General features: G+C 38.9%; 2 protein-coding genes, 3 long non-coding RNA genes, 2 other non-coding genes and 3 pseudogenes across 13 annotated transcripts; 5 read left to right on the top strand and 5 right to left on the bottom strand.

The window, feature by feature from the left end:
• Positions 1–4,632: 4,632 nt before the first annotated feature.
• LOC138831556 (large ribosomal subunit protein uL24-like) lies at positions 4,633–5,159 on the top strand (annotated as a pseudogene).
• A 10,119-nt stretch (positions 5,160–15,278) lies between these two features.
• On the bottom strand, positions 15,279–15,371 carry LOC138832700 (small nucleolar RNA SNORA40; annotated as a pseudogene).
• Positions 15,372–188,738: 173,367 nt separating this feature from the next.
• Positions 188,739–840,140, bottom strand: LOC138831951 (uncharacterized). Its single transcript, XR_011373464.1, has 8 exons — positions 839,846–840,140; positions 839,502–839,674; positions 777,387–777,545; positions 773,066–773,166; positions 565,833–565,918; positions 435,411–435,533; positions 408,211–408,286; positions 188,739–189,129 (listed from the first exon to the last, which is right to left on the bottom strand). It is a non-coding gene; the product is annotated as an uncharacterized lncRNA (long non-coding RNA).
• On the bottom strand, positions 232,128–232,598 carry LOC138831555 (POU domain, class 5, transcription factor 1-like; annotated as a pseudogene).
• LOC138832639 (U6 spliceosomal RNA) lies at positions 292,882–292,984 on the top strand. The gene has a single exon (XR_011373594.1). It is a non-coding gene; the product is annotated as a U6 spliceosomal RNA (small nuclear RNA).
• LOC138831554 (uncharacterized) lies at positions 456,220–462,764 on the top strand. The gene is made up of 3 exons (XR_011373371.1): positions 456,220–456,350; positions 461,387–461,644; positions 462,675–462,764. It is a non-coding gene; the product is annotated as an uncharacterized lncRNA (long non-coding RNA).
• Positions 470,886–512,631, bottom strand: LOC138831952 (uncharacterized). The gene is made up of 6 exons (XR_011373465.1): positions 512,399–512,631; positions 507,726–507,808; positions 489,023–489,139; positions 485,864–485,976; positions 482,229–482,382; positions 470,886–471,056 (listed from the first exon to the last, which is right to left on the bottom strand). It is a non-coding gene; the product is annotated as an uncharacterized lncRNA (long non-coding RNA).
• Cdh20 (cadherin 20) lies at positions 584,461–766,981 on the top strand. 2 transcript variants are annotated; one of them, XM_070029017.1, is made up of 12 exons: positions 584,461–584,554; positions 726,838–727,242; positions 734,220–734,514; positions 735,038–735,157; positions 737,765–737,932; positions 740,914–741,101; positions 743,865–744,118; positions 751,376–751,512; positions 754,322–754,443; positions 755,767–755,884; positions 760,901–761,152; positions 764,933–766,981. In XM_070029017.1, exons 2-12 carry the CDS (start codon positions 727,000–727,002, stop codon positions 765,430–765,432), a joined length of 2,397 nt encoding a protein of 798 aa, XP_069885118.1. In that variant the 5' UTR covers positions 584,461–584,554; positions 726,838–726,999; the 3' UTR covers positions 765,433–766,981. The 2 variants fall into 2 exon arrangements, with proteins under 2 accessions (XP_069885118.1, XP_069885119.1); XM_070029018.1 differs by lacking the exon at positions 584,461–584,554 and adding an exon at positions 617,596–617,662.
• On the top strand, positions 699,942–700,069 carry LOC138832678 (small nucleolar RNA SNORA44). Its single transcript, XR_011373624.1, has one exon. It is a non-coding gene; the product is annotated as a small nucleolar RNA SNORA44 (small nucleolar RNA).
• A 104,326-nt stretch (positions 840,141–944,466) lies between the features above and the next one.
• Rnf152 (ring finger protein 152) lies at positions 944,467–1,107,652 on the bottom strand. 6 transcript variants are annotated; one of them, XM_070029012.1, is made up of 4 exons: positions 1,017,023–1,017,179; positions 1,015,732–1,015,833; positions 955,439–955,582; positions 944,467–952,847 (listed from the first exon to the last, which is right to left on the bottom strand). In XM_070029012.1, exon 4 carries the CDS (start codon positions 952,702–952,704, stop codon positions 952,093–952,095), a length of 612 nt encoding a protein of 203 aa, XP_069885113.1. In that variant the 5' UTR covers positions 952,705–952,847; positions 955,439–955,582; positions 1,015,732–1,015,833; positions 1,017,023–1,017,179; the 3' UTR covers positions 944,467–952,092. The 6 variants fall into 6 exon arrangements, with proteins under 6 accessions (XP_069885113.1, XP_069885112.1, XP_069885111.1 ...); XM_070029011.1 differs by lacking the exons at positions 955,439–955,582; positions 1,017,023–1,017,179 and adding an exon at positions 1,018,282–1,018,311; XM_070029010.1 differs by lacking the exon at positions 955,439–955,582.
• Between the last annotated feature and the right edge of the window lie 17,215 nt (positions 1,107,653–1,124,867).

Raw genomic sequence — 1,124,867 nt, 5'->3', positions numbered from 1 at the left:
AAGGAGTACAGAAAATAGATGCACAAATGGGATTCTGCTTTGTAAATGTGCCTTGCTTAGGCCTTAGGCTGGAAAAGGACTTTGACCTGACCGTGAGATAAAGGTTCTTTGTCTTTGGGACTGAGGTGGCACATCTAAGGCTAGCAGAAGCTGGCAATAGGGTGACATGCTCACAAATCACCATGGTAGTCAAGAGAAATAGAAGAAAGAGATGGGATTTCACTGAAGAAAGAGAATTTTTAAATAACAGACACCAAAATATTTGAATGGGAATTTGTTGTGAGTACTGTCACACAAACTTTTTTATTTAAAAGAAAGGATAGGATTAGAAACACTCATTTCATTCAAAGTGGACAATGGTGGTTTAAATAACTGCATCAAAACTCAGTGTTATGGCCTGGGTGCCAGTGGCTCATGACTGTAATCCTAGTTATTCTTGAGAGTCAGATCTGAGGACTGTGGTTCGAAGCCAGCCTGGATAGACAAATACCTGATACTCCTAAGTCCAATTAACCAGCAAAAAGCTGGAAGTAGAGGTGTGGCTCAATTAGAAATTCTATTAGACATTAGACAGGAAAATGAATTTAAAATAGTTATTATGCAGTATTTTAACTATAGCTAATAAAATGTGTTATATTCTTTTTTTATTGTGATAATACTACAGAGGAGTTACAATTACATGGGCAAGATAACGAGTACATTTCTTAACAAGCATTGTTGCCTCCTCTTTGTTTCTCCTTCCCATCCCTTCCCATACTCCCCCTCCCCCACCCGATCCTCCCCTCACCCCCCACCAAAGTTGTAAAGTTCATTTTTCAACATAACGACTTGTACATCTCATTGCTGCAATGGGTCCACCTGTATCCCTAGTTAAACAATTTGTTTTTCCCTTCCCCTCCACAAACTATACCAACATCAAATACAGTGAAAGCATGGGTTATACCGTAGGGGAATGTTATATTCTTTAAAATGATGAAAGTATATTTTGAGTTTTATTTCAGCAAAGTAATTCTATAAATGATTTCACTGTTAAAAATCCCTATATAAGTGACATATTAAATTGTTTTTAATATAAAGGTAATATATGAATACAATACTAGCATACTAAACTACAACATACTGTCACAGAAAAGACTTTTTAAATATGAAATATTTTCTTTTCTTGTCTATTATACGGAGACACAGAACCTGTTAATTCCTTGAGTTTCATGATTTTATCATCCACAAGCTTCCTGGCTCAGATTATAGGTGCAATGCTGCCCTCTATGCCTCATTCTGTGTGGCAAAGGAATTTGTGTTTAAAAAGGAGATATTGTCCAAAAAGAAATGTACTCATTCATTACCTGACTTATGAAACAGTAGCCCCATCTGTACAACAGATAAGAATAACAAAAAAATCAAAACAAGAAAAGAGGAAATGTTCTCAGATTTACAACTGATGTCCTTTAAGGAAGTTGTACTGAGAAAAATCTATGTCACATATATTGTAATTGAAAGACACATAATTTTGAATATTCTCTACTTTAAAAATAGCTATATCTTCTAGTTTTCTAGTCAAGTAGCATTGGGAAATAGACCTCTAAGGAAGAATTTAAAGTTTATACATAGTTTTAAAATATTGATCATAATCTATCAAAAGCTACATTTGAATTATCAGAAAATCTGGGATTCTTTTCTGAAAAAGTATATCCAATTTTTAAAGAATATAATCTCGGGGCTGGGAAGGTGGCTCAGTGGTAGAGCGCTTGCCTTGCATGCTCAAGGCCCTGGATTCGATTCCTCAGCACCACATAAGTAAAAAGAAAAAAGCCAGAAGTGGCGCTGTGGCTCAAGTGGTAGAGCGCTAGCCTTGAGCTGAAGAGCTGAGGAACAGCACCCAGACCCAGAGTTCAGCCCCACAACCAGACCCCCCCCCCAAAAAAAAGAATATAATCTCTTAAATGTGTCACTTCCTGGTATCAGTGAAATTAAGTGGTTGTTCCTTTTTGAAAGGCTTGAACTCTGGGCCTGGGCACTGTCCTTCAGCTCTTTAGCTCAAGGCTAGCGCTGTCCACTGGAGCCACAGCGTCCACTTGAAAGTCTTTTTAAGAGTTTGTATTTCAGATCAATTAACTTTCTATCGCCAAGTGTTAACTGTACTATTTTTTTATTTACTATCTTTATGTATATAGAGATAACACCCTGTGTAAATAATTTTTCATTTTCATTTTATAATCATTTTTATTGTCATATAGAAATATATACATATATATGAATGCAGCTATATATATATATATATATATATATATATATATATATATATATATATATATATTCTTTTTGTGCCAGTAATGGGGCTTGAACTCAGGACGTGGAAGCTGTTGTTCAGCGTTTTTGTTCAAGGCTTGAACTCATCCACTGGAACCATTGTTCTACTTCTGCTTTTTATTGGTTAATTGGAGATAAGAAACTTAGTCTCAAGGGCTGGGAAGTTGGCTCAGTGGTAGAGTGCTTGCCTCACGTGCATGAGGCCCTGGGTTCTATTCCTCAGCACCACATAAGCAGAAAAAAGCTGGAAGTGGCGCTGTGACTCAAGTGTTAGAGTGCTAGTCTTGAGCTGAAGAGCTGAGGGACAGTGCCCAGCTCAGAGTTCAGCTACCCCCTCTGGGTAGCTAGGATAACAGGTGTGACCTATGGGTGCTTAGCTCTCATTTTCATTTTTAAGCACTTAATATATGATAAAGGGAGATGTTAAGTAAGACCCATGCAATTTGTTTTGGATTTGCTGCATTTCATTGTGGCGATAGGAACAAAGTTGCCTTCAGATGAGCATAGAGGCCCTGGTTTCATTAGCAAACCAGTGAATCCAACAGGAGCACTGCAAGAATGTAATGTTTTAAGAATAAAACAAATAATTGATTATTCCAGGTAGTTAATCCATGTCAGCCTCTCTCGATACTGTGTGTACATGTGAATAAGCTCCCTTAGGAAGGGGAAAGGAAGGTTATTTAATTGATACAATGAATCACCATTCCATCATAAAATATATCTACTTACAGACATAGCAAGAAGGATGAATCTCACGTTGTATGAATGAAAGTCATGACCAGGTTCAAAATATTAAAAAATGGGAAGTGGTGCTGTGACTTAAAGTGATAGAGTGCTAGTCTTGAGCAAAAATTGCTCAGAGACAGTGCCTCGGCATTGAATTCAAGCCCCATGACCAGCAAATAAAAGTGTGTGGGTGTGTAAATTAAAACATTAAAATTTTATTGATGATTTATCTGTAAGAACTAAGTAAATATGTGTGCACAAAGAATTTAAAGTTCTCTATCCAAACAATGTATTTTGAAGATTGGAATTAGAATACAGTATTTTAACAGCATTCTAGTTATAACTTTGGTGTAAATGAAGTAAATTCCTAACTAGACTATTGGAATGATTAACATTGAATTCTTTGATTAGTATTCAATTAGTTAAGTAAAATTTGACAGTACAGTGTAGATAAAGCTAGGTAAATTTAGATAATCTAAGTTAAAAGCAGAATTTGTAATATGTACTCATCTTGATGAGAACCTAATATTTATGCTTAACTGTAAAGTACTGATGCTCTTAAAATTAGTGTTTGACAGTAAAGAAACAAGTGGAGATAATATATAGTACCACAGGTACTAGGTGTATGACCGTGAAGATTCTGTTGCCATATATAGTTTGATGTTTGATGTTAGCAAGGATTCTAAGTGAAGGAAAATGACATTTTCCTAACTTAAATCTCTAAACTTCTAGTACAATATGTTTTTTTTACATTAAACCCCAACATTGTTTATATGTAGAGAAATTGAAGGCTTACAAGATAAATTTGCAATCTTTTTTTAGCTAAATAATAATTTATATTTTTATAATAATTTTATATTTATATATTATATATATTTTATAGTAATTTTATATTTTTCTAAGCTACTAATGACATGTAGCTACTTCCAAAAATAATCACAAACCAAGCATTTTCATTTCTACAGAGACAGTAATGTTACTTGGATACAAGAGAAACTAAGGAAAAGGAGATTTTTCTTTGGTGAAAGATTGAGCTATTATTTGATGTCAATATTTTAAAGAAGGTGCTCTAACTTTGAAAGAATAATTAAAGAGATTCAATATTACAACATTTTCCCTAACTGTATATTAAAGGTGATCATATACAGTTTACATAAATAAACATGCTAATTTGGTATAAGTAACTCATTCAAACTATTGTTTAAGTTCATTCCTTTTTTTTTTTTTTTTTTTTTTTTTTGCCTTTCTATGATTTTTTCTTTTTGGAGACCAACTTCTAAGGATATTATAAAGTAATAACCTAGTATAAGGATGATTATAATTAGAGAAGAACTATGCCAATTATATCTTTAACTAGAAGACACACTCTACTCTCCTTTAATTTGTTACACTTTTCAAAAGAACAAACAACACATCAAAGAACAGTAATTGCATTTCATGCACCATCAGCTAGTCAAGTTTAAGAATACTCCCAATTACTGTCACAGAACACAAAACATGGATTTTTAAAAATTATATTCAACATAAAATAATGTCTCAGCTTGAAAACCCTGAATGAGAACAAATACTTTTCAAATAAGCAAACCTTCGGATGTGCTCTTCCCCCTTTTCGGCCATTGCTGGAGCAGCAGCGGCCAAAATGAAGTTCAATCCCTTTGTCACTTCTGACCGAAGCAAGAACCGGAAAAGGCATTTCAATGCACCTTCCCACATTCGCAGGAAGATTATGTCTTCTCCTCTTTCCAAAGAGCTGAGACAAAAGTACAATGTGCGGTCTATGCCCATCCGGAAGGATGATGAGGTGCAGGTTGTACGAGGAACTATAAAGGCCAGCAGATTGGCAAAGTGGTCCAGGTTTACAGAAAGAAGTATGTCATCTACATTGAACGGGTACAGCGGGAAAAGGCCAATGGCACCACTGTCCACGTGGGCATTCACCCCAGCAAGGTGGTAATCACCAGGCTGAAACTGGACAAAGACCGCAAAAAGATCCTGGAACGGAAAGCCAAATCCCGCCAAGTAGGAAAGGAAAAGGGCAAATACAAGGAAGAAACAATTGAGAAGATGCAGGAGTAAAATAATCTTATATACAACTTTTGATTTAAAAAAAAAACTTCTTAAATGAATATCGTTTGTTGTATATATGGTGTTTTGGGATGTTGGTGCTTTTCAGTGGCTTAACTGTCATTGGATCTGGAAGAGGAAGTTGGCATATATTTTGAGCAGGCCGCCCTTTAGTGTAGTGCCCTCCAGTACCTTGATTCTAGAAACTGAAACTGTTGAAAATCAAATGGTCATCTACATTTGCCCATCAGTTTACATGGCATATACTTTGGTCATATTGCCTCCTCTATTACCTTTTACTCTCCATCACTCCACTCTCCTTTTTACTTAGTCTTGTACATTTACTTAAATAGGTTTCAATATGAACAATTCACAAAAGTGTGGAATTCTTGGTTGAGTGCTGACTTAGCATTCCTTCAAGTGTGCTCAAGAGTAGTATAGTAGAATCTAGTGGTAATTGTAGGGTTTTATTTTTGTTTTGTGTGGATACTGGGTTTGAACTCAGTGTCTAGGTGTTGCCTGTTAGTTTTTTTGTTCAAGGCTGTTCTCTACCACTTGAGCCACAGCTCCACTTATTTATCTACCTAGGCTGGCTTCAAACTGATCCTCATCTTAAGTCTGGGTAGCTAGAAAGTGTAAGCCCCTGTACCCAGCTTTAATTCTAGTTTTTTTTTTTTGAGGAACAACAACACTGATTACCATAATAGCTGCACTAATTGAAATTGCCACCAGCAGTGTAGTAAGAATACTGCCTTCAGAATACACTAAGTGTGAATGTAAAAAAAAAAAAAAAAAAAAAAAACCTTCAGATGTTCCATCTAACAAACATCGCTGGTGGAATGACAGCCCTTCCTAACACATCCTCCACAAGTGAACACATATTTCTAGCAACAACAGTCACATATTGGTAAGGTATTATTGTTTCAGTTCAACTCTTGATCTTCCAGCTTTTCCTCTTCCTCTCCCTTCTCCACCTGTGTGCGCATGTGTAGGCCATGTCATACTTAATTGTCTTCTCCTATTGTCCCCCTAGTAGGGAAGTGACTACCTAAGCTCTGATGGAACAGCGTGCTATGTGATCCCAGGCAACAACAGGAAGAAGCAAGTCAAAGTGGAAGGTACATCCTGGCACTGGGGGCTCAGCCTACAATTGTAGGAGGCTGAGATGGAAGACAGACTCAAAGCTAGCCCAGGCAGGAAAGTCCATGAGACTCTGGTCTCTCATTATCTGCCACAAAGCCAGAGGTAAGGGTATGCCTCACAGGGTAGCCAAGGGAGAACCTGGGGTCCTGAATTCGAGCTCTATACCTCTCTCACTCTCTCTCCCCTCTCTCTCCCCTCTTTCTGTGTATTTCTCTCTCTTTCTCTCTTTCTTTGTCACACACACACACACAGACACACACACACACAGACACACACACACAGACACACACACACACAGAGGGAAGTAAAGACTCAGGATGTGGAATGCATTAACCAGGACTGAGGCTAGATCTGTGCAAATAAGATGGAATGGATGAAATGTCTGTGGCCCAAAGGGGCCTTATGAATGACCTTCCTTCTGCTCACCTTAAGGTCTCTATCTAAATATCTGTAAGACTCCGGGCACAATGCATTTGTTTAGGTAAGATGAATGCAGAGCGCTCTGAAACACATCTACACTAGCTCATCGCCAACACACATCTCCAGCGGCCCCATCTTCCTTTCCTCAGACCACCAGCCAGCATGGCCACTTGTAGAACTACAGTCTCCTTCACTTGGGAAACATTTCCACTCTTCCTCACAAGTTACCTTTAACATCTACATAAATAATATTCATACTTAGGAAAGCTCTCCTAACAAGTAAGAGTTATCATTCCCTCTCTGAGCTCCCATGTTTATCTCTTACCTCATACTTTGGCTATCTCAACAAATTTTGTTTCATTATTGACTCATCTCCCTACTGCCTGACTGAAGTGCATTCCTGCTTTGAGCAATCTGGTAGTTTGGTCTCTTAGTTCCTGTGCCAGCACTCTTTACTTGATCCACAGTAGACAGTGTTTGTTCATTGCAGTAGCATTTTAAGACGTATTTTCACATCTGTTATTTAATTTGACATTCACAAAGCTGTGTGCTTTTCTGAATAAAGGAGAGGAAAGCGGTATTACTGACTAAAAAGTGAACTGTTGAAAGAATTGTAATTTGGGGCTGATTCCTGGAGGTTTATTCAAATATTATTCAAATGTAAAATATTAAGCACCATGATAGGTTATTTCAGCCTATTTCCTTCATTTTTTCCAGAAATAGCCAGTAATAGAAATATATATATTATTATTATTTTTGTCAGTAATGGGGCCTGAACTCTGGGCCTGGGCGCTGTCCCTCAGCTATTCAGCTCAATGCTAGTGCTCTACCACTTGAGCCACAGCACCACTTCTGGCTTTTTCTGTTTATGTGGTGCTGAGGATTCGAACCCAGGGCCTCATGCATGCAAGGCAAGTACTCCACCACTGAGCCACCTTCCCAGACCCCATTTTTGGTCTTTCTACTTTGTGTTTGTGTTTGATATATATATCAGTGAAAGTATATATATATATATCAGTGAAAGTATACATATATTTATATATATTTATATGCATACTTTGGGGGAGGGGGGGTACTAGAGTTGGAACTCAGGCCCATATACCCAGCTTACTTGGCTGCACACTACAACTTGAGCCACATCACCATCCCTGCTTTGGATTGATTATTTTGAAGAAAAAGTCTTACAGACTTTCTTCATGGTTGGATTACAATGTCAGTCATCCAGATCTTAGCCTCCTGAGTAGCTTAGATTACAGGCAGGAGTTACCAGTGTCTAGTTTATTATTATTTCTTAATAGCAGTTGGATTTCTAAACCTTTATTTGTGCTTCACAATATGAAGACAAATAAGTGTTGAGCTTCAGACTCAATGACCTCTGTATGTCTACAGATTTGGTTCTTGCTTGCAATGAGGTCTACCTATATAGCATGGCTCTATTTGTAAGCAACATGCAACCAACTGGTGTGCGTATGGCACTAAGTGAAGTAAGCAAATGCAGGTAGACATACTGGATGATTGCAGTCACTTAGGAAATGTGAAGCAGTCATAGAAAGGTAGTAATAATGATGGCTATCAGGGGGAAAGGCCGGATAGGAAGATGTTGGTCAATGGGCACAAAATTTACTATGCAAGATAAATCCTGGAGACTGAATTTACAACAATGTCTCTAGAGTTACCAATATCTATGATGTATTTGTAATTGGCTAAAAAGGCAAATATTAGCAAGAGAAGTAATAGTTCAAAAAAAAAGAGTAAGAAAAGGGCAGTGTGATGTCATAGATTTATTGAAGTAAGTATTTCACAGCGGATGTATATCAAATCAATCTGAAAACCTTAAGTACACATAAAAACACACATCCACATATTTAAATGCCAACCACACCTCAAGAATGTTAAAAATATGAAAACCAGATGTATAGATATGGGAAATCCAACTTTTATAATTGTTTTCTCTTTTGTTTACCAAACTAATGGTATTATGACCAAGATGGCTCTAGTATTCCCCTCAATTTAGAACTCTTTATGATTTAAGGTCCTAACTTGCCTCTTCTTGGAGCATTTACCTTAGAAACTTTTCTGTCTCTTGAGATGTAAATCTTCTCAGATTAGAGCCCAGGAGTGTCTCTTAAGGTCTTGAGAGCCACACTTGGGAGTTGAAGGAAGACAGAGCTCCTGTCTCTGTAAGAGCATAAGAGGCTAAGTTTAGTAAAGCCAATTATTGCACACAGGAAGCCTGTGATTCTCTCCCTCTTATCCCAATTGGTGAAAATGTCTTATACTCTTGGGATAGAGTTGAGAGTTCTGATCTCTGCTAATGCAGTAGCCTGAATAAAGCATTCCTTTCCTGTTGAATTGGTGCAGCCAAATATTTGCCTTGGAAATACAAAACTCATATTGAGATAGTTTAAAAAAGAAATATATTCTCATACAAACAATTTGTCTGAATTAGCTGTGTATATAAGATACATTGACCTTTCTATAAATAAAAAAATAAAAACAAGATTTTAAATTTACTCTCTGAACTCTCAAAGAGTTTGCAAAAAACAAACAAAAAAACCTTGAAACAAACAAAAACCAAGTCTTAGTAGTTTAAATTCTCCATGTATCCACATAACCTTACAATTATGCAGCATTTATGTTACTCTGTTGAATGCTTTTGGCCCAGATTTATCATTCTGTCTTGATATTCTCTCCCTCAGCAGTTGGGAATATTTTGCTACTATGCCTATGATATTTATCTTTGGTGTGTGTTTTGCTGTTCTTAAACACCTTTGGCTAAGTAAATGTATTTATTTTATTTGGTGTCCTTTGCTTTGTAAAATATTTTCTCACAGATATCACTGACTTTCTGTAGCTCTGAATTCTTTTAATATTTTTAAAGGTAGCTACCTTTGTTACCTTTGAAAATCCCACTTTTGTAATGAATATACCTCTGTTTAAGAAGAAAAGATTTTTGAGGTCAAAGAGTTTTTGAAAATTATGAGGAGAACACAATATAAATGTTTCAAAACATTATTAAAGTGAATGCTATATCCTGAGGTTTATTTTTATCGTCTAATCATTTTGGGGAAAAGACAGACATTTCAACTAAGGAAATTTATCAAAACTTCACATTTATTTTTTCCTGGTTTTTCAATTAGAATTTTAGTACATTTAAGTATAGCAGCAAGTACACACATTGTTGATCTGTTACTTATTATTAGGAGAGAATTCCTTTTCAGAGATGATGGAAATTGAGGCAAATTGTAACAGTGTTCACAGACAAGACCTACAAAACAGGATGGCAAGAGGAAGTCATGATATGTTCACCATTTCAACACCCAGAGTGGGGGGGGGGCAGATGATCATGGGTTTCAGGGGTGTCATGGGTGTCAGGGGATACATAGTTAAACCCTATCGCAAACGTGAATGAATGAATAGATAAGTATAAACATAAATAAAAGAATTGTAAGCATTTATCCAGTTCCTCCACTGCAGGTGTAACTTGGTTTTCAGCTATTATTGAACACACTCTCCGTGGAAGCTCATTGCTATCCTTCAACAGGACAATTTCTGCGCTCTGATTTGTGTCCTTCAGGGAAAGTATGGGGGTTGGGTGCTTTGCTCAGTCTCATCACTGAGAGCTTGGAATGTTTTCCTGGCCAAGGAGCTGCCACTGCTTGAAATGGTTCAGAGGCTCTAATCTGTTAGAGCCACCCTTCTCCCTCCACTGCCAATCACCATGATAGTTTTCTTCCCCCCCTTTTTTTAAAATAAAAGGACAATATCTCGGTATGCATTTTGCCTTGATGTATTCTAGGATCCTTCCAAAGGACTTTAATAATGCTTAGAAAGCTACTGAGGAGCAACAAAACCACCAAGACTAACTTTACTATCTGCACCTTCTCTCTTATGCTAGAGCTACATTATGAGGGTGAGAGATTTCCAGCTGCAAAGTCTTATCTCTTTAATAACATTACAAGTGATCTACAATGTAAAGACATATCATTTGGTTATTATTTAGATGAATGTTGACTAATTTATTTTCCCATTTTTGTGGTTTTTAGAGAAAGAACATGAAGACGTAAGCTAAAAGAGAAGGTATGTAGCGATAAACTTCATAAAATATATCTCTTTCAAAATGATGTCATAAGAAATTTTATACATTGTAGTAAATGGAATCCTGAGCAATAGAATTCTTTTAGACCCCCCCCACGTAATCTTTTTACCTAGAGCTCTATCATCTATCTATTTAGCCTATCCATCATTTCTTAAATTCACTGCATTAGTACAATAATTAGTTGAAATAGCTGTCGTGTATTTCTCATTTGGGAGGATCCCAATTTCCTCTCATGAAGTATCTGATTACAGTCTTTTTTAAAATTCTAATTACATTCTTTAATCAGTATATATTGATTGTATTTTGAACCCATGATGTGTCTTTGCATGGCCATATATTTATTTCAGTGTAGATTTCTCAACAAATAATAAATAATAAACCATTCACAATGTATCCAAAACCCAAGCTTAAAGGCCATATCCACGTCAACTGATTTCTGCTGGAAAATTCCTTTTATTTCAGAAAAAAACAACAAATAACCAAAATGTAAATGTCAGGATATATGAAAGGAGTGCCTACATTTATCTGTAGTACTTTTTCTTTTAATCTAAAGTATTTCTTATTCTTTATATATCTATTTCTATAGGATAAAGATTCTATACCCTGTCATTTCAAACTTCTATTGGCTGCAGAAAAATTCATTTACAGCTCAGAGTATGAAGCTTGAAATAAGTCACCATGGTAATGTCTAAGAATATTAGAGTTCAAAATGCACCCTCTAGCTATTGACAGCAGCAGCTGCTAAAGACTAAAAACCAATATTGTCAAGCTGAAATCTGTGGACGTACATATGAACAGATGTGGTCCTAGGACTCCACCAGACCTAGAAGGGAACAAAAACACAGTGACCAAGATTTGAAAAAGTAACATGTAATCACTCATAAGCTAATGCACATCAAGACCAAATTTAAAAAGAAATGTCCTAGATCGAAGGATTTTAGAGAGACCTGAGAATCTGGGGCTACAAGGGAATGATGCCTGCAACTTTATTTCAAATGGTCCATAAAATACTAATATGAATAATATGTGTAAAATGATTTATCATATACATATATATTCAGCCTGGTATGTGAGCATTTTATACCAAGCCAAACACATTAAATACAAAGTAACATTTAGGAAATCAGGATGGAAGGTATAGGGAAGTATTCATAATGGTTCTGAACTTTTCTGTATGTCTAAATTATTCCACAAGAAAATCTTTCAAAAGTAGAAAATTTATCAACCATACATATTTCTTGAAAGTATCTTTATTATTGATTTCAAGGATGTCAAAGAAAATTTTGTATGAAGATGTACCAAATACCAACTTACACAGCACTGTTTCAAAAGTTTAGTATCTTCAATTCTACCTCCTTAAAACACATTGAAAATCAAGAAAAATGAGCTTTATGGGAAGCTGGGCACTGGTGGCTCACGCCTATAATCCTAGCTACTCAGGCAGCTGAAGTCTGAGTATGATGGTTTGAAGCCAGCCTGTGCAGAAACGTCATTGAGACTCTCATCTCTAATTAGCTTGTAAAAAAAAAAGCCGGAAGTGGAAGTGTGGTTCAGGTGGTAGGGCTGGTAAGAACAGGAAGCTCTGATTTCAAGTCCCAGTACAGAACAAAAAAAAAAGACACTTAGGAATAAAAATTTAAAACTTTCATTTAAGATGAAAGCAACATGAATGGATACTAAGAAAATGGTACTCAATCACAAAATTGCTATTCTAATTGGATATTAAAGAGTTATTTGTCTTAACTAGTTTTGTAAAATAAAAGCTGTCTTTTAAAGACTGTATTAAACTTGCATTAATTTACTAAATTAAAGGAAACAATTTTGAAGACTGTATCTCAAAGATTGCCTGCAAACATTTTACTGATAGAACAATCCTCCATTTTTTGGAGTTCTTCAATTAATTCTGTAAAGAAAGATATGAGACATAAAAGAAAAAAGGCACAAGATTTAACAGCTGTAAATTAATTACTTATTCTAATACTTTTATGAATTTAATACTGTGCTGAACCAGAAATAAAAATTAAAAATGGAAATAGTAATAATGGGTGAAAAGATTTGCTGCCTGCCTTGAATTCATCATTAGGAAAGGGCAAGAAAGGTGCACATGTGCAGTTACAGCAGACAGCTTCATAGCACAAATCAGCCTTGTAATGTGATGGGATAATGTGCTTTGCTGGCAGCCTTGGGAAGACTGGCTGTTAGGAGACACACATGGGAACCCAGACACTGTCTTTTGAGAGGCATCAGGTGAGGGACTAAGGAGGGAACACGTGTTCTACAAACAAGGAGGCAAATATGTGCACGCGCGCGCGCACACACACACACACACACACACACACACACACACTAATTGGACCACCATTGTGGGCAAAAGTTGGATGAGAAAGGAGAGAGCCTTTGGGTAGCTTCTTATCAGAAAGCTAATATGGAGTACTATCTTCTCTTCTGAAGACACATCTTTAAAAGTAAAAACTGAAGTAGTGTTTTAAAATCTTACAAATTAACTCTGAGGTGAACAGACGACGACTATCATTTCTGAATTGACATGGTGTGTGTGTGTGTGTGTGTGTGTGTGTGTGTGTGTGTGTGTGTGTGTGTGTGTGTGTGTGTGTGTGTGTGTGTGTGTGTGTGATGTGTGTGTGATACTTCTGGGACTTGAACTCAGGGCTGGTGCATTGTCCCTGAGCTTTTTTTTTTTTTTCTCTTAAGGCTAGCCACAGCTCTACTTTTGTTTTTTTGGTGGTTAATTGGAGATAAGATTCTCAGATTTTCCTGGCTTTGAATGGCAATCCTCAGATCTCAGTTTCCTGAGGAGCTAGGATTACTGGGATGAGCCACTAGTGCCTGGCATCTTGTTTCTATATTAGATCTTGTTTCACCATTCATTGTCATGAGCAAAGGAGTCAGGAAAACACTGTTTTCTTCCTGATACCACTCAGGAAATGACTCTGGAGTCTCAAACTTTGGTGGAAAAGAGAAAAATCAGAATTAAGGCTTCACTAATGTATGTGCTGGCAACTTACAAGGGATAATCAGTCCCTTAAAAAGTTACTGATAGGGCTGGGAAGGTGGCTCAGTGGTAGAGCGCTTGCCTTGCATGCATGAGGCCCTGGGTTCGATTCCTCAGCACCACATAAGCAAAAAGAAAAAAAAAGCCGGAAGTGGCGCTGTGGCTCAAGTGGTAGAGCGCTAGCCTTGAGCTGAACAGCTGAGGGACAGCGCTTAGGCCCAGAGTTCAGGCCTCACGACTGGACCCCAAAAAAAAAAAAGTTACTGATAAACAAATTTAAGATAGAAAAGGGGCTGTCAAAAGCATATTTCTAGGTAAAGTAATTCATAACTTAAAAAATAAAATAGTTTGTAAGATTTAATATTTCTAATATTTTATCTTTAATGTATGACCAACTTCTAAGTAAGTTAATATTCATTACAGCAATAGCTTCAACATTTCAACAGACAGAAACTTCTCTTACATTGTATCTTGTAAAGTTAGCATTATACCATTCAATAATACAACTCATAATTACCTTTCCATGAAACTCAATATATTTTCTCCTTGGAACTCAGTATCTGTGAATTAGTTTCTGCACCTGTTGGATGGATTTCCAGAAATGCTTCATGATTTTTTAGTCAAATACACAAGGCACTTAACTTTGAGGCAAGATATTGGAAGAATTGGATTCTTGTTATGTGATTGCCAAAAACCAACCCAACAAGATATCCTCAGCTGAACCCAGAGACCAACCAACTGCACTTAATTAGAAGAGGAAAATAATCCTGAAAGAAAATCATTGATAATTTGAGGAGTTGTATTTGTGTAAGGTAGATCGAATTCTGAAGATACAAAAAGGGATGAAGTGTTTGTAAATAAAAGAAAAAAAGTCTTCTCCACTCCATACTCAAAGAACAAATTGTGCTTGGAAGGAACAGGTGGATCCAGTTGGTTGCAGCTGAACACTACCATGGTTAACCAAGTTCTAAGTTCTTCCCACTTATGGGACACACGGTGCAATCGTACTGTTACAGACAAACCACCATGTTTTCTTTAGCTTTCCTATACTTTAACTTTTCAATTATTATTATTATTTTCTATCAATTTTCTTCAAGCTTTTAGTCACAATAAAATTTGAAATATGACTAAGAGGTGACACTTAAGACAGAAATTAGTTTAAGATAGAGAGACTGACTTTTAAAACAAGAATAGTACTTTCTGGAGATTACAAGTAAATTTTTATGTTACAGTTTAGAAAATCTCTCTGATTATTTTGATTACCTATGGAAATTTATTACAAAAGATTTTTGTAAAAAGAAAGAATTTGGTAAAACCCTGTGTTTGGGTTAAAAACAAATTATAATCTTCCCTCCTTTCCAAGTGAAGAAACTATATATATATATATATATATGTATATGTATATATGTGTGTATATATATGCATATATATGCTTTTATATCAACTTTATTTCCAGAGCAAACCTACATGAATAACAATTCCCTCATCAATTCAAACTATTGTAGGAATCATATTTCTTTTTGCATTTACCAAAACTCATATCAACAATGAGTTCTGGGTTGCAAAAAATGATTTATTATTTGCACCTGTCTCTAAGTTGCAGCGTAGTTTTTGATAAATTAGGTTGACCTTTATTCACATCCAGACTAATTCAATTAGTTTGAATTATTTAGTATTTAAAGACCCTGAAAAGATTATGAGAAGGAACAACAAATGAGACAAAAGTGTAGACTGGAAGTTTGATGGACATGTTAATGTATTATATGCCTGAAAATTGTCTAAGACTTTTCCAATGCACTTTTGCATTTATTATCTTTTATAATAATTATTCTACAAAATATTATTGTTCTAGGCTGGACACTGGTGGCTCATGCCTATAATCCTAGCTACTCAGGAGCTGAGATCTGAGGATCACGGTTCACAGCCAGCTCAGGCAGGAAAGTCCATGAGACTCTTATCTCCAATAAACCACCAGAAAACTGGAAGTGGCACTGTGTCTCAAGTGGTAGAGCGCTCACCTTGAGCTGAAGAACTGAGGGACAGCACCCAGGCCCAGAGTTCAAGCCCCATGACTAACCAATAAATAAATAAATAAAGGTTTTATATATATATATATATATATATATATATATATATATATATATATATATATATATATAATTGTTCTAAATGGACACAGGAGAAACCTGAGCTACAGTGTTAATCTTCAGTGTTCATCTATGGATTTTCAAAAGTGTGTATAAGATTTGAATCCAAATCAGTCTTGATCCTTTCACCTTTGCCTTATGGGTTACCACTTTGAGCAGAGGGGAAGTAGAAAGATGGTCAAAGAAAACTCATCTGAATAAAAATAGAATGACATAATAATCTCTCCAACTACTTGTTTAGATAGCAGAGATCTTTATGTTAGGATTTCAATTCTAAGACTAAAATAATTATTCTATTTATTTTTAAAGACTTAACATATATTATTTGACAGGCATCTTCTTAGGCTGCGGATACAAAACAAAATAATTGCTGTTCTTAATCCTAAAAAATGTAATTTTCTGGCTGTAGAAGTCATTACTTGATTTCTACTTATTGACAACCAGAGTCATGAATATAATTGTTGAAAGGTTGCTATGGAGGAGTAAGAAAACTTTTAAAATATGAAGTTATAGGTGATTTTGAGCAACAACTGAACTGTCTAGTTATGAAGAGGAGGAAAAAGTACTTGAGACAGAATAAGATGAACCAAGACATCCATGGAGATGTTTAATTGTTTAAGTATGATTCACCTCTCTTCTGCATAGGGAAGGTTAGAGCTCATGGTTTTTCATTCAAAAGAAATAACTAACATTAGGTGGCATTTTTTTTTTCACAAATTGAAAGATGTCCTAAAAATGGCTCTGTATTAAAGTATTAAAGAGCAGGAAGAAAATCTGATAGGGACTCCACTAGATTAGAAGAGCCAAAGCACGAGCTTCATGTGTGTCTGAAGTGTACTGCCTAGCAGGCACAGACGGTGAGTTCAAAAGCCAGTGCCACCAAAAAAATCGAATTGATGACTTTTCTGCTGGAAAGAGTTATTATTTTTATTCTACATGTGTATAAAATACAATCTATACATGGAAATTTCCCTCTTCTAAAAAGAATGGGAAATGTTTTCTAATTCATTTATAGCATAGCACAGTCACCCCCAAATATATTTATTTTAATTGCATGTTTTAAAATGTGTATATTTTAAAATAAAGCTGGCTACAAAAAGTCACAATTGATCTAAAGGCAATGCTTGGGATGTACTTCTAGATTAGATAGGTGCACAACAAAATAATCAAAGGAAAAGCAGAGTAAATGAAAACTTTTCCATTTCACTGATGGCAGTGTTACTGGTTTATAGCAACTGCAGCAAGGAATCCTACATATTCTGTGTTATGTACTTTAAGATTTTGAAAAATAAATTACACACATTTTGTAAATCTGCAACTTGTCAGGAGGAATAAAAGCGAGCTTGATTTCTCTTTTGAAATGACAATTGCTACTTTCGAAGAAAGTGGAAATTGGTACAGGAAGTCTGACAGATTTGTCAGGCTAGGAATCCTTTCCATTAGTAATGTGGAAACCCTCCGTCTAAAAGATGGAAACCACAAAGAGTGGTTAAAAAAATAAAATGTGTATTTTGGTACCTAACAAATCTTCCTACTAGCAATTATGGTATAATCAGAGAGTTCTCAGGAGAGCTTCAAGATGGAATGAAAGAAACAGGAAAATTATTTCCATCTTAAAATTTTAAGAATAATGATAAATAATTCTTCAAAAACTTACAGAAGAAAATAACTCATTTGTCCATATTTTATTTCCTTTAACACATTCTTGACAGTGGACTTACAAATTATTACCTCCATGAATTTCTTGTCTTCCCATCCTGTAATATACCTGATAATTGAAGACTTTTTTCTGTTTAATTTTATTATTGTAGATCATCTCAGGTTAACATAATATCATCCTCAGTAACCAGAAAAAATTCCATTATTACATATGAGGCACAACAACACTAAGAAGAAGGAAATACTTCATAGATAGGAAAGCCTCTGATAAGTGGAAGTAAACATCCATAGATATAGTCAGTAGATAAAATTAGCATTTTGCTTCTTTCTGTTGCTTCTCCCCTCCTTCTCTCTTGCCTATCTTTTAAAGCAACTAATTGAAACTTTTTTCTTTTACATCAAAGAACAGAGGTTTGTAATATAGTCAAAATATTCTATTTGACCACTTTTCAGTTTTCTTTTACATCTCATTTTCATTCTATATTACTGAGTCCATAATCTCTCTACATGAATGAACTTTCAAATTACTGCCACATTTTCAAATCATTTTCTCATTATTAAGGAAATTAAATTTTCTAGGAGAAGAAACTATAATTAATCATGATTGCCTTTTATCCAGAACATAAAAGTAAATAGCACAGAATTATTTTGTAGGCTAACTTATTAAATAATGTTCACAGTTTGCTGAAGTAAGTAAAAATATGTATACCTTTGCTTCTATATAGCTTTTGTGCTGGTCCTGGGGGCTTGAATTTAGGGTGTGGGTGCTGTCTCTTAACTTTTTTTCCTCAAGGTTAGTGCTTTACCACTTTAGCCACAGTTCCACTTCTGGCTTTTTGCTAGTTCATTGGAGGTAAGAGTCTCACAGATTTTCCTGACTGGGCTGGCTTTGAACCCCACTCCTCAGATCTCAGCATCCTGAATAGCTAGGAAGAGAGGCATGAGCCACTGGTGATGGCTTATATTACTTTTACAAACATTAAAATGACTTTCATTTTATTAGATTTTTGGTGTGCATTGATTCATTTCATAAATAATTATATCTTCTATTCTATTCTGTACAAAATATTTAAATATCCTATTATATATTCCCTTTGTATGCCAAATACATACTTGCATGTACCAGACTGTCCACACAACCTGTTATCAGCCATTCAGGAATTTTTAATGGAATGACCACAACAATGAAAAGATTTACATGTTGGTTGAGGACAGATGATATACAAGTAAGTATACAAAAATTTCAGTACATGACAACTTGTACTTCTCATTGTTGCAACAGGTCCACCTGTATCCTTAAACAACTGGTTTTTCCCCATCTCCTCCACAAGTTATACTGACATCAAATATAGTGAAAGCAGGGGTTATACTGTGCGGGAGGGACATACAAAGCAACAAAGAGATAATCTTATAAATGCGTTAGAAACACATGCATGAAAGAAAAAAACATTAAAATACACATCTAAGGGTTCATTTTCCTGACATCACATTATCTGACCTTTTCCGCTTGACTCATACATATACTAGATATTACAAATAAGGGAAACCATGGGACGTATGTTTCCTTGGGCCTGGCTTACTTCACTTAATATAATTTTTTCCAAGTTTTTCCATTTCCTAACAAATGGGGCAATGTCATTCTTTCTGATGGAGGCATAGAATTCCATTGTGTATATATACCACATTTTCTTGATCCATTCATCTACTGAGGGGCATCTGGGTTGGTTCCATATCTTAGCTATGGTAAATAATGCTGCAATAAACATAGTTGTGCGAGCTTTACAACGTCAGTGCGGGGGCGGGGGGGGAGGGGGAAGGAGAAGGATTGGGATTGGGTGGGAGGGGGGAGGCTGGGAAGGGATGTGAAGGGTAAACAAATGAGGAGGGTGCAATGCTTGGTAAGAAATGTAAGCATTATCCTGCCCATGTAATTGTAACTCCTCTGTACAGTATGTTCACCAAATAAAACAAAATTAAATTAAAAAAAATTTCAGTACAATGATCTTCAGGGATAACAAAGAGGAGAAAGTTATAAGCCTGCTACAGTGTAAGCATTATCCTGCCCATGTAATTGTAACTCCTCTGTACAGTATGTTCACCAGATAAAACAAAATTAAATTAAAAAAAATTTCAATACAATGATCTTCAGGGATAACAAAGAGGAGAAAGTTATAAGCCTGCTACAGTGTAAAAAACCACAATGGGCACTTAGACAATCTTAGAAGGTTGCCCAGTATCCTCTGCAGGTGTACTGTTTGATTCATCTTCAGGGATTCTGCAATGCAGCCTAAAGCATGCCTAAAAGTAAGTTATTGTGGAGTCCCACAAGAACCATACCCAGGTGTTGGCTGGATCTAGAACTTGCTCTCTGCTTCTCTTGATTTTCTCTCATCATCAGCCTCAGTCATTTGGCTGATCATGAGGCAGGTCACCCAGAGACCCAGCATCTGTGGCAACACACAGCTCAGTGAAGCACGAAGGTGTTCAGTACTTGTTCTAACTAAAAATTCCCAGAGCAGTTCTCTGCCTGCTCCAGATTGAGTTACATACCTTACCTTGGCTGAATGACCATGGCAACAGGGCCTATTATTGGGCAGGACTGGATTAGTTGCTCTGGGATCTATCTGTTTGACACACCCTAGGTACCAATAAATAGTCATCAAAAAATCAGTGTATGAAAGTGGATAATCACTTCTTTGTGTATTGTAGAATTAGGAGAAACATAAGATCAGGAAGGAATTCTGTGACCACTTGTCAGATGCATGATGCAGATACTGATACATTTCATTTCTTATTCCCTTGGTCTTCAGTGGAGTTCACCTACAAGATAGAGGACACTTCTTGTCTATGCAGAAGGTGGTTCAAGTGTGGCATACTCTGCTTCTCCACAGCCAAGTCTGTAGAGAACGGATCATCTTTTCATAGAAGGTCATTGTTTTACCTGATGGATTAGGAAGATTGTAAGGAAATCCTATGGCAGTGAATAGAATTTAAACAATAAAGAGAATTTTCAGGAGTCATGTACAACTAAACAAATGGGAAAACAAATGTAAACTAATTTGTTTTAGTTTACTCAAGTAAACTTTCACAAAGAAATGTCTTTTGAGGATGTAAGCTTACCATGTTGCATGTGTAGATTATATAGGAATCTAAGTGAATGAAAGTTCCCTCATAAAAGCTAGAAGGACAAGAGATAAATATGTCATTCTCTTTTCTCTAATCATCATCTTTGACAATTTTGACATTTCCCAGTAGATAAACAAGACTCATATACTGCTTTAAATAGTGTCATTATGCAAATCAGCACTCATTTATATTAATTAACATAGAAATGCTCAGTAATTATGAAGAAATGGGATTAAAAACTATTTGTCACTTATGTATATAGTTTTTTGTGCATAATACCCCTTCTATCATCTTCAAAAGACAAAACATAATTTCAGGAATATTTATGAGTTTATTCATTTATTTTACAAGTCTTGCAAGTAGGGAAATTAATGTTCAAATTAAATATTCATGGACCAATTTGTGCTATTGGTTTATATCTTGATATCCATATGTTATTTTTCTTCTCTCTGTATTCTATAAGAGAACCAAATGTAAACATAAGGCCTTGTTGTGTCCGTATATCACTAAAAAGTGAATTATAAACTCACTCAGGAAAAGCATTTAACTTATCCTCTCCTGTGAAGACAGGATTTCTCTAGGATTCCTAATTGCTCTATTAGAATTTTATATCTTCTATACTTATTGTATGAAGGAAGCTATTAGTAATGCAGTGGGTTTAAAATCTTTTTAGTTTTAGAATCCATGTACTTAAAAGTTATTGAAGAGATGGGTGTCCATGGTTCAGGCTTATAATACTAGTTATTCAGGAAGCTGAGATCCAAAAGATTGTTTTTTGAGGCCAGCATGAACATAAAAGACCTTAGGGCATAGTGTGTAAAATTACCAGGAAAAAGCAAAACTGAAGATGTACATCATCGTGTTGTATGTAAGCCAAATGAGCATGAGGCCCTGAGTTCAAATCCCAGTACCCCTTCCCAATTATATATATATATATATATATATATATATATATATAGAGAGAGAGAGAGAGAGAGAGAGAGAGAGAGAGAGAGAGAGAGAGAGGCAGATCTCTCTCTCTCTCTATATATATATATATATATTTATGTGAATTGTATCTAAGAAAATCTAGGCTATATTATAAAATTTAAAAATAGCAATTAGAAGTATGTCATGGGCTGATGATTATAAGTACTGTACATATAAACTTAAGATTGTTTCCAAAATTAAATCTAAAACCCAAATTAAAATTTTGAGAAGGGTAATATGACTTACATTGTCATATCTATGGCTTAATAGATTTCTGTTTGGTAGATTTAGCTTCATAAAAATCAGCTGGATTCTCATAGCTGCTACTGCAGTCACGATGTCAAAATGTCATTTTGATTGAAAAATCCATCTGAAGAAAATCTGGTTCAAAGCAGCTTCTTAGTTGGAAAACACATGTATTTTAATAGTTTTTTTTCAAAAAATTGTGGTTATTTTTCTTGAATAATATAAAAATTCAAGGATGCATTTTCAGCATAGAATTTAAAGCTGTATGAACAAGTGATGTATGAAATATAATTTTAATGGACATTATATTCCATATTAAACTTGACTGGCCCATGTTGCAGTCTGAAGTTTCCCAGAGACCAATATATGGCTGGAAAAGACAGGTGCTCTATGGTCTTAACGATGACATTCAAGCCTATATGTGTGTATTGTTTCATCTTTTGCTTACTATGTTTTCCAAAAATTTAAATGTGATCTTTGGTGTTCTAACTATATAACCAATCTGTATGTTGCATTTGAAATGCTAATTTAAAATGATGTTCACACATTAAAAATATGCTCTCCATACACACACACACTTTGTTATATATATATTATGTATAAATGAATATATGTGTATGTTTACAGATGCATTTATATGTATATAAGTGTATATAAATAAATATATATATTATCTACACATTTTATCCATAAATCTATGGAGAAGTAATGTAAAATTTAATTTTATTGGGGGATTTAAGATACATTGTTTACAAAGAACATGAGTGATTCTGCCAGTAGAAAGACATAAATGATTCTTCCATCAGTATTACAAGGGATCATTCAGATATTCCCCCTTATTAATAGATGGCCAATTGTGTTGTATCTGAGTAGCTGTGCTTTGGGTTGCTAGTCAGAAAGCAAGGCATTAGGCTCCAAATGTCTTTTCTGTTGATTATTATGGCCTATCCCCATCCTAGCCTGGCATTTGAGAACACACCACTCATACACATTTTAAGCCTACGCTCTTGTCTACCAGCAGCCTCGTGGTCATATAAAGCTTGAGGTTAAGTTCCTTAAGATATTTCTTCTTTCAGATACTTGTGGTATCTTTCAGATACCAGCTTACCATATACTGTTCACTTCTTTCTATCAACTGATAAACTCTTAAGTGATTATCTACAATGTGAAGTACTGTTCCCCCCGCCAACAGTATAAATAACTTTGCACAGAACTGTTAAACCTATTTAAAAGCATATCTCTAATGTTTCCTGCTCTTTTGTATGACATTTTCAAATCTGTAAGACACTGATCTAGCTCAAAACCCAATATCCACAACCCTATTCTGACTCATTGTCTCCTTTTGTTTTAGGTAATGCAACATGAAGTCATGCTTTAACTGTGTATCCCAACACAAGAAAAGTTGATCTCCTGGATGGAGGTGGCAAGGAACAGGAGACGTAGTAGGTTTTCTCTGATAACAAGCCTCTGCTTGTTAATGTCCTTTCTGTTTGGGACATTATTTGTGCTGGATTGTGATCTGTTCCCAAACTGTCTGCTTGCTTCCCTTTGATTATGATAATGAAGGTAGAAAACTAAATTTTTAATGTTTCTGGGTATGAGAGTTCATTAATAAGAGGCAGTACCAACCCTGCAAGACTTTTTACTAGACTTATGCCATTGTACAGCAAGTAAACTCTTCTTTGTTGAAAGGATTATTATTGCATATGATCTGTTACTTGTAGCCCAATACCATGTAAGGGGAAATGCCTGCTCTTGTGTTTGTTTGTATCCTCTTTTCTCTTTTCATTCTCATCTGAGTTGCTTGAAATTTACTGCTTGCTTCTTCCACGGAAGTAAGTTTTCATTCTTTTGAAAATATTTTTCTTATTGATTTCAGCAAAAATAGATGAAGGAAATATTTAAGAAACAACCAACACCTATGTTGAAAAACACAGAGCAAAGGCAATTACCTGGATGTCTACGCTCAAGATTCTTGTGCCCGTGGTGGTGTTTCTAGTATTTCTACAACCTGAATTTCCTGGTAATTGGCAAAGCTCAGTATACTCAGCCTACTTTTTGAGTGTGCAGACTGAAAGTCTAATGCTAAAACTGGTATTGTGCCAACACTACCCTCAAACAGTGCTCAGCACATGGAAGTCTGGCATACACGTGCATGCAAAAAGTTACCTGCACAAAACTCAAAACCTTGATCCTACTTGAAGGTAAACAAAGTAAACTTTTAAAAAAAACCCTGAAATTCAACTTCAATGTGATTCCTCTAAAATACTGGCCATTGCCATAGCAAAAATTTTTGGCCCTAAGAAAATGACATGTGTTGCTGCAGAGTTTTGAAGTGCAGTTGATTTTAGGGCAATTATTTTTCAATGTCAAAAGCAATAGGGAAGTGATTGGAAACCAAATTGGAAAGAACAGTCCGTGTCTGATGGTAATAGAATTTAACCATCTATCAGAGGAAATAGCTGGTAGAAATTCAAACTTTAAAACCAATAACTAAACATTTATGAGGATAGACGATTTTGCTAGTGGAAAAACTGAGGCTTAGTTTAACTGCTCAGTTATTGTTGAGATTTTAATGAAGACGGCAAATTAGCATTTTATAGATATCAAATAAAATCAAAAAAGGCCTAGATAGCTTATTGCTATTTTTAATTTTTACTGCTTGAAAGTGGTATTTTATTAATCTGTGCAGACCAATGCTTAAAAGTGGTCTTTTCAGAAAATATGATCTACTTCGTTATGCCAATTATTATATAAAGTAGTTTATTAAAATATTGCATTGCTTGGAGTTCAAGTCTTATGAAGCAATCATGCCCTATATGAAGAAAATAAAGATTCTTGGTTTAACGTGGGAATCAGTGGAAAGGACAGGTGAAGGATTCCAAGAGCAGAAGAACCTTGAGATTTTTTTTTTTTTGTCAGTCATGGGGGCTGAACATTGGGCCTGAGTGCTGTCCCTGAGCTCTTCAGCTCAAGGTTAATGCCCTACCACTTGAGCCACAGTACCACTTCTGGCTTTTTTGCTTATGTGTTGCTGAGGAATAGAACCCAAGGCTTCATGCATGTGAGGCAAGCACTCTACCATGGAGCCACCTTCCCAGCCCTTGAGATTTGTTTTTGATGGAGGGTAGTACTGAGGCTTGAACTCAGGACCTTGTGCTTGATAAGCAGGTGCTCTGTCCAGCTTTTTTTTTTTTTGCTTCAGTTATATTTCAAATAAGGTCTCACAGAGCAGGACTAAACCACAGCTTAAAAGTAAGCTTTCCATGGAGGGAGAAATGACAAGTAGAAACCACCACACCCAGCTATTGGTTGTGATGGAGTTTGAACCCCAAGCCTTTCCAATCCCCACCTCTCAAGCAGTTAGGATTACAAGCAGAACCCACTGCACTACATCTAGAGATCTTTTTTACTTTCCAAGGTTTTGTATTCGGTAATGAATTATTTCTCATCATAATTTGAAGACAGTGGGAGAATCTATGAGACGCAATTAATAGATCTACATTCCATTCTTATTTCTACCACTCTATGGTGCGGTAAAATTTAGTGAGACTCCATTGTGTGAAAATAGTAATACCTATTCCATAGGCTTGCAATAGGATTCAAAATAGAATTTGAGTGGAAGCAGTAGATTCTGAACATCTAGCAGACATCAATCCCCTTGAAGCTGAAGAGTGTAAGGCTTGCTTCTTGCTTTGCTCCTCTAATTTCGATCATCAACAGCTTTTTGTAGTCTATGTCTCAGAGCTGGAAGCAATGTTTTTAGGTAGGGCTATGTGGGGGAACAAGTTGGGTGGGAGAGGTGGGAGTCAGAAAGGGAACAGGGACATGTTGGGGTATTGTAGATGTGGTTGCCACTTGATATTTGTACGAGTAAGTGCTTGTTCCTTAGTGCAGTGCCCTCCATACATGAAGGTTCCCAGAACAATACATCTGTAGGGAGCAAGGAGGATTAATTCCTACAACCAAAGGATAGCACAATGACCTATCTGCTTCCCCAGGCCCAATGGCTGGGCCTTCCCGGAGTCCCTAGCCAACTTCCTGTTTTGTCACCTGGGAGGGGGTAAGCGGCCCTGTGGGAAAGCCACTCTGTGCTGGATGACACATGTGTCTGAGTGAGAGAGTCCACAGCCGCATTTGGCCTGGATAATGTCAAAACTTAAAAGCCAAGCAAGGTGAGAGTTTCTGAAGCAGCACAGAGAGGGCGCCTAACATCGCATCTGAGAATATGTTGTTAAATGTTCAAGGACAAGGAAAGATTCTTTTATGTTAAAAATTGTGTATTCAAGGCATAAACCATGGTATTACAGGATACATCTATGCAGCAAAATGTCTACTACTACAGAACAAATTAATCTCTCATCTTACATGTTTGCCTGTTCCCTACATAGCAAGAGCAGCTGAGGTCTATGTGTCAAGCCAACTCTTGAATACAATATATCCTAATAAACTACGGCCCCCATGTTGTATGTCATGCTTTATTATATAGAAAATAACTGTACCTCCTCCCCCAATAGATTTTAGTACCTATTCTAAATACTTCATTGTTTCCTGTACATAGTACCTACAGAGAAGACATCATCTTTTCAATCACCATATTTTCTTTCAGAGGAGCTGACTCCAGTGTCACATTGTGAGTTCATTCTCATTGTGATCTGAATTGTCTTCTATGAGTTGCCTGTTGGTTTGGCTTATGCCATTGTCTTGCTTTCCATCTTTCCCTTTATAGACTAAGAAAATAATAGTTCATAGTCCTTTTCAGATATAGTGTCACAAAGTACAATCTTAAAGTAGAGAATGTTTACCAATTTCTAGAAAAGGCTTTGTGTGCCTCTTTCATGTTCTACTAAACATTATCTATAGCTTTCTTTGTTCCGCAGAAAATGTATTCTCTCACAAGTAGTTATTTGTTGTTCCAAGTGGTATTATATTTGTGTTGAGGGGATGGAGGTGGATTTAAAAATTACTTCTGGTGGAAAGGCATCCTTATTTACTTCACAAAACAATGGAATTCAAGATGTCTTTTAAAGTGAAACTACTTGAGGGACAAATTAGAGCATACTAAATTTAAGTGTTTCCTGCATTGAAGAAGTTTTTTAACTTGTATAATCTATCTAGCTGATGACTGCATGATTCTTTTACTTGAAATGTAATTCACGGGTGGATTTCTGCATACAGGTTATGGATTCACATATTAAACATGATTTTCTCTACAAAGGAAAATTGCTCCTCCTCTTTTGATGTGTGGGCAGCAGCCACTGGGTAATTGAAGTGCCACAAAATCAAATAAGTAAAGTTGACAGGTCAATGTGGGGATCAACCTGGCATGAGATCTATGGAAATCTGCAGAACACCTGACAACTCATCAAAAGCAAGACTCATTCTAAGTGTTGATTTGTATTGTATAAACAATACAAATGTATTGGTGACATGAAATACTTTCTGCTTTATATGTTCATATGTATGATTATCAAAGTAAATATGATATTACATAAAGAGTGAAGTTCATGATCTTCTCCAACAAGAAATAAAATTATAAAGTTCCACTTGACTATTGTATTTCACTTATCACTATGGGAGCACTATGCTTGTTCATAAACATCTGGAAAGGTTTAGAATTAAGTATAAGTTGAGTTACTATTAACAGACCGAACTCGCACTTCTGCCTTATTTTTATTTTTAATGGCTACTTCGTGTCTGGTTCAAGGACCATCTTTATTCTGTCTGAACCTTGGCCAGGTTTCCATAACCTTTCAGACTGGAACTATCAACTCTTTATCAACTTCTGTTCCGTTGGTAATAGTAACTTCCCTTCCAGCTTCTCTTGGCTGATCTTTCCTGGGCTCCTAATGTTGGTGGAACCCAGAGATAATAGCTTTAGCTGCATTGTTTTTCTTTGAGAAACTTCGGAGTTTGTCTGGATTTACCTCCTGAAATCTGAATTTTCAGATTTCAGAAATCAGTCTAGAGCTCAAATACAAATGCCAGCACTTTTCCCTGATTTTGTTATGTCAGCATTGGGTCTTGAACTCAGGGTCTGATAGCTACTCCTGAGCATGTTTTGCTCAAGGCTAGTGATCTACCATTTGAGCCATAGCTCCAATTCTGGATTTTGGTGGTTTAATTGGAGAAGAGAGTCACAGACTTTCCTGCTCAGGCTGGCTTTGAACTGTAATACTCAGATCTCAGCTTCCTGAGTAGCTAGGATTACAGGTGTGAGCCACCGGTGCCTGGCTCTTCCCTGGTTTCTTAACCTTCAATAAATAAACTGCAATGTTTGGTCCTGGCTGACTCCCCACTCCCACCCCCAACCCCTATGAGGCATGCTTGTCTTTCTGTTCTGGGGTCTAGATGTAATACCTCACTTCTGTTATTTCATTTGTCTTTTTGAGCTGCTGCTTCTGTGACTTCTGATCAATCAGGACTGAATTTCCCTCCTACTTAGGGCCTCTTCTACACACTGGTCATCTTGGTAGGAATCAAGTGGATACAGGCCAAATGAGAACCACATAGGGTCTCCCACTATAGATATGTTTTCTTTTTTTTTTTTTTTTTTTTTTTTTTTGGGTCCGGTTATGGGGTCTGAACTCTGGGCCTGGGCACTGTCCCTCAACTCTTCAGCTCAAGGCTAGCGCTCTACCACTTGAGCCATAGCACCATTTCCGGCTTTTTTTTCTTTTTGCTTATATGGTGCTGAGGAATCGAACCCAGGGCCTCTGGCATGCAAGGCATGCACTCTACCACTGAGCCACCTTCCCAGCCCTATAGATATGTTTTCTGTGAGAGGAATGCTTAGTTATGAATTTGACTCCTAGACATCAGGCCACCCACCAGAACAAAGAGGTCCTAGGAACAGCTTGCTATAAGCCTCCATGGATAGCCATTGTCTAGAGGCACTCCAAGGTCAAATTAGAAGTCATCTTCATTGTGTTGAAGACAACATTTTCTGTAATTATGTTGCTTAAAAATAAATTTTATGGCTGTTTCGGTTAATGTATTGGTAAATTATTAATGCTAGGTATAGGGAGACAGAAATGTTACTGAAATAGTGCAACACAAAATCTGGATTATAATTAATTAATAAGATTCTATTTTAAGAGCTTGCAACTAATCCTTTTCAGGACAGAAAAAGTAAGCTTTTCTCCCTAATTTCATAGAACTGGTTATTTAAAGGAGCTTCTACATTTGTTGCCTTGACAAAAATGCAGAAGAAAGCCAACCAAGAAGTGGAAATAAAGTATTAACTACGTTAGAAACTATATTAGAAACCCCATTCATATTCAATAGTACGGTATTGATAACAAAAACAATGATGCAGTATATTCATCTGTAAGATACTATTTCAGTTGTTTTCCCAACTATTGCATCAAGCTCTTGAGAATACTTTGCCCTTGATTTAAGGATCATAATAGGGTGGCATTTCTTCAAATAACATCAATTCCTACAATGTTGTGTTTTGGTGAAGCTACAATGGTGTCCAAAACATAAGTATTTCATAATTTTCCCAAAGCATGATGTTCTGCACCATATGAGAAAATTCATGAGTAACAGACTTATGGAAATAATAGTCTGAGTTATGACTCCATTCCTTGTGTGTGTATCAATAATGAAGATATTTATTATATATAATTATTTGTTTATTATTACAGCCATCATAAAATTATCAATGCTAAGATATATGGAGACAAATACATCATTTGAAGTTTCTGAAATAAAAATGAGTCACAAAAATTTGGGATATATCGCTGTCTAACAGGATTCCATTTTATGGACTGATTCTTCTCAGATCAGAAATAGTAGGAAAAAAAATCATATCCTTCTCTCCTAATTTCAAATTACTGGTCATTCATGGGAGGGGGATCTATCATATTTGTTGTTCCTAATGTTGGTTCTGATGACTTTTATCTAGAAAACTTTTTCCCCAAATGATATTATCCTTTTAACAATGTTACTTTTTTATATTTAGCTTAATGAGGAGTTTTTTCAACGATGAGACTTTTCTCAGGAATTCCATTTTTCAAATGGGACCAATGACATGTGTTGAAAACATAATCAATATGTGTCTACTAGTTGATAGTAGTGAATACATTACACTGAAATGATGTGTTTGGGAATCTGGCTTTCTCATTAGATGGTAACCTCATCTGGGCCAAGGATGACATCTAATGCTATTTCTCACAAATAATGGCATTGCAGTGATGACTAGCCTGTATCATCACACAGATCTATAACGGTAAGGCTTCAAGGTTTTTCAAATATATATTTTATTTGCCGCTTCAAGGTTTTGATAACTACAATTTAGAATTATTCACTACCTATCTTTATATAACATTTCCTATTGCTTGTTCATAGCAAAGGAAGAGAAAAGAAATATAAAGTAGCCAAATACAAAAAAACATATACAGTAAAAATATACTTGTATAAAATTACTGACAACCAGCAGGAAGTTGTTCTTTTCATAATTGGAAACGACACGAAGCAAGTCAGGAGATAAAATGAATTCCAAGGTGGCAATCATATTCAGAAGCAAAAGCAGAAATTTATAATGCTGTGTTTAATTACTTTTAACACATTATCTTATCTAGTTTTTATGGCATTCTCTGTCATCATATGCTTTCCTCCATACTCTGTTACAGAAAGAGTACTTGGCTGAGTTGGTTTTGGAGGGATTCAGACCTTGTTTCCTTTAGAACTCTTTTATGTTGCTCTAATTGAATGTTTTTGCTTTGTTTTGGTACAAGGTTTGTGAAAAAGAATATGGACTTATCCAAGACAAATTAAACCAACATCTCAATAGCATAGTTAGAATAAATTACTTAAAAATATTCCTAGTTGTTTTTAACTGACAAATGCACATAAAGATAAATCGCTGGCTTATGTGTTATTTCAGTTACCTAAAAAAGCCTGGCCTCACTGTTATATCCCCACAGTAGCCATGAAAAATTGGCTGGTATTTTGGAGAGGATAAATGTAGTCATTTAGATGTAAATAAGTAGAAATCTTTAAGTATTTAGTATGCTTGACTTAATATATGTTTTAAATAAGTCTGCTCTCTATTAAGTTTTATAAAGACTGAAATATTTAGAGATAAATTTTAAGCTATCTCAACAATTCCCTGTTACCTTTTGTACATGAATGAATACAAACTAAACTAGTTGGACATAGATATAACTCAGAGATGAAAATGTTAATGCATACTAGATAACAGCTAAATATTTTCATACAACGTAGGTTAGGTCAAAAATGGTCATCATAATTTAAGTTTACCGTGTTCACCATTTTGCTCTATCACAACATTCGCTGAAGAATTATTTACTCATCCCAAAATAACACATTCAAGTGACCCCAAAAGCTCATTATGATCTATGGTGTTTGGATATAGGTCTAAGTAGAAAAATGTATACCATTGCAGGACATGAGATGTCAAAAGAAGTAATTATTCAACCTGAACTAGAACTAGCAGAATCTATTTTAATCCTATCATTCCCTAGTGAAAAAGATTCATGTAATTTGAAACTGTAAATGGAAACAAAAATCATTTTAAGAATTCCTAAAAATCGAATGTAAATGACTTCTATTTCAGCTAAAAGGATTACAGAGTGTATTTTATCTCTCCATAATCTACTAATGGTATCAACTAAGTTGAAAAAAAACTTAAAATCAGTCATGTAAAAGCCATAAATGCACACTGATTAATTTGAGTGCACAGAAAAGAAAGTTAGCAGAAACCTCCTCCTTTTCTCTAGTCATCAGGTGAGGTTAACTCCCTTTTCTTGGACCAGGTGAATCATTAAAGAATTAATGATCTGGTCAGGTGTGGGTAGCTCATGTCTTTAATCTTAGCTACTCAGGAGGCAGAAATAGAGAGGACTGTGGCCAAATAGCTCCCCAGACCCCATCTCCACTGCTGATATGGTGGTGTGCACACACTTGTCATCTTAGAAGAGTCATGGCCCAGGCCACCATAGACAAAGAGTAGACCACATTTCAAAAATAACAACAACTGAGAGAGGGGGGCTGGGGGGATGAGGCTGGAGGAGTGTGGTTCTAGTGGTATAACACTTGCCTAGCAAGCATAACACCCTGAGTCCAAACAAGTGTCACCAAAAGAAAAATAAAACCAAAGTTAGTGGATCAGAGTCGAGGAAAGCAGTTTCTTGTCATGAATAGTTGAGAAAATGGTGTGGGATTTCCTGGAATTAGCTACAGAAAACATGTAATCATTACCCACAGCAGCTGCTATTTTAATTAAGACTTTTCTTTAATGGTTCTCACCCCCATTGCTCTTCTTACAAACAAGAGCAGCTTTGTACTTATGGACATATTTTATCTACTAACTAGGTAGATGTGAGAAGGTGGGAGTAACAGCTCTTTCAGGAAATTAGATTACTTATTAATGCCTATTTTAATCCATGTAAATGAATTTCATTTTCTAAATACTTTGAGTCAAAAGAAATACAACATCCTAATGTAAATACTTTCATTTGATTAAATTTTCACTATTTACTTGTTAACCTTAAAGCTCCTCATCTTTCCATCTTCCATGGCTTATAGTTGTGCGAATAAGCAGGTACATCAATACATTCTTAAGTTAGTAAACATTTGTTAATAAAATCAATTTCTTTATTAATAAGAAATATCCAACATAAAGCCTGTTTTCACATTGTGTTGAATATCGCAGGTGGATGACTGCTGCTCTGTATCTCAAGGGAGTTTCACACTGCCTGGTAGTAGCCTGGAAAGACCAAAACACAAAATTCAAGGCATTTCCTCCTGACAGTGTATCATTTTCACATCATTATGAAGTGAGTAAATTGTAAGCCAAAGCATCCCAAGTAGGAGACTCTATGTGTACTACTTTCAACATTAACAGTCTCATTCCTGGAAGGAGAAAGCATAATGAGATGGTAAATAATTCATATGGCTTTTCAACAGAAGGTACAATGTTGTGCTTTAGTAATATTAAGATAATATGAGAAAATATTGAAGCTTACCTGAATGGTGGGTGAATGGGTTACTTGTCAAACTATCTTCTTTATGATTAAAAAATGCTTCACAACATAAAATAAGTGAATGCTCATTTTGATTTACTGACCAGTAAAAAGTACTTCAGCCTTTAAGGATCTCTAACGTAACTGTCTAAACTATCGCATTTCTCATGTATGAAATGAAGACAAGCTGTATTGTATCCTTAGCTGACAAATCTTTCACTCATATACTTCCAAAGAATTTCAATGTGCTTTGAAGTTTAGCTTAATTCATCAGTCAGTCTTTGTTTGTCAAATAAGTTACTAGACTTCTAAATCCTCTTGTTTATTCCCCTGAGGAGCAGACGATAATGTTGATGTCATGAGTATAATACATTAAGTGGTCCTTCCTGGTTACCAATTTGCAAGCCCATCCTCACTTAATTATGGTGTTATGTCCATGAATTCAAGTGCTCCTGCCGTAACATGGTAGGTACACCCCGGGCTCTGACCAAAGAACGCACCTAGAGTCTGGCTGAACTCCATTTTGGGTTAGTTAGGTCCGAAGCCATGCCGATGCCCAACTAAGCTCTCACACTTTCTGTACAGATGAAGCAGATGTAATCAGAGTATTTTACTTTATTCATATAAGTGGCATTAGTGTTTGAACTCAGGGCCTTCTACTTGCTAGGAAGAGTTTCTACCCCTGAGCCACACCTCTAACCTCTACACTGATGTAGTCAGACATTATCTTGTATTGCCCTCTTGGGTCAGCCTGCTCTTAGCATCCAGAATGTCTGCTGTACCCACTGACCAGACAGGACAGTTCAAAGAGATTCCCATTTCAACCATTTTTTAAAAGAATAATTCCCTCTTGCGGCTCTCCAGGCAATTTTAAAAGTTGTCATTTAGCCTGCTCAATTAAAATTTGGGAGAAGACCATCTAAGTCAATATCCTGTAAAGACATAAAGACAACATAGTCATTCTTTGCTACATTCATCTCAGTCTTGCATTTTAGCCAAGAAGCCAAGACTTCCAGCTCACCGCCTAAGTCATACTTCCCACCTTCACCTTAATCATTGAATTCAGCATCGTTATTTCCTATCAGAGCTGAACTCCATCATAATTTCCCAAAGAACACCACTGCTTGACCCCCATTCTTGGCAGAACTAGTAGTCTGGATATCATTCTCTGGTCTTTTCACCGAAACTGTTTGGACCTTCACCAGTTGAACATTGGATGAGCTAGCTGATCATGGATTCACAGTCTTCCACAGATCCTGTTGCTTTAAATGTGAGGATATAATCAGTTCTGGCTAGAGTTTTTCTTATTTGAGACACAATCCTCCAGAATGCATTTGAAACTTCAAGGGGCTTCTATACCTTGGGGCATAAGGAGATGGATAATGTCACTTGGGTTGTAAGTGGTTGGTATCAGACATAACTTAATCCTAGGCATAACATCAACCCTAGGGCATTCTTGACCTCCAACTTTTAAGAGGTCAGCCTTTGATCCTTCATCTTAAAGGTGTGCCCCAGGTGCCCAGAAGCTTCTCCATGCTGTCCAGAATGGAAATCCCATTCAGCCTTATTCCTGCCCTCCACCAAACCTTCCAGGGTCTCCTCCTGTGCACACGCAACCTCCCCAGCGGTCCGTCCTGAGGCCAGAGCCTCTCTCTACACAGCTTGGCTTCTGGGATGCACCACTAGAAAACTCCTATCCTGAGACTTCTCCGAGTAACAAGCGCCTGTCCCGCTGGGCCGAATAATCTGGCACTGCTTCCTGAACAATCCATAGGCCGGGCACAGACAGATGAGGCTCGAGCAGCACCAGCCCTCAGGGAACACTGAGGGCTGCACAGCCCTCATGCTTCACATGTTATTGTCTACAGTCTCTTATGACTGTAGGGAAAACACAGTGTCAATTACTCTTTCTGAGAGTGGATGCATGAGCACCTCTCCAGAGCCATGGGCAGTAGCTTCATTTTCAGCATGTGTTCATGAAGACACCAGCAGATGTCAGCAAAGGGCAAGGAAGTAATGATAGATGTGTATAAGGATGTTAACTAATCACTGGTCAGAGTTCAAACACCATCATTTTCTCAGTGTAATGATTCTACCTGAAACTCCCTTTTGGGGGTGGATCGCTGGAGGTAAGAAGGGGAACCCCATTTTCTAGGGCCAGTGATAGACTTCACACCACTAAGGTGGCCCCATGAGGTCAGAGAGCGCCAAGTCCACCACTGGTTTTCTTAGTCCCACCTTGAAAAGGATCTGACCAAGGTCAGATGGCCTTAGATTGACTACACCTTCTTGTCTTTCACCTGACCTTCTTTTTCTTGGATTACTTCAAGAAACATGTAAATTATATTTCTGCTCCTTTTGAGCTGAAAATGTTTTTTTAATTTTGTTGACAAATAATATTTGTATATAATATTTGAACCTCAAATATTTATGTATGTATTGGGTAGTGATCACCTTATGGTAATTGACATGTACATTATTTTATCATTAAGTCAGCATTAACCAGAAACCTTATTAATAGTAGTTGCAGAAGACATCAGTGGATACTCAAATCAGTGGACGAACGTATGATGACAGGTAGAAGACTTCTATCACCTCAACCATTTTTCCACCTGATACTTTACAGTGAAGAAACCTAAGACCCAAATCATCTGACATATCAAAAACATACTATGCCACATGGAGAGACACATCATCTTTCTGCAATATTCTTGTCAAATACTAATGTTTTCTCATTAGGAGAAAACATTAAAGATGCCAGATTGAAGAGGAGAATAGCTGAGAAGTATTCTTCAGATGTGTCAGTGGAAAGGGCATGGAAATAGGAAGACAGAGCTGCTGTCAGGGTTGCTGGAGACCAAAGACACATGGCACCAAAGGCACTGCACAAAACTGGACTGCCCATGAACAGGACATTGAAAGAGAGTGCTAAACAGGTAACAAGATTGACAAGAAAAGTACTTATTACCTTGCTTATGCAACAGTAACCCCTCTGTGCATTACCTTGACCATAAAAATATAACTATAAGAAAATAGAATAAAATAAAATATAGAAATAAAAAAGATTTTAATCAATAATTTTCACATCCATGTTAATTACATAATGTTTACTTTGAAGTTTGAGAAAATATGTAGGAATCCTATGGACTAGTTTTGCAGGTATTGTCTTAATTTAAGATCAGATTTTTAAAATAAAATACATTTTTTTCCTAAATTAAAACCATAGATGTCACAGGATATACAGGCAAGCAATCTGTTAATAAAATCTTTACTGCTTGCAATTGGAACCATCTTATATTCTAGGATTCTAAACCAAAGGTCAGTAAACAGTTTTTGATAAAAGCTAGACAATAAATATTTTAGGCTTCCAGAATTCTAAGATAGCTGTATTAAGTACCCCACTATGTGAGGATTGGATGGAAGGTGGGGGGAGGATGGGAAGGGATGGGAAGGGGAAACAAAAGAAGAAGCTACAATGCTTGATAAGAAATGCACTCATTATCTTGCCTCTGTACAGTATTTTCACAATAAAAATAAATAAATACACATGCAATAAGGAAAAAACTACATGCAATGTATAAACAATAGGATGGTTATTTTCTAGTAAAACCATCTTGGCAAAAGATTGAAAGCTGAGTTTGGGCCAAGGGTTATCGAATGCCTAGGACTTAGGGCAGGATATACCATGAGAGTAACAGATTTTTAGAGTTGTCCCAATGTGGTATGAACATTCCTCCCCTATACCCAGGGGCTCTTACTAGTAAACTATCACACTTGATGATTTTAAATGTTTTAAAAATGAAGCCGTGCCAGTGGCTCATGTCTGTAATCCTGGCTTCTCAGGAGGCTGAAATCTGTGCATCACAGTTCAAAGCCAGCCCAGGCACGAAAGTTCCTGAGAGTCTTATCTCCAATTAACAACCAGAAAACTGGAAGTGGCGGTGTGGCTCAAAGTGGTAGAGAGCTACACTTGAGCAAACAAAGTTCAGGGAAAGTGTACAGGCCTTGAGTTCAAGCCCTACAACCAACAAAAAAGGTTAATTATTTCTTTCCAACTGTTTAGCTATTTCACGCTTCATATTATTTATACTCTATTTGCCTTATTTAAATCACACTGCTCAATACTGTAATCCTTGTGTTCTCCTTTCATTATATTAAATTATAGCTAAAGATATAAAGTGTTTTAGTTGTTTATTCTTGGTAAAAATAATATAACATTACACTCTTAATCATGTCTTTATATTGTAATGACAAAAATCTATTTGGCTTGAGTTGCTTTTCCTTCCAAGCAATGAAAGTAGAGAGTATCAATTATTTATATGAAAAAATTTATTTAGGCTATCTAAAGGGACTATCATAAGGATATTTAATTTATATTTTATTAACTGCTTTTTGAAAAATGGTTTAAAGATCTGAGAAGATTCATGTTTGTAGCACACTGCCATAAATATTTTTAAACAATTTGCATGGAACTACAGAGCATATAAATGATGTTTCTCCAAAAAATATATATTCTGTAAGCACAATATTTAGATATACATGAGATTGAAGATATAAAAAGCTTTGGGGAATTGTGATGAAATAAAAGAACTACAGGGCTGGGAAGGTGGCTCCGTGGTAGAGCGCTTGCCTTGCATGCATGAGGCCCTGAGTTCGATTCCTCAGCACCACATAAGAAAAAAGACAAAAGCCGGAAGTGCCGTTGTGGCTCAAGTGGTAGAGCACTAGCCTTGAGCTGAAGAGCTGAGGGACAGCGCCCAGGCCCAGAGTTCGGGGCCCACAACCGGACCAAAAAAAAAAAAAAGAACTACAAAGGAGGTAGAGTTAGGATCATGGTTTGAGGGCAGCCACAGCAAAAGCACAAGACCCTGTCAAAAACAAATGAAAACCAAAAGGTCTGGGAGAATGCTCCAGTGGTAGAGCCTTCCTAAAGGCCCTGAGTTCAAGTCCCAGTACTTCCCACTTCCCAAAGGAAGATCAGACTGCTGATCGATGACAGCTTTATGGAAATTGAAAATAGCGTAACGAACCCCATTAAAAAGTGCTACCGGGGGCTGGGAAGGTGGCTCAGTGGTAGAGCGCTTGCCTTGCATGCATGAGGCCCTGGGTTCGATTCCTCAGCACCATATAAGCAAAAAGAAAAAAATCCGGAAGTGGTGCTGTGGCTCAAGTGGTAGAGCGCTAGCCTTGAGCTGAAGAGCTGAGGGACAGTGCCCAGGCCCAGAGTTCAGGCCCCACGACCGGACCCACCCCCCAAAAAAAAGTGCTACAGGAGTGGGAGGTTTAAGAAACACTAAGATAGAAACACTAATACGAATCAAAATTCTAAAAAGCCATTGAAATAGATACATTTTCATATTTAAGTGAGTATTTCACAAGAAACAGAAGACAATGGTGTTTAGACAAATTCTAATCAATGAAATAGTATTCGAAAGGTTGATTGATAAACTGAAGGTATAACAAGCACAAAGTGACCTGTTTGTTTCCAGACAAAGGATTTGCTATCTAAGAATTTTAGCATATTCCTGCAGTGTTTTCTTGTGAAAATTAACTGTTATTGCATTTTCAAATTCGTTGAGGCTCAGAGAAATTAAGCAGTTTTCTTACATTTATCCTGAATATAGGACAGAGGAGGGACCTAGTATTATAATTATAAGCAGACCCTGTTGGATGTGTGTGGGAAGATGTGTAGCATGGCTCTGATGAAATGGTATTTTGTATAGGTTCTACTGTACATTACTTTACTGTGACTTGACACAAGAAGATTTACCATGATCCTTGTAATTATATCTTTCTTAAATGCAAAACACATACACCCCCACATACTTAAAAGCCTGCTTGCATTTTCTAATCATGTCCAGCAGATGGCATCATGAGCCCACAGGCTGTCAGATACACTTGGAATCTTGCAAAACGGAATAGTTTAAACCTGCAGGTAAGTAAGGTGGCATGTTCTTATGTTTCCTGATAATCCTTTATCCATTCTCAAATAAAATGTGAGTGAAAACTCCAATATGTCAGCTGGTTTTAATGACATTGTCTTGTATGAAGTATGGTGAGGCCAGAATTAGAGCTAGAAACCCCAAATCTGATTAACCCATGGTTACTCAGAAGCAAAGTATGCGCATCTTGTGTGTGTGTGTGTGTGTGTGTGTGTGTGTGTGTGTGTGTGTGTATGTCCTTTTCCATTCTTGCACTGACTTCTTTATTTTACTTTTTAATGTCTGTCTTATTTTTTATATTTTATTATATATTATTATTTTGTATGTTTTTTATTGTAAAAGTGCTGTACAGAGGGGTTTGTCTGCCTTTGAATTATTTTAGCTGTGTAGCTGTATTCTTTTTCAGCTCATTTGGGAATTTGCATTTGCTTGGTATTCATTTAGTTTTTTTTTAAAAATTATTTTATTGTAAAGATGCTGTACAGAGGAATTATGGTTACATGAGTAAGGCAACGAGTACGTTTCTTGCTGAGCATTGTTTTTTATATATTTTCTCATTGGACACCTTTTGGTTTGTGTCTTCTTGGATTTCAGAGAATAGTTTGTAAATGCTTTCTTTCACTCCAGTGAATTTTTTTTTATTTATTTATATTTATTTATTTATTTTTCTCGGTCACGGGGCTTGAACTCTGGGCTTGGGCGCTATCTCTGCACTCTTTAGCTCAAGGCAAGCGCTCTACTGCTTGAGCCACAGTACCACTTCCAGTTTTCTAGTGGTTAATTGGAGATGAGTCTCATGGACTTTTCTTCCTTGGCTGGCTTTGAACCGTGATCCTCCGATCGCAGCCTCCTCAGTAGCTAGAATTACAGGCGTGAACCACTGGTGCCTGGTCCAGTCAATATTGTTATCATTACATCTTAGTCAGTGTGTAGACTTTACTCTACTTTGATGTCATTTTTATTTAGAGGGGATGCATGTCTTACAGTTTCCCCCCATATTTCTCACATTTCTGGAATGGGATTTGCTCATTTGATGCCATTTTGGGTGTTAGGCCATTAGAAATATTCTGAGCTCCCAATGCTAGTCTATCTTCTCACAGGACTGTGGCTTGCTGGGCTGCTTATTTATTGTGGGGTGTATCTCAACAATAGTAGATTTACCAACTTAAACCGCAACATGATTTCACTGAACAGAAAATATAGTTGCTGACAATGGCTACATAACCAGTCTTGTATTTTTTTCCAGGATAGAGGGCATTTGTGTGATACTGTTGGCAGGTTAGGAGGCTAATAATAGGATGTGTAGAGGTTAGAATTTAGCTCTTGAGTGACCAAGAGAATGAGTGGGAAAGTCTGTAGAGTATGGAGGACGAGGGAAAGCAGAGTGCTATGTGATCCTCAGAGTTCCATAATACCCTGACACATAATTCAGATGGGGTGGAGGAAGTAGCTGTCAGAAGTTGGCAGCCAGACAGCAAAGTGTGGTAGCACAGAGAGAGAGGCAGGTAGAAGTATAGGAAATGCAGTGGACTGCAAGAGGAACACCCAGAGGGAAAGAGAATAATATTTTTTAATTGCAATAAAAATAGCCAATACAATCTGCTTTACTCTGTGGTAGAGGAAGCAACTAGCAAGTTGGTTCTTGAACCAGCTTCAGCAGGAATGAAAGGTGCAGCCACACGTCCTGTAGCTGCGAGCTCAGGAGGTTCACTGGGCTGGACCAGGAGGAGTCCCCACCGGGGATTCACTGGTGATGAGCTCCCGCCTGACACGGCTTCATTTGGACACAGGGGACTCCCTTTTGTAGGATCGCAGGGGCTGGATACCTCATCCCCCTGCTCAAGTGGGTCACTCAGGTTGAGCACGTGGGTCGAAGGCCCAGCGGATCCTCCAGGGAGACAGTATTTCCCCTCCGGGCTACTTCTGGCTGCAAGCAATCTCTTGCTTGTTTCACATACAGATGTGAAAACTAAAAATTGGTTTCCCCTTAGTCCCTATCTCTATAGCTACACTTTCCCTGGCTTTCTGCATAGACTAGCCTTTCTTTTAAAGTGTATGCCTGGTGTTGCCTCTTGGGGGAAAAGAAAAGTAGCTGGCACCCATAGGCCGACTTGGCCCTTCATGCTCAGTATTTCATTCTTCATTCAATTTATCCCCAGTGTCTGTGGGTTTTTTTTTTCATTTCTTGTGAATTTGGATATTCTTATTCCAGTGGATCTTTGCTCCAATCCCTTCACAGTCGTTCAAACCGTAAGTGCCCTTTTAAAAAGACAATACTTCTTGGGCTGCGGTGTAATTACTTCTCCAAGTTCCACAGTAAATTTTCTTTGAAAACACTATCTATAGTGTGAAATTGAGTAGACATCTGATGGAACTCAACTCATTTATTTCTCCTTTCCAAAAAAAAATCATTAAATTTGAGTCACATTGAAAGGTGTACTGACATTAAGTAATGCATTCTATGGCTTTAAATTGCTTTTCTAATGACACATTATCCATGTACAAAAACATCTCAGAATTTTCACATTTTGAGCTAGTTCCCCAAGGTACACACATACATGCCCCCATATCGGAGCCCACTTTATTATTAATAAAAAAACAGCAAAAAGAAGAGCGTAATTGTGACTGTAGCTTTGCTGTCTTAGGTTACAATAAGCAATTTTTCTGACTAGGAATGCTACAGGCAATTGTGTTTTTTGACTATACTTCAATTTGGTACTAATTTTCTAACAAAAGTGCTTGCTACATCAAAATTTACTTTGCCTTATCAAATTATCTCAATTATGCAGAATATGTTAACACTATGGTTGACTTCTAATTAGCATATTCCAATAAGAGAATTTAATCCAAGCATGGATCTAAAGGTATTGACAATCTGCCAGCTATGCCATAGGGTCAAGTATAATGTGGATGCTATTTGTATTAATATAATTTCCTAGCAATAGCATTGAAATCTGTCACTTTATTGATTTCTGTTTTAAAGCCATGCCTATTGATTTGAGCAGAGAAAATTACTGGGATGGATTTAGCACTAGCTTGCCATGACTGGAGGTCAATATCTGACCTATTGAACAGATATTCATAATATTGCACTCTCTGCATACTTATCAAAATACACAGTGTGCAAAAAGATAAAGTGAATGGGTGTTTTAGAAATGCCCTATCAACCACCTATCTCTGGTAGTTAATTGTTGATGGATTGCCAGAGGGTGGAGGGAAATTTTACAGAGAAGCAGAAATGTGTTTTTTCAGGTATTAGGCAGAAGCTGTGAGGTGAAGTATTATTATGGAGATGTGTGGAATTCCTAGAAAATGTCAAGGACATTAAAGGTGTTCAAATCTAAGGGACTTTCTAATTCCTCCAGACTACCATAAAAGTAATGATTTCATTATAAGTGAGCTCTTAAAATAGGGTTAATTTCGAACTTTAAAAGAATATCACAGAATAATTGCAGTTTGGGGCCTAGATAAATACCAGTATTTTTCAGTACATCCCTATTTTCTGTTGTTGATGCTTTACTCTTTCTTCTTATGGCTTGTCCAATGCCCAACTGATTTTACAACTTCCTATTATTCTGCACAAGGGAAAGAACACATGTATGCCATTTTCAAGAAAAGCACTTAGGAAAATTAATCTTGATTGTGAAATTAGGTAAATTGAAGATGCCTAGGTAATTAGTGAAGAACGTTTCTGAGTGTCTGAGGGTATTTCCAGTGGCACGTGGGACAGCAAGCACTATGTATTTCAATGTAATTCATTCTTAATCATGTATTTTCTTTTCTTCGTTCCCTCCCTGCTGTTCTCACAAATGATCCCACAATTAACAATGCCCATTCTCTCTCTCTCTCTCTGAACTATCTTTTCAATTCATTTGTCTATTTATTAATTGGAATATTTTTCTTCTCTGTATATATTCTATTAGTATTCCTTTTCTTGTTAAGTAGCTGATAAAAAGCATTTCTTCCCTGCTCTCCTATGTGTTGGTTATGGTTATTGTTTCTTTTCCCAACTTTTCAGTTTGTTGCTGTGGTGTAGTCCTATCCTGCCAATTCTTCTTCTTTTCCCCCCATACTTATAGATTGGCAGAATTAGTATATATTGAGAATGTTCATACTACAGATTCAATGAATGCAAGCCTATCAAAATCTCAGTATCATTCTTTGCAGAAATAGAAATTGAATAAAAAATTCATATTCATGAAAAAGTGTATATAGCAAAAGTCATCCTGATCAAAACAAGCTATGTGGGAAGCATAACAATATAGACTTTAAATTATACTACACACATAGTAACAAAAATAATAAAACTGCACAAAAACATGATGTTGTCAAATAAACACACATGGACACCAATGGAACAAAAGACTCAGAAATCAAACCACATGACTATAGTCATCTAATTTTTATTTTTATTTATTTATTTTTTTTGCAAAAGAGTCAAAAAATACCCGGGAGAAAAGACAGCTTTTTCAGCAAATGGTGCTGGGGAAACAGTCTATCTACATGTTGGAGACAAACCGAATCTCTCTCTTTCACCACGTACAAAAATCACCTCCAAATGAATCAAAGAGCTAAATGTCAGACTGTAACCTTTGACGTTACTGTACGAAAACAGAGAGAAACTTATGGAAGATGTAGGCACAGGTAATTTTCTAAGTATACTCCAATCGACAACACACACAAATATGCCACTATTTTTAATGAAACAAAAATGTCAGGCACAAAAGCGAAATATCTGCCGTGTATAATGGCTCTTTTGGAAATTTTATCTATCCAGATGACCCTAAAGAACAACAGCTGGTAGAAGGCCCTGTGTGAGATCTTACGCATGTATTTGTCTACTCTGAGCTAGCACCTGTATGTCTTGGGGCTATCCAAAAGAAAGTATTGAGCCTTTACTAACATGTCTTATGTGTGCCGGAGTGGGAACTCTGGGAGGGCCTGGACAAAAGCTCAATGTTGTTTCCAGTCCAATTGGCCCTCAGATGTTGTAGTTAGATATATCTAGAAACAATGTATTTGTATGATACCTTTAGAAATGATAGCTCCATGCTCTGCTTAGTCATTCTTGTTGTATATAAGCAGAATTTAGGTTTCATACACATACTGACTAGGGAAATATCCATATTCTAATACGTCATTCTAAGATGTAATTGGATTACATAAACAACTAATTAGACAGATGGGTAAGATATCATAGTCCAGATTTGATCCTGGGTTAATTAGATCATTCTTGTTGTGCCACTGAAAAAAATGGGCATTTTCTCTTCCCATTTCTGCTTGACACTCAGTTCCATCAAGGCAATATAAATCCCCTCTGTGGCTTAACCAAATGCAAGAAGCGGCCTGTGTAGTTTCGTATCTCCTCCCATCTGGGCCTCAATGTAATTGGGTAATTGTTCTTTTTTTTTTCTTTCTGGAAATGCTAGCTCTCTGGAGCCATTTTTAAAATGGTTATTGTAGAGTTGATGGACAGAGGGTCACGGTTACATGAATCAGGTCATGAGTAATGAGTACAATTCTTTCTGAACCTGTCTCCCCTTCCCTCACTCTCCCAGTCTTTCCCTCCCCATCTCCACCCACAAGATTTCCAGTTCATTTTTCTACATAGTGCCTAGTGAGTATCACTGTTGGGTTTGTTCCTCCTTGTTTTACCTTTTCTGTGCCCTCTCTTCCCCTCCAAATACAAACTAAGGAACAAGACAAAAGGGAAAGAAAATAAAACAACAACAATGGCAACGAAAGAATGTCTCTTGTTTCCTTATCTTGGAGTTCATTTCATAAAATGTTACTTTCTGGGATCCTCTGATCCTTTGTCCTCTTACACATAGCCTTCTTTGGCCTCTGTATGTTAAGTGCAAGGGTCCTACATATTTTTTATCATGTCCCAGTGTTACTTATTTCTTTTAGTCATTCAGTGTGTTTACTTGTAGATTTATAAGCATATTCTAGCGGCCACAATGAGGGAAACCACACAGTCGTATGTTTCTTTGGCTCTGGCTTACCATTTGCAAGAAAGTGGAAAGTTCTTTTTCTTTTGGAGAGAGAAAGGCATTTCATGGCACCATGGACAGGGAAGCCGTGCAGACATGTTTGGATGCCAGTCATTGCAGCCTTTTATTCCCAGGCTATGTGAGTACCAGGATGCTCATTATTATGGGTTGTCCAAATTGCATCACATTGCTAAATGCAAAAGTTTCAGGTAAGATATGGGGTCAAAAATGTCCCTTTCTTGTGCTTCCTTAGCTTTATTTGTTTAAGAACATTCACATCCTGAGAAGTTATTTCAAAGCAGCATTTTAAAGGAAAGCATAGTGAATGCATTGCAAACAATACTTACTTTAGGAGAACAATCGTTCAAAAATGGTGATTATCTAAAACTGCGGAAAGGCCCTCCACAGTCATTCAATAGTTCTGTCTTTTGGTATTAAAAGATGGGTAATTTCAGAAATAATAAAAATAAAACTTTCATCGTCACTTAACATTTTTGGTTGTATCAATATTTCAAAATTCCACAAAAGAATACAAAATCAAAACAATACATTTATGAGCACTTAAGCCTGAGAAATATGAAAATAATTATTACATGCTCACAATACTAGGAACTGAAGTCCTGCCTAAATCGTTCTTATCCATTACTTGATTCCAGCCTCACAGGATTACTGTGTGAGCTGAAAAAAACCCCAATATCCATGAAGCTCAAAACATAGTACCTCCTACTCTATCTTTCTTCACCAGGAAAGAGTCAAATCACCTCTCTCTAGAGTTGTATGACATGGAATTGAGGCCATGGTTGAGGCATCTTTTGAAAAGTACAAGTCAAATAGGAAAAACTAAAAATTGAAGTAAAATGAAGGCAGCTATGGTGCTGTAAATTAGACACTATTTCTCCAAACGTGACTACTTGGTGACTACTGCCCAATCATCCCTACATCAGACAAGAAAACAGAGGAAAGCATGGAGCATTCTAGATTGAAATATGTAAACCTTGCAAACATAACTATTGCTGCCAGCATCTGAGGAAAAACTTTGCCATCAACTTCAAAATGTTCGACGAGCGTGAGTCTCTAAAGACATGTGCACAAGTGGAAGCGGACAGGCAGCTCCTTGCGTGACTTGGGCTCCTTTTTTAGTAATAATCTGGTAATTATTACAGAAACAAACTGAATTCTAGAAAGAAAAGGAGTTCACACCAAGATCATATATAATCCATAGCTAGAATTAATCCAAGAAGGATAGTCTTGTTTGGTTTTTCCATTTACTCCAAAAAAATATTTTTTTTGAGGGGAGAAGGCAAATCTCTTAGCAAGGTAATTTCTTTCACTATATTTTTTTCTAAAATGTTTCCTAATTTCTTAGTGAAACGGTCTTCATTTATTGTTATAGAATACAACTAATACTCAAAGTATATCTCAGTGATCTAATGCCCACAAGCAAGAGACTTGGACACTTATTTCTAGGTCCATGGAAGTTTTTGGTCCTTCTTGCCACTAAATTAAGCTGTACCATTTCTGAAAATAATACTTCTATACTCCTACATTCCATGATTAACCTAAATTTTGCTATAGTGCAAATCTAATCACAAAGCTAAACATTTAAAAAAAAGTTGTATACTTTGTCCCTTGGAAGGGACCATTATTTCTTATATTTCTTTGGTAACCCCCAAATTTAAGTGCTAACTCCTCTCTTGGGATTTTATTTGAAGCGTTTAGAGCATAAAACAGATTTGCTCAATGTTTCTCAATTGGCCAACAAGACACTTTCCTAGGTCAACAAAAGAATATTTTATATGATGTGCTTAGTGGAGAATTATGGTGGTCTGAATTTATTTAACTACAATAATAGAGGAGTAGTCAGTAGTCTGTTTATAGATGTTAACTAACATTTGGAAAGATGTATGTAAATGGAAAGCTCCAATTGCATTGGTCATGCAAAATGGCCCCACAGTGAATTACTGAATTATAAATCTCATATTTCCACCAACTTGAATCTTACATAAACAGTCCAGTCATCTTCTGAGAAAGCTTGGCCTGCAGGAACTTACCTGTTGAATTGGAATGCCTTACAGACACTACACAATACAAAACATGTTTGTTCTAAAAATAGTTAAGTATCATTAGTCTTTCAAATCAATGTTTCCACTCATCAGGATGACAAACTAACTTGTTAAATAGCACACTTAATTTACATATCCAACAAAAGCTTCATCTACTATTTATTTGATTACATACTTTCAGGAGAAAGAAAAACAGGCCATTGGCTACCTTCCATTCCCTGAAATGTAAGAGGTAATTACATTCATAAGGTTGTCATGTTTTTACAGCAAAGCACAATCTGCTTTCAGAGAAAATAAGCTACCTTATCTATGGATCCTTTATTATAATTATTATGATTCTAATGCTTATGGATAAATGCTTATGAGTCCTTAACTCTTTTATTCTATATGGAAAACAGGAAATATTTCTCTCCTTTTCTGTCATCTCTACTTTAACTCAGTTATATAAAGACAAATCCTTGCCAGGCACTGGTAGCTCACACCTGTAATCCTAGCTACTCAGTAGGCTCAGATCTGAGGATCGTGGTTCAAAGCCAGCCTGGGCAGAAAGGTCCATGAGACTCTTATCTCCAATAAACCACTAGAAAACTGGAAGTGGTGCTGTGGCTCAAGTGGTAGAGCGCTCATCTTGAGCTGAAGAGCTGAGGGACAGCTCCCAGGCTCAGAGTTCAAGCCCCACGACTGACCAAAAAGAAAAAAAAAGATAAATCCTTGATAAAACTTAAAAATACTTTAAAAAACAAATAAATTTAAAATGGATCTCATAAATAATACCCTGCAATTAACAAAATGTTTTAAAATGAAAATATTACATATACAAATATAAATCCTTTACTTTTTGTCTGGTAACAGACACAGATAAATGCTATTTTTAAACACAATTAATGCCACCAACATCAATTTAAGTAATAGCTTTCAAATGATATGAAAACAAACTAAACAGTTTGCTTATAATAAATGAGATTTTTTTGGCATTTAGAAGAATTATAATCAGAATTGTGGACTTAATTCTATTTAACAATTATGTTTAAGATCAATAACTAGACGGGAAATGCATTTACACTGTCATACTGTATTTCAAATACTGTGCTAAGAACAGACAAGTAAGAAAAAAAGGTCACTTTGCTCAAAAAGCTTACGTTTTAACAAGGCCGAGGGAGATCAAAAGTTCACTTACCTTTCACTCTGGGAGACAAGAGGTTTCCTGATCTAGCTATAGAATGAGCAGGGCTTATCGAGGGCTGCTGAATTTTCCATGAGGATGTTAAATATAAGCTAAAACCTGAAGGGTAAATAAGAGTTTAAGAAAGATTTTTGTTGTATTCTTGCTCTCCTTGGTTTAAAAATGTGTTACTTGATATTTCCATTAAATTACCATTCAGCTTATTACTAGTATGAATCTAATCGCTTGAGTAATTTAAATTCATGTGATTAAATGGCCTTAGTATCTGACATTTGATATTCTAAATAAAATGTATATTGCCACAAATTCTCAAATACTACAAGTAGTCAGAGAGACCGGTCAAGATATCAAAATATTTAAGTGTATTAATACTACTGAAGCCTGTGCTAGATCCATAAACATCTAGATAAAATAGCACAATAACTAAAATCATTACTATTATGAACATGCATGCACATAGAATATATTTATGTATCATGATATAGATCTTAAGTTCTATATTATAATATTATACCAATTATAAATTTAGAATACAATAGGTGACACAAATATTCCTCCCATTTTATGAGAACAAGGAAATTCAAATCACTTTTCATATATCATATGTAGCAAGAAATTGGCTCAAGTACATAGACTCAAGAAAATGAAGAGCAATTATCCACTTCTATTTAAATGCTAATCTCCACACATGAATTTTCACTACGTGTATGGCTTTGTATTGTTTGATAAGAAATTGGAGAATGAGTGGTAGAGCATTAGTAATTGCTTACAAATATATTACTCTATTATTCTATTTATTTTTAGTTTAGACCTTGTATTACAAATATTTAGCTTCCTTTTTTATCAACAATTAGAAAGTATCTACTACATATACAAAGTAACCTAAAAGCTGATGGGGCTGGGTGCGGGTGGCTCACGCCTGTAATCCTAGCTACTCAGGAGGCTGAGATCTGAGGATCGAGGTTCAAAGCCAGCTCAGGCAGGAAAGTCCATGAAACTCTTATCTCCAATAAAACCACAGAAAACTGGAAGTGGCGCTGTAGCTCAAGTGGTAGAGCGCTAGCCTTGAGCTGAAGAGCTGAGGAACAGCGCCCAGGCCCAGAGTTCAAGCCCCACCACCACCGACAAAAAAAAAGCTGATGGGGTCCACAGAAGCCCACAATTTAGAGAAAGAGAGAGAGTCAGATACAGAATGAAGATGTACAGAGTTAAGGAGTGAGTAAAAAGTTTTGTATTTACAATCTCATTTGATCCTGTAAAAAGAAGCTAAAGAGGCATTGGAGTAAGAGTACATATTTTGTGAATCATAGAAAACATCTATGTATTCACAGGTTATAGGAAAATAACTAAATGCAAAACCCTTGAAATAGGTCCAGAATGCATAATTAACTGTAATTTTGAGTTAACAAACGGAATAGTTGAGATACCTAAAATACACCAAGATAAGGATTCCTAATGTAACTTTTTCCAACTCCCCACTAAAGAAACAACAAAGGAAAACGAATAAAGATTTATATAAATCTAAGAGTAACAATTAGCTGCCACTAATATTTGAGGCCAGGAGAGAAATTCATTAATATAAAGATGTGTGGATCCCAATGAACAATTATAATAAATATAGTATATCTATAATTATGAGTAAGTATAAAGAGTGTAAAACCACACCTATTTGTAACCTTTGTCAAGGCGAAAGTGAATATGGTCATTTTAAACTTTCCAGAGAGTGCTATTAGCTGAAGACAGAAGGGCAAATACTGTGTGTGTCCAGATGCCTCATGGGGAAACAGAAGGAATGAGCACCAGTCCCGCATGGAAGTTGTAATGCCAGAAATAAGGAAAGTGGACAGTGGGTGGGGCTTTCTTTTGCCTGTTAGTTTTCTTCACTATTTCCTATCAGCACAACAAGCAAGTAAATAAGAGCCTGGAGGCAGGGACCACGAATTCCTGAAGACAGCAACGAAATTCAAACCCAAATCAACTCCTGATTCCAATCAATTCAAATTCATCTCTGTAATGTATTTTTGGCTGACTTAAATACCTGCTATCTATCTTTGATTTCCATCAGTTTAGCTGTAATATGGCACGGTGTTTTTCTTTTTCTTTAATTCTCCTTATGATTTGCTCAGTCTTGAATGCACGGACCATCATCTTGATTCAGTTCACCATTAACATCATTTTGATTCAGTTCACCATTAACTTCACATATTTTGAGTCGACTGGAAAGTTTCCTATCAGCAGGTGTGTTTATCAGTTTATTCCCATCCTTCTGACAAAATACTTGAGAAAAATCAGAGTCAACACAGAAAAGGCCTACTTTGTCCCTGGTTTTTGAGGTTCCAGTGCATGGTTCTCAGGGCCACGTTGCTCTGTGGTGCAGCAGAGCCTCATGAGGGTGATGGCTGGTGGAGAAAAGATGCCTGTCGCCCGGTGACCCGGAAGCAGATATGGAGTAAAGGGCTGGAACTCTACTACCCCTTCAAGGGAATTCCCCCAATGCAAAACTTCCTTCCCCTGGTTCCCACCTCTCAAAGGTTCTACCCGCTTCCTATAGCACCATCAGTGGAGGACACATGAGCTTTTGGGGTACAAACCATAATGGCAGGATGTATAAAAACTGGCTACACCAGAAATTGGCCTATGCTTCCAAACTGAGCCTCTTAGATTGTGTGTGTGTGTGTGTTTAATTGTTGTTGTGTTGCTATTTCCCCAGGATTTTTTTTTGCACAAACTGAGCTACTTAATTTGAGACCTTTGTTTTCTTCTAAAATAGATGTTAAGCACTCACATCATGGCAAATATAAATGTCAACAACATGACACTGTTTATACCTATTACATTCTTTTATTTTGCTCTGTGGTGGCCAGTCAGTGGCAAACAGTTCTCAACCACTGCTGTTACCCATGCATGAAGCCCCCTCCCAGAAAATTGGGCAAAATAATTCAAAATCCAAAAAAAATGAAGTCTTTTCTGACCTAGTAATAACACACTAGAATCTTTTCTAAAGAAATTATCATGCAGATGTCCAAAGATATGTGTAAATAGTACTTATGAACTATTATTTGTAAAATTTTAGAATGGGAAGCAACTTTAGTCTGAACATTTTGGTACTTTTTTAATTGGACTATTACACAGACAAATAGCAGTGAGTTAGATTAATATTCACTGATATTAAAAGATGTTTACAATTTTCTGCTAATTCTAAAATGCCAAATACAGAGGAGTATTTGTAATAAGCACATCCTCATTTGTCAACAAAAGACAGAAGATGAACATAAAGATCCAAAGCAGTTTTTTTTCTCAATGATTGTTCATATTTATAGTTACTTTTATAATGAAAATACAGGAGACAAGTACTTAGCACTCTGGAAAAGAGCTTTACAGATCCTTCACTCACAGATCTACTGCTTCAGCTTTTAATTTCTTTTCATCTTATTTTTAGAATCTCTATGCATTCAATAGAAAGACAAGAAAAGAATGTGGAGCATGAATGTACTCACAGTAGAGATATACCAGAGGTGTGGTAGTGTTTGTGTTTGTTTGGAGACAACAAAAGAAATCTTTGTTTGAAGTCCAATATATAAGTAAGATTTATTTTATTTGAATTTACATTATTTGAATTTACATTATGTTGAATCGACATACAACAAAGATTTGATCAGTCTCCATACTAATTTCCAAAAAGGCTAGTTGCCACTCCAAGCACAATGTAGGAAGATCCTCTTTCCTCATAACCTTGCCCGCATTTGTTCTTGTTTGATGTCTGAATGGAGAGAATACACAAACAACTCTGGCTGGAGTGAGATGGAATCTTTTGTGTGGTTTTGCTTTGCATTTCCTTTATGGCTAAGAATGTTAAATATTTTCCCACATATCAAATTAGCCATTTGTATTTCTTTCTGTGAGAACTATCTGTTCAGTTTGCCTGTGCATTTGTCCATAAGACTGCTGTTTGATTTGGTTGTTTTTCAATTTCTCTGGATATTCTGAAAATTCATCCTTTATTTGCTGAGTAGCTAGTGACAATTTTCTCCCTTTTATGAAGTGTCTCTTTTATTCTGGTGATTGTTTCACGCATCTGAAATATATACAATAAATATCTTTATATTTATAATATATGTATGTATGTATGTATGTTTGATGACACATTGTATGATGTTGACCCTATTGTCTGGAGTAATGGTGATTGGGGAAATTCACCTGATTCTTCTTGTCCAGAGATCTCTAATGGGTTTTGGTCAGATGGCTGCATGTAACAGGAATGACCTCAGTTTTAGCCCCTCTAAAGGCCTAGCTGAAGCCACAGGACCTTAGGCTCCATCCCAGAATAGCCCACCACTCCAGGTGCACAGACTTTCCCTTCTGATGTGTATTTCATGGGCTTCCAGTTACTCCCAGGACATGGGTCACATACGCGATCTTTCTTTAGGCTGGGTTAATCTTTTATTGTACAAATACATTTAGGCATTTGTTCATCTAGGTTACATACATTAAGTGTGCACCACACAGATACACATCTTTAATTTCTCATCTTTCTATTCATAAGGATTCAGTAATATAAAATAAATCAAAGGGGAAAAAGGAAAGAACAATATAAACCAAGAGAAAACCTCTCATTGCACAAATATGAAAGGTTGCTACTTGACTTCCTCATCTTAGGAATAATTTATTATCTAATTCCCTTTTCATTTTCATTTTTCTGCAATGGCTAGAAGCTTTCAATTAAATAGCATTATATGATAATCAACATTTCAGGGAAATTTTGCAGATCAAATAATAACAAATGATGCTTGGAATTCATTTAGATATAGGTTTCTTCTCTGAAGAGTCAAGCAAAGATATTAATTATCTTTACTGCTTTTCCCATTTGCACTCAAACAATTATTCATGGCAATGAGATAAGAATACGTTTTAAATATGAAAAAATAATAGAAAACATAATCAAATATTTTATATTGATGTCATTGCCATTTAAATTTCCTGATATGGTTATATGCAAAATTATTGGCAATCACCTTGGAATTTTGTATCTAATTTATCAGTTATGAAGCACATTTAAAACTGTAAGCATATTTCTTTTTTTGCATTTTATTTTGTACACTTTGTGAAACTGCTGAAATGAGAAGAAATCTGATGTACAGATATAATATTTTATCCAACTTAAAGATGAGGTTAGGATACAAAAAATCTGATTTCATTCTAAGCTATTTTGGTGCAATTGTACAAGAGCTTTTTTAATATATAGTATCATTCATCTAGATAACTTTTTGCTCACACTGGCTTTTAACTATAATCCTCCTACTTTTTAAAAAATTATTTTTATTTATTTATTTACTTATTTTTATTGTGAAAATGCTGTACAGAGGAGTTACAATTACAAGGGCAAGATAATGAGTACCTTTCTTATCAAGCATTGAAGCCTCCTCCTTTGTTTCCCCTTCCCATCCTCTCCCCACCCCCACCCAATCCTCCCGGCCCCCCCACCCACGAAAGTTGTAAAGTTCATTTTGGACATAATGACTTGTACATCTCATTGTTGCAATGGGTCCACCTGTATCCCTATTTCAACGATTTGTTTTTCCCCTTCCCCTCCACAAATTTTATCGACATCAAATACAGTGAAAGCAGGGGTTATACTGTGGGGGAAGGACATACAAAGCAACAAAGAAATAATCTTATAAATATGTTAGAAACAATCGCATGAAAGAAAAAAACATTTGAATACATATCTTAGGGTTCATTTCCCTGACATCACCTTATCTGACCTTTTCTGCTTGACTCAGACATATAATAGATATTGCAAATAAGGGAAACGATGGGACCTATTTTGGGGGGGGCGTGGCTTACTTCACTTAATATAATTTTTTCCAAGCCTTTCCATTTCCTAACAAATGGGGCAATGTCATTCTTTCTGATGGAGGCATAGAATTCCATTGTGTATATATACCACATTTTCTCGATCCATTCATCTACTGAGGGGCATCTGGGTTGGTTCCATATCTTAGCTATGGTAAATAATGCTGCAATAAACATAGTTGTGCTGGTAGCTTTAGTGTGGTCTTGTTTGTAAACATTTGGGTAAATGCCCAAAAGTGGGATTGCTGGGTCATAGGGGAGCTCTATGTGGAGTCTCTTGAGGAACCTCCATACTACTTTCCAAAGAGGTTGAACAAGTTTACACTCCCATCAACAATGCAGTAAGGTTCCCTTCTGTCCACATCCTCTCCAGCATCTGTTATTAGAATTCTTGATTTTAGCCATTCTAACTGGAGTGAGGTGGTATCTCAATGTTGTTTTGATTTGCATAATCCTCCTACTTTTTGTCTCCCAAATAGGTGGGAGCTACTGTGCCCAACACCCTTAGTGATTGTGAAAGATACATCTGGGCTGGTCCTCTTCATTATCTCCTCAGCTGAGGGTAATATCCAGGATCCTCTGATTTATTCCTGACTCTAAAGCTGAAAGCAATTTCCAGTTAGGAAACTCTAGTAATGATGAGGCTCATTTTACTTGTCTCTTTTTTCCTCATTGTTCACTGCCTTTTGCTCTGCAGACTTCACTGTTTTGAAATACCATTTTAAAATACTTTGTCTTATATATTTGTTGTGCATGGATTTGCATACACATTTCCAATCACTTCAATATAGACTATGGAAGAAGTTCCTGTCAATCATTTTAAATGTAAACTTTATAGAGGGCATGGCATTGAATCCTATGGCAATTTTGTTGTTGGTTGTAGGGCTTGAACTCAGGGCCTGGGCGCTGTCCCTGAGCCTCTTTGTGCTCAAAGCTAGTGTTCTACCACCTGAGCCACAGTGCACTTCTGGTTTTCTGGTGGTTAATTGAGATAAGAGTCTCATGGGGACTTTTCTGCCTGGGCTGGCTTCAAATCTCTACCCTCAGATCTCAGCCTTCTGAGTAGTTAGGATTACAGGCCTGAGCCTGAGTAGAAATTTACCTATTTTTGACATTAAAGAAAGAATTGCCTTTTAGGGAATTTAAAGATGAAAACTAGCATATTTATTCATGTCTTCAACATTTTTAATGCTTTTAATTTATTCTTACAGACACATGTTTTTATCATGTGTTATTTCCTGTCAGCCTGGAAGACTTTGACATTTTTATAATGCAGTTCTGCAATAAATTCTCTCAACATTTAATTTACCAAAAGTCTTTGATTTCCTCTTACTTTTGAAAAGAATATTCATTTTATTATGGTTCTACTACCATTTCTTTCAATACCAATCTGAAAATGAGGCAGAAAAGGAGCAAAACATCAAAGAAAATAGAACAGAGATTAAACAAATAGCAACAAGGCAGTATAAAACTTAATCACGTTACTAATTACATGAAATACAAATTCTCACTGGTTCAATTTCAATGTTAAAATTTTCAAATCTTCTTCAGAAGACTGTGCTATCTTCAGAAATCTTCCTATATATGTAAAAAATAGATTAAATATGAATGGTGGGGAAGGATATTCCATGGTAAAGTTAATCAAAATCTAGGGTAACTACATCATTCCCAGATAAAAGAGATCTTAGAGAAGAATTTCATAGGAATATAAAGGAACCATTTTACAATGATTAACAATAATATGATATGATAAATAATAGTTAAATTTAAGCGAATATCACAGTGAAAAACACTTGATCATATACTTACAGAGTCACAGAATGAAACAAATGACTCATAAAGATTCCAATACTCCTCTTTCTAAAGTTCTCAGAACAATTAGACACAAAATCAATCAGCATGCAAAGACTTTGAACAGTCCTGAAGGCCAAAGCACCCTAAATGACAATTACTGAGCATTCCCCACTGACAGCAGAATGCACATTCCTTTCAAGTACACAAGAAATGTTTACAAAGATTTGCCATATGCTGCGAATAAAACAAGGCTCAATAAGCATAAATTGATTCAAATAATACAAAGCCTGTTCTCTATTTAAAAAGAATTAAGTTAGAAATCAGTTATATATCTAGCAAACAATTGCATATTTGGCAGCTACCTAGCCTGCTTCATGCAAACATGAAGAACTCAGAAAAGAAGTCTGACACTTAAATTGGAAGAAAATGAAAATATACCACGTCAAAATTTGTGGGATGCCACTAGTCAGAGAGAATTTCAAAGCATATAACGCTTATATTCAAGAGAAATAGGGTCTAAAATAACCTTCTTCTATTGGACCTTTAGGATATTAGGAAAAAGAGTGTCAAGAAGGAAAATGTCACACAACCTGAATAAAGGAGACAGTAAACATTTAGTGTGCCAAAAACCATCATGAAAGAAGTTGGTTGAAAATATTATTGAATTGATTGAAAAGGTCATTACAATTGAGAAACTTTTCTTTCTCCTATTTTCTTCTTTATTTGAATATATTCATAGTACAAATAATTTTCCTTATGTTAATTCTATACCCAAATTGGCATGGAGAGAGGTAAAAATCACTATAAATTCTTGGATACCAAAATAACAATAGTACATACTGTAAATGACTTCATGCAAAATTAGGCAAAATGGATAAATTTCTTGAGATGCAAAAACATGCAGATCATTGTAAAAGTATTATTGAAAGGGAGGAAAAAGAAAGGCCTTGAAAAATTCCACGTTTTAATGACAATAATGAGAGCTCTGGGTAAAATTATCAAAATATACTTTTACAAAGCCCTGGAAATTAACCAAAGGCTTGCAGCAGTCGGACATGCATATATTATAGAAGATTGTTGAGTTAATTGGCTAATTATGGGCTTGATTAGTACTAAGTAAGAACATCTATTACACAAAGTTTTGCTTTATGCTTTTTAGTATGAATATGAAGGATTCCACTATAATTTATTACCAAAGTGGAATATAACAAGCAAGAGTGTGTTTGTTCCAACAGACTACACTAAATGCTTTATCATCAGAATCTAATTATAATAACACAACAATGGCTGAAATAATAATTGAGAGCCATAAATAATAAGTAAAGCTATACATTACTGTTGGTAATTCCAGTGCAAATAAACCAACACAGTTATTGAAATTGTATAGTAGACCATGATAATATGTCACTTGAAGTATAAATATGTAAATGTAAATTATACTATTGAGTTGAACCAGTGAGATCCTTAGATAGGAGGCATACTAAGTGAATTAAAAAAAAAACCTTTTCAAATAGAGCTTAAAAGTATTTTATGAATAAATAAAAGTGGAGTAAGGTTAAGTGAACAAAATATCTGAGATAAGTTTTATTCATCTTTAATTCTGTAGTTTTGGCAAGCAACATTTATATAAAATGCTATTTATAGAAGAATCAATTATTTATGTCTTATGGGAAGACGAGTTTTAAAAATTCTCTGGCAATACCTACTTCAGAGAAAATGACATACTTAGATTTGGAGAATAAGCTTTGAAAATGTAATTCAAACATTTGCAAATTTTTCTCAAAAAAGTGAATTTGAAGCTTGTCATTTTTAAAAAAAAATCAAACAAGATCTAAGAAAAATAAGAACTCTAAAGGTGCAGGAGAAAATTGAAGTGCGACCTATGAAAAAACTATTAATCACCAATAGACTCAGCTTTTGTCTAACAAAATAAAACTGTAAAACTTTCATTGTTCTCTTGTTCATATGATCAAATTTATATTGATAACGTAATTCTAAAGTCATCCAGGGAGTTGTCAAAATGAGGTGTGCATATTGTGAAGTTATAAAATGTGAACTATAAAAATAGAGAGAGAAATAAATCATTATAGTCAAAAGTAAATTTGAAGATACTTTGCTTACTTAAAGAATCACATAGAACACTTCATGAAGCTCTTGAAAGTCTATTTTGTTCTTGCTGTTTTAAAGAAAAGATACTATTTTTGCATGACAAACTCCACTGTAAAAGTGTTTAAGACTTCTGGTTCCAAGAAGGTTTTTCCATATCATGTATGTAGGTAAAAAGCATGTTTTAGACCTAACTTTTCATCAGGATATAATAAACAGGTTAAATGAAATTATGTTCATAAGACATCAAACCTTATCTGTTGTTAAAATACAATCACTCTTACATTGCAACGTTTTAAAAAAACTCTTCAAAAGAACTGCTTCATTAAGTACTATGCAGTAGGAAATAACAGCAAAATATTTCATTTCAAATATCCTAATACATTGGGAAGCAGGAAACTGAAGAAATTAACTTTGCATATTCTTACTTAATTTAATACATTAAAAGTATGCTCTCATCAGTGAGTAGTGATATACAAATTATTTTGACATTGTACGTTTTTCATCAAAGGTTTTGAACCCTGGTGTCAACTTGAATCTGTTTCCTCCCAGTCCTGAACAATGAGGTCACCCTCTGCTCACTATATGCATTCATTGAGAGTCAAGTTATGTACAATAATTTGATATCACTGGAAAACTGAGTAGAAAACAATACATACAAGTTTTTTGCCATCATCATCCTTACCCTCTATATTGTATCATTTCAGTTTTTTCCATTCATGAGGGTCAGAAAGCCATTATTACTGATACTGTAATAATGACTGTATTTTATGCAATAGCAGAAACATGTTCAGGGGCCAATGTCCAGCAGTTGTGTTGCCCTCTAGTATTTGGCCAGTAGTCAGTAGAACTGGTGAAAGGAAGGAAAGATGGGATAATCTGAGGTACAGCAGGGAAATCGATGACCTACAAAGAAAACTTGGAATCCTGACATCGAGTTGTCTTTGCTGAGATCAGTCTTGATGCTGAAGGTGATAGACAAGCTGGTGCCACTCACCACAGAGCAGCTCAGAACACCTTTACCCAAGCCTCTGAGGCTCTAACACACAGCAATCGATTTGTTGGGCCATGGCTCAAGGTGAGTAAGATTGTGAGTGACAGCCCGTGCAGCTCTACAGCAATCTTTTGAGGCACACACAAAGCTGCTTTAACAACCATGCTTCCAATAAGCACACAGACGCCCCTTAGGACCAGCTTCTGTGCCCAACCCTAAAGGGATGGGAATACTATTAAGAAAGTTTCAACCTCATCGTTTGACTATGTATAAATCTATATTTTCTTACTTTCTTGTGATGAAATAGAGATCGATCGATCGATCGATCGATAGATAAGATAGTTGGCTATTTAGTTACATATGGATGGTTGGATGAATGAATGCTGGATAGAGGGAGGATAGATAGATAGATGATCATGATGAAGAAAAGGATAAATCCTAGGATAGATATAGATATAGATATAATAGATAGATGACCACAGTAGATAAGTAGATGGGTATAGATAGGAAAATGATAGATAATGAATGACTCTCTGTATAAAGATGATGATGAAAAAGATAGCTAGATGATAGATGGGAGAGAAGAAAAGATAGAGGGTGTGCAAAAATAAAGGTAAATGTGGAAGAGAGAGAGAGGGGAAGCGAGAGAGAGTGACAGAGAGAGAGAGAGAGAGAGAGAGAGAGAGAGAGAGAGAGAGAGAGAGAGAGAGAGAGAGAGAGAGAGAGAGAGAGAGAGAGAGAGAGAGAGAGAGAAACTGTGCTCAGGAGGTAGACCATGGGCCACACACGACAGAGTGATAGATACAGAAAGGGTCTAAAGAGACATGCCAGCGTCTCAATAAGTGCACTGCAGGATCCAAGACTGATCAATTTGTTAAAATGGCAGATTTGAATGAAGTATGTGAATGAAAGGAATTTAGAATTTATGAAAGGTTTTAATAATTTCAAAACTTTTTTAAATTCTAAGAACTTTATATTTTACACAGGACAAATAAACCTTGTAAATTGAATATTATAATTTTAAATAGGCCAATATATCCAACTTAGTGTATTTTAAAATATAGTTTTTCATTTTACTATGTAATTACATGTTCTAATTATACAACTAATTCCTTTAAGCATACTTATATAATTAAATGATATAATTACATAGAGTAATTGCATAATTATTGCAACTACATAATTATAGTAACTACTCAATTGCCAAACATTCAATGTACAAGTAAAACAGCCAGATTAATTGCTTTAATAAAATATCTCCCTAAAGCCATCTTGAGTTTTAAGTAAAGATTTAATTTAGAGTTTAACTTTAGCATACTTTTAAAGTTGTAAAATATAAAATTTGAATATATTTTCATATTTTTCCACCATTTAAAAATATAGAACCTTTGAAAATATTATTATTAAATATTATTAAATATTTAAATATCAATTATTTCCTATAACTTAAAACATATAAGCAGCTAATTATTCTCATTTTGTTTTCTTTGCTTCTTTTTGTGGAGATACTGAGGTTTGAACTTAGAAATTTTGTTTGCACAACTTGCTTGCTTTGTTGGTACTCTACTACTTGACCCATGCTGCTGCCAGTCTTTTGCTGGACTGATTTCAAACTGTGATCCTTAGTTCATAGCTGAGTAGCTAAGATTACAGGTATGAGTTTCTGGCAGCATTGCCATTTTCATAATTTTAATTTTGACAGTCCAGGAGTAAGGCAGATCTTTCCACTTTCTTACGTTGTCTTTATTTCCTTCTTTAAGTTTTTATAGTTTTCACTGTACAAGGCCTTCATATCCTTGGTTAGGTTAATTCCTAGGTACTTTATTTCTTTTAAGACTTTTGCAGATGGAGTTGCTTTCCTGATTTCAGTCACAGTATTCTCATTGTTGGTGTACAGGAAAATGACTGATTTTTGTGGGTCGATTTTTATACCTTGCTATTTTACCAAATGGTTCAATCCATTTAGCAGCTTGGGAAAGGAGTCTATAGAGTCCTTTAACAAAGGATCTGTAAATCGGGATAGTTTTCTTCCTTTCCTGTTTGAATCTACTTTATGTCTTAGTCTTGCCTTATTGCAAGGATGAATGTTTTCCCTTATATACAGAAGCTGAATTTAGCTCCTAAATTTATAAGTAAATGTGTCGGATGGTAAGCAAGTATATACAAATATAGCTTAGAAAATATTGGGAAAGCCCTCCGGTGGCTCATGCCTGTAATCCTAGCTACTCAGGAAGCTGAGATCTGAGGATCATGGTTCAAAGCAAGCCCAGGCAGGAAAGTCCATGAGACATTAACCACCAGAAAATGGGAAGTGGCTCTATGGCTCAAGTAGTAGAGCCCTAACCTTGAGCTGAAGAGCAGAGGGACAGCGCCCAGGCGGAGTCCAAAGCCCCACAACTGACCAAAAAAAAAAAAAAAAAAAAAAAAGAAAGAAAGAAAGAAAGAAAGAAAGAAACTACTGGGATAAAAAGAACAAGAAAACACTTTTACTTGACTGACCTAGACTAGGCTGTTCTAGACTTTAAATTTCTGTTTTGGTGTAAAAAAAATGAATATTTGTGTGACCATAAACTGTTTCTTATTTTACTTGTGATAGCATCGTATTGTTTAGTCTGTCATTGTCTTTCTTTAGGAAACACTGTCTGATAACAGTAGCTACTACTGTGACAATAATCTCAGGTCCTATTTATTTATTTGTTTGTTTCTTTATTTATCTTTATAAGTTTGTATTATTGTCTTTTCCTAGATGCTATGTTTTTCATCTAGTATTTGTCACTACTGGGACAATAATCATAGCTCCTACTTTTTAATTTGTTCATCTATAGAAGTTTGTGTCATTGTCTTTTCCTGGATGCTATGTTTTTCACCTAATATTTGTTTACTTTTAAGGAAAGATACTTTTGGTATCTTAAATTCACATCACATCATTTTGATGTGAATTTAAGACATCAGAAGGAAATGACAAATTCAAAGGGCAATGTTCAGAGATATTTTTATTATTCTTTTCAACTTTAAATATTAAAAAATTTTAATAAGAAATGTTTTAATAGAAACAGAGAACAGAGATCACAGACATTTTCTTGGACAGTATTTGCCTTTAGGCATTGTAGAAAGTTAATGGCACCCACACTCCATTCATGGTGTGCCTTGGGCTTCCAAGCAATGATAATGTCCTCACTCAGGTTTCAATTTCTGAAGGAGTAATTGCTTCTGCACATAAACCAGTTTTAAACATTTCTCCCTAAATGTTTGTCATAATCAAAATGGTAACTTAGGTTCAATTAGTTGCCAAAATTAAGTTAACTACTTGAAGGTGAACTGAACCACTTTAAGGTGAACGATTTGTGTTTAATATATTGAAGACATTGTGCAATCACTGCTTCTATTTTAAAATCATGCAGACCTAAACGTCCAGTATCCATTAGGCAATCACTCTTCAGCTCTCTGCAACCACTCTCCCTCTTTTTGCCTCTACCGTGCATTGTCTATGGATGGAATCAAACAACATGTAACTTTTTATGCCAGCTTTATTACTTTAGCATCATATTATTAATTCACCCTAAACTACAGTGGGTTCCTTCCCCCTGTAGCCTGTTTTATTATTTGTCTGATTTTAAAATTTAGATTTGAATCACTGACTTCTTATTTAACATACAGTTCCCTGACTTTATCACTCACATATTGAATCATAAGCTTAATTAATGGACTCCCAGGAATCCCCCTTAAAAATGTGATAATAACAAAGCCAAACAAAAATTCCATAAGACTTTTAAGTAAAAGACATACTGAAAAACATTTATTTAGATGGAATCATTGTGTGAGTGTTCCCTAGTAAAGCCTACCTATAGATATTTGCTATAGTTATTCCATGAAAAAAATATAGGGAGGCTAACAGAACCCCCGTTCTCATACATGTACAACGTGCAACCATTATCTTTATGCCAAAAACCAAATTATTCTGCAAGGAGGAAAAGGATACAGTAGAGATCACTAAATCCCTCCTCTTAACTCTTTTCCCTGCCCACTAAAAGGACTAAGCAACTATAGAGCTGAAAGCTGCTATCTGGGTATTCGGGTATATTGCTAAATGAATACATAAACGAATGCACTGAAATTATTGGACCAATTTTTATAAAAAAGCATCAAAGTGTGCTAGTGAACATCTTTGTGCCATGTCATGGAATTGTTTAGCACTTGGAAAAAGAATAGATAAAACCTGACAACTGTCATCATGACAATAAATTTTAGAAGCAAATACGCAAGCATGCCAATGATGCTTTTAATAACTGTTCATGATACAACACAGCATCTGAAATTATTATGAAGTAAGTACTCCATTTACATTTAACCAGGCATGAATTGTATACTAATTAAACCATCACAGTGAAAGACACTTCATCATGTGTTAACAATACATAGACGAACAGTTCCTAATTGAAATTCTTGGGCTGTATTTTAAAAGAGAAATGAAAATTGCATTTCAATTTGGAATTGTTTTGTCAAGATGCATGGTAAAAGGCAAACCTGAGGTCACATGTTAAGAAGCTACAATCTTCTCAGTACAAATAAAGCTTTTTCCGAACAAACCCATACCTGTTTGTTTATACATTGTCTTTGGCTTCTTTTATACTATGAGAGCATTAGGAATACTTCTGAGACATTAATCTTCAAACATATAATTGATTTACTTTTTTTCTCAATCATTTTAGCTTTTCTGGTTGTCTGATCTTTCAGTATAAATTTAGAGACAGTATGTTTATTTTTTCAAGAAAATTCATGCTAGGATTTTAAGAATAAGATAAATACATATAGAACAATTTTAGAAGAATTGACACCATAATAATAATGCATCTTCCAACCCATTAAAATGATGGTGTATCTTCATTTATTTAATCTATAATTAATTACTCGAGTTTTGTAGCATTTATCCTACATATCCTACTATTGCATTTTCTGCCTTTGGGGGTCATTTTTAATTTTGGTACACATTAAAACTGTACTAATCTATTTGTTTCAATTTTGAGTTCAATGTTACTAGTATATTTTGCATACTGATTGTATACCCTACAACCTTGATCAACTTTATTGTTTGTGACAGCAGGGGGCTCTTTTGCAGAAGTTCTGGAATCTCCCACCTAATCAGATCATCTGCAAATAGTAACTGCCATTCTTCACTCCCCACCTGAATGCATCTTACTTGTCTGTCTTGCTCTTTTGCAGAGAGAGTAATATCAAATAGGACTGGTAGGTTTCTGTATCTTTTCCCAAATGTTATTGGAAAGCATTCAGTCTATTAACAAGAAGTATGATAGAAAATGCCATTTTTATGGACACTGTAGTTAAAGAGGTTTATTTCTACTTATATCTATGAGTAGATAACTTTTAATTATATATTGAAATGGCCACTTTTTTCCCTTAGCTGTAGCTATGGTAGGTTACATCCTCAAATTTTGAATTCTGAACTCACTATATATTTTATACTTTTCAGTTTCTAAACTGCTCTGACAGGGTTTGTGACAATGGTAGTGAAAGATGTGGTCTGCAATTTTTCTTTCCAGGTATAATGTGCTTGTGTAGGGACAGGGAAGCATTGATGCAGTCTATTTTGATAAATAGTTCATGTACAGTTGAAAATACTGTGATTCTCTATGGTTTGGTTTAGTTTTATACACATTTCATATAGATAAACTTGGTTTTCAGTGGTTTTAGATTTCCTACTTCATTATTATTTTATGTCTATGTGTTCTCTCAACTTCGAGAGTTGGATATTAAGACATTCAGTTATTGTGGGTTGGTCTATTTCTCTTTTCAGTTATGTCCGTTTTTACCCTATAAGGCAAAATGTAAATGATGTTCAAAGCTAAGTTTTAACATCTCAGAATCTTAAATGAATGTGTCATAAAAACTTATCTCTAGCCGGGTGTCTGTGGCTCACGGCTGCAATCCTAACTATTCAGGATGCTAAGTTCTGAGGATCCCGATTCAAAGCCAGCCCCAGCAAGATTCTTATGTCCAATTAGTCACTAGAACACAAGAATAGCTCTATGGCTCAGGTTGGTAGGGTGCTAGATTTGAGCAAAAAGAGCTCAGGCACAGTGCCCAGGCCCTGAGTTCAAGCAAAACAAAAAGAAACCTATCTATATATTATGTGTTTTAAAATAAGTGTTTAGGAACTTAGCTACGGAACAGCATACATTTTCTTGATGTAGTTATTAAATGATGGTGAAATTCCAAATTAGCTTCCAGTTGATAGGTAGCATGAAGTTTTAGAGCTGTGCCTTCTGTGAATATGGACATGTAATGGAAGAGTCCAACAATGCAGGCTTGTGTCTTCCTACCAGTTCCTTTGATTTTTGTCCATTGCTGCGTCTGACCTGCACAATCTAAAAAAGGCATTGCCAGTTTCAAAACATTAGGTGAAAATAAATTAACCACTGAGGAAAATTTCAAAATGCCACAGAGGGAGGGAGCCAAAATAAAACCAAAAACAAATCCCCAAACTTAGTAGCTTTGTTTAGAAAGACAGCAATATATGTGGACACAAAATATCTTTATAAACATTTTTCAGAGAAACCAACATTAAAACATCTGGCATCCAAAAATATTTTTGATTTTACAATACATTATGGCAGACCTTATTTTATTTAATCTCAGACCATAAAAATTATGAAAATGAGAGCTTTTAAAATTTAATTTGACATGAAAATGAAGTTATATATATTTTGTAAATTTCTTCATTGTATTACATATGTAAGAAAAAAGACTACTGGATAGCTAAAATATATTATGCAGCTATCTTCTGCATAATTCTGTCATAAATAAGGTTATAAAATATGAAATATTTCATTAGTGGTATCATCTATTGAACATTACCATGTATGTTAGGTTCTTTTCAGTGTGTGATTGCACACACTGATCAGTTATTGTGTTTAGCACTTATTATTATTATTATTATTTTGGGTCCGGTCATGGGGCCTGAACTCTGGGCCTGGGTGCTGTCCCTCAGCTCTTCAGCTCAAGGCTAGGGCTCTACCACTTGAGCCACAGCGCCATTTCCGGCTTTTATCTTTTTGCTTATATGGGGCTGAGGAATCGAACCCAGGGCCTCTGGCATGCAAGGCAAGCGCTCTACCACTGAGCCACCTTCCCAGCCCAGCACTTATTATTTACTCCATATTTCAGCAGGTTTATTAAGCATCATCTTAAATAAATAAATGGCAGTCTTAGTCTAATTAACTGCTATAAAATGATTGAGAATTCATAGAAAACAAAGACTTATCTTTCAGTTCTGGAGTTCGGGAGTGTAATATCAAATGGCTTTCAGGACCTGTGTACAGGAGATGGAGTCTGGTTGCTGCATCCCACAGAGAGCTATGCTGTGTCCTCACATGGAGAAGATGGAGTAAAGGTTCCCTTCAGCCTTGAGCTCTTTGATGACAATGCTGCTCTCGTTCTTAAAGGCAGCACTCTTTTTTTTTTTTTTTTTGCTTTTATGAAATGGTTTTCTTTTTTCCTTAAAAAATTTTTATTGTAAAGATACTGTACAGAGGGGTTACAGCTACATGAGTAAGGTAATGAGTGCATTTCCTATGGAGCATTGTTGCCTCCTCCTTTGTTTTCCCCTACCATCCCTTCCCTCCCCACCTCCCCAACTTCTCCCTCCCCCCCTCCCAAAGTTGTAAAGTTCATTTTCAACATAGTGTCTGTACATCTCATTGTTACAATAGGTCAGCCTGTATCCTTATTTCAGCATTTTGTTATTTCCTTTCCCCTCCCCAAATTAGAAGAATGTACATACAAGATGCAGGGGACCTGAATCAAATACAGTGACAACAGGGGTTACACCAGGGGGAAGAACATACAAAAGAAACAAAAAATATCATATGGTATATTATAAATACATTAAAAACAACAGCAAGAAAGATAAAACCTCTTGTGTCCCTATCTTGGGGTTCATTTCACTTAGCATCATCTTGTATGGTCATTTGTGTATAGCTTTTGACCTTTTCTGCTTGTCCTAGACTTATACTAGTTGTTGAAAATAAGGGAAACCATGGGACCTATGTTTCTTTGGGCCTGGCTTACTTCACTTAATATAATTTTTTCCAAGTCTTTCCATTTCCTAACAAATGGGGCGGTGTCATTCTTTCTCATGGAGGCATAGAATTCACACACACACACACACACACACACACACACACACACACACACACACACACACACACACACACACACTACATTTTCTTGATCCATTCATCTACTGAGGGGCATATGGGTTGGTTCCATATCTTAGCTATGGTAAATAATGCTGCGATAAATACAGTTGTGCTGGTAGCTTTAGTATGGCCTTGTTTGTGATTTTTTGGGTAAATGTCCCAAAGTGGGATTGCTGGGTTGTAGGGGAGCTCTATGAAAGGCAGCACTCTTATGATTTAATCACTACCAAGGACCACACTATACATGTTTATGTACATGCATATGCATATGTATATTCAAATGTGTGTGCATATACACACGTGGTACTGGGAATTGAACTCAGGCCCTTGTGCTTACGACAAAAGTGCTGTACCACTTGAGCTACACCCCATCTCTGGCCACACCTGCTAATATGCTGTATTGAAGATTAAATGCCATCATGAATTAAGGAGGGAGCGCCATCATTCAAACTAGAGAAAGGAGGAACCCAAAGTTCACAGATGTGAAGCCAACCGTCTGACATCATTCAGATGGAACCCGGATGACTCCAGTCTCATTCTTATCACATTTTTTCCTCTGATGTAAAAACAAAATGATCTTCTGAAAATAATTGCAGGAGGACCATTATTTATCACAAGCTTATGTTTTGATGACACCAGAGTTTTTGAAATATTAGAAGCCCATAACCTCAATATGAATTTGCCATCTAATGCTAACAACTGCTGGAGATGACCATGGTTTCCTCTTTAAGTTTTATGTGGAGCTATGACTGTCCCATCATATAGGATCCGGGGTTACTGTGATGCCTGCCAAAGACCTAGGACGTAAGTGTTAATTGCAGAGAATGGACAGGGGTGACCTCATTACTGAACAGTCTCCTTCATGTCTGTATTTTTGGCATTTCAGGTGTAAATGTTCAATCTTATAACAATCACATAACTATCTTCAGAATCTTTATGTTCTTTAAAATGTTTTTATTTTAAATTGCTCCACATTTCAAATTAAGGTTCATCTATATATAAAATGCACGTGTAAGTTACCAGCAGGGTAAACCTCTTAAACATTTCAGAATTAAGATCATCTATTTACCTTTGTGATGAAATGCGATGTCAATTTTATCATGGGAAAATCAGCACCCACCCATACTTCCATAAACAGAGTTGATAAAAGCAAATAACTCATGCAGGAGATTTCCAGTGAAATATACCTCTGATATCTGACTTTTAAGTACAAAACCTATAACATTATGCATATATTATATTAGACATTTCTATACTGTCTAAAGTACTAGGACTTTTACTAGTGAAGTTTCTTGCACCATTTTCTTTTTTAAAGACTCTCTTTGGAAGTACTGAGGTTTGAACTTAGGACCTTGTGGTTACTGGGCAGGTCCTTTATGGTTAAGCCACATTCTTCTTTGCTATTTTCAATTAAGTAAGAGCTATACCAATGTGAGGGAATGGCATGAAATAATAATAAGATAATTTAAGATTATACAATCAAGTCACTAAACAAATACATTGATAAAAGTAACATTTATGAACTCTGAAAGACTATAAAGAATATGGGAATGTGAGCAAGGGCCAAAAGTATAATTGTGTAAATTTCTGATCTATATAGGGGAATGAAATTGTGGGTACTATCTTTCTATCTGATATCTACTTCCTCTATCTCTAGGCTGATATTCTCCACTATTTGCAGGTTAGGGTAAGTGCACTTCAAATCCCAAATCTTTATCTCAAATTTCATGATGTTCAGTAAGTTTTATTAAATAATGACTTTAATAATTATACATGTGTTCTAAGTTTTAGGAATCTTAGATAAAAAATGAAATGAAATACCACCTTGATTCCCAGTTTATGGATTTAAATATATGTAAAGGCTGTAAACAGGTGCAAACCAGCACATAGTACTAGCACAGAAGCTCTTGTGGGTAAAGGTTTTATAGTGTAAAATCAAGAAAACTGTCACCAGACTGTCAGATATACATTATTCAGTATCAATTAGCATGCTCTCTATCATGCTGTCTAATACCACTTAGTGTTCATGTATAATGAAGAACATCAGCCATGACCACACACGTGCCTTTAATGTATGCATATGTTACATATTCCATATGCTAAAAGTAAATGGTGAATAAATCATGAATTCATAATCAGGGTGGGGTAAGCATCAAGTCCTTTCTTGATATTATGACATAGATATTATACATGAAATTCCCTGAGTTCCTTTCATATTGTGTCCCAAACCTAAAGAAAAGTTCTTTTTTTATTTTTAAAAATTGTTATAATAACAGTGATAGACTTATGAGTTACAATTACACAATTCAGGTAAAGAGTACATTTCTTTTTTGACAATGTTATCCCTTCCCTTGCTCTCTTCCAGTTTTTCCCTCCCATCCCCACACATAAGTTGTATAATTTATTTTCAACATAGTGTCTAGTGAGTACAACTGCTGCATTTGTTCACCATTTATCCCTCCATTTCTTCCCACCCTTCCCCCCCCCCCATATCCCAAAGACAGATAAATGAAAAAAGAAGACAAAACGAAAAGGAAAAAAACCCAGCAATTTCCATTTCCTGGAGTTTATTTCAATAAATATTTGAACCTTTGTGTTCCTCTCCTAAAAATATCTTCTGTGGTCTCTCACTGTGTGTGAATGCCTAGAGTCCTGCATAATTTATCAGATTCTAGTGTATATTAGATCTAGCTTCCGCATATGAGTGGAAATGTGTACCTTTAGAAAAGTTCTTAATAGGTTAGGGACCTCCTTCAGAGAAACACACACACACACATACACACACACACACACACACACACACACACACACACACACACACACACACACACCCCTTAGTGCCTGTGATCTGTATGTAGAAATGATTCCATCATTCATGACAACTGTGTTTTTAGAAAGTCATCGTATAAGTTAATCAATACTAAACCATAGCTCCTAAGCTTTAAGTTCCTGAGAGTTTCCATGGTCTTCTTCAGTTAATGAAAACACATTTTTCATGTTTGTTTCTGCTTAAAGGTAGTTTATACAATACATAATGATAACATGGAGCTTGTGACTAACAGCACTGTACTTCTGCCTGAATGAAGCTTAAGACACACCATGGCATTTGGAACTGAGGAATAGTAGACACCATTTTTGTTTTTTGCTCTAAAGTTACTTTCATCAGCAACAGAAGAAACAAAGGTACAAAACGAGGGGAAATTGGCCACACTATATGGAACATGAATAAAATGCTTATTCAGAGTGTGAGAGTTAGAATAAGAAAGCCGAATGTTACCGTATTTGATTCAGCCGGGAACACGGGGATCAGGAAACTCACTTTGGTTGCTTCAAGCTTGGTCAGGACAAATAGCATGTGGGTTAATGAGGGGGTACAAATAAGTTTTGGCAAGTTGGCACATTCATAGATACCGAATCTGCAATAATGAAGGTCAAGTGTATATATTCCCGTGTAAGCCATTGTCACGTTAATGTATTCTGCATTGAGATCACTGCTGACAGTCCTCAAAGACAGCAGGAAAATGCCAAGCCCTCCAAATCAGCAGAGAAAAGTCATCTAATTAGAAGAAAGAACCATATTGGATCACCCAAAGTTACTGATCATAAACATAGATGTTTTCAAACCAGCAGTCAAGAAAACAAAATTGAAGAGAGCCTAGAAGTAGAAGAGAAGCAGCCTGCGCAGCTCACTCTCTCAGCCTTGAGTAGAATCAGGACGAGAAAGCAGAAATCCCTTTTCCAAGGTCTTTTAATTGTTTTTAATTGTTTTTCTTGTTCCTAAATTGATATATTTCCAAATGAATGGTCTTTGAGTCACTAGGATTTCTTTTTTTTGCCAGTCTGGAGGCTTGAATTCAGACCTGGGCACTGCCTTTCAGCTTTTGTGTTCAAGCCCAGTGCCCTACCACTTGAGCCACAGCTCCACCTGTGGCTTTTGGTGATCAATAGGAGATAAAGAACTCATGGACTTTCCTGCCCAGGCTGGCTTTGAACTACAATCCTTAGATCTCAGCCTCTTGAGTAACTAGGATTCCAGGCATGAACCACCAGCACGCTGCATCACTGGGATTTTTATGCCATCAATTTAATGCTCTGACATATATATATATATATATATATATATATATATATATATATATATATGTATATATATATATGCCATATATAAAATATACACACACACATACACATACACATACACACACACACCCCTTTGGTATTACTGCCAGATACATGGTTCATTTAAAAATCTGTACAATCAATAACAATGATATGTAAGCACTATTTGACTAGCTTAGTTTTCTAACCTGGTATTTACTAGCAAATACAATAATCTGCTACTAAAATTGGTTAACAACAAGTTTTTTGAGGCTGTTGTGCAGTATTAAAGCATAAGGATTATATTTTGCATACTTACCAAGTGAATGAATTAAATATTTTTTACACTAACAAATCATTATCATATGAGGACAAAAGAAGCAGAAGCCTTCATGACCTTATCCTTGGTTTTGTTTCACTCCCGAAATGAGTTCTTTGTGACTTTCACAAGAATTATTTGGAGAACATATTTTTGATGAGTATAAATAGTCAAGATTAATCGACCATAGGAAGCAAGATCAGTAATAAATTATACACCATCAAATCATGGACAAATATTCCCCTTCAGACTTTGCTTCTCATTTGAACTAAAACATAAACTATTTCCTTTTCCTGTCTTACCCTCCTTGAGAACAAATATTAATAACCCATTAAAGAAATTGGAGGCACAGATTCTTCCATTCCAAAAGAATATGGCAAATCATGACCACCTGACAGCTCCTCTCAGCACGTTTCTGAGCTGTGTCCTTTAGTGTTCAGAGGACATGACAATAGACAAAGCTGACTTGGCCTGGCCTTGTATCTGTATCTTTTTATGTGTGTATGTGTGTGTTTGTGTCAGTTCTGGGGCTTGAACTCAGGGTCTGGGCACTGTCCCTGCACTACTTTTGCTCAAGGCTAGCACTCTACCACTTGAGCCACAATGCCACTTCTGGCTTTCCTCTGTGCATGTGGTACTAAGGATTCAAACCCAGGGCTTCATGCATGCTAGGCGAACACTCTACCATTCAGCCACATTCCTAGCCACGTGTATCTGTATCTTGATGCCGGCAGCCCAGACAAAAGTAATATGGAATCATTTATTTTATATTCCATGTCTCTCTGAGGACAAAACATTTGTGGCTTTAAAAATTATCTATGCAGGGGCTGGGAAGATGGCTCAGTGATAGAGCGCTTGCCTTGCATGCATGAGGCCCTGGGTTTGATTCCTCAGCACCACAAAAGCAAAAAGAAAAAAGCTGTAAGTGGCGTTGTGGCTCCAGTGGTAGAGTGCTAGCCTTGAGCTGAAGAGCTGAGGGACAGTGCCCAGGCTGAGTTCAAGCCCCACGACCAGACCCCCCCCCCACTCCCGCAGAAAAAATATATATCTATGCATTCAAGTTGCATGCTAACAGGAAGCTCTGTGCTTCCAGCTTTCAAAATGCTACAACTTAATAATCGGGCAACTCCATGTTTTGGAGCATTTGGATAGCATTCCATAAACTACCATGCAATTATACCTCCTCCTTTCGATAATTTCCCTAGTTCACTTATTCACATAGCTTCTTCTTCCTACATAACAGACAGTAAAAGCCAGCAGAATCTTACTGGAAAGGTACCATAGGAGGCTCTTCTGTTTCTTTCTCTCTGTCTTATTATCATGTTGTTCCTACCAAATAGGAGGTTAAACTCCACATTTCTAAGTTATTCCATTTTCATTTACTCCTGTCTTTCCATAGTCAAAATGTAAACCTTGTAATCACTGTCCTATATCTTAGGATTTCAAAACTGTTGCTTTCAAAACTGTTCTTTTCCCCAAAACAAATAACCTTTATCAGATTTGTGAGGTGAAACTTGGCAATTACAACCTTAATCTGGATGGTAGAGTTGGTTAACTTAATTTACATCCTACTTTTGATGAAAAATGATAAACAAACAAAACAACTCATACCAACTAGAATTCTTATATTTTCATGAAGCTTTAAGAAAGTAATTTTCATCTAGTAAAAGAGCTTTAAAATCTTTTCTATCAAATAATATTAGTTCCTTTTTTAAACTCATATTTTAAGTAAATCTCTCAAATTTTTAGTTAGGTAATATTTATAGACGATACTGTGATATAAGTATAATCACATATTTTTCTTAAATTGGTTCTTTTATTTTCTTGAAGAGAAAGCAGAGATTAGAAGAAATCAACACAGAAACAGTTGGGCAGAACTTTAGTCACTTCCAGAAGGGAAGAGTAGGAGAAGATATTCTCCAGATTATAGGTCCAATATAGGTGATTTTATGGAAATTCTTACAAGGTAGAGAACTGGTTGAATTTTGTCAGAGTTTTAATACAATGTCTTTGAGTTTCAATCACAGAAAGTACGCACTATGCAGTCAGATGTTTGCCTTGAAAAAGTTATTGTAACTGATATATAGTCTTTTCTTCCTAAATTATGTATTTCCTGGGGTGCATACCTCTGTTGTTTTCACTGACCACAATATGGTGCATCATAATCATAAAAAGATGCTCTGTCTCAGGATTATTTAGCTCTCAGAAGCGACAAAGTATGTCAGTTCTCAGAACTGCTATGCTAACTCTTTTTCCTATTCTACCTATAAAATGCTTACCATTTGGTAAAGATAATACCCATTAAACAGATTTAAAAGTATCAGCAATAAGAGCTTGATGTCCTGCTGACAATTTGACTAATTTGCACACATCAAAAGTCGTATCCCTGAGTCATACTTCCTACTTCCCAGAGTTCTTTCTATTACTTGTACACAGAAAAAAAAGCCTTTTATTTTATCTTTAATTAAAAGGCTAATCTAGTAGTACTCAAAGTATGGATGGCAACGAAAAAACCCAGGCTACAAAGTAAGCATCCACTTTATCATCCAGAGACACTTTGCTGAGACAATTTCTCACATTGGATATTTGTTAGAAAGAGTGTAAGTATTATTGTAAAGGATTTCAGGAAAGTCTTAGAGTCTCAAATAAAAAGTAAAGTTATTGTCTGGTATGTTGACTAAAGCCTATAATCCTAGCTACTTGGGAGGCAGAGATTGGGAGATCACAGTTCAAGGCTAATCCGGGCACGGTGGCACACATTTGTTATCCCCAGTGACAAAGGAAAACACAAACAGGATTGCAGCCAGGTTGGTCTGGATGTAAAACAAAACCCCCGCCTCGTAAATAACCAATTTAGGAGCAGCTGGAAATGCATCTTGAGTCATAGGGCATCTGTCCAGGAAGCAAGAGGCTCTGGATTAATCCACAGTAATACAAAAAAAACAACAAACAAACAGATAAACAAACTAAAAGTGTGTCTTTGAAACCACAGAAACACCTATAAAAGAAGTAACAGAAGAAAGAATGTAACTGGAAAGATAGTGGTTCATACTGAATCTAGAAAATAAAACTGTTCTACACTATATCCAAACTCACCATTGGTTGATAGGGCCTGTGTGGGCATGCCTCGGTTGGGAAGGTGGGACAGTGGGACAGTGGGACAGTGGGACAGTGCTTGCCTTGCATGCATGAAGCCCTGGGTTCGATTCTTCAGCACCACATAAGCAGAAGAAAAAGATGGAAGTGGTGCTGTGGCTCAAGTGGTAGAGCGCTAGCCTTGAGCTGAAGCGCTCAGGGATAGTGCCCAGGCTGAGTTCAAAGCCCACAGCTGACAGAAAAAGAAAAAGTAAAAAAGAAATATATGCCTCCACTGCGAAGACTCAGCCTACTGAGGCTCCCAGTTATAAAGCACCAGCTGAAATTGAATATCGTTTATCACTTCAGCCATCCTGGTACAGCATAAAGTAGATTCGGTAGAAGACATGCTTGTATGTTATAGCCCTACTGAAATCACAGAGGATTCTCAGCTCTCTAAAGCTGTTCAGTACAAACAATACAAAGCTGAAGAGAACATCAAAATGGAATTATATATAACATGATGTAATTACCTGAGCTGTTATAGTATGTTTTTTATTTTTATTCATTAACATAGTAAAGAGCCTTTGTAAGAAGAGCTTTGTATCAATTCTTGTTTTATGTATTTAAATGGGTTTGCTAATATATCATAACATACCATCCTAGATTCTCGAGACTGTCAATCATGGTTGTCCTATTGGATTTCCAGTTGATGGTCTCATGCAAGTTCTATTATGGAGCCATATGAAAAATGAGCATTCAGAGGAAAAACTGCCAAAGTGAAAGCGGCTAATATGCATTTGTTGGTATGGTTGGACAAAAGATGTCATAGAAACATCTGACACACCTGGTGTTAGTCATTTGAATTTTATGAGGTACTCAAAGCTCAAGATTCCATACTCCTAAAACCTGATCCCCTTAATTTGTCTTTATTACAACTGGAAACATGTTATAAGTGAATTCTTCTAGAATGTACCAGGCTTGGTTATTATTTGATTATTATCACTGTAAAGATCATCTTCCAATAGGTCATCTATCCATCCATGCAGTATCAAACATATTTAAATGGCATCTTGTCCAGCAATTAAAGCACTTGCATTTTCCTGGAGAGCAAAAAAAAAAACACAAAAAACAATTGTGATTCTTTGCTTCTACAGCATTATGTAGAATTAATTCTATGGCTACAGCGAATTCAGATATGGTTTGGGAAGAACTATTTACTATTCTGTAACAAAGTGTTCAGATGTATCATTTATTCAGTTTCTCCTTTTTTACCTAACAATCTGATTGTCCATCAACCAGTATCAAAACATTATCATTACCTTTCAATTTGCCTGTAAAGTGAATTGCAGCTCAGATTGTATGACCTAAATATATTGATGCTTGACTCTAGTCTGTGGAATTGCATGCTAAATAACATTTCAGCAGGAGGCTCTTCACCCCAAGTATATAGTTTGTCATTTCAATGGTTATTTGATTTCAGAGAATAGGATTGAGAAATCTATGGAATCTAATTTAAGATATTTAACAAGGAAGCCCTGAATGATAGTCAAAGTGCCCAGGCTTCTCAGAGCTTTTTGATTTAAAGCTGTTGCCAGCTCTTTTTTCTTTATGAATGAGCAAATTCTCACTTTCTTCTCCATAACTTGTCAAAAGAAACTGGGGGAAGATTAATGCAGTTTCTAGGTAGAATAAAGTACACTTTTATTCCAGAAGCAAACACATACATTTGTATGCTGAGATAACACATAAAAAGTATATGATGAGCAAAATAAGATGGAATATGATATTTTATTTTACTTATACTGCTAGTCAGAAAAAAGAAGTCCAATAGGATATACATAAAAGACCTATTAAGGGATTGGATTCTGAAATTAGTCAAGAGAGATTGACAATTACCTCAGACCTTTAATTGTAATTTAGAGAGCTCTATGAGATTATTACTTGTTTCCTCTACATCCTCATCTAGTAATTAGCATTGACCAAGAGAAAAAGAACAAGACAAAACAAAATTTAAAAAGCATAAAATAAAATGAAAGCACTATACACAAAGGAGCAGGGAAGTTGCTCAGTAGATACCTTCTCCTCTTCTGTCTATTCATGTGAGAAACACCATACACAAATTAGATCTGTCTTCCATCCTGAATGAACTGAATTAATGGAATTGTTTTCTGCTTTCCTATCCCGATTTAGTGGTCAAGTCACAAGATCATGGAACTTTGATGTCCATTCCCTTTATATAACAAGATAGGTGCCTCTTTCCTCTAGGATCTGTAGACTGAAGGATCAATTTCACTTTCTTCTGTAACACAGGCATTACTTACTAGTGGAACCTCTGAAAAAAATCGCCACATCCAAAGTTCATTGTGGAGGAGACTGCAGAATGAAATCCTGCTGACTGAGACACACAATTGAGCAGATTGTAAGAGCAGGAAACAGCTTTTTGTAAACGAACTCAACAAGTGAATAGTAAGTCCACACAAATGAACCAGCTTCTCAATAGAAAGTTGATTATTTGATAAAACAACATTTATATAGGAACCGGACTTTCAATATTATAACCCAAATGTGCATGGTACTGTTCAAAACTACTCATCAGATATGAACAAGAAAATTCCAGATAAATGAGAAAGCGACTGTAATTAAAGATGGCCAAAGGTAAAATCATATAAATTTTGAATTTCCAAACAAGGATTCTAAAACAGCTTTTAGAAGAATGCTATAATAAACAACTATAAACAATCTTGAAACACAAATGAAAAATCAAAAAATTACAGAAAAGGAATAGACGATGTAAACAAAAACTAAATAGACATTTAGTACTGGGGAATAAACAACACAAGTTTTAAAATGAACAATATAAAAGAAATGAATAAAAAACAATTAAGTGGATCACTGAGTTATATTAGTTGCAGAATACTATGACAGGAAAGAGAGAACTGAACTCAGAGCTTAAAAATATATGAATGATCTAGGCTGGGAAAGTGGCTCAGTAGTAGAGTGCTTCCCTTGCATATATGAGGCCCTGGGTTTGATTCTTCAGCACCACATAAGCAGAAAAAGCCAGATATGGTGCTGTGGCTCAAGTGGTAGAGCACTAGGCTTGAGCTGAAGAGCTGAGGGACAGTACCCAGGCCCAGAGTTCAAGCCCCACGACTGACAAAAATAAATAAACAAATAAACAAACAAATAAAGAAAATATTTGAATGATCTAAAGTGAATAAAAGAAAGAATACATTTTAAAAAATTACAAAAAGACCCAACTAGTTGAGCATTGGTGGTTCATGCTTGTAATCCTAGCTCCTGAGAAGTCTGAGAAGTGAGGATCAGGGTTCAAAGCCAATCCAGACAGAAAATATCCTGTGAGACTCATTTCCAATTAGCCACTAAAAAGGCAGAAATAGAGGTATGACTCAGGTCGTATAGCACCAGCCTTGAAAGAAAAAGCTAAGGGACAGCACTTAGGTCCTGAGATCAAGACCTGTGTGTGAGGATCCAATTATATTTGCTTACACATAAAGCTAGTTAATCTGTAGGCATATGAATTGCCTGAAACTGAAAGAATATAAGATAGTCTGCCAAATGGAATCAAAGGAGAGTGAAAGTAAATGAGCAGGTGGGATAGAGAGAGAAGCAAGAGACCTAATACTTACTATTTATATTAGATAAGGAGATTTTAAAATGAAAAACAGGATGAGACAAGAATGTCATTAGTAAGCTAATTACAACAAGAACAAATGGTAGTGCCAAATATAAATGTACCTAATGTCAGAGCACCAAAATATATGAGGAAAATATTAACAGACACAAAAGGAGAAACCAGTTTGCATACAATAGGAGCAGAGCACTTCAGCACTCCATTTTAATCAGGCAGACAGAAAAATAAAAAATAAACAGCAGAGTTAAATTGCACCTCAGACAACATGGGCTAAACATTTGTCTACCAACATCTGCAGAATGTACATTCTTCTTAGTAGCACCTGAAATGGACCATACCATAAGACACAAAATCAGCTTCTTCAAATTTTTTATAAAGTGAAATCATATTGAGTAGTTTTGGCCACAATACAATAGAATTAGAAGCCACTAGCAACACCATTGAAAACTAAAAATACATGGAAATGAAATAACTGATCTGGAACAACCAGTATATCAAAGAATAACTCAATGAGTAATTTTTAAAATATCTTGAAACAAATGAAAATGGGAACAAGGTTTATCCAAAAATTTTTTCTAAGAAAAAACATGTATAACAATGAGTGCTTGCATTAAAAAAGTAGAAAGTTTCCAAATAAAGAATCATTCACTGCCCATGGCTTCCCTTATTTGCAATATCTAGTATATGTCTGAGTCAAGCAGAAAAGGTCAGATAAGTTAATGTTAGGGAAATGAACCCTAAGATATGTATTCAAATTTTTTTTCTTTCATGTGATTGTTTCTAACACATTTATAAGATTATTTCTTTGTTGCTTTGTATGTCCCTCCCCCACAGTATAACCCCTGCTTTCACTGTATTTGATGTCGGTATGATTTGTGGAGGGGAAGGGGAAAAACAAATCATTTAAATAGGGATACAGGTGGACCCATTGCAACAATGAGATGTACAAGTCATTAGGTCAAAAGCGGACTTTACAACTTTGGTGGGGGGAAGGGGGTGGGAGCCGGGGGAGGATGGGAAGGGAGGGAAGGGGAAACAAAGGAGAGGCTACAATGCTTGATAAGAAATGTACTCATTATCTTGCCCATGTAATTGTAACCCCTCTGTACAGTATTTTCACAATTAAAAAAAAAAGAATCATTCACTGTATTTTGAGGAACTAGAAAAGCATGACCAACTGTAATTTAAAATTAGAAGAAACAAAACAAGAAAAATTTTAGTATAAATAAATGAAACAAAACATTAAGAACAATTTTAAAATGGTATGAAAGTCTAGAAAAAGGTACAAGTAACAGAGGTTTAGATAGATTAGGAAAGAAATGAGTCAACTAAATAAAGGCGAAGAAGAGAATAAGAAATTACAACCAATGCCATGGAATACAAAAGGCCATTAGAAAATGCTAGAAGCAATAATATACCAAAAATTGATAACCTAGAAGGAATTGTCAAAATCCCTTATAGAGATTGATTCAAAAGACAGAATAATTGAGCAACCCTAATTTGAGGTGTAAAAATTGAAATAGTTAAACTTCTCCAATTAATGAAGGAGAGAATTCTGCACTCTTTCTATGAGGCCAGTAGCATCATTATACCAGAATCACTCAAAGAAAAAAATGTAGGTTGGGATAAAATTCCATTCTAATTTATTATAGCCACAAAACTCCAAAATGTAATGAAAATTAAACTGCAAGACTCTAAGCTACTGAAGAACACACAAGGCACTGTTTGAGGCCATCGGAATGAGTTGATGTTGTTTTAGACAAGATCCTTATGACGCCGGAACAAAAACAAATATAAACAATGGGATTATAGAAAACCAAAAACTTCTCTACAACAAAGGTAAAGATCAAGAGGCATTCAGAATATAGAGAGGGAGGAAATATCTACAAACTGCATATTTGACAAGGCATCATTGTCAAGAAGACATAGCCTACTCTAAAATCTCAATAGCAAAAAAAATCAAGTCACCTAATTTAAGATAGGCAACACATCTAAGCATATCTTTCCTTTTTTACTTTTTTATTGTAAAGATACTGTACAGAGGGGTTACAGTTACATGAGTAAGGTAATGAGTCCATTTCCTATTGAGCATTGCTACACCCTCCTTTGTTTTTCCCCTACCATCCCTTACCTCCCCATCTTCCCAACTCCTCCCTCCCCACCCTCCAGAAGTTGTAAAGTTCATTTTCAACATAGTGTCTTGTACAACTCATTGTTACAATGGGTCAACCAATATTCTTGTTTCAGCATTTTGTTATTTCCCTTCCTCTCCCCAAATTAGAAAAATGTATATACAAGATGCAGAGCACTGGAATCAAATATGGTGAAAACAGGGGTTATACCATGGGGGAAGAACATACAAAGAAACATAAAATCACATAGTGCATTATAAGTACATTAAGAACAACCACAAGAAAGATAAAACCTCTTGTGTCCCTAGCTTGGGGTTCATTTCGCTTAGCATCATCTTTTATGGTCATATGTACACAGCTTTTGACCTTTTCTGCTTGTCTTAGGCTTAAACTAGTTAATGCAAATAAGGGAAACCATGGGATCTATTTCTTTGGATCTGACTTACATCACTTAATATAATTTTTTCCAAGTCTTTCCATTTCCTAACAAATGGAGTGGTGTCATTCTTTTTTTTTGTTCATTTTTTATTGTAAAAATGCTGAAGAGAGGGGTTACAGTTATATGAGAAAGATAATGAGTACATTTCCTATCCAGCATTGTTGCCTCCTCCTTTACTATATATATATATATATATATATATATATATATATATATATATATATATATATCACATTTTCTTGCTAAGCAGATCTTTCTTAAAGGAAAACAAACATACATACATATAGCCAACAGCTAGATAAAAGAATTTCAGCATCAATAATCAATAGGGAATTCAAATAAAAACCACAAAGAGATATTTATCCCCTCACACAAGTAACAATGGATATCATTTTTTAATACAAATAAAAGTTCTGGTGAGCATGTGGAGAAAGGTAACCCTGCACATTATTGACTGGTATGAAAGTAAATTAGTTCAACTGATAGAAAGCTGTGATAATTCCTCAAAAATTAAAAATAGAACCATCTTATGATCCAAATAAACCTAACTCAGCTTATATATCCAAAGGAACATAAACCTGTCTGTTGAAGGGATAGCTTTCCTCTCTTCCTTGGGGCATTATTCACAGTAATAGCCAAGATGCAGGGAAAAAAGAAGGAAATCTTGCTATTGTGACAATGTGGTTGAGTCTATTAAACAAATCAGTCCAGATCTCCCTTAAGTATTCCCAGTCTCACTAATTGATTTCTTTTATATCTAGAAAGCAAAATATTGAAGACATGGGAAAAAGGAGAATTTTTCTTTTTGGTCAGGGAAGAGGTGGAAAGAAAGTTTAAACTTTCTACAAAATGATCCAAGTGCTGGTGGCTCATATCTGTAATTCTAGCTACTCAAGATGATGAGATTTGGGTATTGTGCTTCAAAGCCAGCTGGGGCAGGAAAGTCCATGAGACTTTTACCTATCTCCATCTAATCACCAGAAAACTGGAAGTGGAATGGTAGCTCAAAGTGGTAGAGTGCTCGCCTTGAACAAAAAAAAGCTTAGGGAGAGTGCCCAGATCCTGAGTTCAAGCCCCACAACAGACAAAGAAAAAAAATTCTACAAAATGAGTAAGTTCTGGATATCTACTAGGTAGCATTACCATAGTTAATAAAAATATACTGTGTGCTTGAAAACTGCTTAAGCATTCTTATCACATGCACATACACACAAAGGAAATTGTGTGCGGTAAAGCATGCTATTTAGTGCGATTGTGGTAATCATTTCACAATGTATACATGTATCAAAAGAACCCAATGTATATTCTAACAAACAATTTTATTGACCAATTTTATCTTAATAAAGCTGAAGCAAATTACATTGTCGCTTGTGAAATATCCGTTGCCTTTTACTATCAATGTAAATTTTTATGATATCACATATTTATTTGAATATTTGAACTTATTTTAAACTATTCAACATGTACAGATTAATGTTACATCCTGATTAATGATTGCATCTTTCTTGACTCTCATAAACTGAGTACATTTGAGAAATGGTAAAAAAAAATACACTTCAAGACCTACAAAGTTTTGTTTTGAAAAAGTTTAAGCTGATACAAAATAACCTGGACATATGTGAAATATGGTAGCGTCAGAGTATTTACCATATCCCACCCTTGGTGTGTTTACATTCGGATTTAACTGAAAGCTTAAATGCGATTCTGGAAATAGTTTAATTTTTTTTCTGAAAGATTGTTGTTATTGTAGGTTCTGCTGTCACACCAAGGATGTCTGTGTCCCTCAGACTCACTCAAATTTCCCTCTAACATTACTCCTTGTTCTTTTGCTTTAAAAATGTACTAGTTTTTTTTAAATCAGAAATAGATTTATTTAATTTAGCTCCTTCACTTCCAATTTCAAACATCATCTATTATTTCCAGGAAGATAAAAACCCCATTTAAAGGCAAACTGGTATTTAGAAAGAAAGTAACTTACCTTCTTCTTTCCTTCTACTTGGAATATTCTTATTTTAATTCATAAGATTTTGTTGATACCATAATGATTGCATATGTATATGTGTGTGTGTGTTGCTAAATGTCTGTAAATAAGCAGAATTATCTAATATCAGAATGCATTATTAATAATATTTTAGAATACAGGACTCGTGATAATAACAGATACTTTATTTTATTTCAGTAACATGCAGCACAAAATAATTTATAAAGTTAAGGTCCCATGTGAGAGATCCAATACCCAAAAGCCAATGGGCAGGTTGCATGTTAAACTAGCAGCCTCACCTACAACTGCAGCAACTAGCCCAGGAAAGCAAACCAGAACCTCTGTAGCACTTGACCAGAGTCAGGATATAATAACCTACAGCTTCTATAATTCTTACCTCTGCTTCCAAACAAATACCAACCTGACAAGGCCAAATTCAATACTTAATCACATGGGATCCTCACTTCTTATTAGCCTACATGCAGCTTTCTTGCGTTCACCATGTGCAAGGACATGCCTAAATTCTTCTTCTGCTGCTACAAAATACTATGCACCTGTAATGGTTTGAACATGAAATGTGCCCCCAAAGGCTCATGTGTTGACAGTTTGGTCTCCACAGTAGTCTTATTTTAGGTGTTGGAACCTAGAGGAGGTGGGATCTAGCAAAAGGAAGTGGGTCACTGACAGTGTGCTTTTGAAGGTTACTCCTGTTTCCCTGTTTCTTCCTGTTTCTCTGCTTCCTGTCTGCCATGAAGTGAGAAGACTCTGCCATACACTCCCACTGCCATGGACACATCCAAGAACTATGGAACCTCTGAAACTCTGAGCAAAAATTAATCTTTCCTCCCTTAAGTTATTTGTGTCTAGGATTGTGTTGCAGCAATGTGAAATCTAATATAACCGTAGCAAACTTCGATGAATAGATTTTCTAGCGTACTTTCACCCATATTTTTATTAGCATCAATTAGTGATATATGAGGTTTCATTCACACAAATCTGTATGCACATAGGGTGTACTCTGATCATACTTATCCCCTTCATCATTCTTCCTCATGGACCAAGTAAGCTCCACTGTTCCAGTTTTGGGTGGCCTTCATTTATTTCCACAAATGTATTATCCTAATTGCTGCTTCTCACCATTTTCCTGGTCCCTTTTTGGTGGCCTCTGATATATCAGTATCATATCTAGTGATTTAAAAGAGGTCTTTCCTTATGTGATTTTATATAAGATGATTTAATTAAAATGCATTCTTTTATTCAAGTAATATATTCCACTGAGGAAGTAATATTAATACTTTTTAAACCAGAAGAAAAATATCATAATTATATAGGTACAATGGCTCATAATTAAAATGCCACCTATTTGGGAGATAGAAATCAGAAGGATTGTGGTTAAGGCTACCCCAAACCAAGAGTCAGCAGGAAGCCATCTCGACAAAAATGACATGGCTAAATGGGAAGCATAGATAGGAGGATTGTGACCTAAGATAGGCCTGGGACAGTGATTCAAGATCCTATTTAAAAATAAGTGTGGCTTAAATGGTAGCATGCTACCTTACAAGTGCAAGACCCTGAGACCAAACTCAAGTACTGCCAAATAAAAGATCATTATTAACTATTATTTGTGTAAACTTTAGGTGCTTTTCTTCTTTGGTCAGTATCAGGTTTTTCACTTTATAGGGCTTGAATATATTTTGAATATGTGAACAAACAAATCCACACATTTCTCAACAAAATGAATCAATAGATTTAAATTGATATCAAAAATATACAGTGAGATGCTTTTAAAAACAAATAACAAATAGGTCTTCAGATAAATTTATTCAAAATATTACTTCATCAATCTAATATTTCCAATTCACATATCAAATATTCTAAGAAGTTCTATATGAAGGAAACCTGCTTACTCATGAATTCTGAATTTCCCAATGTTATTTAACCACAGAATATCTTTTTGGAAAATAAGCTTTTCCTGTAAATATCAATCATCAGCTACATTCTCACATTCCTGTAATAAAATTCTCTTCCTACCAATGACCTTAAAATAGGCAATCTGTTGTTCCATTGGCGCCTTATTTCCTGCAGCCCATGTTTATTTGCACTCCGTATAGACTTCTGATCTAAGATGGGCAAATCTATTAATGTTCAAAGATATTAGGAATCATTCTTAGGCACTCATTTGTGAATTTAAAAAAATGATGCCAAATAACTTTGACACCAAAGCAAAGCCATGATCAGCATACAAATAGGTCAATGACTGAAAAATCTTATTAGAAAGTGTGAATAAAAGGCAGATGCATGATGACAAGCAAAGTAAAAGGGAGAATTGACTATTGGAAGAGAGAGGTGCTACATGGATTAACACTTCTCAGCTTGCTACTACACTTAAGGTTTATTTTCCCCCCTTAGATTACTGGTATTGGGTCTTGAACTCAGATCTTCACACTCTCCCTCAGTTTTGTTTTGTTTTGTTTTGGTACAATGGTAGCTCTCTGAGGCTGAGCCATACTTCTATTTTGGCTTTTTGCTAATTCACTGGAGACAAGAATATTGGATTGGTTTGTGTGGGTTGGCTTTGAATGACAACCCTCAGATCTCAGCCTTCTGAGCAACAAGGATTATAGGTGTGAGCTACTGGTGCCTGATCTTTCTTACATATTTATTTTAAATAAAGTTTTAATTCAGCTTATTTCTTACAAATCTACACAATGACTGTACTCATTTTTAATAAGTACATGATTCTGGGCCTGTAATTATCATGTCATTTAAGGTACTTTTTTAAACTTTACATAGAATTTAATATATTGCCTTATTAAGTTAGAAAGAGTCAAACCATCTGTGCGCCTCTGAAATCAAGATGGAATAGTTTTGAACTTGGCTGTTTTCTAAGTTGCCATTCTTCCTACCTTATACAATCCTCAAATACTTGTTGTCATGAGGAAAGATAATCTCATGTGTATTTGTGGATATACTTGTCTTATCTGAGATGGCTAGGCTTAGCTCCAATATGTTAAAGAATTTAGAAAATCTGTACTCTCTTGACAAAGCCAGCGTTTCAAGCTTATTTCTTATTGCCAATTTAAACCAACCAACAAACCAAACATCTCATTTGACAGTCAAAGCTGAAAATGACTTCCTTGTTTTAGAGAACACTCACTGAAAAACAGAAAGCCACTTCTTCAAAGGTGATAGAGAATCGGGAAAGGGAAGTCGCTAACACCAAAGTATTTATAGGTTATGAAAATAAATGTAGCTAAAATATTTTAATGTATTTGCTGTAGCTAGGAAGCAATATATTAGACAGAAAGCAAAATAATATAAAAATGAAAAGAATTGGAAAATATTAAATATGAAGGACAAGAGACAAACTAAAATAAGGTTATCTTCAAAATGGAATAATAACCTGTATTCAAAATAAAATAAACTTTTCAGGAGAAATAATATGAAGTGGTTTATCTTGTTAGCAGGATTTGAGTATTTCAAATACATAGACATTGAGCTTTACTGTGGAAATTCAAAGTGTTTTCTAAATACAAAAAAAAAAGAATTAATGAAACTTGATATTCTTCACAGCAAGATAACCAAAGAGCAATTCCTTTGTTAGCTTGAACATTTTCCCAGATAGTTGATAAGAAAGGTTCTTAAAATAAGGAACATGACTCCAGGTGACAGTTACATTGTCTTCTAGTAAAACATGCCTACATGTTTTGTAGAGCAACATTTTATTCTCTACCATCATGGAAACCATTCTTTAAAGACACAGAGCCTCTGGTAGGCACAAGAATGAAAACCTTGAAGGCCCACACCACTACTGTATCTTTTTCTCTTTTAACCTTTCATGTGCACATCCAAGAGGGTATTTGTCAGTATTTTATGACCTGTTTTTATTATTATCATGAACTAGAAACTCTTCCACGTAATAATGGTAGATTCAAAATAAATTTACCTTATCCATCCCATTGATGCTGAAGCTCAATGGTGAATTTGCTAGTTCTTTCTTGTTATTTAGGTCTTCAAAAATATAGTGGTACATGAATTCCCACATCTGTTGGGAGTAACAAATTATCCCATGTCATGTTTGCCTGATTGTATGAAGCATTGTGTTGAAACACATTGGAAGTTAAAGAGTAACCACTAGGCTTACATGGTGCTTTGTTTTATTATTGATACATGAGGCAGCTGTAGGTGTTTTAGCTCATTCATTCAGTTATTCATTTATTTGTCCAGTGAATGCCTCAATTACTTATTTTACTTTAGTTTTTTAGTTCAGTTGAAATATATCCTAAGCATCTTTCTGAGCCAAACTTTTAAGCCAAATAAAGGTATTTAGCACCATAGATGATCAGAGATGACATATTTCTGATTCTGAAATTTGGAGCTGAAAATGTATCCTCTATTTTTTTGCTTATGAACTAAAGTGGCAAAGAGCTTCCCTGCCCTTCATTAAAGCCTATAATTTCTTTATAAAAGAAAGATTTTAACATTTTCATGACGTTAACTCATATTAGTTTTAATTCTGGAATGACATTTTGTATAATGCCATATAAATATCAACTACTCACATTTTTAAAAGACCTGGCACAGCATCTAACATATATACTATAATCAAGGTTTAAAGAAAGAATGAATGGCCTTACTGGATTAGAAGGCAAGAACAATTTAAATCTGAAATTTTCAAGGGATATCTTTATTGAAAAGCTGGTGAAATTATAAAAACTCAAAATAATAAAAAAGTTCTCATTTCACATAATTAAATCATCATAAATTCCAATCTGAGAATAATTCAATTTCTAAACTTCCTGAATTGGACTCTAAAGAAACAAAACAGCCAGAGGTCAATAAAAGACCTAGACTTCTTGATGATGCAGAATGTTTGCCAAAAACACAAAATGCTGGAGGAATGATAGACTGGCTTTGACTAGTCTAATTCCAATAATTTGTGCTAGAGATACAAAGTAACTAGCAACTTGAGGGAGTTGTATGAAATTTGAAAAATAGATTTTAAGGACCTCTAAATTCCTTTATAACGCCTAAGATGGGTGACAGTTTTATTCTTGCAGTTTTGACCCAGAATATGAGTTATATCAACATAACCATTAACATTTATGGTGTGAGTGGAGGCTAAATGTGGAAATGAAATAATGCAAATGCAATATTAAAGTAAAGTAAAAATCATAGTTCACTCTTTCAAATGCAAGTTTAATTAAGAGAATAATTCAGACTAATGGATGAAACTTCACCTTGGTAGCTCACTTTCAATATGGCTTAATTTTTGAATTTATCTGAAGAATTAGATGCCAAAAATACTAATGGATTGACCTTCTACTTTTCAAGTAAAATATGTTTCTATAGTTTAAAAAGATAAAAGGATACCTTTGAGTTTCAGAATCTTTGTTTAAGAAATGTGATTATCTGGGCTGGGAAGGTGGCTCAGTGGTAGAGTGCTTGCCTCGCATGCATGAGGCCCTGGGTTCAATTCCTCAGCACCACATAAGCAGAAAAAAGCTGGAAGTGGTGCTATGGCTCAAGTGGTAGAGCATTAGCCTTGAGGTGAAGAGCTGAGGGACAGCGCCCAGGCCCAGAGTTCAGGACCCATGACCGACAAATCAAAACAAAAAAAAATGTGGTTATCTTACATGTCTTTTATTTTTTTGTTATCCCACAACTAGACCTACTTGTTCACAATATAATGTCAAGGACAAAATGATTTCAATTTAAATTGAATGTGAGAAACACATTTGACTCAACTAATGTGCAAAATAGTGTTACTATATTAATTGAAGCAGCTAAAGTATGGTCTTTTAATTCAGAAACCCACCGGGTTTATATTTGACCTCAACTTCTCCCTTCCTGATTTATCATTTTTGTGATGAACCTAAGAAAAACTTGTCGAAAGCTCTAAGGATATTTCTGGTAAGTACAGAATACATACATACAGAGTATATTTTATTATCATCATGATTGTTAAACTTTCTTTATAATAAAATTAGGAAATCTTTGGAAATATTCCTTTATAAGATGTTCTTGGAGGGTCTGGGGAAGGGAAAAGAATAAGTTTGATATAGTCAATATTAGCCAATTGGTAAGAAACCGGCCACATGCCTAGAAAAGGGAGGAATTGTTTTCCACAGCCATGCAAATGTACAATGAATCACAGAATCTTTGAAGCCATAAATCCTGACAATAAGAGATTCTACTGAGGAATTAAGGGCTCAGATGAGTAGGTAGCAATGCCAATAGTATGATTCAGTTGTTGGCTCTAAATATTCAAACACTTTCTCATTTCTTACTATTTTTATGTACCTTGTCTCGTATTTTCTTTTGCTCACCATTTTGTTTCTACTTCTCCTGTTCATACACTAAATGCAACATTTTCTCTTCTGTATTACCTGGCATTCAATGAGTTTACTTGGACTTTCATGAATGGGTTTTAGCAATATTTCCATCATCACAGCCTCCAGGACCTAATTCATGGGGAGCTTATTCTGAAGGCCAAGTATCTGTAACAGCAAACTTTATACTTCACCAACTAGCAAGGAAGGCTGTGTATCATTGAAGATGGTATAATGAGATAAATAGCTCCCTGAGGTTAAGGGAGTGTGTTTTTAATTTTTTCCTATAAGAAAAACGTGCATATATGTTCCTTCAAATTTTACAGTTATTTTCATTTCAAACCTGGTTTTTATCTGCCTACTAGTTTCAAAATTATTTTTAATATAGTCTTATATTGGCATCTATGTTCATAGATGATTTGTTCTTATTGGAGTTTAATCTATTCCAAATTCAATTTTTGTAGTATTTCCCTCAAATATCACAATACAAATATCTTCTGTTAATACTAGCTGATTGTCCTATGAAATTAATTCTTTCAGCATCTAAGAGAGTCTATTTTGCTCTATAATTTCAACTCTAGTCAAAACTTCATATTGAAGATGAATTTTTGAACATTTCAAAGAACATTTTTACCAGAGTTACCCAACTTTTATCAAATTACCAATATGAAGTAGAGAAAGGATTCTTGCATAGAAAGTTAATTATTTGGAGGAATAGAAGAAAAGCAAGGAGACCATTGAAGTAGCTGGAGTCTCACAAAAGTGTATAGATGAGAGCTTAACATTGCAGGAAAAGATGAAAACTAATCAAATAAGATAGTGCATTGATGCACTTGAACCAAGGAGGAAACATGTAAGGAAAAACTTAGTCATTCAGATAGAAGTTTATGTATTGAATTTCAATTCAAAATATATTTCACTTCCTCTTAACTCCATGACATTCAACATTTTCTCACATTGATAAGTTAAGTATGTTTCAAACAGAAATACTAGCACTTGTTCAGATACTATAGTTAATAAGAGAGAAGAAACTTATTAGAACAAATACAATAACAATAAAATTGTCATACAATTAGGGCAATAGATACCCTATATACACTGTGTTTGAATAAGCAGACACAATAAGAGATACAGAAAAATGTAAAGTAAGAAAGTAATTGGAAAGGTCATTTAAAAAAGTTTTTCCCCTGAATTTCCTGAACAAACAAGGATAAACAGGATGGTGTTGATAATGGATACATCTGTCTGAACAATGCTTTGATGTGGAGATAGTGTCATACTTTGTAAGACATTCCTCAGAACCCAATCTCTGCCCTCTATAATCATCCTACTCCCTGAGTAGTGATAGCATAATATTCCCAGACATTTTCAAATGTTCCTTCAGTGGGGTAAAAGACAAACTAGCTTAACTTTTGCTCTAATGATAAACTCAGATTCTTTAGCATTGCCTTCACTAAAGCAAACAAATATACAAATATACATGAGTCAAATATACCTAATCCACGCCAAGGCTGAGGCCAGAGGAGGATGACAAGTTCAAAGGCAGTCTGGGATACATGTTGAGAACCGGTTCATAAAACAGAGATGCCACTGATAAGCCAGATATCACCGATAATATTAAAGCTTTTTGGAAAATACTATTAGCTTTTATTTTGGCACATATATATCAATGTCAACGTATTGGCTATTCAGTTCATACTTTTAAAGGTGAGAGTTGATAGCTTTGCTAGCATGTCCTATACAATCTTCAGTCTTGTCCTGCACTAGCTGAGCCACAGAGCTGTTGGAAACATTTAACACATTATAGCTAACCAGGGTTTGCTCTGTATTATTTCTGACATTTTTCTCCAAATTATCTGACTGAAACAAAAGCACTGGTTTGGTTAGGTTTTTAGCTATTTTTTAAAAAAATTAGTCATGTACCATTATAAACTATTGAGGTTTTTATTTATCTCATATATGAAAATTTATTTATAAATAAGTAGCAGTGTTAGCTTGCCAGTATAATAATACTAAAACAAATAAGGACTAAAATTAATATAGTATACATCTATTAATGGTATAATGTTTTGTTGCAAGAAAGTTCATTTTGATCAATGAAATGACTAAAGATGTTGCACAGAAGAGTGATGCCTACATAAGTCAGATGAATAGTAAATTTCTTTTTGAACAAGGTTACCTCTTTCCTTACTCTCTCCTGCTTTTTCCCTCCCATGTCCACCACAAGTTGTAGAGTTCATTGTAGTGAGTTCCACTGCTGCATTTTGTTCACCTTTTGTCCCTCCATTTCTGTCCCCCCTTACTCTCCCCAAAACATAAACAAAACAAAAGGAAAGCAAATACAGCAACAAAGAAAAAAATATTTTTATTGTGAAAATACTGTACAGAGGGGTTACAATTACATGGGCAAGGTAATGAATACATTTCTTATCAAGCATTGTTGCCTCTTCCTTTGTTTCCCCTTCCCATCCCATATCCCACCCCCCTCACCACCACTACCCCCCTGCCAAAGTTGTAAAGTTCGATTTTCAACCTAACATCTTATACATCTCATTGTTGCAATGGGTCCACCTGTATCCCTTTTTAAACAATTTGTTTTTTCCCTTCCTCTCCACAAAGTATACCAACATCAAATACAAAGTGTGATTCATCCTATCTAGTGAAACCAACACAATTGAACTGTTTTCTTTGGAAATCCAGTTTAAACACTTTGAGATATAGTATTTCAAGAATCCTGTTTGAAGCTCACCTTATTTTGATGTATGGTACACAATTATCATTGCAAATGTGTATCTCAGGGTTCCAATTATTAAATAGAAAATATTCTAGGGACATGTTTGATATTATCAGCAGGGGATATAAATCTGTGCTGGAAATAACATTTCTCATATTTTGAATCTTTGGCTAATTTCCTCAAATCTGATTCCTTCTTGATTATTATTATCTAATAATAGATAAGAAGGAGAATTTGTACTGGAATAAGAATGGAATCACACCATCAATACTATAGGAAATTCTTATGCCTTCAGTAATTTTTCCGAACCATTTCTTATTCTGAATATTTTGTTCTAATTAAACTGGACAATGAAATCCTCAAATCCCCTGGCCTGGTAATAAACACATTGCATGCTTTGCAGAACTTGGAAAGTATATGAGGACATTATTCTTTTTATCTCTCAATTGTGGAACTTACGATTTTCCCTGAAGAGCTCGTACATACTTCATATGGGAAGACGTGAAAATCACTATCTATAATAAATATTAGTAAAATACTTATTAGTATCTTAGATTGTTTGTCATATTTTAGATTGAATTAATCAGAAATGGAAGTGAGCTACATTCTTCCTACTTCCTAGTAGGTAGGTTAGGATCTTCTGTAGGGATCTGTATTTCCTTTGGAGATCACAGATACGGATTTGTTCCTCTTCCTACAGCTTCCACATCTAGCTTTACTCCTTTGAAAAAATAAACTATCCTCCAATTCTGTAAGCAGTTAAATCGACCTGTTATTCCCACTTAGTAACATCTCCTGTGACCTATTTGCTAAACAGAAAACATAAAAAGACAGACAAGACTCTGTAAAAGCAGCATTTTGACTATTAATTGGTCACTAAGAAGACAAGGAAAATAATGTCCTTTTGCTATGAATGAATCCAGAGTTTGTCAAGGCTCTTAGGGAGCATAAAGTGAAGAGCACAATTATTTTATTGATAAACAATATAAGTATTTTTAAAAGCTCAATTAACGGTAATTATATGCCAGAGCAGTTCAGAACAACATGACATAAATTACGCAATTTTATCTCCTCTACAAATGGCAAAATCTATGAGCCCTGCTAAATCCTCCTTTCTGTGTTCTAACATCACAGTGAATGACCAACTCAGTCTGAAGGCACTTGTTCGTGTATTTACAGGCCCAAAATTTGGATAAAGTTAAATCCCAGAGACAAATAAACCCAATGCATACATGTCTCACATTTCTCAGAGAAACAGAAATAAGAAATTTGGTGTCTGTTGGGATAAAGTGGTTACAAATGGAGCAAAACATTATTATCCAGGTTTAAAATGGACCCACACACATGATGGCAAGTTGCATAGCTTGTAACTCATTAAAAAACTCATAAAAAGCTGTGCAATTTAGGTCATCTGGATATTGAAATATAAGGATACAACTGAATGTGTCCAGGTGACTTTTAATTGAAATTGGAATTTTAACACATAAAAATTGCACATATTAATATGGGATAGCATATGATGTTTGAACTTATGTGCACATAATATAATATTTAAATCAGGTCAAATATATGTGCTTCATGCAACACTCGCCATTTCTTTATGGTAAAAGGCTTTTTAAAGAGCCCTTTCCTTAACTTTTGGAAAGCACAGTTTGTTGTTTTTATCAATAGCCTCCTGGTGTGTGCGCCAGAGCTTCTCACTCCTATGTGTCTGTTGATCATTGATCAACGTTGTGCCATGCTTTGCTTCTTTGTTTTTCCAACTAACATGAGCTTCAGTTGAAAAATCAGAGGTTCCAGTTAAGAGATTGTAAATATGTTCTGGGAGTGAATTGGTATTTCCATAGTTTTTATACCTTTCCTTAGAGCTCATTTATATGACATGGCACATTTACTGAAATTTGTTTTTCTATTTCAAGACTTTCTTTCTAGAGCAACCACACTAAAGCCCCGAATCATTGGGTTTCTAGAAGCATCTCTACTGAATTCTGCTGTTCTGTACAATGTCATCTCCAACTCCTTCTCAAAGCTTTCGTGTTTCTCTGGGAGAACTTTCGAGGTTGTACCTGGCCCTTACTAAGCAAAGTTCAGTGCTCTTTCTTTTGGACCCTATGTAGTGCCTGTGTCTTCCTCAGCAATGCATCATGCCTGGTCTGTTAGCACTGCAGACAAAGGGAGAATCAGCTATACCAATCCTGTTTTTATGTGAAATTCTGCTATTTTCTTCATTGCATAAGTTTTGTACCTACTTTAATTTTTTAAAGTATTGTACCAAAATATGACAATTGTTATGGGGCGTTTTCTTTCACCTTTGCCATCCTCTTCAAGTTTAGACCTACCTTTAGAATTGCTTGTCATGCCTGGCTCTAATCGCTGTATAGGCCTGCTCCCGTGTTTAGCTGCGAACTTCCTAAAAGCAACAGCCAAATCTTTCCATCTGTGAATAACCCACCCAGAAGAAAAGTGTTTTGTAAGTGTCTAATAAGTACTCAATTCAGTATACATACACCCTTGTAATATTATAAATATTATACCTACATATATAGGTAAATTTAAATTTGCTATGAAAACTATCAACTCATCTGGATTTCCCTGTGTTAGAGAAAATTGTGAACTTTTCCCTAATTGATCTTTCATAAGCTATATTTTTTTTCAGTTTTTGTTAGCCTTTTGTCTGATTTAATTGACTTTCTTTTAAATGAGCTGCTGCCAAGTATCCTGATAGCTTGATCTGCATCTTAATAAGGCATGCACAGGGCATACAGTTGGGTCACAGACTTGAGGAGGAGTCTTGGTAGAGAGCAGCAGAGGTTACTAGCTAATAGTATGCTTATGTAATGGCAGGGTTATGTTGAAGGGAAATAAAAGGAAATGGCTAAAACTGGAACCTTAAAATGAGGAGATCAGTAGCATAAATTGCAATAAAATAGATGTGCTTGTAATTAGAATTTGTATTTTATTATTTTAAGCTCTCAAAGTAAGAAGGCTTAATAGTTGACTTGGAAGGCTTCTCTGTCTTTGCACATAGATAACAATATAAGCTATGAAAGTCACACACACACATGTGAACAAGAGTGGCCACTCTTATGCCTTAAATTAGATGATTTGGTTAAACTTTGGTTGAATATATCCCTACTGGCACATTACCTTCCTCCTCTGTTTTAGTAAAGGATAGTTTATACTCCCAATGGTCATTCTTCTGATCTTACTTAAGTAATAGAGCTTCTTCGTGGTATAGTGTTTGCGTATGGCTTGTGTATATGAAATTAAACTGTGGAAGTTTACAGCTATAGACTAAATCTTTTACTTCAAAGAATTAATGACTGTCATTGTTTCTGAGTACCCTCCTGATGTTATTTCTGTCCTGTAAACTATTGCCTAAGCACCTCAGACCATCTCTGTCACCATGGTACTATTGATATAATTAACATGTTTGTGCTAAAGCATAAAATATATTAAACATGAAATCATCATAGATAAAAATAGATTAAAGATGGCAGATAGTCACGATATGGATAACTTGTGTAGGACACACCTGGGATTCAGATCCACGGTGATTAAAATATGACACCTTCCTATCAATATGCCTCATTTCTCTAGAAATGGATTTGCTTCACCAACTAATTAGAGTAGAGATGAACTCTTTCTTCTAAAATGCCTAACCAATGGTCATTTGTTCTCTGAGGAATGTTTTTATTGGAAAGAAGTCAATTATCTTCCAAAGATGGTAATTGTTTCATCATTGAAGTGGGTACAAAACCTTCTTCTTTCATAGTTTTTATGTTCAGCCGGTGTCAAATGTAATTTCATTGATCACTGGGACACATATGACAGAGATTTACCTTGACTCTAGTGGACTCTCACGCCATTCACATAGTGTCGGCTCTGTATGAGACTTCTACATCATGTCTCTAGTGAATGATGCTACTGTTATTGTTGTTGTTATTGTAATTATTATTATCTTTAAGTGGTTGTAGAAATGAATTGACATTTTTTTTCGGTCGTGGGTCTTGAACTCTGGGCTTAGGGGCTGTCCCTATACTCTTCAGCTCAAGGCGAGTGCTCTACTGCTTGAGCCACAGCGCCACTTCCGGTTTTCTAGTGGTTTATTGGAGATAAGAGTCTCATGGACTTTTCTTGCCTGGGCTGGCTTTGAACCGAGATCCTTAGATCTCAGCCTCCTGAGTAGCTAGGATCACAGGCATGAGCCACCAGCACCCAGCATGAATTGACATTTAACAAAGCAGTGTTCGAATGAAGTATATCTTGATCAATGTCACTACTTCTGATATATTGACCAGTCTATGCTCTTTAGGAACCGTGATACTAAAAAAAAACTGAATGTTTTTTCTACTATACATGTGAAGGCTAATTTTAATTTGCTCCATATTCCTTTCATACTAACTTAGAGTTTTAGAAAGGAAAACTCATTCCTGAGGGAGCAGAAAGTGAAAATGTCTTGATGCTGGGATGAACCTGCTATGTTGATGGAAAAGCACACAATCAACTGTGACAACCTGCTAGACAAAGGGAGCCCTGTTCTGATCTTACTTAAGTAATAGAGCTTCTTCGTGGTATAGTGTTTGCGTATGGCTTGTGTATATGAAATTAAACTGTGGAAGTTTACAGCTATAGACTAAATCTTTTACTTCAAAGAATTAATGACTGCCATTGTTTCTGAGTACCCTCCTGATGTTATTTCTGTCCTGTAAACTATTTCTTGTTTGGTTGGTCATGGAACTTGAACTCTGGGCCTGGGCGCTGTCCCTCAGCTCTTCAGCTCAAGGCTAGCACTCTACCACTTGAGCCACAACACCACTTCTGGTTTTCTGAGTGGTTTATTGGATGAGTCTCACAGACTTTCCTGTCCAGGCTGGCTTTGAACCTCGATCCTCAGATCTCAGCCTCCTGAGTTGCTAGGATTACAGGCATGAGTCACCTGTGCCTGGCTATTCTCTCACTTTTTATTTTATTTCTTTGTCCCAGTCCTGGAAACTTGAACTCAGGGTCTGGGTCCTGTCCCTGAGATTTGTTACTCAGAGTAGTGCTCTACCACTTAAGCCACAGTACCACTTCCAGTTTTTTGTTTGTTTGTTTCATATTATTTAGTTATTTTTTGGTGGTGATAGTTAATTGGAGTCACAGTTTTCCTGCCTGAGCTGGCTTCAAACCATGATCATGAGATGGCAGCCTCCTGAGTGTAGGATTACAGTGCCTTGCTCCTTCACTTGCTGGTGTATGGAACTCCCTCTCCACCTTGCATATTACATCTTCGGAATGAGAGTATGTTGACATTTTGTTTCACATTCTCATTGCCTTACTTATTTTAGTTATACACTCACTTACTTATAGACAGGGAAAGTATCATGCTTTACTTATTTGGGATCCTCTTAGCCTAATGAAATCCAAGTAAGACAAGCCTTGGTATATTAAAACACACCATTTTCTTATTATGAAGAAGAAAGTTTTTTAAAAGACAATTTCAGCCTTAACAATGAAGAAAAGTCTTTCCAGGAAACTCCTCTCCAAATCAGATTGACTAAGAATCAGATTGAGATTTTAAAAAACTGTTCTGCTCTTACAGGGCATCCATATTCTCTAGAATGGATTGACATTTTGGCCACTTTCAGTGGATTAAGACTTGACTGTTAGTTTTCCATTAATCCAGTAATAATCCCCCCTAATTTCCTACTGTTTATACATAGACAGTGGATCAAATAATCCAGCGTTTTATAGATCAACACAGGTAAAGGAGGCAACCAACATAATTCCTTCAGATTAATTAATCTGCACATCTTTCAATGAAAGATATATACTGCACGAAATCCAATCCTGGATTGCACCTATCCACCACCACCTGCTCTGAGAGACTGACAGACTTTCATCTAAAACAGTAGATTATTGTGATTGTATTCATTGCTCTTATTTTCCCTCTTTTGAAGCAAAAAGTCACATTTGTACTAGAAAGAAGATAGAAGTTGCCAAGGAGTGAAAGAATAATGGTATAATTTCATCCATTCGTTTCTGATACTTTACAGAACGATATTTCTCACTGAATATTACAAAGAAGAGGTCAGATAGTTTATCTTTGATATAAGAGACCATTTTAAAATTCTAATTAGGTGAGATAGAATTATGGTTTTCAAAATTAAATTCTGCAATCACTTCAGTTTGAAATTTCCCTTTCTGCCAAATTATAAAAGAAAGGGAAAAAAAAACCCCAAAACCAAACCCATCTGCAATGTGCTAATACTGATATTTCCCTTTTCTATTAGGTTCCGAACAACTGCTGATTAAAAGAATGAAATCTCATTATAAGAGGGAAATTTAATGGGTTCTCATGAACAATTAGAAAGATTATTTGCATATTTTAGCCTATTGGAAGAAAAAAAATCTACCAAGCAGGAAAGATTTAGCAGTAATCACATGCTGAGAAGGAGAGGGAAGGGAAACATTAAGTGCTCTTGTTCCTCTTAAACCACGGATAGCATTTCAGAGGCTTCACAGCATGCCTTGGGCTGACCTGGATTAGTCCTTTGTACTCAGGCAATATTTACTACAGGTGCTCCCTCGTTGGTGTTTTTATGCCAGTACAGAGTACTAAGAAGACCTATGCCTTATCATCCTTATGGTAGTAGATAATACAACTATGGGAAGAGGGAAATTCAACCCAAAGCAAGACTGAGAAATAGTTAATCAGCTTTCTTTGGAATCCTTTCTGTGGCACTTACTGTTCATTGTCAAGTCTCTGACCTACTGGACTTATCCAAAGCACCTGTCAGTGAGAAGAGAAGATTAAAAAGCTTTAAAAATATCATTGTTTTCCATTAAGATGTGATCAGTCACTTACTACCAGATGATTTCAAATAAGCAATAATTTGGTTACATATCCAGAGATTATAGGTTGGCTTGAAGAACATCTACATTTTAGATATAAAATTTCCCGTCTATAGAAAGTACTTGGCTTTGCAGCTAGAGATATAATACATTTAAATAAAAATATGCATGATTAGCAGTCTTGCGGTGCATTATTAATGGGGAAAACAATGAAATTTCCCATTTTTTCACAATATTGTTATCTAAGCTGCCTGCTGGTTAATAGACTCGTAGAGTTTATTTCTTCTACCTGTTTTTTAACTTACACAACCATTGCTTAACAGTTCTTGCTGGTATCTTCCCTCATCAAATGTTCCAGTCTTTTGTCTTTTATTTTAAACTACTCTTTTTATAGAGGGAAATAACACTGTCTTTTCATATGCGTCTTGGTCATTCTTATTTATCTGTTATTTTTGTCCATTTTAATTATATTTGTCAATTTGCTAATGAATTGTTAAGGTCTTTTATGTATTCTTGATTCAAGGCCTTTTGGAGATATCTGTATTATAAAATTTGCTACTCAGTATGTGGTTTGCCTATTCATTTTCTTTAAAAAAATTCTCCTTTTTTGAAAAGCAAATGTGTTAAAACTTGGTAATGTTCAAGGTATTGTTTTTCTTCAATGAATAAGATTATGTCTAATATTTGAAAAACTATTGCTTTTTCTTAGCACCAAATATATTTTCACATATCTTTTACAGAAGTTTTATAATCTCACCTTTCATATTGAACTTGTGAGGTCTTAAATATTTTTGTATATACTGTGAAATAATATTCACAGATCTCATATATATGCATATATATATGTTTCTGCAAGAAACATTCATTGAAAATATTACTCTTTTTCCTACTGAACTCTTTGCATTGAGAAACTGGCAATTGTTTGGATATGTGTGCTTTGTGCATCTATGTTTGTACTCCTTGTTACATAGATTTTAGTTATCTACAAAATAAAGCTTTACTTAGACTGTATCTATTGACAATATTTAAGCAGTTTTGACCACTTTTGATTTATATTAATTTGTAGAATCAGATTATTTAGTTTCTCACATTTTCTCATTTTTTGGTGGGTTTTAGTCCATACCTATTTTGGGGGGTATTTTTCTGTTTACATGTTAATATTGTTTATAGAATTAGATTTTATCAAAATTTGATTAGGATTTCAGTTAATATGTATAGGCCAATTTAGATAGAATTAATGTCTTGATCTCAATACCAACTCTCTGTGACAATGAACATAAAATATCACTTTTTTAGATTTTGTTTCATTCATCTCAACAACATTTTTAAACTTTTAATTGTATGTCTTTTATTATGCTCCACTTTAAATACTTAATATTTGTTATTAATGAATATTTTTAGTCATTTTCTAATTACTTGCCTCTTGTGTATAGAACTACGATTTGTGTTCAGTTTATGTACCACGACCTTGCAAAATTCACTATGAGTTTCACTTATAGGTTGCTTTTCTCATTTTTTATGAATATCTTAAGATTTTTCCTATATAAAATGTATATAAAATTTTCATTGATCTCTGATGCTATTATATAAACAGAGATGACTTACATTACTGATTTATCCTTGTTAAGTGATTGACCAATGCAGAGCTCCATTTTTAATAGGCTTTCCTTTTTCTCTTCACGAGTAGTGTCAGATATTAAGTATAGATTAACAAATACTGCTCCAGTGCTATTTGACACTAAGTAAATACCTAACTCAATTATTTGGAGTAGCATTTTCATATTTTTTATTTTAAATTTTATCCCCTGGTGAATGCATAGGAGTATTACTTCTTTTAAAGCCAAGAAAACTTGTCAAACTCTAACAAGAGGAGGATCTTTCCAACAGTTGCAGCTGTCAATAATGACCACAGAGTTTCTGTGCTAACGTGAATAAAGTAGCCGATGTGAAATCTTCAACATCTGTCAGAGAAAGTTTCTTAGGAGTTGTCAATTCACATAAATATTAGAAAAAGGAAAATTGGTCCTGTGGAGATTATATAATTTCTCCTTGCAAGATTTTGGATGATGTTGATATGAACTGCCTTGAGCTTGTCATAAATCTCAGCTCTCAAATCTTAAGTCAAAAATATGCACCCTCCCTCCATCATCATTCAGGTCAAATGGTTTCTTGGAAAGCACATGTCCAGATAAATCTTCCTGGTGTCAAGTATTCTCTTTATTTAAAAACAACCAAGTCACAATGTGTCCTGTATAACCAATGGCCTTGCAAAAAGCAGACATGATGTTCACTATTAATCTTCCTGTCATTGGAAAAAATGACATTGACAGAGCATGGAGGAATTGGGCTCCACAAAGGAAAATAGAAAACATTTCAAATTGTTCTGAATTTCATTTGCTTGGCAAATTTTTTTGAACATTTCCTAATTTGCAAGCACTCACAAGGGAGAGATGTATTTAAGACTTGTGCTAAATAATAAATGACATGCACTGTATCTGCTGCCTACCTGATTGGAAAGATGTGTGAGCAATTAATTTCTACATGTGAGAAAGAAAAGTATGTTTTTATTTCAGTACTGGAAGTAAGGGGGAACTTTTGCACACTATTCTTTAAAATATTTTTACAAGTACCATCATCAATAACAATAAAGGAAACAAAGGAACAATGAAATGTTTTCTTTTGCTCAGGAAAAACACCTTTTGTGTTACATGAAATAAACAATTAATGTGTGATTAATGAAAGAAGTGATTAATGGCTGGGCTAATATACAAGAGACAGAGCCTGGCCCAAATGTTTATTTCTTCTATTGCAGAGACGAGGTTTATCTAAGTTTTGAAGGCTAAGAATGAAACAAACACTCATATACATATACTCAGCTTAACAAGTAGAACATTAGGAATAATTTATGAGTTTTGTGTGAGTTCTTCATGTTTCCATTATTACCTTATCTTTCCTCTTGAATTGAAGCTTATACTTGTTTTGTAGACCGGCTCATCTGTTACTAAAATGTACTTCAGTTTTGAAGTGTGTTTGAACTTTATAGAAATAATGGTCATTCTGCAAGTCATTCAGCATGATTTTTACAGAAATGTTGCAGAGTTTGTCTTGGTACATTCTGCTATATTTGATTTGTTACTACTGTTACAAAGTGCTTCATCACTTGAACATATGACAATTTATTTCCTCTTCATTGGACATTTTAATTGTTTCCTGTTTTCTTAGTACCATAAAGGACAGAAAACACACTCTGATATATTGCTCCTGTAGAACATGTGTAAAAAATGCTCTTATAAGTAGAATAATTTGGGTCATATAAGTGACTAATCACATACGTTTTCAATGTGGTGGCTTCATTTGACATTCTTATTATTTGAAAACAATGATTTCCTTGTACTCTCTACTCAGTCATTGTCACACTTTAAAATTTTTGCCTACCATACATATAAGAAACAATGTATTATTTCACTGTTTTTCACTTCACTGGTAGCCAATTTACACATCTTTAATAAATATTTACTGGCGAATAATACTTCTATGAAGATATTTGTGTCCATAATATCTTTGTCCATTTTGAACAATATCTTTCTCACGTGTTATTCTTGTTCCCAAAGTTTAATTGAGATGGTTCACAACATGATCCTCTCTGAGTTTCTTCCTGTTTGGTTTTGCTGAATACTGGGTGCTGTAAGGAGAAAGGACATCCGGGACAAACCAGGAGGAGGAGCCAAAGCAGCCTATTTATAGTGCAGGCCAGGAATGTGAAGGACTTGCTGGGTCACCGCTACTTTACTTAATGATGTCATGTTTTTGGCATTCAGCTATGAGCCTTGGCTTTGCCATAACCCTAGGGAAACTGTCCTCAAGCAGAGAACATGCCCCTTGATTAAGAGAAGTGAGTCAGATGTGCATGATAATAGATGATTTTCTTCTAATGAGGTCAAGGCCAGAGGAAGGACAAAATAGCTTCAAGAGGCTTGCTACAATTGTACACGCAGAACTTGAATTGTGATAATTTTTCTAATTCATCAAGGAAATGAATCTTTCCTTCAATGGTAATGAAAATAGAATTGATAATACTTGCTTGCTGTGCTCCAACTTAAGTCTTTCCGAACTGTTTGTAGAAAATGATGCAGCGTGCATATTATTTCGGGAGCAAGAGAGGTTGAATTTAATCAGTGCCTTTTGTTTTCTTGCTATTTGCTTTGATTGTTGCAGTTTAGCTGCTTGGTTCTCTTGAGTCATTATCTTCTCCTCCCTCCTCCTTACTTCGTTTTGTTTCATTAGCATCTTTATTTTATAATTTCTTATATTGTTTGAGCTGTGGTGCTTTGTGTTTAAATTATTGTTTGTTTTTTTTTTTTTGAGCATCCTTTTCATGAGAAACTTATTTCATGCTAAAATAGTTTGAAGAAATTTGACATAAAGGTTCAAATTATATTTTCATATACATACATGTATGTGAGTTAGTAGCATATTATTGAATGTGATCAATACATAAAATAATGTCATTTAGGTAGGGTGTCCTTCATTGATTACCTAGTTTTTAGTCTCAATTCATACATACTCATGATGGTGTGGCTACCTCCAATGTGGAGGTCTATGCCTTTAATCACAGCATTTGAGATTGGGCCAAGAGAGAGAAATGAAGGCCCAGTCATACCCTGCTTTAATAAAAACAAGAAGTAAAAAGAAACAGAAATTATTTCCATACTGTTTGAAATGGCATTGGACATTCAAGTTACATTGTCCAACTGAATGAAGCTTTACTAGGCATTTGTTAGTACTACAGTTAGGAATTTTGGTGGATGCCTACATCATCTAAGAGAGTAGCCTGGTCCAGCCCAAAGAGGCTGAGAGTTCCACCACTGAGGAGAGACGTTTGCTTAGCTGAGGGCAGCCCACCTCAGCAAGCGCCCAAGCAGTCAGCACAGTACACCAAAGTTACCATCACACATCCTTGTCTGGGTCAGCAGAGTAAAGATAAATTAAATGTGTGTGTCCTATTGCTGAGGTATTGTTGCTTTCACAGACTGTTAGGATATTAAATGACTGATATGTAACTTTCTTTTCCTTTTTTGCATGCAATTTCTTCCAACTAATTATTTTGAGCATCTTTTGGGTTCTATGGTACCTTCCTGATGTACTGACAAAGATATTAGTTATTTTGAGACACACAAAAATGACGTCAGTGGCACATCTTTCAAATGGCACAAACAGAAGGGAAGCAGGGAGGAGCTTTAGAACACAGGGTGATGCTTTATATCAAACACAGGGGCACCGGCCTGCATGAGGCATCAAACTGTCTTCATGGAATGACACATGTAGGAATCTTGAATTAGGTTGAATATAAACAAAACATGCTTAAAAAGCTATAATACAAAAACTTTCTAGGAAGAGGGACGTTTTCTGTGAGTTATAAGATAGCCAAGGCTATTGAAAAAAATGGTCTGCAATGGAAAAATAATGAAACATGCATGTTTGGCAAAAAATACAAGCCCACAAAGAAAACAAAATAGATTAGAGCATAAATAGCCTTGTGTTTCAAGAATGAGATCTCTATCCTGAATGTTATAGAAAAAAAACCTGGAAGTGTTTTCTTTTTTTTATCTTGTGGTCATTATAAGCATTTGGGTTCTTAATAGCAGTCACTGTGTTAAAACTGGTGTTCAGAAATCAGTGGTACACAGTGGCTGGCTGATTAGTAATTCTAATAATGAAGGAAGAGGCAATGGTACACTTGAATCCATATTGACAAAGTAAAGAAAACAAAAAAGAAAAAGGATAGACACTTACGCGTTACTGTTTGTCAAGGAGCTATCTCATTCAAACCTAATGAGATGTTGCTTAATAGAAAGAAAAGGACAGACAAAAAGAAATTGTATTCATTTACCTGACTTATGTACCTGCAACCCCTTTGTAACCTTCCTAATAATAAAAATTAAAATCACAAAAGAAATGAAAGCAACTACCACTTACCAACAAAAAAGTAAAACCAGAAAGCAAGTTCATAAGGGGTATCAATTTCACAACTTGGCATTTCCTAGAATTTTTAAAATATTCTGACTGAGTAGCTAAGTCACAACAGAGAGACGAAAATAGCGGCATAAACTATAAGCTCAATAATGTTTGGAGATTCAATTCATGCCATAAACTTATGACATATAAATTTTATCCGCTTCTCTGTGCTTTCATTGTTAAGAGTTTTTCAAAGGCAGTGCACTAGATGCCAAAACATGCCCACAAGTATTGCAGGTATATGCTAGGACTTGAACCTCAATAGCCCACATGATTTCATTTGACCAAATGAAATCATGGTATCTGTTAAAAAGTAACAGTGGATACCATGAACATTCTGGGCCCGGGCTTGTACCACCTTCTTTTCAAAGTTGGTATCCTAAGCAATGTGTTCATGACTGAGCTGGTCTACCAGAAGCTCAGAAACTCCATAGAGTAAATAAGACATCACAGCAAATGCTTTCTTTGATTGACTAGTCTCTAGCCAATCAGGGAGCTGGTCATAAGTACATAAGTGAGTGGAGCTGAAATCAGGTAGAAGATGTACCTCTCCTAGAGCTCTCAAATGTGGAGTTTCATAAAGTTCTGAACTACATATATGGCTATTGTTTACAGCTGTTTTGGCTTTTTAAAATGATAAATGAAAAAGAGGAGGCAACAATGCTTGATAAGAAATGTACTCATTACCTTGCTCATGTATGGTATTTTCACACACAAAAAAGGAAAAGAAATAATAAATGAAAACCAAATGGATAAAGTGTTCCTAAGAACATGGTACCAGAATACCATGGCTTAGAGTTGGAAAAATTGCATTTCTATTCATGTTCTACAAGCCGCAATAGCATCAGAATATTGAATTCGTGACATATGAATATAAACCAAAGAAATCAAAGTAGGGTAAAAAGAAAATGAAGACTTTCTACTTAACAAAACGAGGTAAAGATAAAATTGATAACCTCCATGATTTGCATTCATAAGCCCATTTAACCCTCAATTTAGTTTTATGTCTTCGAAAGCTTCTGTCCAAAGTTAAGATTTCATAAAAGAAATAATTTTCCTTGGAAATTTTATAATTGCTTTTTTAACCCAATTAAATCTTGATTCTAGAGCAACTGAAGCCGTTACCAGTTGACAGTCTTGCATATTTTGGCTAAGTACATTTACTCTGCATTTTTCCTTTATCTGCCTTGGATGAATTATTCATTGATTGAACTCATAGTTCCAGTAATACAGATGGGAAATGGATTTTTAAAATTGCCCTTTAATAGAGTACACCATTTTTATTTCCTCATTAAATAACTTCATGGAGTCAACCATCGCCTCTAACCAACCAAGGTATGTTCACATGGCTCATTATCAACCTGAGTTCTTCCACTCTCCAGTCATATCCTTTTCTCTACACATGAGCTTGCTGTTCTAGAAATACATTTCAGTCCTTACACATGAAGGCTCTTCATACTTTTTCCTCTGCCAAATGAAAACCAATACCTAGAGAGATATGCACAATTTATTTTCTTTCTTTCCAACTAGTTTTTGCCCCTCCCTTCTTCCCTCCTTTCTTCTCTTCTTTCATTATCAGAATGTTCAACCAGTTGTTGTTTGTGCATTTTTATTAGCATTTTTGTATACTACTGATTTATGTACTCTCACCACTTTGAAATGTTTCATGTTGTCTGTTCCTAATAAGTTATACTAAGTCAATTTTGCATTTTGTATTTAATATAGACTGCACCATGTTCTTGCTGATTTGTTTAGTAGCATGAAGGGTCCCCAATAGGCAAATAATTCTATTTTACAAGAGTGTTGTGAGAATCTAATTGTGCATGTATAGAAAAATATATTTGTGATCTAAAGGGCATGTTTTCTTCTTCTTTTAATATCATTTTGTTTTTGAACTAGCATACATTTGCAGTAAGAGGGGTTTTTGCTGTGATGTTCCCATCCATACACCCAGTGCTGAATAGTAATTTAAAGTATCATCAAATTATGTGGGGATGTTAAGAGAGCAAGACAAAGAGTAAGTTCTTAAAATGAAATATAGAAAGGATTTACTTGGACTTCAAATTTTAAGATTATACTTGATAAAAAAAAATCAATATTTTGAAGAAAAAAAAACTTTTCCAGGAAGGAAGACTTCAGATATCAAGATTCCCAACGCCAAGTTCTGGGAGTCTTCTGAATTCTTTTCTGTGCTCCTTGGGAATCTAAAGAAGAAAGTACCACTCATTCTTTCGTGACAGTACATGACATCCTTCTCGTGGCTTCAGTCCTGTCTGGTGATTGTCATAACTCATATGACACTTTCTAGTATTAACTGCTGTTTATTTTTCGGGCATAAGGTTAAAAGATTGACTCAACAGATTTGTATTCTCTTCGTGGGCTCCAGAGGGCAGCATTTGTTCTTCAATATTCAAGAAGATTAATAATAGCTATCTATCTATCTTAGCTTTGAGTTAATATTTGTGTTTCTAGGCAGGGACTAGAAAACTTCCAATAACATTGAAAGCTTATGAGAAATATAAAACTTTATCATGGTTTTAAAAAGTTGCTAGGTACTTTTCTTGCCTTTCTGAAACAGCAATGCAAGGTAGCCAACTAGTACTAAATAGCAACTGAAATAATTTTACTTTCCTTCATAATAAAACAAGAATCCATTTGTTTTGCCAATAAAATGGCAACCAAAAAGATAGTGGAAATTGTCCTATTCCCTACAAAATCAGGAAAAGAAGCCTAAAAAATTAAAAAGACTCACCATCCATTCTCTCAAAAATAAAGACTACCAGGCTGGCAAATCCTGGGCAGCACTGTGTCTCCTAACACATGGTGAGGAGAGCCTAGATACGCCTGTGTAAAAAGCTTTCTGGTTCACTGACTACCTTTGATTTTTCACTATCAAGACCAATAGGTAGCCATATACATAATGACATATACAAGCTACTGGTATTATCCAAACTATAGGACATGATGACAGATAACTTCTCCGCCTTGGGGAGATAGCCTGTGTTATTGAACTAATAAAATGTTTAATGACTTCCAACAATGTGCTCAGTGGACAATTCAGGGAGAAGGCAAAAAGAGTTTTATTCCTTCCTAAGTACATTTTTTTCTGTTTATCTTTAATCAAGAAAAAAATGGATGGATCACAATGGCCATTTCACAGTTTTATGGAGCAGTTTGGTTAGGGGAAGAAGGAAGACCGTCAATTCTGAATTGAACATTGAAAACCTGCACTGAAGAAGTGAAGGCAAAGAGAAAACAGATAATGAATAAGGAAAAGGAGTGAGAAGGTAAGCATGGTTGCACCTAAAATTCAGTGGCTACATTTACTTCCCAGGAAATTAAACTAAAACTTGTCTCTAATGTTTAAAAAAATACAATATTTTAAGTCTTTATTTCCCATTTCCTGCATGGGGAGTAGGAACTATTTCTCATTTTCTTTTTGTCTCTACTCTAACCCTGTCATGGTAAAATAAATCCTTGCTGAAACTTTTTGATTTAATATACTTGCCTACTCTCATTTGTCTTTGATTATTTATAGGACCTAGCAATATAAACTTTTACAATGACATAGTATTTTTTTTAGTGTAGGGGAAGTCAAGTTTCTAAAATCGACTTACATGGAAATTAACATTTGAAGAAAAGTATAGAATGCTTAGAAGATATTCATGACATTTCTCTCATCACTCTTAATAAGCTAGAATGAAGCTACCTCTATTGGAGTCTTCTTTAACATGAGCACTGTAATTAACATGCAAAATAAATTCAGGAGGAGCTATTTGAAGAGCTAGGTATAACAGGATCACCATTTGTCAGAGATTATTACTCTAGAGAGCTCCCTGGGAGAGGCATAAATTTGTCCTGAAATAACACATTGCATAACAACAGCAGGAACCTGTCTCTGCACTCCTCACTGGCTGCACACCTGCTTGGAGGGAGCTTCCTACTGGGCCTAGCAAGCCAACCTGCTCATTCATGTGGCAATCCCAGCACTTAGTTAGGAACTACTGGAGCAATCACAGAACCATCACTTCAGCTACTAACAGGTTTTCCTTGAAGTATAGAGAAGATAGATCTGTTTCGTTGAAAAGCCTAAGTAGTTTTTAAAGGCTGGAATAGCTTAATTGGTAGATATCCAACACTGGAGCCAATAGTACCAGATAGAAATGGTAATAGTCAAGCCAATTTATCAACTGTGAACATCAGTGTCCTGATCTAAATTGGGAATAATAAAATGCCCAGTAGGGCTATTATGAAGATCATAATTGCTTTAGACAAAGAGTGTGCTATAGCATCAGACATGTATGGAGAATTCCCTATTACATCGGAATTAGGAGGCCTTTTATGGCACAGCTACTGATATTGTCCTTTATGCAAGATGACAAAGAACCAACCAGCAGCAGAAGCCCAAGTTCTGAGCAGTGGCACAGACCTATTCCTGTTATGTGTCCCTCCCACACTTAACTTACACATTCTGGTTGTTAAAGTCTGGGTGATATATAGGGTGATTCTGGCCATTGGATTGTAAAGGGCTAAGTGGCCATAAATGGGCTCACTCCTTGTGCTCATTCAGCACCAATTTCCAAACAGCATTTTCTCACCTAACTTCTTCTTGAGCTATTTGTACGGGAGATTTAATGAAAAGGTACCCTTTGGGAAGTGGGAGCAAACCTCCTTGTTATGGAGTGCTGTTTTAGTTAAGTGCATTGTTAAGCCCTTGTGCCTTCCCCCATGTATAGTTCCACTGTCATTTTGTCACTCCGAAAGAGTGATATGAGGGAGCACACTCATTTACCAAGTCTACACTAATAGTTGGTAAATGTAGTTTTGCTAACATTTAAATGAAAAGCTAAACTCAGCAATTTAATCCAAATAATGAGCTACCAATTATTTTAAGGATCTTACAGCCCCTTTTGGTTATAAATTGCTGTTTGCAGATAGTAACTAGTCAATCACATTCACCTCAAAGCTTCTTATTATGCAAAATTGTTTTAATCATTGAAAGTGTTTGGAATTCAGAAAGTCAGACAGCACAAAATTACCTAACAAAATACACTGTATGACAGTGTATTTCAACAGAATTTCAACTTTATCTGGATCCAAAAAGAAAAGAGGACTGCAATATTTTTAAGGAATATGTATTGGTGTTTCTACACTGCACACATTATTACTACTAGGAACAAGTATATATGTTTAAGAAAAACATACAATTGACATAATTATTAAAAAATGTTTTATTTTCAAAGAAAAACAACACAAAGACATCAAATAGAGAAAAACAACAAGAATCTTCAAGAAATTATCATTTGTATGGTATATCTATTATTTATAGTAATATATGCATAGTTTATATTGTGTTATATATAGTATCATATGAAAGAATAATTACTAATATTATAAAATATTTTAACTCTTCCTTAAATAATTGTTCTGTTAAAAATACTACTTTTTTTGGCTGGTGCTGGTGGTTTACACCTTAATCATAGCTACTCAGGAGGCTGAGATCTGAGGATCACAGTTCAAAGCCAGCCTAGGCAAGAACGTCTGAGAGCCTCTTATCTCCAATGAGCCACCAGAAAACTGGAAATGTGTAGCCTAGAATATGAAAGCTCAGGGACATTGCCCAGGCCCTGAGTTCAAGCCCCATGACCTACCAAAATTTTTCTTTTTTATTATTACCTAAAAAGGTCAAATCATCAAGAAGCTAGTTTTTTTTTTATCATAAACATAATTTTAAAAAGAAGAGTACAAGACACAATACTTCACATTTGTAATCTCAGACAATTGGGAAGTAGAAGTAGGAAGATACTAGTTCAAGGCTAGTAATGTTAGCATAAGGCCCCAGCTGAAAGTCTAAAATATAACTATGACTCAAATGACAAATTAGTAGCTTAATAAACAATCCTTAGTATTGCCGAATGTGAATGAATTGAATGAAGTATATGAAATACAAAAAGGAAATATTGCAGAAAATGCCTTTCTCCCTTCTTTTTTTCTTTTTCTTTTTCTTTTTTTTGTCAGTCATGGGGCTTGAACTCTGGGGCTGGGCGCTGTCCCTCAGCTCTTCAGCCCAAGGCTAGTGCTCTACCACTTGAGCCACTGAGCCACTTCTGGTTTTCTGAGCAGTTCATTGGAGATTAGAGTCTCACAGAGTTTCCTGTCCAGGCTGGCTTTGAACCACAATCTTCAGATCTCAGCCTCCTGTAGCTAGGATTACAGACATGAGCCATCAGCACCTGTTTGAGTAGATTCATTTTCTAGGATTAGTTTTAGTTTATATAAAAATTTCTTAGTCTACTATGAGAGAAGACTCAAAGATGATTTATTATATCTGTATATTCTACATATTTTGCTGTACTTGAGTCCAAATTTATCTATATGCATGACAACAGACTGTTATATTTTATGCTATTAACTTTTAAGCCTATGAAAAGGTATATTCCACAAAGTCTGGTATGGAACAGCAAAAACTTTTTTCTTAAAGAGAGAAGGAAGTCAAATACAAAGCATAAAAATGTCAGAGAATGTTAGCATACACCTTCATAAGTAATTTTTCTAGGTTTGATCCTAATCTAGTGAAAACCCACACAAAAAGTTCAATCCATTAAATAAATGTTTCTTGATCTAACCAAGAGTCAGTCTTCTAGTTGTTCAATATACAACAGTGAGCAGGTAGTATCTACAGAGAATTTCTCTAAAGATATGCTGGTGGCTCATGCTTGTAATCCTAGCTACTCAGGAAGCTAAGATTTGAGGATGGAAGATCAAAACCAGCCCAGGCAAGAAACTCCCCAAAAGCTGGAAGAAGAGCTGTGGCTCAAGTAGTAGAGAGCTGCTCTTCAGCAAACAAACTCAGGGATAGCATCCAGGCCCTAAATTCAAGACCCTAGATCAACACACACACACACACACACACACACACACACACACACACACACACACACACACACACACACACACACACACACACACACACACACACACAAATACAACAGGCAATGGACAAAGAATTAATCCTGTAATAATTAGTAAATAATGGTATTATGAAGCAAAAAAAAATAAAACAACATTAAGGGCAAAGAGATTAGTGTAGCAAAGTTGCTGTTTTAGAAGGAACAGAAGGAAAAAATCATTTGGTAAACTGAAACTAAACAACTGGAGAAAGTGAGAGAAACAATTTAGGAAATGGCCAGAAGTGACACTCCAAGTCTATTTTGACAAAGTCAGGGGTCCTAGCGAAGAAATTACCTTGCCATTTCCACAGAACCACTAGTGTAGTTAGACATACACAATCACACACATGCATGCACACACACGTCTATATATAGACATATATAGACACACACATATGCATCTATTGTGTTAGCATCTTTCCTATGTCTCCTTTGATTTTTCCATTATTTTCATGTTTATGATCATCTTTTGTATGCAGAATTCCTTGGAATATATTTTGTAGTGTTTATTTAGCCCTTAAAAATTGCTTTAGTTTTTGTTGACCATAAAATGTTTTGATCTGTTCTTCTATTACAAATGCTAGTTTTGCTGACTCGAGTTTTCTGGGTTGTCAGTTATTAACTTTCAGTGCTCGAAATACATTATCCCAAGTCCTCCTCGCTTTTGAAGTTTCTATTGAAAAATACGCCTTTATTCTAATGAGCTTTCCATTGTACCTGACATGACCAGCTTCCAGCATTTTTCCTGTGGTCTTTACAGAATGTTCAACTAGAAAATATTATGAAGAAGTTCTATTTTTGTTTAGACTGTTGGATGTTCTAAAAGCCTCCTAGACTTGTATGGGCTTCTCTTTGTCAGGAATTGAGAATTTTTCTTGTATTTCCTATGTCTTTAGCTAGTATCTCTTCTTCCTCTACGTCTGACTTGTAAGTTTAATTTTTTAAAGGATAGAATCCTGTAGTTCTTGCAAATGTCTCTTGTATTTCTTTAACTTTATCCTCCTCTACTTTTGCTGCTATATCTAGTTTATCTTTAAGCCCTAATATTCTGTCTTTCATTCATTCTACTCTGCTAGCGGGGTTTTTTCTAATGTCTGCATTTTTCATCTCTAGGTCTTCAGTTTGATCATTTTTAAGGATCTCTACATTTTGAGCTGTGGTTCAAGCAGTAGAGAGCTAATCTTTAGCAACCAAGCTCAGGGACAGCATCCAGGCTCTGAGTTTAAGCCCCAGGATCAGTACACACAGGGGGGGTGGGGGGGGGAAAAATACTTTGACTGATTTCATTTAAAAGAATACGTTGACTTACATCATTTAACTGTGTATATGTATCTCCTTTGAGATCATTTCACTGTATTCTTTTAGTTCATTTAGCTGTTTATTTCCACTTACTATGATTTCATTTTGCTTTCAACTTGAATTTTCTTTGGATTCATTTAGTTGTTTGCTTGTGTTCTCTGTGATTTTATTGAGGTGTTATGCATGTCCTTTTTCACTTCACTGACCATTCTGATTACCATGACTTTGAATTTAGTATCTGGGATTTCCTTTATTTCACTGCCATTCAGATCCTTCTTGTATAATTGCTGACTTTTGAGGGGTCCTATTTCCTTTCTTTTTCATATCTGGGTTCTGATTTATCATTTTGATTCTATTTGTGGCTTAGAGGTTACTTGTACAAGGTATCTCCATTGGATCATTTTCTATAGTCTCACAGGGTAGGCCATTAACTGTGCTGATATGCTTTAAAAATTATTTTATTGTAAAGGTGCAGTACAGAAGAGTTACAGTTACATGATATGCTTTTTAAAACTACTTATCTGGTACATAATCTCAGAAATATCAAATTCACCAAATTTAAAACCATATCAAATATTTACAAAAAGCATGACATCTGTGGTGGCATTATCTACACAACTGATCACATTGTATACACAAGGGATTAGTGCTCTGAAATAGTAAAGGGAATAGAAGAATAGAAGTAAAGGGGCGGTTTGAGGGATGAGTGAGAATGTTGAAAGTGTTAACATTGATCAGGATGCACTGTATTCATAAACTGCTTTGTTAAATGGCAATTGCTTTATACAACTACTTAAAGATAATAAAACATTAAGAATGAATAAAGAAGTAAACCTAAAAATATAATTTATGTAAAAGTAATTAGGAATAAGGAGTATGACAGAAAAAAAACGAGGAAGAAGGAAGATAGAAAGAAGGGGAAAGAGTATGAAGGTTGGAGGTGCTCAGAATAGCATTGTGTAATAGAGATGTTATGGAGACATATTATCAAAGATTACAAAATAATATGAAAGCTAAAATAAACTTTGAATAAGGAAATTGAAGAATACTTGAAACTATTGAGATACCTCCCATGATCAGGGATTAACAGAATTAACATTTTGAAAATGTCTATACTACCAAAAGCATCAATGCAGTTCCCAACAAAATCCCAATTTCATTATTTACAGAAATGGAATAATTAACCCACAAATTCACATAGAAGCACAAAATACCTTGAGTAGCCAAAGCAATCTTGAGCAAATAAAATTAATGCCGTACGAATCACAATACCGGACTTCATATTATATTATAGAGTCATAGAAACAAAAATCTCATGCTAGAAGAAAAAAACCACAATACAAACAAAAAAACAGACATGGAAACAAGAGGACAGAACAAAAAACCAAGCAGTAAAATAGTACTTCTACACCTATGTGGTTTTTTTGCCAAAGGAGCTCAAGGTATATTGAAGTTCAATTCAAAAATGAATCAAGGATTATAATAGGGGACTTGAAACTTTGAAACTACTGAAGAGTAGAATAAGGAAAACCATAATGACAAAGGTAGTATTTCTTGAATAGAACATCTATAAGCTCAGCTGATAGGAATAAGAATTGACAAATCAAACTACCAAACTAAAAAGCTTCTTCATGGCCAATCTATTGCAAATATCTATGAAACTGTACTGGTTGCTGAGTAGATGTAAGTTCATAGGCAGCACGTGGCATTAGCATTCTAGTGATGGACTCAGAATCACTTCTCCTTTAGCCCCTTTGCTTAGAAACAATGACATGTAGTTTATTACTAATACTGTCTGTTTTTTGTTCCAAATAAACTTACAACTATAAATGGCACAATGGGACATTTTCCCAGGCAAAGATGACCTCAACAGGAACAGATAAACTTTATAGGTAAACTCTCTTCCAAATTTGAGGATACATGTGAGATAGATACCTATCGATAGATACCTGCAAAAATTATTAGGTTAAAGTATATTAGCATTATTTAATGTGTAACTATTACTAAAATGGAGAGAACTTTAATTTTTGTGTTATGCAGATAAGGAAAAAATAGAAGGGAGAATACAAACTAGCATTCACAAAATTAGTACCTTAATATATAATTTTAAGTTGGTGGTAATGTATGTTAGTGCAGCCACTATGGAAATAAATAAATAGTTTTCTTAAGAAAAATAAATACTAAAAATAGAAGCATCATATTATCATGCTATTCTACTTCTGGGCACATAGCCAAAGGATTGTGAATCTTCATACAATACAACAATACATATACTAAAAATCTATGTTTATAGTGGCACTATTCACAATAGACAAACAATGTAGTCAGCTTAGATGCCAATCAACTACTCAATCAATAGAAAGAAATTATAAACCTATGAAACACAGAACAGTCATGGTGGCTCATATCTGTAATCCTCACTATGTGAGACTAAGATTGGGAGAATCTTAGTTTACTAAGAGCTTAACTAAATATGGTAGTATGTGTCTATTATCTTAGCTAGAGGGAGTGAGAATTGTGAGAATCATAGTCTAGGCTGTCTCAAGCAAAACATGAGAACCTTTCTCAGAAATAATCAGAGTAAAAAAGGCAGTGACATGACTCAAGTAGTAAAATGTACAAGTCCCAATAACACTAAAATAGCATGATAATAATAGTAATAATTATAGTATCTAGTTGTTGAATAATATCAGTGACATATTAAGAGGCCCAAACCAAATATAAGGACAGCTGAAGACAAGCAGCATTCATAGTAAGGAGGAGTAATTCAAATTATTTTTGGAAAAGATGATGTCCATGAAGAACTTTGAAATGAGAGTAAAATAAAAATAGAGTCCAGAGTAGAGAAAATGTGCTGATACTTAAATCTCCAACCATGGAGAACTGATGCTGACTTAAACATAAATATGATCCCTTGCTAATTATAATTAAACATAACCCAGACACATAAGCTAGACTGTAGACTGGTTGGCAAATAATTATTTGATGTTATTACATCAGGCTAACTATTAATTTCATTTATTTTATTAGAGAATAATTTTACTACTTAAGATGGTAATGTGTAAACTTCTGTAAAATGATATTTTGACCTCTTATAAAAATGATTACTGGTGACTCAGATAATATCACATCTTTTTTCTTCTCTTTTCATGAAAATTTTTAGGCCAGGGCTAAAAATAGTGTAGAAGCAACATCTTAGAAAAGTCTGCTATCAGCAGAAAACACCAGGGAGTTCTGGGGACTAGTTCTGGGCTGCAGTTTCGCTCACCTTTCTCCTGGCATTACCAACATTTTCTCATTAGGAATATAATCATTGAAGTTCAGCCAATGAAGAATGTGGACATTTGAAAATGATGGTTGTCATAAATAAATCCTTAGAAGGTTATTTCTTTAATTATACAATTCACTACATCCAGGTGTATAATAGAATAAACCCAAGGTTACAGAAAAGTTCAATGGTTCACATTAATTTTTTATTCTCTGTTAGTAGATGTTCTCTTTCTGAAAATTACTTTCCCTCCCATCTATGGGAAATGGTGAGCGTTAACCCTCACTTTCACTAGGAGAAGTCTCCATGAAGCATCAATGAAGCATCTACTGGCCACACAATGTGATGATAACTATGGATGTCCAGCAAAAACCTTGGAAAATACCCGTATTTAAATAAGTCTCCCTTAGGCTTTGGTTTTGTTTCAAAGGTTTTCTAGATTCGTCTAAACAGACAAAAATAAAGGAAAATGTCCAGTTGCAATAACCTTCTGTGTGACAAATACAGACTCTATTCAGGGAAAAAAACTGATGACAAATATTTCTTGAATTCTACATCAAACACTGTGCTTGATAAATAATATAGAATTCCTTCCTTCAGGAAGTTCAATGCTATCACCCTGCTATGACCTAAATCTAGAATCACCGTATTTCACAATACAATGGGAATGTCATCTTTTAAGTATCAAGCAGTACTGACCACATGCATAGACTTCTATAACCAAAAGTAAATAGATTAAAGTATTATTTGAGGTGCTAGCATTGTTAGCTAGAAAAATCTAAATTTTAGAGTGTATATGTAAGTGAAAAGTCACATATATCATTGCAACCAATAGTATGATAGTATATATACATGGTATGTATACACACAAATATATATGCCATACATATGTTCATCTGTTTTGAAAATATAGTGACAAATTAATATCAGATGAAAATGATGCTATTCAGATTCCACAGCCAATTTGTGATCCATTTTCTTGAAAACAGGACCTGAAAGAGTTTGAATCAGCTAAGTCCTCAAAATCATTTTCCTTCACTAGTATTATAATCTTTAATAAAAAGATGACAGCCAAGCACTTAGAAAATATTTCTCTTAATGATTACTTACTTGCAGAAATCTTAGCATCATGAAGTGTATAATTGCTCAACTTCCTTACTAAAATTGCCTAACTTCACTTCTGTATAAACATAATACACCTATGGTTTCAAAAAAAAGTATCACTAATTACAGACTTATTCTCATCTTGCCTGCTAAGATAATGAAAGAAATTGTACACAGATCAGTCTTAAATTATATATTGGTGAGTAATACATTTTCTTTCTATCAATCATGTTTTTCCCCATTGCATTACATAATGTGTGGCTCCATTTATTCCTCTGAATTGCCTTTGTTATCAATGGCATTTGAAAATTTGCTGTCAATGGGGCTGGGAAGGTGGCCCAGTGGTGGAGTGCTTGCCTTGCATGCATGAGGCCCTGGGTTCGATTCCTCAGCACCACATAAACAGAAAAGGCCAGAAGTGGCGCTGTGGCTCAAGTAGTAGAGTGCTTGCCTTGAGCTGAAGAGCTGAGAGACAGTGCCCAGGCCCAGAGTTCAGGCTGGATGATGGACAAAAAAAAAAAAAAAAAAGAATGCCATTAAGAATTGTTTTGGTGAGGGAGAAAACGTAACATTTCATATACTTAGTGTGTTGTAATAACAATGTATTGGAAAAAGCATTATTAATTAATTAAGAATATTCAAAAGCAGGGAGATGCAACATTATCAGTCAAAAAGGTAGCATGATCACTGGATGAAAATAAAATATACCAGGTAATTTCTACTATATAGAAATTTCACATAACACTTTTATCTAGATACCTGAAGCATAAAATCATCTTTTGGGATCATTTTCTGGAGGATTATCATACTTTCCTTAGCTCATACTTCATCTTCCTCTCAAAATAAAATGAGGGAATTGGAAACTTACAGGCTACACGACTCTCTTCTGCTGCAAAAGTTTTGATCACATTGAATTAATAAGTAGCCTAATGAACAAAAAAGAAACAATAATAGGTTTTAAATATTCTACTACATAATGGTAAGTGTTATATCTTCCTGTATTCTTTCCAGGCTCTTCAACAGGATTTTGGGCCATTCCATTTCCCCTCAGAGGCCCTTAGCAATTCTTAAAAGCAAAATGTGCTTTAGTCATTCTTGTAATCTCACCGATGTGCACAAGGCTAGGTGTTAAAAATGCTGTCCCCTTTCTCTGCTCACTGAGATTCCGCTGTCTCTGCTGATGTGGTTTTTCTCCTGTAGCCTGTGTACTCTGTGGTGAGCCTGCCTTCTACATGGAATCTTTCAGTCTTAAGGAAGTTCACGCATTAATGGACTTTTAACATCGCAGTGGTTTCTTTCCTCCCTGAGAACTACAGTAATAACACACATGCTTATTTCCTGGCAGGTTCCCATGGCAGAATGCTCAGCTCTAGCCTGCCTCTGCTCTGAGGCCTATGTTTTTGCTAGGGGTCTCAGAGATAAGAGCCACCTCTAGAATATGGACACAGAACACTTTACAGCACACTGAACGCAAAGCACTGTTCTTCAAGTGACTATTTTGTTGCAGTTTGGTTTCTTCCAAGCAGATTTGGAGTAAAGAATTCAAATGCATGAAAGGAGTGTGAGACTGATCAAGACACATTGTACTCACAATTAATATACGGAATTGAAGCCCCTCCGTGAAACTAACTACTTATGGATAATAAAATCTTCACTACCATACCTATGTAACTCTAACCCCTCTGTACATGACCTTGCCAATAAAATTAAAATAAAAAGTTAACAATAATGAAGAAATTCATATGCAAGTAGTTTCTGGGGGAGGTAATCTCTTCAGAGAAAGAAGAATGGGGATATAAGATAGGACAGAGAAGTCAGCCAGTAAAGGTTTCTGAGCAAGCTAGTGACCATGTAGAGAAGAATTTAACTCCATGAGACTCTCTGAGCCAGTGTAGAGCACACAGTGATTTTTCATCTGAATGGCAAGTAGACTAGGCTAAATACTTACACAACAACCAGTGAGGCCAGAGGCCACATACATAGGTGGCTGGGGCAAGTCACAGGGCAAAAGCTACAAAAGCAACATTGTATCATCACCTAAGTGAAGATCCCATACTCAGTAATTATCTTGCAACAACCTTGAGAGTCAAATTTGGTTATATTAATTTTGAAGATTTGGAAAACTGTGGCTCAAAAGCATGGTCTGTTGAAGCTCAATTTTCTCTAATTCTAAAGCCTGTATGGAAATAAAGCAGCACAACTTCACATAATGGAGACAGACACGGTGGAAAGGATAAGAAACTGCTATTGGCATGCCATAAATGTATAACGCTGGGAAAGGTATGAAAAAGCAATTTAGTGTACCAATAATATATTTGCGGTCTCTCAAAGGAAGTTTGATAATTACAGTGAGGATTAGGTATGGAAAAATTAATCTTCAGGTTCCTGTGGTCTTAATCATTCACATTTCTTCTCTTTATATGCAGTCTTCTTATTCCCAAAAGGAGAATTAAAAAAAAAACAAAAATTAATTGTGACATGTTATCTAATTGGGGGTATTGAAGGTTGAGTTCATATTGGGATATTACGGGTTGAATAATACCCCTATATCGAAGTTCACCTGGGACCTCAGAATGTGACCTAATATGGACATAAATTCCTTTTAGAAATATATTGATTTGTTATTATCCTTAATAAGTTGCACAAAGAGTTTTAAATGAAGATGTCAGTGTGTGAGTACAATGCATCTCAATCCATGTCACCCCCTTCATCACTATCACCTAGTTTGGTGTTCTCAAACAATTCGCTGATCTGAAGTCAGGCTGGATTAAGGTATTTTTAAGCCACTCAAGAATGAACTCGTTACTAACACAGAACAGAAAGCCAAGGACTGCAGAAGCCAGGAAGAATCATGGAAGGATTTCTCCGTGCATCCTCAGAGGAAGCACGATCCTTGGCTTCAGGTTTGTAGACCCCAGATCTGTGAGAGAATAAATCTATGTTGTTTTAAGCTATCTAGCTTAGAGTGATTCATTAAAAACAATCCCAAGGAGCTAAAATAAGGTGTTATAAGCTAAACTGTGACCCCAGATCCATCTTCTATTGAAATGGGACCTTCAACGCCATAAAGAAGATAAAATGAGGTCAGATGTAAGGCCCTAATCCTTCCAATGGGCAAGAGACTTAACACAAAAATCTCACAGGGCAGGCAATGACCACAGCAGGACTCAGTCAGAACTGGCGATCTGCATGTCAACGGCAGAGTTGCTAGGGCCTGCTGACACCTGGGTTGTCTAATTCTACACCTGGGTTATTTCATTCTTAGCCTTTATAAGGTAAACTCTGTTACTAAATAGAAGATAAAGTTTTTTTTTCTTTTAAACCATGCACACTGTATTTTCATTGTTTGCACTGGCAAACTCACACAAGGGATTGGGTAAGAAAGAAAAGACCCATACCTTTTTTCAAATAGTATATGCCTATCTATCTACTTTAAAGGAAGAAAATACTTCTGTACAAGGCCCAGGGATCTTCTGAAGAAAAGGAAGATGAGACTGAAACATGGGCAGGCTCAGTGGGTATTTGTACATCATCAGAAGATAAAAGTCAAATTCATATTGGGTGTCTTGGGATGAAAAATATTCATACACCCCTCAAATCCAAGTTGTCTGGAATCTCAGAATCTGACTTTTCTTGAAAATAGGGTTGAGATGAGGTCAGGTGGGATTAGCATTTCTGTGTTGTTAGCCATCTCCCCTCCCCTTCCCCACAACCATTGCCATCTCCAAGATGTTTGTATTTCCTTGGATGCTTTATCTGGCTTTCCTTGGAGATTTCAGAGCTGAGGACTGGTAAAATAATTAGTTGAAAGTGGAGAGGGGGATGAGCAGAGAATTATCAAGATGATACTGAAGGAGACAGTGGTAGGCTAAAAGAAGGGTTATTATGCCCAAGACAGAATGACCTGCACATTTCCTACCTTGGTGTGAACTATACTGGATCCGCTGTCTCCATTTTGTGGGCTTTCTTGATTGTTGTTCTTTGGATCACAGTTTTCTGTTTCCTGAAGGAACATCTCCTTTGCACGGCACTTACTTCCTCATTCCACCTGGTCTGCGGTATTTTGCTGGATCCAAGTCTCCTTAAATTGGGAGGGGCCTTCTCCACATTTTCCACCAATGCTTTCATTTGCCTTTTTCTGGGAGCCTCCTTTATATATGATGCAACACTGACTTTTCAGAAAAAGAGCAGCAGGGATGGAACTGAAGGTGGAATTGATGCAGATGTGGGGATTCATGTGTTCAAGAGGGCTTGAAGTTCTTTCAGTTCAGCCTATTACATTTTGAGATGGCAGACAGACACCTTCAAAACACACTTGGTCTGGTAATAAGCAAAGTAAATTTGATTTATGCTTCCCTGGTAAGATAAATTTCATTATCTAAACTTCACAGAACAAAAGTTTCAAGTTTCCCCCAAACCACCAATGTTTTTTAAGATAAAAATTATTGTGCCAAACAGCAATAGTACAATGTTCTTTGTTTTCTATTGGGGGAGAAGGGAGTATGTTTTGTGTATTTATTTCAAAAGGAAAATCCAGTACATGGTGGAAAGCTATCATTATTAAATGATGGTCAAGTTTCCTATATGATATATATTTTAAAAATGAAATGTGTTCATAAGTTTATGGCCAAAGAAATACGATTATTTAGTGATTTTTTTTAAAAATAAAAGCTCACTTCTGTTTCAAGCACTGCATAACATCTTCATACTTCAGTACATATGTGAGTTTTATTTGTTACACAAGGAGCTACATACTGAGGAAGAAAATAAGATTTCTCAAATTCTTTCCAATGGAAGAAATAAATTAGCGTGGCTTCCGTAGCATGGAAAATATTGAGGTAAGAAAGTTTTAATTTAGAAGAAACCATTGAACACTTGCTTCTTTCTAAAGAAAGGTATAAAAAGAGAAAAGAGCTAAATTTGATTTTGTTTGTCTGCTGTCTTTTTTGTTTTGCTGTGGTGTTTTTTGTTTTTGTTTTTTTGCCTTTTCCCTACATGTAGATATATTCCCTACCTTTAGTTACGTGGAATTTAAAAATTCCTCAGCAGAGCATCTCTTTCATTATAGCATTTCTCCTAAGCAACACTCCGCCTTATATGGGCATAAAATCAAAGTAAAGGTAATTTATTGTCCACTAAAAGTTTCATCTTCTGTCAGCATCCAAAATATGATCTCATATATACAAGCCCATCTACAACTTACAAAGATTAATTGTATTAAAATACATCAGCAAGCAGAATTTTCCCCAATACAATAAATCTTTCAGACGGATTAGAGACCTGGAATTTAAACTTGCTATGTTATCTTGCCCTCTTAAGCGTGATCATAAAATCTATAGTTAATGGAGTTGTTCATAGACATTTTCATTCCTTCCTTCTAAAACATGACATGCTTTCTTCATAGCCTGAGGGGTTTAAGAGTATGAAATAAATGACTAAAAGAAACTAGTAATTAGAATGATGGGGTTGGTTTGTTTTAGCACACTGTCTTGGTGTCTTATACAATGCTATCATGAAGGAAGTAAGGATGGGATACTTACCAAAGAAGTGTTTTTGGCTCACCATTCTAGAAGTCCAAAAGCACTAAACTTTCTTGGTTTCTAAGGAGGACACGATGTTTTCCCATGTAATTACAGAGATGCAGGAAGGGGAAATGGATGCAAATGGAAGGAGGTCAAGTATTGGGGGGATATCATGCTTTCTTTATAATAACACATCCCTGTGAGAACCAATTCCACAAAGATTAACCCATACTTGAGAGAAGTGACCCCACCTATACTGAAGAACATTAATCTATTCATGAAAGCAGTGCCTCTCCACAAATTATACCATCATCAAATACAATGACTGGGGAAGGGCAAAAACAAATCGTTTAAATAGGGATACAGGTGGACCCATTGCAACAATGAGATGTACAAGTTGTTCTGTCGAAAAATGAACTTTACAACTTTGGCCAGGGGGGTGGGGGTGGGGGTGGAGGTGGGGGGGGGCGGGGGAGGATGGGAAGGGATGGGAAGGGGAATCAAAGGAGGAGGCAACAATGCTTGATAAGAAATGTACTCATTACTTTGCCCATGTAATTGTAACCCCTCTGTACAGTATTTTCACAATAAAAAAAAAGAAAGTAGTGCCTCTCCATGACCCAATCATCTTTCAGAGACCCTACCTCTCTTCTCAACACTGTTCCATTGCAATCAGGCCCCAGCATGAGTCTAGTGGAGACAAGCCATATTGAAACCATAGTATATGTATATGGGTTTACAAGTAGACTAACAAGATTGTATGTTTTTCAAGTAAAATTGCATGCAGGCTATTGAAACCATTAGAAAACATACACACACCAATTTCCTGGGCACTCTGGGATCAGATCAAGTTCTACCAGGTTTGTGAGAGCAAACATATTGACTTCATTTTGTTCTCCAGTCATACTTACTGGCAATTTTAGAAAATATGATCTCTTTGGTTTTTGACCCTGTCTTTCATAATGGATATAAAACTTTTATTCTTTGCACCAACAGCATTTCCAGCTACTTAAACTTTTGCATACCAAATTTTCTAGAGTTCTGATTTTCTCCTCTACTGTTTGGTGAATTTTACCCAATATCTTTTTCATGATATGTTGAGAAAATTTTAGTCACCAATCCTAATTGAGCCTTTATATGACTCTTTTGAGAGCAAGTTGCCTGAATTGTTTGTAAATTCTTCCTTTACTAGTCAAGATAGGGTTTTCATTTTTGAAATTTTCTAGTAGTCAATACTGTATACTACTAGCTACATTAGCTAGAAGACTATTTCAATCTTTCAAACATCTGTTATAGTAGGAAAGCTTGAGTTTCATTATGAAAAGTGGAGGAATATAGAATTGTAGGCATGGCATGTTTACTGACACAGAGTGACGCTAATGTCTGTAGGCACATTCATATCTGTAAAATGGGAATAAAACAGCACTGCCTTTTATAAACTGATACAAGGCTCAATAGAGTCAGGTGCCAGTGACTCATACCTAGCAATTTAGGATGCATAGTTCTCAGGATCACCACTCATTCAAAGTCAGCCCAGGCCAAAAATTAAAAAAAAAAAATGCACGCGATTCTTATCTCCAATTAACCAGCAAAACACTGGAAGTGGAGGTTTGGCTCAAGTGATAGACTGCTAAGTTTGAGCAAAAACTGACAAGCAAGAGCTGAATTCAAGCCCCAATACCAGCACAGCATAACACATGCGCGCGCGCACACACACACACACACACACACACACACACACACACACACACACACACACAGAGGCACTAAAAAGATTCACATAATTCTGGCTATTCTCATGCTAATTCTGGTTAGTGTCCACCATGCTGTCAATCCTTCCAGGGGTAATCCTGGACCCAGTGTAATAACGCCTATCCAGATCGCTGTAGCCTTCTATTCCCACGGCCACCAACAACATCTTCAATAGTATCCTCTGTATTATTAAATCCGAGTGGATCTCTGATTTAAAGATGTATTATTAAACATTTGAACTAAGTAAAACTGGCATAGAATGATGATGGGAATAAAACTACTGCCACCTTGGTCTGTGACTACAATTTGGAACAGACATTTTTTGAATTACTCACATTCTTAGCCACTGAAAGCTGAGAAGTAGACCAGAACAGATTCTCTGTTGCACGTCATATATATTATTTCTCTTTATTTGTGCAAAAATTACTTTTGTGAATATTCTTGTAATGGTCTATTAACATAATACAAATAAATATTTGATTCAGCACAAGGAGCAAATAATGCTTACAGAATATAAGAAACATTTTTTTAAATTTTTATTGTAAAGATGCTGTGCAGAGGATATAAGGAACACTTGACCCAAAGTACCTTAATTTCCTTTTAGATTTCCATAGGTTAAGGTAGATTTCTTCCTGACTACAAACAATAATGTTCCTTATCATAAAGAACTTAACATTAGAATTATTTGTAATTTTAAATTATTTCTTCTTTGGGATGAAAATCTTTAAAAAATCAAAAATGTGCTTTACAACTTAAGCCACACATCAAGTCAGTACTTTGCTGGTTAAATGAAGATGGAATATGATAGTATTTTCTGTCCAGGATGATTTTGAGCAGCTAGGATTTTCATCATGAGTCACTATCCTCCAAATATTCTTTATAAGCAATTCTTTTTGCAACTACACAAGTTTGAATACAGGATTCCCAAACTCTTGACTTGTTTACTGGTGCTCTACCAGTTTAGCCATGCCTCCATCCTTATCTTTGTGTTGGAAAGTTGAGACAATTAACATTCAGTTTAGTATTGAAAGGTGTATAGTGTATATTATTCCTTTTCATATTGTTGTTCTCTAATGTTTGTTTCTTTTCTAATCTTCATTTTTTTCATTTATTTTTCTTGTTGGACTTAATTCTTTTCAGCATTTTCTTTGATCTTTCCTTCTCTGTATAGATTCCTTTAAGTATTTCTGTATTCCTGGTTTGGTAGCCCTACATTTTTATGATCTTTTTTGTTTGTTGTGGAATTTTTTTATTTCTCTTAAAATTATAAAGTATAGCTTTGCTGGGTGCATTAATCTAGATTATAGAATTATAGATTATGGAATATAGAATTCTATGACCTCCTTGCTTTTACAGCTTTTCTTGAAAATCTGCTGTTATTCTTATGGTTTTCCTTCATATGTAACTTTTCACTTCCCTCTTACAGTTTTCAATATTCTTTCATTAATAGGCATATTTAATCTTTAAATATAATTTATAGTGACATTTCTTTACTAATTCAATCTATTTGGTGTTCTAAAGGTTTTCATCTAGAGGACTCTTTCTCAATATTTGACAAGTTTTCTGTTAATACTTTGTTGAAACTTTTCTATGCCTTAATCTGTACCTCTTCTTCCATACCCATGTTTCACTGGTATGGTAGTGAAATGTTTCTTTTATACATTTGCTATTTTCTCTTTATCTTTGTCTGATTGATCTAATTTCTCTATTTTATCTTCAACCAAGGATTTTCATCTTGTCTCATTCTGTTCATAAGTCCTCTGACTTTATTTTTCACTTGGATGATTTAAATTTCCATTTCAAGATTACAAATTTTTTCATTATTTCTATTTTTATTGAATTCTTCCCTCATATCCTGAATTTTATTCCTTGTTCCATTCAGCTACTTATTTGAATTCTCTTTGAATTCATTAAAATACTTATACATGCCCTCTTTAATTTAATTAATCATTCCTAACACTCTTCTGAGACCATTGTTTTACATTTTATCTACTTCACTATCATTCAATTCCTTTTAAGGGATTTTTTTTTGGAGGAAACACATTACTTTTGTTTTTCCTATTACCTTTGTTTCTAAATTGATATTCATGTATCTAAGATCAAGTCACTATTTGGAATTTTAATTGCCGGTATTCTTTCAGCATAGATATTCTCACTATTCAGGTAGGGCAGTGTGGAGACTTGGTTGAGTGATTATTTCTCACCCCTGCACAATGAGTGTATGGCTCAGTAGTCAAGCATTCATTCAGTGGTCAGAGCACCATTCCTGATCATCAGCACCGCTCACATAAGTTTTTATGGAGGAGTAAATGCTCCACTTCTGGGATGTGTGTATTATACAGGCTTCCTGTCTTTGTGTACTTGCTGCTGCTTTAGGCTTCAGGGAGCTTAAAAACCAACCAACAGCCTCGGTAGGTTGCCACTTACTCCACACACGTCCCAGTTTGTGTCCACAGCGCCAGCAAGCATCCATGTCTTGGGTTAACTTAAATGTGTCAGAGTGGGAGGAGCAAGCGGTCGTGGGATCTGCCCTGGCTGATGAGAACGGAGGAAGCTGTTCACTCTGCCCACTACCCTCAATGTTTCCAGATCCTGTCTGACAATTTACCTCCCCTGTGGAGGCTGTGGACATTCCATGATCCAGAGAGGCTGGAAGTGGCTGCTCAGGTCAGACGGGCAGAAACACATGGAAGGATGCAGTTCCGAGGGTCAAGTCTCAGTGTTTTAAGACCCTACAACTGTTTACCTCCCTGTGCATGGGGATGGAGGCTTTAGGTATCACGTGATTTGGAAGGCCTGGGCTCCAGATTCTGATATCATTCCCTCACCCCTGCCACAACAGTCAACATATACAGCCAGCAAGTAGGTCTTAGTGCATGAATATTCAGCTAATCATTGACTCCGTGTTTCCATTCTAATCTCCTGTAATGGCCAGGGAGGGTGCAGGCTAGATGAACAAAGGGTATTCACAGAACAAATGGAATGTGTACATCCTGACGGGCTTTTGTACTAGGTCAAATATATGAGCATTGACTCATAGTCAAAGACTAAAATTCTCTAATATGCTTCCAGGTTAAAAACAAACAAACAATAAACGTTGACCATAACATGATAGTGTTTGGTTCCCTGCTTTCTCACAATGTTCTCCTCAAACAAGTGTGATGAAGATTTGCGCTTTGGTGGGAGAAGGAGTTAGAAGACTGTCCTATGACCATAGGTGGCTTTCTCCATTTATGGTATGGTCAGTATAAAAAGTACAATTGTCACTGTCTTTCTGTGCTTTTATTTTAGCAAAAATTTAGGGGGAAAAAAACTTTATAAGTAACCATACATCTTACATGATCAGATTATTCCACATTTAATTTACCAAGTTATAAAGTGTGTTTTTCTGTATTCCTATAGGAATTCTGTTACAGTTGTCGGAAGATTTTTAGTTAGGACTCATCTGATGTCATCAGACATACCAGTTTAATCAGACGTTAGTAGCACACAGAGATTGTGTCTGTAGCAGGATTATTTGTAGTTTCCCAGAACTCACTTTCAGAGCAAAGGTTCAAAGCCATAAATTAACAGGCTTGTTAATCTACATGCAATGCCTCAGAAATATTGGGAAGCAGAGGCATAAAGAGAGATAACAAACTCAAACTCTTCTTTTTCTAAAGACAATACAATTAAAACTTTTAAAAGGCAAGCTCTATGCCAAATGATAACTGATATTATCCACAAGTTCATTAGCAAATTCCTGATTTCATATAAAAGTACTTTATTGAAACTCCTTTTAGGAGAACTGATTATGATATTTATTTTCTTTAAATATGTAGTTATAGTAGGATGTCATGCATGAAGTTTATTATGCATAAATAATTTTCTATCAATTCTAGGAATCCAAGATTAGCCTTGTGCAGCTCATAAATGGCATTACAAAAAGATAAAATGACACTTAGAAAAGTGAGAAACACTTTGTTCCTTAAAAATTAAAACAATATGAGATGTAAAATAGCACAGTAAAGTTAAAAGCAAAAGCTAGCCACATTCCCAGAATCAATCAGCCAAACATAATTGTGTTATTAAGAAGCCATTTGACGACGTATGGATGAAAAGTCGTATTTGTTCAATCTGCAAAAGCTTTGCAGTATATCTGAAACATCTACATTACTTTTATTAATATATATAAAATGCATAATTTTTGGTAGTATGCTGGATTAATTGCCTCACAAAGCAAATGAGTGCTATGAGAATGTTATGCAAATCACTTTGTGAAAGGTCATTTTTATTAGCAACAATGATCAAATCAAATATGCAATTTCTGAAATAATGTGGCACATAATGTGCTGATACATTCCAATACTATGGATATTAAACCCACCAAAGCCTATTTAGGAAGCTAAGTAGATGTTAAATGAAACTGAGTTACTTGTGACTTACTCAGCATCCATTTCACAAATGACAACTGGTGATCTTCTGAAAGCACTGGAAAGGGTACACCTCCATTATAACTGCAGTGCTGTAGCTCCAGATACTTGAGAATCCAGACACACAGAAGGTGTGCTGTTCTTAAGTGTTCATATGCTTAAAGAAGTATTTGTGGAACAATCTAGGCACATGACACTGGCACTGAGGAACTCAGTAGGTATACAATGGTAAACACAGTGGACAAAGGTCTGCCTGTCATGGGAATCACTGAATATAATCCATAGCAGTAATCCAGACCATAAATCAACACCCAAATAATAGAATCACAGCAGACACATGAAATTGCTTTGTAGGAAGGAAATAAGGTAGAGTGATCTTTGTTTCAGTGTAGTTTAATTCAGTTTTTTTGCCCCATATCATAATTGTCTTTGATTCCAGTTACAACAGCTGTAAGTAACACTTTCTTCACATGGCTGGGCACAACATTTGATAGAAAAAGTTAGAAAGACTTGGAGTTGTAAACTGAATGAAAGAAGGAATCTGCCAAACAAAAATTAGAGAAAGGGCCTTTTAAGCACAAGTTTCTGATGTAATATCTTCATGCCATGAGGCCATTTTAAATATAAATGACTTCTGTATGTACAGCAGGAGTCTTAAGACTCCAGTTATTTCTTACTCTTTATTAAATAAGCAGATCTATCCCTGTAGACAATGAGTGAAATGTAGCCAGAAACCCTTCTTTATTTTGCCAGTACAATTTTTAATTATTCTTTTAAGTTTTAGGCACCAGTGAATACTTATGAACTTTTGAGTTAAAATCTTTGGTGACTGTATACACAAGCTTTACAATAACAGTTAGGAAATTTAACAACAATCCTTTGCTGGCTTCTTATTAGAAAATGAAGCTATGGAGTCAGGACCCAAATTTCAACACTGTGGGTGCCAGGTGGAACTCAACTATTTCATTCATAGCTGCATTCTGCCAAGTGAGCCAGGGCTCCAGGTATGGCACCTTCTTGGTTAATAAAGGTCTCTTGGATTTGTCTGCCTATTCTGGCCTGCAAACAAGATCCTTGTATCTCACCTTCTGAGTAGCTAGAGTTATAGACATTAGACACCAGCACCCAATGAGCTATAGTCAGTTTCTTAAATTTACCTTACATATGAGCCAGGCACATTACCTATCTCTAATTTTCTACTTGAAAAATAGCATTTCCTGTATCTACCACCAGGCTCTCTACTATCAGCTTTCTATTAAAAATGCTGAGAATAAGAATCATTACATGTAACAGGAGATCTACTAACCATTATAATCACCAATATACGGGGCTATGCATTTTAGACACAAAGGTAAATGAGACTAGATCTCTTTCATTTTCATTTTTAAGGTAAAATAACATATAAGTTTTAAATATTCAAGCATTTTACTTCCTATGTCTAATATGGAAAAATATATTTCTTGACATAGCACAATGATATTACACATTAAATATTCAATACAAGTTTCTAGTTGAGAATTAGGTAACAAACGTCAAACACTTAGCGTGGTTCCTAGAACTCAGTAAGTGGTAGAAATCAATAAGTATCTTTTCAAGTCAAACAAGAAAATGTGACTAACAATGAAAATGAGGGCCAGTCATTGCACAACCCTTTCATAGCTCATACAAGTTTTAAAATGATTATGTAGTCTTTCTAGGCAGAGGATCAGATACAAAGGAAGACTTCAGACTGTCCTAAGAAGAATGGATGTCTCATCCTGATCAGAACACACAGATTCTGGACTAATTCCAGAATAATGTTAAGAGTCCAAACTATGCACTGTATGCATCAAGAGCTTTGTTGAATGGCAACTTCTCTGCACAACTACTTAAGAATCCAAACTAGGCTAGTGTGTGTAGCAGCAGAGAGCAGAGACCTAGAGTTCATGAGTACAACCACATGGAAGAGACACAGGTTAGCCACAGCCAGTGTATACAAAAGCTACTCATTGGCCCAGGAATCTGTATAACTCATAGTAAAGGGAATCATATATTCATCAAGACAGTTTATATTTTTAATTTTTCTTGTTTCATTCTGACCATGTTTTGACTCTCTCTCTCTCTCTCTCTCTCTCTCTCTCTCTCTCTCTCTCTCTCTCTCTCTCTCTCTCTCTCTCTCTCTCTCTCTCTCTCTCTCTCTGTGTGTGTGTGTGTGTGTGTGCATGCTTGGGGTGCTGAGTATTAAAATTAGGGTCTTGAATGTACCAGGCAAGGATTCTAGGTATACTTTAAGATCTGGTTGTTTTTTTTTTTAATTTCACTTTGCTTGCCAGTAGCCATAAAATGAGTAAAACAAGATAATAGCAAAGTTATTTCAGTTTTATTATGTGATGATGTATATCTTATTAGTATATTACTGAATAAATTGGAATATAAAGGTGCATTTAAATTATCTGAAAGGCATTAGTAGGTCAACAATTAGGAGAATATTTTTAACTCAATATTGCTTTCTAAAGTAGTCACACAACTTAGGGTTCCATCAGTATATAAATAGTAGTCAGATTTAGTCTAGATTGTTTAATAATACTTTTAACATTTTCTTCATTTAATTTTAATATTTCCCATTATAATATGAGTATTTTTTATTTCCTTTGGTTTGAAATGTGATCTCTTTTTTGTGAATTGTTTGTTCATATGCCACTCTATATCAGTTTGTAGGATCTTAGTGATTACTTATTTGTGTACTGTTTTTATATTAAAAGACCATATTTGTCCTAAGCAGTCATTTATTTTTTTATGCAATAAAGAATATTTCTCTTTTTGAAGCAACATTACACATAAATTTGAAATGTTTGTGACCAATTGTCCTCATTTGCATTATATGCCTATAGCTTCTGTTAAATTAAGGACGTCCACTATCTAGAGATTTAACACATTTTTTACTTACTAATGTATCACTCAAGTTCTTCATGGTTTAAGTTTTTGACTCCTTAATGTATTGGAAATCGATTTTAAGTGTAGTATATACTTGAAATTCATTTTTTCTTCCTTCCTTCCTCCCTCCCTTTCTTGCTTTCCTTTCCTTCCTTCCTTTCCTTCCTTCCCTTCCTTCCTTTCCTTCCTTCCTTCCTTCCTTCCTTCCTTCCTTCCTTCCTTCCTTCCTTCCTTCCTTCCTTCCTTCCTTCTTTCCTTCCTTCCTTCCTTCCCTCTTTCTTTTTTTCTTTATTTCCAGTTCTGGTGATTGAACTCAGAGCATGGTCACTGTCTCTGGGTCTCTTAGTGCTCAAGGCTAGTGCTCTACCACTTGAGTCAGAGCTACTTCTGGCTTTTTTGAGTAGTTCATTGGAGATATGAGTGTTACCGAGACTTTTCTGCCCTGACTAGCTTCAAATTGCAATCCTCAGTCTCCTGAGTAGCTAAAAGATTACAGGTGTGAGGAACTGGCATTGGGCTTGAAATTTCTATTTTTGACATTCCTTGAATGTCTTTACTTCCTGGCTGATAATTTTGCTTGCTTGCATCTAATTGTAATGCAGAAATGACTTAGGTAGATCAGAAAAAAATCCCTAAAATATTTATAATAAAGTAAATCTATTAAATGCACATACAAATCTGACTTTTAGATTATTAGACAAACTGTAAATACAGAGATGTTTTAAGGAAACTGTGACTAGGTTCGGAGAGAAAGGTCTGTATCTGCACGGGTCTAGGGCCCCTGCTTGTGAGACAGAGCAGTAAGTGATTCGGCCAGAAGAGTTTTAGTGTGAGCTAAGCCAAGCCACAGAAAAGGCATTGCTATTCCTCCACTTTGGAGAGTGAGGAGATTATGGTTTTAGGCAGAACAACCCATCATAACTAATAAGTGAAGACGCATATAAAGTGTATACATAGAAAATGGTCTCACATGATTTAGAGTTATAGGAAAAAGGCTAGGGGCCTGTCAGTGCCCTTGTCCATAAACCATATTAAATCCCTTAAGCTCTTCCTCTGGAAGCATCTGCTTGTATTTTGTGACAGAATAGTAAGAACTGAGAAAAGAGAAAGACATGTGCAGTGCTATACCATCCCAAGGCAGACAGTTGAAGGACAAGATTTCTGTCTAGGAAAACATTAATCTTTAATTGACATACAACAATTATATATAGTTGGATGCTGCCATGTGCTTTTTGATGCATTTTTACAAGTAATGTTTAAATTTATGAAAACATAAGTATTTCCTCAAACTTTTACCTTTACCTTAGTTTCAAAATCCTTCTTTCTAGTTTTTACGAAACATATAAAACATGACTATTACTATCACTAGTCCTATTTTGCTTACAAATGCTCACTTTTGTTTTTTTTCTTAGCAGCTTATATATGTGTTTATGTGAACCAAGAATTCTGTTCAGAATCAAAGATAAATAGGCCCACATATCCTGAAAATATACCCAGCCACCCTGTGGTCATTGAGAGTCTACTACTGGTTCTCACCTTTTCAGGTTTTGAGACATACACTGGGAACAAAGATGATATGGTTTTCGTCTTTGTGTAAATTCAACTTATCTCTTTTTAAGACAAGGAATATAGAAACTATAACATATATCCAATTTTATATATTTATTGAAAACTTCTATTAAAATACAATCTCAGCTATAGTTAGAGCTGGTTTGAATTATTTTCAACATAATTTCCTTTCCACTCATCTTACAATGAGCTTTCCTGAAGCTGTTATTCTTCCGTTACCATTCATAGACATAGTTTTTCATGGAAAATTCATAGCATAAATAAAAAAGAAATAATGTTAAATAAAATGTTAATTTACTTTAAAATACATTACTTTTGCTATACTCCTATTTATACATTACTTTTGATATAACTCATATTTTAAACTATCACAAGCACTACTTTGTTAGAACCAAACATTCAAAAATTTCTGTCCTTGTATCCTGGTAGAGTATATGGAAAATAAAAAATCCAAATAAACAACTTATGCTGGTGTTGTGAACCAAAGTTTGTGCTTTCAAATTCTGCTGTTAAAACCATAACCCTCAACTTGACATATTTAGAGATAGGTCTTTCTAGGTCATGAGAATAGAGCTTTAAGCTCCTATGGATGGTGTCCTTTAACATATAGAGGAAGAGATATTACCTAACTCTCTGGGAATGAGAGATCAAATGGAGATACAAAGATGGTGGCCATGTGTAAGCCAGGAAGACAACTTTCACCTAAAACCAAACCTACCTTAAGCAAGGATTCCCATTTTACAGAACTGCACCTTTTGGAAACACACAGTCCTTCAGAGTCAGAAAAAGAAGACATACAAGAGATAAAGGAGATTTCATCAAGGCATTTTACTTCTGCAAGGAAGGATGTGTGGCTAGACTCTCCCCAGAGCTAGGCAGGTACAGTAGCTGGGGTGTTCGGCTTGGTGTTATCCTAACCCAAAGGAGTGATATTGTCCCTTCTTGTTAGTTACCATGATGAAGAGGTAATATGAGGAAGTTAGAAAGGATTCCAACTGTCAGTCAGATGTTCCCACTCCAAACGGCTCTATCTCATCACAGCTGGCTGGGAACAGGACTGGGAACTGGTCCACTGATGGTTACAGTTGGAGGAAGTTGGTAAAGTCAATGGGAAGTTCCCACTCACTAGGGGTCTATTATTTAACTCCACTGGCAGGACTTATACCCTTGACATACTTGACTAGTTACAAACAACAAAGATGACAGGCACAATAGAAGCCAAGAAATATCAGTACGAAGAAATATCTGTATACATGGTGATTGGTTAGAAGATGGAACATATTAATTTGACAGAAATGATTTTTCTCACATAAGGAAATAAATTTATGCTCTTTAATTCACCCAGTCTGTGGTAGTTTGTTATGACAGCTGAAGAATCATGTAGCTTCTTTATAGTTGATAAGTGCTGACAAGTAAAATAAAGTAGAAAATGATGATGAAATAATGAATTCAATAAAGTCAAACTAGACATTGAAATGGGATTTTTTACTGAGGCCTTAACCAATAAGCTAATCCTAAGAAAAGAGTTAAAAGAAAATGAAGGAGCTCATCTTTTGGCTAGTTGATGAAACCAATAGCTACAAGTTTAATGACTGAAGTAGGAGTATCTATCTATGTGTAGGCAAGAAGTCAGGATGTCTAGAGTAGAGCTAGAGAGGAGCAGAGTAGGAGAGAAGAAGGCTGGAGGTGGAACTTCATAGTTATCAGTTCATGCTAATGAGGATAACAAACATGGGAAATACCATGAAGGAATAAATATGGACAGAAATAAGAAGTTTAAGACAGAAACAAGAGCTTCTATAGAAGACTAGCACCCAGCAAAGGAGATAGAACTTGCCAGAAATTTAGTAAGAAAATATAGTGCAATTGCTGGATATTAAATGAAGAGAAAGTTTCAATAAAAAGTCATCAAATAAATAAAAATGTTTAGGACTGATATAGGTATGTCAAAGGTATCAATTCATTTTTACATTATTTTCTGTTGCAAAAATATATTTTTATTTAGTATTGATAGCTATTTGGATTATTTATGTTATTTCATTTTATCATTAAGGTGATGATGATTAGCTATGTCAACAAATAATAGTAGTTCTAAGGTATTCCTGAGTAAAACAGATATAGTAAAACAGTATAGACTACTCATCTTCAACTTTTCTTGATATTTTCCAATTGCTTGATAGGGTGATTGTGTCAATTGTTTAAAAGTTCACATTCTTGCTCACATCTGTACAGTATTGTTTAACTTATTTTTGACTGATGGATGGTAATTCTTTTAACTTAAAAAAGTTTACAATACATCATTAAGGTATAATTGATATAAAAAGAACAATTTGGCAAGTTTGAACAACTGATACCAACACCATAATTAATAACACCACCATAATCAAAGGTGATAAACATATCCATTAGTTGCCAGAATTTTCTCATGCTCCTTTGTGTGTGTGTGTGTTTTGTTTTACCTGTGTGTTAAGAAGATTTAACATGAAATCTATTCTCTTAACATTTTGAAGCATACAAGACATTCTTTTTAACTACAGGCACTGTGCTGTACAGCAAAGCCCTAGAACTAATCTTGTATAACTAAAACCTCATGCCCATTATACAACAGCTCTCTAAGTTACTCACTCCTTATACCCAGCTTATCTTCTCTCCTTTGGTGAGTTTGTCCACTTTCGATAGCTTATATAAGAGCGATTGCACAGTAGTTGGCCTTCTGTGACTGGCTGATTTCATTTAGCACAATGTGCCCTAGGCTCGTCTGTGTTTACACAACTAGCCCTCATAGCAAAGAAAAGAATCATTAAGGCAAGAAATAAACCTATTGGATAGGAGAAAAAAAATTGCCAACTATATACTGATAAAGATGTCTATTTCCGAAAACTATAAGAAACTCCTACAATTTCATAGAAAAAAACTTAGGCAAATGGACTTCATTAGACACTTTTCCAAGAAAATGTATAAAAGTCCAATGATATATGAAAATAAGCTAGCTCATCATAGAAAAGTAACTGAGAAATCCAAACCAATGCAACAAGATATAATGACCTTGAACCTCTTAGACTAATGGAAACAACAATTGTCAAGTGTTGATAAGAATGTGGGAAAGTGGAAAGCTTTATATGTTGTTGGTATGCATGTAAAATGATGGCATACCTATAAAAATTGTGTGGAAGCATACAGTTAAAAATAAAACTACCATAAGATCCAACAATCCCACTTTGTAGAATATACTCAAATTGAAATCACCATATAGAAGAAATATGTGTATTTCCCTATTCATCAAACTATTATTCACAATAGCTAAGCTATGGAAACAACCTGTGTCCATTGATAAAGAGAATGTGGCACATTCATACAGTGGAATATTATTCTTTCTTAAAAGTAAAGCATCAAAATTCTTGTTGTTTTTGTGGTACTGGGAATTGAACAAAAAATTGCTGCCTTACTTTAAAGATGAATAATGTTCACCTTCTAAAGGCACCACCACATTCCAATATCACCAACCTGGGACTATACCTTTGATAAAATGTCCTTTGTGACATGCTCTTTACAAGAGTAACAATAGGCTTGGTCCATTTTTCAACTCAAATTTTTTTTCTGCTTATTACTCTTCAGAGGTTCCTATGTACAATGCATACTAATGCATTAACATGAATGTTTATTCCATTATATAATTTATTCTTAAAATTTGCTTATAATATATTTAGTTGCAGTCTTAAAAGAAATTAGCAATCTATGCAGCATTATTGGGAGAAGTAAGTTTTAAAAGAGAAAATAAGATTTTTTCAGGTCAGATTTGGATGATAGGATGTAGAATTCTCAGGTCAAGCAATTAGTCAATTAATCCATGCAAATAATCAATTAACTTATCAATGAAAAGATAAAACAGATTCTGAAATTGGAAGGTAGATAGGAGAGAGAGAGAGAGAGAGAGAGAGAGAGAGAGAGAGAGAGAGAGAGAGAGAGAGAGAGAGAGAGAGAGAGTGTGTGTGTGTGTAGAATGGAAAACCAACTACTTTCAAGAAAAACTGAAGGAACTCAGAAACACAGAGAGTCGATGTGGTGGTAGCATTTGATTTTATAGTAGTTCTCTTTTTTTATTTTCTAAAGCTGGATTCAGCATCCCCAGAGAACCCTTGCAAACAACACTAAAATCCAGTTCTTCCTTAGCATTGAGGTTTCAGAATGACATAGCCTCCACAAGAACAAAGTCTCCATGGGCAATGAAGTTTACAAGGGGATGGGAACCTATGGCTCATGCTTGTATTCCTAGCTACCCTAACTGGAGATTGGGAGGAGCAGCTCAAGTCCAGCCTGGGTAATAAGTTCTTGAGACCCTATCTCAACAAGATAATATCAGTGTGGTAGTATGTGTCTGTCACTCACCCATGGCAGAAAGCACAAATGGGAGGGTCACAGTCCTGGCTAGATCATCCAAAAAGTGAGGTTCTCTATCACAAGGAAAACCAATTAGGAGACACGATTCAAAAAGCAGAATTTTTGCCTGGAAAAATGAAAAGTCCCGAGTTCAACATCCCAGCACAACTTGTCATCCACCCCCAAGACAGTGTGCAGTCACATAAATGATGCCACTACTCCCATTAGAAAGAAGTCTTCTCTCACAAATTCATATGTTGAAGCACTAACTCCCAAGGCAGATATAAATAATGTATAATGAAGTCACAAAGGTACGGGGCCCTTACTATAAACTCAAAGTCCTTATGAGAAGAAGAAAAGATACTAGTGACTGCTCACTCCTTCACTACTTCTCTCTAATGGAAGGAGAGAACCTTCACTACAGACCGACCCTCCTGGATCTGCATCTTGGACTTCCATTCTGCAGAGTTGTGAGAAAAGAAATGTCTGTGATTGAAGCCACTCAGTCCTTGACGTTTTATAAGGCAGCCAGAGTAGACTAAGACACAAGGAAAGGGAAAATGAGGCTCCTCCATCTGAGAGGCCTCAGCAAGAAGCTTATTTCAAAGGAAGAGCAAGATTTCTGTACAGGTGAAGGGAGGGATTTTTCTATAAGAAGCTAAAGATGTAGCAGAGATTGCTTCCCAGGAAGCTGGAACTCAAATGGACAGAGTTTCTTTTACTCCAAAATGATCTCCCACAACGGCTGAAAATACTTTTATTTTGGGTTGAACTCTGTATTATTAAGAAGGAGACGTTAATATTTAAAATAGCATTAAAAGAACCGGTTTAATGTTTTAGAGGTTTGTACTTAAAAAATATTCTTTGTGTTATCCACTGGTTTATTTTTATGATTTTTACTTTGTGTTTCTGAATGTCCAGATATGAATTTGTGAATGTTCTTTGCATATCTATAACATTGTGAATAAGTAAATTCCAATAAAAGAAAATTCAAATTCAACAAAAATTTCATCATATTTTATTTTGACATGGAAGAGTTTCTTACTGTGGTACACTGTGATTGGAAAAAGTTCATTTAAATCATTTCTTTACCTTTCATTTTTACCATAATTATTTCTGTCAGTTTCTCTTTAAGTTATGACATAGGAACAAAAGTAAATGTGTATCTAATAATAAAAATTCAATTCAAAATAATAACTAGCAGATTAGCTATAAGGAATCCAGGAAGTGATAAAACTAAGTTATGAATATGTTGTTCAAGCTGCCAAGAATGTTAATTCATTACATTCTTAGTGCTTCTGCAGTGTAAAACAGAAATCATTGTACACATTAATTTTTATAAAAACATGCATGGAAACGGATGATTATTACTATCTTAATGAGAAACAAATCTGAGAATAAACCTTCACTATTCTAAGCTCACAAGTCAGACTTATTTATACATACATTGATTTAAATGTTGATTAGCATACTTAACTATTCCTGTTCTAACACATGAATCTTCCCAGGACCAAAGAAAGGTAGGTCCCATGGTTTCCCTTATTTGCAATAAGTAGTATAAGTCGAGGACAAGCAGAAAAGGTCAAAAGCTATCTATATACATATGACCAGATAAGATGATGCTAAGTGAAATGAGCCCCAAGGCAAGGACGCAGTGTTTTTGTTCTTCCTTGCTATTGTTTTTAACTTATCTAAAATGCGATTGTTTTTATTTTTTTGTATGCTCTTCCCCATGGTGCAACCCCTGCTGTCACTGCATTGGATGCCGGTGCCCTGCATCTTATCGGGGGAGAAAAAAACAAAAAGCTGAAATACGGATACAGGTTGACCATTGTAACAATGAGATGTGCAGACACCATGATGAAACGAGCTTTACAGCTTCGGGGCTGGGGAGGAGCTGGGGAGCTGGGAGGGGGACGGTAGGGGAAAACAACGGAGGAGGCAGCAATGCTCCATAGGCTTAATGCTGCTCCATCTGGTTAAATCTGGTTCAGTCTGGCTTGATCTGGCTCAATCGGGTTCAATCCGGGTCAACACAACTCCATCTGGCTCAATCCTGCTTGTTTGCGCACAATCCGGTTTAATCCTGCTCTATCTGGCTCAATCCGGTTCCAACTGGCTCAATCCGGTTCCAACTGGCTCAATTCAGCTCAATCTGGTTCATTCCAGTTCAGTCCGGTTCAATGTGGATCAGTCCGGCTCGATCCAGTTCAATCCAGCTCGAACCTGTTTGATCCGGTTCAATCAAGTTCAATCCGGATCTATCCGGTTTGATCTAGCTCAATCTGGTTCAATCCGGCCATTTTGATCTGGCTTCATCAGGTTCAATATGAAAGAAACCGGTTCGATCTGGCTAGATCCGGTTCAATCTGGCGCGATCTGGTTCGATCAGGTTCAACCTTGCTCAATCTGACTTGATCTGGATTGATCCAGCAGCTTCCGGTTCATACTGGTTCAATCTGACCTGATCAAACTGCTTTTAACCAGATTTAAAAGATCAAACCGGTTTGAACCGAATTAAATTGGTTTGAACCTGACTGATCCTGTTCAAACCCTGAACAGGGTCAAACCAGTTTGCTCTGGATCAAGCCAGTTTGAACCAGATGGAACTGGTTTGAGCCAGATAGAGCAGGTCTGAAAAGGATTGAGCAGGCTCAAACTGGTTCGATCTAGTTCAAACCAGATTAATCTGGTTCAAATCCGTTTTATCCAGTTCAAAAAGGTTCAATCTGGTTAAAACCGGCTCGATTCATTTCAAATCTGTTCGTTCCAGTTCAATCCGATTCAAACCGGTATAATCCAGCTCAATCCTGTTCAATTTAGCTCGATCTGTTTCAAACTGGCTTAATCCGGTTCAGTTCGATCAGGTCCAAAGCAGTTTAATCTGGCTAAATCCGGTTCAAAGTGGTTTAATCCGGTTCAAAACTGGTTTAATCGGGTTCCATCAGGTTCAAACGATTTAATCCGGATTAAACGGTTCAATTCTGCTTGACCTGGTTCAAACGGGTTCAATCCAGTTGGATCTTGCTCAATCTGGCTCTGTCCGGCTCAATCCGGTTGAAACCTGTTCAGCTCTATCCCATTCAAATCGGTTCAATCCGGCTCGATCGGGTTCAAACCGGTTCAACACTCACTTTACGATACAATGGGCCTCGTCCACATCCTTTTCCATGTATAATTGCGATGTGATTGTGCTCATGGCTCTTTATCAGCAACACAGATCCCTTTAGCTCGTTTTGTTTGAGTTGCCTGTCTCGGGTCCCAGCAAAGCCCTCCGGCTCTGTGTAATAGGCTTTCAGAGCCAAGAGGGCAACGGGAACCTGCCGGTCAGTCCGGAGACCGGGCCAGGGTTGTTAATGGAACGCGTTGTCTGTCTGAGTGAAGGCCCATGAGGGCTGCAGCTCGGAACCTCAGCGCGCAGAGCAGCTGCGCTCTCACAGCCCTCACAGACCACACCTCCCACCGCTCAGAGGACGACGGGAATGTCAGGACACAGGCCTAGCAAATGTTCAGACTTCTTCCTTTGCCTTTCCCCACAGCTTAAGTTACAGTACGCAGCCCCCAGGATGCTCTTTTATTGCAGCACCCCTGCAGAAATGACATAAATGTAGCTACATGAAACCAACTTTAAAGTGCAATCATTCTTTCCTGTCAGTAATTGTTACCTGAAGGGAAGTCCTTTGAGTTAAGAAAGAGCAAACACTAATTTCAATTTTATGTGTGTCAACCCCCCCTTCCCCCCAGGGCCTGGTCACTGTCCCTGAGCTCCCTGTGCTCAAGGCTAGCACGCTGCCACTTGAGACACAGCACTACTTCCAGCATTTTCTGTTGGTGTGGTACTGAAGAATTGAACCCTGGCCTTCACACATTCTAGGAAATCACTCTATCACTAAGCCACACCACAGACCCCTCATTTCAATTTCAAAATTGGCAATTATCTTCCAGTGAATATTATTAACACATAAAAATAGGAGTTATATACCTCTGCAGTACTCAATTAGAAGTAATTTGTCTATTGTTAGTGTAACTTTCTAGGCCATAGTAAAATGATCTACCATTTTTACAAAATTGAGAACAATTTCATACTGGGTTTCAAATAAATGTTTTTCAGAATTTTCATATTTTGAATGTCACTTAATATTTTAAGTGATGATATGTGTAACTTAAAATATATTTGAAGCAGGGTATTTCTTGAAATTCCGTATGTATCTCATTTTTACTTTTAAGCAATATTTTATTATTCTAACAAAAATAAGTCTTAAGCTATTTGCTTTAACATGTATCAAGGCCAGCAAAGAAAGGACAATTGTCCCACATCCCAATAATATATAAGAAAATGTAACTCCCCATGATCAGCTTTCCCTAGGTATTAGTCAATAAATAAAACCTATCCAGTTTGTAAATAAAAGTGCTCACAGGCTCCCTGACTGAGAGATTTGTTACACTGAAAACAACATCCCTGAAAGGATGCCAGAGTATTTTGTGTGTTTTCCCAAGTATTTCAGAGAAGTCTCCCAGGTACTGAAAAAAATCATAGCGTAAAGTGAGAAATTTCTTCAAATCTCATAAATACAGTCTTTTTTGCCAAGACTATTTATTTAAAATAAAAGGTTAACAAAGTCAGACAAAATACACTAAGAAAAACTATGTATGTTTTCGAAACCCTTTCTCCCCGCTCTTTTAATTGTGCTTAAATGGGTCACTTTCTGACAGTTTAAAAGAGAAAGTTGGGCTTAGCAGGGAATATTTTAACTAAGAACAATGGGAGTATTTTGTGTACTTTATAATAAATGCAAATAGTATCACTAAACTGTTATTTTTCTTATCATTTAGAACTTCCCTGCTAAATTTTCTCAGCTCAGCTATTATTACCCAGACAAAACAACCGGCAAAGCAATGGAAGTGATCGTCTCCTTTCTATTACTGCCAAGACTTTGGGGCTTGTTCAGTGTTCCCCATGTGACTCCTTTTGCAGGAACTACTGTCCCATGTTGCCACCAATCTTGCTGACCTTCAAGACCTCAGCAGAAAAATGAAGACTCAGATTTGGTCTAGGTGGGTACAGCTATTTCTCTATATCTTCTTGGACATTTCTTTCTATGGTCAGTTGAAGACCATACTTTCTAGAGATCAATTTCTATAGAGAGAATATTAGCCAGGGCATTGGCACATTGTATTCCAAGAAGGGTATGTACACAACGAGTGTTGGTGATGATGGCAGTAGGAAGAGTTTTGAGATGCTGCCCTCCTGGATGACTCCTAACTTGAATAGCTGGTCAAACTTGTGCAAAGGACTTTTCAAACAGCACTGAAATGTGTAGACAATGAGATTATAGTCCAACCACCTGCTTTGTTCACTGGCAATAGCTCAGTCTTGACAAAATAAAGTACCATTTAAAGATGAGAAAACAAATCAGCCAAGGGACCTATGTAAAGACATTCAGAATAAAAAAGGATGGAAATCTTAAAAGTTGGGAAGATAACACCCAAGGGCATAAATTCTTATGAAAAAAGGAAATGACGATTGTGTTCAGACTTTTTAGAGAATGTAAAAAGAACACACAAATCTCTGCACCTACACGTAGGCTGAAGTGAACATGACACAAGATGTAATAACACAACAGGTGGAAGAGAAAAAAAATGACTGGTAGACAAACACAAATAGAGTGAAATTCAGAGTTATATTGGAAGCAATGGAGAGTAAAAACAATTAAAAATCGAAATGTAAAATAAAAACCTCAATGATTTTTCCAGAATATAATAAAATACCCAATAGATTAAAAAGAAGGCAAGAGAAAGAGGTAAAATGATGAGAAAATTGAGGAAGAATAAAGGAAATTGCTGGGAGGTTATGGAGGAAGAATAATTTTAAGCATCTGGAAGGAAATATAATTTGAATGCAATTAAAATCTAAAAAGAAAACCTACACAAACAAAACCTGACAATGACAAATGAAAAGTCTTATCTGTTACACATGAATGCAACATCTCATACCTAGACATGCTTGCTGAAATTTAAATTTCATGATTAAAAAAAAATTGAAAGAACACTCAGAAGAACTGGCTGCATTTGGAAGTGGCGCTGTAGCTCAAGTGGTAGAGCGCTCGCCTTGAGCTGAAGAGCTGAGGAACAGCGCCCAGGCCCAGAGTTCAAGCCCCACGACCGACAAAAAAAAAAAACAAAAAACCAACTGGCTGCATTTGAGTAGTTCCTTTAAATTAGTAAGTACCAGATGACATTGTCTACAATGTTTTTATTTTTGGATCATCTTTTAAGAAGTTGTACAAAGAGGTTTCCACACAAAATATCATCTATGGGTGTATGCATCTTGACCTAGGGCACCCCTTCCTCACTCTCCCCCATCTTGCTCAACTAACCATCCCCTCAACTTTCCTACTTCCATTTACATATAAATGTATGTATGTATGTATGTATGTATGTATGTATGTATGTATGTATGTATGTATAGATACATTGTACATTATGACTGCGTCCTCCTACCCTTCCTTTCTTCATCTGTCTACTCTCTCATCCAGATGTCACCTGGCCCCTCACTAACACCTCGATTTCCAGCTTTGTCGCATTTGTTACACTGTGTAAGTTAATGATTTTAAAGGAAAAGGTTGTACCTAAAGAAATTTTTTAACTAGCAGAATTGTCTTTCATTCACTAAACCAACAAAGACATTGTCTTATAAGCTAAATTGGTCAAAAACATTACTTAGTCATATTGGAAAGAAATGATATAAACTTATATTTTGGATAAGAATGATATCAGAATTGAGAATTGAGGAAAACAGAAATAGTAGAAACAAGGTTATCTTTATGTCCCTTTTGTAAGAAATACTCTAAGAAGAGCTCATTTAAACCATGAAAAAAATATTTTTTCACAAATAAATATGTTATAGTACTATTGTACTAGGACCTCTTAAACATCCAGAAATAGGATACTAGGTAATGTGCTCACTGTATGATTAATTTTAAGGATATGTTAATTTTATGATCAAATATTTAATAAGAAGTGCATGAAATGCTGACAAATCCATAAATCATCAATTTAAAGAAAACCCACAAGTAACTTTATAACATTTTATATATTAAAAAGGAGATCTGAATCAAATATGAGACAGGCACCTTTTTTAAACATTGGATAATAGGTGCATAAATCTTTTTCTCTTTAATTTGCTGTATATTAGTTTTTCTCCAAATTTTTTCCCATAGAAAATACACTGCAAGAAATATTTACCCAACCCTATTACCTTGGGACACTAATAATCTGATTCTTTTTCACCCACTATTTTATCGTTTTTATTAGTTTTTCCAGAGTCCCTACAGAAAGAAATACATTGGACCAGCCAAAAGGGAAGCATCTATCAGTGTGTAGTGAATACAATACAGTCTTTAGAAACAAAAACTTTACAAAAAATTAACACCTACTAATTATTATTTAAATAAAAAGATCTCCCTATCAATTTCCTCATCCATATAAGAATGAACACATCTATTTGTTATAAGAATTAATAAAGTGCTTTCAAGCACTGTCTTTCTATAGGGATGATTTTTGAATCATCTTTTCTTGGTTCGAGCTAGCTGCAACTGTGAATAGATTGGGTTGGTCTGTGGCTCAGAGGCATAGCCATTGTTCTTTCAGTTATAATAGGGGGTGAGCTGCTGAAAGAGCTCTTTTTAACAGGGAGCATTGCTCATTTTCCAGGGAAGACAAGGCGAAACAACATCAATGTCAGTCTGCGACTTTGACGACATTAAAGAGAACAACAGGGCAATAGCAGAAAATTTGCAGGACAAGATGAAGCCCCTATCTATTCAGTAAGGTACAACAGGGCCAAGTACAGAAAATTCAATATAAAAGAGTGGGCAGTGAGGCGTTGTAACTCACCGGAGACTCTTCCTCCTCAAAACATAATCGGATTATATTTGCCAGACTTTCTTGCATTTAGGTTTACCTTTGGGATTAGGCTCTAGCCAATAAAATCTAAATAAAAGTAATGTGTGCTTCAAACTATGTGTCCAATCTCAAAAATCTCTTAGTATAATTCCCATCCCCCATCGTCCTTCTGCTCATAGGATGTAGAAATCAGTGGCAATCACTGACAGCACATTTTAAGAAGGGAGAACCATCAGATAGATGGAGCCTCTTCCTCCATTTGTTCAGACAAGATGTTTCTACCAGTCAGAAGCACTCACTGGATGTTCTATGATCTCTAACTAAACTCTGAAATAGTACAGCAGTGAAAATTGCCCTACTGTCATGTCAGGAAGCAGCTACGTTAGCTTACAAAGAAAGTAAGGGACAAAAATGTGATGGTAGAGAATGTAGTAATGAACCATAACAAGAGACCTCAGAAAGAGCTGCAGAAACACATAAGTTTTTGTTTGTAACAATTTGTTGCACAAGGAGTTTCACTTTAACGTGTCCATTTACAAAAAAATATGTAGTGCATCCTGATCATCACCATGCCTCCATTCTTCTCCCTCCTCCTCTCTTCCTTTTCCCAAAACAATCTCATCAAGTCTCCTTGTTCCATTTTTAACCAAGTATTCTGGCTATATTTTCCCTCTCTATTAGTCTACCTAACCACACCCCAGACCCCAAACACAGGTGTTTTGTGACAAGGTGGCAAGCTATGAGGGAGATCCTGATTCTCAGCAGGCACGAAGTTCTGTTTATTTCATTGCCTTGCATCAACAGCAGCAAGAGTGAATTTGTGTGGAGCTAAAGATCAGATCAAATGCTGCACAGCATCTTATTCCATTCACGTGCACATATGTCCTAGTGAGTCTCATTATTTGAAAATTGAAAAAAACTACAAAACACTTCCCTTTTTCATATCGCTCTTGCAATTATAACTCAATTGTACTTCTTTTTTATTTTTTTGCTTCAGTCAAACTTTAGGATAGAGGAAATTGTCTATAAATGCTCTACCACCGGTTCTCAACAAGTCTTCATCATAATGGCACATCTTCCCTCACAATTCCAGTTCAATCATCCCAAAAAGGTGACGAGTTGTTGTTATAAAGGCTACCCCATGGGAATGGTTCAGTTCTCAGACTAAAATTCTCACCAGCTTTCAGCAGAAGTAGCCACTCCTTGTCTACTAAAACTATTCATTTCTTTTTACGGAACTTAGTAAAATGTCAATCTTTAGTAAGGCCTCCCTCTCCGACAGGTAAGTAATACAGTAGGCTCCCATGTGCAATAGTTTATACCACAGAAACTCTTGCATTCAATAGGCCTAGCTCTGGTATGTTTCAACTTTGACGCCTACACGTTACTTCCTTTCTCTATACTTCAGTTGCTTCTACTTGTAAAAGTGAAGAAAATTATAGTAATTTTCTTACATATTTGTTGTGAAGGTCAAATAAGGCAGTAAGAAGTGGTGAGAAGCATGTCAGGTGCATATAGCAAAGGCTCCATTACCAGCTTATATTTTCCTGCCTTTATTGCATGAATATCCTCTCATTACATAGATTTCTCTCTGTCCTTGATTGTTTATTTCCCTATCTGATGTTGCCCACAGGTCCTTTCCAGCCAGAAATGCTTAATCCCCTCTTTGCTTTCTCTGTCCCTTCTCTTTAAAGAGGTATTTTTATGGTAGTATATCTAAGCCCAGTTCTCAATATAATTTTATAGGTGCTTTTCCCACCTGGTCCATGAGATAATTTGTATTTGCTATGAAACAGACATACTGACAGTAGATACTCCTTGCTATTCTCTTTCCTTAGCTGTAGTTTTCATGGTGTTAATAACCACAGGCTTCATTCCTCTAATGCTTATCACTATGTCCATGTTTAGGCTATTAGTTAATATTGAGTAAATGAATAATTGGACAAATGGACATGCTTTCATACAAGCTTACAATTGAAAGAAGCAGATGCTCTTAAATACTGGTTGATTAACTGTCTTTTCAATTGGTAGGCAGAAATACAACATAATGGGAAGATATTTAGATTTAGAACTATAAAAATGCAATGATAGTAACAGGGCTTTAATATATTCTATGCATGGTTCCAGTCTCTTCTTAAGCATTAACTGATTTGATCTTCATAACCAATCTGTAAGGAAGATACTATTTTTTTTAAGTTTTCAAATATAAGAAACTGGGACAGAGAGAAAAAAAGTGAGAAAGATGGAAAGATGAAAAGCAGAGAAAAAGGCAGTCACTGATGAAGACAGAGGAGGAGGCAGTAGAAGGGTAGCTATTCATCTGAAACATTAGAGTATAAGCATCATATCTAGCTAGATTTGATTATCTTCGTAGTAATGAAGAACTACTTCTTGTTTAGATAATAATTACAACAATTTTATATAGCATAAAGTCTATGTATACAGACCAAAGTTAGCTCACAAATCATCACAGAATCTGTTGAATCTAGACATGGTTTGTTTCAAATGGATGTAAATTAATTCCAGGCAAATCTTAAATGGTACCTAGGCAAAAATGGAAAATAAAGTAGATACTCAATAAATACTGATTAATTAATTAGTTAGCAGTTCTCTTGAAGTGCTTGGGTAGCTGTAATTGGTGTGATTCTAAATGCCTTGCCTCTAATTCCACATTTTGATGTAAGGAACCTTGCCAAGTGAAATTGGCTGTGATTCCTGGCTAAGCTCAGCTTACTTTAATATTTTTGGCTTTTTCCCAGAATATTTATAGTTTTCTTTTCACCTTCAGTGATTTACTATTCAACCATGGTTGAAAAAGGTTAAAAGCACCAACCTTAGTAATGTACAGGGCTGCTGCCAGTGCTTCAAACAAAATTTTGTCATTCCAAGGGCGTGACAAAGACATGTCGAGCATTAATTATATGCCATCTTCTACTTTCTTTCAAAATATGTTTCACCGAGGGCTTATCACATCCGGTTAGATATCACCTTCAGTGGTGATGAGGAGAGATTAGAAGTGTATGTCCTTAGGGTGTAAGGAACTCACTCTTTCTGTTGATGGTTTGCAAGCTGTAGTGGTCTCCAACCTGCTTCTGGAAGTCATTGAGTCTACAGTGCTGACAGAGAGAAAAGACCAGAATGTTCCTGGTATATAACATGATATTAACTCACAGTTTTATTAGCATTAGTGACTCATGTTGTGTTAGAACATCCTTTCCTAGAAGTTGTACATCCATTTTGAAGAGAGGTGTGGGACCTGGAGGTTTGAGACTCACCTAACAGGCGAGGGCTAATAATACTCCATCTATGTGCAATGCTGACATGATTGGTTCTTCTAGGGACATGCGCCCTTAAAACAAAGGCTGATGATGTCTGTCTTTGATGTATTTCCTTCTTGTAGACTCCTCTGGCAATTTTATTCAACTTACTTTTTTTTTCACCCAGCTAGGTACCCAGGGCCTGGGGGCTGCTCTCTCCTCATCAAGAGTTTGAGCAATGTACCTGGAAGACCCTAAAACGTCTCTCCTTCTGTGTTTCTCCCCATGAATTGCTCTCCAGTATTTTGTGAAAAGTAACAACTTTAGAGCCTTTTTCTACTTTATCCACATGGGTCCCACAGAAGCAATTTACCCTTTCTCTTTTTAGAAATGGGTTAGAAATTTATAATTTTCTATTCAATTATTTCTACTCTATGCTCAAAATAAATGTAATCTATTCATTACTTATAATCTGTTCATTAGTTACCTGTCTATTAATTTCTATTTAATTTCTACTTATCCACATCTTATCTGTCCTTCAAACTAGACTGTCTAGTTTATTTTTAATAGTTGAATATTTCTTTCCATTCACTCAATTACTGAATAAACATTGGGTATTGATGTATCAGAACCCAGGCATGATCCTGCAGGGTGATAACATGAGCATTACCAGAAGAGAAGAGAAGGTAAGCATCAGCTTGGTTTGAGATTGGTTTAACTCCAAGTACACAGACTGTGTTTTTAAACTTAAAAGAAGCATGCAGATATTTGGCCATTTTCCATATCAGTGACGTGATACCAGGAAACTGCTATATAATCTTATTTTTTAGTTCTCTTGCTATCACTAATATATACTAGGGAGCAAAAGAAAACCACAAATAGGATTTTCTGCGGACAGAAAGTGTAAGATCCAGGATCTTACACTAACAGAGGCTTGCTGGACCTAAGTTTAGAATTCCACATAAAATATCTCTTCATTGGTACTTTTAGGACTTAGACTCAACAGTAGATGTGAGTTCCCACTGTCCCGGGAGGAGTGTGGAAACTCTCCTAGAGCCCTAGAGAGCGATGGAGAACACGGATCCACAGTCTTGGGCCATATCATGCCTCCTCTCCTGCTGACAGCCACAGCATGCCTCTGGGAACCGCAAGACTACCTCTTTAGAAGAAGCCAGGGACTCATTGTGAGGGTCAAGGCCAGCAAGCTCACAGGAGCTATTGAAGAGCATGGTAGGAAATAATTGCAAGTTGATGGTGAGTGCGCTTTTCCAGGCATGGAGAAGGGCTTTAGTACTGCAGGTGCAATTACCACTTAGCAAAGAATCAGCACCCTCTTACTGAAATTAGAACACAAAATGAGCCGGGCTGGTGGACAAATTGCAGTATATGGTCCCGCTGTGTTAGTGACCTATATTCACTTTTCAGACTTAGTATGAAGCTCTATTTCTCAGGCTAGCAATTTGGTGGAGGTTGGCAAGGAAGATAATACATTCAAGGGAAGAACAGGGAGCATTCAGCTCTATGATATCTTTTCAGGTATCAAAAAAGTCAGCTTGGGATACACTGCAATCAACCCCCATCTTTGAGTTATCCCACCAGGGATAGCCAAGTGCCCAAATTGACTGGGTTGTGGATAAGGCCCTGGTAATACGCAGGACACAAGCAGGAGCTTGAGTGCCATTTAAATGGATAGAGTAGAACATCTAAATATTCAGCATAGAAGAAAGGAATGTCAGACTTCAAAGATGCTTTTTATGGAAGATGCAATTTTAAGATCTTAATAATCAAGAATTAACTGAGTCTAATGGACACTACGGGTTTCAGATTTCTATTTGTTTAAGAGTAGTCTTTATCCAACTCACTATATACATGGAAATAAGCAATTAATTCTAAAAAGTATGATAAATTTAGCCAGGAAGAATGATGAAAATGCCAAGACTTGCTTAGGTTGACCTTCCTGTATCATTTTGCTTCTTTCGTTTTTAATTTAGTAGGATAGTGGTGTTGCAAGTAATATGAACATGTAACAATAATAAATGTAAAACTAAAGAGAGAGCACTGAAAAATCTTGACACTCAAGTTCATACCAATTGGAATCAAGTTTTAAAATTGTACCACCCTAGAAAATACTATGATATAAATTTCATCTCATTAAAAGTACCTGATATTAAGAGACTGATATTAATCTGCTGTAGTCTAATTTTCAGTGTGGAATTTGATTAAATTTTATTTACTACACTCATTCCATTGAACTTAATACTTAATAAGCACCATTAAAAGCTTTTAAAAACAAAAAAACTTCAGTCTTTTCTCATCCCCCCACACATTAAAATATGCTTTAAGAACAAAACATATTTAAACATGTGAAAAAAGAAGCATATTTAGGGGTTATGTCAGCCAGTAAAAAAATTCATTTTTATAACAGGTTTTCTATGAGCAAGTACTGAGTTTTGACTTTATACATCTAGACATAAAGACATCCATATATACCAAGTATGTAAAGTTTATGAGAAAAAAAGTTTGTGAGATGGAATGAAGACATACTTCTGAAGACACACCACAGATTGAGAAATAGCAGAAGGTTTGGGTATGTTTTGAGCTTACTTGTTTTGATCTAATTTCAAAGTCATTCATTAGTTACCTTCTTAAATACATCTTACCCTATTCAACCAATCCTGAGCAGATTGTGAGCCTGACGTCAACCAATTTGTGTCGAAGGGCGGGGCCTGCTGCATTAGGGATAAACAGCAGAGCAGTCTGCGGGCTCTGGGTGCTCACTTGCCAGATTTCTGCACCTTTCTGCAGAAGTACATTTTGCCTTGCTGAGACAATTCCTTATTTTCGTGTCTATCATTGTGACTCAAGTGGTTCTTGGAGAGTGTTATTTATAACAAGTTAGAAGAAATAAAACATGGCAAATACTGCAAAATCCTCCAAACTTTAAAGAGCAGGGGAATTGAGAAAATATATATCCAATTTGGCTATTAGAGGATCAGTTGCAAAACTGGCAGCCAATTTTAGAGATTTTAAAGAGAGCAAACTCCATGAGAAAATTGAAGAAACAGTTAACTCTTTGTGGCAAGTAGTGAGAGAAAAGATGTAGCACAGGACAGAAACTTGAATGAGTGTGTATGTCCCTGTGCACATGTGCACATATGCAATGCACATGTGTGTAGTGATGTTTCTTTCTGCTGTTCAAATTACTCAATTTAAAGTTGGTGTTTGAACATGTGTCTTCATAGAAAAGGTAGAGAAGTTTGAGTAGGAGAAATTGAAAATAAAAGTAAAAATACAAGTAACTAAATTCATAACTTCAAGTCAAATAACTAAGGTCCTGGAAGAGCAAAGATGCTATCAGATAGAAATAGCCAATTTGTTTTGAAGTAGAACAGTGCTTCCTCAGTGTGTGGAGAGAGATTTCTTCTCCAAGAGGGGATTAGTCCTTCTTTCACTCCCAAGGAGAAATAATTGGATTAGGGAATAAAGGTAGGGCCAGAATCTGGAGGGAATCAGAGACCAGATCTTGAGATGTAGTCTAGAGAATGACTGACTATGCAGGGTAATCTGGATTTACTTTTGAACTAGGAGAGCAGGATGTTGAAACCAAAGTGTTCTAGATCTAGGCTAGAATAAATGAACAATTTTAGTTTAACACACTCAATGACAATTTAGGTGATTTTATGATAATACCATAATTATTTGTGGATTTTTAAATTTGGGAGTGGGGGTCGGCTGTGAGGTTTGAACTCAGGGCATAGGAGCTGTCCCTGGGCTCTTTTGCTCAAGGCTAGTACTCTCTACCACTTTGAGCCACAGTGCCACTTCTGGTTTTGGAGTGGTTAATTGAAGGCAAGCGTTGCACAGAGACTTTTCTGCTTTGGCTGGCTTCAAACCATGATCCTCAGATCTCAGCCTTTTGAGAAGATAAGATTACAGGTGTGAGCTATTGGAACCCCACCAATTATAATTTTTAAGTCTAATTCTTTTTTTAGATGTTTCCCAAGTCATATTGGGTTATATTGTGTTTCCTGTACATTTTAATATCTTTCATAGACTATTTTGTAGATATTCAAGAATTGGATGAAATTGGAAGAAGTTGACATGTCTTGTCTACTCTGAATAGGTGAGAGGAGGCTCAGGAACAAATCAAAAAGAGAAAAGACAGCAACAAAAGAATTAATTTTATTGTTATAGAATCCCGTTTTTAAATTGGATATTTTGATAGGCAGAATAGGATTTCTGAAGTGAATATTGTTCTATTAATTAAAAATGTTCTACTTATAAAAATTTTGTTTACCATGAAGTATAGTTTGCTAAGTAATAAGCATCAAAGTTTATAGTATTCATATAGAACTAACATCTGACCAAGTAATATTATTTATTTTTGATAAAATTGTATGTCTACTTAAAATAATTCCAAATAATGGGATTACTTCCAAGCCAAAAAAATCTAATGTTTTTATGAATAATAAACTCATCTATCAAAAAATGTATAGTGGATATTAAACTATTCAAATGTCAAATGTTTACTCTTGGGAAGTTTCGAGACAGAAAATTCTATTATTCTAATGTAATCAATAACTAAGTAAGGAAATAAGGAAAGAAATTCTATTATAGCTCATTAGTTTTCCATAATTTTTCCAAATAGACAAAAATGGGTAAACTTTTTCAACAATTTAATTCTATAGCCATCTTTTCACACTATCCTTCTTCCATAATTATCTTTTTTTTTTTTTTTTGTCGGTCATGGGGCTTGAACTCTGGACCTGGGTGCTGTCCCTCAGCTCTTCAGCTCAAGGCGAGCGCTCTACCACTTGAGCTACAGCACCACTTCCCGTAATTATCTTAATTGCTTTGAAATAAGAGTGATTCTTCCTCTAGGAAATGTCTCTAAGGAGGGAGTGAGGATCTACCACACTCAGCTGCTCCTTGGCTGACTGAAACACATGACCTGATATGTGGAAGGTGGGGCTAGGTGTGGTGACAAATGAAATTGGGAATGACTGTCTGTGCTCTCACACTTAGTGAATGCAAGTGTGTATATCTGTATGTAAATTGTACTTAGATGTCCTAATCTTTTAAGCTATTTTAAATGAAATCTGTTGCCTTGAACATATTTTAGAGACTTGCTATAAAAGCAAAACAATATTCCACTGAAGCAGGATTGGTGGAGTTTCCAAGACCAACTGACTGGTAGCCTCCATGAATCGTTTCCTAGCAGCATCGATACTTAGAGTTGGAGTGTGCTGTCAAGAAGCCCTTGGCAGTGTGTGTGTAATAGTTTAAACAGCTACCACAAATCGAGTGGTTCCCAAAAGATAATGCACTACCGCCTGCTGTAGAAGCTATAAGTTTTCAATGCAGGCATTCACAGCCTGTCTTCTGACGGCTACGGGGAAAGAGCCTGTCTGGGTCTTGTCTTCTTTGTGGATAGTTCTGTCTCTTCACATCACTATATATTTCTGTTTCTGTCTCTGCATTCAATTTCCAGTTTTTAGAATCAAAAAGGATTAGGACCTCATTTACTTTGATTCCTGAATTCAAATAAGATCACAATCAGAACAAAGGACAATGCATACATGTGAAGGGTCAGGTATACAATTCAATAACAATAACTAATAACTTGATAATGTAAGAAATACTGGTTGCTCCCTCACTGTGTTGCTCTCTCAATGTGATGAATGGATGGATGGAGAGATAGATGGGACATGCTGAGGAAGACTTGGAGATAAATCCATACACATTCATCTATTCTGAAGCACTTACAAAAGAAAATAAATTAAGGAATGACAATAAAGTATCTTATGTAGAAATATAAAGGTAACTAAAAGAAGAAACAAACCAGGAAGTATTAAAGGTTTTCTTTAAGGTCTTGGAACAGGGATAGAAATCAATTATTTTCTTCATAGTCATTTTTTTTGTTGTGTTATTTCACTTTCTGATTCTATGTTTTTGTATTTTCATCATTATTTTAATAGAATATTAAACTATGACCCATCTATCCCACTTTTGGGCATTTACCCAAATGATCACAAACAAGACCACACTAAAGCTACCAGCACAACTATGTTTATTGCAGCATTATTTACCAGAGCTAAGATATAGAACCAACCCAGATGCCCCTCTGTAGATGAATGGATCAAGAAAATGCCTCCATCAGAAAGAATGACATTGTCCCATTTGTTAGGAAATGGAAAGACTTGGAAAAAATTATATTAAGTGAAGTAAGCCAGGCCCAAAGAAACATAGGTCCCATGGTTTCCCTTATTTGCAATAACTAGTATATGTCTGAGACAAAGGTGAAATGAACCCCAAGATAAGGATTCAAATGTTTTTTTTCTTTCTTGTGATTGTTTCCAACATATTTATAAGATGATTTCTTTGTTGCTTTGCATGTACATCCCCCAGGGTATAAGTCCTGCTTTCACTGTATTTGATGCTGATATAATTTGTGAAGAGAAAAGGAAAAAACAAACTGTTTCAATAGGGTTACAGGTGGACCCATTACAACAATGAGATGTACAAGACATTATGTTGAAAAACAAATTTTACAACTTTGGCAGGGTGGTGGGTGGGGAGGTGTGGTGGAGGTAGCGGGGTTGGGGTTGGGGGGTGGAGAGTGTAAGGGATGGTATGGGGAAATAAAGAGGATGCAAGAATGCTTGAAATGTACTCACTATCTTGCCTATGTAATTGTAACCCCTCTGTATGGTATTTTTACAATAATAAAAAAAGTTGCAAAGATAATGGAAAAAAAGAATATTAAACTAAAGGTTTAAATTCATGATCATCTTGAGATCAACTGGCAATCTATCTCTTTAAAATAATTCCAAATAGTATTGTCTCTTCCCAAACTTTCTTTGTTAAGGTGGACAAAGCATAGCCTGGTCTGATCCAATAAATGACTTCACCTGATAAAGATGTGCATGTTCTCCCTGACAATTGCTGACAATTGCTACTAAAAGTTGGGATATCATGAGAGGAGGGAGAAAGCTGTCTTTCTCTGTAACAAAAGCCACGTCCAAAGGGAAAGTAGTATTGTGAGTCAAATATAAAGTTGAAAATACAGTTTGGGGGCTGGGAAGGTGGTTCAGTGGTAGAGCACTTGCCTTGCATGCATGAGGCCCTGGGTTCAATTCCTCAGCACCACATAAGCAGAAAAAAAAAGCCAGAAGTGGCACTGGGGCTCAAGTGGTAGAGCACAAGCCTTGAGCTGAAGAGCTGAGGGACAGCACCCAGGCCCAGAGATCAGGCCCCACGACCGGACCCCCCCCCCAAAAAAAAAAGTAAAAAAAAAAAAAAAAGAAAATACAGTTTGGGATTATAGCATAGAGAATGAAGCTGGAAGTGTCCAAGGTTTTATTTAGACACATCATTCATTTGTTCTATGGTTTTTGAACAGGGCACTTATTCTATCTCACTGAAATTTTTTTAAAATTATCTGTATAATGGGACAATTACTCCCAATTCCTTTGATTTAGAATTTGTTTTTCCAGTAGTACCTTTATAGTTAAAGGCTTTTATTCTTTATCTACCTGAATATACATAAAAAGCCCATATATACATATATGGTATATATGTGCACATATATACATGTACTTATTTTATAACGAAATGTAAAAAGGTATATAGTTTGTCATCTTACTGTGCTAAACAAATCTTCCTTCAAAAGACTTCTAAATATAAGAAAAACTCACTCTACAGACTCTTCACAGTGAGGTTCCTGTTTTCTGAGTTGCAAATAAAAGGTGAAAAGCTAGGGCTCACGAGCAGGAATTAGAAGCAATCTATTGGTCCTGGATATTAAAGCGTTGCTAATAGAATAATTTACAATGACCCTTTCTCTAACTGCTTAATCAGTGTGAGCTCCATGTTGACTATGAAGGAAAACAAACAAACAAACAAATGTGTCTATGCTCAATGAGATTCTACAAAGTCTATTCCTGCAGAGAAGCCAGAAATTGAATTCCAAGAAGCTCTTTTCAAGTTTTAATGAGCCACCTGCCTCCAGCTATAAAACCCGAAGAGAAAGGAAAGGAAATATGGTGAACAGCAAGAAGCAATTTCTAGCATTGTGCAGCAGGAACTCTCTCGCGCAGCCATCTTTTGTATCATGTCACCAGACCTCCAGGGAACATGAAATAGACCCTGGCTTAGCATTTGATTACTGTTTTAAGTGTTAAGAACTTTTTTGCACATCTGCAACTTAAATAGATTAAAAAAGAGGGTGTAAATTTTAGTTCTATGAAGCCTCCATTAAGTATTTATTAATTGTATCACCATTGCAAATATTACAGACCCCAAACTAATTTATAAAGCGACCCACCAAGACAAGAAAGTGTTCTGGAGGCAGAGAAACCATCACTAGATCATTGAGAAAAATAAACTGTGTTCAAATATACTGTCTACTTGGTGTACAGATTGAAATTTTTGGTTTGTCTTTGTTTTGTCTTATCAAGTGGTGATTTTCTGAGAAAACGTTCTCAAGTCCTTGAAAACAAGGTTAATGTCCAGGATGATTTTTCAATACAGGGATCTTTTTGCTATCTTGATTTTTTAAAAATATGATTGAGCCTTACAGATGGTCTCCATTCTCAGCATGTATTGCTAAGCATGTCTACAGAAAGGCTATTATGTAGAAACAATACGAAAAGAGAACAAAAGTGATATTGTTCTAAACCACGGTTTTTCCTTTGGGTTTATGACTTCTAAGTAGTCATGGTAAAAAATTGCTCATTCTTTCCCTTGAAACAGAGCAACCATCAGTGCTATGAGAAATACTTGCCAGTTTAGGGAGAAAATTATCTCAGGATTTTTTTCATGTTATTTTGTGGGTTTTGATTATGATTTTTGATTCATTTTTTAAAAATGTAACAGTGACATGATATGGCTAATTTTTGGATAAGATAGCTGTGGTAATGACAAACTAAAGACAGTGACACTGATAATTAGGTATAGAAGCATTTTGAGGTAGGGATGAAATCACAGACTTGATGACACCAGAGCATAGAATACTGATTTTAGGGAAAAGTCAACAGAACATGTTTTATTTCTACTATTCCATGATCTAAACTCCCTGAGCAAACGATCCTATACTTAGAAGTTTTACTAAGAGGAGCTGGTTGAGTAAACAGATGCAAACTCATGAAAGACAGAAGACCTTCATTCATGAGTAATAAATACATTACCATATTTGGCTGTGAGGAGTGAACAATTGTGAGATAATGATCGACTAAAGGAAGTTTACAGCATGAGTGCTACTGATATAAAGGCTGATGTTAGCTCAAAGAAACTATACATTGTGAAGCCTGCTCTCATCAATTTTACCATTATTGATCATCCTGGTAAAAGATCTAGTCTGAGAGGATTATAGTATATGAAAAGCCGCTGCATAGCTAAGATATCTGAAGGATGTAGCTATTTAAATTTGATATCATATAGGCCCAATCCTGAAAATTTTGGGGGAAAAGAATGTAGACAGAAGAGATATAAGAGACAGAAGTCTGAAAAAGAATGTCCCTCATGGGTTGGAGTTAGGTGATTCTCTGGTGGTAGAGACAGATATTGTTAGAAACTTTTTTCTTGTTTAGCTACAACTGTTTGAACTAATCAGATGTGATCATTGTAAAGGTAAATATGAGAGACATTAGGAATGAAATCCTAACTATAATTAAAATGATTTTTAAAAAATCTAAACCAGAATATACTTTTCATTAAATTATACACTGTAATGTTACTTGCTGTAAAAAAGGAATACTTATTTTCTTATACATTATGCTAGAATTTGAATTTTAAACTATTAGTGGTAATACAAATCTGAGATCCCTCAAAAAACCTGACCCAGGCTGAGATCCTGAGGACTGCAGTTCTAAGCCAAGGCAGAAAATCTGTGAGACTCTATCTTTAAAAAAGCAGTCAAAACCTGGTGTGTGGGAAATACATAATTTGAGTCTAGCAAAACATTGAGGTTATGCTATCCTGTATGGCAGTTATACTCTTCAATAGTATATGAATTAAAGTTGTGATCTTATGAAGAAAACAATAAGCTGCATTAATACACAGTTCTCCTGATTTCATTTTCCCTTGTGTTTAGAAAGACTGGTTACTAACATGCAAGTTAGGTCAAATGGAAAGATAGTTTCAAGGAATTTATTATTAAAAGGTAATATCCTTTGGAAAAGTGAAGTGCTGTTACTATATTAAAGGCCACCAGTTGTTGAGTGGTATGATCTATCTATCTTTATTTAGATATGATAAATACCTGTAGGAAAGCTAGTCCAATTTGTTACCAAGGCATGTAACTGTAATACTAAAAGGAGCCAGGGCTCTGTCTCTTTTAGTTGATTCCTGAAATTGTGAACCCGGCTTGTTCACTCTGCTATGTATGTTTCTGGTATGTTTCTATGTAAAAAGGCACCTTTTAAAATGATAAACCAGCAGTTTATTTTGACTGATACAACTGTGTATCGACTGCCTCATTTAGGTCGTCTAGGGACATGAGTAAAATTGAAAAGGAAGAGATATGATGGGGAAGCTAGTCTATGTCACTCTGCATACAAACAAAACAAAGCTACGCAGGAATCTTACTACATTTGAACACACATTTGAGAGACAGATAACAGACACTTACCTCCACATTTCTGCCAACAGATTTCTGTAGCTGAGTTTCAGAAAGGTAACGAGGCTTGCAATTGTCACTATGCTACTTCAGAGCGACAACAACTTGATAGGCTTTCTTTGTGTATATTTACTGGAGTCAGTGAGAGAATGGAAGAAATAGAAGATACGAAGCATCATTTACTTTAAAAAAATGAAAGACAATTCAAATGCTACTCCTTGTCTGCAATACTTCCAGTCATTGTCTGAAGTACTTCCAGTCTTAATTTTTAAGCAAGCTCACTACTGCATCACCTGAATTGGATTACTCAGAAAATACTAATATAATCAAAGGATATTCATTCCTGTGAGGTTTATAATCCTGTTTCATTATTAGAATTCTAAACTGTAGAAAACACGTGCACACACACATACACACACACACACTCACATGACATTGTCTATTTGTAGTACCCAAAGTATTTGTAAAAGAAGAATAATGTATATACTTTATTCATTTACTTCTCCCTTTTTTGTGGTTTCCTTTGGTGTAAGAAAACTCAGGAGAGATAGGGTCATATTCTCCATGACCATTGTGCATTTGCATATGGAGGGAGGCAATTTGGGGCAGGAGAAAAGCATTGGGAACAAATAAGCCATTAGCACACAAGGATCCCATTTTCAGGTAAAGGACCTTGCTAATGAAAAGGACACTGGAGTGCCAACATTGACTTAACTAGAATCCTCCCCAAAAATCCACCCTAAATTTAACTTCTATTTAAAGCCTTCTTAGAATTTTTCTATAACCTATTAAAACATCTTAATGAATATCATATTAAAATGGAAGGAGGCCATTACATTGTGTAGGAAATTTGCATTAATAGCTAAAGAGGTACTAGGTCTCTTGCTCTGTAACAAGAAATTTCCTTTAAGATGACTTTGTTCGTTTCCTCCCTAAATTATAGTCCCTAAAGGATGGACAGTTCAGAAAAATTGCGACATAAAGTAACAGTTGGTAAATGTAGCTGTCACACTAAAATGCAGAAGGAGGTAAATTCCTGTCATTCTGTAGATAGTTGTAAATGGGGATGAATTTGGTTTGGGAATATTACCCTGTTTTGACCAAAACTACATTTCTAAGATCTGTTGAGGGTTTACAGTGTGCCAGACACTGTTGTCAATAGTAGTTGTAATTAACCTATTTACAACTTAACAACACAACCATACATGATCAATGCTGGTAATCTTCCAAACATAATAAGTGCAAAGTGAGGCAGAGGTTAACTCTCATGGCCAAGGTCATGATAAGTGGTTTTAAAATTAGATAGTATTAAAGTTGAGGCAATCTGATGGTTCTTCACCTACGTTCACTATCTCTCTTACTGACACAAAATGTGATCCCATTGTCAAAGTTGGTCTTTTCTCCCAGGTAGTTGTGACATAGAGACCAGCATGGAATCTAGAAGTTTGTGAATTCTCAACTTAGTTCAAATTGCTCTAGAATTTATGTATTCAGAGGTCCTATGAAAGAACTAAAAATTGTGCATACATCTGAAAGTTGTACTCACATTTCCTCAACATTTCAATTATTTCCATTGACCCTACATTGAATTGGAGCACTTTGAGAGAGTGTTGTCAACATTCTTTTTTTTGGGGGGGGACAGTCGTGGGGCCTGAACTCTGGGCCTGGGTGCTGTCCCTCAGCTCTTCAGCTCAAGGCTAGCACTCTACCACTGAGCCACAGTGCCACTGCCAGCTTTTTTTTTTCTGCTTATGTGGTGCTGAGGAATCGAACCCAGGGCCTCATGCGCACAAGGCGAGCGCTCTACCACTGAGCCACCTTCCCAGCCACGCTGTCCACATTCTTATGTTATATCTAAATAAAAATTGTGTCAGTCTTAACTCATTTGTACTGACGCAAACAATTTACTTGAATGTTAGGTACTGCATACCGGAATTTGTTAAGAATTTTTAGATATGATCTCTAACGTATTATCATTGCTAAACCTTTTCATAAGTGAGAAATCCCATGACTTAAATGCAACAGAATGGTTTCTGATCTGCTTTAATTCAGAGGCTGAAATTTCTGTTTCTCAGCAACACACTGCAATGATTCTAATATTGCCCACTGAGATCCTCAAGACAAAGTCTTACTTTTCTACTTCGGTCCTCTGAGAACAGGCCAAGATAGTGCTATGACAAGAGTAACTTTCTGTTGCCCTGTTTTCCAGTCATATTTTTTGTCCTTTGATTCACTTGGGTGAATCCACAGGTCTGAATCCCAGAATTCCGCCTGGTAAATCTTTTATTTGCATCTGAGTCTACTTTTAAGAGAATGATGAATGACATTTAATTATGAGCTTCTTTAGAATGAAGTCATTCTTTGCAGGTCAATTTACAGTAAACACACATTTGAGATAAACACAAATATGAACACACACGCGCACATATAAGTACAAATATAAATAAATGAGAGAGGGGGAAAAACCCTACCATTTATTTCACTAATTACTCATCCCTGACCCCTAGGAAGCATATGTTCATAGTCTTTGATTTGTTCCTTGGAATGGAGGTGCAAGGCAAAAGCATTTCAGGTTCATTGGTTTGAGATGAGAATTGGGCATTGCTGGGTCCCTGTGACCTAATAGCGCAGTTGTTTTCTCAATGGAAGTTGGACGGGAGAAAAGAGTTCTGTGTGAGACATCATGCAATGTGTATTAATTTTTGCAGATTGTAACAACAGCACACTATAAACTGTGTGACTGGAAACAACAGAAATTTATTCACTCAGAGTCCCAGGGGCTAAAAGCCTGAAACTAAGACATCCTGCTCCCTTTGAAGGCTCAGGGGGCATTGCTTCAGGGTCAGCAGCTCCAGATGTTCCGTGGCTTCAGGCAGTAGAATTCCCATCTCTGCCTCCATCTTTGCATGGCCTTCTTCTTTGCATATTTTCAGTGTCCTTTCCATGTCTTATAGGGATTTAGCAATCACTGCAAATTCAGGGTGGGTTCATCTTGATAGTCTTACTAATAATGCTGTAAAAACCTGATTCCTAAAGAAGGCTGACTTCTGAGGTCTAGAGTTGACATACAATTGAGAGAACACAATTTAGTAAACAGGTCTATGTAACACCGTTTTGGGTCTAGCCTCCATTTTGTGCCTAGACTCCATTTTGTGCAAGCTCCAGCCTAATCTTGCGTATCTTTTTGCAAACCAGTTGGTAACTTCTCTGTCCCAGTCTGAGAAAACTTCAGTACCCTGAAATAGTACTGGCATGACTCAAGTCAAATAGCACCCTAGTCAGTGTCTGGTCTAGTCGGGAATATGTAGCTATCATCTGATTAAAAGGTCAAAAACCGCCCGTCTATATCTTCCAACCTACATCTTACAACTCTTGCCTTATAGAAGCTCATAAAATCTTCACTACAAGTATTCCAAGGGATCAACAGTACCTATGGTATCTCCCCCCCCCACACACTTTCTTTTCTTACAAAATGAAGTAATATTTTTCACATTACCAAGTATGGGCCAATGTCTCCGAGACCTAACACCTGTGGTGGTCTAGATGGGGAGAACTTCTCTTATTGTTCAGGTTCACTAATTCTTGGCTGTAAATCTCCCAATAATTCAGTACCTTATTTTTCATTTTAGATTTCTTAAGGCTTAAGACTTGAAACCACCAACGTCAGTCCACTAATTGGCCTCTAGATGAGGTCTGGTGGGGAGACATGCTCTTTCTTTAACAAGTCCTTTCTAGCTTCAGATCAGGCATTCTCCACGGTTCTCAGGATGCCAAAACCCAAGCAGTCCCACTGAGAAACTAAGATGAGGATGTATCCTCTAAACGCTGGGCCAAAATCTCTCCTTTTTCTAAATTTGCTTCCCCTCTTTTTCTTCTAGGTATCATTACAGACAACACTGAATTAACTGGTGCTCCTGAAGGACTCCCCTCTTGGGTTGAAAAACTGGTCAGGATGAGCTACACCAAGAGGCCCCTGGCCATCTACCAAAAAGTCACTTGGCCAAATACAAACTGGGTGACTGCAAATCTGGCCTCTCCACTTCAATACTATCCTTCAACTTGACCTTCACTGTTAGGACCTTAGACGTTGGTCAGAAATGCCTTGTGCTCTCACTTTCTTGACATGTTCCAGGCTTCTGACTCCACTCCTGTTTAGTGTATCTTCTTACCACCTCCCCACTTCCTTTTTCTCCACTCTACATAAACGAGGACGCCCCTCTGGATCTGGACCTTCCAACTATTTCTCCCAGTCAAATTCTTCCTTAATCACTCTTTTGCCATCTTCATTTTACTCTTCCCTTCAAAAGCACCTGGAAATCCCTTGGACCTACCGTGTAAACCTTCAGCCACACCTGTATCTCAAGACCCCATTTCTTCCCCTCTTCACCCATCCTCTCTTCTCCCTTCCCCTCTCGTTCCCACTCAGGACTTCCCTTTTGGCTGGACTGGGACACCTGTACTTGTCCTCTTAGATATTTGGCAGGTGTAGAACGACTTGAGTTTGCATCCCCTTCTTTTAAACAGATCTCTCCCAAGCTGAAGCTAAAGTAGTTAATTTTTCTGAAGACTCCTCTTGACTCCCTAAGGAATGTGGGAATCTTTTCCTTGTATTTCTCATGATAAGGCATCATGTCCTCTTAATGCCTTTTATAAATGGGTAGACATCAAATTCATATCAAGCTTAGGGAATATGCTGACTACTGAAACCAACACCAGCCCGATGAAAATAGACCAGGGCGGATCTCACCCCTGATATTGGGACAGTAGCCCTGAAATGGGGACAGCCATACCTTAACGGCTCCAACTATTCCAGCAGATCAGCCTGCCCATCTCCCTTACTGACAGCAGGAAAAGAGCCACCAGTAGGCCTCCCAATTTCAGTAACATTAAGAAAAAGATTCAAGGCCTTAACTAAATAAAATTGCTCCGATCCTTTCCTATCTGATAACCTGCGCCTCACTAATCTTGAACTTCACCCTGTGGAAGGGAAACCTACTGTAGCCACAAACTCGATCTCCCAGTTGGTCCCTGATATTCAGCATAGACTCCAAAAGTTTATTCCCATTTCAAAATTGGTAGATACAGCCTTTCACATTTTTCAGAAACAGGAATAAGAACCAGAGGGAGGTGGAAATCAAAAGAGAGACACTTTAAAAAAAAAAAAGGGACTGTCTGAGTTTATCCACTTGAGGGCTGCTGTAATCAACAATGCCATTAGGGGGCAGAGCAGAGACAGTCCAGACAAACAGCCTAATTCTTCCGGTAGGGCCTCAGTGGTGAGACCTGCTTCAACTGGGAGCAAACTGGCCACCAAAGCAGGAAGGCACCCTCCCCCCGCCCCCGTGGCTACCTGTGCCAGGTTCCAAACTTCACCACTTACACGGCTACCTCTTAGGTAATTCAATTACCGGTAATACAATGAATCCTATCAAACCTACATCTACTTACTCTGACCTCTCTAAATTCACAGGCCTTCTCTTCTCATTATTTTCTACCAGAATTGGTGTGGGAAGACATCTTCTACAGGCTCTCTAAACACCCATACTAATTTACACCCTAGGAGAACAAGTCTTTACCTATGCTTACTCCCCAGTCGCCTGGGTAAGGACATTATGACTAAACTAGGTTCCCATGCATCCCTGACTAATAAATCTCCCACCTAACTTACCTTCCTGTACCCTCCCTACCAATTACTGCTGCCAAACTTCATTATTTAGCAATTTCTCCCTGATCGATGGGGCACAAAATTTCCAGAAATAGCTGTTCATCTCAAACCTTTATCTATTAATCTAAAGGACCCTTTAACCTCGCTTATAAAACCCTAAACCAGATCGAACTAATATCTCTCCAGACACTCTTGGAACTCCTAGATAAGCTTCCCTTAAAATCAAGTCAGGGACACCGAAATTATCCATCAGAGGTATGAAATAAAATTGTGTTAGAAACAAAAGCACCAGAGTGTAATGATTCAGGTTCTCAATATTTCTACATATGTATATTTCACATTTTAACAATGAACATACAATACTTCAACAGGTTTTCGCAAGAGAATATATTAACAAATTCCAGCCTACTGTAGAGTATCTTTCATGGTCGGGCAGCTTTTGAAGCAAATTAAAGTGGACTCTTGTCAGCTTGGACATATTTTCATAACTCTTACCTTGTGCCCATTGTTCCTTCTTAATCTCTACAGTTCTAAAATCTGACAGCAGTTACCTGAATAATCATATTAATTATTATCACAAGGAATATTTAATATAATTGCTTAGCATTATAATTCTGTATGAAAGCAATGGGATTTCAAATGATCACAGGAGTGAGTTATAGAATTAGAAATAGCTCCCAAATTTCCTACTGTTCTCTAGTCTGCAAAATCATAACTAATTTTGATATTTTAAATTGGGTCCTATTGATAAACAGTCAAATATAGCTACAAATATTTGATCATTTTCACCTTCCTGACATGTTTCAACATTGTGTGTGGTTCTTTTTTATTTCCCCTGAAGGCTCATACCCTGGCTCGCCAAAGTGCTAGCTTCAGCTGCGCCACCACAACAGGATAATTTTGCATAGGAATGTAGATGCGGATTGTAATCATTTGCAACAAATTCAGAAGAAAAGCACAAGGCTTATCTGAGTGAATAGTATCTGCAAAGACAAGAGATGATTTTGCATAAGCTATCTGAATAATAAGGAATTCGGTACATTTGTCATGGATTGAATTATATCCCTTCCAATCCATAGTGAACTTGGAATTGGGACTTTACAATCACTAACTGACCTGAGTACTGATCAAGGATTACACCTGTAAGCCTTGCTATTTAGGAGCTGGAGAATAGAGATCCTGATTCAAGGCCAGCTCAGGCAAAAAGTTCACAAGTGCCCACTTGGTCTAATAGCTGGGTGGACTGATGCAGTCCTGTCATTCCTGCTAGGTCAGGAATCGAGATAGGAAGGATCATGGTTTCAGGTCAGTCGGGGCAAAAATGTCCTGAAGAACCTATCTCCCTAGAAAAAGCTGACATGGCCATATCTGTCATCCCAGCTACGGTGAAAAGTATAAATAGGAGGATTACTGTTCACACTTTGCCAAGCCAAAAATAAGCTTCTTAAGAGCAATCTGAGAAGTAAGTGCTATAGGTGTGGCTCCTACCTAACAAGTGCAAATTCTGAGTTCAAACCTCACTAGTACTACAAAAACGTTAATTAAAATCTAAGTATGGGAAAATAATCAAAGTATGCTTTGAGGGTGGTGTCCTCAACTCAAAGCAACCAGTATCCTACAGCGAGGAAGAGGCTCCAGTGATACATATGGTACCCAAACTGGGTTCCCCTGGACTCCCAATGGACAATTCCTAAATAATAAGAGAAGGATTTTGGACAAAAGGAAATAACGTTTATTGTTATTATTATTCACTAGAAAAATGAGGAGGACAGTGCAATTCAATCTTAAAACTGTCATCTTATTCATGAAGGAAAATCCTGGGGGTTTGCTCTGATGGAGCATGACAGGTGCGTGCCCCAAGGCTAGAGGGCAGCCGGCTCGCTTCTTATCTGGCACCACTTCTCTGAAGTTGTGTGTCTTATTTGACAGAGGTTACCCCTACCTGTGGTCAGAAAGAGATAAAGTAGGGGGCAACTGCTCAGCTTGTTTGAAGGAGTGTTAATCTTGGGTTTCCCAGCATGAGTAGAGGAAGAAAGATAGGAAAAATTATGTCAGTTTGAATCCCTGAATGAGAGACACAGTGAACTGACTCGCAGTGCAGGCTGGCTACAACTGATAGATTTGTTTTCAAGTATTCCATTATATGGATGCACACACATATGAGGTCCATGTCACATGCATGTGCCCACACATGTGATCCCTTTTATGGTGTGCATGGGTGTCATCCTGTTTCATGCAAACATGCATTGCACTGTCCTAGTTTACATGGAAGGGTGAATATGCATTTCATATGTTCTCTGTGTGCATATGTGCCAATCATGTTGCACACACTTGCACACACATGCACATCCTGTTACACACATGCACACAAATGTGTAGCCTGTTGCATGCACACACATACACTGCACATGGCCAATGCAACATGCCAATGTGCATGCACATAGTCCCTTACCTACATATTGTACACACAGACATGCATGTTGTCCATATCACACAGTGCACATAGATGTGAGGTCCTTGTTACATGTATGATTCCTGCTACATATGGGGGCAGGCATGTGTGCATGTGTCGCATGCTGGAAAACATACATGTGACTCCTGTTACATATTCATTTAGTCCTGTTACATGTATATGCAAACAAAAGGCCATGTAGGGACAAAGACAGAAGGAAGCTGACTATAAGCCCAGAAGAAAGGCTTCAGAAGGCAGTAGGCTGAAAGGATGAAATGCAGAATGTATATGGAAAGTGTCTACATTAGGGCTGGAGGTTAAGACTAGTAGCTCAGTGAATCAGTCCTACGTACTTGGACTCTGTGCTCCTCGACCATAATTTCTAAACTAAATTAGCACTTGGTGAGCATCTCTTTTCTCTCCTATATTTGAATTAGTATTCATCATTCTACCTTGGAGATGAGCACATGGAGCAGGAATGTATCAGACCCAACATCTTCTCCTACAGCAGCTGCAACCAAAGTGTGTGCCAATCTCAGGCAGATGCCTCTGGCAAAATGGCTTCAGTTCATGGGGCTGAGTTGGTTTGCACCAACTTACGGGGAAATGCTGTATGAGTGAACTGGGTGCTCTGTAGAAATTTATATTAGAAACTCCTAAGGGATTAGGATGAACCTCATAACTATTTAAAGTTATAATTGGTTGGCGTTATAGGAAGAACAAAGAGCTCTGACTCCTGGGCTCATGGTGTGTATCTTGGAGAAGTCACTGAATCTCCTCTGAGACTCAGCTTGCTCACATGAGGATAATGATTTCATTCAGGTTGTCTTGAAGTTTTTTCAAAGCTCTGATAAGCTATGATTTATTTAAGTCTGTGAATGAATTCTCAAAACACATTAACCTGTGTAGATCTAGAAGCAAGAAAAAACTGCTGACTCAGAGTCAAAGGGTAGAACAACTATGAAGGAAAATGAAAGTGCTAACTTGCAACTCTGAAGTTTGGTTTTTAAAGAACTCCCACAGCCAGGAGGCTCATATTTCTATGTAAGTAATGTATTCTAGATTAGGGTCCTTATCGTTTGAGGTAGTGATTTTTAACAGCAGTGCAATCTAGAGCCTGAGCCCTCTGCTTGAACTGAATCAATTGCAAGGAGCCTGAGAGCTGTGGAGAAAGGGGCAATATGCAACAATACAAACTATGATCTGTTGTACGAATTATTTGACCAAAAAAATCAATAGACTGCTCTTTTTCGTGTTTGTGCATGAAAATACAAAAGTGAAACTGACTTGAAATCAAAATGAAACATAATCACCCATTTCTGTTGACCAAGATAATTAAAGGGCAGAATTGACCCAAGAAGATACAAGATGAGAAGTAAATGGGTTTTTAAAGATTTTTTTTCCCCCAACATTTGAAGGCACCACTTGTCTGTACTTTATAGGATCCCCTTTCTCAGTGCAAGGGTCCAAGACTTCATTCTGCTCATCCAGACTTGAAGCCTTAGCTCACACTGGGCCAACTCTGAACCTCCACGGCATATATGGACCTAAGATGAAAGGAATAATAAGTGGTGTGGGCACACAGACGCCCTGAACCCCAGCAACAAGCTTGATACATTTCACCCACAACTGGCATGCTTTTCCCTCCTGTTCAGCACATTCTGCTTATTTGGTTTAACCTTTCTATGCAGATATATCCAGTTACCTAAGTTGCTGTCTACTGACTCTTCCCCCACCCCCTCCATAAACCCTTTCTTCCTTTCCTCTCTGTTTCACAGAAGTCACTTTAATTAGTCCACATCTGTCTCCCGGACTTCTGCAAAATGCTCATATAAGGAGTTCGGTTTGCTTGTAATTTTTCTTCTTCGGTCAGTCTAAGGATGCATCATCATATTAGTGTTTAAGCAACATTCCAGTCCTCGGTTCACTCAGAACTGCAGACGACCTTTGCATCTCTCACAGGAAATACACAGACTTGTTCCTGGAGTCATATGACCTAGAAGGAAATGGCCTCCAGGCCCTCTTGATAGGGCACCATTCAATCAAATTAGCCTTTCTTCTGGGAACAGAGTTTCTCATCCTTCTTGTTGGCCCGTATTACTGGACTCTGCTGCGTCAGCTCTTTGGTGTTTTGCTCTTCAGGTCCTCTGTGTTTTACTCCCCCCAGTCTCCAACACCCAACCACAGCCTTCATCTTCTGATCAGTTTTTCCTTCCTAACAAAGCAGCAAACGAGAGCTCCTTATGTGAGCGTCTTTGCCGTATGGCACCACTATTAGTCACAATGAACAGCAAATATTCACCACACGTTACAGAGTATTCTAAATTTTCTATGTGGTACATGAATTATATAGTAATTCTGACACCAGGGATTTCGTTGTATTCTCAGGCAAAAGAAGAACTTTAATGTTAAACATTTCTAAATCTAGCTAAATACTTACATTCTAAGCATTTCCAGGCACAAATGGATGGAAAGACTAGTCACTTCACAGATTTTTGTTATCTAAGTATATAGCTCACTAGACTTATATACTATTAATATATAATTTTAAATATGGAGTGTTTTGAAAGTCATTTGTTTAATGTAATTGTTTAGAGATTTAGAAATTCTACTTCTTCTATGAATAAATGCACATGAAATGCACTTTGCATTTGAAATCACAGATGTGTGTTTGTTTTTTAGCTGTTATAAATGAAACTCAGGTCCTGTGTATACTATACAGGAGTTTTCCCACTGAGCTGGAACCTCAGTGGAATCTGGTGGGTTTTTTTAATAAGTAAATCTGTTATATTATTTTGGGTGTTCGGATGTTTTAAATTTTCTTATACCATGACCATATGACTAGAATTACTAAAAATTAAAATATTGTATGGTATCTAAATTATACCTTTATGTAGCTGTTAAATTGTATCTCGATTACCACAATATGGTAATTTCTTAAGGATGCATGCTTAGATCAATCAACAAATCTATCATTCAGCACTATTCACCCAACTTTCATTTCACCATTATGTTTTTGTGCTTTGCCTGTTTTCATTTACACTTCAGAATATTTTATGCAAATCACCATGTATTATCATATTTCCTGCTATGGGCATACTAAAAGAAACTATAAAGGATATTAGACCAAATTCATATACACATTTATATATACCCTCTGGCCACATACACACTCACATGCATACATGGACACACAAAATTCAATACCAAGGTGACATTTGCTTAACCAAGTTTTCATTTAAATCCACGTGAAGAGACCATGGAAATTGCAGTCAGCACAAGGACAAGTCTAAGCCAAAGTCTTCCCTTAACAAACAGCTGAATTGCCTAGCAGGCTCATTCAGAATGCCACCCAATTAACACTGAATATTTCCCTCAGTCAATACATCATTAACTTAATTCCTTTTGAATTAAACTTCCCCTATTCCAATATTGGCACATTAGGAGTTATTATCACTCTGTCTCTGCAGAAGGGTTCTGGTGCAAGGTTGTTCAAAACATCTCCTACCTCTCTTATACCCAAAATACAGTGCCGCGCTGTCAGGGTGTCCTGAACCTGAGGACTTAGCACTATATTTTAAAAGAGAACAGTGTGTCTCCGGACTGACTGTGAAAATTTACTGAAAGTAAACCTTTGAATTGATCTAAATGAAACAAAAGTGTCTCCATACACAGATGGAGTTTTTATTCACATGCCACACGATGAGTGCCTGTCTTCCCCCAGTCAAGCATTGCCGTTGGTTTTGGAATCCTTACCCATGCTTGCATGCTTGTGATCTGCAGTCTTTCTATGTCATCATGACTCCTTTATCCTTTTCTCTCTTTGTAATATTTTAGTTTTCAGTGTCTGCGTGAAAGAGGTGCAATGAAATGCCAGAGCGGAGCTCAGAAGTTTAGAGGTTCAGGGGTTGAGTGTGCAGCTCTATGGTAGAGCATGTACTTAAATATACAAGCCTCTGGGTTCAATCCCTCCTTCAGCCAAAAAGTAAAAAGTTTAAAAAAGTTTATTTTCTTCTGTAATAACCCAGGCGTGGATCCTCTGACTCTTGACTTTTGACTCTGTTCTCACCTATACAATCTGATTAGCTCCCTCTGCTTCTATAGAGGGAGTTTACAGGGGAAATTCTCATGGCCCTGATTGTGGAGTTCATACAGAAGGAATAAGGAAAGGAGAAGGAAGTCCAAAAGAAAATGCAGACCTGTGTTACTCTTCCTGTTCACATGCTTTTCCTCTCCTCTGACAGCTAGAGTAGGTCTTCCTATGAGAGCAGGGAAATTATGACTTCAGTTTACTAAACAGAGGTGTGAAGGTATGATCAAAGATGGCCATCTTGGAGCTCACAGGGAGGGATTTTTTCCCCCAAACTGTAGCCAGACCAGAGGATTATTTGTGTATAATTTTAAAAAAAAACTGATCACAGGTGCATGATCATACTCCGGATAAGAAATGGTATTTCATAGTTTAAATTCATATGCATTTTAATGAAATGCTTTAAAAAATCTCAACAGGAGCTATAAACTTGCCTCTGAGTACTGAACAGATAAGATGATGTGAAGTGAAATGAACCCCAAGATAGGGACACAAGTGGTATTTTTCTTTTTGCTATTGTTTCTAACATAGTTATAAGGTACCATGTGATTTTTGTTGTTGTTGTTGTTGCTTTATATGTTCCTCCCCCTCGCTGGGTAACTCCTGTTTTCACTGTATTTGATGTCAGTATAATTTGGGGAGAGGAAGGGGAAAAAAACAAAATATTTAAATAGGGATACAGGCTGACTCTTTGTGACAATGAGTTATACAAGACACTATGTTGAAAACGAACTTTACAATTTAGGAGGTGGGTGGTGATGAGCGTAGTTGAGGAGGAGGGAGTGAAGGGATGGTAGGAGAAAAACAAAGGAGGAGGCAACAATGCTTGATAGTTACCTTGCTCATGTAACTGGAACCCTTCTGTACAGTGTTTTTACAATAAAAAACTTATTTAAAAAATCTCAACAGGAAAAACTATGCAGGATAAACAGTATAACATTTCTAACACCTATAACATCAAAGTAGCATTATAGATTCTATGCCTAACAGTTTGGTAATATGGCCTGTCATTTTTTACATGACAATAATACTAAGGATGCACAGTTACTCTTTTAAAATGATGAAGATAAGTTGAAGACTTTTTCTGTTCACTTATAATAAGGAAGAAATATTTTGGACCACTGTCTTATTGAAATTTGTTACTGCTTTTTTTAACTCTGTAAATTGGTATGTTTTTCACATAGAAAAATCAGTGAAAATTGCACAGTTTGATTGTCTAAAGAAATCAAGCACAGATGATAAAATGAATACACTTGTATTTAATTGGAATACTGTGAAGGTTAATGAAATCAAACAACCTTGAAGGGATGTAGGTAATGGTTAATATAGCACAATGAATTTTTGGATTAGTATTAAAAGAAATGACCTGACTCAGTTCTGTTTATTCCAATATTCAAACCAAGCAAAACTCCTGGGAATTATTAGAAAGACAAATTAAAACAACAGATGGACTTGCAGTTGCAGAATGTCTTTTCATAAGGCCTCCTGACAATTTCAGAGATTCTAAGGTGTTCTATTTAATTTCAAATGAAGAATGTTACATTCTCCCTCTGTTACTGAGCTGTCAATCTCTGAGGGCCCCAAAGAAAATGATTTGAAAACATCATGAAAGTATGTTCTCAGGCATTTGTGAGACACAGCTTGTAAGATAGTCTAAGACTATTTTTTAATGACAGAAAGAAGAAAAATATGTAGGCAATTTCTAGCTCCCCAAGTATGAATCTTCATTCTGAGTATTATGAGAATAATCATTTTTATGGAATACAATCTTAACATGGGCTTTAAAGAGAAAAATAATACAATTTCTATCATATCTTCCTTCCACACAATTAACAGATTTTGTTCCATAATTTATGGATCATTGAGTTAAATTCAAATTATTGCTGTCTTAACACCTGCATCTCTATAGAGTGTCAGATGGATAATTTCATGTTTTTGAAGGTATTTTTATAAATAAATACTCTGGGTACTCTGAAAATTTTATAAGAAAATATCTCTTATTTGAGAGTCAGGTATACACCCAAAATTAATGTTGACGGGTGCTGGTAGGGAAAATGTTTAATTTCCAAGCATTGAAAGTGTACTAATTGAGCTAATGACAGAAGAAAAGGAACCTATATGCTTATAAAATAAATTGTCCAAACAGGTCACAGGGATTTCTGCTTCAGCAATCAAAAGGTAGAGTTTGTAGATAAGTCTCTTTCTGAAAACCAGGAAGTCTAGAATTTTAAATACTTTCTCTGAAATAATCTAAGTAGTAAAAGAAAGCTTAAGAATCACACCCCAATTATGGAAAAAAGTATCCAAAGAAATGTATCTAATATCCATCACCAGTTTACTCTGAATCACTCGCTGATTCTTAACAGACAGCAGACTTTGAGAAGCAACACAAAGCTTCTGTCAGTATCATGTTACCAGGAACAAGCAAATGTTTGAATATATGGCCTGACCAAACACAAGAGAATCATGCCAGATGTGCATGCGAACACCTATAATCCCAGCTACCCAGGAAGCAGGGGCAAGGGCACAACAATCACAGCAAAAGATTCTGGGCAAAAAGCATGAGACCCAATATGAAAAATTACTAGAGCAATAAAGGGCTAGAGGCATAGCTCAAATGACAGAGCACAGACCTAACAAATGGAGCTCTGAATTCAAAACCATTACTAACCCCCAATAAACCACAAAGAAAAACAAAACAAAACAACAAACAAAAACCTGAAGGATTCTGCTCAACTGTTTAGATACTTACATTCGATTGACTTAGGGAATAACATGACCTCAGATAACTCGATAAGCCTTCCTAGATATAGCAATTCAGTTTGAAATCATCTTTTTATTGAATTAATGAAATCTGTTCTTAATCCAAAACCTTTCCAGTGAGTTTGCCTCAAGAAACATATAACATCTCTACCTCAATATGGTTTTCCATACATTTTAGGGAGTACTCAGTAAAAATTCACAATGGAGTCACAAGGGAAGACAAAATGACAAGAAGAATTCAAATAGCAAGCATAAATATACAAAATACATTCATGTCATTAAACATGAATTTAACTATAACTATTATCAGCATGCTAAAATATTTTTTAAAAAACCTGAAGGAATTATTTTATTGGAGAACTGGAAATGGCAAGAAGAATCAAATGCATATGTGATAAGTGAAAAATTTAACAACCTAAATGAAAAATTAGTAGTTGGGTTTAGCAACAGATACTAGTTGAACCAGATACAGAAGACAGGTCCATTAAAAGGGGAATTGAATCAAAGTTGAAAAAAGTAAGCCATAAAGCAAACATTGAGAAAAATAATCCATAAAGAGCACAGTAAAAAGCTTACCACATGCATGCAGTTGAAGTTAGGAAAGAGAATAGGGAAGAAGCCATATGTAGAGAGATAACGACAAAATTTCCTTACACTGATGAAAGACACACATTGACCTAAGTGGTGCTAATGTAGACTTACACAAAATACTGCAATTAATCTCTAATTCTAGAAATGAACACAGGAATTGCTTTCGTCGAGAGTTTACTTGAAGGAAAATATGAAGAAGGTTGAGTTTTGTCAAGTTCTCTTTCTTGATTCAGGTGCTTTATCTGGACACAAAAGGATATTGAGTTTGCCCAAGTTAAATGTTCTGCACATTAATGGTATGTATATTTTTCTTTAGGAGTTCTACACTTCAATTTAAATTCTTAAAAATGTATACTAATAATAATGGTAAAAATAAGAGGGAAGAAGGAAGTAAGGAAGGAGGCAGGGAAGGAAGGAGAGAAGGAAGGAGAGAGGAAAGGAAATAAGGAGGGAAGGAGGAAAGGCAGGAAAACAGGAAGGCAAGAAGGTAGGCAAGCAGGCAGGCAGGCAGGCAGGAAGGAAGGAAGGAAGGATGGAAGGCAGGCAGGAAGGAAGGAAGGAAGGAAGGCAGGAAGGAAGGAACGAAGGAAGGAAAAGAGGGAGGGAGGGAGGGAAGAAAGGCAAGAAGGCAGGCAGGCAGGAAGGAAGGAAGGAAAAAGGACTGAAGAAAGGAAGGTAAACAGGAAGGAAGGAAAGAGGTTGTTTTTTCTGGTCTACATATTTCCAAGCAGAATGAGTACAATGAAAAGCACCCCTGGGAAACTGTTATTAAATTCTTAAAAACAAAACTCAGGTCTAGGTTGCTTATAAGACAGATATATATTTCTAATGAAAGGACAAAATGACTTGATTGTAAAAGGGCTGAATAAAATAAATCTGCCCAAGATTCCTTAAAAGAATGTTTATGTCAATATAATAATATCCTATACAGAAGGCATCAAGACACAAGGCAACACTAGATATGAAGAAGGACATTTCATAAAGGTCAAGGAACCAATTCACTAAGAAGATAAAACTACAAATGTCTATTCTTCCTAACAAACAGCTTGAATATTGAGAAGAGCTATTTTAACATCTCTCCTTATGATGGATAAAACAAGCAAACCAAAATTAAGTTATCGTTTTTAATCCAAGCAACTGTACATTCAAATTAAATGCCAATTATGGCATGCAAAATAAGATAGAAAATACTACTCTCAAGTAGTCATAAAATATTTACCAAAATGAACATAGTCTAAATGTATCTAGCCAGTTCATAATTGGGAAACTTGACCTGATTATCTGAGAGTTAGAGAAATAAAGCAATTGGCTCAAGGTCAGAATGAGTGCAGGGCTTGTATCAGAATGCAGATCGGGTCAGCTCCACAGTGCTGCAGCTGCCTCACCTTAAATAAGGAAGACCAGAAGTAATTCTAATAAAGTTCTTGCAACTTGACATCTGGCTGCCTACACAGGGAGAATCTGCTCTGAATCTTGTGCCATATCCATAAGGAAACAGCAATGTTGACCGCAGGCAAATTCAGTGCCATCATTACAGCTAGGGAGACTTACAAATTCTATTGATCACATGGTTAGAGGAGGATGACCTCAGAAAGCAGCTTATAATAAGTAATGGTTCATTGGTCCTGTAAAATCTCACAGACAGCATATGGGAAGCAAGAATCTCTACCTCCTAGAACACACTCAGGGAGAATCAGGTATCGATAGATACCTTTACGGTATACATAATATATGAATGCCACCCCTGTGTGAATTTTGTGCAAATGAGGGACACAGACCCAAAGTCTACATTTTTGATCTACATTATGTTCTCTGTATAAAATATTAAATCAGTATCCTCTAGGAGCAAGATTGATGATTCTTTGTGATTTTTTTGAATTTCCTAACTTTTCGTTGAGTCCTATAATGTGCCAAAGACTGTAATGTATAATTTGCATATGGTTCTATAAATCTTTATAAGAATAAAGATTCAAAGTATCATTCGCCCTTTTAACTGATGAAGACCCTAGAATTCTCCCAGCCACATCATGTCCCTATTCACAAAGTCTTCAGAATCTATTTCTACACCAAAATCTGACACAGAAAGAGAACTTTTCCAGGGAGCAATGCTGTAAACTAGGGAAGTAAGTGAAATTCCAACGAGAAATGGTAGATGAGATGGAACCAGGGTATACAAATGAAAGATTCTAATGTCGGAGTAGACAAAGATACGTGAGGAACTGAGTATTCGAAAAATACAAGCTGCATTGTTAATAGTTTGAAGTAAATGCATGTATGTGCATTGCGTGGAGACTGATGTATGTAAGTATATGTGTGAGAACACTCATGAACATTTAGAAAACTGTAATTCTCAAACTTTAGGACTCATCACAATTATCTAGGGACATTTTCTTTATTTAATGTTTCACCATCCACAGAGGAAGAGACAGGGAACTTCTTAAAATGGATTTGTGGCTCCTATAATCAGTTTCTGACACATATGTCTGGGTTATATTCAAACTTTTGTATTTCCAACAAGTTTCTAGGTGAGGTTGATGATCCTAGTCTAGGGTTATTCTTCTTTATGTTTTGAGAATCACAATTTGAGGAATGTCTTTTGGGCAAATGGAAATTTTCCCATAGGGATAAATTATGAGGCAAATGATTAGTAAAAACAAGCTCTAATATTTACTGAGCAATTTTTATTTTCAAGTACTTTGCTGAACACTTTAGTTGCATTATTTAACATCCACAAAATAACCTCTACAACATGCTTTGAGGAAGCACTCTTGTTTTACCATTCTATAAAGGAGGAAAGGATTAAAAAAGGTAGATAACTTGTCTTAGGTTGTGATTAGAACCATTTGAAATCAATTGGTTTGTGTCCAAAAGTGGTCTCAAAGCCACACTTGTATGCTTCTAAAATATGAGTGTGCAAAAAGGTGTATTTAATGTTCTATAAATATCCAAGCCAGGCAAGAGTGGCTCACACCTGCAATCATAACTACTCAGGAGACTGAGATCTGAGGATTTCAGATCAAATCCAGCCCAGGCAGGAAAGTCTATGAGAGTTTTGTCTCCTATAAACTACTCAAAAAATGCCAGACATGGAGCTGTGTCTCAAGTGGTTGAACACTAGCCTGGAACAAAAAAGCTCAGAGACAGAGTATAGGCCCTGAGTTCAAGCCCCAAGATCAGCACTAAAAAAGTTGTATAAACATTCAAATTATTGGACTCCATGATGAAAAAAATCTCACTGAATACCATTATAACAAATCCCAGAAGTATCTATTCTTACTAGCAGCTCATATTTAGATCTTGAGTTAAGCAATACAATTTTCTGATCCCAAAACAGGTCGGCCAGGGAAGTGGTAGACTGTATTTCATTATGTTGTGCTTTGAAACTCTATTTTTATTTGTGGCTGTTAAACAGATTCCACTGAATTTTCCATCACTATACAGTATAAAATAAAACTTGATATTTTAGCTTATTGCTTAACTATTGATCTAACCATTCCATACAAGTTTAAAATATATGGGCCATTATTTTTGTGTCTTACTGGTCATACATAGCTCCACCGTTGTCAGCCTGTTTCAGCCTAGCAGAGAACCCCCAATGTTGACATATGGAAGAGTTCTTCCAGAGTTGTGCAGGCAGGTATATGCTAGTTTTAATGAACTCTGGCAGTTCTAATTTGGGTGGGATTCGGTGATGCAACACCCTCCAGTATGGATCCAAGGTGACTGATCAGTTTCTGATTCGTGTTGTTTCTAATTGGAAAGAGCTGAGCTACAGAGATCAAAGTGTGCCAGGCGTGAGCTGTTTGGAGTGTATTCTGCTTCCATTCCTTCAAGATTGCCTGGAGGACCACAGATGGCAGTCCTGCCAGTCATGTGTGTTACTGTGGCCAAAGATGAGATGCGGAGCTGAGAGGGAGGGAGCTGAGCAGCAGAGGCAGTGAGCTCACTTCTCTGACCCCTGATCTGATGCTCTGTTGGAAAAGTCACAAGTTATTACTCCACTGATTTTCTCAGGCAAGTAATTTTAAGAAGAAAATCAACCCAACTGTTCTGCGTAAGAGCAGTGGGAAGAGTGTGAAGATGGAAACAAAGGCCTTCTGTGCATTCACCTAACCTATTCTACACAGCTTCAGAGGACCAGGCTGGTGCCTACCCTGGTGAGCTGCAGGAAACCAGCGGGCAAAGCCTCTAGCCTCTTGTTAGCTTAAGCGGGCTGGGAGGAGATCAGCAGTAAACAAGAAATGAATAAGCAATGGATGGGCATTCCACAGACAATACACCAGAACAATCTAATAGAAATGAATGAGAAGGAGCAGGAGCGTGTCCCGCACACAAGAAGGTGGTAGGAAAACACATTGATGAGGTGTCATTTGAACAAGACCTTAAATAATAAAAAGGAACTTGTCATGTGAAAAGAAAAAAAAGAAGACAAAGGAAAAGACACCTGTCTTTCTGAGCCTGCAGCAGCATGACATATCCCAGGAACAGGCAGACAGACAAGTGAAAAGGAAAGTTGAGGCAGGTCATGTGATGTGAGGTCACATGCATATACGAAGACCGGACTAAATTTAAAAGTGACTCAGTCATATTCTTAGATAACTGGGCAAATAAATCATATAGATGATACTTCCTCCCCAATAAATACATTTTATATCATTTGATAAAGCAATTCTACCAGTGATAGGGGAAAATAGAAAGCATAAAATTAAAAGATTAATGCCAGAACTAGCCCTTCTCTTGATTAAAATAGAAAGCTTCAATGATTTGCAAAGCATGGTAGTGAACTACAATTCACTTTTCGTTTATCATATTCTGCTATCAATGGAGCAGAATAAGCATTCAAGAAATCAATGCAAATAGATATAGAGTTTTAGAAGACGATAACAATGGCATTTCAAATCAGCAGGGAGCAGATGTGCATCAAGAAATAAGGACAGAACAAGTGGGTGACCATCTGGAAGACAAAAGTTGGATCAGACCTGATCTGTAAGCTAGAAGAAATTAATTTCAAATAAAACTATTTGTCATATGCTAATATGGAAATGCAAAATGGTATGATTTCTTTAGGAACAGTTTGGCAGTTTCTTATAAAGATAAACATGCACTAACCATATGACCAAGCTATTCCATTTCTATTTTCAAGAGAAGGAAAACATATGTCTGTACAAAAACCCATGAATTTCTATATTGGTTTTATTTATAGTCAAAGTGGGAATCACCAAAATGCCCTTCAACTGGTGAATGGATAAACAAACTGTAATGTGGCTATACTATGAAGCACTATGTAACAACAAAGAGAGACAAATTATATCACATGTTACAGTACAGACACATTTCAAAGTCAGGTTCATAAGACTTTTTCCTATGATTCTACTTATGAACAATACTAGGGAACTAAACCATAAAGACAGAAAACAGGTAAGAGGTTTTGAAGGTAAGAAATAGAGGGGACTATAACTTCTTGTAGTACAAAAATTCATAGCATTTCAGTCAAACTTTGAGAATTTAACTGTATGGAAATTATACCTTACTAAAAGGATATAAAATGTTATTATTGTTTATTATACCATAAATACTAGAAGAAAATGTGGAAATTTTATTTTATGATCTGATGTAAAAATCTAAGAGTTTTGAAAAGTCATTGATTCACTTCATTACCTAAAACATTAACAAAAACTTATGTAAGGAAGAAACATCATTAAAAAGCCAGAAGAAAATCAACACATTTGAAAAGATATTTACAACTCACATCACAGAAAAAATGTTATTTTACTTTATATAGAACATATCTTACAAACCATTAAGAAAAGCAACTTATTAGGAAATATTTAGTAAATAATCTTAGGATATTTCAGAGAAAATGAATCACGAGTAAGCAACTGAAAATATATTCAAGCAAAATACAAAAACTGTAGTTGTCTTATTAATGTACTGAAACTTGATTCTAATTGAAGCATTCGTTTACACCAAAGAAAAGAAAAACAGCCTATGAGTGAAAGTATGATGTATGAGTTTACAACTTCCTTGTAAGAGAAAATGTGTATACAATTCTATAGGAAGTAATTTGTAATACAACAGAATTACAAATCAAAATTTATACACACCCTATACCTTGGCAATTGTACTTACCTCTCAGGATTCTTTTCCACAATTTCACATGGGACATGAAATATGTACATGATCAATCAGGCACTGTGAACAACTCAAACTGACAACCACTAACACTTCTTTGAGGAAGTGGGTTCTCAAAAAGGATGGAGTAGGGTCAAGAGGAGGGTCTCGAGGAAAGAGGTAAGCGAAGGAAGAGGAGAAGAGGGGGAAATCCAGACAAGAACCTGATGTCTATCCTACAAATTTAAAAAGAGTAAAGGAAGAGGTGGGTAAGGGAGGGATGGGTGAGAATGTTGAAAAGGATGACATTGATCAAGATACATTGCATCCATAAACTGCTTTGTTCAATGGGAACAGTTTTGTATAACTACCTAAATATAAGAAAAACATAAAAGGGAGAAAAAGCAAAACCCACTTCTTCATTACTCATTGTGTGATGGCACCCTTCTAAATACCTCAGATGTAGTCAATCACTTCTTGTAAATTAAGTCGATTCTGCTACTGCATTTTACAACAGAAACAGAAAGATTGTCAGTTTGTTTTAGGGTTAATTAATGGTTGCTTGAGACTGATAACCAAGGATTCTAGTTCTAGTGCCCATTATCTAACAATTACACCACAGTATAAAACAACCAGAAATCACAATAGTAAAAAAGACTGGTTAATCAGATATGGTGTACTTTTCTAATGGAGTAACATTTAAAAGAAGAAGGTTTATGTATAAAGATGAGAAGACAGTGAAAATATACCTGACAGAGATAAAGGAAAGATAAAAATCCAAGGGAGAGATGACCAGTATATCTATGTTTCCTTTGATGTTCATTAAAGGATTATTCAAGGCAATCTAATGCACTCATAACAGTGGTTATTCTGGAGTGAAGTAGAAGGAAGGGGTGTGAATGGGTAGACTGGGTTGTTGAACCTAGCTTGAAGATTTTCATCTCCTTAGCATGTTCTTCAGTTCGGTAAAACAATATACAAATAGTATGTGAGTTGGCTCAGCGGTACAGCGCTTGCCTTGCATGCATGAGGCCCTAGGTTCGATTCCTCAGCAACACATAAGCAAAGAAAAGAAAAGAAAAGAAAAAAGCCAGAAGTGGCACTGTGGCTCAACTGGTAGAGCACTAGCCTTGAGCTGAAGAGCTAAGGGACAGCTCCCAGGCCCAGAGTTCGGCCCCACGATTGGACCCCCTCCCCCCCAAAAAATTAAATAAATGAAAGATAGAAGAATTTATTAATTCTCATCATGAAAATCATGTATGAAGAGCACAAATGTTTAACAGCCAAAATAACAAACATTCTATTAACAAACTGACAAATGAATTCTACAGTTTCAGAAGAAGAGGTACAAATGGATATTAAGAATATGAATATATGTTCAACATCTTTAGCCATAAGGAAAATATAAATCCAAACTACAATATGATAACACTATCAACTCAGGAAGAATGGCAGCCATTAAAAAAAAAGCAACAACAAATGTTGGAGAGGATATAAGGATATGAAGCTAAACACCACTAGTGGGAATGCAAACTAGTGCAACCACTATATAATTTAGTATGGATGTTAAACAAAAATTGAACACCATTTATTTCCCTGCAATGCCACTCTTGGGCATATATCCCAAGGATTGCATAAGTCAACATATAAGAGATATATTTGCAAATTCATGTTTATTGCAACACTATTCACAATAGTCAAGCTGTGGAATGAGTGCAGGAATGAACACATAGATACATACTGGCTTATTATTCAACCACAAAGAAAAATTAAATTATGAAATTTGCAAAAAACTGAATAGAACTGTAGATTATAATGTTGAAATAAGTGCTGATTGAGATAAGTTCAAAAATATTAAATGCTTAAAGTCAAATGTGAAATTTAAACTGATGATGATGATGATGATGATGATGATGATGATGATGATAACAGCATATGAGTGTTAAATGTGGACCATCTCTAAAATGGAATGGTGGGAAGAGAAAGCAGAAGGTATGGAGAGAGGGAAAGCAAATTAAAACACAGTACATATATATGTATTGTACTTCAGTATATGTTAGCAAAAATTTTTTTTTGGGTCCAGTCGTGGGCCCTGAACTATGGGCCTGGGCACTGTCTCTCAGCTCTTCAGCTCAAGGCTAGCGCTCTACCACTTGAGCCACAGAACCACTTCTGGCTTTTTTCTTTTTGCTTATGTGGTGCTGAGGAATCAAACCCAGGGCCTCATGCATGCAAGGCAAGCGCTCTACCACTGAGCCACCTTCCCAGCCCAGTGTTAGCAAGTTTAAATATGTATTTAAATGTATCTCACTGGGCATTTATATAGGAATATGCTTACATAGATAAACAAGGACACACTAAAAATGGACACAGTAGGGTTCTTTATAACTTTGAAAGCTCTAATGTAAATCTAGGAGAGATGAATAACTTATGGCATATACATCCAACCGAGTACTATATAATTGCTAAAAAATTAATAGCTATATGTATCAAAATACATCAATATCACCTGTAATACTGAGCCAAAATGTTCTTTGCAGCAGGATACAGAGTATGTGATGCATAAATATTAAATTATGAGTATCAGCCTTATATATTTTTAAAGATATGTACATATGTGTAAACCCTAAATTTAGATTATTGTCTATCTCTACTTTTAAAATACGAATATAATTAGGGTAAAATACTTGAAAAGTCCCAACTCTATTAATACTATTTTCTTAATTGGAAGGTAAGTACATGAACATGAATGTTTGTTATATTACCACTTATGTTTTTTCCATATCTTAAATAATATATAAAGGAATAAAAATGTAACTTTCTTCAGAGGGGTTCTTACTTCAGAATATAAATGGGATATGAATCACCTCAGCCCAGAGGCATATTCTCCAGATTAAATTGATCAAGAAACAAAATTTTCCTAGCAGAGATTCTAGTACATTTTAACTGCACATAGTATACAAACATTGTAAAGACTCACTAAATGTTGTCATTATTCTTATTATTATATTCATAATTAGCACTGAAATAAGTGTCATATAAACAGAAAGTACGGTTTCCACAAAGTTTGATTACTCTATGAGCCTAGATAAAAACAGTTCATATGCATTTTAACAAAAGTTGTTATGTTATTTGTTAGTCAGACACTCTATCCAGTGAATTCCTCCACCAACCCCTTCTTATGTTATTTATAAGAAAAATGTGATTAAAAACAAAGGTACCCTGAATAGCAAAAACAATCCTTGGAAGAGAAAGAACAGAGCTGGAGGAATATCAATATCAAACTTCAAATTCTATTATAGAGCCATAGTTATAAAAAGAGCTTGGTACCGGGCCAAGAATAGGCCTGAGGACGAATGGAATAGAAGACCTGGAAATGAGCCCACAGACCTACAGTCAACTAAGATTTGATAAAGGAGCCAAAAACACAGGATGGAAGAAAGACAGCCTCTTCAACAAATGGTACTCGCAGAATTGGCTATACACATGCAGAAAACTGAAGCTAGAGCCTTATATATCACCTTGTACCAGAAGCAATTCCAAATGGATCAAAGACCTCAATGTAAGACCAGATACCTTGAAAATATTAAAGGAAAGGATAGGGGAAACTCTAGGGTTCTTTGGCACAAGTCAAAACTTTCTAAGTAAAGATCCAGAAACACGACAAATCAATGAAAATCTGGATAAACGGAACTATATCAAACAGAAGAGTTTCTGCATGGCAAAGGGCATAGCTAGCAAAGTAAATAGAAAGCCCATATAATGGGAGATCTTTACTAGCTTTGCATCTGACCAGGGCCTTAAATATACTTAGAGCTAAAAAAAGTAAACCTCTGAAATTAAACCTCAAAGAAACAATAACCCCATTAAAAATGGGCTAAAGATTTAGAGACTTCTCTGAAAAAGTTAAGAATGGCCAATAGACACCTGAAGAGATGTCCGACATCTTGGCCATAAAAGAAATGTAAATCAGGGGATGGGAAGGTGGCTCAGTGGTAGAGTGCTTGCCTTGCATGCATGAGGTCCTGGGTTCTATTCCTCAGCACCACATAAGCAGAAAAGGCCAGAAGTGGCATTGTGGCTCAAGCTGTAGAATACTAGCCTGGAGCTGAAGAGCTCAGGGACAGCACCCAGGCCCAGAGTTCAGGCTCCACACTGACAAAGAAAAAAAAAAATGTAAATCCAAACAGCATTGAGATTCTACCTCACTCCAGTTAGAAGAGCCATTATCAAGAAAAGTAATAACAACAGATGCTGGCAGGGATGTGGCCAAAAGGGAATGCTACTACCCTGTTGGTGGGAATGTAAACTTGTTCAATCCACTCTGGAAAGCAGTATGAAGGTTCCTCAAAAGACTAAACATAGAGCTTCCTTATGACTCAGAAATCCCACTCCTGGGCATTTATCCAATTGACCACAAACCTGGCCACAATAAAGACACCAGCACATCCATGTTTAATGCAGCACTATTTATCATAGCTAAGATATGGAATCAACCTAGATGCCCTGCATTGGATTAATGGATCAAGAAAATGTGGTATATATACACAATGAATTCTATGCTTCCATCAGAAATAATGGCGTTACCCCATTCATAAGGAAATGGAAAGATGTGGAGAAAAGTATATTAAATAAAGTAAGCCAAACTCAAGAAGCATAGGCTCCATGTTTTTCCTCATTTGTAATAATTAGAATGTGCTTATAAATTACAAGTAAACCCAATGTATAGTAAAGACAAAAAATTATACTTGAACATGAAAACTTAAACAGGATTCTAAACATTCATACAGTGAGACCAAAGGAGAATATTAGGAGAGGATCACAAGGGCTCAATAGCTATGTGCACATGATCATATAAAATGAATTCTACAAAATAGAAAGAAGAGGTTTTTTTTTAAATTTTACTTTTGTTTTTTCTTCCAGCAGTGATACTTACTAGACACTATGTTGGAAAATGAACTATACAACTTTGGGGTAGTGAGGTCAGGAGGGAAAAACTGGGAGAATATGAGGGAAGGGGTGACACTGTTCAAAAGGAAATATACTCAGTGCTGACTTCTGTAACTGTAACCCCTCTGCACATCACCCTTACCATAAAAATTTTAATAAATTAATTTTAAAATAAAAATTTAAAAAATTGCAAAGGTAATACACTGTAAAACCTAAAAAAAAAACAACAACCAACCTACTTACTGTTGTTTCACTGACTGCCAACACAAAGCTCTTCCTCCAAGGGAGGGAATCTGAATGATCCAAGTGTGGCTCCTTGAAAGTGAAAACAATCAGAACCTTCCTCTTCGCATGTTGGCATCAGTGGTGGCCATGTGAACAAAGCAAACCCAGCTCAGAATCTTTCACTTAGGACTTTGAAACTTGAGTGAATAAATTGAGAGGAAGAAGGAACTCACAGGACTAGAGGCTAATACTCAGAATGAAATGAGCACATGCATTGAAAAGGTAATATACTTTACACCAGTTTCAAAATGAGGTCTAATAATTATTGTTGATCAGCAGTGGACTCATTCACTTATTATGTAACTACTAGAAAGGCAAAGAGTCATTAGATAACCATGCTACCACAAAGGAGTAATGTCACAAATAAAATAAGGTCATATAAACATAAGAACAATCACCATAAAATGCAGCATGGTGTATGGCATGTTATATGCTATAAGACAGGCATATATCAGAGTTGTGCAGAAGCACAAAGGGAAAATTGAGTCCGTCTAGTCATGAGGGAAAAGGTGAGGAGAGAAGAAGACTTCAAGACAGCACTGAAAATTGGGTAGGAATTCCCTACACAGTGAAAAACAGAAAGTCATTTCAAAAAGAAAAATATGGGATACAGAAACATGTAGCTGTGAAAGAAAAAGATCCAACACATTAAAAAAGAGAGAGACTTTCCCCAAAGTCTGCAGAGTGCTTTTACATGGAAATTATTCAAATGTTAGGTTAATATATGATTGAATGAATGCATCAATAAAAGAAGCTTTGGGCAAAATTTTGGCAACAGTATTAGGCAATAAGTTCTGACCTGATTTGTTAGCCTATGAGTGTCAATGAATCTAATTTATTTAGCTCAGTTTTGAGAGAATTTGTAACTAATACTTTTAGCTGTTCAGGGAATTTGCTCACAATATTCTTTTATATGAAGGTTTTATTACCAATTAAAATATAGAATCATAATCCTAAGGCTTAAAAATAATTTTCATAAAATTAATAGAAAATAAGATTAACTACCACAAATACTAGATTAACTTATTTGGTATCTTTTAAAAACTTGGGTAATTAATACTATGTAATTAATACTATAAAATAATTTCAAGAAACTTATAAATATTATTCAGATATACAGTTTTTCATATTTCTTGGCAAATTGGGATAGGAACAACAAGGGAAGATTCCAGAAATGTATCAAATGCCTTCATGATTTTTCTTTTATTAATAAAAATCTTTTTTAAAAAGTAAAAAGAATAAAATTAGGGTATACTACCTTACACTGGAGTAAAATTTGTAATGAGTTGCTACACTGGTTATTTCATGATATTAAGTCTTTGTAATTCTTCAACTCTGTTGAGACTGATGTAAACTTTAAATTTTTACCTTATTGCCGGGCGCTGGTGGCTCATGCCTGTAATCCTAGCTACTCAGGAGGCTGAGATCTAAGGATCGCAGTTCAAAGCCAGCCCAGGCTTTGATATAAACCACTCGAAAACTGGAAGTTATGCTGTGGCTCAAGCAGTAGAGCGCTCGCCTTGAGCTGAAGAGCTGAGGGACAGCATTCAGGCCCAGAGTTCAAGCCCCATGACTGACAAAAAAAATTACCTTATTGATTCTAAAAATTGACTTATTACTAAAGTATTCCCAATTTCTTCTTCTTTTTTTAATTATAATGTTATTGCTAAATACTAAGCATGTGCATGTTCCTCTTTTGCTTGCTATTAAACCTATTTTACTTCAAGAATCCAGAAGGTACAATATTGTCTTACCAATAAGCCTGGGTATAATAGTTCAGTAAGTTTTAAAATATTCACAGGCATTTGCATCATCATCAAATGAAGTAAATATTGTATAACTGCACTTATTATCCTCACATCTGAATTCTGAGTCTTTTCTTACTGTTGAAGTGTTTACCTCACTTGAAGACATATTCTACTTTTCTAATCAACTCAGCTCTTTCATATCAAAATAGAAACAAGGGTATTTGAATGTCTTCTCTACCTAGGCTAGGCAAAACTATTTTTTTTTAATTGTGAAAATACCATATAGAGGGGTTACAATTACATGGACAAGATAATGAGTACATTTCTTTTCTTTTTTAATTTTTTATTGTGAAAATACCGTACAGAGGGAGTTACAATTACATGGGCAAGGTAATGAGTACATTTCTTATCAAGCATTGCTGCCTCCTCCTTTGTTTCCCCTTCCCATCCCTTACCATCTCCCATCTCCCCCAGCCCCCCAGCCAAAGTTGTAAAGTTCGTTTTTCGACATAATGACTTGTACATCTCATTGTTGCAATGGGTCCGCCTGTATCCCTATTTAAGCGATTTGTTTCTTCCCTTCCCCTCCACAAGGTATACCATGGGGGAGGGTTTTTACTGGTCTATCTTTTCGTTGATGGTAGGCTTCTGAGAAACTCAGTTTTATATCTGTGGTTAACAATGACAACTTCCCACTTTGACTGTAGCAGAGACTAGGTTTCCTCCGTTCACCTGGCTAGGAACCTCACCTCAAGAGCAGCAATCTTCAGCAATCCCCTGGGGCAGCTGTGACTCCTTGGGATAGCCTTGGGTTTCAGATGCTCCCTATGATTCTGTCTCCTAACTCAGCAAGGTATCTAAGAAGAAAGATTGGGATATTTTTATCCAGTGTTCTTACATTTAATTTGCTTTCCAAAGAAATGTCAAGATTGTTTAGCTTACCATATTTTGTGTTCTTTTATTAGAATAAAATACATTCACACAAGGGTGAGTGTTAAATGTGGTCATTTTTAACATTTACTGCCCATTTTCATGTAAAATATTTAAACCCAAATGAAGCTTTAAGTACAGAGGATATAGCCTAAAGTCAGCCCCATTTACAACAACACCTACTATTTATGGGCATTTTTATCTAACAGCTTAAGCTGTGTTACAGTAGATTCTTCAGAGCTCAATAGTAGTATAACTAATTGGTTACAGAGCTAATGCACCAACCCATTCACAGGATGATTAGCTAAGATTTATGGCAGCCACCAAGCAGCAAGAACATACTGATCTACTTAGACATTTCTAACACACAGAAATGTGACAGGTTTCCATAGGAGACCATTGCTATTGTCTTCATTTCTTGCCATTTTGCATGACAATATATAACTGATCAGTGCCCATTTTCTCATCTGTTTAAAAAAACAACAGCTTTTCAATTTTTGTTAGTAATGCACTCTCCCATTTTCTTTTTTGATTTCTGAATATACCACAGAATTACAGAATTTCAAAAGCACAGTGTTGTCTTCCCAGTCTGATTCTTTTAAGTATTCTACACAGACTAGTCATATTGAAGATAGATGAAAGTAAGCAGAAATTGGAGTTTAATTGATAGAATCTAACATTAGCAGAAGTGTTACTAGGACAGAACCATCAAGCTGTGAATTAGGGCATAGTTTTAACTGTTGGATTGTAAACCCACAGTCAAAATGTAACTTCATTCCTGGCTGATAGCCAAGTTCCATTTCTGCATAAGGTTCTGGTAAATATGTGTGATATCATTCAAGAAACTGTTTTGATCATTAGAGAAAAGATAGTTATTATTGTATCCTTAGATCTCATGAAGATGAAATTAGCAATATAAACTGTAGGAATGCAATCATGTGAGTCCATTATATTAGATTATACACACAGGTAAATATATGTGTGTATGAAACTTACAGTCAGTTTTTCATAGTCCTAGGCTCTGATGGTATGGATGCTACAGGTCAAAGACTAATCTCAGAGGAAGAAATCGCATTGGTGAGGTTGAAGAAGCAAGTGATGTCTGGGCTCGCCTTCTGGCCCGGAGACCAAAACCACATGCAGCATAGGAGATTTATGGCAGGTGAGAATCTGGTAGCACTGCCTCTCTATCTTACGCAATTAGTTCTTTGACCTGATATATACAGGGTGGCTCCAAGGGAAACAATTTAATTCCCTAAGCATCTAATCAGAGTTGGCTAGGGCAAGCAAAAAGCAAGTGGTAGAAAGTCAGTTCTTTTATCTCTCTGCTCTAATGACAGAATTGCATGACTAAATAAAGCCAACCTGCATTCCAAGACTGTATACTTTCAGATTTCTCTAGTGGCAGCTTTTGTGATGAACTTGGCTTTCATATAAATTACCAATGCTGGACTACCCGCCCAAATATAATTAAAGTTAAAAATCAAACTTTGATCCGTTAGCATTTAGTGCTTTTTGCAAAACCTGATTTTCAGGCCTCAGTGTTAAACTAAAATGTGCTGTTAATTACGGGGATATTACATGGTTGAAAGGGATCACTGCTTTAATCACGGAGGGCCTATTTGACACTCAGATGAAAGAGTGATAAGTAATCCTCCAGGTGCGTTCAAAACTGATATTCTAATCCTGCCTCTTTGAACACTCAGTCTACATGTACTTCCTGCTTGGTTGCTTTTGTATGTGTGTGTGTGTGCACTATTTTCATACTGAGCTACCTGCGTAATGTTTTGGTTGTTCCAGTTTTTAAGGCATTAACTCAAGTAAAAATGATACTTTTGTCACCATGTCACCAAAAATCCAAGAATTACATTCTTATTGTTGTGTATAAAACTCAACCTTTAAAATTCTATATGGAAGAATTACATGAACACAAAGAAGTGCAAAGAAGTGCAAAGAAGTGGTTAGGACAGAATTTGAGATCTGTTAACGTCAAATTAGAGAAGAAGACAATGACCCATTGCTAAGCAAAGGTCACGGTAGTGTGTACACACAGGTGCGTGCAAGTGATCAGACTCTGGTGTTTATTTTTGAAATAATACCCCAAGGAAACACAAGAGCACTCCAATTAGATACAATTATTGCTCTAAATTAGACTAATAAAGGGATATTACTGAGATGGAGGAACACTTCCACATCATGGAATGTTTCTAATGAAGGAACTGTCAATCAGAAAAGGCAATGACCACTTCCTGTGAAAAATAAGTTACATTTAATTTAGAAAGATGAACGTTAAGATGAACATTGAGATGAACTTTAAAATAACACCTATATGTTCTTACTATCATAGATTTATTCTATGTCATATCATTCTTATTTTTATTTGTTCAGTAAACAAGCCAAAATTGATTAAACTATAAGGTTCCAGAATCTTTCATCATCATTATTAATCAATGCAATGTTCCATGTAGCTTAGACTTTACTGCCGAACCCACTTGTACGAGATAGCTGACAACTTGCGCGTGCAGCTGACCGCATTAAAGCACAACAGTAAAGATGCTGGCGTCATGATCTTAAATTGACATCTGGATATGATTTTTATGTATCTTCAATTGTTTAAATTTAGAATTACTATTAGATTTGCCTCTGTTGTTTGACATGAATAATTTAGAATGACTATATATATATGTATAATATAGATATAATGTCTCATATGAGAAACGGAACATTTGTGTAACTTCTTAACATGCTTACAATTTACTCAGTTCTATTGGCCCAGTTTTACATAGCAACACTTTTCTTGGCACATAGCAAAGGTTCAGAAAATAACATTGGGGTGGGGGTGATTTATTAACTGAAGGATGTATTAAAAAAAAAAAAAGAAGAAAACCAACACAGAGTCAACTAGACTTGGCCTCCTATGGTTTAATTACATGACTGTAGGCAATGTATGTAACCTCTCTGGGCTTCCACATCCATCCTCTATAAATAATGCCTACTGACAGGCCTTCTATGAAGATGAAATGAGACAACACAAGCAAAGCATGCAGGACATTGCCTTGACCTAGCCAGGGGCAGTAGCGTGGGTGAGTAGTCATTCCTTTCCTTGGTGTCCCACATACTGGTAAGGAGTAGCCGCATCTCTCCAGAATGGTGCTTCTGGAATGGTTCAACTTCACTTAGTTAATTAATACATATACAAACGTGTCATCAAATAATCATCATTTCATGTTATGGTAAAAATGGTATGTATGTATACATTTTTAAAAAATTGGAGGGTCTGGGAAGGTGGTCAGTGGTAAAGCAGTTGCCTGGCATGCCTGAGGCCCTGGGTTTGATTCCTCGGCACCACATAAGCAAAAAGAAAAAAGCCGGAAGTGGTGCTGTGGCTCAAGTGGTAGAGCGTTAGCCTTGAGCTGAAGAGTTGAGGGACAGTGCCCAGGCCCAGAGTTCAGGCCCCACGACCGGACCTCCCCGCCCCCCCCAAAATTGGAGCTGGGTGCTGGTGGCTCACGCCTGTAATCCTAGCTACTCAGGAGGCTGAGTTCTGATGATCGCGGTTCAAAGCCAGCTCAGTCAGGAAAGTCCTTGAGACTCTTATCTCCAACAAACCACTAGAAAACCAGAAGTGGCGCTGTGGCTCAAGTGGTAGAGCACTCGCCATGGGCTGAAGAGCTGAGGGACAGCACCCAGGCCCAGAGTTCAAGTCCCAGAACTGACAAAAAAAAAAAAGGTTAACCCAAACACCAGAGTTAAGAACTTAACTTGCTTGATCCAGAATGTGAAAATAGAACCTGAGGGATGGTGTGAGGTTGGGAGATCTAGGAAGATGGGAAGTGATGAGTTGTACTCATACAATGATGCGTTGAATGAAAACCCCTTCACACAACTACTTAAAGATAATTAAAACTGTTCTGGAAAAGAAATCAGGAAGTTTGAGGCTTTGGTTCTTGTTCATTTTGGGCTATTTTCTCCAGGGCAGTGACACAAGGCAAAATTGGTTGGTAGCACATAACTGACTCAAGCTGTATAAAGCAAAGATGTTTTGTAAAATTGTGGCACTCTTATGAAACGTGTATGAAGTTCAGATGAGATTTAGATAGCTTGGACTTGTCCTTTTCTCTTGTCTCCTTTTCCTCCACAGTTATCTAACTCAGCCTCCCCTTGCTCATTCCTCAAATATGGCGGCTCCCATCAAAACCACCCTGACTCCCTTTTCCAGAGATCCAACAGTGACTGCCTTGTTAATCTGTTTCATTTCTAGGGGAACCAACTTGATTGGTTCAACAGAACTTGATGAGACTCTGTCTTGAGTTTAGCTAATCATTCAAGTTCATATGAAAACTGTAAAGCCCAGGATTAAATTAAACATGACAGGCTGATTGAAGAGGAATAGCTTAAGTCATGGTAACCACAAGAATTAATTAAGAACATGTAATAATTTTACACACTGTTTTAGAATTTATTGTGTCTAATAAATTTTAATTCAGTAATGATGTGAGGCAAAGAGTATTGGTATCTTTGTTTCCTAAAACAGGCAATGAACTATGAAGCAATGTTCCCCCAACCACAGAGCCAGGACTTGGCAGAGCTGGGACTCTAACTCTGGAATAGTTTTGCTTCAGATCTGTCCTGGGTACACCCATGCAATCTTACTTTTTCACGGTGTTGAGATGTTTTTAAATGTCAAGTAAGTTTGACTCTAGGGCTCTGAAAGCTGTTAACGAAAAACAAAATGTCTTGAATCATCTGGCTTAGGAGAATCTCAAAGACGGAGGTTATGAGAGCCCAGATCCTGGTGAATAAAAGTCACTAAGTCAAGTACCTGGCTGAAGCTCCATGGAGAGAGATACGACCCGAGCAATGCTGACAGCGAGGTAGAATGGGGGAGAAATGCATTCTTTTACTCATGCATTCATTAGGAAGTTTACATCACCGAAAGGAAGATGAAGTTTTCTTTATAAAGCTGGAATGGATCCCAAGCATTACTTTTATGAAAAAAGATGAAAAGTAATATCATCTATCTACATGTTAAAAATTGTAAGTCAAAGGCTAGGTGCTGGTGGATCACATCTGTAATCCCAGCTACTCAGGTATCTGAGATTTGATGATCAAGGTTCAAAGCCTGTCCAGGCAGGAAAGTCCATGAGATTCTTTTTTTTTGGGGGGGGGTGTGGTCCAGTTGTGGGGCCTGAACTCTGGGCCTGGGTGCTGTCCCTCAGCTCTTCAGCTCAAGGCTAGCGCTCTACCACTTGAGCCACAGCACCACTTCTGGCTTTTTTTTTTTTTTTTTTTTTTTTTTGCTTATGTGGTGCTGGGAAATTGAACCCAGGGCCTCATGCATGCAAGGCAAGTGCTCTACCACTGAGCAACCTTCCCAGCCCCCATGAGATTCTTATCACCATCTAAACACCAAAAAAAACAGAAGTGGAACTGTGGCTCTAGTGGTAGTGCGCTAGCTTTGAGTAAAAATTGTCCAAGGCCAGTCAGTGTCCAGGCCCTACGTTGAAGCTGCAAGACATACAAAAAAAATTATGAGTCAAATACCCACTATCAGGAGATGTACCCTGCAGTTTGACACAATTTTCAGGGCTAGTGTTCATACAGGGTGAAACTGTCATTATATGGAACAGATAGTTTGTTTACTTTCTCTCTTCCAAAATGTATTCATCACTATGACTACTTGAAATAGTGTTTTTTTTTAATTGTCAAGGTGATGTACAGAGGGTTTACAGTTACATAATTAAGGTAAAAAGTACATTTCTTGTTGAACTTGTCTCCTACTTCCCTCCCAACCCCCACAAATTGTACAGATCATTTCCAATAGATTGTCTTGTGAAGATAGCTGTTGCATTAGTTCCCCCTTGAAATAGTGTTTTTAAATTAAAAATAATGTCCAGAACATGGTAAATGAGTAAAGGATATGCCTCTCTTGATATATGTGACATTGATGACCTCCACCTTCAAGTAGGGCCATTTGGCTAGGATTTCCCAACGTATAGCAAGCTGTTCAGATTGTTTTCAGAGGGGCAATCCTTCATATGGCAAGGCTGAAAACAAGCCTTGATCACAGGATCCTGCTAATTGGGCCAGAATGACCCCAAATAAACAAGATGTTAGAAATAATCCATGTCTTTCTGTTGCTAGCATGTACACCTTCACTCTATATATCTAGAGATGCCGCTAGAATTTACTTCCCTATTCTAGATATCCATTTGCCCTGCCATTACATCATACATTTATTCTTTTCTGCCTAAAAGAATTATAAAACCATCATCCCTCATCTTTATTCAATTGCAAAGATACCCATGCACATTAATCAAAAAAAGTTTATCCTTTCTCTGTCAATCAGCTTCTGTATTAATTAGGATTTTAAATCCAGCCAAATAGTCTATCAAAGAATTATTGGTGTTTGGAGGATATCTCTCCTATAATAGCAAACTCTAAATCAATTTTACTAGAATTTGTAATATAATTTTAGTGTTGTAGAAAATTAACTTGATAGACTATTATTAGAACAAATCCTCTATGTAGAATAGGGGGAGGATGGAGGGGATGTTTATAGCTACTAATGATTTCTCTGTAAGCTATGGGTGGAAAAATACTTTTTAAAGACATGGTTAAGTGTGAATCTTAGCAATCTTGGAGACACATATTATGAAACTGCCATCGAACAGATGTGCCCTTGAAAATAAAAGAAAAATAAACTTTCAAATATTCATGGGCATGTTTGCCCAACATCCAGCCCAGAGTGCAATTACTTTGTGTGAAAATCAAGCATCTGCAAAGTAGAATAATTGATTGACTTTGACTAAAAGATGTGCCAATATGTTTGAAGCCTTCTTAAGGTTCCATAACAAAACACATATAACAATGGTTGGTCACAGGATGAACACTGACAATTAAGCTTCATGACCTAACTGAGAGTTGCCACCTTCTGCTCTCAATTTTACAGTTCAGTTCTACCAGATGGAGTAGAGATAAAATAACATACATAATTAAAATCAATGAAGTTATATCAACCCCAAACACCAAAAAAAAAAGCAGTCAAGCAAAACCAAAAACAAATCCTAATCATGTTTTCCACATGTGTAGCCAAAATTTAAAACCCACAAACCAGAACACGGACGCTTGCAAATATAAATCTCAGCTGTGATACAAAAAAGGAGCTTTAAATAAATCACTTAGACAAGGGTAACACATAAGAATATAGACAATTAGTAGTGTAAGAGTCATTTGTATCTGGATGAAGGAAGAGGGCAAAATTGTCATTTTGGTGTTCAAAATAACGAGAGAACTTGGAGTGATAAACTCAAGTACGTGAATATGTGTTACCTTAACATAGGCATGTTGATCAAAACAAAGAGACTATGAGTAGTATAGCCTAATAGCTGCTGTACAGTAGCCCTTACTGATCTGTAGTTTATGCATTATGTCCCCCATGAAAGACCTTACTATGTGTCCACATGTAATGACTGACAAGACATCACAACTAGACATTTATTGGGGGAATGGGAGGCAGTAACATACCGTTTCTTAATTCAAAACAAATTAAGCATGAGATGAGAGAAAGAAATAAACTTGTAATATGATCATATAAAATAATATTTATTGAAATGAACACCAGGAAATGGAAACAAGCAATTTTTGTTGCTGTTGCTATTTATGTGGTCTTTTCCTTTTGTCTGGTTTCCTAGTTCATTTGTCTCTGGGAGGGTAAGGAGGACACAGAAAATATGGGAAGAAGGGTGAACAAATATAGCAGCAGTACTATAGACACCATGTAGAAAATGTACTATGCAACTTGTAAGTGGAGATGGGAGGGAAAAGTGGAGAGGAAGTGGATGACACCGTTCAAAAAGAAAAGTACTCATTACCCGACTCACATAACTATAACCCCTCTGAACGTCACCTTTACAGTAACAATAAAATATTTTTAAAGAAACAGAACAAATATAAACAGAACTTAACCTTTAGATGAAATAGGACTTATTTTGACTTGAAAAGTCAAAATTTATTTTACTTCCATCAATTTCTTAAATTGAAATGCATCTTACTTGGCCTGCTGATTGCCAATATATTTTAGGCTTCTCCCTGAAATTACAAAATAAATCTATTGAAAAAAAATTAAAATTAGACAATTGTCCATTGCTGATGAAAATGACAGTGGATTTGTACAGTATTCATCTGTATTTATATTTATATCTTTATCTACTGATAGATATCAATCAATCTGTCTATATTTATATTGATCACTATTGATACTTATCTGTATCTCTTTCTCTATCACTAAAACTCTATAACTAAAAATGCCAGGCACTGATGGTTCAGGTCTATAAATACTAACAACTCAGGAGGTTGAGGTCTGAAGATTGTCGCTTAAAACAGGCCCTAGCAGAAAAATCTGCCAGACTCTTATCACCAAGAAACCAAAAAGAAAGCTGGAACTGGAGTCATGGTTCAAGTAGTAAAGTAGAAAACACTTTAGAGTATGAGGACTTTAGTTCAAGCCCCAATATCTACAGAAAAATTTAAAAAAGAAATATAAGAAACAAATGAGCTATCAACAAGTGCTAAGAAAAATCTTAAAACCATTGAATGTGAAAGCAGCCTGAGGAATAATCACAAAATAGAAAGAATGTGCTATATTTGATTGTGAACATTAAAGAGAAGGAAAACATCGAGGGAAAAGATACCACTAGAAAGGAGAAATCACAAGCTAAATAAAACAAAACCAATATACTAGGATTAAGACATGAAGCATATAATGAATAACTTTTAGATAACGAACAACTTTAGTAAGAGTCAAGAAACTATATATACACATACTTCTAAATGTAAACATAAACATCTATCTGACTACTTACATAATGCAACTAATAATATTTGGTATAATTGAAAATATTTAATTAAATGATTTTGAAAGCTTGAATTCCTAATTAGAATCAACAAAATATTCCAATCTAATGAGATAAAAGATTTTTCTAGGGAATTATTTCATAACACATCGCCCCAATATAGATACAGAAATATTTGTAAAGCTTTCCAAAGGAGACACAGTAAGAAATGAAACTTCAAGGCAGTAACAAAAACATCTCTTGCTGGCTTGCAGAATAGCGAAAGTGCAGAGACAGAAAACGCTCATCAAGTAAGATAAATACAAAGAAAAATTCACACTCCCCTCAAGCAGTAAGGGATGGCTAGATTGTATAGCTCTAATAATAAATAATTAGTGACTTGAAACAATTTAGGTTTTGCTCAGACCATATGTTCACAAAACGTGGGAGTTGGGGGTAGAATGTTCTTCCTTCACAGAGAGACTCTCCCTAGAGCATGGGGACGGGTTAAGCACTGTTAAACACTGTTAAGTGCTGTTAGTCACTGTTAAATGGAATTCAGAGTGCTCTTTTTGTGTTGAGCTTCAAGTCTTTTTCATAAGGGCCCCACTTGTTTGTCTTTATGGACAGATGAAGCCTTCTGGAGCAGGTCTTTAGTCTTAGCATCAGCAGACAGCACTTCCCTTATACCAATAACCTAGAGCAAGGGACTGTCAACCAAGTAATTACTTCTTTGATAATCTGCCAACTTGGCCTCATGGGCGCATGGGTGTTTATGACACTTTGTGATCACTATCAGAACATGTTAGATACAAGTACAACTCCAAAAGAAACCATGCTACCTACTTTAGGAGGCCTTGGTCCAGTTATAACCATTGTAGACATCCTACCTGATTTTGGAAGGTGTCACTCCAGACAAGACAATCCTGAGCCAACTACAGATGTATTGAAGCTATTCTAAAACAAGAGGGGAGGGAAAGAGCCTCCTTAGGAACTCAGTAGGCAATTAGTGATAGGTGCAAATTGGGATTTTTGTGATTTTTTTGGAAGACTTATGATTGGTCCCCATGGAACCTGTGTTTGGGGTAATAGGGGCTTTGATTTACATATGTGTCACATCCATATCACATACCCTCAGCTATGTAAAACCAAGTGGCTATCACATAGATTTGTCAGATATATTTGTAATCTTGATAGTCAGCATAATCCATTTTTTCTTCTGGAAATTTTTCCATAAGAACAGTTTGATAATACCCTTAAAATAATCTTTAAGTTTCCCATAGAGCAGTCTATAATGTACACACACACATACATACATACATACATACATATTTATTCTTATAGAGAAGTGGTCTTCCTGTTTAGACTGTGAAATGCCACAGAGGATCCTACACTAAAGCAATTTCTAAGATGAAGTAGTAGTTTGGTAGTTAGAACCGAAATTCATGTTCAGTACGTGCAGTAGTTTGTGCAGAATCATGTACAAGACTCATATACCTTCATCAAAATCTCCTTTTCAAATACTTTTGTAGCTTGTCATTAATAGTTCACACTTAAAATCCTAGCTATTCAAGAGGCTGAGATCCAGACTATGTTAGCTTAAGGAAGCCTTGACAGAAAAGTCTGTGATGCTTTATTTTCCAGGTAACCAACAAAAAGCTAGAGTGTAGGCATGGCTCAAGTGGTAGAGTAATCATGAGACCCTGAGTTCAAATCCTGCTATTAGCAAAAACAAATTATAATAATTTTATTATGAGAAAATATAAGTATTTCCTAGTATATTTTAAAAAACTAGTATAAAAAAAAGAACAATCCAGATGGGCGCCGGTGGCTCATACATGCAATCCTAGCTACTCAGGTGGCTGAGATCTGAGGATCATGGCTTCAAGCCAGCCCAGGCAGAAAAGTCCCTATAAGACTCTTATTTCCAACTAACCAATCAAAAAATTTAAAAAGCCTGGAAGTGTAGCTGTGGCTCAAAGTGGTAGATTGTTAGCAGAAGAGATCAGGGACAGAGCTCAGGCCCTTACTTCAAGCCTCATGACTGAAAAACAAAAACAAAAACAAAAACAAACCAACACAAAATATCCCAGGCTGTCGCTGGTGGCTCACACCTATAATCCTAGCTACTCAAGAGGCTGAGATCTGAGGATCACAGTTCAAAGCCACCCTGGGGAGGAACATCCATGAAACCCTTAACTCCTATTAACCATCAGAAAACTGGAAGTGGCACTGTGGCACAAGTGGTAGAGTGCTAGCCTTGAGCTGAAGAGCTCAGGGACAGCATGCAGGCCCAGAGTTCAAGGCCCATGAGCGACCTCCCTCCCCACAAAATAAATCCTAATCCAACAGCAGTGTGACAATTTCTAGCTTAGGAAATAAAACGAGATTCACTGTGTATACATTCCTCTTACCCTCATTAACTGAGAAAACTGTTCTGAGATTATATTTTGATTTCCATATTTATTTTACATTTTATATTTCTCTGTAGCATAGTTTTTACATGTTCTAAAACTTTATAGAAATGGTATAGTGTCCTTCTTTCTTTTAATAAGTTGTTAGTAATATTTGTATTAATATGAAATTGAACTTCCTTTCCATTTCATAGTTATACATTACATAATGGGCCACAGCTTTTACATACTCTCCAATGGGTAGACACAGATATTCCTGTTTTGATGGTATTATATTCTTATATATTAAAACCTGGCTATGTGAGTGGAATAGAAGTTATAGTTTTATTCATCAGTTGCTACGAAATATGTCTGAGTTGATTTATAATTGCACCAGTGGCATATTAGAGGTTTGAATTCTCCATAGTTTGTCAGCTTTCGCTATATTGAGAGGATTAATTGATACCTTTTTGCTACTAAGATATGTAACTCTGGACCAACCCGGTTTTGTTCTGTTTTGATCTATACTGTTCCTCCATGAAGTTTTGTTATTTATCTTCAGATTGATGCTAGCTGTCATATCTTAAACATTCTTTATACCGTTTGAAAAAAATCTTTCTGATACTTGAGATCATCATAATTTTGTTGTCCAAACCATGTAACAATGGACTGGTGAGAGTCTTTCAATCTTGATGGTGGATTCTACCCTTTTGCCCTGCATTCTTTACCCTCCTTTCATTGAGCTGAAAAACGTATCTCCTCTAGTTTATCTTGTAGATGCTGAGTCAAGATATAGAAACCAATATTTCTCCAAAAATGACTAAATCAATACATTAAAATTAGATATTAAAAAACAATTTGGAAGCAAGCTGAGCTCAAGGCACCTGGAAAATTTCAGCAGCCATGGCTAAATATGCATGGTTTTGTTCAGTTCCTCCCAATTCAAATCCAACATAATAGAGTCATTATGTTTTCCTATGTCTCCTCAAATGTCTTTAATCCTTTGCTTTTCTCTATAATTCCAACAGAATGAATTGAGATTTACTGTATTAACACCACTAATAGCAATAATCATAGTAAGTGAAGTTAAAGGTACCCATGTAAGTTTTGTTAGTATTGGTGATTATTGTTACAATACTATCATCTCAAGGGATTCTATTGTGTTCAAATGCCACTTGAAATAACTGGATTTCTATATGATAATGTGAATATTCTGTTATACCTTTTGCCTATTTTAATTGAGTTTTAATTTTATCTTTTTTCTGCTAATTATGAGCTTCATCCCTTTTCTTTAATATATGTAACAAATGATTATTCCAAGATAATTTTTGCCAATATATAACTTTTAAAACTGTTTACATCTTTCTCTTTCTCCTTAGCTGTTCCTAATCCCTTAAATAAGTACCTTCTTACATTAGAGATTTTTTAAGGTAAAGAATAATTGTATTTTCAGTACCAAAGATAGATTTATAAAAGCTAAGTTAAAACACTAGTGAAGAGCCAAGTAAAGATGATAAATTATGAGTGTTACGAAGCCACAGAAAGACAGGTCAAAATTTGTGGCTGAATTTAGAATTCTATTAGACCTTTATACTTCCTGACTTCAGATCTGTATCTAAACTACTATGTTTTTAATTTTCCTTCCCTCAAATGAGGAAAACTATTGACAAGAGGCAAGATTAAAAAGAGATTTAAATGACCCAGGTAGATGCAAACAATGCCCTGAGGAAGTAATAGGAATAAACATTAATGATATAAAAACTTCATCCTGTTTTGTAATACAAATTAAATTTGGACTTAAAATTGTAAACCAAAGAAAGATAAAAATATGCTTTAGGTACTTATAAAGAGTAAAGTAGAATACAAATAACAGCTAAAGCAAAGGTAGATTTATCCTCTGAGTAAGTTCAAAATTGAATGAGGAGCTGTTAAAAAATTAAAATGTAAAATTACCAACTGGAAGATATCCAGATTGCGGTAGATGATTTCTGAAAGTCTTAAAAAGTGAACCAGTTAGAAATCAACACAACTTGAGTCTTTCAATCAACTAATTCAAAGCCTCTATCTGTAAAAGTTCCTTGAATATTGCAAAGTAAAGAGTCACAGGAAGAATTAAATTCTCATAGTGTGTAAGGAAATGTCAAAAAAAACCAAAAACCTTCCACAAATCTGTCAAAGATGCCACTGTGAAGAAGCTGTTGATACTGAAATGTATCCTGTCCTTTCTTTGCTTCTAAGTATAAAAGTGTAAATGGACAGTGTTACAGAATTATTAATGGTTTCATTGGCATGATACCCACTATTTAGCCCATAACCAAGAGAGAGCATCAGTCTCATCCAACCAGAAATTAAAGATACTTGAAAAATGTAAAGGCAATCAAATTAGCTTGTAATTAAAGCATGAGAAGAGATAGTAGGCGATAATGGGGGTGAAAGAAATTGTATCCTAAAATAAAAATGACTGGTTATGCCAGATTGAAAAAAAAGATTTAAAAAAGATGATCTCGATAAGCAGACAACTATAAAAAGCTTAAGGTCTAATGGATGTTATTTGTTCATTTTACTAGAGTAGTAGGAATCTCTAGTGACTGTTAATTTCATTTCCAAATCCTGATCTAGGAGTTTTGGGTTAGTATGTTTATTACAATGCGTCTTTCCACTGTGACACAGTTTCTATAGATTCAAAAGAATTGAATTCCAAATGGAACTTGAAGATAAAACATATTGCATAGTGATTATTTTGATTTTATAAAATTTTCTACCCATATCTGGAGTATAACTGATCACACTGCAGTTGATACATAATTTGTGAATCAAGAAACTACTCATGAGTTAGAGATGATCAGATAATTATAGAAAAAAAGAATCTGTAAATATGTCACTGATGTTCCATAGACAATCATTTTAATAGATTAAATACTGTTCCATCTGAGAATTAAAGTGGTGACTTTATTTAGAAATTGGAGATGTGGTTAAGTGACCTGTTTATATGAAAAGGATTGCTTTGAGAAAGCAGGACTTTGGGACATAAAAATTTCAGAAGCCTTCAGGAATAGGGTAGGTCTTAAATCTAATGACTGACTCCCTATAAGAAGAGAAGATGGCTTTACAATAAAAGAATAAAAAATTTTAAAAAAAGAAGAGAAAATGGAACAGAAGATAAGCAGTGGCAAACTAAGGAAATTCGAGGATTGTCTGCAACCACCCAAAGCTAGTTAACAGGCATCTGACTATCTGTTGGATCCTCTAGTAGGATCCATCGGTGCCAATACTAGACTTCCAGCCTCAAGAAGTATGAGAGAATAATGCCTTTGTTTCAGCCTTCATGTATGTAGTGTTTAGTTGCAAGAACCCTATGAAACTAATACAATCATAAATCATTCTCTTTGGATGTGTGAAGTTTTTTTAGTTAGCTCAATGACAGGCCAAGGCTGTGACTCAACTCAGCCTCAGAGCAATTACAGCCTTCAAATAAATTAGTCAAACCATGTTCACATTTTGTACAAGGGTCATTAAATTTCATGTTACTACACGAAGGAAATACCTATTGCTAAAGAAAACTACCAGGATTTTGCTCCCAGTGAATTAAGTTATTATGAATTACTATTACATTATCCTTGTCATTACTCCATTCACTGTGTAACACTCTATGATTTACCTGGAAAAGAGAAGCACGGTTTTTTAGTTCATGTCTCTTCTGGGTACAGCCATAAATTGTAACCTTGGTACTTTCATACCAAATCCTGCCTTAATATTTTTTGTTCATGGGTCTACTATTAATCATAAAAAAGATACTGGGCAGGTATGCAATGTCTGCCCTATTGAATGTCCATTTGATTTTTTTTTTACCACAAGCCAAATAAATTCAAATGATAAATGCCATTGCTACAGAATTCTTAATTACTAAAGTAAAATATTAAAATATAACTCAGCCAGGTGTCGTGTCACTCACCTGCAATCCCGGCTACTTAGTATGGTAACGTTAGGATAACCTATCTCAAAACCAAAGTAAAATCAGAAGTCCTAGGGCATACCTCAGGTCATAGAGCAGTTATGTCTGGCACAGGTCCAATTACTCATACCGCAAAAAGCATGTATATATGCATGTGTATGCATATAATGGTAATGGCCAATATGCTTTTTGAAGTTTAACAGGTCACAGAAACAAAGAGGTCTCAACCTCCACAGACACTCCTCTTTAAAAAGGGAAAATAAATTTAAGTGTTCAATGCTAGTTAAAATCATTTGAATCTGAGGTTAAAAGTCACAAGACAAATGAAATGAAAGATAACATTCCATTAGAGTTACTATAAACATATTGTTAAATAAATTGTAATGCTCTAGTAAAATGTATAGACATAATAGTTCCAATTTTAGGATTTCTATAGTAGACACTCATTCCTATAATCTAAAGAGCTCTGGTTTCCACACAGGCTCACCAACATTTGTTTTTTTTTTAATTAAGTTTTTTATCGTGAAAATACTGTACAGAGGGTTACAGTTACATGGGCAAGGTAATAAGTACATTTCCTATCAAGCATTGTTGTCTCCTCCTTTGTTTCCCCTTCCCATCCCTTCCCATCTTCCACCCCGTCCCCACCCCCCTCCACCCCGGCCAAAGTTGTTAAGTTCGTTTTTCGACATAACAACTTGTACATCTCATTTTTGCAATGGATCCACCTGTATCCCTATTTAAATGATTTGTTTTTCCCCTTCTCCTCCACAAATTATACCGACATCAAATACAGTGAAAGCAGGGGTTATACCATGGGGGAGGGACATACAAAGTAACAAAGAAATCATTTTATAAATGTTAGAAACAATCGCAAGAAAGAAAAAAAAACATTTGAATACTTATCTTGGGGTTAATTTCACCTAACATCAACTTATCTGACCGCTTCTGCTTGTCTCAGACATATACTAGTTATTGCAAATAAGGGAAACCATGGGACCTAAGTTTCTTTGGGCTTACTTCACTTAAGATAATTTTTTCCAAGCCTTTCCATTTTCTAACAAATGGGGCAATGCCATTCTTTCTGATGGAGGCATAGAATTCCATTGTGTATATATACCACATTTTCTTGATCCATTCATCTACTGAGGGGCATCTGGGTTGGTTCCATATCTTAGCTATGGTAAATAATGCTGCAACAAACATAGTTGTGCTGGTAGCTTTAGTGTGGTCTTGTTTGTGATCATTTGGGTAAATGCCCAAAAGTGGGATTGCTGGGTCATAGGGGAGCTCTATGTGGAGTCTTTTGAGGAACCTCCATACTGCTTTCCAAAGTGGTTGAACAAGTTTACACTCCACTCTCCACACCAAGTGAAGAGGAGGTCCCCAGGGTGCTGGAAGCCGGGCTGGTCCCGGAGTCCTGGCTGGGACCACTTCCCTCCACCATGGGGAAACTTCTAGAGCTCTGCCAGCAGTCACTGGGGCTTGTCTGCTTTGTGCTGTGCAGATGTGTCTGGATCCTACAGTGACCCGAGAGCCTCAGGGTGAGCCGAGCCCTCAGCCTGGGCGGGGCTAGTGGGCCCTGACAGCCTTGGCTCTGGTCTCCTCCTTTGTTTTTCCCCCACCATCCCTTCCCTCCCAGCTCCTCAGCTACACGCCCCCTCCCCACCACCCCTGCCTGAATTGTGAAGCTCATTTTTGACATAGCATCTTGTACATCTCATTTTGTGTTTGAAAGTCATTCTGACTGAAACAATTTGGAATTTTTATGATGCTTCCATTTGCATTTGTTTCTCTGGTAGCCAAAGATGTTAAACACCTTCAATGTGTTTACTGTCCATTTGTACATTCTTCATTTGGAAACTTTCCATTCATTTACTAATTGATTAGATTACTTGCTATTCTTGTGGTTCAATTCTTTTTATATGAATATAAATTATTTTGTTGTCTGAAAATAGCCAACAAAGACTAGCTCCAGTTCTGTAAGCTACCTCTTGTCTTTGTTGAATATGTTGCTCTACAGAAGTTTTCAAATTTGACACAATCTCATTTGTCGTTATTACTTCCGGATAGTTCTGAGCTACTGGAGTCCTAGTCACATCACTTGCTGTGCTTGTGTCTTTTAGTTTTCCTCCTGTACTTTCAAAGTTTTGAGCCTGAAGTGTTTTTTAGTGAGGAATATGAGAAGTTGACATATAAGTAACCTTAGAGCTACTGAGGAGAATGGCAATGCTCTGCTATAGAATGTGACCACATAGGATCATAATTATTCTGGGAATATTTAGAGTATTGTGTGAGTCCTTAGAACATGTTTTTACCAAGGGAAGATGATATTGCATTTAAAATATGATTTTAAACTGGTAAGATAAACTCTGAAAAAGTCATCTCTTCAGAAGAGTTATTAAGCTCTCCATCTCTGCAGGCTACTTGCGTCATCGTGTTAATGCCAAACAATCTGAGTTTTTATCAAATTACTCTGAAATGCATACCTTAAGCTGTAGTTCACGCTATTGATCTGAGTGGAAAGTGAATGATATACACCAAACCAAATCCCCCCTTCTCTCTTTCTCCCCTTCCCTCCCTCTCTCATCTCTGTCCCTCTTATTTGTAGGGAAGAAAACTAAGAGCCTTTGTAAACCTTGGTGTCAGCAGCACCTCGCTCAGGGGCATCAGCAGTGACTTCAACTCTTAGAAACAAGCAGCCCAGCAGGGGGTCTTGCTGGCTTTGGACTATTTGATAATATTGATGCCATCCAGGGGAGTTTGAGGGAAATGTCTGACCCTGGAAAATTGAGTCATGTCCCTTTTGCTCTGCAGGGGACCCAAGGGTCCTTAAAATGTTCCCTCAGAATTGACCGACTACAAAGTAGGCTAGTTAAAACAAGGAGCAACTTGCTCATCAGAAGACAAATATTGTTCTTTTAGAAAGAAATTGGAATGCAGATGTAACTGGGAAATACCATCATCTAAGTAAAAATCTACTGGCAAAGACCCAAATGCAATAAAGACACATATTAAAGACACACGCACACACACACACACACACACACACACACACGCACACACACACACACACACACACACACACACACACACACACACACACACACACACACACACACACACACACACACACACACACTTGGAAACCTGATTTTGCAAAGTTCCATTAGAAGGTATTTCACACAACTATGATTAAAAAGAATAGGAGAAGGAATTGTTACTTCCTCATTTGGCAAACTAATGAACTTTGGGAAATGTACTTCCTTCTTCAATTCTGAAACAGCTGCAATAAAGAACTGGATCCAAACAGACATATTGATCATCTATTCCAGAACTGACGCTCAGGAAGCTGCCCTGAGCGCCACTGGTGTGAATCACAATGAGGTACTTAACACGCAGCAGTTCATTGGGATTTAGTTTTATAAAAGTAACAGTGAAGATGAGTAAGAATTACTGCTCCAATCTGAAAAATAAGTCCTTGTCAGCCAAAGCATAGCAACAGTACATTTATTTTTTTGGAAAAAAATCCATCTCAAGTATGTAATTTTCCATCCAAAATGTGACAGATGGCTTTATTTAAATAAATGATTGCATGATGGAAGATCATAGTTGGAGTGTTATTTCTTCTGGTGCAGCTCCACAGATCAAAGGAGTTCACCTTCACAAGACATGCGGATGAATTGACTACCAGTCATTACGTTTCTGAGATATACACAGTACTGCTAAAGGCCTCATAAGGATGCATAAAGCCATTAAGATGAAGGTTTATGGAAGTCACAAATGGAGACATTTCTAGGTCAGGCCCAGATTTCGATCATCAAGACTTACTGTGTACTAACTACATGAAGCTGTAAGAACAATATGCCCATAGGGAAAGACAAGCTGAAGATTTTATTTTAGTTCATTTCTCCCTTGCTCCCTCCTCTTCCTTTTCTTCCCTCCTATCTTCTTTCTTCCTCTCTGTTTCTGCCTCTGTCTCTATAGCTCTGTGTCTGTCTGTCTATCTCTCTGTGTCTGTGTCTCTGCCTCTGTTCTTTTCTGTAAGTTCAGTTCCTTATCAGCTTGGGACGATTTGTAGCAGAGTCTTTGCTGCAGGCTCTGAACTGCAGGGGTGGAGCCGGCAGTAGAATAACCTAAAGGATTGAGCAAATAAAAGATAATATAGATCATCTCCTGTTGTGTCTGTTTTCAAATGACTGTGCTTAAATGAACTTCTTTTTCAGCAAACTGTTTGTAGGCTTTTTCTCCCTGGCCTCCGGTGACCTTTCACTGATTCTGTACTTCCTTGATGGCTCAAAGCACCTGGAACTTTATCTTTCCATCAAAAGGTGCATTGGGTAGCTACCACATAGGACCTTTGGGATAGGTGGTTGGATCAGAATTTGTGGACGTTTCAGACAACCAAATGTAATTTTACATTGTGTCCTTATTTGGCACATTCATTTAATTAAGAAAATAACTATTATAAGTCACCAAAAATCTAGTATCTGTAATAAGGCCAGATTTAGGCATGAAGTGGCTAGAATAACAAAGGCTTCTTATGTGTCCTGTAGTATCAGTCTCAGTTAGCTAGCACCAGTTTTGAAAGTAATATGATCTTCCTCACCTCCCACTTGTTTGGAAATGTGAAGAGAAAACCAGCACCCAAGAACAAGTAAAATGAAACAAATGCAATCACAGATATGGTGCCATCCTGATCAACTAAAAATGGCAATTGATGTGGCACAACCTAAAAGGAGCCTATGAAAGAATAAGTAAACAAACATAACCAACCTGTTACCCCGTGGCTTTGGTAGGTGCTACTTCCTGCCTTTATATAAACTGTCTTTTACCTGGATGGTCAATAAAATAGCTGTAATGATTATTTTTTAAATATATGCTTTCTATTGTAAATATACTGTAAATATACTATACAGAGGGATTACAGTTACATGAGCAAGGTAATGAGTCCATTTCCTATTGAGCATCATTACCCCCTCCTTTGTTTTTCCCTACAAACCCTTCCCTCCCCACCTCACCCCCACTTCCCCAGCTCCTCCCTTCCCCCCTCCCACAAGGTTATAAAGTTCATTTTCAACACAGTGTCTTGTACATCTCATTGTTACAATGGGTTATCCTATATCATTATTTTAGCATTTTGTTATTTCCCTTCCCCTCCCCAAATTAGAAAAATGTATATACAAGATGCAGGGCACCAGAATCAAATACAGTGACAACAGGGGTTATACTGTTGGGGAGGAACATACAAAGAAACAAAAGAAAATCACATGGTACATTATAAGTACATTAAAAAGAACAAGAAAGGTAAAATCTCGTGTCCCTATCTTGGGGTTCATGTCACTTAGCATCAGGTTATATGGTCATATGTACATAGCTTTTGACCTCTTCTGCTTGTCCTAGACATAGACTAGTTATTGCAGATAAGGGAAACCATGGGACCTATATTTCTTCGAGTCTGGCTTACTTAATATATTTTTTTCCAGGTCTTTCAATTTCCTAACAAATGGGGCAGTGTCATTCTTTCTGATGGAGGCATAAAATTCTGTTGTGCATATATACCACATTTTGTTGATCCATTTCTCTACTGAGGGGCATCTGGGTTGGTTCCATATCTTAGCTATGGTAAATAATACTGCGATAAACATAGTTGTGCTGGTAGCATTAGTATGGTCTTGTTTGTGATTATATGGGTAAATGCCCAAAAGTGGGATTGCTGGGTTATAGGGAAGCCTATGTGGAGTCTTTTGAGGAACCTCCATACTACTTTCCAAAGTGGTTGAACAAGTTTACACTCCCACCAACAATGCAGTAAGGTTCTCTTTTGGCCACATCCCCTCCAGCATCTGTTGTTACTGGAATTCTTGATTATAGCTATTCTAACTGGGGTAAGGTGGAATCTTAATATTGTTTTGATTTGCATTTCTTTTATGGCTAGAGAAGTTGAGCATTTCTATTGGCCATTCTTATTTTCTCTTCAGAGAAATTTCTCTTTAAGTCTTTAGCCCACTTATTTATTTAGACAGTTGTTTCTTTAAGGATTTGTTGTTGGGGGATTTAATTTTTGAGTTCCAAGTGTATTTTAGATATGAGACCCTTGTTCATTATATGGCTAATGAAGATCTTCTCCCGATTAGAAGATTTGTGGGCTTTCTATTGATCTTGCTTGCTATGTCCTTTGCCATGCAGAAGCTCTGCAGTTTCATGCAATCCCATTTGTCCAACCTTTCTTTGATTTGTTGTGTTTCTGGGTCTTTGTTAAGAAAATTTCAGCCTGTGCCAAGGAGCCCTAGAGTTTCCCCTATTCCTTCCTGTAATGTTTTCAGGGTGTCTGGTTTTACTTCGAGGTCTTTGATTCATTTGGAGTTGATTCTGATGCAGGATGATATATGGTGATCTAGCTTTAGTTTTCTACAGGTGTTTAACCAGTTTTGTTAGCACCATTTACTGAAGAGGCTGTCTTTCTTCCATTCTATTGTTTTAGCTCTCTTATCAAAGCTTAGATGGCTATAGGTCTTGGGTTCATTTCTGGGTTTTCAATTCTATTCCATTGGTCCTGAGGTCTGTTCTTGTGCCAGTACCAAGGAGTTTTGATTACTATGCCTTTGTACTGGAGTTTGAAGTTTGGTATTGATCGTTCTCCAGCATTGTTCTTTCTGCTAAGGATGGTTTTTGCTATTTGGGGTCTTTTATTGTTCCATATGAATTTTTTTTGATTTTTTTATTGTGAAAATACTGTACAGAGTGGTTACAATTACATGGGCAAGATAATGAGTACATTTCTTATCAAGCATTGTTTCCCCATCCCTTCCCATCCTCCCCCAGAAGTCTCCCCACCGAATCCTCTTCCCTCTCTTCCCCCCTCACCAAAGTTGTAAAGTCTGTTTTTTGACATAACAACTTGTACATCTCATGGTTGCAATGGGTCTACCTGTATCCCTGTTTTAACGATTTGTTTTTCCCTTCTCCTCCACAAATTATACCAACATCAAATACAGTGAAAGTAGGGGTTATACCGTGGGAGAGGGACATACAAAGCAACAAAGAAATAATCTTGTAAATGTGTTAGAAACAATAGCATGAAAGAAAAAAACATTTGAATACACATCTTAGGGTTCATTTCCCTAACATCAACTTATCGGACCTTTTCTGCTTGACTCAGAATTATACTAGTTGTTGCAAATAAGGGAAACCATAGGACCTATGTTTCTTTGGACCTGGCTTACTTCACTTAATTTTTTCCAAGCCTTTCAATTTCCTAACAAATGGGACAATGTCATTCTTTCTGATGGAGGCATAAAATTCTGTTGTGCATATATACCACATTTTGTTGATCCATTTCTCTACTGAGGGGCATCTGGGTTGGTTCCATATCTTAGCTATGGTAAATAATGCTGTAATAAGCATAGTTGTGCTGGTAGCTTTAGTGTGGTCTTGTTTGTAAACATTTGGGTAAATGCCCAAAAGTGGGATTGCTGGGTCATAGGGGAGCTCTATGTGGAGTCTTTTGAGGAACCTCCATACTGCTTTCCAAAGTGGTTGAACAAGTTTACACTCCCCCCACAGTGCAGTAGGGTTCCCTTCTGTCCACATCCCCTCCAGCATCTGTTGTTATTAGAGTTCTTGATTATAGCCATTCTAACTAGGGTGAGGTGGTATCTCAATGTTGTTTTGATTTGCATTTCTTTTATGGCTAGAGAGGTTGAGCATTTCTTCATGTGTCTATTGGGCATCCTTCTTTCCTCTTCAGAGAAGTTTCTCTTTAAGTCTTTAGCCCACTTATTTATTAGGCAGTTGTTTTTTTTTTTAAGATTTGTTGTTGGGGGATTTAATTTTTTGAGGTCCAAGTATATTTTAGATATGAGACCCTTGTCTATTGTATGGCTAGTGAAGATCTTCTCCCAATCCGTAGGCTTTCTATTGATCTTGCTAGCTATGTCCTTTGCCATGCAGAAGCTCTGCAATTTCATACAATCCTATTTGTCCAACCTTTCTTTGATTTGTTGTTTCTGGGTCTGTATTAAGAAAATTTCGGATTGTGCCAAGGAGACCTAGGGTTTCTCGTATTGCATCCTGTAATGTTTTCAGAGTGTCTGCTTTGACTCCGAGGTCTTTGATCCATTTGGAGTTGATTCTGGTGCAGGGTGATATATAAGGTTCTAGTTTTAGTTTTCTACAAGTTATTAACAAATTTTGTCAGCACCACTTACTGAAGAGGCTGTCTTTCTTCCATTTTATTTTTTTAGCTCCCTTTTTGAAGATTAGATGGCTGTAGGTCTGTGGGTTCATTTCTGGTTTTCAATTCTATTCCATTGGTCCTGAGGTCTGTTCTTGTGCCAGTACCAAGCTGTTTTGATTACTATGGCTTTGTAGTAGAGTTTGAAATTTGGTATTGATATTCCTCCGGCACTGTTCTTTCTGTTGAGGATCATTTTTGCTATTTGGGGTCTTTTATTGTTCCATATGAATTTTTGGATTGCCTCTTCTATTTCCTTGAAGAATGAGGTTGGGATATTGATAGGTATCGCCCATATAAATTTTTTTATTGCTTCTTCTATTTCCTTGAAGAATGAGGTTGGGATACTGATAGGTATTGCATTGAATTTGTAGCCTTTGGCAGTATTGCCATTTAGCAGTGATGATTATTAAGCACTGAGGCTGAGTATCTATGCTTACCTTTGAGGCCCTTACGTTAAGACTTGCATTTCTGCATCTGTACGCTGACTCATCATATTAGTGATTATGACTAAAATATCTCAAGCAGAAATGTGTACAAACTAAAAATCATTTAGTATTAACTGAATAATTAACTGAATAAAATATATTTATTTAATCTTATTATCAGCTATAGAATAGTAGATATACCCTCTCCACTCTCTTCTTGACCTTTATCCTTACCTCTATTTTCTACCTTTACCACAAAAACGTAACTGGTATGTATTTCTTCAATCATTCATTCAAATATACAATTTTACACACATATACAAAGATATTATTTTCTGCATCATGATAACTTTCGTGTAATCTATTATGATTGGCTAATTAGCCAATGGAAGGAAGGGATAGTAGGAAAAAAGAAAAAAAATCAAAGGAGGTGGTAACAATGGTCGACAAGAAATGCATCTTTGTACCGCACCTTTACAATAAGATAAAATTTTAAAAAAGAAAAGAAAATGTTCACAGAAAATGAGTTGTTTCCACTGCTGTGATCTCAGGGCAGGCCAGGACATAAAAGGCCTCAGTGTGACATTTTTAATGCTACTTCTTTGGTCTCCTTCCCTTGTATTTCCTCCCTTCTCACTGGGATGCTATGTTAGCCTCTTGGCTGTAATATTTTTTCATTCTCTTCTCTGTCATACTTTTTTGTATAAAAGGCATGTGATAGTAGACATGTGATAGTAAGCTGATGGATATTGTGAACCAAACTAACATTTCACCATGTTACAGAGATACCACTTTTCTTTTCTGTGGTACAAGATCAACGAAAATTTGCATGGGATGCTTTTAAACAGATCCATAGCATTTTGCTCTACTAATTATATGTTGATGAGTGATTTGTTTTGTCTGACTGGTTGATGATATCCTCACAGGAATTTATCCCAAGAAGCATGGAAAAATCTTGGTTCATTCTAGATAGATAATAAATCTAGAGCAATGCCTGGCTCCCTAAGTTGGAATGAATATGTATATGTATGTTCCAATAAATAAATAGGTGCTTTGAATCTAGTGCTGGTGGCTCACATCTGCAATCCTAGTTACTCAGGAGGCTGAGATCTGAGGATTGTGTTCGAAGCCAGCCCAGGCAAGAAACTCCATGAGACTCTTTTCTCTAATTAAACACCAAAATGCCAGAAGTGGGGCTTTGGAGCAAAGTGATAAAGTGCTAACCTTGAGCAAAAAAGCTCAGGGCCAGTGCATATGCCCTGAGTTCAAGTTCCACAACTGCCAAAAAGTCAAAAACTAAAAATAAATAGATATTTTAACATTTACATATGTTGTATTTATTTATTGATTATGCTTCTAGGGACCATTATATTGATACTGATTCTAATATTTTGCTATTATAAACAAGAGTAACATGAACACATGCGTTTTGTATATGTGAAATAATATACAAGGTATTTGGCTAGCCAGATACCAGTGGCTCACACCTGCAATCCTAGATACTCAGGAGGCTGAGATCTGAGGATCATAGTTTAAAACCAGCCCAGATAGGAAACTCTATGAGACTCTTATCTCCAATAAACTACTCAAAAAAGCTGGAAGTATCACTGTGGTAGAACACTAGCCATAAGCAAAAGAAGCTCAGGGACAATTCCCAGGTCCTGAGTTCAAGGACTGGCAAAAAAAAATGATATTGGGCTAGAAACAGAACTTTTGTAGGTTTATTCAGTAGACCTGCTTGGACCAGGCCAGGTTGGCATTCCACATGGCTGGGAAAGGCCTGGGAAAGACCTGAGAAAGAGAGAGTTCTGGGAAAAGAGGTGGGAAAGAGAGAGAGCTGGGAAAGAAAGCTGGGAAAGAGAGAGAGCTGGGAAAAAGAGCTAAAAGAGCTGGGAAGGAGCTGAGAAGGAAAGAGCTGAGGAAAAGCAGCCAGTCATTTTTTTCACTACTTATTAAATTTATTACTGGTTCTTAGACACTAATTTATCTCCACATTGATGTAGATAAGATTATTTTTAAGTTTCAGTGTCTTATCATTGATTATATTTCTCCATTTGTGCATGCAGCTTATATTTTAGTAGTTTTGCTCAGTATTTGAAAGGGTAACATCTCTTCACCAATTTACACAACCCTGATTTTTCCAGAAAAACTATTTCAATCTTTCTATCTCCTTACTAGAAGGCTTATAAAAAATTATAGTTGTGTTACACGTATGGAACAACTATAGAACAATAACATATCAAAGGTCACTGATCAATGAATTAATAAACAGGGTTTGTCGTTCTAGAAATGTGCTGTTTAAGTTTAAATTTTCCCACCAGACTGATATCCTTTGGCTACGGTGACAAACTCTACAGCGTAAAATGACAGAACTAAAACTATATTATCTCACCATTCTGAATGAAGGTCAAAAGTGCAGAGTCAAAATATCTGTAAGTTTGCCCTACCTATCATGGTTCTAGGGGAAAGTCTTTGACTTCCTTGACCCTTAGCTTTAGGTTGCTGCAGGAATCCCTTGATTTTAGCCCTGTGGCTGCATTCATCCAATCTGGACACACACTTCTATCAATACAGGACCATTCCCTCATCCTAAGATGCTCACCTGCAGCCATGAAGAAAGGCTCCTTCTGCAAATAAGGCAGCACCTGTGGATCCTGAAGATTTGACATTGATTTTGGATAGCTAGTTCAGAGGGCTTGGGCATATTTTATTAGATTTTGTCCCTAGTCAGGGTATACATTTGATTTCTACTGTGAATGGTATCTTTTGTTTTTGCTTCTATTGGTAACTGCTCACAAAAAGAATGATGTTTATCTGCTAATTTTGTCAAATGTTTTCATTAGTTTTATTAATAAAACTAATAACTGCTCTCAGACTTCTTCAAAATCAGAATTCAGTTAAATATAAGTAAATTTTATATACATATAAATTTATGTAAATATACTTATTTACTTGAAGTAAATAAAATGTACTTAATAATTATATTTATTTATAAATCTATATGTAAAAATATTGCATATGTATGCATAAAACTTTTTCATAATTCACAGATAGGAAGTGAATCTTCCCATCATTAACTCCAGCTGTGTGCCATTTGGCTCTTGCCTAAAATCCTAGCCACTGAAGAGGTTGAGATCTAAGAGTCATGGTTATAGGTCAGCACAGGCAGACAAAACCTCAAGACTCTTATCTCCAATTAACCAGCAAAAAGCCAGAAGTAGAGACATGTGTCTTGAGTAAATATGTGTGTGTGTGTGTGTGTGTGTGTGTGTGTAAGAGAGAGAGAGACAGAGAGACAGACAGACAGACAGACAGACAGAGAAAGACAGAGAGAGAGAGAAAGACAGAGAGAGAACAAGGCTTATAGTTTAAGACCCAGTCTTTCTTGCCCCTACAGACCTCCACATATGCCCACTATTCTTAGTCAAAGATCTTGCTGTTTTTCAAAAAATAATATTTTTTGAAATATTTTTGTCTACCTTTGGTCAATTTCCAGTGTCTTGAAATGACTATTTTAAAATACATTTTAATTACATTTTTATTATGTGTAAATATTTGCACAAAAGAAAAGCATAGTATAGTTTGCATGTGGGAATATGCAAAACCTTGTGGGTGGGTGTATGCTCATTTGTGTGCATGTGTGTTTGGTGGCAAGCCTCGTGATTGCTGTCGATAGACATTTACAAGGCTTCACGGCTGTGGCCATTGAACTGTGCTGTCCGACACCAGTAAAACTGAAAAAGTATTAATAAAGCTATGAAAACTGGGGGCAGGGGTGGGGGGAGGGAAGGAATCACATTTAATAAATCAGTTGAACGCATTCCAATGAATGGAAATGACTGCCTTTGAGGAGTCTGTCAACTTTACTTTTTTGTTTTCCTTTGTTTTTGTCAGTTTTGGGCCTAGGCGCTGTCCCTCAGCTCCTCAGCTGAAGGTGAGCGCTCTACCACTTGCGCCATAGCTCCACTTCCAGTTTTCTGGTAGCTAATTGGAGATAAGAGTCTCATGGACTTTCCTGACTGGGTGGCTTTGAACTGCGATCCTCAGATCTCAGCCTCCTGAGTAGCTAGGATTACAGGTGTGAGCCACCGGAGCCCAGCCAAACTTATGTTTTTTTTTGAAGGAATCAATTTCTTGTCTTTCATATACCATACCAAGTAGTCATATTTTGATAATATGCATAATATAATTAATATGATGATATATTATTGGTTTTATACACACATATATAATTATTTAATATATCAGAAGATGAGCTTGGAAAATGTCTATTCTATGCTACATTTGACTCAATTAATTTAGGTTTTCTGAATAGAAAAATCACTCTTTTTCCAGTACATGTTACATTTCAATTACAATGCCAGAGGCATACCTCCAGCTCATGCATTAGTAATGATGATGCAGTTGGGTAGAAAGAGAGAAGCTACCATTCTTGCTTCTTGTATTTCTAACTTGACTGCTGTGATGTAAGGCAGTCGCTCCCTTTTCATCATGACTGGCTGATCCATTCTGCATTACACTGCACATCAGTCTCCTCCTGCCTGCTTCTCCCAGACTTAAAACAAAATCAGAGCTATAAGTAAATTAAAATCCGGACCTCTATGAGAAAATATTCGTTATTAAATGAGGAGAAAAGGAAATATAGATATATAGTCTCCAGGGATAATTAATGAACATGAACATGAGCTTGCCAATGAATTCCAGAGTTCAATCAAAATAGGTAAACAGATAAATAGTCAGACAAACTGATAGGCTGATGATAGAGAGAGACAAAGTTATTAGCCATCTTCTTCATTTTGTGTATATGTGTGTGTGTATGTGTGTGCTTTTAAATTCAAGGCCTGAGTTGTATGTCTGAGTTTAGCATTTATTTTCTGATTATCTAAATTATGGAGCACTTAATATTTCCTTAAATATTTGAGAATATTGAATTGTGTTGTCTGCAAGTTCTATGCACCTAGATTTTAGTGGTTAAATACATTTCTAAGCATAGGGATTATCTTTTACTTAGAAAATTATTTAGTTCTTTTATTAATCAATGGTGTTTTCATCAGTTATCAAAGTAAAATAAGAATGACTCAGTTATTTTACCTAAGTGTATGTTTCTGTATATGAGCATCATGTAATAAATGTAAAAAATTTAAAACAATATAATATTGAGTAGATATAGGTACTTGGGCTTTTCCAATGAATATAGTAACACAAATGTGTGCATTTTTAAAAGAGCAAGCAGGTTTTAGATATGTTTTAATCTTGGGAAAACTGCACAAAGGAATCCCCCAGGAAATACTAGTTTTAGTTGTGGCAAAGAGGAATATGAATTTATAGAATACTCTCCAGGATGAAAATGTGAAACTTTAGACTTCTGAAGATTTAAGTATTTTTTAATTTAGAAATTCTATTGGTAATAAACCATTTTTTAAAAAATACTGTCAGTAACAGTAGAAATAGCATACATTAAGAAGTTCCTCAAAACAATCTTTTCTATGTATTTTGGCAAAGGTTGAAATTATCCTCAAGTAAGTTAACTCATGAATGGATAAAATAATTCAAAGTCCATGAACTGGAAATAACAATTTCATAATACCATCCTAATCGAAAGGACATGTTTTTAACCATCTTTTAAAGAAGAACAATTTTTAGTAGACAAAAAAATAAGGATCTGGTTTCAATCCTTAGTCCTACACAAAATAAACAAGCAAAATAAAAAGTAAGAACAACAACAGAAACAGTCTGCAAGCATTCCTTCCTTTAAAAACAGGGTGGTAGCTTATTTCTCTGTTGTCCTTCTTTCCGTCATTTATCCACTGAATCATTTGCATATTCATTTATTTGAATAGACACTAGTTGTGGTAATGTATTTCACCAATATTCATCAGGTGCCTACAATCTTAGGCACTAAAGAGTCAGAAGTCACAGTCTGCCCCTGGAGCCTATAATTAGAAGAAAATATAGTATTAAGTGTGCTATTACAACTCCAGATTGAAATGCAGTAATATTAGCAGTAAAAATAAAATAATAGTATGCATATAATATATTTTCAAATGAGCTCTGGCGGGAGTAGATAAGAGTGGGTGGCTAGCACTCTTCCTTACTACTAACTCTACTTATGGGTCACCATTCCTTTCCAAGAAGTCATTAGAGAAGGTAAAACTAACCTTGTGAATCTGAAGAGATCATTTATCTTCTCCAAACTCCAGTTTCCACATTAGTAAAGTGTCAAAATCACACAGGCTCTCTGAGATTTATTCCTAAATCTTATCATTTCAGAACAGCAGGTAAACAGAAAAATACCAGGTTCCTATCCACTCCTGACTATCTTCAAGTTGTCACATACAGTTTTGCAGCCCTGGGTGGCTAGAAAAGTCTCCCTGTAGAGCTTGAGTCCTCAAGCTATTCGGGAAAATTTAAAGGGTAGCACACTGAACAAACACTTGTAAAAGACAATTATAACAACAAGCAGAGCCAAATACAAATGAAGAAGCTTGGAAATAATCAAAATGTTCACAAAGGGAACACTTGCACAGAGTGTAAAGGTTATCCTGTCAGCCAGGGTGTCTCTCATGGTGTGGGAGAAAGAGCTGAGCCAAGCATCTGCAGGTGCACACGGTGGGAGCCAGTGGGGATGAAAGCAGGAGGAGGTGAGATGTCAGTGCAGAGTCAGTGCGAGGCTCTCCTGGAGCAAGCTTCTCCATCTGCCAGGCTGCCATAGACCCGCTTTGTTTGTGCCACTTCAGAGCACAACAATACAAGCAAGATTAACAGATAAATATAACAAGGCATATGGTCCTTGCAGTAGAATCTCTTCAAGGACCATATTAAGGGCCATTTTCTCCAATTAATAATGTTGATTTAATATCTGCGCAATAATTCTATGTGTCTGTGATGAATCATCTCTCTCTCTCTCTCTCTCTCTCTCTCTCTCTCTCTCTCTCTCTCTCTCTCTCTCTCTCTCTCTCTCTCTCTCTCTCCCTAATCTTTTTAAAATCTTATGGGAAATGGAAAAATACAAAACCAGATTTATTTCCAAACTTGTGGGATTTTTTTAATCAGTAGTATTTTTAAAAGCACTCATTTGGTACGGTACTGAAATGATTTTAATTGGCTCTAAATCAGGTGGCAAGACGAGCTAATTTAATATCTGTAAGCTAATATTGCGGGGCAACATAAATCAGGGTGATGTCACATAGCTCATTTTAATAAAGCAACTCGGGGCAAAGTAAGGGGAGTGAGTCATAGAGCTCATCAATACTGTTCCTTTCTGGAATTCTAGAAACTACAGAAATACATTTGTATTTTGAACATGAGAATGATCAACTTTTAAGTAGAATTACAAGAGAGGGCAGAGTGGAGGTGGGTGAACTGTCAGGAGAGCTAATACCTATGAACCCTATGTAGATGACTGGATTGCAACCTGAATTAAAAATAAAGGAAAAGACTCATTAAAAGACTAAAAGCAAAAGACTCATTAAAAAACTAAAAGCCATGTTCATTTTCCTGTTGGTGCTAAATTTAAAAAGTGCCAATCATTCATAGACACCCAGATCTTCCACCTTAGTGATAATAATAAAACCCTTTTGCAATTCTGTCCTATCTGTAATATCTTCAATTTTTCATTTGTTCATTCATTCACTCACCCATCGGTCCATTCATCTAACAAATGATTACTGGAGGGCTTCTATGGTTTAGGCATCACTTAATCCATTGTGTACTCAAATGTAAAGACAATTTGCTTGCTTCAGGAAAATGGATGCCTTTTCAGATCATTACATTACAATCTGATAAATTCTAAAGCAGAGATATGCTAAAGTTGCAAAAATCAGAGAGGAAGAACCTCCCAGGAATATGTGGAGGGGACAGAAGAGAAAGTAAAGGTCAGCAGGGCATGTCACTTGGAATGACCCCTCAAAGGAATCTTGCATTACTGTTTCCAGGTGGTTGCATTTCAGAAGTGAGGCTCACCTCCTCCCATACCAACATGTGCAAAGCAATGGCAGAATGAGAGCATGCAAGATGTTGGAGAACTTCACGTTGTTTGGCATAAATAAGAGGGTGAGGGCAAAGAGACAGAGAAACACTGAGAGAGTCTAAGGGGAGCAGAGACTGATTTGATAGGTAGAACACAAAGAGTGCACTTACTTGTCTTTCCAGAGTTCACATTTATATTATTGACTATTAATTTCTGAGGGCAAAGACTTGCCATTTTCTTTGGAAAGAGAACTATGTTCATTTCCTAGGATAGCTGTAATGAAATGCCATGAATTTAGTGGGTTGAAACAACAGAAATGTATTTGCTAACACTTCTGGATGCCAGAAATCTAAAATCAAGAGCTGGTTCCTTCTGGAAGCTTCAGAGGGAGTTCAATGCTTCTCTCCTAGTTTCCTGTAGATGCCGGCAATCCTTGTCCTTCTTTGGTTTAGGTCAAGTGGACACAATTGGTAATGGAGAACAGCCTTTTCCAAGGCCACCATTCCACCTCCACTATCATTATGGAAACTTTCTGGGTGTCTTTGGGTCTGTGTTCAAATTTCCTTCTTTATATAAAGACAGCAGTCATTGTAGATTATGGACCGTTCCAATCCATTTTAATTTAATTATATTCATGTTTTCATTTCCAAATAGTAACACTCATGGATATTGAGTTTAGGACTTGAATGTATCTTTGGAGAGGACACCATTTTTTTTAATCCACAACCTCTGCTGTAGCAAACCAGAAGAAGGAGAAAGGGCTGGGAACCAAGTCACTAATAAAGGAGGTGGTATGATTGCAGCCACCTGACAAGAGTTATTGAGAGAAGACGTATTGAAGGTAGAAACCATAAGAAGGCTAATAATACATAATTTGTAATCATAAATATTTGATGAAAAAGCTTATTTGCAGAATATATAAGGGCATAAGAGATCACAATGCTCTCAGGTATACTAGAGCCAAAAATAAAACTTTCTCTATGAAAATCTATTATAAAAAGTCCTCTATATTAAAATTCTACATTAAGCTGGGCACTAGAGGCTCATGCCTATAATTCCAGCTCCTCGGGCCACTGAGAGCTCTCAGAGGCTGACAGGGCAGACAAATCCTTAACATTTATCTCCAATTCATCAGCAAAAAGCCAGCACTGGAGACATAGTTCAAGTGAGAGAGCACCATCTGTAATCAGTGTTCAAGTTCTGGGCCCTGAGTTCAAGCTCCCGTCCTGGAACACATAAACACAAAGTCCACTTTAGTGTGTTTGAAGTTCTCTTGATTGAATGATTGACACATATCCTCAGCCCCATACCTTTCATAAAATGTACCTCTTCATTTCAGCTCTTTCTCCTTTTCTATTATCCCTTCCACCCTATGGTATTTCTTCTCAAAGCACGAAATCCAGAATGTTACGCGGGACATGTGTTAAAATGTGTATGTTGTCTGTGGGGGTGTTTCTGGGGGAGATTGTTGTGATTTGGTAAGCTAAGTAAGACCGATCTCACCAACTGAGCAGGCATCATAAGATCTTCTGAGGTCCTGAATAGATTAGAACGACAGACAGGAGGAAATGACTTCTGTTGGAGCTGGCATGTCTATCTCCCTGTCCTCGGGCTTTGGCACTTGGGGCTTCTGGGTTTGCCTTGGCTTAGACTAAGAAAAGTTTTCTAACTTGCACATGCAGATAGCATATGGCAGAATTTCTTGGCCTCCATAATCACAATTCCAATGTTAATAGGTTCTCGGAAGAACCCTAACTAATCAAACTTAATGTATTATTCTGCCATTGCTGAAATAATTCTGCCATTGCTGAGCAACAAAACCCCAGGAAACCAAATTTTTCTCTCATGGCTCTTAAGTCTGTGGTAAACCAGGATTTCTCTGTTGGGGCTGTATTCATTTCAGATGTGCTCTACACTCCCATTTTTCAGCCAGTGGCTCTTCAGAACATGCTTTCCTCCTGGCAGAAAAGAGGCACCAAATGCCAAGTTCAACCACAAGTGAAACCTTTGCATCATGCTCCCTCATACCATTGGCCAACGCATTTCTCATGGTTAAGCAGACTCAGTGAGGGCTGGAGGGGCTTTCCCATTCTAGGTGTGATACACCATTACACAGACAGTACATGTAAGAGTTGAAAGCAATCTACTACTGTAGACACTAGAAAATATTTAAACACATTTCTCTCCTCAGAATTCCATCCACTTTTTCAGCCAGCATTCCTTAAGAATATTTACTACCTAACCTTCTCTGTTTCATGCTACAAAAACCACAATGCCCAATATAATAGGTGTTAATCCAACACTTTGAAACTCTCCTTTAACTCTGTCTCATCAGGATACAGTATACTCTTAAAGCTATTTAAGTAACATTTACCTATCTAAGTCATGAGAAATTACATGTCTTGTCACTCAAGTGTACCCTGATGGATTTCGTCAAACATGAGCCTAGTCCTAGAACTTCATCCTGCAGTACCCAGCATTTGGTATGAACTGAACTGTGTCTCCCTCTTCATTCAAGTTCTCATATTAAAGCCCTACATCCTACTGTAATTATGTTTGGAGATAAGCCTTCTAAAGAGGTAAATTGGGATTAAATGAGTTTCTAAGATTGGGGTCCTAATAAACTTGGCATCCACATAAGGAGAGACCGAGTACATTCTTTTGTTGATTCTTCCTCTCTCTCCCCATGTGTGCACCCAACCCACTACTTAGGAAAGGCCATGTGAGGACACAGCAAGAAGGTTGCCAACTTTAAGCCATGAAACTCTCATCAGAAACCACATTAGTCAATACCTTGACCATGAATTTTCTGCCTCTAGAAATGAAAAAAAATTCAATTTCTGCTCTATGCACCCAGGGTCTGGTGATAGTAGTCTGAGCTGATTAGTATAACATTGGATTTTCATCATTTTCCTGGCTTTGTAAGTTTCCCCAGAATGACCACAACTTTTGTGATCCACTTTCTATCTAAATCTATCTACTTGTTCTTCATAGCTGCCTTTGCTCTCCAATTCTAGAAAAAACTACAATTGCTCTGTAGGTAGCACAAATTGGAGCCCATAGTCTAAATGTGTGTGAGTATGACCATTGTATTGCGTGCATCTGTAAGTCCAGATGCAGTGCTTCAGTCTGTCTGTGCTGCTATAACAAAAATACTTTAGATTGGAAAATGTATAAGCAACATACATTCATTTCTAATACGTTTGGAATCTGAGGATCTCAAGATGAGGGCACTGGCATGTCTGATAGGGATGACTAGCATCTTCTCTGAGGGAGGCTTCCCGTGGCAGGGAGTTGAACACGCCCCCTTAGACTCTACTGTAACGGCAATAATCCCATCAAGATGCTGAATTCCTTAATGCAGAATTCCATTCCCAAATCACTACCACAGGTTTAACGTGTGCATTTTTGGAGAGACATAAACAATCAGAATGCAATGTACAATCATTGCTATATAGATTTCAAACTTTTCTGAAGTTCAACAATAAAGATAAGTAACTATTTCTCTTACTAGTTTGTACGCTTTTTCTTATTTTATCTTTATCTTCACAACCAACTTGGAAATAAATTTCTTTGTATTATACACATGAAAATTGCAGATAGTATCTTCTGCTGGTTATAATCTCTGCCTAGAGTAAGAATTTGAGTATAATTCCTGTTTGTAAAATTATTTTTCGAAATCTACTTGATTATTTTGATTTGCAAAGTTAAGTGTCATAATTGCCTAAAGACCAATATTCAATTTTTAGTATGGAAGCTGAATGCACACATGTTCTTATTCATTTCTGAATGATAGAGATTATTGCCCCCAAAGAGTCAATCAGCCAGCAATACATTCTCAAGGTTTAATTGAAGATTTAAAACAATGCAACGTATGTATGTTTCAATCTTGTATTTGCAAAGTTCCCCAATCTCCTATGGCTATACTAATATGGAATTGTAATTACTTTATTGTCACAAATAAAAATATCAATGAACTTCATGTATTATAACAATATATTTTATGATACCTGAATATTGAATTCCTTGTTCCTATTTGACAATGACCTTAAGGTTGACTGATAGCTGCCCTCAAGCATTACATGGGTCTGTTAAAACTGGCATTTAAAGAACAGATTTATTGTTTGCTGATGAGATATTTCCTTTTATATGAGCACAGTACCAAGTTGTTCATTTTTGCTTTTTTGTCTAAGGTCAAATGCAGGATCAATTTAAAATTTTATAAGTTGCTGTCTAAAATTCTGCCCTACCATAAGCATGATGATCTACAAGGCTGCCTCCATCTCTCATTTCAATACGTGAAACTTCTATTAGAATTTTAGGTGACAAATTGCTTGCAGCATGAACCTGCAAAAAACAAATTAGAGAACTGCAGAGCAGTGTTGTTAGGGCATTCTTGCTACCTATCAAATGGCAGAGTTTAGAATCAATTGGATTATATAAAATGTGTTTTTCAGCTCCTGCTCATGTTTCTCCTTTCCATGAAAAATAAGGAAATTGAATGAAACATGAGTATGCAACAAGACTAGAAATCAAAAGTTGTTACAGTCCTGAACAATTGAAATTTCCATCTTTAAGATCCGGCATGTTGAAAATTTTTCCTGTGGCATAGGTGCTCCAGCTGTTACAATGAAAGGGGAATGGCTTCTTTGTGGAAAGGGATGAAAAATGATGGAAACATACTGTCTGGGCGCTATCAATAAGTAATACAGTTTCACAGCAACATTAACTCTTCATAAGTAAAAAAAAAAGTTTTCTTTGCCGGGCACAGGAAGCTCACGCCTGTAATCCTAGCTACTCAGGAGGCTGAGATCTGCAAATCACAGTTCAAAGCCAGCCCACACAGGAATATCCATGAGACTCTTATCTCCTATTAACCACCAGAAAAGTGGAAGTAGTGTTGTGGTTCAAGTAGTAGAGTGCTAGCCTTGAGCTGAAGAGTTCAGGAACAGCATCCAGGCCCAGAGTTCAAGCCCTATGACTGACGAAAAAAAAAAAGTTTTCTTTCTTCTATTTATTCCACCTTCATTTTTTCTCTTAGAATATCTAACCATTTATGCATAACATTTATTTTCAGCATCCTGATATATATAGTAAAGGTGAGGTACAGATGTACCATTATATAAGTCGAGAAATTAGTACAATGTTTTATGAGCAGTATCACTTTCTCCCTCATTCTCTTCTTGGTTTTTCCCTCCTGACTTCCCTCCCTTCAAGTTGTATAGTTTATTTCTAAAATAACATCTAATGAGTATCACTGCTGAATTAGTTCTCCCTTTGGCAGACCATTTCTGTGCTTCCCTTTCCCCTCCCCAAATCAGATAAACTTACATACAAGACAAAGAATACAGAAAGCAAAAACAGCAACAAAAGGGAAAAAAGCATCAGAAGAAAAAGAACCACAAATAGTATAATATAAAAATCTCATTTCCATGTTTCGGAGTTCATTTCAATAAGGACTATTTTATGTGATTATATACACATAGTTATTGAGCCCTTGTGATCCTCTACTAAGAATACCCTCCTCTTTGGCCTCATGGTGTGAATGTTTGGAGTCCTGTTTAATTTTTCACATTCAAGTGTAAGTTTTTATCTTTTACTATCCATTGGGTTTACTTGTAGATTTATAGGAACATTCTAATTATTACAAATGAGGGAAATCATGCAGTTTATGTTTCTTTGGATCTGGCTTACTTTGCTTAATATAATTTTTCCTGGTCTTCCCATTTCCTTACAAATAGGGCACTGGCATTCTTTCTGCTGGAAGCAAAGAATTCCATTGTGTGTGTATGTTGTGTTTTATATATATATATATATATATATATATATATATATATGTATATCACATATATACATATATATGTGATATATAAATATGTGTGTGTATATATATATATATATATATATATATCACATTTTCTTGATCCTTTCATCCAGTGAGGGGCATATGGGTTGATTCCATATGGGTGGTGGTAGAGTGGTAGAGCAGGTGGGTCAGTGGTAGAGCACTTGCCTTGCATGCCTGAGGCCCTGGATTCGATTCCTCAGCACCACATAAGCAGAAAAAAAAGACAGAAGTGGCACTGTGGCTCAAGTGGTAGAGTGCTAGCCTTGAGCTGAAGAGCTGAGGGACAGTGCCCAGGCCCAGAGTTCAGGCCCCACGACCAAACCCTGCCCCCCAAAAAAGAAATTTTGCAATAAACATGTTTGTGTTGGTGGCTTTAGTGTGGTCATTTGGATAAATGCTCAGGAGTGGGATTGCTGGGTCATAGGGAAGTTCTATGTTTAGTCTTTCTGAATTGCTTTCCAGATGTTCCATGCTCTTACTTCCTGAAGACCATGTGCCTAACCTAAGACCCACCCAACCCATCACTGCCCTAGTGCACTTACAAAACTTCAGCTCATAGATTCTCAGAGTCTCTAAAGTGCATCCACACAAATTTTTCACCCAACTCAATCTCAATCTCATTATCCTTCTTATTTCCTGGATGGTCTTTATTCAGATTCCATGTATCTGTCACTAGCATCACACTGTACATGATGAGTCTTCCTTCAAGATGTCCAGTGTTAGACTGTTCTACCACCCTGCTGCCTGCCTTTTTGTACTTCTGAGAGCCACCCTTGGCTCCATTGTTTTATATTCCCCCCCAACATTACTTTGCAAGCTGCCTTTTTCCATTTCCAATGTCATCACCGTTTTCAGAATTTCAACACATTTTATACAGAGCAATACTATTCATTTTTCCTTATGTCTATCCCAACAAATTAATCCTCCATTAATATTACTACAAAATATTACATTGTTCTCATTGCTTTCATGCTCCCAAGTTATGATTGCCATTTCAACTCTTGAGATGATTAAAGTGTATTCTAATTCTTTGGTCTACAAGGCTGTTAAAAACATATTTCTGAGTTTCCTTTTTGACCTTTCCTCTCACTACTTTATTAAACAACTATTTAGTGGATTCATGCCCCGCTGGGAATTCTGTACAGATTATGACCTCATTGGACTATTTCTGCTTCTTTGAATACATTTTCTTTATTTTCCATATGGCTTCAGCTTCTTCAGCCCTTTGTGATGACCCTGTGTAAGTCTCTCTGAGAGTGACTCCTCGTTAGTCGTTTGTAAACTACTTTAATTTGTCCTTGTTTTTGTTTTTTTCTTTTTTTCTGAACTGTGGTTTGACCTTACAGTCTTACTCTTGCTACACTTGCATTCTACCACTCAAATTATGCTTCTGGTCCTTTCCTGATTTAGTTAATTTTCAGATATAGTCCTATGTTTCACCCTGGGTTAAACTTGGCTGAATCCCTTTATCTATGCCTCTCTTGGATACCCCACTATTCCTAGATTGTATGCTGAAAACAAGCCTCACTAGCTTTTTGCTCTGATCCTCCCAATTTCTGTTTCTTAAAGTATGGGGATTACAGGTATGAATCATCACTTCTAGCCCCATTTCTTACTATTTTAAGGCAGAATTCAAACTTCTGCCCAAGTATAGCCTCAGGTATAGCTTGTTTTGTAGATTTCATATATACAAATATTCCATTGTGAGTCTGAAGTCAAGGTAGTTTGTTTTACCCTGAAATCTAACATGAGGGCTTAAAACAATGACTCCCAGACCCATAAGACTCAGAAAGTTTAATTATATTACAGGTAAAGTAGTATCACTAATGTTCCAGTGAATTAAATGTCTGATGATATAGAAAGACTTTTTATATGATATCATCATCATAAGCTCCCAATAAGTGGTGGCTATTATATCTGCCAAATAGTGTGCAACACATTCTGAGTACATTACCTCCTTCACCCCTCACAGCTGTGCTCTAAGTTTGATAATACAATCTATATTTTAACTATGAAGTAGCTGAGGTTGAAAAGTCAATAATATTCTCATTAACATGAATAGCATGTGGCAGAGCCAGTGTTTAGAACAGATCTGTCTGAGCGCAATGCTTGTGTCCTGTTAATTATTGCACACTATTGTGTCGAGATACTTGGAAATTAAAATAAATGTGAATGGAAGGACTTTGGGAGTAAGTACTGGAACAATAGTAGTTTATATTTCTTTCCCACCTTTGCCCTTTGCACTGAAAGAAATATGAAGGGAAACTTCCACTATATTTATATAATGGAGAGATACACTGTTAATGTATAAAAGTTTTTTAAAAAGAAACTTAACCACCATAGACCTTTACTGAAGGAAAATTTAAAGGGTGAACTTGAGAAAATTAACACTGAAGGAAATTTTTAAAAAGTGAACTTTAGAAAGATGCAACAGCTCTACAGGGGAAGATGGGAGACTTCCTGGGGATTGGGGAAGAGGCAGCAAACAGAACAGTATTCCAAATGTAAGCAAATATTTAAAAAGCACTCATCAGATAAACAAATGACAATTATGTTGAATTCGGGGATGAAAATAAAAGACAAAATTCTGCACCTGTATGTTGGGATAGTGAGATTTAAAATATTCCATCATTTACAATATTGTTTAAAAGGTGGCGTCTGTTTCATATTATTAAATATGTAAAGAGTTATAATTGAAGGGGATGATCTAAAATAATGTATTAATAGCACATAAATTTGAAAGTAAAAGGAGAGAACAGTTACAAAAAAGGAAAGGGGAAAGTGTTTCAGAAGAACAAGGTAAGTAGCACAAAATGAGAGAGCAGATAGATATAAAGTCAAAGACGTAATAAATGTAAATGGATTAAAATTGCTAATCCAAAGATTATCACTATGCCAATGAATGTTAAATACTCAGTAGGGTCTATTTTCTTAATTTTGAGAATCAGAATATCTCCAGAATCCAGATTCCTCAAGTATCTGCTGTTGATTATATTCTATAAACAAAACGTGAACTTGCAAGCCTTCCCCGTGGAGACCTGCCCAACCCTCGATCCTCTGCATTCTTTCATCTTCCATTGCTGCACATTTCACGTATGAGATTTACACACATTATTCATATACACTCTACAGATATATACATACATATATGAACCATACTGAAATTAATCTATGAACAAGAATGATTTTAAAGCATATTTAAAATCCTATTAATAACAATTTCTCACACTAAAAGATCAAAAGACACAAAAATAAATAACGGGATAAGGCTGAATTAATGTCTTCTATAAAGGAAAGAAAGGAAAATCAACTGAGTAAAGAGACCAACTACAGAAGGAAAGAAACTATTTGCAAATCATATATGAGATGAGAGATTCATATCCCAAACTTATAAGGTATTCAGTTATCTCCATAAAAAACCTGATTAACAAAATCAAGAAATCATCTGAGTTGATATGTCTCAGAAAGTTATCCAAATGATAAATAGCTATTTAAAAAGGCTCAAAATCTCTAATCATCAGGAAAATTTAAATGAGATATCATCTTGTACCTTTTAGTTTGGCTAATATTAAAAAGACAAATGGTGACCAGTATTAGACAGAAAGTGCAAAAATGGGAACTCTTGTACACTGTTGGTGGAGATGTACATTGCTATCTCCACTATGGAAAATAATATGCATTTTCCTCAAAGCAAGTAAGAATTATGATTCAATAATCTTTTTCCAGATACACACACACACACATACACACACACACACACACACACACACACACACACATACACACACACACACATACACACACAGGAAATGAAATCAAGAACCTGAAGATCTGCACTTCTGGCTCATTGCAGCATTAGTCACAATAGCCAAGATTTCGAATCGAAGTGTCCATCAGCAGAGAAAATATGGTGTACATACACAGTGGAGTATTATTCTACTTTCAAAACAAGTGAAATGTTGTTTCTCATTTGAGACAACAGAGATACCTGGAAGCCATTTTCTGATGCAAAATGAGCCAGACACAGAAAGACAAAAAGCAAATGATTTCACTTTTGTGTGAAATGTTTCACAAGTCCAACAGCCAGAAGGCTGGTTTTCAGGAACTTGGAACAGAATGTGAGTGACAGGTGGAAGGAGACGGGGTGTGGGAGTTGGTCACAAAACACAAACTTTCAGTTGGATCAAAAAATATGTGTAAGAACTTATTGTATACATGGGGAGTATAGTTAATAATGGGTATTAGGATTTTGCAAATTTCTTATTGATTGGAAGTGCTTCTGATACTGAAAAACGGTAACAGCTGGACCTGTCCCTTGTCTCAATGATCCTGAAGAATGAGCCCATAGAAGCAGAAGTAAAACAACCAAGATTTACTGAAGATAAGCAGAGCCCCTACTGGGTGACAGGGGTTATAAGAGAGTGGAACCACAGTGTGTGTGTGTGTGTGTGTGTGTGTGTGTGTGTGTGTGTGTGTGTAGTGTGTGTGTATGTGTGTGTGTGTGTGTGTGTGTGTGTGTAGGCTGGGATTAACAAAGTGTTTAATTCTCAAGATCATTGGACATGCACCAGCCATATCAGTGCCCAGATCAAACAGTAGCTCCATGAAGTTTGCACAGTCTAGGCCCTCTGAATACATGCCCCTCTGCTGATAATTCTCTAGGATCCACCCAGTCTGCTATTCATGTGCAAGTCTTCCGGGGACAATGGGTCCTGGCATGTCGCCCAGCAGGCCCCATGCTTGAGTGCTCAGGGCCATGACTTGACATATGCAGCACTCTATGGGAGGCAGCCCTCTGCTCTGATTGTCTAGCCAGGCTCTTTCTCTTGCTCTCCTTTCCACCAGAAAAAAGAAACAATGTCAGATAATGTATACATTACCTTTTGAAGACTATCGCAATGTATACACATTGAGAACATTATGTTACTCATAATAAATATGTGCAAACTTTGTCACTTTCAATAAAATTTAGAAGATCAAAAACTAAAGACTGTTTCATGACAATGTAGATTTTTTTTTCTGTGTCCCAGGCTTTTTTAATTCAAGAACAAAGTTGAATAACATGGGGATTAAAACCAAGAGCATCCTTGAACTTCACTATCCCCCTAACCCCCCACCCCAAGGCCACCCCCCGCCTTGTGCTTCCATTTCCTTCCTTAGTGAATGAAGAACTTAATCCCAAAAGCCCTGGCACAGACTCCAGGTTCTCCTTCCCCAGCTTCTCCCATTTTCTCTGTTCGCCCATCTCTAGGAAGGGCGGGCATCTCAGCTTGAATGCATGGGAAAGCCCAGAGTGGTGACAGGGACAGGGGGAAAGGCTTCTGACTCGGAGAAAGGGACGGAGTACAGTGTGGCAACGTAAGGGGTCCCATAGCCTGGGGTTCCAAAATGGGGCCCTGGGGCCAGAGGAAAGGCTACAGGTCCCCCTGGGAAAGGAGGCCCTGCTGCCTCAAAATCCTCTCGTTGGGAATAGTCACTGCTTGATCATTTGCCCTTCTGGCGCCGGTTACAGAACCACACTCAAGACCACAGCTCATATAATGTGGATCTGCTGCAGCGTGGGTTTGGGGCACCGCAGGAACATGCTCTCCAGGTTGCCTCTCACACATTCTCAATACTTGTTCGCTTTCTCTCACGGGCCTGCACAAGGATCTCTGCTTTGCGTATCTCCTGAAGGTTCTCATTGTTATCAGCTTCCTCCACCCACTTCTGCAGCAGGGGCCTCGGCTTACCCATGTTCTTGAAACTAAGCTGCAGAGCCTCAAAGCAGCAGATGGTCGTTTGACTGAACACCTTTCCGAAGAGAACCCCCAGGTGAGCCCCACGACAGCCTGGGTATATCCCAGAGTGAGCCTCTTCTGCCTCAGCAGCTTGGCAAATTGCTCTCAAGTTCTTGCTGCAGATCCTTGCTGTCCTCAGGGTTTTGCTCCTGCTTCTCCTTCTCCAGCGTCATTGCACCAGGGTGGGCAGTGCAGGGCCCAAGGGAAGCCCCCTCAGAGTGGCTCTCCACCCCGGCTCCCAGCTCACCCTCAGGATGAAAGGACTCCACTCCGACTTGGGGCACTAGGCCCACTCCAACCTGAGGTCCACAGCGCGCCACTCCTCCTCGGAACTCAAATGGCTGAGGGCAAGGAGCAATCCCCCATACCTCCGAACCTGGTCCAATGCCAGGCCAGATTCCAGGCCCACCAGGAAGGCCTTGGAAGCTCAGTCAAGTACAAGGGTCCACCCAGCCCTCCAGGCCCGTCGCCCCCGAGAAGGGGAAGCCAGAAGTCAGGTGGCGGGCCATGGGGGAAGAAGGGCACCAACAATGTATATTTTGACAAGCAATCTCCATAATGCTGAGTGAAGTAATAAACTTCCAAATCTAAACAATAACATATTACACATAAGCAAATCCTTGGTTAAATATTTGAAAGATTCCTTTCAAAATCTGAACTGGAGTTATAAGTTCCCTGCATCTGTATCTATCGAACGCTAAACAGAATAACCCATATAATGAATTGAGACAAAAATATTGTTAATATGGGGAAAAACTTTTCAGATTCAGTATTGTCTCATGAAGGAAAGTGGAAAAGAAATTTAAAAATTTTAATAAAAAGTTAAACTTTTGTGCAAAAGTCATACATATTTTTGTGCCCTAGAAATTCAGTTTACAACTATACAAATCAGGCTCGTTACCAGTGTCTCTCACAAGTAATGCTAGCTACTCAGGAGGCTGACATCTGAGGATCACAGTTCAAAGCCAGCCCAGGCAGGAAAGTCTGTGAGACTCTTATCTCCAATTAACCACCAGAAAACCAGAAGTGGCTCCAAGTGGTAGAGCACTAGCCTTGAGCAAAAAAGCTCAGGGACAGTGCCTAGCCCTGAGTTCAAGCTCCAGGATTGGCATACACACACAGACACTGACACAGACACAGACACACAGACACACAGACACGCACACACACACACACACACACACACACACACACACACACACACACAGTGTATAAATCAGAATCTGCAATCTCAATTTTTGAAAGTATGTAAGAATAAATTTATGAAGAGATTTGCAAGAACTTTATAGAAGGTATCATTAGCATTTGGGGGGGGGGAATAAAAACAGCACAAAGACATGAGGCACCAATGAAGAAAAACTAAGCTGATGACAATACATTTCTTCATTAGTTACAGCTACCATTCTCAACCAAGTGCAGAAAACCTCTAAAACAACTGCAATGGCCATATAGGAATGAAGGAATGAAGGAAAAGGGAGCCAAACATGAAGACAGACCCAAAAGCAGGGATGACTTTGGAGCATTTCAGTTCTATTTATCACCTCAAATGTGACCTTTGCCCTGCTACAGAACAGTCTCCAAATCACCAGGAGAAAACCATTTCATTCTATCCTGACAAGAAAGACAAATACCATCCTGCAAACTGAAGGGGTGGGAAGACTCCTTGTCATTTTAATGTTTAGTTTTTTCTTTTCTTCTCCCCGCCCTATCTTGAACGCTTGCTCCCATTTGGGGAGTTGTACAGGGAGGAGCTGAGATGGAGGGGAGATTCCTAGGAGGGAACCTGCTCTCATAGCTGGAAGAGTATGGGGGTTCCCCCATTGCTTTCTCCACTCTCTTGTGTCACTGATTTATCCTGAGCACGAGCTGCTGGTCACAATTGGAAAGGAAACATCACTTTCTCTAGGCTTGGAGAATGTGGGGGATCCCACTGAACTGAGAAAGAGAAGAAGATTCCTAGAGATGAACTAAACTACAAAGGTTCTGCCTTCAGCTGCTCATGCGCAGGAGAGACGTGAAAAGCAGCATGCTTAAAGCCATGCTTAAAGCCATTCAAATACAGTTATTATGTAAGGCTTTAATTCCAGATTAATCCATAAATGGCATATAAATGGGACATGCCATACTATTCCTAGTTGTTACTGTTTTGATCATAAAGGTAAGTGACTTTTGTGGAGCACATTTGTATTCAAGGAGGTAACTTTTCCTTTATTCTATTGATATGGCATATTACACTTACTGATAGCTGTATGTGAAAAACCCCTTGCATTCCTAGGATAAATCTTCTGATCATGGTGTCTATAAATTTTAATATGCTACAGAGGTCAGGGTTGATAGTTCTTTGCTGAAGACTGTTTGCAACTGTGTTTACAAGAGATACTAACTTACACTTTTTTTTTCTTTCTTGTGGCATATTTGTTTGTCTTTGGCATTAAGGTAATTAATGCGGGCTTCATAAACTGAATTAAGGAGGGCTATCTAATCTTGGTTGGTGGTTTTAAAAGTTTAAGAAGGATTGCATCAATTCTACTATAAATTATTGGTGTCAACCTCCAGGCCATCTAGTGTTAAGCTTATCTGTACTGATAAGTTCATAAGTAGTCATTTGATATTTTTATTTGTTAGAGATTTGTTTAAATTTCCTACTTTTTCCTGAATCAACTTTTGTATTTGCATATTTTTAGGATGTTATCCCATTTCTACCAAGTTACTTAGTGCGTTGGCATATTATTGTGCGTAGTAATCTCTGATATACTTTTGCATTTCTATAAAATTGTAGGAATAATTTTTTTATTAAAGTTAGTTGACTCTCCTTTATTTCTCAATCCAGCTAAAGTTGCCAATTTTATTGACATTTTCAAAGAACCAACTCTTGATGACTTTTTCTTTTTGTTCATTGTATTAAATCTTCACACTCTGATTTTTATTACTTTTTTTTCTGCTGACTGTATGTTTAGTTTACCATTAATTTTTTAGTTCCTAAACTAAAGATAAAAAAAATCATACTCTTGATTGGAGATTTTTGTTTATATTATAGATTTTCCTAACTATAAATTTCTCTTCACTTAGGATTTTGCCATATACTATAAGACTTGGTAAGTTGTATTTTTATTTTCATTCATGTAAAATGCTTTCAATTTATCTTTTTATTTCTCCTTTGACCCATTGCTTAACTAAAAGTAATTTTTGTATCTGGGTGAGTTTATCAGTTTTCATTGTTATTAATTTCTGGTTTTGTTCCATTATGTCTGGAAAAGATATATTGATTTTAGTCTTTTAAGATACATTAAGACATTCATAGTAATCTAATGTATATCTTATACTGGAATATTTGTGCATATGAAAATTTATATACATTAAAAGGAATCTCTTGCAGACAGCATACAAATGAATCTTATTGTTTTTTTTGTTGGCTCTCTCTAGAGGTTTTTTAAATTTTATTTTATTGTAAAGATGCTGTACAGAGGGGTTACAGTTACATGAGTAAGGTAATGAGTACATTTCTTGTTGAGTGTCGTTTAAGGACAGAGTTAAATTGTCAAAATGTATATTATGTGCTTTAGGGTAGTATGTTCTCTATATGTCTATCAGATATAGAAAGGTAATTAACTGCTTTGCTACAAGAGTGAGAAGCAGGATATATAGGAAATAACATAAACTAGAAAAACAAAGACCTAGTTTCTAGATATAGATCAGAGATTAATTATCTGTGTGCCTCTAATTTAGCCTTCTGTTTCATAGATGCTTCATCTGAAAAATAAAATGACTGGATTAGTTTATCTGAGAAGTCCTAGGGGCTCTGAATTTCCATTATGAGTATCAGAGGGAGAGTGTAATTCACAGATGCTGCACATCTGGCTCTTTAAAGTGAAGATTGAACATTGTTACTTTTAAAATACAAAACAGGAATTTGGGAAGAGTCTTCTAAGCCTGCTTTGGATACTGGGACACATTGTCTTGTGTCTACTCAATATATTTGCTCAGAGTTGTCAATGAGTGATTAATTTGTGAAATATCAGTATGAATTAAACCAGGAAAAACTCCACATTTGTAAGTTAGAGAATACATAAATGGCAAGTATTAAAAGATTTGGAGACTTTTTTAAGAGAGAGAAAGCACTGAATCACACAAAAAGTAGTCCAATCAAAGTGTATTGATAGTCAATTAAAAATAATGATGTAATTGCTTTCAATTACTTTTTCTTAATTGAAGAACATTTTATTCAGTTTTAGAAATCTCAAAATGATTTTGCTCAAGCTTATATAGATCTATAAAATTCCATGTTTTGGAGGCATTTATGACACCAAATATACAGCAATCTTATTCTACAAAATTCTACAAAAAATGTGATCTACAAGCTTAACAATAACCCACGAAACAATTATTTAAATTGTACAATTTAGTAAAGAATAATGTAGATGGTTCTGGCATGTTTTCTGAGAAAACACGGCTAAGTATTGGTAAACTTAAAGAGATTTTATTCAAGGAAAAACAAAATGCAAGAACTTGTATTTCACATCAATTTTGCTACCAACTCATATAGAAAATAAATAGCACCCAATTATCTCCATTAGTTATTATTCTAGTTTAAAATGCATAATCAATTGGCCACATTTATCCAAATATAAAGTATTCTGAAAACATAAAATGATTTGTAGCTTATTTAGATAATATGATTATACATAAAAGGTAAGACAGAACAACTAGGCTTTTGAGAATTTCTACTATTGGTGGACATTATAATACTTCCTTTTGATTTATTTTATTTTAACCTCTTAGGACCCATATGAAGGGTTTACAAATGAAGAGACAGTAAGTAGTCCTATGAAACAAATGCATTGCATTTAATTAATTAACCCACAGTTTAATAGGAGTCCAAGGACCAAATGCAAGGTGGACCAGGTTGTGACCTGGGCAGCTCTGGGAGCTTTACTTTACAAAATTGCTGTTTTGCTTTGAACCTCAGTTCATTTTTCCTTTCTTTCAAAGGAGAACAGAACCAGGATTCACAGTGCAGAGTTGTTCTTTAAATTAACTGAAAATTTCACATTTCCTGACATAGGTACTCAGTATATGTGTATAGTTATTACAATAGCAGAAAGCATTCAATGCAAGAGCTACTTGCCTGCACAGTAAATCACACCTAAATGCACACCTAATATGCCTCCCTTCCTGCACACAGGGTGACATGGGTGGGGGAGGTCACTGTGGCCGTCACTGGGATGCGCACACTTTCTCTTACACATGAAGGCTGAGAAGAACTGAGTCTACTTGGGGAAGTCACTTAACATCTCCAAGCCTGTCAACCCATGAAACTCTATTGGCTCCAATTCTATTTTCTAAAGTTACTCCTGATGTCCTACTGCATAGTAGGGTGGCTAGAGATAACCATAAGGTACTGTATATATAGTTTAAATCTATAAGAACAGACTTTAAAGGGCTGGGATATAGTAGTACAGTGGCAAAGCACTTGCCTAGCAAGTGCAGCATCCTGGGTTAGATCCCCCGTACAGAAAGAGGGGTAGGGGAGAAAAAGAGAGAGAGAGAGAGAGAGAGAGAGAGAGAGAGAGAGAGAGAGACAGAGACAGAGACAGAGACAGAGACAGAGACAGAGACAGAGACAGAGACACAGAGACAGAGAGACAGAGAGACAGAGAGATAGAGAGAGACAGAGACAGAGAGACAGAGAGACAGAGACAGAGACAGACAGAGACAGACAGAGAGAGACAGAGACAGAGACAGAGAGACAGAGAGAGACAGAGAGAGGGAGGGGGAGAGAGGGAGGGAGGGAGGGAGAGAGAGAACACAAAGAATAGATTTTGAATGTTTCACCATGAAGAAGTGGTAAAATGTCTGAGGATACAAATATGTTTCCTAGATTTGAACATTGCACAGTACACATATATTGAAAGATCATGTACTTGTTTACTATAGAAGATAAATTCTAACAGAGCTTCTTATTCACTGACATCATTATTGTAGGTGTAAAATAAGTTTAGAAAATCTTCATGTATAAGGGTATATTATAAAATTATAATATGTGGTATTATATGATATAATTTGATTGTTATCAGATAATTGTGCTGTAAGTTCTTTGCAGCTTCACATGTTCAACATATAAGGCAACATATAAGGCCTGAGTTTGACTCTGTAAAAACAAAATAATGCAAACACCATACAAAAAATTATATTTTCACTTAAAGTTGGACTGGCTAAATATACACTAAATAAGAGCACCAAAATGGAAAGTATTGATTCCATTATGTGATCATTTTTAAGTGTGGCCAATTAATGACCACAGCCACAATGATTAAATATGTACAAATCCAAGTCAAATCTAAATATTTAGTGTGTATTTGTTTCACCGATAGGTGTACTGCCCTCTTGAAAAATCTAAGTATTCCCTTTTTGTCTAACAAAATACTGAAGGAACTTGGTAAGAATGGTCTATTGTAGCATTCAGTGCCACATCGTACTGAAGTTGGCAATACTTAGGATGGAGGTGGTCTTGATTTATTGGCCATAGTGAGGCTGCTGGATAATTTGACTTGCAAGGGGGCACCTTTCCTCATATGCGCCAAGGCCCTTGTCACTTCGTTCTAGTCTGTCAAGATGGATGATGATAGGTCAGGAGAGGTTTCCCACATACGCAGAGAATCAACTGAATAGCTCTGCCAACTTCTCCATTCTCAATTTATTTTAATGACAGCACTCTGGCTGAGCATCCGGGAACATCTAATCATAGCTATTTCTGTCTTTAGGATAACCGCCATAGGCTTACAAATTGGGGCCACTTTAACCACATTTATTTCCCCAATTTTACCAAAAACTTAGATAGTCAGACCTAGGGTTCTATCTTGGCTATCCAATACAATGTTTACATAGTCTAAAATAGTTCAGAAAAATTTCTCTAAATATAATTCCACTGAAATACTAATTCATATTTATACCATCCTTCAGGATCAGTGAAATCATCTTGCCAACTTTATGACAACATAGAGCCTTTTAACCCAATTGTTTGGGAAGTCACGACCAAGATTTAATCTACTATAGCCCAAGGATACGTTGTGAGGATTGACATCTTAGGGTCTTGAGCATAACAGAAATTCAGAACATGAAGGAAGCAATGAATATGTGAAGAAAATAAATGGACATTAGGAAGCAATATGGGGATACAGTATTAAACTTTTTTATATTATCATTAAATAGGTATGAAAAGATTTTGAGTCAACATGTCCACTTATGTATAATGACTTTTGATCAGTGCCACTCCTCCTTTACCCTCTCTCCAATCTCACCTATCCCAACCCCATAATCCCTGAAGTTACCTGCATATACAATGAATATGACCATTTTCATATATATTGATTATTAGGACTATATACTCCCTGTGTTTCCTCTCATCAGTTGTCAACCCCCTCCTCCTAAGTCCCTCCCTTTCTTAGGCAAGACATATTTCAACTTCCTGGTATTCATTTTGTTAAAAGGAGTGTTGTTCTGATTGGCCCAGTAAGAAAAGCATTTCCAAGGTGTCATTAGTCTTTCAGTTTACTTCTGTTTAAACATGTTATTGTTGTGAATGGCCACCTCATAATTGTGTGTGTTTGTGGTGTGCTCCCTTGTGTTTCAATATTTACTTCATTGAAGGTACCTTTGTTTCAAGGCACTGCTAGACACATATGGACAAAAGAATGATTTGTTCAGTACTTGCTGTAAATAGACACATGCATTATAGAATGTGTGTGTTCTCATGAAGCTGATTCCATGATCTTGTGCTCCTTAGCTCTACATGGATTGAGAATGAATTCTGCTGGGTGAGTTGGCAATTCATTTCATTTTATCCTTCATAACCAGTGTGTAAAAACCCAAGATTCCTGAACCTAAACCACTGCCCAACATCTTGAATTCCAGAGGAAACTCATGAAACAACATTGGGTTTATCTGACCCACCAACCAATATTTTATTCTAAAGGCTACATGTGAAAGTCGTAGGCATGGCTAAGTAGTAGAGCTCCTTCCCACCAAGTACAAGGCCCTGAATTCAAACCTCAGTACCACCAACTACACCCCTCCTCATTCTCCCAAACTTTCTTTGTATATAAGATTTGTCTAGGATGAATCAGGCTCCAGAGAATTGGTGTCTTTTGTGTACAAGGAGAAAAATGAAAACCAAAAGAAGGAACAACATGCAAGTGCTATCTGGGTAGCTGTGAATATCTCTACTTTATGAGTCCTAGACTTGTTATTACCCTGTTTATCAGTTTACTGCAAGCACTTTCTTGGAGCCTTTTCTAGAGAGCTTTATGTTGAATCTTTCTTCGCATTTATTTTTTAATTTTTTGTCAAAGGGAGGCTTTGAATTCAGAGGCTTGTGCCTTAGAGCAGGCATTCTACCACTTGAATACCTCCTCTAGCCTACCTTTTTGCTGGTAATCTGCAGATAAACTCCCATGGCCTTTCCTGGGCTTTCTTTGAACTGCTATCTCCAGATTTCAGCTTCCTGAATAGCTGGGATTACAGGCATCAGCCTCCTGTAGCCAGCCCTTCTTCCTTTTAATGAACATCACGTGTCTGAACTTTGGAATTCTATCCACATGCCATGTATTCCAGCTGGAATTTTAAGCCATGAGAGATTCAAGCTGTCCATTGTGTTGAAAAAAATAATGGAGATAATCTTTTTATAAAGCGGGAAAAGTTTATTTTGGCTCATGGTTTTGGAGGTTTCAGATACACTGGCCCCGTTGTTGTGGGCCTGGAGGAAAATCCCAAATGGTGGCAAGGAGCACAGAGTCAAAACAAAGCTACTAAGCCAAGAAAGAAGAGAGAACAAGTACAGGCTGGGGGGGGGTCAACAATCATACGCAAGGACATTCTCTCAATGACGTTACAGCTTCTCACTAGACTCTACATCTTCAAAGTCTCCACCATCTTTCAGTAATACCATCCTGGAGGCCAATCTTCAAATGCATGAGTTTTGGGGGGGACAAGTTCCAAGCTATAGCAATGACATCAGAACAAGCTCACATTTTCCTTCTTAATTTTCCTTATCTGAGGAGTTTTGACTTTCTTCTATATTGACATCTATGTGACCTTCAGAAATGTAGCCAGAAGAGCTTCCATGAATAAGAACTATTTCTATAAAACTTAATTTCAAGCAATTTCAAGGATATTTTTTCTCATTTAAATGGTAAGAGTAATTAAGTTGCAGGGAATTATGGGGTCATATATCTTGTTCACGTTTGACAAGTATTTTTCTCAACGATTATAGAGCCCTCACTTTTAAAGAATCGAAATAGAGTTTTTGAGAAGCATTGCAATGCCCAACATGGATAGAAATAACAGGAAACAATTCAGTGTGATTTCTTAGCACATAACAACACAAAGAGAAAGAAAACTTACAAAGGACATGGTCACAATACTCATGTGTATGCTTTAAAGAAAGACAAGCAGTTTAAATGAGCTAAGGAGATACAAAGTTGCAGCAAGAAATTAGCAGTCATCTAGTATGTATTACCGTATCCCCTTATCCTCTGAAGTCTAACCTTCATCCCTTTCAGGTTACTGGTTTTCTTCTTCTTTAAATAGAACTTGCAATGAATGACAATACAACAACACAGGGCCCAATGTGAATAGCCAATAAGAGAGCCATCCAAACAAATGGATTTGTAAAACACAATTGTTTTAAGCCTGTCTGTGTCAGAACTGCAATTTGAATTAAACATAAGGTGATTTCTTCCACTGAATCAATAAGTGCAAATAACATTGCTTGCAACCATGCTTTATTTTTTCACAAACAAAAATGCTTCTTAGCAGCTTTCTAAAGGCTATGCTTCAGCCACCTGCTGTTACAAGTTGTTTGCTTTCTTGCGAAATTTGTTCTTTTGCAACATTAAAACAGGCAGGCTTGAAGTCGGTTAGTTTGGGACTAGAGCTTTGGGATGTTTGAAAGGTACTTTTCTTGATGAACACTGTGACTTCCTGCATCCACACTACTAGAAAATCAGAGCAATAGGGATGCATTGCCTAAAGACAGGAGTTTTGTTTTGCTTTGTTGTCCCTCAGTTCTCACTAGTGTAGCTGACTTGCAAGAAAATGCAATGCCTACTACTCTGGTAAAGGGAGCTTTCAGGTAGTCAATATGTTTTTGACTTGTAAAGAGTTGGGTCTGGATTGAGGACATGGCTCATGTGGTAGACCAATTGTCTAGCAAGCCAGAGGCCCTGAGCTCCATCCTTAGTACAGCAAGTAAGCAAACAAACAACCAGAAAGGTAAATGTGAGTAAATAAGTCCTGGTTCTTGATAAATTAAGAACAGAATTAATATCTGCTCTGTCTTTCTATTTAAGAAAAATACGATGGAGAACATTAGGATACATTTTTAAAAATTCAGGCAGTTGTTCAATTTCCTAAATAGATTTTTTTCCAAGTCTTTTCATTTCCTAGCAAATGGAAGGCACAGAATTCAGATAGGTAGATATCTATCTATCTATCTATCTATCTATCTATCTATCTATCTATCTATCTATCTATCTATCTATCTATCTATCTATCTATCTACCACATTTTCTTGATCCATTCATCTACCGAGGGGCATCTGAGTTTGTTCCCTATCTTAGCTGTGGGAAATAATGCTGCAATAAACGTAGTAGTGCTGGTAGCTTTAGTATGGTCTTGCTTGTGATCATTTGGGGAAATGCCCAAAAGTGAGATTGCTGGGTCATAGAGGAGCTCTATGTGGAGTCTTTTTTTTTTTTTTTAATTTAATTTTATTTTATTTGTGAACATACTGTACAGAGGAGTTACAATTACATGGGCAGGATAATGCGTACATTTCTTACCAAGCATTGCAGCCTCCTCCTTTGTTTACCCTTCATATCCCTTCCCAGCCTCCCCCCCCCCAATCCCAATCCTTCTCCTTCCCCCCTCTTCCCCCCCCCCCCAGCACCGACATTGTAAAGCTCGTTTTGGACATGACAACTTGTACTTCTCATTGTTGCAACAGGTTATGTGGAGTCTTTTGAGGAACCTCCATACTGCTTTCCAAAGTGGTTGAACAGGTTTACACTCCCACCAACAATGCAGTAGGGGTCCCTTCTGGACACCTCCCCTCCAGCATCTGTTGTTATTAGAGTTCTTGATTATAGCCATTCTAACTAGGGTGAGATGGTATCTCAATGTTGTTTTGATTTGCATTTCTTTCATGGCTAGAGAAGTTGAGCATTTCTTCATGTGTCTATTGGCCATTCTTATTTCCTCTTCAGAGAAGTTCCTCTTTAAGTCTTTAGCCCACTTATTTATCGGGAATTTGTTCCTTTGAGGATTTGTTGTTGGGGTATTTAGTTTTTTGAGTTCCAAGTATATATTATATATGAGACCCTTGTCTGTTGTATGGCTAGTGAAGATCTTCTCCCAATCTGTGGGCTTTCTATTGATCTTGCTAGCCATGTCTCTTGCCATGTAGAAGCTCTGCAATTTCATGCAATCTCATTTGTCCAACCTTTCTTTGATTTGTTGTGTTTCTGGGTTTTTATTAAGAAAATTTTGGTTTGTGCCAAGGAGACCTAGGGTTTCTCCTAAAAAAGTATCCTCACCTTATATTAAATGGTTCTCAAAACAAAATCTGGTAAAAGAAGCACAAAGTTATATTTTTAAAAGTCATCATTTATCATCTACCCTGCTGTTTGACAAAATTCATGGAAACCACTATTACTGATTCCTGTATCTTATCCTAATATGCCTTCACTGTCTCATTTCTCAAAATCCCAAATGAATACCAAAGTCACTGAAGTCAATGACCCAAGAAATTTAACAGATGAAAGCAAACAAAAGCAAGTAACACAAGAAAAAATAACCCAACAGACTTGGAAAAATTCTTAGAAATTAATGCATATTCACAATGGATCATTGTTTTAAGGAACTTTACAATTTTGGTGGGGGATGGGGGCCCACATGGAGGAGGAGAAGGGATGGGAAGGGCTGGGAAGGGGAAACAAAGGAGGAGGCAACAATGCTTGATAAGAAATGTACTCATGGGGCTGGGGGTTTAGCCCAGCGGAAGGGCGCCCGCCTGGCGCGCCCAAGGCCCTGGGTTCCGTTCTCAGCCCTAGTTTAAAAAAAAAAAAAAGAAATGTACTCATTACTTTGCCCATGTAATTGTTACCCCTCTGTATGGTATTTTCACAAGAAAAAAATAAAAAATAAAATAATAATAATAAAAAAGAAAGTAATATGTATTTGGCATAGCATGTAAGTGAAATACTTGGAATTTAATCTGAAAAAATTAGGAAGATAATGGAACTGGCAACATAGTCAAGAAACAAAACTACTATTTACTTCATAAATAGCTCATGATGTTTGAGTAACTTTTTAATAAAAGGGTCTAATTTAAAAGGTAAGCAAAACTTTTAGAAGTATCTAAAACTATAATCATTTTCTAAAACTAAGCTTATCTCTTCCTCTAAAATAGTAAATAGACCTAATGTTTAATGTAAAATCAAATTTATTTTATTTTTTGGAGGGGTTTGGTCATGGGGCCTGAACTCTGGGCCTGGGCGCTGTCCCTCAGCTCTTCAGCTCAAGGCTAGCGCTCTACCACTTGAGCCACAGCGCCACTTCCAGCTTTTTTCTTTTTGCTTATGTGGTGCTGAGGAATCGAACCCAGGGCCTCAGGCATGCAAGGCAAGCGCTCTACCACTGAGCCAACTTCCCAGCCCATCAAATTTATTTTAGATACATGAAAATGTGTACATATGAATGATAAACATATTGAGGGGCAATGTGTGTACTGATGGGGTAAGACAAACTGTCAGATGAGCTCCTCAGTTTTCTTTCTCCTGGAATTCTTGTTTCAAGTATGTTTTGAGTTATTCTTCTCTTTGAGTAGGAATAGGACTTGTGAATTCATATTGGCCAATAGGGAAAACAAAAACAAAAACCTAACTAGAAACATAATCTATTACAAGAAACATCAGGAAAAACTGAAGCCATAGTACTGATGAAATGTGTGAAAATAACCTTCAAGAGCATCATTATGAAGAACAAATGTTAGCTGGGCACTAGTGGGTCATGCCTATAATCCTAGCTACTCAGGAGGCTGAGATCTGAGGATCAAGGTTCAAAGACAACCCACTCAGAAAAATCTGTGAGAGAGAATCTAATCTCATTAACCAGTAGAAGCCAAAAGTAAAGGCATGGCTCTAATAGCAGAGCACCAGCCTTGAGTACAAAAACAATTTCACAAAATATTTGAGATTTTAATAGTTCAGGTTAGTATCACAATAAAAATGTATGAAGGAATTGTTGGTGTTAAGGAAAAAGAAATGAGAAAAGTGGATCATAAAATACATAACAGAAGAGAATGTTCCTACATGAGGACTTTATACAAGTTGAAAGGGTACATCATGTTCTATAAACTTCTAGTGGTACACAGTTCAAGTTACTAACCAGAGGAGAAATTCTTACCTCATCTCAGACTTCTTTATAACACAAAATCTCAGTAATGGTCTGCAATCTACAGGAGAAATATTGTTGCCACGATTCCAGGCTAAGCTAACCTGTGGTTCACATAACTTTGCACCTAGGGGAGATTATCACTTACAAATTTTCTTGTTAGAATTTACCAACTATTCATTACTAAATTACTCAGAAATATATTAATTAAAGGAGATTCGTTGAAGAGTACAAAAAGATGGTATGTTACAATGTAAAGTGAATGGGGGAAAGCACAGAAATTATTAAAGCACAGTAAAGCATGTTTAATGTGTTTAATGTAGAAATGTGGTGATCAAACATAATCCAAGAGTTGTAAATATATCTTTAAGGAAATAAGGTAGACAGTATCCTTTAACAATAATAATGCACAATAAATTTTAAATTCAATCAATGAAACAAAAAGTCAAAGAGCTGAACTATGCTACTAGTATTATTTTGAAAAAGGTAAATCCATATATGTGTTTAACACTGGAATTTAAATATCAGATCTTATTAATTGCATCAATTTTTAATAAAAGCAATAAATGAGAAAATTAAACAGATGATGAAATAGTTCCAAATAATTAGATGCACTTCAGTGAAGAAAACAGTTTATATAACCTATTATACAAATCTAAGACTTCATTATGGATTTCTATGTCTACATCTATCTATATATTTCCTAAAAAGATAAAATAACAGAATAGAATGAAATTAATTGTGACAGTTAATTTGACTAGCCACATTGGTAAACTTACTTAACAAAACAGAATCGTGACATTAAGATAAAAAATGTAATAATATCCAACTGTATAGGATCTAAAATGACAAGTCAAAATTACAACAATGTAGATGGCTTAAAAATAAAATGTAGACAAAATAATCAAATAAAAATAAAGTCAAAGTTCCAACAAATAGAAATAGAGGTCCAGATTATTTACTAGTATATTCTGCCAAACATTTAAGGATGAAATAATCTGGTTCTACACCAAGTATTATAGAAAATGTGAGAAAAGGGAATCCTTTCCAGCTCGTTTTATGAGGCCAAAATTGCTTTGATAACAACAAATGCTTTGTAAGAAAATAAAACTACAGACAAATATTCCTCATGATTCTTACCATAAAATTCTCACAAAATGTCAGCCAACTGAATTTAATATAAGATTCTGGAATAAAAAAAGTATAAGGAATGCAAAAAGAAAAAAAGAAAATTCCACAAAAGTAACTGTATTAACTTTTTAAAACTTGAGAACCAGGGAGGGGATATCTGCCTATACTCCTAGTACTTCTGAGTCTAAGGCAGAAGGACTTAGAGTTTAGGTCAATCTGGGTAATACAGTGTGTTTCAGGACAGCTTAGGCTACATAGCAAGACTCTACATTAAAAAAGAAAGAAAGAAAAAAAACCAAAAACGGTAGTTACCAAGAATTCAATATGCTAAAAATATTGTTCTTTAGAGGATCTGGCAGCCTGGGCCACTTACAGCAAGACTCTATGTCAAATAATCTTAAATTTTAGAGCCCTTTTATCTTATCAGATGTGCTACATTCTCAAAGAAAAAAAGGCCAATTAGAGTTTAACATATATTTTTACAACCTATGAGACAAATTGCAAATTGGTGCTCTTTCAAATGAAGAGAAAGGAGGTGTGAATCCCAATGGTGGGAAAACACTTGGCAAAACACATTGATAGGAAATTCACAAAAGAAGACATACAGATTTTAAATTAATATTTGAAAACATTTACACTCAGTAGCATTCCAAGTGATGCAAGATCAGACAGATCCTGGCATATTTATTAAAGTAATCATTCTGCACCTGGCTACTATCCTATTGCTGTTTGCACATTTGCCTGTGACTAAATAATATATGTAGGTAGGATATTTGCATATGGCTTTTTGAAAATCAGAAACATTATCTAATGTATATTTCTTTATAAATGCATTTCTCCCTTGTGTACCTTTTTTCTGAAAATTTTGTGCAATCCAGTTCAGACATATCTTGAGATATATACTTTGATATTTACTTTAAAGTATGTCCTTTTGTACTTTTTTACTTATATCATACACTAAAATAAATTTCTAACTGAAACATTACCAAGGCCGTATGATAGCAGGATCACATGAAACAAACTGAGAAATATTTCGTCGGTGTTCTTAAAAAAATAAGCCTTATTAAATACCAGCCCCAAATTTATAACAAATCAGTAATTTTGCATGCCATAACTATGTTGTATGTGTAATTTATTTTACATGTTGATTCAAAAAATTCAAGGCATATGTTCCAATTGAAAGAGGAATAAAAGCTATGGCTCAAACAAAACTGCTTCCTGTGTTCACAGGAACCAAGCAGAAGACCTAGTTATTAAAACTGTTGCCGAACATTTTTATCAGATCTTCTCATGCTCTTATGCTTGATCTGAGACCATCAGCCAACATGGGGAGGTTTTCTGTACCTAGTCATTCATTAGGAGACAGCTGCTGGAGTATTAACATGCAGAAGAAATAGAGTGATCCAAGAAAATAATTAAGTTATTGTTTTCAAAGTACATTTCTACCATCTGGACATATTTCTTCTGTGTCTACCAGTCTGAAGTAGCCCATCAGGAAAATATTCTAAATTTATATTATTTTTATTATTATTTATTGTCTATTTTACTAAAGTGAGTAGCAGCTCCAAGAAGGAAGAATAAACCATCTGCTTAATACTGGACAGCACTTGTCACGTGACCGGCACCTGGAATTGGCCCCATTCTGTAGAAGTATGCTTTTAAAATTTGAACAAAGTGAAGGTTGATCAACTAGGATATAAGATGCCAGAATAAAAGGAATGATGATCAACCGAAAACAATGGTTGTCTTTGTTTAGATACTTATACTCAAAGCCTTATTGTAAGTTTCCCGATAAATGTGGGTGATTTTCAAAATGCGAGTGTGGGCAAGGGAGGATGAGGAAGGTTTGGTCCTACAGTATAGTACAGTATGGTAATTCAGAGAAGGGTAAGTTCTAATGCTCTATGGTACAGTAAGGTGAATGTGATTAATGACAATGCATTCTATTTTACACAGCAATTAGAAGACAGCATTTGGAATATACTATGAAGAAATGATCAAAATTAAGGGGATGAATACAGTAATTACCTGGAGTTGATCAATATAGTCCTGAAGCAAAGCATCATATTGTACTTCACTGTTCAAATATGATGTAGTTAAACTATTTTTTAATACAAGTAAGAAGCCAGTCGTCAATAGCTCACATACATCTGCAACTTTAGTTGTTTGGGAGGCTGAGAATGGGAAAATCTGAATTTGAGTTCATCCTAAACATCAAAGGTTTTTGGTTTTTTTTTTTTGTAAAAATACTGTACAGAGGGGTTACAATTACATGGGCAAGATAATGAGTACATTTCTTATCAAGCATTGTAGCCTCCTCCTTTGTTTCCCTTCCCATCCCATCCTCCCCCTACACTCCCACCCAACCCTCCTCCCTCCCCCACCAAAGTTGTAAAGTTCATTTTTGACATAATGACTTGTATGTCTCATTGTTGCAATGGGTCCACCTGTATCCCTAGTTAAATGATTTGTTACAAATCACATCAAAGGTTTTGAGACTCCACTTCAACAGAGGGAACCTGATGTACATCTATCATCCAACTACAGAGAGCCTAAAGTAGGTGGATCACAGTTCAGGTATAGGCCAGACAAGCCAGGCAGGAAGTGAGAACATATCTGAAAATAAACCAATGAAAATCACAATTGGAGACATGGCTTAGCATTAGAGCAATTTTTTTAGCAAATGAAAATCCTTCAGTTCAAATGCCAGTATCACCTAAAAATAGATGAGTGCTGGTGGCTCACGTCTGTAATCCTAGGTACTCCAGAGGTTTAAATCTGAGGATCATGGTTCAAAGTAAGCCCAGGCAGAAAAGTCCTCAGAAGACTCTTATCTCCACTCAACAACCTAGACATGGCTCAAAGTGGTAGAGTGCCAACCTTGAGCAAAAGAACTCAAGGACAGTACCTAGGTCTTGAGTTCAAGCTCCACAACCAACAAAAATAAAAATTTCCAAATTAAAAATAAAAATGTGAGCGCTACAAGTGGAAGCGACTAATTAAAAAAAAACTATAAGCACTAATACTTATTCAAACTAATAAACTTATGCAGAATTTAGTGACTTTAACCACACCACACCAATATGTTAGCTCACAAAACAAAGCAAGAAACATAGGATAGAAACAATGTGAGAACAGTTATACTGTTGGAATTAGTGACTCCCTCATTAAAAGGTCAGATGTTCAGCTGGATATGGTGATACACATCTCTAATCCCAGTTACGTGGGGGGTATAGGCAACAGAAAGCGCAAGTGTAAACTTGACCAGGGCAAGACCTTGTTTCAGACAACACAAAAGGCTGGGCTATTTATAGCTCAAGTGATAGAGTGCTTTCCTAGCACATGTGAAGCCCTGGGTTCAATTTCCACTACTAAAATAAACAAACAAATAAATAAATATCATTTAGAATAATCAGATGTTACCTCCAGGCTTCCTTCCTTCAACATGATTTCCTTATTTTCCCAGACTGCTAAACTCACTCTCCATGTTCTCTAGTCAGTGTCTATTTGGGCACTTATCACAACCCTGATATGTGTGTGTCACACACTGTCCACTGAAGTCATTGTCTTATTTTATTCTGTCTCCTTGGAATCTGCCATAAGGACTAGCTCACTGTAATGATTCAAAAAATAATCAATTCATTCATTCACTCATTCATTCACAAGCCCCTTTAGAAATATTTGGGTTTGGGGAGAGGGTCTTGAACTCTTGCCCTGGACGATATCCCTGAGCTTTTGTACTCAAGGCCAGTGCTCTACCACTTCAGCCAAAGCCCCAATTCCAGTTTTCTGGTGGTCAATTGGAGATAAAAGTCTCATGGACTTTCCCTCCTGGGCTGGTTTCAAACCACACTCCTCAGATCTCAGCCTCCTGAGTAGTTAAGATTACAGGCTTGAGTCACTGGTGTCTAGCAAAATAATATTTATATAGTTATTTATTTATGACTTTAATATATATTTTTATTGTAAAGATACTGTACAGAGGGCTTACAGTTACATGAGCAAGGTAATGAGTCCATTTCCTTTCCAGCATTGTTACACCATCCTTTTCCTCCCCACCTCCCTAACACCTCCCACCCCTCCCCCGCCGCAAAGTTGTGAAGTTCATTTTAAACCTACTGTCTTGTACATCTAATTGTTTCAATGGGTCATCCTGTATCCTCATTTCAGCATTTTTAAATTTCCCTTCCCTTACCCAAATTAGAAAAATGTATATACAAGATGCAGGACACCGGAATCAAATACAGTGACAACAGGGGTTATACCATGGGGGAAGAACATACAAAGAAACAAACATAGTACAATATAAATACATTGAAAAGAACAGCAACAAAGATAAAACCTCTTGTGTCCCTATCTTGGGGAGTATTTTGCTTAGCATCAGGTTATATGGTCATATGTACATAGCTTTTGACTTCTACTGCTTGTCCTAGACAAATGCCAGTTATTGCAGATAAGGGAAACCATGGGACCTATGTTTCTTTGAGTCTGTGTATATATATACATACATATATATATGTATATATACACATATATATGTATATACACACATATATATACATATATATACCACATTTATTTTTAAAAGCTTTACTTAGATAGAATTTAGAGACAAAACCTGCATATATTTGAAGTGCATAATTTGATGAATTTGGAATATACAAATATATATGAGATGCCATCACTACAATCAAGGTAATACTAGCCACTCTTCAGACACTGCTTTGTGTTTTCTGTTACTTTTTGGTGATAAGAACATCTATACGGGCTCTAACAAATTCCAAAATGTATTATAGTACCATGTGGTTAACTACAAGAACTGTGCTGCACAATAAACCTCCAGAATATATTCATCTACCCTAAGAGAGATGCCTTAGCCATTAAACAATTCCTTGTTCCCCCATCCCAGTCTTGGCAATCACTATTCTGTTCTCTGCTTCTGTGAGTTTGGCTACTGTAGATACCTCATTTAAATGGAATCATGTGATATTTGACCTTCTATGATGAGCTGATTTCACTTCCCATAATGTCCTCCAGGTTTGTCCAGGCCATCTGTGACAACAAATGTCTTCTGAATTTTGAATTTTCTAATGAAGACCACAATCACAATCCTCCATCCATATATCCCTAGGTAGCTGTCCTGCATCCAAAGCCTTGGGAATCAGCTAGTTCTTTGTTCCAAATATTCGTGCTGAAGTCAGAAAGCCTGAAAGAAGTATAGGCATTAGGCTAGTGAAGCTCAAAACCATTTGGGGAAGGATGTCCAGCAGAGTTCCAGAAGGACTGGAAGAACATCACAGCAATAGCAATGTGCCCATTGTGTAAAAAGGGGAAAGGCCCAGTTTACCTTACTGTCAACCACCCCTAGTGTAGCCCCTTCAGAGCTGGAGATACAGCTCTGTTGGAAGAGCACCTGTCTAGCTAGTGAAAAACCTTGAATTCATAACCTAGTACAACCACCACAAAAAGTTAGGGGCCATGCATCTATAGGTAACAGAGGAGACTTAGAAGTAATCCCTCAAGATTGATTATGTCTGTCTGGGCAGCCAGAGGGTTTTCCTTACTGCATAACTAGCACTCCTTCAAAAATAAAGCACTTGCTCTCTAAGTGTGGGGAAGATGGACATCTCCAAAAGTCGTATCTGCCCTCCCAAGAAAGGAACTTCTGAGGAAGTAAACACCACAATGGTAACATAACATACACTCTCAGTTACTATTCTCTGTAGCCCAACAATGGGAAATAATGTATGGAAATGAACTGCCTATGTGGTACACAGATTGAAGATGCGTTATAGAGAATGTCATTTATCCATTACATTTTCTCATCCAAATGGTCCAATGTCCTTCCTAACTAGGAATGCTCTAATCTTAAGATAGCTTCATATGACTTGTTAGGAAGAAGGAAAAAAAAACTGTAAGAAATGTCCTTTCCAAAGTGCCACTCAAAGCTGGCACTTAGCCCAATGACTCACCATTATCTGGAATGGAAGGAATGTAGGATAGCCATCAATCTTGAAAGTACAGAGCTATTGGAGCTACTCAGCAAGCTGATGTCAGGTTCTGAACAAAATAGCATTTCTACAAAGATTTAGTTGAGGCTTCCAGGCCATTCCTTCCATCTTCCCTCTGTTCTCCAATTCCTGTCAGTGTCTCAGTGTATCATCAGAAAGCAAATATGTATGTGTGTGTGTGTGTGTGTGTGTGTGTGTGTGTTTGAATACATATACATATGTTTTGAATATGTATGTGTGTATATATATATATATATAATTATATATATATATATATTCCAAATGATTCCTGAGTTAGGTGGGGTTTTTTTGTTTTGTGTTTTTGTTTTGTTTTTGTTTTTTGTTGGTCATGGGGCCTGAACTCTGGGCCTGGGCACTGTCCCTCAGCTCTTCAGCTCAAGGCTAGCACTCTACCACTTGAGCCACAACACTACTTCCTGCTTTTTTTTCTGCTTATGTGGTGCTGAGGAATTGAACCCAGGGCCTCGTGCATGCAAGGCTAGCACTCTACCACTGAGCCACCTTCCCAGCTCCAGGTGTTTAAATTTTGAAGGAAACAAAAGTAACATTACATATGTATCTGAACAGTTATAGTACTGACATGAAAAAGATACTAAATATTTGTTGAATTAGTATTAATTTGTTGTGCAATCAGCTGAGTCTGAAAGTCAGCTCAAATGAATTTCTCTAACCTTGCCTGATATTTAAATGATATATTGGTTTGTTTGTATGAAAACAAAGTAGATAATGACTGTGATATTTGTCATCTGAACTAACCCTGACTTATAGGGCAGTTTACCTAGTGAGGACATTTCATCTGGAAAATCAGTCTATGTACTTGCCACCAGGAGGCATCGCTGAGAGCAGCGTATAAATATAATGGCCCAATCCTTTCCCCATAGGAAGTTAACTTGTATAGAGAATATACACACAGTACACACAGTATATACACTTAGATATGACAACTAGCAAAATATCATTTAAAGTAAAACCAGGACAAAACTAAACATTCCTTTTGAATAAAAATAAACTTCCTTTTGAAATGTATATGAGAGGTTCAAAGCTGGAGGCAAGAGTATTGTAAAAGTATGAATACCATGGGCTTCTGAGTCACACAAACTCTCCTTTCTACTAGCTGCAGAAAACTCTCATCCATGCCTAGACCCACACTAGTTCTATTTTTAGAATTGCTCCCAGGGTGATTTACCAGTCTTGCTAAATTTCTGAGTTTAGGATTCCATTCACCCAATCAGGCCCCAATGCAAGTCTTGCTTGGGATTTTTCCTAATTACACAAAGGCATTGACAACTGCCAAGCTCCTGCTGGCTGGTCTCAGGTGGTTGGGGATTTCTTAATACCCTGAGAATAAAAATTATTCTCTACTTTGAATTTCATCTTACAAAAGCTCAACAAGGGATCTGTAACCAGACTGCCAAACACTGTCCCTTTCCTTGGGACCTTTGCTTCATCCCGGCTCAGAAGAGTAGACTCAGAGAGTTCTCACGTTTGATTACCCTTTGCTTCTCTACTTTTCATTAACCTCTACTGCCTGATCAGGGCAACCACTTGATTACTCAACAAACATCCAGAGAACATCATACATTCATTGCTTTCTTACTCTACACCTTCTAAATGTTTGATCACTGAACATTTAACATTTTGACATTTTAACAACAAAGCATCCCATAGTGCTTTGCAAACGGTTTTCTCGCTGAGGGAGAAGGCTTCATCTGACAGACAAGTGAAAAAGTTCATTTTCAAACCACATACTGCTTATATTGTGTTTTTGTCTGATTTGAGCTGCTATAACAGACATGAGGTTGGGAAATTATCTCAAATTCTGCAAGCCGAGAAGTCCAAATTCCAGTAACAGTATCTAGAATAACTTTTTCACTATATTATTCTATCGTGAATATCTACAGAATAAGACAGAAAGCTCCAAAAGGTAGCCAGACTTGTCTTTCATGGGGGTACTATTTCAGTAGCAGGGATCAAGTTTCTAACATACATAGACTTTGAGGGACACATGCAAACCATACCATTCTTCCATAAGAAAAGTACTTGAGTTATGTCAAAAAATGAACTTTACAACTTTGGCCTGGGGTGGGGGTGGGGAGATGGAAAGATTGGTAAGGGGATGTGGGGGAAATCTGTGGGGAACACAGGTAGCAAAGATGGCCCTGAGAGGAGTTGAGTGGGCAGAGCTGGATTTGTTTAGGTTCAGTGTGTAAACATCTCATGGAAGCTTGGGTGCATGATAAGGTATGGCCTTTCAGTGATTGGTTGATCCCATTTCCTCTCCTCCCACGCAGTCTTTTGCTTTAAAAAGGGGATGCTCCCTGTTAATAAACGAGTTCCTGCTTGACTTGACTCCCCGCTACCTCTGATTGTCTCCTGGGCTAAGGGAGGCTGGGGAATGGGCTAGCGGCTGCACTTGACTTCGCACTTACCTCTCCTCGGACCCGTCCATCCAAAGACGGACGAAGACCCAACAAGGGGAAACAAAGGAGGAGGCACCAATGCTTGATAAAAAATGTACTCATTACCTTGCCCATGTAATTGTAACCCCTCTGTATGGTATTTCCACAATTTTTTTTAAAAGCTCATTTTTAAAAAAAAAAAGAAAAAAGGGCTTGGGAAGGTGGCTCAGTGGTAGAGCGCTTGCCTTGCATACATGAGGCCCTGAGTTCGATTCCCCAGCACCACATAAGCAAAAAGCAAAAAAGCCAGAAGTGGCGCTGTGGCTCAAGTGGTAGAGCGCTAGCCTTGAGCTGAAGAGCTGAGGGACAGCACCCAGGGCCTAGAGTTCAGGCCCCACGACCGGACCCCCCCCCCCAAAAAAAAAAGTTCTTGAAACTTATTTACAAAGTTCAAAGTCTTGGTCAATATGTTTTACTCCAAATCAAACATTAAGTTTCCTCTTCCACTTTCCTAGTTCTGTGACCTATCTACTATACAAGGCTTTATTTCTCCATAGTTTCTTCATTAGATTTTGCTTAAAGAAAAAATGTTTTATGCTAACTGGTAGAAGAGTTCATCTATCTTGAAATTGCATTGTTTTCAGGTTAGCAAAGTACAGAAAGTGTAATAAGAAGAACATTTGCTACCTAACTCTAAAACATGAGAATTACTGTCCAGATTTTGTAACTCCCTATATTGTGGAATGACTTTGCTGATAGGAAATCTCCTAACCTTGGTCCTGTTTTCTGGCTAAAATATCAGATGGGGTTATCTCTATGGATTTCTACTAAATCACATATACTTTTGCTATCAGAAAGCTATTTGTTATACATTAACTGTTCATTTTGATAAGATTTTGAATTTCTGCTTTGTTTTTCAATACTAACATTTAATACAGTGATGGAATTGGGACTTAGTCCATAATCCTTTGCCTCACATTGTAAGATTCTCTTTGGCACATTAATAAATACAGGTATTATTCATCCAATTTTCACGTTATATATACAGAACACATATACTATTTAATAATAAACTCATATATGCATATTATATATGTGTGTATATAAGAGATACCTGTATACTTTAATATGTTATATTGTATAATAACATGCATATACATGTATGTATGCATAATTATGTAGACAAATATTTCATAATATACATGTGTATTGTGTGTTTTATAATATATACATATGTACTATGGAATATTACATATGTTATACATGCGTATGCATATAGGTCTATGTTAATCCAAGAAAAAGGAACAGAGAGGAGGGAGCAAACACTGGAGGAAAGTAGCCAAGCTAGTAGAATTTATCTATAAATTGAGAAGATCTACTCATCTGAATTGTAAGAAGCAGGCTGAATTACGATCTGTCCCTGAAAACTCACAACCTTTACAAGCTGTTTTCATTGGCACAGAATAGGCCCCCTCACTCTTCATTTTAGTCTTTCTTTTCTCTCTTTAAATTACGGGAGAAATGTTTTCCCTCTAATACTGGTTCTCTTCTGTGCTCAAAGGCCCTGCAGTTACTCAGTATAATTGACTGCGTGACAACCTGAGATAGAAGTAATGTCAGGTCAGCAATCTGAGTCACATATCAAGTTAGAAGGTATTATGGGACAAATCACATTTTAATCAGTTGGAGCTCAGATAAATGCAGGAATATTGATGGCGTTTATGGTTTACATAACAGCCTGTGGTGTGAAAGAGCAATAACACTTTGAAATATAGGCAGTGGATGTTAATTAACGGTAAATCATAATGGAACTCCTGTGGTATTACATGATGTCCATGTGAAATCTCTAATAATTTATAATGCTTGGTGTGATCCGGCAGCATGTGACAAGGAGTGTGATTATTTGTAGCCCAGCTTGATTTGCAGCATAAAATTTATTTTAAGGACAGTGGGCAACGTTAGCAACACACACTTTCTTGTTGCTAACATCAGAGTACTCCCTTTGAAAAGCATTTCGGCTCTTCCTGAATCATGATGTGGTTTCAAGTACACAACTGAAACTTAATTGTACAGTACATAAACATTATCTACAGGAAATACATAAATATATTTTTCCAGGAAATAGTAAGCGGAAAGTGTTTCTGTAATTACTAGTTCGTAGCTGCCTGGTCTCAGATGTCATGAATTTGAGTCCTTAATGCTCTAATCTTAGACTAATTGCATCCCTGACATGTAATTGTTCTACTCCAACCCTGACAGCCACATGCTTCCTGGGGAAGTACAAGGGGTGGTGGGGAAGGGAAAGAAGAGATTTTTAATAGCAGATTAGAAAGTTTAAGAATATTTAGCCCCACTCCCAAAATTTCTTAAAGCCTTTACATTTCAAGAGGCAAAGAAGCATGCCACATGCTAATGATATGTTTCCTCCACATTATTAAAGCATTCCTACCAGTGTTATGTTAGGTGAGTGACAAATGAGTCAAAAAAATGCTAAGTGGATTCGACTGGCCTTCCCCCCCTAATTTGTACCCACAAATTAGCTCTTGTGAACTGACTTGTAAATATCAGTTGCAAAAATATGAGAAGCAAATGAACAGTCCTTAAGCAAATGATGCATACTTTCTCCAGAACCATCTTTCCATTTCGCTGCCCACTTATCCTTACATTGCAATTGGAGCTTGAGAATGAGGGGCAGGGCATTTCAGCTGGAATGAAGGGCTTCATTTGCCTCTTTCTATGCAAAACCAACAGACCCTTAGCCTGTAAAGCCAAATACAAATTTCTTCCTTTTGAAAATATCACAGGAGCAGCTGCTCCTCGTCTATTTTGAGTGGATTTTCTGAGAACAGCTTGTATCTGCAATATTGTATATGGTGGATGGTTGGCAAGAATCTGGCTGTGGGAGGGGAGTAAGTAAAACCTAACAACCAGTGCAAGCTAAAGGAACTGAGAGACAGAAGCCAGGGATGGGTAGACCCAGGGTAGGCCCTGTCCTGAAACAGAAAGAGACGGATGACAAGGGAAACTAGGACCTCCCCCCACCAGACACACAGGGCCAAAAGTATTTTCCATTTTTTGTCTAGGTTCAGCCTAAGACTTCTTTTTTTATGATCAAGGTGGTGCACAGAGGGGTCACAGTTACACAGGTGAGGTAATGAGTACATTTCTTGTCCAATCTAATACTGTTACCCCCTCCCTTGGTTTTTCTCCCACTTAAAACTTCTAGTTTGACAACACAATTTTAAGTGATTTCCATCACCCTTAGCCGAGTGCTAAGGGTAAAGGAAAGAACCACAAAAAATAAAGGAACAGAATTAACTTCAAACATAAAGTGTGCAGCAAAGTAGAGACAGACAGAGCAATGCAGCAGGCAATCAAATCCGTGTCTTCCCACAGGGGTTAGTCACAGCTAGCAGCATCAGCTTCTGAAGTCATGCCGAGGCCACAGGCTCTGGAACCCATGCTTCTGGCACCACCAGAGGTTCATAGCAGCCATGGGATAGGCTCCACAGGACCCCCACTCCACTGCTCACTTGGAGCATCCACGTTCCCCACCACACAGTCATCTCAATTTTTTTGAGGAAAATGAATTGGTTTTACTTTCATTTTCCTCAAAAAATTTGAAATAAATAACTTCCAATTCCTGACTGCATTCTAGCTGTTTCTCAAATTAACTATACCTTTACCTGCAACAGTAGCCACATATAAGTTTATGTTTAAGAAAAAAAGATGGGTGAGTTTTATAAAGCCATAGAGCATTCTAGTTTGCTGAAAGTACTAGAATGATTCCATTTCTGAAAAGTTCTGTGGTAAGTTACTCCAACCAATAGATCTACAAATAATAGAGGATCTGTTCTTCATGGCTCCTTTAGTGACGTCTGGTGCTTGGAAAGTGTGGAAATGGGTTATATTGATGGTTGGGGTCACTTCTGAAATTGAATTGACAAAGATGAGAAATATTGAAATGCATTTGAAGTCCTGGCCAGTTGAAAAATTGCTTTTCCTTCAACAGGTCATTTGATATTCTGCAGAAATTCTTGGAGAAAAGTGACTTAAAAATAAACACATTTACATAGTCTTAATAAACATTGGCTGCCCTATGAAAGCAACAACTCTGTAAATAGTAGAAAACTTTTACTTCTGAACCTTTAGCAGGATTGAGTTGCCATTTCATACAACCACGACACCCACGTAACACCACTCAAGAAGGCGAGTTGCAATGTCAAACATTTACATTCTACTCCATTCCCAGCAATCACACTCAGAGTGAGGCTACATTTAGGGGAAAACAGGTGACTGGTAAAATTCTTTTCTCAATATAGAGACGCTTGAGAATCTACATCTTGCAAATACAAATTTGCTACCACAAATTACTTTGATTTATTCTTCATATTGTAGTTAGAGAAATAGAGGTAGAGCACTATGTGAGTCTAATGTATAATTAGGTTATGCCACCTATAAATTCTGTAACAGGATTAATGAAGATAACATGAAATAAAATTTCTGTAGAGGAAAAAGAGCAACTGTATCTGAAAAGGTTGAGAATCACACCAGGAGACTAATCTAAACAAACTTATAAATCATGGGTATGGTTACATTTGCTGCTGGAAATATCATTTTCTCTCTATAATCTGTATTTAACCATTCCACATGTTGTATCACTATCATTTGCTGACATTTGGTAAGCTTCTCCTATGCAACCTTCCAGGAAATGGTAAGTCAAAGGAGGCCACTCCAGGAAAGCGAATATCTTGGCTGCTCTACACAGGGAAGTAAGCCTTTACTTCTCAGTTGTTGCCCTTGGCTTATTCTTTCCATCTCCAATAGTAAATGAAAGGGCTGTTAGTACCACTTGAATCTCATGTTCCATCATTAACAGTGGGATAGGGAGCCAGGTATCTGTGGTCCACAACTATAATCCTAGCTTCTCCGGAGGCTGAGATCTAAGGGTCACATTTTGAAGCTCACTCAGGCAGAAAAGTCTGTGAGACTGGGGACAGCACTCAGGTCCTGTTCAAGACTCCCCCTCAAAAAGAAGAGTGGGCTAGGAGACAAAGATGTAGCTCAGTGATAGGCAGTGGTAGAGTGCTTACCTAGTATATGAGTGAAACACATTTCAATCCCCAGTGTGATCTCCTGCCACCCCACCCCACCCTCCAAAGAGGGAAAGTAGAAAGGAAGTGATGGAATGGGCAGCATAGAGAAAATAAGTAGGTCAACAGTGTCACACACATCTCTCCCTCTTCAGCTCCCAAGGATATAGAATCCTACTAACCCTTCCTTGGCTTGGATTATTGGTTTGCAATGCAAATATATCCCTCTGGCCTGCCTGGACTTTATCCTTGAAGAGAGCCCTGCTAGACCAATTACAGATTTATCACTCACTGCTGTCTAATTCATTTGCATGAGTCATTTCTTATTACTATGTAACTGCCACAGGCAGAGAGCCTATTTCCTGGTCCTCCAGCAATAGAACAAACTCCTTGCATCTTTCATCAGAGGCCTTACTGTGCTCAGCCCAGTGCCTTCTGCATTCCTTGCCACTGCCTATTGTAACCTTTTCCCCTCTATGTTTCACTTGTCCCTCCTTAAGGTCTGACTAGCCTGGACAATTTTTCCAGAATCCAATAATTTACCTCTAAGTGCAATAATTAAGTTTAAAGCTCTTCCCTTCCTCCTATGCTGAGATTCCTCAGCATATACATAATCGGAGCATTTTGATTGTAAAAGAACCTAAATCAAAAGAAAACAATTTCCTTTCCCTTTAGTAGTATGCATCCATTGTCACAGAGACTCAAACCTCTGATCCTTCTATCAAATAAGTTCATAGTTCTTCAAATGAATTAATTGCCTTCGCAATCTCAAACTCAATTGCTTCTAAGCAACTTATTCAAATTGGCTTCTTTGATAATATTCCATACACAGGTGAAGTGAATTGGTCAATTGGCATAAATTTGGTGCACTTTTCACTCATATTAATTATTATATATTAATAAATTGACATTCATATTTCTATGTTGATATGTGGAGAGTTTAATTGCCCTTTTCCATTTCCTGAATCCAATTAATTCTGGATACACTAGGAAAATAAAATTCATGAATTAGTAAAAGTGAGAGCCAGGACATAGCTCAAGGTATTCACCTTCAAAACTGTGTAAACAACTAATTTCCCAAGGAAGATCAACCAACTCTATGTAGAAAATAGGTGGAATGAAGGAAACTCTAAGCACAAACTTTGGGGTCAGAAATATCTGGAATTCAGTCCATGCTTCCACATTTATTAGTGGGTGGCACTGAAGAATTAAATGTTATTGAGGGTTCCTAAGACCTACTTTAAATGCCTATTATACATGTACATGCTCTTATACACATTGACAAGGTATTTGCTACTTTAAATTCTTTGTTGACACAAGCACCCTGAGGCTGCTCCAATAAGACTAGGCTATGTTACGGAGGATGTAGTCCTTAAATCTAACAGAATGTCTAAGTAAAGAATGTGTGTATGTGTGTGTGTGTGTGTGTGTGTGTGTGTGTGTGTGTGTGGTGTGTGTGCACGCACATGTGCCTGTGTAAGGGTTTATTCTTCCTATATTACTCCACTAGATCCTCTGCTCTCTTGAGACAGCAACTCTTATTGTGATAGAAAAAACTAATCTCAGACCTTTCCTGGCATTTTAAGTATAGTCGGCGACTAAATCCATCACATCACCCTTCCTTCTGCACTTTAGAAATTAGAATGAGAGTTATAGGATACATTAGGATTTTTCTACCTGTTTGTGGGTTTAAAAAAATGACACCATAGTCAGTGCCCACAGGTGATGCTGGAACGGCAGCCCCCGTCCTCACCCAGCTCAGCAGAAATTATAAATGTGACCCATAGCAAAACATCCACCATAACAATAGACAACACCAGCACTAGGGATTAGTGCTCTATAAATCACCTGACTGCCATGCACTTGAGTCTTTGTTATCATGTTCTAGAGAGCATTTCACAGACCTGCTGCTGCCCTCTGAATGGCGAAGGTAAAAAGAGGACCATGCCAAGAAACATCCAGCGCTTAAGAAACCACAAGCTAGGATAAGCCTCTGCTTGAAAGTATGTCATATTTTAAGTTAAAAGTAATATAGCTTTCTTCTTGCTTCAGCAATAGAGTATTGGGATTACTATTTGCTATTTGAAAAATCTCTAGTTCTTGAGATGGAAGGAATTGAACTAAGTACTATCAATTTTGGTGGGCTTGTAGTTCTTAGAGAAATTCCCTGTATACTTGCGTTAAGGCAGGTATGGTACCTTACCACGTTGTTGTCAAAGTTAGACAAAAAGTGAATAAATAGGCATGACAGAAATGAAAGACATGATCATTTAAAATATTTATTATAAATCAGAAATAGCCACAATATTCTAACCTAGTCTTGGAATTTGGGGATGATGACTCATCTCAAGAACCTCTTACTTATGATAATACTTCCTGCCAAATTTTCATTGTGAGAACATTTTATAGGCTAGGTAAATCATAAATTATAGGCAAGGTAAATCATAACATATGAAACATAATGTTCACATTAAGAAATTCAGCCTAATCTGTGAGATTGGAGAATACTTTGAAGGAACTGATGATCAGTGAGGTCCAAATGCAAATGCGAGTAGTATAAGTGGACTTCATGATTTCTGCTATAATACTAGTGCTAAGCTATTTGAGTGGTATTTATATGGTACATCCTTCAATAGGTCTGAGAGACTGTGAGGATATTGCAGGAAATATGCATGGAACCATGTAACTTTAACCAATGTGTGGAATAAGAGACATTCACAAGGGTTTATGTGAATGTTCATACTTCCTCAGAAAATATAGAAAAGCAGAATAAACAAATGTTATGCATATATATGTATATACATATATGTGTATTATATATATGTGTGTGAATACATGTATATATATACACATACACACACATGTACAGAGATATATGTACCAACATAGCTACATCCCACAGAAAAGAATAAGCTGTTGTTTGGTTACAATGGTTGCATTAAGACAAGCTGACAGTAGACAATGGGGTCAGGAACTATTCTACAATGGGAATTCTTGAAGAAACATCATTAACTTTACCCAGGAAGGTAATACTGTCTTTCATTAAAATTTGATTGTAAATAACAATAAAAAAATCCCTGGAAAGAAAAATTTTCAAGATAACACATTTTCTCAGAAATCAAGTAGAAGAGTACTCATCTCAGAGTATATACATAGCTTTTTATAAAAATAAAAAATCAGAAACAAACTAGTATTTTCTCCAGCTACATCAATCCATGCAGTTATTTTTCATTTTCAGTTATGTTGGAAATCTGACAGCCTATCAGGTATAATGAAAGACATCTCAAACTATGAAGGGAGATAACAGGTTAATACTGACAATATCAGTTTAAGCACCACAGCATGCACTTGGAGGTAACAGGGAAATCTTGCTACAGGATAGAGTAACAAAAACTCTCTCACTGCCCAGGAAAGGTAATACTGTTGTTTAAGATGAGCAGAGAAGTTTATTCCTATACAAGCACATTAAAATATCCTCCCATGTTTGGGGTGAACAAAACTGGATAAAAGCTCCATAATGAATAAAAATGATCCCTTGTAACACTGAAGCTGCTCGCTCAGATGGCACTCAATGGCCAGGGTTTGCAAACAGATCCTGTGCCCGACTCAATGGCCCAGAAGCCATAGGTTGATCATAACGAGATCAAAAACAATAGCCTGTCCGCATTTAAAAGTCCGATGTTTGTTTTTTCATTGATTTCTCCTTTTTTAAAAAATATTGAATGCAAATAGCATTTTGATGACTGAGAACATTAAGGGCAAAAAAAATGTTCTCTGTCTATGAGTATTCAAACCACTGTGGAAGCGGACCAACTTTTTGAGAAAATCAATCAATCAATCAAACTAAAGCTATACCTAATTAAGAAATTTAATTTGTAGTTATGTGTAAAAACAATAATAAAAATAATTAAAATGCTTCAGGGGCTGATGACTTTATTTATGAATTCTACCAAAGAGTAAATAAAGAGGTAATACCAATTCCATATAATCCCGTAGGGAAAATAGAGGATGAGGGACTTTGGTACCAACTAAAAAGATATTAAATGACAGGAAAACAACAGACAAATAACCCTCACCAGAATAATTAAATCCCTCAAATTTTTCACTAAAAAAAAATCTGACAGTAGATGGAAAGAATAACATACTATGCATTATTCTGAGATGTTTTTAATGAGTCACTAAAATTATTCATGAGGAAAAACTAAAAAAAATATGAATAGAAGAAAATACCTTTTAGGTGACAGAATGCATACATAAAGTTAAAATCATCACATGCAATGATACATTTCACCCTTTTGCTTTATAAAGACACCATTGAGGAATGTAAGTTCAAAGTAGGGGCTGGGAAGGTGGCTCAGTGTAGAGCGCTTGCCTTGCATGCATGAGGCCCTGGGTGTGATTCCTCAGAACCACATAAGCAAAAAGAAAAAAGCCCGAAGCGGCGCTGTGGCTCAAGTGGTAGAGCACTAGCCTTGAGCTGAAAAGCTGAGGGACAGCGCCCAGGCCCAGAGTTCAGGCCCCACGACCAGACCCCCCACCCCCCAAAAAAAGTTCAAAGTACAAATACTGAAAGAAATCTTTGCAAATAATATATCTAAGAAGGGAGTTGTATTAAGATTACATAAACTTTCAAAACAGCAATAAAACACCATTAAGAATGAAGAAATGAGCATAGGAAAAATGGCAAAATACAGACAATCAACACTTTCCAGTGTTTACCATATGAATCAGAAGGTCAGGTGTATGGCTCTAGGGAGAGGAGGGAGGTACAAAGGCTATGAAGGTGCAAGTAAACAGTGGACCCTAAAGAAATGAAAAACAAACAAAACCCCTAACAGGTAACATAGTCAAGTGGTGAGCATAGAATTCCCTCCCCCACCCAAAGTAGGAACATAAACAGTACAGGAAAGGAAAGCCCAGGCAAGCTCTCCAAACCGACTGGCACTCTGCAAAGAATAGAGTTTAAGACAGGAAATCCATGCCCAAGGCAGCAAGCAGATGCTACAGAAGGGGCCACCTGAACTTCTTAGCTTGCTTCCTGGTGCCAGAGAAAGTGGAAGTCCTTGAATTTTTATATCTATTGTTCTATCGATAGATCTATCTATCTATCTATCTATCTATCTATCTATCTATCTATCTATCTATCTATCTATCTATCTATCTATCTATATTTGTCTGTCTGTCTATTTATCCTTCCTTCCAAAGGTCTCACCTTTTCCCCTGGCTAATAACAAACTGCCTTGAGAATCAAAGTAGACCCAGGAAGCTATTTATGCTGGGGCTGAAGAATGAAACTGAAGACACAACAGTATGGAAAAATTTACTCCTGGGCATCACTGAACAGAACTGATAGTGCTAATATGGCAATATTATGTTAAAAAAAACTCTACAGATTTTTCTGTGAAAATTTAAATATTTTTCAGAGAAACAGAAAAATTAGCCTTAAAATATATATGGGTATAAAACAGATCTTGAATTAAAGCAATCTTGAGCAAAAAGGGCCTTACTGGTACTGCCCAACTTTAAACTCAGAGCTATTGCAAAAAAACAACAACACAGTAATGGCACAAGAAACAGAAATATAAACCAAAGGACTCATGGAGAAACCCAGAGGTAAGCCCAGACAATTACAGGTATCTCATTTTTAACAAAAAGGCCAAAATACACTGGTTATAAACAACAGCAAACTTCTTTCATAAGTGGTGCTGGAAAAATTAGATAGCCACACATAAAAGACTGAAATTAGGTCCCTATCTTTTGCCCTGTACAAAAATCAATTCAAAAATGGGTCAAAGATCTTAATGTAAGACCTGGAACTTCAAACAATTGGAGGAAAACATGAAGGAAAGAAGTCTGAGCATAGATGGTGACTTTCTGAACAGGGCTCAATAGTTTAGAGATTACTAGAATGAATTGATAAATGGGATAACATCAAATTAAAAGTTTCTGCTCAGCAAAACCACAAAACAAACATTGAATTAAGAAGCAGCCTACAGAATGGATAAAGATATGTTATATATTCTTCCAAAAAGGGTTTAATGTGCACAGAATATAAATAACTCAAATATTAGTCACCAAGAGAGCAAACAATCCAATCAACAAATAAAAAAATAAACTAAAGAGACATTTTTAAAAGAAATATAAATGGCTGGCCAATAAATACATGAATAATGTTTTCAATATTTTAGCCACCTGAAAATACAAATAAATTTTTTATGGAGATTGCAAAAAAAAAAAAAGAGAGAATGTGAGTCAAAAGTATATGGAGGGCATGGCAAAGCACAGAGGAACACATCTGTAATTCAGGTATTCAGAAAGTAGAGACAGAAGGATAGTAGTTCAAGGCCAGCCTTCAGAGAATAGTTCATGAGTTCCCATCTTAACCAATAGCTGGACATGGTAGTTCACACCTATCATGACAGCTACATGGCAGGCTGAGATTGTGAAAATTTTACTTCTAGGCCAGACCTGAGCAGGAAAGCACATGAGATACCCTCTCAAAGGAGAAGCAGTGTATTGTGGAGTATACTTGCCACCCCAGCTATGACACAAAGACTGAAACTTGTGGATCACAATCTTGGCCTGTACTTGAGCAGGAAGTGAAACCTATCTCAAAAATAACCAGTACAAAAAGGGCTACAGGTATTTCTCAGTGGTAGTGTCTGCCTAATAAACACGAGGCCGAGTTCAAACCCCAGTACCACAAGAAAGAAAAAAAAAATACCAAAAGAATAAAACTAGAAATAATCTGATATACTCCTTAATCTTATAAATGGATAAACTGTCCATTATCCATGCAATAAACTACTACTTAGTAATGAAAGTAAACAAACAACTGAGATTTACAAATAGGTGGTTCTCAAATGCATTTTGCAACAGAAAAGGATCCATATGTCAAAGAAGACATACAGGGGGCTGGGAAGGTGGCTCAGTGGTAGAGCGCTTGCCTTGCATGCCTGAGGCCCTGGGTTCGATTCCTCAGCACCACATAAGCAAAAAGAAAAAAAGCCGGAAGTGGCGCTATGGCTCAAGTGTGGCTCAAGCGCTAGCCTTGAGCTGAAGAGCTGAGGGACAGCGCCCAGGCCTAGAGTTCAGGCTCCACGACTGGACCCCTCCCCCCAAAAAAGAAAACATATAATATAATTCCTATTCCATCACATTCACAGAAGACAAAACCTGTAAGATTGGTAAATATAACAGTTGTTGAAAGAAGTATGGTTAGGGTTTGAAAGAATCAAATCAACCACACTGAATAATAGTACAAGAAACAGAATATTTTAGTATCATATGTGTTGGTGCAAATATGACTATGTATTTGACTAAACCTATGGATTATATGCCACAAGGTATACTTCCACTATTAACTACCTTGTCACTTTTTATTGTGTATTAATGGTCAAATTATAGGATTTACTATGGTATTTTCATACATACATAGACTTTTTTTTATCACATTCACTCCCTTACCATACCCTTTCTTATCATTCCCCATACTGTTACTTTTTACAGAACAAAAATTAATTTTACAATACAAATTTATGGCCTGCTGAGGATTTATACAGAGCTGGAAAGACACAGGCAAGTCCAAGAAAGTTTGTTGAAGAGAATGAATGCCACTTCAATGGTGTAAATTTTATCCTGAAATCAATGAACTAGAGACACCATATTTATTTTTTGACTCTCAAGAAGTTAGAAAATTCTTTCTGAAGAAAAGAATAAAGTCAGTGGAGACAAAATCCTAGAAAACATCAGTGACAAGAAAAAAAGTATATGACTTGCATAGTACTATTTGATATTCCATCTCAAAAATACAGAAAAAATGGAACCATTTAAAGGGCATATAAGTCCCCTATAAACAGCTTGCTTTTATAAAGTAAATCTCATATTTAATGACTGTTTTCTTAAAGAATTATGTATCTATCAAGCCAGAAAAATAGCATGATATATTCTTGAGCCTGTTAACCTATTTCATGCAGACCCTTAGAATATTTACCTTTAGATCCTGTACATAATAGTTTAAAAACACTTTTCATTATTAAAATATAGGTTCTTTTCTAAACAAAATACCAATATTTCACAGTAGGTAATATAACATTTTATTTCATAAAGATGATAGTAACTGCAGCAAGATATGGTGATAGTACATGTTTATTGTACAAAAGTTGATGGGGAAATAATTTATAAAGAGTAATAACGAGAGGTGATATTGAATATGAAAATAATGGAGACACGCATCATGTCATTCGACAGTAACAGATCTGGTTAGAAGTGTGGAAGACACAGTAGCCCTCATCACAGCAAAACCTCTTCATCTGCATACACAGCTCTCTCCACATGTTTGCTTATGTACCTGTGACCACTGACACAGCATCAGTGGTTTCCTAATACATAAGATGTGAATGGATAACATTTCTTCAAATAGATGCTTATGTTCATTAACTAAACATGTCAAAAATCCAGTAATACTATTTTTGCTTTAACAGTAGCTTCTATTAAGTTTGAAATTTTTACTTAAAAGTAAAATAATTCATTTGAAATTATTACTTAAAAGTAAATTAATTTTAATTTGAGTGTTATTGACTGTAATCCTAGTTACACAGAAGGCTGGGACTTGAAGGATCAAGGTCTGAGGCCATCTTTTCAGGAAAAGAAAGTGTGTTTCCATCTCCAAAATTGCTAGCAAAAAGCTGGGCTGGAAGTGTAGTTCAACTGGCAGAGCACCAGGCAAGCAAGCTGAGCAAGCACATCAAGCAAGCATTAGACCATCAGTTCAAGCACTGATATCAACAAAATTAGTTATCATTTTTATTTTGACAGTCTAGATTTTCCTCTTGTTAAATTTCCTAAAATAAGAATATTGTTGAATTACTACTGTCATGGCCAAAAAAATATTTGATGTGTATCTTATTCCATTCTTACATTCATTGTGTGAATTAAATATTAGTTTCTTCATTTATAAATTAGTATATTGAGATACAATCAAAGCTTTGGCTTTGTTACATATTTAGTATGTGGCCAAATGAGATTTAAAATATGGATCTTTGAACACTAAGTCCACTATTCAATACAATTTCATTTTGTTTCTTCTACTTTATTTAAAAGGAGAAAAGGTCATTAACATATGAAGTTATCCATGAATATAGAAAAGATAATTTGCAAAAACAATGGGAGAAAGTTGGTAGCTGAGCAATTTTGTCATCACAAACACTATACACTGAGCCAGACTTTTAAGTACTCTAACATCCATGCAGCCTTTTTACAATGTTGTTTACCCTTTTTATTAACCTATATTGGAAATGGTGATATCAACTTTATTCACAAAGACTAAGGTATTCAGGTAAAAATGCCTAATTCTTACACAGAAAGTACCCAATGAGGTTTATACTCTCACGGATTTAAAATAAAGACTATCTTTTAACCAGTTAAAATCTGATCTAGTCACTCTTCTTATTCCAGAAAGTGCTCTGAGTGAGACAGGATAAATAGGCCAGACATGGTGTGGTGTGATACTAGGCCAGACATGGTGTGGTGTGGCAGACAGTAAGGGTTACCCAAAGCCAAAAGAATGTCTCCTATGTATGCTTAGATTTTGATTATACCTAAGAGTGTGTTGCTTCAAAGGGTCTTCCATTAGAATGCATTTGGTACTAATTAAATCCAGAAAACTACTAGAAGAGAATATCAATTTTCAGTTGGGTTTCTCACTCAGGCTGCCCTACAGGTAAACTTTAAAATGCTTCACAGCTCTCAGAACATGTTTCAATGACGAAAATTCAGATCAAATACTTTCTTTATTCTACTTTCTCAGTCAATCCTGACCTAACCCTAGCACAACCTCTATAAAGCATGGTTTGAGAAAATACAGAATTTTTATAATTTTACTTTAATTAAAGTATTATTTAACCAATCAGTTATCTTTGAAAGAAAATTTAAAATCAGACAATAGTACTTTCAAAGTTCTTTGTAAATATGTCTCCATTTGATCTTCCTTTCTTCCTTTTCTTCTTTTCTTTCTTTTCATGTAGAAAAGTGTATAATTGATATTTTAGTCTTCTCAGTGTACCATAACCGCATTCATTGTAGCATTCGTTTGCCTCTTATTGGGACTTTTAATTCTGATCTTTTATTTAACTTAGTTTCTTAGATCACTATATCTTCTTTATGCAATTGAGAAGTAACATGGTACAATTGTAAATATTGTAGAAGTTTTCCCTTAGTCATGACATATTTGACTATTCTTATACAACTTAATTTTTATAATATTTTAAAATAGTGATTTTCTAACTCCATTACTAGGTTCACATTTATTAGTTGACATACTGTCTTTAAGAAAGTGCTTTTTCTTCTCGTTAGTCTTATACTAGCTGAATTATTCCATTGTATAGGCTAACAATTCTTATTTTGTTAAATTGGTCATTAATCTGTCATTCTATTGTTATTTGGATATTTGAGCTTTCCCAATCATTTAGGTGAGGACAAAAGAAAAGTATTTCCTGTATTTTCCTTCAGTGTAGCTTGGAACATATTCTGACTTTCTGGCATGGAATAGACAGTCCTCTGCTCTAGCCATAGAGTCCAGAGTTTCTCTAAGGAACTTGAGCTGGAGAATGACATTTGGAATCCAGATGTGGTAGTAGGTGCACTGACTCATGATGAGTCTTCCATGTTTCTAGAGCAAAAGGGAGTTTTATAGAGAGAGGAAGTACTGGCAGTTTTGAAACTTGGGTTACAGCAAAATTCCAGGCAGTCTAATAAAAGGAAGGAATCTCAGAATAAAGCAACGGTATTTTCTAGAGTCTTGATATCTGAAGGGAATTAAAGAATATAATGAAATATGCCTTGACTTTGCCATTCATTCATTCGAAAAGACATTTTGTCCTCAGATGTTTACTCTTGTCATATCTGAAAATAAAAAAATACAAACAACACACCACGAATTATGGAGGAACCTATTTGACAGAAGAATGATTTTTATGCTAACACAATGATTAAAACATTTGTTGTATGAACCACATTTGAGATTTGGCTCACAGTCATTATGTTAAGAAAGTACATATTTCATCAAATAAGCACACAGAGTTTCTTCAATAAAAGAAAACAAACATGTACATAGAAAGCTGGGACAATAAAGTCAAGAACACTTAAAAACAGAATAAAAAATGTTGCCCAAAATTTTCTCACTCTTATCCTGAAGTTTTGCAATCAACTAACGCTAGTTGTGCATGGTAAGAGCAGGTTCTGAGTGTAGAGGAAGGAACTGGAAGTAATGGGAAGACCATGATTTTCAAAGTCACTCAGGATTTGGTGCCTGTTTTTTCAATGACATTTCTTAGTGATTTTTGGAAAATTATTTATCCACACTGAGTCACAATTTTGTCATGTTTGTCATGTGAATTTAGTATGATTTAGCAATTATGAATTTAAAAGGCTTGTAATCAGAACATACGCTGTGAATAGTGCTACTATTGAAAGAAAGATATGCCTAGTAAGGAAACATTTCTTTGTAGCTGTGATTTTAACACTAGAAAAAGTTAGGGATCCAATGAAAGACATCTTTAGGTATGACACTGGAATATTGATGGTCTATCTCAATAAGACTTCCAAAGGAGAAACGAAACTGATATCTCTGTAGTAATGATAAAAAGTGTGACTAAACGTGAGTGAAGAGTTGGTCCCATAGAGACACCAGTATGTCAGTGTGTAAATATTCCCAATGACTACATATGTTCTGAGATCAAGTTCTATTTCTATGAAAAATTGGGTAACACAGAAAATATGAAGCACAAAACAGAAACTGATGAATTGCAATTGTTGTTCATAAAATAATTAAAAAGTTATATAAAGATATGATAATGGTCAGAATCAGAGTAATCTACCTATTTTAATTCAAGAAATATTAGCATAAACACAACAAAAAAGATACAGAAATTCCAACAATGAAGGAATACTTCTGATCTTTAGGACAGTTGTCACACCATCTTACACAAAAGTCACCTTACTCAGACACAAAGAAGTAATTTTAGAGGGAAAAAAAAAATGTTGCAATGCCAGTTGAAAAGGCCATAGAATTAAGGAAATTACCATTTGTTGAAAATATTCCTACAATCTTCACATCATTTTCATCAGCATAGTCCAAATATTGGAGCAAGATCGTTATTTATTTTTCAGTCAAAATCCGTTTAAACTTGGTGGTCAGTAATGTGTAAGTCCTATCAACTGGCTATCAGCAGTACTGACCGAACCAAGACGGTGATAGTGTAAAGCTCTGCGGTCAGGCAGTGAGTGTAAAAGGCAGCATCCTCAGAGGCAGTTTCATAACCCAAGCTTTTCCAGTGTTACCCATGTACACTGGGAAGTAGCTGTGAGATTTACCAGGAGGGAAGACTGAGGTAGAACATTTCCAAGTAAAACAATGACTCACGGGGCATCCCAGGCACATTGAACACTGCAATGATTTACCCATACGATATTTATAGCTATTCTAAGGTGTCCCTTGTTCATACACTGCACTGGGAACATTTATAGGATAAACTATGGCATTTTACAAAGGATGTATGATGCAATGGAGGAGGTGGGAACTTTTTATTCAGATGAATATTCATTAGTTAAGGAGTTTTTTTTAAAGCTTGCGACTAAAATGTAGCTAGTTTCTCCAAACTTCATCTTTGCTTTGAAGTAATGACAAATGAAATCAGGCTGACTCATCCTTCATAATGCTTCTCCATCTGTCGTTTTTCTTTAGAGTTGACGCTTATTGCCTAGGCTCATACCTTCAAGCTTACAAGCCTGGAGAAATAGTCCCCAGGAGTAATTAACACATGATTTTTGTTTACAAGAACACTGATGAATTGCTTAAGGTAAATGAGAATGAGTGCCATGGGAAGAGAGTGAAAACCTGGAAATGAGCTCACTACAAACATTCCTGGTGGAGATGATCATGTTGACCAAGGGACCTGTGAAGAAGCAACCAAAAAGTAGCAAGAAAGCCAAGAATGAGGTGTAAAAAGGACTAGTACCTCAAAAAGACTTTTGAGAAATATTCGTAGGAGTTGAAAGCATACAAATCATTGGCTACATTTGCAAGAAGAGGTAAAGGGTTGGAGATAGAAATCAGATGGAAAGATTTGAAGATGGATTGCTGGTAAGAAGATGAAGAACAGAAATGTGCACAATTCCATCATGGAGATTTCATGGAAGGAGAGGCCCATGAGACTGGGAGTGGTATGTCAGAGAGGAAACCCCGTTTCATTGGTGAGGGGCAGTGCAGTGCTAGAGGAAGAGTAAAGATCTGAGGAAGGAGAAAACACATAGAGGATTCAATTAAGGGCAACTTCAGTTGGGGTTTTGAGTATACATGAAAACATTTTCCTTTGGTAGGAAGCAATTTCTATCAATCACAACAGGAAATAAGGAATAGAAAAAGATGTAGCTAAACATAAACTTTGTGAAGGTTTTTGAGTTGAGTTCAAAACCTCTTGCTCTATCAATAATCATTGAAGATTCACTTCCAAGATTCACATACACATATCATGTTTTAACACTAAAGATTGTATTTTATGTAGATATATAAACTTGCTGGAAAAAAGTTTTCATATACCTAAAATACCAATTGTCATATTATTTCTATTTCCTTTCAGTATCTCTTCCCTTATAAATTTGTTCCATTCTGCAACTCCAAGACCAACAGTTTTCCCTCAAAAAAGCCCCCATTTTCTGGACAGAAGTCTGCACACAAAAGTGGAAAACTATGACAAGCATTCATGGGTTGTTCTGAGAAGTGCTCATACTCACTGCTGGTGAGCCCAGGTATGATGTTGCTCATTTAATTTTAAAAATCTGCTGCTGTGTTTAAGAACATGAAGAGAGGAGGAAGGAAGTCAAAAAGGACACTAAAGATATAAAAATAAGCTGGGATATAGCACAATATTCCAGACAGAAAGCACTGTGTGAGCTAAGGCAAAGAGAATCGAAAAAGTGGTTGGACTAAAGAGGTACTCACCGATCATTTTCAACTTTGCCATATTTCCTTATTAAGAATTGATTGGGGGGGATGAGAAAGAAGGAATAATAATCATGCTCAGACTTGTACTTTGTAATGTAAATAACCAGTTATTAATTATTATCTTTTATATGAAGAGTTAGGGAAGATTTATGATGTATGGTAACTTGTGGCTCCTATGATACATGTCCAGGAAGAAAAACTGAAAGCTGGAGGTACGGGTACAAGGATTGTAATGATCTCCCATCTACTTATTTTACATTTGAGGAGTTGAGTATGTTCACTCAAGAAGAGAATATGAATTAAGTGGAGAGCTGAACTTAGACAAGTTAGCTCAGACAAATGAAAATGAACTTTAGAAGAAAAATATGAATAAAAACTCTAGGTATGAAAGGAGAAAGAGGAATAATGTCATAAAATTAAGACCATTTTGAGAAGAATAATTAATCAATATTGGTATTATTGCCAATTGGACAAAAATGACCAAAATATTATACAGCTGATTATCATGGCAGATCAGTAGAGAGTTGAGGGTAGATATGATGTTTTTATGTATTAAAGAAAAAAAAGGTTAACCCATATGTTAGGAGCTAAACGTTTGTACCCTCCACCCAACTCATATGCATAGAAGCCTTGGTCCAGGAGTAGTCCCTTGATATTAAGTGACACAGAGCTTGATTCATTGATTTCTGTTCTTTGCCTTATGAGGGAATAACAAGAAAGCCACATTACAACAGATAATGACTGTCACCAGAACACAAGTGTGCTGTCTCCTCAGAGAGGAGACCTCTTGACTTTCCAGACTCTGGGACTGTGAGCAATACATGTCTGTTGTTTGTCACCCTGTGTGTGTGCATAGGTACATGAACTAAGACATTACCAGAAAGAGAAAATTCCTGGAATTGGATGGGAAGTTGTCAAAATGGAATGGGAAGGAAGGACAGGAAGCTCTAAGATAGATTTGAGATGGAAGGACCACCATTACCACAAAGGACTGACTTCCCCTGTTAGTTAGACTAAAGAGAGCAAGACGACTTGGAGCAAGTCAGAGGCCATCAGACTGATGTTATAAATCCCAAGCTCTGCTTCCCACATCCTATGGAAATGGAAGAGAAGACATGGCTCAATTGAGGTCTAGGTAGGTGACTCTGAAAGTAGCTTTACATGTCTGCATTTGTGTAACAGCAGTGATCCAAGCACCAGAATGTGCTTATTCTTGAGATAATACACACATTTTCCAATAGTTTTTGAAATCATATTTTAAGTGATATTAATTGCTAGATGTGCAGCTTTCAAATATATCCCATCCACAACCTGTTTTGACTAAAACCTACCTCTTCTCTTTTTTTTTTTTTAACCACAGTGATCTATTGTACAAAATAAGAAAACATTCTCTTGGTGGAGGGGAGAGAGAAGTAGAGGAGGTGGGGAGGAAAGGGATAGTAGAGGAAAAACAAAGGAGGGAGGGACAATGTTCAACAGGAAATGTACCCGTTACCTTACTTATGTAACTGGAACCCCTCTGTATAGTATCTTTACAATAAAGAAATATTTTAAAAAATATTTTTTAAAAAGACAGATGGTGAGAATGAAAAAAGAAGAAAACATTCCATTCATCCAGATGAACCAAAATACATTAGTGAGAATCTAGGAGACACAATGAAGAGATCGTTTGAATTACTGGCATTCCTGCTCAAACAATGAATGCCTCTATCAATTAAGAGTTAAACATTTCTTTTATAAATTGGTCATCCAGTATATATGTGAGATAGTTTAGGTATGATTTATAGAGTTGTCTACCAATAAATAACATTTTAAATAAATGGATAAATTTGGCATACAACTGGGAAATGTATCAAAAAAGCTGAATAATATGATATAGTAATACCATTGCTGTTCCCATCACCTTAAGCATGTATACAAGATTTTTGAATATTTACATGTATAAATATTTTTAGGTAAATGGAATTTATTATATTTTTATTTTACTCAATTAAGTATAATATTCATCTATGCATTCTCAAAACAACTAAAACACATTTCATCTCATTATAGGTTAAATTTTAAATTAACTTTTACTTTTTAAAGATAAATACACATCATATCTTAGAATATATTGAGGATTCTTTTGATTAGTTATAGCAATAGAATGAATAAACATATAGAAAACACCTTTTTAACATGTAGAAGTTACAGTCACAGAAACCAAAAATAATTCTTATTCCATAATAAAGTGTGATAGTGAATCTGATTTTATACAAAAGTTAATTCTGCATAAAAGTACAACACAAATCTCAGTATTGGAGCAATAAGCCACTGTTTGTTCATCTGTCTATTTGTGGCAGCTGGAGTTTGGCGTGGTGATGCTGCTTATCTTGGCCAGTCTCACTCACACATCTGTGTTGGTTGGATGCTGACTGAGCTAGACTAGGTTGACTGGGGACACCCAGCTCTGCTTCTGGTGTCTTTGGTCTTTTACAAGAATATCTCCGGCAGATATGTGAAAGGGCAAGCGCAAACTTCACAGGCCCCTGCTATCACATTTGTGAACAGCAGGCTCGCCAACACAAGTCAAAATATAATGGCAGAATCCAATGGGAAGGTAGTACAGTTACATGACATAACACGGGTGAGGCACCGGTGCCATTTCTTCCATCTATCCAAGGTAAATGCCAGTGACTCACACCTGTGATCCCAGCTGCTCAGCAGGCTGAGATCTGAAAATCAAGGATCAGGGGCAGTCAGAGAAGAAAAATCTGACAGATTGTATCTTCAATTAACCAGAAAAATGCAAGACTGGAGGTACAGCTCAAATGGTACAATGTCAACTTTGAGCAAAAGAGTGACGGTTCAAGTCTGAGTTCAAGTTCCAATCCTAGCATAAGAGGAAAAGGAAGGAAAGAGGAAGAGAGCAAGAAAGGAAGGAAGGAAGGAAGGAAGGAAGGAAGGAAGGAGGGAGGGAAGGAAGGAAGGAAGGAAGGAAGAAATGAAGGAAGGAAGAAGGGAAGACTTCCCAACACATAATACATAAGAATAAATCTTGTAGGGAAAAGTGAAGGGCAATTATCAATTCAGGAGAAAAAAGACCAAGATAGAATTTATGGCTTTTATAGATGAGCTTACTCATTGTTTTTAATATGGATGATAGTGGGTACCAAATCCTTATGAATTTAGATTGCATTGGATATATTTTTAAAAGTGATATAGCAGCTCTATTTTAAAATATCAATATTTTCAACTTGCTAAATTATATCCTTTGAAACTATTAAAACTATGATGAAGCTAAACTTTTTAAGAAGTGAGTAGTGTATAACTCTAAAATTATTTTATGTGGATTTCTGAGCAAAGTAATTTGGACTCCATTGATTCGGAATTTCCAGAATGCAAGGAAAGTGTGACATTTCTGAAAGACTGGCAAATTGGAGGAGAGGTCTGGGTCAGGTCAAAGCTCATCGGATTAAAGAATCTCACAAATGAAATCAACAAGGCCTTATATGCCCTACCACTTTCATGTAGAAACTTGGACACAAGATGCTAGCATCCTTTGGCAAGTTCTAATATTAAGCCAAAAATTTCTAGGCTTTATGATATACCTAGAAAGTCATTTCTGAATTCTATTACTCTTTGGGGATTACAGAATTAGAGATTGAGAGGCATGGGCTGGGGACACAGGAAGGCTGAATATACACAAGGCTTATTATGGAGTCATGTCCTCTGAAGATGAAGAATTGCAACTGTATCATCTGCCAAACCATGTACCAAAGTTTAGGCCATTTTACTTCGGCTAAGCAGTTCCGGATATGTGGGTAACAAAGAGGACTAAAGTCAATCGCCAGAAACAGCAAGGAAAACATTTCCTGAGAAGGATAGCATTAAGCCAGAGACATAGCAATCTGAGAGACTTCACTGGATTCTCTTTGCACCCAGACCATGTCTTAGAATGGAAGAAGGAAGGGAGATTCTTTGGGTTATAAAAAGGCTAAGATTAGTTTCTGATAGGCCAAAAATGTGTGCTTATGAACAAAACATAAGCTGAAATAGGAAATGTCATGTTTTATTTTGTACTTATAGTATATTCTTACAGTGACTCTACTAGAAATGAAAATAAAATTTATGGATATAAAACTCTTAAGAAAAATTTAAATAGTATATATTTTTAAAATTTCATATGTTTGTTGTATTTTAGTAGAAACATGTAAAAAGATGAAATAATATTCTTAAATAGTATATCTTAAATGGTAGTTTTTCAGATATGAAGATGAGGTTTACAGTGTTTTCTTCCACTCTTTTTGTGGAAGGCTCAATGTACAGGGATATAAAGAGTGATGTTTTTGTTAGAGGACAAAAATCATCCATGTGATGAGAAATTTCTAAACAAGTCATTATCATCTATAATCTAGATTGTGGAAGTCTTTCATCTGCCCATTTTATGAATGTCTAGTGCCTAGCTTTGATGGAAAAACTAAATTACATAAGTATCAAGATTTAGTCCTGCCTAGAGCAAGCAAATTAACTAAATGATTTCTCAATTTTCCTTCCAAGTTCTATGATTTAATGAGCTTGTGCAAAAAGATGGCTAAACACAAAATGTGTGGAAATGCTGTCAACACTGAGTGTTTTCCTTTAGACATGTAGCTTTGAGCACTGACGGTAAGGGAAGTGTGACCTTTTCCTCTGAAGGACTGGGACTCATTACATGTATTCATGAGGCATTTACCAAAGCCCATTAGAGCAACTGCTTAGGTCTCTGTACAGTTCACAAAAAACAAAACAGAATGGAAAAGAGTTTGGAGTATCTTTCTGGGACTGGTTTGCAGCAGAGTCCCAGGGATGGCTGCCCCAAGGTAAATGAGGAAAGGGTTATTCTCACAGTCTAGTCAAGAGCAGATATCATAACAGCTCTTTGAAAACAGAAATTTGAATATACAGAATTAAGTAGGTGTAAGAAATTACTAGCTAGATCAAATGGATAGTTAACATAGTAGCAAAAGCATCAAGGTATGTTGTAGGTAGACCCCCTTTAAGAAACAAACAGCTGCTAGCCTTGAAGGAGGGCTGCAAAAAACCAACAATCAGACTTTTCAGAATGGGACGAAATGTGAGGTAAATTTCAAATAGGGGTAAATTGCTGCTTCTGTGGAGTGGTACTGACAGGGTGAGCGTGTAAGACAGTAGTAGTATAGCAGTAAAGGAAGCAGGAAATCAACAGGAAGAATAAAGTCACGTCCTCCTCCTCCTCCAGTTTGTCTATCCCATGTAGTGCACCCTATCGGTGAAATAATGCAATGCAGAAAAATGATTTGAAGAATACTAGATCCCATAAATGCCAAGTTCAGTAGGGATAGGTGAGTTTGAAGAAGAAAAAAAGAGAGAGAGAGAAATTAAAACAAAAAACTCCAAACAAGCTGAGTATCAGTGGCACACATCTGTAATCCTAGCTACTCAGAAGACTAAGATCTGAGGATTGCAGTTTGAAGCCAATCTAGGCAGGAAAGTCTGTGAGACTCCAATTAACCATCTCCAATTAACTACAAAAACAAAAACAAAACAACAACAAAAACAGAAAACAAAACAAAAATCCTTGAAGAATAGCTGTGCCTCAAGTGGTAGTGCAGTAGGACTTGGGCAAACAAGCTCAACAACAGCATCTCGGCCCTGAGATCAAACCTCAGGACCCTCACAAAAGTTCATCCAAAAGATAAACACAAAAAGAAGATTATTGAATGGTAAATACCTCACATTCAGCTGAAGTTATTTTTGAAAATAATTTGAAATTCTGACTTTAACGAAGTATAAGTTATATACTGCTGATCAAATGCAGTATCTTTATATTTAATCACAAAATGATATTTACTTGAGGTCTGAAATTGTTTCTTGCACTGGTCTTTTTTATTTGAGTGCTTGGATTCATACTTCCAGAAGGGAGATGTGGAATTCTGTTCAATATCCACATAGACCTGGGCTTTCTGGGATTGTCCAGCTCCAGAGATACTCGTTTGGAATGCAATGGAAGTACAATCTGAGATTCATTCTGATTGTTCAAGCAAGGTCTAATGAGCCAAGTTACCACCAAGTGTTTCAGAAGTTGATGACCCAGCCCAACGACTTAAACCTAGGATAACCATGACTCTGGAAGAAATGTGCTTGCTCCTTTTTACAGTGACCTGCTAACTATCTGGAGAATACAAGGAGACATGTGCCCTTGATTTAGTGCTGGAAATACTTTCTTTTCTTATCCAGCTAATAATTCCTTTCCACTGATCTCTATTGTTTATACCACAAGCTGTAGGCTAAATAAGATTACTCAAATAAATACCCAAGAATGAATAAAAAATACACTCTAAGAATATTCAACGACATTCTTCCCAGCTAAGGATTTAGATTATTGGTCAGGCATTTGCTTAGCTTAAACTAGGCTCTGGGTTCTATTCTGAACAATGTTTTCTTCCACCTAGACTTCTGAGGACAATGAAAGTTAAATATCTAAGACTTTTTCCCCTAAAAATCATAAACTTTAAAGTATGACAAAATAGTAATTTTCAAAATGATAGTAATTTACTATATAATATTATCCCACTAATAGCAATGTAAAGAACTTTTGGTGATACTATAAGGCATGATGGATATAATATATATATATATATATATATATATATATATATATATATTATATATATATATATATATATATATATAAATTGTTCCATATAAATAATCTCAAATAAATGGTATGTCACCATGACATGGGTCATTCCATTTCTATTTAGCTCCATATACTTGAGCTGTAGAAACTAAGAAAGTCAGTGGTTGCTGTTTCCAGAACCAGTGGCTTCATTCTGATTCAGTTAATAAAAATAGACTTAAATATATGTTATCAAATGCCATTTTCAGAGTTCAAAAAGAGCAAGATCACTTTTAACTAATTTCACTAATTTAACTCCCATCTTGGCTCTTAAGTGCAAGGCACATGGTAAGTGGTTGATTAACAAGATGAAATGGACATGGTCCCTATTAGAGAACTTCACATGGTAACAGAGTAAACACCACAGTGGACAAATATAGCCTGAAAATGATGAAGCTCTTACATAAAGAGGGGCACACAATGCCATGTGAGGAGGATCACACAGGGATTTGCTGTACCTTTCTCATTTCCAGTTGCAAGGCCTAGTAAAAATCTATTGATAGTTGTATCCATTGATTATTCATTTATTCCACACATCACCACCAGAAAACAACTTCTTAACATGTTAAGAACATCTTCTTCAAGTTGACAATGCCTAATATGATTTCCACAAAAGGAGTAGACTTCCACAGGTAGATTAGGTTCCACACATAAATCCTGGAATGGATCTAGGGTGAACCACTTACATTAGAGATGCTCTCTAACATTGTCTTTTCTCACAGTATTTAGTGGAACAAATCACTCTACAGCTATGTCAGTAGGTCAGTGACTTTCTGTGAAAGAAGGATCAATGTGGGTTTCTAAGACCCTGACAAAATTCAATGAAGTAACAGGCTAGGTTAAAAAAAAAAAGAAAAAAGAAAAGGAAAGAAAGAAAAGGAAAGGAAAGGAAAAAAGAAGCCCAAAGAAAATAGGAAGAAGTGATCTGTTCAAAGAATTAGAACAAATGTAGTACATTAGGGCCCAGGGGACCTCAATAAATGCTATAGAGGAGATTTAACCCAGAACAATGCAGGATTTGTTAGTTGAATCAACCAACACATACCACATAAAATCTCTGTGCCAGTCTCCAGAAAAAGGCCTTAAAATTATTACTAACCTAGGGATATTCACAACACATGAGGCTAAACCCTTGGCAATTGACGTGTTATTTCTGCTATCAATGACTTGTTTATTACTTGAGCCATTTGGTGATAAATGAGGTTCGTTCAGTGTGTCCTCTAATTAGTGAGTTTGCTTTCTGTGCTATTTACAGAAGCCAGATGCATTTCCATTAGCCCGTTGGGAATCCTCTTGTATAATATGGCCTGTGGAAAACTATGTTTCACAGGTCTGTAAGGTGCTGGCTCCTGGAAGTGCCACTTTATATGCAAAGGAAGTAGATGATCTTTCCAGGAAGTCAGGTTTTCCTCTAGCCCCAAAGGGAAAATTAATATCCACTGAATTTGAGTCTATTGATATCTGTATCTGAAGTATCACTGAAATTTCCATCTAAAGTCGCATGCATTTTGTCAGCCTATGGTTCAGCCATTAGGTTGCTAATTAAGTTAACAAGTGCAGTGTGCAACTTAATTTGGCAACAGCAATCTTGCAGGCCGTTCAATGAGAATAGCAGTATTTCTGTAATGACTGTGTTTTTACGTTTGGAATTAAACTAAAACCCATAATGATGCCAATGATGGGAAGTCTGATACATGTGTTCAAAATGAAGGAGATGAGAACACATACTATTTTACACTTTGCTACCCAGACCTCTCATTTACAGGTTTACTATACAATGTAATTGAGATGGGAGTAATTACCTGTATACATTTTATTTTACTATAATTCACACAAAATGGGTTCCTGCCCAACTTTTTTCTTGCAATTATCATTTTGTACAAGTGCAAACTGACTTTTAATTATGAATTCCCCTTGCAGTTGGCTAGTTGTGGGTGTAATTCATCCTCTTATTAACTCCTTCAACTGATTTGTCTCTTTCACTTTTTATAGAGCTAAAAAAAAGGATTCATTGGTTCTTGTCTCCAATTTAAAAAAAAATGACTGAGGAAGTACTGTTGTGCCAAGCACTGTGCTAGGCTCTTGGGAATCAGAGGAAAAAAGTTTCATACAATGGACTCTTCATAGAGGTTACAAAAGGATGAATTTAATGCATTTAAAGATGATGTTAAGTGAAGTGAACCCCAAGGTAAGGACACAAGTGGTTTTTTCTTTCTTGCTATTGCTTCTAACGTATTTATAAGGTATGTCCTTCCTCCACGGTATAACCCATTTTCACTGTATTTGATGTTGGTATAATTTGGGGAGGGGAAGGGAAAAAACAAATTGTTTAAACAGGGATACAGGTTGACCCATTGTAACAATAAGATGTACGTTATGTCGAAAAACAAACTTTACAATTTAGATGGGGGGGGGAGTGTAGTTGTGGAGATGGGAGGGAAGGGATGATAGGGGAAAAACAAAGGAGACAACAATGCTTGATAAGAAATGTACTCATTACCTTGCTCATGTAACTGTAACCCCTCCTCTGTACAATACTCTCACAATAAAAAACTTATTTTTAAAAAAAGTAGCTTGGGAAGGAGTGTGTCTATGTCTGGAGATCGATACTTAGGTGTAAGATGTATAAATATTCCTCAACTTTAGTAACCAAAGACAAAAAATTAAAAAACAAACAGCTAATCTCTCTGGTCTTCATTAGTTCCTCTGTAAAGTAAAAAGCATGTCCTGTTAACTAAAGTTCTTTTCAGCAGATTTATGATATAATCCAAGTTCCCTTATTATCTACCTTAACCAGAGTGTATTCCTCCACATGAAGTGTCTGTTTCTTTAGAGCATTTCCCCCAGGTCTGAATACTAAAAGACATTCAATACAGTATGTAGTCTAGTTAACGGTACTTCATGAATAGCCATTTCTGGTTTCCACGATGTACTGTAGTTACCCATTGGAAGAAAGCCAGGTGAAGTATGACCATACTCTCTTTGGAGCTTCTTAATGAGCTTTTAGTGATTTCAAAATTAAAAAAAAATAAATAAACACAGTACCAAAACTTCACAGCTGGCCTCAAAACTGCAATCCATTCTTCCCTTCTCTGTGGTGCAGCATTCTGACTACATCATAGTTTCAAACTTGCCTGCTTCTCTTGATTTGAAGCTCTCGGAGTGAGAGCTGTGTTGTATCTCTGTGTCCTTGGCAGACCTTAAAATAGTTGATTTTCTAACCTGGGCTCATTCAATTAAATACAACAAGCAAGGTTCAAAGCACTGGTTAACACTTCCCTGGCATCTCCTATCTCATTAAGGAAGCTCTGCCTTACATCCCTGTTTCCCTTTGATGGCATTCAGTAAGATCTGTATGCAGAACAGATGGAGGGGCAGTGTTCACATACCATTTCCTCCAGGTGCCTACCTGCAACTGTGATTGGTGGTAACACTTAACCTGGTTACCAAGGACCAAAAGTGTGAATTAACCAGAGATGGAAGAATACAGTGCCCAAATAATGGGGCATTTTATAAGTTATGACCTATGAATATTCAAAGCCTGCAATATCTTGTTCTGGGTTTGGTTTGCAAATGGACCACTATTAAAATAAAGAATATGTTTTTGGTCCTGAAGACGCTTTTTCTGAAGCTTTCTGAGCCCCTGAGCTTCCATCATAAAAGTGTACATACACAATGTAGAGATGGACAGGACAAAGAGGCCTCAAAAGGATGGGACAAAAGGTCGGGAATCCTCACCTACGACTTGTATTTGGTGGTAGCAAATCATAGCAAATGAGATTGAAAAGTTAAAGATCACTATGTCTACACACATAATCCTTACAAATTACTAAAATACAAATCCAAATCCAAATACAAATACAAATAAAATCCACTAAAACTGTGACTAGACATTTTAACTTAGTAGCTACCATCATTTGTGAACACAACTAAGCTATTGAAAGAAAAGAAATACCGTGGACAAAAAATGAAAAAGCTAACAATAATTTTAACTGCGTATATTGTATGATTTATATATGAGCATGTGTGTGCATGTGTGTGTTTGTTTGCAGAGACTCAGGGACTTGTGTTCTCTCTCAGCTTTTTCCCAGGTAGCTGTTATTCTAACATGTAAGCCATGCCCTCCAATCTGTGTAATTTTGCTGTGTAATTATAGATGGAGTCTTTAGGACTTTTTTTTTACCCAGGCTGTCTTTGAACTGTGATCCTCAGATCGCAGCCAACTGAGTTGTTAGGACTGTAGACATGAGCCCTGAGCATATAGCATATTCTGTATGGGTTAAAAGGTATTCATAGTTGGTTTTCTTTCTAGAAATAATTGACAATATCTTACAACATTCTAGCAATAGAGAAATAGGATATAAATTATGGTTATTCATTTTTAAAAGCCTTAATTTGTGTACACTTTCAGACCTTGTATTTACAATTAATTCAAATTAATTTTAATGTGTAGTGTAAGAATCCAGTTTAATATTATGTTATTGAGTCAATAAATTGTTTAGATTTTGATTGGAAATATGTTCATTCAGGCGAGAATTTATATCTACATCTTCAGTGTTCAGGATTTAGGTGGCGCTCTAAAATTTTAGTATTTCAAATTTGATAACTTCCTTATATTTTTGCATTTCTTTTGTTACATTTATTGCTAACAGTGTTTGGAAGTCCCTAATATAATGCTAAATTGTATCTTTTCTTTAATTGAGGGTTTTAAATATGTCTTTGCTTGTATACAGAAATTCCATTCACTCTTAAATTTTATTTCTATCTAATGCTCTTGATTAAAAAGTTTTTAGTAATTTCTAATGATTTGAGCATAGAATTTTTTGTATCTTCATAAAAAGCCAATGCTGTGAAGACAGTGTATTAATTTCCTTCATTCATGTTTTGGTACTTTTATGCTTGTCATCAATAACAGTTCTGGATTTTTCTCATGGAAACTATTCCAGTATGCCTGGTGCATGTTAACATATCATAGTGTGCTATCATTTTCTATCTGTATCTGCCTTCATCTTGCAATTCTATTAAAGAATTATGTTCTTTGTGAATTCGTTTGGGTGCCATTTTTATTAATAAGTAAGATGGGCCTAGAGTTTCTTTCTTTTTTAAAATCGTTTTCCTATTTTGAGTTGCCAGTTGTACTACTTTGAATGTAGTAGGGATGGTATCTCTTTTATTTTTGTTATGAAAAGATGGAAGAAAAACACACATTTATATGTGCATTTTCATTTCTAGAATTGCACAGGAAGTCTATTACATTGGTTGCCATGGGGAAGCGGCATAAAGATTTAGGTATGGGAAGTGATGATAAGGACAAGGGAGACTTCTCATTCCATTGTAATCTCAGGCGGTCTGGCTTATTTGTCAGGTACACATTTCACCTTATTTTTATGGACAATGTTGACAAATTAAGTCTTCTCATGACTATAAACCTAAAGTAAACTCATTCCATTAATCTCTTCATAATCATATCAAAGGGAGCCACTAGGGTGCCCACAGGAATGCAGGTGCTGGTGCTGATGGGTCTGCTCTGACTGTCGCTGTACCACTTCTCCTGTGGTCAGCCTTCTACAGGGATGTTCCATGCCTTGTCGTCCAGCATCCTAAGCTTGCACTTAGGGCTCTCCACCCTCTTTTAGACCAGCCCTTGATTCCAGGCCATCTATTACATCCCATACACAAAGCCAAATCATACCCTTGGCTGACCCAGTTACAGGATGTCTCAATACTCTTTTTTAAAAATTATTGTGAAAATACCATGCAGAGGGGTTACAATTATATGGGCAAGGTAATGAGTACATTTCTTACCAAGCATTGTTGCCTTCTCCTTTGTTTCCCCTTCCCATCCCTTCCCAACCTCCCCCCACCTCCCCGCCAAAGTTGTAAAGTTCGTTTTTTGACATAACATCTTGTACATCTCATTGTTGCAATGGGTCTACCTGTATCCCTATTTAAACAATTTGTCCTTTCCCTTTTCCTCCCCAAATTATACCAACATCAAATACAGTGAAAACAGGGGTTATACCGTGGGAGAGGAACATACAAAGCAACCAAGAAATCATCTTATAAACATGTTATAAACAATCGCAAGAAAGAAAAAAAACATTTGAATACTTATCTTGGGGTTCATTTCATCTAACATCAACTTAATTCTATGCCTCCATCAGAAAGAATGACATTGCCCCGTTTGTTAGGAAATGGAAAGACTTGGAAAAAATTATATTAAGTGAAGTAAGCCAGGCCCAAAGATACATAGGTCCCATGATTTCCCTTATTTGCAATTACTAGTATATGTCTGAGACCAGCAGAAACAGTCAATACTCTTTTATATACAACATTTTATTTTAGGCTAATTCTTTCCTATTGTTATTATAAGGTGATAGACAGTGGGGTTACAGTTACCTGAGTCAGGTAGTCAGTACAATTCTTTTTGAGCCATGTCTCTCTTCCCTCACTCTCTCCCAGTTTTTCGCTCCCATCCCACCCATAAGATGTACAGCTCATTTTCCACATGGTGCCTCATGAGTTTCACTGTTATATTTGTTCACCATTTGTTCCACTTTTTCTGTGCTCCCTTTACTTTCCTAAAGACAAACAAACAAACAAATATGATACAAGGCAAAGAAAAGGGCAACAAGAAAGGAAGGCTCAGAGCTTCTGTTCTGTCACAGGATAGCACACTTAAGGGTACATTCAGAAAGACCAGAGATATGCAAAAAGTGGGCCTCTGGTGATAGTACTAAAGACTCTTTATTAAACCACTCTGAAATTCCAAACCTTCCAGTGACTATTCTATTACCTGAACACCACAAGTCTATTTTCTGTATAAATCAGTGTGAATTGAGTTTTAGCTTGCCTGCTGTTCAGGCAGGGGAGGGGCGGGCCACGGCTCCATATCTGGAAGACAGAAAAGCAGATGCTAAATAGAAATACTTATTACAAATTAGTAAGAATGATTGCCTCTTCCAGTTAACTGTATGACTTTTAATAATCAGCTCTACATTTAAATTCATGAGGTAACTAGTCTTCTGCCTAGAAGAGGTAGCAGAGCCAGACAGATATAATCTTAACACCTTCACTGCTGGGGATTCATTTAATTTTTTTTGGAGCTCAGTTTCCTCAACTCTGCAATGGGCATAATCATGTTTCCCAGCAGGGGTTTTGCAAAGGTTTCATGAAATAAGTGATAGGGAATAAATACTCAATAACTCACACAGTACATTATAGTACTTGTATTAACAGAACTATTGTGTTTTCCTTCAAAATCATGATGAGAACTGAACTGGGCCAAGTATCTAGCCTAAAGTATATTGCATTACAAACTCGACTTTATTATTTTCTTTCCCATATTTCCCATTTCTCTTCCAGAACAGAGATCCTGAAGTTGTGCTTGAAATGTACTTCCCAGTCCTTGGGCCCTGGCTGTGTCCTCTGCCTCCTGTCTCTATGGCCCAAGCTCCGGGCCTCAGTGAGGATTGATTCTGCTTTCAAAACTCTCACCAGCCTACTCAGAGCTGACTCTGGTGGTGGCAAGCAGGCTGGTTTCTGCTCCTAGATCAGTACTGTCATTCTATTGCCATTTGGTCAGACTGTCTTAGATCAATATTGCCATTCACTTGCCATGTGGTCAGACTGTTGGATCTGGAGACTGCTGGACCTCGCTGTGGTGGGTGATGCTGGGATCATTGTTGTTGATGTCTCACGTCTGCCAAATGTCGCATCTGTTTCCAGCTCCTACGCCTTGGCTCCATAGACAGAAAGCCCTGGCCTGCCCCTCCTTCCCACCCCATGAAGATTATTCCCCTCCACTTTGCTAGATGATACACATGGCGCATTCCCTCTAAACCTCTACTCTTAGTTTCAATTCATTGAACTACCAGTATGTAATTTTAATGTAAGAAGCTCACTATAGTCTCAGTCACTCAAACAACTCCAGGAAATATTTCTCTATTTGTATACTTCCCTTATATATTACTGCCTTCTCCTCTAATATGGTATGTGTCTATAAAGTAGTGGGTATAAATGTGGTCCAATTTATTTTTCATGCAATAAATATGGATTTAATGTTTTATTATAAATTGCTCCTAGTACAAAAATTTACCTCTGATAATAGCATACTTTATTATTTTTGAAGTTGCCAAGGTGATCTTTTTTGTTTTATATAGTTGATAACTTTATTTTGCAATTGATGGAAATAATTTCAAACTAGGGTATGCTTTCCACAAAGCAAATAAATAGTATTTTTCATGTGAGTTCAGAAAATGAATAGGCCTCAAATAAAAGTGGAATAATACAAAGGATCATGTTTCAATTTTATAGTCTTTCTGTCTATGATACAACATTTGACTTGTAACCTTCTTTTTACATTCACCATCTGCATACTGCCTGCACACAGGAAATGTGAGATGAGTGCAGGTTGTTCGGATCTGTAATATTAAGTATGAACATAACACTGAAATAGAATGAATCTGGTCTGGAGCAGTGGACTAGAAGTCATATAATGTCTGTCTCTCAGCCACCATTCATTTGTTATGTCCTTGAACAAAAATCATTTAACCTTTCCACGCCTCAGACTCTGCAGTGAAATAGGGTGATGCCAGCTCCCATCACAGGTATTTGGAGAACAAAATAAAAATTAAAACTGTATGCTATTTTCCACGAGAGGGCTTTGGACAATGTAATTCATAGGCAGTAATTTTCCAACACTTGTATGCCATCTTTATATGTGCAGATTCCTTGTTAATCTCAAAGGAGGGAGACATGCAAACATATAACTTTCGCTGGAAAACTAGACCAATAAAATAATAATAACAGTATTTATCAGCCACTTATTACATCTCAGGTACCTCTCCAAGTGCTTTAGATACTCAATCCTCTCACTGACTGTATGGGGTGGTGTTCTCTTTGGGCCACTGAGGTTAAATAGGTGGGTCAAGGTTATCCAGGGGAAATAAAGTGGAGACACATTTAACCCTAGTGGTCTCATCTAACAGTCTAGGATTACCAAAAAGAGCTCATCTGCTCCCAATTCTACTATAATGGCTCCAAAGACCAGAAACACCTGTGTTCACCTAGGACAGACATCTGGATGGGCTCTGCTCTGTTCATCCCAATGGAAAAGATAGATAAGAGCACAGATTTGGATCAATACTGACAATATTGGAAGATGGGTGATTTTTCCTCTACAGCCTGATGTCATGTGGTATCTGGTACATTCAGTGCAAAGGCCAGAAACTCAATTAGCCCATGAGTGGCTGTTGAGTGCCAACTATATTCCTGGTCCTATTGTTGTCACTGGAAATTTATCAGTGAAAAGAAAGATCAACCTCGTATTCAAATCAACTCCTGTTGGAAGGTCTGGTGACAGGGGGGAGAGTTGGGAGGTTGGATGGTGTAAGAAGAAAATGCACAAATCATCAACCATCATTTCAGATGCTAAAATTTTCTATGACAAAGACAAAGGAAGGACTTGTTCCTGAGTCTTATAGAGAAAAATAAAATAAAAGACAAAGTAGCTATTTTTAAGAAAACCACAAATTGCAGGTGGAAATACACTGTTATTTTGGGGTCCCTCACCCTCCTCATTTTCTTGTTTGAGAGGAAAACAAATTAGCTGGATTAGCCTTCACATTTTCATCTACATAGTGGGAGAGAGACAGACTCTTACCCCAACAGAACAAGAAGCAGAGGATAAGAATAGAGAATTCAACAAAGGAATGAAATATAATAGCAAACATGAAACAATAAATAGGAAAAGAAGTTCAATCTCACTGTAACGCATCACAATGTAATTTTTTTCCTATTTCAAACGTAATGGCCAATGTTGAGAAGTATGAAAAGATAAATTACTCTACTGGATAATAATGATTGAGCATCAACTGTTTCCAAGGCATTTTGTTAGGAAATAGGGATAAATGCATTTATCCAACAAATACTACTGGAACATATAGTGTTTACAGAGTGGTTTGCTGAGAATTGGGGGTTCCTAGTGCACAAGACAGATATGGTTCCCATCTTCCCATGTAAACTTCCAAGCTAGAAAAAGAGATAGACATTAAAAATAAGCATAGAACAAAATTACACTTAGTAGTGAATAGAGAATGTTAGAGAACGAACAATATCTGGACCTGTCTCATGTGTAAATGGAGATAGCAGAACAAAAGTCACTGGAAGGTGAATAATAGGGGTCAGAGAGATGGTTTAATTAAGAGGACAGGATACACACATGTGAAATGCCATGCAGTAGTCAGTTTAAGCAATTAACATATACTTAGAAAAAGAAAACTAATATACACTTAGAAAAAGAAAAACAGTTCCTGACCTGGATAGGGGTATTAATGGGAGGGAGAGGGGGAATAGAGGGAGGAAATGAGAGTGAATATGGTTGTATGCAAATGTATATACAAAATGAAATGATGATGGCTGTTGAGATTGGTTTTGGAAGGGGTGAGAGATAGGGGAGATAGAGAGGATGAGTCTGATCAAAGAATGTTGTGTGCATACATGAACAAGTCAAGGTAAAAATCCCTTATACCACTAATGGATGCTAGGAAAGTAGAAAAATATACTGAAAAGTGACAAAGTGACAATGTCTCCCCGAGAAATTAATCACTATCTGAGCTCTTAACAGTTAATATCAGAATTATTTTAGTTAAGGCAAAGGAAGTTTCTTTTTAAAAATTAACATTTCATGTGAATCCTAAAAGATTCGTAGAAATTAATGGGCAAATAGAAAGTACTTTGCAAACAAATGCCACAAAATAAATGAAAATATGAGGCAAAATATGGGTGATAAAACTAACGCATGAGGAATACAGGCAAACTCCTGGAGGAGGGGAGGAGACAGGATATAGAGTGATTAGAAACTATGAAGTGACTTAATAGACAAAGCACGTGACTGAAAATAGTGATAAAAAATAAAGTAAGCCAACCTGTAATCCTGGCTACTTAAGAAGCCAATATGAGGATTAGAGTTCAAAGCCAGTCAAGGCAGGAAAGTACATGAGACTCTTATCTCCAATTAACTACTAAAGGGGAAAAAAAGCTGCAAGTAGAGCTGTGGCTCATGTATACAGCATTAGCCTTGAACACAAAAACTTAGGGACAGTGCCCAGGCCCTGAGTTTAAGATCCAGGACTGGCATAAAATTAAAAATTTCTGTAGGCAATAAATCTAAATTTAAAACACATTTATATCCACCCACCAACACATTATAATCCAAAGAAATCCTTGAGTATGTGCAATGATGTTAATATTATGGAAAATTAGTTCAGTCTAATGCCTATGAAAAGGATATAAAAGATACAATATAATATACAGTGAAATATTATGCATTCATCTAAAGAGAATGGCATGTGCCCACATATATTATCCCATAAAGAAAATTTTAAAATAAAATAGCATAGTTCATTCATATAGCTTTATTCTGATTTTCTTAAGATAAACCAATATAAGTGAACTCTTTGGCAGAACATATGCTAAAATTTAAATGATTCAGAGAAGATCATCATGGCTCCTGTGCAAAGATGACATGCAAATTCATGAGAATTCCACATTTTTCAAAGTTATCTTTTAATATCAAAGGAATAAATATATTCCAAGATAAACAGAAACTAAAGCAATTCAGGTCCAGTAAGCCATCATGACAGAAGACACTTAAAATATCTAACCCCCTAGAAGAAGTCACAAATGTAAGACCTGAAGAAACAATAGGTTTCATAAGAGAAATAGGTATGTGCATGAGAATCAGAAAAGAATCAAGTCTAACTCAATAAGCCATGGAGCTTCAAAAATGAGTAAGAAAATGTTGGGGAATTGAGGAATTTAGTAGTGTAACTAGTGTGGCTTAAGGTATGAAATCATTTCAAGTATATTAATCTAATAAAAAGATCACTAAAACTTGAATAAGAGGGAAAGAAAAGAACAAGTAGTAATAGACAAAAAATAACAGAATTACAGCAACATAAAAACCCCTCTCTAATAACTCTAAATGTAAATATTCTAAACACTCCAATTAAAATATTCAAGATGTCTCATTAGATTAAAAACTAAGATTCAACTATTTGTTATCTATAGAATTTGCTGGCTGAAAGTGAAAGGATAGAAAATAAAGAGTATCAAAAAAAGGAAAAGAAAATAAAAAAATATTTTGGTGGGGATGTAAATAAATACAGCTACTAAAAATTTAGTGTGACAGTTTCTTAAATGATCAGCTATATCACTATTACGCATGTATCTTAAGGAATATAAGACACTATACAATCAGGGCACAGGTGCATCTGCATTCATGGCAGTACAAGGAGCACCTTGCATCGGTAAGGTGTGGTTAACCAGGGTGCCCATGAATGGATAAATGGATAAGGAAAATGTGTGGGTCAGATGGAGAGGGAGAAGGTGGAGGGAGTGACTCTCATAAAGATGAATTGTACACAGATACTGAAATAGTGGGCGCTGGGAAGGTGGCTCAGTGGTAGAGCACTTGCCTTGCATGCCAGAGACCCTGGGTTCGATTCCTCAGCACCACATAAGCAAAAGAAAAAAAGCCGGAAGTGGCACTGTGGCTCAAGTGGTAGACCGTTAGCCTTGAGCTGAAGAGCTGAGGGACAGCGCCCAGGTCCAGAGTTCAGGCCCCAAAACTGGACCCTCCCCCCCAAAAAAAGAAAGAAATTGAAATAGTGAATTGAAACATTTTTGTATGACTAATTGAAGAAAATAATTAAAGATATGTTATCTACACATGATGGAAGTCATAAAGAAAAATGAAATCCTGTCATGGAACTGGAGATCAACATGTTAAATGAAATAAGCCAAATTCACAAGGACAGATACTGTATGTTTCTATCACATGTAGCTGTATAAAGAAGCAAGCAAACAATCATAAACCTAAATGGAGGACTAGTGATGGGGGATGGGTTTGGGAAGAGAAACAAGGTGATGTGATAATAATATCCAAGTACAGTATGTATGTGTATGGAAATAACATAACAAACATAACAAAGTCCATTTTTTTGTACAATAGAAAAACAAACCTATAGATACATACATACACATGAAATATTCTTATTTTGTGACATCTGATTACATCAATTACTAATTAAAAGACGCCATTTATCAGAGAAAACATTCAAATACATAAATAATCAAATAAATCAATAAAAGATAATTTTGAGAGAGACAATTTTTATGATGAAAGGACAAATATATAACAAAACAGATGGATAGATAAGCAAAAATAAATGGCACTCAGTATACAAGATGATCCCATCCTGATAGCTCTCATAAGGGTTATGTTTTACTTTATTGATACTTATTAGCAATATAGTATGAACTACTTGCATGTAGCAATATTTCTATTAGACTCATTAAGCCTTAGAATGAGAATGATTTATTGTTAACATTCAATGAATAAATGCTGAATTACAGGACTATCTTGAAAGTTAACTTTTGATCTCTTTATTTCTTTTTAAGTTTTATTGTAAGGATTAAGTACAGAGGGGTTACAGTTACATCAGTAAGCAATGAGTACATTTCTTGTTGAACACTATTATCCCCTCCCTTGTTTTCTCCTACTTTCCCTTTCTCTGACTCCACTCTCCTCCAAGTTATAAAGTTTATTTCCAACACAATGAAAATCACTGTTGCCCTGGTTTATCCTTTGCTCTTTGTCACCATTTTGTGATTCCCCTTCCCTTCCCTAAATCAGATAAACATACATACAAAACACAAGGCACCAAAATTAAAAACAGTGACAAGGAATAAACCAAAGGTGGAGGAGGGGGGGAACAAAAATTGAAGAAAGAAAGAATTAACTAATCCCTTTAAATGCAGAAAATGAGCTTAGGGAACTGAGGCCATTATAATACATCCAATCCTAAGATTTGCCATCTAAGGGAATTGAGTGTTAACCAAAGGGCTCATCCTTGCAACTCTGAAATGGTGTTTCTTCAGACATCGTGACTTCTCTTAGGGATAACGTTACAGATGACTACGATCTCATCAAGGACCCCTAATGTTCCTTAGAAATCATCTTAAATGCTCTCAGTTGAAGCCAGCAAAGCATCGTCTAATTATGCAGGATTTCTGATTGCTCATCCTCAGCCCTGTTCTCATTCAGATCTTCACCGCTTGTGTGCCTCCTTGACTGTGGAGAGTTTCCATCAATCTGAACAGAGGTTTTTTTTGTCAAGGAACAGGTGTGTGGACACCATGAATGGAAATGGATCGGAGGGAACACAGGAGACAGTGAGCCAGTCTGTTCTCTGAAATTCCTATAATACTGCCTTAAACTTTCTTATCTCATAGCTATTTTACAAATTTTGAATCTCAATTATTTTTACACTAAAATCAATGTTAATACACTTCAGATGCATGAGATGCATAGAATAGCTGTTTTTTGGCATAAGAGGAAATGTTCTATTGACCCCAAATTAAATGGAATTTAAAGATATACTTAAAAAAAATTAACAGTCTTCCTTGCATAGAATAAAATGACAAGTTGTTTTATCAAGTTCTAGGAAATGTGTCCTAAGTTTGATGGTGAACAATGTCAAAAGAAAAGCATCAAGTTAATACTCATCTACTCTGGATTTAGTATTTCAGGTTCTATGAGGATTCTAAATTTCAACAGTAGTATTTTATTGAGATTAAATAATTAAGTAGGATGGAAACACATATATAAGTTATTCCTTTAAAAATTGTCCTTCCCCCCAATTTTTTCCCTTAGATTGGAAAAAATACACATAACTCCTCATTATTTTGTTTCTGTAAGGTACAATATGCCCTCTCCTATAAAATGATTAAAGATAACTATGGACAAACTAAGACGACATTTTAAGACAATGACATTGATTCTATTTTCAGTAGCATTTCATTGGAAGTCATTGGCAGTTGATATTTGACAACCCCAAAGCATTTCCAGACGTGGAGCAGGTGCAGGTTCTGTTAGGCACACTCCTCTGACAGAACAACAAAGCCTGCTTGATGTAATTATACTTATTATTCTGCGATTGCTCCTTCCTGATCATGGATACATCATTCATAAAAAGTGCTGCAGAATTAACCATGGATTATGTATGAATTGGGGGGTGGCTAGGGGACAACCTCAAATATTTTGTTTGTTGATGCAGGCTGAGTGACAGCTCCAGGTGGAATTCTGCAAAACACAGGCCAGTGATTAATATATTGTGCTTGCTCAAAAGAAAACAGGGTCATGGAGTATAGTAACGTATTTCTGAAGACATGGTTTGTGGAAACAATAAATTGGAATGATATAGAAGACTCTCATTATTTGAATATGCATTGTTTAAGGAATGAGATGCTGATAGAGAGGGCTCCAATAAGGGTCACTGGATGTAGTAGTTCAATGTCTCTGTCTTTCTGTCTCTCTCTCTCTCTCTGTCTCTCTCTCTCTCTCTCTCTCTGTCTCTCTCTCTCTGTGTCTCTCTCTCTCTCTCTCGTGTGTGTGTGTGTGTGTGTGTGTGTGTGTGTGAGAGAGAGAGAGAGAGAGAGAGAGAGAGAGAGAGAGAGAGAGAGAGAGAGAGAGAGAGAGAGTGAAGTTCTCTTTCAAGCACATATTTTTCAACTACTATACTTCCTGCCTCAGCCAGGTGGAGAAGATTCGGCTTCAAGGTCAGTGTCAGATTCAGGTAATCCTAGCTGCTCAGGAGGCTGAAGATCATGGTTCAAAGCCAGCCTGGGCAGGAAAGTCTGTGAAACTTTTAACCTCAATAAACTACCAGAAAACTGCAAGTGGCTCTGTGGCTCAAGTAGAGCACTAGCCTTGAGCTGAAGAGTTGAGAGACAGCGCCCAGGCCCAGAAAAAAAGAGAGAGAGAAAGAGAGAAAGAGGGAGAGAAAGAGAGGGAGAGAAAGAGTGAGAGAGAGAGAGGGAGGGAAGGAAGGAGGGAAGGAAGGAAGGAAGGAAGGAAGGAAGGAAGGAAGGAAGGAAGGAAGGAAGGAAGGAAGGAAGGGAATTCAAGGTAATGGGTAAGAATTTAAATACCTAGCAATAGATAGTTTGTGTGATAGACAAACAAATATATACTTTAGGAGAAAAGTTGAGGTATTCGACCAGGATGAGATCATTAGGTAACTGAATAATACATACAAAATTTGAAAAGATGTCAAGCCCCTAGGACCCAGAGAGGACTCATGGGATAATGCAAGAATACTCTATGTCCAGAATCATTTTCCTGGACAAAGGCAATGCCCCGTGGGTTTCTTTCCTAAGCCTTGAATCTGCACCTCATGGGAACTCTCATTTTTGTGACAGAAACGACATCCTGTGTCCAGCATTTACGTCAATAAATCCTGTGTGGTAGAATCATGTCGAGGTTCAGTCTTCCTACTTTGATTTGAGATTCAGCGGGCCAAGAACAAGGATGTAAATCTTCATCTTCTAAGGTGTTTGCAGCTACAAGTGAGAAAGACCCACTTATATTTGGATGCTTTGGAAAAATTACCTTTAATTAAATGTGTTTACATGTTAGCCTATAGTTATAAATAAATATATGATCTGCATAAACAATTTTTAATGCTCTGAAAAATATGCATAAAATAAAAATGCAGAACAGTTATGGTGGGACACACTATAATCACAGAAACTCAAAAGGAAAAGACTGAAGAGGATTACAGTTCAAAGACAGGCCGGGTCAAACATTAGTGATACTCCACTTAAAGTAATGAGCTGAGTAGTACAGTGGTACATGCACTGTAACTCCAGCCACACAGAGGCACAGGTAGGAAGATCACAGTTTGAAGTCAAAAGAACAAGACCCAATGCAAAAAAATAAAGCATAAAAATGCTGTGTCAATCAAATGGAAGAAGGCTATCTAGCAAATGTTGAGGCCTTGATTTCAAGCCCCATTGTTATTTAAAATTAAATAAAAAATAAACAAACATACTGCAAAACGTGTAACTTAAATTGCTTCAGTTATTTACAAACAGTTAAAAGCAAGTACAGGGTTAAAATGCACTGATAAAATGGATGATCATAGCAATATAAGTTAAATTTGTCAGAATTAAACTAATAAGATCACATGGCAAGAATTGTAAAAGGAAACAATAATTAAAACTATAGAGAAATATGGACATGAACTTTTTTTGTCAGTTGTGGGACTTGAACTCTGGGCCTGGGCACTGTCCCTCAGCTCTTCAGCTCAACGCTAGCACTCTACCACTTAAGCCAAAGCGCCACTTTCAGTTTCCTGGTTATCTGGAGATAAGAGTTTCATGGACTTTCCTGCCTGGGCTGGCTTTGAACCGGGATCCTCAGATCTCAGCCTCCTGAGTAGGTAGCATGACAGTCGTAGGCCACCTGTGCAGGGCAATGAATGATGTTTTTAAGGTTTGATCTCTTTGAGAAAGCCTCTGGATCAAACATGTGAATGGTAGAACATGTGGAGCTAATTGTGGTACAGTTTTCTTTCAAGTAACTACATTGACTATGCTTGTTTGGCACTTAGACTACACTTCGTTTTGAATATTTTTATTATCTTAAGTACTTGTACAAAGGACTTTCCATTCACCAAGGCAACTTATAAATACAGGGCATCTTGATCACTGTCACCCATTTTTAACATTCTCACCCACTCTTCCCATCCCATCCCTTCCCTCAATCATCTTAATTTCATGTTATTTATTTATTTTGCCTTTTAACAAAGCAGTTTATGTGTATAATGAATCTTGAGCTGTGTCATCTCTTCAAAATCTTCAGCCTCCTTTGACCCATTCCTTCCCCATATTTCTCAACACTGTGATATATACAGTGAATTCTTGCCTGCATTCCCTCCATCTCCCCTTCATTCTTCTACTCCTGTCCCTTTTGGCCCTACCCTACCCTACCCTCTTGTAAGTACCCATTTCCTGGTGTTTATTTTGTTGGGCTTTGACTTCAGGTGATGTGTGCTCTCCATAGAGTCTATTACTCTTCAGTTCATTCATTTATAACCCTTTGCTAAACACCACCCAGGGTGTTCAGTTGTAGATTTATAGGTATATTCTACCTACCACAAATGAGGGAAAGCATGTAACCTGTGTTTCTCTGGGTCTGGCTTATTTTGCTCAATATAATTTTTCCAAATCTTTCCATATGAATGGTACAATATCATTCTTTCTGATGGATGAGTAGAATTCCTGTGTGTATATATGCCACATTTTCAAAACTTTTTGTTGTTGGTGGTGGTCATCGTGGGGCCTGGGCATGGGTGCTGTCCCTCAGCTCTTCAGCTCAAAGCTAGCACTATACCATTTGAGCCACAGCACCACTTCCGGCTTTTTCTGCTTATGGGGTGCTGAGAAATCAAACCCAGGGCCTCATACATGCAAGGCAAGCACTCTACCACTGAGCCAGCTTCCCAGCCCTTCTAAATTCTTTAAAACAAAAATGTACCACTCTGATTGAGGAGTGGTACCTTTGTGATGGCAGGAGGTATAAGGGACTCTGTATTTTCTATTCAACTTTGTTAAAAACCCAAGATGACTTTAAAATATCTTCTTGAAAAAAAACAATAAGATAAAGATGAGACGAGGAAATATGAGGGGTAATGGAGAAGGGTAACAAGATGATCAAGATACAATATTACCATATCCTCACTTCGCTCACTGAAACCCCATTTGCACAACTCCTTTAAAAAATAATTCACTTGCATTTCTCTAACACAATAAATAAAAATAAAGAATAAGAAATACAGGTGTTGGTGGATCATGCTATCATCTTAACTAGTCAGAAGGCTAAGATCTGAGGATCCCACTTTGAAGCTAGCTGAGGCAGAGAAATCTCTTATCTCCAATTAACCAGCAAAAAGCCAGAAGTGGAGATGTGACTCAAGTGACAGAACAGCAGTCATGAGTGAAAAAGCCAATACTGATGTATTAGAGTGAAATAAATGGTACCCAAAAGTTTGAAGTCAATTTATAAAACAGGAAGTGCTATGTGCCTCTATCATCTTTATTAACTGGATAGCAGCTACAAAATGTAGAACGCTATGTGTTCTTTCTCTCTCTTTTCCCAGGCTTTCCTTTCTTGCTCCCCACTACTTTTCCACCATGACTAAACCAAGACAGTAAGCACTGAATTGTTTCTGAGTTGTTTCATTTATTCCTTTCTCATGTCCAAGATCAAAGGAATCGAAAAAAGTTCAAGAAAGTTTGTGGAAAGGATAAATGGCAAGTCAATAAGTACAGAGCAGCTCATTTCTTTTATTTGTGTAGCATTATCTGACATAGCAATTTATTTTGCACAGGTCCATTAGATAAATGGCATGCATTTGCAAAATGATGTCGCGTCAGGATTTAGAGAGCGGTGTTGTTAGTCACAACCTGTACTAAACAGTGAGGTCTGGATTATTCTCCTTCTCTTCAGCTAATGGTATATCTACAACAGCTTCGTTTTTTGCAAATGGATTCTTCCTTTCTCAGGTATAGGCATAACACAAGCCAAACTATCCCATGGCTCTCTGGGAACCACACTTGAGTATTTGTCCATGGAGTTGCCCTGTGACTTGCAGAGAGACTTGAATACAGCCAGCTCATCTAGTGAATTGAGGAATTTTGTCATTTCCTTTCAAGTTTTATTTCATTTTTCATTTGGTCTATATGGCATCAAGTTACCTAAGTAAACATTCCATTTTCCATGTCATAATTCCCTGATATTCAGAACATCTCAAATGCCTACCACAGGAATGATCAACCAATAAATCTGAATGAATGTTGCCAACAGCACTGACAGCTTTCCCAGACCATACCTGCAAGATTTCCCCCACTCCTACACTTCTCCATTTCCAAAGGGCAGAATATTATTATTAATAAGTTAGCAGACCACATTGTATACGATCACAAACTATCTTACAGAAAAGATAGATGGATTTGTTTGTATGTGGTGGCGGTGCTGGGATTGGACCAGAGGCCTCTCGTATGCTAGGCAAGCACTCTACGACTGGGCTAACGCATAGTTCATTTGCAGCATTAAGATTTCTGTCATACTTGGAAAAAATTATATTAACTGAAGTAAGCCAGATCCAAAGAAAAGCAGGTCACAGGATCTCCCTCATTTGTAAGAACTAGAATATGTAGAAAATAGTCTTAAAAGGGGATCTCAAGAACCCAAATGCTTAGTGCGAAAGATTATACGTAATGAAGCATATTAATATGAACTCCAACTCAGGGAAACAAGAGGCTGTCATTAGACCCGGTATATAGCTGTTCTTTCTTTCTCTATTGTTTTTTTTCTTTCTTCATTTCTCTTAGTTTTTTGTACCTCGTGTTTTTCATAATAGACAATGCAATACGTGGAAGGGAAAGGGAATCACAGAAACAGCAGAACAACAGATGAACCACAGCAACATTGATACTCACTTGACACTACGTGGGATATGAACATTACAACTTGCGGGGGACAGGGAGGGGTAAGTGGGAGATAAAGATGGATGGAGAAATGATGATTAAAAACAAATGTACTTATTGTCTTACCTAGGTAACTGTAACCCCTAAAATTAAAAATAAAATAAAGACTTCTGTCATAGTTTCTATCTCATTACTATCAAGGAAGATCTGCAGCGTTCCTTCCCATTCAAATACTCCACTGCCCCATAGTTAAATCTCACTGCCCTTGCAAATCAAACCCCCACATTTTTTGCGTGACTTGCTTCATGGGCAACCTCTTATTGAGAATCTTTTAGTCCTCTTTGTCAAATGTTGAGTGAAATCCTCTAAAGACAATAAACATGAATCTAAGCCTTGATAGTAACTCCTAAAAACGAGTCATTTAACTTTCCCAAACCCAAGATGTTATCAAAATTAAAGACAAACACTAGGCTAAGAATATTCTGGGCTATCACATCTCCAAAACTATATATCAAATCTTTGAAAGAAAAAAACGATGCATCAAATCTTAGAAAAAGATAGAGTAGTTCTAGATCTCCAACTACTTCTATTAGAGATATGTGTAACTTTGAGTATTTAAGCCACCCCCCTCCAAGTTGACCTTACAGATTAAATGCATGCCTCATTTTCCTTTGCAAGAAAAAAATGTAGGTCAAGAGATTTTCAGCAAGTGTATCTATCTAGATATTTAATTTGGAATTTCCCATTATCTGTAGAGGAGAGTTAATGAAGAATCAGGAAGCAATTTCATAACTCTACCCTTAAGAGGCTATCTATTAAATATACACAGTGAGTCTGCATTATTCTGCAATCACTTAGAGGGTCAACTGATTTAAATAAAGCCCAATTAAGTACTTCTGTGTTTTTTTTAACTTTTGCTAGGAGATCAATTGAATTATATTTTGTGATGTTTATTAAATTGAGAAATCTAAAAAAAGTAGTAGCTATGATATTTGAGAATTATACCCATTTCAAGAACAGATATTGAAATATAATTAAATGGATTATGTAACTATGGATTTTCTATTAAAAATACTAGCAAAGATTGGTATTTTCTTTGATGAATGGCTTATTTGCTCCTTGAAATGAACTGTGTGTATTTATAAATATATACCACAAACATGCAAATATACAGGTTTGGTCTCAGCTTACAATTTTTTGTATAATCTTTCCTACCTGGGTATTTTCCATGTCTATAACCAGAAGAGATCAATGTAGATTTCAGCCTTTTCTTTCCCATCTCTAACAACAACAACCACCAGAATACATAGTAAGCCTTTAACTCTCTGCTTGTCCCTCTTTCAAGTTCATTGCATTCTACAGTTTTCTATTCAATTAGTAGAGATTGTATACTTATTTGGTATAATTCTTGTTTTCCTTTCTTGCTATTGTTTCTAACATATTTATAAGATGATTTCTTTGTTGCTTTGTATGTCCCTCCCCCATGGTATAACTCCTGTTTTCACTGTATTTGATGTTGGTATAATTTGTAGAGGGGAAGGGATAAAACAAATTGTTTAAATAGGGATACAGGTTGACCCATTGCAACAATGAGATGTACAAGTCATTATGTGGAAAAATGAATTTTACAACTTTGGCCAGGGGTGGAGGGGTGGGGGGGATGGGTGAGATTGGGGGGGCAGGGAGGAGCGTGGGAGATGGGAAGGGATGGGAAGGGGAAACAAAAGAGTAGGCAACAATGCTTGACAAGAAATGTCAAGCATTGTAATTGTAGCGCCTCTGTATGCTATTTTCACAGTAAAAAATAAATTTTTTTTTAAAAAAGAAAGAAAAATGAACTTTACAACTTTGGCAGAGAGGGAATGGGAGGGCAGGGATGGGAAGGGGAAACAAAGGAAGAGGCAACAATGCTTGGTAACGTTACCTTGCTCGTGTTATTGTAACCCCTCTGTACAGTATTTTTACAATAAAAATCTTTTTTTAAAAAGATAGTAATGAGCACTCATTTAGTAAAGATAGTAATAATATTGAGCATTATCTCTGTGCTACCCACTATTCCAAGATTTATGCATTTTTACATCTTTTTATTCACCTCATTCTTGCATTAATTTTCCATGCTACAGATGAGAAAATAGAGATTCAGTCTAAGTGAATCACCTAGAAAGACTTAAGATACTCTTTGATGCCTACAGAAAATTCATAAGGTTTCTTTAGAGACCTACTTAGTCTACTTCTAGCTGCTGATAGGTAGGAATTCTGAGCAGGATGTGGTAGAACTTAATCACTTTATCCAGGACAAAATTCATACTCGTCTTACTAACCCATCCTGCTCCTAGCTCTCATTAGTTCTTGGCATCAGGGTTCAACTTTGCACAAATGATATGTAATGGTCCTGAGGAAACTCAAGGAGCTAATCCTTTCATGCTCTCCACTGATTGCCATCCTTAGTCAAACATTTACCCATTATGCATGCAGACTGCATGAGTTGTTTACATTTTTCTCCAACTCCATTGTTGGTGGTACTTTTTTAGCTTAGGATAAAAATGTCCAGGATATTACAACATACAAATTATTTTTTTTCTGAGAGCAATTGTGCCTTCCCTAAATTCACACTTGTATTCTCAAACTCATAGCAGAACAATGATGGCTGTTTTCATTTTAAGACAAAAAATAAGATACACTGGAAACAGTGTACTTGAAAGAACTCAGTATATAAGAAGGGTAGAAAGGAGGGAATCAATGTAAATTCAAGGATAAAGCATGGTTGATTTCAGAATACCAACAATATCTTTCACCCGTGTCTTAAGATTCATATTCCTAAATTCTGGAAAGGTAATTTTACTCTAATGACTAACAACTTCCTCAGAGTTAACATACTCAAACTTTCCAGTTTTCATTTTTTATTGTGAAAATACCATACAGAGGGGTTACAATTGCATGAGCAAGGAAATGAGTACATTTCTTATCAAGCATTGTTGCCTCCTCCTTTGTCCAGTTTTCCTTGTTAATGACCTTTATTCTTGGTATAACTAAACATAACTCTATGTTCTATTCAGCTACCTAAGCAACCCTTGCTTCTCTCTCTTTCTCCTCGTTGCTCATCTGCTCTAAGCTCTAAGGACTCTCTTAAGTAACTCATATTCCAGCTTCAAAGACACCATCAAAAGTGAGGTGATCCTCTCTGATCCATCACAAGGGACTTCCAACAAACCTTCCTGCAAGCAGCCTTTCTACAGTTATGCTCTAGAACCTTCTGACCTGAAGCTCAATTCATCTTCCCATGAAAAAGCCAGGAATGGCGGACTAATGCCTTCAGAATAGAGCTCCTACTTCATAAGTCTAATTTCTCTAAGATGTTTGGTTTTACCACATTCTTCTTACCTTCTACTCTACAACCTAGACATAAGAGAACCTATCAGACTGTTGCTTGTTGTTGTTACTGTTTTATTTTAATTTTTTGTTTTTATTGACAATCTAAAACTATTAGCTTTCAGGTCATATTCTACAGTTGAATGTATTATCTTTGTGAGTAGGAAGCAAAAGAGGAAGTAAAAATTTGAACAGTATTTACACTTTTTCTCTAACCAGTTGAGTAAACTGAGGTGTAATTCATAAACTATAATAATCTCCCTTTCCCAGTATGACATTTAATGAACTTTAGCATTTCAAAGTCATGCAGTCATTACCACATCCTAATTGTAAAGAATTTTGTCCTCTATAAAACAAAACTACCTTTGGTAATTACTTCCTACTCTCCCTGCCCCTAGTTCACTTTTTAACTCTATAAATTTGTCCCTTTTGGACATAAAATACACATAATCATATACATCACATTTTTGCTTGAATAATATTAATTTATAAGGATATACCACATTTTGTTATTCATTCATCCATTAATGGACAGACCATGGGTATTTGTAATTTGGCCATTATAAACAATGCAGCCTTAAGGATCTATCAGAATTTTCTGTGTATACATTTTTTTAGTACTTTGGTATATAAATGAAGTATAATTGCTGGTCCATATATTAACTCTATGGTCAAACTTTCAAAGAACTGTCAAAATATTTTCAAAAGTAGAACACTTTTATATTCTTACCAGCAAAAGATTCTTATTTCTTTTATTTTAGCCATTCTAACGGACTTCAAAGTTAGTTTAATGACTAAATATATTGGGCATATTTTCATGTGCTTTTGGGTTATTTGTATATCTTCATTGGAAAAATGTTTATTTACATCCTCTGTCCATTATTTTAATTGGGTTATTCTTTTTTTCTTCATGCCAGTACTGAAGTTTCAACTTCATAGGGCAGGGTGCGCTCCATTAGCCTTTTTGTTCAAGGCTGGCACTTTACCACTTGAGTCACAGATCCACTTTCCACTTTTTGTGAGTTTCTTGGAGAATTTTTCCTGGGCTGGTTGTGAAGTATGATCCTGAGATCTCAGAATCCTGAGTAGCTGGAATTACAGGTATGACCCACTGGTGCTTTTTATTAATTTATTTGTACTGTTGATATCATAATGTCTGTCAAGTCCCTTCTTCCTTTTCACTAACCAGCAAAGTCTTTCTGTTGAACACACAGCAAGCTGCATATGTGTAAGATTTTCTACGCATAAGAACAACTACAATTACTTTTTTTTTTTTTTTGACTAGTCATGGGACATGAACTCAGGGCCTGGGCACCGTCCCTGAGCTTCTTTGGCTCAGGGCTAACACTCTACCACTTGAGCTACAGTGCCACTTCTGGCTTTTTCTTGAGGAATTGAGCCCAGGGCTTCATGCGCGCTAGGCAAGCACTCTACCATTGAGCCACATCCCAGCCCTTATGATTGCTTTTGAACTTACACACTGCTTTTTTTTTTTTAGTTTTTATGTTTATGCAGTTGATGACAACCTGGTAGCTCATGCCAATTTGGAGTAGGCTACAAATTCCATCTCTAAGTCTCAGCAGCTATGTGTCAGATACTTAAACTCTCAAAGTTCCTTATCTATAAAGGAGACTTAATGAAGACAGCACAAGAAGTTCCAGGTGAAAATATATTTACTTCATGGGGCTGGGAAGGTGGCTCAGTGGTAGAGCGCTTGTGTTGCATGCCTGAGGCCCTGGGTTCGATTCCTCAGCACCACATAAGCAAAAAGAAAAAAGCTGGAAGTGGCACTGTGGCTCAAGTGGTAGAGCGCTAGCCTTGAGCTGAAGAGCTGAGGGACAGCGCCCAGGCCCAGAGTTCAGGCCCCATGACTGGACCAAAAAAACAAAACAAACAAAAAAAAAAAAAACAAGAAAATGTGTTTACTTCATTCCTTGACAATAGCAAGTGTTCACTCTATTTGTTTATTAGTGCAGGGCCTCCATGACACAGATACCAGGGTGGGATTGGGGGAAGATCCTGTAAATAACAAAAGAGAAAGAGCAGGAGAAGGTAGGGAGGCTCTTTAGATGGAAGCGCAGATTTAGCATTTATGAAGGGGGAAGAAAGGCCAGAGAGGAAAGTCCTATACTAATCAAGTCTATGAACGTTTGGTCCAGATCCATGAATGAGGAACCTCTGATCCCAGTCCTGCCAGTGGGAGAACTCCCAGCTCCTGCTCACTTGGGCCTGCTGGACGCCTGCTGGACTCAGCCATGGGTGGACAGCAGCCAGAGTCACGGTCTCACAATATGGTGGATGTGAAGGCAGGGTCGGAACTGGTACCATCACCAATTATGCTGCCAATAGCCCACCTGAGGGGAGCATTTTCATGACACTGTGTATCTAATTGTATTGTAAATAAACATAATACAATATTTGTTATTACAGAAATCACACAGTGTACTAAACATATAATTTTAGTATTTTAAAAAAAACAGCTTTTCAATGATGGAGAGTTTGTCTTCTCATTTTCATATTCAAGATACCCAAAGATAGCATAACATTTAGTGAACATGTGCTAAATAAGGAAATTGCCCATATATGTGTGTATGAACACACACACACACACACACACACACACACACACACACGAGTATACGTAGAAATGTACGTGCAGAAGCACACAAATGGCAAGTGTCAAAATTCCAAATGCAAACTCAGTTTTCTCATGTCTGGATTAGGAAATGATGAAAAAAAAGCCACACAATTGTCACCACTGATGGAAACAAGCTTTTTAGAGGAAAATTACCCATTTCTCACTTTTCCTGGGATCACTGTCCTTTTCTTCTAACTATGGGAAAGGCTTTTCATGTATATACCATGAAGAGGAAGTCTGTGGGAAAGAGTAGATGCCAAATCATTTCTGTTATGAACAGTCAATCTCAAGTGGTGCATAGCTTTAAGTTTTAATACACACAGATGCTTTTTAGAAAAAAAAAAATTTGGTCCAGGTGGATTTCTTCCAGCTCTCATTAGTTTGAAAGGAAAAGGGAGAGGGGAGGGCATGATTTCACTGAGAAATTCCCTACCAACAATTCCTATCCAATGAATAAATACTGAAAAGAACACAGAGCTAACTTATAAAGATCTTTTTCACTGAAAAAAATTCATAGCAATCTGAAGACAATTGGTGATTGTGTAAGTGACCTCTTCAGATAACAGAGCAATCCTCTGGGAATTCAGTTAGTGGCTGACTGACATCTGAAGATATCCTCAGTCTGTGCTAATTGTGTGAGGGTATGTCCCCCAAGAAAATGGAGGGCCTTCACTCATTTATAATATTTTCCATAATTTACTTGTTTCATACTGACACTTACTTTTTTTTCACTTGATTATAGAATGTGAAATTGGCAAGTTCATACCCACAGAGTGTTTGGCGAGATCCTCTACGATTCACAACTGTATACAGCGGAGAGAAAGCGAAACTCCACTCTTGCGCTCATGTTCTTTTCTCAGTGAATAAGGTCATCCAATTAATACAGAAATGTTGAGACAGAGGGAAGTCAGACAAAGGAAGGTATGTACACCTCGAGAGCATACGAACAATTACATTATTCTAACTCAAACAGATCCTTTTGTTTACACGATCTTGTCATTTTTTTTGAATCAGTGCGTTGTTCACAGCTCATTAATCAGTATGAATGTATCATTATGTCATAGTAATTGAAGCAAATCTAAACACTATAATTTCAAAGATTTGACTCACTCGACACTGTTTCTATAACTGGATCACTGATACTAAAAAGTGTAGACTTGGTTGTTTTATGATTACAAACTACATTAATTGAAATGTTGCCTTATTTATCATGAATTAGGTGACTGTTTTATATAGCTCTGTATTTCACTCTGAAACTTTACACAGAAAATAAGCACATTGGTAGAAAAATTCTTCAATTGTTACTTTTTAAGTAAAAGAACAAAAACTAGTAGCTGGGAATGGTTCATGCCAGTAATCCTAGCCACTCAGAAGACTGAGATCTGAGGATCATCACAGTGCAGATTCAGCTCAGGCAGGAAAAGTCTGTGAAACTTATCTCCAATTAAGCACTCTTCCTCCCCTCCCTAAAAAAAAAAGCTGGAAGTGGTGGTGTTAGTCAAGTGCTAAACTTGAGCACACAAAACTTGGGGACTGTGCAACAGCCCTAAGTTCTAAGTTCAAGCCCCAGGACCAGCACAAAAACAAAAAGGGAAAGAAAGGCATAAAACATAAATAAATGGTTATCTGACTCAGAGTCTATAAGCCTTCAAAGTAATTTATATTTTACATAGATAAAAAGAAGTCTCAATCAATATAAAGGCAAGTAGTAAAATTTCTATTGTGAAATACATCAAATGCATAACCTGGTTGTAGCAAAAATTTTCCTTTATTTTTGACAGTGCTGGAGCTTGAATTCAAGGTCTGGACACTATCCCTGAGATTCTTTTGCTCAAAGCTAGCACCTACCACGTGAACACAGCGCCACTTCTGGCTTTTCCTGTTTATGTGGTACTGAGGAATTGAACCCAGGACTTTATGTATGCAAGGCAAGCACTCTACCTCTAAGCCACAGTTGCAGCTCCCTAGCAAAATTTTAAAGTCTAAAGAGGTTAAAATAAAAGGTTTCTCATATCCTGTATTCTACCATTAAAATAAATATGAAATTATTAAAATAGGGGATGACTATATTGATTACAAAAATTAGGAGCTTAAACTTTTGTGAAAGTATACAGTAAACCTGAATTCTGCTAACACAAACAGTGCATGTTGTTAAATGTCTGTTATGAGGGGTATAGCAAAATGATGAAACACATTAAAACAATATGGAACTAGACTGCTGCTAATAGTTTATGGTAGTACTTTTCACTTCTGGGAAATTTATTTTTAAAAGTAATTATCCAAAATTTAGTTTCATAGTGATACCAATTATAATGCTATACACAGTAAAGAAATATTGACAGAAATCAAAATGTTCTACAGTAGATGAACAATTCAATCAATTCTGGCACTTAGCGTACAATTATTTTTATAAATATAGATATAAAATCTATGTGGAAATGGAAATTTTTAATTACCTAATGTTACATGAAAAAATGCAAAATGGTCTCTAGGTTAATAGTGATGTCCACAGTTTTTATACATCCAGAAAAATTGTGAGGAGGATTCTTCCAAAAGAATATATTTGATTAAGACAGTAAAAGTAATAACTCAAGGTTGTTTTTGTTTTCCAAAGTAACACTTTCACTCCATTGATCTCCCCTCCCCCCCTGCTGCTTCATGGTCAAAAGTAAACAAAAGGATTTGGGGGCATAAATACTAGAGAAAAGTAAAGCCAATTTAAAATGAGAATTTCATCATTTAGACTAGGCAAGGGATGTAACAGATTTCAGAGCTGTCCCTTTAGGCTCAGTTCAATCTGATAACCTCACATTATCCTCTGGCTATTTGTACAAATGGGAAAATGGCCTGCTGCATAGCATCACCTGGTAACAAGAGTGCTCGAGGCACCATCGCGTTCTTTGAAATCATAGATAGTAATATTCAACTTGGAACATCACATTTTGCCACGAAACATGTTAAATTGCCAGCACTTTATCCAAGTGTGGCAGTGGATATTTGATGTACCATTATCTTTCGCACAATTTACCCTCAGCTCATCTCCTTCTATCGGCTTTATCAAATGTGTGTATAAGGCATCCTTCCATTTCTTGTCACACGCCGAGTATGAATCATTACTAATACCATAGCAAATACCTAAAGGCCACAGGGAGTTTATAGTTACCAATAAAATGTTCTATTTAATGTAGAATTTTAGTACTTTCTGGTGTCCCTCTGATACTAAAGTGATAATTGCACCATTGGGCTGTTTTATGAGGCATTTGTTCCCCTCCAGAGTAGATAAACTGGAAGAATGAAGGTTAGAAATTTCATCCTGACGGCAGGACAGGGTTATTGCTCAGGAAACAGTGCCAAGGAGTACGTGATAGAATGCTTTGCATATGTACTTTTTTCTCTGCTGAGCTTTCATTGGCTTCTAAACTAAAAACGGAAGTAGAATGACTGTGAAACTAGTATTACTCAAAACCATCCAAGAAAGAATACAAGAAATTTCCAGTTGAAAAGAAATATTCCAAGTAAATGAACTGTAACGTAGCAACCAAACAGCTGGCTTGTTGATACAAACCACTCTCAAATTTCACTATTTTAATAAATGGAATTCTTACTCTGAGTTTCTTTAGAACATTACATCATCAGCTTAAACACCTCTAAAGCCATGTGTGAATATTCTAGCTCTGTAAAGTTCACGTTCAGTGTTCCCAGTCCTAAGCAAGAAGTCTTAGGGGAAGTGTAGCATGGTGTATATACCATGTGGCTCATAATCACATTTTGAGTCAACTTTTGATTTGGAGTTTTTTATGAAAAATAAAAAGAAATTTACAGAAGGTTGTAAAGAAAGTGCAGAACTCCCATACACGGCTGTGTTGTATTTCTTATTGTTCATATTTCTCATTGTTCATACCTTAGATTGTATTCCCACAGCCGAGAAACCAACACCAGCACTGTTATTAACTCCAGACTCTATCTTGCTTTCACCAGTGTATTTTTTAGTAAAGCTGTTCTTCTATCTGAATTGATCTAAAATACCACATTGTCTTTAGCATAATTACTTTTTTATTTTAAATTTTCTTGTAAAGGTGATATGCAGAGGGGTTACAGTTACATAAGTAAGGTAATGAGGACATTTCTTTCTTTTTTTTTTTAATTGTGAAAATACCATACAGAGGGCTTACAATTACATGAGCAAGGTAATGAGTACATTTCTTATCCAGCATTGTTGCCTCCTCCTTTGTTTCCCCTTCCCCTTCCTTCCCATCTACCCCCACACTCCCCCGTGCCAAAGTTGTAAAGCTCATTTTTCGACATAACATCTTATATATCTCATTGTTGCAATGGGTCCACCTGTATCCCTATTTAATCAATTTGTTTTTTTCCTTCCCCTCCACAAAAAAAGAGAAGTGCACATAAGTTACTTAATTGTAAGTACAATCATGAATTTTCCTATCTTTCCACCCAAACCTGTACGTAGCATAAAATACCAGTAGCAAAATGAAAACTGGAGAAAGTAACATTGACTTTATGCACAGACCTTGTTTATGTAATGAGACACTGTCCAGGGAACTCAGGGATAATTTTATCACTGTATTTTTCCAAATCACAACTGCTAAGTTCTTGCCTGCAGGATTAGCTGATATATCCTCTTATCTCCTTAATGAGCAACTCCACCCTCTGTATTGCTCCAAAAGACACACTCCGGGTTTTATTCAGTTCATGTAGGATGGAGTTAGTTGCATTTTCATAGTCAAGAGGGGAAATACTGATACCAATTAGCCTACTTTTGTTATCATTCCTGTTGCTGCCAACATTCTGGTGGAAGGTGTGCTTCCTGGGATCTCACTACTGCTGCAGGACTGTATTGTGAGACTCTAGTTCTCTGATTACCTGGCAGAGAAAACACTAGCTCTGCTCCTGAGCCTTTCGCCACTGCCTCATTCCTAGGTTTTTCACAACTATTTCATCAAAAGAGAGGCCATTAAACAGCATTATCTTTGGCTGATTTTGGAGATTCTGGAGAATTGGAAAACTTGAGTTTTTGTCTGTTTTTTAAGTGTTTTTGTTTTGGTTGGTTTTTTTGTTTGTTTGCTTGGGGTTTTTGTTTTTTGTGTTTTTGTTTTTTGTGTTTATTTTTTCATTTTTGCTTCTTGATTTGTCTTTTGTTCCTACCTGTTGAATTTGGATGCTTACTTTCTTTCATTCAAAATGAAAAAAAAAAAAAAACTAACCCTATATATTCTGCTGCCTCAAAGCGGAGCTTCAGATTTTATATGAAATGCACATACGTAAATCGTATCACAGTTTGAGCTGGTTTGGGACTCTTTAGCTTTAGCATGCTGCTTCCCTTTGGGACCCCCCCCCCTTCCCTGCCCCCAATTGGTTGTATTCTCCTGTATCTAAAGGCACTATACGCAAAACCAATTTGAACATTTATTATAATTAAGAGAGAAAATAATATCTTTGTCCTCACAAGCTTGAAAATACAATCACTTTGGTTTTTCTAGTTTCTTTAAATAAAAATTGCAAAAAAAAAAAAAGGTATTGTGATTCCTATATAGTTTGACAATTTGGGGAGTATAGACAAAAGAAAAAATAAATAGAATCACTGTGTCATGATCAACTAGTGAAAACTGTGGTTATATGTAATTAGATTGGTTCCTAATTAATATTCTCAATAACATAATGAAAATCATAACGTATATGCTATTTTTATGGTTGCCATTTTAATGGACCAACAAATAGCTTACATATCATATAGTTCACCCATTTTAAGTGTATAATTAATAGGTTTGTGTATATTTTTAAGGTACTATGACCATCATGAACAAATACAGGAAACTCTATACCAATGAGCAGTTGCTCTTCTTACCACCTCCCAGCATGCAATGCCCTATATGCTCCCTGGTGCTGGAGGCAATCACTATGCTACTTTCTGTCTCAGTGTCTTTGTCTATACTAGACATTCCATTAAAGAGAATCATAGGATATGTGGCATTTTGTGACCAGTTTCTTTCATTCAGGACAATGTTTTTTGAGGTTCATGCATGTCACACATGTCAATATTTGATTCCTTATTACTGAACAATATGTAATTAACATAATTAACATAATATGCTAATGTAATTAACATTCAAAACTCTATTACTTGAGGAACATTTACATTATAAACAATATGACTCTGCATGTTCATATAAACATTTTTGTATGAACATGTTTTCATTCCTTGTGGGTACATATCTATCAGTAGAATTACTAGGACTTAAAGTATATAGGAACTGCTAGACCATTTTCAAGAGTAGATGGAGAATGAAGGATGATGTTGAACAGCTTTTCATATATTATCTTCATTGGAGAAATGTCTATTTCAATCATTGCTCATTTTTTTCAGTTGTCTTTTGATTGCTGAATTGTAAGAATTCTTTCTATATCCAGAATATAAGTTCCTTATGAGGCATTGCATTTTCAAATACACTCTCCACTATGAGTTATCTTTTCTGGGTTTTTTTTGACAGTGCTTTGAAGTTTAAGAGTTTTAAATTTTTATGAAGTCTAACTTATCTCTATGTAGCTCCTCTAAGAAACTATTGACTGATGTGGAGTTTAATACTGTGCTTTCTTCTGAGACTTTTATAGTTGTAGGTTTTACATTTAGGTATTTTATTCATTATGAATTATACTTTACCTGGTGTAAATGAAGTATCTAATTTTAATCTCTTCCATGTGGATATCCAGTTATCCCTACACAATTTGTAAAAAAAAAAAATGTGTTTGTATTTCATTGCATTTTCTTAATGTATTTGTTGAAATCTAATGACATTAGATATAAACATAATTTTAGAATCTCTCTCTCTTCCTTTGATACACTTGTCCAATCTTATTCCAGAACTATATTCTCTTGACATAGCAAGACTTCAAATTGAGCAGTATAAATCTTCCTATTTTGCATTTCTTTTTCAAGGTTATTTGGCTTTTCTGGATTCACTGACTTTCAAATAAATTTTAGGATCAGCTTTATCAGTCTTTTCACAGAAAATCAGTGGCACTTTGATAAGGATTGGGTTAAATGTGTTAACAATGCTCTTCACTCTGTATGCGCGTGTAATATCCAGCACAATGCTGAACAGAAATGGTGATGATACTGAGATCCCCAGCTTGTTCTCTATCTTTGGAGGAAACACTGAACATTAGTAGTGATATTTGCTGTGGATTTTTACCAATGTTTTTTCATATAACTGATTATGGTTTATAATATTTTTTCTCCCTTTTTGTCTTTTTCTTTTCTATGTATCTTACTACTGGTTTACAATACTTTTAATGTGTTGTGGTGGCCACCTTTTATTGAGGATTTTGGTGTCAATATTCGTAAGGCACATTAGTCTGTAGTTTTTCTCTTTGGTTATGATAACAGAGTAACATTGGAGACATAAAATGAATTGGCAGATGTCTTTATTTCTCTTTTATGGCTTTGGAAGAGTTGATGTCAATTCTTTTTTGAAAAATTATTTCAACAACATTGAGATACCACCTCACCCCAGTTAGAATGACTATAATCAAGAACTCTAATAACAACAGATGCTGGAGGGGATGTGGACAGAAGGGAACCTTACTGCATTGTTGGTGGGAGTGTAAACTTGTTCAACCACTTTGGAAAGCAGTATGGAGGTTCCTCAAAAGACTCCACATTGTAAGGTCTGCTCCTGGTTGCTAGCAGACTCCACCCTTCTCCCAGCAAAGTCTCCACCCAGTACCTGCGTTACCTAGGCAACTGGGACACCTGGAAGAGGTCACATCTGCATCTGCTGAGGTCACATCTTAACCAGATGTGGCCACACTTTCCCCGCCCATACCCTAGATAAGGCCTAGTGCAGGCCCAGGCTCTCTCTCTCTGTTCTATTCTAGCTCTCTGTTCGTTTCTAGCTCTCTGCTCTCTCACTGCTCTATTCTAGCTCTCTCTGCTACCTATCTCCCTCACTGTTCTTTTCTAGCTCTCTCTGCTTTCTCTCTGCTCTAGCTCTTTCCTCTCTCTCTTTCCTCTCTCTTTCCCTTCTCTCTCTCTTTCCCAGGCCTTTCCCAGCCATGTGGAGTGCCAACCTTGCCTGGTCCCAGCAGGTCTACTGAATAAACCTACCCCTTACCTGAATACCACGTGCGTGGTGCAGTTCTTACTCGGATACTTCTTTTTAAAAACCTAACACACATAGAGCTCCCCTATGACCCAGCAATCCCACTTTTGGGCATTTACCCAAATCTTCACAAACAAGACCACACTAAAGCTACCAGCACGATTATGTTTATTGCAGCATTATTTACCATAGCTAAGATATGGAACCAACCCAGATGCCCCTCAGTAGATGAATGGATCGAGAAAATGTGGTATATATACACAATGGAATTCTATGCCTCCATCAGAAAGAATGACATTGCCCCATTTGTTAGGAAATGGAAAGGCTTGGAAAAAATTATATTAAATGAAGTAAGCCAGGCCCAAAGAAACATAGGTCCCATGGTTTCCCTTATTTGCAGTAACTAGTATATGTCTGAGTCAAGCAGAAAAGGTCAGATAAGTTGATGTTAGGGAAATGAACCCTAAGATATGTATTCAAATGTTTTTTTCTTTCATGCGATTGTTTCTAACATATTTATAAGATGATTTCTTTGTTGCTTTGTATGTCCCTCCCCCATGGTATAACCCCTGCTTTCACTGTATTTGAGGTTGGTATAATTTGTGGAGGGGAAGGGAAAAAACAAATCATTTAAATAGGGATACAGGTGGACTCATTACAACAATGAGATGTACAAGTCGTTATGTCGAAAACGAACTTTACAACTTTGGTGGGGGGGTGGGAGGAGGATTGGGTGGGGGGGTAGGAGAGGATGGGAAGGGATGGGAAGGGGAAACAAAGGAGGAGGCTACAATGCTTGATAAGAAATGTACTCCTTATCTTGCCCAGTAATTGTAACCCCTCTGTACAGTATTTTCACAATAAAAAATATTCAAAGAATTATTTTAACTATGTTGAGGTAGATTCATTTTTTTTAGATTTTTTTTTCATTGTGAAAATACCATACAGAGGGGTTACAATTACATGGGCAAGGTAATGAGTACATTCTAGATGGGTCCATGAACTTTGCTCCTAGATAACTCCATCATAGTTGCCCCCTTTCATGACTTACGTTAAGTATCTTATGTTTCTATATTACAAGCCCAGTAACACATGGTTGGGGTTACTATTCTACAGGTTTCAAGGATGAGATGCATCTCATGATGCTGCTACACATTATTTTGTGTTTAATGATTTTCGGATCCATAACAACTATGCATACTTACTAATCCTCCTCCCCTTTCTTAGAAGCGCTAGTTGTGTTATGTAGTTGAGTTGGCTTTATAGTCTTAGTGACTTGGTAGAAATAAATCTATAATCGATCCCTGTAAGAGGTAACTCCAGAGAATCTACTTACAGTTTGTTAGTTTTTGCTTTTGTTTTTATATTCATTTTCATATTTGTACCCTTGCGTTTGAAGACAACATTCAAAACACTTGCTGACATTAGGTCTTACCTAAGCCCTCTTTTCCAGCAAGGGTCCCTTATTTTACAGCAATATGTACATGTCACTTGGAGACTTTTACTGTTGAAAGACTATGATTTTGACAAGTGTTTAGCCAGAAACCAGTAGCTTGTATTTCCCCTCTCCAGATCCTCCCATGACAGAGCAGTGTTAGGCATGCAACATCCTTCAGGCCTCCAGGGATGCGTGTGGCTTATTTTTAAACATGGCTTCTTAGAGGGCCTTCATGGACCAGAGTAGGTTATTTTCAGTCAGGTGTTGCTTGTAAGTCCCATGAGCCAGTAGAGATCAAAATCCATTTTTAATGGCTCTTTCTCAAGTCTGCCCTTGACTGCAGTCTAGGGTCTTTGGGGCCTAGGGGACAGAGTAGTGTCCCATGGAAATCTTCCTTCTCTGGTTCCTCCTATTAACTTCCTGAATGATCTGTCCTTTCCATATTTCTACCAGTATCACAGCTACCGAGCCCCTCTTGATAAATGTATAAAAACAAAATTTCTATTGTCTTCAAAATATCCACAGGCACAAAGTTCATTCTGTTCCAATAATGTAAGTTCCCTAAAGAAGAACTGTGGACTATGTTGGAAATGAACTATATAAACTGAGGGAGGAGGAGAGAGAGGAAAAAGCTGGAAGAAAATACGGGATGGGTGACACTACTCAGAAGGAAATGTACTCATTATCTGACTTAGGTAACTGTAACCCCTCTTTATATCACCTTTCCAATAAAAGATCTGTGTAGTTTTCAGCCCTATGGTCTGCTATTTTCCCTTGGCAGCATCGGCACTACTTTGTCACTGCTGAAGTGTTTCAAAACAATGGGCAAATTCTCACAATTCTACTTTACAGACAGCCTTGGCAGGGGAAACATTTTCAATGCTTGTGTTAAGAGATTTACCTCTCCCAGAACTGAATGTCCAGTCTATAATGAAGCTAAAATGGTGGAGAACTGCCAGTCAGTATTCTGAAATCGCCATGTGTGGCATAGAAATTCAGCATGATCAATGAGTGGCCAAGGAGAACCCAGTCGTCTTGACTCTGCTTGCTTGGAATACGGCCTCTACAGCATGGGGGTGGGGAACAGATGGAGGGTATGTGCTGCTAGGAAGCTAAGTATCTAAAGTAGAACTGTCACTCTAGACAAGGAACTGTCAGGGGAGAGTGTCCCCATCTTCTTGTCACATACTTCCACGTAGGATTTCTATTATATAGAGGGAAGAGAGGACAAGGATAAATAGAAGATGGTTTTTGCCCAAATACAAAAGACTTATGTCCTTACAAATATTTAGTTTCTTTGTTGAATAAGTTGCTGTATGTCCTTGTGATATTTTCCAGAACTCACATGCTTTTTGGTTGCTATGTTTATCTCATTCTTATTGTTTAATTAATTTTAAGTTGGACACTCCCGCTGGGGTCCTCATACAGTCAACCAGTCCTGGTATGTACTATTTTCATGGTATATAATTGCAACTCGGTTTTACCCTCTTTAAAAATAGGTCTTTGGGCCAAGCACTGATCACGCCTATAATCCTAGCTACTCAGGAGGCTGAGATCTGAGGATCACGGTTCAAAGCCAGCCCGGGCAGGAACATCCATGAGACTCTTATCTCCAATAAACCACTAGAAAACGGGAAATGGCGCTGTGGCTCAGGCAGTTGAATGCTCACCTTGAGGTGAAGAGCACAGGGACAGAGCCCACGCCCAGAGTTCAAGCCCCATGACCAACCAAAAAAAAAAAAATAGTTCTTTGGGAAAGAACTATGTATGTGGTTTGGTTTACTAACTTCCAAATAATTGAGTTTCCCTTTTTAATTTAATTTTTATATTGTTATTAGCATTTGTTTTATTGTATTGTGATTTAAAATGCTTTCATTCCTGAAAACAATTTTGATTTTTCCATCATCTGGTAAATGATATTTGCTGTATATAGAGAAGGTTTGTTTATTATATTTAGAAATGGAGAGACAGGTTGCTCCACAAAAGAGAGAAAAAAACCATTCAAGTTGTCAAGGTACTCACGGATAAAGTTCCTCATGCTGACAGTAGATTTTTTTACCAACTGAAATTAAGAAACTCTGGACACAAGCTTGCTCTGCTAATCAGTCCAAACCCAGAAGCAGGTCATCCATGAATAACACAGCTTCAACTGTATGGAAAATGTATGAGAGATGAGTTTTCTTTGCAGTCATTATTATTATGGCACAGAAGCACAAAGGCATGGAAGAGAATAAGAGAAAGGGAAAAGCTATGTATTAACATGTAGCTTTTATACCAGCTAAATTGTTACAGGTGATGATATTAATGTGCTTCTGAGTAGGCATGTATTATTATTATTGTCTAGTAATGTAGCAAATGATACCACCACACAGCGAGAACTGATGTTAGAATATCCATTATGTCCAAAAGGACATTAAGAGACCATGAAAGGACAAATGGATAGAACAAAGTAGTCACAGTGGTGTGGTGTTAATAAGCATAATATCTGTAAATACAGCATTTCATTCAAAGAAGAAAAATGAAAACGATGAATTATATCATAAAGCAGCCAAAGATGGTATATTTTCTTAGTTTGAGGGGTTATGAAATTACATAGCCTTTGTGGGGTTAAAACTATTGTGCCCTTCAAAAAACTACAGAAGGAGAAACTGGGACTATTTGCTTATGTATCCAAAGCGTGGAAAGTCATCTGAACCAAGAGATTCACTGGCCAAATCACCAAAAGAATAATTGTTTCTTCCTGCCAGACAAAGGGATAGCTGAAGGAGTAAGAGATGGGAAACCCATTATGTACTGAGCTTTTGGGGTAGGATATGTAGAGTGGTTCAAAGTCAATTTTGTTGTTAGTCTAAGATATATCTGAGAAATAATGGTAGCCATTTTTCTTTTATGTATTTCACAGTGAGAACAATCAATGTTTAAAAGATTGCTAACTTCATGTAATGAACGTTGGATTTTAATCTCTCAACTAGAATTGGTAACCTCACATGCAGGTACAGTAGCACTGAGTTTCAAAGATGAAGTTTAGGGTTACAAAAACCTGACTTAGTACTTAGAATTCCTCTTTTATTTGTCAAAAGATTTAATCGGTTCATGATTTAATTCTAATACCTATAAAATGGGGATTGTTTCAGGGACTGAAGAGTCATTGAAAACAGGGTAAGTTCTCAGATTATAGTTGGTAGCCTCATCATTTGCGATCACTCATAAGTAAGTTAATTGATTAACGTTTTTAAATCAAAGGTTAAAAACAATAAAATGAAAGGTCTGAGTATCTCTTGATACCTAGGGATAGAATTTATGGCTTATATTAGGGCAAGAAAACCATGACAACTGTCCAGGCGCCTGAGAATTCATCTTAAATTACTATTTACATTAAACTACATGCAGTGTTAATGTTAACATTCAGCTTTACAAAATGTAACAAAAATTTAAATTTAAATGTCCTAAAATTAAACAGTGGTGTATGTGACCTCCCCCCAAGATGCTTCAGTATAAAGGTGGGATAAGGAAAATCCTCATTTCTTTTCTTTATTCTTTTTTTTTTTTTTGGGGGGGGGTCCAGTCATGGGGCCTGAACTCTGGGCCTGGGCGCTGTCCCTCAGCTCTTCAGCTCAAGGCTAGCACTCTACTACTTGAACCACAGCGCCACTTCTGGCTTTTTTCCATCATCTGGTAAATGGTATTTGCTGTATCTAGAGAAGGTTTGTTTATTATATTTAGAAATGGAGAGACAGGTTGCTCCACAAAAGGGAGAAAACCCAGGAATCGAACCCAGGGCCTCAGGCATGCAAGGCAAGTGCTCTACCACTGAGCCACCTTCCCAGCCCCAAATCCTATATTTCTTAACTGAGCATTTTATCTCTTTAAACATGAACTGCAATGACTGCGGGTAGCCTTGAGTTGTGAAGTATCCTCCGCCTCTTTCAGGGTGAGTCTTGGCAGAAGTGTGCATCCTCTCCTGGGCCGAGTGAGATGATCTTGAAGAAATCATCTGAAGAGCTTCTCACTCGTCTCTGGAGAGGTAGACATGAAGGCATGGGGCCTGATTTCCATAGAAGATTCTAGCACCAGGTAATGCTGTGTAGATCTAGAATTCTGCTGTCTTGAAGTTCCCAGGCAAGCATAGAACCTGGGAGAAGGGGTGAGAGTATGTGCCCCAGGCAGCATATTTAACAAACAGGAATGAGCTGGCCTGGGTCTTGGTCAAAGGGGCCCCAGCCAAGGGGCCAGATGAAAGGAAGAAGCAGCAGGAGACGTTCTGATCTGCTGAGGAAGGGGGTGCTGGTGGCTCCAGCTACTCACAGATGGTTCTCTCTAGCTTTCTGCACTCAGCAAATTGTATATAGAAAGCACTACAGCAGGAGGCCTGTAAGAGACTTCCAAAAGTCTTCACCAATGCCTTAGGATCAGCAAGAGAGAAACCATCTTGCCACTTCAGCATGGACTTTCCTACTCTATTTCCCTCCTTCCCTTCCCACCTCCCAGTCCCAGAGGGGATGGACTTCCTAGCTAACCATATGGAGAAGCAATGGTGACTCATGGTCCTTCCTACCACAGGCTTCTAACCTAAACCAGGCCACAGCTGAGAGAAGATCTGTGCCACGTTGAGTTTTGACTATGACTCTGAATAATGATTAAGGAAAGAACATTCTACTTCCTCTAATTAAAGTTATGTTTATCCCTGAATATGCTCTTCCCCCAAATTTCTGTTATCTACATTTAGGAGAAAAGGTCATTGCTGTCCACACAGAGCCAGAAAAGAAAGGTCTCATTAGATGCATTCAAAGGAACAATGAGAGACAAAAATTGTTACATTTTTATTAAGTCATCACTTGTATTTGTCCAACAACCATTCTACCCAGACCAAAGCTACCTTTGATTTTAAAGTTCTATTGTGGTGATACTGGAGTTTGAAGTCAGAGCCTCACATTTGCTAGGCACGTAATCTACCTCTTGAGCCACACTTCCAGTACCTTCTTGTTTTAGCTATCTTTCAGTTAAGGGGTGAGCTTTTTGCTGGGGCCAGTCTTGCACTATGATCCCACTACTTATGCCACCAGCACAGCTGGCCACAGATATGAGCCACAATATCTGGCTATTGGTTGAGATGGAAATCTCAGTAACTCTTTTCCTGGACTGACCTTGAACTGTAATCCTCCCAATCTCCAGCTACAGAGTAGCTCAGATTAAAGGCATAAACCACTGTACCAGGCCTTTACACTTTGTGTGTATTGTGGATGTGTAGACCAGAGCTACCAGCTACCTAAAATAATGTTTTTGAAAGTGCATTGTGTGTGCAAGTGAGAGAAGAAAAGAACTCTTTACCTGACTTATGTAACTGTAAACCCTCTGTACATCACCTTTGTAATAACAATTTAAAATAGTAAAAAAAAAAGTGATTGAGCACATGTGTAAGAGATTCACATATACCATATGGCATTCCTACATTCTCAATGCCTTTCATGAGTCTGTTCTTTCAGAGTCAAAGGTCATTTACCTGAATACTTTGCTAATCCTCAATCTGGCCTAGAAGAATTTATTATCAGAATGTCTTAAACATTTTATTCAGGATGGCATTTGTTCCTTGTATTTCATACTTATTTACATACCTCTCTCCTAACTAGACTCTGACCTTTTTGCAGACAGGAGGTCTAGTTTATTTATCTAAGTCTTTTTTTATTTTAATGACTTTGCATAAAGCATGTCATATAGGATAGCAATGACTATCAGCTTACTAAACAAATTAGCAACTGACTTTGAACTTTTTGAGATTTTTGAAAGTTAGGGGAAGAAAATTCCCCTTCATAACTGTTACTTTTAACTGACTATTTCTCTAACGTATTTTTTTCCACTTTTCCATTTTTTCCATTTCTTGGTCATCAAGTTTTAATTAAGCATGAAATCAATTCTGACAGTGTTGTAGAGGGCATTTCAAAATGAGAAGATCCCAAAGGTCAAAGGACCCGTTGAAGACCTGAAGCCAAGAAGGATGAGAAAAGGTGAAATTTAGGAGATGGCGTGTACTGCTTTCTAACGGTACTTGGAAAGTTCAACCTTGGATGGTGCGCTGAGTTCTAACAGTAGTTGTATCACTGCCGCCTTGTGGAATTTAGGAAGCATGGAGCACAGACTCTACTGTGTCTCCTGACATGCTTCCATGATTTCATTTTAAGATTTCTTTGGAAGAGCACACTGGCAATAATTCCAAATCAGCAGGTAATCCACATGTAAAAATAAAACATCCTAAATCTGAGGGCTGTGATGAAGTCTTTTCTAAAAGGGTAAGAGGAAAAGTCCACAGTCCTGTCACTCCTCCGTTAATGAGCCCTGAATCCACAGCTCCAGGTTCTGTAAACTTCATTTAGGTGTGTCAGCAAGAGCTGGAGACATATTAAAGGTCTGAAACAGGAACAATAATTAAGAAGGCTCAATGCCAATTCTTTTTCATCTTTAACTGTCGCTTCCAGTTCACATACAACAAATACTAAAAGGTCGTCAGATTTCATTTTATAATGAGTGCACATTTATCTCCCCCAATTTTTCCTCTATCATCAGGCTGAGAATCACTGGATTTGGGGCCAGAGAGGATGGCAACGGCACAGGAGCCCAAAGAAAGGAAAAGAAGGAAAGGCAAGACCCAGCAGAGCCTGCACTCCAAAAATCCCTTTGAAACTATGTCTGACAAAGCCATCAACACAAGAAATACTCATGTTCAAGAACCTGGAGAAGCTGGGCACTGTAATCCTAGCTACTCAGGAGGCGGACATCTGAAGATCACGGTTCAAAACCAGCCCAGCAAGGAAAGTCATGAAACTCTGATCTCCAATTAACCACCAGAAAGCTGGAAGTGGCACTGTAGCTCAAGTGGTAGAGTGCTTGCTTTGAGCTGAAGAGCTCATCAGCACCTAGGCCAAGTTCAAGCCCCACAAACAACAACAACAACAACAAAACAAATAAAAGTAATTTTTTTTTAAAAAAAGGAATCTGGAGAGTACACATGTCTTTTTCCTGTCTATTTCTAGGTGTAGAAACTTGATCAAGTATCCTGGGAGCCTTAGTTTTCTCATTTGTAAAGTTGGAGGAGGCACAAATAGTACTAGCTGCAGGATTGTTTATCTGCTAGGAGTTTTATGTAGATTCAATGAAGAAACTTGTGTGACCATGTTCCAAAGGCTATGCACTATTTCACCTCCTCAAGCTTTTACTTTATTCCTCATAATAAAATCATTTTTCATGGTAGGTGATTAAATTGAGGTTCTTTCTTCAGCAAGGAGACGTGGACTACATCATCCATGACCCGCTGTGATTGATAGGGCATCTGAGACATCATCTATGGATACCTATTAGTAGCTTGCCACTAGCAATAGCTACTCAATGAGTTGTTAGTGCTATTTCTAACCACAAGCTCTGAGGAACCTGCATTGTGGTCACCAACTCACATTAACAAAAGGTGAATACGTTTTGTTTTTAAAACTTAAGATTGCCTCCTCTGACAATTCTACTCTTCTACCATCTCTCAATCTGGACAAATACTCATCCCTAAACCTCCGTCCTTCACATTCCCACCAGCATCGGGGCAGTTGGTTAATAAAAAACAGGAAAAGTAAAAACAAAACCACAATCAGTGCATCAACCATGCTCATGGTTCTCCAGCCAGCTTCCACAGCCTACCCTTGCTCCCTGTGGCCTCTCTCACCTCATTGCCTGTGTGCTTTTCCTCTTTCACATGGCTTCGTGCCTATGATCTTGTTTTTCTCTGGATATAGCAAGCATTTCACAGCTCAGCTTTGCTCCTTCTGTATCATTTTTCTGCATCTTCTTTCCAGTTCTCAATGCCAACGCCATGCCCCAGGTGAGCCCTGTCCTCCCGCCAGCTGTTCTGCTGGGACCAAGGCTGCCGTCCATCCCGCGAGGCCTCCTTCCCAGAAATGATGAGACTCAGCAAGTGTTTCCTGCCTTTATTTATTTCCTTTCATCTACCTTGGAATATGTCTCTGGAGGGCAGATGCCCAGGCCACGTTACTCATTACTGTCTAGAGCCATAACCAGCAGGAGGTGGGAATGCCACGATTTTGTTGAAAGGAATGTCTTCAAAGTAGGAAGTCCATAGGAAATGTTTTCCAATGGGGAGCATCGGAACATTTACAACAGTTTGACTATTTAAGGGGAAAAAAAAACTTTCAAAGGATGTTTGGTCAATATTTGAAAGGTAAACATTCAGAATTGAAGATTTTTATAGTTTGGATAGACTAGAACTGAGTGAATAAAATAAACCATGAAGTGATTTCTAAGTGTGTATACAAAAACCGTACAAGTAGAGCGGGCATTGGTCCCCCTTCCGATTATCATATGTGTGAACGCGATGTCCTTATTGCCATCTTTGGTAGCAGTAATACCACTCCTACAGGGTGAGAATGTTCTTAATATGTGAAAGGCAGGTGTCAGAAGTTTTGTAGGTGTTATTTAAACAGTAGTGGACTCCTAACGAGGCAGATGTTTTGAGGAGACCTTAGGCAACTGGTCTTTTTTCAGCCAGCAAGTGGCAGCCTGTGGACTCAACTATGCTTGATATTAAAGAGTCCTCTTCATCATGCTGAGAGATTCCCTCATGTGTAGAAAAGCATCAGTGTTGTGCCACAGACCTGCATTTGAGCCTCCCATAGGGCAGACTGGGAGTATGGCTTGAGCTCTCTGCACGTATGTACAAAGCATTCAATTATCTGTAGGCGATCTCAGCATTTGTAAATAGTGATGACTTGAAAGTCCTCCCTTTGGGTAAAGAAGCGGCACAAATAAAATTATATGCCTTCCAACGGACAGTTTCCATTCTCTGAATTCAATATTTCTTGGCTAAGATTTTTTTTTACTTTCATTTTGATGCCAAAAATAGTATTACATGGAAAAATGCCTCCTAATAATATTCTTATCTACTATAATTACATTATTTTAGGTAGGAATCATATGTTTCCCCTGATACAGATTTATATATTCTTACTCTGTAATGAAAATCTTTGCAAAAAGATGATGAAATTCTGGCTTTCAGAACAGGCTGTATGATTTCCCACATGTCCCGGAAGCTTTGCCTGACTGTTGTTTTATCTGATCCTAGACATTGGAATTTTCTATTTCTCAGTTGCTCTATTAACATGTACATCCTAACAGGTCCCAGTGGGATGCTGAGTGTTTGGGATGTGTGCATCTCTGGTGTAAGAGGACTGACAGTGCCTCCATGTGATTTGTCGTACTATAGGGCTTACTGTTGAAGTAGATGCTCATGCACTCATCAAGGACAGTTCTACAGAACTTAGATTGCCAAAAAAACTTCTTATTAGATATGACAAACTAAGCAAAGTTGCACACATTCTAAGTGTACACTTGATGGATTCTTCATAAACTCGATACCCCTATGTAACTAAGATCCAGATCAAGACACAGACTATTACGTGTATGCAAGACGTTTTTCATGCATTCTCTCACTCTTCACTCCCACTCCATGGGAACTCTGCTCTGACTAGTATGAATTTGTTTCTCTTGTTTATGAACTTTACATATAATATGTGATGTTTTTTGTCAGACTTCTCATGTTACATAAAGTCATGTTACATATGGCTATAATTCACAGTACTAGAATTAAAAAAAATACAATATAACTTATTGAAACATGAGAGTATTGTGAAGGACTCCTTACATTGTCATACATCCAGTTGGTTATTTTCAATAAAGAAAGACCTGAACCATTTACCCTCCTCCCAGCAGATAGTGGGAAATTTGCACCCTTGCTAATCTGAGTATGTTGGTTTTTTAAATGCATGCTAAGATTATTTAATATATTTTTCTACAAGGTGAAGGATGTATTTGGATGTATTTTTATCTTTTGCTCTTGTAGCAAATAGCCAACAAGACAAAAGACGTACTAAATATTGGCCTTTTCTAGAGAGGTCTTGTGCGATTTTTCTATTTTCTGGCATTGCTAAAAGTGGAAATGTGGGCAGCTCCCCTTTTTAACATCAATAATCTTCAATCTACAAATGGAAGTATTGTATTTTTTCTGAGCCTCATTTCAAGTCATTTGCAGATGTGTAAATCTAATGCCCTCTCAGGGTGTCAGAAATATACATTTTCCCCCTGGGTGACCCATTTCTACATGTGTGTCTTTGAGCTGGGTTGTACTAGGATCAGGGCAAGAGAATGGCATCCAACTAGAGCATGCTGGAGTGATTTCACAGCTGCAGAGGCTTGAGAGAACAAATTATTTTAGTGAAGGCTGGCATTAATCTAATCTCAAAATCCTTGCTTCCGTTCAGCCTATTGACAAAGCCATCACAAACCAAGATTTGCTTTTAGCCAGTTTTCTCCACTTAGTAAAACACCATGTCCCCTTTTGGGGGATCTGTTCCACCTGAAATTCACAAGTCATGCTCATCTAGAGACCCTTATTTTGGAAAGTTCCAAACCTGTGTGCAGCTCAGCAAGTACATGCAGAGTATCTGGGTAGCTTTTTCAACTAAGTAGAATCTGCATTTTGCAAATGCAATGTAGAAACTTTCACAAATGTTCACCAGCCATTAGTACAAACAAGTGAAAGGAGATTGTTCTTTGAAGTCAAGTGGTATTTTGATTTAGATATTCCCTCTGACTTTTAAGAAATACACAGACCGTTGGCAATGCAGAAAGGGGTGCATTTACATACTGCTTCCAGCAAATTCTTGACTATGAACACTCATGAGAATATAAACGATACAGGCCAGAGGGCTCTCATAAGCATGCAATAAAGGAGACTACTCAGTAATCCATGCAGAAATAAAATATGCACCATGCATTTCAGAAGAGTAGAACTTAGGACATACTTCTAAAGGACCGTATGAACAAAATTGCATGACATTTTCTGGATTCATTCTATTCTATTACCTTTCCAGTGCTTTTCTTTACTAATTTTTTGCTAATTTTGTGTGCTTCCTCCAAGTGTCCACATCCTGTGACTTAAGAATGCTTCATATTCCAAAAATGCTCTCTGAAGCATTCCTACACTGTTCTATTACTAAATTATCCCACCTGTCAATAATTGTAACACTAACCAAAACAACTGCAATGATAAAAACATGCCTTTGTAAGCTTCTTGTATCCTAGCACTTCATAGGTTAATAATAATATTCCTCATGATTTCCTAAAACAGGGACTTTATATTTCTCATTTTATATACAAGGAAATGAAAGCCATGAAAATTAAGGAGCTTGCCTCAAGTCATACCCAGTAAGCAGCAGAATACAGATCTGACTGCCTCCAAACCTGTGGCCCTTTCAGACAGTGTCTGATTAAAGCATAAGGCTTCAAGCTGTACCCTGCCAGGACTCTTAACTGAGAAACAACCAGTAGATTTCTCCCTTTTAGTCTTACCAAAACTGTTGCTCTTCTTAAACAGAAGTATTACCACTTGAATGCACTCTTACTTCATTAAGCCAAGTAGTTGAGTCCTATGTTATATCACAAGGCAGGTGTTTCATGTTGTCACTCAGTTCTTAATCAGGAGGGAAATTATTTGATCAGTGGCTATGTATTGTCACATTTCTTGTCCTCTTTGGTCACTTCCTGTCCTTTCTTGTCAGCTGTGGGTGTAGGAATGTATGAATGTGAGCCTGTTTTGAATTTTTATTTGAGACTTGTTTTCCTTTGTCTTCCTTTTCCAGCAAACTCTTCCCTGTGGTTTTTATTATTTCCCCCTCACCCATTTTCCTCTATCTTGCTGCATGCTTTCCCGCCTGTTTTTCTCAAAGAGTACGACAGACTCTTCTGCGGTTGCTTCCACTGCCTCTGATAGCTCACAAGCATCTGCAGGTGCCCCCTTTTGCCCTAAATGGATCCTGCTTGGCGTGAGCACAGTTGTGGCTGCCCATCAGCAGGTTTCCTCTGGGGACTGCTTTTCCTAGGCCTTTTTCAATCCATTAGTTGACTTCAGGGAGCCAACACTAAAAGCAGTCCCTTGCAGCAGACTGCAATTCCGAGGTTCACCTTTTAACTACTGTCTGAGCAATGAAATATTCTATTCATTTTTTTCCAGAAATGAAGTTATTTTAGGGAGACAGACATATACCTTCTTAGGGGACTTTCTTGACTAATCTGTCCCAATGAAACACATGGAGAGTCTAAAATATGTCCTAATTTGCTTACGTTAAAAGATTCTTGTCTCCTCAATGGCTCTTGAACTGTGTTCTTGTAATGTGTAGGATATTGGAATGGCCGTAGACTTTGCGCTTTAACTCTTTGTTACTAAATCATGCGGGTCATGGAAAAGTCTTGATAAGGAACTGGATGGCTCAACACATCCCAGATGTGGGTTTCCTGAATTGTTAGGAAGTGGCAAAGATTCTCATGAATATAGAATGAACTGAATATTTAGTATTTTTTAAATACATTACATATTGGAGGGCATAGCCTAATTCATTTTAAATAGAAAATTAGTTCATATCTTGAGGAATTTTAAAGATAAAACTAAGGCTATGAAAATCAACAGAAATAGGGTCTGGAAAGGTGGCTCAGTGGTAGAGTGCTTGCTTTGCATGCACGGGGCCCTGCATGCACCACATAAGCAAAAAGAAAAAAGCTGGAAGTGGTGCTGTGGCTCAAGTGGTACAGCGCTAGCCTTGAGCTGAAGAGCTGAGGGACAGCACCCAGGCCCAGAGTTCAGGCCCCACGACTGGACCCTCCTCCCCCCCAAAAAAAGAAAAAAAGAAAGTTAACAGAAATAAAAAGTAAACCCAATAAAAATGAAAAATATTTTAAAATTTATTTTTAATTATACATAAAATAACAGAAGTTGCATAGATTTATGGATGTATTGTAATATTTTGGTAAATGTATACACTGTATAATGTTGACATCAAAATCTTTTTTGCATCTTTCTGAAATATACAATATTATCACTATCTATAATCATGCTACTGGTAAAAGCACACCATAACTTTCTGGGTCTTCTGAAGAAGAATTTGGATAGTAGATTGTTCAAGTATGTATTCTTAAAATATGCTACACAAAACAAGATTAAAGGGAATTATAGTAGATTTTATTCTGTGAATCTTGGTTAAGTGCAAAGATGTGATTATTACAGTCAGACAGACCTTCCATGTTTCAGATGAATAAAAACAATTTTAAGGCTCAGTGAACAATGTGAATAACTCCACAAAAAGGAATATTATTTTGACTACAATAAAGATTTCAAGGAATCTTCTATGATTTTTGACAAAACATCATTTTGATGATTAGTGGAGCATGGGCTAATCATGAAAGACTAAAAAGAACTTTGTATAATTCACCTAAAATATAATATTCCTTAGACATTTATTGCTTCACATCATGTGAAAGCCAAGAAATTATATTGTCTGAAAAAATCTTTACACTTGAAAATTGTCATTCAACTTGTTAGGATGACCAATGTGATTACTCACAAAAAACAAAACAAAACAAAACAAAACACAACTTTTCAGAAACCAGATTCACACTGAGAAGAAAACGATGCAGAGTTTGGGAATCAGTTGCTATGACTCTAGATGTGTTCATTGAGCCACCGTGTACAGTAAAGAAATGTTTTTGTCTCTTTTTAGAAATTGTGAATTTTCTTAATGATAATTTGACAATCCATACCTCATTCCATGATTAACAACTGTTTAATGCTGAGTTCTTGTATTAGTTTGGCTATCTCAACTGCACTGTATTTCAGCGGAGTCATTTGAATTGCAACTGGAGAAAAAGAAATCAGTTGGTTTCCTCAATTAATTTTGCATATGCATGACTTCTCAAGAAACACTAATTCTATCCCAGCTTATCTAAATGAAGGCCAGTCAACACTGCGCATTGTGCTCTGTGCCGCATGCTGAGAAACACAGAACTTGTGAGTCTTTAACAAATGAAGAAATCCTATCCAACAGTTGTCTTATAGTATCAAGGGAATGTTTTTGAGATATTCAAAAGCTCTGTGACATAGTTGTTTTTTTTAAGTGATGGCCCTGTGGACTATGTCTACCAAAGAGCAGATAGCACTTTTGTGTTACAATTATGTGGTCTACAAACCATCCTTTTCCTTCTCAAAAACTACTTTAAAAAAAATGTGTATGTATTTAAATGTTTTTTTCTTTCATGCATTTGTTTCTAACGCATTTATAAGATTATTTCTTTGTTGCTTTGTATGTCCCTCCCCCACAGTATAGCCCCTGCTTTTACTGTATTTGATGTCGATATAATTTGTGGAGGGGAAGGGGAAAAACAAGTCGTTTAAAGAAGGATACAGGTGGACCCCCCCAAAAAAATGTCAACAGAAAACCAAAGGTCCAGGATAAACTTAAATGCTTAAAAATAATCCTAGAGGGAATAAACATCTTAAAATAGCTATTCAGAAGATGCTGGAATAGGCAACCTTTTAAAATAATTTGGAGATTATAACTAAATCTTTTTAAATCCAGATTATATTTTTATAATTAAAATTTTAAGTATGATTAACAAACATCTGCATTCATAATCATAAGATGCTGCTGCTGAAGTTACCTAACATGAAATTGTCAGTATAGCTACATGAAAAAGACAAAACCTTCCAAGAAATATGCTTGGTAAAATTCCTTGAATTTTGACCTCATTATTGCATTTTCCTACATATTAAAAATGAAGTTGCAAAATTATATTTTAGAATTTTTTTACTATAAGCTATTTTTCAATACATTTTTATAGAAAAAATGTTTACCTTCCTTTAGAAACATAAAGTAATGTGCTTCATTAGTGTTACTTTGTAAAATTGGCAAATCTGTAGCTGACTGGATATAAAAAACAAGAAATCTGAATTTATCAAGCATATCCTCTCCCAAGAACAGATGACTGTTTTGTACAAATTTATCAAATATTATACCTTCCCTTGTGTAGTGTCCTGGAATGGCACTAAAGGTCCTTTCTAATATGCTCTTCTCTTTCTAAAATAATTTATATCAACAGAGGTGGGCCACAAATATTTCATGAGTGAATGATTAAGCGTATGACAAACACTATTGGAAATCTACTAGAATTTTAGGAAACTTAGCAGAGATAATGCTACCTAACCAAATAGTGCTATTACAGAAAATAGGTAGCCTTGAAAAAAATACTTGTAGTCTAATTAAAGTTGTTTAACTTTTTAGTTAACAGCATTTTGGAAATAATCCTTGTTTTTCCAAGATTATTCATAGGGTTCTTTGTACACTTTATTCAACTTTGAAACACTGAGAGGGTGTCTCCTGAAACTCAAATATTCAAGTTCAAACAATATCTAATTCTATTTCTCTAGACTCATTCCCAAGTGCTCCTCTACCTGTCACTTCTAAAAAGGAGTCAGGCATTCAACTTCACGGATGGAAGCCTCATAATTCCTTTTTATTTCTAATTTGAACTGAAAGCAAGGAGAGTCTATGCTGAATCTAATTGAATGGTTTGGAAACATTTGGGGGTGTTTTTTTTTAATGCCACTTCTATTCTGAAATAATTTCATACGAAATGTAATAAAACAATTGTCCTTAGATACCAAACACTGGACTAACATGCAGATAACCTCTTACCAGTTTCAACAGAAAGCTGTCATCAATGGATGAGGCACACACGGGGCAAATTCTTGGGGAAGGCCTGATGGCGTCCGCCTTCAGCCCTTGTTCTTTCTCGCAGCACACTGATGGAAATGGTAGGCTTGAGAGCACCTTTACATACTAGGTAAATCTGTTGTTCATTCTTTCCCTCTGATTTCATAAAAAATATAACCAACTGAATCTGAATTTTACAATGTTCTATTATTTCTTTTGAATGTTAATGAGATTACAAGAAGTCATTGTGCTTGAAAGGAAAGATCTTGAACACCAGGAAATGGGTGATTTGTCCTGACAGATGGCAATGTGTACTTTGAAGGAAAAAAGCCTCTTTCTTACTTTGACTTGTAAGGGCTCTCCAAGAGGTCATCTCTGCAGGAGTAATCATCCCAGTCCAGGGAACAATTACTACTTTGCCTGCTATGTGCTTATTTAGCACATATCTGATATACGTGAATTAATATTTTATTATTTCTTCACATAACTTAATTACCACCAGCACTTACTCTAGAGCAACAGTGGTGGGCCACAAATATTTTGTGAGTGAATGATTAAGTGTATGAAAAACAAATGAATATTAAAGCAATGGTTGGTTATGAGAAAGGGGCGATAAGAGAGTTAGTTAGCTTTTATCTTTGAGCTACCTGTTTTCCAATTTCTGGTATCTATAAGGCAAGAGCACTTCACATGATAGAGATATCTCCCTGTGTCTATTAATTAACAAGACTTCGTTACTAATTTAGATTTGTTTCTATACTGGAAATCAACATTCCATGGCCAAGACATTAAATTATTTAAGTGGTAGGTATCACAGAGAATTATCAATTCTTACGATTATCCTTCCTTTTTCCTCTACAAGGAGAACATAAGCAGTTGGAAAGTTCTAATGATCTCTCCTATAGATAAATCTGATTGTCAAAGATGGTTTAAACTTTTTCCTCTTCAAACAAGAATATTCTCTGTACACTTAAGTGTAAACATTCAATAAACAACAATACAAAAGAGGTTGGGGCTGGGAAGGTGGCTCAGCGGTAGAGTGCTTGCCTTGCATGCATGAGGCCCTGGGTTTGATTCCTCAGCACCACATAAGCAGAAAAAGCCAGAAATGGCACTATGGCTCAAGTGGTAGAGTGCTTGTCTTGAGCTGAAGAGCTGAGGGACAGCACCCAGGCCCAGAGTTTGGGCCCCATGACCTACCAAAAAAAGAAAGAAAAAGAAAAAAGAGGTAAGCCTATCAATTTACTTACCCTTTATGTATGGTTTCAGGGCGATTTTGATTTTTTTTTCCTAATACTGAGGCTTTACCTCTTGAGACATAGATCATTTCAACCTTTTTGCTAAACACTAGTCAGGAAAAGACTCAGGGATTTTTTTCTGCCTTGGGCTGGCTCTGAACTTTGATCCTCAGAAATCAGTGTATTGACTAGCTAGGACAACAAGAGCAAGCCCTGGCCCTTGGCTTTGACACACCTTTTAAATGAGAATTCATTAGAATATAAGCACAGTGAAATTTAAATTGGAATTTATTATGGCAAAATTATTATTTCGTAAGAATGGATGAACTGGCCATTTGCACAAGTAAAGTCTTTCCTCCTTTTCCGGCAGTATATTCTGTGGACTCAATTCACTATAAAGGACAGAAAATTGCATGAGACTGCAACAGCTAAAGACTTTCACAAACACAGAAAAATGGGATCAAACGTTGACTGGAATTGTGGGAAGAGTTAACATGGAAAAAAAATTATTACACGTTATGCTTTATAGAGAGATGTTTAAATTAATATCTTAAGATAATGTTAAATTAATATCAGTGTTTCCTGAGCCCAGGATCATGACATACATCTGTAAGCCCAACACTAAGAGGATGAGCCACAAAGACCATGACTTTGAATCTAGCTTAGGATATATAACAAGAACTTAACTTAAAAAAAGAATTGGGCTTTGGTGGCTCACGCCTGTGATCCTAGCTACTCAGGAGGCTGAGATCTGAGGACTGAGGTTCAAAGCCAGCCCAGGCAAGAAAGTCCATGAGACTCTTATCTCCAACGAACCAGAAAACCAAAAGTGGAACTGTGACTCAAAGAGTTAGAGGATTAGCCTTGAGCAAAAGGGCTCAGGGACATTGCCCAGGCCCTAAGTTCAGCCCTACTATCAACAAAATAATGATGATGATGATGATAATTTCCTCAAACTGAATACTTTCTCAATTATTTTAATTTAACAGATGTGAAAAAATCAATAATCCATTGATAGTTTCAGTCCAACTTTTCAAGTTATTTTAGCTAGTGAGTTTTTTTGGTACTTAAAAAAAGAGGACACATTCCTGCTAACATATGTGAACTTTTTTTTTAAACAATAATTTGACTTTTCTTTACTTAGAAATCTCTATAAGAAAGAAACTATAAAAAGTCTATCCAAAGAATATCTACTCTTACCATGAACTAAATAAAACAACACAGGCAAAAATGGACTATATTTTCCAAACTATAATACTAAAGATTAAATAAAAAGGTATCATTTATGCATGTTTATTGAGCTTACCAGGCTGCATTACTGCCTTAAATACTTAGCTATCTTACCACGTCCCACTAGGGGTTACCTCATACAACATACAAATGCATCAAGCCTGTTATTAATTATTTTAATGCTTTGGTAAAATATGTAGGTTAATATTTCCAATAACCCCATTAAAATTAATTTCAGATAAAACATATTGAGTTTTGAAGGCTATTAAAAGAGTATCCACAGACACTACACATTAGATTATGTCTTCCCGTTAGTATCATTCTCTGCCCAGTTAAGATAAAGAGATATTAGAAGTACTATTCCACCACAGTATATTAGGTTTAAGAATTACAGTGAAAGATCTGAGGTCTAACACATTTTACAAAATCCATAAATCTTGCTAAAACAGTAGGGTGGTACGTCAGGGAACTATAAATGCATGATTGTACACTATGTGGACCATTGAAATGGGAAATACATCAAGCTATGTAAGTCCATCCTTATATGAACCTCAGCAGACATCAAAAATACTTGCAGTCATGTTTTCCCAGGCTATAAGGAATGCACTAAAGACCAATAAGACTTTATAAAGTGTATCATCTGTATGGGATCACTAGCAGCACTTGGAACAGTGCGACCATATAATCCAAGATGTATCCTGATGCACAGGAACTGTTAATTCAGCCTTCACTCCCACTTCACTTTAAACAGAGCAGCATACTGAAAACCAATACAAAACGATCAATGCCTTAGCTAAGTAACTTCTACACACATCCAAAGGCTCTTCTACAATGATATTAGTTTTCTTGTCTCATTTTATCCATTCAATTGGATTTAAACTAATTTTAAACATGTTTAACTTTAGGATCATCTTCAATCCATCATGACAGACTTTATTTTCCTTTATCTCTGAAATAATGTGAAGGGCAAGGATACATTGTGAAAAGTAGTATCATTAAATATTCTGTGCCTGGTTCATGAGTGCAAAAGTTCTTATTTCAAAATCATAATGAACCCAGATTAACACTATACAATGAACATTTTAAGACATCAAATTTATCTGAAAAGCCATTGGCTGATACAGATCCAGCTAGTAAACTAGTTCTATCATCCAATGACTGTTTATCCTGGTTAGCTTCTGTTAGTCAACACACAATGATTTATAAGAAAAATTATTTTGTGCAAATTATAATGAGAAGAAAATTTCCTGGGAGAACATAAAAACGTATTTTACAAAGTACCTTAAAGTATATAAATAAAGTTTTCTTTGCCTTTGGGCATTTTGGAAACCTTCATCACTGTAATTCTGAATTTCATATGTGATAAATTTATCTCAGTTCACTATTGTTTATTGCTGAAAGTCTAATAGAAGATACTGACAAATTTGCTTCATAACATCTAAGAATGTATTTTAAATTATTTTAAGACCGCATTTTACAAGAAATTTTTGTTCATGGTAATATAGCCTAGAACTTAGCAATTAAAGATGCAGGTTTCATTTCTGTTACACATTTTTAAAAACCTGTATAGTTCGCTTTTATTCAGTTCACTAAAGTCAAGATTTCTTAAGTCAAACAATACATTTGAAATAGGTTTTTTTCTCTAACTCATAATTTCAGAAGATAAGAGAAAACCTTCACCACGTTTGGTCTTATGAAATAGTAAAGATAAAGAGCACAAAAATATGAATCGTATCAATGTATATATAATGTACTGAATCTAAAAGATTTTCAAGCTCTAAACTTGATGAAGATCACACAGATTGTGGCAGATATAGGAGATGATATCATACCACCTAAACACCAAAGGTGACTTCGTGAACCAAGCATTGCTTCTAGATGGGTGAAAGATACCATGAGGCAAAAAAAGCTGGGATCTTGTGGCCATGCAATGTACCTTCTAATAAGGAGAGACAGAAAGTAATAAATAAAATTACTACTATATTAATTATGTAATTCAAATACAGAGGAATCAAATATAATATCACCAGAACTACTGAAACCAAAAGTGAAAACCAAGTTTAAGAGCACAAGGGAGAGATGTTTGCAATGTGGTTAAGCTTGTGATGGTCAGCACATACAGCGTTGGGAAGGTTGTTTCAGTCAGTTTTATGTTGTGATGAAATACCTGGGGGGAAAAAACTGAAAGGAGGACAGATTCATTTCTGGCTCAGAGGTTCAGAGATTTCTGAGCATCATGGGCTTGTTCCATTGCAGTGGGCCGTAGGCAAGGCTGGGCATCATTATGGGGAGAAAGTGGAAGAAGAGCGAAGCAGCTAGGCAGCAGAAAGAGACTGAGAGATCAGGGACAAGGGACATCATTCAAGGGTGTGCCTCCAGTGACCTACCTCTTCCAATGAGGACAAAACTTGAATTAATGCCTTTGTGTTTTAAGTTTAGAATGCAGTCACACCAGTCTATCAGCTGGTTACCAAACCTCTAACTCATACGTCATGTTGCAGGGAGGGGGGCGATATTTCATGTCTAAATCAAAAGAAATGTGCTATTTAAGAGAAGAACATGAGGTAAAGCACTTCATCTTGAAGACATCCAAGTATCAAATGCCATAGGTAGGAAAGAGTCAAATGATTCTAGGCGGGGGTAGGCCTGCAGTGCTGGTGAGACCATAGGAAAGACTGGATATGGGAAGAAGACAGAGAAAAGAAGATGAAGTCTGGGGAACTTTCCGAGTCCTGTTCATATAGAACTCCATAGATTGTGCATGATCTTACTCTGAGTGAGGCAGTGAGCCTTCAGAGGGAAATCATCAAAGAGTAACTAATTTCATTTTAACAAAATCCTATAAACAGGAAAGAGAAGAGACTGTGAGATCAATTGTAGAGAAGTAGTCCAGTCCAAGTCAAAGAGGAGGATAACTCATTCCAACTTGTTCCAAGTTTGAAACAGCCATAGTGATGGTTAGAAGCAGACATATTCTTCCTGAAATGGATGGTGCTGGTGTGAAGGTGAAGTGAGAAGTACCATCAGGCCAATCTATGACTGATACTGTACATGTGTCTCTGAAATGTTACGCATCTTTGGATGTCTCATAGGTGTTGGATATGTAAAAAGTCTGGGTTGCAGTGGGTAATCCTCAGGAAGCTGAGATCCAGGGGGTGATGGTCCAAAGCCAGCCTAGGCAGAAAAGTCCATGAAAATCTATCTCCAAAATAGCAAGCAAAGAAACAGACTAGAAGCCTGGCTCAAGTGGTAGAGTACCAGCCAGGTAGCCAAACTGAATAAGCACAGGATCCCTGAGTTCAAGTCTGACACCAGAAAAATAAAGTCAGGATTGGAGATATAATCTTGGGAGTTTTCAACAGAGCAATGGAATTTATAAACATGATAGTAGATAGTTTTTACCAAGAGACTAAAATATATATATATATATATATATATATATATATATATATGTTTTTTTTTTAATGGAGAAGAGAGCCAAAGATAGTCTCTGATGCATTTGTGGTGACTACCTTTCATTCTCTGAATTAAAGCTTTTCTCTCAACATTTTTTCCCTCAGGATTGGTGCTGTGGTCCACCGCTGTGCAGATGTGGACTTGGCAGTATTTCATCTCATCTTCACTATGTAGCTCTTGGTTTTGTCATGGAACCTCTCCTGGCCGCTGCTGGGCAGCTGTGACAGCACACGCAGCCATCCAGTCAATGTTTGTACTGGGAAGTTTTGAGATACGTTAACAGCATGGATACACAGCTGACCAGAAAAATACAAAAATACTCGTCCACACCTTCATTGGATTTGTACTGGGCTTATTTTATATGGGTTGTAGAAAGCTCCCAAAGTACTGAACTCTTCTTATCCATAACAGTTGTAATCAAGATGATAAATAATCTTCATTTGGCTTCTCCTTATTCTTAGTCATTCTTATCATTCCACTTTCCCCTTCTCTTTGGAATCATTTGATAAAAAATAACTGCCCCAAATCCTTATCCCAGGAGTTTGTCTCAAGGAACTCAAGCTAAGACAGCACATGATGTTATAGGGCTGGAATAAAAGCTGAACTGGCAAAAGAAAATGAGGAGGAAACCAATGAGACTGGAGGGAAAGCAGAGAAGTGTGGTATGTACAAGGAGCAAACAAGAGGTATCAGCATGGGAGGGATCTTGAAGATTTCAGGACTTTAAGGGGAAAAAATTACGGGCTGAGAACACATTTCAAATGATAAAGTACCTACTCACTAAGCACAATGCCCTAGGTTCAACTCCCCAAATCCCTGAAAGAGAAAGGGAGTTGGGGGATATGTTGGTTTGTTTAAAGATGGAAGCCATAAGGGCAGGTTTGTCTACTACAAGAATAAACTGGGCCAGGTGCTGGTGGCTCACGTCTGTAATCCTAGCTATTCAGGAGGCTGAGATCTGAGGATCGTGGTTCAAACCAGCCCAACAGGAAAGTCCATGAGACTCTTATCTCTAATTAACCACCAGAAAACTGGAAGTGGCACTGTGGTTCAAGTGGTAGAGAACTCACCTTGAGCTGAAGAGCTCAGGGACAACACCCATGCCCAGAGTTCAAGCCCCACAACTGATAAAAAACTAAAAATTAAAAAAAATAAACTGGTTAAAGTTATACAAAACAGAGGGTAGAGCAAGCAGGCTATGGTAGAATTTTTCAATTTCCAGGCATCAAGATTGGTTTTAAATAGGAACAACTCTGATGATTTGTGAGAGACAGAGTTTGTGAGGCAGATACTAACTAGTCAGTGGGGAAATATGATTTCGGTTATGAAGTAACTTTTGTAAAATGATTTTTATAGTAAGTAATTATTTGACACTCCCTCCATCAAGAGGTCAGATCCATAATCTCTGTCCAGTGTTTGGAGTTTCTTGTTAGCAATTCCCGCTCAACCAAGAGAATTAAGCAGACTGACAATGTAGTTTCTAAAGCAGATAGCTTCTTCCTCACTCTTCTTGGACATTCAATTTGGAATCCTGAGGTATCACATAAGAATTCCAACTCCTTGAAATTGTCCTGTTGCCAAGAAACGCGGGATACATACAGTGGCCACATATAGATGCTTGGATTGACAGTCGCAATCATCGGGAAGTGTCAATCTCCAGATAAGGGACTGAAGAAGGCCTTGAAATAACTCCGCCTCCTTGTGATCCTATTTACACCAGAGAATATGAAGTAAAATCATCCAACTGAGCCTTGTGAGTCTCTGAGAATTTTCAGCAGAAATACCAGATATCATGGAACTGAAATAAGGGTCTCTCCTAGATTTCTGACTGCAGTCTGTTAGATTAATAAATTATTAGCTCTTGCTAGGATGACTTGGGATTTTTTTTAAAATAGCAATAGATATCCGGAACACTATGGTCCATGAGAAAAGAAAGAATGGTTTAAGCTGATATGTACACTTACAAAATTGATAGGAAAAAAATATCACAATTTGGTGGGGAAGAGAGGAGGGTGAATTGTTTTAAGTGAGCTAAATCCCTCATTTTATGTAGCCAGGAATCATTTAAGCAGATAAATCAGTCAACAAAGGTAAAAACAAAAAGCTATGAGCTATAAAAATGACAAAGAATTTCTACAATTGAAGAAATTTTAAAAATCAGCATTCCTTGAAGAATGATATCTGCATTTCTGAAGGAAGGATAAAGATTGCCTATTTACCATAAGATCATCTACCTGAATTATTTTGCTATCCATAGATCACTGAAATATTTGGCTATCAAGTGTATGTTATTTCTTGAATTAAAAATTGCTTTCAAAGGTTCAAGTTTTTATTAAGACTTCTAATGTTTATCTCTGGCCCCATATATGAAAAATAAATTTTAAATGCTTAAAGCAAGTTGGGCACGGGGGTGGGGGTGGGGGGCTCACATCTGTAATCCTAACTATTCAGGAGGCTGAGATCTGAGGATCACAGTTCAAAGCCATCCCAGGCAGGAAAGTCTGTGAAACTCTTATCTTCAATTAACCACCAGAAAATCAAAAGTGGCAATGTGGTTCAAGTGGTAGAGTGCTTGCCTTGAGCTAAAGAGCTGAGGGACAGTGCCTAGGCCTAGAGTTCAAGCCTCACAACCGACCAAAAAAAAATTTTTTTTAAAGTAGCAAGTATTTTTTCTTGTTGGAATTATCAGAAGAATATTAAGTATTACAGAGGTACAATAAGGACAATTTTCTCTTATGCTACTGTTTCAAATGGGACTTGGCAAAAGCCATACATCTTGAAAGTAATCTGTCTATAGATCAGGAACTGATAAGTGCACATAAATCTACATGCTCAGAGATGTTTATTTCAGCACTTGTTATTTAAGAAAAGACTTCGGTTTCACTTAGACTTTATCTGTGCTGAACAGTTGGATTGTCTGAGGAGCCAGAGAGCTAGTATTGATAAAATGAATATTTGAATGCGGGTAGCGCAGTTTCCTGAGATAACATGAAAGCTCTCTTCTGCTGGTGTTTAGACAGATCTTCAGAGGTGGAGCAAACTGATGGCATACACTGGTAGTGTTATTGCACATGAAAGGCTACACCCCTCCTAGAAATTTTTTCCCACAGTTGTGTATCTCAATCCTCTGCCCCCAAAAAGAAAAAGTCAGACTCTAATTCAAGTCAAGGGACATGAACAACTGTGTTAGGAATAGCAGCACTACACTGTTATTCTTTCAGCAAAGTCTAAGTGAAAGGATAAAGAGAAATTTTCCCCTCACTCTTTCTCAAGTTACTTACTATTACTGAGTTTAGTGGAGGATTTTGTGCGTCAGTGGTACTAACTGCACAAAGGAAGTTCCATAGAGACATTACATTGAAAGCACAATAAACCAGGAAGTACCCAGCAGAATCCAGTTATTCATAAGCCTATGTATCATCCCAGCTGACACTCAGTAATATATGGAGGCTACCATTACCTTTCTTGGTTCTTGACCTGTGCAGTAAACACTATTGGAAAGAATCCTGAAACATTCATATAAAAGGTGTGCTTATATCGTAGCTATTTAGACGAAGTTATTTTGGCAGGAGCTAAACATAATGCTTATGAAATGCCATAAAGAGAAAAAATTAACAACATATATGCTTTATATGTGTATATCCACACACATATGTATATATAAAGTACAATAAAGGAAATATTTATGTTGAAATAAAATCATAGTTAAATTTGGATGTTGTTGCTGATCCATTCCAGATCGTCAGGAGTATTCAACTCATCAGAGAGAGCAAACAGATATTCTCCTTTGTTGTTGCTTCAAATGTAACTTTGTAAAAAGACACATTTCAAGTAGAGAGGATGAGGGTGCAGCCATCATTTGTGCCAGAAGGAAAGAGAGCTCTGCAGTCTCACATCGGCGATAAAATGTTCTAGACTAGATAGGCTTCAAAGTGGCAGATTAGAACCAAACAGCAGTTTCTAGCTTCTCAGTGGCTTAAATTAAAACAGCTTCTCAGCAACATGCAATACTGACAGAACTTACTAAATTTACGAGGGGAAAGACAGGAACTTTGCAAGACCCCAAGAGACAGGTCATTGGAATAAAGGACAAGTAGAGTCTTTAAAGCACTAAGCCAATGTGGTTCAGCAGTGAAGTAGAAGGAAAGAATAACAGGAGGGGAAACAGAAAGACAAGTGAGAAAAAAAATCAGTACAGATACAGAGAGAAAGGAAGTCTGAACTTTACTGATCTGGGATATGCATAATGTTGGCAATGGAGAAGTACTCTCTCTACCTTTCCATTGTAAAGGGAGATGCTATAATGGAGAAGCTTTTAAATATGATCATACCTAGGTACATGTTCCTTTTCAATGGAATTCACAGGTAAACACTAAAAGTACCTCACACTTGTAAGACCTGTGTGGAATCAGAATTCTCAAGCTATGACGCAGTCTGCACGAAATCAAAACATACTAAAATCCAGCAAAGGACCATCATGAAAACTAACTTACAAAATGCAACTGGAAGTACATTCAATATTTTACAGTCACCCAGTATCTCAGGAGAAATTGAGAAGACTATTCCACAAAAAAGCTCTCACAAAAAGGTGGAAGAGATAATCCAACAGCTGAACAAATCTCAACACAGAATACAAAGCATATGGAAAAATGAGTCAAAATGATTCTTTCAAAAATAATTCTCTAACACATGACTCAGACATTGAAGTGGATGGCTGAACAATTCAAAGAATGATAAATGAAGTTGAAGAAAGTTCAGAAAAAACAGTAGAACAAATAAAGGAAACATTAAGGCTATAAATGCAAAGTTTAATGAAGAGATAGAAGTACTGAAAAGGAATTCCAAGGATGCAAAGATGGATTAACATATGCAAATCAGACATAAACATCAGTGACAAAAAAGATCACATTATTTCAATAGTTACAGAAAAAGCCCTTGTGTTACAATCCATAAATAAACTAGGAACAGAAGGAATATGCCTCAATACAATAAGTGTTATATATGACACTTAGCAGCCTACAGATAACACTCTACTAAAAGGAGGAAAATGGAAAACATTTTCACTAAAATAAAAAAAAAAACAAGGCTATTCCTTCTCTCTACTTCTTTTCAATATGTTTCTGCCTGAGTAATAAGGCAAGAGAAAAATAAAAGGAGTAAATCTATGTCCATTTGCAGATTATTCTATGCTTAAATAACTCATGTCTGACCCCACCAAAAACTCATGTCTCACAAACACTTCGGGGAAACTACCAAGATACAAAAATTCACACACACACACACACACACACACACACACACACACACACACACACACACACACACACACACAATCAGTAGCTTTTCCATATACCAACAATAAATAAAAAGACAGAGAGAAATCAAAAAACTATTCATAGTAGCATCAAAAAATAAAACATTTAGTGCATGCAGAGCAAAGCAAAGTCCAAAGTTAAAATCCCACACCACCAAAATAATTAAATTAATTAAATCAAAAGGGTAAGAAAGGAAGTAAGTAAAAACAATAAACTGAATCAAACCTCAGCAGGAGCTCACTTGCCTATAAATGCATTCCCTGAGTTCAGACCCCAGTGCAGCCTAAAAAAATTAAGTAAATAAAATAATACAATATCTACAAATAAGCATGCAAAACTCCCACAGCTCTACAATGAAAACTATAAAGATTAAGAAAATATTATGAAAATTACTATATTACCAAATGCATTCTACAGAGTCAATAAAATCTCTATCAAATTCCCAATGTTATTCTTCACACAAAGAAAAACTATCCCTAAAATTCATATCGATATAAAACGTCCTATGTAGCCAAAGCAATCCTAACCACAAAAGAGCAATCCTGGTGGTACCATAAAACCCGCCTTCAAACTATGCTGTAAAGCCATAGACATAAAGACCATCAGCAACCAATGTTTGTGATGAGAGGCAAAGATTCATTATACACAGAAGTTGAGAAAATAAATTATAGGTATGGAGTTTCCTCAAGAAGCTAGAAATCTCTGTATATCTCATTTTTTATGTCACTATTCACAATAGTCAAGTTATGTGATCAGTCTAGATGCCCATCCATAGATAAATGCATAAAGAAAATGTAATACACACAATGGAATATTATTCAGCCATAAATATAAACAAATCATGTAATTTTCAGATAAGAGAATGGTACTTGAGATCATCATGCTAACTAAAATATGCTAGACCAAATAAATATTATAGTTTCTCTTAAATGTAGAATCTATAGACTTTTTTTAAAAAAGGAAAACACAAAATGTAGAAGGGAGACCTTTAAGAATAGGAAGAAGAATGGCCTGATAAAAGATGGTAAGGGAGGTGGTGATTGCTTAAAGTACATTATATATATGAAAATTTTATAATGAAACCCATTATTTTTGTACAAATAGCTTACACTAAGTAAACTGAGAACCATAGGCTATCTCTAATCTGCATATTGCTATTCAAAAGCTTCCAAATCATTACTTTGATTAATACAGAAATGCAAAGGATAATACTTTAACAAGCAAACTCCCAAATTCATTATTAAACTTGTTATATACTCTTCCTTCCCTTCACTTTACCTTCCCTTCTTCCTCTGCATGTCACTCGTCCCCTAATATTCTTGAATAGATTTATTCATTCTCTCTTCCTCCCCTCTCTCCCTCTTTCTGTCTCTTATCTTTTCTTTTCTCTCTCTCCCCCAGCATCTTCTTTTCCCCTCCTTCCACAACCTTTACTGGTAACATGTATTTACTAGGTATCTTGGTTCTATGAATAGCAGAAGCTTTGCCTTCCTTGCTAACTGATGTCCATTTGACCATATTTAATGCTTTTTCTGCTATCAGCTGGTTCTACCTTTTATTATCCATCAGTAGGAAAAATGGAAAATGAATTTCACCAGTGACTTGGAATCACATGCTCTAAGTGTAGTGGATGTTCTCATGGCTGCTGTGGGACATTTATGAAAAACAAACTTTGAAAGATATACTATCAGACGCAACCAGATAGTCCTACTTCCTCTCCTGTCTTTCATTCTACAAGATACTACAAAATTAATCTTTATGTTTAGATCATTTCACAAAACCTTTCGACCAACCCACATAATATTCCCTAAAAAAGTGTAAAAAAAATTGTGTCACATTCATTGTACATCATAGCTTAACCTTAACTTACTTGTCCGTCTTTCTTTCCCCAAATTGGCTTGTAAAATTCCCTGTTCCTAACGAGTGATCACTCCTAAAATGACTGAACTTCTCCCATATCCATGGCTTTGTTTATGTAATTTTCTTTGCCCACAATGCTTGTCTCCCTTGTACCAACATTTGTAGCAATTCTTGAAGACTCAAACAGAAATATGATATCCCAAGTAAACCTCCCCAATATTGCTAGAAAGAATTTACCTCTAACTGCCATGATATTCTTTGACTATATTTAGAACCTTAGAAAATGGGGGAAAATAAAACCTTAGATCTTCTGAAGTTTCTTTGTTACATGAACTAGGAGTAATTTCACAAGTTCCTCATAGAGCTGAGGGAAGTAATAAAGTGGCACCAGTAGTGGCAGCAAAACTCACTGAACTCTTTTCACATAGCAAATGTATGTCTGTTTTGTTTATCTGGGGAGACTGGGAAACATAGGGGAAAGACTAAATCAATCCGAGGACCACCCCCTTCAAGCATCATTGTCTCTACTAAAATGAGTAGAGACTAATTTTGTCTTACTTAATTTTTTGTCCCTAAGAATTTTCAAATACACGTGCACAGTTACACATACACACACACAGAGGAGATATAGTAAGAGTTATGATATAGCCTATTTATCATGAGAAACAATATAATTGACCCAAACAGAACAGGTTAAAACTATTCTCATGTTTCCCTCAAATGTTTCTTCTTTGGGGAGTTCTGCCCTTGGAAGTTCTCTAGTCTCTTGGCTCAAGAGACTTAAAATACTTCTTAAAATACTGACGATACAATAAAATGCCGCTCTTTACTTGCAGACGGGCTCCAGTTTGGGGAAGGCAAGTTCCCTCCAGGTCTTAAGAACAAATCCTCCTCTTCTTTCAGTGTCCTTTGGTTTTGTATTTCTTTGCCTTACTTTGATCTTTCTCAAAAGCAGGATCCTGGCCTAAACAACTGATTATATAAGCTAAAGAACTAAAAAAAAAAAAGTACTACACACATGATTCTGCGCATCAGACTTACATAATAGTGAAAAGTAATAATGGCTTAGAGTGTTATCTCTGGATGGCTCTCAGATTTCTGCAGGGGTAACTTCTGGTTTGATATTCAAAGATTTATGATCCCACATGTTCCTATCACACACACCTATTCACTCGCTCATTTATATGTGCATACATATAATACCTGGTTTTGAATATTTGTTGAATGTCCATCATAAACAAATCCTGTTCCCTGTGAGTTTGTAACAGAAGGAAAAACCCTTAACCTAGTGTTTAGTGAGTATCACTGCTGCATTTGTCCATCCTTTGTTCCTCCCACAGATAAATGAACAAACAAATGGAAAAGAAAAAAATAGCAATAAAGGAAAAAACACTATTGTTTCCATTTCCTGGAGTTCATGTGAATAAATATTATTTATGTGATTTCACTGTTCAAATGCCTAGAGACCTGCATAATTTACCATGTCCCAATGTATTTTTTTAGCCATCAAGTGCATTTACTTCAGATTTATTGGCATATCCTAGTTATCATAGATAAGGGAAACCATGCATTCTATGCTCTTTGGGTCAGAATTACTTCACGTATTTTTTTCCAAATCTTTCCATTCCTTTCAAGTGGTACAATATCATTTTTTCTAATGGATGAGTAGAATTCCTTTGTGTATATATACCACATTCTTTGATCCTCTGAGGGGCATCTGAGTTGATTTCATATCTTGGCTATGTTAAATAATGCTGCACAGAACATGGTTGTGCTAGGAGCTTTACTGTGGTCTAGTTTGTGTTCTATTGGATAAATGCCCAGGAGGTGCATTGCTGGGTCATAGGGAAGCTCTATGGTTTGTCCTTTGAGGAACCTCCATACTGCTTTCCAGGGTGACTAAACAAGTTTACATTCCCACCAACAGTGTAGTGGAGTTCCCTTTAGCCACATCCCCACCAGCACTGTTTTCGTTAGATTTCTTTTTTTCTTTTTTTAAAAACAAATTTAATACTTTTTTATTGTGAAAATACTGTACAGAGGGGTTACAGTTACGTGAGCAAGGTAATGAGTATATTTCTTACCAAGCATTGTTGCCTCCTCCTCCTTTGTTTTTCCCCTACCATCTTACTGGGGTGAGATGCAATCTCAATGTTGTTTTGATTTCTATTTCTTTTATGGGCAGAAATGTATCTCTTGGCCATTGCTACTTCTTCTTCTGAGAACCCTTTCTTTAATAATTTAGCCTACTTATTAATTGGGTTGTTGCTTCCTCAAGGGTGGGGACAGGAGGGAAAAACTGAGAGAGCGTGGGAAGGGGTGAAATTGTTCAAAAAGAAATGTAGTCTTTATCTGACTTGTGGAACTGCAACCCCTCTGTACATCACCTTTACAACAACACTAAGGAACTTTAAAAAAAAATCCTTAACCTACTGTGACAAAAGCAGAATGAAAATAAGGATTCAGATATTTATAAACCACATGAGTTCAATCTCAGACATAGGATCCAAGGAATCGTATTATGTCATTGAGCCTCCAATTCTTAGTACTTATTTTCATTCTTAAAAGCAACGTCCCTTCACAGTGCAGTAGAGATGTATAGATGATCATCAGCAATTGGAAGCACATATACTGTTGCCATAGCAACTCTAGATCAAAAGATTTCCCCCCCCCCACAGTTGCTCTAGCAGAAAAATATCAGAATTTTGGTTGGTCTGATGTGGTCATGAACCAGTGAGTTTATTGAGTGACTGACTTCCCGGAGAACTCTAAGCTCGGGTCATGTCTATGCCTTGGTTGTGGAGGCCGGTGAGTGAGGATGATGACTCTGGTGTTGGCAAAGGTGAGGAAGGAATTCAGGGCAAGCAAAAATAACAACTTCAATATCTACAAAATATGTAGGTATGAATGTGCATAGTTATACATACCTTTAAGTTGTATGAGAGCATATGAGACTATGTGTGTATATACATATCACCATTTACAATTGTTTTACCATTATTTATTTGGGCTTAAAACAATTATTCAGTGTTTATCAAGCTTAAAGGTGTGGGGAAACAGTCCCTAAAGGAAAAGTGTACCAACTTCAAGTCAGAGAAGTGTCCTACACCATCCACAAGGTCAGTAATTTGTCAGAAGAACTCAGTAATCACTGGAATATTATATTCATTCACCATTACTGTGGTTACTGGGAAAGATTCCACTGAGAGAGGAGAGTGAATGAGAGATAGGTGAGAAATGCTTCCCACACAGGAACTTCTTTTGTCCTCTTTCTACAGAGCCAAGCACAGTGTTAGTTCCATTGTTGGCCATGAGTTATCATGGTACCCACCAAGAAGGGACTCCCTGAGCCTTTGTTATCCTGAACTTTTTATGAAACTTGATTATCTACTCTCCACATGACTGACCTGTGGCTCACCCTTTGAAAGTTGGGGCTAAGCCTGTTTGTCTGGAGATGAGAACTGATATAGCTTGTGGTAGAAGTCCTCTCAGAGATCATATTAACTTGTCCAGGGGCTAAAGTCCCCAGAAAAACAGAGATTTCACCCAACGGGATCTCCCACCCACAGCATGTGTCAGCAGGCAAGGACAGGGTCAGACATCCCTCTGGGTGAGTTTAATTCCTCGCCACATGACAGAACCTTATGTGTCGAATCTAGGCAATGCCAATTCACTTCATTGAAATATAAATGTCATGTATCATCTTAAATTATTCATGGAAAATAGTACTCTAAAAACTCTGCACAGATCTCTAGTTATTATACAGTGAATATTTCTTACTCCCATTTCACTGGTGTATAAAGAATTAATGAGGCACAACTCACAGATTGATGTTCATATTTATTAGTTTTTGTTCTTTAGCTAAACATGCCCTGTGTAATCTTTGATAATCGCTTGAGTTATTGCAAAAGAGTTTGCATAGCTTTAGTATTATTTGCTTATTAGTCTGTGACAAACCATAAAATTTGATATTTTCACCATGACTACCTCATGGAATTTGCTCACTTTGTCTCTGATTAAAGCAGCAACAACACTTACAATGCCAACAACTTTTAGAAGTGCTTTTTGAATGTAACTTTGGTTTTCATTTGAGATAGCCAAAAGAAACTGGAGCTGTTCTTTGACAACACAATCACTTCTCAACCCTGACTTAAAGAACTGTGTGTAGGGACTATTGAGCACTCTCCTGCTAATACCAAGCCTGACATTTACCAGAAGCCCTCTTCTTCAGATAACGTGTCTATGCAGGAGGTTCTAAGTGATGTGAAAGCTGCCATTAAAATTAGTCTTTTGGCAGTGGCTTCAGATCATAAATCAAATCTGACTGTACTTTGGCGATGATGAATTTTACCAACGAGGAGCATCTCGAATGTGGTTTTGTAAAACGTGGTTTTAGAAACAGTGGATGAAAACTGTCATTTAAGTGTAGTACTTTGATTTAAACATCTGTGACAATCTGATGCATTAACTGGTTATTGAAAGAAAACAATAAAATACTTTCTTCCAGGAGATTAACTGCTTATAACTCACCACTCCTTAGTGTCTATATTTTCATTTCAAAGTTAATTTTTGTTTCTTAAATGTAATTTTATGTCCTTGTTATGACAGAAGGATGACATTAGAAACTTTTGAGATACAAGATGCAAGAGATCTGAACCCCAAAACAAACCTCTCTAACTATAGGTTCCCATCGTTTAGCGTCATTCAATGGCTCAAATACATCTGACATGAGACAATGGCTATCTGTTTCCAACAAGTTTTGTGTTCCTTTTATTTTCTCATTATAAATATCCAACTCACGTGCCTTTTCCTCATGAAGCATTCACCCATATATTTCTCTTTCAGTATTGATAGCACACAAATGAATAATTAACATGCAATTTAAGGCACACTATGACTTGTAATTGAATGTTGATCATATCCTCAAGAAAGCCACCCCAGCCCAATCTGCACTCATTCTTCCTGACTAGGTTGTCATTAATCTCTGTCTCATTATGGTTTGGGTTTTTGATACCTTTTTACATTCCATAAGCTAATGTTATTTGCATGTTTTCTTGTTTGTTTTCTACCTATCACCATTAGATTGTAATCTCTAGGAAACAAATGCCTTCCTGGAAACGTCTTCCTTTGAGAAGAAGCACAGTCATAGATAACGTTTGCAGTGCCTTACTTGGTAGAGATCAGCATTTGTTGACTAATAAAGTATCTAAGTGATGGGTAGTATCTCTAACATTATTAACTAAACTGTGAATTATTATATAAAGAAATCATGCCTGATATATCTTCATATTCTCAAGGCACCAAAGCCTTAAAATCCTGAGCTATTAAATAAATACCTGTTACCAATTTATTAAAGGAAGTCCTAAAATAAATCCTTCGAAAAGAGTTAGTGTAAGTAGCTTCCTTAAAACAGAGAAGGTTATTGCCTAGAGACAACCCAACACATAGTTATTAATTTGAAACAAGCATACTGTTGTTAGCACCAGAGTTATGCCCATGGAATTATAAGCAGCTATGATTTAGGAGCAGTGCTATTCATAGGTTTCAGTCAGCCCTCCTACCATAGCTAAGCCAGGCAGCTATTAATTATGTCAAAAGACCTCTCCAGTGATCCTCACCTCAATCACAGTTTTGAAGGTCCTCGAGTCATTTTTAATGCGTGTTATTCAAAATTATTCCAGTAAGTCTAACTACTCAAATCAGGATGTTATCAGAATGAGTTCACTGGTGAGAACATTTAATCTCTAGGATACTAACATTCAATAAAATTTAGCTGAGTGAGTGAATAAGTAAATGCTAAATAGATAAATATGGAAACAATATTTGGAAAATAATGAGGCCTTCATATTAGTGTATTTTGTGTAAGCAGGACACTGGTTTCCAGTTCTGCATTACATTTTCAAGGTATTTGCATAGTGCAATGCAATATTAAAGTAATCTTTACTATTTGTTTTCCCTTTATATTTATGAAACATAAGCATCTATCACAATTATAGTCCAGGGATATAGCAGTGAATAAAGCTTTGTGCTGGATTTCTGACAGTATATGGGGAAAAAAGGCATAGGTAGAAGAGGTTTAAATGAAGAAGTTTGAATAATATATGTGACTGTATCACTTTCCTAGTTCTATAATGTATTATGATAAACAAAGTGGCTTAAACCAAAAGAAATTTATTCTCTCATAATTCTGGAAACTAAAATTCTTAAATCAAAGTATTAGAATGTCCATGTTCTTTCTGAAGACTTCTAGAAGAATCATTCCTTGGCTTTCCCTTACATTCTGATGGTTGCGTTCCTTGGCTTTTAAGATCAACATTAATATTTACTGCTATTTTTTACATGGCCTTGCCTCTAGGTGTCTCTATGCCTCTATATGGCCTTTTTATAAACACAATAGCCATTTATTCTCTCGGAGTCCTACCGTACCAAGATCTGAAATCAAGATGAAAGCAGGCCCATACTCTCTCCCAAGTCTTTACGGGAGAAGGTTTTCGTTCTTTTTCTAGATTCTTGTGGTCCCAAGCCTCTCTCCATTTTACCTAGGCTCTTCTTTTGTATCTTCTACCTTGCTCCTGTAATACCACTTTCGTTGGACATCAGGTCCTTTCTAATATAGTTTGATCTCATCTTGAGAGCCTTACTTGAATGACATTCACAAAAGTTCTTTTGCCAAATACAGTTATATTTTATAGTCTCCCATGGATACCTTTTGGGACAGCAACATTCAATTCAACACAATGTGTAGTCAGATGTATAAAAAGATGCCTCAAATTTCTCTGATACAAACACAATTAAAAAATGAGCTCCCTGACCAAATAAAAGCAACTCTCAAACAGGAATTTCACAAAGGTCATTTATTTCACCATAAATTAAAAAAATGAAAAGTGGCCCAATCTCATTACTGATTTCTCCATCACAACTTCTTACAGCCTATGGGAAAGGACTCCTCAACTGTCTGACTTCCTTCTACACTGCAGCTTTGCAGCTGATACTTTCACACCTCACCACATCAAATGATGCATTATGTAAACATAATTATAGGCTGTTGACTGGACAACTTGGTTACTTGTTTTATATTATTTTCTTGTCTTACCCATAGTTTTGATAATAGATGAAAGAGGAGTAAAGAATCAATAAATTTAATAAGAAAAATCACGTCTTTAAGTATTATTGAGCATCTGACAAAGGTGATAAAGGTGAAGAGAATTTTTATTGCCAGTCCTGGGGCTTGAACTCAGGGCCTGGGCACTGGCCCTGAGCTTCTTTTAATCAAGGCTAGCACCCTACCACTTGAGCCACAGCACCATTTCTGGCTTTTTCTGTTTACGTGGTACTGAGAAATCAAACCCAGGGCTTCATACGTGCTAGGCAAGCACTCTACCACTAAGCCACATTCTCAGCCCAAGTGAAGAGAAATTTAATGGAGACAATAAGCTACAAGGCTCCAATGACAAAATTCATCTGTAAAATTCTGCATTTTTTAGATCTTTATGTTATTTAATTTTTTCTTTGTGCTATTTAATTTTCATGTATTTGTGGATGCTTCCGGTTATTATTTTGTTATTGGTTTCTAGTTTCATTCCATTATAATCCAAGATCAGACTGTATAATTAAGGCATATCTTATGGCTCAGACTCTTGTAGCATGTGTGTAATGTGAAAACAATAGCCATTCTGCTTTCCTTGGCTATATTGGTCTCTATACATAGATATATACAGAGACCTATAATCTTTAGTTTATTGATGGTGTGGTTGTGTTTGAGTCATGTCTTTAGTGATTTTCTGCATTCTGAATACATCTATTGCTTGATAGAGGGCTGTTGAACTTTCCAGTTGTATCATAGATTTAACTAGCTGTCCTCATAATTCTAATACTTTTTGCCTAATGTCTTGATATATATTTCAAAATCATTTTTTATTCTTTCCCCTTTTGGAAGCATGACATGATTTTTCTGTGTTATTTACTACAAAAACGTAGTTGAGGACCTAGTGGTAAATTCACACAAGTGTGGAGAGACTCCTAGTACTGTCTCTCTATAATTTTTAACACTCTGACTTATACCCACTAAGCCTGAAGCAATAGTTCAATTGCAGTTCTGCCTTCCTTCCTCTGGTACTGGTTCCTGTGAGTTTTCCTCGTGAGTTTGTGTTCCAGTGAATATGATTCTTTGGCTCCTCTTCATGTTTCTCCAGTGTGAGGTGCAGTGCTTTGTCCTACTGACTCATTTCTTTTTGAATTGGAGAACAGTTGTTGATTTTGTTTTTGCTGATTCTTCTTTTACTTATTGTTAGGGTGAAGTGGTAACTTCCAAGTGTATCAAGAGACTAAAGCTCTGAAGTGGACATTTCTTTCAGCAAATCCAGTGAAAATTTTTGCCTACCTTTCTTATGGAAGACCTCATCCTTATTTCAGGAAATGAATTACTCATACATCAAATGTTATCCTCTGATTTACTCTGAACAACTTCAATTTCCACAGTTCTTTTTAAGAAAAAAAAAAGCACAATTTTTTTTTGTCAGAGTTCTTCTGGCTCTTAACCAATTTTTTATCACATTCTCTTGAGATTCTGACTTACCTACAGAACTTATTTCAGAATAATGCATAAACAAGACTACCACAGGAGGGATAACAACATTCAACATAGTATCTGGAGGGTAATAGGCCACAGATTTTAATATACTGCTCTAGAACTTGTAGGCTACTAACCAATGCTTTGTACCATAAATAACATGAGATAATACACTTTTATCTGAATATATTTTGGATAATGATCTGGGTTTTCCAGGTGTTTTGAAGTGTTCTTCCACATTTACAATGCAATTACTATGCTGCTTTCCCTTTCTATAGATTTCTGTGGTGTTATTAGGTTCAAACTCAGGGACTCACACTTGCTTAGTTTGTTTGCTCACTTGTTCATGTGGTACCATACCACCTGAGCCTTTCCTCCAGAACTGCTTTTTCCTGGTTATTTTTGGAGACACTCTCATGAACTTTTCTGCTCAGGCTGTTTGCAAACCATTATCCATGGATCTCAGAATTCTGAGTAGCTGAGACTAAGGGCATGAGCCATTGAAACCTTGTCTTCTCACCTCCTTTATTTCTCTGAGATACTCTGTGCACATCCTCTTAGGTTAAGTTGAGTTACTTCTATTACCCTCAACAAAAATCTAAGATCACATCTGTTGATGATGCAGTCATCTGTGCAACCATTACACTCCATAGGCAGTGTAACTCATGGGCAGAGGGAGAAGAGAAAGGGAAAAAAAATCTAATATAAGCTATCAGAAGAAACCTACATAAATATCAAGACAATACAAAACTGAAAAGATAGAGAAACCACGAGCTCCTAAGCCTTCCTTAGTAGCAAGTCTGTTTAGAGTAAGGTGAAGGATAAACTTAATCAATTGATATGTTCATTTGAATAATATGCTACACTGAAAAGGGCTTAGTGGAGTTCTTGTTTTTGTTTTATAAATCACACACTGCATCAATTCCACATTGATATATATAGGATTTCTCTTACCCTACTTTTCTGTGTAAGTGGAAGTAACTACCAAATAACTTTTTTCAAAGCTCTAATGCTACCTTCTCAAGGTGCTCAAACCTGTAATCCTAGTTACTTGGGAGATCATAGTGCAAGGTTATTCAGGGACAAGAACTTCACAAGACTCTCATTCAATGTCTGGGAAGGCAAGGTGGTATATACCTGTTCTCCTAGCCATGGAAAGAACATGGCTAGGTGCAGTAGCACACGCCTGTCATCCCTTGTAACTTGGGAAATCACACATAAGAGAATCACAGCCCAGACTAGCTTTGGCATAAACTACAACCCTATCACAAAAATAATCAATGCAAAAAGGAGATGGAGGCATGGTATAAGTGGTAGAGTGACAACCTAGCAAGTACAGGGCCCTGAGTTCAACCCTCACTATTACTTTTTTTTTTAATGTAAGCCTCAATACTAAGATAAAATTTCGGTTTTCTTTATCAAGTGTTGAAAAATTCATATAGAGAACCTTCGCAATACTGGATGAATCTCTAAAGTGATAGATGGACCTATGTAAAACTTCCCAGCTCAGTTGCCCCACACAGTTTTAGGAAGGCAAAAATTAAGTTACTAGATCATTTTCAAATAGAAAAAAATCCATTTTTCCTGCTTTTTCTTCTTCCACTCAAAACGGGATTTCTCTAAGTGATGGTTATCATAATATGGGTGAACACATCTGTGCTTCATGGATTCTGACACCCCAGGGTGTGTTTATCTCCACTCTGCTTTTATGGCTCACAGCACTCCAGGGTGCAGCGAGCTCCTAATGGCTCCAAAAAGCACTGCCAGGATTTTTTTTAACCTCTCAGACAGTTACTATCCCAGGCTATGATTATAAGTTGGATAGTATTCTGTTCTTTCTCTATATTGCTTACTCCAAATTGTTTAATAATTATATGTAATACCACAGTCCTGGAACTGTAATTTCTGACCACAAGTTTGACAACCTTCTTTACAAGTGAATAGCCTAAGTTGCTCATCGTTCATAGTCCAATTTCCTAGTTCACTAAATGTAGGTCAGCTGCCAAGATCTAGTGCCAAAAGGTCCTAAGAAGCAATACGTTTCTCAAGATCCCAGTAGTGGTGATAAGTTTGCATGATAGGGTTATCACACCAAAAAGCATTCTGCAGACCAACAGGAAACCTCTGCATACATCAGCAGGTAACACTGAGAGTATGACATGCTTTTGTGCTTTAGTTTCACTATACAACTCTTTAAGACAGCTTGAATGGTCACCTCTATGAGTGTCTGCTAAAATAATATTATATTTTACTATGTCATGCACTTAAACAGGTATTATTGTTTTTGATGCCATAATTTGAATTTAGCTACAATAGAAGAGCTGACTATAATAACACTTATAAGACTGAATTACAATTTATGGCACTGAGTCAAAAATTTCATTTTAATCAAAAGGTAGTATCACGAAAGCCTTTGAGAAAACCAGTTCAAAATCTTCAAATCTCAGTGATACAATTATCAAGGTATTGAAATTTTTCTTTCTTGACTTGGAGCTTAAAAAGATATCCAACTTTTCCAGAATCTCTTCTGGATAGGGATAATTGAATTAAAAGTCTTAAGACTGCCAGGCATCAGTGGGCTCATGCCTGTAATCCTAGCAACTCAGGAGACAGAGATATGAGGATCACTATTTGAAAGTAGCCCAGGCAAGAAAGTCCGTGAGACTCTTATCTCCAATATACTCAGATGCGGGAAGTAAAACTGTGGCTCAAGTGGTAGAGTACTTTCTTTGAACACAGAGAAGCTCAGGAACAGAGCCCAGACCCTGAGTTCAAGCCCCAGGACCAGAAAAAAAAAAGTTTTAAAGCTTGACTTTATTTCAGCTAGAACACTATTTTAACAAATACCAGACTTCTTCTTTGCTATCATTTAGAAGCACATATTGGTGACAATAAATTCAGATTATATGCTAATAGACATAATTTGAAGCTACTAAAACTCTGAAACCTGAACAGCCACTGAGCTTAAATGTTTTTCAATCCGTTTCTTATTTCTAACAGTATACACTTTGGAAATAGATGAATAGATGTGATTATTATGAATTTCCAGTAGGATTCATACAGTCTGTGGACAGGTTATAGTCAGTGATGGTAAGTAGCCATCAAAAACCAGTGCTCTGTAATTATTTCTAAATTCAGTGCAACACCAAGTATGGTGTTGGTCGTGCATTCATAGTGAATATATAACCATTCATCTGATTGGCTGAAGGATTTGTTGAATAATGGAAACTGACTGCAATTGAGTGTTAACAAATAAACCAATATCTACAAGTAAAGAGTAAATTAAATGTTTAAACCATTGTATTCAAATGGCTGGTAAGAAAATTGCCCTTGAAATCTATGCCATCTCTAGAGGTTTGCAGATTTGAGAAGTAAAAGTATCAAAATAGGTACATAGTGAGTAGTAAAAAGATCAAATATAATTCATGTTTGGAAATAATTTAATGGAAGGTTCCCAGTAAAACATCTATCTTCATACTTTAAAAAAATCATGATAAAAAAAAACACCTGTATCATAGAATTTAAGTAAGACTTAAAGCTGTGAATATTCCAGGAAGAAAAGGGGTTTAAAAAAATCTTTGATGCCTGGCACCATTGGCTCACGCCTGTCATCCCAGCTACTCAGGAGGCTGAGATCTGAGGATTGTGGTTTGAAGCCAGTCCAGGCTCAAAAGTCCATGAAACGCGTATCCCCAATTAAACACCAAAAAGTCTCAAGTGGAGCATGGCTCAAAGTGGTAGAATGCTAACCTCAAGCAAAGAAAGCTCAGGGATCATGTCTAAGCTCCAAGTTCAAGCTCTATGACTAACAACAACAAATGTACAAAAAAACAACAACAACAACTTTGATCAACTAAGGTAGCAAATTTCTGGAAGCTTTCAGATGTTTTAAAATTATAAGCAATGCTGAAATGATCTCAAATTCCAAATATACATGATCAAATAAATATACATGATTTATCAGATTTAAGTTCTACAACTTTGATGGGGGAGGAGGGGGTAAAAAAATGGGGAGGTGGTGGGAGAGTGAAGAGATAAGAAAAAAACAAAGGAGGGGGTAACAATGTTCAACACGAAATGCACTCATTACCTTACTCATGTAACTGTAACCCCTCCATACAGCATCTCTACAATAAAATTTTTAAAAAAATTTCTACTTAGTTCTAGTTGTCCATTTATATCAGCTTTAACTCTTTCCCCTCCTCTTCTAGTATCCTTTATTTGTCTGTTGTGAACATACATGAAAATCTTCCCTTATTTTACATACGTTAAACCTCAATTTTAAAAAAATCACCAAGGAAAAAAAGACACAAATGAACACAACAATTGAACAAAACTACAACCAAGTGACTACAAGTGACTAGGTAGTGTAAGAAAAAGGCAAAAATAAAACTGAGTCAGGCCCTGGGCAGGACTGGTGTATTTTCTATGTGGCTGTTATAAAACCTGACCTGTAGGTGCCACGCTGGGTGTGATCAGGGACTCACATGGCAGGGGCTCATAGGAAGGCCCCAATGACAGGACATTTTCTCCTTTCCCCAGGGGTTTAATATCTCTGGGCAAACACCCAAGTGGATATCTGAAATGGCTACAACAATGGAGAAAAGTTCTCATTAGGTATTTGATGGAACTGATTTTTCTAAAGAACACACATGAGAGATTCCTGAGTAGCAAGCCATCTACATATTACGTATTAACAGAGTTCAAGCCCCTTAGTGGCACTTTTGCTAGCACATTTCCTCTTTATGAAATACAGTTCATAGAACTGGGTATCTATACTTGGGAGACTTATGCCAGTGAGAGAAAATTCTATTCTTATCAACCCCTTTTATGTATGTACATAAAGAAAGATGTTTGTGAGTCTATAAAGAGTACCCTTGATCTTGTTCGACAGACCGTGCCCTCCTCAGTGAACAGACTTTCAAGTGGGTGACTGTGTATTTGCAAATGAATGGCAATATGTGGGCCAAGCCCCTCCCCCAAGCCTCTGTGGAACTGGATGAGAGTTTTATTTCGGGAAGAAGATTTCAAAACGGGTCACTTCTCATTTACTCCTCAGTGGTTGCTGCTGGAAAAAAAACAAAAAACTAGAAAAAGTGTTTTGTGGCCATTAAACACAGCAGACAAAACAACGCACACATCAATCAGTGCCTAGAAATAGGCTGTGAAATGTTATTTATTACCCTTTTTCATCAAATATGCATTACTCTAATGATCAGCGTATTATGAAGACAGGCATTTTGAGACAAATTATATGACAGACTAAAAAGATTGCCATCTTCTTGGCAAGCAAGAGTACTTAAATTTTTTAAAATCATATAATTGTTATGGAAAGAATCTTTATAAATCAAATATTTCAGAGACAAGATTTTTATCAATCATAGTAACACTCTCCAACTTTTCCACTCAAAACCATAGAAAGACACATAACAAAGTCAAATTTTGGGCTGCTACACTCAGAAAGCCACTTTGTGACTGAAGTTCTGCTCTATTTACTTGGTTGATATTGGTGTGAATAGATTAAAAGCGCTGACATGAATGAGACTCTTGCGCTTTCCAATGTGTTTATAGGTTGACACCTGCAGGGCTGCAGCACTCTTTGAAAAGTCAATACAGAAATCTAGTGCATGTTCTTCTCTTCCTTCATTAGAGAAACTGACAGGTGAGAGGAGCCTCTGGTTGTCTGACACCAGTACAGGCCATGGTAACCAACAGCTCTCACCAGAGGTAGCCACGGGCAGCATTGCCTGAAATTCTCAGCACCACTTTACAAGTGATGCTACAGAGCTGTTAGTCTTCTGTCCAAGAAAATGGTAAAATTAAAACTTCACAACTTGTCCAGTGTCTGGTGTTCTACATCCTATTCTGTGCTCAACATTTTATATGGCAAATTCTAGTCTCTTGCGGCATTCAAGTATATGATCCTATTTAGAGCACTAACATTGATGTATAGTTTGTTCCATCAGCTAATGGCTCCAAGTGATTGCTAAGGATGAATGAACTCTTGTGCCTTGGATTTGGGTCTCTATTCTCTTGCTCAGTAATGGAGTGTCTGATCTTGGGTGAGCAGATAGTTCCCAGGTTGTAGGAGAGGACTCTACAATACACAAAAATAGCCACCAGGGGTTCAAATGGCTCACTTCGTGGAGGAGGAGAGGAAACAGAGAAAATTATAGGATTAGTCTAAGACCAAGAAAAGCAACACAAGAGATAAAAACTGGAACATTGATTTAGGAAGTGTTCAAATAAACCATAAAAGGAGAACAGAAGAAAAAGACGATACAGTTTGGAGCTTGGAGGTAGAGCACTTGCCTGGCAGATGTGAAGCTCTGAGCTCCTTCTGCAACACCACACCATAAGATGAAGGAATAAACAAACAAAAGAATGAATAAATAAGCTACAAGAAATGATTAGGCTTTTAAAACTATATGTCCACTAAAAATCACCAGGAATCCTAACTCAAAATTTTCCTGTCTTGTTACATTTTGTGAATGCACATTTTATTTTATCATTCCAGATGTTTTGACAATCTAAGTATCCTGATGCTCCTACAAAGGATGAACCATTTACTCTCAATACTTTCTCATAGTTCTTCTGTTACTTAATTCTTCCATGAAGCCCCAACTAAAATGGAGAGATCACTGAACTGGGATCATCAAAGTAACTTCGATGTAGAGGTACTTCGCCAGTTTTTTTGAAGAAAAATCCAAAATCCAAGATTTAAAAACAAAGAACGAAATTGTTATTAGTTCCTGGGAGTTTTCTTTCCTTAAGAGGAAATAAAATAAGATTGGGAAAGCAGGGTAAAGAAAAAGATATTGAACTACACAGAAAGCTGAGGGAGAAGGTGTATACAATAAGCTCAGAGGACTTGAGCGATCATACCAACATAAATAGCCTAATTCCAAGTGTCCCTATGACATAGGTAAGGAGCACATATCTAAGAAACAACAGGTCTAAGCCATCCAGTAATATTGATAGAGAAATAGAGAGCTTATATATAAGGTAATCAGTGGAGTCAGGTTCTTTGTTTTACTCCTCACTCACTCTAGAAAGTAAAATGCAGAACACAAACAGCCAGCATTTTCTCCCCAGGCAAAACTCCAACAGCTATTCTCTAAAGGAATTCTATAATCAACGATGGGGGAAAATACTTGAGGCAAGTGCCCTTTCCCATCTGTCTCTCCACTCCTGCTGAATAAAATGTTTTTGATACCATCACTTGCTTGGGGAAAAGGATCTATACCCTGCCCACAAGACACTGGAGTTCCATCTAGCAAAGTGACACAGCTCCTTTTACTGACTCAGGAGCATAAGATAAGGGGGGGAAAAAAAAGAACGTTGAAATGACTTTCTGAATAGTCCAGAAAGTATAGAAGGATCTTGAAAATTGCAAATGTATTCAAAGTGATCAGAGGAAGAATTCTGTCTTTGAAACAAAAACAAACAAAAACATCATGTTTGAACAAAGAATACCCAGAGAAGAAACATCTCAGAGATGACCCTATACACATTATTGCACAATTGAAAAGCTGGGAAATAAAGTTAAAAGCATCTTCTGGAATATTGAGACCTAATGTACTAGGAGCTAAAAAATATACGCTAGGCCCATCTAGGTCCTCCAACATCCAGAGAGCAGAAATTTTGAAGACAGCAACAAAATGGAAAGGAAGGTATCAAAGCAATAATACAAAGGATTTCCAGAGCTGAAGAAGGGCTGGGCTTCACACTGAAGAGAAACAGAAACAGAACCTCTTAGCCAACACACAAGGATCTTGCTTTGAAAATTTCAAAATGGTAAGAATAATATGATCCAATAAACATCTTTATAGAATGAGTTGATTAACATTTTCAGGGTGTCTGCTTTGACTCTGAGGTTTTGACCCATTTGGAGTTGATTCTGGTGCAGGGTGATATATAAGGATCTAGCTTTAGTTTTCTACAAGTGATTAACCAATTTTGCCAGCACCATTTACTGAAGAGGCTGTCTTTATTCCATTCTATTTTTTTAGCTCCCTTATCGAAGATTAGGTGGCTATAGGTCTGTGGGTTCATTTCTGGGTTTTCAATTCTATTCCATTGGTCCTGAGGTCTCTTCTTGAGACAGTACCAAGCTGTTTTGATTACTATGGCTTTAAAAGTGGTTATTTCTTTCTTGCTATTATTTCTAACGTTACCACATAATTTTTTTGTTGCTTTGTGTGTCCCTCCCCCACGATATAACCCTTGTTTTCACTGTAGTTGATGTTGGTCTAATTTGGGGAAGGGAAGGGAAAAAACAAATTGTTTAAATAGGGATACAGGTGGACCCATTGCAACAATGAGATGTACAAGATGCTATGTCAAAAAAAAGAACCTTACAATTTAGATGGGGTGGGGAGGGGAGTGTAGTTGTGGAGAAGGGAGGGAAGGGATGGTAGGGGAAAAACAAAGGAGGAGGCAACAATGCTTGATTAAGAAATGGACTCATTACCTTACTCATGTAACTGTAACCTCTCTGTACAGTATTTTCACAATGAAAAAACTTATTTAAAAAAAGAATAATGAGTTGATTGCCTTCTAGAACAGGCAGACTGGGCACCAGATGCCTACCAGCCTACAGGACAGCGAAGAGAACACGGAGCAGAACTGCCTTCACAGGGCTGGAGGAAAGTTACTTTCCCTGCACAATCATTTATACCATCAAACCATTAGGCACAGTGAGAGGAAGAAGCCAGATATCAGTGGCTCATGACTACCTACATTCCTCATGATTTCAGAAGCAGAGATTAGCAGGATCATGGTTCAAGGCCAACCCAACCAAAAACTTCATGAGCTCTCATCACAAGTATCCACAATAATAGGGTGCACGGGGTGCCAGCTCAGCTACTCAGAAAGTTGAAAAGGGAAGATCTTGATTCAAGGCCACTGAAGGCATATAAGCTTGCAAGACCCTATCTCAATAGAAAGAAAGTGGGCTTGGTGGCCCAATCTTGTCATCCCAGCTATAGCAAGAAGTATAAATGGAGGAATGATGACTCCCACCATCTTCAGCAAAAATAGACCTTATCTCAGAAAAAACAAAACAAAACAAAACACAACAACTAGAGGAAAAGAGGGCTGGAAGCATAGCTCAGGCAGTAGTACCCAGAAACAGCAAAGCCCTGAGTTCAAACTCCATCACCACAAAAAAGGAAAAGGAAGAAATGAGATCCAGAAAGTAATGGTCAACCAATGAAACCTTAACAAGAAACGTACATTTTGCATCAAAAAGATGCAAAAGTCCATTGTTGGAAGTATCCATGAATAGAAAGAAACTTCAACAGGGTGAGAAAGGGTACAATGAGTGTATCTGGAAGGTAATGATAAAAAAAAATGTTTATTTAAAAACTTGAGAATAAAAACTACATAAACATATTGAGATACATGTGAAAAAACATCTGATTTCCATTCTGGGTTTGATGAGGGTTAATTTTTTTTTTTTTGACAGTACTTGAGTTTGGATTCAGAGCTTTTTGCTTAAGGACAAACACTATATTGCTTGAACCATGTCTCCAGTCTTTTTGCTTTGATTTTTCCAATAAGTTCTTGTTCTTTGTTTGGCCCAGTCTGGACTATAATCCTGTTAGTGATGTTTCCCCACATAGCTGGGAACGCAAGGGCATTACACCACCCACCTTTTATTGATTGAGATGGGGTCTTGGGAACTTTTGCCCTGGCTGGTCTCAAACTTCAATCTCACCTGTCTAAACTCCTAGGTATCTAGGACAGCAGGCATGAGTCACTGGGCCCAGCTGAGGGCATCCTCTAAAAATATTTCATGAAAGACTGTCAGGGGAAAACAGGGAATTTCCAGGCAGAGAATATCTAATCCTGAGAAGAAAGAAATGTTTCAAGGTTGAGTGTGGCCAGTACAGGTCCACTGACAGAAAAAGGGACAGAAGCTCTAGAGCACTCAGAAGCCAGGAACAAAATATAACTTCTCAGAAGGCAAAGGTAAGAGACCAGAGAAGCCAGAACTCAATCATAGTGGACTGGAACACTGGAAGAGGAGTGGTTAGGCAGATAGCCTAAAATTCAATGCTTTACTGCAGCAATAGAGGACACGTTTTTGAGCTGTGAAGAGGAAACACTTACTCAGGCAATATCTTCTCCTCCATGATTCAAAAATACCAAGGAATCAGTATATAAACAAAAGAACAGAATATACATTTTCTCCATATGAAGATAACATAAGGAGAAATAGATTTAAAAAATGGGTCATAACAATTTGATGATAATTTTTAAAATATCAGTAATATCTCTAACACTATAGATGAAAAATTAAGACTAAATATCCATAAGGAAGTAAAATAAATTAGGTAAGAACCATCGATATGAAGGAAGAAAAACAAAATCTATTATAAAAAGACATGACCAAGTGATGTTTGAAACCAAGGTACTTATGCAAAGACATATAAGCAACATATATATGATATATATGCATATATATGTAAAAACACAATGATTTCAGGAAGTCAATTTTTAAGAGAATAAAAATGGTAATAAATACATGAAAGTATTTTGAGGGAAAAATAAAGTAAAATCAAGAATATGAGAAATCAATGAAATTGATGACAGAGATAAAAAATAGAAAATGTGGAAGACCTTTAAACAGGGAAATGTTTGAAAGGGAAATACAGATTATGTATATGTCTACATAGTGTTTATATGTATATATACATGTACAGTTATAAAATTAAATTCTTGGCAATTAAAATAGATATTTAAATGAATAAATCTTTATGAAATTAGAAAAGATTTGAATCTATACAAAGAGCACATCTACAAAAATTTATCCAAAAGAGTTACCACTAAAGACATACCCTAGAAAATTACTGAACTTTCCAGGTAAAGAATCTATGGATTCCCAGATGAATGAAAATAAAATTTCCCAGTATTTCTAAGACACACTTAATATAAGCCTACTGGTCTATGTAATTATTAACACTGCTCCCTTTCATTTGCAAAATCATCATGTTTGATTGACAAGTTGGACTGTCAACCTACTCCTAAGAGAAATTACATTAAGTTGATCTCAAATGTCTTGACCAAAGCAGAAGAAAGAATCTGTTTCGGGAATATTTACAAAAGAGAAAACAGATTTCACATCTAGACAAGAAGCCCTTCAACTACAGAGGCTGCTGTGCTTTGTTGTGAATAAAGCAGTCTGGGGAATAGTTTTTATATGAATCTTTTTTATTTAAAAAGAACTACTAAAGAATTAGTTCCACTCGATACATGGATAATTGAAGAAACAGTGGCAAAAGTTCTAGCTCTAAGCACTGAATACATTTACTTGTACAACTGAGACAGAAATCTATTTAACGATACATCTAAGACAAAAATAAAGGTAGAGATCAGGAAGACAGAACAGAATATAAATACTGCATGATCTGAAAGTGAACATACAATATTATTTTTTTAGCTATGGGAAAATAATGTGGAATAAAGTTAAAGTAGTACAGTTGTCTCTTATATAATAACCCAGATATCAAGAAGATAACGAAGGATGATGACGGAACGTTCAGAAGCGTAAGAATAGAGTACAAGAGTAAAACTTGGGAAATAAAGTGCTAAAGGTTAAAGTTAGGTGATAAAAAATGGAAAGGAAAGAAGGAATTAAAAGGTTAATTTTATTATCATTCATAATAATGAATGATGAAAAATTATAATAGACAGAAATGGTAGTGAAAATGGTAATCAAGTAACCAGCAAAGCAAATCCTAGAGAAAACATTTAAATAAAATATTAAACATATTTAAACGATTTGTTTTTTTCCCTTCCCCTCTACAAATTATACCAACATCAAATACAGTGAAAGCAGGGGTTATACTGTGGGGGAGGGACATACAAAGCAACAAAGAAATAATCTTATAAATATGTTAGAAACAATTGCATGAAAGAAAAAAACATTTGAATACTTATCTTGGGGTTCATTTTACAGGTGGACCCATTGCAACAATGAGATGTACAAAAAGTCGTTATGTTGAAAAACAAACTTTACAACTTTGGTGGGGGGGAGGAGCGGGTAGGGGAGTGGGGGGGAGTATGGGAAGAGATGGGAAGGGAAGGGGAAACAAAGGAGGAGGCAACAATGCTTGATAAGAAATGTACTCGTTATCTTGCCCATATAATTGTAACCCCTCTGTACAGTATTTTCACAATTGAAAAATATTAAACATATGCCCCCAAAAGAAGATAAAAAGTAATACAAATGCACAAGAAACATAAATGAAGAAACTAACATGGAAAAAGTCTGAAAATAGTATAAATCTAGAATTGTGACAAGGTAGGGCAGAAGACAATCCATCTACATTGTTGGTTTCTTTCTAGAGTTTATTTAGTATTTCTTGGAGTTCTTTAGTATTTCCAAATGAGAGAAAGAGAAAACAAAGCAGATCTCCTTTTCTGCCTTCAGGAGTCATGGGGAGTGACCTCCCACCTGCTGGCAGGACTCTACACTGAGCCACACTGCTCCTAAGCATGCTTTCTTCAATCACGGACTAAATGTCACAAGAATTTAGTTCTAAACTATGCATCTGAGAATAGAATTAGTATTTGTGTATGAGTTGAAGTACTGCCAAATGCACAGGCTGATGTTTTGGGGGTTTTTTGGTTTTCTTGTCAGACATGGGGCTTGAAATCAGGGCCTGCTAGAAAAGAAGATACAAGAGCCTGGGACAGGCTCCACCAGCACCAATGAAAGAACTCAGCTGTAACCATTGATGAATGGGTGGAGAAAGGCAGAGCGCACACCCCGTGGAGCTGTGTGAGGATTGTGGGTTAAGCTCTTTGATACATTCTAAAACATAGGTTAAAAAGCAAATGAGCTTAAATAGCCAAAACAATCTTGAAAAACAGAAAAGAACTAAGTTGGTGAACTACCTAAGTTGGAACTACCTTATTCCAAGAGTTAGAATAAAGCTACATTAATCAAGAAAGCATGTCATTGGCAAAAAGACAGACACCCGATCAATATAACAGAATAGAGTCCAGAAATTGAGCTACAGAAACAAAGCCAACTAATCTCTGCCAGAGGTACTGCTAAACAGGCTAAAAGTAATTCAACATCAACACACTGTTGGCTTTCTATTGTTTAGGATGTTGTGAGACCTAGTTAATCTCACCAGTGGAATAAATATGAAGATTATTTTAATGCTCTTCCAATGTCTCCATGGAAAAAGAGTAATTTAAATAGCTATTTTTGTTATTGTAACCTTAGACTACAAGGGTACATACAACTATATATGTATATATGGAGTTTTATTTTAAATAAAATAGTAATTAACTTTTCTTCAAATGAGGCACGTTTTGTCTTCAATGTAATTTTTAGTAATAATAAGATATGAAACGTATTAAGGAGATGAGAGATCTGAAGTACCTTATAGAAAAATACAAAAATTTAAACTGCCAAATCACAGCCAGGTCCCACCGGTTCCCACTTATAATCCTAGTTACTTTAGAGGATGAGAACTGAGGATCAAGCCAGCCTGGGGCAGGAAATTCCATGAGACACTTATCTCCAAATCACCAGAAAGCTGGAAGTGGTGCTGTAGTTCAAAGTGATAGAGCTTTAAGTCTTAAACAAAAGAGTTCAGAGACAGTGCCCAGGCTTTGAATTCAAGCCCCATGACTGTCAAAATTAAACAAATAAAGATAAATAAATAAATAGCCAAATCAGATACTCATGGATCAGAAAATTTTATCCAACATCATGCTTTATGAGAATTGTCAAAGCTGCCATTGTTACGTATTAGATAGCCATAACTGCACTGCCTCAAATCCTTTCTCATATATTACATGTGCTTCAGCACAAATAAATATTACAAGTCTTTAACTAATGTGCTTATCTTTATTACTTACACAAAAAGAAGTTGGAATATGTCAGGTTTGCACCACACGGTCATATAACTCATGCAACCTTTATGAAGCTATCATGGCCTAGAAATCCATCAAGTCCAGGTTTCTTTGTCATAACAAGTACTACCAAGAATAGTGGTATATACCTGTAGTCCTGGCACTCAGGAAACTGAAGCAGGAGGACAGAAAGTTTAAGGACAGCCTAGGTTACAGCCTAGTGTATGTGACCCTGTTAAAATAAAATGAGGAAATCATAGTATGGAACAAACGAAGAATGTCATTTTCTTAGTTGTCACAGTGCAACAAGACAAAAAAATGAAAAGTATAAACTTTTAAAAAGTAAAGTCTAAAAAGTTTTAAAGTAAACCATCTTTTAAATATTCATGCAAAAAGTGAATCAAAGAAGTAGTCTAGGCATGGCAGTGCATGCCTGTAGAACCAAGAAAGGGAGAAGAGCAATTAACAACATAGCTAGCTAGACTCTGTCCCGAACATACAAAACAAAACAAATATTGTGTTTTTAAAATAAATATTAAAGAAGCAAAGAAATCTATAAAGTTGCTACTCAAATGAATATAAGCAAGTATGGAACAAGAGAATTCATACTCAAAATTCAATTTTTTTATATTAGAAGGAACTAGAAAATAATAAAACAGGAAATGTTTCATGCATAGGCTTACTGAAATATATTTAATTATAATATATTTAATAAAGTTTAATTAAAATAAGCATAAAACTTCTATACTCAAAACAATAAAATATTGGGTTAGAGTTGTATCTCAGTGAAAGAGCATGAGAAAAGCTCTTGATTTGATCCTCAACATCAAAACTCTATTGATAAATAAATGTTAAAGAGCCAAATAAATCTAACAGTAGATAATTTCTTCTGAAGAATGAACATTTTTGAGAAGAAACTACAAATTCATTGCAATTCTTACCATTTCAGGAGGACTTCTTTAGAAATATAAACAGAATCTACAATTTTTTTTAAATTTTTTTATTGTGAAAATACCGTACAGAGGAGTTACAATTACATGAGCAAGGTAATGAGTACGTTTCTTATCAAGCATTGTTGTCTCCTCCTTTGTTTCCTTTTCCCATCCCTTCCCATCTACAATTTTTATGAATGAAAAGATCATAAGCTAATTTTAAGAAATCTTAAAGAGAAAGAATCAGGTAGGAGGACTCAGATAAACTGACTTCAAGATCTATGAAAACATGACAATAACCAACATGTGTAGGAGCATCATCAGGACAGAGGATTTCGAATAGAAAGCAAAAAGGATAGCAATGTGGGAGAACACAATCTCAATCTCTACCTCATAACATAGTTAAACATGTGATGTAAGATGGGCTAGCTTCAGATCAAAAAGTTAAACATTCTAAGGAAATAAAGTAGAACATTTTTGCAACTTTGAGTTTGGCAAGTATTTAAAACATAAATGAAAATTTAAAATGTTTTAAAATGCACAATTACAAAATTGAAGAAGCAACCTCAAAATTAAGAGAAAAACTTGCAACACATGTAGTGAATGCCTTGTATCTAGAATACAGAAAGAACTACTAAAACTCAAAAGAATACAAAACTGGGTTTTTTAAAACATAAACAAAGATTTCCATAAAGGACAATATACAAGTGGTCAGTAAACAAAAAATGCTGTTTTATTCATCAGTATAAAATGCAAATTAAAATCACAAGGTAGAATGATTATTTTAGGAACCTGCCAACAAATGATGCTAAAAAGTGGCATATTTTAAGCTTTCATTTATTTCCAGTACCAGTGTACAATCAGGTAACCAACTTGGAGAAACTTCCCTAGTCTCTTTTAAAGGGAAACGTATTTCTCTTTTTCCCAACAATTCTACTTCTGGGCATTTATTTAAAACCAATTAAAACATTTATCCGGAAAAAGACTTTTGCAGAATAATCTTAGCAGCTCTTCTCATATTAGTCTCAAACCAGAGCAAACCTAAATATCCGTCAACGGGAGATGGTATTAACAATCATGGTATACTTGGGCAATGCAATAAGAAAGAATAAACAACTGTGGATGGATTTCACACATGCAATAGTGTGAGTGAAGAAAGCCAGTCACAGAAGAGAATATATTTCCATTTATATGAAGTCCTAGAAGAGGCAAAAGTAATCCTATGGTTTTAAAAAAGTCAGAAAGTGATTGCTTCTGGGAAAGAGATTGACTAGGAATAGAATGAGGAAACCCTCTCAATACAGCAAATTCTGTTTTTAGACAGGGCTATTGGTACATTAATCAAAATTTACTGAGTTATGTGCTTGGGATGTGGGCATTCACAGTATGTACATTACACATAAATATAGAGATGTAATTGTAGTCGGTAGGCTTGCTTTTTACACAGGATGGTTTAGCAAGTTACAAACGGACTTATGTGTACACTAGCTTGAGTAAAAGGACAATTAAACAGAGGATAGTGGTAGTTATATATATATATATACATATATATATATATATATATATATAAATGAACACGAACTTGGAGAAGGAATTGCAAATACTGAAATGCTAGATTCCACTTTGTAGCGCTAGACTGACATCAGTGATACTAATCTAGTGTATATCTATATATGTAAAAATGTGTATTTGCATGTTTCCATCTGCACACATGTATTCCTAGGCCATGTGATGAAGTTACCCAGAAGCCCTGAATAAATCTACCACTCAAATATTGGTGTCTGAAGCCACTCACCACTAGTGAGTAGCAGTAGTTTCAAAGAGGAATGTCTAGAACAGGCTCAAGGAACACTGGTGACCTAGAAAGAAGGATACAGGGGCCTTCAAAATAGTTCCTACTGGTAAAATTTTGTTCAATTTATACAGTTGGTAGAAATGACTTAAGGCTTTATTGATAAAAATAAAAATGCAAAGTTAGCTATCTAAAACATCAGGATCAAAAGAGACAAAGTAAATAAGCAACTTTTCCGCTCTCTCTCCTTATTCCTCCTATCTTTCTGAGTACCAACCATTAAAGTATTGATGGCAAAGAGGCCAAGGATATGTGCCTTATATTCTGGAGTCATTAGATCTTGACATTAGTGTCTACCGCTCATTTCTAATATTAATGGATCTGGGCTTTTATCACTTTTACTTACGATTTTAACATTAAGGCTCATATTTCAGTATGAAATACCTATTCTTAGGAAAACTTACATTATATATAGACATAATGTGTATATATACATACCTTTATAGTTTCAGTGATATTGCATATCTGTCCTAAAAAAGAATATGAATGATGCTGTTGTTTTCATTGGTTTTACTGTCTTCACTTTATATTAGTATATACAGTTTAGTACAAAACATTTCATACATAGCAATTTTCTCATTCAGTTTTCATAGAGAAATAAAAATGTAAAGTAATAAAAAAATAAAATAATACTGTCATTTAACTGGATGATTTAAGGAAAAACCTTGAAAAAGAAAACGGTGTAAGGAGCTTGTATTTAAAGCTTATGGAGACTTAGCCAGGTGAAAGGGGAAGGCTGCATTTCGGGCGGGGCAGAGGGGGGGAGTTGTAAACCAAGTTGCTAAGATGTGCATCAGTAAGGATGGATTCAGAGAACCCTTACTGTGTGGGTGAGAGATGAGTAGTCTGGATAGGAATGTGTAGCAGTAATCACTACTACTAATGTGGGACATGGATGCATAATGAGTTAACTGTGATTGCTTCTGCTGGGAATCTGGGCAGCAGCATCTTCCTCTGTGCAGCAAGGACACTGATGATTTACCAGGTTTCCCTAGACCACGGAGCACAACCAGGATGAGTAAGGCAGCAGCCAGCCAACTCATGGTCCGGCTCTTGGTAACTTCCTCCACTTTGGAAGTCGGAGCTATGAATTTATGAAACCAAATCAATGCAAATACAGTACTGTGGATCTGGATGGACTGAGGATAATTTAAAGTTGACTCTGAGATTTCTGGTTTCACTGATATTATTTATTGACATAGGAAGAGCAAGCTGGAAAACAGGTTTGAGGAGCAAGATAGCACACTGAAATGAGTAATTTACAACTGATTATTACATTAACACATTATCTTCAGCTGATTGTCAGAGTAAAAAGAGAAAATAATTGGACACGGGAGGAAAAAAAGAAAATTATGCTTTTACAGGTTGTGATATGTATAAACCCTCGGGGAAAATTGAAAACTCTATAATGAAATGCTTTATACTAAAGGTGAAAAAGTACTTTTCAGAGACACAATTATTTAACCAAAATTGTTTTACGTTTTGTTTGTTTTTCCCACTGCATGCTGGTAACACTGTGGGCAATTAATTAATGTCTTTTGAAGTTGTAGTCTTCGTGTGAGCTGCTACAAAACACAGTAGGGAGCATTCTGAGACAAAATATTAACACCAACGCATTAATGTGTCCCTAGATTCCAAACCCATGATTGTTTAAAATGCCTGAAGTTGTCCCGATGGAGTACTGCAGTTGTTAATGTACTGCCAAAACAACTGCCTCTGACCTAGTTGTCAGCCTTCTGACGGTGGCTCTTGCCAAGCAGAGTTGTGATGACCTAGGGGCAGAGGGCTTCAGACACGGTTAATACACCAGTCTCTGAAGCAGTGCTCCACTGTGTACAGGCATCTCTCCTAGTGACTCCTGAGGCCCCATCCAATGGAAGTTCAACTAAGGAAGACCAAACAAATCAAACAAAACAGCAACAACAAAAAGCAAGTTGAAACTTAATAAGCTAACAGTGACATAAAATTACTGTTCTGACTCGGTTTCATATTTTATTTGAACAGTCATTATTTGACCAAGTGATGTTTGGAGGACTGTATTATTGCTTTCCCTACAGAAGCGCAACCTCCCAAGGCTGGATGAGGGTTGAGTCCTGTGTATCATACTCTGTCTTCCTGAGACTTCCAGAAGCCTACACAGATTTGTGAGGCAATAAATCCTCTAGTTTTTCTGACCACTGGGGAAAGCATTACTTCATATTCTCTAAAATTTATTTTCAGGTTCAAGAGATGTCTCTCACATTCCATGTACTAGCACCTCTCAGAACCTGCATGTATCTGACACCTGGACTTCCATCAGCCCATCAGGTGCATTTTTCACCTCCCTTTTTTTTATTTTGTTGCCATTTGTTAGTGAAATGACCCAGCAGCTCCAATAATTTCTCATTGTCTTAATTCATTTGTTTTTATCTAGACTTAAAAGCTACTATATTATTATATAGAATATTAATATTATTAATATAGATTATTAAAATCAACATATAAAGCATTCTTAATACTACTTGGTAGTTTTCTTAATAGTACCTAGTAATATCTGGTTTTAGATATTATTTTCATCAAATACATAGAAAATGTCAGATTTGGGCCCGGCGCCAGTGGCTCGTGCCTGTAATCCTAGCTATTCAGGAGGCTGAGATCTGAGGATCGTGGTTCAAAGCCAGCCCAGGCAGAAAAATCAATGAGACTCTTATCTCCAACAAACCATTCAGAAAACCAGAAGTGGTGCAGTGGCCCAAGTGCTAGAGCACTAGCCTTGAGCTGAAGAGGTGAGGGACAGCTTTCAGGCCCAGAGTTCAAGCCCTACGACTGACAAAAAGAAAGAAAGAAAGATTAAGTGCACTAACAGTTGATGGTATCTCTGAGTGAAGAAATAGAAGAATTAGGAGGGAATATGACAAGAATAAATTTGAGATAGTATCTAACCAAAAATAATATCATCCTGTATTAATGCACCAATTACTATTGGCCAGACTGGTTTGAATATCTCACATATTTTAAATCTTCAGATTTGACACCTCTGTAAAGGTATATATTCCTGTTGCCATCACCATTTTACATGAGAAAAGTTAGGAAGAGACAATGTACCTAACCTGCCCAGTTTCATGTATCTATTAAGCAACAGAGCCAGGATTAACTCAGGGGGTATTCAGATAAATTTTGTACCTTAACTATTGCAAAATATTTCAGTCACAATGGTTGCAGAATAAATGTTTACTAGTGTTTGATTTGTCAAATGATGAAGATTGCTGATTCTGTTGTTAATTCTCATCCTTTTAGAAAAATGTAGCTCATCCCCCAACAAGAAATCCTCAAAGAAACAACAGCCCAATAAATAAGTGGGCTAAAGAGAAACTTTTCTGAAGAGGAAAGAAGGATGGCCAAATAGACACATGATGAAATGCTCAACCTCTCTAGCCATAAAAGAAATGTAAATCAAAACAACACTGAGATACCACCTCAACCCAATTAGAATGACTATGATCAAGAACTCTAATAACAACAGATGCTGGAGGGGATGTGGACAGAAGGGAACCCTACTGCATTGTTAGTGGAGTGTAAACTTCTTCAACCACTTTGGAAAGCAGTATGGAGGTTCCTCAAAAGACTCCACATAGAGCTCCCCTATGACCCAGCAATCCCACTTTTGGGCATTTACCCAAATGATCATAAATAAGACCATACTAAAGCTACCAGCACAACAATGTTTATTGCAGCATTATTTACCATAGCTAAGATATGGAACCAACCCAGATGCCCCTCAGTACATGAATGGATCAAAAAAATGGGGTATATATATATATATATATATATATATATATATATATATATATACACACACACACAATGGAATTCTATGCCTCCATCAGAAAGAATGACATTGCCCCATTTGTTAGGAAATGGAAAGACTTGGAAAAACTTATATTAAGTGAAGTAAGCCAGGCCCAAAGAAACATAGTCCCATGGTTTCCCTTATTTGCAATAACTAGTATATGTCTGAGACAAGCAGAAAAGGTCAGATAAGTTGATGTTAGGTGAAATGAGCCCCAAGAAAAGTATTCAAATGTTTTTTCTTTCATGCGATTGTTTCTAACATATTTATAAGATGATTTCTTTGTTGCTTTGTATGTCCCTCCCCCATGGTATAACCCCTGCTTTCACTGTATTTGAAGTTAGTATAATTTGTGGAGGGGAAGGGAAAAACAAATCATTTAAATAAGAATACAGGTGGATCCATTGCAACAATGAGATGTACAAATCGTTATGTCAAAAGATGAACTTTACAACTTTCGTGGGGGGGCAGGGGAGAGTAGGGGGTAGAGGAGGAAGATGGGTAGGGATGGGAGGGGAAACAAAGGAGGAGGCAACAATGCTTGATAAGAAATGTACTTATTATCTTGCCCATGTCATTGTAACCCCTCTGTATGGTATTTTCACAATAAAAAATAAATAAAAAATAAATAAAAAGAAAAATGTAGCTCAGAATAACAGCAGAGTAGCGTTCACCTAGTGCAGCTTCATAACAACATGAACAAGGAGAAGCCATAGGAGGTGGTCTTCCTCCATAGACACCATTGCTGAAATTGGGAGGATGATATTTTTGATATGAAATCAGGCAAAACTGAGCACTGAGTTTGATTTCGAATGTGTTCATCTGCTCAGTGGCAAAACCATCAAGGGAATTCTTCTAATTTTTTGGTAAGCGCTTTTGAACAATCAGGTAAAACTAGAAAAATAAGATGTGATGTGGTGGAAAGCGCAGGACAATGCAGTTAGTTGGATAGAAGATCTCAACTGAAAAGAAACAATGCTGTTAAGAAATAAATAATATAAAGCACTCTTTGAAGAGGCAATGTAGAAAGAGCGAGCAAAGTATTCCATATGATAAATATGGCTTTATACTTATTTTCATATACCCTAACAAGCTAAGAATGATCTCTATTTTATGAGTGATTAAAAATTATAAGAATCTATTTCCTAACAAGAAAAGTACATAAAATTCCATTTCAGTTTTCATAGACAGCATCAGTTGGAATATATATTCATAAACTAACCACAACTGCTTCAAACTACAACTTCAAAAAAGTTAAGGGGTCTCAACAAGGGCCATGTGTCTCCCAACGCCTACTAGTATTCAGTCTTACCTCGACAGAGAAACCTCTACTATAGATACCCAGCAGAGACAAGGGAAAAGAATCAAGTTCTGTCTAAAACATGTATCTTTCTAATGAATGTGGGACAGTGATTCTCCTGCCTCTGTTTCCTCATATGTGAAATGAGAGTTAACAGTGGTCAGTAGTTTCCAAACTTATGCCTCAAAGAGTTGGTCTGGTGGGAAGAGATGAGGCCAGAAGACAGAAAACAGAAGGAAAGATCAATGCTCTTCCTTCTGTCTCCCTTCTCCAACCAGAACCATGCCTCTTCCATCTGATTCTAGGGAATACTGCAGACAGTGAACTACTCTGGCAAAAAGCATAAACAAGATTTGAACACCACGGGGAGGGCCTCTCTGACACAGCTGAGCTAGATGAGCCTTTCACCTTTTCTGTTTTATCCTTCTTCTTTTTTTTTTTTTGTCGGTCGTGGGGCTTGAACTCTGGGCCTGAGCGCTGTCCCTCAGCTCTTCAGCTCAAGGCGAGCGCTCTACCACTTGAGCTACAGTGCCACTTCCGGTTTTCTGGTGGTTTATTGGAGATAGGAGTCTCACGGTCTTTCCTGCCCGGGCTGGCTTTGAACCGCGATCCTCAGATCTCAGCCTCCTGAGTAGCTAGGATTACAGGCGTGAGCCACCAGCGCCCGGCTATCCTTCTTCTTATGCAGCAGGTAGCCTTATAGATTTTCTCTTATTGAGGTAATCCCAGATTCAAGGAACCATATTCACATTCTTCATTTTTTATGTCCGTACAACTATGGTAGAACTGTATTCCTTGAAAATATGAAAAATAAACCCTTGATTACATTGTTCTGTGTTTTGAAAATTTCTAAATGCCTTAGAAAAATCAGTTGATACCTTTTTGGGTACAAGGAAAAAGGACAGAAGGCTAAAAAGCCTAATTAACTCATGTATTACAATCCTGTTCTGCAAGGAAGCAGGAACACTAATTGAGATTTCTGAAAAGTGAAAGATTCTGTGCACTTGGTGGGGTGTGCGAGGGGAATATTGCATGATATTCACGATTCAGAATAACCATTTTTTAACCACATTGACCATTTGATAGGACCATCTAGTGGACAGTCATTTGCTTGGGTTCTACTATGATAGCCTTATACAAATTCCATTTTGTTTCTGAAGGATATTGTAGAATAAAAAATAAGTCATCCTTTTGCTCTTTGTAGATAGATCTCCTCTTACTGATTTTGCATTAGGAACTCTATCCATGTTATTTTTCAGTTTGATTTCCACTTTGCGAAGGCAAAAGACAACTTTATGGTTCAAAGAGAAACACTTAACTTGGCTTATAAAAAATGTATAGAACTTCTCCAACATCAAATAACTCTTAGAATGCTGCAGCTTGGTGGGCTACGTATAAATGAAATAGAGGCACACTCAAAACAAAATATAAAAATTAGAAGAGCAAAAGAGTCATTGCAAAAAATAGAGCATCATCTTGCAAAGCCTCATCGAGGAAGTTATTAGCAGCATTTTGTTAAACACAACACAACAAGGATTCCTTTTCTCTCTGGACTCATTCCATGGGGGAAAAGGGAATCTGAACGTGGAGATAACATACACTATTCTCGATGCCATGGTTTGAAATTGAAATCGCCTGCTAGGCTTCCTTCTGCATGTGCCCATATGTTGTTGCTCTGAGCTGCGAAACACTGGCCAGGGCAGAAGCAGCTGCATTGCACTGAGCTGTGAAATTATCCTTAAGCATATTTGGTGAAAGAGTTAGGTTTATTCATTGTCATCACAAAAGTAATTGCAAGGACAGAACAGCGACTGAACAGACCTGGACGAAATAATAAGTCTTTGTTTTTCTCTGTCAATATCTCGTCTGCTATGGTATTTACGATAAAGTTTTTAAAGGTATAATTTTATTATTTTTAAGGTGTTATACTCATTTCGTGAGTCAGGTAATTAATATGTTTCTTTTATAGACACTGTCACCCCTTTCTTTGCTTTCCCTCAGTTTCTCCCTCTCATCCCTGTCCACAATTTGCATAGTTCATTTTCCACATAATATATTTTTGTTCGCCCTTCCTCTCTCCCTTTCCACACACCCACTTTGTTCCTGCTAAAAGGATAAAAAATGTGAAAACAAACAAAATGCTCCATGTGGGATTTGTTTGGATATAGTATTTTAACTGTTCAGACAAGTTATGCTTTCAACAAGGAAACTTTTTTTTATTAAAATTCTTATCTGAGTCAGTGCATTCAGAGAGTTTACAATCTACTTCAGCTTGACCTATCGTGTTACCCCTGATTTCCATATTTTTTCTCTGAAATCTGACTACTATACCCTTATCTCACAGGGCAATCTTGAGGTGTCTCAATTACCCATTCATAGAGAATGGCAGAGCAGTCATTAGAATTGTCCTATCATTTACAAGTAAGTGGAAGTCAGCTCTGTAGATGTAACAAATGGTTACAAAGCAACTGTCATCATAATTCTACCAAGAAGAAAGTTCAGTGGTTGGGGATGTACAGAGTTTGGGTTGTGAAAGTTACAACAATGGATCAGCCCCTTGAATGCTCTTTATCTACAAAACAAGCATAACTACCAGAGAAGAGAACTTACTCCTCTCAAAGAGTTGTTAGTCTTTCTTCTCCCCCTTTCTTGTGAGTTTTCCACCTAATAGCATGCTTAAAAGGCACAAGTAGGACAAAACTAAGACAGGAAAGCACCTTCATTATGACCCAGTCTCAATTTCTTGGTTTTCCTTTCTCACCTTTGATAATTATAACTGCCCCAGTCTTCTTGAATCATGAAGTGTTTAACCCACTTTCATTTTGTGTTACATTCTTCTCTTGACACCTTTATTTAAATACATGTAAATATATGCAAAGTGACCACCCCAAAGCTCAGTGCAATGACTCCTTGTGCCTGAACCCAGCAGCAGCCTGGAGTTGGAAGGCTGATTAGTCTTGTTGTGGCAGAAAACAGAGGCCCTGCAATGTCAAGCAACTCACTTAGAAGGCCCAACTAGTGTGGAAACCAAGTCTGACCTCAAAGCTACACAGACTTATCTGACACAGACTCTGTTACATTACATCCTGAACATCTGTGCAGGGAATTCAGAGTTCTCTAGGATACTTTTATTATTACTATTTAAAAGATGCGGGGAATGTTTGTATTCTTCCTACCTAGCAAATGAACTTCTTATGTTTGAATTCTAAAGACTGTCTTAAAAGATTACAAACCAGAGAGTGAGGGCAATGTACTGATTACCTGACTCATGCAATTGTAATCCCTCCATACATCACCTTTATAATAACAATAAAGTAGATTTAAAGACATTTTAAAAATATGAAAAACAACAGCAAAAAAAGATTATAAACCAGGAGACAATAAAGCCACCAGCACAATCATGTTTATCACAACACTCTTCATATAGCCAAGACATGGAATCAGCCCAGATGCCCCTCAACGGAAATGGATCAAGAAAATAGGATATCTATACACAATGGAATTTTACTCAGCCATTAGAAGGAATGATAGTTTACCGTTTGTAAGGAAATGGAAAGAATTGCAAAGAGTGATGTTAAGCAAAGTCAGTCAGGCCTAGAGAGACAAAGGATTCATGTTTTCCTTTATATGTGAAAGCCAGATTTAGCTTGTAAACATAAAAGGAAAATCATTGAATTGTATACAAGTAAATACAAATGTATGAACTGAAATATGGTAGTTTCAAGGGAGATCTCAAATAGTGTAACTCCTTAGAAAGGCAAAATCAAAGTTCAGCAAAATAAAATACCAGGAAGCAGGTACTTGAAAGGGGTGGGGTGGGGTCAAGGGGAAAAGAGACAAATGAAGAGGAGAAGAGGGGAAGAACCCAATGTATATCCCACAGATTTGAGAAGAGGGAGGGAAGGAGTGGGTTAGGGAAAGATGGGTGAGAATGTTGAAAAGGATGACATTGAGGAAGATATATTGTGTTCATAAATTGCTTTTGAAAATGGCAACTCCTTTGTAAAGCTACTTAACGGTAATAATAAAAACATTAATTGGAGCCTGTTGTCTTGCTATGTACCACCTGGATCACAACATTGAGACAGATAAAATCACTGCTTCAGCATCAGGGTCCACACCTACATTCATTCCACTCTTCCCTCTTTTCGAGCTACTGTTTGCAGAGTGACCAGGTTTTTTTTTTTTTTAATAATATAAATTTCTTAAGGAAAGTGTTCCAAGTGGTTTTCCACTAACTTTCAAAGAAAATCCAAACCCCAAGTTCCTGATCTTGTTTCATAGTGTACTGCATAATCCAGCCCATTTCTACATCTGAAACCTGCTTTTGAACTTCCGTTTGCCCTACACTTCCCCATACCACCATGGGCTGGTCTGATATCGCTCTGTTGGGTATATTCAGAGTGCAGGCTGCTCTTGCATCAAAGTTCTGTCATGTTCTATGGAATAACATTGAGGCTTTCAGTACTTTCAGGCTGTGACTTGCCTCTGACTTTATAAAACAGAAGTTTGGTCCATTTTGAGTGCAAATACTAAGGCATAATGATCCTACATCTTGTGTGTGCAAATATACCACCATCTGTCCATCACTAACCATGAGCCAAGCTGATTAGCTTGTTTACACAAGTAAAGATTTTCACTTATGAATTTATCAGATTCAATCAGGGACATATGCACTCGTAGACATTAAAAAAACATAAAAAACCAAGCCCATGAATTTCTCTAACACATTATACCAAAGAATGATGAAACTCCATTGCCATGAAAGAGATCATGGAAGCTGGGCGCCGGTGGCTCACACCTGCAATTCTAGCTACTCAGGAGGCTGAGATTTGAGGCTTAGTTTGAAGTCACGCTGGGCAGAAAAGTCCATGAGACTCTTTATCTCCAATAAACTATTCAGAAAAGGCCAGAGTCGTGCTGTGGCTCAAGTGGTACAGTGCTAGCTTTAAACCAAAGGAATTCAGGGACAGTGCTCAGGCTCTGAGTTCAAGCCTCAAGACCAGCCCCCCACCAAAAAAAAGAAAAAGAAAAGATCATGGATTGACAGGTGACAAAGCCACAACTCTGTCCCTGGGGCTTTAACTCAGTGTGATGCCCTTACTTGACAGGACCTATTCAAAGTGCTGCCCATCTAGACCCAGTAAGCCTAGGGAATTAGCTCTGCACCTTCACACAGCATTGTGTTTTAAGACCAGATGCACAGCTCTGTAACTTCATTATGTGAATATTTTATCTAGCCATCAAGAATAACTGTATCTGTATCTATTCTCTGCTCTTATCTTCAACAAGTCCTCTTTTAACACTATCATTATGTTCACTATTTTCATTCTGTCTTAGCCATCCTGTATTGTGTGTGTGTGTGTGTGTGTGTGTGTGTGTGTGTGTATATATATATATATATATATATACTTGTGAAGTATAAGTATGTTACTTGATAGCTAACATTAGTCATAATGACTAGAATAAAAGAAATTGTTTGCTAATGGCTATCAAATGGTATCAGTAGTACTTGGTAAATTAACACTAACAAAAGCAGCATTTATTGTTATTCAATAAATTATGAAATTACAGGTTCTATATGACTATAAGTCCATGTGTTCCTGATATATTTTGAAAAGCTCATAGATGGTCATCCTTTATTTGCATAAGTAAGTTATATCAGTCTGTGACTCATGTTTTGTAGTAGACAGATGGTGACTGTGTACTTGCATAAACAAGACATAGAGTCATTCCGCCTCAGCATTTGCACTCAAAATGGCGTGATCTGCTGTTCTATAAAATGGAGTCACTCAGGGCAGAGCACAGACTGAAAACTACTGTTCTCTACCATATGGAGAACTCAGAGCAGGTCACATTCTGATTTCCACAGTGCCACACGCTGAAGAAAAATCCTGTCATAGCCACGATACAAACATTGTTGTAATTCCTCGAAATAAAATATTAATTCCCTTGAATTAAAATGGCTAGTTTGATTTTATACCTTCATTTGAATTCAATTTGGGTTCTAATTAAACTAAATATACTACATGTATGGAAGGTTTTACATTTATACAATATGTATATTTTTGCATGCTTTTATATAATATAAAGTTATGATTTATTTATAAATTATACATGTATAAATTACCTAACACAACCAACTCCTACTTTCTTACAACGTAAGCTAACATGACTATACAAATAACATGCCAACTTCATAGAGTGCTGAAACACTTCTTGATTCTTTGCTATCTCCTACTTCATGTCTGTAAAATATTCTTTGAAATCAATTAGCTTATAATTAACTGTTAAATATGAATTATCATTGATGTATTCAGCTTATAAATTGTTTGACAGGAAAGACTTTTATGTGTCTACAGGAGTTAAGCCTATCACACATCAAGCTATTTATGATAAACATCCCAAGAGAAACACAGTTTGCATAATGCATTACATCAGTGGTTCTCAGAGACTGGTACCCAGCTGGCAGCATCTACATCTCTTGGGAACCCTAGAAAAGGAGAAGTTAGCAGGATCCTGGGCTCCATCCCTGACCTGCTATACCAGTGAAGGTGGGATTAGCAAGTAGTGTCCTAACAAACATTCCCTCCACAGGGAACTCTGGTATCTATCTCCTTACCTTGTTGACATCAGATAATAGACTGTAACATTAAGAATTTCACTATACAAGCAGGTTTTGTTTAACTGTCATTTATAAAACAATAGTAACCTTTGATGTGCCTATTGTTTCTATTTTCTTCATCATATTAGATGATGAAGATGATTATTAGGCCTTTTATTAAGAAGACTGGTGCCAAACAGTCAAAATAACGCTCAGATAAACACAGTGAATATTTTCAGCAGAAACTGAACATAAAGTCATTCATTCTACCTGTTTGCCTATGCTCAATCCCCGAGAAGAAAAAAGTTTCACATAAAATTCCAAGCAACCTTAGGAATTAGGTCTAGGAAATGCCCCGACCGCTACTGTGTTGTTTAGCAATCCATCTAGGAATCTCTTGTTCTTGCCCCCCAACTGCCATTTTTTTGGTCTGTTTGTTTTTGTTTTTGTACTGATTATAGCATCTGAAGAATGTGAACCTTAATGCATTGTTGGTGGGAGTGTAAACTTGTTCAACCACTTTGGAAAGTAGTATGGAGGTTCCTCAAAAGACTCCACATAGAGCTCCCCTATGACCCAGCAATCCCACTTCTGGGCATTTACCCAAATGATCACAAACAAGGACACAGGACTATGTTTATTGCAGCATTATTTACCATAGCTAAGATATGGAACCAACCCAGATGCCCCTCAGTACATGAATGGATCAAGAATATATATATATATATATATATATATATATATATATATATATATATATATATGGAAATGGAAAGACTTGGAAAAAATTATATTAAGTGAAGTAAGCCAGGTCCAAAGAAACTTAGGTCCCATGTTTTCCCTTATTTGCAATAACTAGTATATGTCTGAGTCAAGCAGAAAAGGTCAAATAAGTTGATGTTAGGGAAATGAGCCCTAAGATACGTATTCAAATGTTTTTTTCTTTCATGTGATTGTTTCTAACACATTTATAAGATGATTTCTTTGTTGCTTTGTATGTCCCTCCCCCATGGTATAACCCCTGCTTTCACTGTATTTGAGGTTGGTATAATTTGTGGAGGGGAAGGGAAAAAACAAATCGTTTAAATAGGGATACAGGTGGACCCATTGCAACAATGAGATGTACAAGTCGTTATGTGGAAAAATGAACTTTACAACTTTGGTGGGGGAGGGGCGAGGAGGATTGGGTGGGGGAGGGGGGGGAGGATGGGAAGGGATGGGAAGGGGAAACAAAGGAGGAGGCTACAATGCTTGATAAGAAATGTACTCATTATCTTGTCCATGTAATTGTAACCCCTCTGTACAGTATTTTCACAATAAAAAAACACATTTTTAAAGCTTAAGATGAAAGAGTTGCAGTAAATTTACAAAGTCATCTGTCTTGCATTAATCTGTGGGAGAAATGGAAATGCAATTTCCCCAAGAAAGATCAGAAAAAGGCCAATTAACTCTTTTTAAAAATACCATTTAAAATAATAGATTGTTTCTCAACAAATGAAATTTCCTCATTGGCCTCCAAGTGTGTTCCTGTATTGTTTGAAACAATAGCAGAGCATTTCTTTTTCTAAAGAAAGTGCCATGTGCTCCAACAGGGGCTCCTGGAGAACAAAACAACAAACCATGTGTCTCAGCGTCTGGGTCTTTCAGCAGCAGGGGGCTTGGCGCCTAGGAACAGTGTTTCACACCAGATCTCCTGAGGAAATTATCAGCTGGGAGAGAAAAGTAGCTCCTGTGGCGCCCAGAGTCACAACACAGCTAGGAATCCAGAGCAGCCTCTCCAAGGAGCTTGAATACAGCAGGAAGCCATTGCAGAAGCAAGGGGGCAGAGAAGAAGAAAAGAAAAACCAGATCTAAAAGACAATGTGCAGGTCATACTCCTACTGTATTACCTTTATGCTACCTTTTGCTTGACTGCAACTTGTTTAATTCAAGAGACCCTCTGTTCTCCAATTCTAAGGGGAATGTATGAGTGTCAACACTATAAAAATCATCCTGGAACTTATCTTTTTCTGAGCTAGCAGAAAGTGGAAGAATATGTGTTTACTTATTTATTGAAGCTCTAGTTAATAAGTTTATCCTTGCTGGGATCACTCTTTTCTTTCTCCTTTTCTAGAACCTGTTATCTAAGAGCTACCCATTCGTTTCAGGATTTGTGAATTCAAACCGCTTTGTAAGTTCAAAAGGTTCCCTTGAAGCCAAAATCTATAAGAAGTTCAATAGTGGTAGAAAACCTATATTCTTTTCTAAGGAAAAAGTAGTTACAATAATCAAAATAATTACTGACTGCATTTGTAGTAGAATAGATACAGTTTAAGGCTAACACAAAAGGAATAAAAACAAAACAGTCAAGGGGCAAAGTGTTCAATACATATATTTTCAAGGGAAAAAAAGTAACAAAATTTCTATCTTTTGTGCTTCACATGTAAACTCAAGGAAAAATGGACTGGACTCTAAAAGCCTGAATACATACAGGGGTAGCTATTTTAAACTTGCTAACTCAGAGACATCCTCCAAAGTAGCTTGAAAATACATGTTAATAAAAATCAGCATTATTCATAAGGTAAAGCAGTTCTAATTTAAGTTCAAATTTAAGGTCTAAGACATCTTGGTCATCTAGGTTTGGGTAAATAGCAGCTCAAAATGTATCACTCTGATCCAAATGACACTTATTCACAGCTATGAACATGCTTACTTTGTACCAGAGGACTATAGGAGGCAATAGTGAGGTTATGAGTGAGTGAAAGGAAAGGAAGCCATCTGCTCAAACCAAACCAGACCTGCTGGAGCCCTGAGACTACAGTAACAGCAGTGACCTGAGAGTGGAGACCTTGAAGAAATCCCATCAGAGCAGGGTCACTTTCTGCTATACCCTGGCTCAGCAGGACCACTCTCAGTGCAGTGCAGAAGAAAGAGACCAGTTAGGAGACTATTGTAGGTGACTGCTAAAGTCCTCATGACCAAGGAGCCAGTAAGAAGTAGTCACTGGATGTACGTTGAAGATAGCGCCAGAAGTTGCAGGTAGACTCAATAACAGATTTGGGAAGAAAGAAGAATGCAGAGATTAAGTCAAGAAATTTGGCCTGAGTGAATAGAAAAATAAAATAGCCACTGAATGAGACTGAAAAGATTAGGAGAGGCTCAGGGAAAGGTGAAAATTCAAGAGCATAGCTTAGACAAATTTGAGCTGCCTGTTACATATCTAAGTAGAAATGACACCTGAAGACATTGGAGGGGGGGCTCTCAAAAAGCTAAGATGTTCAGATTTTAAACCTGGGTTTCATCATTAGAAATCAAACTGTAAAGAGAAAAAGGTATAGAGTATGTGAAAAACAAGAGACTGTGGTTTCTTGGAAGTCCCATGATAGTAGTGTTTCCAGAACAGAGAATAATGCACTGTGTTAAATGCTTCTTGTGGGTCAAGTCAGATGGAGACTAAGATCAACCACTAGATTTAGCAAAATGAACACCACTCAACAATGATCTTCAATGGTTGACCCTTGATAAGAGGAAAGAATGATGGCATGATTGGAATAGTTTCAAGAAAGAAAGAGATAAATCAGAGTCAGCCAGTACAGCAGCTCAAGCTGTTTGCCATTAGAGGAAGGAGTGAAGTGGGGTAAGTAAATGGAAAGGCAAGAAGAGCCAGGGCAGACTTTAATTCTTTTTCAAGGGAGAGGATAGAGAATTCCTATTACATTTATGTACAGACAATCAACAGTGGGCCTCTAACTCAATTCAGTAGCAAGTGCTTTAGCCTTTGCCTTTTCCAGTATGGCACTGTGACATTCAGATTTGGGACCTCAGACATTGTCTCCCAAAGGTAAAGGATTTCATCTCATTTGTCTTTTCTGATTGATCCTGACAGCTTCCACTAGTTTAGCCAGAGCACTTCTGTCTCCTGAATTAACCAGTGTGAGGTAATAGTGATTGATGTATGTCTTCCTATGGACCACACACCTTAGCCTGCCCTTCAGTTTGTGTGATTACTAGAAGGGAACCACCCTCTTAAATGCAAAAAGGCACCCAGCTCAATGGAATTCACATCAGTGCAGTTGCCACCAGCTGAGCCATCTGATTCTCCCCCATTATGGTGATAATATAATCCCCACTCAAAAGACAAGTCTTCTTGTCCTTTGCTGGCAACATCCTTCTCTGCTCAGGCCAACAGTTTCTGTTTCTCCTGCTTTACTCTGCTCTGTACTTTTGGGCCAGCTTGCACAGTGTGTAGCTATTGGGTGGTGCAAAGCCTGAGTTCCAGGAGACACCTTAAGGTGTCTGAAAGAACAAAGTCCTTTGCTGCTGGATCCAAAGATAAGGGACATATTAGATAAAACCAGTGTGATCATTTTGGCCTGAATGTCCTATCCATTGCCAAAATTCTCTTGGTCTTTTTCTCTGAGTATAAACCTCAACAAGAGCTGTGCCACCTTCTTACCTTTGGCTACCTTTTCCTTAAGCATTTTGGGAGATTAATTTCTTTTACATTGGAGTAATAATATGTATTTTGGACTGATGGAGATGATCCAATAAAGAAGAGAGAATTACTGATGCAAGAGAAAGAGAAAGAATTAGTGGAAGGAAGCCTTTGTGGGAAAAAAGAGAGTGATATTTAGTACATAAGAAGAAGATTAAGGTAGTTACTCTTAGGGAAATGGCAGGGAAAGTAGAGTGTACGCTATTATCATACAGTGGAAATGGAAAGCAAAAAAGAAGACAATATGACATCATCATCTAGCAGTAACAGAATGAATGAAGTTGGGAAGTGGCATGATTGCCAGGAAGTATTTGAGAACTACTGAGGTAAGGTAGTTATGAACAAAGTACACAATCTTGGACTGCTTGTGTGCAGGGGAAGAACACAGAGAAAGTTAAGGTTGAGCAGGCACAATAATGGGAGGGTAGGAGAGAGCAAGGGGGTGATGGTGATTATTGATTATAGAATTAAGCTAAACAAAGAAGAAAGTGAAGACACATGGTGAGTGAATGATTGTAAGAAAGCCATAACCGCCAATTGGTGGACTGAAGATGGAAATAGGTACACTGTGGAGGTAGGAAAATGTAGTCAGGGAGCATTAACAGAATCAAAGAGGACACACAGCTCACCTTAAGATCCAGTGGTATGTGGTATTTGGTAGGAAACGGGTCCTTGAGAGGATGGTGTAGTGCAGATCAGGCAAGAGTTAGGATTACATTGAAAAGAGAAAGTAAGTGAAACTGTGAACCTCGGCAGAGATTGAGAATATTCAGAATTTTCAGGTGATTGTGAAAAGTTCCACAGCATCCAAATGATTTGAAAAAATGGTAGAGTCTTGTGGGTGTTAGGTACCAAAGAAGACCTTAGGGCCTGGAATTCACTGACTGCCAACCAACCACAATGCAATGAGTTTCTTTGACAAACACTGGTATTTGGCAAATGGGAGGGTAAGGAACTTTATCAGTAGAAGGAAAACTTATAGGGCCTGATTGCAGAACAATTGACTTCACTGTGGATTACCTGTTAAATGCCAATTCTAGCTATCTGCCCGTGAAAGCCATAAAACACCATCTATTAAAGTTTACTCTAAAAATCAATTTTGTTGAACCATTTGCTGTCACTTGTTCAAACTAACTTTGCCTCTAATTAGCTTTGATGGGCTCCTTTTATAAACAGATACAGCATTTACTAGGTCATCTTTTTGCCCCGGACTTTTGCATTCTATAAATTTATGTTTTTCATATACCTGTCAATCTTGTCTACTTGAGTGTTAACAAGTTCTTAAGGTGGTATTCCGGAAGAGGCATTCATGCCCAAATCACCTAAAAATGCAGGGTTTTTTTTTGTGTCTTTACACCTCATTTTTGATGGTCCTTTCCTACATCCTACCTCCCTGGTATTCAGTGTATCCATACGTAGGTCTGGGTTACAGATTCTTCCTGTGTCTTGAGCATCCATGTTAGCCCATTTCATCTTCTCCCTCAGCCCTCCACACTCTCCTGCTCTTCAGCACTGACCTCTTAGGAATTCAGAGAAAATAGAACTTATCAATTAATGTTTGTCTTTTAAATGTGGAGACCTTGAGACAAGACCTCATCTATTCTTAGCTAGAATCATTGTTTTCATTATTCACTGTCCGATGTCTCTCTCTCTCTCTCTCTCTCTCTCTCTCTCTCTCTCTCTCTCTCTCTCTCTCTCATACACACACACACACACACACAGTCAAATCAGGAGTTACCATGCACTACTATTCTCTCTAAAATATTGTGCTCTTTTTTTGTACTAGCATGACTGTCTACTGTTACATTTTCTTTTTCACAGCTGCTTTTTATTCATAGGAAGCATACCCTTTTCCTTTTTATAAAGGAAGTGCCATCAAACATTTGGCTTTATTAATCTCCCATCTGTAAAACACACTTTACTTGGATTATCAGCAGAGTTTGTGTCCTCTCTGAATTTGTTTTCAGGGGAATGGGAATTTATTCAAGTAAATTAATTTGCAAACAGTTACACCCATTGCTGGATGAATGGATTTTTCTCTTGGCACTTTGAGGTACAGCTCTGTGGGTATCTGGGCTGCTGGCACTCACCGAAGTCCTTAGACTGTCTGCCAGACCCATTCCTATAATGCCGCAAGAAAATATATGTGACAATTTTGCAAGTTGGAACACAGCTCAACCACCTAGCTTTTAGCTTTACTATTTGATATTAAAATGGGTTCTTAAAACTCATCTTCCAAGGAGGCTTTCATAGATGTGGCCATTCAATTGCTTTGACATTTTTTGACTTGTTAAAATGATATGCTTACCCTTTCCACTGCTTGCTTTAAATATTTGCAAAGTTCTACTATATAAAATACAAAATAACACCTCAGTGTACTTTGAGTTGTCCAATTCCAGAAAAATTTTAAACTAGAGCAATTCAGAAAATTTTTCACTAATATATCCAGCTGCTCAGAATGCAATGAAACAAGGTATAGATGGGCTTCCTGCAAGCAAAGGGTAAGTTTAAGGGAACAGTAGGCAAGGAGGTCGGCTCAGATAAAAATAAGCTTGGCACTAGTGGCTCACACCTGTAATCCTAGCTATTCAGGAGGCTGAGATCTGAGGATCATAGTTCAAAGACAGATCAGGATGAAAAATCTATGAGACTGTTAACTAATTTACCACCAAAAAGCTGGAAGAGGCACTGTGGCTCAAGTGGGAGACTGTCTTTGGGCACAGAAGCTCAGGAACAGTGCCCTGAGTTCAAGCTTCAGTCCTGGCACAAAATTAAAAAAAAATAACGCTTAGTGCAATATTTTACTTTGTGTGTTTTTAATAGGCTCCTTAGTGTTAACTTTTTAGAAATAAAAATCCAACCAAGAGACCATTGTTAATACTAACACGTGTTATATTTGTCAGTCTGTACATAGGACATTGACAGAAAATGAGGCGTCCAAGAAAACCACCCATTAGGAAGCAGTCAAAATTTCCTCTCGGGAAATTCTTCATGCAATCAATAATTTCAATGATTCTTTGAGCATTGACTGTCCCAGCACCCTCAGATACATGACGCTTGTCATGGTTAATCCAAGAACAGGAGTAATGGTAATGACTCAGCAAGAGTGTCTTCAGCTTATTTACTGAAGACTGGAAATTAGGAATATGATGTCTTAGCTTGCAGATATCGTTTTCCTATGTTAGGCATGGGGTATTTAACCATTATGAGTTTCAGTGTCACCATCTATAAAAGGAGAAGTCAGAAACAAATGAACATGACAATTTAACTTAACAGTTCTGGGCCACTCTCTAATACATATTTTTTCACTCATTGTAAGCTGATCTCTGAAAAGTCCTAAATTTCAATTTAAGCCTGATCACTAATTTATCACTTGTTTTGCTTTCTCATAGTAAATATGCATGTGTTCATTGAGATACTGAAGATCTACAGGAGTAGATTCTACAAGAAGAACATGCTTTCAGTGGATTTTTCATAGTCTGGGAAGAGGCTATCTTAGTGCACAGAGGAAGTTCCTGAGGGCAAGGAAAGAGGCAGGCAGTACTGATTATTCAGAGTAAGTGGAAGAGTAGGAGAACCAAGCAAAATCAGAAAGAGGCCCTCACAGTAGACGGCAAATGCTCCATTAGCTAAACAGCCTGATAGAGATTGTTCAGGCAGAAGCAAAAAGAATTGTGAGGAACAGAATTGGATTTCTCCATTTTATGGAGAAGAAAAATTATTTGGAGAAAAGTGTTAAGTCTTGTGTAGAAATAGCATTGTGTTCTTGCCCTTTCTCACAGATGATTTTCCTGTACTCAAAAATGCATGTATTTTCATCCTTTTGTACCTACCTTCCCCCCCCCACCCCCACAAACACACACGAGAACTTAGAATTGGGCCACTGGTTTGCCTATTATAGAGCTAATGAGATCTCAGAGGCCCATAAAATAGATGAAAGGAAGCAAGAACCACTAACCACACTGATTGTACCCATTGGTTCTAGGACAATATATTTCATCTGATTGCCCCCATAATTCTTCAGTTATAAGAGCATCTGCAATACTTAACATTCTCATTCTCAGGAGAAAGCAGCTATTCAGCTTTAATTTTAGGGAGCACTTTATACCATCACAATGACCACATGAAAACTACATGACTCATTTATTTTTACCTTGGTCATTTTGTATTCCTCCACAAAAGGAAATTGTTCTTAGTACAATAAATTATTAGCTTTTAGTCGGTAAATTATAAAACTATAAACACTATGGATGTGCACAGTGAATGTTAAACTACTATCGTTATTTTGCTTTATTTGCTTCCTTTAAAATTATTAGCACAAATTAATTGTGCAAAGGGGCTTGACTGGACTGGGAAGGTGGCTCAGTGGTAGAGTGCCTTGCATGCCTGAGGCCCTGGGTTCTATTCCTCAGCACCACATAAGCAAAAAGAAAAAAGCCGGAAGTGGTGCTGTGGCTCAAGTGGTAGAGCGCTAGCCTTGAGCTGAAGAGCTGAGGGACAACGCCCAGGCCCAGAGTTCGGGCCCCACGACTGGACCCAAAAAAACAAACAAACAAAAAAAACAAAGGGGCTTGACTGTGATATTTACATGCTGACCTTGGATCAAATTCATCCTATTTATATTACTCTTTTCTTTTTGCTTTTCTACAGGTCCTAGAGCTTGAACTCTGGTTCTGGGCACTATCTCTTGTTTTCACTCAAAGCCACTTGAGTCATACCTCCACATCCTCTTTTGGATAGTTAATTGGGGATCAGAGTATGTGGACTTTCCTTCCACAGGCTGGCTTCAAACCATGTTCCTCAGATCTCAGCCTCCATAGTAGACCAGGATTATAGGCATGAACATCATTGCCAGGCAATATTACTCTTCTCTAACCTCTCTCCCTCCTCCTCTTAGTTCTTAACACCATTTAACTAATGACTATTAAAAATTCTCTCCTATATTGTTTATAAAGCCAAGAAAGAAAGCAGTCTGTAAAATGTTTCCTATATCTGACCTGGATTTTCCACTTTGAGAAACAGAATCTTAATGGCCTTACCACAGAAAGCTATTTTGATTTAAAGTAATGAAAGTCAAGTTCACTAAAAAAGTAGTTCCTTGTTCACCTTAGCAACATCTTAGCTGTTTAATAGCTATATATAACAATTTCTAGGAAGATTTTTAAACAATGTCTTCTGTCTTCAGGAAGCCTATAAAATACTTTGGAGAAAACTACTTATTCTGCTTTGTGCCATACAGCAAAATGTGGCCTATTTCAACATCTTTGTTTTTCAGCAAAATCACTTATGCACTGATGTCCTTTGCTGTTTCCTGGGGTGGCTTGCTTTTTCTATGTCTGAAAGCTAATGAGAGATTACCTATGCGTTCCTGACAGGGAGAAGTTTAGTTTTGGCAATTTTGCTCTCCCTGTCTTTATAGCATCTGGAGTAATCATTTAAATGTTAGATTAATTTTGCTCCAATATTTTATTTTAAATAATGAGTAACATAAAATGGTAATACTCATCCAAACATTTTAAAATGTCATGACAATAATATAACTAGGACTAGAAATTAGATGTCACCAAAGTAGTAAACCCTTAGATCAAGTTGGATACGTTATTCAGGAGATAATTATATAATTAGGTCTGCTCAAAGAATTGTGTGTGTTGTATGCATGCGCATGCACGCCAAAGTGTCTAAAAGCTACCATTGAAGTTTCTCATTCATCTGATTCAGGAATTTCTTCTCACTTCTGTGACCCTCTATGAGCAGTGCACTAGCCCCTCCTTAGAGGACACATTGAAAGTGGTCAATACTACCTGAGTTACAATTTCAGAACTTGATAGGTAAGAGGTGACTTGTGAGTTGTGACTTGAACAAAATGAACTGTTCAGGTTGAATATGATTCCAGCCACACTGGAGTTCACAGCAACGTCTTCTCTAGACAGATGAGTACTTTGCAAGGATGAAGAACTGGGATTCATTATTACATCAGAGAGACAGAGATGATAATCTAGTTGCTCCAAACTCTCAGTGCCTTTTCCAGAGAATTCAATGGTGTAAAATACAACTGGACTCTTCTTATAAAATTATTTTTTAAATGCCAGACACTATTATTCTACCAAGAAACTGCATGCAATATTTTCCACCCTATATGTTGGGAAAATAACATCTAGTCTTCATTCTACTGGTTTCACTGTGACAAAGAACTTAGATTGTAATTCAATGGTAAGGTTTCTTTGGACATGTCTTACTATTCAAAGCCATAGATCTTCTCTCCATCAGGGTGGTTCGCAAACATCACAGGCATTTTATAGGCAGCTACAATTTTACTAGGGAAATAAAAGGCTTGGAATGAACAATGAAACAGCACTGAAAGATTCCTAATGGTATTTGACAACCTTCCAGAAGACGGAAGAGATGCCCAAGACAGAAGTGAAAACCAGCAAAGAGGCATACTGCCCTGCTACAACATTGATTTAAGCCTCCCAGAAATAAATCAGAATTAATACATAACAGTTGTTTTCTGAATATTTTTCCAGATGCACATAACCAAAAAGAACTTTTGTTATTACAGTTCTACTTTTTAAAAATACAATAATATTTGTCCCTATTCAAAATGCAAACCAACCAATTTTTAAACATGAAAATTAGAAAAGGAAGGAACCTATTGTGGGGATTCCAAAGAATAAAGGGCATTATGAAAGTGAATGTGCTTTTCCCTTTTATCCTTTTCTACAATGTGATTGCAGAAAGAGAAACATGCAGTAAAATTAGGTAGGCAGTAAATCTGAACCTAATAATAGGTAATACTTCATTAGCTGGAAATATGGAATTCTCTATAGCAAGAGGTCATGGAATGCATACAGCGGCTGGATTTTTAAAAGGACTGGATCATTTTGTGCTTATTAATAATTTCCTGAGTACGGGAAGCAGAAGATAATGAGAAAGGTAATAAGATCGTGCGTATCAGGATAAAACCCAGTTGCTTCAGTCAGCATTAGAAGGAGCTGTGCCCCTCATTTATAGAAGACTTAACAACTGAATGCAAGTGTCCTGGACATAAATCTTCTTTTGAATTATGGAGATTGACGTCATTACTGGAGAGAAAATTCTAGAACCCATGGGTCGATATTCACAGGCTTACAGCATAATTATGGGATTCCACAAATTTGGAACTCATTGTAAATGATATAAAATATATATTCACTGAACAGTCTAAAAAAAATCAATGAAAATCTTTTTTGCATTCATCATCTTCTTCCACAGTTGGGGAAGGACAGTTTTGTACGAGACACTCAGTCAGAATTTCAGAGATGCACTGAGGATCTGCTACAGATGATGGCATTATTAGAAGCGAGTAGGGGACACAATTGCTTCTTTGCTGATATTTTCTGTAAATTAAAGTGAGACAAGAAATCACAACTCTTTTCTGAATGTCTACCATGTGCTGAACACTGTTTATGGATGAAAGCTCAGCCCAAGCCGGGCGCTGGTGGCTCATGCCTATAATCCTAGCTACTCAGGAGGCTGAGATTTGAGAATTGTGGTTCAAAGCCAGCTTGGGCAAGAAAGTCCATGAGACTCCTACCTCCAATAAACTACTAGAAAACCAGAAGTGATGCTGTGGCTTAAGTGACAGAACACTAGCCTTGAGCTGAAAAGCTCAGGGACAGTGCCCAGGCCTAGAATTCAAGCCCCACAACCAACAACAACAACAACTACAACAAGAACAACAAAGACCAGCCCAGAATGAATACAAGCTCTGTCTTCAGGAAACAGATAGATTAACAAACAAATAGCAAATAGTTTTTAAACACTCAAAATGCAGTGTTTCTTTTATTTTAGTCTTAGAAAAGCTATTAATTACTGTGGAGCTTGCTGCCAGTCCTATCCTCCCTGTGGCCATGATAGGGTTGACCATTCTCACCGCTTTGTCTGTGCAAAGTCTGTGCCCAACACTTTAAACATCAAGAATCTACTATCCTAAGACGGACATAATAATTTGGCTATTGTAAACGATGCTGCAATGAACATAGGCTTTATTTTTGTCTATTACCTGTGCTAGTCCTGAGTCTTCAACTCAGGGCCTGGGTACTGTCCCTGTGCTTTTTTTGCTCAAGGCTAGCACTCTTAAAGGGATCAGACAATGCCAGGATCAGAGATATGAAAAGATTCTCTAATTCACTGGTATGTCAAAATCAGCCATGATTTTAGAACAATATGGATGTTACTAATCCCACACACTTGAACCATAGCTCTACTTCCGGCTTCATGGAAGTTCATTGGAGATAAGCATCTCATGGATTTTCCTGATTAGACTAGCTTCATACTGCGACACTCAGAGCTCAGCCTCTTGAGTAGCTAGCATTATAGCCGTGAGCCACCACCCATCATACAACCAAACATGTTTTTCAGAAAAAGATTTCAGTTCCTTCTGCAATACACCCATGAGCAGGATTGCTAGAACACATAAGTAGAGAAAGATGTGGTATATCTATTCAATGGAATAGTATTCAGCCTAAATAAGGAGGGATTTTTGACATCTGAGACATTATGGATATGAAATTTGAGGACATTTTGCTTATTAATATAAGTCAGACATAGAAACAGATATTATAAGGTCTCACTTAGATGTAGAATCTAAAAATGTTGAACTTGTAGCAGCAGATAACACAATAGTCACTGCGTTGGGGAACCATGAAATGCAGGCTAGCAGGTAAAACAAAAATCTCAGCTACAGTATGGAGATTCCTCAAAAGACTTCACATAGAACTCCCCTATGACCCAGCAATCCCACTTTTGGGCATTTACCCAAATGTTTACAAACAAGACCACACTAAAGCTACCAGCACAACAATGTTTATTGCAGCATTATTTACCATAGCTAAGATAAGGTACCAACCCAGATGCCCCTCAGTAGATGAATGGATCAAGAAAATGTGGTATATATACACAATGGAATTCTATGCCTCCATCAGAAAGAATGACATTGCCCCATTTGTTAGGAAATGGAAAAACTTGGAAAAAATTATATTAAGTGAAGTAAGCCAGGCCCAAAGAAACATAGGTCCCATGGTTTCCCTTATTTGCAATATCTAGTATATGTATGAGTCAAGCGGAAAAGGTCAGATAATGTGATGTCAGGAAAATGAACCCTTAGATATGTATTTTAATGTTTTTTTCTTTCATACATGTGTTTCTAATGCATTTATAAGATTATCTCTTTGTTGCTTTGTATGTCCCTCCTCCACAGTATAACCCCTACTTTCACTATATTTGATGTCAGTATAACTTGTGGAGGAGATGGGGAAAAACCAGTTGTTTAAGGATACAGGTGGACCTGTTGCAACAATGAGAAGTACAAGTTGTCATGTCCAAAACGAGCTTTACAACGTCGGTGCCGGGGGGAGGGCGGAAGGGGGGAGAAGGAGAAGGATTGAGATTGTGGGGGAGTGGGGAGGCTGGGAAGGGATGTGAACGGTAAACCAAAGGAGGAGGCTGCAATGCTTGGTAAGAAATGTACGCATTATCCTGCCCATGTAATTGTAACCCCTCTGTATAGTACGTTCACAAATAAAATAAAATTAAATTAAAAAAAAAAAAGGAATCACACAGAGACCAAAGGGAGACTATCTGGTAAGTGGAAGATAAGATCAAGTTTCAGTAGGCAAATTGCCGAGAGCTTCGATGATATCAGAAACACCACTGCCAATAGCATCTGAGCTCTGAAATCCAAGTCCCTGTTTCAAATGCTAGGTGATCATTTAACTGTATTCCCCAGTCCTGCAGCAAGTTATTATCTATTAATCCTTCAGTTTCCTCATCTGTAGAATGGGATCATGATAGTCCCTACCTCACTGCACAGCTGTGAGGTTTTAAGATTTAGTGCATAGAAATGGATGAGTGTGAGCTAGCAACAATGACAGATATCTGAATGTTACATTTGGCCTAATTTACACAAACAGTCCAATGGCTGACACCAGAGACACTGGGAAAAGGGTTAAGTAGCACCTTCTAGGCCAGCAGGTATTTCCCGCTTTTTCTATCATTTCAAGCCATTTAGAGTCACAACTGGCACACATAAAACATATATCCACCTGGGGGGCCTGTGGCTCAGGCCTGCAATCTTAGCTAATCAAGAGGCTCAGGATCATGATGCAAAGCCAGCCCAGGCAGGAAAGTCCATGAGACTCTTATCTCCAATAAACTACTCAGAAAGAGCCAGAAGTGGCTCTGTTTCTCAAGAGATAGAGAGCTAGCCTTGAGCATAAAAAGGCTCCTGGACAGCACTCAGGCTCTGAGTTCAAGCCCCAGGAACGGCAAGACAATATATATTTTTTTCTATTTACTTTTCTATTATTTGAATGTATATATATACATATATATACATACATATATATACATACATATATATACATATATATGCATATATATACATATATACATATATATTCAAATAATAGAAAAATAAATAGCACAATAAATTTATTTGAAACACTTGATCTCTAATTGACAAACGTATATTAGTACTTAAGCAAATCATGAACAAATTAGGATTCTTAGAAACTTCATTTGGTTTCCAAACTGGAGCTTGAATGTACAGATTCAAGTTTGCTATTCAGACTAGGAAAATTGAGGGCATGGGTAGGGATGAGAGGGATGAGGGAGAATGACAAAAGGGATGATAGTGATCAAGATGCACTGTACTCATAAATCAAAATGTTGAATGGACACCCCTTTGTACAACTACTTACAGATAATAAAAATATGATAACAAAAAAAAATCTCAGCTACAATTTGACCAAGTTCTGGAGATCTAAAATGTATAACATTGTGGTTCCACATAATAATGCTCAACTGAGCACTTCAATTTTGCTACAACCATGTATCTTTAATGGCCTGTTAGATACACAAACACAGTCAGGCCCACACATAGATGGCTGATTACATAAAGTGATGCATGTATATAATTGTTTGTAGTAATCATTGCACAAGGTACATGCATACAAATTATCAAAGTACATACCTTAATACTATTTTGATTTCTCATTTTGATCTCCAGAAAGCAGGGAAACAGGGGGCAGTGGCGAAAATATACTATTCTCAGACTGTGAAGAAAAATCTTTCTCTTTGAAAGTTATGTGTTCAAGCCAAGCACTAATGGCTCATGCCTATAACCTTAGCTATTTATGAGGCTAAGATCTGGAAGATCATGGTTTAAAATAAGTCCAGGTAGAAAAGTTCAAGAGTATATAATTTGTGGAGGGGAAGGGAAAAAACAAATTGTTTAAATAGGGGACCCATTGCAACAGTGAGATGTACAAATTGTTATGTCAAAAAACGAACTTTACAACTTTGGGGGGGGAGGAGATGGGAAGGGACTGGAAGAGGAAACAAAGGAGGAGACAACAATGCTTGATAAAAATTGTACCCATTACCTTGCTCATGTAATTGTAACCCCTCTGTAAGGTATTTTCACAATTGAAAAAAAAAGGAAAAAAAGTACAAGAGATTCTATCCTCAATTAACCACAAAATGCCAAAATGCCAGACTGGAGACATGACTGGAGTGGTAGAACACCAACTACTAGTAAACAAACTGAGTGAGAGCATGAGCCTAGATTTGAGCCTGGGTAATGACAAAACAAACAAACAAGCTATGTGCTCAATATGTTCGCAGAAGTAGACACACACTTCTGCTGCTGATCATATACTAGCTCATCTCACTGCACATGCAAAAAGCAGCGACAGCTAAGTTCATGTGCTTGCATTTTAATGCTATTCCTTTTTATACTTATGAATAAGTGAACACTATGTGGAGGTAGAGTAAGGTCTAGGTTAGGAGATGAGGCAGGTCATGCAAACGTAATAGAGATGCCTACATAAATACCTTGCTGAAGCTGTCTGAGCCTAGCTGCAGCATTTGCAATTTATCCCATGGGTAACAAGTACCATGGAAGGTTCTGAGCTTGGGTAATGCCATCATTAAATTTGAGTTCTCAAAATATCATTCCAGTGGGAGTAGAGACCTATTTGAACAGAGAGGCAGAAAGTTGTGTTAAAAGGTTATTTCAGTATCTAGAAAATTGATAAGGACATGAAATATAGTAGTGTCAACGCAAGAATAAAGAGAAGGTGCTGTCTTCACAAGACACTTGAGAAATGGCATCTGAGGGACTGGCTGACTATGAGAAGGTGTTAAAAAGAAGTTTCAGAGTAACTCAAAGGATCAGACAATGCCAGGATAAGAGAGCACGCAAAGGTTCTCTACTCATCTGTATGTCAAAATCAACCATGGCATTTTAGAAGAATAGGATGTCCCTAATCCCACATCTGTATGTAATAAGCAGTAAGACGGGAGTAAAAGCCTGGCCCTGGATCCCAGGAAAGTTCTAGTGCAGCCATGACTAAGGAGCATTAGCTAGGGTAGGTAGGAGAATCTGCCAGTTACACTAGTGAAGGAAAAGACAGCTTGCCTTTTGAACAGTGCATGATGGCACTTGGGCATTTGTTTATTGAATGTATCAGCACTGGGCAACCAACAACACTGTAGTGGATCTTAAGATGGAAAACACAATGAGTCACAGGATGTCTGATGAGTGAGTTCTGCAAATGGAAGCAGATGATTTTAGACACAGTTCTACCAACCATGGACTGTGTTGATTGAAAAAAATTACTCCGTCTCTCTTGAGTTTCCTCATCTTCAATACGAAGAGAATGTTATCACATGCTCAAGTTTTAAAATAACTAAATTACTATAGATAGTATATATGTATGTGTGTGTATAACAGTAATTAGCATATGTCATGTTAAATTAAGTGCTAAACAATAATTATAGACATTCTATGTCAATAATTTGTTATTACAATAACATTTTAGTGATATACTAATCATCATCCTTATGGACTTTGAGTGCATAAGATCTTCTAGGAAATTTTTGCAAGTCAAAGAAAGAGAATGATAAAACCATTAGATCTATGAACACCTGAGGGGCAGATAGTTAAATATAAGAAAATAACCAGTGGTAAGAAAGACAATGGAAGGAGAACCCAGATAATCAAGAAGGAAGGATATAAATGTAAATGCACCAGAGAATGAATGTGGGCAGAGGCTGCCCATCCCCATCTGGTTATCATTGATGAATTTGCTTACTATGGTTAAACTGGAGCAGTGGTTGAAGTAAGAAATAAACATGTCAAGGTCAACAAATACAGACGTGGTCATGGGCTATTCTTTCAACAAATTCAGTGCTTAAGAAACCTATGCAGCTGGACACAGGTGACTCCTGCCTGTAATCCTAACTACTTAGGAGGCTGAAATCAGAGGAAATCCACGAGACTCTTATCTCCAATTAACCACCAGAAAACCGAAAGTGGTGCTGTAGAGCTCTAGCTTTGAGCAAAAGAGCTCAGGGACAGCGCCCAAGCCCTGAGTTCAAGTGCCATGACCAACAAAAAACAGAGAAACCTATGCACAGTGGTGGTTACAAGTATCCAGACACACTGCTAGGTCTCCAGGATTTTTATTTTATTTTTTATGTTGGATTAAAAATCTCTATCCCTGCACCTACAACATTGATGGTCACATATTATTGCCAATAAATCTGTTCCCTGGGATTTAAAAAGAGGATTATGGATGGGGGTAGCCCCAGAGATAAGAAAGGAGGGAAGATGAAGGTCATAGCACTGTTTCACCTCTTGCCATAGGTTTAGGTTGGTTTGGGCTTATAGCAAGTTTATCTGTCAAGGGCCTTTGTCCTAGGATAAACCTATATTCCAATTTATCCTTTTGGTAGACAAAATAATAAAATGAATACAAATCAAAAACTAAAATGCTTAATGACCTCATGTTAGAATCAGTTGACCTTTCCACCCTCGTCCTCGCCACTTCCTGAGCTCCAGGCCAGATCCATATCCAGTTCTAGGTCCCAGCTCCAAAGAGAAAGTGGTGAGTTTTCAGACTAAGCAGTGAGCATAGTAATGCAAAGGCCTATGCAACTATGACCAAAAGGAAAAATGCCACATTCCCTATACTGTCACTTCGGAAAAAGAAGCCATTAAGCCCAGAGGTGAGGGAGTTCTCCTAGGTGTGAGACCTGTCTATCCTCTGGCTACATATAAACCTGTTCAACTTAAACCTAACAGAAAGAAACCACCTAACAACATTTTGAAAATGTTAATCGAATATACAGAAATTAGAATATGTGTTCACACAGACTTGCCTACACTTTTTTCAAATCATCAATTTGTTTGCTCCAATTGGAGGATCTTTTCCTATAGTTTCCCACTCTTATGTTTCAGTGGTCACTCCCTGTAGAAATGTCTACTTCTCCCTACAATTCGCCTTTTTTATTTCCCATTGGCTCAGGATTTTCCTGTAGCTTAACACGGCTGATAAATAAATCGGTCTCTATTTGACGATGATCACTATCAAGTTTCTTGATTCACTGGTCTAAGGAACACGTTCACACTAAATGACATTGCTAGTTGTGCAAAAACTTGAGAGAATCCTATCACAAAGCTATCACAGAATTTACTGAAAGATGTAAGGTGCTTGGGACATGAAGAGCTGGTACATTAGAAAGGCAGAGACTGATGGATTCTCCCATTACTCTTTAGAGATAAGTAGAAAATTTGAAGAATACTCTGTTAGGCTATTATAAACATCCTCCCAGGACTGTACAAAACAGAAGCTAAAATGAAGTGACCAGTTCTTACTAATCCACAAACTCTTCCTTCCTCATAGTTAAAAAAAAGCACATCTGCAATTGGATTTCATCAACTCCCTCATGTTTTCTATCTGTTCATTTCAATTCTTGACGAAAGACAGGAGGAAAGGTAAATACCTGAAGCCAAGGAATGGTGGATATAATTTTGCATAATACTGAAACATTTCTTTCACATCTTTAATTTTTTCAAGTAAACATTTTTGCTTGTTGTTGAGAGATTATTTTTAAGGGACAATGAGTACAGCATTAGAGACCAGCGATGAAAGAAGGCATCAAAATAATGTGTTTAAACACAAAATAAAAACTAAAATAATAGAGAACTTTTTTTTTTTTTTTTTGGGTCCGGTCGTGGGCCTGAACTCTGGGTCTGGGCGTTGTCCCTCAGCTCTTCAGCTCAAGGGTAGTGCTCTACCACTTGAGCCACAGCGCCATTTCCGGCTTTTTTCCTTTTTGCTTATGTGGTGCTGGGGAATTGAACCCAGGGCCTCATGCATGCAAGGCACGCGCTCTACCACTGAGCCACCTTCCCAGCCCAATAGAGAACTTTTGAGGGATCACATAACATGAATCAAGTATGCTCACGAAATAGCAGGGGAAATGCTAAACTAATTTTGAGATGGTATTTGGCTTTGTGTTTAATGAAGTAGCCCAACTGAGTGTTGAAAGATACCTATTGTAAGACAATGGTGATTCATCTGTTCTGGACCTTTCCAGTCACAAGAGAGCTTTAAACGCTCAGATAGTGCACCACATAGCCAACTAGATAGAAAGACGAAAGGTCACCCTCTTGCCTTTCCAGTGCTCTTTAATATTCATTTCTCTGGCTTGTCATTTTATTTATGAACTTATATTTGGCCCAACATTTTATTCCTCAGAAATTTTATCCTAATTACTCTCACAAATTCATTTTCTTGAGCCTCCAGGTATTTTGCAAATAGACACATAGGTACCACTTTAATACCATAGCAAGCTGTTAAACAGTGAGACCTTTTTCTTTTTCTACTTGACATAAAAGAGGCAATTTTATTTTAAGAAAATTGGAAACAATACCTGATTTAGGATACTCTCCAAGGACAGGGCCAAATGCTTTATTCCCTATCTTCTACCTGCTAGCTAGCCAACACAGCAAAGATGGTCAGTGTTGAACCAACTCTGAAACTTACCTTTGTATGTTACCTACTAGTCAATAATTCACTAATTCATGTAGCCATTTTAAAATCAAAAGGAGCTCAAAGATGAACATATCTAATATTTTGAAAAGCAAAAATCTCGCAATGGTAAGTCCAGAAGGATGAGTCTCTTTTTAAGAAAAGCACACCAAGATAGGGACACAGAGGTTTTATTTTTGTTGCTGTTGTTTTTAATGTGATTTTTTTTGTTTCTTTTGTATGTTCTTCCCCCATGGTATAACCTCTGTTTTCACTGTGTTTGATTCTGGTGCCCTGCATCTTGAATAAACATTTTTCTGATTTGGGGAGGGGAAGGGAAATATCAAAATGCTGAAACAAGGATACAGGTTGACCCATTGTAACAATGAGATGTACAAGATACTAGGTTGAAAATGAAATTTACAACTTCGGGGTGGTGGGAGGAGTTGGGGAGGTGGAGAGGGAAGGGCTGGTAGGGGAAAAACAGAGGAGGGGTTAACAATGCTTGATAGGAAATGTACTCATGTAACTGTAACCCCTCTGTACAGTATCTTTACAATAAAATATATATGTAAAGAAAAGCAGAATATTTACTAAATAGCTCACTGCATTCACATACATAGATATGTATGTTTGAGCATGAGCATGTATGTGTGTATACATAAGCAAAAATCATCTGTGTGTGTTGTTTTGCGCAGATTGAGTATGTATTGCTTAGGCTTCCATTAGCTTTTGTCTCTCCACAGTTGCTTGCACAGACCTAAATCCATGAAGCACATTTGGGTCATCTCTCACCAAAATAGTTAAGGTAATCAGAAAAAGCAGGAAGGACTCACTTCAGGGCATTCTACAGTCAGCACTCTGGGTCACTCACCTTCACTGCTAAGTATGAAACAAGACACTGACTTCAACAGAAGAAATTTCTGTACCCCAACTGGAGCTCTCTAAACCACATGGAATCAAAACCCAGCCTCTGTCACCTTTTAATACAAGGTCATCCAAATAAGCACCCTCTGCTTGCTGATGCCATTTCTGGGTGGCTTGTCAGTGTTTAAGGCCATGACTTCCTTGTTTTCTTCTCCCAGTCTAGTCTAAAATTATCCTCTAATGAAGATGTCCTGTGTGTGTGTTCCAGCAGGAGGACTCTAGGGGAAAGGGTGAGGTCAAGGGGCATTCACCAGGGCTTTAGAATCCACAAGACTTATTTATCATATTTTACAGCTGCTGGGGACCTAGATGCTACCTTAGGCAAATTGCTCATCTCCTAGTCCCTATTATATTTCCTTTAAAATGGGAATACCAATAACTTCACTTATTTTAAAGATTAATTTATATAACCTATGTATGTAGTCAATACATGGTAGCTACTCTAAAAAGAATGAATTTATCATTTGGGTATTTGCACATTAGTAAACTATTCATTCTTAAAACCAGCACAACTCAATGTCTACATGGTAACAATTACCTCAGTAATATAAAGAGCACTATAGTTATTTCCCCAACCATTCCTAATTCTTTTTAAATTGTATATAAGGAGGTGGGCAGGCATGATAACAAAGCAGCACAGCTTGGATCAGAGGTTTGCCAACTCCAATGCGAGCTGAATCTAACCTGCATTTGTTTGGTAAGTAAAGTTTTATTGAAACAGGCCAGTGGTGTTTAGCAGTTGTAATATAAACTGTGAGGACTACAAAGCCTTCATTATTTCCTATGTGGTCCTTTTCAGAAAAACTTTACTAACCTTCAATTTGGAATATCAAAATAAAACATTTCTGTTATTAGAAAAAATTCTCTTGTTTTCTTTGGCCACATTTATTATTATGAGAGCACCCCCAGTAGCAGTTCTGTACTGATACCCAGTAGCAGATACCCAGAGAAAGACATGGGTGGGGGAATTGGAAAGTCAAGGTCTTAAGAACCAAGAACGACATAAAGTAATCTGGCAGAAAAAATGATAATGTGAGGGGCAGGAAAAGAAAAGACAGCAACATCAAAGAGTAGAAAGTGTTTTCTTCTCTCAGAAAAAATGAACTGCTCCCAACTGGGCCAGCACTGGTAGGAGGCTACTACAGATTATTCACCCCAAATGAATATCAAAAATCAAAATCGACGCAAATACCATTGCATCCAAATCAATGGGAATAAAGCTGATGAACGAATGCTCAAATTTTTGAACAGATGAGATTGGTGTTCCTGATATTTTCCTGATGCATGTGACCCTGATTCAGTTGGCCCTCTTGGAACGGAGCCATCCAACGGGTCCTGACACAAGATCCCAAAGGCAGAGCAGTAACACATCCTGAACAATGTGATCCAACTCCTAATACAGTCAAAGTGCGCGCCTTTACTTTGCCTCCCTATCCCCAGAAAGTACCGCCCAGGTGGGTGACCTGTGGCAGCAGATAATCCTAAAGGCCACTGCAGGCACATAATTGGGAAATCAGAATGAGCAGCTTCCTTTTAAAAAGCAAAGAATATATTAAAAATGAAGTTAAGGGCAACAACCATTGCTTTCCAATTAGCCCCTGCTGAAGGCTGGGAGATATAAAGCATTCCCTTCCTCCTGACTCTGATGCCTTCTGACTGTGTGAGCACCTAGCCACTCAAACTCATCCCACTTGCTTGTCTATTTCTAATTACTGGGAGCAGTGTATAAAGAAGTGAAAAATGAGAAGTCCTTGATACCATTTCACAGAGAGCTGTGCAACAGTCCCTAACAGGTGTAACAGGGACACCTGTGACCCCCATACAGGCTCTTGGAAATCCCCTGTTCAGCAGTTCTGACAAAGTTCCTTTGCCCAGGCAGATGCTGGGAGCCAATTTGTGACTACTCCCTTAACCCTGGAGGACCTAGCATTCATTTCCAGATTTCTGCTGTTGAAAGTCCTCCATCTCTCCAATCAGTATCCAGGTAGCTCTATCCATTTCTATTTTCTATACACCCACTTTTGGTCCATGAACAATGACTCCTAACTCCTTATTTTCATAGATTCTAGGTGATTAGGGAACTTACCTTCTTTGCCATCAGAAGCAAAGTCAAAACAGTGTGAGATATACTCATAGGAGCCCAATCTGGGGTTTATGGGTCAGGAACAAGAACAGATTCTTACTAGAAAAGAACATCCTAATTTATTTTCTCTTCCCCACAGAACTTATTTTTATATCTTTGTTCTGTTTGAGTAATCTGAGGATCATAGAACAAATTCTTTATTTATCAATTCTCCATCTGGAGAGTGTGCCTGATACCTCTTTTGGTATTTCATTAACACTAAAAAAAAAAAAAAAAGCAGATATAGTTCTACTTTAACATCTTATGATACCATGTCACAGATAGAGGCCAGCAAATCCAGCCTATCACCTTGCCTGATTGCTACAAGAACAAGAGTTTAAAGTTGTAAGAAGAAATTACAGTGTTTTGCTAAACCCCACATAAATGGAAGTTGGGTTCCTTTAATAACACTCATCAATATGAATGTTGGTTAAAAAAAAAAGCACCTACCCAGAAGCATTTAAAGTATCTCTAGAGGTCCAGAGGTAGGGAAATATGCTGTCTTGGTGAAGTTCCATGAGACTGATTACCTGGGGAATTGATGTCATAGCACAATGACAGCAGGCCATGCTCAATATATTCCATTTTAGTGCAGCTGGGGAAACGAGAGCTGCAGATACTGCTCATGTTTCAGCTTAAGAAATTAAAATTTTCCTCAGCTGGTAGCATTAATGATTAGACCATTTCTTTCTTGCCAAATTCTGAAATTTAATCTACCCATCTGGATCTTCTTGGAGATGCTCTTTGAGTGTTTTCAATCTTCATTCCTAAATGTATCTTCAAGCAACAGATGCTAAAATATGTACAGAACAAATCCAAGTTTCATTTGCCTGCACATTTTTAACCATTCTACTTGCATTTACTATTGGCACCTCTGTGCCTTCTAGATTTGTATTCTCTTTATATTTGCCGCTCACACCATTAGGCCTGCAGTCAAGCCTGTTCGGAACTGGCCCTCACATGGAAATTCCAAGAGAACATGTGTGATGCAATGGATGAATGTCTTAGCTTTTCTCCTATTAGTGAAATATCTTCCCATGATTTGAGTCCCTTTCTTGACACAAGAGAGCTTTGGAGAAGCTTTTAATGTGAAGTTTTCAGGATCATCACCTACATCTTAAATTATTATCAAACGGGATATACTCCATCTTATGGGACAAGGGCAAAATCAGGGACATAGAAATGATAGTAGTGTAAGAAATGCATTTTGACTTTTACCAGAGTTCTTTGAACTTTACCCTCCGCACTGTTTTGTCCCCCAGACTGAATTTCTCACCACTCTTCACACTGGAAGAAGCAGAGCTGGAGCCTAGGTTTCTATGCCATGGCCTCTGGGCTCTTTGCTAACATCTAAGAGAAGTCAGGGTCTGAGTGTGGCACCAAGTGCATACATAACAAGCATGCCAGGAACTTTCTGGAAATTCTATCCATTCTTCAATGCCACAGAAATAGAACAGCCTTGCTAGTGCTCGATCTTAGTAGCAATTCCTTACACATGTTTCTGATGGGCATTTTATCATTTCTCAGTTTTTAGGTCGCTAAAAAAGATGTGTGCAACATGGAAGACAAAGTCAGTAAAGCTCTATTTGAGAAAAATTATTTGCAATGTTTAAATTGACATTGCTAATGTTGAGAATTCTTCTAGAACAGCTTTGTGGTTATTTATTTCATGTCTGTTGACCCACTCAACAAATATCACTTTGAGACAGTGAAATAGTTGTCTGAACTCAAAGGATCCCAAAAGCAGTTAAGAAGATAAAGGATATCAGAAGTCTTCATGATTGCTCTCCCTCAGCCCTCCAGTTGGCATCATTCATCCCCTCCCTTTACGTGAAAAGGATCTATAGGTACCTTTGATGTTCATCTATTTCATCTGTTACCTCCTGTGAACTTGACTTAGCAACTCTTCTCAGAGACCTCAAGACAGCTAAGGAAAAAAGAGCTAGATCAATACCAATACTTCCAAAAACCAAATGCTTAATGCCATTCAAATTAAATAGCCAAGGGGTTCCTAGACTCCGTCCAGATGCTCTTAAGTTACACACACTCATCCCTACCTGTTCTTTCCAGATACTCATGGGCACAATTCTTAGAGATAAAACATCTAAAATTATGGTTCTGATATGATTTTTTTAATTCGCTCATTATTCCCTGTTAACTAAAATACATATACAATCTTCAGAAAGTATTTTCTCCTTAAATTATCAATGTATAATTTTGTATAAATGCTGTAAAATGTTTACAGTATAAAAATAACCTTGGGCTGGGAAGGTGGCTCAGTGGTAGAGTGCTTGCCTTGCATGCATGAGGCCCTGGGTTTGATTCCTCAGCACTACATAAGCAGAAAAAGCCGCAAGTGGCACTGTGGCTCAAGTAGTACAGTGCTTGCCTTGAGCTGAAGAGCTGAGGGACAGTGCCCAAGCCCAGAGTTCAGGCCCTACAACTACTATGAAGGAAGCAGCTCAGTGGTAGTGTACTTGCCCAGCATGCCCGTGACCTGGGTTTCATCCCCAGCACCAGAGAACAGAGAAACAAACAAGTAAAGAAATCTGTAAATTAATCCTTTCTAGGCAAGATGGTCCAAATCTGTAATCCCAGCGATTTAGAAAGTAAAAGTAGGAAAATTGTGAATTTAAGGCAAGCCCAGAGAGGCAAAATTAGTGAGACCCTATCTCACAAACAAAACACAAACCAAGGAACTGTGTTAGCATACAGTGGCCTGGGATTCAATGCCTTCTAAAATCTTTTGAATGCAGAGCTATAATAGAGAATAAATTAGCCTAGTCCTAATAGCTCAAATCTGTAATCCTAGCTACTCAGGAGGCTGAGATCTGTGGATCATGATTCAAAGCCTGTTGAGTCAGGAAAGTCCACAAAACTCTTATCTCCAATTAAACACCAAAAGCTAGAAGTGGAACTGTGACTCAAGTGGTGGAGTGCTATACTGAATACAACACAGGGATGGTACCCAGGCCCTGAGTTCAAGCCCCAGGACCAGTACCCACCCCCCAAAAAAAGGCTACATTAAGTGCTTTATTCTTTAGACATCCTCTCAATATCCTTTGCTCTAGTTTCTTGTGTTTCTCATCCACTAGAAGCCTCACATTTATCATGTACCTAAGGCAAGTGCACAAGCCGAAGTTTCCAAACAGCATCTGGATGTAGCCTGAAGATTGAACTTTCTTGTCAGCTGAACAGTTTAGTAAGAGTTGGGTGCTACAGGTGGAAAATTGCTGCATTACATCAAGCTGTTATCCCATGGGCTTAGTCTGACTAGAGTGTCACCAAAATATTTCCTATTACCTTTTGTGCTAATCTCCCTGATATGGGATCATTCCTCCTCCTGTCCAACATACAGGATGTGTGCACAGAACAACGCATCAACTCCTGCTGGTGATTACTCTTGTGTGTTAAGCCTGCTAAACTCTAATGCTGTAATTCCATAGTTGTGCTTCCCCGAACTATTATGTAATCAATCCAAATGCAAGCTGTGCAAGATTTACTAATGCCATCTGAAGGGAGGCTTTGAGCAGTACATGGGAGAGAGCACTGATCTCTCAAATGACAAAACTAGCTTCTTAGTGTTATTTTGAATTAATCTTGTCTTCATTATTGTGTCATAGATTCACTGAAGGTGAGAAGCATAAAACGTGGGATATTCTTCATTTTATGCCTTACGGTTTCCCATGAATAGGCTGTTCGGTTGAAGGAGTGTAATCACAGTGAGAAAAGCAACAGCACACACAGACAGACTTGGGTCTCTAGTCAGGGGAAAAAAGAAAAAGAAAACCTCATTTGATGAAGTCAACCTAAGAGTTTTCAAAAGTAACAGATCTTTATGGATCAGTTGCTGTCAGGGGTGAGAAAATATTCTTCTTGTTATTTTTTTTCAAAATGTAATGGAAATGCTATTTACTTTTCTCCTTTTATGAAATTATAGCAAGGACCTTAGGGGGAAAAATATCGGAATTCATTGCTGGAGGACTCGTTGAGATAGCATGATTGATTAGCACTCCATCAACCCTCTATCTCTTTTCAAATCACATCTAACAGCATGTTTCTCCTCTTTCTCCTCCTCTTCTTTCTCTTTCTCTCACATACCTTTTAATTTTGCTCAGTTTTTATTACTGACCATATAGCTGAATGTATTTTCCCCCTATCTTCTCAGTCTGACACATTTTTATATTATTTAAAATGCAGCAGTTTGGGGAAGTATTATGCATATCAGTAGTAATAATAATGTACTAATTGATTATTCCATTTTGTTAAAAAGCAAAATCATCTAACTACACTGTAGTCTCCCACAGGTTAAGTACAGAGACAATATCTGTCTATAAGCTTAGAGAAAGACTCTCTACATTGAATCACACACAAGAATCCATTCTAAATTTTGTAGAGCATTAGACATTGATAGATCAATGGGAAATAGGACATAAGAGAAAGTTTCCCTTGTTTAAATACCCTATATCAAGATGCACTGTATTCATAAACTGACTTGTTGAAGGGAAACTCCTCTGTACAATTACTTAATGATAATAAAAATCTAAAGATCTTAACAACTGTTGAGAATTGAATACAATGGTTCAATTATATCTATCCAATCCTACTTCTCTCCCACAGTGTCCCCACTTCTTCCTACTCAGCAGCAGTAGCAGCTGTCCAACAATACTAAAGGAAGCTCGTGGCTCAGGCGTTAGGGCAGTGAAGATAGGCGAGCACAGGGCCTCCTAGTGTATTTACACACAATTCTGAGTGTAATTCAGATTTCATTTCACCGTAGGAGCAATATTAGGATTGATACAACTGAATAGTTACCACTCCTGGTAACATAAGATATTGGCTGATTTGCCATTTTTATTTGTGTAACATGGCATGTAGCATGATATATATATATATATATATATATATATAGTACACACGTATGTGTATGTATTATATATCATGTCATCAAGAATTTTATTGTTAAAAAAAGAAACTTGGAAAAAAAAAAAAAAGAAACTTGGTTGTTCTGAAGAATATCAAAATCAAGCTTTTAGGGGCCAGCAAAGAGCTTTCATTACATGACTATGTTCAAATCACTGAGTTCACAAAATGGCCCTAACACTGACATTATTATCTTTATCCCCAAAATAAGAAAGGTAAAACTCGGACTACTGAAACAAGTTATCCAATATATGATTTCTACAAAATGTTTGTTTTATAAACTTCTCTGGCTGATAATTTCAGAATACAATTTGTTCACAGATTGTAAACTGCCAATATGTAAAAATGTTAACAAAGCGTGATCATGAGTTTGTTCTACTATTTGCAAAAATTAAAACAAAAAGAACAAATGCATTATCCCAAAGAAACTAAATCAAACTGTTTTGATTTTTCTGTATTTCCTTTAATATCTGTGTTCAAATTTTGGATTATCAAATAAAAATCATAGGACTTTTGGAAAATTCTTTATGAAAGACTCTTTGGTCAGTCACTTTCCAGAAAAACAGAATCCATAGGATATATACATGGATAAAGATGTAGGCTAACTCTTATCATCTGACATCCACAAGCTAGAGATTCAAAAGAACCAGTGGTATAATGAAGACCAAGTCCCGAAGGCCAGAAAACCAGGAAGTGATGGTGTAAGGCCAAGTTCAAGGACAGTAGAACACAAAGTCCAGTTCAACCAGACACGTGGTAGAAACAAAAGTAGTGAATTCCTTCTTCCTCCTATTTCTTATATAGACCACCTACATTGTGCCCACATTAAGGAGAATTCTGTGTGTGTGTGTGTGTGTGTGTGTGTGAGTGTGTGTGTGTGTGTGTGTGTGAGAGAGAGAGAGAGAGAGAGAGAGAGAAAGAGAGAGAGAGAGAGAGAGAGAGAGAGAGAGAGAGAGAGAGAGAGAGAGAGAGAGAGAGAGAGAGTGTTTCCAGTCCTCGGGTTAAACTCAATGCCTAAGTGCTGTCCCTGAGCTTTTTTTGTTCAAGGCTAACACTCTACCACTAGAGCCATAGCTCCACACTTGACTTTTTGCTGATTAATTGGAGATAAGAGTCTCAAGGACTTTCTTTCTTGGGCTGACTTTGAGCCATGATCCTACCATTTTAGTCTCCTGAGTAGCTAGGATTATAGGCTTGAGCCATGCACATGGCTGAGACAGAATCAGCCAATTCAAATGCTAGTCTCAATAAAAATACCCTAGCAGACACACTTAGAAGTAAGGTTTCTCCTGGTCACTCATGGCAGTCAGTAGATAAAATCACGAACAGCAGCTACTTTCTGTTCTCGCACAGCCCATAGCATGCATGTTCTCACTCACTCTTGGACTCATTCCATGCTCATGGGAGTTAGTGGTGGCTCTGTAGCTCTGCCTCACAGTTGTGCATTTCTTACTGTTTAATGAACAATTCTCTTCCTCTTTTTCCAAGTTCCAAATAAAGAACAGGACACAAAAACGTCACTGCTTTGGCTTCCCCATCATTGCATCCTGTGACACCCTGTCTCTGCAGCATTTCAGCTGGGAGGGGAGGCAGTGATAATGATGATTGCACCTTGACTTCTCCAACTCCTCCCCACCCGACCACACCTTCCCATCCCATCCCCATCTCCAGGAAGAGCTGCAAGTTCCTTTCCTTTTCTTCTCTCCCAAATTCCTTCCCATTGCTAGCCTTAGAGAAATATGCTATCTTCTATCCTGGAGCCATGTGTAGGTGGAGCAAAAGTGCTCATAATGAAAAATCATAAATTACCATCTTTGTTAGAGAGACCATTTTATATTGTTTGAATGCTTCATCATAATCATGATTTTTGATTGGCTAAGTATAGTGATTTGTAATGACCATATTTCTTTATATGAAAAATACATTTTATGCAATCTCATAGTAGAATGAATATGTAAATTGTGTGGAAGCTATTATTTTCTCTTTGAATTTTCTTTCTTAAGATAAATAATCTTAATTAGAATTACTGTGTCAAGTGCAAAAAAGTTTACAATTATTAAAATATCTCCATACTGATTTCTAAAAAGGCTACTCTCATTGCATCAATAACTGCCAAATGGTCTCACGTAAATTTATACTACATTTCTGAAACTATTAGTCTACTAAAAATAGGTAAAAGTATTTTAATCTGAGCCAAAAACTATTGATTCTTTTGTGTACATTGTTTGTATAAAATATATTAAATTCATATTTTGAAGATAAAAAAATTATAGCAGGAAGATTAAATAATTTTCCAGGATTATACATCTAGAATCTGAGTTACTATGCATAGGCACTTTACATTTTTACATTTTGTATATGCATATTATCAAATTATTTTTTCCATATGCATATTATCCAATTATTACCTTCTCTGCCCTTTTCTAGAAGCAAGCCTTCTGGGAGTTTCATTGTCTTTTCAAATTTTTTTAAAACCAAAACACTATGAGCTTTTTTATATAATATATTCTAACCTTTTGCCTCTTGTTTTGTGAGATATTTTTACAATATATTATTAATAACTTTTTATATGTTTCGTCTACCTGCTATGCTAAAAATATGATTATTCATATAACCTTTTCCTGGTGCTTTGTCGAAAAGAAGGAATGAATGTGGGAGAAATCTTGCAGATTAGTTTCTATAAAAAAAAAAAAGGTAGCCTACTGGGACTTTCTAATACTTAAAATTACACATAATATCTAAAAGGACATTTCATCATATATAACATTAACTTTAATTTATATCACCTGGCATGCAATGAGCCATATTTCTTTCAGTGGCTAAGCTCTTGCCAGGTTCTGAAATGAGCCCCTTATGGAAGCTGCATTAACTCTTCTAAAGAAGCAGTGCAGCAGTGAACACAGACGCTGGAGTGGGAAAGGCTAGAGAGTGCATTTGCTGACCAGGGCAAGACCTCAGCCATGGGAAGCAATGTTGTGTGAGCCCTGGATGTCTGCCTTCTCCATAGACAGGATGTCTGTTTCCTAGTCTCAATGCAGGTACGTTTGGTTCAACTGTGACTGGATGCAGAGCTGGCTGACCATTTGATTCAACAATATAATACACAGCTGTACTCAGTCAGATTTCCAGGGGGGGAAAGGAAGGTGATTTATTAGGAGGAACTGGCTAACACAATTACAAATTTTGAGAAATCCCACAGTCTTTTGTTTACAAGATTGAGAGTCAGGAAAACTGGGACTTAATACAGCTGGAATCTAAAGGCTTGAGAACTGTGGAACCAATGGCATAAATCTTGATGAATGGACCAAAGAAAGGAGATGAGATATGTAAGTTCATATAATGAGACAGAACAAATGGAGAATTCCTCCTTCCTCTTCCTTTTATTCTGCCAAGTTATGTGTGGATTAAGTTATCCCCATCCACACTGGAAAGAGCAATTTTCTATGTGGAATCCACAGATTTAAGCACTAATCTCATCCAGAAACTTTCTAAAAAACTTGCTAGTAATAATGCTTAATTATATTAGCACAAAATTAACCAACAAAATACTAAAAGCTAAATGTTTGAGAGAAAGCTTAACCATATCTTCATCTGCTATTGGCAAGATGACAAAATGTGTAAAGCTTTCTAACTGTCTTGCAAACTTTCTACCAACCTTGCCTTTGCCTGCATCATCAGTTTCCCCATCATTACCATCAAATCCCTGCTATATCAAAGCTCATAACTAAGTCACCAATTTCAGTGTCCAGAACTGATATAGCATTGTTTAATGCAAGAAAAATGTGTATTTATTTATTTATTTATCTATCTATTTATTTATTTTTGTTGGTCGTGGGGCTTGAACTCTAGGCCTGGGCACTGTCCCTGCACACTTCAGCACAAGGTAAGCGCTCTACCACTTGAGCCACAGCACCACTTAGGTTTTCTGGTAGTTAATTGGAGATAAGAGTCTCACGGACTTTCCTGCCTGTGCTGGCTTTGAACTGTGATCCTCTGATCTCAGCCTCCCGAGTAGCTAGGATTACAGGTGTGAGCCACCTGCACCCAGCAAGCAAAACCTTTGTTTATTAAGCACTTATTTTCTGTTTACAGTTAATCCTACCTCAGTGATCAAGAGACAGTCCCTGTCCAGAAGGAAGGAGTTTATAATAGACATTTTGTGTAGATTCTGTATTTGGTCTGTCTTTCCAAGAGCAGTTGGAATTCATTAAGCCTTCCTTGTGAATTATAGTCAAGTATCAATAACTGCACACTGGTGATAGTTAAGGAATAGTCTTCCTAGTGTTTTCTCAAATCCTTTTATTGTCACTCCTGTTTTCTCTCTCTCCCCCCCCCCCCACCTAAGACACATTCTCACTATAGACCTTCATGACCACAATATACACTAACGTTTTATGAAGTAAAAGAATGACTTTGCTACATCTGGGTAAATCTGGGGAGATCTCATAAATACAGCAGATTAAGACCTTGACACAATGCTTTCAGATTCTTATCATCAGCGAGAGTTCAGAGACAAGACAAAGTAAATAACAGGGAGGAAAATTTATTACAAGGAGGAAATATCCTCTCACAAAGGAGAGAAGTCATCTCAAGAAAGGCACAATCTCAATTCCCTGATATTTTGGATAGTTTGCTTTAAGGGCAAATAGTGAAGAGGACTACTTTTGAGTTAGATCAGGGAATTCCAAGAATGGGTGGGGATTTTCCTTAAATAGGGCTTGCTCCTTTCTTCCAACTCTGTCTGGGGTTTTCAGATTTGGTTGGTATCCAATGCTTGATGGGAATAGGTAATTTTCAAAGGCTAATGATTTGGAGAAGCCATTATAGTTAAAGACAGGTTGGCCATGGTAATATCAGTCCATGTTTGTTGGTCTTGATTTCTGTTGTTTAAGCATCACACAATGTCCTGCTGTGTAGGACACACCTACAGTTCTGTAGCTGCATCAGTCTCTCTCGCCTCCTTGCATCTGCTTGTTTCCCTCCACTTATCTGGCCTCCTTCAAACTGAATGTTAAATTCACCATTTTACTTATCCATTGAAGAAATCAATAATAAAGTGTTTTTCCAATGAAAAGTTTGCCTTGCATAAAGATGAAGAATATCTAGATGAAAACAGAAAGGCAGAACAACATTGTGGGAAATGTATTTTGAAACTGAACAGGCACATACCGAGAAACTTCTGATGGCTACAGATTGTGCTAACCTTTATCTTCAGAAGGGAGTAATTACTCACAGCTTTGTGGTGTACATGAATTACCATTACTCATTTGTGAAAGCAAATGTATAAATGTCACTGTAGGCACTAATAGTCAGGTAATATCTACTTTTAATGAGATAGGTATATTGATGTAAATTTGAAAAGATGTCATCTATTCACACTGAAGAACTTTGAATATTAGGAAAGGATTAAGAAAAGAGACAGAAAATATGCAAAGTATTAAAAAGGATAACAGGAAATATGGAAAGGATAAAAGGGGAACAAGTATGTTGAAAATGCTAAGGGATTGCAATCAATTTCTTTTAATAGTTATTTTTATGCTTACAAAATCAAATCTACATCAGGAATAAAAGGGGAATCGAAAGAGAGATAGAGATTTATTTTTAAGAAATTGGCTCATGCAGCTGTGGGGATAGTCAATTATGAAATCTTAAGGGCAGTCCAGCAGGCCACAAATTACAGAAAGAGTTGATGTTGGAATCTTGAGTCCACAGGCTATAAAAACAGCCAGAACTTCTACTTGAAGTGTGAAGCTCAAATTCCTTTCTCTGCTAGGTCTTCAACTTTTTTCTTATGACCTGAGACAGACTAGATGAAGCCTACCCACCTTCAGGAGGACAATATGCTTTATACAAGGTCTACTGACTGAAATGGTAATTGTTTTTTTTTTCTATTATAATTTTAGTGTTGAGATTGCAATGTTTGCATGAGCTATTTCGCGGGAATTTACTCTAATCATAACCTTATGGATTTTTTGTTTTTACAGATTTTTCAAGTACTTTACAAAAACATGATTGTACAGAGTGGTTTCAATTCCGGAAGTCAGGTTATGAGTACAATACATCCTCATCAATGTCCCACTATTCCCTTTTCCCATTCCATCCCTACCCTCAAGTACTTAGTTCAATGTTTTACATAATGTACACTGAGTAAAATGGCTATTTGTTCACCCCTTCTCCTTCCATTTTGGTTTCCTCCACCCTCTGGGATTTTTAAATAGCTACTCTGGGATTTGACTAACTAACCGGGTGCCACCTAGACTTGCCAAGTTGTCACATAAAATGAACCATCATACCTTCATTATTAGAAATTGAAAACATGAGATTTAGAAATGCTAAAACATAATAGGAGATTTATAGGAAAAAGAGCAATGAAGAAATGTAGAGAAATGTAGAGCAATGTAGAGAAAGAGCAATGAAGAAATCAGCGAGCTTGGGAGAAATGCCAGCGACATCCCTTACAGCACAACTGGGAGGACCCAGGGCCTAGGCAGGCCTGTGCCCCTTCCATTTACAGATGGAATGCCAAGGGAAATTTTGTGGTTATACTAAGGACTGAGTGAAATAACATGTTTGGAATACTGTGTGCAAAACATGAAGACCCTCAGAGAAAATATGTGTCTATTTTTGTTTTGCTTTGTTTGTTTTACTTCTCTCACAGGACAGAACCAGATTCAAATTAAAAGTTGGTTAACTTTAAGCTAATTTGTTAATAAAACTTTGGCTTGACAAGACCTTGAAATACTTATTAGTTTCACACAGAGGTGCTATATGCTGGTTATTTGTGCTATTCTTGTTTTACTGTAAAGATGATATAAAGAGGGATTACCAATGAGTAATTTCTTTTTGAACAGCTGTAACCCCTCCCTCATTTTCTCCCCCACCCCAGACCCCTCTCCAAGTTGTAAAATTCATTCACCACATAGTGAGTGTCTAGTGAGTATCACTGTTGCATTGGTTTGCCCTTTGTCCCAACGTTTACAGATATAAGTTCCCCTTTTCCAAATCAGATAGACTTTTATTATATTCAAGATAAAGGGTACAGAAATAAAAAACAGTGACAACAGGAAATAAATCAAAGGGGAAGAAGGAAGGAAGGAAGGAAGGAAGGAAGGAAGGAAGGAAGGAAGGAAGGAAGGAAGGAAGGAAGGAAGGGCTAAGAATATGCTAGACATATTTTAGTTATTGCAAATGAGGGAGACCATGCAGCCTATGTTTCCTTGGGTCTGTCTTACTTTGCTTCAAAACAACATTGAGATTCTACCTCATCCCAGTCAGAATGGCCATTATCAAGAAAACTATAATAATAGATGCTACTGGGATGTGGTCAAAAAGGAACACTATTATTTTTTATTTACTTACTTACTTACTTACTTATTTATTTGTGCCAGACCTGGAGCTTATGCTTGAGGCCTAGGTATTATCCTAGAACTCTTTTTGCTCAAGGCCAGTGCTCTGACACTTGAGCGATAGCTCTACTTGCATTTTTTAAAATGATTAATTGGAGATAGGAATCTCATGGCCTTTCCTACCCAGACTTGCTTCAAACCATGATCCAAACATCTCAACCTCCTGGATAGCTAGGATGACAAGTGTGAGCCCCCAGCTTGTACTCTTCTTTTAGCAAACACTGCAGTATCATCTTGTGTGTTTCTGAATCAGCCTTCTTTTATCAGGTTTCGAGACAAAGCAAAACAGAATTTTGAACATTCAAATCAAGGAAACAAGGTGGTTACCATTAGAGTAACCTATAGTCTAGTTTAGAAGACAGACATGTGCTTGCATAACAGTTCAGAGTTATGCAGCTCAAGAGGCATAGAACACCCAAGCCCTTGTGGCCCAAATCTTTCAAATATCCTTCCATTAGAATAACTGACATAAATAAAAAAGAGTAACTGATTCATTATTGTTTCTAATATATTTGAGTAAGCAGTCTCTTCAGGTATGTAAAAGCCATGTCTGGAAGTAGTAGGGCAAGTAAATACAATGTGTACAACATATAAATCTTTTGTACCATGATATATACTTGTGACAGAATACCAATGGCCCACAGAAATGACCATGGCTCATGACCTGCCTAGTGAAATTAGTGTTCAATTGTGACTTGTGCAGTTAAGCAACAAACACTGAGCTGCAGTGCAGTGGATCACACCTCCTATTCCAGCTACTCAAAAAGCAGAGATTGGGAGGATCAAAGTTCAAGAGGCCAGCTCTGGCAAAAAAATAAAAATAAACAAGGTTCACAAGATGCCGCCTTAACCAAGAAGAAGCTTGGAATGGTGGAACATGCTGCCATCTCATCTTCACTAGAATAGGAACATTTCAGCTCCCATTTTCACCTACTGCCTACCACCTACCACCTCTAGTCAACTCATACTGTAAAGACCTTCCTGCTACTTGCTCCTCTCCCAAGCTCTTTTTGTCAGCTGGCCCTGAACTCAATCATACAGTAGTGCTGATTTCTCTCTTTGTGTGCCCCTGCACATGTCTGCTGTAAACAGAGCTCACCACTGTGAATACTTTTTAGTACTTTGCATGACATGATTGTCTCCTGCCAAACTCTTTGTTTCTTGCAATCGAAATACATTTCATTCACTTTCTATTTCCAATACCTGAAATATATGAAATAATTAAGAAAAATTGATGAATAAATTAATTAGCTCCAGCTAGAAGTTATGCACTGGAGAATTCATCATGATAAATGTGCAACTTGGAACTGAAATATTAGTGATATAGGAATTTCCAGAACCATCTGGTGGCTCATTTTACAAATAAAGATAATGTGACCTACAAAAATTAGTTTCCTTCAAGCGACAGACCATGGAGCCAGTGCCAGGTCTAGAATGCATATCCCAAACAATATGTCTTAATCTTCTATCATGCTGTGTATTTTGAAGCAAGAAACATAAAATGTACTTCCTTTCTATGACACTGAATATTGACATATCCATTAATTTACAATGACTTCTACCCACTCATAATCAATGAGTTTATTTTTAAAAAGAGCATGATTTTTACTTTCCAAAAAATGACTCTTTACTAAAAGAAAGACTTCCTGTGATATAATTCTGAAGGTGATTTATTCAGCTTTTAGGGTTCTTGATTTTTGTACAAAGATTAAGTAGATATATGATGACAGTTTGGGGGTAAGATGTAAAATATATGGAAAGTATATACCTTTTATAGATGTGAGCCTTTTTAAATACAGTAGCGCACAAGCTGATGAGCTTACTTTCTATGGTGCTTAGGCACATCCCCTATTGTGAAACTAACAATTTCAGGGAGTAAACTGTTCTAAACAAGTGGGATTTTCTTATCATGTTTGAAAAATGTGTCTTTTATAGTTTAATGATGAAAATAATCATCCATAAATCTGTTATTTCACTCATAACTTTGATTTACATAGAGAGACCCAAAGATGGCATTAAGTTTTCCTACAGCAAATATAAAAGGTCTCAGCATAAAAAAGGAAGAACACAAATGGAACAATTGTTTTAACTGTTTAAGACACATTTTTACAATCTGAATTACCAATTTTAAGTGAACACTTTCCTTTTTTAAATTTATATTCTTACATTTTTTGAGGTTGAAAGTTTATATGAAGTCAACTTAAAACTGACAAGGAATGACTGGCCTTCAAATGATAAATTAAGACGTAGGTTTGGAGTTGTTAGGACGTCAGTCATTCTGACTGACAAATTTCACTGCTGAATTAAGCTTTAAATTTTCTATAAATCTGACTGCCAGTTGGAATGTTTGATATAGTCCCCGAGTCTCTGTAAAATGTTATTTTGAGTAGAGAATGAGAAAAGTTGTATAGATAGAAATGGTCATGGTAATATCTCAGCTTTTCCTCTGGGCCATTTTCCATATGTCTTTTCATAAGGAGGACTGATCAGCCCTTCGCTGACCCCTAAAGAATACTTTCAATCTGAATGCTTGCATGCTAAGAAACTACACGGCACACAGTCATAGTCCACATAGGGGTGAAAGGAAAGAAACTATCAAACCACGCATATCACAAACCAAAAATTGGTGTGCTAACAAGGCCACATCTTTGTGCCCTAATTATGTCCCAATATTCTGTAAACATGGCTTCCTTTCACATTCACACCCTCATATGATGATTTTTTAAAAATGAAAATCCTTTGGTGGCTAGCTCATGTCTTTAGTCTAACTATCTAGTGGTTGAGAGCTGAAAGATTACAGTTCCAAGCCAGTCCTGGCAGAGACTTCGTCTCCACTTCACTAGCCTGGAGGTGTGGCTCAAGTTGTAGAGCACCAAGCCTGAGTAAGAAAGCCTAGTAAGACTATAAGGCCCTGAGTTCAAACTCAGGTACTTGTACCAAAATAAATAAATACTTGGTTTTATCCCTTTTCAACAATTTGTTGATTTTTCTTTTCTTTTTTACTTTCTCTTTCGTATCCACATTTTTATCAGCATCAATTAGTTTTACGAAAGTGTGCTGATTGTGACATGTCTATACATTACATAACATGTTGATCAGATTCACTCTCTCTATCATTGCCTAATCTCTGTTCTCTCCCAGGTCAATTTTGACAAGCTTCACTGTTTCATTTTCACATATGTAACAAAAGGATTTGACCTTATTCATTATCCTCTATTCTCTCCATTCACCCTATCTCCCTTTAGTACTCATACAGGACCTATTTTACATTCTCATCATTTAATTTTTAACTATGTTAATTGTTCAAAGGAATAGTGTCTCTTTTAGGTGACTACAACATTCACAGTATGTATCTAAACATCGAATTTGGACAGATATCTTATGGTAGGCAAGATTTTAATAAAAGGTTTTTGTTGAAACGATTAATAGTAGTCTCAGAAAACAAAATAAGAATAGGTTACCATTGCAACAATCCAGATGGAATACATTCATTTCCCCCTTAACAGTGAAGGCCATTCAAAGTGTGGCTTGAGCATTCAGGGCAGTGACACCACAAAAGGAATTTCTGCCAAACATATAGGAGCAATCTAAAATTTACTGTGCATGATCATAAAGTAATTGGGAGCAACCCTGTAAGTACAATAAAGCAAGAAAGAAATGAGAGTTACTATCCTTTTCCACAAAGATGAAGTAGATATATGTGATGACAGTTTGGGGATAATATGCAAAATATATGCAAAGTATATACCTTATTGATGGGAACCTTTTTAAAAACAATAACCCACAGGCTGATGAGTTTACATTATATGGTGCTTAGGCGCACCCCCTATGGTGAAACCAACAATTTCAGGGAATAAACTGTTATCGAAATTTCAGAAAAATACTAACGAATGTTAGTAGACATATATATATGAAAAGCTGGTATAAAATTATCTCACTGGGGAAAATGGTATTCCAAGTAAACACTTTTGCAGAGATAATTAACAGACTATACAAATTTGTATGATAAAATTATACAGAGATTCAACTCTATTAGAATTCAGGAAAAAAGTAAAGCAAAATAATATAGAAATTTTCACCCATCCCACTACAAGAATTATAAAGATTCACAATAATTGCTGTTGAATGTTTTATGAGAAACCAGGCATTAACATTTGGACAGGGTGGACATAAGAAGAGATACAGCTTTTATGGAGAACAGTTCGGTATGGTGAATCCAATTTTTAAAATGTACATACCCTGTCACCAAGCAATTACATTTCCAAAATTCCCTGCTTCAGAAAGATTCACATGCACATCCCTTAAGAATGGTCATTATAGGCTTGGTACAATGGCTCATACTTGTGATCCCAGCCTCTTGGAAGAAGAAAAAGAAGACAGAAGGATTGTGGTTTAGTCTAGCCCAGGAAAAAAAGTCAGTCTGATCTCACTTCAAAGAATAATTCAGGTGTGGCAGCACACATTATAATTCTAGCTACATGGAAGGTAGAATTAGGAGACCCAAGACTGGATTGGGCATAAAGAACAAGACTATCTGAGAAATAACTAAAGCAAAAAGGTCCGGAGTACTGGCGGAGCACTTGCCTAATGAGCATGAGGCCCTCCATTCAAAACTCCACTATTGCCAAAAGTGAAAAAAAAAAAAACCAACTTCATAGCATTTTAAGAAAAAAATTTAAAGTACACTTAATGTTTGCCAGCAGAGAATTTTTTACTTTGTTACATTAGTGATGACTTTCTGAAAGACATTTAATATTTAATGCAGGCAATTAAATATTAGTAATAGTAGCAGATTTTACTTTTTTCCCTAAACAAACAAACAAGTTCAAAATAATATTAACGGAAGTATCTTTTAAAGATGATAAGGACAGAAGTAACTTCAAGGCCCATTAAGGAGGATTAGGTAAGTTCTGGGAGGTTAAATGCTCTGAGTTCTGTTCAATCATAAAGAAGAATTAAGTGGGCTTATGATATTCTAATGGAAAAGGCAGCAGAAAATATGTGAGAGAACAAAAGCGAAACTAGAAAATTCTATTAGAAGCACTGTTTAAATGGAATAGTGAAGAGAGATTCTGCAATTTAAAAGTAGCCATCATCACTATTATAACTGTTCTTTAAAACAAAACAAAACAAAACAGACTGGGATTTGAATGTGGGCCTTGTGTTAGCCAGGCTGGTGCTACCAGTTCTATTTTTCACTGGTTATTTTGAGAGAAGGTTTCACTTCCTACACAGGCATGTACCTGAGCCTTACTTTGCCGATTTCCAGCTTCACTTTGTTGCTGGGATCACAGACACAGGCCACCACATCCAGCTTACTGCTGTGGAGATGGAATATTGCAGACTTTTCTGCCTGGGCTGGCCTTGAACCATGATCCTCCTTATTTAGCCTCCCAAGTGGCTAGGATTACAATGCAAGCAATTGGTGCCTGGTTGTGTAACAGTATCCTTGCTAGTGATTTTCTCCTTTGGTGAATTTTGATTTATTTTCTGCAAAGGAAAACTCGGGAGAATACAATTCCTTCCTCCCTGCAGGTCTAATGGCATTAAACCAATTGACCAGCTCAGTACATCAAGGGTTTAGAATGGTATATCCTGTTACAGATCATGACAGATGCTAATATAGTAATCAACTCAGTGCAACTGATACAATCTTATACCTGAGTTACAAAGAGAGGCACCCAAATGGACTATTTCTGAGAGCAGATGCTGTTACTTTGTATCCGATTTTTGTTGTCCTTGTTATTGCTGGTTGTGGGGCTTGAACTCGGGGCATGAGCCTCTTAGTGCTCAAGGCTAGCACTCTCAATTGAGCTAAAGCACTGCTTCTGGTTTTTGAGTGGTTTAATGGAGATAAGAGTCTCCCAGGGGACATTTCTGTCCCAGTTGGCTTCAAACCATGATCCTCAGATCTCAGCCTCCTGAATAGCTGGGATTATAGGCTTGAGCCCCAGCACTCAGCTTTTGTATCTTATTTTAGGCAGGTGTTTCCTTGGTCATGTCAGCCAAACTGCTCTCACAGAAGCAGTCTGGCAGAGTTCATCCTCATGTCTGTCCTCCACAGCAGAATGAGTTAGCTGCAGGCTGGCCAATCACAGGATGCAATTCTGCTGGCCCAAATTATTTGCTAAATATGTACTAAGGTCTGGGCTATATCAAGAAAAGACATTCTAGAAATCCTTTTTCTGGCTAAAGCTATCAAGAGACACAATAATTCCTTTAAGTGCCTTTCTTTAAGCAAAGAAAGTATACATTAGAAACTCCAACCCAGCATGGACAAATGGCCAATCAGCATATGAAAACATGATTATTGATTTCATTAGTCATGAGGGAAAAGAACATTAAAGCCATATTGTAATGCCATTACACCTGCAAGAGAATGGATAAGATGAAAAAGGGTGTGTGGGAGTAAGTGCTGGTGAGAATATTAAGCAACTGAAACACTTTTTGAAAGTGCTATTTGGCACTGTTTACCAAAGCTGACCATCTGAATATTGTCTGGTCCAGCATATACCTAAATAGCATGCATTCTCATCCAAAAATATGCACAAGATATTTCCAGCAGAAGTATTTTAACAGCCTCAAATGGGAAACTATTTTGTGTCTCTATTAACGTTTAGATACCAAGTGATCCCCATAAGGCTCAAGTGTTTGATGCTTGGTTTCCTGTTGGGGTGCTACTGGTGAAACTGGATCATTAGAGTGCTAACTTCATCAATGAACTAAATCTACCATTGATTAGGCTAATGCATTAATACACAAATGTACTGGGGGGAGGCGGAGAGGGAGTGGAGGCTTGTTCGAGGGAGTGAGTCATTGGGAACGTGCCTTTAGAGGCACTGGGTCCTTCCACTTTCTCACTCTGCTTTGGTGACCCCAGTGGATAAGCAACTTCTCTTCACATGAGCTTCCATCATGATGCTTCTGCATTGCCACAGGCCTACACACAATGGAACCAGCTGGCCATGGACTGAAGCCTCTGAAACTATGAGCCCAACTAAGTCTTCCCCCCTAAGTTATTTCTATCAGACATTTAGATACTTTGTCGCAATGACAAAAATAACCTGACTAATATAGCCATCGGTGCAAAGTATGGCCTTCCAACTGAAATCTGTCATCAAGGGGCAGATTTTATATAAAGTAATTTTGATGATGACAATAAAGAAGCAAAATTAAAAGGTTATATGTTTATTTTTTCCTATAGTCAGAGAAAAGGGCTATGGAGCAGATAGGTCCACCCTAAGGAAATTCAGAAGGATAGGAATAATTAATAACATGAAAAACTAGTACAATTTCTTCCTATCATTCATTTGCTACTCATTTTCCTCTTTGTTCTGTCTGTTCCACATATGTAGTATGCACAAAAATTCCAAAAAGTTAGTTATTCAACAAAATCACGAATCATTTGGCAGATGTGGTTTCCCTATCTAAAGGAAATAATGCAAGTTACGGAGTCAGACTACTTCTTGGCCCATAGCAAGTATTCATATTAGACATTAGCTTCTATTCTCTTTCCTATCCTGAGATCTGGCTGGAATGATGGTTCTCAGAAGGTTCTTGTATTATCTTTCCCAGTTTCGTTGAAAGATGCCCTTAGCAAACCACTTATGCTTCCTGCATCTGAAGGTTTCTTCTCACTTTATTTCAGAACTCTGTTTCATCCACAAACTTCCTGTAACATCAGGAATATCTGGGTTCTGTGGGATGTCTCACCACTAAAGAATCCTAGTAACAGAGACCATGAGTAGAGAACAGATTAGGGAATGATGTCCATGTTGTTCATATTCTTCATTTCCATGTTCTTCACTGTGACTTGAGTCTACTACAGTGACTCATTTTGTCTGACACTTCCTGATAATAATAACCATCTTTATTTTACTATAAGAAATGAATATGGCATTAATTATTGTGGTTAATCATTTTAGACTACTATAAATGTTTCAATAAAAATTGCTATGCTAATCAAAATATTTCTTGTTTCATTAGAACTATGAACTCATCATGACTGCAAATGAGCAATAAAGTTTGATAGCATGGCACAGTTGAGAAAGTCTCTTGGATAAGGATGATTTTTCTCAAAGTGTATTATATGAATGCATTAAATACTTGATGCATAATAAAAGCAAAATAACATCCTTTTCCTCTAAGCTGCCTCAAATATCAATTATGTAAGAAAGATTTGCTAAACTAATGATTTTCTAAGTAGCCTCAAATGCTTCTTTAATTCCTGATGTGCTCGCTCTTCTTTGTTCTCAGAAAGAATATGGGTTGTTATTTCTAATATTTGGTGGCTTCACTTTTTATAGCAAGGATTTACTTAACAAGTTATTTAACTATGCCTTGGATTTCATTCTGCAGCTTCCAACAATAAGATATCAGGAGACACTGCTTCAGACCTAAAAGCATAGATACAAAACCAAGGCTCCTTGTGACTATCTACTCTAATTTTGTCTTCATCACATTCAAGGACAGAACAGTCGTATGCAAAATATATACTATACTATACTAACTCCATTATTCACTGCAAACATCACATGGCTTGTTTCCTTAATGACCTTGTCCACATCCTAGTGTAATTTCCTCCTTTAATAAATCTACGACTGGTTCTGTGACAATTTTTGGCAGTGGCACTTTAGTAAATGCAATACAAACAGAAATTGGATAAGTGATTGTATATTAGGACTTGCCCTCCTGGAACTCAGATGCCACAAGGAAACAGCACATGAAAAAGAGATGACACGGCTTGGTAATAGCTCCAAGCAAGTACCCGACAGTGGCTGAGTCTATTCACAGCAACTCTACCCCAGTCCACCTATCACATGGCCTTAGGACTCATGAGGCCAAGGAACGCCTCATGGAGTAGGGATGAACCACCCTAGCTGAGCCATGCCTAAATTGCATAGCTGCAGAACTGAAAACAAATAAATGGTTATTGTTTTTTTCCCTGTTCCTGGCATCCTAAATATAGGAACATAATATTAATCAGAAAGTCTTTATGATGTGGCAGAAGATCACATTGAAGGAAACTTTCAAGACAGAAGCAAGGAGTTTTATTTAATCTGGACAGAACAGATCACCCCATGGGTGATGGGCATCTCACTTGGGGCCAATGTAGCTACACAGTAACTGCCAAACTAATAAATCCACTGAATGTTTTATCAATATGTCATTCATCCCAAATCAAATATAACTCAGTGGTGATGACATCTAATTATATTAATTATTTTCTCATCAACTGAACCAGTGCACAATACAGAAATTATATTTAGAGTGACAGCCAGGTATGGGTGATTCACACATGTAATCCCAGCTACACAGGAGGCTAAGATTGCAATTTGAAGCCAGCCTGTACAAGACAGTGTGTGAAACTCTTACCCTCAATTGACCACACAACAAAAATCTAGAAGCAGAGCTGTGGCTTCAGTGGTAGAGCACTAGCCTTGACAAGAAAAACCTCCCATGCTCCGGAGTTGGGAGGATTAATATTGTGAAAATGGCAATACTGCACAAAACTATCTACAAATTCAATGCAATGCTCATGAAAATCCCAATAACATTCTCCAATGATATAGAAGAAGCAATCAAAAATGCATATGGAATAGTAGAAGACCCTGAATAGCAAAATAAATCCTTAGAAGGAAGAACAGAGCTGGAGGAATATCAATAACAAACTTCAAACTCTAAGCTATGGTTATACAAACAGCATGGTACTGGCAAAGGAACAGGCCTGAGGACCAATGGAATAGAACTGAAGACCTAGAAATTAACCCACAGACCTACAGCCAACTAATATTTGATAATGGAGCCAGAAACACAAGACGGAAGAAAGACACCCCCTTCAACAAATGGCGCCGTCAGAGTTGGCTATACATACGTAGAAAACTGAAGTTACATCCTTACATATCACCCTGCAACAGAAAAAATTCCAAATGGACCAAAGTCCTCAATGTAAGATCAGATATGCTAAGAATATTACAGAAAGGGATAAGAGAAACACTAGGGATCCTTGGCACCGGTCTAAACTTCCTACTAAAAGATCCAAAAACACAACAAATCAAAGAAAGGCTGGACAAGTGGGGTTGCATTAAACTGCATAGCAAAGGACATAGCAAGATAATAGAAAGACTACAGAATGGGAGATCTTTACTAGCTATCACACAAGGGCTTCATATCTAAAATATACTTAGAGCTCAAAAAATTAACTCCCCCAAAAAACAAATACTCAGAGAAACAACAACTCCTCTAATAAGTGGGCTAAGGTTTAAAAGAGAGATTTCTCCAAAGAAGAAATAAGAATGGCTAATAGACACATAAAGAAATGTTCACCATATCTGGCCATAAAAGAAATACAAATCAAAGAAAGGTTGGGATGCCCTCACCCCAGTTAGAATGGCCATTATAAAGCAAACAAACAATAACAGATGCTGGCAGGGATGTGACCAAAAGGGAATACTACTACATTATTGATGAGAATATAAACTAGTTCAACAGCTCTGGAAAGCAATATAGAGTTTCCTCAAAAGACTAAACATAGAGGTCTCCTATGACCCAGCAATCCCACTCTTGGGCATTTACCCTAATCACCACAAGTAAGGCCACACTAAAAGCTACCAGCACAACCATGTTCACTGCAGCATAATTTACCACAGCTAAGATAAAGAATCAACCCAGATCCCCTCAGTAGATGAACGGATCAAGAAAATGTGGTATATATATATACACAACGGATTTCTATGCTACCATCAGAAAGAATGGCATTGCTCCATTCATAAAGAAATAAAAAGACTTGGAAAAAATTATATTAAGTGAAGTATGCCAGACCCAAAGAAACATAGACTCCATGGTTTCCTTCACTTGTAATAACTAGAATATGCACAGTATATTCTTAACAGAGGATCACAATAGCTCAAAAGCCACATGCATATGGCCATAGAATATGATGTTTATCAAAATGAATTCCAAGAAATGGAAACAAAAGGTTTTTCCAGTGGACTGCTTGCAGTTGGAAATGAACTTTACAACATGGAAGAAAGGGGACTCTGGGAGTGGAGTGGGGGGTAGGGGTGGAGAGTGGGAGAAAATGAGGGAGAGAGTAACACTGTTCAAAAAGAAATGTACTCATTACATCACCTGTATGTGCTTTGTACTCTGTATATCACCTTTACAATAATTTTTTTTAAAAAAAAACAAGTTTGAAAGGAAAAAAAAATTTAATACTTATCTTGGGGTTCATTCCTCTAACATCAACTTATCTGACCTTTTGTGCTTGACTCAGACATATACTAGTTAATGCAAATAAGGGAAACCATGGGACCTATGTTTCTTTGGGCCTGGCTTACTTCAAATTTATAAGATGATTTCTATGTTGCTTTGTATGTCCCTCCCCCACGATATAACCCCTGCTTTCACTGTATTTGATGTTGGTATAATTTGTAGAGGGGAAGGGCAAAAATAAATCATTTAAATAGGGATACAGGTGGACTCATTGCAACAATGAGATGTACAAGTCGTTTTGTCGAAAACTAACTTTACAACTTTGGTGCGGGGGTGGGGGCTGGGGGTGGGGAACCGGGAGGATTGGGTGGGGAGGGGGGGAAGGATGGGAAGGGGAAACAAAGGAGGAGGCTACAATGCTTGATAAGAAATGTACTCATTATCTTGTCCATGTAATTGTAACCCCTCTGTACAGTATTTTCACAATAAAAAAATACACAAATACATATATATATATATATATATATATGTATGTATGTATGTATGTATATATAAAAGAAAATGAACTTTACAACTTTGGTGGAGGAGGGAGGATTAGGTGGGGGGTGGTGGGGGGAGTATGGGAAGGTTTGGGAAGGGGAAACAAAGAGGAGGCAACAATGCTTGATAAGAAATGTACTCATTATCTTGCCCATGTAATTGTAACCCCTCTGTATGGTATTCTCACAATAATAAAAAAAAAAAAAGCACCAGAAAACCAAAAGAAAAAAAAAAACAAAAAACCAAGCACCCAGGCCCTGAGTTCAAGCACTAGGACTGTACAAAAGACAAAGAAAACACTAAAAGTAACTTTCAAATGAAAGCTTTATTTTTCTTGCAACTCCAGTTTTCAGGATGATATTGTTTTATAATTGCCTGGTATCCACAACTAAAATACCTGTTACTAGAGGACATATGCTTCTTATAATCCCCTATCATGCCAGCATTGAGTTGATCAATTATTGACAATATTGATTAATATCAACAGGGCTCTGTTCTTCACCTTTATTAGGCTACACATTCAGAAATATGCCTAGATTGATCTCAGGATTGCTAGATGAGAACTTCTACTCTACAGGAGAAAAACAGACAATACCCAACTATCGTCTTTAAAACAGGATAATTTTTAAATTACAGAAGTGTTCTGAAGGGATCAAACAAAATGGCATGCAAGAGAGAAAGTGCCTAACAGAGGCAGGGCTTCCTTAAACTGGGTGATATCAGCAAAGATATCTCTAGGCACAGGATATTTAAGACCTGAAGCATGAGAAGGAATCATGTCACTGTAGTTCTGAAAGGATTCATAAGTAAGTACTGCATATCAAATTTCAGTTCACTTTTATGCACTGCTAACCAACAATGAGCCAGTCAACAAAGACAGGGCACTAAATTGCTGTAATTATTATAACTGGGCAATTAATTAGAAAATATTTGTGATTGAGTAGATCAAATTAACTGCTTCATGGTTTGGGATTTTTTTTCCATTTTTCATTAGAAAATATTTGTGATTGAGTAGATCAAATTAATTGCTTCATGGTTTTGGATTTTGTTTTCATTTTTCATCTACTTGTGATGAACTTTTGTGGAATTTTAATGGATATGATACCCAGCTATCTATTGTAAGAGAGCTGTTATCTGACAAAAACCAGACATAAATCCCAAGCTAGTACACTTAAATTTCATGGCTGGTTCCAAGGAGCTTGACTAAAATTATAGACAGACCATTATCACTATTGTACTGAGCTACACTGTAGATGAAAAGAATGAAGTGTATTATAAGATGCTTACTCAAAATTAAGGATCGGGATTTTTACAGTTTGGCTTTGAAAGTAAAAACAGGGATTTCAGAGATCATAAGGTCTAACGTTCAACTCATTAACCTATACCTTCCCCCCGCCCCAGGCCTGTTTATAGCATTAGTTTCACCCTGTGAATGTATTTTGGACAGGATGGAAAGATCTTATATAAAATTTTTGGCTGAACTAGGGCCATAGAAAAGAAATATCCCAAGTGTAAAAATAGAGTGTGGTGGTAGAAGCAAGCCGCGTACAGTAATAGCTATTTCACACTTTCACAAAGTTGATTCCAGCATGGCTTGCAATTACAGGAACAGAGAGACAAAAGCTAATTAGTTATTGAGCCTCCATGTCCTTCTTGAAAGAAAACCATTGATCTTTTTGCTCAGAAAGTTATTTTTACATGGTCACATGTGCAAACTAGTGGGTGACAAGCTCCCTGTGGGGGTCTCCTTTTCAGCTTGGGTCTTTGAAACGAAATAAACCTATATAAATGTATAGGGAGTTCTGAATCTTCCAAATGGCTAAGAATACGGCTAGAGTCACCAAATGAGCCAAATTGTATTATCTATGGCTAATGACTGGTATGGTACTCAAAAGTATTTCATATTTAAGTGTCAAAGACATAGGAAGTCTTTTAACTGCGTCCCTTTCAATACTGCTGGCAAGAGCCCATGGCTAGAGTTATGCATATTGCTGTCTCCAAAATGCTGATGAGGGAGAAAAATCTGATAAGGAGCCTTAACAAAGACACAAAACCCATATTGGCCATTATTAGTTTCATAGGAGATCACATCTTCTTTAAAAATTGAAGGTGTTTTTTTTTTGTTTTTCAAATGTAGCTGATTTTGAGACCTTGTGTGTTTCTAGTCTAACAATGTGTTCATTACCTTACAAGAAAAGAAAACAAGCTATATCAATATATTCATGCATTCTGCAATCTACAATTAAATATGATATAATTTTCTTGTGCAAGATATTTTAATAAATATAAAATGTTAATCCCTTCTATTGCAGTACTGGCACTTCTGTCAATTATTAAAGGCATAATAACAATCCATTAAAATGACTATGGAAGGAGAGTTAGGGTTGGCATCTAAGAAACATAGTGATGAAAGTAGCAGTGAGAGAATACATCGAAATAACTCTCCCTAAATCACTCCCCTAAACCTCCTTTCCTGTCTTTTGCTGCCTGCTGAGCCTTACGAAGGTTCAACTCCTCTCGAGAGGAAGAATCCCAGCTCATTTTGTTTGATCAGCTGTATGAGATTTCAAGAGAGCATATCACCAAAACATCAGGAGTGAGGAAGGTGGGGGAGGGAAGGGATAGTGGGAGAAAAACAAAGGAGGGAATAACAGTGCTGGACAAGAAAAGTACTCATTGCCTTACTCATGTAACTGTAACCCCTCTGTACAGCACCTTTACAATAAAATAAGATTTAAGAAATTGGGGCTGGGAAGGTGGCTCAGAGGTAGAGCGCTTGCCTTGCATGCCAGAGGCCCTGGGTTCGATTCCTCAGCACCACATAAGAAAAAAGCCGGAAGTGGCGCTGTGGCTCAAGTGGTAGAGCGCTGGCCTTGAGCTGAAGAGCTGAGGGACAGCGCCCAGGCCGAGAGTTCAGGCCCCATAACCGGACCAAAAAAAAAAAAAAAAAGATTTAAAAAATTATTTGTTTAAATAAAGTCCTATTAGGTTTTTTTTTAAAAAAGTCACTTGATACCAATGCCAAGGGCTGTAGTTCCTACATTTTCCCATAAAGAGCTGGGCTCATCTGTGTGATAGCCATGTTTAGATTTTCCACGCTGAGGATAAGGAGACTGGAGCCCGGCCGCTACAATCCCAGTGGTGCTATTCTCCACACTCCTCCATGATCTGGAACGTTTTATTCAGCAGAATGAGCTTAAAAGACAAGTCAGATGTCTTCCTGTTCTCTTTATGGAGGAAGATGAGGGTTACATCATGAAGGCCTTACAATGCAAGGTTAGTATTCCAATTCCCCCTCCTTTCCCAGGATCAATAATTTAAAGATGCCAGCCCCAGAAATGTTTCGCTCCAGAAAAACTGTAGCCTACTCAAGTTCTAAGTCTCCAGATATCTAAACCATGTGTCTTTTATTTATTTCCATCTCCAGATTTTAATTAAATCAGGATTATTAAAGCAAAATTATAGCATGACTGACTTTCAGTACTATAATCAAAAAGATACTCATCTCTATAAAATATGTCAAGTATACGCTATTCTAAGATATCTCAAATTCACTTTTCAAGTACTCTTCATAATAACTGCCATATATAAATTAGTGTCCAATAAAGTAAATCTTCTTTATATATATACATATTTTTATTGTCAAGATGATGTACAGAGGGGTTTCAGTTACATAAGATAATGAGTACATGTCTTGTCAATCTGGTTACCCCTTCCCTCAATTTTCTCCTACTTTCCTACCCCCCAAGCTCCCCCCCAGTTGTACGAATCGTTTCCAACATATTGTCTTGTGTATATAGCTGTTGCATTGATTCCCCCTTGTCCTTTGTCTCACCATTCTGTTGTTCCCCTTCCTTTCCCTAATTAAAATAAACATACAATACCAGTTTACCAAAATTCAAATACAGTAAAATAAATCTTCTTTACCGTATTTCCAAAAATGAAAAGTAATGGTCATAAATGAGCAAAGCATCTAATATAATATTTTAATAAATGAAGTTTTTATTTTCCTCTTGTTCCAGATTGGTTGCACACACATCTGTCCTGACCCAGATAGAACCACCAATGGTAGAAATAAAGGGTAGATGGTTTTTTTAATGCATTACAAGATGAGATCTATCAGCACAAATTTTAGCATTATGGAAACAGCAGAATTGGTCCGATTAATTATTGTTTTACACCTTGACAGATGCTTATCGATACCTCAAAATCTCTGATTATCTTTCTCTCACCCTGCCTATCAATCCATTCTTACAACTCTGCCTTCAATATAATCCCACATCCAGTCACTTCTTGCTCTCCTCACTGCTATTATGCTAAGCAGAGTTTCCATTCTTGCTTTTGCTCCTATATTGTCTGTCATTCCCACAGACTCAAGGATAATCTTTAACAGAATGTCAAATCATATCTTCCCCTCCATCCAACTTCTAAACGTATCTCTCTCCATTTTGTTAGGTAAACTTCAAAAGTCCATATAATTGCCTACAGCAATCCTTTAACTCCTTTCTGATTCCACTCCTTGCTTCTCTTTCTTCTTCATTTACTCTGATCCAGACACAATGGCTAATCACATCCTTCTAACAAACCATACATCTCTATCTGAAAGACCTTCCTCTTATACAAGACTCCCTCAGAAAGCTGATCCCTTACTTCTTTGAGTCATTGGGCAAATGCCACTTTCTAGTGATGTCTATCCATATGCCCTATTAAATGATGCAAATGGTCTCAGGCCTTTAAATTGAATTCTTAATCCTTACCCTCCTCTTTCCTTTACTCAATAGTACTTATTTCCTTTTACTATATTTATTTTATGTTGTTTGTCACATCCTACTGGAACATAAGTTCCAAGGTGGAAGCCTCTTTACTGTTGGTGGGACACTGACCCACACTCTACACAAAGCCAGTATCCTCTATCAGTTGAATACATTTTCTTACCATGTGCCTCAGTCTCAGCTTGAAAGGCCTCACCTCAGTTCTTGGCTTTCTTCTTGAGTAACTGCAGCCTGGGGTGATCGCAGCCTTGAACAGTTCCATGTGAAGTTATGACGGACTCCTCCAAATTGAGCACAATCTGTTCTGAGTTCCCGGGAGCTGTCAAAATACATATAAATAACACCATAAGATTTGGAAACAGAACCAAGTCTCAGCACTAAACATAATCAGTTTAGCAGCCTGTAACTTGAGCACAGTTCTATTATCTCCAAGTCTAGACCAAGATAGCTCTCATTTCTCTTTGATACCAATGTCCATAGAAGATGATAGTCACATATGTTCACACAGAAGTTTTATGTTCAATTTTTTAATCTAATACATTATTTCAGGAAGACCTTTCAAAACCCTTCTGTCTTGAATCCAGTATAAAACAGCCAAGTCTCTGTTCTGAAGTCTCCTGCCGCCTGTATGCAGGTAATCCATATCTATAATTGATTCTTTAAAGTATATCCTCTAATATTCTATATGATTCCAATCACTGGTTCTTTCAGCATTCCTCAAACACAAAGCTAAGACCATTCTTGTGTTCCCACAGCTACATTTGTTTGTATACATTTCAGCTTGTAATTCCCAATTACTGAAGGACAGTCTTCCCTTAACTATCCACATTTGGAAGGAATCCCTACCCACAGTTGTCCACACTTGCTTCTTTCAAGCCTATTCCCCAAGAGACCATGAGAAAATTGTGACACCCAACTGCTCTCTACAACTTTGCTTTTCTCAGCTCTGAGATTCACTGGGTCCTGGAAAAACTCCTCTTGATAGGAGCATATACATTCCTAGTTGAACTTCTACTCAGGTACCTAACCTTGATTGTTCTAAGGCCCTAGTTCTCAGATTTTTTTTTATTATTTCCCTTGATACTGGCAAATTTCAAACCACTGAAGTTACACCTGCAAGAACCCCATTTTATGAATCCCACAGTTTCTGAATTGAATTCAATAATCATTTTTCATTGATCCTATTTCTCCCTAAATATTCAGAGTTCTCCTTTCAAAATTACAGCAACTTCTTTTACATGCAAATATACATTCTCAGGGGTCAAGAAAATCAATAACATGCCCTCTGGCCAGAAGAACCATATGGTTTGGCAGCAAAAGATTCCAAACATTGGTTCTCTTAAAGTTCACTTTAGGCTGTAATAAGATAAGTTGGTAAAAAAAAAAAAAAGGCAAGAAAATTCTCTTGATAACAATAGCCCCTGTGGTTGACATTCCAGATTTCTGAATGTGGATTTCCATAATATATGCTAACAAACATGTCCACTTCTCATCCCTGGCTAGAAATCAGAAAAAGAGAGAAGATAATCCAGGATAATGAAGTGCAGCCCTGTGAGCAAGTCCAAATGAAAGGGCAATGGAAGCTATTGGGCTTTTCTGTAACTCTTCTCTGGCCTTTAAAACAAACTCTCATCCTTTCCAAACCTAGATGCTTCCTTGCTCCTTGTGGGGATGCCCAGAAGACATGCAACTACTATCAACTACTACTGTACTGGCCCAGAAAATGAATTTTCAACCCTGCCAATGTAAGTTCTGCCTCTCCTTTCTCCAATGTGAAAGCCAAATGCCCTCCATGTGAAACATTTTCGATGGAATTTACCAAGTTGCTGAGCTTAGAAAAGCCTCACAAGAATCTGATTCCCAAACACCAGTCCTCTGTGCAGGTCTCCACCTTTCTTCAAATCATGGCAGAAATAGTTCCTGGATCTCTTACCAAAAGAATAAAGGAAAAAAACCCTGACACAATCCCACAAGAGTTGAGTATATTAATTCTATTATCATTTAAACCTTTGACCTTACCACCAATGTGTTAGCAAACTCAAGTTCAAAGCTTGGTGAGAAATGGGCAAAGGGATCACTTTAACCTCTCTTCAGATCCCATTAGTTTCCTAGTCTTGGGAATCCTACTATTATGACCGTCTTATTATTGTGAGAAAGAATGATGGATACATAAGCACAAATGGACTTAAGTTTATCATAAATAAATGGTAGCTACTTAGTCTTAGACACATAGAGTAAAGAAAGTCTAGTGACTTGGAGAAAGATAACCATAGACATCTCCTAGAATGCAGCTTGTTGTCTAAAGAAAGGCTAATCCACTCCTCCAGTATAGTTCACATTAATCTTATAATAAATGTTGAATTTGTCTTTCTGCCAACTGAGGAAACATGTGAATAGACCCTATGAAATATTATTCAGGTCAACTAAAACCATTCTGTGCATTATGAACTACATCCTATGTAAAACATAAAGTGTGTCCCTTAATATGGAGAAAAGCAATTAAAATTTACACTCTTATAAATCTGATTTCTTACTGACACCCCAACTGGTCCCTGTTTTGGTTTAAAATTATGTTTGGCTATAATTAACATGAAAGCCATCTAGCAATTACTGACACAGAGATAATCTTGCTAGTCTCACAAAAACTGTGCAAGAGCAAAAGCCCCAGACCTTGTGAGGCTCTTGAGAGATATTCCATTACCACAAGCAAGTATATGTCTACTTCTCGGGTAGTCAGCATAAGACGACGGGGGGTAGAGGAAGTTACAAGTGAATTTATATTCCTTGCCAGTCCTAATCCATCCCCTGGAGCTCAGTAAATCATTCTTCACACATAAATAAACAGATACATAAACGTTCAAATACATACACACAATTAGAACTTAAGTAAACATTTTCTGGGAGATTATAAAATGTGTATAACTATTCACTAATACATACTAAAAACACTGTGCCTGTGTGTGTGTGTGTGTGTGTGTGTGTGTGTGTGTGTGTGTGTGTGAGAGAGAGAGAGAGAGAGAGAGAGAGAGAGAGAGAGAGAGAGAGAGAGTTGACAGTGGCAGAAATATCATTTTTCCCAGAAAGAATGAAACAGAAAAATTATAGTCCCATTCTTTGTTTCGAGCAGATGAGTAGATCTACTATCTCTAGTGATCCCTATGGTACTTAGAGGAGTTTTTTTTTTTTGCAAATTTGGGGTTCAATAGTTCCAAAATATCCTCTAACAGGAACCACTACAAGGATGCTACCTATTGCTTTGGCCAAAGTAGGACATATTACTTGCAATCACCATAATTTATGACGGACTGCACTTTGATTATCACTGTGTATTCATTATATGTCTCACTTCTCACAAGTCTGGGGAAAATGTGTATCTGACACGCTTGGGATCTAACAGCTTTAAGTTGATCTCTCCCATTCTACATTCTATCTTTTTTAGCAAAACACCAAAATGGGTTTCCACTATTTCCTGTTTCATTTTCTTTTGTTGAGTGCCTGAGATTTCACCTGTCATGTAAACTGCTTTACAGAAAAGCTCTGGAACAGTTTAATAAAAAATGATCACTTTAAGACAATTTATCTCCTACAGATTCTTAGCTTTGTTTCATTCCTACTTTTTCCCTCCATGCTCTTTAGCCCTCTGTCTTGAGAGTGGAGATGGGTAGGTGGCCTAGCCATAGTCTTTGTGGTAAAAAATACATGTAGCATAATTATCCCGTAATTATCCACAATTACTCTGCTGTATTCCATTGCTCCACTAAGACCCTGGAAGGCTCCCATGCCAAAGAGAATTATGTTAATGTAATTGAGGGATTCTGCCTCTCCAACATCTCCATCTCCACCAGGTAAACTCTGCTTTGTTTGTTCAAATTACCCTTTATAATTCTCCCTTTGAAAAGATGATTTGGCTACTGGGAAATAACAGCAATAATTGTGAATGATATCTCTACATCTCTGATATTGGCTCCTAAATCAAAGCATATTAAATTATATGCATTATTTCAGATTTAAAGAAAACTTGAAATGTAGAACCAAAGCCATATAATATAAACAAAATAAATAAACAAAACATATTTACTGTACAAATCGGTTGAAACCACTTGTTGCACAAATATAGACTTTTCCAATAAAGCAAAAATAAACTTTTCTCTCTCATCAGAAAACACCGTATTTCTTGATTTAGGATGCAAATTAAACCTCACACTTTTATAAGGGAAAATGAAATAATCTATGAGTTATGTGTCAACTCATAGATGCTTTTTAATATTGTTAGTGTCTGAGTTGAAATATTGCCAAAAGTAGAATAAAATCTGACAAGATTTAATATAGGATTGTGTGCCTCCCTCAAGTATCATTCGATATGGCATAGAGGTTCTGTGCTACCCTATGCATTTTCCATAATTTCTCCCATTTTCTTCAATGGCTTTGACTAATCACACCTAAAACTTTTAGTCAACTTTCTCATGTATCTTCCATAACATAAACCCAAGTCTTCTTGAACATTTGTGATCATTTTCAATAGCACCCCTATGCCCACACTAGGAATATCAAAACGTCAATTACTCTTATTCAATGGTTTATCCATTTGTTGAAGTTATTTTCTGAGCCATAGATAGACACATAGGTTAATCAATTATTATAACACAACTAAATGAACTGTTATGTGAACACAAAGAGAAAATTGCTTACTTAACAGGAATGGTAGTTAAGGCCACATAATTGGGAGGTAATGATAGAAACAGATTGTGAAATGAAGTTTGCAAGGACAAAAGTGTGAGACCCTATAGGAAAGACAAATTAAATCAAAAGGACTGAAGACATGGCTCATGTGATAGAGTACTTACCACGCAAGTACAAGTTCTGAGTACCCCAGTACTTCCACAAAAAAGATGTCCCCAAAGAAATAGCACTTGAGTTGGTTCTAGAGTGAGCAGATCAAAAATACTGGCAAGAGGATTCCTACCATTACTGTTACAAGTAGACCAAATCATAGAACAGCCAAAGGCTGGATAGATAGCAAGTACATTAGCCTACTTTCCACAGAACTCATAGCAATGAGGAGGTTGTACAAGCTTTAGACTAGAAGAAGTAGAAAAGGTGCAGAAGTTGTGGGTAGCATGGTAAGGAATAGAAAACTGGACACTAGGCTTTAGGATAGTTGGTTATACATTAAAATTTAACTTGTGCACCATTTATGCTTGTAAAGCAAAATCAATCTTGAGAAATAAGTATTGTTTATTTATACAAAGAGGTAAGATAGCAATATTTAATTCAGTCAACTTAGTCTTATTTATTCAGTTAAAGTTGGCTTTTTGGCAATTTTCCAAGCGACAGACATTTTTTTTCAACTATGTGCATATTACATTGTCATGTAAAAGTATGACACAATGAAACATAGTACATTCTATTCCAAGAATCAGTTCACAAAACCAGTACCAGATACAGAATGAAAGCACAAGATGTTCTTCATTCTTTAGACCACACATAGTGTAGGGAATGTTTGCATTTGTGCCACCTGGGAACATCTCTGTTAGGGAACAGATGGAAGGAAAGAGGGTTTAAACAGTAGGAGGGGTGATTTAATCAGATTTGAACATTAGAAAATCACTTCTCCTGGACTGTCGGCAGAGATCCATTTGGAAGCAAATTCGAGAACCTATGTGAGACATGGTGGAGGTATTTGCAGACAGCAAAGAGTTGCACAGTTTGAGAGCTATGTATTACACCGGATCCATGCAACATGGCTGGTTGACTGGACGGCAAGTATGGCAAACCAAGCAAATGCAAAGATGACTTCTAAGTTTCTAGTTCAGGATATTGGGCAATGGCTAACCCCTCAATGAGCACTTAACAAAGAGTTTCAACTTGAGAGCAGTACAGTGAACTCTTTCATAACATGCTTATTTTTAGATCTGTACATGGATAATGATCTAATGAACTTAAAGACTTGGGAATAATATGGCTTACCTATGTCCTCACTCTTGGCCCTCTGTTGGTGATGAACAAGAGCACTAATCCCTTTGAGGGGTGAGCTCCTTAGAGAACTTAATGAAAACCCAAGGATTTTGTCAACAGAAAAAAAAGCTGAACCTCACAACTTAATAAGTCACCAGCTCCCAACTTCCTGGGTCAGTGGATTCTACATTAAGATTCCCAGTCTCAGGTCTGGGAAGGTGGCTCAGTGGTAGAGTGCTTGCCTTGCATGCATGAGACCCTGGATTCGATTCCTCAGCACCACATAAGCAGAAAGAAAAAAGCCGGAAGTGGTATTGTGGTTCAAGTGGCAGGGTGCTAGCCTTGAGCTGAAGAGCTGAGGGACAGTGCCCAGGCCTAGAGTTCAAGCCCCACGACCGACCTCCCCCCCCAAAAAAAGATTCCCTGTTCAAATAATTAGATGTGTCAACATTGATCCAAGCTGGATCATCTCCCAAGAAGAGGACCAGTGTGAAGGAAACGTGGTGCTTAGAGGACTAAGGGGCCAAACTCTGAGTGAGTTAACATATTGAATGGAAGATTTTAATCATCTAAAAATATAATTTCATATAATCTCATATATAATATATAAGTTCAGACTATGAAAGTCTGAACTTATGCCTAATCAGTTTACATTCACTTCATTTTGTTAACATCTTTAATATGATTTTGAGTTAAGCCTTTTAAAAATATTTCTTTTAAATAAGATTTGCCAACATGCATCCATGGTAAGTGAATATCCAATTCTGTTTTCATGATTAATCTACCCCAGGCTCTTCTCTTGCCAGAAGAAAGTAGCTTTCTTTGAAAGTCTGCAGAATGACCATGTATTGAAGCAATTGAAAGCATGAAGAAGGTGACAGCCAACAGACTAATTAAGTCTCCTGACTTGAATAAGAATGTGAAAGTTCAAGTCACTAAGATTCAAATCTAAGAAACTAAGCATCTTACCTAACATATTAAATCCTCCCAATTAGTGTATTGTATAAAGAAAACATTTGCTTTTCAAAATTACAATTTGAATCCCAACCAAAGCACAGAATTATAAAATAACTGCACACCATTTAAATTATATTTTAAATTGTATATCAAAGATAAAACCAGTTTTTGAAGAATAATAAAATATAATCCAACTTCTTGCAAACAGTTCTGTTTTTCATACAAAGTCAACATTACTTGGATATGTTCAAGTTGAATTCAGATATTGATAATCAGGCCATTAAACAAGTGCTCTAGACAGTGAGAATGTAGTTTCTATAATGTGAAAGACACTGGGAGCAGCTCAGTTAGTTATTTGCCAACCAGCTCACAGACAGGAGCTTTAATAATTGAATGAGTATGTTAGGAAGAACATTCAGGTTTTAAATTATTCCTTTATCCAACATATACAATGCTTTTCCTTTCCTGTATATACATAGCTATGATGACATATCACAGAGCTTTAGTCAAAAAAAAAGAATGTTCAAATCCTTCCCTTGTGAATATCCATGTAAGAATGAAAATATAGTGATTTTTTGCATAGCTATTTCATGTTCTACTGAATGATCTGGAGTTGCCTTTATAATTCTGTTTCTTTTTTCAAAACAAAAGAAATTGCTCTATAATTATAGTTATGCAGTGAAGAATTTTCTTGTTGAATTTTCCTTTGCAATAGAATTGATTACTGTCTCTTGAAGTGAAAAGTAGTATGCAGAATCTGGCATAAAAGGAATATTTGGCCATATGTTTATATCATGTCCTATAATCTGAATTCATCAGAATACTAATTGTTTTGGGCTACTTCTATAGATGGGAAAATATGTTTAACAGTGGAAAAGTTGCAACTATTCCAAACAGGTATATGCCTACTCTGAAACTGACTCAAACTTTCTACTTGGAAATTATGCAAAGGGAAAAAAAGCAAACAAGATATATATGCTTGGCATAGGCAAAGCAGTCTGTCTTGAAGAGAATTAGCATATAATACAAGGAACCATTCCCATCTGCTTTTGTTCTATGTATTAACAATGAAGACAATGAATGCCCCTGACTGGGATGCTAGCTGACTAGAAAACAAACTCAGGGAGTCAAAGTAACTGTCCCCTGATTGACACTTAGAGGATTTCTGACATAGATTTGATCATAAGAAAAGATTGGGGGCGAGGGGAGGATGGGATGGGAAGGGGAAACAAAGGAGGAGGAGGCTACAATGCTTGATAAGAAATGTACTCATTATCTTGCCCATGTAATTGTAACCCCTCTGTACAGTATTTTCACAATATAAAAAAGAGAGAAAAAAAAAAAGAAAGGTGCTTTGGAGACCATATGTGACTCCGTTTATCTCTATAATCACAATAAGAAAGGCAAAGAACTTTACCTAAGCAGTTTGGAACTTGAAAGGCTATTATTATGTCCAAGTGATGTGTTCAACCTGTGGAAAGCCAGTTTTCCTTCTGCTCTGACATTAGTATTTGGAACTGAAATACTTCCTAAGATGGGTAAAGATCAATCTATTTGTAATCATGTAAATTCTTTCCTGCATTTTACAAGCATGCTCTGAATTATTTGATGAGATGAGAGTAATGATTTATCACTGACAGTTCACTGTCTGTGAAAGAGAAAAAAATTGGTACCATCATCACATGATCCACACATTAAAAGGTACAGTTTTGAAGGCTGTGACAGGAAATTTTTCATAATAAATTGAAAAGTAGACCAAGATGCATTATATTTTGTCTGCATATTACAAGTATTAGTATTGTTATGACTATGACATTGCCTTTCATTGTGTAATTTTGGGATACTTCAACTGCAATGTCATTTTTCCCTTATAATGACAGTTTTTAGCAAATACTCAAAGGATCATTTAGTGTTTGACATGAAGCTATAGTTCATAAATCTTGGTTCAAAATCCTATTTTCCCAGAAAGATTAAAGCCTGATTTAATCAGACATGTCTCTGCTTAAACATACAGATAGATTCTTCTTTAAAGACGGAAAAATAAAATCTAGAGCTCAGAATGGTGGCACAAAAATATGACACAAACTACAAGAGAGGTAAAAATAAAAGGGTCATCATCCAAGGCCTCCCCAGGAAAAAAATGTGAGATCTTACCTAAAAACAGACTAAGCGTAAAAAGACTGGGACATCCTCTGTACAGTATGTTCACAAATAAAATTAAATTAAATTAAAAAAAAAGACTGGGACATAGCTCAAACAGTAGAGCACCTACCTAGCAAGTGCACGAAGCTCAATTCACTCTACAGTACTGCACCAAAATTAGAAAAAAATATTAGAACAATGGTAAAAAGCCATGAGAGGCAAGTTCCTGAAAGAAAAATAGAAGGAAATATGCTTTACTACATCAAATAATTACAACACACTCTTTTGTGTATTGAGTTATATTGAGGGATGTCTTTGAAGACCAACAATCGTTCCTGATTTAAGGGTGACTCTGAAAATGACCAAAAGTATAATTTGGATTCGTAATTCTCCAAAAAGCATGAATGTCGACTAGTGGAGCAATCTCTGGTAAGAACAGATCATTCATTACCTTTGAATATCTCGTTTAGGTCAATGTTCATTCTGGACCAAAGGAGTAATTACAAGTCATACTCACTTACATCCCTCTCAAACACTTCTCTACTTGATCTCAGTATACTTGGATCCAATTATCCCCATGGTCACAATCTCTTATAGCACCAGATGACATATACAACTAATATAATTACACCTGCCAGTAGTTTAGAAACATTCACATCTGCTTGGACCTCATTATAACACTAATATAGTATATAAGCTAGCCTAGAAGCAGAAAATTAACCCTTCACTAAATGCTCTTGAAATGCACTATATGCTATGTGGTTAATTCTCTCATTTAAAGAATCATAGAATGAATCATGTCATGTCATTCACCATGTTAATGTACCATTTGATAATACATGATTTTCAATATTAGCAGATTATTAGTATTTTGATTTAGAGTGTTCATAACATTCATTCCTTCTAAACTTCCATATTAGTGCCACCATTTCTCTTAATGGTATTTTTTTCTCTCTCTCTTTCTCTCTCTCTCCCCCTTCTTCTCTTTCTTTCCTTCTATTAAACTCCTTAACTCCTTGTTTTGCCATTATAATTAAAATAAATAAGCTTTCATATTAGTGAATCAGAGTCAAACAAGAAAGATGTGGACAAATTGAAGATATATGCAGCTATTTTCAATTGTATGAACATTCTAGGCTCTTTCACCATAAGTAGAAAGCACTAATGATTAGAAAAGCAGATGCATTGGTGCTTTTGCTTGAATTTTGAATTCCCATATATTAAACACTTAGTACTCAGCCTAGAACTACTGATATGTGGAAAAATATTTCAAAGATGAGTCTAGTGAGATCTCTTTAGGCCACTTGGGGTCTGTCCTTCAAGAGAATTCTTTCCTCTTTGGTTGTGAAGTAAGTATTTACATATGCTTCCCAAACCAATGAGGCAATTGATAATCAATCTCCAATTCTTAAGTGATGAGCAACTTCTTTTGAAGTTCATTTGTATCAGGTATCTGCAGCAAGCTGCAGTCAGCTGTAAGCTGACTAACACAGATGCTAAGAAGTCACTTGCTTCTGCCTTCTGCACTCACACCAATTCACTGTAAGTACTGTATTTCTTTGATCAGTTTATTATTAAGCCTACACTTACTTAGTAATAATCCTTTACTTTGGTGTAACTCTGAACCATGCAAAGAAAGAGATGGAAGAAATGAAGAAGGAAGAGAAACTCCAATGTTATTTCAGTACTGAATTAAAAGTTATTCTCTCAGGGACCTGAAATTAGGAGATTATAATAGACAATCAATCTAAACAGATTTTCCACTGAGACCTAAATTTTGTCTGTAAGACATGGTGAAAAGAAATGGTGAAAAATCAGATGTGAATACCTGTGCATACCAGCTCTGACTTTCCACAGGATGAAGACATGGGTTGGGAATCACACAAATCTGTACTAGAAATATCCAACTGTTTTAGAACAAACAAACAAATTTACAATTTTAAAAGTAGTTACAATTTCATAATAAAATATGGTTAGAAAGTGGTTATTGTATGATATCTTTCAGGTCTCGATACTTGAATATATTTTTCTCATTCCTGAGCCAAATCTGGTCGCTAATTTCTCTTGGATATTGTGCTTGCCTATTAACAACTGCCACTTATGTCCCCAGATGCGTTACTTCTCAATTCACAGTAAAGCTGCACTCTGCATTTGGCTTTGAGGTTTTGCCAATACAAAACTGTAAGAGTTCTTCTGGGAATTTTGTTGGTGCCATATGCCCCAAAGCTGAAGCAAGCCAAGTGCTCAGCTCAGTAAACGAGCAGACAGTAACAATCTGCTGGCATGAAATAATAGTCAGGTTTCAGATAGCAGGGAAAAGGTCCGGCATCTTGCCTTTACCTTGGAAAATACTGTACATAGAAAGAAATCCTTAGAATACTGTCCTTTAACATGAGCTATGTGAAAGTAAAACTACCTGGATCTTCTATCCACCTCCCTTTTTTTGAGTTACTCTGATTTGGGTTGCCATTCATTAAATTAGAGGAGCATTTAAACTGGAGTTATTGAAGAGACAGAACAGTGATAAGAGTCCAAATGTCAACACAACTTTCAAACCAACTTTTAATTTAGTCTTTTGAATTGTGTATTTCTCATCATCAGCATTGCCTTACAAGCTCCTTTCGGATTCCCTGTAGGTCTTTCTTGAATGCTTCCTTGTTTAATTTTTTTTTACTCCACCAACTTATTTTCTTTCCCACTTAAGAAGTTGTCATTTTTTTCTTCTTCATTGAAAGCTTTTCCTCAATCTTCATAATCACCATGAGCATGCTTCTTTCAGTCCTTGGTTTAGTTCTATTTGTTCATCATGATAAAATAACTGCACTAATTGTTAACTTTTTAAAAAGTTTTTTATTGTGAAAATACTGTACAGAGGGGTTACAATTACATGGGCAAGATAATGAGTACATTTCTTATCAAGCATTGTAGCCTCCTCCTTTGTTTCCCCTTCCCATCCCCTCCCATCCTCCCTGCCCCCCCCACCAAAGTTGTAAAGTTCGTTTTTGACAAAACGACTTGTACTTCTCATTGTTGCAATGGGTCCACCTGTATCCCTATTTAAACGACTTGTTTTTCCCCTTCCCCTCCACAAATTATACCAACATCAAATACAGTGAAAGCAGGGTTATACTGTGGGGGAGGGACATACAAAGCATTTCCCTAACATCACCTTATCTGACCTTTTCTGCTTGACTCAGACATATACTAGATATTGCAAATAAGGGGAACCATGGGACCTATGTTTCTTTGGGCCTGGCTTACTTCACTTAATATAATTGTTAACTTTTTAGAAAGAAAAAAACAACAACTTGAAACAAGACACATCTCTTTTGATATGGAGCTTTCTTTCAGGTCAAGATAATCCAGAGATGCCTTAAAATAAAGAAAGCTACTAAGATTTTTGTTAGATTATATTCCAAGTCCTAACTATTTAAGATTTTCAATAAATTGTTTCACACAGTAACTCTTGTAAAAAGATGTTCTAAGAAGTCAGTTCTGAAGAGTCTACATTCTGAAATTACTACACTCAGTTCCTAGTTCTGAAGGGACTACATTCTGTTGTTATGGAATATCCAATTCGACCACTTTACCCAACCACAACAGACACCATAAGGGAAAAACTAAAAATATTCCTATCAAATAGGAAATAGGAATCTGTTATGGACACTTTATACAAATGAGGTTAAGATACCTCTATTTTAATTTTCAGAAGATGACTTACTTTTTCCTCCTTAACATCAAATATATACACATATATATCATTTTAGACAGCTCTTCAATAGAGCAGTAAGGATGGTGATGTCTTTTTCCAGTCGATAGCTTCATGGATTAACTGCCTGTCCCAAATGTCTTGTTGAAAAGGTTAATATAACCTGCTCCATCATCAGGTCCACACGTTGGGTATTTGCACCTGTTTTAATGCTGTATCTAAGAAAGAAATAACTATTTGTGTAATTCAACTGGAAATATATAAGCAACACTTTCTGACTGCCATGAGAAAATGTAGGGTGTTGCTAAGATTTAGTTACAGATAGTACATGAAGCTAAATGTTCCTATGTACTAAAGTTGGGGGACAGTAGAATCTAAAATCTATACCATGAGGGGCTGGGAAGGTGGCTCAGTGGTAGAGCACTTGCCTTGCATGCTCAAGGCCCTGGGTTCGATTCCTCAGCACCACATAAGCAAAAAGAAAAAAGCCGGAAGTGGCGCTGTGGCTCAAGTGGTAGAGCACTAGCCTTGAGCTGAAGAGCTGAGGGACAGCGCCCAGGCCCAGAGTTCAGGTCCCACGACTGGACCCAAAAAAAAAAAAAACAAATAAAATCTATACCATGAGAGATATTGTTTTAAAATGTCTAAAGCAATCAAATAACTTAAATGGATCTTGTGTTAGAATTTATTATTTACTAAGTAAGAGTCATAAAAATGGTATGGCTATATAAGGAGTAAAAAGCAAAGGAATTATGCTGTATCGTACGTAGTATTGGTTGAAGTTAACATAGTTAAGATGAATGACAAGATTTTTATAAGTCAAGAAATTAATGGGGATAATGGCACGGGGTAAATGGGATAACAGATGATAAGTTCTACTTCCAATTTTTTTGTGCTACTCCTAGAGCTTTTTTGCGCAAAGCTATCACTCTACCACTTGGAGCCATTGCTCCACTTTTGGCTTTTTTTGGTAGTTAGTTGGAGGTAAGAGTCTCACAGAATGGATGTGAGACTCCTAGGCTGGCTTTGAATCACAATCCTTAGATCTCAGCCTCCTGAGTAGCTAGGCTTATTGGCATGAGTCACCAGCGTTAGATCTATATCCATGTTTTAATGAGCTTTCCAAAGTAATGCATGTACATAACTTATCTTGTAATAGGGGTTTATATGACAATTAGCAAAAACTGCCCTGTTTTTCTCACACTCCCCAAAATCAATTACTTTCATCATTACTTTGAACTTTCTTCTAGTATTTCCTTCTGTGTTTTTAAGTGTAAATATGTTTATCCTTAAGTTCTCAGTTTTACACGCATCTGGATAGTACATAAAGTATACAGCCTGTCAAACCCATCATCATCCTGCCTTAGCCTCATGTTAGTGTTTAAATATCTGCCCCATGCCTAACTCAAGATTTGACTCTGTTATGCCACCATCATCTTACATCCTACTCACTGCCTCTACATGCCCAATAAAGTTATATGTTAATTTGTCAGAGGAAGTATTATATATTATTACCAGATACAAAATATATTGACATAAATGTTAACACATCAAATAAAAGCTAGCATATTATATTTTCATGCTTTGATAGCTGTGATATTAGGCACAGTTGAGTGATGCGTGTGTGTGCACACATGCTTGCAGGCGTGCGTGTGCAGACACATACACACAAATCTCCTTCATCAGTTTGCTTAATCTGTGGTTTTCCTTCCGGAGCTCCTGAGTGTCTCCATCTTCAGTCTGTACTGCTTTCTTTTTTGATTAGGCTGCGATGTGATGGTGGTCTAGGAATTTCCTTTTGTTGGCATTCTTACATGGTGCTTTATTACTAGCTTGTGCTGAATCTCCTTCTTCAGTAATTGGATGTCTCTATTTTCTTACTTCATTTCATATTTTAGTGAAATATATGCCCAAGTAACTTTTCAATGAAAATGTGCGCTCAAACCATGAGATTTTCTTGGGCTAATATCTTTATTTCACTCCCATCTTTTATGGATAACTGAAGATCATTTTCTCTATGAATAGTCCCACCACTGCTACATTTATCTCTTGTTTTCAAATTTGGTAATAAGAGACCTTGCAATTTCACTATTATTCAACTCTGTTGAATCTTTGTTTCCGTTCTGTTCCTCTCATTCTATTGTCCCTATAGACCTGTAACGTTTTAGCCCTTTATTGTAATTTAACTAAATAAATGCATCTGATCCATTGACTATCCAGGCACTGGAGGGTTTGAATATATTGAAACTGTTATTCCAAGATGTTCAGTGTTCACTGTACAGTTTAATAGTAATCAATCCCCCAAACCTCAAGTTTGAATGGGAGAGAGGAAGGAATAAAAAGTATTTTACCTTAAAGGAACTCTCATGTGACTTGCAGGCTGTTTTTATTTTGTATCCTTACAAAAAATAAAACATAAAGAAAGTCTACTAGATAAAAACAACTTTATACCAAATATAATAATCCTGAATTGTTATAGTACTTTCCTGAGTAACATGATTATAATCATCTCATGCAAAATACAAGTAAGTAAATGAGCAAAACAATATTGTTATAGCAAGAAGTTACAGTGAGGAAACTTTAATAATATATTGTGGCATATTCATAAAATGGTGTGATATATAGTCTATATTTACTCTAGGAAGAATTTTTAAGCCTATATAAAAATCTAGGTTAAAAATCTGCTCATCAAGACCGGGAAATACAATTTAAATTTCAAACTAAAGTATACATTAAAATATTTGCAAATGTCTTTTTAAAAACATGTATGCAATACAATTTAATCACAGACAACTTGATTAAAAATTGACAAAATATCTGATAGACATTTCACCAAAGAAGATATACAAATAACAAATAAGTACAAGTAAAGATAGTCAACATCAGTTGTCAGTAAGGAAATTAAATAATGTCCAACTGCACACCTCCTAGGATGCTAGGATGTATGTGTTACAAAGGTGACAGTGCTTAGTGAAGCAATTCAAATTTCTCATAACTTGGTAGAATGAAAATTTGTATAGCCCTTTCAATTATGGTAAACTTGTAATTACCTGAAAAAACAATAATCCCCTTCCTAAGTACTTGTGTTTGGTAAGTCAAAACACATATTCATACAAGCACACCTTCAGTCATAATTTATGTTGAAAATGAACTTTACACCTGGGTAGGGGGAAGGGGAGTTTGGAGGGAAGGAAAGTGGGAGAAAAACAATTGAGAGGGTAACAATCAAGAAATGCACTCACTACCTTAAGTACGTAACTGTAACCCCTCTGTACATCACCTAGACAATAAAATTAAATTAAAAAATAGTAATAACCAAAAGCTGGAACTATCCCAAATACCCTACAGCTGGTAAATAAATAGCAAAATGTGCTACTGTTACACAAAACACCATGAAATAATTCTCAAAAGACATCACGTGAAATGAAATAAATCAGATATAAAGACAATGTACATTTTCATGTATATGAAACCTAAGACTGAAAATCAGTGGCTACAAGGGGATGAACAGACTAGAATTGACTGTGCTGGCACATTAGGGAGTTCTGCAGATGTTTCATGTGATGGAATGTGATGGGATTGCAATTCGGTGTATATTAGAAGTCATCAAATTAAGGCTAAGAACGTACCTCAGTGGTAAAACATTAACCTAACATGCTCAATCTCCAGTACCTAAACAGGAACCCATCAGATCATAAACTTCACATTGCTAAATATTATTATTATGTGCAAACTATTCCTCAAAAAAAACTGAGAAAGATATAAATCTTGCAGCCATATTATATGGTAAAATATTCATATTATGTTAAGAGAGCAAGGAGATTTATCAATGGACTGTCAAGAAAAGGCTGCCTTTGTCTACTAAACAGGAAAATTATATTTGTGGGATCTCATTTATAAAGGTATTAGAAAAACTGAAATAGCAAATAGGAGAAAATGAGCAGCCAGAGAAGAGCAACACTTGGAATTCACTATTACACTCAAAACTTTCTAAAAGTATCTAGAACCACTGCCAGGAACACCAAGACTTTGACAAAGAGAGATATTAACAACCCGCCAATCTGGGCCTTCTCTAAAATGAAATTATCAGAAGCCATTTGGCAAGGAAATCAGACAGTTTTCAGAGGTCAGCCTGCTAACACATACTGGAAAACAGGGAAAATCTGGTTGAGATGTCCATAGAAGAGAATATGGTCATAGCTGTGGATTCCTCCAGTAGCCCGTGGGTGATTTTAGGCCATTTTTCATTTCTTCAATTTTCTAAATATACATTTCTTTCACAATAATTATTAATACACATCTGGCCTATAATCTCAGTTACTTGGGAGGCAGTGAGCAGAAAGATTGTGGTTCAGAAGGCTGAATCAAATAATCTTGAAAAGGTCTCTATTCTTTGATGGAATCAAGACAGATAACAGAGCCCAATTTTCTCCGTAAATTTTTCCTGGCTTTTAAAAACACAAAGAAAATCATGTTTCTGGGTTCAACTGTAGACCTGACTCTAGTCAGTAAAGGCATTAAGTCTTCAGTCATCCCTATTTAATTATGTTATAGGCAATGTTGTTTTAAAATGTTCCAACAGAGCTTGGCGCATGCTACTTCCCATCTCGCCAGCTGGAAAGACCGCATTCCAGAACTGAGCCAGAAAAAACTGAAAGTATGAGCAGTGGAGGAGTGTGGGCAACTCACCCAGTGACCAGCTGCCTCTCACTGTTTAACCAAAGATACTAGGCAAAGGCAATAGACTGAAAGCCAACCAGACCTCATGAAATATACTTGGGCGATTATTGCATAGATTTATAAATAATGTCATCCCAATTTCACAAGCAATTATAGTTGTTCCAAGCATAAAATGTGTGTTAAATGAGGTCACAGTACTTTTAAGATCTCAGTGCATCAGTCAGAATGAACTGCAGAAACAGAATCAGCAGGATACACCTATAGGACCTCTATATCCTTTCTTCATACTTCCCTATAAACAATACAGCATCACAATTACATAGCATAAGATTGTTGTGTATTATAAATACCTTAGACATGGTTTTAATTATGCAATTAGATACAGAGACGTTATGTGCAAATGCTATAGCATTTTATAACAGATTTGATCCTCCATGCATAGCAAGGAGGGATACTTGTGTATGTACACAGAAAGGAGGACAGGAGTAGGGAATGGGTGTAACTTGACTGTAGCAGCTAACTACACATTTCACATTTCAGAGACCTGCAGGGCAGGCAGTCATGAAAACTAGACCAAGCAAAGAGAGACCAATTGCTAATCCAGCTGCTGCTGGGAATCTCTTTCCATAAAAAGCTGATTGTTCTTAGAGGATTCATATGGAAATCTCCATAACTTAGTCAACTTAAGAGATTTCAACAACATCTGTAAAATCCCCTTATAGTAACTACCAAGTTGATATTTCTCTTAATAACAGTGAAAAGGTATGCTTCTTTCTAAATGGTTTCTGTCCTGTTTCTTGTCTTCATCGTTTAGCTAAAGTGAACACATCAAAAAATTACCATACTCAGCAGCCACATATCTTTTTACCACTGTTTTCAGAATTAGATATCTGGGCTGGGATGTAGCTCATTGGCAAAGCACTTGCCTAGCAAGTATACAATGTCCTGGGTACCATCGCAGTACAAAAAAAAAGAAGAAGAAGAAAAGGCAAAAGAAAAAAGAATTAAATATCATACAACCTCAAGAAGATATTATCTTTTTCATAAGTGTCAATACCACTGAATGATAAATGCCCAAAGAATACTGACTGAATGGATGATATATTTTCTATATGTGCTACAAGAACAAAAGGCATATTACGCCCACAGATGTTAAGTGCATTTTATTTTGAGAACAATAGAAATTGAATAATACAAATACGGAACTAAATAATAGCAGGCAGAGTGACATTGCGATAGCCAGAAATGAGTATTTCTAGGCTGTATTCCTCAGCCCATTCAGCTCTGCTTTATCTCCTGAGCCTTTTTGTTCTTCCAGCATCTCTTTCTGAATAAGCATTCCATGTGAATTCTAATGTTCTGGCTTAAGCTTCTCAACCAGGTAACTAACTAATGGTAGGCATCTTAGACTATGTCTTCTTCCCACATCAAGAAGTCTTTCATTACTTACAGGTTGGATGTCCCTGAATGTATTCTTGTCACTTTTTTTTTGGAGTGAGAGAGTATTGAGACAAGGTCTCACTACATAATGAACATTTCTCTTATTCTCACTAGGTAGCCCAGGCTGTCTTTGAACTCATGGTTTTAATGTCCCAGCCTCCTAAATGCTGAGATTATAGGCAAATTTGACCAAGGCTATCCTGCTATCATTTCTATCAAGCTGCACTTATAATTGGACATTTTCTATGTTGCATCCTACTTTATCAATGATTCTTTGTCAGGAGAGGCAGATTTGTACACATGATATCTCAAGAGCACACACACTTCCTAGAACAGACTAGGAATTCTAATATCCATTGAGTTAGACAGTAAACTGCATCCTGCCTTAAACTCCTGAACAATCCCAGCTTCTTGAAGATGTCTGTAAGTAAACCCTTTCCTTCTCACCCTGAGTCCATTAGCAATCCAAACATAGGGAGCAAAAATAAAACTCAACTATTAGTGACTAGGTTGCTGACCAGTAATAGATCTGCTATTTCTCTAAGGATTATGTACATCGCTCAGATTTTCTATTTTTTTTTTTTTTTTTTTTTTGGTCAGTCGTGGGGCTTGAACTCTGGGCCTGGGCGCTGTCCCTCAGCTCTTCAGCTCAAGGCGAGCACTTTACCACTTGAGCCACAGCGCCACTTCTGGCCTTTATCTGCTTATGTGGTGCTGGGGAATCGAACCCAGGGCCTCATGAATGCAAGGCAAGCATTCTACCACTGAGCCACCTTCCCAGACCCTTCTTTTTAATTTTTTAAATTAAAAAGTTCTCATCTTGATAACTCTTCCCAGTGTGAAGAAACTTGGTATTGATTAATGTAGGCATTTAAGTCTAGGAAAAGTGGTCAAATAAACAAACTCCAGGGAAGACTCAATGAGCAGCTTCACACATCAAGGACAATCTCCTGAGAACACAAGCCTGGAATAGGAGAGGTTTCATGCTTGTCTTCCCTGTCATACACTCAATTTTCTCTCAGGAGAGCAATTGAAAACAAAAAGGGAAAGAAAAGAAGAAAAAAAACAAGAACAGGAAAAAACAACCTATATTCTATTTCAAGCTTCTTACAGTAAAGTTCTAGCAAGAAAGCCTCTGACTAACATCAGTAGAGAGACGGGAGGGAGCCACATTCAGTGTTCTTGTTCACTGCCCTTTCCTCTGCTATGAGTTTCAAGATTCCATGCGTAGATATGTTATTAGAATTCTCAAATATGACAACTTTGTCTGTTATGAAGGCTGAAATTTCCAGCTTCTAATGTATAGATAAGTCATATAACACCAAATACATTCCTCTGCTCGTCAGCTGAGTTTGTGGTGTCTCTTCCTGACAGAATGGAAAGACATTTTAAGACACATCAGCTAAGGCATCAACATCCCCCCATCTGTTACCTGCAAGGAAAAACTTGTCTTTATTGTCAGCCCCTAGAGCTAAGTCTTCTTAGCAATCGTGCTCCTACTCACAATGCAGCTTCTCTCTCAAACCTCAGATATTGGAGTGAACACTGAAAGCACAAAGGAGGCTTCAAAGGTGGTGCCTTGCTCTTTAGAAAGCAGCATCGGAACTGCAGTTGGGTCTTTCATCTCCATCTGTAATTATGAAGGGGCCCAATGTTGTGTGTAAATAACTGAGAACTACAATTCACTCACAACTGATGATACAGAATACATGAGTTATCTATTGTTATACGACAAATTACCACAGAATGGCTTAAAAGTAGACATATTTATTTCATCATAGTTCCATGGATCACAAGTCCAGGCATGACTTAGCTAGAATTTTAGTTTCGTGAGGTCTCAAAGACTACAGTGAATATGTTAATTGAGTCTGAGGCCTCACCTCAAGGCTTGGTTGGTGAACTCCCTTCCAAACCTACACAGATGTAATGATCTAATAGTTCTGCTGGAGCTAGGGCCTTCATTCTTTGCTGGTTGTTGGTCACAGGCTGCCCTCAGGTTTGCCTCAAGGGCCTCTCAGTATATGGTGTATAGAATGGAAGCTTAGGTCATAAAAGCCAGCAAGAGAGAGTCTACTAACCAAATTGAAGTTAGAATCTTCTGTGGCATTCCATCACCCAAATCAGTTCCTTTCACCTCAGTAGTGGAAAAGTCTAAAGGAGCTGGAGGATTTGTACACAGTCACAAAACAAAGTGGTAAGGGGAAACTACAACTCAGAATCCTTAAACATTATTTCTTCCTCTACATGCCAAAGGTGAGTTCTTTCCAAGCATTGAAAGTCTTACCCAGTTTTGTAGGGAGAGGATTACATAAAAGCAGTGTTTGTAGCACCCAGTCATTAGTCAACACAGGGCTTTGGGGGCTGACAGAAAGGAAGGAAAACCAAGTCAAATGTCCAATTTAACTACTACATCCAATGAATAGACTTCCCTGGGCAAACTGGACATAACAAGAACTAGATTAAATTGATCTACCTGTTTCTACTCCCAGCTACTGATGTCTTCCTAGGATATACCAAAGACTCGAAACACGTTAAAATAAAGGTCATTATTCAAGAGCAAATAGACTCAATAGAACTTCAGACCCTTGACATCATCATTCTTTAATATAGAAAGTATGTTGTAAAACTTTTGAATTCTTGGGGATTCGCAGTTTTTCCCTCCATGGAACCCTGTTGCCTGATCCATCATTGGGTTCCCTTTTCTCTCGTCACATCCTAATACTGCAAATATCTAAACCAGTGATTATTATTACTTTTTATTGAGCCATTTGTACCTGGTCATCTAAGGTCCACCTCAATTAAGGGTTTTTGTGGGCAAGATGTTTGACTTACAAACAATAGCTGTAAATTCAAGCAAAAGGAACTAGTCAATGTATAGATTTAATTAACTCTCCTCATTAGATCTACACTCTTAAAGACACACTATCATAACCATGAAGATAAAGAGCTTTGAGACCCTAAAGTCTCCTAATTCATCAACGAACTTTGACTACTGTCATTTATTCTTAATTTAATCCAGGCACTAAACTTTGGGGATTTAAACAATATTATGGTCTGATAATCTTCTGAAGACCAAGTACATAGGAATCAATGTGGAACCAGATCAAAGAAAGCTCTCTATAGACCACAAAGGCTGTAAAAGGCCATTCTTGGATCTTCCTGGTTTTAACCACATAGTATTATCTTCTTCTCTTCTGGGCAAGAAACACATATTTTAATTTTTTTAATATACTTGAATTGCTTCTTTTCCATAAGTCTTCCCAGGCTCCCATCAATCTAACATTGTGCTCTATGTCATCTTGAATTATTTCTTAATTGTTTCTCATTTCCTAAAATTAATTATGAGCTCCTTGAGGATAGGATAGCATGTAATCATTCTGCATCATCTAAATCCCAACCAATATGGTATCTTTCCAGAATATAGACTCTGGCACATGGACTTAGGAATCATTTCAAAATGCAAAACTAGATTTTACTTAGATTTTGATCCATGCTGAATTAATGAGAAAAGCACTTAAAAATAAAATGACTTTATAGAGACAGAAATAATCAAATGGGCTTTTTTAGAGATCTGCTGTTAAACTTATATGATTTATCAGTTCAGCTATTGCCAAGTATAGAATCACATGGTACTGAGATGTCATAAAAATTAAAAACTAAACCTGAGAATCATTTTTTAGCACCTAGAAGGGGAAATAATTGTCAAGGAATTGTGAGTTCTAGTTCCTAGTTACCAGTTTATCTTGTGACTTTATACAAATCCCTTACTTTGGCTCCTTCAGGCCTTCATAAATACACATCCACCACTGATATGAGAAGAGATGACCTATGCCATTGTGAATTTGCACACAAAGGATTCCTAACCTTTCTTATGGTTTGGGAACTGCATAGTGTTGCAACTGAGGAGCTTCATGGGTGCTGTAGCTGAGACCACTGTTGAGGAGTCTTCCTCATGCTACCAGCTCTGCCAGCTCTGTTGTCAATGACTGCCCACAGAGGCAATGAGATGCTTTCAATTTCTTCCTGAGTCCAAAGAACCACACCAAAATTATGAAACTATTCTTTCCCCCAGTGGCCTGTTTTTTCATCCTATTTAAGTGTATGTAAGTATTTAAGTCTATGTACCTTCTACATAAGTCCTTACTGAATCTTTTTCCTTAACTTAGAAAATGCAAGTAATAAGTGCCCCCAAATAAATATTTTTTGAAAGAGTAAGAAACAATACAAAATAGGACCAGAACAAGGAATTGTTTTCTAGCCCCAAAACTCCCCCCTGCTGTGAAGATTTTTTTCCAAACACATCTTCACGTCCTTGTTCTTTACCTTTTTGACAATTTTAGATAAATGTATCTGAAATTAGATGGCGTTATAAGGTGTCATCATTTGACTGAGAAATGCCTGTGTCCAACAAAACGCTCTTGAACTATCACTGGGAATTGAGAACTTGAGGAAGAAAAGCCTTTACTGAGAGATAGCCAAATAAGTCTAGAGAGGGCATGTGGTGCAGCCAATCCTTAAATTTGAAGAGAAACAGCAAGAAGCATTTTATTATGCCTGTTCACTTTAAGCTCCTGGAGGGAGATTAGTGACAAAGTAAATACACATCAAAAAAAAATCTTACTATCCAGTCTGCAATCAGTATAGGGGACAAGTTCTTAAATAAGTTTCCTTATGACATAAAATAGCTTTGAAGTGTCTCTGGTTGGCATCAGGAAGCTCCTGGCATAAAAGCCAAGCAGCACTTTTTGCTACTGGCCTGAAAGAAAGGAGCCCCTTCCATTTGGGGAAAGAAATTCTTGATGAGTAGAATGTTTGACTTTGTACTATTGAAGGCCTCAAGCCTCATCTATTTATAAAAGAGAAGCTATTTTAGAACAAGTCCTGCTTGAGCTAGCTGCAAGGAGGCAGGGTGGAGATGGAAAAGGATAATCTCCTTGAACATCTGTCATGATTACACATAGAACCTTCCTCCAAAGCAAATGTGAACCATTTGATACTTTGTACTGTCAGCCTTCAGCCATGTCAGTGTTTGCAGTCATGTTATGTGTTTCTACTGGTTTTTATAATGTTTCTCACTATAGAGAAAACAATCAAGGGTCATATTCAGCATAGTGAACAGGTCCATGGAGAAGATGCATTTGGTCTGTGGCCATACCACTGTAAACATCCAATCTCATCTGATCTTGGAAGCTAAGCAGGGTTAGTACAGAAAGTAAGGCACACAATTCCATTTGCTCTCTTGTTCTTGTCCAAAACAGTCAGGCAGGGAGGCAAGCATGCTCACCACTAGACAGGCTGCCAATTGACTGCCTTTCTCAATTGATGGAGCCACAGGCCACTGTCAGCCTGAATCTTGTCAGCAAAGATGGCAGTAGATGAGCAGCAGCACCACAGTGAAGAAGGAAAGGAGTCCTCCCACTGAGCTGGTACATGTGGTGATAACTCAACTCCAGCAAAGCTCCTCCAGGCTTGGCTGCCTACTCACAGCCAGGGTCTTTTGTAATTTTTTTAGATGCATATTGACCTTATTTTCTTGGCACTGTCATGTGACAGTGTGTTCTTTTGGAGGATTTGGAGGGGAGAGAGGAATGGGAAACTAAGCACACTGCCTAGCTTTATCCTCGCTATTGCTTCCACCAAAGCAGAGCCATTTGCTACCTCATCTCTCCCCAGCACAGCATCATGTCTGTACTTCATTTGACTTTTTAAAGCCTTCAATTTATGGCAGAACTTTGAAAATGAGACTATAAGAAATGAAGTACTTAGATGTAATTCATCACCCTTTAGATATAAAAAAACAAGTAATAATTTTATTTTTCGTCAAGTATTTTCTAGACAGGTTTTTCAAAACAACAAATGTTTCTAACATCAAAATAATTCCCCAGAATCAGAAATGCATAAATAGTTTCAACTAAAATAATACTGCAGTCCTTTTCTTGGACACCCTTGTAACAATGGGTTTTAAATGGGCACCTCTTACACACTTAAAAAGAGACATCATTTTGAGGATCACCTGCCATGGCTTTAGAGCCAGTGTATCATTCTTTCTGGGGAAAACAGGATGTCATAGAAAAACATTTAATCAACACATTTTAAAAAGAGTTACTTCCTCTATGGCTTTTCTAATATTCTTCCAATACACTATGCCTCAGCTTATAATCTACTGGTAGTATTGGAATTAAATTTCCCTCACCCTGGGATCTTAATTATTCAAAATGAAATTTGTATGTAAACATTTATATTTAATATATATCAATTATTTTAGCACTTTGAATGCTGCTCAGGCTGTACATTTTCATTTTATGTTTGAACCAGAACACAAAAGAAACCTGTATCAGATTTGTGGTTGGCACCAAAATAGAATGATTTAGTGATAATTGAGAACTAAAAAGTTCATGTAGGGAGTGTTGGGGGGGAGGGGAGATGATAATGGGAAAAATGAGAGAGGGGGTAACATTGTTCAAATAGAAATGTACTCATGACCTTACTTATGTAACTGTAACCCCTCTGTATCACCTTTACAATAAAATTTTTTAAATACTATTTAAAAATCTATTTTAAAATCTATTATTTTATCATTTCCTTCATAACACACAAAAAAGGTATGTTAATAATCAAAATCATTATATTAGCCAGGCACCCGTGGCTCATGCATGCAATCCTAGCTATTCAGGATGTTAAGATCTGGAAGATCATGGTTTAAAGTCAGCCTAGGCAGAAAAATATGTGACATGGTCTCCAAAATAACATCATCAACAACAAAAAAGCCAGGCTAGAGATACGGCTTAAATGATAAAGAGTCAGCGAAGCAAGCATGCTGAGCAAGAACAAAGCCTTGAGTTCAAACCCCAGCATCACAAAAGTAAAAAGTCTACTGTGGGTTTTATCTTTCTGCATAAGGTATGATTGAGGAGTCAGTTTGAAGCCAACCTGTCCAGGTTGTGATCCACATTAGGTCTACCTAGAAGATCCTGAAATAATTTGGATCAAGTCAACTAAAAAGGTAGATGAGAATTCGCTCACACATCATTTATACACCCTGATCAAACTACAGTGACAAATAAATGAACAGCAACCAAAAAGTCACATAATTTAGTCGACTAAATTTGGTTGGTCTAGTATCTCCCATAATTCATGAGGACATGCTCAAAGCAGTGTGTGTGTGTGTGTGTGTATGTGTGTGTGTGCGTGTGTGTGTGTGTGTACGTGTGTGTGTGTATATGTACAAGTATATGTCATCTCACTTGTCCCTCAGGAGCCTAACTTTCTTGGTTTTCTTCTTTTCACAGCTCCTACCAGAACAAAGAATAATACAATCTGTGTGTTCATGTGTTCAGTTCCCTGCTCACTGTCTACAAAGCAGAAGTATATGCTGTGGTATCCAGAATTGTCACATCCTCGTTCCCTGATATGGACTCAACAGTGGGAAGAATGCCTGCTACATGACAGGAAGTCCAAAAATCCATTCATCAATTCATGGTTGAAATTTACAGGTGGCCGTGAACCTCACTGACAATGGCTATCACACTTGCAGCAGCTCCTTCTAAGTAAGCCTAGTCTCACTTAACACTATTCTCTAATCATCTCCAGAGTCACGCTTTTGTCCAGAACCATCTAAATTCAAACTGCAATCAAACTTCTGCCCGTCATTCCACTGAAATGTGTACTAAAAGTTACCCCAGATATTCTATTACACAGTGGGCTATCTTTTCTCACTTTTTTTTTCTAATAGCAATTGCCAGGGTTGAACAACTGGCCTCTCTCCTCTCTTACTGACTCTGCCTGGATAGAAGGTCAGCTCACTTCTAATTCTGACCATTGAATTTTCTATCAATTCTTACCATGCCCCTTTGTCCTCTGTGTACATTGCTCCCAGTCTCAATTTCCAATTCTTTCTTCTCCTCTAAGTTCTACAGGTTTATCTTTAAACTTCTGGAATCTCTTGTGTACTGTTATCACCTCAAACTTAGAATATCTAGAACTACCCATCACTGATATTTATTTTTATGGAAATACATCTCCTCCCAAATAAATGAAAGAAGTGGTGTAGTATGAATGCTCAAATCTCTACATCAATAGGCAAGCCTCATGTCATGGGATTTTCTGGTGTTTAATAAATATCTGAGCTTGGTAAATATCAAGTATGGTGATTGTTATGGACAGAATTTTGCTCCCACAAGGACACTGATGTTTTAAACCCCAGGACTTCAACATGCACCCTGATTTGGAAATAGTGTCACTATATACACAATTTGTTATGAGTCATAATGCAATAGAGTAGACTTTAATCCTAGGTCGGGCATCCTTAGAGAATGACATGAATGACCAGTAGGATTGGAGACAGAGGTTAGAATGGTGCATCCACAGGATACAGAATGTCAAGGATGACAGCAAATTTTATGTATCATATATTTCAAGGGAGCATGGTTTTGATGACACTTTGATCTTGAACTTTTATCTTCCAGTACTATGAAGGAATAGGAAGAGGTAACAATGCTTGATAAGAAATGTACTCATTACCTTGCCCATGTAATTATAACCCCTCTGTATGGCATTTTCACAATTCTGTCATTTCAGACCACCTTGTTTGTAGTGCTGTGCACCGAGCCTTAAGAAACTAATCCAGTGAACAAGCAAAGCTTTGGGATCAGATGTAACTAAAGCCAAATCCAGACTACACATTCAGTTAAATGAAAACTATCATTCACTTCTTTTGTGTCTCAGTTTTCTTATCTGTAAAATGAGGGTATTGCTCATTTCATGGGATTTTGGGCAATAATTACATTTAATATGTACTACAAATTTCACACAGTCTGTCACAGAACTGATAACTTGCTCCCATTTGCCTTTTAAATAAGCCTTTTATTTACAAGACATGCTGTATTCATTCAGCAAAATGTACATATATTCTGTGGGATTTGTGACGTGGAATGATGAAAAAAAATCCTTCCTCAGGAAACCACCCCCAATGGATAGCAAGTCTATTTTATTCTTAATGAACTAAAACTGTCATCACATTTTCCCTTAAACTCTGCTGCAAGAAACTGTAACAATAAAATAAAAGTACATCTAGCTACTAAGCTATAGCTGATCCTTTCGAAGGTATCAAAATGCTTATTACAAAGATATCATTAGGTAATAATGCCTTGCTTGCCATCAAATAAGTAGGCATAAACCATATTGCTAAGATTATCTTCCTTTTAAGACAAAAGGAAAGAGATATATTTTTTATTATTCTCATTAACTTCATATGCTCATAAGATGTAGTAAGAAATCAAATAAATTTTGCATATGCAAAATATTATGAAAAGGTTAAACTGTCATATATTAGAATATCTTCAAGTAAATCATTACCACTGAGGAAAAGTATTACTCTCCATGTCTTTTTTCAATCTTGAAAAGAACATCTTTACACAGTTGTGATCATTTTGTCATTTTCTAAAATGTATGTAATGGCAGGCACTTGAGTAATGGGGAAATTTTTAAGTAACTGTTATTGAAAAGGTAAAGCAAGAGAAGTTCAGAAACAAGTCACTCCCAAGCTGTAGAATATTAAGGAAGGATGAAAGAGGATCAACATATTCTTATATCTTAAAGATGAATTATTTCATAGGCATTTGGTATATTTATCAGCAAGGAAAATATCAAAGAATGTAAACAATTGGTGATGGTGTCTCACAAAGCATTCTCCAATGTGGATTTCCCTGATTACCTCACCTCTGATCTTATGTCCCTAGAATTGGGCTTCTAGAAAAGTAATCCCATACCACAACTCATGAAATAAGGATAAAATGTGCAATAAGGATAAAATGCACATAATATATTGAAAGAAATATTTAAAAAGAAATGTAAATGGGATCAATTGCATTTTATATTCATTATATTTTTAAATGCTAATATTTAGTGGCTTCAGTTTAAATATGTGATAATCACATTCATTTCTTTTTTTTTCTTTTTCTTTTTCTTTTGTCCTTCGTGGGGCTTGAACTCTGGGCCTAGGCGCTGTCCCTCAGCTCTTCAGCTCAAGGCAAGCACTCTACCTCTTAAACCATAGTGCCGCTTCCGGTTTCTAGTGGTTTATTAGAGATAAGAGTCTCACGGACTTTCCTGCCCGGGCTGGTTTTGAACCGTGATCCTCAGATCTCAGCCTCCTGAGTAGCTAGGATTACAGGTGTGAACCACCGACGCCCAGCTTACTCATTTCTTTTTTACTGTGTGTTCATGTGTATATGTCTGCGTGTGTGTGTGTGTGTGTGTGTGTGTGTGTGTGTGTGTGTGTGTGTGTGTGTGTGTGTGTGTGTGTGTGTGTGTGTGTGTGTGTGTGTGTGTGTGTGTGTGTGTGTGTGTGTGTGTGTGTGTGTGTGTAGACGGAATTGAACACCAAGCCTTGACTCTTTCTGAGCTTTTGTACTCAGTGCTGGCACTATACCACTTGGGCCATGCCTCCAGTTCTGACTTTCTATTGCTTAATTGGAGATAGTAATCTCACAGTTTTCTTCCTGGAATGGCTTGGAACCTTGATCCTCAGATCTCAGCTTCTTGAGTAATGAGGATAATAGGTAGGTTTTTTACTTTTTAACTATATAAATATATCTAGCAGAAAATTTAAAAATCCATATGTAGTTTACATCTGTGACTAACACTGTATCTCCATTAGACAACACCATCAATATTACAGAGTCCCGGTGGTGGGTACTGACAAAGCTGTTGGAACAAGTATCAAGAGTCAAGTGATTAACCTCCACTGCTAGCCAATTGTTTGACTTTGAATAAGGAAAATCACTTAACATATTGAAGCCAATGTTTATTCCTTGGTAAAAAGAAAAGTATTAATATATTAAATTTGATACTCTTGAAAGCCAGGTTTTGTACCTGGCCTTAAAATAGCCTTGGGGGCGTACACTGGATCTTTCTTTAACCTCTGACTCATTCACTCAAACATAAATTAGCCAGAAGTCTTGTTTGTGAAGTGAAAAACCAAGATTGAAGCCAGCTTAAGCTGGCTAGAGTGTCTCATGTTGTCAATTTAAAGTCATAAGAATGAATCCACAGGAAGGGCACAGATATGGCCTCATCTAAGCAATGACAGAAACCTCAGCCTCAGAAGACTTCCATTATCTCTGCTTTATGCTTTACTATATTTTACTTTCATTCTAACTGCAGATCAGCTTGCTCTACCCAGCAGAAAACAAGTAACATATTTTTACATTTTGTTATACCTGCCATCAAATAACTAACACATGTCCTCACCAGTTCTACTTACAGAAATGCTAGGAAACAGCTCTGGTTGGTAATGTTTAAGTTAAGAGTCTAACATGAGATGGACCGACTATGGTTAAGTTGATGGACTCCACTGAAAAATTCAGCTCTTGTTCTAACCACGGGGTTGGAGGGAGGGAGTCATAGTTCCCATAAGAAGTCCTAGCTAAAAGGTACAACATGGGCAATTATGTAGATCATCATTGTACAGACATGTTTTTCTACTTGTGAGAGGTATATGTTGATACTCTTACAGTAAGAATAACATTAAAATAATTATCAAAAGACATATTACATTTTCTGTACATTTATTATGCCTAGGCTACTCTGCTTATATGCTTTCTACTTAGAATGTTGACATTGGCACTAAAAAGATAAAACTGCTCTAGGAGACTTTGTATCATACTACTTTATAGCTTGCAGAAATACTTCCACATATATCTTCTTGCTTGCAATTTTTGCCACATAAGGAAGTATGTAGGAAAATATTAATGTCATCATTTGCATGAGAATAGTATTTCAAGAAGTCAAAAGACTTTTCGTAAGTATGAATAGTAGTAATGAACCAAAATAGAAATCTAGATCTCAGGACTCCACACTACTACTTGCTCCAGTAGACAAAGAGTATCCAGTGTCATTATAAATTAACTAAAAAGAGGCAGAAATCTGGAGAATCCGTGAGTCAGAGTGGTAATGGTTTAATCTGTGTCCCTCACTTCTCATTTCCCAACCATTCTCAAGCTTACTTCCTGGATTAAAATCCCTTTCCTCATATTACCTCCTGATCCTTTTTCTCTTAATAAATCCATTTACCAGAATGAAACTGTGTCATGACATATGACTACTGGAAGAGTTTTCTTGCAAATAGGTAGCCACAGACCTTTCCCTAAAAGTAATGTCCATTTCTTCTAAGTAAGAAGCAATTAACTGTTACAGAGAAATCTCTCTTTCCCATAATTCAAAGAAAAGCTTTCTCTCTTCCTGTCAGAGAAGACTGGCTCTGAGGGCAATACTGCAATGCTCAGACTCACCTTGGCTGCAAAGTAAGTGGGACCAATTCTGCCCCCCATCACTGCCCTCCAATAACATCTCATATTTATTCTATTTTGGGAAATATGGTAAACACATGATCATCATACAAATACATTCATGTACACACATACATACACACACATATGTAGGTAAACAGGATCTAACTCCAACTCCAACTTAAACTGAACAATGCAGTGAGTTTATCTTAAAAATACAGTAATTATAATGAAATGAAACAAAACCAATACAAGTGTAGAATTGTGTTTGCACAGCTTCAACCTATAATGCCACTTTGTGTTGGTTTAAACAGAATACTTCAAAATGGTTTATTGGCAAGTAACAAAAACTTATTTTCTATACTTACAGAAGCCAGGAAGTCCCAGATCAAGAGGCAAGTATCTATACAAAGCCTTCTTGCTGCAACATCCCATGTGAAATTTGGATTGACCATTTTTATACCAAAATAAAGATGTGAAATAACACCTGGATAAACATTTATGTTTCAAGTATGAGAAAACTGAACTGGAGACACAAATATTGAAGCCAACAGACTCTAGATGTCACTTAAATGACAGTGGGTGGAATAAGATGAATTAAAGACAAAGTGTAGGCACAAAAAAAAAAGGAACAAAGACTGAATTTTTGTTTTGTTTTGTTTTGCGGGGGCAGGGGGTGTTGGTCCTGGGCTCTGTCCCTCAGCTCTTCAGCTCAAGGCTAGCGCTCTACCACTTGATGGTTTATTGGAGATGAGTCTCAGGGGCTTTTCTGCTGGAGCTGACTTTCAATCATGATCCTCAGATCTCAAGCTTCCTGAGTGGCTAGGATTACAGTTGTGAGCCACTGGTGCCCTAATAAGGACTGACGTTTGAGGCACACACACATACATAGATCAGGAAAAGGAGGAAGATCTAGCAAAGAAGACTGAAAGAAATGGGAACAAAACTGAAGAAATTAAAAGAGTGTACAGAAGTCTGAGAAAAATCATCCCATATTTTGGAAATGCATATTTAAGTATTACAAATAAAGCAGCAGAATATCTAACTTTCCAATTACCCAACAAAATTTAAAAGATAAAATCCTCACTGTTTTTAATAGATATACCAATTGCTCTTAGCTATTAGAACAGTGGGATGTTTCAATATGTATGTGACAATCAAATTAGAAGAGCTACATATACGTTGTATCAAACATTTATCAGTACTTTGTAGTTAGAATATAAAAAATTCTCTCTATTGAAATATGTCAGGTAATGTTGAAACATCAGCCCTAAAACTCAACACAAAAGACTCAAAAATTATTAAAAGCTTAAACATAAGTTCTAAGACTATGAAACTACCAGAAAAAAACATAAGGAAATCTCCTTGATATTGATATGTGCAAGGATTTTTTTTGCAGAAATATATCTTTATAAATAAACAAAAACATAATTATTGAATTAAGGTACAAAGTGTGTGAGGAATTAATTGCAATGTTCCTGTAATTTCTTATATGTGAGACAACTTTAAAAATAAAACACTGGATGTGACAAAGGAAAGAGGTAATAAACATTTTGACAATGTTCCTGAGAAATTCAGGTGAGGTAGAAACATACTTTGAAACTTGAATTTGGATGATCAAGCATGGTAATGGTAAAAGACAAACCTGATTTTTATAATTGAAAGAAAGAATGAGAAAGGAGGAAGGTAAGAGGAAAGTTGATGCCTAAGCTATGCTTACAGGATTGGGAGGGAGAATTATCCTAGTGAGTAAAGGGGGAAAGATTTCCAGGCAAGATGAACAGAACCTGAAGGTATCAGAAAGTAAGAAAATAGAAAGGCTTGGAAAAAGCGAAGCAAAAGTGAAGTAAGCCATGGCTTCCTGCATTACTGGTACCTAGAATATGCCTATAAATCTACAAGTAAACACAATAGATGGTAAGAAAAAAAATACACTGGGACATGATAAATTATACAGATCTCTAGACACAGTGAGACCAAAGGAGTATATTTATAGGAGCAGATCACATGGTCATATAAAGTAATATTGTACGAAATGAACTCCAAGAAATGGAAACAAGGGATTTTTATTGTTGTTGTTGCTGCTGTTTTGTTGTCTTGCTTTTGTCTTATTTGTTAATTTTTTTTGGGAGTGTAAAGGGGGAGCACAGAAAAAGTGGGAACAACTACAGCAGTGGTATTCACTAGACACTATGAGGAACATGAACTATATAACTTAGAAGTGGGGATGGGAGGGACAAACTGGGAGAGAGCGAGTGGAAGGAGTTACTTGGTTCTAAAAGAAGTGTAGTCATTACCTGTGTTATGTAACTGTAAGCCCTCAGTCCCATCACCTCTACAATGACAATGAAATATATTAAAAAAAGGAAAAGGTGGATAGTTTGTAATTTAGCTAGTACTGAAACCACAAAAGGAAGTAGAGGTCACATGACAAATAACAACAGAGTTCCTCAGAGAAAGCTCTGAAGGTTTCCAACTTGAGAATGCATTGGTACCAATGCTTATTTACAAGGTCTTCCCAGAGGCTCTGAATCAGAATGGGTGTGGGGGGGGGGGAGTGGGACTCCACCCTGAGAGCTGGAGAAGGAACGCTGTGGGAGCACATATGCAGCCATCCCATTTTATTTGCAGATTATCTTGGGTTTTGGCCAAGGGGAGGAAAAAAATAATAACAATTTTTTTAAATCAAAAGAAATTTTAGAAAAAATTAAAAATTCCTCCCTGAGCATAAAGGAGCTCAGCTGATTTGCTCTCAGTCTCAGGATTTCATTAGTTGTGATCTGCAGTGTTTCCCTGCCTTTAATTTTGTGAAAATCTGCCTCCTCCAAGTCAAATAGCACTCAAGCAGTAAAATTTAGGTAAAAGTTAATGTGCTTAATTTAAATGATGAAGAAAAAAGTTAAGATTTATTGAAAAGTGGCATGCCTAGCAGAATTTGGAATAAATGAATCTAGCATGCCCAGCACAGTACTTAATTCTCCACAGCCTTGAGTGTTTATGGCTTTTGTTCGCTGGTGATCTTGGAACCATGAGCCCATGGATATCATACCTAGTGACCAGAGATCTACTGCAGGCGCACCCTGCTCCTTTCATCTCTGCCATTTCTGTGGGGATCTCTCTTCTGCTTTCCTTTCATCTCATCCTCTTACCCACTTCTTTGCAGCTTTGGCTTCTCAAAATTTTGATTTGCTTATTGCTTAATCTTGCAAGACACTAACTCCAACCAAGAGCTTTCAACACATTTACTATCAACTCACATCACCTAGGTGTCTTCGTATATTTTAGCTCCCATTAAGAAATAGGAAACCAATAGGAAACAAAATAGGGAGAAGAGACAGTTGCTAGATAGAATGGGCCATGAGTCTATACCAGTGACTAGGGGTATGTCACATGCACACGGAAACAGGTTCTAAAATACACTGCTACTCAAAATGCCAATGAGGAGAAAAAAAGCTCCTGCCAAAATACAAGTTGAAAGCCAATGCTTCTCTTCCTTTCTCAATAAAATGTGTGTATGTGTTTTATATATATACATATATGTGTGTACATATATATATATATATATATATATATATATATATATACGTGTGTGTGTGTGTGTGTGTGTGAGAAGTTAGCAGAGCTAGAATGCTTAGAATGTTTAGTAACACAGCTAATATATATTCTGGCACAAGCATCTTGTCTTACTGAGGACTGGTACAAAAAGTTTCAAGACCTGCAGCCAATTTACACACCACACACTTTGGCGAGCATTGTTCTAAAAAGAGGTGTGGATAAAGTAGGGATTTAAAGGCACAAGATATAATATGCATAGTGATATCTCTGATCAAAAAATACCAACAATATTCATCTTGCAACTCACATGGTGGGAGTAACAACACTTGACAAGAAACGTACTCATTGGCTAGGAAGGTGGCTCAGTGGTACAGTGCTTGCCTTGCAAGCATGAGGCCCTGGGTTCGATTCCTCAGCACCATATAAGCGGAAAAAGCTGGAAGTGGCGCTGTGGCTCAAGTGGTAGTGAGCTAGACTTGAGCTGAAGCACTGAGGTACAGGGCCCAGACTCTGAGTTCAGGCCCCAGGACTGACAAAAAAAAAAAGAAAAAGAAAAAAAAGAAATGTACTCATGACCTTACTTGTGTAACTGTAACCCCTCTGTACAGCAGCTTTACAACAAAATAAAATTTAAAAAATATTCAAATGCATAAGATATCTATCACATCCACAGCATCCGTCCATATTTCTGAAGACACTGAGAATTTAGCTTATGTCTTAAGTCACCCCTGAAGTAACTCAGTGGTTAACGTCTCACCAGCAGGTGATATGCCTGATACTGGAAGGAATGGAGAGCAAACCAGGAGTGCACGAGGCTTCTTTATGGCTCTTTTATTCCTTCCCACCAGGTGCAGTCACCACAGCGACCTGGGAAGCATAAAAGCCAGAGAACCTTTTTTTAACCTCTCTTCAAGGCTGTTAGGAGGTATAAAATACACACCTTGAGCAAAATAAATGTATGCACTTCGAGGAGGTAATAAATCACTTGTAGCTTTATTGTTGTCAGTCACGGGTTCTTGAAGGGCAAGCCGTACTTGATTCTTGACTTGTTCTTTGCTTCACTGATCAGCAACTTTTCTTAGAAGTTACAAAGTTTTCAATGTTGACAGCCTTGGGACTGTTAGTGGGGAAGAAAGCCACAATTTTTTTTAAATATTATTTATGGACATAGCATGTGTAAATCTCAACTGAACCTACTATGTGCTAGGAACTGTTTCCTCTGGACTGTGAAAGAAAATGGGGGAAAAACACATTTCCTCTTACAGAAGTGCAGTATGTGTACACTAAGTAAAATAATATAGACTGCAATTAGTGCTATAATTAGCAAGGAAATGGAACAATATTGGTCCTTGAAAGATAATTAGTATTTCAAGTGAGAAGGTAAGAAGGAAAGAAAGGATATCCCAGGCAGAGGAAGTAATTGAACTTGATCGTCACAGAGTGGAGCCCATTCAGGATATTTCAAATAGTTTACTAACAATCCATTTGGGAAGGGTAGGCATGGTGAATAATGGCATACAGGCTCATGACGGCAAATGCAAACATGATATTGAGAAAATGTTAGGTTGCCAGATCATAAGAGTGATGGCGGTGAGGTAGAATCACATTGTTAAAGGCTTTGAGCCAGGCACCAGTGCTCACGCAGGTAATCCTAGCTATTCAGAAGGCTGAGATCTGAGGATCACAGTTGGAAACCAGCCAAAGCACGAAAGTCTATGAGACTCTTATTTCTATCAAACTGCCAAAACGCCAGAAGAGGAGCTGTGGATCAAGTGGCAAAGCACTAGCCATGAGCAATAAATTTCAGGCTCTGAGTTCAAGCCCCAGTACCAACACAACAAAACAAATAAACAAAAAAGAAACAAAACAAAAAACAGGTTTTGAATGTCATGGTCAGGAATTCCAGCAAAGAAGAATCAGTTTAAGATACGGCACTGGAAACAGCCTTTATGGGAAGTTGTAATATTACTTGAAATTATCCATTCCCTTCTTCAATAGCAATTTTCCATGATCCATTGCCTTTGACCTTAGTCATACGATTGCTTCCTCTACTGGAGTAGAGTATGAGCAGAAATGCCCTGCTACCTACAAGTAGAGATGCTTAGAGGCATTGGAGGTTTCCACTACACTATTCGCTCCTTTTCTTCAGTATGAAGAGGTCTGCATTTTCACTTGCATCTCAGAATGAGAAGAAATCAGTAAGTAGACTTCAACTTCTTCCATCACAGATTGAACAGGAGCCATGAGAGCCAACCCAAGCACAAATGAAACGAGTCTTGCTGTCAAGTATATCAAATATTGCTTCCCACATGTGGCTCCCCAGGTTCAATCCTCCCGTACTGCACACAAAAGGCAATATTCAACAAACTTACTGCAACATTAGTAATATGTAATGAGAATACTGGTAATCTCATATATTTCTTACTGTTTTTCTTCTCACTTAACTACTTACATAAGTACAATGTTACTGGTGTAGTTAGCATGGCATCTGGAGCTTATATATGAGGACTGTCAAAACAACTGACACTTCTTTGGCCATCTTTAAATAAATCTTTCTAACACATATCTGATCATCTTGTGTGGAAAAAACTTTTGAAATGGAATTTGTTACAAATATAAAATATATATTTAAAGTTTTTTTTAATAACAATTGTGAGATTATGTGAAAGGAGGTATGGCTTGCCTGGATCCCCAGCAGTAGCATCAGGAAAGTATTTCTGTACCACAGCATCAAGTAGCTTTCCTGTGATTAGTAAACACATAAGTAAATTTGATTTTCAACATAGGAGATCTTCCTATCCGAGAACCTCATTTAAAAGTGCTCACCAGATTCAAGTAGCCATAATCCCACCACCCACTCTGCTCTGTGTTTGCTGGAGGCTAATATATGTAAATGAATATAACATTCATACCTGCGGAGGGAAAAAGTGAAAATTCACAATCAAAAATACAGACTCAAAAATATTTGGCATAACACATTTAGAATTCATAGAAATGATAAAGCTATTTCTTCTATCATTTTAGGCCCAGCTCTTTTTCCAGAAGTATGCCAAATCAATTATTTTTCTTAATCCAGATAAATTGGCCTTATGAGAAATTCTGCCTTGGCAGAAATTCTTTTCACAGTAGGACACGTGGTGACCTTTTGCTCACTCACTCACTTTTCACTTGTTTTAATCTGTCTTTTCTCAAGTGTGAGCAGCTAGAAGGACTGGCAATTGTCAAAACAATGAAAGAAGAGATTATCAGGGTAAGAATACAAAAAGAAAAAGAAAGTAAAAGATTAAAGGAGAAATGGTCTGAACTAAAGTGGTGGTGGTGGGAATACAATAGAGAAATAGGGGATGAAGGGCTGGGAAGATGGCTCAGTGGTAGAGCGCTTGCCTTGCATGCATGAGGCCCTGGGTTCGATTCCTCAGCACCACATTAGCAAAAAGAAAAAAGACGAAATTGGCGCTGTGGCTCAAGTGGTAGAGAGCTAGCCTTGAGCTGAAGAGCTGAGGGACAGCGCCCAAGCCCAGAGTTCAGGCCCCACCACCGGACCCCCCAAAAAATAGGGGATGAAGGGAGCAAGCAGGAGGAGGAGAAAAGAAGAAGGGAAATAGGGGGAGGGAGGACGAGAGAAAGAAGAGGGAGGAAAAGAGGGAGAAAGGAAGGGAGAGTGGGAGAAAGAAGGGAGGTAAGGAAGAGAGAATGGAGGGATAGGAGTGAGGAGAAAGTAGGATCAAGGAAGGAAAAGGGATGAAGAGAGGGAAGGAGATGAGGAAAGGAGAAAAGGCTGTTAACAGGAAAATGGTGTGAGAAAGCTTAGAGTTAAAAATAAATTGGTGGTTTAATCAACTGAACATCTTGAAGAGTTATGACAATGTCATCCAAGAAAAAACTTTGAAAGAAGATATTATGGTTTACTGCAGACACTGACTTTGAAATTATTTGGATTCAATATGAAAGCAAATAAGGAAATTTAGATCAATACCTCATGACACAGATTTCAAAGGGCTCAGATATCATCTCTCTCTACTTCTCAACCTTGAATCTAGTACTTCAGTCAGGGAACTCTTCTCAGCTCCCTGATCTCTAACATCAGCAATCCATGAATATGTAATATTTGTGGATAATATTTCTCCAAACAACATGGTTATTTCAGAAAGTTGTGATAAGGCTCACTTATGATGCTATTCTATATTATTAAGTACAGAAAATACCCTCATTAAAAAAAAATCAATCTACCTACATGGAAAGAAGAAGAAGAAATCTGACCATACCTTGCTAGGTATATAAATATGAATCCTAGTTATCATTGATCTAAATAAGTAAAACAATGCAGTCTTCAGAAATAAATGTAAGGAACTGTTCTCATGACCCTGTAGTCTACAAAGATTTCCTAGACAGACACAAATAGTGCTAAAGGATCATGAAAACGAACCACACCAGGACTAAACTCTGCATGGTACTCCAATCAAATTATAACAAATATGAAAGATAAACTTCCTTTTCATTTTTCTATTTTTCCATTAAGTAGCATAGAAATCATATTTCAATCAATATATCTGATCTTTTCAAATCAAATTATCTTCTTTTAGAGAGAGACCAATAAAAGATGTTCTGAATAGATGGAGCATTTGATTTATTTTACACTTCTGTGATAAATTCTATTTAAATGCCATTCCTTTACCAATTAAATTATGTTACTAGTTGTTGTTAGTTATTATTCAATTTTTTAAAAATGAGCAAAATGAGAATTCGAAGTGATTTTCTAAGATTTTATGGCTTAGTATTTAAAAAGTAAAACTATTTTTAATAAAAATTATAAACAATGATGCCATTATAAATTAATTTTTATGTTATTTGCTCATTAAATAAGGCTTCCTCTCAAATCCCTGAAGATACACTGTTAGTAATAACCAAGGAATGATTCATTTACTTGAAGTATATTTATTTACAGTACCCATTCTGATCTCAGAATCAGGGACTTGGTTCCCTGATAAAGAGACAAGGTCCATTTTTTTTTCATGTTTACTTTTTACAGAATCAGGAAACAATGAAAGCAAGAAGCTCAACATGTGACAGAGTTCTTGAGAGTAGTTGGTGCAGATCTGGTAGACAGAAGGAAGCTAAAGAACGAGACAAGATGGCTACTCTCTCCATCCCTCTTCAATATAGCATTGGAAGTGCTAGCAGAATAAGGCAAGAAACAAACAAAAAGGGGATCCAAACAGGGAAAGAAGAGGTAAAGCTCTTTCTCTTTGCAGATGACATGATCCTGTATTTAAGGAACCCCAGAGACTCCTGTCCCAAGTTGATCTGAAGCTTTGGCAAAGTAGCAGGGTATAAAATTAACTCACAAAAATCAACAGCTTGAAGGGCAAGGCTGAAATCAGGAAAGCAATTCCTTTTCTAAGAGTCTCAAAAACAAAAAACAAAACAAAAAAACATCTAGGAATTAACCAAAGATGTGAAGGACCTCTGTGATGAAAATGTTAAAAACCTGAAAAAGGAAATTAGGCAAATTTAAGGAAGTGAATTAATCTCCCATGCTCCAGAATTGGAAGAATTAACATCATGAAAACAGCCATACTGCCCAAAGCTATCTATAAATTCAAAACAATGCCCATGAAAATCCCAGCAATATGCTTCAATAATATAGAAGCAATTGAAAAATTCAAATGGAATAATAGAAGACCTGGAATCGCAAAAACAATCCTTAGCAGGAAGAACAGTGCTGGAGGAATACTAATACCAAACTTCAAACTCTACTATGAAGGTATGGTTATAAAAACAGCTTGGGGGCTGGGAAGGTGGCTCAGTGATAGAGCACTTGCCTTGCATGCATGAGGCCCTGGGATTGATTCCTCAGCACCACATAAGCAGAAAACAAAATGCCAGAAGTGGCGCTGTGGCTCCAGTGGTAGAGTGCTAGCCTTGAGCTGAAGAGCTGAGGGATAGTGCCCAGGCCCAGAGTTCAGGCCCCATGACCGGACCCAAAAAAAAAAAAAAAATCAAAACACAGCTTGGTACTTACTGACACAGGAACAGGCCTGAGGACCAATGGAACAAAATTGAAACCCCAGAAATGATCCTATGGCCGCCTAATATCTGATAAGGGAGCCCAAAACACAGGATAGAGGAAAGACAGCCTCTTCAATAAATGGTGCAGGCAGAATCAGCTATACATGTGGAGAAAGCTGAAGTTAGATCCTTACATTTCACCCTGCAATAGAATCAACTCCAACTGGACCAAAGACCTCAATGTAAGATCAGATATTCTGAAAATACTACAGAAAAAGATAGGGGAAACACTAGGGCTCCTTGGCACAGTTCAAAACTTCACAAGTAAAGATCCAGAAACACAACAAATCAAATAAAGGCTATATAAATGGTATTGCACTAAACTGCAGAGTGTCTGCCTGGCAAAGAACATAGCTAGCAGGATAAATAGAAAGCACACAAATTGGGAGATCTTTACTACCTATATGTCCTCATTATCTTATTATGTAACTGTAACTCCTCTGTACATCACCTTGACAATAACATTAAATGAAAAAATATACTCTTCATCTGACTTATGTACATTACCTCTGCACATTACCTTTATAATAACAATAAAATATCTGAAAAATAAGAAAATTAAAAAGATTCATTCTATTTCATGGATTTGCCAATAGTAATTTGTTTTTTTAAATGATATCACTCTTCTTTACCAAAGGATTTTTAAATAATAACTTGACATAATCCATTAACCAAATAAAAACCAGGGAGAACTTTTAGTTCCTTATTACCTAAATACTAGTAAAAGAAGCCATCACTAGTAGTCATCAATGCAAAAGCCAAGTGATCTTCTTTATCTTTCTAATCCCAAGTATCTCTGCTGAAGCTTGATGGTATTTTTTTCTAGCTAGGTAGTATTTCCACATATTTTTGGTATCAATTAGTTGTGTAAGGGGATTTCATTATAACATATCCATTTATATATATGTTATATATATAACATATCCATATATATGGATATATATCCGTTTATATATAATCCATATATGTATATATATATATATATATATATATATTCCATCTTGATGTGAGTTGTCTCCTCCATTGCTATCCTCCCCCCTCCTTTCCTCTTCCCAAACTAATCTCAATTTTTCTTCTTCCATTTTTCTGCATGCAGATAGTTTTTAGGCTTTCTTGGGAGTGGTTTTCATGGAGATGATCTCCATATCAATGCAAGGTAAAAATATGACCACCCTTTAGATTGTAATCAAGAGATCCTCTTTCTGATCCATTAAATAACAAAGTGATTAATTTAAGCTACAAGATGTCCTGAACCAGTTAAGGTAGAGATTTCCCTCAGATTGTCCTCTACAGTTCCTAAAGGCCAGGTGAAAACTGACAACAGCAAAAAATAGAAGGCTCCAGAGAGTTTCCCTGTTAAACTGTTGGATCAATATATCTGTCATCTAACTTGCTAGAAAATATGAGAGCTCATAAATCTTAGGTATCATAATTACTCTCTTAACACCAGTCTATGATCTCAAAGTAGCCACTATTTAATTGCCTCTAGGTTAGAACAGCAGTGTCTATGAATGGAAGGAGTAGATTTCCCTCATTTCTCTCCTAATTCCTAACTAGAATCCTTTTGTCTTTTCCCACTCTCTGTGACAGCAGCAGTCCAGTGCTCTGAGATGAACAGCAGAAGACAGTGCAACAAATTAATACAAATGAAGTCATTCCTGAGTGACTCCATCTGCTTTAGAAAAAAGGCTCGGACAACAATGTGGCCAAGATCCAAATAATTAGGCCTGACTCCAAATGAAGGCACACAGGTAACTTATAGCTTCATTAACTCTCTTCAAGAAGGCAGACATCCAAAAACTAACCTTAATAAAGGCAGCATATGATCCATTGACAATCTGCTTGATATTAAAAAATGAACTTTGTTTTTGCAACGTTGCATGAGCAGTAGGCAAATAACATATGCAACTCAAAACCTATAGACGAAGGCATGAGGTAGCATCCTGTATGCCAGTCTTGAATTTTGGAGAACAAAGCCCTTAAGTTTTGTTTACAGAATTTAATCAAAAGCATTAATAATCTAGCAACTAAGAAAGGCACATAAGGTGTCTGCAAGTGTCTTTTCTCTGTAATCAACAGGAAGATTATTAGGTAATAACAAACGTTATTCATCTTCATAATGGCTAAATGACAGCCGGTTTAAAAATAACAAATGACTACTCCTCATTGACTATTACAGGGTGAACATGACCTTCATGTGTTTTAAGCAAACAAGTCTTCTTTTCAAAGACTTCAGGAGTCCTTTAATTGATAATGATGAGATGTTTTATCTTTACCAAGGGAAATCAAACCTCTTAAGATGCTGTTTAAGATGAGATCATTTTATCCAACCCTTTGAGTTAGAAAGGACCCTGAAGGTTTCTTGCTAAGTTATTTTTTCATAAACAAGGTATTAATGAACCACAGATGTAATTAATTATCTGTCTATACAAAATATAAAAATGTTTCCAGTTTTTTTCTTCCTGATTTGTCTACTGTGGATCAGTGGCTGTCCAATTACAGGCCCAGACACAAAATATAATAAAATTTGAGGATCTTAAATGTTAATTTTAAAATATTATTCTTATATTCTGTGAGTACAAGCATTGTGCACCTCTTACTACTTTAGATAACAGGGCTTCAAGTGAATTCTGTCTCTGGCTTCTCAACAGGCAAGACAGTCATCACAAGTACAATGTACAAATGTCCCTCAAAGTACTTCAGCTTTCCACCCTTCCCAGTCAGTACTTCCAACAATGTATCAGGATGGCTTGCTTGAATGTGACATAATTTTTATGAAATGAAGATCAATCATAGAGGAGAGCCCTCAAGTTGGCCTTCTGACACATGGTCAAGCAACAGAGCAGCTACTGTCACTGTTTCCACTGTCTCAGGACCCATACACAAATGTGGCTATAATTCCCCTGCAATATTTGAAGTCAGAGCCCTCACTGTGGTAAAAAGAGTAATGACCCTCTCAAAGATGCCCAGGCCCCAACAACTTACAAATATTTCACTGTAATAGCTAAGAAACTTGGTAGGTATGATTACACTTAATAATCCTTAGAGGAGAGGAAACTGGAGTGTATCTGTTGAAGGTAGAGGAAAGAACCACAAGCTAAGTGTTGTAGGTAAAGTCTAGAAGCTGGAAAAAGCCAAAGAAAATGATTCTTCCTTGAAGCCTCCAGAAGGAAAAGCTTACTGACACCTTGGTTAGTCACTGGAACTTACATTTTGTATTGCTAACATCCAGAAATGGTAGATAATAACTTGGTCTTGTTTTACCTCATCAAATTAGCAACAACTTGTTGCAATAGCTATGGGAAATGCGTATACCTGTGTCTTAGGATTCAATAGTTATCCACTGGCTGATACTTGTGATGGCAAAGCATTACTCTTCCTGAAATACGACTGTCACTATTTATATATATATAACAATACTTGAATATTATGAAATAATTTTTTTAGCCCCAAATTAAGCTAGTTGCTTCTTTTCTATCTTTCTATTTCAGGCATATATTTCTAAGAATAGCCAAACTTCCATTTGGATACTAGAGCTTTTCATAATTAATGATGTTTATCAGCTAGATTAGATTGAGAAATGCCTACCAGATTAGTAAAACACACTTTTGATTGTGTCTGCGAAGGTGTTTTCAGAGATTAACTCAGGGGAAGAGAGGCCCCCTGAACGAGCTCAGCAGTACTGTACAAAAAACAATAAAGGAGAAAGCCAGGAGTGCAGGCATCCTCTTTCTCTTCTTCTCCGTCACTATGATGTGTGCTGCTGCTTCACCATCCCCTCCTGGCCATAACCCAAACCAGAAGACCTTAAGTTTTCTATGCCAGGTATTTTGTTATAGCAGTAACAATTCTGACTAACTCAGAAAACTGGTACCAGAAAAGTGAGTCAGAAGCCTTTGCAACTGGTTTGTGGAAAGAATTTGGAGACGTTGATGCAAGAAACCATAAAATTCTCTAAGCAAAGCTTACTAAAAAATTCTTAGGCACTTAAGACCAGAAAGCTGATAGAAATACACAGTAAAAGCAGTAATCATAAGGTTCTGGATAGAAACTAAGACTCTATAGAAGAATTTGTGGTGTTACATCTTGACAAATAATTTGTCTGCTTTTCATTCAATCCTGGATACTGATACTGAATTTCAAAATTATGGCTTAATTAATCTGGTAGATATGGCTGACTACTTTAAGACACACTGACAATGAGAATTGTGAACAAAAAAGGTTTTTAAAAAATTGCAGTTTGTACAGGAAAGAGGTTTATATAAATTTGGAGGCAAGGAAAGTGTAGTTGTCAAAGATATTAAGGGGATAATTAGGTAAAATTACTAGCATTTTTGCTTTTATTTGGATATTAAATATGGTTTAAGGGGATATGTCAGAATGTTAAGTTGACAAGAGATGCATTTGTGATGGTGAATTTTCTTTGCGAATCTGCTTGGATTAAGAAATGTCTAGGAGATTAGTAAAGCACACCTTAGGATGTATTTGTAGAGGTATTTCCAGAGACCATTAGATCACAAGAGCATAGAGCTAATCAATGGCTTAGTCCGTCAACCAAATGAAATCTGACTACACTGTTGGGAGGTGGTGGAGCTGTGAAGGTAGGACCTGGTTAGGGAAAGGGGATTACTAGAGGTGAGTCTTTGAAAGATGTTTCTTGCCCTGGATCCTTCCTGCCTTTGCTCTGTTTCCTGGCTGCCATGAGTTCAACAGTTCCACACCATCACACCTTCCCTATATGATGTCCAGCCTACTATGGACCCTTGAAAATGTAAGGCAAGTGGCTGGGGAAGGTGGCTCAGTGGTAGAGTGCTTGCCTTGCATGCCTGAGGCCCTGGGTTCGATTCCTTAGCACCACATAAGCAAAAAGAAAAAAGCCAGAAATGGCACTGTGGCTCAAGTGGTAGAGCGCTAGCCTTGAGCTGAAGAGCTGAGGGATAGCGCCCAGGCCCGGAGTTCAGGCCCCATGACCGGACCAAAAATAAATAAATAAACAAACAAATAAATAAATATAAATAAATAAAATGTCACATAGATTTTTTTAAAAAAGCAAAGAAACTGTGAGGCAAGAATTTTTCCTCCTTTAAATTGTTTCCTTGGGTATTTTGTCTCAGTGATGAATATGTGATTAATACTATCCTCATCTATTATAAGAAACAAGTATTTTCTCCACATATAGGCTAGAGACTTTATATTTTAAGCCTGGATTTTCTCTTCTGTAAACTGACAGGGTCAACATAATGGCCTCCAAATATCTTGCTAGCTCTGAGTTCCTAGGTGGTAGCTCACTCACATCCAACTAATTAGATATAAAGAGTCTTCACCTGAGTCTAGTATTGTACAGATGTGTACACTATTACTGTATTTGGAAGCAAGCTTTCTTTCATATTTTTATTTGATAATAATCTTGATTTTTTTCACTTTGATTCTCATTTCCTCCAAAAGGAAATTTTAACTACAAATTACATTTTTTGTGTTTTTTAAAAATCATTGATCTGCCCTTTTTTCTAGAATTAAGTACATACATTGATTTTGTAACATGGTTATGAAATAATCTTCATAAATCAGCTAATAGCCAAACAGTGGTTCAAACAAATGCAAAAGATGTCTCAGATCTTCAAAAAGAACTAATGTGCCTGTATTTCCAAAATGTGATACAATGCAAACCAACACATACAAATGAAAGCATCTTTAAAAGTCTTCCTGAATGCTCAGGATGAATTGAGAGATTATCACCCTGAAGTCTGACTTTTTACGTGGATTTATTTAAAGGGGCATGCCAGCAGGGAGATAGAGAAGGAATAGTTTTCTGATGCAGCTTTGGGCACATAGTTTAAGTTAACGAGACATGGCAAGAGCAGGTGGGTAATTTGATGTTCACACACTGTAATGGGCCAAAGGCTAATTACTATTCAGTGTAAAATGAACATAAAAGTAGCAATTATGCCTTCATCCTAGTGGATGTGATATATTAAAAGCTATCAGCTTCAACTTTTGTAATAACAGCTTTTGTCTGTTTGTATGAGGACATTCAAAACTAAGATGGATATTGGAAAGGGGAGCTCTATGACTTCATACAATAATAAACACAGGATTCTCATGCTCCCACCCCTCTGATGCTCTGTAGCTCACAAGTGTCATATGTAAAGTGTCATATGCTTTCTTTCCTAGCTGTGAAATACTGCCAAATTAACTGTTTGCATGAGGATTTTTCTCTTACCAACTCCTCATGTCACCTGTGACCTACAAATAAAGTTTACAGGTGGAAGTTTCTACCACCATGTCCAGGCTGTCGGATTTGAGAAGTGCCAGCTGGCTGAGTTTGGAGTCCATTTTCTTCATCATTGCCAAAGATAATAATTTCATCATTTCCTCTTCATCATTGCAAAGCACATGTAGAAGATAAAGGAAAGACAATGAGCAAAGTTTAAAGTTGTCAGTATTGCAAAATATGTCATGGTTGAGACCAGTATGCAAACCACACATACAACTGAAAGCATCTTTAAAAGTCTTCCTGAATGTCCAGAATGAATTGAGAGATTATCACCCTGAAGTCTGTGACTTTTTCCATGGATTTATCTTAAGGAGCATGCCAGCAAGGAGATCGAGAAGGAACAGTTTTCTGATGCAGCTTTGGGTACATAGTTAAGTTAATGAGACATGGCAAGAGAAGGTGGGTAATTTGATGTTCACACACTGTAATGGGTTCTAATAAAATGAAAATCCCAAGCTATAAGGAAAGAATGCTAGACATAAATTATAAGGAATTCTTATTCTAACTTGGAGAAATGAAAATAACTTCACCTTGTCTGCCAAGATCCTGTATGTGTAAGATACGCCTGGTTGGTGAGTTCCTCATCTTACATTAAAGCACTACTCATACAGGCAACCTTGACACCACTATCGTTCTCAGTGCTCTCTCTCAGACTGTTCTGTGATAAATCTGCTTTCCTGATGGCCTGCCACTGCTTTATAGATAATTCTCTTTCTTTCTCTTTCAGTACCACTTAGAGGGACCAGGCAGCTCCAAGTCAGCTCCAGGGATGAGCAGCCCTGGAAGCAAAGGTTGATAGTTCCATGATTTTTCCATGCACTCTAGGATCAGGTACTTGCAGATATTAAGACACTTCATATGAACAACCAACTCCTTTAAGATCTGAGTATGGCAATATATTACAGTAATAAACAACAATTCATTTACATATATACTCACTGCCATATCTTTCACTTAAGGAAGCTTTAATTTTTAAACATGATAATTTTTAATGGAGAAAAAGTCATGCTGCTCATGCTGCAATCCTAGCTACTCAAGATGCTAAGATCTGAGGATCGTGGTTCAAACCAGCCCAGGCAGGAAAGTCTGGGTGAGACACTTATCTCCTATTAGGTACCAGAAAACCAGAAGTGGAGCTGTGGCTCAAAGTGGTAGAGTACTAACCTTGAGCATAAAAGCTCAGGGACAGCACCCAGGCCCTGAATTCAAGCCCTGTGACTGACAAAAGAAAAAAAAAACAGATGTCAAATTAATAAAGGGATTTTACCCACGTTATTCCTATTTTGCTTCCATCTACATTTCTGTAAAACTTGGTTTTGATTTGTAAGACTTTGGTTTTGATTTTTAAGAGTCCAACTGAAACAGACTAAAAGAGAGACACTTTAGTATTTCTTACTCCAAAATCATTTAGGGATTTCAAGGTACATCTTTGGAACTGTGATTTTGGTTTAAATGGCACTAGAAGAGATGGCCTGGAACAGGCTATCTCTGTTTTTGAGTCTACCCACCAAACCTCCTTGCCAAATGACTAGAACCATTGTGAAGCTTCCGAGGTGCTGACCTTTCAAGAACATATTTCAGTATGAATTAAGCTGGAAAATGTAACAACCCTAGGAGCTTCTCAGAAGATAAATCTGAACCTCCCTATTCTTCTAACATATACAAGACATATTGAGAGGGTTATAAATTCATCTACAGTGCAAATTTTATCTTAGTGTCATGCATTCTAGTCTATAGGTGATATAATCCAGTATTAATTTTCATGGGAATACAAAAAATAATTCTTTTGATGACAAATTTATATTATATAACAATAAACTCAGTTTTTGAGGAAAACTTTATTTCTATATATATTACAAGGCACCTCAATCACCAGCCCCAACTCCTTTGTTGCAATGACTTAAACCGCAAATATTTATGACTTTCTCTCATTCCTTAAGTAATGATTTTGCTCATCAAGACAAAGCTGGAGACCAGGCAGCTTCTATCAGCTTTCCTTGTCCAAATAGGTTGTATGGCTTTTCTTTCCATTACTGCTCTAAAATTTGTCTGATACAGGCTTACTGTATCACACATTCTTAGGTTGCATCCTGATTTTATGTATCTTTGCCTGCTAAGGTTACTGATGGGTTTTTAATGTAAATATTCTGCCTTTGCCATGAAAAGAGAAAATTACAAAGAGGACAGGAAATATTGAATGTAAATAAGCCTTTCTTACCTCAGCTAATGCTACATTTCTATAGTCTAGTAAATGTACTGATATCAAAGTAGGATTAATGTCAGTGATCCACTGAAGACTGCTAATCTGAAGCAAAACAATAAAGCAAAGACGAGAAAATACAAATGATTCTTTTGACTGCTGGTATTGCTTGCTTTCCACAAGAATTCACAGATCTAAGTTTTGCCCTGCTGATAGGCACACGGTTGTGGAGCTATTACAATACAAATGATAGAAATTAAAAACCAAACAAAAATTATAACATGGGAAATGACCTAAATGTCAGCAACAATACTGTTCCCACAAGTTAAAAGTACTGGAGGGTTCACCATGCCTTCTAAGAAAGCCCCGGACTAGCCTAGTAATCAAAAGCCAGGTCAAATATTCAGGTGAATCAGAAGTGAAGTCAAGGGGAAATATGCTCCACACCAGGGCTCAGCAATGTGTCGTATTATCATCAGTACTATGGCCTGCAAAGCCAAACTATTTACTGTTAGGTCCACCCAGGAAAAATGTCCGCTTCCCTGTTGGCACGAGGGAGGGAGGGAGAGTGGGAGGTCCCCCAGGCTCTAAGGACTTCACTCTTACCACAACTCCTCCCTGTCCTCTCCTTATGTAGCAGTCTCATCATTAGTTCCACCCCTTTTCTCCCCTTTCCCCCTTGCAGCCTTTCCCTTGAACCCTTCCCCCCCCCACACCTCCATCTTGTGCAGGGTAGGTGTGTTCTCCATCTCAAAAAACTCTTTTCTGCCAGAACCACGTGGCAATCTCCTTTCGCTGAACCTTGTATTTACTACATGGACTCTTCTCCCCCTTGTTCTAAACCCTCAAACACAAATGTGGTAACAAGTTAATGTTTCACCTTAGGATGCTTTGTAGTACTGCTGGAAATCAAGAACAGTCTGCAGATTCCAATCATGTATGACCACCAGGTCTATGTGTGACTATACTTTAGTGAGTAACCCCAAAATAGGCATTGGGATGAAAGTTTCTGTGAGCGATTTTTTTTTTTTTGGTCAGTCATGGGGCTTGAACTCTGGGCCTGGGCACTGTCCCTCAGCTCTTCAGCTCAAAGCTAACACTCTGCCACTTGAGCCACAGTACCACTTCCAGTTTTCTGGGGGTTTATTGGCAGTAAGAATCTCATGGCCCTTCCTCCTTGGGCTGGCTTTGAACCACAATCTTCAGATCTCAGCCTCCTGAGTATCTAGGCTTATAAGCGTGAGCTACCAGCACCCAGCTCAGAGTGATTTTTATAAGGAATGTACCAAAGCAGGAATGGGCAGCAATGAAGAGAAGCAAACAGATTTCAAATTAAGGCAGCAATGTTTGATTCTAAAATAAATACAAGAGAGCAACTTACACTTTAGAGTTGGTCCTACTGTCACCAGACACAGGTGAGGATTAGTGCAGTTGCGCTTTATATGTAGAAACTCTTCACTTCTTTGATCACCGAAAGAATTTCTGGACATGTCACTATGGTAAGAAAACTTGATGGAGCTTGAGTAAGTATACAAGCAGGCATAAAAACAGACAGAAGGGCAGGAGCACACTCTAATAGAGTATGGGTACATTCACAGGGGGATGGAGACACACACACCGCTCATTGGCTGTTGGGTTATTTATATGATAAGGCAGGGGTCTGACTTCAAAGTTATACAAAGATAGGTGTTTCATCTTTGCTCTAATCATTCCTGGTGTTGTTTTCTGAGTTTCTGGATGTTTTGATTTTTTTCCTTCCTGCCATAAAACAGATCCTCATCCTTGACATAAGGAAGGTGCTTAGGTTTTAGGGAAGCATTTTTCTCAGAAAGGCATATATCCTGTCAGACAACTGTTAATTTGGGGGTAAGGAATGCATCTTTCAGGAAGGAATGCATCCTGTTGTCTCTCTTTGGAGCAAAGATGGCACATCTATGCTTCTAAATACAGTATTTCTGAGTTGCCTTCACCAGGCCTCAGTTTCCTTAAGTAATCCTGCTTCATTTCCCCTAAAATGACTTTGGTCCCTTTCTCTTAAGGGAAGTACATGAAGGAATATCTCCTGTATTTGCTGTAAGCTGAGCTTAAAAGGATCCTTCACACCCATTCCAAGGGACCATGAAGAGGCAGGCAGGCACATGAGAAAGATTATTACAAGGTTTATTAGAGGAGCCATATTTCCCTAAGAGGGAGCATATGGCACCTGTCCGTCTGGGGGCAGGAAGTATGGTAGATGGGTGGTCAGGTGGGTCTGGGTAGAGAGAGAGAGGAATCAGCTGTATGGCGGGAACTCCAGGGCTAAGAGGAGCTCAGGTTTGGGTGGAGCTGAGGACCAATGTTGGACATAATACTGATAGACCACACCTCATTTTTCCCTAGTCTATCTGGCTTCACTACCTTTAGGCAAATATGATGGACTTACACATTCATGCACCAATTACTGGTTGGGGAAATAGGGAGGTGGATATAAACTTTTGTTCCAGTTTGCTCTCTGGGTATAGAGACCAATAAGCCAGCCCTATCACAACAAGGCGGGGCAGGTATCAGAAGCAAGCCACAGATATGACTCATTAGAAACAAAACTCACTAAAGTGGCCAATAAGCATAGGAGCCAACAGGCCAAAAGAACACTGATGGATCTAGATGGAACACAGACAGAGGATTCTAATTATGCATGACTAGTGTATTCAGAAGGATTCAGTGCTGAATGACAAAAGATTAACTCTATGAGCAACATCATCAAGTTTATCTAGATCCCTCTGCCCCAGCTCAACACAGTGAAACATCTCTATCCCAGGCATAAAGCCAAATGATGATGATGATGATGATGATGATGATGATGATGATGATGATGATGATGATGGTTAGCACTAAGTATACCAAGACTTTGGGGTGTATCCTTTTATTTAGCTCTCATGCAGTCTGCCAAGTTAGCATCATTCTCTCCCCTCCCCCAATTTTTTAATGGATAAAGGACAGAAAACTCAAAAGGGTAAGAAGAACAATAAAATACAAACTGGTTTTTTAAAACTAAGTTGTTATTGTGAAAATACTGTACAGAGGGGTTACAATCACATAGCAAGGTAATGATTACATTTCTTCTCAAGCGTTGTTGCCTCCTTCTTTGTTTTTTCCCTACTATCCCTTCCCTCCCATCTCCACAACGACATCCTCCCAACCCCAGTCCCACCTAAATTGTAAAGTTCGTTTTTTTGACACAGCAATGGGTCAACCTGTATCCCTATTTAAACAATTTGTTTTTTCCCTTCTGCTCCCCAAATTATACCAATATCAAATACAGTGAAAACAAGGGTTATACCATGGGGAAGGGACATACTAAGCAACACAAAAATCAAGTGGTACCTTATAAATACGTTCAAACTGCTTTTTAAAAAAACAAAACAAAAATAAAAAACAAACTATGACCCCTACCCCAAATAATGGTCCAAAGAAACTCACAGAGAAGTCAGAAGAGATTAAAATTGGGCTCCTACCTGCTCCACCCCAAAATCCTTAGTATTCCCACTCTAACAATTGGTCAAAATGAAAGAATGTGATTAAAACAAGTAACTTTATAACCTAGTATAACAGAAAACCTCAGCGTGAGAGCAAGGGATAGGAAAAGATAGTTTAACCTTATCATTTAAGAGAATGCCATAAATAAAGGCAACTAGAATGGGCATATGTGCTTTGGAACCATGTCCTCTCAAACACTAAAGTGCATCTAAATCACCCAGTGAGTGCACTGGAATGCTTATTTTTGAGGCAGGATAAATTGAGGAAAATAAGGCCTGGTGAAAACAACTCAGAAACATGGTATTTAGAAACATCCAAGCACTATCTTTGCTTCAAAAAGAGACAACAGGATGTATTCCTTTCTGAAAAATGCATTTCTCATCACAAGAATTCACATTTGTTTGGCAGGATACATCTCTTCCTGAGAGAAATGCTCCCCCAAAATGTAAACAACCAAAATGGTAAACAAGAGCCAGGAACTTAGAAAGGGTAATAACACCAAGAGTGATTGAGAGCAAAAATAAACTCCTATATTTTCCTATCTTTAAGTCGGACTCCTGACCTTTACCTTATAAATATCTCTAAAAGCCAAAGAGCTGTGTGTCTCTCCTTTAGAACATCAAAACTCTGCTAGAATATGCCTCTGATTTTCTGCATGCCTGTTTGTCTGCATGCCTACTTGCTTGTTTGCTTGCTCACTTGCCTATTCAATAAAGCTCCATGTTTTCTTACCATTATGACTTGTCCAGAAATTCTTATTCCATGATCAAAATCAAGGACCCTAATTGAAGAGTCCCTCCTTTTAAAGGGAAACATCACCAACCTTCACCTGCATCTGGTGATATTCCCACATCTGGCTCTCAGAGAGTCTGTTTCAGTTGTGTCTGGGTAAGACCAGGAATCTGAATTTCTTACAGGATATCTGAACTAGGCCCATTCATAGGATGCATTTTGAGAAACTGTTTCCAAGAAATGGATAAGAATAACGAAAATAAACCCTTTGATTCAAAACTTTCTATCTTACCTGGAATTCTGGAGATTTTTTACAAAGAAAACCATCCTGTCATGAATGATGAGTGTTCTTCTGAATAGGTAGGTGAGTTATCCACATATGCTTCTCTGTATCAATCTACTCACTATTCTAAATTTAGAAATTAAAAGTTACTTTCTGATATCAAGTACAGTAGACAAGATCCAGAAATATTCTTGAATGCAAATATGTTCACTAAATCCATTTGATTTCCTTTTTTATTTGGTTTTGTTTTTTCAGAAATTTCAAGATGAGTAGGCGGAATAACAAATTTGATTTGTTGGCCAAGATCTATTTTAGGGTAATCAAACATCTGTCTATTTTAAATTATTTTTTAAAAAATAAATTTCAGTAGCTACAAGCTTCTTCTCATGTTATTATAAAGTACCATCAAATGGTACAGTAATTAGCTAACTGCCCTGTGATTTTTCTAGGTGACATTCTGAGTAATAAATTGGACAGGGTGGGGGAAGATGTGAATCCAAATATTAAATAAGCTATTTATATTTATGCATTATGTAAAAAACATATTCAGTTAAAATGCCCATGTTTGGCTTTGATTCCAAAGTCTTTAAAAACTATCTTACAAATGTTGTTATATTTGAATATTATAAGGATAGCTTGATAATGCCAAGTAAATTCATAGTAAGTTAATAAACATGATTGATTAAGAGTGCTTCTCATTAAATAGCAACTTGTCACAGGAAGGGTAACTGTGGGTTTTTTTTTCTTTTTTGTTTCTCTTCCTGAATCATTCTAGTGTGGCCTTCAAATGTTGATCAGAATAAAAGTACATGTCACTTCTCTGTCTAGGATTTCAGAATACTTTCCATACATTAATGATGGAGACTAACAATGTTCTCTGTAAGGAAAGCAGCAGGAAAGGGAGTTGAGAAGGCAATGAGGATTGGAATGAGTGGACAAGACAGTGGTAAAAATGAAAGGAGAAAGAGAGAGAGGGGAGGAGAGAGAGAGAGAGAGAGGGAGAGGAGGGAGAGGAACAGGGAGAGGGAGAGGGGGAGGGAGAGAAAGGGAGAGGAGGGAGAGGAACAGGGAGAGGGAGAGGGGGAGGGAGAGGAAGAGGGAGGGAAGGTGGGTAGGAGAGAGGGTTGCAAGCAACCACATGGTCTGTAAAGGAAGACAAAAGGAAAACATGTCACCAGATGGCAAGTAGGGCAACAGCGGCTTACAGCCGTTAGAAGCAAAAGCATTTTCTGTAATTTCTGATAGTGTATTTCTGTGTAAATATGGTGATGAAGCCTCTTTTGACTGGCTTTAGCTTTTGTGATTCAAGAGGGCAACTTCTTTGGCAGGACAGCAGGCAAGATCCCACAGGGACAAAGTGGGCTTTGGGTAATAAAGAAATCCAACAAAAGCAACAGATGAAGACCACTGATACTGAAATGCTACAGAAGATGTCATGCTTTCTAGAACAGAAATTTGCAAGACCTTTAAGATAGAAACCAGACTTTGCTTTCACTAGTTCCTCACTCTACCTTTAAGAAGTGACCACTTTCAGATGTGACCCTTGAAATAACACTCCATGTTTCTTCTGAGGCCTTCTGTAAACTTAACCTTTTCAGCTATCTGACCAAGCCAGTGGTTTGTTGTGGTGGTTTTGGGGTTTTTGGTTTTTTGGCAACTTTGATATGTAATAAATTAAACCTTGGTAAACATGCCAGCAAAAGGGAAGTAAGTTTATAGAGCAACGAATACTAAAATAAACATTGAATACCTTTATACTTCTATGTAGAAATATCGTAAGTACTTCATCTTATTTCTATTTGCAGAGTTGTGTACTTTAGAAGCATTCATAGTTTCATAAGAAATATTACCCAAATCTAGCAAATCAAAATTGTTTAGAAAATAGAAAGGTTGAATAGAGGACTTCTCTTAAGAAATATGCAGCTTTTTATTTTAAAATGCTCAGTAATGCCTTGGTTGATTGAAATTGCTAATCAAGATAAGAGATGTATGATTCAAGCAATTACAGTGCAAATATAGTTTCTTATTTTCAAGATGCACACTGGATGCCTAAGCAGGATTTTAATAAACCTTTTAAAATAGTTCACACCTTAGATGTTTAATTATTCACTATTTCTTCTTCCCTTTTTTCTCTGTCACTATCACATGACTACCTAACTATACGTTCTAGGTTATTTTCTTACTCCTGACATTTTAGAAAATTGGTATTTGGTGCATGAACATATGAATGTTGGAAGGAAGGATGGGGGATAGATGGATGGATAGATAAGTAAACAGATGAACAAATAAGCAAATGAATGAATGTTGTTAAGGCACAGACTCTGAGATGGAGATCTGTGTGAAGAGATTTACTGGAAAGTATTTCATATTTGAAAAATGAAGGAAGGAAACAGAGCAAGCCTGTAATCCTAACTACTTGGAAGGCAAAATCAGAGATCCAGTTTCAAAGCCAATCCAGGCAAAATAAGTTCACAAGACTCCATCTCAACCAATGGCTGGGCACAGTGGTATGCATGTGATCTTCAGTGACATGGAGAAGCCTAAGTAGGAGGATCTCAGACAAGGCCTGCCTGGGCATAAAATGAGAGGCTATATCAAAAACAGCCAGTGAAAAAGGAGGCCGGAGGAGCGGCTCAAATGGAAGAGGGTCTTCTAACTAGCTCAAGGCAAGGTCAATTCCTAATACTGTCAAAAGCAAAAAAAAAAAAAAAAAAAAGGTAAAGAATGTGGGACAGCAAGGGAAGAGCTAAAGACTAACAGTATAGTCTTTCCTCCCCATTCTCCTCCTCCTGTTCCTTTTGTTCCTCCTTTTCCTTCTCCTCCTTCTCCTTTTCCTCCCTTCTTCCTTTTTATTTTATTTTATTTGGCAGTACTAGATGTTTTCTTGGCAAGCTCTCTACCACTTGAGCCTTCCCCTCGTCATCATTTCTTAAGTTTTTCCAATAGGGTCTTATGCTTTTGCACAAGCCAAACTCAGACCATGATTTTTTTTTTTAATTCTGCTTCCTGAGTAGCTGGGGTTAAAAGACTGTGACATAGTCTTAATAGAGATTTCTTTAAATTTCTAGAATAGATCTGGAGCTAAAATAGTTTGTTTCCCTAGGTCAAGGCAAACAACAAAACTTACATAAACCAACAAGGAAAAGCACATGACTGAACAATAAGGATAAATGCCAGATGACGGGGGCCAAGACTCCCAGAAGATAAGAGTTCTTTAGTGCTTGAAGGCAGAATAGCATGGCACAAATAGCATTCCTACAGTATCTTTAGAAATAACCTGGTCATAGATGAACCCAATGTCACTGCAAGCTACCATTCCATGACATCTCTCAAGGATCCCAATGCAATCTGTGCACTTAAGATCCAGTAAATATAAAACAAATACCATTATCACTCTCCAATTGACTTTTTTTTTTTTTTTTACAGTTCAGGGGCTTGAACACTGGGCCTAGGCACTGTCCTTGAGCTCCTTTTGTTCAAGGTAAACAATCTACCCCTTGAACCACCATGCCACTTCCAGCTTTTTTTTGAGTAGTTTATTGGAGGTAAGAGTCTCAGGGAATTTCTTGCCTGTGCTAGCTTCAAATCACAATCCTTAGATCTCAGCCTCCTGAGTAGCTAGGATTACAGGTATGAGCCACTGGCACCCGGCTTCAATTGACTTAAATAAAAGCTTGGCATGGTACATGGTTTTATCTTTGCCAAAGGTCTGAATGAAGTGTACTATGTTGCTGCAAGGGACAGGCATAACATTGTAAACAAACTACAAAACAGTAAGACAGACATTCACAGGCAGCACTGAAGTCTTTCACTTTGGAAAGTAAATAGGAAGTACCTATAGGTTTAACCAGAATTTTTTTTTAAAGAAACAGCTGGAGGTCTAACCTGCTTATTCTTTTTTCTTTATGTATGTGTGTGTGTTTTATTGTAAACATACTGTACAGAGGGGTTACAGTTACATGAGTAAGGTAATAACCTACTTCTTAAGTGAATATCAAATTCTCAAAACTCTGAACACAACCACACAATGTCATTCTGGTAAAGAACACTTGTTTGCTTGTAAGGTCATGTAACAATGAAAACACAAATCAGGATAACATTATTTGCTGCCTTGCATACACAATCCCTTGCCATTGGAAACAGCTTATCAGTTGTTCCCATATTCTAAAGATTATGGACCACCAAAAGTGAATTATGAATTATCCAGACTATCTAAGCATGTATCTTTAGTAATCAAAAGATTGTGATTTTAATTTTTATGCAATGTTTTATAAATTATCACAGTTGTAAGTAATCTTTGCTTACTATCAATCCACTAATGGCCGTGAAGCTCCTCATACCTCTCAATAACCTCAAAACTCAGATGGATACTCAAGAATTATTAAAGGCTAAAAGAAAGGGTTTGCATCTTTAGCTGACAGAAGTACTTCTAGTTTAAACTATAGGTCTAGTTTACCTAAGGCCAAAGAAAGCTGTGTCTCTCCCCACAGAAGATGGACATTTTACAGTTTATGTTGTGGAGGAAAGTCAAACCCATCCTGTACCTCTCAAAGTAATCAATACAATAACAGGGAAAAACAAGTGGACAGAGAAGAGAAGAAAACTGAACTCCACAGATCCACTGTGTATTAGACCCAGATATAAGTCTGCGTGCGTTATATCCAAATCTCTCTTTTTTTTTTTAAAGATTTTTTTTATTGTGAAAATACTGTACAGAGGGGTTACAATTGCATGGGCAAGGTAATGAGTGCATTTCTTATCAAGCATTGTTGCTGCCTCCTTTGTTTCCCCTTCCCATCCCTTCCATCTTTTTCAAGCCAGTACCAGTGGCTCACGCCTGTAATCCTACTACTCAAGTGGCTGAGATCTGAGGATTGTGGTTGGAAGCCAGCCTGGGCAGAAAAGTCCCCATGAGCCTCTCATCTCCAACTAACCACTCAAAAACCGCAAGTGGCACTGTGGCTCAAATGGAGAGCACCAGCCTTGAGCCCAAAGAGGCTCAGGGACAGCGCCCAGGCTCTGAGTTCAAGCCCCACAATCGACAAAAACTCTTTTTCACAGGGAATGTTTTACCATTTAAAACTTTGCAGGGTAGTGAAACTACATGGAATTACTTGGTATGTAAAGCAGGCCCTTACCTACTGACACTAAGGGGAGGATTGTGTGAGTTGACACTTTCTCTGTGAACTTCACTTCTCCTAAGTACTACTAATTTTACAGGGGCTTTTTTCTTCTTTTGTGCTAGTACTGGAGCTTGAACTCAGGGCCTGAGTGCAAGGTTTTTCACTCACAGCTCACTTGAGCCACAGTTCTACTTACGGTTTTTCTGGGGGCTAACTGAAGGTAAGTGTGGCATGGACTTCAATACTGTTGCTAACTTTAAAGTATGCTCTTCACCTCCGGCTAACTTTAAAGGATGCTCCTTAGATCTTACCAAAAAATTATCACTAAATGGGTTCCACATTCCTCTAATAGCTAACTTCATCTTTTTCTCAGGTAATATTTTCTTAGAATAATATTCAAATGTAAAACAATGTCATTAACTGAAGTAAGGTCATAATTAGGTATGTTCTTTTTGTTTTGTTTTAAAGTCATGATTAGGAAAGCTTACATTTAAAATGATTTCAATTCCAGAATACCATGTGAAAATTCAAAATATCATGAAAGATTTACCTTTACCTTCACTAATAAGAAATTAATAAAATTAACTTAATAAATGCCAATAATTTTGGTAAAACTTTTAAGACAGCAGAAATTCTTTTTGCTTTGTAAAATTGCCAATTTTATAATACCCAGCATTCAAATTAAGACAGATAATTCCCTCAAGACTGCAATAATAATCTCTCAAAAATACTTTTGAAATATAATATCACCTCAAATAAGTTACTGAAGATTAATATTACTACTGAGAATTCTAAAATAAATTACTACAAAAGACCAAATTAGTATAAATGTCTTTTATCTTTAAGATCTAGCCACATAATTTTCTCCTGTTTTAAAATGAAACAATAATTAAAGTTTGATAGAGGTCCCTAGTTTCCCAACTGATCCTTCAAAGGGTATTATAAAGGTTTAATATGACTGACAATAGAGAAAGAAACTGATAATATTATTTTGTATTAATTCCCTTATGTAATAAGCCAGATATAAATGTTATAGGGTTGCAAATTCAATATATCCTTGGGCCTGCTGACTTTAAAATGTCTTTTCTTGATAGATGATGATCACTTACAGCTTATGTCTAGCAGGCAGATAAAGTAAAAGTTGCCTAATTATTTCCTGAATTTAGAAATACCTAAGTCACAAATATGGGCATTGCATTTCCAAAGAGCTACTCTTAAAGACACACACCAAAAAACTTCCTTATTACTTACATGCATCTGAACTGAAATCTTATGGAACTACTTAGCATATGAAATCACTGCTTTCATTTTAAATGGATACAACATTACCACCTAACATTCAGTAGGGACCAGGCAAGAATGTCTATTCTGAATTTTTGAGTACTTTCCAGTGACTAGGGCTGTGTTTATATGTTATGGATAAGACTCAATCCCCTGACCCATTTTAGTAGCTGAGCCTCTGTATTTTGTATCTAGGTCTAAGTCCTGATCCTCAGAAGTTGTTCCAAAACATGTTGTCTGGACCTCCTGCAGAGGAAGGCCTTATTATTGATCAGCCCTTCTAGCTCACATTTAACTCCTTTCTGACATACACAGTATATTTCTTCTGACAAAAATCCATGGCTTCCATGGTCAAATGTTTATTTAGTATTCAACTGGTTGACACTGAAAGAAGGAAGAGTAGATACAGAGACATATTCTCTTCATGTAGGGTTTTGTTTTCCTAATTAGAATCTGAGGGAGCTCTACAGCAAACTCTTCCTACCTGCACTGGCTGTCTATAATCCTTTGCATTGCTTCCTTCTGCAATTTTTCAAGTTGATTTGACCCAATTTCTCTGAGAAGTCCCTTTAGTGCCTAAGAACAGAGTCACAGACTTCAGGCCAAGTCAGCAACATGGCAAGATATGAACAGCCTTCTCCCTGGCATCTAGGCTACTCAGGCTTCCTGGACTTGGGATCAAATCACTGTCTGTTTAGCAATGAATATGATCTGCCCACTGACTTCTGACACCAAATCACTTGAAGCTTTTTTTATTGTGAAAATACTGTACAGAGGTGTTACAATTACATGGGCAAGATAACGAGCACATTTCTTATCAAGCAGTGTAGCCTCCTCCTTTGTTTCCCTTTCCCATCCCTTCCCATCACCCCACTCAGTCCTCCTCCCGTCCCCCCCCCATCAAAGTTGTAAAGTTCGTTTTCGACATAACGACTTGTACATCTCATTGTTGCAATGGGTCCACCTGTATCCCTATTTAAACGATTTGTTTTTTCCCTTCCCTTCCACAAATTATACCGACATCAAATACAGTGAAAGCAGGGGTTATACCATGGGGGAGGGGCATACAAAGCAACAAAGAAAACATCTTATAAATATGTTAGAAACAATCACATGAAAGAAAAAAAACATTTGAATACATATCTTAGGGTTCATTTCCCTAACATCAACTTATCTGACCTTTTCTGCTTGACTCAGACATATACTAGTTGTTGCAAATAAGGGAAACCATGGGGCCTATGTTTCTTTGGGCCTGGCTTATTTCACTTAATATAATTTTTTCCAGGTCTTTCCATTTCCTAACAAATGGGGCAATGTCATTCTTTCTGATGGAGGCATAGAATTCCACTGTGTATATATACCACATTTTCTTGATTCATTCATCTACTGAGGGGCATCTGGGTTGATCTTGTTCTTATTCCTCCTTGGTAAGCAGAACTGGATAAAAAGCATTGCTCAGTATGATACCTCAAACCATCCATCCTCCCCAAGTCCCTACCCCAAAGCTGCCAAAGACCATCACTACAATCAAACTGCATGTCTCCCAAGAAGTTCACAATGAAGTTAAGTACCCTCTGACCAGAACCCTGCTCTACAGACACACAGGGATTCAGTAAGAAGAAGCCAAAGAGACACCCAGTGCAGCCACGATTGTAAAGACACACAAGCAATCAGAGTAATGTTGTGCACCCTCCTTCTGGTAGTGAGTATATAGGAGGTATGCCTTAAGCGAACAAGCTTTCATTGAAGATAGACAAATGAACACACCATCAGAATGAATGTGACCCACTTAATTCTTGAAAACTGTTGAATTAGGTCTATCAAGCCCTATTACTTTAATGTGGAAGTAGAATTAGACATGTAAGCACTCTAGTCAAATCGCAGATCCCAAATAGCACATCTGGGACTGTCTTTTTTGGACAAAGACCATCTTCTAGAAAGAGGGCAAACAGAGTCTGTGTGAGTGACCCAAGAGCCAGGGGCTTGCTCCAGAGAAGATGGCAAAAGGAGTTATGCAGCTAGCTGCACTCAAACAACAACTTGACACATCTGGGCAACAGAATTGTTATCAGAGGTGCATTCCAGCTGTCATGTCTTAAATTGGTCCTAAATGGCCAAAGAGAACAGACCTAACAGAAGCTAGAAATCCCCAGTATCTATATGCCTCTTATTGCCCACAAATATTTGAACTGTTCATGTCTCCATCTCTTAAGCAGCACGTCTCTCAAGCTACATTTCTAAAGTAGTATCTCTTCCATTTTACTGCATATTGACCACTTGAAAAACCCACAATTTGGCTTCAAACCATGAGAGGGGTTCTTGGACTTTACAGATCAGATATACAAGAGGAGATCTATATCCCCAAGTGCTGACATTCTGTTGAGGAAAACAATACATTGGACAGGTGAGCACAGCATTACTGACAAGGGGTAAAAGAGGTGTGTAAACCTAGCACTGGTGGCTCTCACCTGTAATCCTGGTTACTCAGGGGGCTGAGATCTGAGGATCATGGTTCTAAGCCAGTGTGGGCAGGAAGGTCCATAAGACTCTTATCACTAATCAAATATCAAATAAGTCAAAAGTGTAGGTATGGCTCAGGTAGTAGGGTACTACCCATGAGCACAAAAAAAATAAGGGATAATGCTCAAGGTCCCAGCACCAAAAAAAAAAGAGGTATCCAGTTAACAGAGAAGAAGGCTTCAATTGGGTGTGTGGGGTGGGCTCAGGAAAGTTTCTTTAAGGTGATAGGGACACATAAACTCAAAGGATGAATGATACATATGACTATTGATTTGGGTCTTTGGATGGAGTTTGCAAACCTTGTGATCAGAGATTAATGTCAATCAAAGTGAAAAAATGCCTTCAGCAATGTTTTCCACATCTTACCCTGAACTAAATGAAGCTGCTACTGTTCTGGTATTTTTCATGAATTCTGCAATGTACTCATCCAATGCTATAACTCTTGGCTAAGAAAACATTTGGAATATCACCTGCAAAAGCCCATAAAAAATGTAATCTAGACTTGAGCTTAACACACTACTTCTTACCTCTTGAATATCTCTAACTTAAAAAGAAAAGAAAGAAAGAGAGAGATAGAGGAAAGGGAGAGAAGAAGGGAGGGGAGGAAGGAAGGAAGGGGAGAGAGAAAAAAGGAAGGAAAGAAGAAAAAAGAGACTAGAAGGAATAACAGGACACTGGAAGCTCAGTAAGCACCCTCAAAGCTCCATAAGATAAAGAGTCTTTTTATCTTAATTTGAAACTTAAAAACAGACTGGCATGTATTCCCTGGCTAAAAGATAAATACTCCAAGTGTCAGAACAACAAATGCAAAAGCTTTAACACTGAAACCAATCTGACTAACGTTAAGAATCCTTAAGAAAGCCTTGGTGTGGCAGCTGTGGGCATGTGCTATCTGCAGGTCCTGGAGGTAGAAGTCAGAACTCAGAAGGCTATAAAGACTTTGTGATAACATTTTTAAAATCACTGCAGAGCTTTCCTGGAAGGCAAGGTAAATTCTTCCGTGAAGAAAATATATGCAGATTTAGCTCTTTTCTAAATGGAAAGATGAGCTGCAGAGCTTTACACCATTTGGAGGTTAAATTTGCCCAGTGGGAAGACCAGTTAAAGGAGAATTACAGTGGTTTAGGCTTCAAAAAGAAAAGAAGAAAAAGAAGAAGGCAATGAATCAATGCTCTGAAAAGGCAAGCAGTATTTTCAGCTTTAATGTTACCATATGTTATTTTCCCCCCAGAGGAAAATAAATATTTTAAGGTATATTACTATTGTGATTCATAAATAAGAATATGGCACTGAGTTATTTTTATCTGACACTGATGCTACCAGTAATTAGTTTTCCATTACAGCAGATGAGTGCTACTCCAAGAGGTAAAAAGTGAGAAAACGCATGCATAAATAATAGCAATGTTTCAATGTTTTGATACTAAGTTTACTGTTAAAGGAATAAATAAGAAATTAATGTAGTCAGTACAGATCTTGATGTTCTACTTAAAACAGTACTGTAATGTTGATGATAACTGATATATGTACTATATAGCATGTAACATTTTGTTTACAAATCAGAGTACCCTAGAACTAGCACAATCTTGATTCTTTTTGTTATTGTTTTATGGGTTTGCTTTTTTAACCTAATAGCATGTGTTTAGAAAGAAATAAAGAACAACAAAAAATTAGTGATCTAGGAAGTTCAAAATTGATACCTTCAGGGGCAAAGTACTTGATTAGTACCTTTGGGGACAAGGATTCTAATTAAGTCAGCAATTTATGATGAAGGTCAAAGTCTTTTCCATTTTTAAAAATTTAAGGACTGGACTTCTGTTTAACATCTCAGTTTTCCTTCTGAAAAATTTAAATAATGTAATCATTGAAGACACATAGCAAAATTCAAACTGAGCTCTTGTCTGGAAATCTATTCCACACAGATCAAGTCATTTTGCTTTCAGGTTGTAGGTAAAGCTAGTGTCATAGGGCACTTTGAGGATGCTTTATAAATACACTGTTCAATATCCAGAAATTCCTATAGCCAGAACATTGAGTATGCCTTTGCAAATTATTTCCATCAATTCTTCAAAGAAATAAATGCCAGTAGGCATCAGAAGTGTGAATCATCTTCAGTAAGTAAATGGGATTAATCTTTGACTCTACCTCAGTAACCAGAAGATACATATACATACACACACGGACACATCTCACTTTCTTCTGTGTGGAAAGATGGTTTAAGGAAGAAGGATGATAATGGAGGCATGTCATACCTAATCCTGCTCCTGAAGAGCTTGTCCTGTTGTGTCAATCATTGATGTTACCACAAGATAAAAGAATTATCCCCATGTAAATGTGTCACCAAAAAGTATGGCCAGAACTACCCTCTAGCTATCCTTTATTCCCTGTGGAGGAAATAAACCTCTTCTGGAAAAAAAAGGAGTAAGACATTCCATCCTACAAATAAAGCTTGTAACTAAAACGCCGATCCCTGGTCTCAAATGTGCTGCATTTCAGTTCTATTCATCTATGAATCCCCAGTGTCAAGGCCAGTACTAATAGTCATAAAACAAATGTTTATAAGTAAACAAGTAAACTACTGACAGGCCAAATGGGTCTAATTATCCAAAAACAAAACAACATTTGGGTGATTATAGAACAAGCAACACACTCCTTAGATGTTTTGTTTCCAGATAAGTTCACTTCATTCTGTGGCTTTTTGTTTATATTCCAACTGCTCTAGTCCTTAATTTCTCATTCTGGAAAATGGGACAAAACCAGGTTTATTCTAACAATTAAAAAAAAAATCTTACAGTCCTGCTTCTTTCTAAAGACCATACCCAGAAACCTAGGGAAAGCTGCTTCATAAACAGCACATCTATGGGGAGTCTTAAAAGAAATTAAAAAAAAACTTTTAAAGAAAAAGGTATTTAGTGTTTTATATGTTTACATAGGTCTATATTAACCTATATATAAACATATAAATAGAATATACAATATATTCTGTAGCTAAGTACACATTATACATAATGAGTAGTACATATTATTCTTAAACATATACAGATAAATATGTTTCTATATATAATTACATGTATTTTTCTATATATAATTACATCTATTTTTTCTATATATAATTTTTCTATATATAATTACATCTATTTTTCTCTATAATCCTTACATATGGAATCCGACAGAGAGTGTTATCTATTGTCCACAGAGATTGGAATCATATAGAATACAGACAGTATATAGATAATTTTCCTCTAGAGTCTTGCTGTTTTCTCTTGGCTGGGAATCTACATGTCTCTACTATATTCTCACTAAGAAAATAACTTTCTTCCGCTCTTGGCCCTCCAAAGAATGCCTCCTCCTCTTTCAGCAATATTCATCATTTTTCCCCAAGATCTTTGGCTTCCAGAAGAGTAAAAGTAGTCTCTGCATTCAAATAACTCATGCTTTCTGTCCACCACTCTAACCTCCTTCTCAGGCAAGAAAATGCAAGGTCTAAATTCCTTCTTAAAATGTAAGAAGGAAAAATGTAGCAAGAAAAGGCCAAATCAAAATCTTCATTGCAGTCAGTTTGTCTCCACCAACTGTTTCCAAAACAAAAACCTCACCTTTGTTCATCAAAATCATCCTAGTATGCATGAAAAGATACAATCCTCATCTTTTCCAAGTTTACTTTCTAGTGAGAGACAGAGACCAGTCAACAAGGAAGTAGACAATGCGTGAGAGCTGTATGGGGTATTCCCAGAGCCACAAAGAGGACGAGCTGGAGCCAAAGAATGCATCTAAGGAAAAAAAGAATAAGGGTCAACTTGGAAACAGGGGGCAAGAAAAAAGAAAAGTAGGACCAAGTGGAAGAAAGAGCAGCCAAAGATTCAGAAATGAATCCAACATGTCTAGAAAAAAATAAAAAGAGCGGACTACATGGCAGGATGGTAGAAGAGGACCAAAGCAATGTCCTGGAAGAAGAAAAAGGAATGTCAGGAAGTTCTCACCTTGTTCAGGTGAGAGATGAGGAAGTATAAAGTGAAGCAAAGGTAGTGCACATACGAAGGTGGGGAAGGACTTGAGAGGTATGGAAGGAAGAAGCTAGTGGGAGCCTAGGTGTTTGGGTTAAGGGGGAACAACTAAACCATTTGTTTCATAAATATTCACTAAGTACCTTAGATATGCCACACTGTTCTATGTGTCAGAATCCAAGAGTGACATTTCCTCACTAAGGTACATGTATTGAAGAGCCACATAATATAACTGTGACCACAAATAAATTTCTAGTTACAATTCATGCCAAGAGCCAAAGGAAAACTGTAGAACATGGTAAAAAGATCATGGAGAGCTAGTGAATACTAGAAGATTAAAGAAAATTCCTTTCAAGAAGAAACTTTTAAGCCAATCCTAAATGATTAAGCCAAGGGACAAATGGAGAAGAAAATGCCCAAGGCAGAATGGAATGGAGTACAGTCAGAGTACTGAGGCATAGTTGAAGCAGGGCGACTACTCTTGGTGATATGGCTGATACTTGGCTGTGAGGGTGAAGGTGAAAGGACACTTAAGGGAAGATTCCAAGCTTTCAGGAGTAGGCAGCTATAGGTCAGCCACAGAGGGCAATGAGTTCGTTCTGCATAATCTCTCTAGCAAGGAGTAGGCACATCTTCCGTGTGAAGCTATTCTCTGCCTTGGGATGCAGCTCTTGTCCTTGATTTGACCTTTTCTTGCTACATTTTTCCTTCTTACATTTTAAGAAGGAATTTAGACCTTGCATTTTCTTATCCGAAAAGGAGGTTAGAGTGGTGGACAGAAAGAATGAGTTATTTGAATGCAAGGCAGAAAATGGGCACAAGTTCTTTTTGTCTTCACACAGGAGTCCATCTCTCCACGACTCAGCTTTTCTCCTGAGTACAACAATGCCACCTTCTTGAATCTCTATGAACACAAAGACCAACAAAGCTCTAGCTGCTGCTAAGCCTTAGTTGGGAATGATGTGGATTAATTGGTAATGTTCAATGAGCATTATCCCTTTGGAATTACTGATTTATCCTTCAAAGGGAATATTCCAGGCCTAAACCTACTGATTTCCACCCAGTTTCAACAGTAGAATTCTTTTTATCAAACTTATAAACTTACTCTTACAAAGAAGCTCAGCCTGAAGAACAGATGAAAAGAAAGCTATTCTGGTGGACACTGAGGTGAAGGGCTCTGAGCCTTCTCCATCGGCTTCGTACCACCTCGTCTCCTAAGTGATCCCTGCAGAACTTTGAGGGTTTGCCTGGATTCAAAGGTAAGTTGGGGGAGATGGCAGGAAGTCTGGGATAGGGTAAGAAACAGACCTCAAACTGCAACATGAAAGCTAGAAAGGATAAAAAGAAAAGTGAGCTCAGGATACTTAGGACCTTCTCTCCACTTGAAAACCACATTTTAAATAGGCACTACATTGTTATACGTTAAATATCTGCTAAATGACAAAATGACAGAGTTCGGTCATCATGTTAGCATGGAGCAGATGGGGAACTCTCAAAGAAGTTTAATAGATGGCCATGTGCGAAGGCCTGTAGTACAGCCCAGGGGGGCTGTCCTTGGGCTGGAGGAGAGCTCTGAGAAGCAGGGGCTTTTCATCAGAGAGCAGCTGGCATGGCAACCTTCTTAGAGAGAACACTGAGAAAAATGGCCACCTCACTCACATTGACTCTGTTCTCCTGTACTTGAATAGGAGGATAATAATGAGCAGGAAGGAGAAAGGTAGAAAGCTAGTCTGGAACAATAAATAGGAATCCCATGGCACTGGAAGCTACTGTGATTTGTAGGTGTGTGAATACTTTAGTATCATTTTAATACCTAGATTACAGTGAACCATGTGACCACGTAGAGTATACGCTATGCAAAATGGCAATTATAGAGTTAAGTGTAGGGAAATGAGGTAAGCTCACAGAAGCTGAAAACTGATGCCTATGACATCATGAGACAATTTGAGTTTTTAAGTATTTCTCCCTGAGGTGTCTAGGAAAAATCTGACCTTTCATTAAAGACCATTTCAGGCAGATGATTGATTGGGTCCACTGTCAAGAGAAATCATGTTACCTTGGCTTTCCAAGTATGAATTGGGCACTAGTGTTGGAACAGCTCTGTCACCAAGCAGTAACCAGATTCTCCAGAGGTGCACTCAAGGTCATCCCTACTCTTTCTGCACATCATCTCTCCCTCATGAATTTTGAGCCAACCCACCCTGTCTCAGTGCCTGACACTGAAATTTTCTCCTGATTTGGCATTTCACTTTCAAATTTCATGTCTATTCTATTTTGGTGCCATGGACAAGATTTTGTTAACATTCTATTATACATTCATATGTGCATTCATACATCCATCTCTACTCTATTTCATACTTTTACAGCTTTAGGATTGTATAAACTCTGGGACTTTATTAAATACTAAAGTCTACTGTGTAGTGGAGGCTATAGTAAATAGGAGCGAATCCAAAACTTATCCATGCAGTTCTCATTTCCTCCCAAAGGAATTTAAAGAAGGCTGTTAAAACACAATAGCACATTTTAATGAAGAAATTAGGGAAACATTAACTGATTTCCTATAATCCACTGAGTTTAGGCTGCATATTATTTCATGATTTTGACTTAAATAATTAAATGGATGATTACTCTGTACTATTAGTTCTTTTGCCTATGTCTGGAAACATTGGAGCCGTACAAATGAAGGTTCCTGATGACATTTCCAAGCGTCTATGCTTTAATAAGCTGATCCTGATCTATAGGTTCGGAAGAACACAATTGAGAAATGTTCATATACCTGGTGATAGGCGATAGTGTGCTTGTAAGTACATGTGGGCATGATGTGGGCATTTGCTTTCATTTATCTAAAAGCAGACTTCCTTCCTGCCTCAGTTTCTATCCTGACCACTTGATTTAGAAGGCTATTGGAAGAGCAAACCACAAAACAACTAAACTTGCTTCTTTCACTTGAAATATTCATTTCACTTCTTTAGTAATACTGTTTAATAGGATTGTCATTTCTCTTTTTGCTAGCAGCTCGGAATGATGATTCTTTCATAAGCCATTCCCCTAATATGTTCTGCAATCTCTAGTTTTCATTTCTTAAAAACAAAATCAGAACCGAAATTTAATGCAAAACCCTCCAGGAGCTTCATTGTTTTCTTTTGGTATTTTCTAGATTTGTTGTACACATGTATTTCTAAAGTACTAGGTACTACTCACCAGTTTCTTCAAAACATTCTTTGCACTCTTCATGGAAATAAAATAGCCCAATTTATTATTTTGTCACTGAATTCACAAAACATTGGTGCAGGTGAAATTAATTAGGTCAAATAATAACAAGTAGAACAAATGGTACAACTGAATTTGAAAAGAAGACCACCGGCCTTTGGTAAGGATATAAATCACTTGTTGGTTAGAGTAAGCATCTTAAATAAAAGGTCACACAGTAATTATATTAGACTAACTATTCAATTATGTTTTGTGGCACAAAAGCAACTGTAAGCTATGAGTGAACAAATGGTAGTAGTTGTGTTACAATAATACTTTATTTACAAAATTGGGCAGCTAATCTCAGAATGGGAGTACAGTACTTACACTAGAGCAAAGGTCCTCAAACATCAGTATGCATCAAAATCAACCAGAGTTTCCAAGTAGTAGATCTGAGGTGAGGCCCAAGAACTTGTGTTTATTACAAATCCCCAAGAGATGCTGGTACTGCTGGGTCTAGGAGTCACTCTTTGAGAACCACTAGATAAGAACTTCACAGATTGGATACAAGTGTCCAGAGTGCTTAGAATGAGACTGTGTATTTAGTAAAGGTATTTTATTCTAGATTCTTTAAAAAAAAATAAGCCACCAAAATACTTACTATCTAATGTTTTACAGAACAGTTAAACTCAGAAAAACAAGAATAAGGGAAAAGCGATAGTACAAAAGAACAAGAACAAAAACAGGTCAGTATTGCTGAACTGGCCACAGCTTCATAACACAGTGAGGTGCTCAATCACACAAGCTGTCTCTACAAAGACTGTTGACCTACATTCTTGAACTAGTTCTCAATGGAGTCAAAGAAGAAGGAAGTATATGTGCTGGCTTCTTCCTTGTATGTCACTTATTGGTGGTTATTTTTGTTTTGTTTTGTTTTTTGTTGTTGTTGGTGGTGGTGGTCATGGGGCTTGAACTCTGGGCCTGAGTGCTGTCCCTGAGCTCTTGAGCACAAGGTGAGCTCTCTACCCCTTGAGCCACAGTGTCGCTTCCAGTTTTCTGGTGGTTAATTGGAGGTAAGAGTTTCCTGGACTTTCTTGCCAGGGCTGGCTTTGAAATACAATCCTCAGATCTCAGCCTCCTGGCTAGCTAGCTAGGATTACAGGTATGGGCCACCAGCACCTGGTTATTGGTTGTTATTTATCAACAAGGCCAGCTTGTGATTTTTGCCTTTCACACAGCATTAGAGGTGGCCAGAACGTTCCTGTGTCCTGTCCTCTTCAATATAGCCTATACCTTAAAAGCTACAGCCTGTCACCTTTAAATACCTTATCATCATATCAAAAATGCTAGAGATGCATTTTTGGGAGATAACATCTATTTCTCTGACTTCAACTAAAACTTAATCTACTAATCTAAGGACACTTTACAATGTACTCTTTCCCATGTCTCAAAACAAATCTTGGCATTTGACAGGCCCACATCCATTCCAAAGGATATTATCTTTGATGCTTAGGGGATCACATCTTACATTACAAAATCATACATAATCATACATAATCATTAGTCACAGCTGATCAGACAAAAGGTAGTACATAACAAAGTAAACAATATGGAGTTTGGCAGTGACACAGATGTCCTGAAAAGGAAAGGTGGGAGGAACAAGCAAATTTCTCAAGGAAATGAGAATACTGAATGTCCACTTGGCATTTAATGTTGAAGGTAATAGAATTCAATGAAATAAAGTCAACACTGCATCTATCCCAAAAGCAAGTGGAAGTGGGATAAGAAATAAATGAGTTAAGAAAAAAATACTGGCAATGCAGAAAGGAGAGAAGGGCACAGACAGAAAGAGTAGCTTGGAATATTGGCTCTGATTGTTTTCTATGTTTAGTGCTCATGCAATCCAGCAGTAATTCATATGCCATTATAATGTGACTCCTGGCTTTGGTCCTCCTCAGATCATGTTCTGTTCTAATTTGTATAACTCTTTCTACTCTCTATCCCAGCAGGATGCTTGTCATAGCATCACTCCCTAAATATAAATATCATGTTTTTGCCTGTGTGCCTTTCCCTCCCATGACATCATTCACCAAAAACCAGATCTTATCAATTGAAATTCTTCCCATCTTGCTTAATGATAATTTTCTTCATTGTACCAGTGTAGTTTTGGAAAACTTAATCTTATAATGTATATGAATCCTAACTAAGCATGTTTATCACTTATACTTCTTATGAATTCTCAGATCCTACTAGGTAGGAACAAAATATAACTATTATTCTTCCACATAATTTACATAAACAAATTTTCAACTAATAATTGGTAGTTTATCAACTACTCAAATTCTTCTGTTGCTTTACACAACCCAAAAGTTGTTCCATTGAAGATTATTGTTATAAGGTACAGCCTTGCTCTTTAGCTCTTTACACTGAAATATTACCTTATTGAAACATCACAAAGACCTGTCAGCTAGGCACTGTCACTGTATTATCTCCATTTTATTTGCAGGAAAGTAAAGTTGTAAGTAACAGTTGAAGTACTTACACAAAGACAGACATTAATATTGGGATTTGAATACAAATAGATATCAGCATTTTTACCTTTTCCTTTCATGTTGCCACACTAAAGTGTAGCTTAGGCTGCAATGAGCCAAGTGTAGCTTTTCTTCACTGGAGAAGTGGTCCTGGTGGGAAAAGGATACATTACTAACAGGCCAACATTGTTTTCTTGAGACAAGATTCACAAACCTAAACAAATACAATCTTGCAAATTCCAGCTTAGACACCATTAACAAGCATAATGAATACATAATATAGAAAGCAAAGAAACAATCACAAAGGATCTTGAGACCCTCCTCCACTTTGGTAGACTGCACTAGAACCCAATTGCCCTAGAACCCAATTCAACTGGGGCTAGAGCTACAGGAAATAATAGGTGAACAGAATAGTTAATTGGAAGATGTTCACATTTTAAGCTTGTCAATAAAGATCAGAATATTATACCCAAATTCCCTATACCTTTTCTTGTTTCCTTGGAAACAGTCCAGTCTAGGGAGAAAGACACAGGAGCAGCTGCTGACAGCAAATCACAGCATAGAGCTGTGTGTACAGAGATTCTCCACCCTGCCCCAACCCAACTCACATGCTGTCTGGTACAAGGCTGTGGATGGATATTGGTTGAGCCATGAACTCTTCACCCACAACATTCAAGTTACCACCCAACCATTGGTACAGTGTAAAGAATTCAGACTCTGGAGCTTCTATTCTAAGGATAATCATTGCTCTGTTCCTTATAAGCTGCTTAAGTAATTCACTCTATCCTCACTAGGGTTCAATAGTCTGTAAAATGGGAATAATTATTTTAACACATAGTTGAGAGATGGCAGGTAGATTCACGTTAAATTAAATAATACATTTTGTAGAACCTTAACTGGGACACATGGTAGCTCTTATATTAAACATTTAAAATTATCTAGCTAATTCTGTGTGTGTGAAATAGAGAAACCCTCAAACTTAAATTATCTGAAAATCAAATTATATCCACTGATTATGGTTTGGGGAGCATTAAATGAAATAATGTAAGTAAACCTATATTACTTGTTACTTACAAGGCACTAAATTAATATTACTAAATCTTTCCATGTATTTGCTCATAGGCAAGCCCTCAATAAAATTAATCCACTCCTAATGACCTCAGTATGACATCTACAGTTCCACAGCCCTCAGGCAAGAGAAGCACTTTGAATGAATTTTCTTATTTTTGGGAAGCCTGCCAAATCATGATTGCAGTTCATACAATGGACTTGCTTAAGAATCTGCTGGTCACACTGTTTAACTCATCACATTGTTTTGTTTCAGCTGCTGAATAACTGAGTGCTATGAAAACTTTTTAATATCAGCAAACTAAGCATTTTGTTAGATATTTACTCCTGTGTATTAATTTCAAACAAAGAGTTTACAACAACTATGCTGAAACAAAAGGGACAAAACAAAAGCCTAACAACCAGTGACTTGAAAATCGAGACGAAACCCAAGTGTTTTGCCAACCAGGCAAGACACCATTCTGCATAGCAAGAATTTTAGTTTGTACTCAGAATATATGAAAGAGAATTATCACAGTATTTTAGACTTTCTTCATATTGAAACAAACCCACAATGGCCATTGATCTGCATTTAGACAAGTTCTGAATTTAGACAAGAGCCAGAATCTGGGTGGAAATGAATTGTGGAACAGTAAATTATATTCCCAAATTGCATAACCTCTGTTATTTGGGGCTCAAAAAATATGACAATGAGCAATTGCATGCCCATCAGATGCTCAAGATAACAGGAGATTACCAGAAATCAGAGACATTAACAGTTTTGTTGAGTAAAAGCAATACAGGAATTTATAAATGAAGAAAGAAAAAAGCTACAAAAGAGTCTCATAAAAAATCCTAAACCACTTAAAATATTTACTCATTTTTATCTCTCTCTACGGAGCATTTCAAGGTCATTTGAACAAAAACTGAAATAATGAAACTGCACCTCAATGCAAGTGCTTTATAGTACAGAGCGTGATAAAGGGACAGACACCAATACAGAGAGCGGAGAGTTATATTAAAACGCTATGTGAATGACAGCAGGGAACTTACAAGGAAGGGCTGTTAAGTGTAGGAATTAATAACTATGCTTTTTCCTAGCCTCTAACACTCTGGCTTCAGAGTTAAATTAATTAAAAGATATAAAAGTATAAAATGCTTCCTTTGTGTGTATAATACAGAGAGGAGAGATTTAAAATTCCCATGGGAGAAACCATCATTACAACTGAATTTCTGGACCATTGTGGCTCCTCTCCAGAACAAATTCTCCTGTCTCTGTCCAAACAATTGTACCCTAATTTTAGCATTCCCGTAGAGGTACGGTGCTCCCTTTTAAACCATGGCCTAAGTATATGACCGGCAATTTATTTCAAGAGTCACAATGAAGGATGATTTTTGTATCTACAGATCTGCAAGTAGACACAACTCTGCATTAATCAAGATGCCTCAACTTTAGACAAGTTTCTTCCTGACCAAAGGCCCTTCTCTCAAAGAATTTTTCCCTTAGAAAATTAGTAATTCTGAATTCTTTCTCTGCCCCTTTGAAATGTAAATAAAATTTCTCCCCGTCTCTTACCAGTTCTAAGACTTTGGACTGTCTTTCTCAAGGACCTGGGAGCTATCCCTTTGAAATGTAATCATCAAAAAAGAATGTCCATCTCCAAGTCTCTGTGTGAGAACTGGACCCTAACTAGAACCAGCACATTGTAAGCAGACACAGCTAGCCTTAACCACTGATGAAGCTCTCTATCAATGTGGCTAGAAACTTGCCTTTTATTTCCAGATGACTTCATTTTCTCTCTTATTGCAAATAATCTTGATTAAAGTCTTTGTTGCTGTTAAGTATGGTGCATTTTTTTCTTTGACAGCAAATATGATTTCTAATGAGTCACTTGAGCTTTTTGACTGGTTAGAAAATTCCATAACCAAATAATACAAAATATATTTGAAGTACAGATGCAATAACAAATTTCATGTCAACAATTTAGGAGACAAAAAAGTTACTTTAATATACTTTAAGAAAACTTAGGATCACAATGTGGTAAAGACAGTTGTTTTTCAAACAAAACAAAGAATGTATTGTCTGGAAAGCCAATGGCATAGAAAGATTTTACAAAGAGAGATTGCATATATACAAAACAGTCCACTGAAACAAGGCAGTAAAAGAAAATGTGATAAAGACTATACAAAAGTAAAATGACTCCCACAGCGAACTTTGCAGGACCAATTTTAGTTAAATGGTGCCATGAATATATAGCAGAAGGCAAGAAAGAAAAAAATAATATGTTAGTTTCCCATGACAACTACTGAATTAATGGCAAACATGATGCTTTTGTCCTGATGTTTTAAAGACCGTACCTAGAACAGGAGCTTCAGATGGGAGCCTTTGTGTAACATATACTCCTTAATGCAGCTTTTGATACTCAAAGTGCAATGATTTGCACTCTGACTTCCAAACCAACATGCAGAGCTCAGAAGTAACAGAAAAATGACTGGTAAAACAATTAAGTGGGGTGGGACTAAACATATCCAGAGGAGAACAGCTGTGAAGGATGACAGCAAATTTTAACAGATAACACAGAGTGGAAAAAACTGTTCAACTCTGTTGCTTAACTCTGGTCCAAGATGCTGATATGCAGAGTGTTAGCCACTGTACAGATGTGGGTATGAGACAATAGCAACTCATATTTGGTGATGAGATTCTTAGCAAATGACTTCACTAAATAAGAATTTAAATTCCTCTCATTGTGCATTCAGGCAGAGATTCAGTGGTTGTGAGATGAAGCTTCTAGCCCAACATTACAGAAGAATGCTAGAAAGAAGTTATTGAGACTCCAAAGTTAATTCTAATTGCTGTGGTTCACGAGTGTAATCTTAGCTACTCAGGAGGCTGAGATCTAAGGATCACAGTTCAAAGCCAGCCTGGGAAGGAAAGTCAAAGAGACTCTTATCTCCAATTAACCACCACAAAACTAGAAGTGGCGCAGTGGCTCAAAGTGGTAGAGGGCTAGCCCTGAGCAAAAAGAGCTCAGAGACAGGGCCAAGCCCTGAGTTCAAGTCCCACAACCAACAAAAAAAAGAGGACACTTCAAATACATGCATAACATTGTTAATAAAGGAAGGAAGGATAATATACAGTGGAGAAACCCAACAGATACTACCTTAAACAGGACATGAAATTAAAATCACTAGTAATGGGATAGATGAACATTATCTATCCTCTGATGAAAGGCACATCATCTATGTGCTTTCCTTGCCATAAACGATTGACCAGAATTGGATTATGAAATGACAAGTACAGGAATCCAAATATAAAAACTCTACAGAACTATATTGAACTACTCAAAGGTGTCTAATATTGTGAAAGCTATTAAAGGCAGAGAAACTTTTCTAAATTTCAAGAATAATTTGTAAAGAAGACTAAAAAGGCTTCACAACTAAATGTAATACATGAGGTTTGTTTAGACACTATTCTAAGACATTTGTGACATTTGAATATGAACTAAATATTAGCTGACATAAAAATGATATTTGAGTGAAATGTAGAATGTAAAACTGTGTTTTGCTGTCCTCTAATATTCTCAAACAGTTCTGAAAACGTTATATACATGTTTGTATTACACATCTCAAGCTTAAACAAGAATCTATTTAAAAACTAGTTAGCAAAAGCTTAGAAGAGAAAATCATGCTTACCAGAAGTCCATTGTCTATTTACTAAATTATATTTAGACTACTTCTTGAAAGTACTGTCTTAGACAAGATATTTCAAGGAAATTTGGTAGAACTTATTTTATTCAAAAATGCAAGAAATATAATTGATATTTCTCTTCATATAATGTAGACAAGCTGAAGGAATCTTGAGTTGAATGTCCACATGGCAAAGTGAATTCAATCTTATCTGAATGGGCATAATTCAGAGGATTGACAACAGCTCCAAAGCATCATGATGCAGGAACCAGCTCCAGTTGGATTAGAACAAACATACTAACAGAATTCATTAATGACAATGAAAATACTTTCAGTGACATAGTCATGATTCCAAAGGTCTTGAAAGACTAAATGGGCCAAACCAACAACATGATACATATTTACGGTCATATTGGTATCAATTCCTTAATATATCCCCAACAAATATGTGCCAGAAAGTTGGGATAGAATTATTTTTTAAAGACATAGCACTCTTAACCTGGAAGAGTGATTATACACTTCGAAATACAATTCCCAAGTGCTGGTGGCTCATATCTGTAATCCTAGATACCTAGGTGGTTGAGATCTGAGGATCACAGTCCAAAGTCAGCTCTCATCTCCAGTAAATCACACACAAAACATCTGGAAGTGGAGTTCAAGTGGTAGAGTGCTAGCCTTGAACAAAAAAACTCAAAGACAGCCCAGGCCCTGAGGTCAAGCCCCAAGACCAGCACATAGAAAAAAATATACTGAAGTAAGTTACTGAAGGAGCGAACACAGAGGCCTTAGATTTGAGTGCCAGTGACATAAGCAGACAGAAGAGACTGCCTAGGAGACAAGACACACGTGGAGAAATTATGGAGTGCTCTAAGAACAACCAATTCCAAGGCAGAGTGTCACAATGAAGGGATGGGGGAAAGTGGAACAGGGAAAAGAGAAATCGATCAACCTGGCAATGGGAAGGTATATATAAAAGTCCTGAGCAGATGTGGTGGCATATATCAACCAATCCAGAGAAGCACAGTGTGGTGAGATCAAAGAGGAGAAGGGGCGCCAGAAATTTAAAAAAAGAAAAAGGCAATCTTAGCAGCTGCAAATCAGAAAGCATTACCAGGTTTATTGACGCTTAATTTCAACTTCATTGACTATGACAATGCAATGTCCCAAGGATATCATGGCAAACAAGGGCTATGAGGTCATGAATTGATCATCATCAATCACATCCAATTTAAAATCTGTGCTTCATTCTATATAAATTCAGAGAAACTAAAATCCTGATAAAGTGTTAAAGAAACAGGAAGTAGGTCGCCTAAAGGGAAGACGCACCATTTCAGAAAGCTTATGTAGAAATGTCAGACAAGCCATATGTGACACAGGAATTGTGATTGGGATATATTTACTGAGGGTTAATGAATAGAAGTTCTAACCATGCATATTTAGCTTGACCTTAGGAAGACTTATGAACAGATAATGGATCAAGATGAACTGGCTGTCCAGAGAAATGCTAAACCTCTCAGGCTGACTGATAAATAGGAAAGGAATTCATAGAATTCTGGTCCTTGAATGAAATAATTAATAGGCTTTCTACAAATTCAGAAATTGCATAATTCTATGATGGTACCATTTCCATGACACTGGTAACATATTCAAGAGCTACTCAATATTCTCATGGAAAGAATTTGAATGTGACCTAACTAATAATTTGTAAAAATAAAATTTAAAATAATATCTGTTCCATGCTCTATATAGAGCTAACTCTGAATTTTCTTTTTTAAAAAAAGGTACGTGTATTTGTATGCATGTGTGCACACATGCTTAAATTTAGGTCCTGGTCGCTGTCCTAAAGATTCTTTTTGCTCAAGGCTTGTATTCTACCACTTAAGCCACATTTCTATCTTTCTGCTGGTTAACTGGGGATAGAATCTCAGGGACTTTACTGTCTGGGCTGGCTTTGAACCATGAGCTTCAGATTCAGCTTCCTGAGTAGCTAGGATTATAGGTCTGAGCCAACTGGCATCTGGTTTACTGTTATTTTTAAGGAGTGAACAAAAGAATTACAATTTCATAAGTCAGGTTATGAGTACAATGCATTATGGGCACTTCACCCCTTCCTTTGCTTTCTCTCATTTTCCCCCCTCTTATCCTACCCACAAGTTACACAGTTCATTTTTAACATAATGTACACTGAATACAATGACTGCATTTATTCACCTGTATTTCCTCCATTCCTGTACAAATGAGAAGTACAAGTTGTCATGTCGAAAACGAACTTTACAACTTTGGTGGGGGGGAGGAGGATGGGGGGGGCGGGGGGAGGCTGAGAAGGGATGTGAAGGGTAAACAAAGGAGGAGGCTGCAATGCTTGATAAGAAATGTACTCATTATCTTGTCCATGTAATTGTAACCCCTCTGTACAGTATGTTCACAATAAAAAAAAATACTAAAAAAATAAAAAAATCAAAGTTGATGTTAGGCACTGGAGGCTGACATTTGTAATCCTAGCCACTTAGGAGGCTAAGATCTGAGGATCACGGTTCAAAGCCTATCCAAACAGAAAAGGCCATTAGGCCCTTATCGCCAATTAACCACCAACTTCCAGAAGTAGAACTGTTGGTAGTAGAGTAGTAGCTCTAGTAGGAGAGCACTACAGCTCAGAGATAGTGCTCAGAGCATATGCTCAAGTCTCAGGAACCACGTTCATACAAACACGCACATTCAAATAAATGTGCTCAGAAGAAGAAATATAATCTATAGAAATATCTGATGTCACAATTATTGATCATAGTAAGTCGGGGGGGAAGGATCTGAAGACAGAGAAACTTGGATTAAATCCTATTTCCATCTTGAACTAATGAAGTTTTGTTCTCTATAGAGTTGTACATACCAACTACTTTACAGTACAGTTTGAAACACCAGTATCTATCCTAAGCAGCAGAAACAGATGGTAATTAACTATTGGGAATTAGGAGCATACAAGTTTGCAAGGCAGGGCTGAGGAGCAGCTCAGGGCTGTGGAGTGACGCACCCAGCACACACCTATAGAGCAGATCCAATGCAGATATTGCCATCGCTGGCATTATTTGACATGGAGAAAATCAAGAAGCTACTGTTCCAACTGCTAATTTCATACTACTTCTACTAGGATCCGAGACCCACCACAACACCCTGCTAAACACTGTATGCTTATATACTGTCTCTCTACTCCACGCTGTCACCATTGCTACAACACACAACTGCCTCCATGGAGGTGCCTGCAGATCAGAAGTGTGGGTCTCACCTTCTGTCTGCATTCTCAGCACCATGGAACACATCTGCTCAATGGAAGTTAGGTCACACATTGAAACTGTGTGGCAAGGAACTCTGAGAGATGTGGGCCCACCCTTTCAGCAATCTGACATTCTAAGAGGGGGATGGAGTGCAGACAAAGGAGCTGCTCTGCAGAATCTGTTTAGTATCAGTAAGGGAAGAATTCCACAAGAAATAATGCATGTACAGTACTTAGGACTGTATTTACTGCATAGTAACACTCAATACTAGCTGCCTTTTAATAGTATGGATCGAATAGGATTTACCATTCCATTTCGAGCTGGTAAAAATGAAGGGATAAAATGAAAAAAAAAAAAGAAAAGAAAAAGAAAACTGCCAAGCTACATTTTTAACAAAACTAAGAGAAATACATAATGAGTAGACTCAAACATATACAAAATAAAACGGAAGTAATAGAAGAGATCAAATGAAGAGGAAAGTGGAAGGAGGATGCTGCCAGGGCCCATTGATGAAAAACATACAAGATGTGGAAAAAAATATAAGAACTTACTGAAAGCAAAAATTCACATTGAAGCAAAAAAGTTACAGTGTGTTGAAGTGGGTGTAGAAATTGAGGTGAGAAGGGATGACATTGATCAAGATGCACTGTACTCATAAATTGACATGTTAGATTGAAAAACCCTTGGTACAACTCCTTAAAAATAACTTAAAAAGAAAAAAGAAACACAGAGGCGAAAGGGTTGATAAAATAAAATTTCCTGGGGACTTTTAATTGATTCTGAAACACAGAAGAGAGGACCCCAATAATTCACTGAAAGGTCCAGGATTATGGAAAACAGTCATTTTATGAGGCCGCAAAACTAGAGAAAGCCTCTAGGTTGAGAAGCTTGGAAGATTTCCATGAATACTACACATACACACACACTTACAGACATACCACACACACACACACACAGAGAGAGAGAGAGAGAGAGAGAGAGAGAGAGAGAGAGAGAGAGAGAGAGAGAGAGAGAGAGAGAGAGAGAGAGAGAGAGAGAGAGAGAGAAGAGAGAGAGAGAGAGAGAGAGAGAGAAAGAAAGAAGACAGAGCCAGAGATAGAAAAAGAGACAAAGACAGACAGAAGCCTCTTACAAAGAAATAACTCAGGAAAATTCTATTCATTTAGTGAAATAAAATCCCACACAATACAAAAATATAATCAGAAAAAATGCTAGACAATGAAAGCTAAGAAGCAGATTTTGCCATTTGATGAATGGTAAAATGTCTTTCCAAAAGCTGATCAAATAGGCCCATAGTTGGTTGAGAATGTCTTATGTGAAAGCTTTCATTTAATACATGAGAATGGGGCTGTTTTTGGAGACAGTATTCTCACAAAGATACAGTAAAATGAGGTCACTGGAGTGTACATCAAGTCAATATGACAGTTGTCTTTATAAGAAGTGATTGGGACATATAAATACATAGCAGCAACACCACAGAAGACATAAAGAAGACAGCCGTGTACAAACCAAGGAGAGAGGCCACAGATGAACACAACCCCACAAACACCTTGATGTTGGTCTTCTGATTTCCAAAACTTTTTCCTTGGTGAAGCCACTCAGTCTGGCAGCCTTTGCAGATTAATACATCACCCCATAAACAAAAGATCATGAATAGCAGTGCAAAAGTCAAGATGAGGAGACTTTAGGAAAAATAAACAAATGTGAGCTCACAGAATTTGAAAATGTCAAAGGGAGGAGATAAGTGTCAATGGAATAACTTTTTTAAATCTTTGAAAAACAGAAGCTATGAAAGCACTCTTTGTGGACATAAAAGAGAAAAAAGGAAAAGTGAAGAAATCAGAGAAAGTGAAAAAATTAAAAGAATTAGAGGAAAATTACTTGCAGAATAAAAACAAATCTAAATTATGTTTATTTGAAGATATTCAAGAACACTAAAACAATTTAACAGAATAAATATTTAAGCATATTCTCCAAGGAAGGATTCCTCACTCCCCTCCATATTAAAGAATCCACCATGTGTTGGTAGTGTGGTAAAGTTACTGCAAGTAGAAAGGGAACGAACGATAAACTCTTTAGGTAGCCAGAAAGAAAGATTAAATTGTTTAAAAAGAAACCCAGCAGAATGTTTTCTCCAGAAACACACAATGATAGGAGTGGAGCAAACTCAAAAGACAGTCAAGGCTGGACAATGAGAGTCAAGAACTAGGTGCAGAGCTATTCATAGAAGATTCTAATGCAAAGCTACAGACAAACAAACAAGCATACAAGGCAAGTGCATTCATGGATCTAGGTGATAAAAGAAAAAGAAAATATATTTTGCTACAATGCAGGACTGACACAAGTATTTGAAGAAGTAGTTTAAAAATGTAGAAGGCACAGGAAATTTATTATTTCACATGTATTGCTTACAGATGGAAGATTTCTTCAGTAATGGCATTAAAGTTGTAAAATAAGAGCAGAATTTAGCAAAAACAAACATTAGGGGCTGGGAAGGTGGCTCAGTAGTAGAGCGCTTGCCTTGCATGCAAGAGGTCCTAGGTTCGATTCCCCAGTACCACTTAAGCAAAAAGAAAAAAAGCCAGAAGTGGCGCTGTGGCTCAAGTGGTAGAGGGCTAGCCTTGAGCTGAAGAGCTGAGGGACAGCGCCCAGGCCCAGAGTTCAGGCCCCATGACTGGACCCCCCCCAAAAAAATTAGAAATATTAATAATTAAAACAGAGTTGTAACAAAGAGGGAAGAAAAAAGGGGGAACAAAGCACTCTTGCTCAGAGTATTAGTCAAATACATTGACCAAAGAAATATAGAAACATAACCCAGATGTTTGTGGCTTACATCTATGATCCTCAGCTCAGGATACTGAAACCTGGATGGATTACAGTTCAACACCAGCCCAGGCAGAAAAATTCTTGGGTCTCAGTCTCCAAAATAACTAGTAAAGATCTGGGATGGAGGTGTGGCTTAAGGGGTAGAGTGCCAACCATGAGCAAAAAAACCAAGTGAGAACTTGAGAGTTTAAGCCTTGTTACCACCATCAACAAAGAGAAAAAAGAAAGATGGGAATATGGATTGTATTATATTAAGAGTTAATTAAATAAGACTTTATAGATACTATGGAACAGAAAGTATCCCATCAAATATAGGACAGGAATAAGATCAAATAGAATCTGTATGTCAAGCTAATAAATGCAAATGAGTTTAATCCAGTTATTAAAAATCAGGAAAAATGCTTTTAACACTGGAAAACTCAACTCTTCATTGTTATAAAAGATAAATTAAGGTTCCGGGAAGATGGCGGAGGAGAAGCTGGAATCTGAACAAGCTCTCGCATAGAAAGCAGTTTTAGAGTTCCAGTGAACAGTCCTAAGCCAGAGAATCACACCAAGTGTGCCATCACAGGACAGAGAGTTAGTCAAGAGAGGGGAAGCCAAGGAAACACATCAGCTGCCGCTGCGGCGGCAGGGTCGCGGAGGCGACCACCGCCGCGGGGTCATACCTGAGACACAGAAAGTCCGGGATGAAGGAGCCAGACGCAGCGGACGAGCGGATTCTACTCAACACCAACAAGAACCGACAAGGAGCGGACATCTTCATCCTGCTGTTTGCAGACCAGAGACGACCCAGGATCCAAGACTCGGCGTGAGTACAAGCCCGACGTCCTCACTCCTTCTCAGGGAGCAGAGGAGGGAAGGCCACCCCCCCCCCCAGCACCGGTGATCTCCATCTTGGATACCGACAAAGCTCGGAGGAGCTGCTAGCTCCAGCTCAGGCCTTGGAATAAAACGAGTCATTTAGCAGGTCACAAGAACTTAACGGGCGAAGTGACCTGCCAGACTCAGCTCCATCCAGGGAAAAGTCACCCAGCTCAGACGCCAGCCATTGGAGTGGCTTGCCTCACTGGGTAACCAGAGCCAGAGGCTGCCCCTCCCTCTAGCAGCCACCACAATCAATTGAAAAACGGAAACCCTGAGAATGGCTCCAGGCTGGGCTCTGTGAGCTTTATCACAAAATATCCCCAGGGAAAAGCTACTGTTTGTTGAAAGGCCTCAACTCTACCCAGAACCTAGCCTCATCTCCACATCCCCCTCTTTTGTGATTCTCAAAACAGATCACCCTCCCAGAAAACTAACCTGGGAGGGGGATCTAAAAATCTTGGGCAAAGCAGAGCATTTTTCTGCCTCTTCCAACAAACCGACTTAAGAAACCAATCAAGCCACAGGACCTCAAGCTGACCAGAGACTCCAACAAGAGACTGGTTAGAGACAAAAGGGAGATACAGGATTCTTCCCACCCCTCCCCCACCAAAAAAAAATCAAAAAACTTTTTTTTTCTTTCTTCTTCTTCATTTCTTTTTTTGTTTGTTTTTTGTTTTTTGTTACCTTATATATATATAATATATAAAAAAATTTTTCCCTTCTAAAACTTTTATTAATCTTTAATTTTTGCCTCTTCTGAAAAAATAATTGTTTTCCAGTAACTTTTTTTTTTCTCATCTTATAATTTTTATTTTAGGAATATGTGAATGAGCGTTTTCCTTTCTTTTCTTGTCTTCTTTCTCTTTTTCTTTCTTTCTTAATTATCTTTTTGTTTTTTGTCTAGCTCTACTGAACTTCTGATCTTTTCTTCTCCCTTTCCCATCCTTAAAGTTTTTCACATCTCCTCTATGTCCCTCCCCTTCTCTCAACATATTCACATCCCTCTCTAAATAGACGGTCTTTTAATCTCTATAATAACATTAATTTTTACGTTTCTATTTTTTTTCTGGTCTCTTTTCATTCCCCTTTCCGTCTCTTCTTTTTCTCTCTCTCTCTACTTGCATCCTACCCAACCCATTTCCTGAATTGTGATTAGGACATAGTTAACTCTCCCTGTGCCTCCCCACACCAATCTATTCCTATTTTTTACCCACATCTCTCCCTAATCCTAATAATTTCTGGTTTTCCAAATTCTTTTCTGCGGTTCGAAGTCCTTTAACATATAGTTGTTTGATGATGAATAGATGTATCTGTTGAACTAGATTGTATCTGTAGACTATTGACTGTACAAACGCAAACTTTGGTTGATGGTTGCCTTAAGATAGTGTTCTAGCACAAAACTGGTGCAATCTTCATCTCAAATGGGCAGAGTAAGCCGAAAAAACACTAGAAAAATGGCAAATTCGGGTATCTCAATTCCCAATCTTGATAATCAGGGATTAGAACAGATAAAGAATAATCTAGAGGAGAGTTCCCAAATAGCTCTACAAACACTAATAGCAAACATGATAAATGAGAAGTTTGACAATGTACAAAGGACTCTGTATGAGCGTGATAGGGAGAGAGAGGAGGCATCCCAGAAGTTTATACAGGAATATCATAAGCGTGAGGAAGCTACTCAAAAACTGATACAGGATTTGCGTGAACAACTTGAGAATACTCAAAGAGAAAGGGAGGAATGGCGTGAGCAGGCAGAGAACACTCAAAGAGAACTGCAGGAATCCCATGAACGGCAAGAAAGAGAACTGCAGGAATCCCACAGACGGGAGGAAGCTAATCAAAGAGTAATTCAGGAATTGAGAGACCAGGTAGAGAATACACAAAGATCACTAAAGGCATTCATGGAATCCATTAACAAAGAGCTGAAGGAAGTCAGGGAGACCACAAAGGGAATGCTGAATGGAACCCAACAGAAGGAATGGGAGTCCAAAGAAACCATAACCAATCAACTAAGTGATTTGAGAACAAACACTGAACACCAAATTAAGGAAGTAAAGAAATTCATACAAGACCTAAAACAGAGCTTCAACAAAGAACTTGAAGCCATCAAAGCTGACCAATTAGAAGGAAAAGAGATAAAAAACAAAGTAGAGAGTCTTGACAGCAGGTTAGACCATGCAGAAGATCGAATCTCAGGGATTGAAGACAGCCTAGATATTATAGAGAAAGAACATACAACCATCCAAGACAAGTCCAAGAAATATGATAGGTCTATACAACACCTGGAAGACACCATCAGAAGGCCCAATCTAAGGATAATGGGTGTAGAGGAGCACCTAGAAACAGAAGTTAATGGTCTAGGAAATTTGTTTAACAGGATCCTAGCAGAGAACTTCCCAAACATACAAAAAGATAGGCCTATTCAGATACAAGAAGCTTTTAGAACCCCAAATAGACCAGACCAGAATAGGACATCCCACCGTCACATTATAATCCACACAGGATCAACCCAGACCAAGGAAAAGATCCTTAAAGCTGTCAAGGAGAAAAGGTTAATCACCTATAAAGGGAAACCAATTAGAATTACCTCAGATTTCTCAGCAGAGACAATCAAAGCAAGAAGAGCCTGGAATGACGTATGCCATGCCCTAAAAACAAACAACTATCAACCAAGAATACTGTACTCAGCTAAACTCTCCTTCATAACTGAAGGCCAAATAAAAACCTTCCATAGCAAAGAAAAATTGAAACAATACATCTCCACCAAACCAGCCCTGCAAAAGATTCTTAAAGATGTCCTACACATAGAAAACCAACAAGAACGCAACAAAGGACAAGAAACTGCACCCAAACTGAGAATCCAAGAACCTTAGGAAGAACCCAGTTTTCACAGCCCCCAAGAAGGTGGATAACATGGCAGGAACTCCCAAATACCTCTCAGTCCTATCTCTTAACGTTAACGGACTGAACTCTCCAATTAAGCAACATAGACTGTCTAGTTGGATTAAAAAACAAGACCCTTCTATCTGCTGCCTGCAGGAGTCACATCTTGCCCGTAAAAACAAACACATTTTCAATGTTAAAGGCTGGAACAAAATCTACCAAGCAAACGGCCCTCATAAACAGGCGGGAGTTGCAATCCTAATATCAGATAAAATAGACTTCAAATTAAAATTCGTGAGAAGAGATAAAGAAGGTCGCTACATACTAATTAAAGGACCTCTCCTTCAGGAGGATATTACAATTCTAAATATCTATTCGCCAAACAATGGAGCACCCAAATTTATCAAAGAAACACTACTTTCCCTCAAATCCCATATAGATCCAAAGACATTAATTGTTGGGGATTTTAACACACCACTCTCCCCACTAGATAGATCAACTCGGCAAAAACTCAACAGAGAAACCACAGATCTAAACAGCTGCATAGATCAACTAGACTTAACAGACATTTACCGAACATTTCACCCAGCAGCATCAGAATACACGTTCTTCTCAGCAGCACATGGAACGTTTTCTAAAATAGACCACATTTGAGGCCACAAAGCAAACTTGTCTAAATTCAGAAACATTGAAGTTATACCTTGCATTCTCTCTGACCACAAGGGAATAAAATTAGAACTCAACACCAAAAGCCACCAAAGAAAGTCCGGTATCACATGGAGGCTGAACAACACACTGCTGAACCAAGAGTGGGTCATGGAAGAGATTAGAAAGGAAATTCAAATGTTCATGCTATTCAACAAAAATGAACACACAAATTACCAGCTCCTCTGGGACACAGCAAAGGCAGTACTCAGAGGCAAGTTTATAGCTCTGAGCTCCTACATCAACAAATTGGAGAGATCTGAAACTAACAATTTAATGACACATCTAAACCTCCTTGAAAAAGAGCAGCAAGATAAACCCCAATCCAGTAGACGGAAAGAAATAATCAAAATTAAATCAGAATTAAATGAATTAGAATCCAAAAAAACTATAGAAAGAATCAACAAAACAAAGAGTTGGTTCTTCGAAAAACAACAAAATTGACAGACCCTTAGCAAACCTTATCAGAAAAAGGAGAACACACCCAAATTAATAAACTCAGAGATGAGAATGGAAACATCACCACAGAAACAACCAAGATTCAGAACATTATAAGGGAATACTTCTCAAAACTTTATGCTAATAAGTTTGAGAACTTGACAGAAATGGACCTTTTCCTAGCAAATATTGACATGCCAAAACTAAACCAAGATGAGTTAAACCAGCTTAACAGGCCCATATCAAGTATTGAAATAGAAACAGCAATAAGAGACCTCCCAGCTAAGAAAAGTCCAGGACCAGATGGTTTTACAGCGGAATTTTACAAGGCCTTCTGTAGGGAGCCGAGGCGAGACTCCGCCCACTCCCTTGCAGTTTTGAGGATTACCACTCCAGATGGTGCTTGGCGGGACGCCTGGGCTGTGCGCGTGCGCGAGCAAGGTAGTGTCCCCAGCCAATCCCATGACACCTGGTGACAGTAAAAGGCAGGCGACCAACAATAGAAAAGACCCGTGTTCGAATTCCCTATATAAGCGGCTGTATTTCGGGTGCACGCTCTCTCGCGCCCAAGCTCTCCTACAACTAAAAGGCTCTCCAATAAAGCGTGATCTGAGAAGACTCCTGGAGTGGTGGTCGTTTTTCCTCGCTGGTCGAGTAGACGGTCACTACAACTGGTGCTGAAACCCGGGAACGAACCTGGGACGGGACCCGCGCGAGAGGCCGAATTGGAGCCAGAACTCAACACGCGGAGAGGAGACGTTGGTAAACATCCCCCGGTATGCTGTTCACTGTAGATTTAGATATTTATTGGTTGCTTGCATTGCTTCTTCCCTTGTGGCTTGTCTTTTTGATGGTGCGCACTTGCCTCGAGGAGGGAGGGTTTGATTTAATCCAGGAAGGATGCTAAGTACTAACGCAGCATCAGGATAGTCTATCAGAGTCAGTATACAGTAATGGGGAGGAAAAGAGGCCTAAAAGAAAAAGGGAAAAAAGACAGAAGGATCCTAAAGAATTGAAGCGAGAGGGGCTGCAGCCCTCACAAAAGGAGAAGGGTTTTAGGGAGGGGGTCTCAAGGAGACCTCCGTGCCCTTCTTTAAAAGCAAACCGGTTCTCAGCCCTACATGTGGAAGGGCGGGACCAAGAATATAGTAATCTTGTGAGTGACTCAGAGGAAGAAATGTTAGAGGAGGAGGGAGAGCAGCTCGATCCAGCTGATAGTGAAGAGTTAGAAGAGGCTGCGGCGGAGCACGTGGCAGACAGATATGGAGGGTGGCGCCCCCTAGGGGTGGGAGTACCGCAACAGCCAGGGAGAGGAAACGGAGCTGGCCCTCACCCGTCGGCCCCCCCGCCGTGCCCGCCGGCAGGGAAGAGTCACTTTATTAAAGAAAATACCTGGTCGCAGCTGGCAGCTGCTTTCCCAGTTTTTGAAAATCTGATTACTGCTGAAAGAAATTTTGAGCCGGTTTCCTACTCCCAGCTTAAGGATTTAGTTGAGGCAGTCCGGACTTATGGAGTGACGGCTAATTATACCACTGCCTTGCTCCGAAGACTGACCTTCAATGCCATGACGCCCACGGACTGGTTTGAGGTAGCCCGTACCTGCCTTAATCATGGGCAGTACCTCGATCTCCGGTCTATTGTTCAAGACAAGGCTCAAGCCCAATACAGACAAAATGTCCGTGACGGGCACCCGGACTGGACCGTAGACAAGCTTCTCGGGCAGGGAATCTACTCGGTAGACCAGACAGGATATCCCTTTGAAGTATACCGCCAGGTAAACGAGGTTTTTTACATGTCCTGGCGAGCCCTCCCAAACAAGGGAGAGGTGGCTGGCAATCTAACAAAAATCATGCAGGCCCCTAATGAGCCATTTTCTGATTTTGTTGCCCGTATGCTAGAGACAGCCGAGGGGGTGTTAGGAAATCTGGAAACAGCCATGCCATTTGTACAACAAATCATTTTTGAACAAAGCACCAAGGAATGTCAGAGGGCAATTACCCCAGTAAGAACCCAAAGCCTAGAAGCTTGGTTAAAAGCCTGCAGAGAAGTAGGTGGCCCCCTGACCAATGCGGGGCTGGCAGCTGCTGTCTTGTCGGCTGCCGGGGCCGCAAAAGATAGTAAAGGAAAAGGGTGTTTCCGGTGTGGTCAGTTGGGACATTTTAGACAGCAATGCCCACAAAATGGTGGTCCTGCACAAAACATACCCAGGCCGCCAAGGACTCCAGGAGTGTGTCCTCGTTGTAAAAAGGGAAAGCATTGGGTCAACGAATGCAGGTCAGTTAGAGACATCAATGGACATTTTATCCCCCAAATTACTCCAAACACTAATTCGGAACAGGAGCCAAAAAACGGAGAGAAGGGCCCTCGTCCCCAGGGCCCGAAAGTTTATGGGGCATTTCAGACTCTGGCTCCCGGACAGCACCTGCTACAACCCCCCAGCCAAGAAGAGCAACCTCAGGCTCCGCAGGGTTGGACCTCTGTGCCACCTCCGGACGGGTATTAACACAGCAGATGGGAGTCCAGATTGTGGAGACAGACATGACAGGACCCCTAGATGAAGGCACTGTAGGAATAGTTTTAGGACGCTCCTCCTCCACAATGAGAGGATTAATAATTTTCCCGGGAGTAATTGACCCTGACTATACGGGGACTATCAAGGTCCTCTGCCATGTCCCCCATGGAGTGGTGTCCATTTCTCCCGGGGATAGAATTGCACAGCTCCTGCTTTTGCCTTCTCTTCATGGCAACTTCCCTGCTAAGGAGATAGAGAGAGGAGATAAAGGGCTAGGCTCCACTGGAGTCGACCTTACATGCCTGTCCATAACTTTAGACCAAAGACCCATGTTAACTCTCCAAGTAGAAGGGAAAAGATTTGAGGGACTGGTGGATACAGGGGCAGATCGAAGCATCATCCAAAGAGGGGAGTGGCCAAAGCAATGGCCAACTCAGAAATCCTCCCAGACCTTGCAAGGGCTGGGCTATGCTGATGCCCCACAGTTAAGTGCAAAAGAATTGACTTGGAGAACAGACGAAGGCCAGGTTGGAAAAATGCAGCCATTTGTGGTAGACGTCCCTGTCAATCTTTGGGGAAGAGATGTGCAGCAACAGCTAAAGTTAACTTTAACTAATGATTATTCTGAGGCCAGTCAGAATATGATGAAACAGCAAGGATTTGTGCCAGCCTTGGGGCTTGGTCGGCGTCTCCAAGGACGCAAGGAGCCGATAGAGCCACTTCCTAAACAGGACAGGAAGGGTTTGGGTTTTTCTTAGGGGCCTCTGAAAACAAAGCTTCCACTGAAGGTGTGGTACCCATACCTTGGTTAACACAAAAGGCGGTGTGGGTTCCTCAGTGGCCCCTCTCTCGAGAAAAATTGGAAGCGGCTCAAACTCTTGTCCAGGAACAGCTGCAGCTGGGGCATGTTGAGCCTTCAGTGTCATCTTGGAATACCCCAATTTTTGTTATCAAAAAGGCCTCCGGAAAATGGAGATTATTACATGACCTTAGAGCAGTAAATGCCCAGATGCAAATTATGGGACCCATCCAAAGGGTACTTCCACTGCTGTCTGCGTTACCTAGGGAGTGGCCTATTCTGGCCTTAGACATTAAGGATTGCTTTTTTTTCCATACCTCTTTATGAAAAGGATAGGGAGCGCTTTGCCTTTACTTTGCCCTCGGTTAATCATGAAACCCCGGATGCTCGCTATCAGTGGAAAGTTCTCCCCCAAGGGATGGCTAATAGCCCAACAATTTGTCAATTGTTCGTGGGGGCTGCATTAACCCCTGTTAGGGAAAAATTTCCAAAAGTACGGATTGTCCATTATATGGATGATATCTTGTTGGCTGCTCCCTCGGTAGAGACTCTTCATAAAGTGTTTGGGCAGGTAACGGAGACCTTAGCTAATAAAGGATTAATTATTGCCCCTGAGAAGGTTCAGCAGACTAGTGTTGTTCAATTTCTGGGAACCATTGTTTCCCCTACTGAGGTTAAACCACAAAAACTTTCCATTCGAACTGGTCATCTTAAAACACTTAATGATTTTCAGCAATTGGCAGGAGATATTAATTGGATAAGGGGGTTTCTTAATCTCTCTCGGTCAGAGTTGTTACCTTTATTTGCTATTTTGGAGGGCGACCCTGAAGTCACCTCCTCTAGATCCCTGACACCTTTAGCACTAAATTCCCTACAAAAGGTTGAGGCAGCTTTGTCTAGGGCTCAACTTTCACGGGTTGATTTAAAATTACCTATTGATTTATGTATATTAAAAACAAAAAATTATCCCACGGGGGTTCTTTGGCAAAATGGCCCCTTATTGTGGCTCCACGGCAATTCTGTGGGAGCAAAAACTGTTCAATATTTTCCTGAATTAGTGGCTAAACAGGCAATTTTGGGTATGAAGTATTGTTTAATGCACTTTGCAAAAATTCCAGATAAATTAATTATTCCATACACCCGTGAGCAAGTTGAAATTTTAGCAGCCACAATGGATATGTGGGCAATTCTTGTTTGCTCATTTCCAAATGTAATTGATAATCATTATCCTAAGCATCCTCTGCTTGCCATAGTTAACAAAAATTTAGTGTATTTTCCTGTTGTCACTTCAAAGGAGCCCTTGGCTGATGCTCTGACCATCTTTACGGATGGATCAAAATCTGGACAAGGTGCCTTTTTTGTTCAAGGACACAAACAGCCGGTAGTCTTTAATTTTCGGCCGAATGTCCCACAGGCTGTTGAATGTTTAATTGTGCTTGAAGTTTTTAAAAGATTTGATCAACCTTTTAACTTACTTTCTGATTCATTATATGTTGTAAATGCCGTTGCTTCTCTTGAAGTTGCTGCTTCAATTAAGCAGGCCAGTACAATTTCTAATGTTTTGTTACAGATTCAATCCCTTATCTTAAACAGAAAACATCCTTTTTATATTGGACATATTCGTGCCCACTCTATGTTGCCGGGCCCGATGGCAAAGTGTAATGATTTGGTGGACCAGGCAACTCGGGCTATGGCTCTGGTTGCTGCTGATCCTGTAGAATTGGCAAAAGACTTTCATAGATTGTATCATGTACCTGCTAATACCCTTAGGAAAAGATATAATTTGTCCAGGCATGTGGCAAGAGATATTGTTAAAGCCTGTAAATCTTGTGTTACCTTTCTTCATCCTCCCCATGTGGGGGTAAACCCCAGGGGGTTGAGACCAAATGCCCTATGGCAAATGGATGTTACTCATCTGACGGAATTTGGTAAGTTGAAATATTTACATGTGTCTGTGGACACCTTTTCCGGTGTCATTCATGCCACACCTTTGGCAGGAGAAAAGGTGTCTCACGTCAGAATATACTGCTTAGAAGCTTGGGCAGCTTGGGGAAAGCCCCTTAGACTCAAGACGGATAATGGCCCTGCTTATACTTCCCATGGTTTTCGCGCCTTTTGCGCACAAATGCAGGTTGCCCACACCACCGGATTGCCCTACAATCCTCAAGGACAAGGTATAGTGGAAAGAGCTAATAGAAGCATAAAAGAAATGCTTCAAAAACAAAAAGGGGGAGTTGCTGAGTCCGCGTCCCCCAGGGAAAGACTTTCTCTTGCGCTCTTTACCCTTAATTTTTTAATTCTAAATGACAACGATCAGTCTGCCGCAGATCGGCATATGACAAGAGACTCCATGGATACTAAAGACATGATTATGTGGAAGGATGTTATTAATAATAAATGGTATGGACCGGATCCGGTAATAACGAGATCCAGGGGAGCTGTTTGTGTTTTTCCACAGAGTCAAGAAGTACCTCACTGGGTGCCAACGAGACTGACCAGGCCAGTGGAGACTGCAGAAGAACCCCATCTTGAAGATGCCATCCACTCGTCTCCTGATACAGCTGATCTTCCTGCTGTTAGCAACAGTGCTAATAGCAATCCCTGTGATAGCTAAACCGATGATGCTGTGGGCTGTTACAATTTACTGACTGGATTGCCTCTGCGGTGTCCTTTTCCAAAGAGCGGGTGGGAGTCGGAATGTTTTTAGCCTGCTGCTTGGGAGGATGCGTGGTCTGCCTATGGTTGGTCTGTCGCCTTCGAGCCCAAACCAGAAGGGACAAGGTTGTTATCTTGCAAGCATTAGCCGCTTTGGAGAGTGGATCCTCACCCCAGATTTGGCTGTCGGCCCTGAGAGGCAGTTAAGCCTTACCATCCTGCATAGCCTTAGCACCCCGAGGGATCAGGGGATCCCATTGCACCGGGACAGGTATGCAATTTGCAATTTGGGACAGGGTGCAAGGCAAGTGCACTGCACTTGAGGAGATGGTTCTCATCTCCTCAAGAAGAGCATGCTGGGTTGCAAGTGGGTTGATGCCCAAGATCCCACCTCTGCAAAAAAGGCATCGGACGGGCCTGGTCATCACTGGGGAAGGCGCCCCTCAGGCGAAGGCCAGTGCAAGGTCCTCTCATTAATGTCTTAGACAGAGGCCCAACCTCTACTCTTACCTGTTGCCATAAAACAAAGAAGGGGGAACTGTAGGGAGCCGAGGCGAGACTCCGCCCACTCCCTTGCAGTTTTGAGGATTACCACTCCAGATGGTGCTTGGCGGGACGCCTGGGCTGTGCGCGTGCGCGAGCAAGGTAGTGTCCCCAGCCAATCCCATGACACCTGGTGACGGTAAAAGGCAGGCGACCAACAATAGAAAAGACCCGTGTTCGAATTCCCTATATAAGCGGCTGTATTTCGGGTGCACGCTCTCTCGCGCCCAAGCTCTCCTACAACTAAAAGGCTCTCCAATAAAGCGTGATCTGAGAAGACTCCTGGAGTGGTGGTCGTTTTTCCTCGCTGATCGAGTAGACGGTCACTACAGCCTTCAAAGCAGAGCTCACACCAATACTCCTCCAACTCTTCAATGAAATTGAAAGAGAAAGCTCACTACCGAACACATTCTATGAAGCCATCATAACCCTCATCCCAAAACCAGGCAGGGACTCATCAAAGAAAGAGAACTATAGACCCATTTCTTTGATGAACATTGATGCAAAACTTCTCAACAAAATTTTGGCCAATCGACTTCAACAATTCATCCAAAAAATCATACACCATGATCAAACAGGATTCATTTCAGGGATGCAAAGCTGGTTCAATATATGCAAATCAATTAATATTATTCATTACATCAACAGGAGCAAGAATAAGAACCACATGGTTATCTCAATAGATGCAGAAAAAGCATTCGACAAGATCCAACACCCCTTCATGATGAAGATTTTGGAAAAATTAGGAATCCATGGAACATTCCTCAATACAATAAAGGCTGTATATGACAAACCTACAGCCAGCATTATACTCAATGGTGAAAAACTAAAGCCATTTCCTCTTAACTCAGGAACAAGACAAGGATGCCCACTCTCTCCACTTCTCTTCAATCTAGTATTAGAATGCCTAGCTACAGCAATAAGACAAGATGCAGACATAAAGGGGATCCAAATAGGGAAAGAAGAAATAAAACTCTCCCTCTTTGCAGATGACATGATCTTGTATTTAAAGAATCCCATAGACTCCACTCCCAAAGTACTCAAGCTGATTCAAAACTTTGGCAAAGTAGCAGGTTATAAAATTAACCCCCAAAAATCAATGGCTTTTCTGTATGCCAACAATGAGAAAAGTGTGGCTGAAATTAGGAAAGCAACTCCATTTGTAATAGCCCCACAAAAAATAAAATACCTAGGAATTAACTTAACCAAAGAAGTGAAGGACCTCTATGATGAAAACTTTAAAATCTTGAAAAAGGAAATCAACACAGAACTTAAAAAATGGCAAAACCTCCCATGCTCCTGGATTGGCAAGATTAACATCGTGAAAATGGCAATACTTCCCAAGGCTATCTACAAATTCAACGCGATACCTATCAAAATTCCACCCTCATTCTTCAAGGAAATAGAAGAGGCAATCCAAAAATTCATATGGAACAATAAAAGACCCCGAATAGCAAAAACGCTCCTCAACGGAAAGAACACTGCTGGAGGAATATCAATACCAAATTTCAAACTCTACTATAAAGCCATACTAATCAAAACAGCTTGGTATTGGCATAAGAACAGACCTCAGGACCAATGGAATAGAATTGAAAACCCAGAAATGAACCTACAGACCTATAGCCATCTAATCTTCGATAAGGAAGCTAAAACAATAGAATGGAAGAAAGACAGCCTCTTCAGTAAATGGTGCTGGCAAAATTGGTTAACTACATGTAGAAAACTAAAGCTAGATCCTTATATATCACCCTGCACCAGAATCAACTCCAAATGGATCAAAGACCTTGAACTCAAAGCAGACACTCTGAAAACGTTACAGGATGGAATAGGAGAAACCCTAGGTCTCCTTGGCTCAGGCCAAAATTTTCTGAATAGAGACCCGGAAACACAACAAATCAAAGAAAGGTTGGACAAATGGGATGGCATAAGGTTGCAGAGCTTCTGCAGGGCAAATGACATAGCTAGCAAGATCAATAGAAAGCCCACCGATTGGGAGAAGATCTTTACTAGCCATACAACGGACAAGGGTCTCATATCTAAAATATACTTGGAACTCAAAAAATTAAACCACCCAACAACAAATCCTCAAAGAAACAACTGCCCAATAAATAAGTGGGCGAAAGACTTAAAGAGAAGCTTCTCTGAAGAAGAAAGAAGGATGGCCAATAGACACATGAAGAAATGTTCAACATCCCTAGCCATAAAAGAAATGCAAATCAAAACAACATTGAGATATCACCTCACTCCAGATAGAACAGCAAAAATCAAGAACTCTAACAACAACAGATGCTGGAGGGGATGTGGACAGAAAGGAACCTTACTTCATTGTTGGTGGGAATGTAAACTTGTTCAACCACTTTGGAAAGCAGTATGGAGGTTCCTCAAAAGACTTCACATAGATCTCCCCTATGATCCAGCAATCCCACTTTTGGGCATTTACCCAAATGTTTACAAACAAGACCACACTAAAGCTACCAGCACAACTATGTTTATTGCAGCATTATTTACCATAGCTAAGATATGGAACCAACCCAGATGCCCCTCAGTAGATGAATGGATCAAGAAAATGTGGTATATATACACAATGGAATTCTATGCCTCCATCAGAAAGAATGACATTTCCCCATTTGTTAGGAAATGGAAAGGTTTGGAAAAAATTATATTAAGTGAAGTAAGCCAGGCCCAAAGAAGCATAGGTCCCATGGTTTCCCTTATTTGCAATATCTAGTATAGGTATGAGTCAAGCGGAAAAGGTCAGATAATGTGATGTTAGGAAAATGAACCCTTAAATATGTATTTTAATGTTTTCATTTCTTTCATGCATGTGTTTCTAACGCATTTATAAGATTATTTCTTTGTTGCTTTGTATGTCCCTCCCCCACAGTGTAACCCCCGCTTTCACTATATTTGATGTCAGTATAACATGTGGAGGAGATGGGGACAAGTCGTTTAAGGATTCAGGTGGACCTGTTGCAACAATGAGAAGTACAAAATGTCATGTCAAAACCAGCTTTACAATGTCGGTGTGGGGGGGGGGGAGGGGGGTATAATTGGGTGGGGGGAGGGGGGCGGCTGGGAAGGGAGGTGAAGGGTAAACAAAGGAGGAGGCTGCAATGCTTGGTAAGAAATGTATGCATTATCCTGCCCATGTAATTGTAGCCCCTCTGTACAGTATGTTCTCAAATAAAATAAAATAAAATTTTAAAAAAAAAGATAAATTAAAACAAAGAAAGACATATAAAACAAAGCAATAGGCAAAAGTATTCTGGGCAGTGAGAAAGAAACTTCCAGTTGTGACAGGATAAAGAGGTCTGCAAATCTTTGTGAAAGAGATAAGTGTAAAACTGGTCCAAATTATCCAAAATACAACTTTTCCAAGGCCCTTGAAATAGAACAAAGGCAAATATACATTGCAAAGTATTTACATTTGAAAGCTCCAGGCAAGAAGAGAGAGGGTCTATGCCTCGTTGTGTGGCGTTTCTTCTAAACCTCCTCCCCAGTTCCATGGAGTGAACAGCAGTCTTACTAGACTAGAATTTCTTGAGAATAACAGCCATCCTGTCCAAAAGTATGAAATTTCTTTGAATTGGAGAAAGAGAGGGGCAAAGCCTCCTGGCTTTTCCAAAAGTGACAACATCAGTAATTATAGGAAGGAAGTATGGGAAATAGCCTCATTTCTAGTCTAAGGCTATTATCATCGATGGCTTAAGTAGTGGAACAGTCAGATCATGAAAATGATGGAGCCACAAAAGAGCAACACAAGACTTAAAATGCCTACAATTAGAACACACTTTCAACCTTAGCGTAAGACTGATGCCTTACAGACTCTTAATTGCTGGAATATAACATCTGCCTACCTTGTGGACTTTCAATCAGATTTAAGAGCTAGATTCATATTAATTTGAAGTTATTTCCTAAGTAGTTCTACAACAAGCATTCTACAAATGCAATGGTTTTCTTTTCAAAGCAGAACTATAACTTTACAATAGATTCTAACTTCACTTATTTATGTATTTGACCCGGGAATTTGCTCTTGCTGAAAGATGAGTATGAATGGTGAAGAAATGGAAGCATGTTCAGAGAGGTGATTGGCCATATCAGAGTAGTTTGTCCTTTCCTGGCAGTTGATAAAAAAAATATATATCAATTTACATTATTTTAATACCATGTTACTAGAATTATGTGTAGTGAATTTTGTGCCCAAAGATGTTGAATTTACTAATTGTTAATTACTTTACTGATGACTTCAACATTAAAATACACCAGCTCTAGCATGTTCATATGTAACACTTAAAAATTCAGAAAACTAGAAGTGGCGCTGTGGCTCAAGCGGTAGAGCACTTGCCTTGAGCTGAAGAGCTGAGGGACATCCCAGGCCCAGAGTTCAAGCCCCATGAATGACAAAAACAAAAACAAACAACAAAAAACCATAAAAAATTCAGAAAACTGGAATGATTTCCATCCTTACCCAACCTCTCACCAACTCAATTTGTCCTGGTCCCTCCAAAACAACATAGATTCCTTATTCCTAAACCTCCTACCTTTCCGTTTTCTTTTTATTTTTCAATGTTCTTTATTCTACTCCCCTAATTTACTCTCTTCAGCATGCACAGCTTTCCTTTTCTTACCTTCTACCCCCCCCAAAGTCCTAGTTCTGCTCTGAGAGAGTTATCAGTCCATTCTAATGAGGTCTTATTTTCATTATGTATTAGTTGTATTATTAGCACACAGATCTGGGTCATTTGCTTATTAGCCCACTAGCAAGTCGTTTTTCCTAGTAATCCTGGTGTGATTCCAAGGTCAGTATGATTATTGACAAGCAAAAGTCCCTGTAAAGTGGTGATAGGGTGATGACTGCAGAAGTTGGACCCAACTGGTGTAGAAAAACACATGCACTTAACTCACAGCTGAGAATGGACTGGAGAGCTTCATGTTAGCCGGATGAAGCTTTCTTACTTCGAAAATATCTGTGATAAAATATCTGTTGATAACACTCTGGTTTGGAAGATTTCCATCTATCAATCTACTGCAGGTCTCTATCCTGTGGCACAGCAGGAAAATGCAACTCTATTGCTCCCAGATGACAAGAAGACACTCCAGACTTTAAAAGAACAATAGGTTATCACAGTGGGTAAGAGTGCAAGCTCCAGACCCAGAAACTTGGTTTGAATCCCAGGCCTGCCATTTACTAGCTATGTAACTTTGGAAAAATGATAGTCCCTTCTGCTTCCATTTCAACCATAAAATGGAGACGGTAATTTTTACTTGAAAGACATATTTTTGTGACATGTAATGAGTTAATATAGAGCATCCAGAACAAACCTTGGCACGAAGTATGTGGGTCTGAATCCATTCAGCAGATATTTATTAAGTATGCTCTACAGAGCAGACACTGTGTTTGGAAATAGAAATGTAATCATGAACAAGGCACTGTGTCTGCTCTCCAAAAGCTTGCAGTCTGTTAGTTCCACTGAAGACCATTGTCATGTGTTAAAGGAATTTCTAAGCACTTGGCAATAGGCACTATGGCAAACTTTATAACTATTTTGTAGAACTCTCTGTCCATGAAAAAGATGAGCTGAAATATTTTTCACAGAAAATCTTGAAAGCAAATGTGAAAACTGCAGTTATTATTTGAGACCATCAATGAATTATATAATATTTTATTTAGACCAAAGTGCTTTACACTGAGTCTCTTGGAGAATTTTTCTATGTCCCAACTTTCTAAGTATGTATGAAATCAAGCACGGGGATTTCAAATATTAATCTTTCTAATGCTGCCAACTGCACCTAAAATTGTAAGAAACAGAATCAATAGATATGGTAACACCTAAATTTTACAGGTATTGAAGAAAACAGAGATTAAATTTTATATAAACTATCTTCATTAAGAGAAACCTCTAGATTCAGATACAAATTCCTGATTAGAACAGTTAGAGAGAGCAAGTTGTGAAAATAAATTGTGGAGGATACCATGATTAAGAAGTTTGAATCCAGCACTTTGCTCCTTGAAATTTTAAACTTGAAAATCATAAAAATAGAAATGACTAAAATCTACTTATTTAGGAGGCTGGTTTACAGATAACTTCCTGATAGGCATGTCAAATGATGGCAGTGCATGAAGTTAAAACAACATGGCATTAAAGAGATTTGACATCTCTAAGGGAGCTGTAAAAGAATCTGTACCATTTCCTGGGTTTTTTCCCCAAATACAATAATATCTGACTGTTCAAAATTTGTTATAAATGTTAGCACCTCAGAAGCAGGTTCAAGCAAAGCCAACATTTTGTCCCTCAACTATCTTTCTCTGCCAGCAGAATATAAAGAAAGGTGAAAGGTTTGTTACAACAGCCTTTTCATGGAAATTGTCCTGTAATCCAGTCAGTTGGGCTGTTCTCAGTTATGTAACTTGCTAACATTTTCCTATGGGATTCAGTCACCAACACAAATAGGGAGGTTATAAACTAAGTGGAGAGTGGGGGGAGCCTTGGGAGAAGGCAGGTACACATGCTCCTTCTAGATAAAAGGGTAGAGATTAAACAAAACACTAAGGAAGACAAGACCATGAAGCTGGTACAGTCTATCACTCTCCAGCTGGACACTTAGAGAACATCAAAATCCTGGTTCAACTCCATCTGTCAACTTTCCCTCACTACAATATAACACCTGCCAGATAATCATGTACACAGAGAAAAAGTTAATTCTCATAGATTTGGAGGCTCTGATCAATTATCAGTTGATACCATTGATTTGAGCCTGTGCACCCTAATAGGAGTGCATGATGAAACTAAATAGAGAAGAAGAAAAGAAGAAGGGGTTGAGATCCCACAATCTCTTTCCATAGCATACTTCCAATAACTTAAGAACCTTTGAAAGTTCCCTCCTCTTAATAAGTTCCACAGCTATGTGGGCACTGGTAGCTCAGCCTGTAATCCTAGCTACTCAGGAGGCTGAGATTTAAGGATAGCAGTTCAAAGCCAGCCCAGGTAAGAAAATCCATGAGACTCTTATTTCCAATTAGCCACCAGAAAACTGGAAGTGATACTGTGGCTCAAGTGGTAGAGCACTCGCCTTGAGCTAAAGAGTTCAGGGAGAATGCCCACGCCCAGAGTTCAAGCCCCATGACGGGCCAAAAAAAAAAAAAAAAAAAAAAAAAACCACAAAAGTTCTACATCTTTCAAGAGTATCACCTCAAGACCAAGTCTTAATACATGGGGAATTTGGGAAAGACATTCAGGATCTAGATGTTAGCACACTCTTATAGCTCTATCATCATACCAGTATGCAGCTCTGTCATCACACCAGAATATAGCTCTATCATCACAGTAGGGTTTTTGAACAAACCTTACATATACCTTCTGGAGAAACTTCAGAGAAAGAGTCTATAGGTCATATTGTAAGGGGGCAGAAATCAAAGTTGACCATTGAAAATGATGACAATATTCTGGAAGTATGAAATGTGATGGCCTTTTAAAAGACCTCCAAATTACCCAATATGCATCTCACAAGAAATCCAATACAATGAGACATTCACCTCAAAATACAGAGACACAATTATATAATATTTTATTCCCTTGTTTCTCTTGTTGTCTATCCCTCCAACTATCAATATAGCAAAAAGAAGGAGGGATAATATAATAGAATACAGTTTCTTCCTATTACATATTGTAGAGATGTTCTCTATCGCCTGAGATAAATATCTTTTATTTAATCTGGACTTTCTCATATTTGAAAGTAAATATTATATAAAAGACAGTGATCTTCCTGGGCACTGGTGGCTCACGTCTGTAAGTCTAGCTGCTTAGGTAGCTGAGATCTGAGAATCACAGTTCAAAGCCAACCTGGGCAGGAATGTCCATGAGACTCTTATCTTCAATTAACCATCAGATAACTGGAAGTGGTGCTGTGTGGTTCAAGTAGTAGAGTGCTAGCCTTAAGCTGAAGAGCTGGACAGCACCCAAGCCCAGAGTTAAAGCTCCACAGGCAACAATAAGTAAATAAATAAATAAATAAACTAAAAAGGGGTAGAGAATACTGCGTACAAGGGCTTTTTGTAAAAGTAATGTTTTATTGGGTGTCAAAAATATTTAAGACTGTCTCATCAACAGACAGTCATTCAGTCAGGAAAGTGACAATATGTGAACTGTAAGAGTGAAAGCATCCCTCACATAAGCTACCTCTTTTCCACAGTACAAATAACATGTCTTATTCAAATTAATTAGGATTATATTTCCAGTTAAAAAAAAAAAGATTTGTCTCATCTATTCTTCACTTCAAATAAAAAGCTAAGCAGGTTGAAAGTTGAAAGTTTTGGAGCAACTTAACATCTTCACATGCTTCTAACACCAAAACTCAGCAAGTCATTTTGATTTTGCCTCCTTCATCAACTGTCTTACCTAAGCTAATAAATTACTGTTAGCTTCCAGAATACACAGTTTGCTGCCCAATGTAGAGCTAGATGACTTTCTGTGTAAAGTTCTGTGTTGATTTAAAAAAGAAAAAGAGAAACAAACCAGAGAAAAGTAAGGCAAAGCACTTGCTAGACTCATATTCTCGTTAACGATCTAGACCAGTACAGTAGCTGAATCTAATACTTTATCAAAGAAGGAAACGTTTGCATTACAATCAATGAAGTATGTTAAAAAAAATGGTAGCGGAGGGCAAGAAATTATTGGGTTGTGTAAGAAAGGAAATCCAATATTATTGCGGCATCCTCAGAGAGATTCTGAGCAAGAGCCTATCTCCTAACACAGTTTTACACAAGCCCAAAAGGATAAGGGTATGTATTTGCCAAGACTTCCCCTGTTACTGGAATCTGGCAAGGTCTAATGGCAGCCAACAAACCTGGGTAGCCTTCTGTGGGAGACATTTGCTCATGTAATATAATGATGAACTGGACAATTTGTTAATGACTGATTTTTAACTCTAATATGTGCCAATATCTTTTCAGTGATTTTCCAGGTTGCATCTACTAGAAAGGATATTATTTAGGGAGTTATTTCCAGGAACTCCCCACCAGGCCATGCAATCGACTTGATCACTGTTCAATTATAAACCTTGATGAGCAAATGCTTAGAAAGGTCCCTGGTGCTAATGGAGAAAATGTAACAGCTGCATGATTGAAATGGCACAGTGTGCTGTGTACAAGTACACATTATCCTAATTTTTGTGGGTGGAAAGCTATTAAGCAAAAGGAAAAAAATAGGTTACTGATAAGAGTAAAGCAGTAGTTTACACGTGCTGTATCTAAATTCCTGTAAATAGAACTCAAACTCAGAGATGAGGAAACCTATGGGAGACCTGAGGGCATACTCAAACTATATCACATCTGTGTGGAACTACCACTCATCTAGTGATAGCCCGAGGGACCCACCATTTGGAACATAACATGTGAATCCTTACTGCACTTAGCCCATCGGCACACAATAGCAACCAGTGTTTATACAACACTGGTGCATAAGCAAAGTATTTTAAGGGAGGTGGGTACTAGTCTATAAATCAAATTTAGAGAAATATGGCATATTGATAAGCGCAAGAACACTAAAGGAACACCTAAGAAGCAAGCAAGGGGTAAGTAAGCCCTTAAAGAAGCTTTAGTGAAATGGGTCAAGCAGACTCAACAACAAGTGACAGATAATTTCAGGATCCAGCATTTGGATAGGTCTTGTAGCCTGATTTATGGTGGATTAAGGCTGAAATAATACCCAAGAGACAATGGGCTTCTCAACTGACTAGGAACCCAGAAATAATCAACTCCTTCAACTGTAATAATTCTTGCCTAAAATAATAACTCCTAAATAAGAAAAGACCAATTCTACTGTGAACATATATCAAATACCTTTGTAGCTCTTATTTATTCTGTAATGGAAGTGAATTGTGTGTCTGTCATATTGCAATATGACATAAAACTGGCTTTGAGGGCAAGATTAAAGTAAGTTATATAAATATGTTGTATGTTAATACTCAAACAAATGATCAAATACACTAGAAGATGGAGTTAGAACCTCTTTAGTATAGAATATTCATGCAAGATGACTGGCATGAGGAAGAGTTCGATTTAGCTAAATATCAGCTTATCTCCAAATGTTAGATAGCTTCAACCTGATATTATTGCCACATACACTATATGAATCCCATTCTAAATGCAGATGCTAATTATACGATTGATTTACTAAGAGAACCTAGACAAAGGGCTGGGAATGTTGTCTATGAATGCAAGGAAATACAGATAAGGCTTATGTTGCTCAAATACTGCATATTCTCAAGAAAGGTCTACTGCAGGATTATCACTAGGCTAGCTCCTGGGAGATGTGACTAGAGCCATTGGAATCACCTGTCTGATAAGAATGATTCTGTATGTCTAAGGTCTCTTGGGTCATCTCAATAGCTTATGCAAACAATTTACAAAATACTCAGTTTTGCTTTGTTGGAAACTAAAGTTTATATGATTGAAGCCATCATACCTATGTGACAATCTACTTTAAAAACCAGGATACCAAAGCTCATAGGATGCTCCCTGGTAGGACACACTGGACATGTTACACGTCAGTCCCAAGAAAAATAAGTGCCTTCAGATGACTGGCCCAGAGGAGGCCCCCTGAAAGCTTGTGCCTGTCCCTTTAGGACCCCACTCCATATGCCTTTACCTCTTGCTTGTGTTCATCTCTATCCTATTAACATAATAAACTGTGACCAAGAAGATTTTTCTGAATACTTATGTCCTTTCATCATCAAGGTTGAGAATAGATATGAGATACCCTAACCATGAACTAATCAGGAGAAGCTCTAAAGGAAAATGTGAGGAGTGAAATGAGACTTGATTTAAGGACAATTATTCAAGACAAAAGGGAGGTTTGACATGTAAACAGAAGATGTTTACTAGAACTAAGAATTGTGAAAGGGAATACAGGATGACTTTTCTCTCACCTTGAAATCTTTGGAAAGCCTTCCTGGGGATTTCTTTCTTACTACTTTCTAACCCTGACAACAAATATAAAACTGTACTTTTGTTTTGCAACCTAGCTCCCGTGAGATTGGAAGCTGAACATTAATAAAGTCACTCATTCATCCTGCTTAAAACAGCAGTGAAACTTGTTTCTATTTTGAATGTTGATAAGTTGTGAATTTTATTCTTCATGGAACCTAGTTCTTTTATTTTTACAGATCAAGTCTACAAATACAGACTACCATAGACTGTCACTTTTTTTGAGAATATTCACAAATTGTGCCACATGATAGAACACGAACTATAAAAAGTTATTCCACATCAGCTGTCACCAAAAGCATCTGAATTCTTTTTGTTTGACCAAGGCATTTTGCCAAGCAAGTAAAAATGTTCTATCATGGACAGTTGATTTCCTAATAAAGCTTTTAGTTCAGGAAAAAGCCCAGGAAAGTATGTGTATTATACGGCTCAAATTTGCCTAATACCCTAATTATACTAAGGTCTGCATTATAAAAAGCCCTCTTGTGGGTAGTTCTCATCACCCCTGCTATCAGCCCTTTATCTGATTGCTTGTAGAAATCCGTTCTTGACTCTCACTCCTAAATCCAATATGCTGAACTGTCAAAATGAAGACATTCCACTGATATTTTAGAAATTGGGGGAGGGTTCTGAAATACCATGGAAATATTGGCTAACTTCTCATAGAAATATTCCTTTTGCATTATCTAGGAAAAATGTAAGAGTGAAGTGAAAATGCAACTCTATAGTAGGTAATCAATCGGAAAGTGTTTCTCTTGAGAGAGCGGTAAGCTCTATTGATTTGCTTCCTATTGAAGATGTACCTTTCTGAGATCTAACAGTTCCCTAGAGTTCAAACAAGCAACGAGAGTTTTGGGAACATAAATCACCCAGCTAAACAATACACTGGATACTCGAGAGCTATCACTTCTCATTTTTGTATTAAACTATAATGACTGCTGATGCTGCTGGCTCATAGCGTAATCCTAGCTACACAAGGGGCTGAGATCTGAGGATTGCCATTTGAAGCCAACCCAGGCAGAAAAGTCCATGCGAGACACTTATCTTCAATTAACCACTCAAAAAGTGGAAGTGGAGCTATGGCTCAAAGTGGTAGAGTACTAGCCTTGAGCAAAAGAGCTCAGAAACAGTACTCATCTAGGTCCTGAGGTCAGGCCCCACAAATATACATATATATATATATATATATATATATATACCATATATTATATATGCATATATACACATATATAAACATATATAGACATATACGCATATATAAACATATATAGACATATATAGACATATTATATGTGTGTACACACACACACACACACACACACACCCCTAGCTCGGACCCAGTGGCTCACACTTGTAACCCTAGCTACTCAGGAGACTGAGATCTGAAGATCGAAATTCAAAGCCAGCCTAGACAGAAAAGTACGTGAGATAATTATCTCCAATAAACTATTCAGAAAAAGATGGAAGATTATTAAGAGAATTTTCAAAGAATTATCCTATTATAAAACATTATGCCAGTTCTGAATAAAAACACATCAATGATTTTAAAATATTTTAGTGAAAGTATGCTCTAGCAGAGACTCTAACAGCCTCTCGCATTTCCTGTTTAGACTGACACAAATGATACTGCTGGAATATAATCTTTGTGAAAAATGACAATAATCAACCAAAGGCTTGCCTTGCAGACTGAAGCAGGGTAACTCGGTTACTATTGGAGTTGGCACTCTTTTTCTCCATTTTCCTTTTTCTTTTTTCTTGTCAAAGTGATGTATAGAGTGGTTACAGTTACATTTCTTGTCAAACTTGTTGCCCTTTCCTTGAATTTCCTCCTACTTTCCCTCTTCCTCTAACTCTTGTCCCCCAAGTTGTACAGATTATTTCCTATGTATTGTCTTGAATATATCACCGTTGCATTGAAGTTGGAACTCTTAACTACAGTTCATCTCTTGGCCTGGCAGACACATGAAACTCATATTAACTATTCAAAATATAGTGAATTTTACCTAAGATGTTGTCTAATTTTGTGGTTTGCTCTCTTCTTGGGCACCTGACACCTGATAGATTCTAATTTCAATATTTTTACATCATTAGTAAGATTTCAGTGAGCTTTAATTGTAAAGTCCTTTAATCACTTGGTATAATCTGTCTCAAAAAGTTTTTTCTATTTTTAATACTTTTTGACTATATGATAGAAGTAAGCAGTAGTAACCCTTGTCCACAGTTTATCAATTTCTCTGGAGCCTCTTTTATTACAAAGATATAAAAACTGGGGCTGGGAATGTGACTTAGTGTATGACTAGCATACATGAGGTCCTGGGTAGCACATAAACAAAATATAAATAAAAAATTTAAGCTATAAAAACAGAAAGCAAGACAGCACAGAAAACAGAAAACCAACAAATCTTTAACATCCAGTAACAGATAACCCTTTTACCAATGGAAGTCTCCTTTGATCTTCCTTTTACATTTCTTGAAGCTTACGCATACAGAAGCATTTGGTTGTGATCTCACTTATTGTGGACACATTACTGGGAATGATGCTCTTTCAAGCCACATTAGCTGTGCTCTGGCTGTAATCAACTCAATGCTCAACTTTGCCTAGTCACAAACCACAAGATGTCAGCCTGATGAACAATCACGCCAATAGTATAGACATAGACAAGTGACAGAGTGTGTCCAACCCTTCACAGCAGGCCCTATCGATGAGTTTTATATCCTGGGTAAAGTGTACCTACCCAGAGTAATTCATGTCACCTGATAGCAGTTTAGTATAGTCATGAAGATCCTAATTCTATTTTTATTGTGCCAGTGCAGAGCTTGAACATAGGGTCTCACCCTCTCACTTCAAGGCTGGCACTCTACCACTTGAGCCTGAGCCTGAGCCTGAGCCTGCTTCTGGATTTGTGCTGGCCAATTGGAGAAAAGAATCTTGCCTACTTTCTGTCTGGGCTGGCTTCAAACCTCAGATCTCAGCCTCCTGCATAACTATGATTACAGGAATGAGCCACAAGCACTTGGCCTCTAATTCAATTGTGTGTGTTGGTCCTGAGGTTTGAACATGGCCTGAATGTTCTACCACCTGAGCTTCAGCTCTACTGCCAGCTTTCTGGGTATTTTACAGGAGAGAGGCATTTGAAGAGCTTGATCTAGCACTATCACCTCCTGATGAAGGCAGGGTTGCATTGTCATTGTCCCCTGAAAACCTCAGGACACAGTGGTATTGAGTACATATTAGGATAGCTATGGGCACCATACAAATCCACGTATTCCAAGTGCTTGTTCTCATTTTTAAAAATTTTTAATAAAGCATACTTTTGTAATTCTTTGAAACATACATACATGTTTTAAAAGAAAGTACATTTTTATACACGCTTTCATTTTTACTTTATAAAATATAATCACAATATTTAGTGAAAATAAAATGTAGTATCTTAACAGATTTATTTTCAAGTATTTTTAGAATGCACTTATTTAGGAGGCAAACAACTCAAATCAGACTTTGCAATTTTTATTAACAATTTTTTTTTTTTTTTGGCAGTCGTGTGGCCTGAACTCTGGGCCTGGGTGCTGTCCCTCAGCTCTTCAGCTTAAGGCTAGTGCTCTACCACTTGAGCCACCACACCACTTCCGACTTTTTTCTTTTTGCTTATGTGGTGCTGAGGAATCAAACCCAGGGCCTCGTGCATGCAAGACAAGCACTCTACCACTGAGCCACCTTCCAAGTGCTTTTTAAGTAGTGCATAGCTAACAGTAATTGGAGATTGTGGCCACCTTTCCTACCTCTTCTGTGCATCGCCCAGAAATGTTCGGGTTTTACGGGAAGTTTAGCTTTTCAAAATTGCTTTTTATTACTTCCTCATTTGTCTTATAAATACCTATGCATGTTTATAAGAAACAGATGTTTTGGATTTGCAAGAGTAAAAACAAACACAAGTTTAAGGGGAGTGATTTGGTCTACCTATGAGAAAGAAATTTCTAATTAGAAATGTTCCACAAAGAAATGAGTTTTCTTTTTTTTTTTTTAATATTATTTTATTTTATTTGAGAACATACTGTACAGAGGGGCTACAATTACATGGGCAGGATAATGCATACATTTCTTACCAAGCATTGCAGCCTCCTCCTTTGTTTACCCTTCACCTCCCTTCCCAGCCTCCCCCCTCCCCCCACCCAATTATACCCCCTCCCCCCCCCACCGACTTTGTAAAGCTGGTTTTGACATGACATTTTGTACTTCTCATTGTTGCAACAGGTCCACCTGAATCCTTAAACGACTTGTTTGCCCCCATCTCCTCCACATGTTATACTGACATCAAATATAGTGAAAGCGGGGGTTACACTGTGGGGGAGGGACATACAAAGCAACAAAGAAATAATCTTATAAATGCGTTAGAAACATATGCATGAAAGAAACGAAAACATTAAAATACATATTTAAGGGTTCATTTTCCTAACATCACATTATCTGACCTTTTCTGCTTGACTCATACCTATACTAGATATTGCAAATAAGGGAAACCATGGGACCTATGCTTCTTTGGGCCTGGCTTACTTCACTTAATATAATTTAGAAATGAGTTTTCTTAAAAAAGGAGTAAACTCGTTAGCTGGGGGAGCCATCAGGTATAAACATTTCTGCATTGGAAGATGTGATGATTGATGGATTATGTGAACAAGAAAAATGTTCTATACAATGGTTATTTTGTCTTTTAAAGAGTAATGTTTTTTGCCTAAACTACAAGTGCAGTGTTGATCATCAGCTATAAGAGGATGAAAACAAACAGTACACCCAACCTTGATTTCTCCTAAACTATAATTTCAGACTATGAGCCAAGGGTGGGGGCATAATAGGGAAAAACACCATAGTTAATAAACCTTATAGTACAGCCAGCATCATCCATTCACCAGCAGCTGCATGCTGAGTAGCTATTGTGTTGCAGGCATTGCAGGAGATAAAGGATGTCTAAACACAAGGTCCCTGGCTTCAATGTCCTTGAAATATGTTTGGACAAATATGACATAAAAAGTAAATGTTTTTAAATAAATAAAAGAGGTGGTAAATAGACTGCCAGGGACTAGAGCCAACTTGCATTCTTCATTTGGCCAACACACCAATGTTGAAATTTTTCATTTAGAATGAGATTTGGCAGAATATGCTCCTTCCCATTCACCATGTTGCCACTCCTCATCATCTTATTCTGACCCAATTCACACATTCACATCAAGTACCTGACCCCTACAGTCATTTGCACTTTGGAAATCCCAGTATATAATGTAAAATACTAGTAGCAACAACAATGTAAAATGGGTACCGTTACATCCAGATAGATATCACAAACAACACTAAAATGGAATAGAGGGGAAAGAACTAAGTATAAATAGTCTTAAGAGTTTTCATAGAGAAGGGAAAATCAAATCTGAATCTTAAAGGACAATAAGAACTTAACATGAGCAGAAAGACAGAGAAAAGGCATGTTAGACATGATAAAGGTAAAAGTAAAGGGTGGAAAGGAAACACGATAGTCAGGAAGATGTACTAGGCATAGTAGAGAGTAGGAAAAAGAAAACATCAGGGCAAGAACTAAGAGATGATCAAGTTTTGCCAAGGGTTTGAAAGCCATTCAATATTAATCTAAAGTTTTGGCAAGTGTGACAGAAAATTGGTAAGTATAGGCCAGCACAAAATTCAGCCTGAATTAGGTCCAAGCACTTTACTGATATTATTAGCTTACTTGCTCTTTCTTTTCTCCTCATTTTTTTCACCTTTACACCCTCCCAAAATATTCTGGATCCAGAAAAATGGTTTTGTTTAAAATAATATGCTAAAGATTATAGTCAAAGCAAGCCATATCTTCTAAGAAAAATGATGTATGGTGGACTGGAAATCATAATAGAGGAAGGATACTGAGATGGTTCATGATGAAATCCCTTTCAGTATGACAGTGTTCTGACCAAAGTGTTCCTTCAAGAGTTTACATGATCAACTGGTCAGATGAGGAGATAATCAGGAGATCAGTAAGGATAATTATACCAAAATGAAAGAAGATCAGAGAGATGAAAACAGAGAAGGGTAATGGAGAACAGACAGATACGAGACATTTTAAGAGAGATCAATCAATGGAATAGGGAGATTGGGTGGATATGGAGAGGCACATTTCAATGATGATTCACCCAGTTAAGTATTCATTGAGCTCCAATTCTTAGATACAATTCTAAAGACAACAATAAGGAAGAGAGAGACGCATATGCAGATAAAGAATACAACTATAGTTCCTCATAAATGCTGTGAAGAGAAAATGAATGTCACAGGGAAGAAGCAACAAAGCTGAGATCGAAAGGGAGAGAAGGAAGCACCCACGTGAGGACCAGGAAGGAGGTGCTCTGGTAGGGAGACCAACGGGATAAGGAGTCCAGGATAGGAATAACCATGGCTTTGCCCAAAAGAGCAGACTAAGGGAGAACAAAAGGATTCAGCTCTGGTTAAGGGCCAAAGGCAAGAGCCACCTAAGCCAATGGAAAAAGATGGGGCTTTATTCTAATTGCCATCAAAATTCACTGGAGAGTTTACAGCAAGGGAGAGACTTGAGCTCATTTGTCTGAGTTATGCTTCGAGTGCTTCCCAAAAGTTCATGTACTGGAAACTTAGTCCCCAAAGCCATATACTAATGGTATTTGGAGGAGGGCCCTTTGGGAGGTAATTAGGGTTAGATAAGGTCATGAGGGGGGAAACCCCTAATCTTGCATTAGTAGCTTTATAAGAAGGACACCCAAGTCCGCAACTTATTCTCTTACCATATGATGCCTCCCATCATTCCATAAAGTACCGCAAGCCTCCACCAGAAGAAATGACATGCTCCTGGGCATCCCAGCCTCCAAGACTGCCAGCCAAATAAATATCCTTCAGAAATTACCTACTCTCTGGTTCTTACTCATAGAAACAGCAAATGGACTAATATAGCCTGGTAATGAAGACAGGAGGAAATGGTGACGCTGGCTGAGATGCTGCCACGAAGATGTGTTAGATGACCCAGGAAATGCAAGATTTTATGCCTGAATGAAAATGCAGTTATCATAAAGAGAAAACCAGGGATGGGTTAAAGAACATGTTATAGAATGATCCCTCACCTATCCCAGGATTTACAATCCAGAGACCCTTGTGATAGGGGAAAATCCTTGAAGTCGCAGCATTGTATTTATTTTATTATTTACATATGTTTAAGGCTTTATAAACTCTTCCCACTATCCTATAAACCTTTCCCACTCTCTTAATAATATAAGCCTTTCCCACCCTGTTATAATAATAAGCTCAATTCTCTTCCTTGCTGTAAACTCTCCAGTGAATTTTGATGGCAATTAGAATAAAGTCCCATCTTTTTCCAATGGCTTAGGTGGCTCTTGCCTTTGGCCCTTAACCAAATCTGAATCCTTTTTCTCTCCCTTAGTCTTATAATAATAATTCTGGACTCCTCCCACACTCTTAAAAACATTTCATATGCTCTTAAAACACTTTCTACATCCTCAAACCTACATAATTGTAACAACATAAAAGTCTATATGGGTACTCAACATGTATACTACAACTTGAATGATGAAGATCAGGAAATATGTAGCTGTGCAGTACTGATGACGACGAAGGCAATGATGATGAGATGAACATATTACTCTTCTGAAGGCACCATTTCATCAGGATTTTCATCACATGGTACAGTATCTTTGCCCTGGGCTGTAACTTCTATTTCTGCTAAAGCCATGGGTATAACTGATCTCTTCACTGAAGTGATGAACATAGTTATGGTGAGTTTTCAGCACTGCTTTTTCTTCTCATTGAGAAGGTTTTTAATAAACTGACATGCCATTATTCTCAATTCTATTTATGGTGTGCAACCAACAAAGTATCTGTGGGTTCCTTTCTTCAGCTACTGGCTAAAGTTCTTTGGCCATTCTGACCATGGTTGCAAGGTGATTGTTAGGCCAAACTCCTTTTCCAATTCATAGTTCATCTTGTTCCTATCCTCTTCTTCACTTGCTGACTTCATCATCTCCATCAAGTGTTTGTCCATCAATGGTTGTGAGTACACATTGATACAGGTCATTTAACATAATCAGGGTCCTATCATTGAAACCATTCCCTCCCAGTAGTTTCGCCAGCTTCACAGCCTTACCTACCGCAGAGTGATGAACTTTATCAGGAGAGAATCCCTTGTAATCGTGGACCACTTCCGGCTACAAATTTTTCCAACTGACATTTATTGTTTCACTCTTTATCTCCTTTATGGCCTTCTGAATAGTTAGAGGAGACAGGATACAGTAATGCAGCCGTGTCAGTACACCTTTAGCAAGAAGTTTTCATCCAAGTCATAACTTCAAGCATGTTTTTCAGAGCTTTTCATGTATAGAGTGCCTTAAAAGCACAAATAACACTTTGGTCCATTGGCTAATGAGTGAAATGGTGTTCGGCAGCAAGAACACTATCTGGCCACCATTATAGGACAGATCGACAGCATGGCCTCCAGCACTGTCCATGACCAGAAACAACCTTGGGGTTGTGTGTCCAGTACACAGGCAACATATTCTTATTTTTGATTTTTAGGGCTATTGGATTCTTTGACTAATAAGTAAGCCCTGGCTTTATCATAAAGCCCTCAGCATTCCCACACATAATCAGTTACTCAACTCTTTTGGGGCCTTTAAACCAGGGGCTTTGGCTTCATCCTTCATAATAAAAGTGCAGGACAGTATCCATTTCTAAAATAAGCCCACCTCATCCATGTTAAAAATTATAGCCCCCTTCTTCAACAATAGATTGAACATGTTGTTCACACTCTTTTCTAAATAAGTTTTTTTATTGTGAAAATACTGTACAGAGGGGTTACAGTTACATGAGCAAAGTAACGAGTACATTTCTTATCCAGCATTGTTGCCTCCTCCTTTGATTTTCCCCTACCATCCCTTCCCTCCCTCCTCCACAACAACATCCCCCGCCCACCTAAATTGTAAAGTTCATTTCTCGACATAGCATTTTGTACATCTCATTGTTACAATGGGTCAACCTGTATCCCTATTTAAACATTTTGTTTTGTCCCTTCCCCTCCACAAATTATACCAACATCAAATACAGTGAAAACAGGGGTTATACTATGGGGGAGGTACATACAAAGCAACAAAAAAAATCACATGGTACATTACAAATACTGTTCACACACTCTTTAGCTCCGGCTTTATCTGCAGAGGCAGCTTCTCAGTGCAGAGAAACACTCGAGTCCAAAGCACCTTTAACGTTTGTCAAGCCAGCCCTTGCTGGCATTAGTGGAAGAAGCACTTGATGATCTTGCTTCTGCATCCTCATCCTCATCTTCATCATCACCATTGTGAACATCTGTGCTTTCCATAAAACTATCATAAAGTTTCTTTGCCTTCATCTGGATGATGTTGGTATACAGTGAGACATTCTTCTTCCTGTAGTCATTTATCCACAGAGCCAATGCAGACTCTTCACAATGGCCTTATTGCTGAAAGTGACCACTCCCTTACCAGTCTTGTTAAAAGTCATTGTTGCTGTAGACCTAATATTGTTCTCGTCTTTCTTTGTGTAGTGAACAAGAGATCTGTTGATTCCATAATGGTGGCCTACAGTTTTGTAGCTTTTGCCTTCCTTTATCATGTCAAGAAATTTCACCTTTTCTTTGATGGTAAGCCTCTTCCTCTTGCACTTGGGTTCACTGTCAGAAGCCTTAGAGTGTTTGGGTGGCATCATAGGGTTTGAAATAAATTCACTTTTACAAAAATTTCACAAAACACAACACCACAGAGCAACACTACAAGCAGCAATCAGACATCAGTGCCAAGTGGACAAGGAGACATGCTGAACTTATGGGCACAGTGAAGGAGAACAAACAGACCAATGCTATGGTGACTGGCCAATCAGTGCCCAGGATACAGAGCACTGTGCTGTGGTTGGTGGCCTTCCATCCCATCAGCTATCAGTGTACAGTGGGCAAATCTGCACAAGCAGTAGTGGTGTACTGCATTTCCATTGTGTACAGTATAGTACTCATCTGATGATGAAATACATACTGTGCTTTATTTTGAATTAATATTCTTTTAATACGTTTGAGTTAACATTTTTATATTGTTTAAAAATATTTAGGCAAAAATAATTAAAATCATAAATATTATACTAATACCCATACACACAAAATCCCATGATATAGTGAGAACTTCATAATAGAGAGTTAGATAAATGTTTTTTAAAACCTTGTGATACAGTGAAGCCACAATACGTAAGCCACACTATAGCACCGGATGATTGCACTTAGACTTGAATATAACTACTACTTAGGAGACACGTGCGCTGTTGGGATTGAACTCCCTACCCTAGAGCAACATCTGCATGTTTTCCTCCACTCTACGTGTGGACAGCAAACTATGTCAATTTGTACCTAACAATTTCTTTTGATTACAAGTTCAAACCCAAAGTGGAAAACTGTTGACAATAGCTATTTCTGGTTTTTTAAAAAATGGCCCTTAAGGCTCCTCCAAAGGTAAAGAAAAGACGGGAATGCATAAAAAATAAGTCAAAATAAAATTTTTGTAAGAAAAATTATTTCACAAAGGAATTCTTAAAAACTTCATAGCAAAAAAAATTAGTTCCTTTGGTCTCTGACTTTGACAACTTTGTACAACAAAAACTGTACAACTCCTATCTTTTTCTTCATATGCCCTGCCTTCTACTGAAGTTTTGGTGACTTTAGAACATAAAGTATTATAGACACATTTCTGTATATTGCACTTTAAAGTATAAATGTACATATTTCAGGAGGGGAGTTTGGAAGAATGTATCAAAGTAAAAAGCATTAATATCCTTTATACTGATAGCTTTAAGAAGTTATCCTAAAGAAAACTAAATGTGAAAAAAGTCATATGAAAGTCATTAAAGAATCATATATTTTAGGTAAAAATCTGAGATAAGCTAGGTATTGGTGGTTCACACCAGTAATCCTAATCATACAGGAGGCTGAGATTTAAAGACAGAGGCTCAAGTTATCCCTGACAGAAGTCCATGGCATTCTTACCTGCAATTAACCAACAAAAAGCCAGAAGTGGAGGTGTGACTCAAGTGGTTGGGTACCAACCTAGGGCAAAAAAGCTAAGCTATAGCACCCAGAATCTAAATTTAAACCTCAGAACTGGAGTGTGAGCTTGCACACACACACACATACACACAAACAAGAAATAAAATACCTTATATAAACAATGTAGGACAGAGATCAAAACAAGAGAACATTCCTGTATCTCTGTTGTATTAGATCAAAGCACACACAGGCAAAAGGTGAATCTAAAGAAATCCCACAGAAGGAACATCTGGAAGCAGCCCCAGCAATGACAGTCCTTCATCTGGTACCCAGTCATGACCCCAGAGTGGGACTAAAGTGACATACTAGATTTGGCAAAGAAAACCCCTGGATCATTTCTTGTTTCAGAGCTCAAATTCCAGTTCTGAAAAGAAGACCAATAATAAAAAAAGAAGAGTTCACTTCCCAACAACCAAAAACAAAACAAAAACAAAAAGTCATGTAACTATAGGTTCATTATCTTGGGAATGAATCCAACTGGATAGTACCTTAAGACTAAAGATGCAACCAACCGCTCCATCATCTGGTTTGTTTATGTTTTGATCCTAGATTCATCTGTGTTTTGCAATCGTGTATTTCTAACACATCCTTTGGCTGTATCAGATAGTGACTGCTATTTTGTTCCTAGAAATATCTAAAAGTCTCTACAGTTTCAACCCAAGGAGCCATACAAAAAGGCTGAATTGCCTGCCAGTGAATCCTTCAGTTTCATGAGCAAAAAATAAAGTGAGAAAGGGAGGTGACAAAGGCATGGGAAAATGAAGAAAAACATTCTGCAGCTACTTCAGCAGCTGAGTGTGACCCTCAAACCCTGTCTCCTTCGGAGAACATCTGGATTATTTTTCACAATTAATGGAAAAACAGGACATAAATGACAGAAAATTTAATTGCAGTTGCTAACCTTTAGTGCAATAATAGAGGCAAAGAATTTACTCTCACAGCAGGGCAAAGGAGACGAAAATACACTGTGTTTATATTCCAGTGGTTTTCATTTTTAATTGGTCACTTTACAGATTTTAACAAACTTAGTTGGGCCCTTCAAATATCATATGATTTTAATTTGTTTCCAAATTTTTCTGAACAATTCAGAAAACTTATTCAGTGCTTAATTTCCTTTGAGTCACAAATGGTTCACTAGCAGTGTGACAAAACTCACTTTAGAACTTTTAAAAACAGGCAAACAAGATTTATACTTTGGTGACTCTGGTGTAAAGTGGTCTAAATAGTAAGCAGGCGCCCTTGGCTATGGTGACATTCATACCACAGTCATTCAGCAACACTCACAGAAGAGATCATTTATGTTTAACAAAGCACATTTCATTCATGTAATCAAAGCCAGTTTTAATGTCTTCCAGTAGTCTGACAGCATTGGTCTCTGCTTTAGACTTTGACTTTGAGAAAAAAGAAACCAACAGTCCAGACTCTATTTTTTTTTCCTATTTCTTCTGACATTTAGTAGCTTGCCATAATTGTGAAATATGACTGTGGGTTATTTTATACATGATAATTTAGGCTCTCGCCTAAAGACTACTTTTGACATAGTGGAGTATCTCATTAAGGGAGTGAAAGGATAGCATCAATCCTGTTGGAGTGGACTCTGGGTCCATCTAAGTGTTTGAAGGGACATTCCCATCCTAATGACAGACTTGCATCCATCCCGCCTCCAATTGTTAATGGAAAAAGAAGACTAAGGCTGGGTGTGGTGGCTTCAGCCTCCTGTTCTATGAGAGGCAGAAATTGAAGGACTGAGCTTCAATGCCAGCCAGGGCATGAAAATTCCCAAGACTCTATCTCAATCAGTGCCTAGGCACTATAACACATGCATGTCATCCCAAGCTATGTGTGGAGTAACCGTAATAACTGGGTGCAGCTGCCCACACATGTTGTTTCAATGACAAAGAGAAGCAGATGCAAATAGAAAAATCACAGTCCAGGCCAGCCTGACTATAAAAGCAAGATTCTGTCTTTAAAATAACCAACTTAATAAATGGCTGGCAGAATGGCCCAAGTGACAGAGCATTTATTTAGCAAACATGAGGCCATTAGTTCAAATCTTACTTCCATGCGTGGGAGGATGTTATTAGGGGAGGAAGATTAATGTAACCAAAGATCCAGGGTTAGCCATGTGAGCAATTCTCAACCACATGATTGGTGAATAGAGGACTTTACTGGTTGAACAAGCAATACCCAAAGATCATGCTGTTCCCTAAAGCCACTATAGCCAAAAAAATGAAAACAACATCCCAGTATGATACTTGTTTCACACTGAGTGAAGAATCTGAAAATTCCCATACCCCAGCTTCTGAGTATTTATTTGGTAATATGCAGCCATGACTGAGTGCGGCCATTAGCTTTTTCCTATTGTGCTCTTCCTTTTTTCATTTTGTGTGAGATTAATTTGTGACTGAGATTTATTAGCCTAAAGCAGGCTGGACTTGATGAGATTTCGCTGATATACTGCACGGAACACACATCAAGTCAAAGAGAAAAGATGAAAAATTGAAATGATAAAGTTGCATTGCTAGCTTGTTGCTGAAGTAATTGAAGTGGCTGTGTTGTACTGTGCATGATGGGTAGGAATAAAATATGTACAAATTTATCTAGATCATACTTATGAATGAAGGACTACAAAATAGATTCCCTCCCTGTTTATATGTCGAGGAAAGCTCCTGATTCTTTCTTGACAGTGATATTACAGCAAAATGAAAATGAAAGCCATTCAGAATAAGCTCTGGAAGTGACGCCAGCTCTAAGTTATCCATGGAAATAGGCATGAGGTTAGCATAGATAATTGAAATAGGAGCATAATGTAAAAGTGTCATTTTGTCTATTAGGTGAAATCGTAACTCTATATATTTTATTTTTAACAGAACTGAAAGAAAGTCACTAAGTGAGTTCATTTTTTTTAACTTGCCCAACTTTCCCTCTGATGGATTCTAACCATGAGTGAAATATCAAAAAAATACACACTCACTGGAATGTTTTAAAAGTCAATAGGAAAATCAAAAGCTGGGCCAGTCATTGGGCACTGGGATATCAGCTGCAGGAGAGCGGGAATCTGCAGCTCACTGAAGTGTTTCAAGGACTGGAACTAAGCTGACCCGTGGGGGTGCCCAGTGGGACTTGGCTGAATGAACCAAGGGCGCATTCAATCTTGGGCTGTTAAGAACTGACTAGTATGCTCAATATTGACATGGGTTACAACCACAAATTCCTTACTTTCCAGCCTCATCTGGCAAATGCACACTTCAAAAGAGCGTCCACAAGCACACGGCACTGTGCAATGGACCCCAGCAGAGGCCAGGCATATGTGTGACCAGAGAGGGGAGTGCTCACCCTCCATCCACCACCTCCCAGAAATGAAGAGACTTCAGTTAGAGGCTGGGCCTATAATCACATCCCAGGAACATTCTACACACTGCAATTTTCCTTCTGTAGTTCACATGAAGTCACACTGAGCAAGTCAGAGGATCTTCCCAAAGCTAAGCAAAATCACAGTCTGGACTTCACTATTTTTCCATCCTTTTACTGACTCATATTCTCATGCAACTGAAATGAGGTTTCAATCAGCAAAATGCCTTGAAGAGGAAAAATCATCAGCACAGAAAGAAGCTTCCAGGGAGGTTATGCAAGCAAGCATGCTGCATTTCAGTGCATGAGGACTACAGAAAATAACTGTATTAATAAGGCTCCAGATTTCCAGAGGGCAGTAGGGAAAGGTCTTCTTTTAGTACCAGTGGAACTGGTTTCCTGATACTTCAGAACATATCCTATACGACCTTCACAGCAAACAGGGGACCACTCCTCCTACAGAGTATCTATTACTTCAGTACCTCAGGGAAGGTGCCAGCCTTCATCTGAGATGATTCCTCCACTGTGTGTCTTTATACTTTAGTTCTTTTCATAGCAGCTAGGGCTCTAAAAGGCATCCAGATCACACTGCACATTTCAGGAATGAAGGCTCAACTGGCACCTGGGAACCCTGTAACAATCCTTCTGTGTCCCAAGACAGCTCTGGTGACACCAGAAAATATCTCAAGTGTTTTTCTGAATCCTCTCTGGAAAGCAAAGTCTCAAAATTGTCCTGGCCAGATGGAGCTGCTCACAAATTAAGAAATGTCTGAGGGTGCCGGTTCTACCTACTGTAGTGTCCTGTGCCTGTGTCTTGTGCCTGTAATCTCTTCCTGAGCTGAAGGAGGCAGGAGGATCTCAAATTCAAAATAAGCTCAGGAAAAATTAGCGAGACCCTATCTCAAAGACAAAACGAAAACAGAAGGACTGGACAAGTAGCTTAAGTGATAAAGAACTTGGCTAGCTAAAGAAAAACTATGAGCTCAATCACTAGTACTGGAAAAAGGAAAGGAAATAAAAAAACACCTGTTCCACAAATTTATTCAGTGGGTGATGGTAGGCAAGCCATTTAATTATTATTAGGTATATTTTGGTCATGTGTTAAATGGAAAAACAATCCACCAGAACCCATCTCCACTTCTGTTACAGTAACTAGTTGCATGTAAGATATTTAGCACAAATTAAGATACATTCTACAACTCTGGTGAGCTTGGGGAAATTAGCTTATGAAAAGGAAACCAGTCAGAAAAGACCACTTACCATATAATCCATTGATAGGAAGCTCTAGAACACATAACTCCTCCCAAGATAGAAAAATACACCAGTATGGTGTTCACACCTGTTATATCAGCTACTCGGGAGAATCATAGTTCAAGACAAGCCTGGGCAAAAAGTGAGGGAAACCTCACTTCAAACAAAAAGCTAGGCATGATCGCATGTACCTGTCCAGCTACACAGGAGATATAAATAGGAAGGTTGTGGTCCAGACCTTCTTGGTCAAAAATGTAAGATCATGTCCAAAATAATTAAAACAAAAAAGCTGGGAAGATAATAGAATACTTATTGAGTAAGGGCCATATAAATCTAAACTCCAGTACTATCAAAGAAAGGAAAGAAGGAAAAAAGAAAGGAGGGAGGGAGGATAAGTATATATATATATATATATATATATATATATATATATATATATATATATATATATATATATATATATATATATTTGTGGAGGGATGGCAGATAAAATCTAAAGGTTAGATTTGTCCCAAAAACTTCAAAATGGACTGGTAGTGTTTACACATATTATAACTAAATGAAAAATATTGAATTGTATACTTTCAATGATACGAATTATATCATCAATAAATATGATTAAAATTATATATAGATAGCACAGTGGCTGTCACATTTAATATTTGAAAAATGTCAGCCATTATTAGTTATCATTTCATTTAACATATTTATTAAGTTCCTATTCTTAGGTATTGCTCTTATTTCTACTTCTATACCAATCTTATATTCCAGACTATATGAAATCTGCAAAGTGAAATGCTGCAGCTGAACATCATAGGGAAGGTCAATAAGCTGTGGTAACTAAAATGTCTTACTTGAAAAAATACAATTAATTTTGGTGAGTAAAATATTTTAGGTAAAAAATTTTATATAGTCATAAGAACCTTTGTCTCAACAATCTCAACAAAAAGTTTGCACCTATTCAAAACTAGACTTTATTTATAGAAAGCTTTCCAAATGAGATATACATAATTTAGTGACAGCAGGCATGCTATGTTTCTGTAGATTAGAGCATTTCATATTGAAGAATCCTAGAACTGAAATTTTCCATTGAATAGTTCAAACCAAAGAACAAAGTCTCAATCTCAGAAGCTGGTGGGCAATTATTCTTAGTAATTCTATAAACACCATGGCCCCATTATACTTAGTGTGGCTTTCATAAAATAATTATACTCTATTTCCTCTTGCCTTCTATCCACTTTCAATCACCCTCATTTCTTCATTTTCCTGGAAAGAGAGCAGGTAATAGGTAAAATAGCAAGATTCACAACCAAAAAATTCTAGAGTAAAAGATGAAAACAATGCGTTTCTGAAAGCAGTATCTAAATAGAACATTCTTTTGCAAAAACATTTGCATCGGCTTTGGCAAAGGGAGAGAGATTCAAATGGCGTTGGGTTATGCCAAGCAGGCCCTCGTGCCAGCTCCACAGGGATGGTGGCCCCCCAGCACAAAGAAAAACAAGCAAACTAAAAACACAAAGCAGCCAGCGGACAGATTCCCCTCTGTGAACCCAAACTCCTTTGTTGTTCATTTCTGAGCAGGTAGGTTGCTCACCAGCAGGCTTCCTAGACTTTCTAGTAAGTTCTCAGAACCCAGGACAGGATGAAAGTATTGAAGACACTGGCAAGACCCAATTTCCCGGAGAGAGGCACTGAGATCTTGGCTGCAGGGTTGGAACCCAGGTAGGAAAAGTCTGTACCCAGGAAGGATTTTCATTTTAAAACAATGTTCTCCTGGTGCTCTTACTTTTCTCTATAACATGCTATGAGTTTGCTCATTTATAACATCTCCTAAACCACCAAAAGTTGTCGAGAAGGGAGAGAAATTTTCCATGAGGCCTGCACAAATTTCTCTGTTCTTTAACACACAGCTAATTTATCCCACTTTATTAAAAATAATTTTAAAGCTTTTAGTTCTTTATTGAGCAAAACTGTCAGGGTTTTCTGTTTGTTTTGTTTTACCACAAGAGCAGTCTTTAAAAGGCAAAATCATCATCATCACAAAGAATAATTTCCTTCTGTTGACTTTTAAAGTTTTGATGAATTAAATTTCCTGTTACTAACACTATGTCCTTGTAGATCAACTACATTTATTTTAATGCAGTTGTTAATCAGGAATTCTTGACTAATAAAGCAAATAAGCGCTTGCTGGCTATAGTTCTAGGTCACTAGCCTGATCCTAAACTACTTGAGGAAGTGATTTAACATTATTTTCAATCCCTCCTGCCTCACTTGGTATCTGGCCCAGTACACTGATACAGAAATTGTACAATGAATGACTCACCACCTAAGCTAATAATGGATAGTTGGCATTGTTTCATAGATCTACAACCAGTAAATGCAACTTCTTTCATTAAAAAAAAAACAGCCTAAACTATTATCAATATGTCACAGATTGGTGTCCAAAATATTGAGAAGTGAACTTCATTATGCCTCCCCATAAATAGGTTTTGATACTTGCTGGGAAAGGAGAAGGCCATTAATGGTCACTTTATTTCATTTCAGCAAAAATATTTCTTGTCATTTTCAAGCTCAAATATGATTTAAAAAATGTCTTTGCTGGGCTATTAACTTCCCCCAAAACTGTACTTTCCTGCTACTTCCAACTTAGATCCCAGATCCAGAACTTTGCATTACAGTGAGGCACGATGAGCGTGATAGATGTTTAGACATAGTCCCTTCCCATTTGCTTGCAATCAGAGCTGCTGGCAGTGAGCCGGGACGAACAGAATGTGTGCTCAGGGCTCCTGACAGTTGCTGGACCCACACAGTGTCTGTCCTTTTCTTTCACATGCTTCATTCTTTGCTTTCTGTTAAGGATATGTATTGACTTTGTGGAACCACTGCAGAGAGCTGTAAATGATGCATTTAATGAAAAATCCTTGCCTTGTGCTCTGAGAGAACACAAACAATGTAATGCAATCATTGCTGGGCAGTGATGGGTGCTGAAATATCACATTCATCTGCTTCGCCAGCCAAACAAAATTGCCAATTGGAAATATTTCAACACTAGATAATAAAAAGTAATATTAACCAATATTTTAATCATATTCATTATTTGTTGTTTCTCCTGTGGTAAGCCTTTCTTCTTAAAAATTGGTTAGTCTTGTCAGAGCTCCCTAAATCCTAGATCCTGAAAAGATGCACAAAAGGATTTTGAAAGATTATTCCTTTTTTTGGAGGGATTACATGAAAATTTTGATTTTCTGAAGAGCTTGGTAGCTATTGCTACCATACTTGCATTTAATCACTGAATTTCAGGTTATTGAAAAGATAGTTTTTTATTTCAGTTTCTCTCTTTTTTTTCTCTCTTTCCTTCTTTCCCCTTTTTAAAAATAAAGAAACAAGATAAACAGGATTTAGCCTTCTCCAACAATGCTGGGCATACAATCTGAGTGACAAGGTCCAATTGAAATAGTCCTTTGTCACCTGCAGTGACAAAGGAAGTACAAGACAGAGCCTGGCTGGAAGAGACAGGATATGATTCCCAGGGCCCCTGGGCTCCTGTGGTGTCATTCACACTAATAGCAAAGGAAAGTTCTTTCGCTTGATTGCATATTCTCCAGCATGAGCACACACAATACCCTGGCACACTGAGCATGCACTTCCTGCTGCAGCCTGACTCACTGTCCACCAGCTGGCGTGTTAGGAAGCATTCCCCAGTGCTGAGAGCCCTGAAACGGCAATGACATAGACAGCCAGTGACAGCCACAGGCTAGGCAGCCCACAACTCTTCTGGCTTGCTTTTTACCTGTGTCCTGCTGAACTGGAGCTCAGAGAAGAGCCAGCTCAGTGACAACAGCCAGCAGGTGCATTTGTTTCCCCACTTCCCCCAACCCAGTAGCCTGTGTGCTTTCCCCTGTTTTAGCAGATGCACCAGTCCTATTACCCAGGGTCCTGTCTTGTCTGGAAACAGGATCTTCTAATGATGTTTTCAATTTCAACACTCCCCTACAAACTCAAAACCAATGTTATTTCGCTCCCTTAATTAACTGTTATTACTACTCACTATATAAATGTAAGGGACAAGCTTTCTGAAGCATTTAGTATCACTAGAACATAACTAAGGAGTCTTTGTTTTGTTTTACTCTGTTTTGAGTTGAATCCAAGCACCTGAGCACATTTCTAAATAAAACAAAAATACTGCCTATATGATACCTAAAGATTGGGTGACTTCTGTGCTTTTAATCATGTACAAATGAATTAAGTGATGAGCAGGATTTTAGTTGTTGTTCGTTATATTGGTTTGACAGATGACCATGTTTCAGAAATGGTTACTCATATTTCTCAATGTCTAATTTTAGTAGGTTTCCTATATTCCATTACTGCATGCTGCACCTCCAGTCTTCCTAGAGCATATCTGAGCTTTTACAAGACTCTGTTTAAAACTGTGCTGAGTGGTATAGTACCTGCCTCGCAAGCACAAGCAAACCCCCAAAAAACAAAAAAAAGAAACTTTATGAAGATGCATTGTACTCATAAACTGCTCTGTTAAATGGCAATTCATTTGTACAACTACTTAAGGATAATTTTTTAAACCAATGTTACTTTCAAGTAACCATAGAAATGTTCACATGTAGCCATCCACAACAGATGACTAGAATCGTATTAATTTCAAATATAACAGGATTCTTTAGTTTGTAAGACTTTATTTAGATGGCTCATTTAATTTCCTATCATTGCATAAATTATAGAAATATCACATACAAGTTGTAGGCTTAGATGTTTCAAAGCTGTATTTCTAGAAATAGGCTATATCAATTTCTTATTAACCCAATAGGCTCACAATCCCTTTATGGTAAAGCATCCGGTTTCATATTTATTTTTCTATTTTTTATTCATCTCACCAGTTCTCTTGGAGTTTAATAAATCATTCATAATCTCCCCCATCAAGCTATACCAGACTAAAGAGACATTGTCACACTAAGTCTTGTTTTTGTGCCATTTTCCTTTGTCTTAAAAAAAAAAAAAAAAGGACTTCCTTTTGGCAATCCTATTTGCCTCTTCTTGATCCTCTTTCCTGCTTGTTTCCACCAGTTTTGCTATGGAATATTTGGGGAGAGGTGAGGCTGTCATCTCTGCTCCTCCTCCTGAGCCAATGGGAGTCTCCTCAACAGCACCCTGCGAGCTTTATGCAGAAACCTGCTGTATAATGCATTGCATACAACATCAATACTTCACCCTACTTCCTCTACTTCCTGCAGCTTTTTGAGAAAGATTTGAATGTTTTCATTCTATTTCCATAGATTTGTTTTAGAAGGTCAAACCTTCTCAAGCTTCACTAGTTTCCCTGGTAGGAAATTCAGCCTTTATCTCTCTTACACCACTGTAACCCTCCCAATAGTTGACAGCCACTTCCTATTGTCCAAAACATTTGTTCTCCTGGTCTCTGTCTCTGTCCTCTCTCTCTCTCTCTCTCTCTCTCTCTCTCTCTCTCTCTCTCTCTCTCTCTCTCTCTCTCTCTCTCTCTCTCTCTCTCTCTCTCTCTCTCTCTCTCTCTCTCTCTCTCTCTCTCTCTCTCTCTCTCTCTCTCTCTCTCTCTCTCTCTCTCTCTCTCTCTCTCTCCTTCTGCCACACAGATGAAATCAGAAAAATAGCCTCCACTCAGTCACCACATGCTACCTTCCTAACAAGAAATCGCATAAAACCCAGGGCAACTCACTACAAGTTAGAGCCCCAAACACAATATGTCATTAAATGTGCCCAGATCTCCCATAGGGACCAATGTAACATTTTCAACAAATTTACTGTATGAGGATTATACACAATGTAACCTTTTTCTACACTGAAGTCACCAGCTAATAACACTCAATAGGAGTTCTGACAAACCAACTACTGTTCCTGGACTCCAGCAAAAACATGGAAAGAAGACATCCCTGATATTTAGACAAAAAGAATGAAGGATAATGAAAAAATCTTTCACATACAGTGTTCTTCTGTTCTGGCTTTCTATTGTGCTCTCTGACAAATACCCAGAATTTATTTCTTTGCCTACATCTCTATTTTCATCTATTTAACTTTACCTCTTTATTCACCCTCAACTCCAGATCAAAAATTACATTTATTGAATACATTTTCTGTGCTTTCCATTTGCTAACATGTTTTCTACCTTTATTTGGGGTGATCATGCTGTTTTCCTGGCATAATCATGACATTTCAACTTTTTTCTTATTAATAGTAAAGCAATGTCCATCACGTTAACATGTGATTTAGGCTTTGGGATTATTTTCTTTTCATCTTTACACTCTAGTTGTTGTAAATAAGATATTATTTCCCTGATTATTTTTCCTTGAAAAATAAAAGTCTAAAAAAAAAAATCACATTATGATGGTTTTCACTTTTTTTCTTTGTCCGTTGTGGCCTGAATGTGGGGGTTGGGTGCTGTCCCTCAGCTATTAGCTCAATGCTAGTGCTCTACCACTTGAGCCACAGTGCCAATTCTGGCTTTTTCTGCTTATGTGGTGCTGAGGAATTGAACCCAGGGCCTCATGCATGCAAGGCAAGCGCTCTACCACTGAGCCACCTTCCCAGCCCAGCCTTCACTTTTATACAGACTTCAAACATTAAAGGAACTCAGTCAGCTACCACTTGTTTTGAATGAACGGTAAGAAAATCTGTGCTTGCTGGATCTGAACATTGTGCTCAGTCTAAACTTAATCAAATTCACTTTGTAACACCTTTCCTTAGTCTCTTCCTCAGATCATTAGTCATCTGCCTTCTAACACATAAACTAGATTTGTGGAAGTGCTTAGAAATGCAGGCAACACTTTTCAGTATTGTTAAGCTTACCAGAGACAGAATTTACCCCCAGATGCAGCTTTGAATACCAATGACATAAAGTGTGAATACCTGCCTTCCGTCCTCTCTCTCTCTCTCTCTCTCTCTCTCTCTCTCTCTCTCTCTCTCTCTCTCTCTCTCTCTCTGTTGTTAAGAACTTGTTTGTTTGGGTTTTGGGGGGCAAGGATTTGGGGCCCTGACATTAATCTCTTAGACACGTGAGAAAAGCACTCTATCACTAAGCTACCATTCAAGCCCCTGCCAATTAAGAATTCTAAACGTCTCTAAGCACTTGATCACATGGCTAACTTAGAGACACACATATGGGATAGGTGGGCCCAGTTACCTCCCTTTTCTCTGAGTTCACATCCTGGACCGCCCTAGCTAGTCACACCTCCTCCCTAAACTCCAACCCTGCAGGGGGTTGGCCCTTTCCACAGACCTTCCACTGCAGGACAGGCTGGCAGTTTGATCCCTCCTGCCCCATCCCTCCTCCCCCATCTCCCTGCCCCACCAAGCTCTTTTCTGCCTGAAACATGTGGCAGTTTCCTTTTATCGAACCTCACATCACATCAAGTGATATTTCAAAAACACTATCAAGAATAAAGTTTGTTTCCATTTCTTGGAGTTCTTTTTTTTGTTCTTTTTTTCCTTCTGCTTTTTTTCCCCTTTTGTCACTATTTTTGATTTCTGTACCCTCTGTCTTGTATATATGTCTTGTATATCTGATTTGGGGAGGGGAAAGTGAACCACAAAAACAGTGGGACAAAGGGTGAAACAATTCAGCAATGATACTCACTAGACACTATATTGGAAATGAACTATACAACTTAGGGGGCAGGGGGTTAGGAGGGAAGAAACTGGGAGAAAATGAGGGAGGGGGTAACACTCTTCAAAAAGAAGTATATGCATTATCTGACTTATGTAACTGAGCCCCTCTGTACATCATCTTTACAATAAAAGTTTGGGGTTGGGGGGGGGTTTGGTCAGTCATGGGGCCTGAATTCTGGGACTGGGCACTGTCCTTCAACTCTTCAGTTCAAGGATAATACTCTACCATTTGAGCCATAGCATCATTTCTGGCTTGTTCTACTTATGTGGTACTGAAGAATCAAACCCAGAGCCTCATGCATGCAAGGAAAGCACTCTACCACTGAGCCACCTTCACAGCCCTAAAAGAAGTTTGCTGTAGAACTAATTCAATGAGGGCTGGGAAGATGGCTCAGTGGTAGAGCGCTTGCCTTGCATGCCTGAGGCCCTGGGTTCATTCCTCAGTACCACATAAGCAAAAAGAAAAAAAAAGCCGGAAGTGACGCTGTGGCTCAAGTGGTAGAGCACTAGCCTTGAGCTGAAGAGCTGAGGGACAGCGCCCAGGCCCGAGTTCAGGCCCCACAACCGGACCCAAAAACATAAAAATAAATAAAAAAATTTTTTAAAAAAAGAACTAATTCAATGACAAGAAAACTGGCTGCCTTTTAAATGCTCACAAGCATACACATAGTTTTACATACTCAATTTATTCTTTCAATTTACTTTATTTTACTCTTTCCTACCAACTTAGAGAGCCTCGACTTGGTTTTATCAAGTCAGTTGGGATTAACTAGCAAAACAAGGGGGAAGTGAGAGAAGCTCAAACAGCAGGTACCCTTCAAGGAACCTGAGACCTTTCAAGGAACCCACCCTGTCTCCTGAAGAATCTGGTCCTTTTCTCATCTTGGAAAAGAGGCAGAGAGGCAGAGGGCTGTTATCATTAACTGCTTGGCTTCTTTGTTCATTTTTCCATCATTCCTCACCACTATTACTCCCAGAGCATGGCTTTTCCTGTTCTTGAAACAGTTTTTAAAGTACTTCATTATTCATGTTATCCTTTTCAGCACCATTTAATTTATTTGTTTCCCTCTCCAGTCAAGCACTCTCTTTTGTTCATGCAAATCAAATGAATTTATCATTGCTTGACCTCTTTTTTGTCTCCATCAACTTCATCCTATGTCTAAATTTTTCCTTTATTTATTCTTTCATTTCTGTTATCTGTGCTGTAAGTGCTTAATTTTTATACAAATAAAGTTTTTTGAAAGCCTTTAGTCTCCTTCTCTGTCTTCTAAGTGTTCTATCTCTTGTTTAATTAAGACATGTGTCACCCTGTTACAATCTTGTCTTTTAAATGGGATTTCTGCATGTATTTTTTATTTCAACAGATTACAAAGGTAGGTTTACTCTTTCACTATAGTTGCTAACAAGATTTTTTCAGAATTTAAAAATCAATTTCATTACTACCTTAAAATTATAAGGCAACACCTCAAGGTTCATTTAGATGTTAGTAAATATATACACATATATATTTATATAGTCATCTATCACTTAACAGCTGGGAAACATTCTGAGAAATGTTATCACGAAGCAGGGTATACTCACAGACTTAGATGGTAGAGGCCAGCCACTCAATGGAGCCTTTGTCACAATCAAGGGACATGGTCAACATGAGATATATGAAGTTGCTCCTAGTGAATTTAACAAGGCAGACTATATTAGAGAAATGTTTTATGATGCCAAGTACACTCTAAAATAATAATTAAGAGCTTGTTATAGTAAATACCTAAACAGTATTGTACCATTATTGTTATGAACCAAGTTAGAGGCTGAGCTATAGATTAATATGACTGACAGCACAGCATTTCCTTACACCAGCACCACCACAAATACACAAGTAATGTACTATACTATGACATGGCTCTAGTTACATAGTCATTAGGTGATTCGAACTTGCAACTATTATACTGTGATGGAACCAGATTGGTCTTTGACCAAGACGTTGTATGGCTCATGATAACAGGTTTATTTACTACCACTGTCTGGTAGACACCGTGCTGGGTATTTGGGAGACACAGTTGATGAGGAGACCCACTTCCCACTCACAGATCTTACAAAGTATGCTGGAGCTAACTTTTATGCAGAGATGTGCGCGCCACCATGGAGCAGGGCGAGAGCCCTCCATCAGTAGGCGATGACCAAGCCACTCCAATGCAGAGGAGCGCAGGGTCAAAGGGGAAGCCAGTTTGTCAAGCAGTTAACCAAAGAGCAGGTGGGAAAGTAAGTGGACAGGAGAGAAGGTTCAAAACAGGAAACAACAAAAACAATGGAAAAACAAAAGGTAAGCATGTTTAAAGTCAAAGAAGAATAAAGCATGACATTAGAGTAAAAATTTAGTACTGATGTACGGCCAGCCAATTAGCAACAATATTTCCAATTTATGGAAAAATCTACTCTCCAACAATATGTACTACCCTGCTCAATTCTAACAACTTTGTAATGAAGATATTCTTATTGTATAGACAAAGAAATAGAGAGTTTTCCAGGCACCAGTAGCTCATGCTTGTAATCCTAGCTATTCAGGAAGCTGAGATCAGAAAATCAGTCCTTCAGATGATTATCTCCAATTAACCACCAAAAAGCTGAAAGTGGAGCTGTGGCTCAAGTGGTAAAGCATTAGCCTTGAGCAGAAAAAGCTCAGGAACCATGCACAGGCTCTGAGTTCAAGCCCCAGGACCAGCACAAAAATGAAAGAAACAAAGGGAGAGGGAGAAGGGAAGAGAGAGAGAGAGAAAGAGAGAGAGAGAGAGAAGGGAGGGAAGGAGATAAAGATGGTAAGGAGGAGGGAGGAATGGAGGGAGGGAAAGAGTGAAGAGAGGGAAGAAAGGAGGAAGGGAGGAAGGGAGTGAAGGAGGGAAAGAGTAGAGGGAGGGAGAGAGGGAGAGAAGGAAGGAAGGAAGGAAGGAAGGAAGGAAGGAAGGAAGGAAGGAAGGAAGGAAGGAAGGAATGACGGGAGGGAGAAAGGGAGGGAGAAAGGGAGGGAGAAAGGGAAATTGAGGGTTCAAGATTTTTTTGCATTGAACTTCAATCAACTAATGAATGCTAGCATCAGAGCTGGGCACCAATAGCTCATGCCTGTAATCCTAGGTACTGGAAGGCTGAGATAGAGAGAATTGCATATTTGAGGTCATCCTGAGCAGAAAAGTTAGTAAGAATCCCTTCTCAACTGAGATCTTGGTGTAGTAGCACGTGTCCATTATCCTAGCTATAACAGAAAGGCTAAAATAGACTATCACCTAGCAGTATGCCTAGCAGGTAAAAAGAGCCTACCTCTAATGCAAACAGCAGCCAAAAGGGACAGAAGCATGACTTCACGCTAGCACACCTGTTTAGGAAGTTAAGGCCTTGAATGTACAACTTCCATATCACCAAGGAGGGAAGGCAGGTAGAAAATGGTGGCATCAGAATCAAGCCCACCTGTGCCTGACTCCACAGCCTCTACTTCTTCCACTACACTAGCATTTCTTCCATATTTCATTCTGTGGGTGATGGGAGCAAACATACATTTTTTTATAAAAGAAGAGAGTTGGCCATGCATCATTGAGGAGAAGAGCTGGCTTGAGGAGAGACCAATTGTAGGCAGGGAGTCCTTTAAGAAGACCATAATCCAGGAAAGAGATGGGGACCTTAATTGAGTTACACAACTATAAGAATAGAAAAGAGGGTATAGCTTCAAGAAGTAATTGGGAATTATGGTGAATAATGAAGCCATCCTGACTGGCTAGATGACTAATAGGGACACATTTGAAGGGTGCTTCTTGGATTTCTAACTTAATGCAATTTAATGAGTAGTTCTGTCACTCTAAGACAGAAGACAGTGGTATGCGGGAACTGCACAACAGAGTGTATGGTAAATTTGGTTTGGGCCATACAGGCAAAATGGCTATTACAACAGGCTAAGGTATCCAGGAGGTAGTAAATTGGGTAGAGGTTCAAGACTGATGTCAGGGTAACAATGAGTAGAGGAAATGTACAATGTACTCATTATCATAGTCATGTAGCTATAACCCCTCTGTACAGGAGCTTTACAATAAAAAATGTTTAAAATTTTTTAAATAAATAAAACTCCTTAGCTTGCACTTCAAAAAAAAGGACTGATGTCAGAAATAAAGATTATAGATGTATAAAAACAGAGAAAGGAGATTTAAAAGGCCACCATCACTATTGGAAGAGAGAAAGCAGAAAGTAGAGGTGGAGAAAGCTAGCCAGAAGTGATGCTGCAATAAACATAGTTGTGCTGGCAGCTTTAGTATGGTCTTGTTTGTGATCATTTGGGTAAATGCCCAAAAGTGGGAGCTCTATGTGGAGTCTTTTGAGGAACCTCCATACTGCTTTCCAAAGATGTTGAACAGGTTTACATTCCCACCAACAATGCAGTCCACATCCTCTCCAGCATCTGTTGTTATTAGAGTTCTTGATTATAGCCATTCTAACTGGGGTGAGGCTGAATCTCAATGTTGTTTTGATTTGCATTTCTTTTATAGCTAGGGAGGTTGCGCATTTCTTCACCTGTCTATTGGCCATTCTTATTTCCTCTTCAGAGAAGTTTCTCTTTAAGTCTTTAGCCCACTTATTTATTGGGCCGTTGTTTCTTTGAGGATTTGTTGTGGGGGGATTTAATTTTTTGAGTTCCAAGTATATTTTGGATATGAGACTCTTGTCTGTTGTATGGCTAGTGAAGATCTTCTTTCAATCCATGGGCTTCCTATTGATCTTGCTATCTATGTCCTTTGCTGTGTAGAAGCTCTGCAATTTCATGCAATCCCATTTGTCCAACATTTCTTTGATTTGTTGTGTCTGGGTCTCTTTTAAGAAAATTTCGGTCTGTGCCAAGGAGACCTAGGGTCTCCTATTCCATCCTGTAATGTTTTCAGAGTGTCTGCTTTGACTCAGAAGTCTTTGATCCATTTGGAGTTGATTCTGGTGTAAGGTGATTTACCATAGCTAAGATATGGAACCCAAACCCAGATGTCCCTCAGTAGATGAATGGATCAAGAAAATGTGGTATATATACACAATGGAATTCTATGCCTCCACCAGAAAGAATGACATTGCCCCATTTGTTAGGAAGTGGAAAGACTTGGAAAAAATTATATTAAGTGATGTAAGCCAGGCGCAAAGAAACATAGGTCCCATGGTTTCCCTTATTTGCAATGACTAGTATATGTCTGAGACAAGCAGAAAAGGTCAGATAAGTTGTTGTTAGGTGAAATGAACCCCAAGATAAGTATTCGAATGTTTTTGCTTTCATGCGATTGTTTCTAACATATTTATAAGATTATTTCTTTGTTGCTTTGTATGTCCCTCCCCCACAGTATAACCCCTGTTTTCACTGTATTTGATGTTGGTATACTTTGTGGAGGGGAAGGGAAAAAAACAAATCGTTTAAATAGGGATACAGGTGGACCCACTGCAACAATGAGATGTACAAGACGTTATGCCAATAAACTACCTTTACAACTTTGGGGGGGCAAGGGGAAGTGGGGGAGGGGGAGATGAGAAGGGATGGGAAGGGGGAAACAAAGGAGGAGGCAACAATGCTTGATAAGAAATGTACTCATTACCTTGCCCATGTAATTGTAACCCCTCTGTACGGTATTTTCACAATAATAATAATAATAAACCGGAAGTGATTAGTACATGGGTGTGGTTATGAGGTAGCCAGGATTCTCCCTGTGTGAAGCCTCAGAGAGACCCCTTCCCCACTGGGGCTGAACTTAGCAGCTTGCTTCTCCAGAACAGAGTACTGAGTGGAGGAGGTCAGGTTATAACAAGACCGCCACTGCATTTGGTACACCACCTCAACGTCTCTTGAATCACTCACTCTGGTGGAAGCCAGCTATCATGTAAGGCAGCTTGATGAGATGTGTGGTAAGCTACCTGAAACCGTGGAAGAACTAGAAACATGTTCCCCAAGCTGAGTCTTGTGTTGACTACAGCTGGCCAACAGCTTAGCCACAGTCTCCCAAGAGTGGAACAGAACCACTAGGCTGAGCCATTTCTAGATCCTTAATATACAGACACAGTGATAACAAATGCTTGTTGTTTTAAGCCATGGGGTTTGGAACAACTATGTTTCTTTTTCCCTGTGGCTTTGGTCTCCTTATTCATATGATGGATAGTAATTGTAACCCCTCTAAACTGCACCTCCAAAACAACCTAAGAACATTATAGGACTCAATCAGAATTATCATCCTTATTGAGTGTAGATGAAGGGAATATTTGTAGAAAGGGGAAAAGGAAAAGAACGATACTTTGATTTCTATTCCCAGACTGTCTTACCTCTATCAGTTACTTTTTGCTTATTTTTAGTTCTATCAACTTGTTCTAAAAAAATATTTCTTTCTTCAATACATTAACCAATTTGACAGTTTTTCTCCTTGAGTCTTTGTTATATAACTTCCATCTTCAATGACATCTCACACATCTTCAGAACAGTCACCGCCCTGACCCGAACGTCAAACCTAACCAATCCACTGCAATTCCTAGACTAATCCTCTTCAACCACATTTCTCACTTCATAGTGTACAAAAGACCCCATAGTAAGACACAGACCTATGCCTTATTCCATATCTTTCCCTGGGGTTACCCGATAGAGCTTCTTAGCTTGAGCCTACCTCTCTGAGCCACTTGACTTACACATAGCATATAAAGAGACAGGTTTTCGTATGCTCCTTCTTCTCCTATGCACCCTAGGACATATTCTATTTCTATTCTCTTTTGTTCTTACCTCTGGGCTGTTATACAGCTTAGTCATTTCCATTCCCGCGAGTCATAATGGTCTCCAATTCACGACTCCAGGAGGCCCTTCACTGTGGATGTCTTCTGGAGCAGTGGCTTCTCCTGTCCTGTATTGACTGGGGCTCTTATGTCACACTGTAAGTATTCTTTGAGGTTTTCCTGTCACCCTTCTTAGTTTCTCACCTGCCCACTGCCTCCTCTTTCCTGTGGCTCTCCTCCCACTAAGCTTATTTTAACCTGTAGGTGGCGCCCTTGCACAGGCAAGGACAGAGGGCACTGGCTCCCTGTCAGGTGTGTCCTCAGACCTCTGCACAGGTATGCCCTTCAGACATGCCCACAGAACCTCCATGCCACCTATGCAGAGATCATCCCTGTGACCAGCATATTTACTGGGATTTCTTAAACTGCACCTATAATCTGTTATTGGGCTCTGTTAGAATTAGATCATCTAAGCTTCACGATCCTCTTCTGTGGAGATAAACCTGGCAGACACCTGAATAGTTAGATGATACGATGTACACAGGAGGTAGGCAGAGTCCCTCGTACCAGGTAAATGCTGGTGATCAGTAGTGCTGGCAACCACTGCCAGGAGTTCCATCATACACAAACTGGAGTTGTATGCTCTTTGGGTGAAAAGTTCCTGGATGTAGTCTAACTCCATCTTCCCTAGGGAATACATCTTTTTTTTTTCTTTTCTAAAAATATCATCATCCCTCAAAATGGTCCAAGTGCTCCAGTCAGTATGTACTGTTTTATTTCTTGGGTAAAGCATTGGTAAAAATCTTAAGTCATAATAACAGTAATTAAAATCACAAATAAAATGTTTTCTAAGACTCCTGTCCTTTATTTCTCCGATAAGATCATGTTTGCATCAAAATTCTTACTGGGAATAATCTGATTCACTGTAAACCTATGCCCCTTAGGTACACCTGTTTGAATTGATGGTCTGGGTGCCAGCTTTCTAATAAACAGGTTGTGAGACAGCTGCCATTCCTTGTCAAAAGAATCCCCTTAGCAAACTACCTTGGACGGTATGTTAATAGTACTGCTTAGTTTCACACACTTCCTAGATTTCCTTTACTTCTCCTCCTCTTTGTCCTCCATTCCTTCCTACCTACAAATCACACAAAAAGCACAGCAGACAAACCAGCCACTAGGCCTGCAGCAGTTCTTCCCATTTCTTCTCCTCATTCCTTTATTCCTTGCCTCTTTCCCCTTCCAATCCATGTCTCAAACCATGCTAAAAAACCATACCCCAAATCCTTTGTTCCCACACAGGATATGCATGCAGCATCTTGACCCCAAGAGACTGTAAACACTGGATCCACCTCTAGCTCTAACCGCCTGGGTTATGTCTTGGATTCCCTTGGCAACAGAGGCAACAGCTGTCTCTTCCTGGTACACTTCTCACAGTTGGATCTGTTTTGAGGCTCCTGATGATCCAAGGAGGTAGTTTGATCAAATGTCACATTTATAGATAAGAAAACACAAGCAGAAAAAGGGAATGCTTTACCAAGATCCGCCTGACATGAAGAAACAAGAATACATTTTGGACCTCAGTACTTTCAGAAGGGAGCCCAATTCCTGTAAGAAAAATAAATAGGAAGCCCTTCCCAAACCAAGCCCTGACAGTCTTAGTGCACTCTGCTTGTGCATGGAAACCTAGCTGCCCTGTGCGCCGCCCGCCCCCCCCCCTTCCCCAAGCTGACAAAGCCTGCTCTCTTTGTGAAAGCAAGAATCAGACTCTGCTTCTATAAAGTTGTTTTGGTTCATGAGTCCACATGGAGACAATGGCCTGGAATCACTAATGAAATGTGAAGGTTTGGAGATTTGGCCAGCTCTAAGATCTTTTATATTGAAAATTCTGTGATTTCATTATTTTAATAACAATACATATGATATTGAGGAAAAATGTTTCAATCTTTTTTTCCGACAAAGATATTATTAAAAAGCTTACAAATGCACGGGCATTTATACCTTTTTTGGGGGTGGGGGGCCCATCGTGGGGCTTGAAGTCTGGGCCTGGGCACTGTCCCTCACTCAGCTCTTCAGCTCAAGGCAAGAACTCTACCATTTGAGCCACAGCACCACTTTTGGTTTTCTAGTGGTTAATTGGAGATAAGAGTCTCAAGGACTTTCCTGCCCAGGCTGGCTTTGAACCGAGATCCTCAGATCTCAGCCTTCGGAGTAGCTAGGATTACAGATGTGAACCACCTGTGCCCAGCTAAAGGTGGGTAATCTTTAATGTATGAGTATAGGATTACAGATGTGAACCACCTGTGCCCAGCTAAAGGTGGGTAATCTTTAATATATGATTACTGTGTGCTAGAATGTGCCAAAAAATTGTCATCAGTTATCTAATCTAATCCTCATAGGAACCCTGTGAGGTAGGTACTGCCATCATATCCACTTCACAGATGATGAACTACAGGTACAAGAAGGGTGAGCCATTGGCTCAAGGTCACTGGCGTATAGCAGAGCTAACCTTGAATTTCACCTGGCCAGAGTCCATGGCAGTCTTCTTAAGCAGTATACTTCCTTCCTGAACGCTTTTGGATCGCCAAAAAAATGCAAATAGTGGCTGGCTATTAATTTTCCTGTGTTACCTGGCACTAATCCTCTAATTTAGATAATCTACAACTTTGCCTTTAATAGGTTATCAATAAGCATATTCACAGCTGTTTCTTGCAATTATTTGTGGCATGGGATTTCAAAATAATGTCAAGAATAACAAATAGTTTTTACTTACAAAGAGACTTGCAAATTGAGTTTCCTTCATCTGCAAACCTCTCCACATAAAATTAGTCATCCTATTTTATATTTTATTTTTAGACTGCTTTATGTTCTCTTAACATTTGGTGTAGCTGAATATCAAAAAAGTCACAGCCATTCTATCTGTATGTGAGGACTTTATTCACTAATCAAAGTCTCCTGTTCAAAAATTAATTTATAGCCCAAGCTAATTTTAGAAATTAGTGTATTTTTAAGCACCATGCACCTCATCCAGCTTTTAAAGGATTTGTTATGAATAAGGAGTGATTGCTATGCATGTGTGTCATGCTGAGTATTCATGTGAATTTAACAGCGAATATATTTCAAACATATTTCTGCCACTTACATTACCCTTTGATGAAGCATCAAAACTAAAATAATAAGTCATACTTGTAGAATGTTAAAATACAGAAATTGCCACTCAACTACTAACAACTTACATTTCTATATGAAGATTTAACATATGATAATTACTCGCATAGGTAATTAATAACTAGCTTATATTACATATGTAAAGCAAATAAACACAAAAGTAGAAAAGAAAAAATGTGGAGCACATTCTTCTAAAGCATGGGCTACCTGAAAATGAACTATAAAATGACAGTTTGAACATGAGGAAAACACAAATTGGATTGCTCAAGCAAGGTCAAAAATGTGTACACTGATTCCATGAATGGATGCTGTTATTTTACCATGCTCATACCATTAGCATCATAGGTACGAGCACTGTTTGAGGGACCATGGAAGCAGCATAATTTAAAACCTCATCTCCTTACTGCACACAATATGACACAATCGAAGACCATACATACTCCCTCCTACACACCACTAAAACTGTCAGTTACTCAGTCCAAGATTTGGAAGTATATACCAAAACCTATTTCTTAGCTGGAATAGCCCACAATTGTAGTTCATGAAACTTGAACCTAATGTGTAGTGTAATAGTGTGTAATGTGCAATAGTACATCCAAAATTGTAAGCATGCTGGTTTTTCTTCTGTATTAGCCTTCTGTGGCTGCTGTTACAAATCACCACAACTTAAAAGTGACTTAAAACAGCCCAACTGTATTATCTTGTATCTCTGGAGGTTATTAGACTCTTACCCAGAATGCGCATTGGGATCAGATCAAGGTTTCAGCAGAGCTGCGCTCTTCCTTGGAGGCATTAGAGGAGATAATTCCCTTGCCTCTTCTAGATTCTAGAGGCTACCATTACTTCTTGGCTCCTGGCTCTTCCTCCAGCTTCAAGGCTAGTGCTGGCCAGTGCACTGGGTGCTCAGCCCACATTACTCTGACTCTCTTTTCCATTTTTATCACTGACCTCCCTATGTGTAATAACTTCCATATTTGAATGTCAATTGATGGGCAGCCTTCATTTTGCTGTGCCATGTAGCAGCATAGATTCTCCTTCGTGGGACTGGGATGTGGCTATCTTATGCGAACTATTATTATCCCTACAACGTCTTTTAAATTACTAAGAGGAAACCTTGAAAAACGTACCAAGAAGTTCATATAAGACATTTTTCTAGATCTCTGACAGGAGATGCACATTTTCCAATCATGCCACATTACCTCTGCCAGATCACCTTCATCTCAGACATTTCTACAATCAAAGTCATCTTCAGCCCCCCATAAGCTTTTTTTCCCCTCCCAACACCAATTTAAAAGGATTAAAATATTTGCAGTTTGCCCTCGGAAATACTTCACTTGCCAGGATCAGTATTTTGCAATTCCTTATTTTCCTTGATACTTCCCATCAGGTGATTTTAATTCTATTCAGTTTGCAATTACCTGGAGGCAACAAAATGCCCATATTGTTCCAGGTGCTGCAAAACATGCTTTGAAGACAATTCAAGTCCTGCTCTAGAAGGGCTCCCATGTGGGTAAATTATTTGCATATGCTTATTTCTGTGTGTGACCAAGATTGTTGAGATCAGAGTATCCTGGAAAGATAGGTAAAAATACCAATTCAGTATAAGGTTAGCATACTTCCTATGGTGCTTTTCTGTGCGCTTTCTGGGCCCTGAGACATTATCATACTCTGGTTCAAGTTCTGCAATTCTTGATTTTATCCTTTCAGTCTTCAGCCTCTAACATATTCCACACACTGCAATATAAAAGCAGTGCTATCACCCCCACAACACCCTGTGATACCTTCATCTTGCCTTTCCAATAGTGTATGCGTTTCTCTGAAGGGTATCAAATGTCCTCTGGGCTCCACCTCCCTTTCTAGTGTTATCTCCTTTCAGTGTCATGTGCACTTGAGCCACAGAAATCTACAGATTCTTATAGTTCCTGCCCAGCTCCTAGTCCTTACCCTGTTAGTCACACTAGCCTTCCTCATGTCCAAACCATGGACCGTTCTTTGAAAGCAGACCAATAATCATTGCTTCCACAGAATATTCTCCTGTCTCTTCCCCACTGAAAAAATTCTCTACTCTCAGGCATCCCTTGGCATTTTATATTAAAAAAATAAAAATGTATCTACTTCTGCCTTAGATCTTTCACTTTGCTAACTAGTAAGACTTCTCTCCCAAATTAGAAACTCCTTGAGAGTAGTCATTGGTTTTATTTCTCTTTGAAATATCTAGAAAAACTAGCACAGCACCTTGCCCATAGCAAGGATACTGTATTCAAGTTTGTTGGACTGAACTGACTGGATCAGTGGTGTCAACTTCCAGAATGTTGTCAGGAGCCCTTTGTTCCACAGCTAAGTCTCCACAGAGGTGAGAGTTGTCCAGATGCATCATTATCCATTTTATTCACCAACACAGTGAGAGATGGAAAGGACTTGACAGACATCAACCCACACATTCAAAGGACAGTGTGAGTAGAGATGTTACACAAAAACAAAAAGACACAAAGCTGAAATGACCGGAGTAAAATCAGTACAGAAACATCATGTGATTTTCACATAATTGCTCCAGAAAATAGAGAATCTATAAATTTGTGAGTTTTACATGGTTTTAACAAAAAATTATCTTTTAGTAATGAATATCTGTGAAAAAGACAAGACTGAAGCCATGATAAAAGTGTTTTAGTGTGCCACTGTTAATGTTTTTACAAAATTATTATTGTAAATCCAAAAATACCTTGAATAGATAATACTGAATAATCTAGATCACTAAATTGCATTAGAAGGGTATGAGCTGACTCAGGAGACTAATTATAATGAGGTATTGAGCTGCTTATCTCTCATCTCAATCTTAAAACCATAAACCACACCATGCAGGCAGTGGCTGCCAATCAGGGCCAGTGTGGGAAGCAAAAATAGCATTGAACAGGGGTCAGGAGCCTCAGCTCTGTCATTAACTCAGTAACCTTGGGAGCTCTTAATAAAGATTGTCCCCACGTGGGAAAAGTTGATAACGTCCTAAGAGAAATACGGCAACATCACTGGATGAAGATGCTCATACAGAGAAAAATACTTTCGAGCTGCAGAAAGGTTGTGAATGCTCCCCCCCCCCTCTCTCTCTCTCTCACACACACACATACATACACACACAAAAACTCACCTTTCACAAACTAATACCTTCTTGCTTAATGAACCAGTTTAATATTACTATTAGCCAGATGATTATAACATGAGCAAGTGTTACCCATCTATATCCTAAATAAACAGTGACATTAAAATTACCAAACTGCTTTCTTAGCCATAGGAGTTATCAGCCAGAGGTCAAGGCTAAAATTATTATTTTTGTTTTCAAATCTATTTTGGGGTAAGAATAACAATGTCATTATATGTTGTCTTTAAATAACCTCCCAGTTATTTTGTTTAAACCTAATAACCCAGTGAAGCCAATGGGACACATATTTGAAAGTGTGCTAGGACTGGTAGTGATGTGACTTCAGTGTGCCTTGCACTCTGCTAAATTAGGGGACACAAAAATGATTACAACAATGTTCCTGACTTAGGCTGCTTTGGGTTACTGGCAGAGATAACACATTGTGTTCTAATTACTTCTTTACACATTTGAGAAGTCCCAGGGGAGAACAAAGGAAGGAATTCTATTTCTACCAGAAAAAAAAATATATATATATATATGCAGAGGGGAAGCTGGAGAGGAAGAGGGACATGTCAACGATGGTTCACTGAGAAGATACCTTTGTCCCTGGTTGAAACACCTTGCCCAGGCTAGGAGAAGCTCCAAGCATTATGTAATTTCTGTGAGTTGGAGATTCCTCATCATTAACTATGGAGGAAATTCTGAATTCATTAGGTTGCCACGAGGATGGGACAAGATAAACTATTTATGAATAATAACGCATCCAATAAACAGGTTACTATTATTTCTACCATGCATATGCCGAAACCAAGTTTGTTCCAAAGGATTGAAAGGCTCATACCTCAACCAATTGCTCCACTCTGGTGATCATCCCCCACACTCTTGATTGGGTCTCTCTAGGAAACATAGAAATCACTCAGTCTGATAAAATTTTCTGGGCTCTAAAACCTCTTTACTTTTTTCAAATAAATAAGCATGCCAACATCTGAAAACTTCCCAGTGAAATGCTGCTTCTAAATCTTAAAAGGATTCTCTCCCTAAAAGGAGGAATCAGCAGAGCCTTGTGAGGAAGGAGCCATGACAAAGAAAATCCTAAGTATTTAATACAGGGGTAAAACAGTCATGAAAGCTGGCTGCTAGTGGCTCATGCCTGTAATCCTAGTTACTCAGAAGACTGAGATCTGAGGATTGAGTGTCGAAGCCAGCCTGGGCAAGAAAGTACTTGAGACTTTTATCTCAAATTAATCACCAAAAGCAAGGGGAGCTATGGTTCCCAGGGTAGAGTGCCACCTAAAGCAAAAAAGATACGGACAGCACCAAGGCCCTGAGCTCCACCCCAGTACTAACACACACATACACACACACACACACACACACACACACACACACTCATGTACAGTTAAAAATAAAGGATTTTAACCCAATCAAAGATATGGACAACACCAAGGCCCTGAGCTCCACCCCAGTACTAGCACACACACACGCGCGCGCACACACACACACACACACACACACACACACACACACACACACACACACACACACACACACACACACACACAAAGACAGTCACAGTTAAAAATAAAGGATTTTTAACCCAATCAAATTTTCAAAGAATAAAAGATGATCAATCTCAACTGCTGAACGCTAAAATCTATAAAATTCAATTAAAAAAAAACACTTGAATAGATATGAGCCTATGCTGGAGGTATTCAACAACTGTCAGATTCAAAGATTTCATCTGTTTTTACCCTTATAATTGAAATACTAAAATTTTTCCCTTATTAATATGTATAAATTTTGCTTTTATCTGGTATAGTATAGGCCATTTAAAATTCTTTAAAAATGGGTTTATTTAAATCTGATGACTCACATATAAAGTAGAAAAATATAACTGTCTCTATTTTATTAAAAATTACTCTAAAAATCTTTAAAAAATGCTGCATTTTTCTAATGGACTATATGCTAAGTGTTGGTAGATGGAAATATTCAGATATTGGTGGGAAATTCACAGCACTGTTTATTAAATGTTTCTGTCCATATTGATCTCCAAAGAAACAAAATCAATGTATGGTAAGTAGGTAGGAGATAGACAGACAGACAGACAGACAGATAGATAGATAGATAGATAGATAGATAGATAGATAGATAGATAGACAGACAGACAGACCGACCGACCGACCAAAATAGGCCCATGCATTCTAAAGACTGGCAAGTCCAAAATGTGTCACGCTGATACCCCAATTTCAAGGCCATCTGCAGAATTGGTGGAAAATCCGGATTTTCTTTCTTTCATTGAGGCCTTCAACTTATGGGATTAGTCTCCTCTCCATTATAAAAAATAACGTGGTTCATTCACTTTACCTATTTAAATGTTAAATTCATCCAAAATATCCTTAGAGGATAATGTTCTACCTAGTATCTGAGCACTCTTTGATTAATCAAATTGACACAAAAAGTTAACCACATTCATTAGTACATTAATAGCTCAAGGGGTTCCATTGTGATAATTCTGTAAGTGCTTACAGAATACTCTGAGCAAACTCACCACCTCTACTCTATTCCCTTAACCTTCCTTTCCTCCTTTCTTCCTTTTTTCAATCAGTATTTGGTAGGTTTTATTCTTCTTTGTAGCTGAAATAATACTCCATTGTCTATACCACATTTTCTTTATCCATTCATCACTTGTTGGCCACATAGGCTAGTTTACTTGGTTTTTGTGAACAGTGATGCTACAGACATGTGTGTATGTCTCTCTTATATGTTTATTTTGTTTTGTTTTGTTTTTTTTTTGTCAGTCGTGGGGCTTGAACTCTGGGCTTCGGCATGGTCCCTGTGCTCTTCGGCTCAAGGCAAGTGCTCTACCACTTGAGCCACAGCACCACTTCCAGTTTTCTAGTGGTTTATTGGAGATAAGAGTCTCACAGACTTTCCTACCGGGGCTGACTTTGAACCTTGATCCTCAGACTCAGCCTCCTGAGTAGCTAGGATTACAGGTGTGAGCCACTGGCACCCAGCTCTCCTATATGCTGACTTACACTCCTTGAAGATATATACCCTAGATTGGCATTGAAGGATCATAAGGTAACTATTTTAAGGGTTTTATTTTATTTTTTACATTTCTTTTTTTATTGTGAAAATACTGTACAGAGGGGTTACAATTACATGGGCAAGATAATGAGTACATTTCTTATTGTAGTCTCCTCCTTTGTTTCCCCTTCCCATCCTTTCCCATTCTCCCCCCCCCCCCCCCCGCACCAAAGTTGAAAAGTTCGTTTTCGACATAACGACTTGTACATCTCATTGTTGCAATGGGTCCACCTGTATCCCTATTTAAAGATTTGTTTTTCCCCTTCCCCTCCACAAATTATACTGACATCAAATACAGTGAAAGCAGGAGTTATACTGGGTTTTATTTTTTTTAAATCAACTTCCATACTGATTTCCATAGTGGTTGCACTAGTTTACATTGCCATTGAAGGGCATATGAGGTTTCTCTTTTTCAAATCTGTGCCAGCAGTTGTTTTCTTGATGACTACCATTCTGACTGAGATGAGAGAAAATCTTGATTATAGTTTTCATTTGCATTTCTTTTATGGATAAGGATGATGTACATTTTTTCACGTATTTATTATTCATTTATAGTTCTAGGAACTGTCCAACTCATTTGCTTAATATTAACTGGGTTATTTGTTTTTTAAGTGTTTAATTTTTTATCTCATTTTATATTCTGGATAGTAATTCTTTGTCCATTGAATAGCTGGGAAGATTATCTCCCATTTTGAGGGTTGTCTTCTACTCTAGTAATTGTTTCCTTTGAACTACAAAAGCTTTTAATTTGATGCATTCCCATTTGTCAGTTCATGTTCTTATTTCCCGAGTAACTGAAGTCTATTCAGAAAGTACTTGCCTATGCTTACATCTTCAAGTGTTTTCCTTATGTTTCCTGTTGTATTTTAAAAGTTTCTGATCTCACATTAAAATCTTTGATCTTTTTTGAATTGATTTTTGTACAAGGTTATTGAAATGGGTCTAGTTTCAATCTTGTACATATTGAAAATCAGCTTGCCAAACACCATTTATTGAAGAAGCTCTTTTTTCCAACAGATATTTTTGGCATCTTGTCAAAAATCAGATGGTTTTAGCTGACTTTTACATTTTATTCCATTGTTTATCACATTTGTTTTCATGTCAGCATAATGATCTTTTGTAATTATAATTGTGTAGAATAATTTCAAGTCTAGTATTACAATACCTTGAGCATCACTCTTTTGGCATAGGATTTGTCTTGTTATCTTTTTTAAATATAAAGAATGACTTTCTTTTTTCAAATTTTATTATTATTTTTTGTTTATGTGGTGCTAAGGAATTAAAACCCAGGGCTTCATGCCTGCTAGGCAAGCACTCTACCACCAAGCCACACTTCCAGCCCCAAAGTTCTGAGAAAAAAAAAGTATATTAGCATGCATTACTTGTAAAAGAAAGGGGTTCACTGTGACTTCTCTATACATGTATGCAATGTGTCACCATCAATCTCACCCCCTGTACCACTCTCTTTATACTCCCCATTTCTAAAGTCCTATCTAAATGGTATTTGAGGTGGAGTCTTTGGAATGTAATTAGGATTAGATGAAGTCATGAAAATCAAGACTTTTGATGACATTATTGGCTTGACTAGAAGAGGAAGAAAGACAGACACAGTTGCTAATTTCCCTATCTGATGTTTCCTGCCATGGCGTGATACAGTAGGTACTTACCTATGTTCACATCATGCTCTTAGATTCCCAGCTTTCTCCATCATGAGCCAGGTAAACACCTTGTTATGGTTTGAAGATGATCATGATCTCATGGGTTGAACACCTGTTCCCCAGCAGGAGGTTATTTTGGGGGGAAGGGTGTGAACATTTTAGAAAGTAGGGCCTACTTGGACAAAGTTTCTGAACCATGCTTTTGAAGGTCATACCTAATCCCCAGAAAGTTCCTCACTCTATTTCCTGTCTGCCATTGCCTTCTCTTCTTGTTTCTACTATCACGAGGCCGGCCTCACTGTAGGCCCAGAATCAACCAAGTCAAGGAGTGTTGGACCAAAGTCTCTCAAACTGTGAGCCAAAATAAATCTTTCCCCTTTAAGTTTTTTCTTAAGTATTTTGGCCATTCACCAATATACAGAAATAACTAATACATTTCTATTCTTTATAAATTATTCATCTCAGGTCTTTGTTTTACTATAGCAAGAGAAAATTGACTAAAACATCCTTCTCTCCCACTACATTCTTCCCCCAAAAATTTCTTTCATTTTCTAAATTTTGGTAAAGAACTATCATCAAATGCAAGTCATTTCAACAAAATACCAACAAATCTTTTTTTTTTTTTTTTGGTTAAGGAGGTTGCTGCTGGTTCCTGGAAGGTTTTGGTCTAATGATCAGGTTACTTTGGGTCAAAGTTCTTCCATACCACCTATAAAATATGTAACACTGCACACCAAAGACCTTTTGTAGCTTTACCTGTTCAACTATTAAAATGAGTAAATGATGAATATACTGAATACAGTGCTTAAATAGCTCATAACACGTGTCTGTCATAGAAGTTCTTAAAAAAATCAACATCTCTAAAATTGCTAAGTACTGTTAACCGTGAGTGCTGATGCTAGGCCTGCTAAGATCTATTAAATATGGTACAATTGGATTTATCTGGACATTTATTTCTAAAGTCACATACTTGTGAATTTTGCTGCCCATATACATAACTTTGTCAGTTGTTTATAGACTCAGATCATGTAGTCACAGAGCACAAGCATACAAAAATCATTTAGGACCTATGAATTGAATCAAAATTATTTTCTGTATTTACCAGAAGATAGTAAAGAGATGTGAGGGAAGGATAGTGGGGGAAAAACAAAGGAGGGGGTAACAAAGTTCGATAGGAAATGTACTCATTGCCTTCCTCATGTTACTGCAACCCCACATGACGGTATCTTTATAATAAAAAATATTAAAAAAAAAAAAGATGTAGCTACAGAACTGGGTAGATTCTCCCTGTGCATACTTGCTAAACCCAAGCTTCCATGGAGAATTTGGCATTCTAGGATGGAAGTCGAGAGAAGAGAGGCAACCTCTCCTAAGGGCCTTGAAACAATTACCGTACAATTTGGGAGACCTTCTTCATTGGTGAGGTAAGGAGTATCTCAGCTTCCTCCTCTGAAACATCTTACCTCCATCCTCTCCTAGCTTTTTAATCCCAAGGGCTTCAAACTCTAGAATTTTGCCATGAGGAAGAAAATTTGAACATTTGGAAAAATTCTTAAGAGTCCATGTGTAGCTTTCTGCTCCCACACTCTGAACATTATTAGAGTCCTTGGCATCTTCAAGGTCAAGGTTAAACCCAGGTTGATATTCAAACTTGAGCCTATTGGTCTTTTTTTTTTTCTTCCCTGTTCTCTTCCTGGATTGATACTTCCAGAATCCAGATGCCAGCAAGTCATCCAAGTCAGGGGCAAGTTTAGGTATATGCCACCTCCCTGCAAGCTGACCTACCCCCTTTTCCCCTTTCTGCTCAGCATCTTCTCACTCCCAGCCAATAGAGAAGTTTAAAGATTTAAATGTGGTATTTAAGTCGCATTTAAAGAATTAACCCATTTGGCCCCTTGCTGGTCTAAACCATAGGGTGCCAACTGGACGTTAATTGCTTTCTTCTGGTGGGGTTCCAGACAGCTCACAAGGAGGAAGGAGCGCACATTCCTGGCACCAATTGGCTAATTCAATTGACTTCAACAGCATTAGGCTCTGTCGGAATATTCATGAGCCGGGGAATGAGGACCCGAGGCACTGGCAGGCGACAGCCACTCGGGCTCGGGCGGGCGCGAGGGAGGGAAGCGGACCGCGCTGCGCGCCCGGGGCCCCGTGACGGCGACGAGGACTAGGCGACTCTCGGGCTCTCGGGTTCTCCTCACCCGCCGGCCGCAGCGCCGGGGGCCGCGGCGGGACGGACCGGGCAGCGGCGGCGTTGGCGCCTCTGGTATCGCCCACCAACTCCTGGCGACCGCGCGGAGACTTTGCGAACGTCCGAAGGCACAGGCGCGGTGACACTCTGACGGAGGGGGGTCGGGGGGTGGGGGGCGGGGGCCGAGCCGGAGCGGGCGCGGGGACGCGGCGGGACCCCGGCTGCCCGGCGGGCGAGGCGGCGATGTGAGCCGGACGCGGGTCCCGAGGAAGTCCGACCGTCCCCGGAGAGCCGCCGCCGCTGGAGCCAGGTAAAGGGAAAGGCTCCAGCCGAACCCCGCGCGCGTCGGTGCCCGGCTCCCGGAGACGAGGGGCTGTGGGGGGCGCCCGGGCTCCGGCGGAGCCGCCCCGCGCCCCGCGCAACTACCCCGCCGCCCGGCCGCTGCCACCGGCCCGCCTGAGTTCCACTTCCCCGACTTTGCTCTTCGGGAGCCGGGCAGCTGTGGCGCAGCCGGGCGGGCTGGGGGAGGCTACCGCGCGGGGAGCGGGGCGTGGGGCGCGGGGCGCGCGCCCGGGGACGGGGACAGGGACGGGGACGGCGACCCAGGCGCGCGGCTCGCCGGGGTGCGCTTGGCCCAGGCTTCGCCCTGGTTTGCTTCGCGGGAAGCGGCGCCTCCTCGGGACCGCCGAGGGGAGACAGGGGCTGCGTTCCCCGCGCGGGGACTCGCTCCGGGAAGGGCGCCGGAGAGTGAGGCTGCGAGAGGCACGGCGGGCCGGTCCCGAGTCCGCGCCGCGCCCCCGCCGGAGCGCTGCGAGGCGGAGGGAGGAGAGCGTGGCGCTCACTGGCGGCCCGGCCACCTGCCGGACATCACTAACTCCCCGGATTTCCTGTCTCCCGGCCTTGACACTGCCCGGGGAGGCTGAGGGCTTTGCTCGGTGGTGGTGGTGTTTGCCGAGAACCCGGGGGGTGCGGGGGATAGAAAGAGAATCCGATCGGGTCAAAGTTTCAGATTTGCAGAGGAAATGCTGCAAGATGAGAGATCGTGGGGGGAACTTAGGCTGAAGTCGGAGCTTTTGCTGCCCAGCAGCGCCAGGGGTGTGGGTAGGGGTTCAGAATGGAGGGCAGCACTGAGCCACTCGGAGGCAACTCCAAAGCCATCCGTTCATTCATTCATTCCTTTAGTGCTGAGCGCAAGCTAAGGAATGAGAGGGACTGGCAACTTGTTATCCAATACCTGGGGAGCTGATCAATGGGTAGATGAAAAGTTTACTGCGGTATTGCCATTGTTGTTGTTATTATTATTTATTGCTGTTGTTGGTACAGACACCAGAAAGGATTTTGCTTTTTATTATTATAGTTGCCTGGAAGTTGATTTTGGGAATAATGTCTCAGACCTCTATCTAGACTATCCGCCCGCACCACATGGAATTTATTCTCCCTGGAGCTGTGGTTGATAAGGACTACACTAAGGAATGCAGTCGACTTAAATTTAAAGTCACAAAACAGCCAAATGTGCATGCACCCATGCTTATAGGTGAATACTGTAATCCTACCCGCTTGCCCTCCTACAGCTCCTCCTCTTCAGGGCAGACCCCGGATTTGACCCCATCACTGCTTCTTTCCTGTGTTAGACAATCTGGGCAGGCCATTTCCTCTCAGTTGGTATGATGACCTTTGTAGTCCCACTGGCCATGTTCCTGGCAAGGCCAGTTTCCCTTGCCAGTTCTGTAGGAAGCCACAAGGGCACCTGTGGTTGCCTCTTGGCTTGGCCCCTGGTCAGATCCCCTCCAGGACACAGGCTTAGCCAGCTGATAAAGCAGAAAGCAGGGCAGGAGTGTGGGAGAACAGCCTGGCAGAGTTAAGCTGAGTGCAGGAGATGAGGTCAAGCCTCCACACTGGCCACATCCCTTCCTGCCAGAAGAAAGAAAAAAAGAAGAAGAAGAAGAAATGAAGAGCAAATGGGAAGTATTACAAATTGGAACCAAGCTCTTAAGAGTCTGCTTAGGCTGAAGCCACTGACTTTGGTGTGACCTTTCTTCTCAGTGTTTCTGGTTTACCTTATTTGCCAATGTACAAGTAGCATGCCTTTCTAATAAGATGGTTGTTGTGAGATGATCTAATTTTGAATCCAAAAAAGAAAAGGCTGTGAGCACCCTGGGAAAGGACAGCCTATAAAATACACGATTTAATGTTTGGTGAGACGTTTGCTACGCTGCAGGTTAAGGAGATACAATTTTAGCATGTGTGCCATGTGGCAGTGTAAAATTAAAATGGGAAAGGAAAGTACAAACATAAAAATGACTTAGCATTCTTGACATTCTTGTGCATACTTGGAGAAAAATTATCTTTCGTTTGGGGAAGAGTTGCCCAGGAATTTAATCAGTGTTTATACTACTGAAACGCCCCCTTTCTACCTTTTCTCCTCAGTAAAATTTGATGACCCAGTTCTCATCAGAAAGGCAATGTGCCTGTAGTAAGTACTGAGTAGGGGTAAGGAGAGACTAAAGGGCTGTGAAGGGAATCCATCCTCACATAGGGTCTGGAGACAGGAATGGGAAATACGGTAATATCATCTTTTGGAAAGATCAGCTCCACAGCTCAGATTTGGGAAGCAAACTCCACCAGATGGCCTCGAGAGTAAACGAAGGTGCTTTCCCCAATCCACTAGGAGAAGGCAATGCCTTCCCTTAACTTTTGCAATGGCAGTGACTTTTATTTCACTGTTGAAGTACCTTAGCTTGCCACCTCAGACTCAGTGCTATCCTCCTCTCAGACCCTGATATATTTGTCTATATTCCTCAACTTCTCAAGCTTCTCAGACTGCAGCTGTTGGCAAGTCCAAGTAAATAGTTGGAAGTCATCAAGAGAGCCACTGAAAAGTGGAGATGTTTTTCTCTGATGAAGAAGTTATTGAATGCCTTTTGAGCTAGGAAATTAGCAGCTTGAAAAAGCAAGAGGGATTTCCTTGACTTCCTTCTACCCATAAACCAACAGTTGCACATTTTTTTCTTTCCCTCATAGTAGTGAGCACTGTTAGCTTAAGCATTTTTTACAATTTTGGACTTAAAATGGGAGTTTGCCTGGTGGCAGTCTATGGAAAGAGGAAAAAATGTAAAGAGATACGGAAGGAAGAGCTGCAGTGGCTAGAACATAAATCAGCCAGAATATATGGGGGGGTGATGAGAATAGGTCTTTTCACCCTAAAAAAAATGTCTACTTTGGAAGAAAAAGAAGTCTGATTATTGGCATCCCAGGCTGAAACCAAGGCAGCTGATGCCGAGAGGAGCCAAAGGGCAGTTCTTCTTAGTTTAGAAACAGCAAGACAGCCTCTGCCAAAGATTGCTGTAAACACGGAATAAAGATTTCATTGTGGGCTTGTGTGACTAGAATAATTAGACAGTTAATTGTTCATTCTGATCGGGTGGTGCTGTAATCAGGACAGCCAAGCAGTGAAAATAAGAGAAGGGAGAAATAAGGAAGTACCATTTATCACTTTTATATCACTTGTTTTATTTGGATGGTACCTTGGAAAAATCATAGTTCTTAAGGAAAGAAAAAAAAAATATATATATATCACTGAACAGTGGCGATTTGAGCTACACCATTGACATTCTTACTTGTTCTACCCCAGATTTGGCCCAAATTCCCACTCTTCTAAAACCAGCATATGAAACTCTAGTGAGAATAAATGTGTTTTGATAATTTCAGGACTAATTTATAGATATTAGATGCAAGCCTCAGTTGTCAACTCAAGTCAAAATACACAGAAATACTGCCAGATTTTTGTGCTTCCCCAACACTTTCTTCTAAGACATTTAAGGTTTAAGAAGTAACTATCTATTCTTGACATTTGCTGTTGTGAAACAAATTGCCTACAATGATTAATCCTTTACATTTAATTAAAGAAATAGCCAACTCTGTTTTCATAATTTAGAGGCCCAAGAAAATGTATTTAAAAGGTGATTTTTAAGCAACTGAGTATCTACAGTTATTATAGGCAGTAGACTGTGACTTCTTGTTTTTTACTAAAAGATGGTACTGTGATCAGTTTCTTCTGAAATGAATTCTGCAAAGGAAGACATAAGCAAGGACTGTAGATGCATGGTGTCTGGAGAGGGGCAAATGAAGAACCATGTATTCATTTGGTTCGAACCCTCCCTGAATCCAGACATTGACATGGACTATGAGGCAAGGTTCTTACTGTTTGAATTTGGAAAGGGACATCTTTAAGTGTCAATACTACGTATATAACTGTTCTGGGAATAAAAAGCACTGTTATAAAGAAAGTGTAATAAATTACAAAAAGGTCATACAGTCCCATAAAGAGAAATGCTTAGTTTCGCTAAGATATTCATCTTGTCTCTTTGTTTAAGAGGTCCAGAAGTCTCTATACTAACCTTTACCTTCTTTTATCCATCATGAGTTTAAAGGTATTCCAACAGCAGAATACTTGCCAATGTGTTAAAAAGCACAAATGATATAAAATTCTGGAATTATCCAGCTCTCAGAAAAAAAATCTACTTTACAATATGCACCAAAGACAGCAATTAAAAATAGAAAATCATATTGCCACATTAACTTATGGCAACAACCCCATTTTTAAGAGAAACTTAGTCTTTTCTTATTTAATTGCTACTCATGGTTTGCCAACCTGGACTTTCTAGTTAAGAATGTTCCTAATTGCATATGGATTGACTTAATTTTAGAACCTCAAGAACATTCGACATTTTAAAGCATGCAAAAAATAAATGGTTCAATTTTCCTCAAGGTATATTTTTTTAAATTTAAAAGATGATAAATGAGAGAACATTTGGTGTGGGATTACATCACTATACAATAGAAGAGTATGGAATTATAACTATGACATGACATCTACCAAAGATGTATAAGAACTTCATATGTGATACTATTCACTTCTCTTTCCAAAGGAGGAGACACTAGTCATGGAGAGCACCAAACAAAAATAGAAATGTCAAAAACACACAGGGCCTTCCTAAAGTAATACAGTGCTTTTGCTGTTGATGGGATGGTTAACAACCTAATCCAAACTTTAAGTGTATTTTAACTAATGTCATTAACTCTTTAGAGTAAAAAGACATCTCACAGGACAGATATTTCCTTATAATTCCTCGCTACTTGTTTATAGCTCCCATCTAGAATTTTACTTATGGTCAACTCTCAATAAGTAAAAGTGTGGTTTAATTTTTAAAAGTTTTAAATTTTGAAAATAAATTACATTGAAGGTATATGACATGATGTAATAAACACGTACATAGGGGTAAATGGTTGACTGTAGTGGAACAAATGAACACATCCATCATTCTACAGTGACTACTTCCCCTGTGGCACAAGCAACTGTAATTTATTCAAAAAGTTTAAATGCAAAAGACCAGTATTAACTTTCACCTTCATCTTGTAACATGTTAATACTGAGGATTTTAGTATATTGAACTATATATCTCCACCCTACCCCCCAACTTTGACCCTAATCACCAATGACTTAATTTTTTATCTTCATACATTGGACTATTCTAAGTTTCTTTTAGGTCTCTGCATATAAGTGAAATCGTGCAACATTATTTCCTTATTTCAACTTACTTCACTTAGCATAATATTCTCTAGGTCCATCTATGTTGCAATAAACAACAAAATCTTCTTTTTTGAAGTTACTGCATGTAAGTGACATCATGCAATATTATTTCCTTATTTCAACTTACTTCACTTAGCATAATATTCTCTAGGTCCATCTACATTGTAGTAAATAACAAAATCATCCATTTGAAGTTTGACTATTTCCTTGGATGTATCTTCGACAGTTTATTTGTCTGCCAATGGCACTAGATTGTTTATGTTATCTTGGATGTTGCAATAAACATGCATGTGTGGATATCTTTATGAGTTGTTTATTTAATTTTCTTTGGGCATGTAGCCAAAAGAAAGATTAAAATATGGAAGTTCTATTTAATTTCCTTAGGAAGCTCCATACTGTTTTCCATAATGGCTACAACATTCTGCATTCTCACCAACTATTCACACAGGTCTCCTTTCTCTTACCCTCACTAACACTTATCATCTTTTGTCTTTTCCATAAAAGCTATCTTAACAGGTGTGAAGTGATATAATGACTATAATTTACATTTTCCTGATGATTCGTTATATTGAGCACCTGTTCATATAGTTGTTGACTATCATCTTTGGAGAACTATCCATTTGAATCTATTGCCCGTTTTTTAACTGAGTTGTATGTTTTGTTATAAAATTGTATTTTTATAGATCTTGAATATTAACGCTTTAATCTGATGTTTTTCTTATTTTCTTTTTTTATTGAATGTTTCATTTGCTGTGCAGAAGCTTTTCACTTTTTTAAGAAAATGAAATTGCATCAATCAAGGTTTCAAGTTAGATGAATATATTACATTTAAAGTCAAATTCTTGAATGTCCTTTAAATGATCTGTTATTTTAAATGATTTTTTAACCTGGCAATCTATGCCTATTAACAATAGCAGTCTTTATACACAATAGTCTAATGCAGACAGAAAAACTTGAAGTGAAATAATTTTTTAATTTTCATTTTACCTATTGAATGTATATATGCATATATAATTTTTTTTAATGTATACTACTTTTTATAATGAAAGTAGTACAATCAACCAGTGTGGGTTTTGTTGTTGTTTTTGTTGTTGTTGTATCTGTTTTATTTTTTATACTAGTCCTGGGGCTTGAACTCAGGGCCTGGGTGCTGTCCCTGCGCTTTTTTGCTCAAGACTACTGCTCTACCGCTTAAGCCATAGCTCCACTTCTGGCTTTTTGGTGGTTAACTGGAAATCAGAGTCTAATGTACCTTTCTGCCTGGGCTAGTTTTGAACCATGATCCTCAGATCTCAGCCTCCTGAGTAGCTAAGATTGATTACAAGGCTGAGCCTCCAATGCCGTACAACACCTGTGTTTTCTATTTACAAGTTGCTAGACACACAGATCTACCATTAAAGTAATAAATCGTCATCAGACCAATTAATACTAAATTACAATCTGTTCTCTGCTGCATCAACTAATTAAAGGCTAGCTAATAAAACAATTATTTCATTCCATGGTAGTGGAACCATATCTGGTGGTTACAGAAGTTTGTTAGACATGTGGCCAAATGGTCGAGCTAAACCACTCACCTGCAGCCATGTTTTCAGCATCTGCCAGCCATACAGAAACTTAGCCCCTGACATATCACATGAGAATACCTGCCCAATGCACTTACCCTTCTCTGCTTCTGTACCTAATTTATAATGAAAATAAGCTATGAAAAACATGCTCATTAGAAACTAAAATATCGGGCTGGGAAGGTGGCTCAGTGGTAGAGTGCTTGCCTTGTATGCATGAGGCACTGGGTTCGATTCCTTAGCACCACATAAACAGAAAAGGCTGGAAGTGGCACTGTGGTTCAAGTGGCAGAGTGCTAACCTTGAGCTGAAGAGCTGAGGGACAGCACCCAGGCCCAGAGTTCAAGCACCACAACTGAAAAAAAATATATATCCATAGGTAAACCATCAGCCATTTTTTCTTTTTAAGTCTGAGCTAAGTTGAATGAACAGGTGGTCTTAGTGTTGGTATAATTGGGAGCTAGTAGACAGGAGAAAACCAGGGTAGAATTAGCATGAAGATTCAATTATCCTTTGTTCCTTGAGAAAGTTGTTTACTAGGATTCGAGTTAAGGTTTTGGTCAGAGCAGTACAGAAAGATGTGACGTGGCTTTCTTGCTTTCTGTGTAACATTGTTGGATGAATGAAACTTTGATTCCACTTTCTATCACGAATTTAAAATATGACGTATTAAACAGCAGGTTATGTAAATTACTGGATAGATATTTTAAGTGTGTCCCCGAGCATCAATACTTTAGATAAATTTTAAATACATGGTTAAAGCTATTAATACAAAGTACTTATAAGTTTCATTGGCAATTTCATCTAGGTTTGTAAAAATATCAAATATATGTATTTTCATTTGGAAGGTTATTAATACTGTTAAGACTACCAAAGCAGGTTGGAAATGAACACATATTACTGTCTGCATCTAAGAAGACTTTTCCCCTGCATAGATGAATAGATTTCCTCTGAATATCTTTGGTTCTATCCACAGCACTGCAAACAAAAAAAAAATAGAAAAAGAAAAAAAGGATTTCTTCTGCATAGATGTGTATTGGGCAGTATTACCCCCTATTCCTGTTTATGCTCTGCTGAAAGACTGTGAGAAACGTACAACCTTCTCTGTGTCCACCCCACATACAGACCCTAACATTCATTTATATCTTAGTCTGTTCTGGCTGGTATAATGGGACATAGCCTTTGACTAATAATAGATATGTTATTCTCAGGACCTGGAGGCTAGAAGTGTATGTTAGGGGGCCAGCATGTCAGGTTCTGGTAAGAGCCCTGCCGTCTGATTTCAAACTGTCACCTTCTCATCATATTCTCTCATTACAGAAAGAAGGCAAAGGGATGTCTTTTATAAGGCCATTAATTGTATTAGTGAGACCTCCACCCATATGGTACAATTATCTCCCTTAGATTCCTCTTTCTAATACTATTGGTGTTAGGATTTCAGCTTATAAACCTGGGATTCATAAACATTCAGTCTATTGTATCTTTCTGCATTTTCAAATGCCAAGTAACAATACAATTTCCCATATCTCTCTATTACAATTCTTTTGGATTTAATCCAATTCCTCTGATACTGGGGCATCAGAGGCCTCATCTGGAATATACATTTGCAAAGGAATTTCATTTACATCACTGAAAGCAAGTGCCACATTTGAGAGAATGTTTCATGCAAGCTTTTGGGAGATATTAAATAAGAACCTAAATCTATGCATATTCTTTGTACAAACTGGCAATAAGTCCCAACGATATCCATCTTATAAACATTAAATAACATTTCTGTGCTATTATTAATATCAAATCTTAAAGCAAATAATATCTAGCCAAAGAAGTATATCTCTATTGACATTATAGTTTTAAAGGTTTATAGTTAATAGCTACCTTTATCCACAGCTTGCAGGTCTTACCTCTGTAATATTGGAAACATTTATTTCAGGCAAAATTTGAGACAATACTCATATTTGGAAATAAAATCCTTGAGTAGTCATTAAAAAATTAATCCATTTGGCAGTTCAGCCTCTTAGTGGAACAGTTCAGGCAGCTCCGCACAGAGGCCATCATGCAGTTTATGGGGCTGGCTAACACTGGAAATCAAATTGTTTTTTGATATGGAAGTACTGTACATTTCTTCAGAAATCTCTATATAATCACTCGTGTCAATTAAGTGTATAGCATGTATTGTATTCAGAGTGACAAAATAATACAAACAGTGCAACAAAACAAGACACTAACTAACTTTACAGCTTGGTGTGGGAGGGAAGTCATGGGTGGGGGTGGGAAAGTGGGAGAAAATGAGAAAGTAACACTGTTGGACAAAAAAAGTACTCATTACCTTACATATGTAACTATAACCCCTCTGTATATCACCTGTACAATAAAATTAAATTAAATTTAAAAAACTACTATTTAATAAACCCTTGCTTCTGTGTCAGGCACTTTGTAGCATGTTTCACATCCACTGCCTCATTTCTCCTCTCTGTCAGTATTGCTATTATCATCATCTTGCAGGTACAGAAACTAAGACTCAAGGTTAAGTAGTCACTACAAGCAGGTTTCCAACCCAAGACTCTCAGGCTCCCATGCCACAGTCCAGATACTACCTCACGTCTGCAGGAGGTCTCTGCCTCATCATCACTGCTCACATCTTACTCAGCTAGTTCTTTGTTTGGGTAAGGGAGTGCTGTATGCAGTGTAGGATCCTTAACAGCCCTGGCTACTACCTAAGTTCTAATAATATCCTACCACTTAGGACAGACAACAATGTCTCCAAGCATTGACAAATGCCCCCTGAAGACCAAAATTACTATGGCTGTGAATTGCTACCTCTATGAATGGCTTCTTAATGTGTACACATTTTCAGTTTAAGGATGGGTTATCTATTTTCCAAGTCATAATGTAGTTTTCAGAGTTTTTCTAGCCACATAGTAGATGATTTCAAAATAAAGATTAGATAAAAGCCTTGAAGAACAATGATTAAGTCAACATGCCTTCATTAGGATAGAATCTTTCCTTTAACTTCATTTCCTTTGGGGCTCAAAGATCAGGTGATTGCTTTGATTATCTAAGTGCCAATGACAACTACAACACAGTTGAAAAATTTTAAATCATAGTTCCCTCCAAAAGCCAATTAATTAGTCTACTAGATTCTAAGTCCCAGGAAGGTGTTTCTTGAGTCCTTTATATCTTGTGAGACCAAAATTATGCTTAGCACAGTCAATACTCAATAAATCCTTTTTTTTTCAGTGCTAGGGATCAAACTCAGAACCTTGTGCGTAACAGTGTTCTGTCACTGAATAGTCCCAGTACCCATGCTGTATAAGACAGGGTTTCCCTGTGTAGCCCAGGCTGGCCTCGTATTTGCAATCATCCTGCGTCTGCCTCCTGTATGCTAGGATTGTAATCCTGTAGATGCGTACACCCATGCCTGGCAGCTATTACCTCTTCAATGAGTCAATGAATCAATAAATCGTGGTTTAGATGCCCTGTTGTAGGCTTCTATCTCGATTGCCATGGACTATATTTTCCATGAATTTGTGGTATGAATACATTACGGTACTCCAATCATATCTGCATATTCAATGAAACCAACATAAACAGGTAACTGGTGAAGTCATTAGATCTCTCAAGACAATTTTTTAAATTTACTTTTAGTGTAAAAGTGATATAGAGTGATAAAGAGGGGTTACAGTTAATAGGTCAGGTATGGAGTACATTTTTTTTGAACAGTGTCACCTCTTCCCTTCTTTACTCTTTTCTTTTTCCTTCCCAAACTCCCTCCCCAACAAGTTGTACAGTCCATTTTTAACATAGTGTCTAATGAGTATCACTGCTGAATTCTTTTATCCTTTGTCCCACCATTTCTGTGCTTTCCCTTTACCCTCCCCTCAACAGATACACTTATGTAAATGATAAAAAGCACAGAAATAAAAAAACTGACAAAAGTGGGGGAAAACACAAAGAGTAAAATTAAAAAACAAACCCTCCTGTTTCCATTTCTTAGACTTCGTTTTGATCAGCATCATTTTATATAATCACATACACACAGCGATACAAGCCTTTGTGATCCTCTCTTAAGAATATCCTCCTCCAGTCTCATTGTGTGATTTTAGATAGAGTTCTATTTAATTTACCATGTCCAAGTGTAAATGTTTGTTAAGACAAAATTTACATGAGCATAAATGTGGAGGGTGAAGGGCACCTCAGACCACTCAACCGGAACAAGGCAGAGCTGACACTCACTGACTGCTAGGTGGCCTACTCTTCCTACATTGCCAGGGATGAGCAGTCTTGCTCTCTCTGTCTCAGGGAGGACACACTTAATCCATTCATCCCATTCCACCTGAGCAGAGTACCTGAAGTGGTTCCTGGCCTAGGCAGGGTTGCCAACATGTTTTTCAACTGAGAAGGGGTTAAAGGTCTATCAAATGGCAGAACTGACATATAAAACACTCAAGAGGGCCCACAACAGTCTGCTTTTTAAGTCTGGCAATATCTTCGTATAAAAAAGAAAATTAATTTATTCTATACAGCCTTGAAGGCCAAACCAGGGTCAAATGGAACCAGCAAATGGAAACTACAGAAAAGCATATTTTATCCCAGCATAATGATGAGTTTCCTAATGATGAATTGTCCTACCCAAGAGTGTGCTTCCCAGGAGAGAGATGAGTTAGAAGCCAGCAGGAGAGAACATGTAGATGACTGGCCTGTGGGGGCCTGGGCACAGCATCAGACAAGGGCATGTGAGAGCATTGCTTGGCTCTCTATGGACTTGAACTTTTGCTTAAAAGCTACTGCTGACCTCATAATCTACTCTGTGTGATTTTATTAAGAACAAAAATCATCTTCTCCAACCCAATATTCAGGCTAAATAAGAAGAAATAAGCATGGAGAAGAATTACTATGTGTCACATAGAGTAAGGGTAGTTTCCTCAGTATAAACACTGGGAAAAACACTCTGACAAATATCCTTCCATTCTTGATAACTCTGTGAAGTAGGAATAGGAAACTGAGTGGCAGAGAGTTCACTAATTGCCCAAGAGCACACAGCTATTAACTCTAGCCTTACTTCCTGAACTTGGGTCTTTTCAAAGCTACAAAGTCTATTTTTAACCACTGCAACACACCACCTCAATCATTTGGTAGCAATGCATGATTTTGTTTGAAATGTTGGCAGTTTCGAGTTTGAGACATATGGCTATTTATGCAAATACCCAAAACATCTTTCAAAGACTGAAATACATCATTTAAAAATTAGTTGCTGTTTTCTATTATCCATGATGTTTCTCCCTTCAAATAGCTCCAACTATTAAGAGATGATTTTAAGTAAATGAGCAAAGTGGGATTTTTTAAAAGGCTTGTTTATACCCCTGTAGAGGAAAAGATGACAATGACATTTCAGATACTGTTCTGGAGATTATAGAATTGGAACCCGGGCCTCCACGCTGCCAAGTGTTAAGGTACAACAGGATTGATAACTTCCATTTCCACACAATCAGGAAATACTAGTAGTCATATTTTCTTTTTCTTTTTTTTTTTTTTTAAGATAACTATGTCATTAAATATTGCTCTCTGTTCTGATTATGGCCATCTTGGATTATCTTCTATTTTACGACAATCTTGTTAGATATTTTATCAAACCAAACTGACTTTAAATTATGACTTGTCTTTTCAGTGCCTCGAAGACAGTGAATTAAATGCTTTAAGCCATTCTGTCAGCCAGCACAAGTTTCAGCCTAATTTATCATTCTGATTTGAGGTTAACTTCTACTTTGCAAATGAAATCTGGTGACCTATTCAACTGTGCTGCTTCATGCTCACCATTCCAGACAATCATCATCAAAAGAGTTAAAACACAGTTCAGCGTTTGCTTTCTAAAGTTATTGCTACCCTGGTGCTGACATACACTTAAACCTTTATACACGCCCCTAATACTGTGTTGCTCATTCTTGCAAGCACGAAGGCAGCTGTAGGAGAGGGCCCTAGCACTTATCATAGGACTGAAGATGGCATTTACTCGGCTCTCTGTGGCAATTATTTTGCACAAAGTCAGGAGCTTTTTCACTGGGCCCTGTGGCTTGCAGAACTACATCAAAGTCCATTTCTTTATCTGCCAGTGACCAGGATGATCTGCTGTTAATGACATAGTTCTGTGCTGGGTGTTCACAGCCAGAAGCATCCCACCCCAATACGTATCTAAAATGACTGCCTCACTGAGCCTCTTACCATAACACTTGCTCATCAGGGTACCATTTCGCCAAGTCAAATGTGGCTTGAAGAACATTTTTGTGACTTTGTGAAGAGGAATGGAGATTAGCACACTGATGTTTTATGCACAGATCTCCCTCTGGGTTTTTACATTATTTCATAGAGGGAAAGCTTTATAAAAAGATTGTTCTCAATATACTTCTTGATGATAGATATTATAAAGCAAGAACCTAGTCGTCTCCTCAGTGGCTCATGGGAAACATCTCTATAGCTACAAGAAGTGTAAAGTATGGAATGTAAGGCCTAAACGGCAGGTTTTCAATCATATACAAGCTACTCTGATTGGAGACTGTGGTAGGTTTTTCAGGTAATTTGAGAGAACAAACTAGGATTAAGGTGAAAAGAAAAAATATAGATGCCACCCTGTTCACCACAGAAGACACAAAACCACAGAAATCCCTAGAGAGTAAAAGAATGTACAGATAAGTGCTACTACCATATGTTAGTCCTGAGCTCATCAATTTCCCCCAAGTCAAGTGTGTCAGAGACACCGTGGCAGCCATTTCTATCTTCATGTACAATTCTGAGGCATGTACTGACTTAAAGAATGGCACCCTTGGAAAGCACTGGCCTAGGTATTTGAATAGCTACCACTGGAGTAAGTAATACAAAAAAAAAGGATGACCACTAAATCATGGCTATATTCATCACAAGGAAAAAGAAGACATGCGACAAGTTACTATTATTACAACAGGCACCATAAAGAGTTTGCTTCCCTTCCCCAGTCGTTCCCCACCATTAATATCCTATGCAAGGAATTAAAGGTAACTCTCATGGCTTTGTGATAAAAAGAATCCTGGAACACATTTGGCATTGGTTAAAAAAATATTTAAGCCAAATCAAAAGCACTGAAAATAAGAAACTGCATTGAAAAGTCACAATCATACTGAAAAATAAACAATTTATGGAAAGAACCTAGAAAAGAAATGTTTCTAAAAAAACTGGAAAGCATACCTTCTGACAAGTATTCTTTATTAGTAGAAATTTTCAAGGAAGACAAAAATACCAAAATAAAATACAAGTTTGACACATTTCTCTTTGAAATGTGTTTGGAAAAAGAAAATTTAAGTAGCTATGAAATTAATTGCATAGTTTAATTCAATAATCATTACCTACATTAATTCAGAGAACAAGAGTCCAAGACTATGTACACGATTCAAAAAGAATTAATATAGTTGACTAGGGAAGGGTTTTTGGTAAACTGAGTATAAGTAAGGCTGGGCTCTAACAATTCATTTTCCCCTAAGATAAGGTCTTGTAAGTCCAGGTGCCCTGCCTCATTTCATTGCAACTCCTTCTCATTGGTCCATTTGTACAGTGTAGGTGGAGCTCACTAGAGCAGTGCTGGGTTTATCTTCTGTCAAATGTATCAGATGCAGGATGATTTCATCCTTCAGTTATATCTTGCTCTTGCTTTCAGTATCTTTGAAGCTTTTGTGATCTTAGAACTGTAGGATGGAAGGATTGCAGCATTAGCCAAGCAGGTCTACTTGCTTGGTGACACAACCTATGTCTACTCATCCCCAAGTTGTTTACAACTATCAAAAACATTAGAAGCAAAAATATCATCTGTTAAACATGTCTCTGGTTCTAAAGGAAATTAGAATATGAATTGTTTCAAATGATTTCTATGCATGCAACATGAATACCTGTCAACGAAGCTATAATTAAGAAGATGAGATGCTGTCAATAAACTTGAAAGAATGATTTTACTTGAAGCAGACACATTATTTATTGTCACTAACTTTTCACATGGCCTCAGAGTCTAAAAACCTTATACAAAACACTCTTCTTGGACTGGGAAGGTGGCTCAGTGGTAGAATGCTTGAGTTGCATGCATGAGGCCCTGGGTTCGATTCCTCAGCACTACATAAACAGGGAAAAAAAGCCGGAAGGGCTATGGCTCAAGTGGTAGAGCACTAGCCTTGAGCTGAAGAGCTGAGGGACAGCACCCAGGCCCAGAGTTCAGGCTGCAAGACTGACAAAAACAAAAATAAAAGCACTCTTCTTGTTTTTCAGATGGGCATATTGGTTATGTTTCCTTAAAAATCACCATGTAGCCAGACTCCAGTGGCTCAGATCTGTAATCCTAGCTACTCAGGAGGATGAAATCTGAGGATCACGGTTCAAAGCCAGCCCAGGCAGAAACAGCCATGACTCTTTTTTTTTTTAATTTTATTTTATTTTATTTGTGAACATACTGTACAGAGGGGTTACAATTGCATGGGCAGGATAATGCGTACATTTCTTTTTTTTTTAATTTAATTTTATTTTATTTGAGAACATATTGTACAGAGGGGTTACAATTACATTGGCAGGATAATGCATACATTTCTTACCAAGCATTGCAGCCTCCTCCTTTGTTTACCCTTCACCTCCCTTCCCAGCCTCCCCCGTCCCCCCCACCCAATCATACCCCCCTCCCCCCCCCACACCGACATTGTAAAGCTTGCTTTGACATGACATTTTGTAATTCTCCTTGTTGCAACAGGTCCACCTGAATCCTTAAACGACTTGTTTGTCCCCATCTCCTCCACATGTTATACTGACAACAAATAAAGTGAAAGCGGGGGTTACACTGTGGGGGAGGGACATACAAAGCAACAAAGAAATAATCTTATAAATGCGTTAGAAACACATGCATGAAAGAAACGAAAACATTAAAATACATATTTAAGGGTTCGTTTTCCTAACATCACATTATCTGACCTTTTCCGCTTGACTCATACCTATACTAGATATTGCAAATAAGGGAAACCATGGGACCTATGTTTCTTTGGGCCTGGCTTACTTCACTTAATATAATTTTTTCCAAGCCTTTCCATTTCCTAACAAATGGGGAAATGTCATTCTTTCTGATGGAGGCATAGAATTCCATTGTATATATATACCACATTTTCTTGATCCATTCATCTACTGAGGGGCATCTGGGTTGGTTCCATATCTTAGCTATGGTAAATAATACAGCCATGACTCTTATCTCCTATTAACCACCAGAAAACCAGAAGTGGCACTGTGGCTCATGTGGTAGAGCACCAGCCATAAGCTGAAGAGTTGAGGGATAGTACCCAGGCTCAGAGTTCAAGTCGCACGACTGACCAAAAAAAAAAAAAAATCATGATGTATATTTGGCCAAATACTACCAACTGTCTCACTCAGGATTCCATGCAGTTAGAGGACTCAAAATAAGTTTCACTGATTATTAATTCAGAAATAAAAATACCTCTAACTGTATCAAACACTCCCTTTGTAATCAATTTTAGTTTCACACATACAGTTTCATGCTTTCAGGGTAGCTACTCAAATTCCTTTTGCCCACCAGCATACCTGAGGTCTCAATTTAGTGTCTTAAAGTGTAACTATAGTCTTTTCCTTTCCTTCTTTTTTAGCTAAACAAAAATTGCTTTCCTTATTCTTCTATTCTTAGAAACTTTTCTGTCATAGGCTTGCTCACACAATTCCTACTTCTGGAGAAAACTGGGTACATTTCTTTCATATGATCTCAGATCTTCTCTTTCAATAGATGGTTCAGAACTTCTTGTTATAAATAAGGCCTCAACAACTAGTCATACTTTTCTTTTTCCTCTGCCTTCAAGACTGAAATGGTCTTTGCTGCATTACCTCTCTCTTGTGTACATTTTATTGTGTGTGTTTTTTAATGGATACCTTTGTCTCAGGAACATACTTTCTCTCCCCTCAATTGAGTCATCATCTTCTCTAGAGACTGGCTTTCTTCTTTTCAATGATAGCGTCACATGGACACCAGTGTTCCTGTGCTTCACCATGTCACTGAAGCATTCTTCTGAGTCTGTTCAGTGCTAGGGATGCTCTGAGTCCTCATTCCTATCTATAAGCTCATTAGGTGGTCCATGAGACTACAAAAAGCTGAGTAATTCAAACTGTTACCATATAGAGAAGGAAGGGCTGCAGAGATGAAGAGGAGTGGCAAGACTTTTAATTAGAACCAAGTGAGGGTAAAGTAAGGTTAAGGAAAGGGGTTGGGATGAAGGAGTAAAACAGGATTCTTTGAAAAACAATCAGCTTTTATATATTTTAATTTTGTCAGTATTGGACTTAATTGGGCAAGTGCTTATTTTTGTTTTCTAGGTACAGTCTCATACTTTTTCTTCAAGCCCAACTGAGACCCTGATCCTCTATCTCTGACTCTCAGAACAGTTAGAATTACAGGCAGGGACCACATAGCTTTCAGATTATTAAAATATGAATAACTAGTGGCTCATCCCTATAACTATGGTTACTCAGGAGGCTGAGATCTGAGGATCAAGATTAAAAGCCAGCCTAGGCAGAAAAGCCTGTAAGACTCTTATCTCCAGTTAACCAGTAAAAAGTTATACTGGAGGCATGGTTCAAGTGAAAGAGCACTGGTCCCGATCAAAAAAAGCTGGGCAACAGCACAAGGCCCTGAGTTCAGGCCTTAGTACCAAAACAGAAAAATATGAATAACTAAATTTATTTTTTCATTCTTGGAATTTACATGCAGATTTATGATATACTGAGGGAAGATAATTTATTTTTAAACTGTGTATGGGATGTGCTTTGAAGATGATTGAAGAAATGTGTAATCTTTAACTGGTCACTTTCTGAAGGGTTGTTGAAATCTTAAAACTACCAGAGCAACTATTCATAGTCTTCATCTCTAAACTCCAGGCAATAGAGTAGAATTGGACAAATCTTTTCTCTGTACCCTGCTAGGTAAAAAATATCTATTTGACTTTTACCATCTGCCTCCTCCTAGGAAATTCTATCCATATCCAACATGAACAGGTGGATTTAGGCGTGATATTGATGCTTTCCCAGTGTAAACTGGAGCAACAAATTTATTATTAGAAGTTTCAAATATTAATTTACAAGTTGAACCTAGAGCATTGCCATCTTCTGAATGTATCTTTCTAGGTTGGGATGTAGGAATGTAGGACAACTAGAAAACAGACAAATTTCAAAGGAATTTAATTTCTTAATGAATGTTTCCTACAGATTCCATATTGACTCCATCTTGTTTTAGTTGTATAAAGCAATGTGCCCTTTTCATCACTGTTAACATGTGCTTTTAAAGGATTCATTCCTACATTGTAGAATGACATTTTTTTTGCATGGTTATCAGTAGATTCAGCACTAAGGAAATATCCTCACTGAAGCCTTTTCAAAACTCAAACTAAAATCCAAATGCAGTAACATCCTATTTTATGGAAGAATATATAAACTCCTAAATTGCTACGAAATTGTAACCAAAGAACAGAAGAGCAAGAGATATTTAAAAGCTGGATGTTTTGATCTTTTTCACACTGAGGCTCTTCAAAATGTAACGAGTTGTATCTCAAACTAACATGTGCTAAAGATATCCATGAATAACTAAGAAGGCAAAGGAGGCTTTTCACTAAGTAAAGTTCATTAGTTAATGTACATGCTACATTTAGACTGACCCAGCACCAGCAAAACATTGCACAGTTTTAAGTGCACCAACTTTGATTGGCTTTCCCAGTGGTCATATGGCAGTCAACCAGCCTGACATTGGATTCCAGGACCTTCATACCACTGTTCCTGAGGAACACTACTTTGGTCTTGTCCCATCTTCCCTGTCTCTCTGCCAAAGTGCCTCTGTACTTGGTGGCCCCTGTATTTTATAGTGCTTAGTGATGTCTATTCCTCAGCAATATGCAAAGAAAATCTGTTTTTCTTTCTATATTGCTGTTTTATACTATGGCCCTCATCATTTCAGTTTTGGAAGTTTCTGTTATAAAATTATTGTTTGTCTCCAGGCCTCCATCATCTTTTTTCTAACAGGATATTAAACTTTTCAACGAGACTATATGCTTTTCAGTAAATTCCTTGATACTGAAACTGGAGAGTCGAGGTCAAGCTGACAAGTCAATGAAAAAAGCAAATGGAGGATAAACCCAAACAAGAAACCTTCTGTGATCCAAAAGATGACTGAATTTTATACACTAGAAAGAGAAAGGGTTCCAGGGGCTGGGAAGGTGGCTCAGTGGTAGAGTGCCTGCCTTGCATGCATGAGGCCCTAGGTTCGATTCCTTAGCACCATGTAAGCAAAAAGAAAAATGCTGGAAGTGGCGCTGTGGCTCAAGTGGTAGAGTGCTAGCCTTGAGCTGAAGAGCTGAGAGACAGTGCCCAGGCCCAGAGTTCAGGCCCCACAACAGGACCCAAAAATAAATAAATAAATAAATAAATAAATAAATAAATAAATAAATAAATAAATAAATAAATAAAATAAAAAAAGAAAAGAAAGAGAAAGGGTTCTAATCGAGTGGTTCAAAGCCATTACCAGAAACAAAGCTGAAGTGTGACCTGCTGGAATGTTAGGTGATAAATGCTAGCTTCTAGAACACAAACACTTAGTGGCTTATTTCTTGCTCATAACACAGTTTAACTTCATGGTGATGGTCCTTTTGAGGCCTTTTCTCCTAAACCAGTAAGTCGGAGCTTCAGGTTGCTTCTACCTTATAGCTGACTGCCTCCGTATATAGGGAGGACTCTTTCCTCAAAGTCAGATAAGCAAAGGTAGTATTTTTCAGAATGCTTTATAGTAATGAGAATTCCTATCTCTGGCCAGGATCCTGCCATATGGTACTAGCTTAAAGGGTAACTGGAGAAAAATGCACTCTTCCTGTGTACTTGGGAGAAGGAAGTGCACTCACGAGCCTCCTCCAGACTCTGACACAACATACACCCTTTTCTTCACTACCAAGCACCCTCTTGATGCTTTCGTGAATTCTCTTGTCTTGATGGCACTGGATATGTACACCAGATCATTGTACATCTACTTGATCCAAAAACCAAAATGCAGGAGCATTTTTTTAAGACATAGCAATCATAAAGGTTAGTACTGTGAAATAATAAGACATTCTGAATATCAATGGTCCTGTTCCCAGGATTCTATGTTCAAAGTCCCCAATGTCAATCAGCCTGTTTTCTGTGGGTTTCACTATGTAGGTGAACATAAGCTCCTCCATCAGATGGGGGTGTGCCCACTGATGCTGGAGTCTGGTTGGCTTTAAATCACAGTTCCTGCACTTAATATTGGACAAATTACATAATCTCTCTGAGCAAATTCAGTTGTTTGAAAGGCTGATTTTAAAGGAATAGCATTTGATTATCTACTATGGAAAGTGTATTTTGCCTCCACTAACACACAAGAAATACCAGATATCCGAGAACAGTCTCTATGTATTTTGCTTCTATATTATCTCCAGATAAGAAAATATATCTGCAAAGTTGAATTTTTTTCAAGAGCAATCTTTTAGTGATCTAGAGATAGTTTAAAAAGCAACAATATTGGAATGGCTAACTATGTACACAAGCCATGTGACTTTAGCCAAGGGACTTGCCATCTTTTTTATTTAAAACAGTCCTATAACTGTTATAGACTGATGTTATGACAACTATGTCATGCGTTATCATGGTTCCCATTACATAGTAGATAGCTGATTATGTATGGAGTCACAATCAAGTTTCTTTCAAATCGTTCTACAGCAGAAAATAATGCTTCAAACTTTAAGAGTGACAGAAGGTCATCTTTTTTTTTTTCTTTTTTGTCAGTCGTGGGGCTTGAACTCTGGGCCTGCGTGCTGTCCCTCAGCTCTTCAGGTCAAGGCTAGCACCCTACCACTTGAGCCACAGTGCCACTTCCGGCTTTATTTGCTTATGTGGTGCTAAGAAATCGAATCCAGGGCTTCATGCATGCAAGGCAAGCGCTCTACCACTGAGCCAACTTCCCAGCCCCAGAAGGTTATCTTGTAAGACATACTTAGAATAAACAATGAGTTTCAAGAAGATGCTTAATAGAATGATGATTCTGATCTTTGACCTTCATTACTCTGGCCCCTCCCTGGGGAATGGATTCTTCACGCTGTATTCAAATGATAATCACTGTGCAAAAACTCAACATCTCTTCATTCAGGAACTTACAGTACACATCTTAATAAACCATAATGAACCAGAAACATGAAGAATAACAGAATAAACAGGCCTCTCTCTCCAGCTGTCATGTCGGTTTGTGACAGCAACTGGTATTTCATTGTAAAAGATGCTAATTTCATTCTGAGCAGTGGTTGTATTGAGAGGCATACAAAAGGAATTCTTGATTATCTATTTCAGTAACTGTGGTCCCTGGAGATGTGCTCAGAAACTTCAGATCCCATATGGCAAGAGGCCTGTGATAAAATATGCATCAATGAAGCTTCATGAGTTATGATAATAAGGAAAAGAAAAGTCTTGCCCTCTATGATAACTATTTGTGGCTAGTGTTTCTTTCTTTTTACCATTTCTAGAGGCTTTGTAAATGGGATTTGTTGTAGTAATTATTAGTGTTGTGTACCTGGACCACCAGCTCTTTCCTGTAACTGTCCTGTAAAGTTCCTGGATGTTTGTTGTGATGTCATTTAACAATGGCAAATTTTCCAACCCAAATTTGAGATACAATTACCTTAGTGTTAAGTAAACTCTAATTATTGTTTCCACTTAAATATGTTTGCTCATTGGTATTGGCTGGGCTACAGAGAAGAAGAGGGAAATGCTCTCAGGGATTATAAAAAAAAAAAAAAAAAACCTTATACCATAAGCAATGGGGCAAAATCAGATTGACCATTACCTTTTCTTGGGAATGGACTATTTGTTCTTTAAAATGATGTCCTGCCTTCTTGTCTTAAATGAAAATAGCAGGGGATGATAAGAGTTTAGGCAGAGAAAGGGAGCATCTCAATATTCTTAGTTGGCAACGTTAAAAGTTAGTAATTCTAATTTCTTGAAATCTCAAAAGTTGGAAGCCAGCTGCAGTTTTTCCAGTAACACCCCAGAAACAAAATCCTTAGGTGGCCAAAAGCTTACTATTTTACAAGTTTTTGTTCCATTCATAAAAGCTCTCATTATGAGGAAATTACTCATTTTATCAATCCAAAATATGCCTGCATACATTTGCAATTCTATTTCAGTGCTCTAGTGCTACATACAATAACTCTTATCCTTTTTGTTCTAACAGCTCTTCCACTGTATGAAAGAAGCCAACTGTGGTCTTCCGGTCAGCCTCGCTTCCAGTCAACTTCCCCTGATGTGCTTGGTTTCTAACTCATCATTCCCTTGCTTACAGTTGCTAGCTTCCCTCTCACCTCTATATGTGCACTGACAAAAGCACAGATCTAATATAGCAGTTTCCAACACAGGAACGTTCACTTAATTGTCTACAGAATAAAACCTCAAAGGTTTTGTGTGTGTGGCATTAAGCCTTTCTAAAATCTATATCCAAACACTGATGCACATCCATTCCTTTGTTCTTAGGCTCTTCAGATTCTGGGCCTTTTCTCAGCCAAATGCTTTCTCTGTCCCTCCAAATCCAACTACTGTTCAAGCTCTAGCTTTTCCAAAAAGACTTCTCAAATCCAAAAGCTGGACCTCATTTCTTCTTCCCTTAGATTGTCCAAAAAAAATGGACATTTTGTACTGCTGTACTGGCATTCATGATTTGTATTCTGTGTTCCTGGTCATTTGTCTGGTAAGTGATAAGAACTAGAATTGCACAGAGAGCCTTTCTTGCTTTTGTATCTCTTATGTCTACCACAGTGCTTAGCACATATTTTAATGTTTACTAAAGTTTTCTCTAGTTGAGTTAAGTGATTCTTCAACTGTATACCATCTATCAAACACCCTTTAGCCTCTCTTCCCCAGTTTTCCAATTCTACAGAACTGAGATTTCACTTAATCTTTACATACACTGTCTACGGTTGCCTCTAATCACATGCAGCTATTCAGCTTTAAACTTATATTCATGAAAATAAAATAAAACTTCAGTTCGTCCAGTCTCATCAGCCATATTCCCAGTGCATCCTAGTGCATCCTTGTTGTACTGCCTTCTTTGCTGAGGGATTAGTTACATCACATGTTGGAAAATATTATTCAAGCCTCCAATGAATTAAAATTTCTAGATCTTTCCTTGGTAAACAACTAACCTTCCTTTGTAATGAACTTAGATAATTACTTTTGAGGATCTAAAAGTAATTTCCCTCCATCAAATTCTAACATGGTCTTTTCTATCTTATTCTGTTAACTTACCTGTATCTTTGTTTTTATTCTGCCACAGTTGCTTATATAAATGTTGCTGATAATTAAGGTGAGTACATAATCTGTCATCCAAACTGGGATACTTTTCAGAATGAACAAGAATGCTATAAAAAAAATTATCCACACTTGACCAAGACAAGTGCCAAAATATCCTTAAGTCACATCTTGAACCATCATCCCATCCCAAGAGAAATTCCTCAATATAGACCTGATCCAGTGTTCTCCATGCTGGTAGCACATCAACTACATTTTACCTTATATCAATCATATTGTTCCATTTATTCCTAAAGGTATCACAAAGAATAAAATATCCTACTTAAATTCTTATATTTTCATTGTTTTCAGAATTCAACGGATGAGCCAACAGATCTTTTTTTTTTCTTATTTTCAGCAACAGGAGAAAACAATTCAATTGACAAATTAAAAGCACACACAAATCTTAGGTCAATTTGTATAAAACAAATATATAACATTTTTATATAGTACCTATGTGATAAAAGGCTTCCAAAAGTTCACAAAACTCTTGTCTATATACAACAGGGAACAACTATTATATCTACATGTGAGAATACAAACACAAGGACAGAGCACACAAAACTAATTTTGCTTGAGAAAATTATTCAACATAAATCATTATTTATGAAAGTCTCTTTGTAGGTGAAAAATTGACTCTCTCTGGATATATCTAGCTATTTAGCTAGATATAGATATAGCTATCTGTAAGTACAGATAATGAAAAAGAAAATGAAACAATAATAAGCACTGCTAAATATACAAAAGACACTTTGAGAAGTCCACATTCATGGATATTGTATTATAAAAACAATAGATTTGGGCCATAATATCTCACAATTTAATACAGTGACGTTATATAAAGTTGATAGCATAATACTGAGCAAAAGAAATGAAAGCACAATATTAAACTAAAATCAAGGGAAAAAGATCTTGTAAACTGCCATAATCTTGATCTAGTCACTGTTTTATCTTTGATTGATTTCTTCATTATTCAAGGAATGGTCCATAGGTGCTGGAAAGGGCTACAGGCATGTAGACCTAGGAAAGGAGGAGCCCACCTTGAATGTCTACAGAGAGACTTGAGCCCAAGACTCTCCAGCTTTTAAACTCTGTAACAAGAGGTCCAAGTTTAGAAGGAAACATTTGACTATTCTTAGCCAGTGGGAATATAGTTCTCAATTGTAATTAAAATATTTTCAGAACTGTCATTTATTTCTTGGATCTCTTCAATGCATATAGCAAGTAAATACAATCCATCTTGACTTTTAGGATATTCTAAAATCACTATACGGTATTTGTTTCACTCATATCCTTATAAAAATGTTTTTCTCACAAAGATTATCTTTTCCTTAATCTTGAATTAATTTGGTACTTACAAAGGAAGTATTATTTCAACAAAATCTTCTGGTTTCTCCTGATACTAGACTAAAATGAGGATTACACTATTTCTTCTAAAAATTAATATTTTGCTTTGCAGCCTAGATATATAAAAAAGAATTTGCCGGCCCATAATTTGTAGGATAACCATATGTTATCATCTTACTTTGGCCCTTATTTTAACACCATGCTAACCGATGTTCACAGGCAGTTACGAAAGCCAGTCTAATCAATTTTCTGAGTTCCTTGTTTTTCATTAAGATGATCTTGAAGGCAGGTGGCCTTCAATTAGTTTGGCTGACAGCTCCAGCTAATGTTTTAATGATCTCTAGCAAAGGAAACAAGAAGGGAAAAACTAACATGGAGGGGGGCTAGACGGTGGCACAGATAAGTTGGATAGGCAAGGAGACCGAGTATATAACTGCTAATTAGCTCACATAGTCATTTAAACATCTGCAAGCTAAAAGGAGACACCAAAGTATCCAGTACTGCTCTCAGGGCCTGGAAATACTTGCTGCAGAGTGACTCCGGTCCTATGTTCTCCAACATGTAGAATCTTGTCCAACAGCATGCCCATTAGTATCTCATTACTGAAGGCCTAACTCACTAAAATATGTGTAGAAAAAACAAATGGAAGGAGCATCATCATCTCTTACAACGGCTTCCTAACTGTTCTCCTTGCTTCCATCTTGCCTCCCTGCTGTCTAATTTATACAGAGCCGCCAGAATACTCTCCAAGAATAAGCTAGATTATAGCAAGTCTATTGCTTAACAACCTTTAATGTCTTACAGTTGCAATTAGAATAAAATGCAGAAATCCTTATCATGGCAAATAAACCCGACACGATCTGCCCCTGACCACTTAATACCTTCAGCTACACAGTTCAGAGACACAGCTATAAAGGCTTAAACAGTGCAACACGTAAACATGCAGTAGATTTAAGCTTATCACCATTAAACAAAAGACTTGGTTTTTTTCCTCCTACCAAGGCTAGAAGTTGGAAGTACAGGGCTGGTACAGCTGTTTGACAGTCATTAAGAAATCTAATTCTCTGTTACTCTTTCCCGGTGGCTTTTGTCCTCACAGTTACAAAATGGTTGCTTTATCTCCAGGCACTATGTCAATATGCCAGGCAAGAAGAAAGAGTACAGAATGAAAATACTGCATGCCTGCTGAGTGTGTGTTTTAATCAGGAAAATATTCATTTTCCTAGAATGCATGCCCAGGAGTCTTCATCTCATTGACCATAACAATGTCAGAAAGCTACTACAACTCAACTAAATCAAGTGTTTGCTTTGTATGTTTCTTTCTTTTAAGTCAGTTTCATTATCCACACACAAAGTCAGGTTTTGATAAGGAGAAACAAGAGAGTGAGCAACTGAGATGTCTGTCACACAGCCTGGTCTGCTTAAAGCTCTTCTTCCCCTTCTCTGTATTGCAGCCATCCTTGCTTCTTAATCCTCAAAAACACCTCCTCATTCCAGTCTTGATACTAGTGCTTGCTGCTCCTTTGTCTGAATTTCTCTACTCCAAATCACTGCATAGTTCATGCCTATACTTCATTCAGATGGCTATACCAACTGATCTCTATATAAATCCCACAGAGAGCCTAATGGAATCTCACTGGTGAACACAGTCGCACCATTCCAGTTTGTTTTTTATTATAATTATTATAATAATTATTTTTTTGTACTGCTGGAGATCAAATCTAGGGCATGTTAGGCAAACACTCTTAACATTTGAGCCACATCCCTAATCCTTTTTTCTTTTAGTTTGCTTTTCAAATAGGATGTCAGACTTTTGCCCAGGCCTTCCCTGGCTCCTCCTACCTGTACTTTCCATGTGGCTAGGATTACAGGCAGAAGCTATCATACCCAGACTCTGTGTCTTTTATTTTAGTTGTGTTGTTGTGGATAATTATTTTCTTCATATTTCTTAGTATTTGACTTTTTTGTTTGTATTTGTATACTATTATTATTATTGCTATCAGAAAATTATTGAACATCTAGATCTATCTCATCATGTATTAGATTCTGCTTGTTGTTCTAAGTATTTGTTAAGTTATTGCATTTTCCTATGCTCTGGGGATGACTGTTCTGGAAACTCTTATTTAGAATTGGCCCTACATCCTTCCCTTCTCCTTTTCAAAATCCAAGACCACACATAAAATAATTCCTTCAAGGTTGGGTGTGGAGGTGCACAACTGCAGTCCCAGCCCTCACTCAGGAGACTGGCAGGAAGATCTTGAGTTTCTGGCCAGCCTGAGCTACCTAGTGAAATCCTGTCTTAGAAAAAAAAAAAAAGAGAAACAAAATAAAATATACTTCACAAACCTATATTTCTAGAAACCTCTCCAAACCTCTCCAACACTAAATTCTTACCATCTAGTATTACATAAATGTCCAAATCATTAAATGCAAACATTTTCTTTTTGTTTAACTTTCTGAGTTTTCTTTTTTCTGATTCATTTTGGTAGATATATAACGAGTGATTTGTGTGTGAATTTCCTAATTCCATCCCTTTTTTGGTATTTATACATAATACATTTGTAGAGCCTAATACAAGTACTCAAATTTTCCTTATCCTAAAGATTTAACATTGGTTTTGTGTGTGTGTGTGTGTGTGTGTGTCTGTCTGTCTGTCTGTGTGTGTGTGTGTGTGTGTGTCTGTCTGTCTGTCTCTGTGTGTGTGTGTGTGTGTGTGTGTGTGTGTTTGTGAATTTTTCCTTTTTATTCACTTGTTTCACTGCAGATGCAAAGAGCTAAAGCCGGAGAAATAAAATAAAAGCAGAAAGAAAAAAGAACAAAGGGAGGAAAAAGTACTAAGCTTAGAAATCTTTTCCTTTTTCCTCTTGGGCACAAATGAGAACCCTTTCATGACCAATTTTCTAAGAAGTCACTTTTCTTTTCACTTTGACTTCACTGACTAAGGGTGGGAGGCAGGGATTGATTATCTGAGTAATAGTAAAACTATTGCTAAACTAACATATGTCTTTTTTCAAAAAGCCCGTCTGGGCATGCCTCAAAGACAATCATCAAAATGCCCCATTTGGGGAGGCAATTTTTTCTGAAGAGCATTTAATAGTGCTGAGGAGAATCAGACACGTGTACAAACGATGGAACTTTCTTAGAGGTGACCGCTAATTGATCTTCCTGGCCTGGGCTTCAGCAACCCCGTTGATAGTGCATCATTCATCATTCTAGCCATTTACCCCTGCTGTGGATGCCCAGTGCTCAGCAGATGTGTAGCTGCCCACTCACTGTTAAGCATCAATGGGGGTTCCATCACGGGAAAGTGTCACCAACACCTGAACTGGGGACACTCCTCTTGTTAACTGCAGACATCCTTAGCTCAAAGAAAAGAGCAGCTGTCAAATTTCAATGTGGTGAGATTCACTAGAGAGCTTGTTAAAAAGGTAATCATTTTTCTTTCCCTTGAATTTCACTGGGTAAGAATGGAGACGTAGCTAGGTGGAGGTAAGAGAGAGCTAAACTGAGATAGTCCACTGGTGGGATGTGTACCCTGGGAATGAATGCTCAACAAGTTCTGTGGGTGGTTTTCCTGTAGATAATGTACACGTTCCTTTTGAGGCAAAATGAAAAACATTTTGTACCTCCAAATATTTAAGTATGTAGAAGAAGGGAAATGACTCATTCCTTGATGATTAAAATTGTTCTCAAAAAAATGATTGGATGAATTGTTTGGTTCACTAACACTTAAGAAGAAGATACAAAACTAGAGAAAGAATTCCTGCCCTAGAAATGCCCACCATCTTGATGGATGCTCAAGAAACCCAACTCTTTGCTCCCAAATGGCTACTACACTAGGAGAAGCTCCAGAAGCAGAGCTCAAAGTGCAGAGTATGGGGCTGCATCAGCTCCTGGAGACTGATGCCACTGAGTCAGAGCTCTCATGGGAAATGGCATTTGCTAAATGTGCACATGAAACCTCAGCCTGAGTTCCACCTCCTCTTTTCACTCTCTTTTCACATTCTCGCCTCACTGGTACCACCACCAAACAGTATCCCATTTTACAAGCTTGTCATTCTTCAGATTCTAATTTCTGTTTAAGAGAGAACATGTATTATTTGGCTTTCATAAGCTGTCATATTTCACGAAATGTGATTATTACAGTCCCACTCTTTTTCCTGCACAGAACAATTTCATCCTTCTTTATGGCTGAATAATACTCCATGGCATGCACATACACATTTTATCCATTCATCAACTGATGGCTATTGTGAATACTGCTGCTAAAAATACCACAGATGTACAAGTATTCCTATGTATGAAGATTTACATTTCTTCAGATATATGTCCAAGAGTGATATAATATAGTAGGATTATACAATAGCTCTATTTTTTTGTTTGTGAGGAACTTCTGACTGATTTCCTTAACACCCACAGTAATCGACAATTCCAACTACAATGTACAAGGGTCCTTTCCCCCTACATCCTTGCCATCACTTGTTGTTTATTAATGATGGCCATTCTGACTGGGGTAAGGTAGAATCTCAATGTAGTTTTGATTTGCATTTCCTTTATGGCTAAAAATGTTGAACATTTTTCATGGATTGATTGATCACTTTTTCTTCTTATTTGGAGAACTGTCTATTCATTTTTTGGCCATTTATTAATTGGATTACTTGCTCTCATTGTATTTCATCTTTGGAACTTTTTATTTAGTCTGGATATTAATCCTTTGGTGAATAGGTAAAAAATATTTTCTCCCATTCTGTGGGCTATGCTTTCTATCTGATAATTGTTTCCTTTACGGTGCAGAAACTTTTAAAAGTGAAACAATGCCATTTGTCAGTTCTTCCTCATATTTCCTGAGAAATGAAGTCCTATTTAGAATGCGATACCTACGCCTGTATCTTCAAGGGTTTTCTCTGTTTCCCTCTAGTATCTTGTTTCTGGTTTTGCATTTAGCTCTTTCATCCATTCTAAGATATTTTTGTACAAGCTAAGAGAACAGGGTTCTAGATTCAAGTCTTCTACATGTGGATATCCAGTTTTCCCATTATTATTTCTTGTAGAGGCTGCCTTTTCTCCAATATATGTTTTTTTGGCAACTCTTGACATGCGAATGGATATTATTGTGTGGACTTATTTCTGAATCTTCTATTTTATTTCGTGATGTAGACATCTATTTTTGTGCCAGTACAATGCTGTTTCTGTTGTCTTTGCCATATAATTTCAGGTCAAGTACAAGATACATTCTGCATTGCTCTTCTTTCTGCTCAGGATTGTTTTGCCAGACTTATTAAAGTAGTGAATTTACAGTTAGGGGAAACAAACAGTGTTTCTCATGAACAAGAACTAAAATTTTTAAAAATGTGAACTGGAGACATCAGGAAAATAAGAACACAGCATTCTTCTAATGTGCTTAGTATAGCTTTAATTAAAAAATGCAAAGACTTGCTTTACTAAATTGAAACTACTTTTGCTCTTTTGGCTGACTGTCAATCTTGAATACTGGTAGGACTTAAAAGTAATGCTTACTTCCTGGGCTTGTGCTTTGTGCAACAAAGATAATGACTTATTGTGGATTTATGAAGAAGGGTCTATAAAATTTTATTTTATATTACTTAAAGCAATAGTCAGGGAATTCATCCCACCGGATGGTAGTAACAGCATTTTATTATATCAAAGTTGGTGGTAGTTTACGGAGGGAAAAAAACGACCTTCTATGGTATGTAACTTCATGACCTAAATGAAATGAGATGGATGATCCTCCCTTGAGTGATTTTTTTTATATTGTTTAAAAAAAAAAGTAGAGCAAAGAAAAGAAAAGCAAGCCTTAGCGAAGCAAGCCCTCAACTGCTTACAGTGACTATTGCTGGTCTTGCCAAAGTAAATTCAGATTAGGATGCTCAAATCAGAAAATGACTATCTCTATAAGTACTTTATATTAATTAAAATCCCTTAAATTACATTTGTAACAGGTTAACTATTAGAAAAAATGATAATACTATGTGTATGGAAATGTTTGAAGAATGAATCATTCTTAATAGCTAGGCTGAAATTGAGGTTTTACTATTTATACTATCTGCAACTATTTTTATTATTGCAATTTTCATAGAAATATTCTTCCTTTATCCTGGAAAAGACAGTGCTGGTATGTATAGTGTTATGTGTGCTTTTGAGTACCTTGAACCTACTACCTAGAAATTGCTGCTTTCTACCTCCATCTGCCACCCCAGTAGATCCGACTCCTTCCTCTGAGGAGATAGAGAGAGATGGGTTCCAGTCTCTTGCTTCTCACAGGGGAAGTAGCCAAAGACTCCTATATCTTCTATGGGAATGAGCCAGTGGTACCCTTGCTACTGATCACTGTCTTCACAGCATTTTCTTCATGAGGAAGCAGAAACATCATTCTGAGCATTCACTATGGAGCCAGTCTGTCACAGAGTGATCCATCAGACCCCACTGAGCACTGTGTCTGCCTCTATATTAAATAGTACCAGATGCTGAGGGTTTTTAAATTCTTTTTTCAAGTTTGGGACCTTTAGCTATTTCTAATCCACTGAGGACATCAGACAATCACACTTTTATTTCTAAATACCCTAACATGGTAATGGGTTTTCAAGTGCAACTCCCAGTTGCAAACAGTGTCCAGTGAGTAAAAAATAGGAATGTTTAAAGAAACCAACTTTAAAAGTGTATTTAATAGCATTTGCTTAAAACATGTTTTATAATAGTCATTTATTCAAAGGGGTTCATTCCTAGAAATTCAGAACTGCCTCTGCCTACACATGCATGTGTATGTGCACACACACATTCAAACACATACTTTTCATAGTTTACATGTTGTTTCTCAGTTATGTATCACAGAGAAAATATTGTATTTTCCAATTCCAAGAACCCCTATGGTTATTATAGTAGGCTTAAAAGATCCTGGAAATCTGGTAATGCATTCCAGAAATTACAAGCTTACAAATTTGGAAACCACAGAAACAGTAAAAGTCACTTTTCAGAATGACATGGTAGGCTAGGCACTGGAAGTCACAAGTGTTTAGCATCTAACAAAATACAGCATACCAATGAAGATGAATATACTTAATAGTTCATAAGGTAAAATTTTTTTCATAGAAAGATTTCCATATTAGAGTTGTATTGGTATATTCCTAACTTTAAAAACAATACTTGTAACATTGAACATTTATGCCTCTTTTGGTTTTAATGTTATCTAATGTTGTCCACATAATGGTCATCCTTGAATATCAACTATTGTGAGGTCTTTATTGATTAATCTTTGATATTAAATGCTCAGATTTCATTTGGTTCTAAAACTAGCCTCCTGAATTCTCTTATCCTGCATATTATTCATTTCTTGTGTAAATGTCAGAGGACAGAGAAAAATAAACTCACATTCTGCCATTTGGTACAAAGCGAGGAATCTAAACCAACATCATTAGTGTAGACAGTATTTGTGGTAAGCACTGCAAATATTGAGGGTGTTTTGTAAAGTTAGAGGGAAAGGGCTTTAGCGTCTGTTATGGCCTTTTTTCAGCCATTTTAAATTTCCTTTGATTTTATTAAAGTATATCAGTTATATAGTTAAAGAAATTTAAATTAATATTTGCTTTGTGAATTTGACACTATTTCTCTAAGATACGTATAAAGAACTCAACACTTGTAAAATACTTGTGGGTTTTTATAACAAGTAATTTAATTTTTGAAAAATAACAGTGTTATAAGTTACAAATGTAATGAGATTCATATTTCTTGATTTTGAATGTAAAATTAATTTATAACAAGTAGCCAGCATCTTGAATTTCAGACATTTCTTAATAATAATTTTAAAACAGCCATTATACAAATTAGTCTAGAGCAGTCTGAAAACTTGAAGATACATTGTTGTCTCTTCCACCTACTCCACATGCATCAACTTTTCATAACTCTTTTCTAAAACTCTATTGCCAATAGCAGAACAAAGCAGAAGTAGTGTCAAAGCAACTCTTCCTGCATGGGTATATTTTTTACCTAAGGATAATCTATTAACTGTTATTTTATGCAATGCTAAGTTACTGTGAAAAGCCTTGGAATTACAGATGAGGCTTACAGGAAGATAAAAAAGAATACATTAGAATTCAACCAGGTAAAATCTATTGCTAATTCCTACTATGCTAATGGCAATCCATGGTGTGACTTAAGATATACATCTATGATTGGAAAGTAATTTCAGAGAGGGAAAGAGGACTAAAGAGATGGCCTATTGTGTGCCTTAACATAAAGAACTTCACTTGTCTTTTTAGAAAAAGTGCAAATTTTTAAACATTTTTCTCTTTTATAGAGCAAGGGAACATCCTAAAAGAGTGTGCAATTCTTAAGAAAGTAAGAAGAGAAGAAGCGTGCCAAGATCTGTTAGATGTTTTACATGTTCTCTACAATAGTAGACAAGAAATGAGTGAAAACCCCAAATCTTTGAAGCCAAAAGAGATAAAACCAGGAAAAAAGGAAGCCAAGCAGAGTCCTAAGGAAATCAGATTTCATATGGAAAGAAATTAAACTCTCTCATGGTGTAAGTTTTCAATGGCTGCTTTAACAAATTACTATTTAATGGCTGAAAACAACACAGACAGCTCTGCAGTTCAGAAGTTCAAATTGGGTCTCGCTGGTTTTGGGTGTGAACTGAGCTATGTTCCTTTCCAGAGGATCTATGGGAAGGTTCATGTTCTTGCCTTTCCAGGTTTGTGGAGGCCACTGCTGTTCTTTGCTGATGGTATCCTTCCGTCTTCCAAGTAAGCAGTGGTCAGTCAAGTCCTTACACTAACTAAATCATTCTGACTTCTGCCTTTGTCTTTTACTTTTGAAAGACTGGCATTAGTTTCCTAAAACAGTCAAAAAAATACACAACTGTTTGCAAACTCACTGTCTAACAGTGCTGAATATTAGAAGTCTATGGTTAAATTGTTGTCAAGTCTGTTCCCCTTGAACAGCTCTGAGGAGAATCTGTTCTTGGCCTCTCTCCATCTTCTTCTCATGTTTCCATATAATTTTCCCTCTGTACTTAAATGTGTCCACAATTTCTTTGTATATGGATACAAGTAATGTTCAGTTAGTGCTCACTCAAATAACCTCATTGTAACTTGATTACCTCTAATCTATTTCCAAGTCAAGGTACTTAGGGTTAGGAATGGCTTTTTTTGTTGCTGTTATTTCAATACAGGGACTTGAACTCAAGGCCTGGGTGCTCTCCCTTAGTTTTTTTCACACACGGCAGGCACTCAACCGCTTGAACTACAATTCCACTTTCATTTTTTTCATAGTTAATTGGAGATGAGTCTCATGAATTTTTCTGCCCCAACTGGCTTTGAACCATGATCCTTAGATCTCAGCCACCTGAGTAACTAAGATTATAGCACCCAGAAAAAAAATGAATTTTTTTAGAAACAAATGAATTTTTGAGAGGACATAATTCACTGGTAACAGAATCCTTGTGACTATATTAGGCCTACTTGGATAATCTAGAATAATCTTATTTTAAGCTCCATTGCTTAACAATCTTAACTTCATATGTCATTTAATTTTCCCCTGCTATTTTTCCAGACTCTAGGATAAGAACATGGGCATCTTTGAGGAGTGACTATTTTATCAATCATTCTTCACTCTCTACTCTCAACTACCCTCGCTCTAATATTGCAAAGATCTTGAGTATTTTCTGTACATTCATGCGTAAGCTTTTTAGTTAATTGCTATAACACAACTAGTGCATCTGCTGATTCTGTGAGAAGTGAAATAACTGCTAACTGTAAAGGGTGACATATACACTGAGCTTAAATAGATATTTCACAGATTATATAAAATGCTTAAAATGATCTTAAAACTTGAAATATATCTGGACAAAAATGCTTAAAAAAACCATTTTTGTTGGTATTAATGCACTTCAAATATTGCACTACAATACTGCATTCAATAATCTTGAACAGAATTTCTTAATGTTAATATTACATACTGTATCTCTTAATAACAAGTTAACTCATTGATGTATCAAAGTAAAGTACACTATTTCATAAACATTTGCTTTTAAAAAATTCATATAAAGAAGATAGACTTTTTTTAGATGTCAAAAGGAAACTAATCTATAACTAAAATATAAGCTACTGTGGAAAGAAAAAAAATAAAATAGAAACTACCCAAGTCACTCTGGGCATTCCATAGATCATGTTTTCCTATATATCAGTCACATGGAAAAGCTGTGCCTCTTGGGCTGGGAAGGTGGCTCAGTGGTAGAGTGCTTGACTTGCATGCATAAGGCCCTGGGTTCAATTTCTCAGCACCACATAAGCAGAAAAAGCCAGAAGTGGCGCTGTGGCTCAAGTGGTGAAGTGCTAGCTTTGAGCTGAAGAGCTGAGGGACTAGGCCCAGGCCCAGAGTTCAGGCCCCACGAATGACAAAAAAAAAAAAAAAAACAGAGCTGTGCTGCATCTTTACTAATTTAAGAATCTAATTTCTAATACATGGTATTTTTCCAAAAGTAAATCATAAAATAAAAATAGCTCCTATGACCTAAAACTGTTCTGTAGAAACTGTGCTTAAGGATTTGGATTCAAAGGAAAGAGCAAGAGGAAAACAGTACTGACACATGTAGGTCCATTGTGCATCACAGATGCAAACATTTCAAATGATGCAACTAGACAGCAACGGTGGACTTTCAAATGGAGAAACAGGCTTAGTGAAGTTTTACAACTTACCCAAGGTTATATTTGAAGGTGAAAAAGTGAATACTGAACTCAAGTTACTCTGACTGCAAAGATCATTTTCTAGTACATGATGCTTTTCTGAGTAAAAAAAAAACTATACTGTATGATATGATTAGGCACCCCCCCATCACAGAAAAATAAAATAGATATTATCCAAGGAGGAGGTACACCTTGGATAGTGTGAATGAGGATGAATATAGAATGGAACAATGAAGCTTGCTGAAATTGTTTTTGGAAAGATGAGCGAAGGGGAAGACACTGATAACAAGAGATGTCTCTGATTGAGGTACACTGTATGCATTTATGGATATGCCAGAAATGAACTTATACAACTTATGAATGTTAATAAAATGCAGAAAAAATATTTTATGCATTTCTAATCTTTTTAATTACAGAATATAATTAATGGGGATACATTATTCTAATCATTTATATATCGAAGTTATGTATCCTCTTTTAAAATATATAGCTTGAATGTTAACGGTACAGACTGTGCCTCAATACATTTTAGTCAATGTTGTTTTATTTTGTAATTTAATTTTATTGTCAAGGTGATATACAAAGGGGTTACAGTTACACATGTAAGGTAGTGAGTATATTTCTTGTTGAACAGTTATCCCTTCCTTCATTTTTATCCCACTTTCTCTTCCCTTTAGTGCCCCCCTGTCCCAAGTTGTAGAGTTTGTTTCCAACATACTGTCTTGTGAGTTTCACTGTTACACTGTTACACTGTTACACTGGTTCACCATTGTCCTTTGTCTTACCATTTTGTTGTTCCCCTTCCCTTCCCTAATTCAGATAAACATATATACAGTACACAGGGTACCAAAATAAAATACAGTGACAACAGGGCATAAACCATGGAGGGTGGGGGGAGAATGCTACTACACTGTTGGTGGAAGAGTAAACAAGTTCAACCACTCTGGAAAGCACTACAGAGAGATTCCTCAAAAGACTACACATAGACCTCCCCTAAAACCCAGCAATCCCACTTCTGGGCATTTACCCACATGACCACAAACAAGCCCATACTAAAGTTACCAGCACAACTATGTTCATTGTAGCATTGTTGACCATTGCTAAGATATGGAACCAATCAAGATGACCCTCAGTAGATGAATGCATCAAGAAAATGTGGTATATATACACAATGGAATTCTATGCTTCCATCAGAAAGAATGACATTGCCCCATTTGTAAGAAAATAGAAAGACTTGGAAAAAAACATATTAAGTGAAGTAAGCCAGACACCAAGAAACACAGACTCCATGGTTTCCCTCATTTGTAATAATTAATATATGTCTAGGATAGTTGCAGAAGAGGATCACATCACCATATAAGACAATGATAAGGGAAATGAACTCCAAGACATGGAACAAGGGGTTTTGCTTTGTTGTTGTGTTTAATGTACTGAGTCAATGTTATTTTAAAGGTTCCTTTCCAAGGGTTATCATTTCATTGTGACAAATGGGAGATTCTCTGTCTTTGGTGCTTTGTTTGTTGTTTGGATCACTTCTCAAAAATGATGCACTCGTCCTTTTTACTAAAGAAATATAAGCACAGACAGGTTCTTCTTTTGATCCTAGAATGTGGAGCATACAGGCTGCTTGGAAGTTTATAGGATGCATGATACCTGGCATGTTTATTTCTAAAGGGCATTTTAGTTCTAATTAACAAGTCAGCTCACTTACAAATGAATACACTTATGCTTTAGATCAATGTTAGCATGATACCTGAGGAAAGTAAGCTATTTTTCATAATTGGTCCTATATGATCATTACTATTACTTTAATGCTAACATATATTCTAAGTATACTTTTAAAATCCACTTACATGCATGTATATAAATACATAAATTGCCTTAGATAAAAGAAAGAATAAGAAAACTTCTACTAAATAGAACAAAAGAGGAAAACAAGGTATTTTCTTTCCCAAAATATTTGTGCCCTGAATATCATTTTAGGATGAGTGACAGCTGCCCAGAGTGCTTAGTCTCAAGAAAGATGAATAAATGGATAAAAGAAAAGTAGCTCATTAGGAGTTAGAAAGCAATAACTTGTTATATCGCACAGCTAAATTTGTGACATATTATTACTGCCCTTAAATTTTCCATGTGATCTTTTGTCCATTGTTGTAAGAATATGCACTGCTGCAGTTCAGCATCTTTGATAGATGATACCAGGAAGAGCTTGGTTCCTCAGAAATGTCGTCACTTTAAGAACAGTATTTCAAGCGCATTTGTTCCATTCTCATACTTGAAGGTCATTAAAAGAAAACCCTATGGAGTAAAATTGCAAGTTGAGAAACTATCCCTAGATGAGATGAGATTTGGGGATGAAAGAAACATAGGACATGCCTTATACTTTTCACACTCCTATGGGTGTGTAAATATGTGTATATCAGTAGTGAACACTAAATACAATTAACAATGAAAGCTTACTCATTTTAAAATTTAAGGAGTACTATACTATCAATACATATCTTTCCCAGCTCTCTAGAAATTTCTCAGGATCCGCATGCCCTATAACTTCACTGTCCTAGATTTTATTTTGCTTAACTGCACAGAATAACTTACAAAAACCCATCTGTTATATCTACTAAATTCACTTATATACTCAACTCATTTCTAACTTGATAATGCCTTACCAATAATGAAAAAATAATTTATAATAAGATTAACATTTCACTTGTGAAAGACTGAAAAGAGAGATGTGATGTTGAATGTAGCCCACCATCCTCCCTTCCATCATTAAACTATCTGTAGATAGTTGAGCAAGCAAAGCTGTTTCCTTATTCCTTATTCTGCCTCATACCATTCTCCTGCCTGGTTATTTCCAATTTTTTTATTGCGAAAATACTGTACAGAGGGTTTACAATTACATGAGTAAGGTAATGAGTACATTTCTTATCAAGCATTGTTGTCTCCTTCGTTTCCCCTTCCCATCTCTTCCCATCTCCCCTTCACCCCCCCACATCCTCCCACCCCCATGCCAAAGTTGTAAAGTTCATTTTTTGACATAACAATTTGTACATCTCATTGTTGCAATGGGTCCACCTGTATCTCTATTTAAACAACTTGTTTCTTCCCTTCCCCTCCCCAAATTGTAACATGATCAAATACAGTAAAAAGAGGAGTTATACCATGGGGGGAGGGACATACAAAGCAACAAAGAAATCATCTTATAAATATGTTAGAAACAATAGCAAGAAAGAAAAAATATTTGAGTCCTTATCTTGGGGTTCATTTCACCTAGTATCAACTTATCTGACCATTACTGCTTGTCTCAGACATATACTAGTTATTGCAAATAAGGGAAACCAAGGGGCCTATGTTTCTTTGCACCTGGCTTACTTCACTTAATATAATTTCTTCCAAGTCTTTCCATTTCCTAACAAATGGGGCAATGTCATTCTTTCTTATGGGGCCATAGAATTCCATTGTGTATATATACCACATTTTCTTGATCCATTCATCTACTGAAGGGCATCTGGGTTGGTTCCATATCTTAGCTATGGTAAATAATGCTGCGATAAACATAGTTGTGCTGTTAGCTTTAGTATGGTCTTGCTTGTGATCATTCGGGTAAATGCTCAAAAGTGGATCAATTACTGGGTCATCGGGGAACTCTACATGGAATTTTTGAAGAACCTCCATACTACTTTCCAGAATGGTTGAACAAGTCTACACTCCCACCAACAATGTAGTAGGGTTCCCTTCTGGCCACATCCCCTCCAGCATCTGTTGTTATTAGAGTTCTTGATTATAGCCATTCTAACTGGGGTGAGGTAGAATCTCAATATTGTTTTGATTTGCATTTCTTTTATGGCTAGGGAGCTTGAGCATTTCTTCATGTGTCTATTGGCCATCCATCTTTCCTCTTCAGAGAAGTTTCTCTGTAACTCTTTAGCCCACTTATTTATTGGACAATTGTTTCTTTGAGACTTTGTTGGGGGATTTAAGTTTTTGATTTCCAGATATATTTTAGATATGAGACCCTTGTCCATTGTATGGCTAGTGAAGATTTTCTCCCAATCTGTGGGCTTTCTATTGATCTTGCTTGCTATGTCATTTGCCATGCAGAAGCTCTGCAATTTCATGCAATCCCATTTGCTCAACTTTTCTTTGATTTGTTGTGTTTCTAGGCCTCTTTTAAGAAAATTTCAGACTGTGCCAAGGAGACCTAGGGTTTTCCCTATTCCATCCTGTAAGGTTGTTTACTTTGACTCTGAGGTCTTTGATACATCTGGAGTTGATTCTGGTGCAGGGTGATATATAAGGATCTAGCTTTCGTTTTCTACAAGTGATTAACCAACTTTGCCAACACCATTTACTGAAGAGGCTGTCTTTCTTTCATTCTAATTTTTAGCTCCTTTATCAAAGATTAGATGGCAGGCTGGGAAGGTGGCTCAGTGGTAGAGCACTTGCCTTGCATGCATGAGGCCCTGGGTTCGATTCCTCAGCACCACATAACCAAAAAGAAAAAAAGCCAGAAGTGGCGCTGTGGCTAAAGTAGTAGAGCGCTAGCCTTTAGCTGAAGAGCTGAAGGACAGTGCCCAGGCCCAGAGTTCAGGCCCCACGACCAGACCCCCCCCAAAAAAAAACAAAAAAAAACCCCACAAAGATTAGATGGCTATAGATCTGTGGGTTCATTTCTGGGTTTTCAATTCTATTCAATTGGTCCTGAGGTCGGTTCTTGTGCAGGTACCAAGCTGTTTTGATTACTATGGCTTTGTAGTAGAGTTTGAAATTTGCTATTGATATTTCTCCAGCACTGTTCTTTCTGTTAAGGATCGTTTTTGCTATTTGGGGTCTTTTATTGTTTCATATGAATTTTTGAATTGCCTACTCTCTTTCCTTGAAGAACGAGGTTGGAATATTGATAGGTATCACATTGAATTTGTAGATAGCCTTAGGAAGTATTGCCATTTTCATGATGTTGCGCCTTCCAATCCAGGCACATGAAAGATTTTGATTTCCTTTTTCAGGTTTTTAAAGTTTTCATCATAGAAGTCCTTCACTTCTATGGTTAATTCCTAGGTATTTTTTTTGTGGGGCTATTACAAATGGAGTTGCTTTCCTGATTTCAGCTACGCGTTTCTCATTGATGGCATACAGAAAAGTCATTGATTTTTGAGGGTTAATTTTATACCCTGCTACTTTGCCAAACTTTTTTTGTGTGTGTGAACATACTGTAGAGAGGGGTTACATGGACAAGATAAAGAGTACATTTCTTATCAAGCATTGCAGCCTCCTCCTTTGTTTACCCTTCACATCCCTTCCCAGCCTCCCCCCACCCCCACCAAAGTTGTAAAGTTCGTTTTCGACATGACAGCTTGTACTTCTCATTGTTGCAATGGATCCACCTGTATCCTTAAACGACTTGTTTTTCCCCTTCTCCTCCACAAATTATACCGACATAAAATATAGTGAAAGCAGGGGTTATACTGTGGGGGAGGGACATACAAAGCAACAAAGAAATAATCTTATAAATGCGTTAGAAACAAATGCATGAAAGAAAAAAAAAACATTTAAATACATATCTAAGGGTTCATTTTCCTAACATCACATTATCTGACCTTTTCTGCTTGACTCATACATATACTAGATATTGCAAATAAGGGAAACCATGGGACCTATGTTTCTTTAGGCTTGGCTTACTTCACTTAATATAATTTTTTCCAATTTGCCAAACTTTTGAATCAGCTTGAGTAATTTGGGAGTGGAGTCCATGGGATTCTTTAAATATAAGATCATGTCATCTGCAAAGAGGGAGAGTTTTACTTCATCTTTCCTTATTTGGATCCCTTTTATGTTTGCATCTTGTCTTATTGCTGTAGCTAGGCATTCTAATACTAAATTGAAGAGTAGTGGAGATAGTGGACATCCTTGTCTCAACCCTGAGTTAAGAGGAAATGGCTTTAATTTTTCACCATTAAGTATAATGCTGGATGTAGGTTTGTCATATACAGCCTTTATTGTTTTGAGGAATGCTCCATGGATTCCTAATTTTTCCAGTACCTTCATTATAAAGGAGTGTTGAGGCTTGTCAAATGCTTTATCCGCATCTATTGAGATAACCATGTGGTACTTATCCTTGCTCTTGTTGATGTGATGAATTATATTAATTGATTTGCATATATTGAACCAGCTTTGCATCCCTGAAATGAATCCTGTGTGATCGTGGTGTATCATTTTTTGGATGAATTGTTGAATCGACTGGCCAAAATTTTGTTGAGAAGTTTTGCATCAACGTTCATCAATGAAATGGGTCTATAGTTCTCTTTCTTTGATGAGTCCCTGCCTGGTTTTGAGATGAGGGTTATAATGGCTTCATAGAGTGAGTTTTGTAGTGAACTTTCTCTTTCAATTTTATTGAAGAGTTGGAGGAGTATTGGTGTGAGCTCTGCTTTGAAGGCCTTGTAGAATTCCGCTGTAAATCCATCTGGTCCTGGGCTTTTCTTAGATGGGAGGTCTCTTATTTCTATTTCTATTTCAATTCTTGATATGGGCTTGTTAAGATGGTTTAACTCATCTTGGTTTAGTTTTGGCACGTCAATATTTGCTAGGAAAAGGTCCATTTCTCCAACTTATTAGCATAAAGGTTTGAGAAGTATTCCCTTATAATGCTCTGAATCTTGGTTGTTTCTGTGGTGATGTTTCCATTCTCATCTCTTAGTTTATTTGGGTGTGTTCTCTTCTTCTGATAAGATTTGCTAAGGGTCTGTCGATTTTGTTAATTTTTTCTAAGTCTTTATCCTTTAAAAATACAATGCAAATGTCACCAAATTGAAAAGTCTTACTATATCCTTCCTTGTACACATTAATCATTCATTTAACATTCATGTTTCTTAACATAATGAAGGATATTGCTTCTAGAGTGAATAGTATAGGATCTAGACTATTCATTTCCAGGAAATTACCAACTACTTCCCTTGCATTGGAATTTGAGACCAACAGAGTACCTATTAGATTATACAGGAAGATGACATGTCTCCATGTCTAGGGAGACATCCATTCTTCTTAAAAGAAACTACATTTTCAAAGGTTTGGAACTTATACGGCACTGTAGCTCAGACAAACAGTCTGAGCTTGTTAATACAGCTTTCCCAAATCCTGAACCATCTTTCACTGTGTCACAATCGTTTCTGTAAGCTGAAGTAGTGAAATTCAGGCTTGCTTTTCTGAGTCCTATCTTTTTCATAATCCTATCTGAATTCAGTGTAAAAAATGTAGGTACCAGTATGGAAATTTTTGGTAGCTCATTCCTGACACCCTTACTACTCAGGATGCTGAGATCTGAGGATTAAAATTCAAAGCTAACCTGGACTGGAAAGTTTGTGAACTCGTCTCTCCAATTAGGCAGCAAAATGTGAGAAGTGATACAGTGCCAGTCTTGAGCAAAAATCTTAAGAAAGAGCATGATGATTATGACTTCAAACCCCAGAGGAAAAACATTCCAGACACAAAGCATTCCCCATTCAAGTTTAGGTTGCACATATATGAGGAATGGTGTCCATCTTTACAATATAGCATCAATCATATATCTACTCTCCATTACTAAAAACAATTCATGCCACCACAATGCAAGGCATCTTTATGAAGTTGCCAATTGCCAACCCTCCCTGATAGTAGTGACTGATAATTTGCTTTATATATGAGTTAATAATATCTACAATCAAATTCACTACCATCTTCATCAAACCAAGAAGAATTATAGTCACTCTTTAAAAGTTAATTTTTCCACTGGGCGCTGGTGACTTACGCCTATAATCCTAGCTACTCAGGAGGCTGAGATATGAGGATCACAGTTCAAAACCAGCCCAGGCAGGAAAGTTTATGAGACTCCAAATAAGTACCAGAAAACCAGTGTTATGGCTCAAGTGGTAGAGTGCTCACCTTGAGCTGAAGAGGTCAGGAACAGTGCCCAGACCCAGAGTTCAAGCCCCATGACTCCCACCTCCCATAAAATTAATTTTTTTCATTAAAAAATTAAAACTATGGGAACTGTGACAAAATTGTCATCGTTTATAATAATATGCATGTACACATATTTGTATAAAATTCAAAAAACGTTAAATAATTGTGCTTCCTTTTGGAGAGGAATATTTTTATTCTGCCTGCGTTTTCAAATCAGTAAAAAGAAATCAACTAATAATTTAGAGATATTATTTTTACCTTTCCTTTTTGTGACTGATACATAAATTTGTTTAAACTATTTCTAATACTTCTTGAGTTTTAAGATTCTTGCGGACTTGAACACTCAGGCTTTTAGTTGAATATAAGAGAAATAAGTATATCCTTGTAGTTTCAGATCTAGGTCACTAGAGATATGACTGCACAAAGCAAGCACAACCAGATATGTTTTATGCATTTTACAAAGGCTGCTGCTTTCTTGATCTATCCACTCTTGGTAACCTCTTGCTTCATTATGTGTCATTTTGCCTACCAATTCAGGGTTCTTCAGTAATGATTAAAGATGTTCTTTTAGTCTGGGCTTTCATAAAGAGAGCAGGAAGAGTAGTTGAAAATGACTAAACTTACATTGTGGAGTCACCATTGAGTATTTTACTAATTCCAATTCTGTCTTACTAGAGAGGTCAAGAAATGTATCTTATTATACACCGTTCTTCCACTCAGGTACTGTGCATGGACTCTGGGTTTGTCATTTCCTAGTGTTGTAACTGGCTTTAACAGTACTAATAATGTTGAAGATTTGTCTGTAGTTACTGATACTTCACAGTTGAAAACCCACGTGTTTATATATATACATATACGTATGTGTATGTATATATATATATATATATATATATATATACATTTGTAAAGATACTGTACAGAGGGGCTACATGAGTAAGATAATGAGTACACTTCCTATCTTGCATTGTTATCCCCTCCTTTGTTTCTCCCCTAACACTCCTTCTCCCCCTCTTCAAGTCCTCCCTCTCCCCCATGCCTGAAGTTGTAAAGTTTGTTTTCAACATAGTGTCTTATACATCTCATTGTTACAGTGGGTCAACCTGTACTCTTGTTTCAGCATTTTGTTATTTCCCTTCCCCTCCCCAAATTAGAAAAATGTATATACAAGATGCAGGGCACCAGAATCAAATACAGTGAAAACAGGGGTTATACCGTGGGGGAGGAACATAGCAAAGAAACAAAAAAAAATCACATGATACAATATAAATACATTAGGAACAATAGCAACAAAGAAAAAACCACTTGTCTCCCTATCTTAGGGTTCATTTCGCTTAACATCATCTTATATGGTCCTATGTACATCGTTTTTGGCCTTTTCTGCTGGTCCTAGACATATTACAAATGAGGGAAACCATGACACCTATGTTTCTTTGGGCCTGGCTTACTTCACTTAATATGATTTTTCCCAAGTCTTTCCCTTTTGTAACAAATGGGGCGATATCATTCTTTCTGTGGAGGCATAGAATTCCATTATACACGCACACACACACACACACACACACACACACACACACACACACACACACACACACACACACACACACACACACACACATTTTCTTGATCCATTCATCTACTGAGGGGCATCTGGGTTGATTCCATATCTTAGCTATGGTAAATAATGCTGTGATAAACATAGTTGTGCTGGTAGCTTTAGTAGGACAGAGATAGCAAGATCAATAGAAAGTCCATGGATTGGGAGCTGGACAAGGGTATCATATCTAAAATATACTTGGAACACAAAAAATTAAATCCCCCAACAACAGATCCTCAAAGAAACAACTGCCCAATAAATAAGTGGGCTAAAGACTTAAAGGGAAACTTCTCTGAAGAGGAAATAAGAATGACCAATAGACACATGAAGAAATGCTCAACTTCTCTAGCCATAAAAGAAATGCAAATCTAAACAACATTGAGATTCCACCTCACCCCAGTTAGAATGGCTATAATCAAGAAATCTAATAATAACAGATGCTTGAGGGGATGTGGCCAAAAGGGAATGCTACCTTCATTGTTGGTGGGAGTGTAAACTTGTTCAACCACTTTGGAAAGCAGTATGGAGGTTCCTCAGAAGACCCCACATAGAGCTTCCCTATGACCCAGCAATCCCACTTTCAAGCATTCATCCACGTTTTTTAATTGATATTTATAAAGTTCTGTCTTCATTCTGTGAAACTACTGAAACTTTTCATGCAGGGCTGAATCCTGGGAAGGTTTGTAGTTCCATGACCATACAAAAGTTCCAGCTGCAACCAGGTGCTGGTGGCTCCTACCTGTAATCATAGCTACTCAGGAGACAGATCTGAGGATCAAATTTCAAAGCCAGGCAAGAAAGTCTGTGAGACCCTTATCTTCAGTTAACCACCCCAAAACAGGAAGTGGAGCTGTGGCTGAAAGTGGTAGAGGGATAACCTTGAGCAAAATTGCTCATGGATAGCACCCAGACCCTAAATTCAAGCCCCAAGACCAAACAAAAACCAAAACCTTCCAGCTGCATTTGAGAATGCGTGGGAGTGGCTCTGTTCCCTCTCATGGTGAAAGACACATAGAAACTACTGTATATTGTGACTGGAAGGGAGCTGTGAGGTTGAATACAGCCCAAAACAATCTTTGTGCTACTTCTACCTTCCCTTCTTCCATAACACAGACTTTGTGTAGACTGTTGAGCAATCAAAGCTGATTCCTTCTTCCACACTTTTATTTTGCTATCTTTTTTGGCCTGGAATGCTTCCTCACACCCTTCTCCATCTGACTAATCAATTCCTCTTTATCCTGTAAAAACCAATGCAAATGTCATCAAACTGAGAATCTTCACAATTGAAATTGGCAAATAAGGTTTTGGGGTTTTTTGTTTTTGTTTTTGTTTTTAAGCATCATAACAGCATTGATACATTGATATGTGATCTCTACCCCCAAAAGAGAGTAGTGACACCAATATTCTTTGTGGGCCAATCATGAGGTGTGAAATCAACTCACCTCAAAGTCTATTCCAGAAGATCCTGTTCTCACATCAAAAGGAACACATTGATCTATACATAGCAGCTGTTCCTCCTCATTGTTTCCCTATCGGATGCATAAAAAATACAAGGCAGCACTCTTAAGACAAGTCTAAACAAAGCATTTGTTGCTGAGCACTGGTGTCTCATGCTTATAATCTCACTTGGTAGGCTGATATCTGAGGATTACTCCTTCAAAGCTAGTCTGGGCAAGAAAATCTGTGACTCTCTTATCTTCAATTAACCAGAAAAACAAAGCTTGAATTATAGGTATGGCTCAAGTAATAGAATAAAAAATAGTCCAAGATAGTGTCCAGGACCTTGAGTTCAAGCCTCCCCCACCCCACCCCCTGCCCCCCCCCAAAAAAAGCACAACCCAACAAATTCCTTTGTAAAGATAAGGAATTAAGTGGGCACCAGTAGCTCACGTCTGTAATCCTAGCTACTCAGGAAGCTAGGATCTGAGGATCATAGTTCAAAGCCAGCCTGGGCAGAAAAGTCCCTGTGAGACTCTTATTCCAATAAACTACTCAAAAAAGCCAGAAGTGGCACTGTGGCTCAAGTTGTAGCACACTAGCCTTGAGCACAAAGAGGCCCCAAGACATTGTCTTGGCCCTGAGTTCAAGCCCAGGAGGGGGAGGAGGAGGAGGAGGAGGAAAGAAGAAGAAGAAGAAGAAGAAAGAAGAAGAAGAAGAAAGAAAGAAGAAGAAGAAGGAAGAAGAAGAAGAAGGAAGAAGAAGAAGAAGGAAGAAGAAGAAGGAGGAAGAAGAAGAAGAAGAAGAAGAAGGAGGAAGAAGAAGAAGAAGAAGAAGAAGAAGAAGAAGAAGAAGAAGAAGAAGAAGAAGAAGAAGAAGAAGAAGAAGAAGAAGAAGAAGAAGAAGAAGCAGAAGCAGAAGCAGAAGCAGAAGCAGAAGCAGAAGAGCAGGAGGAGGAGGAGGAGGAGGAGGAGGAATTAAAGCTATGTATTTGCATTCAATTTGTTCATGTATGATGTTTATGATTTTTACATGTATAATATTTGTGGGTAATGAACATATAAAATACCATCAATTTCCTTCTATAACAATGTCTTTCCTCAAAATACTAAAAGTTTTATTGGTATTCTTTAGGAGATAAATTCTAGTATCAAATATGGGACAACTGGATAGCTTCATTAGTATAGATCCCTTGAAAACTGAAGTTTTCAAAGCTGATTTTTCCTCAAAACAAAAGTACCTCTAATTGAGCATTTAATGAGTTGTCCTTTTTCCCATCATTAAGACACATACAATATATGTCTATTATTTAGAGAGGGAGGTTTTTGGGATGGGGAAGACATTATGATAAGAATACAAAAAAAAAATAAAGTAAGCCCTGACTTTATTGGCAAATTATTATATAGTCTCTGTGTGAATTCAGCATCCATTATTTTAGAGGCATAACAAATTTATTTACAAGATTGTTTTAATAGTGTATGCTATTCCAGGTATAACTGCCCCCCCCTGCCCCGCCCCAAGCAGAACTCAGGGAAATAATGGTTAGGAACATGTGTGCAGACATGAAGTTTTTTATGAAAAGGAGGAGACAGTGGAGTGAGTAAACTTAGGGATTTTTTTCCTGCTGTCTCATTAAGCATAGGCAGGTATGTTAGCTGGGCTAGATAAATAAAGACTTAGGCAATATAACAAAGAAAAACTGGGAGATTATTTTTCTCTTTCATAGCAGAAAATGAGGTACTTCTCTACAACTCCATTCCTTCCACCTTGGAACCAGGAGAATTTACATGGTCACAGGTGAATTAATCTCCACATGCCTTTTCCAGCCGACTGTTCTTCCTTACAGAAAAGAAAGGATAGTCAAATAATTTCCTCCTGGGTAATTCTTTTAAAAGGTATAGTTCTTAACACATGTCCATATTTCAATGGGAAGTAGGGCCTCCAGTGGGCAATCATCTACCCAGATAAACTCAATTATAATGGAACAAGGGAATAACACACTGAAGGAAAATTGCAGGCTGCTTTGGTACACTTAAAATGTTCGACAGCATCAACAGTTTCTATCATTTTTATATTTCTTCTAGCTTCCTTTGACACGTAACCATTATAAGCAGTCAATCTCTTAACCTTTCTTCTTATCTTTATCCCCTAAAACACCCATCCCATTTCAGTTACAACTTGGCATTCCTGTTGCTTCTATGCTACATACTTCCTTATATTCAAATCAACTAAAACTAATGTTTAGTTCTGTATGCTTTCCAAATGCATATAGCTATCTCTCTTAAATAAACGCACGGAACATTCTGGCTATCACTAAACTAAGATTGTTAATTCTTATCCATGCATCCTCAGTTGCTCATTCAAGTACTTTATTGTGAATTCACCTATATTATTTTTCTGTTTTTACATTATAAATCTAAATCCCAAAAGATAAAGCTATGAATTAGATCTATATTACTGCTCACTCCAGACACCCATACATAGATATACCTCTACATAATTAGACCACTTTCTAACTCTTCAAGACTGAATTTATGTCCTGACAAATACTGGTTTTTGTGGGCTTTTTTTGTAATTGTGAAAATACCATACAGAGGGGTTACAATTACATGGGCAAGGTAATGAGTACATTTCTTATCAAACATTGTTCCCTTCTCCTTTGTTTCCCCTTTCCATGCCTGCCCTCCCCTCCCATCTTCCCCTCTCCCCCACATCAACGTTGTAAAGTTCGTTTTTTGACATAATGTGTTCTATGTCTCATTGTTGCAGTGGGTCCACCTGTATCCCTATTTAAACAATTTGTTTTTTCCCTTCCCCTCCACAAATTATACCAACATCAAACACAGTGAAAACAGGGGTTATACTGTGGGGGAAGGCCATACAAAGCAACAAAGAAATATCTTATAATTATAATAGAAACAATATCAAGAAGGAAAAAAATTTGTGTCCCTATCTTGGGGTTTATTTCGCCTAACATCTGACCATTTCTGCTTGACTCAGACATATACCAGTTATTGCAAATAAGGGAAACCATGGGAGCTATGTTTCTTTGCACCTTGCTTACTTCACTTAATATAATTTTTTCCAAGCCTTTCCATTTCCTAACAATTGGGGCAATGTCATTCTTTCTGATGGGGACATAGAATTCCATTGTATATATACACCACATTTTCTTGATCCATTCATCTACTGAGGGGCATCTGGGTTGGTTCCATATCTTAGCTATGGTAAATAATGCTGCAATAAACATAGTTGTGCTGTTAGCTTTAGTATGGTCTTGTTTGTGATCATTCGGATAGACGCCCAAAAGTGGATCAATTGCTGGGTCATAAGGGAGCTCTATGTGGAGTTTTTTGAGGAACCTCCATACTACTTTGCAAAGTAGGTGAACAAGTTTACACTCCCACCAACAATGCAGTAGGGTTTCCTTCTGTCCACATCCCTTCCAGCATTTGTTTTTATTAGAGTTCTTCTCAGAGTCAAAGTAGACACTCTGAAAACATTACAGGATGGAATAGGAGAAACACTAGGTCTTCTTGGCACAGGTCGAAATTTTCTTAAAAGAGACCCAGAAACACAACAAATCAAAGAAAGGTTGGACAAATGGGATTGCATGAATTTGCAGAGCTTCTGCATGGCAAAGGACATAGCTAGCAAGATCAATACAGAGCCCACGGATTGGGAGATCTTCACTATCCATACAACGGATAAGGGTCATATATCTAAAATATAAAAAATTAAATCCCCCAAAAACAAAACCTCAAAGAAACAACTGCCCAATAAATAAGTGGCTAAAGAGTTACAGAGAAATTTCTCTGAAGAGGAAAGAAGGATGGCCAATAGACACGTGAAGAAATGCTCAACCTCCCTAGCCATAAAAGAAATGCAAATCAAAACAACATTGAGATACCACCTCACCCCAGTTAGAATAGCTATAATCAAATACTGGCTTTTTTACTTCATCTTTTTGAAATGTGAAATGTTTATCTTCTGTCCAAGCAGGAAACATTTGTACCTCTGGCCAAATTAAGAATGTCTAGATGGTAATCTAGGCATTCCTTTAATACATTTGACTTCTTTATAGATTCTGGACCAAGAGAACTGTTTATATCACAAAAGACAGAAGTACAAAATAGCAGATTATAAGCCAGGAACAGGTGGCTCACGCCTGTAATCCTAGCTACTCAGGAGGCTGATAATTTTTTTTTAGTTTATAATCTTTCTTTTTTTATTGTGAAAATATTGTACAGAGAAGTTACAATTACATGGGCAAGATAATGAGTACATTTCTTATCAAGCATTGTAGCCTCCTCCTTTGTTTCCCCTTCCCATCCCTTCCCATCCTCCTCCCTCCCCCCCAACCCCGCACGAAAGTTGTAAAGTTCATTTTTGACATAAGACTTGTACATCTCATTGTTGCAATGGGTCCGCCTATATCCCTATTTAAACGACTTGTTTTTCCCCTTCCCCTCCACAAATTATACCGACATCAAATACAGTGAAAGCAGGGGTTATACTGTGGGGGAGGGACATACAAAGCAACAAAGAAATAATCTTATAAATGTGTTAGAAACAATCGCATGTAAGAAAAAAACATTTGAATACATATCTTAGGGTTCATTTCCCTAACATCACCTTATCTGACCTTATCTGCTTGACTCAGACATATACTAGATATTGCAAATAAGGGAAACCATGGGACCTATGTTTCTTTGGGCCTGGCTTACTTCACTTAATATAATTTTTTCCAAGCCTTTCCATTTCCTAACAAATAGGGTAATGTCATTCTTTCTGATGGAGGCATAGAATTCCATTGTGTATATATACCACATTTTCTTGATCCATTCATCTACTGAGGGGCATCTGGGTTGGTTCCATATCTTACCTATAGTAAATAATGCTTCAATAAACATAGTCGTGCTGGTAGCTTTAGTGCGGTCTTGTTTGTAAACATTTGGGTAAATGCCCAAAAGTGGGATTGCTGTGTCATAGGGGAGCTCTATGTGGAGTCTTTTGAGGAACCGCCGTACTGCTTTCCAAAGAGGATCACATTTTAAAGCCAGCCTGGCAGGAAAGTCTGTGATACTCTTATCTCCAATTAACTACCAGAAGACCAGAAGTAGTGCTGTGGTTCAAGTGGTAGAGTGCTTGCCTTGAGCTCAAGAACTTAGGGACCTCGCCCAGACCTAAGCCCCACAACTCATCAAAAGAAAAAAAACAAACCAGATTATTTACCTATAATGAATTTATTCCATCAGGAGCAGATTAAATACTTATGTGGACACTCAAAATTAAATTTGAAAATAGTGGGATGACAAAATTTTCCCTTCTAATATAACTGTGGCTAAAATACTTGTCATAATGTTCCAGAAAACATGGAAATAATGGGGAAACACACACACACACAGAGAGAGAGAGAGAGAGAGAGAGAGAGAGAGAGAGAGAGAGAGAGAGAGAGAAACTCCATGATCCATAGTCAGCAAACTAGAATGATCCATAGTCAGCAAACTAGAACCAAAGAGTAACAAGAGACCATCTAAGTAAGTGCCTAGTGCAACGGCAGGAGAAGACTTATGTCCTAAGTGGGAAGAATTCCTCGTCATTTTGTTCTACTCAGGCTACAATGACAGTGTGATGTAGCCCACTGTGGAAGTATAATCTGCTCTCCTAGGTGATAGATACAGTGCCAGTCTCCTCCATACACACCTTCACAGACATGGCTGGAACAATGCTTGACTAAAAATTTGGGCACTCTGTGACTCTTACCAACTTGAACATAAAATTCACCATTTCAACTAATTTCTGCCCTTTTTCTCTTTCCTAAAATTTCTGAATTAAATCAAATATTACAAAAGTATAAGGTATATGAGGAGGAAAACAGTTCTGCTTTAAAAGAAAAACTCTGAGGAGCTGGTATTTGGCACTTCAGCTTAGGTGTTATTTGGGATATATTTTAAGGAAGCAACCACTCTCAAGTCGATTTAATAGGGGACATTCAGGGCTACTTACCAGGAATAGAATATATACCACAAATAGTCAGTCTAGGAGAGAACATGTGGTAATGTAAGAATATCTTGTGATAAATTGGATGGCCTTTTTTTCTCCTTTCTCAGCAGTTTTTCTATAGAATTAAAATTTTTCTGAGATACTTAGATAAATATGATGTGAAATTAAAACTTACAAATAAAATTTACACTAAATATTCCCCTTCTTGTATAAGTTGAAGACTTTTACAGGCTGTCTGTATCGTCAAAGTGTTGAAGTAAAATGATACACAAACCACAGGAAATCAGCCGAAAAATTACATCAGAAGGGTAGATTTTTACTTCAACTGGTTCTTTTAATTCATCAGATAAGCTTAATAATCAAGCAATTTCTACCTAATTTATGCTGAGAACACATAACTTCAACAGCCATGAAACATTATTATTTTCCCTCAAAAATTTTACTAGGGCTCCTTGGGAAACTGTAATGTTATATTTTAATGGTTTTATCAAGGATACTAAACCTTAAAATGTTAATAGACTAGTCCCCTAGTAGTGCTACACTGACTTTAAGGCACAGAATATATAAAGTTCACAACTGTTCTTATTCTAGAGGATTACAGTATAAAGCTTCAAAAGAGTAAAAATACTTTTAAATATGTTGATTATTAGTTTTTTATATCAGAAGATAGTTTATACCAGGACTGTTCACACCTATCATCCCAACTAATCAGGAAGTAGAGATAGAATGATACAGTCAGAAGTCAGTCCAGCCAAAGTTAAGAGTTAAAAGGCCTGAGTTCAATCCCCAGTACTAGAGTGGAGACAGTGTATCAGAAGGGAACCTAGTATTTACATTTTTCTTAATTATCTACTGTCGTTGTATATGAAATGGTTATTGCCAATGTGTTTTAACATAATCTGCTAACTGACTCCAAGGGTTTTACTTAGATAAGTATTACTATTATGAAGACTGCCAACAGAGGGAAAACAGGTGTGCCTTTGATGATTGCATTTGGGCTTTCACATCATGAATCATTCGATGTTATACTTCAGGCCTTACATCTATTCTTCATCAGCCACTGGACCAAAGAAGTGAGCAAAGTGCTTCCAAGGACTGTCAGCTTGTAGTTGATACAGGCAAAGCATCCTTGTCAGGATTAGAAATGCAGGCAGACAAGTGGATGTTTATTTTAGATCATTTGTTCTGACAAGACTGTCGATGTACAGTTGCTGCAATGACATGTTCAGGGAAGTACTGTGGCTGCAGGCAGACAAAATCCCCTACAGGAGGCTTCGGGGGAGGAAGGCCAATATTCTCACACAAAGTCTCTTTGGATTTATCTACAGTTAGCTTTGAGCTTGCAAAAACTAAAGTGTAGTTCTAGGACTTGATATAATAAGGGAACAATCATGTCAAGTTCTCACACTTCTGAGGAAAGGAAAGGAGTGATCTCAACGTGCATTCATATTATAAATACTATAGCAAAAGTAAGAAAAAAGAATTTGGAAAAGTGCACTATGGGAGTAATAGATGACAAAGTATCAGGGCCTTTTTTCTGTTTACAAAAGTAGTGACTAATGTGAGTTGTTATTGCGTCATTGTAATTTTTTTAACTTTTGTTATAAGAATTAACAAGTCCTTAAAAAAATAAAACTAGACACTCACACACTGAAACCAAAGGATATTCTTAGAAGAGGGTCACAAAGGTCCAATAGCTATGAGCATATGATCATATAAAATGATGTTTATCAAAATGAACTCTAAGAAATGGAAACGAGGTTTTTTGTTATTTTTGGTTTTTGTTTTTTTCCCCTTTGTTGCTGTCTTTTATTTCTGTTCCTTTTAACTTTTATGTGTGTTGAAAGTGAACTTATATAACTTGTAGAGAAGGGAGATCAGGAGGGAAAAACTGGGAAAAAAATGAAGCAAGGAATGACCCTGTTCAAAAAGAAATGTACTCATTACCTGACTTCTATAACTGCAACTCCTCTTTCCATCACCTTTACAATAACAATAAAATAAAAATTAAAAAAACAATGAATTAACAAGTCTTAAGACTCAAGAGAAAAATAACACAGAAATATTTATTTGCCAGTAAGTGGCACATGTTACTGAAACAAAATAAATGGATTCTGATTTTGAAAAGCAATTATTCTACAGAAGTGATATGGCTATCCCTCCCCTCGGTGTGATGAACAATGTGTTTACTATAAAATGCTCATTAGAACTTGAAATTATTCATTATTTTCATCTAAAGACATAAATCTGACAGCCCCTGAGGAAGAGAGCATGTCTCACTTTAAAGAAGCAAACTTCAAATTCCTTTGTTTATCTCTTTGCTTATTTCCAATTAAATCATTATGAAAAGATAGAAAATATAAAGTATTTCCAAGATGTCAGTCATTCATAGAGAACAAATATAGTCTGAGCTGAAGATCCTAAAACACAATGACACTGTGATCATAAGTAAAGCACTATTTTTAGTCCTATAAATAGCAGATCCTGGATTTAAAGGTATATACTGTGGATGCTTCATTTAGTCACTGACAGGGCATCTGACTTGGAGAACTGTCTGAAAGAACCCTTTGGACAAGGAATAAAATGAAAGTATTGCTCATTTCCTAATACAGGAGATCTCAGACTAGGTCTATTCATATACAATTCTTATAAAACATCAAATTTACATAAGCAGAGCAATATCATTTTGTCCTCACTATCTGCTTTGAATATAAAGCTATCACTACTTGTCAGGAGCAAATACAATGAGTTTAATACAAAGATATAAAGGATATTACAAACTCACAGATCTTGTCCTAGAAGAAAATCTGATTAATTTCAAGAAAGGCAAAAGGAAGAACAAGTGCTGGAGAGGCCATCCTACACTGCATGAAACCCATGACAGTCTACTTCCAGCAAAACATCATTCATGTTGTACAGAAGCTGTAGAATCTCTAAGAATCATGAAGAAAATCAGATAACAGACTCTCAACACTCACAAGCCTTAGGCATTTCTTCCTGAATGTCCTACAAGTTCATCACACTCAAAATGTTTCAAATAAAATTCACTTTCCCCCTCAAAGTTATTATTTTATACTCCACATCTCAGGGAATAATATATCTTTCACCAATTCAAATAAACTAGAAAATCCAAAGCCATTCTTGACCATTCCTAAATCATGAACTCCCATAAGTCACATCTTCTGTTAACTCCACATCAAGAAAGTCTCATGGTCTTATCTCCTGCTCACCAGTCTCTCTCTTTTTTGCCATAATCTATGTTTAACTTCCCTCTAGCAACAATGCTTAGCTGGACTTCAAAACTTTTACACATCCAACTACAATTCATCATCCCATTGTTACTAGAATTAAAATGCTTAAAATAACCCTTCAAAATTCTCTCCTACTTTTCTTAATATAAAACTTCAGACCTTTATCCCCTAAGTCTATGTTTCAAAACATTCTCTACATACACCATAAAAAATAAGCTAATAATAAGCAAGAGAGCTTAAATTGAAAAGTGTTTGCTAAAGAAAATAGAGTAAGCGTGAAGCAACAGTAGAATGAGAAAAAGCAAGGACTCTGGAGTCAGGAAGCTGTGAGCTGAGCTGAGCTTATGAGGTGAATGAAAATTGGGCAAGTTCATTACACACTCAGAGCTCCAGTTTCTTACTCTACTGGCATGGAGTCTTGTCTTCCACTTTGTAAGTTACAAAAAGTTTAAATGAGAGAACAAAGTCTCTTGTATAGTAGATTCTCAATTTGTAACTGCAAATTTGTTGTGTTTATCCTAGGTCCTTGCAAAATACTGTTTTTTTCTCATTATGTTTTTTAACAAAACAAGCCTACTACAGAATTCAGAATTCATACCTGGAAATTATATACAACTTTAAAAAGCTTTTTATTCATTTGATGATAGCCAAATATTTTATCCCATCAATATAAGTCACTAGTAGTAGACAAAAATAAATTTGATATAATTAGTCAAAAAATACTGAACACAAGAAAACAAATTTAAACAGAAAGAAGCAACAATCACAATTTAAATACAAATAAATATTTGTAATTAGGAAGAAATTAATTTTTAATGAAAGGAATAAACTCCCTATGCCATCAAAAATGAAAGAAAACATATGTAAAACAATCAACTATATCAAAACAAACTCCAGAGAGTAACCCAATAAAAATACAATTTTAGGAAGTACAACAGAACTATCTCGAGAGAGGGACCCTCAGCAGATTAGAAATAAATTTCTGTTGTTTCTGAACCACTGAGTTGTTATTGTTAAAACAGCTTGAAAAGACTAAAACATCCTTTGTTCAAGTCATTTCAGTTACACACACACACACACACACACACACACACACACACACACACACACACACACACACATTCTAAGAGAATAATTTGCAATTTGGACAAGATTTGTATTTCTTGAAATATCGCTAACCCTTAAAATTTTGGAAATAGTCTAACTATTAAATGATAGAATAATGGTTAATTTTAATTCATCCTTATGACAGAATATTAAACTAACTTAAGAAATGTATGGCTGTACTTACTAAAAATGATCTATCTCAAAATATAAATATAAAAAAATGAAAAGAGGTAAAATGTTTATATATATACAACCACAATTATGTGTTTTTTATCAACCATACATGATTAGACGTAAAAAGCATGTAAATGCCAGCAGTAGTTTATTTCTATATGGTACATCTTCAAATGTATTTTCTTTTTTCTACAACTTTTTTTTTTTTGGGGGGGGGGGTCCAGTCGTGGGGCCTGAACTCTGGGAATGGACTCTGTCCCTCAGCTCTTCAGCTCAAGGCTAGCACTCTACCACTTGAGCCACAGTGCCACTTCCAACTTTTTTCCTTTTTGCTTATGTGGTGCTGGGGAATCGAATCCAGGGCCTCAGGCATGCAAGGCAAGCGCTCTACCACTGAGCCACCTTCCCAGCCCCTATATTTTCTTTTTTCATAGCCTGTACATGAATCTTGCAAAAGTTTTGTTCTCTTGAAGACACTGTATAGGGGAGAGAGTCTAAACTAACACTATCCTCTGGGTGAATGATTTGAGACTACTTTGATTTTTGTCACAAGAAGATCCAGTATCCATCCTCTATTTTCATAATTACTTCTATTGAAACTAAAACAGTACCTATGACATGGTTGCTGTTCACTACAATAAACAAATGACACTCACCAACAGTGGCCCTGACTGCAAATAAACACACACACACACACACACACACACACACACACACACACACACACACACACACACACACACACACACACACACACACACACACACACACCTATTCTGGAGTCTTGCTTTCTTATAGCAGTAGACTGGTTAGCACTGTCAAAAGAAAGAGGGAATAGAGGAAGAGGAAGTCTGCTTGTAGGAGACTATTGCTCATGTCTATTTTAAAGGTCTATCAAGTGTGGTCTTCAGTTTAGTGCTGAAAGTCTCACTGAGACATGGAGCCTGCTCCCAAACGCCCACAGGCCATTAACTGTGAGATGCTACAGAAACAAGCATTCCCACTTGGAATAGATGTCCATTTGATGAATTAACCACATTTCATTCCACAAATAGGTTGTAATTCATTAAACTCTGCCAAACTTCTGGATACGAATACATGGGATTTGCAGAGTCTTCACAGAATACCTTCTAGACAAGCTTGTCTCTACTTTTATTAACTCCTTCCCTCTTCTAAATATCCAAGAAATACTGTATGTGTACATACCATATGAATATATGTAAACCTGCTGACTACACTATACATCAAGAGTCAGGCAAAGACAGTTTTATGGTCTAGTATATGGAAACCAATTATACCTACCCAATTAAACTCATCTGTATGTCTATGTGGGGAAAAACCATTAGAATGAAATATTTCAAATTCTAAATAGAGAACATACTAAGGAAATGGTTCTTTTTTTCTGTATTTTTCCATATATTCTCTCCTTGAGTACGTATTACTTTTATTACCGGAAAACCCCTTAAAATGTTTAATGTTCTCTGTTGTGTAGAGACCATTAAAACCAACAAAGGGGACAGATTTTACAACTAGCTGAATGACAGTGGAAAGGGTTACATAGTGTCTGGCTCTGGGAGTTCTTAGGGAAAGGAGAAGATAAATGCTGTCCAGGAAGGAAGAGGAGTCACAAGGACAAGTTAGCTTCACAAGGAAAGCAGTTTATGAAATGAACCTTGAAGGATGAGTAATATGTTAATCTGGGGAAAAAGAGCATTCCACAGGAAAGGTCAGCAGCATGAGAAAATTCAGATGTGAGAGAATGGAACATAAAAGAAGGAAGCGAATCTGGAGTGATAGGATGATAGACCTTATCTGATGTAGCTACTTAGTTGACATCCCTTTCCTTCCTTGCTTAAATTTTAATCTTTGAATTCCAAAATATGCATTTGGATTATGATTGGTTCTTCATTTTAATATGTTCCACACTAAGACTGCTTGCTTCCCATGCCTCATTATGAGGAATATTTTTTTAATGAACTGATTTCAAAATTAAAGAGATTTAAATTTTCCATCAATTCAACTGATTTGCATTCTATAGATTTCTGTAGAGAAATTATAATTTTTCACAGCTTGTTATTTGTTAGCCATTTGATTAAAGGTTTTGTAACTTAACTAATTCCAGTGTAGAACAACATGCATGAAAACATTTTTAAGCAGTTTTATGACATGTGAGGATGTGAACTATAATCCAAGTATACAGTAATAATTTCTGGCAGAAATTCTTACAGATGTTTTAGCCAGTATCCTTTTTTCAAATCAGTATAAGGCCAGTTTAGAAGAAAACATTTGATAGCAATAAAGACTGCAAGGCAAAGATGAGAAGATTGGAGTTTAAGTCCCTATTCTATTTGCTAGACAAGAAAATCCAACAAATGACAAACCCTGCATCTGGTTCCCCATGTGAAACAGACACACAAGCACTATCAATTCCTTAACTGCACAGCATTACTGAAATCACAGCAGGCAAATGCCTACTATAGGCCATGCAATTGTTGAAGACCTTAGGGAGAATCTCACTAGGTTTCTAAGTTTTCCCACTATTGTAATACCCTCCACCATAGGACCTAATATCTGAAAGAAGGGAGGAGGCAAGTGCAAGGACCCTGCATGCAATGTTCGTAGGATCTCCTCTTTGTCATCTTTCATCTGAGGAATCCTCGGTTTACCTTTATTACAAACTGGGCTCTAGAAAAGATTCCATGTGAAGGAAATACCCAATACTTAGAGCTGAAAACATTGATTTATTCTGATTCCCTCACTTTATTAAAAAAAAAAACTCAAACAAGCTAAACAATTTGCACAGCTTCAAGCAACATAAGTAGCAGGGTAGATAATTAAATCCAAGTGTTATTTTTTCAGGCTCAGGCCTTTCTACAAAGCCACATTACAAAGATAAATATTATACAGACATTGAAGTACTAAGAACTGACGAACATATGTAAAGAAGACAGAACAGTACCTCTAGGGTACGAAAATTCCATTTAGCAATATAAAACTTTGGACCACTCACTAATTTGTATATTTATTCCACAAATATGAAGGGAAGTGTCAGATATGTGCCAGATGTTGTGGTACTTACTTCAACACTCTATAAAAATCAGAAATGAACAGGTTATAACATCGTAGCTTAACATTTTCAAAAACTTTCTAACTTTTCACTGTAAGCAAGGAATAATAAGTAGAGTACTATACATTTGGTTATTGCTCATGCAAAGGACTTCTTTAATTTCAGTAGTGAAATAAACACTAATCTTGTGTCTGGGCTTATTTTTTAATTTCCTCTTCTCAACTTGCTTCTTCAATCAAAACCTAACTGCAGTTTTGATACATATTTCACCTATACCCACCTCAGAGGAACTGGATATTCTGAGTTACCTCCTTCTCTTTCATATATTGACTTTCTCCCTTTTTATGGCACCTAACTATACTCTAGTGTCTCTTTATCTTACAAATAAAACAAAAACCTTCTTTTTCCTCATGATCAAATGCTAATCCATTTCCTGTCTTCCTGTTAAGGTAAATATGTTTGGCAAGATCTATCTGCAGTCACCCTGGCTTCCCCATCCTCATGGCCAACCAACTCATACAAGAAGACAAACTCCACGTCTTTCACCTCTAGATTAGAGAGTAACAGGGACTCTGCCTTTCCATCACTGTACTATGTACTTGGAACAGTGCCTACCATATGCTGCATAGTTCAGTAAATATTTGTTGAATGAATAAATCATCTAAAACTGGATAGTGATTTATGAATTCCATAATACACAGCTTGCCAGCTTCTCATAGTTTTTTGAAAGATGGGTCATGGTGTGTAAGTAAACTTTACTTGATCCCAAATTAAGTTACTCCAGTCCCTATTTGAGTAACACTGTAGTGACCCAGAATGCTAAAATTAATCTATAAATGTAATTCAATCCCTACCAAAGTCACAACAGGGTATTTTTAGAATAACTTGGCAGAATAATCCTAAAATTCATTTGAAGAGTAAATATTTTTAAATAACTAGGAAAATCTAACAAAGATGAATAATGTGGGTAAAATTGCACAAACCAATACAAAAATTGTGTTACAAAATAACAGTAATTAAAACAGCATGAATCTGGCACAAGATAAGAGATCAGAAATAAAATACAGAGTTTAGAAGTGAGCTAAATGTATTTGAAGATTTTATAAGTGAAGGATAGCATTTCCAATTAAGCAGATTAAATAATAGTAATTCAATAAAATGTATTGGGACAATTGGCTAAGTATTAGATAAGTATGTAAGTAGCCTTTACTTACTCCTCACAATGAAATCCAAATACATTTGTAACAATACATTTCTAGCTTTGAAAATCTTTTGCATACCTCAACAAAACTGAAACCATAAAAAACCACTGACAACAGCAGACCCAATTACTTAAAAATGGAATGTTACATTATTTAATATAATAAAACTAGATACCTCTGTCAAAAAGATGAAAAGATGAAAAAACTTAAATAGTTTATGACATGCATATGTCAAAGGGCTAAGAAAAAGTTATATTTACAGGGTAAAGAATGTCCCCATAAATAAATAGAAAAAGAAATAGAAGAATAAATATAAATGATGATTAAACATACAAAGATCTGGCCAATCTTATTAGTATGCAAAAGAAGGCAAGTTAAATTTCTCTTTACCTACTAAGAAGCTACAGTTACAAAGAATTGCCAGAATGCAGTTGGCCAGAAGTTACAGAACAGAATGCTTAGGCACCATTAGTAAGAGAGGTAACAAGTACAATGTCTGTGAGTGACATCTAATGTAAAATATCCATTAAGGGTACAACCAGACAATTAATACATAAAGGGCATTCTTTGCCAAGTCATTTATAATTGATATATTCAAATAGATTATCGAATATGTGACCATTGATCCATACCAGGGACTACTGTGGAGATCTAATTACAGAGAACCACATTTTTGAAATGTAAAGAGATTCATATGTCAAATGGAAAAAAAAGCAAAAGTTACAGAACTGGCATAGCTCTTCAATATTTTCTTGTGTCAATCATTCATCCCCATTGTTATTCTGCAACATCCTCATTTCCAGATATCCCAAGCTTCCTTGCAGGCCTTCCTGCTGATTTTCCACACTGTAGCAATGGTGATAGTTCTGCAATGCCAGCATCTGATTGCCTTTTACATGCATTCCACACTTCAAAACAGGAATAGCTTACCATTGCTCAGTGTACTTACTACCTCTTGCCTAACTTAGTCTTTTATACCTCCAGCCCTCTCTATCTTGCTTTTGGCTTTCATCTCCAGCCACTGTGGCCTTCTTTCCATTATATCACTTCTCTTTGCCCACTCCAGCCTTGGTTGTTTTTTGTTCTTTGGTCTTTGTTATTCTCTGCTTGAATATTCTTGTCCATCTCCAGTCCACACTCTATACACTTCTGCAACTTATTAAAGGATTCAAGAAACTTACTTGGCATCAAATACACATTATATAAATTGTGTGTATCTGTAGGCAGATTGGCACCTGTAGATAGTGGGTGGTTAAAGATTTATAGTCAATATTTAGTCAACAGCTCAGTCACTTTGTTAGAGATATAAATGTCTGGCTCCTTCTAAATATTATTTTCTACTTTGTGCTCCAAGGCTCATGTAATGTTTTTCCAGGACACTGAAATATAGTTTTGAATAACACATTTTAAGGCATTTGACATTGGTGGAACATAGACCTGAATGAGTATTTTTTATATACACAATATAATTGGAGGTTTTCTAGTTAGAAGACCTTCAGCAGATCAACTGGCATTTCTGGAAATAGGATTCATTACTCGTGAAAAAAAGTTAAGGTGAAATAGCCACAAACCTCCATTCCTCTTCTCAAATAATCATAATTTATGTAACAGTCTGTCTGTGTCACACATTTGCCAGATATACTTGTGATTTAGGTGTCAATATTTTCTATAACCTACCCACGCTTTTTATCCCTCCTAAGTCTAGATCCTTGAAGTAGGAATTTTGTTTCCCTCATCTGTATCTTCTCTGTATACCTGGTACTATGGTTTGAGTGTGATTACTCAAGACAAATGTAAATACCTACCAAACTCAAGTAGGTGTTTAATCCCTGAAGTCACTAGTGAGTGAACTGAAAGAGTAGAATTTTAATCCAACTATGCCATTTAGAAACCTTGGGGAAGTGATTACATTTAGATAAGGTCATTAGGGTTAAGTCTCCGTGATTGAATCTTGGTGGCTTTACAATAAAGACAAATCTCTCCTCTCTCTCTCTCTCTCTCTCTCTCTCTCTCTCTCTCTCTCTCTCTCTCTCTCTCTCACACACACACACACACACACACACACACACACACACATTGAGACAGACAGACAGACAATGTCTCTTGCCAGGTGATGATCTCTGCCTCCTCTCAGAAGGCTAGAGGAGCCTCCTAGACCTAGAACCATGAGCCAAAGGAAAAATAAACCTTTCTATAAAGAAAGTATCCTGCCTCTGGTATTTCATTATGATAATGAAAAAAATAGACTACTTTGCCTAGTAAAATGCCCTGGATTTTTAGTTGTTCATAAAAGATACCCAATCAACGTGAAGAAGTGGCCATGAGTGAGCTGTGCTCCTAATACTCCCTACTATCAGCTGAATTTTATCTCCCCAAAATTCATATTGCATTCAAAATGTGTTCTTATTTTGAAATAATTTGCGTTGATTTAATGCATGGTTAAGGTGAGAAGGTCATTACAGTAGGCTATAGTATCCTAACTACATGGTTATAGTATCCTAACATCAAGAGGAAATGTGGACACAGACACACTCACGAGGAGAAGGTCATGTGAAGAATGAGGGGACCACAGTGATGTTTCCACGCTAAGAAACCAAAGATTATCAACAACTGCCATGCAGTAGGAAAGAGGCACAGAACAGCCCTTAGAAGGAACACCCTCACCTTCCTTGATCTAGCACCTTGACCTTTATCTAGGCAGCAGAAAGAGAAATGGAACTCTGTGAGATGACATACATTGCAAAGGAGTATGCCCACTTTATTACCACTGGATAATCGCCACCTCCTGGGTGCCTCACAGGAGCTAGAGCAACAAACCCCACAGGTCCTCCATAGGTGCTTTTTTAGCATAGTCACTGCCAGAAATCCTGGCTCACTTGTCCATCATTACCACAGTCCACCCGACAACTCCTCTCCCTGACCAACAGCCCGCCATCCTGCAGGGCCTGGGAGGGACTCTTCCAATATCTTTTCCCTTCTTTTGGAATGCCTCTTCCACTGTCTGCCTTCACAGGAACCTGCTCTCCTTCCAGAATGGAAACACTTCTCTGGACTCTGGAGCCATCTTCAATGAATTTTGGCTCTTTCACACCTCTCATGCCTTGAGGTCGTCTAGTTTCCTAAGACTACTTTTTCTGAACATTCACACCATCACTGTCCTCATATACCACAAACACAGGACAGCCAGGAGATTAAGGACATATAGGCTCTGGGGCCACACTGCCTGGGTGTGTGATCCAGCCTGGACACGCACTTGCAGTGTCATCTGGGAAGTTATCAACTTTGATAAGCTTTGTTTTCCTCACCTATAAAATGGAGGCGATAGAAAGCTCTTGGAACAATGCTTGATAACTGTGAGCACTGAATGGACATTTTTAGATCCAAGTCATTTTTTTTATCTGTGTCTTCTTCAACTCTCTTCTTTCTGGGAGTCTTCTACATACTTGGGATGACCTAGCTCAACTTCTCATTTTTGGTTCCTTGATCTCCCTACATCCAGAAAACATTAGCATCATCACAGTCTAGCCTCATTAGCTCCAAAATCTGTATCACCTCCAATTTTCTGAAATTAAAAAGATCCCTGACTCTGATCATAGTGTGACTGTTTGGTCAAGTGTATCATTCATTTATTTTTGTTTGTTATTTTATTTCATTTTATTTATTGTGGTGCTGGAAGTGGACCCAGGGCCTTATGAATGTGAGGCAAAGCACAGCCTGCATCTTCTTAGATAAAGTCAATTACGGTACTTCTAAAAACAGTCTTTGTTCACATGCCCTGATACGATTCTAGCACCTCCTGTAACTTCCAGTGCATACATGTCGTTCTCAGTGCTCATCAATCCCCTCTTGTCTTCTTTTACATCTAGCACTCTTCCTCTCCATGCCTGGTTTCAACTAGGTAAACAATGCCAATGAAAATTATAAAACCATTTAAACTGGCAGAGGGAGTGTAACATATTTTTAAATACTTCCCTCCCTTCAGTTAGTTACCCACACAACAGTAAGACTGTTCCTTCTAAATGCATGATTGGGCCTGAGTCTGAAGCCTCTCACAGACCTGGGTGTGTGAGCAGCTGTCTCTGGCTGCTGCTTCCCAATCCAATGCCTCGTAGTAGTCATTAGTCCCAATAATGGGCAACTGTTTCAAAAGGCAAACGGGCATCCTCCAAGAATACCCTGTACTCTCAGTGGTTTTCCTAGTTTCCTGAGATCCTCAAAATATTCTTTACAAAATTGGATACCTTAGGACAGATATTCATTTCTTTTTATAAAAGCAAATTTAAGAGTGAACACATGCCTTTTCTGTAGTCTTAAAAAACCATCTCCTCTACAACTGTGTAGCAGCCTTGAAGCAAATTCTGTGAATTCCGATTCCCACTCATTCTCCACATTTGTGTGTGTGTGTGTGTGTGTGTGTGTGTGTGTGTGTGTGTGTTTATGCACACACCACTTGTGGGAAGTATATCATGGGCAAATTAGGAATATGGAACATTGAGCAGATTTAATTCACCTTTACCTTGGTACCCATCTCTGAGGCTATCAGTGGGTGCTGCTAAAATTGTCCTTTTTTCCTATGAGACCATTATTTCACCTAGAAAAACAGTGGTCCAAGTTAGAAGCCATAAAAATCATTTTCACAACTTCCCCTCTCTAGGTATTCTTTTGGAAATCAATAATTTAATTTACTAAAAACTAACCTCTTTTACTGAAGACCATTTTTTTAAATTTTTTCCAAAGATTTTTATAGCATTCTTTTATACTTTTTCCATCTGAGCCTTAGCACAGCCCACTGATATTTCCAGAATCTGCAGTGACTCTGAGATCCAACTTCATTTCTGTTAAGCAGCTCTCCCACTGGGTTACACATGTTGGCTCCAGATGCACTGGCTTTCATCCTAGAGTCTATAATCAACCTACAGTGTAGATTTGCTGCAGGCGAATTTTTAACAAACCTAAAAGATCCTCTCCATGAAGCTTATAGGAACCTCAGTCCACAAACTCTGATGTGCAAGAGACCAAGTTCATGTTTTCCATGAGTCTTCTCCCTTCCCTTCTAGAAGAGCTTCCATTCTGAAGAAGGGATAGGCAGTTAATACTCAACTGTCAGTACCACTTCTTACTTAGGAGCGACCTTACATTTCAGGGGAGGAGAGCATGCATAGAAGTCATATGCTGCTGAGGACTTGCCATCCATCTATTCAGTTCCCTATCAGACCTCTCTGACTGCAAGCTCATAGATGATTGTTGGCAAATCACAGAGTTTGGGGAAGATGATTAACACAAGAACTCTCATTTATAAAGGAGATGAAACTATAAAGCACAGTAAATAAGACACATACTATACATGTTTTGTGTCCTAGTTGTGAAAATTGGACACTGACTCATTCAGACTCTCTTATTCATTACAGCCTGGTAACATCTGTGGTGGTGTAATTGCTAGATATCTCTCCCAGTGGGAGAGCTGCTCCCTGACTCCCTTCAAGCTTGACAGTTCTCTCTACTCTCGTGTCCCTGAGGACCAGAAGCTGTATGCATTCAGTGCCTGTCTGAGCATCAGAGTCTCTGTCTCTGTCTCTGTCCATGAGCCAAGTACGTACATTATAACATTCTGCAAGTTCCTCTGGTGGGACAGGAGTGCTTCTTCCATAGCATCTAACCCAGGAGATGGAATAGATCACTCTTGATCTCAGTGTCTTTGGGATTCTTGGGGACTGGTCAACTCCCTGAGATTTCTCTGGAACACACCTCCATCTCTGGCCATCTTACTTACCCTCATATACTTCCTACCTTAACCCTCAAGAGTAAAAATCATTATCGCTTTATAGAGAACAGTTTTCTCTGTCTCATTAAGCTTCCAAGGGTTCTGCCTGAAGGGCTGCTCCAGCTCATTCCTGCCCTGCGTGGCAAGCACAGATCGTGGCCCCTGATGGGTTTCTTGAGTACTAGAGACCCTCCACTGGGCTGGAGACTCTCCTGTCCTTTCCTGCTGACTTCTCCTCACTCTGCCCGCTGTCACTGAAATGACACTTCCCTCATCACCCTGGGCATTACCCTCCATTTCCTTCTTCATTCCCTTCATAGCCTTCTCAAAGCCCAACTTAATGTTTATTGTTTCTTTCTCTTTTGTCTACCTTCGAACTGCTAAAGTGGATTCTGTCTGCTGGTTTCAGAGCATGGACTTTCTCAGCTAGCCTACCTAGGTTCTAATCTCAGTTCTGCCACTTCCCAGTTGTGTGACCTTAGGCAAGTTTTTCAACCTCTCTGTGTCTTAGTTTGCTTGTCTGTGAAAGGAAGTATAATTACTTCCGTAGAGTAGATACGATGGGAATTATACCAGTCAATATCTATCACATAATAAGTACTATAAAGTGCTTATTAATCGAACTTTCTAGCACTTTGAATTATGCCTAAATCATACTGGATGCACAGAATGTGTTTCCCGGATACAGGAATAAATGAGTGAGTGAATACTATAACAAATACACGGTCTTCCATGAACAACTCAATTGCTCTGCTAGTTAAAGCACAATGTAGCAAGATCAAGGTTGTTTTCTTGAATCCTGAGAAGTGCAATGCAAATTACTATGTTATTTTCCCATAGCAACTAACTCCATCCCTACATCTACAGAGATATCTAGCAATTACACCACCACAGATGTTACCAGGCTGTAATGAATAAGAGAGTCTGAATGAGTCAGTGTCCAATTTTCACAACTAGGACACAAAACATGTATAGTATGTGTCTTATTTACTGTGCTTTATAGTTTCATCTCCTTTATAAATGAGAGTTCTTGTGTTAATCATCTTCCCCAAACTCTGTGATTTGCCAACAATCATCTATGAGCTTGCAAAGAATATCATTTTAATTCTGCTCAACTTAAAATTACTTATATGTGTGCAAAATTAGTATATATCCATGTATTTACCCATACATCTAATTTTGAAAAGCAAATTTAAGTTCTTAAAAGGAGAGTCCATTTAAATATTTGAGAAACCTTCCTGGTAATCATATGTTGACATTTTTTCCAGTGAAACAAAACAAAAAAAGGAAAATATATATGATATAAATAATATAAATAATTCTTATGGATGAACTATAATTAGAGATTAGCAAGCACATCTACAAAGAAAGGCCTTCTTGTTTCATTTGCTTTATGGTCATTAAGACTTTGATGTCTATATTTTTTCCTTTGTTTTGTTTCTTCTCTGTCTACTCCAGGTCACTAGAAAAGAGTCACTGACATGCAGAGTTGACCTATATTACTCAGGCAGATCATTCTGATATTAAAAAACAGAAGTGAATTCAAAAGATACATTTACCACATGAGGATTTAGCCTACGTAAGTATTGCTGAGTGGCCAGCACTAGTATCCAGGTTAGGTAGAAGGGTCTATATGGCCCCTTGACAAAGAGAAAAATTACTGTTCCCCCAACAAATCCAGTTTCCACTTCTGGGAATACAAGGTTATCATAGGTAAAGGAGCATCTCTTCATCTGTCTATATAGAGCCCTTACGTTTTAACTATACATGAGAAACAGGAAACTTTTACCCATATGACTGATGGAGTAAGAAAAAGCTAGAGACACTTTCTTGTGATGACCTATCAGAATCTGACGACACTGTCTTGGGATAGTAGTCTTGGGATAGTATTTACTGCCAGTTCACCTTGGGTCTTTAGAGGGGTTCACAGAGTACTTGTAAATGGTATTGTTCTCTCTCTTAAGTAAGAAACCTAAGGAGTTTACTGTAATGAAGTGCACAACAGCACTAATACCCTAGATTCTATCATTAATTTTCTCAACTATTCAAGCAGCCTAACTGCCAACACTTACATAGCTCTTTCCTTGGGTCTCATGCCCCAAATTTAGACGTCAAGTGGCCATAAGGTCACATACAGAAATGCTGTCTGTTGTTATACTTAATTTTTTTGCTAATACTCTGATTCATTTCATATAGGCAAATCAAGATAGTATTTCCTTTCCAGCCTAAAATCCTATCGTGTTTTGTTCAGCTCACTGTATCAAAAAATATTTCACCATATCATTTCTCCACTGGAAGTCATACTACTGTCATTTTTTCATAGGACTCATTCTTTACCCTTTGCATATTGTACTTCACACCTCCCTCCACCAATGTCTCTCTCTGCCTCTGCCTAAAATTGCTCATCATTCCAGTAAAACAGTATGCACTAATGAGTACAATTTTGTTTCCATCTCAGAGATCAATTTATGATAATCTTAAATAACCCAAAATTGATGAGTCTTGCTGTAAATTGTCTACTTTGAGTTTACTCTGTAAGGAATACAATTAAACCAAGGCAAAGCTGGTTATGACTCATATATAATCAAATGAAAACAGTACCATCATTAAACACCAAATAAAGCCATTGATTCCGTGTGTTATTCTGTCAGTTTTAATTGAATTGCATTTTCTCCCTTTCAGGTCTTAATTACGCAGTTCATGCCGAATCTTTATTTTTATGCACAGAACGAGATAATGTTCTCTTTCCTCCTTACCTTAGTGTCTAAAAATATAAGCCTATTGAGAACAGAAAAGTCTTTGTTGGTCTTAATTAAAGCAAAACACCTGCTTTTATCCTGGGAGCTCAATGTGTTGCTGTACCGTGAGACTGTTACCAAGTGAGGGGACAATAGGGCTACTTCCTGTTCATGTCCCTCTCTCTGACCTGTGGGCCCAGTCTCTTTCCAGATTCTATCAGAGGAAGAAAACTGTGACATCACACTATTGGGCAAAACAAGTCAAAGAGGCTTCTGCAGCCTGCTAATAAGCATTAACTCTATCTAGACTGCAGGTCTAGACAGTACAAAATGAAGCAGATACTGTTTAACTGAGGTAGATAACTGGATAGTGAGATAATAGTCCATCTAAAAATTCATTCTTTTGTTAACTTGTAAAAGATTTAAAGGAAAAAGCAAGAATCTCTTCTCTGATCAGGGCCACATAACTGAACTGATGTGCAAGTGAAAATGAGCAAAGGATTTTTTGAACTTAGGTTTTAAGGAAAGCCTGCTATGACAATCTGATTTCTTTAGTTCATAAGAAGAAGGCAATGCAATCACTATTATTCTCTCATCTGTAAGCACACTGACTTTCTGCTAGATTCAGCTACATGACCACTTAATACCAGCAGTTTTATTTTTAAGATTCAATTCACAGGGGCCAGTTGTTCTTGTCTAGAAACATAAAAAATAGAGAGTAATGGACAAGAAGTTACTCTCCTTAAAACATATTATAGAGGTAAACTTTTATATTTTCAGCAAAGATAGTGTCCCAACAGCTACCTAGCTTGTTGAGCAAACCTTGGAAATGAGAACCAAAGGATGGACTGGGGTTAGCCTTTTATGTCCCAACTTTCAAATTTAATAAAGACAAAACACTGCTAGCATAGGCTAGAAGCACCAGACATCTAGGGGCTGAGTCATGGTAAGCAGTTAATGAGGAAAAGGAAGTGACTGATATTTGGACATAAACTTATAGTTGTCATATTAGCTTTCTTGAGCTGACAATAGCTGATCTGACCCTCTGAAGAACTAGCTGCCATGGAATGTCTGAGGTCTGGCGTCAGTATCTGCCCTCTATGCAGCTCCACTCCAGGATCCGTGCTAATAAGAATTCTGTCTTGGAATGAAAAGAGTTACTAATCATTCTTGTACTCAATTACCCATGCTCAAATTCATCTGCCAATATTTCCCTGTGAAATGTGTGGCAAAGCATTCTAATAGGCTTCACCCAATTCATTCTCCACTGAATTTCCAGCCTATCCTTAGATGTAAGTGAGAAAACAAGGAAAAGGCCCAAGAAGTGAGAAAGTGAATGTAGGATGGGCACAGGAAATTCATGTTGTGATCTTTACATAGTACAGGCATGTAACATGTCAGTGATCATTTTGTTTATACATCAATGATAAGATATATATGTAATATATAATGTTTGATAAATATGTGCATATGTTTATGTATAAGAAACAAGAAAATGTGGTTTACATAGACCTAGAATTTAGGTAATTTTTTATATTCCTGACTGATTCTACTGTAATAGGTAACTAGTAAGTCTATAAATAATGTTGAATTTTTAATGTTCTTCATTGCTAATGTTGCAAATTAATGTTTATGCCAAAATAACATCTATTTCAAGTCAATTTCCTACAAATGCTTTTCAAAACTATATTGTTTTTCTAAATAAATTAAAACAGCATATTTTAGCAATGTACTTTTTATGTGCATAAATTCACAGAGATCTAGAAAGATTGTGAAGGAAATTCATTTTGTACTCACAAGAGGATCTCCTTCAAAAGGGTTTAGGATATTATTCATTTACTATTCAAAATGGAAATCATAAAACACAGAAATTATAGCAAATCCTTGGCACAAATTCACATGTAGTACCTGCCAACATTTTAATTGAGGAGAATAGGTTGACTTATCAAATATAATTGAGAGAATATTAACCAAAGGTTGGTTTGTCTAAATGGTGGTCAATGGAACATGCGGTTCAAGACACAGCTTCCTTCTATAACATTTCCCCTTGACATACTTTGAGAGGAACATTCTCCCTCACCTTGCCCTTCTAAGAATGAGAAACAGTTAAATGGAAATGTCTATCTGGATCTAACAACGAAGGTCTTATGATCTACAGAAAGGTAAAGCATTCTAACACTAAGTGGATTTTGAAGTTAGACACCAAAGTCATCTCCATGACTCTGGTAGATCAAGTAGAGACCCCATGCCAGAAGAAGGTCATTCCTCACCCTGGCTGTGACGAGCCACAACGGAGGCTAAGAGTCACTGAACCATTCCTGAATGCAGAACAACACAGAGCTACAATGCCAAAAACACAGGACATTACAAAACTGACATACAGTCAAGAAAAACCTATGAAAAGCAACTAGCAAAACTACCCCATAAATATGTATATTGATCCCTTCATGTCATCTTTATATACTACATTTGTATGGCCTACACTACTTCCTGATTGTAAATTAAGTATCATGTGAATAATTTTCTTGACACTATTCTACCAATCTAAAGTTAATGTTTAACTATTAAAAGTAAAATTCCAAGTACTTTAACTGGAAAAAGAGTACAGTTAGAGTACCACTTAGGAAATCTTGTTTTAAGTTTAAATGTTAGAAGAATCTAAAACAATGAAGAGATTAATGTGAAAGGAATCTTTCCCCTGGGCAGGGTATTTTATGTTTCAATATTGAAACTTGAACACTTTTTTACATCAGAAAAGTTATTCTTAGTGTCTGGCAGAGTAAGTCCATGTTATCCTGCATTCTGAAGCAGTTCAGCTGAATCTAATTAGAACATCTGCAGATTTATGCAGCTTTCTGTATATTAAAGTCTCCACCTCTGTGAAATAAATATTTCTCCTCAATTCTTTATTTTTACCCATCTCAGTGTTAATCAGACTATTATGCTATAAATTTTAACAACCATTTTATGATCTTAGGATGAATGGTGCAATATAAGTCTAAAATACCAAGACCTTATAAATATTGTCAGCATACACTGGATTTCAACATATTCCTACTGGCTATCAATTTTGGTTTGGAGAAAGGGGAATAATTATAAACACAGTCATTTGCTTCTTGTCAGTTTTTTTCCAGAGATTTTCAAGGTGATTCCTGTATTTCTGGAAGATTAAGGAGAACGTTTGGTCTTGGTTTCTCTTCAGAGAGAATTTGTTGAATCACACAATTAAGCAACAAAGGTCAATTTGCTTTTGCAACTTAAAATAGATTACTCACACTCAAGTAGAAATGGATATTTTGCTAGAATGGACTTTAAAATGGTCTTCTCTCCTTAACCAAGGCTACCATCTTTCTTGAGAACAAAGCACTGATCAGAAATAGTTCATATTAGGATTATTTAAGTCCTAACCAGACTTCTGTGTCAGAATAGGCTGACCTCAAGCTAATTATTAATTTCAAATTCAGTCTTATGAAAACTCAAGGTATTATTCATTAGTCTTAAATTAAAACAAAAATTTTAATTTCTTAGGCTGAGAAGTACCATAGTAAAGAAGCCAGACCCTGGAGTTAAAGACTCCTGTAGAAGCTCCAGTCATATCACTGACCAGGTATGAATCACTAGACAGTAATTAAACTGAAGCTTAAGTGCTTCATGGGTAAAATGACGATAATAACATTTACTCTGGTGTGTGATTATAAGGATTAGATGAAATAATGTGTGTAACTAGTACATGCTCTCTACAAATGAGAGGTGAAATACAGAGGCGGGAGTTTTAAACTTGGACTATGCAAAAGGACCCCTTTTGTTAATTAAAAAAGAATATTTTTTCGAGGGGCTGGGAATGTGGCTCAGTGGTAGAGTGCTTGCTTTGCATGCATGAGGCCCTGGGTTCAATTCTCCAGCACCACATAAGCAAAAAGGAAAAAAAGCCGGAAGTGGTGCTGTGGCTCAAGTGGTAGAGTGCTAGCCTTGAGCTGAAGAGCTGAGGGACAGCGCCAGGCTCAGAGTTCAGGCCCACGAATGGACCCCCCAAAAAAAAAAGAATATTTTTTCAAAAAGTTAGGCTGAACTCTGAAATGAGTTATAAGCAAACTTTATCTACTTCTACTAATTAGGAAATTGTGGCCCTCTACTCTCTTCTCTTCTATCTCTCTCCTACTCTTCCCTCCTCCTCTAGGTTTGGTACTGGGGTTAAACTCAAGGAATTATATTCTCCCTTAGTTTTTTTTACTCAAGGCTGGCACTTTACCACTTGAGCCACACCTCCATTCCTGTGTTTTTGCTACTTAACTGGAGATAAGTCTCACAAATCTGTTTATCTGGACTTGAACTGTGATCTTCAGATCTTGGCTTCCTGAGTAGCTAGAATTGAAGGTGTGAGCCACCAGTGACCTGACAGCACTGTGGTTCTCAAAATGCTGGGTTTGGACCAAAAGCATCAGTATCACTTGGAGAACTTATTAAAATACAAATTCTTGGGCCTCATCCAAGGCCTACTGAGTTGGAAATTTTGAGGATAAGGCTCAGAAATCTGAAACAAGCACTACAGAGGAGTGTGATACATGCTTAAGACTGAGAAACACTGCTTTAAGCTGTCTCCCTCAGATCTGAGCATAGCCCTACATAGAAGGACCCATCTGTCCAGAATAATGGTAAGGCACCTAGTAGAAAATTCTTTCAGTCTCCACTCCCTCCTTCTCTAGCATTGATCTCTATTCTGTATTCATGATTAATTGATGTGCACATTGGCCAATTATCAGATGCTACAATTCAAATAGTCCCAGCTGTATTCAGAATTAACATGAAAGCTTTCCTGAAATATTTGAGTAGGTTAAAAAAAAAGCACAGATCTTCCTATCTGAAAAACAAGCATTTGGATCTATTTTTATGAAAGTATGGTTGTGCATTTTTCATGTATCAGTCCCTTGACAGAATTACTTTACTCACTCATTAAATAAGAACACTGCTAAAATCTTCAGCTCATGAGACTTCTGAAGTTGATAAGAAATGAGATAAAAGCAGGTGTACATCCTCTACTTCATAACTACTCTCTCTCTTCACTCTCTGCTTATCATTCTCATCCTATTCAATCATTGATCAGTTCATGCTACAAATACTCATTAAGCACCTATCATGTGCCAGACACTGTTCTAAATATGGAGGATTCAGATGTGAAGAGGACAGATGGGAGTCTCTTTTCCCTATAGCCTGCATTATAGTGGAGGAAAATACACTATACACACATTAAGAAATCAATAAATATACTAACTGCAGGCTGTGCTAAGTACTCTGTACTATATCAGTGGGGCGTTGTGCTTCTGCTGTCCTTCACAGGGAAAGCTTGCACAGACAGGGTGGCTGGGAAGGGTATATTAAGGCAGATCTTATCTGAAGCATGTCTTGAAGAGGAATGAGCCACATAAATGAACAGATTGAGAAAGCATAGAATTTCAGGCAAAGGACTTTTACAACAGTTTGTTGTATGTCAATAAAGGAGTACTAGGGGAATGTCATTAAAAACAAAGTACCTTCCCAATAAAGGGAACTTCTACACAAAGTAGAAAAAAATAAATTTATTATAGAATCATCATTAAACTGGAATGATATCCAGTGTATCACCCTTTATATAGCTATGCATTCACACACATAAACTATAGCATAACACATTCCTGAGATGAACAATAACTAGTCCTCACCTTGAGGACCTAATAGTTCCACTGGTCACACGAAAGTCCACTTAGATATACTTGGTAATTGGAGTAACTCTCTGTCAGCAAATTGGCATCATGCAAAAGAAAAGAGAAGTATTGCAGCCTCGAATGAAGAATCTGTGCTCCCATATAAAGTGGAAGATACCCCTGTCTTTTGTCTTTCTTGGCAATTACATTTCAAAGAGATGCCTCCTAGACTTCCAGAAAACAGTCTTTGGTCTAAAACTGGCAAGAGGTTTATTTAGTGTTTAAAAAGATTTGCATGCATTTCAAAGAGACTTTGTAAGTTCCAACTTTTCCGAAGTAAATGTTCTAAGAATAAAAGAATAAGGACGGGATAGTTTTCTTTCCTTTTTGTTTTTTCTTTTTTCAACAGGGAAAATTAAGTCTCTTATCTTTAACTTGTATTCATCCTTACAAACTTCATGAATTAAAGTAACAAGGGAAGTTGAGCAGGGTTTTAAGAAGGGTTTGCATGTAACTTAAGAGAAATGGGAAAACTACTCAAGGTTTGTGACATGATTAATTTATATCTTTAACAAGACATTTAGTCTTTCCCCACACCCTGCACCATGATATACTGAGAAAAAGTACATCTCTTTTGTGGTGACTTGTGCCAAAAATGTATAAACTCAATCTAATCATGGGAAATGATAAAGACTCCTAAATTGAAGAGCATGAACTGACCAGTACTCTTTGAAAATGTCAGGATCATAAAAGATGAATACTAAGGACATGCTACAAATCACAGACATTAATGAGATATGACGAGTAAATGTAATGAGGGATCCTGAATTGGATCCTAGTCCAGAAACATCAAGGAAGAACTTGTGAAAAATTGAATGAGGCATGTAGCTTAAACTAACAGTATTAAATCAAAGTTAACTTCCTGGTTTCCATTATTGTTATATATATAAAAGTATAAAATTAGGGAAAGCTGGGCAAAGGATATGTACGAATTTTGCACTATTTTGTCATATGAACTCATTTGCTTGGAAAACATTCTACCACTTGAGTTGTATCTCCAGCTTTTTTAGCTCTAGTTATTTTTTAGTTAGTCTTGCTTTTTACCTGGGCCAGACTGGGCTCTAATCCTCCTATTGCAGTAGTATCGTCCCATTGTAGGTAGCATAACAGACATGCATCATTAAATCAGATTTTTTTAAAAAATTAAAATACAATTTGTGGAGTCAGAAGCCTAATGGCTAAGTAAAATTAGGCAGACATAGAAAACCAAGTATTGATGTTCACAATTATACTTGGATGCTAAAAAATTTGAATTCATAGAAGTAGAAAGTAGAATAGTAGTCATTAGAAGATAGGAAAGGAAGTGAGGAACAGGAATAGAGAAAGGTCAGAGAACAGATATTAGAATACATTTAAATAAGAGGAATAAGTTATAATGTTCTATAGAAGAGTAAGGTAACTATGGCTTACAATGGATTATTACATATTTTTATAAACAAACTAGAAGAGAAGAGCTTAAAGACTCAGAGCACAAAGAAATAATAGCTTTTTTTTAAAGAGACAGAAAATCTAATTATATTGGATCTGATCATTATACATTATGTGTATGTCTCAAATTATCACAGTACATTCCATAAATATGTAAAATTACTAGGTGTCAAAAAGTCTTAATTTAGAAATTACTCAGATTATTTGTCTTCTAACAAGCTATATTATATAAATGCTCAACATGTGCACAAACATGTATGTTCAAGAAAGATTATGGCATGTTTTCTTTCTAACAGGAAAATAACAAATAAAAAGAATAGCCGAACAGTCAATTGGAATAATATGGGTAGATGTTATAATTTCATCTCTCAGATATTCACACCTACACCTTTTGAATCTTCTGTTTTGGAACATATATGGCCTAAATCTATGAAACCCAAATTCTGCTGTCAATCTTAATACCAGAGGTTTTAGAAATAGCATGAATTAAATGTGCTCACCCTGGTCTTGGGAAGCAGTCATTCAGAAAGCATGCTTTTTATTTTTTTAAAACCAATGAATGAACAGATGCCTCAGCTGCTACATGTAAAAATATTCACTTTTCAAACTGAAAGCTCAGCTGTAATGGGAAGAGAATACAATGCTTTGTAAGAAAAGCTGAAAGTTATAAGCTTGTGTGGCCATGCATAAAAATTCCTAAAAATTGTGACAATCCAAAGCTTTCTCTCTGAATGAGTCTTTCATGCCAGTGAGCTGGCACAGCGAAAGATGCACCACATTGTTCTGACATCACACTAGGGTGAAAACCTCCATTCTGTTGACATCAATACAATGCACTATGATATATTTTTATATCCTGTAGGTCTGAAAGGACTTCATTGGTAAAAATAGTTTTTTCGTTGCAGAAAATTCCTTGTAATGACTAAGAGCACAAAAGCATTTCACTTTCCCTAGGAAAAACTGGAGTCTCCTTAGAAAGGTTAAGTATAAAAACAAAGAGATTTCAAAGACCACACACGGAACACTATTCTTGTGTCAGAGTTCACTAGGAATATTTCATACATCTCCTAGTATAATGTGATATACTTAACCTTTGTTTACTAAGAAACCTGTTCATCACTGATGCGGCATCAGTGGCTCATGACTGTTACTATATCTGTTCAGGAGGCTAAGATCTGATGATCAAAGTTCAAAGCCATCCCAGACAGGAAAGTCCATGAGACTCTTACCTCCAATTATCCAGCAAAAAGGTGGAAGTAGAGCTGTGACTCAAGTAGTAGAATGCCAGCCTTCAGTGATAAAGCTAAAGGATGGTGCCCAGGTCCTGAGTTCAAGCGCCAATATTAGCAGAAAAAAAAGACAAACGAACAAACAAAAACACCTTTTTATCATAAACCTTAGCAGATCAAGAGAAACTCAACTGCTATGTAGAAAAGGTTATTCATTCTGTTGTGTTCCCACACTTTCTAGTTGTGATCAAAATTGTCTTCTCTGAATTCTTATGAATGAATCTTCTTGCAGATGCCATGGTCCCTGTCCTATACGTAGCTGTGGATTATACTATGGGAAACCAGATCTGTAGGTAGAATTAAGAACAGATACAAAACATGGAGTCCAAGGGAACCAGGATACTGAATCATTAAGTGTAAGGTGCAGAACCTTGGTATGTGTAGCTTGACTCAGAAACTGGATATGCACAAAAGAAACTAGTCAGTGATGTTAATTCTTCACAGCCTTATGAATGCTATTAGCATCCTCTGACCCTTAATCATGGACAATAGTAATGCTGAAAGAATCAAGGGAATTAGAGAATTTCCTCATTAGCTAGTTTGATTAGATTTATAGTCAGACAGATATTAATTAAAAACAGTATAGTAATATAATGTGTTTAAAGTAATTCCTGGTCACATTCTGTACAAGTATCAAAAGAGTGATTTAGACTTCTACATGTTAACTTTGATCTCATACATGAGCATATGATATAGTATATCATATAATAATACTTCTCTTTAAATATAATAAAAATTTTAAAAATGTATAAGACACTCAAAGATGTTAGCATAAAAGAGCCTTTAATTAAGTACCCTATTTAAATTTGATTAAATTTGAATTTGATTTGTATGTGGTTGTGACAGGGGGCAAGAATTTTTTTAATTTGTATAATTTTTAATTTGTATAGCTCCCTGGTATTAACTATATTTACATTATTGGGAAAACATTACCAATATCCTTTTACAGAACTTTTCTTTCTTCCTGAACTGAAACTCCACAGCCATTAAATCATAACTAATACAGCAAGAAATTCTAATCACAGGACAAAGATCAGCATGAATTAAAAAGAATTATTTAGCAAGTCAAAGTCAAAATAAAGGAAAAAAAGGATATGATGTTATGTGTTTCCCAAACCATTCATGCAATAACTTCTTGTGATTTTTTGCTTGTATTTTTATCCATAATTACTTTCATTAACTGCATACTTACCATCTAGTTATCTTTCACTTCCACTGGATGCCAGTGGAGAAAATTCATCATTTATTTCTCAGAGTCCAATGTGCCCTTTGTATTGTTTTATATATTAACTCACTTTACAAATACTTAGAAAAATAAAAGGATAAAGAAAAGCTTTACATGAAAGTTCATAAGAAACTAAACATAGAAAATTTCATTGGATCAAGCAAATTTTGGTGTACAAACATCATAAAGAATGAACTAGTACTGTCACATGCCCTTTTCAGAGAGTCTTGTCACAAAATATTGGTTCATTGAATTCCTTCTTAAAATGAAAATGAATAAAAGTACTATTACCTAATTTTGTATACCTAGAAATACATAGTTCACTCAGCTGTTAAAGTACTGAGGATTGAACTCAGGAAACCTCACGTTTACTAGATGAGGTCTCTGCCACTTGTGCCATGCCACCATCCCTTTTTTGCACTGATTATTCTAGATAAGGCCTTGCTTTATTTCCAGGACAGCCTGGACTGTGAACGCTCCTACTTAGGCCTGTATATGTCATTGAGGGTGGTAGTAGGCATTCTTCCTTGTGCCCAGCCATTGTGCTTGCCACCACATTCAGCCATTACTTGGGACAGAGTCTTATGAACTTGCAAACAGCATCAACATAACAACCATCACTCAAAAGTAAAATGATGCAAGTAGGGCGCTGGTAGCTCATGCCTGTAATAGTAGCCACTCAGGATGATGATGGTTCAAAGCCAATCTAGGCAGAAAAGTCCATGAGATTTATATTTCCAATTAACTATTTTAAAAAATGGAAATGGAATTGTGGCTCAAGGGGTAAAGCATTAACATTCAGCAGAAAACTCAAGGACAGCACCTAGGCCAAATAAGAGTTCAAGCCCCAGAACTGGCCAGGAAAAAAAGGAAGTAAAATGCTGTTAACTGCATTTCTTATATATACCTTGATCCATCTTAACATTTTGAACAGGATTCACCTATTTTTCTCTGTATTGTTTTAGACAGAAAATGTAAAATTCAAATTTTACAGCTGTTTCAATGAAAGTTAAAAGCAGATCATAACAATGAACAGTCTTAAGACTGTTCTTAAAAGATGGTGCCTTAGTATGAACACTGTAATTAGAAAATTAGAGACCTGACCTATATCCAATACAGAACTATTACCTATCTTGCTCTGAACTGCTAGATCTTCATACTTTTGAGTCACTCTTTTCATTAAGAATATAATAAAAGGTATGAACTCTTTTCCTGAAAAAGAAACACTCCTGCCTGTGATATATTCACAATGTCAGAGGTTTCATGGACACAGACCTGTAGTTAATCATTTATTAATGTAGCACCCAATTCCATTTATACTTTAGTATCATCATTATAGCACTATTGATTCACATTGAGTTTACAATCGACTATATTCGATGTCTTATTTGCATTAACTACTGCAAAATTACATCCATTCAGAGTCTATAGAAAGATTTATATATATATATCTATATATATAGATATAGATATATATATACACACATGGATATTGGTATCTATGTATAGATGCATACCAAGAATTTGTATTAATCTCTCGACATTTTATCCTTTGAAATTCTGCCTATTCCCTCATTCTACTGAGTTGTTTGGGAACTGTAAGTCTGCTCTCACCTAATGTATGAGTGTCTTCATTCATTTCAATGTAAATGATTGAAGGCTTTCTCTTTTTTCAGCAACTATTTTTGAGTGATCAGTGAGGGTCAAGTTCTTGAGTAACTGTATTGTAACTGTATTTCCACTGAAGTAGCATCTGCAAATTGATCAACAGTTTTACTGAAGTCCAGGTATGTATTAAACATATTATCCCATACTCTACCTAATCAGTAATCTAAACATGAAAATAGAAATTAATATTGGACTGTGTAGTCCTGGTTCATTCATGTATTCTTTTAAAAGATTTACTGAGTTGTTTCCAGGCAAGAAGTGCTATACGTGGGGCGGGAACTACAATTGTGCAGAGGACAGCATGAAGACTCCCTAGCAACGAGCAGTCCGTGGTTCCTCTTCATCATCACATTTCCTGCTAAATGTCCAAGAACTCCAGATGAATAACCCACTGTGAAATGTTTCAAAGTTCTAAATGCCAAGGTTGAGGGGTATAACTTGGTCTTTCTGAACTCACACAGCTAATTATTAGGTTTGATCAACAGTAACAATGATGAAAAAGTGGCATCTAAAAAATGTTGCAGATTGCTTTGTAAATAAGTAGAACAAAGCAGGGAAACAAAGAAAGTAGCAAAAATATTATACAACACATAGAACATTACAAACTAGTTTAATTTATTCCAGGGACCATGAAGATAAATTCTATGTAATGAAATTCGTAAAGTTATTTCTTACTGCATTTGCAAATTCATTCTAAGCACCAGAGGCATACATAAGGCCTGCTTTTATTTCCCAAAGGGAATATCAGGACCTAAGTTTCTGAGTCCTTAGCAATGAGGATTAAATATTCCACTATTTAATCATATGATCTATAACTGTAAGATGTCCAGCTATATTTCTGTATAGATAGAAATTATAATGAGTGTGCATTCTCCAGAGTGACACATGGTGACACAGAATTAATTCCAATTCCACTAGTTGATTAGTGACAATGAAAGGAGAGGGTGGTAGCCAGTAGTTTCACAAATTCAATCTTAATAGCATCCATAATAGAAAATGAGCATACTTTTTGAACCACTTTTCCAAAATCTATACACTACCAAGTTTACTGTGCTTAATATCTAAACTGACAAAAGAAGTGTATTGATTTGGAATTAATATGGTTTTAAGTCTGTGCACTTATGACCTTAATCAGGATGGTAATATATTTTAAAAAATTAAAAGTCATGAAATACACTACTAAATTAGCACAAATGATTTTTTAGCTCCATGGGATAGAAGAGTGATTTCACATATAAGCTTAAAGACATAATTAAACATATATTATATTCCTAATTCAAGGGTCTTTTTTTGAGTCCATCTAATACAGGTATAAAGAATGCAACTGGCAGTTTTCAGGCCAAAAGCGAACTAGTAGATTTTTACAAATTGCACTACTGCTTTTCAAATTCTTTGTCTTTTTAAATCTACCTCATCCTCCTCTGTCTTGCTATTATTTGCTGAATTAGAAATTAATGTTTTTTTTTTCAAAAAAATAGCCAAATCAATGAGGATAGTGCTAATTGCCTTCTAGTTAACCCAATATTTCTGGTGACCTCTGCTCTGTGTTTTTGGGATGAGCTGTTATTAGAAGAAAACTACATAGCTATCACCGAAAATTATTCTTAAAAACTCAAACTACTTTTACATCTCAAGGGAATATTACCATTGCTCAGCATGGGAGCCAAAATGAAAAAGATCATAAAACCACGAGCTTCTGATTACATGAGACTTAATAGGAAATTACTTGTAGCATATATCATCAATCAGAACAAAACTGTATTTACATTGTCCAATGTAAATGAGCCTGAAGTTCATATATAAACAAATCTATTATATTTTAAAATGTAATTTGTAAATAAAATGGTCACATTTTATATAACTAGCAAGTATAAAAGAACTTATCATTCAAAAATAAAACTACCCCTGATCTATTTAACATAGTTGATCTATAAAACAGTAGGAGAAAATATGTTCCAACAATTATAATATTGTTCATATGAGGATTCTCTTTTGCACAAAAAGCAATATATTTTTCAATTACTTTTATTTATTATCCTAAGTCCTTAAATATTAACAAAGGAGAAAATACTTCCTGTATGTATAAAAAATTCACAATTTTTCCCCATTTTCTGTGCAAGTTAACTCTTCCTGACTTGGCAGTAAAAAAAAGATAAAAAAAAAATATAATTGCCAATTTTGTGCTTAGGATAAGTCTTATGGCTATGAGAAGAATTAGCTTACCAGAGGAAACAATGTGATCCTTATCATTCAGAAGGGCAGAGTCCTGTTCCAGGGGGAGAAACAGGAGTACAGGGCAGTTTTGAGAACATTAGAAAGTGGACTGTGAAACATGAGGACAACAGGTCTTGGTCAAGGCAGGAGGCAGGGGTATTTGAAACAGGGGAAAGTAACTTTACCAGGCTATGCTCCCCTGGCTGTCACTGTCAGCCACCTTGGGGCAGTCTTGTCCCAGCTTGGACCTTTCTCTAGCTCAAGCTTCTCTTAGTGTGAGAACTTAATTTCTTGGTGTGAACAGACCATTGTTCTGGGTATTAAACCAAAAATTTCTATCTCATCTTCCAGGGCCAATACCCTATCTTCCCTCCAACATCCTTCCCTGAATATGGTATGTCACAAGCTTACATTTCTATTAAACTCACACTGATTCTCTTCAGAAGCTTGTTTTGAGGTTTCTACTTTTTGTTTTTCTTGTTTTTGAGACAGTCTCACCGTGTTGCCCAGGCTGGCTTTGAATTCAATCCTCCTGCCTCTTCCTCACTAGTGATTGGGCTCACAAGTGTGCCTCACCATGCTTGGTCTTTTTTTCCTTCTTCATTACCTCCCACTTCCTATCCCTCCTTCCCAGCCCCTTCTTCCTTTTCCCCCTCTTCAGTCTGTCTTCTTTCTACGATACCAATAAGAGCGACTATCCTTCTCCATCCTTCACTAAATTGAAGAATTTGTGATCTAATTCTGTATATCTGAGATACTAGGAAATTCTTCAATTTAATGTATATTACCTATATTTCACTTCCAAATGCTAGAAAATGAACAGTGTATGTTTCACTTCCACGTGCTAAATTAAATTCTTTCAACATAATAAGGCATAATAGTTTCCTAAAGTACCAAAATTAATTAAAGGATGTAGCATATGCCGAGATAGCAATCTCATTTTCAAAGATTTTAATCTTTCTAAAGCCTTGTCAAGTTTCTCAACTGTATTTGCCTTCCCTCTATTCCCAGAGAAGTATATCCATTTTAGCCTAGTGATCCTACACTCACTAAAATGTGATGGACAAGTCAAATAAGAGTTCATTTAATACAAATTAGACTATATTTAAAGCATATTTCATCTTTTGCTTACAAGCCAGATGCTGCAGACACAGAAGTCTCGCGTGCCATCTTGCATGTGCTTACTAATGGAGAGCAAGAAAACCCAAGGCTCCTTGTTTTTCTAGTCCCTGGGCAACACTGAAGTATTAGCACTGATTATGATCTATGTCTAACTGGACTTAATTTGCTCTAGGCTACAGACTCTGCCCTTTCCAATCAATACAATATCCATCATCTTATGGAAACCTATAAAATACACAGTGACTATTCTACTCAGATCTCATCCATCTAGCGTTTTGTATATACTAATTTTATTTAATGTCAGACATCATTGATTTAGGATTAGTCAATGAAGTCTGTGGAAAAAACATTTCCCAGAATGCACATTCTTTTTGACATTTGCTTTGAGGTAGCCTTCTTAGTATCATGCAGTAATAGGGGCCAACATGAGATAAGCAACTACCCTCTGCTTATGGAATTTAAACTCCTATATTGTCTTTTTCTTCAATTTTTTTTCTTCCAAACAATGACAGAAATGACTCAACAATCTGGTCCTGGGCTATGCCACAAACACTTTTAGGGAATTCTTCAACATTCTCATCCTAATTTTTCTACAAATAATGAAAAAGAGTATCAATAGTAGGGTTAATAATTAGATTCTGGAACTTCTAAAATATCTCCCACTACTACATAAATGATAGCTAGTTGGAGAAGACAAACAGATAGATAGACAGACAGACAGACAGACAGACAGACAGACAGACAGATTGATTGATTCATGTTTAAATGGCATGCATATTCACATACATATCATCTGGTCTCTGTGAAGGATTGGTTCTAAGATTTCTAGATATATCAAATTCAATTTATCTTAAGTCCCTTATCTAAAATGAGGTTGAATTTGCAGATAATGTATACATATTCTCCAGCATACTTTAAATTTTCTCTAGATTCTTATATACCTAACACAGAGCAAAAGTTATGCAGATAGTTGTTAAACTATTTTGTTTAGGGGAAAATTACAAGAAAAAGTCTGTACATGTTCAATACAGAGGCAATTTTGTCTAAATATTTTTTTATCCCAGCTGGTTGATTCCATGGATTTGGGGCCCATCAATGTGAAGTTTGTGCTATACATAATAACTTGCTCTAGTGTCCTAGCTCTAGATTTACCTTCCTCCCTCCCTGCCTCATGAAAACTTATCACTGAAAAAGCAAGAGTAAGCTGAGCACTGCATTTGGAGGGAAAAGCTAAATCAGATCTAGAGATGCTTATGTCAGATACTGTCAGTGTATATTTAAGTTCCCCTGACTTTACTGTTTAAAGTTGTCCTTGAGCAGGGAAAGATGGACAGGGTAATGGTGGAAACTTCAGTTAAGACCCTGTCATTGCTCCATAGGACAAAAGGCATGTCCTACACCCTGAGAGAAGAAGCAGCTTAGAAAGAATCTGAGACCAAGGAGCAAGGAGTCTGAGGGACAAGCCCAGATGGTAACCATCACAGAGTCACCAGGTGACTACCCAGACCATGGTCATCCAACCCTCACTTCTGCACTCTGTGTCTTGGTCTAAAATGAGAAGAAAGAGAATCTTCTTCTTAGTGTGTTACAAAAATTAAATGCTTTAACCTACACAAAAGCTCTTAGAAAATGGTCTAGCACACAATAAGCTCCCATTAAATAACTTTTTAAAGAAATATAGTACAGTGTATAGAAGGGCAAAGGACTTGAAATTTACAGAGTTTGAAAATGGTATTTCAAAGCCTTAGGGGAAGAGAGAAATTATATGAGGGAAATGGCATTCTTTTTCTTCATGAAATACAAAAGTTTTAAATAGACCTAGAAAACTGGCAAGGGACTCATTTTGTAAGGTATTTACTTTTTGTGCTTTTCAACAAAAATCTAAGTAAGGTTTTCTAACTACAGTCTAGATAGGTAAACAGTTGTTCCTGTGGGTGGAGTCTGAGTAGAATTAAAACATCTGTGCATTGTCTCCCACTGTTCCCTCCATGACAGGTCAATGCTGCTTGTTCCGCAAGGACTGACTTAATGGCCTGCATCAGCAGCATATTGTGTGATTCATTTTCTTTGCAGGGAAGTCAGTCATAATTTTAATAAACATTTGCAGTCACTGCTCATCTTTGCTGCAGTATTCTTATGACACATCCTCATGATTTTGTTAAGCAGAGAGGGTGAGTGCTGTCAGGCTGTCCACTAGCCCTGGTGATCTATGCCATGACTCCAGCAGGAAAATTAAACTCCAAACAAGGAGGTACAATGATTTGGTCCATTGCCAGTTATGTGGAATCTGATGACCACGATGACTCGAACATGTCTTAATAATGGGTCAGAGCAAAGTAGAAGAGAAGCAGATGAGAATAAAAGAAAATTGTTACAGAATTATTGGGAGGGGAGCTTCCCAGGGATAATGTTGAATGCAGGTAGACAAATATAAACAGTAAGTTAGCCTTTGTAACTAGGTATAATGGCTCACCACTATGATGCTAGCAACTGGAGAGGATGAGAACAGGGTCATAATCAATGCCAGACTGAGGAAAATGCTTCTGAGAGCCCATCTCAACTGGATGCAACGGTATATGCATATTATCCCAGCTATACAGAAGTATAACAAAGAAAACTGCAGTCCAGGCTAGCCCAGGCAAAAAAGTGAGATCTTATTCACAAGGGTTGAAAGCATCACTCAAGTAGTAGAAGTCCTGAATACACACAAAGGCTTAATTTCAAACTCTAGTAACACACACACACACACACACACACACACACACACACACACACACACACACACACACACACACACACACACACACACACACACACACACACACACACACACACACACACACACATATATACACACACACACACATACACAAGCTAATCCTTGCAAAACAAATTTGTAATAATTAGTATATGTCTAAGATACTCCTAGCAGAGGATCACAATAGCTCAACAGCTATGTACATATGACCATATAAAATGATGGTAATTGAAACGAACTCCAAGATATGAAAACAAGAGTTTTTTTTTTAATGTACTGTGTGAAGTTATTTCTTTTTTCTTTCATTTTTTTCCTTTGGTTTATCCCTTGCTGTCACTATTTTTTATTCTGGTACCCTATGTCTTGTATATATGTTTATCTGATTTGGAGAAGGGAAGGAGATCACAAAATGGTGAGACAAAAGACAAAGGGTAAACCAATGCAACAGCAACACTCACAAGACACTCTTTTGGAAATGAACTTTACAACTTGGTGGGGGGGGGGAATTTAGAGGAGGGAAAGTGAGAGGAAACGAGGGAAGGGGTAACACTGCTCAACAAAAAATGTGCTCATTACCTTACTTATTTAACTATAATCTCTTCTGTATATTACCTTTACAATAACATAAAATAAAATTTATTTTTAAAAAAGCTGCAATGTAGCCAAGGGTACATTATTCTCAAAAGAGAAAATACCAGAAGCTGATTCATACATGATATACAATAAGAAAATGCAAGATTTTTAAAGCACATTAACACCTCTATTCAAGGATAATTCACATACCCTATTAGTTCACCCATTCAAAGTATATACAATTCAATTTTTTTAGTATATTAGTATCTTTATGGAGTTGTGTAGTGTAGCCAAAACAAATTTTAGAACATCTTAATACTCTAAAAAGAAACCCTGTTTACACATTTCTGTCACTGTACACACACACACACACACACACACACACACACAAACACACACACACACACACACACACACACACACACACACACGTCCTCTAAGTAATCACTGATCTATTTTCTGTATCTATAGATTTCTCTGCTCTAGATGTTTCAGATACTATATGGTCATTTGTAATTTCATTCTTTTGCTTAGGGTGTTTACAAGATTCATCCATGCTGTAGTGAGCCAAAATAAACATTTTTCTCCTGTAAATTGTTTTTTTTTCCAAGTATTTTGTCATAATAATTAGGGAATACTGAGTAACACCCACACGTTCCTCATCTGTAGATTCAACCAACTGTAGATTGAAAATATTTGGGAAAATGTGTCTGTACTGAACACGTATAGACCTTTTTTGTCATTATTTCCTAAACAATACAGTATGACAACTATATACATAGCTTTATATTTTGTTAAATATAAGTGATCTCAATGATTTAAACTATACAGAAGGTCATGTCATTTTAAATAAGAACCGTGGACACCTGAGAATATTAAGAGTGTCCACAGGATATCCTGTACCCAATCCCTGACAGATACTAAAGGACAACCATACTTAGCACAGTGTGCTGCACTGAGCATGTATTCAAGAGCCACAGTTAATCATGTGTATATGTAAGTAGTAAAGATTAATACACAGCAAGGGCAAGCATCCCATTGCTATCTTCAGCCCTGACCAGAACAAAACACAAATGGCAGATGTCTTTATATGTCCTGCCCACTTGCCGGGTGGCTCCCTGGGGGCCTGTCAGAGTGGAAGGATTCCTGTCCACAATCACTCTGCTCTTTCAGGCAAGCAAATGTGATTTGTGAGCCTCATGCTCATCATCCTCTTCCATCAGGCCATTTATGGGCTTTACAATTTCACTCTTGATGAGAATGCATAAAATATTATTGGCCCTGTGTGCTTGCTGTATAATACACGGAACTTATAATAGACGTTATTAAATATTGTTAAATGAAGGACTGAATAGGTGCACTAAAAAGCTTGCATGTTGAAAGGATTTGTTAACCCTGTGAATGCCACAGACAGTAACTGCAACATTTCCTGATTCCTCTTTATCCAAAAGTCATTGTGAAATGGTTCAACAGAAATAAAGGAATTAAGTTCTAGATGAAGAACACAGGCCCAGGGGTCGGGAGCATGATTCAGATGCTGACTGTGGCGTTCACATTACCTTGAAGAACTCACTTTACTTCTCTGATTGCCAGGTCATGTATAAAGCAACGGGATGTATACTCTAAAAGTATTGGAATTATCTTAATTCCATAATTCAGTGAGACAATTTTATTGCTGCTACTCTTTTTTCCCCTCAATGAATTCTGTTTTCAGGTGGAACTGAGTAAAACATTAAGCACAGAACATCTCTGTATAGAGTTGATGACACAGCTTTATTTACCATAGATGTCCCAACTAAGAACAAAGACTTTGAGCAGCAAAACAAAGTGCTGTCGGAAGTGAAGAGTATTTTGAGGCCAGAAAGTGGGATCCCAACAAGTGCATTTTAGTTTGAGTGGCTGGTCTCCACCTCCTCTGAACTCATTTCCATCTTTTTTTTTTTTTTTTTTTTTTTTTGCCAGGCATGGGGTCTGAATTCTGGGCCTGGGTGCTGTCCCTCAGCTCTTCAGCTCAAGGCTAGTACTCTACCACTTGAGCCACAGCACAACTTCCAGCTTTTGCTGCCTATGTGGTACTCAGGAATCCAACCCAGGGCCTTATGCATGCAAAGCAAGCACTCTACCACTGAGCCACCTTCCCAGCCCCCAGTTCCATCTATTTTTGTCATGTATTCCTATTCTGTACCAGTTCTCTGTCTTTCTGCCTGTCTCTTCTCTTTTCTTTCTCCTCAACTCCTCTGATCTGATATTGATGACTCCTGAGAACATGATGGGATTTCTTCCTTGGTACAGGAAAAAAAAGCACCTGTGCTCTTACTGGAGGTACAGGTTCCATATGACACAAGAAGACAGACAAGGAGAGGTCATTTTAATGAACAAACTCATACAGCTTTGATAAAACAAATACCCATTATATTTGCATTTTCTATAATTTCAAATCCTGTTGTCTAATAAATGGATGTAGGTACTGAAATGTTGGTATGTATTTATTTTTAATAAAGCAAAATGATTTTGTGGCTGTCACACTTCCCAAATAATAAAGTGTCAGTGTTCACAAGAAGGCTTGTCAATGAAAGAAGCATTTGGAAGAGTCTACCACAAAAGTAATGCCCAAAATAAAAGTTTAGTGAAAAAAAAGTAATGCCTCAGAGAGAGAACACAAAATACCACACATTCTGGACTGTTTACTGCATTTTCTATATAGTATGTCATATACCAGGCAAAGTTATCGGTTTCTTTTTTTTTTTTTCCAGTCATGGGGCCTGAACTCTGGGCCTGGGTGCTGTCCTTCAGCTCTTCAGCTCAAGACTAGCGCTCTACCACTTGAGCCATCGCACCACTTCCAGCTTTTTTTGCTTATGTGGTGCTGAGGAATCGAACCCAGGGCCTCATACATGCAAGGCAAGCACTCTACCACTGAGCTACCTTCTCAGCCCTTATCTGTTTCTATAACACAAATTAAGTCTCTGATTTAGCTGTTGCAATCAATTTACAAGACTAAAACATACTTTTATAATTAGGGTCCATAATAGTCTACAGCTATATATCTTTTATTTTTGCTGGATCAACCATTTTTGAGAGCAGAGAAAGATTTTTTTTCCTACCCTTAAAACCATAAAGCAAAGGAAATATGACAAAAATGGGAAACCAATTGGGGGAGATTCGCCATATACTGCAAATGAAGGAAGGTAAGGAGGAACTGGGGTGAGAATCAAGAAAAATGAAAACAGTTTTGGCATGCTTCTATTCTAGAACACTTATGTTTCAAAATACATATATACATACATATTACATATATCACATATAGCAAATTTATGCTAGCATATTGTCATGGTTCATTGATGGGTTGTTCTGGCTTTTTCTGGGACAAATCCTTGCTGTGTTAATGAGTCTCATCAAGTATTTCTATTAACAGTTTCTCCATTCTACCTTTGGACTAGTTCTTTCAGTGTCCAATCACTGTTTCCTACAACAGGGTTACACATGGCTCTCAATGCCCTGTGACTTTCAAAGTCTCCAGTAACATAAGTGAAAGCATGCACAGCTACTTTGACTTTGGCTTAACAATGTGATTTCCTCTACTAATAGAACATTAGTGGGTATGAAGCAAGTAAAGTTTGCTTGTGTACTTTAACTTGACTTCATGTTTCCTCCATCTGTTGGGAAATTTGGTTGTTTATTTGTTTACTTTTGTGATATCAGAGTGGGCCTTGAATTTGTTAGGTAAGTCTTCTAGCCATCCATGTTATGAGCCCTTTCACCTTTTTTTTTTTCAGTTAAGATTTCATGGTTTGGAAGTGAAGAAAGGAGAGGCTGGGCTGGCCTCAGACTGCAATCTTTCTATTTTACCTTTTAAGTGTATGGAATTACAGGCATGAGTGACCACATCCAAATCCTAAGATTCCATTCTTTATTGGGTCACAACGCAGAATGTGTGGATACAGAGAAGAGTAAGGATATCAGCTACTTTTGCAATCAATTTAACCAAGCTCAAAGCACATGGTAGTACAACAAGCTAAGAATTCCAAATGGAATACAGAACAAAATTATAATAAATGTTCTTCCTCTATTGTCTTCCTATTTTCAAACTGACTGTTCATTTGGTCAGACATTTTAAGACCCCTGATATATAATACCTAATAGAGTCCATCCTCTCATCTTTCTATTACACATTTTTCTTAAAATTGACTTGTATTTCCCATGTGGGGAATCAATGGTAACTTGGTATAGAGTTGTATTTAGGTTTATAACTCCAATATACTCAGTGGTAGGAGTCTATTTACCATCTGAATCCTTTTTCACAATTTTAACTTTTAATTTCCCTCTCATATTCGTTTTGTAAAAGTTGACTAAATAAAGTGTATTTATGCTTCCTGTGTGTTAAACATTCTGTTGAATCAATTTTACTGAATTTAAGAAAGAACCAAATTTAGAGTTGGAGCTCATCCGGCTGCTGTCTGTTCTTTTTATTAGGTGAAGTAAATAAGCAATAAATATAGACTTTGAACACAGAAGGCATTCAAACAATTACAGTGACACTGGTGAGACAAAAGTAAGAAATTCTGAATAGCTTTTATTCCCATAAAATACAGTCATGCTCAGAGCAATGGGATCTAGTAATTTTTGCAATCAACTTCCTTCAAATATTTAATAATACCCCATTTTTATTATCATGAATTAACAGTACAAGGAAGTTTCACTGTACTTTGAGTATACACTTGCATAATGTACTTTGAACAAGCTTAATAATATTCAAATCTGATCACTTTTTGTCCCTTCAACAGCGTCATATTCTATGTGATATTTTGCACTTAATGAAAATACTTTTTCATTTATGCACTTTGTTCCTACAAGTATATGTTCTAGGTTAATTGCAGTGTGGTTTTTAAGACTTTTATGAACACAATTCCACAATCTCTGCCAAATGCCTTCCAGTCAGGGTTCTAGGTGTAGAGCTTACAAATTGTATGGCTTTTTACTCCTCTATATACTATACCTTACTTGAAATTCTGATTTCAGTTGGATTTCCATGGGAGGGGAACCTGACCCAACACCAAGTTCACTTTAGAACATGCAAAATCTTACAATATTTTATAGCAAATGATAAACAAGAGCAGAGAAAATGCAAAACAATACTCAGGAGATACCCAACAAAGTGGGATGCCACTAAGATGTGTCCAGGGTAGGGGGCATTTGTTTTAGGACATCATCAAAGTCTGGCACAATGAAATCTAGTCAATCAAGTCTCCTAGAGTACTCAGAGTGACTAAGTTCGCACTCAGAATTTTCTGTTTCAATTAGTCTCCAGAGAACACAAGAAAATATATGCAAAGCTTTCAACTGTCAGGAAAATAGCTTCAAGACTCTGACTAAAAAAACTGGGGAGCATGATATACTTTCAGAGAAATCAGATCAAATACCATTTTGTAAAGATCAGAGAGAGCAGTGACATGAGAATCTTCATGCCATGAAGATTGATGAACTCCCAGAGACCAAAAGGTACTGCTGTGATACAACCCACTCTCTGGGGAGGTTAACAGTAATGTCTCTCTAAGCTCTCCAAGCAGTTGGCAATTACACACAGGGCTGGAACTCTACAGTGACCTCTACAACCTTGCTGATGTATAGCATCTGTTCTACAGGTCTAATTCCAAGGTGCCTGGAAATTGGTACCTGCTAGGTTGGAACTGCCTTTAGAATTTTGCTGTGAATGAAAGAGCACATACACAGTCACCTTTCCTCTACCTCCATATCTCATTGTTGAGCATGTTCAATGTAGAAAGTTTGGAGTGACTTTATAAGAGAATTCCCCATGAGTTAATGAAAGAAGAAAGGAAGGAAGGAAGGAGTAGCCTTAATCACATGACAATATAGTTCTTCTCCCTCCTGAGACTAAGTTACATTGGGCGTTGTTCAGCAAGCTCCATTTATTATGATTTATGAAATAAAGTATCTCTCCCATGGTCAGTAGGCAGCACAAGTGACTGAACGGGTCATGCTGATCCCTAGGGTTCCTTGATGGTACGTTCCCTACATACATAAGATCGTCACCTAATGGTTCTATTGACCACTGCCAGGTAGGAATAGGTAATATATGTTGCAGGGACACAACATAAAGATATGATGAAGAGAAGTTGGGAATATGTAATTTTATATAGAATCTTCCCATTTTTAAATGCAACAATGAATGACACAGACAACTTGTCTACTAATTGGCTGCAACTACGTGAGCCTGATTTTACAATCTATACTGCATAAAAGGGCATTCAGAGAGTCCCCTGATAAACAACTGCCCAAGAATTGTTCCCAGCCTATATGACAAGATAGTGTTCCAACACTTGCATGTAAATGAAATATGCCACTAAGTGTACTGTTCACAGCAGCTCACATTTTCCCATAGGGAGTTTTCTTTATTATTGTTCTTATTTAGTAGACGTACAAAGAGGTTAAAATTCCAAAAGTAGGGTTATGAGTACCATTCTTCTTGGTTAATGTCCCCCCCGCCCATCATTCTCTCCCATTATCCCTCTCCCATCACTGCCTTCAAGTTACTGAGTACAGCACTGACTTACATTTTGGAACAAGGTCTTTATCCCTTGAGGGTACTATTTTGGTAACACTGCTTTCTAGAGAAGTTTTCAAGGTCCCTTTCTTGTAGTTCTTACATAAATGTCAGTGAGTCAGTGAGCCAGTGGATGGAAAGGGGAAAAGAAAACATGTAGCCCAAATAGGATCTGGTAAGTTGTAAGTAGCCCAACAAATCCTAGGGACCGGGGTTCACCAGTTCACCTGTGGAATGAGTACACACTGTGGGCAGGAAGGCAACCAGCCATCCAGGCCCATTTCTTTTTCCCTTCTCTTAATATATACTGCATGTCATAGATATCTTTTTGGTGGTACTTACTGATTTTTTTTTTATTGTGTGTCTCCCCATCACTGAAAACCCTGTACCATTCTCGACCCTAGATTGTAAATTCTAGGAAGATAGATTATGTAGGCCAGTATCTAATACATAAAACATATTCAGTAAACAGTAGATGAATGAATGTTTTACATCAAATGTTTGTAAGATGGGTGTATGCATCATACTAACTAGATAAAAAGAAACTTTTAAGTGCCTCCAGAAGCCAGCATATATCTTTCCCAAGAACTGTTTGAGTGTACCTTGCTTTTATGTTTAGGCCAAAAAGGATGTTTATTGACTATTGCATATAGTATGGGAAATGTTTGAATGAAATTCCTATAAGAAGGACTGAAAATGACAGATATAAGAGTAGGAAAGGAAAGTTTCCAAACACGAAATCTTGGAAATGATTAATTAGCAGCTGTTCAAAGTAAGAGTAGATTCATCTGAGGATCATCAAGAGAGATTCAGTCAACCAAGTCATCCTGGAGGATGACCTTGAGGTCATGTGGACAATATATGGATGATGTTAAAGCAGATGATAGAGCTCCAGCCCAGACTGCTTATTCAGTGAGGCAGATCTTTCGGTCTCTCTCCTTTTGGCTCAGGTTCTTGGAAATAAACCTGTTTATCAGCCACAGTAAATTATTCTCAGGTTTGGTGTCTCAAGTTCAGATCCATTACATTAGAGTTTTGTGATTTTTTATAATATCTTAAAACTTACTTTTTTAATCTTCTTAACCTATTTCCTCCTAAACACAGAGTTAGAAAAGTGTGATCTAAACACCTTTCTAAATCTTTATTCTACTATTCAAAAGTTTTTATTTTAAAATTTACATCACTTATTAGTATCATCCTTTCTGAAACTTAAGTCATCATTTTCAACAAATGTCTAGAACCTTCCTCAACTCCCTGAAACACTTTAGTACTTGGTTTAAATTATTATTATCTTCAATACTCCTGCAATAGTTATAATAAGTTCAGTGCTATAATACTAATTGCTACATTTATTGTTATTATTATTGTATGTGCTGGCAGTAGAGGTGTGGCTTAAATGGTATGCCAACCTTTGTGAAAAAGCAAAGTGAGAGTATGAGGCTCTGATTCAAGCCCCTGTCTCAGCACACACACACACAGACACACACACACACACACACACACACAGACAGACACACAGACACACACAGACACACAGACACACACACACACTATTATTTTATATGCCATTTACTTAGTGCCTACTTTGTGCCAGTCGCTATTCTGGGTTTTACAGACACTGTTTCTCACCTGTAGCAATGCTGCAAGGTGGGTTTCACACTTTACCTTCACGATTTAGGAGTTATGAATGCAAGACTCAATAGTTATGCATTCCCTAGTCCACACAGGCAGACAGCAATGGAGCCAAAAGAAAAACAAACCTCTGTTGAATCTCATGCGCTTTCCAAGCTTCCTTAGTGATAACAAAGGCTAGGTACTTGAACTATCTCCAAATCTTAGAACAATACCAGAGGTCTGTATCATTCTCACTCTAAAGATAGAAAAAAAATGAAGCTTGGAATTGTTAAATAATTTATTCCAAGTCATGAGTGGTCAAAGACTTGAATTCTGATTATTCTAAGTCCAAAGTGCTTGCACTTTTGACAGACCACACTGACAGAGACCAGAGCATCTTTGCTTATTACTTTCCTAAAACTCTATTATAGTTTTCTATTACTATAAAACCATCCGCAGTTTAAAACAACAACCATGTATTTGGGCAGGGCTCAACAGAGAAGACTCCCCTCTGATCTATGTGGCATCGGCTGGAGTGGATCAACCAAAGGATCTGCTTCCCATAAGGTTCACTGCTAGGAATGCCAACTTTGAATTTGTCTGGGAGCTCTGCCTAGGCAAAGGGTCAATGCGGCCTGCGATCCTCAAAGCATAATCGCTGGGTTGCAATAATAAGCATCCTAGGAGGGAGCCAGACAGAAGTTACTCCACCTTTTGTATTGCAGTTATTTGATTATTTGTTAGATATACAGTATTCAGGCTAGCCATAATTAAGGACCAGAGAATCATGTCACACCTACCTATAGATGAACATCAACAAAATTTCAGACATGTTGCAAACTATGCACATTGTTTCACAATCTCTCACCCATCCCACCTCCATTATTTTAAGTTATCCATGAAAATAACATGTCCCTAACCCTTAGCATCACTGATGAAAACATCGAACACAAGATAACCTTGTGCATTTCCTGCTCCCACCCATCTCACTACTTTATTCCTTCTGTTCTTGACCATCTCCACCAAGAACTCTAATGCCTTACTCTATAGCCTTCATATTCTTCGTTTCTCACTGGAGTTTCATGGTACTGAATGTTACTGCTGCCCTTTCTATCACTTTATAGTATCACACTTCTTTCATAGACTATTTTCACATTATTTCATTGACAGACCTTATAGTCTATGTTTCTGTCCCACTACTCCTCCCAAATGGCTTACTCAAGAGTTACCTAGTACTCCCTAGTTCTTCTAATAGTCTTTTCTCATTTTCTCCTCCTGCTTCTTCTTCCTGCATCATTTGATATAGTTACTTACTCTAACTTTCTTTAAAGTTCTTCCTTTTGGAATAGCAAGTATATATTTGTCCTTGTTTTAAATTCCCTTCAATTTAATAGAGTACTCCCAACCAAAATAACAAGACCAGCCTTAAAAGCAGAAGTGAGTGTAAGCACATGAGCAACAGCACAGTGAAGTAAGTGCCATGTGCGTAACCAAGTAACTGTGTTATCTTCACAAGAGACTTAAATTTTAGATGAAAAACCTTGTAAGAACCAACATTTCAAATTCTACAAAAAAAAGTTTCCCCAATCACTAAGATCATGGTTAATAAACAAAGGTTTTATCTAAGAAGAATGTACAATAGTTCTAAATTTTCCCTGGGCCATTGAATTTGTAAAAAAAAAAAAAAAAATCTAATTAAATTATTAAACCTTCCCTTTGAGGCGGAGAAAATGGGTACAGAGGACCATACATGGGGATGTATGCGTTTAGTTGAGTCATATAGGATTTACTGAATTTGGGGAGGCTATGGAAATCTAAAATTTACTAAGAGATAATTAGATACCCAACTGGGATACTCAAGAAAGACATGTAAACTGAACTAGATGTTTCTGAGGCATTAGAGATGGAGGAACGGATACCATTGAATGGAATTTTATAGCCTTTAAAACATAAATATAGAAAATCCGTCAGGTATATTAAAGGTGGAATCTTGAGAAGCAGCAAAATGTCAAAGACAACAGAACACAAACTGGCAGGTTGCAAGTTTGCAACAGGGCAAAGGGCAGGTGTATGTTGCCAATCCTCACACATACTTAAGTCTACTTCTCTGTGTCCATTTGCTTTTCCCAATAATGTTCTACACTCCAGCACAGGCTTCAGTCCTGCACTGCAATGAGTCTACATCCTACAAAGCCCAGATATATGCCTAGCTGAATGCTTTCACAGCAGCCCTTTGCTAATCTACATGTAACAAAGGCTCCATACTAGTTTTAAGCCATTGTCTACCACTTACCAGCTATATAACCCTAAGCAAAGACTTGGCCCTCCAAACTTCAGTTTTCTCATCTGTAAAGTGATAGTGATACTTAGTCCCTCCTAGTAATACTGAAGGGAATGAATCAAAACAGAAAATACAATGCTCAATAGGAAATGTACTCATTACCTTGCTCAGGTAACTGTAACCCCTCTGTACATCATTTTTACAATAAAAAACGTTAAAAAAAGAAATTAAAAAAAAGAAACAGAAAATGCAATGCTTGACTTCTGCTCATTAAATGTCAAAACAAATAAAAGAATGGTAATATATTCAGAAGAGTTCAACCTTTCTCTATCTCAAAGGAAAGCTTTAGAAAGTTCTGTCTTCACCTGATCATAGCATTTAGGAGAATAACGGGATCCAAGATATTTCAGAATATTTAAGAACCTTCTCTTTTTCTCAGATACACCAAAGGAGTCAAATAATAAAAGCCCAAAATGTGTAAATGACTGGGGCAAGAACACCTAGAGTGAGCTTAAGTTCACTGAAGATAAGAAAAGGCAAAAGCCTGTCATCACTGGATGATCTAGGGAATGACATGTAAAAGTTATATAAATCTCCCTTGCAGAAGGTCTGGCTTGTGGCATGAGGAAAAGTAGAATTTATTTAATGAATAATTAGCTATGCTCCTCAATCTCACCTGAATTTACCCTGAATTGAGATGAAATGACTTTCCTGTGTTATTAGACACAATTCTTATGCTTTGTTTTATTTTCACAAAGATACACATGAAAAGCCTCTGACTGTTGTGACCGAATATTTGAAACAATTAAAGAAGGAAGGATCTATTTTTGGCTCTCAGTTTTAGAGGGTTTTGTTAATACATGATGAGTCCAAACACTGTGGCAGCAGTAGCATGTGACAAGCAACTTACCTCATGACAGACAGGAAATGGAAAAGAGAAGCAGGAAAGGAGGAGGGGGGAAGGAAAGACACAGTCCTCAAGAACATCACCCCAGTGATCTGCTTCCTCTAGGGAGCCCCATTTTCTAACAGCTTAGGAACCAGCCTTCAACAGTAAGTATATAGAGGCTACTTCCTAGTCAAACCATAACAATATCAAACATGTTCAGGTTGTTTTAAATATTCATTCTAAAATAGCAGTAACAAAATGAAAAAGATTCATCCTGTTTGTCTCTACCCTGTCAACTTGATGACGTTAGCATATCAGGAGTAACTAAACCTTTCTGGAGGTTTTAAGAAAGGAATAGAAATTGGAGATTTTATTGTTGTTTACTTGTTTTAGGGAGGTACTAGTGGGGTTAGATCTCATGGCCTTGTGTTTGCCAGGCAGGTACTCTACTGTTTTAAGTTATACCTCCAACAACGTTATTATTGAAAACACTGAACTTGTGTTTAAGACAACTGTCTTTTGAAGTTCCATTCTCAATAAGCGATATCAACCCTCTTTGGATTTTTGTATCTAAAATCAGTTCTAAGAAGCCATATTGATCTTTCAACTGAGGAAAGATTATCATCCTTCTTGATAAAATCAAATGTACACCCTGACTCCTGATACTTACAGTTGTTACTGATGGCTTTCAACATCACGATGACTTTATTGCCCCATTTATATTTTGCATTCAGTTCTAAAAAAAAGTTAAGGGAACCAAAATCATAAAGGACTTTTCTCAATAAAACCAAACATGGACCAAAACCCTCTACCTTTACCATGCAAACCAATAACAACCTCATTTAATTTCAGCACTGAACAATGTCTTTCACTTAAAATTAATGTCTTGTCCACATAAAATTGAAATACAGAATGCAGCCTTTGCAGTGATAAGTAGAAAGCATAAAGGTGACTTTTAAGGAGATAAATTTATTCTGTCAGGGAAGAAATAAAACCCTTCTTCTATTCACCTGCAACTTTAACACTCCTGAGCAATGAGTTCTTTCCTTATTTGTAACTAAATATGATCTGTCACTTAGCCTTCCCTTTCTGTCATTTGTTAAAGTATATCATATATTAAAGTATATCATATATATGTGTTTATATATATATATATATATATATATATATAGAGAGAGAGAGAGAGAGAGAGAGAGAGAGAGAGAGAGAGAGAGAATCTCTGATCCTCACACATCTGATGTCTGGTTCAGCATTAAAATTAAAAGAACAGGCATAATGTTGGCATCTAAGGTTTATGTTGACAGAATAATATACTGTCCAGATGGATAGGTGGTAGGGAACATGACACTCTAAATTATTTAAAATAGCATAACTGTACTGCTTCCATTCACAGAGACCATCAACTAAGGCAGTACAAATTATTTTGAGTTAATGGAATCATAAAGAATTAAGATGATCCCATGGACATTTCCAAATATAAAATTATACAGATATATCTGTGCTGTTTAATGAGACAGCCTAAATCTTGAAATAGAATCTATGTTGTATAAATGAATAATAATTTTGATTCTTCATTGAATAAAAATCAATAATATTGCATTCAGTCTTCTGTTATCTATATTCTATATTACTTTGGTTATTTTGTGCAATAAAACTAAGCTGTCTTTTGTCATAGTACATTCAGTATAAATGCAACTAGCACATGTTAAAAACTTATAGATGTCAAGTATTTTACTTAATGTAATCCACACAACAAAATTTTGAGGCACATCTTAGCAGCAGTAGTAACAGTATCCTATTTTGTAAGTATTAAGAATAATCAAAACCTATCAAATGCCAAACATACATTTTAGTTCATTTGATATACTACTATGAGACAGGTAGGTATTATTTGATATACTACTATGAGACAGGTAGGTATTACTATTTCCATTAACCCCATTTTTCAGACAGGGAAATTAAACTGTACAATACTTAAATAATGGGTGCAAAGTCACCAGGAAGTAAGTGAAAGGCATGGAGCACAACCCTGTCTATCCTGTTTTTCAGAGAAGGAAAATTAAACTCAGAGTGGGCAGTATCCCAGCCAATGTCACATAGCTACAGAAGACTGAAAATGAAATTCCAATCTTCACCCATTTATTCACAGTACACAAGTTTGCTTCTATTATTATTTTGATCCAAAATGTCCCCCAGAAGCTCCTATGCTAATGGCTTGGTTTCCAGCTTTGTCCCTTTGGGGAGATGGTAGAATACTTAGAAGATGCATCTACTAGAAGGAAGTTACAGGCTTCACTCTGAAAGAAACACAAGAACCTTTCCTATTTCTTCTTTTGCTTCCTGGCCATTATGAGATAAACAACTTTATCCCACAACAATCTTCCATCATTCTGCCACAGGCTACAAATCAAGAGGGACAAGTAACCATGGATGGAAACCTCTGAAATCATGAACCAAATAAGCCTCATCTCCTTTTATTTATCTTGAGCATTTTTTCATGGTGTTGGGAAAATATGACTAAGGCGTCCTCTATTAATAATTTGTATGTACTCTTCCACACAAGTTCTATACATATGTGTATATATACAGATCCTGTATTTTCAAAATATTGAACCATATTCTTAAGGTCTATTGATTTTATTCTTTTTTTTATTGTGAAAATACCGTACAAAGGGGTTATAATTACCTGAGCAAGGTAATGAGTACATTTCTTATCAAGCATTGTTGCCTCCTCCTTTGTTTCCCCTTCCCATCCCTTCCCATCTAAGCCCCGCCCCTCCACCGAACCCTCCCCCCACACCAATGTTGTAAAGTTCATTTTGGACATAATGTCTTGTACATCTCATTGTTGCAATGCGTCCACCTGTATCCCCATTTAAACAATTTGTTTTTTCCCTTCCCCTTCACAAAGAATACCAACATCAAATACAGTGAAAACAGGGGTTATCCCGTGGGGGAGGGACATACAAAGCAACAAAGAAATCATCTTATAAATATGTTAGAAACAATAGCAAGAAAGAAAAACCACTTAAATCTTTATCTTGGGGTTTATTTCACCTAACCTCAACTTATCTGATCATTTCTGCTTGTCTCAGACATATACTAGTTATTTCAAATAAGGGAAACCATAGGACCTATGTTTCTTTGTGCCTGGCTTACTTCACTTAAAATTTTTTCCAAGTCTTTCCATTTCCTAACAAATGGGGCAATGTCATTCTTTCTGATAGAGGGATAGAATTCCATTGTGTATATATACCATGTTTTCTTTTATATTTTAATATATATTGATAATTTTCCTTTCAGAAAAGCAAATAATCTACTCTATAATTTGTATCCTTTTTAAAACTTTGTTTATGATTTAAATATTTTGTGGTCTTGCCTTAGTGACAGTGACATATTAAAGTTATGAAAACAAGTTATGAGCCAGTAAGTTAGCTCATAAAAGCTAACTGCCAAGTTTTCAAGAATTTTGAACCAATAAAATATAAAATTATATAAATTTGCAATTCAAAAACTAGACTGAAAACAAAGGCATACTACTTCTTAATTATTTTACTAAATATTACTATCATCTATGCTCTTGAAGTCAGTTGTGATTATGTTATCTGAAATATGGAACTACAATACAATGCTGGGTTATCCCTATCTCCATTTGATCCCAACTCTATAATCAATTATTATGAAATTGGATATGGTTTAAGTATTTGCCCTATGTACCTCAGAAAATGCTGCAAGTCAGGATTTCATTTAGTGCTGACCTTGAGTTTTCAGTTTAATTATGTAAATGAAGGTGAGTAATAGTTTAACAAAAAGAGGCCACATATAAGGTTTTAATAAGAAAAATAAGAATATATTCGCTGGGTTAACAGCCTGAAAATACTCGTCCATTCATCAACTCATGGCTAAATGTTGACTAATGATTCCAAGTTAGAAAATAATTAAGGAAAGCATTTTCTGAGAATTAACTGACCATATAGAATTACATTCATTTATACTAAGATGTGTCATGTATTTTTATTATTTATGATAACTTTATTTTGTATAAAGTATATATTTCCTTTTAGAAATCTAGTTATAAACATTCGATGGTACACTGCTGCTTAGAGATAGTATTTTGATGTGCTTTCTTTTTATAAAAACTGAAAATGCCAAACATTGACTAAAGTCTAAGATATGTATAGTTGTTCTGTTTCACTGATTTTCCTGTATGTTTGGCTCTTAGTAATATAATGACTAAATCATTATAGCTTTAAAGTTAATTTAGTATCTGCAAGAAAAAAATACCACACATTGCTTTCTACTATGTGGCTTTTCCAGATGAGCTTATTAAAAACTTTCTTTCAATCTCCCTACCAATAGTTTTCCAATGAAAGCCCCTTCCTTCATTTAGTTTATATTGCATTCCTCTTTATCATTTTATTCATATATGTCCTATACTATATACATTTCTAGTCTACTTTTCCAACAAAAATCAAACCAAAAGTTATTATTCTTCCAAACATCTAACCAGTAATCTTCAAAGGCATAAAAATTCTGCCCAATTTTCATTGGGCAAGATGAGGGGTTAAAATAGAAAGTGTAGCTGGAAGATAAGTATGGCAGAGATACTTTTACATACATGTGTCAAAATGGAACAATCATGCTTGTTCATAATGATATCATAAAGATGTAGAAGGTAGAGGGAGAGTGGTGGAGGAGGTGATTCTGATCAAGATGTATTCATATTTTGTCATGTAAAAAATGAAACCCCTCTTGTACAAGTCACAGATGTTAAAAAAACAATGTGGGAGAAAAAAAAAGTTCATAAATTAGACAAAAGAGACATAACTAAATGCAATGTAATGTCCTGGTTTGAATCCTGGAATAGAAAACAAATACAAGAAGAAAAATCTCAAGAAATTCTAAATACAGTCTGTCATTTAGTTAATTAAAAAGTCCGTAGACAAAGACAAATTATTTTGGGGAAAATAGATCACCTCTTCTTTTGAAACATGAATGTACATATTTAAAGAACCATAATGTCATATGACTTCTGAGTCACTTTTCTATATTTTCTTCTATATGGCTACTTATAAAACCATGGAAGGACATACTGTTCACCTAACAATATTCTTTTGACCACATAATCATACAAACATAAAACTATCTGCCAAATCTTATCAGAAAAAGAAGAGAACACACCCAAATTAATAAACTCAGAGATGAGAATGGAAACATCACCACGGAAACAACCAAGATTCAGAACATTATAAGGGAATACTTCTCAAAACTTTATGCTGATAAGTTTGACAACTTGACAGAAATGGACCTCTTCCTAGCAAATATTGACATGCCAAAACTAAACCAAAATGAGTTAAACTATCTTAACAGGCCCATAACAAGCATTGAAATAGAAACAGCAATAAGAGACCTCCCAGCTAAGAAAAGTCCAGGACCAGATGGTTTTACAGCGGAATTTTACAAGGCCTTCAAAGCAGAGCTCACACCAATTCTCCTCCAACTCTTCAATGAAATTGAAAGAGAAAGCTCACTACCGAACACATTCTATGAAGCCATCATAACCCTCATCCCAAAACCGGGCAGGGACTCATCAAAAAAAGAGAACTATAGACCCATTTCTTTGATGAACATTGATGCAAAACTTCTCAACAAAATTTTGGCCAATCGACTTCAACAATTCATCCAAAAAATCATACACCACGATCAAACAGGATTCATTTCAGGGATGCAAAGCTGGTTCAATATACGCAAATCAATTAATATTATTCATCACATCAACAGGAGCAAGAACAAGAACCACATGGTTATCTCAATAGACGCAGAATAAGCATTTGACAAGATCCAACACCCCTTTATGATGAAGGTTTTGGAAAAATTAGGAATCCATGGAACATTCCTCAATACAATAAAGGCTGTATATGACAAACCTACAGCCAGCATTATACTCAATGGTGAAAAACTAAAGCCATTTCCTCTTAACTCAGGAACAAGACAAGGATGCCCACTCTCTCCACTTCTCTTCAATCTAGTATTAGAATGCCTAGCTACAGCAATAAGACAAGATGCAGACATAAAGGGGATCCAAATAGGGAAAGAAGAAATAAAACTCTCCCTCTTTGCAGATGACATGATCTTGTATTTAAAGAATCCCATAGACTCCACTCCCAAAGTACTCAAGCTGATTCAAAACTTTGGCAAAGTAGCAGGTTATAAAATTAACCCCCAAAAATCAATGGCTTTTCTGTATGCCAACAATGAGAAAAGTGTGGCTGAAATTAGGAAAGCAACTCCATTTGTAATAGCCCCACAAAAAATAAAATACCTAGGAATTAACTTAACTAAAGAAGTGAAGGACCTCTATGATGAAAACTTTAAAATCTTGAAAAAGGAAATCAACACAGAACTTAAAAAATGGCAAAACCTCCCATGCTCCTGGATTGGCAAGATTAACATCGTGAAAATGGCAATACTTCCTAAGGCTATCTACAAATTCAACGCGATACCTATCAAAATTCCACCCTCATTCTTCAAGGAAATAGAAGAGGCAATCCAAAAATTCATATGGAACAATAAAAGACCCCGAATAGCAAAAACACTCCTCAACGGGAAGAACGCTGCTGGAGGAATATCAATACCAAATTTCAAACTCTACTATAAAGCCATTGTAATCAAAACAGCTTGGTATTGGCATAAGAACAGACCTCAGGACCAATGGAATAGAATTGAAAACCCAGAAATGAACCTACAGACCTATAGCCATCTAATCTTCAATAAGGAAGCTAAAACAATAGAATGGAAGAAAGACAGCCTCTTCAGTAAATGGTGCTGGCAAAATTGGTTAACTACATGTAGAAAACTAAAGCTAGATCCTTATATATCACCCTGCACCAGAATCAACTCCAAATGGATCAAAGACCTTGAACTCAAAGCAGACACTCTGAAAACATTACAGGATGGAATAGGAGAAACCCTAGGTCTCCTTGGCTCAGGCCAAAATTTTCTGAATAGAGACCCGGAAACACAACAAATCAAAGAAAGGTTGGACAAATGGGATTGCATAAGGTTGCAGAGCTTCTGCAGGGCAAATGACATAGCTAGCAAGATCAATAGAAAGCCCACAGATTGGGAGAAGATCTTTACTAGCCATACAACGGACAAGGGTCTCATATCTAAAATATACTTGGAACTCAAAAAATTAAACCACCCAACAACAAATCCTCAAAGAAACAACTGCCCAATAAATAAGTGGGCAAAAGACTTAAAGAGAAGCTTCTCTGAAGAAGAAAGAAGGATGGCCAATAGACACATGAAGAAATGTTCAACATCCCTAGCCATAAAAGAAATGCAAATCAAAACAACATTGAGATATCACCTCACTCCAGTTAGAACAGCAAAAATCAAGAACTCTAACAACAACAGATGCTGGAGGGGATGTGGACAGAAAGGAACCTTACTTCATTGTTGGTGGGAATGTAAACTTGTTCAACCACTTTGGAAAGCAGTATGGAGGTTCCTCAAAAGACTTCACATAGATCTCCCCTATGATCCAGCAATCCCACTTTTGGGCATTTACCCAAATGTATACAAACAAGACCACACTAAAGCTACCAGCACAACTATGTTTATTGCAGCATTATTTACCATAGCTAAGATATGGAACCAACCCAGATGCCCCTCAGTAGATGAATGGATCAAGAAAATGTGGTATATATACACAATGGAATTCTATGCCTCCATCAGAAGAATGACATTTCCCCATTTGTTAGGAAATGGAAAGGCTTGGAAAAAATTATATTAAGTGAAGTAAGCCAGGCTCAAAGAAACATAGGTCCCATGGTTCCCCTTATTTGCAATACCTAGTATAGGTATGAGTCAAGCGGAATAGGTCAGATAATGTGATGTTAGGAAAACGAACCCTTAAATATGTATTTTAATGTTTTCGTTTCTTTCATGCATGTGTTTCTAATGCATTTATAAGATTATTTCTTTATTGCTTTGTATGTCCTTCCCCCACAGTGTAACCCCCGCTTTCACTTTATTTGATGTCAGTATAACATGTGGAGGAGATGGGGACAAACAAGTCGTTTAAGGATTCAGGTGGACCTGTTGCAACAAGGAGAATTACAAAATGTCATGTCAAAGCAAGCTTTACAATGTCGGTGTGGGGGGGGAGGGGGGTATGATTGGGTGGGGGGGAGGGGGGAGGCTGGGAAGGGAGGTGAAGGGTAAACAAAGGAGGAGGCTGCAATGCTTGGTAAGAAATGTATGCATTATCCTGCCAATGTAATTGTAACCCCTCTGTACAGTATGTTCTCAAATAAAATAAAATAAAATTAAAAAAAAAACTATCTGCCAGATGTGAGTGTATGAAGTATTACAATTCATTAGATAACCAAGAAAAATATGTTTTAGTATAAAGATCCAGACCATATAATTACATGCTAAATGTCATAAAACGATCTTTCAATTGTATATCGAATTATTTGTTGCATAAGTCAAACAGATAAATAACATCACCATACTGACCATCCATTGAATAAACAGCTTTTTAAAACTTACTGAAAAATGTTGAAACAGGCAGGTATGTTTATAACTTCTAGACTACTCTTCACTGTAGAATTTACTGGACAGAGTTCTAAAACTTGCACCCTCCTGACCTTATCATTTAATTAGCTTAACTGTTTGGAGTGGCTCCAATCTACCATATGCTGACAACCTCAGCCCTTTATCCTATGGTTTGGGTGACCCTATTTCTCTAATTTACTCTATGTGCACACAGAAACAAAATGGCTGCTAGATTTTTAATACATTTGATAGTAGTATACTCAAAATATTTACTTCCTTTCTTACCAAATATAAAGCATGACTGGCCTGGACCTTCTGTATCCTTCTTTACAAGATTCTTTTCTGTGTTTTCCCAGTCCTATCACTGCTTCTATTTGTTGTTTTGGGGTGGGACATGATGCACTTCTTATAGTTAAAACCTGCAAACTAAATCTCTTCTGTAATTGTAATCTTTTTTTTTAATTGTGAGAATACCTTACAGAGGAGTTACAATTACCTGGGCAAGATAACGAGTACATTTCTTATCAAGCATTGTTGCCTCCTCTTTGTTTCCCCTTCCCATCCCTTCCCATACTCCTCCCCTCTCCCTACCAGATCCTTTCCCCCCCCCCCCCCACCACCAAAGTTGTTAAGTTCATGTTTGGACATAATGACTTGCACATCTCATTGTTGCAATGGGTCCACCTGTATCCCTAGTTAAACGATTTGTTTTTTTCCCTTCCCCTCCACAAATTATACCAACATCAAATACAGTGAAAGTATGGGTTATACTGTGGGGGAGAGACATACAAAGCAACATAGAAATCATCTTATAAATATGATAGAAACAATTGCATGAAAGGGAAAAAAAACAAAAAAAAATTTGAATACTGTGGATCAAGAAAATGTGTTATATATACACAGTGGAATTCTATGCCTCCATCAGAAAGAATGACATTGCCCCATTTGTTAGGAAATGGAAAGACTTGGAAAAAATTATATTAAGTGAAGTAAGCCATGCCCAAAGAAACATAGGTCCCATGGTTTCCCTTATTTGCAATAACTAGTGTATGTCTGAGTCAAGCAGAAAAGGTCAGATAAGTTGATGTTAGGGGAATTAACCCCAAGATAAGTATTCAAATGTAATTGTAATCTTAATAGAGTTGTTTTTATGTTTAAAAAATAAAAATTATTTATGGTCTAACAGACTATATAATTGCATAACTATTTAAAATCCAAAAAACAAAGTTTGGGAAGAGATGTCTTGAAAGCAAGACAATTTTAGCTATAAAAACCTACATTTGGAAGAGAGACAGTTTGCAATGGAAACACTTTATCTTTCTTAAAAAGACGCCTTAATTTAATGAATCTGTCTCAGGCAGTTTGGGATGCTAAACTAGAATACCACATTATTGAAATAACAGTCACTTGCTTCTCACTGATCTAGAGGCATGGGAAGATTTATATCAAGGTTCCAACAGATCTGGAACCTTTTCCTGATTAGATGATGGCCAATGACCATCTTCTCATTATATGTTCACACAACTGAGGATTCTCTCTTTCTCTCTCTCTCTGTCTCTGTCTCTTTCTCTCTCTGTCTCTCTGTCTGTATCTCTCTGCCTCTTTCTCTGTCTATCTGTCTCTCTCTCTCTCTCTCATGTTGACTCTTACCAAGTTCTTATAGAACTTTTGCCAATCAGAAACCCTCATAAACAGAGCCTTCACTCTTTTTTTAAGTCTCTATTTTTTCTTCCATTGTGGAGCAAAAGTCAATCTCCAAAGACTGATATACCTCAGTAGGTTATTGAAATGAACTGTTGGGAGTGAACTTAGAATATCTGATCAAAATAGCTCAGTAATAATAATACCCAGCATTTATTTAGTACTTTTCAGGTTTTTTTTACAGATATTGTTATACCTGTATTATTGTATTATCTCATTTGTATTATGTATTATATCATTTGACAAGGACAACAACCTTTAGAGTCAGGCATTCATATTGTCATCTTATTTTATAGATAAAAAAGCTGAGGTGTACAAAAGTTACATTGTTTGTCCTCAGTGTCATAGTGGTAGAGCCATGCCCTATTCAAATGCAATGAATCTGAATTATTCCTGCCTAGTTGGACAAATTACATCAAGCAATTCAATTTCTACCATTTGACTGGATGACATTAGTATTAATGCCTGTCACATCTACTTCACAGACTTGTTGGAAAGGTCAAATATAATGATAAAGGAACATGTTTAGGGTTTTCCTACTCTCTGGGGCTGTTCTAAAGTTTACAGAATATAGAGCATATGAAATATGTCACAAGATCCTACTGGCTCCTTTGCAGCGCCAGTAGGAGTGCAGTGCTTTCTAAAGTCAACCCAAAACTCAACACAGATGGAGCTGAGAATTCTCCAGCCTCTTCCCCAACCCCTTCTCCATACTGTCAGGTATGGAGCCTCTGTTGCCCAGCAACCCATTGTGGGTTCCTGGTTGACCTCACACTGTTGTTGCCCCCCCCCTTTCTGTTACATCTAAATTTAAAATGCAAATTCCCCAGTAAGCAATCTGGGTTCTCAGCTGATTCTTTTTATGAATAAAGGAGTTAGTCTTCCTTTGAACACTTCTAAAAAGACATACATATAGAGCATGCACAAGTGTTTAAGTCAACATGACATCATGTCTTCTAGTTATTTCTTCTGCTTTCCTATATCTTCTCTCCAAGTCTATTGCCCATTCTCCATAACCTCCTTCCTTTCTTCCTTCTTTACTATAAGTGATCATAATACTGTACCAATGCATTTTCCTGTTTATAATTAGCTGTATTTGAGAATAAAGTCTCCCTTAGTTCACAAGAGAAACAGAATATTCTAAAGATACCCTGCCAAAAAGAACTTCAAACACTGGGAATTGCTAATGATTTACTGGGTCCTCTATCATAATGCATAAGCTCAACTCTTGTAGTACCTGTGGAGAAGAAATAAGGAAAGTTGCCCTCAAAGAAGGACTGGGAAACTCTTTCTCCCTACATGAGGCCACCAGAGACTTCTCCCTTTCAGAGCCAACCAGCTGGGTCAGAGTCATGCCAGACAATGGGTAAGAAATTGTGGCCACAAAATTGTTGAAATCTGTATTCATCAGTAGAGCCTCCCCCAGGGTGGGAAAACTGAGCTGAAAGGCTCATGACAGGTATGACCTGTTATTCCTTCAGGATCTGAACAGAAGCTAAAGGGCCCATATGCAGTAACTTGACTTGGAAGTAAACTGTACATAAGCATCTAAGAGAGCAGAAATCAGCCTTGCAATTGCATGTGAATTAATGAAGGCAAATTAGCTTGGGATTTGTGTTTGTTGTGTGGGAAGGTGATAGCAGAGTGAATCTTCTAGATTTAAGTATATTTTATGTTAATTGCAGAAAGTAGCATAGATACATTGCTTTAAATCTCATCCACAGGGAGCCAGAGTTGGGTTTGTTGTTTTCTTTTATTATCTACTCAAATGACTCCCAGCCTTGTTTGTATTTACTTGAGAAGCACGAATCTATTTCTGAAAAGCTTTACAACTTTAAGTGTTTTAAGAAACTTCCTTTTAATACCATCTAGTTAATTGTACCATAATAGCTCCTAAGTGGAACATTATATCTATCAGTCTTAAGTGCTTCTGTGGATATAATAGCTCCAGTCATATTATAACCTTTTTTTAGAGCACATGAAGAGCTGAAAATTAAATATTGCTGATCTACTACTATTTGAGATGTTATTTACCTTAGTGCTAAGTAAATACTAATGAAACTCTTATCACCTCTGATAAAATTATATTCTGATGATGAACTATGGATTCAGCCTAGATATACCTCTTTCCTTTCCTCTGCTTTCCTTGTCTCTACCCAATTAAAAGTGCTTTCTCATTAATGACCATACTCTGTGTACATTTTTTTTTAAAGTTTCAGTGATCGTAGGTGAGAGTTAGAATGGAAGACAAGGAGGAAGTGTTAGAATTACATCCCAAACTCAGAAATCATAAAGTATTGGGAGAAACACTGAACTAAGAAAGTTGGCTGGGGGGAGAGAGGTGTTAGTTGTGGAGGTGGGAGGGAAGGGATGGTAGGGAGAAAACAAAGGAGGAAGCAACAATGCTCATTAGGAAATGTACTCATTACCTTGCTCATGTAACTGTAACCCCTCTGTACAGCATTTTTACAATAAAGAACATACAAAAAAAAGAAAGTTGGCCTAACTACATGTTTTAGAATCATGCTACCCTTTGAACTCAAGATGTTACCCATTAACTAGCAGATATTTGCATTCCTCAGAGCTTCAGAGTAATGTAAAGATTGGACCACCTCAGATTAAGCTAATAAAATAATCTGCAAATTATAACAAAACCCTTGAAAGATTCCTATGCACTGTCAAGTCTGAGAAACCCAGCAACACCGTTTTGGAAACCTCCACTGGGGAAGGAAGAGAAAGTCCATGGTTAACCTCAGGTAACCTCAGGTATTATGTAGGAAATGTGCTAGTCATTCCTATTAGCAGAGAATGGTTGTGATAGTGAAATGGGAGGATGTAACTCTTTAAAAATTCAAATCAGCACTGAGGTCTGAGACCTGGAAAAGTAGCAATAGGGAAAGGGGAAAGTTTTGCACAATTCATTTCAATAAACTTTTAGAAAGAAAAGTGCTTGTTGGAACCATTTTATCCTCTGTTCTGTGTGATGTTATTGGATTTGATTTCCTTTCTTCTAGAGAAGGACACATTGGTTTAAAAAAAAATGACCTAAATTCCGTATTCCATCCAGATGCTTTCAATTTGGCAGGCCAAAAGCGAGTTTTACATAGAGACTGAGCTCACAGAAAGGAATTAGAATTTTCAGTTTGAAACTCCAAAGACATTTTAAAGTCAAGAAACTGTTTAGGAAAAATATTAAATAAATACATGTGACCTTGACATAATTCTGCACTGATATTCACATCTCAAAGCCATTTTGGACCAAGCTCCTCTGGGTACCTTTGTAACTAGTCTCCCTGGCATGGAGCTCAGAACAACAGACTTTATGCTTAATGTCAGGCAAATGATAGAAAGTAGGAAGTGTAATCTCAAAGCACATCTTAGCTGTAGCAATAGTAAACTGCAAACGTATGTGGTATAGCTGGTGTGGTTGTAAAATGGAGGGGAAAAAACTCAACTCAGTTTCTTCCATATACTAATAACAGATCATTTCTGTGACCTCGAAAGGTCAGGATGATTTTTGTACCAGCAAGCAAGCCATCAATTCTGCAGCAGACACCAGCTGGATATCCTTTCATTCAATTCATTTCTGCATTGTCGATCAGGAGGTTGTGCCAGGTCTCAAGGTTGAGGACTCTGTCACCACACACTGGCTCTCACACACTGTAGATGCCAGCTGCAGAGCCTCTAGTTGTTTTCCTTGTGCTACTTAACCAGCTAGCTATAAATCAGGGTTCCCACAACCTCATCCTCAAGTTGGGTGTCTCACAAGGGGAAGGAGGTATTGGGGGAGGGGCATGGAGCTTTCCCCGCCCTCTCCTGTCATGCTATTCTGCTCTATCACAACGATCTCTGAACTCTATCCCTTTACAATTTAAGGATTCATTGCACGGACATGATAAAGCATGGACAATTATGTAGGAGGTGATTAGACAGAAAGAGCATGATCTGATGCTAACAGATTGAGCGGGGAGAAAACCAGCAAGGCTGTCCACTCAACTTCTTGGACTCTCTGTACATCTTTTCTTCTTCCTAGATACGGGACAAGACTCCCTTTGAAATGGAGGGAGGAAGATGGTCCTTTTTTAAAATATTTTTTATTTAAAGATACCATATAGAAGGGTTACAGTTACATGAGTAAGGTAATGAGTGCATTTCCTATCAAGCATTTGTTTTTCCCCAACCATCCCTTCCCTCCCTAACTCCCCAACTCCTCTCCCTCACCAACCCCAAAGTTGTAAAGTTCATTTACAGCATAGTGTCTGGTGCATCTCATTGTTACAATGGGTTAACTTGTATCCTTGTTTCAGCATTTTGTTATTTCCCTTCCCTTTCCCAAATTAGAAAAATGTATATACAAGATACAGAGCACTAGAATCAAATACAGTGAAAACAGAAGGTGGTTCTTATGATTCTATTGTCAGACTAGTTATATCAGAGAATTTCTTTATGACCAGCTCTAAAACTGAAAGGCAGGGGAAAGATAGGAGTTTCTATGACTTGCCCTAAGTGAGAGGAATGATAGTCTTTATAGACTGAACAAGGAGAAAAAGGAAGCAGACAAAAGTGCAAGAGAATATCAAGAGACACTTTGCTTTCTAAGGGCTTAAGTGCCCAAATCATACTTAAGTAATTTAGAATACAAGGGCCAGCTAGGCACCAATGACTCACACCTATAATCTTAGCTACTCAGGAGACAGAAATCTGAGAATTACGGTTTGAAGCCAGCCCCAGCAAGAAAGTCTGTGAGACTCTTATTTCTAATAAGCTACTCAAAAAAGCAGGGAATGTCACTATGGCTAAAGTGGTAGAGTGTTAGCTTTGAACAAAAGAAGCTCAGGGACAGTGCCCAGGCCCAGATTTCAAGGCCCAGGACAAGCAAAACAAGACAAAACAAAAAAAGGTCCATAAGTAATGGGCCAGAAACTATGAATGAAAAGCAAAACTATATATCATAATACCATTGGAAGGCAACCTCATAAATGCAATGGTGCTTAACCAGTTACCCCTGCTACTGAACTGGACTTTCCATGCCTGACAGCTGCTTATGGGAGTGACTGGGGCAGCTCCACCATTCTTCTCTGACAGAAATCACAGAATCAGATCAACTCTGGTCCCAAAATAAACTTGAGAGTATCCACTTTCTTCATTTTATAGTTTTATTTATTATGGGAAAGTACTGCTGAGTTTCTTTTTTCATTAGTCCTTTGTGTCTCCCCCTTGTTTTTCCAAACTTCCACATCTGAACATTAATACCCACTGTAGAGAATAGTAAAATATTTTCATCAGAGTATTATTTTAAAGTAATATATTGGTGTAGGAGTAAATGTCTTTCAATATTTTTGGATCAGAAACTATTTTAGAGTATCTCAGTAATAAGTACTAACAAATGGTATGATACTATTTAACATTGTCACTAAAGACATAACAAATGTTTGAGTTTTAGTAGCAAAGAACAATTTTGCATTTTGTGAAAAGTAAGTTTGAACAATCATATATATAAACTTCTATCAAATAAATTATTTAAATGGAATATACAATAGAGAATTTGAATTTAGCATATGTTACAAAGGTATAGAGGTATAATGATTCCATGCCCCTGGATTGTAAGGGTTAATATGAAAATGGAAATACTGCCCAAAGCTATCTACAAATTCAATGCAATACCCACCAAAATCCTGACATCATTCTTCAATGATATAGAGTAATAGAAGACCTGAATAGCAAAATCAATCCTTAGCAGGAAAAACAGTGATGGAAGAATATTAATACCAAACTTCAAACTCTATTACAAAGCTGTGGTAATAAAAACAGCTTGGTACTGGCACAAGAATAGGCATGAGGACTAATGGAATAGAACAGAAAACCCAGAAATGAACCCACACATCTATTGTCATCTAATATTTGATAAGGGTGACAAAAATAAAGCGTGTAAGAAAGACAGCCTCTTCAAAAAATGGTGTTGGCAGAACTGGATATCCAATTCAGAAAACTGTAACTAGATCCTGCACTAGAATAAATTCCAAACAGATCAAAGACCTCAATGTAAGACCAGCTACCCTGAAAATACTACAGGAAGGTATAGAGTAAACATTAAGGATCCTTGGCACTGGTCAAAACTTCCTAAGAAAACATCCAGAATCACAACAAATCAGAGAAAGACTATAAATGGGAGTGTATCAAACAGAAGAGTTTATGCATGGCAAAGGACATAGGTAGCAAGATAAATAGAAAGCCCACAGATAGTGGCCATGGGATCTCCAACTGCATGAGAGAACAACTTGGAGAGACTTTGACAGCTCAGGTCTGCACAATACCTGTAGCTGCCACTCGCCTTTCCTATAATGTATTCATACCTGAGTTAAGAGTGATCCTGCAGCTTTCATGTATGTAGGTGGGTCTGCTGGTCACTCTCCATTTTGTTTTCATGCTTACCTTTGTTCTGCAGATTTTCGCCTGAGTTTCCTTACAGTTTTTGTCATTTGAAAACTTCAAGGGAGCTCACCTGTGTTTGGAGATGTTTAAGATCTAACTAGCAAAACAACAATCTGATTATCTACAGAGTTGGGCGAGGAGCTTCTCAGGAAATACGCTGGCAAGAGAAAACTGACTACACTTCAATAAAATATCTGCAAGCAGATAGTTGATGGGCATGCCCTATCTGGCATATACACCTACCTCTAATTACAGATGATAAATAAAAGGTTTCTGCCTAAAAAAGAAAGAAAAAAAGAAAGAAAGCCCACAGAATGGAAGATCTGTACTAAGTATACATCAGACAAGGGCTTCATATCTAAAATCTACTTAGAGCTCAAAAAATTAAATCCTGGGCTGGGAATGTCACTCAGTGGTTGAGTGCTTTCTTTGCATGCATGAAGCCCTGGGTTCGATTCCTCAGCACTACATAAGAAGAAAAAGCCAGAAGTGGCGCTGTGGCTCAGGTGGTAGAGCACTAGCCTTGAGCTGAAGAGCTGAGGGGCAGCGCCCAGGCCCAGACTTCAGGCAGGCCCCACAACCACCCCCCCAAAAAAAACTAAACAAAAAACTAAATCCCTCCCCCCAAAACAAATCCTCAAAGAACAACAACTCAATTAATAAATGGGCTAAAGGCTTAAAGAGAGACCTCTCAGAAGTAGTAAGGATGGTCAATAGACACATGAAGAAATGTTCAATATCTCTGGTCATAAAAGAAATGCAAATCAAGACGACACTGGGATTCCATCTCACCCCAGTTAGAATGGCTATTATCAAGAAAACTAACAATAACAGATACTGACAGGGATATGGCCAAAAGGGAACACTACTACATTGTTGGATGGGAATGTAGACTTGTTCAGCTACTCTGTAAACCAACTGAAGGTTCCTTAAGACTAAAAGGAGCTTCCCTATGACCCAGCAATCCCAATCCTGGGCATTTATCCAATGGACCACAAACCAGGCCACACTGAAGCTACCAGCACAATGCATTGTTAACCACAGCTCTAAGGTGAACTAATGCAACAGTGCTACTCACTAGACAGTAAGTCAAAAATGAACTCTACAATTTGTAGGGGAGGAAGGTTGGGAAGGAAAAACTGGGAGAAAACAAGGTGAAACTGTTCAAAAAGAAATATACTCAACATCTGACTTATGTAACTGTAACCCCTCCGTACATTTCTTATCCACAATAATAATTTTAAGAATTTTATTTAAATGGCCTATGTCATAGAGAATTTGAACTTAGTATATGTTGGAAAGACCTAGAGGTGTAATGTGTCTCTCCTCCACCCACACTGGCCCTGGAGATTCCTTTATAAGAAATACATTAAGGAGATAACACATGTAAAGCACCCAGCATGGAGCCCAGTAGATATTAGAGCTTCAATAAATATTAGTTCCCTTCCCTATTAAAACAAAACAAAACACCAGCCACAAATGTTTATGTGATTCTCTGACCATTATTACCATGTAGCACAGTAAGAAGTATATGCATAATTAAATATGTACCACTATGGTAATTTTGTTTTTAAATTTTACTAATAATATCATTATATGCATTATGTTAAGCTCAGAGTTTTTTTGCTTATGCAGCACGGTTATGGTTATCAGTTACTAACTTTTAAGAAAGAAAAGCTCAAGGGAAATATCTGAGGAAAAAGGTAACAGTTTAGTGGTTTAATGAGATAAAGTTTAACAACTTCCTACAATGTAAAGTATCATTTGTTCATTGCTCTTCCTGTTCAAATCAGCCCCCATCCCTTAACCATGGTCTTCCCTTGCAATAGAACTCACCTCCTCCACCTGACAAAGAACAATGATACTAGTATTTCTCCCTCCCATTGCCTCCAATTAAAAAATTAAAAATCTTAATTTCAACTTGTTACTTGTCACTACTAGCAAAGCCCAGGTAATCTCCAGGAAGATCCCCTTCCATCTGTTTTCTGGATGTTCTAATGCCCTGTGCAGTCTGGGAACCCCAGAGCTTGCTACAGGAGCCGACAGTTCCCTGCCAAAATCACCCTCATTCCAGAATCATTGATCAAAACACTAGCTGGTATTAAACGTGAGCTGTGACTTAAAGCCAGGAGGAGCTGAAAGCAACCACACCCATTTATCAATATCCTGAACTAGTAGAAAACATTAACATCAGAATGAAAAATAGCCAGACCTCTCAAAGTTGAAAGCAGACATTAATGAGCAAGCATGGAGCTGAAGTTAAACTCAAGGCTGTGTGGAAACTAGCTGGAACTCTCCATCATGGTCCTGATAGAAACTATTCATATTTTTTAATTTAGAAAGCTGTTGACAATAGTTAGAATATCCTCAGCTCTATCACTGGATAACAGTCGTCTTAACTCAGAGAGATTAGGAACTGACAATATCTACAAATGGAGCAGATTGATTTGAAGTAAGCCGTGTAATATCAAGCACCTTCAGATCCCAGTCCTTCCTGCAAAATATTTTAAATATGTTCATGAAGGAGTTTGCTGGAGTTGACCCAGTAAGTCTAGCTGCCTAAGAATACCCTTTGATGCTGTTTGAAATTGAAATCTAAATTGAAAATAAGATCACTGTCCAAAAGACATTGACAGTCACAAATACTCCTACAGCTGCTTAAAAGAAAATCCAAACAAGCAAAGAACAGCATCAAGTATATTAACTCTAGACACTCTCCAACCCACTGGACTTGCTTAGCCACAATTTTCCATAAGATAGTCACTACTGACATGTCTAGGAGCACACTGGTCATCTTGTCCATGTATATATACACTCTTTGCCACGAGCACAGGTATTTCCTGTACACTGAAGAAAATAAGAGAAAATAGAAATAGCAATCCAAATCCTGGAGTTGGTTAAAGTTAAGAAATTTAATAAATGAACTGATCTACAATTACAAACAAATGATCTTGCAAACAAAAATCTGATGCTTAAGTCTCAGAAGGAATTACATAGACTGGAAATTTGTTGTTGAAACAAGTAAACCTTAATTATCCATTTAAAAAATTAACATTGAAATGAAACAGTAAGTTTAGATGGCACAGCAAAGTGTCCGGAAAACACAGAAGGGATATTTATGAGATATAATGTCAGTAACAAATATTCTTATCCTGCCTTGGTTCTAGAAAATCACAGTAACACCCCAGATATGACCCTGTCTTAAAAAGCCAGGTTCCTAGTTCCATAAACAATATAAAATTAAAGAAAACTATATCACGAAGGAGAAACAAATAGTGTCCTTTCACTATGCAGTGAACATTACTTCTTTTAAGTTAATGAAAATTCAATTAATATAAGAGGTAAATAATTCCAAATAATTCCTACTCTTTTTTTTTTACAAAAACAAAAGTCTAGCTCAGTTATCTTAGCTGTTTTAAGCTTGTTGTCTAACATTTGCCATAGAAAATTAGTGTTTTACTTAAACACTCTGTACATAGTTCTTATCCTTTAAAGTTAGAACTCAAAAGTCCATTCATGACACACTCTTCTAGGCATGTAGTCACTGCTGATAATTCATCACCATACCCTCAAAAGCCTACCTCATTAATAAAGGTGTTCAAAACAATCTAGAAATCTGAGAAGTCATTCTTTACAATTTTGTGAGGCAGTTTTTCCCAGATCCACAACTCAAGGCAAGATCTCCATAGAATAGATATAACTTCTTGGTGCAAACTTTGATCTGAGGAACCAATATTTTCACTCAAGCTGGATTTAAAGGAAAGGAAGACATTAATGCACAATTGTACCAATAACTGCCAGGATTTGAGAACAAGAAGTGCAACTCTGCAGAGAAAGAGAAAGAAAGAGAGAGTGAAACAGAGAATAAAGAAACAGAGAGAGAGAGAGAGAGAGAGAGAGAGAGAGAGAGAGAGAGAGAACCTAACTCTTCACCTCTTGGCTCTCCTGCCCCTAGTGTCCCTTTTTCCACTCCAGTTCCCCACTCTACTTTTTCAGTGTATAGCATGAGTTGGCTTGTCACAATTTGAAATCGAGTTCAAGTGATCACCAGCTTCAGAACTGCTGTGGCCTGGGACAGCAGGTCAGAGGCAAAGACCCTTATTACATACAAGGCTTCAAGGTTCATCTGTTGGGGAAGAGGACCAAGACCAGACTATAAAGGGCAGATACAATAAAGTGCCTGATACAATCTCTCAGTCTAATATACAAATGAGAGTATTGACCCTGGGAACACATTACTCAGACACCCTCAGCTGGTTTTTCACATCAAATCACATGTAAACTACTTTAGTAAAATATGTTTCCTATTCTATCTTCAGAGACTTGTGAGGCATAATCTGCCATCCTCTCCTCTTGAAAACTTCACCATTTCTACCTAGTCATGCTGAAGAAGACATTTGTTCCATCTAGGAGTTTCCTTCAAAATTCATAAGGAATAGTGTGTTCGTGTGACAATCGATGTATAATTTCAAATCCCATTACTAAAGAGCCTCCCACTACCCCCAATATAGAACTTGCAATTTCAATAACGTGGAGGAAATGTGACCTCTGGCTAATAATGGATATGAAATCCAAGCTGGAAAGATCCATTCCTCAATTTCTACAATGATGAAGAAAGTCTAACATTACAGTTTGCCACATAAAAATACTGCCTTCCTGACTTTGGGGGGAGACTGAAACTTGTACTGAGCATCTACTATCTTCTACATATGCCGCTTTGTCATTACATATATTTCACTTAACTTTACAATGCTGGGTTTTAAAAACTTTCTGGGCCCCAGAGTGATTAAATAAATGACTTGCCAAAAAACAAAGAAGCAAAATCTAAATCTAATTCTCCTTGAACCCAAGCTTATGCTGTTGTGCTCTTTTTAGTGCTAATAGCTAATACATATCAACCAGTGACAAGTATGCCAATGATTCATTCCTGTGTTTCACGTGCCATGACTTACATAACAAAATTAGGAATGAGACAGTGTAAGGTCCATTTTGCAGATGTAAAGGGGAAAACAAAAAGGGATTAATTTACCCAACTTCACAGAGCCTGTACACAAGACAATGGAGAGCAGATTGCATTTTTCCTTCCTTGGTGGTTACTCCCCTAGGAAGTGAACAGCCTCAACTCTGTCTTTCAGAGCAACAATGAGTCCATCACAAGTTCAAAGTGAAACTGAGTTAAAATTTTAAGTTTTGTTTTTACATGGCATGCATGGAGAATTCAAGTGAAAATCTTTGTAAGCAGGATTTTTAAATCCTTATTTCTCCATAATACACTCATTTCTTTACAGTCCCTAAGGATTCAAGACATCAAGACATGCTAAGGGTGTTATAGTAAAGGAAAATTTTGTAGGGTTGTATATGTGTGTATATGTATGTGTGTATATGATATATTAGTGTATCTATGCATGTGGGGTGTGTGTGTGTGTGTGTGTGTGTGTGTGTGTGTGTGTGTGTGTGTGTGTGTGTGTGTGTGTGTGTGTGTGTGTGTGTGTGTTTAGGGAGGAGGACACAGTATTAAAGTACCAAACAATATTGATTAACTTTTTCTCAAAATATTCCTTTTTTTTAATATTGGAGCTTCAACTCCAAGCCTCACGCTTGATAGACAGGTACTCTACATCTTTAGTCTCCTCCTCACCCCCTCCCCCCATCCCCTGCCCAGCCCTTTTCCGCATTGGGTATTTTTCAAAAAGGGTCTTGTCTTTTTGCCTATGGACAACCCTCCTACTTATACCTCCTATGTAGCTGGAATCAGCAGGGCACACTACCACACTCGGTTCATCTGTGGAGGCAGGGTCTTGCTAACACTTTGATGGGACTGGTCTCAAACCACAATCCTTCTGATCTCTGCCTAGCAAGCAGCTGGGATTGCAGGCATTGTCTATCAACTCCAGGAAGAGTATTCTTTTCTTTTACTTTTCCCTTTAGCATAGTTACTGCTCAGAGACTTTTAATGGACTGTGTGCCTCCAGTATTTTTCCCCTCTCTGAATGTACTCTTAAAAGTCTTCCACTTTCAGAACAATACCACTTGCTCTGAGAATATGCTGCTCTCACACCTTATCCACTGTCTAGGGGACACACCTTAATGTAAGTGTCACTTCAATTGCACTGAGCTAGCCACAGTCCATGAGCTGTAGGGCCCCATGCTGTCCACTGTAAACTACAGCTTATGGATGAGGCTAATAAAGTTCTTTAAGAAGCCACATTTACATGATTCCACATTTTGCTATTAAAATATGCTAAGTAAAGGCTTACAAGCTGTTTTTCATTCCTTTTTCCCTTTTTTCTTCTTGCCTTCTTTCTACCAAGGGTAAACCACTTCTATTCAAACACAAAAACTACCAGAAAACCAAATATACCTTCCCCCTAAATCAAAAAAAGATAAGCAAATGGGGTAACTGTCTCCCAGCTTTGGAGCTTAACATGTAAACTCGGTCTGGCATTCACAGTGCTAGGAAAAAACGGCAATCGCACCAAGCTTCTGGAAAGATGAAGCCAATTTCAGAATCCAATTTTCAAAAGGAAATGCCATGTTTGCTTCATGTCAGCCTCTGCTTCAGATCAGAACAACAACAGAAAAGAAAGGGTGGGGGGAGCATGAACAAAGCAGAAACCGTTGGTCTGGCTAGTTGTTTCCAAGCAAAGCAGAGGGCAGATGGAAAGTCTTCAGTTGGCTGGAGCTCTTGTCTTATCTGTGTCTAGTCACCTGGGAGGCAACTGAGTAAAGTCTCGGCCTGCTGTTAACAGCACATTAACACACACACACACACACACACACACACACACACACACACACACACACACACACACACACACACACACACACACACACACACACACACACACACGTATGCACATTTCTAAATGAACACACAAATAGAGTTATTTTTAAAATACAGATTAGCTGTCACAGGTGGTCTGGCTGTCTTTATAATTATAATTCACTAAGCTCATTGCCCAGTTTGGCAAAGGCAAGGCCCTGCCTCTTCTTTCCTACCAACTGTCCTAGAGCTACGAACAGTGTAGCATTGGTTTTATATATGACATACAGCCCAACCCACTCTCTCATTAAGGCAGAAGGATTTCTGGAAGGGATCCTGTAGTGTGTTATAGATTAGACTCAATCTTTAGAGAAAGAGTGTGAGTGTGAGTGAGTGTGTGTGTGTGTGTGTGTGTGCGTGTGTGTATAAGAAAAAATTACCTATGCTATTCCATTTATTTGCAGTCATCTGCATATGTGTATTATTGTTTCCAGCTATCTGCATATATATAAAATTAATGAATATGTAAAAACACGTGGCTACACAATGTCTGCATATACACATGTACATAAATATGCACAAACATAAAGAAGGGTAGGTAGATATGCCACAACTATCATATAGAAAATATGTCAGAGACTCATGGATTCTAATAAAGATATGTAGAGAAACTATGTAGTAGAATGCTTGTGGGTGTGCTACCGGGTTTCGAGCCCAAGGCCTTGTGCACATTAGGCAGGTAATCTACCACTGAGCTACATCCCCAGCCACATGATAGGATCCTCAAATAAGCTTCTTTCCCCTAGATTCAGATTTCTTACTAGATTCAGATTTCTTACCAAAGATCATTTTCTTCTCAATGCTACCTAGTAAAAGAGCTGAGTATGTTTTTTTCCTGGTCTTCACCAGATAAAAATAAGTAAGAACCCTGTGCCTCACATCTCTTCATGCTCCTCTTGCTGGCTGGCTCTTTACTTGAATAATTCTCTTGTCAAATGCTGTGATGCAGATGCCCAAGGACAGGTGGGAAAATGGCTCCAGCAGCTGATTGACTGTGTGGCCACCTCCACCTATCCTGTATACAACCTGTCTCAACTGACAAGGTGACACAATTGGGCACTGGCTTCCTCCAATTTATTTCTATGCCATTGGTCAAAAAATGGTTATTTCCTTATTCTTCCCATTTTCCACCTGAAGAGAGAAAGGAACTGTCAAGCTTAAGCTCAATTTGTCCTGGCAATTCTTGCAAATTTCCTACTGTGAGGGAGGCCAGGTCCTTCAATTCAGACATCCATACGGGGTCCACACAAAAGGGAAACCCTACTTTTCTCCAATGTACTCAGCCATGTATAGACATACTGGCTGGAGTGGCTGTCCATTCCCATTTTAATGGGAAAAGCGAGAAACGAGAATCTAGGAGAGGTAAGGAAGATTACCTCATGAACCAAATAAGGGAGGTATATAAAATTGAGATTTGAACTTGATGAAGAGAAAGTAAATCACTGACATATCGCGGATACAAGCATACATACACATGTGTTTTGTGTTCCATGCAATTCAGCTAAATTATGTCTTTTTTGAAATAAAGATCACTACCGTGATGCTGAAATGTGAAGTGGAAAGTTACACTTGGAGGCTGGATTCTGGGTCCCTCTCTCACTCTCTCCCCCTCCTCCACTAAGGCACAGCTGCACATTAATTCAACCAAATGAAACTGTTAGGATGAAATACCACCGAGATGCATGCTAAAGTATAATTCCTCTGAAACAAGTATGTAACTTTATTAAAAAACCAAAGTACCCGTCAAAAGGTGAAAGAAATATATTACATTATGATGAAAAAGAGGTCATTTAGGAAAAGGCTGAAATAGCACTTCTCTTTGAAATGGCATATGGAGGCTTTCCTAACACTGAGGGGAAAGTGACTTTTTCTTAATACTTGTCCTTAGTCTCTGTTCATGAACAGAAGGAAAATGTTTGCAGATAAGGTCACTTTCAATTCTAGGCTTTGGCACACATTCCTTTCTGGAACCAAATGCCCTCACTGTTCCCCCTCTTTCAACTACACCTAGTGATAATTATTCTGTGCATCCTATATTCCTGTCTACTATGAAAACAGCTGATGAGACATAATGCCAGAATCAGTTTGGTGACACATTTGAAATTATTTCTCCCAGCAAAAGTCACTTATTTCAAAGAACAAAAAATAAAATGACAGGAGGAAAGTAAGTTAATTTTACAATCTATTATTAGTTGATTCTCTTTAGCCGTAATGGAAAGGGGGGTGATTACAGATTCAATAAAATATACATGATCTATTCAGTGGATAAGCCATTAACAAATAATCCCTCTGGCCTTATAGAACTCCACACATAGAAGCAGAAAGAAAAAGTTTAAGATATAAAATATGCTATAAAATTGTTGGGAAAAGTGAACTACAATCCCCAATGAAATTACCTCTTATAGCAATTAAGGGACTGTTTGTTGGAGCATTAACAGCCTCAGGCAAACTCAACAAACCCATTCCTGGCTGCCGGTAATGACAGATTTCTTAGGGAGTATTATTTAATTAACAATAATCTGAAAGAGCAGCTCAGCTGAGAAACTGCATTTACTTACTGGAAACACTGAGCAACAGTAAGTGAAAAAGACATGCAATTTGTTAGCCTCCCCATTATCTTTTGTTTCTGAAATACGTAAGTAGCTGATAGGTATTTGCTACTGGATATTCTCAGCTGACTCTAAGTCCCACATGTCCAAAGAACTTTAGCTCTCTAACTGTACTAGGCTGCTAATAGTCCACTGCAGCTTGATTCCGTTAAGAACTCCCCCAGGGCCTCAAATGTTCAGGGCCAGTATGCTTTGTCCTTCCCCCCTCCAGACAAGGGCAACTGCCAGCTCCCCTTCCTTGTGTACCAGACTCCCTCCCACTCCCATACATCATTTGGTGCTAATCACCTAACGTAAGTGATGTCTTTTGTTCTGCTCCCTTCCCAAGACACATTAGGTTGCATCAGCAACTTGGTGGCTGGCTGGGTCTCACCTCCCCGCTGGGGACACATTCAGAGCCCATTGGTACTAGCAGCAGGAAAGCACAGCCTTCTCCCCTCCAAGTTATTGGACTAAATCTCTCCATCCAACGGCCTCCTTCAAAGCTGATTATAATTTAAAGACCAATTTCAAACTGGCAAAGGGTGGCCCACTCTTGAGTTGTTCTGACATCCAGTGGGAGCTGGCAGCAGGAGGTGAACTCCACCACTCAAGTGGCAAGCTTGTGGGAAATGCAAAAATAGCCCACTCCGTGGAAGAAAGAAAAAGTAAGATATAAAACTTTTCATCTTGTCTTATTTCTGTGACATATCTTCACAAACTATTCAAGACTGGTCGGTGAACTAGAGAGATTGTCTTGGGAGATAAATATGTTAATTATGTTCCTATGGGATCCAAACAAAGCTATTTGAGAAAGTAATTTTAAATTATTATTGGGTGACTGTTAATTGTAGCCACTAATGCGCACTAAAATTCCTACCAACCGAAAACCTTTTGCTTGATTTATGATAAACTTTTGAAAGACATGTCTGAAATCCTCACCAGTTCAGTCTCGCTATGTTTGGTGGAAGATTGGGGTGGAGTGTGTACAGAGCACTAACTTCCACAGCAGATTAAGATTGATTGCAGGAGTAAATGATTTTTCCCTTTGACTCTTTCGAACCAAAGTAGCTTTCACTCACATAATATCAAAGGCATCTGATTAAACAGATCTCCCAGCAGGATTTTATCATCAAGCATGCTTTATTATGTACAGTACAATCAGGCTGATATAGTATCACATCAGCCATAGAATGTTTTGTTTGAAAACAACTTGTAGAAATAGATTTTTATCCCTTTCTTTACTTCTAATTTGATGCAGTTAACCAATTCCATTATTTAAATTGACCTAAAGATTGAAAATAGTTGGGTTTATCAGGAGGTAGTTCCCATGAATAAGACTATCATTTAGCCCCCCTCTTTAACCTTCATTTGCTTTTAATACTTTGCAGAGAAACATGTACAAAACGCTTTTCTTTAATATGGATTACAGGTAGCATGGAACTGGTTTCTGTTAAAAGCTTACCACATAGGAGCAAAAACTTGTGGAGTTTACATGGGTTTCCTTTAAAAATTTTTATTGTATAGGAAAGACTTAAAGGATTTTAAGAAAATACTAATAAATTTTTGCATAAGAACAGCCCAAATTTTTATAGTGACATAAAAAATAAACAGAGGAATTTTAACTGCTAATGTAGTTTCTACTAGTAACATCTGAACATCTCTTTGTGGCACCATTGGAAAAGAAGAAAATGTCTTGTAAGAGCTGGAGAAGCAGACTATAATTCCCAAGTAACAGTCCTGTTTATAGACAGCAGAATAACAATCCTTGCCTGGCACATGTGCTACCTGAAATCAATCAGAAGGCCATTTTAAAAAGGCTGCTGTTTTGGTTTTGAAATGACACTTTGCACAAGACTTAACAGAGATAGGTGTGGTGGTGCACAACCTGTAATTCCTGCGCTAACAAAGCAGAGGCAAGTGGACTGTTAATTGGAAGCCAGCTTGACAAAAACTTCTTAGAATCAAATATCATCATGAATTGAGTTTGCTTTTTTTTTTTTTTTAAAGAAAGTTCATTCTGTTTTGCTGTATGCTTGTAAGTTCAACATTTCTCATAGGCAACTATGAGTGAAATGCTATAAATGCTTGGCAGTAAGAAAATTATGCTTGATGTCTAGGGTTTGTAGAAAACCTGAAGACTCTTTCGTCACATCTCTCGCCTATAGCAGGTTCATTTAGTTGGTGGGAACTTCCTCACAGCAGTCCCCTGTCCCCTATCAGGAGGACAGGGCAGGAGGTTTCTTCATCTCCCTGAGCAACCTGTCCCAATATATAAGCCTCACAGTCTGAAAACCTGTCGTTTAAATCTCTTCTGCTCCAATTAAGGATGTATTCCAAGTTCCTGGTTCCCAGTTCCTAAGAGATGTCTAGCTCCTGTGAAAATGAATTTTACCAATCTGGATATCACTATTATTACCCCGTTCACCTCAACCTTTTCTTCTCGGACTCTAAAGAATTCTTTTCCTCCGTGACTTTAAGTTTCTTCTTTAGGGCTCAGTGGACACCTTTGAGACTACTCCAAGTTTCAAACCATCTTCCCTGCCCAGATTCCAGTTTGGCTGTAGTTCTCAGAAACTGACATGTTCTGGAAGACCCCAGTCTCATCTGCTGGTTCCTTGAATGCTACTCTTTTCATACTGCTTTGCAAATGCCAACATTGGCTTTGAATGAGGACTTCGAATTTCTACCCACTTTTTATTTAAGTCTCTTCCAACTTCTATTAAATTCCTGCTTGTTACTGATACTCTGCTAATTCTCATTAATGCAGAGATGACAGCCCCCATTCTCAGGGAATTCACAGGCTAGTGAGGAAACCAAATCGCAAATGTAGGCTACTGTCATAAGGCACAGTAGACAGGCCTGGAGAATTAATAATTGCTCCTTGAGGGGAAAAAAGAGTTTGTCAAGCATAGAAGGGGCTAGACAATGCCCCTTCAAATACAAAGCATGTGTCTGAACACATGCATGAAGGTGCTAAAATTCAGGTCTTGTAGTTTATTTGAGGGACATTAAAAAAAAGAAAAAGAGAAAGAAAAGAATCAAGATTAGGAGATGCAAGAGAATGATAGGATGGATTCAGCTATGTCGTGTTTTATCAAGAATTTTAGATTTTTATCCATTAAGAAACAAGAATAGAAGAGAGTGACTGGACAAGATTCTCCCTGGATGATTAGAGTTGCAAGATCAGGCAGGGACCCTGTCAGAGGGCTGCGGCAGGGTGGTCAAGATCTGTAATGTGAATATCAGAACTATAGCCATGCAGTAAAGAGGTTAGCAAGTTTTCAGAATTTGTTAGGTCTATGTAACCAGAAATGAAGTTGGAGCTGGAAATGAAGGAATCTCAAACGAGATTTTGGATTTCTACTTAGATGGCTTAAAGTTTTCCATAAAGGAGAAAAAAATTACAATTCTAACAATTACAAGCCTCACAGTGCTATTCACATTGACCTACCAATCTTATTTCTGTAATAAATTTCTGATACCCACAGTTTGCTGCATTTGATTGGATTGGATTTATCATCACTTTACCTTCAAATTCCTCTCCAATGATCCATGTGTCTCAATCCAAACCACCTACTTTCCTAACACTCATTGCTTTTACTTGCCATCTTTTGGAAAATTTCAACACATCATAACTTTAGACACTCATAGAATTATGAATAAATAGTAAATAGTAGACACTTCTACATCAAGTATTTACTATTTATTCATAATTCTATAATAACTCTCTAATACTACTTGCTACTGAATTAAAGTTAAAAGTCATTCAGAACTGAAGAGTGACATCCATGTTTTCTTGTCATGCCTTAAGAGACACATGCTGTATTTATAGCTCACATAGAATTTCCTCTTAACACCCATCTCTGCCCCATCATTAGTAGACATGAAACAAATCTCCACTAGTTTTGTTTTTTAAAACCAAACAGGTTATCCCCTCCCCCCACTCCTTTCTAAATGAGATTTGGGGTTTTGGTTTTTTTTTCTTTTTTTTTTTTTTTTTTTTTTTTGCTGTTGGAACAGTGTTTTCTGTGTCACTCAGACTGGCCTGAAACTCAAGATCCTCACACCGAGTCCTCCTCCTAAATGCTGGGATTATAGGTGAGCACCACCCTGGGTTTGACTTTTAATAGGGACAGCAATCCTTTTGCTATTATGAAATTACAAAAATGCTTTTTAGACTGAACTCAGTGGCCCTGGACAGCCTGGCTCATATTCCAAGTGTGGCAGAGTGTAGTTTTTTAACTTAACTACAACAATATCTCACCTCCCACAGGATGTTTTTTAGTCTTGCCAACCCCAACCCCTTATCCCTGTTAGGAAATAGGTTCTAATTTACTCATTTGGAATGACTATGTACGTGCTAGGGTCTCATAACCAATAGAATATGAGGAAGTAAAACTGGAGGCATGTTAATGTTAAGACTACAGAATGTAACATACTTTCTGCTTTAAGAAAAGATGCAGTCCACTGCAGCCCTTGGTCTGACTGCTTTCCCAGAAACCTTCATAGTATGAAGAGCTAAATCAGTGCACGTAGAAATCACATATCACAGTCCTAAATGAGATCATGTGGAGAGGCAGAACTCCACAGCAGCCCTAGGTCCAGTTACCATTTTGACTGCAAATATCTAAGAACCCACATAAGAACCTGCACAAGAAACTCTCATACTCCTGACCCACAGGAACTGTGAGATGATTTCTCTTTAAAGCTTCTCTACATTTTAAAGTGATTTGCTTCACAACAATGGCTAGTGATAAGAGAAGACTCATTGCCAAAGCAATCCACTAGAAGATCAGACAACAGAGGCACAGTATATGGAATCTCCCTTTCCTTTTCATCAATTGTTGCAAATCTAGATATGATAATTTCTTGCTCTAAAATAAAATAAATGCATATATATAATCATAAGTAATTCCTTAGGTTCAACTACATAGGCATTTTATAAAACATGATGTGTAATGAAAAATTGCTTTTCACAAAGTTTTTCTCAACCTACACTCCCATCTGAAGATCTGAACAACATCTGCTCAGCAATACTGGTTAGCTTATTTTTTAATGCTTGCCAATTTAATAAGTTGAAATTATATTTGTTTACTTGTATTCCTTAGCTAATTGTAAAAGTAAAAATGATCATTTCATTTCCTTTGTTGTAAATTTCTCTGATTAACATTTGATCATTTTCTATTAGATTGATGAGCTTTTTTAACATTGAAGATAAAGATTCTGGATTAAGAATAATAGGCTTGTTTTCTCATGCTTGTTAACCTAATTTTATACATAAAACATATGACAACTTCTAACAATTATTTAATTCAGACTATCAATAGTATCTTCTTTACTTTTAATAATATTTTGGAAAGAATTATAAAAATGACACTCACTTATATCTTCTCTGTAGTTTTTTGTTTCTCCATATGTTCTACTAATCCATATATGGTTTACTTTCTCCCATTTGACTTCACTAAAGAGTGAATGGTGTTTGGTGAAGTACTAGGTGATGGTCTTCATTTTATTCACTGTTAATTAACTTGCTGAAGAAGTTTTTCTTACAAAATATATGATACAAGTTGAATTGGAGATCATCCCTGCCTCGCCACATAATCTCATGAATAAAGAAGAAATAACAATAAAAGAAGGGATAAATAAGAAAATAGGAGAGAGCCTGAACAATGACTCATGTATGTAATCCCAGCTACTCAGAAGCTGGAGATCAGAAGGGTCATGCTTAGATACCAGCCTAGGGAGAAATGTAAGCAAAACTCCATCTCAAAAAAAAAAAAAAGAAAAAGATGGGCATGGTGTTTCCTATCATCATAGCTACAAGGGACATGTAAATATAAGGGTCATAGAAATGTGAAATCCTATCTCAAAAATAAGCAAGCAAAAAGCCCAAGTGGTACAGCACCTACCTGCCTAGCCATCTGGTCCTCAGTTCCCTCTGCAGTTCTGACCAAAGAATCTAGCAATTCCATAGCAGATCCTGAGAAAGCTTGTGAACTTCTATACTAAAGTAGGTAAATATTTGGGGAAGGGAAGGGAAATAACAAAATGCTGAAATAATGATACAGGTTGACCCATTATAACAATGAGATGTACAGACACTATGTTGAAAACAAACTTCACAGCTTGGGCGGGGGAGATGGGGAGGTGGGGAGGGAAGGAATGGTAGGGAAAAAAACAAAGGAGGGGGTAACTGCTCAGTAGGAAATGGACTCATTACCTTACTCATGTAACTGTAACCTCTTTGAACAGTATCTTTACAATAAAAAAATACATATTAAAATAGTAAAAAATAAAGTAGGGAAATTCCTTAAGCCATGCTTACAGTGGAATACACATCCTAAATTTAACAATTTTTGGAAAGAACAAAAGTAGTAATATGTTAGTATGTACACTGATATAAATTTCACTATTCCCTCAGAAACCCTTAAAAGCTAAAAAAGTATTAAACCATAAAATGTACTCAGTAAGTCTGTAAGCTTTATTTTCTACTCAATTCATTGGTATGTTCATTTTATTATCACTTATTAACTTTTTTAACCAAATCTTATTAAAAGTCAAGTTTGTACAGGTAAAAAAGCAGGCAAAAATAATGAAACAGAACAAAAGGAAAAAAAGGCACTGAAAAACATAATAAAAGGAAAAACAACTCCCTGCCCCAATCCCAAAACTTAATACTAAAAGACCAACTTGAAATTCTTTCTGTAAATATTTTCCAATGTATTACAGATAATTATATAAATAGCCCTTTTTCATGTGTGCACATGTATATGCCAGTCCTGAGGCCTGAACTCAAGGCTTTACTCTCTTACTAGGCTTTCTTGCTTGTGGCTGACATTTTGCCACTAGAGTCATGCTTCCATGCATATTGCTGGTTAATTGGAAATGGAGTTCCTAAAATTTTTCTGACTAGGATGGCTTTGAACTGAGATCTTCCAGGTTTCAGCCTCAACCACTAGTGTCTACCTAAATAAGCATTCTTGATTTTAATGGTTGAATAGTTAAAGATTTAGTTCTCTTTAAATACGCCCCATCCACTCTTCCCTACCTTATCCTCTCAGCAAAACTGTAGTCAATGCTTATCTACTGTGCACAATGTTTTCTATTGAGCAAAGTAGTATGTCAAGATTTTAACTCCTTTATTGTAAAACTTTTTGTCTGGAGATGGTTAACAATTTCCCAAATGTTTTTTTCTTATCTTTTCAGTAAACATCACTAATTTTTTTCAAATACTCAAAAGATCTCTTCCATGCCTACTAATATTTTTTCCAGGTAGCACAAGATTTTCTCAGTCATTCAGCCACTTTGTTTCTTTGTTTTCTGGGCCCTCTCTCCCTGAGCCCAAGCCAGACAACTGTGAGCCTGAGGCTTATCTCCTTGCCAGTTCCCTACACTGGATCCCTTTCTCTTGAGTCCAGTATCTTTCTCTTAGGTTGTTCTACAATTTTGCAAAAATATACACTGCATTTCCCAACAGTGACACTGGATACTGGATTAAAAAAAAGAGTAATTCACTGCAGAAGTATATCCATAGCCAAAATCTCAATTAATATAGGGGTAAATTTTAAAATTTTTATATGGTAAGGAATGGACTAACGAAGAGAACTATGAGGATATTCAAGAAAGAGGATTACTAAAGAACAGTGGAAGCTGGGCACAGGTGGCTCATGCCTGTAATCCTAATTACTTATGAGGTTGAGATGTGAGGATCACAGTTCAAAGCCTGCCCAAGTAGGGAAGCCCATGAGACTCTTATCTCCAATTACCACCAGGAAACCAGAAGTAGAGCTGTGTCTCAAAGCAGTAGAGTGCTAGCCTTAAGCAAAAGAAGCTCAGAGAGAGTGCCCAGGCCCTGAATTCAAGCTCCACTCCAACAAAAAAATAAAAGAACAAGTATAAAAAGTAGAGACTGACCTTGAAAAGAATTTGATTTTTTTTAAATCTCATACTATCCACACCACCACCAAATCAAAAAGGAAAAACTCTACATCACCATAGATAGCATGATGGCCAAATCCCTTTAACTAAGTAATGAATAAATACTTAAGTAATGAATAAATAAAAACTTATGTTACTGTAAATTTTCAAAGCCCAACTCCCTCATGAGAGTTGCAAGCATTTTTGCAAAGTTTTTTTTTTTTTTTTTTTTTTTTTTTTAAATTGGGGATTGAACCCAGGGCCTTCCTCACACTTGCTAGGCAGGTGCTCTACCACTTGAACAAAGCCCAAGGCCCCTCTTGGTAATGGTTATTTGCAAGGGAGAATCTTACTGTATGCTCTGGATGATCTGGGGCACCAGCTTCCTATTTGTGTGAGGCACACACTAATGTGCCCAGCTGTTGTGCTTCCTCCACAGTTGGGAAACAATCATGAACCCAGCCATTGGTCAAGTAGAAGCTCATGAAATTTTTTGCCTCTGTTTGCCTCAAACCTCAATCCCAGTTCTCCACCTCTCAAGAAACTAGGATTACAAACTTGAGCCACCATGTTCTGATTCAAAGGATTCTTTATACACTACTCGTGATGCCACAGTTTGAGAATACTTCTGACACTGAAGAGTTTATTACATTTTCTGTTCAAGAACAAAAACACCGTTTATAGAAATTCATTTCTATAATGATGTGTTTGCTTGAATTTTGTTGCCATTGTACTGCCTTTGATGAGTATGCTCATTAACTTGTTGCTGATAACAATAGATATTAAAAATCAGTAACGGAAAGTATCAACTAAATCAAGTTAATTTTTTTGGTCAGTCTCATGAACTCGGGACCTATGCACTTTCCTTGAGATTTTTTGCTCCAGGCTACAGCCCTACCACTTGGAGCCACAGTGGCACTTCCTGTTTTCTGATGGGTAATTGGAGATAAGAGTCTCATGGCCCAGGCTGGCTTCAAACCACGATGCTCAGATTTTAGCCTTCTGAGTAGCTAGGATTACAGGTGTGACTCACCATCGTCCAGCTCAAAAATTTTAAGACAAAAAAAAATCAATTTTGCAAATATGTTCTGCAGTTTAAAATATATTGGCATTCAATGAATATTTACTAACTGCCTAGTACATGCCAAATAGTTTCACTGGGTATGAAAGATATATGGATAAAAGACAGTGTCTGTTTTCAAGAGCTTACAATATGGGGTATAAACAAGGAAATGATCACAGTACAAAATAATGGAGAGGAAATGCACAAACTGCTTTGAGGAGATATAGTAAAAGAACAAACACATAGATGGTAGAATATTTTTTATTTTTTAAAATACCCTATATAATTACCATCCATATAATCTGTGACAGCCCTTTGCAAAAGATTATTATCCTCATACTTTAGGCTCAAAAAGTTATGTAAATTGATTAATGTCCAACACTGAGTGGCAGAGCTGGAACTAGTCTTCAACAGAGATGTCCAAATTCTAGATTATGTGACACTTCTTTAAGAGATTTTTTTTGGGGGGGGGGGGGGGTCCAGTCGTGGGGCCTGAACTCTGGACCTGGGCGCTGTCCTTCAGCTCTTCAGCTCAAGGCTAGTGCTCTGCCACTTGAGCCACAGTGCCACTTCTAGCTTTTTTCTTTTTGCTTATGTGGTGCTGAGGAATTGAACCCAGGGTCTCAGGCATGCAAGGCAAGTGCTCTACCATTGAGCCACCTTCCCAGCCCTCTTTAAGAGATTTTTAAGGCATTATTAGAATATAGATTTTTCTCTTTCTTCAACAAAATAAATAATAAACATCAATGAGATTTTTCTTTTGTCTTTAGTGAGTAGACAAATTCTTCCCCTTAACAGATCATGCAGTTGTCTTCTACATGTAATTTCTTATACATCAAAAGAATGAAAGATAAAACACTCATTACTCTACTGTGAGAGAAGGATCTGTAAACAGAACAGCAGCTGAGAACTGACTAATCAAAATGTTCCCTAGCTAAATTGAAGCTGAAGGTAAATTTCATCATTAGAAAGGCTGGATTCGCACAGGGACTCAGTTAGAGGTGGTGAAATTTCTTCTTTATGCCCAAAGATGCTTTGAAGTTTTGAACTATAAAGAGAAGGGTAGCTCCTACCTCTTTAAATAACTAGGCATAAAATGATACAAATCCAAATGTATTAATTTGACTTTAGCTAGTGCCTCCTCCCAACTTCCCACAGTTACTGAAGCACAGACGTTTAACTGATTGTTTTGCCTTTTACACACCTGCCTCTGTTCATGTCCAGTCAGTTGGCCAGTACTGAAAACTCTTGCCACCTCCCTGTTTCAAACATTTCCCCAATCCTTTCTTCCCTTAGACTAATTTTTCTCTCACTTCCTCTCCAGAATTCCTATTAAACAGAGTTGATAGTGTGACGTCGCCATGCTCAGAAACCTGTAGTTGCTCACTAGAAGCTACAGAATATGTTCCTAATACTTCAATCCAACTTCCAAAACACATAGAAGTGACTTTTGCCATCTCCTGCATCATTCCTCTCCTAAACTGAAGCTGTTCTCTATGCATATTCTTCTCCCAAATAGGTCTTCAGCATACTGAAAGTTTACCTCTTTGTCTATGTTTTCTTTGACTTGAGACATGTCTGCCTGTACCTTTCAAGGCTTAATTTGGATGTTTCCATAAACTTTTAAAAATCTTATTGTTTTGTTGGGTTTGTTTGAACTTTTCCTTCTGCAGATAAATCATGTCCCCCTCTTTTGACCTTGGCTAACATTTTGTTAGTCATCTGTGGTCTTCATCACAAACAGATCTGTGTTTAGTCTGTCATGTGCTAAACACACACTGTGGGGTTTCCCCTGTGGAAGAACCTCAACCCACCTTCTTACCAGCTAGGGGGTATCTGCTAATACCCACAGGACATATGCCCAGTGTGGTCCACTCTCCTGAGAGCCAACAGGCGCTGACTCCGGCACACTACTACTTTGTTTCTTTGTAGAATGCAGAAATGAAGCACTTTTTGTTTGAAATTTTTAAAGAATTAAATTTTTAAAAGTAAGTTACTTGGTGCAGCCTGGCATTACTGTGCCATTATTGCTTGTGTCTCTGCCACAGCTGCTGCTACAACTGTATCATCACTAATAATGCTACTATGTCCATGCCTGTTCCTAGTACTAGTCTAACAGTAATGATAACAGGAGTATCTCTGCGAAAACTGTAAACTCCTCAAAAGACAGAAAGGGAACTAAAATATTAAGTTCTTACTATATTTCTCAAGCACAAGACTAACTAACCATCTATCAAACACTATGCTTAGATTTTCATTTATACTTTCTTAATTTGACACTGTATTTACCTTTCCTGTGATGTCAATAATAACATGTATCTTCTTACTTAATTCTGACATTCTATCTATTTATTCATCCATCCTGTAAGGCTGTCTATAATTATCCCTAGTTTGTAGATGACAGAGACTGAAAGAGGTTACATCAATTGCTCAAGATTGCACAGAAGTAATAGGGCTAAGATACAATCTTAATTTTATCTGGCTTTGCAATCCATTATTTGATTAAACATACTTGATATTCAAGCTTAAAGCTTAATTTTAGATAGCAAACTTATCTGTGCCCCAAATTCTTCCTATAGGATAATCTTTACAGTCTAGAGGCACCTGTAAGATTGTCCTACCTCCTTAAAGTGCTGTACAAAGACAAAGCAAGCACTGAGAAACAATTACTTGCAACTTCGTATCAAAGAAGAACATTAGCCAATGAATTACATTTCAAGTGGATGCTTTTTTAATGAACAAGCAAGAATTTAATGGAATTATAAATGTCTCATAAGATGAAAAATTAGCAAGCATGCGGAACAGTTCTCAAAACTCAAAATTGATCATTTTTGTCTGACGGTAGTCAAGAGAAATTGCCCATGGACTGGGCTGTAGTTTCATTAGCTTGATTAAAAGTGAAAACTAGAGGAAGGGTAAAGTAGGTCAAAAACTTCCTAGCTCCTTGAGGATTAAAACATTTACTAGCTACTAAGTATGTGTGAAAGGATCAGTAAGAATCTATTTGCCAGTATTGGAGGCTATGGATGGAGAGATAGGGTACCCTCAACTGGAAAAATTGATTATAATGAGAATGAAAAGCAGAGAGGAATTGGGCATGAACTCTATCTAAAGGATTTCGAAAGTAAGAACGCACTTATTCCTGACTCAAGCAAGGAAATTTATAGCCAGAAGGTCAACACGTACACAGAACACATAGCAGGTTTGATGATAGGACAATCGGGGTTTTACAGTTTTGTTTTATAGTTTTACAGTTTTCTACTGTGTTTTTCCCTTAGTTCCTCTCACCCATCTGTGCACATACCCACATCCAACTTGTACATAAGACCAGATACTATTCCTAAATCTGAATTAACACACACCATAGCCCCTCTTGTCGCCATATCAACCCCATAGTTCCATTTACAAGATAATACTCCCTTTCATAAACTAATTTGGTTATGGGAAAGAAGGGAATAAACAAGAGTGATGATCACCTCCTATGATCTTTATGGAAATTAAGTATTCATTGTTATTCTCTGTTCATTATTTTCAATTGAATGTTATTTTTTTCTGAACTTTCAATGGTTGTACAAGTAGGTTACAATTTAACGTGTCCAGCTGTTTAGTGCTTCTTGTGCTTTTTCCATAATTGGCCCCTATCCCATCTATTCCCCCCCCAAGATTCATTTCACAATTCCCTCTTCTTTTATCACTTACATAAATAGAGTATTCTTGCTGTATTCATCTTCTGTTCCCTTTTTCACTCATCTACTACACTCTCATTGGCACCCCCTATCCCACAATCCATACCTGTGATCACCTGTAAAGTCATTCTCTAAGGGTTCAGTAATCTATATTAAAGGACTTCTATACTAACTCCTATGTAAAATAAATTCACTCACATTTCTCAGAGACCCTTGGCTGAGAGACACAATAACACTGTGACATTGAGTTGCATTCTGATTTAATGTTGATGTAACTTATGGTACACTGTCATGTTTCATTGTGATATCTGAGATCTCAAAAAAAAAAAAAAAAACCTTTCTCTTTTCTTTTTTAAGTGCATTTTTCAAGCTGTTTCTTTAAGTAAAAGTGATAGCTCAGGAAATGTAACTGCCTTAACCCAAGATGCTACATTTACTTCTGTAAGGCATTAGACCACATCAGCACATTAAACATACCATGTTCACATGGCGAGTCACTGAGTCAACCGACTGCTTTGAAGAAGATATCATTTGAGCTTTTCTGGGTAGTACTTTCCACTAAGTATGAAAAGCTCCAGAAAGCTGAATAATGAGGAAAGAAATCAGAGGAAGACAATAAAAAGCCAGTTCATTTCAAGGAGAAAGCAGTAACCATACCTCCTCCCCTACATTTTAAATATCACAAGGAACTTAAGTAACAAAATAAACAATTCTCTGAGAACACACTTTAAGTATAACTTTAATTTCTTCCTACTGTGTTCATTACCAAGCTGTTTGCTTTCTTTTAGGATTGGGGAGATAAAAACTTTTAAAAGACTTGTTTAGCACAAAAGTTAATTTCCACTAATGTATTTGTCGTGTGGCATATGTAGTCTCCCAAAGCAGATCTATATATACAAGTATTTGTGTATCAGTTTCTTCCCTTATATGAACAATAATAATTACCATCAAATACATAACATATTCCTGTTTACAGGAAAAGACATGAATATGAGAATCATACCATTAATAGTTACAAGTTGGTTGTATTTGTAGTATGATTGATTTCTTCTTCATTTGTATACAAATAAATTGAATTAATGTAACTAGTGGGGGCTGGGAAGGTAGCTTAGTGGTAGAGTGCTTGCCTAGCATGCATGAAGCCCTGGGTTCAATTCCTCAGTACCACATACACAGAAAAAAATTGAAGTGGCACTGTGGCTCAAGTGGTAGAGTCCTAGCCTTGAGCAAAAGAAACTCAGGGTCAGTGCCCAGGCCCTGAGTTCTCAAGTCCCAGGATTGGAAAAAAGAAAAAGTAACTAGTGTATAACCTGGCTTTTTCTAAACGTTTCATGCATTCCACCTAGAAGCAGAAATGGCATGCTTCATATCAACTGTCACTATCAAGATCTTTAACACAAAAAGAGTTCCTGGGCATGGTAGTCTTCGTTACTGAATCTAAGCAAATCCAGACACCATGAACTTTGACAGGATCACCAGGGGCTTCACAGGTTCTAAAGACCCCGAAGCCCCTTTTACGTGTGCTCAGTGAAAGGGAAGAAAACAAGACGACTGCACTAGTTTTTTAGGAGGCCCAAATGGGCAACAGCAGGAAATGAAAGCTGAGGCAAGTGAGCAGCCTACCAAACATTCATCACAAACACTCCAGTGAATACTTTTCTTCTTGAACTCTTCAGATCAGACTTATAGATAAAGACAGGGAAGTTATAAAAAAATTTAGAAAAGAAAGAAAGGAAGGAAGAAATAGGAAAGCCAGGCTCTAGTGGCTCATATCTGTAACCTTAGCTACTAAGGAAGCTAATATCTGAGGATCACGGTTCAAAACCAGCCCAGGCAGACAAATGCAGGGGATTCCTATCTTCAATTAACCAGCAAAAGCTGGAAGTGGCATAGCACTAACCATGAGGGAAAAAGCTAAGGAAAAACTCTAGTACCATTACCAAAAGAGAGAGAGAGAGAGAGAGAGAGAGAGAGAGAGAGAGAGAGAAAAGAAAGAGGAAAAAAAATATGAGAACATAAACTCCTTCAAAACATCCTCAAATTTTGTTGTGTTCATAAAGTTTAGCCAGTAGAAACAAAATAGAGTACATTTGTACATCTAAACCTAGTGCAAGCTGCTAAAGCTAGCTCACCCCATAAAAAAAATCTCAGCTGATATGTATTCCCATGCAAAATGTACTTATAGAAACTGAGACCTTAAGGGAAATACAGTAAATATAAGATATACACACATTCTGTCTTTCCTAAGTGTAATCCCAGAAGAATTGTTCTCTACTAACCCTTCACTAAAGTTCCTCAGATGGAAAAACAATGTATATTATGAGAAAATCGGGCTGAACTAGAAGTTGCTACTGAATCATACCACAAATATAGATACACATTATAGCTCGCTCCAGAATTTTGGTCCCAAAGGTGTCTAGAACATTGAGGTTTACCTCCATTATTTTCACACATGACTCAAGTAATTTATGATACCTTAATCATAACAAACCACTGTTGTTAAGAAATCACATGCATTATCCCATCAGAATTTAACTATGGAAAGATGAGATGTATGTCGATAGAACAATTGCTGTCCTTATTCAACAGATAAGCAAACTAAATGTGAGAAGTCAGTAGAAGACTCAACCAACAGAGCTGTAAATCAGAACTTTGATAACAGAAATTAGCAAGTCAGATGTAAAGAAGAGAGAAATCCAACTAAATCTTAATCTTACAGTGTTCAGAATATTCCCTTGTGGATTGCCATGATCCATATTCTAGCAATCGCTTTTGTTTGGTGCTGAACTTTAGCTATCTCCTAGGCTCCTAAAATACAAAATCTGTTTCTCACTAATCTTTTCCACAATTCAACTCCAGGTTAAGATTCCTTCTTCCAGACTATTTCCCTTTAGACAGGTTTCACAGAAACATGAGCTGGGTTCTATCCAGCAGTCCAAAGAGAGAGGGAACTGTTAGTAACAAATATGTCATCTTACATAAAGTGCACCTGGCTTGCTTTTTCTTAATGCTCAATTTGCCTTTTGAGCTAGAACTTGAAAGACGCAGGCTCTAATTCTGCTACAAAACTTCTACAGTATAAAAAATATTTCAAAAACCTTCTACAATTTCTCATCTTTTCTGTCTTTATCAGTTCTCCCTGAAGTGATTTCTACAGAAAAAATGACATTGTATGAAGTGATTATAAGGTATTTTTAAAGTCTTTTTGTACGTTTAAATAGTATTAGCAAAGAAACCATCACGAGTTCTGATGATGACAGGCAGAACATGGGTCTTGAGCTAGCATCAATGCAATCATTTTAAGCCACTTTCAGAGAAGAAACATCATCTAGTTGCATGGATCTGACATCGCTATGTACACACATTTTTCCTAAGACACGACAGCAATTCTTCAAATTAACAGCAGAGTTATTAGGCCCACTGAGACTTTTTAGTTGTTCTGATGGAATGGCTTGAGTGCTATGCTACCTCATTAAACTCAGCCACATAAGGGAGGAAAAGGTTGATGAGGTCATAACCCAGAAATGAGGTCATCAGCTAAATCTGATTTCAGAAAAACCAACAAATATTGACTAATGAAAAGGTGTCCCTAGCATAGAAGTTAACATTCTTTCAGGTTGGGAAAGAAAATTTGTTGGGTTGGCTTCTAGCTTACTCACAGTGGCATGTGACTAATAGCACTGTAAAGTCTGTGGTGAAGGGTATAATTAACTGACCATTCACAACTTACAAAGGTCACATTAGCAACCCCTATCAGTTCTTCAATGCTGAAGCGATAAGAGTGTGAAACTTGACTTGTGAGTTCAGAGAATGATTCAAGTCAGAAGTGATCCATGGCTGTTTATAAATGGAGTCCAAGATTCCTAGCATTATCAATAACAGGAGAATAGTCACAAAATAATTGTGGGCAGCAAAAGAAGTGTGATTTTGATTTTGTTACTTTTTCTGTGGTGTATGTGCCAGTTCCAGGGCTTGATCTCAGGGTGGGCCTTGTCCTCCAGTTCTTTTTTTTTTTCTGCTGAAAGCCAGCACTCTACCCTTTGAGCCATAGTTCTACTTCCAGCTTTTCCGTGGTGAGGGGGAGGGATAATAAGAGTCTCATGGACTTTCTAGACCAGGCTAGCTTTGAACCGCTATCCTTGTATCTGAGCCTCCTAATTAGTTAGGATTATGGCTGTAAACTACCAGCCTCCAGCTTGATAGTTTTTTAATAAACCAAGAAAAGCACTTGAACTAATGGAAAATTTAGTTTTTAACTATAAATTTCAGAAGCAAATGCTATCTTAAGTCAGTAGGAGGCTGCCTGATTATAAACATTTTGAAAAATAAACTACCAGTGTTAAACCAATTAATGATACAGTACAACCCACAACATCATTCATTAATTTTATTCCTACTAAATCCAAATTCAAAGATTTATGGATGATTTTAGCAAAATATGTTGTCTTCCTTGTACCTAAATATTTTGAAAGTAATAACCAGTTGACTCTTTAATTCACTGAGTAAAAACTGAATATTTACTAACATTTCTTGGAAACGTGCAACCAGTACACAAGGAAGAATCTTGTATCATCACACTGTGTTGTCCTTAACTTGACAGGAAGCCAACTTCAAGCAGATTGACTTGAATCGGAATCTTATTTGGGAAGCACCAAGTATCCAATAAACTCTGTGGGGTTTTTTAATTTTTTTAATCTGGAAAAATTCTCAAGTTCCTGTGGTTTATCTTCCTGTCCATCACTTTCTGAAATCCTGCAATCCCATGTGGACTTCTGGTAGAATGAGCAATGCAAGGAGCTGGCTTGGACTTGGCCTGTCCTTGTACTTCTGGGGATTGATGGACCTTACGACCACTGTTCTCTCCAGCACAACACCACGAGGCAAATTAGAACAGCTCCTGTCAGACAAGTCACAGATGCATCAGCGAGCCAAGAGAAGCTGGGTTTGGAACCAGTTTTTTGTTCTGGAAGAGTACACTGGAACAGATCCTTTGTATGTAGGCAAGGTAAGTAAGACATGCCCAGAGTATCTCACATTGATGAATAGGAACTGAACATGAATGCTTACCTAGCCTGTGTCTGAGGCCCATCAGAAATTTTACCTAGTGGTATTTACATGACCCATAACTAAAATACAGATTTTTTTTGCTTTGTCAGATACAAGTCAGAAAAAGGAAGATTCTTCTTGTCCATGTCTCTGTGCAGAGTGGGAAAAACCAGGAGTGGTTTTGCAGAAAACGTTTCAGATCCTGCAAGAACCTCTCAAGGCTCAGGAAAGACAGCAACAACTTTCTGAGAATGACAGGATGAAGAAAGAAATAGACAGGCAAAAGAGAAAGTAGAAGTTTATGCTTTGTCATTTTTTTTCAAAGCATGTCAACAGATATAGCCTGAGGCCCAAGTTTAAGGGAAAAAAGAAAAGGAAAAATGGTCTTTACTTCATAATTTCCTAGGATATATGTGCTTTAAGATAATCAAGAGACAATCAATGACTATATTTATTAACTTTATATTCAAATCCCCTTGATTTATCTATCATCATTTCATTTTTAATCCTGGCTTTGTCCTGTGTTTGCTTAATTTGAATATTAATCAGAGACCATTTGTGAAAGTAACCAAGTGAGAGAATGATAGACAAAAAATTAATTAGAAAATAAATAATTCATTCAAATGGTAACTAAAACACTTGTTTAATACAAAAGTTAAGAGCTTAGGTTTCAGATTGAAATCATGTGGTTCAAAGTGCAACCCTGTCAGATGCTTGCAGAAATACTCTTGACAGGTCAACAAGCCTGGTTCTCCTCAACTGTCCAACAGGAAGGAGAGGATGAAGGAACAGCTACTTCTCAAGAATTACCTTCCCCTCCCCTCATCCTGCATTCTCTACCTTTGCAATTTTGTTTGTCCTATGCCAAAATAACTCCAAAATCCTTCTACTGTTTCATCTCCATTTCTACCACTGTCTCAGCTGAGCAAATACTTAACTAGCCTCCCATCAATTTCCTCCAGACCTCCTGGATTTCCTTCTCCACAATCCATATTCTCCACCTGTGTGTTCCTGTGTGTCTCCCTTCTATTAAGTTGCCTGTGGGTCGCCTCATTGGAAGGGAAGAAGTCCTCCAAACAACTCCCCCACCACTTAGTGACACATTTTGTCCCCTGGAGTCCAAGTACATGCTATGCTGTTTTTTCCCCCTGGTTCTCCTGCTCCAGGGATATGACCTGCAGTTCCCACAACTTTCACAATGTTTCCTATATTTTTCTTCCAGAGTAGGGACATTCTATTAGCTATTCTCTGTGGTAGCCTCTGTTAAATTCTCTTGCCATCATTTCTTTCACGACTGTAACTGTAACCTACAGTAATTGATTTATTTTTTAATGTACGTGGTCATTGTCTGGATTCATCAACTAGATTAGAAGCCCAGAGAAGGCAAAATCATTGCTTCCATTTTATTTCCAAGACCTAACATGGCACCTGCCACATGGAAGATGGAAAAATGAATGAAGAGCTCATATAGTAGGAATTAAATAAGAGAATGAATGCAGAGTGCTTAGCACAGAAGAATACTTTAATCAGGACGACCTTGTTGCAGTAAGTAGTGACAGCAGTAGTCTAGGGGATTCATAATGGGAATTTAGCAACTCACTAATGCATACCTACCCATAACCTCAAAATCTTGCTTTCTCTTTTCTACATCCTCTTCATCCTTTATGCACAATAGTCACTGTACTTGTCAATACTTCTTCGCCAGTTTCTCTCAGATTCATCTCTTCCTCTCCAAACTCATTACTGTGATCCTCTGTTCCTCTTAATTAGATTAACTGAGCAGGCACTACAGACATGTCTGCCTAAGGAGAAGCTCTTCCCATCCCTATCTCCTGGAAGCACCCTTCATAGCATGCTGCCCATCTGATTAAGAAAGTGCTATTACCTCTTGAATGCCTAACAGAGATCCTCAAATGCAGGTCAAGAACTTCCTCCATCCTCATCAGAGCTTCTCAACACACGTCTCTAATCATCACGGCCAAGAAGATCTCCTTATAGGCCTCCCACACATCACATTTGTCCTCTCCCCATGTGCCCATGCCACAGCCCTGGCAAGTATACGCTGCCATCACTCCTCCACCCGGATCCCCAAAGACTTCTAACTTCTTAGAATTATAAGATTTTTTTTCTAATTAGACATACATGACTATTGGTAAAAATGAATTTAAGAATACATTCATATTTAGAAACTGCTTTGTACACTTACACAGTGTAGGACTCTCTTCCCTCCTTCCGAGGACAGAAATTGCAATGGCACTCCCCAAGCTTGCCTACACCTCCCAGTTGGCATAACTGATCACATGAAAGCACAGAAAGAAAAAGGTAGCTAACATTGCACTGAGCTGCTGCTGCATCCTGTGTCAGATCCTTTAATCCTTGTAACAGTGTCAGGCGGGTTGTAATAAATCAAGTCAATTAGGCTTAGAGAGGTTATATTCACTGTCCAAAGTTACACTGAAGGCAGAAGGAAAAGCCTGAATCACACTAGCCATCATTTTTTTCTTTTTCTTTTTCTTTTCTAGCCATCATTCTTAACCCAAAGCTATAGGCTTCCCTTCACATTCCTCTTCATGTGGCCGGCCAGCACCTTTACACCTAGCCCTGAAGATTCACAGATGCATAAGGTAGCATCAGGAGTCTAAGGGAGGCTCACTGCTTCCTGAGCCCTTGCTCACTGAGGATGGGAAGTATTTAACTATGTGGCACTCTCTATCACCATTAGTATTTTCCTTCTCCTAATTATTTTAACTCAGGTCAACAGACAACAGCACACTCCCACAGTCCTCTGCAGCAGCCGGGGAAGGACTTTACTCTGCACTGGTGTCTCCTCCACATATAGATAGTTGTACAGTTGCCTACCGAAGCACTTACCCTCACACTTTCTTTTGAAAGAAAATTCATCCACCCTTAATTCTCTTTACCCCAGGGACATTTTGTCACCTTGAACTCTACAAGATATCTGTTTAAAGAGCTTGCCAGGGTATTTACTTATTTCAGGAAGGAGTATGGCAACAATTACCAGCTATAATTGGAATGGTCTTATAAAATCCACACCGTGCTCTCCAGAACAAGGGAGTAAGGAGTTTAAAGCTAGCTTATATTGACATATGCATAGGGAGGGGTGTAGAGAGCTTGTGTGTGTGTGCATGAATCTGTGGCTTCAAGTCCTGCCAAGGTTAAAAACTACATGGACGTTTGTATAGTCACAACTATAAACACTGGCACAGCGTTTATAGCTGACAAATTATATATAGCTGACAAAGTTTATATAGCTGACAAATTGGGAGGGGCATCCCTGTTTTCAGACTCCCAAGTCAAATATGATTTTTGAGAGTCTTCATGAACTTTCTAGCATTCACTATAAGGATCTTTAGCTGAAAATTACAAAGATGACAGCCTTATTAGGATAAGTAAGATTTTAATCTGTCAAATCTGTCCAGGAGACTTTAGCTGTTTCTAGGGGGAAAAATGTTTTCCCAATATGTACAAAACTATGTGCCACACATGGTGTTCAGTCAGTGTTAGCTGGATTAAATATGGAGAAGATAAAACACTTTTATGATACTGCCAATTTTCTGAGTGACTTAGAGAAAAGCTATTTACGTCCTTTCTTAGCAGTTTTTGCAAGAAAATATATATTGTGCAGGGTGAACCTGAATGTTCATGTGCATGACTACATTGGTTTTAAGCTCCTTAGTGTCCCTTACCTCATCATACTCCACTCTGATCTGGAGATGGCATTCTGCAAGCCATCCTTTCTTTTTCCAACTGGGATGTAACACAGGTAAGCCAGGAGGCTGGGAGAAGGGAGGAGGAACTCACTTTTTCACTCAGCCAGCAGCTTGATTCTAGTTTCAACTTCATCATACCTCCTAGGAATACTAGCACCACCAATGACACCCCACCCTCAAAGGCCTGAGTACCAGGTGAGCAGGACTTGGGGAGAAAGGGCTGCTCTACACCCCTAAGGCCTCAGCTCTTCCTCCTCAGAGGACTAGCAGCTCAAGAGAATATCCTCCACACTATAAACGCTAGGAGCTCTTAGCCCCTGCCTCTGTTCACCCTCTACCAAAGGAGCCTTGACTTCCTGGAGTTACTATTGTTCATCACTCAGACATCTCACTGTTTCCTCATTCCTTTACATTCCTTCATAATCAACTTTTTTGTTAAAATATCTGGAGGAGATTTTGTTTCCCAAGAAGGTCATGAACCACTGATACAATTACACACCTCAGGAATCAATTCTGTGTAAGTCGATCCTGGCCCTCTTTACAGCTGATACTCTTGAACATGAGAGGCTTCCTCCTCGTCCCTCTACCTCCTCTCTCCTTGTAAACCTGTAAACGCACAACCTGAAGCCACCAGAGAGATGCTTAAAACTAAGGTAGCATCGTTCCACAAAAGCTTAAGCCCTGACCTTTCAATAACATTTTATTCAGTGCATACTACATGCCAAGGCCAACACAAGAGGAAAGTCACATGCTCTGTACCTTTAAGAAATTCTGCCTGGAGCTCCTCAATTTCTTCTAATACAGATGACAAACAGAACCTTTTAGAACATCTCAAACCATCTTGAGTGCATACTTTATGTCAGCTTCATCCCTCTAGATAACCTGCCATACCCTAAGTTAACCTGCTTCATTTTAAATCCTATGCCATGTGTCTTACAATTACCAAGAGGTATACATTTCTTCTTTTAAATTTTAAGAAACAAGTCCAGGGCCTGTGGCTCATGCCTGTAATCCTAGCTACTCAGGAGGTTGAGATCTGAGGATCAGGGTTTGAAGCCAGCCCAGGAAGGAAGGCCCATGAGACTTTTATCTCCAATAAACTACTCAGAAAAAGCCGAAAATGGCATTGTGGCTCAAGTGATAGAGCATTAGCATTGAGCAAAAGAAGCTCAGAGACAGTGCCCAGGCCCTGAGTTCAAGCCCCAGGATTGGCAAAAACAAACAAACAATAAATAAACAAATAAATAAAATTTAAGAAATATCACAGAATCTTTTCCTTCCTCCTCCTAATTCCAATCCCCTGTCAAGAAGTACAAGTTCCATGGGGAATGGTTTTGCATTTCTTTGTGCTCAGGTCTAAATGAAATGTCATTCTACTCTACATGAGCACTGGGCACTTCTGCCTTTTTACCTGCTCTTTATACTGCATGAATAGAATGTATAGATTATTTTTTAAAAAACAGAACATGGAATAATAAAGTGTGAGAACTTCCATAGAATAATTTTAGTAGAAAAGTCTTTTTTTTTTTCCAGGAGACTATTCTATCATTTCCCTTGTCCAGATAAGATAAAGTTGATCCCCTCTCGACAGCAAAGTTGTTGTGCATGACTTGGTCAGGAGCCAGTCCAGTATTATTTCAAAGCCAGTCCCAACATCCAAAGCCTTCCCTGTCTGGCGGATTCTGGGGATACATTTACAGGTGTCTCTTAGCTGGGTAAACTGCAATCCTCAGAGAAAGAAGAGAACCCTCCAAAGCTTTACGCAGCCTAGGCAGCCTTAGCCATGGGACTCTGCATAACGACAACAAAAAAAAAGGCCTGCTGTTTGTTTTTCCTTCTCTACTACATCCTGGAGGCCAAGTGAAGAGCTGGGTATGTTAATACCCTTTGCTCTATGCAGGTGTCTCATCATCATAACCACCCCATTTCTAGTGTCCCTATTATGGGAAAGACACTGTGCTCTGTACTTTACATTCATTAATCTCTAATGATCCAAGTAACCCTCCAAAGTAAGTATTAATGTTGTCCACAATTTATACTATAAAGAAATTAAAGGTTATAGACAGTAAATAATCAGGTTACAAATGGCACAGCCAATGTTCAGGTCAGTTATATTTGGCTCCTTGCTCAAAGCCCAATACTGGTTGTCTGTTTTATAAATGAATCTCACGAACTTCATTGCTGATCTATGCAAAGTGCTAACAACACAGGAAGCAGCAGTTAGTGTTGCTGACTAAATTTAACTAATTTTTGTTGTTGTTGACCTCTTTAGAAAGATTATGTTACCTACAGAACGGCACAAAATTAGAGTTTTGGCAACCATACAAATTATCTTCAATTACCAATGCAGCAGAGTAGTCTTGGACTCCTTTGGAGAGTCATCATTAAAGAATCTGGGAGGAATATAGTTAGGCAGATGGAAGCCATTCCTAACTCACCCACTGCACATGAGTTAACCAGTTAGAAACCCAAAGTGTCCAACAAAAACCAGAGATACCCTGCTGTGAAACACGGTAACCAGAGGTTAGATTCAATTTGACTCCTAAAACTAGAAGTATAGTCCTGCCAAATCAAATCACAGAACTGGGGTTATAGAACTGAAGAGTTGAAAGGGACACTGGAATATTTAGCCTTTTTTTTTTTCAGTCCTGGGATTTTGATCTCACAGCCTTGAGCCACACCTTCAGCCAGTTTTTTAATAAACTACTTCAACAGCTTTATGCCAACTTTATTGTCATAAAAATGTCAATACCCTAAAAATTAACTTCCAACATTTTTTTAAATTGTCGGATGCTTAGGTTTGTCTATTACTATTTATTAAGGAAAGGTGAAGTTCTTGCTCTTAATTACACATCATGGGATCTATATTTTTCAGAGATATTTTTCCATATTCTTCAAGAAGAAAAAAATTTAAATAAGTTCAAAATACAGAATATGGTACAGAAAAACTGTTTCCTGCTTTTTGATACAATCATATAACTTTATAGATAGATGTTGATTGTTTTTTGTAGTACTACGGTTTGAAATTCAGGGCTCACCTACTACATGATCCATGCTTCCAGCCATAGTGCAACTTTTTAAACTTTTAAGTAAAAATAATTTTCCTGGGCGAAGGAAAGCTACAAGTCTGTACAATATTGAAAATCAATTTCCTGCCAGTGCTTGTGAATATTCATAATGAGATTCTGGGACTGTTTTCCCACAGCTTCATTCAGATATGGACAGGGGAGATGGATCCATCAAATACATCCTCTCGGGAGAAGGCGCAGGCATTGTATTTACCATTGATGACACTACTGGCGACATCCATGCCATTCAGAGGCTCGACAGAGAAGAGAGAGCTCAGTACACTTTAAGGGCTCAAGCTCTGGACAGGCGGACAGGCCGGCCAATGGAGCCAGAGTCAGAGTTCATCATCAAAATCCAAGACATCAATGACAATGAGCCCAAGTTCCTAGATGGACCTTACGTCGCCACTGTGCCAGAAATGTCACCAGTGGGTAAGGTGGTGATTCACTGATTTTCACAAACAGCAGTTGCCCTATCAGAGATCCTCCTATGTATAGACAGAGACACAAAGAATGCGTATAACAGTTCACAAATGACAAATATGGAAGCAAAAATTACAATCAAGTCCTTTAACAGGCAGGAAGCTACATACACATTGGAATCAACAATAAATATTAAATCTTGTATTGTTTGCCAGTTCTGATTATATTAAAAAATAGATGATTAGTAGATAGATACTTCTAAAAGAGAAACATTTCAATATTATCTAAATGCAAAGAAGACCCAAAAGACTATGCTGTCCTTAGTAGTTACTAAGAATTTAAACACAAATAACTATATGATCATCTTTACTAAACAAAGACAAGAAAAGCACTATAGAAGCTTGAGATAAAAAGGGCCTCCCCCAGGAAAGTAAAGATAACACGTGTAAATGATTTAAGACTGACCATTCAGGAGTACATCCAGCCTTTAACAACTAGACATAAATAAGTTTTCACTACTTCTCTTCCTCAGGTACCTCTGTTATCCAGGTGACAGCCACAGATGCTGATGACCCAACCTATGGCAACAGTGCCCGGGTGGTCTACAGCATTCTCCAGGGCCAGCCATATTTTTCTGTGGACTCCAAAACAGGTATCTGATGCAAGAATCAGCGGTGTTTGTTTTGTTCTACTATCCTTTGAAACCTCTACTTACCACAGAAGCAACTTTCCTTTTCAAGGACTCTCCAGGGAGTGTACTAAGCAAACTATTACAAATTTTAGGATTAAGACAGCAAAGGGGCACAGGCTTGAGGCTGAGAGCAGCACTATGCAAAGACAGTGTACAGGGCCAAAGCTCTGCCTATCTAGAAATAGCTCCTCACCAGCCAGCCCTCCAAATATGACTACATTTATTTCCAGAGGCAAAGGCTTCTATAATTACAGTACAAGAAGACCCAAGAGATGGCATATTTGCCTAGGCACACTCTAGAACTAGAACCACGTGCTCCGAAAGCACCTTCAGGAAAATCATCCAGCCTGTCACCATGTCTCACAGATAAGGAAACTGGAGAGCTAAAATGCTAGTTAAAGCTCACTGGTTATAGACCTATCTCTGAACATGTGGCCCAAAGTTTTCCACTGAACTACCCAGTTCTACGCAGATCACAAGGTCAGAATGAATGGCAGCTGAGCAGGGAAGTTTTGAGGGGCGAGGAAGGAGCACATAGGATATGTGTCTAAGCAGGCAGATCCTGGTGTGGAGATTCAACAGGGAGGACAGCAAAGTAGCTGAGAGGGGAACAAGCAATGTGGCTGAAAAGGACATCTCTATAGAAGTATGGCAGGTTTTTTAAAATTTCTACTTTATTTCATTTTAATTTTTTTCCTGAGGTCTTTGACTGCAAGATTTATTTTTAATCTATGAAAGCCTTTCTTTAATATGTTTGAACTGGGCAGAATTTTGTTTGCTTTCATGCCAGTATTAGGGCTTGAACTCAGACCTGTATGCTGCCCTTTAGCTTTTTCACTCAAGGCTGGTTGGTGCTCTACCACTTGAGCCACAGCTTCACTTCTAGATTTTTGGTAGCTAATTGGAGATAAGAGTGTCACGGACTTTCCTGCCCACGCTGACTTTGAACTGCGATCCTCAGATCTCAGCTTCCTGAATGTAACTAGGATTACAAGCATAGGCCACCTGTGCCCAACCATTATGGCATTATTATCTTACATTTATTCCAGGATTCCTCCCTTTTCAGATGCTTTCATAGACTTTATTTGAACATCCCAATAATATTGTGAAGTAACAAAACCTATAGGAGTATTGTTACTCCCATTTTACGTAGGGAAGACTGCAGACCTAAGAGAAGAAAGTTGAGTAAGGAAGCTTACAGCTACAGAGGTGAACACTCAAAGTCACCTCTTTATTTGAAAGGGAAAAAAATATGTTCTACTATTAGCAATCTGATAGACTCCCCACACATACACCAAGAAGTTCCAAAGGTAGTCAGGCATTCAGAAAATTGTATCATAAAAGTAGAAAGTGAGGAAGTGTAAATTAGTAGGAAGAAAAAAAAGATTATAGTCAGAGATTTCTATAAAACAAAAACTTTAATATATCTGTGGAAGGAGAAAGAAGTGCCCACAGGGAAAAAATATAGACAAGAAGAGAGTAATGGGTCCTTTATACCCTAAGAAGTACCTTACATTATTTTGACAGCTCCCAGAGGGCCTCTAAAGTGTTAAGGTCAAAACTACATGGAAAGCTAGTTATTGCTGTGCCCATGAGGTATTTAGCGAAAGAAAATGCTTCATATTTCACTTCAAAATGTTATTGCCAAATGCAATCTATACATTAGAGGAATAAATGTGGGATGGGTAGGTCTTCCCAGTCTTCTTTTTTCATGCAAAAAGTCTATTTAGCCAAGGGTCACGCCATAAACTTGAAACCAATAAGCCTTTAATCTTCACCTGAAGTGTTTAGAAGTCAACTTTCATAAATTGAAGGGTTAAAAAGGAGATAGCACATCACTGTGCCTCTGAGGCAAGATCAGAATGAAACATTTTGTGAACTTGGGTTACACCCCTGTCTTCACGGTACTATGCTGCTGCTCACTATCTGGGGAGCTCATCTGTCATTCATGTAAAAAATACACACCTCACAGAACATATTTCATGCCCAAGCTCGTAGAATTCAGTGAGGCACAGAGGCAAGCAGGACACAACTAAATTGAATGAACAAATAACAAAAGGAAATCAAATCGGAATTCCAGCCCTACAAAGAGGTTCAGGGGAGGCAGAAAAAAGCAGAATACGACTTTGTCTAAAGCAGTCATTCATACTACAAGGGCTCTAGGGCCTGAGGAGAGAAAATTCTGAAAAAGAATAACCTAAAAGTCACAGATCTGCAGACATATGACACTCTGTTTTCTGGACTCCAAGTCCCAGTTTTCTTTGGCTAGTCACAGCCCTCTGAAATCACCTTGGTCTGCAAGTCAAGTCTGTAAGAGAAACACTGCTGCCACCTCCCGATCCCTTTCAGTAATGTTACCAAAGGAAGTCAGCCTCTAAGCCCTTCCAGCTGGGATCTTTGTATGAATTCATTGTTTTCAACCCAGTTTTTATTTGCTTCAATTTTAATGAAACAACTGACACCCTCTAGGCATTTACCTTGCTCAATGGAGAAATCTAGAAATTGAATATGTTAAAAAAAACTGACTTGTGGTTTTGTTTTTGAAAAGCAGTCATTTCTATCCTGCAGGTGTGATCAGAACAGCACTTACCAACATGGACAGGGAAGCCAAAGAATACTACGAAGTGATTATTCAAGCCAAGGACATGGGAGGGCAGCTTGGAGGATTAGCTGGGACCACGACAGTCAACATCACCCTGTCTGATGTCAATGATAACCCACCCCGCTTTCCCCAGAGTGAGTACCTAACCAACCAAAGCACAGAGCTCAGGCCAGAGGGTGCAGGAGGAAAGTCCAGCCTTAGTGTTAAAATTGTTTATCTTGAATTTCTTCTGCCTTCCAAGGAGCTGTGATTACAGACATAAGCTACCATTCCTGGCTTGTTTTTGAGAGAAGATACCACGAATATTTTGTCAAGGTTGGCCTCAAACTGGCAACCTCCTGTCTCTACCTCCTGAGTCACTGAAATTACAGACCTGTGCCACCATACTGGGCCATCTGATTATCTTAACCAATCAATTCACAGATAGATAACAAGTATCTTCTTCAAATGGGTACCATACATGTAGGTACAAGACACTTGAACCAGGCTCCTATGAAGCTGAAAGCTCACTTCAGGAGTATACATTTTATACATCGGAAAAGCTATCTATAAAGAGTATTTAGTGTGCCTCTTGGGCAGTTCACAAATGATGTGAGTTAAGCAGGTAACTAAGAAGTTGATGGATCCTTCAGGTTAAGAACAGTGTCATGGAACAGTCTGTGAAATGCATAAGGATTGTTTTATTCATAATAAACTAAGATGCAGGAATTCTTCATAGAAGGATTAGACTTTGACAGAGGATCAAAGAATCTAAAAGATCCTTCAAGAAACATCTGTTCCACTGAGAGGAGACAATAAGAGGATGAGTTCAAGGCCAATTTCAGTTACACAGGCAGTCTGAGGGAGGAAAGGACTCAAATTCTAAGTATGGGGACATAGAGCAGTGTACAAAACATCTGAGAAGATGAGCAAAAACACACAAACGGTCTCTCCCTCTCGCTCTCCCTCTCCCTTTGCCGCTCCTGGAAATAAAACTGTTTATGTTATTTTATGCTCAAAGACTCCTAAAAATCAACACTGCTCTTTCAACTATGTTATATTTCTAGTGAAGCCACAGAATAATTTTTGAGGAAAAGATACACAGAGAGCTAATTTGGTAGCCATGTACAGGCTTGGCTGGGCAAAGCATACTGAGAAAACATTGGGAGCTGCTAGGAGGCTTTCAGAAGGCTCAGAATGGAACTGATATGGACTTGAGGAAAGGCAGGAGTAGAGTGGTACAAATAAGAAAACAAGGGCCAGGTGTTGGTGGGTCACGCCTATAATCCTAGCTACTAAGGAGGCTGAGATGTGAGGATTGTGGACTCAAAGCATGAAAAGACCATGAAACTAAAGGAAAAAAAAAAGACCATGAAACTCTCATCTTCAATTAATCACAGAAAAAGCTGGAAGTGGCACTGTGGCTCAAGTGGTAGAGTGCTAGCCTTGAGCACCCAGGGGCAGCACCCAGGCCCAGAGTTCAACCCCCAGGACCGTAAAAAGAAAAGAAAAGGGACACATGGACTTCTGCCTCTAGATTTCTTGACTAAGGAAACTAGGTTTCTTGACTGAGGTTGACAACATTGCTTTAAATTTGGGTGACAAGGAGAAAGATTGTACTACTGACAGAAAGAGAGAGTGCATAATGAAACTAAGTGGCAGAAAGGAGGAAGACAAATTCCGATTTGAATATGAAGTGACAACATAACAATCAGGTTGCATGTCTTTAAATAAAAACCATGAAAATATAGAGTTATAGATCAGGGCCCAGGAATGGAGACATGACAAAAAGTGGATGCCTGAGAGAAGCAGATATAGTTCCAGTTGAAAGACTCAGCCAAGGAAATAAGATTAAAAAAAAAAAAACTAAAAACAGAAAGCCAGGCACTGGTGACTCATACCTATTATCCTAGCTACTCAGGAGGCTGAGATCTGAGGATAACAGTTCAAAGCCAGCCCAGGAGAAAAATCCATAAGACTCTTATCTCTAATTAACCACTAAAGAGCCAGAAGTAGAACTGTGTCTCAAGTGCAGGCCATGAGCAAAAAAGCTCAGGCACAGTGCTAAGGCTGAGTTCAAGTCCTAGGACTGGCATGCATGCATGCGCGCACATGTGTACACACGCGCACACACACACACACACACACACACACACACACACACACACACACACACACACACACACACAAATAGAAAGAACTAAGCCAGATTAGCTAAATAGCTTGCATGTTGAATCAGCCAGACCAAGTAAACCTTCTACTTTATCTATGTAAATACAGAATGTGAGTTCAATCATTTACACAAAACAGGTATACACAAAGTCCCTATGGACATTCATGAAAGAAGAGCATTCCACAAATAGTACAAGTAAGTAATTCACTAAATTGATCCATCCCACATTACTGGCCCTCATGAAAATGTTTGTGAAAGGTCACATGTACTATCCTTTTGGAGAACATTACCAACTCTGAGCTTCTTAAACATGTGGGATCTCTTTTGGAATTTTAAGACAAGAAGCATCAGGAAGCAGTGAGAGAGTCCCAGCTCTAAGGACTTATTATTGGACCATATGTACAAAACTAATGAATCTAGCTGTCTGTAGCTATTCTCCATTTATAGATCACTATTCTCCATCAGCTCTAGATAGGTTGATCATAGAGGTGGGAACAAAGCACACTGACCTTGCCATGGAACAAAGGCCTTTGAAATATAGTTAAATAAATACATATTTTGTGACCACAGTGTTTTACTATCTTTTACAGAAGGAATTGACATTTGGGGAAATATTCACACCCATTAGGAAATAATAAAAGTTTAGGAAGCAAGACACTTTCCACCAGTCTGAAGTATGACTGGGATGAGACACAGTTTCACATGTAGCTTGTACTATTCTTAGAGTAATACAATAGTGAAGCAATTTTAATTTTTCCTTATTGAACATTCACTGTAGTCTCTGACCTATAAGACTTGAGTGACAGTCTCTGTGGATCTCCATTTTGGTCTGAAAATCTCAAGCTTTCATTTTTGAAGCAAGGAAGAGATTTTTCACATATAGCATACTTGATATAATAATGACAAGGCCTATCTTTGTAGCAACAGATTATCAAGGATGCATGTTCTTGTTTTTCTCCTCAGAACATTATCAGATGAGTGTATTGGAATCAGCTCCAGTGAGTTCCACGGTGGGGAGAGTGTTTGCCAAGGACTTGGATGAAGGAATCAATGCAGAGATGAAATACACTATTGTGGATGGAGATGGTGCAGATGCCTTTGATATTAACACAGATCCAAATTTCCAAGTTGGCATCATAACTGTAAAGAAGGTAGTCCAACTCCTTTTTCCAGCTCATTTTCATGGATGCTTTATATATAATATGCTAGTGAGGGTTTTTGTACTAAAAATATATATTGATTTAAATCCTCTGATAAAAGTGATTTCCAATTATTAAAAAAGTAAAAAACTTGCCTCTATCCCTTGGTCTTACATGCTAATTCTGGTCATATCACTTTACAGAAAGGTTGGCCAGATATAACAATACGTATATTAGGTAAAATATTCTTTATGCATGTGTGCAAAATCACAGTAAACTCCTTTAACAATTAGCATAACCACAAAAATGAATAACAAAAATATTATACAGGTTCTATCAGAGGGGGTCTTAGTAAGGAGTCATTGGGCAAATGGAGAGGGTAAAGATGGATCAATATGATCAAAATGTGTATGTGTGAAAATAACACATTATAGAATTAGGAAAGTTGACTAAAAGTAAAAGTACCAACTTGGGGTATGACACAGGATTGAAAACATTCTTTACTACATGTCATACCTCAAGTAAACAATAATTCATTGTTAACTTTAATTAGTAACTACAGATGCTCAAAGTTTTTAATTACTTAATTCTTGAATGCAAAAATTCCATTCAAAAATTAATCAGAAAAGAAATTTTAAGTATACTCAATAGTTAAATTATATTTTGTATCTTAACATAATTCTAAGTCATAGAAAAATAATAACAATCTATGTTAAATTTCACAGTATACTTTAGCCCTTATTACAAGCAATTCATTTCTTGAAAAATCTATTAATATTAAAATTTAAGAAACTGCTCCATTACTTAGGGGTAAAAACCCAAAGTACAGAACACTATCTCCCACTGTCTTTATCAAAATTATATCCATGTTCAATCAAAATATGTATCAATTTTAGGATCATTTTGATTTGTTTTCTGAATTTAGAAGCTGTTAGAAAGTAGGATTATGAAAGAAGTCAATAAGTTGGGCATACAGACCAGTCACATAATGTAACAAATATTTTGAAGCTTTTGACGGTTTAATCCATAATTCTAGAACAACATTCACTCAGATGTATGATTCACACACATTATTCCTACTTTATCATTAACAGTGTCATATAAAATTGAAACAAAATTTTGCTTTTGATTTATTTCCTTTAGGCCTATTATTTGTCTAAAAAGAAAATTTTTCAAGAAGAAAAATTAAGTCGAATTGATAGACTCAGTCTTCATAAAACCACATTATAACTACCTACTACCTTGAGTGTCTTTTTGGCTTTTAAGCAATCAATCGATTGATTGCTAGTCTCTTCAATGCTTGAAATTACAATTTTCAGAATGCGCTTTATTCTGTAGGAACATGATATTGTGTCAATTGCTAGATGTCAGCTTGCCTTCCATCTTCCAGCATACAATAAGCAATTTTGGGGACCCTATTTTCCTATTAAGTGATCATAAGAACAAAATTGTAAAATCTACCAAATCTAAGAGGATTTTAAATTCTCAATTAAAATAATTAATAACTAAATCCACATTACCACTTTGAACTGTAATTTTATGACTTCATTTTTAGGAATCCAATCATTTTTCATTTTTGAATGTTCCAACTCTAGGAAATTTCTTGAAACTGGAACTTGGGTTTGTTACAACATTTAAATAAACCCTTCTGAATGTAGAGATAGTTATATGTTTAGGAAAGTAAGAAGCTAATGTTAAACTTGCATCAAGGTTGGGTAACTTTAAACTGAGGATACTGGGGCAGTATTTTCTTTCATTCTAAAGGTAGCTGTGAGAGAAACAATAATCTTAGATAGTTTGAAAATCATGAAGTAACTTATTTTAAAAAGAAATGTCAACAATAATTAAAAACTCACTCTAGTCTTCTCAACAGATGGTGCTAGAACAACTGGATGCCATATGCAAAAAAAAAAAAAAACTTCAATTATACCTCACAGAAATAAACTTAAAGTGGATCATATGCTTAAGTCAAAACTAAAACTTTAGTATTTGTAGAAGGAAACATAGGAGACAATCTTTTTTATTCCAATTTGGCAAAAAGTTTCTGCAACATGACACCAGAATTCCAGTCTAAAAAAAGAAAAGTTGTGGGCTGAGAATGTGCCTTAGTGGTAGAGTGTTTGCCTATCATGCATGAAGCCCTAGGTTTGATTCCTCAGAAAAGCCAGAAGTGGTGCCTGTGGTTCAAGTGGTAGAGTACTAGCCTTGAGCAAAAGAAACTCAGGGACAGTGCCCAAGCCCTGAGTTCAAGCCCCAGGACTTGCAAAAAAAGAAAAGGAAAGGAAAAAAGAAAGAAAGAAAGAAAAGTTGTTAAGACAAAAGGTTTTATTCTTCAAGATGCTATTAAGAATGAAAATGTACTAGTTTATACCAAGGAGAGAAGGGGTGGCGGGGAGGAGAGGAGAAGCCATCCATTTTAAAACTGAGTAGTGCGCCAAGCAAAACCTGAGTCAGGGCAGAGAAGGTTCCTAGGAACCTCTCAAGACCATGCCGCTTATTTAGTAGACAAGTTAAAGCCATGCTTGCCTGGAATAAAATGGTTTTACCATCCCACTGACTTCCTTAACTACCTCAGAAGTTCTCAAATCTTCCTTATCTTCCTTACCCAGGGTGAAACTGAAATCAAAACCTTTACTGTAGAAGGAGAAATTATTTCCTCATTTTTATTTTTATGCCTTTTCCATCATTTCATTTAATTTGGAGGTCTTCCTACTAGTGATCAATATTGAACATCTACTAGTGGCTAATCAAAATTTTTCTGTCATTACTTTTTAGCCCCTGAGTTTCGAAAGCAAGAAAAGCTATACCTTAAAAGTGGAAGGAGCCAATCCTCACCTAGAGATGCGTTTTCTGAACCTGGGCCCATTTCAGGACACAACAACAGTGCACATCAGCGTGGAGGATGTGGACGAACCCCCAGTGTTTGAACCTGGCTTTTATTTTGTGGAAGTACCTGAGGATGTAGCAATTGGAACAACCATACAAATCATTTCTGCCAAGGACCCAGATGTGACCAACAACTCAATCAGGTTTTTCCACAGATTTCATCTTTTTTCTTATATCCTGGAATAGTTCTTTCTCTTGTATGCAATTTTCTAGCACTTTTCCCTTCTATCTCATCTCTGGATAAGCGTCTTTCTGTTGTTGTTGCTTAAATAACATGCTTTGTAAAGATATCTGGAAATGAAATATCATTATGTTTACAACTCACTTCCATTTGGTATACTCACATGCCCTAAGTTCTCAGTCATGGTTCCACTGATATCTAGGGTTGTGTAACAGTTGTTGTGGGAGGCAGCCCTGTGTACTAACCAATATACAGCAGTATCTCTACCTTCACCCACTAAATGCCAATCATAGCCCCTGAGTTCTAACAATCTACAATGTCTCCAGATATTGCCAAATGTCCTGGAGAGGTATTGCAAATATTACCCCAGTGGAGATCTGCCAATTCAGATAAAGAATAATCAGATGCACAATGTTAAAAATATTTTAAAAAAAACAACAACAAAAACCATTGTCACAGAGGTGAATATAAGGGACCACAGCCAGGTGCCAGTGGCTTACACCTAGCTACTCAGGAGGCTGAAATTTGAAGATTGCAGTTCAAAGCCAGCCCAGGTAAGGAAGTCCGTGAGACTCTTATTGCCAGTTAACTACCAATAAGCCAGAAGTGGAGCTATGGTTCAAGTAGTAGAGTGCTAGCCCTGAGCAAAAAAAGCTGAGGCATAGTACCCAGCCTCTGAGTTCAAGCCCAAGGACTGGCACAATAAAAAAACAAAACAAAAGCAAGTGATTACTACACATTCCCTCAACCACTATGAACCTTTTGACGTTTTTAAAATTTTAAATATAAATATATATATGAACATATACAGGATCGTATCTGACTGAAGTACAGTACAGGAATATACGATTTACCACTGTGACTAATTACCAACACAGTGAATAATTAGTACGCACATGAACGAAAATGAAGATTAGGAAGTTGAAAGATGTCTTGTCTGGGGTGCAAGTACAAATCGGTGATGGAGCAAGAAATGGAGAAAGAAAAAGAGGTCAAATGTGTTCAAATATATAGATGCATGAAAAGCGGAACAAGAAAATGTGCTGAAACTGATATGGAAGCGGGGGGGGGGGCGGAGAGAGACAAAATGACAGAGGGGGAGACTGATCATGAGGCATTATATATATAAATGTAAATGTGAAAAATGAAACCCTTTGTACTACTAATTGATCATTTTAAAACTGAGGAAATAGCATACGCTACATATGTATGCTATTTCTATCACTGCAGAAAGAGTACCTAAAAGCTATTCCTGATGTCAATGGTTGCGGTACCCTGTAAACTGTTCAGAAAGTGCTCTAAATTGTAATGCCATATATCTACTTCTCCATGGTATATTTTGAAATTAGAGTCCAACCAAGATCCTCAAAAGGAAAGAGCTGTTCTGATAACTGTGGCCATTTGCCATCAACGCTGGAACCAAAGTTTAACAGCTGGTGGACAGGTTGACACCTCAGCCTTCAGACCAAATGCCAAGCCTCTGAAGCCTGACACAAAAGATCAGGAATCCAAGGCCATTTGAGGCCATCTGTCACATTTGTTGTTGAAAGCCACACAGTAAAATGAATCTGGGGCTATAGCACAGATAACACATTTTTAAATACACTTCAATCTATCAATTGGCTTTTTTGTTACCTGGCTACTTTCATCACCTGGCTGCTTTGTACTTAATGAAAATGTATTTTTGCAGTTCTCTACAGATAATTACTGAAGGAAATCTGTTTTTTTTCTAAACAAGAAGTAAACATGTTACATGTTCATGTCTTAAAAATGGCTAAAACAATTTATTTGAATTTTTCTGGCTTCTTTTTTAAAGACAACTAATCTTTCTAGTTACCAACTTCATAAATGTAATATGTCAAAGAAGTTGAGGAATAGGAGTATGGCGAAGGGGGTGAATTTTTCCAAGTACACTATGTGCATGTATGGAAAAATACAACAAAACCCTTCATATGCTGGGCACCAGTGGCTAACCTGTAATCCTAGCTACTTGGGAGGCTGAGATCCGAGGATTGTGGTTCAAAGCCAGCCAAGGCAGAAAAGTCCCCATGATACTCTTATCTCCAATTAACTACTGAAAATCTAAAAGTATTGCTGTGGCTCTAAGTGGTAGAGTGCTAGCCTTGAGCAACAGAGCTCAGGGACAGCACCCAAGCCCGGAGTTTAAGCCCCACTACTAACCAGAAAAAAAAACTCCTCATATTATAAAGATGTGTCAACTCAGAATTTTAAAGGATGTTGATGTACAAATAAATTGAAAAATATTTTAAAATTTTTAAAGTAATACTTCAACCTTAAGGTTATTAAACATAAAACAGAATGGGAAGTAACCTTACTATCCCCAAAACAATCACAACAAAAGAAGCAGATTCTATGGCTAATTTGCATTTCAGAAAACTAAGGATATGTTTTACTATGGTCATAATTTGTATTACTTAGTCTATGCATATCAAAGAACAACTTTAGAGGATAAAACTTTATAAATATAATGAAATAAACCAGAAGCTCTAAAGACTTAGTGCCCATTTCTAAAATAGTCACATTTCTAAAATGTGCACATTTCCATTTCTTCTTTCTAGATTTTAATGCTGGCCCCTTCTGTGTTGACATAGGAAAAAAAGTCTTGTTAGGATCACAACACTGAATAATAAATGAGAAAAAGAGACTCATCACAGGACACGCACGCACGCACGCACACACGCACGCACGCACACACACACACACACACACAACCCAGCCATAGAGTTTATGGCTAGTATTCAGGACTAAAGTCATTATTATCTCAAAACTGAACTAAAGAAAAATACTAGTGGTTCTAGATCTACTACAAACATATGGAAACATCAAATAGACAAAATGAAGGAACCTGTCTGGGCAAATAGAAACTGCTACTTCTAGGCCACTTAAAAACCATCAGTTGGTATGAGAGAAGTGAAAAAGGGAGTGCCAGGCTAGTCTAATAGAACCCAGACAGGATAAATCCACAAGAAAATAGGCCAGAGGCAAAAGGAAGGATCTACTGGGATATTCTGAGGCAGGACTCTTTACTTTGAAGATTAAGTTTTGTTTCCCTAGAGAATCTGACCATGCATATGGAAAATGGGACCATAGTCTGCTAGTCAGGTGCCAGAACCTGAAGCCAAACTTGAAGGCTTTATTCCTTGAATAGCACTGTGATCTTGAACAACTAGTTTGACCTCTACAAGCCTCATTTTTCTCCTCTCAAAAGAGAATCTGGCAAGAAGAAGACTAGACTGACAAGAGCTCAGGTACAAAGATCAAGGCAGACTATCATAACTATCCACTTCCCTTGATTAAAAAAAGCATGGAGTTCATTTGTCAAATATACCTGATACATCTTATACAAGATATAAGGTACCTGCCTCTGTCTCGTCCTACCTCAACACAGAATGGGCCTGGACCAAAGGCAGAGGATCAAAGGATTCTGATTCTCAGAAGGAAAAGCATCTAAAAGTAAAATCTCCAGCCATTATTTAATAAGCCCATTTTGGATTGCATACTCTGTTATCTTTCCCTAAATTGTTCAGGTTATGCTTTTTTTTTAATGAGTTACATTTAAGGTAACTTGTAAATGTTGTATAGCTAATTCATCTTCTGTACTTTTGTTATAAAGAATAAGTGACACATATTATAGAAGAAAAATCTATGTGAAATCACCAAAAGGTATTACCTGTATTATAATAGTATGGAGTAAAGACCACTTAACATTTTTAAGATTATTAGGGGGCTGGGAATATAGCTTAGTGGTGGCTTGCCTAGCATGCATGAAGCCCTGGCTTTGATTCCTCAGTACCATATAAACAGAAAAAGCCAGAAGTGGTGCTGTGGCTCAAGTGGTAGAGTGCTAGCCTTGAGACAAAAGCAGCTCAGGAACAGTGCCCAGGCCCAGAGTTCAGGCCTCAGGATTGGCAAAAAAAAAAAAAAAAAAGTTATTAGGACATTTATTATCTCTTTAAATAATCTTTAAAAAGATTATTAGGACTTTTGTAGTTTATTGTGTGCTTGCCAACTTTAAGCTGGCTGTCTTTTACTGATAAACCTCAGAATGATATCTCCAGATTTAGTTTACGTGTATATGAAAAATTACAGTGCTTAAATCCCTTGAATTTTTAATAAAATCAAAAAATGTCTGGCAAGCAAGATGCTGAACCACTGGCAAATGAAATAGGCTTCTGCTGGTGTGGAAACAGCCTGCCCTCCTATGCTATCCTAGGGCATGTGGATTTAACAAGCCTGCTCATGACAATGTCCTCACCCAAGCAAACAAGCAGGGAGCCCAACAAACACCAGCTACTGTTTCCTTCAGGCCGTTCTGCATGTGTGGTTTATACTATTCTGCTGAATGTCAGCTAGAATATGGTGGTTTGAGAAAGGAAAAGTAGCTACAAAATTCATTAGTGTGTCCCAATTTCCTTATTCTCCATATGTATCTATACCTTTAATTTACTCCTCTGCCTTCTGGAAATTGGCCCAGTGCCCCATTCAGAGAAATGAAAGCCATTATTCCCTCAGCACAGGTCTAGTTTGGGAAATTGGAGAGGGATTGCACTTAATGAGGGAGGCTTCCTGCAGCAGGCTCCTGCTGTGTCCACCACACAGTGCAATCTGGGTTCCTGTTGCTTTGTCATTTCTATCACTCCATTTCCCATACCATCTGTGACATTTGCTATGGTTTTAAAGGACCCTCCCTCCATTCTTACTGAATCTCACAATATGGTGAACAAGTGAGATAATATAGGGGAGCAAAACGCAAAGAAATCAGATTGCCAAATCAGATTCTACTGGAATTGCAGACCTTACCCAGTACCGCATTAACAAAAGTCTCAAAGGACATATACACCACCAAAATAAACTTTAATCTCTTGAAAAGCTGAAATTATCTTGCATAGGAGCCTATAAACATTCTTCTTTCCTACACAAAGATGCATGTTGGTTGAGAAAAAAAAAAACACATAGAAAGTAGAAACAACAGATGAGGTTCATTGCTTCAACAGAAAAGGCCACATTTATTATGGAATGTGTTTATTATACCCTAATACCAACATAGTTTACATGACATTTTCCAGCAAGCTGTACCCCATAAATACACAAACTTCAGACTTACAGTGAGCAATTTTAAAAGGTGAGGTCCAGCCTGCTGAAAGTATTCTAAAGAATCTTCACTAGAAATGACACCTCGTAACTTGAGGGCATAGGTAGGGTTAGAAAGATGGGGAAGAATGATGAAGGGGTGACACTGACCAGGATGTATTATACTTATAAAATGAATTGCTGTACTAAAGACTTTTTAAAGCATTTTTAAAAGGAATCTTCACTAGTGAATTGCATTATTATAATTTTCTGTAATCAAATCATGAGTATGTTATTGCAAAAGGCTTTCTCTCCCCATAAGTGATACTAATTACAAGAACTGGAACTACTAAACTATACCATTTCCTTTTTCTTTTTTAGTTCAGATTTACATTTGACACATATGATGAATGATGACTACTTGTAGAGGTTGATATTTAAGATATCTCAAAACTCTAAGATACTGTTTTAAGTTTTAAAATTGTATAATTGATCTTTTAAATAGATTAAAGCTGACCTAATTCTTGGCATCCTGTTTAGTTCGTCCTTTCTTCCCTCCTTCCTTCCTGCCTTCTGCTTTTCTTTCTTCTTGCCTGCCTTCTTTCCTTCCCTTCCTTCCTTCTTTTTTTAAATTTTTATTGTAAAGATACTATACAGAGGGTTACAGTTACATGAGTAAGGTAATGAGTACACTTCCTATTGAGCATTGTTACCCCCTCCATTGTTTTCCCCCTACTATCCCTTCCCTCCCTACCTTCCCTGAGGTTCTTTTTTTTAAAATTGTGATTAAGTGATTACATAATCTCCCAAATTTCACAGTATTCTGGAATAATGATGCTCATTTAAAGTCACAAGCTCATTCTAACTTTCCTGGAGCAAATTGTTTTTATCATAGTCTATAACATATAACGGTGTACACATATACACCATACATGTGATCAGCAGCATAGGGATATTTAGTAGTGGTTCAACCAGATGAGTGTAAGTTCTTTGTTTCTTAAGTCCTGTTAATTTTGTCATATCACCTAACATTTTGGATTTAACATCCACTTATCAGGGAGACCATGTACCGTTTGTCTCTTTGCTCTTGGCTTACCTCGCTCAACATGATTTCTTCTAGCTCCATCCATTTCCCTGCAAATGCCATTATTTTGTCATTTCTAATGGCTGCATAATATTCCATTGTGTATAGTTACCACAATTTTTGGATCCATTCATCTGTGGTTGGGCATCCGGGTTGTTTCCATATCCTAGCTACTGTGAACAGTGCTGCAATAAACATGGAGGTGCATGTGTCCTTGTATATTGGTTCCTGTTGTTCAGGGTAGATGCCTAGAAGTGGTATGACTGGGTCGTAAGGGAGGTCAATCTTTAGCTTTCTAAGGACCCTCCAGACTGCTTTCCAAAGTGGTTGTATAAGTGTACATTCCCACCAGCAGTGTAATAGGGTTCCTCTTTCTCCACATCCCCTCCAGCATTTGTCGTTGGCTGATTTATGGATGTGGGACATTCTGACTGGGGTAAGGTGATATCTCAGGGTTGTCTTTATTTGCATTTGCTTCACCACCAGGGATGATGAACATTTCCTCATGTGTTTCTTTGCCATTTTTATTTCTTCATCTGAAAAGTCCCTCTTTAGTTCCCTTGCCCATTTAGTAATTGGTTTGTTAGGTTTGGGAGGGATTAGTTTCTTGAGTTCCCTGTATATGCTGGATGTTAACCCCTTGTCTAATATATTGCTGGTAAATATTTTTTCCCAATTAGTTGGTTGTCTTTCTAGCTTGGTTGCGATAGATTTATCTATGCAGAAGCTTTTTATTTTAAGGTAGTCCCATTTGTCGAGTCTCTCTCCAATTTGTTGTGACCCTGGGACTCTGTTCAGGAAGTTCCTTCCTGTGCTTCCTTCCTTCTTAAAAGAGAAAAATAAAAGCAGTAATAAGTTTTTAATTTGGGCTTTTTGTTTTGTTTTAGTTTGGTTTTTGAACTAGATAAAACCATAGTCTTTTAGGTATTCACCAGTCAACCTGCTCAAGCCTTGTTTCACATGGTATACACTCAGTTATCGCTAGTAATGTGCTGTCCTATATTTAGCCAAACGCAAATGATGAACATATTCATGTTTTTGCAGGTATTCCATTGACAGAAGCAGTGACCCTGGGAGATTTTTCTATGTTGATATTACAACAGGTGCCCTGATGACTGCAAGACCCTTAGACCGTGAAGAATATTCTTGGCATAATATCACTGTCCTTGCTATGGAAATGAGTAAGTAACATAATGCACTAGTCTTCATATATGACAGAAAGTGTCAAAAGTGGAAGTTTCTGAAACTTATAACAAAATATATATATAAGGGGAAAAATTGAATCATGTTTTATGCAAGTAAGTGAATGCCTTCACTACTTGTTAAGTATTTGCATTAAGTATTTAATTATTTGTATTAAGTATCTATTGGATGTATAATGTTGCAAACAAAGCTTGCACACAAAGCATGCAAAACAGAAAAAGATATCATTTTACACCCAAAAATACCTACAGGGAAAAGAAAGGGTTCCTAAGAATTCTACATTTTCAATCCTCAACAAGATTACAAATGCACAAATAGTAGTACAAAATTGTATTAGTGGATGAAAAAATCAATATCACTATCTTTTTATTTGCCTAACATACACAAGGTCCTAGGTTTGTCACCATCACTGGAAAAAATAGACTATATACTATGTTTTTTTAAAAAAAATATAATACTAATGGTAAAGACTCATGAAAACACAAGTTCATTATCTACTAGAAATATAATTGGGCACAGCTACTTAGGAGGGCAATTTGTCAATGTACTAAGTTTTTTTTAACTAGTTACTCTTTTCCTCAGATAGTCTCATGAATACAGCTATCGATTTCAGCAAAGATTTGTTTTTTTGTTTTTTTGTGGGCTTTTTTGGTCAGTTGTGGGGCTTGAACTCTGGGCCTGAGCACTGTCCCTGGGCTTTTCAGCTCAAGGCAAGCGCTCTACCGCTTGAGCCACAGCGCCACTTCCAATTTCAGCAAAGATTTGTATAATAAATTTTCCACTGTAGTGTTGTGAGACAATGGAGAAGCCACATTTTGTTGGAGTGTTTATTAAAAGGCTAGTGACTATGTGGTGGACTCCTGTCTCAAAGACCAGCAGTCAGCAAATATACTTAACACTGTTAAGAAACTGAGCCTGAAGGCCAGAGAGGAAAGAAAGAACAAAAACAATACCAAATATCCAATTCAGCTCCAATGGAGAGCTGAAGTGGGATGCCATGGTGACTGGAGAACAGCCAGGAGACAGGAGTCAGGAGAAAGAGAACACAAACACAGAGACATGTGGCATGGCCTCCTGGCACCTGAGCTGGTGCAGGCCTAAATAGGGCCAGGTCAGGATGCAGGGTCACAGGAAGCTCCCAGTCCCAGGCACTGGACTGACAGCTTTAGTAACCTATCAGCCAAGTGCCCACTCCTGCCTCCAGGGATTCAGACCTATCACTTGGGAGGTGGGAGAGGAGGGAGGGCTTCACCTTCCCCCACCATGAAGACAAGATACCAGATCCTACCATCCACCATGTGGCAAAGATGGAGCCAGCCAGACCCAATGGCCCTATTTGAGTAGTAGACATTTCTCTGTATTTTAAATAGGAAAAAAATAGGAATTACTAAATCTCTGATCCATGGATTTGACTAAGTAAATTATGATACAACCTACATTAAAATGAGAATATAATATTTTCATGCTTTTAATTATTCAAGGGCAATAATTTTGGCTTAAAATTATTCTAAATCCATTTTATTTTGCTTACCTGCAATTTCTGTGCATATGTTTCGCTACATATGTTTTACACATTTAAGTTAAATATACTATCGGTATCTATGATAGGATTATAGATCATAATCTTGTTTTTTCAAAAATTTCATTATTCTGCCTATAAATAATCATGTTATAATGAAAACATAAATTTTAATTATATCAGTGTTTTCTGGTAACCAAGGAGTACCAGCATTTTAGGGTACAATACTGTAGAAATGAGATACTTTTGAGAAAGAAAAGAAAAGCTTAATCACAAGAACAATGTATTATGGGATTACTTACTAAGAAAATTTCTGTTTCTTGTAACATGTTTTATCCTTGGGTTGGTAATCACATGGTAAAAGATAGGAGGGGCACCACTAAAGATATGATGCTATCCTTGTGTGGTAATGCCAAGGAAAAGACACAGATCAAAAAAGACCCATTTCCTCATGAGTGTTTATAGCTTCCACCCTAGCCAAAGATACAGATTTAGTGTGCATATGATCCTGTAATGTCCTTTCAGCCCCTAAGCAGAAATAACTGTGCAGTGTTATCTCTATTCCAGTGAATAACTTGAGACCTTTTTTCCAACGTAACTTAAAGAACTGATTATTCTACAGGAATAAAGCCAAGTAGTTACACACAGCATACATCCAATTATAGAAATGGGTGGTTTTAAAGCCCAGAACACAGAACTGACTTACCTTTAATTCTAGAACTGAATGTGTGAGCCAACAAGAGTCAAAATCTTTTTTTTTTTTTTTTTTTTTTTTTTTGTCGGTCGTGGGGCTTGAACTCTGGGCCTGGGTGTTGTCCCTTAGCTCTTCAGCTCAAGGCGAGCGCTCTACCACTTGAGCTACTGCGCCACTTCCGGTTTTCTGGTGGTTTTATTGGAGATAGGAGTCTCACGGTCTCTCCTGCCCGGGCTGGCTTTGAACCGCGATCCTCAGATCTCAGCCTCCTGAGTAGCTAGGATTACAGGCGTGAGCCACCAGCGCCCGGCGAGTCAAAATCTTTTTAAGACTTGTTTTGTGATACTTGCTTCCCCTCAGTCTCTCCCACTCTTCACATTCCTGATATCAAATATACCCCAGCACACATCTCTTTCTGGCTACACTCTACCAGGCAATGCACACATCTATGCCTGTGCTGCCATTTCCATTCCTTTACAAACCAGACTGACCAGACAAGTACCTACTTTTAGCAAATTGCTGCTTTTTTGCATTACTGAACTCTCACTTCTGGTTTTCTTTCAATTCTCTCTAGACAATCCCTCCCAGGTGGGAAGTGTTTCTGTAACAATCAAAGTCTTAGATGTGAATGACAATGCTCCAGAGTTCCCCAGATTCTACGAAGCTTTCGTCTGTGAGAATGCCAAAGCTGGACAGGTAAGGAGGCCTGGGCCTGGGCATTAAGGAGCCAGAAACAAATCAGATGGCCAACCACACTACTGAGGACATTTGTACTCAAGAAAGTAAGTTTCTAAACCAGCCCCCTAATTTCTTTATATCACATTTCAATAGCTTGTCAAGACAACTCTTTGGAGCTTACATCACATTTTATAATCTAACCAGTATTTTAATGGTGGGATGATTCACAGTGTATCCTGTATGAGGTATCCATCCAACTTGAAACTCAACCATATCTCACCTTAACTCCCTCGATTCCCCAAAGATTGACACAATACATCTATACTCAAAGCAAAAGTGATTTCTAGTGCCTGGAGAAAATGAAGTGTCCAACAATAATTATGATTTAAACTCGTTTCATTCATTGACTCTTGAAGTTTGGTACAACAGTCTATTAAGTTCCTAAATGTTTTTTTTCAAGCTCAGGATAATTCTTCTTCCACATCTATTAAATTTCTAATCTACATAGAACTAAAATATTATGCAGCTAAGAAAAGCTACCATGAAGCCAGATGCTGGTGTCTCATAGCTATAATCCTAGCTACTCTACAGGCTGAGATCTGAAGATACCAGCTTAAAGCCCAGGCAGGAAGTACAAGATTCTTATCTCCAGTTAACCACCAAAAAAGCCAGGAGTGAAGCTATGGCTCAAGTAGTAGAGCCCCAGCTGTGAACGAAGAAGTTAAGGGACAGCACGCAGGCCTTGAATTCAAACCCCAGTATCAGCACAAAGGTTTCAGTGCAAACTTCACAGCCCAAGAAATCCATGTTATTACAAGTATAAAGGAAAAATAAAAACTACATTTGCATGTTTGTTGTTTTGTAAAATCATGTGAATATGATTGGAAAAAAAGATGAAAAAATAATACAGGTTACTAAGAGTCACGGGCCCAATAATTAGAAGGTCTTAAATCCTGCTCTTGATTTCTACTCTAGGAAACACCTTGAAGGCAATTTCAAGGCATGAGGCTCAAGAACAATCCAAACAACATAAGAACAATTATAAACAATCAGGCTCCTTGCTCTACACACTTTCCTCAAAGTTTTGTGGTTTTCACTATAGAGGTTTTTCACCACCTTAGTTAAGTTTATTCCTAGGTATTTTGTTAGACTATTATAAATGGGGTAATTTTCCTGACTTCTCAGCCTGTCCATCAGGTGACTTTCCTGATGAGTACCATGATACCTTTGTCACTAGGTAAAACAATCTGCCATCAGATTCAAAGTTTGGGATTATGCTGGGCTCTGAAGCTTTTCTTCTGACTGATGGTCAACTCACCTGATTTCATGTCTCTCCTTTAGGTAATCCAGACAGTGAGTGCTGTGGACCAGGATGACCCACACAATGGGCAGCATTTCTACTACAGCTTGGCTCCTGAGGCTGCTAACAACCCAAACTTCACTGTAAGGGACAACCAAGGTAATTAGGTGGACAGACAGCTATCTGTACTTTGTTCTACAACACAGGCTGGATATTTTTGGTTACTGTTCCATACAAATGGTGTTAAAAGTTTGCCTGCCCTGTAACAACTGAGAGAACGTTGATACTAACCGGAATTCTCTTTTTAAAAAGGCAAAGAGTGCCCTCTGTTGACTAAATTTTCACTCATCAGTAAATTGACAAATGTTTACTGATTGTTATGTGCCAGAAACACAAAGGCACATACGCAAAGTCCATCCTTTATTCCTATTCATGAAAACATGTTTATGTGTTCTTTCATGATGGTAATAATCCAGAGGGATGACAAGAAGAGACTTAGAGAAACAGAAAACTCTTAGGGATCATTTCTAATTAAAGATCAGAAGAGGAAGGGGTGAAGAGTTCTCAAAGCAAACAGGAGGCAAAGGCTAGATAATGAAGATAGATAGCACAGGGCAAATGCAACAGTTTAGTTCTTGAAACAACTTTGTGATTTAGGAAAACAAACCCAGGAAGGGTTTCTACTGCAGAAACTGCTCTCTGGTGGAAATGGGATTTTAGGCCTCCTCCAATAAGCACTAAGATTACCAAAGGGATTTATGTACTCAGAATATTCTTCTTAGACAAAAATGAGAAGGGGATGGCTTTTGTTCTTTAGTCAGATGGTGTACTTCAAAGAAAGGTCAGAGTAATTGGAAAAAGAAATGGAACCAGTCAGATGAACACCTTCTGTTGCTAACTCTGCTACTATCTAGCTGGCTTGGAAAGGTTATCACTTCTCTGGTCTACAGTAATCTCATTTCCATTCCAATAATCTAAACAAAGGGTAGCAAAAATGCTAGCCTCAGCAGGACACTGGTGGCTCATGCCTGTAATCCTAGCTACTCAGGAGCTGAAAACCGAGGATCATGGTTCAAAGCCAGCCCATGTAGCAAAGTCCATGAGACTCTTATCTCCAATTAACCACCAAAAAATCCCGGCAGTGGCACTGTGGCTCAAGTGGCAGAGTGCTCACCTTGAGCTGAAGAGCTCAGGGACAGCACCCAGGCCCAGAGTTCAAGCCCCACAACTGACCAAAACAATAAAAGTCTCAAATATCAGTTATTTGAAACACTAAGTACTAATTCAATGGCATATGAATATTATTCTATAAAACTTAAGAATCTCAAATCTGTGTTCTTCTAAATGGAAGTATGTTCCAGTCTTTATAACTGTGCTATCATAAAAATCTCTATGATAATTTTGAGAGGAAAAAAACAACAACATAAATCCTAACAACAGAAATACAATTAAATATCCTGAAGTTTTTATTGGTTAAAACTTTTGAATTATCAGTTACCTGCTTCAGAGGGAAACCCTTCCTGTGATTTTGCTAGGCTCAATAGGGTAGACTTTACAAAGGAAACCCTAGAGTGAGGACAATAACCCATTATGTTGTTTCTTCATATTTTCAGCCAAATACCACTTTGTTTCTTCATCCTCATACTTGTCAGAAACAATATGTACCAAAATGCTCCAAATTTAAGATGACTATGAGTACCAATTCAGGGAACCAATGTGTTACCAAGATGGGCCAAGGGAATACAAGTAAAACATGACTCTCTTTTGGAAAGTTTTCCATAATAGAGTTAAGCACATCTTCAACAGAAAACATGAATTGTTGATCATCATATAACAATTTAGTTCATTATGGGCTGGGAAGGTGGCTCAGTGGTAGAGCGCTTGCCTTGCATGCATGAGGCCCTGGGGTCGATTCCTCAGCACCACATAAGCAAAAAGAAAAAAGCTGGAAGTGGTGCTGTAGCTCAAGTGGTAGAGTGCTAGCTTTGAGCTGAAGAGCTGAGGGACAGCGGCCAGGCCCAGAGTTCAGGCCACATGACCGGACCCAAAAAAAAACAAAAAAAACAATTTAGTTCATTAATATCATTTAATGATGTATGTAAAAGCTGACTAATGAGTGATATTGTTCACCTACTATCAGTAGAGTCCTCCACCCTACTCCTATCCCTGAAACATGGTGTCCTTTTATGAACACAATGGGGCACTATCGCAAGTACAGCTTTTTTTCTGGTCTCAAAACATGTGTGTATCTAGCACTTCACAGCTTCAAAAGCATTTTTCTATATTTTTTATTTGATTTTTGCAATAAAAAGCCACAGTCTTAAGGAAATCATGAATCCTTCTGATTCTCACTGCCTCATTTGACACATGAGGAAAGTAGGCAAATGATCACAGTGTAAGGAAGCATTAAGACTAGAACCAGAAGTTGATCCTATTGTAATGCACACATGTTGAACACACATGCACACATACACTTATTCTATGTCACCTTTAGAAACAAATATTCTTTATAAACAAATTGCTAAAAGCTTTATTATCATATTCAACAACAAAAAAATTCCAAATGGCTCTGTAACTGGCCCCCTCTGCAGGCTAGACTCAGAAATGTAAAGCTGTTTTTTTTTTTTACTCAACTAATTCTTACATTAAGAAATATGTATTTAGGGCTGGGAAGGTGGTTCAGTGGTAAAGCGCTTGCCTTGCATGCATGAGGCTCTGGGTTCAATTCCTCAGCACCACATAAGCAGAAAAAGAAAAAAGACAGAAGTGGCATTGTGGCTCAAGTGGTAGAGTGCTAGCCTTGAGCTGAAGAGCTGAGGGACAGAGCACAGGCCCAGAGTTCAGGCCCCACGACCGGACCCCCCCCTCCAAAAAAAGAAAGAAATATGTATTTAGTAGACATACTGTAGCACTGGAATGAAATGCAACCCAGTGTCAGTCTTTCTTAAAATCATTATCATCTAGCCTGGATTAAAGAGAAATAAAGACCATTCCCTTTAGAGAAAAACTTGATTTCTAAAGAAGCAAACACTTAAAGCTATAAAGCACAATTAAGAATACTAAGCTATTAAGTCTAGGAAAAAGTGTCCAGTGGAGGTTGTGTTATAGGTGGACAGATGAATGGCATCCTTAGCTGGGTAACCACTTACCTTACACTACTCAGAAGAAAAGAAGAGAAAAGGAAGAGATTACAAGTATCTGAGTAATCTTGGAAAGTTAGTACATCTGAACTATATAAACAGCTGAATGGAAGGTATACTTTAGAGTCAGCAGGAACAGAGTTCAACTCTATTAACTAGGTCTGTAACTTTGAAACAATTTCAAAATTATCCAAGCCTTAATTCTCACTATAAAAATGAATTATTATTATCTCACCAAACTGTGAACGTTAAACGAGGCACTATGTGTATAGTGAAGAGCAAGTACCTTGCATCTGAGCATTCAAAACACCAACACCATAGCTGCTTCCATAAAACCTGGCCAGGAGGAGGAGAAACAGAAATGCTCATGACCACTAATGACATTTACTGTGGTTAGACTTTCAGAAGGCTTTGTGGTATTACAGGCCCTGCCCTGTGAAATGTGAAACACACCTAGTGAATCTTCTTTATTGGCAGTATTATCTTTGAAAGTCTCTAATTCTGTGTCCTACCACATCTCTCAAATTGTTCCTCTGCTGTCTAAATTCTATGAAAATATATCCTTTAGAATTCAAAGCCACTCCAGAAACTTGAAAATGAAGAGGTTTTTAAATTTCAAAATATATCACTGGACAAATATAAACATAAATCCACATACTAGTTTTCTAGGAATACATTTAAGAATTCAAACAAAGGAGGAATAAATTCCAGTATTCCATTATATAAAAGGATAATTATCCTCAATAATATCACATAATTCAGACTTTTTTTTTGGGGGGGGGAGTCCAGTCGTGGGGCCTGAACTCTGGGCCTGGGTGCTGTCCCTCAGTTCTTCAGCTCAGGGCTAGCCCTCTACTACTTGAGCCACAGCACCACTTCCGGCTTTTTTCTTTTTGCTTATGTGGTGCTGAGGAATCGAACCCAGGGCCTCATGCATGCAAGGCAAGTGCTCTACCACTGAGCCACCTTCCCAGCTATCACATATTCAAAAGAGCTCCATTGGGTGGGGGGGGCAGGGGAAGGATGGGAAGAGATAGGAAGAGGAAACAAAGGAGGAGGCTACAATGCTTGATAAGAAATGAACTCATTATCTTGCACATGTAATTGTAACCCCTCTGTACAGTATTTTCACAATAAAAAAAGAGCTCCAAAAGAGCTCTGTCATCATAAAGAAATGACAAATGTATAAGATGATGGTAGCATGAATATCCTTGTTCATTATTATACAATGTACAAATGTACTGAAATACAGCACTGTATCCCACAAAGATGAATGATTATCTCTATTCTTTTTTTTTAAAAAAAAAAAAAAAGAAGAAAATAACTAGTGTTGCTAATTAGGATGAAATTTTCACTAAGTTCCTATTAATTGCATAAACTTAGACCACTGAGCCAGGAGAAATAATAGAATATGTCATTCTATTATTGAGGGATTTGAAATAAGCTTCTGCTAAATGAGCAGGTTCTTCAGGAAGCCGGTGACTGTAATTCAGAGGCATAAAAGAAAATGGCAAGAGACATGAATTCCAACTAAAGTGGTAAAAATAAGCAATCTGCCGCATCCACATGGGCTTCTCGGCATTCTTTTCCTGAAGGCACAAAGCAGCATTGGGGCCTTGGCAAGCTGCTGAGCAGGAACAAAACAGGGACTTCAAGTCGCCAGTGATTGTTCATTTCTGTCAAGCTTTCCCAGGGACTCTTTGGTTAGATCTGAAGGCTGACAGTTTGCCCTGGGCATTTTATGTCGTGAAGGGTAACACAGATCCTCAAAAAAGGGTTTCTTTCCTAAGCCTTGGGGTTGTGCCTAAGAGCTGGTAAAAATCTTGGCTTCTGAATCTAAGTGCTGATCTAGGCCAATGTCGCATAAGCCACAGCTGAATACCTCTAGGGAATTTTGTCTACCCTGTTCTCTCCCTTTATCCTGTCAGTGTCTCCTTGTTTTCCTCAAATCAAAAAAATTAGCTCATCTAACTGTTTCTATTGTTTTCTTCTCCCATCTTATTTTTTTCCATCCTGGAATCCCTTGCTCCCTCAGATAACACTGCCCGGATTCTAACTAGGAGGTCTGGCTTCCGGCAGCAGGAGCAGAGCATCTTCTACCTGCCCGTCCTGATAGCAGACAGCGGGCAGCCAGTACTGAGCAGCACCGGCACACTGACCATCCAGGTCTGCAGCTGTGACGACAATGGTCATGTCATGTCCTGCAGCCCTGAAGCCTACATGCTCCCAGTCAGCTTGAGCCGGGGGGCCCTCATCGCCATCCTGGCCTGCATCTTTGTCCTCTTAGGTGAGTTGGGAGCCCTTTCCCATGGCTCAGAGTCCTGAAAATGCTTGCAAAGAAGCAGATGTCCCTGTAACTCCGTTTTTCCCAACTGGTCTTCCACTGCATGCTTACAGAAAAGGTGGTATGAAACTTCAGGAAGAAAATGTAGACATTACAAGCAGATCTTAGGCAGATCAAAGGCCTCTTTGGCAAGATTAAAGCAGGTTTGTCAAGCATCTACTAGAAGTCCGAATATCATGCTCTGGGCTTGGGGATTTTTGTTGGTGGTGCTGGTGGTGCTGGTGGTTTAATAAGTCATACATCCCCGCCTTCACAATTTACTTCCAAATGAAGCAAGTTTATTTTTGACATCATAGTACCCAAACTGCAGGTTTGAAGTACATACAACAATCATCTCTTTTAATTCTTTCATTTCAGATAAGTATTAGCTAAATCATAGAGGAGCAAATGACAGGCCCAAAGCTAAACCTAATGGGCAGAGCTAAGGCTGAATTCAATCTCCTGGATTCTCATACCTCATTCTATCTCATACCTCATTCTAGAGGTAGTAATTCACAGAAAGGAAAGAACAAGGTATCTATCTGGGTAGGACTGGGATAAAGAGGAGACAGAACAGATGGTCAGTGAAACCTTGACCAAAAATGAGAACTCAGGAGCGAAGATCTGAAAGCAGTGGAAGAAAAAAGCAATGAACTGCCAGGGAGTACACTGAAGGCACTGGTATCCCCTAAGCCCCATCTGATAAGGAACAGTGACTACACAGGGCTTGTTTACCTCTGCTAACAAATGAAAGAGATGACAACAATGTGCGTTTAATTTTGTTGTTCTTCAGCCTTTGATAGAGAGAGAAACGCATAAATAATGACTCTTTCTAAGTGCTTGTTGGATCCCTGGATCAGAGAGAATTACTATGTTGTCTGGTCTTTCTGACAATTAAAACCTGCCTGTAATTTCTGGAGTGTCCATAAGGTGGCATTGGGAGTCCTTGAGTACAAAACAGGAAAAGCAGTATGCCTTTGAAGAAACTTGCTTCTAGAAGAAATTTCCAGATGGCTTTTCTTATTTTCATCTTTGAAAAAATGTGTCAAGTTCATCTTGGCCCACAAAGAGCCATCATTACAAAAGGACTGATTTAACGAGAATGGCTTAGAAGAGCTCTTGAGTTAGAAATGGTGTGCAAGGAATACTTTATTTTGTTCTTCCCAGGCACAATCTGTCTTCTCTTTTGAAGAATAAACAGCTTTCAAGAGCTAAACTAAGCAGAAATATCATAAAGTCATAGTTTTACACATCCTTGTTTCTGAGAGAGCACTTCCCATATTAGACATAATTCACAAAACTGTTAAGAGTTGAATTGCAGTTAGCTCATTAACCAAGCACTGTATTTTATGGACAATTCAATAAACTTATTAATTCTGAGTTTCCTCTTTGCAGGACTTTTTACAAGTCTTAAGTGTGCATATAGTTTCTAGAAAATCTCCTAAGCCCTATACATCATACCTATAGTATCAAAAGAAGAAACCGCTCTAGCCTAGAATTGATTCTTACTATCAGGGGATCAGGGAAGCTTTTCAGCTAAATAAGATCATTTCCACAAATCTGATTTTCTTGGCATAATACAGTATTATTTAAGTTAGAGTATCAAAAAAAAAAAAAAGATAATGAGCAATCTTTACTTTTGAAAAGATGACCAGTTCTGTAAACCACTTAATCTCTCCTGGCAATCAGACTTCCACTCAGAAGATAATCAAGACTTTATGGTTTGTTTTTTTAATTTTTTTTCTTTCAAGAGAAAGAGTCTTGCTATATTCCCAACCTGTGCCCAAATTTCCCAACCTAAATGATCCTCCTAGCTTAGCCTTCCAGGTAGCTGGAACTACAGGCTCATCGTACTGTTCCAGATAACTACTTTTGTTATGTAGGCACCTTACAGAATATAATTACCACTCCAAGATCACCTGTGTAAATCCCTTCTATTCTTCAAAGCAGAAGTCACTGGTCCTGCTACTGTACCCCATGGCAACACTTGTGACCCAATGAAAACGCTTATCACTGAATTGGATTAATCATCAGCATCTTTAATCTCCTAAAATTGCAAATCCCTAAAAGTTCAGCTCCTGAAGTAATCACTGTTGTTTCCCTATTGCTTATCAGAGAGGACCAGAAAATTTCAGTTTAATAACTGTTTATTGAATCCTACAAATACAGCATATTTACTTAGAATTCCATTTATCTATCTCACCTTTAATCCAAATTACTATTCAACATTCAACACTCAGTACTAGCCCCATTTCCTTGGAGTCTTCTTAGTCTCTTCTCCTGAAATCTCAATTCTAATTCCATGCCTCACATTTTTACAAAGAAAATGTATATGAGTTTATGATGTGTGTATTTTGTAATCAAAGCTACTCATGGAAACAGTAAGTATTATTAACCCAGATAACTGCAATTTATACAAAAGCCTCATCCTATATTCAAATATTTTAAAAATCATTGTTTTTTTTAATTGGTCAGTCTACAATCTCTTACTACACATCTGTACTCCATTTCCAACGCCTACCTCTTGGATAAGCTGGGGTCTTATGCCCCACTATTGTCAATCCGTCACAGTTCACCAGCTGTGACAAAGCACAACAGAAGAAAAAAAATCAATAGCAGCTAATGCTTCAACACACTTCCTGGAAAATGTTTTCAGTCACAGAGATAAACAGTTCAATGGGATTGTCTCTATCTCTCCTTTAAACCCCAGTGAACATATCCTGGGGGAAAAAAAAGCATTTGTTGGGAAAAATTTTACCCAAACCTACAAGGGCACATCAGTGTGGTGCTTCTTTGATAACACAATGAGTTATATAAAATGTCACTGCTTGTTCTCTCCTTTCCACACATATACACACAAAAAAAGCTTTAACCATCTTTCTATTGAAAGGATTTTAGATTATTTAGATCTTAGATTATTATAGAAGCACAGTGTTCACTGGCACTCTTATATTTTGGAGGAGATATAAAAAGGCAGAGATTATAGTTGATGTGTCTATATGTATATTCATTAATATATGATTGTATTTATAGAGTAGAATCCCATTAAAATGCTAATGTAAGAAAGTAGATTCCACCCACATAATAAGATTTTCACATTGTAATAAAAGAAACGTGTATTCATTATATAAACCCTACATGATCTGATCCTTAGCTTGCCTTACTAAATATCAGGCTGTAGTTTTTGCACTTAGTTGGCACATGTGTACCCACAAACACACACAATAATGAAAAAAGACCATATGCTGAATCAACAGGCAATTTCACTTGCAAGCTCTCAATCTAACATGGCTGATTGAGAACAGAGGTAGTTCAGTTAACTACCACGTGTTCTTGGCCAATGCTTCTGGTTAAGTGACCGTATTTGTAAACTTGGAGCCAGAGGTTCAAGCCTGTAAGCCGAGCTACTCACGAGGCTGAAATCTGAGAATCATGGTGTAGCTTGAAAGTCCATGAGACTGTTAGCTCCAACAAGCCAGCAAAAAAACAGAGGTGAAGCTTCAAGTGGTAGAGGTCTAGCCTTCAGTGAAAAAAGCTCAGGGTCGGGCCCAGGCCCTGAATTCAAGACCAGTACCGGTAGTGACAGCATACAAGCACACACAGTCACGCCTGGTTATCTGTTGAGAGCATTCATTCACGGACGCACACGTAGCACGCACAGTACCCGTTGGCACGCATGCGCATAAGCTCACTCACCCACCCTGAGCCTGGCCTCACCAGTCCTTCCGCTCCGTGTCCCCGCAGTGCTGGTGCTGCTCTTCCTGTCCACCAGGCGGCACCGGAAGCGGCCGTACGTGCTGGACGACGAGGAGAACATCCATGAGAACGTGGTGCGCTACGACGACGAGGGCGGGGGCGAGGAGGACACCGAGGCCTTCGACATCGCCGCCCTGTGGAAGCCGCGCGAGGCGCAGGCGCGGCCGGACGCGCGGCAGGACATGCTGCCCGAGATCCAGAGCCTGTGTCGCCGCGTGCCGCAGGCCTGCGCCGTGGGCAGCTCGGTGCATGGCTTCGTGCTGGCCAAGCTCTACGAGGCCGACGCGGACCTGTGGGCGCCGCCCTTCGACTCCCTGCAGACCTACACGTTCGAGGGCGACGGCTCTGAGGCCGGCTCGCTGAGCTCACTGCAGTCGGCCGCCTCGGACTCAGAGCAGAGCTTTGACTTCCTCACGGACTGGGGGCCTCGCTTCCGGAAGCTAGCGGAGCTCTACGGGGCGTCGGAGGGGCCAGCGCCCGTGTGGTGACGGGAGCTTCGCGCATGCGCGGTGGATGGAGCGACGGTGGGCGGGGAGGATGAGGCGCGGCCAATCGCTGGAGAGATGGCGATGGAGCGCGAGGCCGGGATGAGGGTGGGCTCGCTCTCCCTCGCTCTCCAGATCAGCTTTACGTGGCTATAAGAAGTTACAGAATCCAAGGGAAACCGGGAAGAGGAAGAAAGACACTTCACGTGCGCTTTCTTGTTGTTTTCTGCTCCTTTCCTTCTGACATTGTGTCCATAGGTTTGGAATTCAAGGTATTAGGCATTTTCTTTTTTGTGTGTTTTCTCTTTTTTTCCTGTGTGTTTTTTAAAAGGTGTTAAGCAGAGGGTTTTTCTTTTTCCTTTTTATTTTTCTTCAGGAATTCAAGGGGTTTTTGTTTAATTTCTTTTTTACTTTTTGTTTCAGGTGTTTCTTTTTTAATCAAGGTAATTAGACAAAAGCTTTTCTTTTCCTTTTTATTTTTCTTTAGGACTTCAAGGTGTTAGGTAAGAGCTTTGTCTTTTTTGTTGTCTTTTTCTTAGGAATTCAAGGTGTTGCTTTTTCTTTTGGGGGTTGCTTTGACTTTTGCTTTTTTATTTTTTTTGAAGAATTCAAGGAATTAGGTAAAAGGTTTTGGGGTTCTTTTTCTTTAGGAATTAAGGGCATTAGGTGAAAAGTTTTCTCTTTTTTTCTTTTTTTTTCTTTTTAGTATTTCAAGGTGTCAGAGGAAAGTTGTTTTTTTTTTAAGGAAATTCAAGGTGTTAGGCAACCTTCTGTCTTGCCTTTTTGTTTTTTTAAACCACTTTGTCACTACACGAAGGTTCTGGTCTTAGATACTGAGATAAGTGAACACAACTGGAAAGTTCAACTTATTCTTGCTTTTTTAAATGGTTGGCTTTGGTGTTTAGGTTTTCTTTCTTTTTTTTTTTTCTTTTAATCTAATTTTCCATTTGTTTAAGAGTTCTACTGGATCATCAAACCACACAGAAACCTACCCACACAAAAGAACACTGAAAATTGTTCCTCAGTGAAATTAACCTACTTCTGGGATAGATGAAATTCCTTTTAACCCTTTGAGACAAGGTGAAGACTGAATCAGCCTTGCATGGGGGATAGGTGGGAGGGTGGGGAAAGGAAGAGATGTTGATTTTGTGCTCAAGTTTAATAGCTGAACCAAGAGTTGTTGGCACAACAGATAATCTGGTGCCATTGAGTTAGAATGCTTCTATTCTCTCAGCTCTTTATTCGGCCCCTGCAAAAGTGTTCAGAATGAAACCTGAAAAATCTGCCTCTTTTGCACTGTAGATGTTTCTTCCATGTGCCAAATGTGGAGATTAGATGCTACAAATGGAAGCCAAATAAAAAGAAGTATCTGATAAAAGCATGGGTTAGAGGGCTTTCCTAATCTGTGTGAGGTCAATCCAAGGGATGTTTACATACTGTAGATACCTACTTGAACAAAAATCAGAATTATAGAGAATGGATGTAAGAAAATTACATGTATAAGTTTTGTATATTTGTTAATAATTTTGGTAATAAATATGATGTACTGGCATCTCAGTACCTTAGCACTTCTTTTAATAAAAGTGAAATAGAAGGGACAGTCTATTGAAAATCTGTTTTACTACTGAGCAGATGGAAGATGATTTTGTGACCCTGCTTAGGCTCATGTTCCTGGGGCTGGGACTAATTCATAAGGTGGAAACAATGTCAAGGAAGTACAAGACTGTGCATTCTATTTTGGTCACTGAACAGTTGAATGTTATGGTTTAAACTTGAGTTCTCAGGAATATTCTACATTCTTTTGTCTCGGAAAGAGAAGAATGTCATTTAATACAGATAATACAATAACAAGTTTAGCTCACATTTTTCATTTTGTGAGGAGATATTACTCAAACCCACTAGGAAAATACTGTTACTTTCATCTCTATTGTCAAATCAAATGTGATCAGTTCATTCACTCCAGATAAGCTCATAGATTAGAGCCATATTTTATTCATATTTTCATTGCCTATAGTAGTTAACGTAGTCCTTTACATGCAGTAGATGCTTTGGGAATATAATAAAAGAATCTCATTGACATCCAATAGCTAAATTTTGAAAAAAATAGCTTTCTGAGAATCTTGATTCTGGTAGTGGCCTGCAAATTTTAGTGTGTATCAGGATCAAATACAGCAGTTGGTAAACTACCTCAACCACAATTTCTGATTTGGTAATTGAGGCAATTTGTCTTTCTAACAAGTTTCTGGATAATACTGATGATGCTGATCCAGGAAACACATTTTGATAAATCTGATATATCCTTCTGCTTTCTCTCTCTGTCTCAAACAGGAAGATTAGATTATCAGCCTACTTGAGGTCCACCCTGTCAATAAAATAGTATTAGGAATATGTTATAGTTTTTAAAAATGACAGTTTGCTTATAAAGAGTGCTGATAAAGGTATGAAAAAGCAGACAAGGGTCTGATAACCAGTGGCTGGTTTTCTTTTTTTTCCCCAGTGGCTGATTTTCTATAGAATACACCAACAGCCAGGCAAATTCTCATCTTCAGTTTTTAACATACTAAGAAAGGCATTTAGCTCTTACCCATCCTCCTTGAGGGTAAAGTATAATGCAAATATGTACAACACAGAAAAATTTGAAAACATGAACTTGAGCCCAAACTGGACTTTTCAGCATACAAATTATGTGAATGTGGGGAAATTAACATCTATAACATTCTTCCTTTCTACCACAACTCCTGAGAATTTCGTGACTATTTCATTTTGTGTTGCATGCTTTACCACAGAGAACAGCTGTTATTCTAACCACAGGGAGTTATCGTGTTCTGCATTCTGCAAATGTGGTCCCCAAGACGTTGGGCATGAAGTGATTACACAGAATTTTCTGGGTCTTCTGGTCCCTGGGAGAGTGTTTAATTGTATGGTACAGGAAGTGTATAAAAGAAGCACAAAACAGAAGATGCATTTCAGCCTACTCTGTAAGCTGGAAGACATTGTTCTCCAAATGAATTTTACAATTCTTCTGCTGCTTATAGAAAATGCTGCTCCCTGGATTGAGGTTGTGGGAAAAGCGGGAGGCAGGCCACGGGTGGGAAAGAAGTCATCACTGCCACACAGTGTGCTAAGGTTAGGCCAGGGAGTTATAAAACAATTCCTCTATTTGTTAACAGGTAGAGCAAGTAGTCTGTGATTGACATGTTAAAGGGAAACAGGCCTCTGTAGGAATCAATTGATTTCTTGCATTCAGTCTGAAACTATCCATGAATAAGAACACCATGAATAAATTCACCAGGACTTTGTGAATCCAAAAAGGAAGTTATTTCAGCATGGTAGATAGCACAGCCAAAACCAAAGTGGCTCATACAAGGAAACAGAAATCAGACAAGTGAGTATCAATGTGGGAATAGTGTTTAAAGGCTGTCACCAGTTCACTGGTAATAAAGAACAAGATCTGGGTTTCAGAATTTACAGTAGTGTGGCACTGTGTAAAGAGTGGATACACTCTAGATGTAGATCTCACTATAGATCAATTCATACTCAAACATTTATCATTTTTTGTAACATTTCTAAGATATTACTATATGTATATACCAGAGCTTGGGGACCTTATGCTTAATTTTTAAAGATCAAGGTTCTTGTGCAGGGAGTGCATAAAATTAGGTCAAGTTGTCTTTTAAAAATGATCAACTGTTGCCAGACACTGTGCCTCATGCTTGTAATCATAGCTACTTAGGAGACTGGGATCTGAGAATTGTAGTTCAAAGCCAGCCTGGGCAATAAAGTCCATGACACTCTTATCTCCAATTAATTACTCACAAGCTAGTAGTGGAACTGTGGCTCAAGTAATAGAGCACTAGCCTTGAGAGAAAGAAAAAAACCTCAGGGATAACACCCAGGCTCTGAGTTCAAGCTCCAGGACTGGCACAAAAAAAGAAAAAGTCAACTGGCCTGGCACTGGTGGCTCATACCTGTAATTCTAGCTATTACAGCTCTAACCTTAAGAGGAAAAAAGCAAAACCTCAGGGGCAGTATTCAGGCCCTGAGTTTAAAGACCTAGGACCAGAAAAAAAAAAAAAGAAAATAGAAAGATCAACTAATAAGACATATGTCTGTTATGACTCAAGTTATCAAAGCAACAAATTTTAATTTATAATGCATGTAATTAATCATAATACCAATTCAAACTGCAAAATTTTTAAACTTTCTTTTCCAGGGAGTGAAATCTGGCAAATCCTACTCCATTTGTTCAGCTCCCCTGTTGGTTTTTAAAGATGATCAGATGGCTGAGGATGAGAGAATTTCTTCCACTCCAGTACTTCAGCCATGTGGCCACCTTTTTCATACCTATGCTGCCAAAGGCAGTACCTCCTATCCCAAAAAGCAGTAGGCCACTTCTCTACAGTATCCAATCTTTTCTAATTTTTTAGGAGATCCAGATCTTAGGTTTTCTTCTCTTTCTTTCCTATCACCTATTTCAGTTACCTTTGCTTCATTTAAAAACAAAATCTTGGTGTTATTAAATGATAATAATTATATGATGCTCAGATTCTTCCAGCCAGAAAGGGCACACCAAAGACAATTGATGCTCAAGATGAAGAAAAGGCTAAGGGTGATTCAAGGACTGAGAATAACTCATTAGAAGACTTGTTCATCCATGCGTCTACTATTTGGGGCTGGCTATCAGCTGGGACCAGATGGAACTGCTGTCATCCCCATCTCCTCATCTGGCTTCTTGGACTTCCTCACAGCATGGAGGCTGGGATCCAAAAGAGAGTATCACAAGGAAACCAGGCAGAAACGGAATCACCTCTTACAACTTCAGAAATCACGTAGCATTACAGCTATGATACTCACAGGGACAAGCTCATTTTGAGAAAGAGGAAATGTAAACCTACTCTCAACAGAAAATGCCAAGAGATAACATCAAAAGAAGAAATAATGCTACCACTTTCAGAAGTAAATTCATGCTTCATGAAAATGTCTTACAAAATATTTGCTATTACACAGGCATAAAACATATTTTATTGAGGAATATCATTCAATAAACTGTACATATACATACTTAAATACAGTTGGTGAGTTATGACCCACTTATACACACATGAAATCATTACTACACTTGAGATAATAAATATGTAATATACCTCTAAAAGTTTTTTCAGGCCCTCTGTAACACCTACCTCTCATCTTGTAATCCCTTCAACATTTTTCCTATTCAAAAAAACATCAATTACTGAAATTCTTTTTATACTGTGGTTTACATTTCCTAGACATAAGAAACATCTTTTCTGGGATTTCTTTATATTTTCTACACATAAATCCCTAACCAGATTCACACTTTGCAAAGATATAGTCCAAGTCTGTCTTCCAGTCTCTTCACTAGATCTTTTAAAGATTTGAAAGTTTATTGTTTACTGTTTTTTGTTTGTTTTTCAGTAGCAGGGTTTGAACTCAGGGCCTTATACATGCTCAGTTTGCTTGCTTGCTTGCTTGTCCCTGTCACTCTACCACTCTGCCCATGCCTCTAGCCCAGCTTTTGCTAGTTGTTTTAGAGATGGAGTCTCCAAAGACTTTTTTGCCCAAGCTAGCTTTGAGCTCCAATAATCTGATTCTCAGCCTCCTGAGTAGGACTACGGGCATCCAGAAGGTTTTTATAAAATCCAGTTTATTCATTTGTTCTCTTACATAGCCTTCCTTTATTGTGATTCTAAGAAATTTTCACTCAAATCTAAGCCACAAAGATCCCTTTCTGTTTTCTTAAAATTCTGTACACTTAGGTTTTATATTTAGGCTTACACTCCATTCTCAGTACATTTTTATAGATTGTTAGGTATGTTTGAGATACTTTTCTTTTTTACTTGCATATATATATATATATATATATATATATATATATATATGTATGTGTGTTAGTATAATCTGCTAAAAACAAGATAATCTTTTTTACTGCATTGTCTTTGACTCTTGTTTGGGTGGAAATGTGTCCCTTTCCCAAGAAAATTTGTTCAAGATCTAACTCCTTGTGTCTATGCCCATAAACTTTTTGAAAATAAAATCTGTGTTTATATAAATGCAATTTAGTTTAGATGAGGTCATACACAATTAGAGTGGAACCTAATCCAATGGCTGTCCATCATTCTTATAAAAAAGAGAGGTTTGGAAGATGAGACAGAGACAACATGTGATGATGGAGACAGAGACTGGATGATGTCTCTACAAGCCCCAGAAGACCAAGGATTGCTGGTTACCACCAGAAGCTGGGAGAGAGGTTTGAGACAGAGTGTGAACTCCAGAAGAAACTAACTCTGTCAGCACCTGATTTCATACTCCAGACTACCAGAACCATGAGAAAATAAATTTCTGTTGTTTTGCAATCCCCAGTGTGTGGTCCACGCAGTTTGTCATGACTGCCCTGGGATAATTACATAATGTATACATAAGTATATGGAATACATGTTTTTTAAGCTATTATAACATTAAATAAACTCAGAAGGATCTGGAAATGTGGCTCAAGTGGTACAGCACCAGCTGTCAGTGAAAAAGTCAAGTAAGTGTGTGAGACTCTGAGTTTAAGCCCCAGTACCGGCACAAAAATACATAAATAAGCAAATGAATAAATAAATAAATAAATAAGAACTCATTTATGTGAATGCCCTTGTAACTCTTAATCTATTACACACACACACAGCAGTGTATTAATTACTGTGTTCATTGTGTGGGATTATTCTTTGTTTTTTGAAAGTCTTGGCAAGGATCTCATTTCAAGTCAACAGTGGCACATGATTGATACATAGATAGGACCCATGAATATGCTGTTGTTCTCCGGCAAGTCAGAGGTGGCAGCAGCCCTCTCTAGCTGACTTGGCAGCGTGTGAGGAGCACTCTTACAGTTCCAGGCAAGGGGTAAAGAAAAATGAATCCCCAGATGGATGAAGAGAGACATTTCATGTGGCTGCACTAATGTGAGCCATGCAAAGAGGTTGAGGAGATGGGAGAGAGGGACTTCAGCTTGCTGGAAGCAATATTAAGTACTCATTTGTGCCCAGGCATAGCCCACACTGAAATGTGGCAGGCTGATGAATTCCCCCCTTACAAGACTGTAGAGTTAACCTTCAGAGAGAAGTCAGCATACTTGCCTTCTCTCACACTTGGCATTCCCTGATGTACTCTGCATTTCCCTTCCGTCCCATATGCAATGAAGTTTACTCATCCTCATTGCTGTCCTTCACCAATCTACTCTGGGGCACTTGTGGTCTATCTAACATGGTGTGTGTCTCCGCGATTTGCATCATCAACCACACTTTACTTTTATATTTGCAAATGACTTCCTGGAACTTGACATGGATTTTATGATGACCTGTGCAAGGTGAGATTCTCAAGTGAGAGACCTTATCCATGGACGAATATTAAATAGACCCAGGAGGCATCCTGGGCTTCATCAGCATACTCAAAGCTAACATCCTCGCTACTGAGCTGCAGAACTCACAAATGGGAATGCAAAGCTGACAACTCTCAAGCACCTACTGTATGGAGGCAAGGTGGCAGATGCTTTTCCACATATTACCATGTTAAAATATAAGCAAACCAAAAACGAAAAATTAGGACAGAAAATAAGAACTGTGTATGAAGTACTCACCTTGGATGAGAGGCCATTGGCTCCTGGAAGAACAGGAACATATACAGTGATCTCTGAAGACATTTGTAGTCATTGATTGCATCCCTTCTATTCCTTTATCCCTGAAGAATGGAAAACTGGCTTTAACAATGGACAGCACAATCAGATAAGGATGTTGGCTATGAATTATCCAAGAAATACTGAGTGAACATACTTACATTCTTTCCTGAAAGCATGATGTCACTGTAATACATAAAGGTGTTTTCTTTTTAAATAGATGAGATCAGAAAGGATTTAACGAGGGAGGAGCTAACTGTTTAAAAAGAAATGTGCTCATTATTTGTATAACTATAACCCTCTTCCCCTGCTCATCACCTTTACAATTAAAAAAAACAACAGCACTTTGTTAGCAGAACCTGATACCCAGGTTAATCTCCTCTCAACAGAGCAGGAAGTTATTCCTTTACAGAGAAGGCTGGCATCCTTCCACATTTACAGTATGTCCCATACTTACAAACAGGGTACAAATGCTCTGTAAACTCAAGGCCACTTACCACATCCAGACACCTACATTGATCTAAGCATATGCCATGTACATCTCAGGCACATTTGGCAATCAGGTTATTTATGGGACTTGGCAGAGAAATCTTTACTGGGGTTTTTAGTCAAAGTCTCTGTGACAGCACCCACTGTGTCATTGAACAGGTAAAGTGAATAATAATGTATCCAACTTGGAAGGTCAATTCCTGCTTATATTTCTAATTCTTAAGTACATCATTATTGAGGAACCCCTGTAGTAGTTCCTGCTGTGAAAGTAGACTGTTCATTATTCAAAGTTGTTCTTTGGTTGCACATAACCAAAACAGTACTGCACAAGCAGAAATCCTACTGCTATTATTAACCAGAGCACCCCTTTTCCAAGGGTAAGAGGGCAAGATTGTATAGCCTGTTGGAACTGAAGAGTGGTGTTTGTTTCTTTCCATTTCAGTGTCATCCTCACTACTAGAGTTCATTGGTATATCTGAAAGCTACATGAAATAAAAAATATACTTAGTAACACTCTAATTGATTTGTTTTCTCTCTGACAAAAGGAAACAATGGAAATATCCCATTTGATCTAAAAGAGAGCTCTGAGCTTACAGAAATAGAAACTTATTGCAAAAAATTCTCTGTAGGTTCCCATTAGCCAAAGATAAACTATACTTTAAAATGCCAAACAGGAGGAACATGAGTGTTCTAAACGAGGTTCACTACTTGGCTGTCCTTGGACATGTTTTCTAATAAAGCCTAAACTAGACTAATAGCAATCTTAAGGAGACATCATTGTTTTTATATCCTTTCTATTAACTAACCACACTTGGGAACACTACATTACTGAGAATGAATCATAGGACCAGTCAAGAGATGGTCATGTATCCATCCTTCTAAGTCTTTGCTTATTAATAAAGTTATTATTGAAGGGTCATCTTCTAAGAGTTTTTCAGCAATGTATTCAGTTGTTTGGTCAAAGTTCCGTACTTGACAAGGAATTCTTTCTTTCCCAACTTGAAAATAATGGTAATGGCAATGTATAGTCATTGTAAACAGAAAAATATCCACAATAGAAGAAATGGTGGTCATTGTTAGGTCTGTACATATATATTCCAGTTCTCCTCTCTTATGGCTTTCATATTTATATATCCTCACAGAATTCGTTTGTTAATTTCTAGCCCTCAATGTGATGGCACTGGGAGGCAGAGCCCTTGGGAGGTAATTAGATTTAATTAAGGTCATGAGATTAGAACACTCACTATGGGGGTGAGGATGGGGGACTAGAGCACGCTCTCTTGTCCATCTGAGGACATTGAAAGAAAATAGCTATGTACAAGGAAGAACACTGACCAAGGACCTGTTTTACAAAGTCCTTGATACTAACATACTGAGGGGTTCAAAGAGGATGGAAGGCTTGTATGTGGTGTGTGTGTGTGTGTGTGTGTGTGTGTGTGTGTGTGTGTGTGTGTGTGTGTGTGTGTGTGTGTGTGTGTAACTACAGCACAATGAAATACATCACAGGCTGTTTGGACAATGAAAGAGGAAAAGAGGATGATGGAAATATGATGGAAGGCTTGCATTTGTTCAAGGTACACTGTGTGCCAATATGGAAATCTCATAAGGAAACCTCTTTGTATTACAAATGCACGTTAACTCGGGAAATAAATTTTAAAAATTGATTTCACAGATCCCTTTACCTTCTTGAATTTCTCTGTAAAACTGACAGCACAGATTTTGATTCTAGAGTTATGAGATGACCCTGTAGACTGTCATCCTCCTCCCCCATCTCTACCTACAGGTATTCAAAGTATCTGCATCCTGCAATCTCCTCTCATGAAACCTTTGAGTTTTGGTTTATGTGTTTTGTGTGTATCATTTTGTTCCTCTCAGTATTAGGGGCTGAATTCAGAGCCTTGCACTTACTAGGCAAGTACTCTACCACATAAGCCACATCCTAGCATCTCTCTCCAGAGACAGTCCTACCTCTCTTGAACATTCATACACAGTCTTTATACCCTTCATGGAACCCAACTAATTCACTGCGATTGTAACAAGTGGTATTGTGTGCCTGCCTGTTTAAAGTCTTCTTTCTTGAATACATTTTCAGGTATTTTGGAGGTTTAAGGGAAGTTGATCCAAATGTTCATTTTTTTCTCTAGGGGAGATATTTGCCTTGGATTTCTCTTCTTTCTAAGTGAGCTGTTCTAAAGAAGTGAGAAAGAACCACGAAAGACCTTTCTGTTTATCTGTTTACCTGGGCATAAGCTGTTCTTACAAATTGCTTTCTGTCCTTGTTCTGTTCCTCTACTGCCTAAAATTCCCAAGCAAGGGTATCCTCTAACACTGCTAAATGACAAGAATAAGTAAAGCAGACCCACTTCTCCCACTGAAATCATTATTTTTCTTTTTAATTTTTATTATAAAGGTGATGTACAGAGGGATTATAGTTATGTAAGTCAGGTAATGAATACATTTCTTTTGGGGCAGTGTCTCTTCCTCACTCATTTTCTTCCAGTTTTCCACTCCTAACCTCCTTCCCCCACAGTTGTATAGTTCATTTTCAACATAGTGTCTAGTGAGTATCACTACTAAATTAGTTCACCCTTTGTCCCACCATTTCTGTGCTTCCCCTTACCCTACCCAAATCAGATATCTTACATACAAGGCCAAAGGTACAGAAAAAAAGTGACAAAAGGGGAAAACAGAAAAAAAATTAAACTAAAGTAAAAAACTTCTTGTTTCCATTTCTTAGGATTCATTTTATCTTACCATATGCACATACCTATTGAGCCCTTGTGATTCACTCCTAAGAATATTCTCTTTTGGTCTCACTGTGTGAATATTTAGAGTCCTCTTTAATTTATTATGTCCAAGTGTAATTTGTTGTCTTTTACTATCCATTCTGTTTATTTGTCAATTTATAGGCACATTCTAACTATTACAAATGGGGGGAACTATGTAACCTATGTTTCTTTGGTTCTGGTGTACTTCACTTGATATAAATCTTCCAAGTCTTTCCATTTTCTTACAAATGGGATAATGTCATTCTTTTTGATTGAAGCACAGAATTCCATCATGTATATATACATTTTCTTGATCCATTCATCTACTGAGGGCCATTTGGGTTGATTCCATATCTTGGCTATTGCAAACAATGCTGCAGTGAACATGGTTGTGCTGGTAGCTTTAGTGTGGCCTGGTTTGTGGCTATTTGGATAAATGCTCAGGAGTTGGATTGCTGGGTCATAGGGAAGCTCTATGTTTAGTTTTTTGAGGAACCTCCATATTGCTTTCCCAGAATGGTTGAACAAATTTATATTCCCACCAACAATGTAGTAGCATTCCCTTTGGCCACATCCTCACCAGCATGTTACTGTGGTGAGATGGAATCTCAATGGTGTTTCGACTTGATTTCTTTTGTGGCCAGAGATGTTGGCCATTCTTACTTCTTCTGAAAAGTCTCTCTTTAAGTCTTTAGCCCATTTACTAATTGAGTTGTTGTTTCTTTGAGGATTTGTGTTTTTTGGGGGGGTTAGTTTTTTTAAATCAAAGTACATTTTAGATATGAGGCCCTTGTCTGATGTATAGCTAGTAAAGATTTTTCTCCCATTCTGTGGGCTTTCTATTTATCTTGCTAGCTACATCCTTTGCCATGCAGAAATTATTCTGTTTTATGCACACCCATTTATCCCATCTTTCTTTGATTTGTTGTGATTCTGGATCTTTTCTTAGGAAGTTTGACTGGTGCCAAGGAGCCCTAGTGTTGTTTCCCTATCCATTTCTGTAATATTTTTAAGGTATCTGGTCTTACCTTGAGGTCTTTGATTAATTTGGAATTGATTCTGTTGTAGGGTAATATATAAGGATCTAGCTTCAGTTTTCTTCATGTGTCTAGCCAGTTCTGCCAGCACCATTTGTTGAAGAGGCTGTCTTTGAAAATATTAACAAAATCACCAGACCCTTGGCAAATCTGATCAAAAAAAGGAAGAGAACACACATAAACAAAATTAGAGATGAAAATGGGAACATCATGACAGAAACAATCAAGATTCAGAACATTATAAGCGAATACTTTGAAAACCCTTATGCTAACAAATTGGAAAATCTTGAAGAAATGGAAGAATTCCTAGCAAATATTGATATACCCAAACTAAACCAAGAAGACTTATACCCACTAAATAGATCCATAACAAGTAATGAAATAGAAATGGCAATTAAATAGCTCCCATCCAAGAAAAGCCCAGGTCCAGATAGAGTCAACAACAAAATTCTATATGGCCTTCAAAAGAGAACTCACTCCAGTACTCCTCAAACTCTTCAATAAATTGAAAGTGAAAGATCACTACCAAACTTATTCTATGAAGCCAGCATAACCCTCATCCCAAAACCAGATAGGGAGTCATCAAAGAAAGAGAATTGTAGGCTCATCTCTTTGATGAACACCGATGCAAAACCCCTCAATACAATTCTCGCCAACTGAAGTCAACAACTAATCAAAGAAATTATACACTGTGATTAAACAGGATTCATTCCAGGGTTGCAAAAGTGGTTCAATATACATAGGCAATTAATGTAATTCAACACATCAACAGAAGCAAGGACAAGAACAACATGATCATCTCAACCAATGCAGAAAAGCACTTCACAAGTTTCACAAGAATATGATAAAAGCTCTGGAGAAGCTAGGAGTCCACAGAATATTCTTCAATATAATAAAGGCTGTATTTGACAAACCTAAAAGCCAGCATTATCCTTAATGGTGAAAAGTTAAAACCATTTCCTCTAAAATCAGGGATGAGATAAGGATGCCCACTCTCTCCACTCCTCTTTATTGGAATTCGTAGCAAGAAGAATAAGGCAACAGAGAAACATAAAGGGGATCCAAATAGAGAAAGAAGTAAAATTATCCTTCTTTGCAGATGACATGATACTGTATTTAAAGAACCCTGTAAATTCATCTCCCAAGTTATTTGAGCTGATCTGAAACTTTGGCAATCCCTCAAAAAATCAGTGGCTTTTCTGTATACCACCAATGAGAAGAGAAAGACTGAAATTAGGAAAGCAACTCCATTTGTAATAGCCTAAAAAATACCTAGGAATTAACCAAAGAGGTGAATGGCTTCTATGATTAAAACTTTAAAAATCAGAAAAAGGAAATAAAAACAGATTTAAGGAAATTTAAAAACTACCATGTTCCTGGATTGGAAGAGTTAACATCATGAAATGGCAATACTGCCAAAAGATGTCTACACATTCAATGGAATATCTATCAAGATCCCAACAACATTCTTCAGTGATATAAAGGAAGCAATCCAAAAACTTCATGTGGAATAAGAGAAAATCTTGAATAGCAAAAATAATCTTTTGCAGAAAGAACAGTGCTGGAGGAATATCAATACTAAACTTCAAATTCCATTACAAAGCTGTAGTAATAAAAACACCTTGGTACTGGCACAAGCATAGGCCTGAAGACCAATGTAATAGCTAGAAGACCCAGAATGAGCCCACAGACCTTTAGCCAACTAATATTTGATACAGGAGCCAAAAACACAGAATGGAAGAAAGACAACCTCTTCAAAAAATGGTGCTGGTAGAATTGGCTATACCCATGCAGAAAACTGTCACTAGATCCTTATGTATCACCCTGCACCAGAATCAATTCCAAATGAATCAAAGATCAAGACATAAGACTAGATACATTGAAAATATTACAGAAATGGTAGGGGAAACACTATGGCTTCTTGGCATAGGTCGAAACTCCTTAAGAAAAGATCCAGAATCACAACAAATTAAAGAAAGACTGGATAAATTGGAGTGCATCCAACAGAAGAGTTTCTGCATGGTAAAAGACATAACTAGCAAGACAAATAGAAAGCCCACAGAATGGGGCTTTCTTACTTTTGCTTTATTCTTACTTCAGTTTGGGGGTGGGATGCTATATTTAACTCAGGGAAATAAAATAAGGATTTGCTTCTTTTTGCTTACTTGTTGGGATCACATGACTTCATTTCCTTGTGATCCTGTTCTGTTGATTTTATCAGCATTTGTGGTGTGTTCCTGGTATGTCTAGATGAATAATGTCCCTCCAAGATCGACATCCTTCCCAGGACTTCAGAATGTGACCTTATTTACAAATGGAGTTTTATTTACAAGTGGAGTTGCTTTTCTGATTCCAGTCCTGCTCTTCTCATTGCTGGCCTACAGAAAAGCTACTGATTTTTTTGGTGAGTTAATTTTCTACCCTGCTAGCTATACATATCAGAGTTACATAAGTACAAACCAAAGAATGCAAGAATTTCCAACACTAATTAGAGTTTAAGAATGAAACACAGATTCTCCCTCTAGTTGAAAGTACTAAAGTTATCAATATCTTGATTATAGACTTTTGGTCAAAAGGCTATAAGAGAAAAAAATTTCTGATGTTTTAAGCCACTAATTTGTCAGACTTCGTTGCAGCAGCCAAGAGAAACAAATATAGTATCTTTGGATTACATTCTTTCCAACTCTCCTCAATCTGTTTGACCTTTTTAAGATGAGTCTTCACACAATGGCCCTACATATTCCTGCATTTGCTGATGCTTTCTTTCCAAGATTGTTTCTTGAGCTGAGTAAAATAGGGTATGAAGTCTGAACTCTTCTGTTTGTAAATAAGAGCTCATCAATATCTGAACCAATGGTGTGATCATTTTTCAAAAATCTCTCTTTTGGCACCATGCAACACAGTGCCTGACCCAACACATGGCTTCAATAATATCTAAGAAAATTATGCAACTAACACTGCACATTACACCTGTTCTCTTGGAACCTCTCATACTAAACATTAATTTCAAACAACTGAATTGCTAAGTCTATGAGTGCTGGCATACTGCATGGCCCATTATGCAACAATAATAAACTGGGCCAAACTGGGCCATTCCATTCACCTATGGGTAACAGCCATTCCATGGCCCATTAGTGTCATTCTCTTCAAAGATTACATCAGGACAACCAAAGGAATAGACAATCACCACATCTAGGTTTTCTATCTTTAAAATAACAGAAGATCATTAATCACTGACTTTGAATGAAAATCCTATGACTGAAGAGGCAAAACAACAACAAAAGGCTAAAAAAGAAAAGCTAAATTATCCTCTTAGTTTGAAAAGTGAGGTTCCATATACCATGTCATAATGAATGTGTATATATAGCTTATCACTCAATAGTTTGTTTATTCATTTGTTACTCGTCTTAATAAGCTGGCTCACAAATTAGGTAATTACTGGATCCTGTATATGCTTCACTTTCTCTCCAAACCTAAGACAAAGCCTATTTTCTCATATTGGTTGACAAGGAGTCTCAGTTAGCTAAGAACTAGCACATGTCAGTCAGCTAGGAACTAAGGTTCTCTCAACTAGGATGCAGCCAAACCAGACAGTTCTGTCTCAAACACAGAGAGAAAACCAATTTACGGTCTTCTCCCAAATCACTATGCTTGGGGGATTCTTGAGTCAACTTTATCGCTTGAAATCATATCCCTTACAGTTAAACAAAGGGTGACTGAAGCATCTACTTCAGCATTAATTCACCTAATTTGTGGTATCTAGGGGATGCTTTAACTAGTTCCACGATATTATTATTATTCCCTTAAATATAGCAGAGTATCTACTTAATTCTTATAGGGTCTCAGGAAAGCAGCCCCCTTCCTTAGAGGTAGTTAGGAAATCTATAGCTGCTTTCAAAGTTTTATTGCTTTCTGCGACAAGCAGTTAATCTTATTTTCTCTCTACGGCTAGTCATTAAATGTTGAAGACCTCTGCTAATTCAGGATGCTCTGATCCATAGTGAATCTAAAGGAAAAGAAAGCCAACTATAGTCAGACTGTGGTGGTGCATGCATGCATTTTAGGAATGTGCTGATTACAAAGGCAGAGTCGCTGACTGTCCATGATGAGCTCCAGAAATGGTCTCAAATTTTCTAGTATTTGCTTCACAGATTCAAGTAACCAGGAGACAAAGCTCCTTTATTGAGATGTCTTTCTCCATTGAAACACTGTTCAGGGCGCTAACAGGTCAGAATTTCTCTACAAGGAAGAACAGAATACTTAATAGGTATCACATGGGGAGCAGAGACGATTCAAAAAGATTAGAGAAAGCCAGCTGCTGCTGCTCACACCTGCAATCTTAGTTATTCAGGAGGCTGAGCCCTGAGGATTGCAGTTTGAAGCTAGCCTGGGCAGGAAAATCTGTGAGATTCTTATCTCCAACTAGACACAAAAGCCAGAAGTGGAGCTGTGGTTCAAGTGGTAGAGTGCTAGCCTTGAGCAAAAAAACCCCAAAAAACTCAGGGATAGAACCTAGGCCCAGAATTCTCAAGCCCCAGGATTGCTAAGAACAACAAAAATACAGACCAGAGAATGATACCTTGTTTCCAATCAGAGAAAATATTCTTATCCCTATTTCAGGACCAAGATAATTGAATATCTCAATTGGCATTGAGGTGTTCAATTGGTGCTTTGGTTGTTTCATTGTTTTGATTTTTTGATTTGGGGTGTGTGTGTGTGTGTGTGTGTGTGTGTGTGTGTGTGTGTGTGTGTGTGTGTGTGTGTGTGTGTGTGTGTGTGTGTGTGTGTGTGTGTGTGTGTGTGTGTGTGTGTGTGTGTGTGTGTGTGTGTGTGTGTTGGTACTGGGGCTTGAACTCAGGGCCTCATGCTCTTGCTTGGCTTTTTCACTCAGGGCTGGGGCACTTACCTCTTGAGCCTCCACTCACAGAGTCTTCTGCCTGGGCTAGCTTTGGACAAAGCTTTACCTTCAGATCTCAGCTTCCTCAATAGCTAAGATTACAGGTGTGAATCACCAGCACCCAGATGGTGCCCTGTTGAATAGAAAAAAAAAAAAAAAGGCACTAGCCACTTGTAAGTTTATGAGAAGAGATAGAAGAAAACTGGAATAATGAGGGGGAGGAGGCTAAAAACCCAGCTTCACAAGTTTGCCCCAGGTTACCTCCACCATGTGAAAAACAGGGCTGCTATGAAGGTGACACAGAAAGCCAGCAACACTTAAGGCTGTAAAGAGCTAGGGCAAGAAAGAGACAAGTCCACCCAGAAGTGAGAAACCGCGTAGTCACAGACATTCTGTCTGCATCAGCAAGCTGACAAATGAGGAGAGAGGACAAGTCAAAGTTCACCTCCTTGCTTCTTAAAGCTGGTACTGGTTTTATTTGATAAAAATCACTTGACAAGTCTCTTGGGAGAAAGTGATCAGAAGCAGGTCAAGAGAAGGCTGGAAAATGAGGAAATTCAACTGTTTTCTGTGTTTTCAGTATCCCAAAACATTGCAGGTCTGAACCTCCACACGGCGTTGGGCATGATTATTTATCAGCTGCTGGTGTCTGCCAATAAGTAGCACACAAAGATTTCTTTTCCTCACAAACAACAATAACAACAAAAACATTCCCTGTTGTGGTAGCAGATCAATGACATCATACAAATGACATCATTGGTGTTCCTAATGGGCCACAAGATGCCAAGCAGCTACCAAGGCAGGAAGTTGAACAAGTAGCTAAAAGGTCTTCTAGATTTTTCCTATAACAAGGGAAGAAAGACCTGTCTTGGGAGGTGCAAGCATTTTCCATTCTCACTGATCTATACTAGAGCTCACCTTTCAACTGGGGACTGCATCTGCATTCCACATGGTCAACTGAACCCAATCTGATAGCTGTTCACCGTGGGTTACCCTGGCCTCGCCCATGAGCAGGGGAGATGGAGGGCAGGGCCTTTGTTGGGCTCTCCTGTGAAATCCAAGGGTGGAGCATGGACTGGTGGATCAGAGCAAGCGAGGCACATCAGCTCAAGCAGAAGACCACTGGAGCTGCCTGCTGAGACAAAAGCATCCATCCCAGGCAGGCATCCTCTCCAAATTTAGAAACAAGAACTCGCCTTCCCCGAGGCTCCTCTAAAACTGCTAAGGAATTATAATTAGACTTTGTGCTTCTGCTAAGCCTTTCATCCCAGGAGCTCAGGGCACTTTCCTGCATCATCTCATTAATCTTCGCACCATTCAAGGAAGCTGGTATCTATCTATTGTCATCTTTATTTTCAGGATGAAGGACCTGAGATGTGGATGCAGAGTAATGGCTCACTCAATGTCATGTCCTCAGTGAGTCAGCATCAGCTGGGAATGAGACCAAAACCAACTCACTGGAGACCCTGGGAAAATAATTAGAGGCCATTTACTTACCCAGAAAGCAGAAGACTTATAATGTGTTTTTCTAGAAAATACTGTCAGTGCTCTGAAGAAAAGAGAGAGAGAGAACACAGGGCACAGCTGTGATTCACCACCGGCAATGCTTGGACAGGCCACTTTCTTGGGACAACTTATTTGCTTAAAAAATTAAGGAGTATAGGCCAGGTGCTGTTGGCTCATGTCTATAATCCTAGCTACTCAGGAGGCTGAGATCTGAGATTACCATTTGAAGCCAGCCAGGGCAGGAAAGACCATGAGACTCTTACCTCCAATTAACCACCAGAAAACTGGAAGTGGTGCTGTGGCTCAAAGTGGCAAAGTTCTAGCCTTGAGCAAAGACAGTGCCCAAGCCCTGAGTTCAAGCTCCATAGCCAACAACAACAACAATAAAACCAAACAAAGAGTGTAACATCCCATCCTTGTAGGGATATTTTGAAGATTAAAAAATGTTTCAAATCAAATCATGTGAAGCAGGACATTCTATACACTCTGAGTCAATTTAAGGCAATTATGTTAGCAAGAGCTCACATGAACATTTAAAAGAAGGCCACTATTTTAAGCTCATAAGCGCAAGACTAAATTATAACCAAACAATTATTATACAAGTACTCTTCCTAGATGATTCAATTCCTTTTTGTTTGTTTGCCATTTAATGTGTTGTCAATGCGTTTTTAGCACCTACTCTCTGGGAAGATGCAGAGAGAACTAGAACGAACATACATACTCTAGAAAATTCTGTCACATCAAGTAGCCAAGAAACCCTTCATTTTCCTGTGAAACAAAATGCAACAAATCCCAGAACAAAGCAAAGAGGCTGAACATGGAGGCTCAGAAGAGGTTTGTGTCATCTCCCTTTTGATTGCTTGAAGGAAGTTTTCTGGATGCCATAGGGTAACAGAAAACATGACAGAAACGTCATCCTGAAAAGATGGGGTATCAAGTGTGTGAAGTTAGTTTGGAAGGTGAAAAGGGCACATGAAGAAAGTGTCCACATTCCACTGAAAACTCACACAACAGGCACTTGGGCGGGATCTGTTCCTGCTGTTGTCTCTAGTGATAGGGAAGGCCCATAAAAGGATGCCAGACAGAGCCCTAATGATTTCATGCTGCAAAGTCAAGGAAACTTGCATAAATGATGGTTGAGTTTCTTGATTCAGAACCCATGTTCTTCCCTTACGCCCAGAGAGCTGGGAGAGAGAATGCAGGGTAACTTGGGAAGTGTAATGTTCAGTCAGGCTGGCCCCCTTTCCTTTTGAGGGAAAGAGGAGGGAGTCTGTGCTTCATCTAAAAAGGCAGGGAGTAAGGTCTTTCCGTGGCTGCCCCCACCCCTCCCCCCAAAGAAAGAACTGTAATCTTGTTTCCTAATCAGGAGCTAGCTGTTCTGTGATCATCAGCAGAAGGCAGCCTCATGAAAGGACTCTGAGGAATGTTCTGGAAGCCTGGACATAAGCTCTATTGTCTTTTCCATAAGAGGTTACTTAATATTTACCGATGGGTTTATTTAGAGGGTATGTTTGCAGGTAGACTCATTATAGGCCTAGAGGTTTCTGTAGACAAGAGATCATTGGGAAAGGTCGGGGAAGGGCTAAGGAATAGAGGTACAAGACACTAAAATAGAAAAGGGCAAGCCAGGCGCTGGTGGCTCATGCCTGTAATCCTAGCTATTCAGGAGGCTGAGATCTGAGGATTGAGGTTCAAAGCCAGCTTGGGCAGACAAATCTCTTAGACTTTTTTTTCTTTTTATTTGGTGCCAGTGCTGGGGCTTGAGAGCTCTGGGCTTGGGAGCTCTGGGCTTGCTTGGGAGCTGTCCCTGAGTCTTTCTTGCACCGGGCTAACTACCACCCCACTTCTGGCTTTTTGGTGGTTAACTGGAGATAAGAATCTTACAGGCTTTCCTGTTCCTGCTGGCTTCAAACTGAAGTCATGAGTTCTCAGCCTCCTGAGTAGCTGGGATTACAGGCCTGAGCCACCATCACCAGATTCTCTGAGACTCTTAACTCTAATTAACCAGGAATTGGAGCTGTGGCTCAAGTGATAGAACACCAGCCTCAAAGTAAGGAACAAAGGTTTGACCCTGAACTCATGCATCTATACCAGCACACACACACACACACACACACACACACACACACACACACACACATGCACACACACACAGAGTTCCCTACCTTCACCTTTTAAATGGAGGTGAGAAGAAATTTTAAATGAAGCACAGAGTAAAATTTTGACCAGCAACCAGGGTTTAATGACCCAGAGACTCACTGCTCATTTGGAAATTGTCATGGTGGGAGGGAGAAGCATAATGGCATAGTAGAGTCCAAATCAGTTATGGAATGATAATAATAATGCTTCCCCACCCCCGGTATATTCTCAGCACGGCCAGTCCTGAATAAGCACTGAATGGGACAGAATTTTGCCTGTGGGTGCAAACAAAAAGCAATGTGAAACCACCACAACACTGAGGAAAGAGGACAGATCTTGTCAAACTGTGGGAGAACAAACGCCGGAGATGGTAAGTACTGTACATCAGAGGTAGGAAGAAGAAAAGGGTGTTAGAACACAAAAGGAACTGGAGTTCGTTTGCTTGACATTGGTGGACTGGATGTTTGCAGAGGAAACATTTCCAATCCATGGGGGCAAACCTCTCCCTGCCTGCAATACTGCTTCTGGCCACAGGAGGGCGCGGGTCTTCACCTAGGTCTCCGGAAGAGAGGAGAGCAGGCCAAGCCCCGCAGCTTGTCAGCTTCCCTCTCCTCTGGGAAGACAGTTGCACCGCCAGCGTTTTATCTCTGCTAAACAGGTTCAAAATAGATGTTCAAAAATAACCGTTGTCCCACTGACAGTGGAAGTGGCGAGTCATTAATACCTCGAATGCTGCCAGGGAGCCCCATGAGAAGAGCCAGCTAGACAAGGTCAGATTGTTCAGCAGGTGGAAATAAATGGTTTTCTGGGGGCCCCATTCTGTCCTGGGGTTGCCAAGAACCATAAACCTATTGACACCTGGGGACACAGTGCTCCTTCCCAGAGATACTTCTTGGGGTGCCGAGGAGACACAGTGAAGGAGAACAAAAGGACAGCACCTAAGGCAGGCACCTTTATTTGTTTGTGTTTTGACCATGAGCTGCCAGGATTTCGGCTGGCCAGACACAAGGCAAGGATTCCTTAGAAGGCCGCGCTGGCTGCTCACCAGAGTCCCTTTGTTCTCTCCACCCCCTCATATAAACACTCACGCCCACCCACACCCTCTGTTATTGGTTTTCGGAGTTCTAAGGGAGGCATTTAAGATACGGCAGGGTGAAACTGACAGCCAGGAGCCTCCTATTCAAAGTCTTCTCAGAATACATGGGTGACTCTGCTTCATTTTTGCTTCCCAAGAATAACTGATTTCCATGTACTTTTTGTTTAATCATGCATTGATGGACTCTGGGGGTACATTTTCCTAACTTCAAGATGAACAAAGCACTCAGAACATGTAAAGCCCAAACAAACCTCACGTGGTCTGAGAGATGCGGAGCTGAAAATCCTACCGATTGGAGCTGAATCACCCCATGTTGAACCTATCCCTGAGGTGCTGGCCAATGCATGGTGTGTCATCGCTGGGGAGTGCTTTAGAGGCTGAAGACTGGCTCTTATAGAGTCCATCCTTCAAGGTTTCCAGCCCTACATTCCCCCTTTGGCCTTGTGAGCCCAGGTCCCTGTGTGTGTGGACTGACCTCAGTGCTCCTGCAGTCAGCAAGGAGAATCTTTGTGCAGCCTTGCTTCTAGCACAGAACACCACAAGTCAAATCTGAAGAACTTAAGTGTTCTCATGTGTAAAACTAGGCCAAGTCCATCTACCTCTGAGGACTTCTAGCACATCTTTATGAACTGGCACCAAAAACAATGGTTTCTGTGTTTTCTGTGGGGTTTTCCACTCTTGCTATAAGCTTTATGTTTCTAAAAAAGAAAATCACACCACCGCCACCCACTCCAGAGGGATCTGACCTTAGACACATTAAGGAAGAGCTGGGCACAGCGGCACACACCTCTACTCCCAGCTCCTCTCCCAGTTAACTGGAAAGCTCAGACAAGAGGATCGTGAGCTTCAGGATAGTGGGACCTTGTCTCAAAAACAAACTAAGGAAAATAAAGTTGGAAGATAAAAATGACATAGTAATTGGACTGTGTATGTGTGGATGAGTGGTAGTGTATTTCCTAGAATGTGTGGGGCTCTGGGCTTGATGATCAATACCACACACACACACACACACACACACACACACACACACACACACACACACACACACACACACACACACACACACACACACACACACACACACACACAGAAATAATAATTAGCTTTATGTGTCAGTGTAGGTAGGCTATAATGCCTGGCTGATTGGTAAAACACTAGTTTAGAGATCCTGGTGAAAGAATTTTTACAGACGTGATTAACATTTACAGTCAGACGATTTTCAGTAAAGGTTATTCTTAATAATCTGAGTAGGTCTTGTCCAATCAAATGAAGGTCTTTTTCTTCTTCTGAAATAGGGATTTGAACTCAGTATCTGACATTTCTGCTTATGGGTTGGTGCTCTACCACCTGGGCCACACCTCCAACCCACAGATAACATTCTTAACAGCAAAGAATGAAGTTAAATGAAGTAGGATTTCTCCCTCAAGAGTGCAACATCAACTGATCCCTGAGTTTGTAGCAGTCTAGTCTACTTGGCCAAACTCCACAATGGTTGGATTCAATTCTTTAATTTTTCCATGTGCATGTATCCTGTTCGTCCTATTTCTACAAAGACCCCTGGCTGAAACAGTTTCAAGTGAAACTTTCACTGTTTATATTTCGTAAAACAAAACAATGCTCACCTATCAAATAATGTTACTTTACATAATACTATCCATCTCACACACTTCTGACTTTGTATGTTCCAGTCTCTCCCCAACAGCTGCTACGCCTCACTGAAAACTGACCTGACTACAGGGTAGTCCTGGTTAGTGAAATGATGCCAGTGATTGATGGAGAGTCATATTTATAAACAAACTTAATAAAGAAATAATATATGGGAAGAGGTTAACTGGCGGTGCTCATATAGCCAAGAGATTTTGCAAGGTGGTTTTTTTTCTCTCCTCTGGACAGAGTAAAAAAAACAGTAGCCCCTCCTGGGCCACCATTCCATTGGTACTGCCAACCCCTGGCAACTGCCTTTTAGCCAAAAGAAAATAATATGAATCCCTGGCAGTGCTGTTGTATTAGCTGGACAGCCCAGCCCCCAAAATCCTCCTCCCTCTGGACTTCCACTGAAGCACATTAATACATTGTTTTATTTTATTTTATGCTGGTGCTGGAACTTGAACTCAGAACCTCATTCTCTCCTTTGGCTTTTTCACTCAAAGTTGGCACTCTACCACGTGAATTACACCTCAACTTTTGGCTTCTTGCTGGTTAACTGGAGAGAAAAGTCTCATGGGCTATTCTGCCTGAACTTTTAAACCTCAAACCTCAGATCTCAGCCTCCTCAGTAGCTAGGATTACAGGCATGAACTACCAACACCCTACTAACCCATAAGCAGAATATTAGTAAGCCAGTTTGAGTGCAGCTGTTTCTTAGTTACAGTCCAGTGATCAAGTTTCTTTACCCTTAGTCTCTTACTGATAACAGGCAGAACAGAACCAGACAAGCTAAGTCCTCTTCAAACCCTCAACATCTGTGAGCTACATGCTCACATGCTGCCACTAACTCTGTACTGTTTGTCAATTACGGTTTAGGGCAGCTAGACACTATTGCAAATATGGATCTAAATACACCATCAATTTCAAAAATAATAAAATGACATGTGAACTTCAAGTCTATGAAGCACTTCAGTCTCAATATTAATCAGCCTTATTTCAAACTCTGGTTCAAGTGATCAGCTTCTGTGCACCGACTCCATCCCCCCCTGCCCCCCCCCCCCGCGCACCGACTCCACCCCCCACCCCCCCACCCCCCTACCCCCGCCCGAACGGCTGAGTCTATAGGCAAGCACCACCATACGGAGATTTACAATGCAATTTGATAGCATTATTTCTAGTGGTTCGCTGTCAGTAGTGTGTGTGTGTGTGTGTGTGTGTGTGTGTGTGTGTGTGTGTGTGTGTGTGTGTGTGTGTGTGTGTGTGTGTGTGTGTGTGTGTGCTGGTTCTAGGGCTTGAACTCAGGGCTTTATGCTCTTGCATGGCTTATGCGCTTCAGATTAGTACTCTACCATGACCACTTGAGTCACTGTTCTATTTCTGTGTTGTTTTTCTGGTTAATTGGAGCTATGATTCTCAATAAGTTTCCTGACTAGTCTGTCTTTCAACCATAATCCTCACTCATATCTCAGCCCCCTAAGTAGCTAAGATTACAAGTGTGAGCTACCAACGTCCAGTAATTTAAAGAAAAAATTAATATATAAAATGGTCTAACACATGAAAAATAATAGAGAAAGAACATTGGAAGGAAATGGGAAAAGGATAGAGAAAATGGTCCCCATAGACATAAATGAATAATAAGCCTATAGAAAGATGTTCAACTTCACTCAAAGGGAGATTCACATTAAAGGGTTCACAGTTCAAAGTCAGTATGAGCAGAAAAGTCCATGAGATTCTTATGTCCAATTAAACACCAGAAAGATGAAAGTGAGCTGTAGCTTAAATGGTAGAAAGCTAGCCTTGAACAACAAAAAAAAAAAGCTTGAGGACAATGCTTAGGCCATGAGTTCAAACTCTAGGACTGGCACATACACAAACACACACATATACACACACACATCAAAAAGACACTGTTGGTGAAGATAAAAGAGAATTCTAACTTTCATAGCAATGATGAGAATTATTACTGAAGACTAGCAATTACAGTTTCTAGGAAAGCAATTTGGCATTATCAAAACTTAAAGATGCTTCTAAATCTTGACCCAACAATTCTCCTTCTTGAACTTTAGAATTAAATTTACCCATGTATAAAATGGCATCGTTTGTAATTGTAATATTTATAAACAAAGATATATCAATAAAAAAAGATTAAATTATCCCACATTCATGTAATAGACTAATTCTTAGTTGTTAAAGAAATGAAGCATTTCTCTAGGCAGTAACATGGAAAGGTCTCTTGTCCTAGCCCATTCATGCTGCTAACAAAAAGCACCATAGATGGGTATTAAAATACCATAGATTGGGTGGCTTTAAAATAATCACCTTAAAAGCTACTTGCTGATGGCACACACCTGTAATCCTAACCACTTAGGAGGCTCAGAAGGTTTGAAGCCATCCCAGACAGGCAAATCCAAGAGACTCTTAACTTCAATTAACCAGCAAAAAGCTGGGGTGGAGGCGTAGCTAAAGTGGTAGAATGCTAGCCTGGAGTAGAAAAAGCCAAGCAAGAACATTAAACTTGGAGTTTAAATTCTTGTAGGGCATAAAAATCAATGTCCAATACCTATTTATTTCTTACAGTTCTTGAGAATGAGAAGTCCAAAGTCCAGGTAATAATAGATTCACTACCTGACTTGGGCCTATTTTCATAGATGTTTTCTTGTTATCATTACATAGTAAAAGAGACTAGTCAGTCTTTGCAAGTCTTCAATCCCAATCATTGGGGCTCCAACCTCAGTCTAATTACCTCCCCCATCCCTAATAAGCTCTAGACCCTGAATCATCATCATCTTGGTGATTCAAATTTGGGGATCTATGATCAGACCATAGCATTCTCTAAATTCTCTATTGAACAAAATCAGCAAGATAAAGAGCAATGCATGCATGATGCCACATATAATTTTCTAAATAGATAAATATATGTTGGCATAAACTTAGGAAGCTGTAAAAGAAAATAGTGAATTATGCGAAACCCAGGATCATCACAAAGGAACGAGAAGAAGGTTTCAACATTTCACTGTGTAGCTCTGTTATTTTTGGCATGTGAATGTATGCCAATTATTTTTTAAACTAATAAACATGGTCACAGTACTGAAAATAGATTTTTAAAAACCTATGTCATGCTATGATCCTACATACTTATATGCATACATTTGAGCTAAAACTATCATCAAAACTGTAGGAAGCTATTTATGTGGATTTCAATTTTTATTTCCTTCATTGAGAAATGAATAAATATTGCTATAATATCTTCTCAATATAATTAAAATAATTTACAACTGAATCTACATATTTATCAGCTTATACAAAAAGTTAATTAATAAACTTGGGGGAAAGTAAAATTATTATAAATACTCCTCTTATTTGCTGTAATTTGTTTTCAACATATTTGAAGCTAAATTACAGAGTTTATGCTTTGGGTAAATGATAATTAATGATCAGATATGAAACTATGATTTGGTACATTTGTTCTCATTTCCCTTTATGTCTAAATAAGGGCAGTAGAAAAGGATCTTGAATTAAGGAGAAGAAATCAATCTTATCTGTAACACTTACAAACTGGTTAGCTGGGCATTTGACTTTCCATGCATTACACCCCTAATGAACTTTTTGTGGATATTTTCCAACCCAGAGTTTTATTATTCAATTACATACATTCATCCCACAAAAATGTACTAAATGGCTGCAGTGTGCCAGACACTAGCACCCCAGTAGAGAAGAAGCCTAGCACTTGATTGAACTTTAACTCAAACCTATTCCCCTGTTGTCATCCTTCAAGCCAAATGGAGAAAGGGGCAATGCGATCAATAAGCTGAGAACTTGAGCTCCTACAGTACCAAGAACCCAGAGTCAAACCACCCAAAGCTACCAGATGGGAAGAGATGACAATAAGAACTCATAGACAACAGTATTGGTTCACAGGAATCCAACACACAATTAACTTCACCACACTGAGAATTTCAATGCTTCAGTAAATGTTTATTGAAAGAGAAAGGAGGGAAGAAAAAACAGAGAAAAGTAAGGGTTCAGCTAACAAAATAATCAAAGAGAAAGAATGTCTGAACCTGGGATATTGATGTATTTAATCATTTACCTATTTGTTTCATAAATGTAAGAGAGAGGGGCAGGGGGTGTAATCCAGTGCTAGAGCACTTGTGACACAGTGAGGCCCTAGTTCCATTCACAGCACTGAAAACCAGGAGGATGAGGAGGCAGAAGAGGTGGAGGAGGAAGAATAAGAGGAAACAAAAGAAGGTGGAGGAGAAAGAGGGAGTGGGGGAGGAGGAGGAGGAAGAAGAAGAGGAAGAAAAAGAAGAAACAACTTTTTAGAGCAACAGTAGGGAGATGTAAGGACAAGGCCTCCATTTTGGATGGGTAATGGGGCTGCTCTGAGGAGGGGCTGTCTGAGTAGAGTTTCCAAGGAAATGTACCATGTGGCTACTTAAAAGAGGAATTTTCTAAGCAGAGGAAAGAACAAACCAAAACCAAAAATCCTAGCATGGGAATGTACTTAGGAAGTTGAAGAATCAAGAGGCAGTGAGGAGCAAATGTCCTCATGGAGTTCAGACAAACATAGCTGAGGAACAATGTGGGTGTTTTTCTAGTAAACATACCCAGCAGATATGTAATTCCATACAACAGTCCTGGATCATTAAGCAAAAGCAAAATCTTCTTATTTACAGACAGGGTAGGAATTCTCCCATGGTGCAGGTACAGCATCAGTAATATTGACCCAATTTCCCTCTGACCAAGAAATACTTTCCAAGCTGGGTTTGTAGCTCAGTGGTAGAAAAAACATGTGAGGTTCTAGAGAAAATCCTCAGCTCAAAATAGGAAAAGAAATACTTTTTCCTACATCAGCTCATCAAGGGGCCACCTTCCATAGGAACAATACTTTGGAAGCTATATTCTGAAGTAAGCTTCAAGGTATAAAATGCCTCAGGAAGTTAATTCAGAGATTTGAATCCACAACAAGATAAAAATAACTATCAGTGGATACTGTTGTGCACAGTCTAAGTTCTGAATTCAGAAGAAGATAGGGCATGGAAAAAAATGGACACATATAGCATTAAAGCTGGAAGTCCTCAATTTTAGCCTCAGCTGCTGTGTTATTTTCTCTCACAGACAATTCCCGAACAGAAATATTCTTTCTCCCTAGAGAGAAGAGAGGTATTTCTGTTAAGCTACCCTAGCTTGTTAGAAATATCCCTGAGGGACACACAGCTCCCTTTGGAGTCTAATTATATATTCACCCAGCAGTGTTCTGATCTGACTTTAGTTATCTGAGAAATACCCAGAAAGGGAATACCATTTGCAAGCAGCTGCACTTGGTAATCACACATTGTAAATTAATAAATTGACTCTGCTTAATTCCAACTCTGATGAATTTTGCATATGTAATAGGGCTGAAGACACGAATATGAAACTATCTAACGAATGGATGGAAGAAGTGTCACTGGACTTCAAATCTAGGAGCCCCTTGGTTAACTTACTCTTGTAAGCCCTTTCTCCACTTGATAATAAAAGGAGTTCATTTCCTGGAAGAGTGACTTTATTAGTTCCACAAAGGCTTGGTTAAGCACATACTCTGATGGGTTCAGAGCTTGTAGACCCTGCCCCTTTCCACAGGGCACCCTGTCTACCAGTGAAGCAGAGTGGGACCGACATCCCCAAAGCTGAGTTTTACTCCCATTCAAGATTCTTGTCACTGTTCTGTTTTCTCAAAGGACTTGGCCTTTAGGGTGACTATTATACCTTAGATTCTGGAGTCTTGGTACCAAATATTTGTTCCAAATAAGTTGCTCCAATGGCCCTTTGGTTATTCAGCTGTGAAACTGCTCTGTTGGCGTGAGCCTGGGGAGGTTTTGCACAGAAAATAATTAAGAATTGTTTTAATTCATTTTTTAAAACTTAAGATTCAAAAAGATTCAAAATTAGTGTCTTGCCCTTAGGGCTACCAGCTGAGGCCAGATGACAGAAGGAAATGGAGGAAGGCAGACAGGAAGAAGCACAGCAGAGTTCCAGAGAGTTCCAGACTTGTGGTAGAGAAACGTTCAGTATCTGACGTGTATGCCAGAAGCAGGCTCTAAATGGGATGCTTTGTCATACCTGTACTCACAGGGACCCAGCTGAGCTACAATATCATGACAATATCATGACTAAGGAACCACCAAGGAGCAGGGTGCTAAGAATTTAGGGACCATGGCCAGGCATGAAGATATTCTCATTAAAAGAAATGCTCAGGGGTCAATCAATTTCCCCGTCCCACTGTGCACTCTGTGGATGGCTTTTCTTTTCCTTTCCCTTTGTTATATAAACTCTTTACTACCCTGCTATTTTAAAAATGCACAAACTTCTGGGTGCCGGTGGCTCATACCTGTAATCAGAGCTACTCAGGAGGCTAAGTTCTTAGAATCATGGCTAAAAGCCAGCCCAGGCAGCAAAGTCTCTAATTAGTCATCCCAAAGCAGGAAGTAGAGCTGTGGCTCAAGTGACAGGGCACCAGCCTTGAGAGAAAAAGCTAAAGGACAGTGCCTAGGCTCTGAGTTCAAGTCCTGTACCAGCACAAAAAACACACAAAACAAACTTAGCACTGTGAGAATGCTAAATATGAATTTAAAAAATAGAATCCTGAGAATCATGTTCTAGCATCCTTCATCTGCTTATTTTCCATAAATGTATGTCACTGACCATACCAGGCTTCACCGCCGGCCCCCCCCCCAAATCCCTGCATACCATAGCTGTGTATCTCAGTAGATGAATCATGGGACAGTCAAAACTAACACTTTGATATTGCAAGTGGGAGAAGGAGGCAGCAAAGAGAAATGACAAATGAACTCAACATACAACTGATTTTAGAATCCCCATGTTACACACAATCTGTCTTTAAACACAGCCATGCATTGCTTAACAATAAGTACAGGATGGATTCTGAAATGGTGTTGTTAGGTGATTTATTATTGTGCAAACATCAGGGTCTACTTAAATTAATATAGCTACAATATCACTAGGTGTTAGAATATTATGGGTCTATCATTTTATATGTGATCCATTATTGATCCAATTGTTATGGGGTGCATGACTGTGTATAAAGATGCTGCAATGAAAAGAAGATTATGACTTTGAGGGTAATTCTGAAAATAAGTAATAAGTAGTAAGTACAAAGGATAGCTCTATGGGCAAGTAGAATAAAACAGAAAAGACAATCATAGTTGGGCACAAGCAGGTCATGCCTGACATCAAGGGATCATAGTCAAGGCCAAGCTGGGCATAAATTTCACAAGATTTCATAGCATTCCCTTGTCATCCCAAGCTACAGGAGAGCACAATGGATGGACAGAGTAGTACATGTCTGTTGTTCCTAAAGCACAAAAAGGAGGAACAGAGGTCAGGCTGGCCAAAGCACAAAGTAAGATAGTATCTTGAAAATAGCCAATGAGATCTTAGGCATGGTTCAAGTAACAGAATACTTTTTTTTAACCAAGTAAATCCCAATTTCAGCACAAGAACAAATAATAAAAGAATAAAAATAAAGAATAATTCTAACTTGGGGTGTAAATCTGCAAATAAAACACCTTTTTTTTTTTGCACGTCATGAAGCTTTTTTTTTTGAAGGTCCTTAGCACCCAGCTAAAATTACTTTATTGATTAATAACAAGGTATAGCCCTATGAGTAAACAAAATACAATGAAACAGACAGTCATAGCTAGGCACTGGTGTCCACACCTGTAATCCTAGCTACTTGGGAGGCTGAGATCAGGAGAATTATGGTTCAAGGTCAGCCCAGGCACAAAAGTTTATGAAACATCTTCTTGACCAATAGCTTGGTATGGTAGTATCTCTCATCCCAGCTACAGTGGGAAGGGAAAAATAGGAAGATTGAGGTCCAAGCATGTACTCAGATAGGTAGCAAGACCCTATCCCAAAAAAATTACTACCACAGAAAAAGGTTGGAGATGAAGTACAGCAATGGATCATCTACCTACCAAGCATGAAGCTATGAGTTTAAAATCCCAGTTATGAACAACAAAATAAAACCTGAGAATTTGCACCTATCTTGAATATTATGAGGAGAAATTTTGAGAAATAGTTATCCAAACATACCTGACTGGTACATCATCAGCATAATCCATACAAGTTTAATGTTAAATATATGCTTAGTAATATATTAGATGAGTAAAATGTATGATCAAGTTTATTTTTAATAGAACATAGGTGAATTTTATAGTACATTAGTGACTATTTTGTAATTCATATACAGAGTACATTTATGCCTATTTTATGACTTCAAAGATAATTTTACAATTTATATGATTATAAAGGTTTATAGGTGTTGTGATTTTATATGCATTTTATGTTTTTAGTGGTCCACAATTTCCTTAAAGTGAGAGCATAACCTGCAAAGCATTTAAGGTTGACCCTACCGTCTATAATAATTTGTTTTACAACCTCATCTCTGGGGATACAGAGCAAAACTGAGGCATGGCTGTATGCCATCAATAATTTCATATAAAATTTGATTTATTATCATAATAAAATGATTAGGATTTTTGGCTGACTTGTCTTTGAACCTATAACTTTATAAAATGATATGCCTATGGCTGTTTTCTACATAGCCTACTGATGTTTAGGGGCTATGATAGACTGTTCTACTGACCAATAGAAAGAGGCTGTAAGAAGTGGGTGAGGGAAGAAAAAGGGAGTGAAGAACAAGCTGAGGATCCACTGCTCACCTGGGCTAAGAGCCTATCCCAAAGCTGACTGCAAGCGAGAACTTACAACTGGCCTCTCCCCAGTGTTTCGCATTTATTATGTTGACCTCTGAGTGCCTCTCCTGAGAGTTCTCTAGTTCACTGCTCTGCTCAGCCAATGCTGTGTCTTTGGTGTGAATTGATTAACAATTCTAAGACATAAACCAACGTTATTAATAAAAACATGATTTGTGCTGGGCGTTGGTGGCTCACACCTGTAATCCTAACTACTCAGGAGGCTGAGATCTGAGGATTGTGGTCTGAAGCCAGCCCAGGCAGAAAAGTTTTTGAGACTCTTTTCTCCAATAAATTCCAATAAAAAAAAGAATAAAATTGCAACTTTGTGCTATATGTGAGAAAGAGAAAAATGACCATAGTATGAGGCAGTGTAGAGGTTGGAGGTGGAAACACATGTCTAAGAGGCTAAGGCGAAAAGAATTTTAGGTCAGTCAGGATAGAGAGTGAGGTACTGTCTAAGAAAAGAATATACCAAAAGAGAAGTAATTTCCTATGATGACTACCTTTAAACCCTGAAAATTTAATTAATGCCAGTCTGGTGTGGCTCACACTTGTAATCCTAGCTACTCAGGAGGCTGAGAATCCGATCATGGTCAAATCTAACCCAGACAGACAGATCCAAGGTATTTTTTTTTTTTTTGGTTGGTCGTGGGGCCTGAACTCTGGGCCTGGGCGCTGTCCCTCAGATCTTCAGCTCAAGGCTAGCACTGTACTACTTGAGCCACAGCACCACATCCAGCTTTTTCTGCTTATGTGGTACTGAGGAATCGAACCCAGGACCTCATGCTTGCCAGGCAAGCACTCTACCACTGAGCTACCTTCCCAGCCCCCAAGGTATTCTTATTTCCAGTTAACCATTAAAAACTCAGAAGTGGAAGTATGGGTCAAGCAATAGAACACCAGCCATAAGCAAAAAAAACAAAAAACAAAAACAAAAAACAAAAAAAACCCTCTAAACAAGAGCACAAGGCACTAAATTCAAGTTCCAGTACCAGCACAGAGCTAATGAATACTCAATTTGATTCTAGGACATAGCCTGAAGCTTCCTTTTCTTATATTAAAAAGAAAAAAGAAAGACTTGTATAGAACTACAGAAAGGAACCAATCTCAGAAAAGTGTTCAACCAGGCCAGCAACTTACACCTATAATCTTAGCTACTCAGGAAGCTGATCTGAGGATCAAGATTTGAAGCCAACCCTGGGTAGAAAAGTCCATGAGTCTCATCACCAATGAATTACTCTAAATAGCCAGGAATGGAGCTGTGGCCCAAGTGTAGAGCACCAGCCTTGAGGGGAAAAAAAAAATGGTCAAGGACAAAAGAAAAAAGAAAAGAAGGAAGGAAGGAAGGGAGGAAGGGAGGGAGGGAGGGAGGGAGGGAGGGAGGGAGGGAGGGAGGAAGGAAGGAAAAGGAAAGGAAAGGAAAGGAAAGGAGGGAGGGAAGGAAAGGAAGGAAGGAAATAAAGTTCTCAGCCAGATTTACAAATCAAATTTTTCTTCTTTTGGTGGATTAGCTTTTAGATGGAAAAGAAAAGCCCAGTGTGCTTCAACTATGACTTCCTTATAAATGTTCTTTTTTATTAAGCAGAAGTCCACTAAATGAGATTTAATTAAACTTGATGTGATTGATTGAGTCAGGCTTCAGAGTCCCTCCAAGGATAACATAGGTTTGTGTCATTGATCCAAAAAAAAACTCAGCCCAACAAAACAAAACAAAAGAAGCCCCCACATTTTGGCAACCATGTGGCAAAATGATTTATTTCCTCGGTAAAACCAGGCAATACTATTGATCTAAAGAAACATCCCTTCAGTCATTCTGTGCGTGGTAGAGGTTCTTAACTGTTATTAAATCAGCTGTTCACTGGCTGACACATCACAAATTGAAACTACACACACAAATCACATAGCCGAACTTGAAAAACCAAATCTGTTTTTATTACACCGTGGAAACGAGAAATGGGATTTCAGTCGGCCGAGGTTATCACATGGGAATAAAAAGGAATGCAAAACATTCCTCCTTTAAAATATAATAAATGGCATAAATCATGCGGACAGCTGACCATTATGCTGTAGCATTTCTGTGAATTGTGCATTAATAAGAAGCTGAATTAGATTAATAACTGCATTCTCCTAAACATTTCAAGAAAATTAATTTAGCACTTCACATGTCTGAGCAAAATGCTTCAGAAATATTAACTACCCGATTCTTATCAGCCTAAAGCATTTCCTTTACACCTATTTGTACTCAGGGCTTTTCTAAACATTTTCTAAGCAATTCAAATTGATGGATTATATCATCTAAAAATGCAGTTTTCCTATTAAGAAGACAACCTGGAACTTGTTTGTTTAAGTGCCAAACCGTACTGACTTTTGTTTTTTAAGTTGGGTTATTGCTGGTTATAAAAATGCAAGGTCTTATTTCATACAAAGGATGCATCTCACCAGACATTGTATAATTTGAACTTGCATAATTCAAGAACAATTTTCTCAAGGGGATAAATATAGAGTAAGACAGATGTATTCTCAGAGCACATTTACAAGTTGGAACATGTTTTGGCTTTAAAGCCAGTTTTTCTCTTTCTAGCATTGCGTGTAGTGTTTTGCAGCATGCCGTCTCCCATAGTAAGGGTGTGAGCTTGCACTGTGGTTTCTTCTCTTCTAGGCATTGTATCACACATCCTTCAAAAGCTATTGATCTAGAAGCACATTTTTCAGTGTGAGCACTTGTATGGACATTTTTGTGTACACTTGAATACTATTATTATGGGTTGTAAAAATATTATATGTGATAATAGTAATGAATGCTAAAACAATAGCCTACTGGTCATCAAAAATCACTCACAAAGCTGGCAGCTTGTAGCTCATGCCTGTAATCCTAGCTACTCAAGAGGCTGAGATCTGAAGACAGTTCAAAGCCATCCCTGGCAGGAAAGTCCGTGAGACTCTTATCTCAAATAAACCACTAGAACACCGGAAGTGGCACTGTGGCTCAAGTGGTAGAGCGCTCGCCTTGAGCTGAAGAGTGCAGAAACAGCATCCAGGCCTAGAACTCAAATCCCACAACTGACAAAACAAAAACAACAACAACAACAACAATCACTCACAAGAGTGTTAATGTATGCAAAAGAAGAAAGCCTACATTAGCGAATCCTGCAAAGCCAGTTGGTATGTCGATTACCACTAAAATGGAAAGACACATTGTAAGGTATAAACATGCTTGCAATATTTGTTCTGCCCACCAGTTTTGAAAATATATAATTCTTGACAAGGTTGGGGTGAGAGGCAGTATTGGTATTTGAACGCAGGTCCTTGAGCTTACAGGCAGGTGCTATACTACTTGAGTCATGTCTCCCAGCCAATAATGATATTTGTATGTGTGTTTGCTATTCCTGGGGCTTGAACTCAGGGCCTGGTCACTAAGCCTTTTCTGTTTTGCTCAAGGCTAGTGCTTGAGCAAGGCTAGTGCTTGAGCTACAGCTTCACTTCCAGATTTTGGGTTCATTGAAAAGAGTCTCAAAGACTTTCCTGACCAGGCTGGCTTCAAACCATGGCCCTCAAATCTGAGCCTCCTGAGTTGACAGGATTATAAATATGAGTTACTAGCACCTGGATCATAATGATTTTTTTTTCATTTGGTGGATTAACATCACTTTTGTCTTTAACTGTATTTTTTTGTCCATTGTCTCTTATACTGGGGATAGAATACAGGATGTTGTGCTTGCTACGCAAATGCTTTGCCACTGAGCTATATCCCAGCCCAATTTTTATTTTTATACATGAAGACTTTATTGGTATCTTTACATCAATATTTTCAAGTTTAAACTTTCAGAGACTGAGACTATTTTCACTTCCAATCTAGCTATACCTGCGAGCCAACTATCATCCGGTCTTGGGGTGAGTCCCCCTTTGACTCTTTCATTTATGTAGAAGGCCTGAGGTCTGAATAAGGCATCTTTAGCCACTACAGTTAGTAGCAAAGAGATACATTTTTACCTGTGTTTTTCTTCTGAAATATCCTTCCTCTCATGTGCCTTAGAGAAACATGACCCCAACTCCAACTCTTACTCTTAAGAAGCCCCAGTCTCTTAGATAGTTCAGTAAGAGGAAAGCAGAGACCCAAGTCTATCTACTGACACTTGTTTCTAGATGGGGTGAAGAGAGTCATCTAGAAAATCATCCATCAGAAAGACACAAGGGAGGTATTGAGGGGAATAGTCCTGCTTCTACTGGATATGACTGTGTCTAGTTATGATGCCTGGAACCACTGGTCCCATTTCTATGACAACCTGAGGAAGAGACAATAGTTGGATGAAACAGAAACAAGAGCACCCAGTGACATGAAATCCAAAGCCCTTCTTCTTCTAGACTCCTCGCATTAGGTGATCACTGATTCCCTGTTAAGCTTAAGCTTAAGTTTCAGCTATCTGTCCTTTCAGCCTCAACATCTGAGCCCTTCTTCCTTCATCACTGGCTACTCCCGAGAAAGAGTGCATGTCTCCTCAGGAGGAGCACACAGTTTCCTGGGGGACATAAAGTTTAGAGTGCAGACCACCTTAAATACTTACTGTATGCTGTAACCTCTTAGAAACAAAACTTGGCTGTAGGCATGGCTAAAGTGGTAGAGCACTTGCCAAGTAAACAAACTGAGCAAGTGCATGGCCCTGAGTTGAAATCCTGGTACAATAAAGAATAAAGAAGATAAAAGAACTGGCTGAATGTTTTTTAAGATGAGGACAACTGTTATGGGATTAAGTGTGAGAGAGGGCAAGAAGATGAGAGGGAGGAGTCCAGTTTTAGACACATTAGTCCTGAGATAGCTCTTAGGCTCTGGCTGCAGCCAGCCATCACTATGTCATGAATGACCTCAAAAATCAATAATCTGTAGGACACACAAAGCACAGTCCATAAAAGAAAAAGAAGTTACTGCAGTACTGAGATCAAACTGGCAAACCACAGCATCAGATGGACGAAAAATATCACAAGGACTTTGAACAAAGAATTTGTGCCTTGACTATAAAGAATTCTTACAAACTTGAGAATGTAAAGATAAATCACACGATTTTAAATGGAGTAAAAACAACTGAACAAATGCACAAAGAACTACAAGCAATAAGCACAGGAAAAGATACTCAACATCACTGGTCATCAAGAACATGAAATTAAAAACATGACAAAAACAATTCTTCCTGCCCATTAGAATGTTTAGAACAAAACAAAGTCTGAAAAGGTAAAAGGCTTGAGCTCACCAATGTGTTTACAGTTGAAATGACTAATTGTATGCTTTCAATGTATATGATGGATACTACACAAATTAAATCTATTTTTAAAAAATCCAGGCACTGGTGGCTAGGCCTATAATCTTAGGTACTCAGGAGGCTGAGATCTAAGGATCAAGGTTCAAAGCCAGCCCAGGCAGGAAAGTCTGTGAGATTCTTTTTTGTTGTTGTTGTTGTTGGTGGTGGTGGTGGTCGTGGGGCTTGAACTCTGGGCCTAAGTGCTGTCCCTCAACTCTTTGGCTCAAGACAAGAGCTCTACCACTTGAGCTACAACACCACTTCTGGTTTTCTGATGGTTTATTGGAGATAAGTATTTCCTGGAGTTTCCTGTCCCGGCCGGCTTTGAACCATGATCCTCAGATCTCAGCCTCCTGAGTAGCTAGGATTATAGGCATGAGCCACCAGTGCCCAGCAAGTCTGTGAGATTCTTATCTCCGATTAACCACCAGAAAGACAGAAGTGGTGCTATGATTCAAAATGGTAGAATGCTAGCCTTGAGCAAAAAAAAAAAAAGAGCTCAGGGACAGTGCCCAGGCCTCGAGTTCAAGCCCTAGGACTGACAAACCAAAGCAAAAAACAACTCAATGGCTTCAAGTGATAATTATAGCCCATGAGCCCTTGGGGTTAAAATAAACTGGGGATCAACTAGTCTCAACTAGATTCAATCACATAACTGTGATGACTGACCAAACAACTGTGATGCCTGACCACACTGGGTTAGCTGAGGCCCTTACTTTAGGGAGTTGTCCTCTGTTTCTCATCCTTTAGGACCAGGGGGTCACTCTGGCCTCTTCCTTCTCATAGTATAACAGAAACACACCCAGAAACCAGTGGAGTTCATCAGCAGAAGGCTTTGAACCTGAATGCTGATGTAGTTCCAGACAGCCAGCACCATCAGCATTTGAGGAACCAGCAGAAGCAGGATGCTCATTCTCACCTTCCTCTCACCCTTCTCCCCTGAAGCACATCATAAAACTGAAAATCACTCTCTGACCTTGTCTTGCTCTTCTCCAAAGCAGATCATAAGCCCTCATTCCCAGGGCCCTCCTTCCACCAAGACAAAAGGTGGAGACCTTATCTGCGGTGAGGCAAGGTCACAGAGGAAAACGTGAGCACACAGGCCTCATCCACTTCCCTCCTTGCGTTTCCAGTGGAGCAGAGCTGTTTGTCCTCCATCACATTTTCCCATGCCTCTCCACTCTCGGTCAAACCTAAATTAGCATAGAAATACTCGTGTACCCCAGCTTCTTTTGGGTATTTCCTCTTAAAAGCTACACTGGAGCCACAGCTCCACTTCCACATTTTTTGGTGATTAATTGGAGGTAAGAGTTTCACAGACTTTTCTGCCCCTGCTGGCTTTGAACCACCAACCTCAGATCTCAATCTCCTGAGTAGCTTGGATTACAGGTGTGGGTTACTAACACCTGGCTTCTAGTACTTCTTAAACAAAACAAAATCCAGTGCTAAGTAAATTGGATTGCTTTTTCTTTAATTTGTCTTTTATTATAGAGACCATGACTAGCTCTGAGGAAAGGTATTTGTTTCCCTTTAAAGTGCCATGAATTATTTCTTTCTCCTATAGACAAAGACAGTGGCATAACAAAGCTCAGATTTAACAAGGTACTAGGAAGGTGACAGGAAGGTAGCAGGAAGAACAGTAAGAAGGAATATAAAGCCTCCGTGAGAGGGAATATAAAGTCTCCTGGCAAAGGCTGCAGACATAGTGCAATCTACCTCCACATATACAGCTAGAAATGCTAAATATAGAAATGTGACAGTTGTCACAATAGGAAGATACTTGAGGCTGTAAGATTAGACAAACCACTTAGAAAATGGATGTCAATAAAGATGAAAACACCTAGGCATGGTACCACACACATTTAACCCGAGCCTCAGCAGTCACAGGCAGAATATTGCCAGCTCAGGAACAGCCTGGGAAATATATATATGCTCAAAAGAGAGAGAAAAGGGAGGAAGAGAAGGAGGAGGAAAAGGAAGAGGAGGAGAGGGGAGGGGAAGGGAAGAGAGGAGAGGGGAGGAGAGAGGAGGGAGACTAAAGTTCACTTAGTTATGTGAGGACACTGAAAGAAAATAGCTATTTGCAAGAACCTGTTCCACCACATCCTTGACCTTGGACTTCCTGACCTCCTGAACTGTAAAAAAAAAAAAAAAAATGGGGAGAGAGCCAAATTTGGAAAAAAAATAAAGACAACTCAACAGTTGATACAGAAATGGTGTGCTGGTAAAGTAAGTAGAGAATCAAGAGAGAATCACATTCAAGAAGATAAGCTGGGCTGGGAAGGTGGCTCAGTGGTAGAGTGCTTGCCTTGCATGCATGAGGCCCTGGGTTTGATTCCTCATAAGCAAAAAAATGCCAAAGTGGTGCTGTGGCTCAAGTGGTAGAGCGCTAGCCTTGAGCTGAAGAACTAAGGGACAGAGCCCAGGCCTAGAGTTCAGGCCCCACGACTGACAAAAAAAAAAAAAAAAAGATAAGCTAAGAAAGCATTTTCAGCTGGGTGCTGGTGGCTCAGTAGGCTGAGTAGCTAGGTTCAGAGCCAGCCTGGGCAGGAAGGCCCATGAGACTCTTATCTCCAATAAACTGCCAAAAATTCAGAAGTGGAGCTGTGGTTCAAGTGGTAGAGTGCTAGTCCTGAGCAAAACAACAAAGAACAAAACAAAAAACCCACAAAACAACAACAAAAACAACTCAGGCACAGTGCCCAGGCCCAGAGTTCAAGCCCCAGAACTGGCGTGCATGTGCACACACGCACAAACACACACACACACACACACACACACACACACACACACACACACACACACACACACACAGAGAGAAATATTTTTTTATTGCTGCCTGCTTCTTCTTCTTGTTTCATTGTTGGGTGTAGCATGTGCTGAACTAGGGCGCAGTTAGAGTTTAGGAAGGAAGTCGTATGCCACCATCCAGGCCCAGACCACCTACACATAAGTGAACTGGCTAAAATAGCCGCACCCTCTCTGAACTACATCTTCCCCTACACTCCCTCTTTTGTAGATTTCAGGGTCACTTTCAACATTAACAAGATCTATTGCCCAGTTATTTATGGAGCAGGTGTTTGTGGGGACTTACTTTTGTCATACACTTTTCTAAGGCTGTAATAGAAAATGAATAGGTTTCCAGCTGTCCTAGGATATACATTTCAGTAGAGGAAGTAAACCAAAATCATAAATGAGTTCCCACAAAAATTAGCAAGTTATTTCTACTGCGAGTACTGCTGTGATAAAGTATGGTGAGTAAGTGGGAACAACAGGGTGGTTGGGAGGAATGGGGACTTAGTACTTTGATTGTATGGTCAGGAAAACCTTGCTGAGTGAGGCGACAGTTGACTTTAAATTTTTCTAATTAGCCAACTCCTCAGTAAGTTTTATTATAGACTTTTTTTCCCCTCCACAGCATTGCAGCCTGTTAGCTACCATTTCCTCAAAAATAGCCTATAGTTACTGTAAGGATACTAAGGAAGGTATACCAGATGTCTGCTGGACCATGCATCTCAAATACAGTCTTCTCTAGTTGAAGAGTCCTTGTAGAAGGTTGGGCCTATGCAAGGCAATTTATGAAAACAAACAACAACAACAACAACAAAAATGAAAGATAACTTTTGATTCAGACACTGTGTTTTCTTTAAGGCAGAAAAAGAAAATATTAAACTCTCCAGAAGGAAAAATAATCACAATGAACTCAGAACCCTCTTCACTGATTTTTGACCACTCAGGTCTCTATCAGAGAATGAAACAAGGTAGTCTATGAATTGCATCTCCTAATATCCAGCCACAAACTCAAATGGCTGGAATTGTAATTGGAATGAAGATGCTGACTCCCAGGATGAAGAAGTTACCCAATGTCACCCAGTTAATAAATGCCAAAGCCAGATTCTGAACCATGTATCTAGAGCCCATGTACTTTCAACTAAATGACTCTGCCAAGCTGCCACGCTTGGGCGTTAGAAAATATAAACCATTAAAAGATACAGAGCAGAACTGACTCATTTGTAAAGTTCTTCCAGACAGAGAGGAAAACAAAAAGAATCGAGGGAGAAAGAAGGAAATCGATAATGCTGTGTTGTGTATTGGGAGATGGGCATTAAGAACAACACCCCATACTTCATAGAAAAAGAAAGGTTTATGTATTCCCTAGGGCTAGAACATTCTTAGACCTTAATAGCAAAATAGGTGTTTGTTAGGGAGCTGACAAGAGGTAAAAGGAAATATCCTTGCGTTCTCCCCTGCCCAAAAAAAAAAAACTCATTGGAGGAAATGTGGAAGAGAACTCGGTATTCGAAGTCAAAGCAGATTTGGGACAGAAAACAATTTACAAGGAAAAAAACTGCGAGAACATTAAGAAGCAAGACAATAGGGAAGAGTCTTAGGATAAAAGGGAAAATAAGCTTAGCTATTGCAAGGGAAGCAGGGTGGTTAATTAACAAGGGTGATAAAAATGGCCTGCAGATAATATTTATCATCTTTCCAAGTTTTCCCGTGGCTTTATGTGTATCCATCTGTTACACTGAGCTTTTCCAAGTGCTGCTGCCTCATATACAGGCCATTAATTTATTGAAAAATATTACTAGAATTAGATTGCTTCTGGCTTTCCTGTTATATTTCTCTTACCTTAAAAAAAAACCCAAAATGTATTCATTCATTTGCCTGTTGGTGTTTATAATTGGCAAGTGATAGCTATGCCCAAGCTCAAAAACATAATCTTTCCAACATTTTGCAAAAAAAGAAACAAAGCTATCATTCCTATTCAACAACACTCCCCTCTTCATTTTCAAACCAATTTTGCCAAATGTATTTGTACACACATCCCTCTTCCCCTGGAGTGAGAAATCTAAGCCTCAACACGCTGACAAGAACAATGAAAGCAACTCAATACTGTACTTCTTTGCCAAGGCAAAAAACATAGCTAAATGGATTGCTGTTATTATGAACACATCTAGGTTAGATTTAAAGAACAACCCTCAAGACCCCTACAAAATAACTAAGTGATGCATTCAGATTACATCCCTCTTTTATTTCAAAAGCAGAGACAAAGCGCCTTCCTGTCAAGTCCGTCTCGGGCTGAAATGAATCTGGTTTTAGCTGGTAATCACCAAAGGAAGATAATTCTGACATTTTTAATGTCAGATCATATTTTTCATCAGCAATCACACATAGAAGCAATTCTGTAAAAGGCCTGAGGCCCTGATTTGATTTCTTCAGTTTCTCAAGCACCCCTAAAGAGTAGAGAAGAGGCCACCCAAATCCTCCACTTGTCAAACCAGTGCTGCCCCCCAGGAGAAATTTATAAGCTTTTCACTTCAGGAAATAGCACCCAGGCTGGCAGGCTGGCTGCAAATGTGAACCAACTACTGGTTATTTTTCCTTCATTTCCCAGGAAGTCTGGATGTGAGAGTTCAGTGTCTCTTGATAGGCACAAATCCTAGCCTCCTGACCTCTTCCTCACAGGCCAAGCAAGTTTTCAACCTAGAAAATCCTAGAGACTCTCCATCCCACTACCCCCAATTCACTGGCTGGCAGTCTGGTATGCAAGGCAGATGGGGAGAGATGGAGAGAGGAAAGAACCAAGCAGCTTACTTTTGCTGACAAACAAATACTTGAGGGATCGGAAGAATATTTGAAAGGCTAAAAGATAAGCCATTAAGTAATTTATTTCCATAAAAGAATGGTAGATGTGTGAAGAGCGGAGGGAGGCATGGCAGCAGGAACAGTCATACTGGCTTCATGCCCTGGTCTGCAGCTCCCTTCCACCTCCCTGGAGCCTCTCCCTACCTGACAGGAGAAGCCGCCTCACCTGGGCCCCATCCACAGAGCTCCAGCCGCTGTCTCTTCCTGCTTCAAATCCCAGGCTCCCATCAGCCACTCACCACATGACCCCATTTTCTAAAGGACACCTGGGCTCATCGGCCAGGCACAGGTAATCTGAATGCGCCACTGGCCAATGAGCCCAGGATTTTACTACTTCTCTTCCAGAATATTCCCCAGGAATGTCCTGACCTCATATTCCTAAACAACGTGAGAAGATAGTTGTGAGATCTTTAAATAGCATGCTTAAAGTTTAGCGTGAGAACTAGGTAACTGGGGGTAGACACTAGAAATGCTAACGTATTCTAGTTCATGTTCTTCACTACAGGGTTTCCAATACATCAGGTCCGATGGAGACAGGAAAGATAGATAGATGATATGACAGAGAATTTTTAAATTGTAACTATTTAACTGGGTGCCAGTGGCTTACACCTGTAATCCTAGCTATTCAGGAGGCTGAGCTCTTAGGATGGTGGTTCAAAGCCAGCCTAAGCAGAAACGTCTTTGAGACTCTTGTCTCCAATTAATCAGCAAACACCCAGAAGTGGAAACATGGATCAAGACGTACAAGTCCCGGAGTCCAAGCTCCAGTGTTGGCGCACGCGCACACACACACACACACACACACACACACACACACACACACACACACACACACACACACACACACACACACACACACACACACACACACACACACACACACACACACACACAGAGTCTTAATAACTTTTCTTCCTGGGCTGGCCTTGAGCTATAATCCTCCTGATCTCATCTTCTCTAAAATCTAAAACGAGAACCATATGGATTACTTAGGCTCTTTCTTGGAGGAACCACAGCTAAGTCACATGACATGACTACACTGTTTCAAACTTCTTATCTTTCTGATTGGTCCATTCACTTTCATATTGGAATAGATTTGACAGGTTTGGGCTTACCAAGTCAATATTGAAAGGGCAATTAACTTCCCCTGTGTATACACTTATCAAGGTAGATGTTAACGTCTGCATTGTTTTCATGCTTAGCTTGGCTTTTCACAGACAAAATGAACTAGACTGAAACACTACTTCGGTGGACCTGTGACATGCACATTGAATTTGAAGCTTCTGATGTGAAAGCTGTTCATAAGGTGATGTTGAAAAATTACTGAAGATATTCTCAGGAGTTTCCATTCCTAGTTTGCCAGCACCATGAAGGAGAGAGTAGATTCAGTTTCTTCAACTCCCCACCTGGGAGATGTGTTGTAAAATAATCTTTGCTGAAGCCAGGGTTTTCAGACTATGCTGCCCCTGCAATTGCTGTGACCTTAATTACTATTGCCTATTATTCAAAAACCACAATTGCGACATGGTCCCATTGCAAATGTGACCTAACCTATTGTTTTATTGCTTGCTCTGGCATGGCAAATAATAATAAAAAAAAATGGCTGTGGTAATTAACTCAGAACCAACTCTATAACCTGCCCCTCCATCCATGATAGGTACAAGTTCAATGACAGAGTAAAGTTATTAACAGACAAAGGTTTGGTCGTCCATCTCATACTGCGCATGACAGGACAGAAACATGCCACCAGAGAGGGAGTCACTAGGGACCTGCATTGACTTTATCAACAAATAGTTCTGTGTATAAAGCAATTGAAATTAATCCACATGAAAAGTTGTATAGTCACTTGCTTACAAAGTCTACATAGAAGGTCTATCGTAAAGTCATGAAAAGTGTAACAGAAAGCCAAAAGGAAGAGAGAAGAAAATTAATGAGGCAATGCTAAAAGGAAGAAGAAAACCTTCCAGAAGTGTATATGAGCCATGCAAAGGGTTAATTCTTCAGAAAACTTCAACAAGATAATTGACACAGGTAAGTAGGAATTCACACTCATCTGAAGAGTCACCATCAAAAAAGAGACAAAAATAAGTGAAGGCAGGGTATAAAGAACTTTGAACTGTTGTGCACCACTACTACAAATGTAAAATAGTACAACTTTGGGAAAGCCATCCGGCACTTTCTCCAAGGAAATCATTATCATTAACCCAGCATTTCTATGACTAACTACACACTCAAGAAAACTGAAAGCATACATCTATACACAACCTGTAGACCTATGCTCTGCATAATAGTTGCACATAATAACCAAACAAGTGAAATCAATGGAAGCATCCATTGATTAATGAGGGAATCTCCTCTCTCTACCATCCTGCAGAGTTCCCTTGCTCTCTCTTTCTGTGAGGTATTTTTCTGCAGCATTTTTCTGTCTATGCCTGACTCATTTCACTTAACAGGAATAATGCCCTCCAGGTTGATCCATGTCACCACCAAAGACAGAATTCCATTGTTTTTAATGGCCCAATAATGTTCTGTTGTGTACACACACAACATTTAAAAAGAAAATATGGTGGGGGAGGAGAAAAGGGAGAAAAATGAGGAAGGGGATTACAAGTTAGACAAGAAATGTAATCACCACCTTACTTATGTAACTGTAACTCCACTGTACATCACCTTGACAATAACATTAAAATAAGAAACAGAAGTGAAAATATGGGCTGTAATCCTAGCTACTTAGGAGGCTGAGATCTAAGGATCACTGTTCAAAGCCAGCCCAGGCAGAAAAGTCCCTGTGAGACTCTTACCTCCAATTAACTACTCAAAAACCGGAAGTGACACTGTGGCTCAAGTGGTAGAGCACTAGCCTTGAGCACAAAGAGGCTCAAGGATAGCACCCAGGCCCTGAGTTCAAGCCCCACAACCTACCAAAAAAAAAGAGAAAGAAAATATGGTCATATGATATATATATATATATATATATATATATATATATATATATATATCCATAATGTCTTGGGTTCCAGCCCTAGTACTGCAAAAGAAAAACGAGAGAGAATAGGAGAAAAAAAAGGAAGAAAAAATTTGACAAATTAAACAATTTAACTTAGCAAAGAATAATTCATAAATCCAGCAGCTTTCTGAACCAAAAGAAGTTGAGAGAGTCCCACTCCCCCAAAGTGGGCAGATAGTCTCTGTGGACAGCGACACAGCTTGATCACTCACCGTTCTGCGCCTTCCTGATTTGTGGTCTACTCTGTCAAAGCCTGTGGTGGTCTGAGTCTCATTTTAAAAAGAGGGAAGAGCTGTGCTCAAGCAGCAGAAGGCTTGTCTAGCAATTTCAGGGTCCTGAGTTCAAATCCCAGCACTACCCAAAAAAGAAAAGGAGAACCAATATACTACTAAATTATGCTTGTAAGTTATTTTTGGTAGTTCTGGGGTTTTTAGTTGAAGGCCTAAAACTTGCTAATCAATCATCCCATCAGTCGAACCCCTCCTCTCAGCCATTCCTTTTAACTTATTTCCTAAAGATTTTAACACTGTTGCCTGAGTGGGTCTTAGACCACTGTTCTCTGCTCTTTGCCTCCCAAGTAGCTGGGATTAGAGGAGGGAGCTGAGTCAGCTAGGCTTTCAATGTGTCCACTAAGTTTGGATATCGTCCATGATGTAGGAACTCAAGTACAGAAACGGCCTTGGGCAAAATTTAGTTTTATTTAATCATTGTATACCGACACTTTCTTTAATGAGTTACTAAGTGGTTAAAATACTAAGGAATCAAAGATTTTTGTGTGTGTGTAATCAAGGATAAGTTATCATACAGCATTTATCTAGATGTTTTCTGTACTAGAATCAAAGTCTCTGGTGCTCTAGCACTGTGATGAAGCAGCAATGCAAATAAATGTGAGGGTGATCATGGAAAAGCCCAGGAGAAAGCTCAAAAAACGATATATCCTAGTCTCTAGTCCTCACTCTGCTACTAAGTCTGGTGGGTAACTTACCTGCCTTTCTTCCATCATTTGTAAAATAGGGTAAAAATGTACAGAGTTTGAGCTGAAGAGCTGAGGGACAGCGCCCAGGCCCAGAGTTCAGGCCCCACGACCAGACCCCCTCCCCAAAAATGGAAAGACCAAAAAAATTTTAAAAAATGTACAGAGTTCTATGGCAAATACGCAAAATAATGCTTATATAATTCCCTATCACATAGCAAAAAGAAAAAAAAAAAGGAAAAAACCATAACGAATATCTGGGCGCCAGTGGCTCATACCTGTAATCCTAGCTATTCAGGAGGCTGAGATCTGTGGGTTGTGGTTTAAAACTGGTTGAGACAGGAAAGCCCATGGGACTCTTTGTTTGGGTTTGTTTGTCAGTATTTTTTTGTCTTTTTCTGTTTTGGTAGGGGGATAGAACCCAGGATGTTGCACTTGCTAGACAAGCACTTTTGCTGTACAGCTACATTCCAGCCCATCCATAAGATGCTTATCTCCAATTAACTACCCCCCAAAAGCTGGAAGGAGAGCTATGGCTCAAGTGCTAGAGTGCTAGCATTGAGCACAAAGAGGCTCAGGGGCAGCGCCCAGGCCCAGAGTTCAAGCCCCATCTCTCTGTGTCTTTCACACACACAACTTAAATAGTGTTACATATATATAATATATATATATAATTATGATATGACTCTGTGTTAGACTTTTGTTGCTATGACAAAATACCTGAGTCAAAGAACCTTCGAAAGGAAAGGGCATGCCAGGTGCTGGTGGCTCACGCCTGTAATCCTAGCTACCAAGGAGGTTGAGATCTGAAAATCACGGTTCAAAGCTAGCCTGGGCAGAAAAACCTGTGAGACTCTTATCTCCATTTAACCACCAGAAAACAGGAAATGGCTCTGTGGCTCAAGTGGTAGATCGCTAGCCTTGAGCTGAGAGACAGTGCCCAGAGTTCAGGCCCCATGACTGACCACCTCCCTCCCCCTCAGAAAAGGAAAGGCCATTTGGGCTGTTTCAGAAGTGTCAGTCCATCATGGCAGAGAGGGAGGGACAGAACAGGACTGTTCACAACGGAGTAGCCTGGAAGCAGCACACAAAAGAATGCTATGCTCACAGCCTTTCTGCTTCTTCCCCTTCTATTCCATCTGGTCCCAGAGATGAGCCTTGTTAATCTCCCAGGGGCTTCTTGAGCCAATCAAGTCGCCAGTCAAAAACTAGCATACACTCTGACTTCCCTGTAACTCTGCATACATATGAGCCACATCCTAAGCTAAGCATTCAAATGTCAATGTTAAGATGGGACACTAGCCTTGGGGTGCTGATCAGAGCTGAAAATAAAGGCTCTGCCTATCATAGTTCATAGAGAAGACCTGAGTCTTCCATTACAGAATTCCTTAGATAGCCAGGATGTCTGGCTTCTTCCCAGGTGCCAATCAGGCCATTCCGTGAACATGGATTTCCTCTGTCAACACCATTTAATCACAGGAGCCCTTCCCCTCTGCGGAGATACCTGTGCCTCACAAGGTCCCTGGTTCTCAGCAGGTGTGAGAACAGCCCTAGGATCTGAGTTCTTCCACCACAGCAACACAAGGGGGCAGTAGTGGCCCTCGGGCTTGAAATCGATGGGGCTCTTGATGGAGGGTAAAGGTAGGAAGGGAGGAATTGAGAAGAAAGGAAAAGAAATGTGCTGTCATTTTCCCCAGGTCCTTGTTTCCTCCACAACATCAGGCAAAGTGTTGAACAAATCCACCAAAGTGGGTCATGTAGAAAGTCTGCAGTGGAGGAAGGAGGAGGAGGCCCTGGGAGGCTGAACTTTGCTTCCCAGGTTTGGGTTGAACAAACCCAGAGAGGGCTTCCCATTCTCAGGCCCTTTAGGGCTCAGACCAGCTCCAACCTCACGCAGCCAAGGCTTCCCTGCCACAGGTCCTGAGATGTGTCCTGCGCCCTTTTCTGTTTGAAACTGTCTCCACATACTCCACGTCTGAAATGAGTTCCTTTTTTCTGAGCCAGAGAGCCAGCACTGGCCAGCGGCTACTCCTTGCCCAGCTACAAGCAAGCAAGCACACAGTCCATTTTCCTAGTAGGAGATTTACTACCAGGAAACAGATTACAAGGTAACAAAAACAAGCAGGGAATTACCAAGATAAGGGCAGTCTTTTATTGCAGACCTCTAGTTCCTATTTTCTTTTTAAATGTAGATTGCATCCAATGATTTCCTTGCCTCTGCCCTCCTCAGCAAAGGTGACCAAAGCTGCCTGGTGTTTGCCAGGGTCTAGGGGGACATTCCTGAATTCAAGAACTTCCAGTGCCAAAAGGGGGGGGGAGAGGAAGGCTGGGTAACTGGGAGGAGTTAGCCCATCCTGTCAGAGCTCAGACATGGCCCCTCCTGGCACCTTTGGAAAGCTGTGCCAGACAGAAGTGACCAGAAGATGGGAGGCAGTGACATCACAGAGCCAATTACCAAGGACTCACCTGGTAGAGGAGCTTCTGAATCAACAAAGAGAAGTCTACATGGGTTTGTGCTGGGATCTTTAGCTGGCCCCCTTTTAAGGAGTTATTATTACTTTTTCAAGCCCTGGAAACTTTCACCCCCCCCCCCAACTGACAATATCACTACCAATTGCATGTTCCTGGATAGCTATTTCATCCAACCAGCTTAGAATGAAACACGATTTGGGGGACAGGATGTTTAGCCATGATTGCCTGCTAAAGAGCACCCTGAAGTTCCTAAAGGGACAGAAAAGATGCAGCCCCTTCCCAGCCATTAACCACCGGGACCCCTCCCTTTTCTCCAGGGGTCCTGGGCTCTGAGGAGCAAGTGTACCCCTGTAGTCTTGGCTCCTCACCTAAGTAGCTTTGGTCTTTTCCCTAGGGATTACCTGAGGCTTTCTTCACAGCACAACCTAGCAGAACTCTAGGGACTTCTCTCAGCAAGGGGTCCAGTAGGAATCATGCCAGGCGATCAGTCACTGCCCCCATCCCCCCCTCAGAAGGGCATCCCTTTTGCTTTCCTGCCATCTGCATTCAGATATAGAGCAGCAAGCCACATTAGCTACAGGGGAAAATAAAGAAGTTCAGGAATTCCAGCTCCATTTCCTAATTTACTCCAGAGAGTCCTTGTTGGCAGCCTGTCCTTGCCAGTCCTTTGTACCTCAGCCCAGGTTGCCTTTGTCACCTCTGCTGACTGAAGGAGGGCTCTGGAAAATCTCCCTAAAGGAGCCAGGCACAGGTGGCTCACACCTGTAATCCTAGTTACTCAGGAGGCTGAGATCTGAGGATCAAGGTTCAAAGCCAGCCAACTAACCACCAGAAAACTGGAAGTGGCTCTGTGGCTCAAGTGGTAGAGCACTTGCCTTGAGCTGAAGAGCTCAGGAACAGCACCCAGGCCCAGGGTTCAAGCCCCACAATTGACATAAATAATAATAATAATAATAATAATAATAATAATAATAATAATAATAATAATAATAATAATAATAATCATCTCCCTAAAGGCCATGAAGCCTGCATGACTTTTGCATAAGTCTGAAAACTTGCAAGGCCCAAATGGTGCAAATTCCAGCCAAGCAAGCTCTTGGGTCACACCCTCCTGCACACAGGCTATGTAGGGTTTGAAGGAAAAGCAAAAGGAGGATGATCAGGCAGATAGAAGAGACAGTCAGGTGAGGCAACATTCCCCACTCTTCCTGGAGACGCTGAGAAGCCTTCGTAAAGACTGAGGCCACTCCTGACAGAGGCAACACCTCCATTACCCTGAAGCGCACCTGCCCAGGTAATGAGTGACTCTCCTCTAGGAGTCAGGGGACAGAGTGACCCAAGCAGATGCCAGGACATGGAGACTCCATAAAAGAGAGACTCCATGAGCACTGTAAGTGAGCAATAAGTGGGCTACCAATCCTCCTCTAATTCCTCTCCTCCTCCTCTATTTCCTCCTTCTCCTCTCCTCCTTTTCTGTCCTTTCTTCCCTCTCTTCCTTTTCCTCTTTCACACCAGGAGAGCAAGTAGACAGGGCCTGTTATGGCATAAGGCAGCCCATCCAGTCGAGTGTCTGAGTTGGGGGCGTATCCCAGACTGCCTAAGAAGGTTTTTGTTTGTTTGTTTCAGTTTCTCCTCGTGTCTTACTTTCAAATAAACTTTGTTGGGCTGGGAAGGTGGCTCAGTGGTAGAGTGCTTGCCTTGCATGTATGAGGCCCTGGGTTCGATTTCTCAGCACTACATAAGCAGAAAAATCCAGAAGTAGTGCTGTGGCTCAAGTGGCAGGGCGCTAGCCTTGAGCTGAAGAGCTGAGGGACAACACCCAGGCCCAGAGTTCAGGCTCCATGACCGATTAAAAAAAAAAAGTGATAAGAATCAAATAAACTTTGTTCCTACTTCTCCTGCCTCAAAATTCTTTTCTTGGTGGAAAGAAAGACTCCAAAGAAGGCCCCTAAAGGGGTGTTAGATTCTTCTCAGCCTTCTGTAAATGAATAGGAATCTTGTATATTCTTGGCTTAAATGTATGAATGTATACATGCATCTTGTTTTCCAATGGAATTGAAGACGAATTAAGTTCAGGTATAAGAAACATACAGGCAAAGAGTTGGTTTTGTTTTTCAAAGGACACATCTTTTTCATTTCTCTCTACATTTTGTTTTTGCAGTCTTGAAATGGCATAAACCCAACTGCTGATTTATATACTCGAAATGGGCTCTCTGGAGTAAATTAGGAAACGGAGCTGGAATTCCTGAACTTGTTTATTTTCCCCTGTAGCTAATGTGGCTGTTATTCTATATCTGAGTGCAGATGGGAGGAAAGCAAAAGGGATGCCCTTCTGGGGGGCATTCATCACCTGTAAATTTCCAGAAGTTGTGCCTTGCATCTCTGAGGATGGTTCCTCCACAGCAAATCGACTTTCATTAAGGTGACTTTGGAGCATTCACCATGGTCAAAGCTGTCAGCCATCACGCAGAGCCCTCTGGTCTAGCCCGGATGCCACCAGCAAAGCCCTACCTTGCATCATCCCTTCACATAATACACACACACACACACACACACACACACACACACACACACACACACACACACACACACACACACACACAATTAGAAGGTTACCAACTTTTTGTTTACTAGTAAAAAAAGAATGAGAGGGTATCCCTGCTGTGATGTAAATAACTGGTCCTCTTTTACACATCTGGGGAAGGAAATTGCTCTTAAAAGAGTTGTCAGGTTTTCCAAGACAGTAGTTTGGGCTGAGACACACACATAGGCGCTGCTGAAGTTGATTTCTAACAAGTACAATGGGTGATATTCATTTAAAAGAAGCCAAGGAAGAACTGCTTAATTGGAGTTAAACAAAACAGGGATTCTACCCTTCTCCTGGCAACCTACAACCTTTGGCTTCATCTCCCCTGAGTTCTGATTGGATATTTTCAAAGACTGACAACACCCCTTAAGTAGATTCCCTCCTTCTGTACCAACTGGTCTCATATTGGCCTTAGAAATGCTAAAATGCAGCTCATACCTATAATGTCAGCTAATCTCTGGAGGCTGAGATCTGAGGACTGAGGTTCAAAGCTAGCCTAGGCATAAAAATCCCTGAGACACTTACCTTCAATTAATCATCAAAAAGTTGGAAGTGGATATGTAACTCAAGTGCAGAGCACCAGTCATGAACAGAAAAAGCTAAGCAAGAACTCAAGGTCCTTCGTTCCTCAATACCAGCACAGAAACCAAACCAAATCAACAAAGAGAATGAAATGCCATGAAGAATGAGGAAGTTGTATAAGAGACAGCTTCCTGAAAACAATTTACCTTCCTTAGTTTTCTGTCCACATTTTAGACCAGTTGAAGCCATCCCTTAAAGAACGACCTGTCCAGTCTTTACACTAGAAAAGAGAGTGATCTTTGAGTCAGGATAGACTAGGGAAAATGAGGCTTGATAAATGGCTGCCAGGAATTCAAAAACTTAAGTTACAGTAAATACAGGAGATAGTCATTCATCTTCTTCCCTTAAGATTAAGGGACCAAAGTCATTTCAGGGGAAAGAAAATGAGGCAGGATAAATTGAGGAAAATGCAGCCTGGTGAAGGCAACTCAGAAACATGACATTCGGAAACATAGAAGCACTATCTTTGCTTGTGAGAAAACAGGACCCCTTCCTTATCTCAAAGATAAACACCTGTTTTATGGCAGGATGTATTCTTACCTGAAAAAATGCTCCCAAACATTCAGGAACTCATAAAGTATAACACCAGGAGTGATTAGAGCAAAGGTAAAACACCTATCTTTGCATAACTTTCAAGTCGACCCTCCTGCATTTACCGTAGAAGCACCCCTGAAAGCCAAAGAGCTGTGTGCCTCTCTCTCCCTTCGAGAGCACATCTGCTAGATGTGCATTTTTCCTTCTGACTGTCCATTTGTCTGCTTTCTGTGTGCCTCAACAAAACTCTGCCAAGTTTTCTTCCCATTATGACTTGTTCAGAAATTCTTATTCTATGATCAAAGTCAAGGACCTTAAGCGAAGAGTCCCTCCCTGCCTTTCAAGGGAAACTTCACAAACCTTCACCTGTATCCAATGACAATCTCTAACAAGAGGTAGCAGTTAGCCCTGAGCTACGGTAGAATGTAAATGCAATGTAACATGCAATGAAACTTTACAACTCCATCCCTGACACTGGGAGAGGGATTTCTTGCAGACATCCAACCTCTAAAGATCAGTGCTCCTAAAGACAACTTGCTTTTGAGTCTATTGAAAATATATTTGTTGCCGAAACCTGTAACCAGTACTTAACACTATTTTTGTGACCACAAACTGAGTAAAAGCAAGAGAAAATCCTGGCATCTGTGCTTCCATTTCATGTGTATCATGTTTCTAAGCAGTTCTCTCCAGAGTCGCTTTGCAGTTGCCTTGGTTCCAGCAATAGAAAGATGTCTAAGAATACCCCGAAGGAGCAATCGATTTGAAGAACAGAAGACCCCACCAAATGAACATAAGTACCAAAAATGATCAAGTAGAGCAGGAGATGTCATCTCATAGCAACAAGTGACCACAGCATTAACAATGTCTCCCAAGTCTGGGACAAGCAGAGCTGAGATAGTAACTAGCCAGGACATCTCTAACTGGGACTCTTAAACTATGCGTATCATTGTCCCCTACCTCTAATTGTTCCTCTACTTAAACCTAGTACTCAGTTCCATACCTTGTAGACAGATGAAGCTGATCTGACACACTTCTGACATCATGCCTCCTATTCTCCTTTCTATTCCATATTTCATTCCTTATAAACTTTCCTACCACTTTCGCTCTATTCCATTCTTGCCTGAATTTTTCTCATGATACCCACCAGAATCAAGGTTGATCAGCAGTGCTAAATTTCCAGTAACACTACAAAGATGGTGCTCACCTGACTGTCTTAACACCAAGGGTGGCTGTGATTTTGCTGGGCTGACTGCACTGACTGAGTTGAACGCTGCACCAAGTATTGTTTGATCAGGTTCTTGGAATAGGACTTTGCTAAAAAGCACTGACTCCTCACTTAGACCTGCACACATTCAATGCGTAACTGCAAGCAGGATGAAAACTATGCATCTCTGCCTCTATTTTGTATATGTGTCCTTTGCTATGCCATTCTCTCCTACAGTCACCTTGGGCCCCTCTTGGACTGCAAGCCTTCTGACAAGCATCAAAATGACACCCTATACAAATTACTTCCATAAGGTGACTGGGCCTGGCCTGACCAATCCTGAGATGATGGTGAATCTGAACACACTCTGGCCACCTTTCCACATCCATGACTAGAACTGTTTAATAATTATACATACCTCTCACACCCCTACCCCAATTCTTTCTCTATATAAAATCAGCCTCGTATCTGTGCCCCAAATCTAGGCTGAAATGCTTACTTACTCGATAGAATAATTTTTCACAGGAAATTATTTCATGCTACACAATAGATTACCTTTAGCTGCCTCTCACCACTACCATCTCTTTATTTGGCATTTGGGGGCAATTGTCCAGACCTGATATGTGAGAACTCCTTTGGCTTAGAATCTGTTACATTTCCCATACTTTCTGGAAGAAGAAGCTGAAGTCTAAGACCGTGTACCTAACGAGTTGTGGTAGGGAAGGAAAGGAAAATGGTTCCTTATAACAGCCAACTCTCAGAGGGATGCCAGTGGCTCACACCTATAATCCTAGCTACTCAGGAGGCTGAGATCTGAGGATTGTGGTTCTGAAGCCAGCCGAGGTAGGAAAGTCTGTGAGACTCTTATCTCCAATCAATCACAGAAAAACAAAAACAAAAAAAAAATCCAGAAGTGTCAATGTAGCTCAAGTGGTAGAGTGCTAGCCTTAAGCAAAAGGAGCTTAGGGACAGTCAAGGCCCAGAGTTCAAGGCCCAGGATCAGCAAGAGAGAGACAGACAGACAGAGACAGAGACAGGGAGACAGAGACAGATAAATAAGACTTGGGTTTCTTTCTTGGCCAAGGAGAAAGAGTAGGCCTACAAACTTCTGAAATTCTATCTTCACAGTTTCTCCGAACTCTTCCTAATACTCAGGAAAGGATGCCATGGAGTAGTTAAATGCCTTTGCCTTGGTGGTACTGGGGTTTGAACTCAGGGCCTTGAGCTTGCTAGACAGGTACTCTACCACTTCAGTCATGCCTTTAGTCAATGGCCTTTGCTTTAAAAGGCTGTTTACTACCATAACTGACAACAGTGAGCTAAAGGCTGAGAGAAGCTAGAAGAAGACCATTTGGAGAAGATGGGCAGTGCCTGGCAGCAGAATCAGGAGAGGAGGAGTTTTGAGACTACCCAGGATGTGGTGTCTTAAATGAGCTAGTTTCATCCATCATTAACTTTTATTTCCCTGAACTGTGCCATCTCATTGCTTTTGCATGGGAGTTTCCCTGCGAGGCCTCTTATTCCTCTCCAGAGCCCCCTACATGCAGCATCTGGATTTCCAGGCAATATCTGGGGACATTCACCAGACATGTCCTTTCCTAGATGTGGTAAGGGCTAAGGAATCCTGTAATTAAGCAACTCAACTTCTACTTCTCAGCAAGAACTCGTCAGCAAGATGTCCTTTGCACATGAAGATACTGAGAGATTTTCCTTTTGCTTTTTAAAAATTAAAAAAAATCAAATGATATAATTGAGAATAGTCACAGAGCTATTGCAAGCATGAAAAGCTCAATCTACTACAAATCTTTTGATAAACAAACTACCTTTTAAACACGATATGCAACAATGTAATATGTTACTATTAATTTAAGGCACTAGGTGATTAATGTTTGTTTATTGTTTTCCTGGTTTTGATTTTTTAATATGAATTATTATGGCCAAATAAAAAATCATCTAGTTGTGATTTTAAGATTCAGTATTAGTTTTTTTCTCATTACTGATACTGTTTTGGTTTTGAAACCTGGAGGTCAAACCTAGGGCCTTGCACGTGACAGGCAAGAATTATACTACCGAGCTACATCTCATTGCAGTATTATTTTCTTTCTTTAAAAATGTTCTTTTCCATGTACTAGGAGCTGAACTTTTAGGGCCTTGTATTTGGGTCACACTCTTTTTGTTTGCTTTAGCTGTTTTGGGGATAGGGTCTTATATTTATACCTAGGCTGGCCTAGGATTCTCTTCAGTTTATGTTTCCCCTGAAGCTGGGTTGACAAGTACCCACCAACCTATTGATTGAGATGAAGTCTTGCTAATTTTTTTGTGCCAGGTCACTCTGAACTGCTGTACCTTGTCTCTGGTATTGGTTTTAACTTTGGGGTGGGGTGGAGTTTTATAAGCAAGACATGAAACTTAAAAGCCATAAAAACATCTGCAAATGTGACTATAATAATAACAGCAACAACAATAAAAAATCTGCATTATGGGGCTGGGAAGGTGGCTCAGTGGTAGAGTGCTTGCCTTGCATGCTCGAGGCCCTGGGTTCGATTCCTCAGCACCACATAAGCAAAAAGAAAAAAGCCGGAATTGGTGCTGTGGCTCAAGTGGTAGAGTGCTAGCCTTGAGCTGAAGAGCTGAGGGACAGCGCCCAGGCCCAGAGTTCAGGCCCCATGACGGGGACCCAAAAAAAAAATCTGCATTATAATTACATAAATGAAGTAAACAAGCAGGACTCAAGTGACAAGAGATAAACAGGGAGAAAATATACCATGTACAAAGCATTAGGTTGATGATTATATTGCTAAGAAAGACAACAGGAAAAAGTTATTGAGGAGGAGAGAGAATTCATATAAGAATGCAAATGGCTTTAAAAATGTCAAAAGTGGGGCTGGGAAGGTGGCTCAGTGTTAGAGTGCTTGTCTTGCATACATGAGACCCTGGGTTGGATTCCTCAGCACCACATAAGCAAAAAGAATAAAAGCCGGAAGTGGCGCTGTGGCTCAAGTGGTAGAGTGCTAGCCTTGAGCTGAAGAGCTGAGAGACAGCGCCCAGGCCCAGAGTTCAGGCCCCACAAAAAAAAAAAAAAAGTCAAAAATTATTAAAGTCTCAGTGTTGATTGCTTGCATTTGTAATCCTAACTACTCAGGAGGCTGAGATCTGAGGATTGAGGTTGAAAGCTAGCCCTGATAGAAAAATCCAAAAGACTATTATCTCCTATTAACCAGCAAAAGTTACAAGTAGAATCATGGTTCAAGTGGCAGAGCACCAGCATTTTCTTCAGTGCTATTTAAAACTTATTATAATCTTACCTTGTGACCTATCAAGTCCACATTCAGGATCTGATTTAGATGTGAACATTTATGCACATAACTCACTGATAGGTGTACAAGAGGAATAATCAGATAAATCATGGCACATCTATTCAATTACAAATGATTATCTAAAAATGCTTGTGATATACAGAGAAATGCATAACAACAACAATAATAATAATGTTTGTACATTCCTATATGTAAACTCATCCATTAATGTAAAAAAGTTTATAATAAGAAAATAGAAAAATTGATGACAGTGATCATCTAGGAGTAGTAAAATGAAATGAAAAATACCAACACATTAAATGATAGGATCAGCTTTCTCATCTTACTTTATGGAATAGAACTTTTCTAAACATAATGAGTTACAGGTTTCTCAGATCATCCCAGAACCTACAGAAGATGGGTCAATCTCTTTAGGGTCATGACCTAGGACATTCATTTCTATGTTCTCTGTGGCTAGCTCCGTGGCTAACATGACAAGAAAGACCAATCCATGCTGTCGAAGATGGAACTTCACACTGGCTCACGTCCAGCTGCAGAGTGGCTTTTTATAATGATCCGTATTCACTGTGAGTCACATTCTCAGAGCCATTCAAAAGAGTAATGGGGTGGAAAATCCCACCCCAAAGCAGGTTCTGGCTTCTCATCCTGCAGCCACATCACTCACACATCTATTGAAGGACCTCTCCCACCAGGCTGACAGGCTCCGAAAACCTCAGAAGCAAAGAACTCCCAGGCCATGAACACAGATGAACACCTCTCCCTTTAAAAAGAGAAATTTGAGGAAGACAGCTCTATTACTTAATAATTATGGAAATATATTAGCAGGGAAAAAATTCACCATGATTATCCTAGTTCATGCTCAAGTGTCTTGGCACAAGTCATATGCATCGAAAGTCACTAGAGTTGTGAAGTAGCAATGAGGGTAACTAGAGTTAAGAAGAGAATTCTGTAGCCACAGAGAGTCTTCAGGAGGCTAAAGTGTGTAACCCCTAGTGTCATTCTTTCTGTCACAGAGAAAGAACAGAGAAAACCTCCCAAGGAAAGCAACATGTAAGCTTGAGATAGATCAGAGCTAACCAACGCTCCCTCAGGACATTTGACGGGGGTTACGCACTGTTTGGTACTGACGAGAATGTTTATATTATGTTAGGGCTTTATTGTTAACACCTTTCATGTTTAAAATAGGCAAAAATCTGTCTAGAGCAGGCCAGTTGCTTTATTGATAGCTCACAGATCCTTCTCGGTGCATATTTGAGTGGAGAGCTGTCAACCAAGTCGCCCCTTCTTTGGCAATCAGTCTGGCTATTTTGGACACCCCATGGTTGCTCTGAGGAAACTGTCACCATCTTCAAGGACTCCTCTAACCCTGACCGCTGTGGAAACCAATAACCAAGGAGTCTCGCTTCAGGAGACCTTGTTCCAGTCACAACTGCTTTGGGAAACTTGCCCCACATTGGGTGACCCCACTACAGGAAAACCCAGACTCTAGATAACCCTGCGTACTCTGAAGTTCTTCTTACTCTAGCCTGGGGAGAGAGAGACAGAGACAGAGAGAAAAACAGAGAGGTGGAGAACCTCATCAGTGACTCAAGTTAAAAAAAAAAAAAAAAGCCTGTGATGGTTGCAATGTGACACTTGTGATTGGTGGAACTGGGGCCATACACACACTGGGCTGTGATTACTACATTTACACTCAGCACAAGGATGCTCAGAGTAAATAAGCAGGTAAATAGCAAGCTATTTCTCAGTCTTGCCAGGTTAATCTTGACAGCTCCTCTGCACTATCCCCCAGCATTGCACCATTAGGCCTGCAATAAAGGGTTTTCCTAAATGATCTTTTCCCTGCTTGTAATCTTTATTAAGGGTAGAAGGAGCTAACCTGGTTACACAAAGAACAGGCAAAAATCTAGAGCTTCCAGCACTGGCAATGGTGGGAGCAGCAACAACAGCCACAGTCGCAGCCAGGAGATAGATGATGAGTTACAGAGAGTTACCACTGTTCAAAGCTTAGAGATGCAACACCAAGAGGATTATCACTGCTTAAAGATGCAACACCAAGAAGGAGCTAAGAGTTTCAGAGAGCCTCTGGGACCTAAAGGCCCCAAGACGTGAAGCTCTGAGTTATAATACTAGCAGATGGCACCTAGGTTCCAGAGAGAGACCAAGAGCAAAGCGTGCAAGAAGCTAGGATTGTAGAGGACAGTGGACTCACTGGCAAGCTGAGAGATGGTAGAGAAGCTCAGGTTGAAGAAGACCAGAGGAGCAGATGGGAGCCAAGACTCCAAGAACTCCAAGCCCCACCCGAGTCCCTGAAAGAGTTTAAGGGAGCTGCCAATGGTTAAAAAGCCAGGAGTCCTGGGGCTGGGAAAGTGGCTCAGTGGTAGAGTGCTTCCTTTGCATGCATGAGGACCTGGGTTCGATTCCCCAGCACCACATAAGCAAACAGAAAAAAAAGCCGGAAGTGGTGCTGTGACTCAAGTGGTAGAGCGCTAGCCTTGAGCTGAAGAGCTGAGGGACAGCACCTAGGCCCAGAGTTCAGGCCCCACGACTGGACCACCCCCCCAAAAAAAAAAGCCAGGAGTCCTGACACCTAATACCTGAAGCTGCTAGAAACAATTATTCCATCTTAGTTGGATGGATACCTAGAACTGTAAGCCTCCTCTAGTTTTGAAAGCTTGGGAGCATAGCCTTAGTTGTCAAAAATTCAGAGTTATAACCCTTTGGATTTGGAAGGCCAGCTATAAACCTTAAAACTTAGGAAGTCCATGCTGGGAGTGACTCATTTGCCTGTCCATGCTTTCCTATCCACATAGAACAAGAGTCCCAACCATTTATGTATGTATGACAAGTTATGATACTGTGGACATGAGAGAAAAACCAGTGAGGGTAAAGGGGGAAGGCAGGCAGGCAGACAAAAGGGAGAAGGTCCAGAAGTGAGAGAGAGATTCAGAGTATTAAAGAAGAGTATTGAGTTAGCCGTCAGGTTGAAGGTTAATGGATAGGGAAAATAATTATGAAGTGGCAGCAGAACCCAAGCCTCAGTGTATCTTAAAGGACTTAAGATGGCCAATTGTCTAAAGGTGACATAAACCCCTAGGGATCTTTAAGCAGGAAAGGGATCAAACAGGATTTGCAGTTTGAGGAGCTTCAGTGTGTACAACAGAAAACGGGAAGGCGAAGAGCCTGGAGGTTGAAGACAGGGAGCCAATTAAACACTGTGGCGATGAGTGACCTATGAAAAATGACTTTGCCCTCAGCTAGGACGGGAACAATGGGTTTGTAGAGACTGCGACAAATTAGAAGAAGATTTTTAAAAAGCACCGAGCAAACAAAATGAAAAACGAGAAGTGTCGAGTGAGAAAAGGTAGTGTTACAAGACTGTTTTCCAAAGAAAGGTAAAATCATGACTCATAAGGATATAAAATGAACACATGTTAAAAGATTTCATTTTACCCATAAAGATTGCGCCAGGCAGATGTTAGATCTGGTTCAAGGGAGAAATTGAAAAACAGACACATTTATAGATCAGGAATATTGAAATGAATGTGCACATTGAGGCAAAACTGGCTTTCTTCCACAGTGGGAGAGAGGCTCCATTGCACCTCCACAAGATTAGGCAGAATTTGCACATCTATAGCTAAGAATTATTTTGTATCTTCTCAGTTATATACAATTACAGCGTGTAAGATAGCTCTCACACAGGCAGGTAACTCTCAGGGTGTTCGCTGCACACCACACAGTCTCCCATTGTATCACACATTTTTCTTTGCAGCAGGATTACTCCAAGACTTTTGAGTTGACACCCTGGGGATGGTTGTGACATTCACTCTACAGGGACTACAGTGAAGAGCTGAGGGAGAAAAGGAGATGAGAAATGACAAACTGACTTGGTTACATTTGCCTAGCAGACAGGACACTCCTACCTGATGGGAAGTGGTCCTGTTCCCACGCCAAGGATAAAGTGTCCTATACTAAGTAGCTTGATTTTAGGGGAAGGCTGTGCCTTAAGAGCCTTTTCCTAATCTGGGCCCCATCTGACATTATTGAGCATCATTTCTATCAATGTCTTTGTCCAGTGCTATGGTATATTCCAAATAGATTTGCCTGGAAAGAACTTCCAGTGTAGTTGTCACAAATATTGCAGTGCATTTATTATTAGAAACAAAAAGACAACAATATAATGACTTGCCCAGTCAAATAATAAAGTAGAAAATATGAAGTGTAGAGGAGTTGTTTTCCATTTGTCAACTTATGAAAAAAAAAGATATGTGCAATTATTTTTTAAAGTTTAAGGTTTTTTAACATGACTTCCTTGTATTCCACAAGGAAATTATTTCTTTTTAATTTTATCTATTTATTTTTGTTTCTGTGGTACCAAGGAATTGAACCTAGGACCTCATGCATTCTAGGCAAGCATTCTACCACTAAGCCACATTCCCAGCTGGGACAAGGAGACTATCGAAGCTTGATCACAGCTGAGGCTGCCCTGAAGATGTGAGTCAAATGTTGACTAGATATGAGGTGTTGTTTTGATCACATATACTGATTTAAAGAAAAAAAATCTAAGCAAGGTGAACTCTTAATTAAATATAATGTAGGAATCCCCTAGCAGATTCTGAAAGGAATTCTGGGTTTTTCTGACTCTCTGATACTAACTGCAAGCTCTGGCACTTACAAGTTGAAGGAAGCTCTTCAACTGAGGACTTCAGTGGGTGTCACATGATAGGTTTGGGCCCTGGATCCAGTTGAAGAGACCTGGATTGCAGGGAAACCAGAGTTCAAGTTCTGTAAACAGGACACGCCTTGCTCCTGACTACTTCCTTCTTTGAGTCCACAGAGATTGGGACTGTGCTTTCTGCCATTAAAGTTCTCCAATATCAGGTGCCAGACGCACTGGACTTTGAGTTGCCCTCTGCCTTTCTTCTCCATCATGTTTGGCCTACCTATCGGAACACTCTGACCTCTGGTGCCTACTCCACCCAGAGTGCCCACCAGAGTGCCTGGATTTTTTTTGTATCCTTTAGTTGCTTTGTCCTTGTTACCACTTAGGACTTCAGTCCAGCTCCAGCTGCCAGGCTGACACCAGGCTGCAGTGTCTGGCTCCCAAAGCTGGCCTTTCCATCCTGCTGCTCTGTTCACACTTCAGTGAACCATGTCTGTCATCATGGGCAAAATCCAGTTAGTGCTGAGTGGTATACCATTTATAATTACAGCAAAACGGGTCTGCCCTTTCTTCATGCATTCCCACACAATGGAAACAACAGGGATGTCAAGATTTGGTGCAAGTATGCTAATCTTTCACCTCATTCCCATTGGGAAACAAAATTGTAATCTCCAAGTATTATTCCCATATAATCTTCTGCCTTCTTCTCCACTGTTCTGCCCCAAATATCTCCACTATCGAATTGATTGCTAAGTTTGACTTTTCAATTTGTAATATATAGAGAATGAGAATGTATTGTTCAGTTTTTCAAAAATAATTTTACAGTGAATATTTTCCCTTCTCCCCAACATGAACAAACACTACTACTCATATTAGACAGATGTATGAGTGTGTATATGCACATATGTGTGCTTATTGAAAGAAATTACACCCAAGTGCAATTATCTGCTCTTGATCTCCCCTTCATAATAGTAACAGGTGACACTCACTGAGCACTGAGGATGTGTTGATGCAGTGCTAAGCACTTTCTATGCAGTTCTATTCACTCCGCCAGAGCCCTGTGAAATAAGCTCTCTATTAGCCCAAATGGTTGGATGAGAATTCCAAAGTGTAGAGAGAGAAAATAATTCACTAATCTTCATAATTGATAGGGGACAGAGTAAAATGTGAACTCAAGTCTGCTAAGTTTGGATTTTCTAAATCTCAATATCATCTTTATATCCCAGATCCTGCAACACAGATGGCCCTTAGCACCTATCAAGTGAATAGAAGTCACTGAGCCTCTTGCAGGAATTAAAAGTGTCCTTTCATAGACAAAATAGAGGGTGATTTCAGATCATGACCAGAGCAGGGCCACCAAAGAAAACCAAAACCTCGGCTTACTGGCAGCTTCTCATAGATACTCAGATACTCAAGGTGATGGTCAAGAGCTCTGGCTTTGAAAATGGACCCATCAAGGTTCAGAGTGCATTCTACCACCTGCTAATCACATGACTTGGGGAAAATGACTCTACCCTCCCCCCGGGGCATTATGAGCTTATGTTTAAAACTAGTAAGCAGATTTTCTCAGTATTTAACACATAGGTATTAATTATGATTTTTTAAATTCATGAAATGTTTTAAGAGTATTTTTAAGAGAAACAAAGCCTTTTGTTGAAGATACCTGCTGGAGATCTTATTCTAAGTGCACTTAAAGTACTTTCAGAACAGAGAGCAAGGAGTTGCTTCTGTGAGGGCTAGTTCATCAAGAAACTAGATGACCTGGAGTAAGAAGACATGGCATAACCAACAAAACAAACATATCCCTGACCTGGACAATAAACAGACTCCAGGCCAAAACTCTGTGTTCATATTAATCAAGGAGTGAAGCCAATTACTAAGAAGATACAAGTTACTAATGACTAAAGAGATACAAGTGGATATTTATAACAGAACCTACTTTATATTTCCAGTAATGTAGTATCACATAGAACATCAGGCCAGTAAATAATCACTGTTAAAAAGAGTAGTTTCATTCACAAGCAAGTTATTTTATTGTAGAAGATCTGGAGTTAATCAATTCCTCCAGGAATTTATTTAGCCAAAGATACCACTTGCAGAGCCAACTGGCCTGTCCAGTCAAGGCCCTCGTACATAATGGAAAAACTAGCTCAGCTTATTTCTGATTGTGAGACAAATGACACAGACCCAGGAGAAAGGTCATCCAAAGTGAAATGCACTGAGCAGTCAGGGCCTATGTGGAAGGGCAGTCATTTTATACACTTCACTCGCCATGTTTTGTATATTCAATCAGTCAACAGTCCCATTAATCATCCCATCAAGACAGAATTTGGATCTCTTACCCTACTCTTCTCCCACACTGCTCCATTTTTTATGGCAAATGCTCCTTTTGGTTCCCTGAAATCCGTTCTCTGTTCAGCAGCTAGAGTCAAGTCCTTCCAAATCTAAACTCATTTCATTTCACAGCACTGCTGCAGCTTTTCCATTAGCAAAACTCCAAAAACCTTCATAGCCCTGTTGCTCAGATTAGTCACTGGCCCTTCCTCTTAGGACCTTAGTTTAACCTGTTCCCTCTCCTTGGAATTCTTATCTTAGGACCAATCCATCCTCAACATTACTTCATTCTGACCAGCCCCAGGTTAAGTCAGTTCTTCCATGTTATTCCTTTCCTCTATTTATAATTTTCAACTTGCGGTTTTTTTTTTTTGGGGGGGGGGCGTGCATATGCGTGCATGTGCAAGTGAATAAACACATATGCCTACAAGACCTTAAAAATATTTAAAGATATCCATCCTCAGTTCAAGACTATAGGTTCCAGGGAGATAGAAATTATATTTTGTGTTTATCATTATAAAATTGGCAACAATCAGAAAACAACATGACATGAAAAAAACAATAAGGACATGTGTTGAAAAATTAAATGAATGTTTGTAATTTGATATGAGAAGGAGAAAAGGAAGAGGTAGGCATGAAGAAATCCTAGCGTTAGCCATGGGGATAATGCTAATGTTCTTAGGAGAGGAAGACAATATTTCAACAGGTATCCATAGATGCAAGGAAATTCAAAACCAAAGAATGTTACTTAAAACAGAACTTCCATCCTTCCTTTAAATATTAAATATACTACTCCTAAGAGATATCAAAAGATGTACATGAAGGAATGTCATCAAATCTTTTTGTTTATAGTCCTTGAGCTTATGAACACAAAGATGGAGATGATTTGCTAGCAATAGCAAAGAAATTGCTTCTGAGGAACAGCTATGTGCTCTTGATCTGTGTGTGATCTGTTTTTACAAAATAATAGGCTACTTTTGCCTGAACTGAGAGTACTAACAGACCAGCCAATAGCTCATTTCTTTCAGCGGTAAGTATTGTTGTTGATTTCACTCCTTTAACTGATAGGTTCCCAAGTAACCACAGGTAAATTCAGGCAATATTTAGAATGCAAGACATAGGACCACTAAGGTGCCATCGAAGTTTCTCTGCCAAGAAGAACCTTAGTAAGAAGAGAGAATTCTAGCCAGAATCCCTACCTAATTGTTCTGTGTTCCAGAAGCTATTAATTTTCTCTGCTCCCACCACAGGACAATGTTTAGTCTCAAGGGAAACAAGCCAATTAAGCAGTTGCTTGAGGGTGAAACCAAAATAATTCAGGAAATTTTAATGGAGCCACTAACTGTTCTTCCTGAAATCTAATGAGTATGTCACTCAGATGGAAATTCAACAGATAGCACCACTATTGGGCAAGAAGTGTGAAGATACACAGCCTAGTAAATTCAGCAGGCTGAGGCTAAAGGAGGACATTGCTTTGGGGACATATTGTAGAAACTACTTCAACTTGCCAAGGGCATGCCAGTACATTCTGAGCATTGAAGCTGTTGGAATCTAGCAATGCAAATTCATCTTTGGTCTCTTACTCATACCGGGGGCTCACAAGGTGGAGGACTTTGGCTCACTTCTGCTTAGTGAAAACATTCTCTACCTGCTGAACTTCTCATTATCTTTACTGAATCCCTGAAAATCTAGCCCTGTCCCAGGCTCTGCAGGGGTGAGGATCAAACTGGTAGGAAATGTTCAGAATGTAGCATAATAAAAAGCAGTGCAACTTTCTAAAATGTTCCAAAGAGATGGAAAAGAAAATTAAAAATTTAAGCCTCTTAAAATGTAAATGGTGCCAGCATGCTTTGCAATTTGAAGATTCTTGCCCACAAGAAAAGAAAGGAAGGAGGGAAGAAAGGAAGGAGGGAGAGAGAAACTAAAAAAAAAAAAGTCTAGAGTGCTGAGTGGTTATTTATGAGATGAACATTATCAAGAGTGACTAGAAGAAATTAGGAACGCCACAATTTTGCTTATGCTACAATCCCACATCTTATCCTCCTGTGATTGACTATAGTCCATAAGGTTGCTCTGAGTACATATTGCTAATGATCCTATCTTGAAAAGTAAAAAGAATCTAATGTTAATTCAATCTATTGAGTTTCAACCCATAATGAAGGAAGAAGAAGCACTTTCTCGAGGCTGTGTCAGGACACTTGTACCTGCCTTCTCCCAAAAGGCTTCCACTAATTTCTCTCATTAGAATGAAATGGAAAACCGTGGATTGACCAGGTCACCTTCCTTGGCCAGTGAGTACGTGTCTTGCCAACTTCGAGTCAGCAAATTATGTCTTGCTGAATCTGATCTTTGCCATCCATATGGTACTGTGCTTCATTGTAAGTGGGATATACCCTTCCACCAGTGTGGCTCTTCACTAATGATCAGCAGGGCCTCTGCACTCTTGCTCTGACCTCATCCTGGCCGGATGTTGCTTCTATGCATTGAGCCATTTGTTATGCCCCTGTTGTGCAGCCCTGTGCTCCCAAAGACCCACCATGAACTTCAATTTAAATTGTTTCTCTTAAAATGGCTAGTCCTGTGTCTGACACATAATAAAACCTTATCATTTTTTTTCTTGTAATCAAGTATATTTATAATTTTTGCATGACTCTGGGTGTTGCAGGTAGAATCATCAAGAATAATATTTTGCTATTTTGTAATAGGAAAACTAGAACTTTGCATCTGAGAGGAGTAGAAATTTCCACAAGCTTGTTTTTTCTTCCTCAGTCTTTGGAAAGTAGCGTTTCCTGACAAATACTACTCTCCTGTGTGCTGAGAGAATTGTGCAGTGGGAACCGGACTATGAGAAGACAAACAACATTTGTTATTGTGACTTTAAACAGATCAAAAGGACTTTTTTTGTGTTTCTCTAACCCAGGTGGCTTTCAACAGCTCACATATTAAATGCATGGACAACCCCTCCCCAAAAATGAAAAAAAGTAGTTTGATTGCTTTGGTTTTTATAAAATTATTCAATACATAAATTATTTCTAAAATTCTTATTCATTTAAAAACAAGTCAAAGAAACTTTAAATAATGAAATTCAAGATTGCATGTGGTATAATGCACTGTTGTATGTTAATTAAATTGAGCTGTTGGAATAGAGAAAATTAAAACATACAACCAGCCTTCAGTTAGGTAAGTAGAGAAAAAAGGCAGAGGATGGAGATTCATTTTGCCTTCTGATTTACTTACATTATTAACTGCTAAGTAATATTAAAAACTAAATTGACTGCTCTATGAATCTATTTTACATGTATTGGCTCTTTGAGTTTGTATTTATCACCTTCAAATTTTATAAACAAGAAAAAGAAATGTGTACCAATACTGGGGCTAGAACTCAGGATCCTGTCAGGGTACTGTCCCTTAGCTTTTTGGGGTTCAAGGCTGGTCCACTTGAACCACAGCCTCATGTCTAGCCTTTTTTCTTTGTGGTTAATTGGAAATAAAAAGTCTCGTGGACTTTTTTTTCCCCTGGCTGGCTTTGAACCTTGATCCTCAGATCTCAGCCTGCTGAGTAACACAGATTACAGGTGTGAGCCACCAACACCCTGCTCACAAAGAAGAAAATCGAGGCACAAAGTGGGAGAGAACTTGCTGAAGGCCACTGCCTATTAGCAAATAGTGGAGTAAATAGTGGGGCAGAGACCTGATAGTATAGCCTGGCTAAAATAAAACTCTTACCATTAGATTCCATTATCTCAAATTTTGTGCTGGATATTAGAAATAGGCATTATTACTGCATTTTAGCAAGTACAAATAACTTTGCTGACACAGGTGACCTTGATTGAGTCACCTAACTTCTCAGAAATCCATAGTACAGGATTAAACCATGTTCCAAAGATAAGAGTCCTTGCCCTCAGCATTAGAAGGCAATCTGTTTAGAGATGATTTGTTTAGGATGGGCACTGGACATACCAGAAAGGCCAATAAAGACCAATCATGGGACGGGGTGGGGGCTTGAGTCATGTCCAGAATTGTTGCAGTGTGGAGATAGCGATCCATCAGATAGTCAGGCAATCAGTCATGCCTGTGTAATCGAGCCCCAATAAAAACTGAACACTAAGACTCCAGTGTGCTTTCCTGGTTGTCATGTGTCAATGCTGCGAGAACAAGGCCATTCTGACTGCAGAAGACTGGAGAAGACAAAAAGAACTCTGCATTCTGTTCTTGCCTGGGGTTTGTCTCAGATTATATGTGTTAGATTTATAGCTCAAATTTTAACCTTTGCCTGACTGTAATTTGTGATGACCATAGCAAGGTTTTACAAACCGAAAAAAATTTTTTTTCACCTGCATAGAATGTTTTAGACATAGACTTCAGTTCTTACTGGTATGGATGAATTTTTCCTTCAAAACCAGCATCATTTTCTAGGATTGTGTGTGTGTGTGTGTGTGTGTGTGTGTGTGTGTGTGTGTGTGTGTGTGTGTGTGTGTGTGTGTGTGTGTGTGTGTGTGTGTGTGTGTGTGTGTGTGTGTGTGTGTGTGTGTGTGTGTGTGTGTGTGTGTGTGTGTCAGTTCTACAAATGGAACTCAGGACCTCACACATACTAAGAATAAACTCAGCCACTGACCTATACTCCTGACAGTAAAGCTTTCCTTTTCCCAAAGCCAGCCAGGGAAAAAAGTCCACAAGACTTTTTATTTCCAATTAACCACAAAGAAAAAAGGCTAGACATCAGGCTATGGTTCAAGTAGACCAGCCTTGAACCCCAAAAAACTAAGGGACAGTACCCTGACAGGATCCTGAGCTCTAGCCCCAGTATTGGTACACATTTCTTTTTCTTGTTTATAAAATTTGAAGGTGATAAATACAAACTCAAAGAGCCAATACATGTAAAATAGATTCATTTCCTGACACATGGAGCAGTCAATTTGGTTTTTAATATTTCTTAGCAGTTAATAATGTAAATAAATCAGAAGGCGAAATGAATCTCCATCCTCTGCCTTTTTTCTCATTACCACTTATATCCTCTTAGGATTAGCTTACAGGTATTTAACCATTGGGTAAAGAAGCATCTACTCAATGTATTCCTCCTAGAAGTCCGTTCTTGTCCTCCTGGAATGGGTTTTGATTACTCTGTGAGTTTTAAGACAGGTGAATAATTGTTAGCTAGAGTTTGGTGTGCAAGTCTTTTCTTCAACTCCTCACTTCTCCGTGGATGGGCTTCCCATTCACACAGTAACCCTTCCTACTGCATTTCACTGTGTGTCCCCTTTCACCCCCATATTCCTTGGTATACACCCTGTCATCCTTTTCTCAAAATGATGGTGATACCATAAGCATCGTGTCCAAAAGTCTGGCTTAAGCTCTGAATGGAACGTCATTCTGTAGCACTTATGTTGGAAGACGACTCCAGAGCAAATGGCGGGATTGGTGAACGAATTGCTACACTTCCCTCAAGTCCACGCCCCCCCAAAACCTCGAGATGTGAGCTCATTTGGAAGTAGGTTCTTTGCAGGTATACACAAATTAGGATTACTCTGGATCCAATGAAAAGTGTTCTTACCAGAAACAGAAAAGCCCACAAGGTCACAAAAGAAGAAGCCATGTGGTAAGGATGGCAGAGAGCAATGTCATATGGCTCCAAACCAAGGATCTATCTCTAAGGAGGACCAGAAAGTGTTTTCTGAGAAAGGATTCTTCCTCAGAGCTTTCGGATACTTGATCTCAGACTTCCACCTTCCCAGACTGTTGGCTAACACATTTTAATGTTTCAGGCCACCCAGCTTGTGCTGGTTGGTTACTGTAGCTTAGGAAACAAATAGACTTTACTTGATGAGTATCTCTTCCCAGTTTTCTCCCCTTTTCCTTCAGGAAAGAAGCACCACCCATGAGAATAACTCCAGTATTCCTTTATCCCACTACACAGCACAGGGACAAGACTGTTCATCCAGGGTACAAGACTCCACTTGCAAGAAGGCTTTCTCTGCTACTAGGTGACATTGAGGGTGTGACTTAGGCCTTTGCGATGTCCATTTCCTCAGAGTGGAGGACCATTATATCTTTAAGGTCCTTAATTGTATGGGATTATTTAGCAAATAATATCTTTAAGATCAATAGAGGAGGCAGAAGAAACTATTTGGATCTTGAATGATTTGAATGATCATTTCCTTCCCAGGGGGAGAGCTATAAAAGCTCAGAGTCCACCCAAGGTACTTATGGCTTTAATTCTCAGATAGATTTGTGCCTATTTTGCAATACTGATAACAGGACATAGATTCTGACAAAAGACTGTTCTTTTAAATGCAAATGGTAGCTTATAATCACTCTTTAGAATCAGCATTTCAGGAACAATGTGTACAATATGTTTTCCTCGCTCTCTCACAATCACGGAGATTCCAGCCTTCCAGGCCCTGGCCTCCTCACCTTGCAGGCACTCAATTCAAGGTTACAGGAAGATTTAATTAGGGAGAACACATAATCTTTCAATCTTTAGACTGCTTATCAAGGACCAAAGTGTCCCAAGAATCTCCCTGGCTGTTTGTAACCTACTGTGAACTCTTTGGCAATTGAGAAAAAAAAATCCAAGGTCAGGAAGAGTGAATTTAGGTTTCAGGCCACCTTAAAGTTCCTCTCCGACACAGTCCAAGACCTTTTGCCTTTATTTACTTCTCACATTGCCACATCCTTATCCCCTTTCGCCTAAATCTGTCCATCCACAGCAACTGGTGAGCTGAGATTTTGTTTTGTTTATATTCTTTTACAGCTTAACTATTTCATGACCATTTATGCGTTCCACCTGAAGTACGGGTTGAAGTCATCCGCAGGTTTCTTCCTTGGAAACCATTTATGTTTTCTTCGGTTTTCTGTTTAATGAAAACAGCTGCTAAGGTACCTGGTAAATACACCTGCTTAAAGGGACTGAGGATATTGGTGTTGATAATGCCTCCAGGTGTGTCAGTGTACAAACCCAAAGGCTTTTGAATCATCACATGAAGGAAGACTTTTTGTTTGTTTTATTTAATTTTGAAACGGGGTCTTACTTTGTAGCTCAAACTAACCTTGCACTCACTAAGTAGCCCAAGTTAGCTTTGGACTCTTGGTCCCCCTGCCTCAGCCACCCAACTGCTAGACTAACCTAGACCATCAAACTCCTATTTAAACGCCTCCATAGCTAGTGTGGCAGGTGCAGGTACTGAGCTTAGTTCTTGTTTAAGATGGGAGTCTCTTAAACTTTTTGCCTGGGTTAGCCTCAAGCTGCGATTCTCCTGAGCATTGCTTCCTGAGCAGCTAGGATTACAGGCATGAACTACCAGCGGCCAAGTTCCTTGAGATTTTTAACCCATTGGTTAAAATTAAAACAGGTTTAAATAGAAGAAAATTATAAAAATGTAAATAAGCTAACAAAACAACCTTCAGCAGAAAAAAATATACATACATTTATCAGTAAAATGTATTTATCACTAAAAAGTAATAAATGAGGCTGAGGATGGCGGGGGAGGGGTTTGGAAACTAAAAATGGGAACACAGACAGGGGAGGAAAAACGGCTACAGTTCATCCTCTTATCCATTGTTCTCTGAGGGTTTATTTTGTTGGACACAGTTCTTTGTTTGGTTTGGTTCTGAGACAGGGTCTCACCATGTAGCCTAGCCTGGCCTCAAAGCTGCCATCTTTGAGGGTGACACTGAGCAAGATGTGCTGTTTTCACATTCTGCTTTGCTAAATGGCACCTCCTTTGTACAACTACTTAAACATCTTCCTCATCCTCCTCATCAACTACGAAAAAGCTTTTCATCTTCCTGTGTGAGCATTCAAGTTCTGGGATTACAGGAAGGCCCCACTATTTCTGGTTTTGGTGCTGGATGGGGATACCATGCAGAATGAGCTGCATGGGAATACTGAAAGCCCCCTGGACAACCTCACATTCCAAAACACGCTCTCGCAGGTCCAAGTCAAAAGCAGCAAATTCCTGGTGCAGCCCAGGCTGTACCAAGGCACGGAGCAAAGTCCGGGTACCACAAAGACACCTATGGTTCTCAGGCCTGGATGCCAAAGTAGGCCATTTACCAGCCAGCAGTGCCTGTGACTAATTCATCCGTGCCTTGGGAATTATTTTTTGAAGATATAAATGAATGTCACTTTCTGAGCCCTGGGAACAAAACTCACCAAATATGAATCATTGCACTAAGCCAGCGTAGGACTGTACATTGTGTGGGCTGCACATTTGTCCTGGTCCCCAGGGAGAAAGCAATGATATATTTAAAGCAGGGTGTTTCAGAGAGAGCATTAACACAGTGAATTATACGGGGAATGCAAATGAAAGAACAATGAAGATGACCTTGAAGCCTGTGGCTCAAAGTAGTTCTCCATGAGCTAATGGTCCACACGGGTCCAGAACATGAGGAGCAGAGGCATGGAGGTCTGTTTATTAAACAGGAAACATTAACAACTTGGTTGTACATTGAAACATGCCACCACATGAAAACAAGCACAGGGCAAAGGGAAAAGTTCATTGGATTTTCTCTGCATATCCTTTTTTTTTTTTACTTTGCTAATGCCATCTCAGCCCTGGCACTGCATCAAATCTAAGTCAAGGAAGAAATTCATAGAAGGATTTTCTTTCCCAGAGCTGTTTTCATTCCCTCTGAGGTTGACACCTTTAATGCAATCCACTCAAGAAACTGTCTGCTGAGATGCAATGTTAAAGGTCATATCTCAAAGTAAGAGGGTAGTGCAGATGGTAAACCATTAGAACTCAAAGAAACATTTCCATTTTACAGGATAGAAAATGAAGAAACAAGGCGGGGGAAGTGGAGAATGCAATAAAAAATTGAATGTATATCCTACAAAATTAAATGAGGGAAAGGGTGGGCTGGGGGAGGGATGTGTGCGAATGTGAAAAGTGGTGACATTGATCAAGACACATGGTATTCATAAACTGCTTTGCTGAATGACAATTCCTTTGCACAACTTAAAGGAAATAAAAAAATTAAAGAGAAAATCAAATCAATAAAGGAAAACAAATTCAGCTGACTTGCCCAGATCAGAATGAAAAGGAATCTAGAACTTAAGACTTTGATCCACGCATGCACCCCCCCTGCCTTATGGTCTTGAGTTGTCATTCATAACCACATTACCTTTAACCACACTACCTTTAAAGGTTAGGCTGGATGTAGAGGAGATGAAAGTAAGCCACTGCCAAGTCAACTCCCAGTAATTATAAGCATGCAACGCTAATTAAAACTTCCCTTCGGACAAACATGGTAGGAAGACAAGTTACCTACGGCTTGTAGGATTGAAGTGTCTACATGCATGCATATATATATCACAGACCCTTGAGATCATCTAGAACGGGAGGTGAGGACTTCTCTGGTCCTCAGACCTTCACCTAGGCCTCAAAATTTGGTCTGTAATATTTATTCCCTGCTTTGAAAATGAGAAAGTTAGCTGGGCTCACTTAAATGCAATCAGCAACTTCAATGTGATTCCTGAGTTGTTCTGTCCTCAGTGGGCGAGCCTCTTCCTCGGCCTCTGCGTGTCTCCATTGGTCTTCGTTGGTGTCTATTGGATGCTGCTCGTGTGGCAACGGCGCACCTATGGGAAGCTCGGCAGGGCAGGTGTGTTGGCTTTCTGTAATTGACACCAAAAAATACCTCAGATGAACAACGTAAAGGAAAGAAAGATTGGTTTTGGTTCACCATTTCAGAAGTTTCTGCCCATGGCCTCTCGGTCCCATCGTTTGGGGGCTGTGGCAAGGCCAAATCTCACGGCGGAGGTGTAGGGAGGAGCAAAGCTACTCACCGGAATGGCGGCCAGGTCCCTAAGTCCGCTTCAAGGGCCCACCCTAGTGGCGTCACTTCCTCCTACCAGGCCCCACCTCGAGAAGGTTCTTCCACTCCCAATGAAACTGCAGATCATGTCTGTGTATAAGCCTGGGAGGAAACCTAAGATCCCACAGTAACAACAGACAATCTCAGACTAGGAGGATTCAAAATCAACTCAAACATGCTCCTGTCCCCTCCGGATCCTATGCAGATGAGGTGCAAATCCGAGCTGCCTTTCCTCCTTCAGTGAGAGGCAAATAAAGGTTGCCTGACAAACCTAGCCTTCTCCCTGGTGGCTGGTGGCAGAGGGTGGGTGGACCCAGAAGCACGGGTGCCATTTGGTGGAGCTCGCCATTTTGAGGCAGTAGCAAGCATTAGGTTCCTAGTTGCCAAGGCAACATAAATGGTAACCATGGGCCCGATAAGGCCAGAGCTGCCCAGAGGTTGGCCTTTCTTGACCTTCAAAGAATGGTCTGAGGTTAGCAAATGACTTACCAAATGGCCCATCAAATTAGCTCCACTTAAGGGAAATTTCTAGGGCCAGAAGAGCTCGTGCCAAATCCTGATAACCCCGGGGAACTATCCAGTAAACAGAGCTCACCACTCCCCTCCCCCTCCCATCCCTTTACCTCATCTTCGGTGCACATGAGCAGAGGGCAAGAATGACGCCCTCCCCTCCCCACCCCCAGCAAGGTCACCTCTTGCCATGACCGTGCCTGGGACCTCAGCTGGAGGTTCAGTCTCTACAGGGTATCTCCACACAAGTGGGCATAGCAAACTTGAGCATGCGCAGTCGCACATCCTGTACATAAGCTACACCTGTCAACCCATCTTTTCACGCTAAAGCAAGGACGGCCCATACCTAACCCTGACCTGAATAAAACCCCAGTCCCGCCCCCCCCCCCCCCACTAAAAAAACCAACATCTGCGTCCTGAACCTTTGCTGGAGCTCCCTGCCTTTTGCAATGCATCTCACTTTGACTTCAATTAATTTTTTCTATCATTTCATTATGATTTGCATAAATATTATGTGAAGCCCTCTGGTACAGCAGTCCTCTCTCCAAACTGGCTTCAATCAAGGAGCAGGCAAAAATCTCTTTTTACCTAAAAGGTAAAAATCAGAATGATTTCAACTCTGCTGTTCTTCATACTCGGGTATTCAACCTTCAGGCTTATGCACAGATCAGATGTGGCAAATAGAACAATGATTTGTGTAAAAATCAACTCAACAATTAGCAACTGCAACCCTTCATTAATGGTCTCTCCAAGCCTGTGTTCAGCTATGTAATGAGATGTAATAAACCTGATTCTTGCCTGGACTTAACACCCCCCACCCCCCAGTTAAAGGAGCAATTTCAGCTTTGTTGTATTTTTCTATTCCTTCTACTGTGTGGTGCAGTGAGAACCTACTTGAGTTACAAAATCAGGAGCTGGTCCTGGAGAACTCCCCTTTCCCAGGGCTGCTTTGATTTGCCTCATTCAAAAGAAAAGAGCAGGAATTTGGAGAAGAGGAGCTTTTTCTGAAAATGTTAAGTTCATCTTTGGTGGGCTAGAGCTACTTAATGAGGCAGAAAAAGACGACAGGTTAAGGTCTTAGAATCTGCTGAGATGCCACTAAAAGATTCTGAAGGGGGGCAGGGCACCTGTGACTCATCCCTGCAAACTAGCTACTCAGTTGGCTAAGATCTGAGGATTAGAGTTCAAATCCAGTCCAGGCAGAAAAGTCCATGAAAATCTTATATTGAATTAGCCACCAAAAAGTCAAAGTGGGGCTGTATGGTTCAAGTGGTAGAGCTCCAGGCTTGAGTGAAAAAGCTAAGGGACTGTGCCCAGCCCTGAGGCCCCAGTTCTAGCACACTCACAAAATTACTCTGAATGGTATGTGCATATGATACGTCAGTAATGCACACACTATTTTTGGCCTTGTCTTTGGCTGTAAAACCCCAGGTAGCATTGAGGTGGTAGTCCAGACTCTCCGTGACCCAGGAGATCCCTTGTGCCTAAGCCAGAATGAGTGTTACTCATGCTGTTTGACTCCTGGTTTGGGAACTGTCTGTATTGAGATGACAGAGATTTCTAAGCTTCCACTTAGAAATAACTCTCTTCATGGTTATTAAGAAAAACGGATTTTCAAAAAGTATTGGTTGCAATAATAAGATAAGTGACCTGATTAAAAAATACTTAGACAAAATAACAAAATGCTTAGATACTTCACAAAAAATAACATATATAAATAATCAGGAAGCTTACACACATGTACATATATACATATATGAATTTTTTTAGATTCACAGATATTTATACACATAGTAATAGTATGTTTCAGTTACCTTCAGTCAATTTTGGTCCAAAAATAAAAAGTGAGAAATTCCAAGAACAAAAATTATGATTTTCCTATCTACTGAAATCCTTTGCATCTTTTAGGACCTACAGATGCTGTTCCATCTGAAGCATCACACATACATACACAAGAAAGAACAAAAACTGAAGTATTAATTTAATCATTGACTGGACAATCTGTAAAAAGCAATGGTCACAACCAGAAACAACTCCGAAACATAGAATATATACATTGCTATTGATAAAACGCAAAAAGGAAGAAATCATAGGACAAGGGAAGAAAAGGAAAAGAAACTTGAAAGCAGAAGAGGACATCTGGAAGGAAAAGAGGAACAGAGAGTACAGGGGTTAATTATTAAATAAATAGTGGAGGAATAAAACCTCCTTGTGTAAAGAAAGCCTCAAGTCAGCAGAGCAAAAGGGTTCATTGAGTTCCAGATCGAATTAATGGAAACATGACCACCATGGCCAGGTAATAGTCTTAAACACTGAGAGCAAAGGTAGGAAAAGCTTACTCATTTCTTCTAGTCATTGTTTCTCTGGAAACAGTCTGTACATTTACTCTCTCAGAAGCAGAAAACTTGGTAGAAAAAAAAATCTGATTTCATAGCTTCAGGATCACATTCTTATGCTAGGTTTGGGCACCAGCAAGCATCAGGGCATGGAGCTGAGGGAGGAGGAGAGGAGGACATTGATAGAGCAGAAAAGGGTCAGCTGGAGAAATTTCATGTCTCCAACAATAGAATACCCTGCATATGCTCCACATCTCCTAGACCAGACTCAAAATGCTCTTCACTGAAACATTACAAATTCCCACACCAAGAATGACAATTGCCTAAAGCCTTGTTGATCTATTTGGGGAAAGCAGATGGAACTGATATGAACAACTTCATAGGATCTCTCTCTCTCCCTGTCTCTCCTCTCTCTCTCTCCTCTCTCTCTCCCTCCCTCTCCCTCTCTCCCTCTCTTTCTCTCTTAATTGTTCCAACCTTAACTTTGATCTTTGTAGAATAAAACCATGAGACTAAATTATCTCACAAACCACTTTCTTATTGTCATTTACTTCCCATTTTTACAGAATATGAAGACCAGGTTCACAACTCTGCCAATGCAGTCTGAAGTCTCAAACTGGGAAAAAGCAAAAATACAACACACAACAAAACAAAAAAAGCCCTGTGACTTCTCCAGGCAGAGGTTCAACAGAGGCTTACTCCTAACCTAGCCACAGATATCTTCATGATAGCTCTACTTTCAGAGATCATCTGTATTAAGGAGATATAAGTGCTTTATTTTTTAACAATAAACATTCATGAGGTAACAATTATATATTAATTCATTGTTTAAAATTCTATGTGTGTGTTCAGCTTGTAAAACACTTTACAGCCCAAATATAGTATATTGGCTTCAATCTACAGAGTCAATCATAGGTTTGCATTCTTTCTTTCTCTCTCTTTCTTTGTCTCTTTCTTTCTTTCTTTCTTTCTTTCTTTCTTTCTTTCTTTCTTTCTTTCTTTCTTTCTTTCTTTCTACCTTTCTTTCTACCTTTCTTTCTTTCTTTCTTTCTCTTGCTTGCTTGCTTGCTTTTGTTATTATAAAGGTGATGTACAGAGGGGTTACAGTTAGTAAATTTCTTTTTCACCCCTGCCCTCTCTCCCAGTTTTTCCCTCCCAGCTCCACCCACAAGTTGTATACTTCATTTTCAACATAGTCTAGTGAGTACCACTTAAATTTCTTTAAAAAGAAAAAAAGGGAATCCTATAGTATATGTTTCTTGGGGCTGCTGAAACAAATTAGCACAGACTCTATGATTTTAACAATAGGAATTAATTCTCTCAAAGATCTGAAAGCCAGAATTCAGAAATCAAGATGTCAATGGACCACAAGCCCTCTAAAATTCCCTGGGAAGCTCCTTTCTTGGCTTCTGGTGGCTCCTAGTGTCCCTGGATTGTTGCCCCATCACAACAGTTGCTGCCTGGGTTATTCTCATCATCTTCTCCCAGGTGTGTCTGTCTCTCTGGATATTTCTATTTACTAAAGCACTGGTCATTTGATTGAGGGCCCACTTTAAACCCAAGAGGATGTCACCTTGACATCTTTGTTACGCCTAAAAGGGCTTTGTTTCCAAATAAGATCGCAGTCACAGATACCAGGTGTGAGGACTTGGATGGAGCTTTACATGAACATAGCTTGCAGATGCGCATTTGAATTCTTTTCAGTTTCTGACTATCACAAGTAAAGCTGCTATGATCATTTTTCTGTGTAAGCCTTTGTGTGTATATATACTTTCATGTCTCTTGTACTCAAATGTAAATTTATCTAAAACTGCCAAAGTAATTATACTAATTTGCCTTCCCTACAGAAGGATAGTAAGAGCTTTCTACTTGTCTTGTATCCTCAGCCAAAACTTGGTGTTTGTAGTAGTCTTTTTTTAACTTAAACCATTTCAATAGAAGTGTGATGTTATCTCATCATGTTTTTTATTTGCATTTTCCTGATGACTAATGATGACATACATCTTTTGGTGAGCTTACTAATTATTTCTATACTTTATTTAGTAAAGTGTCTAAGTATTTTACTATTTCATCTATTTAATTTTTGTTGCTGGTCCTTGGCCTGGGCTCTATTTAAGTATTTTAATTGGGCTATTATTGAAGTCAGTACTTTCTGAAAGTTTATATTTTTCTTAACAACTCTGAATAAAGTTGTTTCTAAGTTGGATCTTAGAAAGCTGTGTCAGCTCAACAGAGATCGTTTCCATACCAGGAGAGAAATTCTATCCTGAGTAAGATGAGCATTATAAGGAAGAGAAAAATGTCACACATTGATGAGGGCTGGTACCTCTCTCTGGGAGTCTTTCGTCCTGTTATCCAAAAGGAATTTCGCAGACCCTTGGAACTCCATTCCTTCATTTATAAAATAAAGAGATTGCATTCAAGTAAGACAGCTTCCGTTTGATTTGAAGATTAAGTAATTCCTTTTTATTTCGGTGCCAGTATTGGGGCTTGAAATCAAGGCCTTGCATTTTGCTTGACATTCTTGCTCGAAGCTGGCAATCTACCACTTGAGCCAAACCTCCACTTTTGGCTTTTGGCTGGTTAATTGAGATAAGAGTCTCACAGACTTTTCTGCCTGGAATGGCTTCAAACTGTGATTCTTAGATCTCAGCCTCCTGAGTAGCTAGGATTACTGGTATGAGCCACCAGTGCCCAGCCTAGTGTTCCTTTTGATAAATCTTTAAAATAGCCACAAAGATTCACCAAAATTTGGCATAGTTAAATGCTCTAATGACTTCTCAGGAAATCCATTGGTGTTCCCAAAGTCGTTAAAAAATAATGAAGAAAGATGAAAGAATTATTCTAATGGGATTGCAGACACCTATGTTCAGATGATCTTGAGAGGTTCTTTCCTTTCCTTTTAATATATTTTATTGTTATTACAAAGGTGATGTACAGAGGGGTTACAATTTCATAAGTCATGAAATGAGTACATTTATTTTTGGACAATGTCATCCCTTCCCACAAGTTGCATAGCTCATGTTCAACATAGTGTCTAGGGAGTACCATGGTTGCATTTGTTCACCTTTTCCCCCTCCACTTCTGTGCCTTCCTTCCCCTCCCGAAGACAGAGAAATGAACAAACAAGATAAAAAGGAAATTAAAACAAAAACAGCAACAAAGAAAAAAACCCTCTTGTTTCCATTTCTGGAGAAGTTCTTTTCTAATGAATAGGCATCATATAGTGAAAGCATCATGCCAGCCATTACAGCCTCTGTTTCAGCCCTGTGGTTACAGCACACACTAACACTGCTCATATACCATGTCACATTATGTATGCACAACGTCCAAAACAATAGCTGCAGCATCTTTCAACAGGGGAATAGATGAATACTCATAATGCATGAACACATGCATTCAATATTTCTATTTGTATAAAATCTTTCCTACAGCAATATCTCTGCATCCTTTCAAAATACTGTCAACTTTAAAAGCACTTTATTAAAATACTCTCTAAAAGAAACATTTCTGACATCCAGATAAGCTCATAAACAACTAGGAAGTTAATCCTATCAAATATCTCCTATGGCCATAAGTGAATTGCTTTCCTAAAAATGATAATAAATATGTCTGAGATAAACTTGTTCCCAGTTCTCTTTTGTCACAAAGAGCACAACTTCAAATGATCTCTTTGGGATCAGGGTTGCATTGGTGATCATTGGAAAGGGTTTCATTTGAAGCAAATTGGTCTGGGTGATGATTGACATCATTCTGATATCAAGTAAGAATTATACCATATTAGGTTATAGGTCATGTGACCAGCATACCTTAGATTTCCTTAACGCCATGTCAAGTCATCAGATCTTGCCAATTGAAACTCCAAGGTTATAATATAATGATGAATTGAATGATCTAAATATATTGTTTTGGATCAGTATGGCAAGAACTAGGCCTTTTATTGTGGCCACAAGAATATTAATTCCATTGTGATGAATGTCCAAGCTATGGTTTAGGAGACTCTAGTTCTAGCTGTTAGCCCTTTTCTTCACTGTAGGTTTGAAAAGCAACTGCGAGGAATGAGCAACTCCATGGATACCCAAAGCTGTGAAAATACAGTATATCTTCACAGGGTAGATGAAATTCTGAGTTCACAGAGATATTTCTATAAGAAGATGTGAGTGACAATGTCTTCCTTGGGCTTGTTTCGTTGGTCAAGATATATATCTCTCTCTCACCACAATCCTTATTCTTACAGTATCATACTGTGAAAAATTTCAATCACACAACAAAGCTGAAATGATTTTATTGTGATCATTAATATTTTACTCCACTGCTTTATCACATATCTATCCATTTCTCTACACAATCCTTGGTGTAGAGGGGGGAGTATCTGGCACTCTGAAGATAAACCCAGAGCCTTTACATTCCTATTTTCAAATATATTTTAAAGTAAACTATAGACTTCCATCTCCAATACTCATTTTTCCTTTGTGTGTGTGTGTGTGTGTGTGTGTGTGTGTGTGTGCGCGCGCGCGTGTTGGCTCTGGGATTTGAATCCTACATACTGTTCCTGAGCTTTTGTGCTCAAAGCAGGCACTCTACCACTTGAACCACAGTTCCATTTCCATATTTTTGGTGGTTAATTGAAGATAAGAGTCTCATCAACTTTCTTGTCAAAGCTGACTTTGAACTGTGATCCTCAGACCTCAGCCACCTGAGTTGCTAGGATTACAAACATAAGCCACTGCTGCCTAGCTAATCCTCATTTTTAACACCTTTTATCTTCCTCGATAATTTTAGGGACTGTTTCAATAAAGAGTGTTTTATACTTTGATTTTTATTATTAAGTGGTTGTACAAAGAGGTTTCAATTTCCTAAGTGCGTTCTGAGCACAGCGCATCTGATCAGTGTCACCACTCTCATTGCTCTTTTCCTTGATTAAGCATTTTTAAGATAAACTTACTCAGAATGCTAGAACTAGAAAGTCCTTCCAAACCAAACCAGCTCTCCCAATCCAGCATACATTTTTCTTCTTTTTCTTTCATATAAAAAGTTGAAGTTTCCCCATATTGTCACTTGTTTACTTATATTTTTCAAAAACTAGAAAGCTGAATAACCTTCAAAAGAAGAGTTCCCCATCTGTCGTTGGTGCTAGAGATCTATTTATATAGCTAGGAACATTCCTTGTCAAACAATAGCATTCTGGTTTTCTCTTTATTTTTTTTCCTGTTTTTGGATACTCTCCACGACACTTCATTGCCAGCTTCAATGTTGACTTAAAATTAGAGTATTAGAAAGACTTTGGAAGGTCACATAAGAGTTCTATCGAAATGTAACTTAAGAATGCTATTTAAGTGAATTTAAATAGCATTTAATTTGAAACCTAAATTAAAAAATTTTAATGAATTAAAAGAATAGCACCAATCTATAAACAAAAAAAAATAGAAGAGAAAAGGTGATGGGAGGAAGAAAAAGGTACAAAGTAAGAAGGACACAAAGTTCAAGAGTAGGGATGAAAGCTGATAATGGATTTCAACAAGTCTGGGAAGATTAAAATGGACAGGATCATGAAACTGATTTAGTCAACCACAGGAAGCATAAATCCATCTGCCCTCCTAGGAGGCCAGGATGAGAAGTAAGTCAATTTGCCTTTCTAAAGTCAGAAAAGACTTCAGGACTTGTAATACAGGATTAGTTCAAGTTGCTTAGGGCTAAAGCTAAATGAGAGTAAAAGAGATGACTATGATCAAAATAGACTTTTGGCATGTATGAAAATAGAACAATGAAATCTGTCAAAATGATATTAGGAAGGGAGGAGGGGATAAGGAAGAATAATGGTGGGGAGGTTGACTGGAACACATGTGTATATGTGTGGAAATGTCACAATGAATAGCTAATGTATGCTAAAATTTTTAAAAATTCCCTGGTGACACCTGGTCCCTTCCTGTGGTGTCTTTCACTTCCTGGCCGCCATGCAGTGAGCACCTCTGTTCCACCGTCCAGCCCACCATGACATTCTGTCATGCCACAGGCCCAGAAACACAGTCAGGGACTGAACTTCTGAAACTCTAAGCTAACATCAATCTCTCTTCTTACCTTGTTTTTCTCGGGCATCTTGTCACATCAACAAAAATCTAACACAAATAAAGCTCCAATCCAAAGACATCATCATAACATTTTATTTTACCTGAGGTGAACGGAAACAATAGGAGCTTGTGGGGAAAAAAATTGAGCCAAAGATAGAGTGTTATCAGGTTTCTTAATAACAGGAATATTTGACACCAGAAGAGAGAGAAGCAAAATTATTAGAAAAAATACTGTTTTTATACCAGTCAAATAGAGCCAGTTGTATAGTGTGCAGGTTTCATTGAAATATAATAGCCAGGTGCCAGGGCTCATGCCTACAGTCCTATTTATTCAAAAGCCTGAGAACTGAGGACTGTAGTCTGAAGCTGAACTAGGCAAAAAAAAAAAAAAAAAAAAGTTGTGAGACTCTTTTGTTAGTCAACACAAAGCCAGCAGTGGGAGTTTGGCTCAAATGGTAGAGCACCAGCCTTGAATGAAAAAGCCAAACTAGAATGTGAAGCCCAGAGTCCAAACCCCAGTACAGACACACACACACACGCACATACACACACACATACACACACACACACCACAAATCAAACAATAACAAATAAAACCTAAAAACTTCAAGGGGGCAACAACAGAAAAATAAACCAAGGGCCAGTCGTTTCTAATGGACAGACTACATTTGAATGAACCCATGAAATCATGTTTGCTAGTCAATGACCCATCTCATGGAAAGGAAATGCAGGACGACTTACTGCCCACCTACATTTTCATAGAAACTGTGTCCTAAGATAAGGGAATAAGTAAAGAAAGTGGAGACAGGGCCCAATTAACAGCAGAGTGGAAGAAAGGATAAAAATTTTTTTAAAAGTATAAAATAAAAATTTTAAATGAATTAAATATTTCATAAAATAACAGAACAATGTAAGGGAACACACATGTACAACCTAAGTTCCAAATGTAGGGTCTGGGGGCTAGGGGGAGAATGGGAAGAAGGTGTGGGGTTCAAGTGGGAGAGAGCGGTGGGTAGCTTCCCTGCTCGCTGTGTCCTTCACAGCGCCACTTCCCCGAAAGGAAGAACAGGCTCACCTGAAAGATGGCCCTCGCCCACGCCTGTTCCCCGACACCATCTCTATGACATCTTCCACATGACAGAGAAGAGGGAGGAAGACCCTCCCGCGGAAATACATGATCAGAGAAATGCAAACTCTCTCTCTCTCTCTCTCTCTCAACATGTAGATTGCAGATATTTCACAGCAGTGTTTTATAATTCTGAGTAAAGAATGTTGTAGAAAGTGGTATTTTTTTTAATGTGTCACTCACAATCCTAATCAAACAGTTACTGAATAACAAGAATATAAAAGAACATACCACTATTGTCGGGCTTTAGAAAAAAACTACAATAATGACTGTATCATACTCTCCAAAAGCTTTACTGTTGCCTAGCATGAATTTTTTTTAAAAACTCCCTAAAAGGTAATGAAGTGATTGAACATCAGGCGGTAGCTCTATAAACTAATCATCTGCACACAAGCAGTCTTCCCATTCCAGAGGGAAGGATTTGCTGACAGCTCTGAGAGTCTGACCTATTTATACCTCTGACCAAGACCACCAAGCTGAACAAAAGGAGAAAGACTTATAAAAGAATAAAGATGTAAATGTGGCAGGCATTAAGTTGGTTCCACCTTTTTATTGAACTACACCTCTGGATTAGCTCTTTAAAAAAAAATGCAACACCAGTGAGAGTCACTCTCCAGTTTCCCTTTGTTTCCTCCACACTTTGTTGGGCCTTTGATTTTTACTTTGCCTGGGGAAGCTTACACAAATGTATATGAAACAGCAATAGTGTTCTATTTGGAAGAAATAAAGGGAAAAAATAAAAGTAGTATTTAAAGGTTACATATATATGTATTTTTTTTTCTACTTCAAAACAGAAAAAAAAATGTGTTGAGTTGTGAACCAGTGTTTCCATTTCAAGCCCTCGTGGCTTATTTAACTTGAATGGATTAATTTACTGTGGGTGGTATCCTGGTTTATCAGCCATGGAGTAAGTAATTTAAAAAATCTTTGACCTTGTCAGTTTGGGGGTCACTGGAGGTTGGAAGTGCTGTATCTGCTATGTCACCTCTAATTTTCAGGAGTCTTTCTTGCCTGGAGATGTTGACCTTGAAGATCCTCAGTATTTATTGTAGGTTTTTCTTCCAACTTCTCTTCTTCCATTCTTTTGAATCTTTTATCCATTCTTTTCTACTTGTAAAATACCTCACATTTTTCAGTAAAAGAGAAGAGAGGAAAACCTAACATTTATTACATTCTGTATTACATGCTCAACAATGCACTTGGCACTTGATTAGGTTCTCATTAATTGGGTTTTTTTTTTTTTTTTTTGCTAGTATTAGGGCTTGATCTCTGGTTCTTATGTTCTTGGTTGGTATTTTCCTCTTAAGGTTGGCACTTCACTGGAGCTACATCTCTATTTGTTGCATTTGGTCGGTTAATTTTCAGCCTGGGCTGACTTTGAACTGCAATCCTCAGATCTTAGCCTCCTGAGTAGCTAGGATTACAGGCATGAGCTCCCAGCACCTGGCTGGTCTCTGTCTTTGAAGGGCCCTAGTGATGTACCGAATCTACTCAAGCATTGCAAGACAAAATTTCCTTTGCAAATTCTTTAACTTAAATCACACTGACAAATTCCCTTTCACCAAAGTCACAGATCTGGGGAATTCAGATGTGGATATCTTTGAAAGAAGCCTTATTTCACATATCAAATTGGACCTCTCTTGAGCTTGTTCCTTTTATATCAGAGTAATAATTCATGATATAGATACAGCAAAATTTCATAACCCATTCACCTAATGTAGATTTCTAGTTTGGGTCTACTACAAAAAAAGCTGTTAAAAGAATTGTACAGGGTAGAGAACATCCCATTCCAAGGTGTGAAAAGCCCTTGACATCATTTTGTTCAAGACACTGTGAGCATGTATACTTCTCATATGCTTCTTATGGGTTGTCCTTAGCTGTTTTCTTATAGTGATAATTTTGTAGGGTCCTCAAATTATGCTATGTTTACATTTTTGTGGTGTTGGAGATTGAACCCAGGGCCTGTGCATTCTAGGCAAGAGCTCTATTACTTGAGCCGTACCACCCAGCCCAGATTATGCTATAAATATCCAAATGGCCCTTCACAGAGAAAGGGGCCCAGCCCCTGGTGGTATAGTTTTTGTATGGACATAGACTTTCATTTTTCTTGTCTTGTATAAATGCCAAGGAATGGTATAGCAGGTAGAGATTTAGATATTTTGTGTGTATATCCTAGTAGGGAGATTTGAATTTAGGACCTCATCCTTGCTAACAGTTGGCAGTCTACCACTTGAGCCATGACTCCATTTCCACCTTTTTTTTTCCTGGTTAGTTGGAGATAAGCGTTTCCTAGATTTGTCTGCCTCAGCTGGTTTTGAGCTCAGTTCTCAGATCTCAGCTGAATAGCTAGGATCTCCTGAATAACTAGAATTACACACTTGAGCCACTGGTGCCCCATAAGATTTAGATTTCTTAAATGGATCAAACTCTTCCCCAGCATGGCTGTACTGTTACATGTTCCCACTAGCAGCATAGATGAGATTCAGGTTCTCTGTATTCTTCCTGCTACTTGATATTATACCATTCTTTGCTCTCTCTGGTACTATCTCATCGTTTTGTCAATTCACCTTTTCCTAATGGCCAATGATGTTATTTGTCAGTTATAACTTCATGAAAATACCAGAGACTTAAGTGGAAGTGAAGGAACCAACCAAAGGAATGTTCAAGCTGCCAGGAAAAGTCGCCCCCATGGGCTGATACTCTGTCATAGAGACCCATTGGGCAAAGTGAAATTCCAGCAAACACATAAAGGATAATGCCATTTTTCTCCTTGTGCTCTGAACTTGGGCTTATCGAAGTCTTCTCCAAAGAACTCATCATCTTCCGATAATAGAGGTTAGACTTCAGATTGCTACTGGTAAGAATCTTGATTTTCCTCCTGGGAGTGAGAAAAATGGCTTCTCTTGGGTTAAGCAAGTTCAGCCGGTGTCTCCTGTCCACTCAAGTGCCTGACGGGGTTAACCCAGGCCCAGTTCTCCTCAGCACCATCTGTATGTGACCAGGAGGGAAAGTTCATTTTTAATATCCCATTCCTCCTAATCCATTATCCATGATAATCCATTGTGTCCCCTGGGTACTTAATCATCAAAGCAACCATAACCCTCTTTTTGAAGATCAAATGGTTCTTTAATCCATTTACTTACAGCATCCTGAGTTATAAAAAATTAATCAGAAGTGTAAGTGGGCCACTATTCCAAGTTTCTCCTAGAGCCTGTTAACAAGGTAAAAAAAAAAAAAAAAATCAGTAATGGCTTCCATGCCAGGTGGGTCAAAATGTGGAACAAATCACCTTGGTTGGTTGCTTCTTCCTTCACTCTTCGTCTCCACTTAGCTCTTGCTGTCTGCTCAGCCTGCCTGCCTTCCCAGAATCCCATCGATGAATTAACAAAACTCAGCCAGGCTCAGAGCTAATTAGACTTTAAACTTTCCAGCGAGGATACCATTAATTCTCATCTCCCCTCCCATATCAGGTTAGCTAGCTGATTTTCCACTTAAGAAAATCACCCTAGGTCTTTGAACTCTCACAGAAGTAAGAAAGCAGTAATTTTCATTAAGCCAAAGTGCTAAGTTCCAGGGTAAGTTTCCCTCCATCCTTATTCATGTCCTCTCCCCTTATTACTGAGTTCTGTATCAAATTAGCCCAAAATGGCCACAGACAGAGGAGGACATTGCCATGCCTCTAGCCTCAAGGAAACATCAAGGTCATTGCTAAAGCTCTCTTCTATATTTTTCAGTTACCCAGTTAGGAGAAAGGATAACCATTTCTGAATCACTCAATAAAGGAAATTTAGACTCCATATTAACTAGAAATGCCATGCTGCTATTATAAGGATTTCTGCGCCAGAATAGCTGGATTAACTTGAACACAGAAAAACTCCTGACTCTGATCACGAGAAGAGGCTTTTTAATTATTCATTTTGCAGTAACTAAGTGCTCTTTGATTAAAGGGGAGGGGAGGGGAGAAAGTGGTTCCTAAATAAAAATTCATTCACAGAGTAGATGAAAAACCCTGGGTTTTCCATATCCTTCTCAGCAGTCCACACAGCATAAAGCCTCTTGATGGGCATGATATATATATTATATAAATACATTGGAGTTGGTTGAAACACCAGCCAGGAAATCGGAAGCAAGACAATCAAAAGGGACGAAGGATCCATGAGAGGAACCAAGAGGAAGTATCCCAAAAAGCAGACTACTGCAGCCTGAGCCATGAAGGGGTTTCTCCAGAGGAGAAGCCTCTATAGGTTGGAGCAGAATGATTGACACTCAGTGCTTGATCTGTGTCAGACTCAGGATGCAAACAAAACCAAGAAAAAGAGGGGATTTGTATGTGAACAGAAAGGACATACTAAATACTACCTTTTGCCATTTTTTTAAAACAATGGCTCATACAGATTTAGTTTGTTGAGTTTGTTGGTTGGGTTTTTCAGAGTTACCATTTCACTAGGTAGGCCCAGGCTGGCACTGAACTCAGTCTCCCAAGTGCTGTGACTTTAGGCATGTGCTACCATGCCCAGATTGTTTGGATTTTGCAAAAGAACTCCCAGAGAACTTACTCTGCTTTCTCTTTTGGCCCTGGAAGAAAGAATTAGTAGTAAAGAAGTAACACAGAAGAAAGAGATAGTATTTGGAATGGGGTTTGGAGAGGGTTGAATAAGGTCATGACTCAGGAGCTCTATGATGGTATTAGTGCCTTATATGAAATGTCCAGAGAGTTCTCATGCTTGCTTTATTAACCAGAGTTGTTATTGCTATGACAAATACCTGAGAGAAATGATGTAAAGGAAGAAAAGTTGATTTTGGTTTAGTTTCACTGGTTTAAATCCATGACCAGTTGGCTGCGTTTCTGGGTCCATGGTAAGCCAGAACATCATGAGGGGGGCATTGGCAGAGCAACGTTCCTTACCTCTTGGCTGCCTGAAGACGCCAGGAAAAGGCTGGAAATAGCCAGGACACATTTCCAATGGCCTACTTTCTCCAAGTAGATCCCACCTTATAAAGTATCCAATCCCCCCCACCCCCGCCCCCGCGCAAGAGTATCATTAAATTATGACCTATCAATGGATGAATCCATTGGAAAACTTAGAGCCCTATCATCTCTAAGTGACTGGATCATTTAAAAAAGGAGAAGACTTTAATACTTTGGGAGACATTTCATATACAAACTGTACTGTCTCTTCCTCTTTCTTTTCTCTCTCTCTTTTTCCCTCCGTCTGTTTCTCCCTCCCTTCCTCTTACCTTTTCTCTCTCTCCCCCTTTCTCTCTCTCTTTTTCTCTTTCTCTCTCTCATATGAAGACGCAGTAAGAAAGACAGCCATCTGAAAGCCAGGAAAGAGGGCTCTCACTGAGGAATAGAGCCAGCCAGCACCTTGATCTTGTTTCCCAACCTTCAGAACTGTGAGGAACGTTACCCGTGTAAAGGCACCTAGTCTATGATATTTTGGTGCAGCAGCACAAGCTAACTGAGACAAGGGTTCACTACTAAGAGAGGTTCAGAGGGAGGGAGCACATGTGATACACCTGGGAAAGCAGGTGGATCTTCATTTTTCCCTGTGTGACCTGGCCAAGAGGAACACCCCTTTGAATAGATTTATTGTTCATCTGTGCAAATTTCTCCTGAAAAACTTCAGTGAGAGTAAGAATCAAAACACCCAGGAAGAGGAACACAAACCTGCTTACTTAACGGCATTGGTTCCTGTTCTCTGTATATACATGCCCTCCCAGCCAATCTGTGTCTTTGCTGCCCCCCCCCCCCTGCATGAGTCCTCATTCACTCTCTGGCTGCTCTCTTAGTTTCTGACCCTGCTGTCTGTGGTTAGCCAGGTTTTGGGAAACATTCTTGTAGTCCCAGCACTAGAGAGGCTGAAGCAGGAGGATCTGTAGTTTGAGGCCAGTGTGGACTACATAGTGAGTTCAAGTCAAGCCTGAGCTACATAGTAAGGCCTTAAGTTAAAATGCAAACAAACAAAACACACACACACACAAACACACACACACACACACACACACACACACACACACACACACGCACACACACAGAGCGAGAGAGACAGACCGACAGATTCTCACCTGATCAACTTGGAACCTCAAGCATTTGATTTCCAAACCCTTGTTTCTACCATTCACTAACAACATAACTGCAGGCAAGATGCTTAACCACATGACTTATAAACTGGGTTATAATACTGTGCTCATAGGCTTGTAGTGAGAATGTAATGAAATGATGTGTAGGAAGTGCCTGGCACAAGGCTCAGCAAAATGCTTATTTGATATCCCCAAAAGGAAGAAAAGGGATGTGTGGGTGGGGGCTGAGCTTCTTAGCAGTCAAACAGAAGCACTAGAAGGGGACACAGGACTCAGGGCCGGCTGCAACCTTGCCCTTTGTCTTTTTTCAGCGGAGTCAGCACGGCCATTCCTTTTGAAGCATGACATGTCCCTAGTTGCCTGGAGTAAGTCAGCTTCTACTCTTGATTAAATGGTCAACAGAGGATGGATGTCACAACACGCAAGTGTTTTCTCATTGTTGCCTAAAAGCAACATTTTCTTTATTATTGCCACTTCCTTTCCGATTTCTGGTGCTTTTAGTGGAATTTTAATAGTAATGTTGTCCCAAAGTGATGGGATACTATGACTGAATAATATCCCAATTCTTTTGCTTTTATTAAACAACAAGTGGGACATAGGCTCATCTCATGAATGTGAATATGGTAAGATCATTGCCCACGGGGTGGCTGTGGGGGATGTGTTCTAATTGAGTCATGAGGAAGTATGCAAACAAAAAGAAATCGATAGACTTCAGAAGATTAGAGTTCCCAGAGGCTGGGTAGGACTAGAAAAGTGATAGAATTTTTTCAAGATAGTGTTTTTGAAATATTTTTCCAAACTTTCTCCTTCCATAGCTAGGATGGATTATTTGTTTATTTACTTATTTGAGTATTTACTTATTTGCTGGTACTGGGGCTTGAACTCAGGGCCTCACACTCTTGTCTGGTTTTTTTCACTCAAGCATGGCACTCTACCATTTGAGCTACCTACCATTTCCAGCTTTTTAGTGGTTAATTGAGATTGTATGGACTTTTCCACCAAGGCTGGCTCTGAGCCCTGATTCTCAGATCTCAGCTTCTGAGTAGCTAGGATTATAGGCATGAATCACAGCTAAGCATTATTGTTCCTACCAATGAGATGTCAACATGATTTGTCCAAATAAGTGAGATGAACAGTGCTGTAGTTTCATTACATACACTCTACAAGCTTGCTTAATAATCAGCTGGGTATTTTCCTCAAAGACTTAGCGTCTTCCTCAATTTGTTTAAGGTGAACCTATTTATTCAAGCTTTATAGACCTAGCTCTCCCTCTTGTCCCTCTCTCCTATCACCACCAACTGACTTCGACGTGCTTGGGTGCCCTGTGGTCTTCTGCATGTGTCCCTGCCAAAGGAAAACCAATTTCCAGCCTCCTTTTCTCTGTCCTCTTACCTTTGCATCAAGAAACGACTCCTTGATCATTTGTGCAAAATGAGAAACATCATAGCCCAAGTGAATTAGCAGGCATTTTACCAACTTGTGAAGGGAAGTATTTACCCTGGGATTATTGATGAGCACATTTTACTTTTCAATGGAAACCAAGAAGTACTGTGCCATATGCAGAATGCAAATGTCCTAAGCTTCAAAGCTAATGCTACAGGCAAGTAGGTTGCTTTATCAGCCTTGGTCTTATAACTGTGGAATAAAAGCATAGTGAGAAAGGAAAAGGCTGTGCACTTGCTGAATCAGGTATTGATCGGGCAATGCCATGTGTTAGCTGCTAGTGGTTGGATTTTCTAGAAGAATAAAAACAAGCAATAGCCTCTGCTCTACACGGACAGGCTTTGCTGGACAAGATAATATTTATGTTCATTTCTCTTGGATGCTGGGCAGTAAGGCACAACTTAATGAAACTTGGGTTGTAGAAATGATTGCACCCAGGCGTCTAGATGGGAATTCTTTTGTAGTCATTAAGAAGGATATAACTGGAGAGGAAATCTTTCTTTTTGCATCAAATTGACAGAATTCTCTCACATCCAGTGTTATCCCGCTTTCTGACACTGTGACAAAATCCTTGTAGGAGTGAGGATCATTTGGTATGTGACAGACATGCATGGTTCCCATCAGCTGCCTGTAACCCATCTGCGGCTGACTGTATGGACAATTGTATATGGTCTGCAAATGATGCTATAAATATTCACATGGCCCTCGGCAGCAAAACAAAAACAAAAACAGCTCCTGCTAGAAGGAAAGACTTATTCTATCTCATGGTTTCAGGATTTTTCAGTCTGTGATTGCATAGCACAATTGTTTTGGGACTTGTAGCAAGGTAGCACATTATGGTGGAGAGTGTAAAATCAAGAAAGCTGTGCATCTCATGATGGCCAGGAAGCAATGGAAAACAACAAAAGGGGCAGGGTTCCAATATACTCTTCTAGTGAATGTCCCAAATTGACTCTAACTTCTAAACTTTCCACCACCTCCCAATAGAATCATCAGCTGGAGACCCAGCCCTCACCACATGAGCATTTGAGGAACATTTAGGATCCACATCACCATGGTACATGACTCAGTAATCACAGCTACTTGGGAGCTGAGGCAGGAGGCCCAAATATTCGAGACCAGCCCAGGTAAAGGTAGCAGCAAGACATACACTTACAAACCCATACTCCGTATCATAACATACCCCATAAAAACATCAGCATCTGTCTCTCCACCCAGAGAGAAATAGTTTGAAAACTTAGCCAGAGATAAGTGTTGTAAGGTCATATGGTACTCCTGATGTAATTGTGGCAAGCTTTGTCAGTCAGAAAACCAGGAATCATTTCTCTGCGTTTCAATCTCTTTCTTCCTCTACTATAGAGAGAAGGGTAATTTTTTTTTCTCTTAGGGACCCCTGTAGCCAGCAGTGGTTGTTACACAATTCTAGCCAATGGGATCATTAATACTGGATAGAGATTTAAAGAAAGTTCTTCCCAGAGACATGCTTGTGCAGTGTAGCTCCTTACTCACTGTCCTTTAGGCCTGTTCCCTCCCTAATTTCCTTTCCGAATACAGGTGTGACACCTGGGGTATAATAGCCATCTGGACACCATGAAAATGAAAGCCATTTGCTCAGAAAAGAGGAACATAAACAAGACTTGTTCTTGATGATATCTGAGATGAGTGTACTTCTCCCCTTCCTGACTTCGTGTTGCATGTGACAACCCCCGGACTTGTGTAAGTTGTATGACTTCGGTGGTCCATTACTTGCAGCTTAATGCAATCCAAATGGATACCAGTCCTCTGAGCATTCAGCATCTACCAATATTTTATCAGCTTCTACCAGGTTTGCTTTGTCATTCTAACACAGAGAGATAGGATTGCCAAACTTCTGGAAATAGTCAATCGTGCTGATTAACTTCTATTTAAATTTTAAATTCTTCAACATTTTTTTCCCTCACCTTGTGTGTGACATCCTCATTAGAAATGGGAGAGAAGAGCAAAGTACATTTTTTTCCTACAGAGTACCTGACACCAGGTATGTATGTAGGGGTTTGCCCCCATCCCAAGGAGATACCACCTGGTGTCCTATAATTCAGGTCAGTTGTGGCGCCATCTACCTAAATATGCTGTCAGATCTCACAGCTCAAGGCCCCTGCTTCAGATGCCACTCACATGTCCCAGGTTGTAACCTGCATTTCAGACCACAGGCTGTGAATCTGGATTCTCGTGAGCCTCTCCTTGCGTTTGATTGATTTGCTAGAGCAGCTCACAGACCTCAAGAAAACACTTTACTTATTTCAGCTGAGGAAAAGAAATTAAACTAATCAAGACCAAAAAAATTACATTTATTTGGGACAAATGAGGATAGAAATCCAGGAAAATAGAGATCCAACCATTTTAAAGACGTACTTACTCTGTAAGCTAACAAAACGGTAGCTGCAGGTAAAACTTGAGAAAGAAAAACCCACAAAGGGGTTGGAAATGATCATTTATCATTCAGAAATTAGGATTAGTGCTGGCAAAGTTAAGCTTTTTCTAACAAAGGAATTGGTTGGATGTGGTTTCAGTCTCTGGGTGGCTTGCCCAAAGGAGTCCAGGGTGTAGAAGGTCAATAGAGGTTAACAATGGTTCAAAGGTCAATTGGGATCCAGGATTGGATGTCTTAGCCTAGATCAAAAGTTCAGCGATGGAAAGTTCTGAGATCTGATTAGCAATGGCCTCTTCAATTCTATTTTAAGTGTACCACACTAATGCTATTCTATGTTGATGCTGATTTTTTCTTTGCTGTATTATATTTTTAAAAAAATTCTCATATACTGTATTTTTCCTTGACATATGATGTGGGACAAGAAGATCTGATGGCTGAGAATCTCGGCTCAGATATTGATAGGAATCACATCCTGGTTTGCTGACATGGATTTTGCTGACCACCACCCCTTGCAGCCCACAGAGAATAACAGCAACAATCTGACAGGCCAAGACTGATATTCCTCCCAGCCCCATGATGAATGTATAGGAGGAATTAATGACACAGTCTATTCTCTGAGTTAATGCCACACCACTCAGTTTTCTAGGATGCATCACGACCATCTCTACTGCAGATTTGGGGACCTGGAGAAAAGTGCTTCTTCTTGAGACAGTCTACCTTGTCACCATGCCCTTTTGCTTTCCTTTCATTTTGTTTTACTTTAATAAACCTACCCCTACCGTCAAGCAGGGGCGGCAGTAACCCTGTCCACTGCTTCTCTTAGCAGTGTACTAATAAACGTTTGGTTTCACCTACTTGCTTGTCTTGGTAAATTCTTTCACTAAGCCTTGGCCCTGATATCCATGGCAAAATAAATTACCCGTGTATTATAAAGGGTACTACAAAGAATACAGAAGATCAGCCAGATGGAAGAGAGACCCAGGCAAGGCCTGGGAGAAAAGGCTGGAACTTCCAAGCCTTCCAGAAACTTCCAGATCTTCAGCAACCCAATGCTCTCCAAACCAACTCTTGTTTGTTTGCTTGTTTTGTTGGTTTCAGGGCTTGAACTCAGGGCTGGTGCTGTCCCTGAGCTTGCTTTGCTCAAGGCTGGAGATCTATCAGTTTGAGTCTCAGAGCCACCTCCAGTTTTCAGGGGCTAATTGGAGAGAAGAGTCTCAAGGACTTTCCTGCTCTGGCTGGCTTCAAACCAGGATCCTCAGATCTCAGCCTCCTGAGTAGCTAAGGCATGAGGCTGTTGTTTGTTTTTTGAATGGCATCTTCATGATGTATGTATGATTGATTAAATTATTGGTTACTGGTGATCAAGTTGACCTTGAGGTAAAACTCTCTTCCCTTTTCCCTGCCCCAAGTGGTAGGATGAAGCCAAAAGTTCCAAACATCAAATTGTTTATTCTAGTGATCAGCCTATATCCCAAACCTGTTTTAGTGACTGCCAGTCTTTAGTTGTCTCATTAGCATAAGACATTCAGACTTAGTACTCTGGAGACTCCAAGGGCTTTAGGAGCTGTGTGTCGGTAACTGAGAAAAAATGTCATCGTTACATTTCACAGAGTCACAATAGTGTCTGATTTTCCTAGACTTATTTTAAGGCTCTTTCTCTTCCTGACGTTCCACCTCACTTTCTTAAGTGTCCACCTGGAAACTGCCATAGGGCCAATTTCATCTATTCTTTCAATCACAAAGCGAAAACATCTTTAAAGACCATCTTCTGGACAGAACCCTTTCCAAAAGCCCCCTGCAGGCAATAGCTTTCCTTCAGATCTCTGGTGACAGACTCCACAAGCTGTCTGAAGGACAACAGCTCCTGCTAAAGGCCCATTAATATTTGATGGCCTGATCTCAGTGGCTAGAGATGAAACCACTTTGTACAGTATCAAGTTGTCCCCAAAGACTCTTCTATCTGCATGCTTGGCCCTGGTCACTTTACTTACCATTTGTGGCATCCTCCTTCCCCTCCAGGTACCTGACATAAATCAATGGGAAGCAATTTGTCAAATGTGTAAGTGCAGCAGATCTGTAATTATCTTTACACAACTGTGTGCTCATGATAGGCACATAGAAGTGATTGAATAGCACCATTGTTTAAAGTTGGAAAATCTAAGGGAGAAGGTAAACACTCCTAAAAGGCGACTCCTACTTCTCTAGAAAGAGTATTAGCAAGGAAAAAGTATACTAACTAATGAACAATTACAGGGCATGAAATGCATTGCAGACTGCTCTGAATACCTTCAATATAACAGCTCATTCAGTCCTCATGGCAATTCTAGAAGGGAGGTACTATTATTATTATTATTATTATTATTATTATTATTATCCCTATAGTACAAATAAGAAATAGGCACTCAGAGGCACTGATACTAAGATGTTAGCTCCCAAGAAAGGAAGACACATCTAGGGACAAACTTTTATATTAATATACCTTAAAGTATCCTTTCTTTTTCAAGATAATACTTTGATTCAACCTTTGTATGCCCAGAGGTGTTCTTATCTACCATTTTAACTTTACAAATATGTGTGACCTATGACCTCGAGCTAAGCACACCCACAAGTGTGTCTGCCATCTTACCTTCTTGAACTAGGACCATAAACAGAGCATTTTCAGTATACCCTTAAGGTACTTTCCTATCTGAGTATGTATAGGCTCCCTGACTAAAATCCTCATGACTTTATTGGAGGAAAGCATTACTTTGGAAATAACTTCCATATTTTCCTTACTTGCCGCAGGTAATAAATCTTCTTCAACTCTTATCTATTGTCTCTGTTGCATTTGGCTTTGCACTTGCCAAGATGAAAACCCATTGTGCACAATTACAAATGATGAAGCTGAAATTTGAAAGCAATCAACTCCGAAGTCTATGTCTTCACCTCTGTATTTTATTGCCAGGAAATGGATGTGACCTACGATGGGCCTCGACAGCCTCCACCTACTGATATTCACTCCATCTCCTCCCTTGAGAGTAGCTGCAACCTGTGACTTGCCTGTAGCTAATAAAGTTGGACGAAGACAATAGGACTCACTTCCATGATTGTTTTATCTATGGGTGGACTCTGGCAGGCAGCAAGGGAGGAACATCAGCCCTCAGACCAACAACCCTTCAGGAACTGAATTCTGCCAACAGTCACAAGAGCATGAATGTAGATCCTCTTTCCCAACCTGAATCTGCAGAGGAGACAGCACCTCTGGCCCTCACATCCATCATAGTCTTGTGAGACTCACAGAAACAGAGGACCTAGATACACAGTCTGAACGTCTAACTCACAGTGAGATAACAAGTGTATGTTCCTGTGAGTTGTTTAGTCTGTGGCCATTTGTCACATAGCCCACGATAACATGCTGCCTCTTGGTGTGACTGTAACTTTGGAATAAAAATATGGCCTGTCAAAAGTTATCACTGGATGAGAAAATAAGATTGCCACTGTTTCTACCTTAGTTAAAAGCCAAAGAAAGGAAAAAAGGAGAGAAGGGAGGAATGGAGGGAGGGAGGGAAGGAGGTAAGAAGGAAAATGGGGTAAAAAGAGAGGAAGGAAAGAAACAGAGAAGAAGAAAAAGAAGGAGGAGGGGAGGAAGAAGAGAGGAGGCAGAGGCACCAAAGGGGGTCTAGGTGGAGGTGTGGCACCCGAGCAATCCTGTGATGTCTTCGAGAAGATGAGAGTTGATTGTTTTCTACCACAGCACCTGTTCCCTGACCCTTGTTAATAACTGACTTCAGGGCTATAGAGAAAAGTGTGGGAAGACAGAAGGTGGGTATAGAGATGGACCTTCCATACCTGTGACACAACTGCTAATATCCTAAACAGCTTCTAAAGTCTTTATTTTCAAGAATTATATGGGTCTTGCTGTCATGTTGTGTTATATACAGTGAATGAGCTTTTAGGATCAGAAGAGCTAAGATGACCCAGGCTGAGAGGAAGTTGGGTGAGAAACTCAGGCAGGAGAGCATCCTCCAGGGCAGAAGCACACTTCTAAAAGTAGAATACTGTGTACAAGTTTGGGATCTGAATAAGGCTCAAAGATCAAACAGGAATCAAGGTTGGATGAAGTCCACGGCTCAGAATCTAGGGAGTAATTTGGGGTACATTGGGAAGAGGTGGGTAGGATAAAAAGAGTATGCAAGACAAGAAGTTCTGGGTAGTCAGCTGGCCTGCTATTTCTAAATGTTCTAGATCTGAAAATCAACCCATCTCAGATAAAGGCAAATGTTACAGAACAACTGATGTATTCTTTCTTTCAGGTGTAGGGTAGTTCTTCTCTTCTGAATGTTGACAGGTATGTTTTCTTGTTATTATTCCCTAAACAATATGTCCTATGAGAAATTGTAAGTATAATTTAAAGTATACTGGAAGACATGGGTGGGATGTATGGACATAACTTGTTTCAATTCTTTTTTGCTGGTCCTGGGGCTTAAACTCAGGGCCTGGGCACTGTCCTTTAGCTCTCCAGCTCAAGGCTAGCACTCTACCACTTGAGCCACAGCGCCACTTCTGGCTTTTCCTGTTTATGTGGTACTGGGAAATTGAACCCAGAGATTCATGCATGCTAGTTAAGCATTCTACCACTAAGCATGAAGCAATATGCCAGCACCATTTGAGTTCTTACGTAGTAGTTCCACTTTGAAGAATGAGCACCTGTGAGTATGGGCATCTATATGGGATCCTGGAACGAATGTCCTGGGGATGCCACAGGAAAACTCTAAGGCACAGTAAGCCCTGACGCCAGCAGAAGAAAAGTCCTGATGACTAAGCACTCCCCCCGACCACCACCACAGCCCAGTGCCTGGCATCCACCTACGAGAGCCAGGAGATGGTCCTCAAACAAGGAATGAGGGAGCAAGTGAGACTCCCTACTTGTGGAAGAGGCGAAGAGTCAGAAATAAAGCGGATGGCTGGGCTGAGAAGGTGGCTCAGTGGTAGAGCGCTTGCCTTGCATGCATGAGGCCCTGGGTACGATTCCTCAGCACCACATAAACAAAAAGAAAAAAAAAGGGGGGGGGGATGGCTATCGACACTGGCCCAATGGCTACACCGTACCATGGACACAGATGATGATCTTTCTAGACTGTTCTTCAGATCAGGGAGGAAAAGAAGGGAAACATTAGGCATAGAGTCTTAATGCTAGGACAGACCTTAGGGGATCTCTGGCCATGTCATCTCCATTTACAGCCTGAAGGACAGCTGACCCTTTGCACAGCTGCCATTATGTCCAAGCTGATGAAGCTGGCTAGTGGCAGGACAGCAGCTGACGCACTGCTCCAGTGTCCTGGCTGTTAGTCTTCAGGACTGGAGGGCCTGGGCATGCTGCAGAATGTGGCTTAAATGCTCCATCGCCTAGACAGGCTGGTAAGTGGCAGAGGAGTTCCAAAGATGAATGAAAGAGTGCTGGGTAATTACAGAAGACTCATGAAGAAGGTTCGATCCAATCCGGGCTGTGAGGAATGAGGAGGAGCTGTGTATTTTTCTCACTGAGTCTAAATTTAATCAACCTCTAAACCTCCTCCTCATCAACACGAAGACCTTAAGCACTTTCGAATCTCTCCAAATTTCCCCTCATTTCCTGTCTCCCAAGTATTTGTGTAGAATACTGAGTACAAGAGTTTTAAAGAACAGAAAATAGAGCTAATTATTTTCAGCAACCGATCCATTGAACATTTTCTTGTTCGCTGTTGCTGATTCACTCCATACTTGTCAAATTCCTTTCATCCCATAGGAAGCCTAGAGGATTTAGCAGTGATTTCAGCAGGGTCTCAAATACCAAATGTCCCTGGCCTTTCAGGGGAAAGAATTTCCTAGCATTTACTTTCAGTGCTAGAAAAGGCATCTGCCAGTCCGATGGCATCCCTTATGGATGGATGTGAGGACCAGAGGTTCAGTCTCATCTGCAGATTCAGCTTGGGACAGAGGATCTACATTCATGCTCCTGTGACTACAATCACGTTCCTTTCTCTGTGCTTATTTGGAAGGGCTTTCTCTATTCTCCCTGTTTAGTTGCTTTATTATACCTTCCCTTGTCTCTTGCTTTCCTTCAGTCTCTGCTTAAATATCATCTTCTCTGAAAGACCTTTCCACCATCTTATCTAAAATTGTTCCTCTGAAAGTTTTGTACTCTATTTTGTACTCTATTTTTCCTACAGAGACCTTATCCACACATATTTATATATAAACCTGTATGGGTTTATGATATGTGTATGTCATATATATGTGAATGAATCCCAGTCCCTAGAAGAGTGCCTTGTAAGCAATAGCTCCAGATAAATTAATTATGATTCCTAAATGTGCAGTTATTTATTTATTCATTCATTCATTCATTTATTCATTTAGTGCTGGTCCTGAGGCTGAACTCATGGCCTGTGAGCTGTCCCTGAGCTTTATTGGGCAAGGCTAGTGCTCTACCACTTAAGTCATAGTTCTACTTGTGGATTTGTGTGTGTGTGTGTGTGTGTGTGTGTGTGTGTGTGTGTGTGCGTGCGCAAGCGCGCGCGCGCGCTTAATTGGAGATAAGAGCCTTACAGACTTTCCTGCCCTGGCTGGCTTCTCAAACCATGATCCTCAGATCTCAGCCTCCTGAGTAGCTAGGATTCAGGTGTGAGCCACTGGTGCCTGGCTGTAGATGTACAGTTTTGTGGTCACTATTGAATATACTCTGCTCAGCACAGAGTGATGAATCCTTTCCATCTAACATTCTCAGTCTATTTCCCACATCCTGTTTTTTTTTTTAACACTGTGTAAGTCATAGTTCTCTAGACAAACATTATCAAACATAATTAGGGAAGAAAAACAGAGAGACTGAGAATGAGACTTTTAAGTTATTGGCTCACATTGTGAACAGATACGTGGTAAATGTAATACCTGTGATGTCAGCCAACATGCTGGAGACCTAGGGAAGTTTAAGTCCAAACACTATCTGAAGTTAGAATCCCTTCCTTCTCCAGAGACCCCAGTCTTTACATTAAACTTTCTACTGATTCTACCTACATGATAGTAATAACCTATTTTACTCAAAGTCTATTGATTTAAATGTTAATCTCATTTGAAAACAGCTTCCCAGAAACTTCTAAACTTAAATTTGACTGGTGTCTGTATGCCATTGACTAGCCACACTCACATATAAAATAACCCTCACATACTCCCCCTTTTTGATGGAAGTGGGTCTTTGGGGTCCTGTTGTGCAAGGCTACCTCTGTGTCCTTGCCCAACTTCCACCTACCTCTTGGCTTTCCAGTTGTTATTTCACAAGTCTCTCCTTCACACAGGGATTCTTGTGTGCACATCCTCCCTACACACATTCCAATGCTCATCTCCATTGTCTACCCATAAATCCCTTGGGCTATGTGATTGTAACTCCCAACCTCCCCTGGGGTTTTATCTGCATTTAGGCTCAGAAAAGGTTTTCTCTATTTTAATTAAGACACTGTTCATCTCATGAAGTTGAAGGGGAAGGGGAAGAGCACATACACACACTCACTCTGGTACCCTGATCGTAAGTTGGGAAGAATTACATAAGTCTGAGAGAGAAGGGAAGGCATCTTGGGTGGGGGAGCGCTGAAGCACACACTGCTCCTCCATGTTCCAGCCAGAGAAAGATGAAAGCCCTTCCTGAACACGCTAATATGTGAGCCCTTGCTACATAGTGGGTCTCCTGGCCGATGGAGACAATGACTAAGACACATACTTCTCTTCTTTCTGAACCTCACTACCAGACTGTAAGATAGGAGTGCACAAAGAAGCAAATGGTTTGACAGTGAAGGACCAGATTTTAAAATATCTTAGAAATCTGACCATTGCTGTGGATATATTTCTTTAAAAACAGAGAACACAAGTGTTTTAAAAACAGGATTACATACTTAAAGCTATGTTTAAGAAAGCAAACTTGATAGTAGAAACAAGAGGCAAGGCTCTTGTTAAGAATAGGGACTGTAATTCCTGGTGAGCCTTAGCCAGTTCCAATTTATGTCTCCTGTCCAGTGTGATTTTTCTTTGTGGTAAAGTTTCCCATTTGAATGATAAATCAAAAAGTGTGAGCATCCTAAGGTTAGAGCCTGTGGTTCTTTGCATAGCATTTCACCTTTTTTTTTTCTTTCAAAACAGTGACTCCAACAAAGGAATCAGAATCGTTATCAAGTCAGTAAGTGATCAAAGGCATTATAATTCCTTAGGGAAACAGAGTTTAAGGAGGAGCCCGGGATATAGGGGAACCAAGAATGGTGTAAGAACCAAAATGCACATGTTTCATACAGACTACAACTCCAGGTGAGGCCAGGCAAGGTGGGAGGCCCGGAACATTTGGGCCTAGAAAGCAAGCAGCAGGGTTTAGATATGAAATGTCCTCCCAAATGGCTCATGTGTAGAAAGCTTGATCCTCAACTGGTAGCACTTTGGGGAATGGTTGGGTCAGTCATGAGCACTCTAACCAATGGATCAATCCATTGACAGAATTTGATGACATTTTTGGAAGGTGATGGAAACTAGGGACAAGGACCAGGTTAAAGAAAGAAGGCCACTGGGAGACATGCCTTTGAGGGCTATATTTTGTTCCTGATCTCTTCTTCTCTACTTCTCTGCTTCCTAGCCAGCATGAGGCGAGCAGCTCTGCTCCTGTGGGTCCTCCTCACCCCAGACCTGGAGAGAGGGAGAGAGTGGCCAAGGATTGAAATCTGAGCCAGAATAAATTCTTCTTCCTGTAAGTTGATTTGCTCAGGTGTTTTGTCACAGCAAGAAAGCATTGAAAGAACTCAGTGAGCCTGCGTGAAAATGACACCGGATCTGGCATGAAGGGACATTTACTGAACACATTGGCATTGCCTTGTATTCCAAAAGAATACTGGTGACTCTGAGTTATGAAATAGAAGGAAAAGAAAAGAAATCCTGAGTCTACTGAACCAAAAGAGATCTGGGAACATTCTCTTATTCTTTCTCTGTCTTTCATCCTTTGTATCTCTCCCCTTCTCTCTTTCTTTCTCTCTCTCTCTCTCTGTCTCTCTCTCTCTCAGCAATTCTTTCTTCTTTTTTCTCTCTCTCTCTTATATAAACACTAGCAATAAATATAGAAGGAACTTGACAATTTCTACTTTGCAATCCTTACTGTGGGGTTAGAGCAAGGACAATGTGCATGTTAGAATCATGAGAAAAACTTTTGGAACCAGGGTATTTGCATGGCCTCCAAATATTACTTGTTAACCGCAGAGGGGAAAAGATCCTTTGACACTGGGGAAATTTGGCAGACAGCATAGTAAACAAACTTAGCCTCACAAATAATGGTACAATATTGACATCATGTCGTGATGCAGTCAGAAACCATATCACTTATGTAGAATTCTTGCCAAAACTCAAAACAAAACAAAACAATGTTTAACTGCTATCTAAACATGAGAAGAAAAGCAACGAAGTCCAGAATGAGGCACATTTTATGAGATAATTCACCCAGACTCTTCAAAACATATCAAGCATTAGGTAACTCTGAAAAAGATCACGGAACATTCTAGAATCTAAGGGACAACAAAAAAACAGAGTAATCAAAGATTATGTATGAAATTTATTTAGGTCATAGAATGAAAAAGAACAAAAACAACCTCAACCACTAACCTTCAAGACTTTGAAGGGACAACTGAAGTTTTGAAAATGGCCTGTTTATTAAATGACCTTATTGAAGCAATGTTAAATTCCTCAACAACACTAACATATTTTAGAGAATGGCATTTCTTCCTCAGGAGATATTGGATTAAATATTTAGAATAGTTGGAAGTATTCAGGTAAAACACCTTCTAAATGTGTAAGCACACACACACACACACACACACACACACACACACACACACACACACACACACACACACACACACAGACTGGAGACAGGGAAGGGGTGGTAGGGAGCAAACAAGGCAAAATGTCAGCAGTTTGGTGAATTAAGGTGAAAGATACATGAGGATTCATTGTGTTGTTCTTGTAGCTTTCCTACAGGATGGAAGTTGTTCAAGATAAGAAGTATGGGCAGCGGCCATTTGATGACAATGAAGAGGGCCGCTGCCAGACTTCAAGGACACAGCTGGCTTGAAAGGTAGAGAGAAATCAATTGCCACAGGTCAAGAAGCTGACAGAGAGAAGAGGCGAAAGTAAAGTCTGTCAAGAAGAAAGGTGATGGGGGATAAACAGCAAACAAAAAAAAAGTGTACAGGATCAAACAAAAGCTTTTTGGCTTTATTTTTTCGTCAGAGTTGCGTGATGGACTGAAGGTAGAGAGCCACGTGGGGACGGTGAGTAGTGGACAGTGTTGGCGATGTGTGGAAGACTCGCCGGGGTAACCTGACACACTCTTCCCGTGGGGCTGAAGCTTGCACCATTTGTCCCCAGAATTCCTGCTTCCCATCCCTCCTCCATCACACAGCAATTTCCTCCATCGATCTCAAGGGGGGATGTCTCATCCCATGGCGGCTGCCCACCCAGTACACATGCACGCTTCTTAAGACTAACCCACAAGCGTGGCCTTATATTGTTGGGGCTTATGCTAATATGCTTAATCTTACTTAGTGTCTGCACAGTCATTCCTTCTTCTTGAACGTGAGCATTGAGCACTCCTATCACCACGACCTTTGTATGCATGCATGCATGCGTGTCTCATGCACACACACACACACACACACACACACATCATCATCATCATCATCATCATCATCACTCCAACCAACACCAACACCAACACCAACAACAAATTCACTCTTCCTTCTACTCTTCTCCAACATAGGTATAGCACAATTTCTGGTGAACTTGATCTTTGTCATTTACATGTTTAAAGGTATTTGATTGCTGCATCTTATTTTCATTGTATTATTGCTGTACTGGGAATTGAAGATAGTTTCTCTTGCTTCCTTCCTGGGCAGTGGAAGTTTACCATGGTTTGGGGAAGGACTGGGAACAACACCTTCTTGGTGAATATTCCCTGGCTTAGCTCTGTTCACTGCAATCCATTTTCTGCTGTCCATTAACCAATGGGAAGAGATGATAAACTGCTGTGTGGGGTGAGGGGCAGGATGCCTAATGCACAGACAGTAGGACAGCAGTGTGTTTCATGAAGACTTTCAACCAATGCCCCTGTTCTTAACTCCCCCTGTACCTCTGTCATTGAAGACTGGAGCTTGTAGATGTAGATTTCTTGTTGGTTTTACCCTTTGGTCTTTTCTTGGTGATAAGTCAGTTTGAGGCAGGATCTACTTTGAGGCAGTCTAATCTGACTATGGAGGCTATACAGATGCGGAACTCACGATCCTCTGACCTCAGCCTTCCAAGATCTGAGATTACAAACAAGCACAACCAGGCCCAGCTCTATCTCTAGCCAATGTATGCTCTTTCCAGTTATTCTCTAAGTGACAAGTTCTGAAAGTGAGCGCAGAATTTGATCAGTTAATTCATTCAGGGATGAATTCAAGGTACCTCAAAGCCCGATTCCTGGGGTTTTTGCCTTTTTTTCACAAGAGGTTCTGCTGGGAAGAGGGTTACACGCACAACAGGGGATCCAGGGCGAAACCTCAGGACAGCTGTCCAAAGACTCTACATCCCCAAAGACAGCTCTCCTCACAGAACACAGATTCTATCTTCCCTCGTGTTTGTCCATGCAACACAAGCGATGTTGAAGGCTTTCTTCAAACAAAGTTTAGCAAACACAGTCCTGTCACCTAAGGAACCTGTGTTACGATGGGGGTTTACTATGCTTCCCATCTGACATATTCCTAGGCCACTCTCCTCTGATCCATCGTACCTTATCCAGGGTCTGCTTCCCTCCCTTTCACCATTTCCTTTCTCCTTGGAAACTGGTGCGGCTGGCTAATTTCCATTTATTCAAGGTCGGAGAGATACTAATGCAAGGATCCCAAATGGCTTGTTTCTATTTTTGAAGGATGTTTATACACACATATGCACAAGATACATATATGTGTATTTATGTTTATAATAGCAAAGCAATAGCAAGGAAAATGGAAAGAGGCACAAGTCTGCCATGCGGCACCGAAGAATTTAAGGTATAATGACAGACCAGACATCCATATATGGGGAAAGAAAGTGCAAAATTCAAAGCACAGAGCAGAATTCAAATGCATCCATGCACACAAACACATACTCCTTTGTATATGCAGGGAAATTTTCTCAATATACACATCCAGAAACAAAACGGTTTTATCTGTGGGACAGTGGAGGTGAAAACATGGTCACTAGGAAAATATACTTGTAACATGACAGAGTTTAAAATTTTGTTTCAGTGAACACATGCTACATTTTAGTCATTAAAATTAAAATCAAAAAGGTGAGACAGGATCTCGCCATGTATCCCTGCTGGCTTCAAACTTGAACTCATGATTCTTGTGCCTCTCCCTTCTGAGGGCTGAGATTATAAGGATGTGTGACCATGCTTCTCCCGCTCTGCCTCTGTCTCTGTTTCTCCTCTCTCTCTGTCTCTGTCTCTCTGTCTCTGTCTCTCTCTTCCTCTTTCTCTTCTTGGGTCTTAGTTTTGGTAAAATACACAACATAGTATTTTAATGACTATCTCTCAGTAGTGTTAAGTACTTTCACATTGTTAGCAGCCATCAGTTCCATTCATCTGCCCCAAATGACTTCAGAACCTCTTAAATAACAATCTCCATTTCCTGGCCCCTGGCCCATGACATCCACTGTTCTATTGTTTATCTGTATGATTTTTTGCTACTTCTGGTTCCATATATAAATAGAATCTCAAAATATTTGTCCTATTGCCTTTGCCTTATTTCCCTTCACATAATGTCCTCAAGTTTCAACCAAGTACAGGTCAGAATTTCCTTCCATTGTAAGAACAAATGCTACATTCATTAACTCATCAATAATTCATTCATCTGTGGTTGTAGCAGACTACCTAATGCATACACCTTCCATTTCCTTACCTCTAGAACAAGAATAACAACAATGAAAACTTCATAGGTTGTTATACAGACTGAAAAAATAATGGACTTAGAGTTGAACCTGGCCTATAGAAAGAAGTAACACACAACTATCAAGGCTTACAATTATTAATGTCATTACAATGACCAATATCATGAGATGTTAATTGCTTTTTTAAGGCTGGTCATAGGCTTGAACTCAGGGCCAAGGTACTCTCCCTGAGCCAATGCTAGCAGTCTACAACAGCTCTACCAGCACTCTAGCCATAACTCCATTTTGGGCTTTTTGGTGATTAATTGAAGACAGAGTCTTACAGACTTTCCTGCCAGGGCTGGATTTGAACTGTGATCCTCAGATCTTAGCCTCCTGAGCTTCTAAGTAGCTAGGATTATAGGTATAAACCACTGGTGCCTGTCTACTGCATATATATGTATATATATATATATATATATATATTATATATACATATATATATGTGTGTGTAAAAGTTTAATGAAGGTACCATACACACTTAAACAGGTAACGTATTAAATAGCACCACCCCAGATCTGTAAAGGCAGACTTGTTCTTTGAGATAGATACCAAATGCTCTTTCTACCAGAAAATCTGATTATTAGTGCAATTAAGTTCTATTTAAAGGAATAAATTAATTTTTCATATTAACAAGTAGACTGTGTTTTTGAATTTTTGCTTTAATATAATTGTTTTAAGATATAATGACTGTAAACAGCAAAGATTGGAGAAGGAATGAAAATTACAGCTTCTAGAAATGCAGAACACAGCTGGACACTAATCGTTCATGCCTACCTACTCGGGAAGCTGAGATCTGAGGATTGCAGTTGAAAGACAGCCTGAGTGGGACCAAGTTTGTGAGACTCTTCCTTATAATTGACAGCTAATGGGGTGGGGTGGAGGGGGGCAGGGAGGAGGGGAGATAGGAAAGGATGGTAGGGGGAAACAAAGGAGGAGGCAACAATGCTTGGTAAGAAATGTACTCATTACCTTGCTCATGTAATTGTAACCCCTCTGTATGGTATTTCCACAATAAAAAAAACTTATTTAAAAAATTAAATAAAAATAATAATAATAATTGACAGCAAAAAACCTAAAATAGAGCAGTGGCTCAAGTAGTAGAGGACTGGCCTTGAGAGAAAAATCTAAGGGACATCTCCTAGGCCCTGAGTTCAAGCCACAGTACTTACTAAAAAAAAAAAAAAAGACTAAAAAAAATACAGAACTCTAAGGCAAAGCTGTGTGGAATGGAAACTGCATTGTAAACTGTCTTGGCAGATACTGATTTATAAACATACTGTTCAATCTGTTTATTGTGGAGTAGCACTGCACTTTGCTCACTGTTTTATCTCACCCAATCCCTTGCTGTCTTGGTAGCTTTTGTGTGCTCCATATGCTTTCCATGTCTGTAGTCCTTCCATTCTCCCTTGCTCACCATCTCTAAATACCTCTACCATGTCTCCTTTCTGTGTAAACCTTGTCCCATGGCATAACAAACAAGAATTTAAAATGTTTAAAGCCCCCAGTGACTATTGAATAATGACAGGAAGTATTGCAATATTCGAGCTACTTGCCTGACTGTTCAGTGCATGCCAGCTTCTAACCTTTCTATCCAATGGCCTCCCAAGATGTTTTACTAGCTAGACCTCACTCAAAAGAGAGGGAAAGCAGGAGAAAACAAGGGAGTAGGTAATGCTATTCGACAAGAAATGTACTCACAACTTTACTAAGTAACTGTAACCCCTCTGTACATCACCTTTACAACAAAATAATTTTTTTAAAAAAGAGAAAAATTAATCCATTGTCTCTCCTTTAGCCTTTTTGGTTGAATGCACCAAAAATTAGCTCCCTATTCCAACAGGACCAGAGCATGTAGGCAACCTCCATGGATTCCCATGGCCCAGGGTGGCCAGCTGTGGGGCAGGTGAAAAGCTATCATTTGAGTGTGCTGTGTGTCAGTGCCTGTCTCAACATCAGTGAGTGAAGAAATTGACTAGTGGTGTCTATTTGTCTCAGAGGAATTCACTAGGAAGTGCTCACAGATCACAGACTCAGGTAAGTGACAGGAGAAAACGGTCACAACTTGAAATCCTGGGCAGATGCGGTCAAATGATGTGGACAATGATTGAAGGTATGAGGAGGGGTGAAAGAAATGAGAATGATTGAGAACAAAGTTGAAATGCCTTGAGTCTATGTATTAAAAAAGAAAAAGAAGAACTAAAAAAGAATACGTAGGAGAGCCTGGGCTACATACCAAGTTTCCAGCCAGCTTGGGCTGCATAGAGAGGTGTTTTGTTTTGTTTTGTTTTCTCAAAACAAACAAGGAAAAAGAAGACTATGTGATTGGGGTCTTTTATAATCACCCACAGCAACTGCAGCTAGTCAAGATGAGATGGGATAGATAGATGAAGCCACCAGCAATAGAACCAGGCAGTTTGAAGCCACCAGCAATAGAACCAGGCAGTAAAATAAAGCTGGAAGATGAGAAGAGGCAGCCCCTCCCCCTCCCTTCTCCTTTAAGATGTAACAGAAATCAACAGAATAGACAGACCTAGCAAAAGGGCGCATGTCTGCCTCCTTTGCCATGCTAAGAAGCTGTCACTCTGAATAGGTAGAGACAAATAACTAAGGGCAGGTCTGGTGCCTCTAGTCCCTGTGTTTTGGATAAGCTTAGGCCACTTGTCTCTATGTTTTAGGAAAACAACAAGCCCCATCTTAGCTATGTTGTGGGCAACAAACCCACCCCAAACTATTGTGTCAACACTTAGAAACTTAGCAAATGGATAAAGGTTGCTAGGTGACTCAACCAGGTGCCTAGAGAGAAATCCAATATGAACTTTCCCCATATAAATAACCTAGCCAATAACTACTGCTTAGTCTTCTACTCCCTATGCGGAAAATACAGGAAAGATTCCTTCCATCCCTTCCAAATTCTCTCTTCTGTATCCTCCTTTGCTAAAATAAATCCTTGCTAAAAACTTTCCACCTTCTGAGTCTCTCCTTTATTGACCTGGAAAATGTTTTCCATCATGGATCTAAAGTTCCTGCAAACTCTGTAGAATCTGGGAAGCTGAGAACCTCTTGGTTTTGTACTTTCTTTGGTAACAAAGACAGCTTTTATGTTACCAGGAATACAGGTAAATTTTAGTTTTATATATAAAGAATCAATAACCTGGAATAATTGTGTACAATGGACAATTAAGAACATTACTCAGGCACCAGGGGCTCATGCTTCTTAGGAGGCTGACATCTGAGAAATCACAGCTGAAAGTCAGCCCAGGGAAGGAAAGTCCATGAGAATCTCATCTCCAATTAACCATCAGAAGGCCAGAAGTGGAGCTGTGGCTCAAGTGGTAGTGTTACTAGCCTTGAGTAAAAAGATCAAGGACAGCGCTCAGGCCCTAAGTTCAAGCCCCATGACTGGCATGAAAGAAACAATACATAAAATTTTAAATTTTTGGAAATAGAACCCAAAACACCAGTCAATATCAATAATTTCCCATGCTAAACCCAGACCCTGCTCTGATGGCCAATGTCCCCTATAAATAATAAGAAAACACTCTCTGAAGACCCAAAAATGTTTTCCCCAATGGCAAAGATGCAACTGAGCAATCCTTCTCCACACCTGCCTGCCTTCCCTGGCTTAGCCTGTTCCAGACTTCCCATCCAGGAGAGGAAAATGCACTCATTGTGCTGCAGATTATGCTTAGGATCAGGAAGGAAGGATTACATCACATGCAGAGCCAGGAGGCTTCCAGTCTAGATAAATGTAGCATTGTGTAGGAGCAGGTTTTTCAAAGGGCTGGAGTAAAAATCAGAGCAGTGATTGTACATTACCCAATTACTCAGCTCCATCATTGAGCACTGGCCTAAATGACAGAAGACTTTCCAAGTTTTTTTCCTTTCCACCAGATACATCAGTTTTGTCTCCAGAGTCAGCATCTTCCTTGATTCTTACAGTAAGGAGAATTGCTTGCCATTCTATCTGCCACTTAAGAGGAGGATAGGAGGATCCTATCAAGACCAGCTTGGGGGAAAGTATTAATGAGGCTCTGTCTGAAAAACAAAGGATAGAAAAAGCAAACTGACTGGGGTGTGGTTCAACTGGCAAGGTGCATGCCTAGCAGGCTCGAAGCCCTGAACCACAAACTAGAAGAAGGAAGAGGAGAATGTATTGTTCTTTGTCCCAAGCTTTCATTACTTTCCCCAGGTACATTTCTAGAAAGACTCTTAGATAATGGCTCATTCCTCCCAACAGACACCCATTCTCAGATCTTTATTCCTGAAATTCCCAACAGCCCTCTCTTGAACCTATATCTTCATTAAGCCCTTACTTGTCTCTCTTCTCTGTTTCCAGAGTCAAGTTTCTGAAATAGTGGCCAGTACTTTTGAAGTGGGAAGATCGGGTGTGGTCGGCGCCATGTTGGCCATATGGTGGATGGTATGATCTGGCATCTTGTCTTCATAGTGAGAGAAGGTGAAGCCCCTTCCTCCCAGGTGAGAAGTGTGCCTGAATCTCTAGAGTCAGGGGCAGGGACTTAGATGGTAGGTTACTAAACCCGTCAGTCCAGTGCCTGTGACCCTGCCCTTTGACCCTATTTAGGCTGAGACCAGCTCGGGAAGCCATTACTCTGTGCCATGTGTCTCCTGTCTGCTTGTGTCCTGTGTCCTGTCTCCTGGCTCTTCTCTGATCTCCATGGGAGCTGACTTGGTTTGTTGGTATTGATCTTGTTCTTTCTTTCCTCTTCGGCCCTTATGGCTCAGTTTCCTAACCATGTTAAGTGTATTTGCTAGCTGCAGATCTTTGAGACAAAAGTCCATCTGCAGTAACTGGCCTTTTTCTTTCTTTTTTTTTTTTTTTTTTTGGGTCCTGTTGTGGGGCCTGAACTCTGGGCCTGGGCGCTGTCCCTCAGCTCTTCAGCTCAAGGCTAGCGCTCTAAGTAACTGGCCTTTTTATAAACACTCCAATGTGGCTTCTCTGTTGTCTTGTGATTGGATTTGTATCTGATTTATAGTATAATACTTTCCGTTGACTCCCTCACTTCCAGTTCTTTCTCTAGACCTCAGGTCTCATTGTCCCTCCTCCTACACTCAAATTACCCAGGATAACATGACCATCTCTTCAGAATCACCAGGAAGTACCATGAGTTCTTCCTAGGACTTGACCATCCCCCTGCCCCACCTCTATGGAACAGTTCAGATTCCTCATGACTCCTCACTTTGGAAACCTCTTTTCATTTAAGTTTCATATTTACTGTTACTTCTGCCTCTGGCCACTCATTCTGTTCCATTAGCTAATTCTCTTTCTTCTCCCCATCTCCCACATTTTAGCATTTCCTTTAGGTTTCCTCCATGGTCTTCTTACCCATGTTACCATATATAATTAGGTAATACTGTTCTCAAACAAGTTTTCTCTACCACAAGACAAATTTGCCAGTAACAGGCAACTTATGATCTACGGTCTTCTCTATCAGACTTTATAACCAGGCATCTAGATAGAGGAGGTTTCACTTAAGTATTGCACTTATCCAACAAAAACAATTCATTCAGATCTGAACGATCTCCTCCTCTTCCTCCTCTTCTTCCTCCTTCTGCCTTCTTTCTCCGCCTCCTCCTCCTTCTTCCTTCCTCTTCCTCTTCTTTGAGATTGCTTGCTAGGCAAGTGTTCTGCCACAACCCAGTCCTTTGATCTTTTTATATGGTTTTTTTAGATAGAGTATCACTTTAACTTTTCCTAAGCTAGCCTTAAATTATAATCCTTCTATCTGCCTTTCAAGTAGAAAGGATTACAGGTCTCTGCCCCCAGTATTCCATTTTCTCATTTATGGAATAGCAGTGAAGACATACCCTTGTGGTCTTTCTTTCTCCTCCATCTTGATCTATCTCTTTCCCACACTGGCTGGTTTACCAATTTCAATTTCTTAAAGCAATGAGCACATCTGTCCATGATTACTTAAGCTCCAGCCTTCATCTCTCACCCATGACTGTGATCACTTACAAATCTCTTTCTCCACATGCAGGCTTGCTCTTCTAGTTTATATTGCCACTAGAATTTTGTTTCTAAAACTGTGCTTTGGTGAATGTTACTGACATCTTCAGAGTCTCAATAACAGTTCAAAACCTTAGAGTGACTGTCAAGACCTTTATTATTTGACCCTTACTACCTCTCTGGTCTCAAAGCATAGCATCCTGCAATCAACCTATATGCCAGGCAAATGAAATGGAATGCTTACATCTTGTGTTATGCACTCTACCTAGAATCTCTTGGGCAATGGCTACCATCTCCTAGAACCTGGCTCCAACAGCACCTATTCCAGGAAGCCCTTCCTCTTACCACCTCTAGGATAAGGTAGAAAACCATTTTATGGTTTATTGGTCACACTAGGGGTCCTTTGCCAATATTATGAAGTATTCATTCAAAATAAGCATTGTTGTTTAGCTTGATCTTGTTTCTCAACTAGATTATGAGAAAAGTTATGGAAAGAATCACGCTTTGTCCATCTATCTGTCTGCAGAGGTTAACCTGGTACTTGAAGCAGACGTCACTGGATACATAAACAGAATAAACAAAGATGGAGAACTGTCAACACCTAAGAATATAAGTAACAAAAAATAAGAATACAAAGGACTATAGACTCAGAGAGAAATTTTTACTGAGAATTGATTTAGAGAATAATTTACTATTAGATGTGATGATAGATGCATTACATAAATAGACTATGTATAAAACTGAGATAATATCTACTTTTATTGAGCATTCCTTCTGTACTTATTTAAGCTTTAATATAAAAATCAGACAGGTGTTGTGATCACACAGTGAACAAAAGAGATTAATTCTGCCTTCCCTATGCATACCCCTTTCATGCAATTTACAGCTGATTATTTCAACAGTTCCTCTCTGTATGCCAGTTACAAGCCTAAGTGCTTTATATACATTTCAATTCAATCTTCATAATAACCCAATGTACAAAGGAAAAGACGACTCATAAAGACTAGATAATTTGCTCTAAGTCACATAGTGGCAGAACAAGGGCTTAATACAAATCCTGTCTGATTTTTCTTCCTGCTCTTAATCACTTTAGAAACAGTATAACTTGCCTGGTGTGGTGATTCAAACCTAATAATCTTAGATATGCAGGATGCTTAGACATGAGGATATCTATTCAAAGCCAGCCAGAGCAGACAAAGCTGAGGGACTCATCTCCAATTTACCAACCAAAAACCAGAAATAGAAGTGTGGCTAAGTGGTAGAGCACCAGCCTTGGGTGAAAAGCCAAGCAAGAGGATGAAGCCTTGAGTTCAAGCTCATACACACTCAGTCAAACACACACAGACACACACACACACACACACACACACACACACACACACACACAAAAAGTTGGAAACAATCCTACTTTATGTAGAGGTGTTAAAATGGAACAATGAGGCTTGTTGAGACTGCTGGTTTGGGAAGGGAACAGTGAGGCTGAGGAAGAGTGATGAAGGAGGCGAGTCTGATCAAGGTATATTACATATTTGGATATATCAAAATGAAATCTTACAACTAATAGGGACGCATAACAATGTGGTTTTTAAAAAAAGAGCAGAAAATGACACACATTTAAATTGCTTATGTTCTATTCAGATATTTGGTTATGGGCCCTCTATATAATTCTAAAAGTTATGTAGGAAGTTCATTTTAACTGTCTTTTTATGGAGAGTATTATTAGTATGAGGAGGAGAATTGGTGATAAAAAAAATCAATCCAAGAAAATATGGAAGTGTTGCAAGTGAGCATTTATGTTGGGAAGCTGTAAACGTGTGGGCATTAGAGTGATTTATTACCTTCTTCTGACTTTTGGAGCCTGGAGAGTGGAAGAATGGAATGCTTTTGAGAATTAAGGACCTTACCTGGAGCAAGGGCTGTTGCTTTGGGACAATTCTACCTAATCATCATCACAAGGGTGATGATATTCCAGAAAGAAAGGGTATGATTAGTAGACAAAGAGTCCACCTGCTACATGGGTTAGCCAAGTTTTTCAAGGTGATCAGAAAAAGACAGATTCATACTGAGGTGATCTTTCATGACTACATCCTGCAGAGGAGGGAGATATTTGAGAGTAGAGAGAAAGCCTGGAAGACATAGGAAAAGGCAGGGGTAAAATCTACAGAGAAAAGAGTAACTGCTCTTTCAATATGGACCCAGAAATTCTTCCCACAATCTCTACGTGGACTAAAAAAAATTGTGTTTCTATGGCAAACTAGACACAGTGATCCAATTCTAAGCCTGTGAGAACTATTTTACAACTTTGTAAAGTCTAGGTAGCTGAGAGCAACACAGTGTATTTTTGTCTATAGATATGCAAATCATTTCTTTCAAGCAGGGAAACTCTGTCCCTGGTTATAGGAAAACCAATTCCGCATCCATTTGCTCATCCTTTTCAACATTCTATTTAGTTAGTTAGGTTTGTTTAGTGATGTAACAGCACTGGAGCTTGGCAGCCTCACTCTCTCCCTTAGCTTTTCACTCAAGGCTGGTGCTCTGCCACTTGAGCCCAATCTCCACTTCTGGCTTTTTGCTGGTTAATAGACTTGTCTACTTGTGCTGGCTTCAAGCTGTGATCCTCAACTCTCAGCCTCCTGAAAAGCTAGCAATTTAGGATTACAGGCACAGGTGCCTGGCTCAATTATTAACATTCCTTTTACTCTTTTCAATCTTATACATTACCTTACCCCTTACTAGCTTTAACATCTGTCTGTTCCTCACATTATGAGTTAAGTCAAATGAGTTCACTTCTATATTCTTGGAGGAGTTGTGAATTTCTTTTTTTTCTTAGTATCATCTTTTAATGCATTATGACCAAAATTTCTTAGTATATAATACCTTCTTCCTTGGCTCAGCTCTGAGTTCAACTTCACAGTGTGAAAGGGCTCAGATTGCAAGCATCCGAGGATGGTGCTTGTGTTGGCACTGATCGCTCTCAGCCTTTCAAGCCTGAGGTTCCCACACCACACTTGCCGGGTAACAAATGGCTCCCATGATGGTCGGCCAAGAGCTGAGGTTTCCAAAGAGGCTTTATCTTTTAGAACAGATTTACTGAATGATAAAATTTATTAAAGTAATATTGCAGTTCACCAATTTTAAGTAGTGTTTAGCATGCATCAATACATGATTGTAGACCAATACAGTCATGATATTCCATGTTTACATATGAAACAGTTGTGGGGAAATACCCTAATATTCAACATTTACAGGTGAAAATGGAACTCAGAATACTGAGGGGATGGGTGAGGATTGGGAGAGATGGGGGAGAACAATGAAAAGGTTGAGCAAGAAGCATTGTCCTCACGAACTGATAAAGTTGAATCGAAACTCCTTTGTACAGCTTCTGATGGATAATAATTTTTAAAAGAACAAAAGTTCTCTTGTGCCCCATTGCAATAGATTCTTGCTCCCTACAAGCAATTTCTGGTAATGACTGATTTTCCTTTCACCATAATTTTGCCTTTCCTACAACTTTCTACTATGGGAGAACAGAATACACTGCCCTTCCCCCCCCCCCCCCCCACCAAAGTCTGAAGCATGATTCAGTTCAATGTAATTAAGAAGCAGATGCAGGATGCTCTGTGCCTTTTATTCATCTAAAAGCAGGACATTTGTTCACATTCTTGACCACCATTCTACTAAGGAGAAGAGAGATTCATCATTGAAACCAGTGTGAAGTTGCTTATGGTCTGGAGGTGGTACCAGATCAAGCCACCTTATGGTTTGTCACTTAATATTTAACTAACCATTTATTTGCCTTCCCACAAGTTGTGACTCCTAGAAATTTTGTCATTTTCCTAAAATGTTACCATTCTTCATTAAAGATACTCTATAAACTGGAATTTAAAACCAACTCTTGGAGAATGACTCATTCCCTAGGTATAAATGTATATATGAAAACTACACATTAATATTGTTTCTTCTTGGTGTTCTTTTGCTAATATGGTTTTGGATATTGGGCCCATATCAATTAAGAGCCTATGGGAACTAAAGAAAAGAATTGCTATTCTTCCTATAATATATTCTTTTATATTCTTCCTATACCATACTATTTTTGTTAAATTTTATATCAATCATCTTATATTGTCTATTGTATTAATTACAGTATATTATTATAGTATCCTATAATAAATAGGTTCACACAGTATTTAGTTTCTGTGTCTGGCTAATCTCATTTAGCATAAAGCTTTTGCATTCACCCATATTGCATGTATTAGTGGCTCATTCATTATGTCCATAGTCCATGGTATAGATTAATTATAGTTTATTTGATAGATACTTGAACTGTCTTTAGTGTTGGGTTATTATGGGTAATAGTGGAATTTTTAGGTCATATAGAAAATGTATGTTTAGTCTTATAAAAAGACATCCAGAGTGGCTGGGAAGGTAGCTCAGTGGTAGAGTGCTTGCCTTGCATGCATGAGGCCCTGGGTTCAATTCCTCAGTACCACATAAGCAGAAAAAGCTGGAAGTGACACGGTGGCTCAAGTGGTAGAGCGCTAGCCTTGAGCTGAAGCGCTGAGGGACAGCGCCCAGGCCCAGAGTTCAGGCCCCAAGACCAACAAAAATAAAAAACATCCAGACTTTTGACCACACCATTTGATGTTCCTACCACCAATACAGGAGAGTTCCAGAAGCTCCACCATTCTCACAAGCACCTGACATTTTAAATCACTCTAATGTTGCCTTTTGCACATGGGTATGTAAAAGCATCTCATTGTAGCATTAATTTGCATATTCTTAATGATCAGTAATGGTGAGCATCTTTTTTACTTATTCATCTTTTCATCTTTTAGGGTGATGACTGTATTTATATCTTCTGTTTTGTAATTGACTTGTTTATTGCTTTCTATCCTCTGAGTTTTAGTCTGTTGCGGCATATGTGTTTTGTAAATATTTTCTCTTGGTCTGCAACATGTAGAAGGCATTACACCTTAACAAATAAGAATTTGCTAATTAAGAATCCCTGGACATGGAAAGCATTGCACCGTGTGTATTAACATCTGCAGCACAGCTGCCAGACACAGGATAGGAAATAAACAGCATGAACTTCCATAATTTGGCCTCAAGAGAAGCTAGCTCTCTGCTTTCTCTTCCATCTCTTCATTTTCTAACATTTTATTTATTTCGATTATTTTCTTTCTCCCTGTAGCTTTTTAGTCAGACATATGTACATGAGACATTTATTTTTGTTCTCTCCTGATGGAAGTAAGTACCCTAATTCTCTGCATTCAGCAAATCACCTACAATGTGGATTCAACGGCAACAAAGCCACATGCATAGACACTGATCTTAATTATCCCCACTTCCTTGTCTGGAAACCTCTTACTTCTTTTTGGGTCTTTTTGGAGGAGGTTAAAGAGGGGAGGGAGGAGAGAGAGAGAGAGAGAGAGAGAGAGAGAGAGAGAGAGAGAGAGAGAGAGAGAGAGAGAGAGAGAGAGAGAGAGAGAATATGTTCCCATCTGAATGTTCATTGTGATATCATTGATCTATTAAAGCCCTGTCCTCATAGAAGAGAAACTAAAGGCAAGGTCCCATGGTTAGTGGAATTGGGCCAGCGGCATTTGGAGGCAGGCATCACAGATAGGCCACAGATTGGCATTTATCCCAGCTCCTCATTTATAGCTCTCTTTTAAAAAAATTTCAGGGAGAAAATGTGGCTGGTTTTCTAGTAGCCCACTGCCAATGAGCAGCTAGATGTCAATCCAGCATGCATTGAACCATCTTTCCTTACTGCATTTTAACATTCTCAGCTGAGAAAACATATCCCCACTTTCTCAGAGATAAAGGTGGTTGTGTGACATGGATCAAACAAATATAACGTAAGCTGAAGGCCTTTCCTAGCACAAGAAGCCCTGCCGGTGGTGGATCTTATGCAGACAATGAGGAAAAGGCCGGAGACTGACAGAGACCATGACTAGCACCTTAACCACTAAAGCCAATGCCAGCAACTGTCAAACAGAGAATATGCCTGGTCTCTTAATCACCAAACCAATGCCAGCAACTGTCAAACAGAGAACATGCCTGGTTCCTTAATCACCACACCAATACTAGCAACTAGCTACGTCGTGTAAGAAAAATAACACCCTGAAATTGCTTGAGACATTGTATTTTTCAGTTCTCTTTCTTACTGTTGTTTACAACCCCTAACACATGACCTGGGCTCCACTTCCAGTCTCTGAGCAACTGGCAAATCACTTTCTTTCTCAGGCTCCTGGCTGGCCTGATTCATAAGAAAAGGAAACAAAGCACAAAATGCTTCACACCATTCTAGCAGGAAGGGCCCACGATTCTAAGTCATCATTCAAATTCAGTAATTCAGACAATTTCCCCCAGATCAGCATCTCTGGTGACAGCAAACTCAGGTCACACTTGCTTTGTGACTGCGATGTGCTAGCATCCCAGATCTTTCTGAAAGCTGCTCTAGGATTCATTCCCTTACTGAGCCCCAGCTCTAGAGAATTGATTAACTAACAGCACATTGCTTTGTGTTCTAAGCACAAGTCTCTTGGAATTTTTAGGAGAGTCTCAATTTTTAATACAAAACAGTCATCAAATAAATCTTCTGTTTCTTCAGATGTACTTATACTTGTCAAATCCTGCGCTGAGTCTGGTTAGATATGTATCACACAGAATTGCGTTCTGTTCCTTCTAAAGCCCACACCACCCTCAGCCCCCCTCCCCCACATACACTATTAAAGGGTTGTCTTGAGCATGCCAGCCTCACTTCAGGTTCCTCTGGCCCTCACCCCCTGCTCTGGCCATTGCCACTTAGGTTCTGCCAGCTTTCCATAGATACAATCTGAGAATGCTTCATACCAAGTACTCCTCTCAGCCCATGTGTCCAGCCTGCAAGCCTCTCTGCCAAGGAGTTGCTCTAGACCCTCTTGAGTCATTGAAGTAAATTGGGGAGTAGGAAGGGCCGCCTTTAACCAATGACAGCTGGTTGTTTAGGGAATGGGAGGGGCCACCATTAACCAATGATAGCCAGACTCTTGGAGAGTGGGCAGGTCCACCTTTAACCAATGACAGCTGGACTTTTCCATATAGATTTCCATCTGTGGCTCCTTGGGCATCCAGCTCTGAGAGTACATTATGAGGCTACATTATGAGGCTTGTCAGAAGGTTCTAAAAGGACTGAGCACCAGATGCTTGTTGCAGTGTCCAAACAGGCCTTTCCTTTCATTTTCCCTCCTTTGTTCCTCACTGCTGCTATTGGGGTATATATAGTGTTCACCCCTTATGAATTATTGGCAAGCCTTTGCTTGAATTTGGGGAAATTTGAGCTAAGACAGAAGAGACAAATAAATAAAGTGTGTGTGTGTGTGTGTGTGTGTGTGTGTGTGTGTGTGTGTGTGTGTGTGTGTGTAAGAGCTTTTCTCTGGCTAGTTCTTGGGTTGAGTCATTAATACACTGATCCATTAGGTCTCACCCAACCACCAGTAATTGAACAGTTACCTCTCCAGCCAGGCAAATGTTCCCTTCCACAACTCAGAATTGTGTAAATCCCATTACTGTTAGATCATCAGCCTGGGTTTTCAAAAATGTTAAAACCTGTAACACTTATATGTATAATACCATTTCCAATTGTCTGTTGTTGACATTGCCATGTGTTCTGATCAATGGCAGAAGGACTTTAGCCCTATTCCTAGAGGCTTAGCATTTTATGTTTCTTTGTAAATTTTTTGGTTTATAATGGCCCCTGTGCTCTTGTTCCATCCTGGTGGCTTTTCACCCAGGATTGGGAGGTAAAGAAACCCCACAGGAGCCTCATAAACCTGAAAGTGAGAAGCCTGTCCTCTTGGGAGCTGCTGTCTCCTCTGAGCCGAGCCTTCCTGCCCTGAATCTCTCCTCCTGTTTAATGTGCATTTTCATACATGATGCAACCTTTTCCACATCTCTGCCATGCTATCAGAACCTTCTGGAACAATTTGTATAGGGCCAGATCTGCATTAGTCACAGATGTCAGGACCCGGGGGGCAGCTGTACCCAATCAGGCAGTGTGACTGGAAAGCAAAGGCTTGTGGTTTTCTCTCCCAGATACTAGAAGAAGTACACACTATTTGTTCCTACTCGTTTTCTGATATTTATAAGTGGCCTCATGACAAAGTCCCCATTAGTCTGTTTATTTTTAGCTACCATAGTAAATATCCCAGCAGAAAAATATAAGATCAAAGACCCTAAAGGTCGACTGCCTGCTTCTTCGCTGGCGTCGCACTGCTTAGAAGCTGGAAGCAGCCAAGTCCCACGGCATTAATATCCTGGGAAAGAGCCGAGTGCGCTCATCCCTCGGGGATCCTTCCCTGGGTTTAAAGGCATTTTGCACTCTATCAGGCTAAAGCAAACACACATTAGCCAAATAGAGGCAGAATGCTCAGAGGCTGAGAACCATGCTCAGCAGAGCCCCTTAATGATTTTCTGACTGATCTTCAACTTCAAGAAACCACTCTGGAAGCTGCTGTGTTCAAAGGTGGAAAATGGTTCCCCAGCACCAACAGGATCCTTTCGGAGGCTGAGAGGTGGGTGAAGGTACCTGGATGCAGTGTCTGAACCACCAGCTCATGGGCAGGCAGATAAGAGACCGTCTGTCATGAACAGAAGAGACTTGTTTCTCAGACTGGACATACCCTCTGCTGACTACCATTCTTTTTTTCTTTTTTTTGTCCCTTGTGCCAGTCCTGGGATTTGAACTCGTGAGAGCCTTATACTCTCCTTGGCTTTTTTGCTAAAGGCTGGTACTCTACCACTTGAGCCACATCTCTTCTGGCTTTTTGCTGATTAATTGGAGATGAGAGTCTCACAATCTTTTCTGCCTGGGTTAGCTTTGCACCTCTACCCTCACATTCTCAGATCTTATCCTCTATGCTCCTGAGCAGCTAGGATTACAGGCATGTATTGCAGGAATGGCTGACTGCCAGTCCTGACATTTTGAGATGAAATTTAAGTTTAAAAAAGTATTAGTAATTGTAACCCTTCTGTACGGTATTTTCACAATTTAAAAAGTCATTAGATTCAAAGTGTGAGGATTTGTCTACATGCTTAGAAAAGCCATTAGCATCCTTTAGATTACCATAGGAAAAAAATGTATTGCCCTGATCTTACAGCTTTATCGACAGGCCACTGAAACTCAGAATATACTCCAACCAACACAAGCCCTTAAAATTCAGAAGGACCTGGTTAACTTTTAGGGGAGGAACACAAGACACAATGCCTATGTGCCTCTGATCATATAAAATAATATTTATCGAACAGAACTCCAGAAAATGGAAACAAGAGCTTTTTTCCTTAGTTTTTTGTTTTCTTTTCTTTTGTCTTGTTTGTTCTGTCTTTGGGAGGGAAAGGGAGGGGCACAGACATGGAAGGACAACAGGTGAACAAATGCAACCATGGCACTCGCTGGACACGATGCTGACAATGAACTATACATGGGATGGGGGAGGAAGACACTGGGAGAGAGCAAGGGAAGGGGTGATATTGTCTAAAAAGAAATGTATGCTTTATCTGACCTATCTGACTTACGAAACAGTAACCCCACTGTACATCATGTTTATAATAATTTTCAAATAATTTTTTTGGGTCTGGTCATGGGGCCTGAACTCTGGGCCTGGGCGCTGTCCCTCAGCTGTTCAGCTCAAGGCTAGCGCTCTACCACTTGAGCCACAGTGCCACTTCCGGCTTTTTTCTTTTTTGCTTATGTGGTGCTGAGGAATTGAACCCTGGGCCTCATGCATGCAAAGGAAGAGCTCTACCACTGAGCCACCTTCCCAGCCCATTTTCAAATAATTTTTAAAGGAAGGACTTCGTGAACACACACACTTTCTGCAGGTAATGAGAGGGTGGCCCTGGAGCTGGCCCTAGGGAAGTTCTAGAAAGAAGTTCTTACCCAGGGTCTGGCTCACACCTATAATACCAGCTACTCAGGGTGCTGAGATCTAAAGACACTGGTTTGAAGCCAGGTTGGGCAGGGAAGTTCTTGAAACTCTTATCTCCAATTCATCACCCAAATGCTAGAAGTGGAGCTGTGGCTCAAATGGCAAAGCATTAGCCTTGATTGGAAAAGCTAAGGGAAAGCATCCAAATCCTGAGTTCAAGTTGAGTACTAGCACAATAAAAAGGAAGGAAGGAAGGAAGGAAGGAAGGAAGGGAGGGAGGAAGGGAGGGAGGGAGGGAGGAAGGAGCTCTCCTTCACGACTGGTGGCAGAAATGGAGAGGTGTCAGCAATTCCTCCACACCTCTGCTCCACACAGACTTCAGAGGGAGCAGGAAAAAAAAAAAATGAAAGGACTTTGGACCACTGCTACCAGCGGAAATCTTGGGAAAAAACCAAGTCAGGTATTTGCTAAGTGATTTAACGAGGCTGCATAAGCAATCAGAAGAGGTTGATAGGATTTTAGGGTCACCGAGGTTTCCAGGGTGAATTAAGAAGGCAGTGAAGTAAGAGGGGAGTGGATTTAAAAATTAACCGGTGCGTGAATGCACTATGTTCAGAACAGGAATTAAAAAGCAAACAAGGATTAATTGATCCCTGCCTCCCTTAGGAGCACAACTCGTGGCATTTTGGGAGCAAAATTGATTGGTTGAGCATACACTCTGCTGGGTAATTAAACAAAGAGGCTGATCAATAGTCAGTACTTGGGATTTAGATGCACACTGGTAAACTAACACAGGAACCCAGAAAGCACAGGAGAATTGTCAGTTGACTCAGGCAAGATTGGATCTTCAAGATCTCAGAATATAAAAAAAGAAAAGAAGTTCTCATCATTTTTACTTAAACAACAACAACAAAAAAAACGACCTCATTGGTAGAAGAGAAGGCTCTGCACTCAGCATTTCACTGGGTGGCAGGTGACAGATGTATAATGCCCAATTTATGATGACATGGTTCACTTATGCAACTGCAATTAAGCTGCCTGTTAGGTTCACGTAGCTAAATAAAAGCTACAGTCAAGTTACTTATTAGCTACCTTGAACCTGTCTCCTGAAAAGCCAGAGAGCGGGTTGAGAGAGCCAATTTGAACAGAGCAGGAACAATCTGCCTTGATGTTTGTTGTGGTCTTAAAATCTGCTAGGTCATGGGCCTCCTGTGTGTGTGGCTAAACAATCACAGCTACTTGGAGAACTCAGCAGACCATAGGCCTCAGCCACCTGCCAAGATGCTCGCCCGCAATGGAGAAAAGGCTCCTTACTCTCTCCAAACCATGAGCCCTGGACCCTTGTCTTGAATACCCACATCAGATGAAAAAATGATAGGTGTGGCAAGTGGAGGGGAAGGGGATGCGAAGAAGGGCAGAAACAGAGACAGGATGGGTGTAGGGCATAGAAATTTCAAGTGCTACTGTTGCTTGCTGGTCTTGGGTTTCTGTGGGAAGAAGAATAGGATAGTCTAGGGACACCAGTGACCAAAAGGACCTTTGAGGAACTTTTCCAGGATTTCTTATATTCCTAGGCTCTTTGGGGAGAAATTCTTTCTTCCTTTCTTTGCTTCCATAAGCTTTTGATTGGGAAGAATGACAGAGATGATCAGTAAAGGGCTGCTGGAGTTAGAAATGACTAGAACACATCAATGTCACTGATTGAATCCAAGAAAAGAGAGGCTCATTAGAGGAGATTCATACTATAAAATTCACAGAATACCAGAGACCAGGGATTCTCAGGAGTTGAGGGCAGAGAGCATAGTAATGATAATTGTGTGACTATGTGAAGGTGCTTCGTGCCCCTCAAGTCTGCAATGAATTTCTCCTTATGTGTGTTTTGTCATATTAAAAACAAATTCTAAACTTTAAAATCTTGAAAAAGGAAATCAACACAGAACTTAAAAAATGGCAAAACCTCCCATGCTCCTGGATTGGCAAGATTAACATCGTGAAAATGGCAATACTTCCCAAGGCTATCTACAAATTCAACGCGATACCTATCAAAATTCCACCCTCATTCTTCAAGGAAATAGAGGAGGCAATCCAAAAATTCATATGGAACAATAAAAGACCCCGAATAGCAAAAACGCTCCTCAACGGAAAGAACACTGCTGGAGGAATATCAATACCAAATTTCAAACTCTACTATAAAGCCATACTAATCAAAACAGCTTGGTATTGGCATAAGAACAGACCTCAGGACCAATGGAATAGAATTGAAAACCCAGAAATGAACCTACAGACCTATAGCCATCTAATCTTCGATAAGGAAGCTAAAACAATAGAATGGAAGAAAGACAGCCTCTTCAGTAAATGGTGCTGGCAAAATTGGTTAACTACATGTAGAAAACTAAAGCTAGATCCTTATATATCACCCTGCACCAGAATCAACTCCAAATGGATCAAAGACCTTGAACTCAAAGCAGACACTCTGAAAACATTACAGGATGGAATAGGAGAAACCCTAGGTCTCCTTGGCTCAGGTCGAAATTTTCTGAATAGAGACCCGGAAGCACAACAAATCAAAGAAAGGTTGGACAAATGGGATTGCATAAGATTGCAGAGCTTCTGCAGGGCAAATGACATAGCTGGCAAGATCAATAGAAAGCCCACCGATTGGGAGAAGATCTTTACTAGCCATACAACGGACAAGGGTCTCATATCTAAAATATACTTGGAACTCAAAAAATTAAACCACCCAACAACAAATCCTCAAAGAAACAACTGCCCAATAAATAAGTGGGCAAAAGACTTAAAGAGAAGCTTCTCTGAAGAAGAAAGAAGGATGGCCAATAGACACATGAAGAAATGTTCAACATCCCTAGCCATAAAAGAAATGCAAATCAAAACAACATTGAGATATCACCTCACTCCAGTTAGAACAGCAAAAATCAAGAACTCTAACAACAACAGATGCTGGAGGGGATGTGGACAGAAAGGAACCTTACTTCATTGTTGGTGGGAATGTAAACTTGTTCACCCACTTTGGAAAGCAGTATGGAGGTTCCTCAAAAGACTTCACATAGATCTCCCCTATGATCCAGCAATCCCACTTTTGGGCATTTACCCAAATGTTTACAAACAAGACCACACTAAAGCTACCAGCACAACTATGTTTATTGCAGCACTATTTACCATAGCTAAGATATGGAACCAACCCAGATGCCCCTCAGTAGATGAATGGATCAAGAAAATGTGGTATATATACACAATGGAATTCTATGCCTCCATCAGAAAGAATGACATTTCCCCATTTGTTAGGAAATGGAAAGGTTTGGAAAAAATTATATTAAGTGAAGTAAGCCAGGCCCAAAGAAGCATAGGTCCCATGGTTTCCCTTATTTGCAATATCTAGTATAGGTATGAGTCAAGCGGAAAAGGCCAGATATTGTGATGTTAGGAAAATGAACCCTTAAATATGTATTTTAATGTTTTCGTTTCTTTCATGCATGTGTTTCTAATGCATTTATAAGATTATTTCTTTGTTGCTTTGTATGTCCCTCCCCCACAGTGTAACCCCCGCTTTCACTATATTTGATGTCAGTATAACATGTGGAGGAGATGGGGACAAACAAGTCGTTTAAGGATTCAGGGGGACCTGTTGCAACAATGAGAAGTACAAAATGTCATGTCAAAACCAGCTTTACAATTTCGGTGTGGGGGGGGAGGGGGGTATAATTGGGTGGGGGGAGGGGGGTAAAATTGGGTGGGGGGAGGGGGGAGGCAGGGAAGGGAAGTGAAGGGTAAACAAAGGAGGAGGCTGCAATGCTTGGTAAGAAATGTATGCATTATCCTGCCCATGTAATTGTAACCCCTCTGTACAGTATGTTCTCAAATAAAATAAAATACAATTTAAAAAAAAAAATAAAAACAAATTCTAGTCAGTGATGACAAGATTTTTTCCTGCATAATTCATATGAACACATAGCCTACTGCTAAGGTTTCTCTTCATTAAAAAAAAAAAAAAAAAAAACCTTTCCAAAGGATGCCAAAAGATAAAGACTTCAAGGAATTGGAGATGTGCCTGTGTCCATTCCACTGAAGGTGTTCGTGTGAAACATTGCCCAGGGAACATGTCAGCCAGTCCCTGTGTCCTCAGCCTGCTGTGTGTGCATCTGCCTCTGGCTGACACCGTCCCCAAAAGTGCTGAGCAGCCAGAATGCAGCCTCCTGGCCTCTGCCACCCCCCTTCTGTTTCCATTTCCAAACATCTTTCTCTCCTGGCTTCAAGAGGGAATCTACTATACTCATTCACATTCAGATATCACAGTCTAAGGAGACTCATGAAGCCCACCAAGGACGCTAGCCTCTCATCTGGAAGCTGAGCATTACACAGAAGGAATTAAAAGATGGAAATGGGATGGGGGTGTGCACCCCCTCCAACTCTTTTCTTCAGGCTAGTATTTAAATTGTATTGTTATTGTCTACCAGTAGTGGACAAGGGAGTGGTGCAAATCAGTTTATAAGTACAATGCATCTTGATGGATGTCACCCATTTTGTCATTCTCCTCCATCCCTCTCAACCCATCCTTTCCCTTCAGTGTTCTTGGTTGCATAGGATATGCATCGAATATTATGACAGCATTCTCCCCCTTCCTCTCTGCCTTGCTCTACCCCCTCCTCTTGACTGCCCAGTACGTTTCCTGGTATTCATTGTGTTTGACTGTGAGCTAGTTTTTCTAAGGAATCACAGCATTTGAGTTCTCCCTTGTAAATATCATACCTGTGTTTCCATGTACACATAAATTTGTTCTGGCTTTGACATAGGAAAAAGAACATGCGCCCCTTGTCTCTCCAGGGTCTCAGACTATTTTTAATGCCTTGGAAGCAGGTAAGGCTTCTGATCAGATTGTGACTGAGCGTCTCAAACGAGCTTAGAAATGGCTTCATCACACTCTCCCTCAATTCATCAGGTACTGTTTTCAGAGCACCAGCCCATCCTCTCGCCCATCAGCCCTCCCATCCCAGCCCCATAAGTTGTTCATGGGCACAGAAATACCTTCAAGGCACCATCAAAGTCTGTCAAGGCCAATTCAGAAATAGAAGGCTAAAGCCAAATGGAAGTTATGGAGAACAGAGCTAGCCTAGGCCTGAAGGCAACTCATTTCTAATCCGATGGGTGGCTCCAACTGAATGAGACCACATGGACATTGGCAAACAGTACAAGGAAAGTTCTGTCTTCACTCCAGCCTGTAGCCTGCCCCAGAACAAAGGAGCAAAGGTTCCTTAAACATAAACACACACAGCCAAGTCTCTGGAGAAAACAGCCTCTCTTTTATATCTGAAAAATCATACCCAGTAGGGGACTGGGACCAGGCTCAGGGAATCTGCATTCTTAAGAGATTCCCCAGGGGTACTGGAAACCACTACCCAAAGCTCAAATATGGCAAATGATAATCCAAAGTCAGATGCTTTGCCTTACTTTTTGTTTCATGGGCTTGTAGACATCACTAATAGAGTCTATCCTGTCTATCTTACTTATTGACTTATTTGTTGAAATGGCAGGAGGAGAATGTTGAGATAGGAGACTGCTCAACAAGGCAGCTCAGAATGACCAGTAAGCATCTGAAGACTCACCAAGGGTCAGCAGTGACAGATCCAATGAAAATACATCCTCTGGTTTTGGGTTTCCTCCATTCCCTTAGCTCATAGAAATCCCCTTTTTCCAAGCTGAGTTCTAAAGACAGGAAGCCCTTTTTGTCTCTCAGTAGGGAAAGGTTAGGGATAAAATAGGGGCTCCTACAACAGAAAAGAAAGTTCAAGGAAATCGGCAATCTGGATAGGAAGCCATAGGGACTCCTTGAATCCCACAAAATTGTCCTCAGATTTAGAGATGAGACTGGCCAGAATGACACTCTGGGGACAGAGAGGCTGTGCCTCTCACATGAGCAGATTGTATCCAGGGCTCACACGGGGCCCGCTGGAAGGCAGTCCTTTTCTATTCAGCTGAGGAACTAACTGCCATCTTTTACTATATCTCCTAGTCTGGCTTTCAAATCTTTAAGGGCAGGAGGCATAAGGGAAAAAGACATTGACCTGGAGTCTCTGGAAACCTACATCTGGACTCTTGCTATTTCTAGTAACTGCTCAATTCATCCTCCTGTGTTATGAGAGCCAAGTCAGCTATGTGAACATACTTGGTCCTATTTCCTATACACCTTGTCATTGACTAGCAGAAGCAATAGACCACCAAATCTGATCTCCTTTGGGTCCCCTCAACACATTCCTGCATTCCTATATTGATTGTACTGGCCTCAAAATCTCTTCCAGTTGACTTGTACCAATGGTCACTGTTAGAGCATTAGGTCCATAGCCTTCTGGAAGTTTTCAATGGTTAGGCGTGAGGACCACCATATCTCCTCCTACCTTGCAATCGTTGGCCTGTAAGATAAAAGCAAGGGTGTAACTGAATTCTGACACATAGAGATGCTTATCAGCCAGCAGGATCTAAGACATCAGACCACCTGGCTTGTAAGCTCAGCAAACATCAGACCACCTGGTTTGTCTCAGCTGTCCCTTCACTAGAAGCAGATGTGACAAGGAGCTATCAGAAACACTGAGTTAATTGGTCAGATGACAGAATTCTCCTTCAACAGATGGACACAGAATCTTAGTGGAAGTGCTGGGAACCATTCTAGATGGCCCGAGCCACTCAGACCCTGCCCAGGCAAAGCCAAGAAGGCCTATAAACTTTATTGATTAGTGCAACAAACATTACTCATTGTACCATCAAAAAAATAAAATCTTCTATCCAGGTTGCAATGAATAAACCTTCTGTTGTTCATAGGCAATACAGATAGCTGAAGCATTTGTCGCATACTCTGGAAATACAACAAAACAGTCTTAAATATGCCTAGGGATTAGGAAGCTTCAAATGTTACTATAGAAAATACATCGTCAACACATGGACTAACTAGAGCTGCTTTGAAGTCCTATGACAAATAACAGAAGCCAGGTACCTTAGAAACAACAAAAATTTTTAGAGCACTAGCAGAGTACCAATGTTTGGCAAGGGCCTACTTCTTAAGTTATGGCTGGTACCTCACTGTCTTCACATGGTAGGATGGGGAAACTAGCTCTCTAGGGGTCTCCTATTTCACCCAGGGTAGAGTTTTGGCATATCCTTATTGAGTGGACACAAATATTCAGACTATGTTGAATAGCATACAGACTTGCCTCGCCAAAGTGTCCTTCCTCCTCCTTCATGATGCATTCTTCTTCTTCCTCTGACCTCAAGCAAGCACCACTATCTCTAACACCAATCTCTCCCTTCAGTAATGCCTGCTCACCTTTCCAGGCATTTATTCAGCAAGTATGTAAACTCCTAACATTCAAAAAGCTGTGTGAACTGGGAGGAAAGGAGAGAGAAACAACACACTGCTTGGGTTCTAGGGCTCTTTCATTTTGTGAGTGGCTGATTGATATTGTGGCTTGAACTCAGGGCCTTGTGCTCACTTAATTTGCTAGTTCACAAATGGCATTCTATACTTGAACCAGGTTTCCAGCCTGAAAAAGCTCTCTTGTCTCTGTCTGTCTCTGTATCTGTCTGTCTCTGTATCTCTGTCTCTGTCTCTCTGTCTCTGTCTCTGTCTCTCTCTGTCTCTGTCTCTGTCTCTGTCTCTCTGTCTCTTTCTGTCTCTCTGTGTCTCTGTCTCTGTCTCCGTCTCTGTCTCTGTCTCTCTGTCTCTCTGTCTCTGTCTCTCTCTCTGTCTCTTTGTCTCTGTCTCTGTCTCTCTCTCTCTCGCTCTCTCTCTCTCTCTCTCGCTCTCTCTCGCTCTTTTTCTTTCTCTGGAAAAGAGGCCAACATTGGAACCGGCAATAATATAAGGACAGACATATGCAGGAGTTACAATGAAAACACCAGAGGTAATCCTGAACAGAAAAATGGTTCTATGATGTGTCACTGAAAAGCAGCCCTGAGAAAGCTGGGCTGAGCTGTAGGATATGAGTGACGAGTTAGGCTGTGATACAAAGAACACTGTAAGAAGAAGAGATAAAAACTCCATCAATAATAGCCACAGTCTATGGACTCAAACCCTGTTCTAGGACTTCTCTAGGAATGCCATAGACTGTGATAAATGGAGCCAGAAGTCATGTCCACCATGTTATTTCTTCCTCATAACTATGTTGTAAGGGGAGAAAACAGAGAAGCCACATTTTGCAAGGTTGAATGTTGGAGTCTTTATAAAAGGCTGATTACTGTCTCAAAAACGAGCAGCCCATTAATGCACTGAACACTGTGAGGAAACTGAGCCTGAAAGCCAGAGAGGAAAGAGAGAACAAAAACAATACCAACAAACCAATCCAGCTCCCATAGAGAGCTGAAGTGGTGACTGGAGAACAGCCAGGAGGCAGGAGACAGGAGACGGAGAACACAAACATGGACACACGTGGTATGGCCTCCTGGCACCTGAGCTGGTGCAGGCCTAAATAATGCCAGGTCAGGATGCAGGTCACAGGAAACTCCCAGTCCCAGGCACTGGACTGACAGCTTTAGTAACCTATCAGCCAAGTGCCCACTCCTGCCTCCAGGGATTCAGACCTGTCCATTACCTGGGAGGCAGGGGCTTCACCTTCCTCCCCACCCCTATGAAGACAAGATGCCAGACACTACCATCTACCATATGACCAAGATGGCACCAGCCAGACCTAAACTCCCTATTTCAACTATACACTGAGAGAGATTCTATTATCACCCCCATTTAACAGATTAAAAACCTGAGGCTGACATCCTTAAAATACTTTGCCTGAGGTCACACCACCAGAAAGCACAGAACCAGAATTTGAACCCACGTCCTTCCAACTAATAAATATCAAAGCATGGTCTATCTGGTTACAACTTAGGAACAATTGAATGGGGCTGGACCTGAAGCTCAAGCCAGCCTGGCTCGCTGTTCGGCTGGAGATGTCTGTGAACCAGAATCCATGTTTCATTTTCCCACCTGAAAGGTAAGTCTATATTCCCTTCTCTGGCTAAACACACAGTAAGGGTGCTCCATAGAACCAAGAGACTAAGTTTAGCAGAAAAAGAATTTCCCAAATAGATTGTTGGACCAACCACTGCCTGGATAAATGATGAACCTCTTCTTAATCAAATGAGTTGTTTCCCCCACACACTCCACACCAGCCCCTCCCTGGGTGTGTTCCTCCACACACAGTGTTTGGGGCAGGGAGAACTCAATGGGGAATAAAGCATACAAGATCTCTTTTGTTAGGGAGCTTAAAACAACCTTCCCCTAACCTGACCTCTCTTACTCTGAAAAATTCCAAGGAAATAACAACAACATCCCCTTGGAGCCTGGCAAGTGCGTGAGCATCTCCAGAGCGAGCCCTTACCCTTGCATGGATCCGGTTTCTTTATACCCAGGTCAGGCCCACCTGACCATCACATGTCCCTAAGTTCCTGTCATCTCAGTTAGATCATCAGCCTGAGAGGACCACAGTAGTAGCCACTTATTTTGCCACCATAGGCCTGCTCAGAGGACTTTGAAAAGTGGCAGCCATGGCTAAGTCAGCATTGTCAACCCTAACCCTATAAGCTTTGGCCTAGGAACTTGGCTTCAGTCCAAGCAGAAGAGTTGGCCCCATCCCCCTCCCCAAGAAGAATGTTCCTCTATTAAAATTCCCTTCTGCAGAAATGGCTGCAGTGCCAAAAAGAAATGGGGAGAGAGAAAGGATTCAAAGCAAACAGTGGATGTGGCGTCTAGTTTCCTGGCAGTTCCCACTGTCTTGTCTTCTGATCTCAAACTAGGTGCAGGGGGCAGTTGGTAATGGCCCCTGGTTGTGTCTGAGCCAAGGTGGCAGGGAAAGGAAAACCCTGGAGGCCAGTATTTTCTTTTTCTCGGCTACTTGGTGAGGCTAAGTGAGGAAAGAATCCTGAACCAAACCCTGAGACAGACGGCAGGTGCAGGCCACTCACCTGGTGCATTGTATGGAGTCTCACAGGATCATCCTAACCCCAAACTCTGCCCTACCTGTGTTTGCAACCAACTGGCTCAGCTGGCTGAAGCCTTCCCTCCTAGCACCAAAGCCTCCTTCCCCAGCCTCAGATCTGCATCCTGCCTCCCACCGCTGGCCTCCCTGACAGACTGTAACCTTGTCCTCAAGTTGCCCTACTCCTGTTTCTCCACAAGCTAAGACAACTGTCCCCACCAGGGGCCCCTGTGGCTTCCGGGGACAGTGGAGATTGTGTGTCTGCAGTACGAATGTCTCCTTGCCTCAGCCCTGAAATCAGGCTTTTGTTTTGTTCTTCCTGGGCCTTGTCCTGTGGGACCATGATCAAGGACCAGGATGACAGGTAAATGTAGACATAGACACAAAAATCCATGTCATGTAACTTTTCAAAGACGTCATACCTCTTCGGCCACTGAAAGCATAAAGCAGCTACAGAAGATGCTCAGAGCTCAGCCTCTCCTTCTGCTCAAGGTGCATGCTTGCTACCATTTGGGTGGGGTTTGCTCCCCCACGTTGCGGTTGGAGGCTTTGTCCTCAGTGAGGTGATGGAAGTAGAAGGAAGTAGAAGGGGGTGGAGCCTAATGGGCGCCTCAAGTGAATTGAACGGCTTCTCCTGAGACCAGTCCTGATTTTCAAAATCACAAGACTGGCTCCTCCCCCAGCCCCACCCTGCGATTTCTTCCTCGCACATGCACCTTCCTGTGGCGTCATCACCATGAGGTTACAAGGCCAGAGGAGACCTTAACAAGAGCCAGCGCCACGCCATTTGGATTTTCCACTTCCAAGATTGTGCACAAAATAAACCTATTGTCTTTAGGAAATACCCAGCCTCGGCTATTTCATGATGGCAATAGAACACGAACTATCTATTTTTCCTCCACCCAAGAACGTGCTGGGGTCCTACTTGGAAGTCACAATGTCTCTTTAGCCTTCTGGAAAGATCATCACATAGTCTTTCTCTAGGTCCATGTAGTCACCACCAAAGAGTAGTTTGTAAAAATCACAACCATACCAGTCATTCTTCCTGAATGAGAAACCAAAATCTTTGCTGGGGTAATACTTTTCTAAGATCTGTCTGAAAATCTTCACATGCAGACAGCCACCATCATTTTGGCACCAGGGAAAGGCCATCTGGTGCCTCTTGGGCTCCTTGGCTTGGATGCCTGGGGTCATTGTCACTCTGGTTGGAGAGTCCTCATGCAAAGACATTCCCCCTGCCAGGGAAAACAATAGGGGGGCAGGTAATAAGTTGGAGCTTATAGTAGGATGGAATGTGAGCACGTTCAGTAGTCTCCCTTTGACGGAACGTTGGGCCACAGCTGTCCCATACAGAGCCAGGATATGCGAGGTCAGGGTGTAGGAAATCTGCTCATTGTCTTGCAGGAGGGGAACTGCACTGTTTATATAAAGAGCTCCCTGATTGTGTGCTCCCTTAATGGATGATTCTTGGCCCATGGAGAGGTGTTATGAGCTATATTTAAAGGGACAACTGTTTTCCCAGTAGGGGAAGCAGAGAATAAATTTCCATGGAAAAGCAAGAGGCAGAAAGGACAGCTTTGGAATAAAATGCTTTGTAGAAGAGAGGTCCCCAGGGTAGGGTGCCCTCAAATAATTGCTTTGGAATATCAGCAATTAGCCCCTGTAGAATCCACAGCTATAGAGATGGCATTAGGCGACATTGTAGTCTTTAGGTGACAGTTGTAGATTCTTTGAATCACCTTTTTTGACAGCCAGAATCGTGAGCAGTGAGGAGAAGAAGCGCCTCTTTCCTGCACCCTGGGATTCTCAGAAACCAGTGGGAACTTGACTTTCTATTCCCTTTGAGGAAGTTTGTCTGTGTACTTTTCAGACCTGGCCAGGGATGGTTCTGATGTGGACCCAGTTCCTACAGGCAAGAGTAAAAATGAGCAGATCTTGTCTCCTGCAGTGACCTGGGAATGAGCAGCCACAGGATACAAAAACAACAACAATAACAACAACAAAACCCAGCCAGAGTGTGTCCTGTCCTGTAGAGGTACCACCCAATATGGCCAATCCCTACATCAAAAGTTGGCAAAGAGACAGTTATGGAACACAGGACACAAATCAAACATTAGCTTCAGCAGTTTGCTTTTAGTTGTCAAGTCATATCATGGGCATTGATTTCCTACTTCCTTGTTCATGGACAGGGTTGATCAAGACCATGGTCTTGGTGACGTCATCACCCACTATGCGACTGAGCAGGAGAAATCTTTCCAGGGCTGTGCTGCCAGTCCACGCTGGCGTAGGTTGGAAAAGAAAAGAATTGGAATGTGTCGATACGGACTCCAAATGGTGCAAGCATTCTTGAGTGGGATGCCATCACGTCCTCAGCCCAGCCCCACTAACCCCAGGAAACAAGTTCAAGGACACCTGGGAATGAAGACTGAGGATCCAAAATTGCAGTCTCCTTGTGGGATAGATAGGAAAGGTATTCTTAGAACATCTATAATGGAGCAGAAAGTACCTGGGAGGAAGACAAAAATGTTACAGACTTTCATGCTAACAATGGTGGTTTCTCCTGCTATGTGCTGATAGCAGCTTTCAGAGCAGGAAAAGATGGAAAAAATGCCTGTAAAATGGGAATGGGAATAAATCCATTGTGTCTTCAGTGCTTACACGGTACCCTGAACAGCTTCAGCACTAGATATTGTTAATTCAGTTAACCTTCACCACAACCCCATGGAATAAGTCCTATAATAGAGAAATGTTATTGGTGAGGAAACTGAGGTACAGAAAGGTTTCATCAACTGCCAAAATGACAAAGCCAATGACATAGCCAGGATTCACACCCACTCTGACTAGAAGGTCTGCGTTCTAATAACTAGGCTTCTTTGCTCTTCTCTGCAACTAAGTGAGCAAAGATGTCCTAGAGATTACAAAGCTACTCAACAGGCCAATCACAATGACAAAAGATGGCTTCTAATTCACATTCTCATATCTTAGCCAAGAAAACCTCGAGAGACTGCTGTCAACACTAGGTTATATGTGAGACATATGTCTAATTAAAACAAAACGTCCATTTTTACCCAGCAAGCAAGTCCCTTTGCAGACTTCTAAATAAAGCTGGGCAAGAGTTCAGATTTTAGTACAATGACCAGAAGTGAAGCAGCTATTACTAAAAGTAATGTGAGAACCAGACAGCAGTAGCTCACGCTTGTAATCTTAGCTTACTGGGGAAGCTGAGATCTGAGATCATGGTATAAAGCTAGCACATGCAGGAGACTCTTATCTCCAATAAACTACCAAAAGGCAGGAAGTGGAGCTGTGCTCAAGTGATAGAGCACTAGCCTTGAACAAAAAAGCTCAGGGAGAGTGCCAAGGCCCTAAATTCAAGCTCCAGGACTCTCTCTCTCTCTCTCTCTCTCTCTCTCTCTCTCTCTCTCTCTCTCTCTCTCTCTCTCTCTCACACACACACACACACACACACACACACACACATAATGTGAGCTAGGCACCAGTGGCTCAAGCCTGTAATCCTAACTACTCTGAAGGCTGAAATCTGAGGATTGAGGTTGGAAAGCCAACCTGGACAGAAAAGTCCTTGAGACTCTTATCTCTATCCAATTAACCAGCAAAAAGCTGCAAGTGGGGTTGTGGCTAGAATGACTGAATGCCAGCCTTGAGTGAAAAAGATTAGGAGTCAGGTGCTGGTGGCTCATGGTTGTAATCCTAGGTACTGAGAAAGATGAGATCTGAGAATTGAGGTTGAAAGCCAGCTGGGGCAGGAAAGTCCATGAGACTCTTATCTCCAATGAACCACCAGAAAACCGGAAGTGGAGCTGTGGCTCAAAATGGTAAAGTACTAGCCTTGAGTGAAAAATCTCAGGGACAACACCCAGACCCCATGTTTCAAACCCCATTGCAGACAAGAGAGAGAGAGAGAGAGAGAGAGAGAGAGAGAGAGAGAGAGAGAGAGAGAGACAGAGAGACAGAGAGACAGAGACAGAGACAGAGACAGAGACAGAGAGACAGAGAGACAGAGAGAGAGACACAGAGAGAGACAGAGAGAGAGACAGAGAGAGAGACAGAGAGAGAGAGAGAGAGAGAGAGGGAGGGATAGAGAAGGGAAGGAGGGAGAAAGGGAGGGAGAGGGGGAGAGAGAATGAAGGAGGGGGAGAGAGGGGGAGAGAGAGAAAGAGAGACATAAGGGACAGGGCCTGAAGTTCAAGCCCATTACTATCATGAACACAAGCACGCATGCACAAGTGTGTGTGTGTGCGCACGCACACACATACACACAAGTAATGTGAATGTGAGGTGTCCTGCTCCCCTTTCAGTTGGATTTCCTTTAACCAGGAGCACGGGAGGCGCTCCTGTGGTCAGACATCTGATAAATGTTCCTGTCATTTGCACGTCTCCCCTGTCAGAAGGACCAGGCTCTCGATGGAGCGTGGAGTACCTGAGCAGGGTATCGCTGTGCATCCTGAAGCATCCTACAGTGTCTGCTCCAGATCTGGTCTCTAGTCACAATTACGTGCCCCACTCTCCAGGCAGTCTAGACCCAGGTGGGCAGGAATAACAGTCAGCCGGCCATGCAGAGGGCCAGGCAAGTGTGCCCAGAGTAATTGGAATGCATCACTGCATCAGCCCTTCTGCAGCTGGGAAGCTGGGGTTCACTCAGGGGATGGGGAGGTAGTTGGGATTTTCAGCCCTTCTTGGTGTCTTTTCTCCCTCTCTTCACAGAGCAGGTGATGTCTGATGGCCACAGGCAACAGCTGTCCCCAGCTTCCCACCGTAGGAAGGCGGCTCTGGAGCTGTGGGCAGTGAGCCTCCCGGCGTGGCCTTCCAGAGCAAAGCACAGAGCCCTTCGCACCTCTCTCTGTGGCTGGTTTCCTACTTCCTGCTTTCCCGGACCAGGTTTCAGTATCGCTGTCCTCCTGGCAGTCTTAACATGGCCTGCAACTGAGCATGTCTGCGGCAGAATGCTGCAGATTATTTCCAAGCAAGCCACATGTCCACATCCCCCATGGTGGGACCCGGAATCTATCCTTTTCTTGGGGAGTAGAGAACCAAGAAAGGGATGTGGTATGCTTGGTTGCTGGAAGTCGCCTCTTATGCCGACCTGCAACATCTTCCCACCGCCCCCCCCCCAGCTTCCTCATTCAAAAAGACTTGTTTTTAGTAGCATGGTAATCTATGCTAACTGCACAAGTGAACGTCACTGAGATATGTTCATGCCTGCACATACTATGCTTTGCTCAAATTCACCCTCGAGTACTCTTTCTTATCCCTTTTCTTTTACAATCCAGTGGGTTTCAGTGTTCTGTTTTCATATATGCATATAATGTACTTCAGTCTTTTTTTTTTTTTTTGGTTGGTTGTGGGGCCTGAACTCTGGGCTTGGGCACTGTCCCTCAGCTCTTCAGCTCAAAGCTAGCACTCTACCACTTGAGCCACTGTGCCCACTTCCGAGTTTTTCTGTTTATGTGGTGCTGAGGAATCGAACCCAGGGCCTCCTGCATGCAAGGCAAGTACTCTACCACTGAGCCACTTTCCCAGCCCCCACTTCAATCATATTTATCCCCTGGTAACCCACCCCTATAAACCTCATCCTCCCTCTGTTCTCCCCCACCATTCTCCCTTTCATATCTATGTCCATGATTTTGTTTGTTTGCTTCTTCCTTGTTTTTCAGATCTAATGTTACCTTATGAGAGTAATGTGCTATCTGCCCTTCTGACTCCAGCTTAGGAAAAGAAGGTCTTAGATAAGACAATCTCTTCCAGGTTCTATGGGCCTTGAATCTATTTTCTCCTCTGATGTTTACCCTGCTTCCTTTTTAAATCAGAAACTAGCACCTGCCCTTCCTTCCTTCCTTCTTCCCAGTCCTGCTGATGGATCATAGAGCTGGGAAGGACTTTGTCTAGGAGTACAGGTAATAGTGCAATAGTACAAGTCTTCCCTTCAGGTCCTAGTGTGACCACATAATAAGCAGTCTCTTGTGTATACAAATCCCCTTGGCTCCTTCCTGGCCATTTATAGACAACCCATCATATACCTTCCTTCCAGCAGATTCCTTCCCTTGCTGGTCTGACCTGCTTTGTGCATCTGATTATACTTCCCATTCTCTTATCCCTTTCCTATACAACCAGATTTCTTGTATCTTTACACCCATTGTTCAGCCGCCAGGCAGCCAGAGCACTCTGTTTTCTGCCTTTCTCCCCACAAACACCTTTGTTTATACAGAATACATAGTTTGGTATCTTGTCTACAGACAAACCATTCTCTGGGCTGCAGGTGATGAGAGCGGGCTCCAAGCTGAGAAAGGACGCTTGTGTTTATACTATGCTGTGCTGCTATAGGCCTGGTGTGACAGCCCGGTACCTCATGCCTCATTTCCTCTTGTGGATAATGAAGGGATGAAGCTCCATGGCACTAACAGGTTCTCAGTATATGAACAAGTTAGCAGGCGATACTAGCTCTAGCCTCTGCCATAAGTTTGAACCACTCACCTCCAACCAAATGGGTACAACCTTACCACGTGTGCAGTTCCTCCAGCTGCTAGGAGAAGACCAGGGCTTGTTTCTGATTTACATAGTATGTTTCCTAAGCACCGGAAGAAGAGCTACTCAGGAGGGACCCCAAAATATTGTTTTTCAGAGTTCTAGAGATCGAACCCCAAATCTGCCTACAAAATAAAACCCAGTTACCTGCATTGGAGGTGAGTCACTAGCTAGCTATTTTAACTATTAATCTGAAAAGAAGGTTTACAAACTGCTTTGTCAGCTGCATGTAGGTGGTGCTGTGTTACAGAAACTAGCAAAGGCAAAATTTCTAGACAGAGACAGGGCTGACCTTGGCAATGTGGACCAGCAGGTTCCTCCAGGGCCAGCAGTGCCAGGCACGAGGGGCTTACACCTGAAATCCTAGCTGCATTCAGGAGGCTTTGATCTGGACATTGCAGTTTGAAGATAGCTCAGCTAGCTCAGCTAGATAAACCCAATAGACTCCTTTTTTTTTTTTTTGTCAGTCGTGGGGCCTGAACTCTGAGCCTGGATGCTGTCCCTCAGCGCTTCAGCTCAAGGCTAGCGCTCTTGAGCCACAGTACCACTTCTGCTTTTTCTGCTTATGTGGTACTGAGGAATTGGACCCAGAGCCTCATGCATGCAAGGCAAGCACTCTACCACTGAACTACCTTCACAGACCCCCAAAAAACTCTTATCCCCAATTAATCAGCAAAAAGCCAGACGTAGAGCTTTGTGGTAAAACGTCAGCTTTGAACAAAAAAGTTAGGCAACAGGCCCAGGCCTTGCGTGCGTGTGTGTGTGTGTGTGTGTGTGTGTGTGTGTGTGTTCTGCATGCGCACATGTGCACTCTCTCTCACACACACACACACACACACAAGTGAGTAATCAGGGAGGGAAATCACAGAGCCCAACTGCATTCCAAAAGAAAAAGGAAAACTCCTTGCTCTTTCGTGTTCCAGGGCCTTTGCTAAGCCCGCAAATATGTGATTTGCTGTTGCTTCATTACTTTTTCAAGTACCTTTCTCATTGCCTCCATTGTTCTTTTGGCTGAGGAAAGAAAGAATCCTCTTTCCAGGCATACACAACTAAAGAGAAATGCAAGATTGAGCCTCCTCGCATTATTTGACATGCTTGGCTTTCTGAAGTCTGGGGACAGACAGTACTTTGGCTATCATCATGTTTCATCAAAGAATGTTGGTTCTGTATTAGCAGAGAGCCATGCATACCTTCTGAAAGCCCGGAAGGCAAGGAGCTAGCAGCAAAATGAAGAAGGACTTCAAGGTCAAGATGAAGGTCAACACCAAGAGCAGTGCTCTTTCCTAGAATACAGAGCAAGGATGGGCTAGAGGTAAAGAACTACAATATTTCCCCTCTTGGAAGGAATGGGAAACTGCCTTCAACTTGGACCTTCCACCTTTATTTTTTTATGCCAGTCCCGGGGCCTTAACTCAAGGCCTTGCCTCTCACTTGGCTTTTTTTTGCTGAAGGCTGGTGCTCTACCCCTTGAGCCACACCTCTACTTCCAAGCCTGATCTTTTCTCTAATGGGAGAAAGCTGGAATGTATGCTTGTGTTTTATTGAGTCACAGCCTAGACTTCCAGGAAGGGCTAGGATATATTACTAAGTCTGGGTCTATTCCTTTCTTCCTCTTTCTACCAGCCTTTGACAGCACAAAGTCTTCCTACCAAAGGAGAAAGACATTGTCTAAGAAAAAAATTTACTCATTACCTGACTTATGAAATAGTCACCCCTCAGTACAACACCTTAATAGTAACAATAAAATTATATTTTTTTGAAAATGAAAGAAAGGAAAAAGATGAACGATGTGGTGACAGAGGGGGTATAATCTGAAACACATATGATATAAAAATTAAGGGAAAAATATGAAATTTTTGTTTCTTTCCCTTCAGAGTGGTCATTGTTACAGAACCTTATTTTATTTCTTTTTATTCATGCCAGTACTGGGGCTTGAACTAATAACCTTTCACTACTTGAGGTTGGAGATGGACCACTTGAGCCATATCACCACTTCTGGCTTTTTGCTGGCTAACTGGAGATAAGAATCGTGTATTTGTCTGCTTCAGATCATGATCCTCAGTCTCAGCCTCCTGAGTAGCTAGGATTACCAGTGCAAAACACCAGCACACCGCTAATTACAGAACTTCAGAGCTCAAGATAACAGCTTTCACTCATGGCTGGTGCTCTACCACTTAAGCCATGCCTCCAGTTCCAATGACACCTTTCATCATAAAGTCTCCTCTTCACAGTGCTAGAACTTGATGGGCATTGCTTACTCTACTTCAGAGGAGGAGGAATTGAGTCTAAGAGAAAGGGACCCTAACTTTTCTGAGCCCCGTGGAAGCAAACAGCAGCCTCAGTGGAAGGCACAGATTCAGTTTTCTAGCAATAGGCTAATGTGTCTTATTTGGTCTAGAAGACAAATTAGGTTTTTAAAGTATAGCCCTTCAGTATTTTCACAATAAAATAAATAAATAAATAAAAAATAAAGTATCGCCCTTAACTTATCCTGAGGGCTTAAGAACTCTTTCTTCCTGCTTTTTTATGACTGTGGTTTTACCTATAGAAGTGAGTGATGCTATAAATTCTGCCTCGCTCCTACCTGCTGTTCTTTCCTACCAGGTCTTGAAATGGTGGCTAGAAATGGTTTCAGGCTCCGAAGAACACCATCTGCAACTGAAGGAGTTGGTTTTCTGCTCAAATTTACCAAGAAAGAGAGGTAATTTAAATGACATTTCATTGTCTCAAGGAGGAGGCAGTAAATATGGTCTATTACCAAGAACAGACACTTAGCGGGTTTCTATTATTGATGGGCTTTCCACTGGAATTTGAGTAACACTTTTAAGTTCAAACACTGCCTTTTCTTGTTACTCAGTCTCGTCGTGAACGGTCACTCCTTCAGGCTGATCACAGTTGGAACTCATCATTCGCTAGAAACAGTGAATGGAGGTGGAGAAATGAATTCAGCACCTGCCTTGCCTTAGTCCCTGAGCCCAGCACACACTGGGCCCCCTCAGGGGCTGCTTCCCCTTCTAGATGGAAAGGAATTGGTTGACAGTGAGAGAGTTGTCTTTTAAAGTGGACAACTCCTGCTCCAGGCCTCAAGTCATTGAGAAGCATACATTAAGCCAGGATCTCATTCCAGCTGTCAGAATTACCAGGATTGACAGCTAAGCAATCTCGTTACGCATTGAAGAAGGATTGCGGCAAAGCTTTGATTAATATTTAGGTGTTCCCTTGGAAGGAGCAGCATTTTTATTTGCACTTAAGAGAATTTTTAATAACACTCAGATTTTGTATTGAAACCCTGATGTGCTGAGAATTATCCCATTGCCACACAAAATCAAGATGTATTTTGTTTTGATTCTTGGGAATCTCTAGCAAAGAAGATACTGAACAGAAAGATTCCATTTGTTATTTGTACTAGGCTCTATTACAGACCTGCTTTTGACCCCTGAGATACATGTCTGAATTCTTCTGTACAGTAGCAATGAATGGCAAAGTAGGTGGTATTTTAAGGTAAGTAAATCAAAGTGCCATTTCATTTGCAACCAAAATAGTTCCATTTTCACATATGATTTTTTTTAAAGCTCTATAGCTGAGCACCAGTTGCTCCCACCTGTAAACTCAGCTACTCAGGAAGATGAGATAAATCTCCTTTGAGACAGCCTGGACAGATAAATCAATGAGACATACCTCCAATTAACTAGCAAAAAGCCAGAACTGGAGGCATGGCTCCAGTGATCAACTACAGGATGTGGGTAAAGTGGGTTGAGTTCAGGTCTCAAGGTACAAATAAACAAACAAAACAACTGTACTGTTAAAAGGATATTAGCATATGGGGAGTAAATATATTTTCATAGAATCTTGAGGATGTGGTAGGACCAAGGTGACAAATCATTTCCTCCTTTAAAAAAAAAAAACCACCCCTCTTTTTCTGGCTCAGCGTATGGTACTGTTGAATCACAAGGGCCATGAGTTCCACTTATCAGAATCATTTTTTGAAACAGTCATTGTTTTGGCTATCGAGCTATTGCCTCTCTGTTCCAAATCCAATACTCTATATTCTGCTTTATGACTCTGTAGCTGATATACTGCCAACCATGTTTCTCTTTTTTCCTACTCCTTTAAAATAGCCCTTAACTGATATAGAGTATTTTTATGTACCAAATGCCGCTTCCAAATAAAAAAGAAAGTTTTTTGAAGTTCCGTGTTGGTAGTGTTTCATTCCCATCAAAATTCTTCCCCATGGAGCACTTGATGTGCAATGGAGCCTCTAGGGTCAGGGACTCCAGCCTGGATTAGGCTCCGTCGTCGTCGTCATGATAAGAAACACAGAGGAGATGGGAGGGCAGCTCTGCTCATTCCACTCATCTCACGAAATAGAGATGAATACAGAAAAACACTGCAAGTCTCCAAGGCCACATAGACCGTCTATTCCCTGCAATGCCCTCCCCAGCTGGCTATTCTAGATGAGGAGCTGTACAGTCTACGGGCCTTGAGGAATCTGTTGGAAGATCACAGTGGGTACCATCACTCCAGTTTCCACCAAGGTCAAAGCAGAGCCCAGCACATCAGTCCCACTGAGAGAGAGAGAGAGAGAGAGAGCAGTGAATGAGACTCCAGGAAGACAAAGAGCCAGAGAGGATCAAATCCCATCTCCAAATCCCCAAGCTGAACTAAAATTGCGTGGTCACAATTTCTCATATATTGGCATTCACAATGAACAACTCAGGGAAATCTCTCTTGAAATCTCAATGTTCATAAACATTTGAGAATGGGAAAGTCCTTATAGCATTTTTTTCCTGTAAAATACATAAACATCATACCAAGAGGCAGAAACCTGCTAAGCTCCCGAATGTGATTAGTTAGCTCCCACTCTTAGCCTCTTACAGAAAGAGATTCAGGTCATGTCTCAGAGAGTGAAATTCCTAAGTCATGACTCTTCCAGGTCATTTGCTAATAGTATCCAAGAACAGCAAGTGGTTAAAGCCAAGACAGTTAAATCTACAAAAGCCAAGGGTCTAGTTCACATACTTATGCTGGTTTGTCTACTTTGATTAAAGACTAGTAAATAAAGTTCATACAAAGTGATAATACAAGACGAAGCCTTAGAAATAAAATAGAATTGAGACATCAGCTTTGCATGTAAGTCCTTGGAACTCTTACACAGCATTGGTTCTCTGAGCTTGATTTTCCCATCAATGAAAATAGAGCCAATAATGATATCCATTGCCTCCTGTGAGAACAGATGCAACATTTTATACTGAAACACTCTACTGCAAGAACTTTTGTGTCCAGGAATCCCTTTAAGTTCTTGGTATCCCCATGGCTGGCAGTGGCTAGCATGTAACAACTATTCAATAAATGTTTGCTGAATGTCTGACTGACTGAATGAATGAATTCTATCCTTTGTTGAAATGCCTTGAGTGTATTGTTGGCCTAGTAAAGAAAACATATCCAGGGCCAGGCACTAGTGGCAGCTCACGCCTGTAATCCTAGCTATTCAGGAGGCTGAGATCTGAGGGTCTCAGTTCAAAGACAGGCTGGGCAAGAAAGTCCATGAGACTTTTATCCCCAGTAAGCTACTAAAAAGCCAGAAATGGAGCTGTGGCTCAAGTGGTAAAGTGTTAGCCTTGAGCAAAAACAGCTCAGGGTATAGCACCCAGTCTCTGAGTTCAAGCCCCAGAACTGGTGTGCCTGCGTACGCGCACGCGCGCGCACACACACACACACACACACACACACACACACAACAGCCCACACACTGGGAAGACATGCCCTTTAAGACCTTCAATTGTGTTGTAATTCATTTAAACAAGATCTTTCTCCCAGGAGCCTTCTAGAAATTATATCATTAATCACGAAATCTTCTATATGAAAGAAAGCCAGAAAAAAGCATGCCCGCCAGAGCAGCTGTATGGCAGCTAAAGAAAATGAGGCACAGTCTGCTCCCCTGATCAGCTACCCTGAGCACTGGCACTGGGGACCTCAAAGATGGACTGTTTCTAGAAATCAGGGTATTAAAGAATGACAAGAACCTGACTTTGGTTCTGAGTAGCCCAACTGCATTTATGCTAGCAGCACATATTTTCATTTCTTCTTTCCTCTTCTGGAAAGGAGAAAGGGTAAAATACATTCTCCATGGCTTATGACTTCTCTGTCAAAGAGCATCATCAGTATGTAGATAATATTGGGCCTGGAGATCACTGGACTAGTAAGTCGTACTTGATCATCTTCTTAGTGCCCATGTGTCCAGTGAGTCCAAAAGTCCACAGCTGAGATCCCTGCAGGAGAAAGGGAGGAGCTATGCCAGGGGCTGGCGCTCCCCCTGACTCACAAACACGTTACCGGCCAGAGGCAACTTCCAAGCACCAACAGGGAAAATGTCTTCACCTGTAGGAATCCAAAGCTGCTATTTATGTGGCTTAAAGCCCTGGGCATTACATGTAAATGATAGACGAAGCTATGGATAAAAGCTAAGCTTGTTTTGGAATCTTTTGGGATCTCTGGAATCTCCTTGCTCAAACACAAAGAATGGTGGCACCATAGACCCTCTTGAAGCACCCTGAAAGAATGATCCAGCACCAACCACACAGTGGCCAATTAGGAATGGAAAGTATCCTAGAAAGATGCTTTGGTATTGGAAATAAAAAGTAGTAACATGATACAATGCAGCAAAAAAAAAAGAACCCTTTTGTTTTTCTGGCCGTTTAGAATGAATAAAAAGTAGTAACACGATACAATGCAGCAAAAAAAAAAAAAAAAAAGAACCCTCTTGTTTTTCTGGCCATCCAGAATGCAATCAGGGATGTCAAAAACAGTACTTTGGAAGCTGTAGTCCTGAGAGATGCCAGCAGCACTTGATGATTCCAATTCTTCCTATCCACGGATTTCACATCTGCACAGTTAACCAGCTGCAGTTCAAAAAGGTGGTTAGGCTTACAACGGTCCATCAGTGCTGACATATACAGATTTTTTCCCCTTGTCACTATTCTTTAAATAATGCAGAACAAGAGCTGCTTGTGTAGTCTCTTCATTTTATGAGATTTGAGAAGTTATGTACAGAAGATTTAAAGTAGAGAGTAGATAGGCAAGCACATGCCATGTTCTGGAATATACCTGGGAATCCATAGATTGGGGTTATCCTCATGGGTCCTGGGACAAGTCCCCTGACATTACTGAGGGAAAGTGTCTACTAAATCTGTAGCTGAAGGAATCTTTGTAAGGGACCTTCAAGGATGTGTCTAGATGCTGGTACTTCTCATTTGACTTCACGATGCAGGAGTTGCAGGAAGAATGATAGTAAGAAAGGGATGAAATAATTTAGGAATATATTGTCAAGGTGTGTAAATGTGACAGTGAAATTCTCTCTGTTTAATGTAAACCAAACCAACAAACACAACCAGAAGCCCCTCCACTACCATCTCCCCCAAGGGGAAAAAAAAGGAAGAAAAGGAAAATCTAAGTAACATTGCCAAAGGTGATCATCTCCTCTGGAGAAGGAGCTCAGAGGTCTACTCAAGCAGGGGGAATAATTGACAAAAAAATATATGTTCTATGCTCAAGTCACATCTGCTTCACCCTCTTGGAGGAACTTGTCTTATTGCTAAACCATTCTGGACCTGTGTTTTCAACAGTCTTACTGATCAGCCATTTGCTAACTGTAACTATCTCCTTAAACTCCATTTCCTCAACTGAAAATAAGGATAATGATAACCCTCTCGAGAGTCTGTGCAGGTTCTGTGTCTAAGGAAGTAACTATTATTGTTTGTGGCACCACGGTTCTCAATTTAAAAAAAAAGATGATTGGATATGTGCTATATTCTAGCAACTTCTGGTTGCTATGAGGCTGACAGCTGACAGATTCTGTAACACATTTGGAATGAATGGGAAGATGTTGGCCCAGGAGTGTTAAAAGGTAGAGATCAAGCTGGACACCAGGGGCTCATGCCTGTAATCCTAGTTACTCAGGAGGCTGAGATCTGAGGTTCATAGTTCGAAGCTAGCCCAGGCAAGAAAGTCTATGAGACACATAGCTCCAATAAACTACTCACAAAAAAGCTACAAGTGGCACTATGGCTCAAGTGGTAGAGCACTAAACTTGAGCCAAAGAAGCTCAGAGGCAGTGCCCAAGCCCAGAGTTCAAGCCCTAGAACTGGAAAGAAAAAAAAAAAAGCAGAAATCATTACAGTAGAGTACACATCTACATTCCCACACAGCCTGGCAGTTTTCTTTCTTTTTTTTTTTTTTTTTTTTGGGTCCAGTTGTTGGGCCTGAACTCTGGGCCTGGGCGCTGTCCCTCAGCTCTTCAGCTCAAGGCTAGCGCTCTACCACTTGAGCCACAGCGCCACTTCCGGCTTTTTGCTTATGTGGTGCTGAGGAATCGAACCCAGGGCCTCATGCATGCAAGGCAAGCACTCTACCACTGGGCCACCTTCCCAGCCCCAGCCTGGCAGTTTTCATTCAGCGAGAATTTGTGTTATCTCTTCTCCAATCACAGCTATGACTTTTAAGGTTACACAATGATGATTCAGCAGAGCAGAACACTCAGTGAGGCCACCTCTCCTGTGATAATTCAAACCAAAGTCTCACCAGTTTTATGTAGGCTAGGCATATATGAGGAAGAAGCCTTAAGAAATACACATAAGAAAGCCTCTCTCATTGATATAGTCATCCAATTTTCTCAATGACCTGTTTAGAAGCACTGGATTGCACAGTCAGGAACAGAGGAAATCACAGAAAGAAAACTTGTATTGGAAGCAGTAAGTAGCAGCGTGGTCCAATGGGACTCTTATGTGCTCTCACTGGAGAGCTGGGGAGGCCAGTTCCTGGCCAGCCCTGGGATTGCTGGTTGTGTGGCATTTCCAGAGGCTGGGAGGAGGGAAGCTGGGGAGGTATTCTTTGGTGGGTACAAGGTTTCTTTTCAGGATAAAAAAAATAGTTCTAGAGTCGGGCGCCAGTGGCTCACACCTGTCATCCTAGCTACTCAGAGGCTGAGCTCTGAGGATCATGGTTCAAAGCCAGCCCGGGCAGGAAAGTCCATGAGACTCTTATCTCCAATAAACCACTAGAAAATTGGAAGTGGCACTGTGGCTCAAGAGGTAGAGCGCTAGCCTAGAGCTGAAGAGCTGAGGGACAGTGCCCAGGCCCAGAGTTCAAGCCCCACGGCCAAAAAAAAAAGTTCTAGAAGTAAATTGTGATCGTGACTGCAAAAAGAAAACCACAACAAAAAACATCGTAAGCATATTCAATGTCACCAAAGCGTGCCTTTTAACTCAGTTAAAATAGTATCTTTAAAAAAAATATAGTATCTTTTAATCTATTGGGGGAAAATAATGAGGAGCTGAGAATGGGCAATGCTTTATGGTTCTACTCTCAATTTTTGTTGTATGATGAAATTGTTTTTGGTAATGACTGATTTTCTAATTCTAATAGAAGAAAAAAAAAAAAAAGGAAGCTGAAAGTTAGCCACCAGGTTTACCCCAGCCTTAGAAGGGTAGGGTGAGAATCAAAGACATGTGACCAAAGCAAAATGATTCTTAGCCTCAGAAACCACAGCTGTTCCAAAGCTTTCAATTTATTCATTTATTGACTGGGGGGGCGGGGAACAGCTAAATGTCTGAGGCGCAACTTCTCATCCAGAAAGTCAATTATACAGCGTGAAGCAATATGAAGCAAGGTTTTCTATCAGGAAGAGATGGAAGGGGGCGGGGGGAGTGTGATTTGTAATGGATTTTTAGATCTAAGCTGAAGATGGAAAGACCCACAGACTAAAAACCTAAGAATGTCACTGACCACTATTTTCTTGGGATGAAGGAGTTGTTTGATTAGAAGGAAATTTCCACAAGCAATAGAAAGGAAATCAAGGCATTCAACTAACCACAGAACCTGAGGGTTTTTTGTTTTTTTTTTTTTGGTTTTGGTTTTGGTTTTATTGTCTAGTTCAAGTAGGAAAACAGCAGTCAGGAAGATTTAACAGTGAATATTTCACAAGTCTCATTTCGAAACCTAAGTGTTGTTCGGGCCATGATTTTTTGTGAAATGTCACACTTCCACTTCTTAGCAGGAAGTTTAGAAAAGGTGGTTATTAGAAGTGAAATGGGCTACAAAGGGAAAAAGAGTAGAAATTGCAGACTTCTGACAAGATTTCAGATAGAAGGCCTGCCTAAAGAAAGAAAAAAAAAACATTTTCAATATTTCCAGTAAACAGAGTGGATCAGAAATCTCTGCTTCTTGCTGAATCCTGAAGCCCTAAATCAACTCTGCTAAGTTGTTTCACTCCAGCTCACTGTGGAGAGATGAAATTCGAACAGAGGTTTCTCCTCTGTGAGTAATGTTAATTGGTCTCCTCTGAAAGCCAAGGGGACACCTTCCTGGATGAACAGCCTTATCTGCAGAGAGCAGCCTCTCAGGACAGCCAGGGGAATTTGTAGTCGTGCCTTTTGCAGAGTCAGCTGGGCCTCTTCTAGGCCTCCCTTGCTGCCTTACAAGGGACCATTGGAAACGGCCTCAGGCACCATTACTCACCTTGGAAATTTTACACCATCCTTCTGGGAACAACCACTTTCTGGTTCACAGATCATGCTAGATTCTATTTGTTTTTTGTGGTTGTTTTTTTTCCCCCATGAGGTCTCTTGTTCTTGATACTATACATACGTTTTGGACTGCAGTGGAGCCCTGTTTTTCTCTCCATTGCTTCTCTTCTTTGTCTTTGCCTTTTTATTTCTATTTTCTTTGGAGTTATTCTGTTGATCTTTTTCTAATTCTCAGTCAACTCAACTCATTAAAGTTCATGTGGCTCTCGTCTAACATAACTATATGAAGCTAAAATCCTTGCAAGTTTGGATGTGTGGTCTCATTATCATTTATTTCTATATATATATATATATATATATATTTTTTTTTTTTTTTTTTTTTGTCGGTCGTGGGGCTTGAACTCTGGGCCTGGGCGCTGTCCCTCAGCTCTTCAGCTCAAGGCGAGCGCTCTACCACTTGAGCTACAGCGCCACTTCCGGTTTTCTGGTGATTTATTGGAGATAGGAGTCTCACAGTCTCTCCTGCCCGGGCTGGCTTTGAACCGTGATCCTCAGATCTCAGCCTCCTGAGTAGCTAGGATTACAGGCGTGAGCCACCAGCGCCCGGCTTATTTCTATATTTTTTATGATTTCTTACCTGATCTGGATTGTTTTATAATTTTTCATTTTGAAATTTTTCAAATGCAATCAAAACTAGACTTGTATAATAAACTGTCATAGACTCAGAATCCAGCATCAAAATAGCAACATTATGTCAAAGTATGTTCCAAACATGTGAGATTTGTAAGTCCTTTTATTATGCTATTTATTATAACAAAACGATTGCTGTCAGAGAAAATTGCATACAAGACATTAGCTCTTTGAAATGTGGTCAGCTTTAATTTATATAAGATATCTATGATCAGTTTTTATAAATATTCTGTTTGGTTTGAAAATGGTGTGGTCCTGGGGCTGGGAAGGTAGCTCAGTGGTAGAGTGCTTGCCTTGCATGCATGAGGCCCTGGGTTCGATTCCTCGGCACCACATAAGCAGAAAAAGCTGGAAGTGGAACTGTGGCTCAAATGGTAGAGCACTAGCCTTGAGCTGAAGAGCTGAGGGACAGTGCCCAGGCCCAGAGTTCAGGCCTACAACCGACACACACACACACACACACAAAAGAATGAAAATGGTGTGGTCCTTAACTGGTTGGATGCAAATGTGTGTGTATATGTGCTTTCTATTATACAAAATCTACTAAATATTCTCCTGTCTTCTATTGCTTTACTAATTTCTGTTTATTGAAAGGATATAATAGCCCAATATGAGAGTAAATTTTTCATCCTTTTCTTATGATTACATCAGTTTTGATTTTTATATTTGGTAGTTTATTCTTTTTTGTAAATTTTTCATCACTATACAATGTTTGCTTTTCTGGTATTGCTTCCTGGCCTTCAAATCACTTTACTATTAATTAGATTAGCTTCCTTTTGTAGATTTTACATAAGTGGAATAATTCATCAGTGTTTTTCATCAGTTTTTCTTCCCTTGGTCTAATTATTTTGAGATTGATTCATATTATTGTGTCTATCAACAGTTTGTCCCTTTCTATTATGGAGTGACATTCAGTTGTATAACTAGGTCATAATTTGTGTATCTCTTCAGTTGTTGATGGACACTGGGCTGTCTTGGTTTCTATAAATATACTATGGCCATTCTTGCACAAATCTCTGTGGAACACATACATATTTTCATTTTTCTTTCATAAATGAAAGATGAAATGGATGAAATGATAGAATACATATATACTGCACTATTTTAAAACTGTCCATTGAGGTGATTGGGTCCCACTGGGTGGGAAGAAGACTGCCAAGCAGGGGGGAGAGGGGGTGGGAGGAGAAGAGAAATATGGTTGAAATAATTTATCTGCATGTATAAAGTACAACAATGAAATCCATTGAAAGTATTTTGGGGAGGGGGAGTGAGAATGGGAAGGGAGAGAGAGGGTGTGTGGTTGATATGCATGTGTGTAAATATTACAGTGGAATCCCATTGTACAATTAATGTATGCTAATGAAAAAAACCCTGCCAACTGTTTTCCAAATGTTTTACCATTTTACATTCTCACTAACTTCTATTTGTCTCATTTTTTACCACCATAGTTACTGTCATTTTTTTTTTTGTCAGCTCTTCAGCTCAAGGCTAGTGCTCTACCACTTGAGCCACAGCGCCACTTCAGGCTTTTTCTGTTTATGTGGGGCTGAGGAATCGAACCCAAGGCCTCGTGCATGCGAGGCAAGCACTCTACCACTGATGCAACTTCCCAGCCCTGTCATTTATTTTAAAAAACAAAAACAAAAACATTGTAATAGATGTAGAGTAGTACCTCGTTTTGTTTCTCTTTTTGTGAACCTGGGGATCAAATGCAGGGTCTTGTGAATGCTAGGCAAACACTACCACTGAGCTACACCCCCAAGCTTCATTTTGGTTTTAATTTGAATTTTCTTTTCCTTAATCTCATGTCATTCATGCCCTTGTGTTATGGGCTGGGCTTAATGACTCCTGTCTAATAAATTGGATGTGTCATGAGAGATGGGTTACCACCTCAGTAACAAGGTTACAAGGACATGCGCTTCCATCTTGGCTGAAATCAACTACCACGGAAAACTCAGACTTACTTGTTTCACACATTTCCTCTGTTCCTTTTGTTTTCACTTCCCTTTCTCAAACTTGTGAGATGTATGCTGGAATATCTCACGTTAGCATCTGCTATCTTAACTTCCTTCTCACATTTTCAGTCTCTATTGCTCTCTAGTGCATTTCAGGTAATTTCCGTGAATCATCTTTCCAATTTACAACTCCGTCTTCAAATGTATTTAGTTCTGTTCTTTTTACTTCCCTCTCTTATTTGTGGTACTGGGGTTTCAAACTCAAGGCTTCACACTTGCTAAGCAGGTGCTCTATTGCTTAGCCCTTTCTGTTCTGTTTTTTGTTTGTTTGTTTGTTTGAGAAAGAGACTTTCTTTTTGCCTACAGCAGCCTGGACTACGATCCTCTTTTTTGTACTTTTGAGTGTAGTTGAGAAAGCAGCTATAGTTTTGGTTTGGGGGGAGGGGCGAGGCGGGGAGAGGTTGAGATGGGGTCTTGTGAATTTTTTTATTTTATTTTTTTGCCCAGGCTGACCTCAAATGTCAATCCTGCTGACTTGGCCTTCTGAGTAGCTAGTAATTACAGGCATGAGTTACCAGCATCTGGATAATTTCTCTCCCCCCCCCACCGCCCCCCTTGCCCCCCCATTGGCCATGGGGCTTTAACTTTGGGCCTGGGGGCTGTCCCTGAGCTCTTCAGCTCAAGGCAAGAGCTCTACCACTTGAGCCACAACACCATTTCTGGTTTTCTGGTGGTTAATTGGAGATAAGAGTCTTATGGACTTTCCTGCCTAGGCTGGCTTTGAACGGTGATCCTTAGATCTCAGTCTCCTGAGTAGCTAGGATGACAGGCGTGAACCACTGTTGCCCAGCATAATTTCTTATTCTTTGTGGGTATTTTCAATGTATTCTTTTATTTCCTTCAACCATCAGTAAACTTATTTTCTGCATCTGATCATTTATATAAATTATATAAATAACAGTGTTGTTATTTCTGCTATTTTACTTCTATGATGTTTTATTTCTGTTATTTGTAATTTTTTTTTTGACTGTAGGCTCATAGTTCTTGGAATGTTATCTTTGAGAATTGCTTCAGATAAGCCTGTGTTGAAGGTAGTTTTCTTCAGAGAGGATCTCGATTTCTTTTTCCAGATACCTGGAGCGCCAGTGGACCCTAAACTTTAGGTTTTAGGAATCACTAGGTATCATAAGCTTTGACAGCAAGAATGTGTGAAGGCAGGATTACAATTTTGAGTTCTCAAGAAGAATTGATTCTTCCTGTAGTCCTCTCCAAGATTCAAGATAAGCATTTCTTGTAGACTCCCTTTCCTCTTCAATCCAGAAGTAGAATAATGTCATAACCCTCAGGACACAGCCCTTGAACTCTCACTTTCTATGTGAGACCTCTGCTTAGATTTGGCTTTGCCAACGTCTCCAGCTTCATAAAACCTGAGCACCAATCTCTAGTTTACTAGACTTCAATAAATACACTTGAGGGGAAAAATTGATTCAAAGTTCTACCTGCTTCTATAAATCAAAGCTCCTACTTAGCTCTTGGTTTCTCAGTATTTCTCCCTTCTTCCTAGCTCATTAATGGACGTGAAAATAATTTTAAAGACTTGCAGAGGCAATATGATATCAAGTCAGCATTCTGTCTGAAATACAATGGCTTTTTTATTACTTGCAAATTCTAACCAAGTGTGAATTAATTTAAGAAGGTTCAACTATGTGTCCAAGAAAATAATTTAAAGGGCTTATTGTTTTCCAGTTGCTTATATATAGTTTGAACTAAGCAGCAATGTGCGTAGCCTTAAGTCAAAGAAACAGGAAAGCTAAGTGGGAAGTTGATAAATTTTTCAATAAGATCCCAGACCTGTTCTCACGGCTATCCCACACAGAAGGGACATGGAGTGACTTTGAATCCCTCTGCTTTGCAAAAGCTGAATTTATCTAGGAAAACATAAATATTAGCAGAAATATCTTTAGATGGCTTCTCAAGAAACTGAACTGTTCAAATCATTTTCATAACTTCCTCCTAGGCTCTAGAATCATGGAGGTTTAGAGCTGGACATTTCATTCACTAACTAAGAAAACCAAATGCAAAGACCTCTGTGCAAACTGGGATTCATTCAAGAGGTCAGAATCCCAGGCTAGTCCTTGAGCCCCATTGCTAATAGCACCACTCATTCAACCCATATCTTCCCGACTCTGTAGTCCAAGTACCCACCCAAAAGGACATTTTGCATAGCCTAATAAAACACATGTTTAAAAAATATGTTAATCTGTGAGTTAAGGTGGACCTCAGCTTCTATTTTAGGTCACATCTTTGATTCACCCACTCATAATTTTTATGTGCAGTTTGTGCAGTTTATCACCCGTGGGTATCCTGTGTGCAATGTACATAGTAGATTTATACCCAGTGTACAGACCTTCCTATTTTAATTAACTAAAGAGGTTAATAGTTGTGTAAATTTGGTTTTATAGCACATATTTCACTTATCTACTATTTATTTGATATTGAATTCTGGATCAGAAACACAACCCCCAATTATAGCAGAGTTCTCATGGGAAAATATAGTCAGTGTCACTGTATGACCCCAATTTCTAGACATGAATCACGGTCTACGTATAATTTGCAGCATCCTATTTGTGGGTAATCAGATTAGAATGGGTGGACTCTACATTATCATTTGAGGGGCAGTGTCAATCGAAGTGCAATTTTGACAACGTGCCACAGGGAAGCTAAGAGCTTATGATAACTTGTGAGACAAGGAATTGGAATTGGAAGTAAATAATATTACACATTATTAATGTGATCTACACTAATCTCATTCCACTAGTGAAGAATGCTGGGCGACTCAACTTTACAGTACTATTGTATTGCCCTGGGAGGAAACCACAGTTCAGGGAGCAAGGAGCAAGGAAAACATCCCCCTCCCCCAAAAAGGGTCAGAGCATCTGGCTACAAACAATCTTGGGGTGGGGGGAGGAAGATACCATTTCTGTTTCTCAAGGAAGCCACTGAAATCTGTGATTTGCTTCCAGTGTGGGTCAGATTCCCAACTAACTTCTGCTTATTCCTCCCTTGGCTGCCTCCAGCCCAAGATGTTACACACGGCCCTCAGGCTCTGAGGTCCACTGGAAGCTGGCTCTCCTGGGGTGATGCAAGGCTAAGGCTTGTTTGCCTGCCAGCCGGCGTGTTAACAGAAACTTTCCCAAGAGTGCAGTGAGAGCTAATGTTTATAAAGTGCTCCGAGAGAGACACTGATAAAAGATGTTCAATGGCATTAATAGAACTCATTCCGCAGGCCCCATGTCTGCTTGGGCCTGATGGATATGTGTCTCCTGTTTGCACTGTCGGTGGACTTGTACTTCAGATGAATTGAGCTCATTAATTAGGATGCTTCCTGCAGTTTATTGTGAAGCGTGCTCCATTATGACTGTAATTAGGACCCTGAGCCAACCCCCAGATTCTCTCCCGGTAAACATATGGGGGGAGGGGAGTCTCTTTAACCCCATTGTGCTCATACTTCTAAATTCAAGCCTATTATCTTGCACAGACAGGGAGCTGTATCTCTACTAAAATAAAGAGAGCTGCTGATTTCCATGATGCTTTCTTCTTAGATGACCCTGTGTATGTGCAAGAGTAGTGTCTTTCTTCAATAGTGCTTCCCTAGGTCCAGACATTGGCATGATTCTGGAGTCCCTCTATACTTCACGCCTCTTCACATCTCATAGATTTGTCTTTCTCTAGTCCTGCTGGGGTTTTGAAATCAGAGCCTTGCACTGGCTAGGCAAGCACTCTACTTCTTGAGCCACACTTCCAGCCCATTTTGCTTTTTGCTTAATTTTCAGATAGTGTCACGTGGTTTTGGCCAGGGATCGCCTCAAGCAGAGAGCCTCCTGAGGGGTCTCTTCCTCCCCAGCACCTAGGATTATAGGCATGACCACCCTATGTGGGTCTAATTGATTTTTTTAAAGAAACAAAATCAAGCTCCTTTATTCATTTGCCACCAAGGAGCTACTTCCTTCTTTTCTTTCTTCCTTTCTGTCTCCTTGCCTCCTTTCTCCCTTCCTTCCATCCTCCTTTCCGTTCTTCCTTCCTCCCTTCCTTTTTCTCTTTCTAGCTCTTTGTTCTTTAGAGCAGTTTCAGGCTTAGAGAAAAACTAAGCAGGTGAGTACAGTATCCTTATTGATCCAGACCCAAATACCATATAGAAGATTTTTTTAAGACTTAAATGATTCAAATGTGTAAGAAAGGCTAAGCACTCTTCAGTACAACTGTTAGACAATCCCTACAGAGCTAGAATCCAAGAGCCTATTGAAGAATAATTACTGAGGACACCACAGCCCAAATGCTTAGCTTTCCTCAATAGCTCTCTCAATGCTGCAGCCCATGCAGCAGACCTGACAGCACTCACTCACAGAGCACAGTGCTGTCCCAGGCAGACCTCGCTGGCAGACTGCATAATGAATGGTCTTATCAGTTATTACAGGTCTTGAAGGACTCACTTCCTTGTTAGATTAAAGGGAATATAAATAGAGATAATATAAGCAGTGGCAGTCTAGTGCTCTTTTAGAATGGCTGATGGCTCTCAAAACTGAAGGGAAATTACCACAGTACTTCTAAAAAAGAGTTATTCCAATTTTTTTAACACTAGGACTTGGGCTGGGAGGATAATTAAATAGGAGATAGTACTCCATTTGCTGAAGAAGAGAAAATCTGAACAAAAAATTATAGCACCTTAAAAAAGAAAGTGTACTTTTCAAGTCTTTTCTGCCCTTGATCCTCCATGTATTCATTAAGCAAATACGTGGTGACCACCTACGTTCTAGACTCTGGAGGCTGTGAAAACATAAGAAACCAAACAAGCAATAGGGCTGCCATGTCTACAAAGATTATACTTCAGCAGCACATTATAATTCTTTCAGTTAAATTTCTAATGATATTGTTTGAACGCAGCTGAGATTTTTAGCAAATGTAAAATACTATGTAAATTCACCTGCATCACATCAATATCAGGATGCAGAAGAACCCCCAAAATTCACTATGAAATATCCTCCACTATTGAATTTTTATTTGGGGGAAAGGTATCTTTTGATATTGGTGAACTACAACAGTCTGTTTATGTTCAAATAAAAAAATCATATAAAACATCATATAGAACATAGGAAGGTAAACAAAAGCTGCTTCTGTGAGGTTAGCAGCCTGTGATATCTTGGGTCTGGGTTTAAGTTGCTAGACACCTATTTTAGAAACTTGTTGAGAAGCAATGGTATGTGGAGGGAAGACAGGCTCTGGTATCTATCAGTTAGCTTTTGCTAACTGATTTAGTTGACAATTCTCTAAGTCAGCTGGGAGTTTCAAAATCAGAGGGTCAAATATATTTCACATCTCAAATTGTGTCACATTTGCTATTTATTTATCATGTGGATCAAAGCAATTCTGATGGCAGAGTCCACCATCCATGTGGAAGGGAATTACAGAAGGGCAGATAGAGAAATCACCATCACCATCTGTGCAGACAACCTACCCCAGTACCCCATCCCTAAGCCATTGGTATTTAGGGACAGAATATCTCACAAGCTAGGATTTTATAGAAGGAATCCCCAGTGTATTCCCAGGTCCTGTGTGCCCTGGGCTCCAATGATTCCAGTAAGAACAAAGCAGAGAAAAGTACAGGTCAACCCTCCTCCCAAACACACCTGCCCTCCCAGCCCCAGACATTGCTTCATACTCTGCTCTCTCTAGAAGGCACTGAACTCTGACATATATATATATATATATATATATATATATATATATATATATATATATACACATATATACACATATATATACACACATATATACATATATATGTATATATATATATATATATATATATGTGTATATGTATGTATGTATCCCCCAAAGGACCATGTCCCTATGTCTCTATGTCTTTGTCTTCAAGGGAAGAGAAAGAGAAAGACATTTGTGATTCAGTTATCTCTCCTTTCTCTCTGTCTCTCTTTCTCATTTTTTCTGGACACAAATCAGAGTATCATCTTTCTAAAGGTCTAAATGAGTCACTAGCAGAATCTGTAGAGCATCATAGAATTCACAGGGACTGGGATGAACAAAGCAGTTTTCTTTTCTTTTCGTTTTTCCCCTCCCACCTTCCCTCCTCTCTTTCCCCCTCTTCTCTCACTTTCTCTCTCTTTTTTGTATTGTTCTTGGGGTTTAAAATCAAAACCTAGGCACTGTTCTTGAGGGTTTTTTTTTTTGTTCAAAGCTAATGTTCTTCCACTTGAGCTACAACTGCACTTCAGCTCTTGGGTGGTTAATTTGAGATAAGAGCCTCATAGACTGGCTTCGCACTGCAGTCCTCAGATCTCAGGCTCCTAGGTAGCTAGCACTACAGGCATGAGCCACCAAAAGACTTTGGTTTTAAGCTCTTGGTCCTCCTGCCTCCACCTCTTAAGTACTGGGACTACAGGCATGCACCCCCACCTCCAACCCCAACTTCCAACTCCAAGAACTCCAAGGTAGAATGATGATGTGGTGCTGTGTGCACAACAGTGTGTGGCCTAGACCGAACCAACCATGTTCCCCATCCCCACAGGCCAGGTGGAGGCTGCTCATCCACAGCAATTTGGGATGAGCAGAAGGTCTGGTGGATTTGTGCAGCAGGCTGCCTTCGTCCTTATTGAACCAGAGCAGGGTAGTTAGGGTTACTTTTAAACGGATGTTTGTTTTCAAAAGCAAAGGAATTTAGAAAGCGCTCTGATCCTTTCAGACTGACCTATAGCTTTAGAGACCCATCACCTAGCAACAGGAAGATAATACCTTCTCCCCTCCAACAGGTAAACCTCTGGCTTATTTAATTGAAATTTCAGGCTTCCTGCCACACTCCTGAAAAACTATCACTTTAAAGAGATCAAACTGTACATGCCAAACAAAGTCAGCTTTAAATGTGCTGCTTTTCAAATGCTAGGCTAATGAGATTTTCATTGGGAGAAGAGATCCGAAGCTTTACAGCTCATAATATAAGAAGCTTTGTTCGATTGGCATTCACGGAATCTCACAAAGAGTCTGCGGTAAAATTCCCATTGGGCTCCTGTCTGGGGATCAAAGATAAATGTTAAAGCAGAAACAAAGTGTGAATTGTAAGAAAATAAAGAATGATCTAGACATTTCACCAGCTTGATTTATCTTTCCTCCCTCCCTCCTGCTTCCCTCCCAGGTCCATTATAAATGCTACTGGCCCTACCACCGACATGTCTGCTCATTTTGTATTTCCACCCCGCTGCCTCTGCCCTTTGCAGTGCTCCTAATTGCTCTCTCTGACCAGGCCAGCCCCATCCAATCCGCCCGTCACGCCGTGAGCCGGTTTCTTTATAGGAGCACAACGCTTTTCCTCATTCTGCTCAAGAGTTGAAATAATCACAACTGCTTCTTTCAACAAGCTTCAAACTCCTGCCTGGCATTTAAGACCTCCTTGTGATCTGACCTCCAGTCTTTTTTCCAAGCTTAGTCTTATCTCTTCCCTTCACCATTTCTAGCCAAATACAAATTCCTTGTCCTGCCCAAATACATGCGAAGATGCCGATAGTCATGCTGATGGTGATGATGCTGATGGTGGTGGTGGTAATGATAATGATTTTCTACAAGCTCTTCTAGGTATCTTAGGCTGGCTTCAAACTCATGATTCCCTTGTGCCAACCTCCCAATTACTGGGATTATAAGAGTGCATCCCCTTCCAATTCCAAGCTTTTTTTTTTTTGTCAGGGTGGGGGGGAGGATTGAATTCAGGGCCTGAACATTGTACCTGAGCTCTTTTTGCTCACCAAGCATTGGTGGCTCACTCCTGTAATCCTAGCTACTCAGGAGGCTAAGATCTGAGGATTGTTGTTTTAGGCCAGCCCAAGAAGGAAAGTTCATGAAACTCTTACCTGCAAAAAGCTACTAAAAAAGTCAGAAGTGGAGCTGTGGCTCAAGTGATGGAGTAGTAGCCTTGAGAAAAAAATGAGTCTTGGGGATAGCACCCAGACCCTGAGTTCAAAGCCCCAGGACCAGCACATGTGTGTACACACACACACACACACACACACACACACACACACGGGGGGGGGGGAGGAAAAGAAAGAGAAAAAAGAAAATGAGGTGCCCAGATCACTACAGTCCTCAGCCAGAGGCCCAATCCCAGGCATTCCTTATATCAGATCCAATTATTCTCCCCCAACATGCCAAACAGAGATGAATGATGAATAGTGGTTGAAGGGCAGAGCAACGTGAGTTCCTATGTGGCACAGGTACGATGTAGGAAGAGGTAGAGGAAGCACACGGGCCCGTCTTCAGGGTATAGACAGGCATGAGCTTTAGGTTTAAATAGTCATAGGACTGGGGCAGGAAATAAAAGTTATGCAAATTATGAAACAATCCCTGTCATCAGTGTGGTATCATAATCATAGGCCAGGGCTGTGGTCCAGCTGCATTGCAGCTCTGTCCTGGCCAGGCAGGTCATGGTCACTATAGGAAAATCATTATTGCCTATAGGGTTAGCTTTGACTCTTGTCACAAGACGTTATTGATCAGTCCTGTCCCTCCTGCCTTCCAGGGGGGCTGCAAGGTAACTGGAGACTGAATCGTATTTTACAGATGGAGAATGGAGTCAGGAATGCCTAGCCTGTGTGTGTGTGTGTGTGTGTGTGTGTGTGTGTGTGTGTGTGTGAAGTGTGTGAAGGTTTTGGGACTTGAACTCAGGGCCTGGGCACTGTCCCTTTGCTTTTGTGCTCAAGACTCCTGCTCTAACACCAGTCACACCACTTCTGGCTTTTTAGTGATTAATTGGAGATAAGAGCCTCATGGACTTTCTTTACCTGGCTGGCTTCTTACTTTGATCCTCAGATCTCAGTCTCCTGTGTACTACCTAGAATTACAAGCATAAGCCACCAGGATCCAGATTTTTTTTCCTGCTTTTAATTACCCTTTGGACATTTGCAGGCCAAGTGCTTTTAGTAAAAGCAGTTTCTAAGTACCTGTTATACTCACTCATTGGTGAAAGTTAAATAAGCTAAACCATAAAAGGTACTTAACTCAAAGCCTGGCATGTAGCTGACATTCAGTAGGTATTAACTCTTATTTTTTTAAATCACAATTTAACTGCTATTATATTCCCTTTATATATTTCTGAGCTCCTTTCTACATTATGAAATCCTTTAAGGAATAAAATCTATATCATCCTTTCTTCTAGTAGCATCCTTACCATGACTTTTCCCCCTAGCATTCAAACATGTTTTGAATCAAAAATAAAAGCATTCTTCATTCCCTTCCCTGAATAATCTATCTAAAAATGGTCCAGCCTACTGCGGTCCCTAAGTTTCTTACTTGGGCCTGATTTTCTACAGCACTTAATTACAATATAATATTATTTTGTGATTTGTCCCATTGTTTAACTTCTCTATTAAAATACACAGTGTAGAAGACAATGACCTTTTTATGTGTTTTGATTATTGCTGAATCCCAGCATTTAGATCGATGCTTTGTATACAGCAGGAACTTGGGAATTATTGGATAGAAGGGAGATGGATGGATGGGTGGGTAGATAGACAGTTGGGCACTTCTTGTTTTCCAGAGTTGCTTTAGTTCTTTCAGATTATTGTAACAAGATTACCACATACTGTGAAGTTTATAAATAAGAAAGATTTACTTTTACAGTTCTGGAATCTATAGAGCCCAAGATTAAGGCACTGGCTGATTGAATATCTGGTGCGGGCTGATTCTGTTCTTCCAGAAATGACATATCATTGCTGTAGCCTCACATGGAAGAAAGCCACAGGGCCAAAGGGCTCTATGAAGCCTCTCTTACGAGACATTAATTCCACCCAGTCACCCCTAAAGGCTCCATCTTGTAGGACTATTACACTGGCAGTTAAGTTTCAACATATTAATTTTGGAGGAACACATTTAGACCACTGAACTCTCTAAATAAAACTATATCACTGTCTGCTCCTTGAAGCTAGGTTTATAGAGAACAATTGGAAATTTTGCAATTATCAGTTGTACAAACTCAGACTCTGATTGGAAGTGAGCAGTGGCTACTTTTACTGCTTACTGTCAGCTTGCCTGCCTTGCCTTGGGGCATGAGTGCGGATAACAGTTCTCTGTCTCCATGCAGTCTGCTAGGGCCATGAACCAGAGCTTTCCAGACAAAACCATTTAAAGTCCACAAGAGACAAGACTTCCTCAGTCCCATCAACTGAAGAGGCCTGCATGTGCTAAGTGATACAGGATGTGGGTTTTCTGCTCAAGTAGTGTCCTAAGATGTTACACAAGGGTCGGGTGACTTAGACTTTGTACACTTAGATCCCAAACAAGTTTGAGAAGTAAGCATAGTGGTAGTAGCTATGACATTTAAATGAGTGGTTTTCATTACAGCAACCTAACTTAGCCATCCTGACGAACACATGCTCTATTGCGGTGGATTGTATGAAAAGCCAGAAAGAAGACAAGGGGAGTCAAAATGTTTCCAAATAAATCATCAAAAATTCAAGGACGAGGGGCTGGGAAGGTGGCTCAGTGGTAGAGGGCTTGCCTTGCATGCATGAGGCCCTGGGTTCGATTCCTCAGCACCACATAAGCAGAAAAGCCGGAAGTGGCGCTGTGGCTCAAATGGTAGAGCACTAGCCTTGAGCTGAAGAGCTGAAGGACAGTGCCCAGGCCTAGAGTTCAGGCCCACGACCGGATTAAAAAAAACAAACAAAAAAAAAATAAAAAAAACAAACAAACAAAAAAAAAAGGATTCACTTTCTAAGGGATCAAGTCCCTTGGCTGCATTAACATGTCACCTTTGTTCTTAAAGACCTCCCAAGCAGATTAATCATTATTGACACCAATGCAACCCATGCTTGGTTTAAGAAAACCAAATCTTTTTTTTTTTTTTTTTTTTTTAGCATGGGGTTTGAACTCTGGGCCTGTGCCGCGGACCAGGTTCTGTCGGGACGACGGAGGATACCTAGGGGAGGAACCTGGAATAGGATGGGGAGATGGCAAACAGACAACTCACACACATTAGGAGCGGATGCTGAGTGCTGAGTGCTGAGTGCGATTTAATGCAGAGGATAACAAACTTTTATAGCAAAAAGTCTCCATAAGAAAGGGCAAAAGGTTACATAATCTTGCTGCAGGGCTTCATTCTTGGGCGGTCACCAGCTGGTCGCCTGATAGGCACTTGTTTCCGGCTTTACCTCTATTTTTAAGAAATACAACTGGTTTCGATGATTGTCACCAATTAACCACTACTTTATTCTATAGAGGCCTTAACTGTCCCATTAAGATCTTTCCTGTTCCTTCTTTAATAGTAAGCACCACAGAGGCTTAGATTTAGCAAGTCTCTTAGTAAATGAGGAAGTTCTTTCTCCTAAGTAGTTATCTCAGCAATTGCCATACATTCTTTCTGTTCTAGCCGCGCCTACAACTTTTTGTAAATTTCTTACAATTCCTTCTGCTGGAGTGACTTTGTGAAACCCCCAATACTTTTATATTTACTTATAACTTGTCTACTAGCCTCCATAAGAGGGGTTTCAGGGTAGCACTTAACTCTGGTGAGTTAGTCATATTTTTAAGACACTCATCAGATATTGGAGTCGTCAACACTCTTAAAGAGCTTTGAATAAGGGAACGTTGACAATGAGTAAGTACAATGAGCAGTAGAAACAGTAAAAGATTAATAGGCACTCTTATGAGGAAAAGATAGGCAGAAACACATCTTTTCCAGGGGTTTTTGCCAGCCTTTTCCCAGGAGTAGGCCTCTTAGAAGCCCTATTCTCCGAGGTAGACTTCGGTGAAGTCCCAAAACTTGGAGATAGGTTTCTGTAAAGCCCCATTCTCTGAGGTAGACTTCGGTGAAGTCCCAAAACTCAGAGATAGGTCTCGAGGCCCCTATCATGGTCTGATAGATGGTTTCCCATGCTAAGCAGACTCTACTGGGGTCGGCGTGGCAGGCCTGAACACTGTCCCTGAGCTCTTCAACTCAAGTCAAGCATCTCTACCACTTGAGCCACAGTACCCCTTCCCATTTTCTGGTGGTTCATTGGAGATAAGAATATCACAGACTTAACTGCCCAGGCTGGCTTTGAACCATGGTCCTCAGATCTCAGCCTCCTGAGTAACTAGGATTACAGGCGTGAGCCATGTGCATCCATCTAAGAAAACCAAATCTTTTAAAAGGCAGTCTGTACAGGTAAAGGTCTAGTTTGGGTTAGAGGATAGATCTATTTAGAGGTTGTGTCTTGTGAAACAGAAGTTATAAAAAAGAAAATAGGACAAATAATTAAATTTTGTATCTCAGAAACTTTCTGTGACACCTAACCCCACACTCTAAAAGGAGGTGCACATTAAGGACCCAGCATGGCAAAAACGCAATTAATGCTACAGGAATGAAGAGCTGCTGGAACACAGGGTCAAGCTGTCACTGAATGGTGGGTGTGGGGGTTCCCTCAGCTTTCTTATTTCCATACACACACACAAATCAAAATCACAGATGAGACTAGCCTATGACGAGGATTTCAATGGGTCACACTGGGAAAGTCTCACAAGCTGGGCATTTTAGCTAGGGTTTGTTTTAATGTAACAGAATAATGAGAGGAGAAAAAGAAAAACACCTCCTTCTCTACTCTAGCTTTGAGCAAAAGAAGCCCAGGAACAGTCCTCAGACCCCGAGTTCAAGCCCCAGGACTGGGGGTGGGGGGCGCGGAGAGAAAATTCAAAGTAGAATGGAAGTGAAAGAGCCAACATGGTGACTTTTACCAGTCGCCTTTATACTTTCTGGACTGGAAAAACCCTAATTCTTAGACAATGGCTTTGGGTAGATAAGACTTATAGAGATTATATCTAGGCAGGTCTGAAACACAGGGACAATAGCATTTCCTTTGCCAGACAATTGTCTTTCATTTTTTCTTGTTCTTAACCAAAGATAAAGCATTTATAACTTTTAACATCTTCTCCAGAAAGCAGATAGTCTTTAGTCTTCTTAGTTTCTGTTCTCTTCCTCTCTGTCTCTCCTGTCTCTGTCTCTCTCTGTCTCTGTCTCTCTCTGTCTCTGTCTGTCTCTTTCTCAGTGGTGGTACTGGAGTTTGAACTGGTGGCCTTGTGCTTTCTGAGCTAGCATTCCACCACTTGAGCCCTACTCCCAGCCCTGGTTATTGAGCCAAAATTCTTCTACAGTCAGCCTCTCAGTAGCGAGAATTGCAGATATGAAACACTGACTTAAGATATTGGGGTTTTGTTGGTTTGTAGCTTCATAAGCACCTGAACCCGAGGTCTCATATCTGCTAGACAAGTGCTCTACCACTTGATCCATGCTTCCAGTCTTATGGGTTGTATTCTTGTAACTTGGCATCTAAAAGCAGGTGCTATGAAGGAGGAACTATCTGCTTTGAATTTTCAGGTTTTACTTCCTGGTTCTAATGCCTGTATCTTTCCTTTTTTTTTAATATTTATTAATTTTAATTTCCCTGACTCCTCATCTATTTTGCCTTGGGAAAAGGTACACTGAGGACATGCTTGCGCCGTGGCTCAAGTAGTAGAGCACTAGCTTTGAGCAAAAGAAGCCCAGGAACAGTCCTCAGACCCCGAGTTCAAGCCCCAGGACTGAGGTGGGGGCGCGGAGAGAAAATTCAAATATCCACAGGGCCCCTATAGAAAATACCAGTAGAAGAGACTGATGGAAGGATTGGTAAATTAATTCCACAGGCTTAGTGGCGATGGCCCAGCATTAGCCTGTCCGCTGGGCAGAAGTGAGGAGCTTATATCACTCTAATAATAACCTCACTTTTCAAGAAAAGTTGGACATCCAAATAGCCACAAGAAACACCCAGATTTCAAAATACTAGCCAATAAAATAAACCCTGTTGTAGGTCATGTAAAACCATCGCTGGCTGGAGAGGATCATCTGTTTGCAACTCTGGCTTTATTCTTCCATGTGAACAGCTTAAGAGATGTTCTTTCCTCTCTCACCTAACCTTTTGCATTTCAAATGATTGTTTTACTTTATGAAGAATACACTTAAGCCCTGGTTAAATTGATATTAGATACAATGCACTTATTTTGCATAATTCCCTAATTTTGAAGAGGAAATTACAGATATTTGTCCCCCTCCACACGATTTTGCTCTGTCAATAGTAATTGTTCTGAGCCTCTAGCATGCTTGTAAGAACTGTCGAACAGGAGTTGGCCCTGATTAATTAAACTCTGTTTGCTGAGAGCAAATGGCAGGGCCCTCAATCACTCTTCGTGCCTCTCCAAGGAGGCAACTGTTCTTGGGCTGCAATTCTGTTCTAATGGAAATTTATTCCCCCCAACTTTTTACTTTTCATATTTTTATTGTGAAGCAACATAGATCGTATTTTTCATGTTAACTTTTGAGCATATAGGTTAGTGGCATTAAGTATGTTCCCAGCGTTCTATAACCATCACTAATATTTCCAGAACTTCCTCATTGCTCTAAACAAAAACTTGGTACCCATTATATAATAATTCTACACATCCCCTCCCTCTAGACTCTGGTAACTTCAATTCTTTCTTCAGTTCCTATCTCCCCTCACTCCCTTCCTTCCTTTCTTCCTTTTTTTTCCCTTCTTTCTTTCCTTCCCCCACTATACCCTCTCTTTCTGTTTCCTTTTCTTCCTTCTTTCTTTTTTTATTTTTTTCTTTCTTTCCTTCCTTCCTTCCTTCCTGCCTGCCTGCCTGCCTTCCTTCCTTGGTCAGGACCAGAGCTTGAACTTAGGACTCCTCTTGTTTAGCTTTTACACTCAAGATTGGTGCCCTACTACTTGAGCTACACCACCACTTCCACTATTTTTCTAGTTAGAGATAAGAGTCTTTTGAATTGGTCTGCCTGGGTAGCTTCAAACCTCATCCTTCTGACTAGTTAGGATGATGAGCATGAGTCATCAGCACTCAACTCTGATTCAAGACTCTATCTCTATGAATTTGCTTATTCTAGATAGCTTACACAGTGAAATCACAACATGCCCTTCTACATCCCTACTGCGGTCAAGCCCACTTCCTTCAGTTGCTGCTCTTCCTCTCCCCCATGGTTCTTGTCCCCAGTCCTCTAATCTAACTGTATATACATATAAAAGGATAATATTTTTAGCACCAAAACTGCCTAATTCTACATCACTCAAAGGCTCAGTTGTCTTAAAATGAAGGGATCTTCATTTTACCAAACCAGTGATTTTCAAACTTCATTTGAACCCGGATTCCCTATTTGCCCCTAGAAAAGTGATTCACCTTTGAGAGCTTAGCATCTGCACCTGAATAAAGAGAGAATGATAATAATTTGGGGGAATAATGCTAACAGCCATGCCATACATCACAGGCATAGGTGTGAACATATTAACACTAAGATATTTAAAAATCTTTTCTTAGCTGGGTGCTAGTGGCTCATACCTGTAATCCTTGCTACTGAGGAGACTGAGATCTAAGGATCACAGTTCAAAGCCAGCTCAGACTAAAGTCTGTTAAACTCTTATTTCCATTAGCCATCAGAAAATCGGAAGTGGCACTGTGGCTCAAGTAGTATTGCTCTCACCTTGAGCTGAAGAGCTCAGGGACAGTGGCCCAGGCCCAGAGTTCAAGCCCAGTACACACCATACAACAGATCACAGTGACAACCCACAGTAAGGAAGTTGATAGATCTAGAAGGAAAAAGCAATGGGAAGAGGGTAAACAAAGGAACATCTCAGACAGGACACTATGGAGCTCTTGAATACAGACACAGAGACCCTGACATAGCTTCTAGAAACCTTTGAGAACATTCACTTTTTCCACAGTCAAGCAGCGCACAAGTTAGTAGAACAAAACTTATGTGAGAAGCTATCCCTTTAAGACCACACTATAGTAGAGACTGAGACAAATAAGATGACCAGAAATCCTTATGAGTATTATAGGGGAGGGATGGCTGATCCCTCTTTCTGGGCAGCAAAGCTTCCTGATAGATGTACAACTTAAATGGATTTTGAAGATTGAGTAGGAGCTCCTCAGTCAAGACAGACTATCCTTCTTGGTCAAATACACCCAGGAATATTTAAAATCTTTTGAAACTGCCTGAGACTGAATGTAGATGGGAGATGCTAGGGGTATAGATCGGTGGCAAAGCACTTGTCTAGCAAGAGGTCCTGGTTCTTTCCTGATTGGGAGATGACCACAACTTTCTGATGGCTGTCTAAAACTGGGCAGTGACTACAAGATAGAAAAAAAGTAAATGTAGTCATTCTTTTAGTCATTTATCTAACACAGAGTAAATGGGTATTTCCTGTTTACCAAAGAATCTCATTAACACGTGTTATACTTTTAAATTTGGTAAAGCATTTTTCCAAGCTTTATTACTTTGCTTGCTCCCAAGAGTAACCACATGAGAGGGAGTCTAGGTTCTACTGTCCCCATTTTACAGAAGAAGAAGACAATAAGACCGAGAGAGGAACTTCCCTGTTGTTATACAGACAGCTAGCTGAAAGCCTGAACTAGAACCCGGCCATCTTATTCAGTCCAGTGTATCCTCTATACCCCATCAACTCCAGCAGCTTCCCAACTATGCTTCTCCACCAAAGGCAAGCTGGCGGAACACGAGGGCACTCAGTAGAGAAATGAAATTTTTCAAAGGCAGCAGAAACCCAGCAGTTGTAGAATTTTCAGAGTTAGTGACTGGGAGGCAGTGGTCTGGCAAGTGGGAAGGAATGAAGGACTGTTACTGGTCTGATCTATAAAAGACAGAGAATCCATTTGCACACCAACACAGGGCTGTGGTACAGGGAAAGAGAATCATGGGCTGCCTGACAGGATACATCTGCCCCTCTCCTGCTCCCTGGGTAAAATTTCTGCATCAGATGGAAAGGCTGTGGCAACCTGTCTCCATCATCGAGAAGACCAAAAAAAGCATTTGGTGACCTATTTAGGCTTAATTTGCTTTTAGGCTTTTCAGCCGTCTGTGGGAGCTGAGGGGTACCCTGCCCTGAAGCTCTCTGATGTACACTAATGTTATTTGGTGTCTTTGCTCTCCTGTATCCTCAATATAAGGGCCTTGTAAGCAGCCAAGGTCACATCTTCCACTTCTTGCTAAGTACATCATCTATGGGTTGCTCCCAGACTTATTTGTCCAAAAACCATTTTCCATTTAGAGTTAAAGCTGGCTGATTCAACCAATGTACTTACATGACTGGGTCTGCATTTTACTGCCGTAAAAAGAGATTAGTCTTGCTGTAATAATATTTTCCATTTGGAGAGCACTTAGGGCTCAGAGGCCTTTTCAAAAGCTATGTTGGTTTGATTCAGTGTTTTAAAAATCAGCCACTTTATCCCAGCCAGTAAAGACAAAGAATGGCCTCTGGAGCCACCTGGTAGGAGGAACAGCTTGAAAGAAGGCTGTGCTGGTAATTCATTTCCTTAATTGCCAGGAGAGAGGCTTCCAAAACCTTAGGTTCATCTGGGGAGGGACCTAAAAGAAAGAACATTCTGGGTTTTTTGTTGTTGTTGTTTTGCTTTGGGTTTGTTTGTTCTTTAGGATGTGTGTGTGTGTGTGTGTGTGTGTGTGTGTGTGTGTGTGTGTGTGTGTGTGTATGTGTGTGTGTGTGTGTGTGTGTGTGTGTGTGTGTGTATGTGTGTGTGTGTTGGTACTGGGGCTTGAACTCAGGGCCTCTCTCTCTTGCTTAGCTTTTTTTGCTCAAGGCTGGCACTCTGTACCTGAGCCACACTTCCACTTCTAGCTTTCTAATGGTTAATTTAATATAAGAGACTTTCAGATTTATCTGCCTGGGCTGGCTTTGAACCATGATTCTCAGATCCCAGCCTCATCAGTAGCTAGGATTACAAGTGTGAGCCACTAGCACCTGGTCCTTTGAACGTTGGGTATTGGTACGTTTCTCAGAAGGACAAATCAGCAGAAGAGCCTCTGATCTGGCTTTTCTAGGATTGTTCCTACCGGGCCTCCCACCAATGGGGACTAGCAGCTCTCATTTTGCCCTCATGAATCTAGATTGAACTCGTAGAGACTTTTTAAGGACAGCTGGTGAGTCCCAGAGTCATCCTTTTGTGAATCATAAAATGAACGGCCTGCCACAGAAAGAGCCCAGGACTGTGTAGAGCTTTGAGACAGGTACCCCTCCATTTCTGTCACCCTCACCCTATCCTGCACAGTCCCCCAGTTCACACTACCTTCACCCTGGGGTTTAGCAACTCTTCCCTAGTTATATTTGTCAAAAGGAAAGCAAAAGCTAGGAGCCTAAAGCAGGGCCGCAGGTGGCTCGTGCCTGTAATCCTAGCTACTCAGGGGTCTGAGTTCTGAGAATCACTCAGAGCCAGTGGGGGCAGACAAATCCATAAGAGTCTTACATCCAATGAACCAACTAAAAACCAGAACTGGAGGCAGATGTCGCTCAGTGATGAGAATACCAGTCATGAGCTCAAAAAGATAAGCAAGAGTGCAAGGCTCTAAGGTCAAGCTCTGGTACCATCACATACACACACAAAGAAAGGTGTGAGCCTAAAATGCCATGACTCACAAAAGCTTCATGATCAGGGACTGATGGGGGCTCCCGCTGATCAAACACAGCAATAGGGCCCCTAGCACAGAACTCCACTTCCAGAAAGCACAACACACTAACTAGAAACAATCAGAGCTTGGTACCAATGAAGATTAAAATTTAAGCATCTACAAGAGGGGAAAAAAAACACAGAGGAACCTAAGCAGATGACTCCCACAGCATGACTCTCCTGAAGACACGGGCTCTGGTTGGAGAACTTTGCTGGATTTTTTTCTTAGCCTTCCCTCTCCCATTTTCCCCTCACTGCCCACCAGTGACTCAGCCTCACAGGCAGACAGAAACTACGTACCTGGGAACCAGAAGCTGAGTCTTGGAATTGGGAAGAGCAGCACAGCAGCATTCACTGGGAATGCCATTTTCAGAGACACAGTGACTCCATGAGGTTGCTACACAGCTCAGCAGGACTCCTATCTCTGGAAGCAGAATTGGATGGACCCCTAACTCCAGAAGCAGTCTCAGACAGTCCCTTAACACTGGAGTAGTGAGTGTTCAACCAAAACCCCAACTCCTCATGCAACCATACTGGGCCTGGCTGCCATTCTCAGAGACAGCATCTCTATGAGGTTGCTATAGGACTTGGTGGGAATTCTTGAGGGGTCTAGCCTAGTACTCCTCCCCTCCCCTATTCTGATGGCTGCCAAAGGCAACTTTCAAGTGAACCCCAGCAGCTTGCCTGCATGCTCCCTACCCGCACAGCCCCACCACAAAGGGTAGCCAACCAAACCCCAATAAACCACTGGCATTGCTCTGCACACTGGTCCCCTAGGATTACCTCCCAGCCTCTTCCTCCCCATTTTGGGAGAATATTAGCTACCCATGCTGCCAACTGGGCCCCGAAGCCCACCCATGCATCCCTGCACAGGACACACAGCACATCACCAGTCCCCCACAGTGCTTAAGTTTGCGACCAGTTGGACCCAGAAGCCCACTCATGACTCGTGTGTGAGACACCACTGGCACAGCTCCCACAAAAGACCTAGTCAACTGCAGCCCATTACCACTGAATCTAATACGTAATTTTAACAGCCTCCAGAAACCCTGAACCTAAAGCGCAGGAAAAGATCACAAATCTCACAAGCAAGCAAGACAACATGCCACACTCAAAAACCAACAACAACAAAAGGGAGGACTCTAGTGAGAGTAAAGAAACAATAAAGAACAAAAGAATCAAAAATCAAAGTCTAAGCAAACAGCAGACTCACAAACAACTAGAACAGTTCAGGGCAAGGAAAAGATGAAGAATATGCAGGACATCCAAGACAACATTAACAAGGAGACAGAATCTTTACACACATCAATTAAGGAAATGAAAGACAAAATTAACAAGGAGATAGACAAGAAGAACTTCAAAAAAGGACATGAGAATCCGCTACAACACAAAGCCTGGAAACATGAAAGGCTCTACCTCCCTATTACAAAGTACAGTTGGAAGTATAGGCAAGAGAAAAAATGAAAACAGAGTATCAGGATTTGAAGATAAAATAGAGGAATTAGAATAAAAAAGTCAAAGGCATGGAAAACATACTCAGAACAAAAGGAACATTCAAGAATTGGCAGATTCAGCCAAACAATCAAATCTACACATAACTGGGATAAACAAGGGAGAGCATTTCAAAACTAAAGCTACTGAAAACCCATTTAACAAAGTAATAATAGAAAATGTCCCCAACCTCAAGAAAGAGAATCTCACCTACCTGACAGGCATACAGAACTCCTAGAAGACAGGATCAGATAAGAAATACTTATAGACATATGATAGAAAAAACTCTGGTCTCAAAGAGGAAACTTTATTACAATTGACAGAAGATTAGAAAATCTGCAGACTTCTCCACACAAACTCTGAATACAAAGAGAGACTGGAGTGGTATACTCCAATCCCTGAATAACAATTGCCAACCTAAACTAGTGTACCGGGTGAGGCTATAATTCACAATTGATGGAGAAACTAAAACCTCTCATGACAAACAAAAACTAAAGGATTCATGAACACTGAAACAGCAGTACAAAGAATAATCAAGGGAACCATACTATCTGAAGAAGACAATCCAAGTCTAGGAAAGACAGCATTGAATAAAAAGAGGAAATAAGTAAGCTAGCTATAGGAAAACAACAAAATGGCAGGAAACATGATATATTTCTTTATAGTCACAAACATGACTGGGCTCAATTCCTCAATCAAAAGACAAAGCAGCAGATTGGATCAAAACAACAAGATCCAACCATTTGGTTCGCCTAAGAAACACATTTCACAATCAAAGATACACATTTCACAATCAAAGATAGACACAAATTCCTAGTGAAGGGATGGAAAAAGATCTTTGGTGCAAATATATCCTGAAAGCAGATAGGTGTCGCCAATAGGTGTCTTCAGTGCTAAATCCTTTATTTGCATTTCTTGCTCTACAAATCAGGTTCCATATAATCTGAAGCAATTGCTAATTTGAGATTCTTATACAGGCGATCTGATAACATTGTTTTTGTAGAAAGTAAACAGGAAGCCAGGCTCCAGTGGATCAGAGCTATACTTCTACCTAATCAGGAGGCTGAGATTTGAGGATCACAGTTCCAATCCAGCCCAGGCAGGAAAGTCCATGAGACTCTTACCTCCAATTAGCCAGCAAGAAACCAGAAGTGAGATAACAGCTAGAGACTCTGTCCCAGCACAAAAGGACAGAAATAGGGGAAAATAACATGATCCAAACTGTTGTTAACAATTCAAATGAATTCTATTTAAAGTGTTTATGTGGCATATCTGTCTACGTAAGTTTATACATTTCAAATTGGCCAAAGTCATGTTTTTCTCTTTTGGGTCTCTGGGAATTTAATCTATCATCTTGCAACTTGGATTATTTTATTCTTTGGCACATAGACATGGAGTGCTTATAAGGTATGGAAGTCTGCTGGCAGTTGTTGAGGGGACCAGCATGTCCTCCTGTCCCCCTGCTAGGGTGAGAACCAGGATGAGGAAAGGGAGGGGGTGAAAATCCCCTGAAAATGTCCATCTCAGTGCCCTAGGTGCCTCAGACTAGCCCAGGCTCTGCACCCTCCATTTTGTCCCCCACCACACATTCCATAACAGACCCCAACAGAATGACAGAATCAGGTGTGAGGTCTTCAAATCCGTGGACTGCAGGAAGATTTGGCATTTGTGGGTAATGAAAGTGAGAAGTCATAAATTGTGTGGATGTATACATGTACTGGTACTTGAACTTGTGGCCTCATGTGTTCCCTTGGCTTTTGCACTCCATGCTGCCACTGTACCTCTTGAATGACACTTCCACTTTTGACTTTTTGCTGGTTAATTGGAGATAGGCATCTCATGTGTTCTTCTGCCTGGACTAGCTTTGAACAGTTATCCACAGATCTTAGATTCCTGAAATAACTAGGATTACAGATGTGAGCCACCAATGCTCAGCTGAGTCATGGATCTTGACATTAGTTCATTCTTTTTAACAAGCTCATCAGCTCATCAGACCTGGGCATCATTGTCAGGAAGAGGATATGACTTCATTGCAGGAAGATAGCTGAACAGGAACAGCTCATTAAAATGGGTTTGATGGGCAGGAAAGAAAAGTGAACAAAAGTAGGATCTAAGTACAGAAAATGGTGAGCTCAGCACTGAGTCCCAACCACCTGAAATATTCCAGACTGACAGTGCACCTGCAGCTTTAAGTTTCTTAATTTTCACAGCAGATGAGGTGATGTGCAGGCTTTCATTTGGGTTTAGTGCTCACAGAGTGTAGAGCTGTGGGGATGCAGTGCTCAGTGCACTGGAGGGATAGACTGTCTCTGGGGACAGACCCCAGGCATAGAGGCAGTGTCTCTCTGACCATGGTACCCCATACCTGGTTCAGTCTCTTGCAGGAAGTTTCCCCCATGCCACCTTACCACCACTAACACTGCCTATCTTCAAAATTTACACATGTAGTCTGTCCTATTTTTTAAGCCAATTATTATTTTCCACTTTATATAGGCAGAAGTCATTCCAAAAACTGACAGCCAATTCCAAGTGCAGGTGACTCACATCCATAATCTTCAGGAGGCTGATATCTGAGGACTGTGGTTCAAAGCCAGCCTGGGCAAAGTCTGTGAGGCTCTTATCTCCAATTAACCAGCAAAAAGCAAGAAGTGGCACTTTGGTTCAAGTGGTAGAGCACTTTCCTTGAGCAATAAAGCTCAGGGGACAGCACCCAGGCCCTGAATTCAAGCCCCAGTACAGGCACACAACAGACAGACACAGACACACACACACACACACACATCTCCATACAAATCAAAACTACAAATATCTTTGGTGTTAACAGACTGGAGGAACTGGCTGAAACCTCAGGTTTACTTGGAAGTAAATTTTACCTTCATGAGGGTGAGGGTTGAGTCAGAATAACATGGAATAAAATTTGGACTATTTCTGGACACAGAGCTAGGAAATGATGGTTCTGCTAAATATTAGGGCTGAGGGCTGTCATTTAAGAAGGAATGTAACCAATAGATGCTAGAGATCACGTGCTTAATGTAAATTCAAACAGATAGAAATTTATAGACCCACAGGTTGAGTATATATGAAAGTAAATATCACAACTATTGATTTCATCCTGTGCAATTCATATTTCCATTGAAATTATGTTCTATTTCTACTAAGAAGAAATAGAAAATTTATTTTTAGTTTGTGTCTAGTCCATGTCTGAAGATTCCTTTGTTCATCTAATCCATTAAATGTGGTCCTCTGCTGCAGGGTGGGTGGGGCAGTAAGCAGGGAAAGAGCTACAACTTCTTCCTATGGTTTTTCTATATTTGACATTTAAAGTTAAAAATCAGTGTTTTTTGCAGTTCACAGAGATTAGAGATGGCTTTTATGATCAAAGCTGGTGCTCTGCCACTTATGCCACAGCTCCACTTCTGCATTTTTACTGGCTAATTGGGAATAAGAATCAGCTCTGTCTTCCCAGGCTGGCTTCAAATCACAATCCTCAGCTCTCAATTTCTGAGTAGCTGGGACTCTAGACCTGAACCACAGGCACCTGGCTCAACTCAGTATTTTTCTAACTCATTGCTTTGCTCACATTGCAAGCTTGTGTTGCACAAGTGCACATGGAAATGGCTGAAATCCCTACAACTTCAGGAAAAAGATAATTACTATCAGAACTGCTTTGAATTGATCATGTTACCTAATTGCTGCTCTTCTTGCTTCTTAATAGCAAATTATTGTTAATTTTCCTCATCATTACCAATTTGGTTTGTTATGAGTTGTTTTTTAACCCCACAAGATGCAGTAATGAATATTTATGAATGATAGACTATAATTTTCCAAAACTACACTCTGATATGTATGCAATGCATTCCAGAGTGAATCATCTCGACCCTTATTGCTAAACAAATGTGTGCAGATATTGGCCTTGTAATCTGTCCCTGTGAGGAGCACTGGTAATGTGTGTAGTATATGATTTTACATGCAAATCTCCTACCAGGGCAAATCTCATACCGTAATTGGGTTATTACATGTTTTCATGACATTGTTTTCAAATGAGAAGGCAAACACAAGCTCATGGTTTTGTTTTCGTACCTTTGGTTTGTTTTGAGACAAGATTTCTCTGTGTATCCCAGGCTGGCCTTGAATTCACAATCCTCATACATCCATCTCTCCAGTGCCAAAATTACAGACATGCATCTCACCAGCTCTTTTAATACAGATTAAGAATTTCATGTATGTTTTTTGTCTTGTTTAGTACAATGCTGTCATGATGACTTCAATGCAAAAATGACTAGGGTAAGTCAATTTTGTGATTCAATATTTAATTTCAACATTCCAATAGCCTCCTTCCCCCAACTCTGTTCTACTAGATATTGACAGATATTATGCAAAAATGACATTCTTCACTCAAATAAATTTGGAAGAAGTCAAGGTCAGGTTAGCTTTGTACCACTGAGCTATAATCCCTGTCCCCTATGAGGTTCCTGTGTTAATTTGGGCAGGCCATGATTTCCAAGTAAGTCTCACAAACATACACACACACACACACACACACACACACACACACACTTGTTTTTTTTTTTCAAATAAACAGTGATGAAAACAAATAATCATGTACTCAGCACTAAGGCATGAAGAGAGATGGAGACAGAGCAGTGATTTTGGGGGGAGAGAGAGATGAGAGAGAGAGAAGCTGAAACTGATTACAGCTGTACCATTTTCTGGGTCAAGTAGAATTGTGTAAAAGTTTTCAGACCTATAAAAAGAAAAGCAGAGGCTCAGCCTTAATTCTAGAACTGGCTCCCTTTCTCCCTATCTGCCATTTACCCAGCCTCTTCAGGACACAGTTAACATTGAAAAGGGGATTTCTTCTCCAGAAATTAGCATTGGAAGTGAAAGTGTTAAGAAAAATAATGCACTTGTCTCAGAAAAATGTTCCTGGGCTTTGAATGGGGTGTGTGTGCATGTGTGTGTGCGCTCACGCCCGCGTATTGACAGTATGGCGCAGCAAATGTTAGACCTGGTGACACTCACTCTCTGCACCTACGTACCTCCAATGTTAACAGCCTCCAAACCTCCCAGCCCTACATCAGAGGCAGAGAACTTGTGCTACCCAGTGTGTCATGGGAAGGGATCACCAGCACTGATGTCCCTAGGCAAGATGAAGGCTCCCCATGGCCCCGCCTCCAGTCTCCAAGAGTATACAGGTAAGGTCCAGATAAGACAAAGATACCATCTCTCCCTGCCCTGGGGAGCCAATTCATAAAGGAGCCAAGAAAGGCACTTCCTGTCCTAAACAACCCCTGCCTCCTGCCCGCTGGCTTCTCTGGCTGCTGGACATGCTGGAGCCTGAGCAGGTGAATCCAGTGAAGGAATTGCTGTCCACTCCCACCTCTGCTTCCAGGGAAAGGCACACTAGAATTTGTAAAATAGGTAAAAATAAATGATGCTCTCAATAATCTTGACTCCTCCCTCAGGATGTACTGACACAATCATTCCAGAGATAGGAGGATTATCTAAAAATGCATTTTCCATACAGAACCAGAGCAAGCTTACACTAGCACATACATAGATCAGAGCATTGATTACCCCTCAATTAAGATGCTAAGTGGAACTGAAATTCACATGATCCAGTGGTTCCAGTGGTTCATGCATGTTGTCAGCAAGGGTTCTCCAAACACCTTCTGTGCTATGCATGAGAGCACTTATCAAAGGAGCAATTTGACCAGGGCAGGGGCTGCAATACAATTCAACATCCCATCTGGGGCCAGAGGTACACTTGTCTTTTCTGAACAGTGGAAGACAAAGATGGAGCCATAAGAAGCCAACTTTGGGCTTATTCATTCATTATGAATTCACTCTTCAGCTTTTCCAGAGTCACTTGAGAGTCACCTCTACTAAAATCCCTGGCTCAGGAATTCCTTATGGAGTTAATACCCAAGTCTACTACAATTGAGTAACTGATGGTGACAAATCTCAGGCTAACTTTTCTTTTCTTTGCCAGTTGGAGGGGGAGGGAAGAAAAACATCTGAGTCTACTTGAAATCATTTTGAATTTTAATCATAGCAAATGTGTTTTAACAGTAGTCATAAAATTAACATTACCACATATACAAAGGACAAGACACCAGTTGGCATACAAAAATACCATATATTAAAATTGAGTTCATTGGAAAAACTCAGGACTAGCTAAGACACCATCTATAACAGAGAGCAAGCAAGAATGCTTTTAAGACATTCAGATTAATAAACAGCAGCTTGATATCCCCTTTACAAAGTCAATATTTGGCAACATTTGGACAGTATTTTTTTCTACATGGACCAGCAGCTCATTTATCTGTAGGGCAATTTGGCCCTTTAAAAGCTCCTAAAAATAAATAACCCACATAACTGTAAATGAAACATGTCAAGGACTGGAGTCAACGGCCTCTGAGCAGCATCTTGCTATTTGACCAGAGTTTGTTAGCCAGGGCGTGGGAACACACTGGTGGAACCTAAGTCTGTGGCAGCCACCAGGAACCGGCTTCCACACGATGTCAACCGTCCAGTGAGGCAAACACGAACAAGTGGTGGGATAAATAAATAGAAACTATGATCAATGGTAGGGAATTCAAACCTAGACAGACCCATAGAGCTCACTGCATTCCACCGCGAAGGGGACCGCAGACCTTTGTACTGACTCAGCCACCATCTCTACAGAAGGTTCTGGAATTGTCTAGCATACTGATCCACTCAAGAGTTTAGAAGATGACAGGAAACAGGGGGCCTCTTTGGGATTCTTCGCATCAACTGAGTGCACTCTGTAGAGTCGTCCTCGGCATGCGTCATCCGGCCAGAGCGGCAGATTGCGCTTCACTGAGCTCTCTCACTTGCTCCCGGCTGCTTTCTTCAGCCGGTTTCTGTCCACAATGTCCTTTTGTACCTGTTTTGTTTTCCAGCTACAATCCTTACCACAGACTTTCTTTCTCTAAGTATTTTATCCTGCTCTGGGTTTGTCTACCTGTCTGTCCAGACATCCATGGCCTTTTCTCTACTTTTCCCATACAAAGTCCTCTTAACAGTTGAGTGGAATCTTAGCCAGTCCAGCCAGAACAATATAAAGCAATTGAGCTTTGCGTACTATTTAGAGATATCAACGGTTCCCCTGATAGACGACATTTGTCTCTTCTTCTTGTTCCAGCCCACACTTCCTCTCCACCATCACATCCAATCACCTACTTCTGAATTCCCAAAAGGCAAATGTCAAATTAAAAATGGACGATTCCTCTTGTGGTGTAACTTCTAAACAACCAACTGTTTAGCAAAATGGACATCGGAAGGCTGAAACATGTTTTATTGGGGCATGGTGGTGTCAAGAGGATGGAGAACAGGGGAAATAGAGAAGGGTGGGTGAGCACATTACCCTTATATTCAATGAACACACATGAGCATGAAACCTTATAACTGAAGGGCATGGGTGGGGTTGGGAAAGATGGACAACAGTGGAAGGGGTGACAGCTATCAAGAAGCATTGGACTCATAACCTGACTTATGGAATTGCAACCTCTTTGTACAACTACTGAAATAAAACATAACATTAAAAAGAGATGCATTGTACTTATAAACTGATTTGTGGAACTGAACCCCCCACTGTACAAGGGCTTACAGACATTTTTATTAACCATTCCTTTGGAAAACTCTTTGTAGGATAACCCCAAAATAACTTACACCTCAGGGAGATGACAGGAGACTTTGCCATGGATTACTAGCCTTGCAAACTAGAGCAGCATTCTGTATGGTTAGAAATAAGATAAAAATGAACATCCCTGCAAAACAAAACAAAACAAAAACACAAAATAGCATGCTGTCAGGGATCTGAGGAGGCCCCTAAGTATTTTGTACTAATTACTGATTGTCCCTAGAAGTATCATAAGATTAGTATCAAAAACCTTAAGCTAGAGTAAAATCCAGCTAGTAAGATGAATGTTTTCAAGCACCACTACATCGTGAGTGAGAGAGACACAGTGGGATTTCCCCAGGCAGTGAATCAAAGACTACTGGCTACAGAGAACAAAGAAATTTGTGCAGAAAAATGGGAGCCACACTGGAAGAGCTGGAGAATCATGGCATACTACCCTGATCCCTTGAGCAGTAAGAAACTGAATGCCTCATCTGCTCATGTGCCTTGGTGACAGATGCTTTCGAAATGAACACAGCAGAACCTACCTCTTCACACACTGGCAAAATCTAAAAAGCTTACCTACAAAATTTACTACCAAAGTCTAACATTATGTATGGAGCTCATAGCAACAGATAGGAATTCAACCTCTATATTCAATATTGTGTAATCCCTGCAAGTTAGAAAGTAGGATGGTTCTTACCATCTAGCTCATTCCTTTCCCAGCTAAATTGTGTATATATGTGTGCATGCACAGTAGGTCAGGGGAAAAAAATTAATGCTTGATTATCCACTTTCTTGGCACTGGAGTTGAAATTTGGAGCCTTCTTTGTACTTATTTTGCAAATCCTCTACCACTTGAGCCATGCCCCTAGTTCTCTACTTAGGTTTCAAGAATGTTTCTGGTTTCACAAAATTCACAACTGATCACTGTTGATTTGAAATTCTACTTTTAGCTTCAAAACTGTCATGAAATTTCCTTGGCTCTGGTATGGTGTAGAAACTGTTTGGGTAAGAATTACCTTGTGGGTGACATTTTGCTGGGAATGATGGAATTGTCAAGGAACAGATTCTTCATCTAGGTCAAGGATGACAAATGGCCTGATTGATCCTTTAAACAAAATGCTGCCTGGCCGGTAGCCTCATTTTTCCAAGGGAAGATACATAATACAGTGTTTTGCACATCATTCCTGTCCACTAATAACCTTGAGCTTTCAAATTTTCTTAAGTCTAATGAAAAACAGCCACTTTGACAAAAATGAGGAGCAGTTGCGTTCACTCACAAGTTCTAGAATTAAACACACACACACACACACACACACACACACACACACACACACACACACACACACACAAAACAAAAAACAACCAAGTCTGCTAGATTAAAGCAAATGCCTTTGGTTTATATTACACATGGAAAATAACCAAAAGCAAATTAACCAATTCTGAGACACAAAGTTTTAAATACAAGCATGGGAACTCTTCAGATAATTATCTAGACTGGAATAAATATCAGCTTATCCGGAAGAGTCTGAGTTTTATATGGAAATTCATCTCAAACTGAATTGCCTGCTTTCCTTTACTCAATTAAAAAAAAAAAAAACTATTCTAGTAACTTCAATACTCTTCCAGTCTTTCAATTCCATTTGTCAATGCATCCAATTGTCGAAAACAAAATGTAGGAGGTGCTTTTGTTTATGGAATTGTAACCCCTTTGTACAACTGCTTAATGATAATCTTAAAAAGTGCTTTGGTGCAAACTAGTGAAAACTAAAATAAAAAATGTCAAATCCCATTCTAAAAATAGCATCCACACTTTAGTCTGGCATCTGAAAACTGACATTCACAGATTCCTACATCAAATATAATGACAAGCTGTCAGACTTCCCAAGAATACAAAAACACTCTGAACTCTGCAAAACATGCTTGCTCTTAGATTTCACACCTTACTAATGTGGCAATGGAGTTCAGGAAAGACATTGGAAGTGAAGGGGGAGTCATAGGCTTTTTTTTTTTTTTTCTGAAACACTTTTTTGGACACAAGACCCTAAACACAATTTCACAACACAGGTCATGCACAGCTTGCAAGTTAAAACATTTTACAGCTACAATCTAACTATTTTTGGTCAATAAATTCACATGCAGCTTATGGTTCCAGAAAAGGGGCTTAATAAAGCCCACTTTAAGCTTTATTGCTCTTCCTTGGCCCACTCCAAAGGCAGCAGATGCATTTTTACTGTCATACTGAAGATGACGCACTTTTTAAGCCCAGAATGGAAGAGCTTTCTTTTTGCCAACTCTGTGTTACTAGCCCATAAACAATCTCTCTACTTCACTATTTTAGGAACATTTTGATGCCTCTGGTCACTATGGTAGTCACTAGCCACATGGGACAATTTGACTTTTAACATTTTCATCATCTCTCAAGTTTCTATCAAATAGCATCAATCTAGAAAGCATACTGATCTAGAAAATCATATTGATCTAGAAAAATCTCATTGATCTAGAAAATCCCAAGGGCTGTAACTAGCACACAGTTGACCCTCCAGTGGGCCCACTCTGTAAGTCATGCACAAGATTAAATTTACTTGTAAAGAGAATACCTTGAGCTTTCTGATAATAAAAGGTGAATAGAACTCAGAATCAATTTGCCTCTTTTCATCATAACTTTTACCACAGATAACTATACAGATATTTTCCAAAGACAATGCTTTTTTTTTTTTTGGTGGCATACTTGGCTCTACTTAACGTATTTAAGCATTCACTTGTTTGTCAAGATCACTAATAAAGATGAAAATTCATGCTTCTTATGGGTTACTATTTATACAACATTCATTGTCCTTTACACATAGGAAGGAGGACCCAACCAATGTTTAGCAATTTTTAGAACTTCAAATCACATGGTTTGAAAAGTTTCTTCAATCATCTATGCTCATCCTTAAATCAACCCTCCTTTTGTTTCCCAGAGAAGTTCCTAACCAAAATGAAAATAAACCTACAAAAACAAACAGGAAAGCAATAGTTGAATGAAAAAGGATATATTCATCAACCCTGAAAAGAATCACTTATCAGGCAGGGATGGTGACAGATCCAGGAATAAGCAAGAGGGCATCACAATGCATGGCCTTTAGCATTCTTTTGTTGCAGAATTACAAGTTGTCACTCTCCTTTGCGGGCCCCATGGACTCACTTCCAAACTGATGTCTGCCACCAGAGGTTGCTTTCAGCTCTAACTTTCTCTGCTTTCCACTTGTGGCCTTTCACGGATAGGCAAGTACAAATTCTGGCAGCTGCATTGTATGGAGTATATAGGTTGTTAGCATTGCAGGGAAATTCCAAAGAGGCCAGGGCAATGGATACCAGGTAACATTAAAACATTGTTAAACACATAAAAATTCTATCTGGAAGGTTTGTAGGTCTGTCTTTCACACACACACCCTAACAAGCAGGTATGCAAGTTGCTGGTACAGTTCATTTAACAATGTAAATAATTTTTCTTAAATACACACACACACACACACACATATTCTGATTTGAATGTAAATAATTTTTCTTAAATACACACACACACACACACACACACACACACACACACACACACACACACACATTCTGATTTGGGTAGGTACTATTCATTTTAAGGTCCAGAATCTACCAGAGAGCCAATTAATTTTGCACTGGTCACTGTAGCTCCAGCACATGGCTGGTTTTAAGTGAACAGTTCTATGGACATTTGTTTTTTTACTCTACAGCTTTAGACTAAGAAACACAGGACACCGCATCACCACACACATTAGTGTCCATGGGGGCTACATAGCCTACTGAACAAGCACAACTCTATCACAGACTATGCTAGAGGCTTGGTCATTTCATACTGTACATAAATGTATGCAGATTCCACTCATCAAATTAATTTAAATATTCCATGGCTTAGAACTGTAAGGATAAAATCTATTTGAAACGTCGCATTTTCAATGCAACATTTCTATGTATTTTTTTTCCCTCCGAGAAAAATAGAAATTAGGTCAGACATGCATTACAGCATCCTGGGAGTTTGAGAAACTGACACTAACCCAACAGTATATTGTGTTACATAATACAGGATAGTATGTGGTTAATAGTATACCTAAATTATTAATACCAAATAAATCCTAGATTATTTGTTGTATAATGCCCAATAGCTTACACAATAAAATGGCATTGTAACCTAATTTCTAGTTTGAGCTTTCAAATACATTTTCTAAAGGTTTTATGACAAATTTGAAAGATTTGAGAAATCAGAGTTCATAATTTTACATTGAATTTTCATGCCAATTAAGTGTGAGCTTTGTAGTCTAGTTATTAGTTTTTCAATTTATTCACATTAATTCCATCTGTTTAGTATGCATATACTTTTATGTTGCTTGAAGGTAACAGCTAGCATATAATAGGTAAATTAAATTGTCTCAATCTTAAAGGGATATTGTCTAGCTTTACTTTCTGAAATCCGTCACTTCTTATTTTTCTCTTCTTTCTCCCCAACGTTCCTGCCATTTTCTGGGATTCAACAGAACTTAAAATCATATTTAAGTGGAAGGCTTGCTTCCTAAAATCAATGAAGGGGACTAGAAAAGAAGTATAAAGCTCCCACCTGAATGCCCCCTCACAGGAATTTATCCTTTAACAGATCTTTCTTCATGAGCACCCATAGACCACTATACATTTTCAGCGGTTACATTTTCAATTTGTAAGGAACTGACTCATTGATGGGAACGTGAGCTGTTTACTTTGCCACTCTTCTCTATTAAAAAAAAAAAACACCACATTTTGAAATACAAAAGATTTTCTTGGTTATATCTCAAGAGAACATTGGAGTTCTAAAAGGTTTGACTTTCACGGGCCAACATCTTTCCAAAAGCAATCTGTCTAATTCAGATGCTCGTCCATTCATAGTCTTCACAAAGCCCACAACTGGAAGAAAAGACAAGCTCTTCTGACAGTCTCCATTTATGCCTTAGAAATACAGTACATAAAAACATACAACAAAGGTGAGTGTTGGAGGTGACAAACAAGGCCCCTCATGGGGGGCGGGGGAGGGACGCAGAGATCCAGGTGTCCACAAGGTGGCCAATGTTGCAGATGCTTCAACTTATTCGTGCCTGTGATGTCTGACTCACAGGGTTCTTCTGAAAAGACTCAAAAGCCTGAGGTAAATCAAATTACACACACGCTACACACACACAAATACACAAATATTTACATTTTAAATTGTGAGATGGCTTGAGGAAAATCGGCATACAAGTTTCTTGTGGAATTAGACATTTCTCATTATTTCTTCTTTATTGCTCCCTTGTTTGCTTTCAGATGAATAAACAAGTAGCAAATTCTAATCGCAAGAGAAATCAAGGTACATGACAAGACACTTGTTCAAATGTTTTCTTCAAATCACCACAATCCGTTTTACTTATTTTGATTTGGGTGTCCTTCAAAATGTATAAAATGCCTTAGCAACAAAAAGAACACTGGGTTTCATGAAAATAAAATAGAAGAAAAAAGAAAGAAAGAAAAGGCCAAGAAGCCAGCACTGGATGTCTTTACTGAATTTCTATGTGGACTCGAGGTTTAATTCTACTCATATACACAGCATCTTCGTTTTAACCTACTGTATTTAGAGATTGTTGTATGCACGCGTATAGTTTAATGTCTAAGTAGAATATGTCTATCTCATAATGTGATCTTGAGAAATCATAAATTACAGGCCCATTTCATACATGATTATGAGGAAGCATGCAATCATCTTCAAAGCCGTCTCCATCCACGCACAGCAATTCGCCTGCCACCTCGCTCAGACCTCGCCTTCCACCCGCTGCGTCTGTCCTTCGGGTGGATCAAGTAGCAACCCAGAGGCCAGCGCTTGGCACCAAACGATCAGTAGTGTCACCCCCTCCCCCATCTCACTGGGATCCCCATCACCAACACCTGCTCCACCTCTACGTTGGCACCCACAAGAGCCTTCCCTGCCCTGGGGTTCAGCCGCAGGAGATCACAGTGAAGCGCTTGGAGATACAAGACATGTTGTGCAGTACAATGCCCAGCAGGAAGACCAAGACACAGGCCACCAGGATCACAGTGCACACGCCGGACCAGGTGGAGCTTTTCACAGCCCCCCGCCTGTCTGGCTCCTCCTCCACCGCCTCCTGTGGGGGACCACCTTGCAGAGGCTGCTGTTCGGCTGGGATGGTCACCACTGTGACAGACTTCTGCTGGCTCCCAGGCAGCAGACGGCAGCCCATGTCGCCCGGCAGTAGAGTGCGCTCCTTGGAGATGGGCAGAGGCAGCATGTAGCACCCATTGCTCGGAAGTTTGATGAAGACTGGGGTGTGCTCGGAAGTGTGTGGGATGGCGATGACGGCCAGGACCTCGGGGTCGTCGGGGAGCTGTGACACTGAGAAGCCCGGGGGCAGCTTGGTGATGCCCCGGCACCAGGGACATCTCACGTCCTTCTGGCTGGTCCTCATCTGCTGGAGGCACACGGAGCAGCAGGTGTGTTTGCAATCCAGCAACTTGGGCCTGCGCCGAGGACTGTAGTAATTGAAACAGATCTGACATTCCAGCAAAGAATCCTGGGAGAGGGTCTCCATCGTGGTCCGTGAGTAGGAAGGGTGGGGCCCACAGGAAGGAGGAGGAGGAGCTGGTGTTCAGTGGTCACCACCTTGTCCTTCGCAGGTCACCAAGGGGAATCACGGAGCTTGCAGGCCTTTGGCGTTGACGCATGCATTCATTTCTGGGGAGACAAGTGACACAAACAGAACGATTTAACTCATTCAGAGAAGGTGTGAGGTGTGTATAGTTCAAGGATTTATAGCCTAGTTCCAAAGTATTGATCTTGGGTCAAAAGCATAGAAATGAGGCTGTGGGATTTCTGTAATGTTCCCAGCTTCCTTAAGGAAGCACGACAAAATTTTCTAAAGAAATGGATCCCATCCACAGGTAGAGACAATGCCTCCTTATTTCATAGTCTGTCGTTTCTCTTTTGTGTATTGCATTGGAACCTGGTGCGTCCTAAAACACACTAGAGAAATTCTCTGTGGTATTTCCTATGAGGTCCTCTGGCTCTCTCGATCTGTTCCTACTCACCCTCCTGTAAATAATAGCTGCCAGATTCAGGCAATCTCCGAGTGCAGCATGTAACCAGCCTGCTGCTATGGGCCAGGAAAGCTCCTTTCTCAAAGGTTATTAACATGACTCTGCTGGAAGAAGCCCATCTTTTTAATCCTTGCCACCAAATCATTTGAACCAAGATAATGCTTATTAAGCATTTGAACCATCTGATAATTCTCACCACCTGTTTAATTCTCATCACCTCATCAGAAGCAATCAGAAAAATGGAAAAGCAATGTACCTTAAGGCAGTAAAGGTCAAACAAAGGCACATAAACCACAAATATTTCTCAGTCAGTTCTTGTATTATTACTATTTAGGCTTGTGTCAAGAACCATTTCAGTGCCTCACACATGCTAGGCAAGTGCTCTGGACCACAGACAGGAATTAGAGGTCAAGCTGTTTTCCAGTGAAGAAATCAGTATGAGAAGAGAAAAGGAAGTCAACCATTATCAAATTATTTCTAATTATTTCTCTCTTCTACATGAGACATCAACTAGAATTTTTCCCCTAATCCTAAAATGACTTATAGATGTCTGCTTATAGATATTTTTTATTTGGTGCCAGTCCTAGGGCTTGAAATCTAAGTCCATAAGCACTGTCCTTGAACTCTTTTGCTCAAGGCTAGTACTCTACCACTTGAGCCACTACTACACTTCTGACCTTTTCTTTTTGGTGATTAATTAGATAAGAATCTTGTGTACCTTTCTGCCCAGGCTGGCTTTGAACTGAGATCCTAAGATCTCAGCCTTCTGAGTAGCTAGGATAACATGTGTGAGCCACCAGCAACTGAGAAAATGTGGTATATATACACAATGGAATTCTATGCCTCCATCAGAAAGAATGACATTTCCCCATTTGTTAGGAAATGGAAAGGTTTGGAAAAAATTATATTAAGTGAAGTAAGCCAGGCCCAAAGAAGCATAGGTCCCATGGTTTCCCTTATTTGCAATATCTAGTATAGGTATGAGTCAAGCGGAAAAGGCCAGATAATGTGATGTTAGGAAAATGAACCCTTAAATATGTATTTTAATGTTTTTGTTTCTTTCATGCATGTGTTTCTAATGCATTTATAAGATTATTTCTTTGTTGCTTTGTATGTCCCTCCCCCACAGTGTAACCCCCGCTTTCACTATATTTGATGTCAGTATAACATGTGGAGGAGATGGGGACAAACAAGTCGTTTAAGGATTCAGGGGGACCTGTTGCAACAATGAGAAGTACAAAATGTCATGTCAAAACCAGCTTTACAATTTCGGTGTGGGGGGGGAGGGGGGTATAATTGGGTGGGGGGAGGGGGGTATAATTGGGTGGGGGGAGGGGGGTAAAATTGGGTGGGGGGAGGGGGGAGGCGGGGAAGGGAAGTGAAGGGTAAACAAAGGAGGAGGCTGCAATGCTTGGTAAGAAATGTATGCATTATCCTGCCCATGTAATTGTAGCCCCTCTGTACAGTATGTTCTCAAATAAAATAAAATACAATTTAAAAAAAAAATAAAATAAATAAATTTATGTTGAAACATAAAAAAAAAAAGAATTTAAAGAATTTTATATCCTTAGCTCTTAAACTTCTATCATTGACATAGATGGCACTTACAGAATCTGTATGCACTCATTCTAGGCCCAACAAGGACAACAGATCCCATAGGGAGAGAGAAATGTGCTCCATCAGGCTCAAGCCACAGACTAGGACTGTGTACCAAACCTAGTGTCTGGTTAACTTGGCATTTATAGTTGGCAATGGGAAAACATCAAACATTAAATGTAGAATGATTCATCTGGGGCAGGTTACAAAGACCTGTTTGCAGCCTACTATAATATCAGATAAGAGATGAAGAGTGGCTGGGGGCAGGCATATGGGAGTGATAGGAAGTGTTACACTCTCTTATAAGAGTAGCTCAGACCAGGCAATGCATTGAATGAGGTCATAAGGTAGCTGGAATCCAAGTTAAGTCTTGATAAGACCACAGCATCACTGAGAGAAATCGCGATCAGAGACCACAAAGTCCTGCTTAGGCTATATTCCATGCAGGTGTTGGGAAAAAGTTAAGTTATACAGGAAGAATCGAGAGAAGCTGGAAAATGTGGGGCTGACATTGAAAAGTCAACACTGGACATGATTAAGGTGACATCCATGGGGGAGAAGCAGCAGCCAGAGCCAGACAGAAAGGAGAGGAGAGTGGCCTGCAGGGACCAAAGTGGAAAGGAGACCCATTACCTTATAGTGGCCGCTCCTGGGTGGTCCCTGGCAAGGCCACGACCCCTCCAAGGCTCAATATCCTGAACTCTGTAGGGTAGCCACACGTAAATGATGCAGATGAAAACTACTGGGATATCTTGAGATTTTCAGCAACCACAACATCTAGTGGCATAAAGATTATATCAAAATATGACACTTATTCTTTAGTTCTTCTGGGTATCAGCTAACACAAAGCACATACATTGCTGTTATTTGTTATTTATTTGGAGGAAAATAATGTATCTAAAATGTTTAAAGAACCATAGATACTGGTCCCAGAAGATGGAGGCATCTGACAAAGGAGAGAAAAGGAGACACAAGCCTTGGAGGATGAAACTGCTCAGCCAGGGTGCGCCTTTAGCACTCTGTGAAAGTCCTTCATCCAGCTACCAAGATCTAGCTTGAAATCTTTGCAGGATGCTTGCCCCTGAATACAACTGACTTTCAGCCCACCAATTATTGGCTTTTCTTATGGCAAGCAGCCAGATCAATGTTGGTAACAACTCTTCAAACTGTATCTATGATAATGAATTTGTTTTCTTAAAGAGGAGGGAAGGAGAGAGAAGTAGAGAGAGGAAGAGAGAGGAAGAGAGAGGGAAAGAGAGAGAGAGAGAGAGAGAGAGAGAGGGAGGGAGAGACACAGAGAGAGAGAGGTCATGAAGTTTGTTGGCATTATCTTGCGCTTATCTGTCCTTAGTGTTAAACTCACAGAAAATCAGGTCCTAGTATCCTAGTGAGATGTGAATCTGAATCTAGGAAGATTGATCATATAGGAAGATTGAGTTGTGGTAACAGTATCAGTTTGAGGGCAGTAGTAAAACAATGACAGGATACTGTAAAAGAGAACTTTCCCTACCAATGGCCCCCAAGTCAACAGCTCTCAACCTTGGGGACAAAAATGATACCAGTATCGAAACAATGACCACCAAGTTATTGATTCACCTACTTTCCATACCATAGACCTTATCTTCTAAACACGGGCCTGGGAAGCAATGTAGCACAAGTGAGAAACACTAGAGCTGTGGCCTCTCTACTCACTAACTAGCTATGACATCAAATCGAGTCACTTAACTTGTTGGAGCCTGCTGCCTCATGGTCCCAGCAGGGATGGTGGCGCTGTACTGAAGGTCAAGTGCATTCATTCACTATTCACAACATGCAAAGTATAATTTGCCCAGGCAGAGTGCCCAGACGCGCTTCCTGATTATCACTGAGCTGCCATTTTGACCAGAGAATGCAAGAATTCTTCCTGGCTCTGATCCAAGCCCTGCCACACCATCTTTTTTTCTCCCCCTCCCAACAAAACCAGCATGCAATTTTATCCAGCCATTTGTGTCCAAAGTAATGTTCACTTAATTTTGTGTTAAGCTCCCTTAAAATGAGATTAGGCTATTCAATTTCCAACTCTATCCAAATAAATTCTAGGCCTTACAATACGAGCTGAACACAGAAGCAGAAAAGGGAAAACAGTTTCTATTTTTCAGTGTTCAACCCTAAAGCCAATTTGACAGCAACCTCTTTGATTTATACTCCGATGTGTTCTATGGTAAGCCAGCTTGTACTACATTCCAGTTTATTTGCATCATAATTAGTAATGATGATGATTAGTTAGGCAAAGAGAAGAAGATTTATGAGGTTATGGCTCTAAGCTAATGATGAATCATTCTTTCCCTCTTTCATCATTAATTCAAAAGATGCAAGTCAACTATTAAAAAGGTTGGAGGGGGGGAGAGAAGCCCACGTAGGTTAGAAAACAATCGCAGAGCTCCTTGTCAACTATGTTATATAAACCACATACTAGCAATTGCTTTAGGAACCTGTGCTTGGCATTGCTTCTTCCTGAGAGCAAGATGTGATACTCAAATAAAATACTCATTAAATTTTAAAATGAAAGAGTACTTTGGTAGAATGCATAAGAACAACTATATACTGAAATATATTGGACCAGTATTTAAATGTCCTTGTAATTCATCTTTTTAAGAATCTAAAAAACAAAACAAAATAAGATCACAAAATCAGAAACAGTGGATATGAAAGAATTTTTTTAAAAAGGAATTATGGCTTATAAGATGCAACTTATTTTCAAGCAAATCTTCATAAAATACTACTTCACAAATAATGTCATTTGTACCACAGTGCGGGGGGCTTGTCTTCAGGAACTATGGATGATTAGGATCTGGATCTCCTTTATAATATCAACCTAGTTTTACAAAATAAGATTTTTTGACCACTATAATTTTGTGCATCTTTACCCAGTGTGGGTGTGGCAAAGTGCTTCCAGGAATTCAGTGGGTGGTAAAATGGCAAAGCCTGCAACACTGAATTGGTATAATCCCAGCTGCTTTTAAAAGTCCAGGCATATGCGCCTGAGGATTTAAAAAAAGGAATGAAATAAACAACCTAGACAGGTTTACTCTGCTTAGACTCCTCATGCATTCTTTGGCTACAGGATTAATTATGAAGCGGAGCTGGGGAACAGAAGCCTGGTCTTATCTGATTATATGTCTGACCTTGAATTGTTCCATTCGATGGTCTATATGAAAACCTTAACCATAATGATTACGTTGAGAAAAACATCCAACTCATCACTGCATTCTTTTTGTTTTTCTATTAAAACAGCATGTATTTCTGATATAGATAATGTACTTAAAATGAGACTAAACAAATATTTATAATCTCATTTCACTTGGTAGATTAGCTGGCAAGATCACTTACACTGGACCTTAGTAAATAGTCTAATTAGTTGTAAGAACAGAAATGGTTGGGTGACAGGTCTGTCACTGACTTCTCACTCTGACAGCAAAGAATAGTCTTTCTAAGGACATAACTGCCACATGCTCAGTATAGTTCACTTGGTCCAACTATTGTCATGGCTTTATGGAGCAGGGGAGTGGGTACTGGCTGCAGATCATTCTCAACTAGAATTCCATCAGCCAGTGGCACTCCATCAGCTCCAGTCTCTAGTGGAAGGCATGAAGGCGTTTGCTGAAACCAAGAATCTGGAAGTGAAACTGTCCTTGCAGTATCTGGGATGACAGAGGAAAGGGGGATGTACACAGTGCTGGAGGCCAAGGGGCAAAGAGGTAAACCAAGGTGAGGCAGAGATTATTAGTAGTTCAACACGCAGAAGGAAAACAACATACCAGCTACCACGTCAAGGTCATTCCAAGGACTCAATATATAACCAAGGGCCTGGCCACAGCTTAAGTGCTGTCACCTGCTTGTAGGAACAATGGAGCCAAAAGCTACTGGTGTGGTGCATGTCAGTTCAGTTGCTGAGAAACCTAACTAACCCAACCGCCATGACTGCCAGTGATGGAATTCACTAGGTTTCAGTGCATTTCATTTAAGTCAAGCTAGTAAATGTAAATACATTTGACCCACCCAAAGTTTGATATTTCATATGGAAAATAAAATATATTGGGATGAAATATTTTTTTAAATTAAGGACATCACATTTCAGTACTGCCTCAGTTTCCCCAGTGCTGAGGTTACTACAGAAATGGGTACCAATAAACCTGACCACACTTAATTTTGCACCAACAGCAAGCTCCAGAAAAGATGAAACCTTATTGTCCATTTGATGCCATCCTGGGTATGGGTATGGATCCAATTCTCCACAGGTAAAGCATTGAGTAGTAATAAAGTAGCAAATTTATTGAAAGCAAAAGTCAAGCACAGATTCGCCATTGGGGGGGACGATGTGTGGAGCCAGGAGCCTGTTATGGAGTTCTACAGTATGGCTGTAGCACTGGGCTGATTGCCTGATGGCTTGCACTCAAGAGGCTCTGCTAATGCTGTTGGTTCCCATCTTAGTGCCCACTCACGCAACTCACTACCAAGACAGGATTTTTAGAGGGAAGCTGGACATTATGGAAAGCAGGACCACACTGAGCAAGCACCCGAAGAGGCACTACAGGAACACAAAGCTCCGCGATGGGCCATGTGTTGTCAGCCACAGGTTGTATCTGCTGCTTTTTACCCCTATCCACCTAACCATTCCCCTTCCTTTGCCTCATGTGTGTTCTTTGAACATTACCTATTGAACTGCGGGAACAACAGAGTCCTATGATACCAGGCCATGATGTTCATAGGATAGGTTTGTGAAATGCACCTTCATCTTATGATGGGTGTATTGGAATGTGGCTCTATCATACGTCAAAGAGCAACTGTGCTCACCTTTGCCCAAGTATGTATGCATGCAGTCATGGACAATATGAAGGAGTCAGAGAGTTAGGTTCTGGGGTGGGGGCTCTCACAGAGAACCTCAACATTGGTATAAAGACACTTGAAGCTGAAGAGGTAAAGTTCAATACATGTACAAAGACTATTGGTTGTAGTTCCCCTGTCTGACTAAACGCTGTCATAAATTCCCACTTCAGGGTAGGTCTAGTCCCAGGAGAGAGGTCAGGGGTCATAAATCCCTCCAGTGACTTCAGATGATCAAGAAGAGAAATACATATACATTTCCCATTTTTACTCCTAGAAGCTATCCAACTTTCCTAATTATAATACCTAGCTGTTCTTCTTAAAACAGCCTTTGCTCCCCCTTTCTTTCCTAGTAAACTCAGTATACACACCCTACTCAGGCCAGCCCTTTCACTCACTCATTATTAGGCATGAATTACAAGTCTAAATGAACACTTCCTCCTAGAATCAACTTTATTTTTCAATTTAATTTACAGCTCCAGACACTGAAACAGTAGAGGCAAAGTTTTTAGTTTTCCTCACAGTTGAATAAAACTGTATATACATGTATGGGCATACCACAGGGAAACAAACCTTTTTGTACATTTAATATACACTAACAATAAAGAAAAACACTTTGCATTTATGAAAACAGGCCACTTCACATCTGATTCCAGATCTCTATGTAATTTCCTATTAGCCTTCCCTCCCTCCCTCTCTCCCCCTCTCCTCCTCCCTTCCTTCCTTTCTGTATACTACTCTGGTATATTGTCTATCATTAAACGAACAAATTCTCCTAACAATGGCTACCTTTCCTGAGTTTGTACCTATCTACAAAAATCAAAGCATTTCTGTAATTATTTTCATTCTATTTTTGGAGATCATAAGGCTTACAGATGAAACATTATAGCTTTATAATGCAACTCTCTGTGTGTGTGTGTGTGTGTGTGTGTGTGTGCGCGTGCGCGCGCGTGCGCGTGTGGGTACACGCAAGCTAACACTAGAGCTTGAACTCAAGGCTTCAAGCCCTGAGTTTTGAACTGCAATCCTCATATCTCAGCCTCCTGAGTAGCAAGGATTGGTGTGAGCCACTGCCCTTCACCCCCACCCCCCACCTAACTGTAAGAAATTTTAAATGACTATATACTAACAGTAAAGAGAAATGAGCCAAGAACACAATAAAATGATCAGCATTCACCTGACCCACTGTGATATGTGTGGTCTTACACAATAAGATATTTGCACACAGATAGGTGAGAAGGGTTGGTAGGAACTGGCTCATGAGATTAAGGCAGCTGAGAAGTCCCACAACAGGCTGCCTGCAGGCTGGACACCCAGGGATGACCAGGTGTGGCTCAATACCAGCCCCGAGGCCTGAGATCCAGGGAAGTCAAGGGCAGAAGTCAGCTCAGAGGCCTGGGAACCCAGGGGGCTGCTGGTTCAAGGTCTAGAGTCCAAAGGCTATAGCCTAGACTTCAGTGTACTGGGCAGGAAGCCAGGGTATTTCACGTGGGTAGAAAAGGGGACAAGACCAATTTACCTTACATATTTGTTTTTTAATTTCTGCCCAGACACACCCAAAATACTGTTCAACCCAATGTGTAGGAATTCTCTAATCCAGTCAAGCTGACAGATCACACCACCAACAGCAACAACTGATACCAAGAGTAAGAACACAGAAATACAACTCCAAACTATCACATAACATGAAATTCCAGCAAAGGGCAACTTCTCATTGGATGGAACATCATAAAAACATGGGCGATCCTTTCTGATATGGACATGTCCTGGTTTTGTTCATCCTGGGTTTGTTGGGAGTAAGGTGTCTGGGCAATCCAGATTTGACCTTGGTCATCTTGGCTCTATCTATCAGTACCTTTTGTTTGTTTGGTTGGTTGGTTGTCTTCCACTAGCACAGAGGCTTGAAGTAAAGACTTCAAACACTCTCTTAGCTTTGCATGGCTGGTACTCTTAACATTTGAGCCTCAGTTCAACTTTCAGGGTTTGTTTGGGGTTTTTTGCTGGTTAGATAGGAGTCTTACAGACGTTTCTGCCTGGTCTGATCTTAAACCTTGATTCTCAGATCTCAGTTTCCAGAGTAGCTAGGATTACAGGAATGAACCACTGACGCCAGTCTACTCATTCATAGGTAGGGCGGTTCACCTTGACCTTCTCAGCTGTTGTAATTCTGTACACCAACTCCATAAACACTCTCCTCTTATGCATCTATCTACATATCTGAGACCTGTCCCTCCAGTGAACTCTGACTAATACAGTGGGAAATTGTGTGAATTTCACACCTTCCTTTAAAGGTCTAAACAACATATCTTGATTCACCACAAGTAGAGCTTCACTAACTGGAAATGGCCTACAGCTAGGGGAGACACAGGGAGGGAAAAGTGTGGTTGAACTGAAAAACAACACAAACCCAAATCTCACCTAATTGTTAACTCATTGACTTCCACACAACACACACACACACACACACACACACACACACACACACACACACACACACACACACACACACACACACAGAGTGTGCAATTCATTTAACCTACCCAAAGAACATTCTACATTAAAGTTGAAAAGAATGGCAAATAGAAAATGTAGCAGGTTTTTACAGACATCTTTAAGTTTATTTAGATTTAATTCACAGGCTGGAGTGCTGCTGGCCCGTGCCTATAATCCTAGCTACCCAGGGGGCTAAAATCTGAAGATCTCCATTCAAAGCCAATCTGGGCAGAGAAGTCCACGAGACATTTATCTCCAAACAGCCAGCCAAAAGCTGGAAGTGGAGTTGTGGCTCAAGTGGTAGAATACGAGCCTGAAGCAAAAAGGCTAAGAGAGAGCTCGCTGGCCCTGTGTTCAAGTATCCATACACACACTTAAAAAAAACAAACAAACAACCAAACAAAAAATCCATTCATATGATTATTTTTCTTTGAGCAGAGCATTTATTGCTTCAGTCTTTTTACCTACCCTCAGCATTAATGATTCATTGCACGAGTTAGGACTCAGGCTGAACTTGCAACGAATTCCTAAAGGCGTGGGTACTAAAGTAAGCCCCCAGGGGAGTCAGCTGTCAGTTTGTTCATTTCTTCTGCTTTTTCTTACTTCCAGCTGCAGTAATTCAATGAGGGTTGATTTTCCATTTAGGCAAAGAAACAAGGAAAGAAGAAAAAGTACAAACCCCAAAACCACATATTGAACAGTGGTGCAAACACACCACCATCCATCATTCATCTGTCTTTCCTAACCTAACAATAAACCCACAAGATTTCTCCTCTTACTTTCTCTTAAATGTATTTTTTTATCAACTTTGAAACAAAGCATATCCACAATGAAAACCCCATATTTTAAGTGTACCATTTGATGAGTTTTGACAACTGTATTCACCATGTAACTGCTATGCCAATCAAAAGGTTCTCACCACCACAAAATGTACCCAATCTTGCCAGGTCCATCCATCCTCCTGGCCCTCACCTGGCCACCATTCGCTGTGGCTGCTCTGCTTCTTCTATGCTTTTGCGTTTATTTAATTTATTACCATACCAAGGCTTGAACTTAGGGTCTCACACTCTTGTTCTGGCATTTTGGCTCAAGGCTGGCACTCTACCATTTGAACCACACTTCCACTTCCAGCTTTCTATTGGTTGATTGAAGAAAAGATTTTGCCCAGGCTAGGAACGGGGATCCTCAGATCTCAGCCTCCTTTATGAGCAGCTAGGATTGCAGGAGTGAGCCATCAATACCCGGTTGCTTCTGTACAATTAAAACCCAACCCACAGGCATTGGCTTGGGGGCAAGGGGTCATACTGGGATCTACTTTCACACAAACACTGTCGCTTCAGAGAAAACCCAAGAGAAACAAGAACTGTCTTCCCACTTTGTACTATAATAGCATTTTTAAATTACACTTTAACAAAGCAGCCTTCTTAGATTGGAGAACTTAAAGGAAAAAAGGGGGGCTTCAAACAGGTAAACTGTAGCCATGTTTGGGAATCCAGGCAGGACACACACACACACACACACACACACACACACACACACACACACACACACACACACACACACACACACACACACACACACACACACACACACACACACACACACACACACACACACACACACACACACACACACACACACACACACACGGTATGATTTTAACCTCAAGGATGAGGCTCAGCACATGCAAAGGCACAGGTCCAACCACCTTTGTGCAAGGGCGGCAATGTGTGTCTACTTTGCGAGGTAGTTAGGACAGCACATGGTGGACAGTGGCAAAGAGGTGGGGTTCAGGCAAGACTCTGACTACACTACTTTAGGGCAGGATTGGGGTACAGGTCTGGTGCCAGACAGTTCTCCCTGCAGAAGGGGAGCGGGTGACGTCACAAGTGAGCAGCAGGCGTAAACACCCAAATAAGGCCGAAGTGGACAGCTCTGAGCAGCGGGGAGCAGGACTGGAAAGAGTAGGGCTGGCCTTAGAGAGGAAAGAATGGGATTGGAAGCAGGGCCTCCCTCTCCTTCCCCGCCCCACACAAGGGCAGTGGAGAGAGGCAGAGGCCTCAGGGAGAGAAGGCCAGAGGCCCAGGTTCTTGGCTAGTGAAAGAGAGGTAGAACTCCAGGGGATAAAACTGACAGTCCCCAACTTCCTACTCATGTGTGGATTTCTTCTCACAACAAAACAGCCACAACCAGCTGACTGCCTTCACCACTGCCAGCACAGATGTACTTTCAAATTTTGGGTAGTACTTTTGAACGGAGGGCTTCCTAGACCAATGTGATGCCACTGAGTCACGTCTTCACAGCTGTGTTGTGCAGATCATTTTGTAGGACAGGGTCTTGCTGCCCTGGTATGGGTCTGAGCCTGCGATCAGCCTACTTGAGGCTCATTGCTGCAATCACAGGTGCGGGCAGGACGTCCAGTTTTCCTCCATTGAGACAGCATCTCACAGACCTTTGCTGCCCCGGCTGGACTGGAATTATCATCCTGGACCTCATGCTCCTACATAGCTTAAGGTGTCAAGTGCTGACCACTGGACCCAGTGATGGGATGCAAAGGAGCGGGGCAAGGGTGGTCTCAGGAGCTTTTCTTCCTGGGCAGGCCTCAAACCACGATCCTCCCATTCTCAGCCTCTGAAGTAGATAGTATCATAGGTGTGAGCCATCAGCACCCTCATATCATCATCACAACCATCTTAAAGTCTACAGTTCAGTAAATGTCTATAACCCTTGCCACTATTTTCAGATTTTTCTTTTTTTGCCATCCCAGCAGAACTCTGCACCGATTCAACATTAACTTCTTAATTTAACTCTCCCCAGAGCATGCTGACTGACCTCTTTCCACTTTGTTCTATGAGTTTGGGTTTGCTTTTTGTTGTTGTTGTTGTTGTTGGTCATGGGGCCTAAACTCTAGGCTGGGTGCTGTCCTTCAGTTCTTCAGCTCAAGGCTGGTGCTCTACCACTTGAGCCACAACTCCACTTCCAGCTTTTTCTGCTTATGTGGCGTCATGCATGCAAGGCCAGCACTCTACCACTGAGCCACCTTCCCAGCCCTTATTTGTTTTCGTTTGTTTTTTCATAGCTCATATAAGTAGAACCACAAAATTATTTACCCTTTAACCTTATTCTAAAGTCCCTGGGGCTCATTTCATTTGTCATGTCTTTAGGGTCTTCTTTCCTTTTGTGTAGCTGAGTCAATACTCAATTATGCATTCTTGTTCTGAAGCCATCCTGGTGGCAGGGGATGACTGGCAGGGAGAGATGGGCCAGGCTGAAGTGAAGGGGTGAGGATGGAGGATGGGAAGCAAGGCCAAAGGGGTTTGTGGGAAGGTGAAGGAGGCACGCAGGATGACACAGATTCTCTGCCGAGCCAAACTGTAGTCAGGTTTCAGAATCTTCCCCCAGCCCCACCAGTGCACTTCCTTGTGCGATCCAGCTCTAGCAAGAACTCCCCAGCTTTAACCTCTGATCCCTTTCAGAGGCAGATCAGGCTTGTCATCATCCATACCCATCACCCAGGCCATGTCAGATCCTCTGTTCTCTCTCCTGGAAGAGGCTTACCACTAGAGCCAGAGTCCTCCTCACCTTGCCCCGGTGTTTCCTCTTCGCAGCTTTCCACCCATCGCCTCCACCCGGCTCCTTGGCTGTCAACCCCATTTGTCAGGACAGTATTTGGAGTTGAGCCCAGTCTCTCTTCCCAACTGCAAGCCTCCATAGTGCCAGTCCTGAGTGAAGCCTTCCTTAGCATGCATGAACAAGAATCGCTGAATGAGTTCTCTTTTAATGAGAGATCATCAGGTTCTTGTTGAAACAACTAATAGGGGGAATATTTTTGAGGGACACAGCTCAGATGATGAAAGTCAGGGAGGGGTGAGAGGTCTGGCAATGACGGCAGAGAGCCGCTGCTAAGACGCTCTCAATCTTGAAATCTTCCAATTACCCAAATCCTGACATCAATGCTGTATTTGGCTCATCTCTGAAAATCTACAGGAAAATACCTGTAAGAGGTTCTACGGTGCCAGCTGGAGCTGGCCATTAGAGCCTCAGATTGCCAAATAATGACTGGCTCTAATCAGAAGCATTGCTGCTCTTAAACATTCCACCGTCTCCGCTCCCCAGGCTGTGATTACAGCAGGAAGGCGGGAAATGCCGGGCTGCATCATCTTTCTCTTGAATGTTCATTGAGTGAGAGTTCGTCATCTTCCTTAAACACACAGCTTTATGGGCAAACGAAGCCCTGAACCTTGTCCACACAGGAGACAGCCTGTCCTGGGGGCTGTTTGTTAAGTAACAGCCAGATGAACATGCTTGTCTGACGCTCGCTCACTAGTTAGCATGTCTCCATCAGAACAGTATTCCCTTTTCTGGAAGCCAGAAACTAAACTATGAAGTTATAATAATGCCACACTTTTTTCTGGCAGCCCTGGGAGTTAAAACTAGGGGGAGGGGGTCACACATGCTAATCATATGCCACTAAAACTCATCTCCAGAATACCCAGAATAATTCAGAATAACTTCAGTTTATCCATCAAGATCAGAAGGGATTTAAGCTCTAACACATGTAACACTACACACACACACACACACACACACACACACACACACACACACACACACACACACACACACACACACACACACACACACACACACACACACACACACACACACACACACACACACTTCCTAAACCTTAAACTGGAGTCACTGTAACTATCCTTCATAATACCAAATGCATTCAATTTGGGGGAAACAAATGTATTCAAGTATCATTTTAAATCTATAGATTAAGCATCTGAATTGGCAAGGATTGATTAACACAATGTAACCAATGCAGAAAGGTATTTTTGTTCATTTGTTTTTCATCTCCATCTTGGAGCTCAGGACCTGTACACTGCTCCTGAGCTTCTTTTCCTCAAAGCTAGTCTTTCACCACTTGAGCCACAGCTCCAGATTTTTGGTAGTTTATTGAAGGTAAGAGTCTCATGGACTTTCCTGCCAGGCTGGCTTTGAACTGCAATCCTCAGATCTCAGCCTCTTAATTAGCTAGGGTTATAAGTGTCAGCCACCAGTGCCCAGCTTGCAAAAAGCCTTTTTACAACTGAAGCCAATTCAATTTAAGCATTTTGGATTTTACATTAGTAGAGCCTATTGTCATTTGAAATGTGTAGAAGTTTCCTTTTTCCTTTAAGTACACAAGTGTGTGTGTGTATATATATATATGCAACTAAATATATATTAACTAAAACCACAAAATATTACAGAATATTTACTTGTGCTAAGCTAGTAGATTGAGCTAAGTAATTGGTAAGTCTTATTTGGTGGAAATTGCGATTCTAACTCAGTGAGGCAAAAGCATGATCAAATAGCCACACATACCTTCTTGATTTAATCTTAATTAACCCAATATTAACTTACTAACTGTAATGTCCAGCTTCCATTTCCTTCCTCCTCTTCCATCCCCACTCATCCCTTAATAAGTTTCCTTTTGGGGATAGTTGCAAAGTATATCTCAAAACATTAAGTTCATAGTTTCAAAAAATTCTACCTATTCTTTTGTAAACTGGTCTGATTTAAACAAGCATACATCTTGTAAAGCAGAAAAAAGATTCAATCTTTTTGGGCTAGCAAATGAGATTGCTAGGACCTTACAGCCCTCTGTGTTTGGCCTTGCCAAATACAAAGAATGTGTTTGCAATCATCAAATAGTAATTTGGTGACAATACGTTTTGCCAGTCAGCACATCAAGACTTTTACTCCACTTAAGAGACACGGCCACAGCTGTCAGTCTGTTATCACATTATGAGTCCCTAAAACAACAGGAAAAATCCATATGTGCTTCAGTGAAGGCAATTATCAAAGCAGAAGAAATGAGGGGCCCATGGCAGCCCACTGGGCCCACCGAGCAGTGGCTGCAAGCATTCTTTTTGCTGGTAATTCTATTGCTTCTATTAAGATCTATCTTTACCAACACAGAACCCTTCTCTTACGTTATGCATAATCCAAGAGATTTCATGAGATGTAGCAATAATCAGACTTAGATGACAAATGCAAATGAACAGATTTCTCATAAACCATTAGCTGATGTAGGTCACAAGAATCAGATTAAATTGGTTTATGGAGATAACTAGTATATTTCAGAAAATAATTCTCTAATGCTCTCAAGTTACTGAGTAACTTAAAACAAAGCAAGGTCATAGGTAACCCCTGTGGGTGAATGAGGATGGAGGAGACAGCAAAGTCTCAGAGATGTTTGCATTTCAGGTCATTCGCAATGCCCCCTGCTAGGATTTCAAATCCAATCCCAGCTTCCACCAGAAACTCCAGCTCTCCAAGGATCACTGAAATTGTCACAACTCCTCTTATTCCACTGAAGAGAATACCACTGAGACCACACGCATGCGTGCGTGTGCACATGTGCCCCCCCTACACACACACACACACACACACACACACACACACACACACACATTTCCTGAGGATTGTTGTTTGAGACCAGCCTAAGCAGGAAAGTTCATGAAACTCTTATCTGCAACAAAGCCAGCCATGGAGCTGTGGCTCAAGTGATAGAGTACTAGCTTTGAGCAAAAAATGAGGCTTGAGCTAACATAACCAAACCAAGAACGGTTAGCTTGGGAGTACTGTTTTTCTTTAGCTGGTAAGAAACATTTTCAGAGCTTTTCAGGTCTCAAGAAACTATGCTTTAAAAAAAAAATGTCATTGGTGCCGGAAGCTGGATACTATTTAATAAGCAGATCAAGAGACAAAAATATTATGACAATAATCTGAACTTTCTTGTTCCTGGGCACAGCTCTGGTATGCAGAAGAGGCAATCTTTTTTTTTTTTATTTATGGCAACTTTAATGATCCAATTGTTATTGTGTGAACATATAGTCAGTTTATCTGTGAGATAAAATATCAAAGATATCAAGGATAGCAATTCCCCTATTTCTGGATATACTGAGCAAAAGCTACTGTAATCCTTTTTATTCCACAAATCAGCAAGTCATCCTGCATTCAATCAACCATCCAGTGATTTATTGAGCACTTACTATTGTGCCAGGAACCAAAGCAAAAGATGTGCCCTTGTTTAGTTGTCCAGGCTCATTTTTGTTCTGCTGTAGCTGGAATTCCACACCCAGCTCCATGGTCCCCTCTCATCTCTAAGGCTTTGCTCTTTTTAGCTTAGCATGCTATTCTGAGCCTCATCCAAGAGATCTCTTTCCATAATGGCCACATTCAGTTGTTGTTGTTTTTTTTTCAATCTCCATGGACAAGGGAGTTCCTTAAGAGCAAGAACCTATGCTGGTGGCTGGTGGCTCCTGCCTGTAATCCTATAGGCCAATGTTGGCAGACATATTCATGACTCATCTCCAATTAATGAGCAAAAATCTGGCAGCAGAGTTGTGGATCAAGTGGTAGAGTGCTGGCCTTGAGCAAAAAAGCCAAGCAGAGGCTGGGAGTTCAACCCTCAGTACTAGTACGGAAACAAAAATAGCAAACCAATAAACAACAACAACAACAACAGAACCCTAACACAGGAGTATCTGGGGGTGAGGTCCACACCAGGTTAAAATCTCCGAAAACAAAAGGTTCTTAGATGAAACACCACATCAATATCGGGTTGAGAATCACCAATGTTCTTCAACATAATAATTCTCCTGAACAGGCTTGTTCAAACGTGGCTGGCAGGGAATCAAATGGCAGGAGGAGAAAGCATAAAGCTATAAGGTGTGCTTAGCCTGGGTCTTTCCTCTTGTCAGTACTCAAGGTGTAAAGACATCCAGGGATGAAGTCACACATCAAAAGGCATTCCCTTCCCCATTATCCACAGCAGCAATCTGCTGGGGAGGGCGGGGAAGCTGAATTCTACTTGAGAAAGTGAATTAAATGATATCTACCCACCTGATGGAGGGGTGCTAGGTTTGACATGTAAACTACATCTTTGAATGGATTCAAAATGATAGCAAGTTTATACTGGTAAGTGTTGGGGCAGGAGGAGAGGGAGAAAGAGCTTCAATACTATTTACTTGTTCTTACAAAGACAAACAGGAAGAACAAATCAAATGAGGTAAGTGGTCATGAATACAAGGGTAAGCTGGGTTGGGGACAAAGGACAAGAGTGAGATTTCTCTAGTCTACCTTGTGTGAACTTGTGACTTTTGAGCCATGTCGATGTTTTCCATACAAAAAATAGTAAGTGAAAAATCTAACTCTGGTATTAAACAAGCAAACTGATACAATCTGACCAGAGACTCCACTCAGGTAAACAACTTTTGAACACAGACATTCTGCAACTCTGACAGGATACATTCAATTATGACAGCATTAAAAACTGCAAAGCAACTTGAACTCCACTTGGCTGGTTGTTGGCAATGGGGCTGATGCTAGCTAGCCCAGTGATTCTGAAACATCTGCATGTTCAATACACCAGAGAAACTGCATAGACCATTTTGTACTGATGTCAGGAAACTGTGGAATATATTTCTAACATTCCAATATAAAATTATTGAAATGAGGGCTGGGAAGGTGGCTCAGTGGTAGAGCACTTGCCTTGCATACTTGAGGCCCTGGGTTTGATTCCTCAGCACCACATAAGCAAAAAGAAAAAAGCCGGAAGTGGCACTGTGGCTCAAGTGGTAGAGTGCTACCCTTGAGCTGAAGAGCTGAGGGACAGTGCCCAGGACCAGAGTTCAGGCCTCACGACCGGACCCAAAAAAAAAAATTATTGAAATGAGGGAAGATTGCCACTACTCATATTGATTTAAATACAACCATTAAACTCATGACTTTAACAATAATACTTTTCAAGCCTGGTGCTGGTGACTCATGCCTGTAATCCTAACTACTCTGGAGGCTAAGGATTGTGGTTTGAAACCAGCCCAGGAAGGAAAGTCTGTGAGACTCTTATCTCTGGTAAACTACTCAGAAAAGGCCAGAAATGGTGCTGTGGCTCAAGTGGAAGAATGCTAGCCTTGAGCCAAAGAAGTTCAGGAACAGCACTCAGGCTCTGAGTTCAAGCCCTAGGACCAGCACAAAATAATAATGATGGCAATAATACTTATCAGCTTAAATGGAAGTTAATACTCTTCATTTAAATAAAAAGTCTAGTGAAGTAACAGCCCACAAATATTAAGCACACTGAATTTCAGGACATTATTTCTACATAGCACTTTTCACTACAAAAAAACCTAAAATCTGGGGTTGGAAGTGTGGCTCAGGTGGTAGAGTGCTAGACAATGTGCAAAACCATGCCTCAGATATTGAGTTACAGTCCTGGTCTTGGACAAAAGTAAGTAAATAAAAAGAACTTGAAATCTCTGGAAAAAATAGGATTCTCCTGGACATGGGACAGGAAGAATAATCAGTGAGTCTCTGACCTACCATGTCACCAGCAAAGAATGATGACACCCACAAGAGGCAGTCAGCACTATGCTGGCCAAGTCTAGCAGCCTGAATGTGGAAAAGAATAATGACGTTTAGCTGGGTGCTGGTGGCTCATGCCTGTAATCCTAGCTACTCAGGAGGCTGAGATCTGAGGATCACGGTTCAAAGCCAGCCCGGGCAGGAAAGTCCATGAGTCTCTTATCTCCAATAAACCACTAGAAAACCGGAAGTGGTGATGTGGCTCAAGTGGCAGAGCGCTCGCCTTGAGCTGAAGAGCTGAGGGACAGCACCCAAGCCCAGAGTTCAAGCCCCACGACCGGCAAAAAAAAAAGAAAAAAAGAAAAAAAGAAAGAAAGAAAGAAAAATGACGTTAGGGACTGAATGTCTATGTCCCTCAAAAATTCATCTGTTCCATCTTTACTTGTGTGTGACTGCTCCTGGGGCTTGAACTGGGCCTGGCCACTATCCTCTAGGTTTTTCTCTGGAGACTGGTGCTTTACCCTTTGAGCCATACCTCCCCTTCTGACTTTTGCTAGTGAAATGGAGAGGTGAGCCTCATGGAGTTTGTTGCTCAGGCTGGCTTCAAAAGGCAGCCCTCGGGTCTCAACCCCCACCCCCACCCCGCTGCCCCAGTAATTAGGATTACAGGTGAGCCACCAGCGTGGGCTCTAGCCAATCTTTATGATGGAGCATCAGCTCTAGATGATCTTTGTAATGGGGCAATCTGAGAGGTAGCACCTTCATCCAAGATCAGTTAACTCTCCAAGAATAAAAATATCCCATTTCCTGATGTGACCTTGTGGAAGAACCCAATGTCCTTAAGAAGAATCATGTCCAAATGCTCACCTCCAACTTATACAGGGCCATGTTAAAATATTCATCTTGAACTTAATCGGGAGGGAATGAGAGGAGGAGGCCTGGCAGTGGTTCCTGAGAACTGTCAGCGTCAGAGAAGAAAAAGCAAAAATCAAGGACATTGCCCTAGATTGTAAGACACCGAGACAAAGACACTCAACACAATGCACAGATGACAAAGAGATCTGAACACAGGAGAGAGAAAACCTACAGTGAGAAGACATTTGTGAATAGGAGCTGTGCCTTAGCCGTTAACTACTGAGTTCCTGGTTGTCCTAATGGGCTGTATTTGTGCAGGAGAGTGTTCTCATTCTCAGATACACACAACCTGAGGGATTCTGGGACAAAGTGTTGCCTACAAATCTGGGGGGGGGGGTGGAAATAAAGAGTAGTGACTTGGTATCTTTCTCTTTTTATGTACAGATTTAGATTTTCACAAAAATTTACTACTGATCCATCTGCATCCACACGGATGCAGTTCCTTCCCACAGTGCCTTCATCCCATCTGCTCAGTTCTTCCTTGCTTCCAAGATTCTAAGCAGAAGGCAGCCTCGATTTGGGGTCTGAGCCTCGACACAGGATGGCAACCCTCCCTTTCCAACATACATAAGGATTCATAAACTCAAAGGCCCCCAATGTGGTGCTCTTCATGACTGAATGTTTTATGCAGGCAAAATGTCTTAGCACAGGTTCCTGGCTTTCAAGACCCAAACCTACTTTGTCCTCTAGACTTCAGGGAATAAACGTAAGATTTCTGGAGATCCAGCTCCATCTCCTACCATTATGCCTGGCCCTGGCGTTAGCACACCAGCTAACCCCTTAGCTTTTCCCCTCTGTGCCTTTCTTGGAAGAACCAAACCCATGCCATCCTCCAATTTAAAGGCTTTCCCACATCACACAGCTTGGGACCCCCCCCCCCCGACTTTACCCAGCCTTTATTAAAGTATGACTTAAGCTGGGCGCCAATGGCTCACGCTTGTAATCCTAACTACTCAGAAGGCTGAGATTTGAGGATCATGGTTCAAAGCCAGCCCAGGCAAGGAAAGTCCATGAGACTCTTATCTCCAATAAATCACTAGAAAACCAAAAGTGGCGCTGTGGCTCAAGCAGTAGAGCCCTCGCCTTGAGCTGAAGATCTGAGGGACAGCACCCAAGCCCAGAGTTCAAGCCCCACAACCGACCCCCAAAAAAAAGTATGACTTGTTCATTCTCCTCCAATATCTGCACTCCAGGATGTTCTAACATCAGGAAACACACATGCTTTCCATATCTGTTCATCACAGTGCAGAAGCACATGCTAGACATCATAGGTGAATTTGGTGAATGGGAGAAACAGTGATCCTTGAATTCAGCTCCAGGCTCCTCTCGTGGTTTGTTATTTGCTTTGACATGTTCAAAGACCCAGAGCAACAACCATAAAAGATGCCAAAAAGATCAGTTTCATTTACCAACCAAGATGGAGGAATAGTACTTCTGTTTTCATATGTAGAACTTGTCTTTAGCCAACCAGATTTTCATGAGCATGATCAGAAATGAAGCTGAGCAACGGACCCCAGTGTGGTTCAAACCAAATATTTCTTTCTAGAATACCCTGTCATAATCCTTTCCGAAAACCTCAAGAACCCCTTCATGCCATCCCAACATGACCCCAAACATCCACAGACTGTCCCCAGGTGGCATTAACATGGGCTGGGAAGACAAGAGGGGCTGCAAATTACCAGAATGGTATCGGAGGGGTCCACAAAGGGCTGCAGCTGCCCACTCTCATTCAAGCCCACTGAAGCTCAGCATTCCGCTCCGATATTGATGTCTACAGAGCCAGAACCCGTGACTTTCTCATGACCCAACTTCCTGGCTCCCATTTCTTTCCTCCTTCTATAGGCTGACATCCTTCATCCTACCTGACTGCTTCCCATCTGTTCCTTCATCTTCCTGATCCCTGTTGGAATGTGCTTCTCTGCAAAAGGTATTAGAACCTGCCAGTCCAATCTCATCTGCCTCCCACTCCTGCAATCCCAGCTCAACTCTGCCATCATCTTCCACTTCATAAATGCATCGATTCCACTTCATTACAAGAAACAAACTCCCCAGTGCCCCTAGCCAGAACCATCTGAAAGGAAGCTGCAGACTTAAGGTACCATTACCCCTGCATGCATCAACACCTCCCGCACTACAGTAGCACAAGCATCTCAGTCAGGAAGTTGGCCTTGGCATACACTACCATCATTCCCACTCAAATGTCACTTAATGTTCTTCTAACAGTGGCAGGGATCATAATCCAAGCAATTGTTTGCTGTGTCTTTGGTCTTCATTCTGGAGCAGTTACTTGGTCTGCCTTCGACTTTTATAACCTTGACAGTTTTGAAAATGACCAATTATTTCACAGAATAGTCCCTAATCTGGAATAGTCCATGAATACATTCAGATTATACTTTGTAGGGGAGCAGAGGGATGTATTATAGCGTTCTTGCATCCAACCTAGCAGGTGGTTGTATTATATTAGCTTAAATTTCCCATGTCACTCTGGTCTCTCTCTCTCATACTGTGTGTGTTGGTAGTACTGGGGTTTGAACTTAGGGCCATGCCCACTTGTTTGGCTTTTACTCAAGGTTGGCATGCTACTAGTTGAGCTACACCTCTAATTCCAATGCTAGTTAACTGGAGATAAGAATCTCACAGAGTTGTCTATCTGCCTGAGTTGGCTTTGATCCAGATCTCATCTTCCTACTACCTCAGATTACAGGCATAAGCCACAGGCACTGGGCTACCACTGTATTTGAGCACCCAGCCACCCACTGTATTTAATAAACATTCTGTGGAAGAACGGCCTGGGTGATATAAATATCCTATTCCTCATCAAACTTTTGCCTACTAATTTTGGCATTCATATATTGAATAGCTGGCATTCTATTACAGAGAACAGTTTCATTTATTTCATATTTATTTATCATGGTCCAGAGCCATGATTTCATAATATTCAACAGTTCTAAGCTACTATTGTTGCATTTATTTTGATGATACTATGTGGCAGGTTTGTCCAGTGTCAAGTCCCACAGGCAGGTCCCTGTGTTCCTGGCCACATCCTCATCATTCTTTGTTCCCCTGCCTAAGGCCCAGAATCAGCCATTCCTCCAAGGAGCTCTTTCAATGAAAAATGTCACTTGGATACCAAGAACCATGTGGTGGATGCAGGTGATCACAGCTCCCAAGATTGTTACGGATACAGGTAGGAAACACATGTGTCTTGTGAGCAACTCTGTAGATGCCAACTGTGGCCTGCATAGTTTCAATGCCCCCTCCCCCCAGTGCATGTGGAAAATCCCAGAAAGCCACAGCACAAACACTGAGGGTCTAGAGGTGACAGGTGATGGGGTCATGAGGACTTGCAGGAGTAATGCCCTTCTAACTTATAACATAAGACTCAAGGGAAATGGTTCTCCAGGTACATGGGTAATAGAGTCCTCACTGGACACAGCATTTGCCCACATCTTGATCCGTAGGTTTCCCAGCTTCCAGAAGTATGAGAAATAGTTTTTGTTGTTGTTGTTGTTTACAAGCCATCTAGCCTATGGCATTTGGTTACAGCATCACAAGTACTTTAGGACAATGTCCAAACACTTAAATCCCATAATGCAGGCAAACTCCAACATCAGTTTAAAAAAAAACAAAAAACTCCTAGGGATCTGTTTTGCCTTTTGTGTGTGATCCACAACCCCCCAGAGCTAGCTATGTTCGGGCCACAGAGCAGAGCTGTTGTTCTTTCTGGCTCTTAAAAGGTCCTCTTGCTCTACTTAAGACCCATGTGTTGGTTGGAAGGCTTCTAGATCCATCTGACTGTCACCTGTACTGTATTGTGTCATCTGGGTACTGGGTTCTAACTGGCTTCCTAAATATGCCTGTAGAATCTCTGGGTCCCAGACAGCCTGAGAGTCAGTCCTGCTCTTTGCAAGATTCCACCTTCGCTAGCATCAAGTACCCAGTCTGGTGCCAGTCTAGCGCTGCAGGAAGCTACTTCTTCCAGAGGAGAATTCTCCCAATGAATAGGAAAACCAAAAAGCAGTGGCAGTGATGGCCCTATACTCCCCTCCCACAGCTAGTCACAGAGTGAAGCCAAGGCAAGGCTGGTTTTCAGGGAATGTTTGGATCCCAGGATTCAGCCTCCTCTGCTAGCCCTGCATTTCTCAGTCTCTCTCCTTTATCCCTGAAAGCACCATTTGTTACAAGCACCATTGTTTTCGCTCCCTTTTCTGTTCTGCCCAGCTCCAACTTTCTCCAGATACATCTGTCCATGCTGGTAGCAAAGGAGTGAGATGCCCACTGCCTAGCACAGGAGGGGTGTGCGGAGAACGATGGGGCTGTGGAAGAGCCACTCGTGGAAGCGATGGTTACAGGTCAGGCGCAGCCCACTGAAGATTCTTTCTTCTGCTTTTTAGCAATTCCTGCAGGGTTCCAATCATGATGGATGTCCAATAACACTGTCAGGCTAACTAGCAGTGATTTCCAGTGGGTACCCATAAAAAGTCATGACAAAGCCCGAAGATTTGGGACATCAGAGCTTTTTTTTTTTTTTTCTAAGGTGGGAGAGACACGTAATAAATATCTCTGGATCTGCAAAGTGATATGACACTAGCTATTAAGGCCCAAGGAACCAATATCCAAGAGACAGTCCCTGGCCCATTAATAATAGTTACAAGATGACACATTCCATTGCTGTGCCATGCTGCAAATCTGGATGCTTTATTTAAGGATAATAAATAAATGAGCAGCAGCCAGTCATACTATTTCTGGTGTAAAGTAGCAAGATCAAAGTGACCATCTTATCAGCAGAAATCAGTTCTGAGTCTGAGTCAAGGCCTCCCTCTGACCGAGAGAGAAAGAAAGAGAGAATGTGTGTGTGTCTCCATGTCCTGGGGCTTGAACTCAGGGTCTGGGTGCTGTTCCTTAGCTTTTCTGTTCAAGACTAATGTTCTACTACTTGAGCCATACCTCTACTTCTGGCTTTTTGGTGGTTAATTCTTTAGGACATTTCTGCCTGGGCTGGCTTTGAACCTCCATCCTCAAATCTCAGCCTCCTGAGTAGCTAGGATTATAGGTGTGAGCCACCAGTACTCCGCTGGCCTAACGATTTGTAACTTTGGGACACCAAAGCAATGAAAGGTACAGATGCCCTCTTCCTCTGAAAGAGGAGTACAAAATAAAAATATATAGCCATTTGACATTGTCTAAAAAGAAACGTACTTTTTACCTGACTTATGTAACCATAACCCCTCTGTATATCATCTTTATAGTAATAATTAAAAAATAATATAGCCCTTAGCACACAAAGCAGAACTGCACACGTAATTCCTTGCAGTCCAATCTCTAAAGCCTCTTTATGAAGCTCCTCCCCCATTTTAAACATTTTAAGAGGCCCATGATCTTCCAATGCTGCTTTGCGCAACTACGATTCCAAAACAAGAGCTGACACACTTTTTCTAACAGGAACAGATGATAATATTTTAGGTTTTATGGGCCACTCCATCTCTGTAACAACTACGCAACTCTGCCACCATAATTGAAAGCACCTATAGACAATATGTATGCCAATGGACATGTGCACAGTCCAATAAAACCTGATTTCAAAATCCAGAGCGGCTGCCAAGACAAACCTGATGGTGTCACTTCAAATCTAGTACCAGGGGCTAAGGACTGAACATTTGCCTAGCATGTGTGAGACCCTTGACTCATTTCCCAGCACTGTAAAATAGAACCAACTTAGCACAACTAAACCAAACAGCAAATCACAATACTTAACTCAGCTCGGCGTCTCCCCTCCCCCAAAGGTTGCCATTCATTTCCATCACAAATTTATCCTATTTACTTCATTACTTTCTTAACCAGAAATTCCACTTACTACTTTTTTTCCTAGTATACTTTGTCAGGAACAAGCCATTGTTCCATTTTTCTAACCCACACAATGAGGATCAGAATAATCCCACATTATCAACATTTCCTGAAAGCCCCTTTGTGGCCTCATTTTCTAACGCACTGCTCAGTTCTATATTAATTGACAGCTGACCACAAACCTGACGAGAAAAGCAGAACGCATTCTTTCATGTGCCCAGAGGCCTCTCTTCTGGAGGCCACTGTGACCGCTTGGACAAGCCCGGCAGCTGTCACTCAGATCAAGCCAGTGAGGACAAGGGTTGTGTTTCTCTGGAGATTTTTCATTAAACTTGGGATCCACACAAGGCTCTCCCTGGCCTCTCCCTTTGCCCATGGAAAGGGTCAGAGACTTGTGAATCACATTCATTCCCATGTGCATTTCCCTGAGTCTCTTCCTGCTTCTCAACTCGGATTGGCCATTCCTTCACTCACAGTAATTGGCCATTCCTTCATTCACAGTAATCCTGATGGCACACAGTGGCTTGGGTCCTGCATTTTTCTAGCATATCCCTGACCTTAGGAGGACTTTGGAACATCTCATGAAACGTCATTGAGGGACTGAGAGAACTTCAATTCACAAATGCCCTACAGAAAAGCTCCATCTCATTAGAAAGCACTTTGGGTCTCTGCTATGTTTCCTGTCCTCTTCACTAGCTCATCAGCTCTAGCCTCACCAAAGTAGACATTAGTGTTGTCCAGGACTGTTGGACTGTTGTTTTTAAAAACTAGTACTGTTTGGGGGCTGGGAAGGTGGCTCAGTGGTAGAGCGCTTGCCTTGCATGCCTGAAGCCCTGGGTTCGATTCCTCAGCACCACATAAGCAAAAAGAAAAAAGCTGGAAGTGGCGCTGTGGCTCAAGTGGTAGAGCGCTAGCCTTGAGCTGAAGAGCTGAGGGACAGCACCCAGGCCCAGAGTTCAGGCCCCACGACCGGACCAAAAAAAATTTAAAAAAAAATAGTACTGTTTCTTTTGGAAAAAAATTAAATATAGAATTACCATATGATTTAGCAAGTCCACCTCGGGACACACATCCAGAAAAAAAATCAAAAGAGGCAGGACTAGGTATCTAAAGGCATATTTAAACACTTACAGTCATAGAGTTGTTATCTGAAATAGACTGAACATGAAGAAACCCAAGCATCACAAATAGATAAATTAATAAGCCAACAATGGTAAGCCCATTCAAGGGAATACTCTTCAGCCTTACAAAGGAAGGGAATGTGGACACATGCTATGATAGAAATGAACCTCTTCAGGCCATTACACTGACTGTAGTTAAGTCACAAAGGGGCTCACGCTCTATGATCCTACTAGAGTAAAGTAATTAGTCTAGTCAGAAACCATAGCTTTCGTCTCATGCGCAAGGCCTGGGGCTCAATCTCTAACACCAAGGAGAAAAGAAAAGTCATAGAGATAGGAAGTAGAAGTGGCTGCCAGGGATGGAGGAGAAGTGAGAATGAGCTCGATAAAGGTCATCAGAGCCTAGGAACTGGGATGTTAGGAAATGGGAGACCTCAAGTGTTTTAATTCCAACGACTAGACATTTAGAGTTGAAATGGTAACCACTGCATGTATTTTAACACAATAAAAATAAACAAGTATATAAAAATAAGCTGTCAATAGCTACTAAGGAGGAAGAAATTGGGAGGATCGGTGATTGAGGCTAGTCCAATCAAAAGGTTTGAGAGATCTCATCTTAGTCAATAATTGGGTGCTGTGGTATACACCTGTCATCCCAGTTACAAGGAAAGGTGAGATCAGGAGGATATTAGTTCCAGGCCAGTCCAGGTTAGAAAGTTCACCAGAATCCAGCTCAACAGAAAATGCAGAATAGAATGGTGTGTGCTCATCATCATTCAATGGGAGGTTCACTGTCCAGGCCAGCCTGGGGGAAAATGGAACAAAATAACACAAAATAGCGCAAAAATGGCTGAAAGTAGCTCATGAGCACCTGCCTAGCAAACCTGAGTTCAATCCCAGCATCACCAAAATCAACCCAACAAAAGTAAAGAAAGATGGGGTCTTCTGCCTACCAGACACCATGCTTAAAACTTTACAAAGCAGAAATGATGCTATCCTTTCTCCATGAACCCTCAAGATTCATGAGCAAACTATAGCACTGTGCACAGTCTGAGGAATTATGGAGTATCAGCCAATCATAAAAAAAAATTACAGTGATCAGTTGTTCCCCTTTTCCCTTCACCATGGTAAAAGGACTTTGATCTGGTGGAATAGCTTCATCTGTCCTGGTGTTCCATGAACTTACCTTTCTGAGAGACCATAGGATAGGGACATCTTTGACCTAAAAGATAAGATTTCACAAGCACACCCAAAAAAATATTCACCATCTCTCCACCCAGATTAACTCTGAGAAGGAAAGTAGTACTAACCGGGTATGTAAGTCACATGTGCTTAAAATCATTACCTCCCATGAGGCAATGAATGATTCCTCAAGAGAAAATGCAAAATGCATTTCAACCTGGTTTCTGAAGGCTCTGATGACCTTTAGATATTCACACTGTCCTTGCAGGAGTGGGGGGAGGGGAATGTGTACTCCCTTGACTCTCCTTAGTGATGAACACCTTCTGTAGGGGAAGGAATAAAGCCGGCTTCTCTTGCTTGACTCCTCTGTCAGTGGAGAAAAGGGACCCACAATCTGACACTACAGGATTTCTACAGTAGTAGGGGGGCTGGGCTAAGAGGATTTTCTTGTTCATTTGTGGAGGTGACAGTTCTGACATCTGGTGCTATCTAAGAAGAGACATGCTAAGTATCTCAGATAAAATCTCACTAAGGAAAGAAAGTGGTGCTGTGGCTCAAGTGGTAGAGAGCTAGCCTTGAGCAAAAGAAGCTCAGGAACAGGGCCAAGGCCCTGATTTTAAGGCCCAGGACCAGCACCTGTACACACACACACACACACACACACACACACACGCACGCACGCACGCACGCACGCACGCACGCACGCACATGTACGCGCGCCCTCACTAGGCAATGGGGTCAGCTCAGAGCACTAAAATTCCTGCAAGCTAACAGGCCAATGCCAGGAGAGCTAGACATTCAGTGTAAGCCATTCATGCTGTCCCTTGCACCAATTTGGCCATCTGGGAACTTCCGGGCTAGAAGACCTCAATCTCTCCTGTGGTCAATGTTTATTTTGTGTGTGTGTGTGTATTACAGTGTGTGTGTGTGTGTGTGTGTGTGTGTGTGTGTGTGTGTGTGTGTGTGTGTGTGTGTGTGTGTGTGTGTGTGTGTGTGTGTGTGTGTGTGTGTGTGTGTGTGTGTGTGTGTGTGTGTGTGTGTGTGTGTGTGTGTGTGTGTGTGTGTGTGTGTTCCACCCGGTGATGCATACACTAGGCACTCAATAAACACTGGCTCTTTCTGTACTTAATTGGCTTAACCTCATCGTTGAGAGGGCCAGAGGTATGGCCAAAAGGAAAACAACTATCAGAATAAACACAAAAGAAAAATGAAGAGAACAGCAAAAGGAAAAAGTATCAAAATAACATCTGCAAGCCAAGATAGGTCTAGAGACAAAGCCTACTGATTTGAGAATGTGCCAGGCCCTCATTTCAATCCCCAACACTACAATAAGTAAATACATAAATAAGTAAATGAATGAATACACCTATAAAGGGGCGGTGAAGCTTTAACACAGGGACAAATTAGGGCTCTGCTGACTGTGCTATTTCCGTTGCTGGGTGTGCTTTTGCAGTCGACTTGAAACTTTCATTGCATAATGCTGAGCACTCAACTCTGCTTGAAAAACAAAAGTCTGCTGTAGTTCCAGTCAAAGCCAGAGAAGTGGGAAAAAGCCTCCCGCCTTCCTCCTACCCGCTCTGGCCTCCGGCCTCCCGCCTGCCTCCTAGCTCCGTCTCCATTCCCCAAAGGTCCGGGAATGTGTTTCTTGTGCAGAGGTGGTTTTGAATCAATCAGAAATACAGGATGGTGTGTATTTTACCCTGAAGCTAACTCTTAAAATCGACACTACCACCATAGTACAAATATTAAAAACACACACACACACACACACACAAAAACACCATACCTCACAGTGATACTCACGAGAAACTATGTTGAAAATGAACTATACAACTTGTGGGTGAGGTTGGGAGGGAAAAACTGGGAGAAAGCAAAGGAAGGGGAGACAGTGTGCAAAAAGAAATGTACTCGTTCCCTGACTTACGATTGTAACCCCTCTGTGTACATCACCTTTATAGTAAGAATTTAAAAAACATACCTCAGAGAAAGCAAGCCACTCTGAGACATACCATGTGTGTACTTCCATGGTGGGGGGTCTTGAACTCAGAGATTGGGCATTGTCCTTTACCTTTAGCTTTTTGCTCTAAGCTGGCACTCTACCACTGAGCCATAGCTTCTGGCTTTTTTGGTTAACTGGAGATGAGATAATCACAAATTTTCCTGCATAGGTTGGCTTTGAACCACGATTTCAGCCTCCTGAGTAGTCAGTTGTGAGCTGCTGGCACCTGGGAAGATGATCATTTTTGACTTAAGCTTTCCATCCATGCATTGACAATAGCCAAGCATTTGAGATCACCAAGGTCTTGACCTGTCCAACACAGAGTTCTTTATTTCTCCCCAATTCACCCTCTAAACTTGGCTCTTCCCATAGTCCTACCCTTAAATTACTGGCAGCCTTATCCTCCTGGCTCAGGCCCACATCATCAGAATCTATTCAAGACTCTTAATTCAAGAAGCCCACATGAAACACATGTGCAATCACACTATTTTTCCCTCCTCCCTGCCCATGTGTCTTGGTCCAAGCCATATGCTCTCATTGAGAACACTGGTGGTCAGCTGCCTGGTCCAGCTTCCTCTTCACTCTGTGTGACCCCTACAATATCCTGGCAAGTTCAGTCACCAGAGCTAGAAGCCCTCCCTCCCTCCCTCCACAGGAAGTACACATCAGTCGGTGCCACTTAGTACCACCCCTCACTGCAGCCTTCCCTCTTCCTGCTGGCTCCCTAGGCCTGGTCTCTACTAACTTATCTCTGCGGGTGTTCCCTCTCCCTCCTTCTCATCCTCTCTTTCTCACATATACACATCCTGCAGGTCTACAGTCAAAATTGGCTTTCTTACAAAGGTCTTCCTTGTGGCCTTTTTTTTTTTTTAATAGCAACATTTCCCAGCATGCCCTTTTCCCGTCTTTGCATATTTTTCTCCAGACCTGTGCCATCTTCTAACACCTATGTCATCGCCCTGTGGCATGTTGCTTAAAGTCATCTATCAGGTCTCCCTGGAATACCAGCCTCATGTGCATTTTGTTCAGTGCTGTGACTCTAGTCTCAGAACCCTGCCAGGTAATCCGTAGACCTCAAATTAAAAACTGCATCTCAAGGAAACCTGGTGAAGTGGAGGGAAGACGGCTCCCGCCACTGGAGCTCTACACTAGTTAAACGTTTCTAGGATGTACAATATTTTTGCAAAGGATATTAGTGATTGTACAATTTTTCTAGTCACTAACAAAGATAGTACACGTCGGAATGACTCCATATCCTAAGAGAGAAGCTCAGAGCTTACATGCCAAATACAGATTTTCAAGGGAAAAAAAACTGGGCTGAGGGTAGAGCTCAGTGGAAGGGTGCTTCATGCTCAATATGCTGGAGGTTCTGGTTTTGGTCTTCAACAGAAGAAAGAAACGAAGGAAGGAAGGAAGGAAGGAAAGAAGGAAGGAAGGAAGGAAGGAAGGAAGGAAGGAAGGAAGGAAGGAAGGGAGGAAGGGAGGGAGGGAGGGAGGGAGGGAGGGAGGGAGGGAGGGAGGAAGGAAGAGAGAAAGAGAAAGAGGGAAAGAGAGAAAGAAAGAGAGAAAGAAACAAGAAAGAAACAAAGAAAGAAAGGAAAAGAGAGGGGGAGGAAGGGAGGACAAAGAGAGAAGAGAGAGGGAGGGAAGGAGGGAGGAAAGAGAGAGGGGAGAGGGGTAGGAGGGATGGAGGGAAGAAAATCAATTGCCTTTGGCTACCAAATCACTTTTTTTGCCAGGTAACACCGGAAATCAGGAACAGACTCACAGGCAACACTACTGCTTCCAAACATAATAAGGGATCTAGAGCAGGCAGCCTCTGAACTGGAGAGCGCCATCCCTAAGGAGGTGTGAGCTGTCTCCGAAGGGAATGCCTGCCAGTCAATGTGGGACACCGGCTTCAGGACTGAGATCATCCTAGGTCCTCAATCTACGGCTAAGGTACTAAACACGGACGGTGCCTCTTTAGGGATACACTGAGTTGCATCAGCTAATACATAGTCTCCCCATCTCTTTCCTCCCCACCATCTCTTTCCTCCCCACCTCCTCGCAGCAGATTTTGCTCAAGGCAAAATACAGTAGTGTTGTTGAAAGTAGGCATGAGTCAGAACCTTCTGGAATCAAATAATGGCAGGCCTTCCACCCACGTGCCATGCCATTGGAACCTGGGCAAGTTCTCTGACCCTGCTATGGCTCCATGCCCCTCATTTGTGAAAGGTGAAAGCCAAGAAAATAGGCAGGTCCTGGTGCTGAAATGAGAAAACACACTCAGAGTCCACCATGCATTGTCCTGGACACAATAGCCTTAAAAGCCGAACGCAATTATTATCATTATAATCCTCGTCATTTTTCAAAAGTGGTTTTAAGTGACACTGGTGAAAGAACACAATTTCTTTGAGCATTTGCTACAATTATTCTACATCCTTACAATAATTCCCTTCTACTCTCGAAAAGTAGAGTTAAAAATAACTCCAATGGCTATTATAATCACCACCAGATTTCTGTGAATAGCTATAACCACTAATAAAACTCAAGTTACTAAAAGGCAAACTCAAGGCTACGTCTACTTAGAGCACAGAAAATATTCACTAAGGTTTAGGAAGCGAGCAATAGGGAGCAAGTGATAGATTACATTGTCTACATGTGTGGAAATGTAACAGTGAAATCCCCTCTATAGAACTAATACACATTAATAATTTTTAAAAATGCAAAAGAATCTACTAAAAGATTCTTCAAAAATTGTGTACCATTTTCTATGAAAAGGATGTATATGTACGTATATATGCACATCTACATACACACACACACAAACTCATGACAGCACAATAATCTGTTTGTGAATGCTATTGTAAACCAGGGAGGTAGCTGGGACCAGTGGCTCATGCCTGTAATCCTAGCTACTCAGAAATCTGACAAGTGCTGTTCCACTTGAGCCACCAAGGAACCCTGTGCATCTGTTCTTCTAATAGTTAGAAGACAACAGGCTCTCCACATGCCTTCTGCCATTTTCCCAGCATTTAAAGGTCTGTTGGAGATGTAACAGCAATAGCTGCCCAGCACCTTGTGATTTATGAAAACAACTGTATCCACAAGATCCTCGCTGTTCTGTCACCTACTGTTCAAGTCCATAGTGCTTGTGTCCAGCAGCCCAGAGCTGGCCTCGGCAGCACATTACATCACAACTCCGAGCACCCGGGGACATAACACAGACAGGGAAGGCAGTGAGGACAACTAGCAAAGACCATGGCTTCTGTGAAGTGTTTCTGAAAAAAGAAATTTCAAATCTATTTTTCTTCCTCCAACCTGGAGACACAAAGACATGATTCATAAATAAAAGCAATATCCACCGATTCTCAATAGTCAGAATAATTCGTTTCCATGTGTGAAAATGGGCTGGGAGGGGTGGAGAGATTGGGGAGAACTATGGAAGGGCTCAGGGGGATCAATCCGCAGTGTACACATGCATTGATAGGATGAATTGAAACCCTTTTGTCTCACTACTTAAAGATAACTTTAAAAAATAAGAGATGCCTATCTGAGGAGGAAGCAAGCTTCCTGGCCTTGTAAAAGGAAACAAGTGTTTGTTGGTTAAACAATCATGTGATGCTGATTTGTTACATGTGTTCAGGACCCTTAGTAATGAATACTTTTCTAGCTGGAACTACACCCTACCTCAAAAACTGATCACTGAAACCCAGTCCAAAACTGAGCATTTTTCCCCCAAACTCAAAAAAAAAGCTATTCTAGGAGGCCCACCTCCAAAGAGAACTGAGCCTCCAAAGTGGGTCTCTGTGTTAGCTGGGCACAGAAGATCATCGGGAGAGCCTTAGAAAAAGCTCCCAGGCTTTGCTTCCCCTTCCAGTGGCTCTCATTGAACTGTCAGGACTTTTCTTTCTTTCTTTTTTTTTTTTGGGGGGGGGTCCGCTCATGGGGCCTGAACTCTGGGCCTGGGCGCTGTCCCTCAGCTCTTCAGCTCAAGGCTAGCACTCTACCACTTGAGCCACAGCACCACTTCCGGCTTTTTTCTTTTTGCTTATGTGGTGCTGAGGAATAGAACCCAGGGCCTCATGCATGCAAGGCAAGTGCTCTACCACTGAGCCACCTTCCCAGCCCTGAACTGTCAGGACTTTTCAAAGCTCACCCAGTGACACGACTGAGCACGTACCCACAGATACAGAGGAAGAAATAGGACGCATACCGCCTGCTCCCCTAACAAGGGCTCCACAGGTGCTAATGGCCAAGAGTGACTTCATAGTTAAGAATCACTCAGTAACACGAGCTTAAATTCTTCAGACACAATCCGTTCATGGCAAAATTAAGCAGCTCAGTACTGTTCTCCTGGTTTTCTTGACTACTTAAACACTTCAACTCACAACTTTAGATGAATGGAACATATCCATTTTAAAAGTACTAACATCTCCACAGTGCTTGGTAAATTTATATAAACACAGAAGATACAATGTCACATTTGGCCATGGTAAAAAGTATGAAATTGGTGAATGTGTTAAGGTCCTACTGCTACAGTAACAAATTACACGAAACTTTCAAGCAACATGAATGTATTCTTCTAGATTATAGAGGCCAGATATCTACAATTCATTGCCTCAAGCTAAAATCAAGGGGTTGACAGCGCTGGTTCCTAGGAAGCTCCACAGAGAGAATCTGTTCTCTTGCCCATTTTAGCTCTAGTGGCTGCCTGCACTCCCTGGCTCATGGGCTCTTCCTCATTACTTCAACCTCTTGCTTCTATGTCATCTCCTATTACTCCCTTGGCCTCTTCATAAGGGCCCCTCTTGCAAAGACTGTCTTAAGCCAACTATTAAGATACTTAGCCGATCACTTTTACAAAGTTCCCTTCACCAAGCATTAGGACAAGGCATCTTTAAGGGGCATTATTGGGTCTGGGAAGGTGGCTCAGTGGCAAAGCGCTTGCCTTGCATGCTTGAGGCCCTGGGTTCCATTCCTCAGCACCACATAAGCAGGAAAAAAAAAAGCCAGAAGTGGCACTGTGGCTCAAGTGGTAGAGTGCTAGCCTTGAGCTGAAGAGCTGAGTGACAGCGCCCAGGCCCAGAGTTTAGGCCCCACGACATATTTTGTCAGGCATTAGTGCTATGCAATGATGATATCTGTGATATTGTCCTTCACAAATTTTCACCAGATTGTTAACAAGAAGTGGTTTTGATAGTCACTGGTGGCTTATGTCTATAATCCTAGTTACTCAGTAGCTACTCAGGAAGCTGAGATCTGAGGATCATAGTTCAAAGCCAGTCCACAAATCCAAGAATTTTTGTAATCCCCAATGAAGCAGCGAACAGGTGGAAGTGTGGGTGTGGCTTGGTATACAGCACCCCAGCTGAGTGAAAAAAAACAAGCATGAGCCCCTGAGCTCAAGCCCCAATAGCACAAAAAATAAACAACCCAAGATGTGTTTTTACTCTAAATTATTCTCTCTCACAGGCAAAGCATGGCAAATGGAAATGACCAATTCCCCCTGGCTGACTGTGGATAGGTTCTTCCTCTACCCAGACCCTGTGGCCCAACAGAACCAGAGGCCAACTCAACTGAGCAGCAAGTCCTGACACAGACTCGGTCGTGCAAGAAAGCCCAGGGTGAAAATAGCAAATTCTCAACTTTAAGAATGTAAAAGAACTTGAACTTGTTAGGACACATATGTCCACAGCATGTCTGGAAGAAAAAAAAAAAGCTAATAGGCTACATTTGTATTCTCCATGTTTGATACAAGCAATTTTAAATTGCACCAGAACCCATTCCCCTTGATGATGTTCTACAGCTTCTCTCTTCTTCTCATGAAGGGATGACATTCTGAGTCTCAGCTGGAATTGGATATTATTTTAGCCAGGGTAATGAACAGGCAGTAAGGTTTTCTATATAAAGGACACCCTATTAGGATGGTTATACTTCTACCCCTACTTAGGGTTTTATCTGTCTCCTTTTACTCATGCCTCATGGGAGGAAAGGAGCCCAGTGCTGAATCATAGCCCCTTGAACGATGGGAGAATGTAAAACGAACCAAGCAGCTCTCATTGCCAAGCTGATGCTTTGCCTATGACTGGGTTCAATGTAATGTGAAAGCAGCGGTGTGGGGGAGGAGGCATATAGATCAATAGCTCATCAGAATGCAACTGTCGGTACAGTAGCAAGTTACACGACTTTCCAGACTAGAGATAACTCATCCAGTGTGTCAAAAAAACTGTCAAATAACAACAAAAAGGGCTTCTAAAGGTCACACGGAAGAATTCCAACAACCACAAGATGTTAAATAAGTGATGGTGATGTGGAGAATTACTAGTATACACTGCGTGGTTTGTGTTTACACCAAATCTATGCAGTAAAGACACCATCACATATAGTTATAAGTAGTGTGAGAATGAATCTAGAGGATGTCAAGATTCTCTGAGGTCTAAAGAAGCCACAATTGTGGTCAGTCACAAACTCAGCAAAGTAAACTAATCACCTTTGGAAAGCTTTTCCATAAGGGTGCCAGCCTCAGGAATTCTGCTATAACAGGAGACAATCATAAAACGGTAATAAAACTAGTCCTGGTAATTCATTACGTGATCTGTATCACAGCCTCAAAATGACACAGGCTGAAGTAAAAGGAAGAAAATCTGCTAAATCTTCATCACTCCCTACTCATTTATTAATGTTCCCCTATGTACAGGTACTAGAAGAGCCCTGGGGTCGTGTCCTGGCTCTGCCAGTAACTCATTGTGCAATGCTGGGCCAGCCACTCGCCCTCGCTGGCTGTCAAGGTTTGCATTCATGAGGGGAGAGAGCTAGACATCCCAGGCCCTCTCAATTATCAGTATTTCTGTGTGTTGCTACTGGGGCTTGAACTCAAGGCCTGGGCATGGTCCCTTAGCTTTTTCACTCAAGGATGATGCTTTACCACTTGAGCCACACCTCCATTTCTAGTTTTTGGTGGTTAGACATTAGAGTGGACTCATAGACTTTCCTGCCCAGGCTTGCTTTGTACCAGCATCCTCAAATATGAGGCCTCCTGGATAGCTAGGGTTACAGGCGTGAGCCACTAGAGCACCAGGTGGTCTTTCTCAATTCTGATTCTAAATCCTCCCAACGGTCCATTAACAAAATCCACACTGGTGGATTTCTATCTAAAATTAGATTCTGAGTCTATGAGTGAGGATGTAACAACAAGACTTAAAAGTGAAATGCCAGAGAACACCCCAAAGCTGGGCAGCACAATGATGTACAACAGGACCCCCTCATGGGAGAGCCCCAAGGACCATAACCATTTACTCCCAAGAGGCTGGGGACACTTGTCTGTAGGAGAGTCTCTTCATGCATGTCACCTCCATACCCAGATCCCCACAAATGGCAGGCTCAGAGCCTGGGTGAGTGGAGCATTCCAGCCATAGAGGGTCAGGCAGAGCCTGTCATGTGACTCTGATCCAGGGATGATACCATATATCACCGGTTGGTTTCCAACTGATGATGCTATTTTGAGGAGGTTCTGGAAACTTTAGGAGGTGATACGTAGTTAGAAATGGGTCTTGAGGCTCTGTCTTGCCCTGGTTAGTCATTTCCTATATTCTACTTCTCAACTTCCTGTCCTCATTGAGATGAAGAACATTCTCCACCAATGTCTCTTCCTGTCATGATGCTCTTCTGACCAAGCTCTTGGGAGCTGAGCAACCATGCACAGAACCTTCGGAAACCATGAACAAAATAAACCCTTCCTCTCTTTAAGTTATTTCTGTCACAGGTATGTGGTTACAGTGACTGGAACGTTGATGAACACAAAGCAGCCATTTCTTGGGGTTGGAAACTTTTGAGTGTTTAGGTTTGCACCATCTTTCTCCTGCTGCCTGCCTTTACTGGCTCCATTAACAGCAGTCTTGGTACCTTTGAGTTAGCTGCAGAAAAACACAATGAATTCACAGAGCTTCTGACTGCTCTTGGGATTTAACTCCCTGAATGGCTAGCTCCATGTGACAAATGTGCTTGCTTAAGTGGAAGAGCTCAGGGAAGAAGTGACAGGAAAATTGAAGACTTGCTATAAAACCCATCTTCAAATAGCCATAATTATCACAATAGTGTCACCTAAGCATTATTTACAAACACCCTCATGCACAATCCTTTCTCTCCTAATAATCCTCATCTAGATACAGTGTCATTCCTCGGGACAACATTTTATTTTAATTAAGTAGTAAAACAAGAAGAAACCCACATTTCTCCAATCAGAACTCGAGAATGAATATAATTAAAATAAGAACAGGGATAAAAGAGAATGCCTAGCTCCTTACCCCTGTGCTGACATTTCTTACTACAGAGTTGCACGAGACCCCAGTTTTTCAAACATTGTCATGATCACCCCAACATTTTAAGTGGACAAAATAGAGAAAATTTTCTACTTTGCCACTGATAAAACTGAGACTTATTAAGTAATCAAAGTCAGGTTATCTAACTTCTTATTTCAGTTCCTGCTCTAGAACTCAACACACTGGATCCACATGACTTTATTTTCATGGTAAAACTAAAATAATTTTTATATTAAAAGCCATCTCTCTCTTTTTTTTTTTTTTGGCCTGGGATTTGCTTCTGAACCTTTCTGGCCTCTGAACATATTCTGGCTTGAAGCCCGAAAAATGAAGAAAATTTCAATAGGTGAGGACAAAAAATAGCATTTTCTCTATAAGCAATAAAAGTCAAGAGAATGTTCCCCAGCCTGTTGTTCCAGCTGGGATGTTTGCCCTGAACTCTTGCTTCTTCTTTTCAATGACTAGCCCTTCCGCTCTGTGGCTATGTTATGATCATACAGGGCACAAAAGTAGCAAATAATCCCACCCTGGAGTTCAATGTCTTCTAGACTCTGGCCAGAACCAAAAGTATACCTCTGGGCTTTGTTCACTCTCTTTTCACAGGACAGCCTGTCACAAACACCTTTCAGCCAGAGCCTTGTTAATCAATAGTCATTTAAAGTACATTTGTCACGGAAGTAGAGAAACATCTACATTCAACAGTGTTTTTCGAAACAATGCATTTGCCATGTGATTATATAAATAATAAGACAATTTAACAGCATGCTGAGGTGATGGGCATGTCTTTAAGTCTAGATTTTTTTTAAACCTTTTTTGCCACTACTAAATCTATGGAATAAAATTGGCCAATGTCTGTCAGGGGCTGAGAAAGACAAATACCTGCTGCAGCCTCAAACACCTGCCACATGCATCCCTGGTTTCCAGAGCCAGCTCTAACTTAGTGGAGACATCTGGGTACTTCTGGTACAGCCCCTGGTCCAACTGTTGGCTTGACTGATTTTCTGCCCAGGGCTCCTCAGCACTGAATCCTCCCTGCTGGCTCCTTCGCTCTCTAGATCTGATGGACCTGACTCCCTTGCAGCCTGTATACTACCATGGATCAGCCATTTCAAGGAGGGATCCCCAGGCCATCTCCCTAGACTTGCCATAGTGACTGACCCATTACTCAAAAGGACACCTATGCCCGCAACTCTCTTCTACCAAGCATGCTACAGTCCTCCTTCTTAGATCTAGCCAGGCCCAGAGAACAAGACCAATACCTCCTCAATAGACCACAGGTCTTGCTTTCATCAAGTCCCTCGGTGTCAGCCTATAGCCTCTCAATCCTGTGGCTGTCCTCACCATCACCCCAGCATTTGCTTGAGGTCTGCCAGTAGTTGCATAGAGCAACCTAATAATTGTCTTGCAGACATCATGATGCAGCAGTTTTCCCCATTTTCAGAGATGAGGAAAACTGAAGTCTTATTTTAATAAGAAATATGTGCTAAGTTCCATAGACAAGATTGGGGAAGAAAAACCAAAACAAACAAACAAATCCAGAACAGAGCCAGGCAGCAGTGGCTCATGCCTGTAATTCTGGCTGCTCAAGAGAGCCCCAGGCTGGGCAGACTCTTCTCTCCAATTAACCAGCAAAAATCCAGAAGTGGGGGTTTGGCACAAGTGGTAGAACACCAATCTTGAGCAAAAAAAGCCAAGAGCAAGTGCTAGGCCCTGAGTTCAAGCACCAGTACCTGAAAAAAAAAAAAAAGTATAAACCAATAGAACAAAATTTGGCCTCAGTCCTACTGCATGAATCACAACTCCCTGTTTCTTGTGCTCCTCATAATGTTGATTGCTGAGTAGCTGCTAAGTACAGGAGGCTACAAGAGGCATTCGCTAACCCTTAGGGGTCCTAGTGACTTCCTACAGCCATGACTCCATATTACAGACGTTTCCCCATCCCCACCCCCAGTACCTGCCAGTCACTGCCACCAGGCCCTTGTTCCATTCACAGGGATAGAGGACACCTCTGCTTGAACTCCCACCTGAGTACTTTTGATTAAAAAAAATAAACACAATTGTTTCCACTACAACAGGAAGAGCTTCTGTCCCTCCCCCTGGTGCCATCTAAGCGTCTTGGTTGCTGCCTTAGTTGACTTAAGTGAAAACAGGCACCCAAGCATGAGAAGACTGTTGAGCAAATTCAGACTGAGTTGCTTCAGAAATGCTGTGTCATCTTCCTACGCTTCACTCCCATGGTGGCGCGAGAGTGGCGTGGATCAGAGTCCTGGGGAAGAGTCCCACAGTGGCATTCCCCGCTCCTGCAGCCAGGCCGCAGACCCCTAGGAGTGGACAGCAACAAACCACCACCAGAGGGTGAGGACAATTGGGCGCATCCTAACCCAGCACCTGAGGACACAGCTTTATTTGGAACTAAGCTCATTGCAGACAGAACTAATCAAGTTCGGGCTGGAAAGGTGGCTCAGTGGTAGAGTGCTTGCCTCGCATACACGAAGCCCTGGGTTTGATTCCTCAGCCCCACATAAGCAGAAAAAGCTGGAAGTGGTGTTGTGTGTGGCTCAAGTGTTAGAGCACTCGCCTTGAGCTGAGGGATAGTACCCAGGCCCAGAGTTCAGGCCCCACAACCAACAATAACAACAACAACAACAAAAAGAACTAATCAAGGTCATATCCAAGTAAGGTCAGTCCCTTCCTTCCTGCTGGTCTTGGGGCTTGAACTCAGAGCATGGGCACTATCCCTGAGATTTTGTGCACAAGGCTAGCACCCTACAACTTAAACCACAGCTTCACCTCTGGCTTTTTGTTTACTAGAGGTAAGAGTGTCAGATCTCAGTCTCCTGAGTAGCTAGGATTACAGGTGTGAGCCTCCAGCATCTGACTAGGGTAGGCTCTTAATCTGTCCTTACAAACAGAAAAGGCACGTTTGAGAGATGACCACGTGATGCCAGATGCAGACAGAAAGTGGAGTATCTCCATGCCAAGGCCTCCAAGGACTGCCAACCACTTAGAAATTAGAGGCAAGAAGGCATCTCCCCTGCGGGTGTCAAGGTGCACAGCCCAATGATACCCTGATTGTAGTCAACTTCCACAGCAGGGGAGACTAAGTGGGTGGTATCTGGTTATTCTGTCCCTAGGAAACCAATCAATGTGGTTAGCTGAGGAGAAGAAACCTAGGGATCAAACGATGGGCTTGGGAGGCAGCACAAATAGGGGAGAGAAAATCCTTGTCACTCAGAACATCCTTCACAGCAGGAGTCACCTGGTTGGTAGAACTGAAAAAGCAGAAGGCAGGGCCGCCTCCTTTCCAAAGAACCTTCCTTCCAGGAAGCTGTGCACCAGTCCTAAAAAAGAGAAGGGCCGGGGAGGGAATAGTAGAAAGGAAGGTTTCTTTCCTTTCCCTGCTGTGTATATTCAGGGTCCTGCCTTTACCCCCCTGGTCCTCTTACCCCTCCCTGCCCCTGCCATGCTCAGAGGAGGCAGGAACTGCAGAATCTGTGTTTACCCTCACTCAGCCTCACAATGGGTGCTTGTGGCAGGGAGACAAAGGCAAAATCATCATCACCCTTGCAAGCTCAGGTAGAGCAGACGCTGTCCACCAATGGCTGGGAACCTCCCATCCTGCAGGCAGAGCAAGGAGCTTTCTTAGAAAGGTGACCTGAATCCTAGCCTTAAAGAGTTCTAGAAGAGTGGCTGGGAATGTGACTTAGTGCTTGCCTAGCATGCACAAAGCCCTGGGTTCGATTCCTCAGTACCATATAAGCAGAAAAAGCACTGTGGGCTCAAGTGGTAGAATGCTAGCTTTGAGCAAATGAAGCTCAGGCACAGTGCCCAGGCCCTGAGTTCAAGCCCCAGGACTGGCAAAAACAAATACACAAATAAATAAAATGCCAAGAGAAAAAAAAATAAATGCAGGTATCTTACTATGTTGCAATGTCATACCTAAAACCTACAGCCAAATTGCCAACACACTTACTCCATTGCTACCACAAACCATTCTGGAAAGCTGCTTCTACTGAACACCACCCCACATTCTGTCAGCTTGAAAATCTTAAACACCACTGGAAAGAAATTTAAGGTTTCTTTTTCAAATTTAAATGTCTACTTGTTTCAAAATGAATTAGGAGTTCTCTGGGTTTCATAATGTTTAATTCATTAATGATAACTACAGCTCAAAAACTCTGAAAGGAAATTACTTCCAGGATAAAATTATATGCAAAATTCGAAGCAGTGATTCATGCCTGCTCCTACCTAAATTACTAATCCATCTGACAAACCTGGTTGGCAGATAAAAAAGAAAAAGGAAAAAGAATTGTGAGTTCCCCTATTGCTCTGTTTTTTATTTTAAATAATTTTTATTATCTTTTTTTTTTGGGGGGGGGGTCCAGTTGTGGGGCCTGAACTCTGGGCCTGGGCGCTGTCCCTCAACTCTTCAGTTCAAGGCTAGAGCTCTACCACTTGAGCCACAGCGCCACTTCTGGCTTTTTTCTTTTTGCTTATGTGGTGCTGAGGAATTGAACCCAGGGCCTCATGCATGCAAGGTAAGTACTCTACCACTGAGCCACCTTCCCAGCCCAATTTTTATTATCTTTAAATATTAGATGTACAAAAGGGTTTCCATTCAATAAATTAATTTGTAAGTTTGGTCAGTGATGCCTCTTCCATTGTTCTCCCCACTCAACCCAATCCCACCCATACCCTCAAGGTATATGGTTCCATTTCCACATGTACACTAAATGTAATGACTGTATTTGCCTACCCATCTCTCCCCATTTGTCTGCTCCTCCTTAATCCCAACCCCAACCACACATGTTTCAGTCTTCTGTTATTCATTTCGTTAAACCATTCATTGTCCAAGAGTACACCATACTTTAGTCAATTTGTTTGTGAATAGATGAGTTAATCCTGTACATGTTCACATATGCTCATATTTTAGATCTGACTTTTACATGAGAGAAAACCTGCTTGTCTCTCTGAGCCTGACTTAGCCCCATTGCTTTTATATATTTTGCTGAAATGTTTTGCAAATTGTCCAAGCCCAAGTTTCCATTCCCTCGCCCCCCTCCCCACCCCTCCCCAGCCACTGTCCCTCAAAAATAAAAATTCTCTGCTGGGCATTAGTGGTTCATGGTTGAGATCTAAGGATCACAGTTCAAAGCCAGCTCCAATTAACCACCAGAAAACTAGAAGTGGCTCAGTGGCTCACGGTGGTAGAGCACTAGCCTTGAACACAAAAGCTCAGGGACAGTGCCCAGGTCCTGAGTTCAAGCCCCATGACCAAAAAAGAAAAAAAAATAGTTCTCTCAAAACAGAACTTAGTGCAACAGTGTTTTCAGGCAGAAGCAGTAGTATCAGTTCTAATCCCCAAAGAAAAACCTTGCTAAAACTCAAGGGCAACAAAAAGGTCATTTCCTCCTCATTGCAAGGAAGACTCACCAGCGGGGATGCGATCATCCATCTCTCTGATCAATGGTCACTGGAGTAACCAGGCTTCCAAACACTGGTCCAGTGCTTCCTAAACTTCCTAAATAACCAAACCTAGGTTATTCTGCCTCACACATTTCTCAGGTCTGTTCCCATTTGACCCCATCTGGGGTTGCACTGTCTGTAGCCGATGATGGGGGAGGATGTTCTTGATGGCAGAACCTCTCCATCCCGCCTTAAGCAGCTGGTGCGGCGCAGGGAGGGTGCTGCGCACTGAGCACTCTGCCTGCATCTCACAAAAGCCCCTCAGCCAGGCATGGGAGGCTCACGCCTGGAATCTTAGCTACTCAGGCAGCTGCAATGTGAGGATCACAGTGTGAAGCCAGCCTGCATAGGAAAGTCCTTGAGACTCCTATCTCCAAAAAAATCACTAAACCAGCCAGAAGTGATGATGTGGCTCAAGTGGTAGAGTGCCAGCCTTGAGGGAAAAAGCTAAGGGACAGCACCCAGGCTCTGGATCCAAGACCAGAACACACCATTAAAAAACAGAAAAAAAATCTCATCTGGTGCTTGTGGCTCATGCCTGTAATCCTAGCTACTCAGGAGGCTGAGATCTGAGGATGGAGGTTAAAAACCAGCCCGGGCAGGAAAATCCCTAAGACTCTTATCTCCAATAAGCCACTCAAAAACCCCGAAATGGTGCTGTGGCTCAAGTGGTAGAGTGTTTGCCTTGAGGTGAAGAGCTGAGGGATAGCACCCAGTCCCATAGTTCAAGCCCCATGACTGACAATTTAATTAATTAATTTTAAAAAATCTCTGCGGGGCTGGGAAGGTGGCTCAGTGGTAAGAGTGTTTGCCTTGCATGCATGAGGCCCTGGGTTTGATTCCTCAGCACCCCATAAGCAGAAAAAGCTGGAAGTGGCGCTGTGGCTCAAAGTGGTAGAGCGCTAGCCTTGAGCTGAAGAGCTGAGGGACAGCGCCCAGGCCCAGAGTTCAGGCCCCACGACCGGCAAAAAAAAAAAAAATCTCTGCAAATCAGGTTCCCCATCACCAAGCTTCCCCTGCTGTAATCCTCTTGTCTAGCTCGCTGAGGAACACGGCTCCATGCCAGGTGCTTTACTGCAACGCTTTCCCCTCAGGACACCTCCAGGGAAGGCACTTCACTGTCTATTTATTACAGACCAGAACCAGGACAAGAGCAACACAGCCCAGAGACCTGCCCATGGCAGGCAGAGCACAAGCCCTCAGGAACATATTCACACCACACTCTGCCCCCTCCAGGCTTGTACCATCTGAGGCTGAAAGATGTCAGGGGCCACCTTCTAGTCGTACTTCCTAGAAAAGCATGTGTTCTATTGGTCTACAAGAAAGATTCATATTGGGATAGAAAAAGAAAACCCACAACCAACTCCTAAACACTCACACACCTAAGATACAGTCTCTTCATCCTATACAAATATAAGCTTTTTCTTTTTCTTTTGGTTGGTTTGTGGAGCTTGAACTCAGGGCCTGGGTGCCATCCCTGAGCCTCTTTGTGCTCCATTATTGGAGCTGACTTCTCTTCCCATGACCTTTCCCCAAGAAGCGTCTGCTGCCCTCATCAAGGCTGAGGAATTGCTCAGGATCCCAAGGCTGATATGAAGTAGAACATGACAGACATATCACCATCGGCCCGCCAAGAGACCAATGTCCTCTTCACCACGCCTCAAGGAGTCTGTCTCTCATGGCACAATCACAGGCGCTCTGCAAGCTGGTATGCCTGTATTACAGGCGTTTCTGATGTCAGAAAGTCAAGGTGGATTTCCGAAACACATTAAGATCTATCTTGGAGCTGCAGAGGCGGCCCTGGCTTATCGAATGACTTCTTTCAGTGTGGAGCTTTCCCAACCATAAGTTTGGGAGGTGGTGAGCTCCTGACATCCTGCCGTAGTCATAGCAAAAACTAACCTCTTGTGAGAAGAGAGCTCACTCAGGAAGTGATCGTGGCAACAGAGGTATGGCTGAAGTCCCTTCTCCTTCATGGAGTCTCTTAGAAGAGGCTAGAAACTCATGACTTTTGTCCATCTATCAAAGCCAAAAAAATATTGCTAATGACCATGGTAATGTCTAGTTTAAAACTCTGAATTAACCCTGGGCAGTCCAATTTTTATAATCTCCTGAAACCTCATGCATTCCCATGACATATCACAATCCATAATGAGACCTCTTTTCCTGTCTGGCTTGCCCAGACAGGAATAGAATAGTAGTGAACAGCATTCACTATTCTACAAAGCAGGTTTCTTTCAGAATAACCTCATTATTCTTTACTTCCCCAATTATGTCACTGATATAATCACCAGCCTCATGATCTTAGCAGCTATTTGTTCCACTATAATTTCCAAATGAACTTCTGGTGTAGAAACAAAGTAGCCCCCATAAGATAATTAATTGCAACTCTATTATTACTAGACAGTGGCTTGAATTAGAACACCAAAATTTTTAGCATCTCGTTTGTAATGCCATGCTCATTTTTGTAGAGAGCAAATAATTACTGAAGATTATCATTGGCTTATCTTGTTTCTGGGAGCATCTTCTGGTACTTTTGAATAACTACTACTACAAAATTGTGAAAGTCTCTTGTATTATATTATCATGAACCACACCTCAACACTACTACCAATCCAGTCTGTAGTTTCCATCTTAGTGTTGCTTCTTACTAGAACAATCCTGAACAATCTACTAAACTTCGTTGGACTTCTGTCTGCTTATCCAAACAAGGATAAAAACAGAACCTACTCTTAAACACTGGTGAGAATTAAGTTGGAAAGATATTTGGAATTAGTTATTGCCTGTTAGGAATTATTTTTTTTACTTATAAAAGTGCAAATGCTAAAGATACTTTAGATGCGCTTCATATTTAAAACTTGGTTGAGACTATACCACTGCCATTTTTTTCTGCTAATACAGCAAATTCTGACTTTTCAAAAGTCAGGGCTGGGCATAGAACTGAGTGCCTGACTAGAATGCTAGAGAATCTGCAGCGTCACATGCACATGCACTCAAGTCCATGTGTCTCTTTAGTTGTATAGATAAACTAAGCCCATGGAGATAACCAGCATGTTAGTAGACTTCTAAGATTCCAGACAGAGTCCTCCATTACTAGGATGTAATTAGTATACAAGAAGAGGTAGAAATGTCTCTTGAGGGGCTGGGAAGATGGCTCAGTGGTAGAGCGCTTGCCTTGCATGCCTGAGGCCCTGGGTTCGATTCCTCAGCACCACATAAGCAAAAAGAAAAAAGCCGGAAGTGGCACTATGGCTCAAGTGGTAGAGCACTAGCCTTGAGCTGAAGAGCTGAGAGACAGCACCCAGGCTCAGAGTTCAGGCCCCACGACCGGACCAAAAAAAAAGAGAAATGTCTCTTGATAAATCCTCAACCAGCAAATACTATTGAAGAGTGCAAGGGATATAAATAATAACACTGCAGTGATGTAATGTTATGTATGTGTGTGTAAACACACACCACCCCTGCACCATTCAAAAGAACAAGCCAGATGCCTGAATGCACAAAGGCTGTGCCCAGCCTTCAAAGAGCCCACATCTGTCGCTGATCAACAGTGGGCTGTGCCCAAGGCAACATAAAGATGATGGAGGAGGCAGAGACCACTTTCCGCTGGAAATCATCAGGAATCAGGGCTGACTCTCAATGGAAGACTGCAGGAAGTTAGATTTCAACAGGACACTAGAGGGAGAAGGTGGGTATTGTAAATGGGCCCCGGCTTGGGCACCCTCTGGGAGCTGGTGAGTTGACCACTCTGCGTGGATTGGAAACTCTTTCAACCAAGGTCCCTATATTCCAGGCAGGATTCCATACAGAAACAGCCCTTATATACAGTCTATAGGACATTTTAAATCCAACAGAAATCATGACCCATTTGGGACTAAATATAAATCAGGCAACGGCATCATTTCAAATAACATATCACTTAATTTTCAGTACATACAGAAAGTCTTTGTTTAGCCAGGCGCCTGTGGCTCATGCCACAGCTACTCATGAGGCTGAGATCTGAGAATGGTGGTTCAAAGCCAGGGCAGGAAACTCCAAGAGACTCTTACCTTCAATAATCCACCAGAAAACCAGCATTGGCACTGGAGCTTACGTGGTAAGTGCCCTGAGCTGAAAAGATGAGGGACAGCACCCAGGCCCAGAGTTCAAGCCCCATGACCAACAACAACAACAACAAAAAAAGTATTTGTTCTAGAAGGTTCTAGAATTTTTTTCTTTGTTTTTACCAACCTTCCCATTATGTCTTTCTGAGACCAGCACGGTTGCGGGTGACTGCTGGCATGTGGTTCAGGCTCAGACTCTCAGGGACCATTTGAGCATGGATCTCCCTACATAATCAGTGTGCCTTCCAGACTAAACGCAGGACTTCTCCTCAGCCTGACTTTCCCCCACAATATTTGTGAACATCTTCCACTCAGAATTTCACACTTAAAAACCCATCCACCTCCTACCTCTTGCCCAGGCAGCCTCTAAAACTCTCATTTTGTCTGTGAGTCTCTTCTGTTCGCTGGTCCCTCTGATTCTCACTGCCATCCTCCAGGCTCAGGTCTTCTTGACCTCAATGGTCTCCCATCGCTGTCTCTTCCTTCTCCAGTCCAGCCTCACTGCTGCTGGATTGAGCTTGTATGCATATCCTCCTCCAGGCCCCCAGACAGCACCTCCTGCCAAACAAATCCCAAGGCCCCTTTCCCCGACCCCTCACACTCCATCCGTCCACAGTCCCATGCTCCAGTCATAAAGCATCACCTCCCCTGCCCCCTGCCACGCCCACCTGCTGCCCGACCTGGAATGCCGTCCACCTGCCCCAAGTCACTGCCTACTCTTCTCTAAGGGCCTCTATCAAGCAGGAAGCAAGCCATCTTCCCTCCTGTGAACTCCAGTACACCAGGCACCCGTGCTTCCTCCCGCAAGGTAACTTCGCGATAGAAAAATAGCCAAATCAACAAGCTAATTCAGTGTCTCCTGACATGAAGTATTATGGCAAGAGCCAAGGATGACACAGGAGCATCCGCAGCTAGCTAGCCTGGGAAATCATGCTGAACAGGTGCACACGTGCGAGCGCACACACACACACACACACACATCACTCACACACACACACACACACACACACACACACACACACACACACACACACACACACACACACACACACACACACACACACACACACACACACAAAGCAGTGATGCCAAGACCTTGAAGTTGTCATATACAGATGTTAGCTGAAGGGAGGAAAACACAAGATAACCTGGGAGAGCGCAGTGCTCCTCAGCAGCATGAGATGAGGCCAAGCTCGCAACGACCTTCAGCCTGGATTCACGCTGAGGCCTTGTTGCTGGGTTCTAACCCCGGCCCTGGTTTTGACTTGCTTTGTGACGCTGGGAGAGGCATGGAGCCTCTCTGGGCCCTCAACTGCCTAATAAATATTAATAGTAACCTCTGCCTTTCCTTGCGGCACTAGGTGAGGATGATGTATGCACTGTATGCCGAACCCCGAGGGCCGCACACGTAATTGGTGTCACCAGTGTGAGCAATTCTTAGTTTTACTATTGTGAAAGTGTTTTAGATGGGGAAGGGGCACGCCACCAGAAATAAAGTGGGAAAGATGTCTTGCAAGACTTTTTATTAGAAAGAAGTATCAGCATCTTATCACCATTAAACCAAATGCACTCTATTCTATTTCCTGGTAGGGATTCAGACAGACAGATAGACAGACAGATAGGGTGACATTCAGGGGAGGACTGAATCCCTTGCAAAACAGAGCAGGCACACGAGGCAGCTGAGCCAATCACAAAGCGTGTTCACCCTCCAAAGGGCTTCGTCCACAAATAGCCATTGTGTCCCCCAAACAACCCTGCTGCTGTCAGCCACATGGGCACGAAATGCAAGCCTTTGACTTATGTGTTTTGGACAGTGGGTCAGCCTAGACTCAGCCAGGAAAACAATGAACTGCTGTAAAAGGCATCTAGCACTCTCTTACTGAATTTACAGAGAGCAAGCCTTTTGGTTCAGCTTTGTAAAGAGCAGTAATCTCCTGCATTCTGCTGGGCTGAGCCCGTGAGCATCCATTTCAAGTGTAGTTGTATCATGCAGTGATTTATTCATTAATGGTGTGGGGAACAGCTGTGACTGCAGGGCATCACATCTGTCATCAACTCCCCTCCCCCACAAAGAGAGAATGTTAAAAGGTATTAAACAGGCATTGCCACAAATATCTCCATTTGCTATGGTGCTACACATACAGATGCATACACAGCCACACCCTTGATGTTTTATTATAGCTCAAAGCTGCTCATCATTCACATCAAACTTATTAGTGGTAGGAATAACAAATTCACGTATCATCTTGAGAATTATGGCAATAAAGCTGTGTCCTCTGGTCTAAAAAAAAAAAAAAAAAAAAAGATTTTTCTACAAGAACAAATAAGCAACCAAAATATAAATGTATCTAGTCTTTGTTTCTGTTGTTGTTGTTTGTGGTTTTCTGAGACAGGTTCTCAGCCCAGCCTGGCCTCAGCTTCCCCAGCTCGCCTTCAGGACCTCATGTATGCCTGGCTTCTCTCTTCTTCCCTTTGCATCCACTGCAGCTGTGTAAAGAAGGTTCTGCCCCACATGGTCCCTTAGGCTTCTTCTCTGTCATGGCGCCATCCTACCCTAGGACTTCTAAAATCTCCTCTGTGGAGCACACATGGAATAAAGGGCAGTCCAGCGTGAGCTGTCTCAGGTTCATACACATCCACGTTGAGTCATGTGGTCCCCCCAGTGTTTGTCCTGAGACCTCTCTGATTGTTCCTACTGTACCAGCAACTGGCATGTAGTGGTGGGCGAGCCCAGGGATGCAGTAATCACACAGCAGCCCACAGGACAGCCTCCAACCACAAAGAACGCTCCAGCTCCAAATAGTAAAGCCTTGAGATGTGGGTAAACACCTAGCCAGTGTCTGCCACAATTACACAAGACATCCAGACTGAGGTATACCATCCCTTTCCACTAAGGTACGTGCAGATCAACCCCAGCAAAGCCACACGTTAGGAGTTACTCATTAATCTGCTTGTTCTTGTTCTCTCCTCTACTCATTCATCCTTAACAAGTAAACACTCAAAGAATTCACAGTGGAGGAGAGGAGGAACCATAGATAGAATCATCGCACACAGGCCAAGTGGGATTCAAGAGACCAAACAGAAGGAAGGGAATTCTGCCTGTGGAAATAGGAGAAGAGGCATGAGCAGGAGGAACAGGAATGAAGGCGTGTAGGAGGTGTAACCCATGGGTCTTCTGCCCTTGGAGCGTCTGGCTTTGGGGAAGGGAGGGAAGGGCAGGGAGAAGCCTGTCCCAGGGATGGAACTGCATGACCAAAGGAGGAGAAAAGCTGGCCTTATTCTACGGCTGGTATGAGTGGGGACGGGAGGACTGGCAACTAAGAAAGGGGAAAAAAAGTTTTGTTTAAATACAGGCTTTTAGTAATGTATTTAATAAAGTCAGAGCTTCCAGCATCTCTCACACAGGACAAACATGAGCTTTCAGTGACGTGACCCATCCAGACGTGTTCACACCCTCAGCCTTCATGGAAAGCTAGTATTGTGTGGCAAAGTCGGGGTGACACTGGTATTAGAAAGGCTAGGGGCCTTGGCCGGTTCCATGGCCGGTTTTGCTGGCGCGAACCGTGTCACTGAGCAATGCGGTCTAGCCTATGCTCTTACCCTCATCTGTGGGCCATCCTCACAACTGCAGTGAGGGATTGAAAAAGAAAAGGAAACGTAAGTAAAGCTCGGCACTGGGGGCTCACGCCTAGAATCCCAGCTACTCAAGAGGCTGAGATCTGAGGTCCATGGTTCAAAGCCAGCCCTGATAGGAAATTCTTTGAGACTCTTATGTCCAATAAACTATTCAGAAAAAGCCAGAAGTGGTGCTGTGACTCAAGCGGTAGACTGCTAGCCTTGAGAAGCAGCAGCTCAGAGACCACTGAGCTCAAGCTCAGGAATGGCACAAAAACAACAACAACAACAAAAGTCATTTGCTGTAACTGAGATTCTCCATCTGAAGAACAACCTAAAGGGAAAAATCACGGGGTAGGTGTTGTTCACAAAGTTCAAGGGCCTAAGTAGTCCAGGCCAGCTTTAAACTCAGCCCACCAAGTCTGGGATTACAGGAAAGACTACTATTCTGGCATACCAGGGAGGGAGGGAGGGGAGGAAAGGGAGGGAGGGAAGGGAGGGAAGGGAGGGAGGGGAGGGAAGGAGGGGAGGGACAGGAGGGAGAGAAGGGAGGGAAGGGAAAGGAAAGGAAAGGAAAGGAAAGGAAAGGAAAGGAAAGGAAAGGAAAGGAAAGGAAAGGAAAGGAAAGGAAAGGAAAGGAAAGGAAAGGAAAGGAAAGGAAAGGAAAGGAAAGGAAAGGAAAGGAAAGGAAAGGAAAGGAAAGGAAAGGAAAGGAAAGGAAAGGAAAGGAAAGGAAAGGAAAGGAAAGGAAAGGAAAGGAAAGGAAAGGAAAGGAAAGGAAAGGGAAGAATTTGTTACTTTATAAGCCTGAATCTCAAGGAGGAAATAAAATGAGGGCTGTGGATTCTGGAAGCTGGAGTCTAGTCACATGCCTGTTCCCTTGTGCTGGTGAAGGAAGAATTCCATGGACTCCAACCAGACAACCTGCTCCCAAGATTTGGTTGGGTCCAAATGAAACCACATCCACTTTTATAAAGTGGTAACAGGATGGAGGGGCACTGCCCTGTGTATCAGTCATGCATGGAACCAAACAAAAGCTTAAACAACCACAGCTAAACTGAATCACATTTACCCATTTACAGCCAGACTCTTGGTGACTCACACCTGCAATCCTCACTACTCAGAAGGTGAGATCTTAGGATCACGGTTCAAAGGCAGGAAAAGTCCTGAGACACTTATCTCTAATTAACTACAAAAAGCTGGAAGTAGAGCTGTGGGTTAAGTGGTAAAATGCTAGGGGACAGAGCCTAGGTCGAGTTAAAGTCCTAGGACCAGTAGGACCAGCACATGCATACATACACATGCATACATGCATACATATATACATACATACACATACACACACACACACACACACACACACACATACACATTTATCACTGAACTAAACAAGCTTATTGGTTCATGCCCATAATCCCAGCTACTCAGAAGGCAGAGATCAGGAAGATTGTGGTTTGAGGACAACCCAGGGAAAAAAAACTGAGACTCTCGCCCCAAAATGACTAAAGCAAAAAAAACTAGGAAAGTGTTCCAAGTGGTAGAGTGCCTGCCCAGCAAGCACAAGGCCCTGTGCTCAAATACCAGTGACAGCCTTCCCAATTTACCAGGAATTCTAATGGACTCTGTCCATTTCTGCTGTAGATTGGATTTGACCAAATGATGTTATTGTAAGGAGAACAATAAGAGAGGATTTGCTATCACCATGGACAGAGATTCCACCAATAAAGTGAAGTTCTGAAGCCTAACATTCTTTTATACCTTCCTAGGAAAGACAGTTTCTCCCTAAATTAGCGAATGCCTCGTGGTTTGGTGTGACTGCCTTAAGATCCGAGTCCCTAATACTTTACAGATTTCTTTGTTACACGCCCAAGGATGTGTGAACAATTAATTTTAATAAATCTGACTCCAAGGTCAAAAGAAAATGAAACTACAGACTACCCAGAAACTCTTTAACACTGAAGTCATCTTGAGTCCTAAGTGTATAGAACTAAAAGCAATGTCTGGTGCTTTCTGTTTGCACAGAAGATTTCCCCCTCGGTAGACAAGCTCGTTACCTTTCTCTTGGTGATTTCCCAGAGGCAGTGAGGTACGATGAACAGGGATCCTGGGTGTGCACAGGCATGCACAGGACGTAATGACACAGCCTCTGCCCGTCTACCCTCACATGCTACATGTAACAGACCTGACAGCCGAACTCATTACCCTGGCTGGCAATTTGATGCACGTTCTGCTTGCACCATCCTAACAGCCCCAGATAACCTTCCAAGGAGAAAGAGAACTTGGACAGTTATCATCTGCTAAATACTAGAAGAATGTGTGGCTTATCCCAGAGTCTTATCTCTTCCCATCAGTCCCTGCACTGTGGTAATTTCTTTCCCTGCCCCCCACATCACAAAATCCCCCTGGAATCTTCTGGAAGAAAACACTAGGTACTGTGTACACAGTGCCTCCCAGTCCAGTCCACGCTACTGGCTGATTTCCAACATGGGAAGGTTCCTGAAGCATCCTAGCTGCAAATAAAAAGACGAGGCAATTCCATTGTCTGCTAGCATTGTTCAGCACTCCAAGACAAAAAAAAAAAAGCACAAATCCCCACAGAAATACATGCACCCCAGATAGCACTGTAAGACAACACCCAGACCTACTGACCTGCAGACATCCTCAAAACTCAGCCTGGGATGGCCGAGTTTAAAGGCTCAGGCATCGCAACCCAGCCTGGCCCTGTCCTCAAGGCTCTGAGGCCCCTCCCACTTTGCAGTGCAGCCTTGATGTTATTATTCTAAGGAGCAAACTGCTCCCAGAAAGTCTTCATCCAGTGCCCGCTGCACCCCAAGCCCCGAGCAACAGCCCTGACAGCCAGGCACAGCAACTGGCCGGCCTTGAGGGGAACTTCTGACATAGCTCATTAACTTTATATTCCTACTGTACATTTATATTTACTCTATAGTTAGGTTTCCTAGTCTTTATTAAAAGAGTTCTCTATTTTTTAAAAAAAAGTATTAATGGTTTAAAATGAAAAAGATCTCATTCCAAACTGTAGGTTCATAAATAAAGAGCTCCACAAAGCCACACCACCTCTCCTTTTCTTATCTCAATCCCATCTTCTGCCTCTCCATGGAAGCCTGAATGCCTTACATCCACAAAGCCAGACCCCCATCACAAAATAGCAGCACTCCGTATAGAAGGGAAGTGTGGTATAATCTTCCTGAGACTGGTCTGGTTTTAAAATGGAAAGTTTTGCTGGGTGCTATAGGGCTCATGGCTATAATCCTAACTACTCAGTAGGCTGAGATTGGAAGATCCCAGTTGGAAGTTCAGGAGGCTCATCTCCAGTTAACCAGTGAAGTGTGGTTCAAATGGTAGAGTGCCAGCCTTGAGAAAGAGAAAAGCCAAGGCACAAGCCCCAGTAGCATCTATACTCAAGAAACCTTTAGCACAGAAGGAGAATTAAGTCCAGGATGTCTTGCCCTCGAGGGGAAGAGTGCCCAAAGAAGAAAGGCGTCTGGTGCCCAGGCAGCCTCGGTGGGCTCCCTGCTTTCTCAGACACACTCCTCAGACTGGTTCCTCCTCCAGAGAGGACCTGTCTTCTCCAACTCCAAACCAGGTAAGCACAGCACGAGAGATTCACCCATGATAAGGCAACCATGACAACAACACACAAAAGAAATCCTCATATAAACACTGAACGCTGTGGTTAGCTTAATGTCTTCCCCAGTTTATTTTATTTTTTTTTGTCGTGGGGCTTGAACTTTGGGCCTGGGTGCCATCCCTCAGCTCTTCAGCTCAAAGCAAGTGCTCTGCCATATGAAGCACAGCACCATTTCCTGCTTTTATCTGTTTCTGTGGTACTGAGGAATCAAACCCAGGGCCTCATGAATGCAAGGCAAGCACTCTACCACTGAGCCACCTTCCCAGCCCTTTCCCCAGTTTAGACCAGGACCATTTATTCAGAGCTGAGCCCAATGACTGAAGGCTGGAGATGCAGATACAAACAGTCCAGGCACTGCCTTACATCAGAGCTGAGATTCAAGCACACAGCCATCTTACTGTGCAGGTGGCTCACACCTGTCATCCTAGCTACTCAGGAGGCTGAGATCTGAGGATCACAGTTTGAGGCCAACCTGGACAGGAAAGGCCTGAGATTCTTATTCTAATTCACCAGCAAAAAAAAAAAAAAAATCAAAGTAGAGCTGTGGCTCAAGTGGTAGAACAATGGCCTTGAGCAAAAAAGCTCAAGGGACAGTACCCAGGCCCTGTGTTCAAGTCCCAGGATCTGTGAATGTGTGTATACACACATACACACACACACACACACACACACACACACACACACAAAATTCCATGTTTTTCATTGGGTACAGTGATTAAGGCAGACATGGAGAAAAAAAAGTTAGCAAGACAAATAAGCTGGTCATCATGGTACACTTCTGTAATCCAAGCTACCGAAGAGACCAAAGATAGGAAGATTCCATTCTAAAGTTAGCCCCTTGTAAAGTGTAAGACTTTCCCAAATAATAATAGCAAGAACAATAGCTGAAATAACAAAAGCAAAAAAAAATTTAAAAAGGAAGAGAGAAAGCAGAGCCGGGGCTGGGGCTCCAGCGGTGCCGTACCTGCTTAGCCAGTGCAAGGCCCCGAGTTCAATCTGTGTGCCGCTAAAAATGGACTAAAAGAAAACAATAATGCTTCCAACTTTCCAACTGAATTAAGTAAAATATGTAAGGAATTAAGAGAAAGGTATCAGATACATTTGTTCTTCTCTCCTTTTAATTATATCAAGGAAGGAAAGGGAAAGGGAAAGGGAGGGAGAGACAGAGAGAGAGAGGAAGGAAGGAAGGAAGGAAGGAAGGAAGGAAGGAAGGAAGGAAGGAAGGGAGGGAAGGAGGAAGGAAAGAAGGGAGGGAAGGAGGAAGGAAAGAAGGGAGGGAGGGAGGAAGAGAGGGAGGAAGGGAGGGAGGAAGAGAGGGAGGAAGGGAGGGAGGAAGGGAAGGAGGGAGGGAGAAAAAAATGATTGTAACTACACATACACTAAGCTTTGGAGATTTTTGTCAGAATTGTGCCTTGCATGCAAAGGCCCTCAATCTTTGTCTAATTTACCCAATATGTGGTTTACTCATTGAGACTCGGTGTTCCAAGTGCTATTTTTCCCATCACTCATTTAGCATGGTTCAGTAATGTACTACTCACCTACCACAACAGCCAGCTTCATGCAATGAATGGGCAAATCCCCCAAATTTTGGGGACTGCCCCTGAGCTCACCAGTCCCTTTCCATCTCCTCTATTCACCTGTAAGGAAGTAATTTGCCAATCTACCCCAGAGAGACAACTGCAAAGCATGATCACACCCAAGACTGGTTTCAAGACAGCTTTTCAGATCCATTCACAACCCTCTGAGAAAGTTTGTGGCAACTGTGTATTCCCCACCAATGTCTCCAAGCAGAGAAAACTATGTCCTGCTTTCTACTAGTACTGAGTGGCAAAAATGAGTACCATATGAATGAGTATTCCAAAATCAAGAGGTGAGGTAACACAGATGTGTGCTGGAGAAACATTTAGGCCCAAGGTGGTAAAGTGGTCAGTTGGCTTCCTGACACTCAGTCATGTCAAACACAGTCAACACAGGACAATTCTATTCGATTGCGGGGTGGCCTAGGGCAGGAACAACCCTAACATTACCTGCTAGATATCACTGAGTTATCTTTTCTCCCTCTTCCCTCTCTTCCCTTCCCCTCTCCTTCCCCTCCCCTCCTTTTCCCTTCCCTTCCCTCCTACACAGGCAAACAGAAGTTGAAAAACACATCACTAGAACTAACTTTGCTAGAATGACCCCCTCCCCCAGTGAGGATCTCTACCTTCCAGGCATATTGGTATGCACACAGCAGCCTGGTCATTCAAATTGGATTCAGCATGTAATCATTATTAATGCAAATGGATGAAACTCATACAAATAAGCTTCTCTCTAACTTCCTTGAAGAGTACAGGCTGAAAGCATTTATAATTTCTTCATCACCATACATCAAAATCACCACCGGTAATTTACTGAGCAGTTCATATACCTAGATATGGTGACAAATATCTTGAACAGGGTCCAACACAAGTGGGGAGCCAGGATGAGCCATGGCTGGAAGGATCCTAGGCATGCAGACTCTAGGATGTGGCTTGGTGACAGAAGCAAGCCCAGGGCATCTCCCCAATGTACCTTCTCTTATGTAAACTGGCTTGAGTGAGGCTCAGTTCTTTGCAATTAAGCAGACTCTTTAATACAAGCCCTTCCATGCAAGTGCTCCTCCTAGAATGAATGGATGTGAATGAATATAAAAAATGGGTTGATGAGTCAGTCAACACATGAAATGAGATGAGGCTAAGCACTGAATCGAACTTTTTTTTAAGGCAGTTCCGGTCACACCATGCTTGAACGGTGCAAAAGCACTTTGCATCAACTATGGATTAACTACTCTGGTGAATTTGGAGTTTTAAAGTTGGAATAAAGGCCAAACTTGTCTAGAAGTTATTAGGAAGTTTAGAATCAAGTTTCAGAGAACTCTAAAGGAAAGGCAACAATGTGTACTTCCCCTCCTTCAGGGGAAGAAAAGGAAGGCAGTGAAGTTGATCAGGATACTTTGTTTACAAGTGTGGAAAAGTCAAGGAAACCCCCTTGTATAACTTGTGATAATAAAAAAAAAAATGAAGGAGGAGGAGGAGAAAAAGGAGAATCAAGAGATAGGGAGGAAAAGGGAGGAGGAAGAAAAAGAAAAAGAAAGCAGACACCAAAAGTTATCAGGGAAAAAAATGACCATTAAAAAACAGCGTCCTGGGCTGGTGTTAGCAACTCATGCCTGTTAATCCTAGCTACTCAGGAGGTGGTGATCTGAGGTTCAAAGCCAGCCTGGGCAAGAACGACTCTTATCTCCAATCAACCAGCAAAAAGCCAGATGTGGAGCTGTGGAAGAGTGCTAGTCTTGAGTGGAAAAGCCTAAAGACAGCTACTAGGCCCTGAGTTCATGCCTCAAGTCCAAAAACCCACAAAAACTAAAATACAATCAACAGACTCCCGGTCTTAAGAGTGCCTGTGAGGAGCAAGGCAGAGACCAGGTGCACACTCTCATAGCCACAGCCAGACATGGCATGGATAAACCTAAGGGAGATGTAGAGACTATTACAAAGAGGGCCAGTTAATCTATTAATAAGCAGAATAGCAGCATTAATAATAAAGCTCCCTATGCCCACGTGTCTGTTGAAGCTTTAATGAAAATCTCATCAGTCCTTGTCGAAGCCAACCTGAGTGAGAATGGCAGCCAGTGTGCCTACCTACATTTAGACATGGAAAGGAGCACCCTTGCTTTGCCTGGATGGCGGCACCTCTCCATCTGATCAGCCCCTTCCCTGCTGTGTGGACTTGAGCTACCGCAGGGGTCCAGGTGACTGACTGACAGCATCCAGGGGGCTTGTTGGGACTTATTGATACAGGAATCAACACATCAAGTGGTAAAAGTAACTTTACTCAGTCAGCTCCTCTACTCTCAGGAGCTGGCAAAGGACCCCTCCAACTGGGCTAAGCCTCTGTAGCTCTATGTGGTCTACTACATAGGGCCTCAAGAACCAAAAGAAAATGGGAGTTCCACAGATTCTGCTAGAGACTTCTCTTTAAGTCCTATGTTGGCCGTTGAAGTCAACTAGAAACAGAAAAAGTCGGAAGCACATATCTCAACTAGGATTTCCATCCTAGAGGCAGATGCAGGACCTACCTTGTACAGAAAGGAACAGGAAGCCCAGTACCTTCCTCCTTTCCTGTGGTGGAGACCTCTACAGGTGGTACCAGGCCTTACTCATTCCCCCCACCCCCCACCTAAACAGCTGTCTTCAAAACAGCACTCAAGAGGGCGGGACTCAAAGGCCACACACAACAAAGAAATGTATTTTGAGGTGGGGGCCAGTGGCTCCTGACTGTAAGTCTAACTATTCGGGAAGCTGAGATCTGAAGATCACAGTTTGAAGGCAGCTGGGCCAGAAAAACTTACAGGACACTTACTTCCCATTAACCAGCAAAACAGCTGGAAGTAGAGCTGTGGCTCAAATGGTAGCATGTTAGCCTTGAGCCAAAAAAGTTAAGGTACAGGGCCTGGACCCTGAATTCAAGACCTAGTACAACACTGTAGTACAACACTAGGTTCTTGGATAGTCTATGGCTATGACTGGTCCTCTCAGCTGCTCATCTTCCAGCTCAGAACCTCTTTGGGTGAACTTCATCACTCCAGTGTCCTCTCAGTCACTGTGACTTGGAGGGTAACTTGGCCACTTTACTGTGTCACCTATTCAGAGAATGTTCTTTAAAAACAACTTCTCCAAGGTGACTGAGCCAGAAGCAATACCATTTTGTGAAATTCCATTCTTAAATTCCATTCCACTCTAACTCTTAAAAATTCTAATGTATGTATGCAGTTCTCCCAGTGTGGCAGTGTGGATGAGGATATGTGAGTGGCCAGTTCTTCCCAAAGCCATATCTCTCTGCAAACTGCCAACTGCTTGATCTGTACCCCTGGCAAAGCCTATTCCACAGCAGAGAAGGCTTTCAAACTCACCACCCTCATACCAACATAAATGTGCAAGAATTCTGCATGCTTGATGATCCACGTGGCGTGAAAAAGCCTTTTGGCCATAAAGCTCACACCTGTCATCCTAACTACTGAAGAGGCTGAGATCTGAGGATCACAGTTCAAAGCAAATCCATGAGACACAGCTCCAATTAACCACCAAAAAGCTGGAAGTAGAGCTGTAGCTCAAATGGAAGAGGATCAGTGTCCAGGCACCGAGTTCAAGCCCCAGTACTGGAACAACAACAACAAAATCCAAGTTACGAAGTGACCAAATCAGTTTGGCCAACCCTAAAGCCTATTATTCCTGCCTCCACCAGGGCTACCTGTTGCATTTGCTGCCCGAAGGTCCAGGCCCACCTGATATTCTTTTTAGACCTGGGCTGTTCCAAGCAAGCTCAGGAAGTCTCCGAAAAACAGCAGATGGCAAGAGAGAGTAAGTATGAGACACCTCTGTATTATATAACACAACCTCCTAAGCACAGGGCTGGGAAACAGCTACTGGCCCCTCATTCCTAAGCCAGTATTCCAAACAGACCAAAACAAGGATGACTATTACAACTGTATTTGATAACCAGTATAAGATCTTGTTCAATCAATGCTTTGGGACACAAAATACCTTGAAGCACCCAGTCAGACCCTGTGGGACACAAGGTAGAAACTCTCTTTTCTGGATCAGATCAGTGTGGAAAGTACCGGAGACACTCACTCATACCCAGTTCACCTGTGTCTACTCAGAAATACTAAATACTAAACACCTGAGTGTTTGTTGCTCTTCTAGGTGGGGGGCACCAGCTGCTAGAGTGACAGCTTGTAATGTTTCCTTTCCAGCCCTGCAATGATCTATGACCAAGCTCAGAGCGGGGTCCACTGGCAAGAGATGCTAGATATCCAGCCTCAAACAAAAACAACCTCAATTTAGCACTGATATTCAGAGATCGTTATTACCACAGCATAATCTAACCCCTGCCGCAGACACAGCATTGCTTAAAAAGAGAGAGACCTGCAAAAAGTCTCTCCACCCCTAATCTGTTTTCTGAAGGAGGTAATACCAAAAAGTAGAATTTTTCTCAAAATTGAAAGGCATCAGGGACTAAACACCTTGAGTTAAGAAGGAGAAGGTAGTAGCAGGACAGACTGGAAGAAGTGAACGCCGAATGACCTCCCAACCATGGTAGGATCACCCTGATCCTGTAAGATTCCGCTGAAGAGTTCAAGGACTATGAAGAAAAAGCTATCACAGGCTGACCCCAGACCCAGCCACTCAGATAGCCAGAGCTCCCCCTGAAAAGGCATTCAAGCAGAGGATGGATCAATACACCTGCTCCTCAGAAGCTCTATGGAACCAGTGACAATCAGGCCCCCATTTCTCCGTCTTCTTGTAAGCTTCCTGAAGGTGATTCACTTTTGTGTCTAGCCTTCACCCACACCCCTTGACACTTCTCACAGACGTGTCTCTATCTGCTGCCCATAAACACCTATTGAGAAAGGTGCTAGAAGCAAAGCTTGACTCTTCCAAACTACAGCTAAACACATTGCTGGAGGTAGGGAGCCGCCTTCCCAATAAAAAAGAAATTAGACATCAATACAGTGCTTTATTTATCACTGTACATAACTTAAAATCACAGTGAAAACTAGCCCAGTACAGTAGCTAGCTTTGTTCTAGGGCATGCATTTGCATGTGCAAGCTGTAGTTGTCCCGTGTGGAATTTTGTAAGTGAAGAATTTATTTGTTCTGTTTTTTTAAACCACACCCTTGTTTCTGGTGCATTTTTACATTGTCTATTATCCCATCAGGTGGGTCTTCCTCCTACAGCAACACAACAGTACACACCCTGGATTACTGCTGACATAAAAGCACTTGTCAAAATACCTTTCTCCTGGCACCAGATTACTAATTCCATCTTTGCAAAGTAATGGCCTTTGTTTCATCTGGGACTAGATAACTGCTTCCCCTAGAGATAGAATGCTTTTAGTAAAATAAATAAATAAATGCAGGTATCATTTGCTCTTTTTAAAGTCCCCTTCCATAACAAGGCTACCTTACAGGTGAATGACACACATTAAACTTTATTTTTCAAGGGATTTTGGGTGGGGGGGGGGAGAGAGAGGGTTAAAGAACATCTGCCAAGCCCTGAGTCAGCAGCAGAGTACAGCTTTAGTAGCCTTTGGCCCTCAGCAATCTGTCTCCCAGGAGGAGAATCCAAGAGCCCATTTCCTCAACAATTGATACCTCAGTCTATTTGGGTGGGATGCTCAGGGCTTGGCTCTCTAGGACAGAAGTCCAAGGCCAAGGTGAAGTCTGAAGGTTAAGTCCGCCAAACTTCACATCAAGATTACCCTTGGGCAGGTTAGGTGGATAAACAAATACAACCATCCTTGGAAAGAAAAAGAACTGGCCAGAGTTTTTTTGGAGGGGAAAAAACAATGCAAAATGAGAGTCTAATGGTTCACGACCACATCCAAGATAACTAAAGGCCCCAGATTCTCTGTTCTCTTTCTGGTCCCCCAACAACCTTCCCAGACACCCAAAGGCACTGAGCTACCAGCCCCACTCTCCTGATGCTGAAACACTGTAGCAGAGAAAGGGTAAGGGACGGAGACGACCATTTCATAAGAAGGTCACAGCATTTGGCCAATGCTCTCACTGAGTGTCGTCAGATTTATGATCCAGCCTTACAAGGAGACCTTTTCAACCACTAAGGAATACCCCAACTACAGACTGAAGCCAAAATATATTTCTGTAGGTTAGAACGCTGCCTTCCACCCAACCCCCCCCCCCCCCACTCCCCCGGTCCAAAACACCTGCCTACAGACTGTTTAGGTCAAAATACTCATCAGCCAGGTGGAATTCATACAACCTCCGAGGTACCCGAGCCCCCAACGACCTCTCCAATGGGAAGAAAAGAAGCCATTCGTCATTTCTCTCTCGGGATCAAGAGTTTCAGCAGTCCCGGCTCCTTCGGATACTTGGGAAGGAAGGCTCCCAAGATGCAGCCCCGCGCCAGCCCTGTGGGCCCGGGGGACCCAGAGACACCCCAGCAGCTACCCAGATGGTCCAGCGTTACCTGAATCTGTCACGAGTCCCTTCTCACCCCCTTCTGCGTGATGACATCAGGTGGAAGCGGTCCGCGTCCGGGAGGCACAATTCAGTCCGAGCTTTGTTCAGCCTGCGGCGGAACGCACGCAGTCGGGTTAGACGCGCGCAGCGCCCAAAGGAACCCAAGAACCCCGCGGGGCGCGCCGGCGAGGCCGGAGAGGGTGCCCCAGATGGGGGGGGGAGCGACCGGGACGAGCGGGGACGGCGGGACGAGGAGGGGGCGTAACGCCGCAAATCGTCGGCCTGGGATGTCGACCCACCTCCCCGATCCCTCCCCTCCGCAGTCTCCCCCTCTCCCTCCCCCCCCCCCCCCGCCAAGTTCCCCGGAGGCGGCGACAGCGGGCGACCGACCGTCATCCCTCAGAAAGCTAGGAACCCGGGAGGGAGAAGACCATCTTGGGGCAGCAACGCGACACTGGGTGAACCCGGTCTTCAGGGAATGCGGGGCGCCACCCGCCCAGACACACGCGCCCCGGCGCCGCAGCCACCCGCACCTTCTTCGCGATCGCCCCCTCGGCCCCCTCACCAAGTCGCGGTCTCCGTCTCCACTCTTCCCCTCCCGCAAACGGCGCGGCGCCGCCGGACTTGGGGACCCCCTCCCACCACACCCCTACTCCAGAAGGGATCGGGGCGCGCCGCCGCCGCCCCGGCAGCACCCCACGAATCCAGGCTGCTTTGTCCTGCCTCTGCCCTTCCACAGCCAGCGCCCCCCTCCCCCGGCGCGCGCGTCCGCACCAAAGACCCCCCCAACCTGGCCCGCCCCTGCGCCCTCTTTTCGCAGGGAGAGGACACCCCCCCGGGCAACTTCTAAGGGTGGAAGAAAGCGCCCTAAAGGGGGCTGGCAAGGCGGCCGGCAAGGGCGTAAGCGGGCTGGGGGCGCAGGCGCGCGCGCGGTGCACCCCCTGAGCGCAGGCGCGCGCGCGTGGCGCGGGCCCGAGGCAGGCTCCCCGGGACCCGAGCTCCCCGGGGGCATCCGAGGACTCGGCGGCGCCTCCAGCCGCGCGCCCAACTGCGCCAGCGCCGGGGGACGGGCGCAACTCTGGGGACCCCCCGGATTGCGCCCTCCCTTCCTCGGAGACCCAGAGGCCCCTGCACCCCGCCACTCCGAGCACGGGGCGAACGCGCCCCCCAAACCCTGGGCGCCAACTGCCCTCTCGCGCTTCCCTGGCTGCAGTGGCCGCAGGGGTGCGGACACCCCCTTCCCGCACCCCGGATCCCGGAGGGCGCGAAGCTGGAGGGACAGCCCCGAACTCACTGACCTTCCTCCGCGCGGGCTCGGGCGCGCTACGCGGGCGGCAGCATCGCCGCGGGGTCCCGGGGCGCCCGCTCCTCCCGCCTCGGGCTGCGGGGCGGCGCCGGCGTGCGCCTGCAACCCCGTTCCCCGCCTGGCGCTCCGGGGGCGCCCCCACCTGCCGAGCCACCCTCCGGCCCCGGATCGGACGCGGCCCGCCGGGCGCTGGGCACCGAGCGTGAGCGTTCGGCGTCGCCGCCCGCCGAGACCGAGGCACCGAGGGGGGGCGGGGGCGGGAGGCCGGGCTCGCCGCTCGCGGCCCCGCCCCGCCCCGGCGGCTCCACCCCCCTCCCCGCCGCCCGTCCCGCACGTCAGTCTGTCCGTCCCGACTCGCCCAACTCCCCCGGGATGCGGGGCGCACCTTTGGGCCGGCCCCCTCCTCCAACACACACACCAGCCCAGTTGCCGACCCTGGACCCGCACCTGGAGGTTGGTTTGCCCCCGCGCGGTGGTCAGAGCAGAGCTGAATCAGGTGTGAAAGGAGGCGGCGCGAAGGCGGCCGAGGGCCGACGAGGAGTGGGGGACACCGCCCCGCGGGCTGACACTTTCTGGCTGCCCTTAAAAGTTCCTGTGGTCCCTCCAGGCAGATGCTACTTTCCCCCAGAGGCCTGGACAATGCCTCCGAAGAGGCCCCGCGCCCAGGGAGGATGGGGACGCAGGTGCTGGGGCTTCCGTGGGGGACCTCCGAGTCCACCCTGCTCCTCGCCTGAAAACCCAGCCTTCGGCCTGAGGCTAAAGGGCAGGGGGTCAAGGGCGTGGCTAGCAAGCGTGAGTCCCTCGCCAGCACCGCCAAAGCAAGACAAAAAAATCTAACACCCACCCTAGGGGCTTGCTTCGAATGTCTCCTTCCTCCAGTGAAATCTAAAGGCAAAAGGGCTCTGCGTCCCCGGGCGGCTGCAGAGGGGAATGGACGGAGAAAGTGTCTGCAGAAAGGAAAAACACCTACAAAATGGAACTTGTACGCAGGATCACTGGTGGCTCTCCCTCGTCATCTTAGCTACACGGAAGGCTGAGAAGGAGGGTAGAGATGCAAGCCAGCCCCAGCAGCAAGTCCCAGAGACTCTTATCTCAGTTAACCAGTGCAGGTTAAGCCAGAAGTGGAGGTGGCTTAAATGGTAGAATGCCAACCTTGAGTGGCAAACGCTAAGAGGCAGCAAGCAAGCACCAACACACACACACACACACACACCACCACCACCACCACCACCACCACACAATATAACTTACAAAGCTGAACCTTCCAACTCTCTTGGGTCCTGAGTAACAAAATTCAGGCGGCTCTGAACTGGCGAAGCAGAGGGCCTCATCCAGCCGCTCAGGCTGAGCTGACTTCATGCCCCAGGCTGCATCCCCTCCCTCCTCCACGTAGCTTCTGTCAAGATAACAACAAGCAAAGGAAGATCTAAAGCTCATAATGCTTTCAGCTGGCTGGCCTTGTCTTGTTCCACAAATACAACCTGTTGATGGGGTTTCCCCGGTGATCTGACATTGATCAACTATAGAAAATAGATCTCTGGGATCCGACTTCAAGCATGGTATCCTACAGCCACCCGGCTGAGCCTGGTTCCACTATGCCCTAGGGTATAATCTATGTTGTATACCAAGAAAAAGAAGCAAGAATGCCAAGATGTCCCTGTGTATTAGAAGCCTAAGGTAACTTTGCAGAGGCTTATCTTGCGCTTCAGTTTGTAGGCAGAAGAAAAAAAAATTGCCCTGGTACTGGGACTTGAACTCAAGGCCTGACACCATTGCTTAGCTTTTTCATTCAAGGCTGGCACTTTATCTTTGAGCCACAGCTCTACTTCCAGCTTTCTGCTGATTCATTGATATAATAAGTGTCTTGAGGATGTGTCTGCCTGGGCTGGTTTCAAACCTCAATCCTTACATCTCAGCCTCCTGAGAAGCTAGGCCTGAGCCACCAGCACCTGACTCAAAAAAAAAACAAATTATGAGATGCTAATGAGGATATTGACAACTCAGAAGCTGGCCAGAGCTTAGACTAACACTGGTGAGGTTTGTTGTTTTGTTTTGTTTTGTTATTGGCCAGTCCTGGCTCTTGAACTCAGGGCGTGGGCACTGTCCCTGAGCTTCTTTTGCTCAAGGGCAGTATTCTACCACTTGAATCACAGCGCCATTTCTGGCTGTTTTTGTGTATGTGGTACTAAGGAATCAAACCCAGGGCTTCATGCATGCTAGGCAAGCATTCTACCTGTAGGCCACATTCTCAGCCCAACAGGTGAGTTATTATAACATCTCAAGGTCTTACCAGTCTTACCAGGAAAGCTTAAAAAGTTTAGTCTAGACATAGTAATATGATGCAAGAGTGACTTTCCAAATTGGTTTTATGAAGCTAATGTCAGGACACAGCAGTGATTTCAAAGTGTTTCAACTCCTTTTTCATTTACTTTCAAGATGCGAGCATTAAGTGTGTGGCGTGAATGCTCCCACCTCATTCATACCCACTGGCTGCTGGGTTCATTCACAGAGCATCATGGGTGTTCTGCCTTCTGTCCAGTCTTGTAAAGCTGTCACACAGAGAAGGTTAATTAACTGGGACAGTCTGAGATGAGCCAGTTCTTAAGACAAGTTGGAGGCCAGCACCCGGGCAGGCAGGAGAAGTGAGAGTCAGGGGAAGAGCGGGCAAGAACATGCCGTAACAGATTCCTGTGTGAGAAAGCCCCAGGAACAAAGCCGCGAGGCCAGTCCATGTGGAGTTGGAAGTGGTATGATCAGAGGCTCTTCCATCCTGCCAGAACCAAAGCCCTGCACAAGACCAGATCCCGGGTCTGGATGAACTAGGCTGGTGAGGACGGGGCCCCAGCACTGGAGAGAAGTTTCAGAATATTCAAGCCAGGCATCAGTGGCTCATGCCTGTAATCCTAGCTACTCAGGAAATTGAAATCTGAGAATGTCAGTTCAAAGCCAGCCTGGGCAGGAAAGTTCTTGACACTCTTATCTCCAGTTACCCACCCAGAAAGCCAGAAATGAAGCTGTGGCTCAAGTGGTAGAGCACTAACCTTGAGCAAAAAAGCTCAAGGACAGCACCCAGGCCCTGAGTTCAAGCCCCAAGACCAGAAAAAAAATCAAATATTCATGGCTTCATACGATAAACATTTATTGAGTACAGACTAGATACCCATAGTGTTAAGACAGAGAAGAAAAACCACAGCAGTTCCTGCACTCATAGAACTCGCCTTCCAATGGAGATGATAAGCAGCCTCAGAAATAAATAATGTTGGAGAAGGAAAGAGAGGAAGGGAATAAAATCAGGGAAGGGAGAGCGTTTTAGCCAGGAAGGCTAATCAGGTGCCTTTGGACCTGAGAGCTAAACGAAGGTAGGGCAGCGCACAAGGCCAGGAAATAAGGAAAGTCCCATTATCAGCAACAGTTCAAGAAGAGGTCTAGCCTTGGCCTTGGGCAAAGGTCAGGACCCAGGAACTGGATCCCACAAGAACGGACGCTGAGTCAGAGGAGACTGAAGCAGGACTGAGTTCTTATTCATCTGTGTACCTGCTGCACAAGCACTGAGGCCCAGTGCTGTTGACGGGGCTGATCTGGGAGATAAATATAATCCCATAATGCCTGAGACGTCCTTCTATCGGGGATGACACTTTCACAAAAGAATGTGAGGATCTGTTTGATAGCTTTTGTCACTGTCTTCTGGGTTTGTTCACCTCTGTGCTCAGCACCTAATACACCGAGGAGAGAGAAGGGCAGGGAAGGAAGAAGGAAGATCGAGAGAGAGGATTGGGAGAAAACAACCTTGGTGAGTGCTTGGACTTCTTCAGATACAAATCCAGCCCAATATGGAAGGCAGACTTTCTATTCTCCAGCCTGTTGTTGTCTTTTGCAAGGTTACTTCCTCTTCCTTTGCCTGATATGCTAAAATCTAGAGAGAAGCTACACCTACACTATTATGATGTTAACTGCTCAACCGATTGGTAAATCCTAGCATGCTGGAAGAATCAACTGGAAACAAGTTTTGAGGCCAGCCTGAACTCCACATCCAAACTCCTTCTCCACAAAGGAAAACAACAAACACGTTGTTAGCTGCCAAATAGTCTTCCTTTACATTTACAGAACCTAGAACATCTGGCTGCTTTCTGAAAACATCTGAATGTATAATGCCTCTCCTTATTTGCTTCTTCTTATTCTTTAATTCTGCGCATCAATGAACACAACACATATAAACTGCTGTGATGTTTAACTTAGAGAGACAAAATATGTTTGTAACTAGCCCCAAGAGATCAAGGGTGATTGCATTGTTCAGGCCAGGGAAAATAAAGTAAAAGAGAAGACAATATACGTATTTTCATGACAAGACACCACTCAGCTTGAAGCCTTTCTGTTTTGCTCCTTGCTTCTCCTTTACTCCCCAGTGAAATGCTCTGTACCCCGAGTTTCCTAAGATAGGGCTCTATGGCAACAGCTCCCCACCTTCCTCCTTGTCACCTCTTGCCACCAACCCTTGTCTCTAGAGTATTTGGCTTTCAGTGACAAGCAGCTGGACTGGGTACCATGCCAAATGTTCGAATTTTCTATGTTAAAACTTCATTTCATAACTGAATGGTAGTGATATTTGCGCAGTTTGGTACATCTACTGAGAACCAATATATCTACACTTAAGTGGGTTTATGGTGTATAAATTATACCTCAATAAGGTTGCTTAAGGACAGTACAGTGGAAGCCAGGCTCCTACTGTAATCCTAGTTACAGAAAAGGCTGAGATCTGAGGATCATGGTTTGAAGCTAGAAGGGGCACGAGATTCCTATCTCCAATTAACCTGCAAAAATGCCAGAAATGGAGCTGTGGCTCCACTTGAGTGGGGAAAAAAATGCCTGAGTTCAAACCCCAGTACACACTAAGAAAAAAAATAGAGTTGGACTCTACATTTAAGCATTTTCCATGCTATCAATGAAAACATGGAAATATCCTTAACCAAAATTATTGTCACCCTTTGCAATAGCTATTTAAACAGAATTGGTCTAAAATTTTACTTTGCCTTTATATGATACTTGCCACCTTAAAATACAAGTTGTCTGAAATCATACATCCTCTGATACAATGAACCAATGATGACTGCTAAAGATAGTACACATTTCAAAATCGGATTTCATTTTCAGAGTGAATAAGCCAGTCCCGACACATTTATTATTCTAGTACCGTGTTCTGAGTGAGACAGGTCCTCTATTTGACATATTACATTGCCAATTTAAAACCCAGTGCTGCCCAAAGACAATGAAACCTTATCTGAAACAAAATACCAGAGTAGTGCGAAAACACCCAAGGATTTTGATGGGAATTATATTCAGGACTGTTTTCTAAAACAAGTGTGTTGAGTTAAATGAAGCATTTCTGTAACCGCACCTTATCTTCCACATGCACAATGCCATTCTGAAGCAGCTGGCCAGAATTAAGTGACCAAAATCAAAGATCTATCCATCCATTTGGATGTCACCCACAGGCAATCACTATGGCCATGATGGTGTCCTGGCTGAATGCCAGCTTCAACTCTAATGTGCAAGCCGTCTGGATACCCTCTGCCATAGTGTAAGATCTTTACTTCCATCCATAAATCGTTGCTGTCCTAATCTTCTTCCCTTCCCGTACACCCCACCTTCTATTCCTGCCAGTGGTTTGTAGGGTCCTCCTGATGTTTGTTTCCCATCAGCTATCAGGTTGCTGACTTCTGCCCCTCCCTCAACCGGCTGCTGCCCCAGCTGCCAGATAGTGCAATGGTGGTTGGTGCTTTAAGACAGGAGACAAGGAAACAAGAGAGCCAGGAGGTTCCACCACCATTTTTCAAGACTCAAATCTGAATCCAGTAGCTTGCTAGGCTCCTCCTGGCTACATCCTGGGTAGGCCCCAGGCTCTTGTACCCCCCTCTCCAGCCTCCACCTTACCAAAGCAGAGCTGGCACCCTGTGCCTGCTCCAGATCAAAACCTGACTTCAGCCTCACCTTCACTGTTTCTGCAGTTAGTTACTCTCCTAATTGCCCAAACATCTGTTTTCAGCAAGGGTGGGGAACCTTTTTACTTCCAACCACCATTTGGATATTCAAACATCGATTCTTGGGCCATACACAATTATCAACACAGTCAGACACTGGGGCAGCCAATGAGAAGCTAGAAGTACAGGTGTCTGTCCTGGCGCGTACCAACCAAATGGTTTTGTCTGAATCGTTCTGTGGACACCCCAATCTTGCTAAAGGATCTAGTCAGAGCGCCCTCTCGTGGTCAGGAGGAGAAGTAGCAAGCTCTGGATAGGGCTCAGAGGTCAGATTTGCAGAGCTCCTTGAAGGACCTTATCTTAATCAGCCTCCACACACGTTCTCCCATTTCTTGCTTTCATGTCTGCCCTCGGCTATTAGTCTCCTCTTTCCCAAGAGGGGATGGAGTACAGACCCCTACCCAGTTCTCAACCTTTCTCTTTTCTGTTTCTTCATAAATCTTTAACAATATTCCCAGTAGTTTAGCATAATCATATATTTTATTGCTTTGTGTGGCTGTAGGGGCTGGGGAGGGTGCTGGCGTGTGTGTAGATGTGTGTGCTGGCACTGGGGCTTGAACTCAGGGCCTCGTGCTTTCACTTGGCATTCTTGCTCAAGGCTGGTAATAGGAAGGAGATGGTGTGGCTAATACCAACAAATAGTAATGGGTATTGGGTTATATAGGAAGGGAAGGAGAGAAAGCTTAGCTTAATATGAGAGGTAATAAGAAAGTGGGATGAAGTGAGAAAAAGTCTAGTTAAGGTTGTATGGGATAAGGACTGGGAGTTGACATTAAGAGAATTGCATATAATTATCTTTGATACACTAACATAGAAGAAAAAAGTGAATCAAAAGAAACAACAAAAACGATTTAAAAGAACAATAAAACAAATGATGTTTAGGCAATCTAGATACCAGGTAAGAGTACAGGTAATGAGGAAAGTCTAGCAATGAGGGAAGAGGGGTAGAAGAGAATATGAGCTCTAGAACAGTTTTGTTTGTAGATAGAAGGGAGGTATAAATGGGGAAGAGCTAAAGAAAGGGATAAAATACTATTTAAAAATAAATAGTAAAAGGCAAGTGTTGTGATTTAGATATCACTTTGGGAGGAAAAAAGAGGGGATAAGGAGCAGAAGTAAAAAGTAAATGGGAAGTACTCCGGAAGCTGAGATCTGAGCATCACAGCTCAAAATCAGCCCATAATGGCCTATATTAAAAAAATAAAAACTTAGGGGGTTGGGAGGGGAAAAACTGGGAGAAAATGAGGGAGAGGGCGACATTGTTCAAAAAGAAATGCACTCATTACCTGACTTACGTAATGTGACCCCTATGTGTGCCACCTTTATAATAAAAGTTAAATTAAAAAAATAAAAAGTACAAACATAGCCGAGTGCTGGTGGCTCACACCAATAATCCTAGTTACTCAGGAAGCTGAGATCTCAGGATCATGGTTGGAAGCCAGTCTGCCCAGAAAAGTAAGATTCTTTAGCTCTAATTAACTACCAAAAAAACAAAAAACGTGGAAGTGAAGCTGTGGTTCCATTTAAATATAAAAGTATACTTTTTTTTTTAAAGTATTTTTCTTTTTTTTTAATTTAATTTAATTTTATTTGTGAACATACTGTACAGAGGAGTTACAATTACATGGGCAGGATAATGCGTACATTTCTTACCAAGCATTGCAGCCTCCTCCTTTGTTTACCCTTCACATCCCTTCCCAGCCTCCCCCCTCCCCCCCATCCCAATCCTATTCCTTCGCCCCCCTCCCCCCCCCCACCGCACCGACATTGTAAAGCTCGTTTTGGACATGACAACTTGTGCTTCTCATTGTTGCAACAGGTCCACCTGTATCCTTATAGAACTGGTTTTAGTAAATGGCCTATATCAGATATTCAGAAACAAAATCTAGATGTTGACAATTAATCAGCATAAAACTGGAAGAGAAGATGTGGTTCAAGTAGAGTGGTAGGCTGGTAGAGTGCCAGCCTCGAGCAGAAAAGCTCAGCACGAGCTTTAGGCCCTGAGTTCAAGCCCCAGTCCTGGCACGCTCACATGCATGTGTGTGCACGCGTGCACATGCGTGCGCACGCACACACACACACACACACACACACATAGGGAGTAAATGGCTATACTAAAAAGTAAAAACTTAAAAGTAAATGGCCTATATCAAATATACAGAAAAAAATCTATTCTTTGGCAATTCAAGAATCAAAACCATCCAACCAAAACAGCATTTGTCACAGAGTACCTAGTTCTCCGTGATGATCCTACCTTTCCACACCTCTGCCCCCTTCACTGTGCAACTCCTACAGAAAGTTAACACCTTTGATAGACTTGCAAATGGATTCTGTCTGGCCAGGTGGAGGAAGGCGGGCTGCTCCTCCGCCCCGACCACATTCCCATCAGAGTTGACAGGTGAACGTTTCTATAACAACGTGTATAGGATCCGCCCAAATGGCCGGATTTAATTGGCTTTGGGTGAGGCCCAGGTGAGGGAGCTTTCCGAGCTAACCAGAGGCTGGTGGAGCACCTCTGGGCTGCAGTATAGTCTGGCCAAGAGGCAGAGCCTGAAGACAGGAGACAATGGGGAGACAGAACTGATGGGACCTGACAACACACTGCAGAGAAATGCCAAAAGCCTGCGGCACCTGCCTTCCCCGTAATAGCTCACCAGTCCAGAGCAGCCACGCACACGCTTGGGAACAGTTGTATTCAGGATCAAAATAAAAGGATAATTGCTGCTTTGGGTGTCATGAAAACTAGTCATGCCACAGAAGGAATCCTGTACATGTGTGTCACAAATATGTATTCATTGATGGGGGTGGGGCTGGGGGTGAGGTAACTATAAAGTTAGTGAGATGTACAAGGCTTCCTCTGGATTGTCCTAGAAACTTCCATTTAGTGGAGTAAAGTTCTGTCAGAAATCCTTCATGAGATTGTTTTCCTCCTGGGATTCCCACACGGATACTAAGATTCATAGCTCCAGGGAAAGCCACCCCAGTGATGACAAATGCATCAGGTCTATCTTTAGAATTAGGACACTCAGTGAAGAGCAGAAGGAGAGAAGATGAACTTAGGAGCTACAATGCTGGTATAGGATAGCATGTTCAGGCTGGAAAGATCAGAGATGCGGAACACAATCACTGCAGTTCTGTCTGGGTTGGATCTTAACCTATCACAACTTGATTTAAATCCTAGAGGTGAAAGAGCACAAGAAAGCAGCTCAAGAAAGAAAAGGCAGGCCGGTATGCCAGTGGCTTATGCCTGTAATCCTAGCTAATCAGGAGGCTGAGATCTGAGGATCTCGGTTCAAAGTCAGCCAGGGCAGGAAAGTCTGTGAGACTCTTATCTCCAATTAACCACCAGAAAAGTGGAAATAGAGCTGTAGCTCAAGTGGTAGAGTGCTTACCTTAAGCTGAAGAGCTGAGGGACAGCGCCCAGGCCCAGAGTTCAAGCCCCATGACTGACAAAAAAAAAAAAAAAGGGCAACAGTTCAAGGACCAAATGGTGAGAAAGAGCAAGCTCAAGCTCTTAAGGTGTTCTACTTTTTGCAGAAAACAAATCCCTGAACACGGTCTTCACTCTTCCATCTCCTTGTACTTTTCTCTACAATATTTCTTGTCTTGGTCACCTTCATGTGTTTGCCTAGTTCGCTGAAACACTCAGTGCCTGCAATGCCAGTGTCTCCTTTGGAGATAGACCTACTTTCTTCCCACGTGGACATCATTCTCTTCTTAAACCCTCACTTCACTTCTTTGTGAAGCCCTATTCACAGGAATGGATCTGTGTATTGCTGTGTAGCAAATTACCCTTGAATTTAACCATTGCAAGAAAAAAAATAGTCAAACATAGATTATCACTTTTAGTTCCTAGGTTTAGGGATCTGGTGGTGGGTTACCAGGGCCTCTAAGGAATAGCTAGATGTTGGCTGAGGGTTTGATAGGGGTCTAGAGAGACAGAGAGGGAGGGAAGGAGAGAGAGAGGCAGACAGACACAGGCAGACAGACACAGAGGTGAAAGAAGAGGAGGAGGAGGAGGAGGAGGAGGAGGAGGAGGAGGAGGAGGAGGAGGAGGAGGAGGAGGAGGAGGAGGAAGAAGAGGAGGAGGAGGAGGAGGAGGAGGAGGAGGAGGAGGAGGAGGAGGAGGAGGAGGAGGAAGAGGTGGTAGTGGTAGTGGAGGTCACATGTTTTTTATGACCTAGTATCCAAAGTTCCATGGCATTATTTCTTCTTTATTCAGTTTGTTAAAAGCGTGTCAATAAGACTAGGAGAACCGGCTCTGCCTTTATGCAGGGGAGAGTATCAAAGAAGTTCACCTACCATAGCCTCCCTTCATTGGAAGTCTTCCCTTTTGATTCATCTTGTTGGTTGGCCAGCCTCCCTGGAGGCCTGACCAGTGTACCACCCTGCGACATAAAATAAGACAGGCAACCTGAACTTCAGTCCACAAGTAGCAAACGCACAAAGCAATAATCACCAGCGCTGTAGAGAAACGAGGACAGTGCGACAGGAGAAGCCAGGCTCTGGTGGCTCCGTCCTGTAACCCTAACTATCCAGGAGGCTGAGACCTCAGGATCACGGTTCAAAGCCAGCCCAGGCAGGAAAACGTCTGTGCCACTCTCACCTCCAATCAACCACCAAAAAACTAAGAAGTAGAACTTGGCTCAAAGCACTAGCCTTGCGTTAACATAAGCTCAGGGACAGTGCCCAGGCCCTGAGTTCAAGCTGGAGGATGGATAATCCCAGAAAGGGCAATGGGAGAAGAGAGATGAGGGGAATTGGAAGGTTGCAGGTGGAATGTTTTGTTTTTTAATGTTTTATTGTTATTAGAAAGGTGATGTACAGAGGGGCTGCAGGTACAAAAGTCAGGTAAAGAGTACACTTCCTCTTGGCCAGTGTCGCCCTTCCCTCATCCTCTCTCAGTTGGGGTGTAGTGTCTTCCTTGGTTACTTCTCTGCACCTCAGCACTTCCTCTGCCCCTTCCCATCCCACAGATGCCCCTTTTCTGGCTGTTTGGAAAGGAGTTGCCCTGACCTGTGTCTTTGGCTCAAGGGTAAACATATGACAGGCTAGGCCATTGTGAGCCATTTCTAGGACATTTTCCATGGAAATAAAGGAGCTGCTTTCTCCTGATTCACTGACAGGTCAGCCTGCAGGGAACGGCGGTAGGCATCTCAATCAGCCATGGGGAGACTGAACATCCACATGGAAGGAAGTAGAAGCCGAGGGAGACCCAGTCAGTGACTGTCCCTGCGCTCCTGTTCTCTGAAGCCAGGGCCTTTCTGGATTTAGTCATATTGCTTTGCTAAAAGTTCCTTTGAGATCAGTGTGAGACTTTCCTGCGCGGGCTGGCTTCAAACCCTGATGCTCAAATCTCAGCCTCCTGAGTAGCAAGGATTACAGGTGTGAGCCACGGTTGCCTAGCGAAGCCACAGTATTTTATAACCCATCTGTGTTTCAGAAGGAAAGGATGAGTACATGTGGACCATAGACACACCCGTGTGCTGATTCTAAAGTAGAAAACCCTTTTGAATTGCATCAAGTAGCTTCAAATATTGGGAGTTATATGAGGACAGAGAGAGTGCACAGAGAAACAATTCCCTGTTGCAACCAGTCTTAGCCAAAGACACAAAGGTTCCGGCGGCTTCCGGGCAGCTCTGTGGACTGGCCATTGCTCTCTGCTCAGCAGTTCTCCTGGCCACAGATGCTCAAACGTGTCAGGCTGCCCATTCCCCTTCCTGCTCTCACCCTCTTGGTCAGGGAAGGCAGAAGGTACCAGGATGAAGCTGCTGCAGGGATTCGCAGTACTCTGCCTCTGTTCTTCACTCGTCACCACAGCTTCAGCCTAAAAGATGTCTTCTCCCAACACAGAGAGCCCGGATGTGAGCTCTGGAATTCAACCCCAGCGCAACTCCTTCAGAGCTAGTATATCTCACCTGGTCCTGCCTCCACTGCCTACCCCACACCGGAGCCTCTGTGAACGCTCCCTGTGCCAGCCTCAGCCTTCTGATCGCAGAGACTACAGGTGGCACCACCATGCCTGGCATTGTGACTTCTAAGGACTTAATTAGTGTAGATAAGGAGAGAGTGATAACAGCCTAAGGAAATAACAGCCATGAGAGAAGAGCTTCAAGGCCAGTGGAGACCTAAATGTGCTTGTATACTGAAGAGACCAAGTTAACTGTAGCGTTAAGAGAATAGCCAAAAATATGAGATGCTTAACAATGTATATATGTGTGGATGATATATATATATATATATATATATATATATATATATATATATGGATACACAAATTTCTCTCCAGTGGATGCATATATGCATGTATATATGTGTGTATATATATATTTCAGATCTGAATATTTGAATGAAGAAAACTAATAAAAGCAATACAAATTTATATATGGTAAAGTATGGAACAACCCTTATGGAGGGACATTAAATAGATTAGCATAGATTTACATATGCAATTCTTTTTGGTTCTCTGTTTTGTACTGGTACTGGGACTTGAACTCAGGACTGTCCTTGAGATTTCTCACGCAAGGCTGGTGCTCTATCACTTGAGCTCTACTTCTAGCTTTTTGGTGGCTTTTTGGTGGTTAGTTGGAGATAAGAGTCGCAGGGCCTTTTCTGCTCTGACTGGCTTCAACCTGGGAACCTCAGATCTCAGCCTCCTGAGTAGCTAGGATTACGGGGATGAACCACCAGTGCCCGGCTGTAGCAGCCTGCATTTTTTTTTTTTTATTATCAAGGTGATGTACAGAGAGGTTACAGTTACATATATAAGGTAATGAGTGCATTTCTTTTTTTTTTTTCTTTTCTTTTTTTTTTTTTGGGGGGGGGTCTGATTATGGAGCCTGAACTCTGGGCCTGGGCACTGTCCCTCAGATCTTTAGCTCAAGGCTAGCGCTCTACCACTTGAGCCACAGCGCCACTTCCAGCTTTTCTCTTTTTGCTTACGTGGTGCTGAGGAATCGAACCCAGGGCCTCATGCATGCAAGGCAAGCGCTCTACCACTGAGCCACCTTCCCAGCCCCATGAGTGCATTTCTTACCAAACTTGTTACCCCTACCCTCATTTTTAGCCTGCATATTTAACAAAGAGAAATGTTTTATACTATCTTGGGTTTCTTTCTTTCTTTTTTTGGTATTTCCATGTTAATGTACATTTTGGAGGGACATAAATTTGGTTTGTTTTATATTGGTTTGTTTTATGTTCTTCCCCTTTAATATCTCTAACACAAGTCAAAATCTTCGTTTTCTGATTCTTATACTAGCAATAGCTACATAAATGGTAAGTGGTGTTCCTTGCTATTTGTTTTTCCCTAAACACCAGGAGTTTCATTCAGGATCAACTAGCCAAGGAACGAGTCAGAGTTCTGAGCAGGGAGGAAGCCGCCTGACTGGGAGGAGCTGGCCCTCCCACTTGGCATCCTTGCTGGAAACTTGTAGCAATATTTCCAGTGTGCCGAAGTGTGCTCACCAAGTTCAGGGCAGACATGGCAAAAGGCAAGTTTTCCTGCCAAAGGGGTCCGTGTAGGCTGTTCCCTGGAAGTGGGAGGAGATCGATTTCAGGAACATTTGAATCCTTACAAAAAAAGGAAAAGACCTGATGGTGCAGGTGCAGAACGTACAGCGGAGGTCATTGTTTGGACTCTTCCTGTACCTAGAACAATAATAGATGTTGCCTTCCCTTTTCTATCTTTGAATTCTATACTGGTCATGGAACCACAGCATGAAAGATCACACACACACACACACACACACACACACACACGCACACACACACACGCACACACACACACACACACCTGGTGGCATAGACACACACACTCTCACCTTAACACTCTGGCTCCATGAAAGAAGACAGGTTTCAACCTTTCCATTCCTCTGATCTTAGCCTAGCACCTGCCACATAGTTCACTTTGTAAATGTTATTGGAAACTAAATCAAGTCCAGCTGAATCTAGCTAAAAGGAAGGTATGAGGAAAAAGTTATCAGAGTAACAGAGGAAAAACAGTCTCTAATTGTGCCTGGGGGAATTAGGGGAAGAGGCAACAAAAAAGAACAGAAAATGAGTTTTGAGGAGCTGTACAAAGTCTTTTGACAATACAATTTGATTGCATGAAGAAAACATGGATTTGATTGTAATAACAAACACTTACACATTTTAATGTAGTGTTTTAATCTTCACAACCCTTCCAGGCACTAAATAATTGAATTTTCTAGATTGCTTTCTTCAAAAATCAGCCACATTGATTTAATATATTCCCATCAGAGTAGGTAAATGAAAATGTAAACAAATTAAAGCAGAATCAATACAAAGCTCAGGACTCCTGTCCATACAGTCAGACAACACTCTCCCGAAGCCTGCTGTGAAGAGGAGACAGCCCCGGTTGAGTCTCCACCTGTGCCAATGTGGACACCAGTGTCAAAACCACTCACTGTGTGCACAAGAGACAACCTCAGAAGACACTCTGACCCTTCATCCCTGTCCTGAGAAATAGCAGTGCTCATAAACACTGCCCATTTCCTTCCTTCCTTCCTTCCTTCCTTCCTTCCTTCCTTCCTTCCTTCCTTCCTTCCTTCCTTCCTTCCTTCCTTCCTTCCTTCCTTCCTTCCTTCCTTTCCTTCCTTTCTTCCTTCTTCCCTCCCTCCCTCCCACCCTTTGTCCCTCCTTTTTCTCTTTTTTTATGCCAATAATGGGGCTTCAATTCAGGGTCTTGCACTCTTGGTTAGCTTTTTTTTTTTTTTACTCAGAGCTGGCATTCTTCTACTTGAGCTACTCCTCTTCCAGCTTTTTTGCTTATTAATTGGAGATAAGACTTTCTCAACTTTGCCTGTTTAGGCTGGCTCTGAACCAGGATCCTTAGATCTCAGCCTCTTGAGTAGCTAGGATTACAGGTATTAACTACCAATGTCTGGTCCCACTCACTTTCTGTGGTCTCTTCTTGCTTAGTAAATTAAAGAACTAGAAACCACTTCTTGTCTGCAAAGAACTCTGATTCTCTACAATGATACCATTGCTGTGATCTATGTATCTGTAGAAAGATGTTTAATGAGACACTTCTTGTTGGCAAAGGATTTCAGTATAACTTCAATGCCAAGAACAATTGAGAAATTCCCCGGAGTCCACCTCCAGCTTATTTAAGAAACACTGGCAAGGGGGAAGGAGTAATTGGAGAAAGTTACGAGGTCATTAGCCAGACAGCTTCAGTGCAGGAGCGACTGTGGCCATTGTGAGACCCCTCCCCCCTTGGAGTCTGGGATATCTTTAAGAAGATGGTGGAAAAAGCATAAAAAGGAGGAAGAGTGAAGGAATGTGTTCTTTGTCACATGTTGTTGAGGCTTTGGATGAGACCAGTGGGTGGGAAAGAAGTGCTAGATGGAAAGGGAGACTGGTTTTGATTTGGACTCAGAGATACTTTAACTCCTGAAAGTGAGTCACCACCCTCTAGTGAGATTGTTCTGATAAGTGACAGTTATCAGAAGGCAATGAGACCTGCCCCTGCCCGGGGCTGGCAAAGGTCAGGGACAGGAATGCAGCAATGGAAGGAAAAATAATTCCCTGTCTACTTCCTATCCATAAGGTCTTTCCACCTAATGAATTGCTTATAAATCCTTAAAAAATTAGCCTCATTTGTCTTAACATGGCCAAAATAAATACAGTGCTACAGAGTCCATTCTGTTAGTGGTTATGATTCAGTTGACTTCACCTCATGGTAATCCTCCAGATAATGGTTTCAAAAACTCAACTAATTATTGTGGGAAAGTCTACACACGCAGCAATGGGCCGAGAGGTTGCCTAGCAGCAGCTTTGAACATGGCTCCCTGCTTTCCCACAGACTAACTCTCCATAGCAGTCAATAATGAAATTTAGATCACACTGTCATTAACATGACATTATCACTTGTTTGGATAATCAAAACCTGGCAGACATTCAGCATCACTGTTTTAAACAAACACTTTCAGCTTTTCACTGGGAAACAGGCCAAGGGACTAACCTGAAGATTAATAAGGACATAGTCTACTTGGAGAAACAAATTTCAGCCAATACTTCAAGCTCAAACTACTTGTCCCAAGCTCAAACTACTTTTTTATTCTTTGTATATATTAGTTGTGGGGCTTGAACTCAGGCTAGGCACTATTCCTAGGCTTTTTTTTTTTCTTCTCAAGGCTGGCATTCTACTATTTGAATCACAGTTCCTCTTCTGTCTTTTGGTGATTAATTGGAGATAAGGGTCTCCTGGACTTTCCTGCCTGGACTGGCTTTGAACTTCGATCCTCGGATCACAGCCTCCCAAGTAGCTAGGATTATAGGCATGCTCTGCTGCAACTATGTTTTTGAAAAGACAAGCCAGGGAAGTGCCATATTTCCCACCTTTGAGTTACTCTGGAGAGACTCTGCCTTCAAATCACAGAGATCCTCTGCATCTTCTCATCCCCTGCCCAGAGCTTGGAAGTCATTTCTTTCCTGATAAGGTGGAAATCTATCGGAAGTGTAATAATCCTAACCAAAACGTCAAAGGAGATGGCTAAGCTTGGAATGTTTTGCAATCATGTGATAATAACACTATGAACCATAACTGAATGGCTCACAATTTGATTTTATAATCCCTAGTTACTCCATGCAGGCCTAGTATTGTAGCGATAAGGTTATCTTTTCACCAGACTTGCACCCAAGATTCTATTGTGGCTAAACTGGAGATAAAATGGGAATTTTAATATGATTATAGGTCAGTGGTTTTTAAATTGTTAATGTATAAAAGACCCCAGAGGCATGTGCTAAATCTATAGCCCGTGAAAAATACAATTAAATAAACAAAAAGCCATTTACAAGCTGGAAAACATTTTTAGTTCTCCTGCAGCGTTGGAACACATGTCCTCTGGCATCTAACTTAACGGGGCTGAGCAGACACCACAGAAGAAAGGCAAGGAAATTAATTTCACTTCATAGGTATAGTATCAGAAAGAAAGTGGTACATAGATGGGCATTTCAGAACTGAAAGTATGACTGGAGCTATGGTTCAAGTGCTAAGAGTACCTGCTTAGCAAACATGAGGGCCTGAGTTCAAATCCCAATACTGTCAAAATTGAAAATATGAACCACAGGAGTAAATGGTGGTTCTTGGAGGCATGGGAGTTCCTTGGAGTGGTACTATGAATGACATAATAAGATAATGAAGAGGAGATGCATATATGTATTTAAGTATGTATTTGTAGTACTTTGACCACTTTATAAGACTCATAGCAAATGAGAAATCCCGAGCTAGGGAAATTTTCAGTCTGGATTGAGTGGGGCTTTGAACACATCAGAGACTCTTGCACCATAGGTACGGTACCCATGGAGGAGTGGAGGAATTTTACACACAGCTAGCCTTTGGTGGTTCCGGGATACTCTTGGCAATGGTAACCACCCTCTCTATGTTCTTGACTCTTGGCCTTAAGGTTGCTCGTCCAGGCCACCACTTTCTTACCAGTGATTGTTGTCCATCCAGTGGCATCAATCTACTTCCCTCACATCAGTGACATGGCACAAAGAAACACACCACCCCTTCCTGGCACCAACCTCCATGCAATGGGCTACAAAACCTACGGTAAGCAAATGGCACTCTCCACTCGCCCCACAATTCAGTTGCCTCTGTGCATCAGCTTCTACAAGTTGAAGACTTTTGTCTTAAAGGACTGCCTTGTTTCAGATGCCAATGGCAAATGGGGTACCTGGGCTATACATTTTTTTTTTAAGTCTAGCTTAGCTACAACTATAAGGGGCATTCCTCTGTGTCTCCCCTTTTCAGACACATTAATTTTCCAGCCTGACTCAGAGGACTCGGACAAAGACTGCACTTAATATTAGCTTATCATGATGGACACAATTGAACAGTCAGATAGGGGCACAGAGGGTGAGGTCTGAGGGTCCCTAGCACATTCACCTCTGTCCCTGTGACACTGGCGTATGTTGCCCATCCCAAACATGAGTATATGTTTGCCAACTTGGAAGCCTGGAAGCACGGTTGTCTGAGGATTTGAATGGATGTGTCATTACATAAGCCTTATTGAATACAGCATTGGCCATTGGTGATGGACCTCAGTCTGCAGCCTCTCTCCCTTTCTTGGAGGCCTGGAGATAGGGCCGAAACATCCAATCTTCTAATCAAAGCTTGGTATTTCAGGCCGCCAGCTCTCATCCTGAAGTTTGTCAGGACCTGACCAAGCGTCACCTAATTACTAAAAGCACGGGTGGACTGATTTCTTATAAATAGGCAAAGATGTTCCTGTCACACCATCAGCAGCAGAGTCTAAGAGTTTTAGAAGCCCTATGCCAGGGACCAAATACATATGATTATACCCCAGAGGCTCATCTAGCATTAAGCCTAAAAAAAAATCCCCCAAAACAAAACAAAAACCACCTCTCTGAGATCATCTAATCCAGACCAGTTATCTCATAATAAGATGAAATGACATCCATTTCCTTTCTTTAAGCCCCAATGCATATAATGGTGATTTCAATTTTATTCCATACACATTTCCTGTAAGTCAATTATGAGTTCTGGGCACTACGGTTGGGGAAAGGTAGGAGAGACTTTGAGCGAGCTAATCTCACTGACAAATATTTTGACAGTACTTTGAACACTGCCCCAACTTTATCTTGTTCAAACTCATTAACCCTGTGGGACTCAGGTTACAGATAAGAAACTTGACCTAGAAAAGTTGAAGAGGCCAAGGTTATGTACTAGTAAGTTGTGGAAATAGAATCTGAAGCTCAAGTCTATCTCTAGGGTGTGAATTCTTTTTATTATTATTATTATTATTGTGAAAATACTGTACAAGGGGTTACAATTACATGGGCAAGATAATGAGTACATTTCTTTTTTTTTTTTTTTGGTCGGTCGTGGGGCCTGAACTCTGGGCCTGGGCGCTGTCCCTCAGCTCTTCAGCTCAAGGTGAGCGCTCTACCACTTGAGCTACAGCGCCACTTCCGGTTTTCTGGTGGTTTATTGGAGATAGGAGTCTCACGGTCTTTCCTGCCCGGGCTGGCTTTGAACCGCGATCCTCAGATCTCAGCCTCCTGAGTAGCTAGGATTACAGGCGTGAGCCACCAGCGCCCGGCTGAGTACATTTCTTATCAAGCATTGTAGCCTCCTCCTTTGTTTCCCCTACCCATCCCATCCTCCTCCCACCCCACCCCCCACCCAACCCTCCTCCCCACCCCCCACCTAAGTTGTAAAGTTCGTTTTTGACATAATGACTTGTACATCTCATTGTTGCAATGGGTCCACCTGTATCCCTATCTAAAGGATTTGTTTTTTCCCCTTCAAATTTATAAGAATTCTTTATCTTACCCGCTCTACCTTCTGGCTCTTCTCCAGGATTGGATTGCTTTGCTACAAACTACTGATTCAGGATCAAAATAACCCACCACAGCTGGGTGACAGTGGCTCATGACTATAAGGGTAGCTACTAAGGAGACTGAGATCTGAGGATCCAAGTCCAAAGCCAGTGTTGAACAAATCTAAGAGTCTCAAATCTCTGACTTAGCAGCAAAAAGCTAGAAGTGGAGATATAGCTTAAACAGTAGAGCCTTGAATGAAAAAAACTAAGCAAGTGCTCAAGGCTCTGAGTTCAAGACCACTATCAGCACAAAAGCAAAACTAAATCCTACCACGTTATAAAAATCAGAATTACCTTAAAAATGGCATGCTCTAATATTATAATCATCGTCGTCGTCGGTAGTATTTTTGGTTATTATGAATGAACATTTTCAATTATCAGAGGCATCCCGAACATAACCACAAAAAATATTAATATACTTAAGTTACTTAAAAATAAAGTTATAGCCAAAATAAAACCTCATTAATTCAGATGCCACTAACTCATAGTCGGTTTGAAATTAATAGAAACTATGTTCAATTTTACCTTTGCTAACCCTTTCCTAAGAAATCAAGAAATTAATTACACAGTTGTCAGTTTTATTCATTATTGAGTTCCAGAGCACTTTATTATACTCAATTAAAATTCTGAATTTCCATTTTGACTATTACTGTTATATTAAGCCATGCTTGTCAACCTTAATAGAAAGGCAAAATGTAGTCCTTAGGATATGGAATATAGAGTACAGATTTTAGAAATGTTATTCAGAAATTTCTTTGAATTGATTTTTGTTGAAAGCTGTCTAACCAAATGGGCAAGTACAGGGTGTTTAATGCATGTATACAGAAAAATCCATACTTAGGCTGTACATTCACTGGAGTCCTCACAAACAATGTGATTCTGGTGGTTATTTCCTAGGTAATGACATCATTCATAACAAAAACTTCAATTTCTATGCCAGTAGTATTGGGATTTAAAAGTTATTTAACACAAAAACCCTGGGGAGAACCTAGAGGTTCTTACTAGGCAATAAAATGTACTCAATTGCTTCCTAGGTATGAAACAAATATTTTTATTTATCCAATATTTGCTGGACTACAGGAAAATTTCCCCTTTATTTAAGGTTCACATGAGGTATAACTCTCTAGTCCAATCTTAGCTAATGACCTCCATGGACGTCTGTGGCCTATTGAAAGAGTTGGGTCTCTATAATCCTAAAATGAATGTAAATCCCTCTCACATCCCATGGGGAAGATGTCCTATTTAAGGCCAGAAAAGCTGTGTATTTTATCTGGACTCATAATAGTGCTCAAAAGTTGTCAGCAGTTGTGACTGGATTGAGACCATCTACTGGAAGAGAAATGTGTTTTTATAGAAATAGAAATAAATTTTAAAGCTAGCAATTTGAAATGAAAAAAAGAATAAGAGAACAAGTTTGAGAAGAGGTGGCACCACATGAAGGCCTCTGTCCGGGAGCTGTTCCGGGATGAGTCCAGGGAACTCTGCCCGCAAGCCCACCCTGACCGTCCCACTGGGAGGTTTTATCAACCTCTGTGTACACAAGAGACTCATGAATTCACATTCAGCAAGTGGGAATTTGAGATTCTTTATGAAACCATCAAATGTAAAGAACAGGGTGTGGTTTCATTTCATAGATGATATAGATGAGGAAACGGAGGCAAAAGACTTTCAATCCAATGCTCATAGGAAATGGACTCGTGACCTTGCTCATGTAACTGTAACCTCTCTGTACAATATCTTTATTATAAAAAATGTACCCAAAAAAAGACCTTCAATCACTTGTCTGAGATCAAGGATCAGGCCCAAGGACAGGACTTCTCCTCTCTGCCACCTCTCCTCACTCTGTTCACAGTCTCTGTTCCAGATTGAAATGTGTCTCCAAAATAAATATACTCAAGATACCAGAGAACGTGCCTTTATTTGGAAATAAGTCCTCTGCAGATGTAAATAACATTATGATGACATTATGGTGTATAACCCAATAATAGACCAAGTGATGACAAAGGCAGAGATTGGAGTTAGGAAGCTACAAGCTAAGGACTGTGAGCAGCCACCAGGAGCTAGGAAGGGACAGGGAAGGAACCCTCTCTCCCTCTCCCAGCCACACTTCAAAGGGAGCATGGCCCAGCCAACACCTTGGCTTGAGACTTCTCAGCATCCAGAGCCATCAGCATATGATTTCTGGCATCTAAGCCATTCAACGTGTGCTCATTTGTTATCGCAGCCAGAAGAAACTAATACATGGCCATCACGCACAGCTGCACTCAAACCTTATTCCAGTCTAAGATACTTTACAGTGACATAAACCCCCAGGGAAGGTGCACAGGTAGCACAGGCACATGCCACCAAAAAGCTTACTTGGTAAGCATTTGTCATTTTCTTTTTTTTTTTTAATTTAATTTAATTTTATTTGAGAACATACTGTACAGAGGGGTTACAATTACATGGGCAGAATAATGCATACATTTCTTACCAAGCATTGCAGCCTCCTCCTTTGTTTACCCTTCACCTCCCTTCCCAGCCTCCCCCCTCCCCCCCAGCATTTGTCATTTTCTTAAACGTCATACGTTTGTTCATTTAATGCTCACGTTAATAGTGATCAGTAATTCCTCCCGTGATAAAGATGAGGAAGGAACTTCTATGGAGCCAAATGTTGCAGCCAAATGTTGCGGCTCAAAATCTATGCTTTTAACCTCCTGCCCAGAGTGGCTACATGTGACATGTCATCCGGGACACTGGAGGGTCTCAAGTAATGCAGTGTGGTAGTCCTGTACTCTATATAGCAATGAAATGAGTGTGTGTGTGTGTGTGTGTGTGTGTGTGTGTGCGCGCACGCGCGTGTACGCACTAGAACTCAGGGCTTAGGCACTGTCTCTTAACATTTTTCACTAAAGGCTGGTGCTCTCCAACTTGAGTCACACCTCTACTTCTAGCTTTTTGGTGGTTAATTGGACATAAGAGTCTTATGGACTTTCCTGCCCAGCCTGAGTTTGAACTACATTGCTCAGATCTCAGCTTCTTTAGTTGCTAGAACTATTGGCATAATTCTCCAGTGCCTGGCTCAGAATTATTTTAATATGGCACTAAAATGTCAGGTAGCTGTGTGAATGTAACATTCTTTGATATCCAGGTTTCCATATTGTTTCTTACAATGCACACAGATACCATGCCTACACATGCAAGCTAGTTCCCTTGGGACTCTGGGCCAGTCAAAGAATAAAACACTAACTTTGTCTTGCTTACAGTGAAGAAAGTAAACAAACAAACAAACAACTTTAGTTCTTGATTGTAAAAGAGACAACAAATTTTCCTGCCACTGCAGACTCTTGCTCTTAAATAAATTTAGGATTTTCCTCTACTTATAAAAATATAGTTTGGAAAGAAGGTCCAGCGGCTAGTCATCTACTCATTAGATGCCTTGAATTTTCTCTTATTCACCCAACAGCAGAGAGAATGAGAGCACAGATACAGGAGACTGAAATAGAAGAGCACAGTTCCCCAGCATGTTCCCAAGGAGAGAAAATGAATCTGATTTAATGTTCTCTACAACCAGATTTCCTGGGGCAAAAGAACGGTGCTTCTACCATGGGCGACAATGCTATCATTGTCATTCATATACTGCTTTGTAGAATGGAAGCTTCTTTGTACAACTACTTAAAGATAAAAATAAAATGTTTTTTAAAAAAAGAGTGGTTCTTCCAAAGGCTGTGGGAAAGACAGAGGAACAGCAAAAGCATAGACAGGGGAGCCCTGGACACACATGGGGTAGGTGGTGAGCTCTGAGGTCAGAGCCATCAATGTACACTGTGCGCATATGCTTGTGGACAGGGGCAGGGAGAGGCCCTCTCCATAACCAGGCCTGCACGTCAACAGCCCCAGCCTGCCTGGGGAGAGTAAGTTTTGTTTTTTCTATCAGAACTGCCATTTTAGAGACTTTCAGTGAACATGAAAGCCATATTTTGTTCTTTCTCCTCTCCTGCTGTAGTCGCCACTAATAGATCTTCCTGAACTCACTGGAGCTTTACAATTTCCACAGCCAAAAAAAAAAAAAAAAAAAAGGATTTGTCTTATTTTTAAATTCCTCTAACTAGGGCAATGGGAATCCCATTGAGTTCCATACAGAATTAATGTCCCCGTGATGTCCCTTTAAATAGAGAGAAAGGATTTTCTTCATCAACATGTCCTTGTTACTTCCACAGAGACCTATCCAGCCCAATTAGTCCTTCTAGATGAGTGGCTGGCAAACCCTTTATATAAAGGGTCAGACAATAAACATTTGAGTCTTTGCAGGCCATACAATCTGTGTCATATTATCATGAAGGCAGCTACAGTTCACTATTAATAAATGAACGCAGCTTTGTTTTAATAAAACTTTATTTACAAAAATGAAGAAGAGGACTGGGAAGGTGGCTCAGTGGTAGAGCACTTGCCTTGCATGCATGAGGCCCTGGGTTCAATTCCTCAGCACCACATAAGCAAAAAGAAAAAAAGCCAGAAATGGTGCTGTGGCTCAAGTGGTAGAGCGCTTGCCTTGAGCTGAAGAGCTGAAGGACAGCACCCAGGCCCAGAGTTCATACCCCAAGACCGGACCCCCCCTCCCCCCAAAAAATGAAGAAGTAGAACTGGTGATTTGTTTTATTCTCTACTAAACTAATCTAGCTTTATCCCTTTGTAGTCAAGGAATGTTTAATCCATTTTTTTTAAACTCAGGACCCTGGGTTCTGTCCCTGAGCTCTTTTTTTTGGGGGGGGGGTCGTGGGGCCTGAACTCTGGGCCTGGGCACTGTTCCTCAGATCTTTAGCTCAAGGCTAGCACTCTACCACTTGAGCAGCAACACTTCCAGCTTTTTCTGCTTATGTGGTGCTGAGGAATCGAACCCAGAGCCTCATGCATACAAGGCAAGCACTCTACCACTGAGCCACCTTCCCAGCCCACTGTTTAATCTATTTTTGTTACAGGTCAATTTTAATTTTGTCTTTCTGTTTTGTTTTCTCTTCATATTGATCATTCAGATTAAAATGATCACATATGTCTATATCATTCTCAAGTGTCTTGGGTGCTTGAGAAAGTATGACATGGATTAGAAAGCATTCAAAAGAATGGGCTCACCACTTACTTTTATAATGGTAACACACTTAGTGTCTTTTCTTGGCCATACTGGGAATGTCATTCATGGCCTCACATTAGCGAGGCAGGTCACTCTACCACTTGAGCTATACTTTTTTTTACTCAGTTTATTTTCAAGGAAGGGTCTCACTTTATGCCCAGAAGACTGAGTTACAATCCTCCTCATTGGCTTCCCTGTAGCTGGGAGAATAGGAGGGTGCCATCACCCTCAGACACTGACTGAGATGGAATCTCGGGGAACATTTTATGCCTGGGTTGGCCGCAAGCCTCGATCTCCCAATCTCTGCCTCCCAAATAGCCAGGATTACAGGTATAACCATGCCAGGCTTATAATATTCATTGTAGTAAATGTGAGTAGGTATCTAAAATGGTTGTCCCTCTAGGGAGAAAAGGGAACAAAGGCATAATAGAGATAATCGAGGTCTCTCTAGCCTTGACTTCAATATTAGGATTGTATTAAAGGCATAAGTGAAAAACTTCTCTTCATTTCTGAGCTATAGGGCCATGCATTTAAATATCCCACTCTACCACATATTCTAAATCAAAACCATAAAGAAACTTGGCTACCATTTACATTTTCAAAGGACTCAGGAATCATCAAGAACTATAGACTGAGATGGGCCTCAATTATATATGAATTCTTTAAATAAGATAAACGGAGATTCTGTTGCGGTTGATGAAGATGGTATGGTATTGTTTGTTTTTACTTTTTGGTGTTTTTTGTTTGCTTCTTGAGGTTGTTTTTTCATTTTTTGTTTTTTTGTTTTTTGTTTTGTCAGCCATGGGCCTGAACTCTGGGCCTGGGCACTGTCACTCAGCTCTTCAGCTCAAAGCTAGCACTCTACCATTTGAGCCACTTCTGGCTTTTTCTGCTTATGTGGTGCTGAAGAATTGAATCCAGGGCCTCATCTATGCAAGGCAAGCACTCTACCTCTGAGCCACCTTCCCAGCCTCTTGAGGTTTTTGGGTTTTTTTCTGGTGTGTTTATTTGTCTGCCTTTGTGGGGAGGTAGGAGAGGGCACAGAAATGGAGGAACAAAGAGTGAACAAATACAGCAATGGTACTCACTAGACATTATGTTGAAAATGCACTATACAACTTGTGGGCAGGGACAGAAGGGAAAAACTGGGAGAGAAAGAGAAGGAAAGAGTGACATTGTTCAAAAAGAAATGGAGTCATTACCTGACTTATGACATGAAAATCTCTCTGTATATCACCTTCATAATAATAAAAAAAATATACAAAAAATCCTTCTAGTTGAAAAAAGCTATAAAAAAGATAAACTACATGATGGATATAAATTATGAATGTGAAGTTAGGTGCAAAAATGAATATTTGTTTCTAGTGAGATATCTCAACAGGTGACAAAAATTTAAAAGCTTCTTCAGATTACATCTTGGTTTTTCACCAACATACTTCCTTCCTAATCAAATTTAAATGTTTTGTCAGTTCAAATAATGACCAGAACTATTTGGATTTAATCTAAAAATTTTAACAGGAAAATTAGAATACTTTTACAATTGCTGTTGCCCATAGAGACTGGCATAGCTGTGTGATCAAAGTCTTCTCCATGTTTTGTCACTGGAATGTCTTTTTTGCTCATGTCAGGCTATCACGATGCGTCAGTGGCATTTTTGCATGCTGTGTCATCTAGAACCACCATGCTTTGTCAAGACAAGATGTGTCAGATAGGCTAAAATTCAATTCCAAATGTCGGGGTGCATAAAACCAGGTAACTTCACACCATGTTATGTTTATTTCCAGCCCTTCTATACACATGCTGCCTACTAACTTCTAATAGGTTGTGTTTTAAAAGAGTTACAGAAGGGGCTGGGAAGGTGGCTCAATGGTAGAGCGCTTGCCTTGCATGCATGCGGCCCTGGGTTCGATTCCTCAGCACCACATAAGCAAAAAGAAAAAAGCTGGAAGTGGCACTGTGGCTCAAGTGGTAGAGTGCTAGCCTTGAGCTGAAGAGCTGAGGGACAGCGCCCAGGCCCAGAGTTCAGGCCCCATGACCGGACCCCCTCCCCCCCAAAAAAAGAGTTACAGAATAAAATTAAATAGGAGTGGAAACTGACAATGTTCTGAATCAATTGTGATACAAGGTTCTGCAAATAACAGAAATGTCTGACCAGGTAAAAGAATGCTAAGCTCTTAATAGGAAGGATCTTAAGCTAGAAGGGATTTGAAAGTTTCTGCTTCCTTAACAGTAAACCCACCTCTGACCTGGGATGTCACTGAGTTTAGGCCTGTATCAATTACATATCCCTCGAGGTTAACCAGCCTCTGTGTAAACATTCCCTGTGACATTGAGTTTATTTCGTCTCAAGGCAATTCTTTCCATTTTTAGGCATCTTGAGTTATTACAGAATTCTTTCTGCTAAACAAAAACCACTTCCAAATAACTATTATCTAAGTCTCCTTGATGATAAACCTGATCCTGCTTCCACAGGCAATCAGTCATCCAAGCATGGAAGATGGTAGCCATGTTGCCCACTGTCTTAATTTGGGTTCTCTAAAGAGCAGACCCTGTCTGAAGGATTTATTCGCAGCAGTTTGAGGGATGGTTCTAGAAACACCAGTAAGGGAGTAGGGAATTGAAAGAAAAGGGAAAGCAGCCAATAAAGTATATGTTGTCAACCCAATTACTACCATGGGCAACTAGAGTGAAATCCTACTGGGAAATCCTGAGAAGCCAGAGGAAAACATGTACCTGTGAGTTATCTCCACTGAGGATGAGCCCATTTTTATTAGTGTGTATTAATTGTACAAAGTGAAGAGTTTTCTTTTCTTTTCTTTTCTTTTGTCAGTCATGGGGCTTGAACTCTGGGCCTGGGGGCAGTCCATCAGCGGTTCAGCTCAAGGCTACCACTTGAACCACAGTGCCACTTCTGGTTTTCTGGTGGTTAACTGGAGATAAGAGTCTCACAGAGTTTGCTGCCTGGGCTGGCTTTGAACCTCTATTCTCAGCTCTTAGGCTCCTGAGTAGCTAGGATTATAGGCATGAGCCACCGGCACCTGGCTCTTTATAACATTTCTTTTCTTTTCTTTTTGTCTTTCCTTTTCTTTTTTATTTGGAACACTAGGATTTGAACTCAGGGCCTCATGTTTGGTGGGCAGATGCTTTACCACTTGAGCCATGCCTTTAGCTTATTAGGACAACTTTAATCATATTCGCCCCCCCATAGTTACTCCTTTTAATCTTATATCTCCATTTTCCTTTGTCCCTTACACATCCTAATTAGCATTCCTTTTTGATTTATTTTTTTGTTTTCCCCTTAGATTCAATATATGAGAGGAAAGCATGAAACTGGTCTTAGTGGTACTGGCTTAGTTCACTTAACATGAGGATTCCTCTTTCTACCCAATTCTAATGTATCATTACATTAGAATGTAATTAGAATGGAGAGGTCCCTCATGGCTTTTGCTGGAACCATACTTCAGTATGTCCACTGAAAAATCCTAATTTTTTTTCCTCCCTCCCTTCCTTCCTCCCTCCCTCCCTCCCTCCCTTCCTTCCTTCCTCCCTCCCTTTCTCCCTCCCTCCCTCCCTTCCCTCCCTCCCTTCTTCCTTCCTTCCTTCCTTCCTTCCTTCCTTCCTTCCTTCCTTCCTTCCTTCCTTCCTTCCTTCCTTCCTTCCTTCCTTCCTTCCTTCTCTCCTGTACTGGGTAAACTGACACTGGGGCTTAAACTCAAGGTCTGGGCACTGATTATAGGCATGGACTGAAATTAGGATACTGGGTCTAACCAGTGCCATTTTGGCCACATGGTGGATGACTGGGAATTGGGTTTAACTGGGGCCATTTTGTTTTCATGTTGAGGGAAGTGAAGTCCCACCCCTCAGGTGATGAGCATGCCTGAATTCCTGTGGGACAGGGGTTTGGACAATAGGTTTCTGGGCTTACCAGTCTTGGATCATGAATTCTCAAGCTCCCTATGACCCGCCCCCCTGACCAGGACCAGCTTAGGTGTCATTACGTCATGCCTCATGTCTCTTGGCTTGCTCCCAGTCACCATGGCATTGGAGTTGATCTGGTTTGTTGCTCTTTCTTTCCTCTCATACTCTCATGGCTCAGTTTTCTAACAGTGTTAAGTGTATTAGAGGGGACTGCAGGTCTTTGCGATAGGAGTCCACCTGCAGTCGCCAGCCCTCCAATAAGACTCCCAATTCTACCTCTCAGAATGTGGCTTCTCTGTTTCTCCTATTAAACTCCTACACAACAGGGCTACCTGCTTCCAGTTTCCAATGCTATCAGCTTCCAGTTTCTTTTATTTGGGTCCAGTCATGGGGCCTGAACTCGGCCTGGGTGCTGTCCCTCAGCTCTTCAGCTGAAGGCTAGCGCTCTACCACTTGAGCCACAGCGCCACTTCTGGCTTTTTTCTTTCTTTTTTCTTATGTGGTGCTGGGGAATCGAACCCAGGGCCTCAGGCATGCAAGGCAAGCGCTCTACCACTGAGCCACCTTCCCAGCCCCCAGTTTCTTTTAAATTGCCACATATGTTCACAATTTCTAAGTCACCTTTTGACTCAGGAGAAGTCTTTCTTCCACACCTTTGTGTATAAACAAAGGGAGATTGACCTAAGGCTGACTTATGAACAATAAACAATTTATTCATATTAGATAATCAAAAATATCTTTTCTGCCACAACATGACAGAATTGCTTTCCTGTGATACATTACTGTAGATATTTTAAATTGTCCACACATTTTTTGCTACTCCTCCCTTCAGAGGGTGGAGCCTAGTTTCTCTGCTGTATGTGTGGATTGGACTTTGGCAGTAGGCACATGAGACTCTGAAAACAGGTCATAAAAGGTCCATGGCACCACTCCCTCCCTCTCTCAGAACTGGTGCCAGCCTGTAAGACAATCCAGCAGCCTGTTGAGAAGCCCACTTGGCAAGAGCTAAAGCCCCTGTCCCAGAGCAATGTGACTGAATGATCTTGAGAGTAAGTCCTCTACCCCAGGCCTCCAGAGGATAGCGGCCCTGCTGGCATCCTGACAGTGACTTCACAAGATACCTTGTCTGGGAATAAAAGAAACCACATCTGGATTCCTCATCTTCAAAACTACCAACATAATCACATCTGGTTTCTTAAACCCCAGAAACCATGACAGACAGCAGATTTTGAGGGTTTTGTTATTTGTTGTTTTTGAGGATACTGTGTTATACAGTAATTGGTCTCCAAGTAATAGGTAATTAATACATGGGGAATGCATACAATTATGAGACTATCAAGAATTAGCCACTTTTTGACAAACTGTTTAAATAGGGATACAGGTGGACCCACTGCACCAATGAGATGTACAAAATGTTATGTCAAAAATGAACTTTAGAACTTTGGCTGGGAGGGGGAAGTGAGGATGGAGGGGGGTAGATGGGAAGGGATGGGAAGGGGAAACAAAGGAGGAGGCAACAATGCTTGATAAGAAATGCACTCATTACCTTGACCATGTAATTGTAACCCCTCTATATGGTATTTTCACAATAAAAAAAAAGAAAAGAAAACATTTAGCCACTTTTTACTTGAAAATGGAAGAACCCTTCCTTCCTGTTTACCTATGGTTCTTTTTTTTTTTTTTTTTTTTTGCTTATGTGGTGCTGAGGAATCGAACCCAGGGTCTCAGGCATGCAAGGCAAGCGTTCTACCACTGAGCCACCTTCCCAGCCCCTTTCCTATGGTTCTTAATGAGACACTTCATTATTTACCAAGGATTTTCTGTTACAGATTTTTGAATTACACATGTATTTTGACCTTTATCACCATGCCCCAAATCTTGGCAAGGTAAATACCAGGATCTCCAGCAACAGGTTGCTCTCTGCCACCTTGCCCTAGGAGCCGCAGAATAAACCTCTGATTTTCAATGGGTAGCAGAGGCAATGGGTTTCAGTGTAAGAATGTATTTTGTCTTCATTAATGATCTTTTTCTTTCTTTCTTTTTTTTTTGGGGGGGGGGTCCGGTAGTGGGGCCTGAACTCTGGGCCTGGGCGCTGTCCCTCAGCTCTTCAGCTCAAGGCTAGCGCTCTACCACTTGAGCCACAGCGCCACTTCCGGCTTTTTTCTTTTTGCTTATGTGGTGCTGAGGAATCGAACCCAGGGCCTCAGGCATGCAAGGCAAGCACTCTACCACTGAGCCACCTTCCCAGCCCTTCATTAATGATATTTTTCATCTTTCTTTTCCCAGCTCCTTCCCCAAATGATCTTGTAATAACAATATGTGCAACCTACCTGATGTGGCTATAGCCATGAACATGCTTTCTTTTCTTCAGAGTCTTGGGAGTATAGTCAGAGCCGTCCCGCACGGCTGCAGGAAAGTAATAAAACAGTAGATGGGGCTGGGTGGGGAGCCTGTCTTTGCTCCTTGCTCCTGCTTTCCTGACAACAGCCAATGGTGTTCTTCTTGTGGTGGACTGAACTTACGCTCTTGCCTTTTATCCTCAAACAACGGAAACAGCTGCAGTTGCAAGTTATTGCTTGCCAGAACTTATTTCTCGCATACTTGTTCAAACATCTACAAGCTAAGAAAAAGCTGATGGAAGGGAAAGGATAACTTCACTGTCCTCAAATTATAGGTGACTCAGGAATTGAATTCATACTGACACCAGGATAAAGGCAAGGAAAAAAAAATTGTTCCCTCCAGTTCTGTCAGAACTACAGAAAGAATGCTGTGTATGTGTGTGTGTGTGTGTGTGTGTGTGTGTGTGTGTTTGTGTGTGTGTGTGTGTACAAACTCCATGTTCATAAGGATTTTTTATGCATTTTTGGAGCTTCTACACCAAGTAGAGTGTGACTCATCATAATCACTGTCCAGTAGTCATCCTTCAAAAGAAATGCATGCTTTACTGGTAATAAAATTTCTCACAGAGAGTCAGTGAGTTCAGGAGATCTCCCCTGGATTCTGGCCTTTCAGCTGCTCAAAGACTGATTAAATAAACCATGCAAATCCTTCCAAAATCCAGAACATCCCCCGCCCCCACCCCATGCACAGTTTGATTCTCTTCCATTTGGATGCTTACCTGTGAATCTGTCTTGTTCCCTAACTCACACTTTTAATTCGATTCCTAGCTTTAAAATCAAGCCAAATTGATGCTTTTCAAGAGTTTACTCTAAGATTTTCTGTTGTTCTCTAATTATGAGCTGGATCCAAGATGATTTGGAATTGTGAGCCAAACCTGAAGTTATTCCAAATTGCTTATTTTGGCAGTGAGTTTTGGAAAGGCCTGGCACACAGTAGGCTCTCAGCAAATGTTTATGGGAACCTGGTCCCTATACACAATGGGTTTTGACTGAGGCAATTTCTCAATACAGAATAGAAGCAAGATGTTTCTGGCATGTGGCAAACTGATCCAAGATCTCTCTGATGACAGAGGACACTAAATAGAATTCCTGGCTCTTGTGCCATCTCCAATGCTTAACTGATTTCCTCAGAGATCCGCAGAAATGAGCTATGCCTTACAGTTATTTAGTCCGCAAGGATACAGAATTCAGGAGTCTATTCAAGATTCATTAGTCCCTGAGCTATGAAAACCTTTATAACACATTTTCTCATATGAACTTGGACACTAGCATAATAGTTTGCTCCTAGAAGTCTTCTCTAAGTAAGAGGAAAGAGCAAAGGGAAGAGAGAGAAAAGAGGGAGAGGGACTTTTAGCCACAAAACTCAATATATTTATATAAGCATATCAGAACAAATTGGTGCCATATGCAAACTGAAGATTTTAAAATTCCAGTCTGGGAGTGGTCCACTATTTTTCATAAGATGAATCTTTCCCATTTCCTTATTCTAGAGAGGAAATGAGAAAATTGATGAAAACACCTTTCTTTCAAAAGTCTTCCCGGTCAGATCAGAGCAAAGAAAATTAAAATGCCCAACAAATTCATCCATCATCATTTGCCTCTTGTCTTCTTCTCATCTCTCCTCTGCTTCCTAGATTACTAATCACTCAGTCACCTTGTTTTCACTTGTATGATGGTGAGAATATTTATAATACTTCAGATTTGCTATATCTAACTTTTAATGCTTTAGTACTCAATACTTGCCATATACATAGATTTTCAAACTTCATTAATATTAATTAGACTCTTATGCTATTTCAGAAATTGGAGTAGATAAGGAAAGCACATTTGAGGAAATCAAAAAGGATAACTGCTCTCTGCTAGGAAAACCTGGGGAATTCATGTGGATTTGGGGGCTCTTATGACATCTACCATTGATTGACTGCATGACCCTAGCAAGTGTATCAGTCAGTAATAGGTTATGTGGTGGTAATAAAGAGTCCCCAAATTCATTGGCTTGTTTCTCACTCATGGCATATATCCTTCACAGGGTAGCTGTGATCTGAGCCTGATCATCCTTACTTTCACTGGCCAGTTTTGTGGCAGAAAGGACACACACACACACACACACACACACACACACACACACACACACACACACACACTAACATAACAGGCTGTTTTTTAAGCTTCTTCCTATAAGTGGCTTGTATTCACTCCTAGGCCATGTCTAGAGCAAGTCCAATGGCTCTGTTGAGGAGACACAGACACTGAAGTAGCAAGTGTTGGGACGGTGTCCAATCTCTACGACAAAGAAAACCCAGTTTTCTTCCTTGTGAGAAGTTTGGCGTAAGTTACTTCTCCAATAAACCTTATGATGTAATGGTTCTGAAAACCACTTGGCAATAAAGGAGAGCAGTGTTATAATTACAGGTCATACCTGGCCGCTGTAAGCCCCATAAATGCAATGGCTCCTCATAAAAGCTCTAGACACAGTTAGGAAAGAATTCTTGTTCAAGTCACGGTCAATCAGTTCAAATTTTCTGGAAAACACTTTCCAGCAGTGACTGGCTCTCTCATCACCTTGAGATTCTATAGTATTAAAACCCAGAAAGCATTGACTAAGTCTGATAATAAAGGTTTTTTGTTTGTTTGTTTGTTTGTTTTTGGGTTTTTGTTGGTCATGGGGCTTGAACTCTGGGCCTGGGCACTGTCCCTGAGCTCTTCAGCTCAAGGCTAGTGCTCTACCACTTTGAGCCACAGCGCCACTTCCAGAATTTATCTTTAAAATGTTGTCTGCTTCAAAGTTTCAAAATACTAATATTGCTAAACTTGGAACCAGAAACATATGTTCCTGATGTTACTTAGGAGGAAATCTAAGGACCTCACCCAACATTGTTTGAGCAAGGAAAAACCATGGATTCCTGGTCATTTTCCAAACGGTATTTCAAAGCTCATATTATTCATGGGGCTATCCTTAAACAGAGGCTGAGTATTATGGTCACAATTCTTTCAAAAACATTGAGAGCAAGTGTTGGGAGACAGAAGGTGACTAAAAGTCACCTATAAATGATTTATATACGAAGGTCAGAATGTCTTATATGAAATTCTTGGAAATAGGTAGGTTTCTGAATTCACTGTTTCCAGGTTCTGGAAAGGTGACACAGTGAATATACTGTAAAATATTTAACATTTCCATCAAGGTATAAAGCTATAACATTTCAGCATTAGAAACATATGAATATATGCATGGAAATGTCACAATGAAGTCCTCCTTGTAAAATTAATATATGCTAATAAAGAAATCTTAATAAAACACAGTGAAGATAGCCATATCTACTTAAAAGTTTTAAAAAGACAATAAATAATTTCAAGCATTAAGTTCTGATTTTTTTACATGTGTCTGTTGCAAGCTTATGATAAATTTCTGGGTTTTCAAAGCTTTGGAGATTTGACAATTATAAGGGACAATGACTATGTTTTATTTCATATTTTAAGTAGCCCATAAAGTACTTATCAGCATAGAGATTAAGTACGAATAGTAAGGTGGAATAAAGCATGTATAAGGATACCTTTATCTTAGAAAAGGGAAAATGAATGTTTTCTTGTATTTTGTGTTTTTTAATTATATTTTTATGATCTTTAAGTAGTTGTTCAAAGGGGTTACCATTCAACATGTCAGTTTATAAATACAGTGTATTTTGACTGATATCATTCCTTTCATCATTTCCCACATGTTTGTTTATATTTAAAAATAATCCCTTGTACTAAAAGAAGGGTCAGGGAAAAGAAGGAAGGAAGGAAGGAAGGAAGGAAGGAAGGAAGGAAGGAAGGAAGGAAGGAAGGAAGGAAGGAAGGAAGGAGTAGAGAACAGGATAGAAAAGGCTAGGATCAAAGCTAGACTTCTCAGAATATACCCTGACTATATATCAACCATAAGTTGAAAACAAAAAAAATATGTAATCCCCAAAATCTAAAGCAAAAAGAAGTAAATGAATGAGCTAGTTAGTGGAGAATCAAGCTGGCTGTATGACTACACAGAGAGGGATTATTTTAGTGGCTCCAATCCAACATTTAAACAAACAGCTTTTAGTGAAATATTACCTAAGGACAAAAAGAGCTATTAAAAATTTAAACTGTTTTTGCTTATCGCCTTGTTGGCAGTAGTGCTGCAATTAATATTCTAAGACTGTTGTCTGTATATTTTGAGATAAAGTAAATGAGTAAATAAATTAGTTCAGTTGCAAAAACCACGATTTGTCAGCATCAAAAATAGCAATGCAGAGATATTATGGAAAAAGCTGAGAAAAACACCTGGGAATCTGAGTTAGAAATATTAGAAGAGACTCTTACTACCAATTTGGAAGGTGAAGAAACCTGAAGAAAGAAGAAAAAAACAAAGGATAGAGGATACATATCTCTAGAAGAGAGTCTATAAGCAAAGGGCACTGAAGCAATGAGATTATGGCGTGGGAACATGGCTGTCTCTAGGTCTGGGGTGGAGATATAGGCTACAAACTAGAACCATTCTCCATCCAAAAGACTACTCTTGTTAGACCAAAATGACTTGAGTTGAATGGGACAATTTGAGCATCAATAGGAATTAAGGGAGGGAGAATTTGTGACTAAAAAGGCCGGAAGAAATATATCAGCCAATTTCAATGCCCGGACTAAAGTCTGAACCAAGTGTTAAAAAATATTATAAGGACATTGGGGAAAATGAAACCCTGATAAGGAGCTGATATCTAATAGTATGAAATTGATGATCTTTTTTTAGTATGATAATGAAATTGTACTAGCTTTAAGAAAAGACCAGTCTTTTAGAATTCACAATGAAATATTCATGAGGTAAATGACATGCTTGAGATTTACTTTACAATAACCTTCAGTGGGGGTAATGAGCAAAGGAGAGAAAGAAATACTGGCTTCAGGTAGTAATTGTTAAAACAGGTTGTGAAATATGTGCAGGTTCTTTATGTAGATATTATTGTTTGAAATTTTTGTAATAAGAATTGAAAACAAAATTAGAAAGTACTTGGAAGGATGTGTTCATTTGCCCTAGTTTTTAAAAGATAACTTAACACAGGATAATGGAATAATTTGCCCAATTGTTAGGACAGAGTGGAGCCAGAATTCAAATCTAGGTCTGTCTGACTCTAAAACCTTTGGTCCCCACAAAGGCAAAGAAGCTATCTCAGGACACTGTCTCTCTGGCCTGATCCATACAGATAACAGAAATCATTCTTCCTTGTTCTCAAAAGCAAGTGACTGCTGTACTGGCATCCACTGCTTCAACAGCAACTCCTCCAGTAATTTTTCTTGGCTTTTCACCCTCACTTCCATCCCAAATCTTCAGAGACTTCAAACCAAGACTTTATTGACCTTTCTGGATTCCATGTGTTTTCTTTTTCTTCTCTCTCTCTCTCTCTCTCTCTCTCTCTCTCTCTCTCTCTCTCTCTCTCTCTCTCTCTCTCTCTCTCTCTCTCTCTCTCTCTTTCTCTGTGTGTGTGTGTGTGTGTGTGTGTGTGTGTGTGTATTGGGGTATTAATTTGAGGCTTCACATACTTGCTTGGCTTTTTCTGTTCAAGGCTGGCCTTCTACCCTCACATCTCCACTTCAGCTCACTCGTCTCTGATTTGTCTGACTGAGATGACTTTGAACTTGATCCTCAGATCTCAGCCTCCCAACTAACAAAGCTCATAGCTGGATTCCCCTTTTAAAATTTTTAAAAATTATTTGCAATGCTCAGAGTCAAACCCAGGGGTCTCCCACATGTTAGGCGAGAGTCTACCACTGAGCTCTACCTTCAGCTCCTCGATTCCCATTTTAATACCCATGGAGCCCTGCAGAAAGCACACTGGAGTGTACACATGCACATGAAGCTTGTCATCTTAAGCGAGCCTAGCTGTCCTCTGGAGATACACTCAGAATGTTCTCTTTTCCAGGAGCATTTAGTGAAATACAACCTTTTCACTTTCAGCTCATGGAACCACATGAAACCACCTCCGTCTGTGCCAGCCAGTGGACTCTGAGGACCAAGTCTTGGCTTGATTCTCATATCCTGTTCATTGGACTTCCTCTAAAATGCCCTTGGCTGCTGGTAAAAATTCAAGTCTAATGCTACTAATTGTCACAAAAAAAAAAAAGAAAGGAAGGGAGGGAAGGAAGGAAGGAAGGAAGGAGGGAAGGAAGGAAGGAAGGAAGGAAGGAAAGAAGGAAGGAAGGAAGGAAGGAAGGAAGGAAGGAAGGAAGGAAGGAAGGAAGGAAGGAAGGAAGGAAGGAAGGAAGGAACCCCACCCATGCTGCCTTCTACCTACTTAGGACTCAGAATGGCACAAAGTACTTTAGACATATTATCCTCTTTAATCCTCAGACTGACCCTTCAAAGGAGGAAGACTGGCTTTATGAGGAATTTGTTCCAAGAAAGATCTGTGGATTAAGTGATTAAAGTAGTCCCAACCTTAGTCCTGAAGAAGGATTTAGTAGCCAGGATACACAGAAGAGTCTCAGAGTGACTTATAAATTGATTCTTTAAATATCATTCTGTCTTGTAGTCTCTGACTTTTGGGATTGTCCTCAAAGAAAGAGAGACCCAACTCTTAGAAATTTGTTCTGTCCATTCCCTTCCCAATTTTAATGGAAGAGAGGAAGATAATTCTTTTCTTTCTTTTTATCAGCTTGCATTAAAAGGGGGTTTCATTGTGACATTTTACACATGTAAATTATGGATCCCAACCACTCACCCCCTCTGTCGCTCTCCCTATACCCCAACCTTACCCCCTTAATCACTCCTCCCATATTACTTGCTGAATAATTTCAGTATGTTTTATTATTCTTTGCATATATATATAAATCAATGATGTCAATCATATTCATCCTCTTTGACCCCCTTCATCAGCCTTCCTTTCTCCTGCTTGTTCCCTATCCAAGCCTGCTTTACTTTCCTGTCATTTAAATTTTTTTTTTTTTTTGCTAGTCCTGGGGCTTGAACTCGGGCCCTGGGCACTGTCCCTAGGCCTCTTCATGCTCAAGGTTATCACTCTACCACTTGAGCCACAGCATCACTTCTGGCTTTTGTGAATAGTTTGGTGGAGATAAGAATCTTATGGGGACTTTCTTTGAATGACAGTCCTCAGATCTCAGCCTCCTGAGTAGCTAGGATTACAGGTGTGAGCCACCAGCTCTTGGCTTCTTCTTCTTCTTGTTTTTAAGTGTGTATTAATTGCACTATTGTATTTAAAATGTCTATACATTATGTTTTGCTGAGAATAACCCTCTCTAATGCCTTCCCCCCATATCCACCAATCCTTGCTTGATCAACAGGTTTCATTGAAATTCCTGATGCTGTCTTCACACATAGTTTCACTGTTATTTGAAATTGTTTACCCTCCATCTTTCTCTCCCCTCTTTCTCATCCATTTGTTCTTTATTTTTTTGTTTTGCACTCTTTTTTTTGGGGGGGGGGGTCCAGTTGTGAGGCCTGAACTCTGGGCCTAGTCGCTGTCCCTCAGTTCTTCGAGCCACAGTGCCACTTCGGCTTTCTTCTTTTTGCTTATATGGTGCTGAGGAATCGAACCCAGGGCCTCAGGCATGCAAGGCAAGCACTCTACCACTAAGCCACCTTCCCAGCCCCTGCACTCTTTTTTTTTTTTTTTTTTTGGTTGGTCGTGGGGCTTGAACTCTGGGCCTGGGCGCTGTCCCTCAGCACTTCAGTTCAAGGCAAGCGCTCTACCACTTGAGCTACAGCGCCACTTCCGGTTTTCTGGTGATTTATTGGAGATAGGAGTCTCACCGTCTCTCCTGCCCAGACTGGCTTTGAACCGCGATCCTCAGATCTCAGCCTCCTGAGTAGCTAGGATTACAAGCATAAGCCACCAGCGCCCGGCCCTCCACTCTTTTTTTTTAAAAAATATTGTAAAGGTGATCTGGCTGAATAGCACTTCTTTCTTTTATTTTTTTCTCTCTCTCCTTTCTTTCTCCCCACCCTCTGTGTGTGTGTGTGTGTGTGTGTGTGTGTGTGTGTGTGTGTGTGTGTGGTCTGTGTCTGTGTCTGTGTGTACTCAGGGTCTTATGCTTGCAGTAGGTTTTCTTGCTCACAGCTCTTGTTCTACCACTTGAGCCATGCCTCTAGTTTGACATTTTGCTGGTTAATTGGAAATGAAGTATCACAGATTTTTCTGCCTGGACTGGGTTGGTTTTGAACCATGATTCTCCACGTGTCAACATCTTGATTAGCTAGGATTAAAGGCATGAGCTACCAACAACTAGCCCATCTTTTTCCCTCATCCTCCAAGGCAGTCTCAGTTCCAATCATGTTCTACTTGTAGATGATAGGTAGTTTAGATAGGGAGCTAGACTGTTAGATAGATGTATATAGACATATATACACATCCATGAATATGTCTATCTTTTACGTCTACCTTCCACATACAAGCGAAAACATACAATAATTTGCTTTTTAACTTTGGCTTATTTCACTATGATTCTCTAATTCTATCTGATTGATCATTTTTTCCTTGTTCTGAGTCCAACATGAGTAATTTTTCTTTAAAAAAACAACACTAACTTGGTACATAAATGCTAAGAACTAGATAGAAATGAACAACCTCTTAGGGAAATCTAGCAAATCTACTAGGGAAAAAACAATCTATTCAGAGCTCATGATCTCTTCCTGAATTTATCCTTAACATTTCTGCACAATTGTGAGGAGGACATAAGGACGTAAGTAGGAAGGCTTTTTCAGGCTTTTTCTTCCTTTCTCCTAATTCTTCCTACCTCACCCCTACCCTGCCCGGTTCACCCACTGGTGTCCATCGCCACTGTTTTACTTCATTCCAACATCAAACTTCCTTTGGAACTGTTAGGCTGCAGATATCTCAGTAGCCACAGGGCAGAGTAAGCGCTGCTCTCTCCTTTAACAACTTTACCTTCTTCAGACTAAATTTAGAAGGTTATCAAGGCCTGAAAAGGGTTAGGGAGTGCTCCAATTCAATTTCCTCCTTATAGACTTTAAACTGCTTCCCAGTTCTGCTGCATTAAATCGTGGGCCTGGAGAAAAAAAAATATTTGTCTCCTATGTGAACTGCAGTGGGGGAGATGCAGGTTTGCGGGACACATTGCTGGAAAGGAGCCTTGTGCTTTTATCCATCCTTCTCAGATAATGCTGCAACAATGACAGTCTTCAATGATTTTAATTCCTTCCTGATTGAACATCAACATTCCTGAGCTCCTCATTATGTCCCCATTTCAAACCCAAAAGCACAGGCAAATCTTTGAAAAAATAACACCTATTTAATTAGAAATGCTTTCTACATGATTTACTTAATAAATTGCTGCTCCTTGATTAATTCAGTCCCTTTTCTTTAGAGGTTTTTTTTTCCTCCTCCCTGAAAATAGTGTATTTCATTCATGAAAACTCACCTTTCCCAATTTTCCTGATTTATTCATCTCCTCACGGCTCTCTTCTATTCTACAGGCCTTCAGTGCAAATGAATCATTTAGCCTCAGTTGCTTTTCCACACATCTATTGTCTATGTTCATACAGACTTGCTAACTAGATTAAAAGCTTTAAGAATAAGAATTACCTTATCTATTATTTTGTCCTCTAGTGTAGGGCAGGGCTTGTACTTCAAGAGGTACTCAGTAAATACATAGGGTTTGTTAACTCATCACAATTAACTATGCAGATGTCAAAAGTATAAAGAAACAAGTTTAAGGGACTGGAGGGATGGCTCAAATGGTAGAACACTTGCTTACCTAGTATGATGCCCTGAGTATAAATCCCCAAAAGATGGTGGTCCAATAAACATCACCTCTAATAATATTCATAATAGTATTAGTATAATATGATTACCTGTAAGTAATTGTACAACAGGGTTTCAATTCAACACGTCAAGGTATGAATACAATGTATCTTTTTCTTCTTTTCTTTTTTTTGTTTTTGTGCCAGACTGGGGTTTGAACTCAGCCTGGTCTTTGTCCCTTAGCTTATTCTCTTTCTCTCTCTGTCTCTCTGTCTTTCTGTCTCTCTCTGTCTCTCTCTTTCTCTCTCTTTGCCAGTCCTGGAACTTGAACTCAGGGCCTGGGCACTGTCCCTGAGCTTCTTTGTGCTCAAAGATAGTGTTCTACCACTTGAGCCACAGCTCTACTTCTGGCTCTTTTGGTAGTTTAGTGGAGATGGGAGTCTCATAGACTTTCCTGCCCAGGCTGCCTTCGAATCACAATTCTCAGATCTTATTTTCTTATTCTTGGCCTTATGTTCTCAAAGCTGACACTCTACCACTTGAGCTCCACCTTTACTTCCAACCTTTTGGTGGTGAATTGGAGATAAGAATCTCATGTACTTTCCTGCCCAGGCTGGCATCAAACTATAACCCTCAGATCTCAGCCTCCTGAGTAGCTAGGATTACAGGTGTAAGCCACTGGTACCTGGCTGAGTATAATGCACCTTGATCAATACTATCCTTCTCCATCTCTCCACACTTACCTCATTCCCCTCAAGTAAAAATGGAATTTTTAAATCCTCATCTCTACTAGCTAACTTCTTCTAGACAATACTGACAAATTTTGCATAATATTTCTGTGGGCCTAACATTATTTTTTCATGAGATTTATAATCTTGTAAGCCATTTGTCACCAAAACAGTGTGGAAGATAATTTACTAAAAATGTTATGCTACTGAAACTGATAATGCAAACATAAAATGAGAAGATACATGTTTCTAAAATATTCTAAGCTGGCAACAAGATTTGACATAGAAAGAAGCAGCATCAGTCCCTAAACAAAGAAAAATCCTAATTTTCAAGGAGTCAATTTTCTTGGGTTCCAATTAAAGGTCACAGAGGACAGAGCCCTGTCAAACCTCTCCCTCAGATTCTTCGGTTGATACTGGCTTTATGACTAGTCCCAGTAAAGAATAACTAACTCCTTTTCAATCAAGACTCTTGCTATGGAGAATCTGTTAGACAGAGTGAAATGTATTTGTTTTGCGGGGATAGAAATTCAGGATGGTGGAAAAAATGTGGTGTTGTTGTAAGAGTTCCACCACAGCACAAATGAGATTCAGTTTTGCATTAATTCAAACAAGCATTCACTCCAGGTCTACTCTCTGTCACATGCCAGCCGTACATCTGCCAGTCAGTATTCCACAGCAGTGGCCGAGATGGACACAGACTGTCACAGTGCTTCAGAACACGTGCCAAAATAGAGGCAGAATCAAAAGGACCTCAGCCCCAGCCATACCCCATAACCAAGTAGCATGAAGGATTTATTTACCAAATCAATTGGAGATATATTTCCCCACCCCCAATTGGGAATAAAATCCTGATTGTCCAACATATAGTCCATGAATCACTAATTCTACAAGATGACCATAGCTATTTCCTGAATAGAGAAAATAAGAAAAAAGGGGTAGATTTCCAGGTAACTGCTGACCAAACTCAGGTAGAATTCTTAGACCTCTTAAAAATGTTAATATTGGTCTGGGAAGATGGCTCAGTGGTAGAGTGCTTGTCTTGCATGCTTGAGGCCCTGGGTTCAATTCCTCAGCATCACATAAGCAGAAAAAAAAAAAAGCCGGAAGTGGCGCTGTGGCTCAAGTGGTAGAGTGCTAGCTTTGAGCTGAAGAGCTGAGGGACAGCGCCCAGGCCCAGAGTTCAGACCCCACAACTGGACCCCCAAAAAATAAAATAAAATAAAAATGTTAATGTAGATCATGAATGACCAGGAAGTATAATATGCAATGTCTCCCAGACTTAGCTAAACACAGATTTCTATTTTCAATTCATGTCTGCCAGGTATAGGCTCTGACAATTCTGCTTTCCTTCTTTTCCACAGCTCAATCCTTTACTAGAGCCTCTTCCAGGAGGAAGACACAGAATAGATAATCAAAATATGTTTGTGGCTCTCAGTGGTCAAATATGAAGGTCTAGCAGAAGGGTAGAAATCCATTTCAAATTTCATGAAATGATAGCTGGTAGATGTTCAGCATCGGTGGCTGAAATCCTAGCTACTTATAAGGCTGAGATCTGAGGATATAGGCTGAATTCAGCTCAGGCTGAACATCAACAAGGCTCCAATAAACCAGCAAAAAACTGGAAATGGAGGCATGGCTCAAATGATAGAGTACCAGCCTTGAGTGTGAGGCTCTGAATTCAAGCCCCAGCACCAGCACCAGCACCAGCACCAGCACACACACACACACACACACACACACACACACACACATACACACACACACACACACACACACAATTTCTTCCTGTTTCAAATATGTGATGTCAAACTATTTTCCGTCAACTCCCATTATACAATTTTATTGACTGCCCTTCATGATCCCTGCTTAAGATTTACAAATTTGAACTCAGCTTGGCTTCCTGTTTCTTCAGCAGGATGTGGGAAATACCAGAATGTGTTTGGAAGAGCACCGCCATTGCTCAGAAGCTCAGGTAGACTGGCTTTGGGGCTTGGATGGCCTCTGTAAATGCTAGAGGGCAGGTGCTGTTGTCAACGCCCCACATAACAAATCATCTGAGGAGCTTACAAAGAACCAAGTGTCGGTCTCACCAGGCAGATTCTCTGGAGGTGAGGCCTGGGGCTACATTCTTGTGTTTTCAACTTCACTGGGGATGTCCAATATATCCACAGAATTGGACATACCACCTTACAAGTTCTAGCTACAAGCTGCAACAACCAGTTGCCACTCTAGCAATAAGATTGGATATACAAAACAAACAAAACCCAATAGGCCTGTTCCAAGGCTGTACTTAACTTGCAGGAGTTGATTTTCTTGAGTCCTAACTGAAGATTGACTGGACAAAGCCCAGCCTTGTCACTCTCCCTAATTCTCCCTGATTCCTGGGGGCGCTGGGCTTCTGGCTGTTTTCAGAGAGTTCAGGCCACTCTAGAAAATTCCTAGGACTATAAGGAAGACAAATGGCTTTTTCAAGTATACAATGGCTATATCCATGAGTTTTATGTTTTGGTTTGGTTTGGTTTTTAAAATTTTTTTTCCAGTCCTGGGGGCTTGAACTCAGGGCCTGGGCACTGTCCCTGAGCTTCGTTTGCTCCAGGCTAGCATTCTACCACTTGAGCCACAGCACCACTTCAGACTCTTTCTGTTTATGTGGTATTGAGGAATCGAACCCAGGGCTTCCACCACTAAATCACATTCCCAGCCCCTTGTGGTTTTTTTTTTTTTTTTTTTTTTGAGCTCTAGTTGGAGTCATGACATCAAAGCTGTCATTTTCTATGTGTGTAAAAACCAAAACCCAAACAAAACACCTTGCTAGGACACAAGAGTCCCACATCTTTAATCCTAGCTGCACAGGAGGCTGAGGGTTGAAAATGGCAATCCCAAGCCAGCCTCAGCAAACAAATCTGAGAGACTCTAATTCCAAGTAACCAGCAAAAAGCCAGAAGCAGAGGTGTGGCTCAAGTGCTAACATTGAAGCAAAAACAAAAACAAACAAACAAGCAAAAGCATGATACCCTGAGTTCAAGACTCCATATTAGCACAGAAAAACAGACCTCTTTATCTTTTTGAAAAACAAAGGTAATTAACCTTTCCTAACACAGTTCATTACATTACCTTTTAAGGCTACCCCTCCTGGATTTCTTCCTTTATACTTTTATATTTCTCTCTCTCTCTCTTTTTTTACCTCTCAAAAGACTTTCAGAGTTTAATGGGTAATAAGGATCTTTCATTTTTGCATGCACCCTATGGGTAACTAGTTTAGTCAGAACTAACATCAAAGAGAAAAAAACGAGCAACTTACATTATAGAAATTCTTATATTAAGCAGAATACTTCTCTTGATTGACATAAAAATTAAATGTGCCTATATATCAATTTGAAATAATAATTCTAGAAGCTTAAAATAAATTTCAAAGTAATTACAGAACAAGGTAGAAAAATCCAACTTGAAGCTTTCAATATAATGGCTCTTTAAGAAAAAAAATTGAAGAGCTTGCTGAATCTATACATCAAAGGATCAGAAGTTTAGCTAAGAGAAAAATTAATGCCTTTGGCTATAGACAAAAAGAAGAAAGAAGATGGATGTGAGGAAGCTTAAAACCCAACTTAAAGGGTTGTCTGACAAACATTGTTTCTCCATAATATATTCCAATGTTATTTTCAGAATCAACTTTACGATTTTGACATAATAGGATGTTCCTGAAACACTCTATGTATTTTCTTGCTATCAGTACGTTTTATTTATTTGATTTAGTTAGTTAGTTAGCTAGTTGGTCATGGGGCTTGAACTCATGGTCTAGGTACTGTCCTTAAGCTCTTTTGCTGAAGGCTAGTGCTTTACTACTTAAGCTTCAGTGCCACTTCCAGAGTAGATTTTAAACACAGCTGCATAAATTTACTTCTCTGAGAATTTTTGTAAACATGTAACTGATTATAGGGACAGATATGTATGTAAGTTCATTGGTATACTTTCCTTGGTTTTGGATAAAATTGGCTGGCTGTTCCAGACCCCCACCCCCCCCCCCACACACACACGGTAAAGGAAATCAGTTTCAGGGTATCAATAACAAACTGATAAGGAAAAAAAGTATTTCTGATACAAAGGTCACTTATGTCCCTGGGGCTGAAGAGGTCTCTGGATAATATTAAGTCATTAGCTTTAACATTATGTTGCTCAAGCTTTATAAAATGTGCATGTTATACCGTCATTACTCCTATTAAAAGAAAATTTAACAAATAAAACATCAAATTAATGATATGAAATCAGAAAATTGCCAAGGATGCTATATGATCCAATCTGACCCATAAAGATAGAAATTTAGGCTTAGGAAGGGCCCCAGAAGCCAACCCGATACTTCACTCTAATTCTATTATGACTAAAGATAAAACATAACAGAGTCCAAAAAAGAAACAAAAAAAGGTGCATCTATAGGGGAAAGGGACTTGTATCCTGAAATAAACCAGAAGTATAGAATTACACTCTACTCCCCAAGATAATAAAAATTGAAATGATTTCCATAACCCTTCCTAAACAGAAGACGGCTTTCTTCCTGACTTTCACAAAGCCTCTGTGTTTAGGTTCAATGATGGTTTGACAAAGTCACCATTTCCACCAAGGAAAAAAGTAATGTAATATGATCCATCTTGACGTTTTCTTCCTTTACCAGGTTCTTTTTATTCAGAGCCAGCCCTTCTGAAAGCTCATGTGTTCTACCTCTTTTTAAATGAGCTTCTTTAAATTTCTTCTCTTTTCAATCAAAATGTGCAGGAAATCACCACACATGAATAACCAGACATTCCCCAGAGGTAGGAGTTGCTCACTTAGTCATGGCATTTTTCACAAGTCCGATGTGGTAATGTCCCCTTGGAAACAATGAGTGACCCAGTGGCTGTCATCTTGCCCTATCCCAGGGCCTCAAAGCCCCAGGCCTGTGTGAGCATTCCTAGTACAGGGAGCATACAGGTGCCACCAGGGTTGAGAGCGAACTCGAAATCGGGGGCCTCTGGTCTGCTAGGGTGGGGCTCTGCAAAAGGAGATCTGCTTATTTTACAGGAACAGATGTAAAGAGACCCTCAGTATAAGATGCTTAGGGTCGCAGCATGCTGACACGCAGCATTGGTAAATTTTTCTCTGTGCAACCTTTATCTCATTACATCTCCAGAAGCTCATGCCCTGGTTCTGCTCAGGATGTACAGCCCCTGCTTCCCCGGAATGTGCCAAAGTAGAAGAGGAAAAAAAGCCTGCATTGCTATTCTTGGTCAGCTTAATGATGAGGAGCTTCAGATTCTATATAAAATGAAAGAGATTCAATTGTGTGAGGCCACCGGGGTCACCGTTTCCCTGAGAACACTGCTATTCAGAGCAAAATATCCTTCTGAGAGGGGTCCTTAAAGTTTAATGACATCAGTCAGCTACAGCAAGACCCTGAGAGGACACAATCCAAAAATGAGCCTCGGTGTGCTGTCTATTATGAGAGCAGCAACCGTTTACCTTGTGTGCAATTTTAGATCATCAAAGGTGACATTGAATGCTGTCTCCTAAATTTCAATCACAGCCTTAACCACCCTGTGATTTTGCCAGTAGCAGCTCCGTGACTCTTTGGGAACAAAAGGCCACCTCCACAAGTCAGAAGGAAAGGCACAAACCACAGCTGACAGCAGAGAGGTTTATGCTGTAAAAATTATACAACAAAAGAGGCTGGCTTAGTTATTGTGGCCCAACATGGCGTTGTCATATCTCTGGGAGCAAGCTGCCAGCTCTGTTCTACAGAGCTTCACCTTTTGTTTAGCATTTGCATCTTATGACACCTGTCCTCTTCACACACAACATCAAAATGAAATGAACCCTAAAATAGGGGAAAAGCATGTTCTTTAAACAAGTGTGCTACTTATTAACGCATCAACAAGGTGGAAAAAGTCTCAAATAATGCTGAGTGAAAAGGGCAGGCACAGTAAATATGTATTTTAAAGATTCTCATTTTCCTAGCCTAAAGGCAGCCAAAAAGATCCTGTGATGACAGACAATAGGAAGTCACTGCCTCTGAGTGTTGTTAAGGACCAGAATGAGGGGGGGAGGGCGGGGTGGAATATATACTCAACAAAATGGTTATATCCATTGGGCATGTGCAAATGCAAACATGTATCAACTTGTAGCTGGATGCAGGTGGTTTGTGCCTATAATCCTAGCTAGATCTCAGGAGGCTAAGATCTGAAGATCATGACCCCAAGCCAGCCTGGGCAGACAAATCTGAGAGACTCTTATCTCCATTAATTAGCAAAAGTCCAGAAGTGGAGCTATGGCTCAAGTGGTAGAGTTACCACCCTTCAGTATAAAAAGCTAAGGGATAAACTGGGTGCCTGTGGCTCATACCTGTAATCCTAGCTAGAAGGCTGAGATCTGAGGATTGTAGTTCAAAGCCAGCCTGGGTAGAAAAGTCTATGAGACACTTATCTCCACTAAACTACCAAAATGCCAGAAGTGAAGCTGTGGCTCAAGTGGTAGAGCACTAGCTTGAGCAAAAGAAGCTCAGGAACAGTGCCCAGGCCCAGAACTCAAGCCTCAGGACTAGAACAACAACTACAACAAACGGTAAGGGACAGCACCTAAACCCTGAGTTCAGGCCCTAGTACCCCCACCCCACCCCATGCACACACATTCATGTAGTTTTATGTTATGGGCTTTTCGGCCTATAAGTTAAAAGGATTTTAAAAGCCTGCTATAGACATACATTGGCTTTAAAGTTGAAGCTTAGCAAACCACACAGAGAATCCTCTCCATGGTGCCACCCTTTGCCCAATAGGCCTGAGACTGTGGAAGGCTGCTGCCCTCCAAGGCTATGGCTGTTCCACGGTTCATCTGCCCACCAGCACTTTGCTATGCAAGTGCCAGGTGCAGGCAGGGCGCACAGATCCTCCTCTGCTCAGCCAGCCAATCTGCCACATCAATGCAGTCCAGCCTGGCATGTCCTGCCCCCTCCTTCCCTCTCACCACCCCCATCTGGGAACACAGGACCAACTCCGTGTCCCGTCGCCTGCACACCCTGGCACTCTGACTCCACAGCCACCCTGGAACCAGCTCAACTCACCTTGCTGTTGGCTTTATACCTAGCCATTCCCTTGGTGTATCACACGATCCATGAGCTGATTTGTGCTGTGTTCAAAGGTCACCCAACGTGGTGTGTGTGCTGTGTTCATGAGTCTTGGAATGTAATGGGATCTTAATCAGAATAGAAATACAAATATCTTCAGCTAAAACAAAAATCTGGACATGGGTTGGAGTCTGGACTCAAGGTTATTGCTGGCCACCATGCTTGCCTATGCTTCCTTCTCTCCATCACCCCATCCGATGGGGAAGTGACTCTTGCACGAGTGGGAATCTATGTGAGCTGCCCATTACTGAGTTACAGATAACAGGATGAGGACAAAGCTATGGGAGACACTGGGACTGAGGTGCTTAAGCAGAAGAGACAGGAGACTTGAAGATGTCCTCTGCAAGCTCAGATGCAAGGGTGTACTGAGGTACTGTAAACGTTCACTTCAGTGGCAACATTTTTAAATGGGAGCAGATGAAGTTTTTTCCATAGATTTTCTGTTGTTGGCAAGAATCCCTTACAGGGCAGCAGTCACCAGTGTTTCCTGTTCATGTCCACCTCTCATATAGGTCAGTAGCATGGAAGCTGAGTGCCTGCCCTCCCTGGACCAAGCAGACTTCTCCAAACCTGGCTGTGCTTTCTGAATCTGGACACTAGGCATTTAGGAGGCTGAGAGCTGAATATCACAGTTCAAAAGCCAGCCCAGGCCAGAAAGTCCATGAGGTTCTTATTTCCAATTAACCAGCAAAAAGTGGAAGTGGAGCTGTGACTCAAGTGATAGAGTGCTAGTTTTCAGCAAAAAAAAAATGCTCAGGAACAGTGTGTAGGCCCTGAATTCAAGCCCAAAACACTGCCCCCACCCTCTATCTCTCACCTACACTCACACACCATGCAATATAATAGCTTTGGTAGCTACACTAATTCTGTCCACAGGTCAAGCAAGCATTCTTTATTAATATCAGAGTTTTATGTTTGTAAAAGTGACTGGTATGATTTTAGTTTGTCAGTATTTATTTATGGCATTTTGAGAGTTGAGAATTGTATTCCTTTTTCACAGGCAAAAGAAGAAAACCCAAGGTCATGTCTGAGAAAGCATTTAAGAACCCAGGGCTTGCCTGCAATCCTAGCTACTCAGGTGGTGGAGGTAGGATGGTTTTACTCTAAGCCTGGCCTAGGCAAAGGCATAAAACCTTATCTGAAAAACAAACTAAAGCAAAAGGTGCTAGGGGCATCACTTAAGTGGTAAAGTGTAGTCCTGAGTTCAAACCCAAGTATCACCAACACACACACACACACACACACACACACACACACACACACACAAATCAAAACCAGAAAAAAAATGGGGGGTGCTTTAGTCCTCAATTCATGTTATCATTTCCAAGTTTTACAAATCCTTTGGCTTCTCCACTGCTTTCCCATCAGGCACCCTGAGTCAATGCTGGCAAAGCCACTCACTGTGGCTCCCGGGATGCCTGAAGGGACAGTGATCCTACACAAGCCTCGGGTTCCAGGAGAGAAGGGCCTGGGGTGCTTCAGCTAGACTTGCTCCATAAGACAGCCCACCGCCAGCATCTCAGGGACACGATGACTTGCATTCAGCAAAGACTTAACAGATCCATGGTTTAAGTTCTCCTTCAATGTCACAAGCCAGTTCTAGTTGCCATTTTCCTGCTACCCAAGAAAATGTGAAGACATTTGCTACTTCCTGTTTTTCCATATATGTTTGAATCTGACAGACACAGAAACTTGGGTCCAAGACACATGGGCACTGATTTCAATTATAGGGTATCTGCTGAATTTCTCCCAAACATCTCTAGTGATGAATGTTCAGAAAGTATATTCCAGAAAGCTAGTCATGGTGCATTCCTGTAATCCCAACATTCAGGAGGCAGATGCAGGAAGATCTCAAATTTAAAATCAGTGTAAGTTATATAGCAAGTTCAAGCCTGCATTATAAGAGAAATGCTGTCTCAAAACAAAACAATTATAAAAAGCTTCTAGGTTTGTTGACAATAACATTATTCATGTTCTGTTTTTGTTTTGTTTTGTTTTTGGCGATCATGGGGCTTGAACCCTAAGCCTGAGCACTGTCCCTGAGCTCTTCAGCTCAAGGCTAGTGCTCTACCATTTGAGCCACAGTGCCACTTCCAGCCTTTTCTGTTTATGTGGTGCTGAGGAATTGAACCCAGGGCCTCATACATGCGAGGCAAGCACTCTACCACTGAACCACCTTCCCAGCCCTTCTCATGGTTTTGAACCTAAGGCAGACTCTATGATAAAAGAACAAAGGGGAATTGACTCTTTTACACTTCTTAGAAATGACATTACTTCAAATAGCCGATCACCTTATTGTTGATAATATATGAGCTCACACACTTCCATAAACAGATCAAAATCCCACCCACTAATGACACTGATGGCTCATACTCATCATCTTAGCTACTTAGGAGGCTGAGATCTGAGGATCAAGGTTTGAAGCCAGCATGGTCAGGAAAATCCACGAGACTCATCTCCAACTGAACACCAAAAAGCTGGAAGTAAAGCTCTGGCACAAGTGGTAGAGTAATAATCTTGAGCCAAAGAAACTAAGGGTCAGCACCCTGGCTCTGAGTTCAAGCCTTGGGACTGGCACACCACACACACACACACACACACACACACACACACACACACACACACACAAACACACACACACACAAACACACACACACACACACACACACACACACACACACACACACACACACACACACACACACACATACTTCTACCCACTAAAAAGTAGGCTAGAGAATTAGTTTGATTCCCAAATCCTTTTTTTCCCTCTTTCTTACCTTGTCACTTGGTTCCAAGACATTACCAACCACCATTCTGATTCGGGGAAGGGATTTCTGCTACACAACAAAGGAACTAGAACTCCTGAGTTGGTTTTATTTCCTTTAAAACCAGCTGGGTATTGAGAAGTACCAGCCCTCGAGCTTATTAAAAATCAGAGTGTGGGCTGCTTATAACCTGGGGCTAAGTCCGTTCACTGTAAGAGAACTCAATTTGCATGTTCTCCCAGACTTCTGGGATTTCCCCTTTCTTCCTGGAGGAGCCTGAGCAAGTCCCCACCATTTCCCTGGAGCCTCGCTCCAGTGAGCTCACTGGAGATGGGGAGGAGGAAGATCTGTCATCAGAGGACTCATAAATCATGCACACCGCACTTTCTCAGCAGAAGCAGCCTCCTTCACTACCCCAGAGCTGTCTCAAAACTACTGTTCTCCACTTTTGCAAGTTCAATTTAAGAACACTGATAGAAATACAGACTATTTCCCAACAGCCCCCTTCCCAACCAGCCATGGATCCAAAAAATGCTTATTCTTAACTAGATAGCACTACCCCACTGCTACTGTAGTGAGAGCCATTATAGGACCAAAAAAGGTAACTATGCATTTGAGTTCCTTGAGCCTTGAAGTGTTTAAAGGAATGAAAAACAGGCATGGTGGTGCATTCCTGTAATCTCAGCACATAGGAGACAGAGGCGGGAAGATCAAAAGTTGAAGGCCAATCTGAGCTTCATAGTATGAGACCTGGTTTTATTTGTATTTATTTTTTAAGTAAGGCTAGAGGTGTAGCTCAAGTGGTGCTAAGTAGTGGTATCACAGATTTGTATTTTAAACTGAGTGCAGTATAGAAAATTGACCAGCTGGAGTTGGAGGAGGCATGCAAGACCACCTAGGAGATACAGATGGGAGAACAGGAATAGAACACTACATTAGATGTGGAGGTAAGGGACAGATCTGAGAGCTCCATAGTAAATAAGACTGCCAGATTCAACTAACTGCAGGCATGAAGGGCAGGTCTAAGCATTCTCAGTGGAAAGGAAAAGTGAGAAACTAAAGTATGGGGCAGATGGAGGTGTGGGACCCAGAAGTGTAGCCAGTAGAATAGGAATGTGTACAAGGAAATGTATCCCTTTCCTGCTTTTAGAGTAAGAATATCATTGTAAGGGTTTCATAATGGCTGTATTTTTTGCCTTTGCTGCCATTTTACATCTTCACATGGCCCAATGTCTCTTCATTCCATGGCACTTGCTTGCATTTCTCATGGATGACAGATTCCAAAATTAGAACAAACAAAAGGTAGCTCCTCTATCTTGGTTACTCTTGATGGTCAACTTGAATGGATAGAGCAGCACTCAGAAGATGGATAAAACACACTTCTGAGCAGGTCTGTGATAGTGTTTCCTGAGAGGATTAACTAATGAGGAAAGACTCACCCTGAATTTGGGTGGACCATGGTATAGGTTGCGGGCCCAGATGGAATAAAATGGAAAAAAAAAAAAAGGGAGAAAGCCAGCAAACTTGGGCACTTTACCCCTCTGCTTCCTGGCCATCATTATGTAAGCTAGTCTGCTCTCCCACGCCCCTTCCCTGCGATGGAATGGAAGTTCTGAAGTCATGAGCGAAAATGAATCTGTCTTCCCTCAAATTCAGTTTCTCAGTTATTTGATCTGTCAGCAACCAATAGCCAACTAATAGAAAATTGTTACCAGGAATGGAGTTGTTGTGGGCACTACCTGACATTGCAGTCAGGAACCTCTGTAACTAATTTGGGGGATAAATTTAAGAGAAGTGTGATGAAGCAGGCTAGAGAGGACCAAGAATGCTGTAAGCAAAGCTTAATGCAGAAGACCAAAATGCTGTTAAAAATGTAGAGAGGAAAGGCCTGTGTTCTTGAGTTTTCAGATAGGAATGTGCACACTATTGAGAACATTACTTCTGTTACATTGTGGCAAAAAAACTTGTTCATATTTTGTCCATGTTCTAAGACTTTGTGGGAAGCCAAGGTTAAAAGTACCTAATTAATTTGATGAAAGACGTTTTAAGGCAGCTCAGAATTCAGGCAATGGTATGCGTTTTGCTGGTAGCTTGTCACTAAGTTTAAAGTGAATTGAGAGCAAAAGATCAGGGCAGGAAGACTTGAAATTCTTTTAAGTTTGTCTAGAAAAACACATACATCCACATGTAAAGTTGGGACCAAAGAAAATGATTGTTGAAAAGACGGGAGCATTGAAAAAAATAACTACTTTGTTTTAGGACAGTAGGAAAGACACCTTGAAGGCATCTCAGGAAAAAGCAAGGTCTCACGCATTGCAGGACCAAGATTCTAACTCATTTGGAAAGGACCTTGCTTTGAGAAGAGCTGAGAGCTCCCTGATGGCAGAGGGCCACCTGGAAACGCTATTTCCCCACATCCAGGTACTCAGAGGCCATTACCTGTGGTCTAAGAGGGCCAGGCAACTGCTCCCTTGGGTGTAAATACTGGTGTTGTTCATGTAATGCTGGGTTTGCAGGCATGCAAAGTACAAGAGTTATAACATAACGGAGGCTTCCTCTCCTAGATTTCAAAGGAAGACTTAATAAATCAAGTAATGTATGGCAGGTCAGGATCTCTGCAGGCATCCCTACTGACATGTGACTCTACGAAGATGATGCTCCCTAGAAGGTAGAGGTGCTGGGAACATGGAACATCTTCCAAGGAAGACTACAGACAGTGAGCAGAGTCAGCTTGAGACACCGGTCAGCTACAAGCATATGGTCATAGGAACAGGGGCTAAAAGACTTGTTGGAGCTCAGTTCATGACACCAAATGTCACAAATGTTACACATGAATCTTTTCCCTGCAGGATATCTGTGAGGGCTTTTTCAGACAGGATTAAATAAGGGGAGAAGAATTAGTCCAAACATGGAAAGCATTATCCTTAGGGGCCCAAATGAAGTAATGAAGGGCAGAGAAGGAAGAAGCCCACTAGCTCAAGCAGATCCTTCGCCAATATCTTCCCCTCTACCTTTTTTTAAGCACTGGAGTTTGAACTCAGGGCCTGAGGCTTTTCAGGGTGGTACTCTACAACGGAGCCATGTCCGCAGGATGTTGACATACATAGGACTCAGCAGGGGAAGAGATTTGGGGGCAAAAGAGCCACCATACAAAGCAGTCCAACCCTAGCAATGACTTCTAAATTATTTTTCCTATTGGAAAGTTTTCACTTACCTACCTTTAAATCACACAGTCTATGAAATGTTCCAGTTTTTCCACTTCTTAGTCATTCAGTACCCCCAGGAATCCCAGTGTGTGAGTAGCAGAAAGATAACTGTTCAGAGTCTTCGAGTGCCATCATCCACAGTGAGAAAGGCAACTTGACAGCAGGTGTATGAAGTTCTTCACATCCCATGAAAAGTTAAATTTTAACTCATCTTACATGTAGTTACATAATAGTATCAAAGTCTACATCCTTTTTGGGGGGAATCGGTCGTGGGGCCTGAGCTCTGGGCCTGGGCGCTCCTCAGCTCTTCAGCTCAAGGCTAGCACTCTACCACTTGAGCTACAGCGCTACTTCTGGCTTTTTTTTTTCTGCTTATGTGGTGCTGAGGAATCGAACCCAGGGCCTCATGCATGCAAGGCAAGCACTCTACCACTGCGCCACCTTCCCAGCCCAGTCTACATCCTTTTATGCAGCTTCTTTTTCCAGTCTGGAAAGAGGCCAAATACTGTCTTTACCTTTGACTATTTTGACAATACCCCTCAACTTTTATTGATTCATTCTTTCCTGGGATCTTTTCCCTTTTGTCTAGCTTTTGATTTTTTCATTTTTCTGCAAGCCTGTGTTAAATATGGCCAGCTTACAAAGCTCATCTAAGTTTCTCAGGGCTTCCTTTCATTCCAGGTTTAGTGAACAGCTACCAAGTGCTACGAGAATGTCAGGCTCTCTGTTACAATGAAAATCCCTTAGCTCTTCTCTCCCAGCATAAGAGGCTGGTATCATAGCATAAGGACATGTCCTTTGAGACCACTGGCAGGTTCTCTTCCATGACAGGCCATGGAACCTTCTTCTTTAAGAATGTCCATCCTTTGTTCTCTGCTTTCCAGAAATGTTTGACACTAAGCAGATTACCTGAGAAACCTGTTGGATTTGTTCCTTCCCATTATCCGTTGACAGTATTACCAGGCCTCCTGAAGGTCACACCTGCTTTTTGTTATTACAACTTTCTCTGATATTTCAACCAAGTCCCACCTAATTTCTGCTCCAGTTCTTAAGGCAAGGTCTTGCTATGTTACCTAGGCCAATCTGGAACTCACTATGTAGACCAGGCTGGCTTCAAACTTGCAATCCTTCTACCTAAGCCTCCTTAGTCCTGGGATAACAGGCATATGGTATCACATCTGGCTTCTATTACATTTTTAGTTACTCTGTAAATATTAAAAAATACTGACCCTTTTTGGTCTCAGGTGCTTCAAGATCTTTGAGTGACAATGTAGTCTGGACAAGTCCAAGAACCACAACAGCTACAACTAGTACTGAAAAGTGCAAAGAAATGGCATCAAGAAACCTTGATCAAAAAGATATAAATATCTTAAGGGGATAGACCCCAAGTTCCTAAGCAACATATACTTTGCTAAGAAGTACAACAAAGCCAGGCACTGGTAGAGCATGTCTGTCATCTGAGCTATCTAGAAGGCTAAGATCTAAGGACTGCAGTTCCAAGTCAACCTGGGGGGGGGGGGGAGTCTGTAAGGCTCTTACTCTGGTTAAACAACACAAGTCTGGAAGTAGAGTTGTAGCTCAAGTGCTAGAGCACCAACCTTGAGTGAAAAGCTAAAGAATAGCATGAGTTCAAACACCATACTGGGACACACACACACACACACACACACACACACACACACACACACACACACACACACACACACACACACACACACACACACACACACACACACACACACAGAGGCAAACAATGCCAAGGCCATAGATGTATGTGACAAGATTACCAAGGCCTTCATAAAATAAGCCAGTAAGTACAAGATCGAAATGGGTGTTAGCCACAAGTTCCAATGACCTACATCCCCTGCCCCAAGCTTGGGGAGTATGTTTCTTTGTGCCTACATTGCCAAGGGTTGTGGGCTCTACTAGCTAAAGGCCAGCACCCACACCAAGATCCAGACCACAACTCCAGCTTTCACCCCAGCTTGAACTCCAGCTCCAACACCAGCTCCAGCTCATGTTCCTGTGCAGACTCCCAAGGGTGCCCAGGTCTCTGTGAAGACCTGAGTTGAGGCTGTCTGCCAGTATGAGGACAGATGGGCCGGTGTGACCCCCCTCCACCCTGGCTGCCACCTGTAGGGTGTTGGTATCTTAAGCTGTTTCTATAAATAAATCTGAGGCAGGATCTGAAATAAAAATAGTATTAAGTGCTTTTAAAGAATTTCTTATCTTTTTTTTTTATTATGGGTCATGGAACTTGAACTATGGTCTTGGGCACTGTCTCTGAGATTTTTTGCTCAAGGCAAGCACTCTAACACTTGAGCTACAGTACCATTTCTGGTTTTCTGGTGGTTAACTGGAGATAAGAGTCTCATGAACTTTCCTCTCCAAGCTGGCTTTCAACCATGATTCTCAGATCTCAGCCTCCTGAGTAGCTAGATTATAGACATAAGCCACTGGTGCCTGGCTAAGAATTTTCTTTAGAAGTTATAATCAGTTGCTTCTCTAGGTCTGCCCCTCTGTCTCCATCTCTTTCTTTCTCTGTCTTTGTATCTTTTTTCTCTCCCTCTTTCTTTCTGTCATCGACACATACACTAAAAGATCTCACTGTAGGAAACTATACACAGAAATGTTGTTGGGGGTAAATAGAACAAAAAGACCTAAATCCTGACCCATATTCCTGGACACAGAAGGTCTTCTCTCATTGCCAACAGTTTGAAATCTTCAAGTGCTCATATTTCTCAAGCTACTTTGCTAAACAGAAAGAAAAAAAAAAAGAATTGAAGTGTGCATTGTTTCAAACCATATTGTGAGTGCTGTATGAGAGGGGCTATCTCTGGCCCCCAAGGGAATAGGGGAAATGGTGGGAAATATTGTATAGTTTCAATACCGGAGGGGAAACAAGCTTAATGATTTCAAATATGAATCATCTACAATAGCAATTTTATGGCTCTTCCTCTGAAACAACACTGACTTCAACTTCTCTGGGATTGGCTCCAATAGGATGTACGTAGGTAGTACCATGAGTCAGTGGATCAGGGCTGTGATGACAAGAATTGAGGTTTTTCCAAGTTAATCAGTGTGTCAGCATTCAGTACTGTATTTACATATGCAATTACCAAGTATAGACTGAGAAAATGGGCCCCCAAACCGGTCAAATACTGTTCTCAGAACAAAAATCTCAGGTTGATGGTATAGCTGGGTGGTTCAGTATACATGTAGCATGTGCAAGGCCCTAGTTCAATCACAAGCAAGCAAGAAAGAAGGGAAAAAGAAAAGGAAGGGAAGGGAGGGAGGGAGAGAGGGAGGGAAGAAAAAAGGTTTAAGTTTCAGGAAGTATCAGTCCTCCAACTTTGTGTCTCTGTCTCTGTCAGCCAGTCTTGTCTGTCTGTCTGTCTCTCTCTTTCTCCCTCCCTCTCTGTGTTAAATTGTTTGTGTCTGTGTGACTCTGTGTATGCATCTTTCTCTTCCTCATAATGAGGTGACAGGAACCATATTACTGCCATATGCTCCATTACCAGGATTTCCTGCCCAAAACACATAGAGACAAGTGATGACCATGAACAGGAATTTCTGAACCTATGACCTGAAATAATTCCATCCTTATTCCCTTAGGTTGTTTATGACAGTATTTTGTTCACAGTGAGAAAAAGCTAACTAACCTACTTTAAAACTTTCCATCTTGCACAACTTTGTAGCTTAAGTGATGAGTGGAAAAGTTTTAAGTTCTCTTATTCTATTTATCCATTATAGGTTATCACAAGAAACCTGCCTAAGAATTATCTTCAATTGACATTTAAAAATAATGATAGATCCTTGATACAAAAGGAGGAAAATAAATGAAGCCACTGTTGACTTTTCAGTTCTGCCACATTCGGATGCTGGAGGTTTAGTATTGAAATCTAGCTGTGGGACTTTTCAAAGGCTTAGAAACAAACCAACAGACAGGAAGACATCATTAGGAGAAGCCATAGGAAGTAGACAGGTAGTCCACAAGCAATCCATGAAACAGTTACTCTCCTTGTAGATTTTACTTGGTCCAAGATAATAATGACCAGAAAGACCCAGTTGTCTGTGTTAGCCAATCTGGAGATGCCCAGTGATCCCACCTCCTCCTGTTCATACTTTGTGTATGCTCCATCTCCACAAGAGACAAGGGGTCCCAGGGCAGTGAAAGAGGAGAGAAGGGGGATGGTCTGTGACCCTCATGTCATAATTGTATTTCCAGTTTTGTTTTTTGAGTCACTTATTTGTGGAGGACGCAGATGCCATGTTAGGCAAGACATTTGAGCTCCTCTGTGGATAAATCCACATAGTAAGGACTTGGGGCTTTCTGTCAACAACTGACATCAATTGGCCACTCTGAGAGTAAGTAGGCACTTCAGCCCCAGTCATCTTTAGATGACTGCAACTCAGACCAACATCTTGAGTACAACTTTCTAAGATACCCTAAGCTAGAACCACCAGGCTCCCAATCTCCAAACTCTCTGAGGTAATCATTGTTGGCCATGTATGCAGTGACAGATCACTAATCTACCAGCTATCATGCTAAATATAAGTCTCTTATGGTCACAGCTTACACACATGGGGAGACTTTTATACATTTAGACTTTTCTCTGAAAAGCCTGACAGTAACCATACTAATTCCACTAAGTCTGAGAGGATTTTATCCACTTAGAATTGAACTATGTCACAGATTTGGAAGTGTGAGACGATGATGGTAGCAATCTACAGGACAAGGTTTGGCTAGAGGAAACATAATAAGGCATATAGATGGTATGGCTCAACAAATGAGGAAAGATGGCAGATGGATCTTTTTCCCATTACCAGTATCACAGATAAATTTCCTCAGTGAATTGTCAAAAAAAAATGTCTTGGCAAGCTGAGAGAAGCTAAACTGTCCCCCCAAACAAATCATTCTCAAAGATTAACCCCACTACAGTCCCACGGCTAGTCTTACCAACAATTCCACAAAAGCTGTCCACTCAGTCTATTATCACTCGACCTTTAAAAAGTCCCCAAATGGTGCTGATAAAAGATTTAAAAGTGACTCACCTCACCTTTTTAATGTATGCCATTTTGGAAATTTAAGAGCATATTTACAAATGTTCATCTAAGAGTCATCAAAGTGATATGAGTTTTATCTGTTCAGTCTTGTTGAGTTAATTACTCTCTGGAATCAATACAATTTCCAGAGATTCCCTGAGCTTCTCAGAGACTCTGAATGTGACTGACACACAAATAGCAGCTGTGGGGCTCTGACCATGTTTAGCTTGGTGCTGTCTGGACTTCAAAGTCACCCAGAGCTTTGGCATCAGCCCCAAAAGTAATTTTCCCAACACAGTCCGGGGAACTTTCTCTAAAAGATTGAACTTCAAATGGAAAAATAAATATTGAAAGTGAGATGAGGGGGAAAAAGAAGTTTCTGCCCTTAAAGAGGATTTTGAAAAGTTGATAACAAGTCTTCAGTGAAAGCCTAGGGAACCAGATAAAGAAGGGATGCTAAGTCTTATTGGAAGGATAGCATCCTGGAAATATCTCTGGCAGATATGTTGGTCAATTACTTTGTCAACATTTCTTGTGGATTTTCCAGTCTGCATTTAAAAATCAAGCCAACCAGGACTAGGAGCCTCAGTAATCCTAGCAACTTGGATGGATAGGAGACGAGTTTTTTTGTTTTTTGTTTTTTGGCCAGCTGTGGATGAAAGTTTGCAAGACATCATCTAACTCAATAGCCGAATGTGGGTGACATGACTTGTTATCCAAGCTACAAGAGAAGCACAATGGCTGTGCATGGTGGCACCTGCCTGTCATTGCCAGCAACAGGGGAAAGCACAAGTAGGAAGAACAAAGCTCAGGCCAGTCTGGGCATAAACTGAGACCTAACCTCAAAGATACCCAATGCCCAAAGGGGCTAGAGGTATGGTATAAGTGGTAGAGCACTTACCTTGCAAGTCTAACCACCTGTACTGCCAGAATGGAAGGAAAGAAGGAAGAGAAAGGAAAAATGGAAGGAGGGAAGGAAGGAGGGAAAGAAGGAAGGTAGAAAGGAAGGAAAAAGGGAAGGAGGGAGGGAGGAAGAGAGGGAGGAAAAAGGAGAAAAAATGAATAAAAGAAGGAAGGAAAAGAGAAAAAGAGAGAAGGAAGGGAGGAGGGAAGGAAGGAAAGAAAGAAAGAAAGAAAGAAAGAAAGAAAGAAAGAAAGAAAGAAAGAAAGAAAGAAAGAAAGAAAGAAAGAAAGAAAGAAAGAAAGGAAGGAAGGAAGGAAGGAAGGAAGGAAGAAAGAAAGAGAGAGAGAGAAAGGAAGGAAGGAAGGAAGGAAGGAAGGAAGGAAGAAAGAAAGAAAGAAAGAAAGAAAGAGAGAGAGAGAGAAAGAAAGAGAGAGAGAAAGAAAGAAAGAAAGAGAGAAAGAAAGAAAGAAGGAAGGAAGACAAAGAATATAGAGGCCTAGATATTTTGCTCAAATTTCTTTCTTTGGAGCATGGTTGGAACCTGATACATAGAAATGAACTACAGCAGCTAACAAAGCTCCAAGATTATCTTCAACTGACCAGCCATTACTCACTCATTAATTAGATGGTTTGACACTGATAACACTTTGTGTCCTTAGAAAATGAAAACTCCCATAGGTGCACAGTAATAATGAACAGCTTGTAACGGGAGTATGCTTCCTTGAATCTAGATGATAATGCTTTGGAAGTTGCAAAAAAATATTAGGCCTACAAAGTGAAGTGTTAATCCTGGATTATTTGCAGGCACAGCAGTGTGCTTTTCTGGTTATAGCTTAGCTCTCTACCACCTGGTGCCCCATCTTTGAGATTTTTGATAAACTAAGATAAACCTAGGTACCTGTTATTAGGAGAATATCATGTAGCATGAGAAAGAAGATATGTAAATACTCATAAGCTTCATGAGAATGAGCTGTTTTAAGTTGAAATGGATGTGATCCAAATTGGACCACGGAGTCAACTTTCTCTTTGATGCTTTTGTGTACAGAGCCTAATGGTTTTCCTTGAGGCAAAGTTAAAGCTAGAATCTTAACCACTGTTATAGAGTTCTATTTTTCTTTTTTTTTTTTGTTTTTGTTTTTGGGTCCAGTCGTGGGGTCTGAACTCTGGGCCTGGGTGCTGTCCCTCAGCTCTTCAGCTGAAGGCTAGTGCTATACCACTTGAGCCACAGCGCCACTTTGGCTTTTTTCTTTTTCTTATGTGGTGCTGAGGAATCAAACCCAGGGCCTCATGCATGCAAGGCAAGAGCTCTACCACTGAGCCACCTTCCCAGTCTCCTAGAGTTCTATTTTTCTACATTTTAGTCTGTTTAGTTGGCTTCTTTGCTGGGCTACCCTGGTTATATTTAAGCACTGTTCTGTGGTGCTAAGACCTCAGCTTTGACAATGATCTCCAGCAGTGGATGGTTCCAGGGCCTCTTCCCAAAGCACCACAGGCAGAGTGTACCAAACAGACAACGAGTCTTGCAAATACCCAACCACTCTGAGAATGTCCCGAGCCAAAGAAAATTGAAGAGATCTCCAATAACAGCATTTGGAAATATTCACAGAAATGATAGCAACTTTGAAAAAAATACTGGTGTTGATGGGTGCAAAGCAGGAAGGATACAGGATTGGAAGCCCTCTTTAGGTACCCAGATCATGGAGAGAGGCGTCTCAAAGAGGGTCAAAGGACACAGAGAAGGGGAAATGAAGAGCATTCCATACAGATTTTATGTTGTTGTATGCAACTTTGCCATTTTGAAGCTGATACAACCACCTCTGGGTATCATGGCGATCTCTAACCCAGTTCAAGGCCCCTCTGGGCTCTTTCTCTTGGTTGGATGGATGACATCATTTGACAAGTCATCTTCAATTATGTCAGGAGTTTCAGGGACAGGGAGAGATATCAACAGAATTTAGAAGAGACTAAAAGGTGATGCTCATTGGGATCCATTCCCAGTTCTATCACTGACTCATAGGCTGACTTTATTATTCCTATTGTTATTAGGTCTGTTTTATTAAAGGGCTGATACAATACTTAACAAGATTTGGAGGTCAATCCAGGACCATTCTTTGGAGCTTTAGTATCTATATTAAATGTAAAACTTTCTTTGAGATTAAAAAAAAGGTAAATGTAAAAGTTATAAAATCCAAGAGAAGGAAAGTTGGAGATTTTCTTTTTTTTGAGGGGGGGGGTTCCGGTCGTGGGGCCTGAACTCTGGGCCTGGGCACTGTCCCTCAGCTCTTCAGCTCAAGGCTAGCGCTCTACCACTTGAGCCACAGTGCCACTTCCAGCTTGTTTTCTTTTTGCTTATGTGGTGCTGAGGAATCAAACCCAGAGCCTCAGGCATGCAAGGCAAGCACTCTACCACTGAGCCACCTTCTCAGTCCCAAAAGTTGGAGATTTTGATGCATCATTTTCCCTCTTAAAATGTTTTTTTTTTACTGTAATTAGTGAAATTCATAGAATATAAATTTAACCATATGGTAAATTTAAAATGTTGTAGAAGTACTCCTCTTGTCTACTTGCAAAATATCTCAATATTCCAAAGTAAAACTCATACCTAGAGCTGGCTGTAGCCATAATCCCTGCAATCCTAGATTGGAAGTACTATGTTTTGAAATCAGCCCAGGCAAAACATTTTGAGACCCTATCTCAACTTTTTAAAAACAACAAATGGTTAGTATGGCGGTACACACCTATCAATGCTGGAAATATAAGAGGATCACAATCTAGGCCAGTTCAGGCAAAATTGTGAGGCTTTATCTCAAAAACAAAGCAAAAAGAGCTGGGGTTGTGGCTCAAGTAACAAAAGCAAAAAGAGTTGAGAGTATAGCTCTCATGATAATGTATCTGCCTTGAAAGTACAAGGTTCTGAGCTCTAAATCATAGTATGATACACACATGTACACACTCTCCCTACATATGCACATATTTGCACATATAATTTTTATTGCACACATTATTGTTAGCTCTAATTGCAATTCTGCACAACGGATCAGTAAAACTCATTCCTCCAGTCCAGCTGAAATGACACACCATTTGACCAACATCTCTGCTTTTCCGCTTCCACTCCCAAACTCTGGTAACCACTATTCTACTTTGTTTTCATAATTTTTACTTTTTTAGTTTCCACATATTAGTGTAGTATTTGCTGAATATTTTAGTAGGAGCACTGAATTACAGAAAATAATTCATCATCAGTTCTTGAAGAAAATATCAGTATCTATTTCCTTTGAGCCTTCCCAGTTAACAGAACTGTTTCATTAGAGTTAAAGGTTAATGACAACCTACTCCTACCATAAAATGGATGGCTCTGATTCATTCATCACTGAAAAAAAAGGAAGAAAAGGATCTCTAAAGAGCTACCCTCTGTAGGAAGCTGGTAGTTCACACCCCAGTTACTCAGTAGGCTGAGATTTTAGGACCTTGATTTAAAGCCAGCCTATGCAGGAAAGTCCATGAAACTCTGATCTCCAATTAATTACCAAAAGGCTGGCAGTAGAGCTGTGACTCAAGTGGTAGAGCCCTAGCCCTGAGCAAAAATGCTAAGGAACAGTTCTCAGGTCCTGAGTTCAAGCCCGAGTATTAGGATGTGCACTGCAAATAAGGAAATGAGTAATTTCTGTGACTGCAATGTGCATGTTTTCTTGGTAATACTGTAAGCAATGACTTGAGATGAGCCAAGGTGCAGGAAGGCCAGATGTGGAAACTGTCTATTTTTCTTTCTTTGCAGTAATATATCTACCACTGAGCTCCACCCCAGGTCTCAAATTGTTAAAATATCTGTGAAAACACTACTTTGGTGATATTAAACCCAAGAGGTCTACCACTTAATTCTTGTTTGCTTGTTTGTTTCTATCTCTCTCTGTCTCTCTGTCTCTCTCTGTCTCTGTTTCTCTCTGTCTCTATGTCTCTGTTTCTCTCTTCCAGTACTGGGGCTTGAACTCAGGGACTAGGCTGTCCCTTGGCTTTTTTGGTCAAAGCTGGCACTCTCCACTTGAGCCACAACTACACTTCTGGGTTTTTGTGTGTGTGTATGGTTAATTGGAGATAAGAGTCTCTTGGATTTAGGATCCTCAGATTTCAGCCCCTGAGTAGCTATGATTACAGGCGTGAGTCACTGATATACAGGATCTTGTTTCATTTCATTTTTTTCTCTTTTTAGATTTTTAAAATTATGTTTAAGTAGTTGTACAAAGGAGTTGCCCTTTGACAGAACAGTTTATGAATATAATATATCTTAATCAATGTCACCCCTTTCAACATTCTCACCCCTTAGTTCCCCTACCCATCCCTTCTTCATCTTCTTAGTTTTGTAGGATACACATTGGATTCTTGACTGCATTGTCCATATCTTCTCCTAGATTTCACTAACTTTGCCTGGCTGGCCTCTCATTCAAGATCCTCCTGCCTCCATTCCCAAGCTGCTGGGACTACAGGTGTGCACCAAGGTGGTGTCATGTTTGCATTGTCACTGCATTGTGCCACCATAGTGAAGCAATTCAGCTTGCCAATCCATGTAAAGAGAAAAGCTGAAATTGAAGTATAATACCCATAATTCCTGTTTCTGACTGAAGGCATGGTTTTTTTCTTCTATTTACAGTAACAGGAGATCAAGCAGTAAGCTGTGGGTGAAGCTGGTCGCCAAGCAGAGATGGGTGAAGTTTAAACAGGTGCTTCTTTGATAGCACAGAATCCAAAATACAAGTCATAAATAAAGCCAGACACAAGATTCAGGCATGAATTAGGAGCTAATAACCCATTCTACCTCTGAGGGACATTTAACATTTCTATGGCCTGCATGTAATGTAATTTTATATAATTTTAAAATACCTCCAGCCCATATCCAGCTAAGAAGCCTAAACTCTCTGCTGTTATTAGAAAGAAAGAAAAAAAAGACATAGTACTAACCTTTGCAGCTATCACTGATGACTCTATATCTCAACAATATGATACCAAAATCCTGTGGGCTCATGTCCCATACTTCCTAGGGAAGGACACAACAGATAGGAGAACATATTGTCCAGAGCACAGGAGAAAAACAGCAAGATCTGTTGGTTCTTAAGACCAAGATCTGCATTTAAATTCCAAAGGGACAAAAATAAAAGAGGTAATTCAAAAAGACATCTATAAATCACAAAGAAAGGCTGTCAATGGGCTGAGGGCTGGTAAGATCTGAAAGAGTGGCTCTCAGCCTCAGCCCCAGCAGCTCCAACAGGATCAGCTGGGAACCTGTTCCAAAAGCCAGTGCCCACGCCTACACTAGAGCAACTATTAAGCTGCCGTAACATAGTATAACAAAATGGGTGGCCTACACAATAGGTATGTATTTTCTTATCATGGAAGGCTAAAATTCCAAGATCAATAAGCCATCAGGAATAGCTTCTTGAGAGGCCTCTTCTGTCCTATAGATGACTGACCTTTGTCCTCACATGGTCTTTCTTCTGTGTACATTTTGGAAAAGAGAACTCCTTGGTGTCTCTCTTGTTCCTATAGGATGAAGCCCCACCCCGTATGGCCTCATTTAAGCTAAACTACCTCCCTAAATCTACTTCTTCACATTGTCATATTAGGGAGTAGGGCTTCAATATATTAATTTGGGAAAACACAATTCAGTTCATAGCACCTGTAGACTCACAAACATTGAAGCAAAGTTCTCCCCCCCCCCAAAAAAAAATTGCCTTTAGCAAGCCTTCCAGATAATTCTGATACTTAGTGAAGTTTGAGAATTACTGATATAAAACTGAAGATGTAGCTCATTTTGACACCCAAGTTCTTAATGATTTGTGCATTTACTCAAGAAAAGCACCTTCCTCTCATCAAGAGTATGTGAACTTCAAAAACGGACCTATAAAACCTGCCAAGATGATCAACTGTGTTGGCTTTTGTTGTTGTTGTTACCTAGGCTAAGACTGTTTTCATTAAGGATTTTTTGGAAGCACAAAAGCAATCCACACATAGTCAGAAGGAAAGAAGCCAAACCATTTAATGGGACTAAAAAGGGCTTTTCTGCTGGAAACAGCTGCCAGTAGTGGGGTGACCTGCAGCGTCTGCATATTAAATATGGCCATTTTGTCCCTGGCCCAGCAATTATGAGGAAAGCACAGACTGGAGAGAAAATTCTTATGTCAGAGAAAGGGGTAACTGTTGCTCTCAGTGGGAAGTTGTTCAGTAGCATGTTGCCTATAAGCTATGGTTTTCTTCCTAGAACAGCAGAGACAGAATTGATAGACACCCCCCTCCCCCAGCCTGTGAAGGATGAAGGGGGAAAAAAAGGCTAGAAAAGAACTGAGAAATGCACTCTTTAAAGGATAAAAAGCAAAAAAGCAGCCATGTTAATGCATTTGCATTCATGGTCAAGAGCCCAAAATTGAGTTCTTTAGAAAATACTAAGCCAAGGATTTATTCTCAGAGAAAAATAAACTTAATGGCAAGAGCAGTAGAGTAGGGATTCAGTTTAACCCAACTCAAGGAAAATATGGGAAACTGAGAGGCAATAAAACATACATTGAAAAAAAAATGCCATCTGGGCACTAGTGGCTCATGCCTAAAAACCTAGCTTACTCAGGAGGCTGAGATCTGAGGATCACGGTTAGAAGTCAGCCCAGGAAGGAGAGTACATGAGATTCTTTATTTCCAATTAACTGTAAAAAGCTGGAAGTGGAGCTGTAGCTCCAGTGGTAGAGTGCTAGACTTGAGCACAAAAGCTGGGGGACAGTGCCTGAGCCTAGAATAAGCCCAAGGACAAGCAAAAAAAAAAAAAAAAGGATAATAATTTCTTGACAACATGCAAACATGAGGTTTTCCTGTGAGTGGATATTTCTCTGTTCTTCTGTTAATGGGAAAATTACAATTAGCATTGGCTTGGAAACTGTCGTATAACCAAGAAATAAAACCTACTTGGTTGTAATATTTTATTTTTTCATAGGTTGCTAGACTTAGCATTTTAATTATGGTGATTTAATTTGTACTTATAAGTGCTATGGGTCTGTAAGTTTCCTTTTTTATTGATTCTGTACAATTTTGATATCAAAGCTGTACTTGACTCAAAATATATTGGGGAAATATTCCCACTTTTCCATTTTCTAGAAAAACTTAAGACAGTCTTTATTTCAGATGTATAAAAATATCCCTTAAAATGGAAACAATGAAGACAATCATACATCTAAAATATGAAACAGGAGGCTAGAGATTATTTTCTTTCAACAATTACATCTTCCATTATCCTGGCTTTGTTTATTTCTGATGAGATGTTTCTTGTTTTAGTTTACATCTTTGAAGCTAATCATAACCCGCCCCCCTTTGCCACTCCCAACTGTTTTTAAAACTCTTCTATTATCTTTGTTTTTTGTTGGATTTTTCTGCTTATGGATATTTTTTCTCTACTTGATTTTCAGTTTCTTTCCTCCCTGTTGTTGAATTTTATGCCACATGAAAGGTCTTGCTGTTGGAAAACCCCTAAAATGATATGCATGAAAATGATCGAGATCCTCCTAGGAGCTGATGTAGCAGATTGCAAAATTGGAAGTATAGAAGAGGGGTGCGGGGTGGAGGAGTATATTAGAGAAAGAAAGAGAAAGGGAGAGAGAGATTATGCAGTTGTATAAGTATAACCCAACAAGAATTTCCATTTTCAGTTCCCAGAATCTTTACATCAAGCTTGAGTCATACGTTTGCTGAATACTAGCAGCATTATGTGGATCTAGGTCTATCTGAAGACAAAATGAAACAGATAAATAAATTCTGGCACTTCTCAGGCTTGGCAATTTCTCCTCTCTCAAGGACAGCCTCTGTCCTCAGCACCTTCTGTGACCCCCCATTAGGCCGACACAGAAAGGCAGGGAAACCACATTTCCTCTGACGTGTTCTGTAACTATTTCCTTCCCATACCTGTCTCCTAAAACTGCTACACAGAGCTGGCCAGGGGTCAATATTCTTGACTTCCATCTTTGAACCTAGCCTCACTCACTGTTCTTGGGCTTCAGGCATTTTTACTTTGTTACCTTCAATAAGTTTAAAGTGAGAGATTATGAGTTAATTTCTCAATTGTTAAAATCCCTATATGTTTAACCACTTGATTTTTCTACCAAGGCCAAGAGTTAGTTTCCTCATCCCCTCAAGTATCACAAGAATCTTTATCATTCAGTACTCATTCTCATTAGATAACTGTTTCCTAGCCCTATAGTTTCCATCTGCTTTTAAATTTCTTAATTCTAAACAGTACTTTGATTTAAACCATTTTTAAACTTCCCATTGTTCACTTTATCTGAGCTTCCCCCGTGGTTTCTCTTTTCTTCTCACTGAGAATTTATTTTTTAATATTTTTTTGAGGAATTATAGTTAGGAAATTATGTAAAACTTTTATGTCAGAAAAAAATGTCTTTATTTCACCTTGCTCTTAGAAGAAATTTATTTGGCAGACAATCCCCAGTCATGGGGATTTTTCCTCAGTGCTTTGCTTCTGCCACTCACTGTGGCCAGTGAGAAGTTAGGGGTCAACCGGAGTCATGTCCTCTTAACTCTCAGTCTTCTCTTGCTGAACATTTTTACGATTTACCCTGATCCGTGAGCCTCCCTGGTTTTACTGGATGAGGATTTATGTTATCCTCTGGCTGGACGTTTGGACTGCTCTTTAAACCATGCTTTGTTTCATGCAGCATTCTAGTCAGTCCTTGATCCTTTAGAAAACAGATCTTCACACCTTTTTTGCAAATGGTTTATGTTCTACTGTGTCTGTCAGATAATCATTCATGGCTCACAGGTTATAAAAAGGTCTACTGATTTTCACTCTAGAAATCTGGGCATTTTTTCTAGTCTTGAGCAAATACACTGTTCTGTGCTCTGTCTTTTTCCTACTCAACTAGCCTTTTACTCACCATACATACACTATACCACCATCACCACCACCACCACCACCACCATCACCATCACCATCTCTACCACTAATATCACCACCACTACCACCACCATCACCACCACCACCACCACCACCATCACCATCACCATCTCTACCACTAATATCACCACCACTACCACCACCACCACCATCACCACCACCACCATCATCACCATCTCTGCAATTTTACCAGCCACATGATGCTTGACAGGAGTTAAGTCACTTGAAATGCAGGATATGTTCAGAAATATAACTCCAGTGCCTAGATATACATTCTGAGGGAGACCTGTAGGTACATGTTTACTCAGCACAATCTCCCCCCCTCTCCCTCTCTCTCTCTCCCTCCCTCTCTCTCTCTCTCTCTCTCTCTCTCTCTCTCTCTCTCTCTCTCTCTCTCTCTCACACACACACACACACACACACACACACATCTGAAACAGAATTCCACCAAATAGTACCTACTCTTACTTCATGCAATATACTGATACTTTCTATTTTATTCTGTTTTATTTGTTATTTTTTTTAAATAATCATCACTCACTAAATAGGTTTTTTGGGGTAGGATGGAGGGGTGTGTGTGTGTGTGTGTGTGTGTGTGTGTGTGTGTGTGTGTGTGTGTGTGTGTGTGTGTGTGTGTGTGTGTGTGGCAGTGCATGTGCATGCTGGTCCTAGGGCTTGAACTCAGAGCCTGGGTATTGTCCCTAACCTTTTTTTGCTCAAGATTAGTGGTGTAGCACTAGAGCCATAGCTCCATTTCTGACTTTTTGGTAGTTAACTGGAGATCAAACCACAATCCTTAGATCTCAGCCTCTTGAGTAGGTAGGATTACAGGCATAAACCACCAGTGTCAGGCAACTAAATTGCTTTAACGACTGTCTTAGTGCACTCAGGATAACAGTGAAAATCATTTACCAGATGGCTTATAAACAACAGGCATTTATTTCTCACAGTTGTGGAGGCTGATGTCCCTGAGCAGTGGGGTGGAAACCAGTGTCTGGTAAAGACTCATCTTCTGGTTCTCAGGCAACAGTCTTCTAGCTGTATTGTCACAGGACTGGAGAGGCACAGAGCTCTCTGATGTCTCTTTTTAAGGACACTAATCACCTCTGAAAGACCAATACTTCCAAAAAGCGTTATACTGGTATTAGGTTTCAATATCTGAATTCCTGGGGGATAAGCACTCAGTCTATAGCAATAATCCCATTCACTGATGGTGGCCTTAGCTTAAAAAAATACTAGTTTGCATATATCTTAAAAAGTTTTAAATTGTTATTATACAGGTGATGTACAGGGGGGTTACAGTTACATAAAGGTAAAGAGTACATTCTTTTGGGGAAGATGTCACCCCTTCCCTTGCTCTCTCCCAGGGTTTTTCCTCCCATCCCACTCACAAGTTGTATAGTTCATTTTCAACATAGTGTTTAACGAGTACCGCTGCTGCATTTGTTCACCCTCCCTCAGTTTATGTATTAAGAAAAAACATTGTGAGTTAAGAGTTTTGTGTGCTGGACTGAAGTTCTAGTATCATTTGTAAGATGGTCTTACTGGGAAAACATATTCCTATTTCCAAACAACTAGATTAGAATCCATCTGGGGTGATTCAGTACATTTACAAATTGGAGATTTCCATGGTCTAACTTGGGAGCATTTTTATATTATGAGTTCATTTAGACCAAAACATAGAAAAGCCAACTACCAACCTTCCGAAGGTAATTCCAATCCACTGTCTACTTGGTAATAAAACTCATTAGGAAGTAGTCAACCTTAACATTTATGCAACTTCTTTTCCCCTTACAAAATAACTTTATTTTAATATCTGAAGACAGCACAGAGGAAATTCATTTCCCCTGTAAACACATGGATTGGAAGCTACTTCAATGTGTTTGCTATAAAATATAATTTTGCAGTAACTCAAAGTTTTTTTCTGTATCCACCTGGTTCCATCCCTACATTTCCAGCTGTTGTATAGGCAAGACTTTTCCCATCTCAACCTGTCCTATTGGAGAGAAGTCAGGAAGTTCTAGAACTCCTTCTCCACATACCTGAGCCTTATTACAGCTAACTTCAGGAGCTCTCAGAATATCATTAGATATTCTGACAGATGCTAGCCTTATTTTTAGGGTTTTCCAGAGACTGAGATTTGAAGAACATGGTTCAAAGCCAGGCTGGGCAGGAAGGTCTAATCTCCAACTAACCACCAAAAAGTCAGAAGAAGAGCTCAAGTATTAGAGTGCTAGCCTTGAGCAAAAAAGCTAAGAGACACCATCCATGCCTTGTGTTCAAGCCCCAGTACTGACACACACACACACACACACACACACACACACACACACACACACACACAAAACAAAGATACCTATATATTAATCAGGTTACGTAATTATTTTAGACAATATTGGGGTTTGGAAGTATATAGGTAAGTCTACCAATCTTCATGACCCTTTTTTGTTGTTGTTGGTTATAGGGCTTGAACTCAGGGCCTGGGCACTGTCCCTGCACTTTGGTGCTCAAGGCTAGCATTCTACAATTTGAGCCACAGCTCAAGAGTCTTGCAGATTTTCCCGCCTGGGTGGTTGTTGAACCTAGACCCTCAGATTGCAGCCTCCTGAGTAGCTAGGATTACAGGTGTGAGCCACTGTCACTCAGCTATGCACTGATGAATGCCCCAGGGGCTTAAAGCAAGATCCAAGCTGCCCCTTGAGTAGTCTCCATAGCAAATGTCCAGAAACTGCATTAATCTTACATCTTATCTATTCTGAGTCACTTGATATGAATGGGATGAGAGGACACTTTCAAGCCCCTTCAATGCTCCCTCCTTTCATCTAGACCTTGGGCAAATTCCTTAATTTGTGAAGATAAACCTCGGTTTCCTCATCTACAATTCACAAATCCTGTATTTCCTATCTGACTTCTCTATAAAGGATGAGGGACTAAGGGACACACTTAGTTGGTATGGGAGAAGTATTTACTATAGTGTCTAGCACATCGTAAGCCTCCCATTAATTAACTCCTTTCTCTCAACTTCTTATTTAACATGAAAGCTCAAGCAATATTGGGGGGGGGAAGGGTGAGTGGCAATTCAAGACTGAGAACTGAATTCATCCTCTGCCCCTTTCTGCCACACCTCCTGCTACACTTGAAACCCCATCATATGCAATAAAGCCATAATATCCAGTAAGAAGGGAAATGTCCCCCTTGAAACATTATACCTTATAGTAATGTCATTGTTTGCCTAGATTGTTGGACCAAGCAGGCAGCAACAATGTGTATGGGGTCTTGATCTCTTGAAAGACTGGAAACACACAAATGGCATTGTCGGTCTACTGTGCCCATGTTAGTGGAGTCCTAGCAAGGACTGCTTTGAGTGAGCACCTGTGGTGGGCAGTGCTGTGCACATTGTCACATCTCAGGAAGGTAATGCTGTCATGCCTCTGCTAGGAGAAGACAATGCAAGTTTTGTGTTTTCTATACTCCTGGATTTTGCCCCACTTATCTCTTTATTTGGCTGATTTTTAATCTGTATTTTTAACTTGTACCGAACTATAGCTGTGAGTATAACAAAATGGAGTGGTTTGAGGGTACATTCTGAACTTTCAAATGATGTCACAAAGAGTGATCTTAGATGAACTGTACAAGTAGCTCAAGTCTTGCAGACAAAGAAACAGGCCATGTAAGTCTGGGTTATGTAAAACCTTGTAGAACATAGCAAATATTTTGGCTGTGGAGAGCTGCGGGGACCAAAGACGGCGGGGCCGCAAAAGCAACATTGTAGCTCCTTGGTAAGATGGCACTGGCTCCCGCCTTCCGTCATCCCGGCGACCAGTGCTCTCTGTAAAAACAACTCCTTATATGGCTATGACTTGGCTCCTAGTTTGCTTCCGTGTTTGCGACCCTATCGGTATATGCCACGTGGCGCTTGGGGATTGGCCATCCAGGGGGAGAAGCAGGAAGAAGCGGGGAGAAGCAGGAAGAAGCGGGCAGAAGAAGCGGGAGAGAAGATGTTGTAAAAGGTCCTGAATAAACCGCATTGAGAAGAATCCCGGGTGGCGTCTCCCTTGCTGGTCGAGGTGGTCGGGACATTTGGCTTTTATTTTGCAGAGAGAAGCAACTGTATGGATATAAATAGAGGAATTTAGATAAGGGAAGGTCTGAGATAATTCAGGTGTTAACGGGTCCTTATGAACACTGTGTTGAGAAAGAATTGAAGGTAATCCAAAGGTGAATGAAGCAGGAAACTCAATGATCCCAGGGGGAAATGATGGCAGCTAGATCTGGAGGGAGAGGTAAAGGAAGGTGAGACACAGATGTAAAAGTCGACCTCAAAGGCCTTGGTTTCAGATAGAGGACTCAAAGATGATGGCAAGATTTGGGGTCTAACTATAAGGATAGTGTGGCCGTTATCTAAGGAGAAGTAGAGGGAGGGAGGAGCAAGTGGTGAGTGATGTTGGGACACCACATCAGGTCGTGACATGTTGAGATGCTTATTTCATATCCTAGTGGGTAATGCACACATAAGGATAATTACGCCTGGAATTCAAGGTATAAGACTGAGCTGGCAATACAGACTTAGTAGCCATTAGTGTATATGTGATAGTTTAAGCGGTAGAACTGGAATAGGTCATCTATGTAATATGCAGAAACAAAAAGAAAAAGGAAATGCCCTTGTACGTGTCAATCTTTTGGAAGTCAAAACCGGAGAAGCAACTAGCACTGTAACTTGCATTGCTTTCCTAAGGTGTACTTGTTATCCTCTGAGAAACTAAAATAGTACCAAAATCAGAGAGTGATGAGTGAATATGAAGTAGGGATGCTGACTCTAACCAGTGCCATCTTGGCCATTTTGTGGATGATAGGGTATTGAGTTTAACTGGCGCCATCTTGTTTTCATGGTAGAGGCAGGGAAGTCCCACCTCCCAGGTGATGGGTGTGCCTAAATTTCCTAGAGGCAGGGACAGGGACTTGGGCAATAGATTACTGGACCTGCCAGTCTTGGGTTGTGAACTATCAAGTTCCCCATGACCTTGCCACCTGACCTGACCTGACCCTTAGACTGGAACCAGCCTAGGCACAGTTACGACCATGATTCCTGTCTGTGTCATGTCTCCATGTCTCCTGGCACTTCTCCCAGTCACCATGGCATCCCGCTTCAGCTCTTCAGCAGAGCTGATCTGGTTTGTTAGTATTGTTTTGCTGCCCTTCCTTTCCTCTCTGGCTCACATGGCTGAGTTTTCTGACAGTGTTAAGTATATTCATGGGGCTGCAGGTCTTTGTGACGAAAGTTCACCTGTGGTCACTGGTCTTCTAGTAGAGACTCCCAATTCAACCTCTCAAAATGTGGCTTCTCTGAATCTTGCTGACAGTCATACTGATTGATCAAAATGGTTTATTATTTACAAACATTCAAGTGGCCACAAAAATGGATAATGAGAACCATTAGAAGTGGAAGACTCTGAGGAATTAGATTGGAGATGAAATGGAGATATATTTATTCTTTATTAAAAAATCTTCTATATACCAACAGTATCTCCATCTGATGTCATTTTGCTGGGGTAAAAAGAAAGTAAAAAATCCTATTTCTCCAGGTAGGAAAAGACTATTTTCTGCAATGATAGTGGTCATGGAACACTTTGCAAGATTTATGTGGCCCTAAGTAACCCAACAGTAAATATGCCCCATGGGAAATTTTCACCTTTGAGATTCATTTCCTTTGAAGAGTTTCTCTATACTTATATTTGTGGGAAACAGATTAAGCAAAGTCATTTACAGGCTTCAGTTGCTACCACCACTCTATGATTGCCACTTTTTCTGACTTGAAGGACTTAGACTTTACAGACTTCTGGAAAGCACAGATTTTAGTCCCAGGGCACTCAAGTAGAAAAAGATAAGGAGGTGCAAATTAAGAGCAGGAGAAGTGTTTATGAAAGTCCCCTGGGCTATCAATGCCCATATAGGATTTTAAGAAAGAAACTACTAAATCTGATTAAGTATGAACCACTGTCACCCAAACCGGCCACACCTCCTAAAGCTGCTTCTTCCTCCAGAGGCAACCCTTCACACAAGCCTATACTTCCACTGAATATACAAAAACACAGAGGAGCTGATGTGCTAACAATCAGAAAATCACTGATTTTCTGGGCCCTGGAGTACCTGTGGCTCAGAGTTATAATCTTAGCCACTCAAGAGGCTGAGATCTGGAGGACAATTGCTTAAGACCAACCAGGCAGAAAAGTCTTCAGGAAGCTGGGCTGGAGGCACACCTCAAGCCATAGAACACCAGCCCGGCAAGCAAAGCCAAGCAAGCATTAGTACCTAATTTCAAACTCCAGTGCCACCAAAAGGGAGGAAGAGGAGGAAGAAAATGGAAAGAAGAAGGAAGAGGCAGAAGAAATTGTCAGAAGAAATTTTTGTCAGTCAAAGGGCTTGAACTCAGAGTCTAGGCACAGTCCTTGAGCCTTTCTCAAGGCCAGTGCTCTGACAGTTTGAGCCATAGCACCATTTCTGGTTTTCTATGGTTAATTGGAGATAAGAGTGTCATGGACTTTCCTGTCTGGGCTGGTTTCAAACTGTGATCCTCAGATCTCAGCCTCCTGAGTGACTATGATTACAGGTATAAGCCACCAGCACCTAGACAGAGTCAATATTTTTAAAATTGTAATTTGTAGCCAAGTACCAATGTCTCAAGCTGTAATACTAGCTACTCAGGGGGCTGAGATCTTAGGATGGTGGTTTGAAGCCAGCCTGCACAGGAAAGTCTGTAAGAGTCTAATGTCCAATAACTACTCAGAAAAAGCTAGAAGTGGCACTGTGGCTCAAGTGATAGACCTCTAGCCTTGAGCAAAAAGAGATGTTCAGGGACAGAGCCCAGGCACAGAGTACAAGCACTAGGACCAGGAAAAAAATTTAAAAAATTAATTTCTTATATTTTTATTGTACCTTTCATTCAGATAACTTCAGGCTAGGGATATGACTCAAATGGTACAGAACCTGCCTAATGAGTATGAAGCCTGAGTTCAAACACCATTATTACAAAAAAAGACAACAAAAATATCAGTTTTTCTCAAATAGCAGAAAATAGAATATTCAGATAAATTGGAGTGTTGTGCAACATCTGAATAATTTACTTTTGAAAACTGAGCTAGGCAGATCATGTAGAGAAAAAGGAGAGAAGCAAGAGCTAATTCAAAACTGAATCTCTTGACTTGGTCCCTGGAAGATATAATAGTTTTAGTGAATCAATAGATCTAGGATTGGCTGAATGAGTGAAATGTTGAATAGATTAGTTAACTGTTAGTATATTAGTTAACAGCTACTATAACAATGCTGCATAACAAATAGTAAAATCACAGTACACCCATAATAACACACTTTTCTTCACACAGTTTGGATGGTGCTCTTCTCATTTTGGCTGGACCTAGTCACATATATGCAAATTAGCTTTGAAGTGGTTGATGTGGATTGGACTCGCTAGGGAAGCTGAATGGAGCTGCTCTGCCTCACACGCCTCCCATCCTTTTCTGAGTCTGGACATGTCCTTCTTGTAACACTCGGCAGAGCACGCAAGAGCAAGTAGAAACAGGCTACTTCAGGCCAAAGCTAAGACTTGCTCAGTGCTTACTTCTATAAGGCACATCCTTTTGGCTGAAGCTAACAGCAGACTCAAACTGTAGTCAAGAGGCAAGAAAATACATCTTGCCTCTTTAGGAAAGGACTTGCAAGGTCATATAGCAAAGGGCATCATTACAGGAAGGGATATAGAATTGATTTAGGGGAATTAATTCTACCCTGTATGGTAGTGATAATGACATCCTACACATGAATGTGGATTTAGAGTTAACAGGGTATATTCAAATTATTTTGTCCTTTGTTACCATTTAGTTAGCTAATGTTCTTTTGATGTGCCCATATAAGGAGTATGGGTAACCAAAGAAAGCCTTTTCTACTTCTGGCAATACCAGGCCCTTGATTGCCCAAGGCCTAGGGGCAAACTCAGAAGCTTATAGCTACAAGCTTTGAGAGCTATTAGTCTATTGACTCAGGCTTTAGAATCCAGAGAATTATGGTTCTACACTCTCAAGTTGGAGGTTTATTACTTTGGTCTTTAACCACCCACAGCTCTGACGGCCTCTAGCAACAATGGATGGCATTGGCTAGAGCCAGCAGCAATAGGCAGAACTGTGTAATATTACAGTTCTTATAAAGGCTTTGGGTGCTGATACCCGAGCCAATCAGTGACGAGTTACAACCCTTAGGCCTAGGGTGTCACAATCCCTAAATCTTCATAGCAATAAGTGTTATAGTTCTTAGGTCTAAAGTATTAGGATCTGCAGCCCTTGGCAGGGGTTTGTGTCAGACCTACAGGGTCTGAGACCTTGGTCTATAAGGCTTGGAAGCTCTCTGGAACTCTATGAGCAAAACCAGAGCTCAGTTTCTCATCTTCAGTTTCTCATTGTCTCCATCATTTCTGCTCCTACCACTCTCAGAAAAACCCTTCAGTTTCTCTGTCATCACTACTGCTTATATTATCACCACTACTGCTCTGCCACTGTATCCAATGTCCTGTGTTATCAGCTCAGCCCCTTCTAGTAATGATAAAGAGCCAGAAAAGACCACCCAAAGAAAGCCTTTTACTAGTTCTAAGATTGCAACACCAGGGGGCAGCTCAGCTTGATCAGGAAATGAGTCAAACAGTCTGCTTCCATAGTCAGAAGAAGGGTGGGGAAAGGAATATCTGCACCAATTATAACAGTCCTTCAGGCAAATGAACAACTGTATTTGCACCAATCAGAGACCTGCTTGAATACCAGGGGAAGTGCTTCCTTCTGACCTGAGTGGAAATAGCTGCAGGGTCATCTAAAGTTCACCAAGGAAGTATTCCTGATATGGCTCAAATGGGCAGAGTTCATCAAGGCTTGTAATGGCAAAACAAAAATAAAAAATCTGCAGTAAGCCATTTGAAATAGTCATAGCTGGGCCAGTGCCTTCAAGAGCCAGAGTTGTGCTTCAGCAGCAAGTAGCAGTAGGTGCAGTGTAGCTTCCTCAAGAAGGCCGGTGGGGACAAGAGGCAGTGCTTCTGGCTGTTTGGTGGTGTTCCCTTACTCCAGGCAGTTAAAGCACCAAGGAAGGAACTAAATATCTATCAACTAGGGAGTCAAGGGCACATTGCCACTAAAATCTTAGCTTATTAAAGAAAAAATAAACATTTGGGTGGGGGTGGGGAGGTCCTCAATGAATCATCTTACCATTAACATCAACAATTCTACTAATGCTTAACTCCTGCTCTAGTGGCTCAGGGACAAGTAGGTCTCAATAATCTGACTACATTTGATTTTCCCATAGGGGGGAAAAAATGAGAGCAAATGTGAAAGAAAAAAAGAAAAAAGGGAACAGACAAAGAAAAAAAAGGGAAACAGTATTTAAGGCATTTGTCCAAGATATATATTGTAAAGAGATTGAGATAAGTTATAGGGGTTCGAAACCATAGTGAAATAGTTCTTTGTTGATTATCTTGTATAGTTTCACTATAGGTATAGCAATGTTTTGTGTTCAAGAAAGAGCTAGGTCACTTCAGAACAATTCTTGCTTGATATTGTACTTCAGGAAAAACCAATCACACCCTACATATCTACCACATTGGCTCTGACTCGTTGCTAAGCAACATACATAAATACAAATTGCTGTTTATTTTCAGATAAACATGCTAATTTGCGAAGTGACTGGGATGAGAGCACAAAGAATGATGAAAATTCAAATTGCGGCAGTACTAAAATGCTAACAGCATCACACACTGAAAAACTGCTTATGGATTTCCTGTCTTCAACTGATTGGAAAAAAAGACTAGTTGGAGGTGATGAACTGTAGCATGTTGGAAGTAATTGGTTTAGTAAGGAAAAGGGTGTTAATTTAGAAATATCAATACTGCTACCCTCCTGGTGGATTAATAGAGAGAGAACAAAATCAGAGCTCCCCAATGATCTGATAGTTTATTGTTTCATTTGCCACAAGACAAGTGAAGCCTCACAGACATCGCCTCCAGAATAAGTGAGATTTTGCTTTTCTACCAGAAACATCCGTTCCTTGCTACCTACTCCCTGTCACTTATAGAGAGGAAGAAAGCTTGAACCTCAAAGTCTAATGAAGATTGGTGGTAAAATAAGAAAGGTGAATACAAGTTTCCAGTAATTTTTTTTTGTTTTTTTACTAATTATATCACAATTCTTGGTCAACCTAGACTTCAGTAGAAATCTTCTGGGAGCCCCCTCCCCCCAACCCAAGGTTAGACCCCTGTTATATGAATGCCCTTCTTATAGTTCTTGAACACATGGCAGCATGCCCTGGCCCCAACCACTGCACACACAGACCCTTCTGCTGAACACCGTGTATACATCCCCACTTTGAACTGAAATTGCTCATCTTCTACCCGCAGTTCAATCCCCACCACAGGGAGGGAAACCTTTCCTGACTCCCCAGTAGGTCACATGTCCCATCGAAGCCTTGCTAAAAACTGAAAGAAAGATACTGGATCTAACCATTGCCATCTTGGCCATGTGGTGGATGATAGGGATTAGGTTTAACTGACACCATATTGTCTTCATGGTAGAAAGGGAAGTTCTACCCCTAGGTGATGGGCATGCCTGAAATCCTAGGGGCAGGGACAAGGACCTATCAGTCATGTGCTTTGAACTCACCACTCTCGTGTTTCCTGTGACCCTGCCCCCTGACCCTGGCCCTATTTAGGTCTAGACCTGTTTAGGGGCCATTATGCCATGGCCCATGCCTTGTGTCTCCTACATCTCCTCCAGTCACCATAGCATCTCACTTCAGCTCTCCATTGGAGTTGATCTGGGTGGTTGGTATTGTTTTTCTGCTCTATCTTTCCTCTCCTGCTCTCATGGCTCAGTTTTCTGACAGTGTTAAGTGTATTCGAGGGGCTGTAGGCCTTTATGACAAGAAGCCACCTTGTCTCCAATAAAGACTCCAATAAAGACTACCAATTCGACCTCTCAAAATGTGGCTTCTTTGTTTTCCACCATTGAGTTCCTGTACGACAGAATCACCTACTGTTCTCTTTGGCAAAACTATATTGGTTATTTTTTCAGTTGGTTTGTGATTATTGATTAATTACTATGTCCCTATTGTATTATAGCTCCGGGAACCTAGGATCTATGATAATTTTGCCTATCATTTAATATGAGTTTTGCTTATGATTTAACAACCAGAGCTTAGCACTAGCATTTGGTCACATCTCTATAAACACTTATTGAATGAATCAATCAGTAATGAACCACACAAGTACCTATCTCCTACCCTCTACCCAGATGGATGAGTATCTTGAGGCAATCGATGTGTTCATCCTAAGTTTCTTTTGTTATGTCAATACTTTTGAATTTAAATGACATGGGATCTTAATCAAGGAACAAATCTCAACCAATTACCCTCAGTTTCTTTGCATAACATATGACAAGTATTTTTCTATTTGTCAGACTTCCCCTTAAAGACTTTTTGATTTTAAAAATGACACAGAATACCTGTCTCCTCAGAGACTTCATCTTTATTAGCAATCAGTCCCTTAGTGAGCTTTCTCTTCTTGTCTCAGACATTTGTCATAGTTTATCATTAATGTTTTTTAGAAAAACTCCTCCTACACCCACCCTGCCACATATGGCCACAGCTTGTTTGCAAAGAATGTTGATCATGCTTTCAAACAAAACTATTCCCATATGTTCGTGATTCATTCCCCTCTTCCTGCCCGTGCTTCATTTGTTTTAGAATTGGAGTTTAATTTTGAAACTGTAGCTATAACAGGAAGTATCTGGGGAGAGGAAGAATTAGAATAGGGACCACAGAAATGAGGGAGTAATAGAGAAGGTATGTTGTTTACTAAACACACAGAAGGTATGAAAGACTGTTATACTGGAAAAAGCCCTTCCAAGAAACAGCACGTTCCTAATTTGATCCCTTCCTTCCAGTTTAAAGAAGAGAAATAGGGAAAGCAGAGAAATGGAGGCATTACATCTCCATTCCTGGAATGCATGATGTCCCATTATTTACCCCACAACTCAACTCAACATACAGCTGAATTGGTAACTGGACTGATCTTTTGAAAATTGGAAGCATTCCATCTCCAGAGAAAATTAATGAACTCAAGGGATGAATTGGGCAACTTTCTGCTGCTTATAACAACTCCATGCATGACCTTTCAATGGAGCAAGATGTTTGTTATATAAAAATTATCTTGCACTCTTGGATAATTTACTTATTCATAAAATATTATTCCAAATTCATTACATGCCGTAGCCCTTCCTACATATGGAATGTAACAATGGAAACGTTTACATTATCTACCTAAGTGAAACCATGCAGCATCTGTCTTCTTGTGCAGGGCTTATTTTACTTAGTATACTATATCCATCCATGTGGTCACAAGTAATAGGATTTCTTTCAATGATCCACTTTTTTGGGGGGCGGAGGTCCGGTCGTGGGGCCTGAACTCTGGGCCTGGGCGCTGTCCCTCAGCTCTTCAGCTCAAGGCTAGCGCTCTACCACTTGAGCCACAGAGCCACTTCCGGCTTTTTTCTTGGTTATGTGGTGCTGAGGAATCAAACCCAGGGCCTCATGCATGCAAGGCAAGCGCTCTACCACTGAGCCACCTTCCCAGCCCCAATGATCCACTTTTAATTGAAGTTAATTGGATACACAGAATGAAAATTCTCTTTCCTAAATTGGCAAGTTTTTAATGATTTTTTAAAAGATCCCCATAGATTTGGGATGGGGGGGATGGGGATATAGTAGGAATTGTTGCTTCCTAAGTGCCACAGTTATAAATTTTAAAGCACAGCAATTGAAATTTTACTTTGAGGTATTGTAAACTTGAACTCAGGACCTCTCCTCTCCCTTGGCTTTTTTACTCAAGGTTGGTGTTATATTACTTAAACCATAGCTCCACTCTTGGCTTTTTTTCTTGGCTAATTGGAGGTAATCTTGTTGATTTGTTACCCTGGCTGGTTTCAAACCTCAATCCTCAGATCTCAGTCTCCTGAATAGCTAGGATTACATGCATAAGGCACCAACATCCAGCTTATAAGCATTTATATCAAATAATTGTTCTTATAAAGTAATATTCTGCTTTCTATCAATTTTGGTTTCTCTTCCAGCACAGTAATCCTCTTAAACATCCCTGAGTAATGGCCTCCTTCCCATTGCTTGCATTCCTCCCATGCTGATGAACTGATTGTGTTTGCCATTGACAGGGAAATCTGTTCTCACTTCACTCATAAAGGAGTATCAATTAGAGTTGCATTATGCTGCAAATAACAGAAAAACTAACTTAACAAGGGTTCCATTTGTTTTTAATGAAACAATTTGTTCAGATGTCAGCAATCCAGAGTTGGTGTAGCAACCCACAAGGCCCATGCTTAACTTTGTCCATTATAGGATAGGTATAAAAATTATGACCCATTGAGTCACCGTTAGGAAGAGTTTTCCCAATAGCCCCATCCACCCACTTCCCCTTAAATCTCATAGGCCAGACAATTTTCCTTGTCTACCTCCAGCCACAAAGGTCAAAGTCAATGTTTCACCTGACATATTGGCATCTTAAGAAAAATTGCAGTTCTACTACCAAAAAAGACAAAGGTAATAGATTTGGGTCAGCAACCAATAGTGTGTAAAGCCAACACAAAACAAGGAAAGACATCCTCTAGTTTCACTTGCCATTTAGGTATATGCTTTCATTACCACTTTCAGATATAGATAAGCCGTCTTGGGTACCTTTGCCAGAGATAATAATGTTGTTTGATGGGCGGGTCACAATGGTAACCACTGCCTACATTGCACCCTCCAGAAACTCAGTGGATTAAAACTGCCTTCTTTTCATTTGAGTCCATGCCATGAACTTATTTTTCTGTTAGAGGACTGAAAGCTCCATGCTCAGGTCATTCTAGGCTGTCATTTCCTAGCCATGTACCCCATGAAGAGCCATGACATTTGATTATGCATGTGGAGACAGCCAATTATGCCATTTACTGCCAATCACCTTTCCCACACTTCAGACCACCCTCTTTGTTTATCCCATAAATACTCCCCCTAAGCCTTATCCTTTGAGAAGCAAATTTGAGACTTGTCTCTTTTCTCCACACAATTGGCACATCCTGAATAAATTCTTTTGCAAAACTCATGGCTGTTTCAACAATTGGCATACTGGAAAGTGGGAAAATCAGACCTTGTCTGGTATGTATGTATGTGCCAGAAAAGCATATTCTGTTTTCCTGTATTCATATTCCTTCCCATCATGAGGCAAGAGCTCAGAGCTCAATGGACCAGTTCTGAGCTGTCTAGGAAATAATAGGTGTAGGAGATAAAGTCAAAACCAGGGGAAAGACAGAGAACACACAGTCAGCAGAGCCAGCTCCTGCTGCCCCTGGGAAAGGAAGCTTAACAGAATCCCAGAGCATCTCCAGCTGGTCTGCTGGAGTTGGGAGGCTGAGTGAGGGTGGATCAAGCTAGAAACCTAAACAGAAAGCAGATGTTGCCTGTCTTTGCCAGTCTTGGGGGTGAAGGATCATTTATACACATGTGGAACAATTCCACCTGTTCCATACTCATGTAAAAAATCACTTTTTCCTTCACTTTTTAAGAGCCTGGAGTTATTCCTTTCCTATTAAGGATGTACATTCATAGCCCAGCACTGGTGGCTCACACTTATGATCCTAACTACTTAGGAGGCTGAGATCTGAAGATCACGGTTTCAAGCCAGCCCAGGAAGAAAGGTCTGTGAGGCTCTTATCTCCAAATTAAGATACCAAAAAGCTAGAGATGGAGCTGTGGCTCTAGCCATGAGCTAAAAAGCTCAGTGATTGCACTGGGGCCATGAGTTCCAGCCACAGGACCAGCACACACAAAAAAAGATTTACATTCAGTAGAGCAACACTGGGTGAATCGGCCTTAATGTGTAAAATGGCCACACAGGTGGACATCTTGTGTAGACCTGCCACCCATATATCTGCGAGTTTCATTTTTTGATGGAATACAGTTAACCCATCAGCCATCTAGGAGCCTTCCGTCCCACTGGAGTAGGAGAGGCTCTTCTAGTTCTCCTGGGTCCTTGGTAGGTTTTTATAATCCCCAGCAAGCAGCCAAGTGCTACCCTCTAATGCCGTGGCTTTGGCTCAGGCTCTGAGGGCCAGGACCCTTGGCATTACAGAACAAGTATTACAACTGCCCTGGCTCAGCTGTCAGACCCTTCGTGCCTTTCACAGACACTGCTGTTCTGCCACTCCTGACATTGCCAGCTCTGCTATCATGGGCCACCCCTGTCACTGCTGTTTCCATATTTGCTGGCTGCGGATGCCAGCTATGATAGTGCTTCTACCGCTGCTATCTCCTTTTGTGTGGACACCAGTATTGGGTCCACTGTCATTCCCACTGCTGCCAGCTTTGAGTATTCACCACTGTCGGTGCCAGTGCTGCTCCCGCCACCACTCTGCCTTCATTACCATGGCTGCCCACGCTGGTTCCCGTCACTTCCAGCTCTGATTGGTTGCTAATGTCAGCTTCAGTGATGCCAGGATGTACCCCTTATCCACTGCTGCCACTGCATATTCCCTTTGTTTTTATGCTGTCAGCTCAGTCACTCTATTAATTATGAAAATGAAAAGTAGACATGAAAAGGCAACTCAAGGGAAGCCTTGTATTGGGTCTAATGTTGCAACACCGGAAGGTAGCCCAGGAAGCTGTCTCCCAGCTGACCCAGGAAGTCGGCCAAATGGCTGGCTGGTATAGGTCAAAAAGCCAGAGTTGAAGCTGGGAAGGTGGCTGAGTGGTAGAGTGCTTGCCATGCATGTGTGAGGCCCTGAGTTCGATTCCTCAGCACCCCATAAGCAGAAAAAGCCATAAGTGGTGCTGTGGCTCAAGTGGTAGAGTGCTAGCCTTGAGATGAAAAGCTGAGGGGCAGCACGCAGGCCCAGAGTTCAAGCTCAGGGCTGGCAAGGAAAAAAAAAAAGCCAGAGTTCTGTATTGGAAGCAAACCATGGTTGTCACACAACTTCCTCAAGTTATTCAAGGAAGCTGCCACTGGCATAAAGACAGCCCAGTGCCTTGCTGGAGGGTCTAGGCTCAAGGTATCTAGGGCCCCAGCAAAGCATCTAGCAGTGTTAAACATTAAAAGTGGTACTTACATTAACGGCATATCATTAACATAATGTGCTTTCACAGTGTCTACCATGTGTTAATGTGACTTAACTCCTACCTCAGCTTCCTAGAGATGAGTCTCTACCATTAGTTTCACTGTCACATACTTCTAATATGTACCAGGCTCTAGGCTGGGCACTACTTATGATCTCCACATAATTCATTAGGAAGGAAGTGGCGCTATAGCTCAAGTGGTAGAGCGCTAGCCTTGAGCTGAATACAGCACTCAGGCCCAGAGTTCAAGCCCCATGACCCACCAAAAAAAAAAAATTCATTAGGAAGTAGTACCTTTTCTCAGATGGTGAGTGGTGGGAATCTGTTTTGTTCTCATAACTCAGTGTTGCTCCCCTGGCCTACTGACCACCCTCCCCCAAGGACCCCACCCCTGGCCTTCACCACTGGCCTTATCTGAACACACAGAACCAGACTTATCTGAAAGTGCAGGACTGTCACTGTCAGAAGGATACCATACCATAAATCCCCAACAGGACAGGACAAAGAAGATCTCACATTCGAATGTATAAAAACCTACAAACCCCCACACGCTCTGCTCCTTGTTTCTCCAACCCTGCTCAGTGTTGCATGGAGTCCCTCCGCATCAATGATTAAAGGCTGTTCTGGTCTACTGAGGTGTCGGCCTTCTTTCTCTCCTGTTGTCACTTGATTGTTCCCTAATAGCGAGTAGCCAACCCACGATACAAAGCTCGAGTCTGATTCTGAACCCATGTACATGAACAAAAAAGTTCTATACTTTTTTGCCTTGAAGTCAGAAAGGAGCTAATCTAAAATCCTTTGGGTTTTTTTGGTTTGTTTGTGTGTGTGTGTGTGTGTGTGTTTGTAACATGAGGACACACACACAGCACAGCACAGTAGAGGACTGGAGATACCGCTCAGTGGTCTCACATCAACCTAGCAAGTACAAGGCTCTCAGTTCAAGCCTCAGTATCACCAAAGAAAAATGTATCAGAGACCTGCTCAATATTGACAGCTATAAGCAGAAAACTGTACCTCGTCTCCCTTCATTCTGTTTCTTTGACACAAACTTAATGCCTAAGTAACTATTGTCCTTGCTGTTTTGGAGGGTCTTGGTTCCAACTTTTGCCAGAGATGTTATTATTTTCAAGTACTAATGTCTCTTTGAGATACTTCATTAATAATCACATTAGGCTAGGCGCCAGTGGCCCACGCCTGTAATCCTAGGTACTCAGGAGGCTGAGATCTGAGGATCCTAGTTCAAAGCCAGCCCAGGCAGGAAAGTTGTGAGACTCTTATCTCCAATAAACCACTAGAAAATCAGAAGTGGCACTGTGGTTCAAGTGGTAGAGAGCTAGCCTTGAGCTCAAGAGCTGAGGGACAGCATCCAGGCCCAGGGTTCAAGCCCCATGACCAGCCCCAAACAAAACAATAATCATATTAATTTCTTTCTAGACTAAGAAAATAATTTTTAAATCACATCCTGAAGCTATGATTAATATTCAGAGAGTTAAGGAAACACCAGAATGTAGACAAGTTTCAGATTTTCTGAATTTTGATTTTAGCAGAAAACCAAAATTAAGGCAAAAAGTTCTCCAAATCCATTCTGATAGTCTCTGCTCTAACGATCTCAGAGCAATGAGCCACATGTGGCTCTTCCTGGAGGCCAGGTGACTCACTACCCCATGGCTCTTTATATAAACCATCACCTGTTCCTCTGGGAACCTTCTCCTCCAAACCAGACTCCCTGATGGAGCCCATGTAGAATTCTGCTTCTGGCTGTGATGGATTTGCTGGAACTGGACCAGCCCTCCTGAAGTAAACAGCCATGACATTGGGCAACATAGATGAAAGTACAGTTTTCAGACAATGAACAAAAGGCCATGCAAGACTGTGATCCCTAAGAGCTCCCACAATACCTTTTCTGATTTCTGATACTTTCCAGATTGTAACACAGGGAGGAAGCCAAACAGGGCAGTGTTCCCATTGAGCTGAGGAGACAAATTGAATGTCTGGACCACAAGGACAGTTGGAATGTGCAGGGCGAAGTTCCATGAGGAAAGGAGCTCTTCCAGGATCTACAGAGGGTCTCTTTGAAACTTAGGCTGATTCATGAGCTGTTCATTTTTTAGGGCAAGCCTGCCTACAGTTAGGCAAAGAACTCTGGGAATTGAAAAAGGAGCTACCAGAAACAGAAGAAGTCTGCAGAGGTCCAGTCAGTGACCACACACAATAGAAAGGTGACCCTGGTACACAGTAGACCCCATTAGAAAACCCATTGTAAACCTATTCTACTTAGGTTTTAAATCAACCAATGCCAAGGTCTATTTGTAAGGAAATAAACTGCCAAACAGAACAAAATTCAACACTCTAGTAAAAAAAAATCTAATGAATTTGATACATTCAATTATTGAGTATTCATAATTTGTAGCTTCCAACAACTAATATATGTGCAGAAGCTGTCACACACTATGGCCAGTTTAAATACAGTTCATTAAAAGATGTAGCAAGGACCAAGATGATAAACAAAAGTGACAAGGAAAGAGTGAGCTTTCACAAAGAACACACAAAAAGCACCAACAGGTCCCTCACAAGGAAAAGCCTCTGGGTTTCTAGACCGCTAAGGGACAAGGGAAAGAAACATGGTGGCATCCTTTTGTTCCCAGTTAGCTCCTCTCATGGAACCAAAGCTCTCACTCAACAATCTGGTGATTAAGAAGTGGAAATCTCAGTTCATATCTTCCTTGGCCTCTTTGGGCATCCAATACTATTCACCACAATCTTTTAGAAATTCTCTCATTCCTTTTCTGTTTCTCTTCCTTTTTTTTTTTTTTTTTTTTTTTACAGTTCTTCTAGGTCTTTCTCACTGTTTTCTTTTCTGTTATTATTCTCATCTCAGTTCTTTCTCCCCCAATTTTATATTTATTGTGACTCACCCATGATTCTTACTATCCACTTATATGTTACTTAGAAAAGCTCATTAACTCTCATGGTTCACATTCTACCCCTTAAGCTTGTCATCAGATAGTAAATTATGCTCTAAGTGGCAGAAGCTGCCTGAGTATTAGAAATGCCACAATGAATAAGTCATTGTCCCAATTCTCAATGATGCTATGCAAGTATGTGCAGCAGAGGAAAACTCATGCATGCTTGTGCACTTGTGGGAGATGTCTTCCCAAAGGAAGAAACATTGAGCTGAGTCTGCAAGATGAGTGTAGAGAGGAAAGAGAGACTGCAAGTAGACCATAGTAATATCTCACACAAGGTTTTTAGCTAAAAACTGTTAGATCTCCCTCAAAGAACAGGAAAATTGGTCTGACTAAATGGTTCATAGGTTACATTTAAATAGTTGATTCTTTCACTTTGATACACATCTGCTACATACATGTAATATATGTGACCATTGTACCATGCTGCATGTATACAATTTAACTTAACTCAACACTAACTAGACATCTGTGATTATTCACACAGAAATGTGCGTCTAATCCATTCATTTCAACTACTGCATGTTTGCCATTGCATGAGTAGGTCATTTAATTACTATTTTCTTACTGAGAAACATGTGTTTCCTTTTGGTTCTGATACATGTTTTTCCCAATTATAGAAAAAGGATATTTGGGTATTTTAAAATAAATATATAGCATGCCAGGCGCTGGTGGCTAATGCCTGTAATCCTAGCTACTTAGGAGGCAAAGATCTGAGGATCACAGTTCAAAGCCAGCCTGGGCAAGAAAGTCCGTGAGACTCCTATATCCAATAAACCACTAGAAAACTGGAAGTGGCACTCTGGCTCAGGTGGTAGAGCACTCGCCTTAAGCTGAAGAGCGCACAGACAGCGCCCAAGCCCAAAGTTCAAGCCCCATGACTGAACAACAACAACAACAACAACAGAATATATATATATATGTATGTATCACATTTCATATATTTGCAGTACTACAATTGTTGAGTTTTAGCACTGAGGTTTGAACCCAAGACCTTGTAATTGCTAGGCAGGTACTCTACCACTTGAGCCACACTCCCAGCCCTTTTTGCTTTAGTTTTCAAACAGGGTCTTGTGTTTAAGCCTGGGCCAGGCTGGACCATGATCTCCTTACACTGGTGCCTATAATCCTAGCTACTCATGAAGATAAAATCTAAGAATCTCAGTTTGAAGCCAGCCTGGGCAGACTAATCTGAGACTCTTATCTCCAATTAACCAGCAAAAGCTGAAGCTGCAGGTATGGCTTAAATAGTAGAACAACAGGTGTGATCAGAAAAATCTGAGTGAGTTCTCAAGGCCCCGAGTTCAAGCTGTAGCGCGCGCGCACGCACACACACACACGCACACACACACACACACACACACACACACACACACACACACACACACACACACACACAGCCATGCCTTTCCAGTTAAAGAATATAATTGTGTGTTGAGTAACAAATAGTTCTACAAAATTTGATGTCTGCTATTGCTCAAAATGCATCCAAAAGCTGGGTGCCAGTGGCTCATGCCTGTAATCCTAGCTACTCCGGAGGCTAAGATCTGAGGATCATGGTTCAAAGCCAGCCTGGGCAAGAAAGTCCGTGAGACTCTGATCTCCAATAAACCACTAGAAAACCAGAAGTAGCATTGTGGTTTTAGTGGTAGAGTGCTTGCTTTGAGCTGGGGACAGTGCCCAGGCCCAGAGATCAAGCCCCACGACCGAGCGCCCCCCCCCCCCCAAAAAAAATGCATCCAAGATGCTTTCTTTCCTCACATGGGAATCCTAACAGCCTTTGTAGCTCTGGGTCTGCTCCTGCCCCAATAAAAACAAACAAAAAACTTGTAGAATTAATTCTATAATTCTATAGTAGAATGAATTCTATAACTCTCACTTTGAAGATTAACAGGGCCATCAGAAACCGCCAGAGAAGGAAGTGCCATCGTTGTCACCAGAGTAACGTGATCCAGGAGAAAACTGCAAATGTGAGAATCAGTGTGGCCAGAGAAGGATCCTCCCTTCCCCTTCCCACTCACCCCCCCCCCCACACACACACAAGCTTTTAAAAAGACAGTAGGAGGGTACTTACTTGTTTCTATTTAGATGTCAGCAGCCACGGCTTCCCCGCACCATTGCAGTGTGCTGTCCCAAAGCGTGGCTCTGGCCATCTTTCATCCAATACTGCACAAGTCCACTTCCAATTCTCATCTTGCTGTGAATATGGACAGTGAGGATGAGGATGAATCATCCTGAAAGTTTTCAGGTGTGTCAGCCTTTCTGCACTGGTTCTTCCAGGAGGTTTCTCGTTGCCAGTTGTGTCAGAGAAACCCACGGTCACATTCAATACAGCTGAGGGATTCCGCTGGCTTGATTCTCCCAAAACATTCAGTTGTTTATCCTCCCGAAGTTCCTCTGACAGGATGAATCAAACCGTCCTGGCATAGGCTTGGGCCATTTAGACCATCTGCTCTGAACAGAAATTGAAGAAGAACTTTAAACAGGAAGGCTATAAAAATACTTCAGTTGAAGGGAAATGCCATTATTTGCCAGAGAAGCAGGCTAAAAGTAAGGCTTCTTGATAGACATTTCTTGCCAAGAAATTTTATTCTAGAAGGCTTTGGAAGCAAGAAATTTATACTCTATCTTGTCCCCTTTATGATTCTAATTAGTCAAACTGGAGAGCAGTGTGCTGGGAAGGATGATCACATCCTAAAAAGGTGACATTTAAAAGGCTTCACTTCCAAAGTTGCTGGAGTTCTCTGCATAAGAGACATCACCTGTTCCTTTGATAGCAATTGTTTTATCACGTCTTTTGGAAGACAAAGTTAACAAGCCCCAGGTTTGAGGTTGGTTCCTCAAACTAAGGAAACAATAAGGAAATAGTGTTAGCAGTAGCAAGATTTCACTATAGCAGATTAGCTATAGTGAAAAAAAAATGCCAGAAACTAACTCCCTCTCCTATTCATGCCCTAGAACTAGAGTTCTTTTTTTTTTTTTTTGTCAGTCGTGGGGCTTGAATTCTGGGTTTGGGCACTGTCCTTGTGCTCTTCAGCTCAAGGCGAGTGCTCTACCGCTTGAGCCATAGCACCACTTCCACTTATTGGAGATAAGAGTCTCACAAACTTTCCTGCCTGGGCTGGCTTTGAACCGCAATCCTCAGATCTCAGCCTCCTGAGTAGCTAGGATTACAGGCATGAGCCACCAGCACCCGGCAGAACTAGAGTTCTTTTACCCCCTTTTAAGATTAAAAGGGATCAAAGTCATGAGGCGGGTAGGAAATAGGACAGGAGAGATAGGTAAAGAGATAGGGAAATGATACTATTTTTAATAAATATAATGAGGGGCTGAACACTGGAGGCTCAAGTTTGTAATCTGAGCTACTCAGGAGGCTGGGGTCTGATGATCTCAGCTTGAAGGCAGCCTGAGTAGAAAAGCCTGTGAGATTCTCTCTCCAATTAACCAGAAAACAAGCTGGAAGTGAACTTTGGCTCAAGTCATAAAGTGCTAGCCTTGAACTTTCTTGCTCAGGGACAGCAGCCACCCCCTAAGTACCCCCTAAGTTCAAGCCCCAGGACTGGCGCTCTCTCTCTCCCTCTCTCTCTCTATCTATATATACATACATACATACACACACATATATATATATAGGAAGAGAGAGAGAGACAGGTAGATAGACAGATAGATGGATAGACAGATAGATAGATAAATATCTCAGAAGTAAGTAAAAAATCAGTTAAGCTTTGCTCTATTTAAACGCTAAGTTACAAGACCTAAAAGAGGCTATCTAAAATTTCCCTCTTCTTTGAAATGCTCAAAACTTGGCAACCTGTGTAAAAGGATAAAGACAGAAAGATGAGAAACTTCTCTGAGAGAAGGAAGCCCTGAAGCTCACTTTTGGTCTCTAGGTTTACGGCAGATGCAGAGGCATCTCCGTATTTTAAATACTAAGTCGTGTTCACCTTAGCTACCCAGAGCTAGGCATCTTGATTACCTGCATTTTCCCAGTTCACAAAAAACAAAGGCAGCTGGCATCAATTGCCATTTTGAGTATTTAACTCCTATTTTCTGCATGAGGAGCAGGAAGTGTTTCTCTTTCTCTCTACTTTATACTAAAATTCCCACACTCTCCAAATCCTAGAAAGCTGAAATCACCTTAACCACGTGTTTACTTTTGAGCCTTTGAGCCATCTAGCTGAAGCTTACTGTTTCCCTTCATGGTATACTCTCTCACTTTGTGTGTGTTTTCATTCAGTTCCTTGTTGAAGATGCTAAGATTCTAGGATCTTCACCTCTGTGACTACCCACAGGTAACAGCAACACTGCCTTGGTTCCCAGAAAACAATCTAGAGTGTCCAACCAAGACCATCATCCCTATGAAAACAGCAGTTAAAGGGGTCACGAGGAGCCAGCCATGACGGCACAACACAATTCACAGGAACTTGAGATCCATCCTAAAAAAGCATTTAGAGAGTTTCTCAAAGAAGAGAAGGTAGAAGATAGCAATGATTTATTTTTAGCAAAACAGGATACAGTAGGGAGGAATAAGGAAGGAAGGAGAAACAGCTCCTGCTTCATATGCAGGTGATGGAATGAAGAAGAACAAGGGTTTGTCTGCGGTCCTTATCTGAAGGATTTCATGTTGAGTTCCCCTAAGAAACCAGGTTACCTAGTAATGCCTAATCAGTTTACGGAGTTTCAGATGTACACAATGTGTTGAGATTGGGGCTCTTGCCAAAACATGCTCTTTTGCATATACTCATTGACAAAACCATTTGGATCTCTCCCTGTTCTCTTTTTCCTTCCTCCTGGTTACCCTTCTTTCCAACTGCAAACTCAGGAAAATGTGACTGAAGTGTTTGTAAGCATTCCAAGTTACCCCTGATATTACCTCATAGCAGACACACAGCAAAGCCTTTTGAAGACAGACACATTCAGAAGAGAGGATGGGTTACATACATGCATGAAAATTTGGAACTCCTTTCTTGAAGGAAACCCATTTGCTCAGTGGTGATGGCTCTATCTAGCAAAGGTAAATTCAATGAGACAATGAGTAGGATTTACTACTGGTGATTACTACTCTCCAAGAAATATTTCGTTTCAAATCACCAGCCAGCAAAGCAACAAGAAACCTGAGTGGTGAAACTGGGACAGACAACTAGGAATGAGAAGAGTGAGCAGAACAGAGTTCCTAATGAGAGAAGGTGTTGACCTTTCATTAAACCGCATCTAACATGGCCACAGGACTCACACACAGCCACAGTTCACATCTAAGTATTCATTGCACTGGCTGAGCTCAAAACACCAAATCCAGACTCATCAGCTTTGTTCACCTGCAGGAACAAGTCTATCAGATAAAATAAGAAGAGTATGAGTGAGCCCCTGGCCACACAAGCTCTCAAATGCTCAGACTCAGGGGACGAATAACAGGTCCTCACCTCATTATTCTCCAGTCCCAGACTCCAGTGAGTTCAATCAGCCTCCAAGGCTCTGGAAGCATTACGCACAGCAGCCCTAGCCATCAGACTGACACGAGATAAGATCTTATAAACCAGGACGTCAGTTAGCATTACACAGGACTTGGGGCTTAACAAATGAAATGCCACTCGAAGTCTTCGCTCTGAGATTCAGAGGATGTTCTTGTTAGGGTGCCAGCTGAGTGTGTAGTAGCATGTCTAACTTATACCAAATCTGGATAAGCACTAAGGAGACTTGTGTTCAGAGTTCCTGTGGCAGCAGCGGCAGGGGGCTGGGGCTAGGGGGGCAGGGGGGTGTAAATTCCCTCCTACAATCCTTGATTACATCATGAATACCACAGAATTATACAGAATGAGGCTCTCTTAAAGTACGCCTTTGAGGGCAAGAGTTTAAAGCACAACCAGGTTTATCCCAGGCTTTCAACTTTCTAGTTCCAACTGGATTCAGATACATACACCAAAATTATCAAAGGAAAAAAGGAATGCTTCAGAATCTCTTTATCACTCCCAGAAAGAAATATGGCTAGAATGTTCCAGAAAAGCCAAACCATCAGCCATCTTGATATTAGAGAGTAATTAACTCCACCTCAGGTTTTTGTGCTGTTATCTTCATAATCACATTCAATGGTGAACTGCAGTACTCAAACCCCTGGCTTAGACAATTGCTTCAATTATCCTTGCAAGTAATGATAATGATCTCTACCTCTGTGGCACCACTATAAGTACCTGTGCCTTAAAGGATTTCTTGGGGTGTGGATGGGCAGTCCTGAACTTTGGGCCTTCATGCTTGCTTGGCTTGCTTGTTCAACTGGCACTCGACCACTTGAGCCATGTCTCCAACTATGCCCTTGGCTGGTTATTTTGGAAATGAGGTCTCACAGACTTTTCTGCCTACTCTGGCTTCAAACTTCAATCATCTAGTTCTCAGCCTTCTGAGTAGCTGGGAATGGAGATAATTTTAAGTAAGACATAATTTTCAGTCACCAGAAGCAAAGTCCAGGAGGCTCACATTGGGTCTGCCCACTCACCCTCACATGCCAAATAAAGAGCATGGTGAAGGAAAAGAAAGGTCATCCCATGGTAGCCATGGGAAGACAACATTTCACTACATCTTCATGGGAACAGACAGTGGTCTCAGGTTAAATAGAGAGAATTAGGGATCGGGGATGAGAAACTGAGGCATAGTACAAACAGTCCCAAGTTCACAGGTTGGTCATTAACTCAGTCTTTGATTTGAGTGGCCTGGCAGTTTGTCACTAGCTTTTGGTTGCTTTCTTCAAGATGAGAAGATCGCACTGCCAGGTTGAGAAGCAGTTTGACTTTTGTCACAAGATGCATGCCAGGGACTCCTGCTTTCCTGAAGCTCAAGGTGAGAGTAAACTGATTGCAACAGGGATTGGTTCAGATCAAAGAGCACAGATGTAGAGTGGGTGCCATTACAAGTATCCATCCCGGATGAACTGCTGGGGATGACTTAGGGCCACTTTTATGCCTTGCATCCCAGGTACCCACTAATAAGAGAATAAGTCAGGGATGCCTGCCACCCAAAGGCCAATACACAAGAGACAAAATCTGATGGGAAGGAAGCAGGTTTATTCAAAGGCAGGCAAGCAAGAGAGGAGAGGTGGACTACTGCCTCAGAGCTCTATCTTGGGGTGGAGCACAAAAGACTTTTATAGAGGGAAAAGGCGAGCTGGGCAAGGAGAATGTGTGCTGAGTTGTATGTGGGGTGTGTGATCCAGGGTGTGTCTCCTTGTTTTCGTCTTTTTCTTAGGAACATGGCTAGTTCTTGTGGTTTTCCTTAGATAGACACATTTATAGAACTAAAGGGTTACAAAGGTCATCAGATGATTTGGGTTCTTTAACTCTAAAGACTATCACTTAGGACTGTTTAGTGGGGCTTCTCTTCAGAAGTTGAAATGCAAAAGTGGAAGGGGCAAAAGACAGAGGGAATCAAGAACAATTCCAAGGGAGCAGCCCCGTGACAGGTTGAATGCTGAGTAAAAAAATACCACTATGTTATGGCGTGTGTGCATAAAATCATTTGATTTATGAGGATTTGGATTGAGGGAAGAGAACAATTTAAAAGGCTGGTGCCTACTAACCAGTTTGAAATCAGGATCTCTACCACCTCTTGGCTGTTGAGTTCAGGTGAGTTAACCTGAGTGTGTTTCTTCCTCTACTGGAAGTAGTAAAGGTTAGATCGCTAATTCTTTTATAGCACTTAGCAAAGTGTCTGGCACACAGGAAGGGCTCATTAAGCATAAACTCCTGTAAATGTTCAATCAATGGATTAAATCCTTTACTTCTGAATATAAATTGAACTATAAAAAAATCTATGGGACTGTTTCCTCCATTATTTGCAAATACTGCATTGAGGGAGCATGCTTATTTGACTTTGTCCTAAGGCCTGGCTCAGTTGATGTATTTCTCTCTGTACTCATTTCTTGAGCTTTCTCTCTGAGTCTCTAAGCATTTATGAAAAGCATCACTCACAAGATAGATATTATACACTGCTTTACTGAACAACCATAATCTGTGTTCCGACTAAGTATTCAAGGCATCAACTCCAAAGCTAATATCCCTATGAAGATGTAATGCTTATATACTAATAATTTAATACATTTAATGTATTGATCTAGTTTGTTGTAGGTGAGGTGACCTTGGGTGATATGGGCCTGGCAGGTATTATCATTGCTCTACAAATATGTCCATTCAGACTCATGGAGGCTTGCTGAAGGTCACACACACACACACACACACACACACACACACACACACACACACACACACACACACACACACACACACACACACACACACACACACACACACACACACACACACAGGCACAGCCCCGATAATTCTGTGCATTTTGAGAGCAAATGCTCATAAGAATAGAGTTTTGTCTACCCCATTGGCATGATACATTCCCTCCGGGGAAGTTCTCTGCTTTGTGGAAAACATTTTAAAACCCTAGAGTCCATTTGTGAATGCCAAAAAGCTAAGGTTATCTTGTCTTGTTTTGTTTTATGAATCTAATAATTTGTGTCCAGATGAGAGTATAAATGTCTATCAACTATTTGTACAACTAGGTTGTCAGTTCAATCAACAAAATAGTCATACACTATAGAAAAAGAAATCAATGCTAAGTTGTTTGAATTTCCAATATAGTTAAGCAATGTAGTTAATAGGACTGTATATTTTGTTATATATCCTATATAAACTGAAGAGAAAATGGGCCTCAAAGGCAGCAACTTGCAAATTAATCAGCTGAGTTCATATAGTTATTTAAAGTTCAACCTCTTAAACAAGGCCTTTGTTTTGGCTAGCTCATAAAAGTGTAAGGTGACTTTCATCATATTTAAATTCTCTTAGCTGTGGATTTGGGAAACCAAATTTAATCAGATAGGCCCATAGACAGCTTAATTTATTGTTAGTAAGCACCTAAATTTCTAACTTCAACAAACATGTCAAGAACGTAAGGATCACCAAGCTTAGAATACTTAAGTGAAAAGAGGCTTTGTTTTTCTCATATCAAGATGCTGGAGGGGGCTGTCCTGGGTATGTATGGTAAGTGGCTAAGGTATTCTATCATGGAACCCAGGTAGGCCTTCCTTTCCAGGCAATTTCCTTTCCAAATGTGTTGCAGTGTTGCAAGATAACTGGTCCATGTCGAGCCGCATGCCTACAGCTCAGATGTGGAAAGGGCAAAAGGCAGCAGGCAAAAAGAGCACACCAGCTGAATTTAGAGCTTTCCAGAAACTCCATGCACATTTACCTCTCACTTGTCTCATTGCAATGGAGGATGGGACTATTTTTTTTTTAATCTGGACATGTTTCAGCTGTAAACCAAATTGGAGTTTGGATTGTAAAAAAGAAAAGCAGCAAAAAAAGAAGAGGAGAAGGAAGAGGAGGAATGATGGAGGAGTAGAAGGGTTAGGTAACCAGCAATGCTTACCACCGCTCACGTAGAAGTGTCAGTCTGAAGAATGAAGAATGGATATATTGATCTTCTTCCTCTGGACATCTGAGTATGTGAGCTGCTTATAGACGTAGGCTATGGAAGAGGAAACAGTGGAGAGATCTAAACTAAAGGTCACAGAACTGTCCATAGGCTTAGTTTCATTCTCCTGGTCCTTGCTGGTCATATTGTACTCTTTTTCATATTATTTTTCTAGTTAGGATTCTAATATTTCAGATGAAGCATATTATTGCCACATACTGCTATTACCTTTCTTAGTTCATGTTAATTGGTATGTTAACCCTTCACTCAGAGCACATTTTCTGCTTGCATCTAACTAGTTAGTACTAAACTCCCCATGTCTTTTCTTGCTGGAACACAGGAAGGATTTATGCAGTGAGGGACTGGCACAGCAGGGAACACCCACTAAATGTTCTATACAAGTATAATTATGATCTCCTCAGTTCCACCATAGGCTCTTCAAGTCAGGACTACTGTTTGATGCCTTGTGTTCCCAATCTGACAGGCAAGGAGAGGATACTGAAGTATTTGCTGATTGATGAAATGGGTTGTTTTAATTCATGTCACTGACCTATAGATTAAAGCAATTGCTGTCATCATCAATGTGATCCCATTGTGACTTGAGAGAAGGCTAAATGCGTTTAAGAATTTCAATTACCATCCTCTGTGTGGACTATTTTCCTGGATTCCCCAAGGGAGTCTACAGGGCATAGTGGTTAAAAGTCTGGGCTTTGGAGTCAGACTGAATTAAGTCTGTGTTAACTTGCTGGTTGTAGGGCTTCAGGAAATTCACTTGTTCTCTTCCAACATCACATTTCTCTTTTTTCTGGACAATAAAAGTAAAATGTACCTTAGGTAATGTTGCAGGCCAAGCCTGCACAGAGAGAGCCTCCAGGTATTCATGGGTGGGAACAGATCTGCTCCATTCCTCACCACCCTCCAGAATGCGGGGAGGCAGAGATACAGGGACCTGGGGAAGCTGGCCACTCCTACTTCTTTTGGTGGCCTAATTCTGTGGGAATGCTGCTCATAGACTGGTGCTACTGTACGTACCATCCTACTGGAACTTCCAAGAACCCTAAAATCTTCAAGGAGTTCAGAAAGCCTAAGATATGACCTTGGTGGAAGAGGGTGTCGAAAACACCTACATGTTCTTTTTTCTTTCTTTTTGTTGGTTCTGGGGCTTAAATCGGGACCTGGGCTCTGTTCCTGAGCTTTTGCGCTCAAGGCTAGCATTCTACCACTTTGGGCCACAACACCACTTCTGGTTTTCTGGTGGTTAATTGGAGATACCAGTCTCAAGGACCTTCCTGCCTGGGGCTGGCTTGGAACTACGATCCTCAGATCTCAGTCTCCTGAGAGTAGCTAGGATTACTTACAGGTGTGAGCCACAGGTGCCTGGCTATTTTTTCTTATTATTTCTTGGGTATTTGTTACTTTGGCTAATGTATAAAGGTCTTAAACTAAGTTCCAAGATATGCTTGGAAGCCTAGAACTGAGATCTGGCTCCCAAGGTCAGGCCTGGCACAGTGGTTACAATTCAATAAAAGGACATAATGAACTTGAAGTACCTACCAACAGCCTGGCAGTGTGGTAAGCTCTACACTGTGACTTTTTATGCTTCACCCAGCAGCACCTGGGAGGTAACTGTTGCCTTGTTTTGGGAAGGTGAGCATGAGTTCCTTGCACTTCCTGGGGATGAAACTATAGAGAGCTGAGAGAAAGAGAAAAAAATTCTGAACCAAAGCATGAATCTCACTAGGACATTGCCACACATGCATGTGTGTACTTGGATCTCATTCATCCTCATCACCATTCTATTCCCCAACCCCTTAGTTCTTTCTTTCCAAGTCATCCTCCATTTTGGTTCATATCTGTTTGTTTGTTTGTGTTTTTGGATATAGATGCTGCATATGAAAAAACACACTCACATTTTGTCTTTTTGAGTCTCTCCTATTTTGCTTAACATTTTGCTTATTCATTTACTTGAACATGACATAATTTCATTTTTCTGTATGATTGTATAATACTCCATTGGGTATTTTATACTAGCTGTCTTTATCGAGTCATTGGTTGGGCACTTAGGCTGATTCTATAACTAGACTATTGTGACAATAAACCTGAATATGCAAATATCTCTATTGTACATAATCTTACATCCTTTCAGATACATGCCCAGGAGTAGTAAGCAGGAGCAAATAGTAGTTAGGTTTTGAGATGGTAGAGAATCTCCATATTGACAACTCAGTAGATTATTCTTTTATATTGTTTAATTTTGTTTAGTTTTCTATATTTTGGATATTAATCTCTTGTCAGATAAATGGCTAGTACAGATTTTCTCCCATTGTATGGCTGTCTTATCATCATTCTAATTGCTTCTTTTGATGTATGTACAGAAGATTTTAAGTTTCATGCAATCTCATTAGTCAGTTTTTGCTCTAGTTTTAGTCTTCCAACTATGGATAACTAGTTTTCCCTTCACTATTGAAGAGGCTCTTTTCTCCCATGTATGTTTCCCTCTTTCTCTCTGCTTCTTCTTCCTCTTCCTCCTTTTCCTCTACCTTTTTTTTTCTTCCTCCTTTACTACCTTCTCCTCCTCCTCCTCCTTCTTCTTTCTATTAGCATAAATGAGTTGTACAAAGATGGTTTCATTGGGTCATTTCTACACACATATATAATGTATACCCATCATTCTCATCCCCTTTATCATTCTCCAGTATCCCATTTCCTCTTCTTAAAAAATTTTAACCGGTATCATTCTTATTCTACTTTCACACATGCAAAGAAACTATGTTGACCATATTCATCCTCTTTGTTACCCCTCTCCCAAATTATGTTTTTTGATATCTTTGTCAAAAATCAGATGGCTGTAGTTCTATCATCTTATTATCTTATTTCTGGGTATTATTTTGTGCTTTTGTATCAATATTATGGTTTTGAAGTATAATTTGAGGTTAAGTATTGTGATACCTTCAAAATTATTCTTTTTGTTCAGTATTGCTTTGGCTATTTGATAATATTTTGAGCTTCCATGTAAACTTCAGGATTAATTTTTCTATTTTGCCAAAGAATTTCACTGGGAGTTTAATGGTGATTGCTGTAATATCTTTCAATAGTCCAGGCATTTGCACAATATTCTGCCAATTTCTTTTTCTAAGACAAGTTCAATGTTGGTGTATTGGACAACTACTGATTTTTGTGTGCTGATCTTGTACTTTGCTGAAAGTGTTTGGGACTGTTAAAGTATAGGATCATATTATCTGTACATTGGGATAGTTTGACTTCTTCCATATTCTTATTCCTTTTTCTTTCCTTACTGGTCTAGAAACAATATTGAATGAGTGCAGAGATTAAAATACTGATGTCATTTCTGATTTTAGGGAAAATGTTTTCCCCCATTTAGGACAATGTTAATGACATCATATACAGACTTTCATTGAGGTATTTTCCTTCTATTCCAAGTTTCTCCAGGGCTATTTATCACCAAAGGTTGTCAAACATTGTCAAGGGCCGTTTCTGCATTTATAGAAATGATCAAGAGATTTCTGTCCCAAATTATATTTGTCTATATGTATTGTTTACCAATTTACATAGACTGAACCATCCTTGCATCCCTGAAATGAACCTAACTGAATCATGGTGTATGATCTTTTTAATATGTTGCTAAATTAATTTCGTATTTTATTAAGAATTTTTGTATCTATTTTCCACCAAGGAAACTGATCCATAGTGATTATTATGTTCTTACTAAGTCTTGCTATCATGATATTGCTGGCTTTATACAATGAGTTTATTAGAAATCTTTCTCTTTCTATATCATGGAATAGTTTAAGCAGCATTCATGATAATTTTGTTTAAAAGTCTGTAAAGTCCAACCATGATTTTCTTTCTTTTTTTAATTTTTTGGGTCTGGTCATGGGGCCTGAACTCTGGGCCTGGGCGCTGTCCCTCAGCTCTTCAGCTCAAGGCTAGCGCTCTACCACTTGAGCCACAGCACCACTGCCATTTTTTTTTCTTTTTGCTTATGTGGTGCTGAGGAATCGAACCCAGGGCCTCATGCATGCAAGGCAAGCTCTCTACCACTGAGCCACCTTCCCCAGTCCCAACAATCATGATTTTCTTTCAGAAATACTTTATAATTGGTCCAATATGATCATTACAGATTGGTTTCACTTATTTATATCCCTCTGGTTGAATTTTGGTAGTCATATATGCCTAGAAATCTATCCATTTTGTCTAGATTTTCCAATTTATTGCGATTTTCCCCTCAAAATATTCCTTAATGATCCTCTGGGTTTCATTAATTGTAATGTCCTCCTTTACATTTCTAATTTTATCAGTTTAGATCTCTGTTGCTTTTAGTTATTTTGGTTAAAGGTTATCAATCTCATTGATCTTTTTAAAAAATTGGCTCTCATTTTATACTTTTTTGCAGTCATAACTGAGGTTGAACTCAAGCGTCTCATGCTTGCCAAGGAGACATTCTACCACTTGAACCATACCCCTAGTCCTTATTATTTTGTGTGTGTGGTGGGGGGGGGTGGGCGAGGATAACATCTCACATTTTGCTTAGGATAAATTGGGATAGTAGAAATCCTATATTTTCTGATAGAAGTGTGATACCCTGCCCAGCTATCAGTTGAAATAAAGTCTTTCTTCCTAACATGTTAGTTGGGCTCAAATTACAATCCTCCTAAATCCATCTGTAGTTGGGATTAGAGTCACCATGCTCAGCATATTAATTTATTTTGTATTGGTATTGGGACTTGAACTCAGGGCCTCATGCTCCAGCTCAGAAAGTTTTACTCATGGCTGTTCCTTTACCACTTGAGCCACATCATGCTGATTAACTGGATAGTCTCCTGGATTTTTCTCCCTTGGCTGGCTTTGAGCCACATTCCATCCAAACTCATTCTCCCAAGTAGCTAGAATTGCAGATATGAGCCACCAGTGCCCATCTCTGACATTTAAATATAGAACTTCTTAGAAGTAAAATTCCTAAAACAGCATTTGCTGTATCCAATAGGCTCTGTTATGTTTTCATTTTCATTACTTCTAAGACTTTTTGAACTTCCTAATTTGTTTAATGACCCACTGATCATTCAAGTACATTGTTCTTAGCTGGGCACTGGGAGCTCATGCCTGTAATCCTAGCTACTAAGGAGGCTGAGATCTGAGGATCACGGTTCAAAGCCAGCCAGGGTAGGCAAATCTGTGAGACTTTTATCTCCAATTAACCACTAGAAAACTGGAAGTGGCGCACACTCCCCCACACTCCCCCACCTTCATTTAATGTTTTCTATGCCTTAACTTACACCTATTCTATACCCATGACTCATTGTTTTGGTCTTTCAATAGTGTCCTTGAGGTCTTGTTCTATTGGTCCTCACTTCATAGTTTCCCTCATTTGTCATAATTAGAATGTGTCTAGGATAATCCTAGCAGAGAATCATAGCAGCTCAATAACCATGTACATATGACCATACAAAATGATGCTAATTGAAATGAACTCCAAGACATGGAAACAACAGGCCTTTTTTTTTTTTTTATTGTTGACCTTGTTGCCAATATACTGTACCTAGTTCTTTCTTCTTCTTTTCATTTCCCCCCCGTTGGTTTATCCCTGGCAATCACTGACTGTCTTTGATTCTGGTAGCCTGTGTCTTGTATATACATTTATCTGATTTGGGGAAGGAAAGAGAAATAACAAAATGCTAAAACAAGGACAAAGGATGACTAATTGCAACAATGATACTCACAAGACACTATGTTGGAAATGAACTTTACAACTTTTGGGAATGGGGAAGAAGGGATAGTGGGAGAAAAACAAAGGAGTGGGTAACAAGGTTTGACAAGAAATGTACTCATTCCCTTACTCAGGCAACTGTAACTCCTCTGTACAGCTTCTTTACAATAAAAATTTTAAAAAAGGTTCTTGTGAAAAATGATTTGAATAATCTAGTGCATCTACTTTATCTTTAAACTGATAGATTTAATTTGATTCAGTTCATAGAGAGGCTTTCAACTGAACTTTTATTGTTTCCAGTACCAGTTTGTACTCAGGACCTAGTCTTGCTCAGTTTGCTTTCTCAGCTGAGAAAGCACTCTACCACTTGAGACATGCCTCCAACCTAGCCTTTTCTGATTATTTTGGAGAATCTTAAAGACCTTTATCCCAGTGCTTGTTTCCAACTACAATCCTTTGGATCTCAGCTTCCTGAGTAGTATGATTATAGGTGTGAGCCACTGTAGCCCAGCTCAATGTAGTTATTTGACTTACTAAGGTTTATATTTCTAAATTTTTCAAGATTTCTATCTCTACTGTATTGCTCTTTCATATTCTCCATTGTCTTTATTTGTCTTTTTTTTTTTTTTTGCCGGTCATGGGGCCTGTACTTTGGGCCTGGGCACTGTCCCTCAGCTCTTCAGCTCAAGGCTAGTAGTGCTCTACCACTTGAGCCACAATGCTACCTCCAGCTTTTTCTGCTTATGTGATGCTGAGGAATTGAACCCAGGGCCTCATGTATGCAAGGCAAGCACTCTACCACTGAGCCACCTTTTCCAGCCCATGTTTGTCATTTTCTTCTTTAACTTCAATTTTTTTTTTTACAATTACAGTTTTGGCATGGTAATATTGCCTTGTTTTTCATATTGTTTATTTTTCTACATGAGAGGTGAAGTTATTTCTTAGAGATTTTAATCACTTGTATTCAGTCATAGTTTAAATATTTTCATCTTTCAGGTAGGACTATGTAGTATCAGGGTTGAGGAGCTATTTCAGGTTGTACTGGTTATATGGCTCAATAACCAGGCTTTCACTCTCATGCTGAGAACATCTAATGTGTTCCCATCACTGTTCAGATAGAGAAAAACTAGCTAGTTTCTTGTAGAAAGAAGGGTGGGTTCTCCAGTTTGGAGCTGCTTTCTCTATAGAAGCTTTTTTTTCCTTCATGGACTGTGTGCCATTGCTGACCATCTGCAGCTTTGGCTTTGTTGCCTGTTAGCTAGTTCTCACCACAAGCCCCTGAATTTGTGTCCCCAGGGGGTACCAATCATCCTAGCCTAGAGTTATCACGTAAACGTAATGGAGAACAAGTAGAAAGGGCACCCCATTGATCACTGAGTTCTGCACTGGCTGAAAGAGACAGAGAACCAAGGCACTTCAGTATACTAGACAGTGCTTTCAGGTCTCACGCTTGGCAGTCTATGGAGATGACATGATTTATGGGCTAACATAAGTGATCAGGAGGCAGGTCCTGAAAGTTAAGTACTATGCTAGCCACAGGCTTTGTTCCTTATTTCTGCTGTGTTCCTGAGGCAACGGGACTTTAATTCTTAGATAGGGAGGGATTCTGTTCATTCTACCATTCATTGTGAAATCTCCTTCATGCTTAAGAATCTCTGAAGGACCTTTCTAGACATTTACATTAAGATGCCCAATCTACTTGAATTGACATTAGTACAGGACAAGAACTAAGGATCTAGTTTGTGTCTTCTGCTTGTGGTTATCTTGTTTTTAGTTGTTGAAAAAGCGATCTTTTCTCCAGCATATGTTCTACACCCCTCTGTAAAATGAATCAGATAACTATATGGATCTATTTCTTGGCCTTCTACTATATTCTATTGATCGTCCTTTATGTGCCAATACCATGCTATATAGTATAATTTGAAGCCTGGTTTTTTGATACCTCCAGCACTGCTTCATCAAGATTTTAGCAACTTGGGAGTTTGTGCTTCTACACGAATTTTAGGACTGATTTTTTTATTTCCATGAAGCACATTGGGGTTTTGATAAAAATTGCATTGGATTTGTAGAGCACTCTTGGTAGTTCAGCCATTTTTAATCTATTAATTCTTCTAACCCATAAGCATGAGAGATTTTTCCATTAAAAACAACAACAACAAAAAAAAACAACTCAAAATAACCCCTCAATATCCTTTAACTTTTCATGTGGCTGTTTCTTTTTTCTAAATCCAGATCTTGAATTGGCTTCCTTATTCAGTTCTGCTCTTTGACTCTTTTTGAGGTCTTTCATTTCAGCCATTTCAGTATCTCTCAATTCAGTTATTGGGGTTATGAACTTTTCGAGGAATCATTTTGCCTTGACTTTTTTTCCTATTTCTTTGGTTGTTACCTTGTTGTTTGCACAGTAGTTAGGACAGCTGTCTCAGTTATTTCTTGTTGGAATCTTCTCAGTGGAGAATATTCTCCTGGTATCACAGTCCCTACTTTTACTCAAAGCAGAGAAAGCAGGCAGGATTAGCAATCACAATAATTAAAAAACACACGAGCTATTTAAAACAACTGGAAACATCAACTACACTCGAGGTTAGAAAAGAAAGGAACTAGAATATATATCAAATGCATTAGGAGTGTAAAAATGATTACATTTAGAGGTACTAAAGTAATTAAGTAGTAAACAAGGAGAGAAAAGGGAAAAGGCAGAGAGAAGAGGCAAACTAGGAAATAACAAGAAAATATGGGGGGGAGGAGGCATAAAAAATTAGAATGATGGTGAGAGAAAATGGTAACATGAGTATAGCAAAAGACAAAAATGCCAAGAGAAGAAAAGAACCACACCTGCTATTTATAAATATTAAAAAAATTAAAGAATATGTACACCACCCAGTATTTCTTCCTTGCTTTGGTCTTGAGGCTGACTATCTGACTTCCAACTGTCTTTTCAGTTTCCTTTGTGGGAGGGCAGCTTTTTGTTGGTTTTCCTAAGTTACAGTTGTGAACCTTGACCTGCCTTCCCTGCTGGGTCGTATCCAGGACAGTGTTTACCTATACCAGAGCTCCTGAGGAAGGAAACACAGGGCCCACCCTCAAACAGATCCTGATTCCTGAGTAAAGGATCCTCTGTCTAATTGGATGTCTCTGGCTGTGTTGGTTTATCATGAGAAATTTCTGAGTATTAGCTGCTGCCCACCAATTTCTTTGACCCTTCTTATATATGTATTTATTAACAGATGCTGAGTTTCTTCATATGTATCCTTGTATGATGCATAGAAAGTATATCTCCCATCTTGGGTTTTTGTAGAATGCCTACTGGTGAAGGCTTGTATGTTTTTCAGTCTTGCTTTTGTCTTTTGCCTGTACTCCCCTCCCCTCCTGGGGATTCTCCCTCTTCTTGTTTTGCTCAACTATGTTACAATTCATTGTTTCCTTTATTAATCCAAACTCCAGTATTACTCGATTTCATCCAAATTCTATCTACTTACTGTTACTTCCTTTTATTTGAAAATCATTCTTTCCCTCAACCACAAGCCTGATCATTTTGTTGCAGGTTTGTGGAGATACCATAAAATGTTGGATTTATTTATGTATTTATTATCTTGGGGTTGAATTCAGGGCCTGGGTGCTGTCACTGAGCTTTTTTTGGCTCAGGCCAATGCTTTAGCTCTTATGTCACAGCTGTTTCCTCCCTCTTTTGGTGATTAATGGAGAGAAGTGTCTCATGGACTTTCCTGCCCCAGATGTCTCTGAACTGTAGTCTTCAGATCTCTGCCTCTTGAATAACTAGAATCACAAGTGTGAGCTACTGGCGCTTGGCTAAAAGGTTTGGTATTTCTTTTCTTTTCTTTTTGTCTAAGACAGGGACTGTTGCTCATTGGCTAGCTCTCTACTGAGTCATACCTACAACCCCCCTGCTGGCTCTTTTTAACCTGCCATCTGCCATCAATTCTGCAAAAGCTAAGGTTTAAAATGACTATTTTCACTATGAATTATGAAAATAGGATACTTAAGTACTTCATACTCTTAGGTATGAAAGTAGTACTATGAATCAAGGTGTTGCAGCCCAGAAATTATTTTCATGGATTCATCCTGCTCCATCATGTCCATCGTATGGAGTAAGAGTCAATGTAAAAACAAACATTTTAAATAATGCTTTGGTTGTATTATAATCCATTAGAATTTTGCAAATTAGAGAAATCAACCCATCTTTTTTG

This window comes from Dipodomys merriami, unplaced genomic scaffold (assembly GCF_024711535.1).
Source record: "Dipodomys merriami isolate MVZ:Mamm:240054 unplaced genomic scaffold, mDipMer1.0.p SCAF_2, whole genome shotgun sequence".
Taxonomy (NCBI): Eukaryota; Metazoa; Chordata; class Mammalia; order Rodentia; family Heteromyidae; genus Dipodomys; species Dipodomys merriami.
Note: the sequence above shows the minus strand (reverse complement) of the source record. Positions and strands in the feature narration are given on the sequence as shown.

Bases quoted from the DNA above. Each gene is read 5' to 3' on its own strand.
- Cdh20 (XM_070029017.1), top strand. From the start codon at position 727,000: ATGTGGACTTCTGGTAGAATGAGCAATGCAAGGAGCTGGCTTGGACTT. The intron at 741,102-743,864 runs GTAGTCCAACTC...ATTACTTTTTAG, and splicing joins GCATCATAACTGTAAAGAAG to CCCCTGAGTTTCGAAAGCAA. The intron at 755,885-760,900 runs GTAATTAGGTGG...TTGCTCCCTCAG, and splicing joins CACTGTAAGGGACAACCAAG to ATAACACTGCCCGGATTCTA.
- Rnf152 (XM_070029013.1), bottom strand. From the start codon at position 952,704: ATGGAGACCCTCTCCCAGGATTCTTTGCTGGAATGTCAGATCTGTTTC.